The following is a 1118504-nucleotide window of genomic DNA, read 5'->3' as shown; positions in this document are numbered from 1 at the left end:
AATAGAATAGAGAAAACATGGGGTTGTTGGTTTATAAAGTTTGTTTCATTTGTCCAATTTTGACATAATGATGACGATATTTTCTTTATTTGAAGTTAAACATGGCCTTTCAGTCTTTTGATTACTGTTGGCTCTGTCTACCCCGCAAGGTATATATTGGAAGTAGAAGAATTTATTAATTTTACTGTACTAAAAAAATATGTAAGTGAATTGCCAAAAAATAAATTTAATATTACATGCTTATGATAGATTGATGCGCCTCTACCAGAATTATTGATCTTTCCTGATATAATTTTGTTCTTAATATCTGTTTCATTTCTACGTTTCTTTTCCCGTTTTACGTCATAATAAAAAGCGAAATAGCGATAGTTTATAGTAAAACGTCGTTGCGCGCGCCATGCTAGCCCCGCTGAACTGAATTTTTGCCAATTAATTTTAAACAATTAGAATGTTTTTTTTTTATTTTATTTTATAATGAATGAAATAGTATTTATTTAAGTAACCAGGACTCATAATATGTTAGTAAACTTAAAGCTATGTTAGTACTAATAGTAATTAATTAAATTTATAAAATTACAGTAATAAAATTCATAAAATTATATTAATAAAGTTCATAAATGTCATTAATATAATTCTATTGTTCAGCCCATTTCTGCACCATCCCCCCGGCAATAGTGCAGCAATGGTTGACAAATGGGCCATCCAGCCTGCTCGCCACCATGCGCAGGATGCTGTTGTCGCTCTCCCGCACCCTGCGCACCAAGGACGCACATCTCTTCCTCATAATTGCGTAAAAGCAGTCTAGACGTGCATCTGCGAACATCCCTGATGCGCTACAGAAGCGAGGCAGCCCCATCAGCATCCTGAACGCATTGTTGTATTGAACAATAATGTTGAACCATTATTTATAGACAAACAAAAACCTAAGAAACTTTCCCTGCGCCCAATTTAACGGAATATATTTCATGACTTCGTCAACAGAATCCTCAGAAAATTTGAATCTGCAAATTAAAATTATTACCGTTTGTTTATCTGCAGTCATTTTCCCGTAGTTACAATAAGATGATTCCGCGATAACCGCAAGAAAAATGAGGAAAGACACATAATCAGATTAGTGTTGTGGTCGCCCGCGCAACGCGATCTGTAGTCCGTGAAGAGACTCATATTTCATAACAATTTAGATCATTATGTAACTGTGATGCGCTTGCTAGATGAAACCTGCTCATTCAAGAAACTTAATATGTAATTCCGTAACTAGTCAGGTAACCTTTTAACAGGATTTTGCACATAAAGAAATAAATAAAAATAAATGTGAACGGGTCAAATGACACAGATTGAGTTAGTCTCGAAGTAAGTTCGAAACTTGTGTTCTTCCTCCTGGTTTAAGTCCCGATTGCATCCTCACCACTCTGGAGAGGAGCCCGGGGTGTGCCTTTGACCAACTCAAAGCCACTCCCATCTGACCTCCGTAAACTTTGCAGGAGAACTTGACCCGTATTGGATCAATCATGGTTACACATCCAGTTGCTTAAATGTGCAGATTTCCTCACGATGTTTTCCCTCACCTAATGTACATTTTCCGAAAATAGTTGGTACATGGCCGAGGGGGGATTCGAACCTGTGTCTTTCTGCGCATCATGCATTACAACCGGGCACCTTACCGATTCAGCCATCGACGCTCTTTCGAAACTTGTGTCACGAGATACTAACTCAACGATACTATATTTTATAACAAATACTTATTTAGATAAACATCCGCGACCCAGGCCAATCAGAAAATCGTTTCTCATGCCCTGGCCGGGATTCGAACCCGGGATTTACGGTGCCACAGACAAGCTCACTACCGCTGCGCCACAGAGGCCGTTATCGGACGCCAAATGTTGTACCACTGTAAATAGGGGTCAATCAGTAAAAACTAAATTTACTAATAAACACATTGTCCCGTGAGGGTCTCAAAACCTAAGCAGGCAAATACATACATACATATGGTCACGTCTTTATCCCTTGCGGGTAGACAGAGCCAATGGTCTTGAAAAGACTGAATGGCCACGTTCAGCTAAATGATAGAATTGAGATTCAAATAGGGACAGGTTGCTAGCCCATCGCCTAAAAAAGAATCCCAAGTTTGTAACCCTATCCTTTAGTCGCCTTTTACGACATCCATGGAAAAGAGATGGAGTGGTCCTATTCTTTTTTGTATTGGTGCCGGGAACCATACGGCACATGCAAAGCAGGGAAATGTTGAGGACTAAGATCCTTTTTCACAATTGGTTGCGAAGCTGAGTGCCACAGCAGCCGAAATGCTGACTGAAAATGATGACGATCTTTCTCAAACGATCACATCATCGCTTCTCTGGAGAAAAGCCCGGGTTGCACCTTTGACCATGATGCTGCCTCCGCAGCAAAGCACGAGCGACGCTTTTTTTATCGCGCGAAAATCTTTACGTTTCGTTTTTTTATTATGACGTGGAACGGTACAGCGATAGGTTATCGCGCGATAAAAACGTCATCGCGCGTGCCACTGGATCGAGTAGTCGAGTTTTTACACGAAGCTACTCCTGTCTTTATTTACAGGAGACCTATATTGAACCATGGAAAGAGTTGTACCTATATCGATGACTATCGAAAATCGATCAAATTTCGAGTAGCCTAAACAATAACCGATTAAAGATAGGCAATTAATTACTCAATCAGGCACGAGTACCATCGCGTGACCAGCATCGCCAGTTCTTGTGCTCGTCCGTTGACAGCACGCGTTGTAATGAGGCATAGACGTATTTACCTACTATAGGTACGTGTCTGTTAAACGGGCATTTAGTAAAGTTTTTATCCTGGATATTTTGTCTCTGTTGCGTCACCGGACCAGCAGATTGGGTTTTGGGCTATGCGGCTGTATGGCGGTAGATATACCAGTTAAATGGATTGAAAGGTATGAAGGTACCTTTATGTGGTCTGGGGTAGCATTAACAAAGGATTTCCAGAAATTCCTACGTGGAAGGATATCCATATAATTACGTCTATATACCTTGCGGGGTTGTCAGAGCCAGCACAGTCTTGAAAGGGCTGAATGTTCAGCTATATGGAATTGAGATTCAAATAGTGACAGGTTGCTAGCCCATCGCCTACAAACAAATTACCAAGTTCATTAGCCTTTCCTAGTCGATTTTACGACATCAATGGAGTGACTCTATTGTTCTAAAGTGCCATTAACCACACGGCAAAGGATAACGTAATTTTTTTCACGTGAACTTAGCTGCGGGCGTCTTCTACTTATATATGTCTCACGTCTCATCTGTTACATACATGTCAGTGCCACCACCACAAAAAGCTAACAGCTCGTAATGGCTGGAGTGGCAGACAATGGCCTTTCCCTTGTTGTTGTGGCGAATCAAAACAATTCATTACCTCATTAGATTTGTCAATGGGCATTGTTTCACGCGTCTGCGGATGATTTCCAATAGTTAGATGGTACGCAGGTATCACATCACATAATTACAATAATCATTGTATTATTTTATTTAAAAAAAAACAATATTATTTCTATTTTCGAAAAATTTCAAATATTCAAGAAAATAGGAGCGAATGTCACTCCCGAAGGTAATCTCTATCTATGCCAAATTCAGATTTGTTACAAACATACAAAAATACAAATCTTTCCTCTTTGTTATTAGTGTGGATGTAGATTACCATGAAAATAGGACATGAATTATTTTTTGATGTTTGAAGTACCGATGCGCGTGCGCATCCTTCACACTCAATCCGCCGCTTTCACGCCTATTCCGCGCGATTGTTTTGCATTCAATGTCAATTCAACGATTAGACTATTGTTTATACTTGTTTTTGTACATCCTGAGGCCATAGAACATTTCCTTGGTGGTAAAGATGTGTTTCATTTAAATAATATGCGTTTCTGTGTCCATCTTAGGATGCAATTCGACATCTTTTTGTCATGTTTATTTTCGGAATTCCCACAACTAGGAAAATTAGCGAGATTGCCTAAATAAAAGGAGATTATAGATACTAAGAAAAATAAAATAAGAAAACCTTTATAGCGCGTGGGTGTTCGTTAACAAATAACAGCGATTAATAATAAAGAGAAATGGTTTAACTAGAACGTGGAGGGCAATAGGGTCATCATAATATATTTTTGTATTATTTTTATATCGGTAACGCGTGTCCAGTGGAGCGTCGCCCGCCGCGCCGCCGCACGCCACGTTCCAGCGGAGGCCAGTGCGAAAATATCTGATCGTCCCCCATACGAGTATTGATTAGGCACGTCGTATTAACGACACGTCAACATATGCTATTGTAACATCATACTTTAAAAAATATATATTAAATTAACAATGATAGACAATATGACCGTTAAAAAATCGCCATAAATATAAATAAATTTCCTGATATCGTAAAAAAAATATATGTACCTAAGTAGTCTCTGCCTCCTCCGGGAAAGTGTCGTAATTTTGATGTGAATGAACGTTGAATTGAATGCGTTCCAGTCGTATCAAAAAGAAACGAACCTGAATCTGTAAAACTGTCTCACTATTAAATAACTAGGTAACTATAAACATAATTAATTAATATGAACTAAGAAATTTAAGTATTCCAACATGAGTAAATACTCCTAAAAAATATAATTTTCTTATATTTTTATTTTAATATCAATAAACTTTTATACTGTCTACAACACTTGCTTACTTTTAATTAAAAATAATTCAATAAATTAAATAGCAGCCTATTCGAGCTGATTCAATAAACTTTACTTACTGCTTATGTAACATATTATTCAAATTGAATAAACGAATTAACTCTTAAATGGTTTGCCAAATATTTTGTCTGCTGTGTTGATGTGAAAATCTTTTTTTTCTAGGTCGCTTAGATCCAGGTCGGCATATCGATTAGGTAAATCAGAATAGCAATTTTTATTGTTCTCAAATTTCATTTAGTCAGGTGAGCAGGCGATCGGGTGATGTCTGCTATCGCTGACTGGGCATCAGTTTGCGTAGTCTATTAATTTATGTATCAGTGCGTCAGCGATGAGTATTTAACCCACTTGTAGTAGGTAAGGTTATCAATTAATTAGTACTTTGTTTACCCCTTAATCCTACTAATATTATAAATGCGAAAGTTTGTGAGTATGTCAGTATGGATGTTTGTTACTCTTTCACCCAAAAACTACTTAACTAAGAATTTGGTATGTAGGTAGCTGAGGACCCAGAATAACATATAGACTTTTTATCCCGGATTTCCCGCGGGGTTGATAGGGTTTCCATGCGGACAAAGTCGTGGGCGGCCTCTAGTAGCTAAATAAATGTGCATTATTTTACTAAAATAAATGAAAGTTGTAAGTGCTTGAAGAGTACTTTATACAGACGATAATTGATGGATGTTGAGAGAAAAAATAATGAGAGAATGATTTGAAGTGGAAAAATGTACTAATTCCTCCGAGAAATATGCATATCTTATAAATATATATAGAGATGTTGATAAAGTTACAAGTTTAAACACAGAAGTACCGTCGTCTGACTTCCGCAACTTAATATTTTCCAATACATTTTAACGCATAATGTTCATGTAATATTTACATGCTGTCTCTAACCATTCGTTATAATGCAGAGACGAATATTACACTTCACGAATGAGATAAATTTGATAAAATATTTATGTCTTATACCAATCTCATTTACAATTGCAATCGCAAAATCAATTTGTCTGAAAACGCTGCACCTACAAAAGATATTTGCCTAACAAGTGGTGTCGAAATTACTTGTTTTCTGTCTGGCTTTTCGGAAGGCGAGTTAGACGACAAAATATTTGGAATGTTTAGTTATTTCAACACTAATAGACGTCGGCAGTTGCTTCGCTTGGATTTAAATGTATGAAAATATATTATTCCGATGTTAAAGCAATTACTGTAAAGTTTCATTCATATTCAAAGCCTTTCGTTTTTTTTTCGATGCTGAAAACTGAAAAAATCTTTGTGCATTACGAATAGTATCATCGAAATCAATACATCATGTCATTATTGCTGTAATAAACAAATTTTCATTACAAATAGAAACCTCCCGACCTTTACCTCTTGTCAATATACTAATTAAACATACATATATGTACGTATGATTGTTTGAAAGTGACAGGTTGCTTGCCCACAAGAGAAATCTTTGTAAGCCTTCCCTGAGTCGCCTTTTACAAAAAATATGGGGAAGATATGAACTACACAATACTATACTATATTAAAACAATATTTAAACCTACAATAATACTCTATATGTGGATGAAACGAAGGAAGTATGCAGAGATCGTGGCAAGTGGAAAGAGAGTACCTCTGCCTACCCCTCCGGGAAAGAGGCGTGATTCTATGTATGTATGTATACTCTACAATATCTAATGGCCTACCATACAAAGTTGATGGGTTGACACATCACACACGTCAAATGTCTTCAAATAAAGCGCCAGTGACGTTTATGCAAACACACTAACCGAAAACAGTGCTATTGTTAAGAAGCAATATCAAGTCATGTCATAAACTCATATTTTACTAATGTAATTGAACTGATCTTCGTTTTTCCACTATCTAGGGGTAAATTTGTTATAATAAGACAAAACAAGTCCTAGCTAACCATTATGACGTGTACATGAACAGTAGACCTTATTTCCTTAGTCACCTCTTATGACATCGACAGGAAATAGATGGTGATACAGTAAAGTTCCCACAACCACACGACACAAACTTCATCTTTCTTAGGTTTTAATACAATAAACCGAATCCACTCCTAGCATCTTATTGCGTTGCGAAGTGGCGGAAATCAAATTCAGAGCTCTAAGATCAAATCTCATTTACCGGAGTACGCCAGCGGAGCCCTGACGCAGCCCTGGCTAATTCGACACGCTGAGGGGGTGCCGTTCTCGGTACTGATCCAATATGTCTGCCAACTCTTTGGAATTAGATAAAATGCCAGACAGTGAACAACATCTAAATAGATATCTGAGTACCTACGCCCTTTGGACGCGCCCACGTATATCTCGCTACGTCTGGATGTTAAGACTGTTCCTTGAAATTTAATTATTTATTTACATCTTAGAAATAACAACCAATAAATACCAATAGAAATAATACTTAATACCAAAAGAATAGGACCACTCTTATAAACTTGGGATTCTTATTTTTCTTTCAACCTGTCAGTATTTGAATCCCAATTCTATCATCAAGCTAAAAAGCTGAACGTGGCCAACATTCTTCAAAAGACTGATAAGTCTTTTGAAGAATTTTGGCTCTGTCTACCCCACAAGGGATAAATACGTGACCATATGTATGTATCATGAAATTATGCATTTCGAAATCTTTTCATAGTTGTTAAGATCACTTACATACTTTAAATTTTCTTTAACAACTTACAAAATCATACTCTGCAGTTTATATTATAATCAGTAAATACATGGACGCCCATCTACTTCACACTTTAAAGTTAAAATGGACATTATACATTCAACTTTAACTTTCACATTCCCACTTGGGTTCGCGTCATATTTCATCCCTCGTTTCAAACTTTGAGGAAAGCCGTTCAATGTGACCCACATTCAGGAACTTTGTTGGCAATATTCGACATCTTAAAATATCGTTCAAGATGTAGCCCACTTGACTGTTGGCTCTGTCTACCCCGTACGGGATTAAGACGTTCACGGGCGTGATTTTGATACATGTAAATATTTACTGTATCGGTGGAAACCTACGCATTATGAATTTCTTAATCGATTGGTGCAGGATTGGATTTTGACGGCCTCTGTGGCGCAGCGGTAGTACGCTTGTCAGTGACACCGAAGATCCTGGGTTCGAATCCCGGCCAGGGCATGATGAGGAGAAAAGAACTTTTTCTGATTGGCTTGGGTCTTGGATGTTCATCTATATACAAGTATTTATTATAAAATATAGTATCGTTGAGGTACGAGACTATCGTATATATTTATATTTATTTATTTATATGTAGGTATGAAGAACAAATTTTGCTTTTTTACTAAGACCTCTATTAATTATTACACAACTTGCCGTATTGAGTCAAGCAGGTTTCCAACGGGGATTCCTATTAATATTGGTCCTAAAGAAGCCTTTTTCAAGCCATAATGAGAGCGTTCGACAACGTTCAACGTTCGATATGAGATATACACCGGCGAATTCGCAGGCAAATATTAGTTAAAACTAGATCATTTCATAGCGCAATTCAATTCCTATCATGTAACTTTCCTAATAGCGCAGTCAGCAATGGGACTTCCCCGCCATTAGCTGACCGGATGTGTAAGCTCAGCACAATACAATAATTTGCAACTACAAAAATTGGATGATGCAATTTGAAACAAAATTTTAAGTAGATTGTAGACTTTTTGTTCGAAGGTAAAAAATGTTGGCAAATAATTTTCATGAAACAGCGTCGGTAGTCGAATCGGTAAAGTGCCCGGTTAAAATGCGGTGAAAGGCAACAGGTTCGAATCACTCCTCGGCCATGTACCGATGACTATTTTCGAAGTTATGTCCAATTGTCCATATTTACAATATCTTCCTTTTTCGCTTTAATTCACTATTCCAATAGATGGAACCTTTGCGATGCAAAACAAGACAACGTTTTTCAAATGAAAGGCTCAGTGATTACTAATTTATCAGCCTGCGCAGATTCTAGCGGGCTCAGAGGTACTGAACTGAACCACCGTCATAGAGGGTCCACACGTTGCGGACGGGAATTAATAAATAAAAATTATAATAAATAATACAAGAGAAAACTGCGTCACACAACCTTGCAGCATGAAAATTGGTGATTTGTTAATTGGTAATTGGTGTTTTTTAAAAAAATTTTAATTAAAAAAAGTATTGGTAAGGTAATTGACTACTGTTTTATTCATACGGGAATTTAAAAAAAATGCCTCGAGTGTAGCCAGAGCGTTAAAAAGCCTTTCCTTTTTCTTATTTCAGTTTTCTAGATTTCTTATAATATCTGGTATTATATATGCCCGGTCTATAACTGTTCTTCTTCTTTCTGAAAAATAAATACGCCCAGCACTTTACTGTTTTTCACACTGATAATAGCCACCCCACTCTCGTAAGCTAGGTAGCCCACATTTACCCCCCTCTGACCTACACCTTGTACATCGACCTTACACCTTCTGTTACCATTTTTAAAATTCATTACAGGTATTGTTTTAGTTCATATTGAACTACAACACTAAGAAATATCACTGACGGTGCAATATAGGTTTATTGTTTTGTTACTTTAAGTATTATTTATTCATTCTTTTTTCTCATTTTTCTACTAACAGTACGCCTTAGCTAAGTATTATTAATACTTTTGCACTTATTTTCACGCTTATTTTAGTGGAACTTTTTGTATACATTTCGTTGTTGTTTTTTTTGTGTCTAATCTGTTTGGAGTGCTATATTACAGAAATTTGAAAAATATTTTTTCATCCCTCATCATCTTTCTAACTTATCTCAAAAGCGAGGACGCTTGAAGATCACAAAAAATTTTTATTCATTCATTCATTACTATAGGACACTTCATATCGCTTAATAACAGTCAAATCTTCTGATTTCACAACATTGGTTGACGTCAAATAAATTACTTAAACCTAAGTTTACTGCCGCTTCCAAGGCGTCAGTGCAGAAGAAGTGGTAACAAACTGCACTGCAGCTTTTTCTTCAACAACGTCAACTTTCAACTCAACATAGTCCATGAGGAGAGTATCTACTAAAGTAATGTAGATCAGAGGGCAATTAGCTCACGTCAACTTCTTGACTCTTGGACCAAAACTAACCAAATCCTACTTTACTCAGGTTTCAGGTTCAGTGCCTGAATGTACAGGTTACTTCACATATTTACCACTTTATGAAGATCAGATAACATTCAAACTGTAACTCCCAAAAGAGACTAATGTCTCTTTAATATTCGACATGCTGGCTTTTCCATGCCCCCTTGATTTAACACAAGTCCCAAATTGGGAACTAACGAAACAGTGATGTTCACTCCCGCGACGCCATTTTTTCCCGCGAATATCTATCGCCGTCCACTTTCACGTCAAAATAAAAAGCGAAACAGTGATAGTTTTTCGCGCGATAAAAACGGCGTCGCGCGTGTTATGCTACTGTGGTTGTACGTACAGAATATTTTATTGATGCTCATATCTTGAATATTGTCTGTGAACAAGGAGCCCAGGTCATCGCCTGGTCTCGTTTCCTAACAAGGGCATGACAATTTGTCACGGCTGACGCAGGGGCTCTATTCAGGACAACGCACCCTCATCGCCACCGCGACGAGCCGCCTCGTTTTATCTCAATCCATTAGTGCCAGGATTTATATTGATTAATCTCCAGTGACCTACTTATTTAGAATACCTTTAGAATACCTAAATTCTATGCATTGCGCTTGTGACAATAAAAAGCCTGTCGAACTTCGATGAAATAATATATACCTACATAATGTTAATTCGTATAAATAACTTTCGTAATAATAACGTTATTAAGATAAATTCCTTACTACATACATACATAGATATAGACTACAGTCTAGAAAGCATTCAGGTAAGATGGCTTCATATTTGTGATTAAAATATAAATATCTAATAGTGACTAACAACCTGCTACCCGATCACTTAGAATAATCCCAACAATTTCTTAAATAATGTTTTTTTTATAATTTGTATAGGTACTTATGTCTGTTTAAAAATTTCTCTGTTAAACTCCAATCCAAATAGAGAGATAGATAAGAATACCCTTTATTGCATATAAATTTATAACAATAAATTTATCCTAAACATAATGTACAAAAGGCGGTCTTATCGCATTAACCAGCTAATTTAAAATGCAATCGTTGCAAAACTTGACAATGAGCATAATAGAAAGAAGAAATATTTCCCACCACAGGTACTGAAGAGATCTTTCATGCTTACTCCGAAAGACGGAACGACAACAGGAAATATGTAGTTAGCTCTATGTCTCACAAGGAAGTCGAAATTAATGTAGGCAAATGGACGAATATCGCCCGGCTACCGGCACTTCTAAGAAGCGCTTCGTCACTGGCCTGCGGAATATTAGAGGATCTATATTGCGGTTAGTTTTATATTTGTATAGTTAGGAATGTAAAAACAGTTTAATTTCGACCACAGAACATTTTGTGAAGTAACACAGGATACCTTAGTTCAGTCACCCATCACCACAAATTTATTCATACATCAACTAATTTCGCGGCACCAATAAAAAAAAAGAATAGGACCACTCCCTCTCATTCCCATGGATGTCGTAAAAGGTGACTAAGGGATAGGTTTATAAACTTGAGATTCTTCTTTTAGGCGATAGGCCAGCAACCTGTCACTATTTGAATCTCAATTCTACCATTAAACCAAACAGCTGAACGTGGCCGATCAGCCTTTTTAAGACTGTTGGCTCTGTTTACCCCGCATGGGGTATAGACGTCAATATATGTATGTATGTAACAACTAAATTAAATATATAAAATACATTTTCTCCCGAGGTCAGTCCAAACTGCTGGGTTCAGAGATTACAAAGGCATGTAGGTTCCTTTTGTGATATAGGAGTGCATTAAGGGAGGAATTCCCGAAATTCCAACTGGAAGAAAAATTAACGATATTTTTTGTTTTAAGCGGGCGGCCGTGTATTAGAAAACTTTTCACTTTTTCATACATATGTATATTCACGTCTGTATCATACCTTATTGCTGAGTGTAGAACCTCAAACAGAAACACGTAACCCTAAAACCAATTTATTCCACAAAAAAAAATGAAATGTCAAAAGGTAAACTAAGTACGCTGAGGACAGGATTCGAACCTGCGCGGGTAGAACCCATTGGATTTCAAGTCCAACTCCTTAACCACTCGGACACCTCAGCGATGGAGGTCGAAGTGAAAGAACGGTTTGCTATCTACGGCTGTGTTGTCGCAGTGACGTATTACTTTAAAATGTTTCAACAGTCCAAACAATAAAGTGAACGTCATGCGCCCACGCAATCGTAAAGTATCGATTTTCAAAGATAAAAGTTACATTAAGGAGGATGTATTGTTCATATAAGGATGTACGTAGTAAGTATGATCATGCCTCTTTCCCAGAGGGGAAGGCAGTGACTGTCTACATCTTTTCATTTAGGTACATTTCATTGCATCCTAGTCAAATTTAGTGACAGGATAAGAAACAACGTGACAGGGGAATGTTGTGATATGACAGAAGATTTAACAGGAATAGAAAAGGGTGCAACTTAGGTTTGATCATGTAGAAAGGATGAATGAAAGTAGGTTGACTAAGCAAGTACACCTATACATATAACAGTGTGAATGGAAAGGTGGGTGGGATGTCCAAGATAATCGAACCTTAATCAAATTAAGGACGTCCTGGTAAGAGGTCAGGTCAAGAAGATTGCCTCCCAGTTATCAAAAAAAGGTCAAGAGTACCCAAAACCGAGTCTGCATCGTAGAAAGATGTAGTCTTTGCTTACCCCTCCATGATAGAGGCGTGATTTAATTAATGTATGTATGGTTTGTACGTACATACATAATGATCCTTGCATACTACTTCTTTTGCTTCGTGCACATTCATCTTCTTTTCCTACATACATGTGTGATTATAGGTGTGATTATAGGTATGTACCTATAATCACATCTATATTGATAGGCCACATTCAGCTGTTAAGCTTAATGATAGAATTAAGATTCATATAGTGACAGGTTCCTAGCCCGTCGCCTAAAAGAAGAATCCCAAATTTTTAAGCCTTTCCCTTAGTCGCCTTTTACGACATTCGTGGTAAAGAGATGGATGGAGTGGTCCTATTCTTTTTGCTATTGGTGCCGAGAACCACACGGCTTTTTTTCTAACGGGTTTTAATCTTTGTTGAATGCTGAAGTACCTACTACAGTAGGTGATAACCTACCAAGATTGAACTCTCTTACAATATTTTATTCAGTTTGGTACAGTTTTCGTTTTATAGCCAATTCCCCGCTTCAACAACAATAAAACGAACTACAATGTCAACACAGATATTATTCAACAATTAGCGACAGTAAATGAACTCAAATAGAAAATCTATTCTACTAAAGTACTACGTGTTAATTATAACTGAAGTTCTTTATTTATTAATTAGCTTTGTAACAGTTTTATGTGTGTGACCGTGTGACGTCGTCACACTTGTGTCAATAACCCGTGTGTTTGCTCGACTGTGACGTCGCAATCGTAGATAATAATTAAAAAATATCTGATAATGCTATTTTTTTGGTCACGGAGTAGCTGATGAACAAGACAATAAAACTCTCCTTTCATCCCTGGTACTGCAATGAATAATAAAATAACTTAGATACTTGACAACAAAACATTGATTCCATTTATTGACTTCAGTTTTAAACATGAAGACAAAATATTTTTAGACTTGTTTGCTTTTGTACTGAATTACAAAGTATTCACGCAAGCAAAGCCCTATGGAAAAGTTAATTTGTGATTTAAAAAAAAAATCTATTGCATGGTATCCGGCTGCCATGAATATTTCTTGAAATAAAAATATGGTACACTATATCTCCATCCAAATCTCATTAAAATCAGTCCAGGAGTTTTTAACTCTTGCGCCGTGTATCTTCCTATGGATGTAACTAAAGGCGATTAAGGGAATAAACTTGGAATTTTTCTTATAAGCGATGGGCTAGCAACCTGTCACTCTAAGTATCTCAATTCCACAATTGAGCCATACAGCTGTACTTTGCAGTCATTCAACAACTGTTGACCCCGTCTACCCCGCTAGGGATATAGGCGTAACTATATGTTATTAGTTTCTGACTTAATTTGTTAAAAAAAAATTAACATGCACTGGATATGGAGGAATACCTAATCTTGTAAACTGTACTAAATAGTAGGTCAACTTTTGCAGTAAACAACGAAAATGTAAAGTGACGCAAAGCACTCTACTTCCAAAGCTCAGCAAAATGTCGGCAAAGCAGGTCGCGAGCTTAAGCACTAACGCCTAGTTTTCTTCCGGTGGCGTAAATCGGAACTATGGAAAACACCTAGAGTTTCATACATCAGACAAAGACACTAACGCCGCCGCGAACGGCGCAGTTAAGTTTGTGGTACAGAGTGCAACACTTCAACTATGCATTTGGCGTCAGTGAGAACACGAGTGAACAAAGCCTACACTAATGCGCCGAACACTACATCATGAAAACAGTCCGCTGTGCGCTCCAAATTCAGGGGATTTTTTCAGTTTATTTGAAACTAGGTTTTTATGCCTCTATGTAGGTAAACATTTTTATAATTAAACAGATTTGATATATAAATCATGGATTACTCCTTACAGGGTAGGCAAAAACATTGTCACAACACGTAAATATAATAAGTATATAATTCAAATTTATTGATTGTAAAATACCAATAAACAAAAAGAATAGGACCACTACATCTCGTTCCCATGGGTGTCGTAAAAGGCGATTAAGGGATAGGCTTATGAACTTGGGATTCTTCTTTTAGGCGATGGGCTAGCAGCCTGTCACTATTTGAATCTCAATTCCATCATAAAGCCAAACAGCTGAGCGTGGCCTGTCATTCTTTTCAAGACTGTTGGCTCTGTCTACCCCGCAAGGGATATACTCGTAGATGTGATAATGTGTGTGTGTAAAATATGTTAATTCATTGGTAAATGATTTTTTGTTTATTGATCCGATTTGTACTAAACACCTGTGTCAATTTAATTTTCCCTCACACACAAGTCACCCACTTTTAAGTTAACTTTATATTCCTCGACTATAGCAACAGCTGAGGTGTCCGAGTGGTTAAGGAGTTGCACTTGAAATCCAATGGGTTCTACCCGCGCAGGTTCGAATCCTGTCCTCAGCGATCACATAATTTATATTTTAAATATAATTATTTACTCCACAGAAAGAGTATATCTTTTCAAAAGGGCAAAATATGTGCTTGATTTTTTTCGCGTTATTTATTATTTAAGTCCTTCAAAGAGTGCCGTGTGGCGTGTGGCTCCCAGCACCAATACAAAAAAGAATAGGACCACTCCATCTCTTTCCCATGGATGTCGTAAAAGGCGACTAAGGGATAGGCTTACAAACTTGGGATTCTTTTTTAGGCGATGGGCTAGCAACCTGTCACTAGTTGAATCTCAATTCTATCGTTAAGCCAAATAGCTGAACGTGGTCATTCAGTCTTTTCAAGATTGTTGGCTCTGTCTACCCCGCAAGGGATATCCCTTGACGTGACCATATGTATGTATGTATGTATGTATGTCCTTCAAAGAGGATATAATCACTGCGTGAATTCTAGGTCGTATTTCATGCAATTATCATTTACAGGTATTCAGTACATAAGTAAAATTCTGAAACCTATTCAAAGGAATTCCTGTGCCTCAAAAAATAATGACATTTTGATTGACGTTCTTAGACTTTGACGTTTAATGATTGACTTTTTCCATGTCACATCAAAGTGTCAAATTAAAATACATGTTTTGATTTTTTTGCGTAAATAATTTTAGTGTAAAAATATAAATGTACTACAAAAAGTAAAAGTAATGCTATCAAAACTCGTGGCAGGCAGTTTATAGACTGACAATGCGATCGTGACGCGTGGGGTTGGCGAGAAGTGCCGCGTCGAATATGCTCGATGTTATTACGGCGAGGAGCCTACAGTAAAATGCCTTGCGAAAGTTGTGCAGTTCAGTTTAGTGTGTTTAGGCGGAAGCGGGCTTGTTGTGAATGCGAACGCTACTACTGCAGCGGCTGCTTGAGGCGCGGCGGCGGCGCCATGTGCGCCCCTTGCCGGGTACTCTCCACTAGGCCCCTGTCTCGCCAAACAATAGCCCACCTGAAAGTGCGCGACCTACAATGCTTCCTACATCGCCAGAATGTTTCCACGAGGGGCTGCGTCGGTACGTTATCATTTCATTGCATTCCAATGACTGATAAGGTGTAATATCTTCTAGAACAAAGCATAAGTACCAACAACTTCCAAATTGCAAACTGATTTTGATATGATTACAATGTCATTGAAATACTTGTGTTATGAGACATCTGAACTTTTATTAAGATAAGGGTGGTACTTCTTATTTAAGCAATGAGCCCACAAATTTTATGTGTAAAATATTAAAAAGACATGTTACTTGGATGCAGTTCCTATCGCTAGCACAGTGAGGTCTCGCCTAACAGTCACTAGGCACTTGGACAGCTGAGGATACAATTGGAAATATGACTGAGAGAACTTACATAAAAATTTGTAAATCTTGTTTACAACCTTGTTAAGTAACATAAATAGATATATGCAAATCATCTCAAGTATAGGTATTCATTGCCCAACCCAACCAAGGACAAGCAAATTATATTTATGTATATTTACAACAATCTTGGCAAAGTTAAATAATAATTCTCTTCTTATGGTTTATTTCAAACTAAGATATTTCACTAAGTATTTAAAAAATATCCAAGGTACATTTTTTTTTGTTCTTGAGATTTATTAGATGTATTGATTTCATGGATTATTATTTATCTTCTGTTATGGTGAAGTAATGAATTTATTTTTAGGAATCCATTAAAAATTGTCGAAAGCATGAATGAACAATACCTACATATTTTAAGGTATATATAAATAATTGCCCTAGAACATTATCAAGTGTTACATCACCTCAATTTCTATACCTAAATGACATATCAATAGAACACTAATTGAATAACTTATAATAATCATCATCATCTATGACATACATCATCATCAACCTGCTCACATATTGTCATACATATTACATACAATGATGCCTTTCCCAGGGAGGTAGGTAGAGACTTCATCTTTCCACTTGCCATGATCCCTGCACACTCTCTTATACATCACAATAATGCCCTTCCTAGAGACCCTGGGTCTGCCCAGCAGTGAGTAAAATCAAAGTCTAGATCTGATGATAGGAACTTGAAAATATTTATGAAAGCTTTTTAGTTTTGTAGGCATTTTTAAAAACTAAAATTCAACCACAATCATGGATTAAGTGAGGCAGTCAGGCAGGTTTTGAGCTGAGCAACTCTCATCTGACCTCCGCATATTGGATAATGGTTACAAATAGAAATACCCGAATGTGCTGTTTTCCTCACAATGTTTTTCCTTGCTTGAAGCAATCAAAAGCATTTTCGTTACTAATAACAAGTCATTGGTACATCTGTCATACTATTTCATTTCATTTATTTTCACACTTCACATAATAAATAATATTATTTTCATTACTATTTTTATAATTTGTTTCTTGCACATATATTACATGAAGTCTGCTTGCCAGTCGGCAAAAGCCTCCAATCTTTTACATTCCTGTCTTTAACAAATCCCTAATGCTATTCATTTTCAATCACAGAAAAAGAAGAGTTGGTGAGCCTCTGCGTGGCGCACGTGAACAGCGCCGCGTACCGCCGCCGCGGCTCGCGCGCCGGCGCCTCCCCGTTCAGCACGCTGAAGGGGTTCACCAACAACATCAACGTGCTGATCAACAACGCCTTCGACCTGCGCACAGCCACGCCCGCCCCGCCACCTCCTTCTAGTATGTATTGTAACGCATAGTGTTCGAAGCTAGTTTAGTCATTTGTTGCTAGCCTAATTGTCGCACTATGCCAGTGCCAAACAAATTGTCAAATAATGTAACATGGAAAAATGTATTCTATCAATAAATGAAGAAAGTAGTCTTAAGTTATTTAAAAATTTCTGTCAGTAATCTTTATGAGTACACTCAAAAACTTCTTAGCGTATCGTTGATATATAGCAAAGAGTTTAACAATATCCTTAAGCAGTTGCACAGATCACTTTTATTTCTTGAATTCCAAGTAATTAAGCTAGGAAAAGTCCAGTAGCTAAAAATAAAGCATTATTTAAGGCCTCTGTGGCGCAGCGGCAGTACTCTTGTCTGCGACACCGAAGGTCCCGGGTTCAATCCTGGCCATGATGAGAAATTAACTTTCTCTGATTGGCCTGGGTCTTTGATGTTTATCTATATAAGTATTTATTATAAAATATAATATCGTTGAGGTAAGTATCTCGTAACACAAGTCTCGAACTTACATCGAGGCTAACTCAATCTGTGTAATTTGTCCCGTATATATTTATTTTATTCATTTATTTGTCATATTCCAGGCAACTGCTACAACTCGTCCCATTCGCACCCGTCGCCCGCCGCCCACAACGCGAGCAATGGCAATAATGGTGCGCCCCCCGCCAGGGAGCGGTTCACCACCAGACCCGGTAATACTCCAGACATACCAACTCCATCCTCCCACCATAAACCTTCTATGATTCTATGTACCATGATAATTTTTGGTTATACAATCTGAATCACGAGGGAAGTGCGCTGTTAAGGAGATTATAGTGTGAAAACAGCGCACCTCTCTCGCTATGCATGTACATATCTATCATAATATATATATTATGACTGTTGCAACAAATATGTACATTACTGATGCTAAAACCATAGTTAAGTTACAATTTCTCTAATGGCCCTTTCTTAGCTCCCTACAAAAACTCTAGTTCCCCATTTAGTTTTGTTTTACTCCTTATTCTAGGGTACTAATATACATTTCATCAAACCTTTCATCCTGAACACCTTCCGATAACCGTTTATTGTTTTATGAATAGAAATTCTACATATTGATATGATTTATTGCAAAGCTTCTCGAAGCAGTTCCATATTGTGAATAGAATTTCTCAATATTGACATTATTTATTGCGAAGCTTCTCGTAGCAGTTTCAAATACTTTAACCTATGACAAGTTTGAACACTGACAGGCGGCGAGGAAGACATCACAGTGCCGGTGCCGGCGATGTCGCGCAGCGCGTCCGGCGACAGCGCGCCGCCGGCGGGGCGCCGCGACACCGACGACTGCTTCGAGGTGGAGGACCTCGGCTGGGAGTTCGTGGCGCGCCCCGCCGACCCGCTGCCCGACGGTATGTGTATTTGTGGCGAAATCTATACGCCACAATTTACAAGAATAAGAAATTTAATTATGCGATGCTATCAGTCAAAAACAGCGAATAACCTAAATCGCGCAAGCAAAGATTTCGCGGATTGGAGCTATGTATACAACCTCCGACACAACATCGTCGGAGCCGCGGTTCTCCAGGCATAACATATAGCCGGGCGGAAGATCTTCCCTTTGGTGGCGGTCGAGCCGAATCATCGCTCCCGCTATAACTTTATCAACTCACTACTCGGTTAAAGGTGCTGTTATCGTTCTTACTATTGTATAGAAAAACACTGACGGCTGGATAATCTTAGTCATTTAACTTTATCTGCGTATAGCGTGTTTGAAATTATCTGACATTGCGACTTCTGGATCATGATTTAAGCTTATTCCAGGCTGCTCTTCGAAGATTGCGCAACCAGAACAAATTCTAGAAAAATTACCAATATGTATAAGATTAGACGTCTATTTTAAACAGATTACTTATAATTTGTAAGTAATCTGTTTAAAATAGACGTCTAATCACCAATAACCCATCACCGAACAGCAGTAACAAACGGGCATCTTACACCATGAATTTCATTTCAGACTCTGACGTGTTAATAGCGGAGAACGAGCTGAGCGTCTCCATGAGCGTGTCGGGCGCGCGGCGCGCCGCCAGCGAGCTGGAGCTGCGGCCCGCGGCGGACGACGCGGCCGACAGCGGCAGTCTGCAGGATGAACCTGTCATAGGGCACAGCTCTAGTAAGATGCGTCATACTTTCTATTTAGTCTTAGTTCAAGATGCATATTGCGATAGCAGGGTACCTACGTGATATATGATATACCTACCAGCGATACCTACGTGATATACCAATAAACAATATTGTTGCATGTAGAACACATGGTACATACTCAGCTTATCGCAATTTACCTTAGTATATGAGCTGATGATTTATCTTAATAAATCAATCTTCCTATAGTATTAACTGGTCTGTGGTTTAATTTACCATTACACTGTATTTTTTCTTCCTTTATGTACCATACATAAGTTTGTTAAAAAGAAAGCTAATGAATGCACTGGCCTCCAGACCCTAAAAACAGCAACGACGTTTTTTTAAATGCTCATGGCGACATCTAAAATCAACCATCAATACCTATACAGTGCTACTAATACATACCAACCAGCTCTTCTATGATAGAATTAGACGTACCTACTTCAGCTATTTGGATATAATTACTGCTGTAACAAATAAGTCCATTCCAATTCCAGGTGTCCCGAAGCAGATCACGCTGGAGAGCCTCGCGTCGGAGCAGCAGCTGGAGGAGCTGAACGTGAAGCAGCTGAAGGAGCTGCTGAGCCGGAACCGCGTGGAGTTCCGCGGCTGCCTGGAGCGCGCCGAGCTGCTGCAGCGCGCGCGCACGCTCTACCGCCACCACATGCGGCACCGGGACGGTCCGTGCCACTTCTTACAGCTCTGAGTCAGTTAATGCAATCCTCGTGGTGTTACACTTGGTTAAGAAAATGCTGCAGTGCAGTTTGTTACCGCTTCTTCTGCACTGACGCCTTGGAAGCGGCAGTAAACTTAGTTTTAAGTAATTTATTTGACGTCAACCAATGTTGTTAAACCATACGTTTTGACAATTATTAAGTGATATGAAGTATCCTATAATAATGAATAAAAATTTTGAATTTGGGTGCTCACCTCTGTGGTCAAAATAATTTTGGCATTAGACCTGGTTGGAATTGCTCATCTTTAGAGAGCTCGAGCTGTTTACAGCACACACTCACTCAGTGTAATCCACCTGACATTTGAGTTGGTTGGGTGCTCACATCTGGGGTCAAAATAATTTTGGCATTAGACCTGGTTGGAATTGCTCATCTTTAGAGAGCTCGAGCTGTTTACAGCACACACTCAGTGTAATCCACCTGGCATTAGAGTTGGTTGGGTGCTCACCTCTGGGATCAGAGTAATCCTGGTTTTAGAACTGGTTGGAACTGGTCATCTTTAAAGAGCTCAAGGTGCACCAGTCCATGACCATAATCCTAGATTTAGTTAAGGTTTCTACAAATGACTTCCGTATGACATGCGAATCCTATGAAGAAGTTCCTTGTCGATCGCAATGTGTAGGTTTCCTCAAGAGGTAGTTCTTCACTATTGGTAAGATTTGGACAGAAATATACCTGTGTTAAAGCTTGTGTTTCTTTACACTATTTGTATCACTATTTGAATCTCAATTCCATCATTAAGCCGTAGTTGAACGTGGCCTTTCAGTCGTTCCAAGACTGCTCTGTCTACATGTCTGATATAGACGTGATTATATTTATTGTATATGTATATAATCACTGCAGTAAAGTTTACCATCTGTTTAAGAGTTATTTTTTACAAGTATTTTTATCAATTTCATGTTATATAATGTAGACAATGTGCATTCGTCCACGATTTAAATTTAAGAGATCTATATTTGTAAAATGACGTCTGATAAAAATGCTGCAGTGTAGTATGTTCCGCCGCTTCTTCTACACACGCGCTTTGGTAGCGGTAGTAGTTATAATTAGATTTAATTGATGCGACGTCAATAAGTATAGATACCTTGTATCCAATTCTGAAAATAAATCTATATTCTATTCTAATAAAACAGTATATGATTCCAGACGTAGACAGCTTGCCGCTGGAGGAGTGCTGCAAGATCTGCATGGCGGCGCCGCTGGAGTGCGTGCTGCTGGAGTGCGGGCACATGGCCGCCTGCACCGCCTGCTCGCGGCAGCTGGCCGAGTGCCCCATCTGCAGGTCCGTTCATAAATATATATATCCTACTACTATTATAAAGGCGAAAGTTTGTATGGATGTTTGTTACTCTTTCACGCAAAAACTACTGAACCGATTACCATAAAATTTGGTATGTAGGTAGCTGAAGACCCAGAATAACACATAGGCTACTTTTTATCCCAGAGTTCCCGCAGGATTGATAGGGTTTCCATGCGGACGAAGTCGCGGGCGGCCTCTAGTATATATATATACGGGACTAATTGCACTGGTTGAGTTAGCCTCGAAGTGAGTTCGAGACTTGTGTTACGAGATACTAACTCAACGATACTGTATTTTGTAATAAATACGTGTATAGATAAACATCCAAGACTCAGGACAATCAGAGAAAGTTCTTTTCTCATTATGCCCTGGCCGGGGTTCGAGCACAGGACCTCCGATGTCACAGTCAAGCGTACTGCCGCTAGTTATAATAATTGATTATTAACACTATGTCTGGATAACATCTGATTTATTTAAAAAGTAACCACATGACAAGTTATTCTCTCCACACTGTCTTGATAGCGACTACGCAGCGTCGCCCTAAAAACACCCAGTGTGGAGAGGCCTAAGGATGCAGTGATGTTCCTACAATTCATTGACGTTTCAACTTCCCCCTTGCAGGCAGTATGTGGTCCGCGCCGTCAGGGTGTTCCGCTCCTGAGACACGGCTCACCGCGCGGAGCAGGGACCCTGAGGACGTCCAGGACTTCGGAATCCAAGGGCTCGTATTGTCGTACCCAGCTATAAGTGAAGCTATGCATCTGAGAAAATTATTGGCTGATTTCGATTTTTTTTATGTTTTCTACCACTTACGTTTTGAAAGTGACATGTGGATGTGTGAGCCGGAGAACAAATGCCGATATATGTTTTCAAATACTATCGTAAAAGATGTAGTTTATTTATAGCTGCGCACAGAACGCCGCCACGTACATAGTTCGTAGTTTGTTTGATGTCAAACTGCAAAACATTGTGTAAATATTCATTTTATAAAGCTATTATTTTGTATGAGCTTCAATTGTTATCGATTATTTCGTATCTTTTAGACTGTAAGTCTATAGACTGTAGATGAATCATCCTGATTTAAAAAATATTTTTTTTTTAATTCGGTAATAGACAAAATTTTAATTGATATGGGATTGTCTGACACAATGTGCTTTAATATGTGCTTGACTTGTTTAAATTGGCGCGGGTAGTTGTAATTAGTAGAGGTAAATGAAGTCTGATATTTTTCCATTGTTGAATTGTTATAAAAATTGAAAAAAATATATGATAAAACTAAAAAAAAAGAGAAAAAGTTATTATCTATGGTTTTTAAACGAAATAAATGCCTTTGGTTTGCTGCTCCGTGACGTAAAAACCGAATACGGGTAAGTAAATTTGCCCAATACTCTTGTATTCGGATTTTGTACTACATGTTGATTTTAAACCGCAAACCTTCCATAACTTCTATTTCTGTAATAGTATGTATATTTTTCATTCAAGTTTTCAATCATTACGAGTATTTCAGTTCATCGTACACAGTTGTCCTTTCCCTAACTAAATTAAAAAACGAAATTGTATATAATTTGTCCGAACAAATTTGTGTTTTATGTTTAACGTAGTAAGTGCTAGCGATCCTGCGGCTGTGCTATATACGAGTTCCCACCGACGACGTGACAGCGGCGATTCTTAACGACAACTAAAGGTAGCATTCGGTTCTTAGCGACCGGGCCACCCTCTGCTCAGTGTTAATTTATATGGAGCGTTAAAGAAATCATTATGGTGTCGCGCGACCTGTGGTAATCGCATCGGGGGCCGTGTCGCCTCTGTCGCTAAGAACCGAACTTTACTTTAACTTCGTCCATTCCCTGTTGTCGCCACTAAGGATAAATGGGAAAAATAATCCCAATTGTCAACAGGGGTGTTTGTTTTATCGCGAAATTACTGTTGCTACATTCGTTTAAATATATGTAAAGTTCTTACGTATTTGTAATTTTTTTTATGACAGCCACCTAGTCGGCTGGGCTCTTGCCAAATTTGACAGGTGAATGTGTCTTATTTTCTCTCTCTTTCGGAGCATATGTTGCGGTTGTGCGTCAAGTCGGTGGGTCTCTTACAACATATTTTCGTAGAACGTTAGGTTAGTGTACATTGTTTAGCATTAAACATACGGTGGACTGTACGGTGGGTGTCGAAGAGTTCAGGCGAGTCTTTGTCGTTATTAGTAATACAAAAGTCCCGGTGAGTGTATAAATTAGAATTAAAAATAATGAAAAAAAAAACGTTGTGTTTGCAAAAATTACATGAACTAAGTTTTATTCCTTGTCTATTCAATGCAGGGATCAGAGGAGTTAGTGTGAGTTTTACTCGGTCAAACGCGTCGAGACAGTAAACGCAGAGTTTGTATGGAGTTGCATTAGTGCCATTGCGTTACCACTTGGCGCTGATTAAATCACATACAAATTCGCGTTTGATCGAGTAAAACTCGCACTAACCTCTCTGAAGAGAATCAGATCAGGCATCAAGATTGGTTCCCAGGCAAAAAATATGTATTGTTAGAAGTTGTACATTTAAATCCACTTTTCGACTGGCCTTATCGAATCGTACCTTAAAATATTTGGTTCGCCTTCCAATATTATTTTTAAAATATAATAATATGTATATAGTTATAGTCAAATTTTGATATGCGCTTTAGTATGCATCGTTCCAGTATTGATAAAACTTACCAGTAATAGCCATTGTAAAGAAACTTTCAAATTCAATATTTTTACAATCTCTTTGAAATTTTTAAATTTAGAAATTAAAGAAATAAAACAAAATGTTGATAACAATAACAATATATTTGTCGGGGATCTTCGTATCGATACAGTAAAATCCTGAAATCGATTTAATCGTGTTGTTACTGTCTAATTGTATGGAATTAGACAGTGACAGCGCGAGTGTTACAAATGTCATAAGCAGAATATTTCAAATATAAGGGCTCGTGTAGAAAGAAAGGCTCATTACGCTTTACATGCGTAATTTCATAGGTACATGTTTGTAAAGTAATATGTTATTTTTTACATCTTAAACCCGTTTTGGTGGTACAAACAAACAAACAAAGATTTGTTATAGATGTCCTGATATATTTCCCGTAACGTAATGCTAAGATGTACCGCGTTTTTTTTTTCACTTTAATAATATTACGTATTAACATATTTACTTGCGTCTCTCTAAATGAGCCCTTACAATTTAACTTTTATACTAGAACACCAAGTGTATATAGGAGCCATATTTTTTGTAAATTACGATTAAATGTATTATCCATTGAAACATTGTATCTCGATTTTTGAATAAATCGGTAATATCACGAAAGTTGGCCTTTTTATTATTGCTGTTTTATTTCTATTTCAGAATTATAATACTACATAATTGTTTAAGATGAATGTAACTCTAATTAGGAGACTAGATAGTTATTTTTCTATTGTATTTACGTTTAACTAGCCTATTTGAGCTTGGCTTTTTATTTCGAATGATATTTTACTGACTACAACAAAGGTCGCGGTTAATAGCGGAGATCTGTCCACGGCACACTGTCGATATTACAAACAGTTTTAGAAAATTTTCATTCAATAGCCAAAATTATTAAAAATATACAAGGGGTGTGTAAATGAGAACGAAGGAGTGGATAAGCCTAGACGAACGTACCCGACCGACGAAATCTGCACGACGAGCTTGCATGAAAAGACTATGTATGAGGAAGAAGCGAACGAAGTATGCAAGGATTGTGGAGAGATGTAGTCCCTGCCTACTCCTCCGAGAAAAAGGTACGATTTCATGTATGTATAAATAAAAAAAAATATCCTAATAGTTTCCCAACTGTTCCTAATCCCGACCAAGTCCGTGGGTGTCAGCGGGGGGATCTATCCTGAGCACGCTGCCGGCCAGCGTGAAGTACCCCTCGTAGTGCGCGGACGCGGGCGTGGTGTCGTGGTGGTAGTGCCCGCCGTCGCCGTGCTCGCTCCAGCCGTGGAAGTGCTGCACGCGCAGGTCCAGATCCTGAAAGATATTGAAGGGTTTGACCAGTTTTTCATTGTGTTTGAACACACTTTTTGAACCGATTGCTTGATCTACAAATCATAACCACTAATTTCATATTTACACAGGTATGCATTGCATAGGTCTGTAAGTCAATGTCATTAGTCCGCAGAGGAGAATAAAATCACTGCACAGAGCAGACATTCAGACTTTCCCGCCAAAAACAGATGACTAACCGACGCCTGCAGATAAAGATAAGTGGCAGAAAAGTTTCATCTCATCGTCATATGTCTTGTCCAAGTAATGCAGCCAGCGGTCTAGTCTGCTTGGTGGAGAATCTTGCCTACTCCCTACGTCTTCGGTGACCAGCGCGCCCCGCTGCACCAGGGAGCCGTCATCTTAAAACAATACAACTAGTCGGTTTGATGGAGAAGATCATGCTTACTCACCAGGTCTCCGGTGACCAGCGTTCCCAGCTGCACCAGCGGAGCCTTCATCTCGAAGTAGTGTAGCCAGCCGTCCACGTCGGCGTCGCTGCACAGCGCCGTGGTGGAGAAATCCGGCATCACGTGGTACTTGACCCGGCCCTCGCGGAGAAGGAACGTGCCGCCGAGACCTGCGACACAGAAACAGAATCATTTGTTACAGATATGTCGACACATGTATGCCACAAGTGATCAGTTAATCACATCGAGTATTCTAAATCGCGCTATCAAAATTTACGAGGATTTCAGGTCACATCCGCAGTTCCCCAGGAATAACATAGGTGTAATCGCTAGGGTTAGGCCTAAGCTTTTAGGCTGGCGGAAGATCTTCCGTTTGGTGGCGGTTGAGCTCGTTTATTATAACTTCGTAGTAAGTACCTCGATATTTTTGGTCCTTCGCTCCGGACCAAAGGCCACAGCCCTGAAAGTATAAACAAGGGAACAAATAGCCAACGTACCAACAACTTTATCTCCGTAGTGATTTTTGAGTGTCTCCCGGATGGCCGTGATGAAGTTGGACTCGCCTATACGCTTCTTGGCGACCACTTTCAGGACCTGATTGAACATTTCATGAAGTAAGTTAATTAATAAGATAAAGAGTAACAACAAAGCTATAAGAATATTTTTAGAAAGTAAGCTATCTAAAATATAATTTTAATCTATTTGGTGACAAAGACCTAGACGGGTGTATTTCATTCCATTTCTAATTATAAATATCATTCATTTACATTCAGTCAGAAAAGTATCGGGAATGGATTATTTATTTATGGTTCCAAATTCAAATTTTTGTTTTTTTTGTTGTTGTTAGATTGGCACAACTGTTTTCCATTTTGGCGCGGAGTTTGAGTTGCATCTGTTGTTTACATTAAATACAGTGCTATTTTTAGTTATATCATATCTAGTGTGTATTGCTAATTTCATAATGGATAAAAACATCGAACAAAGAGTTTGTCTTAAATTTTGCATTGCCAATGGAATATCGTGTTCGGAGTCACTGAAAATGTTACAGAAAGCTTACGGTGAATCGACTTTATCAAAAACTCGTGCTTATGAGTGGTACAAAGCGTTCAAAAGCGGTCGAGATGTGATGGAAGATTTGCCTCGCTCTGGTAGGCCATCAAGGTCTGCAACTGAAGTTAACATCGCAAAAGTGAAGGAAATAGTGACTGAAAATCCTCATTCAACTTTGAGAGAGATAGCCACCGAACTTTCTGTATCTCACGAGTCGATCCGTACCATTTTAACTAATAATTTGGGTATGAAACATGTTGCCGCTCGGCTAGTCCCAAAAGACCTGAATTTTTTTCAAAAACTCAATCGCATGAGAGTCGCTGAGGACATGCTAGAACGAGTCAATTCCGACCCAACATTCATGAAACGCATTGTTACTGGTGACGAGACGTGGGTTTACGAGTTTGACATGCAAACTAGTCAACAAGCTTCGGAGTGGCGCCTTCCAACTGAACCGAAACCGAAAAAACCACGCCAAAGTCGTTCAAAAGTCAAAGTCATGTTGACTGTTTTCTTTGACTATCGCGGTGTTGTGCACTCGGAATTCTTGCCGGAAGGTCAAACGGTAAATAAGGAATATTATTTGAGTGTTATGCGGCGTTTAAGAGAGCAAATCTGACGAAAAAGGCCAGATTTGTGGAAAGAAAATTCTTGGATTTTGCACCATGATAATGCACCTTCGCACAAGGCCCTCATTGTGAACGAATTTTTAACCAAACACTCAACAAATACCATCGAGCAACCACCATATTCACTAGATATGGCTCCAGCCGACTTTTTTCTTTTTCCTAAACTCAAATTACCACTTCGTGGCACCCGTTTTCAATCGGTAGAAGACATAAAAGAGAATTCGCGGCGAGAACTGACCTAAATTCCGGAAACAGCGTTTAAAAAATGTTTTGATGATTGGATTATTCGTTGGCGTAAGTGTATCGTTTCTAAAGGAGCATATTTTGAAGGTGATAAAATAAATTTGGATGAATAACAAACAGTTTGTGTATTATTGATCTTTTCCTGCTACTTTCTTGACAGAGTAGTATGTCTGCCCGTTATGCTTTTACAGTGAAACCGCTGGTTGGTTGGTTTGGTTTGGTCGGTATGGTTTTTATGAACAGATTTTATGTTTTCAAAGTCGCGGGTAACAGCAGGTACCTAATATTTTTTATATATATATATACGGGACAAATTGCACAGATTGAGTTAGCCTCGAAGTAAGTTCGAGACTTGCGTTACGACATACTTACTCAACGATAATTTATTTTATAATAAATACTTATATAGATAAACATTCAAGACCCAGGCCAATCAGAAAAGTTCTTTTCTCATCATGCCCTGGCCGGGATTCGAACCCGGGACCACCGGTGTCACAGACAAGCGTACTACCGCTGCGCCACAGAGGCCGTCAAAATTAAAATAAATTTAATGACACCTTCCCCGGCCTGCCCTCACTGAGCAAGTAGTTCCCGAGCAGCGCCGTCCTGGTCTCCGTGGGGGGCAGCCGGCGCTGCAGGTAGCCGCTGGAGCCCTTGGCCGCGCCCACCGGCTCCACAGACACGATGCGCGTGCCCTGAGACACGCTGCCGTTGCGCACGCTTAAGTCGATGATGCCCTGGAATTCAAAATGTTAATTTCAGAAATATATATGATATGATAATAAAACGAAGGGTTTCTTGACAATTTACCTCTTTCATGTTTACAACCTGGTATCTCTTAATCTTCATTTTAATCTGCGTTTAACTGTCATTAAGCCATGCAGTTTATCGAAGACTTTGGAGTCTTGCAATAACTGGCTCTGCACTCGTAGTAATTATAATTATCCTCTTTGTGGCTCTGTTTAATCCGTAAGGGATTACGATGTGATTTATATGCGAATCGCTTTGCCCAATATGTGCAAATATTATGTACTGGCAGTAAAAATAAAATTGTAAATAATAAAGGTTATTTTAAAGATACTTTTCCTACCTCACAATTGACACCGATGTGCGGCCAGGGTCCTGCGCCGGCGCCGACCAAGTTCGCGGGATCGCGGTGCAGATGCCGCGTGAGTGCGGCCAGGTCGTACAGCTTGTCGCGCTGCACCAGCGGCACCAGGTACGGTGGACCGCCCAGCTCCACTAACTTGGGATCGCCACATAAACCTTTCATACAAATATAACTTTTTCAAATGAATGTTTCACGCAGCATCTATTTGGAATCATGTCCTATAAAATTTATCAAGACATGTTTAACATACATACATATAATCACGTCTATATCCCTTGTGGGGTAGACAGAGTCAACAGTCTTGAAAAGACTGATAGGCCACGTTCAGCTTTTTGGCTTAATGATAAAATTAAAATGAGATTCAAGTAGTGACAGGTTGGAATCCGTCGCCTTAAACAAGAATCCCACTCAATAATTAATAAGCCTGCCCCCTAGTAGTCTTTTACGACATCCATAATTATTTTCAAAATTGGATACCAAATACGGGGGATTAGGGAGATGCCGCAGATAGTTACTAATGAGGAACTCTTATCACTTATTGACGTCAATGCGTTCCTGTTTGTTTTCCCCATCATTACATATTTCAACAAGAGAAACGCGTATGGCATTGTATCTTGTTCTACTGGCGTTAATCCAGATTACTCACCTCTGGAGAGAAGCCCGGGGTGCGCCTTTGAGACCGTATGTAAGGCAAATGTGAAATACAAATGTTGCCCTATTAACGCACTGTTTAGTAAACAATGAATTCATGCTATAATTATTTACACTATGTTTTTAACTTTTCACTATCTTTGACAAAGTCAGTAAGTTGATGGTTTGCCATAAAACAAAGCAATTAAAAGATACTTTGTCATAGCGTCACAGTAAATATTAGCAGTTGGAGTAGGTAGGTAATTACCCAATTTATCTATTTACGTTGTATAATTTATGGAGATTTTTATTTTGTAATACTTATGTAATCGCAACGAGTTCAAGTGTGACAGATAAAATTTTTCCAATGGGATTCAAAAATAATGTAGGTAAACAAATTGTTTTAAATATAAATATATATGAACTGAGGGAATATCTAGGTACCTACTACGAGAAATAAAAAGTGTATGCAGCTGGGTAGGTAGTCACACGCAAAATTTTGCTTAAATCGAATAAAAAATTTTCGTAACACAATTTTAAATATCTGTGATACTTAAAGTAAATTATTAACTAAAAATATAGGCACTTCTCGAATAAGAATTTTCATATATAGTTAGCCTAACCAAAATAAAAAGACAACCTTGAATTACGGTAAAAACTGACGAGATAAGTAAACTGTAATAAAATACATAAAGAGCTAAGCAATATGATGTAAGTATTCAGTAAAGCCTTGATGTTACCTTGTGTGGTGAGGTTGAAGGGCGGCCGCGTGAGGTCGGGGCACTCCACCACGGCCACGCTCACCGCCTCGAAGGTCGCCGTGAGCCCGCGGGAGAGCACTAGTGCAGAAATAAAAATTAACGACACTCAAATTTTGTTTCGATTGTGTGCATTGTTCAATATGTATGATGAGCATAATTCAATATGAATGAATGTTGTATGATGAAATGTTTTAATTCTTGTTTTTATTTTTGTTTCATACACATCCCTTTGGGGGTAGACAGAGTCCAAAGTTTTGAATATTTCTTAGACCACATTCAGTTTGATTAATTTTTGATAAAGGCCAATGAAACAAATTCTTTTACACTATTACTTAATCATATCTTCGAGGGGGTGTACTGTACACTCACCATCAGCAACTTCGGTCAATGGCGGCTTGTGAAAAGGCTTCTCCTTGATCGGCACTTGCGAATAGTCCACGCTCGCCATGCTGAAAAATTTTAAAGAGTGCAATAACTATAATTTCCAACAATTTTATGTCAAGTATTAGGATACAAGGTTTTTTTACTCCTGTTCTCAAAATAAGTACCTTCAGCAAGTTAAAATCAACGATCAGAAACTAAATCTGCGAACTGTGAATCAAGTACCGCTAGCTTTATTGAGGTTACAAGAACTCACGTAGCTTCTCACCTTACGAGCGGGGTCGCGGCGACCACAATACAAAACCACAATAGTACTCTCATTTGAGCTGTTTGCTTTTACTTAAGGTACACTTGCGATAAAGTGGACTACGAGAACTGGTTTCTCAAACAGGTTCCTATTTATACATAAACCAAAAGAGCGAAACTATTTACAATTGTCGAGTCCATAGAATAAAATGCCAATAATACTTGGTATTATTTGATAAATTATAAAGGTCAGAGGTACGGTACACATTAAAGTTAAAAAGTGATTCTGGTCGGATACCACGAGAAGTTAAATTCTACTTTGATTTTAATTAATAATTAATAATCAAATATAAAAATATATATAAAAAAATCGTTATTTAGACAACTCCAAATATTTTTATCCTGCCACCAACTACATTAACATAAAAATTAAAGTACTTACGTGTGAATTGTTCAAGTCAGTGGCGCGGTGACTGTAGTGACCTCTAAAGCACTAGTGACCACGCGATCTTTTGACGCCTTACAACAACAATATCAATAAACGTAACTCCGCACTCTCGGCGTTATCTGCCTCTGATTGCGCGGTTATCACAAAACTGTAACAATCACTTCATATTGGACTTCCGATGGTTGACGGTAGATGGCGTCAATGCAGGTACATGGGTAGGATGTTAAACTTATTGAAAAACTGACAATAGCTATAGAAGCGGTGACAATGGACCCAATTCCGGTACCTGGAGAAGGCCAATACAAAATCTTTTGTTATCACATAACATTGTATTATTTATAATCGCTGTAACCCATTAGGTATAGAAAGAAAACTCAGGTAATTCATTTGGAAAGTACAACAACGCAGACGAACTGCAATAAATCAAACTCATAACACTCCTCTTTAAGATTGAGGGTTTATAATAAAACAACTAGTATATTTTAGTATCATTTATTGCTTTAGCGAATGTAAGTTAAAATAAATACGAAAGGAACAACTTAACGATTACGCTTAGAATAAATAAATAAATAAGCTCCTCGTTTTCAAAAGGACAGTTCAGCTTAAATAAAATAGACATTCAAATGGTACTTTGGTAAGAGACAAGCCTTTTGTTAAGGCTTTGACGGCGCGGCCACAGTCAATAATATATTGTTTGTGATCGCATTATATAGCAAATTAGTTAGACATAGTACATATCTACAAATAAATTGAAGATTTACATCAAAATAAAAACTAGAAATGTAACACAAAGCATATCACATACAGGTTCGTTATAAATCATGTAAAAGAGAAACATTATGAGTGGAAATAAATAAAATGTGACTGAGGTTATTCTATCAAACACAATAACGTACCACAACCTGTCACAAGCTGTCTTCAATGGCAGAATAATATGACAAATGAACAAATAATACAGTTTTAATGAGGTAACAAATGGATTAAATCTAAACAGAACATGATAATTTATTCGCCAATTCTTCCTTCACAGCCCTGGGCTCCGCCAACCGGCCACATATACAAAATATATATTTTACTCATATTTCACAGGTCTACCTACTACAATCAAAATATATAATCTGCGGACATCCACCAACATATGACATACACCAAAGTTTATACATTTACAACCTTTTTAATGTAATCAAAATTGAACTCTTAACAATTGTTAATAAGATTCTTTGAAAACATGAGAACAAAACTTTTTAAAGAATCAAATAAAAAATTTGTGTGTCCATTTCTCCCCACCACCATTTCCCGAGCCCCAACTCTTCACACCCAACAAACAAACCGACATACAACTACAAACTAATACTACATAATTACAGGATATCACAAGAAACCCAGGCAACGCCGGGCACACTAACATGTCACTTCACCATCGCTCGTTATGCTCAAATATACATAAACGTACATACAGACATTATTAGAGCGTTAACAAGGAGAGTCTTTTCAAACGAAATTAGTACAAAAATCTCAAAATCTATCCTGTTAATGATTACAAAATTTCTATTGAAAGTACTATTTCATAAAGACTTAAATTTAAAAAATTGAACTGTATTGAGTTACACATTTGATATACCTATTAGGTACAATTTTTTCAAAGGGCGCTGCACATAGTCTAATTGTAATTATAAATAAATACTTTAGCATTATAAGTACATAAATCACATGAAGTACTTAATAGGGAAAAACTAATGTTAAATATTGATTGTCTTTCTAATTGTCAGTCTTCTAATATATTAGGTACTCACATGAAGTCAACTACATCTACTACGCGGGAAAACCCGTCGTACATCGATATGGAAGCGTATAAATCGAGTGACTACAACAGTGATGCGTTTAAAAATTACATTATTTTAAATCGGGCACAGTATTACCAATTTTATAAGTGACACCGATGTTGTCTGCGCAGAAGTTTAATTTTGATACGGTGCGACAAAATTTGAAGTGTTCAACCTATCAGAGCGCGCCATCAGAACCCGCGAACTGAACTGTCAGCTGTTCTATTATGAAAGAGATAGCAGGTGATATTTAGTTTTTGGATTTTAAGTTTAAAGTACTTGTGTAATAAGGTCGTTATTTTATTGAGTTTTGATTCGGCGATAGATTGCGATTTTCTGCTCCGTCAAATGCCAAGGCGACTTATAAACGTGGTAGTACTGTAAGGTAAGTCAATTCATCGCTAGTCGTCTTGAGGTCGTGGTCTTAATATTAGTAAATTACAACAATAAATTTCGCCAGACAATAACTTTTGTTATTATTGCATTGCGTGTGGTAATAAATAAATAAATACTGCTTTTAGCGAAAACAGAAGTTTGAGATGCAAACAGCTAATAACTCAAACAGCATGACAGAGAGAGAGAGAGTGAGAGAGAGAGAATAATGTACAATATTTCAAATAAATTAATATTTTAGGAAATAATGGTTGGCCCATAATATAATTGTGATTTTTATGGCAAACTAATCTTCACGCGTCGACCTCAACACAACCAAATGTTTTAACACATTATTAGAAATGATTTAAGGACCGTTATTTTGATCATTTTGTTTCTTCTGTTTGAAACCAATTCCCATATTGGTTGAGTCTCGTTCGAGTTTCTTTGTCTTCGTTCGGGATATCGTTATGTTGTTGGGAATATAGATCATCCTTATATTTTTAAGATTTCAGTGTAAATTAGTCTCGAGGCCTTATTTGTTACCTGTAAACAAAATGGCAGTTGATAATGACGCTAAACGAGAGGAACTCGTCGTTTTTACGTTGGTCGCAATAAGGTGTAGAATTGAATGCGTAATTGTGATTCAATATGGGATAAGTTTTTCTGTTTCGAAGATCACGCGGGAGTGGCTTCGTATAAGGCTCCCCTCCCCCACACTGGGCGAATTCCGAGCTTCGTGGCTAGCTAGCACGTATCTACGCGGTGTGCACCTTCCTGTATGATGCACATACTGCAGTGTAGTTTGTACCGCCGTTTTTCTACACATGCGTTTTGGAAGCGGCAGTAGTTATAATTAGATATAAGTGATGTGACGTCAATAAGTGATATCTTGTATCCAATTTTGAAAATAAATCTATTCTATTCTATGCAGCAATGTTAGGTGGTGTGTCAACGCTACGTAGGCGCTCGGAAGACGCCTAAATGAGGGGGCTACAATCCTCGATTTTGTAGAGAGTAGCGAAACTGGGATAAATGTTTGGAGGACGACAATTTCGACTAGTCACTGGAGATCGGTTGCATACATTAGTTACTCGGCTGGCGGCTGTCGCTGCCTCACAGCTCGTGCGCCGCCTCCAGCAGCAGCTGGCGCGCGAGCGCGGCGCGCGTGGCCGCCCAGCCCGCCAGCGCCGCGCTGTCGCTGCCTCACAGCTCGTGCGCCGCCTCCAGCAGCAGCTGGCGCGCGAGCGCGGCGCGCGTGGCCGCCCAGCCCGCCAGCGCCGCGCTGTCGCTGCCTCACAGCTCGTGCGCCGCCTCCAGCAGCAGCTGGCGCGCGAGCGCGGCGCGCGTGGCCGCCCAGCCCGCCAGCGCCGCGCTGTCGCTGCCTCACAGCTCGTGCGCCGCCTCCAGCAGCAGCTGGCGCGCGAGCGCGGCGCGCGTGGCCGCCCAGCCCGCCAGCGCCGCGCTGTCGCTGCCTCACAGCTCGTGCGCCGCCTCCAGCAGCAGCTGGCGCGCGAGCGCGGCGCGCGTGGCCGCCCAGCCCGCCAGCGCCGCGCTGTCGCACTGCACGCGCGGCCGCCGCACGCCCTCCGCCGCGCCGCCGCGCACGGCCAGCTCCAGGTAGTGGCCCGCCTCCGTGCTCACCGCGCGGCACCACACCAGGTTGCTGCAACAGATACACAACATGGCAGTTGACATCTGCATTCACGAGACAATAGGTATCTAAACGCTATACAGGGTCGCAATTTAAAAAGTATGGAAATCCACTACAGCTTCTGCTCAGACCATTTTACATCAATAATTAGGAAACGCTCGGAGCGACGCCTCTCTCACCTGAGATGGGTCTCCATGACGACCTGCGGGCGCGCGCCGGCGGCGTGCTTGCACGTGATGATGCGCAGGTGGTCGCTGGACAGCAGCGCGCGGATGTCGTGCGGCGTGTCGCGCACGCAGCGGTAGGCGAGGAAGCGCTCCGAGTAGTCGTTGTTGTTGAGCGCGTACAGCAGCGCCGCGCCCTCGGCGGCGCGCGCGTCGTAGCGCGGCAGCAGCCCGCCCGGCCCGCACGCGCAGCGCGGCTCGCGCACGCGGGACGGGACCCACTTGTCCGATCTACGAGGTGGTATAAATTTTATTTTTATCATTTTACTTGTGCCCACAGCATCCTCATCCCGCCCTCGGGAATACGTTCGAAGTACAATTTACCGCGATTGACGATATCGAATTTTCTGCTTAATTTCATTTTATTTAGTTCACCATTACCAATTCAAGTGTGCACACGTCAATTTTGTTCCTTTATTAATAAACAAAATATTGTTTTATATCTTATCAAGATCATCAAGCTATCAAGAGGAGTCTCTGCTCCTACATGACCACTAGATCAAACAATATTGAACAATAGGAATGTGGACTGTACTCAAATAAGTATAAAATTTTACCACGAAAAGGTAGTTTCTATAGTAAAAATAATAAAAAACACAAGATTTTCCTCAAAAAACAAGGGATTATTTATTTTTTTTTATTTAATAAAATGTAATTAAATATTTCACCCTCAAGTCACGTGACAATGAACACCAATCAAAATGCGTGACGTCACGCGTTGCAATACAAGAATTTTCGCTGTCAAGTATTATGGTGTTTGTTGATATTTGGATCATATTATTACCGTGAGTTCCGTCCGATTATCTTTTTGAATAAATTTTTAAAGGCTTTCCCATAATGGAAAGTGGATATATTAAGGCAGATAGTTCAAATTTGCCAAGAATTGATTGCTTTACGGTGGCTAATTTCTTCGCAACAAATAGTAACTTCTGCTCTGTTAAATTTAGAAATGTGAAGTCATCCATGTAAGTAATATACTCAAGATACATTATTATAGCAATAGTAGGTATTTTTAACCTCGAAAAGGTAAATTATAATGATTTTTCCATATCATTGGCCAACTATAATGAAAGAACAAAACATTGTTTACATTATTTCTAACCTAAAAATTCGAGTTTTCGTCTTTGTAAACTTGAAGAGAAAAATTATTTTAATACAAGTAAATGTAACAAATATTATCAAACTTACATCAAAATGATCCTCACAGAAATACATTTTACTTTGTGTAGATACAAGTGCCGGATCCCGACGGGCTAATTGAAGCCACTTTTTTCGCATCGTTTTTGTACGTGGAACGTGAATAAACAGTTTTTCAGGTGTTTTAATAGTTGTACTTTTACACTGCGGCACCGCACAATATTTATAAAATTTTGAATTCATATTATTATCACACAACTACGAAATAACTATTCATTACATACAACTTCGACAATATTTTATAACGCGTGACGTCACAGCGGCCGTTTGACAGGTATCCGCGTTTTGGCGCGATATTTTAAATGGAATTTTAAATAAATTATTTTAAAGGAATTACTTGAAATAAAAAAATTATAATAAATAGTTTGGTTTATATTTGGTACTTATGCATGGTTTTAAACACTTTCCCAAAAATAGTCCACATCCCTATTCCTGATAATTTTTTTAGTTTAAATTTACCTCTGACAATACAAATACCGTGCAACAAAGACTCAAGGCATTACTTTAGAATTTTTTTTATATAACGCCCCTTGCTCTGCTGCACTTCCCCAAGGTATCAGCCACCTGTGTCCACACTGACCTCCTGCTGGTGTCTCTCAACGCGGAGGCGGTCTCGGTGGCCAGGTCCAGCACTCCGATGACCGGCTTGGTGACGGTGCCCACCAGCCCCTTGCCCACGCCCGCCAGGAACCCCGGCAGCCCTTCCTGAGTGGCGCCCTCGTAGCTGTGCTTCACCAGGGATGTCATGCCGCCTGCGAGGAGAACATAGGTATTTATTTGTGAAACCACACCATTATACAAAGATAAGGCAAAATACATAGATTCTTGTAGATTTCTACTGTGGCTATCAACCACGTTTACTAGAGTATGACGTCAATACATACATACATAAAATCACGCCTCTATCCCGGAGGGGTAGGCAGAGACTACCTCTTTCCACTTGCCACGATCTTAGCATACTTCCTTCGCTTCATCCACATTCATAACTCTCTTCATGCAAGCTCGGCGGTTTTGGGTACTTTTGACCAACTTTTGTATGATGTAATTTTTCAGTGATGCTGCGGCGGGTCTCCTCCCCGGGCCCCAGCGGCCCAGCAGCGCGCGCGACCTACCCAGGATGCCGAGGCCGAGCCCCCGCAGCCCCGCCGCGAGGTGCGCGCCGCGCGCCGCGCTGCGGATGCGGCGGCGGGTCTCCTCGTGCGCCTCGTCGCTCACCACGCGCTCCAGACCATCGCCGAGCGATTCTGCAAACACAACACCAATAGATAATATTCTTTATGATACCAAATAAAAATGAAAATGAACAAGGGACACTCTTTAATTCTAAGACTGTGAAGGCAGGTGCTGAAGAAAAATAGGCATAGTCAACAAAAAGTCAAAGCTAAGACAATGAAAGTAACAACGCGGGGACTTATTAAGGTACTTTCAAAAAACTTACCTGTAACTTTAGCAGCAGAATTGGAAATACCATGAGTCACGTTCTGCAGCAGAGCTCCCACATTCCCCTCAAGCAGTAGCCCAGAGACGCCCTCCGACACGTCCGCCACGAAACCCAGCGGGTTGCCCAGGAAGTCCACTGATCCCAGGATCTTGGCTGCCTGCCATTTTAGTTCCTACAAATAAAGATCATTCGTCAGTTTCCTTCCGAAATCTGAACAGGTTCCACTTAGAACAGATCTACCCGGTCTCACTTGGAACATGTCTGAATAGATTCAAAACAAGCGCTTGAAAAAAAAACTTATTGGATTTTTGACTATCTATTAACAATACAATATGGGCTTAAGAGCATCATGATAAACAAAATTCCAACTGACGGAACAGAATGTTCATTTACATTTTGATAGATAAAAGCTTTATTCACTATCACAATACATTTGTTGGACACATACATAATTAACAGTAATAAACAATGTGAATTTAAAGTTAAAATACATTAATGAAAAAAAAATATATACAGCAACTATCGCTAATGCGGCCCTTACGCATATTACACAGTCAGTACACGATAAAATAGAGAAGACAATTGGATTTAAGTGTCTAAGAAAGAATCGAAGTGGTAATCTACAACGTTTAAAAAAAGAAATAACTTACATCCTTGAAGTGTATAAGCAGCTGCCTGGCGAGGTAGCCGGCGCTGTCGAACACGTGCGCGCGCACGAACGGCTCGAGCTCCACCGCCGCGTCCTCGAACTTGATCAGCGTGAGCCCCAGCCGCCGCTTCAGCGCGCTCAGCGAGCCCTCCAGCTTGTTGGCCGTGCACATCGACAGCCGGATCTGTTCATGGGGAGGCATGATCACTGAGCGCCCGTTAAATCCACGTACGTACGTAGCTGATATTTGATAACCAGATTCGAATATGGTTTTTTTACAACCAGTTATTAAAATGGAATTTACTTGTCGTTTTTGTAACCATGTTTCATGATCAGTTACGAGAATGGTTTTTATTTACTCTGTTCATAACTGGTTGTTAATTCATAAATATTTTATCCACTTTTGTAGCTGATTTTACGAAAATAGTTTTATTAAAACATAATAATTTAAATATATACTATCCCACTGCAAGCACACATTTTTAGTGGTACAAATATAAAAAAAATATGGCAGACTTTAGCAAATCACTTATTTAAATATGTAATGCGTTTTGTCACCCCTTAATGTGGACTTTAAGTAAAACCAGTTATTAACCAGTATTATAGTTCATAGTGGTTTAAATTAAGGTTCACATTATTAGGAAGGCTTCGCCCGCCTACACCTTTTTCCAGATTAAGTAACAGGCGTGTGTGATATTAGTCTAGTATAACTGAAGTATGTATATATGACATCCTAGCTTTTCTGTAGTTGATACAATAGAGAGATGAACACAAAATAATTAGAAAAATCACAATAAATAAAAATAACACACAAAATTTCATTTATCTAAATGTCAAACTAGCGTAACACTTCGAACATCATACCCAATTTGAATAAAAACAATCTTAAATAGCTGATGTCTTTCTTAGCGGATGTAAATAAATATAGCCGCACAGACACACTACTGAGTGTTCTTTTTCTATTTAAAAAAACCGCTCGTGTTTTACAGAATAAGACTACAATGGTGTACGGGCTCAAAGGAGAATTTTAGCATAGAAAAACCTGCTACCTCCTTTCGTTTCTGTTGACAATCGGAACAAAAAGAAATTAAATGTCACATTCACACTGACTTGAAAGTTAAGACGTAAGTAATAAATAAATAAATAATACGGGGCTGGTGTTTTTATTCCGGTAATGCTTCTCCTAAAAAGATCCTGTTTTAAAACAGTCAGGATGTCGTCGCCTCGATACTGATTCTGGACATCTGTTACCAGGTATCAGATGACAGCCTTCAGTTTAATGATTATGCTGGTTTTCACATCATCATCGAGGAGCTAAAGAACTTGCTTCATGTAGATTTGGGTGCGGTCTGGGTACCTACCTGGCTGGGCACGATCTGAATCAGCGCGAAGTAGTAGCGCGTGGCGTGCAGCGCGGTCAGCTCGTCCAGCATCCGCCGCGTCTCGTAGTCCGCCTCGTCCGGTTGCTCGCGCGCACTCTCCTCTTCGGGGTCCCAGGCCCACTCCCACAGCTTCAGGATTAACCTGTACAAAAAAACCGAAATAATTCTTTAATTATACAAATGCATTTTGTCCACGGTGTGAATTTCAAAGTAGGAATCGATTGGCAAATTTCTTTGTTGATACGATTCAACTGGACTTTTCTTAGTTCTCGGCTCGTTCAAGGCGGAAGTAGAAGGCGCGGTATCTGCTGCACGCCCAGCGTCTGATAGAGCGGCTCACCTCTCCTCCAGGCGCACGGCGAGCGGCCGCAGCGCCAGCACGAGGCGGCGGAAGTAGAAGGCGCGGTATCTGCTGCACGCCCAGCGTCTGATAGAGCGGCTCACCTCTCCTCCAGGCGCACGGCGAGCGGCCGCAGCGCCAGCACGAGGCGGCGGAAGTAGAAGGCGCGGTATCTGCTGCACGCCCAGCGTCTGATAGAGCGGCTCACCTCTCCTCCAGGCGCACGGCGAGCGGCCGCAGCGCCAGCACGAGGCGGCGGAAGTAGAAGGCGCGGTATCTGCTGCACGCCCAGCGTCTGATAGAGCGGCTCACCTCTCCTCCAGGCGCACGGCGAGCGGCCGCAGCGCCAGCACGAGGCGGCGGAAGTAGAAGGCGCGGTATCTGCTGCACGCCCAGCGTCTGATAGAGCGGCTCACCTCTCCTCCAGGCGCACGGCGAGCGGCCGCAGCGCCAGCACGAGGCGGCGGAAGTAGAAGGCGCGGTATCTGCTGCACGCCCAGCGTCTGATAGAGCGGCTCACCTCTCCTCCAGGCGCACGGCGAGCGGCCGCAGCGCCAGCACGAGGCGGCGGAAGTAGAAGGCGCGGTATCTGCTGCACGCCCAGCGTCTGATAGAGCGGCTCACCTCTCCTCCAGGCGCACGGCGAGCGGCCGCAGCGCCAGCACGAGGCGGCGGAAGTAGAAGGCGCGGTATCTGCTGCACGCCCAGCGTCTGATAGAGCGGCTCACCTCTCCTCCAGGCGCACGGCGAGCGGCCGCAGCGCCAGCACGAGGCGGCGGAAGTAGAAGGCGCGGTATCTGCTGCACGCCCAGCGTCTGATAGAGCGGCTCACCTCTCCTCCAGGCGCACGGCGAGCGGCCGCAGCGCCAGCACGAGGCGGCGGAAGTAGAAGGCGCGGTATCTGCTGCACGCCCAGCGTCTGATAGAGCGGCTCACCTCTCCTCCAGGCGCACGGCGAGCGGCCGCAGCGCCAGCACGAGGCGGCGGAAGTAGAAGGCGCGGTATCTGCTGCACGCCCAGCGTCTGATAGAGCGGCTCACCTCTCCTCCAGGCGCACGGCGAGCGGCCGCAGCGCCAGCACGAGGCGGCGGAAGTAGAAGGCGCGGTATCTGCTGCACGCCCAGCGTCTGATAGAGCGGCTCACCTCTCCTCCAGGCGCACGGCGAGCGGCCGCAGCGCCAGCACGAGGCGGCGGAAGTAGAAGGCGCGGTATCTGCTGCACGCCCAGCGTCTGATAGAGCGGCTCACCTCTCCTCCAGGCGCACGGCGAGCGGCCGCAGCGCCAGCACGAGGCGGCGGAAGTAGAAGGCGCGGTATCTGCTGCACGCCCAGCGTCTGATAGAGCGGCTCACCTCTCCTCCAGGCGCACGGCGAGCGGCCGCAGCGCCAGCACGAGGCGGCGGAAGTAGAAGGCGCGGTATCTGCTGCACGCCCAGCGTCTGATAGAGCGGCTCACCTCTCCTCCAGGCGCACGGCGAGCGGCCGCAGCGCCAGCACGAGGCGGCGGAAGTAGAAGGCGCGGTATCTGCGGAGCGGCGCGCGCTGCACCTCCAACGCCGCGTGCAGCGCGGGCACGCTGTCGCTGTCGCGCGACGGCAGGCAGTACAGCAGCACCGGGCTCGGGGTGCCCAGCAACTGTCAAAAAAATAGTTCAAAAATCATACATGTTTATGTTTGGAATGAAAGCAATTTTATGTAAAGTTTTACTAAAAGCTCTGTCGGTGTAAGAGCATTCAATGATCGAATGCCCAGAATAGACATCGCAGATAGAAGATACTCCTGTGATCAAGAAATATTTCAACAACAAACGCGAGTGTGAAGCCGCTCGTAATTATTGGTGCGGCACGCCCTCGCTCTGTGTCCACGCCCACCTGGTTGTCCCACTGCATGTGCCTGACAGCCAGCGAGACGGCGAGCTGGTCGGCGAGCGCGCAGTCCACGCGCAGGCCGGCGAACACCGCGTGCACCAGCTCGCCGGCCGGCGCGCGCGCCACCAGCGACACGCCCAGCCCCGCCAGCGACACGCGGCACGCCCACTCGCGGGTGCTGCCGCACGGCGGCTGCTCAGGCTGCTCCAGGCCTTCGATCCAGTCGGACTCCTGTACGAGTGATAAATTAGACGGTTGAACTCTTTTAAAATCTGATTAGAAAATTGGAAATACACAAACGAGAAATACAAACATTTTGTCTTTGTAAATATAATCAATATCTATGTCGATAAAGTATATATCTTAATCAAGACATGAGGATTATTTTTATTTATATAAAGTTCTCACCGGCGCTTTATGGTCGTGTATACGAACAAGCCTCGTGGGGCCATCAGCACACAGCGTGACCTCTAGCCGGCCGGAGCCGGGGCGCAGAGTATGCCACGACACGGCCTGCTCTCGGGGCACGCCTGACCCACGGGTTGCTCCAGATAGACCCAGCACTACGCGACTGCCTAAAATAATAATATTTGGTTTAAAATTAATAATATCAAAAAATGAATACTAACAGAAACCGGCACATTATAACGATATCGTCGTCCAGATAATTCCAATATGTATAGGTATTATCAATCTTTCTCGACATATATTGTTTACAATATAAAATATAATAGTAATTTAAATCCGAAAGAAATCATAAGCATTCATAATTGGGTCTATTTTTGCAAATACGGAAACACAAAGACTTGATTTCGGATCAACTTGATTTGATGAAATGCACCAACCAGGTCAAGGATGGTAAATAATATTTAGGTAAAGTTAATTGTTTCACAATTCAGTATATTATACCTGGAGTGAGCCCCATGAGCCCGTCCGAGGGCTGCACGCAGAGGTTGGCGTGCACGCAGGCCATGCGGCCGTCGGCGGTCAGCCTCCAGCGCTGGGTGGACGCCCGACGCGGGTCCGCGCGGCGGAGCACCAGCGCGCTGGCTTGCTGCGGGCGAGGGGCTGGCTCCTCGATGTCTAGCACCTGAACACATCACAAAATAACCATTTGAACAAGCAGAAAATAATTTTGGACAACACAATGAAGATAGCTAAAAAACTAATTATCATGTAGGAATGGACCAGAAAACGGAGTTAATATAATAATTCTTTGTTAATGCAATGTTACCATAGCGTGTGGCGAGAGAACGGCGTCGTCGCTCAGCAACGCGTCCGTTGGCTGCGGTGGCGAACTTCCTTCGTGAATCAGCTGATCATTCGGACCACGCCGCCACAGTTGTGATCTGCAATTTTACGGTATAACTATACTACTAGCTAATGAAACAAAACATTGAGCGAATTAAATCAATAATTTGGGTCCTTGATCATTAGTATTAAATCATAAACATAAAAATAATATGTAATACAATACCTGTCTCCATACCGCTTCTTTCCCAACACTACTCTTGTTGAACCTAAGGGCACTTCAAGCACCAGTACATTCTCATCATTATTAGCTCCTGGTAACACCGCGCTGGAGAACACCACATAGATGAAGTTCTGGTAGAGCAGCTGGTGCGCGGCGCCCAGCTCGTCCAGCTGCAGGGCGGTGCGCGGGCCGCCCGGCGCCCGCAGCGAGATCGCAGCGGCGCCGTCCGGTTCGGGCAGAGCCCAGCGGATGGACGCGTGAGCACCCACTACGCTCTCTTCGGTGCAGCCCACCTGGTGAAGGGCGAGGAAGGTGTTATAAATACCAAACACAGGTTTTAACGCACGCATACCATTTTATTGTCGTGGTTTCAGCGTTATGCTGCTTTTTAGCAGCCGGTCATGACCACGGCCGTTCAAACGCGGTACACGACAACGAAATTGCAATGAAAAAGTTCTATAGTAGAAAACATACATTCAGAACCTCCAGAGCGGATCTCTTTGCGAGTTGCAGCGCACGTAAACATTGCGCATCGCATTATATAACTTATTTTAAAAGACATAAAAAAAAAAATATCTGACAAATAAAAATCTTCAATAAAACGGATTATAATTTTATTTACGTTAAAAAGATTCTGTCTAAATTAAGAAATTTTAAGTCAATACAGTGATGTAGTTCCTTGGCCGCCTACTAGATGGCGTTGTATGCAAAATACATCGCGCTATGGTTACGCTTATGTAAAACACTTATATATCGTGACGATTCAAATAAATAATCTTTCCTACCACATCCATCGAGTTTTACTTGAAGCATTCTACCGACGCGACATCTGGTGCCGAAACCCGGGAAGAAAAGGACTTTAAAAAATTGTGAGTAAAGTGAACTAATAGTGATCAGTGAATGAAAAATTACAAGTGTTGTGCCGGACTTAGAAAATTCGCAAGTGTTAGAATTTAAACATAGTCTCTGGAGTGAAATATTGACTTAGAAAAATTACGTGTCTCAGGACTTAGTCGTTTTGTGATCATTGTAGACTTAGAATAATTTGCGATTTTGGGACTTAGAAAAATCGTTGGCATCTTGGACTTGTAAAATTTTTGTGTTTTGAACATTGTTTTCGTCGCTTGTTTTTTTTCTTTTGCGCTAATGCTGGGACTTAATAATTTAAATTACCTGTTTGAAGCTTCTGCTTACAAAGTATATTAACCTTTTCCTGAGTGCTAACTACAGCTGATGAGCAAGATGGATAAGTTACTAGCCAGACAAGAGGCACGTTTTGAGAGGCTGCTTAAATCGTATTCAAACTATCGAAAATCACCAAAAGAGAGACTAACTGTGAGTTACATTGAATCAAGACTGGAGAGCCTTGAAAAGTTATGGCTGGAATATTTTGAACAACATCTGGATGTATACTCTGATGCTACTAGTGAACTTAAGTCTACACATGATTATTTTCTTAATGATAAAATGTCTGTTGTTGAAGATACTTACACCGAGTATAAATCAAAACTGAAGGAGGATTTAAATAGTCGTTCGCCAAAACAACAAGCTAACCGCTCGTCGTCACCATCCAAGCCAAGCTGTGAAGTGAAATTGCCCCGCATTCAACTACCCACATTTTCGGGAAATTATGAAGAGTGGCAATCTTACTACGACATGTTTACATCGGTTATTCATAATAATGCAAGTCTGTCAGCGGTTCAAAAACTTCACTATTTAAAGGGCAGCTTGACAGGTGAACCAGCAAATCTCTTAAAAAATTTGGCTACTACAGATGCAAACTACGCGGAAGCTTTTGCACAACTATCTCATCGGTACAACAATAAACGCTATAACTGTAATGAGATTATGAAACGCTTGTTTGGTCAAAAAATCTTAAGTTCAGAATCTGCTTTAGGAGTAAAGCAACTTCTTGACACAACTAATGGTTGCTTGAAATCCTTAAAAAATATTGGAGTTGATACTGAGAACTGGGATACTATTGTTAATTATCTAGTGATCTCGAAGCTCGATCAAGAGTCGCGTAAACTATGGGAGATGGATATCGGGAAAAGCGAATCGGATGACTTACCATCATGGCAACAATTAACCAGTTTTCTAGAGAGTCGATTTCGCACATTGGAAATGACAGAAGTCAGTAAGTCGGCTGTTGTTCACAAATCAAACCCAACAAAAGGTAACGTTACACAAGTTTCGAAACAAAAATCATTTCATGCTGCAGTACAAAATAAGAGTGCGTCTAATGAGTGTAGAATGTGTAAAGGACAGCATTTTTTATATCAATGCAAGCAATTTGCCCAACAATCTCCTGAAGAGAGATCACAATATGTTCAATCGGAGAGATTGTGCTATAATTGCTTAGCACCAACACATGGAGTAAGGAGCTGTCATCAATCGACGTGTTGTCGACGTTGTGGTAGGCGTCATCATACGTTGTTGCATATGAACAGATCTCAAGAACCTAAATCTGAGTTAGACGAACAAAAGGATGTTCTAGCAATCAACGGTTCTGAGACCAAAGTTGTAGCGCATTTTGCAAAAGAGAGTCAACAAACAGTGCTTCTGGCTACTGCTATAGTCAGAGCAAAATCAACAAATGGCTACTCCCAAAATATTCGTGTATTAGTGGATCAAGGATCTGAAGCTTCCTTCATCACTGAAGCGACAGTGCAAGCATTAGGCCTTAAACGAAGTCCGGTTAGTGGTCTGGTGTCAGGTGTAGGGGAAGGTCAAACAAGAACAAAAGGCATGGTCTTGTTAAGTTTAGAGTCACTTCATGATCCAAAATTCTCTGTGCAGGTAAAAGCTTTTATTTTAAGTACGTTAACTTCATTCCTTCCTTCTGCTAAGTTTTCAATCCCAAATTGGACAGATATAGATAACTTGCCACTAGCTGATCCAAAGTATGGATCACCAGGTAGAATTGACATGATTTTAGGAGTTGATGTACATGGTGAGATCTTGAGAGAAGGACTTCTAAGACATCCGACAGAAAATTGTTTGATTGCGCAAAATACTCAATTTGGTTGGGTTTTTTCAGGTAGATTACAAAAGCAGGAAGATCTTGTCAATAATAGATTGATTAGCTTACACATTCAATTGGATACAGATCAACTGTTGAAGCAATTTTGGGAAATTGAAAGGGAGCCTGATAGCATTAGTAAGAAACTTACAAGGGAGGAACTTAGATGCGAGCAAATCTATGAGGAGACAACCGTGAGAGACAATGATGGGCGTTATATTGTGAGATTACCGTTTAAAGGTCCAAACCCTGAATGTCTACATGGTAAAACCAAAACTATAGCTCAACGAAGATTTCAATTCTTAGAGAGAAAGTTCGTTAAACAACCTTCGTTTTATGAAGGCTACAAAAAGGCTATAGAAAATTATTTAGAACAGAACCACATGGAGCATATCACAGATAAAAGGCAGATCGATGATGAATTGGTGGTTTACCTGCCGCATCATGCGGTGGTCAGAGAAGACAAAGAGACGAGTAAGATGAGGCCAGTATTCGACGCGTCATGTAAGGGAGTCAATAATATCTCTCTAAACGACAATCTCTTAGTGGGTCCCAAGTTGCAACAAGACTTACGTCATATATTAATGAGATGGAGATGCCACCGCATATGTATTGTGGCAGATTTGTCACAGATGTATCGTCAAATCCGTGTAGATCAAAGGGATACAGATTTTCAAAGAATCCTTTGGAGATCGGATCCTAATCAACCGATACAACATTACAGGTTATTGCGGCTGACGTTTGGAACTGCCTGTGCGCCATATTTGGCGGTAAAGACCCTGCAACAGTTAGCGAAGGATGAGAGATCAAATTACCCTAGAGCGGCTGAAATTACGCTAAATGACTACTATATGGACGATATGCTTACAGGTTGTCAAAGAGAGGAAGAAGCAGTAGAGATATTCGAGGAAATGACGAAATTGATGGAAGCAGGTGGATTTTCATTGCAGAAATGGTGTAGCAACAGTACATCACTGATAAACCATATCAAGGAAGAGATACGTGATAAAAGTCATGGTTTCACTTTCAAAATTAATGAGACTGTCAAGGTTCTTGGTATACAATGGAACAAATCTACAGATAACTTTGAATACGCACTAAACTTGCCAAACACAGATGAAGAATCAGTAACTAAAAGAAGGGTTTTGTCGGACGTGGCAAGGTTATATGATCCTATGGGATGGATAGCACCCGTTGTTGTTAAAGCAAAGATATTCATACAGAGTTTATGGAAGTCGGGACTATCATGGGATGAACCATTACCATCAGATCTACTAGCAGAATGGAACGCCTTTAAAAATGATCTCTGTAATATAAAAAGTATCGTAGTTCCAAGGTGGTTAAATACTAACAAGGATGGAGATGTAGAGCTACATTCATTTGCTGACGCATCACAAGCAGCTTATGCTGCGGTGGTATACATCAAAGCTGTCGATAAGGATGGAAACATTTTCGTGAATCTAATCACAGCTAAGACAAAAGTTGCCCCAGTTGAAAAGCTCATCTCAATCCCGCGATTGGAATTATGTGCTGCGGTGTTGGCTGCCAAATTGATAACCGAAGTTGCAGAAATCATGTCAGTTCCCAAAACTCGTCGGTTTTGCTGGTCAGATTCCACAGTGGTATTGGCATGGCTTCGAGGAGAGCCAAGTAGATGGAACACATTTGTTAGTAATCGGGTTTCAGAAATCCTGACCATGTTAGAAAGGGATCAATGGGGACACGTCAGCACTGATCAAAATCCAGCGGATTGTGCATCCAGAGGTACACGAATTTTAGATCTCGCAAATAGTAAGTTGTGGTGGCATGGTCCACATTGGTTAGAAGAACAAGCACAATACACAGTTGGATTAGTCAATGATGATTTTGATACTGAAGAAGAGTTGAAACCAACTAAGTCATTTAACACAGTCATTAAACCTAATGAAGAGTTTGAGTGGAATCGGTTTTCGTCATTATCTAGAGCATTACGAGTTTTATCTTACTGTAGAAGAATTTTGAAGTTGAAGACGCCAAAAGATCAAAGGCAAAACCTACCTACTTTTATCACGGTTGCTGAAATGAATGAAGTGCTGCAAATATGTATAAAGGAGACTCAAAAGGCTTACTTTTCTGACGAAATTAAGCAACTCACGAAAAATACCCAGGGAAATGTAGCAAAGAGAAGTCCGTTGTACACTCTTTGCCCTATTTTCGATGGAAATAGGGTCTTAAGAGTAGGCGGTCGAATTCATGAAGCATCTGTTGGTTACGACAAGCGTCATCCTATAATATTGCCTAGTGAGAGTCATCTCACTAAGTTAATAGTCCGTGACGCCCATATAAGAACGCTTCATGGGGGGCCTCAGATTATGTTAAACTTTCTACGGTCAAAGTACTGGATAATTCGTGCTAGAGATTTGGCTAAACAATGCTATCGAAGTTGTACGGTGTGTTTAAGATATTCTCGTCAAAATAATAATACCTTGATGGGCCAACTTCCTCCGATTAGAGTCAAACCAGCCAGAGCTTTTGAGGTATCTGGTGTTGATTTTACAGGCTATATTAACATACGCTTTTCACCAGGACGAGGCTCAAAAACTTACAAAGGCTATATTTGTCTTTTCATTTGCATGGCATCGAAGGCGATTCATCTGGAAGCAGTATCCGATTTAACGGCACAAGGCTTTATAGCAGCATTTCGACGTTTCGTATCGAGGAGAGGCCATTGCAAAGAACTTTACAGTGACAACGGCACTAATTTCATTGGTGCCGATAAAGAATTAAGATCCATGTTTAATAAGGCAATTTCACAACTCCCAACAAATATTGCTCAACTCTTAGCAGAGGAAGGAACGAATTGGCACTTTATCCCTCCTCACGCCCCAAATTTTGGCGGCTTGTGGGAAGCCGGCGTGCGGTCCGCGAAGGCACACTTAAAAAGAATTTTAGGTAACTCCACAGCTACTTTTGAAGAGCTGTCAACTATACTCGCTCAAATTGAAGCGTGCTTAAATTCGCGCCCTCTGTCCTATTTAAGCGACAATGCCAGTGACCCCTTACCTCTTACGCCAGGACACATTTTAGTAGGTGAACCTTTAATTATGATACCAGATGAAGATTACACAAAGTCAAATATTTCGGGTTTACAAAGATGGAAACTTGGCCAAAAATTGGTCAATGATTTTTGGCGAAAGTGGTCTGATGAGTATTTAGTATCTTTAAATCAACGGTACAAGTGGGTCAATAAGAGGTCTGAACCCGAAATAAATGATGTTGTGATAATTAAGGACCATAATTTACCCCCAGCAAAGTGGTTGCTAGGAAAAATAATAGAGAAGCATCCTGGTAAGGATAATGTTACGAGAGTCGTGACATTAAAGACTGTAAATGGTTGTTGTAAGCGACCTTATAATAAGCTGTTCGTCTTACCTAAATCGGATGATCTATCCTAAATATTGCTAAATGTATTGTTCAGAGCTAGTTAGATATGTAGTTTATTTTTTTGCACCGCACACTACTTTTAAGCCAAAGGTATCACGGTGGGCGGATTTTATGTCTTATTTTTTTTTCTATGTTCCAATTCATTTGTAAACTGACTGTTTGCGTGGATTACTTATTGTTTGTGTAACTAAATAAAAGAAAATTGTAGTATTATTGAAGTACTTGTATTGTAAGTAGTAAAGCTGTTGTGTTTTAAAGGACGAGGTCCTTTGGTGGGCGGAATGTCTAAATTGTTAAGAAATTTTAAGTCAATACAGTGATGTAGTTCCTTGGCCGCCTACTAGATGGCGTTGTATGCAAAATACATCGCGCTATGGTTACGCTTATGTAAAACACTTATATATCGTGACGATTCAAATAAATAATCTTTCCTACCACATCCATCGAGTTTTACTTGAAGCATTCTACCGACGCGACAGATTCTAAAACGTTACCTGGTGGAACATGATGGAGACGGGCGAGTAGTTGTCGATGCGCAACGGTGGTGGTGCGCTGTCCGCGTCCGTCAGCACCACGAACATGGTGGCGCCCTGGCACACGATCTCTACGCGGATAAGCTGGTAGCTGCCACCGCTCTCCCTGGAAGTTAATAAAGGCACAAAGTTAGCATGTGATCTTAAAACATAAGGAATGATACTCCTGAACACCTGCCACAATCGAGTCTGTTAAGATTCCACGCGGAATAAAAGTTTTGCATTTAAGAATTTGTAAGTGATACCTAACTACATTAAATGAATTTTGTTTAATTAGATTTAGTTTAATTTATGGTTTTAATATTAGTTTTTATTGAACACAATGTAACCCAGTGACCTGCAGGCTAGATGCAGCGCCCTGGGCGCGTCGAGGCGCACGCCCGCGGACCAGGCGGTGCGCGGCTGCGCGTGCGGCGGCGCGCCCAGCACGCGCACGCTCAGCAGCCGCTCGCGGTCGGCGCGCGCCCAGTGCCACGGCAGGTAGCAGCCCGCCACCGCGCTCACGTGCGTCGCCGTCGCGCCGGGGTCCGACTGCGAACAGTGTTACACTCACTCACAACACCATACATACATAGGCAGGTATAATCTACGTCAAGAGACAAAGCCAAAAGTCTCGCAAAGACTGAAACGCCACGCTCAACTGTATAACTTAAAAGTGGAATTTAAATTAAAATAGTAAAACAAATTCACAACAAACACTATGTTTATTCAGTCCCGGCTCCCTTAATTCTGGGAGCCCCAACACGTGAGGCAACACGACGGGTGGCTGCGAAAGGCGCGGGTGTGTTCCGACTGACATTCAACACACTCCACCGTTTTTCCTTAAGCGCACGCATTATAATTAGTTCAAAAGATAAACTTTGGATTTTCCCTTAAGTCGATGATCTAACAATCTCTCACTAACTTTAACAACTAACTGCGCGCTAGTCATTTCCTTTCAATCTTCGTCACATATCATTATTCAAACAGAATACAAAGAATAATAATGACAATATTGCGGTGAACAGGGATGTGATGACATACCAGAGTGGTGGCGGTGCACTTCTGCGAGAACTGCAGGTGGTGGGAGGTGTTGTTGTGCAGCTGGTATCGCGGGGTGAAGGTCACGATGTTGGTGTGGCGGTAGCGCCCTCTGCCGGCACGAACGGACACCCCGAGGGCGAACTCCCGCTCCTCTGAGTCGCAGCGACCCACCAGGCGCTTCACAAACGTGCCCGGGCCCAGCCCGAACGGGGAACACCACTGGAATGGAAATAAAGACGGTTAAAATTTATATAGTGCCGTGTGGTTCCCGGCACCAATACAAAAAAGAATAGGATCACTCCATCTCTTTCCCATGGATGTCGTAAAAGGCGACTAAGGGATAGGCTGACAAAGTTGGGATTCTTTTTTAGGCGATGGGCTAGCAACCTGTCACTAGTTGAATCTCAATTCTATCATTAAGCCAAATAGCTGAACGTGGCCATTCAGTCTTTTCAAGACTGTTGGCTCTGTCTACCCTGCAAGGGATATAGACGTGACCATATGTATGTATGTAAAATTTATTTTAAATACATTGGAATTTATTTTAAATACATTGGGATTCTAATCTTAGGCGATGGGCTAGCATCCTGTGACTATTTGAATCTCAATTCTATCTTTGAGTCGGGCAGCTGAGCGTGGCCTTTCAGTATTTAGATGACTGTTGGAGATATAGATGTGATTTTATGTTTATGTTATGCTTAGCGTACAATTCAATTCGCTGGTTCAAATGGCGCGCTCTGATCGACTCAACCGCACAAATATTTTCACATACATATAATCTTGTCTGCTGCAGTGTAGTTTGTTCCGCCGCTTCTTCTACACATGCGCTATGTACGCGGTAGTAGTAGCAATTAGATTTAAGTGATGTGACGTCAATAAGTGATTTTGATTCCCCACAAGATAAACAGAACCCGCCGATACTTCGACGGGACTTATCAACGAGGCAGTCAGTACCTGCACGGAGTCGGCGCGGCCGCGGCCGAGGCGCGCGGCCAGCGTGGGCGCCGCGTCGGCCGAGGCGAAGGCGAACAGCAGCGGCGCCACCATGCGCGCCACCTCGTGCTCCGCGAACTGCCCCGCCGCCTCGCCGGCGCCGCCCTCCGCGCGGAACACCAGCGGCAGCCCCGTGCGGTTCACGAGCCAGTATGCGGCTGACACTGACACCTGACCAGTTTTATTTTCATTAGAAGACCAACAGCTGTCACGATTATTAACAAACTAAGGACCCGAAGGATATCTGTTGCTAATGTGATGGACGTATAAACAATTTACCTGACCGCAATAACTTAACGTAAGAATCGAATAATGTAATGACTCTTCAGACAAAATCGCATCGTTCTCTAGAATAAAAAAAAATGGCAAAGTAGGCAAACTATTTCGAAATGATTCTCAACCACTCTATAAGGCTAATATGGTTAGCGCTAGGCTAGGCAAAACGGGCGCAATGAGATAGTTGCGATATGAAATTTAAAGTTTCAAAAAAATTTGTATCTTTACTGGCACGTTCCCAGACACTCTGTAGCGGGAGCGATAATTAGGGTTTAACCGCCACCAAAGGGAACATCTTCGGCCAGGCTAGGAAGCCTGGGGTGAAGCCTGGGGAACCGCGCGACAGACGATGTTGAGTCGGAGGTTGTATTAATACTTTAATCCGTGAAATCTTTGTTTGCGCGATTTAGATTTAACGCTGCTATTGGCTGAGCGCATCAATTTCTTCGCGAGAATTGACAGTTTCACTTCCGAACAATTTCCCTCACCTTAATACCATCGGTCTTGCTGTGCTGGACCCTGGCATTAAGATACAGCCTTCTCCCCTTTGTGTCCCTCAGTTTGAGCCGCGCCGCGAACGAGCCGGCGGCGGCGCTGGCCGACACCGCCAGCGGCGACGACCAGCCGAAACCTTCCAGCTTCACGCTCAATTCTACGCCTTCCTCCACGTTCACCTGGGGAAAATACACACATCTATTATTCTAAACACGATTGTTATATATATAAAAAAATTGCGCGTGTGGCATTCGATTAGATATCGATTCGAATATATTTCCACCAAGAAAATGATTGGGAGATGGAAATTCTTTTGCTCGATCTTTCGAACCACATCGATTATGAGTAGGAAAGGGTAAATATCTCGCGTTTCGAGGTGCGTGTGTATATTGACAGAAAAATCACATACTACCTACATCTATTTTGGTCATTGGTCCTTCGAGCCGGATGGATTAGTTTGGTTTAATTGACTGATAGAATAGCATCAGTTAATTATACATAAGATTTTTGTAGCTACATACCTCGTGAAAGGGGCGCGTGTCGCCCGCAGCCAGCGCGTGCTGAGCTTGCTGCGTGCTGTCAGGCTGGCAGCAGCGGTACTGCAGCTCCAGCGGCAGCAGGTTCTCCAGCCGCAGCGCCGGCACCAGCGTCAGTGTGTGACCCGCTACCGGCGACCCTCGCTCCGGGGGGAACGGTTCGCGAACTATCGAGCAGCAGAACCTGAGCACAATGCAAATAATTTTAAACAAAGCCAGAAAATTTCTCTATTTAATTAACACAGAAACGAAGAATAAGTCGAAATAAGGTTTTATTCCCGTCTCGATTATATGGTTAAAAAATAAGAGCAAAGTTCCCATATTAAGATTTTAGTAGAAGTTACCTATATACATGGTCGGGAGGCGCGCGGCACTCGTAATGCAGCAGCTGCGCACCGCCAGCGGAGGCTGACCTCCAGTCGATAGCGGCGGGCGCGGGCGGCGTGGCTCTAGTATCTCTGGCCGCCAGCGCGGGGCCCAGGACGGGCCGCGTCCACAGCGCGCCGGGCCGAGCGGACAGTGGAGCGGGCCACGTCGCCCCCGCCGGGACTTGAGCTGAGCGCCACGTGCTGCTCACACTACTCCATTCGCCTGTTTGAGACAATTTAAAATTATCATTCATAAAGGGTATTCAACTAATGTTTACAATTAAAATAAAATTATAGAAAAGACTGGGTTAACCTCACATTAGCACCCGGGCACTTAACAGTCACATATTGACATGAATACGGTACAATTTATTGTCATTAACAAAACATGAAAAACGAAACTATTCTAATCATTAGTCTCATTATTTTATTCTCAGTTTGTCACTGCATTTGAAGCACTGTGCTACACTGCGCGTAGGAGGGATGAGTCTGTTCTATAATAGGGATAATTCTTAATTCTACGGAATTATACCATCGAAGTTTTACAAATAATGTTTTCGCCACTACAGTCAAAGGAACACAGACAATGATATAGGACGGGACGGATCAAAGGAAGGGTGTAGGAGTTACCGCAGTAGACTTGTATAGGTCGAAAGGCGCGCAGGAGGGCGGGGCGGGGCGCGGCCGCGGGCGGCAGCAGCGGCGCGGCGCACGCGCGCGCGCCCGCCAGCCGGGCGCTGCTGGCGCGCACGAGCGCCGCCGAGCACCACGCTTCTGGCCACTGACGGCCTTCTACATATGTGAACATATCTTTATTTTGTTGAGGTTTTCTGTGTGAAGACGAATGAAAAAGTAGACACCTCCAATGCAAAATATATAAAATAGGATGAGAAGATTTTAACTGCCGAACGTATTAGGTTGATATGTTGTTTCGCGATGATTATATTTGTATCAAAGATTAAGCTGTATTCACGTGTGATGTCACATCAGCTCTATTTATGTTTTCGGTAGAAAAATATTAAGAAAATGGATAATTACAAGGTAAATGCATCGGGAAATGTGAAGTCTACTGCGGTAAAATATAAATATCAGTATTTAAAAACCTTTTTTGAAACCTGTAGACCAGCAGCGCCAACGCAGCCTCCATTACCGCCATCTTGTTATTGACCTCATTACCTAGTTTACTTCTGCTTTCTTGAGAAGCATACCCCACCGCACTATCACCAGCTTGCAAGCTTCTTCCAGAAATATTTCAAAAATCAAGAAACAAGTCTAAAACAGTAAAATATGTCGTAGAGTAACCTTTGGGAGGGGCGTAGTCGACTCTCACGTCCACGGCATGTGGCAGCTTGTTGACCAGCTGCAGCGCTGATCGCACCGTCACCAGCTTCCGAGCTGACCCTTCCAAGGATACTTCGAACACTATCCGAGCTTCGTCTCCAGTTTTCTAAAAGACAAATGATGCAAATTTATTTGATTTCTTCAAAAGATTACAACAATGTGAAGGAAGATGACAAAAGATTTATTTACACGAAAATAAGACCTGATCTTCTATTTTGAAGTTTTCTCATTAAAAGTTTCAAGTTTCATCTTCGACCGTTAAGCTTCGGGACCCAGAGGACGCTTTTCGACTTGTGTCACGCCATTTTATTTGATTGTTAGATAACCTATTCATCTTCTTTTACTTGAAAGAGAGATCTTTACTTTTACGCGATTAGTGGGCCAGCTGGTGCAGCGTGGCGGGGGGCGCGCTGCTGATGATGCAGACTGGTGACACTCACCAGGTGCGTGAGGTTCCTGAAGAAGACGCCGACCCGGTCCACACAGACGGGGTCGGGCGGCGCCCAGCCGTCCAGCCGGAGCGCCAGCTGGTGCAGCGTGGCGGGGGGCGCGCTGCTGATGATGCAGACTGGTGACACTCACCAGGTGCGTGAGGTTCCTGAAGAAGACGCCGACCCGGTCCACACAGACGGGGTCGGGCGGCGCCCAGCCGTCCAGCCGGAGCGCCAGCTGGTGCAGCGTGGCGGGGGGCTCGCCGGGCCCGGGGCGCGCGGCGGGCCGGCCCCGGGCGCGCCCGCTCCGCGCCCCGAACGAGAACGGCTCGGTGTCCCCGGCGCGCACCGCCACCCACGAGTCGTCGGGGCCCGCCTCCGCCACGGCCGGACCGCCGTTCTCGAGCAAACTGCGTGACAAATACAACGTCAATATTATACTGTCAGTAATGTAGGAAGTTGGGTCACTGGGCTGAAACCCCTATCAGAAAAAAGTGAAGTTTCGAGTAAAGCAAAATAGTACTACCTAAAGTCTACCCATTGATGTATAAACTTAGAAAATACTAGGTAAGTTTATTAAAGTGACAAATCAAATGTTCTTCTGCAGTAAAAAGGAAATTAACATTCGTTGCCGATAGACCGTTTGATCGAGATGATGATTTAGTGCGAGTTTTACTAAACCCTCAGTGGGAGTTTAACTCGATCAAACGCGTCGAGCGAGTAAACGCGAATCTATGTGGAACTGCATTAGTGCCATCACGTTACCACTAGGTGGCGCTGATTAAATCACATACAAATTCACTTTTTCTTGCTCGATGTGTTTGATCGAGTAAAACTCGCACTAACCCCTTTTGGTTAAGTGTTACTTATCTATGTAAATAGTTGCTATTCTAGAACTGTTCTGTAACATCCGCTGTCCATTCTACGAGCTATTTTATACCGTATCAGCGATCTAACCCACTGTTCGTTCATCTACGACAACGAGTTGTATAGTAATTCATATAGTGAGTGTACTGACAGCGTGGCGGTGGTGAGCAGCGTGGTGAACCACAGGCGGTGCCCGGTGAGGTTGCGCAGCGCGTACGGCACGAACGGCGAGCGGCGCCGGTGCCCCGCCGGGCTGCCCTTCGGAGACGCCTCCGCTGACACCGACGACTGCAAACAAGCATTAAACATAACTCGTCCTAAAACGTTGATCAAATGCACATATCATGTTTGGCAAGCGCCCCGACGATATATAACTCATCATTACTCGGTTAAAAGTAAAGGGCTTTGAAATTAAACCAAAAAGTTCTCGTTTTCCACGCATTCTGAGTGTGCGTTTCTTCTCATTACAATAAATCACTCTCACAAATAGAAAATAGCTGATGCTTTAATACAAGAACCTCGTTAGTCCAAAAAAGTTAAAATATATTAAACTAAGACAACAAAACAAAGTACAAAATCTTGGATAAGAGATGTGGATCTTATCTTCAATTGTACTAATCTTCTCTATCACTCACTACAACGGTTCTAAGGCAAACGGTTTTGAGAGAGTGACATAAGTATTGTGATAGAATCTCAATTCCATCATTAAGCCAAACAGCTGAACGTGGCCATTCAGTATTTTCAAGCCTATTGGCTCTGCCTACCCCGCAAGGGAATCAGACGTGACTATATGTATAGAATGTGACCTGCGGCGCGTAATAGTCCGCACTCCAGTTGTCCCGGACGAGCTGGCCGAGCTCGATGAGCGATGACGTCACGTTGGTGTTGAGCATCTCCGCGGACGTCACGGACAACTCCACGCGCGGCGCTAGTGTGCTCGTCACTTTGCACTCCCACATCGTTTCGAATCTAGAACAGAATACATATTGTAATAAAAAAATCATCTATGTAGGATTCCTTATGATAAGAATAGCTTATTTAAACGTGTTCAAACTATTGGAAATTGTGTCAAAGCAAATTATGAAAGTTATTACGAGTATATTTACAGCATTTTGTGTAACTCGACATTACAGTGAAATGTAAGGGCGCGTGTGTTTGCTCCGAGCAGGCGCATTTATGTTAGCCCTTTGATTTACTCAAAAGAGCTTCATTCATGATTGAGCGTCACCCGCCACACCTGACCTTATAGGAAGTAACAGGGCCGCCATGTATTTAGACTCTTTATAATATACCTTTAACTATACTATACAGGGTGACTTTTAATTCAACTGCATAAATTTAACTGTTAAGTGTACTCATCTAAAGGATATTTAAAAACGTTAAAAGAAAAATATCGGTTCATATTTCAGAAAGTACGAAAAAAATAAAAGTATCAAAATCCACGATCTTAAATACGTCATATCGACCCCGGCCGGCGGAAAAGCGACGCGTAAGATCCAGAGGTCAACGACACAATTCATTCAGCTGAGCGATCTCGACAACTCTGTACTTTACCTAATCATGATACTAGAAAAATAATTTATTTTTCAGACATTTATTTACATGTTTAGTTTTAATTTCTTTTTGTAGTATTGGTGTTTAATAAAGCGTGTGACGTAGTTTTTGAGGGTTTTTTAAATGCGAAAAAGATGACGTTAAATTTAAATAAAAATAGGCTCAAACAGCTCAGAAGCATGGGTATAGTCTATGTTTAAAAGGATGCAGTTGTTTAAATGTCACCCTGTATTTAACCTACGACACGACAAAATTCAAAACTAACCTCCAAGGTTCAACGAAGGGTTCCCACCCTGAGAGAGGTCTATTGTAGTAGTCGGCGCTGAGCACAGCGGCCAGCCTCCCCACGCCCGCTCCCCCCGCGCCCCCCGCTGCCCCCGCGCCGGCCGACCCGCGGCGGGCGGGGGGCGGGCCCGCGGGGGTGCACACCAGGAGCGGGTCGTCTAGGCACTCCTCAACTTTGCGGAGATCCTATTGGAGAATGTGAAAATGAAGTACTTTATTTTAGGAAAATTGTTGACGTTGTGAATGATGTCCACCAGTTGTGGTGAAAATCTTTGGGGTAAGCCTGTATGTGCATCAGAAGATTTTTGTCGGCTGAACGGAGTGGATGACGACGACGATACATACATAAAATCACGCCTCTTTCCCGGAGGGGTAGGCAGAGACTACCTCTTTCCACTTGCCACGATCTCTGCAAACTTCCTTCGCTTCATCCACATCCATAACTCCCTTCATGCAAGCTCGGCGGTTTCGGGTACTTTTGACGTGTATATATGAAAAAATAAGAAAATCTATGGGACTTTTAAAAACTCGGCGTACCTACGTACACAAAATGGAGGTTGAGGGCTTATTTGTTGAACTTTAACTAAAAACCTCGAAGGAAATAAAAAGGGAACGGAGGTGGAAGACTTACCTGTTCCACTTTGAGTTCACTAAGCGACACTTCCACTAAAGGCACGTCGGAATCCAGGCAGTCGTCTATGACGCACAGTGTTATACAATCCGCGGTCACCTGCAATATTAAAGGGTTAATATATAGTAATATAAAGGGTAATATAAAGGGTAAAATTAATAATTTTTAGTAAAGAGTCTGTTAAGTTAAGGAAGAGTAAGATTGTGTTGGTTGAAAACGCACTCTTCTGTTAAAAAAAATAAATAAAGTGTATTTTATTGATTAAATTAATTATATTGTCTATATTCGTCATCCTAGCAAATGTTCCTCACCTTAACAGCCTTCAGCGGCCAAATGGCACTGGTCTGCGGCTCCGGCTCGGGCTCCGGCGGCGGCGGCGGCGCGGCGGGCAGCCAGCGCGGGCGCGGCGCCCAGCCCGCGCGGCGCGGCGCGCTGTTGGCGGGCGCGGCCGCGCGCTCCGGCGGCAGCAGCTTGCCTGCCCGCGACATAAACGGTCGCATTCATCCACGATCCATGACATGTCGTCAACAAGATGAATACCGTAACAAATAAGGTAGGAACCCCTTTGTCCGCATTGGTAACTAAAGTTACGTAACCGGTTACAAGAAAAAAATATTTTTCGCTTTGTGAAAAAGAGTTTATTTTACCAATTTTGTAACTTTTGTAACTTTTGTAGTTACTTGGTAACTAGTTGTGAAAGAAAACTTTTTTCCATTTATAGATAAACATTTATCATTCACTATTTGTATACCTCACATATATACATTTGAGAAATCAACTCTTAAAATTGATGAACTGCTAACAAGAAGTTAATTATACAAAATAAAAATCTCAAAAGTCCTTAATCATGATAAAAAAAAGCCCCTTCTTCTCAAGAGAGTTTAAGATTTTACCTAGACTCACGGCGGGAGGAACAAGAAGTAGACTGAAGGTGTGCTTACCAGCCAATGCCGCCCGGGCTTGCGCCGGCAGCGACTGCAGCATGGACGCGAACATGCGCATGTCGTGGTACGAGAGCCGCAGGTTTAGCGTCCCCATCGCCACCTGCAGAACAACACGGGTGAAGGTCTGTTCCAATCATAATCATTTATTTCTTGAATTACAATATAGGTCTTAAGTATTCAATTACAGTTTCTGTTAACACATATTCCACTTTTGAAGGCGTCGGAAATATGTACATATATTTTAAATAAGCAGCGTATAATCACAAACTTGCTCAATAATTTTAAACTTTATTGCAATTAACATAATGTACAATAGGTTAACGCAATATTGCATTCTCTACCAGTCACCAACCAACGGGAGCTGGTCACCAATCATGTCGAGGTGGCAGCCACCGTACATGCCAAAGAATACACCTGTTTACAATGGTTACGGAGAAGTTAAGACTGTTGGCTCTGTCTACCCTGCAAGGGACATAGACGTGATTATATGTATGTACACTCATATACACACGTCCGTACACTAACCCACATACATACACACACATAAATACAACCACGCACACTTGCACGTACGCACTTACTTATCCTCATCTTGTAGACCAAGCGTGTTATTATCTTGAACTTAATTTATCCAGCACCTACTTGTTTCATATAATAGTAGTCTTAGATTTATAAGCCAGTAGCGGATCATTCCCAACACGAGTAACTTAGGATTGCTCACTGGTAAGTCCAAGCATCTATTTGTAATCAAGATTACTAAGAATACTTTTATGTTTGTATGTATGTGTATGTTTGTATGTATGTATGTGTATGTATGTATGTAAGAGAAGAAGAGAGTGCCGTAGTTACATGCAGGTCGCGGGCGGGGCCGAGCGCGGCGTGCACGGCGGCGGGCTCCACGATGGACAGCGCCGTCTCCTCCTCCAGCCCCAGCACGCACGAGAACAGCTCCAGCTCCGTCAGCGAGCACGACACCGGCTTGTGCCCGTCCCACGGCCGGTACGTCAGCACGCACGTGCTCTGAAAGAGAAAACATATTGTTCTCTCATTTAGATAGGAAGTGTGTTTTTAACCTTTTAAAGCGGATCACATGTTAACGTTGTTTGTACACAATGCAACACATCGGGGCCCGACTTTTCTCCTCACATTTGACCTATTTTTGGCATCTTACATTTAAAGTCTTTTTAATCATTGGAAGCGATAAAGCCAGACATTTTGTTATCCCGTTCTGCCCGATTGAGCGAAGCAGCGATAGTTTCGCGCGTCTCGCGTGCCATAGATAAACATAAACAATCGTATTATGAACATCTCACCCGCAATATGACCGCGTTGGTGTCCCACAGCGAGGCGTCCTCCACCAGCACCAGCTGCGAGTCGGTCACGTTCAGCTTGAGCTCCAGCTGCCCGTCGCCGGGCCGGCCGCGGGGCGCTTGGCTGGCTGGACGAGCCGCCTCCCGAATTGCTGCTAGCGCCTCCTCTCTGTCCACACATACATTTGTTAGCAACACCGAGTTAGCACCGGCGACCGTTCACCATTGCGGAGTGGCGAGCTGTCGGAGGAGGCAATAGCGAATTTACTTTTGATGTGGCTTTCGTAATGACAACATGCTGTTGGAACATAGTCCAATATATAGTCCTTATGGGACAGCGAGCACGAGAGAACATTCAAAATGAGAATAAATGGGTATCTCTTGGATAGTTATGTAACATCTTCGTCATCAGTGTCACTTACCATCAGGTGAAATAGATAACAGATGCCTAATCCAATAATGAATAAAATAAAATTTAATAAAATATGGTGCTAGTGTAGCTTCCGTTATTTAATTGATAATATTACTAAACCTGCACATTCAGGCAACTGGATGTGTAACCATGATCGATCCAATGCGGGTTAGGTTCCCCTGCAAAGGTTGTGGAGGTCAGACGGGAGTCCCTTCGTGTAGAAAACTGACTCACCCAATCCAGGATCCATGGTCAAAGGCATACCCCGGACTCCTCTCTAGAGTGGTGAGAATGTTACCGGGATTAAAGCTAGGAGGAAAAAGTATACTAAACGAATGATAAATCCTTGAAAAATAAATGCTCTGATATATCCCGAGTTCTAATCCCGGCCAGGGTATGATGAGAAACGAACTTTCTTTGCTTGACCTGGGTCTTGGATGTATCTATATAAGTATATATTATAAAATATAGTGAGTTGAATTTGTGTTTCTCGTAACAAAAGTCTCGAACTTACTTCGAGGCTAACTCAAACTGTGTAATCTGTCGTGTACATAAAAAAAGTCCAAGGTCCTCCTGGCGTTAGCCCAAGTAACATACTTTCTGGAGAGGAACCCGGGGTGCGGCTTTACGACCATCCAGGTTTGGGTGGAGTCACGTTTCAACACAAAGTAACCCCTTTGACCCCGGCCATCAGCCGCATGTTGTTCTCCAGGGTCCAGTCGGCTGGTCTGCCTGTGTGTAGTGTTATAACAGCAATCTTACAGATGCAGCTGGTCGGGGTCCGCGGAGGGCGGCGGCGGCTGCATGAGGAACTGGTTGGCGGCCTCCCACCAGTCCAGCACGGCCATCAGCCGCATGTTGTTCTCCAGGGTCCAGTCGGCTGGTCTGCCTGCTAGTGTGGTGTGGTAACAGCAGTCTTACAGATGCAGCTGGTCGGGGTCCGCGGAGGGCGGCGGCGGCTGCATGAGGAACTGGTTGGCGGCCTCCCACCAGTCCAGCACGGCCATCAGCCGCATGTTGTTCTCCAGGGTCCAGTCGGCTGGTCTGCCTGCTAGTGTGGTGTGGTAACAGCAGTCTTACAGATGCAGCTGGTCGGGGTCCGCGGAGGGCGGCGGCGGCTGCATGAGGAACTGGTTGGCGGCCTCCCACCAGTCCAGCACGGCCATCAGCCGCATGTTGTTCTCCAGGGTCCAGTCGGCTGGTCTGCCTGCTAGTGTGGTGTGGTAACAGCAGTCTTACAGATGCAGCTGGTCGGGGTCCGCGGAGGGCGGCGGCGGCTGCATGAGGAACTGGTTGGCGGCCTCCCACCAGTCCAGCACGGCCATCAGCCGCATGTTGTTCACCAGGATCGTGTACGCGGAAGATTCTCGACGTTTCCTGAGTTGTAACAGTAGAATTTTGATGATAATTATTTACAGTTTCATACTAAATTAAGGAAATAGTGAAAGGTATAAGTGAAAAGTATAAGTGTGTCAAAGATCTGCTGTGATCTTCATCATTGAGTAAAAAATTCTGGGCCAAGATCAATTTAAATGATTTGGCCAATATATTATGTATATTTTTATGCCGTGTGGTTCCCGGCACTTCAGAATAAGACCACTCCATATCTTTCCAATGGATGTCGTAAAAGGCTACTAAGGAAAAGGCTAATATACTTGGGATTCCTCTTGTCTTAGATGGACTAGCAACCTGTCACAATTTGAATTTCAAATCTATTGACTGAACGTGGCCATATTTATTTCAAAGGCATACAACTGAACTTGGCCCTTTAGTCTGTTGGCTCTGTCTACCCCGCAAACGATATATACGTGATAATGATAATGACCTGGCGTGGACCTCGAGCTGCACGCTGTGCCGGTGCTCGGCCATGGGCTGCACGATGTGGCTGAACACGTTGCCGCGCCGGTTGGCCGGCTGCGACGAGAACCGCGTGTCCGACACCAGGATCTCCTGGACACGAACATCGATTAATCGGATCACGTTCTTATCGAGCCGGATGTGTGATGATGACTAACTTACATAGATCAATAGCAAAATCAAAAAAAAAAAAGTCCGAACTTTTATCGTTTTACAGTAATTGACTTTCAAAAATGGATCTTAATGTATTGTAATAAAGCTCACCATCCTTAAATGTTAAACTCAACTCGTGATTGTGTACTATATTAAAAAGACATTAAGTTCCATTCTGGAACGGACGGACGAATATATTTTGATGAGATACTTTTTCAGCCGGTTTGTGGTAATCAACATTTTCTTCGTCAGCCGAGAGCGTTGGTGGTCGAATAAGTAAGATTTAAATGCGTATGGCGCATAAAGGGCACAGGTTCGACACCTTGCCCATGTCATTGCCATGCCACCAATGACTATTTTCGAAGTTATGTACATTAGTTTGAATACTTACCGATGCTCTTACGGTGAGGGAAAACAGCGCGAGGAAACCTGCACATTCAGGCAACTAGATGTTTAACCATGTTCGATCCAATACGGGTTAGGTTCCCATGCAAAGGTTGCGGAGGTCAGACGGGAATAACTTCGTGTAAAAACCGGACTCACCCAATGGTCCCAATCCTTGGTCAAAAACTCCTCTCCAGACAAGGGAGGGTGCAACCGGGACTAAAGCCAAAACGAAGAAGTCAACATTTTCTTCGTCAACTTTTATAGCATCCACTGGATAAATACTAAGAGTCCAAAAAAATTATATATTACCTGCGAGACCAGGTCGATGTCCTGGGACAGGTCGGAGAATGTCTCGACGAGCAGCCTCGACTTGATGAAGTTGATGCAGGCCAGCGACCCCGCGCCCGGCCCCGACTCCAGCTGCACCCTCACATCCTGCAGGTCCAGCTTCAGGGATGATGTTGTCCAAACCTGCACGATGAAGGAAGTCACGCATCAAAAACAGACAGGTAACGGCTGAGATGATTGATGATCCTTTGTGATATTGGTTTGTACAAAGGGGGAGATCATGTTTATGTCATTAATTGTGCAAAATAAAACCACCTTGGCATTTGATTGTGTTAAAGTTATTTTACCATGCTAAAGTAAATCTTATTTATATATTAAGTCTATTATAAGGCAATCTTCGTCAACATACAATAAAACAAATAAAATTCTCCTAACTTTAATGCGCCACTTTACGGATATATGTATATACCACTCAAAAATGGATGAACTATAAAATAAAACGAATGAACGAATGAATTGAATGTTATGTACATTCAAATTTCAAACTGTTCTTACATTCAAACACGTATTATCATATAGTCACTGACCTGGTCGGTGCTATCGCTGGGCAAGTCCGGCGCGGGCTGCGTGGGCAGCAGGTCGTCCACGCACTCGCCCAGGTTGTGGGCCAGCACCCCGCGGATCAGCCGGTACTGCTCCGGGTCCAGCGCCACCTGGAGCGTCGTCAGCGTGCCCTGGATCGTCATGTCTGGTACTAAAAGGAAAACAAAATTGTATTACTTATAAAATGTTTAACGGACTAGGAAGTTATACTGTTTATAATTTTTACAGAATCGTTTTTAAGAAACAGCTTTAAAAATATTATTAAAAAAGAATCACTATGACTATATTCATTAAACACTTTGAAGTATAATGTGAATCTTTAAAAATTGTAATTCCCTTTCTGCGTCTCTGTTCTCTGTTACATAGTTTAGGAATCAGAAAAAGATTTATTGTATTTTCCAAGAATGTTTTTCAAGACGATTGTAAATAGGCCGTACTTGAGTATGAGTCGAATATATAATATAAATAGTCCTTTAGACCTTATCATGAGACAGATTGAGGTATTAAAAAAACATATTAATAAAAACAGTTACTAATCAATGAGTCAAAGAAAGAAGTTATTTTTCTCTTGGTGCAATAAAGAGTTAATGAAGTTCAGTCACCATAGTGCGTGTCGGCCATGTTGAGCTCGACCTGCAGCGGCAGGTGCGCGGGCGCGTGCAGCAGCGGCCGCGGCAGCGTGCGCAGGCGCAGCGCGCGCGACAGCCGGCAGCACCACAGCGACACGCCCGCCAGCTGCGCCGTGCGCACGTCCAGCAGCTCCTCCGCTGTACGCGTTCAAAATTATTTCTTATTTTATTAACTATCTTTAGACTGCGGCTCCGCCTGCATACTAAATTCCCTTACTTTTCCATACTCCATATTATATGTATACAACATTTCACGGAAATCGGTTCAGTGATTTTGACGTGAAAGGCAGACAAACAAACACACGAACATTCTTGCGCATTTATAATATTGGTATGGATGGATAGTAAGGATAATGATAACTTGATGATGACTGATTCAAGTGCTTGTGTTATTTAAATAAACTGAGCAACACACAGAGTGGTTTAACACTGAAAAACATCTTAGACAAAAAATTGTTACGTCACCACGGCTGTTCAACCAATTAACAGACAGTTATTTAGCTATTCGTGTAGCTATACTAACGATGATCGGTACTGGCCCTCGTGCTGACAGTGGCCGGATGTCCGGCGGGCAGGAACCGGTTGGTGAGCGTGAGGCGCGCGAGGTGCGCGGCGAGCCCGGCGCGGCTCCGGGCCGACACCGGCAGCACGATCACCGGCGCCGAGCACGATAGCTGTAGCTGCATACGGTTGATGTGGTTGCCTGATGTGCCCACCGATACCTTCAATTGATTAATACCATAAATAGGTATGTAACGAAACATAAAATAATAGCGTCTTTTATGGTACCACATTTGCCTTAAAAGAGAAAAGTGAAGGATGGATATAAATAACACGCCAATCGTGAGTTCGCAACATTTCAGACTGACCCTGAGCTGAACTGAAATAATTGCTTTAAAAGCACACACTGTCACAATCTTTATAGATCAACATGCTGAGCTGGTCTCCGGCAGTCAGCAGCACACCGACCTTCCTCCTGGCCTGCAGGATGACGCGGCGCAGCAAGCTGAACTCCCTGGCGAACGCCTGCAGCTCCTGCACGAACCGCTTCGTGTGCACGTACGTGGCGGGCCCGATCTCTATGCTGAGGCTCGTCTCGTGGCCGGCGGCCGCTGCTTCCGCGCTGCTAAGTCTAAACCACAAATAATATGAAAGTTAATAGAATTCGTTGGTTTGATATAATTCCTAAGTTTGGAAATTGAGCGTCAATAATATAACAATAAGCGATTACGGAGCGAGAGCAGAACAGAATTGGTATCGGTTAATTTTGGGGAGGCAGACGAAAGATTTTATCCACACGTTAAAATATAAAAATATAAATAAATAGACTTTATATTTTCAATAATGCTTGTTCTTTGAAATTTCAGCAAAGAGCATTAGCAAAGTTATTCATTGGTTTCGACCTAAAGACCTTCACACGGACCTGTTGTACTGGAAGGTGAGCGCGTGGTGCGCGTGCGTGCGGAACCTGTCGCGCCACAGCAGCGCGTGCGGCGCCAGGTCCGTGAGCCGCAGCGCGCCCAGCCGCCCCGCCACGCTGCGCGCGCGCGCCGCGTGCCGAGCGCGCGCCCGCACGCGCACGCGCGACAGCAGCGCGCGGCACGCCTCCGCGCCGCTGCGCACCACCAGCACGGACAGCGAGCGGATGGACATGTCGGTCTGCGTGCTGCCCGCGCTCGGGGCCGCTGTGCCGGCCTCGTCTGATCGAAACGATCGTTGTTAATTTGCTTTCACAGAAATATTTGGTTTGACATAGTTCCTAAGATCGGAACCTTAACTAACTAAAAGCAGAATCGATTTCCTCATTATTTCGAATTTCGAAATTATGACGATGAATACTTCCTAAATGATCCTTTATCCTGCATCAATATCATCTTAACTTAATGAACGTACTTATAAAGAAACACCTCGATGAAATTTATAACAATAAATAATTTTGACCCCGTTTAGATATCAATAAGAAACCTTTATTTTATTTATACATATACAAAACATGGAATACGATTCGAACAGACATTGAAATGAACATGACAATACCAGTGTGATCCGGGTCCGGCTCTGGCGAGCCGCCAGGCTCGTCCCCCGCTATCCCGAAGAAGTCCAGCACGGTCACCCAGCTGTCGATGCTCACCACCAGCTTCAGGCAGTTGAACTCCACTTTCGTCAGTTTTATTATCTGTAGGGAACGTGTGAAATGTCATGTTCAAAAAGAGTTTAAGACATTTTACTAAATTGCGTTTACTTTTGAGGGAGTGCCGTGCGGTGCCCGGCACCCATAAAAAAAAGAATAGGATCACTCCGTCTCGTTTCCATAGATGTCGTAAAAGGTGACTAAGGGATAGGCTTATAAACTTGGTATTCTTCTTTTAGACGATGAACTAGCAACCTGTCACTTTTTAATCTCAACACTATAAACCAAACAGCTGAACGTGGTCTTTTCGAGGCTGTTGGCTCTGTCTACCCCGCAAGGGATATAAACGTGATTATATATACGTATGTGTGTTAGAGTTTAACCAAAATTACGACTCCTAAAATAGGGTCTGTCAGGCAACAATGTCACGTCATCAAAGTTCATGATTAATTGACATGAACTCGTCACCTTATCACCGTCCTCCTCCGCCGCCTCGGGCCGCCACTGCACGGACACCCACACCAGGTTGTCGTCCGCCCGCAGCATGTCCCCCGCCTCCTCCCCGCTGTCCGCCGCCTCCCCCCCCTCGGCCGCGGGCGGCTCGGCCGGGGAGCTCGGGGAACAGGGCGGGGTGATGCCGCATTTGCTGTCACGCTTGCTGCGACGTGTTGCCCACTGTAACAATGGTCCAGTAAAGATATTTGTTTGGAAAATGAAGAGCAAGGAAGTTCTTGTTATAATGCACGTGATAATAATAATTGTCTTCGCTTGACACACTGGAGCCAATAAAAACTCAATTTTCTTGAAATTTTGTGTATTCAGATAATTTTATGTTACAAAATTTTAGATTGAGCGCGTAACGCCGGTGAAGCCGCCAAAAGTCAAAATTATATTTTATACAATGAAAAAATGACAGTGACATTTTATTTTTAATATTTTGGCAAAGGCAATGCATTTTTGTCTTTGGACATCATTGGGCCTAAACAATAATAATAAAACATTTCAGGACCAAGTGATGTCTAACTGAGACACGTGATGGCTAATTAAAACATATGTGATGTCTGATTGAACTGAATTAGCTTAAAAGACCGGCCAAAGACGCCATGATGCAATGAAAGAAGTCACAAAATCCAGTCACGACTTGGACAAAAACGCAGCCTTGGGAATGTGCTGTGTGGTTCCCGTCAGTAAGGACTAGGACCATTTTATCTTTTTCCCATGGACGTCGTAAGGACAGGCGACCAAGGGTTTAGACACATTTATCTAGTGCTGATTTTACCATGATAAAATGAAGGGATAGGGGACCCCCTGCAAAAATTGCGGTAATCAGAAGGGAGTCGCTTTATGTAATAAATAATTATCGTCAAAAGACCCTGGGCTCTTTTCCAGATAGGTGAGGGTTTAATCAGTAATTGCGCCAGAAGAAAGAAGACTCGTAACAAACCAAATGAAATACTTAAATATAAGTGCCGTGTGGTTCCCGGCAGTGCCGTGGGGTTCCCGGCACCAATACAAAAAAGAATAGGACCACTCCATCTCTTTTCCATGGATGTCGTAAACTAATGCGATGTCGCGATTAAGGGATAGGCTTACAAACTTGGGATTCTTTTTTAGGCGATGGGCTAGCAACCTGTCACTACTTGAATCTCAACTCTATCATTAAGCCAAATAGCTGAATGTGGCCATTCAGTCTTTTCAAGACTGTTGGCTCTGTCTACCCCGCAAGGGATATAGACGTGACCATTTGTATGTATGAAATACTTACTTCTCCGTCCAGTATGTTAAGCTTCCCGGGCAAAGACGCCGAGCTGCAACAAGCTTCATTGATCGTGAACTCCGGGAATGATGTCACGAAGTCCGGACACGACTTGGACACGAACACGGCCTTGGGGGGCACTTGGGGGGTGTGCGACACCATCATCATGCGGTGGCGCGAATCCGGCTCCTTGGTCAGGTCCTCCATCGTGATGGAGTGGAGGGAAACCTGGTGGAACATCATCGTTGAATCAATACTAATGTTATAAAGAAGTAAAGAATTAGCTTCCGAAGATTAGCATCAGAAACGCTGAACCCGATCATAAAAATCGTTCCACCGTTTGAACATTGCGGGTGAAGCCGTGGCGGGTCGCTTGTTTGTTCAGTTCGATGGGACATATACCAGAAGCATCACGTCGACTATGGTTATAGGAGTGGTGGTCCACTCGATTCTTCGTTCGTGCAGCATGAGCTGTCGATATAAGCAAATTGCTTCGGCAAGATGTTAAGGTATCGGGTTCCTCTTGGGGCATTCTTAAGGGGCTCTTTATGGCTGTTATACAAAGAGCTGGTCGAAATGAATAGCTCTAAAGTATCCCTAAAGAGATTATGTAGGGAGTCAAACCAAGCAAACGAGAAGACGAAATATCTTGAGAATTACTAGAGCTATGGATCGGTAGACGAATACCTCGTCACAGCGTCTCCTGGGCCGAGTCTCACCTGCAGCGTGTTCCCCACAGAGCGGTGCAGCAGCGAGAACTCCCGGAAGGCGAGCTGCACCAGGCTGCGTTCCCCGGCACCCAGGTCCGCGCGCAGTTCCACCTTCAGCGAGGCCACCTCGAAACGCACTAGAAATGTAGAAAATTATTAAGGTCTTCGTAATGAGTCTTCCAAATTCAAGTTCCTACAAAAACGTCGTAACTCTAGATGGTTAGTCTAATCTCTAGTTTAGCTGCTGGGCTCGCAGCGCTGGGTCCAGCAGCAAGGCGCTCTGCAGACAGTGAGCTGGTGCTACACTAGACATACCAGTGGTGCTGGCGGGCCGCTTGCTGGGCGCGGGCGGCGGCGGCGCCAGCAGCAGCTGCTGGGCTCGCAGCGCTGGGTCCAGCCGCAGCGTCGGCACCGCCGGCTCCGACAGCGAGGCACTCTGCAAAGCAGAAATCAATCATTCAACTCGCAATTCAAATAAGATTCATAAATAAGGATGCAGCAAAAGAAGAATGGTGCAGAAGGTGTCTGCCTATCCCTATAGAGAACAGGAACTCTTGAGAAGAGAGCTACATACCTCAGCGGCGTGGTCTCTGTCGGCCTGTCTCTCGACGGGGGCGCAGCTGATCCAGCGGATGGTCTCCAACAACTGCTCGTATTGTTCACGTCGAGCAGAGATGTGAAGTGGGCCCACTATTTTGCCGCGGATCTCGCACTGAAAAACAATATTGTGCGTTAGAACTCGCTTTCACGAAAAGATTGTGTGTTAGAACTAGCTTTCACGAAAAGATGATGTGCGAGAACTAGCATTCACGAAAAGATGATGTGCGAGAACTAGCTTTCACGAAAAGATTGTGTGTTAGAACTAGCTTTCACGAAAAGATGATGTACAAGAACTAGCTTTCACGAAAAGATTGTGTGTTAGAACTAGCTTTCACGAAAAGATTGTGTGTTAGAACTAGCTTTCACGAAAAGATGATGTGCGAGAACTAGCTTTCACGAAAAGATTGTGTGTTAGAACTAGCTTTCACGAAAAGATGATGTACGAGAACTAGCTTTCACGAAAAGATTGTGTGTTAGAACTAGCTTTCACGAAAAGATGTGCGAGAACTAGCTTTCACGAAAAGATTGTGTGTTAGAACTAGCTTTCACGAAAAGATGTGCGAGAACTAGCTTTCACGAAAAGATTGTGTGTTAGAACTAGCTTTCACGAAAAGATTGTGTGTTAGAACTAGCTTTCACGAAAAGATGTGCGAGAACTGGCTTTCACGAAAAGATTGTGTGTTAGAACTAGCTTTCACGAAAAGATTGTGTGTTAGAACTAGCTTTCACGAAAAGATGTGCGAGAACTAGCTTTCACGAAAAGATTGTGTGTTAGAACTAGCTTTCACGAAAAGATTGTGTGTTAGAACTAGCTTTCACGAAAAGATGATCTGCGAGAACTAACTTTCACGAAAAGATGATGTGCGAGAACTAGCTTTCACGAAAAGATGATGTGCGAGAACTAGCTTTCACGAAAAGATGATGTGCGAGAACTAGCTTTCACGAAAAGATGATGTGCGAGAACTAGCTTTCACGAAAAGATGATGTGCCGGAACTAGAATTTCACGAAAAGATTGTGTGTTAGAACAAACTTTCACGAAAAGATGATGTGCCTGAACTAGCTTTCACGAAAAGATGATGTGCGAGAACTAGCTAGTTACAGTCGACAGCTGAGGCAACTGGCCGAATCATCGAACGCATCTGCTACATCCAGCTGGCACACATTACCTGGTCGACTACAGCGCCATCCAGCTGTGTGTCGCCGCAGTGTATGGAGAGCTGCAGCGCGGTGTTGTGCAGCACGGGCTTGCCGCGCGACACGTCGTATATCAGCGGCATGTTCTCCGCGCTCAGCTGGTGCTTCTTCAGCTGTTCTGCTACATCCAGCTGGTACACATTACCTGGTCGACTACAGCGCCATCCAGCTGTGTGTCGCCGCAGTGTATGGAGAGCTGCAGCGCGGTGTTGTGCAGCACGGGCTTGCCGCGCGACACGTCGTATATCAGCGGCATGTTCTCCGCGCTCAGCTGGTGCTTCTTCAGCTGTTCTGCTACATCCAGCTGGTACACATTACCTGGTCGACTACAGCGCCATCCAGCTGTGTGTCGCCGCAGTGTATGGAGAGCTGCAGCGCGGTGTTGTGCAGCACGGGCTTGCCGCGCGACACGTCGTATATCTGCGGCATGTTCTCCGCGCTTAGCTGGTGCTTCTTCAGCTGTTCTGCTACGTCCAGCTGGTACACATTACCTGGTCGACTACAGCGCCATCCAGCTGTGTGTCGCCGCAGTGTATGGAGAGCTGCAGCGCGGTGTTGTGCAGCACGGGCTTGCCGCGCGACACGTCGTATATCTGCGGCATGTTCTCCGCGCTCAGCTGGTGCTTCTTCAGCTGTTCTGCTACGTCCAGCTGGAATGCATTTGAAATGTATCAGTATGGTTTGCGTTAATAAGAAAGAGCTGGACTTATTTGACAAAGTTTACATACATACATATAATCACGTCTATATCCCTTGCGGGGTAGACAGAACCGTGTGTGAGAGACAGAATGTGTCTTTAAACACATCAGTCTTTAAAAGACTGATGGGCCACGTTCAGCTGTTTGGCTTAATGATAGAATTGAAATTCAAATAGTGATAGGTTGCTAGCCTGTTGCCTAAAAGAAGAATCCCAAGTTTTTAAGCCTTACCCTTAGTCGCCTTTCACAACATCCACAGGAAAGAAATTCTTTATTCTAATGATGCCAGGGAAGCACACGGCAAAGTTTTATCGGACAATAATTTCTAACCCAATTAGTTAGACCCAGAACATTGTTGTTATGAGCTTGATAGAACGAATGATTTCTATCAGTATGCTGTGTAAACAGGTTATGAAGGAGAGTGAAGTACCGAGGCTAGCGAGATGTCGCGCACGCGCACGCGGTACTGGCAGTGCTGCGGCGGGCCGGGCGTGTTGCACAGCGCCATGCGGCCGAGGTGCGCCACGAACACCTCGCTGCTGTGCGCCGCGCGCGGCACCACCACCACGGGGGACTCCAGTTCGATGTTCACGCTGAAATATGGCACATTTAGTACATACAGGAAAAATTGATCTCGACCGATAACAAAAGACTTTCCAGCGAGCTAGTGTTGATGAGAAGAAAAATTGGTTCAGATTATTTTAAAGCACGTTTTAATGAACTTACAATACTTTATTTATTGATCTTATAAACCATCTCATGAACTACATATTTTGACTAACAAAAAATCAATATATTTTCAAACATCTGTGTCATTAAATTTTTTTCAACAAACACACAATGATGTTGCACTGAAAAGATCATCTAGTCATCTAGTTAATGACCACATAGATATAACATTATGAATCATTTAATATCAATATGTACAAAGCAACTGGGTGCATATCACAAAGAGTAAAATATAACTACATCACCAAAGAGTAAGAATATGACACGTAGTTATGTCACATCAATTACAGCCTTCTAACAGAGAAGGAGGCGTACTAAAGAGAGTGTGAGAGAGTGGAGAGTTGAATAATGAGCAGTGGAGTTACTTTTGATAATTGTCAGTGTGCGAATGTGATGACACATACCTGAGCACGATGTTGTCGGACTTGAGGTCAGGGGGGTCATCGACCGAGCAGCCCATGCTGAAGGTGCGCCTCCGCGGAGAGACCCCATCTATGGACTGCGACATCTTCGGGTTGGCGTATAGGGCTTCGCTCCTATCATAACAACAATATATTTATGTAACTCCTTTTAGCGAGATTTTAAACCGTCAGTTGTCAAGCGTGGAAGCTTTGCGACGTAGTGCGTCAAAGTTATTTAGTTACCAATGAAAATATCTGGATTGACTACTTGGTATGGCTCTGCTGCAGAGCCAGTAAGTGTGTACGATTGTGTGTTCGCACTTACGCCACGTGCACACCGTAATTCTGATAGCTATACCGTAAGGTACCGAGCTCCTGAATGGCCAATGGTGTTACAGCATCAAAGGTCACCTCAGCATGAGGCCGTGCTTGTAACAGATTGTCAGACTGACAAGCAGGATGCAGCACAGTGGACAGGTCACCTGGGATGGACCAGGCCGATGGCCATGTCGTGCGCGGCGGCGCGGATGGAGCGCGCGAGGTTGGCGAGGTACTGCTTGAACTCCGTGAGGCAGGAGCGCAGCTCCCGCAGCAGCGGCCCCGAGTGCGTGTACCACACCGACGCCACGTGCATCGACACGCTCGCGTGTACCACTGGAACAACAAAAAATTTTTAAATAAAGAAGCCATTTTGATAACAAAAGCTAGGAATGAACAATGGCTGGCAATGCTGGGCTACTAGCTGCTGGTGTCGAGCGGGCAGTCTCACCGGGCGCCTCGCTGTCCAGCCTCCTGGCGACGGAGAACAGCAGCGCGCGGTGGTGGGGGGAGTGGTGGGGGGAGTGGCTGCCGGCCGCCAGCACGCGCGTGTGCACGCCGGCGCCCTCGCACAGAGACACCACCTGCACGCCGCCCAGCGACCCGCCCACGGAGATGTGGCTCGAGTCTGGAACAGAACAGGTTTCTTTACACTTTTTCGCAAGCATTAAGACAATTTCACACAAAATAAAAAAATAGAGCATAGAAATAAAAATAAAAGTTATGGGAGAATCTTTTTGAGAGTGAGTTTATGACAGTTTTATTTCTCTTTTTATTTATCTGAAATATTCTTCAACTCTTAGCAAATGCATTCGTTCTACTGGGTTATTGCTTACTGACGTAACTCACCCAGAGTGGCCTGAATCTTGGCTTCGCTGACGGTGGCGGTCGCTATCTTCTTGGCCACCACGTTGCCCTCGTGGACCGCCGCTCTCAGCAGCAGTACTCCTAGTCGGTGGAAGTCAAACGTGATCTCCGTTCTGATCTCCTTCTGTTTGCAAAAAAAGTTATTTAACTTAAATTTTGCAGTGCAATTTTACTATGTATTTATTTTTAGATCCATAGGTATATTTAATATTGACTCTAAACGTATTGCAACATTTATGCTCTTAAATCAAATATAATTCGTTTCAGCGTGAGAACGTGTCATGTATTTGTACGCAATACGATATGGGGCATTCCAGAAGTAACCTAAGTTACTCCCGAAGGCCTATTCTATATCTATACCAAATTCCTTCAAATCAGTCCCGCGGCTGAGCTGTGAAAGCGGAACAGATAAACAAAATGTCATCTAGATAGCTCGATATCTCACGTTGAAGTCAGCTTGCGCGGCGGCGGGCGGGTGGCCGGCGTGGTCCACGTGGTCGGCGCGCGGCGCTCCGCTGGGACGCGTCACGCGCTGCACGAACCCGATCAGCTCCACTATCGTCTCCTGATTTGCTGGGAACACGTGGAATTACAGTTATCGATGATCGATTTCACAACATACTCACGATTATCGACATTCGACGAGTTATTAAACCAAAGTCCTACTAATGAGGCGAAGTCTCATAACAACTGTTTAGTGACGAATAGTTACTCTTTATCACTACATAGTATAAAACAAAGTCGCTATTTTAGTCTGTTTTTCTGTATGCTTAAATCTTTAAAATTACGCAACGGATTTTGATGCGGTTTTTTGTAACAGGTAGAGTGATTCAAGAGGAAGGTTTTTATGTATAATAACATTTATAATTTGGCACCCGTGCGAAGTCGGGGCGGGTCGCTAGTTTATTTATATAAACAAAGTACATCAAAGCAAAAATACAATTAGAAACTTCATTCTTTATTTTTCTTTTTCTGTTTTTTATTTAAAGGAAATTATTGTAGTTTTTTGGTGCTATCACTTTTAATGTCTACGAATCATACTCAGTGCCCTCTTTTCCAAAAGATCTCATACGGCAGGTTAACAATGTGCTATAAAACTCTCCCTGTAGCAAGATACGAGTGATGTCCTTTTATCGCGTGAAAAACTATCACTGTTTCGCATTTTATTATGACGTGAAACGGGATGGCGATAGTTTTTTACCGCGATAAAAACAGCGTCACGCGTGCCACGCTAAATGAGCTGGTATTTAACAACAATTTAATTAACATCATTCTTAATACATTACTGAAAATAATTCGATAGCAAATATTTACAAAAAGTTATACTTACCAATAATATCCAAATTGTTGAACAGTATATTGGCTATCCTCAAGTCTTCCGAGTCCCCCTCTCCCTTGACGAGGCACAGCTCCACAGCTATGAGAGCCTCCGAGTCCACTACTCCTGGGGGCGCCCAGCCCAGCCCCGGGTGGTGCGGCCCCGGCTGGGAGCTGCTGGGGGCGCCCCACCGGGGCTGAGGACTGCTTCGGTCAGAGTCCGGGATATCTAGGCAAAATTTACACACATATTATCACGTCTATATCACGTTCTGTATGTATGGCTGTAATGATGGAATTGGAATTACAAGAAGAATTCCAAGTTTATTAGCCATTCTACCAATGGAAAAATTTGACATACGGTATTTATATATTTTTGTGATTAATAAAAAGTTAAATCACTGAATCAAAGTTGATCAAAAGCTTAAGATATAAACTATATATTTATCACGATAACTAACATCAAGGTATACACGATTGACCTGAGATGTGAGGTAAGCTATAAACGATTGGCAGGTTTCGCTTTTTAAGTAAAATAAAAAGCGAAAAGCAATTAAGCTTTAAACTTTAAAGTGTTATTGCTTTAAAGTTTAAAGCAAGCAAGGCTGTTACCGATTTGTATTTAAAGGGCAATGTATCAAAAAGTAATCGTAAAACTTACTTTTAGTCCCCGTATACCGCAAGGAATGCAACGCATTGTGTAGCGCCTGGGGATGCGCCAGCGCAGGCGCCGTCCTGGTCTCGGGGGACACGGGCGACGTGGGCGACGTGGGGGACGTGGGCGACGTGGGCTCTGACCCGCGGATGCTGCCCGACGCCGTGTCCATGCTGGGAAACCGCATTTACATTGTAGATTAAAAACAAATTAATGATTCAGGCACAAGATAATGTTCAATTTCCAAGTTACAAATGTATTAATTTAACCGCAGTCTATACATGTTTGCTGACCGCAACCGGTACGCACCACTTCCAGTAGTCTAGGGTAGGTAGGGTAGATTAGGGTGTAGGAAAGCATTGTGAGTAAACCTGTAAATTTTGGCAATTGAATATCAACCATGACTCGACCTGTGTTACGCGCATAATTGCGGAGTTCAGACGGAAACCGCTCCGTGTAAACACAATCAAGAAATCCGTAGTCTTTAACTGACCGCCAGTTCCTCTCCAGAAGTGGGTAAGCAGCCAGGAATAACACGACTAGAGGATTAATGAATAAAATCAGTGTGTCTCACCCCACGTGCTTGTGACTGGCCACCAGCAGCTCGAAGTCTCCGCCGTACGTCTGCAGCGCGTCCACCAGAAGCAATGAGTGTACTGATAACGAGAGGGAGAGTTCCGAAGGCCTAGCGCTGACTGCGGCGGCCGCTTTGACGCCACAAACTTGTACTTCGGCGATGCTGCGACCGCGGGATTGCACCTGAAATTATCACAATTATAGTACAATAATTAAACAGAATATAAAAGAAATAGTAAAAGAAAGAAAGAAAGAAGAAATATTTATTTGGTACATAATAATAATAAATATATCAAGAACATAAAACCTTAATCTATAACAACATTTGTACCAAAATGGTCTCAGCATTTGTCGTGGTATATACCGCAACGCTGGTCTTCCGTGGGCACCAAAGTGGAAAATATTAAAATAATAAAATAAATTGTTCGTTTTACAATACGAAAAAAAATCGCATAATAATAAAAAGGCAAGTAATTTAAGCTGCTTTTGACTTTTGAGTATCCAAAATATGACATTTTAATTTAATTGTAAAAGATCTAGCTAGTAGCGCAGTAGAATAATGCGCTACCATTCGCCTTTTAAAAGCCACAGCTATGTTTATCTTTATACATAAATAAAAAAAACTAAAAAACTACGCTTTTATTGCTAATCAAACTAAAAAATAGAAAATAAAAATTAATGACAAAGGAATTCAGTAGTAGCAAGTCGAACAATCAGTTATAGTCAGTTGTAGTAGTAATTACCTCCGATTAAAATTATAACAAAATTAAATTTATAAACAAAACAATTTAAATCAGAGTAAAAAGCGTGGGGTGCCTGATGTAGTAAATATTAAAATCATTCTATTAGCATATATTTATGACAAGAGAGTTATGAAAATGAAGTAAAATGCACCCCACGCTTTTTACTCTGATTTAAATTGTTTTGTTTATAAATTTAATTTTGTTATAATTTTAATCCGAGGTAATTACTACTACAACTGACTATAACTGATTGTTCGACTTGCTACTACTGAATTCCTTTGTCATTAATTTTTATTTTCTATTTTTTAGTTTGATTAGCAATAAAAGCGTAGTTTTTTAGTTTTTTTTAAACTATTATTTATTTTCTATTTTTTAGTTCGATTTGCAATAAAACGGGTAGTTTTTTTAGTTTTTTTATACAATTATTTTTTGGAAGTTAACACTTCTGGTATAACTATCTTACTAGAAAAGACTTTCGCAACCATGCGCCCATCGCCGGAGGTTTTCAAAACTAACTTTCTTAAAGTTATATGTGGCCTGATTGGATTAAATCTCATAATATTCTCATCATCATGATTCTTTTTAAGGCGATGGGCTTGCAACCTGTCACTATTTGAATCTCAATTCTATCTTAAAGCCAAATAGCTGAACATGGCCTATCAGTCTTTACAAGACTGTTGGCTCTGTCTACCCCGCAAGGGATATAGACGTGATTATATGTATGTATGATGATTGTTAAACCCAGTTGAAAAGAATTTTATAGTGATAAATCACTGTTAATAATATTTTTGACTATCCAGCAAACGTAATAATTTTCGATTGTGGCCTTGCCAGGAATCAAACCACAAGATTAAGAGGCAGATTGATACAGGAACAAAAATATTTCAAACATACCTCCACTGCCTTTACAACCAGGAACGCAACAAAGTTTATCTGAAGACATCGTGGCACTTTTGTTGTAAAATCTGTCTTTCACAAAAACAAACACAAACTTGGGACTCCTATCTCAAATAATAAGGTACTTTTTACAGGAGTCCTATCTCAAAATATCTGCACAACACAGTAAACACAGTCAGAGTCCAATCTCAGATGATAAAATCACACGAATATCCGGAAGAACAAAGCTCGACTCAACGGAAGATTCCAAACTCCAAATAACGACAAGTTATCAGCACAAAACAAAGTGCAAATAGGTAAATACACAGGCACCGGTAAAAAACAACAGAAAGAAAGTTTACAGGTGTTCGAATCGAATTCAATCAAAACTTACTGCAAAACTTATTTGACATAAATAAACTGAACTGTCACTCATTTTCCAAACGAGTATTACAGTGTTGCTATTATAAATAGGCAAAAGATACCTAATGTTAATTCAAGAATAGGCTATTTGACTGTAATAAAAATATACATTTCTTTTATGTCATCAGTCTTAATATTATTTTTTTGGAGCGATTTGTAATGACGCGAGATAAAAATATTGCATTATTTTAACAAAATCCGTCTCAGAAAATTAGGTTTTTTTATGCAGCTGTCACGTGACTAAAAACGAACGTGATTGGCTATTTCTATTATGACGTCAATTATCCATAAACAGACTGTGGATCGTACTGTTCCTTAGTGTTCGCTATTATTTTTCAAGATTTTATAAGTGTTTGATCGCTCAGGATTACTCAGATAACATAGGTATTTAATAATGGAAACCAATCTCGCGAAAGCTGACAGTCGAAACCTACCAAAAGTGGACGCAATAATGGTTGGCGTCTTCTTAAAAAACAATCCAGATTTCTATGCTGCCGAACTGAGAAATGTGAAAACATCAATGTAAGTATATCTTGGTAACCACTGATCTTAGATCATGATCTGAAACCACTTCCTGCGAATATTCAAATCCATCGGCATAGAAAAAAACAGTTTCGTAGGAGATTTTATTGTTGTATTAATGCATTGAGGCACTGCACAACATTTATAGGAACTCATTTTAATAATTTTCACACATATGACGTGGCACAAGTTAAATAAAACAAGAGAAAATCAAAACTTTTCGAAACACCAACAAGCTTTGTATGATATTTACACGAAATTTACGTCACTGCATGCCATGGCCGCCATATTGCTAAATGTCGCGTTTTGGCGGCATATTTGAATATTGCATTTTCTTTTTCGATTTTTTAATAAAATAGCTGTAATAAAGGCAGAAAAGTATTTTTGTAGGGCTTCTTATAAACAATTAAATAGCCTAAGATAGTTTTTAGAACTTTGTCAAATAGCCTATTGCATTAATATGTTAAATACGTATTAAATATCGCAAAGTTCTGTAGGTAGTAACTTTATTCTTGTATTATTGTAAATTTAGTTATTCAATTTTCATTTATTACTTTTGTTTTATTACTTATATATTTTTTATTGTTTTAAAATATTCTACTAATTCTACTATTGTTTCTAATGGTAATTCTAAATGGAGCAATGCGATGAAATAAAGAAGCCTCAGGTTATAGTAACATTATATGGAAATATATTACATCTCTTTTTGACTCATTATACGTCAGAACTTCTTGGTTTCTTGTATGGAGATTACTGGCACTGGTGCTATCTCTGTCTCTCTTACTCTCATACGAAGGATCTAAAAATGAATTTATTAATCCTGGCAGTTTTAATAAGGATAATGAGAAACTCTTATCAAAATATTGCATTGTCATCGGTCCTTGATACGTGTGCAAAGTTCCAAGTTGATCAGACGTTTAGAAATCAGTGAAAATTAAGCTCAAAGATTCCGTTACATACATACATACATACATACATACATACAACCCAAGCTAATAAAAGCGTAGTAAAAAGGATAGAGGGTTTCACGATAATTAGATAGTAAGTACCTAATACAGAACTTAAGAGACACATTGTAAGGAGTCTAGATAGGGTGCGCTGTTATAGTCTATAATTCGGCTCGTATAGATATAACTGGAAGATTAGTCAGTCAGGGTCATGGGTAATGGTGGGTTGGGATGCCCCTCGTCTGCACACTACCACAGTCACTAACCTCCAATGACAGCTGGTCGATGGCAAACTGCAGCATGAACAGCTTGGCGTTCTGATGGCTCGACATCTCCGATCGCGAGGTCTGCGAGCTGATGCTGCTCTCGTCCGCTTCGTCATCGTCTTCACCTTCGGAGGTTGTATTGCTTGTCCTGAAACAAAACAAATGGCGTTATTTTAGGCTCCATGGTTTACAAGGAACCTCTATGAGTTTGCCATGTCCAGTTATATGTCTGTTTGTTCGCACACATTCCCAGAAAGAAATAATATATAAATATTATATACGGCTCTGATTACAATAAGAGGAACATCCTGTTCTTGTGAAAAGAATTAATTGAAAACGCTTCATCCTACCAACACACACAAGAGACAGACACTTCAAACTTATAACATCCTTCCTTTTGCGTCGGGGGTTAAAAAGACGATACCGTCGGGTACTGAGAGCTCCGAGGGCGAGGTTACCTCAGCAGCTGAGAGTCGGCCAGCACGGCGCGCACGGCGGCCAGCTTCTGCTCGCTGAGGTGCACCGCCAGGGTAGGCAGCGACCCGCACAGCGTCGGGTACTGAGAGCTCCGAGGGCGAGGTTACCTCAGCAGCTGAGAGTCGGCCAGCACGGCGCGCACGGCGGCCAGCTTCTGCTCGCTGAGGTGCACCACCAGGGTAGGCAGCGACCCGCACAGCGTCGCCGTCGGGTACTGAGAGCTCCGAGGGCGAGGTTACCTCAGCAGCTGAGAGTCGGCCAGCACGGCGCGCACGGCGGCCAGCTTCTGCTCGCTGAGGTGCACCACCAGGGTAGGCAGCGACCCGCACAGCGTCGCCGTCGGGTACTGAGAGCTCCGAGGGCGAGGTTACCTCAGCAGCTGAGAGTCGGCCAGCACGGCGCGCACGGCGGCCAGCTTCTGCTCGCTGAGGTGCACCACCAGGGTAGGCAGCGACCCGCACAGCGTCGCCGTCGGGTACTGAGAGCTCCGAGGGCGAGGTTACCTCAGCAGCTGAGAGTCGGCCAGCACGGCGCGCACGGCGGCCAGCTTCTGCTCGCTGAGGTGCACCGCCAGGGTAGGCAGCGACCCGCACAGCGTCGGGTACTGAGAGCTCCGAGGGCGAGGTTACCTCAGCAGCTGAGAGTCGGCCAGCACGGCGCGCACGGCGGCCAGCTTCTGCTCGCTGAGGTGCACCGCCAGGGTAGGCAGCGACCCGCACAGCGTCGGGTACTGAGAGCTCCGAGGGCGAGGTTACCTCAGCAGCTGAGAGTCGGCCAGCACGGCGCGCACGGCGGCCAGCTTCTGCTCGCTGAGGTGCACCACCAGGGTAGGCAGCGACCCGCACAGCGTCGCCGTCGGGTACTGAGGGTCCGAGGTCTGCACCACGCGACGTTCCGCCTGGAAAAATTACACATTTCACTTACGGATCACACACAGGTTGCTACCCTAAAAGAGGAATCCCAAGTTTATAATAAATAATTAAATAATCAGTCTCGGCCGAACCTTGGTAAAAGCCACACGCTATTTGAGTTAACTTAAAAATCAGTAGTCGTCAACATTTTTCAAGTCAAGTTCCAAAGTTATCAAAGGTAGTTTTTATAATCCATAGCCATGAATACATGCAGTAGATGCAATGAATCGTTCAACGATGGTGTGCAATGCTCTTCATGTAAAAAGTTTTATGACTTCGCTTGTGCCGGAATCACTGAAGCAGGGTACCGAAAACTTGGGCAGTGTGGCTTGTGGCAGTGGCAGGGACAGTGCGCAGCGCGTCTACGTGAATGATCATCTCACGTCGGACATGAAAAACTTGCTGACGAAGACTAAGCTCGCTCTCAAAGACAAGCTAGGATACCGATATGTGTGGGTAAAATACGGTAAAATACATGTTCGGCAAAATGATACCTCCAAAATCCACATAATTCAAACGGAAAATGATTTAAAAAGATTGTCTTAGACTGTTTCCTATTATATTTCATTGTAACCAATATTTTTTTATTATTGGAGCAATATTTCAGATACACAAAACTTTATTTACAGTGCATGTCACACATTTATTTTTATTGTATCATCTTTCTAACTCAACTGTTTAGCACCGCTGGCACACATTCCATAGCTAATGACTTCTTTTGTTCGCTCCCGAGCGTCTTTTGTATTGCTTATCGCGCTGCTATGCTTGTAGTACACACAGTCAATAATATACCCGTCTCACTTCTACTTGTTCATTTTAATTATCATCTTTATTTACCTATCCGCTCTATTCGCAGGCGAGTTTTTGCTATTAACTTGGCTAACTTATATTTATTTCCTTGCTACCGTACACTTTATATATTTTGTAACTATTCTATTTCTTATATTTATTCGTCCGTTTATTTATGGATTACAGTTCATCGTTGAATATTTATTATCAAAATGTGAGGGGATTGCGAACTAAAACAGATATATTCAAACGAAATATATGCTCGGCTAATTATGACGTTGTAATTTTGACAGAAACTTGGTTGTTAGACGGGATCGCCGACAGCGAGATATTTGATGACCGCTATGTTGTTTGGCGTCGCGATCGCGATTATTCTTTCACAAAGCAGAAAAAGGGTGGCGGGGTTCTTATTGCAACTCGTAAAGATTTACGAGTTGACACGCAACCTACCTACAGCTCATCTGCCGAAGATCTCTGGTTAACATTAATATTTGATTCTGGTAAACAGTCTTGTATTAAATTAAACGTATGTGTCCTTTATTTGTGCACACAAAACTTAGGCAACTCATTCTCTCAACAATTATATAATTACTTTGATAAGCTTAATGACATTGTTTTTCAGAACCCTCTAGACAAATATTTAATAGTTGGCGATTTCAATATGAGTAAAATTAACTGGAACTTAAATAACGATTTGAGTTACAGTCCATCTGACTACCAATCGTTAACCGAATGTCTGCTTGTTGACGAATTGAACATGCATGGCTTTTCTCAATATAATGGTGTACTAAATACCCAGGGTCGAGTTTTAGACCTAGTAATTTCGAACGACATAGTAAAAGTGGTGGAGTGTCATGACCCCCTAGTGCAGATTGACCCCCTCCATAGTGCTTTATCAATTAACGTAGATTTTATCACTATCGATTATTTAAAACCGGCTACCACTACGAAGAGTCTATTTTATAAAGGTGACTATAATTCAATTAATTCGGAAATTCAGAGGGTTGATTGGTACACTGAGTTCTCTAATAAACCTATGGAATATTCTTTACAATACTTTTATAATTATATAAATAATCTTATCCATAAATACATTCCTTCTGTTAAGTCCACCAATAAAACATACCCTATCTGGTACTCTAAAGCTTTGATCAAAGTAATAAGAGAAAAGAACAAATTCCTACGTAAATTTAACATTTACGGCAACCGTGCCGATCTCGAGACATTCTTGCTACTACGAGACAGAGTAAGGCGCATGGAGGGGGAATGTCATCAAACATATCTTAATAACGTCGAAAAATCAATTATAAAAAACCCTAAGTATTTCTGGACATATATCAAATCAAAAAGCAACTCCAAATCTAGTACCATTCCCAGCAGTCTAAATTATAATGATGTTCAAGTATCGACTGGTAATGAAATATGTAACATGTTTTCATCTTACTTTCTTTCCAACTTCACTCAGGCAACGCCACCGTCTCAAAATAGCAATACTAATCCCAGTTCGCTGTCTGATCTCCCCGTCTCGTATATCTCGACCATTAGTATTGAATTGGATGAAGTGAAGAAAATTTTATTAGAGCTCGACACAGCTAAATCAGCCGGACCTGACTACTTACCAGCGCATTTCCTCAAAGCCACTGCTGAATCGATTTCAATCCCAATCACCTTACTATTTAGAAAGTCGCTGAATGAGGGAGTTGTTCCAGGTATCTGGAAATCGGCATTTATAACTCCAGTTCATAAAAAGGGACCAAAAACTGATGTATCTAATTATAGACAGATCTCCAAGCTTTGTATAATAGCTAAGGTTTTTGAGCGTATTATATACAATCAAGTATACTCTGCACTGAAAAGTTCTTTTGCTTCCTTTCAGCATGGGTTTCTTAGAGGAAGGTCTACCGTATCCAATTTAGTGCTTTTTAACGATTATCTTACACAAGCTATGGAGGCTGGAAAACAAGTTGATGTAGTGTATACCGACTACTCTAAATGTTTCGACCGCATTGATCATAAGGTGCTTATGGAGAGGCTTGCTTCGGTGGGAATCAATGGGGATCTCCTTAGGTGGTTTTCTTCATACATAGACCATAGGTCCCAGGCTGTAGTAGTCAAAAACTATATTTCTGGTTGGGTAGACATTCCAAGCGGTGTTCCACAGGGCTCTCTACTTGGGCCCCTCCTCTTTAATATTATGGTTAACGATATTCAAAAATGCCTACACACATCTCAACTACTTTGTTTTGCCGATGATATGAAGATATTCTGTACCATATCATCTCAGGATGATGCCAATGCGCTTCAAGCTGATATCTCCCGGCTTGAACAGTATTGCTGTCGCAATGGACTTGACCTAAATCCGTCGAAGTGTTGCGTAGTAACATTCACTAGAAAACTTAACGTAATATCCACATATTACATGCTCAAACAACAACCCCTACAGCGTTCATCAACTGTACGTGATCTTGGTGTACATCACGATTCGAAATTGTTATTTGACACACACATTGACAAGATAGTTTTGAAAGCATACAAAGCGCTTGGCTTCGTTCTGAGATGTGCATCGTCATTTCAGGACCTCAAAACAATAAAAGTACTGTTTTGTACCTACGTTCGTCCTCACCTGGAGTATGCCTCTCAAGTCTGGAATCCCAGATACAATCAATACATAGATCGCATTGAGAGTATCCAGAGGAAGTTTATTCGGTATCTATGCTTCCGCCAAAAAGTTATCTTTAACTCTGACAGCTATTTAGACATGTGTAAAAGGCATCATCTGATCCCGTTAAAGGTTCGGCGAGACGTCGCTGACTTAGTCTATTTACTTAAGATAGCTTCAGGTACCGTCGACTCATCTGAACTTCTAGCAAAGGTTCAACTTTTTGCTCCCTCGAGGTTATTCAGATCCAGTCCCCTCATATTTGTTCCCGTGGTATCTACCAAATATCGCAAAAATTCGTTTATCTTGCGTGTGGGTAATAACTTTAATAGTATCTCCAGAACAGTCGACATTGACTTGTTTACTACAAGCATAGTGTCTGCAAAGCGGTTGCTTTATGAACATATGCTCCAATAAATGCACTGTTTTTTATACTCTTTATTAATTTGTATGTAAAATGCTCTTATCTAACTACCATACCTTACTTAATAATAACTATCACTTGCAACTGTATTAATTAAGTTATAAATAGCGTGTATAAAATATGTTCGTCCTTTGTAATAACTAATCAAATTCTAACAGTAAGACCTGTAAATTGGCTTTTCGTTTTGTATAACTGTTAACTTGTTATTAATATTGTAAGCTGTTGGTCTTTAATAAATAAAATAAAAAATAAAATAAACATATCCCTTAGTCGTCTTTAACGACATCCATAAGAATGATATGCAGTGGTTAAATTCGTAAGTGCCGGAAACCACATGGTTTTCACTCAAGGGAAAGAAAAGTCAAAATATGTTCATCAAATATCCGAGCCATTAATTGCGTTATAACATTGCATTGCGACCCTGCCAAGTTCCGAAGTTATGTCGATTTTCGATTTGATTCTCAATTTACAAATATCTCTCAACACTACATGTGGACTTTGAAGAGTATTATTAAATTAATGTTATATACATTGCTCCCTCACCTGCAAAGAAATGCTGAACCGGTCCAACAGATGCAGCGTTGAACTGCTCTTCGTGTGCGCGTACTTCCAGTTGTCACGAGCTCGACCAACCAGGATTTGAAGGTCACTCAGTTCTATATTGTACCTGTTAGGAACATTTTCATGATGCTTTTAATAACAGGTCACAAAAGTCACGTTAGTTGAAATAAATAAAACGCAATATAGACAATTATAGACTCAGTCCGAAGTGGAAACGTAAGCTCTGGCAAAAGTGGAGAATAATATAGAAAATGGAAGTTATACTTTTGACATTTAACTGCCAATAAACCAAGACATATAATATGTAGGATCTATCGTTACTTTATAGTAACCAAATCTCAGCGATAGATTTGCTATCTGTCACTATCTTTTTAAGTCTCAATTCCAAAGCCAATAATCTTACCGTTGGCTTTGAGTCTTGGGACGTGTGGAGCGACAGCAGGCTACCGGATCACGGCGTCATGGACATCTCTGTGAGCTGGTGACGTGATCTCATCAGACAGCACTCACCTGTCATAGAGCCTCATGTGGAGATGTGCGGCGTCCAGCTTGGGCGCGGGGGGCTCCGGCGGACACGTGGGCGACAGCAGGCTGCCGGGGGGCGTCGAGCACGGCGTCATGAACATTTCTGTATAAGAACATTAAAAAAGAGTTAATTAACTCAATGGGATTTAAAAGCAAGAACTCTAATTATTTATAGTGATATGGCAAATGTTCTTATAGAGACATTAGAAGGAGAAGACCAAACGAGCGCACCTTGATCGGGGACAGAACTAGTAAAAAGTCAGGTCATCAACAAGATTGCATGAAAAGACCGATGAATCAAGATAAAGCAAAAAAATATATGCAGTGATCATGGCAAACACAGATTCACGACGAACAGTGTATGGCGAGGGACCTGTCCACCATGCTGCAGAGAGACGTACCCTCGTCGTCAGTGGGCGTGGAGAGCACATCATCGTTGGGCGCCGCGTTGGCGAGCCGCAGTCTGCCGAAGTCCACCACCAGCACGGACGCGTCCCTATCGCACAGGTCTTCTACGAACAGGATTTGGGGAGCTGATATGTCCAATTCCACTTGCCATGATCGACGATCGCCCTGGAACATAAGTATAGTAAAATAATTGTTAAGATGACGAGGCACAATATAGTTAAACCTGAGATCGTTTCATGAAAAGTAAAGGTAATAATTATTCGCTTCCTAGCTTCTGAAAAATGTCTGTCCTAAAGTAACTTGCAAAGTAACAGTCCAAAGGTCATGTACACAGCAGTCGGACTCAGGTCGTCCGTATGGAAATGCTTATTGGCAACGGAGGTCATCAAGGTCAAAGATTCGGCGACGGCGCGAGGGGTAAGGTGTATCGTCAATCTCCCGTAGAACTATAGTAGTCAAATTCAAATGGCAGCGTGGCAGACTGACCGGGCGGGCCTGCAGCATGTGCTGCCAGTGCTGCGCGAGGCGCGCGCGCGTGTGGTCGCGCACGCTGGCGTACGCGTGCGTGGGCCGCGAGCCCCACGGCGCCGCCAGCAGCTGCCGCGCCCACCGCGCCGCCGCCCAGCAGTACACCACCTCCAGGGACGCGGACTTCACCCATAATCTGATCGGAGAAAGTTACTTTGTTTTTATGATACTTATACAGCCTTTACGTACAATATGGTGGTAGAAGTGATATCATGTTTTTCAATTTTACAAAATTCATTGCCTTCAAGCAACGTAACGACGTTGACGATAGCCTCTCCCAATTTCAAAATTTTTATTTACTTGAAATCTTATAAATGATCAAGATATTTGAGTCATTTGCAGAATTTTTTTACCGATAGTTAAATTTGGATAGCACAAACAATAAAATGATGCAGTAGTTTGCAACGAATTACACAACAAGGTAACGTCGTCTAAGTAACAAAACAATATTTAAATCGAACTCCTGACATAAGAATTTGTTTACTTATGCAACGTCCAGCTGCAGGGTCGAAACTGTTTGTAAGGTCAAAAAGTATACTCTTAAATAGAAAAGTACCTCAGCCTGACTCATAAAACACAGTTACGGCTGTCATTTTCTTTTCATTATTATTTGCCAAAATACCCTAGTCAGGTCAATGGTTCTCAAAAACGTTTGCATACGCATCACAAATCTCGATAAGTAAGGTAGACTAATTTGTATCAATTATAGTCACACAATCACAATATTTAAAGAACTAAATCTAGTAAATAAACGACCAAAAATGCGTGCACAGTAAAGACACAAAGGTCCAAAGTTACTTACTTGTAATCGCAATTAAGCCCGAACGGTTTCTTCTCATACGTGAGCTGAAAGAGCGGCTCCTGGTCGTCGGAGGCTTGCGGCGCGGCCACCTGCGCGCGGCACCACGACATGGTGGACGCCGCCGTGTTCATGGCGCTCAGGCCCTCGCGGATCATGCCCTGGTCAAACGTTCATATTAGACATTGCGACATGTAAAACTTTTTATGAAATAAACAAAACTAATTTTATCATACATACTTGAGCTTGATTCAATCTGCATCTAGTAAGATGAAGTCAGAATTAGATAGTTCAACAAAACCGCAGCGTCTGTTTCGTTCTGTTACCATTTTCTTTTCCTTGCAAAGATGTCATCGCAATCGATAAACAATGTACAACAGACGGCGCCCAGCGACACGTGGGGGGGGCTCCACAACACAGAGCGGAGGATACCTGCGGCGCACAGAGCACGGGGAACAGCGAGCCGGGCGTGACGCGCTCGCGCAGGCACACGGCGCCCAGCGACACGTGGGGGGGCTCCACAACACAGAGCGGGGGATACCTGCGGCGCACAGAGCACGGGGAACAGCGAGCCGGGCGTGACGCGCTCGCGCAGGCACACGGCGCCCAGCGACACGTGGGGGGGCTCCACAACACAGAGCGGGGGATACCTGCGGCGCACAGAGCACGGGGAACAGCGAGCCGGGCGTGACGCGCTCGCGCAGGCACACGGCGCCCAGCGACACGTGGGGGGGCTCCACAACACAGAGCGGGGGATACCTGCGGCGCACAGAGCACGGGGAACAGCGAGCCGGGCGTGACGCGCTCGCGCAGGCACACGGCGCCCAGCGACACGAGGGGGGGCTCCACAACACAGAGCGGGGGATACCTGCGGCGCACAGAGCACGGGGAACAGCGAGCCGGGCGTGACGCGCTCGCGCAGGCACACGGCGCCCAGCGACACGAGGGGGGGCTCCACAACACAGAGCGGGGGATACCTGCGGCGCACAGAGCACGGGGAACAGCGAGCCGGGCGTGACGCGCTCGCGCAGGCACACGGCGCCCAGCGACACGTGGGGGGGCTCCACAACACAGAGCGGGGGATACCTGCGGCGCACAGAGCACGGGGAACAGCGAGCCGGGCGTGACGCGCTCGCGCAGGCACACGGCGCCCAGCGACACGTGGGGGGGCTCCACAACACAGAGCGGGGGATACCTGCGGCGCACAGAGCACGGGGAACAGCGAGCCGGGCGTGACGCGCTCGCGCAGGCACACGGCGCCCAGCGACACGTGGGGGGGCTCCACAACACAGAGCGGGGGATACCTGCGGCGCACAGAGCACGGGGAACAGCGAGCCGGGCGTGACGCGCTCGCGCAGGCACACGGCGCCCAGCGACACGTGGGGGGGCTCCACAACACAGAGCGGGGGATACCTGCGGCGCACAGAGCACGGGGAACAGCGAGCCGGGCGTGACGCGCTCGCGCAGGCACACGGCGCCCAGCGACACGTGGGGGGGCTCCACAACACAGAGCGGGGGATACCTGCGGCGCACAGAGCACGGGGAACAGCGAGCCGGGCGTGACGCGCTCGCGCAGGCACACGGCGCCCAGCGACACGTGCAGCAGGTGCGACGCGGCGCGCGGCCGGGACTCCAGCCGCACGCACACGCACGAGAACTGGAGCTCCATGCCGCGGGGCTCCCCGCCCACCGTCGGCCTGATGATACATTGAATACCTTATTAACATAAAACAGTGAATAGCAGTCAGCACTAACATGGAGTGAGCAGTTGAGCAGAGCCTTGATATGAGGACTGAAATCTTTATTTAAGGATTAAAGTTTAACCATCGATAAAGATGTGTGAGGATGTGTTGCGTCACCTTGGCTGTTCAGCGTATTCATAACTGATTAATATTGACTTATTTAAAAGACTCTGAGAGTAGATTAATAATGATCGTCAAACGTCTTCTCTATGCTGACGACCAGGTTATACTGACGTTATCGGGCGAGGACTTTCAAATGTTTACACATGTCAGCGAGGTTAGATTACAACAAATAAAACACTCACGTGTTATCGCCATCCTCCGCGCTCTCCACCAAATTAAAGCTTCCTTTATTCAAAATAAACTCGAACTTCCCAAACACGGTGTCTCTCTTCAACAACGTGTTATTCTCAATAGAATCCGCGATAACATCCAATATCTCTTCTTCTAGCTCCGGCACGGGGGCGGAGTCCGGCGGCGGGGGTGTGGGGGTGTCTGCGGGCGGCGCGGGGGCGGGGGAGGAGCCGTACCACCCCCACCACTGCGGGAACCAGTGCAGCAGCATGCTGCGGCCGGAGCTGCTCGGCATGTCCGGCGTCGACACCGGCGTCGCTTTTGGCACTTTGCGCATTGCGATCTGAATGAGATGATTTCGTGTTTACTACATACAGACACGTCACATAAATCACGGGGTAGGCAGAGACTACATCGTTCCACTTGCAATGGTCCCTGCATACTTCGTTTGCTACATCCACATTTATAACTCTCTTAATGCAAGTTAGTTGGTTTCGGGTACACTTGTTTAGTAACTAAGAGCGATGTTGACTAAACAGGTGAGCTGGTTCATATAATTAGTAATATACAACGTTTTTCTGTTTTGTTCAGAATTTGTCATAACTGGCCAGACATACAAAAAGAAAAGGAAAATTTTTTGCTGCTCATTAGATGCTATTTGCAATAATATAACTAGTACTAATCAAATTGTTATAAAATTATTTTATCAATAAGTTCAGTGGTTTATTACAATATTTCAAGTTAAACCAAAGATCATCCCCGGTTTACATCTTTTATTTATGAAGGACCCCGAGATGCACCTATTAACCCTGGATCGGGTAAGTCATGTTTTAACACGAAGCGACTCCGGCCTGACCTCCGCAACCTTGGCGCTCCTTTATAAATTCTTTAGTCTCTTTTTTTTATGATCAATGTCATTGGCACTGTACCTCCCGCAGCGGCTTGAGGATGTGCAGCGGCGTGTTCCACTCGAACTCGTCCTTGAACAGCTTGCGGTCTGCCGGCAGAGACGCCGCCGGGTTGCTGAGGATGCCCAGGCAGATGTCCACGTACTGCCTCGTCCTGCGGGCCTGCTCCAGGCACGACTCCCATGTTGGTTTGGGCTCCGTCCCTGTCAAAATACATAAACATGAGATTTTAGATTCTGTTTAACATAACGTGTGTTCTTTGTCGCCATCTGGCGGGCGTTATGTAAATCATGTCAAAGGATTTTACATTATAAAATATGACGTCATCGTTTGCTATCGAAAATTTAATTGTCCTTGGAACTTATTTTAGTTATGATGTAATAAAATTGGGAGACAAGTTTTGGTACAGTTCACCCTGTCTTCTCTGGAAGGGATATAGACGTGTTTATAAATATATGTATATCTATGTATTTCTAGGTCGGAGTGGGAAGACCTAGACGAACGTATCTTGATCAAATTAAGGACGTCCTGGTAAAGGGTCAGGTCAAAAGTACCCGAAACCGCCGAGCTTGTATGAAGAGAGTTATGAATGTGGACGAAGCGAAAGAAGTATGCAGAGATCGTGGCAAGTGGAAAGAGGTAGTCTCTGCCTACCCCTCCGGGAAAGAGGCGTGATTTTATGTATGTATGTATGTATTTATCTTAAAATGCGTCAATGTGTTCTAATGAGACAATCTTTTAATTTAAGTATAAAAAGAATATAGATAGATTTATCTCTTATAACTCATTTAGATATTGGTATACTGACAAGCGTGCGCAGGCACATGCCTGCCGAGCGCGTAGATCCACCAGTCGCGAGCGCGCGCGCGCACGGGCGCGGCGGGGCGCGACGCGCGGCTCTCGCGCACGCGCGCTATTCGCTCCAGGCCCAGCGAGCACCCCACTGCTTCGTTGTATTGCCGCTACGAGTGAACAAAAATCTGTTTACGTTGAGGGCATCATGAGAGAGTAATAAATATGTATATACGGGACGAATTACACCGATTGAGGTAGCCTCGAAGTAAGTTACGAGATACTAACTCAACGATACTGTATTTCATAATAAATACTTATAAAGATAAACATAGTAATAAAACAGATCTGGGAAGAAGAAGAGATTTTTGCAATGCTAATGACTTGTTTGAATAATATAGTTTTAAATGAAATAATGAGAAAAGAATACAAAGCTCTTTTGGCGAATTTTTTTAAGTTCTTTTGGTAAGTATGTATATCTTCTCTTACCAGTGGTCGATTTGAATTTTCTTTGAAATCGTAAAATTAAAATAATAGAATAGAATATTTTTAGCTCAATTCTCTTACTTAAAACCATTATTTTAGTAAATTATATTGCTATAACTAAAACTGTGTTTTCGATATTATTTTCCTTCGTCAAAGGAAAAGGTGGCGTTTCTTTTGAAAAAAAAATAATTGCCAAAGCATTTTATTTCGTTTAATGCATTTTTAACTACCAGTATTCAAATTATCAATTAAAAAATTATACGTAAATCATTTAGAAATGGCAACTCACCGACGTGAGGTTGAGCAGCACGGAGTCGAGCGTGAGGTGCGCGGAGACGCGCGGGCGCGTGCGCGAGCGCAGCGGCGGCTCGCAGCGCTCGCGCCGCACGCGCGCCGCCGCCGACGCGGGCCGCACCAGGTACGCGTGCGGCCGCGTCCACGTCTGCGACATGCGCACCTGGCCGACACATACTTGCTCGTTCACACATCTTTTTTTATTGATCAGTAGCAGTTGACTTAATTTCAGTCTCAATTTTATTTATAAAAGTTCGTTCAAAGGTGCAAATATGACTGACACGGTGCAAAGGATGGCGAGTAGATATTGCACTAGCGATAAGTCCGCCTTTGTAACATCTCTATCTGTTTTGTGCTGTTTTGTACATATGTTTTACTCTGATGATGCAATAAAGAGTTTTCTAAGTTCCATGTCAATATATCTAAAGATTTAGCAGAAACTTTCAAGATTAGACAGGAAGTGCATCGTCCCATCTTACTTCTTCATATGAGATCAGACTTTTTTCCAAGTGAAGATACAACTAAATTCCATTATTAAGCCATACCGTTAATCATGGACTTTCAGTCTTTTCAAGACTATTGGCTCTGTCGACCCCAAAAGACCATCCTACTACTATTATAAAGGCGAAAGTTTGTATGGATATATGGATGTTTGTTACTCTTTCACGCAAAAACTACTGAACCGATTACCATGAAATTTGGTATGTAGGTAGCTGAAGACCCAGAATAACACATAGGCTACTTTTTATCCCAGAGTTCCCGCGGGATTGATAGGGTTTCCATGCGGACGAAGTCGCGGGCGGCCTCTAGTATGCATATACATATGTAGGTAAAAAATACAACCAGAATAAAATTGTAAAACAACGTTAGGGTACAGGTATGTAGATATAACATGCGGGCACTCACAGTGAGGTCGGGCAGCTCGCAGTGCTGCAGCATGCCGGAGGGCACGGGCATGGGGTCCCAGTACACGGCCAGCTGCTGCAGCTCCAGCAGCTTGAACGAGCAGCCGTCGGCGGCCGCCAGCAGCGTGAAGCCGCGCCGCCAGCCGCTGTCGCACGACTCCGCCGTCAGCGACTCCACGGTCAGCCCGCACGCGAACGCGCGCGGCGCGCACGTCAGGTCGTCCTCGTAGCGGATGTGCACGTCGTTCAGTTTCAACTGTTACAACAATCAATATTACATTGGTAAGGAAGGTGCCGTGTGGTTCCCGGCACCAATACAAAAAAGAATAGGACCGCTTCATCTCTTTCACATGGATGTCGTAATAGGCGAATAAGGGATAGGCTTACAAACTTGGATTATTTTGAGGCGTTGGGCTAGCAACCTGTCACTATTTGAATCTCAATTCTATCATTAAGCCAAATAGCTGAACGTGGCCATTCAGTCTTTTCAAGACTGTTGGCTCTGTCTACCCCGCAAGGGATATAGTCGTGACCATATGTATGTATGTTGGTAAGGACATTGTGGCAAATGATTTTTTCACGTGTGCATTAAATTTGGTGCAACTGGGAACACGCCAAGATGGGAGACTTTTGATTCCTTGTATATCATCGAAATTAGTAAACTTGGGATTCTTTTTTAAGATGATTTGCTAACAACCTGTCACTTTCCATGCTGAATTCTTTAGCCTTTCAGTCACCGCGTAACTATTGGCTCTATTTACCCCGTGAGGGATAAAGACGTGACGTAGTAATGTCCTGGTCTATGGTCTCATAAGTTAGCGCCATCTATCGATCATGAGCCACACAGTTACCTGTAGATTCTCCACGATATTGGCCAGCAAACCGGTGCCGTAACTCAGCCATGAGGAGTACGAGGTGGCGTAGTACCCGCCGTCGCTGGCCTCGTGCGACGCCCGCCATTGTGCCTCCAACGCGTCCAGTAGCGCCATCTTGCGGTCGTGAGCGATGTTCGCCTCCACTGTGCTGTCCCACTGAAACACAAATGGCACACAGATATCAATGCTAATGGCGACCCAGTCTTGGGTTAGATCCGACTAGAGATGCTGTTTTTGCCAGCGATACGCGACCATGATTCTATAGCGCAAAAAACTATCGCTGTCCCGGTTCACGTCATAATAAAATGCGAAACAGCGATAGTATTTCACGCAACAAAGCGGCCTCGCGCGGGCTATGCTAGCTTAGCATACATAATCTGATTAATAGACAGGATAAACAGGATTAATATTGTTCTGTGCTTCACCGGAATGATAAGCTGTATTTTAGTAGTTGCTTTTGTTCCCAGAAATAAAATAATTGTCTTTATTAATTTTTCTTGTAAGACTATGAACAACTGTTACTTGTGTTTATAATTCCTATAACTTTTCTGTATAAATAAATAAAAAAAATGACTCGTAGACCATGTTTTGCTGTATGGCTTAATCTGTGTTGATTCTGTCTCATACAATAAAAGTTTGTTTGTTTGTAAATTCTTTATTGCGCAAAAAAGGCATATAACAAATTACAAAACAGTCATTGGATTACACGTCTTTCAATAGTATGAAAAATTTATAGGCAAAGTTCATTTTTGTGGCATTGATATTTTCAACACTTCTCTAGCAAGGGCTAAACGTTTCTTGTATGGAAAATATTTTAGTGATGAAGTACTAAATGTTTCTATTCTTTAACTTTTTAGGTATTCATAGTACATATGCACTTAAGCATTTGTTTGTTTTTCTCATCATACAGATCATTTAGATGACATTCCCGAAAATTCTTTTGATACTGCTTTTATTAGTGAAGACCTGTAATTGCCTCTTAAATATTTAATTCGTAAGCTAAAGATTGTAACATTGTTGTCAACCAAATGTATAAAAAAAACAAACAAGAAAAAAAGCATACAGTTCAAAATACAAATTATGACACCAAGGTGTATAGGATCAATTGATTTTAGTACTAGATAATGATAAGGATGACTAACAATATGTAAACATAATCTAGCAATCTGTCAAAGTCTGCAGTTATCTTATCAGATGGGTGACAAAGTCCAAGTTAAAATATGTTTGTTTGGCCTATACTTTTCAGGTATAACAGCACTCTCGTGTCAAGTTCATGTTACAATGATAATGCTTAATTAATATTTAATCAGTCATGAATTATTTGTAAAGGTCATCACAATTTAAATTAACTGAATGTATTGTTAAGAAAAACTAATAACATTCAAAGCATGTGAAAAACAATGAGCTTCCATGCTGGATCAACCAATATTTGAATGTCAATTCCATCATTAAGACTACAGATGAATGTGGCTTTGAATCTTTGTATCTTTTTGTTACGGGCGCAGATTGACCTGCACTAGCACCTAGGTCATAACTTCGAAAATAGCCATTGGTCGCCTGGGATTCGAATCAGAGCCTTTATACCCAATCGCGTTTCAACCATGCACCTTACCGATTCGAACACCGACGCTCTGACCTCATCTCGAACAATCCTTAATCACGTTACCTCATCCAGATTGACAGGCGCGGCGACGAGGTACAGCTTCTCGATGGCGATGAGCCAGGGCGCCGAGCGGATCTGGCGCACGGGCACCTGCAGCTGCACCTTGCCGATGAAGCCAGCCCGGACCTCCACCGGCAAGCCAAGGTGACGCAATGCATCTTTTTTTAGGGGCAGGTTCTCCAATTCCACTTTGCCTGTAATAATTATATTCAATATATTTATGGAGTTTTTGAAAAAATCTCTTCTTAAATTTAAGAGCTTATATATAATTGAAGAAGGTCCATGTAACTCCACCATTAAGTGGAGCTTCCTGCATTCATCTCTTTTCTCTGTTAACTATTTTAACATGCTGGTTGTAACATTGACTTTATTTTTAAATGTTAAACATAAAATAATACTCCTACAATAAATTTTCATGTGGTTCCAGGTCCTTTAGAATAGGACCACTCCATATATTTCCCATGAATGTTGTCAAAGGCAACCAAGGGAAGGGCTAATAAAGTTAGAAATCTTCTTTAAGGTCATCACCTATCATCGGCTAGCAACTTTTCACTATTTAAATCTCAATTCAATCATGAAGCCTGTGTGTGGCCTTTCAGCCTTTTGATGACTGTTGCCTCTGTCTAACCCACTAGGGATAAAGATATTTTGGATTATATGGATGTAATAATCTTACAATTGCACAAATCCTTATTAAATTGCATAACGCCTTGTCATTTAATGCATTTTTACAGGTATCTTATCTTACAAACCAAAAAACAGAAACAATATATTTTTTAATATATCCTCATACTTTTTCAAGAGGGTTTGTGTGTGTGTGTTTATGTGTTTTAGGAATTGTGCTGGACAAACACTGTGACTGGAAGGCCCACATTGAACAGGTTTGTAAGAAATTAAATAGATTTGTGTATGTACTATATCGATTAATCAAAAACATCAACTCAAAGCACAATGTTGTCGGCTTATCATGGATATGTCAGCTCTGTTCTTAGGTATGGTTTAATACTTTGGGGTAACTCTACAGAAGTAGACAAAGCTTTCATCGTGCAGAAAAAATGCATAAGAGCTATGTGTGGGGTAGCCCCATGGCACTCTTGTAAACCCTTATATCAGAAACTTGGTCTTCTTACTCTTCCCTGCTTGTATATTCTTGAATTGAGTAGGTTTGTCAAACTAAACCCTGAATTATTTGTTAAAGCTAGGGATATATACCTAAGAAATACTAGAAATCCAGACAGACTAGTTCTACCGAAACTTCCTCAAACAGCTCTATATTTGAAAAGCTGTTATGTGATGTGCATCAAAGTATTCAATGCCCTTCCGGCGGATATCAAATGTCTCCCAATAAAGAAATTTGACATAAAAATTAAAGAATGGCTAATAGAAAGATGTTTTTATAATGTAAAAGAATTTTTGGAAAGACGCAACCTATAGACATTACTAGTATTATAAAAAAATATATATTTTATTTTTATTGTTTTTTCTTTCTTTTCTATATTATGGCTTCCACCGGACTTTCGGTGATTCTGCCAATGTCATGGTTTGAAGAGACACGAAGTTACGAAATTGGACGGTATACAATCTGAAAGGAAGGTTAACAAATGTACAAACACAAAAAGACAAACACAACAAGTAGGTATTGTTAGTAAAAGAGAAGACAAGTTAATGATTATAATGTGAAGTGAGTGTGTAAGGTGTAAAAGTTATGTAAAACAAGGCATATACCCAATAAGAGATTTCGGAAGTAGGAGAGAGAGAGAGAAAAAAAAATACTGTAATGGGAACTATAGTTTTAGGTTATTTTTAGTTATGAACTTTGCAATAATATAACAGAACCGAGTGTGGACAAGAGAAAGAAATGAATTAATGTCTAAATTTAGATGGGGAATGTTCGTCGGAATTATGTTACGAAGATGGACCACAAGTTTGGGGCAGTTGAAAATTATATGATTTAGATTACCTTCATCCAGGCCACATTCACAGACAGAAGTATCTCTAATTCGCAGTTTATGGAGGAAGACAGGGATACATACATGGCCAAGTCGCATTCGGATTATAACTGACGTTACCCACTTCTCCAAGTTTCGATGCCGGAAGAACCAAGGGACTTTGGGTAAGTTAGGTTGGATATTTCCATACCAGACACCTTTTTGCTGACGAGAATGTTGCCATTGTCTGTTCCAATTAGTCATTAACTGTGGTTTAGCTAGAAGTCTAAGGTCTCGAGAGTAATGAAATTTGTGGCAGTCAGAACCTGAAGTAGAAGCTTGTTTAGCCCACATATCTACTGTTTCATTACCCTTGATTCCTGAATGGCTTGGAATCCAAGCAATAACTACATTAATACTGGAAGATTGACAATTAAATAAGGCTTCTCTTATTTTCAGGGTAATTGGAAAGTTATCCTTTGCATGGAAGGGTCGTTTCAAAATATCTTGGAGGCAGCTCAAAGAGTCTGAGAGGATAAGTGATTTGTCCAAATTGTGAGATAAAACAAATTGAACAGCTTCAAAGAGAGCAATGGATTCTCCAGTAAATATAGAGGATTTAGAAAAATATTTAAAACTTAATAAAAGATTGAATTTAGGTATCCAAACTGCTGCACCAACATTAGAGTCCTGAGTTAATTTGGAAGCATCCGTAAAAATGAGTGTCCAATCAGACCATTTCTCAGAAATGATCCGGTTGAATATCCTATCAGCACCAGGAAGATTCTTGGAAAGTCCTATGTTTAGAAGAACATTAGGTTGGAAGATGAGAGGGAGGAAGTCAATATCAAAGATAGGATTTTTGGAGAATTGGGCAACTGGGTGGGGAAAGTTATCTATTTTATCGAAGCTTTTAACCAAAGGCGGGTGATCTTTGTTAACCCAATAAGAAGAAGTATGACAATAGTCTGATAGAGAGTTAAGTATTTCTAATAAGGGGTGAGAAAATAATTGGATTGTTTTGTAAAGAAATCTATCAGCTAAAAATTGTCTCCTTAATACAAGAGGAGGGTCCAAACATTCAACCTGAAGGGCATTTGTCGGAGAAGATTTCATAGCACCGGTTATAATTCTGAGACATTTATGTTGAATTTTGTCTAATTTCGCCAAAGCTAATTTGTTGCATGGTTCTAGTAAGAAGGCACCGTAGTCAAAATGGCTACGTACAAGGGCATTATAAATTAATTTTTGACTATAGGGATGAGAGCCCCAGCGGACTCCAGAGAGAGACCTCATGACATTAACTCCCTTTTCAGCTTTTTGGACAACATGGTTTAAGTGAGTAACACCTGTTAGTTTGGAGTCTAAGGTAATTCCTAAAAATTTACAGTTGTCTTTTTGAGGGATAGTTTCATTATTAATCGAAACAGTTAATAGGGGCAAAGATCTCTTCCGAGTAAAGACGACACAGTTTGATTTAAGCGGGGAGATAGATAGATCCATGGTCTTCTAACCAGGTGTTGAGGTAAAAAAGAGCTGAATTTAAACGACGGCTAATGTCATCAAAGGAGTCCGAAGAAGCGAAAAGAACTATATCATCAGCATATTGAAGAATATTGCAAAAGCAATTGACAGACTGATCTAGGTCAGAAGTATATAAATTATACAATATGGGACTAAGTACAGAGCCCTGTGGAAGACCCTTCCAAACAGAGCGAGGGGGAAGAAGAGAACCCTGCAAACGGACAATTATGTGACGATCCATGAGCATATTACAGATGATATTAATCAGCCTCACTGGAATACTCAGCTTATGCAATTTTTGCCTGAGAATAGGAAGTTGAACGTTATCATATGCTGAAGTTATGTCAAGAAAAGCGCCTACCACATGTTCGTTTTTAGAGAATGCCACTCTTATATGAGAGACCAGGATACTCAAGCTGTCCAGAGTTCCCATACCTCTTCTAAAGCCAAATTGAGAATTTGGAAGTATGCCCTTTGATTCAATAAACCATTCCAATCGATTTTTGATGAGATGTTCCATAATTTTATGTATTACCGATGAGAGGGCAATGGGTCTATAGCTGAGGGGGTCTAGAGGGTTCCTCCCAGGTTTAAGAATGGGAATAATAATTTGGTTCTTCCATGATTCTGGGACAGACCCAGACAGGAAGATATGATTTAAAATGGACAGGAGGTATAATTTGGAAGGAAGAGGAGCTTTGGTAATGAAAGAAAAGGGAATGCCGTCAATACCAGGGGAGGAATCCTTGAGACCATCCAAAGCGGATAATAATTCTTGGAGGGAGAAGGGTTCATCTAGGATGGTTGGGGAAGGACAGTTATATGAAGAGTATGGAAGTTCATCCAAAGCAGGAGCGGTTAGAGGGGAAAGTCTATTTATAAAATCATTGAGCCAAGGTGAAGTGTCATTAGAAGAGGAGTCTTGATGAGCTGTAGCTCTTCTAAAAGATTTAATTTTCTTCCAAACACTTGAAAGAGAGGATTTGGGGGAAATGGATTCACAAAAGGACTTCCAGCCAAGGTGTTTTTTTTGAGATAATAGACGCTTAGTCTGTGCCATTGTTTTGCGAACAAGTAAATAATTTGTCAAGGTGGGGTCACTATTAAAATCTTTCTCAGCTTTGTTTCTTTTCCTGATAGATTCGGAGCATTCAGAGTCCCACCATGGAGGGGAGGGAATTTTGTTGTGTGAAGCATTTTTAATTGGGATTGTTTCATCTGCAGCAGAAATAACAGCAGATATGAACTCTTCATACGCCTGTAAAAAGTTTTGGCTTGAGGGAGAGGGAAGGGAGGATGTAAGGACTTTGAGGCAAGTTGAGAACTTGTCCCAGTCTGCCTTTTCGGTTTTGTATTTAAGAAGAGGAGGAAGGGGCGAAACCTTGGAAATGGATTTAATTAGTGTGGTAAGGACTGGAAAATGATCACTACCGTATGAATTAGGTAAAACCCGCCAAAGCAATATAGGAGCAAGTTGGGGGGATGTTAGGGTAAGGTCTGGGATACTAACATTTTGGGACGGAGGAGACCGACGGGTGACAGAGCCATCATTTAGAATGCAAAGATTTATGTTGTCAAGAAGATCAAGAAAGACAGGTAAAATTGAATCGTCAAAGGGGCAGCCCCAGAGGGTGCTTCGTATGTTAAAGTCACCTAAGATGATAAGGGGAGTAGGGATAGAAGATAGAATAGACTGTAGTTCCAGGACAATAGAGTGGTGAGGGTGAGGGAGGTAAACAGAAACAAAGGATATTTCTAAGGCTCTCACAGCAACAACATGGAAGGAAGAGCTGTGAGGGGGAATAGGAACTTGAGTGAAGGTGATGGATTGAGAGACTAACAAAGCACAGCCTGCCCAACCATCATCTCTATCATCTCGGAAACAAGAGTAGAGTGGGATATGGAAGTGAGACATGCGTTTAAGGCACGTTTCAGCAATGGCAACTATAATGGGATTGTATCTTTTGATTAAGTACATTAAATCGGGTTTTTTTTTTGATACACTCCTAGTATTCCACTGAAGAAGAACTTGGTCCATTATGTTTGGAAAGGATAGGTACAATTATTTGTTGAAGACGAGAAATGGTATTGGGCGGTAGCATGTCAACATCTCGTGATAAAAATTGGATAAGGGCGTCTGCTAATATCTCAAATAGGTTATCATTTGGAGATAAAGCAGGGGAAGGGTCCTGGTGTTGGCATGAACACGCACAACCATTGGGAAGGGAAGATTTAGGAGTTGAGGTAATTTCTCTGAGAGCTTGTATGTCATAAGACTTTCCAAGCTCTGGTCTGGCTTTAGGGGAAAGTGAAATAGTTTTTTTGTAAGAGGAAGACAGATTGGGGGTTGAAGAGCGGGGAGGGTTTGGAGGGCGTTGTGGAGAGGAGACTGGAGATTGGGAGGAGTAGTATTGGGAGGAAGCTGGGGGAACTGCAGCAGCAACTTGAGAAAAAGAACGATTTTGAGGAATTTTGGTTGCTGCCTCAGAGTAACTAATGTTATCATTTGCCATAATAACTTTTATTTGTTTTTGCCTAATATGTTCGGGGCAAGATGGGTCAGTAGCTAGATGGGAATTCCCGCAGAATAGACATGAAATAGAAGCATCTGAGGAGCATGAATCGCCTGAGTGTTGGAATTGGCCACATCTATAGCATCGTGGTTTGGAACGGCACTGGTTGCTGATATGACCAAATTTACAGCAGTTCCTACATTGGATTGTGGGGAGGAGGTAGACTGATACGGGGAGAGAGGTATGGAAACAAAAAACTCTTTCCGGGAGGACGTGTCCACGGAAAGTAAGGACAACAGTAGTGGTTGGGAACCAGGAAACGGCAGAGTCAGGTTTCTTTGATTTGGAGTTGAGACGTCTGGCCATTACTACCTGACCACAGTTGGGCGGAACAGAAATATTATTAATTAATTCCTCCAAGGTCCAGTCTGTAGGGATATCTCTAACAACTCCCATGCGAGAGATATTGAATCTTGGTACAGATGCAATATATTTGTTAGTTGGGATTAGGGGGTTTTCTAGGAATGAATTGGCAGAATCCCTATCTGTGAATTCGATTGAAACTTTGTTCCTACCCATGAGCTTAAGTCCACCTGATTTAATACCGGAGACAGAATTATGATGTAAAAATTGTGCAAATTTAAGAAGCCTAATAGATAGGCCCGCAGAAGGATCGGGTTCCATCCTCGTAACATATACGATAAACGGGGCATCGTCTTCGTCGGTATATTTAATAATAGAGTCCGGTTCAAATCCCGGACGATGATAAACAGATTGGATGGAGTCCGATGGGGGAGAAGAAGAAGGGCGAGGCGTAGAGGGTTTCTTCCTAGAAGAAGAACTCGTACCTCCCCAGTCTGGGGGACCTTCTTCGTCACCTAACTCCATCACGGAGTGATGGAGTAGGTGCGAATTACAACTAAATTACTTACCTTATTGTGTGATGTATCCACAACCGAGTAAAGGATGAAATGGGAAGAGAACAGATAAGGAAAACACTAAATATCGCGATTTTACGAAAATACGTGTGTCAACCAACAAGATGACTGGCAGAATCCTATTATTATTGTTATTGACCTAGTATCTGGAATTTTGACATTATTGACATGATTTTATAATATTGACACTTATTCTAGCACAAATTAATAAGAAATTATAATCTGTAATATATTTAATATTTGCATGCTATATTTAAGCAGAACATGTATTAGGACTACAATTTACTGTGACATCTTTTATAACCATGTTTTAAGCAAATAAATGAATTGAATTGAATTGTTTACTTAATTTTTTAAAGTTTATATAGGTATTTGATACACTGATCTCCTTGTTTATATTGATGTTTCAGGGAATGGAGTCTGTTAAACTATCCTAATATACCTATTGTGTTTTACCAAATATAATTTACAGCATGACATATTTATATAGTCAACAGTATGGAAACAAGTTTTCTGATTTTTTTTTTCCAATTGGTAAAGCAAAAGAAATGGTTTTTCCTGACTATGAAATATTGTAGGTAACATGATAAATTGGCTGTGTGGTTCCTGCCACTTTAGAATAGGAACACTCCATCTCTTCCCATGGATGGCGTTAAAAGCGACTAAGGGACAGGCTACAAAAACGAAGGATTATTTAGGTGATGGGCTGTCAGTCACTATTTGAATCTTAATTCCATCATTATGTCATACAGCTGATTGTGACCTTTTAGTCTTTGCGTGACTGTTGACTCTGCCTACAACGTAAGGGATAAAGACGTGAATATATTTATGTATGATTAATTAGGCAACTTTCATTCTGACTTACCAGAGAGAAGTGCTACACTCAGCTGATCTGTGTTCAAATTCTCCACATACTTGCCGAGGTAGTTGTTCAGAACCCAAGCCACTAATCCTTCCAACATCGTGCATTGTGTTTACAATTTCACCTATCCTGTCGTTAATGCTGTAATAGAAAGGATCGTTGTTTGGTTAGAACGTTATGTACGCACTATTTCATCACTAAATCCAAACAGGTCAGATTCAACTTATAAAAAAGTCAAAGTCCTTTGTAAAATTACTAATTCATGGTAATATTTACATACTCATTTAAAATATTTCCTTGTTGAGTAAATAATTAGTAATTTTTTTCAAAATACAAAAAATAATTTACTTTGCAGTGTAAATCTTATTAGACTTTGACATAGACATTTATTGACATTGACAGTTAACAGTTGACAGGTGGTACTGACTTTTTTAAATATTTACTGCTATGGTTACTAGATTTTAGAAGTCGTTAACATGAAACTCATAATTTACTGTCGCGTTCAGATAACCTAGTTAAGATTTGTAAGTCTTAACTTTGGATCGCTGCTTTCACTTTTACTCCATTGCCTTCTTTACGCAAAATAGACAGCAATTTTGTTTGACGTTTGTCATATTCATTTCGTGAAATGAAATGTATTTCGAATGAGTAATGTCGCAGCTAAGTTTTTGAGTTTTGTGTTCTTTTTATATTAATTTACCAACAATCTAAAATGAAATCAGCGCGAGTGATAAGAAGAGTGTATAGTGCACCAATTATAAATATTAATATGTGTTGTCGGCCTACTGTAGTTCAGTCACAAGTGCGACAAAGCACAACTTTGGAATTTTGTAAATCAAAGGTTTTATATAAATCAGCTGGAAATGTACGCCACTTGGGACTAGGACCAACTTCGAAAGATTTTGATGAACCTACACAATTATCAGGACCTCTCACAAAAGCCCATGCTACTGAACTTGTGCTGCGTCTGAACAACGATGAACGAAAAATGTTACTTAGTGCTCTGCAAGAATACGAATCTAATAGAATAAAGGAAGAATTCGAAGGTAAAGCAAGTCTTTATGATCGATACAGTATGCTTATTCATAAGTATGCCATTACTGAAAAAGTATTTAACATTTTTGTTGGTTTTCAGACAAGTTAGCAGGACAGCGCTGGAGAAGTAAATTAGGCAGACCCAGCAAAGTGCCAACACTGGGTGACGTCGACCCGACAGGAACTTACTGCCCTGTACCAGAGGATTGGATCAAAAAGAAGTATGGTCTGTACCAGCATCATAATTGTTCTTATTTCTCTTGGCGTTAATCCTCACCACACCACCATCACTACCTTTGAACAGGAGCCCGGGTTCTGTCTTTTGATGATGATGGGGTAAGCCAGATTTTTACACAAAGTGACACCCATTTGAAACCTTTGCAGAAGAACCATTATTGGGTCATGACAAAAGCTTCTCAAGATGAGTGTGCCTATTCTCTGAGTAGCCTTTTACAATATCCATTGGGAAAGAAATGAGGTGCTCCAATTCCGAAGTGCCAAACAGAGTAGAGTAATTATTTTAAATTTTAATTAAATATTTTGAGTTTTATGACGAAACTCGCATTGCATTTCAGAAACATTTAGTTTCTCCAATGATGTGTTTGACTTACCTATATTGAAAATGAATTGAAAGTCTGTGGATCTGTAGTGACTTTCAAGTTTTTAATTTTCATAGAAATAATTTCCCTCCAAGTGTATCCTCTTTAAGTATGTATAACCAAACTTGTGATGGTTTTTATGTTGCATGTTTCCCATTTTCATATCTTTATTAACATGTGTCCTTCTTAAGAAATTTATGATTGATTTTCAGCTGCCACAGTCCCGAAACCAACGACAAAGGAGTTGTTCCATTGTGAGTAACATTCATAAAAAATACATATAGTATAGCTTTTGCTGGGTAGACAGAGCCAGCAGTCTTGAAAAAACTGTCACATTCAGCTGTATGACTTTATAATGGAATTGACATCAAATAGTTACTACCCCATCTCCTACAAGAAGAATCTCTAGTTTATAAGCCTATCCCTTAGTCGCATTTTACGACATCAATGAGAAAGATATGGGATGATTCTATTCTAGTGGTGCTGGAAACCACATGGCAATTGTGAGTGAAATTATTAAATACATTAACTTTTCTCTGCATTATACATTTTTGGCGAAAGATAACTTAATATCTTATGTAGCAGTCATTAACACTGCAAATGTATTACTAATGAGCATTTTTATCATTATCATGTGACTGTTAATGATTACAACATAACTATATTTGTTCATTATGCAGTAGTAGCAATGTTTATAACACAACTTACTCTGCCTTTTAGTTAATTACTTTGTTATTATATATTACTCTTACATTTAATTAAATTCTTTCAAGATATTATTAACATTGTTCCACATAAGGAGTACCATTCCATTAAATAACATAAAATCACGCCTCTATCCTGGAGGAGTAGACAAACTACATACTACACACATAATTAAATGACAAAATGTATCTATCTATTATTTTCAGTGTCACTGGCGAATTCTGTACCCTTCATAGGATTTGGATTTCTGGACAACTTCATAATGATTATTGCTGTAAGTTTAAATCTTTTGGGTACCCTTAGCTGTTATATTAATATTTAAAGGTAACTAAGAGTGAACACACAGTTACTACATTCAATTCATTTAACAATGATGCATTGCCTGCAAATAATTATAGTATATATATTTCCTGTTAAGGTTTACTGTTTTTTAAATAATCATAAGGAAATATATTTGTGTTGCTTCACAACTGTACTGACAAGTATAATTTGCTGTAAAATCTAAGTAAAATAAGAAAGAAAGGTTATCTAAATTTGACTAGTATGGTATAAAGCAAATAGCTTGTATAGTTAAAAATCATGAATTTTATGTAACAAATATTTTCCATCAGGAATAAACTTAAGGTGAATTGTATGTTTACTACTCTACCACAGAAATTGTCAGAGAGCCAATTACCCTGGCACGGTTAGTCTGTAGGCTACCTTGGCTATGGTCTGAAAACTGAAGACCCCGTAGATTGGAGAAAGTGAAAAGAAAATGGAAAAGTGGAGCTCAGACGCTGAAGTACAATGGTGGAACAAGGAATGCGCAAAGATGAGAGGGAGAGTAAGCAAAGTTCAATTCAATTAAGATAATGGAAACTCCTGCCTCAAGTTTCATTAAATGAAACTGGTTGTTCCAGGGCGACAGCATCGAGAGCTCGATGAGCGCGTACATAACGCTGTCGACGATGGCGGCGGCGGCGCTGGGCAACACGTTCAGCGACGTGATCGGCATCGGCTCCTCGTACTACGTGGAGCGCGGCGCCGCGCTGCTGGGGCTCGGCGCGCCCAAGCTGGCGCCCGTGCAGCTCGACATGCCCGTCAGCCGGCGCTTCGCTAACATGGTAGGCACTAGTGCTATATACATATAACAACCTGCTTACATTTAAGTTTTAATTTTAAGAACTTCCGACACAATTATGGGAAGTAGTGTTCTACTACGAAATATGAAGTCCGACATTTTGTAGCGGCGGCCATTTTGAATCGTAATCGGTTCATCTGGTCAGGAGGTTCAATGCCACAGACATACAGACAGACGTAAAACTTATACCACCGCGTTGATATTTCGTCATCGTAGCTTAAAAAGTTAGGCTGTTTTCACAAGTGCGAGACAACGCTTTCATGTTACTTTAGGTGCTTTTCTGAAGTTGTAGACAGACAAAAACTGATGTATATCATTATTTGCTTTCTACGGTCCAGAAATAATTGTTTAACGTTTCTATTGAACGCATAAAACTCCACCGGCTCACTGTGGCGTGATCATAAGATTTAGTGTTATCAACTCCCAGGGGCGAGTGCTGGGCATCACGCTGGGCTGCTTCCTCGGCATGACGCCGCTGCTGTTCAAGGACGACGAGAAGAAGGAGGAGGCGGCGCCCGGCGACCCCGCCGCCAAGGCCAAGCCCGCGTAGACCGACCGAACCTTGCCATACGATAACGAACTCTGTAATTAGTGACGACACTTCGAATTTCAATACGTGTACATGAACTTTTGTACGTAGTTTTAGGTATCAACTATGCTGTGGTACTTAGCGACTCTTATAGGAATCTAATTATTATTAAATCAATTTTAGATAAGTGAAATGCACCCTAAGACTTATATTTATAAACTGTATACGATACAGTTGTTTTTACAAACTTGTAGACTGTGGCTTTAGGCAACTATGCAATGAAAACATTTTGATATTTAAAGATATTATCAATCAGAGAATATGAGATAATTAATACGATAAGAGAATCTCTTTCTATTTTTACTCTGATCAAAGTAGAAATATACATGTTCAAATTCACTTTTATTTGCATGTTGAATGCACTATAATAATGTTATACTTACTTAAATGTCTATAGATACCAGTATTGTTATTGCAAAATCCGTTACTGCACTATAGTTTCACAGTGCCAATCTCAGTAGAATAATAGATAAATTTCTCAATATTATCACAGAAAAAATATCGTAATAATGTAGTATTGACGCACAAACGGTAACATCTAGTCATTGCAGTGATGTGTAGCCTCGCGTGTATTTGGTTTGTAAAAAATGTTGCTCCAATATTGTGTTATGAAGATTTTGTATTTTTTTTTATTATCATCAAATTATGAATAAGCAGAGTTTAAGTAGGAAAAAGACAGTGTAACAATAGTTTTTATCTACAAGCTGGAAAAGGCGTTATTCCCTTTATAAATTGTATTAATTATGTATATAAGCTATGAGAAAATAAATGGCGGATGTCTATATTATCTAAGAGTGAATAAGAATTCACTCTTAGATAATATTTACGGCCTCTTACGCGGAATAAGATCCCTGCTATTTAAGGAGTTGCGTCTGTATAAAATTACATATTTTAAAGTCCGATTAAATCAGATAAGTACAAATACTAAGATAAGTTCAATTCTTTTAACTAATCAAGAAATCTACGGCCTTTGACATGGCATATATATTTGTTTTTATAAATAATATTCTATGCTACCGTTTAAAGATACACTTTTTAGGAACGTTATTTGTACTTTATGATCTCTATTTCAATGTTACTTGAACAATGAACATATTTGATTTATCGCAGAACGTTTGTGGTAACTAAATGTAATAAGAAATCAGTTCTTCCTTCACAGTTGAGACGTGTCTTAATTCAAATGTCTATTTATAATTGTTGCGTGAATTGTTTTATTATTGACTTAGTGATTATAATATAATAAATGTTACAGAGTATTATTTATTTTGGATATATACTATTAGATAGTAAGGTATTTGTGAGGTTCAAATAAAAAACAAAATCATTATTCATCATTATAATCGTTTAATAATTTATCATTTGCATTAAAGATATGCGTATGTAAAAGCTGCCTTGTTTCAAAACGCTAATAAACGGGGGTTGTACATTCTAGGTACTAAGGGTCCTATGACTCAGTGTACCTGGCCCATACGCTCAGAGCAAAAAGCTTGACATATCGGAAAAGATGCTATTTCAAATCATTTCTTCGGTACATGAGTGATTCTGGGATTGGAAAGATACTGGAACCCAAGAATTGCAGATTCTGTGTCATTCAACGGATCCGTCCAGTCTCATAATCTGTCAAATCCACGAATCTTTCGTGTATCGAACAAAGTTTTCTAACACGGACACACGAAAGTTCGGCTATTCAGTGTAAATCATATTTTTCGTAATGTGACGTAGTTTTGAGCGTACGGGCGAGGTACAGTGGCAACGGTGGCACTCGCCGGCGACTCCCCTGGGAGACCTCCAGCAACCAGTCGTAAATAGTGCTCGAGTGGCCCACGCGTCGCTAGTGAGCCCCTTCTCACACTTACTGGCCGGATTTAAACCTCGTTTCTTAAATACAACGCACACTACAGTGTGAAAAGAGGCTAACGTTACGGTAACGGAGAAAAGACGACGATTTTTATGAAACAAGATAACAGAATGTCGATAAATTCACTTTTGACATAGTAATTTTCAAAGTAAATCGTGACTTTCACAAAGAAAGGTTTAAGTACGTTCATTAGTTTCGTCTTTTGTGCGCGCTAAATCTCTACATATATAAAAAAAGTCAAATAGGGAAATTACACAGAGTCCGTTATTGTGAACACCACAAATGGCAAGAGCTTTATCGCGAGAACAAAATACTATAATAATCAAGTATTCGCTGAGTCGTCGCGCAGCAGCGGCAGCGCTACTGACGATGGCTCCGTCTTACCCCGCCACTTATCCTATATATTGCTAATGAAAAATTGCATTTGTATAATTAGTTTTAATAAATTATATATTTTCAGAAACTTGCTCACTTTTGGTCCGCAGTTGCAATAAAAGCCCGACCAATAATATCAACCGAAACCTTGTATATTTATCACAACGAAATATTATTTACCAAAATTAAAACTAAATAATCCACTATTATGGCAAGTTCCTCCAGTTAGGATTGTTTAAGCGAGAAATTATTTTGTGATACACAAAAGGACCATCGAACGATCAAAAAAATCGGTATTGGTATAATTTGTACATATAAATATCGAAAACTCTTCACTTTTGCGAGAAGCGAGTGGAGGTAGAACCGGCGACGTCAAAAATATTCAACTTCAGATTGCAATGCACCGACTTATAAAGTTAAATGATCAGTTGTGAAACATTAGTAGCTAGATAATTTACAAAAGCGTTTAATAGCAATGAGATCCTTAAATTTTAATCACTTTGACCTTAATTTTCCATACTTCTTACGAGATTCTGTAATTGAAATACAAATGAAACTCGCGCAGTACCTTGTGTCAGTTGTTGATACATCCACATTGATTTATCATCAGGTCTCCAAATATTACTTAAAAAGGTAATCGACTTTCCAACTATCTAAATTTGTTTTCAATCACTACATCATTATTAAATTCTTAATATGAACAATTATTTTTATATTTAAACATATTATTGCTAATGTAAGTAGTTGTCAAAACCAATAAGACTGGAGCTGGCGTCATATCAGGAAACGCGATGAGATGCCCGGAACGTATGTACAGAACAATAATAATAGTAAAGTGGTCACTGTGTCCACATGTGTCCGCCATTGCATGCGATTTATAACATTTTAGAAATCAGTTATCAAGATTGTAAATTTTTATTCAAAACAACTAACGCACTCTGGAGGCAAAAAAGGGGAGACATGTGTACAACCAAATGCAGTACATATTACCTTTAAACAGGAGGTAATCTTTTACGTGACCGCTATCAGCGGGCCTTAACCTAAATACACCGACGTAAATACTAAGTTTATCACATTGTACTCCAAACAAAAATAATACGAAACGCCCAAACGCTTGTAATCATTGCTGAAACACGAATTGTATATTCCAATATCACTGAATTTGAACTCGTATACCATCAATCTTTAAGTAGGGATAATACTATTAATCTCATAAAGAATCCTCTTAAAATAATCGGACTCTTTAGATACATAATGTGTGTGCGTAAAGAGACAATGTGTCTTCAACTGCCAGACTTCAATAGCGGATGATAAAAATGAAAAGTCGTGTTACACCAGTGATACGGAAATATAACCTGTGTTCCAGCACCTGTGCTGTGAATCACTACCGCGACACTGCGGCGGCTAATATGGCGGTCGGGGCTGACTTAAGTACCCTTATAATTGTACTTTCAGTGCTTCCTGATTGAAAATCCTTTGTATTGGAATAATTAACTATAACATTTCGTAATAACGGCTAAACAAAATTAACCTTATGTTACAGTATTAAGGTTCAATGCTGTTTGAAAATACTTATGGCCTTACAAAGAACTGTATTCAAAAAAATAACAGTTCTCAAAAAGTTATACGTGATAGCAATATTGATTGCTTAAAAGAAAATATAAATGTCCAAAGGGGAGTTTGAGAATAAAGTCTGTAAAACGGTTAGCCAATGGCGTGTAAGCGTTTGCGTGGCGAGTACTCATTACAATTACAATACAATAATAATAAAATATAAAAAAATAAAATCTTCACTCGGACTAAGCTCTGGGCTCAACTCAATATATACAAATAATAATAATAATCAATAAACACCGGGCCTTGAGCACCGTTTAACATAATTCGCAAAAATTGACATAGATCAGTTTACAATCAAGCGCCTATAGATATCTCAGCTTATCTTTTTTAAGCCTTTTGCCTGATAGCAGTAACAGACCATACTAACTTTGTAACTGTAACATTAGGATTATTTCCAAGGCAATTTCTGATCAATAAGTAAATATTTTACTATTTTATGCAGCTCATCAGCTCGAAGCAGTTTAAAAGCACAAGTTGAAACATCTATAAACGTTTTCTCAATAAATTCAACAACACAAAACACCAGTGGAGTCACACGACCGTGCTTGTGTAATAGATAAACTAATACATAGTTGATAAATCTTCAAACGCTTACCTTCTCGGTGTCAAACGCGTGTCAAACGTGACATACAACATATATAATATTTTATCGTATTAACTTTCATTATGCCCTTGTCACACTCAGAAACAGCTACAGTAGTCGGCTACTGAATAATAATTATTTTCTTTTTGTGATCACCAAATATGATATACCTCGAGGTACACGTATAACACACACACACACACATATGCGTTGAGAACTAGTGCCAAGTGTACACTGTGGGTATGACACTCGCGTTGAGAACTAGTGCCAAGTGTACACTGTGGGTATGACACTCGCGTTGAGAACTAGTGCCAAGTGTACACTGGTGGGTATGACACTCGCGTTGAGAACTAGTGCCAAGTGTACACTGTGGGTATGACACTCCCTCAGTGCGCGGCGGGCGCGGAGGCGGCGCTGTGGTCGGTGCGGTCCTCCGCCTCGGAGCTGTTCCGCTCGAGGCCGGCCAGCTCCAGGCGCGCCTCGTGCTGGCTCACCCGGCGCCACGCGTGCGCGTCCTCCGCCGTGTACTGCGCCTCCTCGAAGCCCGACCGGAGCCCCAGCACGATGCTGAGCGCGGACGCGTCCTGCTCGTGGCAGCCCGAGTACCGGTACTGCGGCTTCTTGTCGAACCGACAACCGCCGGATTGAGCACCTGAGAACAAAACAAATCCTTATTCAAATCGTATTTAATTTTATTTAAGTTAGAGCCTTGTTTCAGATTGATTTGAGGTGGAACTTACCTGGCTAATTATTTACACACAATTTCCAACATATAATTATAGCATAATTACTGTAATCTGTATAATTGACTGTATACTGTAATACTGATTTAAGAGATCTATATTTGAAAATTTACGTCTGGTGAAAATGCTGCAGTGTAGTTTGTTCTGCCGCTTCTTCTACACATGCGCGTCAATAAGTGATACCTTATATCCAATTTTGAAAATAATTCTATTCTATTAATCACTTTAGAGTTTAAAATAGAATAGAACATCACTCACCTATAGGCATAATACAGTCAAGCGTGAGCGCGCACTGTATCCACGGGCGCATTATATCAGCGGTGGCGGGCTTGTTGGCGATCACGAGCCGCGTGACGTCCACCATCTGCATGAACAGGAAGTCGTCGATGTTCGCGTGGAAGTAGTGGAACATGCGCGGGTGCGTGAGCGACGTGACGGCGGGCCGCAGCGGCCACGCCAGCACGCCGAGCGCGCCGCCCGCCCGCCCCGCGCCCGCGCCCCCGCCCCCGCCCACCCCCGCGCCGCGCACGCGCGCCCACAGCGCCGACAGCTCGCCCACGCCCCTGCGCCAGCGCTGCGAGCTCTCGCAGAACACCACGCCGCCGACACGACTCAGGGCGTGCTGCAAAAACGAATTTTATTTTTATCTGTAATTAAATACCATTTTATTTATTTGATAGTGACATTCACGAGTGGCTCCGCTCGCGATATTCTTAAATTCTCTGTAGAATTTTTCTGTAGAATCTTTTTCTCAAAAAAGAAACTTATGTCCATATACATGGTTACTATATTTCTTTAGCAAGTTTCATCAAAATTATAAAGTAATTTAATTGTGCAGAGGTAAAAAAAAAATTGGTAGTGATTGACTGATTGATGTCTGACTGAGTTGCTTGTCTCAAGATGACTTACGAGTATATAGGTATTTGCATGTACAATATCTGTTTATGCGCGTTCTACGCGTGGTTTAATAAAAAACATAATGCTTTATGTAAAGGATTACGAGGGGTGATCCAAAAGTAATGATAATCAGTTATTTCTAGTGCACAAAGAAATAAAAAAAATATGTCAGCCACTTGCTCAGTTATCCACTAGTTCAGGTAAAAAAAATCATATAAATAGGTCACGATTCCCGGGAGCTACATTCATTTGAATACGAACAGTCAAGGAGTGAACATCAAAATGGACAAAAACGAAATCAGAGCCGTGATTAAATACCTCTGCTTGAAAAAAATGTCTACCAAAGACATACACAGCGACCTGGTGGAAACATTAGGGGACTCTGCTCCTCCATATTCTACAGTTGCACGCTGGGTTAAGGAGTTTAAGCTGGGAAGAACATCGACGGAAGACGAACACCGCGAAGGACGCCCATCGACCTCTCTCACTGAAGAAAATGTGAAAAAAGTTGAAGAAGTTATATTGGCAGATCGAAGAGTGACTATTAGGCATGTAGCTGAGGTCACAGGGATCTCATATGGCAGCATTCAAAGAATCCTTACGAACGAATTGCATATGAGAAAGGTCTCCGCGCGTTGGGTACCGAAAATGTTAAACGACGAGCAAAAGAAGAAACGAATCGACATGTCAAGAGCAAATCTCGAAAAGTTCCAGGCAGACAAGGAAAATTTTTTGTCACGTTTTGTGACCATGGACGAGACCTGGATCCATCACTTTGATCCTGAAACAAAACAGCAATCGATGACATGGAAACGAGCCGATGAACCGACGCCGAAGAAATTCAAAATGTCAAGCTCAGCGTGGAAGGTTATGGCGTCTGTTTTTTGGGATGCTGAAGGAATAATCATGGTGGACTACTTGGAGAAGGGGGCCACTATTACAGGCTCTTACTATGCAGAACAAATAAGAAGATTGCGGGAGGCTATTAAGGAGAAAAGGCGAGGCAAACTGCGGGCTGGAGTGCTGTTCCATCAAGACAACGCACCGGCTCACAAAGCTGCAGTTGCCATGGCTGCCATTCAAGAAGCGGGCTTTGAGCTGGTGGAACACCCACCTTATTCACCAGATCTAGCCCCCAGTGACTTCTATCTCTTTCCTCGACTCAAGGAACACCTCCGGGGCAAGAAATTTGACGATGATAGCGATGTGATGGCCGCGGTTGACGAGTTTTTTGAGAGTCAGGATAAAGAATTTTTTTCTAAAGGTATTTTAGGTTTAGAAAAAAGATGGACTAAATGTATAGACTTGCTAGGAGACTATGTTGAGAAATAAATTTATTTATATAATATATTCATTGTATTTATTATTGATTATCATTACTTTTGGATCACCCCTCGTACATGTATTTTGTTAAGCAAGTTTGTCTCAATCTATTCAAACTTCAGTCCAAATTTTTAATACTTAGGTGGCACTCCAACTGATTCATATAAAATCCGCCAATTCAGTAATGTGGATGTCTCCAAAGTTATAAGAAATAAGTTTGGAGACATCCACCAAGGAGGCCAAGCTCTCAGCAAAAGCTACCAATAAAAACAAAATTTTCTGACTATGCAAGGCATGCATGCAATGCAATTTTTTCAGATCGAGAAAGTAATATGTGAAGAAGCGTAACCCCCGCCGACAGTTACCTCAAAATAATAGTGCCACATTCTTTAATTTTACTCTGTCAGCTAATAGTGGTATGCAAATATGTATACAATAGACGATTAATAATAACAATGACACATTATAAAATTCATTCTATCATAAACTGCTAGGAATGGAACTTAGTGCCTACATCTGTAATTTAGATGTACCAAGGCCATCTTTTATCAGTATAATAAGGCGTTTAAACTGTTTTTAATTATCGATGACCAAGACACTACAGAATAATAAATAATAACTCAACGATACTTTAGTTTATAATAAATTACTTATGTATAGATAAACATCCAAGACTCGGGCAGAAAATCAGAAAAAGTTCGTTGCTTATTATGCCCTGACCGGGATTCGAACCCGGGGCCCACTGTGTCATAAACAAGTGTACAATAAAGTGCTCATTATATTGCCTATCTGTAAAAATCCCGGATGTTTATCTGGAGGAGCCCATATCGAGTTACAGTGTCTCGATTAGAACTATGAAGGAATACATACATACATATAATCACGTCTATATCCCTTGCGGGGTAGACAGAGCCAACAGTCTTGAAGAGACTGATAGGCCACATTAAGCTTTTTGGCTTAATGATAGAATTGAGATTCAAATAGTGACAGGTTGCTAGCCCGTCCCCTAAAAGAAGAATCCCAAGTTTGTAAGCCTATCCCTTAGTCGCCTTTTTCCTCCACGGGAACGAGATGGAGTGGTCCTATTCTTTTTTTGTATTGGTGCCGGGAACCACACGGCATTATGAAGGAAGGTAGTAAATTATGGCCCACCCCGTGACTTCACGCGCCATGATTAACTATTCGCGAGCCAGTCTGGCCGAGTCAGACAATAATAAAGACTCGCATAAAAACTATTTCGAATTTTCGCATACAATTCTCAAGAGCCATCAGCGGAACGCCGGTCAAGGTCGGGCTGCCAAACGTTGTAGCGTGCAATGTACACGCCATAGACACGCATAGGTATTTAGATTGGTTCGATTTGCATTCCCGGCGGTACTCGGCGGCGCAGCGTCCGAAATGCGCACTGACACGCGCAAGGCCGACTTTTTGGCACGTGCCGGGTATTTTACGCGATTACAGCTTCGTGAGCATCGCCTGGACTTTAGGCTAGCTTACCTAAATAGCCTATCTCATAATACATCACGACCGAATCATGTGTGTGAGATATCATTCGGAATTTTGTAACTAGGTGTTGCGCGGGGCTTCGCTACCGTGGAAATTTGTAGAAATAAAAATGCTGTAGGTAGGTAGTTGTTATGTGGATATAACGTTAGTTTTTCAACGCTTAATTTCATCAAAATAGTCCAGTCCCAGAGCTATAGCACACACGACGCCGTTTAAATCGCGCGAAATACTATCGCTGTTTTGCTTTTCATCATGACGTGAAAAAGGAAAGCGATAAAAACGGCGTCTCGTGCGTGTACCATACTACGTAAGCAGTTGTTTTTTATTTTATTCATTACAAATATCTTCTCTTATTCGTACGAGTATGGGCCACATCTAATTTGCAGACAATCTGATGAATAAAAACCCAACACACAGTGACCTGCAGTCATCAGCTGTGGCAATTAGTTCATCTCCGCTGGAAACAATGAGCCGCGGAGTGTGACATGACATGACTACCAGTTACGCCACGATGTCTCACTTCCGCGATTCGCGTCAATGCAATAATCTCCGTCTTATATCACGGTTTACTTATAACCTTCCAGCTGTTCGGTATCGGTACGTGTAGTGATGAAGGGTTTACGTCATTTTCAACAAAATTTATTTAGTGCATGACGTACCGTTTTATTTTGCTTAGATGAGAAATGATGCTCCACTTAACTAGAGTTAGCTCTCAAATTTAAGAAGAAAATTTAATTCCATTTAATAACGGTGTATAAGATACTTAGGTAATATTAAGTTTGTTTTTATTCGCGTGGTCATATGGGCTACGAATTGGGCTATTTACATAAAAAAAATTAATGTTTACATTCGTTTTTCTCTTATCGATTTTACTGATAAAGTGCAATATCATAAAACAATATCCACACTTATACTTATAAATAGAAAAGATTTGTATTTTTGTTTGTTAGTAAGTAACGAATAAATTCAAAAGCTCCTAGACTGATTTTCACAAAATTTGGAACAGATATAAAACAGATCTGGAGGCTACTTTTTTATGGAATTTCCCACAGAAGCGAAGCAAAAGCTATATACCTATAGCCATTCCCAGTAATGCTAGCGACGTGTACCATGAGGACTAGGACTACCTATATGTTAACTTGCGTCTATTCTCCTGCACGACCTTGGCATAGTACAAACTGATACGTGTATGTTGCCGACGAGATAACGCTATGTAAATATCGTTAACATTGCGCAGGCGAGGCTGTACATTCCGCGAGGTGAGATAGTAGGCAAATAAGTGGCAAGTGTTTAGGGACATAAGCCCATGCATAACTGCAAATGCACGAACTATTCTATTTATTGGTTCTCATATTTCAATCAAATCGAATCAAAAGTGGACAGACGATTTGGTAGCTTGTTAAGTTCTAGAGGAAACTAAATACTAGACATTGTTGCCCTACTAGCTGTCTTGACAACAATAATAAAATTTTGGAAATTTATTCATATTTAATAGCTATTTTTCCAGGTTTCCGTTAAAAAGGCTATTTCGTTCCAACAGTAATAAAAGTTACTATATACAGAATCATCACAAAATAAGTCTGTCTGTAGCTTCCCACACACCGACCGGTCACACACGTAAGGTCATATAGGCGTACAGTAATTAAGTTCCTACAATTAAGAGTGTCTGTCATCGTTTTAATCTCATTGCTATTTATTAGCGCTCATTAGCTCAATAATTTATTCCTGTTAGTTTAAGTGGAATAAATTTGACATTAACAATGTACACTCAAACCTTCTCATGGCATTCTCCCAACAATGACCACAAGTACAGATTTGATAACAGCCACATAATAATTAATAGGGGAACCTTATACAGGATGGATCGTGATTGTTGTAATGGCTGAATGAGCTTATTCCCTTGCCGTCACTTACGACATTCGTGAAAAATAATAGTCCTATTTAAAGTTATATGTGTAATGTTTATATCCAGAAAATGCTATGTCACCGCAGTAAGACAGATAATTTTAATATTTAGTTTATTAGTTACTTCTCTCACTTTTAGTTACATGATCCGAGATGAAATGATTTGTTTCCAAGTCTGTTCAGGATCAAAATTTCAGTTTGAGTTGTGACCTATCTCACTACAAGACTGATGATCACATGCATTGTGCGTGAATGAAAATTGTTAATCATATAATCCCTAATCAAATATTTGCATTCACTGTTGAAACAAAAAAGAAAATTTTGTGTATCTGTGCAATGTATACTCTTGGCAATTAAAAGTTGTGTGCTAAAATTTACACAGTATCATGTATCATTTAATCGAAGTACTTCTGGTCTTCTCTTGAAGACTATCCCCATAAGGTTACTATATTATAATGGAATATCAGGAGGTTCGGAGCCAACAGATGCTGTCTCAAACCCAGTTTTTATACATTATTATGGGACATTATGAACATCCTTGAATAATTATCGCATGTTGTGCATGGCGATAGTCTGCTTTTAGCAGCCAGTGGAGGCAGGTTCATCATACACCCAGAGGGCATTGTGGTGAAATACCTGCGATCCCATGATGCCCTCAAAATGGCAAGACGGGTTTTAGTGGGTAGGCTGGTACATAAGGTGCCAGAAGTTGCTGTTGTAGAAGAAGCCCGGGGGTTGTCCGTAAAAAGGATTTCTCAATCATTAACAAAAAAAAGGTTTATCATACACACTTGATGGCTCCACTTCCTCATACTGTATCTTAAAGTGAAGTTACAAAGAAATCATTTTAGAATAGTGTCACACTCTCACCTGTATAATAAGAGGTCTAAATGCATGAATGCTCTCATCGCTGACATGTGAGGGGAAAGCTTCTAGATCGAAGTCTATGATGGCGCACTTTGACGAGTTGCAGTAATTTGATACCTGGAAACATAAATCAACATGTCACATACATCTATTAAGAGATTAATTAACACTCACTTTAATCATTCTATCATCATGTCTTTTGCCTCTGTTGCCACAGAGGCTGTGGCAATAAATCATGTTTTCTGTATTTGAAGCCATATTTACCTTTTTATACTAATTCGTTTTTTTTTTATACCTTTTATATTTTATCTTTTTACTATTAAGAAATGGATTACTATTTTTTTTATTCACATGCATAACTATTTTAATATATTTTATGTAAAATAAATATCATTATCACAAATATCACATTTTGACAACAACATGAGGATTCTTTTTAATTTCAATAATTTATTATATTACTCACCACACTCAAGGAGTAAGGTTTTAACCCTAAATTATAAAGTAGCACAGTGAATGGCAGCTGCTGGGCAGCCCTCACGAAGCTGACGGCGAGCGCATGGTCGTCGCCCCGAGCGTAGGTGACCAATACGGGCAGGGTGGTGTTGTGCCACTGCTCCACCTGCCCGTCCAGCCCCAGCAGCTTGAAGTACCTCTTTTCTTGCACCAGGTGGTTCTCTTCCACATCTCTTAGGTTCTCCTGTGGTGATATAGACACCTGTTTGTTTGTGATACACATGTTTAATGCAAAAGGTACATAAAATAAACAAAAAAAATGTTATAATACGATCGGAATTAAAATAAAGAAATTTAAAAGAGTACCTATATATTTTCCACAATCAATAACAAAACACTTTCAAGAGTTTACTAATTTAAAAAAAAAATAACCTAAGCAGCAAAAAGAAAAACAATTATATTACCTGAAAATCCTTGATATGCTGGTGAGTCTGTATAACTATTGTCTGTATTGACTGGGGTGGCTGAGAATGGAATACTATCAGAAATATACTGATGGCAAACACAGATGTAGAAAATAGCAAGAAACTTTTAGTTTTCATATTGAGACCGCATCATAACACGCACTCGACAAAGATATTGCTTGTGCAAATATACTTTGATTTTCGGACGAGTAAACTGATGAATAACCGGCTCTGTCTACATGTTTTCGAGGGGTTCTTTCAGAAATAATGGAAATCAATATAGTTGACAGAAGTTCAAATCAAACACACCCTCTTTTTTCAGCACATTGCAGAAACAAACACATAAGATATCTCAGTCAAATCTCGATTGTAGATGTTATTGATTTAAATACTTTGTAATGTATTACGAATAGTTTTTAGAAATTTATCATCGCTCGAAGAAAAAGACTTCGATTGCGATGTTCGGTCGTTTGACAAGTGACATTTGAATTGAAATTATTGACTTGAGCTGTTGTTTGATGCTTTTTGTTTTTTTTTTCCATGACAATTACTGACCTCCTTCCAAAGACCATTGACGTGAATCTTTATGCGTACAACAAAATGAAACCAACCTTGTACCAACCCACAGGACCAAACCAACACAAGACAATATACTTTGAAACATTTCAATGTCACTGTCACAAAAAAGATACCATCTTGTCACTGTCAATATCCGGCCACCATCTCTTTTGGGAATTGGTTTGCTTATTTTCCAAATAGAAAAGTGAAGTGAACAAAACTGAGACGAAAGTGAGCGGTGCGGTGACTTTCTAATTCATAGGTACTTTTCTTTCTGCGCGTGACTATGTCCAATGTTTCAAAGAGAAGACGAGAAGGTTCCCGGTCCAAGATAAAGGTAACAACAATGAGGTCATCTTCACTACCTACTTGCCTACTAGCTATCTGTGATCATGCCAGCAAACCAGACCTGCTACGTTTTATTTCTTACTTTTCTATATTATGGCTTCCACCGGAATTTCGGTGATTGTGCCAATGTCATGGTTTGAAGAGACACGAAGTTACGAATTGGTCAATGGACGTTTATAAGATCTGAAAGGAGAAGGTTAACAAATGTACAAACAAAAAAGAGAAACACAACAAGTAGGTACTGTTAGTAAAAGAGAAGATAATAATAATAATGCGTTGTATGTACAGTATGAAAGTTTTGTAGAACAAGAGGGCAAATAAGTAGATTTTGCAGGTAGGAAAATAAAAGTCTGATAGAAAGAAGAATAGGAACTATAGTCTCAGGTTATTTAAAGTTATGTACTTTGCAATAATATAAAAAAATGTGAGCATGGACAAGTGAAAATAATGAATTTATTTAAATGGAGAAAGTTAGAATTATTTTACGAAGTTGTATCAAAAATTTGGGACATCATAAATATTAGATTTCATATTTGCATGATAATAAAAAGCCCACAGTTGAGTAGGAAGTAAAAATTAATTTTGGACACACTTAATTTGTCATGCTGCATCAAGTGCCAGTTGTCAGCAAGCACTTACAGTGTGATTTTTGTTGCAGAGCATGGGAGACCACAAAGAGTTCTTGAAGCGCATCTCTAAAACACTATACTATGGTCAACTTCCAACTTTGCCCTGTTTGAGCTTGCCTGTTACAGGTACCATAGATTATTATATTTTTTTAAAAGTGACTAAATAGTACATTCTGAGGGGCCATAGTCAGGGCAAACCTCTCTAAAAGTAAATTCTTAAAATTTTTTGCTAGTAATTTATCTATACACTAAGGAATAGGCTTATATACTTGGGATTATATTTTAAGACGATGGGCTAGCAACCTGTCACTGTTTGAATTTTAATTCTTATCATCAAGCCAAACAGTTGAATGTGGCCTTTCAGTCTTTTGAAGACTGTCGGCTCTGTCTACACTGCAAGGGATACAGACATGGTTATATATTATGTTTATCTCTATACACTACTACATTAATAAAGCTAATGTATATTATTTATGTAACAAAGTATTGTCATTAATTAATCAATCATAATTTTGTAAAGAAATTGACACTATCTTATTGTCCATAAGACTGTCTGTACACATTTTTACTTCAAGGTAATTGTACCATTTGCTGGGTTTTTTATCTAAAATAGTTCTGTCACTATGTACACAGAGGTGTCATGCGAGTTGTGGTCGCTGTCGCAGCGCGGGCGCTCGCTGCGGCGCCTGCACGTGGACGCGGCGGCCAGCATCGCGCGGCAGGCGTGCGTGTCGCCGTGCGCGCTCGTGCTCGCCATCCTCTACCTGGAGCGCCTCAACGCTTGCAACCCCGACTACCTGATGACCACCGCGCCCGCCGACCTGTTTCTTGTTTCCTTGGTGAGAGAGAGTGTACGACAAAATCAAGACAAACCTATGTTGAACTTACAATTAAAATGATAAAAAGTTAAAGATTCTGGGCCCATAGACGTGATACGAAGACTGATCATAATGACAGTTACAAAGTGCTTAGAAAGGTTGGATGAAAAATAATAAATTATTGATTTCTTACAGATGGTAGGCAATAAATTTTTGCAAGATGATGGTGAAGACGATGAAGTAATATGCTCAGAGTGGGCGGCGTCGGGCGGTCTGGAGCTCCGGCAGCTCAAAAAGTTGGAAGTTGAATTTCTGAATGCTATAGTGAGTTATTTATTACAATAATAATATTAAAAGTTCTGATTGCTTATTAAACACAATGTAAATTGTGCACATGAACAACGTAAACAAATCTTTGATTTGCTACACATACAAAAATAATTGTTTTATTTAAGAAAAATTAAATTTCAATAAGAAATATTTGTTTTCAGGATTGGAATATTTTTGTGAGTGAAAAATCATTCGAGTCTGGTTTGGCGTGGCTGGAGAAGCAGGTGGCGCTGCGGCAAGGCCGCGCGCGGGGCTTCTTCACGTACGGCGACCTGGTGTCGGGCGGCGGCGCGCTGGGCGCGGCGGCCCGCGAGCTGGCTCGCGCCTGCGCGCGACTGGCGGCCCGCTACGTGTGCCTGGCGTCGGCGCTGCTGGCCGCGCACGCGTGCCTGCCCGCGCTGCAGCCGGCGGCGCGCCCGGCGCCCGGCTCCGCGCTGTGGCACGCGCCGCAGCCGCCGCTCCCCGCGCCACTCGCAGTCGACAACGCTACGCTCGAGGCGGCCACGCTCGACGTCCTCCTCGAGATGGAATCGAGAGCCGGCCCGCTCAAATGTTGCACCAAGTGGACACAATATCATGATACTATAGTGACAAAGAAGAGTTGGCACGATACTGTGGTCATTTACGACTGGAAGGCTTCCGAACCTTGGTGGTCCACTTCGGTGCTCAATTGGTTATACCAAAGTTCACTTATCAATCCGATGCAGCGTTGGCTGGAGAAGATGACACAGTATGTGGATATAGTGAAGAGAGAACTAGTTATGGTTGAATCCTCTAATCACGAAGGGTCATGTAATGAATATGTGAAACATAATGTGCCCCAATATTGCGTCCGACAGTGGCTGAACCTCAGCAAGCTCAGTTTGCTGGTCTCGTCAGTGTCAGATCGATGAATTAATTGTTCTTACGTAACTATGACTTCCTACTAACGATTTTAACATGTGGAATGCTCATTGTCAGCAATAATATGCTAATGGAAGCGCACCCTACTTATTTATATTATGTTAAACTGCTGAAACAGCTCAAAAATTTTAATAAATAACAAAAAATGCAAGTTATAAAAATTTTTGAAGTTTCACTTATTGACTGAAAACCAAACCAATTCTCGGCGTATTCACTAAGTGTGTAATAATCTTTAATAACTTCTGCATAGGTAGCACAGTTCGGTTATGCAAACTCATGAGGGGAGCACAGGAAGAAGTATAAAAAAAACTGGATTTTTATTAAAAAGTTGTATATATTAATATATATTGCTGTAAAATTATAGCAAATCTGAGCAATCACATTATAACAACCTATTTGGCGTTTAGTAATACATTTAAATTAGATAATATTGTACGCTTACAATCTAATTTTAGTTAATCGCTAAGAAGAACCTTACTATGGTAAATTATGTACTTAAAAAAGTACATTTAGAAAAATAAATGCTTGACAGGGAAGTGACTCATGTAAAACTGAGGTCAAAATCACGTTAACCCACAATCTGCTTTAAAAACAAACAGATAAGATTAAAAATGCAGATGACGTGAGACAATTCGTTATAAATGCAAATATTACTACTTTTAGAGCACCAATAAAATATTCAGTTACGCTATTTAAGTTTACTCGAATTGACAAAAAGTTGAACACACTTGAATTTTTATAGTGAATATTTTTACCGTCATGTTAGAGATTCTTAAAATCCATTCCGTTTATGATGCAACGCATTCGTCCTTCTGGCTTTAGTCCCGGTTGCATCCTCACCACTTTTGAGAGGAGCCTGGGGAATGGCAAAGCCAAGGATCCTGGATTGGGTGGTTTTTACACGAAGCAACTTCCATCTGAACTCCGCAACCTTTGCAGGTACCTAACCCGTTTTGGATTGATCATGGTTACACATCCAGGTGCCTGAATGTGCAGGTTTGGAAACTATGTTTTCCCTCACCGTAAGAGCATCAGTTAGTATTGTAAACTAATGTAACCTACATAACTTCGAAAGTCATGGGTACAATGCCAAAGTAGGATTTGAACCTGTGCCCTTCTGAGCATTACGCATTTTAACCGGGCAACTTACCGATTCGACCATCGACGCTCTTCAACGTTAATACATCATAAACGCAATATTTATCTCAAAAAGATGCGTTGTGTCACCTTCAAAACTTACGTTAATTCGCCTTCTCATAGACCTTAGCATACAAATATAATTCACCAAACTTTATCACTATCACATTGTAAATAAAATGGCAGTCCTAGACAATTATCAACTAGAATGTTCATATTATTTTTCCAACACTTGAGCACACAGTATGCCGCTGCACATCGTGTCATTGCTGCAGCCCCGGCAGCAGGTAGAGGCGGCTGTTGAAGCCCCACTTGTCCACGGAGGAGGTCTGCAGGCGGTAGGTGGCCTCCATGCGGCGGTCCACCAGCGTCAGCAGCTCCTCCACGTGGCGCTGGTGCGCGTGCTCCGCGAACACGCGGCACAGCGTCTGGATGTACCACGACCCTTCATCAGGGATGCGGTTGGACACGAAACCTGCAATGAAATATTAGTCCGCCGTTGCAATTGATGTGTTTTTTTTTTATAAATATGTACTATATGTTATTACTGTGTAAATTTCTATGCAATAAAGATATTACAAACAAACAAAAATTTAGAAACGGTTGTAGGGATGTATTAGTATAGTAGTAGGCCAACTTCGAGCGCTGGAAATGTATGAAAGATGTTGATTTTGCAGTTAAAATGCTAAAAAAAATTTGATTACTTTCATCTTGGTTTATATATTTAGTTATTGCTGTAAATGTGTGCTTGTCTTTTAGTCTTCAAAATATTCCAAATTTTGACAAAGTCGATCCAGCACTTGTTAGTGAAAGCGTTAGAAATTTTCGCATTTATATATAAATTTTATAAAGAATAGATCGCATAGTCAACTGCATATCAACCTACCCAATTTCAGTGCAAATTCGCCTCTATTACCGCGCCCTAGAGTGCCATACAACGTAACTTGATATGCGGCAGACTGTACGCTTTAATGAACAGGTTCGTTACCCGGCACGGTGGAGTGCGCGATGAGTATGTCGGAGTAGGTCCGGCCGGGCGGGCGCGCGCGCTGCGCCGGCGGGGGCGCGCCGTCGCGCTCGCAGCGCTGCGCCCGCGCCGGCCGCGCGCCCGAGTCGCGCGCCGGCATGCGCACGTGCGGCGGCGCATGCGGCCACTCCTGCTCTTTCTTGCCTCTGGAAAATAGGAGGAGTATTTCCAAACTTATAGTACAGTAGAAACTCGATTATCCGGCGATCAGTTATACGGATTCGCGATTATCCGGACTACAGACAAACCGCATTAAATGTACCTACCTACAAATCGTATTTATGCAAACATGAACGTGTCAGAACTGGCATCACCCCGCCCGCGATCGCTGCCTCACGCGTTTCGTTATTTAGTTGGTTAGCAATTGCTACTCTGTCTTGACGTGCGTGTCACGACTAGATCGACGACGTATCTAAAAATGTTAAAGCGTAAGAGAGTGGTGTTATCGCTTAAAAAAAAATTAAATATTTTGAAATTAATTCATTAAAAATAAATATATTTAAAAAATAAATTGATTCATTAAAAAAAGGAGAAACAGGTCGTAAGTTAACTGATAAGTATGGTGTAGGTACATCCACGATAAGTAATATTAAGAAGAATACCGATTCAATTTTGTTGTACACCTGCAAATTAGATAGTTAAGACGGGAGTAAACATCGGAAAATGATGAAGAAACCGAAAAATGAACTTTTGGAAGACGCTTTGTAATGCTGGTTTTTACAATAACGATCAACTGAGCAACCGATGTCTGGTTCGTTGCTGTGTGAAAAAGCATTACAGTTAAATAAAAAAATAGGGGGCGATGAATCTTTTGTGGCAAGTAACGGATGGTTATACAGATTTAAATCTCGTCATGGAATTCGAGAATCTATACTTTTCTATACTAATATTATAAAGCTGAAGAGTTTGTTTTGTTTGTTTGTTTGTTTAAACGCGCTAATCTCAGAAACTACTGAACCGATTTGAATAATTCTTTCACTGTTAGATAGTCTATTTATCGAGGAAGGCTATAGGCTACATTTTATCCCGGATTTCCTACGGGAAACGTCAACAATGCAGGTGAAAGTTGAATGAGTCGGCCATCTGCAAGCTTTCCACGCGAACGCTGCGCAAACCTACAAAGATATAGTAAAACAATGTACTAAAGATGTGAAGTACTCATTTTTTGCCACAAAAAAGTCCGCGAGAGCATATATCTATCTCTTAAGGTTTACTTACAATAACCACTTTTATGTTCATTTTTAAGATTATTTTTTCATTATAAACATAAGTTATTTTGAAACCAATTTTCTTTAATTCAGTATTAATCCTTATCCAAATAAATATGTTTATTACTTTCGGCTTTTCATGTAGACTAAAATTGCCATTTACAGTATATAAATCAGACGAATAGGTTTTGAGATATAGTCGTTATAAGCAATTTGCAGCGAAACATTTAATACGGCGAACCAGCGTTCTTTCTAATACGCGTGACCGCCTGCAAGATCAGCCTGTTAGATCCCACTACTGGGCAAAGGCCTCTCATCTCACTATACGGTCTCCGTTCCGTCGCGGGTAATGATGTGGGCCAAGTCGTCGCCAAGTCGCATAACAATTAGCAGCTATATTTGATAAAGCCGAGGAGGATGTTTGCAAAAATAAATATGATGCCCAAAATAACTATTCCACGCGGACGAAGTCGCGGGCACAGCTAGTTGGAAATACAAGGTGAAAAAATGTCAGCTAATGTAGATGCAGCAAATTTTTTTCAAGATGATTTCAAGAAGAATTTGGACGAAAATAACTATTACGTAGATTTTGTTTAAAATGCTGATGAAACCGGATTAAACTGGAAGTCATTGCCTTCAAAATCTTAAAACTAGCAAAGAGCTAGTAACAATATTAGTTTGCGCTAACGCTACCGGGACCCATTAAATACCTTTGCTTCTCATCGGAAAATCAAAAGAACCCAGATGTATTAAAAATATCAGGGTACCCGATTTTCTTCATACTTTCGATTATCCGAATGCCTTTCAACAACAATTAGTCCGGTTAATCGAGTTTCTACTGTACTAATGCATCTAATTAAAGGATAATATAATATTATCTGTATATTGTTTAGGTAGAGTCACAAGTTACGATTTCGGCTATTTCTAGAAAGAAGTGTTTCTCGTAGTAGGTGTAAATGCACTCTCGGTAAATATAGTAAATATCATATTGAGCTAATTACGCCAGTGCCGTGGGGTTCGTCGTGTAAACATGTGCAACAGGTTACGCGTTCGAGTGTAAAGAAAAATAAAAATACGCTTTGTAACAACATTCGTGATAAAAATTCCCACAGATTGTGCTAAATCCAACTTGGAATATTTTCTTTCAATCATTCTCGTATTAAAGAGCCATAATGTATTGGGCTATTCTATATATATATATTTTTTTTTCAATAAAAACGTCGGACTACTATTTCGGTTTTTTTGTTCAATAGAGTTTGCAAACAAACTAATTATTAATATGACAAAATAACTAAAATCGAGTCGACCATTGTAAAATTAATTAAAATACACATTATTTATTTTATGATAACATTTTATTGTTCTAACTCTACATCAAAAAGCTAGTCTGTCATTTTCCTTTCTCCTTTTAGTTTTTACAAAAAAAAAAGTATTTATTTCATCACAACCATAAGCGCAGCACACACTCTAAAATCACGCGACACAAATACATACAGAATTTCCATTACCTGCAAGTCTGGAAGATGAAAACCTTGGGCACGCCCTTGAGCTGCGGCAGCGCCTTATTGCTGAAGTGCTCGATGAAGTCGTATAGGGAGATGAGGCGGCCGTCGCTGCAGCGGAAGTCGTTGTCGGAGGAGCCGTGCCGGTCGTACCCGTGCGAGGACACCACCACGAACACGCACTTGGCGCCCTCCAGCGTGCTGGGCAGGTTGCGAAGGCTGTCCATCGTTTCCTTGTTCACGAGAAAATTAGTTTGGTTGTAATTGTGATTTTGGAATAGATGAAGAAATTTGTGGAGGGTCACCAGCAATGGGACACAAAATTAGGCTAAGAAAAGTGATTATGAATCTAAAAAGAGATTTAAATAATCACTAAACATTTTGTTTAATAATCCTTGAATTTAATTTTGTAGATTAGTTGCGTGCATAACCAGTCAACATCCGTTTTATTGCTGTGTGGATCCTGGCAAAAATAGAAAAACGAATAGAACCACTCCATCTCTTTCCCATGGATGTCGTACCTAAAATGCGACTTAGGGATAGGATAATAAATTTTAGACAATGGGCTAGCAACCTTTCACTATTTTAATTTCAATTCTATCATTAAATCCCGCAAGGGATATAAACATAATTAATGTATGACTTATATATTACACATACGTTTTATGCTGTAGTTTTACGGTAGGCATGGCTGCAAAAACTGACAATGACGACACAAGAAACAGAAGTATATAGTTTACTGTCACTTTTCGATGCATGGATGTCCTGTTTATCACCGGAATCGATGACTCGATGTCTTTTTTTAAGAGAGTTAAGAATTAAGTAATTCACCTCTTTGTTGAGGTCTAAGAAGGAGACAGCCCTGAAGCCGAGCTCGTGGAACAGGTACTTGAGGTTGTCGGAGTCCCGGTCGGCGCCCCGGCGCGGCGCCTCGATGTCGTTGTCGAAGTTCATGTACGTGTAGATCAACATTATGCGCTGGCGGGGCTCCCCGCGCACGTCGTACATTTTTATGTCTGCAACATAGACAATGGATATATGTATCATTAAAATATCGGACGACGCAGCGTAGGCAGGGGTTTCACCCGTACGTCGATTCAAATTCAAAATGTTTATTCATATCTTCTGGTGGTTTCAATTCAAAATTAATATTCATATCATCATATCTTTTGGTTTCACAACATTGGTTGACGTCAAATAAATTACTTAAAACTAAGTTTACTGCCGCTTCCAAGGCGTCAGTGCAGAAGAAGCGGTAACAAACTGCACTGCAGCATTTTCATAAACAACGTCAACTTCACGATATCCCCATTTTACGATTCGCCAAATCTTTTATCATGCGAACCGCTGTGATGGAATTCTCTCCCCGCATCTCTCTTCCTATCCTCTTCTTCTGTCCAAGAAAATGCCCAAGTTGTATGTATCGGACATACAACTTGGGCATTTTCTTGGACAGAGTGAATATCACCAGTACCACCAGGCTGATTAAGGTCAAACAGACTCAACTTATCATATAAAAAAAGATCCACTTCTTCTACGTCGATTCCTCATGACTCGAGGGTCTGACCAACATAAACTTCCTTTTTTGATCTTGATCTTGCACCTGCTCCATGGCCTGGAGGTTGGAGCGAGATGGAGAGTACAATGCTGATCGTCTCCATCCATCTTATCGGTGCTCGTCCCTGGCCTCTTTGGCTTGGGACATGACCCAACAAAATAAACTTTTCTTAAACTATAGACTCACACTCCCACTGAAAAAGTGCATGCGTACATATAGTCACATCTAAATCCCTTGCGGGATAGACAGAGCCAACAGTCTTAAACTGACAGGCCACGTTCAGCTGTTTGGCTTAATGATAGAATTGAGATTCAAATAGTGACAGGTTGCTAGCATATCGCCTAAAAGAATCCCAAGTTTATAAGCCTAAACAAATTCGACCCTCCGTTTCAAAATGGACCTTGGCAATTCATTACAATCCATTTTTGAATGGTCCCTCTCTTTTTCCTGGCTCCTACTGTTAGTTCCGGTTACATCTCACCTCTCAAGCCCAGGGTACGTCATTTAACCATGATCCAGACCATGGGTATGACCTCTGAAAACTTTGATGTGTTATAAGTTAACCTGTACTGGATCATTGTTACAAGTGCACATTAAAAAAGTTGAAATTTCACCTGCCTCAGGATTATATTGATATTTATTTAAATAAATATGTTATTTTCTCACCATTGCCTTCATCTACAACGGGTTCTGTACACTTCTTGACGTCAAAGGGCGGGGCGTCGATCTGCGGCGGCAGCTCGAGCGGCGGCGGCGGCAGCGGCTTCGGCGAAGGGGCTCGCGCTTCTGAAACTTACGTTACACGTGACACTTCAGTGGTATTCACAAATGAGTTTTGACTCGTTGTCCCACGATAATGACACACAAACTAATCTCATTGATTTTTTACTTGTGGTCCCACCCATTTTGTCCCGCTGTCAATTTTGTTCCCTCTTGGACAGTTTCGCAATCCACACTAATAATAAGAAAAAACATTTATTTAATTTACAATGTATTTGACGTCAATTGTGAAACCAAAAGATATGACAATTGTTAAGTGATATGAAGTATGTACTCTATAATAATAAATACAAATTTTGAATTTGAATTTCATTTGTATGTTTGTAATGAATTAACTCAAAAACAACTGAACCTGGTGCTACTTTGAGAACTTGGCTTTGAAAACATACACATCCAGATGATTTATGTGAAGTTCAGTGTAGGTTTCCTCACATTGATTTCCCACACTGTGCGAAATGGTTGAAATTAATATGTATATGTAACTCAGAAAACCATAACTTAATGTTGCACTCTGCTTTATCAGTTTGACTCTTCAGGAAGGTAATAATATAACAAGGTAGAGAGATGATATACATACTTTTTTTTGTCTCCGCTTCACATTTTCCCTTCTCTTTTTTTTTAGTGCTAATACTTATGAAGCTGCCCTCGTCATTTCCAGATCCTATAAAACAGAAATACCACTTTACTGTCAGACACAAAAATTCAATTAATTTTTTTTAATAATTTGTGCAGATATAGGCCAAATGGTCGCTTCACTTGATGACCTGACCTTTAACTTACAACATATGTAATTATGTACAATTTGGAAAAAAAGATGACAATTTGGAAACAAATAATCAGGGATGAATGCATGTAGGTATGTACTAAGGGGATAATTTTTTGCATCATGTAGTAGATACCACTTGAAAGACATATATGTATACATACATATAATTATGTCTATATACCTTGCAGGGTACACAGAGCTAACCCGCCAGTCTTGAAAAGACTGCAAGGCCACATCCAGTTGTTGTCATTTCCATTACATTAAGCAATAGCTACAATAAGCAATAGACAGCCTTTGTTATACAAGAAATACAATGTCCAGTATCAGGCAGTCCTTAATTAACTTGAATACCCTGACTATCATTTCATTAATAAACTCACTGTCATTATTTGCCTTCAGAGGGCGACCGTGGAACTCCCCCTCAGGATCCAAATCTCTGGCCAAGTTCCACAAGCCATTCTCCCACAGCGTGTCAATCAGATGTCTGAAGGCATTCGGTCCTCTTCGCATCAGATGTAAGTAGAAGGCGCGCTTATGAACTGTATCACTAATGTTGCGATTCTAAAAACAAAAACAAAAAACAATAAAATCGGCAGAAAGTAAATAATCACTATGTTCACTGTTTACCCCTTTTTTAGTAGAAAATACTACAATTTAAGACTTGTGGGCCACAGTACTAACAGATTCTAGTAGATCTAGCTCAAGGCCACGGTTCCCCAGGCATCGCACCTAGCCTGGCGGTAGATCTTCCCTTTGGTGGCAGGCGAGCTGAATCGTCGCTTCCGCTACAGCTAATGTTACTACATTAACGACAGGAATCGTCTTGCTCATGATGAACCCACCAGCGTAATAGTACTTACATTATATGGTTCTATCATGTGCTCAGCAAACACTCCTTTTTCGTACAGTGAAGACACCATCACATGAAGGTCAGTCTGTCTTATTAAAGAATGATAGAACTTCTGGATTGCTGTTTTATGTTTAGGATCCATTTCTCTTTTATTTCGGATTACTGTAAAATTTGATGCAAATAATAGTAATGGTATTAATAACGAATATCTGGGTAAGTACAACAAAGTTGTAACAACCACAAACTTTGAATAAGAGCTCAATTAATAATCAAACAAAAGAAATCTTAAGTGCAAAACAGCAAAGAAAATTCACTTCAACTTCACGTTCTTCAAACTAAATAAAGGGGGAGGAGAGAGAAGGCAAGACACTATGATGACGGTTGTAATCAGTGTTGCCAACTCAGTTTTAGAAAAGGTCGTAGGCCAGTAGAAAATTACGTAGACATAGTAAAATTTCCATATGAGAAATACGTAGATATATGTACTTTTTTCTGCTTGAAATGAAGACGTGAATAAAACGACAATTCATAAGACCCTAAAAATTGCAAACAGTCAGAAGATAGATAAAACTGGTTAAAGATATCTCCGCTTACAAAAATAAGAGTAATAAATAAATAAATATTCCAGTAACTAGTCAAGTTTCACATTATCTACATTCTACATATGAAACCACCACTTACAGATAATTAAAAAAAAGTTTGCTACTTCATGGTCATCGACTTATTTAAATTATTCAATTTTATATTATTTTCAGATTAATTAAATTTATACATATATTTACTAAAAAGTGTACCTAATGTGTTCCTGCATAGACTCGCGATTTATTTTTAAGCCACTTTTCGTGAAAAGTAAGCCTGTTAGCGTTTCAATGGAAAGTCTGTTTCTTATGTTCGTCATTTGCGCTATTATGTCCGTTACGGAAATTTTGTTAACTTTTTTTCGCGAAAATAACGGAATTAACGCCCATCCAGTCTAACGACGAGATATGTTATTTTGCAATTGAATAATTTTGATAGAAAATACGTATATTTTCGGACTAAAGTTTGTTGGTTTGCGTGAAAGGCTTAAAATACGTAGATCTGCGTTAAAAGACGTAGAGTTGGCAACGCTGGTTGGAATATGGGTTTGCAACAGAGTTTTGCAAAAGCTAAAAAAAAACAAACAAAAGATAGGATTGTTAGTGTTGTTGCCGCTTTAAAATCCCTATTGAGAATTGATAATCAACCGACAGACTATTTATAAAACAACTTTAGTTTGAGAATATACGACAAAAAACATACCATTCATAATAGACTGTAGGAAAAATAATTAATAAATATATACAAAAACTGTGTGAGGCATCACAGCTTAGTCTCTATAACTGTAGTTACACCTTCGCCAGCATCGTAAATCCCAAGATCTCTTAAATATTAGAATGACAAAGCGTTTGTCGATCGATATAGAACAAGAGCCTGTGAACGCCAGACATACCTTATTTTGTAAAAGCTGAAAGATCGATAGGCTATTGATAATGGAGATCCGTGTATATAAAACGCCAATATAGCGGAAAAACTAACGCTGAAACCGAAATTGCCGAGTTGGCAACACATACGGATAGTATCAAAGTCAAGTCGGGGATTTCGTTATTTGTTTGTGTGTTCGTCAGTCAGCTTTCATAGTTCATAGTAAATATCAAGTATCTCTATTTTGTTTGTGATTCTGTACTGTACTCAAGTTTACTCCGACAGGCAGTGTTCTATTTCTTTTTTAATTCCTCTCTTTGGCAAGCGGAGATTAGCATTTTTATAAAATGAAGTTGCTAATTTCAGTAACATTGTTTTGTGTTTGTCTCTTATCGGCATTTTCTTATGAAAATTCGGATATCAAGTCTGCAAGAATTGAAGTAAGAAAACATAATAAACATAAAAAAAATATGATATAACTTTATTGACCCACGGGATCGAATGTATTACATTATTATAAGTACAATTAATAATTCTATAACGTACAACTTGGGATACCTATTGCTTTCAGAGTTGCAGGGGATGTTCATTAAACCGCCTCCCGGAAGTGAAAGAGTTCGTGTTAAACGACGCCCCTAAATATGAACGGGTTGAAGTGAAATTCATCACGGGCGCTCCCCCGGAGCTGGTTTTGTTGGGCGAGGCTGATAAGGAGCTGGAACGTATCCCACTGTCAGAGCTGCAGCGGTCAGAGTGCAATGAACTACTGCAAAACAGGGGTTTTGTTCAAAATCCGAAGCAGTCTGAATTATAAGTCACTTAAGTCGAAAATGTAATGGTTAATTTGTAGAATTTTGTTGATTTGATTCAAGTGGGGTGTCACAAAGAAATATAACCATAAGTTGTCATTCCAGCATGGATAGTTGACATACCATGTATTTCTGCTAACATGTAACAATTAATTGTTGAAGACCTTAAGGTCTTCCTCAGAGTAAAATCAAACTGAAGTACAAAAAAAATCAATGATTTGTAACTGTAAAAATTTATTAAGCCATGTTTTAAGTGATTCAGCTGCATTCCATGAATAAATTTAATAAAATGTAAGCATTATCAGTATAACAATAAAAGATTCAGTCATAAAACTTTTTGTCTTTAATTACAACTTTTCTAACTGGAATCCTAAAAGAGCCTGTGTTACCCCTAAAGGTGTTGTCCTTCATCTGTGTTTAAAGACATCAAAATCTGTATAGTTGTGTGATATAAATAAACAGATTTAAATTGATATTTTTTAACTTCAAAACAAAGCATATTATAGTAAAAAATTGGCAACTTATTTAGATGATACTTTTTTTTTTTCGATATAAGATTTAAATAATGATCTTATTCCATACTGTAATTTGTACGGCTTACCCTTGCTACGCTCATGAATTTACGACAAGCACCAGTACTGTACAATTATCTCGACACGAGGCTACAATGACTATCCATTTTTATCTCTGAAATAACCTACTTGTATCACATTACACTGATAAGTTGTGACAATGCAAATAAAAAGTAGGTACTAACAAATAAATTAGGGTTATAAACTATCCTTCTAAAGAGGCCGTCGTTGAAAGGTAAAGACCACTAATTCCTTGTAAATGTAATGGTACATAATGAACGTTAAAAAAATTGTATTTACAATTTTGTAGAGGTACTTATTACTTACGTAAAGTAGGTACGTTTATAATTCTTATATTGCATTTTGACATTGTGTATACAAGTTAGTGATATAGTTATAAATTATTACGTCTATATCCTTTGTGGTTTTGACAGAGCCAACGGTCTCGAAAATACTAAGTTGAGTATGAAATAGTGCCAGGTTGCTAACCGGTCGCTCCTACCCTTTAGCTTAGTCGCCTTTTAGTACAACCATGAAAATAATATGGAGTGATCCTATTCTTGAGTGAGTCGGGATCCATACAACACTAAAGAATAGAACACAATGATATAGTTACTGTCAAAAATCAGTAAGAAGAAGAATCTTGGTAGAACACATCCGCAGACTTGAAATGGCAGACATTTCAAGTGAATTCAAATTCAAAGTGTGCCAGCTACTCTTCAAGAGACAGGCTTATTAACTAGTTTATTAAACAATACAGCTAAACGTGTCCTCAGTCTAGCGACATTGGCTCAGCTCCAGTATTTTAACCTAAAAAAAGTGGAAATAAAACAAGGGTTAAGTTAAAATTGATATATTATAGATAGAGTATAACGGGTAGCTAAGTAAGCAGCGTGCAGTCGAGATCTTCATCCCTTGCGTCGCTGTGCGGGCGGCGGAGCACCCGAGACACCACGTCCGCCAGGGCCTCGCGGGCGCCTTCGTCCAGCAGAGACAGGCATTGCTGAGGACACATTAACATTTTAATATTTTAAGCGGAGAAAATTAATGTTTATAGAGCGTTAGGTAAATATTGATCAATAAACGTGACTCTTTACCGTCTTTACGAACAGACTGTAAGGTATTTGAATCAAAAAAGCAAGGCAGTTCTAAGGTGTTCAGGTTCGTTTCCCGGTCATCCCCATCCTGTCGTCCATATTTACAGAGTTAGAAATAGTTTAATCACTTAGTGATTTGGTTATGGGCCCTGGAGTTCGAAAAGAAATCGTTTTTTGAATTATAGGATTTATCCTCTCTGAATGATGGGCTCTCCGAGCAGTTAGGTATACCGAATCGCTGCGAGAATAACGCTGGAAACAAGTATGGTCGCGGCGCACCTGGTAGTGCGCGGTGTGGTCGGGCAGGCGCAGCACGCGGCGCAGCGCCAGCTCGGCGCCGGCGCGCACGCAGGAGTTGCGCTCCTTGGTGCCGTTGACGAGCGCCGGCAGCAGCGCGCGCAGCAGCTCGGCGCCGCCCGCCGGCCGCGCCGCGCGCCCCGCCAGCGCGCTCGCGCTCGCCATCAGCTGCTTCACCTCGTTGCTGCTGTGGTTCATGCTCTGGACATGCGGAAATATGGAGTCTGGTAGAAATCTTTGGTGAGGTCATTAAAGATTATGGGAGACAAGGAACTTTAAACTAATGCACGGGGTGGACAAAGCATTAATGTGTACCTTTTGTACCTTTGAAAGTTTTCAATAAATAAATAAACAAAGGGTAAATATATGTATGTTTCTTGTGATTCCCAGCACCAATAAAAAAATAATAGAAAAGATAAAGAACAACCTGTCATTATTTGACCCTGTCCAACCCCCACAAGAAAAACACATGATCATAATATGTAGGTATGTTATGTATGGTAAATATATCGGTAAGCGACCCCGAATCTCAAATACACTTCAATGGTCGCGGTAAACACACTTCACTACCTCAAGACCACAAAAATAAACTCACCCTGACAAACTGCGACAGTAGATTCGGCGGGATCGGCCTGTCGTTCTGCAGGAGATACTTCATCAGATAACCAATGCCTCGTATCCCGTTGCACGTGATCGGTATCTTATCGCTGGCGAGGTAGCCGAGCAGCGCTTTATCAATCTTCTCCTCGAACTGGTCGCGGTACACGCACTCCGGTGTCTCCTTGAGGGCGACGAACAGCGCGCACGACCTTCCATGCTGGAGGAGCCACTCGTCCGCGTGCGCGGCGTTGGCGGCGAGCGGCGCCAGGATGTGGTGCAGCAGCGCCGCGTGGCGGTGGTGGGCGGGCAGCACGTGCAGCAGCGCGCCCAGGCAGCCGCCCACGGGCGCGCGCGGCGGGTCGTCGGCGTGCCCCAGGAAGGCGGCGCTGGTGAGCGTGGACAGCACCACCAGCGCGGTCTGCTCGGTCATCTTCTCGCCGCCCACGGTGATGATGCTGCGGAGGGCCTGGTAACAAAATGGCGGGATATTTTACGGGCAGAACATATATACATATAGTCCCTTACAGGGTAGATGGAGACAAAAATCTTGAAAAGACTGAAAGGCCACATACAGCTGTATTTTCTGGAATTGAGATTGAAATAGTAACAGATTGCTCGTCCACCGCAAACAAGAAGAATCCCAAGTTTATTAGCCTATCCTTATGTCGCCTTATACGACATCACTGGGAAAGAAAATTCAGTTAGTGTACAACTGTATGATTTAGAGTCTAAATCTAACTGTGGTCTAAACATCGCCTCCGACCATCACAACGACAACTGCATCCTGGCGACCTGCCAGGATGCCTTGTCAATAGGTTTATGAAGTCAGAATAGTATTTACAAAGAAGGCATAACTTGACTTGATAGTTATCATCACACCTGCAACATGGTCTCCCTGATGGCAGCATCCTCCGTATTCTTGAAGTTGTTGTGCAGCTCCATGAAGAGCGGGTCGGCCCTGGTGTGGATGACGACCAGCTGAGACAAGGCCAGGCCGGCCTTGATGCGCACCGGCCGGTTCGGGTCGTTCAGCGCTTTCAGGAATGTCGTCTGCAGCTGAGGCAGGAACTGCTTCAGCATCACGCCCACCTGGAATCAGAAAGGTGTATCGTTCGTGAAGTTATTGACGAGACAGTGAATTACCCAAAGGAAATCTTATGAAAGTCGTTGTTAGTGATTCAAAAAATACTAGATATCAAGGTTTAATTAAGCAAAATGGGACCTTTTCAAGGTCAGATCACCGTGGAAAGACAAGGCCAAAATAATTCGTTGTTAAAACGAAGATAAATTGAGACGAAAAGAAGTCTACTATCAGCGGGACACTTAATATTTGATGATAATGTTTCCTCCCGTAAGAACAATTCTGGTGATGTGCCCCACTGAGCTGGATGTAGTCACGTTACCTTGGACAGCAGCTCCGCCAGCGTCTCCAGCACGGCAGCCTTCACGCTGGAGTTGAAGCGGTCTCCCAGGATCCTGATTAGCGGCCCGGTGATGTGCACCACTGACGGCTGGATGGCTGCCGCTGACGTCAGCTTGATGACTTCGCCCAACATGAGTGCGGCGTTCTCCTTGTCTTCGGGTAGACCGTTGAGGATCGACTCTCGGAACAGGGGTAGGATCGGTGCTATGCCCTGAAAAAAAAATTATTTCCTCATTAAAATAGTCAGTCACTGACTATCATATTTTCAAAGGCTTCTCGGTAATACTGGTCGCGTTTATTATAAAATTTAGATACAAATAGTGACAGGTTGCTCGCCCATCGACCAAAATAAGAATACCTATCCCTTAGTCGCCTCTTACGACATCCATGGTAAATGAGATGGAGTAGTCCTATTATTTTTTATATTGGTGCCGTTAACCACACGGCATTTTGAGAAAATTAATAAAAAAATCTATATTAGAGCTGTAACGTCAACCCTATAAGTGTAAAGATGTAGTCATCTGTATAAGAAGCATGCCACAGGAGAGCCCACCTTGGGCAGACAGAAGCCGGGCAGCAGCTCCTGCTGGAGGTCGGCGGCGGCGAAGCGCACGGCCTGCCGCACGTCCGACACGTGCGCTATCTGCTGCTCGGCGTCCAGGGTCTTCGTCAGCGCCGCCAAGGCCTCCCACGCCATTTGTAGCACATCTCTGAAAGGAGACATCATTAATTTATGTACACAAAATTATATACAGGAGCATTTATTACAGTAATTCACGTACAAAGGTGCTACTTATTTCAAAAGAAATCTCTTCCAGTAGACCCATGAGAGAGATGAATTTTGGAGCTGTCATCATTCTGTTAAATCAGACTGTATGTGAGGTTCATAAGTGCAGGTATGGCGAGAGATAAATGAACATACCTGTCTGTCTCAGCCAGCAGCAGCAGCAGCCCCCGCAGCAGCTGCGGCACGTGCGGCGAGAGGTCTGCGCGGGTGTGAGTCACCAACAGACAGCTCAGCCCAGGATCGCTTGGAGAACGTCAAGCAGTGACTGCATCTGAACTACATGAGGATACCTGTCTGTCTCAGCCAGCAGCAGCAGCAGCCCCCGGAGCAGCTGCGGCACGTGCGGCGAGAGGTCTGCGCGGGTGTGAGTCACCAACAGACAGCTCAGCCCAGGATCGCTTGGAGAACGTCAAGCAGTGACTGCATCTGAACTACATGAGGATACCTGTCTGTCTCAGCCAGCAGCAGCAGCAGCCCCCGGAGCAGCTGCGGCACGTGCGGCGAGAGGTCTGCGCGGGTGTGAGTCACCAACAGACAGCTCAGCCCAGGATCGCTTGGAGAACGTCAAGCAGTGACTGCATCTGAACTACATGAGGATACCTGTCTGTCTCAGCCAGCAGCAGCAGCAGCCCCCGGAGCAGCTGCGGCACGTGCGGCGAGAGGTCTGCGCGGGTGTGAGTCACCAACAGACAGCTCAGCCCAGGATCGCTTGGAGAACGTCAAGCAGTGACTGCATCTGAACTACATGAGGATACCTGTCTGTCTCAGCCAGCAGCAGCAGCAGCCCCCGGAGCAGCTGCGGCACGTGCGGCGAGAGGTCTGCGCGGGTGTGAGTCACCAACAGACAGCTCAGCCCAGGATCGCTTGGAGAACGTCAAGCAGTGACTGCATCTGAACTACATGAGGATACCTGTCTGTCTCAGCCAGCAGCAGCAGCAGCCCCCGGAGCAGCTGCGGCACGTGCGGCGAGAGGTCTGCGCGGGTGTGAGTCACCAACAGACAGCTCAGCCCAGGATCGCTTGGAGAACGTCAAGCAGTGACTGCATCTGAACTACATGAGGATACCTGTCTGTCTCAGCCAGCAGCAGCAGCAGCCCCCGGAGCAGCTGCGGCACGTGCGGCGAGAGGTCTGCGCGGGTGTGAGTCACCAACAGACAGCTCAGCCCAGGATCGCTTGGAGAACGTCAAGCAGTGACTGCATCTGAACTACATGAGGATACCTGTCTGTCTCAGCCAGCAGCAGCAGCAGCCCCCGGAGCAGCTGCGGCACGTGCGGCGAGAGGTCTGCGCGGGTGTGAGTCACCAACAGACAGCTCAGCCCAGGATCGCTTGGAGAACGTCAAGCAGTGACTGCATCTGAACTACATGAGGATACCTGTCTGTCTCAGCCAGCAGCAGCAGCAGCCCCCGGAGCAGCTGCGGCACGTGCGGCGAGAGGTCTGCGCGGGTGTGTGTCACGAACGCACAGAGCAGGGCAGCGGCCGCCCGCCGCCGGTCGTCCTCCGGGACGCGGATCGATTCCAGGAGGTTGTCGATGATCCTGTTCAAATAAAATAGCATGGGTACAAGTTGGGTTTATTGTACGACTGAATGAAATGAATGAAAATAGATATTTTAAGCGCGATCACCACCAAAGTGAAGACGTTTCGTCTTTACTACCGGATATTTAAGCCGGAAGAATTCAAATTAGATGAGAACTTTGCCGACGACATTTGGCATTTTCGCTATCGCGGCATAAAGTTAGCGAACTAAATAATAAAGGATATTGCTATAGTAATGTTTGAATTCTATCATCAAGCCAAATAGCTGAACGTGGCCAATCAGTCGTTTCAAGACTTTTGGCTCTGTCTACCCCGCAAGGGATATAGACGTGACCATATATATGTTTGTATGTATATGTTTGAAATCTTGTTATGCAGTCATGATTGCAACAGCGCAATCGTAGGGTTATGATTACTCGTGGATAGAGATAGAGGCTGGCGGTTGGTGCTACTCCAAGTCCCAGCAGTACTCACACCCTGACGCCGGCGGAGTCCTGCACGGGCAGCAGCGCGTCGCGGCACTGGTCCAGCTCGGTGGCCTCCTGCGGGCCGCCGCGCGCCGCCACCAGCGCGCCCAGCAGCGCGGGCAGCACGCGCGGCAGGTGGCGCCCCAGCGCGCCGCCCGCCGCCGCCGCCAGCGCCGACAGCGCGCGCGTGTCCGCCAGCCCGCCGCCCGTCAGCACCGGCACCAGGTACGGCAGCACGGCGCGCGACTTGATCGCCATTATCTGTGCAAAATAACTACTTGTAGGAGTCTACTTAGAAAAACCATGACTCCCAAATCCACCATCATCATCTTAAACCCACCACTTTTAGCCACGATGATATCGCCGGCTACATTTTTAATATTGCAAACACGAACAGCTAGCTTCCATTCCGATCACAAGAAGACGGAATAATGAAATACCAGGGTCAAAATGCAGTCAATTCGATGATGAAATAAGTTAGAAGACATATCGAGCCTTCTAAGCCGCTCGCGGTCGTTGAGCGAGCGCAGCATGTGCGGCAGGATGTCGTCCAGCGCCTTGTTGTGATGGTGCTCCAGCAGCAGCAGCAGCAGCAGCCCTGTACCGACCTGCTTGAGCCCGTCCAGCGCCGCGTCGGCCACGTCCCGCTCGCGGTCGTTGAGCGAGCGCAGCATGTGCGGCAGGATGTCGTCCAGCGCCTTGTTGTGATGGTGCTCCAGCAGCAGCAGCAGCAGCAGCCCTGTACCGACCTGCTTGAGCCCGTCCAGCGCCGCGTCGGCCACGTCCCGCTCGCGGTCGTTGAGCGAGCGCAGCATGTGCGGCAGGATGTCGTCCAGCGCCTTGTTGTGATGGTGCTCCAGCAGCAGCAGCAGCAGCAGCCCTGTACCGACCTGCTTGAGCCCGTCCAGCGCCGCGTCGGCCACGTCCCGCTCGCGGTCGTTGAGCGAGCGCAGCATGTGCGGCAGGATGTCGTCCAGCGCCTTGTTGCCGATGGTCGCGTGGAGGGAGTCGAAGGTGCGCGCGGCCGCCAGCCGCACTTCGGGCAGCGGGTCGCAGAGGGCGGTGCGGACTGTTGGGACCTGAATATACAGAATAAATCGTGATGATATCACGAACAAATTGGTAGAAGAACGAAACAAGCGTGCCATCATGTTGGTTTTTAGTGGAGAAGATAGTAAATACATCTTTCCACCTTGCAGTTAATTGACTAAAAGTAGTTGTAAGAAATATACCGCGTAAAACAGACGATCGATGAGGCAGTAAAATTCTAGAATGGCGGCGATGACTGGCGGCGGTACTCCCTAAACAGCGTATAAAAAAACACTCATTAGGTGTAGGGAAGAACTTCTTTCTGCGTCCACCTTATGAAAGTGATTTTACAGGGGAACTATCTTCTATCTATACAATAGATTTAATGTGGACAGATAATACATAAATAAATGTATGGTTACCAATCCGTCCGCGAAGCTGAGCACGGCGTCCCTCGAGGTGGAGGAGAGGATCTCCCCGAGCCCGATGCAGACGCCCTGGCGCTGGTCGGCCCGCTCCGACCGCAGCCCGCGCTCCAGGATGGGCACTATCTCGGGCAGCACTCGTTCACCCAGCTATACACGATTATAGGTCATTTAAACACACCAAAAGCAACCTTTTGTCTCGGTAACAAGAATCGAACAGAAATGAAATTGCAACAACATTTGAACTCCGAGTGTGACTCTCAAAGTAAAACTATTCTCAGGAGATTCTTTTTCCGTTAAATGGTGAGAATTGAAAAATAATGAAAAATACTGCACAAGATCTGATGTCTGACACCTGGTGCTTCTACAAATCATTTCAAAAACTCAAATTCAGAAACAAATAGACTTCTGTTTCGGCTTAAGCGAGTTTATAGAAAAATATTGTCCTTCTCACAAAATCATCAACAGCTTATTACCTTCCTCACGAGGTCACCCAAGGTCCTGGCTGCCACCTGTCGCTTGTCGTAGCTGGTGGAGGCGAGGCAGCCGAGCAGCAAGCTGAACAGTGTCGGCAATATCTCGCGAAGGGTCTTCGGCGTGTTGGTTACTACCACCTGGAATGAGAATAAAGTTTCTCGAATTCGTCGAATGTCTGTTGTGTTTCTTGACGATTTTATGACTAAATCTGTGATTCGCAAGGATTAAATATAAGGATTTCAAATACAAATTCAAGATCTATATTATGGGGTTAATCTTGGGTATGTAATAAGGAGAATCTTTGCAGAGCATTCTGTACCGAATTTTAGAAAAAAAATTATTGAATCAAATAAAAAACCTAAAAGAAAAAGGCTACCGTACCTTCCAAACGTGTAACGCCGCCTGCCTCACCATCAGCGCCACATCACTTCTTCCCATATACAGTCCGGCCAATACTCTATTCCTCCTCTCAGTTCCCAGCGCGTTCATGATCGCCTTGTGCGAGTGCTCCGTTCCGAAGTTATCATCATCCGACGCTGTCTCGGTGCTCATTTTGCCCGTCACACCCGATATGCGATACAGCAAATCTCCAAGCAATTGTACCGAGCTGTATCTGATACGCCAGTTATCGTCAAACAAGCCTCTTTCTAACTCCGGCAGTAGTAAAGTTATGGCCGACTCGGCGTACAGGGTGACTATTCTCTGCCCGGCTTTGAGCGCGGTCTCGCGTACGTATTCGTTCTCGTCGGCGAGTGCTTTGAGAATCGGGTTGATGATCTGCCCGATGTAGGGGGTGAACTCGTCGGTGAAGGCGCCAGGCATGTAGATGAACATCATGATGTAGCCGTCTTTCACGTGCGGGGCGATGTCTGTGCGTTCAGCCGTTGCTATGATGTCTGTTGGCGAAATGTACGAAGATCTTTGTAAGTAACACTATGACAAGAATTCTTGAAGAACTAAGAAGATATTTAAAATACCAAAACTATATTTTTTACATCGTGGTAAATGTTATTTTGGAATAAATCGGGCACAAAATCGAACAATACCAAATCTTAAAAGCAACATTTCTATGGCCTAAAACATAAATTAAACCTCTATGTAACATAATCAGAGACGCGGTTCCCCAGCTATACCACCCATCATTATCTCCCTATGAAGTCTCCAAGTTTTGGCTAATTTTGCACTACACAAGTTTCAATAAACTGTCTCAAGACGCTGTTTTCCGAGGTCAGGGTATGCAGCAGCTCCTCTCATCATCACATACTCACCAGGCATGATCTTGTGCAGCTTATGAACCCCGAGCCCGGCCACCACCTCGCTGAGACCCTGGGCGGCTCCAGAGCGGTCTACGCTGCTGCTCTCAGAAGTCAGGGTGTGCATCAGCCAAGGCAGCAGTTCCTCGAAGCTGGTCTCGCCCATGCCTTTAACCATGGCGCCTAGGGCGCGAGCTGATACTGAACGTACCTGTGGCAAAATACAGTTAGAAATTAGTTTGAATCAATCGAGACCTAATATTATCATGTTTATATCCCTGATGGGTGAATATCAAAACCAAGAGGTCATTGTTCAACTCTTGTTGGTCATGTTATTTTGAAACAGACATGATTCCTAAGTTTCCTGACTCAATGCCACCTACGTCTGATACAGAGCATTCAGACCAGACTCTGGTACAGCGTCTCTATGTCGGAATACCACTCACGTCCGGCACAGGATCCAGCAAGGAGCTCTTCAGCCCTGGTATGATGTTAGGCAGGTACGGCTGCAGGTCCTTCTGGTCGGTCAGCGAGTACATGTTGCCGATGATCTGGGCGGCCATCTTGCGGGTTTCCGTGCTCCTGTCGAGGAAAGCCCTCTGGACCACTGGCATGATGAGGGCCAGGGACGGGGCGTCGATGAAGTGCACGAACTTGGTGTCCAGCAGGGTTTGGAGACAGGCCGAGGTCTTGTTAGACGGGTCTTGGAGAGCTTGGAGCAGGACCGGTACGATTGCTGTAACATATCAGTATAATTGTAGTTTGAAACTGGCTTAGAATACAAAGTGCTACTTAGAAGTAAAAGATTAGATTTAAGCTGACTTTCTGTTGAATTTAGAACAGAACCCTTCCATATCTTTCTCATGGATGTCGTAAAAGGCGACTTAGGATTCCTCTTGTAGGCGACGGGTTAGCAGCCTGTCACTTTTTGAATCTCAAACCCATCATGAAGCCATACAGCTAAACTATGTATATACTATATTAAGACTGTTGGCTGCGTCTACTCCGCAAGGGATATAGACGCGGCTATATGTATGTATGTATGTTTCTGCTGAAAAGATAGCTGATTAGTTTATTAGGTGGTCAAGTAATATTTTCCTACTCGACCAAGGGAAACCATCTTTCAGGGAACATGACAGAATGTTAGTTCTTTCATCATTCGCCTGCTAGACCCTCGCCTCAGCAGACTGGCACAACAGACGCACCTTGTATCTCAGGGTTGCGGATGACGGAGCCGATGACCTTGAGGGCCTCCGCGCCGGCCTCCTGCACCCTCATGTGGGAGTCGCTCAGCACCTCGATCAGCTTGGGCACGATGGACGGGAGGCAGGAGGACAGCTGCTTCGGAGCGCAGTACGCCATCGCGCCTAGCAGCTCGATCGAACCTGTATCATATTTACTTTGGTTAAAAGTGGATCAGTTGAATCGCAAATAAAAATTTTGTCAAATTTTTGGGAGGAGTTATATATAGTGTCCAAGTATATTTGAAAATATTACCGATTCTTATACATAGTGACTTTAAGAAGACATCTCTCTTAGTAGTGCAGACTGGAATAATCACTCCTGACTAGTCCTTACTTGTCCTCATCCTACTTCAACAAGCACACGGGTTAATTTCCAAATGTTTTCAGTCACACATCATACTAGTAGTGCGCGCTCAGCTAGCTCACGACGAGCTCGGCGGAGCAGCCCTGCGAGCTGAGAGCCTGACACACTGACCCGCCTTAGTCCGCCAGTTGTCGTCCTGCAGCGCCTGCAGCAGCGACGGCAGCACCAGCTTGACGCCGTGCGCGCTCAGCTTGCTCATGACGAGCTCGGCGGAGCAGCCCTGCGAGCTGAGAGCCTGACACACTGACCCGCCTTAGTCCGCCAGTTGTCGTCCTGCAGCGCCTGCAGCAGCGACGGCAGCACCAGCTTGACGCCGTGCGCGCTCAGCTTGCTCATGACGAGCTCGGCGGAGCAGCCCTGCGAGCTGAGAGCCTGACACACTGACCCGCCTTAGTCCGCCAGTTGTCGTCCTGCAGCGCCTGCAGCAGCGACGGCAGCACCAGCTTGACGCCGTGCGCGCTCAGCTAGCTCATGGCGAGCTCGGCGGAGCAGCCCTGCGAGCTGAGAGCCTGACACACTGACCCGCCTTAGTCCGCCAGTTGTCGTCCTGCAGCGCCTGCAGCAGCGACGGCAGCACCAGCTTGACGCCGTGCGCGCTCAGCTTGCTCATGACGAGCTCGGCGGAGCAGCCCTGCGAGCTGAGAGCCTGACACACTGACCCGCCTTAGTCCGCCAGTTGTCGTCCTGCAGCGCCTGCAGCAGCGACGGCAGCACCAGCTTGACGCCGTGCGCGCTCAGCTTGCTCATGACGAGCTCGGCGGAGCAGCCCTGCGAGCTGAGAGCCTGACACACTGACCCGCCTTAGTCCGCCAGTTGTCGTCCTGCAGCGCCTGCAGCAGCGACGGCAGCACCAGCTTGACGCCGTGCGCGCTCAGCTTGCTCATGACGAGCTCGGCGGAGCAGCCCTGCGAGCTGAGAGCCTGACACACTGACCCGCCTTAGTCCGCCAGTTGTCGTCCTGCAGCGCCTGCAGCAGCGACGGCAGCACCAGCTTGACGCCGTGCGCGCTCAGCTTGCTCATGACGAGCTCGGCGGAGCAGCCCTGCGAGCTGAGAGCCTGACACACTGACCCGCCTTAGTCCGCCAGTTGTCGTCCTGCAGCGCCTGCAGCAGCGACGGCAGCACCAGCTTGACGCCGTGCGCGCTCAGCTTGCTCATGACGAGCTCGGCGGAGCAGCCCTGCGAGCTGAGAGCCTGACACACTGACCCGCCTTAGTCCGCCAGTTGTCGTCCTGCAGCGCCTGCAGCAGCGACGGCAGCACCAGCTTGACGCCGTGCGCGCTCAGCTAGCTCATGGCGAGCTCGGCGGAGCAGCCCTGCGAGCTGAGAGCCTGACACACTGACCCGCCTTAGTCCGCCAGTTGTCGTCCTGCAGCGCCTGCAGCAGCGACGGCAGCACCAGCTTGACGCCGTGCGCGCTCAGCTAGCTCATGGCGAGCTCGGCGGAGCAGCCCTGCGAGCTGAGAGCCTGACACACTGACCCGCCTTAGTCCGCCAGTTGTCGTCCTGCAGCGCCTGCAGCAGCGACGGCAGCACCAGCTTGACGCCGTGCGCGCTCAGCTTGCTCATGACGAGCTCGGCGGAGCAGCCCTGCGAGCTGAGAGCCTGACACACTGACCCGCCTTAGTCCGCCAGTTGTCGTCCTGCAGCGCCTGCAGCAGCGACGGCAGCACCAGCTTGACGCCGTGCGCGCTCAGCTTGCTCATGACGAGCTCGGCGGAGCAGCCCTGCGAGCTGAGAGCCTGACACACTGACCCGCCTTAGTCCGCCAGTTGTCGTCCTGCAGCGCCTGCAGCAGCGACGGCAGCACCAGCTTGACGCCGTGCGCGCTCAGCTTGCTCATGACGAGCTCGGCGGAGCAGCCCTGCGAGCTGAGAGCCTGACACACTGACCCGCCTTAGTCCGCCAGTTGTCGTCCTGCAGCGCCTGCAGCAGCGACGGCAGCACCAGCTTGACGCCGTGCGCGCTCAGCTTGCTCATGACGAGCTCGGCGGAGCAGCCCTGCGAGCTGAGAGCCTGACACACTGACCCGCCTTAGTCCGCCAGTTGTCGTCCTGCAGCGCCTGCAGCAGCGACGGCAGCACCAGCTTGACGCCGTGCGCGCTCAGCTTGCTCATGACGAGCTCGGCGGAGCAGCCCTGCGAGCTGAGAGCCTGACACACTGACCCGCCTTAGTCCGCCAGTTGTCGTCCTGCAGCGCCTGCAGCAGCGACGGCAGCACCAGCTTGACGCCGTGCGCGCTCAGCTTGCTCATGACGAGCTCGGCGGAGCAGCCCTGCGAGCTGAGAGCCTGACACACTGACCCGCCTTAGTCCGCCAGTTGTCGTCCTGCAGCGCCTGCAGCAGCGACGGCAGCACCAGCTTGACGCCGTGCGCGCTCAGCTTGCTCATGACGAGCTCGGCGGAGCAGCCCTGCGAGCTGAGAGCCTGACACACTGACCCGCCTTAGTCCGCCAGTTGTCGTCCTGCAGCGCCTGCAGCAGCGACGGCAGCACCAGCTTGACGCCGTGCGCGCTCAGCTTGCTCATGATGAGCTTGGCGGTGTCGTCGGCGGCCGCCCGGACGTACTGCGAGCTGTCCCCGAAGCACAGCAGCAGGTGAGGCAGCACGTGCACGATGTAAGGCTCGAACAGGCGGCCGAGCTTGTAGCAGAGCATCTCGAAGCCGAATAGAGCGCCTGTGGGGGTAAATGGAAATTGTCAGATTGAAGCCCATCTCCTTCTAAAGGCTATCATCCCATCAGATTTTAAAGGCTAGCTTAAAAGCCAAGTACCTTCGCGATACTTGTAGTTCTTCTTCTCCTGAATGGCCTCGGTGAGCTTGCCCATGACGTCCAGCTGCTTCAGCGACAGGATGCCCAGGCCCTTGATGATGCCCGCTATACCGTACGCTGCACCCTATTCAGATAATTCGAGATCAAGTTTTACCGTTTCCAACGTGAATTTGTATGTGAATTGATCACCGCCACCTAGTGGTAACGCGATGGCACTAATGCAATTCCATACAAATTGGTAATTACTTGCTCCACGCGTTTGATCAAGTAAAACTCGCACTAACCCCTCTGGACCAAGACTGCTATGAACAGACACTTTACGATAGCTAATCATATACCTTAAAAATTTTACCAGTTTGTGGCAAATGATATACGCCTGTCATGCGCTTAGAATAATACTCTTCAAATGTCAAAAATATTTGAAGAGTATTATTCTAAGGAAATTATTATGGAGGAGTTCGTAAACACATCTTAAATTTACTGATCATGCTTTTATTCACATATTTTAAATTAAAAGAAAAATCAGGTGTGTTTTCAGAAAGGAAAAAGTTCATCAATTATATGAGGTATAAAAACATATGTGGTATAACCTTCCGGTCGCCGTATTTCTCGGCAGTGAGCAGCTGCTTCATCAGCTTGTTCATGATGACGGGGATCTCTTCCTCCAGGGCTGGTGACGTCACCAGGTGAGGCAGACAGTTGCTCACCGCTTCTTGGACCTGTTCCAAATTGGGTTCTTGTAATATTCTGCATACTTCACAGGTACATTAATAATGTTTTAGAAAGTATGTAATTCCTTGATTTGGAAAGATCCCTGTCAAATAACTAATTATATAAATCCGAAAGTGAGTTTATTTGTTTGTTTTCTCTTCACTCGTTATCATCTGAATCAATCATCTTTAACTTTGCATATATGAGAAGGACATAGGGTATTTCTCATCTCAGGCAAAACTATATAAAATAAACTATATTTCCCGTGGAATTTAGGTTGCGGAAAGTCGCGGGGTGTAGATGGCGCTTAATTCGCGATTGTGGTTAGGGATGGCGGGTAAAAGCTAGTTGACTACAAAACAGTATATCAAATAAACAGTAAAGATCGACATAAATATATCTTTGACCAATGGCAGTCCTGCCTTTTATTAGGAACTATAAATAAACTGCTTCACACCTGGCTGTGTATCGATTCTTCAGGATAAGTTTAAACTTTAAGAAGGTCGGATGGTGCGAGGCCTGCCTGCCTCAAATAAAGTTATCAGTGGAGAAAGCGGTCTCCGATGGACACATCCACCAGCAGCACCCCGGCTACAGTACCTGCTGACTAGGTGTGGACAGGGCGGTGACGAGCCGCAGCGTGATGGGCTTGACGCGGGCGTCGCCGGGGGCCAGGTGGCGCGCCAGGGACCCCATCAGCAGCACCACACTTTGTCTGACGGCATCGAACCCCCCGGATTTCGGCGCCTTGTCCAGGAAGTTCTCGAATACGGGCAGGAGGCTGCTGATGGTTTCCTGATGACATGAGAATACAAAATCAAATTGATACATTTGACATTTCAATTAAAGATTAAGTTGGTCACATTGAGGGTAAAATCGAAAACAAAATGTGTAAATCTTACTAATTTTGAAACTTTTTCATAAAACCTGGCTACACTTTAATATATAAATCTAATATACATCTATAATATATCACATATAAAAGCATTGATGTGATTGATCCGAGTCACTGATGTGATCTTTACTACAAACCAATCATTACTCCCACTCACCTTCCCATGAAGATCGACAATCACCATCGCCGCGTCCAGCATATCCCCTCTAACCACATCATGCCTATCACCCAGAGCCTTCTCCACGAAGAACCTCATGGCGGCGGCCACTGCATCAGCCTTGAGCAGCGGCGCCAGGGCTTTGAGAGCCAGAGCGGCCCCCCGCCGGGCCCCCCACTCGTCCACCGCGCCCTCCACCACGTGACCGAACTGGTCCAGTTTGGCGGGGATCAGCTGCAATTTAAATAGGCTATTTGATAAAAATATACATTTCTTTTATGTCATCATATATATAGTCTTAATATTATTTTTTTTGGAGCGATTTGTAATATCGCGATATAAAAATATTGCATTATTTTAACAAAATCCGTCTCTGAAAATGAGGTTTTTTATGTGATTGGCTATTTCTATTATGACGTAGATTACGCATAAACAGACTGTGGATCGTACCGTTCCTTGGTGTTCGCTATTATTTTTCAAGATTTTATAAGTGTTTTATCGAGATAATTTAGAGAAAGCTGAAAGTCGAAATCTACCAAAAGTGGACGCAATAATGGTTGGCGCCTTCTTCAAAGGCAATCCAGATTTCTATGCTGCCGAACTGGGGAATGTGAAAAAAACATCAATGTAAGTATATCTTGGTAACCATTGATCTTAGATCACTACTTAAATTATTATTGGCAAATCATATAACACACAACTTGTATGTAATTCTTGCAGTTGTGTGAATAGTTTTAGGTTATGTCAGTTCAATCAGATTATATGGTTAGTTTAAAATCAGTTTACCTTTTCAGGTCGGCAAAGGAACCGTATGGCGATGATGCCATTGGCTATGAACAACTGTGCCGTGAATTGGTTTTTGTTTGGTCACAATAAAGTGCAATATTTGTTACCATCGGCACAGAAAAAAACAGTTTCGTAGAAGTTTTTATTGTTTTATTAGTGCATTGAGGCACTGCACAACATTTATAGGAACTCATTTTAATAATTTTCACACATATGACGTGGCACAAGTCAAATAAAACAAGAGAAAATCAAAACTATTCGAAACACCAACAAGCTCTGTATGATATTTATGCGAAATCTACGTCACTGCATGCCATGGCCGCCATATTGCTAAAAGTCGCGTTTTGGCGGCATATTTGAATATTGCATTTTTCGGCACGCGCGACCCACCGGCAGTTTCTCCTGATAGGTGTCCTGTATGCGGGCCAGCACGCCGTCCACGCAGGCGGGCGCGGCGCGCGCCAGCTGCGCCAGCGCGGCGGCGCAGGCGCGCTGCACGGGCTCGCTGGCGTGCCGCGTGTCGCCCAGCACCAGCTCCAGCAGCGCCGCCTCGCGCGCCCACTGCTGCGCCAGCGGCAGCCGCGCCCACAGCTGCTCTGCCAGCTGTCTGCGAGAACACGAATATCGCGTTCATATTTCATACAGATTTGAGTGTCTAGTGTATTAGACCTATAGCCAATATCATACCAAGACACCAGAGTGATTTTTACCCTAATTCAGGCTCACTTTCACTTTTAAATAACATGTTTATTCTTATATTATGGTTATCCTAGTAATATTATAAATCCTAATAATATTATAAATGCGAAAATTTGTAAGTATGTCAGTTGGATAGTTATGTATGGATGTTTGTTACTCTTTCACGCAAAAACTACTGAACCGATTACGATGAAATTTGGTATGTAGGTAGCTGAAGACCCAGAATAACATCTAGTTTATCCCTTATACGCCTTTTACGACATTTATGGAGTGGTCCTATTCTCTAGTGCGGGGTATAGCACAATAGGCGGACTTAAGCTAACATGCTTCCTAATAAATAAATAAAAAAAAATAATTAAGTGTTACTTGTTTTCTTCGGAGACATCGAAGGTCGCGATCAGCAATCGTTTGGTGAGGTTCAGAGCATGTTCGGGGTTCTCCAGCAGCGGCGGGAGGCACTCGGATATACAGAGCAGTGCACGCAGGGCGGCGTCGCGGACCACCTGAATATTAAATAACAAACATACATATATATTAAGGACGTCCTGGTAAAGGGTCAGGTCAAAAGTACCCGAAACCGCCGAGCTTGCATGAAGAGAGTTATGAATGTGGATGAAGCGAAGGATGTATGCAGAGATCGTGGCAAGTGGAAAGAGGTAGTCTCTGCCTACCCCTCCGGGAAAGAGGCGTGATTTTATGTATGTATGTATACATACATATAGCCACGTGTATATTCCTTCACCCGGTTCGGTTGTCCTCGCTCAACATTTTTTTTAACAAGAAATTATATAAAAATTATTTATATGGCAAAACAACGTTTGCCGGGACAGCTAGTATATATATATATATACTTTTTAATAAATTTTCTATAATATAGTATAGATGGTAACCTCTAACGGGCTCTGTAAGCCGGCCAGCAGACAGCCCACGTCGTCCAGCGAGACCCCGCCCTGAGCGCCGCACTGTGCGGTTTCCAACAACGCCACTGTACACATGGCCTGGACGCGACCCGACGAGCTGCCTGCAATGACAAATTTATGTTATCGCAGGAATCTCAATTCTATCTTTTAATGTGTAATCATCAATAATTACTTAATTTATCTGGCTGGGTAAACTTTACTGTTTGTCTCTATTAATTATTGTTAATTTTGATTTCTTCGACACAGGCTTGCCTAGTGAGGAAGTCATTGATGTTAAACAATGTTTTTTTTTTTCGAAATCCTGTTATACTACTTATGCTGAAAATTACCATTTTATGCGTGTGGATGTATTACAGTGACATAAATATTTTTATCTTATCTTTTATCTTTCTACGCCGCACGCTACGAAAAATTTAAACATTGTTCTTTTGAAATATTTGTCCTTTTTTTTAAAATAAATATATTTTTTTATCATTAAGCCAAACAGCTGAACGTGGCCTGTCAGTCTTTTCACGAATGTTAGCTCTGTACCCTGCAAGAGATATAGACGTGGCTTTATGTATGTATGTATGGATGTAAAGAAGGAATTTCATTTAACTTTTTGCTTTTTGTAAAAACTAAAAGAGAGAAAGGAAAATTACAGACTAGTTTTTGATGTACAGTAAGAACAATAAAATATTGTCCGAAAATAAATAACATGTTCAAATAAATAATTCAATTGGTTAGTGCGAGTTTAACTCGATTAAACGAGTCCAATTCGTATGGAATTGCTTAGGCGGTGTAAAAATTACATTTTCAATTACTAAACGTTACATGTTTTTCGGGATTCCACTAGCCACGAGAAACTTAATATACAGTATGTTTCTTGCGAAGAGTATATATAAGAATAAATTTCAGAAATTAAATATTTTTATTTGATACATACATACATATAATCACGTCTATATCCCTTGCGGGGGTAGACAGAGCCATAAGTCTCGAAAAGACCAATAGGCCATTCAGTTGTTTATCTTAATAATAAAATCGGGTTTCATATAGTGACAGGTTGCTAGCCCGTCGCCTAAAAGAAAAATCCCAAGTTTATTAGCCTATCCCTTAGTCGGCTTTTACGACACCCATGGAAAAGAGATGGCGTGGTCCTATTCTTTTATCTTTTGGTGCTTGGAACCACAAAGCTATTGCAAACAAATATCTGGGAACACATTTATGGTGCAATAAAGAGTTTTTATGACTCACTGATGAGGTCGATGAGCAGCCGGAACATGTGGTCGATGGGCAGCAGCGCCGGCTCCAGCAGCGGGCTGTCGGGCGGCGTGCTGGTGGCCAGCGACGCGTGGTGGGCGAGCACCACCAGCCCGTTCACCATGGTGGTCTCGTCAGCGCGCGTGGCCGGCGCCGTCAGCCCTGGGGCACACATACACACACATAAATCCATAAATCACGCCGCTTTTCCAGAGGTTATGCAGAGACCACATTTTTCCACTTGCCAAGATTACCCTGCAAACTTCTTTCGCTTCATCCACATTCATAGCTCTCTTGATGCAAGCTCATCGGTTTCGGGTACTCTTGACCAGACCTTTATCATACCAGATATTCATCTATTTTTGTTCAGTTTGTTTTGTTTGTTTGTTTGTTTAAACGCGCTAATCTCAGAAACTACTGAACCGATTTGAATAATTCTTTCACTGTTAGATAGTCTATTTATCGAGGAAGGCTATAGACTACATTTTATCCCGGATTTCCTACGGGAAACGTCAACAATGCAGGTGAAAGTTGAATGAGTTGGCCATCTGCGAGCTTTCCACGCGAACGCTGCGCAAACCAACAAAGATATAGTAAAACAATGTACTAAAGATATGAAGTACTCATTTTTTGCCACAAAAAAGTCCGCGAGAGCATATATCTATCTCTTAAGGTTTACTTACAATAACCACTTTTATGTTCATTTTTTAAGATTTTTTTTCATTATAAACATAAGTTATTTTGAAACCAATTTTCTTTAATTCAGTATTAATCCTTATCCAAATAAATATGTTTATTACTTTTGGCTTTTCATGTAGACTAAAATTGCCATTTACAGTATATAAATCAGACGAATAGGTTTTGAGATATAGTCGTTATAAGCAATTTGCAGCGAAACATTTAATACGGCGAGCGCCTGACCGCCTGACTAGGACTAGGAAATAGCCGAGGAGGATGTTTGCAAAAATAAATATGATGCCCAAAATAACTTTTCCACGCGGACGAAGTCGCGGGCACAGCTAGTTGTAAATATATACGGGACAAATTACACAGATTGTGTTAGCCTCGAAGTAAGTTCGAGACTTGTGTTACGAGATACTAACTCAACGATACTATATTTTATAATAAATACTTATATAGATAAACATCCAATACCCAGACCAATCAGAGGAAGTTCGTTTCTCATCATGCCTTGACCGGGATTCGAACCCGGGGTCTCCAGTGTCGCAGATGCACCGCACATGATAATAGTTACTATTTAGGTGTAGACCTCTAGTATCCAAAACTTCATCAATAGATCCGCGACCTTGTTCGAACTCACGAACTAACAACTAATGTAACATAACTTATATCTTGCATTACCCTGTTTGAGCAAGGGGAACACATAGCAGAATCCAGGTGCAGAGAAATAGTTAAGCTTCATCTCCGGGATGTCTACGTGCAAAGCGTCGATCTGTTGCGTCGACACCTTGAACTCGGCGGTGGCGGCGTACACCAGGTTGATGACCCGGACGGTGGCCTTGTCCAGGTCTTCCTCCTCCCAGGCGGGGTCCAGGTCGCATTGTGGCTTGTGCAGTCTATAGACAAACAACGTTTTGAAGTTAGCGACATGTTAGTCTTTTTTCTTTTTACTTTATTAAAATATTAGTTATTGGTCTTCAATTAATGCTATTTATTATACATACATTTAATTTAAGCCACCTTAATAAAGCTAAAAGAAATCTAAATAGTATAATGTGTTAATACGCGATAGTCATATATAAAGAGAAGAATTAGACTTCCAGTTTCTTGTAGTCATACCTACACAAAATCCTGTCAGTTTTCCAGAGGGGTAGGCAGATTATCCATCAATACAACTATCGATATATCTTTCCACTATCTTCATACAAAGGAAGAAATGGAGAACTCAACAACTAGTTATTTACTTATTAGGTACTCAAAATTTAGAAAAGTATAGAATAGATTTATTTTCAAAATTGGATACAACGTATCACTTATTGACGTCACATCACTTAAATCTAATTATAACTACTACCGCTATAGCAATATATCAACATATCATTTTTATCAATCTTCAGCTTACTAAATGTAAAAAAATTCTATCTTTATGTATCCTGATTGTAACTGTACCTGAGCGTGACCCTGGCGACGGCGTCCCCGAGCGCGGCGTGCGCGGGCAGCAGCGCGGGCCGCATGCGCAGCAGCGCGGGCGCCAGCGCGGGCGCGGCCAGCGGGCTGCGCAGCGCGCCCAGCACGGCGGGCAGCACGCGCCGCGCGCGCGCGCCCAGCGCCGCCGCCGAGCCGCGCTGCACCGCCGCCAGCAGCCGCACCGCCGCCTCCACGCGGCTGTTCAGCTGACAGGAGTTACATCTTTGTTACTAATACCAATTCAAATTCAAAATTTTTATTCATTACTACAGGATACTATATATCGCTTAATAATTGTCAAAACGTATGGTTTAACAACATTGGTTGACGTCAAATAAATTACTTAAAAACTAAGTTTACTGCCGCTTCCAAGGCGTCAGTGCAGAAGAAGCGGTAACAAACTGCACTGCAGCATTTTCTTCAACAACGTCAACTTCACAATATTAATTAAACTTAAAATAGTTTGTTCTTTCACTTATTATATTAACTTTGCCAATCTGCTTTAAGTGCATTCAGCATATAAACCTCGTCAGTTAGTGACAGTGACAAGCGTACTTCCAAACTATTGGGGTATGATACTTATATTAGATATATAAGAATTTTATAGACTAAGGGCCCGACCCCTAGTCTATAAAATTCATCCAAAAAAATAAAGGAAAACTACATTTGGTTAATTTTATCCCAAAATGTCAAATTCAATCAAAAACTATTTTAAATGTTGTACTTACAACTGTGAGCCGCTGTCTGATGGCACTTTCTTTGGCTAGTTGGGCTTTTATAGCTTCCTTCTGTTTCGCTGACAGCGGTACCTGAAAACAAAACTTATTATCATCACAGCTTTCTTTTTAATACGGTAGAGAGCCTCAGGTCATCAATGGTTATGTACTTTGATATATCTAGATGAACCTGTTGCTGTGTCAAATCCAAGGTTTCCTCTGCGATTTTTATATCAGTCACAAAATTGATTGACTTCAAATAAGGAGACGTCCCTCGATGAATATCTCTTACCTTAGCTCAACGTAAGCTGCATAGCCTGACACAAATTACCCAGCTTACCCCGTACAGTCTTATGTCAGTGTGTGATTACACTGAGCTGGAACTAAGCTAAAATCTGACCTCCTTGATCTTGCCCTCCCTGCGCCGCTTCTCCTCCAGCTCGCGCCGCAGCTGCAGCTCCTCCAGCTGGTCCTTGTAACTGTACGCCTTGCTCTCTCGCTTCAGGTTCATCTCCTTGCTGTCTTCATTGCTGTGAATAAGTAAGAGTTAAAACGACTGCCGTTTAGCACAGTGGCATCATTTATCACAATATAAAACAGTTCTTCTGTTTCTTTTCACGATAGCAAAATGTGACGTCGTGCCTCCCCTGCGTCCCTCTTTCTTGGGGACACTATGGCCTTCTTCTTTAGTCTACGGCAGCGCTCACCAAGCAGTTCGCTATCCTGAGACAACTACTTGCTGGATCTCATGTCAATAGCACCACGCACTCTTTAATATTGTAAAACTAGTACAATAAAGACTGTCGTTATTATGAATTTTTAAATTATTTTTAGTATATCATTCATACAAGAGATGATGTTAAGTGCTTACAACAATTGGGCAACTAAGGACATCCAATCACGGGAAGGAGGGCCTACTTTTCAGAATGTTTTTAATAACTATGACAGACAAAAATTGGAACCTATTATAAAAGAGAAAGTTAAGATTACGAAGGGATCCTTTGACGAAGATTTTTTTAGAGCGTACTGCTAAATGGTGGGAACAATCTTATCAAAGTTACACAAATAATTTAAAAATCTAATTTCAGTTACTTGTTCGAAAAATATAGATAGAATCACCGATGACATGCAAATATTGTTTGAACTCACCCCGGCACAGAACTCTTGTCGTACAGCTCGCCCTCCTGCGTGAGGTACGTGAAGTATTCATCGCGCGTCACCCTCAGCAGCTCGGGGTCGTGAAGAGTGGAGAGCGCGCATTGTATAGCTCCTTCGGCGACAGCGTCGGCGTTCACGTTGACCAGAGTCGCCACTACGTTTGACCACGTCTAGAAGGTACAATGTTAGGTTAGGTCTTTGTTGTGATAAAGATAACGTTGTTATATATATATATATAAATATATTTACGTCTATATATACATATACGTCTATATATATATATATATATTTACGTCTATATCCCATGCGGGGTAGACAGAGCCAATAGTCTTAAAAATACTGATTGGCCAAGTTCAACTGTTTGGCTTAATGGTAGTTGATGGTATCGTTGTTTGTGGGCTGTTTATACCCTGGGAGAATTAAAGTTACGAAATTATAGACGGAAATCGTTACCTAAATTACCCGCTTAAGGTCTTCTTCCTCCTGGCTTTAGTCCCGGTTGCATCTTCACCACTCTAGAGAGGAGTCCGGGGTATGCCTTTGACCATGGGTCCTGGATGGGTGAGTCAGGTTTTTACTCGAAGCGACTCCCGTCTGACCACTGCAACTTTTGCAGGTAAACTTGACTCGTATTGGATCAACCACGGTTACACATCCAGTTGCCTGAATGTGCAGATTTCCTCACAAATTTTCCCTCATCGTACGAGCATCGATAAGTATTCAAACTAATGTACATAACTTTGAAAATAGTCATTGGTAATGGCCGGGGTGGGATTCGAACCTGTGCCTTTTTGTGCCACACGCATTTAAATCGGACACCTTACCGATTCTATGTCTGCTAGTAGGGCGACTAGTTAATTCAACTCCAGCGTGTGATGACATGGCACTTTGATCTACTCGCCTGTCCAGCGCTGCCGCTAGATGGCGCTATTTATAATTCTTACCTCATTAGGTACATATCCATTGATGTACGTGTTCTTCAAGTTGTTGGCGTACATTGCGACCAGTTTCTTCGGGTCAAGTTTGAGATAGCTCACAAATTTGACCCACGCCTTCTTGTTCGCGGCGACCGCCAGCGGGTGGTGGCAGGCCGGCAACGCGTCTATTGCTAGGCTCTGTGCGTCTTCTACCTGGTAATCTGGATAAAGAATGGAATATATTTCAAAATCGGTTTCTTGTATACTTAAAATAAATAATCCCTGAAACTTCCATCGGGCACGTGGTCGAGCCATGAAACTTGTGTGACCAAATCTATGCAAGGCATAGGTATGTTACTTATTTGCTTTAGTGGCCACACGTTTTATCATGACATAATCATTATTATTCCCTTGCCGTGTGGTTTCCGGCACCAATAGAAAAAACTATAGAACTACTAGAGGCCGCCCGCGACTTCGTCCGCATGGAAACCCTATCAATCCCGCGGGAACTCTGAGATAAAAAGTAGCCTATGTGTTATTCTGGGTCTTCAGCTACCTACATACCAAATTTCATGGTAATCGGTTCAGTAGTTTTTGCGTGAAAGAGTAACAAACATCCATACATCCATACAAACTTTCGCCTTTATAATAGTAGTAGGACTATATCTGTTTTTTATGGATGTCGTAAAAGGCGACTATAGGATTGTTAACTTAACTTGGGATTCTACTTTTAGGCGATAGGCTAGAAACCTGTCCTCATCTCAATTCTATCATTGAACCTAACAGCTGAACGTGGCCTGTCAGTGTTTCAAGACTGCTGGCTCTATTTACCCCGCAAGAGACATAGGCGTTAATGAACTAGTCTTTATTATTATGAGAGATAAAGGCTTTAGTTTTCGAAAGTTATTGTAGTAACCAACTAACTCACCTCTATTGGAACACAGCGCTTGAACACAATCCAGTATCATCTTCCCGGTGACCTCCGTCCCCTTCTCTTCAGCAGCCGTCTTCTCCTTCCCGCTGAAGATCTTCCCTTCATCCAGCACTTCATTCAACTTCAGCACTAAATACCTCGCTAATTGAGCTCTATCTGCCTTGGCAAGTAGCGCTTTTGTCTCCTCAATGGCAAAACTTCTGACAGATTTCACCGTTGACAACAACACAAGCACTAACGCTTTGTAAATGGGAGAATTTTTATCACTGGCAACACTTTGGTAGTTTTCCAACACTGATCTGCATAGTAACACCACCTGTATCAGGACTATAAAGGGGTAAATGTTATAGTGCCACTCGCAAACTTCAGCTAACACCAAGGGATGGGGAGGGACTATTTATCAAATTGATAATGTACTCGACAAAATAAAATAAAACATTCATAAGAATTACATGTAATGTGGATTTTGTTTTTTTTTTTATATTATTTAATTTTCGTCGAGTAATCAACTTGAAAAATAGATCTTCAATCAAAGCCAAGGAAATTTAAGCTGTTACAATTATTAGTTGACAAGTTCTACATAACATATTTTATTTTGAGGTTTTATATAAAAATCTAAAGAGATAGTACAACACGTGGTATACACGGACATTTTTTTGTCATGTAAATGTAAAAAAGCAGATTATAAAGCAGGGGGCATGCTTGGTTGTATGACCTACCATGGGAAGGACATACATGATTTAGTTTTACATTAAGGTAAAAATCATCAGAAATTATGTCCATGTCTAAATATGGCATAATAAATGTCCCATTAGGTATATAACTGGTCTGTGACTGTACAGTAATGATAAAAATGAAACAAATCACCTATCCTTCCCATGTCAACGGCCATGAGTTCCGGTTAAATAAACTACAAATATTTCAAAGTCATTCTGTAAAATGTTTACTTTTAAACTTTAGTGATGGTAACAAAAATAACGTGACATATTTCATAGAAATCAGTTATATATTTTCCAAATAAAAAAATATTTATCCATGGCTCTCCCAATTTTTTTATAAACAGACAAACCAAAGATTTACTCATCCGAATAAAAAAAAAATGAATCCAAATCCTAACATCCTTCAAAATATTTGTAGCCCCGTCAACCGGAGCATGCGCACAGTAAACTAAGTTACCTTCGTCCGGCGCGGCCTGCAAGACTCTGTCGTGCAGCAAGACGTGCCGGTCGCCGAGCAGCGCGCCCCACGCGGGGCTGCCGGGCAGGCCGCGGCCGCCGTCCAGCGCCACCAGCGCCGCCATGGCCGCGATACCCTCGCTTACTACCAGGTGCTGGACAGACATTATTACGTTCAGCATGGAGTTTCGTTTAGTTTCTAACTAATGTTATAAATGCGAAAGTCTGTCTGTCTATCTGTTCCGCTTTCACAGCTTTCGAATGAAATTTGGTATGCATATTGCATAGTTACAGGATCTTCTCTAGTAGAGTCTAGTCTAGTTACAGGATCGATTAGAGTTCTAGGATCCTTTTCTTTAATCAACTTCTAAAGTACTAAAATGGGAGGTGTAAGTTTGTATGAAGCAACATAATACGCTGATGGAGTCGCGGGTACACAGCTAGTTAACAATTCTTGATATTATTGTCACAGCAATAGTTATCTCGTATCAACAAAGTTAAATTATTCAATTCTTTTCTATTTTATTGACAGCTTAAATCTATAATTTATTAGGATATCAAATGACAACATACGACTTTCAAAATAGATAAACTATCCGACGTAAAAAATAAGGAAATATATTAGCACTATCTACGACAACTATTGGTTTACATCTATTGTATTCTAGTGCCATCTGTTGGCGAGTAATTTCCTTTCGATGGCGCTAGTTGGATTATTTTGACGTTGATACGAGCAACGTAAACTCTTCTTGTTATCAATGTTGAAGAACCTGTAACGGCTGCTGGGCCGCCCTCTCCACGGCCTTGAGCAGCGGCGGGCGCAGCGCGTCGGCCTGCGGGCCCGCGGCGCGGCACGAGCGCAGCGCCAGCGACACCAGCGACGTGTACGCGATGCGGACCACTTGCGTACTACTTTTGGCTGATAGGTTTTTCTGAAAGCGGATAAAATAGGTTAAGGTAAAAAAATATGTGCCGTGTGGTTCCCGGCACCAATAAAAAAAAAGAATAGGACCACTCCATCTCGTTCCCATGGATGTCGTAAAAGGAGACTAAGGGATAGGCTTATAAACTTGGGATTCTTCTTTTAGGCGATGGGCTAGCAACCTGTCTCAATCCAATCTCAATTCCATCATAAAGCCTAACAGCTGAACGTGGCCTATCAGTCAAGACTGGTGACTCTGTCTACCCCGCTAGGGATATAGACGTGATCATATGTATGTACTAGAGCTACAAGCAGTAGGAGTCACCTGGTACAAGGCGACGAGCGCGGGCGGCAGCGCGCCCCGCAGCCGCGCCAGCCAGCGCTGCAGCGCCAGCAGCGCGCCGCACAGCGTGCGCTCGTGCGACTCGCTGTCCAGCACGCGGCCCGCCAGCTTCACCATCTCCTCGAACAGGGCCGGCCGGGACGACTCGTCCACGCCCAGCTCGCTCAGAGCGCCGATGCCCTGGTAACATTGCATATTCCGTAAAAAAAAATCTGTATTTTAAATTGTTTATATCATCTCGTTTATAATAATAAATAAATAATATGGGTCAAATTACACTGATTGTTTTAGCCTCGAAGTAAGTTCGAGACTTGTGTTCCGAGATGTTAACTCAACTGAGGATTATTGGGGTATGTCGGCTGTTGTGATTTGTCATATTATAAATATTATAGCTGGGGACTTAGCTTATATATTCAATAATTGTGTTGACCAAGGGATATTTCCAAATTTAATGAAGTATAGTAAACTAATTCCATTATTCAAGAAAGGTGAAAAATCAGATCCTGGTAATTATAGACCAATCTCAATTTTACCAATTTTGAGCAAGGTGTTCGAGAGAATCATGCTTAATCAAATGCAGCGTTACTTTAAGTCTAATAAATTATTTCATAGTCAGCAATACGGCTTTACTGAGGGGAAATGTACAACAGATGCAGGTGTGGCTCTTGTCACTCATATTCTCAATGCATGGGAAGACTCACAGGATGCCATCGGAGTGTTTTGCGATCTGACCAAAGCATTTGATTGCGTAGATCATAGAACTCTTCTGCTCAAGCTCACTCATTACGGGTTCGATACTGCTGCCGTTGAACTAATTAAATCATATCTTAGTGATAGATTACAGACGGTAGATTTAAATAACACAAAATCGAAAGGAGCGACGGTAAAAATTGGGGTACCGCAAGGTTCCATTTTGGGACCTTTTCTCTTTCTGATATATATCAACGACCTGCCTTGCATGATTGAGAAACAGACTGGCATCGTGTTGTTGGCAGATGATACGTCACTAATTTTTAAAATGAACCGCCGTAGCGAAATCTGTGATGATGTGAATAGCACTTTAGCCGCCATCTCTAACTGGTTTACAATCAACAACTTACTGTTAAATGCAAATAAGACCCAATGCATTAAGTTTACACTTCCCAATGTGCGGCAGGCAAATGTGGATATTAGTATAAGTAGTAAAAGATTAGATTTTGTTGATAGTACTACTTTCTTAGGAATAACATTAGATTCAAATTTGAAATGGCATGCTCACATTTTAAAACTTTCTAAAAGGCTTAGTTCTGCAGCATACGCTATTCGTCGTATTAGGCATTTGACGGATGTGGCAACTGCTAAGCTAGTATATTTTAGTTATTTTCATAGTTTAATGTCATATGGTCTACTGCTTTGGGGATCAGCAGCAGACATACAAACTATTTTTATTTTACAAAAAAGGGCAATTCGATATATCTACGGTCTTAAACAAAGAGATTCCCTTAGAGATTTTTTCAAAAACCTAAATATTTTAACTTTGCCCTCCCAATACATATTCGATAACATCATGCATGTTAGGAAAAACTTAGACTCTTTCAAAAAAGTAGGTGAATGTACTAGTAGATCACTGCGGAACAATTACAAGTTGTCGATCCCAGCACATCGGCTGGCTAAGGTAGGGAAATCTTTTCTGATTAATTGTATAAGATTTTATAATAAATTACCAAAAAGTGTTCTTGAAATGAATAATAGAAAATTCAAACAGTATATTAAAGTTGAGCTTTGTAGGAAAGCCTATTACAGCACGGATGATTATATTAATGATAAACATGTGTGGCCCGAGCTGGACATAATGGCCTCTTAAATGCTTGTGTATTTTTGACATGATCTTGACATAATTTGTACAGTATGTACATATTTTATTTTATATTTATTTTATTTGACGAAATATTCGTATTGACATAATCAGTTCTACATTCATACATGTTTTTTAATGTAGACAATGTGCATTCGTCCACGATTTAGATTTAAGAGATCTATATTTGTAAATTGACGTCCTATGAAAATGCTGCAGTGTAGTTTGTTCCGCCGCTTCTTCTACACATGCGCTTTGGAAGCGGTAGTAGTTATAATTAGATTTAAGTTATGTGACGTCAATAAGTGATACCTTGTATCCAATTTTGAAAATAAATCTATTCTATTCTATTCTATTCTAACGATACTATATTTTATAATTCATACTTATGTAGATAAACATCCAAGACCCAGGCCAATCAGAAAAAGTTCTTTTCTCATCATGCCCTGGCCGGGATTCGAACCTGGGACCATTGGTGTCACAGACAAGCTGCTGCGCCACACAGGCCGTGTATGTTCACAAGCATTGCATGAGAGTTAAGTATCTATTCCCAAAAGCGTTCCCTGTAAGGCGGTTTACTGACCTGCAGCACGACGATCTTGTCCTCGCTAGAAGTGAGCTTCCCACTGGCGCCGTTGTACTCGGCGAAGGCGTGCGTGAGCAGCGCCCGCGCAACGTCAAGCGCTTTGCAGCGCCGCGCTACACGCTGTAATGCGCGTAATGCTTCTTCGCGCACCCACTCGTTCTTCGAGTGTAAATTGACTGAAATGATGAAGTATTCATATGAGTTCAAATTTGCTCTAGGCTAGAGAATGTGTACACGCACATTTTATGCCGGGTTCCCTATGAAACATCAAAAAAACTTTTAGAATTTTGTTAGGAAACAACAAAACCACTGTCGAGTTCATTTATGTGATTAAATCACATCTCCAAAGCATTAATAAACTCACCTATTAAACTCTTTCCAATATCCACAGCGATGCCATCCAAGTCCACATTTAAATTCTCCACGACCTCTCCGACAGCCTCTATGATGGTCTCGGGGCTCCTGAGCATGGCCTTGTGCAGGGCCGGCAGCAGACTGCCGTCCACTTCAGACTTGTTCAGAAGTTGGAGGAAGGCCGAACAACCCTTGATGTAGTTGGCATTCGGTCGACTCTTCACGCTGATCAAGCTCTTTGTGAAGCTTTCCAGAATTTTCTCCTAATAATACAAATGATGATAAATAATATTAAATAGATTCTAAGATTCTATAAAGGATTCTAGAAATTATTCTCAGTTGATATTTTAGGACATTAGAAATCTATACTAATCTATACTAATACTAGAGGCCGCCCGCGACTTCGTCCGCATGGAAACCCTATCAATCCCGCGGGAACTCTGGGATAAAAAGTAGCCTATGTGTTATTCTGGGTCTTCAGCTACCTACATACCAAATTTCATGGTAATCGGTTCAGTAGTTTTTGCGTGAAAGAGTAACAAACATCCATACATCCATACAAACTTTCGCCTTTATAATAGTAGTAGGATTATAAAGCTGAAGAGGTTGTTTTGTTTGTTTGTTTGTTTAAACGCGCTAATCTCAGAAACTACTGAATCGATTTGAATAATTCTTTCACTGTTAGATAGTCTATTTATCGAGGAAGGTTATAGGCTACATTTTATCCCGGATTTCCTACGGGAAACGTCAACAATGCAGGTGAAAGTTGAATGAGTCGGCCATCTGCGAGCTTTCCACGCGAACGCTGCGCTAACCAACAAAGATATAGTAAAACAATGTACTAAAGATGTGAAGTACTCATTTTTTGCCACAAAAAAGTCCGCGAGAGCATATATCTATCTCTTAAGGTTTACTTACAATAACCACTTTTATATTCATTTTTTAAGATTTATTCCACGCGGAAGAAGTCGCGGGCCCAGCTAGTAATTAGATAAAAGGTGTTCAGCATTGTAAACAAATAAGGTATTTATTTGCAAAATTTCAATTAAGACTAGGATCAAATAAATACTCAGCATGTCTAGCAGGTCCATGTAACCATGCAAATACCTTGTAGGGCTCCATGGCTGGTATTTCGCCAGTGTCGGCGTGGTGCTGGCATATGGCGGACAGCGTGACGCACACGTGCGGGCCGGAGTCCGGGGGCTGCGCCATCAGCACCTCCAGATACTTGCCCAGGTTCTTCGTGCCGAGGGCGCACCACGCTGAGTGGAGCTGGGTGGGGATGATTAAGAATTATATAAATTATACCTGATGTATAATATATATTATACCCGTAGCTTCACCCATGTGAATTTAACGCCATCTCATCACAAAAGAATACTGGTTGGTTGGTCGGTCAGGCAATTGAAAATATTGAAAATGAAAAAATGAAAATATTTTATTTGGAAACAAAAACAAGTACAATTTAAGTAACATAGGATAACGATGACATCTGCAGAAGTTATGAAACTGTGTCGCAGATCTCAACGCCCACCTCCAGAAAACATTTATATAATGTGTTTCCTTAATCAGGTCAGACAGTAGTTGCTTTGTACAAGAACCTGACTTACCCAATCCAGGATCACAGTTTAAACGAAGAAATAATTAACAAATACATTCTTCATTATATGAATAAAACAATATTTTAACCTTTACAGGGTATAGGAATTATTTACTTTATACCGAATGTCCATCATCATCATTTCTAATCTTAACCTCTAAGTCACAGACAGATTAAATAAAGAACAAATAGGGATTTACAGTTTTCATGTAATTATATATACAGTGTAAACTCCATGTAACGTCACTCGATTTAACGACAAACTCTCTAAAGCGTCGAAATTAATTGGCTTGCGTTTAGCTTGTATTCCATACAATGAGACACTCTACATAGCGTTACACCCACTCTATATAACAACACAATTGAGTAATAAAAAGTACTTTTAAGTTGCTAAAATTAGTAAAAACTATGCACCTGTGTACGTTTTTTTGTCGCTTTTTGTCGACCTAGCCTAACAACTCGATTGTCCGCATCATTCATACGGAGGAGCTTTTTAAAAACTTCGTTCTTTTGTTTACAAATTGGGATTGCTTGCACATGTAGACCATGACTCTCCATCTCTTTCCCATGGATGTCGTAAAAGGCGACTAAGGGATAGGCTTATAAACTTAGGATTCCTCTTTTAGGCGATGGGCTAGCAACCTGTCACTATTTGAATCTCGGTTCTATCTTTAAGCCAAATAGCTGAACGTGGCCATTCAGTCTTTTCAAGACTGTTGGCTCTGTCTACCCCGCAAGGGATATAGACGTGATCATATGTATGTATGTATGTAGACCATGACTAATAAGTAGGAGTCATGGATTACAACGTTATCATATTCTTAGTTGCTCACAAACTTTAAAACTGTAAACATGGCTAGTAAAAGAAAATCGATTCTTTTTATGCACATAACTACTAACACTAGACTGAAATAAACTTTTTATTTTTCTAATTCAGATTTTTTTTCCTCTCCATTTAACGACCACTCTCTATAACGCCATAAAATGCTCAGTCCCTTCAGTGTCGTTATATAGAGTTTACACTGTATACATATATATATATATATATATATATATAGGGGTAGGGGTAACTCCTCGGACAAAAGTATTTTCAAATTACCATAGAGAAAGCCTTGTCATTTTGTCTTTTGTTGCCGAAAGCTACAACAACAGCTAGAAAGTTGGCCTGGGACACCACCAGGGTGTTGTGGTCGTAGAGTGTGAAGTCGGGAGACTTTGCAATGGCCTTCATTATCACCGTGGTCCAGCGCAGCGCGTACAGACCACTCTGACATGTGCTTTTTCTGCAAACAAAATGCATCTTCAAAACTTTCTGTTGTTCTCTATGGTACAATTTTTTTTACACTTCTTTTACATCTTGATACATACTTAATATGAAATTGTACACATTTGGTAAATTTTAAAATTGATTCATGTTAAAAAATAGCAAATGAAATACCTTCTTGTTGTTACCTTTTCGCACTATCACTAACTAAAAAAATTAATAACAGATGGCATTTTGATCTATATTTTATCTTAGAAAAATATTTATCAACAAGACATAATATCAAGATATATTACCCTTATTTCTGTACTAAAAAGAAATGTACTATACATATATAGATAGATTAATTAATGTATTTGTATGTACCTACTGCCATTTTTGTTTTAAAAATGTTATGTTGTGTAAATGGGATTTAATTCTCTACTTGAGCAGCTTAACGCGTTATCAAATTGTTTGCCATTTCTCTCATTTTTACTAAGTCTGTTCTGAGATTAATCATTTATTATTTTTCAATTTAATGACTTTGCCACATATAAGTTTTTTTATTAGAAGTAAAAAGCTATAATGGGTGCAATAAATGACAAAAATTATGAATATTAAGTATATTTAATAATAGGAAACCAAGAACAGCTAGATTAAAATCTATGTATCTCTATGATCTTATAAAATAAATCTAGCAATCCACCATAGCATTAGTCGAGAATAAACTCACGATGTGGCTGTATTGCGCAGCTGCTCTGACAGGTCTAGCAGTAACGGGAGCAAGTTCCTCATGGTCCACTCTCGGCGGTAGGACACCAAATAATGCAGCAGGCCATTTATGTATGATTGTGAGGTGCAGTCCCTGTATCGGTGTAGCGTAGTGGCAATAAGCCTGCACGCAAACCGCACAGCTGGCTCTGTGGCACCTGTCAAAAATATTTTTATGAAGTATTTAATCTTTTTATTTCAACTTTATGCACGTAAAATGTTCAACAAGTGGACTTAACGGCACAAGGCATTATCTGCCATATAATTGGTTTCCAAATGTTATTATTTATTTGAATTTTAATTCATCATTATGGGACATTTCAATATCAATTAATAATTGGTCATAACTCTTGTTTCATGACATTGGTTGATGTCAAATTACTTAAAACTAAGTTTACTGCAGCTTCCAAACCATAAGGGCAGATGAAGAGGTAACATACTGCACTGCAGCATTTGCTTCAAATAGTTTAAGAATAACAAAATGAACAAAAACATTTACTAAATTAATGAAAAAAAATCATATATCCCGAGAAAGTGCAACTGGGTGTTCTGGGAATTGGCTGGGCAATGGATCAATACAGCTAGGTCAACACACTCGATTGACATCAGAAACAACTATGAATTACTATCTATAGTAAAAATATTTTTTTCAAAAGTTGAATAGAGACATGCTCTTTTTCTACAAACCTGGAGCTGATACAACATCCTGAATTTCTTTTACGACTGCACGTCTTCCTTTTAAACTAGCGGTCTGGATTTTAAACGGAATATCTTTCAATTTCTTCAAAACCTGTTGGATTTAATATTGGTTACTAAAATGTGTACAAAATGCGTTAAGTTTTAGTTAGGAAGGAATTCAAATTACCTCGGAATCTGCCATATTACACACATTCAAAAGAAATTTTATCCGAAAGCACACGTCTTTACAGCAGGAATTCTGAAGAATTGCAAATGCCAGATAAAAAGATGAAACTGTCAAAGTTGTCACTACAATAAAGTTGCCAGATATTAAAATATTGATTTTATCATACAGTTGAGTATAGGCGCCTATTTGTTCGAACTTCACATTAATCATGGTCTGATCCAACTTGGTCTGCTGCTAAGTTCTGTTGTGTGCTGTTTGTCCATTCCATAGACAAATTCATCATTAAAATGTCAATAAAAAGAAAAAGTAAAATGTCAAAAAAGTAGGTGTACAATCATGTAAACGACTTGATAATTTATAAATGTTCCTTATTTTTATGCAATAAAATGGAGATAAGAGAAAAGGAATTATGCAAATTGAAAGATTTCACACAAAGTGTAGAGGCAGAAGTAACTATGTTGCTGCAAAGTCTGCAGTGGGACAGAAAATTGATTTTGGAGGTAATGATGATACACTAATAAAATTTAAATATTTATTTTTTAATAAGACCTAATATTTATTAACTGGAGTACACCCGCTGCTCTGCTAGATTCAAAAAGTCAAACCCCGTCTATTTCCGTTGCGATCGCAATTTCGAGAAACTCAGTGCAGTACACCCCTAGACAACAAATTTTGCCATGGCAAATTACAAATCTCTAGATCCAGCTGTTTGTGCTGTTGATATGTCAGTCAGTAGATTAGCATCTTGTTTTATATATGTATAAAGATATAAGATTCCTGCATTTCAGGGAAACTCTACGGCACCCTGCCAATATGATGCTAACCATAGAATGCCAAAAGATAAACTGGAAACACATGAAACGCACTGTGCTCTACGTAACCTAGGTTATGGAGAAAATGATGAATTACTGCCAGACCCACCTGACAACGAGGCCCACACTTTAGTGAAACTAAGTAATATTTCATGGAATCAAATATTGAATTTGTATTATAATTTTTAATGTTAAATTAATAAATTTCATATAATTTTTGTAGGTAATACTGAAATACAGCAAATAATCAATGAAGCTTCTAAAGGAGACCCACTTTTCAAAAAAGGTATAACACAAAAGTTTTGAATCTTTTATATCCTCAAGTTAACATTATGATGGCCTGTATGTTTAGTTAATATATTTTTGTTTTCCAGTAATGAAATGTACCATTTTTATCATGATTGGCTTGGACTAAATGTATCCTTTACAAGATTGTATAAATAAAAAATTGACCATCTGCAACATCAATAAAAACAAGTTAATGATTTGAAAAAAATTGCATAAATTGGTAACTAGTGATAACATATCAAATGTTAGTTTTAATGTGTTAATTACAATAATTTCACATTATTACAAACGAAGGGAATAGGCTTACAAACTTGAGATTCTTTTTTTAGGCGATGGGCTAGCAACCTGTCATTATTTGAATCTCAATCCTATCATTAAGCCAAATGGCTGAACATGGCCATTCAGTCTTTTCAAGACTGTTGGCTCTGTCTACCCTGCAAGGTAAATGGACGTGACCATATGTATGTATGTATGTACAAACATATTCTTTTAAACAAGCATAAAGGAAAATTCAAGTAAATGCTTTCTATTTCGAAAACTTGTATATTAACTTATTTTTTGTCACGGCAAATGTCCTTAACTAAGGAGTAGGTGGTGTGAGTCACCAGCCGCTGTCCTTGTCACGGCTGCAACTGGTGTACACAGCAGACGAGAGGCGGGCCCTGCATGATGCCGTGGTCGCCGCAGTGCCATCCTGCCATGATCTGGGTGACTTGGCTTTGGCTAGGTGCGTATATGCATGTATGTAGATATTTCATAACTTAAACAAATTCTCAATTTTTTGATATGAGCTCGCATGATTGTGGATGAAGCGAAAGAAGTATGCAGGTTGACTTAGCAAATATACAAAGGAAGTGTGAAAGGGACTGTTGGAGTGGGGTTGATGGTGGAGGGATGGTTGGATGGTGGATAAAGCAAAAGAAGTGTGCAGGGATCGTGGTAAGTGGAAAGATGTGATCTCTGCCTACCCTCCGGGAAAGAGGTGTGATTTGTGTAATATTTTTATAAGCAGACAACAGACAAATAAAGTTGTGTTCATAATCTTTGTCACAAATTAAATTATACCATACTGGTCAAGGAGTAGTATGGTTGTAGTAATTATTTATTTAATTAGGATAATAAGTTGTTCGTGACTTAATATGATTTTTGAATTTCGGAATTAGCACTTCTAAAGGCGCGGAGCCTGGTAGCGCAGTTAAGTCCCGCGTGGAGATTCTGGCCGAGCTGCGGGACATGAAGCGCAGGCGCACCAAGTACCGCGTCGCCGCGAAGACCAGAAACTACTCCGATGTTCTCCGGGACGTCATCAAAACACAGGTTTTTATTTTGATACTAGCATCTCTTAGAGTATGAAGCAAGACCTTCATGTAAATGAAAATCTCAGCCTGAAAATAAGCTAAACAATAAGAAAGAAGAAACTACATTGGTAAAAGTTAACTAATATTAAATTTTAATGACTGAATGATTGTTTTCAAACAAGAGCTTAGGTGCCCTTTGAATAAATATATCAGTATAATACTTAGAGTCACGTTTATGTAGATCTGTTTTTGATGTATTTTGCTTTATTAATTTAAAAATATGTTAATTAATCAAAGCCCTACCTTACAGATGGAATCATACACCGAAGCCATTTCAAGTACTTCTACTAAAGATATAGTAAATGCAAAGTATAGTCAAAATGTTGATTCTGACCATGAGAGAAATAATTATAGAAGTTCTTCAAAGTGTATGAAATTTGATGGTGTCAGAATAAGTGATGGCAAATCTGAGAATTCAGATGTTGACAAAAGACTTGAAGACAGAAGATACAGATATAACGGCAGAAAGGAATCATCCAGCAGATATGAAAATCGGCACGAAAGAGCAAATAGCAGTAATAGACATGAAAGTAATAGACAGATCTGTAGAGATGAACCAAGTGAAAGATATACAAGCAGAAGTAAACATGGAAACAGCTTTGAAAAAAGGAGACATGATAATGAAGGCAACGCTAGAAATGAAGAAAAACATGCTCATATATCTAACGAAAGAAATGATGATTTCGATAAATTAGACAAACCAAAGTCGCACGATTATGGCCATGATAGATATAAATATGATCATTATAAGAAGGATAAGGTAAAAGTGGAACCAAGAAAACGAAGTAGGAAATCAATGTCTAGAAGCGATTTCAAAAGGCACCGCAACAGTAGATCCAAATCTCGGGAAAGTCGAAAAAGGAAACGTGGAGACAAAGATAATAAAAGATATGGCTGTGAAAAGAGCGATGTACAACATAAGCGGTATTATGACTTTTAAAAGGCGGGTTGCTAAGATTTTAGACCCGGTGCTGAGTAGTAGTTTGGTGTTACTATGAGACAATGTTTGGATGATATTAATAAATAAATAATGTTTTGTAATTAATCATTGTTTTTTGTTATTTATTTACCACCTAAAAATATTGCAAATTTTGAACAAAATGAAATGTTTACAAAATAATAATGTTAATGAACTCTAGAATTTTTATTCAGCAACATTAAAATCTCATATAGATCATATTTTAAATTTACTTGGGCAGCCAAATTGAACGTTAAGGAATCATGCCCCGAGACGGTGCGCGCTCACCATGAAGATATACCTAACATTAAGGCGACCACGATACGTGCTTGTGGGTTTTTGATGCTCAGAATGAAAGTTTAGCTTACGTTATTGTTTATGATTTCATAAGTCTCTCTAATTTCTTCCCTCACTTTGATAACGGAATAAACTTGTAGAGTAGCCTATACTCAGAAGTAAAATAGGTATAATGTGCGACTCTCATTATCATTAGGTGTCGTATTAAAGAATTTGTCTCGTACCATACCCTGATATTGACATTCGACTCATTTCATTGGTAGGTACCATGGAATAGCGAGTACGAGAACACTAATTAAGATGTATGTGTAACGGGTAAGGGTTTGGTGCCGGCTACGATAAGACAGACTGAGAATGTCGTGATCAACTTTCCCAAGCATTCAAATCAGTGTTCAATCAGTCAAGTTTTTGTCAGTCTGTCTGTGAATGGAGTCGCTCGCATGTCTGAACACACTTGCCTACCTAACGATTGCGTTTAGCATGCATTTATAGTCAGAAAAAATAAATCGCGACTTGATAGTGGTTTTCTCGAAAGACTAACATGGGTTTTGTGGTAATGGCGGGAAAAGAATTCTTTATTATCCATGGCACAATTGGTTATAGGTAAAAATATTTATCGTTCTTGGAAAATGTTGTGCCCTTATTTCTTCATTACTATTGAAGAAAAATAGTGATCTTATACAGAATATCAAACTAAACTTAAAAATATTATTATTCATCATAAGACGTAGTTATTTTATTTTATCTCGGCATATTTCGTTTGAACAACTATAAACAGTTATAGGTAAATTGCCGAAAACCTTGACCCCCATATGGTTTTGAATTGTATGAACGGGCGGTCATATTTATTATGGTTTAGTACTATAGTTGGATTTGAACAATTTTCAACTTTCAAGGAAATATACATTTTATTAAATTTACGACATCCTAGGGAAAAAGTGAAGAAGTGGTCCTATTTCATAGCACCGGGATCACGTCAGATGTGATAATATTTTTACACGGTTAGTAAGTAATCAAAAGTTCTACTCCACCTTATCGTTTTATATTTTTACTTTTGAGTCTATTAGAAAGTTAATAACTAATTAATGTAGATACTGCTATCAAAATAAGAAGCAAACATGAGTTAGACAAATATGAATGCAATTAAAATGATGCTGAAGTAGAAATCTAGGCAGCCTCGCCTTGCAATGAGAGTGTGACGGTCCGCGCACGGCACGGTGTTGCGTCGCAGGAGAGATTATGTGCAGAGACTACGGTGTCTTGTTTAGCAAACAAGAAATAAAGCTTGGGGGTAAGCCATGAGATATGGACGATTATTCCTTGGGTCGATTTATATTGCTATGACTTATTCTTTACATGCTCCAGACGGTCTTCTATCAGAACATGTCCATAGATCATGAGTAAAGCTGTGCTGACTCTAAAACATTTTGAGTTTTCAGAGTGATCACGATCGTTCTGTCAAGATAACATGCCATAGAGGAGTTGTCGAATCTTAAGTATTGCAGTGCAACAGCCACACCAACGTTCTTTCTCCTTTGAAGCTGTGATTAGTTCAGATAAGCGTATCTATTCATTAAACTGTTGCTCGTGTTCATTTATAATTTTTATCGGAGGAATTCATCGCCTCTTGTTATCCTAACGAAGTTTCCTCTTATTGCTTACAAAACCGATGGATAAACAACAGTTAAGCTGTACATTATTTTTTTAATAATTCGTAATTTTTGAAAAAAGTATTTGTAATACCTACGTCGTAGCTGGTTAAAGTGAATTAGAAAATGCTATAGCTAGTCTATTGGATTATTTATTTTTTGATGTGCCTACGTTGGGATCTAAACAATAATTATTAATTAAAATAAAAAATAAACAATTTGAATATCAGAATTCTGGTAAGTTTCAACATAACAATAACCAAAGGTTTTACTAAACAGGTTTCCCACCAGTAGTAGTCTCCTCTGCAGACCGCATGGCTCGTGCCAGTTTCTATCTAATGATGGAGATTTGCTCATTATAAACGGTAGCAATTAGCCCGTAATTATGTGATAGCTATGTGTGCTATAGATACTTACATGAAATTATTTGGGCTCTAATAAGCTTCGGATGAGGACAGTCTTGTCTGTGGTCATGACTAACTAGGTATAGGTAACACTTATAATTTTTTTTACAATTATTTTGGAAAAAAAATACTTTGTGGTATAGTCCAACATAGGTAACACAGATTTTGTGTGTGACCCATTATAACATTTATCGAATAATGGTATAGGTGTGATCGAGGATGAAGCGAAAGAAGTAAGAGTATGAAGGGATCGTGACATGAGGACAGATGTAGTCTCCGCCTATCACTTCGGGAAAGACGTTTGATTTTATGTATGTATGTACCTACGTAGATACTCGTATGTTAATTAAGAGTATTAATTAAGTGGTGGTATACCGTGGTGGGATTTGCACTAGGTACTCCTATCGAACAGTGGATAAATATACGCTTATAATATTATCCGAAAGTAACATAGTTTGCGTAGGCACGCCAATGAATGTGAATCACCTCTCGCCCCGGTTCGCTACTCCTAATTTCATGGCCGGTGCCTTCGTGTTTTTATACAACCTGTGCACATAAAGGTAGGCAATTTGCCAATGATTCATAAAGTACAGAACGTGACGGGTAACTTTATAGCAGAGATTCGGAAATCTGTTCAATAAGATAATGAGTATTCTGCTCTGCGTGAAATTAGGGTGTCATTTTTATACCATACCATACGACAATTATTAAGCGATATAATAATATCCTATAATAATGAATAAAAAATTTTGAATTTTTGAATTTTATGCAGTCGCCAGGAATGGAGAGTTTTGCAAACCTGTTCGTATGTAGTATTTTAAATGGATTTGGTAGATAGGTTAAGCTTTTTTAAGTTACCTCTAGGTATATTGGTAAAGGATATCACTGTATTTGAATTAATTAGTCCATGCTCTCAGTGGGGTGAATTTCTGAATTTACGTTTAGCCCACTATTTTTTGTATTTGTTTATTATTTTGCTCATAAAGATTATTTATTAATCAGTGAGTTCTTGGCTCCATTCCTTCTGGCCACCATTGTGTCTATTCGCAAACCTTCCCGCGGATTCTAATGGAACTTTCTTCATCTCCCTGGCGCTAAGATAATAGAACTTTATGAGAGTTAATACTTACAATATGGCGTAAAAAGTCTCGTATCACTGAAGGGCGCAAAAAGCCGGCATCCAAGGCAGTTGGAACAAAAAGAGTGCGGACCGGCTTACGGTCACGGGTCACGCCTGCGGTCCAGGGGCCAGGAGACATGAAATATCTAGTTTGGAGTACGGATTTTTAATCTATCGGCTTTGCTCTCCATTTAAATGTCTTATAAACATTATCATTATTTTTGGCGTCTACCTGTATATCTGCTTACTAGCTGTTTTAAATTCACAAAAAAAAAAAAGAAAAATTTCGTGCGGATAAACTAGTCACCAATTATCAATGAGTTTGTTTTCAATACATAAGCTGTTGTAATTTATTTAACCTATGCCATTATAAAAGTGAATTAAAAAATGCTCCTTGTCCCTTGAACTACATGTGGAGGGCTCCCTACAAAAATATCAGCGGTCGCGGGGCCGCTGGCGGCTCCGCGGGGCTCCTCTGAAGACTCCAAAGTTTGTAGTATACTCGCGGACTCGACAGACGGCGCATGTCTGCGCCATCTTTCTCAACTTATTTCGCGATTCGCGCCAACTTATTTGACAGTTATCATTAATATAACATTTTTTTTTTAATTCTTGTACTTGGGACGTGTTGTGTTGTGTTTTAGCTAGTGAATATGTGAATATATGTGTTTCTTAATTTGAAAAAAATAACAAGCCAAAGGATTGTTTTGTCTATTTTTGTAAGTATTTAATAGCGCATTTTTACAATTATATTCGAATCTTATAAAATATATGTACCTATTTATTTTGCCATATTTTATTCGATATTCTTCTTCATAGGTGTTTTTAGTCGAATATAAATGGTATGGTACTTGTGTATCTTTTTTTTTAAACTCTGAGCTGGCATATTTTGATGAAAGTATGTTATGATAAGACAGGTTTGAGAAGTAAAATTATTTCTTAACATTATATTACATGTTATTCTTGTTCTTCCGAGGTCTTTAATCTCATATGCGCCACCTTTCGCGGCCTTTTTGGCGTAAATTCTGTGTGAATTATTACAAAAAATTGAAAGAAAAAATTGTAGAGAAATTAAATAGAAAAATAAACTATGAAATTTGTAACAACGGATAACACTGACCTAGCAAAAGTCGTTCACTGACACTAATACCCAGGTACAGTTCTATGTTGGAGTACTGAAAATTACAGTACCTAGGTATACCTGACGGGCTATACCTAATAAAGCCTGGATATGGACCATTCAAATTCTTTTATGGCAGCCCGACGAAAATGGCATATTATTTATTTCTCAACCATAGAGAACAGGAGATCATTAATTCCTTGTGAGAAAATGCCTCGTTGTGTTGTTTGTGTTGGCCGGCGTGACTTCGCAACAAGATCCGCCAGATACCGCGGACGACGGCTCGGTTCAATCCCGCGGGCTAAAATTGTTACTGGCGCTGAATGCCCGGCGAACAATGAGGGAAAAGGAAATTCTGAATCTGAAGCCTATTACGAAGGTCTGTGTGGTGAAGTGATGGATAGACCGATTTTATCACGTCATGGAAGAATTTGTATTGGTGGCTAGCAAGAATGATGGAAAAGATATTGTATAATAGGTGTCTAAGTTATAAATTGAGATTGGTAATTCAACAAAATTGGACTTAAAAATGTTTTCAGATTATTTATTGCTAAATAAACATATAAAAATAGAGCTAGCCCCGAAGTTAGAACAAAATTTATGCTGTAATGTGTTGTATTACTCAACGATACTATTTTTATTTATAAGCTTAAATAGATAAAAACAACCAAGATTCAGGTCAATCAGAAAAAGTTCGATTTCCATCATGACCTGATCTGGGATCGAAACCCGGAACTTTTTGGTTCAGAAACTAAAATCCGTCAACTGCTCCAAACAAGTAATAATTATATATATTAAGCCATCACTAGTTGCTGCGATTATGTACTTAGACCACGAAGACACTAAATTTTTCAAAATTAAAAATTTGTGGAATCTTGACCGATTTTTGCCTTTATGTACACAAGACATAAAAAATTTTTTTTTTAATTATTATAAGTTCAGCTACTCAATAATTTATTAGGGATACATTCTTCTTGTTGCTAATCTACCTAAAAATATCAGCTAAATTGATAATGGAATGGTATTCCTTCTCTTTAGTAAACCATATCAATATCTTAAAGCTACTTACATATTTATATTTTGAAGACCTTTTATAAAATGAGCGTTTATCAAGCGGAAATGTATTCAAATGGCCAGGTGAAAGTTTAAGAAATCACGTCCAGTTGTGTGGGATCTCACTGGAAAGGTGCATCGTTTCACGTTTATTATTCCCTGAGAGTGTATCATCACTAATTCCCGATTTCCTCAGCTATTGGGGACAAAGTTCCGGGTTTAATAGAGACAGCATGTAAGTATGTGAAAATATAAAGAAATGTATTATCGGTCGACTATACAAATAAATCCGCTTAAAAATTCATCATTTTACATTTTATTGAGCCTTATTAATGAAGTGCCGAGTGAGTGCCGTGTGGTTCCCGGCACCAATACAAAAAAGAATAGGATCACTCTATCTCTTTTCCATGGATGTCGTAAAAGGCGACTAAGGGATAGGTTTCCAAACTTGGGATTCTTTATTAGGCGATGGGCTAGCAACCTGTCACTATTTGAATCTCAATTCTACTTATCATTAAGCCAAATAGCTGAACGTGGCCATTCAGTCTTTTCAAGACTGTTGGCTCTGTCTACCCTGCAAGGGATATAGACGTGACCATATGTATGTATGATTAATGAATGTTCAAAGTAAAATGTTTTGGGAGAATGTGTTTTTTTATTATAGTCTTTATCGTGGCGTCAACCCCTTCATACAAATCTACGCAAATCTTTGATAGTTGACGCCTTATTCTTCGATCTAGTACTGCCATACAAATCCATTTAGGTTCGTTAATGGATTTGTATGGCTTAAAAGGGGCTGGTTACACCGTTAAGGAGAGGCACCCGGGGGTGCGCCTTTGACCATTCAAATTCATTTATTCTATTAAAATATGTGAATTCAGGGATAGTCAGTAAATATATCTTTGTATGTTATGATTACATTATGAATCGATTTTATTTGCTTTTACTAAACTAAAAGCGATGAGACAAACCGTGAAGGACACAAAAAGCATCACCGCCGGCGTCGTTGATCTTCCATCGTGAAAGCCGGCGCGCGCGCAGTTTTTCTGTTCGTCTTCCTGCTTGTCAAGAGCTCAGCTGAAAGTCGATGACGTTATGCATTCATGATTTCAATAATTGCACCGTGACAATGACTTATTGATTGATTTGTTGTGCTGTGAATAACTTTAGTAAAGTTTTAAAGACGGCTGATTGCCTTACATTAATCTGTAATTTTACCTTTACTTCATCCACAGGAACGGACGGAGTGTTCCCATATGTATAATATTTGTATAACAGTCTCGTAAAATTCTCGTTTGGAGAAATATTCTTTTAAGCATAAAAAATGAGTTTCTTACAACCGGTAATTTCGGCTGGACGTTGTCTGTCAGAAAATCACGCAATAAGTTTTAGACAAGTTAAGAATGAACCAGAGTTTATTTGATCGAAGAATAGAATCACTCTACCTCTTACCCATAGATGTCGTAAAATACGACTAAGGGATAGGCTTACAAACTTGTGATTCTTTTTTAGGCGATGGGCTAGCAATCTGTCACTATTTGAATCTCAATTCTGCCAAACAGTTGAACGTGGCCTATCAGTCATTTTTAGACTGTTGGCTCTGTCTACCCCGCAAGGGATATAGACGTGACTATATGTATGTATGTATTTGATCTTCACTGAACTGCATTGAGCAGGCTCTGAGTCTGCATCCAAACAATGCTCTTATTGCATTGCAATAATTGCAGCAGATAACTTTCCCCGATTGTTTTAGTTCGTTAAGCTCGCCGCGAATCGTAAACTTTTAATTGCGGCCATAACTTGTGTGTTTTTAAGGCTTTGGTGCGTGATAACAAGTCTAGGCTTGTTGCATAAACTATAGAGAGTACAGAATGTAATGGTTCTGGCAGAATCATCAGCGTAGCAGTCTCTACACCTGCGACATTATGCTGAGTCGGGACCTTTTTACTGTCCATTTTTTTTCGTGGTACATACATACACATTGCACATTCACCTTTGTTATTACTGTTAAATAAGTATGTATGTTATCAATAAATGTATGATTGTATTTAAATAATGCTCTTGTTTCTCTAATTTCTTTTGCAACTCGACATGAAGAACTGATGTCACAATGCTCTATTAGAAAGGTTAAACATGCTGTTGGGTCTTTCAAAGTGTTATTTATTTACAACTTTAATGCACAATGAAAATGTACAAAGGGCGGACTTAATGCAGTTCTATCATTCTCTACCAGTCTACAAGCTGACCAAACAGAAATACTTTAAGTTGGTGGTGTGATACGGAGTTAGCGAGTGACACTAGCTGATAGTGTCATTCATATCTTCACCATTGTATATCGGGAGGATTAATTTTTTGTTTGTTCTAAAAAAATTTTAACAGACCCATTGTAAAATTTTTGAAGAACTATTACGTGTTTCCAAACCCAATTTAGAGTGGAGCATAACTAGATCGGATTAAAAAAGAAAACTGTAAAAATCCATAACAATTTTTTTCGAGAAGTTACAGTCCATTTCAGTAATTTCCTCGACGGAGTGACCTTTTTTTTCGCCCACTCTATGAAATGATCGATTGTTTAATTGAAAAATTATTTCTTATTACAATTTAAGTTTGCTACTAGGAAAAATCTTTTTAGACCGGAACGAGTAGTTTAAACATCAGGTCTTAAAACTGAAGATGCCGAAGAACGAACGCGCCGAAGAAATAACTATTAGAAAGTGGACGTGTCCCGAAGCATAAGAGAGGCGAAATAAAATACAAATACTTTATTTGCTATAAATGCGGTACAATTCTAGGTGTTACAAAGCATACCTATACATTTCGCGCATTTGACCAGTCATCATGCAAGTGATCAAAAAAAAAATGTAACAAAACACTAATCTGACGATTCTTCTGTAGTTTTTTTACTTTACACATTCGTATTTATATGCGATCGTCGACAGTGCGGGCACAAAACATGACAATCGACGCATGACACTGATAATTACAGCGTTAAGTACCTCGTGAGTACTCGTAATTGTCTGTCAATTATTTTCATACATGATAGAATTTTATGAATGCCGCATGTTATATTATGCTTTGAAAGGATGGGTGTTAAACAACTTTCTAAAGAAAAGCAATGGAGAAGGTTTTATCTGTTTTGTTTTAAACCATTCTCTTTCATTCGATGTTCTTCAATGTCCATATTGGGTAGGTATCATCACATTGTTATTGACATAATCATTGGTTCGTATACTGCTTTATAATTATGTGAATAATAGTGCTAAATGATGATTATACAAAAAAAACATTATGCGAAACGATGATAAGGCCTTAAAAAATATGAGACCCAATGTGGTGGCCATTCTGGTGTGGTAGCGAATAAAAAATGTAACGTGTGCCAGTGTTGCCAGCTGTCAGTTAACGGATTGTAAACCTACCTTGTCACAGACATACAAACATACAATCACACCTTTATCACTTACGGGGTAGACAGGTCCAATAGCCTCGCCAATTATTTTCATACATTCATGTTATGTGCTAGCAACTATGTTATTAACAATTCGGTCTTGTGACTGGAGGATCTGTCTACTCCGTAAGGACTAAAGGCATCGTATATGATGAAAACTTCAAATATAAGACTAATTTGAAAGCAGCATATAGTATTTAATCATAAAACGTGTTATCTAGTTTAAAAGTAATCGTAGATTCACGTCGTGCACACAGGCGCGTTGATATCTTTTGTTTTAACGATAACCTTCTACGAATTTTGATTTAGCTATATCGAATGTTAATATTTTTTATCATATATACCATACTTTTTTTTCTCTGAAAAGAAAAGCTAATAATTATGAGCTCTTATGTTGACTTGAGCACTTAACAACTTGTATTTTTAACAAAAGATTAAATATTTGCATTCATAAAAATATTGGTCTTTGGTAAACATGTTAAGAGAATGAAGCGTAAACGCACGTTATGCAAACTGCGTGAGAGCTGCAAATATTAACGTATTTTTTTACCATGATTATTTTACTCCGTCTTTCTCCCAAACGAGGAAGACAGAGTCAATAGTCTCAATAAAAATTTAACGTTCATCTGGATGGGTCGGATTGGACACTCAGATAGTGACAAGTTGCTAGTGCATCGCGTAAAAGAAGGATCCCAAGCTTATAAGCCTTTACTTTGATTGCCTTGTACACTCTGTATGGGTCTTCAGCTGGCATAAACTACTTATAACTCTTGCGTTTTTAGATAATTGCGGACTTATCCAGATTTCAAGATTTTTTCCAGTCAACCAAATTGATAAAAGTATTCCTATCCCAAATAAAAAAGCAGCAATGAGCTAGCAATTTTTCACTTTTTGAATCTTAATTCCATCATAAAGTCATACAGCTGAACGTGGCCTTTCAGTCTTTAAGACTGTTAGCTCTGTCTATCCCGCAAGGGATATAGATGTGATTATATGTATGAAAAATATTCAAAGGAGAAGAAGACGGTTTATAAAATAAAATCAATCCTAGTTACCAAATTATAAGAAATTTTATAATCTTTACCTGTTGTATCCTTTACTTACCCCGGCCCCACTTCACTCATTCCTCTATCCGTTAATTAACTGCATCCCGCGGGTTACAATCAAATAACCTTCTCCCCCCCCCCCCTCCCGTGCTCTTCACCCCCCGCTGGGTGCACCGGTATTTGAAGCCCCTTTTTAGAAGCGTATTTACATGATAACGCTGACCTATTTTCAGTTCATTATCTGATATAAAATTGAGGTTTTTAAAACAAAAACGTTTTATGGCTGTTGGCCCAAATTTTGAAATGATTACCAGAAATATTAATATTAACTAAAACTTCGCATATTCTTACTAGAACTGTGAACTTTACTTAAATATTTTGCTCATAAATTCTATATTTTTTTAATTATAATTACTAGTTTATGTGAAATTTTATGTACGCTTGAGCGTTTATATCAGCCTAGCATCGCACGCGCGACGCCGTTTTCATCGCGCGAAAAGCTGCCGCTGTCCCGTTTCAGTCATAGTAAAACGCGAAGAAGCGATAGTTTCTCGCGCGTGCCTTATTACGGGGCAGGACAGGTTTATTCCGCTTTACTAAAGGGGCCCTTGATTTATTGTTGATGCGGCGGGGCGGGTTCCCGTAGGGTTAGGGCTCTCCTGCTGCATCTGACGCTTCCGGCCTTCCGCGCAACAGTTGTTACACGCCCTTTTTTAAATCATGACCCATTTTTTACTACCAAAGATAATTAGAAGAATATGGAATTAGTCAATAAAAAATGCCGTGTAGTTCCCGACGGTCCTAGTTCTTCAGAATACGACTACCGCTCCATATGTTTCCAATGGATGTCGTAAAAGGCGACTTAGGGAATAAACTTGTGATTCTTCTTGTAGGCGATGTACTATCAACCTGTCACTAACAACGAGCCCAAAATAATTATGTTTCTTGGATTGGCATATACTTATTGCATATATTTAGATAGAAAGACTATATATTGAAGAAAGACAATATAGGAAAATAAAACAGAATGGGTAGATATTTAAATAGAATGAGCCGATGGCCATTGAGATAGCAGGTTCGGGCTTCATTTACCGGACAATACGCAATTATTGCGTTTTAATTACATACATACATACATACAATCACGCCTTTTTCCCGGAGGGGTAGGCAGGGACTACATCTTTCCACTTGCCACGATATCTGCATACTTCCTTTTGCGTTTTAATTTCTTCGTTTAATTATTTAAATAACCGTATTTATGCCTGTTTCCCATTGGGGTAGGCAGAGACTATGGATTTTCACTTACTACGATCCTTACAGACCTCTCACGCTTCCTCCACACTCATTACTCTTTTCATGCATATTCCACGATTATACGATTTCAAATCTCTTAATTTCTCTAAAGTCGCAAATGCAAATTCACAATTTTTATTGATTATTATAGGATAATTCATATCGCTTAATAATTGTACAATCTTTTGGTTTCACAACATTGGTTGACGTCAAATAAATTACTTAAAACTAATTTTACTGCCCTTTCAAGGCGTCAGTGCAGAAGTGGACTGAGTGAACTGCACTGCAGCATTGTCTTCCCTTCCCATTGTAGGCCATGTCTCAGAATTTTAATAATACTCGTATTAGATTTTTAGAAAACATTTCTAAAGTACATTATTTGGTTGTCTTCTCTTGCTTATTAATATTATATTATTATGTAAATAAAAAACCCCATTAACATACTATAAAGTTGCATAAATATGGCTTGATGAACATTCTGCGCCCGCATAATTAAACTCTTTCATTTTAAAGCATATATGGTACAATATGCATTAATGCGCAGTAAAATGAAATTTTCAAATGGCAGCCATTAAGGTTGAGATCAAGATACGTTTACTTTCGACAGACATACATACATACATATAGCCACGTCTATCTATATCCCTTGCCGGGTAGACATAGCAGACAGTCTTGGATAGACTGAAAGGCTACTTTCAACTAAATGAACGTATGGCTTTATGATAAAATTGAGATTTAAATAATGACAGGTTGCTATCCCATCGCCGAAAAAAAAATTGCAGGTTTTGAAGCCTATTCCTTTGTCCTATTTTAAGCGTTGGGCTAGCCTTTCAAGACTGCTGGTTCTGTCTATATCCCTTGCGGGGTAGACCCCGCAAGGGATATAGACGTAACTATATGTATGTATGTTTACTAAATAGTTTCAAAGCCGAATTGATAATTTTTAGTGTCCCTTGAACTGTAGCATTGAAGATAAAGTGATATCTTTGGACGGTCATAGGTTGGACAGATGTCACGGAAGCTCGCATAAAGCGTAAACATCGATCATGGGACAATACGGCCGTAGTACGGGTCGCGGACAATAGAACTGGCGGGGTTTACTCTCATTATGACCTTCGATACAACAGACAGACATACAATACATTCGTTAGATAAAATATGCGTTTAAATCTTTAAACTGTAATTATTTTAATTTTAACATTTAAGTAGTTAATATTTTATTTAACTCTGGAGTTTCTGAGCAGATAACGTATTGTCAAACCTACTGTTTCTAAAAAAGCTGAAATTTCGAATGTAATTAATATTATTCCTCTCTTAGGTATTTTATTATTAATTAAGAATACTTAGAAATGGAAAAAAACAGGGTTTTTGAGAAAAAAATAAATTGACACCAATTTTCTTCAAGCAAGAGTTTCGTATAGAAGAAGATGAGAATTTAGTTTGATACATATATACATATACTCACGTCATTATCCCGTACGGGGTAGGCATAGCCAACAGTCTCGATAAGACTACTCACGGTCAACTGTATGCGGCTTAACGATAACATAATGGCACATAGGTTACTTTTTGTTTAAAAATTCTTAAAAAAGGTCTCAAAGCGAGCAAACCGACACGATGGCGTCTGGCAAACAATCGCCGTAGGACAATGGCGCTCGCGCATGCTGTTGTCGTAATATCCGATTACGCTTGACTGTTTTGGTCAATTTCTAAACCCTAGTCTTTGTCCATCGTTGAATAAAGGGGTGTAGTTAATAGCATTTAAATGATCGCATTAGCAATAAGGTTGTGTAATAAAAATTAAAAAGCCACACTGCGCAAGCGACTTTTTCATAGGAATATTTTTACAACAGCGTAGATGACGATCGGGACAACTAAGTAGCTTAATTAGACTATATTGTGTTTCTAAAGAAGATTAAGCATATATTCAATATTTTGACAAAATAAGACAAGCTTGCATGAGGAGAATGTGGAAGAGGCGAAAGAAGTATGCAGGGATCGTGACTAGTGGAAGATAACTTATACTCAAAGAAATAAATTAAATAAATAAAATTAAATAAAGAAAAATTTAATGAGAGCTTCCAGCCAACCCTTGGGTCAAATAAACAACACTTCAACATGTAAACGCCTGTTTAATAATGAAACATTTCAACGTACGTACAGACACGCAGCCATTAAATTTATGATATATCGTATTAACGACACTCGACTATAAGTTCGTCAATAAAAGCTGCTCTTGTGCGAGCCGACAATGCCATCAAATTGACGTTTACAGCTCGATATAAATAAACTGTAACAAACTATTGTTGCCGATGAAATAATTGCCTCGTAACGTTCTTTTTGGTGTGGCCCAAGTTATAACATTATAGCGGTTTCACTTTTCCCTGAAATTTGAACCATACATACATACATAAAATCACGCCTCTTTCCAAGAGGGGTAAGCGGATACTACGTTCTTCATCTCTTAGGTTTCGGTTACTCTTGACCTGACCCTTTGTCAGGACATCCTTAATTTGATCAAGATACGGTCGTCTAGGCCTTTGCACTCCGACCTTTTGAACCATATTCGACAAAAAAACCACTCTCGTTTATTTATGAAAATAGGTATTAGGTATATTTATATAAAATTCACTATTCGTGGTCTTATCCCAGTGCTTAAGAGCGGTCTTATGGGTTTAAGCATACGGTTTAATTTGGTGGAGATAATATTTTTTGATTGGATACAATATTTCCTCGCTTACATATTAAAAACTCATAATCCCATACTTCGAATGTCTCGTATATAAATAAAGTGTAGAAACACAGATGTAATTGGATAAACTTTATATCAGACAGCTCATAATTTGGGCCACCGGTGATGTCACTTCATTGACAAGGAGCTACCGTTACACTCTCCCCATTTCTATACTGTCACAAGAGCGTAGGGATATCTTCCGTTGTGAATGTACCTATAGTAAGCTTTTCCATGCTTAATTTGCTATGAAGCGTCATATGACGGTAGGAACCATAAAAAAAAATTTTGAGCACCGCAAAGTTTTGATTGACGAATCAATCGTAAATTTCTTTTTGTTTGGTTGTAATATTTCAATTGTTATCGAACTTCCGAATTAATAAAAAAAGGAACTACTAAGTACTTTTATCTTCGTAATTATCAAAAAAGTATTCTGTTTAATTATTTCGGCCTGAGAATCAAATAAAAATTAACCTTTTAGGGCGAATTTTTTTCATACATTATCAATTCATGGGCAAGAAAAACGCCACTTGAGAAGTCGGAATATTTTAATTATATTAAAGAGAAGATTACTGCGAAATTTACAAAAATTCTTTCCAAACAGGCCAATTTCATTCCCTGCCCTCCCCTCGCACGTCACTCAAGGCGACAAAAACTTTTCACACACTCCTTTGCGCATTAGATTATTACAATTATTTACCAACATTTTTAGAACCGGTTTTAAACACAATAGCCGTTGTTTTCGACTACCGGTCTTGACAATGACTAAAAACTCCCATTTATCTAGCTCCTGCCAACAGAGGGGATTGAACTCTTTGGAAAGGGTCACGATTCGATAAAAAGAAGATTCTAATTTATACCTTTGCTAAAACGTAACCCGATATCTTGATGCCAGTAATTTGTTTGCAACAAATCTTTCTGTGTACAACTCTCGCATTGGTGTGAAGTTTTAAACGGTAATTCTATTATTCGTGTGGGTATTATGAGGCTTATGCAAAATATTTTAATCTTACACACTTTTTTTATAGTTACCATTGCAAAGATTGAATTTAATTTTATAAATCATTTACACATGTATTGTTAAATACGTCATGACTATATAAAATTTGATCGTCAAAAAAAATGTTAAGTCATGCTTCAATTAATAAACCTAGTCTTAAGAACCAGCCTTAAATCATTAATTGATTCTGGGAGAATTATTATTCTTCATAAATTTGTCTATTGACTTGTGTGTTTACCTATATGTACATTCATATATAAAACATTACACAATATATAGTACTTACTGTATATGTCCCGTTTAGCGGATATATGTTTAGCCCTATGAATTGGAACATGGTGTCATCTGTACCGTGAGCCAGGTGCCTCTCTTCTTTTGTTATTCTAATTCCAACCACATGCAATTGTATGACAAATTGTTCTACATGTCCATTTGTCAAAGATAACCAACAAGAGACTTAGCTGATTGCAGTATTATTGTGGATATAGATGGCTTAAATTCTAAATGAAGCAGTAGAGATTTTTTTCCTATTTATTTAAATCCCAAATTGGCAATCTTTACTATTTGAGTTATTCATTTCAGGGTGATCACAGAAATTTAAATAACTAAGATCGTAGCTACGGATTTGTCAGTGACAAATCACGACAGACAAAAGTCAGTTTAATCTAAGACCGAGGTTGTTTACCAAAAGCTGTGATATGGGCTACTTTTTCCTGGCATTTTTCTCTGAAGAATCCATGAGACAGTCATTGTAACGTAACATATTACCTCTTATCACGACACGGCCGGGTAGCGATGGGTTTTTGTTCCATCTCGCACAAAGAATAAGTTTCTCCGACAAAAGAAAGCCTTCAACGGAAGAGAATTAATTGGATCTCTTAATCTGATGTAGTCACACGACAGCTTATTATAAAGATAAGGAAATAAGCAAAGAAATCTGTAACAAAAACAGTCTACTGTCGGAACTAAGGTGTATTGAATGGAAAGGTTTGATGTTCGTAGGGTATCATTAGATACAAATTTCGTTCCGATTAAAACAATGTATAGCCAGGAAGGAGAATGTTCATACAATAACTGTTACGTTCTATAAATTTGGTCTTTATCTCGCGGTGGTTGCCTCTGAGTTACACGGTCGATGTTTTTGATAACCGGTCAGGTTAACAAAAAACTAACTCTCCTTAATGACCTTGAATAGTATTTCTTACATATTATAAAATAACCCGTAATAGAAGTTAAACAAAAGCCCAGCGGATATTAACCAATTATCATCCGATTATAAATAATACGTACATACATACGTATAGTCACTTCGATATCCCTTGCGGGGTAGACAGAATAATGGAATTGAGATTCAAATAGTGACAGGTTGCTAGACCATCGCTTAAATGAAGAGTCCCAAGTTTATAAGCCTTAGTCGCCTATTACGACATTTACGGGACTGTTCTTGAATATTTTGTACAGAATAAGTTCCCTCCTGTCAATAACTTTTTATTACCAAGTACAGTCCGCTTAAAAAAGAAACCGACAAGAAGTGAATGCGCCAATAAAGATTACAAATCAATCATTCATTTGTCAAAGCGATAATGTTTTTCTCATCATTAAGACATCTCGATCTTGCTCGGTACCTACATATTCTCACGACATTTTTATTTATACTTATAATGAACATTGACTTTGTTGTAATAATGTATAAATATTGATTTTACTATAGGTACTACTATAGTAAAATCAATATTTATGTTAAAGTTTCTTCTATGTTTGTTTGTTTGTTTGTTTGTTAGTACCTTTAGCCTAACAAAATAACCATCCACTGATTTCTAACACAACAATCTGGTTGTCCAACCTGCTCCGCGCTCTATAATAGCTCATAGCTGCACATCGTGGGAGCCGACCGAAGAATGGGTTTTTCTTTATCGGGTCGTCAACCTCGCGGTGCCCTTACCCGGAGTCCTCACGCCCTATGCCCTGCGCCCGCGCACCTGTCCGTCACGGTCCCCGACTCCGGCGCACCTGAATGATAACACGTGCGTGGCACAACGTTGCATTGGAAAGAATAAGTGCAATAAATAAATCCGTTAAACTTATTTAGGAGGTTGGGTGGGGCAATGAAATTTAGACGTTGTAATCTCTTATTAAATGAAATATGACTTTGATGGCAACAGATTCGTAAGTAAACAAATTCTCAACTAACAAAGTCTCAGGAGGAAGGCTACAATATTTAAAAAAATCGAAATTGAAATCAATACGTTAAATCAATATTTTCACATTCCTGAAATGTGTATGTGTGTTTTGTTACTTGATCTCAAAATATAAAGTTTGGGGTAACTCTGAAGGAAACAACAACCTGATGACTTATTTACTGATTTATTTATTATTTATTTGTACAAACACAAACATATTTGTACAATAGATTATCACTAGCTTCAAAAAAAAATAAAACATTATTTGAACCATCGTAATCACGAGTAATCGTATATTCTTAAACAAATCTTTCTTAGAAGATTTTTCTGATATGTTTCACTACACTTTACAATGTCGTGTAATCGAATAACCTGTTATTTCCACCTCGACAGTACCCTGCCCTCGCCGACCCATCATTACGGTGTCTTCTATAAAATCACTTAACGTATCAGATAGTGACAATCTTCGGGAAGGTTCTAATCGCCGTTGTAAATTCATCTCAGAGCTACAATGTATTCTAACTGCCGAAGGTATGGTCAATTATGTTATTAACCTCTAATAAAAGTGGCATGTCGTTTTATAAATACCCTGTATTTTAACTTAAGTATACATTTAGTAATACATAACAATAATTATGAAAAATGGTATACGTACTAAAGGTAAATTCAATAGGGACAAATAATTCAAATTAGAATTACTCTGAATGTTGACTAACTTCAAATGAATTCAATTCATTTTACTATAAGTTAGTAAGGCAATCAGCTATAAAAGTATAAATATCTTTCGTTCTGCCTTAAATTAAGAGGAGACTAGTTTTAATCTAAGTACCGAGGTAAATTATTAGTTAGTTTGACATCAACTTTTTTTTCTTTTCTTTTTATGAGTAGTTTTAGTTTTAATTTGAGTTCATTTTAATTATTATTTTTAGCTTTCGAATAAAACAAAAGTAGACTTTTATATAAGTATAAAGTAGTAGTAGTAATAATAAAGAAAATAAGAATTCAAAAAATATTACAACTAAACATTCCGACAACATAACACCCCAGAAGAGACTGATGAATGAGGTGAAGCGAAAGAAGTACGCAGATATCGTGGCAAGTGGAAAAATGTAGTTTCTGCCTACCTGGGGAAAAGGCATGATTTCATGTACATATGTATTTTGCTTAATTTTTTTCTACATAATCGCGTAGCCAATAGCCGAAGTCAATAAAAGACCAACGATATGAAACTGTTATCATTTATATCTATCTGTAAATGCGATTGCAATATAGGGATATAAATAATGCATAACCAAACACCCGTGGTGATTGCCCACCTGTGGGCGCCCAGTCCGTCTAACGGCCCGCAAAAGGGAAAATTATATTGGAACTGCTCAGACTGCGATTATTTTGTCATAAAATCTAACTGAATTTACAAATCTAACTGAATATACATTCAGCTGCTTTTAAGCCAATTTCTATTAATTGATTGATTGGTCCCAATTCTTCTTTTTTTTATTTCCTAACTTTTGTTTTTTTTGGTTACAACTAGATAACTTCAACCTTCTGTGGCCTGAAATGACTTTATTTGCCCTAAGGGACGCGGTATATTCAACAATGTTATATAGAGTATTTAGGTATTATTTTATAAAATAAATACTTAAAGCACTTGATAACGTACTTATTCATTATGTATTCTCATAAAACTTTATTTAATCAAACTGCTACAATATGTTAAATTTCTGTAATGTTATCCAGCTAATTATTGAAATCGTGTTGATAGTAGGTAACAACGAAAGTTAGTAAGTGACTACTAAAGCAAAAACCCAATTTCAACAATGAAATGGAAGTAATTATAGAAATGTGGTAGAAATTTAAGTCTCAATGAATAATGCAAGCTATGCAAGGCCAGCAGTTCCAAGTAGGCTCGCTTCATTGACTACTGTATATGAGATTTGTTGGCGAATACCGAAAACCAAGTATCGCGTGTCAGGATGTGAAGACTTCCTTCCAATTACTACGAAACGTAATTAGAAATACGACTTATTCTATCTGCGATGTCGCGTGGGTGTTGCCGTAAAAAAATATACATATATATTAATTTATGTAACTATGTATGTAAACAGAACAGAACAGTTATGAATTGTTTCAGTAAAAGTTTTCATAAATTCAAATTTATTAGGCTAGTTCTTTTCCATTATGGAAGTAGTTGTGAAAATTGTATAATTAAATAAAATAAAATTTGTTATTATTATGAAAAATGATAAAACTTGTGAACAGTCGAATTGGTAATTTTAAAAATAAAAGCAAACATTATATAAAAATAGTTCACAACAGAAGTGTGAGCCAAATGTTTAAGTAATGCATGTTAATTGCTACTTCATGAACCAATAAACTGAACCTTGTTTTTGAAATAGATAAGAACCACAATGAGGTTGTTGAACCCTATGTGTAACGAAGGAATGGGAAATAGAAGCGAGCTGACATACATATATACTTATAGAAAACACAAGCCAAGCTTGCATGAAGAGAGTTATGAATGTGGATTAAGCGAAGGAAGTATGCAGAGATCGTGGCAAGTGGAAAGATGTAGTCTCTGCCTACCCGTCCGGGAAAGAGGCGTGAATTTATGTATGTATATAGAAAACACAAGTAGTGAGGAATAATCCTGTAATTTTCGAAGCAAAGCGTCGTGGGTTTAATGGTTTTAGAGTCGGCGGCGGTACGAATTCATTAAAATTAATCTTTATTAGAAATAGTAAAAAGCTCTGGTGTAACGTATGTTCACGCATAGCAAGAATTAAGATACTGTATAATAAGGGATAGTTGGGATTATATCAATAATTAAAATATATAAAGACAGGATAGCATTTAAATATCCTAAGTAGTAAGGGCAGTACAGGGAAGTAGTCCAAACTTATACAACGTATATCACTTACGCAATGTAATTCGAGGCAATATCGATATCTTGTAATTAAATTGAAAACTTAAAGATCGTATTCCAATTTGAGAAATATTCTTTTTCCACGATTCTGATAGCCTAAAATGTTATCTATCTAATAGCCTAAAATCTTTCGATACCAGTAAAATAAACAAATACATGGTGTGAAAGTTTATAAATTAAAACACTTTTCCGCATTTAACGAGTACGTGGTACGCATCGTGAACTCCAAAAAGCTACCCGTATCAACTGAATGTTACTAAACCAAACTATAATAAATAAAATACTTACTTCATTTGTCTTAAATTATCGTATCGCGTTAATTAGTTTCATTTCCAAGTTGTTGCATAATTCATGGCGTTTATTGCGATTGCCATTTGAACTATTTTGAACTATCTTTGTAATGCAAATAAGCTGATAACGCGGGCTGAACAAAGGTGGTACTGTGGAATGATTTAGATTGTGTCTTCCCACGGCTGAAGATACCCTGGTACGTTGCTTGGTCTGAGTCAGGGTTATTGATTCTGTTCTAGAATAGTACGATTTCATTAATTAAAGTTTCCCTCAATCATCAATCAATTTCCCTGGCATATAATGATGATTGAAATAAAAAACTACGTATTTGTAAATACATAGAAAATCTATAAGTATAACTTAACCTTAAAATATAAAAATATAATAACACAGTCTGATTTGCTATTGTCGGCGAGTCGCTGTACGATCTTCAGTGACTTTTGGGATATATTGCATCTGATCTCAATGACATAAGTACGCATCAGATAATAAAGTATTTCATGGACATTTCTCCGGTAACGATGTCCCTAACCTTGCGGGAAAAAGCTAGTATAGAATATATAAATGTGTATAAGGTCCCGCGGCGGATTTGTCTGTGAAGTGGAATGAGTAAAAAGTATTTTATATAATCTGTTGTAAGAAGTGTGGCGTTTTGAGACGCCGGCGAGAGCCTGGACCGGTTCTGATGCGGGTTTGAATAATATTCCTTAATGCCACGCTCCGAATTGTAGCAAGAGAGAGTCTTGTATCCAGTTCAAGTTTCGTAAGTCGGGTTCATCGTCTTTTCAGTTTTAAGAGCTTATAGAGATTATTTAGGCGCGGCATGAATTTGAGTATTTTTTTTTATTCAATATTGGATTAGGCTTTTGCCTTCCATCTCGCCTGGTTGGCTAGAGACGAAGAAGACGAAGTGTTACCCGTTTATTCTACTTTTGAATGTTCGCAGACAATGCTTGTCGGGGAATATAGTATGAAATGATTTTACCGCAGGTATCTTCTGTATCACTACAGAATTCTATAAATATTCTACAAAACCCTATTAGACTCAACATCTTCGTATACCTTCTAATCTCTATTTATCTACCTTTTTGGGATATTTCTAATAAATCGTTCATTATATATATTGCTTATTAAAAAATATAAGTACGTATATCTTCTTGCTCTTGGCTGCTTCCTGGAAGATGCGCCTTTGAACAATATACTGGAGTAAATGAGAAGAATCAGGTTTTTATACAAGGCGATAGTCGTCTTAAACTTCGCAATATTTGCAGGGGAACCTTACCCTCTTAACATTAGAAATGTTATAAAAACACTACATTATTTCAATGAGTTATCAGCATAGGAGATTTTCCATACTTTCTATAAAATAAAGCCAATGTTTCGACAAGACTTATACGGTATATTGCATCTAAACTAACAGCGTCCGTGCCAACTTAAATAAAGCCCTCACCTTATAAGGCGTTAGGTTCTTGCAGAACACAATCTGGGGGAAAACGCTTTATGTTGACTGTCGGGACTATATCTTAATGCCGCTGTATCTGCCTACGACTACATTTCTAAGCAATGTATTTTCACATGTTAGGTTTTGTGCATTGATTGTGGTACTCCTTTATTTAGTAACTTTCAGTTTAACTACACGGCCTATCTTGTAAGTTAATATTTATGACAAGATTATGGAAAAGACAACATACATAAATAAAATCACGCCTTACTTCCGAAGGGGAAGGCAGAGGCTATATCTTTATTTTGCCATGATCTCTGCATACTTCTTTCGCCTCATCCACATTCATAACTCTCTTCATGCAAGGTTTCGGGACATTCTTAATTTGACCAAGATACATTCGTCTAGGTCTTCCCACTCCGAGCTTTCCCTCCACACTCTCCTTGTATATTTTTATACAAACCTTGACGATCCTTAAGAATTTCGTTAAGTGCTTGCGATTTGGTGTCCATCTGTAAAGAATTGTTACACATTACTATGTTTTTGGCAAACGTCTTATACACTGGAAGTACAAAGACGCCGTAATCCTAGAACAAGAATTAACAAAACTTGATATCCCTTAAAATATCTTTCTGTATCGACAATAATAATATTACGAAATGATTAATAGCATCCAGTACGGTAGCAATGGTCACGTAATATTACTGTTGCACAAATAGCCATTACCGTAATGTATAACTATATAATATAAAGTTGCGAGAGCGTCTGCCGGCTGTCCGTCGCTCATCAATCTTGCGGCAACCGAGCGGTGACGCTTAGGGAATGTTATGTGATATCTCAGGGCCACCACATGAAAATTTAAAAAAAGTATCCTTTCACTACATATTATAAAGTCTATATTGTAACCCCTATTTTCTCTGTCTGTATGTATGCGCTAATCTCGGAAAGTTGTGGATATTGTTTCTGTTTCAAATGTTGGTATGCAGAGATCGTGGCAAGTGGAAAGATGATAGTCTATGTCTACCCCTCCGCGAAAGAGGCGTGATTTTATGTATGTATGTAGTTATTTATAAAACGAGGTATTTAAAGTAAAATATAGTTACATGCTATGGGGGAAAAGAGCCCTTACCTAAAAGGTAGGTAGTAAAAAAAATAACAAATTAAGAAAATACTTAGTTTTAATTTTGTCGTCAAAATAGCTTGTTAGCGGGTCAGTTACATCATAGTCTTTTTTATATCAAAGCTCATAAGGTTTTTATTGAGTCATATTTTTATGTTACATCAGTGGGATTAGAATTGAAAATAATGAAAAAGTATTTGTGTAGTGTAGTGATAGCAGAAAGTTCGTTTCCGCATAAAAAAATTTTGTATAATAAATTTTATTTGCCAGAGGTCAACTCTGGCAAATAAAATTTATTATACAATAATTCATCAAATTTGGTAAGCCTTGAAAGCGTTACCGCAATCAATAGACTTTTTAATTTATAATAGAAATAAGAATAGACCACTCCATCTCTTTCCCATGGATGTCGTAAAAGGCGACTAAGGGATACGCTTATAAACTTGGAATTCTTCTTTTAGGCGATGGGCTAGCAACCTATCACTATTTGAGTCTCAATTCTATCTTAAAGCCAAATAGCTGAACGTGGCCTATCAGTCTTTTCAAGACTGTTGGCTCTGTCTACTCCGCAAGGGATAAAGACGTGATTATGTGTATGTGTATGTATAATTTATAATATTAAACTGTAACCTTTATCTTTACAATTTGCATTAAAAAAAATTTAATCCTATTTTTGAGCAACTGATAAACTAATAAATTACAATATACATATTCGTATTGATTTATTAATTGTAGTTATTAATAATAATTGATTTTTAACTTGTGTAGACGATCAAGTGACAGCCCTGATGATGGTGAGCTTGCGATTTCGTTTTATCGGGAATCAGTGAAGGATGAAAGGTCAACGTCACGTCGTTAACTGATAAACTTCTATCAAAGCTTTTGCTGATCATTTTTAGAGAAAGTCCACTGTTGTTATTTGCTATGTTTTTCTAAAAATCTCTTTTCAAGTTACATGGGTGTTACAGTTCTCAACCAAAAGGATAATTATTGAGTTTATAACACTACACACTAGTTTTCGTCCGCGTGAAAAGTACCCTTCTCCGTAGTCTACATTATATGTATGCAAGTTTTCACGGATATCGGTTCAGTAAAGACGTGAAAAACGGACAAGTACACTTTCAGATTTATATATTAGTATGGATATAATAATACATCGGCGACAACAGGTTGAGGATAAAGTAGCCCTTTGCTTGCCGTTAGCCTCACAGGTTAGAAAATTGAAACCATTAGATCTTGACTCTCTTCTTTCTCCCTTAGTCCACCACTCTGGAAAGGAACCCTGGGTATGCCTTTGATCATCGATCTTGGATATGTCGAGTTTTCAAACGAAGCGCTCACATCTAAACCCCGCAACCTTTGCAGGAAATCCTAACAAGTATCGGACAGATCATAATTACACGTCGGTGTACAAGGGAGGATACTGAATCCTTTTTCCCATCCCTGAATCGCCTTTTACGATATCTATGAGATTGAAACGTCCTATTCAAAAGTACTAAGAACCAAACAGTACCATTAGATGTTCACTATATGCAATAATGATAGTGCTAAGAAACGTTAGTTCAACATAACAGTAGGAAAGCACAGATCTTGTCCGCTGCCGGCTACGGACAGACAGACCTGTTGTTACAGTAAACACACAGCTGGTACTAAAGCCATTTAGAACGTACTCCTGTTGTTCTAATACCTGGCATTTGTGACCACCACTCGAGCTAAACTTAAAGACTTCTGCGCTTACAATTATGTTTACGGTTTTATTTATTTAAACTTAATGTAATGGTGCCGTGTGGTTCCCGGCACCATTACAAAAAAGTATAGGACCACTCCATCTTTTTCCCACGGATGTCGTAAAGGGCGACTAAGGGATATGCTTATAAACTTGTGATTCTTTTTTTAGGCGATGGGCTAGCAATTTTTTTTATTATGCCAAACAGCTGAACGTCGCCTATCAGTCTTTTCGAGACTGTTGGCTCTATCTACCCCGCAAAGGATATATGTATTATAAATGTTCGTGATTATATCTATGTATATATTTCATATGTTGCAACCATGCTGAAGTTGGTGTAAAAAGAGATATAAAGTAACCCAACTAACATAGCACCCGCATATGTACGATCGCGTTCATATCTGCAGTCATAGTTTTAAAATTCTTACGGGTTAAAATAGCGTGCACTGTGGTTCCACTAGATACACACACACATGCATATTTAAAAAGAATAAATATTCCTTCAAATGAATACGGTCTTTAATACCAATGATTACTAAGTAAAACAGTTTATTATTCTATGACATATAACATAACAAAACAGAAAGAGAGGGTAATCAACGATGTCCGAACTGGACCCGATAATTGTCGATCGAGATATCGTCGTCTCTCATTATTTGCATAAGATTTGCCTATAGAGGGAAGCCTGCGACTGCCAGACTTATGTCATTTCAATAAAGTTGAAAGTTTGTCTGCACACGACCCTAACATAGGTAGTGGTTCCTTTGAAAGTTATTGGGTAGCAATTTTATTACTTCGTTTGTGCAAGTGAGATCTAAGATATATATTAGATAATCTCGCTTGCTCACACTCGCTTGTTCTAGTTACTAGCGGATTCCGAAGTTATTCAAGGAATTTCTGTCTATTAAAAAAAAATATATTGTTACTGTCAATTTTTAATGTTTCAAGGTGCCATTTGAACTAAGTAACTGACTGACTAACTAACTAACTGATATCTAAGAATTACGATACCCGTGTCTTCAAACACGGAAATAAGCAAGAAATATTAAACAAGAGGGAGCAAAATAAAACACTCAATAATTAAAATTAGTAAATTTTATTGAAACAGTTTACCTATAGTTTTGTTTACATATTGATGATTATATAAAGGTATACATACAGCATATTACACTAATTTACCTATCTCCTGTTATTAAGGTTACAGCTTAATTATTCGTTTTCATAAAGAAAAGATATTGAAGCTGTCCTTAAAATACTATCTAAGTAGTAGTTTTAATATAAACTGGCAGAACCTTTCACGCACTATATGGACTCGATACACAGGGTAGTTGTCTTGCACAAATGATATTGCATATCATCAATCGGATAAATACACCGCACAGTTGGTAACATGGTTTCTTGCAGCACTTGCACATAATGAGCAGCAGGACGCGGTACACGCGTCCTGCTATCTACACCTGTTCCCCAGGTCCAGCAGCACTCATCCAGCCCCACATATTTACAGATATGCGTCCAGACTCCATATTTGGCACAATATTTTTTCTTCATACCGAGTTGCATTTCTTCGCCATAAATGAAGCCTACCGTGTTGCGATGACGTAAACGAACTTTTTGTCCGTAAATATCGCCGTGTTCCAGTCAAAATCCAAATACTGCCGAGCAAATTCTAAATGTTTTTGCTTATTTATTTCGGATAAATACGGCTTTCTTGCTGGCTGTCTGTGGAATAGTCCCTCACGGTGCAAACTCGACGAACAGTAACCACTGATGTGTCGAACTGTTCCGCAAATGTTCTGGTCGGTATGAAGCCATTATTTTCGTACTGTTGCACCATGGATCTCCGCTGTGTGGCGTGTCGCTGTGTTGATTAGCGGACGACGGTCGCTGAGCGGTCGACTTTTTACACTACCCTCTTCTTGATGGCGCGTTACCCAACGCTTAACCGCTTGTTGTTTATTGTGTTATTTGTGTGAATGTGTGAGTGACAGTGGTGACTGCAAGCTATAAAGTTTTGCGAACTATGACTGCAATTATGAACGCGACCGTACCTATAGTAATCCTCGTTAGTCGTTCGGCGGCGCGCGCGCACGTGTCGATCTTGATGCGATCAGCCAGCATCAACGATACTGTCAATCAAATGTTTATCTCTGGTATCTGTGGGTTTACCAATCATTATAATATTAAATCATTATTATAATATATAATATTAAATCATTATTATAATATATAATATTAAATCATTATATTAATTATACCTTTAGGTTGTTTTTGTTATGTTATATTATTCTAAAGCTTTTAGATAGGTTTTTAAAATAAGGTACTTACATTGATCACTAAACAAGGTCCTGAAAGAAACGAGATTTTTATTGCTTAATTTGTACATTCATCTTAACTAATTCGCCGGTACAGTGAATGGGCCCACATTAGAAAATTATGCCCATTCGATACATCTACTTCTTTTCTATGTGACCTACTGTACTTTAAAAAAAATACAATACGTTTTGCAATTGTTTTTGTGGAATGAAAGAATCCCTTCTTTGATTTAGTTTGCCATTCTGCATTCGTGTTTTTAGTAATAATTAAATATTAAATATTATAATTATAATATAATAATAAAGAGGAAAGATTTGTATTTTTGTATGTTTGTGTGGAATAAACTCAAAAACTACTGGTCCGATTTTGATAAAATTTGGCACAGATATAGAATAGACCTTCAAAAGTGACATAGGCATAAATTTGTTTTGAATTAAATTTATTTCAAAACATAAAACACAAAAATATGTCCACCCGTGCGAAGCCGGGGCGGGCCGCTAGTAATTAAATACTTTGACATGTGTTTGCACATTGAAGTATTTACAAAAAGAAAACGAAATAAATACAGGGAATTAATATGCTATTTGTGTTAACACTGCCAAACATGTTTATTTTCGTTCTTGAACGACAAGAAGCTGTACGTATGCGTGTAACGTTTGATCTCCTGACATGACAAATTGCAGACCCGCGCGATCCCTCAACAAAGCGATATGTTTTAAACATTTTCTGCTTATGGTGTAATGTAATCTATTCTGCAAGCGTATCTAGTTAGAAGCGGTAAGCTTGCTCTGGTTTTCGTTGCCATAATGTTAAGGCTCGCTGCTAGGGTTGGAAGTTTGGAACTCTCATCCAATATGATGTCCTCAGATGTTTTATAAATAATACATAATGGTATGATGTGAAATTAAACAATTTGTGTCCGTAAAATTACTTTATTGTTCTTTTACAAGCGTTTGTCTGCAAATGCGAACACATGAATAATCTGTTGTGTATTTTGTGTGTGAACGAAATATTTACTTCATTTACATATCTGATGCAAATACTAAATTAAAAATGAAAAAAAGTAATAATAGGTGAAACAATTATATCTCTAATTACAATGAATTTGATCCTGCCGAGGACATTTGATCCTTTTGTTTTAGGCTTATCTATAATCTGTGCACTTCTATTTCTAAATGAAGCATTTCGATATAAATCAATCAATTTTTTATAAGAGAACATCTTGTAAACTAGCGGCCCTACACTGAACTTGCAGCAGCTACAGTTTTTATGTACATGTTCAACTCGTTTGAATGCATCATGAGTAGTGCAAATTGTTCAATCACTTCAAATCAATAACAAGTTTCAAACATTTTTTCGCGTAAATACTATGTTAAAGATTTACACGAAAAATTGGTCACGGAAAAGCTGAATGGTCCTCAATAAAAAGAGGGACTTTAAAAAATTGGAATACAAAGTTGCCCAATGGGACTTTTTGGCGGGAACCGAAACATCACGTTTATGTAATATTTTTTTCAAAATGTGTGTGAGATGGACTGTTAATTACTTTTACTAAATTATTCAACAACTCAAAACTCAATTGATAGGCTGATTGAAATTTGATCAAAGTGATATACAAAAATCCTTCAAATTTTAGAACATGGAACTCATGACATTGATAAAATGTTTCTATCTCATTCATTGGCAAAGGATGTCTTTGTCTGCAGGTCACATGAGGTCTCGCAGCCAGGATGTCCGCGGTGATGAGCACGCTGTCCATGATCAGCGGCGGCCGGCGCGCGCACCGCAAGCTGGCCTCAAGGTACATACATACATACATATGTTCACGTCTATATCCCTTGCGGGGTAGACAGAGCCAACAGTCTTGAAAGGACTGAATGGCCACGTTCAGCTATTTGACTTAATGATAGAATTGAGATTCAAATAGTGACAAGTTGCTAGCCCATCGCCTAAAAAAAGGATCGCAAGTTTATAAGCCTATCTTTTAGTCGCCTTTTACGACATCCATGGGAAAGAGATGGAGTGGTCCTGTTCTTTTTGTATTTTGTGCCGGGAACCACACGGCACTAGAAATAGTCGTGCAGAAAAATCAGCCATCGAACATACGGCTGGATTGTCTTGGTAAAATGTTATTTATAGCCCTGACAGACCTCTTAAACTAGCGCGTAAAATCTAAAACATCCCTTACATCATCAATCATCAGCCAACGTCCAGGCCAACCAGTAAAAGTACATTTTTCGTCATGACCTGACCTCGGTCGAAGGCGGAGCTTCTTGTTACGTCTCAAAGGAAAGCATCACTTATCCTGATGCCAAAAATATATCATTGTAGTAGTATCAAATAGCAGGTACCCATCACCGCTAATCTTCCGACACTTAAATATAGAAAACTTATCATGTAACATTTTGCCTACAAAACACATAAGCATCAAAAAATATATACATATATATCATTGCCTGTGTAGCAAAAAGAGGCTCGTTTGTTCGCGCCGCCCACGCATCCGACGCGACCCGCGGAATGTGGCTGTACCGATCTCGTGGGCGGATTTGACTGCTATTGTGTCTGTTTGTGGGTCATTGCCTACTATTTATTTGCCTAGTGTAAAATGACTATAACAGTCGTGATCGTTTGTTTCTGTTGTCCTTTTTTCTGCTTAAGAATATAGGTCTTAAGAAGTTTAAGTATTTTTAAGAAAGTAAATTAAAAACTGTATTTTCTCCAATTACGAGTATTTTGTAATTCGTTTCTTACAAACCCCCATCTAACTCTCAGTTTGTGAAATTTTAAATTTTGTAATATGATTAGGGATTGTTATGCAAGACAGATAACGTATGATTAATGTTAATTTAATGATAAATTGAATGAGTTTCGTCATCTTCACGGTAAATTTATCAATGTCACATCATCATCACATGGTTAGCCATACGGAAAATACTCATCATACAATCCGGTCGCGTAAAAGCTCATAATTGGCGCCGTCAGATTATCGCTTGTTGCTGATAACCGACGATTTTCCGACTGGTTTTTCATTAGCGCGTCATCTCATTAACTACGCCAGTTTCTGGATCTGTCTTTACATATTAATCCAAGTTCATTGGACTTGAAGCTAAGAACTTACGTAATAATATACCAGATTTCTGCAAATAAGACTATTGCGATTAATGCCGTATGATTTTTACAATTCAGTTCACTACGTTTTATTTAAAATTATAATTCTAATCTCTTAAAATTCACAATCGTTAACAAAGCTCTTGTCTTAATCAGAATCTTATTAATTCAAACTTAATCATAATCATAGATTTTCGAGTCAGGATTCAGATCGCGGAAACAAAATCAAACCAGAACTTATGTCCAACCTCGACCATTGATGAAGTTCTACTTGCAATCTGTAAATTATTTTACTTCACACAGCAGTTCCTTTTATATAACTTTGTACATATCTTACTTTGTAACACAGATTGAATTTTATTGACCACCAACTTATCGTTTGTTGGCAGCCGCAAATCGGGCCAGTTCTCCGACGCGGGCGAGGACACCCAGCGCCGACACGACCTCAGCAAGCAGCAGCGCTCCGCCTCGCTGGTGAGTTACCATACCCTCTTTTATTAGGGGGGTTCATATTAACAGTATAATTAACATTCATGTCCATTTCTTAAGGTACTAAAATTGAAGTAAACAATTTTGATACATCTTCTTGTTGAAAAATACATTTTTATATTATTTTATGCCCATGAGAAGACAAAACCGAATGAAATATCAGATTTCATAATGAATTACTTTTGCTAGTAAACAAAGTCTATTTAAAAAAAAAATCTATTTTTTTTATTGAAAGACATTTTTAAATTGTTAAACGTGATTATATGTATGTATGAGTTTGAATAGTAACCAATGATCTTAAGGCGAGTTTAATATAGAACAATAGTAAATTAATAGCTAATACACGGACCGTATGTCAGTGAACCTGTAGGCGTTGAATGCTATCGATAATGCAATTACCGGCAATTTGTCAAACAATGAAACTTACATTAATGGTCATAATGTTCTGGTCTCCCGGTGAGAGACGTGCGCAGGAGTCGTTCGCTGGTGGTGTGTGTGACCGCGTCTTTATGTATGAAGGCATAGACAAAGATAATTGTGTAAAAAAAATAATTAAGCTTTTTATATTAACTTCTCTATCTTAAGCCAGTCAGCCAATTCTCAAATCTTTCTCGAAGGTTCGCTTTTAAAATATTTTGATGAAATAAATGGATAAAAACGCTCATCGTAGAGGCAAATATTTTTGTTCACTTTCTTTATTATTCACCTACTTTGAAAAGCAAACTTTCTAAGACACAAAACAAAAGAACGGTATTAATTTAATAAATCATTCTTTTGACGGCCATTACGGAGCACGCCAAACATCAGGCAATTATAAAGTTTTCGTACGAAGCGGTCATCGCAATTAACATCTTTTAATAATGTTCACACTGGGCGAGTTCATCTCGACGAAGGCATGAGAACTTAACTCAATTCTTAAAAATTAAATTTATATGAAATCAAGCCTCTTTCGCGGAGCGTAAGGAATAGGCAAAGACTATATATTTCCATTTACCACGATGCATGCATAGGCAATCTTGACCTGTTCCTTCATCAGGACGTCCCCGATTTGATCATAGATACGTTCGTCTTGGCTTTCCCCTTCGAACCTTCCCATACATAAATAAAATCACAATTCTTTCCACTTGCCACAATCTCTGCATACATTTTCGCATCATTCACATTCAAAACTCTCTTCATGCAAACTCGGCGGTTTCGGGTATTCCTAACCTTTTGCCAGGACTTTCTTAAGTTGATCAAGGTGCGTTCGTCTAGGCCTTTCCACTCCTACTTCACTTACACTTCCTTCCTTCCTATACAAAATAATCTTCTATCAAAATACCTTTCAACACCGAATTACAAAAGCCTTTTCCTCAACCCTGGTTCACTCATTTTTGGGACAAAAGCTTTACATTTGGCGCGATCTTTTGCTGTTCGCATCCAAGTCTTTTTAAAAAAAATTCTGTCCATATGTAAAGCTTATCTCCACTTTAACTTGACCACTAGAGCGTTGTCTATAAAATCTCTACCAGTGTGAACTAATAAAGATTCAACACATGACCTGGGGCCATCAAATGGTTATTACGAGGAAAGTAGCACGGGTCCCCTGGTGGTTAGGTAAATAATGGTTGCTAAATGGCTTGATTAATTGTTATGCTGAATGCGTTAGAAGGACGGTGCTAAGAGGCAGTTAACACGATAATAATATGTGATAAGTATGTAAACTTTTCTGAAATGTTTTTTTAAATCATTAAGTGTGTACAAAGCTCAATTTTAAAATTGGTCAGTGATGCTGCTGAAATTTTCTTTTAATATTTCAGCATTTTATATACATACTTAAAAATATATAAGTCACTATTTAAATCTCAATTCCATCATTCGAATATTCGACAGTTGAATGTGGACTTTCGGCCTATTTAAGACTGTTGGCTGTGTCTTTCCCGCAAGGGATATAGACGTGACTATATGTATGTATGTAAATAAATTTGTGAAGTGATCTTCAAAGCTAGGACTTATTTTAACAGTTAACCTAGGTGGCTCACGTGCAGGTTGAATCACAACAGCGAAGAGTTTAAATCGCGCAAGCAAAGATTTCACGGATTGAAGCATATATACAACCTCCGACACACACTGACACCTAGCCTGTCGGTAGATCTTCCGTTTGTTGGTAGTTGACACCGAATCATCGCTTCCGCTACACTAACGGTAACTCATACTAACAAAAATATCGGCAACTTGTCATATCTTCTTTATATGAAAAAAAAAAACTATTTCTGGTTTTCGCTTCCTTACTGGATATCATAATTCACTTAAGTTCTTACACAATACAACCTAGCGATTGCCTAGTTTCCTATGTTCGCGTGATTAATGGATCATCATTAATATCATTATTCCATCAGTCGCGGATGGAAATGACATTAGAGGAACGGGAAATATCATCATATCACTGTACTTATTACATGCGTAATTACTTACCACTTTAAATAAAACATGATAAATCGATTTGGATTTGAATACTACATAGTAAGTCATACAAAGAAGTTCCTGTTAATTGATTATCGATATCAAGTCACTATTTCAATCTCAGTTCCATCATTAAGCCATACAGCTAAACGTGGCCTCTTAGTCTTTGCGAGACTCTTGGCTCTGTCTCCCCCGTAAGGGATAAAGACGTGATGTACGTATATCAATTGCCTGACTGATAGCATTAGTTGTTATTATCGTCAATATTATCAGAGCAAACAACAATAAAAATAGTGTCAAGTTGTTACGTCTCACCGCTATAACGCGCCTAGAATTCGAGGCGCGTGCGCATCCCGTTGTCAACAAAACAAAACAGTTACCAACTGCACACGACCGCCACTTGTTTACCGGTGACTGTCAAGATGTCTACATCTCATCATTGAGAGAGCGATGACTCAGCTATGCAATTGTACTGTGTCATTCATCTCAACTCAATACTCTCACTTTTATCGCGTAGTTCATCATTCATTACAACGTTACGATCGCTTTCATTGATTTTCTACTATTTTAAATATATATACATACAAACATATAATCACGTCTAATTTTTAATATACATATGTACATCAAAATACTAAAAGGACACGTTCAGCTGTTTGGCTTAGTGATAGAATTGAGATTCAACATACATACATATAATCACGTCTATATCACTTGCGGGGTAGACAGAGCCAACAGTCTTGAAAAGACTAATAGGCCACGTTCATATGTTTGGCTTAATGATAGAATTGAGATTCAAATAGTGACAGGTTGCTAGCCCATCGCCAAATGAAGAATCCAAAGTTTATAAGCTTATCCTTTCGTCACCTTTAACCATATCTTTTAACGAGGTGGAGTGGTCCTATTCTTTACACGGCACTTTTATTTAAAAATGATTTTACAAATATAATAACAACCGAGATACCGTTAAAAAGTGTTTTCGATAATGGCATCACGTAAAAATTAAGCAGAAGATGTAAAATAGTATGTCATAAATCTACAATGAATACAGAGAAATATGAGTGCTTTACTCACATTTTATATAGAAAAAAAAAATATTGTTAATTATTCACATTGAACACTGTTTTTTTTAATCTGTTAAAGCTAAAAGCAGGTTTTCGTTTTTTTTCTTGCTTATTTGATAGGCACGTGACAACATTATATCTTATACCAGAACTACAGCTTTTGGTCACGAGGAAATTAAAAAATCTCCGCTGCCATTATAAATATAAAATGTAGTAAGCAACGGGACATAATGATTATTTTATTCATGTGAGCTTGCGATGATTAAAATGTCAGCATTTAAGTTTTATAACGGCGTGTTTTCTAAAGTATATCATTATTAGTTTCGTTTGTAAATTTCGGGTTAACAATATTTTTCTTAAGCTCAATTCCTAGCACCATACAATGATTTCACAGATGCCTCTCATGGGTTCTCAATAGGTATAAATAATGCATATAAATAAAAGTATGATGAGTGAATTTCTATAATGAGTGAAGGATTACAATAAAATTACACTAAGATGCTTAATTATTACTTAAATCCTACGCATATTATAAATATAAATGCGAAAGTTTGTGAGTATGTCAGTATGGATGTTTGTTACTCTTTCACGCAAAAACTACTGAACCGATTACGATGAAATTTGGTATGCAGGTAATAACATAGAATTAATTATATGTTATTTTGGGTTGAAGACCTACTACTACTTTACTACTACTACTTTAGCTAGCTAATTCGACGATAAAACTTATTGAATAAAACGATGAAAGTAAACACGTCTTTATGTACCTATTTGAAACTCAATTCTATTATTAAACAGATCGGTCTTTTCAAAACTGTTAGCTCTGTCTATCTGGCAAGGGATATGGACGTGATTATATGTTTGTATGTATATTTCTCTTTTACGTGCAATAAAGAGTTTACAAACAAACTGACTACAAGTTATGTTAAGAAGTACTTATAGTCTCCTTTCAAGTCGGGGGTGGTATTTACCAATTAAGGGCGTAACATCAAGATCCTCATCCGTGGGCGATGTGATGACGGACAGACAGACAGACAAGCCCCCACAAGTTGACGCGGTCTTGGAGCGCCGCCATTATAATACTTGAATAGCCTTCGGACCGTTTGAAGCTGCAATAATCTATACTAATATTATAAAGCTGAAGAGTTTGTTTGTTTGTTTGAACGCGCTAATCTCAGGAACTACTGGTTCGAATTGAAAAATTATTTTTGCGTTGAATAGACCATTTATTGAGGAAGGCTTTAGGCTATATATACATCACGCTGCAACTATAAGGAGCGAAGAAATAATGGAAAATGTGAAAAAACGGGAAATATTATTCACCCTTGAGGGCTTCAATGATGCCCAAAATAACTATTCCACGCGGACGGAGTCGCGGGCGGGCACAGCTTTATATAAACAGTGGATGCGCTTCATAGATCCTTATTCTTAAATATGGAAGCTTAGTATGTCTGTTTGTATTTATTTATATTTTTTTGGGAGCTTGCCATCGGTACAAGCTTAAAAAATTACAGGACGATGAACTAATGAGACACGCAAGCTGTCTACCTGATCGTAAAAGGTAGATGTAAATTTGTAATATTGAAATTTTCCAATTGTAATTTCCTAAATTCGAACGGGAACGAATCCTCAGTCAAGAGTACTATATAAAGGTTGCATTATCGTAAATCACACGTCACTCGCCATGTACAGACAGACAAACACTTTCCATTTCCAATCGCGAAGTTGATCTCTCGAGCAATCAAGATGCAATCAATCAATCAATCATACACCTGCAAGGCAACGGTCATTGATTTTCTAATGTATTTGTTAAGTTACTTCCGTAGGTACATACATACATACATGTCTTAAATTAGGCATTCGAAATATGTTTTGCATTAAAAGGAATTTAATTTCAAAAGAAGGATTAGTTCACAATAATTTAACACCGTTTTACACTTCGTCGAAATAACTAACCAATCTAACTAAACTAAAAAACTAAATAAAGAATCCCAAGTTTGTAAACCTATCCCTTAGTCGCCTTTTACGACATCCATGGGAAAAAGATGGTGTGGCCCTATTCTTTTTTTGGATTGGTGCCGGAAACTACACGGCGTTTCGATTTTATAATTTTTTTTGCTATTTAACTATCCGGTTAAGAGATTAATATTTTTAAATGTAGTCGTATGATCTTTGACAGAGCAGTCATATTACGATGCTTCGAGGTGCACTGCACTGTGTCTCATAACTTTTCATCGATAGAGGTTTGACATGCATTTTTATTATTGGTTTGTTTGTTTGTAAACTCTTTATTGCACATAAAAAAATATATAACAAATTACAAATCAATTATTGGATTTAGAAGAATATGTACAATGGCGGACTTATCCCCAATGGGATTTCTCTTTAAATTGGTCTTTAAATTCGTACATGAGTTTGCATTAACGATAAATTAATTGGCGACTGTTTATCGTGAGATGGCAATCATATCGTGGAAAGGCAGAAAACCGGTAGACGTGGACGAGTCTGATTAAAATCGCAGGAGAAACGGCTGCTTAGTGGGCAATTAGTGTCGAAAACTTCTGCGCGGGACTTTTTGAATTCCCATTTTTTTCGTTCCCGTTGAAATTTGCAGAAAAATTCTAAACCTATGTTATTTTTGAAGGTCTATTCTATCGCTCTGCTTAATTTCGTCAAAATCTGTTCTGTTGTTTTTGAGTTTTTTTGTTACGCGCGCGAAAAACTATCGCTGTTTCGCTTTTTACTAACGGATGAAACGGGACAGCGATATACTATTTATAAATACTACAGGCATTAAACGCACACATAATGTACTTTATGTATAGTTTAGCGCGATAAAAACAAAGTCGCGCGTGTCATACTATGGACAAGCAAGCGTACCAATGTATACTTTATCTTTAGAAAAGTCAAAAACAAATTCCTTTCTAAGAATTCAAATGATAGCTTAATAATTTAATAACCGCCAGCGACACGGTGAGTGGCTTCGCGACCGCGTTAACTCAGGTTCGGTTCCGGATATGCGCACGCACACCATACACTGTATTAAAGTTACAATTATTATATTTTACAGATACATAAAATCATAGTTTTGAGCGAGTTGATTTTAAAAAAAGAGAAAAATCTTTTAATTAAGACGGATTTCGGATCTAGGTCTTTTGATTGAACTCTTTTCGAATATTTCATTTATAAGCGTAACCACCATCGACATTTATATATATGATATATTTATAACCACCTTTTACCTACGGGCAAAAGGTGGTTATAAATATAGCTTTTATTCGTTCATAACACAACGAATGAAATGAATTAATAATTTGCATTGTTTTCAGCAAACTTTGGAGACAGGAGGAACAGGCGGCGTCGTCAACCTCGAGACTTTGGAAGCTAAGGTTAGTATATTTATATTAGGTATAGGTACTAGCCTATACCCGCAAGCGACTAATTTAACGCCACCTACAAAAAAGCGTCTGCATTAGCAGCACCTACAAAAAGCAACATAACTAAACGCTACCTACAAAAAGCGACGAATTTAGCCCCACCTTCAAAAGAATACAAGTTTTTATGCAGTATAAAAGACTGTAGTTTTTACCGGGATATAAGGTTCCTTATGTCTTTATTAAGGTTCTTTATTATATAAATGTGATAATCCGTGAAGAGATAACAAACACGCAAAAAACAGAGATCGTGGCAAGTGGAAAGATGTAGTCTCTGCCTACCCCTCCGGGAAAGAGGCGTGACTTTATGTATGTATCTATTTAAGTGGTATGTAGTAATATGTCCTATAAAAATAAAACAAAGACGTATATGTACTACTCAAAACACAGATTTTTACAGTAAAAAGGCGGCCTTGTCGCTAGTGCAATCTCAACAGTAATAGATGCATAATTTCAACAAACTGTAAATTCATGAGCTGCCACTACAAGAGTTAGCGGTCGTAGGTCGCTCATAAATTGCACAAGCTTTGCCCCGCGGCTTTCGTCGGAAGTTGAGTAATTACAAGCCGTGGGTCGGAGGTCGGCCATTGTTGGGCCCGAGGCTGTGCGTCCGCGAACATAACTAATTGTTGTCTAATCCATTCGCTAAGTATTACCTTACCGCTGAGATCTTTGTTTCAACTTAAATAAGTGACTAGAATAGCATACTGTGCCGTGTGGTTCCCGGCACCATTACAAAAAAGAATAGGACCACTCCATCTCTTTCCCACGAATGTCGTAAAAGGCGATTAAAGGATAGGCTTATAAACTTGGGATTCCTCTTTTAGGCGATGGGCTAGCAACCTGTCACTATTTGAATCTCAATTCTATCACTAAGCCAAACAGCTGAGCGTGGCCTATCAGTCTTTTCAAGACTGGTAGCTCTGTCTACCCCGCTAGGGATATAGACGTGATCATATGTATGTATGTATATCATCAGTGTGCGCCTTTAGAATGTGATCCCGGATTAGGTAAGTCAGGGTTTTACACGAACTGACAACGATACCTCATAATATTTTAACTTTTTTTTTAATCCGCAAGCTTTTCAGAACACCGTAACCCGTATTTGATCGATCATGATTACATATCCAATTGCCTGAATGTGCATAGGTTTCCTCACGATGTTTTCCTTCACCTTAAGAGTCGGTTAGTATTCAAACTAATGTAAATAATTTTCGAAAATAATCATTATTCGTTATATTACAGTAGGTACTAGTACCTCGGTCAAATTAACTGTAATCTAACCTGTATCATTTAAATTTATTTATCGTGACATATTAATTACATTTCCATGCTCGAAAGACATTGAAATGTAATACGAATATGAACTTTGTTTTTCAGTCTTATCTCGGCCACTTTATTTTAATTAAGACCAAACGTTATCCACTTTCAATTTTATAAACGACACAACTCAAAGATATTTTCATTTGCTGCATGCTGTTTTGAATGAGCCAAGTAACACATCGTTACCTTACAGTAAAATATTTTTCACGAGAAAATGGAACATTGGTGTAATTTTGTCCATACATTTATATACATTATCCACATCCACATCCACACTAATAATAAAGAGGAAAGATTTGTATTTTTGTATGTTTGTGTGGAATAAACTCAAAAACTACTGGTTCGATTTTGATAAAATTTGGCACAGATATAGAATAGACCTTCAAAAGTGACATAGGCATAAATTTGTTTTGAAATAAATTAGTTTTCAGGTAGATTATTCAACATTCATAAAGTAATCCGGGAAAAAAAGCGCTACCGAAAATCTTTCCGTGCGTGCGCTAGATCTACTGTTGATTATACAGACATACAATGTATTACAAAAATAAAGGGTTTTTGCAGATCTATAAAAAAGTCTGCGACACAATATATCTAACTTCTATAATTTAGTAACTACAAGGTATTTTGTGCGTAAAAAAATAATGTAAATTCAAAGGTGCGTTTTGAGAATTATTATTAGACAAGCATATTAATCCTTATGATTGAAAATTGTTTTATCATCAAGATAATTTTACAGAGATAAACTTTGTCCTTTACAGCTCAGTGATTGGATAAATAGATTCTGAAATATCGTGAAATTAAAAACACGCACTCCAAATTATTTTAAGTGCCTACGTCACGCGAACGCGCTTGCCGCATAGGTACTTACGCGGTGTCTCGATCGCCTGAGAGAAATGTTTACTCTTTGTTTATTTCAAAATATAAAACACAAAAATATGTCCACCCGTGCAAAGCCGGGGCGGGCCGCTAATATTATATAAATTTGCAATTGTATACAGTAAACCTCCTTTTTTTCTTTAAGACCGAATCGTGAGACTTTTACTACTTGCATTTCTATTTGGCGGATTGCTATGTAAATGACGGTCATATATTAAAAGCTAGGCAGCCTGCAATTATTCAATTCACAGCTGCAAAGAGAATACATTGTATGTTATTAAAAGAACTCGTCCAAATTCACTGACCTATAATGTTATGTACCTACCTACACTTCATATTGATATGTAAAAGTGACTGCCTACTGATTTTCGCCATTTTGGCGACGTTATGCTGAAATTGGTGTGAGTGTTAATGGAACAAATCGTGGAAAGTTTTTTCGCCTTCATTTTTAGTAATCAATAACCAATTGTCGGGGTTAAGAACTATCTGTTTTATATAAAAAAGAAATCCTGTGACTATATCCACACTCTACACTTTATGTGTGCAAAATTTTATTTGTGAAGATTATTCAATTGTGAAGAGGGAATAAACAAACATAAAATAATATGTACTTTAATTTAATATTTTTTATATTAATGGTATTTGGATTCGGTCCAGCGTACTAGTGTTATAAAGGTCAGTGTTCACATTACACTAATATTACACAGCTGGCAATTTGCCAGCGCTGACAGATTTACAGTCACGGAGTCGGGAGCAGTTTCGGAGACACAACCCTTAGGCACAACATATATGGTGAAGAAGAAAAATGCCTTGTTGGCATAACCCGTTGTTTTAATAAATTTTTCATCTTACCATTTTGCCATATGTGTTCTCATATTACACAGACATTAATACTCGTAAGAAATGAACGATTTGGTGTCTTATGTGTTTGTTGTGAATGTTTTTTGCGAATTATATTTCGTTTGAGGCGTCAGTAGTGGTTAACCAAGATAATAAAACTATATTAGTATGGGAAAAACAACAAAGGGGCAACTTCGCAATTATATATATATATAATATACTAAATATTTTTTTACAATGAACTTCGTTGCAACCACACAATTATATCTCATAATAATCGAACATCACACCAAAAGGAACCGCTACAGATAGTTACCGACGAGTACATATCGTGTGAGTAGAAAGGGCGCAAATAAGTCATTACGGTAAACTGCACAATCGCTGGGAACGCGCGATTAGAGCGTGATGCGCGCACGCACGGCGAAACGCGACTTTTGTAACGATTAGGAGACGCCTTATCTAGATCTTGGCGAGCATTTTCACCAGATAGGTAGGCGTGAGGAAACAAAAGTTTCCGGCTGTTAAGAATATTATATCTTTTCGTGGATGTCGTATGAATTGACAAAAGCATTAAAAGCAGATATAACAAGTTGGTATCAGACTGGAAATGGATCAGAATTTTTTTTCATAGTAATTATGTTTCACTAACTACTTATGTGTGTCAGAATGGCGGGTGTACCTCACGGATTTTAATATCTGTTTTGGATTAAAAACGTACTTGATATGTACCTCAGTGTACCTCTCCTAAAAATCTGTATACCTCCTTCTATGTAAAGATTTTAAATAAAATAGGTACACCCGCCATCCTGACGTCAGGACCGCGGGTGTACTTCTAGTTAGCATATGTAGGTAAGTAAACTGTATATGTAGATTTGGTACCTCTTGTGTACCTGCAGAAACAAATATTAAATAAATAAAAAATATTAAGGGTGCTGAGAAAATGAAAAAAAAAAAAGGTTTTTTTCTTTGACGTCGTTTTTATTTTACAAAAATAACTACAGTATACATACATACATACATATAATCACGTCTATATCCCTTGCAGGGTAGACAGAGCCAACAGTCTTGTAAAGACTAATAGGCCACGTTCAGCTGTTTGGCTTTAAGATGGAATTGAGATTCAAATAGTGACAGGTTGCTAGCCCATCGCCTAAAAGAAGAATGCCAAGTTTATAAGCCCCCCTACCCCTTAGTCGCCTTTTACGACATCCATTGGATAGAGATGGAGCCATTCTGACACACATGACCACATGTGTGTCAGAATGGCGGGTGTACCTCACGGACAGACATACAGACAGTGAAGGCTTAGTAATAGGGTCCCGTTTTACCGTTACCGTTTTTTGGGTACGTAACCCTAAAAAAGACGTCATAGAAAAAAAAATTTTTTTTCATTTTCTCAGCACCCTTAATATTTTTTATTTATTTAATATTTGTTTCTGCAGGTACACAAGAGGTACCAAATCTACATATACAGATTACTTACCTACATATGCTAACTAGAAGTACACCCGCGGTCCTGACGTCAGGATGGCGGGTGTACCTATTTTATTTAAAATCTTTACATAGAAGGAGGTACACAGATTTTTAGGAGAGGTACACTGAGGTACACATCAAGTACGTTTTTAATCCAAAACAGATATTAAAATCCGTGAGGTACACCCGCCATTCTGACACACATTACTACTTTCGCTTGTTTGGATAATTAATTAGAAAGATATTACACTTGTTGTCAATGCATTTTCTTTTGTAGCCTTCTACGACATCTAACAAGAATAGAAATGTTCAAATCAAATTCTTGTTCTATGTCGTAGAAGCTTCATTTGAAAAATATACATAAAATATAAAAGATATATAAATCTTAAAGCTCAGCGACAACTTCCTGGCGTCGCGATGTGGAACGAGGCGTGCGCAGGAAAGCTCTCGACTTCCGAAGCTGCTAATTAAGCTCTAAGTATGGTAAGTAAGGCGCTGTACCGGCTATATGTCTTAATTAATTTGAATGACGGCGATCCGGTTGACGACGCCGTTGGGAACACTAGTTGTCGCACGTTGCTCCGGCCGCTGAATCACAGCGCATAAAGAATTATGAAAATCTACTTTATACCTATAAATTCTACTTTATACCACGTATAAAACCTCCCAGAAAAGCCGACAGATGGCAGTGACAGCCGGGATAATCGCAGTTATTTTAACGGTACGCACAACCAATCACACACACACCGCTAGTGCATTACAAACTGACATATCCATTAACATTTTTCATCGTATTTTTATAGCAATGGCGGATAATTAAGTTAGTTAAGTGTCATCTCGGTTTATTTAGAAACAGGTATTTTCCATCATTCCTGTGCCATGGGAAAGTCTGCATGCAGTGTTTATTTTCCATTTTGTTTTAGAGTATTACTTTGATTGCAATAAACATATCCATTAAATATATAACTGCTTTGAACTTATTTGAGCTGAGACAAATAAACGATTTAAAAAATGACGCCTATCATATTTAAGTCTGAAGCTTTCAGGAAAGACGGAGTTCATAAGTTGTTTGTAGAAATTTATGTATGTTTGATACTATTTCTTGCATCTCGTATCCATTTCTATTCCATCATCAAGTTATACAGCTGGACGTGGCCTTTCAGTCTTTTCGAGTCCTTAGCTCTGTTAACTCTCAAGGTATATAGACTTGATTATATATGTATTTCATTTAACTCAATCTGTGTAACTTGTCCCGTATATATTTATATTTATTTCTTGTATATTATCATATCATTCATTTCATAATCGTCATATTCATTAAGTTTTTGAAAAACCAGTGAACGAATTTGGCTGTAACTCACAACACAATACAATTTACAAGTGAGCAAGGGAAAGCGTAAACGCAAAAAAGTCACTTTCAAGCCACTGGCCTTAAAATATAACACCCCTTTTTTGAGCAGTCATGTTAAAATTGGCATGCCAACATAACTCTAAATGGCATAAGTATAGGTTTATAAACAGCATAGCGTGTGCTGGGGCATTTCTCCGAATGGTAAGATAATGAACTGGAGTTTGCGGCGCGGGCGCATCATTATGGTCAATTCTATGTTTGCGCCAACGAGGCGGATACCAATGGAGCTTGCATTTTTAAATCTTAAGTATACAAGGCAGTGACGCATTGACACTGTGATTGTAACCGGCTCGGGGGCCTTTATTGCTGCGCCTTGCATACAATCTTGCTACGAACATTATCACTGGGCCTTTTTTGCTGTGTTTAATACAATAAACAAAATGTCACCTCCAGCAAATGCCTGCGCGGGCTGTCGGAGCACCATATTGACATCAGGAAAATATATGAAATGTTACGCTTGTGGTTCGATGTTCGATCTTGAGTGTGCAAACGTCCCCCTCAAAAGATATAACCTAATGTCTCATGATAGTAAGCAGTCCTGGCTATGCCCCGAATGTCGCAGTGCGGAACCTAAAAAAGATAATAAAAATACCCCTGTTCGTGGAGCGGTGCAGGTACAACTGGAAGCCGAAAATGTTACGGTGCGTCGCTGTGCGGGAAGGGTTATGCGTCGTAAATCTTCTGATGATTTACCTAACCTGGACTCCAGGTCTTGGGATGACATTCGCGTAATCATTCAAGAGGAGATGTGCAAGGCATTAAAATCTACGCTCAATGAAACCATAAGAGATGTTGTTTCCAGTGAACTCAGAAGTCTAAATGACAAAGTTAGCTCGATTGAAAATTCTCTCTCCTTCTTCAACACCCAGTATGAGCAACTTAAGGCTAGTTTTGATGATAAGGTTGAAACTATTGACCAGCTACAGAAGAGCAATGAGTACCTTCAGTCAACTGTCAGGGATCTTACGAGTAGATTAGGTGAAATGGAACAACAGATGAGGTCAAACAATGTCGAAATTAATGGTATTCCCGAGTATTCAAAGGAGAATCTCTCTACTGTGTTGGTACAGTTAGCTAAATCTGTCGACTATCCATTGGATTCGTGCGAAGTGCTTACCACCACGCGTGTCGCAAAACTAAACAAAGATAATAATGCTCGTCCCCGTGCTGTTGTTGCCAAATTTCGTAGTCGTACAACTAGGGACGGGCTACTTGCGGCCATCTCCAAATTCAATAAAGCCAATCCCAAAGATAAGCTTTCCTCTCATCATTTGGGCTGTGGAGGAGGCAAAGTTTCCGTGTATGTGTCCGAGCATTTGAGCCCAGCCAACAAACAATTGCATGCTTGCACTAGGATAAAAGCCAAACAACTTAATTACAAATTTGTATGGGTTCGGGATGGACGTATATATATTCGGAAGAATGAAACATCTCAGGCTATTCACATTCGTAGCCACGAGAGCTTGAAGCAAATTGTCTAGCAAGTGAAAAGGAATGATTAGTGGCTAATACATCAGGATTCAATGCATATTACCAGAACCTAAGAGGAATGCGGACTAAAACTGACAAAATAAGGTTGGAAATCCTCAATAACAGCTATGATATGATAATATTCACTGAAACTTGGCTAATACCTGAGATTCAAGACAGCGAGTTCATTGATCAACGTTACAACGTATATAGAAGAGATAGATATCCCGTTGACGGAGGAGGGGGTGTTCTCATAGCAATAAACAAGAGTTTCTGTTCGTCACGAGCTCGGTTTTGGGAGACAGCCTATGAGGACATATGGGTGGTAATAAACTTTAAGAAAGACAATGGTGAGACTAAAAGACTGGGAGTATGCGGTTTTTATCTTCCCTATCCTAAACAACATATTTTGGAGGGTTTTTGTGATAATGCGGCTTCTGTCATGCAAACTTTGGACGACGTCCTTGTTGTTGGTGATTTTAATCTTAAATTTATTTCTTGGACGCAAGTGGAAAATTCTAATGTTGCTATGCCTGACAAATATAGTAATTCACTGGGCTATACTCTTGTTGATTTCCTAAACTTAAATAACTTGATTCAGTTAAATTACATAAGGAATGCACTTGACAGAACTTTAGACCTTGTTATTACTAGTTTTAATAATTCGAGACTTGAGAGGTCAATAGATAACTTAAGCAAAATAGACTCACATCATCCGCCGTTACTCATAACTCTTGATTTTGAGGTCTCCATATTGCCTAGACTGACGCAGCCTCGATTGAATTTTTTCCGCGCTGATTATTCCAAAATAAAAGATGAGTTAAAGAAGATCGATTGGCCTCAAAAGTTCTCCACGGAAGCAAGTGTTGATGGAATGACTGAAACCTTTTACAGAGAACTAAATAATATACTCGATAAACACGTCCCCAAATCCCGGCCAAAGCAATCTAAGTACCCTCCTTGGTTTAATGTCCAGCTTATTAAACTCCTCGCCGAAAAAAACAAAATAAGGCTTCGTTTTCGCAAATATAAAAATCCACGCGACGAAATTGAGTATAAAATCCTACGCGAACGTTGCGATCGTTTTGCTAAAACCTGCTATTCCAAATATATGCACGATATGGAGGATACGATAAGCAGTAATCCCAAAAGGTTTTGGAAGTTTATGAGTGACAGGCGTAAAAATACAAACTCCTTACCATCTAATATGAAGTCTGACAATAATACTCACTCAACGGGTAAGGACATAGCAGATTCATTTGCGTCACATTTCTCATCAACTTTTACTGACAATGGCCTCGTAAGTACCCAATGCTTTAACGCACGTCCGGATGGTGATATTTCTTCTGTTACATTACTGGAATCAATCTACTGCTCAGAAAGAATGATTAGTACGGCAATAAAAAAGCTAGACCCGTCTAAAGGAGCTGGTCCAGATGGTTTACCTCCTATATTTGTTAATAGATGTGCAGTTGAACTTACCTATCCACTGTATCTCATATTTAATCGATCAATGGCAACAGGTACTTTTCCTTCTAAGTGGAAAGAAGCGCGAATCATCCCAGTGCATAAAAAAGGCGACAAAGATATTATTAAAAACTATAGGCCTATTTCCATACTAAGTGTATTTTCGAAACTTTTTGAATCATTAGTCTGCAAAACTTTTACCCATCATATCGCACCCCTTTTGGACAAAGCACAACATGGCTTCTGTCGTGGCAAATCTGTAACTACAAACTTGGTGGCATATTTTACGGATCTTGTCGAGAAGGTTGACAACAGAAAGCAAGTAGATGCTGTTTATACAGATTTTAGTAGCGCATTCGACAAAGTAAGTCACAGCCTTTTGATGGGAAAATTGTTGAATTTCGGTGTGTGTGGTCCATTACACCGCTGGTTTGACACATATTTGCAATCAAGGCCGCTCACAGTAGTAACCAATGGATTCTCGTCAAAACCGTATGTGGCAACCTCCGGTGTACCCCAGGGATCGCACCTGGGTCCGATTCTGTTCCTTATATTCATCAACGATATTGGTAGATGTATCAAGTACAGCAAATATTCTTTATTCGCTGATGATATGAAAGTGTATAAAACAATATCTTCACCCAGCGATATAAAAATGCTCCAAGATGACTTGGATCGTGTGAGTAACTGGTGCGACAGAAATTTGATGACAATCAACCCAAGTAAATGTTACTACATAAAATTTACTCGTAAGAGAAATGTAGTAAAGTCAACTTATAATATTAATGGAACTGAACTTGAAGAAGTTGAGCGGATTCGTGACCTGGGTGTGACTCTGGATAAAAAATTAAGTTTCGTCCCTCATTACGACGCCATTGTAGCGAAATCTTTCCAAATGCTTGGTTTCGTTAGACGTAATACTGCAAACTTCAGGAACACTACGACCCTAATAACGCTGTATAATGCATTGGTAAGAAGTCACCTTGAATTTGCAAGCGTTGTATGGAGTCCCAGTTACGAGTGCCACTCAGATAGTATCGAGCGTGTCCAACGGGCATTTACACGTCATTTGGCATATAGAACTGCCGGTTTTAGTCACCGAAATGAATACAGTGAACGATTAAAGAAGTTTGGAATGTTGTCTCTCGGTGACCGTCGCAAGCTGATGGACGTAGCGTTTCTCCACAAGCTCGTCCATGGCGCCGTTGATTGTCACAACGCTATAGAAAATATCAGACTGACGGTGCCTCGACCTAAAGCGCGTAGGAGACTCACTAACACGTTTGCGATCCCTCAATCTAAAACAAACCTCGGCAGGTACGCACCATTCCCAAGAATGCTCTCCACATACAACAAAATGAATGCAAAATTTAACCTGGACATCTATCATGACTCCCTTCCTAAGCTAAAGTATTTAATTCAGTCATCCCATGAATATTGATATTTTACTCACTTGTTGTAATTAATGCCTAATACTGAATATTAATTATTTGCCATTGTATATATTTTATTAATGTTTAATTGAAAATGAAGTATAAAATTATGTTTCTTTAAATTTAAATCCTTGCATAGATATTGTTTTTAATTTGTTAATAATATAATTGCATGATATTTGTACCTACAAATTAGGACTTTAAGCTTAATTTTGGAAATGCTGTGTCACCTATAATTGGGTTGCATGCTAGCACACTAAATGTAATGTTTATTGTAAACGTTTGTCATGTAACCTGTTGGTGTACCTAAATAAATAAATAAAATAAAAATAAAATAAAAAAGGCGAATGTAGCAGATGCGATGGGCCAGCAATTTAACCAATCTTTGCCATTAAGTTTTCAGTAGCTCAGGAGTAAGATATTATTGTATTGTAGTTAATGTATTTCCTTTTCTCTTGAACCAAAATTTAAATGTTGATATCTTATATATGCCAAAATATAAAAAAGACTAAATCTAGATACTAAAGTAACAATCTCTAGAACACTTCTTTAGCAACCCTTTAAAAGATCTCCCCTTCGAGCTCTAAGTAGTTCCGTTTTCAAAAAGTAGTCCAATTTAACAAAAAAAAAACGATAAATCAATTGGCGATGATATACAGAAATTCTATATTCTCCATTTGAATACGAACTCCTTGTTTGTGGCATTTCTCCGTGTAGCAGCGCACACTAATTGCAGGCTCGCCGTCGGCCGCGCGAGGAAAGCCGCGGTGCAAGCTGTGTAGTGGCCGCGAACAATCCTACAACAATACCACGGAAATGGTCAGATCTTATACCTAGTGGTTATGTTCGACTATTATGTTCGGACTTGTACGGCCGGCGGCTTTGACTGGATTGCTTTTTAATTTTAAGAGAATGTTTTTTTTTCTAAAATCAAATTAAGAACCTTTTTATAGATAGTAAAAAAAATATCTACTTAAATACTGTTTTGGTATGGTTGTCAAATTTACCCATGATTACATACTTACGTTCTATTTTATAAATTTTGACTGTTCACTTTTCTAGTCATTATCCTCAAATTTAAAATATTTAATCTTTATGTGATACCTTTTAACGGCAAGAGAAACATTACCATTCGCAACATAAACATTATCATTATTTTATGTAAATTCAAGACTTTCTCGTTAACTAGTACGACCCGCCCCTGCCTCGCACGAATAGTAGTTATAACTTATCTATAGCCGGATGATTCTGTTGATGGTGGTTCGTGATCTATAAAACTCATAGATAATTTCCTATTCCTATTAAAGTCTTACTTATACTTTGATTAATAAGTACTAAAATGATCTAGCTTAAGTAAAAATAAAATATGAATAGATAAGCTAGAAATAAACATATTAGCTAAATAAAAGTAAGCTTTTATAACAATACAAATTAGGAAAACCTCTTATATCTCTCATCTCTGCGAGTTCCTGGTTGCACCCTCCATGGAAGTGTTTCGGAACCCGGGATCCGCCTTCCGACCTAAAACCCTATAACGGTAAAAGGTAATAGGGTACCCGTTTTTAAGACGCCAGGGAACCTTCATATCCATTCTATAGGAAAAATAATTTAAACTGTAAAAAATAATCATTTTACACATTCAAAATTAATATCCACCATTTCGCTTAATACGAAAGCTGCATTCAATTTCACACGGACGGAACATAATGTTGGTAAAGTATAATTTATTGTAATCACTCTCCTCGTAAACGATCCTGATCAAACGACCGTGCTGGTAAGTTATGGAGTTAATCCGGCGCAAGAAGCCCGCGAACTGTAAAACGATTGCATTAAATCTCCAAGGATGGCGGTCATCATTACACGCCAACGGACGCCTAGTAGGAAAATAAATAAAGCGCAGAAATGGCACTGTTTAGCACCTTCTCTTCTGAGAAAATCTCCAGAATTGCCGAGCTTAATGTATTTTATTTCGTAACACAATAGCAGAGATACGTTTACTCAGAACAGCGGCCACGTATGTAAGAGAAATGCGTCAATGACAACATTAACAAGAATAAAATGACATAAGGTCTTATTTTTTTAACCTTTTGGTGTTAATTCACGATGAGGCATGTAGATAACAAAGTTAATTTTACATGAAGAAGGAAGACTGACTACCTATCTACATTCTAAACATTTTATGGCTAAAATGCTGATAATAGACACTGGACGGTAAACATCTTCAAGTACTAAACTTCTGATAGAAAAAGTAAATAAAAATCGCTAACGAGGCTGTCAATGAGCCTGAGGCAGTAATACACGGCGTCCTGGCAGACTATCATTGTAAATTGTTGATGTGCGTTCTAAGCGGCAAGATTTATGTTCAATAGTAGGGTTACTTAAATACGAGTATATTAGATGATAGTCGTATGAAGTACTGAGCGTCTGTGGTCGAATTGGTAAGGTGCCCGGATAAAATGCGTGCTGCGTAGTAAGTCACAGGTTCGAATACCACCCCGGTCATATCAATAACTATTTTCAAAGTTATTACATTAGTTTGAATACTAACTGATGCTTTTACGGTGAGGAAACCTGCACATTCAGGCAACTAGATGTGTAACCATGATCGGTCTACGGGTTTGGGTCCCCCTGCAAAGGTTACGGCAGTAAACGGGAGTCGCTTCGTGTAAACACCCGACCAGGATAAATGGTAAAAGGTATAACCCCGGGCTCCTCTCCAGAGTGGTGAGGATGCAACCGAGACTAAAGCCAGGAGGAAAAATACTTATATGAAGTACTCTGTCTACCCCTCCGTACTATGCATGTATAATAGGGACCTATTTGTCATCTTAAAACTGAGGATGCCGAACAGCAATAAAAAATAACAGCTTTCCTATTTATACATCTTAGGTCAAAGACTTGAAATGTTTCAACGCGTAATTTTACAAATACATACATAAACTCACGCCTCTTTCCCGGAGGGGTAGGCAGAGACTACCTCTTTCCACTTGCCACGATCCCTGCATACTTCCTTTGCTTCATCCACATTCATAACTCTCTTCATGCAAGCTCGGCGGTTTCGGGCACTTTTGACCTGACCCTTCACCAGGACGTCCTTAATTTGATCAAGATATGTTCGTCTAGGTCTTCCCACCCCGACCTTTCCCTCCACACTCTATTTATTTTACAAATATTTTGATTAAATCCATAATTCTCATTCTCAAGATTACACAGACAATCATTACAGTAACTCTAGTACCAATGAGTCCCACGATCATGACTCACACTTATTACTTCGCCAATTATGAATTAGCTATAGCACTAGGCGCAAGAGATTGCATTTACATAAATCTTCATGGGCGTTATTTTTACTCCAATGTTTACAATACACATTATGGTGATATACGTATTTTTTTCTTACACAGACAGAGATCAGGTTTTCAAAGGCAGGGACGAACGTAATGACTATTTGGCGTTCTTTAATTAATTTCTTCAAGTATAGCGACAAAAGTAACTTACTAATAATAACATAGAATTATAAAAATTTTAATGTCTATTTACAAAAAGAATCTTCTAAAATATTTTGCGGTGTTTAATTTAATTAAATTCACTTACAAGTCTTCGTCTTGAATAGGCGGTCAAAGCATTACCTAGATACACGAGTAAATGAAAGGTTTTAGAAATAAGGAAAGACCCAAACGAGAGCAGAAAAGGACTGATTATTGTGATGGAAATTATCATACTTACTTTATGTGGAAAAATGGGAAACGAATAATATGTGGCGACATCTCTACGCCACAAGTAACAAAAACAAAATCACGCGACGCTATCAATCAAAAACAGCGAAAGGTCTAAACCGCGCAAGCAAATATTTCACAGATTGGAGCATATATACAACCTCCGACACAACATCGTCTGTCGCGCGGTTCCCCAGGCATCAAACCTAGGCTGGCGGAAGATCTCCCCTTTGGTGGCGGTCGAGCCGTAATACCGCTCCGGCTACAAAGACAAGCATTTCACCTGGACAAGATGCATAAGAAACTTACGTATAATTTATTGTTCAGATGGCGAGCATCGAGGTATCGTTGGCAGGGTCCCGGCGTCGGGGAGCCACACGGGACCTGGGGCGAGAACTGGATGCTCTACGCACAGCGCTCAGTGATAAAGATAACCTCATCCAAAGGTAAATCTGCAAAACCTGCCATTTCTAGTCTCATTTAAATTAATAAAATCTGACAATCACTTTGATTGAAAATTGGTAATATGCTGAACATACATACATACATATGCCACGTCTATATCCCTTGCGGGGTAGACAGAGCCAACAGTCTTGAAACGACTGAATGGCCACGTTCAGCTATTTGGCTTAAAGATTGAGATTCAAATAGTGACAGGTTGCTAACTCCTCGCCTAAAAAAGAATCCCAAGTCTGTAAGCCTATCCCTTCGTCGCCTTTTACGAAAGGGGGAAAGAGATGGAATGGTCCTATTCTTTATTGTATTGGTGCCGGGAACCACACGCTGAACCTGCACACTTGCACATATTATGTTACATGAGCTTATAACTATGATCCTGGAGAGGTCAGACGAGCAACAGTAATCTAATTATGTAATTTACCCATTATTGCGTCTTTCCTCAAGAGTTACGCAAACGGCACGAATGCCAGGACAATGACGTTGGAGACGTATTTTTCATTCTGTTTCAAACTTATTTATGCTCACAGAAAACATTTATTTGCAGCTTGAAGAAACAGCTGAGTGCTTCATTGAGCGCGGCGCGGCTGGCCTCCCAAGCGGCTAGTCCAGCAGCGACCCGCGCTGGGTCTCGTCAGGAATCCACAGCCTTATCAGCTGACGACAGGAGGGCCCTGGAGGAACGAGCCGTGGCCGTCAAGGCCGACCTGGACGCGAGGCGGGAGAACATACAGGAGCTAAGGAAAAGACTGGAGAAGACGCATGTTACTGAGTGAGTTCTGTTAGAACTTCATTAATCTTCTGTCGGACGAACTGCAAATGTTACTAGATGACATGAACTAGTGGTGAAAAAAAGAGTACAAGCTGTGACAACTGCTTGGCTGAGAACTGCAGTAATTGTATCATGGTTTAATTTTTAACAGTAACTTTATTGCTACAATTAATAAAGTACCAATGAACTACACTACTACTAGCCGTTTTTTTTCCGGCACCAATAAAAAATAATAATAGGACCACTTCGTCTCATCCCATGAATATCGTAAAAGGCGACTAAGGAATAGGCTTTTAAACTTGGATTCTTCTTTAAGGCGATGGGCTTGCAAGCTGTCACTTTATTTTCAATAGATACAACTAAAACATTGGTCGAATAATGTCATCAATAAACAATAAACTACCCGAAATATACGAATAAAACACATTATTTAGACGAGTCCAAAACGCCCCGTACAAAACGCTACTCAAGTGTGACGTCACACCTGAGTTTCTTGTTCGCGTCATGAAATTATTTATAGCAGCTACCTTAATTCTTGCGTTTGTGGATATGATATCTTAATTACAGTACCGAATTTTTGTTTTTTTTACTCTTATTATAATTTTGAATATTTTTAATGGACTTTCCAAATGTAAAAATTTAAACAAAAAAATTCACGTAGCGTATTTAATTACGTCTATTCTATCATGTTATTAACTAATTAATATTGTTTTAAGACCTTGTCATCATCCCAATTGCTCATATATTTCATCAGTATTCTACTTAGAAAATTTGAATCTATAAACTATACCACAAGGAGAATTTCTTTAAAAAGGTGTATGTTTTGTTGTAGCAACATCGACACCCGCATCCAGCAGGCTGAGCTACAATACAAGCTGGGCCGCGAGGAGCTGGAGCTGCTGACCCTGGGCGAGCAGGCGCGTGCGCTGGCGCACCTCATCGAGCAGTGCGATGCTAACCAACACCGCGCCACGCTCTACAGGTACTAACAGCCTAATTGTTTAAGATTATAATCATTTAAGCAGTATTCTTCCTTAGTTTAATTTGAAGTCACACCAATCAAGAAAAGTAAGAAAACATGACTCAGGGAAGAAGTTTACAGTTTCTTTTCAAATTTGCCACATATCCTGGGTTTCTACCGTTTTTTGGTTAGGTAAGATTCTTATAATTGCACGACAACAATTATAAGTTAACATAGTCACCTCTATCTACCCTGCGGCGTACACAGAGCCACTTGTCATGGAAATTGAGAGGCCACGTGTAGTTGTACTGAATAATATAAGTAAATCATGTCGTTATGTAATCTCATAACGTAACCCACAGTAAATATGATATCTTACAATGTCTCTGTCACCGCAAGGACGGCATGTAAGACGCTCGCGGTAAGTAGGCCAGTGTCTTGAAGTTACCGCGGCGGGAGACCACAAACAAACTGACACGGCCACCGCAGCGTGGGAAGTTTAGCTTAGGGTTTGTATTTTATTAATAGATAGTTAGTATAGGAAATATGCTTAAAATAATAAAATATTTGCGCTGGTAAAGAAAAGATGATGCACGCTCAAAACAGACTGTCATTTATTTTTCTTTTTTTAAATTACAAAATGTTTGTCCTTTAAAAAGGAGTTCGGAACACTCTAAGGAGTTCGTAACAGTTAGGTAGTTACTAATGTAGGTCTCTAGTATATTTTAAAACTAAAGAACAGATGAACATTTTAAGTTATCTTATTATCTATTAATCTCAATTCTATCAATAAGCCAAACAGCTGAACGTGGCCTTTCAGTCTTTTCAAGACTGTTGGCTCTGTCTACCCCGCAAGGGTTATAGACGTGATGATATGTATGTATGTATTTCCAGTTATGTCTCTTCTAGAGTATCTACGCCCGCAGCTCCACCCACGTAAAACAATCTCGTTAATTTCCGTTCACGCGAGAATTTCCGGAAAATTTGGCAAGTACTGCCAAATTTCAAAGCTTTAGATCCAGCGGTTTTGGGTGTCCATCAGTCAGTCTGTCTGTGTCCTAAAATTTTAACTTGTGAATCAATAACTAATATAAAATAAACTGCACATCAATTACAAATTTTATCGTTAATGATCTTTGTTAACAGTATAATGCCGCACCGTGAGATCACACTCGTAAATCATGATTGCGCGTGATTCTACCGCCTCGAGATCCACCCGCGGTGTTACATTTAGCACTCCCGCGATTATTCTCTAATGGCAGCTTACGAATCTCCAAATTGGCATGTTCCTCGCTTTCTAGTTCGGCAGGAGAGTGAGATTTTTTCCCAAAGATTGCGAGAAAGTATGCCGGGCGCCTCCGCCCCCCAAAACAATGGCGATGTCGTAACAATTGTAACAATTACCGGCGATTTGTGCGCCGCTATCTGAGATCTTCACAGTTTTCTGTTTAAATAAGCTGCTAAATCGCGGCACGATTTACACGCCCCTGACTGTATGTAAACACTCGTTGAAAAGTTGAAGTGGTAATGATCTTGTGCCGTGTGGTCCCGGCACCAATAGAAAAAATAATAGGACCACTCCATCTCTATTTGGCTTAATGATAGAATTGAAATTCAAATAGTGACAGGTTGCTAATCCATCGCATAAAAAAGAATCCCAAGTTTGTAAGCCTATCCCTTAATCACCTTTTACGACATCCATGGGAAAGAGATGGAGTGGTCCTATTCTTTTTTGTATTGGTGCCGGGAACCACACGGCACAAATCTCTTTTACTTACTCTTTTAAATATGACTTAGATATTTAATGAACATTCGCAGTAGGTACTTGCTACCGTGAACTCCTCAATTATAAATTCTAATTTAATTCCCATGAAAAGTAAAATTGTATACCTTAAACTAAATCGAGATAAGAGAAACATTCTGATTGTACAATTAGCGGAACGGTGATTTGTCATCCGCAGACAGTTTCCCAGCATACAGAGACGCAGACAGACATACAGTCACATCGTCACAATAAACTGTTCTAACGAAATCTCGTTAACTTTATGTTTTCTACATTGTCTGTCGAATTCTCGAAAGAATTGTTGCGTTATCGTTTTAAATGTGATTTGTGTGATTAAAATAAAAAAATGAGTTTGTAATTAAATTTGTCAGTACACTTAAATATTTTCTTTTGTTTAATTTTCAACGTTATAATTGTCAACGTGGCTCCAGTTTAAATATATATCTTTTTTATACGAAGTCAATGATTTATCTAAAAAAAAAAGTATTTAACAAACTTCTACCTCTTTTTTTCAAATACATAAAATAGTTTTGATGAAAAATATAGATATAGGCACTAGCCGACTTATTGTCAATACATATTTAATTACAATAGAAGTAAGAAAGAATGTTAATTAAATTAAGTTCGTACAATAACTAATAATTAAAGTAAATCTGTCAGAACATATGTGGTAATCCTTTCGCACACAATAGCAGACTTGCGAAGTTCACAAAATTTAGTTAGTTACCAAGGTTTTTATTGCATTCAATTTATCTCACACATTAGTTGAGCTGTTGACAGGTCCGCCGTAACGCAATTGCCAAGCAATTTATTTTAAAAACTAATTAATTGAATAACTTATTAATGATACACAGGTTGAGAACAATAAGTGTTGGCATTATTTTCATCATCTGTGGAAAATAATTTGTACATAAACATCTTTTTTTATGTACAAATTATTTTACGTACATTAACAATAAACTTTAACTTAAGTCCGATAAAACATAACTTAAGTAATATAAGTTATAGTAACTTAGGTTATATCTAATATTATTTAATAATTAAAAAAACTATAGATTTACAGATTTCTTGAGAAATCTAAACATGTTATAAGTTTTGTCAGTTAATCAAATAAAATTAAAAATAATACCGCGTTGTTTTCTGTTGCAGTTCTGCCTACACATAACAAAGTAAATAAATAAATAAATAAATATATAATAAATATATACGGGACAAATTACACTGATTGAGTTAGCCTCGAAGTAAGTTCGAAACTTGTGTTACGAGATACTAACTCAACGATACTATATTTTATAATAAATACTTATATAGATAAACATCCAAGACCCAGGACAATCAGAAAAAGTTCTTTTCTCATCATGCCTTGACCGGGATTCGAACCCGGGACCTCCGGTGTCACAGACAAGCGTACTACCGCTGAGCCACAGAGTAAAAAGGGCTACTTAACATGTAGTGCATCATCACTAACGTAAGTTTGTGGCTGTCGATTGGCACAAAAAGTCAAAGACTACACTTTTACCAATCTATTATTATATTCTGAATAATTTTATTATTACAAATAAAAAACTTGGAACAAAAAGTTTCTCTAAGGTTCAATTCTTATAGATAAATTCTTAAAGATCATAATCATTTTATTAGTATAAATTTACATAAAAATATCAAAACTATGATCATTTCAGCGAACCATAAAAACCACTAAGACGAGTCGGGCTTATCTAAACTAGGAACCAGATTCTTTATAAATCAAATAAAAAAGATAACTATCTTATGTTGAAAAGATAGATAACCGATAGTTATTTCTTAACATAGATCACAACTGCCGACAAAAAGGGCTCATAAATAGGCGTGAATTTTCTCAGAAGTCGCCTGCGATTATCTGTATTAATGTGTTGTACACGGAGATATGTCTGTGGGACATTATTCTTTTATGGTCACTCAGTCGACACAGTGCGTCTGTGAAGCAATAACCCACCCTACTTATGACGTTGATTGTTCTTACATGTATTTCAATAATATTATAGAACTCTGTCGTTACTGTCCACCTGTCCTTATAATGATGTCCATGTATATAAAATATATTAGGTTTCACACGGATCTACGATATCGTCACTTGTCAGGTCATCGTGTATTTTTCAACCTTGACATTGGCTAAATCATCGTTTTGTTGAACGATGGAGCCTTAATATTAAAAAGTGAAGTGAAGGTTGATAAGGTATTGATAACTACTAAGGTTATATATATTAGCTGTCTGCGTATTATTATTAGGTAGTAGGTTAATTTAAATTTCAATAATAATAATTTCTCCTAAAATTTACCCGAAACAAAGTCCAAAATTATTTTCGTATAATTTCATTGCAGTCTTTTCTATCTATACTATAAAATATTTCACTTTAATTATTTTTTAAAGGGCTTTTCAACAAGTCATATAAGCCTAATTCACAGCCTGTAGTAACATATTATTGAGAAAATATAAAATTCGTCTCTACATCATGCTGTCGCCGCACCTCGCTACATAAGGCTAGTTTTCATAAATAAAAGGCGCATTTTCATAAATTTTCGCGCCGCAGCAACACCTTACAAGTCGTGTGATTGATTGTCAATGACGTCTACGCTCTCGGGACACGTTAAAGGTATCATTAAATTGTTTTATACTTTAAGAGCAGTTATGAAGTTTTTTTAAGTAACAAGGTTCATATTTATTTAAAAAAATATATTTTAAGTTTGATTGTATTTTTTCATCTTAAAAGAAGACCGTGGAAATATCATTTACTAGCTGTGCCCGCAACTTCGTCCGCGTGGAATTGTTATTTTGGGCATCATTGAAGCCCTCGAGGATTAATAATTTTCCCCGTTCTTTTCACATTTTCCTCATTATTTCTTGGCTCCTAATAGTTGCAGCATGATGTTAAGCCTTCTTCGATAAATGGTCTATTCAACGCAAAAAGAATTTTTCAATTCGAACCAGTAGTTCCTGAGATTAGGGCGTTCAAACAAACAACCAAACTCTTCAAGCAATAAGTACTTATTTTTATTTAACGTAACTACAATAAATTTCACCTATTATATGCGAGCGGCGAGATAAGATCTCATACCGCAAGCGAGATCCAACTGATATACACGGAACCCTATTTACGACAAGTTAGCTTAAGCTTTATCCAATGTTTCATGGTAGTTTAGTAGCCGAGCTTCGAAAGCTCTCAGACAAGAGCAAAAAGAAGTGAATCGACTGGACACATCGCAAGTATCAATTACCTAGTTGCAGTGCAGACTGTGAACACGCAAAAAACATGAGCTTTAGACTCGTAGGCTTTTAAAACTGATCAATTTATTTAGTGGTGCCGTGTGGTTCCCGGCACCAGTACAAAAAAGAATACAACCACTCCATTTCTTTCCCATGGATGTCGTAAAAGGCGACTAAGGCTTACAAACTTGGGATTCTTTTTTTAGGCGATGGACTAAGCAACCTGTCACTATTTGAATCTCAATTTGAATATAATTAAGCCAAATAGCTGAGCTTGGCTTATCAGTCTTTTCATGACTGTTGGCTCTGTCTACCCCACAAGAGATATAGACGTGGTCATATGTATGTATTTATATTTTACGTATGTATGTATTTATTTACTGTTTAATTATTTTCAAGTTTTTTTTTACGAATTACGAGTATGTATGTATGTTTGTAACGCGATAACTTTCGAACCGTTGGTCTGATTTAGAAAGAGAGAAATCAAAAAAGGTTTAGTTTTTAAAATTTTCACAATTTTGTTAAAATTTAGAGTCCGCAAAGTATCTCCCGTCTGATTTTCGCAATCTTTGCATGGAAATCTGAGCTATATTGGATCATGGTAACACATTCAGTTGTCTGCGTGTGAAGAATTAACTCACGATGTTATTCCTCACAGTAATATTAAAAGATATTATTATATTATCCCGAAAATCAATTTGTTAATTTTATATTAGAATTAATTTGTAAATTGACGTCCGGTGAAAATGCTGCAGTATGGTTTGCTCCGCCCCTTCTTCTACATATGAGCTTTGGAAGTGGGAGCAGTTATAATTAGATTTAAGTGATGTGACGTCAATAAGTGCTACCTGGTATCCAATTTTTAAAATAAATCTAGGTATTCTATACAAAATCAAGTTAAGTTATATGATAATGTTCTTTTATATTTTTAAGGTTCGGGACCAAAAAAAGAGTTATAATAGACGGAAAGCAAGGCCTGCGGAATTCCCGACACGCACAATGTATGCCCTCGGGAGAATTCCTCCTTCCCGTATATATAAACTTTTTTTATAAATATCTTGGTTTTCTTTCATCAAAATCGGATATTGCATTAAATTTATGCGGCATTCATTACTTAATCTTATCTTTTTGATAGATGGATAAACTTATTAACAAGAAAACTTAAGAAATATATTATTTATTTTACTTGAACCGGGGTAACTCTATAAAAAGACATAAACGAGCCTCACTAAGCAATATCTATAATTTCGTTATTTTGAGTTTAAAAAGACTGGCAGAGAATTCAATATGGCACCTGTTGTACATTATAAATCATAAAATTTAAATAAATAAATATTTTTATTTACGTTGTGTACATCCATATTTTGGAAAGGCGATCGCGTGGCACTGAACCGTCATTACGGCATTAGCAGCGTTATTACAGAACCTATCATACTCGCATTAACATTAGCGTGAAAACAAGGCGTCATCGTAATCTTGGTAATATCATATATTTGTTTATAATTTTACATAAACGCTGTATGTTAGGTGGTTATAACAATCGTTGTTTTTCTGTCTATAATGGAACATTTCTTTATTGGGTGAATGACTAATTTCTCGATCTTGCAAATCTAAGTATTCTCATGGAATACTTAGGTCTAAACTGACATTGACATGAGATGAGCTGAAGCATATTAAATATACTAAAGAAACTTTTTTTTTGTCATCTCCAATAACAAAAAAAAGTAGAGACTTCCACAAGCTGATATCTAATTATTTCAAAATTGGAAATGACGTTGTTTTTGTTTGGTCCAATAGGATTTTATCACTACAGTTGAGCGTCCACGGCTCCGCCCGCGTAAAACTTATCTCCGGTACCCCCGGGAACTTCCATAACTCCTTTTTTAGCTGATGCCTAAATCATAGCAACTATCGGCATGCCATTCATCGGTCCAGTAATTTAGGCTATGTGTTGATAGTTCAGTCAGTCAATCAGTCATATTAGCTTTTTTATAAAAAGATTGTGTTTTAAGAGCTTGACGTACTCATATATGCAAACAAAATTTTTAATTTGAATTGGATAAAGATTTTGCTAAACTATTGAGCTTTTTAGTGGAGTTAATTATTCGTTGTTAAAATGATAAGGCTTTAAATAATTACCGGTAAAATAGCCTTTTAACCTTTAACGCTTTAACTGGAAATTAAGTTTATCGACAATCGATGTGTTATTTCAAGCAAATTATATCGGGAGATTCTCATCCACCCATCCATAATGTGGATCACGATAACGTCGGTGAAGATCAGGTTACTGTCGGATAAACACCCTGACTTATTTTTATTTCAAACTTAATGAAGTTTACCTCTATATGCGTAATTGAAACCCTACGAAGAGATTAAACCTTCATCATTTGTCTTAATTAAGAAATAATGTTTAATTAAGCATAAAACTTTGCAGGTGCCGTGTGGTTCCCGGCACTATTACAAAAAAGAATAGGACCACTCCATCTCTTTCCCATGGATGTCGTAAAAGGCGACTAAGGGATAGGCTTATAAACTTAGGATTCCTCTTTTAGGCGATGGGCTAGCAACCTGTCACTATTTGAATCTCGGTTCTATCATTAAGCCAAATAGCTGAACGTAGCCATTCAGTCTTTTCAAGACTGTTGGCTCTGTCTACCCCGCAAGGGATATAGACGTGACCATATGTATGTATGTAAAACTTTGCATATAAGTATTAAAAAAAGCAAACATTATTAATCTATCTTTTACGTGAATTGCCGTCTACCCAGCCAGTTTATTTTGAAAAAAAAAATAAATCGAATATTTCAAATATCTACTAGGTGTACTTTTGAAAACAAAATATTGAAATACTTCATGCTTTTTGTCTTTATTTATTCAAAACAACTTTTTTGATTTTGGTCGATTTTCGAATGATCCAACCTTTAACCGTAACTCATAAGGACAACAGAGTATCATCATGCAAAACTTTAAAAAAAAATAGATCTGAAACAAATTCAAACTTTTAAATGGATAAATATTGAAGCAACGCGTAGCGTAGCATTTTAGATTCTCTTTTTAAACAGTTAGGACAAGACAAGAGGTATAACTTCGTCTGAGCCGCATCACAACTACACAACACAATGTTGTTAGTAGCAAAGCCTCACCTCACTCGATATCACAAATCTTTACCGCCGTAAATAAAGCCTAATACGCTGAGACAGGAAAGGCGTGCTTACGTTACAGAATGCATTTCACACAAACTGACCGCAGTTGCGTTTCCCACGGCGGCCGGCAGGGCAAGGGAATTATACCGAAGGGCTTTTGAAAACAACTAAAATTGGCTTCGTTGTTTTATTTAGTAGGTAGCGAACAAAACTCAGGAGTGGGGTTGGGAATTTTTTTAATTTAGATGCGATTCTGAAAAAAGTTCAGGTCAAGAATACTCGAAATCGGCGAGCTTTGGTGAAGAGAATTGAGAATGTGGATGAAGCGAAAGAAGTATTCAGGGACCGTAACAAGTGGAAGAATGTAGTATCTCCCTCTAGGAAAGTAGCGAGATTTTATGTATTCATCTGGCGAGATTGGAACAATTCGCGTTTGCGACCGACACTGACGTTTTATCATAAATTGACTCGTATTTTTTCTCTTAAAAACTTGACATACCTACTGATAAAGTTGGTCGCAAAATATTTTAACGCCCTTACAATTTTTAAAAACAATATAATTATCGTCATTCTAAGTAGGAATTCCATCATATTTTTTGAACTTTTAACATTTATCCTCATAATACTTCTTGACACCTAAGTCACTTAAGTTTTCATGTCACCTTTTCAGCACGGTTCGCGATTACGGCGGCAGCGTCGCCCTGGTGTCGGCGGAGGTGCGCGAGGGCTCGTGGGGCGCAGCACCCCGCGGCGCCGGCGTCGTCATCGACTGGGCCGGAGACAACGCGGCCATCAGACCGGGAGACAGGTACTCACAACATGAATGATTTAACTAAATACATACATACATATGATCACGTCTTTATCCGTTACGGGGTAGACAGAGCCAACAGTCTTGAAACACTGATAGGCCACGTTCAGATGTTTGGCTTAATGATACCTAGGTATAATTGAGATTCAAATAGTGACGGGTTGCTAGCCCATCGCCTAAAAGAAGAATCCCAAGTTTATAAGCCTATCCCTTAGTCGCCTTTTACGACATCCATGGGAACGAGATGGAGTGGTCCTATTCTTTTTTCTATTGGTGCCGCGGGTATCACACGGCACTTCATGACATACAAACTTTCGTATTTATAATATTAGTAGGATGGTGTTTTACGAATAAATAGCCGTTGACTATATTATATTTGTAACCAAGGAACTCACAGTTTTAAAATACACGGATTATTTGCCTGTTATATATTTATTTATGGTTATCATCAGTTTACTATTCCATAACCAAGATATAATAAATACTGAGATCTTGATCTCAGTTGCGCTCGTAACCGTAATGCACAAATCATGCTACAATGTAGGAGGCCGGCGAAGAAGCCTCACGGAGCAGAGGAAACGAGAATACAGACCAAGCTATGTAGGGAACTTCAAAATTAAGGTAGGTTTAGCGCCGTGCCGTGTTGACTCAAAAAATATTCGAAATTCAAAATTTTTATTGATTACTATAGGATACTTCATATCGCTTAATAACTGTCAAAACGTATGGTTTAACAACATTGGTTGACGTCAAAAAAATTACTTAAAACTAAGTTCACTGCCGCTTCCAATGCGTCAGTGCAGACTCAAATCAAAATAGCTTACGTACAGTCAACCGTTTCTCAAAAACTGCGTGGAACTCTATGGCACGGTAATGGAGATTAATTTGGGTAGGTTGATGTTCTGTTGTCTGTACGTTACTTCTATTATTCATTCTGTGATATTCTTGAGATTGGTGCCATCCCAGAAGGAAAGGAGTCAAATCTTTGGAAAATCAAGCATGGCTTATAAACCTACAATAGTCATCATCATCAGATTGATCTATGTCACCGTCATTGGTATACAATTGGTAGTGTTTAATTTGTATTATGGTCTTATGGTCACTGGCATAAATTAACAAATCGAAATCTTCGTTACATACACACATACATATAATCACGTCTTTATCCCTTGCGGGGTAGACAGAGCCAAAAGTCTTGATAACACTGATAGACCACGTTCAGCTGTTTGACTTAATGATGGAATTGAGATTCAAATATTTGTTTATATTCAAATAGAAATCTACGTTATTTAGCGAAAATACCAACCAAGGTTCAAGTAAGTCAAAGAGTAAACAGCACATCTATTGTGAAGTAAATAAACGAAATACGCTTCCTTATGTACAAAAAAGCCTTTCATTCTTTCTCTGTGGTGAGATAACACCACCCAGGGCAGTCTCTATAGCAAAAGGCACGTATCTCCTCTAGGACTTGAGGTCAGAGGCCCACAATCGGCCGTGGAATCGCGGCATCTGATCGCACTCGCCCATACCGAGGCTATTTCAGGAAACCACATCTCTTTTTTCTTATATCTACATATATGCTGAATAAATTAGTTATTTCAATTGGAAATTTAATTGTTTTGTACTTATCTTGTTGGCTTATAAATAACAGGCGACCCGCCCCGAGTGCATACGGTTTTATGGTAGTACTTACGTACGTTCTGCGTCAAGAAAGGTATTTATTTACAAAAGACTCAATGCAAAGTCCGCCATTTGACACGGAAAAAGCAAGTTCTTTTCTGTATTTCATTCTAAACAAGCACAAAATAAATAAATTTGATTCTAACCAAGTTGATATATGATAGAGTATACTAACCAGTACTTAGTGGTATTTTTGTCGTTATATCATACGTGAGAAAATACGAGATAATCTTGCGAATAGCCGCGAGCTCTTCTTGCGGTCGTCCTAGACGCAAACAAATTGCCCTCCGTATCACGACCACTTAATTTTATCACTTTTTTATGGCATTAACTAGCTGGGAGATATAAATCAATACCTTAGGTACTTACATAAATAAAGGCGCGTTGTCATACTACTTGTATACACGGCAGCCATTATCATTCTGTAGTTAACATGTATACTAATATTTTTGTGATGAAGTTATTATGATTGTTTGTTTGTAAAGACTTCGGAAATCTTAAAAAAATAAAATAATGAATCTATGTAAAAAAAATTCACCGTTAAAAAAGTACAATGATAAATCTGCGGGTGTATTTTGGCAATTGTTAGTACCATAGTACCTATGAAGTATTTACGGGCGAAGCCGTGGCGCGCAGCCAGTAAGAAATACGGAAATAAGGTGACTGATCTATCTATTTAAGCACATCTTTATCCAGAAACCAGTGAGCTGAATAATCTAACAGGTCTTTAATATCATTTACATACATGATAATACTTTTCATTTTATCTGATTTAAAGCGTTCTGTCTGAGCATGAGAATACTTAACTTCTAATTGCTTGTATAAAGATAATTATGTCAGAGGAAGACATAAAATAGCGCAGTAACAAGTAAGGACGTGTTTAACGCATCTCTACGCCAAAGAGGAAAGGGTAAGAATTCTTTAGAAACTTTGTCAGAGAAATGTGATTTTTCTTAAAGTCCCTACTACGAAAACGCAATGACTTACGTTCATAGTACTTGTCTATGGAAACAAAAAAATACCTAACCATACATTGTATATATATTTAATGAATACCGAAACAGATAAAAAAGCAGATACATTGCGACAGCATTAAGAATTTGCATTGTTTATTGTTAACTCTTAGATATATGTCCTAAGTGATGAAATTATCCCTAGACTTTTTTATTTTTTCAACATAGCAAATGTATGCGCCAAATATTTTTCTTTTACTTTATTCCTTGCCTGTGCCGTTTCATAAGAAGACATGGATAACGTGCCCAGTTACGAAAGTCGATTGTAACTTTATAGTAGATCTTCGATTCTATAGTCGTACAATTTATGAAGCGGGGGCCAAATGTCACGCTTCCTCGCTCGACTGCATATAGCGATAATTGCTTTGCGAACAAGTTAATATCAACTAAATAGTTTAAAATTTTGTACGTTGAGTTGTTACCTCTCTCAAGAATGCTTTAAGTATAATACTACCTATCTAATTTCGACACTACAAAACAATTTTTTTACCCGACTTTAAAGGAGAGGTTCTCAATTCAATCATATTTTTTTTCAATGCGCCAATCTCTGTTTATCTTTTGTGACAATCTCACATGCAAATTCCTACCAGAAAGCTGTGAATTCGCAGGCAACTCGCAGTTCATATAAGGATTGAAATATATATGTATATTTATCGGCGCAGGATAGCATAAAATGATGGAATTTAAATCCAGATAGCCAGACGTTATAAACCTAACTGTCTTTTTACTTATTATTCGTATAAATCCAGAAATAACCATGCTCATATACCTACTTTTCCGACTTTATAGAATGATAAACCTAAAAATTGTCTTTTAATTTATTATTCGTATAAATCCAGAAATAACCATGCTCATATACCTACATTTCGACATAACAGATTGATAAACCTAAAAATTGTCTTTTAATTTATTATTCGTATAAATCCAGAAATAACCATGCTCATATACCTACTTTTCCGACCTTATAGATTGATAAACCTAAAAATTGACTTTTTACTTATTCGTATAAATCCAGAAATAACCATGCTCATATACCTACTTTTCCGACCTTATAGATTGATAAACCTAAAAATTGACTTTTTACTTATTCGTATAAATCCAGAAATAACCATGCTCATATACCTGCTTTCCCGACCTTATAGATTGATAAACCTAAAAATTGTCTTTTTACTTATTCGTATAAATCCAGAAATAACCATGCTCATTAACCTACTTTTCCGACCATACAGAGTAATAGAGGTGAACGGAACAAGCGTGGTATCGTGTCGCAGCGTTGAGGAGCTACAACAGGCGAGCGGGGCGGGGTCGGCGCGGCTAGTGCTGCTTCGGGCCGTCAACGGTCACCATCAGACCAACGGAACTAATGGACAGCATCCCAGCGGGCTGCATCAGCTCCAGCAGAATACATTTACACAGGTCGGTATAACTACGCTTTCAAAATTTGGTTCAGACAGGTTTTAGTAAGATGTCAATTTTGTGCCGTGTGGTTCCCGGCACCAATACAAAAAAGAATAGGACCACTCCATCTCTTTCCCATAGATGTCGTAAAAGGCGAGTAAGGGATAGGCTTACAAACTTGGGATTCTTTTTTAGGCGATGGGCTAGCAACCTCACTATTTGAACCTAAATTCTATCATTAACCCAAATAGCTGAACGTGGCCTAACAGTCTTTTCAAGACTGTTGGCTCTGTCTACCCCGCAAGGGATATAGACGTGATTATAGAATAGGGGTAGGCAGAGCCAGCAGTCTTGAAAGACTGATAGGCCACGTTCAGCTGTTAGGCTTAATGATAGAATTAAGATTAAAATAGTTACAGGTTGCTAGCCCATCACCTAAAACAAGAATCCCAATTTATATAAGCTGGCTAAGCCTATCCCTTAGTCGCCTTTTAATTCCGGACTTAATATCGTTAATTTACTTTTAGGATAAAAAAGGAATATCCTCCATCTCTTTCCCATGGATGTCGTAAAAGGCGACTAAGGGATAGGCTCACAAACTTGGGATTCTTACATACATACATACATATAATCACGTCTATATCCCTTGCGGGGTAGACAGAGCCAACACAAAGCTAGCAACCTGTCACAATTTGAATCTCAATTATATCATTAAGCCGATTAATAGCTGAACGTGGTCATTCAGTCTTTTCAAGACTGTTGGCTCTGTCTACCCCACAAGGGATATAGACGTGACCATATGTATTTTAGGATTTCAAACTAACAATCACGGATTAGAACCTCGCAAATTAACGACAGTTCCACTTGATTTTCCACCAGAACGAGGCAACATCACTGCGTGCCGAGCTGAACGCGCTGCGGACCGCCTCCGAGGAGACGGAGAAGGCGAAGGAGGGCCTGCGGTCGGACAACACGCGGCTCACGCACCGCATCTCCTACCTCGAGGAGCAGGTCGCTGAACTGCTGGCCAGGCATACCCAGGTATTGCTAGCATCAAAACAACTTATTTACATACATATAATCACGCCCACATCCCTTGCGGGGTAGACAGAGCCGTCAGTCTCGAAAAGACTGAACATCAGAACTATCCTTTTATATAAAAATAAAAGGAGATGGGGATGGAGTAACTACTTTAAAAACATATTCATGTCATTTATTTAAAACTTTATCGCAGAAAAAATATATACCTACAACAGGCAGACTTAATGACGTTTGGCATTCTCTACCAGTCTACCAGCTGACCAAACAGAAAAACTTTAAGTTGGTGGGCAATTGCACATGCGAACTATTAAATACATACATTACAAACAAAATACTTACATACAAGATCCAATATACATATATACCTAACAATAAAAGAAATACATCATAAAATAACAAATTAGCATGACTTATTGTAGATTTGCCGAAGGAAGAACCCATTCACAGCATGTACGACATATTTGTCATTTTACCAGAAGAGATTGTATTTGAAAATCTCAATAAATATGAAATACGAATACTTAATTTCAGGTGCAACCATCCAGCAGTAACGACAGCTGTATAACTGTGAACAAAACTAAGAAGAACGTCACCAACATCAACATCACCTCGGAGCCGCAGTGCAGGAGTCCCAAATCCGAGGTCCAAGTGTTCCAGAAGGGGCCCGACATCACGGCCATTGTGGCGAAACTGCCGGGCCTGGACGGCGCCGAGGGCAACCTGCCGTTGATGAGGCCGCGCTCCAACGCCTCGGGCGCGTCCTCCCGGGCCGCCGCGTCCCCGCCGCCCCCCGGCCGCGCCCCCAGCTGCCACAGCCTCGAGCACAGGGCGGGCAGGATGAGACACTCGCTCAGCCACCACTGCATACACGGCATCGACTACAGTGCGGAGACCGACGCCGCCATCCGCATGATTGAAAGAAACCAAAGACACATCGAAAAACAACGCATGAAGTCTGAAATGCTCAACAGATCCAAAGGGGAAGAGTATTTCAGATCGGACAGCGATTTAGATTTCAAGGATTCAGAAAGGCATTCCAGTATAGGCGCTTGTGATCCGAAGCATTACGAAATACAGAAAGCGGCCGGTCGGATAGAAGAAAGTATCAAGAAAACTAACTGGGCCGAGAGGAAAACTCTGTCCATCATCGAGCAGCTAAAGCGATCGCAGCGCCTCCGGAAGATGAAGAAGAATGACAGCGCCGAGGACGTTCAGCTGGAGTCGGAAAAACATTACATGTACCGCAGGATAGACGGTAAAGTGCTGGAGAACGCGCACAAGTCGAGCAGGAGAACGTCCAAACTGCACTCGAGAAGCGCCAAGTCCTCGGAGTTCGAGTCGGAGTGTTCCGACTACCCGAACGGCGACGTGTACGGCAGCTCGCCCAGGATAGATTACGGGTCGGAAAGTTGTTCCACCCGGCTGAGTCACTACAGGAAGAACGATGACAGATCCGGGGAAAAGACGCGGCCGACACCGCCGCGGAAGCCGCTGAGGCTGTCGCTGCACAAGGCTCGCAGCGCGCACTCCTTGATAAACGGGAGCGAGTCGGAGACGCCGTCGCGGCCGCCGTCGGGGTTGCAGAACGGGGATTTGTCTGAGACGAAGCGGCCAGTGAAGCGTACGCACGGAGCGGATAAGAACTGTCGAGAGAGGCCGCGAGAGTGCGCACGCGCAACGCCGCGGCCGCCGCGCAAGCTGGGCGAGCTGGGCGCGCCGCCCGCCGACCGCCTGTACCCCGAGCTGCAGCCCGCGCCCGGCCGGGCCTCCACTGGCAAGTGGTGCTAACACCCGGATGTGTATTGTACCTGGATATGTCTTGTGGTATAGCGTTTCTATAGGATGCAGACGATAAACAGCCGGAATAAGAACCCGAAAGTCTCCGCTTTCAGTTTAATTCTAGATAAAGAGGAAATGAGTAAAAAACAATTGTATGCGAATTAGTGACAACAGAGGTCATTTAACTGCAGGCATACTGCTAAAAGTGATGCCCTTTGAACCGGAAAGTTCAAAAATGTGTATAAAACAAACGTATATAGTATTGTATATTGTGCACCGCCGAATGCCGTACCTAGCGTGTAAATAGTTATGATAAGCACCCACCGCGTAAATACTCACCTTTTATACATATCTTTAAGGCAACTTTTGTAACATCAAGAGATAATACATATGTAATTTCAAAGATAAAATGACTTCTTATTCACTTATCCTTCTTCCTCCTGGCGTTATCCGATTACATCCTCGCCTCTCTAGACAGGAGCCTGGGTTTTTTATTACATAAAAGGCGCTTTTAAAAAGACATCTTTATCATTGTCCAAATAAAACAGCTATTGTTTATTGAATTATATTGTAATCACATCAAATAAAAGAGTGATACAATTTTAAACTATTGAATCTAAAAAATAGTTAACTAAAGGTTTTCTTATAAATAAGTCAAGCAACGTTCGTAATGAACAATGAAACAGTAGTTCAAAATAAATCATATAATTAAGAGAAACAAAACAAATTAATATTTACATCAAAATATGAATAGAATCATTACTTCTAACGGTTCTACATGTACCGACGAATATTATACATTTGTTTGCCTAAACTAATTAATATAAACAATGACTTGTGTTATAGTGAATCACAAAAGTCTGAACAGTCTTACAAATACGCCGCTATATCGGATCGGCTTTATCTATCAATAATTATGATTATAGGTAACACCATGCGCAGGCGCTTGTTGGGAGACACCGGGGGAGGGGAGATTACGCTATTGGCGTTCATTCTAAGGAAATCATTCGACGTCTCCCCCTCTTGCGATGCATAGTAAAAAAAAGGTAAGATTTTTATAGACACGAAGGGTAAGTATAATAGATTTATCTGTAATTAATGCTCAATAAACAAGAATGCTCATTTGACTAGGATCTGGGCCGCTGAATATGGCAAATTAATTGGATCATCTTAACTCAAAGGTGAGCTTCTAACACAAAGAAAAGTCTATGCGACATGCGACCTTATTTTAGTGTCTAGAAGGTGTGTCTTAAAAGTAGGATATGATATTGAAGAAAACCGAACTCCTATAATTAATTTTGATTAGATAGTCGCCAAATAGTGTAGCTTTTATTATTATAGGTCTTTTGGAAGACTTAGCTAACATTGTGATGCATTGGATCTGGGTAGCGGCACCCCCTCAAATCTCTCTTCACATATAGCATGTTGATGTCAGATTCGAGTCTCAGCGTTATCATCGTGTACCGGGCTATCGCTGTTCGGTTTCATATCATAATAAAAATCGAAACAGCGATATCTTTTCGCGCGATAAAAACCGCGTCGCGCGTGCTGCTTGAGTATCGAAATGTGAGTCGTTTCTCTTAAAAAACTACGATATAACATTAGATTCAATGTCGCAGCGGAGTGTTAATCACCTAAGGCTTCGTTCGCACGAGCGCTTGTAGGACGTCGCGCAGGCATCGTATGGTATTGCTTTCTCTTTTCTTTGTGTGCGTAAGGTATTTGTTATCTTTGTCCTTCGTCAGTGAGGTCAGAAAGACCTCGCTCTCGCTCGCTCGACGTAGGATCATCTCTCATCATCTCACTCATCAAATCTTATTAGGACGTTATTAAATCTAGTGACAGGTTGCTAGCCCATCGCACACAAGAGGACTGCCAAGTTAAAAAGCCCATGCCTTAGTCGACTTTTGCGACATTCATGGGAAAGATATGGAGTGGTTCTATTCTAAAGTGCCGGAAACCACACGGCACATTGATTGCAAAATAGATAGGATGCACATTTTAAGAACATTTATGGCTTTGTAAAGCATTCCAAAGCTGTAGTTGAAAATTCTGCGTATAAAGAAGAATATCGCAACGTTAGAAAATCACTTAAAACTTCACAGCAATGATCAATCTTACAAATGTAACACCTCCCAAAAAAAGTTAACTTTTTAAATTCATAATCATAATTCGAAGCATTATTCTGGATATTAACGACGAGATTCAAGACAAGATTTCAAGCTAATATGATTACTCTTTCTGTAATAACGTGTCTTGGCAGTCATGAAAAAAATTATAAATCTACGGTTCTCCAAAAAAACAGTTCAATTTAAAATTTCAGAAATTTGATACGGCAATATTATTCATAGGAGCCGTCTTCATGACTAAATACAAGCTACCTACACGCGAAAAACATGACCCTAACTGGCAGTCGATAAAAAAAAACGCCCGTGCGAACATCAACCTTCAAATTACAAATGTAACACGCTCAAATAAAAAAAAAAGGTTAAATTTAAAATTCGAAGTACCTCCTTAAATTTAAAACTCGAAGCACCGCTGCAGGTTGACGTACTTCTTGAGCGCGTACGGCAGCGGCAGCTCCTTGACGCCGCGCTTCATGAGGATGGAGAGGCGCACGCGCCGCGCGTCCCCGCCGTCCGGCGCGCGGCGCTTGCTGCGCCGGCCCGCCGCTGGGGGGACAATACACGTTTCACAAAGAACTTCACTACCCAGGATTGACATGTTCATATGATTGGCGAACTTATAATATTTAACTTGTTAAACTTATATTATTTTATATATTTACTAATTTATGTACACAGAAAACATCGAGACTGATAAACACAAGAAACAAAATTACAAAGGTTCTGCTTATTTCAAAAGAAATCTCTTCCAGCAGACCCGAGATAGGAAACATAATGGAAAGGGTGACAGGCGTGTACTCCACTCACACAACTAATAATAAACATACATAAACAAATAAGTACATATATAAAATATAATAAAATACATATATAAATACAAAATAAAATAATAAACTTACATAAAATATGTACAATATATACCAAATTAGCAAGGCTTGGAAATGTAATAATTTTTAATTAATTTTTTAAATTGGGACAGTGATTTAGAGTCACGTATCTCGGGAGGCAATGAGTTCCACAATCTAACAGCTTTATCTGCTTAACCCAACGGTAGACTGTTGTAGATGATGCTATTAGCATTAAGTCCGCCTGTTGTACTTTACAAATGGTTATTGTTACAGCAAAGAATAAATAAATAAATTTACTAAAGAAGTGGATCACACTCCATATCTCTTCCACGGATGTCGTTAAAGACGAGTTAGAGAAAGGCTTATAAATTGGGCTAGCAACCTGTCACTATTTGAATCTCAATTCTATCATTAGCCATGCAGCTGAACAGCTTCCAGTCTTATCAAAACTGTTGGCTCTGTCTCACACATCATCAACAAGTTTCTCACATATAATAGTGAAAAATACTTACGACCACCCCTGACATCCAAGTCCACATCGTCCGACAGACTATCCGACGGCTGTGCCTCGGATGGAGACGTGTCTGACGGCGTCGAGTCGGTCGGCGTCGCGTCTGACGGCGTCGCGTCGGTCTTGTCGGTGTCGGGCGAGTCGCCGACGCCGCTGTCGACTTTCAACTCCTCGTCGCCGCTAGAGGGCGTCACCAGGCCGTTTTCCTCCCACTCCATACTCCATTTCGATGTGCCAGGAGTGGCCTCGCAGGTTTTACCCAGGTATATCTGTAATAGAGGACAAGTGATGAAAATTACAAGGTCTAAGGGATAGGCTATAAACTTGAGAAACCCTATCCTTTAGACGCCTTTTACGACATCCATGGGAAAGATACGGAGAGGTCTTATTCTTTTTATTAGACAGAGGTAGACAGAGCCAACAGTCTCACAAAGTTTTGAATCTATTAAAGTGTCAAAAGATTCATAAAACCGAACATACCTCCACTTCAGAGGGCATGTCCGGATTCTCTTGGTCACTCGTACCAGCTCGGCTGCATTCCCCGGACCTCCTCTTCACATTCTGATCACCAGAACCCTTTCTCTTCGACTTATCACTCTTCCGTCCACCATCAGACGTGGAAGGACTACTTCGGGCGTCACCACTCCCCATTCCAGACCCACCAGGTTTAAATTGAGCACTGTCACTTTTAATCACTTTTTCATCAATCACCTCCTCATCACTGGAGTCGGTGTCTGGCCAATCGCCGCGCACTATCACACTGTCCGGTTCTACGGGCAACAGTGGCACTCCTAGCTCGGAATTTTGTCCGTCGAAGTCCAAAGTGATGAGACCCACGCGGCGGGCGCGGTCGTCGAGGAAGCCCGGTGATGACTCGTCGTCGCTTTGGCTGTCCGGGGCTTCGGGGCCGTGGAACGGGAACGGGCTGCCTGTTAAGACATGATATAATATGTATGTTAAGTGTTCTTTCAGGAGATGGGCTAGCCAACCTACCACTGTTTGAATCTCAATTCTATCATCAAGCCAAAAAGCTGAACGTGGCCTATCAGTCTTTTGAAAACTGTTATTTGCTGTAAATGCGGTACAAATTATAGGTACCGCATTTAGCAAATAACAGTTTTGTGAAAACATGTGTGACATGTGGAGAGGATGAATGACAGCAGGTTAACTAAACAGATATACAAGGAGAGTGTGGTGTGAAAGGTCGGAGTGGGAAGACCTAGACGAACGTATCTTGATCAAATTAAGGACGTCCTGGTAAAGGGTCAGGGTCAAGAGTACCCGAAACCGCCAAGCTTGCATGAAGAGAGTTATGAATGTGGATAAAGCGAAGGAAGTATGCAGATATCGCGGCAAGTGGAAAGAGGTAGTCTCTGCCTACTCCTCCGGGAAAGAGGCGTGATTTTATGTAAGTAAATATCTTCATACATATGGTCACGTCTATATCCCTTGCGGGGTAGACAGAGCCACCAGTCTTGAAAAGATTGAATAACCACATTCAGCTAATTGGCTTAATAATAGAATTGAGATTCAAATAGTGACAGGTTGCTAGCCCATCGCCTAAAAAAGAATCCCAAGTTTGTAAGCCTATCCTTTAGTCGCCTTTTACCACATCCATGGGAAAGAGACAGAGTGGTTTCATTCTTTTTTGTATTGGTGCCGCGAACCACACGGCACCAATGTATGTATGTATTTTATGTATGTATATACATCGGCCTAACCTGTAACAATAAGAAACATACAAACAAACAAACAAATAGATACCGTGTGGTTCCCGACACCAATACAAAAAAGAATAGGACCACTCCATCTCTTTCTCATGGATGTCGTAAAAGTCGACTAAGGGATAGGCTTACAAACTTGGGTTTCTTTTTTAGACGATGGGCGAGCAACTTATCACTATTTAAATCTCAATTCTATCATTAAGCCAAACAGCTGAACGTGGCCATTCAGTCTTTTCAAGCCTGTTGACTCTGTCTACCCCGCAAGGGATATAGACGTGATCATATGTATGTATGTAAACATACCCGCTCCATCGTTCCCGTCATCGCCGTCATCGCCGCGGCGGCCGGCGGCGGGCGGGGCGTCGTCGTCGTCGTCGTCGTCGTCGCTGGCGTTGGTGTCGTAGCGCAGCGCGCCGGCGACGCGGTTGTGGCCCATGCTGAGCATGAAGCTGAGCAGCGCGTTCATTTCCGAGGCGCCGGTGTCGCGGTACAGGTCGTGCAAGACGCCCAGGCCCTCTGCGAGAGATTGGAGATAAGGTTAATTTAACAAAGCATTTTAGAATAGAATAGATTTATTTTCAAAATTGGATACAAGGTATCACTTATTGACGTCACATAACTTAAATATAATTATAACTACTACCGCTTCCAAAGCGCATGTGTAGAAGAAGCGGCGGAACAAACTACACTGCAGCATTTTCATCGGACGTCAATTTACAAATATATACATATATCTCTTAAATCTAAATCGTGGACGAATGCACATTGTCTACATTAAAAAACATGAATGAATGTAGAACTGATTATGTCAATACGAATATTTCGTCATTGATTAGCTGATATCTGTCTTTGTTAGAAGTAAGTATAAAAAACCTTTTGGCTCTTGTTAGAATTCATAAGAATATTGGCCTCTTAAATGCATGTTTTTTTGACATTGCATTGACTTAATTTGTACAGTATGTACGTATTTATTTATCTATATCTATTTGACATAATATTCGCATTGAAATCATTAGTTTTACGAGTATACTCATTTACATGTTTTAATGTAGACAATGTCTACGATTTAGATTTAAGAGATCTATATTTGTAAATTGACGTCTTTATTTTTAAAAAGCATTTCTTAGCAGACGTCTTCTTACTACAATCTACCTTCCTGGCAAATTTCATCTTTATCGCTCCAAATATGACCGAAACAAAATATTTATCTGTCCGCTCTAAAATTGATCTCAATCTGATATGGAAAAAGATTCCATCTACTAAGTTATATATCTATGGTTCATAATAGTCCATCTGATATAGAATTAGGCTCCATGAATTTAAGTCCTTAATCTATGGGTCATAATAGTCCATCTGATATAGAATAAGGCTCCATGTATTTTAGTTTAATCTATGGTTCATAATAGTCCAACTGATATAGAATCAGGCTGCATCTGTTATGTCTCAAATCTATCGTTCAGTCCACCTGATATAGAACTAGGCTCCATCTAGTCAGTTAGTCTGTTTGTAAACTAAGTCGATTGCACACAAGAAGAAACATAATAAATTACAAAACAGTCATATTATAATGTACAATGGCGGATGTTCAGTCTACAATGCTGCCGTGGTATAACTAAAATGCCGTTATCTGACATCAGGATTTACACAATTTTTTACCAGTAATATAAGAAAAAACAAATCTCTTTCGATCTGTATATACGACTTTTTGGTACCTTTAAGTCATAAATAGGCGTTCTCATTGATGAATGGCATCAGTTTAAATTTTTACCGCAGTTTTTGACGTTTTACTTAAATCAAGGATTTGGCAGATAACGGCATTTTAGTTATACCAGGGCAGAATGTATGGCCGTCACTGACCGATGTCGCTGTCGTCGTCGACGGGGATGCAGATGCGGCGCGGGCAGGAGCGCTTGGCGGGCGGCGCGCGCGGCGGCGGCGGCCGCAGCTCGGGGTGGCGCCGGCGCAGCCCGCCGCGCATGGCCGAGCGGATCGCGGCGCGCGCCATTACCTGCAGCCGCACGGGCGTCTGCTCGTCTGGATAACATACAATACATATAGTCACGTCTATATCCCTTGCGGGCTAGACAGAGCCAACAGCCTTGAAAAGACTGTCAGGCCACGTTCAGCTTTTTGGCTAGATGATAGAATTGAGATTCAAATAGTGACAGGTTGCTAGCCCATCGTCTAAAAGAAGAATCCCAGTTTTATAAGCCTATCCCTTAGTCGCCTTTTACGACATCCATGGGAACGAGATGGAGTGGTCCTATTCTTATAACCACACGGCACTAGAATAATATTATTTAATTATATCGCGGGCACAGCTAGTCTCATCTCTCTAACCTGCGACTGTTTTACTAAAACGTCAAACTTTAAAAGCTCGATATCATACCTAGTCTAAGTAGATTGGCCGACTCCTCCTTGGAGGGGATAGTGAGAGTCGCGAATGACACGTTGAGCACGGTGCGGGAGCTCCACTCGCTCTCGCTGAGACGCTTCACCTGCACCAGGTTGTCGTCCAGCGGCATCACCAGTATACCGCCCACCTGAAAGAGTTTCAAGTTATATAGGTACCTACATTTCTCAGAAAAAATTAACACACACATATTTGTTTCAAAAACCATTTCAAATTTTGTTTTCGTAAGCGTCGAATTGTGATTGGTCAATTCAATAATCCCCCTTAAGTTTTAAACAAGGACCACTCGCCGTCATTGTCATATTTCTGTTTTTAAAAAAGATCAAAGACCTCATCTCATTATCTAATTTGGCAACCCTGCTGGACTTTCTGTAGACTGAAACGTGTAACCCCAATCTTATATATAAAATTCTCGTGTCACAATGTTCGTTCCCGTATTCCTCCGAAACGGCTTGACTTATTCTCATTACATGAGCATATTGAGCAGGTCTGAGAATCGGCCAACATCTATTTTTCATACCCCTTAGTGATAAGTATTGTCCATCCTTAACATACATACATACATACATATGTTCACGTCTATATCCCTTGCGGGGTAGACAGAGCCAACAGTCTTGAAAGGACTGAATGGCCACGTTCAGCTATTTGGCTTAATGATAGAATTGAGATTCAAATAGTGACAGGTTGCTAGCCCATCGCCTAAAAAAGAATCCCAAGTTTGTAAGCCTATCCCTTAGTCGCCTTTTACGACATCCGTGGGAAAGAGATGGAGTGGTCCTATTCTTTTTTTGTATTGGTGCCGGGAACCACACGGCACATTTTAACATCCATCCTTAACATTTTTTTTAACTAGAAATTACTTAAAAAATATTTATATGGCAAAACAACGTTTGCCGGGACAGCTAGTTTTATACTATATTATGTTGTGAAAACAGGAGGAAAATAGAACCTTAATGAGTTGTTTGAAGTAGTTCTCGTACTCGCTGGGACACCCCGCTCCGCAGTACACGCGGTCGTAGGCCGTCGCCAGCGGCGCCAGGCACAGCGCGTTACCTGACGATAACAAACAATATATTTATATCAATTGCATGCGAATGAGAACTTAAGTACACATAGATAACTGTACAGCTTCATTATGGAATTGAGATTCAAATAGTAACAGGTTGCTAACCCATCGCCTATAAGAAGAATCCCAAGTTTATTAGCCTATAGTCATAGTCACCTTTTACAAAATCCATGGGAAAGAAATGGTGTCGTCTTATGCTTTTGTACCGAAAACCATACGGCACTCCAGTGAAAATCAAAAAAAATTACATCGCTCCAAATATAACCGACACTCACCATGATAAAATTTGGGTTCACAAAAGTCGAACTCGTCCAACGTGGGTGAATTCTCCAAAAACTGACGGAGCCTCTTGTTGGCGTACTCGAACACGGACTGGCGCACCTCGATGCCGTGACTGATGCCCTGGGACCCCAACATGAGCCCCACCAACGTGCTCAGGTACCCTGTACCCGAACCCACGTTCAGGAACGACAGGCCGGGCTTCAGCTCCAAGTTTTCCATAACTTCACTGTAGAACACAAAATTATGGCCTGAAATCTAAATCAATTGACTTTTTTATACTAGTGATGTAGTGTATGTGATGTTGATAAACTGACTCTCTTGCTGTTGGCCAGTAACACAGCTTCTTCCTCCTGGCTTTAGGCTTCTAAATCCTGATCACTCTGGAGAGGAGCCTGGGGTATGCCTTTGACCATGGATGCTGAATTGGTTATTGGGTGAGTCAGGTTTTTACATGAAGCGACTCCCTAATCTGTATTGGATCAATCATGGTTACACATCCAGTTGCCTGAATGTGCAGGTTTTTTCAAGATGTATTCCCTCATGGTAAGTGCATTGGTTGCGCCACTACTGTTCCAAGTCTTGCTTATAACCAAAAATATTATTAACCGAATTAAAACTGCTACTACACATATATATTTTATAATCTGAAAATAATAAAAATAGATACATTTTATGTCATGAATAATAAATCAGTAAAATGTAGCTGCCCACCTCGGCATCTGGTTACCATAAGCAACAGTCCCACCACATCAATGAGGCTCATAGGCTAATCCATGTCACCTGCTTTACTGAGGTCACAGTCTCTGATGAAGCAACATATCCCCATTATCAGACAATGCTGTGAATTTCAAGTTAATTCTTTAATGAAAGTAATTCTTTATCCATATTGATAGTAAAGAGAAAAGATTCGTATTTTTGTATGTTTGTAATGAATACACTCAAAACTATTGGACCTATTTTAAAAATATTGAGTCATATATATACCTAATATACATATATGTAGTATAAATATAATTTAGATGAAGTTAAAGAATTATGCACAGATCATGGCAACTAGAAAAATGTAGTTTGTTCTTTTTATTCTCAAATGTTGACATAGCATATCTTCCCTTCTCTCTCTTTTTAATACTTGAATACTAGAAAAAGAGAGAAAAAAGACATATTTATGTCTTACATTATTCTTAAATAAGCTTGATTTTTCAGCTTTAGAGCCCTTTATACCAGTAGACAGTGTGCAGTTTATAATGCATGTTGTTTAATATTATGTTAACTAATTTTTAGTTAAATTAAATATATGTAATTTTAAAAATAAAGCAAATACAAATAGAAAAGTGGGAGAAGAGAAATTATTTTTATTTATTTAATAGAATACTTTCAAAATTACATTTTGAAATTATAAAATACATAAATATAATTTTACATGTATAGGGTTGTGATTGGGATATTTTGTGTAAAATAACTGTTTGCAACAACAAGAAAAGCTTTAAATACATCTGAACTAAAAATAATTGGTATCACTGCACTAAAGTTTATCACCAAGAACTTACTCCTGATAACTTTAGCAAAACATGATTAAATTGCTTGTTTTGCCCAGATATAGGTTCATAAACACAATTTCTTCAAATTTATGATAATAACACACAACAAAGTAGCAAGGTCAAATATTCAAAAGCATAAAATGTAATCATTTAAGATGCATGCTTTATTGATTGGCAATATAATTTTTTTGATAAAAAAAAATATTTCTGTTAATCTGTTTGGCTACAACTTGTATTGTGTACTCAAATAAAAATAAATAAATAAATTGATTAATGTTTGTTTCCCTTTTATGCATAAACACAAACAGCTAAAACATTAGAAAGAGAGATTTAAGTGTTAAATAAGGAGACTGTAATAACCCCATACATACATAAACTCTTGTCTAAATCCTTTGCATTGGGGTATACAGAGTTAACAATCATGAAGACTGACAGGCCACTTTTAGCTGTATGGCTTAATGATGGAACTGAGATTCAAATAGTGACATTGTTGTTTATTTTATTATTATTACCTATTAATAATTATTTTACAAAACTCTTTTTTGTCTAAACATACTCAGGGTTAGTTGTAGGGCTCCATAATGGCTGCAATAATGATAAGTATGCAAATAAGACTAACTAAAGCAAATGTAACTTGATGGTGCATCAAAAAAATCAATACCTACTAAAAGATACAGGGTTGATAGTTGCCAATAAGATGGCATTGTTTTGAAGGGTAGAATTTCCGGAAAGTACGTAAATATTCCTATGCATTATTTATGAATCAAAAGAATGTCTGGTACCTATAAATACACGGAGCGGACATGTGAAGAGAGCCGCTCCGCCAGGCGACGTCTTTGTAGGCCTGATCCCGTGCATCCCGCGTCATGTACTCGGCACGGTCCAGGGCGCGGAATACATCCTCCACAGCCCGGGTTCGGATGTAGTTGCTCCCCATCAGATTGTCGATCAACTCATCGTTGTCGCGACCAGAACTCACCGCACCACCCATTTTCTTTTATTTATTTTGCTTAATATTATCTTAAAACCTTCTAATATCGACTCAGCTGATTGATTGAGTGACGTCACAATTGTTTTTCAACATTCTTTCAGAGAATTACGCAGTCCAATAGCCACCAAAAATGTAATTTTCAGTAACTTCAATTTATTAAATGCTGACTAAATTTGACAAAATGCGACTTCATGAACTACTAATCTGCACAATTTAGAAATACGCAAGCATTCCCACCAACCAATTCACACATCACAAAAAAGAATTTGTTTGATTGATTGGGAATTTCGGATTGTTTTCTTTGTCCGATTTCTCAGCTCAGATTAAATAGAATAGCATAGACACACGATTTTGATTGATTATTTTGAAAGTACGTATCTCCGCGTTCTTGATTATTAAAATGAGTCAAACAAAATATCGCTCATAATAATAGTTGCCCCGTATAAATTTATATTTATTATTCATACTGCATTCTGTGGCATTTCTTTGGTTTAATATTGTGGTATCATGGTCTACTCGATCTCTACATAAACAATCTTCTCCATTTTTTATTGTAGCCACTCGATCGTTAATATAACTAGTAAAGAAAAAAAAAGAGTAAATGAAATAATGAGAAAAGTATATAAATCTCTTCCGTCGAGTCAGAAGAAATTCTTCAGCTGGTACATCTACTCTTACCAGGTGGTCTATTAGTGTAGACGAAGTATTACACCCTTTTGAGGAGGGATTGTTCATTTGGAACAACATTTCGATTTGTTTATTAAAGGGATTCGATTCTGTGTCCCGTTTGTTGAAGTTGCAGTTGAAGATGAAGAGCGTTGTTCTGTGCTTTGGAGGGGACGCTAGCCCAAAGGAGTTAAGTGCTTAGGTAGTTTGTAGCTTTTTGACAAAAAGTAATATATTTTACTATTGATCAAAAAGCAACAAAAGCCTTAAATTACTTATTTTAATTTAGTTTAATCAGTTTTAAAATGACCTGAAAATGTGCAGGCGAAATTTTTTCTAAATAAAATATTAATTTCAACATTGGTCATTAGACCTAAAAAATAAAAATCCTAAAATAAACAGACTTCGATTGTGATTACGTTTTACTCTTTAGTCTATGAACAAATTGACACTTATTTTGACAGCTAAAGACAGATCATCAAAATCAAACCACGGGATTTGGGATGTGATTTATTTATTTTTTGGAATTTCCGTGAATATCAGCAAGTTACCATTTAATTTCACCGTTGTCAGGTGATTGTTTTTATTGATGTTTAAAATATAACAAAGCATGGTGTTGATGTTCCTAATTACTCTTTATGAATAGTGTCGTGTCACTAGACGTCACCTTGTATTATGCGATAAGGTTTAGTTTTGTGATTATCGACGTAACGTAAATAGTGAGAATGTGTTTTGTATGGCAGAGCGATGGCTGAGACGAGCGAGGCTCAGGCGAGCGCATCAGCGTCAGCCCCGGGAGGCGACGCGGGCGGTGACGAGGACAAACATGATGAGCGAATGTTGGAATGTAACATTTGCCTTGACACAGCCCGCGATGCCGTGGTCAGCATGTGCGGCCATCTCTTTTGGTAAGTCTCCATTCAACACAAATACACTGTTGCAATGCGGCAGTTATAACATGTCATACATCTCCCCATGATGTTTGTTTTTTAACTTTTGTGCTAATACAGTTTGCAATTAGACATCAACATTGTGCAAGCTAAAGGCAACATAATATATATTTTGTGTTACCTATTTACTGTATTTTTGTGTTCTTTTGTATGTACAAGATTTTACAACAAACAAACATAATTTGACAGAGTGAAGACATCATGAGTTCAACTTGTTTGGTTTGAATTGCTTAGTTTTAGAGACATGTACTACTAACACACCAAGTCTCTCACAAACTTTATACTTTGTTATACTTGTTATTGTATAAAACTGTACAAGAAAGTTTGTAGATAATAAATTTTGTGTTTTTTTTATATATGTATGTTTTACCTAATAACATTAATTGAGTGAGGGTGGCAGGTATCACTATTTCCTTGTCATAGGTATTAAATAGATAAAGGCATTTACTCAGGTATAAAATGTATTAATAGTTTTAATTTTGTATATTTATAAAATTAATAACCAGAAGAGAATCCAAATGAAGGAGAATACATATAATAATCATACTTAAAATCATTTCATGTCATTACAGACAGAGCCAACAGTCTTGAAAATGCTATGATTACATGCAGTTGTCTGGCTTAATGATAGAACTGAGATTTGAATATTGACAGGTTGCTAAACCATTGCTTATGAAGAAGAACACAATTTTTATTTGCCTTTCCCTTGATTGCCTTGATAATCTACATGGGAAGATAAGCTGCTGGACCACACTTTGTTTGTTTGTAATATCTTTATTGCATAGAAATTTACACAGTAACAAGAAAATAGTACATAGTTATAAAAGAAACAAATCACTTGTAACGGGGGACTCATCCCATGAAGGGATCTCTTCCAGTCAAACAGCAAACAATAAAGGATGTATGTATGTTTTTTCATTGCTACCAAACTAGCTAAATTGAAAATGTTGAGAAACAAAGCAACTAAACTGTCTCTGCAGCTGGCCGTGCCTGCACCAGTGGCTGGAGACGCGTCCCAGTAGACAAGTGTGCCCCGTGTGCAAGGCGGCCATCAGCCGGGACAAGGTCATCCCGCTGTACGGCCGGGGAAACACTAAGCAAGAGGACCCGAGGAATAAGGTACATCTAAAAAAAGTCTTTCAATTGCTTAATGTGAAACTACAACTAATAAATGTGAAAGTTTGTTAGTATGGTGTGGTTTCCAGTACTTTAGAAAAAAAACCACTCTATATCTCTCCCATGGATGTCGAAAAAGGCGATTAAGAGATAGATATTATAAACTTAGGATTCCTCTAGTAAGCTCTGTCTTCCTCGCAAGGGATATAGACGTGACCATATGTATTTATGCCGTAATTACGTACATATAAATCTTTTCATTATTTAGCTGAAAGTCATAAAAATAACTATGTGAAGCACTTGTATAGAGTAAAATTGGAAATAATATATCTACCTTAATCCAATCAGATAAAGCTGAAAATTATTTTTATATTTTGAAATAAACAAAGAGTAAACATTTCTCTCAGGCGATAATATTTACCGAGACACCGCGTAAGTACCTATGCGGCAAGCGCGTTCGCGTGACGTAGGTACTTAAAATAATTTGGAGTGCGTGTTTTTAATTTCACGATATTTCAGAATCTATTTATCCAATCACTGAGCTGTGAAGGACAAAATATATCTCCGTAAAATTATCTTGATGATAAAACATCTTTCAATCATAAGGATTAATATGCTTGTGTAATAATAATTCTCAAAACGCACCTTTGAATTTACATTATTTTTTTACGCACAAAATACCTTGTAGTTACTAAATTATAGAAGTTAGATATATCGTGTCGCGGATTTTTTTATAGATCTGCAAAAAACCTTTATTTTTGTAATACATTGTATGTCTGTATAATCATCAGTGGATCCAGCGCACGCACGGAAAGATTTTCGGTAGCGCTTTTTTTCCCGGATTACTTTATGAATGTTGAATAATCTACCTGAAAACTGATTTATTTCAAAACAAATTTATGCCTATGTCACTTTTGAAGGTCTATTCTATATCTGTGCCAAATTTTATCAAAATCGGACTAGTAGTTTTTGAGTTTATTCCACACAAACATACAAAAATACAAATCATTCCTCTTTATTATTAGTGTGGATATGTACAATTTTCAACATTTTATGAATGAAAATATAAGGTTTACATTAAATTAATGACTCTTATGTTTATTGTCCACTTGACCTCTGATACCTTATGTCCAGGTGCCGCCCCGGCCCGCTGGCCAACGCACGGAGCCGGAGAACAACATCGGGTTCCCAGGGTTCGGCTTCGGAGAAGGGTTCCACATGTCCTTCGGTATTGGAGCATTCCCCTTTGGAGTGTTCACGTCGACATTCAATTTTGGAGACCCGAGGCCTAGTGCAGGTGAATTTTTATAGATACTTATTTAAGATAGACTGAAATCAAATATAATAATAATACTTTTTAAATGAGTTATTTAACAGCAGTGTGATCCAAATGGATCCAATCGTCATTATTATTATTCTCGGCTGATCTGACCCACTCTGAAATATTTTATATTCCGTTCTGATTCTCCGTCGCCACTGAACGGGTGAACAGAATGTATTACATTATAGAAAATAATTAAAATAAAAACTAGGAAAAAAAAAGAATTAATAGGATTCTTAATTTAACTCCAAATTATCAACAAACGTTTTTGAATCCATAGATAACTGGACTGCTTTTTTAACTCGTCTACAAATCTTGCGGTAATTAAGTTTGTACCAAACTCAAAAATAGCATTCAAATATTTTGACCAACATTGTTCTAGCACCACGCGGCACCGCGCAGTTCGAAGAGGAGCAGTTCCTATCAAAAATATTCCTTTGGGTGGCGATACTGTTCGTGTTGTGGCTGATATTCGCATGACCGGATGAGGTGCCCGCGCCACTGGGTCCGGCTGTCCGGGTTAAGATCGCGTAGACTCAACGCTGGCGACACGGCGATGGAATGTCAAAGGAAAATGGCCGTAACTGGTATCTCTAATGTGTTTCAAGTTTTATCCCTTACTTATATTTATAAATTCGAAAGTCTGTCTGTCTGTTCTGCTGTCACAGCTTAACCGCTTGACCGATTTGAATGAAATTTAGCACAGATATAGAATAGACCTTTGGCAGTAACATAGGCAGCAAATTTGTCAGATAAATTTATATTAATATTATGAAGAGGTTTTTTTTATCTTTGATCATGGAAATTCTTTCACCATTGAAAGGCATATTATTATCTGCGGGTGTCAAAGTCTGTGTACCACATATTGCACCACAGGCAACTGAGAAATTTCTTTGTATCCGATAGAAATATGTACTTTTATTTCCTGACAAGTTTAATGAGTTAGAATTATTTATATGGTTAAAAAGTTCTTTCAATATATCTGAAAAGATTCTAACAATAGTTGTGACACTCTTAGACTTAGCTGTGATACTAAAGTTCATTGTCTCAAGGTCAATCTCCTTCGCTCGCAACTAGTGTGGCTTGCTTCATACATATCCTTGAAGTAATAACCGTGGTCCGTGTCGCTCAATGCGTTCGTACTTTAAACCCGCCCTCGGACTAGTTGCACAACTTGTGGCTAAACGCGTCGCTTGTCGACTAAACTCGTCGCACCTTTTAGATGTATGGGCTATAGAAAAAATAATATATGTATAAATTTATAGTTATGTGAAAGGGCTGCTGATAACGGAGCAGGGCTGGATTAGCACGTTGTAAATTGTAAGTTTATAGAACAAGAGTTATGGAATTAATTGTCATTGGAGAAAGAAATGATTGAATTGAATTTTCACTTACAATTGACTTATTGGCTGGGTCCTAAGGCATTTTTTTTTCTAAACTGTCTATTGCTTAATCCGGCTCTGTTATGGCGTAGTTCTTTTACAAAGTTAAGGGGACTTGTAATCTTTCATTTTGTGTTTTGTAAATAGAGATGGGCAAATGAACAATTGGATAATATGTAACCAAACAGAGTTTGCCTAAAGTTTTGCCAAAATTATCCGGTTTTGTCTTCTTTTCATCATCTATTTACTTACGTTACCATAGGTGCATTAAGAATGGAAGACATTTAGATGGAGAATGTGCATGCATTACAAATGCCTGATAATTCCTACTGAAACGATATGGCAAAAAAGAACAATATGACGTAAGATAATTTAAACAAAATATCATTTGGATACGATTGAACTTGGACCCGATAGTTATCTAATAGATCAATCTCGATAATTCCTTAATCAATCAACTTTTAAATGAATTTATATTGTCAATATTCAGATCTTTTTTATATCTGTGAACATAACGAATTTCAAAATCAATTCGTAATTTTACAAAGAAAGTTTTAAAATTTCATTTTATTATTATAAGTCTAATAAAAAGATCCTTACAACAAAATTAAATATTGCGTCACAATTTCAGTTTCAATTCAGTGTAATCTGATTACTATTAGCGTGACCCAGTGAAGCCAATCGTGTGCTCATTAGTGTTTCTCTACGCGGCTAAGAACGTGCTCTTGTAAAATCTGCGATATCTTTACAAAGATATTTCATCTTTGACATTCGGGTCTTTTGATCATTTCTTTCAAATCATATGAATCTGGGCATATATACATAAAATCACGCCTATTTCCCTGAGGTGTAGGCAGAAACTACATCTTTCCATTTGCCACGTTATCTGGTCATAATGGAAAATAAATTTTATTGATTGGCCTGGGGTTCTATTTTATAAAAAAAAATATAGTATCGTTGGGTCAGATTCCCATAAAAGGCAGGGCTATGTCGATCTGTGTGAATTTGTCCTAAATATATATTAAAATAATCAAGTCTTTGCGACTCCACAAAGAAATCCTTGGGTGTAATTAAATAATTTCGCAGTATGTACCAGCGAATCAATTCTCTAGAGTTGTTAAAGCATTAGCCTAATCTTCCCTTTCTATAATTCCGATTAACTCGTAGAGATACGAGACGAGTTTTTCACGGGCGTAGTCAGGTTTTGGTATCGGGGGGGGTTCAAGAAAATAAAAAGACCAAAAGTACATAAAATAATCCTTATATTCATAAGAAAATGGAGAATTTGGGAAGTTCTTTTTTGAGCAGTGGTACAGTATCGACTATATAAAAAAATGCCTTTCTCTTATAAACGCATTACAGAATTAATCTTCTGTTTTTCTTTTTAAATATATCCACTACTTCATTCGCGTCAATTTCTATCATATAGTGAATGTTCATGAGAGCCAAGCCATTCAATCTGTTTTCACTTGTTGTGTTTCTCAAGTAGTTTTTAAGTCTTCTTAGGCTTGAAAAAGTCCTTTCTGGGGTAGCAGTGGAAACAGGTATGGTCGCCAATATTTGCAACAATGTGTAAATATTTGGATATAGTTTTTGGTCGCAGTTATCTAAGCATTCCAGAGCTGATTTTGGAATAGGGGATGTGAGAGTCATGGCTGCTTTCCACACTTCAAGTTCTGCTTTGACAACAGATGAACATTTTTCGGGCAGCACTGTCGAATACATACAAAATGCCTCTTCAATTTCACAACTGGTCGCAAAATTTGACGGTAACACACAAGATAGTGCCGATACTACTTTACGGTGTTTTATAAACCTCTCAATCAATTGTTGTATTGTATGGTCGAGAAAAGGGATGAATAAATTTAATTTATAATACGTGGATATATCCGACGCAGGAATATTTGAGCGATTCAGCTGCCTTCCGACAATACGTGGCATAAGCAGTATACCACCATTTTCTTCGAGCAACACCTTTGCTTCTTCATATAGATGGAGATACTCTTCGTCAACTTTGTCTCTTAAAAGTTGCAAAGCATTAATAACATTATCAACGTGGCTGAATGCTGTTATGAGGTCTGCGTTAACTGTCTGCAGTTGCTTTGACAGCGACAATGTATAGCTCATAACTTTTTGAAGAATTACTAGGCACATAACAAAATTCGAAGATCGAAGTGTGTTAAGCATTTGGACGGCTTGTTGCGATGTTTCTTTATTGTGGCTAGATTGGAGTTCTTCGAGAGCATGCACAATCGCTGAATAAATTTCTTTAAATCTTATAACGGCTTCATGCTTATGAACCCACCGTGTTTCACACATTGCAAGCAAGCTTTTTTGATGATCAGCCGGTAACAAATCCCTAATTTTTTCTTTCAGAACAGCAGTGCGTTGAGCCGAATGTCTAAAGTAGGAACCAACAGATTGTACGATTCCAACGCAGTTTCGTACTTCTGCTTGAGAACATGAGTCGGCAATAGCGAGATTGAGAGAGTGTGCACTACAATGTACATAAAGAGCAAGAGGACAGTCTTGACGAATAAATGCTTGGGCACCGTGCAAATACCCACTCATAGCTGCAGCTCCATCGTAACCTTGACCAACCACATGAGAACAATCAAGTCCATGCTTTTTCAGAGCTGTAATTATAAGATTTGCAAGACCGGATCCTGTCACGTCAACAGTTGGAATATACTCTAAAAACATCTCCTTAACTTTATGTTGTTTCGCATCTTTTGAATCAACATATCGCAAGCACAATGAGACTTGCTCCATACGCGCAATGTCAGTTGTCTCGTCAGCGAGAATCGAAAAAAAAATAGCTTCCTTTACTTCGTTAATGATCTTGTGTTGAATAATTTCACCACAAATGTCAATTATTTCATTTTGGATTTGTGGGCTCGTGTAAAGGGCATTCTTCTGAGAAGTGATCAAATGCTCCGAAAGATCTTTATCCCCAGATTCGGCTGCGTACCGCAATAGAGCTCGAAAATTACCCTCATTCTGAAGTGGTTGTTCAGACTCCGGTGTAACGTGAATCCGTCCCGAATCAGTTTTACCTCTTAAAGGTATACCTTGTTTGCCGCAAAAAATTATTCCTTTTACGATGGGGATTAGTTTTTTTCGATTTTCTTGTTGCTGTCTTTTTCTTTCAGAAGACAACTGCTCATCAACTGAAACAACCTGAGAAGACATTACTTTTAGGAAGTTATCTGCGAGTTCCAAATTTCGTTTGTGATATCCTGATTTTGCATGAGTTTCAAATATTTCTAATGCATTCTTCCACTTGCAAAAAGGATCGGTTACAAGCTGGCCGACCCGCTGATGGCCCCCTTTACCTTCATCAAGCGAACGTCTCATTACGACGCAAATTCTACAATATGCTCCACTTTTATACTCAGAATATGCCAACCAGGGGAATCTTTCCATCCATTTCATTTGAAAGCGCAAATTTCGTTTTGTAGAAATGGGAAACTTGTAATCTTGAGGTGGAGTCCAAGGCTCTTTTAAAATTTGGGCCTTTAGATATTCATTCTCGATATTGTCTTCAGTCGCATAAAAACCAACATCCAATTTAGAAGAATGTGAAGATGACGTAACAGATGAGCTGGTGCTGCTGCTGGTCGGTTCTAGGCTAAGTGAAGGGTCGGTAGTGGTAGGTATAAAACAGGGCGCTGGCGACACCACCGACTCGGTCTCGACATTGGATACCGTAAATGAAGTCGAAGGCTCGCTTGTGATCACAATTTTATTGTCAGCATGCAAACTAGTTGTTGGTCCCAAATTCTCTTGTTTACGGGTAGCCGGTGAACCACACCACTTTTTCCAATACTCCATACCTTTAAGTTTATCGCCTTTTCTTTTCTTTTTCTCCATTTTCTCGTAATCTAAAATAATAAAAAAATACTATCTATTTATTTATCTAACCAGCAATAAGTACACCCATCCATGAGAATTAATAATTAATTAATTCTCATTTTATTAGTATTGCTATTTTAAACGTAATAAGTAGTGGAAATTATAAATCTACTTACGTATCACAAAAATGACAAAATAACCTCTAATAATAGTCACTGTAAATTATTGTCCTCTGCTTTACTACTCTCACTCGATGATCGTTGGTAAATGAACACGACACGACAAGTGCGTGCGCGTGGGATACGAAACGGCACGAAAATATACGAAGGTTACCGAATGCGATCGGTTAAACGATTGTGTGTGACGAAGCGCGGGCCGGGTGATAGAATCCAACCAAACCACATACCTATCTTAGCGTAAGAATGGGAATGGATGAGATGTTAATCTTAACTTTTCGGGGGGGGTTTAAACCCCCAGAACCCTCCCCCTGGCTACGCCCGTGGAGTTTTTACATTATGCCTTGTTAATATTCGGGAAGAGGCAATAGATCTGTCAAGTATGCCAGTAATGTCGCCATTATTCATTTTTTAAACTGTATATTATGTGTTGCCATAGTTCATTTTGGTATTTGGATGTCGCTGATATATATTTTACTTGAAACGATTTACGATTTTTTTTCCTTCAAAAAGTAGGTTTGCGACTACAACTATTAAATTTAAATAAGGTGGAGCGATAATGCTTATCTACATGTTACATGGAATGTGAGTTTATTTAGGCAGAATAAGTTTTAAGAGATCGCAAAAATCTACTTATGAAGTCGTTTTATGTATGTATTTTTTTTATTTACTCATTGGATTATAAAAAGAAATGATATATCTGGTCATAGCGTTATGGGTGATAGGTATTTAGATTCTGTCAATAATAAGTTTTGAAATAAAGGTTTTTAATTCTCTTTTTTGGATGTGAAAAATAGCACTGCACGATATGAATTTTAATAAATTATACTATACATGTGGTCCGAAAACAATTTAAGTTTGCAATAAATATTTTATAGTATTTATTCACTGAAAATGACTGACCTCTGCAATCTATAGAATAGTATATTTTGGTAACAATAAAATGATTGGTCTATCTGTCAGATATCATGAGACTGTAACCACTATAGTATCATTTCTGTTAAGATATGTGTGTTATATAAATATGTGTACTTCAATGAATCGGACCACATTAGAGATGATACGATGTGGTATAAATAAATCATAATAATAAAATAATTTATTGAGTCTGTGTGTGCGTGACCCTGCAATATGTGTTGGTGCTTATGATGATAGTTTTTTGAGTAAGTTGCATGCAATTTGTACAGATATATTCATTCTTGAGGTATTTAAAAAAAATTGATAAAAATAATCATATTAATATTAAGGTCGGTGCAGACATTGAGCGAGTGCTAAATCTTTAACATTTTTGATTATTGGATATTCCCAATTGCGTACTTCTCTTTAGGCCTATTTTGAAACTTTTAATTACTGGTTTTATTTGTGATGTGTTTCGTTAGCTTTACACTGTTCAGTGACTTGTTCAATGTGTTCAGCGACCATATAAATTAATAATAATATTTTTAACTACCTGTCGCTGTCTGTACGAGAGGTTGCATCCATATATATAACAAAATTGTGACTGACCAATGTCTGTATTTGTGTTGTTGCGATTAGAATGCGGTTTCCTCAGATGGGTTAGGCTTGGTCCGACTTAAAAACTTGTATACAAAATGTTCCCCCTTCACCCCGCTAAGGGGGTAATACAGGGGGACAACGAGTTGTAAATAAAAATAATTTTACAGCCTTGTCTAAATTATGCTGAAAATATTCAGAAATATCTACTATACTACAGCAGAATATTGCTATACGTTAGCTATTACATAATTTCATATCAGAGACTAGAAAAGTTATAACCGTATTGAAAAGAAGGTCAACGAAAATCACGTGGCTCCGTGTCATTTTGTTCAAAATTGTTATTCTATGGCACGACTGCATGTCTGAATGATCAGTCACATTGTCTTGGTAATTTAAAAAAATACTTAAATAGGTGCCTGTCGCAGGTAACTAGGTCGATACAATTTTATCTTAAAACTGCGATGACACGCGGGACGCCGTTTTTATCGCGCCAAAAACTATCTAGTGATCTACCAACTGTGACGTGAAACGTACTTTTTCTAATACGGCGCGGGAGTTATTAGATAAATTTTATCGACCTAATATAATATGAAGGCAGGAAAAATTCAATAGATTCCTTTATGAGTTCTTAGATTGGGTATGTGTATGTAATGTTGAAAAGACCACATAAGAACATATTGGTAGTTAGGTTTTATGTTAATATTCCTGTAAGCTAAGTGTATATATTATGCCGTTTTCATCAGAAATACGTTGTGAATGGAGGGAGGTTATTGGTTAATGTAAAATATAAAAATTATTAAAAATACATTGTTTAAATGCTGCCAAGTCTTTCATTTTAATATTTATTAAAAACTTTGCTGCACAAATAAATGTACATAAGGCTGACTTAATGCCATTTGACATGCTCTACCAGTCTACCAGCTGGCCAAACAGAAAAACTTTAATTGGGTGGTGCGATAAAATGTACATGCATACTGCAAAATACATACAAGATACATAAAATACATACAAAATATATTTAATCCTTATAAAAAAACACTCAGGCCATCACTAGTTAAGTATAAGCTTTTTCATTGAAATATTTTAATATTTTAAACTAAACTTTGTAATTAAAAATTAAACACAGAAATAATTTTTACTTTATTTATTGAATGCAATTGAGTTGGCTTACATAATAAAAATTAAAAATCTGCTTTGATTACTATCACTTCTTTACAAATTTTGTTGACTTAGTAATATTTAACTTAAATTATTAACATAACCTAAAAACTTACAGTCAACTTATTATAATGGCCAATAAACTGTAATGCTCGTTTTATCTTGGGTACATTCAAATGAAAATGTATTTAGAACGGACTTGTCCCTAGTATCGGCGGATCGTAGTTATCTTACCTTAGATAATAATCAATTATGTTCACCTAGGCGGTATTTAACCTACGGCCGGTGAATAGTGGTATAAAATCGCTTTTGTACCACACTGCTGGGCAAAAATCATTTCAAACAAATACCACCTTAAAATGTATAAACTTGCCTCGTTTCATGAATATTTTTTAGATAAAGCAGTTGCTATCCCACCGCTGTCACCAAATGTCATCAATAACACTATGTCTGGAAAACAACTGCTTTATATCATTAGAAAAGCAAGATAGTCAATTGAAATAAAGGGTTCTGCTAATTCCCGAGAGATGCACAGCACCCAAAATACAAAGTAGCGGACGCGCTTTATATTGTTTTAGAACTTGGCATTTAATAAAAACAATACGTCATTAAATCAAAAATAGTCATATGTCCGATTTCCTATCCTACCTAAAGAACCAGATAAAGCTGTTATTAAACCATCCAATTTTTAAGGGAACGATCGAACAAGTTAAGTTTTTATTAAAATTATGGATTATGGAAATCTGTTTGAACAAAATGAATAGCCGACCCAGGTTTTCATTTCATCGCACAACTAGAAGAAATTTATCATATTAGGGGAAATTGGCTCAATGTTTATCATTCAGCTTTGATCTTATATCAGATGTTACAAATTGGATAGTCCAATAACTAAATAAAACAAGTTAAATAGATTAACCTAATCTAACTACTCTATGCCATAGAGCTTGAGTGTCCGGTCCATGCTCGTTGAAGCTATGTATTGAGCGTTCTTCCCAAACCGGACTCCTGTGGCAGCTGCCGTATGGTCATTGAACAATTTGAGCTCCTGCCATTGCCTGCACAAGTACACTCTGACATCCGTACCAGCTATAGCCAAGTATGTTCCACTCTGATCAAAGCACAGCTCCTTAATCGCATACCCTTCTTCTAACTGAATTGTTTTGAAGTTCTTCAGCTTCCTCAAATCCCATAACTTCACACAAGCATCTTCAGCAGCCGTTGCTAAATAGTAACCGTTCTCAGAGAACGATATGGATGTGACCGGTCCAACGTGACCCGGGAAGTTGGCCACGTTGCTCTGCTCCTTCAAGTCCCAAATCTTGACTTGCGAGTTCTCCGTTCCGGTTCCGAAGATGAGACCGTCAGGATGGAACTGCGCTGTGGTCAGGCTGACTCCGGAGGCGTCGCTCACCTTGGTCAGGAGAGAACCTGTAGAAATTAAAAAATACATTTTAACATCGTATTTTAAAGGGTCACTATTGCGTGTTAATAATGGATATAAAATAGCATTTCCACTACCATTCAGCAGTGTCAGAATGGAACAGGTAAGAATTAAAATATAAGAAATATTTGGACTGGAAGACTAGACAAAAACATTCATTTATTTACCAATTCATATACACAGAAAACATCAGGAATGACAAAAAAAAACATAAGAAATCCTTACATCTAAAGAAATTTCTTCCAGCAAACCAGAGATGGGACATTATAATGTGTTAGCCATTTTCCATGTATTTTAGAATTAGTTTCTAATTTAATAATACCTGTGCGTATATCAGAGAAGGCCCAGTGTTGATCAGTGGACGTGGACAGCACGTAGTCCCCAGTGGGGTGCAGCGAGAGCCCCGTCACGGGGCCGTCGTGGGAACGCAGGATCACTGTAGTCTGAGACCTACAAACAACATATTTAACTGTGAAAACATTTTATTTTAAGCATCCGGCTCGAAGGACCATGAGTATATGCTCTTTATTCTGCTGGCATAAACGCATTTTCTAACATAAAAATGATAAGGGTTTTATTATGTATTTAAAAAGCAAAAGCAGATCCATATATGTAAATGTAGCGGGAGCGATGATTCGGCTCGACCGCCACCAAAGGGAAGATCTTCCGCCAGGCTAGGTGATATGCCTGGGGAACCGCGGCTCCAACGATGTTGTGTCGGAGGTTGTATACATAGCTCCAATCCGTGAAATCTCTGAAATCGCGATTTGGGTTCTTGGCTGCTATTGGCTGAGCACGTCAATTTCTTCGAGATGATTGACAGTTGTGTGATTTGATGTTTGTGACGAGTGGCGTAGAGATGTCGCCACATAAATTTTTTGTGTTGGTTTATCTGTTTATCTCTGCTTCACGCTTTTTCTACTGCAATAATGTTTATGATATTTGCACAAACATTATTTTTTCGTATTTTGGTATGTGGCCCACTGTATGAAGTCACAGGCAAAATGAAAAAAATCTAGAAGCTATCAACCGCATTTTCCTACCTATCTTTTATAACATGACGTCACTTACGTAGGCACATTCCACACGCGTATAGTGTGGTCCGGCGAGGCGGTGATGACAGTGTCCTCGTCCGGGTGGTATATGACCCTGGTGACCTTCTTGGTGTGGCCCTTGAGTATGGCCACCACTTGCTCCGTGTCCTTGTTGAACACTGTAGCGTTGCGGTCGTTCCCCCCGGTCAGGAGTTTGCTGTGGTCCGAAGGGTTGATATCCAGGGATAGGATGCCCGGCACACTGGCTGAGTGGAGACCCTGGAATGATAGGTGGACTTTACAATCAAGTCTCTCTAATGCCTCCTGGGTCACATTATTTATTTATTTATTCTTTATTGTAACAATTACAATTTGTATAGTACAATAGGCGGACTTAATGCTAACAGCATTATCTAACAGTCTACCATTGGGTTAAGCGGGAACCTTTATGTGGGTGATAATAATAATGTACAATAAACATACTTACCTACTATATGATATATACTAAAAACCTATACATAATATATACCTATATACTACAGTAAACATACATATACATAAATACATTACCAGATGATGGATTCAGAAGCTTGGCTTACGTCAACATGAAGTTATTGTTGTATTCAGCTATTAATTCATTAATGCGCTGTACGGTTTCCGGCACCAATAACAAAAGAGTAGGACCAATCCATCTCTTTACTATGGATGTCCTAAGAGACGACTAAGGGATAGGCTTACAAGTTGAGATTCTTCTTTTAGGCGATAGGCTAGTTAACCACCTTTCACTATTTTAATTTCGATTCTATCATTAAGCGCAATAGTTGGACATTGCCTATCAGTATTTTCAAAACCTACCACGCAAGAGTTATAGACGTGATTGTATGTACATATGTATTCATAAATACATACAATCACGTCAAAACAAAAACGGTTTTTTTTCACTCTAACTTTACATACTGTGTGTTACACCATCAGTCACAGTTCGTCATCACATCGTCAGTTGTTTAGAGCCTACGATTATGCTCCAATAATCCAATGAATTTAAATATAATAATCAACAAAGTTTGAGATCACACATCGTACTCACAGGATGAGAAGCCAGCGTGAGGAACGCGCGGATCTGGTCGGGCGCGAGCAGCCCCTCGGGCACGGTGCGCCCGCGCCGCTTGCGCTCCTGCGTGAGCGCCGTGGCGCGCTCCTGCAGGCGGGACACCACCTCCGCTGACATGCCGATCGGGGCCGCGCCACCGCCCGCCGCTGCCTCCACCTGGGAATAATTATAGTTTTAAACTTATTCCGCCTTTTATGAGAATTTGTATTATGTATGAGGTTATGGTTCAAATACTTCAAATCTATTGCGTATGCGTTAATATCAAAACGAATAAACCAAAATAGATGGATAGAATACCCTTTATTGCACATTAATTATAACAAAAGTAACTTATCCTAAAATTATGCGAAGTACAAAAGGCAGCCTTATTGCATTATGAAATTTCTTACGGGCAAGAACATTTCACAAAGAGAATTTAATCCGAAGTAAAAAAAGCATCAGTTAGAGAGATAAGTCGTTCTTTTTATGTCTGTTAAAACGCGATATTAAAACTATACGAAACACATTTAATGTCAGAAAATGGTCCCACAAAAAAAGATGCAAGTGATGAAATCGCTGATTGGTTAAGTTAAGGGCATTCAATAGAAGACAATATACGAGGATCGATTGAATAAAAGTGGAAATCCCAAAGAAAAATAAAGAAATATATACAGGACAAATTACACTCATTGAGTTAGCCTCGAAGTAAGTTCGAGACTTGTGTTACAAAATACCAAATCAACAATACTTTATTTTACAATAAATACTTATATAGATAAACATCCAAGACCCAGGCCAATCAGAAACAGTAATATTCTCATCATGCCCCGGCCGGGATTCGAACCCGGGACCTCTGGTGTCACAGACAGTACGCTTACTACCGCTGCGCCACCGAGGCCACAACAATAAAATAAAAGTGGCAATCGCAAAAAAGTTAGCCAAGTTAAATAGGTTTGTAAAGTGAAACTTACGGGATGTGTCGGCTGCGGGGCCACAATGCCCACTTGGGGCTTCAGCGTGGCCAGGGCCTCCCTGGCGGCCGTCACCTCCTTCGTGAGGCGGGCGATCACGCGGCACGCGGCGTCGTGCTGGTACAGCGCGTGACTCAATTCCTGTTATGAGAGATGAGAGAAATGTGTAACTAGTTTTGCGCGGGACGACTATTCTTTATCTGTGCCAAATTTCGTGAAAATCAGTCCAGTAGTTTTTGTGTTAATTTCTTACATATAAACAAATTTTTACTCTTTATTATGACATATACATATAATCACGATTTTATCCTTTAAGAGGTAGACAGAGCCAAAGAAAGACCATGTTCAGCTGTACAGTTTAAGTAGTGATGAAACTGAGATTCAAATAGTGACAGCAAGTTAGCCTATCCTCTAAAAGAAACCTCAATTTATTAGAATTTATTTCCTATATTCGCATGTGTAAAAATGATGTTCTTGTCTTGACGGAGAGGCAAGTACATTTCATTGATCCTTTATGGGATTTTATTAAAAGCATACACAGCTTTTTAATCCATTCTTATTTCCTAGTGTTACTTATATCATGAGCAAAGGTCTAAAGTAACTTGCCTGCCTTGCAGTCTGCAATTGCTGGCGCTGAGTAAACGCATGGAGCATCAGCGCATCCCACTCATCTTGCATGCTTTTGAGGGTAGCGGGGATTGAAGTGGCACTCGGAGGCTTCGGCTTCACTATCGGAGGAGCTATAAGGAATATTAGAAGAAAAATGATATGATCACACTACTCAATTTTGGATGTGAATTAACTGAATGAGTGTACTTACTTTTGATCTCAATGAGATCCTCCACTCTAAGTTCTTTGCCGTTGATGGGATCCACGCCATTCTCTATAATATACTTTTCAATAATACGCTTTTCGAAGACAGCCCCCGACGTTGGCGAAACCACAGCCACTTCTGGCACTTCATTTGATACTGCAATACAAAAAGTAAGGTTACTTTTAAAACTTGACTAATAAGTCAAAGGATTTCTGCAGATAATTTATATGAAATAAACACAGTTTATGGGAAACTGAATGCACCATTCATAATTATTAAAAACTTAACATGGAAATAGGAAAATAGTATCTTATCCGAATGTTTGGTCTACAATCACCGGTAGCGCGGGGCAATCCCAATCAATGAGCCAAGGTTTTAATTTAAGGTAAAATATTATTTAATACTTACTTGCACAATAAAGAGCCATTTTATATCTACTATAAACTTTATTTTATGGAGAAAATTAACAAGAACGCACGACGAAAAACAAATTCACGATCATGAAACAAAAGCTTTATATACCACAGACAAAAAGTTCTTTTTTGACAGTAACATCTGATATTTTTTTTATAAACCTGTAGCTCAAAAAAGTTGAATACTAGAGCCAATGTTGAACGTTTGTCAAGTACATAGAAACTTAAGACATTCGCAGAAGAGTTGGCACCGTGTTCAGCGTGCCAAAGTTAAGATTCGCGAGTCTCAACTTATGGCGTCATAATTGATACAGAATTCTACAAAGACAAAGAGAATGTAATCACTGTATGTAAATTGATTCTTTAGTAAATAGGGATTGAAAATTAAACAGGCCTTTTAGGCATCGTTAAGGAGTAACATAGGGGCTACTTTCAAAGAGTATATAACCACTGTTTTTAGCTACCAGTTTTCTGGAAATTCTACAGGAGAGAACGGGGTTTCGCTAAAAAATTTTTTTTTTTTTGTAAATTAACCGTTTGGTTTGTTTTTTTTCCAGAGAAATTGCTTTTTTAAACATCTTTTTTTGATATTCACCAACCCAACTTCAAAATGTTTTTACGAACTTTGTTCATTGAACCCAGTGTTTACACTCTTTGACAGAACTTAGGAACTGGAAATTAGGATTACTTGAAAGAAAAAAGAATGATTTTTTTGTGTATGGAAATAAAATACTAAAAATTGATTTATTTTCCAATTTTATTATTACGGAACAACAGTTTAGAATAGTATACGCCGTTAAAATGGCATCTCCTTATTAATTAACCAGCTTTGTGTAAAAACTTACAATACCAATATCTCACTTTGTACATGGCCACTTGAAAACTTATTAGCCTGCATTCAGTACATTTATTTACAGAATAATGCAAATATTTCATATAGATTATAATCAGGAACCCAAATATTAACAATGCTAAAGAAGCCAAGATTCATAGCGAATGAATGACTATATAATAAAATAGAAAAATATATCAACATTTGGTATTAATAAAAACTAGAGAAAATTATTATTTGTATTGCAAATCGAATGCAATAATATTTTAATATTTAATGATGATGATAAAAATGATTGAATAAAGCATTGATTTGCCATATTGCCAAACAAACTTGCTATAATTCTAATTCCATTGTCACAAGAAATTTTATTAAGAAAAGGTATATTAGTGGCATCTCCTTATGTACTGCAAACAAATAGTGCAACTTAAAAATGAGAAACTTAAAATAATGAGCTTGACATGTATAATAAATACTAAATTGCACTAACATTCTTACAATATTATTTACAACTTAAGATATACTAAAATCGAACAATACTTAGACAACAATAAACTTTGGCATCCAATGCCTATTTACAAGTGGAGTACACAATTTATAAACATTTAATTTATCTTTCCATCTACAGATATGATTTCATAGAACCAATTACATGAAAATACAAATTTTGTAAAAAAAAAATATTACTGACACAAAATAGAATCGCTTAGTCACAACCACAGCATTTAAAGCATGATTTACACATAATTCATTTTGTGCTAATTTTGATATTGCTCAACTCAATTAAAAAATTTAGATTCACTTATTCATGACGTCAATCAATTTGTATTGTCAAGTGAAAATTGACTCTGCACTCCACAAAATAAGCCTAACTATGTACACAGAGAGATTGACTAAACTCATAACTAGATAAAAAAATAATGCTTCTCAAAATGTGGATATAATTCACAAACATTATATTTAATGACTTGTAATGTGAGCAAAATGTACACTCTTACACAGCACCACGTTTTGGGGGTAGTAAGTACAAAACTCTCTGATCACTGTCAAAAGTTAGAAATCTCATTGTCTATGCCTAAAAGAAAATATAGTCCTGGTGAAGATACCAATACCAAAAAGAGAGGTATTCACTGACAGATAATGTCCGCACATTGATATAACATTTCATAGATCTGCAATGGCACTACAGACACTTAACACAGTTATTCACTATTAACACACAATACGCAGAGATCGTCCGAATTTAACTATGAAAAACTTGAACACTTTAGAGTAGAATGGCCGCGACGGCGTCGGCCGATGATCACGTGGCAGTCTCCCTTAGCTGCCGTACTGCTGAGTATATCTGCAAGCAATATTGTCATTTGAACATCTTGTTTTTCATAATTTTTATTTACCATAAACATTGGATTCTGCTGGTAGGCACTGGGCTAGCAACCTGTCACTGTTTGAATGTCAATTCCATTATGAAGTCAAACAGCTGTATTTGGACTCATAGATGAAAGGCGTGTTTGAAACTGCTGGCTCTGTCTACTCGGCAAGGAAATGGACATGTAAATATATATGTATTGTTGTTATCTCAGTTGAATCCACCCTAAAGAAGAGCCCGAAGTGCGCCTGTGACGAGTTTATGGATTAAGCAAGTCAGGTTTTAACACAATTCCTGTCTGCTTTTTTTGATGATGAAAGTGGGCACCTCGTATTATGATCAGTGACCCCTTAACACAATGAATTTTATACATTCATGTGTGGAATTATACTATCAAAAACAACCTCTTAAAAATTAAGTCTCAAAGCTTAGATTTTCTGCGTAAAATGTTGTGAGATCAATTTATTACATGGATAAAGTCTGTTAATTTGTTTTGTCCCTATTTAAAGTACCCTCTGTGTTTGGTTATCATTATATCATTACATAAAATCTTACAAGTTTTAAACAAATAGATCGACTTGAAAAAGATAATGTATAGAGTTGGGTGTACCTTGACGGCCGGCCCCAGCCGCAGCCGCAGCCCCGTCACCAGCTCCTCGCAGGACGCCATGAGCAGCTCGGCGCCCGCCAGCCGCGCCGCCCGCGCCCCGCGCCCCGCCGCGGCGCCCGCTATCCGCCCCACTAGCGCCACTACGTCATTCTGGAATGTTTACATATTATTATGATTATGTGCCGTGTGGTTCCCGGCACTTATAAAAATAGAATAGGACCACTCCATCTCGCTCCAATGGGTGGCGACGATCGACCGAGGTCACAGGATGACTAATGTACCGGTTTCATGTTTATAGGTAATATTTGCATACCAATGTGTGATCATCATATCATCATCACGAACCTTAACCGACCGTTTTTCAAAGTATCATATCACATTTTTTTTTTATTTTAGGGAATAAGAGAATAATTATTTTGGGCATCATTGAAGCCTTCAAGGATGAATAATTTTTCCGGTTTTTGTTTTCACATTTTCCATTATTTCTTTGCTCCTTACCTATAGTTACAGCGTGATATTATACAGTCTAAAGCCTTCCTCGATAAATGGTCTAATCAACACAAAAATCATTTTTCAATTCGAACCAGTAGTTCCTGAGATTAGCGCGTCCAAACAAACAAACAACTCTCCAGCTTTATAATACACTAGCGACTCGCCCCGGCTTCGCACGGGTGCAAAATTATAAATGTTATTATACATAAAAACCTTCCTCTTGAATCACTCTATCTGTACCAAAAAACCGCATCAAAATCCGTTGCGTAATTTTAAAGATTTAAGCATACAGACAAACGGACTAAAATAGCGACTTTGTTTTATACTATGTAGTGAAGTATAGCTGAATCAATCACCTCCGACCACAAGGTGGGGTCGGCGGCCAGCGCCAGCTCGCTGACGAGCCGCGCGACGTGCGCGCCGCGCGGCGGGGAGCCCTCCTCGCGGCGGGAGGCTGCGCGCGCGCCGCCCGGCCGGGGCGAAGCGCGGTGACGCTTCCAACCGCCGCTTGATAAGGATTCGTCGTCTGACGTCTGTAAATTAATGTTGTTGTGTCAATAATCTGTCAAGCTTTTTTATTTGTCCCGTGTGCTTCCCGGTACAAATAAAAAAAAAATTCTCTAATAAACAATTCACTAATTCCAATTTATATTTTGTTAATGTACCAAATAAACGATTTTTCTTTCTTTCTTTCTTTAAAAAAGAATAGGACCACTCCATCTCGTTCCCATGGATGTCGTAAAAGGATTGGCTTATAAACTCGGGATTCTTCTTTTAGGCGATGCGTTAGCAACCTGTCACTATTTGAATCTCAATTCCATCGTAAAGCCAAGCAGCTGAACGTGGCCTATCAGTCTTTTCAAGACTGTTAGCTCTGTCTACCCCGAAAGGGATATAGACTTGATTATATATTATGTATGTATCTATTAAGCTGTATATAGCCATTGTCAAAGCATATGTCGCGGGGCCATTATAAGACATAACATAATATACATATAATCACGTCTATATACCTTTGCTGAGTAGACAGCCAACAGTCATCAAAAGACTGAAAGGCCACGATGTTGGCCTTTATGGAAAATGAACTAGTGGCATTAAGTTCACTTCACAACTTTTAAGTGCATAAATTTTAAATAAATACATATTCGTGCTAACAAAACGAACAAATCGAACGAATCTAATATATGTATTCAATGAAAAAAAACAAAAACGTCTTTGTACTTACTGGATCATTCTTTGTAACTTTCTCTACCCTCTTGTGTTTCGGAGGTCTCCCTCGTTGTGGTCTGAAAAGATAATTAATTACATATATTTAACGTGATTAGACAAGATTTTGTATGATATTGATTAATTAGTTTCAATAATTCACAAATCTTTTGTTTTCAAAACAATAATATTTGCACAATAATAATTGAAGAAGGTATCATTTATATTCAATTTTAAAAATAAATATATTTTAATCTATTCACACTACTACTACGTTTACTGGGCATAACGATTCCATAACATGTGAAGAAGTAGCGGCGGAACAAACTACACTGCAGCATTTTCACTGGACGTCAATTTACAAATATACATACATATAGTCACGTCATATCATATATGTAGATCTCTAAAATCTAAGTCGTGGACGAATGCACATTGTCTACAAGTCGTTTGAAAAAACAAGCACTCTAGCAACGCACTCTGAACATGATTTGGATAGTATAACAGGTGGAAGTGTACACAAATTATGAATAAAGTACATTTTACTTACTTTTCTTTGGCTGAATCACTGGTGGGTGTGCTTGTGTGTATGGAGTGTGATTTCATCGGCTTTGGTATGGCCCTGGAAATAAATAAACGTTAATATATCTTTGTTACTCTGTAGCGGGAGCGATGTTTTGGCTCGACCGCCACCACCAGGCTAGGTGTGAGGCCTGGGGAACCGCGGCTCCGACGATGTTGTGTCGGAGGTGGTATATATAGCCCCAATCTGTGAAATCTTTGCTTGCGCGATTTAGGTTTTCCTCCTATATGTATATGAGTTGAAACTACTTAATATTTTTCATATTAAATTTTTTTCGTGTACTGAATACTAATATGTTTAAGTGTTAATATATATTAATTTAAAACTGCTATTAATATTTTTCATATTGAAATTTCGTTGAGCGTTAAATGTGAAATCGTTCGGACGGATAATGTGCACTATTAAATATTTTTTAACAGAACTAATATATTAGTATTATAGTCTAAGATCCGGCTGCAAAATCACCACGTTCATCGCGTAGTTAATCAAACTCACATTTTAACATACATTTATGAATAGGATAATACATAGATAATAGGGTGCCAGTCAATAAGTGGCCGCAAGTAATTTTAATTAAATTAATGTTAATTAATTTTCCAAAAAAAATTTCGTTCACTTGTTTTTTAAATAAAATATCATCCACATCATAGAAATGTATGTAAAGAATTCGAAAATCAATGGGTGCCGTTACACACTCGGCCGCAACTACTACGCAGCCAGGTGTAAACAGGTAATATTTTGGTCTATTTATACGTTCATGTCGTACACGCATGTTTTTTATATCAAATTAAAGCTAATTTTTTTTTAAATATGATGATATATCGCTGCCTGTGAATAAATGGCCGCAAATTAAGGTTGCTAGCTGTTAAAAACTCGAGGTATCCGAGATAAAGTGAAAGAGAGTTAGCGCGTAACGCCACTTCTTAGACAAGGATGGCGAGTACCAGCTGTGCGAGTATTTGAAGCCATTGCGCACGCGTCAATAGATTGGGTTCTCAGCCAGCGATGCAAACAGTAATACGAACGACTTTACATTTACTCCAAAATTATAATTAAGTAATTAAAATTCTGCAAAAAAAAATGAAAATAAGAAAATATTTATTTCATAATAAAACATTGTTTATTGATCAAGTAAAAATGAAAAAAGCGTACTTATAAAGAATAGAATTTTTATTGCACTGTTGAGAACCCTATCTATACGCGTGCGCAATGGCTTCAAATACTCGCACAGCTGGTACTCGCCATCCTTGTCTAACAAGTGGCGTTACGCGCTAACTCTCTTTCACTTTATCTCGGATACCTCGAGTTTTTAACAGCTAGCAACCCTAATTTGCGGCCATTTATTCACAGGCAGCGATATATCATCATATTAAAAAAAATTAGCTTTAATTTGATATAAAAAACATGCGTGTACGACATGAACGTATAAATAGACCAAAATATTACCTGTTTACACCTGGCTGCGTAGTAGTTGCGGCCGAGTGTGTAACGGCACCCATTGATTTTCGAATTCTTTACATACATTTCTATGATGTGGATGATATTTTATTTAAAAAACAAGGGAACGAATTTTTTTTTGGAAAATTAATTAACATTAATTTAATTAAAATTACTTGCGGCCACTTATTGACTGGCACCCTATTATCTATGTATTATCCTATTCATAAATGTATGTTAAAATGTGAGTTTGATTAACTACGCGATGAACGTAGTGATTTTGCAGCCGGATCTCGTACTATTAGCTATTAATAAAATTTATTCGAATATATTAGTAAAAAAATATATTAGTAATATTTATTCTGCTAACTAATATAACGAAGACGTCTACTCTGTGTGTGTGTGTGTGTGTGTGTGTGTTACCTGCGGAGCGCGTCGGCGGGCTGCAGGCGGTCGGGCGGCGGCGCGCGGCGCGTGTAGTAGGGGCACGAGGACGCGGCCGCGTGCTGCTTGTGGGCGCCGCCGCGCGCCGACCCCAGGCCGCGGCACCCGCCCACGCCGCACGGCCCGCAGATCTGCAGCTCCTCCTCCGCTGGTGGTGGTGGAAACAGAGGAATTAGTATGACAGAAAGAGGGCCCGAGATCTGCACCTCTTTGACAAAGGAATTTACATGTGTATGAAGAAATAGTTGACACCAGTAAAGTCCAATTCTTAGTGCCATGTGATTCCTGAAACTTAATAGGGACACTCCATTACATTCCCATGGCTGTCGTAGAAGGCGACTAAGGGATAAGCATATTGCATATTGACATCGCCCGGCGGCCTCGGCGCACGAGGCGTTGTCGGAGGAGGAGAAGGAGGAGAAGAAGGAGGATTCTGCTGTGAGGTCGTTTCTTCCGAACTTTTTCAAAGACAAGTGGCAAACAAATATTGGGGTACCACTCTGCATTAACTGTTTTTTGATCCTCTAAAACAATTGTCGCGTAATGGCCTCTCCTTCCGAAGAACGAAGCCACCATTTTTTTTCCCACACTTCGACCTCTCTTCACTTTTGTGGGCAACTCCTCGAACGGAAACACCCACTGGGCCGACTGCCTTTTAGTTTTTGGATCGTAACAATAAATTCAGCTTTCGTCACCCGTAAGTATGTCGAATACGGCATTAGAGTCACCTCTGTTAAATTTTTCAATCATATCACGGCACCAATTAACACGACGGAGTTTTTGGGCCTCAGTCAAATTATGGGGTATCCACCGGGCACAAAGCTTCCTGACCTCTAAATGTTCATGGAGGATTTTGTAGATTTGGCTCATACCAATGCCTAGACTTGTCCGAATCTGCTGATAGGTAACTCTTTTGTCAGCCTCTATCATACGCCGCACAACACTGATGTTTCCTTCAGTCGTCGCCGTAGAAGGCCGTCCCTCACGCAGATCATCGGTGAGATTAAACCGACAACGCTTAAATTCATTGAACCAGTTGTAAATAGTGGCACGAGATGGGGCTTCATTATGGAAGGCCAATCGAAGTCTATTGTAACTTTCTTGTTGAATGTAATAATGACAATTGAATGAAATTTTTACTCATTATTATTGCTAAAGAGTTCCATTTTTGAAATCCAAATTCATTTTTTTATTATATAAATAACAAATGGCCAGTTCTAAAAACTTTCAGTGTCGCCCTCGTACACTCAATTGACAACCTACATTTCAGCCGCAATAGTTAATTAACTTACTTAGTGAAGTTTCTACGGAAGAGATGCAAGTCTTAGTTGTTCTTTAGAGGTCATCAGACCAGCCTCAAGATACACTTTACTTAACAACCATTTACATATAGCCGCAATATAATTAACTTACTCAGTGGCGGTTCTAAAGGATGTCCAGTCTTCAGACACCAGCCCACGGGATGCAGGTCAGGAGAGTCATCGTCCATCCAGGTGGAGAGGTCGTCGGGCCACCCGTCGAAGGTCACGCGCAATTGATGACCCTTGATTTCGCTGATGGTAGCCACGCGGATCAGGAATGGCACCTTTAACAATGAGGAAGATTGTTAAAATTTGTTTAAGAGTTACAGATTCGATCTCACATTTGCCATCTCTTAACAGCACAGCCTTTATTGGACTCCCAACAAGATCACTATTAGTGTCCTCCTGGCTTTTGGCTTTTTGGTCCCGGTTGCATCCTTAACCTCAACTTCTCTCTCCTTTAAGTGAGTCAGGTTATTAGTGCCGTGTGGTTCCCGGCACCAATACAAAAAAGAATAGGACCACTCCATTTCTTACCCGTGGATGTTGTAAAAGGCGACTAAGGGATATGCTTATAAAATTGGGATTCTTTTTTATTTCGGCGATGGGCTAGCAACCTGTCACTATTTGAATCTCAACTCTATCATTATGCCAAACAGCTGAATGTGGCCTGTCAGTCTTTTCAAGACTGTTGGCTCTGTCTATATACATATATATATGTACGTATGTATGTGTAAATATAGTAAACAGTACAATGCAACGCAGAAGTTTAAAATCACGACGAAATACTAGTTTTTAGCACCCGTGGGAATTAGTCTCTCTTACTAAACTTGTGCTGAAACAAAAATACTTTTCTCTTTAAAATATTTGTGGATGAAGCGAAGGAAGTATGCAGAGATCGTGGCAAGTGGAAAAAGGTAGTCTCTGCCTACCCCTCCGGGAAAGAGACGTGATTTTATGTACTGACCCTCGGGTCGACGACCTCCAGCTTCATGCCGGCCTTGAACCCGTTGGGCGCGCGCGGCTTGAAGGCGCGCGGCGGCGCCGGCGCCGACCCCGTCTCCGACAGGTAGCTCTCCCACGAGAACTGCTCTGGATCCTTGTAGACTGGAACAAAGTGTTACAATTCAAATTCAAAAATTTTATTCATTATTATGGGATACTTCATCTATAATATATAATATATTTAAACAAGCAATTCTTGTATAAATATAATCAGGATCTCGGAAACGGCTCCAACGATTTTCATGAATGTTACAGATTAGGGGCTTTTCGGCTCAAGGAATCGATTTATCAAGGTCCTAGGTTCGAGAAAAGCTCGGTTCCCAAGATATATAAACATTTTAAAAACCGCGTTTTAATAAACTATATCAGCGCCATCTCTGGTCAACCGGGTACTATCACTTAACTTTTGGTTTCACAACATTGGTTCAAAATTACTTAAAACTAAGTTTACTGCCGCTTCCAAAGCGTCAGTGCAGAACAAGCTGCACTGCAGCATTTTCTTCAACAACGTCAACTTCAATTACATGTTACAATTTATATTTCGAAAGGAGCCTCTTATGGAGTGTTCGCTTCAGTGTGAGTCTTTTTTGAGAAGAACAAAATAGAATGTTAGCAAAAGCAGAAGTAGACTAAAAAAATTAAAAAGTAACACACTGGAATCTCCCTAGTGATAACATTATAAAAAAATAGTATTTTATTGTCATGTGTTGGCAATACTGATTTGGCTTTTGACGTTGGGTTAGCCGCGTTTTTTAGTGTCAATAAAAACAAGGGAATTCGAGCTACAAGTTGTATTATGTTTTATTGTAATTTAAAGAAAGGACTGAGAAAGGAATTTTCATTGTATAATTTAGTACGTTAACAGTTGTCTTCGCAGACTGGCTGGAAGAACACTTTACGGAAGATTAGGGAATCTTTGGGACACCGATACAAATATTAAACTTGAACAAGTTACACGCTATAAAAATTCTCGTCACATTAGCTTATATTCTTGTAGATAAAGGAGCCTTCTCTCATTCTCGGTTGAAACATAAATACACGAAATTATTCAAGTATAGATCCAATAAAACTAACTGCTAATAGATATATAACAAAACATTAAAATATCAATGAAATAAATAAACGTGAGCAGCAGACGATTGGACCAAACAGATATAAAAGAGAAGTTTGTATTTATACATGTTATTTATTCACAGCAGAATAAAAACTAACCTGTTAAATTCATATATATCTTCAATTTCACCTGTGCAAGCGCGCATCAATCTCACAACATTAGATACGTATTCTCCGTTACAAAATTGAACAAAATGTGAATGCTCGATTAAATTACAGATAATGACGAGGGCAGAGATACCGGCCGACGCATAAACAATAAAATGTGTGTATATGCAGTTAGCTATGTTTCTTTGTTTGTAATACCTTTATTGGACAGAAATTTACATAGTTACAAGTAATAGTACATAGTTATACATAAATATAATCACGTCTATATCCCTTGCGGGTTGGAAAGAGCCAACAGTCTTAAAAATACTGATTGGCCACGTTCAGTTGTTTGGCTTAATGATAGAATTGAGATTCAAATAGTGACAGGTTGCAAGCCCATCGCCTAAAAGAAGAATCCCAAGTTCATAAGCTATCCCTTAGTCGCCTTTTACGACATCCGTGGGAACGAGTTGGAGAGGTCCTATTCTTTTCTTAAATTGGTGCCGGGAACCACACGGCACACATAGTTATAAAATAAATAAATCACTTTCAATGGCGGATTTAGCTTAATGAAGGGATCTCTTCCATTCAACGGGCAAAATATAAAGGAACTAGATAATAAAGTACATACATAAAATAACCAAATGGCACGTCGCTGTATTATCTAAACTAATATTTTGAAGCTGAAGAGTCTGTTTGTTTGTTTGAACGCGCTAATTTCAGGAACTACTGGTTGGAATTGAAAAAATCATTTTGCGTTGAATAAACCATTTATCGAAGAAGGCTTTAGGCTATATAACATCACGCTGCAACTATAAAGAGCAAAAGAAATAATGGGAAATGTTAAAAAAAGGGGAAAATTATTCATCCTTGAGGGCTTCAATGATGCCCAAAATAATTATTCCACGCGGACGAAGTCGCGGGCACAGCTAGTAAGTTATGCTTCTAATAAACATAAAACGCAGACCTAGGTCTATTACACTTTCCTGACTGTATTCTATGAGTTTAATACATAAATAGCATATTAAATGTGTGAAGAAATTAACCTACATTCGCTACACTTCACTTATCCAATTACATATTTTGATTACGGTAATCAGTAAATGAAAGTAACTCTCAAACGGTACCGCTACGTTAATCACGAGGTTTAATTTTTTCGTAGGTACATAAATTAAGAGTGCATAACAATATAATACGATTACTATATCATGTGAACAAAATAATAATAAAAAAAAACAATTGGGGATGTACAGTCGGCTTAGAAGATACCTGTGCCTCCTCCCCTTGAGTGGTTTTGCGGGAGATGGTCCAGGTATCGCTTACACCCACGGTATATGAATTTTATAAATAGCCAGTTCTATCGTGTATTTCGGGAAAGTACTTCGTCGGACTTTCCAAGTTATATTTCAGTTTCTCTCACTCAATAGTTTAGGATTTATATTGTCTGTCAGTCACTCACTCATCACTTTATTGGGAAATTTTATATTGATCAACTGAATTCGGTAAAAAATAATGTCAGCGAGTCAACATCACAATATACCTATGTATATGCTCATTTTAAATTAAAGATGTTCCCTATTTATTTAAATATGGAACATCTATAATTTAAAATTTAAAATTGATTGAATCACACGCACGTTGCAATGACATTCTGAACGACTGTTTGTAACAGCGAGATAAATTGGTGTCCTCATTTTGTTGTAGAGAACCTAAGAACGTCCGATAATGATTTATTAACTTATACTAGTTTCGATAGGCGAGGTTGGTTGGTCATTAGACGTAAATTGATTTGTTTGCAGTTTCAACTTTAAAAACTTATTTTTCTGTTAAAAGAATAGAAAAATTTATGACGTATATGAGATTCCAGCAGAGTATATTATATCCTCCAGATGCAAAAAAATATGTAGGCAATAGCTGAAAATATGCTATGACAGTAAATTAAATAATTAAATAAATAAATATATACGGGACAAATTACACAGATTGAGTTAGCCTCAAAGTAAATTCGAGACTTGTGAAACAAGATACTAACTCAACGATACTATATTTTATAATAAATACTTATTATAGATACTTACAGTTTGGAGGCGTCAAAGAGTAGCCGTTCTCCTCGGCCCAGCCCACGGGGTGTATGTAGGGCGAGGTGGGGTCAGCCCAGAAGTCGTACATCTCGTCCCAGCTGTCGAAGTTGATCAGCAGGCGGCCCTCCATCACGTCGGTGACCGTGGCCACGCACACCAGATCGTTCTTTCGGTCTTCGGCCTCCAGCTTCATGCCGACGCGGAAGCAGTTCGGCTTGAATACCTGTGTGGGTAGAGATTTCGTTTAAGTCAGTATAATAATATTTGGTTGTGTTATTTAATAATAAAAAAATTATATATCTAATTTATTTTTGTTGATAATGATCTTATTGGCAAATTTAATAGCAATTGATTATTATTGTTCTATGAAAGTAAACCAATTTGTATAAAATTATTTTGTAACAGTCTAAAAAGTAACGAATTAAAAAAATATAATTACCGTATTAGTGATATGTGAAAACAGGGCCTTCGGCGCGGCGATAGCTCTTATCTGCTTCAGGTACATCGGCCAGGAGAATGAAGATGCAGTGTAGTTAGCCGGGGGCTTCAAAGACCTCCCGTTCTTCTCGCACCACCCCGGAGGGAATATGTCAATTGAGTCTGCATTCACCCAGTAGTCATACAGATCAGGGTACCCGTCGAAGTGGAGCCGCATGCGGTAGCCCTGGACCTCGGCGACGGAAACCACGCAAAAGATCGACGGGTGCTGGGGATCGATTGCCTCTAGACGCATCCCCACTTTAAAACCGTTCCGGTTCGGATTCGGAAACGGATCTTTAAATACTTTACACGGAACAGCCTTCGCCTTACAAATGTCAAGGTACCGCATCCAAGAGAACCCATTTTTACCGCACATCCACGGATATTTCTCATTTACAATCAGATCTTCCATCTTCACTTCATCGGTTTGAGTGTCGGCGGGCGTAGAGTCGTAATGCCTTAACATGAGTTTGTCTTCCTTACTGTCCCAAAACATGTCAGATTCAGAAAGGTGTTTTTTCATAAATATCTTCTTCAGCCTATTTTTCTTTTTAGTCATCTCAGCTTTTTCTATAACCTTCCTTTTCTGTATAGCTTTTTGCACATCACTTTGGCATGCAGAACTGCAGAAATTAGGGGTTATGAATTCGGCCGCCATGCCGTGGCATCCGCAGCCGTCGCAGCGATACATATCTTCTGGAGATGTTCGCTTTTTATTGGTATTATTCCTTTCCGCGCGCTGCTTTAATGGTGTTTGATATTTGGCAGAAGGATTTACCAAAAGTTCCTCTTGATCACTATTCTCAATTAAATCAATGATTCCAAACTCATTAGTTTGGAATTGCAAGTTACTGCCTTGCAATACAGCTACACCATTGCTCCAGAGCAGTCCTGGAGGATCTTCCTCAGAAATCCCATCTGACATTTCTTTCAGATAACTGTTTTCTTTCTTCAAATCTCCCTTCTGGTAGTATGCATCGTGATCATTGTTATCCATAGTCTCACTTTTTACATCTTTATAATCTTCTGTATCTGAATCATCCATATTATCTTTAGTTTCCAAGTCTTTGTCTAGCTTTTCATCACAAAACAGTGAAGGGACACGATGGTCATCATTATTATCAGATTCTTCATGTTTTTCTGCCTTCCTAGATGGCATTGTCAGTTTCACAGTCTTACTATTCAAGTTTTCATTACAGAGAGAAATACGTCGTTTAATGTTAGCATTTGCGGTTTTCTTCTCGCTGTTGTCAGAATTTGATCGCCGTAAGATGGCCGGCGCTGGGATCGTACCGGGCGCTACATCTCTATCGTGCAAACTTCTGTTTAGTAAACTTTTACCCTTTTCTGGTATAGAAAGAGTGAAAGACTGTTCGCGGGTTTGTCCACAATCATCATCAGCTATTGACACTGTATAAACATCTTCATTCATAGCAGAGTTGGTCTCTGGAATTGACAGTGTGTATTCGCCTATCGCACCAGTAGGTTCAGCTCTGGAGCCTGATATCGAGAAAGTAAATGCTTTGTCATTTTTAGGGCTCTGAGGTACAGAGCTGTCTTTACCATTTGCATTGATTTTAGGTAAAGGCTGCAGCGGTGGCATATCTGAACCCTCCATTGATGCAGAATCCCTCATTACTGTGATGCTTCCCTGCGGATCATTTTGAATCTGCCCGTTAGCAATTTGGAGATTGATAAACGGGCCTTTTGAGGCTGGTAATGTTACAGGCAAGATAAACTTGGTGTTTTGTATCTTTGGCATGTTCATAGGAGTCAGAAATAGCTTCTGATTATTTGAAGAAACATTGGTTTGATTGTTTGATATAAGTATTGACTGATTCTCTGTGTTTTTGTTCGCAGGCTTTTTGACTGAACCTAAGTATGCTATGGCCTGTTTTCCTTGGTTTCCAGGAGCGATACTGACTGGTACCATCATTTTATCATTGGATTTGGGCTTTTGTATGACAATAGGTTGGGTAGGGTTGACTGGGGCTAAAATTGACGATTTGTTCGTCTGCACTTTTGGAGCAATATTGGGTTTAGATATTACAATGTTGGAGCTGTTGTTTACCTGAAAGAGGAAATCAACAATGTATTCACTAATTAAATGCTAAATGTGTCTTCTCTAAATAAAATATTTGTTTAAAACAGAAATTAAAATCATTATGTTGTATTGCCAAAGTTGGCTAGTAGCATTCTGATGAAACCTATGGAAATTTCATTCAAATTATACCAAATTAGTTTTTTGCTGGCTAACTTTAAAAAGTTCTTCGGATTCAGTTAAAGAAGATAGTCATATTCTTTTGCTATTCACATGTTACGGAAGATAAAAACTACTTTCAGCAACAAAATGTCTTTTTTGTGAAATACTATTTATTATATGGTTGAATTTTTAAATTTGATGGTATCCATTATGTAACATTAAGTACAAATAAATGTTTATGCCATTTATTTGAAACAATGGATACCATTTGACTTTCTAGAATATTATTTTCTCATACTTATATTAAAATGCCCTTTTGTTTCACTTGGATTGTCTTACAGAATTAGGATAACAAGTAGGTATATTTTCTAATTTAGAAATATTTCTGCACATATCAGGATGGGAATATTTGGGATGCTTGCTCAGTGACCTTTGGAGTCTTAGATGTTTCAAACTTATTAAGTTACAATGATCGCTGCCATTGTACATTATATGAAACAACAGAGATAAAATAAAGTTATGTTGCGCAATTTAGTACCTATATAATGCAATTTAAAATTTAAATGTTTAAAATCAGTTAATATTTAAGGAAAATATTAATACTTACAGGTCTCCTTACAATAATTTGTGGTGGGTTTCCACTGGTGCTGGCCTGGCTGATGACTTCTGTGCTAGTCACAGGTTTCAAGCCAGTGGGTGTCTGGATGTAAACCATGTGAGGCACTGTCCTCGTAGCTCCACGCAACTGAACTGCACCAGAGCTAACTGTGTTCGGCAGAGCCAATTGAATAGAGTTGTTATTTGAATTTGGAATCTGTACAACAGCTGGACTCGGCCCTACTTGCACTTGAGACACTGTTGTTTGGTTATTCAACTTAACCTGCACAGAGGAATCGGGCATCTGCAGCTGTGTTGAACTAGACACAGTCATATCAGATGTCCCATCCATGTTAGTTGGACGAGGATTGGTACCCATGTGTACATGAATTATGGAGCTGTGTAGTGGCTGACTGGTGTTTTGCAAAATAGGCATAGAGGGCAGTGATGGTGCTGCTAGTTGGATGTTCTGGCTTCCAGGGAGTTGGAGAGGCACATTAATGGTTTCTCCTGCTGGTAACTGGACAGGCACATTAGTCGTTCCTGACACCTGCAGGGGGAGACTAACCGGTGCTATCTGTAATGGTACACTGCTTGTCGGTCCAGATAATTGAACAGGAACATTTATATTGGAATTTGAACCTGGGATTTGCACAGGAACATGTACAGTTGACAAAAGAGGATAACCTGCATTGTTAGCATGAATTTTCATAGGAGCTATGGAGTGGGTGACTAAATTGTGAGTTATGGGCATGGAGCTTTGAGGGGCCTGCACCGAGGACACGATCATGCTGCTTGATATCGGCGCCTGAAAAATATTTTTAATGTCAAAAATATTTAATACACTGCATATAAATGTGTAAAATTTCAGTTATTAAAACTCACGCGTAAAGTATTCAGTAAGACATTGTGCTGGGAACTATACTGCGAAAGATTAGTGGTGACCGAGCCACTAGCAGATTTCAATAATCTTTTCTTCAAAATTTCGGTTTTTGGATCATCAAAGTTTTGAAGTGAATTACATTGTTGTCTCTCCATTTCTCGATGTCAAGAGTGTTATTAAATTCATTACAAATACTGTTTTAACTTTTATAATTCATCACAGATGACCTGTAATGCAATATACAAAAATAAAATATTGCGAAGTGAATAATCATTGCAAGACTTTTGTCGAAAAATATCTCACTTGAGTTATGACTTGAAGTTCCACACTTCTTAGTTATAAAATGAATTCAGAGATAAAAATTTATATGTCTGAATAATAATTATATAAATTATGTTCGCTGTTATTTTTCTTTCGCGAGATCGTTCATATCATTTTGCAGCTACTTTTACAGAAACACCACAACCTTCTACCAAAAAGTTCATGAAACACACAAATCAAAATTTCATACCTGCATTTTAAGGTATCAAACGGGAGATGAAATCTTCAGGCTTCGATTTTAATACTATCACATTATGAACATATTGAAAATCTCTAAAGAAAAATAAATAAGTTCACTAAAGCGACGATATTTACTTGCCTAGAACAACTGGTAATAATTTTGACAACATTGCCAAAACGCTATTGGAGTTTATTATGTTGGTACTCTCTAAGATTTTAACCAATCAACAACCGCAGTTTAGGTTATGATTTTTTTCCCGCCCGATTATTATACTGAAAGTAGCTGACTGAAGGAAGCAAGTTTGTTTTATGTATTTCAGAACTTTATAATAAGTGAATTTTCTTTGGGGGTCTTATAACCAAATTGTTATTTATTTAATTTATTCTTAATATTTATTTTACAGATTTATTGAAAATCTGAGTGAACAGGAAGTGACGCTTGGATTTTACTGCTAACATATATAGTTTAGTTTACTAATATAATTTTTATTTATATATTCAAAAATATATAAATAAATAATAATATAAGTACAAAAATATTTTTATTATATGTATATGCATAATAACAGCGCCATCTATCATAAGCTTGCTTACTATGATTTTAATAACTAGAGACGTTTTATTTGTGGATGATGATTTTAGAAGGCGATTAAATAGACACGACAAAGCACATCGTCCGTACGAACGATACCGTAACTGATGCTCGATGAAAATTTCACATGATAAAAATTAATACTAGTTTTAAATAATATGTATATTAACCTTAACATAACAGTAATCAGTAGCACACAACGTCTATAACGTAACGAACAATTTTGTAACACTTGACGAAACTTTAATATGAAACATAGCAGTTTGAAGTAATATCTTGTCACAAAATAAATATTAGGTTAAAAAATAATAGCATATATTTCGCCATGCGTTATTCACATAACGCGTGGCAAAATATACCCATTATGAACACGCGTATTTCTCATGCGAGTAAGAGGATCTTTGTCAATTCTTTTTTTTCAGATTGCTGTGAAAGTTTGATGAATATTAAGATTTTCTTAATATCAATCATATTATTTGGGTCTTTATCTAAAAGAAACAAAGAACAAGCCATAATATAATATAGCATACCGTAGCTATGGTATAATTTATAAGCATAACTTTCTTTCGCATTGTTTTACTAATAACTATTTAAAGCAAAATATATACAAGCATTATCATGTTTAGGCGTACAATATAAAGGATAAATATATTTAAACAAAACAATATCAAACCTCACCTATTCTTGTTTGCATTGGCAGTCTGAAGCTCCGCTCATCCTATTTTGTATGGTCACAAGAAATAGATAACCCTAACCTAGATAGATTTGTAAATCCTATATTTTTTGGTGTGGGAAGCTACCGCCGTAAAACATTTTTTTAAAACCTCTGACATACCTTGTAGAAGTTGTAGCTTCAATACACCAAAAATCATTTATACCTTAGCCTTATTCAGAAAAAAATCCTAATTAGTCTCTTAAGAACGTTGATTAAAACTTCAGCTGTTATTCATAAAATCAGATAAACATCTCTTATTTTTTAACCCTGGCACTGGCAACATCGTGGTAGTTTTTAACTTTAGTGGTAGTTATCTGGCTGTAGAAGTAGGTAATCAAAGTATTGTTATTGGGATCGCGCCTTGCCTAATAAACTTTTACTCGAGAACGCGTAAATTCCTAAATATATAAGAGATCTATATTAATTGTACATTGACGTCCGATGAAAATGCTGTAGTTTGTTCCGCCGCTTCATCTACACATGCGCATTAGAGGTAGTAGTTATAATTAGATTTAAGTGATGTGTCGTCAATAAGTGATACATTGTATTCAATTTTGAAAATAAATCTATTCTATTCCATTCAGTAGAAACACGAAACGAAAGACAAGTTACGAAAAATGTAAACAAAACGCGCCTTATTCATTGAGACGCCAGATGTGAGAGAAATGGCGTAGCGCAGCGGTAGTGACTAGTGAGCTTCTTTGTGATACCGAAGGTCCCGGGTTCAAATCCCGGCCAGGGCATGATGAGAAACGAACTTTGTCTGATTTTCTAAAGTCTTGGATGCTTATCTTTATATCCCTTCTTTGCACGATGATGGAAATTTCAATCATAACATTTAGTGAAGAAAAAAAGGTACTCAAAAACTGTACTTTAAATTTGTTGTTGCTGGCAACTTTATAAATGACTAATGCGTACAACAATACCCTAATACCAGTCTATTAGAAGAAGAATTACAATAAAAAAAAGAAAGGTCACTTCAGTGTAAATTTCCCAAATGTAAAGGCTATTCCACAATTTCGTGTAATCAATGTGGAGTTAATTTGTGCTTGAATAAAAATAATAATTGTTTTTTAAATTATCATTTAGAATAAAGGATAATAAGTAAACAATATCTTTTGACTTATTTAGTACTGAGCTATATATGTAACAATGCATAATGATGTAAATTTTCATCACTGTTTTTTAAATATTTTTCCTATAATCTAGAGCATTAATTACATCAAACTGATTTTTTTTTAAATAGGAAAAATCATGCAATGAAGAGATATGTATTTCTGCCATGAATATATGTACCAAGTGAGCTACCGATAGAATAGTTAATAAATCTATCGAGGGCAAGGTCTGTATTGAAACGATAGGCTAAAACTGTCGATAATATCGATAGTTTTGAACCTCGGCCATGTACATCTTCTCTCTCATGTCTCTTTCGTTGGATTATTTTGTATAATCTAAGATGAAGTACCCAGTTCAGACATAACATACAAGCAAGCAACAGACTCCAAAATTAAGACAAAATGTGACTATTATATTAATAAACTAAAGAATTAAAATAAAGTAAAATTCCTAAACTACAAACTAAAAAATATATTATATAACTTTGGATACTGATACTGGGTATCGAGACAATGGTATTTATAAGTCTTATAGTATTTCCGGGTATCCACCGCTGCTCCAGCTTCCCTACTGGTCGCTGGTAGATAAGACACCGCCAACGTATCTGCATATCCCGTCAGGGTGCTTGCCGTCGTCCCGTACGATCTGAGGCTCTTAAGCCACGGGATTGACGGCCGGCACCCGAAACGCAAGAGAGTCCGTGGTGGCAAAGGCGATCTGCGGATGATAGAGTGATTTACGCAGACTTCAGCCCCGATGCGGAGACCCAAAGCAACGCGAGGGTGGTGAATCAAGAAAAGTACTTAAGGCAGCATCAGTATAAAAAAGTAGTTTTTAGCTGTAACGTACCTATCTGTATCAATCTGTATGAATGTTAACTGTCACGTCACTGTCAATTACGTGTGACAATGTCAATTATTACACTGATGCGCGCTGCTGCGATTTGCTTGCTTTGGCAATTTGTTGTTATTCTGTGGGATTTTATCTGAACCTTGCTTGATTGTTTTTGTTCACGATTCACGAATTTGTGATGTCTGTTTGTTGGTAACTTCTTGGTCTATTTATGTGAAGGATTTTTTGTTGAAATTAATAAACGAAAGCGACGATTTATAAGTCTTTGAAAAAATCGCAAGCTATATCCAACCATTTCTTTTCGTACCAGGTACGGTGTCTAGAAATTACTACGTATAAACAAATAATTCGAGTTTTAACCGTAGTTACTGGTATTATTTAGGTATTTTTAAATCTCTTCGTTCTGCATGTTTGTTAAAATACCTTAAAATTTGTTAATATCCTTTAATTTGCCGATTCTATTTGAAATTGCAATTTTGCAATATGCATATACCTACTTACACAAAGGCCAACCTTTACCTTTCGCTATGTAGGTAGATACTTTTCTGTATACTACGGTATATTAATGGTTTGTCTGTTTATAAGTGGTTTTTAACTTTAAAAATACTGTTCAGATCATGAAAATTCCGTAATCTTTGGAGGATATTTATATCTAGGCCAATTTTTCTTTAGGTTCTTGTAAACTGTCTATGTTCCACTTAATTTTAACACTCAAATGCTGTCACAACATAATGTGTGTATTATTTTTGTTCAGATCCAGTAGGAGCATTTGATGTCTGTAGAAGATGAGCAGCCAGCACCAGTACATGACTGTGAACAACACACCGAGCACTCGTGTTGGAGATATTGAGCATATTAGTAAGTCATTGATGAATATACTAGCGACCCTCACTAACTTTACACGGGTAGCATATATGGAATAAACCTTCCTCAGAAAACCCTATTTTACAGCAACAAATTGGTCCACAACTTTTTGTGATTACACATAGCCAGAGAAAATAGAGGAACTTTGTTATGAAAATATGTAGTGCTGATATATTTAAACTTGAGAACCTCAAGTTTAAATATATCATAATATTACATTCTTTGAGGTAATAGGTTACCATTTACTATTTGAATCTCAGTTCTATCATTATGCCATACTGTTGGCTTGTCCTTCATTTGGAGCCTGTTGGCTCTGTATGTTAGACAGGTGATGGAGACGTGATTATATATACATATAATACATATGATATATCACCACCATGCCAGACACAAAAATAAAAATTGTGATAATCTACTTTCATGTTTTGATTGGAATTTTTTAATTGGAATTTTATATGTATATTTATACCACACATTTTAAAATAATTGTTCCAAATTAAATTTGTTTTTCACCAGATCACTTATCAGAAAAAATAGGGTCCCTGTGCCTTTCGTCGGAGTACTCAGATGTGACCCTGATAGTGGAGGGGCAGCGGATCCCCGCCCACAAAGTGATCCTGGCGGCCAGTAGCGACTATTTCAGAGCCTTGCTGTATGGGGGCATGAGGGAGGCCAATCAGGCGAGTATATTTAGCTTTTGGCTCCAAATTTTAATGTAGTGAAAATGGTGCAGTGTAGTTTGTTCCGCTGCTTCTTCTACATATGTGCTTTGGAAGTGGTAGTAAATATAATTAAAGTAATTGAAGTTGATCTCAATAAGCAATCCCATGTTGAAAATAGATCTACATATATCTTTTTCTTAATGTGTAGTTAAATCTTTATTGTACCTTGTTTAAATTATTTAAAAAAAATAACATATGTTTTTGCAATTGCACTACAATCTTTGACCCAATGTTCAAAATTTGAAACTAAAGTTAAATGTTAAGGTGTTGTAACCACTAATCAAGAGTTCTTAACTTGCACGAACTAGACATTTCATCTAAACAGTTCCTGTCAAAAACAGATGGTATTACATATCGAAACAAATGGTTAGTTTCAATTTTTTGTGGTATATTAGAAAACCTAGGAAAAAAATTGTAAAAAGAGAACCGCCTTGAATCAATGTCCTGCTTTTTGATGTACAGTAAATGTCTGAAACCTTCTCCTAAGTTTAGCAAACACTTTCCTGAAAACCGCATCAAAATCGGTTTAGGGAAACACGAGATAATCTTGGACAAACACACCTACATACATACGAATGAACAAACATACAGGTCAAGAATGTCGGTTAAAAAGTGGAGAGAGGTGACTTTTTGATCTACATGCTATGTGGAGAATAAATATTAAGCTCATAATTTTATGGACTCATACAACTACTAATTTGTCTTTCTTTGTTTCAGGCTGAAGTGGAACTTCAAGCTCCTCTGCAAGCTTTCAAAGCTCTCTTGCGTTATGTTTACTCAGGTACATATGAGGATCATGAAATTATAAACATTCTCACAAAATACTTTAAAGGGTGGAACAAGCTAATAGTTTCAAGAAAATTAACAGATAATACGTTGTCTTTGTGATAGAATTGAGGTTAAGAGGTAGTAATAGGTTGCTAGCTTAACACCTGGTTTAAGAAATCCCTGTTTATAAGCCTCTCTCTTTTATAATCTAGAAGCAATGGTGCACCACAATGTTATCACTTTAATACCAGGCCAGCATTGATGCATAATTAATTTATATATATATAATATAATAAATAAATTTATTATAAATTGCTTATACATAAAATAATGCTTCTTTATTTATTTATTTATTTATTTATTTATTTATGTACACAAAATTATATACAGGAGCATTTATTACAATAATTCTAGTACAAAGGTGCTACTTATTTCACAAGAAATCTCTTCCAGTAGACCCATGAGAGGAAAGATGAATTTTAGAGCGGTATGGCGTGTGCATAAATAACGTTTAACATATTTAACTAAACATACATGCTAGTACTTAAATAAATGACAGTAATAAACTACATAAACATACCAATATAAATATAATATATATATTTATATTCTTTCTTGGACAGAGACTAATATTCTATTTGCCATGATTTCTACTTACTAATTTAACATATTTCCAATTGTGCCAAACCCTGCATATTTCTTTTGCTTCATCCACATTCGAAAACTAATCATTTAAGCTCTTAATTTTCTTCAGCAATTAACATACAAAAAATTACATCTCTATCTCGGATTTAACAAACGCGTTAAATATTCCCGAGCAGGTCACATGGGCCTATCGCTGCTCCGCGAGGAGTGCGTCCTGGACATGCTGGGCCTGGCGCACCAGTTCAACTTCCAGCAGCTGGAGGCCGCCATCTCCGACTACCTGCGGCAGGTGCTGGCGCTGAGGAACGTGTGCGCTGTGCTGGACGCTGCCAGGTACCAGTTCCACTTTCAGCAGATCGAGAACTGAGATTGTCACGTGATTTGATAAGACGTTGTAGTGAGAGCGATGTTAAGGGCTTGTAAAGGCAAGATTTTGAGCAAGGCTGGGTGTTATGGAGAACCACAGCTCTGTATTTAAGCCCATTCTCTAGAAATTTTTTTAATTTTTATTTAGGAGAACAAGATTATAGTGGACCCGGATTTCTCTACAGATAACGCTAAGGACATGTGAAGGCTGTTTGTGGAACGCAAATAATTTGTAAATAAAATAAGATGCTTTCTTGAATCTCTATCAGTTTCCAGCAGTGAGATACTAAATCAGCAAAGAAAAAAAGAAATTCTCTTTTGTAATTGATCCTCGTTTTATTTCTTTATCTCGTTTTCTCCTAGTGGCACCATCGACCGCTAAGCCTCTGTTAGTAATCAACGATCAGCTACATACTAGATCAGAGGCTTGTATTAGAGGAATATATAAAGTTTTATTTTCAAAGAGACGGACGATAGTTTGTTTTCAGCGGGCTAGACAATTATATCTATGACGGATCTTTATTTATTTACTCATTTATGTACACAGAAAACATCGAGAATGATAGCCACAAGAAACAAAATTACATAGGTGCTGCTTATTTCAAAGAAATATCTGCCAGCAGGCCCGAGATAGGAGTCATGATAGATAGGGTGACAGACGTGTACTCCACTCACACAACTATTTATCGACATACATAAATAAAACATTATAAAATACATATGTAAATACCAAATATTAAATTTAAATTAAATATATACAATAGATACTTAGCAAGGCTGAGAGAGTTAATAATTTTTATTTGCAGACTGTACGGGCTTGACGCGTTGATGGATTACTGCTACAATTTCTTGGATAGAAATGCGACTGAAGTTCTCAAGCATGACACACTCTTGCAATTGTCTGTGGTATGTTGACTATAAATCGCTATATTCGTCACTATCCAGATTTTTTACTTTCACGAACTCGTTTGTTTTTTGTGAAACATACATAATATAATCACGTCTATATCCCTTGCGGGGTAGATAAATAATAATATAATAATTCATTTATTCAGACAACCAAGATCCAAGAATGTTAGTAACAATTTTACTTATAATTATGTTAGAGATTTAATTAAGTAAACAAATATTTAAAATTATTTGACAGCACCTCTTAGTAATTTGCTCCAAAATGACAACATAGTGCTATCCATTTTGGAGCTCAAAACCCTAACAAACATAAAGCAAACAGTCTTGAAAAGACTGATAGGCCATGTTCCAGTGAATATTCATGAAGCTTTAAAATGAAAATAAATAAATAAATTAAATGTAAAGTAAGTTTGTCAATTTACCACCCACACAAAGGTTCTCTGCTTAACCCAATGGTATACTTTAAGATAATTAAATGTTGCAATAAAGAATAAATAAATTAATAATTAAACCTGTTAATATAGGAAGCCCTGCAAGGCCTCCTGGAGAGAGACTCGTTCTTCGCCCCGGAAGTGGACATCTTCAAGGCGGTGTGCAACTGGTTCACCGCCAACCAGATGTGGGTCAAATCCGAGGGCGGACAGGCTCAAGTGGTGAGAATTATTACCGTACTAGCTTTTTAGCGCCACCTATAAAAAGCGACGAATTTAGCGCCACCTACCAAAAGCGACGAATTTAGCGCCACCTACAAAAAGCGACGAAATTAGCCACCTACTAAGTGATCCTAAATCTCAATTTGTGCTAACACGTCGTAATTTGTATATGTATCTGGTGTAAAATTTAAAAAAATTGGTTTATGATTTTTTTAAGAATAGACTTCTTTATTATTACGAATCTAATATCCGTATCCGTTCATTATTGTTATTTTATTTATTTTTTTATTCCCCAGGAGAAAATCCTCAAGTGCGTGCGTCTAACGCTGATGAGCCTCGAGGAACTGCTGACGGTGGTGCGGCCGTTCTCCCTGGTGACTCCCGACATGCTGCTCGACGCCATACAGGAGAAGACCAGGACTAAGAGCACAGAGCTGAGGCACAGGGGGCTGCTGTGTGAGTTGTGAAAATAATGATACATAATATTCACGTGTGGAGGAAAAGGTCGGAGTGGGAAGACCTAGACGAACGTATCTTGATCAAATTAAGGACGTCCTGGTAAAGGGTCAGGTCGAAAGTATCCGAAACCGCTGAGCTTGAATGAAGAGAGTTATGAATGTGGATGAAGCGAAGGAAGTATGCAGAGAGAGTGGAAAGAGGTAGTCTCTGCTTACCCCTCCGGGAAAGAGGCGTGATTTTATGTATGTATTCACGTGTAGGTATATCCCATGCGGGGTAGACAAAGCCAACAGTCTTAAAAAGACTGATATAGGCCACGTTCAGCTGTTTGGTTTAATGGTAGAATTGAAATTCAAATAGTGACTGGTCGCTAGCCCGTTGCCTAAGAGAAGAATCACAAGTTTATAGTCTTAGTCCCTAAGTCGCCTTTTACGACATCTATGGGAACGAGAGGGAGTGGTCCTATTCTTTTTTTTTTAATTAGTGCCGTAACGACGCGGCACGTAATAATAATTTGTATGTCCTATTCTTTTATATGTTGGTGCCGGGAACCAAACGGCGCTATTTAGTACCACAACCTATTTACAAACATAAAATCACGCCCTTTTTTCTCGAAGAGGGTAGATTACGCTCTTGCAATTTGATTGAAAATTGACGCCGGTAACATTGTGCGCACTGTAATCATCACTTGACGCCGGTAACCACACGGCACTCTGTAACCGTCCCCAGTGCCCGAGGAGAACGTGGCGAGCGCGAAGCGCGGCGCGCGCGTGCTGAGCGGCGACATGCGCGCGGCGCTGCTGGACGGCGACACGGACGGCTACGACATGGAGCGCGGCTACACGCGCCACACCATCGGCGACGACGGCGCCGGCATCCTGGTGCGGCTGGACGCGCGAACCATCATCAATCATATACGGCTGCTGCTTTGGGATAGGGACAACAGGTATATTATGTGCTATTTTCTGAACTGTACATACATATGGTCACGTCTATATCCCTTGCGGGGTAGACAGAGCCAACAGTCTTGAAAAGACTGGTAGGCCACGTTCAGCTATTTGGCTTAATGATAGAACTGAGATTCAAATTCTGTGTACTAATAATAAATATAAATAAAAATAAAATAAATTGCATTTGCCATGCCTTTTATTAATTAATTTATACAATATAAATTAATATTAATTAGTTGATAATAAAAAAAAAACTATTGTGAATTTACATAATTTATTTGTACATGTCAATCAGTACACAAGCTGTGCTCGCGACTTTGTACGCGTGGATTTGTTATTTTGGGCATTATTGAAGCCCTCAAGGATTAATAATTTTCCCCGTTTTTTTTTATGTTTTTCTATTATTTCTTTGCTCCTTATAGTTGTAGCGTGATGTTATACATATAGCCTAAAGCCATCCTCGATAAATGGTCTATTCAACGCAAAAAGAATTTTTCAATTCGAACCAGTTGTTCCTGAGATTACTGCGTTCAAACCAACAAACTCTTATAATATTTATAATTTTTTGTATAAATACAGTAAAAAAATTATAAGTAAATTTTCAAAAAATAGTTTATACGATGAAAATATAGTAACTGAGCATGAATTTGAAAAAAAAAGTCACTCTGTTTGTATGTTCACGCTAATCTCAGGAGTTAATGAATGGATTTGAATGAAACTTTTTGAATCAAAGTCCCATGGTCCGCTTTTCTCTATCCATTGTGTCCGGTCTTCGGCATACTCAGTGTTGAAGACACATAGATTCAACGTATGAAGCCAATAACTAGTCGTAATAAAACAAAGAATTAATTACCATTCAAATAACTTAATAACACGTATTTGCACAGATCGTACGCGTATTACATAGAAGTATCTGTGGACCAGAAGGACTGGGTGCGCGTGATCGACCACAGCGAGTACTTCTGCCGCAGCTGGCAGAACCTGTACTTCGAGCCCCGAGTGGTGCAGTACATCAAGCTGGTCGGCACCAGCAACACCGTCAACAAGGTATACTATTGTGATCGACCACAGCGAGTACTTCTGCCGCAGCTGGCAGAACCTGTACTTTGAGCCCCGAGCGGTGCATTACATCAAGCTGGTCGGCACCAGCAACACCGTCAACAAGGTATACTATTGTGATCGACCACAGCGAGTACTTCTGCCGCAGCTGGCAGAACCTGTACTTCGAGCCCCGAGTGGTGCAGTACATCAAGCTGGTCGGCACCAGCAACACCGTCAACAAGGTATACTATTGTGATCGACCACAGCGAGTACTTCTGCCGCAGCTGGCAGAACCTGTACTTCGAGCCCCGAGTGGTGCAGTACATCAAGCTGGTCGGCACCAGCAACACCGTCAACAAGGTATACTATTGTGATCGACCACAGCGAGTACTTCTGCCGCAGCTGGCAGAACCTGTACTTCGAGCCCCGAGTGGTGCAGTACATCAAGCTGGTCGGCACCAGCAACACCGTCAACAAGGTATACTATTGTGATCGACCACAGCGAGTACTTCTGCCGCAGCTGGCAGAACCTGTACTTCGAGCCCCGAGTGGTGCAGTACATCAAGCTGGTCGGCACCAGCAACACCGTCAACAAGGTATACTATTGTGATCGACCACAGCGAGTACTTCTGCCGCAGCTGGCAGAACCTGTACTTCGAGCCCCGAGTGGTGCAGTACATCAAGCTGGTCGGCACCAGCAACACCGTCAACAAGGTATACTATTGTGATCGACCACAGCGAGTACTTCTGCCGCAGCTGGCAGAACCTGTACTTCGAGCCCCGAGTGGTGCAGTACATCAAGCTGGTCGGCACCAGCAACACCGTCAACAAGGTATACTATTGTGATCGACCACAGCGAGTACTTCTGCCGCAGCTGGCAGAACCTGTACTTCGAGCCCCGAGTGGTGCAGTACATCAAGCTGGTCGGCACCAGCAACACCGTCAACAAGGTATACTATTGTGATCGACCACAGCGAGTACTTCTGCCGCAGCTGGCAGAACCTGTACTTCGAGCCCCGAGTGGTGCAGTACATCAAGCTGGTCGGCACCAGCAACACCGTCAACAAGGTATGCATCATCTCCTAGCCTTGTATTTTTTTTCCTTCTTAGGGAAGCATTATTTCGGCTGACTCCACTGGGTCAGGGGAGAAACGGACTCTTTGCATCTTTTTCTTCCACCTGGTTTTAGTCCTCACCACTCTGGAGAGGAGCCGGGTGATTGCCTTTGACCATGAATCCTGGATTGGGTGAGTCAGGTTTTTACACGAAGCGACTCCCGTCTAACCTCCGCTACCTTTGCAGGGGAACCTCACAATGATTACAATAATAGAGATAGCAACCTGTCACGATTTGAATCTCCATTCTATCATTAAGCCAAATAGCTGAACGTGGCCATTGAGTCTTCAAGACTGTTGCTTCTGTCTACCCCGCATGGGATATAGACGTGACCATATGTATGTGTATGTATAAAATATATATACATATACAATAATATACCAAATTAGCAAGGCTCGGAGAGGTAATAATAATTTTTAATTTCTTTTTAAATTGTGACAGTGTTTTAAGAGTCGAGTATCTCCGGAGGCAATAAGTACCACAATCTGCAATTGTTTGCAGGTGTTCCACGCCGTGGCGCTGGAGGCGATGCATACGGCCCGCGTGCCGCCGCTGCAGGACGGCCTGATCAAGCCCATACATAACGTTGCCACCTTGGATTTGTCAGCCGTTGTCATTGAAGGCATCAGGTGGGTTTGAAGGCGACTAAGTGATAGGCTTATAACTTGGGATTCTTCTTATAGGCGAGTATAAGCCAAACAGCTGAACGTGGCCTACCAGTCTTTTCAAGACTGTTCGCTCTGTCTACCTCGCAAGGGATATAGATGTGACCATATGTAAGTATGTATGTAGGTGGGTTTGTATGGACCTTTAGTTGTTCCGGACCAGAAGGTTTGCAAAGCTAATGCATACAGACTATTCTTTATTTATGCAATTCCATCATGCATAAATATATAGTCACGTCCATATATCTTGCGGGGTAGATAGAGCCAACAGTCTTGAAAAGACGTTCAGCTATTTGGCTTAATGATAGAATTGAGACTCAAATAGTGACAGGTTGCTAGCCCCATCGCCTATAAGAAGTATCCCAAGTTCATAAGCCTATCCCTTAATTGCCTTTTACGACATCCATGGAAAAGAGAAGGCGTGGTCCTGTAACTATATAAAATGCCGTAAACGTGCGGTTTATAGATTTATTTATTTATATTAATTTATTTTTAGTTTATAAATATTAGACGTGTAATATTGTCCCCCCCCCCCACCCCCCTGCCCCCCAGCCGCACCCGCAACGCGCTGCTGAACGGCGACACGGAGCACTACGACTGGGAGCACGGCTACACGTGCCACCAGCTGGGCTCCGGCGCGATTGTGGTGCAGCTGGCGCAGCCCTACCTGCTGTCGTCCGTGCGCATGCTGCTGTGGGACTGCGACTACAGGCACTACTCGTACTACGTGGAGACGTCGCTCAACTACTGGGACTGGGAGACGGTGTGCGACAGGACGAGGGACGCTTGCAGGTCAGCTATGTCGATAGTGGTGCAGCTGGCGCAGCTATGTCACGTCTATATCCCTTGCGGGGTAGACAGAGCCAACGGTCTCGAATAGACTGAATGGCCACGTTCAGCTGTTTCGGCTTGATGATAGAATTGAGATTCAAATAGTGGCAGGTTGCTAGCCTGTCGACTAAAAAAGAATCCCAAGTTTATAAGTCTATCCCTTAGTCGCCTTTTACGACATCCATGGGAAACAGATGGAGTGGTCCTATTCTTTTTTGTATTGGTGCCGGGAACCACACGGCAATGAGAACATAGTTTGCCTTCTTCCTCTTGGCTTTAGTCCCGGGGAATGCCTTTGACCATGGACCCTGGATTGGGTGAGTCAGGTTTTTACACGTTTGACGGCCTCTGTGGCGCAGCGGTATTATGCTTGTCTGTGACACCGGAGGTCCCGGGTTCAAATTCCGGGCAGGGTATGATGAGAAAAGAACTGTTTCTGATTGGCCTGGGTCTTGGATGTTTATCTATATAAGTATTTATTATTATTATAAAATATAGTATCGTTGAGTTAGTATCTCGTAACACAAGTCTCGAACTTACTTTGAGGCTAACTCAATCAGTGTAATTTGTCCGGTATATATTTATTTATTTATATATCTATTTATTACACGAAGCAACCCATATTGAATCGATCATGGTTACACATCCAGTTGCCCGACTGTCCAGGTTTCCCCACGATGTTTTCCCTTACCGTAAGAGCATCGGTTAGTATACAAACTAATGTACTTTGAAAATAGTCATTGATGGGATTCGAACTTGTGCTTTTTGCGCATCACATTTACTTTTACAGCGGGACAGTTTAAGGCGATTGCCTGACGCTCGGTTCACAGCCTTTTCGGCAATAGCGCGCAAGGGGCTCCCACGTGGGACGAACCTCAACCTTGGACTTTACCTTTAAGTAATGCCAACTGACGAGCGGACGCAACGCTCTTAACCTTAGGGGTTCTATCATGACTAACCTATATTGCCTCAAGGGCCTATCGTGTCGACCTAACATGAAGATATGTAGATCGTTCAATAATAAAGTAAGTTATTTTGCGTTAATAAATTTCATAGATTCAAATATTCATTATTATAGGATACTTCATATCGCTTAATAATTGTCAAAACTTTTAGTTTCACAACATTGGTTCACGTCAAACAAATTACTTAAAAACTAAGTTTACTGCCGCTTCCAAGGCGTTGGTGCAGAAGAAGCGGTAACAAACTGCACTGCAGTATTTTCTTTAACAACGTCAACTTCACAAATATAGAATAAAAAAATGTCTCACCGCAGGTCGTGGCAAGTGATATACTTCTCTCCGCGGCCGGTGTCCATCATTCGCATCGTCGGGACAAACAACTCTGTTAACGAGGTAACCTATCTATCTATCAATATACTAGTTGTCACACGAGATTTTGTCCGCAGTATAAATGAAATATTTGTGAATTAATTATTTGCAATATCAGTAATTTACTTAGCGCCATCTATTGGCGTTAAATAACTACTACCCATACTTACTGTCGGTAAAACAGGACACATGCCCAACCAATACATTTTATATATTTTTTTTTAAAAGCTAGTACTCTTGGCATTGTGGGTGATACATATATGCAGCCTATGTTTATATTTAACCTTCATCATTGAACTACCTCCATAGCAAATTTTATAAAAATCAAGCGATTTGGCAATTTTGTAAAATTAAATATTTCCCATTTATGATATTAGTAAATGTATATTGTTTTCTTTAGGTGTTCCACCTGGTCCACCTGGAGTGTCCCGCTCAAGTGCCGGAAGACCAGAAGGATGACAACTCAACCAAGAAACCGAGACCTATAGACAAGCAGCCGTCTATTGCCGGTGAGATTATAACAATTAATTTGAGAAACAGCTTAGTAAGAAAGCTTATATGTGGGTTCGTATGGGCGCAAATTAACGACCAACTTATTCTATAATAGAAACCAGTTATCTAGTGAAGAAAACGTACACACCTCAATATTATCTATGAACTGTAGTGTTTCCATACAAATGTGATAAAATTATGTTGAAGTCTTAGCTGTTTGAACATAACATACAGACTATATTTTTCCTTTTTATTTTATTAGACTTTATTTTTAATATATAACTTAGGACGTTAAAACGAGCACTAGTACAAGATTATCGTATTTACCACGGAAATGTAATTTTTTACTATAATTTACAAGTTTTACTGCAGTGCCGTTCTCGGCACCAATAAAAAAAAAATAGAACCACTCCATCCCGTCTCCACGGATAAAAGGCGACTTAGGGATAGGCTTATAAACTTGGGATTCTTATTTTATGCGATGGGCTAGCAACCTGTCACTATTTGAATCCCAATTCTTTCAGTTAGTCAACGGCTGAACGTGGCCTATCAGTCTTTTCAAGACTGTTGGCTCTGTCTACCCCGCAAGGGATATAGACGTGATTAAATGTATGTATGTAGTTTACAAATGATTCATATCCTCAGGTTCAGTGGGCAATAGCAGCACGGAAGGTCAAGCGCAACAGCGCTCTCTGTCGCCAAACTCAGACGCTTCAAGCGCTTCAGGCATCTCAGAAGGCGCATCGAATCGAGCGCTGCCGCCCGCTGAAACTGCTACAGAGGCAGAGGAACGATACGAGGAGTGAGCTGTTTAGTGCACGCGTACTAAGAAATTAAGAGCGCGTTATACTCATACTTCTTAAAAAAGTTCCTTTAAAAGGACAGGCTTAAATTGAAATATCTGATTGCCAATTCGAGCGTATGTTAAAATTTCACTTTGATCGAACGATAGAAAATAGTTTCTATTGACACCATCAATTATTCAATCGATATATACTCTATGGGCACATAGACTAGTTGCGATTATTTGATTTGTGATTTACCTATGAATTTGCACGAAAAATTGTTAACTAGTAAAATGGACCTAATATTAGTTTAAGCCTGCTTAGTAAAGTGACCACTGTCTTGTAATAGAATGCACATATTTCCAATTAACGACGTAATTCACTTTAAAAAAAATACGTAACTGAGTCTTTATTTCTTTTTCTGTTTGGCAAAAATATATTATTATGTATTGAGTTCGAAGATTGCTTGCTCTTAAACTAAAATGAGCTTGAAACCTATAGCTATTAGTTAAAATTAATAGTGATGTGCCTAATGCATGTAAAACAGCCTTCAACTCTGAGCATATCCATATACTTGTGTAGTTTTTACTTATGTGTTATGCAGCTCATTGCGCTAACATGATATTAGCAATCTCGCTCTGTCGAGAAAAAATCTAGTTATTTAGTCTGTAAGCTGTACTCTAGTCTCTTTGGAAGTGTCCATCTCCTTGTTAAAGTTTGCTAGCGAACGATGCTTTTTAAATTCATTAATAATCCTCAAAGATCAATTTCAGAATCATATTAACTTGAAAAAAAAACAAACAAACTGCGGGTTCTATTTTCAAACTTACCGCGCATGTCTTATCTTTCTGTTTCTAAATTTTTGCTGAGGAGGAAGATATGACCACCACATAGGTCTTGTCAACGTTTGTAAATATCCCGCTCCTTCGCGCGATAATTGTATGTATTTCTGAACAAATTCGAACAGTAAATTGTCCCCATACGATTATATCAGCACTATTCCGCTAACCAAACCTCTGAAAAAATTTGTTGAACAATTTAAGAGCGAGATTTTGTGATTTTATTATTGTTAAGTTGAAAATTGATGTTTTAGTAAGTAGATATATTATAACTCTTATGTCTCAGTTGCAATACGTGACTATAGCATACAAATATACAAGTACAGACAACATTATGTTATGTGCAATTTTTTTATCTGAAGGAAGGACTAGTTAGCTACACCTATTGGTTCATTGGAAAAAGAAAATGAAGAACTAGGAATTCCTTGTTAACTTTAGAATCCAAAACAAACCTTCAAGTTTGTTGATGGTTGGATGGATTCCAAATGTGGACTGTGAAAAATATCAAATTATTGGACTGAAACGAGAAATGTGTATATTTTATATGTTAGCAATCTCAGAATGTATTTAGATGTAAGCTATTGTAGAAATGATTCTGTGATAAATGTTTGAAATTAATCTGTTATGTTCTGTGGGGCGACAACGACTTCGTGCATTTTGTCTCCAAAAAGACCTGTTGCGACAGCGCAAAGTAAGAAAACCTTTTCTTAAGCTGAATTATTTTGAAAATGTTTCCTATTTATAAACGATTAAACGGTTGTTAGTATCCTTTTTTAAAACATCTGGATTTTATAAATGCAAAAAGTCGAAGCCATTGTAATAATAAATTTAATCTTGTAGTATGTAAACATAAGACAGTATAAATGTAAGTTGTTTATTGAAATTAGTATGTAAATTTCTGATTAAATAAACTATTTACTCAATAACAGTTTTTTAATTGTCTAGGGGACTTTGATCTATTGATTTGTATTGAATTATGAGAGAAAAGAGAAAATATCACTTGTTATTGGTTGGTGCTATGACACTGGATCCATCTGCCTTGTAAGAGATAAAGAATGTGTCTGTATGGGATAATTAAAATGCCTATTTTAATTTAATCTTTATTTATGTGACTTTTGGTCCTCTTTCCCTAATCATAGCTTTATTTTTTTTATACAGCAAGTCCGAGTCCACAATGTCTGGGTCATTCTCTTCCGCATACTGATCTAATCTCTTCCGCAGAATCAATTTCAACTCCTGTATACTATGTGTATTCTGCAAAGCTGATATTCCAATAATATCTTGGAATGTTACTAACTTTTCCGGCCTAAGCTCCTCTGGTATGTTATGTAACACTTCTTTCATATTTTCCAGAGAATTTCTGACATCTGTAAAGATATCTTTAGCTCCAGGCAGATCCATTTTATTAACAGCTAGTATTGCAGGCTTCTCAAGCAACTCTGGGTCGTAAAGTTCCAATTCCTTGTTAAGAAGTATTACAGTCTCTAAACATGACCGCTTGGGATATTTTGGACTCAATTGGAAGCCTTGAACATCTGCTATGAAAAGTAATAATTTAGTTCTTTCAACATGCTTCAGAAATGTATGTCCTAATCCTATATTAACATGGGCTCCTTCAATAAGTCCAGGCAAATCTGCTATTGATATTTGTCTATGGTCTTCATAGTGCATAACACCCTTATTTGGCTTGATTGTAGTGAAAGGATAATTGGCTATTCTAGGTTTAGCTTTAGAAATCGCTTTTAGCAGTGAACTTTTTCCAGCATTAGGGAATCCCACTAATCCGATATCAGCAATTAATTTAAGATCTAGACGTACATGGTGAATTTGCCCAAAGTGTCCAAGAAAGTTATTTTCTTTTGTGCCACCGGGGCCACCTCTAGCTAGTATGACTGTTTCCTCTTCACTGTCTATAGATCCTAGGACTTTCCCGTCTTCTCGGTACACTGTAACTCCTAGAGGGACCTCAAGTTTAACATCTGTTCCAGGGTTACCGACAATCTTCGTTTTTCGACTGTCTTCTCCATGGCCGGCCACCAGTGTCTTTCCGCGATACATGCTCATGATATTTCTAAGATTTGCATCTTCTTTACCGATGCAATACACGCAGCCCCCCTGGCCACCCAGCCCTCCATACTTAGGAAGACCAGTGCCTCCGGTTCCGCCTTTAACGTGGAGTCTCACAGAATCAATAAACTTGTTGCGTAAATAACTACGCGGTTTCTTAAATTCTTTAGAAAACAATGTCCTTAAAATCAAAACCATGCTGCAATTTGTTTAAAATAAATTAACAACACATCTTTGGTTAGAAAATTTAATGTTTACAATTTCTTCTTCTTTTTTTAGGTTTCTATATCAGTTAGGCAAAGGCGAAGATTAAGCTTTGGAAGTAGTGTGAATGTCACTGTCAAAGTGTCATGGCAGTAATGTCAAAAACAACAATTTTGTTCGCTTCGCGTCTTGTTTAGTTGTTCGCACCAATTTGAAAATATTTTTACGATAAATTGGTTTACCTGCGCCAATTTCTTTTTCATGGAATGGATCTCTCAGAGTTTCTTCTTATATTTGTATGTATCCAAAATTTTGGTTTGATTGATGCAAGCGACGGAGACCGCTCGCCGTTTTATCAAAAGTGTTTGAAAAGCTGTACTAGTGCGAATTGTACGAAAGGTACCTATAGAATTTAAAATAAACCCCCAAAGACTATGTAATTCACAAGGTGTTTTCTCGCTTTCTTGTTATATGCTGTACTGTCTTTACCATAATCGGCACGAGGCAGATCCCGAGCCTGGAGGCTCAAGAGCCTTTAGGAAAGTTGCCGAAAGACTGAAAATTTCCCATTATTGTGTGCCCTGATTTCCAACAAATTAATTAAATGTTGCTCTAAAAGTAGGTCTGGTTGGCTAAACTTTCTAAATAATGGAAAAGAGGTGGCAGTTATTTTTTGTTTATTCATTTTCAGATGGCTTGTCTTTATCAGAAAAAGCACTTAAACACCAAGATGTAGGAAGCCGGCTGTTAAGATGGGGCTGTAAAGATGAGTGTCAGTATCACTGTATGTGGCGAACTGTGCTCGGCTTCCAAGAACGAGGATATGAGATACCTAAGTTTCATGGCAAGGTAATTTTATGATTCTGCAGATAAGATTTTGTAGTATACAATAAATGATTTTTTAAACTGTTTAGATTTGTATTCCACTACTGTCTGACCCTTTCTCCTTCCAAATAGCTCTATCGAAAGTATAATTAACCTAATTGAAAAAAAAAAGGTCTTTGATAAAATATCTAAAAGGCTTATAAACTTGGGATTCTTTTTTTAGTCAACAGGCTAGCAACCTGCCACTATTTGAATCTCAATTCTATCATTAAGCCAAACAGCTTAACATGGCCTATCACTCTTTTTAAGACTGTTGGCTCTGTCTACCCTGTAAGGGATATAAACGTGATTATATGTATGTATATTGCTGGCAACCACACAAAATAATATAATATTAATAAAATAATTCTTGATTTCAGTGGCCATTCGTACGATTGTTTGGCGTTCAAGAGCCAGCCTCGGCGTTTGCGTCGCTCCTGAACCTGGCGGTGCACGTGCACATGTACCGGGAGATCACATCGCAGTTCTCGGTGAAGACCACGCCGCTGGTGTTGTTCTGGCATGGCTTTGTTGTGGTGAGAGTGATAAATATTTTTTTTTTATCCACACAAAAAAATCACGCCTCCTTCCCGGAGAGGTAGGCAGAGACTACCTCTTTCCACTTGCCTTGGAAAGTTCATACTCGTAGATACATATAGTTACTACTACTATATAGTTTGTTTATCGCAAAGTAGTAACTTAACTTCACTTTCTAATTCTTTTTTTATCCACATCCACACTATTAATAAAGACACTCACACAAAATATTTTTCTCCATTTATAATGAATAAACTCAATGACTGATGGGCTGATTTTCAAGAAATTTGGCACAGATATAGAATGGAACGTCTTTAAAAAGGGAGATGTTAGGAGTACCTACCCGTAATCGTCGAATATGCATGAAAATAATAATGAATGTAGAGGAAGCGGGAGAGGTCTATAAGGATCATAGCAAGTGGAATTCCATAGTCTCTGCCTACCCCAATGGGAAACAGGCGTGATCGTATGTATGTATGTATAGAATAGACCACTGGGAGTGAGCGACTTCTTTTTCTGGATTTTCCCACACGAACGAACCATGGGGCAAAAAGTAGTTTAATATAAAGTACACAAGGTTGAAACTGTACCAAGATTGTATATCACACCAATTTAGGTACTTATTAATCACAATAGTGAACAGAATACAAAATTTACACATTCATATCAGTATGCAGCTTCTAATCATGTGATAAATAAGCCTAAGGCCGTACATTACCAAACAGACAATGTTTATTTTTTTTATACTAACACGTCTATATCCCTTTGCGGGGTAGACAGAGCCAGCAGTGTTGTTGGACAGGACAGGATATAGGAAAAGCAAATGGGGCTGACCTCTGACGAAAATGAACCACCATATTTATGTGTCCCAACTGATAGGCTTGGTTCAGCTTTTTGGCTTGATGATAGAATTGAGATTCAAATAGTGATAGGTTGCTAGTCCATCGCCTAAAAGAAGAATCCCAATTTTATAATCCCCTAGTCGCCTTTTACGACATCCGTGGGAAAAAGAAGGAGTGGCCCTGTTCTTTTTTTTTATTAGGTGCCGGGAACCACACGGCACAAAATGTGACAATGGGCGGAAATATAACATAATAAGGGTAATTATCATAACGTTTCGCACATAGGAAGAATTTGCTACTAAAGCTTATAAAGAAACCTCTTTTTTACTCAGGTCTGCGTACACGCATGGACGTGGTCTACGATATTCCACACGAGGGACACCCCGTTCACTGAGTTCATGGACTACGCATGCGCATTGTCCATGGTGATGGCGCTGTTTGTCGCTGCTGTAGTGAGGTACAGGTCTACCACTTTTATAAGTTACATCGGCATTGTTCGACGGCGCAGAATAGTACAACCGACCGCCGAATCTGGCCGAATGAAAACATTAGTGAAGTAACGAACTTATTGCTACTACATAGGATTTTAAATCCCAAAACAACAGGAGTCGTGTATCTCGCTCATTACCGAATACCGCGACACCGCGACGGCGTGGCGCTCCTGCGAACTCCAGCAATTAGCCAATAGCGAACGGGTTTGATCCCGCGTTCAAATGGCGCACTATGATTGGCGCAGATATTTTCGCGCCATAACAAAAATTGATTTCTGCGCAGGTACGTCGGTGTAACTTATTAAAGTGGTAGTACTGTATTCCTTATTTAAAATTTATTAATAGACTTGTCGCGGGAGCAGTGATTCGGCTCGACCGCCACCAAAGGGAAGTTCTTCCGCCAGGCTAGGTGTGATGCCTGGGGAACCGCGGATCCGACGATATTGTGTCGGAGGTATTATATGGTCCGATCCGTGAAATCTTTGCTTGCGCGATTTATACATTTCGTTGTTTTTAACTTATAGCGTCGCGTGTTACGAGATACTAACTCAACGATACTATATTTTATAATAAATACTTATACTATAGATAAACTTATAAGACCCAGGTCAATCGTAGAAAGTTCGTTTCCCATCATGACCTGGCCGGGATTCGAACTCGGGACCTCCGGTGTCACAGACAAGCGCACTACCGCTGCGCCACAGAGGCAGTCAAAAATTATATGCACTCTGGTTTTAGTAAAAAAATTACTCCAAGATAACTGATTATAAATCCGTGGTCGCTCGGTGATCATTACCATAGATCATTGAAACGTAATTTGAAACTTCCGAGATAAAGGAACGTTACGTGCCTGCGTTTATACCTACCTGTATTATTTAAAAAATACTTTACTCCCAAGAGATGTTTCGTACGAATTTAAAAATGAAATTGTACGCTGTAATTTATTATCTTATCATTATATTTCCATTTCAGAGTATTTCACAGAAGGAAGAAGTTGACATTGGGCATATTATTGTTGCCGCTTCTGTATTATATAGAGCACGTGCGATATCTGTACTCCGGGAGAATAGACTATGAGTACAACATGCAAGTCAATGTGTTCTTCGGTAAGTTAACTGAACTTGGTAACCTCCATTATGAACGGTGTCCGCGGAAGACCAGCGTCGTGGTTAGCGCCATGACATTATGCTGAGCGGAGGTCAATTTGGTAGCAAAATAACTTTTTTTGAATAGAGAACCGCCTCTAATCGATATCCTCCTTTTTTAAGTCGCTCAAAATTCTTGAAACCCTAAGTGTAGCAAAGACTTCTGAAAACCGTATCAAAATCGGTTTAGCGAAATGCGAGATAATCGTGGACAAACATATACCATACATTCATCTCAAATTGAGAACCAACATTTATTCTTTATTAAAAGCGGTTATTAAAATTTGGTGAAAAAGATACGTTAAATAAATAATACAATTAAACTGTTGCAGTTATTTTTATCGAATCAGTGATAGGTCCATCACCTGATCCATCACTTTTTCGTGGGAACTACTAAAATTGAGCTTGTGTTCATCACTGGTACACCGTCGTATAGATTCAAAGACTGTGGGTGACATAGGTTCCATGGCGTCCAGGCGAGCCTAGGGTCTCGGGAAATAACTGACATGTTTCAACAGGCGTGGCGGGGTCACTGATCTGGCTGGTGTGGTCCATAATCCAGTACCTGGGCGGCAGATGGTACGCGTGGCGGATGGTGGCGTTCACGCTGCTGTCGGGCGCGGCGCTGGCGCTCGAACTGTTCGACTTCCCGCCGAAGTACCACGCGTGGGATGCGCACGCGCTGTGGCATCTCAGTACTGCGCCGCTGCCAGTGTTGTTTTACAGGTAACAGCGATTTTAGTTATGAGTTTGTGAGATAAGTGCCGTGTGATTTCACTTTTTAATAGACCAATTCATATATTTCCCATGGAGGTCGTAAAAGGCGACTAAGGTATAGGTTTATAAACTTATTGAAGCAATTGAAGATTTGAATTTGAATTATTTAGCCATACAGATGAACGTGGCCTTTTAGCCTTTTCAAGACTGTTGGCTCTGTCTACCCCGCAAGTAATTTAGAAGTGAGCATATAGTTTAAAATTTGATTGTCCGTTTTGCAACAATTTGATTATTTAAGTGTGTATCTAAATTATTTTCCCTAATGTATATAAGTTAGTTAATATTTTTTCCCCACTTGATCAAACACACTTTTCATTATCTGATTGTAGGCTTAATACCACCCCAGTAATAGATACCTAAACTGCTTTTGATTTGTTCAACAAGTTCATGACCAGAAAGTCTGCTAAGAAATAAACGTCAATTCTTTTATGAAATGACCATTGATTGGAATAGAATAGAATAGATTTATTTTCAAAATTGGATACAAGCTATCACTTATTGACGTCACACCACTTAAATCTAATTATAACTACTGCCGCTTCCAAAGCGCATGTGTAGAAGCGGCGGAACAAACTACACTGCACTGATTTTGCAAAAAGTCATATTATTGTTATACCATTCATGTTTTCAGGTTTGTTATCGAGGACCTGCGATTCTTACAATCGTCGCAATTCGTTGAAAAGGATAATTTGAAGCTCACGTGAATCTAGTCATTGTATATTGTGCAATAAGTGTGATATTTGTTTAAGAAAAATAAAAACTACAATAAATAAAAGAAAATTATGTGTATTATTAGAAACGTGAAATGAAATTACAATTTTTATTAAGATAACAGAGAATTTAGTTCATAAATATTAAAAATAACGTCGGAAATTTGTGTTAAAATTAATTCATTGCATTCTAATGCCGGTTTTTTAAATGTAACTATGTAACATTACAATAACGTTCACCATATTTATTTAATGACTATAATAGTTTCGAGTTTTTGACCGTAATATTCCGTGTAGAGAATTCAGACTATTATTGCTTCTTGCATTTCTTATTGGAATCCGATTAAATTGACCGTGATATAAGAATGCAGCGTAAAATATTTCCGCGTTAGTCTTGTTATCATAATCTAAAAGAATTTATATCTATATTGGATTGATTCTCTTTATTGGTATTTCTGATGATTGGAACTCCTTCCATGTCAAGGTGCAAAACATTCTCATCTCAATTTATGACGAACATTACAGTTAACAACATAGATATATGCTCCGGTAAATTAAAATATCAGAGTTTGGAAAAAAATAAATTGTAATTTTCAGTTATATTTTCTTCACAAATCATTCGGCCAGTCCAGCGTCATAATTGTCATCGGTGCTGCAGTCATCGTTATAACACGAATTCGGTAAATAAAGACGTGGTCCAACGCTAAATACAACACAAATTGGCCAGTTCCAAAGTCCAATATCCATAACTTACTGGGCATTTAATACCATAGAGAATTTTAATTATCAACAATTAAACTTCGAACAATATTTTCGCCGCAGCGCATGCGCTTCTTGAACCACGACAGCCCTCTGGGCGGGCTCGCTCTCACGCGCATCTCCGGCTGCCTGCTCATCCTCTGCTGCGGCATGGTCGTCAGTATGTCTTGGAACATAGTATTTTGCACTGGTATACTTTGTTCCACCATAACTGGCCTGGCTACGTAGCTGTTCTGGAACCTAAGGAGATTCATTGTTAGGGCATAATTTTATTGTATGTGTGACCCACGCGTAAGATAAGGAATAATAATAATAATGGATAAGGAACAGCGTGATAAGGGAATGTTGTGATGTGAAAGAAGATGTAGTTACAGGAATAGAAAAGGGTATGTTAAGATGGTTCGGTCATGTGGAGAGGATGAATGAAAGCAGGTTGACTAAGCAGATATACAAGGTGAGTGTTAAGGGAAAGGTCAGAGTGGGAAGACCTAGACAAACGTATCTTGATCAAATTAAGGACGTCCTGGTAAAAGGTCAGGTCAAGAGTACCCGAAACCGCCGAGCTTGCATGAGAGTTATGAATGTGGATGAAGCGAAGGAAGTATGCAGTGATCGTGGCAAGTGGAAAGAGGTAGTCTCTGCCTACCCCTCCGGGAAAGAGGCGTGATTTTATGTATGTACGTATGTGACCCACGCATCCACCTGCTTCGTCTCGGTAATCGCATATCCAACCAGCCAGTAGTTCCTGAGATTAGCGCGTTCAAACAAACAAACTCTTCAGCTTTATAATATCTGTCATACAGGTCTCTCACATAGATCATTATTTTGTAACTGCATGGTTCATCTTACTTTTTATTTTTTTACTGTGTAATTCCATGTGAGAGAGGAAAAAATAAAGATTTATTATTATTAGTATAGATAAGACAAGAAAGACGAATCAAACCGAGTACCTGATTACCTCTGTGTGCCTCTATAGCTGTGCTCCGACTGGTCAGTGGAGTACCGTGGCCGCTGCTGGTACATGAGCTGCTCATTCCATTGTCTTCGATACTCCTGCTCCATGGTCGCCCGGCGCAGCTTCTCTTGGTTACGACCTCGAAGCTGCCTCGAATATGATACCTGAGGATATATATTTTTAATTTTCACATTTAAGTCAGATAAAAAGCGGTGTTTTTTACATTAAACCAAATAAATAAATACATATATACGGGACAAGTTACAGAGATTGAGTTAGCCTCGAAGTAAGTTCGAGACTTGTGTTACGAGATATTAACACCACGGTTCCATTTTTTTAATAAATACTAATATAGATAAACATCCAAGACCCAGGCCAATCAGAAAATAATCTTTTCTAATCATGTCCTGCCCAGGATTCGAACCCTACAAATCTTCTTTTATCTTAAATTTACTTCAATGAAAAGCTCTTGAGTGACCTACGAGTAGTATCTCTAAATGGTTATGAGCTGAGGTAAGTATGATATTTTTCTCATTTCTATTTTTCCCAATGTTATCAAGACGTTTACCTTCGAATGTGGAACTTTACGGGCCGGCTGTTGCATTTGCTTTGGGAGCCTTCGTGCCTGTTCTACTTGCTGACTGTATATAGTCTGATAGTCGTCGGAGTCGCTCGGCTCTTCCTCCGAACTCAGTTTCGACTTCTGTGACTTCCTCTTTCTGTTCTTAAATAGTTTCACCGACTTGAACATCTTCGAGAATAAATTGGTGCGCTGTCTTTTCTGTGTATGAGAATTTTTGATATGTAGAAGGTTTTTACCATGTTTGTAACTTAAATATTAACATTATTAAGTGTAAAGAAAAATGTTTAAATTACCTCACTCTTTGCATCAGTCATCTGATATTGACTATTCTCAGTTCCATCGCTACAGTCGTCACTAGATAATTCCGCAGAAACTTCTGTGTTCGCAGTAGCTGGTCGGTGCTCTATTTGGACGCTTCTCATCGTAGCACTCTCTTCAGAAGGCATCTCCTCGGTGGTGTCCAGATACCGACCAATTCTATTGCTTCGTATCCTGCGGTCGTCAGTAGTCATGGCGTGGGACTGCACACTCACTGTGTTGGACGTCATCTTAGTGCTAAAAGTATTTGAACTGAACGGCGTCAATGGAACGGAATTCATGGCATCTTTTCTGCTATTTGTTAACGTGTTTGAACTATACTGCGTTATTGGCGTCGAATAATCTCGTCTGTACACTGGTTGTGGCATAATGCCCTGTCTCGTGCTCACACTTTTATCAGTTCTATAATTGGTCTTTGTAGAACTGCGAGTGGATCGCTTCCAGGAGCTACTGCAGTTGCTAACTGAAGTTTCTTTCTTCGGGATGTCGATATTAAGAGCTATAGATTTATAGATTTCTTTTATCAGTTTCTCAGTTTCGCTGTTACGTCCTTCGGTGTTGGTACCGGCGCTAGCAGCTTTTCGAGCAGATTTATGTGTTGATGGTTTGGACATCTGCGAGGTGTTTCTATAACAACTGGCATAAGGAACGCGGCCTGGTGTTTGGATGAAGACTGGGAAATTGTGCAAACACTTTGGAGAATATGGCATGGCTGGCCAGTGATGGCCGGAATTTATTGGATACGAACACGCTGCTCCATGAGGTCCTGCGTTGTAAGTGCCATAAGAGAAACTGTTTAAAAGACGCGAGCTTCCTGGCATATTACCGAGCGATGTACCCTTTTGAACAACAGCATCTTTCTTTGATTTTTCTTCTTGTAGACTCGGTTTTAAGTTAGATGTTTTTACCTCAGTCAGCACTGATTGCAATATAGTTTTTATTTGGTTTAAGGTTTCTTCAGTTTTGCCCTCTGATGGAGGAATTGAATCAACTTCAGCGTTTTGCGTTGTAGTCGTAGTTTGACATTCGGTATTATTTAAAGTTGCTGTCTCAGCGTCGTTGAAAGTAACTGTGTTAACTTTCATTTCTATCTTCTTTGGGGGTTCGGGTTTTTTGTGAATAATTGGTGGTTTTTTGTACACGTTACTGCATTCAACGCGACAGCTGTTTGAGGTGTCTTCTTGTATACCTTCATCTGCTACATTGCAAACATCTATTCGTCGATTGGCAGTCTTACGATTACACCTTTTGCGAGTGGATATTTTCTTTGGTAAATTTTGGCCCATCCAAGGTTGGGGTTGAATTAAAGTGTGATAATTAACATACATAGGATGAGTAAAAGATCTATCGGCATAAGAATAATCCATGTAATTCGAGAAATCAAACTCGTCTTTATGTTGCTTTTTTGTTTTAGGTTTATCCATTGTCTTCTTCGTTTTAACTGGGTTTTCTTTAACGGGCTCTAAATCATAAAGACTTGAGTCGTAATACATATTTTGACTATTCATTTGTTCGTGAAACTTAGGTGAATAATTGAAATTTTGACTATCTTTATTTTTGTCAATATTCAGGAAGTCCATGTGACAACACGAGCAGATATCAGACCCAGCGGTACGAGTGGCTGCGGGTAAGTTTTCTATGTCTCTGCAGACCGGGGAAGAGAAGTCACTTTCTCTGTATATTAATGGTTTATATTGTTTGCTAATAACGTCATCCAAGAATAAATTATGTGGATCATTGCTCTCCCTTTTCATTTTCAATTTTGGCTCTGTTTTCTTCTCATAGAAATGACTTTTAAAAGGTGAATTGTCTGTTTGTGCATAATACACAAAGTGACTCTTTTGCCTGTTAGGTTTGTTCTTCGGCAACTTCTTCTTCGATTTACGGAAAAAGTTTCTATTGGCATTTTTACTCTCATCGCTGAAAACCGTCGTGTAACTGGTGCACGTAGAGGGACGTATCAAATTTTGTTCGGCATTCTGGTCCACCGCAGTCAGTTCAGGCATCGGACTATTATGATAAGATAGGGTTCTCTGTTCAATTACACGGCTAGTATCTTCCTGTATAATGTCCTCTATTATAGGAGTAGCATTGACACCAGTGGTTCCAGTTTCGACGAGAGCCGTGTGAACGATTGCAGATGGCTTCTGATATCTTGCGATAATTCTCTCCAAATCATATATTTTTTGTTGTAAATCTGTGACGTCTATTGGTATGCAAGAGATAATTTTAACTTCAGTTTGTGATGGCGAGTTTCCTGAAATAAGTTGATGAACCGTCTGAGTTATTACGTACGAATTATTTAATCAATTTCCAAAATACGTATTGGCTATCCTACGACCAGATACTGGTGAAGCAGCGAGGTTAACATGCTTTAGGTCCTATTAAAGTCTTATTCATGCTGCAGATCTGGCATAAAAAGACAAGGAATACTATCTGAATATCCGCGCATCCCATTGTATAAAGTACGATGATTTATGGATTGCAAGGATGAATGAAAGAAAGGATGGTTGACTAAGAAAATGTACAAAGGGAGTATGTATGGGACTGGTGGGGCGGGAGGCATGGGGTATAGACGTGATTATTTGTATGTATGTACATAGGTATGTATGTATGTTGACAATGAAAATTTTTTTAGGTCCAAATTAAGGAACTAATGTCTCACCTAAATTGAACGCAATTCTACGAAGAAAGTTTTCCACCCCTTTGAAGCGTTGCTTAATGTTACACGGGATCTCGTCACACATATCGACAGCTGTTTACGCTGTAACTAGTTAATTATTAAAACTTACAAACATTCTGTAATTCGCAAATTTTTCTGAAAATCATATCTATCATATGCAAATTGAAGTGAAACTACGTTGTATGAAAATTCTGCCTTGTATGCGACTGCCATAAATGTCCTGTTGAAATTAGAAAAAGAATTAGGTAACAAGGAATGTTCTGACTCGATGAAATGGAAAATATGACAATGATCAAACCTGTGGTTTCCGACAATGCCGTCTATTTTCGGCAGGCACCAATAAAAAAGAATAGGACCACTCTATCTCTTTTCCATGGATGTCCTAAAAGGCGACTAAGGGATAGGCCTATAAGCTTGGGATTCTTTAAGGGGATGGGGGTAGAAACCTGTCACTATTTGAATCTCAGTTCTAATAATTAAGCTAAACAGCTTAACGTTGCCAATCAGTTTTCATGCCTATTGGCTCTGTCTACTATATTGACGTGATTATATACGAGTACATACATAAAATCACGCCTCTTTCCCAGAGGGGTAGGCAGAGACTACCTCTTTCCACTTGCCATGATCTCTGCATACTTCCTTAGCTTCATCCACATTCTTAACTCTCTTCATGCAAGCTATGATTATATGTATGCGTCATACCTGGTGGAACTGCAAGAAGCTGCTTGTTTCGCATTACCTCAGGACTACCACTTAGGGGCACCTTCCTCGTTCGTATCTATTTGCAATTGCAATGCAATCAAATCATAATAAGCATAATTTAATTAAATGAACTTTTTATATTTCACATGAGTTATTTACTTTTAAATTGAATTTGAATCCAGTTTCCAAAAAATGTATTCTAGTTTAGCTATATAGATACTGCGTTTGCATTCACGTAAAATTTTCTAACTTCTGTCATTTTTTACAGCAAACAAAGGTCAAATTTTGAGTTTGCGGCCAGCATTGGATTGGATTATTCTGGATTATTCTTAAAAGAAGGATTTAATATTGTCACGTGCCCCATGTGACGAACAGTTGATGCGAAATGCAAGGAAATCTTGTTTTTGGAATGAGAAAGTTATGGTCGGAAGAAAGAATAGAAGTAGAATATCAGAACCATATGACTTAAACTGACATACTGCGACTAAAGATTAGATTACCGTATCCATATTCTTTCTTTCATTTTTCAAAGGGTCTTGAAGATGGAATGTTTCAAACTCTACTTCTCGCTTTTCTTTCTTTTATTAGGAAGATGTTGTCTTCCAATAGTGGGAATATTTACAATGCTGATAATATTCTTATGACTGCGTATACATACATATAATAACGTCTATATCTATCACGACTAGTCGTCTTTTACTACATCCATGGGAAAGAGATGGAGTGGTCCTATTCTTTCACCACACGGCACGTATAAATTATACCAATAGGAAATTAATAAATAGAACAGAATTCTTTTCAAACAATTTCTTAACAAACAACAACGTACATTCAAAACGTCACAAACCGAACATTTTTTTGTCACTCTATATCACATCACAATTTTAAAAAGCCCAGACACCTTTACAGGAACATTCTAGGCCGGTACATCACGGGCGGTTCTCCAAAACTAGATGGGTCCCTACCCATCAAAGTCTTCACAATCAGATTATTTGGAGAGAAGGGATTTTTTTTATGAAATAATTTTTTCAACATTGCGTTCTTCAGCTTTTTATCTCCTGAGGCTAGTTCCTTCTGTTTTTTAAACGAGAACATACGTGGGTCAGACTCTGTCATTGGTTTAGGTGTATTAAGTTTCTGCCAGAAACCTGGTTTGTTTTGAGCAGTCTGTGTTGAACAATTCCTCGGCGGCGGCATCGAATTACGCTGCATCAGCATCTGAATGTCAGGTGGCTTCTTCTTGCCAAATTTTCCGAAAAAGGGTAGCTTTCTATCACTTTGGGTTCCGGCACTCCTCACTTCTATTTCTTTGAGGCATAACGGAACTTCAGGCGGCTTATAGGGTGGACTATATTCTGGATGGGGACTTGCACAGGGGCACGGCGGAGCGGTAGGTTGAATTAACGGGGCGGGATATCTTGAATATGGACTGAAGTGATGATGAAGCAAGTTTTGTTGGTGTGCGAGATATTCAGGATGAAGGTGGGGCGGTATTGGAGGAAGATGGAAAAATTCCTGGCCATGCACAGCGTAATTGAATACTTCTTGGGGAAACACTGGCTTTTTTCTTTTCTTTTTAATTTCTACTTCAGTAGAACTTTCGCTTTCGCTCTCGTCTTCATCTTCTTCTTCAATCACGTCTTTCTTTTTCTTTTTAAGAAGTCCGAAAGAACGGAGTACTTTGGAAAGTCGATTACCTTCACCACTTTGGTCCTGTAAATAAAATTAAAAGTCGCGATATTATTAAAAATATTCAAACTATATTATAATCGAACTAGCTTTCATCGGATTGCATTTGGCGAATTTAGCGCCTTATTTTCGTACGGGAAATAATGTCTTAACCGAGATAAAAGGTACCCTATGTCTTTCTGCAGACTCTTAATAATATATACGGGTAATTTCATGAAGATTAGTTGAGTAGTACAAACAAACTTGCTTTGCATTTAAAATATTAATTGGGATTATAATTTGACGGCGACAGCAAGTCTGACTAGTTATTTTTTACACAGTGATTAATAACAAATGAATAACGGTTGTATCATTAACCTTCTTTTCTGTAGAACGATCAGTGCTGACTTCTGTTTCTGTTGAAGTTGTATCTGCAGCTGTTGCATCTAGACTAAATTTGTCCAGAACTGTGTCTGAATAGCTCGCAGTAGTTCGGGCAGTATGTTCCTCTTCTAATGGAGAGCCAATCGCCTCGCAGCTTTTGGAGTAATATTTCAATTTTGGCGTCCCAACATTAGCATCGTGTCTTGTGATTCTAATACTGTCACCAACGCTTCTTGTTACAACTGCCTTCTTGTCCGATACTGCTTTATGTGAAGCGATACTTTTATCGTCTCTCTTGCGCGTGGTTGGAGGCGACTGAGTGACTAGATTATAAATTTCTTTAATTAATTTATCTGTTTCCGTGTTATTGGTTGTTTTAGTTTTAGCCTTGGCGACATTTTCCTTATTTACATTTAACGACTCTTCTACCTTATTATTGCAGGTGGCACACGTGAAACTAGGACTCGGTACTACATAGCTATTCTGCATGCAATTTACTGGATACGTAGGAAATATTGGAAAGCAACAAGGATTTATATACGGTGGTGGTAAATAAGGTGATGGCGGTATTGAAAATGGACCCATGCTGCAGTTATTAAGATCACTGTGACTTGGTTCTTCAGTGCTCGATTTTATTTTGACATTATTTTGTTTCATCTGAGTGGATTGGTTCTCTTGACCATTACCTCTATTTTCCTTTACCATTTGAGAAATACTATCTTTTTTAATTTCTAGTAAGAAATTCTGCAGAATATCCTTAATTTCGCACAGTGCTTTATCGGTTTTATCAGTGTTACTTTCTATGTCTTGTGACTTATTAATTGACGTGTTAGCGGCTTGGGTTTGGTTAACATTTCCTGCTTCGTTATTAAATATTGGTGAGGGCAAAGAGTCACGGCAACTTGTTATACCCATTATTTGCTGAACAGTGTCTTGTTTGTTTCCTTTAAAATTACATACACTTTTATGAACCATTGAATTTGAAGATTTATTGCTGTAAGAATCCATGTTATTTTGATGTCTTGGAGAATACTTTCTACTTCTGTAATCGTAGTCTTCTTCAAAGTCCATGTTATTATATTGTTGTGCTCTCAAATTTAAACGAGGTCGGAGGGTCCTGGGTGACGGAGGTACCTCTTTATAATATGATGGAGATATCATATCATCTATAAACTTTTTTCTTGATTTAGGACTCGATCTTTCCCTAACGGGAATTACATCATACATGGAGGAATCATTGTAAATGTTAGTATGGCGCCTATGAGTCTTTTGTCGATTGTTTCTGTTTGAGCTGTAAAGTCTCGTATCGCATATACTTCTCATATCACTAACATTATTGTATGGCACAAATCGAGGTTTTCGATCAGCGTAACAACAAGAACATAAATCTGACCCTTCCATTATATTTTCACGGACCTTATATTCCTGGTCACGGCAAATAGGAGCAGAAAATTGGCTTAGATCTGATTCTCTTCTGCCAAATATTTTAACTGGTCTGTATTGTCGTTTTATGATGTTATTAATAAAATCTGGATCTAATTCACAGGTTTCCTTTGAAGATTTCTCTTTTCGCCGCCTCGTATATTTGTCTTCATTACGGACAGGTCTTTTTGCAGAGATCTCTTTGCGTTCAGTATGCGGTAATTCTCTTTGGCATTCCACTCTTTCGCGAGGACGATGCCTGGAGTGTCCCGTATGTCCTGAGTGGCGGCGATCCTCATAATCTTCATGTAAAGTGCGTTTACATCTTGGGTCAATCATTGAATGGTAGCTGTTAGTTGAGTAAGCTGATGAGAAACGTTCATAGGTCGATTTTGATTTGTGTTTTCCTAAATATGGGTAAGGTTCATCCATATTGAATTCCGGGCGTTTACTCTTTTTCATGTCACGGATATTCTTTTGATTGTGTTTAGATTTTTTAGATGGAACATGTTTCAAGTCATTACGATCAGATTCTGATTTCTCTATTATTTCACTTTCGTCAGATTTTCTGTCATTGGTTGTTTTATACAAAAATTTAGTTTTACTTTCTCGTGAATTTGATGTTTCTGGCTTTAGTACTATTGTATCAGTTTTTACAGAATTATTAGTAGATGAGGAATCATTTGTCATTGAAGTACATTCTGTGCAAATCAAATGTTTGCTGACTTCATTTAGTTGTTTTTCAATGCCCACTATTTGGTGTTTCAAATCGGTTACGTTCACAGCAATACTAGAATTAATTTGGATATCGGCTTGCGAACTGTTTCCTGTAAACATTATTTTTTATTAATAAAATAGCTGACTGAATAGAACACAATAGAATAAATTTATTTTTAAAATTGGATACAACGTATCACTTATTGAAGTCACATCACTTAAATCTAATCATAACTACTACCGCTTCCAAAGTTCATGTGTAGTAGAAGCGGCGGAATAAACTACACTGCATAATGAATGAAGAATGAAAAGGACACGTTAAATATTTAAGTCAAATAGTGTAATCAAGAGCTCTGTCAAGGTCGAAAAATATATATCGAGACAATCTTAAACCAAGTTGAGACGCTTGAATTAATGAAAGAATAATTTATTGCTTCACTGCAAATATCCAAAAATGCGTTTAGTATCTTAATTTCGTACCTATCGCCCGTCGAAAGAAGTCTTTGATGGCTCGGTACCGACGCTTGGTTCGAGGAGAAATACGACGTCTTGGTGTGCGCAGCGTCATCACAGGCGCTTGCGCAACTACACTCTGAAAACGAGAAATTAGCATATACATACATAAAAATCACGCCTCTTTCCCGGAGGGGTAGGCAGAGACTACCGCTTGCCACTTGCCACGATCTCTGAATTTATATATATACTAGCTGTGCCCGCGACTTCGTCCGCGTGGAATAGTTATTTTGGGCATCATATTTATTTTTGCAAACATCCTCCTCGGCTGTATCAATTTTAGCTGCTAATTGTTATGCGACTTGGCGACGACTTGGCCCACATCATTACCCGCGACGGAACGGAGACCGTATAGTGAGATGAGAGGCCTTTGCTCAATAGTGGGATCTTACAGGCTGATACTTTACTTTACTTTAAAATAGTAATATCTTCTAAGATGTTCATTGAAATTAAGTGATATCAAAGACAGTTGTGTTTACAATTAAATACTCATAATCAACAACAATCTTAAAAGATAGACATAATCAGTTTAAAAGTAGGTAAGAGGTAAAAATAGACAAACATACAAAGGAAGTATTATAAGTAGAATGATACCTATCTATATGTAGGTAGTAGGATAGGGCAGGGCGATCGAAAGATGCGAGGTGGTCAGGCCGTCACGCGTATTAGAAAGAACGCTGGTTCGCCGTATTAAATGTTTCGCTGCAAATTACTTATAACGACTATATCTCAAAACCTATTCGTCTGATTTATATACTGTAAATGGCAATTTTAGTCTACATGAAAAGCCGAAAGTAATAAACATATTTATTTGGATAAGGATTAATACTGAATTAAAGAAAATTGGTTTCAAAATAACTTATGTTTATAATGGAAAAATAATCTTAAAAAATGAACATAAAAGTGGTTATTGTAAGTAAACCTTAAAAGATAGATACATGCTCTCGCGGACTTTTTTGTGGCAAAAAATGAGTACTTCACATCTTTAGTACATTGTTTTACTATATCTTTGTTGGTTTGCGCAGCGTTCGCGTGGAAAGCTCGCAGATGGCCGACTCATTCAACTTTCACCTGCATTGTTGACGTTTCCCGTAGGAAATCCGGGATAAAATGAAGCCTATAGCCTTCCTCGATAAATAGACTATCTAACAGTGAAAGAATTATTCAAATCGGTTCAGTAGTTTCTGAGATTAGCGCGTTTAAACAAACAAACAAACAAACAAACAAAACAAACTCTTCAGCTTTATAATATTAGTATATAGATATCCCTTACGGGGTAAATAGTAATTTATTTAATATCTACATTAAAATAGCATTAATAATCTAGGTCACATTCATAACTTTTGAAAGTAAATACTTACACAATAAAAAAAAATAAGGCCACTTCTTCTTTTCTCGTGGATGTAGTAACAGACGACGAAGGGACAGGCTTTAAAACAATTCTTCTGCTTTTAGGCTATGGGCTAGTAACCTGTCACTATTTGAATATTTATTCTATCATCAAGCCAAATAACTGAACGTGGCCTCTCAGTCTTTCAAGACTGCTGGCTCTGTCTACACCGCAAGGGATATAGACGTGACTATATGTATGTATACTTACACCTTTCCGACGTATTAATTCAAGATTTTACATCTAAACTGGTAACTCTCCATTCTACAAGCGAAATTTCCATTTTTTTCAAATAAGTGTTATATTTTACCTAAAGTAGTGTGCTTACAGTTAATGTTTATGTAATTTAAAATCTAATGTAAAATTAAATAAAAAATGCTGATTGACTTTTAAATTTCTGATGACAAGTTATCATTTTTAGATATTTTTTGCAAAGAGAATATAGACTCCTCAAAGGTACTCAAATGCTTTTTATGCATTGTTTAAATAAGTTTGGTCTAAAAACAAGTTTTACCATTAAGTTTAAGTCAGAAGAGGTTTTGATCTAGTAGACTTGTGCCAGTCATGGACCTAATAAGTGCAAGTAATTCCATTAAAGGGAGTTGACACTTATACCATAGGTCGTCCTGAGCCTATGCCCAGAGCGTACAGCCAATACATATAGTCACGTCTATATCCCTTGCAGGGTAGACAGAGTCAACAGTCTCGAAAAGACTGAAAGGCCACGTTCAACTATATGGCTTCATATGATGGAATTGAGATTTAAATAGTGACAGGTTGCTCGCCCATCGCCTTCAATGCCAAGAGCCTATTTGCAGTAAAAATCCTGAAGCTTTTGTGAAGTATTAATGTATCGATCCTACCATCTATACTAATATTATAAAGCTGAAGAGTTTGCGTGTTTGTTTGTTTGAACGCGCTAATCTCAGGAATTACTGGTTTGAATTGAGAAATTCATTTTGCGTCGAATAGACCATTTATTGAGGAAGGCTTTAAGCTATATAACATCACGCTGCAACTATAAGGAACAAAGAAATAATGGAAAATGTAAAAAATATACAAGGAAAATTATTCATCCTTGAGGGCTTCAATGATGCCTAAAATAACTATCCCACGCGGACGAAGTCGCGGGCACAGCTAGTTTTCATATAATAGAAAGACATATTCTGTGTAAAAATGAAATATTCGAAAGAAGAATGAAATATTTGTCAAACAGACATGACGTTTAATTTGTTTAAATTTTAAAGTTTTTCCTAAACCTATTTCAAAATTTTATGCGTGAAATTTAGACCAAAATTCAAGGGCCAGGTCTTAGAATTTTTTAATTTTGAGATCTGTATCGGCCAAGTGATTTATTTTTAACAAAAGCAATGTCTGATTTGTGATCATAGAAAAAACAACCCGTATTGCTCCTAAAGTTTGTGAGAAAAGTGCTGATATAAATGCAGTAATGTTGTCAAAATTCCTGCGTGTAACTGGTCGGTGCGAGGCGTGTCTCTTCAGTGCGAAGTCCCTAGTAAATCCTCAGAGGTTCCCGGCTCCATCGAAGCCTCTAGTGATCCCGACCAAAGTGATCTCCCATTTGCTGCAGCCCCATGTACCGGTCCCTGCAAAGCCTCTAGTGACGCAGACCCGCGTGATGTCCCACCTGATTCCCCCCAGCCAGTACGACATGCCGTGGTCCAAGAAACTGCAGATGCTGTACGTGATGAGAGTGTACTGGGAGACCATACCGCTGTTCTTAACAACTTTCTTCGCTCTTGGCGTATTGTTCTGTGCTATCGCTTGGGCTATCAACAATAAGGTAACTATGCTCGACATTGTTATAAAATGGACTATGTTTGTAATATCTTTATTGCATAGAAATTTACACAGTTACAAGAAAATAGTACAAAGTACATAGTTATAAAAGAATCAAATCACTTGCAACGGCGGACTTATCCCAAGACGGGATCTCTTCTCTTTATCTCTTCTCTTTTTCTCTTCTCTTTTTTTCATCGTTATTATACACTAGCTTTTACTCGCAGTTTCGCCCACGTGAATTTAAATTTAACGCCGTCTAACAAAAAAACTATGAAATTAGCATCGCCTACAAAAAGCAACCAATTAAATACCACATTTTTCTTGATTGATGATGAAAGGTCCTTCCCCAGATACTTAATTATATATACGTGATATTCCAAAAAGATAAATTCCGTAGATGAACCGCGAAGAGGTAACAAACAATCAAATAAACTCGCTTTCGCATTTATAGTATTAGTTGGTATTGTGATTATGGAGAACGTCAATGATAAACTGGTTAAGGTCCCAGAATAAAAAACCCTTGTACATCACAAGGGTCATATTTAAAGTTCGCGTCATAGATGCGTCATAGATAATATCACAAATTTAAGTTTTCTCTCACACACGCATGCGTACAACGCTGCCATTACGATGCTTCACTTTTTTCAAGCCTCAGTCAGTCCGCCTTTTTTTCTACGTCTATGCTATGCAAATATTTTCTCGCAGGTGGATGCAGTTTTCCACACGCACAGCCGCGGAAACATCTCCCGCACCATGGACCTCCGCAATCCGGAGTACCACAAGATAATGATCATCAACCAACGGTATGTATGGATGCTGTGACGACAGCTTGGGTTGACAACTTACTACTCTGTCAAGAAAGTAGCAGGAAAAGATCAATAATACACAAACTGTTTGTTATTCATCCAAATTTATTTTATCACCTTCAAAATATGCTCCTTTAGAAACGATACACTTACGCCAACGAATAATCCAATCATCAAAACATTTTTTAAACGCTGTTTCCGGAACTGAGGTCAGTTCTCGCCGCGAATTCTCTTTTATGTCTTCTACCGATTGAAAACGGGTGCCACGAAGTGGTAATTTGAGTTTAGGAAAAAGAAAAAAGTCGGCTGGAGCCATATCTGGTGAATATGGTGGTTGCTCGATGGTATTTGTTGAGTGTTTGGTTAAAAATTCGTTCACAATGATGGCCTTGTGCGAAGGTGCATTATCATGGTGCAAAATCCAAGAATTTTCTTTCCACAAATCTGGCCTTTTTCGTCGGATTTGCTCTCTTAAACGCCGCATAACACTCAAATAATATTCCTTATTTACCGTTTGACCTTCCGGCAAGAATTCCGAGTGCACAACACTGCGATAGTCAAAGAAAACAGTCAACATGACTTTGACTTTTGAACGACTTTGGCGTGGTTTTTTCGGTTTCGGTTCAGTTGGAAGGCGCCACTCCGAAGCTTGTTGACTAGTTTGCATGTCAAACTCGTAAACCTACGTCTCGTCACCAGTAACAATGCGTTTCATGAATGTTGGGTCGGAATTGACTCGTTCTAGCATGTCCTCAGCGACTCTCATGCGATTGAGTTTTTGAAAAAAATTCAGGTCTTTTGGGACTAGCCGAGCGGCAACATGTTTCATACCCAAATTATTAGTTAAAATGGTACGGATCGACTCGTGAGATACAGAAAGTTCGGTGGCTATCTCTCTCAAAGTTGAATGAGGATTTTCAGTCACGATTTCCTTCACTTTTGCGATGTTAACTTCAGTTGCAGACGTTGATGGCCTACCAGAGCGAGGCAAATCTTCCATCACATCTCGATCGCTTTTGAACGCTTTGTTCCACTCATAAGCACGAGTTTTTGATAAAGTCGATTCACCGTAAGCCTTCTGTAACATTTTCAGTGACTCCGAACACGATATTCCATTGGCAATGCAAAATTTAAGACAAACTCTTTGTTCGATGTTTTTATCCATTATGAAATTAGCAATACACACTAGATATGATATAACTAAAAATAGCACTGTATTTAATGTAAACAACAGATGCAACTCAAACTCCGCGCCAAAATGGAAAACAGTTGCGCCAATCTAACAACAACAAAAAAAACAAAAATTTGAATTTGGAACCATAAATAAATAATCCATTCCCGATACTTTTCTGACTGAATGTATTTCACGCCTTTGCCGAAGGGTTTCACAGTTTTTTTTTCAAACGACGGGCTAGAAACTTCAAATTCTATTTATATTCAAAATAATGTGGTTCCCGGCACCAACAGAAAAAATAATAGGACCACTCCATCTCTCTCCCATGGATGTCGTAAAAGGCGACTAAGGGGTAGGCTTATAAACTTGGGATTCTTCTTTTAGGCGATGGGCTAGCAACCTGACACTATTTGAACCTGAATTCTATCATTAACCCAAATAGCTGAACGTGGCCTATCAGTCTTTTTAAGACTGTTGGCACTGTCTACCCCGCAAGGGATATAGACGTGATTATATGTGTGATGTGATATGTGTAATCATTAAATATTATGGGACTTTTATAAACATGTATGTGTGTTTGTATGTCGTCGATACCGGCCCGCATCAGCTTTTTACTGCAAAGAAAATGCGACTGCATTCACACGACTTTTCTCATTTTTCACATGCTTCCCTATAGGTACGCGCCCTGGCCAGAAATGCAAGACGTGCTGGACAAGATGAATGAGGCTGAGAAGAGGGCGTTGACCCGCGCGCAGTCCTGCTCCACGCCTTAGTGTGTCTGTCTGTTTCTGTGGCTGTTCAATGATGTGGAGTAAATCGGTCATTGCAATGCGGTTTTTGTTTTTTTGCATACATACATACATATGGTCACGTCTATATCCCTTGCGGGGAAGACAGAGCCAACAGTCTTGAAAAGACTGAATGGCCACGTTCAGCTATTTGGCTTCATGATAGAATTGAGATTCAAATAGTGACAGGTTGCTAGCCCATCGCCTAAAAAAGTTGTTTTTTTTTTGCCAACGCATATAATGTGTAACTTCCATCACAATGAAGACGGCCTCTGTGGCTCAGCGGTAGTGCGCTTGTCTGTGGCACAGTAGGTCCCGGGTTCGAATCCCGGCCAGGGCATGATAAGACACGAACTTTTTCTGATTGTCCTGGATTTACATCTATATATTTTCAGTGAGAGGTTCGGTTATATTTGGAGAAATGAGGTGTTGGTAGTCGGAACAGTTCTCGTAAGCCGCTGGTTAAAATGCGTGATACACATATAAAGGCACATTTTCAAAGCCCACCTCGGCCATGTACCAATCACTATTTCCGAATACTATTTAACGACGTTACCGTCTTACTTTCGGCACTTTAGAATAGAAACACTCTTTTCCATGGATGTCGTAAAAGGCGACTAAGGAAAATAGGCTTCTAAACTTGGGATTTTCCTTGTAGGCGATGGACCGGCAACATTTTTGAAACTGTTGACTCTGTCTAACCTGCAAGAGATATAGACATGAGTATATGTATGTATGTCTATGTAATCTCATCCAGCAGACCCGAGACATAAATTAAAATAAAAATCTTTTTCTAAAATACACGTTAATTAGTGTCGTAGAAGTGCTACGCCGGTGCTACGCCTACAGTCAAAAAAAAAAATCAAAAAATCAAAAAATCTTTATTTTTCACTACAATCTATAAATACATTAACAAAGTAAACAATATGTTGCAAATTACATTAAAGATTGTGAGAGACTAGTGCCTAAACTAAGCAGAGCTTGTATCTCTAGCCTCTCCCCACTTGGTGTACATAGTGTCATATTGTTATTAAAAAGTAAAAGTATAAAGAAAAACAATAAAACTTCGAGAAGCAATCTTTGAATCAATATATATAACAAAAGAAGAAAAGTTTTTTTAAATGATTTATGTAATTTCTCAAATTAAGCAATAGACTGTAACAAATTTTCTGTACAATTATAATCAAGACCTAATAAGTATTCTTTGATAGTCTTTTTACATAAGAATTTACTTTGAAGATGAATTTCCAATGTGCGATTAATCCCATTATACAGGAACGGACCTAGGTAACAATAAAAACGATGAGAAAAGACCGTATTAAAAGCAGAAGTCTGAATTTTAGGGGGACGCCGAGATTGACAGTTGTTTGTAGACTTATATTTATTTTCCTGATGTTGCTTGATGATTGTATTCAAGATAAAAAGTTGGCGAACAGTTAGCACTTGCGACTCTTGATAAAGGACTGTTGTCGGAAATAGGATCGGTTTGAAAAAGCATACTTTCAGGAGTGCTCTCTGAGCGCGTTCAAGTCTAATCAGAGTGGTCTTGCAAGCACCACCCCAAGTAACGATTCCATACGTAAGTATCGATTGACAGAGTGCAGTATATACCATTTTGACGATGCATGGTTCAGCAACATGCCGTAATTTCTTAAATATATACATTAGCTTACGGACTCTGCCAGTCATCACACTGATATGGGCCTGAAAAGACAATCTATTGTCAAGGGTTACACCAAGATATTTGACAATTTTTGAGCAGTACAGGGAAGGACAGGAGCAGGATTCAGAAGATGAGCAAGAAAGAGAGTGGGCTGTAATCGTAAGAGGAATTGAGTTTTTAGGAGGAGAGTATATAGAAAATGTAAGGTAACATGTTTTATTGACATTCAGGGTTAGCAGATTGGATCGCAGCCAACACGACACACTATCAAAGCCGGATTGTGCGAAGCTGAAGGCTTGTTTCCAGGTATCAGCGGAGAATAGGAGTGCAGTGTCGTCTGCATAAGAAACAATTTTGCAATTAGGAATTTCGAGAGAGCAAAGGTCGTTTATATAAACCAAGAAAAGGGTAGGGCCGAGTATGCTACCCTGCGGAACTCCATAACTGATTGGCAAATATGAGCTAGAGTGACCATTGATGACCACTTTTTGGCTACGATCACTGAGGTAACTTTTAAACAATAAAAGCTGATTACCCCGGATGCCTAATGTTTCCAATCTGTCCAGAAGTATTGGAGCCGAAACCGTGTCAAATGCTTTCGCGAGATCTAGGAAAATTCCTAGGCACTTCCTGCGATTATCCAAACTCCCAACAATATGGTCAGTTAGTTCATTCACAGCATCAGACGCTGACTTCTGTGCTCTGAAGCCAAATTGATTACATGAAAGTAACTTCTTGTCCTCTAGAAATCGCATGAGACGCTTGTTGATTAAACGCTCTAGGATCTTGGACAGCGCAGGGAGAATAGAAATAGGTCGATAGTCGCTGACACGGCTGCGGTCTCCGCTTTTGAAGATGGGATAAACAATCGCCCTTTTAAACGCAGAGGGGAAAACACCCACTGAGATACTAAGATTGCATATGTGGGTTATTGAGGGGGCTAATACTTTGTTATTACGTATTAACAGAGCAGAGGAAATGTTGTCCCAACCAGCACTACAGTTTTCTTTTAGTGATAGTATGGTGTTTTCCACTTCCTCGATCGTACTTTCAAGTAAAACAAATGATTGTAGGGGGGGTAAATTGTTACCACTAGGGGAGTTTGGCCTGTGATAACTTTTAGACAAAATGTCTTCAGCAAGTGACTTGCCGACGCCCGAGAAAAAGGTGTTAACATGATCTACAGATTTTTTTGGTGTAGACATAGATTGGAGAAGGTCAGAAGGTCTGTGTGAGTCTTTGTTTAAATTTGTGACGTCTTTTATGGCATTCCACAACTTTTTTGTATTAACTCCTGCGTCTTGCAATAAAGATTTTTCATAATTCTTTTTAATTTTCTTTAGAAGAAAATTACAGAAATTACGGTATCTGTAATAAGTTGTGCGTAAAATTGTATTTTTAGGATGAATTTTAAGTTTTTTGTGCATTCTATCTCGATTGTGGATGCATTTGAGGAGACCAGGTGTCATCCATGGCTTTAGAGTTTTCCGACGATGGGTAGATGTCACTCCGACTGTATGATTAGAAATAGCTGTTTGAAGAATTTCAATAAGGTTGTTTGTTGCCTGTTCAGGATCAGAAGAGCTAAGAACGGTTGAAAAGTCAGCAATAGCAAGGGATTTAGAGATAGCATCATAATCTACTCTTTTAAATTTTTTTGGCTGAGAAATACATTTTTTTATGTCGAGCGATAGCAATACGGCGCTGTGATCCGTTAAGGATGATTGAATTACAAGAACTTGAGCACTGCTTGAAGTTTTAAGTATGGCATGATCAATACAAGTAGCAGTAGGAAATCGAGTAGGGAATGTATGTGTCGGAAGTAGACCATGGTGAGAGGTCATATTCAGATAATCCTCCGCATCAAAATCAAGTTCATCGGGAATAATATTTATGTTAATATCACCCATCACCAGAATATTTTTAAATTTTTGCAGGGATTCAAGTAATGTGTTTAAGGAATTTATGAAATTAGTTTTATATCTATAGGCAGGTGGTCTATAAATACCTATAATTACAGTTTCAGGATTTAATTTAATCAAAAGAGCACTAGCCTCAGATATCTTAGGTTCTTCTATGGATATTCCTGATATGTTATTTTTATAGTAGACCAGTACCCCGTCGTTTTTATTGATAGGATTTGTTGAGGAAATAGAAGAAAATCCATGAAGTGGCGGAAAAATCGGATTTGATTCTAAAAAGCACTCGGTAAGAATTATTATATCAGGAGTATCAAATTCATTTAGTAAAATTTCTAGATTATTAAAATTGGCTGACAAACTCCGTATGTTTTGAGTCAAAATATTTAAAGTTTTATTTTGTTTCGATAAATAACCTTGAACATCCTGGGGGTCACATACGAAAGAGGATGCAACCGAGACACTGTCTATACTGTTTAGTAATTGATTACTATTTGGATCGAATTTTAAGTCTAATATACAGATATAACTGGAATGTATGCACTGTGTAAGTAGAGATTATAGAAACAAATACAATTTTAACAGAGTAAGCGCATACGCATAAAGATTGGTTTTTGGTATTATTAACTTTACGCACAATAAAATAAAATATTGGAATTTCAATCGCACAGTGTAATATCATATATGGTGAATAAGTCATATTTTGTTTATGTATAGAATATTTTATAAAAATGTAAATTTTGTTTAAAAAAACGTAAAATATTGAGTCAATTGTACTGTCCATAAACATGCCTAATGTAAGAAATTTTTCAAAATAATAACTAGAGAACAAAAATTTGTTACTTAAGAATATTTCTCTAAATAACTGTTGATTTTTTTTTAGCTTAATTATAGGTAAACCGAACAGCGGCACAGTCGCGCCAGCTAACCCTAGTTTTTTGACTGGGGTCCAGAAAGCTGGCCCTCAGAGGTAACCATGACCAGTTTTGTATTGTCTGCTTTCCTCAGCATCACCCGGCCACCTGAAGTCCAGCAATACTTGTAATTTTCCGCTTTTGCGTACTCGCGAGCCAAGTAGAACAGTCGACGAGACTGTGGTGTCAGATGCTCGCCTATGTACACTGGATGCTGCGAGCCGCCCACTATTGTTGAGTAAAGCTTGTTATTTATATTGCGCCTGTTATAATCCTTAAATGCTTGTAGTATTTTAACTTTCAGGAGAACTGAATTTAGTCTGCAGACAATTGTGACGCCATCCGATCTTGATGGTAGCTTGTAAATGTCGTAGATGTCTGATTTATTTACGTCTACGGAGATCGCTTTAAAGATGCATGTAACAGCGGTTAGCAAGTCTTCCACACAAGGAGTTTTATTTGGGAGCCTGATATTACGAAATTCGAGAGTACTTGATCGGGAACGACGATCAATATCTTCAGTAGCCGCTTCCACTTTAGCTACACGTTCGAGTAATGCTTGGGTCCGCATTTGTTGCGATCCGATCTGCTGCAAAAGATCATCATACCTTAATGACAAAAATTCAATAGATTTTTCTGTTTCACTTTGCGATGACAGTATTTCCGTATTCTGCCTCAATAGATCTTCCACCGAGGTCTTTATATCAGATAATTTGGAGTCGGTTTCCTGCCTCCACATAGTGATTGTATTAATAAATTTATCAATTTTTGACTCCTCTGAATCCTGTCCTCCGCATTCACACCTCTTCCTTTTTAATCGCTGTGTTATGTTACAATCGGAAGATACATTATCTCTTTCTACGTTAAGGTTTGGGGCAGATCCGTAATGGGATTCCAATTTATTAGGACTGCGAATCATTTTTATTTTATTTTATTTATTTTTTAAACTATAGCAATAATAAGTCTTGCGAGAATGAGTATAATAGTTTAAAAACGTAAACAAGTATTGTTTGCGTACGAGTTATGCAAGCGATGACGTTTCCTTTGAGCGCTTATGCGTTGCAGTCACGCAGTCTGAGAGAGCGCGTGACAGTAGTATATTTATCTCACTCACTTCGATAAGGCCTTCCTTGTTTTACACACCGCATTCGCCGCCGGCCGGCCATCCGTTAACTTGTATCCTTTAAGCTTATGGGCGCCTGGTACTCGCAGCACTTTAACTTGTGCACTTTATTTTAAGATTATTTAAAATAAAATTAAAACGGATGATACTATAAACACGTCTGATTCACTAAACATCCGAGAGGGGAGAGGAGTCTTTTCGACACTGTTGGCTCTGTCTGCCCCGCAAGGTGTATAGACGTGACTATATGTACCTATGTATGTAAGTATTCAGTTTTGATTTGTATAAACAGGGTGTAATGTTTCCCTGCAGGCGACTGTACACGCAACCTTACTTACTATTATATACGCGTAAGTACACCACTATCTTTTGCCTGACATGAAAAAAAAGATTCCAAAGCACCACTTGAGACATCTTCAAACTACGTGTTCAGTCTTTTTTGAAGGGTCGCTCGAGAAATTAGAGAGAATTTAATGGTAATGTTGGTTTAAACGTCAGTTAAGTCACCGACGGCGTAATGTTTACGACGTTTAACTTAACTGCACAAAAATGGAGAGATGTGTTTTCAAGGTTGATTTAATTGTTTATTTATATTTATTTATTTATTTGTATTTTATTGTACAAATATATAATACATGACGAAAAACTGTCAATTTACTAAATACGCATTTTGTTATAAGTAAATACGTTTTGATAGACGTATTAAAAGTTAAGTACATTAGTTTGAATACTAACCAATGCTCTTACAGTGAGGGAAAACATCGTGAGTTTCCTCACATTCAGGAAATTGTGTAACTATGATCGATCCAATACGGGGTTAGGTTTACCTGCAAGGGTTGCGGAGGTCAGATGGGAGTCGCGTCATGTAAAAACCTGACTTACCCCATTCAGGGTCCATCCCAATTCTTGCATATATACTTGCATTGCTACATGCACATTCATAAATTTTTTCATGCAGTTTCGTCAGTTAAGAGTACTCTTGACCTGACCTTTGTCTAGAATGTCCCAGGGGAAGACGAAATGTGTGTGTATCAGATAAAAATCAATATATATGAAATGAAGTAAAAGGCTAATAAGGGATATGCTTATTAAATTGCTATTCCTCTTGAAGGTGATGGGCTAGCAACCTGTCACTATTTCGATTTCCATCCATCACAAAGCCAAACAGGTGAACGTGGCCTTTCAGACTTTTTGAGACAGTTGGCTCTATCTACCCCGCAAAGGATATGGACGTGACTATATGTATGTTAAGTATATATAACACTCTTCCGTTACTGAATGAGTGACATATAATGCTCATACCGTCAAGTCTGGAAATTTAAAATTGGTATGTAGGTTTCTGATGTGGTCTACGGATGCACTAAAAGGGGATTTCCCGCGGGAATGGGAATTAACGGATTTTTTCGGCCTATGAAGATTTTATTAATTCCACGTAGCAAAGACACTACGGCTGGTTACCGGCCATTCAGATGTCAGAATGAACCGTCACCCAAAATTATTTTATTTCTTCTTATTTACGATGGAAGCAATTGTTTCTTAATGAGAAGCAAAGAGAAGCAATAAGGAAGCAATGTTTAGACATACGTTCAATGTGATATACGCTTAGTGACCGTTCATTCTGATGGACACAATTTTTCGTTGCTCAAGCAAAGAATGAAACACGCAAAAATCATTTCCAATATTTTTATTTTTAAATTAGTGGCAGTGAAGTTGTATTGGGTACGTCGCTTAGTGATGAACTGAATCCGGGACTGCCTCGGTCGCACAGTGGTGTCCGAATACAAAAATAACTCTCCGATTACCGTAATCGTCGTAATCGGTTTCCTTGACATAGGGCTCTAAGTGAACTTAAGTCTAAAGCCGGTTGTCCATCGATCGCTATTTAAATTTGTTTTATTCATTCTGTCACAAAGCAGTCATAGCTTAAGATGTATTTTCAGCGTTACCTTAATTGTGATTAATAATAGTAAGCTTAGCTTTTTTTCCTTGTACGGTGATTTTCTATAGTTTGTGGTGATGTGTTATGGTATAAGTAGAATTTCATGTTAGATAAAAAAGCAAAAGGATTCAAAAATTTAAATAGGATTAGAATATTAACGTTAAGGAAAACAAAACAATTGTAAGTAAGTACTGCAAGTAACATTACAATAAAGCAAGTTACATTGCAATAATTCCAGATTTAAATGTATTTTGTAAATTCATGGTAAAACTGTAGGTACTCAATTTTAATGTTACCTTATTGTTATAAAGTTCATTAGGATAATAATTTATAATAATAAATAATAATTTGTGTTAATTATCTATCATAATATTATAAAAATGAATAAATATTTTTTGATCGATTGAAGTAATCAACAATGGTCGATAAACTATAGCGTGGTTTCGTATCTATCGAGATAGCTATAGGTGGACAACCGGCCTGTTGTGAAGTCTCTGAAGTTTACTCGACAGTGAATCTTGTGCATCATGATCACTATCTACATAAAATTCGCTAATTACATTTTATTTTCATTTATTTTTATAACAAGACGAGTTTATTTTTATTTCAATTTGTTTTTCTAAATTCGATTTTTATTATAATGATTAATTTTATGCGATTAATATATTTGCCTTTTTTTGATATAAATATTTTGAAATATAATAATTATTTGAATCCAAAGTCGAGTTATAGAAATAAACGATCGTGAGTTAAATTGCTCGGCCCCGCCATTTTCAATACCAAAACAGTTTTGATTGAAAAAATCTTATAAAATTAATGTCCTTTTAAATTATTATATGTTATCATTTGTTTTTCATATTTTGTGGCAAGATAGATTTTCTGACTATCCTGCTGAGGGAGGATCTTATGAAATCTAAAGTACAGTTTATTCTCCGGGAATCTTGTTTTGATTTAAGATTTTTTAGCCCTTAACGTTTGGCCGACAACGATTTATTTTTTATTTTCATTCCCTGGAATTTTACTGAGACCAAATTTTTTTAAATTTAAATTTTTAAATAAATAATTAATATCCAAGGCCGAGCTAGTTGTCCAAAACAGAGACTTCAAAATGAGGGAATGACTGATGATTGAACATATTGATGTAATATTAAATTATATATTAACAAGATTGATTTAAAGTAAGTATATTTCATTATGTATTCCATATAATATTGGGTTGTAAATTCAAAAAGGTTTTTTATTTATTTTCATTTGAGACACGCTATATTATTATTTTTACCATTTTAGTAGGTTCCACTTATTTTTTCTTAGCTATTCAAATATTTTATGAAATACACAAAACGGTTTACAAATACATAGAAAACGAATTATCAATAATAATACTAATATTTCTCCAGGACAGATCTGCCCACATTAATACAGTAATTTGGCACATTATTTCAAATTAAAACTGATTCTTATATTCTTAGTGTAGTGGTTACATTTTATCTAACATCAATTTTACGTATCTGTGTTGTTCGCGTGACGATTATAACGGAACGGTTATAAAAACGATATTCCAAAACACAGGATACTATTAAAAAAACGTCGTTATATCTAACGTTATGTTTGTATATTCGATAGTACCCGTGGTACGGCGCCGGCAAGTGCGGCTGTGTCAGGGCTCCGCGCAGGCAAAGCAACATCAATGTGATGTCTTGAATTGAGCGATTATTTGTTGTTGAGCTGTAAACAGTCTACCAGAAGATGGTCTGTTTTGTAAATACGTACGAAATTTTAATAGACCATTTCTGAAGTATATCAGAGATCCTATTTGTATAGTGACAAGTTACTTTTTTTGAGATTTATGTACCATAACGATCGTTCTAAGTATATTTGTTGTATTTTCTTTAGAATTTTCTGCTTATCAGATTTTTGTTTCTTTAATTTTCCACTTCCTGGCGTAAATCCCGATTACATGACCACCACCTTAGGAGGCGTTTTGGGACCATATTCCTAGATTCGGTAAGTCAGGTTTTTACATTCAAATTTCTGCAATATTTAAGGTTAATCGACTTATGTTATTTACTTGTTTACGCTCGTAACATACATTTGATGTTGCGTTGTATATGGGCACCCTAAAGTGGGCGGCGCGCGGCGGTTCGGCTTCTTAATATTAGTTCAGTCGTGAACTCGTGCGCACACGAGGCAACGTATTCTAGCGGCGGGTGGCAATGCCGCCAATCACGGGGCTACTATTTTTGAATTTCGAGACTATATTTTCCACCATTTAGTTTGACTGTGACCAACAGTACTAAGTCCACAGTAATATATAAACAGTTATAGAGTAATGTGTAACTGGTTAAAAGTCGCTTTACGGTTTTGCTATTATATACTTGAGGTTGATAGTGAAATAGGATATAAGTTGTGAAATATGTATTTATTTTTAGATAAATGTATGTAATAATTTTTCTTTTTTTTAAGAAATCGATTTGTGAATGTATCAGATTCATTCGATATCAAAATATTAATTCATATTGTCTATTTTGAGCTAAAAATTCAACCATAGCACCCGTAATGGCAGCAATGTCCGCCCACGTACATGCGTCCGGGGGATCCCCTTCGCTAAAACATTCAAACCAGTTGATGCGCATACGCACAAAAAATATTTCTGTGCACACCATTATACGTAACTGTTTTTACAAATAATGACAATTGTTATTAATTTAATTGCATCAAATCCATCAAAGAAAAAGGAATAATGAATTTTTAAAAATTTTGTGTAAAGTCTTAATTACTTTTATCTAAAAGCTCAACGATTTTGTTAATTTGTTCATAAAATCAAAATGGATATTTTATAATATTTTTTATTTCATCAATGTAGGTAACCCCGGACGCCCAAACCGCACGGCCACAGTCAGATAATACAATATACCTCACATTACTCCTATACACATAAAAATATTAAAACGGAACATTTTTAACTAGATATAATATAATGTGCGTAACGGACCATAACACCATAGACTCACCATTCTGTACAAACGAATCGAACAACATTAAATTGGCCAAGTAAAGTTTTTTTTTAACCTACGCATTTTCCTTTTTTTCTTGGAAAGCATTGTATGTTTATACTTTATAACTTTCGCGTTGCGTCATTGTTAATGTATACAAACGGTTATTAACGCGAACATGTCGTTTGTATTGACGTTTCGACCGACCTGTCATCCTGTGAACACGGTCAAAACGTCAGAAAAAATGGTATTTTCGCGTTAATTCCCGTTTGCATTATAAGTATTAAAATCGTATGCATTAGAACACGATCTTTAGTAATTAATGGAGATTTTCAATCATAAAAAAATTGTTTAGTTTTCACCGTGTGACGTCTTATTTGCAGGTCTTTATGTTTTTTATCACCGTTTACTAGGTAAGATAGATAGTAAGATTATAGATTAATTAAGATGTTCTATTTTTCATGTTTCCTTCTTACTTCTAGAATTAATTAGAAGTTGTGTGGTAGAAAAACGCAGATACGAATCACAATTAGTTGCCAAAAAAATAATAAAAAAAAGTCTTTTTCACAACTAGTTGCGAAACTGAGTTTCCATGGTGGCTGAAATGGAAAATCTGCTCAAAATATGACGTCACGCAAACAGCGCCATTAATTATTTATATATGAATGAAAATCTGCCAAAATCACTATGATAAATTTATATGATCGGTTTAATAAGAGCTTTCTCTTTCAAAGAAAAAAGTGATAGGTTAAAAAAAGGTTTACTTAGCCAACCGATGAAGTGGAAGGAAATGCCACGCTCGGGTTCCAATCTCATGCATACACTATTCTCTTTATATTTGACCGATATAAAAAATGTTTTTACGTTGGCTTAACCCACTTTGATGGAAAAGTTAGGTGTTGTTCAAGCTTTGATATTCTTTAAAAGCTTATTCCACAGATTTATCGCATTTATGGCTCCATTTTTCCTTTACTTTTCCTTGGCCAGATTTTTGGTTTTAACAAGTCCACCTTATTTTGAAATACTACTATTTAAGTTGACTTAAACGTTTAACTGACCTGAGCTGGTAACGGCTTCATATCAATAACAGATTCAATTGTAGCAATGTTTTTGACACTGATTTTCAGCAATATATTTAATCGAGTCAGACGGTTTTTTGTTGGGTAAAACTCGTGTAATATATGCGCAACCTTAATTTCAAACTTCAATATCTTTTTGGTAGACAATTATTTTTTTCCAACATTATCTAGTGTTGAATTAAATATGTAATTTCAACTTCTCCAATCAAAGTGGATCACTTTATATTTTTTTTCGGCGCAATAATAATTTCAGAAACAGACTTAAAAAGTACCCGAAATGTCAAAGTCGCTGATACGTTAAGGAATACGACGAGGTGCTATAAATTTGGAAAATTCTTTACTTACTCACGCGATTGTCACAACTTCTCTCCTTTTTTAGATCGAGCAACATCGGCCACATTGATTCAAGTTAACGAAAGTTACAGCTAACCTTAATAGCGAGAATAATTTCAAAAACCCAATTAACTTTACGACAAGTCACAATATCAAACCTTAGAACCAAATGACCTATAAATACAAATGTAGGAAAAACATTCAAATACAGTGTGAAAATAGACTCGTAAAATATACGAAATACTTAAAGTATTTGAAACGTTAGCACAAGGCTGGGAGTGACATTGCTATTTGTTCTTTCCACAAGTAATTTTCATTTGAGCACGTTATTTCTCTATAATATACTATAATCCTTCGTTTGTCAAAGCTGCCTGTTCTAATTCGCTAGATTGTGCTGACAAGTCTTAACATTTACAAAATTACATTGCCTACAATGCTCACATGAAAATTACGACTACACCAGTCGAGCCAAACTGTTTTTGAACAAGAATAAACTATGAGGTAGTATAGTTGAGACTAGTTACCATGAACCATCACGAATGAACGGGAAAGAAATAGCGATAAGCAAGCAAACACTGATGAACAAGAACACCGAAAGATATCCGGCCGCTCGAAGGACCAACGGCCAAAACGCGCCAACAACGGCCTAACCGCGTGTAGGTTCTATATCCACGTATTCAATAATAATAATAGTTAATATTACATCTTAAATAACTTTACAATTTATGAAACCCCCGCGGGGATGTAAAACTTATTAGATTTCATTATATCATACAATAGTGCGTGAGACTCTCACGTATCGGTACTATACAAAAATTAAAAACATTATACAATAATACTACGTACCATATAGCTAATAAATACAAGAATCAAGTTACAGCTACCAGTACCACATTGTGCGTGACAATGCGGCGACGGTATATTCGTATTTTAGTTACAACCTCATTTATAACATTCAATTTATTATTTAATATAATTTAATATATCTATTATATAAATGTTATGTGCTCTCTCTGTGTGATCGTCTGACGTCCGGCTCGTTCCTAAAATCGCTTACATCGGTACAGCCTCACTTTATTACTGTCAATCCCTCCCTCATATCACTCCTCGCGAATACTCATTACAATATATAACTGAATATATGAGCAAAATTATTTGCCGCCAAATACTTAGGTATGCACTCATGCCGAATACCATGTGTATAACAGACGGCCTACGTTTGTATATTATTGTTTTATGGAGTCTTACTCACGATTATGGTGTTATTTTAATTTAGACCTCTATAGCATCGTCCGCAGGGCCGACGCCGCAGAGTTGTCCAAGACATTCCCAAATTAGGCCGAGTAGTGAGCTGGTGGAGACACGGTGACGAGAGCCGTCTCTGCGAGCGCCGGCACTGTCCACCCCGTACGGAATTGTATCGTAATCGTCTAAAACGTGTATAATTTATTAATACCTAAGAACATTGACGATCTCGATGATAAACATTTGTGCTGCTGTAGTCCGGCGAACGAAGTCGCGGACGCCGGCGAGAGCTCGGCGCCTGCCGGGTCGTACACTTAATAAATCACCTTAGAAATCGATAGGAAGTCAGTTTTACTTACAATAATTCCGCTATTAAACTAGGGTCGGCGGCGGCGCGCCTCGCAACGCGAATTGACTTGCGGTCGGCGGCGCGAGGCGGGACCGCTACAATTTCATAATAAGTCTCTAATCGTTCACTGGGTGCCTTCCGACTGAGCTCCACGATGGCTGCCTTTTGTCCGACCTCGTGTTGACGTCATGCATCGATGTTAGGTCGCGGGGTGCTAGAGGAATTGCTGATATTATGGCCGCTCTATATATCAATGCATGAACACAACACGGCCCTTGTGTTCTGAGTTCACGTTCACTACTTCCCTGCTTCCACGTTCTTTCTAACGAATTGGCGTATCTACCATTTATAGCCCTGGTTCCTTAAGTTTCTCATGCAGTGATGAGGGTTCGACAGACGCAATGTCCAGGGCTGTGTGAGTGGTGCGGGCGGGTGCGGCGTGCGGCGTCCGGTCAGCGCGCGGCGATGCGGCACAGCGCGTGGCGCACGGCGGCGGCGGCGGCGGGCACGGCGGCGCCGCACAGGCCCGATCAGAGCCTGTCCTCCTCCTCCTCCTCCTCGCCCTCGTCACCCGCCTCCTCGTTCTCTTCCCGATAGCCCGGGTGTTCGCTGATCGCGTAGTAGTTCCCGTTGTAAATCACCCCCAATTCTCTCAACGCGTCTCCCCGTATCGTCGCCTTGATCGTCCAGTTGTAGCAGTCGTCCGATTCGGACTCGCGGTCGAGCCTTTCGACGTCTAGGATTTTCGAACTGAGCCTTTCGAGAATAATGCCTATGTCTTTTATAGTGAGATGTCTTTTCTGATCCACGCTAAGTTGATCTATGAGGAGCAAAAACTTCTCGGAGGTGACGGCTTCATCTTCTACGAGCGTGTTCTCAGTTTCGCTCTCGGAGGAGTCTCGGTCGCCGCGGCGCGCGGACTCCGCGTCTAGAAACCGAACGTGTCCCTTGGGCCGTCCCTGGGGTGACGCTCTCGGCTGGGCGTCTTGAATGGGCGATGTGGCGACGCTTTTGTGAACAGCGATCCGCCTTCCTTCTTCGTGCAGCGCGCAGCAGTGGAAGTCGCACTCGTCGGGCGGCGGGCGGGAGACGGGCGCGGGCGACGCGGAGCCGGCGCGGCACTCGGCGGTGTGCACGTGCACGGCGCCCGGCGGGTGCTCCAGCGAGCCCGCGGCGCGCGAGAGGCGGCCGCGGGGCGCGGGGCCCGGCTCGTCGTGGTTGACGACGGTGATGTGCGGCGGCGGCGGCTGCGGCCGGTCCAGCGAGGTCTGGATCACGAGCGAGGGCCGGCGGTCGGGCTTGGCCTGCCGCGAGGGCGAGCGCGCGGCCGGCGACGCCTGCGGCCGCTGGTCCCAGTGCAGCACCACTGTGACACGCCCCTTGTTGTCCATGATCTTCCATGAAGGAGTTTCATCGTGCAACTCGAGCGCGTGGATCGTCTCGCATACTATTTTCGGGATCGCTGATATTGCTGGAAACCGAAGGGGTAGGATTAATATTGATTGGAAAACAATTTTATTGGCATTCGTGACAAGAGTTCGTCATCATACTGACCAGCTTTGATGACGTCCACCCCTGTAGGATACCATCGCTCGCCCGGCCGCAGCAGCAGCAGCACGGTGTTGGGCGGGAGCGTGCGCCAGTACTCCCCGTCCTCGACCTGGGTGCCGTCGCTCTCGAGCACCAAGCGCACGGGCTCGCCAGCCGCTACTGACAACTTTTCCTTTCCTGGAACAAATGTACTAGTTTAGTTTGGATGTAAGTATCTCTTTTAACATACTTATTGCTTTCGTTAGGGACTTTCGTTGCCTGTAATATCTGAATTCAGCATTCTACGATCATCTAAAACTACGTTCAGAAGGCAATCAGTCTGTGAGGCCTAATATTTTTTAAAAGTCTTGTTATCTCACTTTATTTTTCGAGGCGGAATTAGCTCATTAAAATCTCCTAGGTTGCTTCTTTATACATACATAAAAAACAAATTGTAAAAATATTCCCTGCGATGCTAACTCCTTATTGTATGATTAATTCCCAAAATACACAGGGCCTAACAACTTGTCTTAATGTACATACTTATTATCAATTGATCTGAATACCTCGGCGAGATAAAAGCAGGTCAGGCGCGAGTTGCAAACCTTATTGACCCGGATCTAACAGGTAAGCTGTCCGGTTACCCGGCACTCGATCACTTCACGCGAACTTCAAGCTAATTCCTGAGGCTAATTCACATTGGTTTATGCAACGTCTGAGTCGATTATGCAAGTTGATATGAAGTTTGACAATTTAATGCACGTATTAGCAAGTTTCAATTATAATCTACAAGGTAGATAGAGTCTCAAATTGGTAAATTTAATTATCTATCGCAAGATTCATGGGAATATACTTGTGATATAAAAATTGAAACTTAATTTGAAAATAATATCTTCCCTTGCCATGCCACAAGTGATTCATATTTTCCTACATTTATCTGCCAATGTTTTTTTTATAATAACTTTATTATCATAAAAAGCTTAAAACCTACTGACCCGGATCAAACCGGTTAACCGGTTTACCGTCCGGCGCACGGTAACTCGATCACTTCACGCGAACTTCGAGTTAATTCTGAGGCTAATTCACATTGGCTTATGCAGTGCCTGTCAAATTTATGATTAACCCAGTTTATGCGTGAATTGTGGCGGTTAAACAAGTTTGTGCACAGCTTGGTAGCATAATGCATAGCATGCCAAGTCTTGATAATTTTTAAGAATATAATAGGTACTTCAGACAAACAGTGAATAAGGCGACTATAGTTTAAAAAAAAAACATTTTTTGCACCGACCGCGATGGTATGCAATCACCCTAATTTTACAAAGCGTTGTAGCTAATGAAAACAGACAGAATCAATTTCAACACAAATTGAATTTTAATTTGCTCAAACTGAAAATAAAATTTGCCGTGTGGTTCCCGGCACGAATAGAAAAAAGAATAGGATCACTCCATCTCTTTCCTATGGATGTCGTAAAAGGCGACTAAGGGGTAGGCTTATAAACTTGGGATTCTTCTTTTAGGCGATGGGCTAGCAACCTGACACTATTTGAATCTCAATTCCAAACAGCTGAACGTGGCATATTAGTCTTTACAAGACTGTTGGCTCTGTCTACCCCGCAAGGGATATAGACGTGATTATATGTATATGTATGTATGTATGTATATGAAAATAAAGTTGCCTTCACGGCACGACCTAAAATCTTTATCGAGCTAAGTGCAGCTTACGTGGCTACAAATAAAATATAATTAGTTGGACCTAAATACGTCACGTGTCACGTTAGAAGCTTTATACATACATACATACATATCATCACGTCTATATCCTTTACGGGGTAGACAGAGCCAACAGTCTACACTGTAGCATTTTCACCGGACGTCAATTTACAAATATAGATCTCTCAAATCTAAATCGTGGATGAATGCACATTTTCTGCTGGAAAAGTCAGTGACACCTTACAACCTGTGTCTTAGTAACATGACCGCCCTTTCAATCGATAGCCGAAGAACGTCTAGAGGGCGCCAAGGTCGGAATTAAAAAATAAAATGGCCGACTGAAATTTTTGACCGCATTGGGGTCATTAACTGTTATACTAAAAAATGGAAAAGTCTGTCTGTCTGTAATGATGTCACGGCTGAACCGATGGTCCGATTTTAATAAAAAAAATTGTGTAGAGGTATTACCTCAAGTCAAATATAGGTCAATTTATTCGGTTATTCTTTATTGTAACAATTACAATTTGTAAAGTTTACTTTTTTCCTGAAAATTCTAAAAAGAAAAAAAAATACAGCAAGTCTAGTTTTTCATATGGTTTTTGAAGTTTTCTGTAATTTTTGCTTAAAATTTTAATGTTGACTATTTATTAATGCATCTTAACCACTCCACGGACTTCGTAACAATTCAGCAATTCCGTCAATAGCATTTTTTATTTTAACTTGTTATACATACATATACTATATCTAGATACTGTACCTAGATAATTAAGACCTATTGTAACCATATTTAAAGAATAAATAATTATGATTATAGCCACGTCTATATCCCTTGCGGGGAAGACAGAGCCAACAATAAATAGCCTAAAGCCTTCCTCGATAAATGGTCTATTCAACACAAAAAGATTTTTCAAATCGAATTAGTTCCTGAGATTAGCGCTTCCAAACAAAAAAAACAAACTCTTCAGCTTTATAATATAAGTATAGATTGGATCTATTTTTATCAGCAGTTAATGCACCCGCGATCAAGTTCAAGGTGATTGGGGCCGGCTGAAAGTTACAAGATTTTTAGGATAATGATATTCATGTTGAAACATGTTGACGAGTGGCACCAATAGAAAAAGAATAAGACTACTCCATCTCTTATCGTAAAAGGCAACTAAGGGATAGGTTTCTAAACTTGGGATTCTTCTCTAAGGCGATGAGATAGCAATGTTTACCTTAGTCGCCTTTTACGACATCCATGGGAAAGAGATGGAGTGGTTCTATTCTAAAGTGCTGGAAATCACACGCACGCAAAATCTAAAAGATAGATTTCGATGGCAAATTCCATCGAAATACATATATATATATATGGTCATGTCTATATATCCCTTGCGGGGTAGACAGAATCACCAGTCTTAATACTGAATGGTCACGTTCAGCTGTTTGGCTTAATGATAGAATTAAGATTCAAATAGTGACAGGTTGCTAACCCGTCGCCTAATAAAGAATCCCAAGTTTGTAAGCCTATCCCTTAGTCGCCTTTTACGACATCCATGGGAAAGAGATGTAGTGGTCCTTTTCTTTTTTGTATTGGTGCTAAGAACCGCACGGCAAATTCCATCGTAATATATTTGATATATATCCGTATACGGATAACATACTACCTGGAATAATTTCTGGAAGAAATTCCTACGGATAGGAAGCCCCCGGGCGCAGATAGTATATAAATACGGCCATGATGTTATAGTGCTACGAAAGTGCTACGAGTCCGTAGCTCCATCGTAGACCCGCTACGAAGTAGCGCTGCGGCCATTAACAAGACTTTATTCAGCTTCACCTGTCTCACGTCAGTAATTAAATTTGCAAGTTAAATTTGACCCGCTTCCCGTTGTTCTGTTGGGATGACATTAGTTTGTTTGTTTGTTTGTCTGTTTGTAATATCTTTATTGCATAGAAATTTACACAGTAACAAGAAAATAGTACATAGTTATAAAAGAAACAAATCATTTGCGATGGCGGACTTATCCCTTGAAGGGATCTCATACAGTCAACCGGCAAACAATAAAGTTTAATAAGACATTTTGTTGAGAATTGTAGGTTAAATGACAATGCAACGTAATAATTTGAAAGGTGCTCTTGCATTATGGAGTCACGAATTTATGGTCTATCTACTAGCCGCTTTGAGTTATCTCCCAGTACTATATTTGTCAAAGTTTCAGTCATTCATATAGTCACGTCTATATCCCTTGCGGGGTAGACAGAGCCGGCAGTCTTGAAGAGACCGATAGGCCACGTTCAGCTGTTTGACTTTATGATAGAATTGAGATTCAAATAGTGACAGGTTGCTAGCCCGTCGCCTGAAATAAGAATCTCAATTTTTTTAAGCCTATCCCTTAGTCGCCTCTTACAACATCCATGAGAAATGAGATGGGAGTGGTCCTATTCTTTTTTAATGTCGGCTAGTAACCTGTCACTATTTGAATCTCAACTTCACCATTGAGCCATATAGCTGAAGTTCGCCATTCAATATTAAAAATCACGTCTATACCCTTTACGGGGTATATAGAGCCAATGGTCTTGTAAAGACTGATAGGTCACGTTCAGCTGCAAGAATCTCAAATTTATAAGCTTCCTTAGTCGCCTTTTACGACATCCATGGGAATGAGACGGAGTAGTCCTATAATTTTTTTTTATTCGTGCCTTATTCATTCTTGTGGTGGTTCCCACACGGCACGTTGTAACTTTTATGAGAAATAATGTTTCTTAACACATGAAAGTTTATTTTTAAGGAAAGAAAAGTGCCGTGTGGTTCCCGTCACCAAAACAAAAAAGAATACGACCACACGACCACTCCATCTCTTTCTCATGGATGTCGTAAAAGGCGACTAAAGGGGGATAGGCTTACAAACTTGGGATTCTTTTTCAGGCGATGGGCTAGCAACCTGTCACTATTTGAATCTCAATTCTATCATTAAGCCAAATAGCCGAACGTGGCCATTCAGTCTTTTCAAGACTGTTGACTCTGTCCACCCCGCAAGGGATATAGACGTGACCATATGTATGTACGTAAAAGAAAGAAAGAAAAAGGTTGATTATTCCTCACCTCTGTGTAGCAACTCTTCGAAGCTAGTCACCACCAGCCCCTTCCTCACGTTCCGCGAGCTGTCCCATATTTTAAAAGGCCTCTTTCCTCTAACCTCCTGGAAAAAAAAGTAAATATTACATACTTGTTTCCCCTATATATATTAATATTATTTCTGAAAGTCTATTCTATTCTATATGCCGTGTGGTACCCGGCACTAATACAAAAAAAAAAAATAGGACCAATCCATCTCTTTCCCATGGTAGTCGTTAAAGGCGACTAAGGGATAGGCTTATAAACTTGGGATTCTTCTTTTAGGCGGTGGGCTAGCAACCTGTCACTATAACGTGGCCATTTAGTCTTCAAGACTGTTGGCTCTGTCTACCCCGCATGGGATATGGACGTGACCATATGTATGTATGTATGTATTACATACTAGTTTCCATATATTTTCAAATTATTTCTAAAAGTCTATTCTATCTGTGTACCAAATTTCATTCAAATCGGTTCAGTAGTTTTTGAGTTTATCCGTCACGAACACACACAAATCTTTCACAACCCTCTTTTTACGTCGGGTAAGTAGTAAGTTAAAACGTTAAATCACCGATCTTATATTCAAAATTATTATATTATAATCGATTATTTTTTCTTATCGGCGACTGCTCTATACAGTTTTAAACACTCTTAATTTTATTTATTTACTAGTTGTCCCGGTAAACGTTGTTTTGCCATATAAATAACTAAGGGCCGCCCGCGACTTCGTCCGCGTGGAAACCCTATCATAAGTTAACAATCAATCCCGCAGAAACTCCGGAATAAAAAGCCTATATGTTATTCTTGGTCTTCAGCTACCTACACACCAAATTTCATCGTAATCGGTTCAGTAGTTTTTGCGTGAAAGAGTAACAAACATCCATACTGACATACTCACAAACTTTCGTATTTATAATATTAGTAGGATATCAAATGACGATTGATCAGTTATCGACCAGTGATGAAAAATGATTAAATTACTAAACTCGCTATTGAAAAATAGGGGTTGGTGATAAAAGCGAAAAAAAAAAAAATTTGTATCTATTTTTTAATGCGACATAATAAAAAAAATTAAGAGTTTAGCAAAATGACCAAAAAATTAAAGAAAAAATGTTAAGTGTGGTCAACCCTTATCACTAAGGGGTATGAAAAATATGTAGATGTTTGCCGATTCTCAGACCTACTCAATACGCTCACAAAATTTCATGAGGATCGGTCAAGCCGTTTCGGTGGAGTACGGGAACGAACATTGTGACACGAGAATTTAATATATCAGGTAAGATTTATTTATTTATGCAATTATAGTACAAAGGTGCTACTTATTTTTAATAGAAATCTCTTCCAGCAGATTTGTGAGAGTATGATCCATATCTATTATTATCGCCCTGACTGTGCATAACTATGTAATGCATTACAAACAAATAATTAATACATACATATATACACATTATCAAGTCTATATCCCTTGCGGGGTAGACGGAGTCAACAGTCTTGAAAAGTCTGATAGGCCACGTTCAGCTGTTTGGCTTAACGATAGAATTGAGATGCAAATAGTGACAGATAGCTAGCCCAAAAGAAGAATCCCAAGTTTAAAAGCCTAACCCTTAGTCCCCTTTTACGACATCCATGGGAACGAGATGGAGTGGTCCGGGAACCACACGGCACGTAATAATAATTAGTATGCCTGTTATTTAAGATATTTATTTATATTGTTAACAACATAATAACTTGATAGAGACGTGTCGAGTTATTACCCTAATAATATTATAAATGTCAAAGTAACTCTGTCTGTCTGTTACGCTTTCACGCTCAAACCACTTAACCGATTTTGATGAAATTTGGTAAAGAGATATTCACCCTGGCGAAAAAATACGCTGGCTAAAGCAACTGAACTCTTTCCCATGGATTGATGACTGTTGGCTCTGTCTACCCCGCAGGTAATATAGACATGATTATATGTTATGTTAAGAAGATAGAAAATAATTGGAGCGTGAGTTCGTCATCTCCACGTTTATTTCAGAATCATCAAATTATTCGTAAATACATTTACTCATAATTATCAAAGTGAATAGTTACGGACCAATCAGGATGAATATAGTCTGTTGATTTCTAAAGGGTGAACACGGGGTGCATAAAGCCCATATAAATGTAGGTTGCAAACTAACTTTACTTTTGAACAAATACATAAAATGGACGAGACCATATGATATTTATTTCGTTTTTTAAAGAAAATTATGATACTTCTGTATCAATTTTTATTCAACCTGTTTACGTGTGTATGTATGTTTAATTCAAAGTGTCATTGAAATTGAATGAAAGTATAATATATAATAGTACAGTCAGCAGCAGTCGGGTCAATTTGATAAAAACTGTATTTATTTGTGTCAAGCCAAAATCGCCCTTACCGGCTCTAACCACGTGTGTAAAAGTAATTAATTTGCCATCACAGAGTATATGAGTTATAGACAGTGCAATCCGCGACCACGGCGTAGCGGCTACGAGTGCTACGGCGTAGCGGGTCGGGCGCCCGTGGGGCCTGCACTGGCTGCAACGGTGCAACGCCCGTGCGACCCCCCCGCCCTGGTCCCCCGCCCTCACCCCCGCACTCGCCCGCCCCGCTCCGGCACGCACTATGCGTTGACCCACTGACATCGCCCTACACGATCTTTAATCTACACTAGGACAGATCAAAAACATCTCAACGAATCGAAAACATATTTAACAGCCCATAAAAAAACAACCAAAACTCGATCAACACAAGCCATTTGCGCCATGTTTCACATCGCGATATTAAGATAGCATTTACTGCGTCCGGTGCACGGTTATATCGCGTCGTAAAAGAAGCCATTATTACATTGTATCGATGACGTACCTCCTGAATTTCGACTATCATCTTCTCGTGGGACTTAACTAATTAATAAACGTATATAAAAGTTCAGTTATAGGGGTCGAGTATCGCAGCGGCGCGGTGCGCGCCGGCGAGAGGCCGGGCCGCACTGTTCGTCGTGACCGGGTCGCGCCCCCCCCGGGTCGGCCCCGCTACGCCCGCTACCCCCGCCCGGCCCCGCCGCACCCCCGCCCCGGGCCCCGCACTGCAGCTCGCCGTAATCTCTTGATGCCGTAAGATGTTAAAATTAGCGTCTTCAATGATGCACTTTCGGGCGTTAATTTTGAAACAATAGATGGAAGTTGGACGCTTTTGTATTGGTCGGATCGTGTTTTAATATTTATTAAGAAAATATATAATGAGTTTAATACACAAAATAGTAATCAAAATTGTTTTACAAGTTATTCCAGTACGAACGCAATGTAAAAAAGTAAAAACTGAAATTGGGTCATTCTTGAAAATGTTTTCAGTGTTTTTATAATGTTTTTCATTTTTTTCCGTTAAACTTTCGCCTTCACTCCAACCTGCATATCTGGTTTCCAAAATATTGTAAAATTGGTCCAGATTTGCTATAGTGAAAGTACAATTTGCTGATTCAAGGTTATGAAAAAAAAATACAATGTATAAAAAAGTTACAAATTCAAAGAAGGAATACAAGCAGACAGGTATTGTGGCAAGTGGAAAAATATAGCCTCTGTCTATTCCTCCAAGTAAGGAGATGATTTTTGTCTATAGTAGAAGGTACACATTTTAAATTACGGTGAAGCTACGTAATTTTTTTATCTGTTATCTTTTAACGGAATAATCTTCTACGACGTTGCTACGACCTCGTAGCGTTTCGTAGCACGCCATCGTAGAGTTTCGTAGCATGACTAGATCATTGTGACTCGAGTGCGTAAGAAGTTGTTATCTAACCGAATCAGTATTAAAAATGACCTGTTTTTTTCCAAGGGGTCATTCACTATTGGAATAATTTCAAGGTCACTTTTCCTACGGCTGAATTTTGTAAAAGTTATTCTCACTTAGAAACTGTCCGTGGATGACACGTATAATAAAAAACATATAATTATATAGTTGTGTGAGTGGAGTACGCGCCTGTCACCCTTTCCATCATGTCTCCTATCTTGGGTCTGTTAGAAGAGATTTCTTTTGAAATAAAATTCTTTGAAATAAATAAATTTCTTTTGTCTTTTTCGTCTTGGCTTTAGTCCCGGTTGCATCCTCACCTCTCTGGGGAGGAGCCCGAGCTATACCCTTGACCATGGATCCTGACTCACCCAGAGTCAGGTTTTTACACGAAGCGACTCCCATCTAAACTCCGCAACCTTTGCAGGTAAACGTAACCCGTATTGGACCGATCATGGTTACACATCCAGTTGCCTGAATGCGTAGGTTTCCTCACGATGTTTTCCATTGCCTCTTAGTATTAAAACTAATGTACGTAAGTACATAATTTCGATTAAGCATATTGTACTTTCACTTTAATAACTTTTAAGCAATTTTATAGTATTTTATAGGAAACTAAATATGCTGGTTGGAGCGAAGGCGAAAGTTTTAAGGATAAAAAATTAAAAACATTATTAAAACACGGATTTTTTTTTCAAGAATGACCGAATTTCATTATTTACTCGAAGGAATTGAAAAAAATACTGGGCGTTTCATTCATACGTGCCGTGTGGTTCCCAGTACCAATAGAAAAGAATAGGACCACTCCATTTCTTTCCATGGATGTCGTAAAAGGCAACTAAGGTATAGGGTTCTATACTTGGGATTCTTCTTTTAGGCGATGGGCCAGCTGCCTCTCACTAGTTTAATCTCAGTTTTATCATTAAGCCCAATAAGCTAAACTTGGCCGTTCAGTCTTTTGAAGACTGTTAGCTTTGTCTACCCCACAAGGAAAAAAGGCGTGTTTATATGTTATGTTATATTATCACATATATACTCGTAAGAGATTAATCAATACACTTGTCTTCATAATAATGAATGAACATATTACAATAGTAATGTGTTCATTGTTTATTTTTACTCATATTTATTTACTCGGTAATATTCCAATGATCAATCAATCAATGGCATTTAACATGAAAGATTGGTGTTTGAAAGTGGTTGTGTGTTATTTTGGCTAACAAAACTGTCAAGAGTATTCGAATTTCAATAGATGGGCTGAAGTTATTTATGCTTAACTTAAAAAAATACATAGTTACGTCTATATCTCTAGAGGGGTAGACAGAGCCAACAGTCTTAAAAAGACTGAAAGGCCACGTTCTTCACTAATTTTTTTACGGAATTGAGAATCAAATAGTGACTAGTTGTACGCCGATCGCCTACAAGAAGAATCCCAAGTTTATTAGCCTTTCCCTTAAACGCCTTATACGAAATCCATAGGAAAGAGATGAAGCGGTCCTATCCTAAATATATTACATCAATATTTGATCTTTTTTTATTACTAAAGGCATTCCCTATTAACACAGTGTCCTAAGTCATAAATTCTTCAGTCAGTCATTTTTATTGTATGCACGCTCCGATTCTCTTTTAAAGTCAGACAAAGTATTGATTGAGTCGAATTAAAGGGGGATTTAATTCCTTTTTCGGCCGTTAAGCCGTGCCATAAAGTCGTCAGAGAATTTGCGATCTCAGCTTTCTTAAATTACAGTTGTGACAGGGCGGGATCGAGGATTTTAAGGCCGATATTCGTATAAATATACTAAGGCGACTAAGGGATAGGTTAGCAAACCTGGAATCCTTTTTTTAGGCGATGGGTTAGCAACTTGTCACTATTTGTATCTCAATTCTATCATTAAGCCAAATAGCTGAACGTGGCCATTCAGTCTTTTCAAGACTGTTGGCTCTGTCTACCCCGCAAGGGATATAGACGTGACTATATGAATGAATGAATTTATAAACGCATCCCTTAAGACATCCATGGGAAAGACATGGAGTGGTTCTATTCTTAGGTGCAGGAAACCACATGACACTATCAATATTATATACATGTTGCAAATATTACGGAAATACTAGTTGTCCCGGCAACTTTGCATTGCCATATAAATAATGGTTAGGTTGACAGCCCATCGCCTAAAATAAGAATCCGAAGTTTGTAAGCCTACCTATCCTTACATCTATGGGAAATAAGATGAAGTGGTACTATTCTTTTTTATACTGGTTCCGGGAACTACACACGTTTCTAATTTTGTGATATTAAACATAATAAAGAGATAAGGAATGGGTTGGCAACAATTTATGAGTAATCTCAATTTCATCATTAAATTATAGAGCTGAATGTGCCCTTACATTTTTTTTCAAGACTATTTCATCTGTCTAGACCGCAAGGGATATAGACGTGACCATATGTATGTTTGGTTAAAGTCACAATAATAATTGAATAATTAAATGCGGTAGACAGAATTCTATCTTTACAAGTATTCAAATCACTAATTTAAAATTATGAAAAAGTAAAAAAAGATGGCCTTTTTTACCATCTGGGTAAAAAGGGCCATCTCCTTGAACGAAGTTAAGTATAAAATAAATTAATCTTTACTAATATTATAAAGCTGAAGAGTTTGTTTGTTTGTTTGAACGCGCTAATCTCAGGAACTACTGGTTCGAATTGAAAAATTATTTTTGCGTTGAATAGACCATTTTTCGAGGAAGGCTATATAACATCACGCTGCAACTATAAGGAGCAAAGAAATAATAGAATATGTGATAAAAACGGGTCTTCTACGATGCCCAAAATAACTATTCCAAGCGGACGAAGTCGCGGGCACAGCTAGTTACGCTAGAAATCTCTCGTAAAATCATAACACCATCCATCGTTACTTAACGTCATTTTCATAATCTAATAGCAATCACTTTTGACGCTGTAATAACTTAAAGACCTTTAGCGGAGGCGTCAAGATCACAACTGCCATCCATCAGGGTATGATGCCCACCCACTGATTACCCACGTACATACATACATGTAGTCACGTCTTTATCCCTCGCGGGGTAGACAAAACCAACATTCTTAAAAATACTGATAAGAACGTTCGGCTGTTTGGCTTAATGACAGAATTGAGATTGACTCCCGTCTGACCACCATAAACTTTCTATGGGATACACCAATGATTATTTTCTGATATTATCTTAGTTTATTATCTTCATTATCTTATTGAGGGAAAACATTGTCAGATAACTTGCACATTCAGGCAACTGGATATGTAACAATGATCACACAAGGCTTGCAAATATTGCGGAGGTCAGTCGAGAGTCACTAACCCATTCCATGGTCATGGTCAAAAACGCACACTGTGGATTTTCTCCACAAAGTTAAAGATTTGAAGACTTTTTTACTAGGAAGAAGAAGATATTTCTTACAGCCCTGATGTGTAGGATAGACCTTTACAAGGCGTATCTGTATGGGCGTATATAGAATTTTATAACTGATAATTGAAAACAATTTAGCCTGGCATTAAGAAATTATTAATGGAATAAACTGTGGGCGTGTGTGTGTGTAGGATAATGTTTATGTATTATTAATGAATTATAAAGCGTGGGATGCACCATAGATAATGAAACCGTCACCGTTATGTTGTGACCAACATTCGGCCTTTACAGCTGAGCGTGGCCTTTCAGTCTCTTCGACTCGTACTGATGGCTCTGTCTACAACGTGAGGTATAGGTACGTGGTTATGTCTGTGTATGTCACCGTTATTGTGCCCGCTATGACACCAAATGTAACGACATTTATGGGGCAGTTCACACCATCACTAAACTAGTTTTTAAAAAAATATAGGATTTATAGCGCGAATTTAGCGCCACTTGTACGCATTAACGCATGGATTTAGCGGCATCTACAAAAGTATACAGTTTTATGAGTACAACTAGTCCTGGTTTATAATTTTTGACGAAATAAAACACTGGACACGATAAAAAGATGTGTATTCGGTCAGCGTTCGAAAAAAGGCGGGAAGATTTTTCTTTTTTTTTATCACTTTGGAAATTGCGCACAGATAACTTATTGGCGCTAACACACTGGCACTAAAGTTTTTACCTGAATGAAAAGTATCCTATTTCCTTCTCTTGATTCCTAATTATATATATGTACCTACGCAATATTTCAAGAAGATTACTTATAAAGATAACGCGTGAAGTGAATTTACTTTCGCATTTGGGATTCTTCCTGCTGGACTTTTTACGCGCGTTGACATGGTACATTACATATATTATCGCTATCCTCTTGTTAACCTAGTTTTACTACTAGTCGTAAACAGGTTCGAGTCCCGATCAGGGCAAATGAAAAACGAACTTTCTCTGATTGGCCTGGGTCTTGGATGTTTATATTTACATACATACATACATCACGCCTCTTTCCCGGAGGGGTAGGCAGAGACTATGTTTATATTAAAAAGTATTTATATATATATTTTAGTTTGTAATCATGTTTTTATATAAGTAGTTTTATTTTTAATTTTGCTTATTCCAAATTGTTATATTCATTGGTAAATAAATTTAATAATTTATAAAAAAATATATAATCGTTGCGTTAATATCTCTTTTCCATTCCAATTTTCCCGTATATATTTATTATACTATTTATAATTTTGGTTAAATTAATTTCTTATATGTTTTTATTTGTAATTATGTACAATATTAATATTAAATGCATGAACATAAAATGTTACAGATTGTATTGTTGCTTTCTTACGCACCTCTTTTGCATCAAATGCGAGTTTTCATTGCATTATCTGCTGATTAGCTCTTGGATTGATCTGATAAAGGCAGTATGTACCTACTTAAATGACAATTTTCATGCCATTCAAAATTCAAAGTAAGGCAATGTTTTGACGATTTTCTTGAAAACACTTAAACTAACTTAAAAAACTTTTTTTTTCAATCACTATTTACAAATATTGTATATTAACTGTGAACTAATTAGAAGCGAACGTGGCTTTTCAGTCTTATTGAGACCGTTGGTTCTGTCTACCCCGCAAGGTATATAGTCGTGACTATATGTATATATGTAAATTATACCTAGAAAAGGTAAATGACATGACATGCATGCAATATAAGACGAAAACCTCTAAGTCGTTACAGCGAACGCCTACATAATTTACATGCCAATCATGTAAATTATGTAGGCGTTCGCTGTAACGACTGAAAAATGTTGACAAGTTTGTTGGTGGGTATTATGTTTGTGAACCGAATTCGTGGTCACAGGTCGACCCTGGGGTCATCTCGAAGAGTTCAGAAGTAAGAACGAACCCGGGACTAACGCCATAACTATATACCGATTGTAAAATGAGGTTCTCAATTTTTACCGACCTTATTTTTTTTAACGATATTATTAAACGATAAGCAAAACAAAAAAATGTAGTATGATGGATAACTTATAATAATTTACAATGAACAGTCTCATTCTGTTAAATTTGTTATTTTTGTATATAGTACCTAGATAACCTCTAATTTACCCAACAAAATTTAATACTGATGTTCTGTCTACCCGACAAGGGATATACACGTGATTATATAAATGAATGAATGAATAAAATTTAATACAGATCAATTTCATTCAAGAATAACTGTGTGTAGTAAAATTGTTTTATATTTTCTATTTATTCAAAGCTACTTCTAACAATACTATCATCTTAAACCAAGCATTACTGTCTCTCTCTTTCTTTCTCTCTGTATGCATTTCTAATAGATTCAGTATTCTATTTTATTTCAATGACCTACTCTAATACGATATTATATTCTATGGGAGTTCCAACTACTAGCGGGTACAAGCCTACGGCAGCTACGCGGTGCTACGATCGTGCTACGCATGTGCTACGGACCGCTACGAGCCATGCTACGAACTCTGATAGTTTTACATACATAATCTGTAACTGACCATCATAGACTTATGATTCTATAGATGTCACTTTGCCATAAAACACGACGTATAAAGCTTCATATTTCAAATATAAATCTACACGTTCCTGACAAATTTGAAATGTGATTCACCATTTGAAACGAACTGATCGATAGTTTCCAGTTCCAAAAATACCCTACAAAGACTAGGTTGGCACAGATTCGGTACACAATGCAGGTTGCATGTGCAGCGGCCGTCTACGGCAGAGCGAGCGAGACAGACGCGCCCGCCGCTCTGCGCGAGCGAGACGGCGGCTGCGGCACTCCGAAGCCCAGCTCATGCTATCTAAAACACAACCACTGGTGGGGAACCACTGATATGCACTGGTTACTAAACTAGAGTAGCGGTTACCGCGCGCACAGTAAGCGGTTTCTAAGTGCGCTAGGGCGTGATAATAACCATATCTGCGGGCGTGTCTTCGTTACGTAAGGTGTGGAAGGCGTCTCCGGCGCCTGAGGCGGTCGGTTACCTCTCTCGCCATCGCGGCATGCTCGCCGGAGGCCGCGGGCGGCGAGCTCACGCCGCCATCGTCGAAGGGCCAGGCCCGGGGACTCGCGTCGCGACTCGCGGGCTGCTCGAGCAACTGACCGCGTGGGCGGCGATCGATGCCTCCTCCGCGCCGGCGCCGCCGAAGCCGCCCGATGGTGAACGAACGCTGGGTGCATCCGAATACGCCCTGACCTAGTTCGGGCGCACACTGACCTCTTTCCACGCTTGTAGCTAGCTCGGATGCGGTACATATAGTTGGGGAATGACGAGAGTGCAGAATGTGTTCGTGTTACTCTTATAAGCGTTGGTTGATGTTGATTATGATAACGAATTGGTTCTAGATAGAAAATTCATTTGATGAAGATAAGATTGAAGGTCATAAAAATTATAAGAACAACTTACTTTATTTAGCTGTTTACTGTTTAGCTAGAGAATTAAAATGATGATGAACTTGACGGTCATAAAAAATATGTAAAACATGAATTCTGCATTATTTCAGTGCAAAAAAAATGCATAGGTACAATTTAGGTATAATCCAGAACTTTAAAAACACTATGGATGAAAATAATATATTTGTATAATTATATTAAAAAATTGTCAGCAGAACAAAATGGTCATGGGCTCAGCATAAAACCTCAATCACATTTAATTCCTGCGTAATCTAATGAAGCTGTTTCCTGACACGAAAAAAAAACATATTCACGCGCCTATCCCTCTACACCGTCTATATTGCGCGACAGCGATTGCACTATTTAGATAACAGCGATATGTACACGTTATATGATTTGCAGAGCCAGTGGATAACGAACTGTGAAATAAAAGCAAACGCCGCTGTGTGCCCTGCAATTAGGTGGCTCCAAGTGCCAGCAATTCCAGCATCACCAATTATTTTATTGCTGTATATTTTTCTACCTATTGCAAAAAGTTCTACAGTCATATTTCTATACTTTATACCTAATGCGTAAATTCTCATTTATAGGTACATATCGTAAATTGTTATGCTGAAGAAGGTATATTTTATCCAGCTGTCTGGTAATATGTATATCTGTTTTGCTCTGATTTTGATGCAACCGATTTGAGTGTTTTTCACAGCAACCGATTTTACCTTTTTTTTATTTTTTTAACCGATTCAGGGATATGAATGTCATTACCGAATGCTGAGGCTATCTTCCCATTTACCTTTTCGGTTAATCGACCGAGTTATTCACGAACATATTGTTTGTGTTTTATTTTCTCTCTCATTCTATCCCTGAGAATAACCCTTACAATCACGGGAGAGGGAAGTTATAACATGCCTTGTAAACGTTAGTGAATAGACCTTTGAAATGAGACTCACAGGGGCCGGGAGGTCAGTTCTGTTCCGAAAATAAGTATTGTTAAAAAAGAGATTAATAAACAAATATACTAAACAAGAATGTGTACAGTTTTATACAAAGATGAAAACCCAATTTTTTTAATTATATTAACATAAAACAGCTTTGGCTGAATATATAACCTTATCCCTTGCTAATAAGGTCAGAACTTCAAACACTTACGTCAAGTGACTTCAAACTTCAAAATCACTTCTTGGAGTTTGACAAGACAAGAAGGAAAAAAACACAAACATGTCAATGTCAAATGTCAGCTGCGCACGGTAAGCAAGCAAATCGAATCGCGAGCACCAGATATCAGCCGTGCGGATTTTTTAAAGAAAAATAAATTCTTTCACGCTAAGATTTGCGTGAAAGTCGGTTTATATTGTGTGTTATTGTATACAGTTCTTCAGCTATGTGATACGTACGAGTTTCACATGAAAAGTGCTCATTTTGTGCGTTTGGAACGGCGTCGGTACGGATGGAATGTCTCAGTATTCAAAGTAAGTATATGTTCTTTAATGTATGAAATCTTGGAATTCACCTGTTACTTTAGGATTCTGATAAATAGACAGTAGGATAGGTATTGTACTGTGGCGTGGCGTCGCCTCGCTGGCTTGTTTTCCTCGCCCACGCACATTCCGAAGGGCCTGCTTGGAGACCAAAACTCGAGCTATAATTAACCTAATTTGATGTGACGGTTTTAGTTATCATACGTTTAGGGATTTTGAATCAGGTCGGTGTTATTCTTGTGTGTTTTCTGGAAATGGTTAAATTGATAACTTGATTGACTCTATTTATCATTCCTGAAATTCTAATGACAATATTCCAAATTTTAGTTACTTAGATTCTTGTATAGATAGACAAAACAATAAGGTACTTAGTGTTTCTACATAAATATTATTGTAGATAGTTATTGTATTAAAAAAAATCATTTATTAAAGTTTAACCATGTATTGTTTTCATTCTTTTCAAATCACTTAAACTATAAATTTTGACTTATTCTATTTGGTCAAGTTTTAGTTCAAGTAATCCCAATTAATTACTTTCATTATTAATTGAATTTATATCTTTATAGTGGAACACACACATATTGTTAAATATTTCATTGAAAAATAAATTATAGAACAGAATGTTACCTAATATGTAAGGTATTATAAATTATAATGTAAACAAACTTTTAGTTTGTTTACATTATAAATAAATTATAAAACTCAAAGTTTGTTTACATTATAATTTATAATACCAAAGTTATTTCGACTGTTGAATTACTATGCTGAATTATTCCTGTCACTTTATAATAGAACCACTCCATATCTTTCCCATGGCTGTCATAAAAGGCGACGAAGGGATAGGATAATAAACTTGGGATTCTTCTTTTAGGTGATGGGCTAGCAACATGTCACTATTTCAATCTCAATTCTTTCAATTGTTGGTTCTGTCTGCCCCACAGGGATAAAACATAATTATATGTATGTATGAATCGGACTACTAGATCAAGTTCCTGATTATTGCCATGCAGGTGTTAGACATGATGGTGGGGCGTGTCAACCTGCGCATGACGCTGGGCGCGCTATGCGTGCTGGTGCTACTCCTCATGCTGTTCTGGAGCCGCTGCGGGGAGCTGTCACACCGGCCCAGTGAGTAGATAAATTGTTGTTAATAGATTTTATTATCTTACGGGGATGGAAGACATTGTGAGGGAACCTGCACATTCAGGTAACTGGATGTGTAACCATGATCGATCCAATACAGGTTAGGTTAACATGCAAAGGTTGCGGAAGTTAGATGGGAGTCTGAAATTATCTGACAGATATATCAATATTCACTGCAAAATTGTGTTGAACACCATTTATTATTATTTTATGTACTACTAGCGACCCGCCCCGGCTTCGCAGGGGTGCAAAATTATAAATGTTATTATACATAAAAACCTTTCTCTTGAATCACTCTACCTGTTACAAAAAACCGCATCAAAATCCGTTGCGTCATTTTAAAGATTTAAGCATACAGACAAACAGACTAAAATAGCGACTTTGTTTTATACTATGTAGTGATGTATTAAGGTGAAGCCCTAAGTGTATAACAGTTGAGCTAACTCAAACTCCGTGATTGGACTAATTAGGTATTACAGTGGTCAAGGTTAATTTCAAACAGAATTTAGATTTTAAGAAACTGATGGAACAGGTCACTTCTTCAGAATATCATGGAGAAAGAAAGAGGTCAATTGCTTGGTTTATTGTATTCACCTGATCATGGCGGTTCTTCTCCATGTAGATCGGAATTAAGAAAATTTTAGTAAGATTAACAAACAGTGATTGTGTTTTCTAAATTTCAAAGTAACTAATTCATTATTTACATTATTTTGGATTTTACTAAATCAGGTTGCATGCTGGTGTCCAATACAACAAGTTGGTTTGTGTAAAAACCTGACTTACTCTCACTCTTTGACGGCCTTAGGCTGCCCCTGCGGTATCTCTTAAGAGAAGTAAGACTTACCCGGGACTCACATGTTGTTTTATATTGCCAGTTGGTTCGGCGCTGTCAAACGCGCAGCGCAACATGGCCGCCGACACAATCGAGTGCTCCATCAACGGGGAATACTCGGTCGCATGTCGCCGCGACCAGGACGAAGTGTATCTACCCTTCTCTTTCATACACAAGTATTTTGAGGTGAGTGCGATCAAGCATATAGGTACACTAACTGTGCCTGCGACTTTGTCCGCGTGGAATAGTTATTTTGGGCATTATTGAAGCCCTCAAGGATTATTTTACCCCGTTTTTTCACATTGTCCATTAATTTTTCGCTCCTTATAGTTGCAGCGTGATGTTATATAGCCTAAAGCCTTCCTCGATAAATGGTTTATCCAACACAAAAAGGATTTTTCAATTGCGCGTTCAAACAAACAAACTTTTCTCAGTTCTTAAAATAGGAAATTTTTTTAAGCTAAATACCTATATATAAATAAAAATAAACATATACGAGACAAATTACACAGATTGAGTTAGTCTCTAAGTGAGTTCAAAACTTGAGTTACGAGATACTAACCCAACGACACTATGTTTTACAATAAATACTTATACATATAGAGAAACATCCAAGACCCAGGCAAATTACCGAGCAGAATTCGCTCCTCTCTTAAAAAGTCCACTATTTTTATTACTACGCTTTTATTAGCTTGGGTTGTATGTATGTATGTATGTAACGGAATCTTTGAGCTTAATTTTCACTGATTTCTAAACGTCTGATCAACTTGGAACTTTGCACACGTATCAAGGACCGATGACAATGCAATATTTTGATAAGAGTTTCTCATTATCCTTATTAAAACTGCCAGGATTAATAAATTCATTTTTAGATCCTTCGTATGAGAGTAAGAGAGACAGAGATAGCACCAGTGCCAGTAAACTCCATACAAGAAACCAAGAAGTTCTGACGTATAATGAGTCAAAAAGAGATGTAATATATTTCCATATAATGTTACTATTAACCTGAGGCTTCTTTATTTCATCGCATTGCTCCATTTAGAATTACCATTAGAAACCATAGTAGAATTAGTAGAATATTTTAAAACAATAAAAAATATATAAGTAATAAAACAAAAGTAATAAATGAAAATTGAACAACTAAATTTACAAAAATACAAGAATAAAGTTACTACCTACAGAACTTTGCGATATTTAATACGTATTTAACATATTAATGCAATTCTTGAATTAACATTAGGTATCTTTTGCCTATTTATAATAGCAACACTGTAATACTCGTTTGGAAAATGAGTGACAGTTTTTTATGTCAAATAAGTTTTGCAGTAAGTTTTGATTGAATTCGATTCGAACACCTGTAAACTTTCTTTCTGTTGTTTTTTACCGGTGCCTGTGTATTTACCTATTTGCACTTTGTTTTGTGCTGATAACTTGTCGTTATTTGGAGTTTGGAATCTTCCGTTGAGGCGAGCTTTGTTCTTCCGGATATTCGTGTGATTTTATCATCTGTGATTGGACTCTGACTGTGTTTACTGTGTTGTGCAGATATTTTGAGATAGGACTCCTGTAAAAAGTACCTTATTATTTGAGATAGGAGTCCCAAGTTTGTGTTTGTTTTTGTGAAAGACAGATTTTACAACAAAAGTGCCACGATGTCTTCAGATAAACTTTGTTGCGTTCCTGGTTGTAAAGGCAGTGGAGGTATGTTTGAAATATTTTTGTTCCTGTATCAATCTGCCTCTTAATCTTGTGGTTTGATTCCTGGCAAGGCCACAATCGAAAATTATTACGTTTGCTGGATAGTCAAAAATATTATTAACAGTGATTTATCACTATAAAATTCTTTTCAACTGGGTTTAACAATCATCATACATCATACATACATATAATCACGTCTATATCCCTTGCGGGGTAGACAGAGCCAACAGTCTTGTAAAGACTGATAGGCCACGTTCAGCTATTTGGCTTTAAGATAGAATTGAGATTCAAATAGTGACAGGTTGCAAGCCCATCGCCTTAAAAAGAATCATGATGATGAGAATATTATGAGATTTAATCCAATCAGGCCACATATAACTTTAAGAAAGTTAGTTGTGAAAACCTCCGGCGATGGGCGCATGGTTGCGAAAGTCTTTTCTAGTAAGATAGTTATACCAGAAGTGTTAACTTCCAAAAAATAATTGTATAAAAAATCTAAAAAACTACCTGTTTTATTGCAAATCGAACTAAAAAATAGAAAATAAATAATAGTTTAAAAAAAACTAAAAAACTACACTTTTATTGCTAATCAAACTAAAAAATAGAAAATAAAAATTAATGACAAAGGAATTCAGTAGTAGCAAGTCGAACAATCAGTTATAGTCAGTCGTAGTAGTAATTACCTCGGATTAAAATTATAACAAAATTAAATTTATAAAAAAAAACAATTTAAATCAGAGTAAAAAGCGTGGGGTGCATTTTACTTCATTTTCATAACTCTCTTGTCATAAATATATGCTAGTAGAATGATTTTAATATTTACTACATCAGGCACCCCACGCTTTTTACTCTGATTTAAATTGTTTTGTTTATAAATTTAATTTTGTTATAATTTTAATCCGAGGTAATTACTACTACGACTGACTATAACTGATTGTTCGACTTGCTACTACTGAATTCCTTTGTCATTAATTTTTATTTTCTATTTTTTAGTTTGATTAGCAATAAAAGTGTAGTTTTTTAGTTTTTTTTAAACTATTATTTTTCGATACATTTCTTATCAATTAGTAACAGTGCATCTAAATATACTGCACTTTACGTTCCCTGTTTTCCGACCTGTATGCTAACAGATGATAATGCGGCCGGCTGATTACTGTATTGCGCTGTAGATTAACCTAAATTACATCATTCTGTCTTTAATGTACTGATGTTACTCTATAAATAACATTTATTACTAGCGACCCGCCCCGGCTTCGCACGGGTGCAAAATTATAAATGTTATTATACATAAAAACCTTCCTCTTGAATCACTCTACCTGTTACAAAAAACCGCATCAAAATCCGTTGCGTAATTTAAAGATTTAAGCATACAGACAAACAGACTAAAATAGCGACTTTGTTTTATACTATGTAGTGATTACTCGCACAGATGTTATAATAGATTCAATGACACTGTGTTGTGCACATCCCTCACTAATAATTATATGTATATGCGAAAGTCTGTCTGTTTGTCTGTTTCGCTTTAACCTAGCTTAACAGCTGGACCGATTCGAATTAAATTGCATATAGTTTAAAAGCCGCGTTGTAAAATGAATATTTAAAAAAAAAACCAACCTCTGATATACCGTGGCACCAATAAAAAGAAGTATAGGACCACTCCATCTCGTTCATATGAATGTCGTAAAAGGCGAGTAAGGGATAGACTTATTAACTTAAGATTCTTTTTTTAAGTTCCTGTCACTATTTGAATCTCATTGGTGCCGGGAACCACACGGCACATGCAAAACATAACATTAGTTATATTTACTCAGTACAGTTCACCTTGTGTCGTGTTTGTGCATATTGTATGAGTATATTGATATATAACTAACACGCGCGCGGTTACCGCGTCATGTTTAGTATACATTTAAACACGACATTAGAAATATTTCAAAATAGGATATGATACGTATCGCTTAATGATATCAGCATGACTAGAGTATAATTATATTTACTACCGCTTCCAAAGTTCAAGTGTAAAAAAAGCGGCGGAACAAACAACACCGCAGCATTGTCACCCCGTACGTAAATTTGCAAATAATTTATATATATTACAAATTATTATAGGTATAAAGAATATATTATTCCCTAGCATCAAGGTTGCTCAGTCAACTCGCTAGTAAAAGATGGTCGTCTTATTTGAACGTGCCGGCAACTTTACCTACTCCATATCTTTCCAATGGATGACGTAAAAGTCAACTAAGGAAAAGGCTAATAAACTTGGGATTCTTCGTCACTACTTGAATCTCAATTTCATCGTTAAGCCATACAGCTGAACGTGGCCCTTCAAAGAGACTGTTGGCACTGTCTACCCCGTAAGGGATAAAAACGAGATTATATGAGTATCTTACTGGTAAAAAATTCAAACAATGTATCCTCTCGTCCACATTCTATTCTAAGTTTGGATAATTGTGAAGTTGACGTTGTTGAAGAAAATGCTGCAGTGCAGTTTGTTACCGCTTCTTCTGCACTGACGCCTTGGAAGCGGCAGTAAACTTAGTTTTAAGTAATTTATTTGACGTCAACCAATGTTGTGAAACCAAACGTTTTGACAATTATTAAGCGATATGGGGTATACTATAATAATGAATAAAAATTTTGTTTTTTTTTTTTAATTCAACAGGTATACGGGAAAATAACAGCAACCGACGGCGTGGAGAAATTCGAATGGTCACACAGTTACAGCAAAGTGTACCATCCGAAGAAGAAGTACGATCCGCGGGGCACGTTCACCACTTTCGAGAACTACAACGTGGAGGTCCGGGACCGGGTGAAGTGCATCAGCGGCATCGAGGGGGTACCGGTGTCTGTGCAGTGGGAGCCCAGGGGGTTCTTCTACGCGACGCAGATCGCTCAGTTCGGGTTGGCGCATTACAGGTCAGTTTAACTCGCTGGCTTCGTCATGATTGTCCCTTTAGAGTTTGTACCAGCTGCTTACCTCTGGAGGAAGCCAAGATTCATTCTGACCACGGTCCTAGAGAGGGCAAGCCATGTAAGCAATTCCTTTCTTACGTTCGCGTTTTGAAGTTTGGTCTGGAACAGAAGGTACATTCAGGCGATACGCTAAGAAGTCTGTCACCTTAACAAAGAAGACTTAACCATATTTAAGAACTACAACGTGGAGGTTCTAGACCAGGTGAAGTGCATCAGCGGCATCGAGGGGGTCCCGGTGTCTGTGCAGTGGGAGCCCAGGGGGTTCTTCTACGCGACGCAGATCGCTCAGTTCGGGTTGGCGCATTACAGGTCAGTTTTCCGATAGCTTCGTCATGATTGTCCCTTTAGAGTTTGTACCAGCTGCTTACCTCTGGAGGAAGCCAAGATTCTTTCTGACCACGGTCCTAGAGAGGGCAAGCCATGCAAGCAATTCCTCTTACGTCCGCGTGAACTGTTTTGAAGTTTGGTCTGAAATAGAAGGTACATTCAGGCGATATGCTAAGAAGTCTGTCACCTTAAGAAAGAAGACTTAACCATATTTAAGAACTACAACGTGGAGGCCCGAGACCAGGTGAAGTGCATCAGCGGCATCGAGGGGGTCCCGGTGTCTGTGCAGTGGGAGCCCAGGGGGTTCTTCTACGCGACGCAGATCGCTCAGTTCGGGTTGGCGCATTACAGGTCAGTTTTCCGATAGCTTCGTCATGATTGTCCCTTTAGAGTTTGTACCAGCTGCTTACCTCTGGAGGAAGCCAAGATTCTTTCTGACCACGGTCCTATAGAGGGCAAGCCATGTAAGCAATTCCTTTCTTACGTCCGCGTGAACTCTTTTGAAGTTTGGTCTGGAACAGAAGGTACATTCAGGCGATACGCTCAGAAGTCTGTCACCTTTAGGGAGGTTGAATCGACTCACAAAGAAGACTTAACCATATTTAAGAACTACAACGTGGAGGTCCGGGACCGGGTGAAGTGCATCAGCGGCATCGAGGGGGTCCCGGTGTCTGTGCAGTGGGAGCCCAGGGGGTTCTTCTACGCGACGCAGATCGCTCAGTTCGGGTTGGCGCATTACAGGTTAATTTCTCTCTCTTTGCAAACTTTTTTTTCATCCTCCTGGAATATGTGCCGGCTGCATCTTCTCTGGGCAAAAGACGAGGGCAGTTCGCGCTTATGATGGTGATCCTGGAGTGGGTAAGTCAGGTATTGACATAAAACGATTCCCGTCAGACCACCGCTGTTACGAGGAAATGGAAGAGAGGATTGATTGAATCGACACCTCAAGAAGACTTATCACGTTCGAGAACTACAACGTGGAAGTCCGGGACCAGGTGATGCATCAGCGGGATCGAGGTGTCTACCGGTGTCAGTGTAATGGGAGCCCATTGGGTTCTATGTGACGTAGATTGCTCAGTTCGGATTAGCGCACAACAGGCAATAGACTACTTCTAACTTTTGTCATTCTATAGTGCTAGTGCAGGTTGCATCCTCTTTGGAAAAGAACATGGATCTGCCTATGACCACGACCATGGAATGTGTGTCAGGTTACAAGAAGCGACTTCGGTCTGACTTCCACGTGAATCGCCTTGAAGTTTGATCTGAACTAGAGCGGACATTCATTACAACTAGCATGTCATCTAACTTTATTTTTGAAAAACAATCTCACTTAACACATTTTGAACTTCAACAGCAAAAACATAACGGAGCCAGAGCCAAGGAGAAGGATACTGGAGGACGGCGAGAAATACACGGAGAACTGGATTGTGAGCAAGGACGCGTACATGGCGCGCGACTACGACGCCGGCCTGCAGACCAGCGTCATGAGGTTCTCCACCTCCGACCACCCCGCCAGCCAGGTCTGGCTCAAGGTATGTATTATATATGTGGCGACATCTCTACGCCACTCATCACAACATCCAATCAAACAACAACTGTCAATCGTCGCGAAGAAATTGACGCGCTCAACCAATAGCAGCGAAGAAACTAAATCGCGATTTCAAAAGATTTCACGGATTGGAGCTATATATACAACCTCCGACACAACATCGTCTGTCGCGCGGTTCCCCAGCCATAACACCTTGCCTGGCGGAAGATCTTCCCTTTGGTGGCGGTCGAGCCGAATCATTGCTCCCGCGACATATAGGATACCTTAGCAACCTAGCCGCCAAAATACAAGAATGCTTATGCTGGTACAGTCATGTTTTATTTAAGACTCCAAGATATCAGGAAAATATAAATGGCTCTGCGTCCTTGTGATGTTCCAGCTGTACTGTATTATATTTGTGATGCCAAAATTCTAAATTACATACATACATATAATCCCGTATATATCCCTTGCGGGGTAGACAGAGCCTTAGTCTCGAAAAGACCAAAAGGCTACGTTCAGGTGTTTTGTGTTTATTTTCGGCACCAGTAGAAAGAAGAATTGGACCACACCATCTTTTTCCCGTGGATGTCGTAAAAACCGACTAAGTAATAGGCTTACAAACTTGGGATTCTTCTTTAAGGCGATGGGCTAGCAACCTGTCAATATTTGAATATTGCAATCATCAAGCCCAACATCAGCTAAATTATATCGTGTATGTTATGAATAAAAAAATGATTTTGAAAACACACAATTTCCAATTGAAGGTAAACGTGTCCCAAGACTTCGTGCTGAGCTTAGACCTGGTGATGAAGGCAAACTCCTCGTTGGTAGTGGTGCTGCAGAACAAGGAACGTAAGGAGACGGTCTACTTACATTATGTCACCAGTCTCCAACTGATCCACGCTTCGGTGAGTGTCAAAAACCACTATAAAATTAGCACATTCGAAGGTATCTTGACCTGGTGAAGGAAGGTAAGTCCTAGCTGTCAGCTTTCCATTGGATTTCACGTATATTTTAAAGAACTAGCTGTGCCCGCGACTTCGTCCGCGTGTATTAGTTATTTTGGGCATCCTTGAGGTTCCTCAAGGATGAATAATTTTCCCCGTTCTTTTCATATTTTACATGATTTCTACGCTTCTTATAGTTGGAGCGTGATGTTATATAGCATAAAGCTTTCCTCGATAAATGGTCTATATAACACAAAAATAAGTTTTTAATTCGGACCAGTAGTTCCTGAGATTTGCGCGTTCAAACAAACAAACTCTTCAGCTTCATAATATTAGTATAGATGTAATGTTTTCACATACATATAAATACATACATACATTTGGTCACGTCTATATCCTTTGCGGGGTAGACAGAGCCGACAGTCTTGAAAAGACTGAATGGCCACGTTCAGCTATTTGACTTTATGATAGAATTAAGATTCAAATAGTGACAGGTTGCTATCCACCCATCGCCTAAAAGAGGAATCCCAAGTTTATAAGCCTATCCCTTAGTCGCCTTTTACGACATACATGGGAAAGAGATGGAGTGGTCCTATTCTTCTTGTAATGGTGCCGGGAACCACACGGCGCATATAAATATGTGACTAATTAACCAGGGAGAGCACATATACTACGGCATCGGCATGGAGGCGCAATGGCGGCGGATCACTCGGGACCTGATCGTGGACATGCAGAAAGGCTGGGCTTTGCTGGATAAACCCAAGAGGAAGTCGCCCAGGAACAAATTCAAGGTAGAATTGTTATTTTAGTCACACACTTTTATTTTGTCTTATGTCGAATTACAAAAATGTAAACCTTTTGAAGACAATCTTTTTTTATAACAAACATATATATCCATACATACATACATGCATAAAATCACGCCTCTTTCCCGGAGGTGTTGGCAGAGACTACCTCTTTCCACTTGCCACGATCTCTGCATACTTCCTTCGCTTCATCCATATTCATAACTCTCTTATATAATAACATATAATCACGTCTATATTCCTTGAATGGTGGACAGAGCCAACAGTCTTCAAAAGACTGACAGGTCACGTTCAGCTGTTTGGCTTAATGATAGAATTGAGATTCAAATAGTGACAGGTTACTAGCCCGTCGCCTAAAATGCGTGCAATATGCATAAAATGTCTGCAATATGCATTTATTATTATGATAAACTAGTTTTTATCCGCAGCTTCACCCGCGTGTATTTAGCGCCATCTACAAAAAGCAACGAAATTACCACCACTTAAAAAATGATATGTATGTATATGGTATGTATTGCATACATAGGTAGACATCAATTTCCATTGTCTTAGGCAGCATAGTTAACTGTTTACATAACCTCCTTTAAAAACATAAGTAATGTGACAGATTTCGAGTTCGAGTATAATCCTAATCGGCGTGTGCGCACAAGACAACATCACAGTATCGTCCGGTTTTTTTTTATCCGTCTTAGCTATAGCAGACATCAGATCTATAATTCAATATGATGCCCCTTCGAGTGATCCCTTTGGTGCAAAATCTAGTACATACATATGGTCACGTCTATATCCCTTGCGGGGTGGACAGAGCCAACAGTCTTCAAAAGACTGAATGGCCACGTACAGCTATTTGGCTTAACGATAGAATTGAGATTCAACTAGTGACAGGTTGCTAGCCCATCGCCTAAAAAAGAATCCCAAGTTTGTAAGCCTATCCCTTAGTCGCCTTTTACGACATCCATGGGAAAGAGATGGAGTGGTCCTATTCTTTTTTGTATTGGTGCCGGGAGCAACACGGCACTATACAAATCTAGTATCGTAAAGAATTGCCAACCGACCTTCTTCCTCCTGACTTTAGTCCCGGCTGCATCTTCACCACGGAGTAGAGATCGGGGTCTGACTTCGACCATGGACCCTGGATTGGGTGAGTCAGGTTTTCATACGAAGCGAAGTTATTGCCAACCGACCGACGACGCTAAATAATATACAGGGTGACATTTAAAACAACTGCATCCTTTTAAACATAGACTTTACCCATGCTTCTAAGCTGTTTGAGCCTATTTTTATTTTATTTAAACGTCATCATTTTCACATTAAAAAAACTCTCAAAAACTACGTCACACGCTTTATTAAAGACCAATACTACAAAAAGAAATTAAAACTAAACATGTAAATAAATGTCTGAAAAATAAATTATTTTTTCTAGTATCAAGATCAAGTAAAATACAGAGTTGTCGAGATCGCTCAGCTGAATGAATTGTGTCGTTGACCCCTGAATCTTACGCGTCGCTTTTCCGCCGGCCGGGGTGATATGACGTATTTAGGATCGTGGATTTTGATACTTTTATTTTTTTTCGTACTTTCTGAAATATGAACCGATATTTTTCTTTTAACGTTTTTAAATATCCTTTAGATGAGTACACTTAACAGTTAAATTTATGCAGTTGAATTAAAAGACACCCTGTATAAATGGAACAGATGTCGAGCATCATCCTGAGCGGCGCGGGCGCCCTGGACAACGTGACGGTGTCGTCCAGCGAGCACAGCCGGCACTTCTTCGCGGCGGCGCGCTGGCTCACGCGCCACCAGAGCGCGCGCTCGGGCGGCTGGCCCATCCCCGTGCGCCGGCGCATCGCCGCGCGCGAGCTGCGCCCGGGCTGGTCAGTGCTCTTGGTATTGCTTGTTGGTGACACAGGGTGTGCTGAATCATCTTGCTGAAAGTGGACTTAGGGACTTGTTACTATTGGCTCTATGTACTCCATAAGGCGTGATATACATATGTATATATTAGGATCAAGCTAAATATATATCTGCGGGTGGCCTATTACCGTGCGCAGGCGCATCGCCGGTAAAGATCGAATATTAGACACCATTCACCGATTCGACCGATATATTAGAAAGAATAATAAATATATTTTAAATTGGATGGTACGTATAATTTACTCATTTATTCATATGATCAAGTGTATATCCCTTGCAGGGTAGACAAAGCCAGCAGTCTTAAAAGACCGATAGGCAACGTTCAGCTGATTCGGCCACGTTCAGCTTAATGATAGAATTGAGATTCTAATAGTGACAAGTTGCCAGCCCATCGCCTGAAAGAAGAATCCCAAGTTTATAAGCCTATAGCTAGCCTAGCCTTAGTCGCCTTTTACGATATCCGTGTGAAAGAGATGGAGTGGTCCTATTCTTTTTTTATAATGGTGTCGGGCACCACACGGCTACGTGGCACGATTCATAAATATAACTGTATGTTATGTTAATCAGTCAGTTAATAACATTAACCGTTATAGTCGACGCTAATAGTCTTGTCCGAGATATGTTTAATTGAATGTCAGCCATTGTGTCTCAATTGCTGGTAACAATTTGTTGCATTCCTAATTGATTTCAATGGACATTTAATTTGATTGATGTGATCCTTAAAGCGTAGTTATTTTGATTACAATTGAATTTTAGTATGCAAATGTCCATTAATTAGGTCTCTGAATGTAATGTAATGAACCCATACATTAATATATACTAATATTATAAAGCTGAAGAGTTTGTTTGTTTGTTTGAACGCGCTAATCTCAGGAACTACTCGGTTCGAATTGAAGAATTATTTTTGTTTTGAATAGACCATTTATCGAGGAACGCTTTAGGATATATAACATCACAATGAAACTATTAGGAGCGAAGAAATAATGGAAAATATGAAAATAAACGGGGGTAATCATTCATCCTCGAGGGCTTTAATAATGCCCAAAATAACTATTCCACGCGGATGAAGTCGCGGGCACAGCTAGTATATTACATAAGAGTTATCCTAAACGGGATAGAAAGTTCCAAAGTCTAGTCACCGAGATCAGACTTTACCGCCCATAGAATTAAGAAGAATGCCAAAATTATAAGCTTTTACAAGGTGACTTTTTAGTCGGATGACTTAATAATGGAATAAAAATTCCAAGATAGTGAATGGTTGACAGCCGATCGCTAATAATTTTTTTTTTTTTTTTTTTATAAAATAACCCAACGTACACAAGCTTCTCAAATACAACATAAAATAATTAAAAAATATATAACTTAACTCTATGCAGGTGTACGCCGCAGCAATTCAAAAAGTTCTAAATATTACGATAGAGTTATGTTTTTTTGTGCATCAAATCAATTCATTAAATAATCGATCTTATATCTATTTGGACAACGTGCCGTCGTGGTTTTCCCTATTTCAGCGCTCACTAAGTTAATTAGCTCGCTATTCTCAAGCGGCTATTTTCTGGATCAGTAACTATAGCTAATCCCCACGCTCTCGTAAAAATTTTAAAACTCGTGCAATAAATATTGTCGTTTTCCTATGAATCTTTACATTGTGTCTCGACACCCTTACCTGTGACGTTTTATTAAAAGTCTCACAAAAGTCAAGTATTTACGTATTCATTATATAATAAAGTATCGTTATTTAGCTAAAGTTTAGAACATACTTCGAGGCTAACTAAATCTGTGTAATTTGTCCCATCCATATATATTTATCAATTAAATTTTTTTTGTACAAAACGATAACATGGTTACATGAAAACATCTTTATTTATTCCCATTCAGGTACTCGGCCATGAGCCAAGGGCACGCCATCTCCGTATTATCGCGTGCCTACTACCGCAGCGGGTCCGTGGAGTACCTGCGCGCCGCCAAGAGGGCGCTGCAGCTGCTGGACATCCCCAGCCACGCGGGCGGCGTCAAGGCGATGTGGATGAACGAGTACGTTTGGTGAGTGCCGCACTAGCGCCCCCTAGCGTTGCCGTAAAGAGAGTTACAAAAACACAAACTTTATAACCTGTTTATTCCATTAATCGATAAGGTAAGATGATTTTTAAAAATTACTTATTTTGTTGCTTTATACATATAATTACGTCTATATCCATTGCGGGGTAGACGGAGCCAACAGTCTCGAAAAGACTGAAAGTTGACATTCGACTGCTAATGGTTCGATTCGTATGGTTTAATAATGAAATTGTGACAATTTGCTTCTTTTAATATAATTATTCAATATATTTATTTATTATTGCAGGTATGAAGAATATCCTACTTCGCCATCACTATTCGTGCTCAACGGCTTCATCTACACTCTCCTAGGTTTGTACGACCTTCACGTCCTAGAGGGCAAGACAACAAGGTCCCAGGCAAAAAAGATGTTCGACGACGGCATGACTTCACTCAAAACTTTACTACCACTGTTTGATACTGGCAGCGGGAGTTTTTACGACCTTAGACATGTGACACTCGGTGTTAGCCCTAATATAGCCAGGTGGGACTACCACGCGACACATGTGAACCAATTATACCTTCTAGCCGGCTTGGACGACGACCCCATATTGATAGATACGGCGAAAAGATGGGAAGGCTATATGCAGGGGAAACGCGCGGCGCATAATTGAACCAGATGACGTCACTGAAGTGTTCTGACGTTTACATTATGCGCGGGTATTTCGAATTTTGAATTTCATTCGAGTTTGGAATTGACGCTTTGTTCAATACCGATATTCGAGTCGAAATTTCGACTCGAATTTTTGAATTCGATTCACGTGTTCGAAAATGATGCTGGCTGATCTATAAGGTGGCTAGCTGAGGTGGGCTCAATTTTTTTTTTATCATTGATGAGATGGTTTTTTCGCGCGTAAATAAGAACGTATTTTCAATTTCAAAGTTTTCACTTTTCAATGGAAATGCCATCTAATTATGAAAATATACTTTAATCATTAGTAACAATGGAGTAGCAGGAATGATATAAAATTTAATAACTGCTTATTCCCGGAGTGCGATTAGTGAAAGAAAGTTATGCACGTACTTAATAGAATTAAAAAATGTATAAAATTAGTACAATTTATGCCTTGTTTTGAAGATTAAAAGCAAGATTCTAGTCGCGTTTAAAAAATACATTCATTGAGGCTAAATTTGGCATTCTACCTTGAAGTTAGTGTTATATAATAGGTCAAATTATTAGGCGAAATGAGGGTAGATGGATGTGACTTGAATAAATGCACTGAATACTTAGCAAGACACGTTAAAGACTGTTTTATGATTGATTGAAATAACGTTTATCTGTGTATGCTGTTGCATTATGTACTTAATGACATTAATATTACGGATATTTTTAGTTTAACGTACGTATATAGAAATGTCATATCATTGTAAATAATAATTGTTTGCGTACGACGTTTTAATTAATCTACATTTTTATTTATGTTTTAATTTCTTGCCAATATTATTTTACTTTTTGTTGTTTGTCAAACACCTGTTATTTTTATCTCACTTGACATTTAATATTATGTAGTTTGACGTTCGCCTATAACCTAGGCCTAATATCTGAATTTCTGATAAATAGTATTATTTTAGTTTTTAACACAAAACAGATATTTAGAAGAATAAGATTTATAGTTTATTGTGGCAGTTACAGTTAAAATATATACATAAATAAAGGTCTTCGAAATGTTTATGCCACTTCTGATAAATATCTATTCTGTGATTTTTTTAAACATGTTTAGAAGCGTATCATTTCCTATTCAATTTAGTTGACGCTATTTTTCGGTCTCTTGTAATTATATTACGAATAATTTAATATCAAAATAGTATTATAAATGACCTAAAACTATCTTATATTAATGACAAATAACTAATTATAGTAACAAACTTATTAGCAAATTTTCAATGTGTTTATATGTAATACACAAAATTGTATATAAATGTTTTTACTATAAGTAAAATTTCAACAATCTAATATGCTTACATGTATGTACGTACATTGAGCCACATAGGAAAGTATACACTTTATGAAAGTGGATAAGATACCATTCTATGTAGCCCACTGTAAAGGGATTAATACAATTTGGGGCTAGCTCAATCATTGTTGATTGCCCTTAAATATTCATTTAATATTAATTGATATTATTCAAAGGTTTGACCATGATTCAAACTGGGTAAGGTACCAAGGGTCATTAAGACAGACTGTATTCTTGTTATTTTACCCGAAAGAAGTTTACAGTCTCTGCCTTTCCCAGAGGGGTCTCTGGGAAAGAGGTGTGATTTTATGTATGTTTATCTTAAGTGAAGGTCACATGCGGACCCTGGGCTCTTCTCAAGACGATGATCATTTCAATGGCAAATCAGCACATATGGCCCCAATATTTGTGTATTTTGAGTGATATATACAGGGTGATATTTAAAACAACTGCATCCTTTTAAACATAGACTATACCTATGCTTCTGAGCTGTTTGAGCCTATTTTTATTTAAATTAAACGTCATCATTTTCACATTTAAAAAAACCTCAAAAACTACGTCCAAGCTTTATTAAATGCCAATACTACAAAAAGAAATTAAAACTAAACATATAAATAAATGTCTGAAAAATAAATTATTTTTCTAGTATCAAGATCAAGTAAAGTACAGAGTTGTCGAGATCGCTCAGCTGAATGAATTGTGTCGTTGACTTCTGAATCTTACGCGTCGCTTTTCCGCCGGCCGGGGTGATATGACGTATTTAGGATCGTGGATTTTAATACTTTTAATTTTTTTCGTACTTTCTGAAATATGAACCGATATTTTTATTTTAACGTTTTTATATATCCTTTAGATGAGTACACTTAACAGTTAAATTTATGCAGTTGAGTTAAAAGTCAACCTGTATATATACCTTGCCTATTTCATTTATCTTTTGTCGATAGGCTGTGAGCCAGAGCACAAGTTTTATACGCAATTTTCACGTCAATTTCATATTGCACAATGTTTGAAAATTTTTTCCAATAGTCTTATTGACGGTAGTGTAGTGAGTCTTCAAGTTTTGTATTTTGCCTTCATCATCTTAAATGCGGTAGACATTTTGATGTCAAATCTGTGTAGAAATTATATTTATACTTTGATGTAAACGCATGGAACTATATAGCAGAATTTGCAACTCGACATTATCGTATAATCGTTGGAGAAAATCTAGCGTGTTACCGTGCAAAACCGGGGCAGAGGTTTTAGTAATTGATCAGTATAAAATTCATTATCAATACACGAAACTAGAAACGTTTTATATTTCTAGTCTTAAATTTATGCCATTTAAATTTACGGGATCCAATGTGGAGGTGGACCTTTATGGTAGGTTTCTAAAAAAATGAACTAAGCCCCGCAAAGTCCATGTATTTAGGCACCGTAATAAAGGTAAAAAATAATTAATACGTTTTTTCGTGAAAACATAAAAATTTATTTAATTTATGACCATGAGAAGCTACAATATGAAATAATATGTTTCAAAATGAATTAATTTTGGTATTTACCATAATCACAAATGTATTTTTTAATAAAAAGGCGTATCTGCCCCTGTAGTATCGCGATGACGATTTTACCGCGCGAAAAGCTATCGCTGTCCCGTTTTACTTCATAATAAAAAGCGATAGTTTATCGCGCTACCGGGGCAGGATGTTAACCTTTATTTTAGTGTCTAAAGAAATGGACTGTACCTACCATTATAGCTTTCTAATTTATGAATAATTATTTAGAAAATTGAAATATCGTAGTCCCGGATTTACACTTTTAAAATAATGTTCTATATTCTACGAATGCTTGGTTGAATGGCAATTTCAAGTACAAAAATGTAATCTTATCTAATTAACGAGACTGTAGTGTGTACATCTAAGAGAGTGTCAGTGAGACGTTTTCTGCATATCAAAATACCCTACAATTTTATTATGTTCAAGTATCTATTTGCTTTCCGTGCGCACAGGAAAATGGTCTTTATTGTATTTAATTGTAATTTGATTTCATTCTAACTATTATTTCTATTTAAAGAATTCTATTTTATTTATTAAACTTCATTATCTTGGGCTTTATCTATATGCAAAAAGGTTTATGTTTGAAGAATGAGATTCTACAATTTTAATACTTTTTTTTTATATTATGGAAATCTTTTTCGACAAAGTATAAAATATCTACTTATTTAGGCTGATAAATTTCTTGCCAAGAAGGTTTAAAGAACCTTATACTATTTCAATAGATACCATTTTTCTTGTCTATGTGTGTACGAAAGCAAATAATCCTTGAAAGCCTTTCGTAAAGGTCTTTAGAAACTATTAGTAAACATTCCAATATAAATGAGCTTATTAATAAGTAGTTATTGTAAATAATTCGTTATTTGCCTATTTATTGTTTTAATTGTTGATTTTTCTGACGTGTGAGAGTTTATTGTAAAATATGGACTTGAACATGTAATGATTGTGTTTGAACGACATTTCATTTTAGGTTGTTTTACACCAATCATACAACTTAACGCTCTCATTTCCACCGCCTTTATTCTACTTTCGTGCTTCTTGTGCCACACTTAACTTTCACTCCCATACAAAAGGGTTGTCTCCCATACAACGCCAGGCGAGTCTTTTTGGACAATTTTTGACTGTTCATAATAGCATGCAACGCTCCATTCACCATGTTCCCGGTATTCACTCTTCTTTCAACGTCACTATCACACTTTACATCTGCTGATATTATTCACACTTGATAAAATTGAAATCATTGCATTTTTAAGTCCATACAATCCATATCTGTATGTGTGTGGATATCGTACTGATAGCTGTGTACAAGAAAACCCTGTATCTATAACATGAGTAGGTGTAGTGTTAGCGAATGCACTTGTGAATGACAATAAACGTCTCCAAATAAATATCTTTTTATATTAAAAAGTACCTTGTACCTTCCAAACCCACCATCTCAAAATAGATGTCTAAACAGTAACAATGAGAGAAAATATTTTAAGGAAACTGCAAATGTAATGATTTCCTTTTTTTAAGGGATTATCTAAATCTTTTTCATATATTATTTTCAACAAATTCAACATGGAAAGGTGTACTCTCTGCCTACCCCTCCAGGAATAAGGCGTGATTTTATGAATGTATGTAAATTTTAACTTTTTGCCTGACATACCTAGTAAAAATAAATAATATGTCAATGTCACATTTGACATTTTAAACAGCATCTGCCAATGTCACATCTGACGATTTATGTGAAACACGGAATCACGGAAATATAAATTTTGTGCTTGAATTTCATGGTTTTTGTTGCTGTTTTGTGTTATTTTTATTTAATCTCACAAATAAATCGTGCCAGATGAACGGGAATATCAAAAAACTGATTAAAGGATCCTATATCATATAGTTTTAAGTAAAATGGCTAGTGATCTACAATTAAATAATATTCCATTGTCGTCGCTTGGTTTTGAGTGTTGGACTATATTATCCTGTTTAGATTCTAAAAAAATATTATCAAGTGATGGGCCGGACCGGTTGCCAAGGTGTGTTGTCTTTAATTTCTTGAACTATAAATTTTAATCATGAAAAACAAACTGATTCTGTAAGTAAACAAAACGTTATATTTTATTCGTATGTCCAATTAATATTATCTGTTTTTTTCAGAGACTGGAGAGGTTTGACCTCCCTTTTAAACATATCAGTAGAAATAGTAGGTACAATATGTGAATACCCTGATAAGACTAGGAAAGTTCTAGACATCTGGTTGCAAAGAAATGATGGCACAGCCACTCTTGGGAAACTACTGGAGTACTTAGAAAGATTGGACCGATTTGATGTGTATGATGATTTGCTAGATCTCGTTAAGAAGAAAAACTTCTCAGGTAATCAATTTTTTTCATAAAACATTGAATCGTCGTGTTTATTTGTGCCCTACTTGTTTTATGTCTCACTGCTTGGCAAAGAGTCTCACCTTATTTTTATCTTTTCTTTTTAAATAAAGACATTTTTTATTATTATTGCTTATATATAAATCATATTACAAATTTTGGCAAAGAGATAGGTTCTACTTTTAGAAATAACATGAGCTACTTTCATTTCTGGGAATTGCTGTGTTAGCAAAACCCTTGGCTCAAAGTAGTGTTAAATAGATTTTAACTAAATATTTATGCATATTTTTCCAGTATCAAATGCAAACCAGGTAGCACTTATAAGTAATAAGCATTCTGTAGAAACACCAAATGAATTGATTACATATGAAGATATCGAAGCAGGGTACCCACAGTTCTACAATGCATATGTTCTTTACGTTGCGGAGGATTTGCCGTTTGTCAATGAGCTGTTGAATCGGATGACTGCGAAAGGGTTCAAGGTTAATAATTCAATTGTAAAAATTTATTGGTCTTTGGGACTTGAATGCTTTTGTATATATTTATTTGTTTTAAAATAATTAAACCTGAATGTTGCCTTCTAGTATTTTGGAGATTGTTGACTCTGCCTCCCCTTAAAGGGATAAAGATGTGATTATATGTATTTATGTTTAAAATAAATAAGTTAAATTAGTCCCAAATAAATAGATAATATATTAGTTAAAGTAGTTAAGTAAATTATAGTAACATAACCGAAGACCTGAATTTACTATAGGGTTAGCCCAGTTCGTCTCAAAAAAGAAAAGTCCTAAATCAAAGAATCTCTTAAGTATCCACATAAAGTTCTCTGTCAGACCCAATGGTTGACTGGCAGATAATGCTTCTAGCATTAAGTCTGCCAATTGTGCTGTACATTTGTATTTTGTGCAATGAAGTTTAAATAAATAAATAAATTTAGCCACATCTCTAAAGAGAATCTCGTAATAGGTACCTTGTGTATGTAAGCACTAAGCATGGTGACCAATTAACAATTAGCTGGAATTTATGTTGATTGCTGTGTAAGATTTCCAAAAACATTTTCAAAATACATATATATATATAATACGCCTATATCCCTTGCGGGGTGGACAGAGCCAACAGTCTTGATAAGACTGAAATGCACATGCACAATGCACAGGTTCAGCTGTAAAATAAGTGCTGTTCTTTAAAATATGTAAGTAAAATTATTCTTGTTGACTTTATAGCTATGTACCATAAACAATGTGGTCCCCGGGCACCAAACCTTGTACGGGCCGGTCGCGCAGCTCATAAAGACCCGCTGTCACCGCATCATCCTCGTCGTTTCCCCGGAATTCCTGGAGAGCCCCGATATAAAGTTTTTTTCGGACTATGCACAGGCTGTGGGCATTGGTAAGTTTTGTTGTTACTTAGTAAACATAGTATGTAACCTTACATACATACATAAAATCACGCCTCTTTCCCGGAGGGGTAGGCAGAGACTACCTCTTTCCACTTGCTACGATCTCTGCATACTTCCTTCACTTCATCCACAACCTAATAACAAAATTGTAGTAACATTACATATAAAAGTAAATGACGCGTCTTTAATAATTGTTTATTTTTAAATAAATATTTAATAATTGTTACTATGTGCATAATCAAAAAAGTAACCTTACCTAAATAACAAAATTGTAACAATATTACATTATGTGAATGACGCCTCATTCATAATAGTTTATCTTTTATAAAAAATATTCAATAATTGTTAGTATGCATTGTAAAAAAGTTACCTTACCTAAATAACAAAATTGTAGTAACATTACATACATAAATGACACCTATTTCAAATTTGATTGTATGCCGTGTGGTTCCCGGCACCCAGTGCATGCAGGGATGTCATATAACGCGACTAAGGGATAGCCTAATAAACTTGAGATTCTTCTTGTAGGTGATGGTCTAGCAACCTGTCACTATTTAAATATAATTTTAATCATTAAGCTGAATGCGGCCTTTCAGTCTTTTCAAAACGATTTCAATCTTTTCATAACTGTTGGCTCTGTCTAAACCGCAAGGGATATAGACGAGACAATATATTATATGTATATAAGTTTATTATTCATTTAGGAAACAAATTTTATACACTTAGTTAATTGTTTTTATATCTGAGTAGACTAAAGCTAAATGTGCTTTACAGAATCGCAGACGTGCAAAATAATTCCAATCATATATCGGGACTGTAAGCTGCCGTACAACCTCTCATATTACCACAAGCTGAAGTACCAGCCTCAGGAAACCTGGTACGACTTTTGGGACAAGCTCAGCAGGTCCTTGGAAGTGCCAAGGTAATAAATATAAATAAAATGAATTAATTTATACGGGAAAAATTACACGGATTGAGTTAGTCGAAGTAAGTTCGAAACTTGTGTTATGAGATACTAACCCAACGATACTATATTTAATAATAAATACATTCAATCTTAATTTTATCATCAAGCAAAAATATATATATATATATATATATATATATATATATATATATAGATAAAAATCCAAGACCCAGGTCATTAGAAAAAGTTCATTTCTTATCATGCCCCTGCAGCAAACAGCTGAACGCGGCCTCTCTTTTCTCGACTTGGCTCTCTCTACCTCACAAGGGATATAGACGTGACCATATGTATGTACAGAAAGGACACTGTAGGTTGAATACTAACCGATGCTCGAGTGAGGAAGAACATCGTGAGGAAACTTGCACATTCAAGCAACTGGATGTGTAACCAATTCAATACGGGTTAGGTTCCCCAGTAAAGGTTGCGGAGGTCAGATGGGAGTCGCTTCGTGTAAAACCTGACTTATCCAATCCAGGATCCATGGTCAAAGGTCGTTCCCCGGGCTCCTCTCCAGAGAGGTGAGGATGCATCTGGGGCTAAGGCCAGAAGGAAGGAGAAGAAGCAGAAAAAAGGACTCTGTAGCTTAGTAATCAAACTAAGCTGTCACAATTAAGGTGGTACGCGCTTCTTGATAAGACTGATATGCCACATTCAGCTATTTGGCTTAATGATAGAATTTCCTTTATTTTTCTACATACATACATACATGTAGTCACGTCTATATCCCTTACGGGGTAGACAGAGCCAATAGTTCCGAAAAGACTGAATGGCCACGTTCAGCTGCTCGACTTAATGATGGAATTGAGATCCAAATAGCGACAGGTTGCTAGCCCATCGCCTAAAAAAAGGATCGCAATTTTATAAGCCTATCCCTTAGTCGCCTTTTACGACATCGATGGGAAAGAGATGGAGTGGTCCTATTCTTTTTTGTATTGGTGCCGGGAACCACACGGCACTTTTTTTTCTCTCCTTTCTGTAATTGAATTAATCCTTATTCAACAGGACAATACGGTCTTCGCAGTCGGCCGTGAACATCACCGAGCTGATCACAGACGGAGCGCCCATCAACAACGGCTACTTGATGAACAGCTCCCACAATCACCTGACTGTCAGCAGTGTCAGTCGGAGTACAATCAGTGATATTACCGCGGATAAGGTAAGCTAGAATGGGACCACTCCATCTCTTTCCCACGGATGTCGTAAAAGGCGACTAAGGGATGGGCTTATAAACTTGGGATTCCTCTTTTAGGCGATGGGCTAGCAACCTGTTACTATTTGAATCTCAATTCTATCACTAAGCCAAATAGCTGAGCGTATTTTCAAGACTGGTGGCTCTTTCTATCCCACTAGAGATATAGACGTGATCATATGTATGTATGTATGTAGGGTAAGCTAGCTTTAGTCTAGAGCTTCGATCCCGTGTATAGAATTTCCAAAAAAACAAAAAAAATCGGTAGCCTGTTTGAGTCTTCGTGATTTTTCTAAAAAAAATAATTATACTGTTTCTCTTTTTGAAATGAAATTATTCAAATATCTATTGTTATGATCCAAAAAAAGTCTTGAAAATTCCGTTGGCTCTGTTTCCCCGTTAGGGATAAAGACGTGACTATATGTATGTATCTCTGAATGTGGATCTTCTATCAGATATAAATGGGAACTTGATTGATATGAGTATGATAACCGTGCATTTTCTCTTAGATACAAATGGGAATATTATTCATTTATATAATCACATCTATATCAGATCAGAACAGAGCCAACGATCTTAATAGACTGACGGGCCAAATTCAGCTCTATATACATATACTACAGGTTCCTTTTGAAACCTATCTCAGACACCGTTCACTCACAAATTCCCATACATTCCTTAAGGATAACTGTACAAATTGTGTGTGATAAATACATACATACATACATAAAATCACGCCTCTTTCCCGGAGGGGTAGGCAGAGACTACATCTTTCCACTTGCCACGATCTCTGCATACTTCCTTCGCTTCATCCACATTCATAATTTGATCAAGATACGTTCGTCAAGGTCTTCCCACTCCGACCTTTCCCTCCACACTCTTGTATATCTGCTTAGTCAACCTGCTTTCCTTCATCCCCATGTGATAAATAAACGTTTATACAGGGTGACTTTTAATTCAACTGCATAAATTTAACTGTTAAGTGTACTCATCTAAAGGATATTTAATAACGTTAAAAGAAAAATATCGGATCATATTTCATAAAGTACGAAAAAAAATAAAAGTATCAAAATCCACGATCCTAAATACGTAATATCACCCCGGCCGGCGGAAAAGCGACGCGTAAGATTCAGAGGTCAACGACACAATTCATTCAGCTGAGCGATCTCGACAACTCTGTACTTTACTTTTTTAAATGTGAAAATGATGACGTTTAATTTAAATAAAAATAGGCTCAAACGGCTCAGAAGCATGGGTATAGTCTATGTTTGAAAGGATGCAGTTGTTTTAAATGTCACCCTGTATATGTTGTATGTTGTTACCGCAGGTGAGCATCGCGGACAGCCGCTCCCTGGACAACATCAGCCAGTCAGGCCGGCTGAAGTCCAAGCGCTCCGGCTCCGTGTCCAAACTCCTGCGCTTCTTCAAGGGCGGCAAGCAGAAGGCCAAGGAGAAGTGCTCTGTCGACGCGTGATACGATTGTATCTTAAACACTATCACTAGATTTACATATTTGAAAAACATACATACATATAGTCACGTCTATATCCCTCACAGGGTAGACAGAGCCAATAGTCCCGAAAATACTGAATGGACACGTTCAGCTGCTCGGCTTAATGACGGAATTGAGATCCAAATAGCGACAGGTTGCTAGCCTAACGCCTTAAAAAAAGGATCGCAATTTTATAAGCTTATCCCTTAGTCGCCTTTCACGACATCCATGGGAAAGAGATGTGGCTAGAGTGGTGCTATTCTTTTTTGTATTGGTGCCGGGAACCACACGGCACAAGATTTGAAAAAAATTCTGACAAAGTCGTTTTATTTTTCAAACGTCATTTATAACTTCTTCCTCCTGGCTTCAGTCCCGGTTGCATCCTCACCATTCTGAAGAGGAGCCCAGGGTATGTTTTCAATATATTATATAGATAGTGTGCACAAAACAACAAATCTTCATTTTCAACAAAATTCTGGGAAGTCCTGCTACATTTACCAAGGATATACATTAATAAGATACATGTCTATTATACATAGGACATTTTTCGCTTATTATTTGATCCAAACTCACACATTTAAACAAATGAATATTATAACTGCCTTGACAACCTCGAATGTCAAATTCTTGTTTTCTCTCAACTCCTGCGCATTTTCAAGGGCTGTAAGCTGTAATGGAGCTCCATTAGCCCATATAATTACTAGTTGATGTTAACGGGTCTTAAATGTTAATTCAGATGTGCTGAGCTTGCTTTCTTGTCTTCAACTGCACGCATTTACATGACTTCTTTCATGTTCCCTATTTATTTATTAATTTACTAGCTGTGCCAGCGTTTTCGTCCGCGTGAAATAGTTATTTTGGGCATAATTGAAGTCCTTTTCCATTATTTCTTAGCTCTTAGCGTGATATTATATAGCCTAAAGTCTTCCTGGATAAATGATCTATTCAACGCAAAAACAATTTTTCAATTCGAACCAGTTCTTGAGATTAGCGCGTTCAAACAAACAAACAAACTCTTCAGCTTTATAATATTAATATAGATGTACACAGATTACATTGAGAATGATGAACACAAGAAATAAAATTACAAAGGTTTGGCTTATTTCAAAAGAAATCTCCTCCAGCAGACCTGAGATAGGAGACATGATGGAAAAAGTGACAGGTGACAGTGTCGTTAGTTCTGTATTTTTCCCGCGGTTTCATCATGTATAATGTTAAATCTCTTTCCCGTGGGAATTTTTAGAAATATATATGTTATGAAAAAATTAAAGATTTCAATATATTTCTACTGTTTATCGATAGTAATTTGGTGCGCTATTGTTGTATATTTTTTTTTAACGATGTTGATTTTTTGTTGTACAGATAAGAATATTATGCATTTTTTAAAGCTTTACCTACATAGTTATTTTTTATGTGATTAATATATGATTTTTTGAGGATATATACATAACGTTTTTTTTAAATATATTTCTTTAACAAGTTGTACTTTTTAAAAATTTAAAATATAGTTAATATTTTTTGGGAACGCAATTTACTCGATATAAAATATGTATTGAAATTGTATTGGTTGTTTTATTATATAGCTATTAAAAAATTAATGCTTAATTTCATCAAAATCTAACCAGTGGTTATGAATTGTGCTGGTAAGAACACTCATGCTTGGTAGATTTTTTTAATGAAGCAAATGTATATGAGGATAGAGTTTATTTATTTTCTTACATCTACCATTACAGACTAAATCCAATGTTATAGTGTGTGATCAATCATAACATATTATCCTTAATGCTGTCGTTGTGAATAAACTCAAACTTCTATTGAACAAATATTTCTCATTCGAATTATGCTTTATAAAAATATTACGTTATAGAAATTCGCAGAAATACAACAAAAAAAAAAAATTGTAAATGTCTTTTTGTAAATTGTAATATGTATATTTGAATGGCTTCCATTTTGGGAAAATATACTGTATAATATTCATGTTGTTATTTTGAAATGTTTTTTGAGATATTTACAATAAAATAACGTGCCTTCGAAATATATGTATACGTTATCGGTAATCAATCTGTAAATAAACGATTAGATCGGTTTTATGTGTATCATTTCATATTATCTTGACGTTCATTAGTTATTAATTACGGCGGCTTAATTTATGACGAGATAACTGGATAGCATACGTTGTCAAGTGAATTAATGAAGCAATAAATTAAGAACGACTCGATTGTATTTAGTCTATATGCACACAAGTAATGGTTTAATGGCAACACATACATATAGTCCTGGCTATATCCCTTGCGGGATAGACAGAGCCTACAGTCTTGAAAAGACTGAAAGTCCACGTTCAGCTGCTTGGCCCGATGAAAGAATTGAGGTTCAAATAGAGAAAGGTTGCTAGCCGATCGCCTAAAAAAAGAATCCCTTTGCTCATCTTCGCTGATATTCGGTTTATTTGGCTTCATGGTCGGCCGCCAGGAACGAGTAAATAGGCTTGAACTTGTCCAGTACATGTTCGTAAATAGTGATTGGTACATGGCCTAGGTTGGATTCGAACCTGTGCCTTTCTGCGCTTAACGCATTTTAACTGGGCACCTTACCAATTTGATAACCTGGTACAAATGTACCAGGTAGTTATTGAAAAAAAAGACATCAACAAATATACATACATACATACATACATATGGTCACGTCTATATCCCTTGTGGGCTAGACAGAGCCAACAGTCTTGAAAAGACTGAATGGCCACGTTCAGCTATTTGGATTAATGATAGAATTGAGATTCAAATAGTGATAGGTTGCTAGCCCATCGCCTAAAAAAGAATTCCAAGTTTGTAAGCCTATCCCTTAGTCGCCTTTTACGACATCCATGGGAACGAGATGGAGTGGTCCTATTCTTTTTTTTATTGGCGCCGGGAACCACACGGCATCGAAATGTACCAAGTAGTAGTAGTATTGAAAAAAAAAAGACATCAACAAACATACATAATACATATTTATTTCATAATATACAACTATCAAGATATAGTAACAGCGTGAATCCGAACAAAGTGGTCTGCGCCTGCGCTCGCCAACATCAAGGGTTCTGTAATTTCACTCGGTCTGAACATTAACCGTTTGACGGTGAGGTGATGAGATGCACTGTAACAAACACACATTATTAGTTAGAATATAATAGAATAGATTTATTTTCAAAATTGAATACAAGGTATCACTTATTGACGTCACATAACTTAAATCTAATTATAACTACTAGTTAGTGAATTAACTCGTAATCTGCGAGTACCGAATTCAAGTCCCTGGACTAAGACTAACTTTCAAAAGTACTACAAGGTTTGAATAGGTAATTTTGACCTCCGTGGCTAAAGTGGTCAGGGGCACTGAATGAGACCTTTCAGTTTCGAATAAATGTTGCGTTGGGGTCCCTCACGATGTTTATACACTCCGTAAGAACATCGGTTAGAATTCATTGCGTATGCATACATATAATCACGTCTATATCACTTACGGGGTAGACAGAGCCAACAGTCTTGTAAATACTGATAGGCCACGTTCAGATTTTTGGCTCAGTGATAGAATTGAGATGCAAATAGTGACAGGTTGCTAGCCTATCGCTTGAAAGAAGAATCCCAAATTAATAAGCCTATCCCTTAATCGCCTTTTACGACATCCATGGGAACGAGACGGAGTGGTCCTATTTTTGGGCATCGCAATTTAAAATAATATGGAATGGCTGGCAGGTTTATATTAGTTATTATGAGGAATTCTACTTTTATATTATATAATAGCTGTGCCCGCGACTTTGTCCGCGTGGAATAGTTATTTTGGGCATCATTGAAGCCCTCAACAATGAATAATTTTCCCCGTTTTGTTTTCACAATTTCCATTATTTCTATGCTCTTTATAGTTGAAGCGTAATGTTCTATAGCCTAAAGCCTTCCTCGAAAATGGTCTATTCAACGCAAAAAAATTTTTCATTTCGAACCAGTAGTTCCTGAGATTAGCGCGTTCAAACAAACAAACTCTTCAGCTTTATAATATTAGTATAGATAATAATTACCTATTATCCATCTCATGTAGCAAGTTCCAATCTTCACCGTCAAACTTGTAAAACCTTATATTGCCCGAGTCTAGCCCGACCGCCACGACTTTAGCGCCATCTCTTGTCAGCGGCGCGAACGCAAGTGCTGTCACAGAAATGTTGGTGTCCAAAGGTTTGCCGAGTAATGCGTATGCGCCGAGCGACGATTGACTAGTTGTGGACGATTTTGACCACACGCATACCTGAAAATAAAATGATAATTATATGTTTAATATATTACCTATATGTATCTGATAATTTACTTACGTACGTAGAGTTACGATTTTTATTTAAATGAAATATACACTAGTGCCGTGTGGTTTTCTGCACCAATATAAAAAAATAATAGGACCACTCTCATCTCTTTCCCATGGATGTCGTAAAAGGCGACTAAGAGAAATGCATATAAACATAGAATTCTTGTTTAAGCAACCTGTCGCTATCAATTCTATCATTAAGCCAAACAGCTGAACGAGGCCTATCAGACTTTTCAAGACTGTTGGCTCTGTCTACCTAGCACGGGATATAGACGTGATTATATGTATTTAGATTTTTAAACGTTAATTTTTCTTCATAAAATTGTGATCACACAATTATATTAAGAAAATAGCCTCCTTGAATGGCAACATTTAAAAAAATTAAATGTTGCCATTCAAGGAAGCCAATAACAGTTTCACCAACCTTCCCCTCCCTAGATCCAGTCGCGAACATACTACTATCATGCGCCCACGCACAACACCAAATTATCCTCGTGTGCACACCGTTGCTCTTGTCCGTAAACGCCACGGTCTCGAACGACTTCGAACCTTGCACCCTACGGTGTAATGTCCACTTTCTGTCACGCGACACCGACAACAGGTGTTCACCGTCCGGCGAGAAAGCTAGTTGTGTCACGGTGAGCTGATGCGATATTAACTTCTGTATTTGTTGCCAGTTCGAGGTGTCCCTGTAAAAATATATAATATACTAGCGGCCTGCCCCGGCTTCGCACGGGTGGACATATTTTTGTGTTTTATATTTTGAAATAAACAAAGTGTAAAAACAAATTTATGCCTATGTCACTTTTGAAGGTCTATTCTATATCTGTGCCAAATTTTATCAAAATCGGACCAGTAGTTTTTGAGTTTATTCCACACAAACATACAAAAATACAAATCTTTCCTCTTTATTATTAGTGTGGATAATAAATAACATACATACATATAATCACGTCTATTACCCTCGCGGGGTAGACAGAGCCTTCTTGAAAAGACTGATAGGCCACGTACAACTGTTTGGCTCAATGATAGAATTGAGATTCAAATTGTGACAGCTTGCTAGCCTGTCGCCTAAAAGAAGATTCCCAAGTTTATAAGCCTATCCTTTAGTCGCCTTTTACGACATCCATGGATGAGAGTGATGAAGAGATGGAGCGGTCCTATACTTTTTTGTATTGGTGCCACCCGGCACTTTTATAATTAATACTTATATAGATAAACATCGAAGACCCAGGCCAATCAGAAAAAGTTTTTTTCTCATCATGCCCTGGTCGAGATTCGATACATATAACGTCTTTGACAGAGCCAACAGTCTCGAATCTACGTGATAGCGTTATAAACAAGGGACTCTTCTTATAGCCGATGAGCTATCAACCTGCCACTATTTGAGTCTCAATTCCGTCATAAAGCCATACAGCTGAATGTGGCCCTGCAGTCTTTTCAGAATGCCGGCTCTGTCTACCCCACAAGGGATATAGACGTGACTATATCACAATGTATTTTATATCACAATAAACATGTACATTCGTCCACGATTTAGATTTAAGAGATCTATATTTGTAAATTGACGTCCGATGAAAATGCTGCAGTGTAGATTGTTCCGGCGTTTCTTCTACACATGCGCTTTGGAAGCGGTAGCAGTTACAATTAGATTTAAGTGATGTGATGTCAATAAGTGATACCTTGCATCCAATTTTGAAAATAAATATTTTCTATTCTATACACACGTGTCGGCGAGTGTGGAGGGAAAGGTCGGAGTGGGAAGACCTAGACGAACGTATCTTGATCAAATTAAGGGCGTCCTGGTAAAGGGTCAGGTCAAGAATACCCGAAGCCGCCGACCTTGCATGAAGAGAGTTATGAATGTGGATGAAGCGAATGAAGTGTGCAGAGATCGTGGCAAGTGGAAAGATGTCGTCTCTGCCTCCGGGAAAGAGGCGTGATTTTATGTATGTATGGATGTGTGTGTGTATGTATGTATGTATGCATGTATGTATGTACGTATATACGTACGTATGTATGTACGGTCGCGTTCATAATATTTATTCTTTTTAAATATGCATGTGTGTGTGTTAAATTCTTACGGGTTAAAATAGCGTGCACTGTGGCTCCACTAGATGTAGTGGAACCACAGTGCACGCTATTTTAACCCGTAAGAATTTAAAAACTATGTCTGCAGATATGAACGCGATCGTACGTATGTACGTACGTACGTACGTATGTATGTATGTACTTGAAGAAAACTGATATATCAATGTGGTTATTAGCTGATAATCTAGGGAGATAAAATAAAATGCGGAGCAATGAACAATGACCAAGCAAGTATATTTTAGAAAAAAACACAGAGTAAAAAGGATATCAAACAGTGGCGACATCTATGGTAGGTATTCATATGTCGCGTTCACAACATTGTCTGCGTTCATAATTTCAACAGTACTTATGTATGTATGTATGTACGTATGTATTTATGTGTGTGTTTATGTGTTACAAAAAAGAATAGGACCACTCCATCTCTTTCCCATGGATGTCGTAAAAGGCGACTAAGGGATAGGCTTACAAACTTGAGATTTCTTTTTTTAGGCGATAGGCTAGCAACTTGTCACTATTCGAATCTCAATTCTATCTTAAAGCCAAATAGCTGAACGTGGCCTATCAGTCCGCTCAGGACTGTTGGCTCTGTCTACCCCGCAAGGGATATAGACGTGATTATATGTATGTATGTATGTGTGTTTATGTGTTACCAGAGCGCAGGCGCGGCGTGCGGCGGCAGCGCGGCGCGCGCGGCGGACGCGAGCGCGGCGCCGTCGCGGGCCGCGTCCAGCGCGAACACCTCGCTGCCGTGCGCGTATAGTTTGTGGGACTCCGGCCATAGGCTGTGCTGCATCAGAGTCTCCTCGGTCGGCGGCTCTGGATTGTATGTAATGGATAACATACATACATACATATAGTCACGTCTATATCAATTTATTTATTTATTAGAACAACACAACAGACACTAACTAATAAGATACAAGGTTTCTTAATAACTAAAATTGTTCCAACTTAGCATCCTAAACGCGTATTCACAGTTCCTTAAGCTTAATAACTAATATAAAACTTGTTACGAGCAATATCCCATGCGGGGTAGACAGAGCCAAAAGTGTTGAAAAGACTGATGGGCCAAGTTCAGCTGTTTGGCTTTATGATGGAATTGAGATTCAAATAGTGACGGGTTGCTAGCCCATCGCCTAAAAAATAATCCCAAGTTTGTAAGCCTATCCCTTAGTCGCCTTTTACGACATCCATGGGAAAGAGATGGAGTGGTCCTATTCTTTTTTGTATTGGTGCCGGGAACCACAAGGCACTAACACGGCATAATTAAAAAAAGAAAAAATCTTTATAAAGGACATTTCACACATCAATATTGTCATATCTTTTGCGACTCTGGAGTGTATGTAAAGGATAATCAAATTTAAACATTTTTATTCATTATTAAGGGACATTTTATATATGGCTTTATAATTGTCATATCTTTTGGCTTCAAAACATTGGTCGACGATCACAACAATAATTCACAATTAGCCAAACTTTGAATAGAAATAGGCGTCACACAAGTCCTTTCATTTTCTTACGTTCTAAAATACCTGTAATATGCTTACAGTGTTAGCACCTTTATATGATACCCAGATATATCGTGCGCAGAAGTCTAACTAATTATTTGAAGCCACAAACTACACGGTCGACCTTAGCGAGCGAGATAGCAGTAGACACATTGTTTTTGAATTCTAAACTTTACGTCCTTGTGATAAGGTCGTTTCACTGAGAATTCATTCGGTTCCCGTCATCGCTAATTGGCGAATGAGACTTATAAACGTTATAAAGCATTGTACCTTTCAAATCCACCGGTACGAAGTGGCCGTCATTCTCGTCGTCCAGCTCGGAGTCTGCAAACACGGCTTTGTTGGACAAACCCAGAGACGGCACTGACGCTCCTTCGGGACCTAAGTAATCAATGAATCAATAATACTTAAGATTACATACATACATATGTACGATCGCGTTCATAATTGCAGTCATAGTTCGCAAAACTTTATAGCTTGCACCGCTGCTATCACTCACACATTCACACAAATAACACAATAAACAACAAGCGGTGAAACGTTGGGTAACGCGCCATCAAGAAGAGGGTAGTGTAAAAAGTCGACCGCGCAGCGACCGTCGTCCGCTAATAATTAACACAGCGACACGCCACACAGCGGAGATCCATGGTGGAACAGTACGAAAATAATGGCTTCATACCGACCAGAATATTTGCGGAACAGTTCGACACATTAGTGGTTACTGTTCGTCGAGTTTGCATCGTGAGGGACTACACCACAGACAGCCAGCAAGAAAGCCGTATTTATCCGAAATAAATAAGCAAAGACGTTTAGAATTTGTTTGGCAGTATTTGGATTTTGATCACAACACGGTAGGCTTCATTTATGGCGAAGAAATGCAACTCGGTATGAAGAAAAAAATATCGTGCCAAATATGGAGTCTGGACACATATCTGTAAATATGTGGGGCTGGATGAGTGCTGCTGGACCTGGGGAACAGGTGTGGATAGCAGGACGCGCTACAGCTGCTCATTATGTGCAAGTGCTGGAAGAAACCATGTTACCAACTGTGCGGTGTATTCATCCGATTGATGATATGCCAACAATATCATTTGTGACCTGTGCATCGAGTCCATATAAGTAGTGCGTGAAAGGTTCTGCCAGTTTATATTAAAACTACTAATTACTTAGATAGTATTTAAGGACAGCTTCAATATCTTTTCTTTATGAAAACGAATAATTAAGCTGTAACCTTAATAACAGGAGATAAGTAGATGATACAATTAGTGTAATATGCTGTATGTATAACTTTATATAATCATCAATATGTAAACAAAACTATAGGTTATAGGTAAACTGTTTCAATAAAATTTACTTATTTTTATTATTGAATGTTTTATTTTCTCCCTCTTGTTTAATATTTCTTGCTGATTTCCATGTTTGAAGACAACGTTCCGTGTTTGTAATTCTTAGATATCAGTTAGTTAGTCAGTCAGTTACTTAGTTCAAATGGCACCTTGAAACATTAAAAAACACTATTTTTTTTTAATAGGCCAAAAATATCCTTGAATAACTTCGGAATCCAAGTAACGCTAGTAACTAGAACAAGCGAGTGTGAACAAGCGAGATTATCTAATATATCTTAGATCTCACTTGCTCACACAAGTAATAAAATTGCTACCCAATAACTTTCAAAGGAACCACTACCTATGTTAGGGTCGTGTGCAGATAAACTTTCAACCTTATTGAAATGTCATAAGTCTGGCAGTCGCAGGCTTCCCTCTATAGGCAAATCTTATGCAAATAATGAGAGACGACGATATCTCGATCGACAATTATCGGGCCCAGTTCGGCCATCGTTGATTACCGTCTCTTTCTGTTTTGTTATGTTATATATCATAGAATAATAAACTGTTTTACTTAGTAATCATTGGTATTAAAGACCGTATTCATTTGAAGGAGTATTTATTCTTTTTAAATATGCATGTGTGTGTGTGTCTAGTGGAACCACAGTGCACGCTATTTTAACCCGTAAGAATTTTAAAACTATGACTGCAGATATGAACGCGATCGTACATACATATGGTCGCGTCTATATCCCTTGCGGGGTAGACAGAGCCAACTGTCTTGAAAAGACTGAATGGCCACGTTCACGTCTTAATGATAGAATTGAGATTCAAATAGTGACAGGTTGCTAGTCCATCGCTTAAAGAAGAATCCCAAGTTTGTAAGCCTATCCCTTAGTCGTCTTTTACAACATCCATGGGAAAGAGATGGAGTGGTCCTATTTTTATTTTCATTGGTGCCGGGAACCACACGGCATACTTAAGATTAAAAATCTGAAAGTGTGTAAACAAATAATTAGGGACGTAGGTCACTTTTTCATTAATTACTATGGGCGAAAACTTATTTAAATGCTTTTTGACGGCCTCTGTGGCGCAGCGGTCTGTGACACCGGCGGTCCGAGTTCGAATCCCGGCTAGGGCATGATGATAAATGAACTTTTTCTGATTGGCCTGCGTCTTGGATGTTTATTTAGATAAGTGTTTACTATAAAATATTTGTATATTTGTGTATCTCGTAACACAAGTCTCGAACTTACTTCGAGGCTAACTAAATCCCGTTAGTATCTATATTGTTAAAAAGATACTAACACTCACACCTTTTCTCGCGACAAGTCTTATGTGAAATTAAATTATAATAAAATGCTAAAAAATTATGGGACTGGACTAGATCAAAATTTATTCTCTCAATTTTTGTGGCCCCACGTTGGGCGCCACTCTGACGTGTTGGTAAAACGTCGCACGTGAGTGTCGAGAGATAATTTAAAAATAAATAGAAAAACCACATTCTTTATAAAGACTAGTTTTACAATTTTCAAGGGGTTGTTGGTTTAACTATAGACACGAGATCTAGCAAGAAGCCGCCTGAGGATAGCGAGCTACTCAACTTGGTGAGCGCAGAAGTAGACCAAAGGCGAAGGATATAGTTGTAGGGGAGAATACACAAATTGAAGCTTACATACATACATACCATCACGCCTGTTTCCCATTGGGGTAGGCAGAGACAATGGATTTCCACTTGCTACGATCCTTACAGACCTCTCCCGCTTCCTCCACACTCAAAACACTCTTTTCATTCATATTTGACGATTACGGGTACTCCTAACAAATTGAAGCTTGTTTTTAAATATGTTAATTTCTAGCGCAGAAGTAGACCAAAGGCGAATGCCATTGTTGCATTGGATACCACGGCGGAATGACGTCACAAATAGAAGTTTATTTTTTAAACATATATATTTTTTTCATTTAAATACATACCTTTATCATCAGTTTCCTCCAACTCAATGCCGGTTATATTCTTAAAGTTGTTGATGAAGTTATGTGGCGCTTTAAAAACGCGAACGACTTTCTCCTCGGCCGACGAAGCGAAGCTGTTGTTGGGTAATACAGCCAGCGAAGACATGTCATAGCCGTGCACTTGAGGACGGGCTATCTCGTGCCATTCTTGGCCTAACCCTAGGTAATATACATTTGAAACTTATTGGTCAACAACATTATGGGTCTTGAAAAGACTGAATGCACACGTTCAGCTTATATTAGTACATATACACTAATATAAGCTGAACGTGGCCATTCAGTCATTATAACGGAAATACATTATTTTTTGAAAATTCATGAGATACATCCTGGTGACAGACAGACAGACAGTGGAAGCTTAGTAATAGGGTCCCGTTTTTACCTTTTAGATACGGAACCTGTAAAAAAATGTTTTTTGGATTGTGAGATTTTAGTCTATACATACATATATACATATGGTCACGTCTATATACCTTGCGGGGTAGATAGAGCCAACAGTCTTGAAAAGACTGAATGGCCACCTTCAGCTATTTGGCTTAATGATAGAATTGAGATTCAAATAGTGACAGGTTGCTAGCCCATCGCCTAAAAGAGGAATCACAAGTTTACAAGCCTATCCCTTAGTCGCCTTTTACGACATCCCTGGGAAAGAGATGGAGTGGTCCTATTCTTTTTTGTAATGGTGTCGGGAACCACACGGCACATTCTCTGTTATTCCACTCGAGTCAGTGTCCTGTCATACATAGATAGATAGACTCTTTACTGCACCATATGACGGCTCTGTGGCGCAGCGGTAGTACGCTTGTCTGTGACACCAGAGGTCCTGGGTTCGAATCCCGGCCAGGGCAAGATGAGAAAAGAACTTTTTCTGATTGGCCTGGGTCTTGGATGTTTATCTATATAAGTATTTATTATAAAAATATAGTATCGTTGAGTTAGTATCTCGTAACACAAGTCTCGAACTTACTTCGAGGCTAACTCAATCTGTGTAATTTCCCGTATATATTTATTTATATGAAAAAGAAAAACAGAAAAAAATACATGTAGGTACATTGTACTCACCATCAGGTCTCTTCCACGGCGCATGCAGCCTCGTGGTCTGGTCGGCGGAGACGCTCACGAGGTAACGTCCCCGCGGCTCCCACCGAGCGTCCTCGACAGAACCAAAATGGCCGCCGCACACTACTGACGGCTCCCATTGGCCCGTCTCCTGATGTTAAAAGAACAATATTCAATTTTCACATTTAAATAACCCTCAAAAACTACGTCACACGCTTTATTAAAGACCAATACTACAAAAAGAAATTATTACTAAACATGTAAGTAAATAAATGTCTGAAAAATAAATTATTTTTCTAGTATCAAGATCAAGTAAAGTACAGAGTTGTCGAGATCGCTCAGCTGAATGAATTGTGTCGTTGACCTCTGAATCTTACGCGTCGCTTTTCCGCCGGCGGGGGTGATATTACGTATTTACGATCGTGGATTTTGATACTTTTATTTTTTTTCGTACTTTCTGAAATATGAACCGATATTTTTCTTTTAACGATTTTAAATTTCCTTTAGATGAGTACACTTAACAGTTAAATTTATGCAGTTGAATTAAAAGTCACCCTGTATATAAATATAATCACGTCTATATCCCTTGCGGGGTAGGTAGAGCCAAATAATCTCTAAAAGACTACTATGCCACGTTCAGCTGTTTGGCTCAATGATAGAATTGATAGTGACAGGTTGCTAGCCCATAGCCTTTAAGAAGAATCCCAGGTTTATAAGCCCTTAGTCGCCATTTACGACATCTATGGGAAAGAGTCAGATTGGTCCTATTATTTTTCTAATTGTGCCGGGAACCACACAACAAAGACAACGATATATTTATGGTATCAAAACACTTAAAAAAAATTTGGCAAAATTGTTAGATCCTAATTATATTTTTACATGCTTGAAAAAAAATTAAATACAGTCCTCGAACATACCTTTAACCAACTTAAAGTTTTTCTGATTGGCCTGGGTCTTGGATGTTTATCTTTATAATTTATTATATAGTAAGCATTGTTAAGTTAGTATCTCGTAACACAAGTTTCGAACTTACTTCGAGGCTAATTCAATCTGTGAAATTTGTCCCATATATATTTATTTATTTCTTAATAGAAATTCTTATTTATTTATTTCTTTTAAGAAATAAATAAATATATAAGAAGACCTAATGGTCTTCTGGTGGAATGGTAGAAAATGCCAAACGGCATTGAGTCCGCTCTTTGTACCTACATTTATTATATTTTTGTGCAATAAAGTTTTAAATAAATAAATACCTTCATCAACTTCCAAATATGAAACGAGCCGTTATACCCGTGTCCCACGAAGCTATCCCCTTTGGGCCCGAACCGGCTCCCGTAGAACCCAAGTCCGTTCCCTCCCACTTCACCAACGCGGACACGCTCGTTCCACGCCCCCTCCCCTTCCCCTTTGTGTGGGGAGGACTCTGGCTCCCAAACTATGAGCGTTTTGTCCAGCGAGGAGGAAAGTAAGCGGTATACTGGCTTGTCTAAAAAAAAACATATTTAAAAAAAAATACTCGTAACAATTAATCAAATTTAGTTTTGGTATAATTTTTTAAAAGGCTTAAGCAATCATCCAGAACACATACACAGAAGTTTGAGTTTTGTTATTATGATTAAATCAATAAAATATTTAAATACATACATACAATCACGTGTATATCCCTTGCGGGGTAGACAGAGCCAACAGCCTGTAAAATACTGATAAGCCACGTTCAGCAGCTTGGTTTAATGATAGAATTGAGATTCAAATAGTGAGAGGTTGCTAGCCCATCGCCTAAAATAAGAATCCCAAGTTTAAAAGCATAGGCTTTTAGGACAGCCCTTGGTCGCTACATGCGCTCGCTTTTACGACATCCATGGGAATGAGATGGAGTGGTCCTATTCTTTTTTGGTGCCGTTGGAACCACATGGATCTTGTAACTTTTCTTGTGCGAATTAGGAATTTTTGCTGAAATCAGCCCAAAGATGTCGCTATGAAGCGTTAAAAAATGATGTTAACCTTTATCGACACGTGGGTGCCACTGAACTCCGTACACCCAGCCCTCGTGACCAGCCAATACGGCGTCAAGCTTCACGGACCAATCGCAGCCGTGCGCGCTAAACAGTTTCTCCTCCACTCGGATCTCTGAGGATTCTTCTTGTGGCACGTGTTTTTGTATGCGCCAGAGACGAATGTATGTATCTTGTGAAGCTGATGCTAATAGTATGGTGTCGTTGTCTGAAATTAAGGAGAAAAAATGTTGTAAAGTGATGATGCAGACATTATAATGGTAAAAATCAAGGACAAAATCGTGAAACGAAGTGTTTGTGTAAATCTCAATTCTATTATTAAGCCTAACAGTCCTGTGTCCTAGGTCTTTCAAGACTGCTGGCTCTGTCTTACCCGCGAGGGATATAGACGTGACTATATAAATGAAAGAATGAACGTGTTTATGACTATTTAGACACAGCGGAAAATAAAACTTACCACTTCAAATTCAAAATTTTTATGGTACATTACAAACGTCACTTTAATTATCATATCTTTTGGTTTCACAACATTGGTTGACATCAAATGAATAACTTAAAACTAAGTTTACAGCCGCTTCAAAACTTTCACAGAGATCGACACTAGTTACAATCCTTTAACTTTTTTTCACTTTTTTTACACTTATGACTTTAAATTCAAAATTTTTATTCATTATTATAGGAAACTATATATCGCTTAATAATTGTCGTATGGTTTAACAACATTGGTTGACGTCAAATAAATTACTTAAAAACTAAGTTAACTACCGCTTTCAAAGCGTCAGTGCAGAAGAAGCGGTAACAAACTGCACTGCAGCATTTTCATCAACAACGTCAACTTCACAATATTAAATTATACTTAGAATAGAATAGCATAGATATAAATACATTCATACATAAGTTTTTAAAATAAATTCTCGACCATTACCGACCCCCCTCTACCGTGCTAACATCTCACTCATGGTCATGGTAAATAAGTAGTTATTATTTTAATCCACTATTTTGGGTAGGAATAAAAAAATGTCGGTGGTCAAATCGGTAAGGTGCCCGCTTAAAATACATGATGCGCAGAAAGGCACAGGTTCGAATCCCATCTCGGTCATGTACCAATGACTATTTTAGAAAATGATGTACATTAGTTTAACGAAAGCCCTTAAGGTGGGGGGAAAACATTGTGAGAAAACCTGCACATTCAGGAAACCAGATGCGTGTTAGGTTTACTGCAAAGGTTGCGGAGGTCAGATGGGAGTTGCTTCATGTAAAAACCTGACTCACCCAGTCCAGGGGTATGGTCAAAGGCATATCCCAGGCTCCTATCCAGAGGGGTGAAAATGCAACCTTCACTAACAGCCAGGGGAAAGAAGACCATTCAGGCTACGAAGAAAACAGTAGATAAATCCAATGGTCTGATTTCCAACATACCCACATCAAGAACATCTAGCCCCCTCACCCAGTCCTCATGGCCGGCCAGGGTGTGAACTCTATGGTACTCGTCTCCAGCAAACATGTGTATCTTGTTGTCATCCATAGCACAGAACAATGCAGGCTGCTTGCTAGGCAGTAGATGAGCATGGAGAGTTAAGCATAGGCCTGAGTTAAGGCTTATAGTTTGCTTGAGGGTTGTGACTTCTGAAATTAGGATAGTAAAGTAAGTTTATTAGATAGGCCTCTGTGACACAGAAGTATTTTAAGGATTTTAATTTAAAAAATTGGTGAGTAGGAATTGTGCTTGTTACTCTTTTAACATCTGCCATTAAAGATAATGCCATTGGGTTGCCAGCATTTTAGAACAGAGCCACTATATTACCCATGGATGTTGTAAAAGGGGACTAAGGGATAGGATTATTAATTTGGGAATCCTCTTATAGGTGATGGACTAACAACCTGTTACTATTTGAATCTCAATTCCATCATTAAGACATACATCTGACCGTGGTCTTTCAGTCTTTTTTAGACTGTTGGCTCTGTCTACCCCAGTAGCAATATAGATGTGACTATATGTACGTAATAGATAGAGACATACCATCACATCTTTCCCAGATTTTAATCATGGAATCAATTGCAGCTGTATACACAACGAGATCATCATTCTTCGTGTAAATGCCGAAAACACATGTCACTCCTTCAGTATGTCCTTTCAAGGTGGCTGTCACCTTCCATGCACCATCCTTTAGGGACCAGATGGCTGCAGTTTTATCGGCAGAACAAGACACCAACTCTGTACATGTGCCGTCTGGTTCATGGACCCATTTCACAGAGTTTACGGAAGACCGGTGATGGCTGAGCACTGTGAGTGGATCTTTGCCTTTGATGTTCTGTAACAGAAATGTGTTATTTGAAAGAAATTAAATAAGTGAAAAAAAAAGTAAGAGTATAAGTTTTAGTTTTTGCATTTAAATATATAAATTCTTCGGTAAAATCGCTTTTCAACATCCAAGACCCTTTCATCACCTAAGGCTGCAGTAACCATTAAGTACCATTACTAAAATACATAAAATCAAGCCTCTTTACTACGTCTTTCCAGTTGCTACGATCCATGCAATTACCATCAGATGGCTTAAAAATCTAATACTGATTGAATTAGTATGTTTGTTACCGTATTGTAAATAACAACAGCATATGAAGCACCAAAACAAATGATTCCTTCATTATTCCAGTCTACAATTTCCGGTGTGCGATTGCAGGCGACCGATGTATACACTTGAGATACAGACACTTTCATTTTTATCACATTGAGAATATATTTGAAGGTAAAAATTTAAATGAGATTAGTACGTGTGTTTCGATCCGCAACAGACTTTTCTCGCTCGACGCTGTAACAAAAACAAACTTTGAGGTTATAATATCTGTCACTGTCAATTGTCAATATAGCATATTTTTTTTCTACAATTTTAAAGAAAAGGAAAAAGTACATTGTGCTTTTTGAGCAGCCATCTCGTTACAAATTATATTTTTTCTTAATTGTTATTATTGTTGTAATTAAAGTTTTACAACACTGATAACGTGTATCAAAAATTTGCGCCTTTATAAAATAATTGTGATTTCGATAACTGATATCCAATGTCAAAACAAAAAACTAGACCATAGTTGGTTTTTTGGCGGCAATCGACTGTCACTTTTCTCTAAAATGAGTGGTGTGAGGTGTGTGTAGTGTTGTTTTGATTTTTGCACTAGTATAAATCGGGTTGTATCGGGTGAAGTGTAGTTTTTATTTTTAAAAAGATTACATTCATTTTGTAAGATGCCCGAGGTAATGATATCAGGTATACCTGTAACTTTCCCTTTCGATCCTTATGATGTACAAAAAGCTTACATGGAAAAAGTGATAGAAAGTCTTCAGAACAATACGAACGCTTTACTGGAGTCTCCTACAGGCACGGGGAAGACATTAAGCTTACTTTGCTCTTCACTAGCATGGTTGTTAGTCAAGAAAGCCCAATTACAAATGAATGCGCAGGTAGGAAACTTTTCGGAACATGGTAACTTCAGTGGAACTTTGCGCGACACTTTAAAGTCTGGCGCTGGTAAAGCTAAAGAAAATGCTTCGTGGGGAATGCCCAAAATCATTTACTCATCTCGAACCCACTCGCAGTTGACTCAAGCCATGCAAGAATTAAAGAGATCAAGTTACAGGCATGTCAAAGCCACTGTGTTGGGGTCAAGAGATCAAATGTGCATTCATCCTGAAGTGTCTAAAGAGACCAACAATTCAAATAAAGTACACATGTGCCAACTAAGAGTAAAATCACGAACATGCCATTTTTTTAATAATGTTGAATCTAAGAAAGAGGATAGATCGGTAAAAGGTGATGAGATTTTAGATATAGAAGACTTAGTTTCTGTTGGTAAGAAATTAAAATGTTGTCCTTATTATTTATCAAAAGAACTGAAGCAAGATGCTGACATTATATTTATGCCATACAATTATATTTTGGATCCTAAGTCGAGGAAAGCAAATGGAGTTGACTTAATGAATAACATAATTATTTTAGATGAAGCGCATAATGTGGAGAAAATGTGTGAAGAATCTGCATCATTGCAAATCAGGACTACTGATGTTGCCCTTTGCATTGATGAGATCACCCATGTAATGAAATCATTCAGTGAGAATTCGGAGGAACATATGGATATGTCACTAGATAACAACCAACCTAAGGATTTCACTTGTGAAGATTTGTGTGTCTTGAAAGAAATAATGCTGGCATTTGAGAAAGCTATAGATGAAATAAATGTTGGTACTGAAGGTAGTACATATCCGGGAGGCTTCATATTCGAACTCTTAGCTAAAGCCGAGATCAAGGATCATAATCAAATGGCTGTTATTACTTTGATTGGAAATTTAATACAGTATTTGTCAACAGCTAGTGCATCACCTTTTCAACGTAAAGGAGTTGGATTACAAAAAATGGTTGACTTGCTCACTGTTGTTTTTAGTGGTACTACACATGCTTATAAGGAAAGGGTTAAAATGTGTTACAAAGTGCATGTTGAAGTTGAAGATAAGAAGAATAATAAGAAAAGTGATGGATGGGGAGCTTTAAAAATTGCTAGTACTAAAACTTCTGAGCGTGTACTCAGCTATTGGTGTTTCAGTCCAGGGTTTGGCATGAAGCAACTGATTGAACAGAATGTCAGAAGTATTATTCTAACCAGTGGAACATTAGCTCCTTTGAAACCCTTGATATCAGAGTTAGGTATTCCAATTGGAGTCCAGTTAGAAAATCCACATATTGTTAAAGCAAATCAAATCTGTGTGAAAATTATAGGCCAAGGCCCAGATTCTACACCACTTAATTCAAATTACCAGAATAGAAACAATCCTAAGTATATTTCATCACTGGGCCGTACTATATTGAGTTTTTGTAGAGTAATACCAGATGGTTTATTAATATTCTTTCCTTCATACCCTATTATGACAAAGTGCCAAGAAATGTGGCAAGCAGAAGGTATATGGTCAAGTATCCATAACATAAAACCAATTTTTGTGGAGCCTCAGAGAAAAGACACTTTTAATGCTATCATAAATGAATATTATTCCAAAATAAGTGACCCAAGTACCAAAGGTGCCTGTTTTATGGCTGTATGTAGAGGAAAAGTTTCAGAAGGTTTAGACTTTGCTGATATGAATGGAAGAGCAGTAATAATAACTGGATTACCATTTCCACCTTTAAAAGATCCAAGAATCGTTCTCAAGAAAAAGTATTTAGAAGAACTTAGAATAAAAGAAAAAGATTTTTTATCAGGAGATGAATGGTATTCATTAGAAGCTACAAGAGCAGTGAATCAAGCTATTGGAAGAGTTATAAGACATCAAAATGATTATGGAGCCATCCTTCTTTGCGATACTAGATTCAACAGTCCAAAATTGAAAGGCCAATTGTCAGCCTGGTTAAGAGATCACATTCATGTTTCCAATAAATTTGGAGAGACTGTTAGTGAAATATGCAGATTTTTCAAAAATGCCGAATCTACGTTACCTCCACCAAAATTAAAACCTTTACTAGCACATGAGTCTAATAATGCATCTAAAGAATATACTTCAGTCAACATAGCAGGTGTATCATTTCCATCATCTAAAACTAGAGTAGTCCAAAAAAGTACAAATAAATCAGTAAATCAATATCCAAACTCAAATGAGGTGTATGCTAATTTTTCAATGGATTTTTATAAAAAAGCTCAGACATCTGCTTATGTTAATGAGTTTAAACCTAAGCAAGCAAAGGATCTTTTTAGTGCTTTAGATTGTAGTAACTCTTCAGCTGAAACATCACATTCATTAGTTAAGATTCACAAAAGAAGTATAGAAGAGACAAGTAGTATCACAGCTGTGGCCAAGAAAAAGAAATTGAAGATAAAGCCCTTTGGTTTTGAAGAGAATCTTACAAGTGGTGAAACTACGAATCCTATACCTGTAGAGAAGGTGGCACCTACTTCTTTGATTGACTTTGTGAAAGAAATAAAAATTTTGTTACAGCCTGAACAATACAAAGAATTTCAACATTCAATATCTTCATACAAGAAAGAAGGAAACTATTTAATATTCTTACAAACATTGAAAAACTTACTGGAAAACAGAAAAACATTTTACTTATTTAGAGGCATGAAAAGATTTTTGAAGGAGGATCATAAAAAAGTTTTTCAAGAATACTGTGATAGTGTAAATTTTGATAATTAACCTTTAAAAGCATAATGAAAAATAAAATGATAATTAGATTACAAACTAGTTTTATTATCTACATAGTAAAATACAATTAAAACTCATTTTTGGGAACATCATTGATTTTGTTAGCAATCTCTACAGAGTTTATCCTCAGCATTGTTTGTTGGGCTCTTTGGAAGTTAATTCTCATGAATTGCTTCCTTCTCTTCTTCTTGAAATGGGTTCGAGTATGTGAAAGACCTTTTGAGATAATAGTAGCGGTAATTGTCACAAGTCCAGGTTGAACTAAAGGTCTGCCGATCAGAGAAAAATCTTTTGTAGCAGCCAACAAAACTTTGTCAAGAGTAATCTTGTCGCCTATATTTGGCGGCCAATAACCTTCAACTACGAGTAGGTCTCCATCAGTCACACGCCATTGTTTGCCCAAAAGATGAATTATAGCAAAGTTACGGGACTTGTTCTCCTCAATAATTTTGTTACATGTAGCAATGACATCTTTCTTTGTATCTACAGTTTTATTTTCTAGTGTTGCTAAGTTGGAACTGAACCTTGATAAAATGCCACCTGAAAAAAATTAAAAACACTTAAGTTACCTGTTTCTAAAAACTTATTGGTTCAAGTATTATGTTATCCACAAAGAGAAAGCCTTTTAATGTTGGAAGGGAAGACCCGAAAAAGGTTCCTTGATCAAATAGGAATATTGTGGTGAAAGTTCAAGTCAAAGACACACAACTGAGATTGGAACCAATGTAAGGATGGTAGCAAATAGAATGTATGACTTGTGTATGGATAATATTGCGCCGCATTATTCTTTATGATAATTAATGACTTTAAAATGCCGCCGCTCTTATGGTGAAATATTTTATGAGATAATTTGCTATAGGTACTTAATATACAAAGTTGGGAAATGAAGTTGTTTTGCATAATATTGGTAAATTGTTAAATATTTTGAGTTACCTGCACCACTACTGAAAACATTCGATATTTTTTGTAGTCCAGCTCTAATAAGAGACATTTTGAACAATACGTTGGTACTTAAATATCTATTTTTAGAAATAACAAGTTTACATTATTTATTTAAATTTCTTCTTTCTCTGAAACAATTTGACGAAAATAACCTCAAAATATTTCTTCTGCCTTTGCCTTGCACAGTACAATTGACAATGACAAGTGTCATCAAATCGACAGCGGACAGGTGTTTTTTTTTTAAATTTGCAATCTATTTACTTAAAAAGGCATACTTACATCACGCATTTTATGAACAGTCACAATTTGTTGACGAATTTATATTTTTTTGTTACTTGAGTGATGTTTTAATAATAATGTCGGCAAGCTTCAATTTCTTGTTTATCTTTTAGTAATTCTTGCATTGGTAGTTCGCCTGTTTAGTAATAGATGGCGCGTTTACCGATTTCCTTACATAATTTAAATGGGTTTAGTGCTACGACGTAGACAATGCGTAAACGTCTACGAAGCTATGCTATTTAACAACGCTGTAGACACTATTTTTACAACGCTATAGATAATTGTAACGCTACTACGTACGACCATTCCTAGGAAAGGAGTTATGGAGAATGAAGTAAAAGTTTCCGTGGTAATTCTCTCTTAGTGGTAAAAAAATACGGTAGCACTTAAAACTCTAGTAGGAAATAGAATAGGAATAGGCTCATAAAATTGGGATTCTTCTTAATAGGCGATGGGCTAGCAACCTGTCACTATTTGAATCTCATTTATATCATTAGGCCATACAGCTGAACGTGGCCTGTCAGTCTTTAAACATTTGTAGCGGGAGCGACGATTCGGCTCGACCGTCACCAAAGGGAAGATCTTCCGCCAGGCTAGGTGTTATGCCTGGGGAACCGCGGCTCCGACGATGTTGTGTCGGAGGTTGTATATATAGCTCCAATCCGTGAAATCTCTGAAATCGCGTCTTAGATTCTTTGCTGCTATTGGTTGAGCACGTCAATTTCTTCGCGATGACTGTTAATTGTTGTGTGATTTGATGTCGTGACGAGTGGCGTAGAGATGTCGCCACACACTGCTGGCTCTGTCTGCCCCGCAAGGGATACAGACGTTGGATGGATGGGTAATAGAACCATAAATATAAATTTTGAATCGTGTATCCGTTAGACGATAATAAATGAAAATTGACCGTAAAACATTGCTATAAAATCAATCTTAAATTCCTCGTATTCTTAACGAAATCTGTCTTTAAAATAACACTAAATATTTTAATATGTGGGATACTGGAGATTGCAGAACCACCCATGATTCAATAATCACCTATTTTTATTTCAAAATGGCAGTACATATTGTTTTTTATTAATATAAGTGACATATGGTTCCCACCACTTTAGAATAGGAGCACTCTTTTTCCAATGGATGTAGTAAAAGGGGTCTAAGGACGGAAATACTTATGCCATTATCCAATGGGTAAAGGTTTCCTGTAAAGATTGCGGAGGTAAGATGGGAGTCGCTTTATGTACAAACCTGACTCACCCAATCTGGAATCCATGGCCAGATGCCATGGTTCTTCTCTGGATAGGTAAGGATGTAACAGGAAGAAGTTGACAATGCATCTATTGTGAGTGGGAGAAAGAGAGATATAATGTTCTTGAATAACATAAAGTCTCATAAGAGATACAGACGTGACAATATATGTGTTAAGATACCTACACATATATTGTCACGTCTATATCTCTTATGGGTAGACAGCGACCGCTCTTGAAAACACTGAAAGGCCACGTTCAGCTGTATGGTAAGATAAAGATCTTAAAAAAATATGTTACTCTCCCATACAAATTGGTTAGTCAGCTGATCGGTCTGTGAAAATAAGTTGCTGGCACCAATAGAAAAAAGAAAAGGACCACTCCAACTCTTTCCCATGGATGTCGTAAAAGGCGACTAAGGGATATGCTTATAAACTTGAGATTCTACTTTTAGGCGACGGGCTAACAACCTGTCACTTTGTATGAATATCAATTCTATCAGTAAGCCAAACAGCTGAACGTGACTTGTCAGTATTTTCAAGACTGTTGGCTCTATCTACCCCGCAAGGGATATAGACGTGATTATATGTATTATGTATGTTTGAATAAAAATTCACCCATTTGTATATAAAATTTCGTTATATTTATTAAAAGTTAGCACTAAAGTGGAAATAAACCTGAAATCTGCCGGATATCCGGATTTACCACGGCGCGCGTCGATTAAGACAAACGGGGCAGATAACTCGTGTAAAATATTCAAAAACGGTAAATAGCTCTATATAAAATATGCAAAAACAGCTCTCGCCTTGATTGAAGCTTGTATACGCTTGTGCAGAATAAAGAACGTGTCGAAATGCCACCTCAGAAATTCACGTCGATTAGTTTTTTGCGGATTAAGATTTGAAATTGAGTGACAGTGGTCGAACAGTCATGGTGCTCAAATTTAAAAAGTCTGATGTACGGGTTTAAGTAAGTTGTGGCGACATCTCTACGCCACTCGTCACAACATCCAATCAAACAACTACTGTCAATCATCTCGAAGAAATTGACGCGCTCAACCAATAGCAGCGAAGTATCTAGAACGCGATTTCAGAGATTTCACGGATTGGAGCTATATATACAACCTCCGACACAACATCGTCGGAGCCGCGGTTCCCCAGGCATAACACCTAGCCTGGCGGAAGATCTTCCCTTTGGTGGCGGTCGAGCCGAATCATCGCTCCCGCTACATTGGTGACCCCGACGTGATTGGAAGCAACCTTCTCCATCATCATCAACTCCAATCCTCAGCATCATCACTCCTCACTCTGCAAGCAGTCTCACAGCAAGCCAGCAACTAACTGGGTATCGCAGCAGGTCCATCGCAGCCGACTCACCGAGCTTCCTGGTCCTGTCTCCACCCGCACTCACTCTCATCGACTTCAGCGACCGACGCATCTACCGCAGCCCACGCCTGGATCTCTTCGACGGCCGCTCTTCTCTCCAGCGTGGCAGCTCTGCACGATATCTACCGGCGCCGACAAGTCGACTTCGCTCTCTACTGTCTCGACTCACCGCAGACTACGAGCAAACGCTACGGCTCACTCCTGACTCACTAGGACTTCGAGCAACTTCCGACTCACTGGAAGACAACTGGCACTTGCAAGCTACCGAAGCACAGATTGCACAGCAAGATCAAGACTTCAGACCTCCGGTCTTGGGGGGGAGTACTGTGGCGACATCTCTACGCCACTCGTCACAACATCCAATCAAACAACTACTGTCAATCATCTCGAAGAAATTGACGCGCTCAACCAATAGCAGCGAAGTATCTAGAACGCGATTTCAGAGATTTCACGGATTGGAGCTATATATACAACCTCCGACACAACATCGTCGGAGCCGCGGTTCCCCAGGCATAACACCTAGCCTCGCGGAAGATCTTCCCTTTGGTGGCGGTCGAGCCGAATCATCGCTCCCGCTACATAAGTCACTGAATTATGTTTGTACATTAGTTTAATTGCTAACCTATGTTCTTCTTTTCTTCACATATTTCTTTATTTTATTGTGACTACATACTGAGACTGTGGAGTACCTACTCGCTGGTATTTCCACGACCGGTCCTTAGCGACACTCCATGAGTTCGCTGTATAAATGTACCTAGGGTATTATAACATTCTTCAGCATCTTTCATTCAGTTCCTGTAGCTGTAAATAATGCAGATTTTTGTGCAACCTTTTTTCTATTTCATCATTGCGACACAAGGCCCGTTCATAAACTACACGACAATACGTTTTTTGAGCTAACCATTCTTGTGGTTCCCGGCACCAATAAAAACAAAGCATAGGACCCACCCCATCTCGTTCCATGGACGTCGTAAAAGGCGACTAAGGGATAGGCTTATAAACTTGAGATTCTTCTTTTAGGCGATGGGCTAGCAACCAGTCTATTTGAATATCAATTCTATCATCAAACCAAAAGGCTGAACGTGGCCATTCAGTTTTTCAAGATTGTTGGCTCTGTCTACCTCGCAAGGGATATAGATGTGACCATATCTATGTATGTATGTACACAACAAACAGAATGCTACAACAGGTGAACTTTAGGAAAATATAAGCCGGAGCCGGTAAATGAACCACTACAGTAAGTAACATCTGTTCATTTTTTATTTTTTGACGGTAAGTAACAACCGATTTTACGGCCTCCCGGATCGCGCCCGAAGCCCGCTCTCAATCTGTCGGTACTTTGGCGGGGACAGTTTTTGCTGTAATTATTTTTAAAAAGCGTCTTTCGCATTTTCATAATCCTTGTTTAAAAGGCCTTTAGAAAATATATATGTTTCATGTATTTATGTGTGTGTGTGTGTATGATTGGTACAATTGTTTAATTGTTTGGTTTCCGTCATTTTAGAAAACAACCACACCATCGCTTTCCAATTGGTGTCGTAAAAGGCGTCTAAGGGATAGGCTAATTACCTTGGGATTCTGTTTGAATCTCGATTCTATCATTAGTCAATTAGTTGAACAAGGCCTTAGAGTTTTCGCGAAACTGCTGGTTTTGTCCACCGCGTATAGCATAAAGACGTGATTATGTGTGAGTTCGTATGTATGGTTCAATTATTCAACCTTAGAATTTGAATTTGTGCCGTGTGGTCCCCGGCACCAGTACAAAAAGAATAGGACCACTCCATTTCTTTCCCATGGATGCCGTAAAAGGCGACTAAGGAATAGGCTTATAAACTTGAGATTCTTCTTTAGGCGATGGGCTAGCAACCCGTCACTATTTGAATCTCAATTCTATCATTAAGCCAAATAGCTGAACGTGGCCATTCAGTCTTTTCAAGACTGTTGGCTCTGTATCTCTGTATGCTGCTGCTCTCTGTATGTATGTAGAATTTGATCTATAACAATCTAAATATATAAAGAAGAAAGCCTAAGAAAGGATTTCCCGTAATTCCCGCGGGAAATGAAATTAAGCGTACTTTTTGTTACAGATTCGCGGGCAGAGCCGCGGCATATTCTCATGAAACTAATTTCCCATTTTTACGTTTGATACATATCTAATTCATCACCTCTCTTTCGCGGAGGGATAGGCAGAGACTACATTTTTCCACTTGCCATGATTAGAAATAAAGTGATATTTATGAAAATGTAGTGAAAATGATTTAAAAGAATAAAATTATATTATTTCTTTTTCGCCTAAAATGAATTTTTAAGCCGAAAATAAATACAAAAACTGACTTATCATATAAAGTATTATCCGTACTTATAAGCAATGTAATTATTAAAAAAATGTATTTAAACTAGGTAATAAACAAAATTATACAAATCAATATAAAGGAAGCAGTCATCAATTGACTGAACTGAAAACTTGGTCAAAATAAAAAGCTTTTTCTCAACCAGCAGCTTTTATTTGTTAGATACAGTCCACCAATAAGACATTTCGTGTATTACAGACCTGAAAAACTTGGTCAGTTAATATTTAGCAGCATAAAAAGCTTTTTCTGAACCAGAGAGAGACTAATTTAAATTCTATCTGTTAGATTCAGTCCACTAACAAGAAACGTGTATTTCAGACATGACGTTGTACACTATAGAACATTAAGTACTCGTATGTTCCCGTTTAATTTCCTCCACTCGAATCTCCCACCATTTTCCGAAACCAGGTCCCATGCGTCACTACATTTCAGCTGTACATTCGCGATTCCCCGCCGCCCTTCGGTAGGCTTCGGCGGCGTCTGGGGCGCGTCGCCATGGCAACCGGCTTACACGCGGCGCCCTCGCCACCGTCAGCCAAAAAATAAACAGCAAAATAACCTTTTTTAGAGAACGGCGAAAAATAGATTCACGAGTTAGCAACTAATTGTAGTGTTTTGTTACAGGATTTTCTTTTGAGTTTTCCGAGCAGACCAAACGCCGTGGTGGCGCGTTTTCCACTGGCGTGCTTGGGGCGCGAGACCGCTCGCCGGCCCCGGGGCGCGGGTGTGCTCGGCGGGGGAGGGCCGGGGGGAGAAGCCTTGGCGATGCGCGCGCATGGTTCTCGCGTCAGTCGCTAGGCGGCGCGCGGCCGACGCACGGTCGATAGCACCTCGCGAAAGCACGACCATGCGGGCACGACCACGCGCTGGTCGCCTCGACGCGCAACTGTGTGAGTGAAGTGCTGTGTGGACGCCAACCTTCACCTGCGGACCGCCTGAGCTTCGGTCAGTAAACCCCATCACTAGCAACCGATTCAATTCACGAATTACGTGACGAATCCAACCTGCATTCATAACCTGACTAAGCAATCCACAGTGCTGTAAAATTGATGTATGTACGCGGCATGCGAGGCCAATAAACTTTGACAATAGGGTGTCGGATAGCGGGTGAGGTTACCTGTTTTACGATCCCAATAAGCCCGGACGGGAGCCGTGTTCGGACCGCAATCGTCCCGGTCTTGTCAATCGCACAGATTAAATTTAGGAGTGAATGACAGCCAGTCAGGTTACGATCCGAGTTTTAAACTGATTGGTTGTCGATGATTGTGTTCGATTGATACGTGGATTTCGATATTAGCTCAAACTTTTGCACTTGAAACCATCGATATGATATTATTCGCCTTACAGGTTATTCAAACGGTAAATTTTTTGATAATGGAAGGTTTTCTGAGATAGCTGGGAATCAACGTAAACTTATCTATATTTAAAGGTAAATCAGACAGCTGTGTTTTCCTTCAGTGATTAACACAACTGAAAGCGCGCTGTTTTGCATGTTATGTTAGGTAAGATATTAAGCTTAAAAGCTCTCTAACCCACCTTCTCATCAGTAAGGATTTCAGCCCGAGGCTAGTTTGGAGTTAGGGTATTAAAGCTTCGTTAAGTTAAGGTATCGTCGTGTGAAAGATCAGGTCAAGAGTACCACAAACAAAATAGCAAAGCCAACGGTATTGTATGTATAAATGATTACACATATATCCAAAATCACTGCATTGTAAGTATAAATAAACAGACAGATATAATAAGTCGATAGATCATTCATAAAAATCTTCTTTTAGGGGATGGGCTGGCAACAAGCATTATTTGAACCTCAGTTCCATCAGTAACTAAACGTGTTTTTTCAGTCTTTGCGAGACTGTTGGCTCTACCTACCCCACATACGGGGTAGATAGAGCCGACCCTTAGATTAAAGACGCGATTGTATATATATATGTAGATATAATAAGGCTGCAAAGGACGGATTCTCCCACGCGTGTGAAGCCTGGACAATAGCTAGTGAACACAGAAACAATTTATGCCCATTATTTTGTCATAAAATGAATAAACAAACATACATACATCCATAAGTATATTGATTCACTGAGAAACATTACCAAATGCACAGAATAGCAGATTATGTACACTTGGATACGAAACACTGACCTTATTGCATTAAAATAGAGTACATTTTCCTTTGATTGTGGCTGTTTTCACAAACATAAAAACACGTATATTAAAATAAGACATCATCTTTCTACTTCACGATACCTACATACGTATAATCACGTCTTTAATTGATGGTATTAAAATTCTTCTTCTTCTAACTACAAACATACATACATATAATCACGTCCACACCCCTTGCGGAATAGACAGAGCCAACAGCCTTAAAAATAGTGATAAACGTTCAGCTTTATTGAAATTCATATAGTGACAGGTTGCTAGCCCGTCGCCTGAAAGGAAAATCCCAAGTTTATAAGCCTATCCCTTAGTCGCCTTTTACGACATCCATAGAAAAGAGATGGAGTGGTCCCATTGTTATAACCACATGTTTCTAACTACCCCTGAGAGAAATAAACGTGATAGTATATACTATATATATAGTATATAATATATAGATAGTATAATACATATAGTATATAGTAGGCATGTCCCACTTTTTCCGGGCGGTCGGATAAACGCACACACATTCGTAAAGTCATAGAGATTAAAAATGCTACGGCGCTACGACGGTGCTACGAGTGTACTACGGCGTAGACGTGCTACGATATATTTACGTACACGAATGTGTTTAACATTATGGTAAAAAATATTTTTAATGTGTAGAAATTTGATGAGTTTGATAATATATAAATGAATTCCTTTACGGACATACTGTAATTATGCTTATTTCACTTGTGAAAGTTTTCTTTTTTATTTGTAATAACGTACACGTACTTCAATAATTTTGACTAAGTAATTTGCACGTGAAATTTAACATTATATTGTCATTATGTACTTTTAAAATTTACATACATACATACATATGGTCACGTCTATATCCCTTGCGGGGTAGACGGAGCCAACAGTCTTGAAAAGACTGATAGGCCACGCTCAGCTATTTGGCTTAATGATAGAATTAAGATTCAAATAGTGACAGCTTGCTAGCCCATCGCCTAAAGAAACAATCCCAAGTTTGTAAATCTAACCCTTAGTCACCTTTTACGCCATCCAAAGGAAATAGATAGAGTGGTCCTAATCTTTCCTGTATTGGTGCCGGGAACCACACGGCACATTTAAAAATTAAGTATAAATATAATAATAATCTCAATTCTATCATTAAGCCATACCTACAGCTGAATGTGACCTTTTAGTCTTTTCGAAGCTATCAGATTTGACTTACCAGCAAGGGATATAGTGACAGGTTGCTGAAAGATATACCCCTTGTTTATAAGCCTATCACTTAGTCACCTCTTACGACATCCATGGGAAAGAGATAGAGTGGTCCTATTCTTTTTTTTATACCAATAAAAAAAAAGAATAGGACCACTCTATCTCTTATTATTTATTCTATCCGGGAACCACACCACCACACATCTTTTCGGGACTATTGGCTCTGTCTACCCCGTAAGGGATATAGACGTGACTATATGTATGTATGGGAACCACGCGGCACACTGATCATAATTCAATTTCGCTTTTCACTTTAAACATGGGCCTCTGTAATTGTTGAATTGGCGGAATATGAAATGATATTTATGCAAAAAGCTCCAATATTTCGTAATGCTTTTTAAGCTGCGGCCGGCAAAGCTGATTATAAGCTCAAAATTTGATTATTATCGTACATAATGTAGTATATTTATATATATATTAATATTAATATTGAATATCGTTACTGTGTCGTGTGGTTCCCGACACTAAAGAATAGGATATTTGGATGTCGTAAAAGATGTATCTTGTATCCAATTTTGTAAATAAATGTATTCTATTCTATTCTATGCTGCACTCCGTGAAATCTTCGCTTGCGCGATTTAGACTATTCGCTGTTATTGACTGATAGCGTCGCGTGATTGGTGGTTGCGACTTGTGTCGTAGAGATGACGTCACAGGTTCTACTAGGAATACGTTTAGATTAAAAATAGAGAAATGAGTGGGAGAGAAAGAGATACATTGTAACAGTTTTACGAGAATTTCGTCTACGATGTAGCATACATACATACATATGGTCACGTCTATATCCCTTGTGGGATAGACAGAGCCAACAGTCTTGAAAAGACTGATAGGCCACGTCCAGCTTTTTGGCTTAATGATAGAATTGAGATTCATATAAAGTGACAGGTGCTAGACCGTCGCCTAAAAGTGTAATCTCAAGTTTATTAGCCTATCCCTATACCCTAATAGATTTATTTTGAAAATAAATCTATTCTATTCTATCCCTTAGTCGCCTTTTACGACATCTATGGGAAAGAGCTGGAATGGTCCTATTATTTTTTCTATTAGTGCCGGGAACCACACGGCACGTATGCACGTATGTAACGTAAAAATGAATAACATTTTACATACGACGCCGCAAGGCAATACGTATTTTATTTTATCATTTGAAAACGTGATTTTTATTTATCGGAGAGTCGTGCGTTTGGGCTGTGGTCAGAATATTGAGGGTAACAGATGAATTTACGAGCGCGTGTCAGTGAATACTTGCGTTAATATTGGTCGAGTATGTTGGTTTTGTTTTCATTTATTTATTAATTTTTTGTGCCGTGTGGTTCCCGGCACTATATACAAAAAAGAATAGAACCACTCCATCTCTTTCCCATGGATGTCGACTAAGGGATAGGCTTACAAACTTGGGATTCTTTTTTAAACGATTGGCTAGCAACCTATCACTATTTGAATCTCAATTATATCATTAAGCCAAATAGCTGAACGTGGCCATTCAGTCTTTTCAAGACTGTTGGCTCTGTCTACCCCGCAAGGGATATAGACGTGACCATATGTATAAATTTTTCTCAGGTAACTTTTATTATTAAACAAGGTCTTTCAATTATCATCGAATTATATTAAATTTTTATATTACTGCCTAAGATAAAAATTAAATTCTTAAGTTATAATTAAAACAGACAAAGTTTTGCGACTAAATTTGGCATGCATATAAGTCACAAATATATAATATTCACACAAGAATAGAAGAATGATACGTTTTTGATTATACATTAGTAATTAAAAAAATCTAAATCTACACACATACGTGCATAAAGTCACGTCTATATCCCTTGCGGGGAAGACAGAGTCAACAGTCTTGAAAATACTGATAGGCCACGTTCAGCTCTTTTGCTTAATGATAGAATTGAGTTTCAAATAGTGACAGGTTGCTAGCCCATCGCCTAAGAGAAGAATCCTTAGTTTATAAGCTTATCCCTCTATCTATTCTTTAAAACGTTATCCTTATCCTTAAGGTTGACCTGCCTTTCTGTAGAGAAGCTGAGTTTCGTTTGTTACCAAAAATAACGATCAATAGAATGAAGATTGATTTAGTTATTACAGAAGATTTAAAGTCATCTGCACCTGTAGCATGTCACGCGCGACGCCGTTTTCATCGCGCGAAAAACTATTGTTGTTTCACTTTTTAATATGACGTGAAACGGGACAGCGATAGTTTTGCGCGCGGTTAAAACGATGTCGAGCGTACCATCATCTACTGAGACTGAATTGACAGTCGTTTATCTATGACCTAATACAAGTTAGGTTCCTTAACAAAAGTAGTAGAATATAGTCCGTACTTGGTAATACAAAAGCAACTGAGTATCGAACAGTGAACCTTTAAATCAAAACTGAACGCTTTACCGAATACGCCGCGCACCCCAATGTACTGCGTAAACCAAAATTGCAAGTGACCCGTAAAAAAATATACGGATCCCAAAGACAGCGTACGAAGGAGCTCGTTCAATATCTGATGAGACTCGATTGAAATATGAAATACAAATTCGTCCTGTTATTTGTCATTTATAACAACATTTTCCTGTATGAAAATATGGGGATCAATCGGGAATACGGCGGGCTGGGTCGGCAAATCCGAGGCGGGTAGTGATGCGCCTCGATAACACTTCGATTTTTATCGATAGTTTACCAATGGTGATAGAATAGATTTCATTTCAAAATTGGACACAAGGTATCACTTATTGAAATCACATCACTTAAATCTAATTATAACTACTACCGCTTCCAAAGCGCATGTGTAGAAGAAGCGGCGGAACAAACTACACTGCAGCATTTTCATCAGACTCTTAAATCTAAATCGTGGACGAATGCACATTGTCTACATTAAAAAACATGAATGAATGTAGAACTAATAGTTAATATTTGTAATATGAAAATATTGATGTTATACTCAATAGCTCCTAAATTATATGTAAAATTAACAGTGGACAGAAACTACTATTTGTCCATTTATCACAGTCCCTGTGCAATTAACTTAATATTATCTAAAAAATGCCGTGTGGTTCCCGGCACCAATATAAAAAAGAATAGCACCACTCCATCTCTTTCCCATGCATGTTGCAAAAGGCGAGTAAGGTATAGGATTATAAACAAGGGATTCTTCTTTAAGGCTTCTGTCACTATTTGAATCTCAATTCTATCATAAAGCCTGAACGTGGCCAATCAGTCTTTCAAGACTACTGGCTCTGTTTTCCCTGCAAGGGACGTAGACGCGATTATATGAACGAATGAATGAAATGAATTAGTTTTTAAATGTTGTATTAATCGTTCTTAAATATAAGCTTATATTTTACTGTTTATTTTATAATTAAGGTAAGTTTTAACTAACACATTAAAACACAGAACTGTCTCTATCCCGTTTCACGTCATATTAAAAAGCGAAACAGCGATAGGTTTTTCGCGCGATAAAAACGGCGGCGTTGCGAGTAACATGCTACGGAGGCAGGGTTATAGGTTAGACTCAAACGCTTCGGTAGACGCAACGTGGACTTTATTTTTTACCATAATATACATACATATATACATATAATCACGTCTATACCCCTTGCGGGGTAGACAGAGCCAACAGTCTTCAAAAGACTGATAGGCCACGTTCAGCTGTTTGGCTTAATGATAGAATTAAGATTCAAATAGTGACAGGTTTTACCATAATGTATCCTTTATTGATGTTTCGGCGAAGATTTGCAAAGAATTGATCATCACACGACTAGAAGTGAAGAGACATCAGCGATAGGGTACATCTCCTTGAAAGTATCGCTTTCGGTGTGTACCGTTATTATTTTATACACATTGTCCAATCGAGATTTAGTCAAATCTAACAATAATAAAGTTAGTCTTGCCTTAGCTTAAGAAAGTTAGCCTCGAAGTAAGTTCGAGACTTGTGTTACGAGATACTTACTCAACGATACTATATTTTATAACAAAGCAATTGGTGAAAGTTTTAAGTAAATCGGTTCAGTACTTTCGGAGATAATCGTGATCATACATATAGACATACAGACAGATAAGAAATTTAAAAAAAAATTTGCTTTCTATTATTCATTATAAGTGTCCCCCTATCCATTTCAGTTATAAATACTAAATGTACAGACAAAATATTTTTACTGTTTTATTATATGTATAGATAAATACTTATAAAGATAAACAATGTTACAATGATAGCAGATAAATTAAGAAAATACGGCGATTCTTATATACGGCAAGTGTGAATGAGATGGTTGGTAGAGGTAGGTAAAGATGAACGTACTATGATCAAATCAGGCACATTCTGGTCAAAGGTCAGGTCAACAGCAGGCAGTGCTCTCGTCTGTGACACCGGAGGTCCCGGGTTCGAATCCCGGCCAGGCCATGATGAGAAAAGAACTTTTTCTGATTATTTCTGGGTCTTGGATGTTTATCTATATAAGTATTTATTATAAAATATAGTATCGTTGAGTTAGGATCTCGTAAAACAAGTCTCGAACTTACTTCGAGGCTAATTCTATCTGTGTAATTTGTGCCGTATATATTTATTTATTATTTATTTATTTATTGTGGCAAGCGGCAAGATATGATATGATTTTTGCATATCTCCGTGGGAACGACGTGTGCGTACATCATGTAACGAGTTTAGAATCGAATGCGTAGATGCCAATGATGTTATCGATATCGTTGCAAATGTAACGTTCACTATCGATAGTTCTCCTCACTATTATAGACGTTTATATACTCGTTTGGTATACATCTGTTCAACGTCACTCGTCGTATCGAAAGGTCGAACACACGCTCGAATGATTTGAAAACTTATTATAGACGCAGAGTTTTTGGCTGAAGAGTAAGAAAAATGTCCGAATGAAATTGCTTCAAAGTAAATATTTTACGAGTCAAAGCAGATTTGAGGGTAAATTATATGTCATATCGGATCGCAATTGCATTTTCCGACGCCTAAATGTGCAGGTTCAATACTTAGTTTTTCAAGTATGTATATATCCCTTGCGGGGTAGACAGAGATAAAAGCTTTGAAATTTTTTTTTTATTATCATTTATAAAAAATAAAAACGATAAAATTGGATTCTCTCTCGTAAAAAATTGGACCAGTGACTATTGTAGTAGTTAGAACTGAAATGTACAAAATGATAGGTATGCAATAAATGAATTGAATTGAATTAAGGAGACTGAATGAAAGCTAACGTGTCATACACTTTTCATCATACACCATTCAACCACCGACGCGCGTACCAGTTCAAACCTATTTACCTTTTGAAACAAATACATACATATGGTCACGTCTATATCACTTGCGGGGTAGACAGAGCCAACAGTCTTGAAAAGACTGAATGGCCACAGCTATTTGGCTTAATGATAGAATTGAGATTCAAATAGTGACAGGTTGCTAGCCCGTCGCCTAAAAAAGAATCCCAAGTTTGTAAGCCTACCCATTAGTCACCTTTTAAGACATCCATGGTAAAGGGATGGAGTGGTCCTTTTCTTTTTTGTATTGGTGCCGGGAACCGTACGGCAAATTTATGAAACAAATTTTTGCACAAAATGGCCACCGAGGCGTATCGCAACAAAATCGCCATCGGTCATAAAATGTATCCCTTACCTCGCGTTGTTATAAAGTTACTTGTAAAACGTCACGGGCCCGAGTCCCGCGGGACCGGTACTAAGCGGTTATAATAAAAATAAAGTGCGCCTGAATAAATAAAAAAGTAAAGGCTGAGTTGCTACTTGTTTACAAGATTTTGCTAAACTATTCTTGTCTTTATGTTGGCTGTTAAATATGTCATGGTGCCGTCTGGTTCCCGGCACCATTAAAAAAAAGAATAGGACCAATCCATCTCGTTTTCATGGATGTCGTAAAAGGCAACGAACGAATAGGCTAATAAACTTGGGAGTATTCTTTTAGGCGATGGGCTAGCAACCTGTGACATGTGTGAGCATAGGTTAGTATTCAAACTAATGTAAATAACTTCGGAAATAGTCACTGGTACATTGTCAGGCTGAGATTTGAACCTGTGACTATTATGCGCATTTTAACCGGGCATCTTACCGACCATCGACGCTCAATTTTCTTACATAGAAGTTAGTTTATCTTATTATTATTAGTATGGTTAACACGTCTTTATCGGTTACGGAAGTACAGAGCTAATCACAAAAATCAAAGGACACTTTTAGCTTGATAATTTTATACTGGAATTGAGATTTATACATAAGGGATATTTTGTCTACCCATAACTTTATATAAAATATCAAAATTTTAAGCATCTAACCGCCTGATGGCAGCACAGGAACTTGATCAAGCTGAAAGTTAACATGCGTCTTTACTTTTTCTCGTTTTAAGAGCACGGGCCACTACGCCGTGTAGAGCGGGCATCTTTTATGATTCGTTAATTCCTTTATTACGCGAAGCACAATAAAACTATTTACGAGAATTCAACAGAGCAGGCGTGTTTCTCTTGAGATTGTTCGAGATATTTCTCCTGGCCATGTCGCAAAATAAGGACAATGTACAAAACAAGTGGGAGAAATGAAATAAGAAAAAAAAAGGAAGCGGCGTGTAACAATAGAACTAAGCTTATTAAACTTGTACAATGTGGAAGACAGTTTCAGAATTGGGTTCACCTTCTTTGAGAACAATGTTATAGACGTACAGACATTATAATATTTTTTTTTTATAACAATAAATAAATATATAAGGGACAAATTACACTGAATAAGTTAGCCTCGAAGTAAGTTCGAGACTTGTGTTACGAGATACTAACTTAACGGTACTATATTTTATATAAAATACTTATATAGGTAAACATCCATGAGCGAGGCCAATCAGTTAAAGTTCTTTTATCATCATGCCCGGGCCAAGATTCGAACCCGGGACCTACGGGGTCACAGACAAGCGTACTACCGCTGCGCCACAGAGGCCGTCAGATAAACAGTAAATGATCCGTTTTATTATTTTTTCACCGGTTGAATTTATAGATATTAACCTTCCTCAGAAAATTTTATAATGGACATTGTTCTAGGTAGAGCTTTGCGTTAGATTTTCCTGTGAAGGTTGAGTTGTTTCGTGTAAAAACCTTACTTGCCCAATCACGAATCCTGGGCTTTTAGGCTCCTCCCGTGGGAAGGAAGAGAATGAACAAGTAACTTGATTAACATACATACATATGGTCACGTCTATATCCCTTGCGGCGTAGACAGAGCCAACAGTCTGAATGACCACGTTCAGCTATTTGGCTCAAATTGAGATTCAAATAGTGACAGGTTGCTAGCCCATCGCCTCAAAAAAGAATCCCAAGTTTGTAAGCCTATCCCTTAGTCGCCTTTTACGACACCCAAGGGAAAGAGACAATAAACATGCGAATTATCGAATTTTATTATATATAATTATTAAGAAGTCTCTTAACCAATTCGCTGGTTGCTGATCACTTGTAATAAATTGCGTACGAGCAAGTTGGATGTCAAGGAAATCCATTAAACTTTGTTATTGAGTATTGAGCGGCGGGTCAGTGACCTACTGGGGAAGTGCAGTGAGCAGGTATTAAGTAACAAAAGTGTAGGTCTACATTTTTGTGAGGAAATGTACGTTTGAGATATCTAGAAATGATTACAAGTGATAATCAACCTATCTATATCTATACATATAATTAATCTGTAGAAGGGTCAATTCGGTACATTGAAAATATTGAAAAAATAAATAGCAGGGGGTGTTACTGGATCGATACTAAACCCAAATATGTGATAAATTTTTTTTTGTCTGACTGTCTGTCTGTATGTTCAGGCATCACGTGAAAACTAACGGTTTGATTTCGATGAAACTTGGTATAATTATACCTTATTATCCTGGGCATAAAATGGGATACTTTTTATTCTGGAAAAATACGTAGAAAAATTAAATCTTAATTTTTCAGTTTTATCCATAATAGACGTTGTTCTGTAGAACCGCGAACACACGTTGCGTTACTCGTATTTGGGTCCAATAGATATTTATAAGATGTCATTGTCAGAGTTACTCAAAATGGAGAAATAAACCATCCACGCGGAGACCGACATCCGCGCGGATGGAGTCGCGGGCGGAAGCTAGTCAATGAATATAAAATAATAAAAAATGTGCCGGGAAACCACAAGGCAAATTCTTGTACAGTGTCACCAATAAAAACAAAAAAATAGAACCACTCCATCCCATGGGTGTCTCAAAAGGCGACTAAGGGATAAGCTTATAAACTTTAGATTCTTCTTTTAGTCCTATACTTTTTTGTATCAGTTCTGGAAATCACACGGCACACATTACAAATTACAATATTGTTCCCAAGTCATATACGAGTAGTTCGGGCATCATTACATCAGACTATGTTATCAGATGTGGGTGCGGTCGTATGAAATTTACAACCTCGTCATAACCGCGCCTTCCTTCCGGACCCTTCTGTTGCTAAACGCCGTGATAAAGACACCCTTTCTGGAGGATCCGGGGGGGAAAAAAACCTGAATCTATTATAATAGACTCTAATTTATCATGTCCTGTTTTTCTTTTGTACATTAATCGCGTCTATTCTCGCTCAAAAGCAGCCAAATGTGCCGTGTGGTTCATCTGGTTCACCAGTAGAATAAATAATAGGACCGCTACATTGCTTTTCCATGATTGTCGTAAAAGGCAACTATGGGATCACGTTTGAGATATCTGGAAATCATTACAAGTAATAATCAATATGTATAAAATAGTTAAAAATGACGCGTGTCGTTCCCGGCACCAATAAAAATAAGAATAGGACCACTCCATCTCGTTCACCTGGATGTCGTAAAAGGGATAGGCTAATAAACTTGGGATTCTTTTTTTTAGGCGACGGGCTAGCGACCTGTCACTATATGAATCTAATTTCTATCTTTATGCAGAACAGCTGAACGTGGCCTATCAGCCTTTTCAACACTGTTGTTTTTGTCTACCACGCAAGGAATATAGACGTGACTATGTATGTATGTCTGAATGTAGGAAAGATGTAGGCTCTGCCTAACCCTCCGGGAAAAAGGTGTGATTTTATGTATGTATTTATCCCTTAGTCGCGTTTTACGACATCCATGAGAAATAATTGGATTGGTTCTTTTCTAAAGTGCCGAGAACCACACGGCAATCGTTATTCGTTCAAATTGAAATAGTGTCAGCCGTAGAAATCTGAATACATACATACATATGATCACGTCTATATCCCTAGCGGGGTAGACAGAGCCACCAGTCTTGAAAAGACTGATTGGCCACTCTCAGATGTTTGGCTTAGTGATAGAATTGAGATTCAAATAGTGACGTAGGTTGCTAGCCCATCGCCTAAAAGAGGTATCTCAACTTTATAAGCCTATCCCTTAGTCGCCTTTTACGACATCCGTGGGAAAGAGATGGAGTGGTCCTATTCTTTTGTGTAATGGTGCCGGGAACCACACGGCACCGAAATCTGAATAATTATTCGGATTGCTGCGTTGTCAGCCCTATCCGCTATGACGTACGTTCACCCAAGGTCACTCAATGCAGGAGGGCGTGTCGTGGTCGAGACACACATACATACATACATACAGCACACATAGATGCATACACAGATGCGCACAGTTGTAATGCATGTTTTAGCTTTTGCATATAAGAGTCTATTATGGGATGGAACTAGGATTTCGCAGAGAAAAAGAGACTCATACATACATACATACAGCACACATATATGCGCACAGTTGTAATGCATGTGTTTTAGCTTTTGCATTTAAGAGTCTATTATAGGGTGCAACTAGGAATTCGCAGAGAAAAAGAGACCCAAACATACATACAGCACACACAGATGCGCACAGTTGTAATGCATGTGTTTTAGCTTTTGCATTTAAGAGTCTATTATGGGGTGGAACTAGGATTTCGCAGAGAAAAAGAGACTCATACATACATACATACATACAGCACACATATATGCGCACAGTTGTAATGCAGAATGTGTTTTAGATTTTGCATATAAGAGTCTATTCTAGGATTTCGCAGAGAAAAAGAGGCTCATACATACATACATACATAAATCACGCCTCTGTCCCGGAGGGCAAGCAGAGACCACATCATTCTACATACATACATACGTATAATCACGTCTTTATCCCTTGTAGGGTAGACAGAGCCAACAGTCTTGAAAAGACTGATAGGCCACGTTCGGGCTATAGACGTGATTCTATGTATGTATGACACAGGAATGTCTGTTTATAAAACGAATATTTCGCCTTTTTCTTTTTTATTATATAGATCGACATAAATTTAGAAACTAGAATTTCTGTTCAAATTAAAAAAATATACATACCTACAGCACATAGCTGTAGATCTTTATGGTTACGTCACTGACATTCACAGAGGCATGACAGTTTAACTAACAACACTCCTCTTTTTGGTTGAAGGTTAAACAGAAATGTTAAGACCACATTTTGCAATACAGTCACAGTTTACTGCCGCGGTATCTAAATTACAAAAGCACGCTTAGACTCCACACACAGAATTTTCTATGATAGGTACAGTGTTACAGCGCTTTGGGATTTGGTCAGATAACCCTTTGACTATAAGCACACCAGTTCGGAAATGTTAATTTTACAATGAGCGACAGTTAACATTATAGATAAATACATATAATCACGTCTTTATTCCGTACGGGGTAGACAAAGCCAGCGGCTTGTAAAGACTGAAAGGTCACGTTCAGCTGTATGGATGTATGAAAGAATAAAGATTCAAATAGTGACAGGTTGCTAGCCCATTGCCTAAAAGAAGAATCTCAAGTTTATCAGCATATCCCTTAGTCCTCTTTAACGATATCCATGGCGAAAAGCTTGATATCTATAAAATCCGAATAACATTTCATCAATCTGAACATATAAAATAGTACCTACGTTGATTATTTCTAACATATCGTAGCAAAACCAAACAGTTGACTCTTTAGACTAAAGGTTGCCATGTGGTTCGCGGCGCTTTAGAATAGAACCACTCCTTATCATTCTCATAGCTGTCGTAAAAGGCGACTAAGGGAAAGGTGGAACGTGGCCTGTCTACCCGGCAAGGGTTATAGACATGATTATGTGGTTGTATGTTCTTTATGTGGTCCGGAGGAGACCTAAAGGAGAATTTCCCATAATTCCCGCGGGAACAGAACGCTGGTATACCGTAGTGTAGATAAAATATAAATTGAAAGTAATCTAAGTAAGTTATGAATGTGGATGAAGCGAAGGAAGTATGCAGAGATCGTGGCAAGTAGAAAGAGGTAGTCTCTGCCAACCCCTCCGGGAAAGAGGCGTGATTTTATGTATGTATGTATGAAAGTAATCTCTCAATGTTAAACACGAGTGGTCTTATAGGTCCCGGTTATCGGCCGATGGCCCATCAAAATTTACATTAAACGCGCTATCCCACGGGACACATTAAAAGTGAGGCGTACGCCATGAATATCAAGTGAAAACGTTGACCAATTATTTTACTAGATAGAGGTATAATAACATACGTATAGACACGTCTTTATCCCTTGCGGGGTAGACAGAGGGGTTCAGTTGTTAGGCTTAAAGATTAGAGAATTATAGTGACAGGTTGCCGGCCGATCGCCTAAAAGAAGAATCCGCGTGATTTTATGTATGTATGTATGTATTACAGAGAAGCTGGTACCTTTGGCTTCTACATCGCATGATCTAAATCTTCCATCAAATAAAAAAATACTTACAAATGTGATATCAATACATAAAAGATATATATTGATATCACATTTGTATTTTTTTGCGTTTTATCCATAATATGTTTACCAGTCTTTTTGACATTTTAACACACTCATAAAATTAATGAGCACTAAGAAGAATTTATAGAACGGTTCTTCCCGGAAAATGTATTGTTCCCGTTGGTTAAACGACTAAATGTAGGTATATGTATATATATATAGGAGCGGCGTAAAATGGAAATAATAAATTCCCAATTCAAAAGAGTGCTGAATATTTTTAAAAAACACAGAAGTTTTTACAATTTCCATGCACCGCGTCCGTTGGCATGACGCACAGATTAAAAAAAAAATACGCAGTTCTAAATTGCACAGACCACGGATACTAAAATTTTATAACTAGGATGGATATTTTTGTACAAAGATTTTTTGAAAAATAAAATAAAAATGATATAGCGAAAATATGTGGCGGTCGAAGCTGCGGGCAGTGGGATTTTTTTAAACTTTTCTATTTTCTATTTATTCTTTTTTTTTCTAAACCTTTACATAAATGGCGGACTATTTAGTATTCTCGTTGCACTAATTGATGTCAGCTTTTAAGTAAAAGAAGTAATAAAATGTGTATGTGTTGCTAAAATTTTAAGTCAGTTCAAATTCAATTTCGAAAATTTTATTCATTATTATGGGACACTTCACATCGCTTAATAGAAGAATCCCAAGTTTATAAGCCTATCCCTTATTCACCTTATACGAAATCCATGGGAATGAGACGGAGTGGTCCGATTCTTTTTTTATTGACCGTGTGGTTCCCGGCACCCTTACATATACAAATACTTTATATCCTCGTCTGGCCTTCAGAAATGTTCGTTCACGGATCACCTTAACGATTAGCTGGGCTATCCAAAACTGCGGATCTAAGAGCATTCGCTCGTTATGCCACGCCCAGTCTTTACCTGGCTATAATTGTTTATGAGGCCGTGTTCAGAGACGTACGGAACGCGTACAGCGGAATAAATGGACAGTGTTCAAACTATTCATGACTGAAACTGGCCACTTACAAAAAATGAAAAACCAAAATAGAATGTTAAGTCAGATGCTGTTTAAAAAAGTATGTTATTGTGAAATATCAGTCCATTGTAGTTCATACCCTTAATTGTGAAACTACCATAATCAGTTATTACAGTTCAGTGTTATATTTAAGCAAGTGCAGTTTTACTTTTACCATCATAAATTCCCACCGACAATTTCTCAAAATCAAACCAATATTATCTTTAACAGACAGTGATTCAGTAACTACTCATATTAGATATAATTGTATTACAGTTGACTTTGTTGAGGAAAATGCTGCAGTGCAGTTTGTTAACGCTTTGGAAGCGGCAGTAAACTTAGTTTTAAGTAATTTATTTAACGTTAATGTTTTGAAGTCAAAATATATAACAATTATTAAGTAATGGATGATGCAGTTTACCGTAATAATGAATAAAAGTATTGAAGCTTTCCTACATCCATCTCTTTTTGGTTCACTAGCAGAGAATGCCTTGTGGCATTAATTCTACAAGTTGTACATTTTACGTGCATCAAGTTTAAATAAATAACTTTCACTAAGATCACAGCCTAATGCCCAATACAAGTTTTAGCCGCGGCGTCGCCTGCCTTACAACCGTCCGAACCGTAATATTCATCCCATAAACAGCAAAACGATTATGGACGCCCATCCTCACCTCATGTTTGGTATATTTACGGCGTCTTACTAATTTCAGATGGATTTGATGAGCGTGTGGTTCCCGGCACCAATACAAAAAAGAATAGGACCACTCCATCTCTTTCCCATGGATGTCGTAAAAGGCGACTAAGTGATAGGCGTACAAACTTGGGATTCTTTTCTAGGCGATGGGCTCGCAACCTGTCACTTTTGAACCTCAATTCTATCATTAAGCCAAATAGCTGAACGTGGTCATTCAGTCTCTTCAAGACTGTTGGCTCTGTCTACCCGCAAGGGATATAGACGTGACCATATGTATGTATGTATGTTGATGAGCGTCGGTGGTCGAATGGGTAAGGAAAAGGGCACAGGTTCAAATCCTATCTCGGCCATGAACCAATGAATATTTTTGAAGTTATGTACATTAGTTTGTTAACTAACCGATGTGCTTACGGTGAGGGAAAACATCGTGAGGAATCCTGCACATTCAGGCAACTGGATGTGTAACAATGTTAGGTCCAATTAGGTTCTCCAGCAAAGCTTGCGGAGGTCACCCGGGAATCGGTTTGTGTAAAAACCTGACTCACCTAATCCAGGATCCATGGTCAAAGGCTTACCCCGGGCTCCTCTCCAGAGTGGTGAGGATGCAACCGGGACTAAAGCCAGGAGAAGAGAACTAATTTCAGATGGGCTTGTTCATTTAGCAATTCGTTACCTTATAATTGTTAAGAAAATAATATTACGAGTATTTTCAACTATCTACTTAAACTAACCGGCCTTTGTAAGAAAATTCTTTTCGACATTTCAAGCTAAAACAAAATAAGTGCACAAGTTTTCGAGATAAACCCATACATACAGACAGAGAAAATATTTTTACTTTAATATACGTAGTACTTATGTAAATTGGTATGTGATGCTAATTAAATATAGATTTTATTATTATATCGCATTAGGTTCTCTATAATGGGACTGCATATATACATATATATTTCAAGATGTCACCTGTTGCTAAATGCTTCCTAACCTCATAACTTATTAACCTGTGATTAGATTTAAGTGAGCGACCTGTCGCTTACTCTGAATCACAATTCTATCATTAAACCATTCAAATAAAGAAAGCCCATGAGTCTTGTAACTATGTATGTCTGTGTGTACCTTTAAATTTTTAGTAATCTATTCTCCCTGATTTGGAAGAGACCATGTCACTGACAGACACACCCATAAACAGATATAAACGCCAAACTTATAGCACCCATTCGTTTTTCATCGGGGGTTAAAAATAGAATTTAAAAAGTTGAGCTTGCTTGCGTCACGGGGGTGTGGGCGTGACGTCACGACTCGGAAATAGAACGCTCGCCATCCCAGCTATGCCGTTCTCGTGTAAATTATAGAAAGTACAGAAGCGTTTCTCCATTGTTATTAATGAGAGTTTTTCATATCGTGATTACGCGTGTTTATGTAATTTTAAATAACTTTACAAGTGTAAGTGGGTTTCAAGATTTTTGTTGAATTAAAATTCTCAAATGTCACTGATGATGTATAAAAGTATATTTGTTAAATTTTGCCAAGCGCCTAATTAATAGAAATGGTGCCCTCTTTTGAATAATTCATAAAAAGGGTAATAATAATATTGTCGGCTGAGCGATACGATCGGATGAAGCGAAATAATATATTTTCTACGAATAGACATCAATTTATTTACTAATTTATGTACGCAGAAAACGTCGAGATTGATAATCACAAGAAACAAAATAACAAAGGTTCTGCTTATTTCAAAAGAAATCACTTTCAGCAGATCCGAGATAGGAGACATTCATGTACGTTAATAAAAAAAAATATGATTAAAAATATTTTACTAGGTCACGACAATCGAAGTGCAACATCTGTAGTCTGATTACTTTGCACAGCTATGCCGTCTGAGCTAGATGTTTGCGGCAGTCGGCGGTTAGCAAATCGAAAACGTAACGTGTTTGTTAACAGCTTACATAACTGTTATTACGTTCTAAATTTGAATTTGTTATGCAAAAATTGTACGCAGTTGGAAATTGGATTGACGGATTATATATTTTTGAATTCGGATTCTGAGAGTTTCAGTTATTTAAATATGGTTAAAGTAGACATTTCTTTTAGGCGATGGTCTAGCAATTTGTCACTATTTGAATCACAATTTTAACATTTAGCTAAACATCTGAACGTGATACCGGTATCTTTGAGACGACCACGCGCGGGATATACGAGTAGATAGATATGACTATATGTATGTAAAGTCAAAATATTTTTTTTCCCTCTGCCCAAAAGAAAAAAAAAACACTCAACATATTTCGATACAATCTTCACTTCCATTGAGTTATTTTCTTTCACTGACAACACTGCAACTGATTTGATGATGTTTTTTTTAATATCAAAAAAAATCATTAAACCGTTGCAGTGAAGTACAATTAAATCCAATCAAATTAGCGTTATAATTAGCCAAACCTAATTGCGCGAGATTACCTGTTGAATGATATTATTGAGCCAATTAGGAACTTCAATTTATCCCGCGGGAGCCCCGTCCGCACCTGCCATGTTACATCTGCCATCGATTACACGCTATAGTGAGATGACTAATTTAGTTATGGAGTTAGTACAAAGTTTTATCTTGCATAGAAATTCACAAGGGATATGTCAAAGGGAACTTAGCTTTCTAAAACATACATACATATAATAATAGAACACGCAGTGGAAAGATGTAGTCTCCGCCAAGCTTTAAGGGAAAAAGGCGTGATTTTATGTATGTATGTATATAATCAGGTCAAAAGTACCCGAAACCGCCGAGCTTGCATGGAGTGAGTTATGAATGTGGATGAGGCGAAGGAAGTATGCAGAGATCGTGGCAAGTGGAAAGGGGTAGTCTCTGCCTACCCCTCCGGGAAAGAAGCGTGATTTTATGTATGTATGTATATAATCACGTCTGTATCCTTTGCGGGGTAGACAGAGCCAGTAGTCTTAAGAAGACTGAATGTTTGAGCTGAGATTCAAATAGTGACAGGCTTGTTAGTCTGTTGCCGAGAAGAAGAATCCCAAGTTTTTTAGCCTTTCTCTTAGTCGCCTTTTACGACGTCCATGTGAACGATATGGAGTGGTCCTATTCTGAAGTGACACGGAAAATAGACGGACAAATGGACCAATGCACAGACGATTCAAGTGCGCCCGAATTCGACATACAGTACCTCCTTTTATATCTCTTACAGATTTTTCACGAGAATTCTAGACTAGAATTAATAATTTTTTTCGGTCTTATGATTAAATTTTACATACATACATAAATCACGCCTCTTTCCCGGAGGGGTAGGTAGAGACCACATCTTTCCACTTGTCACGATCCCTGCACATTTCGTTCGTTCATCCACATTCATAACTTTTCATGCAAGCTCGTACAATCAGACCAATCAGAATAAGTTCTTTTCACATCACGCCCTGGCCGGGATTCGAACCCGGGACCTCCGGTGTTACAGACAAGCGTACTACCGCTGCGCCACAGAGGCCGCTAACTCAAAGATGATTCGTATGTTCGACATTGACATTCAGAGATAGTTATTCAAAGTCGGTTGCTAGTTGCAAAAGTATATTTCCGTTAAATCCGTGTTGATTTTCCGATCTAAATTTCACTAGAAAGGTTTATATTTAGCCGACATTGGAGGTTCATCTTGGTTATTCCGCGATTCGCGACACAGAAATAGCGAGCCTGTTGCTTGGGACTGAATGGTTGAAGGTTGAAATATATTAATAGAACCTATCTTTTATTGTCGTTAAGGTCTTCATTATTATTGTTTTATTTAGTTTAAGCCGTGCCGTGTGGGTCTCGGCATCAAAAAAATTAAAGAATAGGTAAACTGAATCTCTTTCCCATGGTTGTCGTAAAAGGCGACTAAGGGATAGATTAACAAACTTGCGATTCTTTTATCTAGGCTATGAGCTAGCAACCTGTCACTATTTAAATCTCAATTGTAACATTAAGCCAAACAGCTGAACACGGTCTATCAGTATTTTCAAGACTGTTGGCTCTGTCCACCCCGCAAGGGATATAGACTTGATTATAACGTCTGAAGAATTAACAAACAAACAAATTCACTTTCTTAACTCACTTTATAATATCAGTATGTATCACTGACATATCATTCGAATTACTGTCTTGAAGTAACATAACTTTTTCTAAGTGAAAATCAAGTTGAAAACAAAAGAAACAATTGTTTTAAAGAACAAAAGGGTCGCCCTAAAAACATCGTGCCAAACTCGATTCACACAATAGTGAGTGAATGATATCCGATAGTAATTGATGTATGAGTGAGTGATCACAGTTCATTGCGCACATCAATCAATCACTCGGCGAATTATCGCCGATCACAATACCCGGCCGTAGATAAAAATATTATACTGTATAGTTTTTACTTGCGTTCGTTACGAATATTATTTATCTAGATTCGAATCTGAAACTGAATTTTATAACACAATCTGTGTTATCTGTTTCGTATATTTAAAAAAAAATAGGTTTTTCTCGTCAGTTATTATGAATAGAATCACTCCATCTCATTTCCCGTGGATGTCGTAAGAGGCGACTAAGGGATAGGCTTAAGTACTTGGGAATCTTATTTTAGGCGATGTGCTAGCAACCTGTCTCTATTTGAATCTCAATTCTATCATAAAGTTAAACAGCTGACCGTGGCCTTTCAGTATTTTCAAGACTATTGCTTCTGTCTACCTCGCAAGGCATAGAGACGTGATTATATTTATATATTAATTTAAAACTGTCACCATATCTATGACTCTGTCTAAACAGATAAACGTGGCGTTCCAATTCTCGTGACTATCGCCCCTGTCTACCCCGTAAGGGATAAAGACGTCGTATACGTATGTGTGTATCCGTGTTATAAATCCGCAGATCGATCGGCATTGAACTCCCGGGACTGTTTCGCCGGAGCTGCATCGGGGCTGCATTCAGCTATTTTTAGACTGATATTGTCGTTTTCCACGGAAATACAGCTTATATTCGTATTTTGTTTGCCGTGTTGAATTTTGTTACATATCGTTTATGATGGGTGTTTAAATACATACTATCTATACTAATATTATAAAGCTGAAGAGTTTGTTTGTTTGTTTGTTTGTTTGTTTGGACGCGCTAATCTCAGGAACTACTGGTTCGAATTGAAAAATTCTCTTTGTGTTGCATACTATGCAACGCTGCAACTATTAGGAGCGAAGAAATAATGGAAAATATGAAAAAAAAAACCTGGAAAATTATTCATCCTTGAGGGTTTCAATAATTTCCAAAATAACTTTTCCACGCGGATGAAGTCGCGGGCACAGCTAGCATAATATAAAATTATAAAATTCCCGTACTCATCCGAAACGGCTTGACCGATTCTCATTACATTTTGTGAGCATATTGAGTAGGTCTGAGAATCGGCCAACATTTATTTTTACTACGCTTTTATTAGCTTGGGTTGTATCTATGTATGTAACGGAATCTTTGAGCTTAATTTTCACTGGTTTCTAAACATCTGATTAACTTGGAACTTTGCACACGTATCAAAAACCGATGACAATGCAATATTTTGATAAGAGTTTCTCATTATCCTTATTAAAACTGCCAGGATTAATAAATTTATTTTTAGATAGCTCTGTCTCTCTTACTCTCCCACGAAGGCGTAGGAGAGTAAGAGAGACAGAGCTAGCACGCTAGCGATTTCTGGAGTTTACGACTTACTCTTTCGAACTTGCGTGAATACTAATAAGCCTCATACACGTAGATTTACTCTATTTGACATTTATATAAGATGTTTGATGACAACCTCGATTTATTAACGCTTTTCATAGATTATAATTACAATAAATTAATCAGAACATAAACTTTGAAATTATTTTACGAACAAAACTTTCGGAAGAGGGAATTTATCGTGATCAAAATAATTTTAATCATCAATTATCGAGTAGATTATAATCTACATAAATGAAATTAACAAAAATGAATTGAAAAAACCAAACTGGAACTTTGCATCTCGTTTTGATTGTGTTAATATATCCCTCGGTTTCTTTTCTCTCTGCCCGTTATATCTATTCTGATTGATTTTGTGTCAAGGTCAGTCCTGGCCTAGCTTTGGACTTACAGTCGATAAAGAAAGAATAGAATTAAATATAATACAAATATATCGAACCATAAATCACTGACTAAAACGAAAATAATTTTCATTCAGAAAAACAAGGCTCGACCTTCATACAATGATCTATATTGGAAAAAGTCTGTTGCATGTTAATTATGTCAGTATATTATGTTGTTATCTCTTTGTCTTAGATGGTTGCGAAGGTCTTTTCTAGTAAGATAGTTATACTAGAAGTGTTAACTTCCAAAAAATAATCGTATAAAAAAACTAAAAAACTACTCTTTTATTGCTAATCGAACTAAAAAATAGAAAATAAATAATAGTTTAAAAAAAACTAAAAAACTACGCTTTGATTGCTAATCGAACTAAAAAATAGAAAATAAAAATTAATGATAAAGGAATTATCAAACAGTAGTAGCAAGTCGAACAATCAGTTATAGTCAATTACCTCCGATTAAAATTATAACAAAATTAAATTTATAAACAAAACAATTTAAATCGGAGTAAAAAGCGTGGGGTGCTTAATGTAGTAAATATTAAAATCATTCTATTAGCATATATTTATGACAAGAGAGTTATGAAAATGAAGTAAAATGAAAAAATTATTTATATGGCAAAACAACGTTTGCTGGGAGAGTTACATATATATATGTAAATTCAAATCAAAACTTTTGTTCATTATTATGGGACACTACAATTTATCACTTAATAATTGTCATATCTTTTGTTTTCACAACATTGGTTGACGTCAAATGAATTCGTTAAAACTAAGTTTACTGCCGCTTCCAAAGCGTCAGTGCAGAAGAAGCGGTAACAAACGATTATATTAATTCCAATTAATGTTTTAAATGCGAAAGTAAGTTTATTTGTTTATTACCATTTAACAGGTGACCTACTGTATTTATCTTCTTGAAATATCACGTACATATACATATATACTAGAGGCCGCCCGCGACTTCATCCGCATGGAAACCCTATCATCCAGCGGGAACTCTGGGATAAAAAGTAGCCTATGTGTTATTATTCTGGGTCTCCAGATACCCACATACCAAAATTCATCGTAATCGGTTCAATAGTTTTTGCGTGAAAGAGTAACAAACATCCATACTGACATGCTGACATACTCACAAACTTTCGCATTTATAATATTAGTAGGATTAAGAGTCTGAAGAAGGATGAAGGGTACCTTTTATTCCGGTGAAAACCATAGATCCCGTGGGATTTACAAAAAACGTGAATTCCTTTGTAGGTGGCGTTTAATGCGTTACTTCTAGTAGGTAGTGCAAATTTTGAAGTTTTTTTTTGTAGATGGCGTTAAAGTTGTCTCTTTGTGGAGAAACTAGTTATTTACATACATACATATTATAACGTCTATATTCTTGTGGGGTAGACAGAGCCAACAGTCTTGGAAAGACTGAAAGGCCACGTTTAGATGTTTGGCTTAATGATAGAATTGAGATTAAAACAGTGACAGGATGAGCTGAACCTGTCACTATTTACAATACTTGAATTCCCAAGTTTATAAGCCTATTCTTTAGTAGCCATTTACTACATCCATGAGAAAGAGATGACGGCGTAAAATACCCGATAAACATGAGCTAAAGACAATAACAAAATAATACAAAACATAAACTCACTTGAACGAGCACTGTACGATTATTATCTTAGAAAATACAATGCACTAGAGAAACATCACGTAGCAGTGCTACGGCGTAGATGGTGCTACGGCGTAGCCGATGCTCCGACACGTAGAACACGTAGCATGCTACGAGTTTGCATGACGTCTACATATTCGCTTCGCAATGTTGGGATGTTGAAGAGTTCATGAGTTTTGTGTATGGTGAAGTATTTACAGTTGTGAAGAAGTCAAGGAATCTTTTCCAATGTATTATTATTAAATTGTTAAATTTATTTACTTTCAAAATATCATTTGACGGCCTCTGTGGCGCAGCGGTAATACGCTTATCTGTGACATCGGAGGTCCCGGGTTTGAATCTCGGCCAGGGCATGATGAGAAAAGAACTTTTCTGATTGGCCTGGGTCTTGGATGTTTATCTATATTAAGTATTTATTATAAAATATAGTATCGTTGAGTTAGTATCTCGTAACACAAGTTTCAAAGAACTTACTTCGAGGCTAACTCAATCAGTGTAATTTGTCCCGTATATATTTATTTATTTATTTTTATTTATTTATCATTACAAGTTTTGACTAAATGCGATAGCAAAGCCTATACATTATTATCGACAATTTTTTTCTGTTTCATGCGGCAGCGGCAATAAATATATTTATTTTAATAAAGTCATGATTGAAATGTCTCATAAGAATGAATAAAAATTTTATATTTCATATTGAATATATATGTAAAGTATGTGCAAGTGGAAAGAAGTAGTCTCTGCCTACCCCTCCGTGAAAAATGCGTGATTTTATGTATGTATGTATATATGTGTGTGTATGTATGTGCAAGTTACGCCTCAATTTAACGCTTACGTGTCCACGATCTCACGGTTCAGATGACTGCCTCCGATCAATTAAGATAATTAAACCGAATCTTTATTATGATGAAATATTGCTGGTAGATGATTAAGGTGGTTTGTGATAAGGGAACAAAAGAATAGCACCACTCCCTCTCTTTCCCATGGATGTCGTAAAAGGCGACTAAGGGATAGGCTTACAAACTTGGGATTCTTTTTTAGGCAATGGGCTAGCAACCTGTCACAATTTGAATCTCAATTCTGTCATTAAGCCACATAGCTGAACGTGGCCATTCGGTCTTTTCAAGACTGTTGGCTCTGTATACCCCGCAAGGGATATAGACTTGACCATATGTATGTATGTATATGAGATTAAGGAGCGTCGGTGGTCTATCGCTAAATTGGCCGAGTCTTCTGTCTTCCCCGGTTCATATTATTTGGGTATTTTCAAGGTCGTATGATATTCGAATAAAAATTTGCAAGCACTGGTTCAAAAACTAGCTCGGGCAATGACTCCTTTCTGAAAGGCAAGTGGAAAGATGTAGTCTCTGCCTACCCCTCTGGGAACGAGGCATTTAACTTATGTATGTGTGTATATGTTAGTACGTAGTAGCACTTATGATGAGGGAATACATATAATCACGTTTATATCCCTTGCGGGGCAGCTCTGTCTACCCCGGAAGGGATAGGGTTACCAACAGTTTTGAAAATACTCAAAAGGCACGTTCTGCTGTTCGGCTTAAGATGGATTTGAAATTCAAATATAGACTTGCTAGCCCATCACCTACAAGAACCATTTCAAGTATCCCTTATTCTATTTTTACGACTACCATGGGAAAGATCCTTTTCTAAAATAGCGGGAATCACGCGGCCATTTTGTTTTTAAAGAATTCCGTTTACTCCTTTCAGAATTCTAAAAATATATTCTCTGTAGTAGTATCTCTGTAGCTGAGATAAGGGATGTGAAGTTTTAATCTAAAAGAATTTTCGGGGACACTCTACGCGACCTGAGGGAGCGTTCTGGTAACTTTTTATACTTTCTATCCCCCCAGGCTGCGGTCGTTTTAATAAATTTCCTCCACGATTATGGCCAATGAGTATTACGGCTATAACAGACTTGTTTGTTAAGATACAGAGTCTGGGATGTGTTTAATTATGTATTTTCAGGGATCCGTGGTCAACAACAAATCTATGTGTATGTATTTTTTTTATTACAAAACACATAGCGATTAAATAAGAGGACACCTATCACCTTACGCCTCTGTGGCGCAGCGGTAGTGCGCTTGTCTGCGAAACCGGGGGTCCCGGGTTCGAATCCCGGCCAGGGCATGATGAGAAAAGAACTTTCTCAGATCGTCCTGGGTCTTGGATGTTTATCTATATGAGTATTTGTTATAAAATATAGTATCGTTAAGTTAGTATCTCGTATCACAAGTTTCGAACTTACTACGAGACTAACTTAATCTGTGTGATTTGTCCCATATATATTTGTCCCATATATATTTAAAGAATAATCCCATGTTCATAATAGTTTATAGTCAAGTTTATAACACTAAAACATCATTCTGTTTCGCCCTTATGAGTAGCGCGGATGCTTTGTTAAGAGTTCGCGGAGTGCATTATGCATTCAGGAACCAGTTATCGAGTTAGGAGGCCGATGGAAAGCCTTATTGTTTTTACCAACTACCTGCTGTGAATAGTTTGTGCAATGAACTTCTTTCCACGGGCTATTCAGCGCTTATGAAATAATTTTAATCTCGCTCCGACCGTCCGCGCTCGCTGTATTTAGTTAGTTGTTGGGCGTTTTTTGTTTTGAATTGATTCTTGTACAAAATAGAATAGGACCACTCCATCTCTTTCCCATGGATGTCGTAAAAGGCGACTAAGGGATGGGTTTACAAAATTGGGATTCTTTTTTAGGCGATAGGCTAGCAACCTGTCACTATTTGAATCTCAATTCTGCCATAAAGCTAATCAGCTGAACGTGGCATGTCAGTCTTTTCAGGACTGTTGGCCCTGTCTATCCCTCAAGGGATATAGTCGTAACTGTATGTATGTATGTATGTATTCTGTGTTAAATTGTAGAAATGCCGTGTGGTAAGCTAGCCTGGCGGTAATCGTGTGAAACTGTCGGCTCAGTACAAACCTGATTCCCCCCTAAATTGCCAAATTACCGGTACCAATTGCAAACAGCCTTGATTTATTCGATTCCGAAGTCCTACTAGGTCGTGATTGTTTATTAATTAGTATTTTATTGAGGCCGTAATACGGTTTATATTGTGATTAATTACCGCTCGCGAGGGGGGATGCCTTTGGGACTGCGAATTATGTTGTTACATATATACATACATAATCACATCTATGTATATCTTACGGGTTGGACAGAGCCCATAGTCTTGAAAAGACTGAAAGGAAAAAACGTTCAGCTCATTGGCTTGATGATTGAATTGAGTGAATAATCCCAAGTTTATAAGCCGATTCCTTAGTCGCCTTTTACGACATCCTTGGGAAAGAGATGGAGTGGCCCTATTCTTTTTTATTGTTGCCGGGAACCACATGGTTGCATACTTCTTCTACTTTCTTTTCTTAGGTGTTTATCCCTAACGGGGTAAACAGAGCCAACTGTCTCAAAAAGACTGACAAGCCACGTTCAGTTTTTAGACTCAAATAGTGACAGGTTGTTAGCCCATCGCCTAAAAGCATCTCGAGTTTATTAGCCTACATTAATTGACCGAGCGAAATTGTCTCCTCATTCCAAAGACAAGATATTTTTGTGCCTCATCCGATATCACGTATCAATAGACAATAGAGTTTCCGATGGCCGCCCAATCAAAGGCGCTCTCGTCAATTTATAGTCCTTGTCTCCTTTGGTATAGCTCCGCATTCAGGGCAAAGGGCATTGATTCCGCTGGGGTCGTTATAAGAAAGATGTAATGTTGTTGAATTACATTATACACTGCGTATCTTAATAATTTATATCTAAAGTTTATTTTTGTCTTGATTGGCTGTGAGTTTTTTAAAGTCTTCTAGCTGAACGAGGTGTTTCAGTTTTTTCAAGGCTCTGCCTGCCCCGTAAAGATATAAGAGGTGATATATGTTTGTACGTAAGTTTTTAAGTTTTAAATTAAGAAAATATGGGAAATAAGTCGGTTTATTTAATACTAGAGGCCGCCCGCGACTTCGTCCGCATGGAAACCCTATCAATCCCGCGGGAACTCTGGGATAAAAAGTAGCCTATGTGTTATTCTGGGTCTTCAGCTACCTACATACCAAATTTCATGGTAATCGGTTCAGTAGTTTTTGCGTGAAAGAGTAACAAACATCCATACATCCATACAAACTTTCGCCTTTATAATAGTAGTAGGATTTTTATGATAATACGTTCATCACAGTCGTTACTTTTGTCCATTTTCATAAAAAAAGCGATGATTAAATTTTTTTTATTTATTTATTGAAATTTCATTGCACAAAATACAAATGTATAGCACAATTGGCGGACTTTATGCTAGAAGCATTATCTACGACCATTGGGTCTGACAGAGAACTTTATGTGGGGTCAAACTAAATAAATATATTTATACCTACCTACCTACCTATATAAAATAAAACTACTCTCGCTTCAAAATTGTACAAGTTTATATCTGTTTATTTAATCTTAATAAATGATTGGGGATCGAATCTTGGACCTTATATCTTAAGATAAGTATATATCACAATAACTGCCCCTGATATTTCAAACATGTCGTTAGAAATATCTTTAAATGCAGAAATAAAACATAAAATAAAGAGAATCAGTTTCTCTTGATTTTATGTTTTATTCTTATTTTCCTTGATGAACATAAATAAATATAAATAAATAAATAAAATCAAATATTCAAAAGGTCATACCCGTGGTCTGAATCAAGCTTAATATATAAAAATTGCTTTAGGTCACTATTTTATAACTTCTTCAAGTTCGTAGTGGTCGAGTATCAATTTCGTATGATTGTCACAGTAAAGGACGCGACTTTGGTCCCAGTTTTATCTCAATAATAAATAAATAAATATAAATATATACGGGACAAATTACACAGATTGAGTTAGCCTCGAAGTAAGTTCGAGACTTGTGTTACGAGATACTATATTTTATAATAAAAACTCGTATAGATAAACATCCTAGACTATATCCATAAAAATACTTACTCGTATAAAGTACGTAACTCGTATATTGCAAGTATGTTTGCGACTGTCTTTATGCAGACACTAATTTTACGGGTGGCATGTTTGATGTCCGTACCTGACCAATTTTATTACCATACTGTCATGCAGTTTTCGTTTTATCCACTGAATTTTAAAAAAGGAACATATGATTACGTCTGTATTCCTTGCGGGATAGACAGAGCTAACAGTCATCAAATAACTGAAAGGCCACGTGCAGTTTGGTGTAATGATAGAATTTAGATTCAAATAGTGACAGGTTGCTAGCCCATCGCCTAAAAGAGGAATCCCAAGTAGGTATATAATATATCATATCCCTTAGTCGCTTTTTACGACATCCATGGGAAACAGATGGAGTGGTCTAGATTCCGTAAAAAAGGAAACTTGCATACATATAGTCACGTCTATATGCCTTGCGGGGCAGACAGAGCCATGTTTCGCATATTTACAGTGTGGAATACGGAGAACGATACAGCGCATCTTTCACGCGTGCAATGCCGCCGGCGAAAGCTAGTGACTCACGGCAATTCATTTATTAATTCATAGTGCTAAACTAAACTATGTTTACTTAATATGCTCTACATCTTAATTGGCTGGTTTGCGGTTACCGAGTAACACAATACATACATACGTACACACACACACATCTCGTGTGTTGTGACAACTGAGGCAATTATTAAACTGTTTGTGTGTCATGTAGCTAAACAGGCCAACACGTATTTGATTGTTAGTTATTAATAACCTCAATCATTTCGATACATATACATATAATCACGTCTATATCGCTTGCGAGGTAGACAGAGCCAACAGTCTCGAAAAGACCAAGAGGCCAGGCTTAGCTCTTTGGCTTCATGAAAGAATTGAGATTAAAATAGTGACAGGTTGCTGGCTCATCGCCTAAAAGAAGAATCTTAAGTTTTTAAGCATATTCCTTAGTCGCCTATCCACATCTATGGGAAAGAGATGGAGTCGTCCTTATCTTTTTTCTATTGGTGCCAGGAACCACACGAATCCATAACACTCCTGTGGAAAATTTTCATCATATAATATCATCATCTTTGGGATTCTTTTTTAGGCGATGGGCTAGCAACCTGTCACTATTTGAATCTCAATTCTATCATTGAGCAAAATAGCTGAACGTGGCCATGCAGTCTCTTCAAGACTGTTGGCTCCGTCAACCCCGCAAGGGATATAGACGTGACCATAAGTATGTTTGTACATACGCGAATATGAAAAGGCATGTTTTTAATACGAAATATTTCGTTTCATACCCCGAACTCAGGTATTTGGCATTCAGAAACCCATGGTTCCGAAATGAACACGTTGCAACACGTTGGATTACATCACTGATTCGTCGTAAATACGTTGCGGAGTTGTATGTAAGATTTTTTTTTATTATTACCGTCCATTTTAAAATGGGAACGTTAGAGTTTCAGTGTACGTGGTATTTTTAGCTAATATTTTTTTTTTATTATACCTAGTGAAAGACAAAATAAAACAAATATTCAGTTACAGAATGTTACAATTTTCACGGTCGAATACATAAAATATCAATCATCATCTTTGTGGGAAATTTACACATAAAATAAAAATGTAACTGACCGTGTTGTTCCCGGCACACATCAATGGGAAAAAGGATAGGACGACTCCATCTCTTTCCCATAGATGTCGATAAACGGCGACTAAGGAATATGCTTATAAACTTAAGATTCTTCTAATAGGCGATGGGCTGGCAACCTGTCACTATTTGAATCTCAATATCTTAAAGCCAAATAGCTGAACGTGGCCTATCAGTCTTTTCAAGACTGTTGGCTATGTCTACCCCGCAAGGGATTAAGACGTGACAATATGTATGTATGTACGTATATATGTATATGAAATGAAGGAGTTACTCCATAACACTATGGAGTAACCCCTTCATTTCACACTCTTTCGATAGTTCAGAATCTACAAATTTAACTTTCCTGTTACTCAGTTCACGTCTTATAACCAGTGTCTCTGCCTCAATATTTGTATACTAACACATTTAAGTGAGGGCTCGGTAACAATCTGTTCCATTATTAATAAGCTCCCACAGGACAGTGGTCAGATCATAGTGTGGACGCTTTAATTGCTGCTATATATTCTCACACACACAGTGCCGTGTGGTTCCCGGCACGAATACAAAAAAGAATAGGACCACTCCATCTCTTTCCCATGGATGTCGTAAAAGGCGACTAAGGGATAGGCTTACAAAATTAGGATTCTTCTTTAGGCGATGGGCTAGCAACCTGTCACTATTTGAATCTCAATTCTATCATTAAGCCAAATAGCTGAACGTGGCCATTCAGTCTTTTCAAGATTGTTGGCTCTGTCTACCCCGCAAGGGATATAGACGTGACCATATGGATGTATGTATGTATGTATGTATGTATGTATGTATATATATATATATATATATATATTATGTATGTATGTATATATATAGATATTCTGACCAGCGCTCCAGCGAGCTATTTTCAGCTCAATAACTTTCGTTTTAAAGTCTAGAGTTTCGAGTTTTAGAGTCGTTTTGTTCTAAAGTACCTGAAACCGCCGAGCTTGCATGAAGAGAGTTATGAATGTGGATGAAGCGAAGGAAGTATGCAGAGATCGTGGCAAGTGGAAAGAGGTAGTCTCTACCTACCCCTCCGGGAAAGAGGCGCGATTTTATGTATGTAGGTATGTTAAACTCTAGAATTCGCGAAAGTTTAAAGCAAATTCGGTATTAGAAAATTTTAGCGTGATAACGCGATCGCAAGTGTGATAATAACAAAATAAATATGGCCTATTATTTTTGATAAAATTCGTTAACATGGATTTAAATATTATGTTATTAAGGTTCTTAAACATACTTTTATTTTTTTCAAAGTGAATCTCTGTTCTATCACTAAGCCAAACAGCTGAACGTGGCCTTTAAGTCTCTTCAAAACCGTTGGCTCTGTCTATCCCGCACGGGATATAGACGTAATTATATGTATGTATATATGTTGAAATTGATTTAACAAAAATATAAAGTTCTAAATAAGTACAAAAAACGTGGAGTTTCAGTTGTATTGGTTTTTATAATTTTCCCGTAATATCTTATTAAAGTTATTTATTTTATGTACACACAATGAACATTTGTTTTTGCCAATACAGTAATGAAACTAACTTCTGACACAAGAACAATGTTACAGACCCCGAAGTACCTAATACATAATGTAGGCACAACTTCAGAGTAGAACTAAGTAGAGGTCAAGCTTTATATATCTATTTGGCGACATCTACTCGCCACAAGTCACAAAAATAAAATAACGCGACGCTAACAGTCAAAAACAGCGAAAAACCTAAATCGCGCAAGCAAAGATTTCACGGATTGGATATATACAACCTCCGACACAACATCGTCAAGTTCCTTTAATTCAGGTCAACTCATCGCTCCCGCTACATCTACAATACTTTCCAATTTTATCAGGGCAATAGAGGAGGACATGTAATATATTTTGTATGGATATATTCGTAAAATGGTTGTAGTTCTAAGGAAGTTAAAATATTCCAATCGACTTTGTCCCTGCACGTTAATCTACTCCGCAACACGACACACTAAGCATTGGCTACATTAATAATACATACTTGCTTTTAGTTTTACTAATGCAAAGATCAAACCGCCTGGAAAAATGTTCCCCTCAACCTTCCCCGTCAAAGAGTTTTAGTTATTTCGCGAGGAATCCAGGAAAAAACAGCGGGTCCCGCGGGAGCTTACCAGAAATATGTACAACCTATCCGTGTTCGTCACGCGAAGTGTTAAGGTGGGATTTTAGGCAAATTGCACACGTGCGGATTTTGTAATGGTATAACGCGTTTTTTGAGTTACATTTATATTTTAATAAATATTGAACAGGGACCCAACAGGGAATAGGGTTATCTCGTGAATAGTGCCGTGTGGCTTTCTTTTCCATTCTACTCCATTCTATTTCATTCTATTCCATTCTACTCCATTCTACTCCATTCTGCTCCATTCTGCTCCATTCTACTCCATTCTACTCCAATCTACTCCATTCGGCACTTTAGAATGGAACCACGCCATGCTGTGAATTTAGTAAAAGGGCTTATGAACTTGGCCTTCCTCTTGTAGGCGATGGGCTAGCAACTTGTCACTTTTTGAATCTCAATTCCATCATAAAACCGATCACCGATATTTTTACCTCATTCTACTTCTGCAATCTATTTAATTTGTGACATCGTAGAATTTAGTTGGCACTGACACAAATTGACGTGTCTAGAAATAGGGTGCATGTTGGTTAACTTTGATGAAACTGTCGTTCTCAGTAACATTAAGTAAAATTGCTTGGTTTCCAGGTAAAATTATTATATTACTCAGAATATGTAGTGAAAATGACTTCTGTAATAAATCAAATAATTCTTGTAATTCTCAGTTAGCTTTTCGATATGCTTCAAGGAATTAAAGTACACTTTAAAATTCTCGTGTCACAGTGTTCGTTCCCGTACGCCTCCGAAACGGCTTGACCGATTCTCATGAAATTTTGTGAACATATTGAGTAGGTCTGAGAAACGGCCAATATCTATTTTTCGTACCTCTTAGTGATAAGTGTCCACCCTTAACATTTTTTTTTAAAGTTAAAATTACTTAAAAATTATTTATATGGCAAAACAACGTTTGCCGGGACAGCTAGTGTTATATAAGACAAACAATTTGAAAACTAGAAAACTCACAACTAGTACCACAACAAAGTCAGTGTCTATTTAAATAAATCATTTACTTTTAGACCCTTCGTACCGAATAATGATTCCAATCTGATCGGTAGGAAGTCGCTGCGATTTGTCGCACGGCTGCCGCCGGCTTTACATGCAAAATGTCGCTCGCCACCCTTTCTCAGACGATACAATTTTGCGCGAAAAATTGATTCAATTTGCGTACATGTAGAACGATTTTAGTTTGGATCGTGGTTATCGTTTCGACTTTTCGTTACGTGAGTTTCTTCGAATGTGTCTCTGTTCATTCATTCATGTTTTTTTAATTTAGACAATGTGCATTCGTCCACGATTTAGATTTAAGAGATCTATATTTGTAAATTGACGTCCGGTGAAAACGCTGCGGTGTAGTTTGTTCCGCCGCTTCTTCTACAAGTGCGTTTTGGAAGCGGTAGTAGTTATAATTAGATTTATGTGATGTGACGTCAATAAGTGATACCTTGTATCCAATTTGGAAAATAAATCTATTCTATTCTATTCTTTTGCTTCACTGGCTTTGGCATTCTCTACCAGTCTACCAATCTGACTGAAATAGAAAAACTTTAAGATGGTGGTGCGATAAAGTGTACATGCAAAATACATATATTACAAAAAAATGCATAAATACATACAAGATACATAAAACACATACAAAATACATTATAAATACATATACATACATAAATGGGTCGTCCTATGACCCATTATTGATTTGCCAAAGGAAGAACCCATTTACAGCATGTTTGAACGCAGAGCGACCGGCTCTCCTAATCATTACTTTTAGGCTTAGTAACCTGTCACTTTTTGAATCTCAAATCCTGATGGATGCTTAATTGGCTATGCCTTCCCCGTAAGATATAAAGACGTGATTAATTGTATGTGTGTATGTAAAAATAAATACATACATACGGGACAAATTACACAGATTGAGTAAGCCTCGAAGTAAGTTCGAGACTTGTGTTACGAAATACTAACTCAACGATACTATATTTTATAATAAATACTTATATACCTAGCTAGATAAAAAACCAAGACCCAGGCCAATCAGAAAAAGTTGTTTTCTCATTCCCTGGCTAGGATTCGAACCCCGGACCTCCGGTGTCACAGACAAGCGTACCTACTACCGCTGCGCCACAGAGGCCGTATAAAATGTATGCTAGGAAGAAATATGTCATAATGAAGGATATAGTTTATGTTAAGGATATAAGTAGCTTATGAATTGTTTGCCGTTCTCCCGGCTATTTTGATACGATTATCTTTAACCTTGTTTATTCAGAATGACCTCCAGAAATCTATTTAAGGTCCGTCTTTATGTTTACTTGTATTTTTTCTTATAGGTATTTATCTTAGAATTTTGAATATACATATATATCTCAAATTTATGTTATTTTTTAAACCATCCTAATTATAAAAAGTTTGGTCTAAACTTTAGACTCTAAAGATGAGACTGGCAAAGAATGCCTTATGGCATAAAGTCTTTTTTTATTTTTTTATTTGTGCCATGAACCACAAGGCATGGCATGTCAGGTTGGCTGGAAGAGATCCCACTTAGGGATAAGCCCGCCTTTGTACTGTACTGTTTTTATTTGTAATGTACTCCTTTAGTGAACAATAAAGCATTTACTTACTTACTTACATGGCTTAAACTAAATAAAACAATAACATTGAAAACCTTAACGATAATGATAGATAGGAACTAGTTTTAATGGTAACACCTTAAGAGTGACCATTTATGAGTCAACCAAAAAATGCATTGGCCAACCGTAATCCGCGCAAGCTATACAGGCTCACACGAGCTTTTTCTCGCGAAGCTTTTCCCCGTATCCAACGGCAGAAAGCTCTCTTTGTCTTTGAGCCGCTAATTGGCGACCAGCCGTGCTTTTTGTGCCGAATCGCCGATGTCCTTGTTTTGGTATTTGGAAGTTCCGACGAAATGTCTTGGAACATAACACCGTTTCACTTTTTGTGATTTGCATACCTCGCGTTTTATAGACGACTAGCTGTATCCGCGACTCCGTCCGCGTGGAATAGTTATTTGGCCCTCAAGAATGAGTAATTTTCCTCGTTTTTTTTTAATATTTTTCATTATTTCTTCCCTCCTAATAGTGACAGGACGCTAGCTCATCGCCTTAAAGAAGAATCCCAAAAATATAAGCCTATCCCTTAGTCGCCTTTTACGACATCCATGGGAAAGAGTTGGAGTGGTCCTATTCCTTTTTCTATTGGTGCCGGAAACCACACGGCATTATCTGAATTTCAATTTCAACATTAAGTCATATAGTTGAACGTGGCATTTCAGTCTTTTCAAGACTTTTGGCTTGTGACTTCGTGCCGCTGCGTTTAACCCTGCGCCCTTCTTGACAGCCCATGAGCCCTATATAAAAATGCGCACGCGCCTCGTGTCTTAAAATTGGTAAAAATAGTCCCTATTAGATTGATGTAGTTATTCTTTAGATCTTTAAATATCTCTATAATACGCGCGTTTAACCTTAACCTCACTCTGCTCTGTCTACTCCGCAAGGAATAAAGACATAACATATTTAAAAAGTTCATCGCTCCCATAATTTTACGCGGTAATAAAACATCGTTGTCGGGACCGACATGCACTCTACAATGACACCGAATTGCAGTGTTACTTTATTGTTTTACACGAAACAATAATTTTACGATGGCCCTTGTTCCCCGTGCGTTGTGTTGTGAGCGGAAATTTTAACTTTTCAACAGCATATAACAAACATATGTACATATGGTCACGTCTATTCCCTTGCGGGGTATACAGAGCCATAGTCTTGAAGAGACTGAATGGCCACGTTCAGCTATTTGGCTTAATGATACAACTGAGATTCAAATAATGACAGGTTGCCAGCCCATAGCCTTAAAAGTTTGTAAGCCGATCCTTAATTGAATAAACCTGGTGAGATATCAAATTTCAATTGAATATGTAAACATGTTCAAACTATTCATGACTGAAACTGGCCACTTAGATAAAAACAAAAACCAAAATAGAATGTTAAATCAGATGTAGCTAGCCCATCACCTAAAGAAGAATCCCAAGTTTATAGCCCTATCCCTTAGTCGCCTTGTGATTCCCGGCATCAATACAAAAAAGAATAGGACTACTCCATCTCTTTCCCATGGATGTCGTAAAAGGCAACTGAAGTTTATATAAGTACTTGGATTAATTTTTAAGGGCCGACGCTGATGATATATTCCTTCTTAAGCCGAACAGCTGGCCTTTCAGTATTTTAAGCACTGTTGGCTCTGTCTACCCGCAAGGGACATGAAGATAAATCTGTCACCAGTGTTGACAAAAAAACAATGTCAGCTCAGCTAAAGTTTACGACGTGCTTCACAGTACAAGTGGGTAATGGCACAAGGCATTTCATTGCCGTTTCGCTTCGCGTAAAAATTTAGTTTTACGACCGCTCACTTGACGCTAGCTGTCCAATTTTCAGTTTTATTGACATTTTCATTGGGACTTAATGACTGTTTTGTGTTATCAATTAGCAGAACGTTTGTTAACAATGTGAATTAGCAATTAAAATGTTACAATTTTATTGTAGTTTTAAGTATATGTATATATTGTTACTTGTGAATTTTTTAATTGATTTTGTTAGATTCGGTTAAGTAATTATTTCTATTCCGATGCAAAAAATGTAATTTAAAACAAACTTGTAATTTGTGTTACAAGTTACTAATTCAATGATACTATATTTTATAATAGATACTAAGATAATAGTTAGATAGATAAACATCCAAGATCCAGACTAATCAGAGAAAGTTCGTTTCTCATCATGCCCTGACCGGGATTCGAACCCTGGACCTCCGGTGCCACGGACAAGCGTATTACCGCTGCGCCACAGAGGCCGTCTCCGTTTCGTTAGTATTACCTTAGAAGGTGATAGTGAGGCGGGCGTGCCATTAGTTACTCTAGCAAATGGAACGGGTAATTTATCTACCTATTGGTACAAATTCATTCTCTATGTTTTGTCCAGTGATCTTCGGAGATCTTAAAGTATTAATGCGTTATTAAATAATCCCAACTATTTTGTTTATTATCTCTTTACGCGTTATTTATCTTAATCTTCTGCGAGTTCCTTGTATATGTGTCGTAAAAGGCTACTAAGGGATAGACTTATAAACTTGTTTTGATGGTGGGCTTGCGACTTGTCACTGTTTAAATTTCGATTTTATCGTTGAGCCTAACAGCTGAACGCTTATCAGTCTTTTTAAGACTGTTGGCTCTATCTTCTCCGCAAGGAATATAGACGTTATTAGGTACATATATATTTATGTCTAATTAAAAAGTCTGACTAAGGTGTCAAAAGCTTCCCTTTTTTTCCAATAAAAACTATAGGTCCCGTGGGATTTGCGAAAACCTGTATTCTTTTGAAGGTAGCTCTTAATTCGCGCAGGCGAATCTGCGGCTAAAAGCAGGCACATTATAATATGCCCGCGGTTGGTTAAACATACATACATACATATAGTCACATCTATATCCCTTACGGGGTAGACAGAGCCAATGGTCCAGAAAAGACTGAATGGCCACGTTCAGCTGCTCGGTTTTATGATGGAATTGAGATCCAAATAGTGACAGGTTGCTAGCCCAACGCCTAAAAAAAGGATCGCAATTTCATAAGCCTATCCCTTAGTCGCCTTTCACGACATCCATGTGAAAGAGATGGAGTGGTATTATTCTTTTTTGTTTTGTATTTGTGCCGGGAACCACACGGCGCGGTTCGTTAAACAATATAAAATATCGTCAATTCCCATTCCCACAGGAATTTTAAGTTGTTCTCTTCCCACCTTGACCAGTCCCGGGTTGGGTAGGACCATTATCTCGACTCGATATTTCCTTTCAAGGCGTTAGTGCGGCCGACGTGTCATTACTTACTCGAACACGCGACTGGGACTATATATTATACTTACACTATAAGTACTGCGTGGCAGACACACTTGGGTCGCTATGAATAGTGTTGCCGAACTATCGATAATTTTATTATCGAGAGTTGATCAATGAAATCATCTAAAATACGTTAAGGCCTATCGATAATACTAATTATAATTGTGATGACCGTTAAACTATTGATGCTGTGGGCAGTATTGCTTTGAAGTAACTATTACATAACGACGGTAGAAATACATACATATAATCACGTCTATATCCCTTGAGGGTTAGACAGAGCCAACAGTCTCGAAAAGACCACGTTCAGCTGTTTGGCTTAATGATAGAATTGAGATTCAAATAAAATTCAAAGGTTGTTAGCCTATCAGCTAAAAGAAGAATCTTATCCAATCCATGCACCAGTTCTCCACCACAGACGAGACACTGAAATCGATATTTAAGCTTAAACTGCGTATTTTTTTAATATAATCATGGTCATATTAGCTACAATGCTATCGATCTTATCGTTCTCAAACTATCGAGTGTTTTTATCGATATTTGAATGGCAACACTAGTTGTAAATCATCGGCTATTGACTTTGTGTTTAAGAAAACTATTAATCATGATAAGGATTTTGGTGGGGTAATAGGTATCGCGCTTGTCGCCTATGAAGGTAGTGGATTCGATTCCTAGTACGGATATTTACATATATACATACATATGTATGGTCACGTCTATATCCCTTGCGGGGTAGACAGAGCCAACAGTGTTGAAAATACTGAATGGCCACGCTCAGCTATTTGGCTTAATGATAGAAATGAGATTCAAATAGTGACAGGTTCCTAGCCCATCGCCTAAAAAAAGAATCCCAAGTTTGTAAGTCTATCCTTTAGTCGCCTTTTACGACATCCATAGGAAAGAGATGGAGCGGTCCTATTCTTTTTCGTACTGGTGCCGGGAACCACACGGCACGGCTTTATTATTAAACTATATTTTCTTTTTGTTACAGGATTTTTTTTTTACAATAATGCGGCAGTCTTATGGGGTCTAGCTTGAGCCTTACTAACGCGGGTAAGTTTCAGATTAAATATATAAATATTTCCCATGCCTTTGCTGACTTAACACTTTGAGACGCGGAAGCTGGACCTAACAATTTCAAGTTGAGTAGATCTCAGATTGCCAGTAAATCTTGGACTATACGAGGATTCCATAGTCAAGGCTCGGTTATCACCGTAGCTCCGTTTATACCATCTTTTTTAGAGACGGCATATGCCGTACTGTCAATTTTCGAATTTCAGTTCCGCGCCGCAAAGTGTTAAATGACGACGGCCTCTGTGGCGCAGCGGTAGTGCGCTTGTCTGTGACACCGGGGGTCCCGGGTTCGAATCCCGGCCAGGGAATGATGAGAAACGAACTTGCTCCGATTGGCCTGGGTCTTGGATGTTTATCTATATATGTAAGTATTTATTGTAAAATATAGTATCGTTGAGTTAGTATCTCGTAACACAAGTCTCGAACTTACTTCGAGGCTAACTCAATCTGTGTAATTTGTCCAGTATATATTTATTATTATTTTTAATTAATTGGAGAGAACCTACCGCAAGATCTACTCTGACCTGTAGAGGAAGGGACTGGATATGTACCTCAAAGAAAATCCTACTAATATTATAAATGCGAAAGTTTGTGAGTATGTCAGGATGTCAGTATAGATGTTTGTTACTCTTTCACGCAAAAACTACTGAACCGCCATGGCACTGCCGGGAACCACACGGTAACATATACCTAATTGTGTGTTTTACTGTTAAGGTTAAGCAAAAACTACACCTTGCACTTAGTATATGCCATCTTGGCGTACGTATTACGCGTTATGCACACATATAATCACGTTTTTATCCCTTACGGGGCAGACAGATTCAACAGCTTCGCAAAGATTAAGAGGCCACGTTCAGTGGTATGGCTTAATGATGGAATCGAGATTCGAATAGTGACAGATTGCTAGCCCATCGTTTGAGAGTCTCAAGTTTATTGGCATATCCCTTACTCGCCTTTTACGACATCCATGGGACTAAAAGGGAGTGGTTCTTTTAACGTCTTTATGCAAGCTCGCCGTTAGGTAATGATTAATCAAGAGTTCCCTAACCGAGAGGGGTTAGGGAAACTCTTAATTAATCATTTCACCAAAATGTCAACGATTGATCAAGGTAGGTACCTACGTTTGCTTAGGCCTCCACCTTCAAACGTTCCTATTTACACTCGCCTACGTTCTTTGCACCGATTATCGACTAATTTTTAATTAATGCGTCGCCGCGTTAATCTGAAAATCTCAGAGGAAAACCCTTGCCGTTTCTTATGCGACAAGATCTTCCGTCTGATGTTAAAATTACAAATGAAATTCAAATAATAAATTCACAAATTAAAGTGCTTTTTTCAATTAATATACGTAGAAATTGTGAAATTTATTTGAAATTGCATCTTTGTAACTTGAATCTTCACTTTTCTAGAATTTTATATCTATCAAGTGTGGTTCCCGGCACCAATACAAAAAGAATAGGACCACTCCATATATCTCCCACGAATATCGTAAAAGGCGGTTAAGTGACAAGCTTACAAACTTGGGATTCTTTTTTAGGCGATGGGCTAGCAACCTGTCACTATTTGAATATCAATTCTATCATTAAGCCAAATAGCTGAACGTGGCCATTCAGTCTTTTCAAGACTGCTGGCTCTGTCTACCCCGCAGGGGATATAGACGTGACCATATATATGTATGTATGAATGTATTAAGATTATTTTCGCGATAAATGTACGTATAAAATCTTCATCCGCATCAAATCCTATGTGAGGCTTTAATGTTGTAAGACAATAATTACATGTCATACAATACTGCCTCACTGTGTATTAGAATGTACACGAGAAATCAATGAATATTAATAAGACTCATGTCAGCAATATAATACTGCAGAATTCCATATGTCACAATTAACATGACAGCGAGTACACCTGTTGTACTGTTTAAATGATGACATATCCTACTAATATTACTTATAAATGCGAAAGTTTGTGAGTATGTCAGGATGTCAGTATGGATGTTTGTTACTCTTTCACGCAAAAACTACTGAACCGATTACGTATGGTATATTGGTAAGTAGGTAGCTGAAGACCCAGAATAACATATAGGCTACTTTTTATCCCGGAGTTCCCGCGGGATTGATTCCACGCGGACGAAGTCGCGGGCGGCATCTAGTAAATTATAAATACCAGTTTTAAACTGATAATAATGTAAATAATTTATTACATAAGTATGCAAGTTTTTTTAAATAAAATTTTAATAGTTTAATTTACCTGAAAGAGTTATGAATGCGGATGAAGTGAAGGAAGTATACAGAGATCGTGGCAAGTGGAAAGATGTAGTCTATGCCTATACCTCCGGGAAAAAGGCGTGATTCTCTCAGTCTTTTAAGACTGCATGCCCTGTCTTCCCCGCAAGAGATATAGAGACGTGATTATATGAATGATGTAACATAAAAGGGCAAACTCAAACTCAAAACATTTGTTTGTTTGTAATATCTTTATTGCATAAAAATTTACACAGTAACATGAAAATAGTACATAGTTATAAAAGAAACGAATCACTATCATCAATCAAATATTTATGCATGAAACTCGTGTTATAAAAGTTTTAAAACTCAACCTCTCACAAACGGGGTCACAAATAAAAGCTTTTAAAAACATCTTACCTAATGGGTGTAGTAGCATAGACTTTTTTTTATCATTAGGTCAACTTTGAAAGAAAAATTATCTCATTTTCGCCTGGGTTTTCGAGCTCGGGACGCACTGAGAGACGAATTTCCACGAAGTAACAAAGGTTTCGGCTCTTGTAAACATGTTTTGCCGGCAAGTTGGGCGTGGTGAGCGCTTAAATTGTGAACTTGGGCTGTTACCCGACTGCAAATAATAGCGAGTGTTGTGGTTTAATAATTCATGTTTCTTGATATCATACCGAAACTATTAAAAATAATTAAGACCTATATTGTTAACATATTCAAGGAATAAATGATAATGATTATGATTACTGATGAGGTAGTCACGTAGAAAAAAGAGTTTTATGTTTATAAGAGTGAATTTTTGTACAAAAATGTATGTTGGGATTTACTTTTATTGATTAAAAATGTCTTTGTTTCTCTCTTTGAAAAGAAAGAAAATATTTTTGAAACGTGATCGGGTTACAATAAACATTTTATTATAGCTTAAACTAAAAGGAATTGCCAAATGCAATTCCAACGTTCATAATATATAGTTTAAAATTGTTTTGCCGTTTCTATTTATGTTATATGACCTAAGTCACACACGAATAAACTGATTGTCTTTTGTTATTTACATCCCTAAAACTAGTCTGTGATGTCACTTTTCAGCCAACAGTCTTCAAAAGTCTGATACCTTAGAAGATAGAATCGAGATCCAAATAGCGACAGGTTGCTAGCACGTCGCCTAAAAGAAGAATAAGCCAAGCATATCCCTTAGTCGCCTTTTACAACATCCATGGGCACGAGATGGAGTAGTTTTTTTTTATTAGTACCGGAAACCACACGGCGTAAACAAAATGCACTAAAAATGACCTACGACACAGACTTTTATTAACCGATTTTACGAGATACTTTGAGTGCCTCATATTGAGTACCTCTCGATTGCAAAGTGAGTCAGATATCAGATAGCCTGAGTTTAGCGCGCCATTTTGGCATAGAGCCCACATTTCCTTTTTTTTATGACGCAGTAATTTGCGAATGTAGTTGTCAACGGTGTTTTACATTTTAATATCTCTCTTATTCTCTTTCTCCTGGCTTTTCGTCCTGGTTGCATTCTCACCACTCTGGAGAGATGCCCGGGGTGCCCTTTGACCATAGACCTTGGTGAATCAGGTTTTTACACGAACCTACTCCTTCTCCATCCCAGTCAGTCACTTTTGCGTTTTATTAAAATAGATGAAACTGATTGACTGATTTACCAAAGCGCAGTCCAAATATCTGAGTTAAGAAATTTTTAATTTATACGGATAGTAGCTGTGCCTGCGACTTTGTCCGCGTGGAATAGTTGTTTTGGGCATCATTGAAGCCATCAAGGATGAATAATTTCCCCCGTTTTTTTCACATTTTCCATTATATCTTCGCTCCTTATAGTTGCAGCAAGTTATATAGCCTAAAGCCTTACTCTATAAATGGTCTATTCAACGCAAAAATATTTTTCAATTCGAACCAGTAGTTCCTGAGTAAAGCGCGTTCAAACAAACAAACAAACTCTTCAGCTGTATAATATAAGTTTAGATAAACGATTGAAGTTAAAATTTCAAATCTCTATATATACAGTTGTTTAGGAGATGCGTTTAAAAAGTTTATATATGGAAGAAGAGTGATTTTTTTTTGTTCAAATCCCTACTTTTCGTAGTCATTTCGGTAGCAGGAAGGCGGATCTTGTGGGGAGAACATTAATCACCGCGAGACAAAGGGTTACCAGCTATATTGTTACGGATCTGAAGGTATACATACACACACATTATTATATAGACCGTAAGAAATGTCTTGGAAAAAATGATAATGGCTTGTAAGAAAATTATTTTAAGCAAATTAATAATGATCAGCCAGATTAGTCTTTTCAAGACTGTTGGCTCTGTCTACCCCGCAAGGGATATAGACGTGACCATATATATGTATGTATGTTCCTTAACCACAGTCATTATCATGGCTCATTATTCAGTCTCATTTGACTAACATATACGAAAAATACGAGAAAAGTTGCAAATAACGCGGCCATTAGCTTTATTTATATTGTAATGAGTTTGTATGATAAATATTTATGTGGATGTCAAGCTTGTGGTCAGCTGAAGATTTTTATATGGTTCCGTACCTCAAGAACGTCTCAACTATTTATTAATGTAAATGCAAAAGTTATTTTGTTTGTTTGTTTATTCACGCGTCATCTTTTGAACTTCTTCTTCTTCGTCGTTACCTTTTCCCACTTTCTACGCGGGGTCGGCACAGTATGTTAGTTTTTTCCAATTACTTCTGTCAATTGCCATCTCACTGGTTACTCCCTTTCTTCTCATACTATCCCTTACGCCATCCATCCATCTCTTTTTCGGTCTTCCTCTATTTCTTAAACCTTTCACTTCTATATTTACGGCTCTTTTAGTAACATGACCTTCCTCTCTTCTCATGATGTGTCCATACCAACCCAGGCTTAATACCATTCATCTTTTCATTTATTGGCGCGTCATCTTTTGAACAACTTTTGAAAAAAGAAAAAGATTTTAAATTTGAACTAATCTTCTTTGAATTTCACATACAATTTAGAGTTTGGAGGAGGATATAGGACCTTGCATCACGTTACAAACTATAGCCCCTTGAAAGATTTGCGAAAAACGTTTTTTGTGGGTAGCGCTAAATTCGTCCGTTTTAATAGGTGGCGTTTAATTCATTGCTTTTTGAAGGTGGTGTGCTTATTTCAGCGCATTTTCGTAGGTGGCAAATTTTAATTCAAATTCAAAAACTCAAATTCAAAAATTTATTCATTGTAATGGGATACTTCATATCACTCAATAATTGTAATATCTTTTGGTTTCACAACATTGGTTGACGTCGAATAAATTAATTTATCTTTTTTTTATTTTGGTGTTAAATTGTCGCTTTTTGTTAATTCACGCGGGCGAAACTCGTAATTTATAAATCTATTAGAATAGAATAGATTTATTTTCAAAAATGGAAACAAGGTATCATTTATTAACGTCACATCACTTAAATCTAATTATAACTACTCTATAATATTATAACTATTGTTTCTGGAAGCGATAGCAAAATAAGCAAAAATCACAAAACACTGCAGCGCCAACGACCGCGGTGGTACTTCTATTTTTGGCACGGTTCAACCTCGCAAGTAATCCAGGTTTCCTGTTTATTCCCCCTGGCTCTTTTGTCATTCTAATGTAGACGTAATTTTTTGGCGAACGAGGTTAATCTGGACTATTTACGACTGAATCGAAAAAAGGGAAGTACTCATTTGATAGTATTTTTTTGTGACTCATCTTCAAGTTATGAAAAGATTTTGATAGTTCTTGTATGTTTGTAAGGTGCAAGGTGCACTCTAGGAATAGAACATAGACAAGCTTAGAAACTGGCATTATCTTGATAGAAAACTCTGTCTGATCCGTTTAAGATAGAAACGTGATATGTGTGAGGGCTAACAAACTGATTATTATACAAGAAGTATTCCAAGCTTTTTAGACTATCCCTTAGTTTCCTTTTACGACACCTATCGGAAAGAGATGGAGTGGTCCCATTCTTTAGTGCCGGGCACCACACGGCATAAAAGTTATTGATTTTATAGCAAACACACGTACATATAAACAGACAGACGTGCCAAAAATGTTTTATGCAATGTTAAGATTAATATTCGCGTTGAGATCAAGTGATTGTATATAAATATTGTCTTCTCTGATTCTCAGATGATCCTCATTTGATTGATAGGGTACGGGCTGAAGTTGGCAGAGTGAAAATGTTGTATTGTGTTGTTGCCGTGTGGTTCCCGGCACCAATACAAATAATAATGGGATCGCTCCATCTCTTTCCCATGTATGTCTTAAAAGGCGAGTTAGGGATAGCCTTACAAACTAGGGATTCTTTTTTTAGGCGATGGGCTAGCAACCTGTCACTATTTCGATCTCAATTCTAACCCAAATAGCTAAACGTTGCCTATCAGTATTTTCAAGACTGTCGGCTCCGTCTACCCCGCAAGGGATACAGACGTGACTATATGTATGTATAAGCTAAAGAAATGCCAGCTTGTAACGTCAATACATAAGTATCGACATAACAAGATCAAACGGCAAACTAAATCCAAAATTCCAACTTTCAGAACGCCTAACCTTAATTGCGAAGGTGTTAAATATCCCGAATCGACCACAAATATCCGGTGTTCTCAAAGGTGGTGAAGTTAAGCGATTTAAATTTCAAACAAACGGTTCAGAATCGTCGCGGGTTTGTATGTTAACTTGTTTCAACCGGTATACACCGGAATGAGGTGCTAAACACCGCCGCGGGCCGCCCGCCGCCGGATAGAACCAGATTAAACCGGTTCACGCGAACTGTCCGTGGTTGGGTAAAACGAATAAATGATAGTATAAGTATTTGAAGGTGCTTAAATTTTGTTTAGATTTAAATTAATTACTCACTTTGTGAACTTGGTGTTTTGGCCTCTACACCTAAAGGGATAAGCGGAAGTCCACATAATATTTTCGTTATTAATAACCGTTATTTTAATTTCTTTCACGTTATTTCAAAGAAAGTGAAATAACGGTATTTTCTTATTTGAGCTTGCGTGCACCATCTTCGGCCTCATCTTGCTTAAATGTTGCAATAGCATCCTGAACACCTTGGCGGACAGGTACACGTCCCCGCTGTGGAAGTCTCTGGTGAGGAGGGTGATCAAGGAAACTCACACATTATTGTGTGATTGCCTAACTCGTTAGAAATAATCAAGTAAAATAAAAGTTTACTAACATAGTGTAAGTACCTACTACTAACTTTTATATGGATCTTGTTGTCTGAAAATAAAAGATTTTTATTTATTTTTTTTATTTATTTATTTTAAAACAGAAATTCAGACAAACATACATATCACGCCCATATACCTTGCGGGGCAGACAGATCTAACAATCTTGAAAAGACTGACAGGCCACATTCAGCTGCAGCGCCTAATAAGAATTGAGATTCAAATAGTGACAAGTGAAATTCGAAAGAAAAAAAATAAAGCAGTCTCCGAAGCAGTATCCTTAAACTTAGATTACCATGAATCCACTCCATCTAAACTAGTATGATCAATCGAGACTCGCGGAGGTGGATCATAAAAGCACAGGGTTGCCAACGGCCATTTTGAATTAGAACAGACAAATCACTCATTCTCTGTTCAGTTATAGTTAACATACATACATACATATGGTCACGTCTATATCCATTGCGGGGTAGACAGAGCCAACAGTCTTGAAAAGACTGAATGGCCACGTTCAGCTATTTGGCTTAATTTTAGAATTGAGAGTCAAATAGTGACAGGTTGCTTGCCCATCGCCTAAAAGAAGAATCCCAATACGCGCTGTACTTTTCTCTATTTTATTTTTTCTTTAACCCCTCAACAGTCCAACTGAGTAAACTTTGCTCATTTAGGTTGCTGGCCACTTATTGTAACAATAACAATTTGTAAAGTATAAAAGGCGGACCTAATGTTAATAGTACGAGTATAATCCAACAGTCTACCATTAAGTTTAGCAGAGAACCTTTGTGTGGGTGATACTTAATAATGTATAATAAATATACTTACAACACTATATATACTATAGACCCATACCAAATATATACATGTGTATATTTGGTTATACTATACTAGATATTATATTCTATATTAAATATAAAGCTCTAAATTAATGTGCCGTGTGCTTCCCGGCACCATTAGAAAAAAATAATAGGACCACTCCATCTCTTTCCCATGAATGTCGTAAAAGGCGCGAAGCGTCAACCCCGCAAGGATATAGACGTGATTATATGTAAATTTATCTGACTATAAAATATTTATTAAGATTGGTAAGTCAGCCTTACTATCAAAGATGCGGGAAAGAAGATGCAGAGATGTGAGGCGTCAATGCATAAAATTTGGAAAATGTCACTTTTTTGTCGTACGGCCATAACCGCTCTACCACTGACGCTTCAAATTATTCCTATCGAATATGAATTAGTCAGCCCTACTTCCAGAACCGCGGGGGAGAGCAAGAAGAGGGGGTAGGGGGGGGGACAAGGCATAAAACTTGGAAAATCGGCCGGCATCCGATCCGTGCACTGTCAATAATTGATAATGGATGACGTCATCATGTCAGCTGTGATTGATTGGCTGTTCCGATGGAGCGCTCCTAAGGTGCGGTTTACATACTACAATGAGGATGGATTTCTCATTAATTTATTGTTTTTATATCTCTGATACTATAAAAAGTATGTGCTACAAACAAAAGTAAGGGCGAGGTAAGACATCGCGAGGAAACCACCACAATGAGAGAACTGGATGTGCTACCATGATCATATGTTTTTCTGTGAAGGATGCCGAGGTCAGATTGAAGACGCTTCGTGTTAAAAGTTGAATCACCCAACCACCAAAAAAGGATCCATGATCAAAGGCGTGTGGGACTAATGTCAGGAGGAAGATGAAGACTAATAATCAAATTACAAATTTTCAATATATGATTGAATTAGACCACTTCATCTCCTATACTATGACTCGCGCGACGCCGACGCTTTCAGCGATAATATTTCGCGCGAAAATTTTACGTTGCGCGTGGTCTGCCACAGTGTAATGACAGTTTATCATATCTTTCTTTTCAAATAACAACTGCAAAATGGTAAAAAGAATATTTTCAATCGATAAAGGCGAGGGGATCACAACGGATCAAAATGTGTTTAGAACGATTACAGCACCCTCGTCTTATCGACGGGGTACATCGCTCCCGACCGACATGATAATCAATCACTTAATCATTGAAGCATTTAACTTAACTTTAACTTTTCAAACGTCTCTTCAAGAGAGATGAGGCTTTGGGGAAATTTTTATTAAATCATTTTGAATGTTAGGAAAATATGGGTATATCCGATGACTAATTGATGGTTTTCAGCACAGAATTAAAAGATACCTTTTTGGTTTTATCTTTTGAGGATAGACTCTGAAAAAAAAAACTGTTTTTGCACTCGGTTACAGGAGTGAAAAGTTAATTTAGTTGCTTATTATCTTTTTCACTCTTAAATAATTTTCCTGTATAAGATGTTTGTTAGGCTACAATAATTATGGAGATGTCATTTGAAACACTTGACGAAAAACAACAAGCTTAGTTCGGTTTGTCATCGAATGAAATGACCATCTTAATGATTTATCATTAAGTGGATACCCTTAACAATTTGTAGATTTTAAGATCGGCCATTTTGTTTCGAAATAATGGCCTAGACTCCGGTCAACCAGGTACTATAATATTTTAACACACTCACGCAAGTAGATGCTATGCAGGGACTGCACATTTTGTTAATTTAATTTGTAATCATCTTATTTTTTCTTTTTTATAACTAGTTCTATTTTTAATTTTAACTTTGTTCATTTCAAAAAAAAAGTAATGTCAAATGTCATGTCATTAAAGTCGGAACCGTAAACGCAAATGTCATTGTCAAATTTAAACAGAAATAAGACCGCCAAACAAACATTTCAAGGAAACACAACACATCTATAGCTACGTTCGCTACATAAGAAGGTTCGATCCATCACGCTGCTCATTCTTCTCGCCCTGATTTACCGAGCGCTGCCCGTGTAAACCTGCCAGATTGTGAGAGATGAAACACGTGGGAATGACCTATGAATTGAAGGGAATATAGAATTTGTGCGGTTTATGCGACTGTTTTGGAAGAAATAATTATATATAGGGGACAAATCACAGATTACGCTAGCTCCATAGTGGGTTATGTTTTCGTTATAATATTAAGTTAATACGAGTATTATACGAGTATTATGTTTCTAGAAACTTCCCACAATTTCGTAAGTTTTTTTTGTATATTGTTATATTACCGTGTCGTGTGGTTCCCGGCACCAATAGAAAAAAGAATAGGACCACTGAAGCTCTTTACCATGGATGTCGTAAAAGGCGACTAAGGAATAGGCTTATAAATTTGGAATTTTGCTTTTAGGCGACAAGCTAGCAATCTATCTCTATTTAAATCTCGATTCTATCATTGAGCCATACATCTGCACATGGCCTTTCCATCCTTTCCAGACCATCGGCTCTATCTGCCCTGTAAGTGATAAAAATGTGATATAGTTAAAACACGACGTGTTATGATAGCATGATTTTGAAAATATTAATTCTGTCTGGCCCAAAAGTGATCAAGACGTGATATTGTGTGCTGATACTAAAAAAGAGTTTATAATCTATATTACAGTTACAATATAAAAAACTGGTTCTTTGTCATTGAATGTTTTGTCATCATATATCCTTGAAAAAAAAAGATGTAGGTAAGTACACTGCACTGCATGTTTATAATATTAAATAATAGGGAAGAAGTTATTACAAACAACAAACTTCACGTGGTTGATATTGGTGCCGTGTGGTTCCCGGCACCAATGAAAAAAGAATGGGACCACTCCATCTCTTTCCCATCGATGTCGTGAAAGGCGACTGAGGGATAGGCTTATAAACTAGGGATTCTCTTATTAGGCGATGGGCTAGCAACCTGTCACTATTTGAATCTCAATTCTATCATGAAGCCAAATAGCTGAACGTGGCCATTCAGTCTTTTCAAGACTATTGGCTCTGTCTACCCCGCAAGGAATATAGACGTGACCATATGTATGTAACTTCATGCGACAAAATGTGTGTATAGACATCCCGATTCTCAAAGAAACGGCTCACAACGGTGTCACGTGAACGAAACCGCGGGTGTGAGCTAGTAGCTATCTCCCCACCCGGCTTAATGGCAGCCACTCCATTCAGTTTTATCTCCGGCTGCATGTCCAGCCTAATCCGAGCATTGTCTTCGGCAGGATGGTATAAATTACACCGCCCCACCACTCCGCTTCACCCCTTCTTTTACCCACTATTGTGAATGAATGAAAATTTATTTTAAAGTAATGGTGACTCAATTTGTTAGTGTCCAGTAAGTAAGTAAATATCTAGTTTATTGTTCACTAGAGAAAGCGCGCGGCTTCGCCCGCGTAAAACAAAATCTCCCGTTCTCTCCCGTTCACGCGGGAATTTCCGAAAATGACGTATCCTATGTTAGAACGCGGGTTTTTTAACTACATGCTTACGAAATTTCATTCGAATCGGGCCAGCAGTTTAGGTGCGAAACCAGAACATACAGACAGACTTTTGCATTTTTTATATATAGTAAAAGAGCACATCAAAAACATGAAACAATAAGGTTTAATGTAGTTAATTATAAGTAGTCTAAACTAATATCATGAGTCAACAGCTCCGTTGCATTGAACAAAAATAATTTCATTTCAAGTTTATAAGCCTATCCTGAAGTCGCCTTTTACGACATCCATGGAAAAGTTATGGTATGGTTCTATTTTAAAGTAGCGGAAGCACATGGCACATATATATTCTTCCTCCTCAACACAAATACGCACATAACTTCGAAAAAAGATATTGGAACATGGCCGTGGTGGGATTTGAACCTGTGCCTTTTCACGCATCATGCATTTTAATCGGGCACCTTAACAATTCGACCATTTACGCTACATGGCACATACATATATTTAAGTGACCCTAAATATACCGAAATGAGTGTAAACATACATACATACATATGGTCACGTCTAAATCCCTTGTGGGGTAGACAGAGCCAACAGTCTTGAAAAGACTGAATGGCCACGTTCAGCTTTTTGGCTTAATGATAGAATTGAAATTCAAAAAGTGACAGGTTGCTAGCCCATCGCCATTAGAATAATCCCAAGTTTATTAGCCTATCCCTTAGTCGCTATAACGATATCCATGGGAACGAGATGGAGTGGTCCTATTCTTTTTTTATTGGTGCATTGTGAAAGTCAATCAAGGGAAAGGCTATGCTTGAGATTTTTTTAGGAACCACATGGCACATAAAAAGTAATGAGTCTAAAATACGTGTTTATTCCCAATTCTCGACAATGATAACGTCTGCCGACGCCAAGTGGGCCAACTAGTCGTAATGGAGGCGTTGCGCCGTTCCAACATGAATAAATAACACGACAAAGATGGAAATTTTCTAGATATTACACGAAAATAGTGGTAACGTATGGCGTTTTGTGATGTACATACATATTTTGGTTAATTAAACAGGCACTAAAATTTGTGAAGTTATTATATTGTACAATAAAACTTAAAACATTGAAATAGACATGAAATAAAACGCGAATTGGAACTTGTCTTAACTTTGCGTAGGTAATGTGAAAAAAAAAAACATTTGAATTTCATTTCTTAAAAATATTTTTTTTATAAGCTGCCAGTGCGCTAACAAACCAAATATATTATATGTGTCTTTGCCAGGAAGACAGAGTTAAATGTCTCGAAAAGACTGAAACGTCATGAAATTATTAATCTCAATTCCATCATTAAGCTATACACAGCTGATGGCTTTATGATGGAATTGAGATTATATAAATAAATAAATGAAATTAAAAATAAAGTACCGTTCCCGCGGGAATTTGGGAAAATCCTCTCTTAATGCACCGTAAAACGGATAAACAACATCTGGCTACCTAGCTATCCACCTTGTGGTGTGGTTTAGTTTTACATACATACATACATATGGTCACGTCTATGTTCCTTGCAGGGTAGACAGAACCAACAGTCTTGAAAAGGCTGAATGACCACGTTCAGCTATTTGGCTTAATGATAGAATTGAGATTGAAATAGTGACAGGTTGCTAGCCCTAATCGCCTAAAAAAGAATCCCAAGTTTGTAAGCCTATCCCTTAGTCGCCTTATACGACATCCATGGGAAAGAAATGGAGCGGTCCTATTCTTTTTTGTATTGGTGCCGGGAACCACACGGCACATTATAAAAAAAAAAAACTAAATTTTCATAGCGGAATCGAATCGTGTATTCCTAGATTCGGTAACGGCTACTCGTACGAGTATTACGTCCGTCTACAAAGCCATTAATAAATGAAGCGGTGTCGGGTGAGCTCATATTGTTTGCATTGTGAGTGCATGTCCGAGGAGCGGCCGGCTGCCTACCCCGGGGGGAACGTGTTCGGTCAACTGCTGAATGTTGAATGAGCTGCACAAGATGTGGCCATTTTTCTCTGGCAACCCCTTTGTGGCTGTTGTATTGAATGCTAAGGAGAATTTATTAATATTTTTATCAGTAATAGCTGAACGTGGCCATTCAGTCTCTTCAAGACCGTTGGCTCTGTCTACCCCGCAAGGGATATAGACGTGAGCATATGTATGTATGTAAAAGAGCCAATTGATATCATATTAAATGTATGTAAATATGCCGTGTGGTTCCCGGCACCAATAGGAAAAAGAGTAGGACCACTCCATGTCTCTCCCATGGATGTCGTAAAAGGCGACTAAGGGGTGGCGTAAAATAGTATTTTGTCATATCACTAATAATTTTTTAGTAAGAAGATGTATTAAATAGGAATATTCACCATCTTCCGTGATTTCGTGGTATACCTAGGGATTTCGTGAAATCTCTGAAATCCTCATTTCTCTGCGACATATATAAAATTCTCGTGCCACAATGTTCGTTCCCGTACTCCTCCGAAACGGCTTGACCGATTGTCATGAAATTTTGTAAGCATATTGAGTATTAATAAAATTTTTGCAGCAAAGTTCATTTATTTATCTTGCTCTGCGCCAACGCCAATCTCCTGTTTGGTTGCCTTCCACCCAAAGGTTGACTGGAAGAGATTGCATTAGCGATAAGTCCGCCTTTGTACCATTTCTTTCTGTTTTTTGCTGTTTTGTATGTTTTACTCTTATGGTGCAATAAAGAGTTTTTCCATCTATCTATCTATCTATCTTACGAGTATCAGCTTAATTATAGAAAGGTCTATAGTTGTGCCCTGTGGTTCCCGGCACTAATACAAAAAAGAATAGGACCACTCCATCTCTTTCCCATGGATGTCGTAAAAGGCGACTAAGGGATAGGCTTACAAACTTGGAATTCTTTTTTAGGCTAGCAACCTGTCACTATTTGAATCTCAATTCTATTATTAAGCCAAATAGCTGAACGTGGCCATTTAGTCTTTTCAAGACTGTTGGCTCTGTCTACCCCGTAAGGGATATAGACGTGACCATATGTATGTATGTATGTCTATAGATATCATCCCTGTTCAGATAACGCATACCATGTCGCATGCGCAATCCTCTCTCTGACGAATGCTCATGAGCCTTAATACATTCTAAAATAAATCATCATCCTGATTGTGATATTTATGTGGATGGATGGAATACGATTGTAAGAAATTTTTTGTTATTTTGTGAGAAAGGTGAATGTTCCTCAACTTGTTTGTTTCTGTAACTTCTTTGTTTCTTACCCATATTATATTTGTTATTTGTCCTTTTTATTTGAAACGAAGACTGTCAAGATTTTATTTTGTTATATAAGAATTCCTTGCTAAATACTTTATGAAGTGTACTACTACCGTTATATATTTGGCCGTTATAATTCAAAATTTTTATTCATTATTATAGGATACTACATAACTACTATTACATATCTACTTAATAATTGTCAAAACGTTTGGTTCAGTAATTTATTTGACGTTGACAAGTTAAAACTAAGTTTACTGCCGCTTCCAAGGCGTCAGTGCAGAAGAAGCGGTAACAAACTGCACTGCAGCATTTTCGTCAACAACGTCAACTTCACAATAATCCAAACTTAGAATAGAAATACAAATAAATAAATCTTGAATTTTAACAATAACAGATGTATACATATAAAAACACGCAACTTAACAACATTAATAGTTGCATTTTTCAGCCATTATCAAGCGGTCTTTGAATAAAACCGAATGGGTCCCACGAGCGAGCGCGAAAAATAAAAATGTGTTTATGGTACGGGGTGTTGCCAGCTAGTTTAATAATGCAGCTGCCTGTATCATAGCAAAATAAGATGCTCTGCTGCACCCATAGGATATATTTTTTCAATGTAAACTGGACTCCTGTGATACAAGCTTTGCTTTTTTTATCTATGCTTTGCTCTATGGACCCCGCACTAAGCAGGATCTATAGTACTCTATGGATAATGTTTTAGGTTATAATTTTGTTGTCATTATACATTATTAGTTGTTATTATACAACTAATTAGCGCCGTGTGGTTCCCGGCACCAATACAAAAAAGAATAGGACCACTCCATCTCTTTCCCATGGATGTCTCATGGATAGGCTTACAAACTTGGGATTCTTTTTAAGCAACCTGTCACTATTTGAATCTCAATTCTATCATTAAGCTAAATAGCTGAACTGGCCATTCAGTCTTTTCAAGACTGTTGTCTCTGTCTACCCCGCAAGGGATATAGACGTGACCATATGTATTGTGGATTAAATAAGAATATTTGAAATTTTGAATTTTGAACAGCAACAGCTGAACGTGGCCTGTCTTTTGGAGACTGTTGGCTCTGACTACCCCGCGAGGGATACAGACGTGACTATACGTACATAAATGTGTACAAAACAACATTTTCCAGTTAAAATAAACAGCAATTTACTAAATTCGTATAACTAAGTATCACGCTCACACGTGTCTTTGCCTCCCGGACGCGAATTCAGCGAATCTCATTACCGCGTTTGAACTACAAACAAACAGACGAACTCACCTTCCCTCATTTTAACATGCAGCCTTATTATAAGGGCTCATTCACTTTGGCTCATATTTCTTTTCTTTTTTAGCTTTGTGTGTAGTTCTAATAACTAGAGTTTGCATGGTTGTAATGAGATTGAATTACCGAGTCTTGTGCTCGATATACATCCTACTATATAATAATAATATTATAATTTCGAAAGTTTGTATGTCAGGATGTCAGTTTGGATGTTTGTTACTCTTTCACGCAAAAACTACTGAACCGATTACGATGAAATTTGGTATGTAGGTAGCTGAAGACCCAGAATAACATATACGCTTTATTCCGGATATTTATTCCGGAGTTCCTGCGGGATTGATTTCACGCGGACGAAGTCGCGGGCGGCCTCTATGCATTATCACGTCTTTATCTCATGCAGCGTAGACAGAGCCAAGTCTCATTAAGAATGGAAGGCCTGTTTAGCTGTATGGTTGGCTATTGAAATTCAAATAGTGACAGGTTATTAGCCCATCGCCTAAAGCACCAAGTTTATTAACCTTTCCCTTAGTCGCCTTTTACGGCCTCCATGAGGAAGTGATAGAGTGGTACTATTCTAAAGTGCCGGGAACCATACGGCACATATAATATCACGTCTTTATCACTTACGGCGTAGACAGAACCAACAGCCTTTAAAAGATTGTAAGGCCAGATGTTTAAAATTAAGATTCTAATAGTGACATGTTGCTAGCCTCTAGCTTTTATTAACTTTTATGTAACTTTCTTCTTTTAAGAAGTAGAAGCCTAAGTTTATTCTTGACCTTTAAAATATACGAGGAAAGAAAAGCAACTGGCATAGACAATTCTTCTTTTTTGGTACTTATTCCTTTATTTTGCCTTTACGACATCCATGAGAAAGAGAAGCGCTCACATCCTTGACACGGCTTCAATCTTAAATCTGATTTTAGTGTGCACTAAGTTGAACGTGGCTTTTCAGTCTTTTCAAGACTATTGGCTCTGTCTACTCCGTCTGGGATGAAGACGTGATAATATGACTATGTGCACTTAGCCTTACTGGCGAATAAAGCGTGCAAGATTGTAGTCCGCAAGTTTGCAAGTTCGCGACGCTTTTCAACAAAAACTTTTCGGAGTGTGTCGTCTGCGCACTGATTTACCGGACGTGTGGTTTTTTTAACCCGTTTTTCAAAAAGGAAGTTCACGATGCATTTGATAACAATTAACACTGACTTCGTAATTGTAATGAGCGATATTTGTGTGAAACATTGTCGCATATCTCATTAACTACTAGATGAATTTTTCAACTATAGAAATAAATATGTGTACTTTATAGATTATTAGTAAATTTGAAAGATGGAAGATAAAATATTTAAAAAGAAGTTAAGGTTTTTTTATAAATATAAGTTTATAGTTGAAGTAATTTATAGAAATTTTATTGTTCGAAGTCGTAGGTTTCAACTTTGAGGCTTTGAATTTTGGTAGGAGCTGATGTTTATTTTATCGAAATTTAGCTATTTAAAGCTGAACGTGGCCTTTCAGTCTTTCGAGACAGCTGGCTCTGTCTACCCCGCAAGGGATATAGACGTGATTATATGAATGAATAAATGAAATTAAAACCTTGCACTCATTATCCTCAAATAATGATTATATTCGGACAGACAGACGGACATAATAAGAAAAAAGAAGAATGAGAGGAGACATGGGAACAGCTTCGTTTCAGAACTAAGCGTAGAGGAGACGTGGAAATAACAAGATCTCGTTGGTCGTTGGTTTCCGCTAAGATGGCCTATGGATACGTTTCAGTTTTCATAATATTTAACTTTTTTTTTTGCGAATCTATTTATGGAAGAAATTGCATAACTTAATTAAGAGTTCGGCAACTTGATAAACTGCATAACTTGAAGCTCTGTTCCGCTCCCACACTTGAAGAATCGACAGATAAACAAGTGTAATCGATCATAACTTATTTAAGTTTTTTTTTTAGTAAATAGTTTTTATTTATAAACACTTCAAACTACTAAAAATATATTACAATTAAATCAATTTAAACTACTTATAAAAAGAAAGAAAAAAGATGACTACAAACTAAAATTTAATTTACAAATTGTACAGTCACTGCATAGCATCCACATGCGGGAGTGTACCCAGAAGGCTGGCAGCATTGCCAATTTGAATGGCAATGCTGATTCTCTGAGCCAGATAAATTCCGGCCCTTTTTGCGAAAGATTTACCAACCTTGAATACTTAGCTAACAAGTGTCAACGCTGGGTCGGTGCACAATTTTATAACAAGCCTCTTTGATATCCACTATTTGTCAAAGTTATACCATTAAAATAAGTTTTTAACAAGTATTTATTATATGGAGAATATTTTCTTGATTATTATCAACGGACAAACGGACACTCTTTCAGTACTGATGTAATGACTGACTATCTACACTAATATTATAAAGCTGAAGAGTTTGTTTGTTTGTTTGAACGCGCTAATCTCATGAACTAGTGGTTCGAATTGAAAAATTCTTTTTGTGTTCAATAGAACATTTATCGAGGAAGGCTTTAGGTTATATAATATTACGCTGCAACTATAAGGAGCAAAGTAATAATGGAAAATTTGTAAAAAACGTGGAAAATTAATCATCCTTGAGGGCTTCAATGATGCCCTAAATAACTATTACACGCGGACGAAGTCGCTGGCACAGCTAGTTTGACATAAGAGTACAGCTAAAACATTAGGCTGATAATGCGAATTTCTTTTCATATAAAAATTTGTAAGAATTATACTTTTGATTAGATTGAATTAACTCAATTGTTAAAATCAAAACATTAATATATTAAATTAATTTGATAAGTTTCAACGATGCCGTTTAATGGTCAAAATAAATAAGTGATCAATAAAACTATTCCCATTAAAATATTGAACAAAACAAAAGTTTTATAATAGTTTCTCAAAGCCCGAAAACTGAAACTGCCATTATAATTAAACTGGACAACGAACTTAGCGATCGAACATTATTTTATTTCTACCTCGTTCTAATGGGAATAAAAAAAATTTAAAAAACCTAGTGTACTTTTTTCTCGATTAATTAACTACTTACTTTAATTGTTTTATTTCATTTTTAATTTAACTTGTTACTTTAATTCATATAAAATTCCATAAAATCGTGCATTGGAGGTCGAATCGGTAAGGTAAAAAAGGCACAGGTTCGAATCCCACCTGGGCCACGTACCAATGACTATTTTCGAAGTTAAGCACATTAGTTTGAATATTAACCAAATGCTCTTACGGTTAGGGAAAACGTCGTGAGGAAACCTGCACATTCAGGAAACTGGATGTTTGTGCAATATTTTTTATATAAATCGCCGTGTGGTTCCCGGCACCAATAACAAAAAAGAATAGCACCACTCCATTTCGTTTCTATGGATGTCGTAAAAGGCGACTAAGGGATAGACTTATAAACTTGAGATTCTCCTTTTAGGCGATGTGCTAGCAACCTGTCACTATTTCAATCTCAATTCCATCATAAAACCAAACAGCTGAACGTGGCCTATCAGTCTTTTCAAGACTGTTGGCTCTGTCTACCCCGCAAGGGATATAGACGTGATTATATGTATGTATGTGAATCGCCGTTATAAATACAGGTTGATTTCAAAACGCCCTAGTATCCGACAGAATGAACACGCCTCGTGCGCTGTCATTATACAAACGGGAATTAATTCTGAGGCCAATAAGCTTTATGAACACAGATTCTTCAAAGGCGATCAAAGGAATGCGATCTCGCATGATATGCTTATTTTTAAAAGCGTCATCATGGAGATTGTAAGAATCAATCAGGTTTGTAAACGAAGGATTCTTTTAGGCGATGGTCTAGTTAACTGTTACTCTCTGAAACTACATACATACACAATAAAATAATAATAAATAATAAATAAAATCACGCCTCTTTCCCGGAGGGGTAGACAGAGACTACTTCTTTCCACTTGCCACGATCTCTGCATACTTCCTTCGTTTCATCCACATTCATAACTCTCTTCATGCAAGCTTGGCGGTTTCGGGTACTTAATCTTATTATCATATATATTATATTTATTTATTTAAAGCTGTATTGGTCAAAAAAAATGTACAAAGGGTGGACTTAATGCCGTTTGGCATTCTCTACCAGCTGATTATATATATTTGAGAGTGGTTTAAAAAAAAATGTGAATTTAAGTTAAAAGTTCTATCATTAAGCCAAATAGCTGAACGTGGCCATTAAGTCTTTTCAAAACTGTTGGCTCTGTCTACCCCGCAAGGGATATAGACGTGACCATATGTATGTATGTATATAAGTTAAAATACAGGGCAATCTACCAGATAATAAGGCCGTGGCTGCACTCGTGCAGCGTATCTATATTTTAGAGTGTATTTTCAGCGCTGTGTATGCATTGCTAGACGGCGCACGTAGCGTCGTAAACTATTTTTTTATTTTCCTCTGCGCCTCCTCTCTTGCGCTGTTTTATTCAGAACATTCTGTTGTGCAATGTTAATCATCGTTATTTTTAAACATTAGTTATAGGATTCGTGCACAGAGGCTTTTAATACATACTTACATGTAATCACGTCCATATCCCTTGTGGGGCAGACAGAGTTAACAGTCTTGAAAATACTGATAGGCCACGTGGCTGTTTGGCTTACTGATAGAATTGAGATTCGTATAAAGTGACAGGTTGCTAACCCGTCGCCTAAAAGGAGAATGCCAAGGTTACTCGTATAAGCCTCTCCCTAAGTCGCCTTATTGATTTTATAGATATTATTTATATTTCAAAACTAGCGACCCGCCCCGGCTTCGCACGGGTGCAAAATTTATACATAAAAACCTTCCTCTTGAATCACTCTACCTGTTACAAAAAACCGCATCAAAATCCGTTGCGTAATTTTAAAGATTTAAGCATACAGACAAACAGACTAAAATAGCGACTTTGTTTTATACTATCTGCTCGGACGCGCGTACGAGTATGTTGTGTGTCAAAATGTTTGCGTGTAAAACAGTGAAATGCGCGAGCTGCAATATTGTTATATGTGAATTGTTATCATACATACAATATAAACATGAAGAAATGGACAATATAAGTTTGATTAAGATGTGTGAATCTACATATTCTGAAAAAGAAATCGAAGATGCGAAGACGTTGCTATTTGAATCAGTAAAAGTTGATCGTAACAAAATAAAACGAAGAAAGGATGGAAAAAACAAGAAAAATCTGGAGGATATTTTATGCTTTATGAAAGAAGTTGATCCAGAATTACTGCCAATATTTGTTGCTCAGGATTTGAGAAAACTTCCACCTGTTTCCATTGACCATATCGACGCCATTACATTGCTTAAAGACGTTATAAAACTACGTAATGAAGTTGAGACAATTAAAGAACAATACGTGAGCTTGGAACAATTTCATGAGATAAAAAAGGATTTAGAAAACATGAAGGAGGGTAAGTCATCATCTTATTTTCATCATGCAAAAAGCGTTAACACAGGGAAGAGAGGTGCATTTCTTTTGGATGGTGGACAGATTGGGTTGTCGCATCATATGTTAAACAATGACGGTATTTTAAACCCAATAGTACCCAAAGACAACATCGGTAATCTGAATAGGAAAGGACAATCAAATCTCCCGTCCTCGTCGCTTATACTAAATGCGCATGAGAAGCCGGAGGAGACTGTCCCGCTCGCACCCGAGCCAATGCGAGGTGAGACAGCAATAAACACGAACGAGTGTGGGGACGAAGTGGGAGCAGCGGAGGTTATACCGCAGTCATGCGCAATGACAGTTGACACAAATCAAGTCCGTCAAGAATGCAATATGTCAATGTCAAAGTTGACAAACACAAACGAGAAAGAAATTAAAAAAACTATGGCAGATGTTGCGCGCGAGGGCGAGTGGAAAGAAAAGCGAGATAATGAAGCCTGGATGATAAAAGTTCACAAAAGAAGACTGCGCAATCGCTTCCTTGGGAAGACGGGCAAAGCCACGCCCGTCATGGAATCTCAATTTAGAGCTGCTGATATCCAAATACCGATATTTGTGTCAAACGTAAACAAAGAAGTGTCTACACAAAATATTTGCGATTATATTTATGCTAAAACTCAGGAAATGGTTTCTGTAGAAAAGTTAACAATGAAGACCGTAAAAATGTATAATGCTTTTAAGATTTTTGTACCAATGAAGAAAATAGATACATTTCTATGTGATAGCCTTTGGCCTGACGGAGTCCAATTTCGAAGATTCGTCCAATTTAAAAAACGTTATAGTCCAGTTCGGAGAGATGGCGAGACGGCGAGTGACATAAGACCTATTTAATGGATAATAACAATATTAGTAAAATTATAACATATAATTGTAAGAACATAAAGCGGAGTATTGACTGTGTACGGTCTCTATGTCGTGAAGCTTCAATTGTTGCGCTACAGGAGCACTGGTTGCTGCCACAGGACTTACAATTTCTTAGTGAAATAGATGAGGAGTTCGCCTATACTGCAAAATCGCAAATGGATCCAGGGGCTGGCATCATACGGGGTCGGCTATATGGTGGCGTTGCATTGTTGTGGAGAAAGTCGGCTTTCCAAAAAGTTTCTGTGATTGCAAGTAATAGTGATCGTATTGTGGCTATTAAGGCAACAACTAGTGATAATCGAGACATAGTGTTTGTGTGTGTCTACATGCCAATAAATAAGCGTGCGAACCTGCCTGTTTTCACGGAGTGTCTATCTAATGTAATAGCTATAATAGAAGAATGTAACACGGAGTGTGTATATATATTAGGGGATTACAATGCACATACATCTACTCTTTTTGATAGAGAGCTTATGACATTTTGTTCAGATAGGCAATGGGTGTGTGCTGATAAAGAAATGCTCAGGAATGACCCTGACACTCACACATTTGTTTGTGGTGCTACTGGTAGCAGAAGGTGGTTAGATCACTGTCTCACTAGCCGCTCTGTGTGGCCTTCAGTTACAAGTGTTAAAATATTGTATGATGTATACTGGTCTGACCACTATCCATTATTAATTGAATGTAACTTGAGTTTAATAAAGTCTAAGCATGTGTTATTGTATGACCAAGTAAATACCATAAGGTGGGGGTCTAGGTCCTCTGAGGAAATAAATAAATATTTAGTATATTGTAATGACAATTTAAAGAACATAGATTTTCCTACTGAGTTTCATGAATGTGCAGACAAGTCATGTAATGTTGTCAGGCACAAAGATATTATAAATAATTTTTATTTGAACATTATTTCAGTGCTAAAGAAAGCATCAGAGCATAGTTGGTCCTGTACTACAAGAAATTGTAAAAAATATAAATGTGTTGTAGGCTGGAACAAACATGTTGCAGAATCACATAGACATGCTCGGTTAGATTTTCAAATGTATGTCCTCCATGGAAAACCTGACAAGGGGCCTGTTTATGAGAAAATGAATTTAAGCCGTAGAATATTTAAATCTAGACTCAAGTATTGTCAACAAAATCAAGAAAAAATTAAAATGGACATTCTTGCTTCACAACATTCTTCAAAAAAATTTGATAAATTCTGGAAAAGCACAAAAAAGTTGGGGGGCAGGGTTGAGTTACCATTGAATGTTGAGGGCTCAAATGATCCTAAGGTAATTGCAAATGTTTTTAGGGAGCATTTCAGGGTGGAGTCCACCTTGCCGGTGTCTGGGGTGTCCCATGCTGAGTCTTGTCACGTGGAGCAGCCAATTAAAATTACGGCTAAAGATGTAGAACTGGCTATTAAAAACATGAAAAGAGGGAAATCTCCGGGGCATGACGGACTCAGTATCGAACATCTCAGACATGCTGGGACACATATGAACAGAGTTCTGTCATTGTTATTTAATTTTTGTATAAGACATACATACTTACCACCGGACCTTATGAAGACTGTAGTTATTCCTCTTGTTAAAAATCGAGCAGGTGACACAAGTAATAAATCTAATTATAGGCCAATTTCGCTAGCAACTGTGACTGCTAAAGTCTTGGATAGGTTATTAGATATTCATTTAAGTAAACAGATACAGTTGCATGACTTGCAGTATGGTTTTAGAGAAGGTTTATCGACTGAAAGTGCTGTTCTTTCACTTAAATATACAGTTAATTATTATACTAAGAGGAATACGTCAGTCAGTTCATCAGTTCCATTCATATCGCACTAGCGAATAGACGCTTGCTTGTAAAAGTTCAGTGGTTCTCAACCTGGTTAATTCAGTTTAATTCAGTTTAATTTTATATTATTTTTTGACACGATGTTTTGCTGTGCAAGTTGTGGTGGAAAGCATACCGAAGGTGTAATTTGTAGTGCCTGTAAACAGCACTTCGACTTCCAGTGCTCCGGTATTACGGAAGCGGGCTACAGGAAGCTCGGAGATAGAAAAAATACGTGGCGCTGCCCTAAGTGCAAATCGGGTGCGGTTTCGCCTCAACCCAATCAGATGGATAGGATGCAAGATCAGCTTGAAAAAATCATGTCTCAGCTCACTCCCTTGGCTTCACTTGTTGAGGATGTGAAAACTATAAAAAATGAAATTGGTGGTCTTAAGGACTCCTTGGAAATGGCACACGATCAAATAAAGAGCTTTGTTGATAAAGTTAATTCTCTTGAAATTAAGATCGATGAAGTGCAAAAGGTAGCAGATGAGGTCCCAGTTTTAAAGGCTGAAATCCAAAGATTAAATCAAGAGCTAGGAGAAAGGGATCAATGGGCCAGATCAAATAATGTAGAAATCCGAGGGATACCACTAAAGAATAGCGAAAATCTTTATGAGATCGTACAAAAAGTTGCCACGTTATGTAATTATCCTATAAAGAACGACGATATCAATTACATTGCACGAATACCTACCAGGAATTCTGCATCCGAAAAGCCGATTGTGATGGCACTCAATAATCGCTATAAGAAGGAGGCATTTGTGGCTTCGGCTAGGAAATGCAATGAGCTTAATTTGATAAATTTAGGATATTCTACAGCTGGCAATTTCTACGTCAATGACCATTTGACATTATCAAACAAGGAACTCTTGAGAAAGGCGAGATCAACCGCCAAAGAAAAAAATTTTCAATATGTTTGGGTCAAACACTGCAAAATCATGGTCAGAAAATCAGATACTTCGCCAATCATATTCATAAAAAACGACAAAGATTTACTGAAAATAAAATAATGTTAAAGTTTTTATTTTGGTATCTTAGAATATTGTTTAAGTGTAAAAACAGTTTGAGAACCTCGGTCAATACTGCATTCTTTTGTTTACTTGAGTTGGTTAGAATAAAAGGTGGCATCGGCCAGCGTGATAATGGCGTAAGTATTTACGCTTGCATAGGAGTGTACGCGCTACTGTTATGTGTTATTTGTATTGTTCGGGTCATTATTGCTTGTACTCGTACACGGATTGGTGAGCAGTTGTTATCGCATATGCAAATTGTATTTTTATTACTCATCTACCTTAGTAACTACGTTCTGATTCTTATCTATTTATCTATTGGCATGGACATGAAAAAGTATTATGGGTATAGTTTATTGATTGTTAATGTTATTTTTGTTTGTATACCATTCACGATCTTCTTGGATCTATACATAAAATATAACAAAATAGAAATATTGCTAATATGTTTTAGATTAGATGTAAAAAAACAAAGTTCGTCAAGTTATTTCCATGACTGGTCATTATTTTTTATTTGTTTACTTAGTATCGCTTTAGTTATTGTACTTCGTTTACATCTGTGGATAAGTTAAGTGTTTACTATCAAAATACCCAAGGACTACGAACCAAGACACATGATTTTAAGCGTAATTTATTGATGAACCATTATGATATTATTTCGTTGACTGAGTCATGGTTGCCAGACAGTATAAGTGATAATGAACTCTTTGATGATAGATATATAGTATGGCGTAGGGATAGGGATTACTCGCGTACTGGAGAAAAGATGGGAGGCGGGGTTATTTTGGCCGTGCGTCGCGATATTACATCAGTGGGTCGCCCCGAATGGAGTTCGTCAGCTGAGGACGTTTGGGTCACTGTAACCCAAAGATTTAGTGATCGACAACAAAAAAGGATCCATTTTTGTACTATTTATTTATGCAGCGAAAATCAGGGTTATTCATTCAACTCTCAACTTCAGAATTTTACTGATAAATTATCTTATGTAGTGAATGCTTATCCAGATGATTACTTTGTAATATTAGGTGACTTTAATCTTAGTAACGTAGACTGGTACCTGAATGATGGACAGCTGCAACCTTCTGGTGTATCCGGCGAAAATCAGATCTATTTTTTCGATACCATCGCGGCGTGTAATTTATCGCAGTTTAATAGTATACGTAATATTAGTAAAAATCGTATTCTTGATTTAATATTCTGTAATTCCGAATTATCGGTGACTGGTTGTGATGACCCGTTAGTTCCGGAAAATGTTCATCACAAATCTCTGAACATTACTCTAAACTTTGCCGTTACTCAGTCTCTGGAAGTCAATTCAAGGCTCAAATATTTTTTTGAGTCTGGCGATTATGACAAAATTATTTCATTTTTAAATCAGATTGACTGGGTAACTACCTTAAATGATACTAGTTTAGAGGAGGCTGTTACCTATTTTTATCAATGTTTGTACGATGCCAGGGATAAGTTTATACCTCATAAAATCATTAACCCTACTTCTTTTCCTCCATGGTATAATGCTTCTTTAAAAAAGGTACTTAAAGAAAAATATAAATTTTTAAAAAAATTTCGCAAATACCACAATTTAGAGGACTATGTGACATTTGCACTGCTTCGCCAAAGAGCTAAATCACTCGAAAAACAGTGTTACACTGAATATATTAAAAATATGGAAGCTGATATATGTGACAACCCCAAACGTTTCTGGTCGTTCGTCAAGTCTAATAAAAAGGGAACTAATTTTTTACCTGCTACTTTAACTTACAACGGTCTCTCTGCCCAATCTGGTGAAGACGTTTGTAATCTATTTGCTGCATATTTCCAGTCAACTTTCTCTTCTAGTAATGATTCGGTTACCATTGGTAACATGCCAGATGATAATTATACTCAATCTATGGGAGACATTGAGATTAATCCTGAACAAGTTTATGAGCTGTTAAAATCTACTGATTTAAATAAAGGTGCTGGACCGGATGATATTGCACCATTGTTTATTGTTAAATGTGCCTCAGCTTTATGCGAGCCTCTAAGTATATTATTTAAGCGATCCGTTCAAGAAGGTATTGTTCCTAAAATATGGAAGTCCGCGTTTATAACCCCCGTTCATAAAAAAGGCAGTAAAGCTGAGGTCATCAATTATAGACCAGTCTCCAAATTATGTATTTTTGCAAAAATTTTAGAACGAATTGTCAGCACTCAAGTTTATAGTGCCCTTTCTAATGACTTTATTGAACAACAACATGGTTTTATAAAGAACCGTTCTACTGTCTCTAACTTAATCTCTTTTATTGATTTTGCTACTGAAAATATGGAATCCGGAGGGCAAGTTGATGCTGTCTTTACTGACTACAGCAAAGCATTCGACCGCATTGATCACTCTATTCTTTTAGCAAAGTTAGTTTCGTCGGGTATTCATGGAAACTTATTTAGATGGTTCTCGTCCTACATAGAAAATAGGTCTCAGGCTGTAGCAGTGAATGGATATTCCTCAAGGTCTGCCTTGGTCCCCTCAGGTGTGCCTCAGGGATCCATACTAGGGCCATTACTATTTAATATCTTTATTAATGACATTCACTCATGTTTTGTTCATTCACAAATTTTATTATATGCCGATGATATGAAGATATTTAAAAAGATTTCCAATATTGAAGATTGTTATCTACTTCAACAAGATTTAAATAGAGTGGCTGAATATTGCAAAAGCAATAGACTAGATCTTAACATATCTAAGTGTAATGTTATTACTTTTACTCGGAAAAATGAGCCTGTGAAATTTAAATATGAGTTGGATGGCCATGAGATAAGTCGTGTTGACAATGTTAAGGACTTGGGCGTAATACACGACTCTAAACTTACTTATGAGATGCACATTGATCACATTATTAATAGAGCTAATAAATTGCTTGGTTTTATTATTCGTTCTAGCTCACAATTCTCTAACATAAAACTTGTTAAAATTTTGTATTGCTCGTATGTACGTAGTGTTTTGGAGTACTGCTCAAATGTTTGGAATCCACAATATGATGTATATGTCAATAGATTGGAGTCTATACAACGCAGATTACTCAGACATTTGCAATTTAAGTGTAAAACCTATGTATCAGGATATGATAAGAGATGCAAAAAGTTCCATTTTCTACCTTTGAACGTACGACGGGAAGTTGCAGACATAACCCAACTTGTGAAAATTGCTCAGTCTAAAGTTGATTCTCCCCATCTTCTTTCGAAAATTAATATTAGAGTCCCTAATAGAAATTTGCGCCAACCTATTATTCTTTCCACTCCACGCTGTGCCACTAAATATAGAAAAAACTCTTTTTTTCTCCGAGCTTCTCTTGCTTTCAATAAAATTAAAATTAATTTTGATTTGGATTTAGATTTGTTCTTTTCCAATACTAATAAATTCAAAAATTCATTATGTAAAAGCTGGTTTGACCGAGTTTCCGAACATAGTTAGTTTTATAAATTATAGTATAAAAACATCACAGTATTGTACTGGTAGGTATAAACATAAGACATATTTTCAAGCAAGCATTTAAGAGTAATATGCGAAAACTGTATAACTGTGTTTAAGTTAATTTAATATTTTAGTAATTTACATTAATTTTACTGTAAGTTTTCCTGTTAAAATAAAAAAAAAAAAAAAAAAAAAAAAAAATACTCCAATTTATGCTTGTTTCTTAGATCTATCGCAAGCTTTTGATCTGGTATCATATGATGTGCTATGGTCTAAATTGAGGGAGTCGGGTGTTGCTCCAGATGTAATTAATATCTTTTCACATTGGTATAGTCATCAAAAGAATGTAGTCAGATGGGCCAACGCTTGTTCTGATGAATATGTGCTCAGTTGTGGTGTAAGGCAGGGAGGATTATCCTCACCTAGACTGTTTAATGTATATGTAAACAAACTGATTGAGGGACTGAGCAGCATGCGTGTCGGGTGCAGCATTGACAACATTACTGTTAATAACATTAGCTATGCAGACGATATGGTGCTGCTCAGCCCTGCAATCAGTGGATTAAGGAAACTTTTATGTTATTGTGAGGCATATGCAGTGAAACATGGTTTGAAGTACAATGAGAAAAAGAGCGAGTTTTTATTATTCAGAGGTAATCTGAAAAAGCCTCAATACATACCTCTAGTACTTCTGAACGGAGTACCTTTGAACTATGTTTCACATTTTAAGTATCTTGGTCATATTGTGACAGAAGACCTGAAGGATGACCAAGACATTGAAAGGGAACGCAGGGCTCTGTCGATTAGAGGCAATATGTTGGCCCACAGATTCACATGGTGTACAACAGGAGTTAAACTTACGTTATTTAGAGCCTTCTGCCAAAACTTTTACACCTGTGCTCTGTGGACCAGCTTTTCGCAGAGGTCGTACGATGCTCTGCGCGTCCAATATAATAACACCTTTAGGGCCCTGTTTCGGCTCCCCCGCTACTGCAGTGCATCAGGCATGTTCGCAGATGCAGCGATAGATGACTTCTACGCAATCATGCGCAAGAAGTGGCTATCGCTCATACGCAGGGTCAGGGGGAGCGGGAACAGAGTCCTGAGGATGATAGCAGACAGGATGGACGCAGCGGTCTTCAGGAGGTTCACTGAGTTACATGTGACGAGGTGAACCTTCTGAGAACCATGTAAGTAAACTTAAACTTAAACTAAAAATTAAAATTATTATTATTATTATTTTGTAATGGAATTTATTATTATTTAATTTATTATTATTATTCAATGAATGTATTAAAATGTAATTTTGTGTCAACGATATGGGTCTAGAAACCTGGAATAAATGATTTTTATTTTATTTTATTTATTTATGTAGTGACATACTTCAGTTTTTTTTGTACATTTATTTTGTTTTTATTTTACTATTTTTGATAGTTTCTTTTGGTGTTTTTTTTTTATTTACCGACATTAAATTTGACGAAAATGTAATTCACACTATGATGCTTATTATAGCAGTCTACTCTCCCATGTCACAAGGAAACTTCCCATGGGTGTCAGAAAAACAATTATTTTTATAAGAAATGCATATTTAATAAATAATTTCTGATTTCTGTTTTTTCACCGATTAAATTTAACATACATACGTAGAATCACGTCTATATCCCTTGCGGGGTAGACCGAGTCAACAGTCTTGAAAAGATTGAAAGGCTACGTTCAGGCTTAATGATGGTATTGAGATTCAAATAGTGACAGATTGCTAGCCTATAGCCTAAAAGGAGACTGTCAATTTTATTAACCTATCACTTAGTCGTATTTTACGGCATCCATGGAAAAGAGATGAAGTGGTCCTGTTCTTTTTTATATTGGTGCCGGGAACCACACGGCAACAAAGTTTAAATAGATAAAATAAAATAATGTTTCCCGCTGTATCAAGATTGAATCTTTCAGACCAGCTGCAAGACCGTATCTGTAATTGCTTCAAGTTCTTTGCCCGACTGTACTTTTGTCTTCTGCAAATTGTACGAAGTTTCTGAGAGAAGAGCGCTTGTTGTATTCTGTCGTTATCGCGTAGAAGCTGAAGAAATTCTGTAGTAAGTGAGTTGTTTGTATTTTATCTTCTGTCACTACTATTGTGATAGTGTAAAATTAATTCAGTTGTTCTGTTCGCCCCTAATTTAGTTGTTTGTAATAACGTATGTTTAAAGAAACGAGATAAATATAGATTTGTCTCGCTTTGCGTAACTGATAGATATAACTGATATATATTTGTCTCTGTTTGGTATAAGCGGAGTGATGATCAAAAACTAGTGTTTAGTTTTTGATCATAGCTCCGCTTGCTTGAAAAGTATCATATAATTTTTGCGGGAATTTTAAGATTTACGCGGACAGTGCTCTCTTGTAACGCTTTGGATTACTGGATTTTTAACCCACCTCCTTCTTCCTCCTGGCTTTTGTCCCGGTTGCATCCCCACCACTCTGTAGAGAAGCCCGGGGTATGCCTTCGACCATGGACCCTGGATTGGGTGAGTCTGGTTTTTATACGAAGCGACACCCATCTGACCTCCGCAACCTTTGCAGGGAAACCTTACCCGTATTGGTTCGATCATGGTTACACATCCAGTTTTCAGAATGTTCAGGTTTCCTCACGATGTTTTCGCTCACCGTAAAAGCATAGGTTAGTATTGAAACTAGTAAACTTTCCTAGATTTCAGACCCACTGAACGTACTTAAAACTGCAAAGATCATTGCATTAAAAAAAGACAAGATTTTCTAAGATTAAACTCAATACTGTAAAGCTATGATTAACATCCGATAGAAGATTAAGGTTCTATCCTGCGATTTATAATTGAAAGTCGTGACTTTATTACGTACAGAAATATTTCTTGTAAGAAAAATATCCTTAGCATATTGAATTTCTGAAAAAACGCGTTTATAAATTTTATCGCGTTTTGTGAGGTGAGTAAAAGTGAAAAAAAAGAACTATTATAATATTTGACTGTCTGAAATTTAAGGCTTACATTCATATAGTCACGTCTATATCCCTTGCCGGGTAGACCGAGCCAACAGTCTTGAAAAGACTAATAAGCCACATATAGCTATTTGGCTAAATGATAGAATTGAGACTCAAATAGTGACATGTTGCTAGCACATCGCCTAAAAAAAGAATCACAAGTTTGTAAACCTATCCCTTAGACGCCTCTTACGACATCCACTGGAAATGAGATGGAGTTCTATTGTAATCTGCCGAAAACCACACGGATAAAGTCAATTCTCCTCTAAATATACTTTGTTCAGTAAAGCCGTATTTACGTGTAAGTTTATACAAAGTGTTGCAAACCGTTCCTTTGACACTCTGTTATGTTGTTATTTGTGCATCTACACTGCTATTCTCAAGTTACCCGACTCGTTGCCAAATATGATGTTTTGATCCACTCGAATTTCCAAACTTAACAAGTGTCAATAAATAAAATGCAGCACCGTCGTTTTGAATAAGCGTTTGTGTGAAATACACTTGAACTTTGTGCGAAGAAGCGTTAGTTGTAATGTAGTTACGGTGTTAGACACAGTATACAGAAGTGGAATCTCTGTATTTTGTTGTGTTATAGGTACCTATATAACTTAAATTTATTTTGTTGAAATGTAAAATGAACTGAAAAAGAACATGCGAAGACCTATTTTCTAAATAAATAACATACATACATATATACATAAAATCACGCCTCTTTCCCGGAGGGGTAGGCAGAGACTACATCTTTCCACTTGCCACGATCTCTGCATACTTCCTTCGCTTTCACATTCATAAATCTTTTCATGCAAGCTCGGCGGTTTCGGGTACTCTTGACCTGACCAGGACGTCCTTAATTTGATCAAGATACGTTCTTCCAGGCCTTACCACTCTGACCTTTTCATCGTTTCTCCTGTAAAGATTCCGTAGCAATCTATCTATTGAAGTGACACGTAATAAGAACAAAACTGTCACCTTCCAACTTCTAAATAGAAAAACTTACGCCGTTAGTGAAACCACAGCAATATACTTCTCTCACTCTAGCCGATCGTCTCTGTTGAGACAAAAGATTATTCACGTGAATATATTTCAACCTATAGATTTTGCTTCAGGTTTGACGTATAAAGATAGAACTTATTTTTTGTATCACCTTTTTTGAGATAGGTCTTCTACGAAAATTTAACGCAGTCTACCAAAGAACGCAAAAAAATGTTAAAGTTGGACAACCCTTATCACCAAGGGGTATAAAAAATCGATTCTCAGACCTACTCAATATAATCACAAAATGCAATAAGAATCGGTCAAGCCGTTTCAGAGGAGTACCTACGGGAACGAACATAATGAAACCCTATTATAAATGCGAAAGATTTTGTTAGTATGTCAGGATGTCAGTATGGATGTTTGTAACTCTTTCACGCAAAACAAACAGCTGAAGACCCAGAATAACATACAGGCTACTTTTTATCCCGGAGTTCCCGCGGGTTTGGTAGGATTTCCATGCGGACGAAGCCGCGGGCGGCCTCTAGTCTATAAATATATGCGCCAAGCGATTTAACTTTTATACCACATTTGTGACTGGGCGACGCTGGTGTAAATTGTTTGGTGTGTTTGTGACATTTCGTTATACACTTTTGTGCCACCTAAACCGCTTTATTGTTTAGTGAAATTACATTACTTGCTTATTGAGCTTCAGGTTAGCTGTAATGAGTATGAATTTAAGAAAATTAACGATTTTTTATGAACTGGTATTTATAAATATATGAACATTTGCCGTGTGGTTCCCGGAACCAAAAGAAAAAGAATAGGACCACTCCATCTCTTTCCCATGGATGTCGTAAAAGTCGACTAAGGGGTAGGCTTATAAACTTGGGATTCTTCTTTTAGGCAATGACAACCTGTCACTATTTGAATCTCAATTCCATCTTAAAGCCAAACAGCTGAACGTGGCCTATTATCAGTCTTTGCAAGACTGTTGGCTCTGTCTACCCCGCAAGGGATATAGACGTGATTATATGTATATTTATGTATGTATATATGATATGAACACGTGTTACGTGGTAGCCATCTTGAAATGACTGCAAGGTCGCGTTCAGCTGTTTGGCTTAATGATAAAATTGAGATTCGAATAGTGACAGGTTGGTAGCCCATCGCCTAAATGAATCTCAAACAGCCTTTACCTTGATTGACTTTTACAATGTACCGTGTGGTTCCCGGCACCAATAAGAAAAAGAAAAGGAGTTAAATCTAGACTCACATCAAAATTATCGTTCATCAGGTAGTATTTTTTGTAGTATACCTACGATAGTATATATCACATGTGACTTTATCGGAGTGTACAATGGACATAGTTTATCATATCACTATCATATCGCATCATCGCATCTAATCAGTATGTCATTTTACTATATCTGTTACAAGTAAGCGATGATTTGACAGGTTTTTTGTAGATATAATATATTTTTATTAAGTACTGTGTGGTTCCCGGAACAAATATAATAAAGAATAGGATCACTCCATCTCTTTCCCGTGGATGTCATAAAAGCGACTAAAGTAAAGGCTTATAAACTTGGGATTCTTAATTTAGGCGATAGCTTAGCAACCTGTCACAATTTAAATCTCAATTCTATCACTAAGCCTAACAGCTGAAAGGGGCCTTTCAGTTTTTCAAGACTGTTGGCTCTTTCTACCGCAAAAGGGATATAATCACGTCTATGTCCCTTGCGGGGTAGACAGAGCAAGTTCGAGACTTGTTTTACGAGATACTAACTCAACAATACTATATTTATAATAAAAATTATATAGATAAACATCCAAGACCCAGGACAATCAGAGAAAGTTCTTTTCTCATCATACGCTGACCGGGATTCGAACCCGGGACCTCCGGTGTCGCAGACAAGCGCACTACCGCTGCGCCACAGAGGCCGTTAATTAAAGCTTATTTATCAAAACGAAGTTATTTTTACTCCAGCTAATGGTGCTTTGTAATTCTTATTCTTTTCAAGATAGATTTCCCGAATTTCCTACGCAAATCTAATTAAATATTGACGCTCCTTAGGACGCCCGCGGGTGTACTCGCGTAAAACGAAACCCACCATAATTCCTATTCCCACGGGAATTTTGGGAAATCCTCTGTTAGTGCACCCCTAGACCACATAAAGCAGGTTCTCATTACGCATATTGTAAAAATTATTGAAGGGAACATAGGATTTCTCATTAAGACTATGGGCTATCTGTCTACTATCAAATAAAATATAAATATATACGGGACAAACTACAAGTTAGCCTCGAAGTAAGTTCGAGACTTGTTACGAGATTCTAACTCAACGATACTATCAAATAAACAATTCTATCATTAAGCTATGCAAATACGTGATCTTGTAGTCTTCTAACTATTGACTCTGTGTACCCCGTAAAGAACAACGACGTGATATATGTGTGACTTTAACAGAAAACCACTGTTATAATTCAGGACTATACTTTTAGAAAATGTTACCTCTGTCTACCCCGCAAGGAATAAAGACTATAATGTATGCATTTACATACATAAATAGATTTAGTCACGACTATATCCCTTGCGGGGTAGACAGAGTCAAGCAAAGTCAAGTCCTATGTTTTATTTATTTTTTCTAAACTAGTTAATAGGAGAGAATGTGAGTCCTAGTTACCTTCTATATCCCTTGCGGGGTAGACAGAGCCAAGCAAAGTCAAGTCCTATGTTTTATTATTTTTTTCTAAATAAGTTAATAGGAGAGAATGTGAGTCCTAGTTACTCGACAAAATTCATTCATTCATATGTATGTAAGTACAATATTCAAATTTCTATATCATAAATACTTTTTGTTCCCACGTCACTTTTTACATTCGTCCCCGCCCTCTCGTGTACGTCAGTGCAACACGATACGCTTGTCTGTGGTTTAGGGGTTCGAATCCGACCCGCCCCCGGGGACCATATCTGTTACAGTTTATGTAAATATTCCGGCGTTACGCCGAACGTGTGATCGTATGAATAACTAGAGGTGGCATGCGGCTACACCCGCGTTAAACAAAAAAAAATCCATTAATTCTTAATCCTGCGAGATATTCGTCTTTTACGGTATCCATGGTGAAGATATGGAGTGGTCCTATTCTAAGGTGCCGGGAACCACACGACAAAGATTATACTTACATACATACATATGGTCACGTCTATATCCCTTGCAGGGTAGACAGAGCAAATAGTCTTGAAAAGACTGAATGGCCACGTTCAGCTTTTAGGCTTAATGATAGAATTGAGATTCAAATAGTGACAGGTTGCTAGCCCATCGCTTAAAGAAGAATCCCAAGTTTGTAAGCCTATCCCTTAGTCGCCTTTTACGACATCCATGGGAAAGAGATGGAGTGGTGTTATTCTTATTGTCAATGGTGCCGGGAACCACACGGCTTGATTATACTTAAACATATAATACGCACAAATTATCCCGAAATACGTGGAACAGATACATTATAATAAAATTATGGATCGTACTTCAAAACTTAATATAATTCTCACGATAAAACAGTTGTTTCACTAAACACGTCTAGACTAGAAAATTATTCAATCGTTCTTAATAATAATTCAAAATAACAAACATTTGTTTCACTCACTAATTCAAATTAAAAATTGCTCCGAGTAACACCGTTTATTTTAATAACGTCATTAAACTCTTTACATTCGGACGCAGTCGCCCATGATAAACACATCTCGCTAAATAATGTCTCACTAAGTCTTGTATTATACAGTCGTCACCTCTACAAATGGGTCACAGTTCCACTCAATGACCGAGTAATTACTCCAAACGAAATTGCCCTTTACTGACAGGGGCGCTTCCAATGCTAAATACAAAATTGCCTTGGCGCCCTCCTCGAAAACCTTAGACGTCTTTCTGTTCTCACGACTAGATAAACTGCCAGGGTTCACACAATTTATAACAACGTCTTTATTAGCCCATTCTCTGTGTTGGAGGAATGTGACAGCGTTCAAAGCGACTTTGCTAACGGCGTGCGCATTTTTGCCCCACCCCATGGTCCTTTCAACACCTTTCCTAACAGCTTCTTCATATTCTTGAAACAATGCAACTAACTCGTCCTCGTTAAGAGTAGTATCACTTATCTTGTTTCTGATCTCATCATTTTCTATAGTAGCCAAAAGACCAGCCGGTCCAGACACGTTGACAACTCTTGCTTTATCATTCAGCAGTGGATACACTAGTTTCCCGAAATTTATGTAACCATAAAAATTTACGCTCATAGTCTGTCTGACTTTTTCCGCGTGAGATAGGTTCTTCTTCGTCTGTACGTAATCTGAGTGGTTTATCAGCAGATCTATTCTTTCATCTTGGTCTTGAATGTGATGTCTTAACTTAATTATGCTGTATGTATAAGTTATGTCCATAGGAATGTAATTAATGTCAAGGCCGTCTCTTTGAAATGCTTTGAGTATACTGCAACCAATTTCTTCGTCTTCCGTTGTGAAGTAGATTTTTCCTTGGTATGTTTCGGTGAGTTTTTTAAGGACTTGGTAGCCAAGATTGCTGGCTGCTCCAACCACCAGCGCGACTCTGGCCATGGTCGAAGCGAGACTGGTAACTGTTATCTATGTTATCGGAAAACTGTGTTACGCAAACGAGATTAAATTGATGGCGATAAAATTCGCACTGTTCTAGACGAGATCTGATAATGGATGCTGAGATGTTATTCGAGTTTATCTCCAGACTTTAGATAAATCGTACGTTGACTGAGACATTGTATTGGTTTATTTAGGCATATTGTTTTCTCTAATTTTTTATTTTTGGTAATTATTTCAAACTTCTGAAAATATAAATTGATCATTCGTAGTGCCATTTAACTTGTAAATGTAAATAAAGTCAGAACTGAAATGATATACTATAAACAAAATATTTTGGTAGCCTTAATCTATAGATGAGGAGTTTTTAATCGATTATCTAATCGATCATCGGCGATGTGTTTGCGTATTTCGGATGTAAATACCTTATCGGATTTATATTATACAACATTCTATCCGAGGCGTCACTCCTATGGAAACGTCCAGCCTTTACTTGCGGATATAATAATCACTTTCAATGTTTTCATTTTGCGTTCATTGTTGTTATCTTTTTATATATTTAAAATTTTACAAATTTTTTTTTTCAAAACACAAAAACAAAACGAAATTCGCTTAATTACGTCATTTTTTTAATTTGTTAGTTAGAAATAAAAGTGGCTCATTAACATGGGATTATTCCTTTAGCTGATAGTTTAGCAAGCTGTAACCAGGTATCTCTGAAGTTCATTATTATGTCATTCAGCTAATCGTGACTCTTTTTATGATGATTTGGCTCTGTCTTCTTTAAAAAGGATAAAAATATTGTTATATAATCTATATAAGATTGAGCAGGTGGGTTCTCTAAAAGATTTGGCTGAGCATCTTTTAGAAACATCTAGTTAATTTTAGGAGATAAGTTCTGTAGGTAAATTAGGATGTTGCCTTATCCTGGCAAATAACTCCATTGTTTTCGAGGAGCAAGTTTTGTTTTTTAAACGTACCTAAATAAAAATATATTTCTGAAATCATGTCGCATTTATCAAATGTATTTGTTTACATTTATATCTTAAATGTGTGTCACAATCTTATCGTGAAGATTAAAATAACTGGCATGTGTGATCATGTCGGACCGTTTCCAGATAAAACGTTAGCAGGGTTTGATTTCATTTATGTTAGTAAAATAACATCATTTAGCTACAAGAGCATACTTGCATATGAAAATAAATGTTTATTTTGTGTCATTAAACATGCACCTATTTAGTAAAAAAAAAGTAATTAATTAAAACAGAAATTCCGCCTTATACTTGTAACCTCAAAGCTTAATTTCATTTATAAGAGAGAGATGGAGCGGTCCTATTTTTTTTTATGATGCCGGGTGTCGGGAACCACACGACACCTATGTTAACAAAAATTATATAAGTTATTTCATAATTATTATTTTTTTTGTAAATTTCTAAACTCTTTGTGATTGCCCTTTAATTTGACACCCATATCAAGACAAGGCTTCCTAAACTATAAATATCCGCCATACTGCATGTAAAAGTAAGATACAAGTTAATAAATTACATACTAGTAGTTGTCAGTTACAGTTAACTCTTCTTGCAGTTGGACAAAAACGTATTTTCGATTCCAGAATTAAAACGGACATTTCACAAAAATAGCCGTAGGTCACGTGCCGCTGTCAGCAGTTATGACGTCAGGCGTCAGTCGTCAGACGTCATAAACCGGCTGTAACGTCCGGACGTCAGGCGCACTTCAGCGGTGATCGTTCTTTTATGGTTTTGATGCTGGTCTTTTGGAATAAAGTTTAAAGTCATATAATGGACTGCGCTGTAAACTGGATTAAACAGGTGTGTTGAACTGAACAATTTAAAAGTAATCATTATTGATGTGTGCCGTGTGGTTCCCGGCACCAATACAAAAAAGAATAGGACCACTCCATCTCTTTCCCATGGATGTCGTAAAAGGCGACTAAGGGCTTAAAAACTTGGGAATCCTTTTTAGGCGACGGGCTAGCAACCTGTCACTATTTGAATCTCAATTCTATTATTAAGCCAAATAGCTAAACGTGACATATCAGTCTTTTGAAGACGGGTGGGACATGTCTAACCCGCAAGGGATATAGACGTGATTATACGAGTATGTATGTATGTCTCAGCGCAAGGGATAAAGACGTGATATGTATATATATATAACCTTAAAATATACCAAAACATATATATAAAATGACACAGAGCATTTTATTCGGGAATTTGGGCAAGTCGAAATATTCCGACCGCTGTTTGAGCGATGGGCTCCGGGGTTGAGTAGCGACATGCTCCGAGATTAACTGTTATTGCCCATTTCTCTATAGCTATATATGTATAAATGACAAAGGTTACTGATGTATGAGTAGAAATTTACTATAAGTGAGCTGTTATTGTGCTATCTGAATCGCGATTCCATAATTAAATCTTCCGTTTCAGTCATTCATCATCATCAAATCATCATTAAAAATTTCAGTCGGTGTTTCCCATTTCAGGGCCGTGTGGTTCCCGGCACCAATAGTAAAAAGAATAGTTCTACTCCATCTCTTTCCCATGGATGTCGTAAAAGGCGACTAAGGGATTGGCTTATAAACTTGAGATTCTTGTTTTAGGCGATGAGCTAGCAACCTGTCACTGTTTGAATCTCAATTCTATCTTAAAACCAAATAGCTCGACCTGGCCTTTCAGTCTTTTCAAGACTGTTGGCTCTGTCTACCTCGCAGGGGATATAGACATGATTATATTTAATTATTTAAACTTCATTGCACAAAATACAAATGTATAGCACAAAGTCCTATTCTTTTTTGTATTGGTGCAGGGAACCACACGGCAATTTCAAGTTTCAGATTCACTTACAAATATTTCAACGGGAACGATATACACCGAATGTGATTGATTTTTAATCTTCCATGGCGCCTTGTTTTGCTAACGGCTTTGCTCAAAAACATGGCACGTAGGATTCTGCATATTTAATTAATCCGAATCCAGTAAAAATCAATAACATTAATAATTTTTAATGCGTATTGTCTATATTGAATAAAAATGGTTGTATAGTATAGGTTTATAGTATATATGGTAACATTCATACATACATAAAATCACGCCTCTTTCCCGGAGGGGTAGGCAGAGACTACCTCTTTCCACTTGCCACGATCTCTGCATACTTCCTTCGCTTCATCCACATTCATAACTCTTTTCATGCAAGCTCAGCGGTTTCGGGTACTTTATAGTAATTATGTTTATTATACACTAGCTGTGCCCGCAGCTTCGTCCGCGTGGAATAGTTATTTTGGGCATCATTGAAACCCTCAAGGATGAATTTTTTTTATATTTTTCGTTATTTCTTTGCTCCTTATAGTTGCAGCGTGACGTTATATAGCCTAAAGCCTTCCTCGATAAATGTTCTATTCAACGCAAAAAGTATTTTTCAATTCGAACCAGTAGTTCCTGAGATTAGCGCGTTCAAACAAACAAACTCTTCAGCTTTATAATTTTAGTATAAAATATTATTATCACCCACACAAAGGTTCTCCGCTTAACCCAATGGTAGACTGTTAGATAATGCTATTAGCAATAAGTCCGCCTATTGTTATAAAGAATAAATAAATAAAAATCTACGATCTTTCAACACATACAAACATACTGTTGTCACCGTCTGGTTCCCGGCACCAATACAAAAAAGAATAGGACCACTCCATTTCTTTCCCATGGATGTCGTAAAAAGCGACTAAGGGATAGGCTTACAAACTTGGGATTCTTTTTCAGGCAATGGGCTAGCAAGCTGTCACTATTTGAATCTCAATTTTATCATTAAGCCCAATAGCTGAACGTGGCGACTCAGTCTTTTAAAGACTGTTGGCTCTGTCTACCCCGCAAGGTATATAGACGTGACCATATGTATGTATGTAAAAACTATAATTGCATTTTACTAACTATGATTGCATTTTTTAATTCCTGATGCCGTTTTATTTGTCGCATGATATTGGATATTGTTCAACGAAATTAAATTCTTAAGCCGCGTTCAGCTATTTGACTTAATGATACAATTGAGATTCAAATAGTGACAGGTCACCAGCCCATCGCCTAAAAGAAGAATCCCAAGTTTATAAGCCTACCCCTTAGTCGCCTTTTAAGACATCCATGGGAGAGTGATGGAGTGCACCTATTCCTTTTTCTATTGGTGCCGGGAACCACACGGCAACATCTTTAAATTGCGATTTAAATTACACAGAGCTAGCTACTTTCGTTTGACCTCCGTGACCTTACTTGTGAATTCCATCGCAGCGGTGCTAAACAATGCAGATGCTACATAAACTACAAACTCAGCTGAAGTTGGTACGGGCCCCTTAAATTAATGTTTCTTCGAAGATAAGCCATTCGTTAAGTAACAAACAGGGGGTCGATTTCCGCATTCACCGATAACAATTTTCGTCGCTTGATACTCGTACGCTTTTTAAGCGACTGTTCTTGAGTGGGTTTAGTTTATCGGAGTCTGAAAAGCAACATTTTTGTACAAATTGTTCTTCTTTTTCGGTTGTCTTACGCTAACACAATCATAATGACGATTTCCACTTTCTATACAGACATACGTATCACGTCTATTTTCCTTGCGGGGTAGACAGAGCACACAGTCTTGAAAAGATTGATATACCACGTTCTGTTGATAGAATTTAGATTCAAATATTGACAGTTTGCTAGCCCATCGCTTAAAAGAAGAATCCCAAGTTTATAAGCCTAACCCTGAGTCGCCTTTTACGAAATTCTTGGAAAAGAGATGGAGTGGTCCTTTTTTTGGTTTTATTATGGTGCCGGGAACCACACGGCACCGTTCCCTGGATTATTATTCATAAAATTAAACAATGCTTTCTGTGAAATTTTGCTGAACTAGACAAATCAGAAAAACCTGGAAATTACCTAAGGAGATCGTGGTCTACCTATGACCACGAGCCATGAGTGAGTATGCCTATTTCAGAATTACTCTGAGTTCTTTTTTATTGTTTCAATGTAGCAATCAGTCTCTGTGAGCGGCGCACACCACATCTGCTGACTGATCTCATGATTGAAACTTCAAAATCTGAGCAGATGTGATATATTGCCGTGTGGTTCCCGGCACGAATACAAAAAAGAATAGGACCACTCCATCTCTTTCTCATGGATGTCGTAAAAGGCGACTAAGTGATAGGCTTAAAAACTTGGGTTTCTTCTTTTAGGCGATGAGCAACCTGTCACTATTTAAATCTCAATTCTATCATTAAGCCAAATAGCTGAACGTGGCCATTCAGTCTTTTCAAGACTGTTGGCTTTGTCTACCTCGGAAGGGATATAGACGTGTCCATATGTATGTATGTATGAAAATCTGAGCAGATGTGATATATTCTTCACTAGGGATATCTTTTTGATATTGAAGCTTATTCTACGTTCTGTTAGCAGGGGAATCTAACTCATCAGCCTTAATAATTAACTCAAACCAATACCAGGAGAATGATTAAATTTAAATTCTTAATATTGGTATGTGCTTCTGTACGTTAAGTTACTCATAAATCGACGTCCGGTGAAAATGCTGCAGTGTAGTTTGTTCCGCCGCTTCTTCTTCACATGCGCTTTGGAAGCGGTAGTAGTTATAATTAGATTTAAGTGATGTGACGTCAATAAGTAATAACTTGTATCCAATTTTGATAATAAATCTATTCTATTCTAGTACATTGTACTGTTAAATCTTAGCGCTTTTGACGTGTTTCAGTACGGACAGGGTGGAGAGATTTCGCACATAACGGCTACGTTGGCGTATACGACTTCGCGATTATCGGATACGTTCAATAATCGAGCCCCACCGCTGATAACATCCCTACCTGAATGAATTATGCATCTGCCTCTAACAACTTCAGCTTTGATAAATCTATACCTATCTGTCTGTCTGTATAAACAGTTGTTTTGTTTATACTTCCAGGTGTACAATGAAAAAGTTTTCACTGACACTCAAAGAATAGGGATGCGAATTAAATATTTAAAGACGTTTTCGTTTGTCGATAATTTTATTTTTTTGATTAATATTTTTTTAATAGTGATCTAGGTTCTTTCTGTTCACTGAATGACTTGAGAATAATTATTATAAAAGTGTAAAACATATGTCGTAAAAGGTGACTAAGGGATAGGCTTATAAACTTGGGATTCTTCTTTTGCAGCGATGGGCTAGCAACATGTCGCTGTGTGAATCTCAATTCTATCATCAAGCCAAACAGCTGAACGCTTTTCCAGACTGTTGGCACTGTCTACCCCGCAAGGGATATAGACGCGATTAAATGTATGTATGTATGTATGTAAAATTACCTACCAAGCCACAACAACGTTTTCCGAAACATTGGTTATTCTATTTCGTATTACATACATACATACATAAAATCACGCCTCTTTCCCGGAGGGGTAGGCAGAGACTACCTCTTTCCACTTGCCACGATCTCTGCATACTTCTTTCGCTTCGTCCACATTCATAACTCTCTTCATACAAGCTCGGCGGTTTCGGGTACTTTTGACCTGACCCTTTACCAGGACGTCCTTAATTATTAGATCGTCCTTTATTTCGTATTATTAGATCTTAAACTATTTCTTAATTAAGTTGATTAGGTATATTTGAATTCATATCTAAAAAAACTGTTATCATCAAAAATTTAATCCCGCAGAGAATAAAACTTATACTTTCTCAGTCTTTATCCAGAAATCAGTCATAAATAACTAACTGGATATCCCCAGACAATCACTACAATATAACAGACAGATCATTCATTTCAATATATCATCAGTAATACTGTTAATTTATCAATCAGGAGCCCGAAACAACGACACAATATCCATTTCAAGACGACCAATTTAAAAAGATCCGTCGCCCTAATAAAAATGTAAAAGAAAATCCGCGGTCGCGGCTCCGGTTATACTGGTTGTTCTGTTTATAAACTAGTATATTCCGGTTCAAACTGGATTCCCTTTGTGCGGTGGTAATTACCTATAGTCTGGATGTCAAGTCAGCCTCTTACTCTTTGATTACTCGTACTTGTGTTAAGTTCTTAATGAGTTGTGTGAGGGACTTATACTTGATTCAAACGAACATCATGTTATTTGTTACTTGTAGGTACTTATGATGGCTTTTACAGTCAAAAGAGAGACTCGCTCCGGCTTTATATGGATTCTTGTTGTTTCGTGAATTTAAAGCGGCTTGATTCTGTTTAGTACGAGAATAATTTAAGGTACATATAATTGTAACGTATATAAAAAAAAATGGCGTTACATACATATGGTCACGTCTATATCTCTTACGGGGTAGACAGAGCCAACAGTCTTGAAAAGACTGAAAACTAACTACAAAAGAATAAATAAATAAATAAATACAGGACAAATAACACTGATTGAGTTAACCTCGAAGTAAGTTCGAAAGATGTGATGAGATACTAACTCAACGATACTATATAATAATATTATAAAGCTAAAGAGTTTGTTTGTTTGTTTGAACGCGCTAATCTCAGGAACTACTTGTTTGAATTGAAAAGTTATTTTTGCGTTGAATGGACCATTTATTGTGGAAGGCTTTAGGCTATATAACATAACGCTGCAACTATAAGAAGCGAAGAAATAATGGAAAGAAAAAAACGGGGAAATTATTCATCCTTGAGGGCTTCAATGATGTCCAAAATAACTTTTCCGTGCGGACGAAGTCGCGGGCACAGATAGTTCTGAATAATCACAGACTTGTTAGCTGGTCAATGATAAGTAATTTTCTAAATTAAATTATACGGTTTAATAAGTTCAAACCATTCTGTAGTATTAAACTAAATAAACTTTAAATAGATGCCAAATTAAGTTAGATTACTTAGTTAATTTAGAAAACTTTGCACGTCAAACTAACCTTCGTTATTTTTCAAGGTACAAAAGCTTATTTACTTGAGTGTCGTACGCAGATAATCTATTTTAACAGCTTAATGAAAACGTCTTAGTTTTTATTAAAGTTTAGTTTGGGAAATTTAATTCTAAAAACAGATAGTATTATTTAATTTTGTATAATTCATTCATGCATATAATCACGTCTTTATTCTTTGCGGGGTAGACAGAGCAGTCTTGAAAGACTGTCAGGCTTAATGATGGAATTGAGATTCAAATAGTGACAGGTTTCTAGCCCATCGCCTTAGAAGAAGAATCCCAAGTTTATTTAGCCCTCCCTTATTCGCCTTTTACGACATCCATGGGAAACATACAGAGAAGCATTCTAAAGTTCCAGAAACCACACGGCACTCATTTTTAAATTATTTCAAATTTCTATATAGTCTTTTTATACGGAGACACCAGCGACAAGATCAACATGCAGTCCCATCAAACATCCTAGTTTGCTGGTGATAGGGTCGGATTCCTATGTCGCTCACTGTACAATGGAGGCTGTCCGCTACAAATGACGTCTCCTATAACGGTCTGCCGTGCAATATACTGACCTATTTTCTTTACTATAAGGTTCAGGCTTATTTTACTGTATGTTATATAGACCTAGACGAACGTATCTTGATCAAATTAAGGACGTCCTGGTAAAGGGTCAGGTCAAAAGTACCCGAAACCGTTGAGCTTGCATGAAGAGAGTTATGAATGAGGATGAAGCGAAGGAAGTATGGAGAGATCGTGGCAAGTAAAAAGAGGTAGTCTCTGCCTACCCCTCCGGGGCGTGATTTTATGTATGTATGTTATATAGCTTTAACCAACTACAAAAAAGGAGGATATCTATCTATTTATTTATTTATTTGCTAGCTGTTGCCCGCAACTCCGTTTGCGTGTTAGTGGAAAAACGAAGGTTAAGGTTATTGAATTTATAAAATTCTATAATGTCTATTAGTCTGTAATGGTTATGGATTAGGTGTTCCAAATATTCGATTTTTATACGCCAACAGAAAATGCTCCTCAGGTTAAACAACTGTTTAGACGTTTTTTATATATATTTCTTATAGTTGATCTGCCGTGTGGTTCCCGGCACCAATACAAAAAAGAATAGGACCACTCCATCTCTTTCCCATGGATGTCGTAAAAGCCGACTAAGGGGTAGGCTTATAAACTTGGGATTCTTCTTTTAGGCGATGGGCTAGCAACCTGTCACTATTTGAATCTCAATCCTATCTTAAGCCAAATAGCTGAACGTGGCCTATCAGTCTTTACAAGACTGTAGGCTCTGTCTACCCCGCAAGGGATATAGACGTGATTATATGTATGTATGTATGTAGTTAATTTGAGTTCTTATGGTTCGACAAAGCTCGGTAAGTATTTCTTCATCGTAACAAATTATATATTTTTTAAATAAACACAATGTACCTACTGATCATCCGATATTGAATAAAAAAAAAAACGCTAATAAACGATACATTTTTTACGATTCCACGACAGCACAGTTTTACCGCCCCCCTCAGGACGCGTCCTGGCAGCTTTATGTATCGTCGATTTGCTTATGAACCCACAGGAGTCCCTGAAAGCCTTGCGGCCGAACCCTTGTAAACCGGTTGTAAAATAATCCAGTTTACGATTCCGATACCAGGAACTGTACAGAACACGTACTAGTAATAATATACTAAACATAAGTGGTGTATTTAACCGGCCTTAAAAAAGGTGTTTCTCAATAAGATGAGGTTTTTTTTTCTTATATTGCATGGTTATGTGTGGTTCCCGGCACAAATACAAGAAATAATAGGACCACTCCACCTCTTTTCCATGGATGTCGTGAAAGGCGACTAAGGGATAGGCTAACAAACTTGGGATTCTTTGTTGGGCGATGGGCTGGCAACCTGTCATTGTTTGAATATCAATTCTATCATTGAGCCAAATAGCTGAACGTGGCCATTCGGTCTTTTTAAGACTGTTGGTTGCATGATTATTAACATCTCACCGTTTAACTTTAAATTAATTTAGAATAATAACTATATTGTTTCAAAGTATAGTTCCGTAGTTGGTTCCATGTAAAATGAATTTAATTCTCTTTAAAAAAAAATATGGCTCCTTATACCGTTTCATTTTAGGAGTCGCTGTGCCAATTCTCGTACGTATGGCAAAATCTAAACATACATTCACTCTTCTTACCCTATGGGGTAGGTAGAGTATCTTTCCATTTGCGGAGGCATTTGTATAGGAGTGGAGACTCCTATACATCTTTTGATTCATCTATAATTTTCAAGCAAGTTCGTCGGTTTAGGTTACCTTTTGATCTGACCTTTAGTGTTGAACTTTTCACATCTCCAATTTACACTTCCCTCATCGACATGAATTTCCTCATTAATAAAACAAGTAGATATTATATTATTAAAATTAACTAAAATGTAACATCGCCCAAACAAGAGTTTTCGTAAAACACCCAAGCCACCACGAAAATACAACGTGTAATTTTAACGTATTCTCTCGGAGTCAAACCTGGGCTTATTAAAATTAAGCTGATATTTCTAAACTTGAAATGGGTTGCCTAAACGACAGTTCGGATACGTAACTTTATAAAACCCATTAAAGGACCAAGGAATGTGTGGCTCGAAGGCCCAATTTGCAAAATAAAATGGGAGAAATAAGCCGGTGGGACAGTGGTGTTCAAAGTGTACTCATTTAAGATTTAAAAAAAAAACTTGTAATTTTATTTATATTTATTTTAATACAGAAGTTATTTTATTTTAACTAGTATATGTCATTGCATTTCTTGTTGAAAAATCTTGTAAAAAAATGTGAAGAGAAAGGTTACAGACTTATTGTATTGTTACGGATTATTCTTTTTAGGGATGGGCAAAGAACTTGTGATAATCTCAATTCTTATTGTTAAGTCATTACTCTGCAATAATGCACGTGTAATATGGCAAATAATGTCACATAAACTTATGAAAAAGTATGGTAATTTAATAATAAAATTTGACACTAGGAGAGCTTTCGACAATTCATATGATTATTAAACTTATCAACAGTCTATTGGGAAAACTAACAGAAAACGTATATTGTAGTAGTTAGAACTGATATGCAATAAATGAATTGAAATTGTCTGAATGTGCAGGTTTCCTTACAATGTTTGCCTCACAAACAACAAGTTATGTACTAACACAGAAAATATATATTACAAGGCGTTCTGTGTGGTTCTGTTGTTGAATTATCGCTTCTGAACCGATAAGTCGGGTTCAATTCCCGGTCAGGTTATGACGGATAAATCATTTTGAATATTTATTATAAAAACTGACATTTGAGTTTGTATTTCATAACACTAGGACTTTTTGGCAAGTTCAATCTGTGTAATTTATAACTTATATATTTAGTATAATTGTAGTGGAACTCGAACTCATAACCTATTTTTTTTCAATAGTATTAAAAATAAATTGCAAGGAAATATCTACCAGTATTTCCTTTATAAAACTCATTCGGAAAATTGCGTTTCAAAAGGAGTCACGAAAGTTTGAGAACCGCTGCTGAAGAGTGAAGTTTTAATCCATTATGTATGTGATAGATTTTCTTCGTAATTCATGTAGCCATTTCGGATAATCTCCGAAAATGTTTTAAGTATTCAGAGATGCAAGAATATGAATCTCTCACATTACGATATAATGTATGTTATGTTGTCGTGTTTTTTTTTATAAATATGTTTCTTCGCGTTATATTTGTACTTATTTCGTATGGTTTTTGGAATTGAAATACTTTTTTAGTAGGTTTAGAACCGGTTATGTTTTACGGATGGCAAGCCCGGACCATCAACAGCTTTAGGTTTGCTTTAAAATTTGGCAGAGCCTTATTAATAAATCTCTCTCTCTGTTTCTCTCTCTCTCTCTTGTCTTTACGCGACACTATCCTGTATTTAACTTGGAAAATGTGTTTTTTGTTTGTACCCACTTAATGCTAGAAGCTTTTGACATCTTCATAAATTAAGAACACAGATTTTAAAGGAATGTGCTATTCCCGTTGGTAGATACGTGTGGTTCCTGGCACCAGTAAAAAAAAAGAATAAGACCACTCTGTCTTTTTCCCATGGATGTCGTAAAAGGCGACTAAGTGATAGGCTTTTAAACTTGGTATTCTTCTTTTAGGCGATGGGCTAGTAACCTGTCACTATTTGAATCTCAATTTTATCTTCAAGCCAAATTTTACCTTCAGCTGAGCGTGGCTTATCCGTCTTTTCAAGACTGTTGGCTTTGTCTTCACCGCAAGGGATATAGACGTGATTATATGTATATATGCTATTCCCGTTTAAAATTACGCGGGCGGAGCTACAGGCAACAGCTAGTATGAAATAACTATGACGTCGTAATCGGGCACGTACAAAAGCACAAGAGTAACACGTTGGAACTTGTTCTCACATTCTGAGTCTCCTGATACCACAGACCGCGCAACATTTAGAAGCGGCGCTGTACAGCACAGGTGGCTGCCGCGGCATGCATTTAAATCGAACATTACTCTGTATCCGGTCATAACCGGTGCCAGCCGGTTCTACGTGTAGCTAATAACGATGCAAGGAAATAGTTTCAAGGTGTTACTGCTGAATTGAATTAGTGCGATCTTCAATATTGTAACATTAAGAGGAACAGTTAATCACTACATAGTATAAAACAAAGTCGCTATTTTAGTCTGTTAGTCTGTATGCTTAAATCTTTAAAATTACGCAACGGATTTTGTTGCGGTTTTTTGTAACAGGTAGAGTGATTCAAGGGGAAGGTTTTTATGTATAAAAACATTTATAATTTTGCACCCGTACGAAGCCGGGGCGGGTCGCTAGTTATTAATAATAGCTGGTTGTTCTTGCCGGCTCTGGTATAATTATTTGTCGTACATGGAATTGTGATTTTTAGGTCGAGATGGTAATATAAAAGGTTAATTAATTAACATTTACACGCGTCTAATCGATGAAAAGTTGTATTGCATTATTTTTTTTTTACTTTGTTCAGCGTTACAGTCAAATTTGACTTAAACATAACAATGACTGCCTCTGTGGCGCAGCGGTAGTACGCTTGTATATGACACCGGAGGTCCCGGGTTCGAATCCCGGTCAGGGCATGATGAGAAACGGGCTTTCTCTGTTTGGTCTGGGTCTTGGATGTTTATCTATCTAAGTATTTATTATAAAATATAGTATCGTTGAGTTAGTATCTCGTAACAAAAGTCTCGAACTTACTTCGAGGCTAACTCAATCTGTGTAATTTGTCCCGTATATATTTATTTATTTAATGGTACTGTTCACAATAAATACAATTTGTCTATCATGACTGCGTATAACACTACTTTACATGCTATATCTCATCAACATATTGTAATTATAACACACACACACACACACAAAATAAGCCTCGTCTTCCCGCCGTCAGGTGACAGCTTCCGTTCTGCGATGACGCCTCATTGACGTCACTTCCGGCGCAATTTAGATTTTGATAAAGTCCCCGTGTTAGGGAGGCTGTCTACAAGATAAGTATTAAACCATGATTGATGTCAAAACTTTTTATTTGTTCGTAAAGTGATTTCCCATTTCGCGCCGTCGACGGTGTAATGAGAAAAATTATATTCTATTAATATAATATAATTTTTAGATTTAACTGTGAATCTATGATACGTTTTAAGACAATACTTGAAAAATAATAACTTGAGGTGGACAAGAAATTTTATATTAAACAATTGTTGTCATGTCTTATTTTAATTAGCGTTTTCTTTTGTTTTAAAAGCAATTGTAATAATGAGTTTTTGATTTTAACGAATTGGTTATATTATCGACAAAAAAATGGTATATTTAATATTATTTAAATTTCGTATAATAACCAACTTAACTATATCATATTTAGTTATACGGATTTTATAATAAATATTGAAAAATATGAACATCCAATACTCAGTACAATGAGAAAAAGTAATTTATCCTTCATAACCTTTTATTATAGGATAAACATACATACATATAGTCACGTCTATATCGCTCGTGGGGTAAATAGTGCCAGAACAATCTTGAAAATATACGTTTAGTCGTTTGGCTTAATGATAGAATTGAGATTCAAATAGTCACAGCCCATCGCCTAAAAGAATAACCCCAAGTTTATGAGCCCGTCCCTTCATCACCTTTTACGATATCCGTGCGAAACAGATGGAGTGGTTCTATTATTTTTTTTATATTGGCACCGGGAACTACACGGCACTAAACAAACGCGGCAATAAAAAAATATAAGGACTACTTACAAAGGTCGGCAGCAGTTATTAAAATATACGAACAAAGTGAGTATGTACGAGTGTACGAGTATACGAGTGTGTCACGACCCTTCCCACTCGTAACTCACCCACATTAGAGGTATACGTTAAAGTTGCTCTTTGAACGACTATGGCGGCAAGCGATCTGGAAAATTAAAATGGCGACCGCGAACTAACCAGATTTTTTTTTCATATTAATGTATTTTTTTTTTCGATACGAGCAAGTATTATGTATGTATGTATGATGAAAAGTGAGCTTATTATCTTCAGAAAAAAAGAGGTGTGTTATTAGTTCTATCTGGAGTAAAAGTTGTTTTTCGTTGTTGGTTGACTGGTAGATAATGCTATTAGCATTAATTCAACCTATTGTACCTTTGAGGCTCAATAAAGTTTTAAATACATACATATGATCACGGCTGTATCCCTTGCGGTGTAGACATCTTTATCCTACTAATATTACGTACTTATAAATGCGAAAGTTTGTGAGTATGTCAAGATGTCAGTATGGATGTTTGTTACTCTTTCACGCAAAAACTACTGAACCGATTACGATGAAATTTGGTATGTAGGTAGCTGAAGACATAGAATAACATATAGGCTACTTTTTATCCCGGAGATCCCGTGGGATTGATAGGGTTTTCATGCGGACGAAGTCGCGGGCAGCCTCTAGTAATTTACATAATTTAATGTAAGACGATTTAAGATGTCTTGTCCATCCCGTCTCGTGACCTCCGTCGACCTTTGGAGTTTAGTTTTCAAACAAGATTCGTAGAAGTTGTTTTGACAATACAAATTCAATCTTCACTGATACTTTTGAGTTTGGGAAATTCTTGTTGTTATTATTTTATCCCACTACAGGATTAAAATTTCCTTCTATTCCTTATTTAAATAGGTTTACTTAAATAAGGAAGTGAACTTCATTCTCGAGAAAATTTCTCACAATAATAGTTATAAATACACACATACATATAATCACGTATATAACCCTTTACGTATATAAACGTTGTTATGCATGTTCAGATAAAAATTGTCAAGTTCAATAGATTAAATCGGTTGGATTGTATATTGAACGTTGAATTATTAAGTGCTGGTCCAAGTTCTGCCACATTCGATAAATTTTTTCTCAAAGTTTTTCTGTCTGTATGTGGGTCAAGTGAAGTCTAGTCTAGCTGGATGTCAGCCTGCCTGCAGCACAGTCTAGCCATGTAATTTTTAAGCTGTTTCATTTAACTTTGAGCTAAGTTTATGTGGAGTTCACGTTTGTTAGTTGGACGAGAGTTGTAAAGTTGAAGGAATTGTTAAGTTAATATTAAATTGTTATTCATGAAAGACTTGGAAATTAATTAATTGAAATAAGAATTAAAATTGTTGATTTAAACATAATATCATCTTTTTTTTAAATATTGTTAAAAGTTACTTAACTGTAATGGCTTTGGGTTGTTGACAGTTTTCAAATATAAAATTTAAAAAAAATATTGTCTTTTAAAAAATATATATGATGTTAACTCATTGGTTTCTGGCACCAATTGAAAATAGGATTACTCCATTTCTTTCCCATGGATGTAGGAAAAGGGGACCAAGGGATAGGCATATAAACCTGGGATTCTTTTAGGCGATGGGATAGCAACTTGCCGCTATTTGAATTTCAATTCTATTATTAAGCCAAACAGCTGAACGTGGCCTTTCAGTCTTTTCAACACTTTTGGCTCTGTTCACCCCGCAAGATATATTAATGTGATTATATGTATGTATGTAAACTCATTAAGGAGTTATGACATAATTCATATGTGTTTCTAAAACTTGAAGATTTTTCATCAAATTTCGTGACTAGTTTTTGCGCGGCGCTTAGCTTCCGTGGAAATTTCTTGATAAAAAGTAGCCTATGTTTGTTTTACACTACTATTATATCTGTGTACCGAATATCATTAAAATCTGTTCAAAAGATTTTGAGTTTATTCGTTACAAACATAAATAATGGTTGACTGGAAGAGTTCCCTAAATGGGATAAGTCCGCCTTTGTATATTTTGTCTTACAAATTAACTGTTTTTTTGTTGTTCTTTCGTATGTACAATAAATATATTATTAGAAACATATAAACAAACAAAAAAAAAATCCTAACATAAATCCCGCACGTGCGTCTATTATCGGCCTCACACACACACACACACACTTAAACAAAGTGTATGTGTGTGTGTATTGTATTGTGTGTGTTGTTTGTGTGAACCTATTATTGTATAGACCTACGTCTATATCTGCGTTCTCGCGGATTCTCGCCCGTGTAGCCTAGGCACAGATATGGATAACTAACTAGATTCAGCTATATATGTTATACATACATATCATCACGTCTATATCCCTTACGGGGTTGACAGAGCCGACTGTCTTGAAAAGACTGAAAGGCCACGTTCAGCTGTTTGGATTTTTGATAGAATTGAGATTCAAATAGTGACAGGTTGCTAGCCCATCGCCTAAAGGAAGAATCCCAAGTTTATAAACCAAATACTTAGACGCCTTTTACGACATCCGTGGGGAAGAGATGGAGTAGTCCTATTCTTTTTTCTATTGGTGCTGGGAACCACACATATACATGTTATTAAGTAAGTAATATATATATGTGCCGTGTAGTTTCCAGTACTTTAGAATAGAACCACTCCAGTTTTTCCCCATGTTTGTCGTAAATGGCGACTAAGGTATAGGCTCATACAATTGTGATTGCTCTTGTAGGCGATGCGCTAGAAAACTGTCGCTATTTGAATCGGGATCTCGCTGTTGAACTGCTGATGCATTCATCAAGATAAGTAGCTCGTTATCACTTGATGGATCACGTGTCTATAGTTAAACCCACGAACTCTTTTAACTTGTGAAACTAGTCCAAATAAAATTTGTCTTTATACTATATAACTTTTAATATCTCAATCTATCTGTCTTAATTTTTTCGTCGTCCGATGAAAATGCTGCAGTGTAGTTTGTTCCGCCGCTTCTTCAACACATGCGCTTTGGATACGGTAGTAGTTATAATTAGATTTAAGTGATGTGACGTCAATAAGTGATACCTTGTATCCAATTTTGAAAAGAAACATATTCTCTACGTTTCAATAAAACGCCACACGGTGTATCTAGCGCGATCTATGTCTGTGAGCGTGAGTATGTGTGGTCCCAGTTGTGTGTTATATGTGTGTGTGTGTGTGTGTGTGTGTGTTACCGCGGATTGTGGAGTGCCGTTTGAGGTATCCACCGGCTGATGGATTGTTTTCCTACCTACTTCGTATGCGATGCGGAGTCGACTGCGATTCGCTTTTTATCATTAACTAGTTGTTGCCCATGACTTCGCTCTCTAAAATGAACTCCCTGAAATGAAATGTATCTCAATATAAACCACTTGGGGATTTTCAAGGCTAGAGTGAATAGGCATTATATTTGAGCTTGCGTTCACTCATCTTTCTTACCACCAAGCCGATTAAAGTCAAACGCACTCAAAACTTTTATATAAAAAATAAAATGCCGTTGATTACCGTTCCTGTGGGCATTTCGGGAAATCCTCTTTTAATGCACCCCTTAGTTACAGTCAAAGACACTACATGCCAAATTTAAAATTTGTAGACTGTATCTCAGAATCATTTATAATAATAGCCCTATATCTTACCCAAGTCTAATAGCTATACAACAAAAGAGTGTCATTCGAATCCGTTCATGAGTTTCGGAGACTTGCGTATGCATACAAACAGACAATTTAAAAAAAAAATTCAATCACTGTTATTTCTTCACCGTTATAAATACATACATAAAATCACGCCTCTTTCCCGGAGGGGTAGGCAGAGACTACCTCTTTCCACTTGCCACGATCTCTGCATACTTCCTTCGCTTCATCTACATTCATAACTCTCTTCATGCAAGCTCGGCGGTTTCGGGTACTTTTGACCTGAATTATAAATATATCTTTTTAAATATATCCAATGTACAGACACATTTTCTGTTACTGTTATATATGTATATTGATTTAACGATCCGATGTTGTTCTGTGTGTTTCACGATTTTTAATGGTTTCAGAGAATTTGATATCAAAGGAAAACTGGTGGATTTCTAACGATGTTTTAAGAGATGATTTGCAGAGCTGGTAGGCTTTTTGTAAAGATATTTTTTTTACTGAGTAACATTTGTTTTGTTTTATAAAAAAGAAGTCGGTGGATGAGCGAGTAAAAGTATTCGAATGAAAAGCGTGATGCCAAGGCTCAAATCCCACCATTACTATAAATATTTATAACATCACATATAATCACGTCTTTATGTCTTGCGGGGTAGACAGAGCCTACAGCCGTCAAAGATTGAAAGGCTCAGCTGTTTGGCTTTATGATAGAATTGAGATTCAAATAGTGACAGGTTGCTGGCCCATCGCTTAAAGAGGAATCACACGGCACTTATGGCATTAATGATATGTAACAAATGCTTCTTAAGTTGAAATGTAATGAACATGCAAGCAACTGAAGAATTAACCCATACCAAAATTTACTAACAAACCTATCTGAATGTGGAATATTTATGACATTCGAATGTTAACGTGATTCACTGCAAATTTATGTATGAGTGTGTATTGAATGCGAAAATTAAGCGTGCTGTATTGTTTTCGATGTCATTTTTGGTTACCGTTGTGGAAATCATAACTCGGGATAGCCAATTAAAATGTCGGCTGTAAAGAGATGTTACCTTTTGCACGAGTGAACTAAAAAGGGGGATAATTGGCATGAATAAGCAAAATGTTAATTTGATCACTATTTTAATTGAACCGTACGTACATATGCACAGTCACGTTTGTACTATTGCGGGTTAGACAAAGCCGTTAATGTCAAAAAAGACTGGAAAGCCACGTTAAATTGTTTGATGAGATTGAGATTCAAATAGTGACAGGTTGCTAGCCCATCGCCTAAAAAAGAATCCCAAGTTGGTAAGCCTATCCCTTAGTCGCCTTTTACAACATCCATGGGAAAGAAATGGAGTGGTCCTATTCTTTTTTTGTATTGGTGCCGGGAACCACACGGCACACGAGAATTTTATATATATATAATATATATATATTTTTTTGTTTCAGATTCATGTCATGCTCTGATTTCATACGCTATGCTACTAGAAACACGTAAGTATTAAATAATATCACTAGCTTTTACCCGAACCTTCGCTCGCGTGTATAAAGCGCCATTTACAAAAGAATACAGGTTTTTCAGAAATTCCACGGGATCTATAGTCTTTACCGGGATGAAAGTACCCCCATGCCCTTCTTAAGACTCAGTTATATACATGCAAAATTTCAAGAAGATAGGTTTAGTGCTATATACTATATTTTGTAATAAATATTTATATAGATAAACATCCCAGACCCAGGCCAATCTGAAAAAGTTCTTTTCTCATCATGCGCTGGCCGGAATTCGAACCCGGGACCTCCGGTGCCACAGATAAGCGTACTGCGGCGCCACAGAGACCGTCGATAGTTACAATTGCTAATTGTAGAAGTCAGTTATGAAAAAAAGACAATAAATTTGAGTTTCTTCTTAAGGCGATAAGTAGTAAGTTGTAGTAGTAGTAGTTATATGTCGCTAGTAACATGTCATTATGTGAACATCAAGCCGAGCTAAGCGAACCCTTTTAGTCTTTTCGAGACTTTTCGGTTCTGTCTACCCCGCAAGAGATATAGACGTGATAATATGTATGTATGAAAGTTTCAACCGCCGAGCTTGCATGAAGAGAGTTATGAATGTAGATGAAGCAAAGGAAATATGCAGAGATCGTGGCAAGTGGAAAGAGGTAGTCTCTGCCTACCCCTCCGGGAAAGAGGCGTGATTTTATGTATGTATGTATGAAAGTTTAAATTAACAAATTTATACATAAAGTTTTATAAACAATCAATTTGAAATGACTTACATTGCACAATTTATAGTCAACAAATCGCAGTTAAGAAGAATCTGTCACCGTAAGACAATTACTCATAACTTTGCTATCGATTAACCGACTTATAATTTATACATCGACGCCCGTCATCCCTGGCCAATCAATTTGTCCCCGGGGCCGAATGTACAGTCAACCGCATATCAAGTTCACCATGGAGCTCTATAGCGCGGGTAATAGAGGTGGACTCTGCAATGAATTTGGGTAGGTAGATGTGCTGCATGTACTTAGACTTGCCGAAAGCGATTAAGGGAACTAGTAAGCCGCAGATTAAGGTACCAGTTTGATAGACTACCGGGAGTAGGTCAAGAGGGAGTTATTATATTCACACTGCCTTTTATCCGTAGCTTCGCTCGCGTGAATTTAGTGCCAATTACAAAAAGTGACGTATTTAGCGCTAGCTACAAAGGAATGTACACGTTTTTCGCAAATTTATCTATGATGAAAAGTACCCAGTGACTCTGTCCATCCCGTAAGGGATATAGACGTGATTATATTTATGTATTTATGATATTAGTTATTATTTATGATTTTTTGGATTGTAACCTTTGTACTTCAGAAATTTCCTAAACATAAAATGATACCGCTCATTCTGTTGCGAGAATCATTATTTTAATTCTTCATTGTGAACCTCTCAATCCACTGGAGGGGTCTACGAACGTCAACAACATTCAAAATTCATCTAAAAATAGCAGATCTCTTTTTAGTATCGATATAAATAAGACATGAATTGTCAGGCACAGATGTAGATCGAGCTAGATACTGCCTCTACAACGATATGTAGGTATGACAACTAAATGTGCGATCTTTAGCTCAATCTTTAGCTTTTCAGCTCAAAACGACAATAATCAAGGTATTAATAGCTTGTTATTTACAGTTAATAAATCTTTTAAATCGACGCACAAATATAGACAAATCTTTTTTTTATTTACAAAAATAGCCCCGAAGAATAGTTTGAAACGGTATAACTCTTTCAACCAAATTATTTAATTACATTCTACTCAACATAGCATCAAAATGATCGAAACATAATAAAGATATATTTAAATCGAGATTCGACGGCCACTCTTTATAAATGCCGAATTTAACTGTTTTGGAAAGAGGTGTACAAAGTTATTCTTTTAACATGTTTAGACACCCGCGGTGTCTAACTCAAGCTATGTCTATGGTGGCTGTCAGCTTCGTATGCAAAGGATCCCATGAACATTTATCTTACAGCGTGTCGTAAAAAAAGTTTACGTGCTTTATATATTGAGACCAGTCTTATGGGAAAGCCATTACAATTATCGTCGGCTTAGGCTCCCGTTTCAACCGAGTTTAAAGATGAAGGGTCTCATTCGTTGCTACCTTTCTTTTAAATAGTTTTTTTTTTACTTTACAATAGTACCACTCTATATGTTTCCTATGGATGTCGTAAAAGGCGACTAAGAAAAAGGCTTATAAACTTCACACAGTCAGTCTGTGCACAGTCTACAGTCATTGCAGAAGAAGCGGTAACAAACTGCACTGCAGCATTATCTTCAACAACGTCAATTTCACACATATCCAAATTTAGAATAGAAAATTGTCATTTCCATTATAAAGCCATGTATAGCTTGCTAGCTAAACATGGCCTTCAGTCTTTTCAAGACTGGTGGCTCTGTCTTCCCCGTAAGTAGATTCTACATCATCCATACGCTATCCTTAACTTTCTATGCTAACATAATAAACGAAATGGTGTGTTTGTCTATCAGATCTTTCTTACCAAACTTCATAAAATTACACACATATTTTTAAAAGTAAGTAAGTAAGTAAATGCTATATTTGTTCAATAAAGGAGTACATTACAAAAGTAATTACCGGAAACGACATATGATATCTATAATCGTGGAAAAATTTACAGTTTCCGTTAAAAGAAAAAAGTTTGCCGTGTGGTTCCCGGCACCAATACAAAAAAGATTAGGATCACTCCATCTTTTTCCCATGGATGTCGTAAAGGCGACTAAGGGATAGGCTTACAAACTTGGTATTCTTTTTTAGGCGATGGGCTAGCAACCTGTCACTATTTGAATCTCAATTCTATCGTTAAGGCAAATAGCTGAACGTGGCTATTCAGTCTTTTCAAAACTGTTGGCTCTGTCTACCCTTCAAGGGATATAGACGTGACCATATGTATGCATGTATGTTCCGTGAAAATACAATGTAAGCAAGAAAAGCCGCGAGAAAAAGCAAGCTACGATATATTTCCGGTGTATTGTATTCACCACTTGATTTGAGTGGAGTGCATGCATCCTTCAAGAAATGGCTTTTGTGGGTTTAAAAGACATTTATATGGATAAGAAAAGGTGAATTTCTAAAGTGATCGTATACTGTCAGAAGCGTGTAGAAAACTGACACTCAGTATCAATACATACATACACATACATATCATCACGTCTATATCCCTTACGGGGTAGACAGAGCCAACAGTCTTGGAAAGACTGAAAGGCCACGTTCAGCTATTTGGCTTAATGATAGAATTGAGATTCAAATAGTGACAGGTTGCTAGCCTGTCGCCTAAAAAAGAATCCCAAGTTTGTAAGCCTATCCCTTAGTCGCCTTTTACGACATCCATGGGAGAGAGATGGAGTGGTCCTATTCTTTTTATTTTTTTATTTTTATTGGTGCCGGGAACCACACGGCACTATATGTAGTCAACACGCCACGATGAATTTGACAAAGTAGAATGGACCATAGATATAGAATTAAATATATACGGGACAAATTACACAGATTGAGTTATCATCGAAGTAAGTTCGAGACTTGTGTTACGAGATACTAACTCAACGATACTATATTTTATAATTAATTCAAGTTCAAATTTCTAAATTTTTATTCATTATTATAGGATACTTCATATCGCTTAATAATTGTCAAAAAGTCGTATATAGATAAACATCCAAGACCCGGGCCAATCAGAAATAGTTTTTTTCTCATCATACCCTAATTATAATTATGATAACTATTAATATTAGAATTGTGAATGTGTGTTTGTTTGTCTGCCTTTCACGTTAAAACTTCGGAATCGGTTTCAATAAAATTTAAAATTTACATGTTTACACGCATATAGTTAGTACGAGTATGAAGATATAGTTTTGTGCAAAACTCGCAAATAAGTTTATTTGTTTGTTTGTACCTTCTTCACGGGTTATCTACTAAATTTACCTTTTTGAAATATCACGTGTTAGTAATTAAGAGTCTAGAAAAGGAGATAGGGTATCTTTTGTCCCAGTAAAAACTAAAGTTCCCGTGGAATTTGCCAAAAACCTGTATCCATTTATAGGAGACTAGAGGCCGCCTGCGACTTCTTCCGCGTGGAATCAATCCCGTAGGAACTACGGGATAAAAAGCCTATATGTTATTCTGGGTCTTCAGCTACCTACATAGCAAATTTCATTGTAATCGGTTTAGTAGTTTTTGCGTGAAAGAGTAACAAACATCCAAACTAACATCCTCACAAACTTCTGCATTTATAATATTAGTAAGATGAAAATTTTGTCGCTTTTTTGTATATGGCGCTTAATTCACGCGGCCGAAGCTGCGGGTAAAAGTTAATACAATATAAATACAAAAACTTGACTATACAATCGAAAAATTTAATATTCAAATGTTTATCTTTGCAATTTCAAGGGAGCCTCTCCACAATATATCAAGTGAGCTTTATTCCAACGCAATAGAGTCTTCAATTGAACTGGAACCAAGCTTTGCCGCCATGCGTGATGATTGATTGCCACTTCTTACTCATCAAAGGCATAATAAACAAATTTCGCGGCGAAATATTTAAAGAAAACCCGAGGACGCGTTACTTGAAGCCGACGAAAATCCCGCGAATAAAATATAGTGTGTACAGAAGTAGATACTTGTATGTAGTCAAAACGCCACGATGAATTTGACAAAGTAGAATGGACCATAGATATAGAATTAAATATATACGGCACAAATTACACAGATTGAGTTAGCCTCGAAGTAAGTTCTTGTGTTACGAGATACTAACTCAACGATACTATAATTTTATAATAAATACTGATATAGATAAATATCCAAGAAGCAGGCCAATGAGAAAAAGTTCTTTTCTCATCATGCCCTGGCCGGGATTCGAACCCGGGACCTCCGGTGTCACAGACAAGTGTACTACCGCTGCGCCGCAGAGGCCATCTTGGGAATTGGACCGACCGTTTCGTGGAAATGATTATGATTAAGGGAGAACAATTCTTCTTCAATGCCATTTTGATATTTAATTCTCGATTCCGTCATGGAGCCATATTATAGCTGATTGTGGCCTTTCAGTATTTTCCGAGACTGTTGGCTCTGTCTACCTCGCAAGGGATATAGACGTGTCTATATACATATGTATGTACGAATGAATTATTTAAGAAACTCCTTACCAATCGTTTTAAAGAATGTACCTTGTTTAATAGGTAATTATTTTTTACTATTTTATAAGATTAATTCTTCTTTTAGGCGATGGGCCAGCAGCTGAACGTGACCTGTCAGTCTTTTCAAGACTTTTGGCTTTGTCTACCCCGCAAGAGATATAGATTATATATAAATATGTATGTATAAGATTAACAATTGCCACAACTTACTAAATGTATACTAAAGGTTGTAGTATATTTATTTATTTATTCAGTTCACCAACAGTCGAAACAACAGTAAATACAGAGATTATACTCGTACATACAATAAGGTTCGTTCTAATTGCTCGACTAGTTACAGGCAAACCCAGCATGCTATGGGGAACAATCCGTGTTTAATTTTAATTCTTTCTGATAATGTTAAGTGAGTATCTATCTACCTTATTGTTAGTATAAAGTTTATTGTGATGCAAATAGAAACAATTTCAATGTTTTGAATGGCAAAAGACTAAAATAATAAGGTAACAATATTAACCTATAAGTACATAAAATAAGAGTACAATACATAAAAATTAGTCATTCAAGCAACTTAAAAGGTTGTAGTTCTATAGTTTCGCTATTTTCCAACTCGATACGGTGCAATCAAGAGTTTGGTGTTTCGTCGAAGGAGCCGGAGCGGCGCCGGCGCGCTCACCTGTGCACGCGCAAACATTTCGACGTTCATTAGGTGTTTGCTTTGCTTGTAAAAATTTCCATTTGTTTGCGTTTGTTTTTTAAAAATAGAAAATATTTATGTAATCTCTTTCGAAAAGTCCCCGACTAATATTTTCTATGCGAATGTATGTTTGTTTGTTGTCTATTTTTTTAGGCGTTATCTACTGAACTGATATTCTTGAAATTTTGCGTATGTATATAAATAATCAGGAGTCTGTAGAAGGTTAAAGAGATGTAAATAGTGACAGGTTACTAGTCCATCTCCTAAAACAAGAATCCCAAGTTTATCAGAAAGCAAAAATGCCGGAACCACACGGCACTCTTACGTACCTAACTAGAATATTTATAAATTTTTTGACCAGACATTATTATGAAAATATGCAGGGATCGTGGCAAGAGGAAAGATGTAGTCTCTGCCTACCTCCACGGGTAAGAGGCGTGATTGTAGGTACATATTGTAGTTACATACATACATACGTCACGTCTATATCCCTCGTGGGGTAAACAGAGCCAACAGTCTTGAAAAGACTAATAGGCAACGTTCAGCTGTTTGGCCTAATGATAGAATTGAGATTCAAATAGTGACAGGTTGTTAGCCCATCACCTAAAGAAAGAATCTTCAGTTTATAAGCCTATCTCTAAGTCGCCTTTTACGACATCCACGGGAACGAGATGGAAGGTTCCTATTCTTTTTTTTATTAGTCCGGAAACCATACGGCACTTGTTATAGGCATATTGTAGTTTGATGACGTAATTGCGATTCAGATTTAGAAGAATCTCAAATTTAGCAGCCATTCCTCGATCGACTTTTACGATAAAGAAGAAAGAAGGGAAGCAAATGGTATTTGGAATTTTGCTTAGACACTTGGTATTTTCTTTGGTAGCATACTGATATATATAAAGAATATTTTTTTTGATAATATACTGCACTATTGTATCTGTGCTTTTGTAAACACATAACATATTTTTTCGTCTTGAAGTAATTAAAATGTTATTAATTCAGCAACATTTAAACATGGCTGACTATTTTCAGTCTTACTAAAGATAATTTCTTAAAATACTCTGTTGAAATTTGTGCGAATAATTTGAGATTCTAATTGAAGCCACTTGCCTGGAATAATATTAAAGTCTTTGTGTAGTTCAAAAGATTTGTTAAGTTTAATTTTATTAAAAAATAGACATTGTGCTTCTGAAATTAACCTTATACATTAACTAGCTATTGAACGCAGTTTCGTCTGCGAGAATAAAACGCCATTTACAAAAAATATACATACATATGGTCACGTCTATATCCCTTGCGGGGTAGACAGAGTCAACAGTTTTTAAAAGACTGAAAGGCCACGTTCAGCTGTTTGGCTTCTTGATAGAATTGCGATTCAAATAGTGGCAGGTGGCTAGCCCATCGCCTAAAGGAAGAATCCCAAGTTTATAAACCAATCCCTTAGTCGCCTTTCACGACATCCGTGGGAAAGAGATGAAGTAGTCCTATTCTTTTTTTCTATTGGTGCCGGGAACCACACGGCACTTCACTTAATAACATGAAAATAATCTTGTTAGAAAGTCATAATTACTTGTCCGCAAAATTTACAGGACCCATTCCGTACATCCAACCGCATATCAAGTTGTACCTGCATGGAACTCTGTGCTGTGGTAATAGAGGCGAATTTTCAATGAATTTGAACAGGTTTATATGTCGTTGTCTGTACACGGCTTGTGGATCTCGCGAAATTATACCCTTTCAGCTTTTTAATAGATTTGTGCGGTTTTACGCTCGCTCGCTCCTCTCAATTATGTTTTAATTTTATTTGTGGACTGTGTATTCGTGTCAAGGTTTCCAGATTAAATTTGATCCGTGTGGTTCCTGGCAGTTCTAGTTCCTTCAGAATAGGACCAATCCGTTTTGTTACCATTGATGTTGTAAATGACTAAGGAAATAAGCACATTCTTCTTAATCTGTTTAATTTGTCCAAAATAAAATTGCTATACATACATACATACATGTAATCACGTCTATATCCCTGACGGTGAAAACAGAGACAAAAGTCTTGAAAAGAATGTAGGCCACGTTCAGCTGTTTGGTTTAATGATTGAATTGAGATTCAAATTGAATAGTGACAGGGCCCATCGCCTAAAAGAAGAATTCCCGGTTTGTAAGCCTTCCCCTGAGTCGCCTTTTACGACATCCATTGGAACGGGATGGAGTGGTCCAATTCTTTTTTTATAGTGCCGGGAACCACACGGCGCCTGTTTTAAATATCCATTTGATAAACTCATTATACGGGGAAAGGGGTGCCGGGGATAATATATGTGTTTACGTTTTGTTAAAATGTTCTGTTTTGTTTATCTAACTTGTAATAAACGTGAATAATAACTTGTGAGCATGCTAACTCATGATTTATATAATTTATATTATTATGAACAGTGAAGTAGCAAGATAGGTTTGAAGGAACAACTTTATTTCTTTCTGTTTAAAAAAAAAACTTGTAACATTTTTGTAATGAAAAAAAAAAAAAAAACAATGATTAAACTATACGATTTTGAATTTGTCGTGTAGTTCCCGGCACCAATACAAAAAAGAATAGGACCACTCCATCTCTTTCGCATGGATGTCGTAAAAGGCGACTAAGGGATAGGCTTACAAACTTGGGATTCTTTTTTAGGCGATGCGTTAGCCACTTGTCACTATTTGAATCTAAATTCTATCATTAAGCCAAATAGCTGAACGTGGCCATTAAGTATTTTCAAGACTGTTGGCTCTGTCTACCCCGCAAGGGATATAGATGTGATCATATGTATGTGGGAGAAGTTTTTTTTTGTTTTTATTTAAATCCTTTCTGTTAGCTGACCTCTTACTTATTTTTACGTCGGTAACTGTGATACGATGCAAGACGTTATAAGATGTGTTTTTAATGTCAATAAAATAAAAAGATTTACGATATAATACCGCATTGTTTTACTTTCATTCCCATATGTATGTATGTATGTATGTTGATCAAATTAAAAAGCCGAACCACGCTCTCTCCTATTACACCTAGATAAGTATTAGACTGTAAATTTGGCACAAATTACCTTACTTAATAGGTGAATTTTCCGACCGAGTGTGTGCCTACAACAAAACGTGTACGCAGCTAAGCTGACTACGATGCTTCCAGCCGACTGGGCACTGTCGCCGCGTCACTGGACACTCCGATCATGCATGCTCTGTGCAAATATTGTTAAGAGCGGAGGTCAATGATCATGTATCTTGTTGAGTTGGGTTTGATGCTTGCCGTATACATAATATGTATACTTTAACATCCCATAACATCGTCATATTTGAAGATTTTTACAAGATGAGCTTATACTGCGGGAACTATGTGTACTACAAATGTAACGTTATCGCACCAAGTTAAGGGAAGCATTAGGAGAATTATTATATATGTAACTCATTTTTGCAATTTTTGCATAAGTGACAGTGTCGCACCGGAGGTGCGATATACATATAGAAGGTAATATACATACATACATACATATAATCACGTCTATATCCCCTGCGGGGTAGACAGGGCCAACAGTCTTGAAAAGACTGATAGGCCACGCTCAGCTATTTGGTTTAATGATAGAATTGAGATTTGAATAGTGACAGGTTGCTAGCCAATCGCCTAAAAAAAAGAATCCCAAGTTTGTAAGCTTATCCCTTAGTCGCCTTTTACGACATCAATAGGAAAGAAATGGAGTGGTCCTATTCTTTTTTGGACTGGTGCCGGGAACCACACGGCACTATTAATCCATAGAAGATAATATTGTAGAAATATGTATTATATTGTATATATTATACATTATACATACATATATACAATCACGCGTCTTTCTCGGAGGGGTAGGCAGAGACTTCATCTTTCCACTTGCCACGATCTCTGCACACTTCCTTCGCTTCATCCACATTCATAACTCTCTTCATGCAAGCTCGGTGGTTTCGGGTACTCTTGACCTGACCCTTTACCAGGACGTCCTTAATTTGATCAAGATACGTTCGTCTAGGCCTACCCATTCCGAGCTTTCCCTCCACACACTCCTTGTTTATCAGCTTAGTCAACCTTCTTTCATTCATCCTATATAGATTATATTTACCTATAATATAATCAGTGAGAGAGATGCAACGAAAAATCTGATAAACTTGAATGGTGATTAAGATTTTTTTATTTTTAAACAAGATAATTCGGCGGTCTTGAACAGAACACACAACTAAAGACTACTAATAAGATTTTATAGGGTGTCAAGAAAGGGTGCGCTATTAGTATATTACATGTACTATTAGTATAGTTATTGCTTACCTATTATTCATTTATACACTAGAGGCCGCCCGCGATTTTGTTCGCGTGGAATCAATCCCGCGGGAACTCCGGGATAAAAAGTAGCCTATATGTTATTCTAGGTTTTCAGCTACCTACATACCAAATTTCATTTTTGCATGAAAGAGTAACGTCACAACAGCCAATCACACAACGACTGTCAAACATCGCGAAGAAATTGACCAATAGCAGCGAAGAATCTAAATCTAACAAAATAATAATATTAAATTAAAATTATCTAACATGCCCCGTTGCCGTGTGGCACCAATATAAAGACACATCGACACGACATCCATGCGAAAGAGAAAGAGTAGGACCACTCGATCTCTTTCGCATGGATGTCGTAAAAGGCGACTATAAGGCGGCTTATAAACTTGGGATTCACCTTTTAGGCGATGGGCTAGCAACCTGTCGCTATTTGAATCGCAATTAAGCCTGACAGCTGAGCGTGGCCTATCAGTCTTTCGTGATTGCTGACTCTGTCTGCCCCGTAAGGGATGTAGACGTGATTATATGAATGAATTAATAAACATAAATACATACATATGATCACGTCTTTAGCCCTTACGGGGTAGACAGAGCCAACAGTCTTGAAAAGACTGATAGGCCACGTTCAGCTGTTTGGCTTAATGATAGAATTGAGATTCAAATAGTGACGGGTTGCTAGCCCATCGCCTAAAAGAAGAATCCCAAATTTATAAGCCTATCCCTTAGTCGCCTTTTACGACATCCATGGGAACGAGATGGAGTGGTCCTATTCTTTTTTTTATTGGTGCCGGGAACCACACGGCACTATGAATTAATAAATCTTATTCGTATACCTGAACAAAAACACCTTCCCGATTAGCCGCAGTGACGGAAAGGTAAACGATTTAATTCCGAAATTTGCATATCTATTAATAAGTTGGGGTCGTTTTACGGGTCATGTGGGGTCACGGGGCCCGCTCCCGACGAATCTTCCCGGTTATCCCACTTCTGAGTTGAATTGTGATACTCAGAGTTTGAGACTTGACTAATTCGAGTGTTTGCGAGCCCAGCATTGAATTTATTAAAGTATTTGTGACGGCTAACAATTTCATGAGACGGTTTTAATCAAATTTGACATGATTTAAGGGTTATATAATATACCTACCCTTATTTGTGAAAGGGAAATATTTGTTTGTTTGCTAATAAACAATAGCTTGCATGAAGAGAGTTATGAATGTGGATGAAGCGAAGGAAGTATGCAGAGATCGTGGTAAGTGGAAAGAGTTAGTCTCTGCCTACCCCTCCGGGAAAGAGGCGTGATTTTTATGTAAGTATGTATGTATATGTATGTAAACAATTCTATATTTGGATGTCGTGTGCGGCGGATCAAAATTAAATTTTTTATGGCCAATTTCATGCTTAGTTGTCAGCCGTTTTCATGAAATGGACATGTTATGAAAAGATTTTACGGGTTCACTGATATTATATCGCCTTAAGAATTAAGAAACTTGTTCATATTTTAATGCACTTGAAGATTTATTTGCCATTTTATTTAATGTGTCATTTATGTGACATATAGTGTCGTGTGGTTCCCGGCAACAATAAAAAAGAATAGGATCACTTTCTCATGGATGTCGTAATAGGCGAATGAGGGTATAGCTAATAAACAAGAGATTCTTATTGTTGGCGATGGGCTATCAACCTTTCACTATTTGAATTCCAATTTTATCATTAATCCATACAAATGAACGTGGCCTATCAGTCTTTTCAAAACTGTTGGCCCTGTCTACCCCGCATGTGATATAGACGTGGCGTCACTTGCGCTATAGGCAAGTTATTTTAATGTTGCTTTAAACTTATATTTTTGATTGCAAATTAATACACACTCCTATTTGTATTTTTAAAAGCCACCTTCTTTCTTGAGATGATAAGACTGTTGGCTATGTCTACGCTGGGATACAGACGTGACTATACGTATGTATCTAATTTTTTAATACAATTTTTGTCAAAAATTTAGAATAGAATAGAATAGAATATTTATTTGCTTTTGACTAGGGTTTACAAAAGGTGTAAAAACAAAACATATTTCCTCCTGGTCAGCCATTAATTATATATAGCATGCAAATTATTATAAAATTATACATAAGTCACTTAAGTCAATTAATTCTTAATAAAATGATAAAAATATTATGTCAATTTGTTACAATAAATAAAAGAAAAAATTACTTCATACTTGTCAATATTTGATTTCAAGAAAATAAAATAATTATTAATAAATTTAATTTTTATCTAAAATTGAGGAACTCATGGACTTTATTCGCCCGATACTCTATTTCGTTAAAGCCTATTTGAAGTTTGTAATTGAAGGCACTGCTCTGGCATAGACAGCCGCGTCCACAGAACGAGGTAGCACCGCTCTGAGGGGGGGGGGGCTCAGTCGGAAATCGAACCTGCTGCCTGCTGCCAGATTGCGCTAGCGGAACTGTGACGGGACTTGTGCGAACCTTGTGTCGGTAGCTTGTGTTGTATAGACATTTATAACACGTTGTTTTCATTACGAGATACATAGATGGATAGATATAACTCTCCCTGTATGTATTTTTTGTATTGGTGCCGGGAACCACACGGCACATGTATCTATTCCCATCTGAAAATTCTCAAAATAATAAAAAGTGTTTCTCAAAATAATAATTAATATACTTACTATATATATACTATAATACTATAAATCTATACTTAATATATACATACCTATGTATGTATCTATTGTCATCTGAAAATTGACAAAATTCCCACTTGGAAATGTAACGAGCGAGTGAACGTGATCGTTATTATTACCTCAATATAGACTCACTTGTAATTGAAACAGTTGTAGGTCGTGTAGGAGGTTAAAAAGTAAGCCGGCGGGCAATAAACCCGGGGCCCAAGTTCACGAGCCAATAAAACATGTGGCCCAGGGCAGGCCAGGCCTGTAAGACAATTGACATTTTGCGAATCTCTAGAATGGAAGCGTATATTTCTACTTTTAGTATATATAGTACCTGGTTGACCGAGCTTTGCGCGGTTTTTTGTTTTTATTAGAACACTAGCTGTGCCTGCGACTTCGTCCGCGTGGAATAGTTATTTTGGGCATCATTGAAGCTCTCAAGGATGCTCCTTCCCCGATATTTTTCACATCTTCCATTATTTCTTCGCTCCTAATAGTTGCAGATAGACGTTATATAGCCTAAAGCATTCCTCGATAAATGGTCTATTCAACACAAAAATAATCTTTTAAATCGAACCAGTAGTTCTTGAGATTAGCACATTCAAACAAACAAACTCTTCAGTTTTATAATATTAGTATAGATTAATATAAGATCGTGGCAAGTGGAAAGAGGTAATCTCTGCCTACCCCTCCGGGAAAGAGGCGTGATTTTATGTATGTATGTACAAATCTAAGTGCCTATTTAAACTAAAGAAAATATTCTAATATAATTATAATCAGAAATATGTACCTACAACTTACAAATTAAAAAGAAATGAAAATAAAGTTAAAACGCCTGTGCAATACTGTCTTGCCGTCGTCGGGTCTTCCCATACTCCCTTAGGGGAGTCAGAGTAGATTGGTCAGGGTTTTTGGCCCTCTTCAATGGCATCATCGCTGCCTACGACTGTAGGCAGGTCGATGGGGTGGCCGTGACGGCCTGGGTCTTCACGTCTTCATACACTGGGAGTTCCCATCGGCGGCGGCGTCGTCACTGGTCGACGACGTCTGCCGCAAGGCAGCGAGGGGAGGGTTTCACCCGACGGCCCGGAGGGCGGGCGTGGAGCGGCGCGATGCCGCGCAGGTGGCTGTGTGATGACGCGTCCGCCCTCTCGAATATCTAGGTTCTCCCACTTCAGGTCCCTGAGGATCGTCGAGTTCCTTACGTAGCACGGGGCTCTGACGACTGCTCTGAGACTTTGGTTCTCTTGGGCTCTGAGTCTTCTCCTGTTGGTCTCAGAGCAGAATGCGTACCACGCCGGGGCCGCGTACGTGAGGCGGGATCTGACGTACGTTTGGTAGATCCCGAGCTTCGTCCTCAGGGGGGCTGGAGGAGAGAACTGCGTGAAGTCTCCCCCTGGCTGCCTTGGTCATGAAGCTTACGCTCGCCTCCTGCCCCTTTTATACCCTGCCGCCGCTAGCCGCGTCGAGCGCGGCAACCGTTACGCAAAAATAATCCTTATAGCATGATTCAGTATTAACGCGCGATGGCTTGTTAGGATATTTTATTTCATGTATAAGTTTGGTGTTTCTATACCGATTTCGATGATTCTTTTTTTATTGAATAGGTACTTATATTAATTTTAAGAATTACGAATGAGTGTGAGTGTTATTGGTATTATAAACATCAGAGTAAAGAAATATAATCAGAAATCTCCGAACTGCTAAGCTATTAGGAATTAAACGTGTTATTGTGAGTCAACTATAAAAGATAGACTTATGCTGTCTTGGGATATTTTATTAATAATTTTATGTAGAATATTTCCGTTATACATGGTTTCGCTGTATCTTTAACCATTAAGGCTGCACACGCGACGGAAGCTTAAAAAATCAAGTAACTTCTCCCGTTTTCCCAACATTTCCTTTCACTGCTCTGCTCCTAGTGATTGTAGCGTAATGAAAAGTATACTATAACCTGCTCAGAAGTATGAAGAATAACTATACCAAGTTTCATTAAAATCCGTCCAGTAGTTTTTGTTTCTATAAAGAACATACAGACAGACAGACAGACAGACAGACAGACAGACAGACAGACAAAAAATTTACTGATTGCATTTTTGGCATCAGTATCGATCACTAATCACCCCCTGATAGTTATTTTGAAAATATATTCCATGTACAGAATTGACCTCTCTACAGATTTATTATAAGTATAGATGTTTAGTATATAGTATATTGTTTGGCAACAGTTCGATAGATGTATGGCTAATTGATGGAATTGAGATTCAAATAGTTGCAAGCCCATTGTCTATAAGAATAATCTCAAGTGAATTAGTCTTTCCCTTAGTCGCCTTTTACTTAATTTTTGTCTACTTTTTGTTCAACATACAGACATACATATGGTCACGTCTATATCCCTTCTGGGGTAAACAGAGCCAACAGTCTTGAAAAGACTGATAGGCCACGCTCAGCTATTTGGCTTAATGATAAAATTGAGATTCAAATAGTGACAGGTTGCTAGCCCATCGCCTAAAAAATGAAATCCCGAGTTTGTAAGCCTATCCCTTAGTCGCCTTTTTCGACATCCATGGGAAAGAGACGGAGTGTTACCTATTCTTTTTTGTACCGGTGCCTGGAACCAAAAGGCACCAGTATTTGTTCAAAGTAAAAAAAAATTAAGCTCTCATCGTTCATGCCAACAATATGGCGTTGTTTTTAATAATTTTTGATATAATTAATTTTTGACGGCCTCTGTGGCGCAGCGGTAGTACGCTTGTCTGTGACATCGGAGGTCCCGGGTTCGAATCCCGGCCAGGGCATGACGAGCAAAAGAACTTTTTCTGATTGGCCCGGGTCTTGGATGTTTATCTACATATATAAGTGTTTATAATAAAATATGGTATCGTTGAGTTAGCATCTCGTAACAAAAGTCTCGAACTTACTTCGAGGCTAACACAATCAGTATAAATTGTCCTGTCTATATGTATTTATATTTATTATGGCGTTGTTTTTAATAACTTGGTCTGCAAATGTTGACTCAGGTGACACCGTTTCGCATTTGCGCTCACTACATTGATGGATCGGCGGGAATGCCATGATCGCTGGAACAGACCCGAGTCCATTTTTCGTCTATGGTCGTGTCTCGGTGACATTGACTTGACGCACTTAAAGCTGGACTAAACTTTATGCAGATATATCATTTGTGTCGTGTGGTTCCCGGCACCAGCACAAAAAAGAATAGGACCACTCTATCTCTTTCCTATGGATGTCGTAAAAGGCGACTAAGGGATAGGCTTATTAACTCGGAATTCTTTTTTTAGGCGATGGGCTAGCAACCTGTCACTGTTTAAATTTTAATTCTATCATTAAGCCTAATAGATGAGCGTGGCTTGTCAGTTTTTTCAAGACTGTTGGCTCTACCCCGCAAGGGATATAGACGTGATCATATGTATGTTTGTATGTATATATCATTTGTTTTATACAAATTATATATCTGTGGCTGCAGTTTACTGTCGCGAATCCATTATTTTTAAATATTTTTTTTGGTACGACATGTATAATTTTAGAATAACATTTTTAAGTTGTCGTGTTTGTTTTGCTTGTAAGATTATGATTATATGCTTTCTATAAATCAATGATTTATAATTACTGGGACAATATACGTTAATGTATTTTATTTTTAAGAAAATGGTCTGGGAATATTTGTGGTGAGAATGAATTGACTAAACATTAGTGTAAGAATTAAAAAAAAGTATAATACACTTATTAAAAAATGTACTGTGTTTTGTTATACTCTGTCCAGAATTGTTGTTTAAAAGTCAATGAGCGTCGAAACATATTTTAGTTGAGTTAATAATGTTTGGCACCATAATGGAAATTGTATAAAAAAATATCATAAGATATCAAAAAAAAACATTTAATTAGGTATCTCAAGATAAAAAAATTTATTCGTTCGTCAAAAACCAAACCAACAGTTTTTTTAAACCAATCACAGTTAAAAACTTTTAAACGTAACTACAAAAAAAAATTAAAACAAAAGCTTTTAATTTACAAAGGCTTTCGACTGTTTCAATGCTCGTAATAATTCTTACAATCGGCGATTAAACTCTTTAATTTTTTGGCGTATTGTGAACGTAAAAGTTGTAGTAGGGAGAAAGTTTAGAACGGCGAGAGCGAACCTTACCCGGCCAGGGCGGGGCCGTGTCGCGCATGCGCACTCAGCAACAAATTTACCCCGACGAGGCGAGATTTACCCCCTATCGCGGGAGATTTATTCACTGCGAGATATTGAAATGGTCCACCGAATGAAATAAATTGACCTGTCCAATTTTGTTTACAGTACAGTTTAGGATTTTTTTTTGTTTCAATTTATTTCGTTGTTTACACGAGTGTGGTTGTGATTGACCTGACTTTTATATGTCTGGGGTGATTAGTTAATACAAGCTAGTGCCTGTCAGAATATCACGGTTTTTAGGTCCCATGAGACTAACCGTTGAAGTTATTTTTATTGATTTTAATTAATTACTTGTTGCGAAAAAATGATAAAGTCATTGATTAACGTTTATATTATTTATTATTATCAGATTAAAGTTAATGTAAAATATAATTTACGTATTTTTAACGACCTTATATTGTAAGTTCTTCTAATCCAGTATTTGAGACTTATTTTAATTATTAGTTAAGAATCTTTATAATTAACTACAAATTAAATATAGCATTAAATAATGAAATAAAAAGTAACAGAAACAAAAAATAAGTTAAAAAATATTAGAGTATAAGAGAATTTCTTAAAAAAACCTTCTCCTTACAATGAAATCGAATACAGTTCTATAATTTATAGTCAAAAAAAAAAACAACATATCTTCAACGTATCAAACCGACGCCGCTAACAGTACCTCGCTCGCCAAAATTTACGTAATAACCCCTCCGGGACATCGTACGACGACGCGGCAACACTCGGCAGTCGGCGGGCGACAGCGGCGCGCGCCGGCCGCTCGCGACGTTCCCACGCGCCAGTGTCGCGCCGGTACTGCCGATGTGAAAAGTGTTCCCGCACTGTCGCGGTGTGTAATGTTGCGACCGTGGTGTTTGAGTGAGCATCGGTGAGTCTTTTTTTTTTCTGTTCTTTTTTTAAATTGTGAATTTTTTTTTATTTTTATTGTGGCCTGTTGGGAAATATTGTTGGTATTTAAGAAATGAAGTTAGGAAAATAGTTTATGATGGAAACTAAGAATTTTATTAACTTTGAAGTTGCGGATTTGTAATATTTTTTTATGATTATCTGGTGTACAGAATAGATTTTGTGGTCTTTACATTATAAAAATATTAGTTTTTCTTTCCAAATCATAATAACAAAAAACTAAATTTTTGGTTTTTAGGATCTTTTAGTAATTTCATATTTATCTGTAGTTTTAAAGTTTCTAATAAACTATATTAAAATTCAAATTTAACAAACTTTATAGCACCGACAAAAAGTTAAGAAATAAATCAGGTAATTTTTTTTTCAATTTCAACAAATAAATTACGCTATATTTAAAGAATAAGCTTAAATTATTATAAACATAAGCTGAATATGCCTGTCATTCTTTTCGATAAAAAATTGACTATATCTACCCTGCGAGTGATAAAGCCGTGACTTTACATATATATATGTGTGTATATATTTAGAAAACAAATTACTAAAATTAGAAATGACACGTCACAGCTTTTAGTCCCACTAGAAATGGCACAGAGCATTACCGCCGGCCGCTCAGCACAGAGCGAGCAATTAACCCGCTCTCTTTAGCGGAACCGTAGCGGCCTCTACGAGTTGCGTAGCAATTAGTGCTACGCCGTAGCCCCGCTACGTTACATAATTATAGGGGCCGTTTAGATGAGGTACGTGGTGATTTGGACCAACGAGTATGACCATTCTTATAATACTAGATTTTTTCCGTGGTTTTGCCTTAGAGAGTCCACATTTTTAAGTGTGGATAATTGTGTAGTTAACGTTATTGAGGAAAATGCTGCAGTGCAGTTTGTTACCGCTACTTGTGCACTGACGCTTTGGAAGTGGTAGTAAACTCGGTTTTGAGAAATTTATTTGACATCAACCAATGTTGTGAAACCAAAAGTTATGACAATTATTAAGTTGAGGTTAAGGTCCTATAATAAAGAATATATATTTTTAAATTTTATTTGTGTTTTGATTTGACTTTATTTTTACTGACTTTAAGCCAAACAGTTGAAAGTGAAATTAGGACAAAAGCTAGACGGATAAATAAATTCGAAAATAATTTAGATTTCGGGAATTTGTAAAGTTTAAAAAAAATTTAATATAATGTGATTGGTTTAAAATAATTAAATTGTGATTTCATATTCAAATCTTTTATTTCATTTGAAATTAAATTAAATTTAAACAAAAATGTATGTAAGTTTTTTTTATACATTTTTGTAAAACATAAGATAATTCACATGCCGATCAATTTGGCAATAAACTGTATTTCGTGCGAATAAAATATTAAATTAAAAAAAAAAATTTAGTCATCAAATTTTGGAATCTTTAAAACCTTTTAGTACAAACAAATTTAAAACCGAATCACATTCTCTATATAGCCTTTATAAAACGCAAATTAAAAGCAAACTATGTTATCGTAGCGCCTCTACGAATCTCGTAGCTCCTCTACGGATCTCGTAGCGAGCTCGTAGCATCCTGAGTGATTTAAATGCATTCCTTTGAGTTAGCCAAACAGGTTTAAATTATGTATTGTAAATTTGCTTTTCGTGATAAGGCGAAGCGATTTGTGTTTCAAAGTGATTTTCACTTTGATTTTATTAATTATAGAAGAATTATTTCTACATTCATTCATGTTTTTTAATGTAGTGCATTCGTCCACGATTTAGTTTTAACAGATCTATATTTGTAAATTGACGTTCGATAAAAGTGCTGCAGTGTAGTTTGTTCCGCCGCTTCTTCTACACATGCGCTCTGGAAGCAGTAGTAGTTATAATTAGATTTAAGTGATGTGACGTCAATAAGTGATACCTTGTATCCAATTTTGAAAATAAATCTATTCTATTCTATTTATTTGAGTATATGTGGTTTTTGTTGTACGTACGAGTACATACATATAATCACGTCTGTTTGCCTTGCGGTGTAGACAGACTCAAAAGTCTTGATAAGACTGAAAGTCCACGTTCAGCTGTAGGACTGATTGATGATGATTTTCGATTGTGTTTTGTTGTATCTTTACATAATAGTGTACCTACTGTGTGTTTTGATTTTGGTAAGTTGTAGTAAATTAATATAATTTTCAATAATTGCACCAAAAAAATGTAATAGAGTATAAGAAAATATTAATTCAATCATTAAGCCAAACAGCTAAACGTGGTCTTTCAGTTTTTTAAGTCTGTTGGCGCTGTCTACCCCGGAAGGGATATGGATATGATTATATGTATTTATATAAGAAAATGAAGCTAGTGGCAACTCTGCCTATCCCTCCGTACAAGTTTATTTCAAATAAATATAAGTTATTCATATACCTTTCAAATTTGGCTTAGAAACAGGGGATTCTTCTTTTAGGCGATGAACTATCAACCTGTCATTATTTGAATCTCAATCGTATCAAATTCAAATGTTTTATTAATTATTATAGGTCATTTTAATATATGTAATAATAGGCCGCTTCCATAGCGTCAGTGCAGAATAAGTAGTAACGAACTGCACTGCAGCATTTTCTTCAACAACGTCAACTTCACAATTATCCAAACAATATTAGAAAAGAAATGTGGACGAGAGTGAATACATTGTTGTGATTAATTGATTTATACGAAATTTAAATGACATACATACATATAATCACGTCTATATCCCTTGCGGGGTAGACAGAGCCTACAGTCTTGTAAAGACTGATAGGCCACGTTCAGCTATTTGGCTTTAAGATAGGATTGAGATTCAAATAGTGACAGGTTGCTAGCCCATCGCCTAAAAGAAGAATCCCAAGTTGATAAGCCTACCCCTTAGTCGGCTTTTACGACATCCATGGGAAAGAGATGGAGTGGTCCTATTCTTTTTTGTATTGGTGCCGGGAACCACACGGCACATTAAAATTTTTTTTTACGGCACATTAAAAAACGGAAATTTAAATGATTATAAAAATATATATTTTTCTGGATAAGCAATTTTAAATAGATTACGCCAAATAGCTGAACGTGGCATATCAGTCTTTCAAAGACTGTCGGCTCTGTATTCTCCGCAAAGGACATAGACGTGATTGTATGTACGTACACACCTTTATGTATAAATTAGCTTTGCTCGCGTGGAATAGTTATTTGGGGCATCATTGAAGCCCTCAAGGATGAATAATTTTCCCCGTTTTTTTTCACATTTTCCATTACTTCTTCGCTCCTTAAAGTTGCACCATGATGTTATATAGCTTAAAGCCTTTCTCGATAAATGGTCTATTTAACACAAAAGTAATTTTTCAATTCGAACTAGTAGTTTCTGAGATTAGCGCGTTCAAACAAACAAACTCTTCAGCTTTATAACATTAGTATACATATTCCTTAAACCTTATAACCATATATTATAGGCGTCATAATTTACAATTTCTAAAGTGTATTTTCCAAGTGAATATCAAATTAGGTTCCTGGTAGCCCTCAAATGAGTAATCACTGGGTCTAATGCCCGGGACACGATTGAGGATTAGCCCATTTGTCTCCCGCCCCGGGGCAGGCGCCTCGAGATCTATAAGTTAATTTGATTTAATACTAGCGACCCGCCCCGACTTCGCACAGGTGCTATGCTGATACTAAATATACCTACTATAGAAAAAAAGATCTATATTAAATCAACAATGTATTAAAGCTATTTAATTGGATAAGGATTAATGCTTTACGGCACTAATACAGTGCCGTGTGGTTCCCGGCACCAATACAAAAACGAATAGGATCACTCCATCTCTTTAACATGGATGACGTAAAAGGCGACTAAGGGATAGGCTTATAAAATTGCGATCCTTTTTTTAGGCGATGGGCTAGCAACCTGTCACTATTTGGATCTCAATTCCATCATTAAGCCGAGCAGCTGAACGTGGCTATTCAGTCTTTTCGGGATTATTGGCTCTGTCTACCCCGTAAGGGAGATAGACGAGACTATATGTTAATGTTTGTTTATTAATGCTGTATTGGTTAAAATCGCTTCAAAATTTGCCATTTGCAAAGTAAATGACAAAAAACTGTTATTGTGGGATATCCATGATATATAGATAGATAGATAAAAGCTTTATTCACCATCACAATACATTAGTTGGACACATACATAATTAACAGTAATAAACAATGTGAATGTGCAATGTGCATGAATGTACAACAAACAATGATGGACAGTGAAAAGGTCCTGACTCAGCATAATGTCGCAGGTGTAGGCACCGCGACGCTGATGATTCTGCCAGAAACATAGATGAGCTCAGCGAAGATAGACATATACCATCGCGGAGTTTGCTGTAGACCTTTTCAATGTGTACAAATAATTGGTACATTATTTGATAAATCTCGTAGGGTTCAGCCTGCGTTTGCAATGTAAGCGGAAAAAATATGATAATTAACGACATCATATAAGTAACCTCAAAAATAACAGTATTACTCCACTATTTAATGAATGTTATTATACATATAAACCTTCCTCTTGAATCACTCTATCTATTGAAAAGAACCGCATCAAAATCCGGTGCGTAGTTTTAAAGATTTAAGCATACATAGGGACAGAGAAAGCCACTTTGTTTTATACTATGTAGTGAAATTGTTCTGCTGACGCTGTTGGTCGTGTGGTTTGGCTTATACATGCATACATACATATAGTCACGTCTATATCCCTTGCGGGGTAGACAGAGCCAACAGTCTTGAAAAGACTGAATGGCCACGTTCAGCTACATGGCTTTATGATATAATTGAGATTCAAATAGTGACAGGTTGCTAGCCCATCGCCTAATAAGAATGCCATGTTTAAACGCCTATCTCTTAGTCGTCTTTCACGACATCCATGGTAAAAAGTATCAAATGATATGCTCAAAATGCACAAAGCACAGAGCGTCTCACCGCACATCTCCAGTGCTCTGTGTAAACCGCATGGCTCTTACACTTTATAGCGTGTAAATTTATAAGGCAAATGGTCTCAGGCAATATGCAGTTGCATATTAGTGCACTTCAGTGTGAACGTGATCCATTTGCGAGCGCTCGCGGCGCGCGAATTTTATATTGACACTAATTTCAGTGGCGCCATCTGTTTTGGACGATCGAATGTGTAGCTGTTGTAATTTTCGGGTAGATGTTAATTTACATACATACATACATATAATCACATCTATATCCCTTGCGGGGTAGACAGAGCCTACAGTCTTTTAAAGACTGATAGGCCACGTTCAGCTATTTGGCTTTAAAATAGGATTCAAATAGTGACAGGTTGCTAGCCCATCGCCTAAAAGAAGAATCCCAAGATTACAAGCCTACCCCTTAGTCGCCTTTTACGACATCCATGGGAAAGAGATGGAGTGGTCCTATTCTTTTTTGTATTGGTGCCGGGAACCACACGGCATGTTAATTTATTTTGAAGTTATTGGCGTAAGTGATGAATTAGTATTTAAAAGTCTGTGTTTCGGTTAAGGAGTACACGCCTGTCGTCCTTTCCATTATGTCTCCAAGCAGAACCTTTGTAAGTAATTTTTTTTTCTCGTGTTTATAATTCTCGATGTTTTTTTTCTGTGTACAATTAGTAAATATATAAATAAACTTAAAAAAGCGTCAATTGCATATAATGCCATGTGGTTCCTAGCACCAATAGAAAAACGAATAAGACCACTCCATGTCTTTCCCATGGATGTCGTAAAAGGCTACTAAGAGATATGCTTTTATACTTGGGATTATTTTTAGGCGATGGGCTAGCAACTTGTCTCAATTTGAATCTCAATTCTATCATTAAGCCGAATAGCTGAACGTGGCCTTTCAGCCTTTTCGGGACTATTGGCTCTGTCTACCCCGCAAGGGATATAGACGTGATAATACGTACACGGTAGGATTTGAACCTCTGCAATCTCTGTTTTTTTAATCCTCAACCGTTCTACACACCGTAAAATCGACAAGCATATCCCATACCCATATATCACTCGGACACGATAATGATTTTTGGAATGTCCGTCGTAATAAAAAGGGCGCGCTCCGGCCGTAAATTACCTGAGAGAGGACGAACCCCCTGTCATTACCTGGCCGTGTATGTATGTGTTAGGCTGTGTTCACACGTGTATCGGCTTCTGGACTTGCTAAATTTCGAACGGCCTCAAATAAAGGTTTTCGTTTTTTAATTGATGGTGTGAAGCGATTTAAAAAAGAAAAAAAAAACGTTTTTTGGTCGAATGTGTCAGGAATTTTTTTTTGTATAATCACTTAATTTTTTTATCACTTAAGATTTCGTATAAAATTTCCAGTTTAGGATAAAATTGTGAAAAAAGTTATTTTTTTACATGTTGTGAAAAATATTCATGACCTTCTAAGCCTAAGCACTAAGTGATTCGTCTGTTCATGACTGTGTCTGACTTACGAAATTCATGCATAAATAATTCGGCTTCTTTCGTCAAACTGATTATATAAAGACAAGTCAAGTCAAAATATCACAAGTTAATAGAGAATTTATTTGTCGAAATATTCGCATTGAAATCGTTAGTTTTACATTCATGTTTTTAAATGTAGACAATGTGCATTCGTCCAAGATTTAAATTTAGAGAGATCTATATTTGAAAATTGACGTCCGGTGAAAATGCTGCAGTGTAGTTTGCTCCGTCGCTTCTTCTGTACATGCGCTTTGGGAGCGGTAGTAGTTATAATTAGATTTAAGTGATGTGACGTCATTAAGTGATACCTTGTATCCAATTTTGAAAATAAATCTATTCTAGTCTATTATATTCATCAGGAAATTAATATCATCCTAATTTGCCAGCACGCGGTACGAATCTGATATGTCAATTGTTAACGGGGTTTGAACACATGAACTGATTGTTATGTTCCTGTTAGTTGTGCTATTGTCATTATATTGGGCAGGAATTAGACATATTCATAAAATCCAGCCTCTTTCCCGGAGGGGTAGGCAGAGACTACATATTAATACATACATACATACACATACATAAAATCACGCCTCTTTCCCGGAGGGGTAGGCAGAGGCTACCTCTTTCCACTTGCCACGATCCCTGCATACTTCCTTTGCTTCATCCACATTCATAACTCTCTTCACGCAAGCTCGGCGGTTTCGGGTACTTTTGACCTGACCCTTTACCAGGACGTCCTTAGAGTCTGCATATTAAGAATATACAATTAAACATATTATTCACCTCAACTAAACGCTCTCAGCAAAATACCTCGTATTTTTGAAAATCCGAGCGAGTAATGTAAATATGAAAATATTACACACTTAACTCGCACTGTGCCGTGTGGTTCCCGGCACCAATACAAAAAAGAATAGGACCAATCCATCTCTTTCCCATGGATATCGTAAAAGGCGACTAAGGGATAGGCTTACAAACTTGGGATTCTTTTTGAGGCGTTGGGCTAGCAACTGTCTGTAGCTGTCACTATTTGAATCCCAATTCTTTCATTAAGCCAAATAGCTGAACGTGGCCTGTTTAGTCTTTCAAGACTGCCGGCTCTGTCTACCCCGCAAGTGTTATATGAATGAACGAATATAAATTATTGCAGTCCCTTATATCCAACCTATATTAATCTGGTGGCAGTATACGGCCGACAATAAAAACCCGTTCCACCCCCGATTGTGCTTCGTCGTTTTCCTGACAATATTAGGGTAGCAATAAAATTTCACTGTCGCTAATATGAAACGTTTTTGACTTATACTCGTTACTATCAACCGCAATGTGTGTTGAATTATACATACATATGGTCCCGTCTATATCCCTTGCGGGGTAAACAGAGCCAACAGTCTTGAAAAGACTGAATGGCCACGTTCAGCTAATTGGCTTAATGATGGAATTGAGATTCAAATAGTGACAAGTTGCTAGCCCATCGCCTAAAAAAGAATCCCAAGTTTATAAGCTTAGTTCTTAGTCGCCTTTTACGAGATCCATGGGAAAGAGATTAATTTAATTTGAGTAAATTCCTTGCATTCATAATTTTGAATTATTGCCTTTCGTTAATTTGATTCTGAATGAGCTTATAGTTAGTATTGAAAGTTTGCAAGAGTTGCCACTTAACGAAATTTCCAATTGGGACTGTAAGCTTTTCGATACCTAATTAATCAATTAATTGTATAAACGTCAAACGAGCGTGGTAATGTGGAACTTTATGTATTTGAGCTGTGTATAAACCTAATCTTAACTAGAGACATTTTCTTTCAATAACTTATTAAAAAAAAAACATTGTTTAAAACTTACAGTAATTTTTTTTTGGGCTATGAGCTAGCAACCATTACTATTAGAATCTCAATTCTATCATTAAGCCAAACAGCTAAACGTGACCTTTCAGTCTTTTTAAGACTGTTGCCCCTGTCTTCCCCGTAAGCGATGTAGACTTGATTATATGTATGTATGTATGAATTCATACATAAATAACATGCCTACGGGTCGGTTGCAATTGGAATTATTTCGGCTTAAGGGAGAGATTTCCTTAGTCGCCTTTTACCACAGCCATTGAAATGCTATGGGAATGAGTTAATAATTTACTAAATATGCTTTCAAACATTCTTTTTATTATCTTATTGAGTGGGAAACGACCGTACGTCGTTCTAAAAGCGCTCTCGATACATTTAATTCGATACACTGACGAAGATGAAAGCAAGTGTCAGTATAATTTAATATCGCCCGCTTTTATGCAAGATGCCTCCATTTTTATTGGAGTATCTGAAGGTATAAATATATACCTTTTTGCCATTTGGTGATGTTCAAAAGTTAAGAATGAGTTGCATACATACATACATACATGTGGTCACGTCTATATCCCTTGCGGGGTAGACAGAGTCAACAGTCTTGAAAAGACTGAATGGCCACGTTCAGCTATTTGGCTTAATGATAGAATTGAGATTCGAATAGTGACAGGTTGCTAGCCCATCGCCTAAAAAAGAATCCCAAGTTTGTAAGCCTATCCCTTAGTCGCCTTTTACGACATCCATGGGAAAGAGATGGAGTGGTCCTTATAATAAAAAATAAAAAATCGTTTATTTTCTCAATTAACAAAGACTTAACATGGTTTCTTAATGCTAGTACTCAGCTAAGTTGGCATGTTACATCAATCTTTGAGGAGAGGCTAGTTCCTGAAATAGGGTCTTGCGAACCTGTGCTACGGGTAGCTAGGCCTCCTCCTCGGATATAAGTAAATGCTAGGAGTAAAGTCTTAAATATAGGGAGAATTAACTAAATAGGTACCTACGTACAAAGGAATGGTGTAAAATAATAGGATGAGTTTATGAGGGATCGAGATAAGAAATGGAAGGGGAATTAGAGGAAATGTTCATGTGTATGTATGTTTGTGTGTATGAGTGTTTGGTGAGTGACTGGAGTGTTTAAGGCACGCTGATGAGATAGTGATAAAAAAACAAAAAAAAAAGAGATAGGGCGAGGTGGGTGTATTCCAGGTAAAGTTTGAGTATGTGGTAGGATGGTTGGATAGTAAAATTGTAGATGAAAGCAATAATTTAGTGAAGGAGGAGGTCAGTTTATCGGTATTAGAAGGTTTTCGGTGCTGGGATAGTCAAGAGATTTGAGGTATTGAGTAACAGTTTTTTTACAAGAGAATTTATGGAGAGGGTAAATATTGAGCAATGCATTAAGTTTGTTGTATAAATATGGACCGAGGAAACAGAAAAAATTGTGAGAAGTTGCCGTGTTAAATCGGTACCGTGTGCAGACTGGTCCCCTTCTACGCTGAAATCTTCGTAAGTTGGGATCGTATTGGACTTGGGAGTGCTGTTTAAGTATCGTGTACAACACAAAGGACTGTCTAACTGTGAGCACGTCCCAGGTTCTGTACAAATCAGTCGTTGGATGGAGGTAAGATAGGCCCGCCGCAACCTTGAGAATGGCACGTTGGGCTCTCTCCACCACCAGGAGGTGAGTTTTGGCTGTTCCGCCCCAGGATGTGATGCAGTAATTCACTAACGACTGGCATAAGGCATTATATACAATCTTGATTATTTTGCGGTTTGAAATGTGCCGTAGAGTTTTAAAAATATATATAAGTTTGCGGAGCCTGGCCGTTAGTGATTCGATATGTGAAGCAAACGACAAGGTATGGTCAATTATGACACCCAAGTATTTGGTTTGATCTGTTTTATGGAGGGCAGGACAGTGGCAGTTTTGAGCTTGGTTACAGTCGGAGATATGGGATTTTATACTGAGGGTGGCAGGAGGCAGATAACTAGTTTTGAGAGCAAAAGGGATGTAAGCGGTTTTGTTTATATTCAGTGTTAGAGAGTTGAAGTTTAGCCAATCTTTCACAGTGTCGAAGCCAACCTGGGCTTTGGAGAAGGTGTCCTCCCAGGAGTCGCCAGAGAAGAACAGAGCTGTGTCATCAGCAAACGCAAGGATTTTTGCTTATAAACCTTATAAACTTGAGATTCTTGTTTTAGGCGATGGTCTAGCAACCTGTTACTATTTGCAACGTCTTTCGCATGGATGTTGTAAAAGGCGACTAAGGGATAGACTTACAAACTTGGGATTCTTTTTTAGGCGATGGGCTAGCAACCAGTCACTATTTGAATCTCAATTCTTTCATTAAGCCAAATAGCTGAACGTGGCGTATCAGAGTCCTTTCAAGACTGTTAGCTCTGTCAACTATTTTATATATAGGTATGTTTTTATGGACATTTCATCGCTTTTTTATGGAAACGGGAATAAAATAAAAATAAAGTTTATCTCTTTAATATTGAAACTTCCACCTATTATGGTTTCTGAGTCTACGCCTAAAATGTATTTAATTTTGATTTAAGGGCGCAAGCTATGAAATGTTTAGTATCAATTCATATAGGTAGTTAATTATTTAACTAAAGATATTATTCCTAGCTGTAAAGTAAATGTACTTCTCCTTTATGTATTAAAACAATAAAATAATTTTTTTTTGTGACACAACCTTACTTTTCAAAACCTGATTCGCGCTTGGCATATTTTTCAAACTCCAGGTAACTTTGTTTGGTGCGAACGATGTAATAAATAAAACTTATTTGTCGCTCGGGACCTGTTAATAACACAATTATCACTCTTTGCGGGGTTGACAGTGTAAAAGGTTAGAAAAAGCGGTACCTACGTAAACTTTGGCTATTAATTAATTTCGTTAATTTAATTGCAGCGCTCACGACGAGCTGTAAAGCTTTAGAAGTGTTGTCAAATTGTTAACTTGTATTTACACCGGGAATTTGAAAATAATTTGAAATTAAATCTTTACTTTGACGGCCTCTGGGGCGCAGCGGTAGTGCGCTTGTCTGTGTGACCGGAGGTCCCGGGTTCGAATCCTGGCCAGGGCATGATGGGAAACGAACTTTCTATGATTGTCCTGGGTCTTGGATGTTTATCTATATAAGTATTTATTATAAAATATAGTATCGTTGAGTTAGTATCTTGTTACACAAGTTTCGAACTTACTTCGAGGCTAACTCAATCTGTGTAATTTGTCCCGTATATATTTATATACTTTCAATATATATACTTTTGTGGCGACATCTTTACGCTACAAGTCGCAACAGCCAATGACTTGACGCTATCAGTCAAAAACAGCGAACATTCTTAATCGCGCAAGCAAAGATTTCACGGATTGGAGCATATATGAACCTCCGACACAACATCGTCTGTCGCGCGGTTCCCCAGGCATCACACCTAGCCTGGCGGAAGATCCTCCCTTTGGTGGCGGTCGAGCCGAATCATCGTTCCCGCTACACTTTTATTCAGACCAATCACTTTGCTACATCACCAAAACTGTTATGTTACAGCACTAGCACAGTTTCAGACACTTTGGATTCTGTCCAACTGTTCTGCCAGCCGGCCAAAATACTAAGACCCCTCGCGTTTCATTACCACGTAACGAAAGAACGGAGTATTGAGTGATTAAAGGGAATTCTAGGTCAAGTGTGACTGGATAACTGAGCACTTAAGACAATGTCAAGTGTGTGTCGGATAGTGTGACATATTGTGCGTTTCCGCCATCGTAAATATGGGGTAAAATGTCTGTTAGGAAATACTTTTTCGTTACTGGCAACATTTAGGACTCTAAGATGTAAGATAGTATATTTTAGCCAGTGATATAAGATAATATGTCTTGCTTGATAAGCGTCGATGTTTTTGTTTTTAACGCAGATGCTAAAGATAAGGATTGAGTTATGAACATTAGTTCGTGTGAAGGTCTCAATGATTCACTTCGTGTAAAAACCTGACTTACCATAAACATTTAAAATATTAGCAATAATAAAGACACAAAACAGTTTTGATTTAAATAGTTTTTAGTAAATTATATTTCTTTTCTAGTATGAAATCTTAGATAAACCAGTATTTTTACAGACAAACTGTTTAAATCAGAATAAATTCCTATTGTCAGTTTCAACAATGTCGTTCCAACATAAATTGAAACTCATACAATATAAACAGAATTGTATTGCTCGGATGTATAAGGCAAAATATATTTTATTATACAATTGTATAAAGCTTTGAATCTTAAACGGGTAGAAGTTGACAGTAATATCATCAGCCCCTTAGCGCAGCGGCTATTTTTTAAACACTTTTTGACCTATTTCACGCAGAGTTACTGCTGTAAAATTTTATTTTGATAGATTAGTTGCCAGAAAAGGCTTGGAGATAGTATTTACAAATTCTATTTATAAATTTAATTACAATTATAATTATTTCGTTTACTTTTGTTGTCATACTGAATCTTGATTGCTGTATTGTCTTTAGGAGCTGCCTAATTCACTCTTTTTATGTAGGATAAATAATTTAATCTACTCCATATATAAATAAAACCTTAAAATGATTGTGAAGAATGTTTATTTGCAGATTATAGCGAAGTACCCAAAAGATTTTGATGCTACCCTAATTTTTGGCGTTTCCACCTCGCACGGTTCGCCAAAGGGGCGACTGGCGTTCGAAACTGGGTTTTATAATATTCCGAGATGAAAGACGAATGCATTTCAGCGATACACAAACTCCATTATTTCTTGGACAAAGCTCTCTTTGATAGAAGGAAAAACTTGTTTACATTAGCGACTGCTAGTGATGGGGCTAGGGCGGGCACAATCAGGGCGCGGGCGAGAGGGGGTTAGACGGTGGAGTGATTTTTATTTTTTTTTTGTACATTTTGCGGCATCATAGAGTACAGGGTTCAATTAGTTAAGGGAGATGGGACCTTTTATCGGTCAAAGGTTCGATAGTTTGCATTAAAAATTTGAAACTAGATAATGAATAAACAAGTTTTATTTAAATATAATATCGATTCGTTTAAGATACAAGTACAAAATAAATAAATAAATATATACGCGACAAATTACACAGATTGCCAAATAGCTCAATGTAGCCTTTAATTCTTTTCAAGAATAGGACCACTTCATTTCTTTTCCATGGACGTCGTAAAAGGCGACTAAGGGATAGGATTACAAACTTGGGATTCTTTTTAAGGCGATGGGCTAGCAATCTGTCACTATTTGAATCTCAATTCATCTTCAAGCCAAATAGCTGAACGTGGCCTATCAGTCTTTTCAAGAATGTTGGCTCTGTCTACCCCGCAAGGGTTATAGACTTGATTATATGTATGTATATATGCAACAGAGAATGACTTGCCACTTTTAAAAGTAAAAATGCTGAGATTTCGGAGATTGAAATACTAACACAGTAACTCGAGTCGAAAATGGTGTAAAGTAAGTCCACAACTAGGTTTTTTTTTCCCTTCCAGAAAAGTCTTGCAAAAACTGAAAAACTTTTCACGTTCACGTTTCAAACGTTCAGCAGTGTGGCTTAATGAATTAATTTAGAATTAAATAGTGATAATTTGCTAGCCCATCGCCTTAAACAAGAATCCCAAGTTTATCAGCCCGTCTCTTGATTGGCTTTTCACACATAATCACGTCTTTATCTCTTGCGGGGTTGACAGAGCCAATAGTTTTGATAGGCCACGTTCAGCTGTATGGCTCAATGATCGAATTGCGATTTAATATAATTGCGATCGGTTGCTTGACATTCGCTTTGAAAAAAGAATCCCAAGTTTATAAGCCTATTACTTAATCGCCTTTTGAAACATCGGCTTTCTACAACGCACTCATTTTAAATCTCTTCATGTCTACACTTGGACCACATTATCTCTGTTTCTAGCTGATTGCGTTGTGCTCGAATTTTAAGAATGCAGACTCCAGTTTGCAGTTTGCATTGCAGTCGCATCGCATTCATTAGTACCAAATACGGTGGAAAAATATATTTGAAACGCTCGTAAAATGGCTTGTGTTGCATTAGGACTTTTGCGTATAAATACGTGTATATATATTTATATAAATGTATATGTATGTATATATTTATGACGTGTGGTTCCCGGAACCAATACAAAAAAGAATAGGACCACTCCATCTCTTTCCCACGGATGTCGTTATAAGGCGACTAAGGGATAGGCTTACAAACTTGAGATTCTTTTTTTTAAGGCGATGGGCTAGCAATCTGTCACTATTTGAATCTCAATTCTATCATTGAGCAAAACAGCTGAACGTCGCCTTTCAGTCTTTTATTGACTGTTGGCTCTGCCTACCCCGCAAGGGTATATACCCACACAGACGTGATTATATATATGTTATATATACATATGTTCAAGGCACACAAGTTTATGAGACATAGTGTCTTACACAACTCTGGCTCTAGAGCGACTGCCAGGGGACTGTTCCAACCGGTGAGAAAATTGCCTGATCGCTGTAACACCGCCAAAACTGCAATCATATCACGCATTTCAAGACAAGGATTCTTAAAAATTGTATACAGGAAGGAATAATTTTAATCAAACACAGTATACGGAAGACAAAATCTATATAAGTTTGTTTGTTTGTTTGTAAACTCTTCATTGCACATAAAAATAAATTTAACAAAAATAAAACAGTCCCCAAAATGATCAAGGTGTCTCAATAATATTGATACGAATGATTCTCTGAATGATTCTGACGTCTCAATAATATTGATGTCTCAATAGTATCAATGGAGGAGGCCTGCCTCAGTCTGGATGTATTACCATGATCGATCCAATACGGGTTAGGTTTACCTACAAAGGTTGCGGAGGTCAGATGGGAGACGTTCGTGTAAAAACCTGACTCACCCAATCTAGGATCCATGGTCAAAGGCATACTTCGGGCTATTCTCCTCAGAGGTGGTAATGAGAGAGAATAAGAGGAGGCCTGCACCAAAATTGGTTAAATAAGGCCTTATGGATATGTTCAGAATTTTTAACTAATTCTGCTTCTGAGTGCGGTTATTTAAGACATTCTATTTTTAAAACATAAAAAAATGTAAGGCATTTTCATATTTTCTACAACTGACCGCATTACCGTGCCGTCAACTTGACGTTATTTTCGTTTGTGCAAATAAAATAATAATCGTCGGTGGTACATAATAATCCAGCGTCTCATCCCAGCACGTGACTCAACATAATCACGAGGCCTGTCTTGAGTGCGCGCCGCTCTCAGCAGGAGATTGAGTCATAAGCGCAAGCGGAATTAGGTTCCAAACAAGTTATCACAACTGCAACTGACCTGTAGGAATATTTTTATGTATTAATTTGATGATCTTTGTCTGTATTTTCAAGACTGTTGGTTCTGTCTTCCCCGCAAGGGATATAGACGTGACCATATGTATGTATGTAATTTGATGATTGGCTTATAAACTTGGGATTCTTCTTATAGGCGATAGGCTAGCAACCTGTCACAATTTGGATCTATATTCTATCATGAAGCCAAAAAGCTGAACGTGGCCTCAGTCTTTTCTAGACTGTTGGCTCTGTTTACCCTACAAGGGATAAAGACGTGACTATATAACAAAGTATTCACATATCATATTGGTCCGGGCAGTGCCGTGTGGTACCTGGAACTTTAGAATCAGATCACTCAATCTTCCTCATGGATGTCGTAAAAGGCGACTCAGCGATAGGGAAATAAACTTGGGATTCTTCTTGCAGGCGATGGGCTAGAAACCTGCCACAATTTGAATCTCAATTTCATCATTAAACCTAACAGCTGAACGTGGCCTTTGATTCTTTTAAAGACTGTTGTCTCTGTCAACCCCGTAAGGGATAAAGACGGTGATTACATACATGTACGTAGTTTACAAAATAGTGTGGTGTGTTTCTGTCTTATGCGAAATATTGGAAAGCAGTTAGTAAGATTTATTTAAATATGAAGTTAAAGGGTCAGGTCAAGAGTAGCCGAAACCGCCGAAATTGCATAAAGAGAGTTATGAATGTGGATGAAGCGAAGGAAGTATGCAGAGATCGTGGCATTTGGAATAAAGTAGTCTCTGTCTATTACTCCGGGAAAAAGGTGTGATTTTATGTATGTATGTTGAAGTTAAGGTCTTCATATCGGTAAAATAGATAGCTTGCTTCTGATAACATATCGCCATCTAGCGGCTGTTGTCAGAAAAATGTCACATTTTAATACTATCTATCACCCTTTGAAAGGCACAACACTGATACTATAAATAAATAAATATACGGAACAAATTACACGTATTGAGTTAGCCTCGAAGTAAGTTCGAGATTTGTGTTACGAGATACTAACTCAACGATACTATATTTAAAAAAAAAAAACTTATATAGATAAACATCCCAAACCCAACCCAATCAGAAAAAGTCATTTTCTCATCATGCCCCGACCGGGATTCGAACCCGGGACCTCCGGTGCCACAGACAAGCGTACTACCGCTGCGCCACAGAGGCCGCCAAAACACTGAAGCACAGATAACTCAACAACAAAGTACAGTTTGACACTGACATTCACATTTATATTGTGTTTACATTTGACCAATGTCAACGGGCCAGAAATCCAATCTCTCATGGCTTAGGTCACATTTTCAGCCGCGGGCGTCAGGCCCAGCCATCTCAATCCGTGTTTGTGGGACGTAGCCCCTCCCCCCCGCCCTCCCCACCGCCCCGAGCGTCTCGGCGATTCAGACAGTAATCAGTACTTGCCTCAGAAACCAGATTCACCCTCCGATAGTTAAATTCGACCTTAAGATACTTCTGTAAGTCGGCATTGTGCGGGAACGGATATTTGTGGACTTGTTGAAATGTAATGCTTGCTATTTGTGGGGAATAGATGAAACAGATAAATAAAATGAGCAACTTTTGTATGTTAGTGGACTTCTTGGTGAAAGGTCAGGTCAAGTGCACATTAAACTGACGCGTTTGTTTGATGAGAATGATGAATTCTATACTATTTGACGAGCAATGATTGGCGTTCTCGAAAGCGGCTTTAACGATTTCGTTGAAATTTGAAATAAAAGTGCACACAATGGTTAAAAAACGATCTAGCTGGGTCGCACATTAAGGAAAATTCATTTTTACCATATATTATCACCCAGAAACATTTTCACATATAAAATGGTCGCTAGAGATAAACAATTTTATCAACTCGATCAGCGTACGCGATGAATCAGTTGGTGAGCAATGAGCATGACTAGGTTCGATTCATGGCAACCGATAGTTTTATTTTTTTGTTTTTAATATTAATTATGGATTTTCTTCCGTCCACCGAGCACCACTCGGTCACCCAGGTAGTGCGAATAAAAGAAGTATCCAGGGGTAATGGCAAATGGAAATATGTATTATCTGCGTACCTTTCCGAATAGAGGTGTGATCACACTTACATAATGGGTTTTGTCCAATATTTTTTTTCTAAGACCACCTCTTCGGTTTTTCGAAAATTTTGAAAGATGTTTACAACCTTCCCTCAAACAACACATTGAAGCGTTGAATATTCTTAATGAACCTGTGTTGTGAAACCTCCCTGGTCTTCTTTGCTCTGTGCGGCCCATACATATTGAGAGGAAGCGTAAATCACGCGCTAAAAGGTACGAGTAATTAACTAAAGAGCATGTTTTATTTATATCCTTAAGCAAGGAATGAGGATATTGAGCAGAGTTCACAATTAACCTTATTTTTCTTACCTTACTTGCTACCATCGCTGTACTCGTATTGATGAAAGCAAATAAACTAAATTAAATAATTTTTATGTAGGTACTTAATGTGTGTGTAAAAATAACTTTATCGATATAAAAATAATTGCTGTACAATTCAAAATTTTATTCGCATATGGCAACTTATTGCTTTACAGGATATGGTAATGTTTCGATTTTTATGATAAATATTGTGTAAAATTAGTATTACCTACGTAAAATAAAAATTAATATTTTTTAATAGGTACATAATGTAACATGAAAGTAAATAATATATAAATAATATTATGTGTCTTATATATCACTATATCTTATATATAAAATTCTCGTGCCACAATGTTCGTTCCCGTACTCCTCCGAAACGGATTGACCAATTCTCATGAAATTTTGTGGGCATACTGATAGGTCTGAGAATCGGCCAATATCTATTTTGCATATCCCTTAGTAATAAGAGTTGTCCACCCTTAACAATTTTTTTTAAACTAGACATTACTTTAATATTATTTATATGGTAAAACAACGTTTGCCGGGACAGCTAGTGTCTAATCATAATCTAATCATACATCTTTGTCTCTTACGGCGTAGACAGTAAGTATTTAGCTAGCTCCAAATATGTAATATGAAAATTTACAAGCGCAAAATAAACTCAGCCGAATTTAAATTCCAAATTATCAAAACGAACATAGAAGCAATAGAAATTTGCACAAGTTTCCCGCTTTCAGAAATAGGTTCCAGACATTTTAATGAGTATGTTGATAATGATATCACGCGAGTTACTAACTGGGTTGGAAAAGTTAAAACAAAGACGGCTGGGGTAATTGTTTTGAGTGGTAATAAATAGATTTCAATGTGGAATAGGTATGCGAAGTTTAAACACAAAATTAGGTATGTGGTTTTCATGAAATTCTGATCGGAATGGGAAAAGAAAATTCGTTGAAAACAATAGTGTCACGCAAACAAATGTATCTCATGTCATCAGTCTCACGGGTCTACTGGAAGACATTTCTATTGATTGCAATTACTGTAATAATAAGTATAATATGTAATAAAATAGATAAACAAAATAAAAAAAAATAATGAAAGGCACGTGTTTAGTTCATATTTCATATACATTTACACATTATATCACGCCTCTTTCCCGGAGGGATAGGTAGTAAATAAATCTACTTACTTGTCTTGTCGCTTTCGCTTCATCCAAATTCATAATTTTTTCATACAATCAAGGTACGTTCGTCTTGCATGAGTAACAACTTCTGAAAGTATATTTTATTACTGTGCAAGAATTCTCTTCTCCATGGATGTCGTAAAATACGACTTAAAGATAGGCTTACAAACTTAGGATTCTCCTTTTAGGTGTTGGGCTTGGAACCTTTCACTATACAAACATACTTCCTTCGCTTCATCCACATTCATAACTCTCTTCATGCAAGCTCGGCGGTTTCGGGTCCTTTCACTATTGAAATCTCAATTCTATCATTAAGCCAAACAGCTGAACTTGGCCGTCTTTAGTCTTTGTGCGACTGTTGGCTCTGTCTACTCCGCAAAGGATAAAGACGTGATTATATGTATGTATTATCTTAGTATGTTAAATGAGAAGAAGGAATAAAAGTATCGACTTAAAGTAGGTAATGGCATAAGATCGGAAATGTAACATGCCTCTCTATTTCATGACATACGGATAATAAATTGCATCTAACAGATCAATACGCTATCGGAAGCATGCCTAGAAAGTTCGTCTGTCTGTTGGTCCGTCACGTCACAACTTTTCAGGGTGCGGAAACTGTGTTAGCGATAATTGGAGACGGGTCCCGTAGAAACAGAGAAAAGGATAAAACTGAATATACATCAATTGCTTTATCAATCAATCTTCACTTATTATAAATATAAATAAATTTATACGGGACAAATTACACTGATTGAGTTAGCCTCGAAGTAAGTTCGAGACTTGTGTTACGAGATACTTACTCAACGATACTACATTTTATAATAAATACTTATATAGATAAAAATCCAAGATCCAGGCCAATCAGAAAAAGTTCTTTTCCCATCATGCCCTGGCCGGGATTCAACCCCGGGACCTCAGATGTCACAGACAAGCGTACTACCGCTGCGCCATAGAGGCCGTCAAAGTGTACAAAGTCTACTTTTACTACTATTGTGATGATGGGATGATGATGCTTTTACACTTGAACTTGATAGTGATTCTTATTATTGATATGTAAAACACATAAGTAGCAAATAATTTTGATTGTTATTACCCTGTGGTAATAACAATCAAAATTATTTGCTAACAATATATTTGATAACAATCAAAATTATTTAAAAATATTTACATTGAATAACATACATGCCATGTGGTTCCCTGCACCAATGAAAAAAGAATAGGACCACTCCATCTCTTTCCCATGGATGTCGTAAAAGACGACTAAGGGATAGGCTTACAAACTTGAGATTCTTTTTAGGCGATGGGCTAGCAACCTGTCACTATTTGAATCTCAATTCTATGCGATTTATTTAATAACAAGAGGCCGCCCGCGACTTCGTCCGCATGGAAACCCTATCAATCCCGCGGGAACTCCGGGATAAAAAGTAGCCTATATGTTATTCTGGGTCTCCAGCTGCCTACATACCAAATTTCATCGTAATCGGTTCGGTAGTTTTTGCGTGAAAGAGTAACAAACATTCATACTGACATCCTGACGTACTCACAAACTTTCGCATTTATAATATTAGTAGGATGTGACTTTAATCACAACACATGCTGCCATCTGTTTTTCTAACTTCACTCAGAATATCCTCCACCAACATTTTTCCTACACCCCCAAAATAACCACACAAAAAAGATTGTTGAGAAAACATCACTATGAATTAATGCGAACATTTTTTACTTTTTTTTTCTACTTTCAGTATTAACCCCTTCCCATTTAGCGCTAGAGTTATAGGAAAGCAAACTTTAAAACTGTTCACGGAAAGGTGATAATTGCATACGCATGAAACTTCACATTTAGATATGTAGCGAAATCCTTTGGGATGGCTTCATCCTCACCCTTGTCAGTAGGAAAAAGCAGGCAAGGTCGTGTGTCATACATATAATCACGTCTTTATCCCTCGCGGGGTAGACAGAGCCAACGATCTTGAAAAGACTGATTGGCCACGTTCAGCTGTTTGGCTTAATGATAGAATTGAAATTCAAATAGTGACAGGTTGCTAGGCTATCGCCTAAAAGAAGAATCCCAAGTTTATAAGGCTATCCCTCAGTTGCCTTTTACGACATCCATGGGAAAGAGAAGGGGGTGGTCCTGTTCTTTTTTTTTATTGGTGCCGGGAACTACACGGCACTTTTTATTGGTGCCGGGAACCACACGGCACTTTTTATTGGTGCCGGGAACCACACGGCACTTTTATTTGGTGCCGGGAACCACACGGCACTTTTATTTGGTGCCGGGAACCACACGGCACTTTTAATTGGCGCCGGGAACCACACGGCACTTTTAATTGGTGCCGGGAACCACACGGCACTTTTAATTGGTGCCGGGAAGCACACGGCACTTTTAATTGGTGCCGGGAACCACACGGCACTTTTAATTGGTGCCGGGAACCACACGGCACTTTTAATTGGTGCCTGGAACCACACGGCCTGATCAATCCAATTAAAATTGTTTTCCATCCTTCGACTTGATAGATTAAAAACGACCAAAACACTACAGATATGGATGAAGTGATCGTCGTCTGCTACCCTGATCATGAGAAACACTTGCTGACTTAATTGTCCAGTTCTGATTGATTTTGAGATTAATTGAATTTCTCTGTCGTCGGCCGACTTGATTACGAAGTAGTAATTGAAGGATAGGCTCTGAATAGCTTAGCCTCATGTTTTCGGATTTGATACACTGGATGTTATTGCTTCTGTTGTGTAAAGGGGGTAGACAGAGCCCTGAAAAGGTTGATAGGTCACGTTCAGCTTTTCGGCTTAATGATTAGAGTTGAGATTCAAATAGTGACAGGTTTCAAGGTCCGGGTGGGAAGGCCTTTTTACTATTATTACAGTCAACACACAAAAAAAATTCGAACATTAAGCTTTAGGTGAAAAAATTCGAGCGAAAAATTCGGTTTGCTGCCAATTTGAAATTCCAGCCTTTTGCCGTTCACACCCACCCGAAAGGTTTTATGTTAGGGTGCGATCACATAGGAAAGATTTTTGAAAAGAATTGATGGACCTTGCAGATAGCTATATGGACTGTGAGTTAACAGTGTAAAATATATCAACTTTATCAGTAAAGATGTTTCATATAACTGAGACAAGAGCTTAGGAAATCAATTCTTAGCGAATGCATTAGTATCAAAACTTGTTACGAAATATCTGTGAAGAATAATATAAAATAAATTACGTAAGAAAGGTACTTTTTATTTCGTTTTCTTTTTACTAAAACTTACATGACAAATTTAGCACTAAGTTTCATCTGATAAATAGTAAGAAATTGTATATAACTGATAAATATTAACTCAAGAAATTACAACAACAAAGACTTTTATGTAGAGAAAGATATGTTTATTATTTATTAAAGAATTAAGCACCAAGTTTCACCTGTTGCAGTCTTAAATAAATAGTGAGAAAAGTTACAACACTCGAAAGTCTCAACGAAAGGTTCGACAGGCTTTCGAAAAATCGACCCCTGTACGCTTGTAAGATAAGATAACATAAAACACTATCTAAATGTTACACCTCATGTCACAATATATCCCCTCAATCTCCACTTTGCCAAACCAAAAACGTCAATCACCAAAATCGCATGTAGTTAGAACCTTAGTTCTGACCGAAACGTATCGATTGGGGGAGGAATTCCTGGGGCTTAGCCACGGGATTAAACCCGCCTGTTAGATCCAACTATTTGACGTAAACAAAGCTGATCGCATGCCCATGGAATATTTTACCTGGCACGGTGCACTTTGGGAACTACACCGTTTGATAAAACTATGGAGGATAGTAAGTGGGTCGAATTTATGCGCATGTTGATCGGGCGTTTAGAAAGGTGTATTTTTATTGTTTTGGCACGAAATGGTGGAATAAGAAATCTAGATAAAAAAACGTAGTTGTTTCTCATTCATGGGATTATTAATTTGATGGATTTATATCTCAATCTTGTGTTATAGCTCATTTTGGGACACTATCAACAAAGCATTTAACATACATATAATCACTTCTCCAGTCACAGAGTTAGGCGTTAGTTATGCGCTATTGAACTATAATTATATGCATTGCTTACTTAATAACTGTTTTTAAGTTATACGTTGCATTTAACTGTTGCTAGTACTTTTGTTAAGATATATAGTGGTATTACACTCGTCTCTGGTGTTAACAAAATCGATGGCAAAGTCTGACGAATCTAATTACATTCTTGTTCGTATACTGAATCTCATCACTAAACATGTTTTTAATGATAATCTTACAAAATTGAATAATATTTTCATTACTTTCAAATTTGAAGTGTAACGCTTAGAATGCCCAGTGCCAATTAATTAAAATTTCATCAAGAGCGCTGAAATTCAATTAACAAAGAAAATAAACAGCTTTATGACCTTCTCATATTTGAAGAGGCTTGATTTTAAAATTACATTACGCTTTATGAATCACTAATTATTTAGATGTTTTTTGGAAAATGGGATTATATTTCATTTAGTATCACAGTGGTAATGAGTTGTATAGTTCACTTACTGAGTTTCATTGTATCTGTGACGGTTTTGAATGAATGTATTAAAATTTTGGCGTGCACATTTGTGCCACAGATATTTGCTAAGTGGATTTGGTATTTCTTAAAGGAGCAGAGCTCCAGACAAATGTCGGTGTTAATATCGTTAAAGGCCCCATGATAGCTCCCTGGGGTACGCCACATCGTAAACCATATTGTAAACATAGATAAATGCTATATTTGAACAAATTAAGATACAAGACAATGCCACGTTTATCAACTAGACACTTAATTAAAGATGTAATTTCACACCCAGAACAACGATGTCATAAGTTAACGGTATACAGTATCAAAGGCATGAGAGAAATAGAAGCAAAATTGTAGAACACTTTGATGTTGCGGTGTCATAATGAAGAGAGTGCAAAATTAACCACTGTCGTTGTGCAAGATGTTCGGAATTCTCCAGTGTATTGACGTGGTCGATACAGTGAGAGCAAAATTGACTAGTTCTACCGATACGGAGATAAAATTGGGTGTTCTTATATATCTTTGAATTATTGAAAATTGTGCAGTCATTTTGAATCTTACCACGTGTATGCTAAGTTTTGGTGGAATCAGATCTTATTACTTTCTTCCTCTTGGCGTAAATTCCGGTTACATCTCTAGGGATGAGCCTCAGGTGCGTCTGTTGAATCTTGATTGATTAAGTTAGGGTTTTACATGAAGCAACTGCCGTCACTTTTTTATCTCACACATGGGTACTGTTATTATTAAATTTATTTTCCAACCGACTAGAAAAAGGCAGGTTTTCAAATATATTTTTTTCACCATGAAATATATTACAATCACAATTTGTTTTCAATATTTTATATTACACTCAATCACACGTGCTACCCCGAAGGATAGGTGGACACTTTTTAGATGTATAGTGATTCACTCGCCATTCGACTCGCACAATGTCTTTACTAGACCAATGTGAACCAGTATAGAGTTCGGAATAGGAATTTGAACTGCGGCCTCTGAATAATGTGTATTGTCGCGTCATTGTGTGCGTGTCAACACGTACATTCAAATGCTAAGAATTTATCGTTGTGACAGTGTGAGTCGTGAGCGCGGTTCATAATATTTGTATGGTTAGTTAAAGCGATGCGCTATGTTACATGATGTTTGTGTGATGATAGAAACATTGTATTTAGATTTAGTTAGTAAACATCTTCAACTTAACAAAATAGCATTGATTTTTTGCGGGGGGACAAAACAAGGTGCTTATCAACGAAGAGTTCGGGCTTAATCTACCAGCACTGAGCAGAACATATAAAAATAATCATTCCCGATAAAAAAAATTTATAGTACAGTAAGTATGTTTATTATAAAGTCAAATTAAAATTCAAAATTTTTATTCATTATTAAAGGATACTTTATATCGCTTAATAATTGTTAAATCTTTTGGTTTCACAACATTGGTTGACGTCAAATATATATATTATTTATTATCACCCACACAAAGGTTCGCTGCTTAACTCAATGCTAGACTGTTAGATAATGCTTTCCTAATATTGTGATTTACAAATTGTAAATGTGATATAAAAAAGAATAAATAAATCATCAATAAAACAAATTTTTTTCATTAACATATGAAAATTATTGCAAAACTATTTAGAATCAAAAATTGGCTAACAGTGCATCACACAACTAATTCTCATAACTTACATCATCACTAACGAGTTAAACAAAAGACGAACATTTTAGTTCGTAATATTTTTGGTCACAAATAACGTTTTCAGTGCAATAACTATCATTTATCGCTCCAATATTTGGAACCAGTCCAGGGGTGTATAATTTAGATTAATTGCAGTTAACCTAAGGTTTAAATTTTATTAAGAAAAATTGATAGTTTCGTAAAATAAACTGTATAGTTTTATAAATATATGATTTTAGACGTATGCGAGTTTTTAATCTTACTCTAAATTTGTTAGTTACATATATTTTATGACTAAAAAATAAGCGTTACGTATATCCCAATTTAAATATAACTCTGACAGAAGGTAATCTAATCATTCTTTCATTACTTTTCGCGTTGTCTGAAAATATCTTAAAATAACCTGCTTGTAGATGAGAAGTAATTTAGACTGATATAATTATAAATGTCTTCCGAAGTCAAAAGCTGATGAAAATATAAGTAAGATAAAATAATATAATAAAAAGTTAGATAAAAAAAAAGAAAGGAAAGAGGCGTGATTTTATGTATGTATGTATGTATGTATAAAAAAAAAACAGGAAATACCTACTTGTAGGAAAACAGATTTCTGTTACAAAGTAAACATACATACATCATACTCATACAAATTATGATCATGACTCATCAATTAGTGATGTAGACTATAATCTTTTCACTTGCCACCACATTTGTGTACTTACTGTCCATTTTATTAAAGTTTTTTCCAAAAATAAACAAAAGCGACTAAGGGATAGGCTTATACATTTGGGATAATTCTTTTGGGCAACGGGCTAGCAACATGTTACTATGAATATGAACCTCAGTTCCTTCAGTAAGCCAGACAGCTGAACGTGGCCAATCAGTCTTTTCAAGACTGTTGGCTCTCTTTACCCCGAAAATGATATAGACGTGATTATAAGTATGTATGTTTATATATTCCAAAAATTATTCAGTATCATATCGTCTAAAAATAAATATATCTTCTAAAAAGAAATGTGTATTTATTATTTGTGTCCCGTGAAAGTCACACTAACAGAGAAAGTGTAATTTGAAACATTATATTATTGCGAACTCGTACCAATTGCTTTCTTGTTCAGAATCAAGCAGACGTTGAGCTAATTAACTGAACTTTCACATAATTGAATTACTGCTAAATTTATTTAATCTAGGTATGGCATTAGTAGATTGAGTCTAATATTTTTTTTATCAGAATACTAACAAATAAGAATTTTTTACAAAACATGTTGACAATACAGATGAAGACGATTTGGCCAAGCCTAGTGTGAATAATCTGTTGTAAATAAATAGCACATAAACAACTGATAGAAATAACCTTTATAATTTTGAAGAAGAGAAGTATAACTTACAGAAACACAGTGAAAAAGAAACTCATTCTTCTGATGACCGAGAAATCTATACTAATATTATAAAGCTGAAGAGTTTGTTTGTTTTAACGCTCTAATCTCAGGAACTACTGGTTTGAATTGTAAAAATATTGCGTTGAATAGACCATTTATTGAGGAAGGCTTTAGGCTATATAACATCACGCTGCAACTACATATAAGGAGCAAAGAAATAATGGAATATGTGAAAAAAAAAAGGAGATAATTATTCATCCTTGAGGGCTTCAATGATGCCCCAAATAACTATTCCACGCGGACACAGCTAGTTTTATATAAAACTGACATAATAACGCAAAAGAAATAAGATAAAGCATGTATTGAGGAGTTTATTAATCCTCTCACGGCTTGTGGTTAAAGCAAGCCAAAATTCATTAATAACTATAATAATTAACAAGCTCAGGTGCCCGTGGAACTTCTAAATAAATATGGCTGCCATCAATTTTACCGTGCGCGTCTGGTTTGTAGAACTTTCGACGGGCGTTAGGATATAATAGATTTTGAAGAGCAATTAAGTAGTTTCGCTTTAATTATATTTTACATAGCGCTGGTATTGTTTTGCATTACAGAAAAAATGTGTGTATAATACAATTATAGCGTACGATGTTTTTATTGTCAATATTGAGTGCCGTACAGTTCCCGGCACGAATACAAAAAAGAATAGGACCACTACATTTCTTTCCTATCGATGACGTAAATAGCGACTAAGGGATAGGCTTAAAAACTTGGAATTCTTTTTCAGGCGATGGGTAAGCAACCCTGACACTATTTGAATCTCAATTCTATCATTGAGCTAAATAGCTGAATGTGGCCATTCAGTCTTTACAAGACTGTTGCCTCTGTCTACCCCGCAAGGTATAATAGTGTATAAATATATACGGGACAAATTACACATATTGAATTAGCCTCGAAGTAAGTTTGAGACATGTGTTACGAGATACTAACCCAACGATACTATATTATATTATTACTAGAGGCCGCCCGCGACTTCGTCCGCATGGAAACCCTATCAATCCCGCGGGAACTCTGGGATAAAAAGTAGCCTATGTGTTATTCTGGGTCTTCAGCTACCTACATACCAAATTTCATGGTAATCGGTTCAGTAGTTTTTGCGTGAAAGAGTAACAAACATCCATACAAACTTTCGCCTTTATAATAGTAGTAGGATAGTAGGATAAATATTTATATAGATAAACATCTAAGACAGGCCAATCAGAAAAAAGTTCTTCTTTTCGATTTGAACCCAGGACCTCACATACACGCATACTACCGCTGCGCCACAGAGACCGACATTAGTTATTTATATGTATGTAAATTCTCAACAAACATAATACTTACTCGTAGTAACTCATCACGATGACAATCATAATTTTCTATTTCCATGAGGGAGGACTCTCAAGCGGCCTTAATATAATACCGTTACGAAGAATGTGTGCTATTGTAGTAATAATGGTATCCATTGTCACACCACCTCTACGGGATCGGGTTTTCGTTTGTTTGCACGCGAACACCCTATATCAGCCGTGTGGTTCCCGGCACCAATACAAAAAAGAATAGGACCACTCCATTTCTTTACCATGGACGTCGTAAAAGGCGACTGAAGGGATAGGCTTACAAACTTGGGATTCTTTTTAAGGCGATGTGCTAGCAACATGTTACTATTTGAATCTCAATTTTATCTTAAAGCCAAATAGCTGAACGTGGCCTATCTGTCTTTGCAAGACTGTTGGCTCTGTCTACCCCGCAAGGGATATAGACGTGATTATATGTATGTATGTATGAACACCCTATATTTATCATGACACTTAGTTCCGCCCGCGGCTTCGGACGCGTGTAAATTTTTAAGATATTCTGTTTGTTTAAGTTGGTTTTAATAGATTTTTGTGAAATGTTGTAAATACATACATACATAAATTCACGTCCATATCCCTTGCGGGGTAGACAGAGTCTTAAAAACAATCTTAAGAAGACTAATAATAGGCCACGTTTAGCTGTTTGGCTTAATGATAGAATTGAGATTAAAATAGTGACAGGTTGCTAGTCTGTCGCTTAAAAGAAGAATCCCAAGTTTATAAGCCTATCCCTTAGTCGCCTTTTACGACACCCATAGGAAAGAGATCAAGTGGTCCTATTCTTGTTTTATTGGTTCCGGGAACCACTCGGAAAAATATGTGAAAGTTAAATAAAACTTTTATAATCTTTGGGTTCGTTTTGGGTAACATACACATCGTGTGAAAACCTTGTACTGTATTGATATTTACAAGATTTTTCATTAAACGCTTTTACAATTGTAAAAATATAAATTTTTAAATAGATTTAGCGCTTAATGGCGCGAAAACCTTTGAATTCTCATCCAATGGCACTCTATTTATCTTAATAAGCCGATTTAAAATTCCTTTTCATTGCGAAATTACTTTGGAGCCACCAAATATGCCATTCTGCGATGAGTGGGTGTCAGAACATACATACATACATATGTTGGTTTTGCCTACCTTGCAAGGGATATAGACGTGATTATATTATAATCACGTCTATATCCCTTGCAAGGTAGGCAAAACCAACATTCTTGAGAAGACTGATGGACCACGTTCAGCTGTTTGGCTTAATGATAGAATGGAGATTCAAATTGTGACAGGTTGCTAGCCCATCGCCTAAAAAAGTAATCTCACGTTTGCAAGCATATTCTTTAGTCGCCTCTTACGACATCCATGGGAAAGAGATGGAGTGGTCCTATTCTTTTTTGTATTGGTGCCGGGAACCACATGGCCACTATATATTATATAGTATTAGTATAGATGATTATACTAATTGCAATCCGCTTACGCCGACTGAGTGGCCGCACAGCGTTCCTCAGAAAGCTTATTAAAGACTTCTCTCCTACAAAGATTGCTTTAATTCCACAAATGACAAGCTTTGTACGTCTGTGCGTACTTGGCGGGTAAATTACCGGGATTAAACTACTGGTTCCAACTTTGAGAATCACTGTTTAAACGGTTTAATTTAAATGTGATATAGCTATGAATTTGTAGTAGTAGTTAGATTATAGAGATATTGTTAGATTGTTGGGTTTTTTATGAAATAGTAACGTGCTATAAAGATGAATTATAAATAGGAGTATGAGTTGAAAATGACTTAGATTGAATTAGAAATATAAAAAAATAAATATATACGGGACAGATTACACAGATTGAGTTAGCCTGGAAGTAAGTTCGAGACTTGTGTTAAGAGTAACTAACTCAACGATATTATATTTTATAGTACCTAAATACTTATATAAATAAACATCCAAGACCCAGGCCAATCAAAGATAGTTCCGTTTCTCTTTGAATCTTAACCCGTTTTTAATCGTGTAGCCGTTAAAAAGTTGTTATCAACCTTGGCATTATTTTTAAAATTATATCTGGCAAATAAACTAACTGAAACCGATTCTCCATATTCACCAGTAATTTTATGTTAAAATGGCTTCATCTTATAGTTAATACCAACAAAATAACTTCAGGCGTTGCAGTAATATTGTGTCTGGGAGCGTTCACGAAATGGCGATAAAACAAAATGGCGTCGTAGAGACAAAATGGCGCCACGGTTAGCGTGATATCAGTGGAATAATTATGTATTTTGCCATTCGAGTTTGTGAATTCTTAATTTTTATCACATTTGACACTGCTTTTTTAATTAGCATTATTATTTTATTCATTTAATTGTTACTTTTACAAAATGGTCAACATCAATATTCTTTATTCCAAATTAGTTTCTAGTATCTTCATTATTTATCTATTTGTTCTACTAGTAGACTAACAATTGCCGTTTCGAACTCAAATTTCTAATAATAATATTAAATTTACCGATGTCATACATATTTTTTTATCTGGCATAAGATGTTTTGACCCGAAAATAAATAACCTACAGGATGGTATTATTATTTTCTGTTCGTAATACAAAGTATCATTCCTCTCAGTGTATCAGCATCCTTATCCACACATATCTCATACAATTCGTCATCGTCCTGTAAATTTGTGTAATTCAATGTAAAACTTGGCTGTCTTGATGTCTGAGTCCTCCGACGGGAACTTGCGACAAACACGGTTACAAGTTTGCGACAAACTTTACGAGATTTACGAAATACGAGTGTGTACGAATCCAATTTGGCTAATGTGACGCCTGATATGCTATCTGTAGGGCGAGATAGGCTAAATAATTTGGCAGCACGCTAAAGAGGCTGAAACTGTTCTTAGATGTTGATGTTCTTTTTGGCATACGAAAGTACGACGAGATAATTTTTCTTTAGCATTAATTGCGCAATTTTCATCATTTCCATCATCATCAGAATTCCATCGACGAAATATCAATCTTCATCACATCAACTATTGATCATCTGAATTTGATATCTTATGTATTTATAATATGTCTGTTTATGTATCTTATATGTAATTATGTATTTTGTTTGTCATACATTGAGTTATGAATGTGGATGAAGCGAAGGAAGTATGCAGAGATCGTGGCAAATGGAAAGAGGTAGTCTCTGCCTACCCCTCCGGGAAAGAGGCGTGATTTTATGTATGTATGCTTGTAATGTATGTATTTTGTTGCATGCGCACTTTATCGGACCACCAACTCAAAGTTTTTCTGTTTGGTCAGCTGGTAGACTGGTAGAGAATGCCAAATTGCATTACGCCCTTTGAACAATAAAGTTTTAAATAAATAAATAAATATTCGGAGATGATTCCTGTCGGCTGAACGGCCGAGGGTAAAAAATTATGTTATCAATCCGTTTGCAGGCCAGTCGTAATAACTTTAGTAGTTGATTGCAGACCTAAAGGTGCCTCTATAGAGTAAAATTTACGTTATCTAGACGATTTAACGAAATAACTGATTTTATCAAAAACGAATTCCGTCTAACTTTCCATCACTGAAGCAAGCACATCGTATAATTTACTGAGCCCGTAATCATGATGTTCGAAAGGAGAAAAGAAGCCATGAGTCTCAACAAGTCTCACTAAACCTCATACATACATACATATGTTCACGTCTATATCCCTTGCGGGGTAGACAGAGCCAACAATCTTGAAAGGACTGAATGGCCACGTTCAGCTATTTGGCTTAACGATAGAATTGACATTCAAATAGTGACAGCTTGCCAGCCCATCGCGTAAAATAAAATCTCAAGTTTGTAATTCTATCCCTTAGTCGCCTTTTACGACATCCATGGGAAAGAGATGGAGTGGTTCTATTCTTTTTTGTATTGGTGCCGGGAATCACACGACACTGCCGGGCACCACACGGCACTCACTAAACCTCATCTAATCCAAAATTCAATTACCAATGCGCTCAAGTCGTCCGCATTATCAGTTTACAACTTTCGGGACGTAATCGTGGCACTTTCAAATTTTATCGCAATGTGGGATATATTCAGAAGTTTTTGCTCCAGTCCCTAGTTCTAGCCACACTAACCTCAACTCAAGTTACGATAACCGAATATAAATTAGGATTAAGGATAGTAATCTTGATGTTTTTAACGTTTCAATGAAAACGGATGGCCGCTAGGGGGTATCTTTTCTGCCGAGAAATTTATGGAGATAAACTTAAAAATAAAACAAATGTTGTTCAATTTGACCAATTTTCTCTCTCATACGTAAGGGGTAGACAGATCCAATTGTCTTGCAAAGATGATGCCATAGTCCGCTGAATGGAAAATAGAATTGCGATGCAGATAGGAGCGGACTGATGTTATGCCATGTTAAAATCTTTCACGATGTAATTACGTTAACAAAATCTTATTATTTTGATTCTTTTAATATTCCGCAATGCTAATTAAGTAAATCATACATACATATAGTCACGTCTATTTCCCTTGTGGGGTAGACTGAGCCAACAGTCTTGAAAAGACTGATCGGCCACGTTCAGCTATTTGGCTTAATGATAGAATTGAGATCCAAATAGAGACAGGTTGCTAGCCCATCGCCTAAAAAATAATCCCAAGTTTGTTAGCCTATCCCTTAGTCGCCTTTTACAACATTCATGGGAAAGAGACGGAGTGATCCTATTCCATTTTGTATTGGTGCCGGGAACCACACGGCACGGCATTAAGTAAAAATAAACTGTAAAATTGCGCAAACACCGCCACGTAACCAGTAATACAAACACAAGTCGATGTCTGTTGGTTTTGCGGGTAACTCCGCAACTTCGCAGCCTAATGAAATTGCAAATGCATCTCCTACTGTTTAATTAGAGTGGGGATTTCAGGATTTTTTAAATCACATTAATGCTAGTGGACGAATGAGAGTACTTCAATATGGACTTTATTTCAAACTAGCTGTGCCCGCAAATTCGTCCGCGTGGAATTATTGAAGCCCTCAAGGATGATGATAATTTCCCTCGTTTCTTTCACATTTTCCATTATTTCTTTGTTTCTTATAGTTGCAGCGTGATGTTATATAGCCTAAAGCCTTCTTAATCTCAAAAAATCTCAAAAATAATTTTTCAATTAGAACCAGTAGTTCCTGAGATTAACGCGTTCAAACAAACAAACTCTTCTTACTCTTATAAGTACAGAATTTCCAAAATGTCGTATTATGATTTACTGGTACATCACGAAAATATTTTTTCCCATTAATTTAAATTGGATCCAATGATCAGAATTGGAGGGCGGACAAAAATAGGTTGCGAGTGGATAATCTTCGTAAATCTTGACAACAATACAGGGAAAATCACGAGTGTAGGTCGGGGCCATTTTGTAAATCTTTTGTTCATTTTATCTAAAGGTGATTTCCGCGAACCGTCCCTTCGCGTTTGTGGTACAAGAGTGAGATGGTAGCGATTTTGGTTACGAATATAACGTTAATACTGGAATTATTATATACTAGCTGTGCCCGCGACTTCGTCCGCGTGGAATAGTTATTTTGAACATCATTGAAGCCTTCAAAGATGAATAATTTCCCCGTTTTTATTCAAATTTTCCATTATTTCTTTGCTCCTAAAAGTTGCAGCGTGATGTTATTTAGCCTTCCTCGATAAATGGTCTATTCAAAGCGAAACGATTTTTTTTTTCAATTCGAACTAGTAGTTTCAAAGATAAGCGCATTCAAATAAACAAAAAAAACTCTTCAGCTTTATACTATTAGTATTGGTTTATAATTTTTTTTTAACACGGGCACTGACGGGTGACCAGCGTAATGCTGAACATTGGTAACATTTCAGACACACCATTAGCGTTTTATGAACCTTGATAAATAGTGAAGACAGAACGTTGCGTTTTTCGTGTAATTTTCTACCAAAAAAAAAAACAAATTTTCAGTCCATAAATCCGCCAATGCTCCTCCCTTGCGTCAAAAATAAAAAAATCGTGACACTGTCCACTTGGGCCCTATATCGCGACGATTCAATTACAAACAACGCGCGCGCACGCCGAATTCCCTTCCGATCATATTGAACTTTCCCGTTCGCCATTCATTCTTACACAATAGGTATGTCTTTGTGCGTATGACATTATATGGAACACGCTGACCCGAAATAACGATACATGTGCCGAGTGTTGCCGCAATATATTCGAGTTCAATTATTTTTTTATATAGTATAAAAAAAATAATTGAACTCGACATTCAACTGTTAGAAGTTGTTTTGTGAATGTATCAAATACGTACGTACATATGTAGGTAGGAACAAGTCATTGATTGATTTTTTTACCTATAGTTTATTTTTGTACCGTGTGATTCCCGGCACCTTACGAAAAAGAACTACTCTATCTCTTTGTCGTAAAATGCGACTGGGGGTAAGCTTTTAAACTTGGTCCTCTAATTTGAAGTGATGGGCTAGCAATCTGTCATAATTTGAATTTTAATTAAGCCACACAGCTGAACGTGGCCTTTCAATCTTTTTAAGACTGTTGGCTCTGTCTACCCCGCAAGGGATATAGACATGATGATATATATAGGTATGAATGCCTCTTAATGTTGTCATATACTTTAAAATCATCGGTTAGCAACCAGACTAATTAATAAATAAATAAATAAATATAAATAAATATATATGGGACAAATTACACTGATTGAGTTAGCCTCGAAGTAAGTTCGAAACTTGTGTTACGAGATACTAACTCAACGATACTATATTTTATAATAAATACTTATATAGATAAACATCCAAGACCCAGGACAATCAGAAAAAGTTCTTTTCTCATCATGCCTTGACCGGGATTCGAACCCGGGACCTCCGGTGTCACAGACAAGCGTACTACCGCTGAGCCACAGAGGCCGTCAATAATAAAAAATAAAAGTTACATGGTCGCGGTAGGATTTGAACCTGTGCCTCCCAATACAACAAGATCTTTCATTCGGGCATCTCAACGTATACGTGTGATTACTAATTAATCCTATTTGGTCCAGGTGAGGGCGAGCGCGGGGCCGAGCGGCGACGCGGCGCGGGCGCAGCGGTGTCGCGCGGCATGCGGCGCCGCCCGCTGCTGCCGCTGCTGCTGCTAGCGTTGCTGCGCTTGCAACATTCTCTCGCCGCGTCCGGAGGTATAGTGTTCATATTTTCTCAGTTTCATCAGACAAAGTTTCGCCTTACTCAGTTTGAACGGTAGGTTGTTGTTTTTCGCCGCGTGCGCAGGCATTTTATCTATGTAATTATTGGGGGACAAATTGTGCAAATGTTTCTATTCCTTATTGGTGGTAGAAATTCACGAAAATAATTTTTTTGTTACATACAGACATACTTACATAAAATCACGCCTCTTTCCCGGAGGGGTAGTCAGAGACTACCTCTTTCCACTTGCCACGATCTCTGCATACTTCCTTCGCTTCATCCACATTCATAACTCTATTCACGCAAGCTCGGCGATTTCAGGATAATAATATCTTCCTTCATCCATACTTTTGTTCCTTGTTCGAAATTAACCATGTAGTCGAAAATACAGCCTGAACTCTGAAACTGTCGAAGGTGTCTGGTCTTTTCTGCTAGCGACTAGCGTAGCAATGTTGCGGAACATACAATGGTCAACATTGTTAAAAAAAGCTAACGTTCTTTTTCTAAACAATTATTTAAATGTATCATTTAAAAAAGGAACATCCATGACTTGACAAAACTGAACAACGAATCGCCAACGCGCCTTACCATGACGTGAACATTGTATTGGTCAAGACATTTTCTCCACAAAAATTCAAATTCATCATTTAAAAAAAGAATATCCATGACTTGACACCGCTGAACAACGAAATGAAACTGAAGCTGAAACAAAAGAAAGGTACAAGCCAATAATTTGCCATCGCGCCTTACCGTGACGCGAACATTTCATTGGTCAAGACATATTCTCAACAATAATTCGTATTCTCTAAATTAAAAAAGGAACATCCATGACTTGAAAAAAAAACTGAACAACGAATCGCCACCGGGCCTTACCGTGACGCGAAGATTTCATTGGTCAAGACATATTCTCAAAAATGATTCAAATTCTCTAAATTAAAAAAAGGAACATCCATGACTTAACAGAGCTGAACAACGAAATGGCTGAAACAAAAAAAAAAAAGAAAAAAAAAACCGAACCAATCGCCACCGCGCCTTCCCGTGACGCGAACATTAAGCTAATTTGTAGCATGACTCGGCTCACCAGTGATGTATTGCCAATGTCGTTATAGCTAGCATGTTGGATAGTAGCGAGATCACAACGATATGGCGGTTGCATTGTGTAGTTTACAGAATATTCATGCACACTTATGTATGTGGGCGAACTGCCTTTACATGTTGATATTACCTTGATGTAATTAAAATTACAATAATGTATTTACTAATCATTTATATTTTAACATACATACATATAGTCACGGCTATATCCCTTGCGGGGTAGATAGAGCTAAAAGTCTTGAAAGGACTTAAAGGTCGCGCTCAGCATCATCATCCATGGGAAATCTATTGGTGCTAAGAAACGCACGACACCATATATATTGTACAATAGTATCTAAGCGTAACTACAGCATTGAACTAACTAGCTATTACAAATGCCAATACATTTACATTGCAAATCTGACGATAAACCTACCGCAGACAATAAAACCGTAGTTAATTGAAAATCTTCGAGACATTAAATACGCAATAAAAAAGGACGCTAGGTGCCACGGTAGCGTTAGATCTTAATCGTAAAATGAATGGCCTGTAAGTTCAAAGTGAATGAATAAATGAACGAATGATTTATTATATAACTAGCTGTGCCCGTGACTTCGTCCGCGTGGATTAGTTATTTTGGGCACCATTGAAGCCCTCAAAGATGAATAATTTTCCTCGTTTTTTTCACATTTTCTATTATTTCTTTGCTCCTTATAGTTGCAGCGTGATGTTATATTATCTAAAGCCTTCCTCGATAAATGGTCAATTCAACGTAAAAAGCATTTTTCATTACAATAAATTATTATTTTAATCAGACAATTTCACGATATATTAATTTCAGTCAGTGATTATTATAATTTACAACAGTCAATAAGTATTATAATTTTCTTATGTCAATTAACTCGTTAAAGAGTAAGAGTAGTAAGAGTGAGTTGTTAATCTAGTGATGTCTATACAATCACGTTGTTAATGGGGTTGACAGAGCCTTTACACGAAGCAACTCCCGTCTGACCTCCGCAACCTTTGCAGGGGAACCTAACCCGCATTGGATTGATCATGGTTACACATCCAGTTGCATGAATGTGCAAGTTTTCAGTCTATGTTTTCCCTCACCGTAAGAGCATCGGTTTGTATTGTAACTAATGTAATGTTTTATTTATAAATAGTACAACGCGACGCGAAAGTTTAAAATCTTAGTTTAGATTACCAGTTTTTATATATCATTATTTTACCTAGTTCGCTTTGACATGTGGTTGCCGGCACCAATACAAAAAAGAATAGGTTCACTCCATCTCTTTCCCATGGATGTCGTTAAAGGCGATTAAGAGATAGGCTCACGAACTTGGGATTCTTTTATTAGGCGATGGGCTAGCAACCTGTCACTATTTGGATCTCAATTCTATCATTAAGCCAAATAGCTGAACGTGGCCGAATCAGTCTTTTCAAGACTGTTGGCTCTGTCTACCCCGCAAGGGATATAGACGTGACCATATGTATGTATGCTCGCTTTGACCCGACCTGACAAGCTGCAAAGTAACAGCTGATTTTGAGCTGTCAGTGCTCCAGCTTACGCCGAGCCGAGCTATCAACAAAACAGCTTAACCAAAGCTCAGCTATTTGTCCACGCCAACACGACTATAAGTTGACACTATTTGTTCGAAACTGATTCAGTGATACCTATTGAATTATAATAACCATAAGATATCTTAGTCGGAAATTATATTGACAAAATTTGACTATTATATTTCTAAACTTAACTAATAATATATCTACGTACCTACATACATACATAATGGTCACGTCTATATCAACCTTGCGGGGTAGACAGGGCTAGCAGCCTTGAAAAGACTAAAACCGTTCAGATATTTGGCTGAATAAAATAATTGAGATTCAAACGGGGCATACATTATTTATTACTTATTCATTTATACCTGACAGAAATCATAATAACTCATTAAACTTAGCAACTTATTGTTAACAAACAAACCTCTTTAAATAAAGAGATCTCTAGCAAAATTATACAAAAGGGTTGCCATTTAATAATAACAACAATACAACCGAAATTTCGATTAAGCATTAGCAAATAAATTTACCCTAACAATAGAATGGCATCGAAACTATCTACGGTGATGCCAGGTAGAAAAGATGTGTTTTCCTTGTAACCACCATTTTAATAACTCCTTTATCGTCTCTATGTATGCTATGATTTGATTGGATGCTTTTGACTTAACGTACTCAAAAATCATTAATTGCTTTTATTTTTTTTATTTACCGCTGTAAGTAATGGTATACTTCGATCCATGACATAATTTTATTATATTTCTATTATATTTTTTTTTATTTAAGTTGTGACACAGTATTTTGTATATCCCATAATATTAAGTACCAGTTAAATTAATCAGTTAAATCAGATGAAGTATAAAAATAAAAAAAATGGATACAATAAAACCAAAAACCTGAGACAAAGTGAGAACAAACCTTAATGACTTACAATTCCCCGGCGACCATATTTTATATTTCCCGAAATCTCATTACGCTACAAACGTGCTAAATTGATATTTACCTCGCCTTGTATCAATAAACATAATTTAATACCGAAATTTCGCCTTGGAACAAGAAAAAAGGCCTTTAATGAAGCTTTGTGCCCACACTTCTTTTTGTGATAAAGGCAGCAGGCAGAGGAAGAGTACATGGGGAAAACATTTTTTTAAATTGTGTATTAAGTACTCTATTAAAATATGTGAGGATTAAAAAAAACTTTATGTTTTTTTTTTTAGATTTGGAATAAATTGAAAATTATAATGGTCGGTCTCACAGCTGTCTAATACCTAAGTGTGTGGTTTGGTTTTCAAGCAAAATAATGTTTCATCTTTAATTACCTATTTTTTTTTTAAGAAAAGGCGACAAAGGATCTGTAGCTTTGATAGGATAACAAATTTGATTACATTTATATATTTGTAAAGAAAGTTGTAACTCTTGAAGCGGATTTTTTGCTAAAATTCTATAAGAAATAGGTAAGTAATTTACAAAATAATTTACTAAAATTTAGTTGTACATGAACGCAGTCGAAGCACGGTGTTAAATAAAAATATAATTTTCCCCAAAAGTAAGCAACTTTAATGTTACTGGCAACACTTATGACACAGCAGCCTCGTCAGTATTCATTAAGATCCCTGCCAGAGGGAAGCGAACGACATATAATGAATATAAAACTATATATGCTATATCTTACATGATGCCTTTTTTATATGTGATACAAAGCCTTGTTTGGAGTTGGTTGGCGTTCTGCCAGATCTTTTGTTAAAAAATGCTCTCTACAAGAGGACAAAGAAAACTTACTTTCAGGGCCAATGCTGACGTAGTCAAAAACACGATTGTTAGATTTTTCTCGGAGCTGTATTATATTTACATAGCTATTCATAATATTCCGCTGTAAGTGATAAGTGGAAAGTTATAGAAGCCTTGAGAAAAAAAAACAGCTAACTAAATGATTTGAGCCGCGTGGTTCAAGGTTTGAGACTTTCCATCTCTTTACCGTAGATATCGTCGAAGGCGACTAAAGTAATACGCACTCTTATAGTGCAGAAACAGCATTTTCAAGGGGGGTTGACGTGTGGATCCAGTGTTTAAAAATTAAGCCAAGCCAAGCCAAACATGGACAGAATGCCTCAGAGATTTAAACGATACTCAATTCCATCATCAAAATTTTTAAAATATTATTTTTGTTGTTTTTAATTTATGTGTATTCAAATTTAATTTCATTATTCAAATTTTTTATATGATTTAATATGGTTAACTTAATATGATATACCTGTGTTTCAAATTGTAAAGTGTGATAATTGTAATAGGTGTAAACCGTTTTTGTCACAATAAATAAATAAATAAATAAAATAAATAAATAAATAAATCATTACTATGTAGCTAAATAATGTGACTCTATCGGCCCCGTTAGAAAGAAAAATTAATTCATGTTTAGAATGAATACCTAAAACTAAGCTTCAACACGACTATGAAACATATATGGTCATATACCCCATAATGTATGAATGTTGTAATACCTTGATCTCTTATTGCATGAAGAGAGTTATGAATGTGGATGAAGCGAAGAAAGTATGCAGAGATCGTGGCAAGTGGAAAGACGTAGTCTCTGCCTACCCCTCCGGGAAAGAGGCGTGATTTGATGTATGTATGTTATAATACCTTAATTTTAGAAAACCAAAAAATTCTATAATATTTTAATTTACTGACAAAGATTTGCTAGTACAAACTTCCTCTTAATCCCGGCAAGTCATAAAGATACTTACCTTCCGCTGTTCAAGCCACCTAATTAAAAGATAATGAATATTTCAAGATAAAAGTATGCAAATGAGATGACCCAGCACTCGATCGGAGAGAATAAGATGATTTCTTGTCAGATAGTCTTTATAGTAGCTCATTTTTATGCTATGCGAATAAATAGGTATAAAAAGTATTTCTTTTTAAAACGCAATCTAGAGTTATGTATTAACTAGAGGCCGCAACTTCGTCCGCATGGAAACCCTTTCAATCCCGTGGGAATTCCAGAATAAAAAGTGTTATACTATATGTTGTTTTCAGCTACCTACATACCAAATTTCATGGTAATCGGTTCAGTAGTAAAAAAAAACGGGGAAAATTATCATCATCCTTGAGGGCTTTAATGATGCCCACAAGGCAGCAAGTAACAGCTATTGTGTAGTTATTTTCGATAGGCTTGTAGGCGTTCCCGCCTATTCTTCAATCATACAATTCACAAACGGCAAAGGAAAACAAAAGTTATTCCCGATATGAGTCGAAACAGACGCGTAATTTTGTTTTTTTTTGTTTGTTTGTTTGTTTGATCTCAACAAAGCGTTTACATCGCTTTAATTTTGTGCTTGTCAAATTCAGAAATCGGGGAATGTCATGTTAATTTGTATCTCAGAGAAATTTCAATATTGAAATTAATGGTGCTCTTTGGTTTTGTATTTGATTTTAATCAATAAATCATACATACTTATTATCACGTCTATATCCCGTGCGGGGTAGACAGAGCCAACAGTGTTAAAAAGACTGATAGGCCACGTTCAGCTGTTTGGCTTAATGATATTATAGTTTGGCTTATGGCTAACGTTAACATCGCATCATAACGATACAATAATTTTTACATCGCTCTTCTTTAAAATATCAGTTGCCAACGTATTGCGGTTCCTTAGTTACGAATTTGTTTTTTTTTTTCGGCACATTAGAAAAGCACCACACCATGTCTTTACCATGGATGTCTTACAAGGCGACTAAGGGACTTATAAACTACTTATGGCTCTGTCTACCCCGCAAGGGATATAGACGTGACCATACGTATGTATGTAAAAAAGAATAAAAACAATTGTATAAATCGTTGCAAACGCTCGCTTCTACTATAGAATTCATTGCCTTTTACGTTAGAAGCAAGTCGATATCATCCACCGATACCATCCGTCATTTCGTGTTAAGCCGTGATAAATGTGGGTGCACCCGGCTTTGGCGCACCTGCAGACAATAAAGTAATGGACTGGCTACATTGCGCGCTACATCCCATCACTTGATTAATGAATTGGGTCTGGGAGAGAGATCGATAGCGAATTTAGAGGTATATCCTTTTGTACTGAAGTCAGGTTTACTTATTTATTTATTTTTAACTTCATTGCACAAAATACAAATGTATAGTACAATTTGCGGATTTAATGCTAGAAGAATTATCTACCAGTCAAACTTTGGGTCTGACAGAGAACTATATGTGGGGTCAAACTAAATAAATACCTATATATTTTTACCTATACAAAATATAAAATAAAATCATTATAATATACATATATAAAAAATACAATAAATAAACAATAATAAATAAATAGGTGCCGCGATTACCGAAATGAGTGAAAAGGCGTATAGGTAATAAATACCCTCGCGACTCAAGAAAAATTGGAAAGAGATGGAGTGGTCCTATTCTTTTTTGTACTGGTGCCGGGAACCACACGGCACTATTCCTAGTTCTTCTTCTTGTTCTCAATTTCAAGGAACTTCAATGCAACAGTCGATTTGTCTAAACTAAACGCTCCAAAACATAAAAGTTTAGAACGGAGTAGGTACAATCCAAAAGAAAAATGTTTTAAAAGACTTGAAAACATTCACTTGTAAAGTTGAGAATCGTCGAAGTTTCGAGCGAAAATGTTTCGTGCTACGTTTTATGTGTATTGTCTTAACGATTGTATTGATTTCGTGTGAATAAAAGGTTTGGAAAGATAACAATTTGATGGATAAGTTTCTCGCCTATCTATTGATAATGGTTCATTTGCAATTGATAATGGTTTACAAAAGGTGTAGCACTAAACATATTATCTCCTGATCAGCCATTAATTATAGCATGCAAATACATATTATAACATAACATAACAACAGACAGTAAGATAAAAATAGTAGATAGAGCCACCAGTCATCAAAAGACTGAAAGGCCACGTTCAGCTATTTAGTTTAATGATAGAATTGAGATTCAAATAGTGACAGGTAGCTAGCCCATCGCCTAAAAGAGGATTCCCAAGTTTATAAGATTATCCCTTAGTTAAAATAATTGATGTATTAAATATTACTTTACCATTTAACAGTAATTTAGTACATGCATACATATGATCACTTTATACCCCTTGCGGGGTAGACAGAGCCAACAGTATGAAAAGACTGATAGGCCACGTTAAGCTATTTGGCTTTAAGATAGAATTGAGATTCAAATAGTGACAGGTAGCTAGCCCATCGCCTGAAAGAGGATTCCCAAGTATATAAGATTTTCCCTTAGTCGCCTTTTACGACATCCATGGGCAAGAGATGCAGTGGGCCTATTATTTTTTCTATTGGTGCCGGGAACCACACGAAACTACGGCACATTGTGAAAAATGTTTACAATTTAAAAATGTGGGATTCATATTTTTGTAAGAGACACTATTTTATGATACCAGAATAAAGTACTAGTGATCTGGCCCGGCTTAGCATTTATACATAATATGAACCATTCTTTTAAATCACACTACCTATTTAAAAAAACTGCATCGAAATCCGTTGTGTAGTTTTAAAGATCTAAGCATACATACATACAGACATATGGACATGGGTAGCGACTTTATGCTTTATATTCCACCTTCCCACGGGTGTAGGCAGAAGTCACGGATGGCTACTATCCGCCAAAATTTACAGTTTTTATTAAATAAAGAAATGACTAAGACATAGGTACTGTTAGATACTTCAGTTTCTAATATCGGAATATTTCCACGGTTCCCTGAGGATCCACATTTATCATCCCGTCAGACCGACGCAATGGCACACAATAATGAAGAAATAAAAATAAAGCGAAATTTCGCGACAAAAATAAGAGACAAAATATTGTAGGTACAACGAATATTGTTTATAGTGTGTCAAGATTTATTGTAATTTTACTATATATATAAACTGTCTTATTATTGAGAAGTATTACATACATATCTGTATACAAAATATATATAAACAAGAACGGAAGGATGAGATACATATAATCGCGTCTATATCCCTTGCGGGGTAGGCAGAGCCAATAGTCTTGAAACGACTGATAGGCCACGTTCAGCTGTCTGGCTATAAATGACGAACTTAAGATTCAAATAGTGACAGGTTGCTAGACCGTCGCCTTAAAGACAATTCTCAAGCCTATCCCGTAATCGCCTTTAACGAGATCAACGGGGCAGAAAAGGAGTGGTCCTATTCTTCTTTTTATTTGTGCCGGGAACCACACTGCACAAATCACATTTTAAAACACCTTAACTATGAACAAAATACAAAAGAGTCATGGTTGAAACAAAAACCAGAGACATCCATAACTAACAGAAACGTAGCAGTTGAAAACGCGAATAAAATGAATCAAAAGAATCTCACAAACACACATAAATACTGTTCAAAAATTACAACCGTTTCGCAATTGGAGGAAAGTTACAATGTTTTCGACGGTACCGCTGCTGCTGCGATGCAAAAATCCGAATACTTTATATATTTCAAAGCTTTACACACGGTTTTTATCTACTTAAACATGACTGGAATTCCATTTTTGGGTCGCACTCCGCGCTTGGCAACTAGCCATGCTTCTTGGCAGTTTGGGGTGTGGCCCAAGTGACAGCCGATAGGCGTTATTGGATTATAATGGGGTGAGTTAACGTCGTCAGCCATGAATTATGCATGAGATTTTGTGAGAAGTTCGTGTTGCAACGAATTGTGTATAATGGATGGGTGAGATATTGTGTTATTTTTGTCGCTGATATTGTTCTAAGTTACAGCTTTTGGATTAAGTCGCTGATACATTTCTTGGAGTAGAGATGATTCTTTTTTTTTTGATTCTTTAAGTAAAAGTATTTTTATGGTATTAAGTTTGGTGCAAAAATATGGTCATAATAATTTGCTTTCTTAAAATTCTTTAGATTTTTTTTTACTAACACGAATTACGAATTTGATTCTATTTATACCATTATAATTATTATAACATACATACATACATATGGTCACGTCTATATCCCTTGCGGGGCAGACAGAGCTAACAGTCTTGAAAAGACTGAATGGCCACGTTCAGCTATTTGGCTGATATATATGTAATAATAAATATAAATTTGAATTAATAACGTTTTTTTAACATTAAACACAATCATAATCCAGGATTCATGGTCACCATGTATCTACTAATCCAGGATCCATGGTCAAAGGTATACTCCGGTCGCTTCTCCAGAGTGGTGAGGATGCAACCGGGACTAAAGCCAAGACGATGATGAAGGTATTTTTGAAAAATCTCAAGTTTATTTCGAGAATACCAAATGTTTTGAAAACTTTTGATTTGCACCAAACAAGGATATATGGCTGACGCGACCCGAGGTGGTACAGCACGAGTGACCTGAACTCTAAATATCTTTGCTCATTTGCTATATAATATTTAGACTTAACTTTTAGTATTACATTCAATGCCGTGTGGTTCCAGATACAATAGAAAAAATAATAGGAAACACTCCATCTCTTTTCCACGGATGTCGTAAATGGCGACTAAAGGAAAGGCTTACAAACTTGGGATTATTTTTTTGGACGATGGGATACCAACCTGTCATTATTTGAATCTCAATTCTATCATTAAGCCGGACGAGGCCTATATCAGTATTTTCAACACTGTTGGCTCTGACTACCCCGCAAGGGATATAGACGTGATTAAACGTATGTATGTATGTTTGTGACGAAAACTCAATAACAATAGGACCTTCACAACATGGCGCCCAACGATTGGATAGAATTATAGTTACATATTTTACGCAAAAAAAAGAGAAAGAGGCGTGATTTTATGTATGTATGTATTTTAAGTACATAAACATAACATGATTCGTTGCGTTAATGTACAGAATGTACACAAACAAACACGTAAAACATGTTAAAAGCTACACGAAGCCAGCCCCTCAATTCCCCATTATGTAAGAGGCACATATAAATTTCTAACATATATACATACATATAAAGTGCTGTTACAAAACAAACTCACTTCCAAACGGCTTTATACGCATTCGTACTAAGCTAATTTTGTTGCCAGTTCCCTACGTTTTCATGTAAGTATTTCAATGTTAAACTCACCTCCAACAATTCCTTGGCAATTTACATAATTTTTCCTACCAAATTCGCAGTTATATAGCGTTTAGCTGGCAACGTGTAAGCGTTATGTCCGGACCATATTAAACCACCGAATTACGAAGGTATCTAAGTATGATTGTTATACTATGCTTTGCTAGACCGTCAGTGAGTCAAAGAGGTACATACATACATATAGTCAAGTTTATACCTCTTGCGGGGTAGACAGAGTCAAAAGTCTCGCAAAGACAGTAAGGTAACGTTCACGCCACAGGAATCAGGTGGTGCTAAATTCGTCTCTTTTTGTACACACATACATACACATAGTCACGTCTATATTTCCTTGCGGGGTAGACAGAGTCAACAGTCTTGAAAATACTGAGAGGCCACGTTCAGTTTTTTCGCTCTTTTCAAAACTGTAAAATCTGTCTTCACCCCAAGGGACATAGACGTGATTTTATGTACGTATGTATGTATGTGAATGCTTTCTATATTGTTATATCCCATCCCGATCCAATTGACCACCGATGTTCGTCATGTGAACTAACCCTTATTACTTACGGCAGTGTGTACACAGGGTAAGGGCGTACGTGTAAAATGTGTTAGGCATTAAAGCCGGGAAGAGAAGGTCATCCCGGTAACCGAAAAGGTTCGATTCTAACGAGTTTCGAATTAACCACAATGTTTGTTTTGGGTTTTTGAACGTCGACAGAAATACGTTGAGAACAGGATAACTAGGTCATACGCATGCAAATAACACGTTTTTGACCCTTGCGAGATAGATAAAACACGGCCTCTGTGGCGCAGCGGTAGTGCGCTTGTCTGTGTCACCGGAGGTCCCGGGTTCGAATCCCAGCCAGGGCATGATGAGAAACGAACTTTCTCTGATTGGCCTGGGTCTTGGATGTTTATCTATATACGTATTTATTATAAAATATAGTATCGTTGAGTTAGTATCTCGTAACACAAGTTTCGAACTTACTTCGAGGCTAACTCAATCTGTGTAATTTGTCCCGTATATATTTATAAACTCAATTAGTCTATGAAACAGGGCGTAATTAATGTGAAATTGTTATTTTTTTGTAATTTCTTATCAACAAAATGTTAATGGTGGAAAGCCCTTATCACTAAGGGGTGTGAAAAATAGATGTTGGCCAATTCTCAGACCTACTCAATATGCTTACAAAAACAGTCAAGCCGTTTCGGAGGAGTACGGGAACGAACATTGTGACACGAGAATTTTATATATAAGAAGATATTTCAAGAAAACTGCTTTGGTATAAAACTCATAAAGAGGTAAACAAATAAACAAGCTTTCTTATTTATAAGTTGTGATTACCAATTATAACTGAGTGAATTTCAGATAGTCAGATAGTCATAAGTATAATTATAGATACGACTATCCGACTATCTAAAATTCACGGGCCTTTTGTAATTGCAATTCGATTCACTGTCATATAATGGTCTAGTAAACTCTATCAGCGGACCATGAAAGTAGTTGGCTGGTAAATTGAAAAGTTGCTAACTCAGTAACCTTGTTAGAACATCACCCTTAGTGTGATGGCTCGTAGCGAGAAATTATCCGATTATTTACTCGATTTGTCTTGGGTGCTACATACATACATATGGTCACGTCTATATCCTTTGCGGGATAGACAGAGCCAACAGTCTCGAACAGACTGAATTCCACATTCAGCTATTAGGCTTAATGATAGAATTGAGATTCAAACAGTGACACGTTGCTAGCCCGTCCCGCCTTAAAAAGAATCCCAAGTTTATAAGCCTATCCCTTAGTCGCCTTTTACTACATCCATGGAAAAGAGATGGAGTGGTCCTATTCTTTTTTGTATTAGTGCCGGGAACCACACGGCATATGTTACTAGATTTTTTAGAAATCGGCTTTGACGTAGTTAAACCTGTTTATATAAATCTTTAATCTGTAGACGGCCTCTGTGGCGCAGCGGTAGTACGCTTGTCTGTGACACCGGAGGTCCCGGGATCGAATCCCGGCCAGGGCATGATGAGGAACGCACTTTCTCCGATTGGTCTGGGTCTTGGATGTTTATCTGTATAAGTATTTATTATAAAATATAGTATCGTTGGGTAAGTCTATAAGGAGCAAAGAAATAATGGAATATGGGAAAATTATTCATCCTTAAGGGCTTCAATGATGCCCAAAATAACAATTCCACGCGGACGAAGTCGCGGGCACAGCTATTATTGGATATTTTTCTTCAACCTACACCATCACTATACACGCTCACATGAAACGTGCGAACATAACACTTATTTTTTTAAGTGGTAGCGTAAAAACGAGCGAAGGCTACAAGTTTATTTATCCCGCGATTAAAAGCCCCAATATTTCACTTCGCGCGGGTAATGTGAGACACAAAATGCTCCACTAAAGAGGTTCTACTTCTCTATAAATGGCCGCCGTTACAAAAATAAATTGTGATGTGGGTGTAACATAAGTAAAAAAAAATCAAGCCTTTTCCCCCGTAGAGATAGGCAAAAACTAAATCTTTTCACTTGCCACCGTCCCTGCATATTTATTTCGCTTAAAACACATTCATTAAACTCTATATATGCAAACTCGTCAACATACATACATGTAGCGACGTTTATATCCCTTGCGGGGTAGACAGAGTCAACCGTCTCGCAAATACTTCAAGGCCACGTTCAGCTGTTTGGCTTAATGATAGAATTGAGATTCAAATAGTGACAGGTTGCTAGCCCATCGCCTAAAAGAGGAATCCCAAAAAACAAACGACACCGCAGTAACGTTAATACCCCTCTTCGTTACGATGTCCGAGTGGGTTTTTGTTATATTTTTTGTTGATGAAGTTCCTCATAATATCTTCAGGTGTGTTATATATGTATGAACTTGGCGACAGTTGGTAATAATTCTCTTTTCCTTTTTGTTAGATATATTTCATAAGGTTGTCATTAATTTTTTATAACGCTTTCGAGTTGTGTCGGGTGAATAGTTATTTTGACTGTTTGGAGGTTCTATTCGAGGGAATAAAATGTTGGCACTTACATACCGCACGTCTATATCCCTTGCGGGGTAGACAGAGCCAAAAGTCTTGAAAAGATAAACGGTCAGCTGTTTGGCTTAATGATAGAATTGAGATTCCAATAGTGTCAGATTGCTAGCTTAAGGAGAATCCCAAGGTTATAAGCCTATATCCCTTAGTCGCCTTCTGCGACATCCAGAGGAAAAAGATGGAGTGTTCCAATTCTTTTTTCTATTGGTGCCGGGAACCACACGGCACAAAAAATAAATATGTTCTAATTTCGCAGAAATTTGATTCATCAAAATCTGCATAACAACGTTCAACATCTCCACCCCGGCTTTGCATGCAAACATATTAGAGGCCACTCGAAATGTGTTTATAACTTCATAAAACCCACGCTTATATTTATTCAGACAACGGAGAGATGTGTGTTCAAATATTAGTAGACGTTCAGATATGAAAATTATGTTTTATCTGAAGACGCAGAACTGATCCCCTTTTATTTATTCATGTACGCGAGTAGCGAGGGATACGTCGTTTCGCAAATGGGATGCTCTCTGTATTATATAGGTACTTGTGTGATGGAAATTTGTAAAGGTTTTATTCGTAAATATTTTCGCTATAGTGACCCGTACCGTGTGGTACCTACCCGGCACCAATAGAGTAAAGAATAGGACCACTCCATTTGGATTCCCATGGATGTCGTAAAAGGCGACTGGGGGGTAGGCTTATAAACCTGGGATTCACCTTTTAGGCGATGGGCTAGCAACCTGTCACTATTTTTGAATCTCAATTCTATCTTAAAGCCAAATAGCTGAACGTGGCCTATCAGTCTTTTCAAGGCTGTTAGCTCTGTCTACCCCGTAAGGGATATAGAAGTGACTATATGTATGTATGTGTGTACAAAAAGTGACGAATTTAGCACCACGTAATTCCTGTGGCGTGAACGTGGCATTTCAGTATTTTCAAGACTGTTGACGCTGTCTATATAGACGTGATTTTATGAATAAATGTAAATCTTTTTGGTCCAAAGTATACATTAAATATAGGAATATTTTTATAACTCCATATTTACCATGTAAAAGAAATTCTAAACAACAAAGAAATTATACATGTTTCGTATCAAATATCCTATTAGAAAGTCATCATTATATATCACTGCATCGAGTATCGAATACAAAAGAAATAAAATCCCACTTCAGGCCAAATTAAATAAAGTAGATACTCCAACGCTTTTATCTTTACGAGAGACAACAGAATTCTTAAGACAGAATTTATTTCCTAAGGTATAGTTATAGAGTTACGAAAAAAACGTAATAGCCAAACATTAACTCGACATACATACATTATATAAACATGTAATATGTTTGTCAAAAGGAGTTATAAAAATGTAAGAGGGTTTAATGTATACTTTGAACCAAAATTATTTACATACATACATATAATCACGTCTTTAGCACTTGCGGGGTAGACAGAGTAAACAGTCTTAATAAAATGTTCAGCTGTTTGGCTTAATGATAGAATTAAGATTCATGTAGACGGATTGCTAGTCCATCGCCTAAATGAAGAATGCCAAGTTTAAAGGCCCTTAGTCGCTTTTGACGTCATCCATGGAAATGAGATGGAGTGATCCTATTCTTCTTAATGGTGCCGGGAACCACACGGCACACACACCTTGGCATTGTAAATTTTTAACGCGCGCGTATTATTGAACGTATCGGTTTCGGATCGAAAAAAAAACAAAATATCCGTCGCGTTTCCTGCAAAATATTTAACGATTGACCCAGTAAGGGCTCGGTAAACAAAACAGCTATTTTTTTCGTCGTAAGTACTTCATCCCTACTCTATTTGCATTCCTTGATGAAGGGCCCTCAGAACTTGGGCCCTTGTAAAGATATTCTTGTTCGCAACGATTGTTTTCTTTGGAGACGGAATTAAAGCCTTTAAATTGAAATTTAATTTCAGAATTAATTGAAGTTTTGCTTAAATAGCAACGGAGTGAATATTCCATTAAGTTACATTGTTCTTGGTCGAGTTAATAGGAAGTGCCGTGTGGTTCCCTGAACCAATAGAAAAAAGAATAGCACCACTCCATCCCTTTTCCATGAATGTCGTAAAGGCGACTTAGGGATAGGCTTATAAACCTGTCACTATTTGAATCTCAATTCTATCATTAAGTCAAACAGCCGAACGTGGCGTATCGGTCTTTTCGCGACTGTTGACTCTGTCTACCCCGCAAGGGATATAGACATGATTATTTGTATGTATGTATTTTATTTATATAATTTATGTACATCAAGGAAAAAAAACATAAGAATAAAACATAAAATAAAAAAAAAATACAGAACAAGGCTTCTACTTATTTCTAGAGAAATTTCTTCCAGCAAGCCCATGACAAGGCAAGTGGAAAGTCTCTGCCTACCCCTCCGGGAAAGAGGCGTGATTTTATGTATGTATGTATGTAAGCCCAGGACTAGGAAGTTCACTGAGATTCACAAATCTGTGTAGAGTTCACTAAACACTCGGGTCGATCAGCGCAACACAGATTTCGGAAGCAATTCTGTTTCGTAATAATCCCTGGAAGCCTCCTATTCTTACGGCCGGGCTCTTAATTAAAACATAAACGACTTTTCGATGGGAAAATGTTTTCCGCTTGGGGATCGGGTATGTACGTGAGTTGCATTTTTTTCCCCCATTTTTTTCCCACCCGCCATTTTTAAAGGATAGACAGACATTTTATTGGATTTCTGTAATTGCTCACCCTCGTTTGGTACGAAATTCTTAGTAATGTAGTCATGAATAACATAGCGTTTGTCTTCGACGTGAGATATATGTAATTTAATGAAGGGCTATTCTATTCTAAGTTTAATTAATATTGTAAAGTTGACGTTGTTGAAGAAAATGCTGCAGTGCAGTTTGTTACCGCTTCTTCTGCACTGACGCCTTGGAAGCGGCAGTAAACTTAGTTTTTAAGTAATTTATTTGACGTCAACCAATGTTGATAAACCATACGTTTTGACAATTATTAAGCGATATATAGTATCCTATAATAATGAATAAAAATTTTAAATTTGAATTTGAATTTTGTTTCTCATAGTTGACGGTTTGACAGCCTCTATGACACTGGAGGTCCTGGATTCAAATCCTGAAGAGGGCATGATGAGAAACGAATGATGTAATAATAAATTTTTGTTTATTATTATTGAGCACTTTAACATTACATAATTGCTTGTTATATCTTTGAGTTTCACAACATTGGTTGACGTCAAATAAATTACTTTAAACTGATTTTACTGCCGCTTCCAAAGCGTCAGTGCAGATGAAGCGGTAACAAACTGCACTGCAGCATTTTCTTCAATAACGTCAACTTTACAATTATCCTTTAACTGTCTTATTATATGTTTTGATGATGATATTACAGTGGTAAATTTTAGGTTCCATTAACCTATTATTCGCTGTGACATTTCAAGTGATCATTCCATCGTTCCTGGTCAAAGGGTCAGGTCAAGAATACCCGAAACCGCCGAGCTTGCATGAAGAGAGTTATGAATGTGGATGAAGCGAAGGAAGTATGCAGAGATCGTGTCAAGTGGTTAGATGTAGTCTCTGCCTACACCTCCGGGAAAAGGCGTGATTTTATGTATGTATGTATGTATGTACTTCATCGTTCACCAGTTGCAAAGATAGTTCTTATCGCGTGTTATAGAAGTCTGCAGGTGAGCGGAAAAAACGGGAGTTCTCTTGAAATTCCCGGGGAATTCTCGCCGGGACCAGATTTATTTCAAGCTCAGTAATTCGAGTTACTCTGATTCAATCTGTTCTGTTTTATCGGAGTGCAGTCTGTTTAGTTGAGAAATCTTGGATTTATACTGGATTTAGTAGTGCTTTCTGGACAAAAAATGGGGTTTTTCAACAAATTGTCTTTTATAGTACCTACCTACATATTTTTGGGTAAGATGTAACGTTAAAGTTATGGTTTAAAAGGATACATAAACTTTCGCGTTGTGTTATTCTAATTATAAACAACATAAATACATATAATCACGTCTATATCCCTTGCGGGGTAGACAGAGCCAACAGTCTTGAAAAGACTGATAGGCCACGTTCAGCTGTTTGGCTTTAGGATAGAATTGAGATTCAAAGAGTGACAGGTTGCTAGCCCATCGCCTTAAAGAAGAATCCCAAGTTTATAAGCCTATTCCTTAGTCGCCTTTTACGACATCCATGGGAACGAAATGGAGTGATCCTATTCTTTTTTTATTGGTGCCGGGAACCACACGGCACGTATATAATAATAATAATTATAAACAATAAAGATATTAAACGCGTACGCAACGTAACATTATTTTATATTTTTCTTATTATTAAAATACCTGTATAATTAATGAATAAGGAATCATTTAGGCCTCATAAAAAACATGATTATTTGTAAAAAGTTGACGATTCCGATATACATATATAGTTGGACATACATTTTTGATTGATTTAATATTAAGCTTGATGGGGATGTTATCTCTCAATAAATTTTGATCAAACATATTGTTGACGATATGGCATTAATTATTGATAAAGATATTTTAACGAACTCCATTGCGAATTAATCATTAGAGTTTTATTGATTTATCATTAGTTTTTAATTCAAATTTTAACACAATCTTTTCACTTTGTATCATATGTTGATGTAACTCATTACATGTCACGGATAGCTAGGTACCGACTAGACTTTGACATTGGAAACAGACGCAACAGCTCATAATGTGTGTCTGAAAGAAACAAAAGCACAAATTCAGAATACTTTCATTTCGTTTTCAGCTCCGTATTTCAACAAATAAACGAGGCAGGCATTATGTGTGATGTATTCAGCTGTATTAGTCTTGCAGACTCGCATTTCACCGCTCATCCTGCGCTGAAAACCTCCATCCTGCCCAGGATTTGCACTAAGATCTACCTCTGAATTCGTTTCACGTACGTGGCCAGAGAGAAGGGTTGAATTTAGGGTTTATTTAAGTAAAAATTCTTATTTTAGTTTTGTATTGTGGCTTTTAATAGTTAATGTTGAGTTGGATTAGGCATTTTGGAATAGGACCGCTAAATTGTCTTTTCGTGTTGTAAGAGGTGACTAAAGGAATGAGCACTTTCACACAATGCAACCACGATGACAAGTTTATGGAAAGAAAGAATATAAATAATTTTCATAGAAAGGCAAATGTTTGAGTAAAACTTGAAAATCTATTTTTCGACTCAGTACTATTTCCAAATCTGGATTATTTCATTACAAAGCAATCCACTTGGATGTCGCCTGTGAATCTTATGACTATCGGCACTGTCTACCCTGCAAGTGATCAAGACGTGAAATGCGTGTGTTGACGGCCTATTATCTAAAACATGTAACATTTTCTAAGATGAATTATGCCGTATGGTTCCCGGCACCAATAAAAAAAAAGAATAGGACCGCTTCATCTCGTTCCCATGGATGTTGTAAAAGGCGACTAAGGGATAGGCTTATAAACTTGGGATTCTTCTTTTAGGCGACGGGCTAGCAACCTGTCACTATTTGAATCTCAATTCTATCATTAAACCAAATAGCTCAGCCTATCAGTCTTTTCAAGACTGTTGGCTCTGTCTACCCCGCAAGGGATGTAGACGTGATTATACGTGTGTATTTTCTAAGACAATAAAGCCCCTTGTGGCATCACCAATTATTCCACCGGGTTTGTAATTTTTTCAAACAATAACCACGCTTGCCGGCCTCTTGTAGCAAGATAAACCGGCTTTTGAGATAGCACATAAAATGTAGCGGGCGGCGTAAAAAAGTAGGAGCCACTTACATTGGCTGTAGTACCCTTAATGAAAAGGGGTTATCTTCGACGGAGAAAGCTCTCGAACTCCGCATTGGCTGAAGGATCGCCTTTTGTGCGATGGAACACGGTATTAATTTTGAATATTTCATTAGCTTCATTCTTAAGTCTTCTGCGTCTTTGTAGACTATGGTTTTAAGATTGTTCATTATCAAACCGTACTGATTAGACCTCTTCACTACTCGTATCCTCTATACTTGATGGGGTAAGTCAGATTTTTACATGGAGCGACTCACCGTCTGAACTTCGCAACATGATTTGTGGCGAAGATCAGATGGGATTGCTTCATACATACACACATATGGTCACGTCTATATCCCTTGCGGGGTAGACAGAGCCAACAGTTTTGAAAAGACTGAATGGCCACGTTCAGCTATTTGGCTTAATGATAGAATTGAGATTTAAATAGTGACAGGTTGCTAGCCCATCGCCTAAAAAAAGAATCCCAAGTTTGTAAGCCTATCCCTTAGTCGCCTTTGCGACATCCATGGGAGAGATATGGAGTGGTCCTATTTTTATTTGAACTGGTGCCGGGAACCACACGGCACTATATATAAATAAATATATAGGAGACAAATGACACAGATTTGTGTTACGAGATACTAACTCAACGATACTATATTTTATAATAAATACTTATATAGATAAACATCCAAGACCCGGGCCAATCAGAGAAAAATCATTTCTCATCATGCCCTGGCCGGGATTCGAACCCGGGACCTCCGGTGTCACAGACAAGCGTACTACCGCTGCGCCACAGAGGCCGTCTATTAGAAAAGTTTGTTTGTTTGTAATATCTTTATTGCATAGAAATTTAATAGTAGTGAATTGACTGATAAATGATTTTCATATGATGTTACTCAAAAGTGTAATTAAGTAACAAGATATATCTATTAAGAGTGAACTAAGTCTGATGTTGATTTGGGTGATTCCACTTAATGACAGCGAGTAGTGTAAACGCTAGAGAATAGCCGCCATTACAAAAGAACAGTGTCCGCCATCTTGGTAATGGTGCTTAGCGAAATATTGTAGTTTGTTTATTTCGGTTCTCTCTTTATTTATATACTAGCTGTGCCCGCGACTTCGTCCGCGTGGAATAGTTATTTTGGGCATCATTGAAGCCCTCAATGATGAATAATTTTCCCCGTTTTTTTTACATATTCCATGTCCTGTCACTATTTGAATCTCAATTCTATCATTAAGCCAAACAGCTGAACGTGGCCATTTCAGTCTTTTCAAGACTGTTGCCTCCGTCTACCCCGCAAGGGATATAGACGTGACCATATGTATGTAGGTATGTATGTAAGTAAATGCGTTTTTGTGTTTTGCCAAGCGAGAAGACTCAAAATCGAAGACAGTCGGTTTAATTTGCACAAACGGCTTTCTAATCATATTAAATGGAGCGTTCCTGATCCAATTTTATAGAGTAACGACTTTGACAGCTCATACTGAAAGGATTAATCCGAGTTATTTGTGTGCTTCGAATTCTATCTGTGTTGCTTCGGATAGAGTTATTATCTTATTCATTTGAATGCCTATGTATATAATTATAAATTTCATAATTATACTACAGTAAAGAATTGGCATGAATATTTGGATAAGGTAAAATGTACATAGATACATACATACATATGGCCACGTCTATAACCCTTGCGGGGTAGACAGACCCAACAGTCTTAGAAAGACTGAATGGTAAAATGTACATGTACAGAGTAAAATAAAGTATTTTTCATGGATTTAGACACAAATGTGTATTAAACATTTTGTTACTGTTTTAAATTTTATTTTAGGAAATTGCAATATTAAAAGATGTTATATTATATGTGTAAGTACTCTGTATAGACTTCGATATTTAGTTGAATCCTTTACAGGGTAGACAGAGTCAACAGTCTTGAAAAGACTGAAACACCACGTTCAACTGTAAGCTTTTCCGTTTTCATGTTCTTTTCAAAAGTCTTAGAATCTAGAAAATTTCGTGTGAAATATAGTTTTCTTAGAAATGTTATTTTACTGTAGTAAATAAATGCAATTTATATTTTATACACGAACTATGCACATAAACTGGTATTATATAATTGTACATTATTCATAGTTTCATAAAGTTTAGCATAGAAATGGAAACGAGAGAAGCTGAACATAGTATTTATTTTGACATATTACAATGTAACTATAACTTGTACCAAGTAATATTATAAACGCGAAATTAAGTTGGTTTGTTTGTTACATTTTTACTGGTTATCAACTAAACTAATCTTCTTGATAGATAGATATAGATATTTATTTTATAATTGATAAAGAGTCTATCTATCTATTTATCTATATATCTATGAAATTTTACGTATTTAGTACTTTTTATTCCTTTTCAATTATATAATCACGTCCATATCCATTGCGGGGAAGACAGAGCCGATCCTGAAGGACCGGACTTGAAAACATAGTATCGTTGAGTTAGTATCTCGTAACACAAGTTTCGAACTTGATAAGAGGCTAACTCAATCTGTGTAATCTGTCCCGTATATAACTATTTATTTTTATTATTATTTACATAACGATAATATACGAGGAAAAAGACGTACAAAAGATATTATTTTTTTCTAAATCATATCACGTAGCGAGAGCTTGCATTGTATAGAGATAAGCCCACTTGTGTCAACGTCCCGCATTCAATTCTAAATGCACTTCGTTCGATATTATTGCGGAAAATTTTATAGCGTAACAATATTTTTATTCTAAGATTTTTTATTTGCCGTGTCTTTCCCGGCACCAATAGAAAAAAGAATAGGACCACTCCATCTGTTTCCCGTGGATGTCGTAAAAGCCGACTAAGGGGTAGGCTTGTAAACTTGGGATTCTTCTTTTAGGCGATGGGCTAGCAACCTGTCACTATTTGAATCTCAATCCTATCTTAAAGCCAAATAGCTGAACGTGACCTATCAGTCTTTACAAGACTGTAGGCTCAGTCTACCTCGCAAGGGATATAGACGTGATTATATGTATGTATGTACGTATGTAGCATTGGGTTAAGCAGCGAACCTTTGTGTGGGTGATAATAAATAATATATATATTTGACGTCAACCAATGTTGTGAAACCAAAAGATTTAACAATTATTAAGCGATATCAAGTATCCTTTAATAATGAATAAAAATTTTAATTTTGAATTTGACTTTATAATAAACATACTTACTGATCTATAAAGTTTTTTTACCGGGATTGATTATTTTTATTTTACCGGGATTGATTATTAAACGGTTTTATTTAGCTCACCCCGTTTGTTTTATTCTTGGGTCAAATTTAGTAATTCAAATTTCACCCTCTTCCTGTCAACCGATTAATCTGAAATTTTGTATACACTTTGGATTTTGGTGACAATATAATTATGTTTATTCATTATCATTATAAATTCAAGATGGCCGCCGTTACAAAATGGCGGATAATTTAGGTTTCATTAATCCCATCAATATGGGTATCAAATGAAAGGGCTCAACAAGCAGAATACAATATACTATAAAAAATTGAAATCCAAGATGGCGGCCTCTACAAAATGGCGGATAACTTAGGTTTTATCAATCCCATCAACATGGGTATCAAATGAAAGGGCTCAACAAGCAGAATACAATATACTATAAAAAATTGAAATCCAAGATGGCGGCCTCTACAAAATGGCGGATAACTTAGGTTTTATCAATCCCATCAATATGGGTATCAAATGAAAGGGCTCAACAAGCAGAATACAATATACTATAAAAAATTGAAATCCAAGATGGCGGCCTCTACAAAATGGCGGATAACTTAGGTTTTATCAATCCCATCAACATGGGTATCAAATGAAAGGTCACTATCATGGGCTTCTACAATACATGAAATGCAGGGCAGCACTGTGGATCACGCAGTCGTATACTTAGGTGCGAAACTGTTTGAAGAAGGTCAAGCCTACGTGGCTCTTAGTAGAGTAAGATCTTTGCAGGGACTACGTATAGAGGAGTTGGACTGCAATAAACTAACGGGCAAGAAACCTTGCAATAATGAAGCACTAAATGAATTAAACAGAATGCGAAATAAAAACTAAAAACTAGAAAATAAAAATAGGTAAAAAAACTTTTTAATTTAAACGGTTTTATGTTAAACATACATTGCAATGTTTAATATAAATGTACTAAAAACCAAAAAATAATAAAATAGATACAGTCATGGGAATTATAAACATATGCATAGAGTAGACTAAAATAAAACCGTGGGGCACGTCAATTGTCTACAAATTATAGACTTAATGTGCGATAGAAGAATCGTTTAATTCGTCGTTAGGCAGTTGGCCCGCAGACCGTGCGCAAATTACTTACTATTTTGCTGGCTAGCGAGGAATCGTTTCACTGCTCGTAGTTTGTCTTTAATCGACAAAACTTATGATAAAAGTACTACTCGCTCAACATTATGAAACCCTAAAACTCGCTTAATCGAGCTTGCTAACTTGTTTATATTTTCTGCTCAGTACTGGTACAGATTAAGCCTTAAGTCTTATGCCTTCATTTGTGAATGATAAGCAACTTGTTTTGTCCCCCCGCAAAAAATCAATGCTATTTTGTTAAGTTGAAGATGTTTACTAACTTAATCTAAATACAGTTTTTCTATCATCACAAAAACATCATATAACATAGCGCATCGCTTTTACCGACCATACAAATATTGTGAACGGCGCTCACGACTCACACTGTCACAAGGCGGCTAAGGGATGGGCTTATAAACTTGGGATTCTTCTTTTAGGCGACGGGCTAGCAACCTGTCACTATTTGAATCTCAGTTTTATCATTAAGGCAAACAGCTGAATGTGGCCTATCAGTTTTATCAAGACTGTTGGCTCTGTGTACCTCTTGAAAGGTATATGGACGTGATTATATCTATAAAATATATATTTGTTTGTTTGAACGCGCTAATCTCAGGAACTACTGGTTCGAATTGAAAAATTCTTTTTGCGTTAAATAGACCATTTATCGAGGAAGGTTTAAGGCTATATATAAGCAAGAACGCGGGAAAGCGGGAACGCGGAAGAGAAGAAATAATGGAAAAGGTGGAAAATTATTAATCTTCGATTCAATGATGCCCAAAACAACTATTACAAGCGGACGAAGTTGCGGGCACGGCTAGTGAATGTATTCATACACGTAAGAAACATTTACTTGTAATTTTTTTTTATTTTCTCAATTCCTTTGATAGATTTTTGATTGAAACATTCTGTTTGGCGAAAAGAGATATTCATTCATTGTTACCAATGAGATTTTCTGTGTGAATGGAGCCGTTTTAGTTAGAGGCACGTTCGCAGAATCCGACCCTGCGCTAACTGGCTTTTAATTGGAGGCCCGAACAAATTAATTGGTACCAAAGGCTGATATTGGCGATGTTGTGGAGTCTAATATTTCTGTTTAATGCAGATAAATTGATTGTATGAAGCTGAATATTGAGAATTTAACGCCTAGACGAACGTGTCTTTTTTCATGACATCAATTTTTTCAAGAGTGAGTTGGCTTTGTGTACCTCACGAAGGTATATAGACGTGATTATGCAGTGTAGTTTGTTCCGCCGCTTCTTCTACACATGCGCTTTGGAAGCGGTAGTAGTTATAATTAGATTTAAGTTATGTGACGTCAATAAGTGATACCTTGTATCCAATTTTGAAATTATATCTATACTAATATTATAAAGCTGAAGAGTTTGTTTGTTTGAACGCGGTAATCTCAGGAACTACTAGTTCGAATTGAAAAATTCATTTTGCGTTATATAGGAAATTTATTGTGGAAGGCTTTAGGCTATACATATAACATCACGCTGCAACTATAAGGAGCAAAGAAATAATGCAAAATGTGAAAAAAAAAACAAATGAAGCAAAGAAAGCAACATGAGAATTTAAGGGCTGGACGAACGTACTCTGATCAAATCAGAGATGTTCTGTCCTGTCTGTCTAGAGTACCTACTCGAAACTGACAAGCTTGCATGAGGAGAGTTATGAATGTGGATGAAGCGAAAGAAGTATGCAGGGATCGTGGCATGTGGAAAGATGTAGTCTTTGCCTTCCCCTCCGAGAAATAGGCGTCATATTATCTATTACTAGAGGCCGCCCGCGACTTCGTCCGCATGGAAACCCTATCAATCCCGCGGGAACTCTGGGATAAAAAGTAGCCTATGTGTTATTCTGGGTCTTCAGCTACCTACATACCAAATTTCATGGTAATCGGTTCAGTAGTTTTTGCGTGAAAGAGTAACAAACATCTATACAAACTTTCGCCTTTATAATAGTAGTAGGATGTTTTGTAAAAAGTTGTGAACTTGTGTTGTTATTGAAGAAAATGCTGCAGTGCAGTTTGTTATCGCTTCGAATACGCGCCTATTGTATACAGTGATACGGCATAAATTTGATCGTCCAGAACATTGTCTTTTTCCATATGTCTCTTTTAATAAATGAAAAAAAAATATTGTCAAATTTATATTATTATAGTATACGAGAAAAAAACGTGATTTTATGTATGTATGTAAGTATTATGACAACCCAGAAACGTATTTGACAAAGAGTGCCGACCTCAAATGAAACGGGATAAGACTGGGTAGACAGGGGATCTCCGTTAAACGCGTTGCGAAGCCCTAGGGCGCCGGTATACACTTCGCACCTTCCAATCTGAAGCCTCATTTTACGTATCATATTTCAAATATATTAATTTAATAGTAACACTTAAAGAGTAAATCTGTTGTGTTTTCAACCGATACCATAAAAATGTTTATTCTTTCATTCATATAATCACGTATTTTATGTATGTATGTATATAATCACGTCTATATCCCTTGCCGGGTAGACAAAATTCAGCTGTTTGTCTTAATGATAAAATTGACATTCAAATAGTGACAGGTTGCTAGCCCATCGCCTTGAAGGATAATGTTTTTGTTTCCATGAAATTTAAATAAAAGAGTAAAATAAATTTAATTTCTTGTTTTTACAACAATATGTTTCTTTTTTCAGGTAAGTCATCATTATAGCGGAGAATGCGTAAGTAAATCTTAAACCTACTAATGTATGGTTTAAAATAATAAAAAAAAATTAAATTAAAATGTTGATTTGTCTTGTAAAACCTCAAAAAAATTATATTTTAAAATAAAAAACGGTTAATCTATTCATTATAAAAAATCTAACTGAATACCAAAAAAAATTGTATGTAATTACTAAAAAATTTCAATACCGTTCCAAATTTAAAAACGCTGCCATCGCCCGCACAATCCCTAAACTGAACGCATCCAATAAAATATCTCGCAAATGGTTCTTATATATCTAGGTTCGATGCAAGATAAATCGTCCATCTTAGATGAAAGCCCCTATATTTCGGAGTGGCAGCATTTTGCCAATAAATTCCAAATCAATCTAAATGGTAGCGGTCGAAGCAGTCCTTCGAGATGTGACTACGTTTATAAATCTTTCTCTCTGAGTCCTTTATTTTCCCGACTGACGTCCCGCTTCGATTTGGATTTCGAACGGTTTACTTTTTAAATTGTCGTATTCGAAATACTGGCGTTGACAAAATGTTTATGTGATGACAAATACTGGCCACATAGACTTCAATATACTAAATCCATACCTACTATTTTTTTAATTTCGAAAGTCTGTGTGTATGTTACAGCACAGTTTAACTGTTAGATCTATTTTGAAGAAATTTTGTATGGATATAGTTAAATACAAGGGACAGGCAATTTTCCGTGGAATATCCCACCGAAGCGAAGCCTCATGCACAAACTAGCTTCAAATATAATTACTTTTTTTCTTTTTTGTCTTCAAGTTGAAGAACAGGCATAGCAACACCTTTATAAATAAGTTATTTTAATTACAAATTTCTTTATCTAAAACTTCACCCAAACTTCGCACGAATAAAAACAATTTCTTCATCAATGCTCTTAATTGAAATTATCATTGTTTATCAAAGTCGACTTACGCGCGGTTGCTTTTGAATGGGAATTAATTGTTTTCAGCAAAACAATTCGACTTTAAGATGCCAATTGTACGGCTGATAGTTCCATCTGGTAGCTGGCTCGGTGCCAGATTGGTTAAAACAATTTAGATAGCCCACCACTCCCTTCGAAGTGGTTTTTTTCACTAAATTATTTTGAAAACACGCTTTTTTAAAACCAGTGTAGTATGAATGGTGCCGTGTGGTTCCCGGCACAAATACAGTTTCGTCTATATACCTCGCGGGGTAGATAGAGCCAACAGTTTTGAAAAGACTGACAGGCCACGTTCAGTTGTTTGGTTTAATGATCGAATTGAGATTTGTATAGTGACAGGTTGCTAGCCCGTATATAATTTATTAAACATTATTTTTAGGAACAAATAAAGGACCTATAACTGAACTTTTAGAACTTTAGCCAATTAAAAAAAAATTAGAATAAAAAAAAGCACCTCAACCTTTTTAATAACATAACGTTTTTTAACGTCTCAACTCGTTATTGCAACTGATCTGCCTCAACACATTATTTGTTACAGCACTTTAAAACTAACTGCCGCGTTGCAGAATAATAATTTCTCGCTAAGAAACTCAAGCGACTAGTTAGATATACTCGTAGTTGCACTCAAAATCTGATGCAGAGCCGCACTTGTTTAGTATTTTGTGCGGTAAAGTTCGGTCCATAACGCCTGGAAACTTGGCTTTTACTTGCCCGTTTGTATAGTGAAGCTTAATACGAAGCTCTATTTTAGAACATGTACATACATATAATCACGTCTATATATCTTGCGGGGTGGACTGAGCCAACAGTCTCGAGAAGACTGATAGTCCACGTTGAGGTGTTTGATTAAATGATACAATGGGAATACGAGCCTACAAAAGTAATTCCAAGTTTGTAAGCCTATTCCTTCGTCGCCTTTTACGATATCCATGGGAAAGAGAAGTCCTATTCTATTCCTATTGGTGCTGAGAATAACACGACATAGCACAGGAAAGTTTTAAATGAATATTTGTTAGTGCATAACATAGTTTTTCAACAACTATTCCATTTTGGAGAATTTGCCCACTTTTTGAGCTTATGATAGAACCTTCTCCGTTCCTCTTTCCTACTAAGAGACGCGGACAAATGTCCTTTTTTCATTGAAATACCTAGTACATACGTACACATACATATAAACTCGGAGGGGTAGGCAGAGACCACATCTTTCCACTTACCACGAGCCATGCATACTTCTTCGAATAGTCCAACTAAACGCTTTGATAGTTCCGTTTTGGTTCGAGTAGCTTAGGTGTGGAATGAACTATGTATATATGTATATGTTTACCCGTTAGACGGCCTCTGTGGCGCAGCGGTAGTGCGCGTGTCTGTGTCACCGGAAGTCCCGGGTTCGAATCCCGGCCAGGGCATGATGAGAAACGAACTTTCTATGATTGGCCTGGGTCTTGGATGTTTATCTATATAAGTATTTATTATAAAATATAGTCTCGTTGAGTTAGTATCTCGTAACACAAGTCTCGAACTTACTTCGAGGCTAACTCGATCAGTGTAATTTGTCCCGTATATATTTACTTAAAAAAGAAAAAAAAAACATTTAAAAGTAGAATAAAAATCTAACCTTTTCATAACTTATATATTATTTACATTAACTTTCATAGCCATAAAACGTTTTAATTAACTTTCAATAAATTAATCTGTCAATTTTATCTTTAAAAAAGTAACGATTTGATTTTGACTCTCCAAAAGTCTGCAAATTTAATTACTTTCGAACTCAAAAGATCACTAGGTGAAATTAATTTTGAGAAATCATTAGAAGTTTATCTACCTATAAGTATTTTATCTAAAATTGGCTGTTCTCATCGACATGACACGCCCAATAAAATTAGTCTGTGATCGAAAATTCCAATTTAATATTTTTTTTTTTTTATATAATAAAAGCTTGTGAAAATTCAATTACTGATCCAATAAAGTTGTCAAACATCAACATGGGCCAGGAATGGAGTCAGGAGCGTGGGGGGATGACGTGATAGACGCCGTGGGGGCATTTTTAAAAAAGGAAACACATTTTTGGTTGAAGTTTTAGGGGAAAAGTTGGTAGGAACTTTTCTTATTTGGAACATGCGTACAGATTATGTCAAGACCCCTTGAGCTGCCAATCACCGAGCCGTTCCAATTTTCTCTATTATATAACTGTTAACGCTTGCGAGTTGGTAGTTCTCCGGTATGAATTATATATTTCGATGTCCAAGGAAGGAAAGCGAGACTTCTGTTTGTTTGTTTGTTAGTTTGTAATATTATCTTTATTGCATAGAAATTAACACAGTAACAAGAAAATAGTACAGCAATAGGGTATATTTCAAGTGATCAGATCTCATTGATACTTCTATTCATAATCTTTTTTTTGTTATCATTATTATTAACTGATAACGAAATTTGTACACACGGCATTGTTGTTCATGTTATTTCAAAGAAATTATAACCTTTTCCATACCTCGACTGTTTGAATAAATTTAATTATAACATTATTATAGTAATCTTATCCTTATGTTAGTGAATCTTAATGTAAAATTTCTGATACCACTTTGTTCAGCTCGAGCATAAAAATAACGAACGTAATCCAAACAGAGCAGAAAATTCTGTAACGGTAAACAATCCGGCAGCAATATGGCCGATAAGCCTTCCACTTTTTCATTAGAGGCGAAGAAAAACAAAAATAACTTGGGAGCTAATAAAATATTCAAAGCCGAAAAATCCTTTCAACATCAAAAGCGAATTAATATTTTATAATTTCACTTGCCTTGTCTTGAGTTTGTTTAATTGGAGAACAGACGAGCTCCATAAAAGTCACCGGATGTCCGCCCTGAGTGCGCCCCTGGTGGGCGATTTTATTAAGCGGTATTCACACCGGGCCAACACCCATTAGAGCTTTGGTCTAATTGTTAAGGTGCCCGAATACAAAGACAAGAAGACACAGGTTCAAATCCCACCCTGAACCAATGAATCTTTTCTGAGTTATTTTAATAAGTTTTAGTGTTAATCGATGCTCTTATGGTGTGATATAAAACATCTTTAGGACTGCACATTTAAGGAGGTGGTTGTTATCATGATCCCATTATGGGTTAGGTGCCTCTGAAAAAGTTACGAAGGTCGGACTGTAGTCTTAATCTCCAGACAAAGTGACCTGGTCTGTGAAGTGGTATGTTAGTCACTCAGAGTCCGAATTTATATATTTAGATTTGAGTACGTTTAGCAATGTTTAAGGGGTCTACATAAGGCACAAAATCTCAAAATATTTCTTTTCATTCTTGCCTTGTTAATCCCCAAGGAATAAGGATATGACAAATTTTGTAAACCCCAAAATAGAACCGGCATTTATTGAATCAGACAAAATTCACGAGAGGGAAATTCGCCCTCGAATATATGTATTATTGTAGAGTGATCTTTATTTTATTGATATACTAGCTGTGCCCGCGACTTCGTCCGCGTGGAATCAATCTCGAAGGAACTCCGGGATAAAAATGTTCTCAGGGCCTCTAGTGTTACAATAAAGAATAAATAAATGAATAAACGTCCACCTACACCGTGCCATCAATATTAAGAAGTCTTCTTAGGAAAACATGACCCGATATTTTCTTTTACCTTTCAACTCCCGAGGTCAATATTAATTCCAAACTTCCTTTTTGCCCTCACTTTCAAAGTTTTTATAAACATAAATATTTTATAACGTCGATAAATATTATGATAAACTTACATAAACGCTACCAAAAAACTTCGTCTGTCTGTCCTTAACATTTATTGACTACGTTTTTGTTTGTCCCCGGGCTACGAGTAATAAGGATTTATGTGCGCTGAAAATTCAGCAGTTCTCATAATCGGGGACACTTCTAAATTACAAAATAGAAATATCACAGAATCAAAACTTTATAAAAAGTGCCCGAAAAATCGGTAGCATTTAAATAAATAAATAACGTTATACACATACATACATATAATCACGTCTATATTATTTGCGGGGTAGAGAGAACCAACGTCTAGAAAATACTGACAGACCACGTTCAGCTGTTTGGCTTAGTAATGGAATTGAGATTTAAATAGTGACAGGTTGATAGCCCATCGCCTAAAAGAAGTATCCCAAGTTTAATTAGCCTTAGTCGTCTATTACGATTTGTTTACACTAATAACTTGAGTCATTTCGCCGAACGCGGCACTCTTAGTCTTTCGGTGATCGTTGGCTCTGTCTGCCTCTTTAGGAATAAAACGTGACATATCTATGTAATATGAGTTACAATACAATAGAAATTATCTATATTGCCAAAAAGTTTGTATGTCAGTATGAATGTTTGTCACTCTTTCACGCAAAAACTACTGAACTGATTACGATGAAGTTTGGTATGTGGGTAGCTGAAGGCCTAGAATAACATATAGGCTACTTTTTATCCCGGAGTTTCCGCGGGATTGATAGGGTTTCCATGCAGCAATCTCTTCCAACTTTTAATTTCTTTAGCGTTTAACTTCTCTCCTGTCAATGTTTTGTGTTCAAGTCTTAGAGGATCAAACGTTCTATCTCTTTCTAACTTGCTGAATATGCATGCGCTACTCTGATTAGCATTAATAACATCAGATTTCTAGACTGAAGCGTTGAGGTCTGACTTAAAGGATCTGGTCTTCTGTCTCGTTTTAACTAGTTGAATATGCATTATGCTATTCCATTCTCATTAGCAAAGAGATATGATAAAGAGACTGTTTAACTTACGGCGATTTGTCGAAATGATTTTAATTATTGCAGTGAGAGAATTAATACTGTATTAATTAGCCGTGTGGTTCCCGGCACCAATACAAAAAACAATAGGACCACTCCATCTCTTTCCCATGGATGTCGTAAAAGGCGACTAAGGGATAGGCTTACAAACTTGGAATTCTTTTTTACGCGATGGGCTAGCAACCTGTCACTATTTGAGTCTCAATTCTATCATTAAGCCAAATAGCTGCACGTGGCCATTCACTCTTTTCAAGACTGTCATCTCTGTCTACCCCGCAAGGGGTGATTATATGTATGTATGTTAATCTATCTAAAAAAAATGAGGCGCTCTATATCTATAACGCCGGCTTAGTTACCGCCCTTGTAACAGCGTCAGCTAGGCTTAGCGCGAAAATTATGTTCTGTCAGCTAATTACGCTGTGAAAGGTGAGAAGGGGATTGGAGGGAATTGGAGGGATGAGCGAAATTGTTCACAGTTAACCTGAGTTTGTGGTGGGGGGTAATCCTGTGACCGATAAATTGACACGAAGGGAGAATTTGTAAGGTAAGTGATAATAGTGTGGGATTAACTCGACGAAAACCACTGGGTATACGGAAGATACTAGTTCGAATAAGTTCATACATTATAGCGATTAAGAGTAACCGAAATTATTAGTGGTATTCGTGTTGTTTTGTGCCGTGTGGTTCCCGGCACCATTAGAATAAAGAATAGGACCACTCCATCTCTTTCCCATGGATGTCGTAAAATGCGATTAAGGGATAGGCTTATATACTTTGGATTCTACTTCTTTCCTGGACTGTATATCTCTTCTCATCTTAAGCTGACATATAAACATCAACAAACATTAATTTTGAAATTACTCACCAAACGCTACAATTTCTCTTTCGTAGCACACAAATAAAAGGCGTCTCAAACTTTCCGAGGCATAAAGGAGTCAACACCAAGACAGTTCTGACTAATAAAGCAATTACAGAACTTGCCGGTTTCAATAGCTTCGTAATGAAAGATCTTCGCGCACAGACATAGATCTTAGAAGATACCGCTAACTCTATCTGTATGAAAACTAGACGTGTCAAAAGTTCTTCTTACGGTTAAAAGGTCTACGAATAATTTGATCATAATTTGTGCGATTTTTAATTTTCATTCCAAAAAAAATAAACCTGTATAAGAGGATATGACTGTTTGACCGCCCAAATCGCTGGGTCTGTACATGCAAAATAAATAAGCTGATGTAGTTTGGAATAATGAGGAAACTGCATAACGCCGCTAAAGAAGTTGTCATTTCAGAAAATATCTCACATACTTTTACACTCGGGCACAAGCGCACCATAATAAACTAGTATCACTAAAATAGCTAGTGCAATTTTAAAGCGATTACTTTGACTAACATTATTATAGTGTAAGCCATATCATCAAACACTAAGCTGCGGATACCGATAATAATACGAAAATCAATATGGCCAGCTCACGTATCGCGGTTATTATTTTACTAATTGAGTTGCGAAGCGCGCCCGTTGGCGGCCGGCCAAGCGGAGGGCTTTTCACTTTGGCCGGATTATACGGTGCCATGTATTGTCCATTGATTTTCAATTTCGAACGCCAAATAATTTTACTTTTTTTTGTCAACAATAGGTAATCTAGCAAGACTCGTACACCATTTAAATGAACGCATCGCATTGTCTATTTAATTTTAAATCTCGAATGATTTAAAACTGACAGTCATTAAGTATTTTAACTTTTCAAATTCTTTTTAAATTAAACTGATATTTTTTGGCCAGAATTTTTAATATTGTATGATGAAATGATTTTGACCAATTTAAAAATACTGAAAATACTTTGACATGTTTTTTTGCAAGATACGATAATTTTATACGGCACAGAAAATGCGTTCATAATCTCATTTATTAAAAACGAAAAATAAAATAAAAAATAAAGTTTAAAACATTTCTATAAAGCACAGCCGGATTAAAAAAAAAAAAAAAAAAGTTCGGCGGAAAACATTTTACGTGCACTAAGATTTAAAAAAAATCCAAACATAACGAATGCATTCGAATTCGATGAAAACACGATTCGTTCCAAAATGGAATAATTTAAAAATATAAATCCGCAGATAAGAAATACAATAAGAAAGATGGAAGTGAAATTAATTCATCTTGCTGGCCGAGTGATGAAGCTTAGCCGAGATGGCGCCCGTGAAAATTTATTATAAACGCTGGCTTTACATAATGCCCAGTTAATATCTGAGCACTTGAAATGCTTTTTTCTTGCTTAATAAATACGCTTTATTGGATTGACTAAACTACTTAGAAAAATAACGAGCTATTATTTTTTCTTTTTTTATGAATCAGGCTGATATTCACATTTGGATCCCGAGCTCCTCTAAAGATGAGTGGAAAAAGTGACGTAACTTTTTATATTTGAACCGCTTTGATTGGTTTAATGTCTTTTTTTCACATATTTTTTCTCTATAATTTGACTTCAAATATTAAGGAAATTTTTCTGAAAATTTCCTTAATATTTTATAGTATTTTTTTTATTGTTGAATTTTAATGACCATCTACTTTTGCGAGTAGTGTTATTATCCCATGGGGTAAGGTAGTTCTTTGTCGTATTTATTAAAGACGCTCCTCTTTTTGGAAGCCTACCCAGCGTACAGATAATTATCAGTTATTACTATTCTGTGCCGTGTGGTTCCCTGCACTAATACAAAAAAGAATAGGACCACTCCATCTTTTTCCCACAGATGTCGTAAAACGCGACTAAGGGATAGGCTTATAAAATTGCAATCCTTTTTTTAGGCGATGGGCTAATAACCTGTCACTATTTGGATCTCAATTCCATCATTAAGCCGAGCAGCTGGACGTGGCCATTCAGTCTTTTCGGGACTATTGGCTCTGTCTATCCCGTAAGGGATATAGACGTGACTATATGTATGTACTAAACTGGCCACCGAAACATTTTGTATCCACGCATTCGTTTAAACCGTTTCGGATTCGCTAAGCCACGAAATATGAATTTATTGCCCGCCGAAGTTAAAACAAATTACCCCATATTTCATTTAGGTAGATCGCCCTGTCATCGGGTTTTGCATCCTGTTCGAAGTTTATATTTCTTTGCGCTGAAAACTTTTTTTTATGTAGGTATTTCAAACGGCAAACTTGAAAAACATACATACATACACGTTCATATCCCTTTAGGTGTAAACAGAGCCTGTAGTCTTGAAAAGACTGGAAAGCATTATGATGGAATTGAGATCCAAATTAGGGACAGGTTGCTAGCTCATCGCCTACAACAGGAATTATAAGTTTATGAGCCTATCCCTTAGTCGCCTTTTACGATATGCAAGGGAAAAATCTGGAGTGGTTCTATTATAAAGTGTCGAATACCGCACAGCTACAATTAGTCAAACCAAAATCACGTGGTGACGAACACAAACACAAAAACTGACGTAATCCCTTAGTCGCCTTTTACGATTTGCAAGGGAAAAATATGAAGTGGTACTATTATAATGTGGGAAAAATATGGAGTGGTTCTATTATAAAGTGTCGATTTCCACACGGCTTCAATTAGTCAAACCAAAATCACGACGTGTCGAACAAAAACTAATGTACGTTTTCAGACCCAAACCTTGATTGACACCAGTGAGGGATTAGTATAGGTAACATTGTTCTTGTGTAAGTTAAGATGTCGGCACGAAAAAGTACCATACAACCTACTTTGATTTATTTCCAAAAAAAAAAAAACAGACCTTTTCCCAAGAATTCTCAGTGTGGAAATTTTCGAAAATAAACCCTTTTGTCACTCTTTTTTTTTTGTAATATACATAAATACATATGGTCACGACTATATCCCTTGCGAGGTAGACAGAGCCAACAGTCCCGAAAAAACTGACAGGCCACGTTCAGCTATTTGGCTTAGTGATAGAATTGAGATTCAATTAGTGACAGGTTGCTAGCCCATCGCCTAAAAATGAATCCCAAGTTTGTAAGCCTATCCCTTAGACACTTTTTACGACATCCATGAGAAAGAGATGGAGTGGTCCTTTTCTTTTTTGTATCGGTGCCAGGAACCACACGGCAAAAAACATTTGTTTTTTGTAAAATTTTATAAAAAGCAGTTAGTATAGGTAGTACTTTTTAAACATATCCGTTATGAAAATATTCTATCAAACGATTATACAAAGAAGTATGAACAGATATCTTAATTTTTTTTTTCAATAAAAATATTTACTATGAATTAAGTTTTTTTTTAAATGCCGTCCCACCGAAATTAAGCCATCGCAACGTCAATAAATTAACTAACACAACGGGAAAACGAGAAAGTATGGCAACATTTACTAAAACTAATTCCCATTATGGCGGATAGACGTTCGTCTTCATTACCCCACTTAGGTAGTAACGTCTATTACCGGCTATTATAGACCGTTCAATGTATAATGATCTCTTAAACGAACAGTTGCCATATGGAATTAGTTATTTGTGGCTGTATGTATTATTTGGTGTTAATGTTACATACATACATACATAAAGTCACGCCTCTTTCCCGGTGGGGTAGGCAGAGACTACATCTTTCCACTTGGCACGATCTCTGCATACTTAATGTTAATGTAAATTGTGTCATTAAATAAATTAAATAAACAAATACAGTTAATGCCGTGTGATTTCTCTCACCAAAAAAAAGAAAGTAATAGAACCACTCCATCTCGTTCCCATGGATGTCGTAAAAGGCGACTAAGGGATAGGCTTACAAACTTGGCATTCTTCTTTTAGGCGATAGGCTAGCAACCTGTCACTATTTAAATATCAATTCTATCATTACGCCAAACAGCTTAGCGTGGCCCGTCAGTCTTTTCAAGACTGTTGGCTTTGTCTACCCTGCAAGGGATATAGACAAGATTATATGAATGAATAAATGTACACACATTTACATACGGCGTCGAAATTGGCGGGAAATTGGAAGCGAAACGCTGGATTTGTGATATTATGCCTCCGCCCCGGATATACCCGGCTATGTGTTAGCGATTTTCAATTTACATATGATTTGCACTAATAAATGTGTTTTGTCCTTTAATCAAGGGATATATGTATATAGGTATATGATTTTAAGGCCTTTTCGTCCAAACGACAAACGGATAAATTATAATGTATGTTTCGTGAATATTTTGTAAAAACTGAAATTCGAATAAAGGCTATTGTTATTTTTATAATTAATAATCTATACTAATATTATAAAACTGAAGAGTTTGTTTGTTTGTTTGAACGCGCTAATCTCAGGAACTACTTGTTCAAATTGAAAAATTCTTTATGTGTGGAATAGACCATTTATCAAGTTAGGCTTTAGGCTATATAACATCACGCTGCAACTATTAGCAGCGAAGAAATAATGGAAAATGTGAAAACAAAACGGGGAAATTATTAATCCTTGAGAGTTTTTATGATGCCAAAAACAACTATTCCACGCGGATGAAGTCGCGGATACAGATAGTCTTATAAAATTAATCCCGACTAATATATAAATGTGAAATTAAGTATAAATAATAAACCTACGGGACAAATTACACAGACTAAGTTAGCCTCGAAGTAAGTTCGAAACTTGTGTTACGAGATACTAATTCAACAATACTATATTTTATAATAAATACATATATAGATAAACATTACACAACACAACTGACTTATCAACGCAAATCCCAAACAGTATGATTCAGATTTTACAATATGCGTCAGATTCCCTTATAATTTACCTCGGCTTACATTTATGAGAACTCATCTTTAATCATAGTACATGTAGTGGTTTCCTCACGATGTTTTCCCGCACCGTAAGAGCGCGATTTATATACTGTTCTCATGTAAAGCCGCGTTCACACCTGCGGCGGAAACGGACGTCGTCGCGACCGTGCACTGTGCAATTCCGGTGCTTTATCTGTGTGCCGGCTCTGACTCGTGATATACTCTGTATTTTACTGTGAGGTCTCACCTTTTTTTATATATACCGTTTTTAATAGAAGGGGTTATTCTGCTTCATTGCTGGTATGGTAGGTACCAAAAAGTGATTTTCTTTTTGTACATACATACATATAATCACATTTATATCCTTTACGGGGTACACAGAGCCAACAGTCTTAAAAAGATTGATAGGCCACATTCAGCTGTCTGGCCTAATGATAGAATTGAGATTCAAATAGTGACAGGTTGCTAGTCTGACGACTAAAAGAAGAATCCCATGTTTATAAGCCTATCCCTCAATCGCCTCTGTTGGCTCTGTCTAACCCGCAAGGGATATATGTATAGACGTGACTATATGTATGTATGTATGTAAAGACTTGAGTTGTTAGCGTTAACAAATAAAAGTTTAAATCAAAGTAAAAAAAAAAAAGTTAAAAACCATTAATCAAAGTAGTTACAGCTAGGTTTGATTCAATAATGAAAGAACAATAGTGTGCTAAATATGTAGTTTGGCCAGCCGATTTAATTAGTGCCCTATCTGAATCTCCCAACGCTAAATTCCATTGTCGTGCAGCTAACAAGCGCTATTCAAGAACTCAAGTTTATTGTTCACAATATACATACATACATATAAACACGTCTATATCCCTTGCTTGTAGACAGAGCTAACAGCCTTTAAAAGACTGATTGGCCACATTCAATTAGTGACAGGTTGCTAGTCCATCGCTTGAAGAAGAATTTCAAATTTATAAGCCTATCCCTTAGTCGCCTTTTACGACATCCGTTGGCATGAGACCGAGTGGTCGTTTTCTTTTTTTATTGGTGCCGGGAACCACACGGCATACACAATACGCTCAGAACTGGTGGGTTTATCCTTTTGGGGTAGACAGAGCGAACATTCCTGAAAAGATTGATAGATCACATTTAATCCCAAGTTATATCCCTTTCTATCGGTGCCGGGAACCACACGGCACTGCTGGGAACCGCACGGCACGAAAGATCAGAAATATCACATCTATACTATCTATACTAATATTATAAAGACTGAAGAGTTTGTTTGAACGCGCTAATCTCAGGAACTACTGGTTCGAATTGAAAAATTCTTTCTGCGTTGAATAAACCTTTTATCGAACAAATAATGGAAAATGTGAAAAAAAGGGGAAAACTATTCATCCTTGAGGACTTCAATGATGCCCAAAATAACTATTCCACGCGGACGAAGTCGCGGGCATAGCTAGTAGGGAATAAAAATAGCCGATCCTTGGACGCTGATTCTAAGAAGCAATTCGTTCGCACAAATAGAAGCAATTTCTGGCCAAAATAAGAGACGAATATTGTTATTAAGAATGGATTCGATAATTTTATTTCCCCGATTGAATTCGCGATGTTTATTATGACTGGCGCTAACAAGCCATTCAAGAGTGCCTACTGTCGTCACGGTACTCGCTAATTGTCGACTCTGGCCCGAAGCCAAACCTGCATTTTACCTGCGATGTCGATTGGATCTTTATTTTAGCATAATAGAAATATCATGTGCCTTGTGGTTCCCGGCACCAATACAAAAAAGAATAGAATCACTCCATCTATTTCCCATGGATGTCGTAAAAGGCGACTAATGGATAGGCTTAAAAACTTGGGATTCTTTTTTTTTAGGCGTTGGGCTAGCAACCTGTCACTGTTTAAATCTCAATTCTATCATTAAGCCAAATAGCTGAACGTTGCCATTCAGTTTTTTCAAGACTGTCGGCTCTGTCTGCCCCGCAAGGGATATAGCCGTGACCATATGTATGTATGTATGTATGTAGGAATATCATATTTTGTTGTTACACAAAATATTTGTCTGTTTTTAAATGATAAAATCATATTGGGTGCAAATTCTTCTCTTGTCTTTTCTGTTTTGTTTCCTTCCACCCAAAGGTTGACTGGAAGAGATTGCATTAGGGATAAGTCCGCCTTAGTACCATCTCTATCTGTTTTATTTTGTTTTACTCTTATGGTACAATAAAGAGTTTTATCTATCTATCTTTCTTGTGAAAACTCTGAAAGTTCACATACTTGGTGTCCCAAGATCGTAAAACATTTACTTAGGCTATGCGCTAAGCTGCCGCGAGCTGTAAATCATAATTCCATCATTAAGTCATCTAAGTGGCCCTAAACTGTGACTATTGGGTCTGTCAACCCCGTAAGTTATTTAAATATTTGTGTAGGTAAGAATATTTCTGATAAGTAATCGTATATTGGAATAGGCTGATAAACTTGTGATTCTACTTTCAGGCGAAGGGCTAGCGACTATTCAGAATTTCAATTCTATCATAAAGCCACACAGCTGAACGTGACTTTTATATATTTGCGAGACTGTTCGACTCTGTCTACCCCGTGAGGCATAAAGACGATATAATATGTTATTATCACAAATATTTTGCAGATAAATAACTCTAATTAGCTTTCAACCAACAGATTTTATCTGGCGCAGCCAAATGAAATCAGCAAATCATCTTTTCCTATGCAATTCAAAACTTAATTGCTGCGTCAACAGCACATTTAGGGGGGTAGTCAGCCCGAAATGGATCCAGCCTTTTCATTTCAAATAAAACAATCAAGTCGGGCAGTCTACTGAAAATCTGGCAAGGCATGCTGGATTTGCCAGAACCGGTTGGAGCCGGTTGGAGCCGGCTAAATCCAGTTTAATCCGGCTGCTACCGACTCGTTGCAGCTAAGCCGCGGATAGTTTAATATTTTTAATAACACTGTCAGCGGGTTCTGAATAGTTTGAACATAGCTCATAGTTGTTAAACGTTTGTTTTGTTATTAACTAGCTTTAGAGTAGGATTTCGCTCTGAGAATTGTCATTTTATTTTACCTTTCACGTTCATGTTTTGACTGCATTGGTTTGTAGCGGGAGTGATGATTCGGACTCGACTGAATTACAAAGGAAAGATCATCCGCCAAGCAAGGTGTTGTGCCTGGGGAACCGCGGCTCCAACGATTTTGAGTAGGATATTTTATTTATGCTCCAATCTGTGAAATCTTTGCTTGCGAGATTTAGCATACGCCCTCTAAAGGCTTGATTGTGAGATGGCGCTACAGACATTTCGCTGCTTATGGTTTAACGCGTCGTATTGTGAACTAGCTGTGCCCGCGACTTCGTCCGCCTGGAATAGTTATTTTGGGCATCATTGAAGTTTTTCCTCCGTTTTTTCACATTTTCCATTATTTCTTCGCTCCTAATAGTTGCAGCGTGATGTTATACAGCCTTCCTCTATAATCAATTCGGACCACTAGTTCCTGAGATTTGCGCGTTCAAACAAACAAACAAACTCTATAGATGTGATTGATTTAATGGCCATTGACGTTTTGTGAAGTCTCCACAGGTTCATTTCCGTTGATGAATATGGATCCACCACCACCCATCCACCATCTCTTTCCCATGGATGTCGTAAAAGGCGACTAAGGGCTATAAACTTGGGATTCTTTCTTAAGGCGACAGGCTAGCAACCTGTCACTATTTGAATCTCAATTCTATCATTAAGCCAAGCAGCTGAACGTGGCCTTTAAGTCTTTCTAAGACTTGTCAGCTCTGGCTACCCCGCAAGAGATAAAGACGTGATTATACTCGTATACATACATACATACATATGATCACGTCTTTATCCCTTACGGGGTAGACAGAGCCAACAGTCAGCCACAGATAGAATTGAGATTCAAATAGTGACGGGTTGCTAGCCAATCGCCTAAAAGAAGAATCCCAAGTTTATAAGCCTATCCCTTAGTCGCCTTATACGACATCCATGGGAACGAGACGGAGTGGTCCTATTCTTTTTTGTATTGGTGCCGGGAACCACACGGCACTCTATCATACTCATATCATACTCTATACTCGTATGTATGTAGCAAATAACGCAACATACTATAGTCAATAAGAGACAATGCTGTTACCATTGCAATAGTTATCTCACAAAACAGTATTAAAACGATGCTGTCATTAAAAGGCTTCCAGAAATGATTATCCCACTTAAGGGGGCGTTAAGGCTAACTGCCAAATAAAAACGTCCTCAGTTAAGGCGTGGTCATCCACGTTATGTGACCATAACCTTTATGCTGGCTATCAAAACTGAGTCGTCGTCGTCGTAAAGGTGAGTACTTACTGAAAGATATACTATACGTAGACACGTCTGAAGTAAGGTGTAGATAGAATATACAAAAGTTCAGATCGAGGTTATGAATTTTATTAAAATTTCACTTTTATTTGTTTTTATTTTTGTTTTATATTAATCAAAATTGAGACACTATCTTCACTTACCTCATCATTTATGAATGAAATCTTTTACTAGCTGCTTTACCCGCTTGAATTTAGCACGATACATGTAATTATGTACAGAGCCAACACTCCCGATAAGACTGATATGCCAGCAGTTTCAGCTGTTTAGCTTAATGACGGACTTAAGATTCAAATAGTGATAGGTTGCTAGCCCATAGCCTAAAGGATAGGCTTCTAAATTTGGGTTTCTTATCCCAAAGCGAGGCGATAGGGATAAGTTTATTATTTATAAGCCTATCCCTATCGCCTTTTACGACATCCATGGGAAAGAGATGAAGTGGTCGTAATCTTTTTTATATTGGTGCCCGAAACCGCACGGTACGATATACAAATTAATTTAGTTTTTTTTTGCAAATCTTATGGGAAATATGTCAGAAGGTACTACTATATGTCTTTATTCGTACTCCACACTATATGTATGCAATTTCTTGCATATTGGTCAACGGTTTAACCGTGAATAGGTAACAAACAAACATTCGCATTTATAATAATATGACTTTGAAAAAATACAACAAAAAAAAAAAGATCAACCCACCTAATTGGATGTAAATTGAATGAATAAAATAAAGAAGTTACAAAGTTTGCCCTCCAAAGTAACCTTAGCTTTTTAATAAGACGAATAACAACAAAGAAAATAAGATATATAGACCTAATCAAAGTTAACAAAGTTTCTGTATAGGGTTACGAAATTTCGGCGTCTTTTTATGTCTCGACCAAGTTTGGTGATAAGATGTGATATAATGATGTCTTTATTGCGTACAAGACATTGACCGGGTTTTGCTTACGAAGTTATTTAAAAAAAAAATTCTAGAAAACTATATTTAAGTTACCATGTGGTTCCCGGCGCTTAAGAACAGGAACACTCCATATATTTTCCATGGATGTCGTAAAAGGCGACTGAGGGAAGGATGATAAGGATGATGAGTTATAAGAGCGTATAAGTTTGTAATAAAACACACAGAGATATGAATATGCCGTGTGGTTCCCGGCACCAATAAAAAAAAGAATACCACTCCATCTCGTTCCCATGGGTGTCGTAAAAGGTGACTAAGAGATTGGCTTAAAAACTTGGGATTCTTCTTTTAGGCGATGGGCTAGCAACCTATTTAAACCTCAATTCTATCATTAAGCCAAACAGCTGAACGTGGCCTATCAGTATTTACAAGACTGTAGGCTTACTCTACCCCGCTAGGGATATAGACGTGATTATATATGTTTTTTATGTTCATGTTTACATATGAATATATATATAAACTTGCAATGCTATGCAGAAAATTCTAGAGTCGTTTCAAACAAAACATATTATACACATACATTATGTACATATGTAGTCAAATAAAACTAATGTAAGCGCAAATAAATGAGAATGCCATAAGCCAGTTGTCAACGCTCCCAGAAGTTGATACATGCTTTCAAATATCCAAAGTTGGGCCTTTCATTTCCTCTCTGACCCCCCCCCCCCCCTACCTCCAACCCCCCACCTTCCATCCCCTCCATTGGGGGCGCGTTTATACCTCATTATAATTGTGCATGCGTTGGACATTTTCTGACGCGTCCAGTCGTGACGCCGGATATAGTGTTTTTTCATTTCATTTCATTTTCAAATAGGAAAAAGGAAGTCGGGATTATTATAATTTTTATTACCTACATACATTCATATAGTCACGTCTATATCCCTTGCGGGGTAGACAGAGCTGTAAGGGTTCACAAACTTGCGATTCTTTTTTAGGCTATGGGTTAGCAACCTGTCACTATTTGAATCTCAATTCTATCACTAAGCTTAACAGCTGAACGTGGCCTATCAGTCTTTCAAGACTGCATGCTCTGTCTACCACGTAAGGGATATAGACATGATTATATGAATGAATGAACGTGTCTTTTAAAAGAGATTTCTATTGAAATAAGAAGCAGCTATGTACTACAATTATTTATGCTTCTGGATGTGTTTTTTTTTGTTAATACATACATATGTAAATAAAATTTAATAACCCATTACATTTTGAATTAATTATTATTATTTCATTTTAATGTCAGAGATTCTGTTAAATTATATATAGAGTTTGTTTGTTTGTTTGTTTGAACGCGCTAATCTCAGGAATTACTGGTTCGAATTGAAAAATTCTTTTTGCGTTGAATAGACTATTTATCGAGGAAGGCTTTAGGCTATATAGCATCACGCTCCAACTATAAGGAGCGAAGAATTAATGGAGAATGTGAAAATAAAACGGAGAAAATTATTCCATCCTTGAGGGTTTCAATGATGCCCAAAATAACTATTCCAGATGAAGTCGGGGGCACAGCTAGTACAACATAGAACTCGATTCATAATTAGCCGAGTTTACAGCGTAACAAACGTAGAATCAAATTGAAAACCTCATCCTTTTCGAATTTGGCGAAATATAATATTAGAAAAGTAAGTTAATGGCACACAAATTAATTCGGGAGTTAATTCAATTTACCTACCAAAAGTATAAATTGTGTGTCCCTTTTGTGTAAACGAACGAACAATAACCAGCGCCGGTTTCAAACGAAATAATGGATTTTCACAGATCCGGTGTCAAATTTAAATCTGCCATTTGTTGGGAAGTTGCACTGAGTTGGTGGAGTTCAACTTTAATTTGTCGGCCGTCGGCTCAAGAGTTGGTTTCTGAGGTTAGTCGCGGGTTTGTATGTTGTGATGTTTTGTTGTGCCGTGTGGTTACCGGCACGAATAAAAAAAAAGAATAAGATAGATAGATAAAACTCTTTATTGCACCATAAGTGTAAAACATACAAAATAACAGATATAGATGGTACAAAGGCGGACTTATCGCTAAAGCAATCTCTTCCAGTCAACTTTTGGGTGGAAGGAAACCAAACAGGAGATTGGCGTTGGCGCAGAGCAAGATAAATAAATGAGCGTGAACCACTCCGTCTCTTTCCAATGAATGTCGTGAACGGCGATTAAGGAATAGGCTTATTTTGCGATTCTTCTTTTAGGCGATGTGCTAGCAACCTGTCACTATTTAAATTTCAATTTTATCATTAAGACGAACAGTTGAACGTGGCCTGTCAGTCTTTTCAAAGCTGTTGGCTCTGTCTGCCCCGCAAGGGATATAGACGTGACTGTATGTATTTATGAATAAATGGCATTTATTACATCCTGCTATAAACAAAGGCTAGTAGGTACTGACCGACGATTATGCTTTACTTAATCTGATTTGTAATACTCGATACTCGAGTTAAGTACTGTAGTGATTAGCTGGGACCTAATCGGATTAGGTTGTGTCGGTTTGTTTGTACATACATACATACCTACATACATACATACATAAAATATTAACGTAACATGCAGTAGTTGCCGTGTTGTTCCCGGCACTTATAAAAAAAGAAAAGGACCACTCCAACTCGTTCCCATGGATGCCGTAAAAGGCGACTAAGGGATGGGCTTATAAATTTGGGATTCATCTTTTAGGCGATGGACTAGCAACCTGTCATTATTTGAATCTCAATTCTATCAATAAGCTAAACAGCTGAATGTAGCCTTTCAGTATTTTCAAGACTATTTGCTCTGTCTACCCCGCAAGGGATGAAGACGTGATTATATGTGTGTATGTTTGTATGCAGTGGTTGAGACTTAGAGCATCTATGTTACGGAGAGAAATTCCTACATCCGCAGCATCGCACGCGCGACGCTATTGTTATCGCGCGAAAAACTATCGCTGTTTCACTTTTTATTATGACGTGAAATGAGAAACGAACTGTCTCTGATTGTCCTGATTCTGAGACAGTAATCTTACAAAGATTACTGTATTTGTAATTAAATTAGTATCTCGTAACACATTTATCGAACTTAATTGAGGCTAACTCAATCTGCGTGATTTATCCCGTACCATCCATATTACCACGTCTATATCCCTTACGAGGTAGACAGAGCCAGTTTAATGTATGGCTTTATAATTTAATTGGTGTCGATAAATTTATTTACAATTTTAATACGAGACACAAGTATAACCAGGAAAAATGCTATAATGATGGATTTCTGTGTTCGAAAATTACTGTTACCTTCATCTAGTCAAAGTGTATGAGGCTTTGAGGAGAGACTCAAAGGAGATGGGAACTAACATTCTAGATTGTTCGCCCCGGGCTCCGCTTGACACGGGATACACGCCTTGATAGACAGACATACCTGACATAAATCGTGGATATATGTTTATCTTAGAGAAAGGTCGGAGTGGGAAGACCTAGACGAACGTATCTTGATCAAATTAAGGACGTCCTGGTAAAGGGTCAGGTCAAAAGTGCCCGAAACTGCCGAACTTGCATTAAGAGAGTTATGAATGTGGATGAAGCGAATGAAGTGTGCAGAGATCGTGGCAAGTGGAAAGAGGTAGTCTCTGCCTACCCCTCCGGGAAAGAGGCGTGGTTTTATGTATGTATGTTTATCTTAGATCATGAAATTACTCTAAACTTACCGACGATGACTAAATAACTCCCGTGCCGTGTGATTCCCGGCACCAATATAAAAAAAGAATAGGACCACTCCATCTCTCTTCCATGGATGTCGTAAAAGGCGACTAAGGGATAGGCTTATGAATTTGGGATTCTCTTTTTGGATGATGGACTAGCAACCTGTCACTACTCGTATTTAAATCTCAATTCTATCTTAATTCCAAAGATTCATGGTTACACATCCAGTTGCCTGAATGTGCAGGTTTCCTCACGATGTCTTCCGTCACCGTAAGAGATATGTTAGTAATATCTGTCATGCAGCAAATCATAATAGGACGGGTGCCCCGGGAAATCATGTAAATCGACTTTGGATCTACGAAGCGTCTCCCTGGCGTCGTACTCAAATAAAAATATAACGGAGCGTGTTTTTTTAAATAACTTTTTTTTGATCCAGTTAAAAATAAAAGAAGGTTTACGATAAACAAAATATAAATGAGTAAGAAAATTAGGCGTTTTGTTAAGCAACGATGTAGTTATATTTGTTTTTTTTTTGCATACATACATAAAATCATGTCTCTTTTCCGGAGGGGTAGGCAGAGACTACCTCTTTCCACTTGCCATGATCTCTGCATACTTAATGTTAATGGTGTCATTAAATAAATTAAATAAACAAACACAGTTAATGCCGTGTGGTTCCTGGCACACTTCCTTCGCTTCATCCACATTCATAACTCTCTTCATGCAAGCTCGGCGGTTTCGGGTACACTTGACCTGACCCTTTGCCAGGACGTCCTTAATTTGATCAAGATACGTTCGTCTAGGTCTTCCCACTCCGACCTATCCCACCACAGTCTCCTTGTATATCTGCTTAGTCAATTTCTTTTTATTTCATAAAAATCTCTCTGAAACAAAAGTAAGTCACGGGATTAAAGTTACTTCTCAGTTTTCTCAAATATGTGTGGAACGTACACATATATATAGTCACGCCTTTATCAGACAGAGCCAAGAGTCTTGAAAAGATTGAAAGGCCACGTTCAGCTGTATGGCTTTATGATGGAATTGAGATTTAAATCGTGGCAAAAGTTGCCAGCCCATCGCCCACGAGAGGAATCCTAAGTTTATAAGCCTATCCCTTAGTTGCCTTTTAAGTAACTGGATGTGTAACTATCATGGATACAATACGGGTTAGGTTTAGCTGCAAAGGTAGCTGAGGTTAGATGGGAGTCGTTTTGTGTAAAAACCTGACTCACCTTATTCAGGGTCCATGATCAAAGGCATAAGAGCTTCTCTCCAGAGTGATAACGATGCAACCGGTACTAAAGCCAGGACAAAGAACAATACTCAGTTAAATTTTCGGACAAGTCATTTCACAATTCTCACTAAAGCTGTCGACTGCTAGTTAAATAATGTTACTGCTAAAAGTTTAGGAGTTAGTAATAAACAAGTGGATTTCGTGCAGACTTATTTATTCGCCAATAAAGCTAACAAAGTGCGGTCACCTGGACCAGCAGGTGATTTCCCTGGAGTGGGGATCTTCGTTTGGAACGCGCTCGCTTTTTATCAAATTGGATCCAGCGAGTAACGGATATACTAAATGAAAGTATTCTATTTTAAGAGACTGGTTCTTTAGATACATGTTTTTTATTAAAATTTCATACATAAATACACATATAAATAAATAAATATATACGGGACAAATCACACAGATTATTATTATATTATGTTTCTCCTCTTGGATTTCACGGGTCTAAACACCCCGGATTTTTGAGAGGCTTGCGTGGGGATTTAAATACAACACATAGAGGCCCTTTGGAGAAGTTGATGTTTTGTTGTTCTCCTGCCAAAACCCGTTTCCGTTATTATATTTATTATTATACATGCATACATTGCATACATACATAAAATCACACCTTTTTCCTGGTGGGGTAGGCAGAGACGACATCTTTCTACTTGCCACAATCTCTGCACACTTCCTTCGCTTCATCCACATTCATAACTCTCTTCGTGCAAGCTCGGCGGTTTTGACTACTCAAATTTCATATAGGTAATTCAATTAATTACAATAATGTATTCTCTCGTCCACATTTCTATTCTAAGTGCGGATAGTTGTAAAGTTGACGTTGTTGAAGAAAATAATGCAGTTCAGTTTGTTACCGCTTCTTCTGCACTGACGCCTTGGAAGCGGCAGTAAGCTTGGTTTTCAAATAATTTTTTTTTCGTCAACCAATGTTGTGAAACCAAAAGATTTTAAAATTATTAAGTTGTCCATAATAATGAATAAAAGTATTGAATTTGAATTTGACATGATTCAAAGAACGTTAGGTTTTTTTTGTACGTCGCCGTACGTTTTCCTTCAAAAGATTGAAGATCCACCGCTACAGAGGATAAGAGTATTTAATTAATTATGTACAACAGTGTAACTGTTACAATAATCAATTAGATATATCAGTAATAATGTTATATACTTGTATTAGCCTTGTATTGCCTTACGAGAGCATGATTTCTGTATATGTACAGTGGAATCTATTGTACTATGGACTCATTGTATAAGACGCGACGAAATCTTAAAATCACTCGGAAATTTAGAAAACTTGGTCTTTGCAGATATTTCGTGAAGAAACCCTTTGCCCATTTATATACATTTCTTGCATTCATACTTATAACAATCAAGGCGTATAGAAAATGAAAGATGTTGGCCGATTCTCAGATCTGCCTCAATATGCTCACAAAATTTCATGAGAATCGGTCAAGCCGTTTCGGAGGAGTGTGGGAGCGAACATTGTGACACGATTATTTTATGTATAAGATTTTTATACACGCTATTATTAGTTCTCTTTTTTCTTTCAACTCCATTTTAATTCCAAAATTACCCACAGGCAGGATTTAAAATCATCAATTCTACTGAACTTGACAAATGTATCGCTTACCCTAAAAGGCAATTGTAAAACTTAATCGCACTAATTCCGTTTCTTAAACAATCCACGTGGCAGGTGTAATTAAGTAGTTTACCAACAATTACACGGCACAAACAAAGGGAATTAGTCTTAATTGTGTGCTGGATAAAGTTTAATTTGGTCCGCGGGCGGCTGGCCGGTGTATTGGTTAGGCTTGGTATCGGGTGGGGTCACAGTGTAAGCGTGCCGCCTAGAGAACAAGACGTGTATTATCTAATTTAGCAATAATAATAATAATTTCGAAATTTAAAATAAGAGTTGTTACTGATTGAAAGATTATTTTTATTTAAAAATTAAAAAGCTTATTTGTAAAGTAGACAAAAATAACAAAAACTTAAGCGGCAGTTAGGCATCTAAGTTAACAAGAACTGAACTAAATCATAAAGGAATTTGCTAAAATTTTCTGCGAAAATCTGCAGACTCCTTCCCATTCTATTCCCCATAGTTGCCTTAGCATGCCGCATGGGCTTAGGTATAAAGTAGGAGATCCCGGCTGGACGTCATAAAACATGATTATGCAAAGCTGAAAACTCAGAACGCCGAAAACCGGACCAAGTGGAGTGAGAAAATTCCGCAGGCGGACGACCCCGGGTCCCGAAACACTTCTGTGGAGGATGCAACCGGGAACACGCAAAGATGAGAGAAAGATTTTTAAGAAATTATCATGATTCTGATTCTGAAACAATAATCCAGCATAATTATTATGTTTTGGGATAAACTTATAAACTTGGGATTCTTCTTTTAGGCGATAGGCTAGCAACCTCAACCTCAACAGTTGAACGTGGCCCGTCAGTCTTGTCAAAACTGCTAACTCTATCTACCCCGCAAGGGATATAGATGTGATTCTATGAATGAACCAATTGAAGATCCAGTCTCGCCTTGAAAACTCAAGTTGTCAATCTCAATTCTATCGTTAAGTCAAACAGCTGAACGCTGTTCACTGCTTGAAAGCAGTTTTTTCAAGACTGTTGGCCCTGTCTTACCCGCAAGGGATATAGACGTGATTATATGTATGTATGTTATTATGTTTCTCGCTTACATTGGCACCACACCCACCTCAATATATATTCACCAGCTCAGTTCAGTACAAAACGACCGCATTACGACAATCACGAGAACTAAGTCGAATTGAATTTGTGTAAGACATTCTTGATTCTTGTATTAATTTGATTAAAAGTAGTTTTTTGTATTAAATCGTGTAAAATCATGTTAATCATGGTGCGTATTCAAAGAAGCGCATTATTTGCTGATGCAAATCTGCAGACATTGTGCTTCTGAGTCTGGGTCTATTTTGTTATGAAATTACTCTTTCTTACTATAGAACAAGGAAAGAGTAAAATTATTCTATTGTATAAGAACAAAGTTCGAGTATGTGCCTTGGTTTTTCAAATAAATGACTTTGATCGAACTAAGCTCTTGTCTTGTTAGGCTGTTAAACAGAACTAATATACTATTTAAGTACTATTTAAGTGTGATGTCGTAAGAGGCGACTAAGGGATAGGCTTTAACTTGGGATTCTTATTATAGGCGATGGGCTAGCAACCTGTCACTATTTGAATCTCAATTCTATCGTAAAGCCGAACAGCTGAACGTGGCCTGTCAGTCTCTTCAGGACTGTTGGCCATGTCTACCCCGCAAGGGATATAGACGGGACTATATGTTAAGTGTTTGCTATTTACTAAAGGTTGACTGCTAACGAATACTTTAAGCATTAAATTCACAATTCAAAAATAGTCCGTGGTTCAATAAAATTTATAAATAAATAAATTAAGACGAAATATTTAAAACTATTGCATAGTCCTCGCTTGCATAGCGACCCCACCCGACTTCATACATTCCGTATGACGTCACAAAACGACCACATTCGGACCATCGTTCGGGGATTGAATCTCGTCAGGCGTCCATTTACGATTTGACACAGCCATTGAAACAGATATAGCGAATAGATTTAGATTGCCGATCAGTTGTGCCGTGTGGTTCCCGGCACCAGTACAAAAAGAATAGGACCATTCCGTCTCTTTCCCATGGATGTCGGAAAAAGGCGACTAAGGGATAGGCTTACAAACTTGGGTTTTTTTTAGGCGCTGGGCCAGCAACCTGTCGCTATTTGAATCTCAATTCTGACATTAAGCCAAATAGCTGAGCGTGGACTATCAGTCTTTTCAAGACCGTTGGCTCTGTCTACTCCGCAAGGGATGTACACGTGACCATATGTATGTATGATTCAGATTTAGTAGATATAGATTAGGTAGTCCTGTAATGTTGCCTGCATCAATCACATATCCTACTAATCCTACTACTATTATAAAGGCGAAAGTTTGTATGGATGTTTGTTACTCTTTCACGCAAAAACTACTGAACCGATTACCATGAAATTTGGTATGTAGGTAGCTGAAGACCCAGAATAACACATAGGCTACTTTTTATCCCAGAGTTCCCGCGGGATTGATAGGGTTTCCATGCGGACGAAGTCGCGGGCGGCCTCTAGTATTATAAATGCGAAAGTTTGTGAGTATGTCAGTATGGATGTTTGTTACTCTTTCACCCAAAAACTACTAAACCGATTATGATAAAATTTAGTATGTAGGTAGCTGAAGACCCAGAATAACATATAGGCTACTTTTTATCCCAGAGTCCCGATGGGATTGATAGGGTTTCCATGCGGACGAAGTCGCGGGCGGCCTCTAGTACAATATAATAACGTCTCTATCGGGGGTGGACAGAGCCAACAGTCTTCAAAAGACTGAAAGGCCACTTTGACAACTGAATGGCTTCATAGTGGCATTTAGATTCATACATATAGTGACAAGTTGCTAGCTCATCGTCTATAAGGAAAAACCCAAGTTTGTAAATTCTTTATTGTACATAACAAACTATAAGTAATTACATAAAAATACATTAAAAATAACGATGCACAAGGGCGGACTTATCTCTGTGAGGGATTTCTTCCAGTCAACCAAGTATTTCAAAGAAACATAATTATGTAAAGGGATATTAGCTGCAGCTAGATTAGATTATTGTTTTAGAATCAGAATCATGACAATTTCAGGAAAATCCATCTTTCATCCCTCCCTTTTTAATCTCAACGGAATTACCTACACGGAACAGAATTTGGCGGGATTCAACGTTTTCTGAACAAAACCACGGGTAAACTCTAGTATATTCATTACATACATACATACATATGGTCACGTCTATATCCCTTGCGGGGTAGACAGAGCCAACAGCCTTGAAAAGACTGAATGGCCACGTTCAGCTATTTGGCTTAATGATAGAATTGAGATTCAAATAGTGACAGGTTGCTAGCCCATCGCCTAAAAAAGAATCCCAAGTTTGCAAGCCTATCCCTTAGTCGCCTTTTACGACATCCATGGGAAAGAGATGGAGTGGTCCTGTTCTTTTTTTTTGTATTGGTGCCGGGAACCACACGGCACTTCATAACATAGATATACTATATGTAGTGACGGAGAGGCCGCCGGAGACAGGGCGGCACGGTCGGCCGGACTCACGATTTAATCTCCCTCAAATTGCGTCCGCTGCAAGGAAGCGATGACAATATTTTACGAAATGCATTTTACGAGATACCTACCGTAAAAACGGTATTCTCACCGTGCTGTGCTCGTTGAAATTTGTGTGGAAGCGTTCTCTGTGAGTTATATTGTCGAATTTGTCTTTTTAATTAACTGGGCATTCGAATAGATGTAAAAATCGAATTAAGAATAGGATACAATACGAAAAAGAATAAGACCACTCCATCTCTTTCCCATGGATGTAGTAAAAGGCGACTAAGGGATAGGCTTACAAACTTGGGATTCTTTATTATGCGATGGGCTAGCAAACTGTCATTTTTTGAATCTCAATTCTACCATTAAGCCAAATATCTGAACGTGGCCACTCAGTCTTTTCAAGACTGGTGGCTTTGTCTTACTCGCAAGGGATATAGACATGACCATATGTATGTATGTATGTAATCGAATTAAGACTCATTTTAGTCGACAGATTTACATGATGTGAATCATAATTTAAATTCCAAAAGTAGACCTCTTCTATAATATTCCATGGTGTTCTATTTTTTTAAAATGAAAAAAAAAAAAAAAACAAAAACAGAATAGTCTTTACTTAAGCGGGAACCCGCCGTGGAATCAACTCCCTAACCTCGAACATTATCTTAATGAAACTCGCGGTTACCTGAAATAGATCCGCATTTTTCAACGTCCCGCCGAAACCGATAACCTCTGCTATATTACGTAACAGGTTAAAGTGATTTTAATGGACTATGGCGATAAAGATAAATGTATATTTTATAGAATAAAGATTTAAATTTTGCACTGAATTACTTCATAATAGCGCAATTTAAAATGACCGTACATGAGTTTATATTTCATATAAAAAGACAAAGTCTTTGCGAAAGAACGGATCAAGAATAACTGAAGCCAGAGTTGTGAATGTGAATGAAGCGAAAGAGGTATGCAAGTATCTTTGCAAGTGGAAACATGCCTCCGCCACACCTCTGAAAAAGGGGCGATTTTTTTTTATGTAATTTCAAAAATACACCAATACAAAAAAAAATTAGGATCACTCCATCTCTTGATCAGCAGCTGAACGTGGCCATTCAGTCTTTTCGGGACTATTGGCTCTGTCTACCCCGTAAGAGATATAGACATGACTATATGTATGTAAGTATGTATTATATAAAAAAAAAGAGAACATTCTCAATTACTACATGCTGTTTTTCCTAGTTTAACATTAGTGATTACCAATTTTCACTATGAAAATCACTAGCTAAAGTATAGGTAATTACAATCTTAAGACCCGAATCGCTATAGAAATATTTACCAGATTCGAACCCTTCGACTTACATAACGACACCTTACTCACCTACGCCCTCGGGTATATTAGCAAGCGGTCACGTGCAAAGCAGAATAAACCTCTTGAGTGTTATGAAGTAAGATAATAAGGCCGAATTGGGCCTTATTATACGAGTAGTAAGCGAGGTGGGTTCGCACGTGATTGCAATACGATGGAGCTTTCGTATCAAACACATATAAATATACTTTTTTTAACCATTGGCTGAGGACTTTGTGGGTTAATACGCTCGTTTTGGAATAAGGCCATAAAAAATAAAGAGATATACAAATAGAATGTTTTAAGTTTATTAATATCAGTAAGTTTACATACATACATTAAATCACGCCTCTTTCCCGGAGGGGTAGGCAGAGACTACCTCTTTCCACTTGCCACGATCTCTGCATACTTCCAGCGCTTCATCCACATTTATAACTCTCTTCATGCAAGCTCGGTGTGCATGAAGTTCATGCAAGTTAAGTGCTCGTTTTGGAATAAGGTCATAAAAAATGAAATAGTTTTACAAATATGTTTAAGGTGTATTAATATCAGTAAGTTTATATGTTACTAGCTGTGCTCGCGACTCCGTCCGCGTGGAATAGTTATTTTGGGCATCATTGAAGCCCTCGAGGGTGAATAATTTTCCCCGTTTTTTTTTCATATTTTCCATTATTTCTTTGCTTCTTATAGTTGCAGCGTGATATTATATAGGCTAAAGCCTTCCTCGATAAATAGTCTATTCAACACAAAAAGATTTTGGACTTAAGACTATTGGCTCTGTCTACCCTGCAAGGGATATGGACGTGACCATATGTATGTATGTACATATAATTATTTTACAAAATGCATGAACAAAAATTAAACACTAAAATGTACACCACCTCGGGCACATAACAGCACACGCAACAAGTGACTAATGCGTACTAAATAAATACATATATATATATATATAATAACCGGCAAAAACACAAACATTTTCGTGAGCTTTCAACACGACAAACATTTACACAAGTAATGGCTGCCTTTGGAGAAAATGAAACACAAATAAAACGTTTTGGAATATAAACGATCGCTATTCGATACAACGCGGACGTGACGTCTACCGGACAGAGGATTCAACATATGTACATACCCTTAGTCGCCTTTTGCGACATCCATGGGAACGATATGTAGTTGTGCCTATTCTTTTTTTTTGTTAGTGCCACACGGCATTATTCTTTTAAGGTAATTTCTTTAAAATTAAAAACAAAATCAAAAGTTAAAATGAGGTTTAAAAATATATCACTCCTCCATTGAAATCAAATGAAAAACGTTCTATCACACAATGGGGGCCCAAATCTTCGTGAACTCCCATAAATTATGGGTACGGACGGACCACCTACGAATATTTGACTACTTCCACCACACATTTGGAAGTGACAATACTCGGGCCCAGCTCGAAATTACCCAGAAAATTGGGAAAACCACGGGGTTTAAAAAACTTTACTGCCCTCACAAAAAGATTGTATGTCGAAATTTTCTTCAGACTAAAATACTCCTTCATTTTAGGCAGATAAAGTGCGATTTCGACTGGCCACGTCAAAGCTTTCAGATGCATTGTTCAGGCCCAAGGGTGATTCTCAGTCGTATCACGTTGTGACGGGCAAAGCACGTCTTGCCCAGACACTTTGTATATTATTCAATACCTAAATGTAATAGACATGTAGGGACATTTTGATGGCTTTGGCACTTTATAGCAAGCAAATTTTGACCTTTTGTAATAAGCTTAGTGTTTGAATGTGTCTGGGGTATTTGTGTACACGTGCCTTATTGCCTGAATGTTGTTGAAGGGTTATGCCAGCACTAGCTGTGCCCGCAACTTAGTCCGCGTGGAATAATTATTTTGGGCATCATTGAAGCCCTCAAGGATGAATAATTTTCCCCGTCTTTTTTTTTCACATTTTCCATGATTTCTTTGCTCCTAATAGTTGCAACGTAATGTTATATACATATGTAGCTTAAAGTCGATAAATAGTCTATTAGACGCAAAAAGAATTTTTCAATTCGAACCAGTAGTTCCTGAGATTAGCGCGTTCAAACAAACAAACTCTTCAGCTTTATAATATTAGTATACATTTAAGACAGTATTAACTTGAATGAATGAAAGATTTATTTGAACAACTCAACGGACACAAGCTTCTTAAATATATAAGTAACATTAAATTATAATAAAGAGATATCTTTAGAAATACGCAGCAGCTATGTAATTTTGTTTCTTGTGTAATAAACACAAGAAACAAAATTACATAGCTGCTGCTATTCTTGATGATTTCTGTGTACATAAATTAGTAAATAAATAAATAAAATAAAACTTAAAATTAAGCAGGTATGCGCTGGAATTCAAAAAGGTCATAAGCTCAACGGATTTCTTATGTTCCTTTATTGAAATGTCATAAGTATGATAAACTGATGACTTAATGTGAAAATATTGATGAATGTGTATGAAGAAAACGAAGTATGCAGGGATCTTGGCAAGTACAGATATTTTGTCGCTGTCTTCTACTTTTCATCCCTGTAAAAACTATAGTTCCCTCGGGATTCGCGAAAAGCCTGTACTATTTTGAAGGTGGCGCTAAATTCGCGCATGCAGGTCGCGTTAGATCCGCACAAGCGAAGCTGTGGGTGAAAGCTAGTTGACATAAATAAAACATCCTTCCTTAATTATATAGACAAAGGGAATCCTTTCAAACTGAACAATGGTCCGTTCTGAGAACATGTCAAAGGCAAGACTTGTTAATAATTATCACATTCGCGACTGCTATTGACAGATATATAGGGGGATTCGTTAGTTCGCTTCATCAATACGAGGCTGTGGTTCTCAAAGTGGAGGATTATATAAATTACTGACATGATTTGGTTATGGACTTTTATATATAGGATTTTACACGAAGCGACTCCTTTTTGACCACAGTAAGTGATCCTCCATTTTTATCTTTGAATTTATTATACATTTTATTACGCACTAAATCAAAAGCAGACACGCGAGGATAAAATGTGACATTAATATATTTAAATGGCAAATAAAAAATTATGTCTGTGATACATACATAAAATCACACCTCTTTCCCGGAGGGGTAGGTAGAGACTACCTCTTTCTACTTGCGCCAATCTCTGCATACTTCCTTCGCTACATCCACATTCATAACTCTCTTCGTGCAAGCTCGGCGGTTTCGGGTACTCTTGATAATGTCTGTGAAACGGCGAATATTATTATTAATTTAAAAAATTACATGAACATCAACTTTTCTTACTAATTATCCCTTATTTCATCATCAAGGTGGACGTTCGGTCTTTTTAACACACATACATACATTTTTTCCTGGAAGGGTAGACAGATGCTACATCTTTCCACTTGCCACGATCCCTGCATACTTATACTCTTAGTGCAACTTAACGGCAGTGCCGTGTGGTTCCCGCCACTAGTACAAAAATGAATACGCCCACTCCATCTCTTTCCATTGGATGTCGTAAAAGACGACTAAGGGGTAGGCTTACAAACTTGGGATTCTTTTTTTAGGCGATGGGCTAGCAACCTGTCACTATTTAAATCTCATTTCTATCACTAAGCCAAATAGCTGAGCGTGGCCCATCAGTCTTTTCAAGACTGTTGGCTTTGTCTACCCAACAAGGGAAATAGACGTGACCATATGTATATACCTAAGTATGCAACTTAACACAATAAATAATTAATATAATATTATTATAATATATTATAAAGCCATGTTAGCCTTTGGGAAACACTGACGTGCCGACATCGCAAATCCTGCCTTAATATGATAGGAAGTGGGGATCGCAACCTCTCATCCGACAAGAGCGAACCCTCTACTGATTATAAGCAATAATTACAAATGAGTTCTTATTGATTTTATGTATTACTAGCTGTGCCCGCGAATTCGTCCGCGTGGAATAGTTATTTTGGGCATCATTGAAGCCCTCAAGGAGGAATAATTATCCCCGTTTTTTTTTCACATTTGCCATGATTACTTTGCTCCAAAAAGTGGCAGCGTAATGTTTTATACATATGTAGCTTAAAAAAATAAATGGTCTATTCGACGTAAAAATAATTTTTAATTCGTACCAGTAGATTCTGAGATTAGCGCGTTCAAACAAACAAACTCTTCAGATTTATAATATAGTATAGATAAGTAATAATTACAAATGAGTTCTTATTGGCCGTGTGGTTCCCGACACTAAAATAAAAAAAAATTTACACACTCCATTTCTTTTCCATGGATGTAGTAAAAGGCGATTAAGGGATAGGCTCAAAAACGGTAATGAGATCCTATTAATATTCTAAATGCGAAAGTTTGTGAGTATGTCAGGATGTCAGTATGAATATTTGTTACTCTTTCACGCAAAAACTACTGAACCGATTACGATGATATTTGGTATGTAGATAGCTGGAGACCCAGAATAACAGATAGGCTAACTTTTTATTCCGGAGTTCCCGCAGGATTGAAAGGGTTTCCATGCGGACGAAGTCGCGGGTGGCCTCTAGTACACATATATATATAATCACGTTTATATCCCGTGCGGGGTAGACAAAGCCAACAGTCTTGATAATACTGATAGGCCACGTTCAGCTGTTTGGCTTACTGATAGAATTGAGTTTCATATATAAAGTTGCTAGCCTGTCGCCTAAAAGAAGAATCCCAAGTTTTCCTAGCCTATCCCTTAGTCGCCTTTTACGACATCCAAGGGAAAGAAATGGAGTGATTCTATTATTTTTTGTATTGGTGCCGAGAACCACACGGCTTAAATTTAACTCTAGTTTCAGCATTCATTACGTAACGTAACTCCTCAAATCTTCGAATGTCAGTATCCGCTATTTGCTCTGTCTCATTGGTTACTGACTAAAACGAGTGGAATTTTTATCCGTATTTCTTATGAACTGAGCTAGGATTTATCTCTGCCGTGTTGAGAGTCTGATTGGATTTTAACTTAATGGATGTTAAGGATTTGTGTCGGAATGAGTATGTTTTTTCATTTTCATGAATAGTTCGCTGATTGAGTAATTTTTTTACTTGAGATCACAAGATTTGAAACTAGGACTTGCGATTTAAATATTTAGACTTTGTATTTATCAATATCATTGACATGTAAAAAATATCTATTTTGATACGCGCTTCTAAATCTTAAGTACCTATACAAGAAGTGACAAAAGTAAAATTACTGACAAATTAGTTTAACTTTAACTTTAACTTGAGATGGATCTTTAAAATCTGAAACAAATCAATTTTAATTGTAGCAACCTGTGACTATTTGATACTCCACTCTATCATTGAGCCAAACAGCTGAACGTGGATCCGTTTTCCCCGCAAGGGTATTATACGTATGTACGTATTATTATTTTTCTAAAACACCGACCTACAAAGGTAATTAACAAATTAAAATAATTAAGAAAAACATTCACATTACACAATAAAAGAAAGGAATTATTAAACAGATAACAATCCTTTTTAATCATAGGAACTAAAAAGTTAATCGAATCAAAAACCTTAAACAATCATTACAGTACAAAATTTATCGGCGCCATCTTTACGATGACCGTAAAACAGGGACGCCATTTGAAAGGGCCCGTACAGATCCCAATCTCTCAAATAAAGTCCTGTATAAAATTATAATTTCATTTATTACACAAAAGTAGAGTTAATTGGTACTACCGCTGTAAACGTTTATTCGCAGTTCTTATGATTATATCATTTTGTTGTCGGTGTTATCTGTCGAGGTATGGTTATAAAGTGCCGTGTGGTTCCAGGCACTAATACAAAAATGAATAGGACTACTCCGTCTCGTTCCAATTTATGTCGCAAAATGTTGAGGGATAGGCTTATAAACTTGGGATTCTTCTTTTAGGCGATAGGCTAGCAACCTGTCACTATTTGAATCTCAATTCTATCATTAAACCAAACAGTTGATCGTGGCCTATCAGTCTCTTCAAGACTGTTGGCTCTGTCTACCCCGCAACAGATATGGACGTGACCATATATATTTGTATGTTTCACTGACAGAGACAGACAGAGCCAATAGTATTGAAAAGGCTTGAGGTCACGTTCAGCTGTATGGCCTATAGATGGAACCGAGGTTCAAGTGACAGGTTGCTAGCACATTGCCTATAAGAAGAATCCCAAGGTTGTAAGCCTATCCCTCAGTCGCCTTTTACGACATCCATGGGAAAGAGATGGAGCGGTCCTATTCTTTTTTTTGTATTGGGTGCCGGGAACCACACGGCATTTAGTGAAAATAGATATTAATTTTCTAAAATAGATGACTATCCTGCGTCTTCACCCAGACGCCGTCGGTTCTCAAACGTCCCTTTGTGAGCACATTCCGGGAACCTCAATAAAGGTCCCCGCTCCGACACAGCATTATTGAGTACCCGCCCGCACCGTGTAGGATAAACTGGCTTTTGTTCTTATTGTACTACGATAGATTTATTAGAAACTATGTGTAGCTTTTATTAGAAATTTTATAGCAATGAATATTTTTTTATAAAGCTTTGTTTTAATTGATTCAGCGGTCTACCCGTGAAAGTATAATGTACATACATTTTGGTTGAATTTTTAATATTTGTATCAAAGAATGAATATCGATAAGAAACATTTCCCAAAAAAAAAATCTTACTTTTGACCAACACGTACAGTCAAAAGTTTTTAAAAATCTTGTCTATAGTGGTTTTGACTGATAATTGACTGATGTCAGATTACATACATGCACGCTTACATATAGTCACGTCTTAATTCCTTTGCGGGGAAGACAGAGCCAATTGTTTTGAAAAGACTGATAGGCTACGTTCAGCTGTTTGGCTTAATGATAGAATTGGGATACAAATCGTGACAAGTTGCTAGCCCATCGCCTTAAATTGGAGAATCCCAAGTTTATAAGCGTTTCTCTTAGTCCCCTTTTACGATATCCTTGGAAAATAGATGGATTTATATTATTCTTTTTTATATTTGTGCCGGGAACCACACGGCATATGTCCGATTTTACTAGTAAGTCAATTTTTCTTATGACTGGTTAAGAGCTTTGACTGCGACATTTACAAATTTGTCCTTTTGTTTTAGGTAAGATGATTTTCGCCGTGTACCTTCTACTCGTCACTTCTAAATTAACGGGTGAGTTTTAATTTTGATATTATATATATATATTTTTTTTTCATTCGCCATGAAAAAATGTAGTATTGTTGTCTTCACAAATCTTTTGTAACTGCATCTCTTTAATATAAACAGCACTGGAATAACACAAAATGAAAAGAAGATAGACAAACAATTAGAAGAAAGTTTTAATAACGTCGTCAAGAAGATGAAAACAGCGAGCGAGGAGAGCTAAAGCGGTTCTTTTTTGTTTTAGAATTCCTACGCTTTACCGTTGCCAAGTAGTTGGGCAAAGCGTTTGGATTCTAAAACGAAATAACTGGCTGAATACAACGTTGGAATTACTGGACAAGTATTTTGGAGTTAATTTGAAGGAAGATAACTGGCCATAACTGCGTGGAGCCGTTTGAAAATGGAATGGAATTTGAATTTTGGAATTATGGTTTGTTGCATACGGTTTTGTAGATGTTGATTGGTGTTTCTTTTTTTTTTGTAATGGCGGACTCTTGTTTCAAATGTAATAGTTTAATGTTATATATAGTGGTAAGATAGATTGTAGCTATGCTTGTCATCTTACAATTAACGTCACACCTCATAAGCAGTTTAATATAACCATTTACCCATACATATCGCAAATCGAATAAAATCAGAAGCGGTTATGTTTATTATTTTTTTTATAAACACGGCACTCATTAACGACTATATGTACGAGTATATAGGGTGTTAATATCGGTATCAATTTAATCCAATCAACATTTGTATTTTTGAATGCCAAATGCCGTGTGGTTCCCAGCGCGCTCCGTCTACCCTGCAAGGGATATAAACGTGATGAATATTATGTTGAATGCTAAATAATTAAATTATACGAATAGGTAAATGTACTTACTTAGGGTACAATTTGCAAGTAAATAAAAATACAATCTTAAATACATGTTATTCTATTGGTACATACATACATATCATCACGTCTATATCCGTCTATATCCTTTGCGGGGTAGACAGAGCCAACAGTCTTGAAAAGACTGATAGGCCACGTTTAGCTATTTGGCGTTAAGTTTTTGCTTTTCAAATAGTGGAAGGAATTTATTTATTTATTTACTAGTCTAAGCCTTTTTTTAATATAAGCGCACACTTTGTATTTTCTTTGATATCATACAAACAAAGAACATAATAACATATAATGTATGAGTACTGTTTCTTTTTTTTTAGATAATCAGCTCTTCGTGGTCATATTTCACAATACTGAAAACAGTGTACAAGCCACCTGAAAATACTTCAACATAGAAGAATATGGAGGAAGCTACCTTTGTTATTTTTCTTATAGGAGATAGTTATCTCATCACTTAGTCACACAAGTTTGCAAATTTAAAAAGATCCAATAAACTTAATCCTGATGGCAGTAAATTCCAGTATTGTACACCAAATATAAAAAATAAATAAACAGTGCAAATGTTTCTTTCTTATTCCTCTTCTGGTGTCGCGAGCAGTCAGATCACATTTCAGTTTTAGTATTTTGAGCTATCTGCAGTTCATAGCTCATATAAAACAAAAAAGAAAGAAAGTCAAATCAATCGTGGCCAATCACTCTTTTCTTTTCAAGACTGTTGCTCTGTCTACCCTGCAAGGGATATAGATTTGAATATATGTATGTATGCATGTAAAAAAGAAAACTGATAATAAATCAAGATTTTATTTCGGAATCCATTTCGATTAGTAGGGGTATCGTCGGCGGGTGCTCAGGCGGTATCTTCCTTGTCTGAAATGAAAGAATTAAGTGTAAGTACTAAGACATTGTTATCTAATTAATCAACATGTTAACAATATCTCAATTGTTAAGAATCAGTGATTATTCATTGATTGATTCACGCATTGATTGCACATGAAATAATAAAGTAATCGTATATGAAATAATGTTATGTAATTACTAGGTACTTGGGTATTTGGTTTTATAATCACCAAGCAAAATTTTGAAATATTGACACGACATAATAAACAATTAGCCACTTAAAAATAGCAGATTTAATTTTTTAAGTGTATAATAAATTACAATTTAGGAGATTCAAACCATATAATGATGACAAAGAGAATTATAAGACTAAGTTTTATTTATAACACGCTTCATATTAAACCAGTAGGTATGTAAAATAATCTATTTATTCTTGGCGAACATCGGTGGTCGAATTCGTGATGCGCAGAAAGGCGCAGAAATCCCACCTCGACCACGTACCAATGACTATTTTCAAAGTTATGTACATTAGTTTGAATACTAACCGATGCTCTTACGGTGAGGGAAAACATCGTGAGAAAACCACGTGTAAATATGTCTATAGAGGTATAGACATATTTACACGTGGTTTTCACCGGAGGCGGTGTCATATTATTGCTCAACGTGGGGCTGATTACAATGCTATATCTTTATCAAACATCGGCATGAAATCCATTAATGATTTTCATTATTTTAAAAAGTTAGATTATTATTCATGATATAATTGTAAGATTACAAAATGATAAAATTGTGCTGTCATAAATCGCAACTTTGTTGATATTATAACTAACTAAATAACTCTTCATAATTTTTAATAGAGGAAATGAATGAAAATCTTAATTGAACTGACGTAAAATACGAAACCGATTTGACCAAGTAAGTAAAACTAACTATTTTTATTAAATTAATATTACTTGTTGATTTAAGTTTCATTCTAAATGATATGTGGATGTGAAAGACTTAGAGATAATCGAGTATTACCTTAATTAATTAAAAACTTGAAAAACCAAACCTCTGGGTTTCTAGTTAAGTAAGCTCTTAAGAAAACAAAAAAGTCGTGATAAAGATAGAAAATAGCTGAAACTTACCCAAATTTGGTCAAATCATCATTGCCCATGCGGAATTCTCCTCCACGGCACGTGTTGAGGGTAATCTGGAGAGAGCTTGAGCATTCTCTGCCGACCAAATGGTCGTAAGAGACAGTCGCGGCAAAGAACTCCCAGGCACGGTTGTGGTCACAGATGTAAGTGAGACAGCCAGGTTGTGAGTTTCCACCGTTGGGGAAGAAGTCAGCATGACCCACGGCAGTTCCGATGCCAAGACCGGTTATGGCGCCGTTAGTGTGGATAGCTTCGACGTATCTGGCGTCACCAGAGTTGATGCGGTTGGAGTTCAAGTTCCATAGAGGACCAGCGGGGTCAAGACCTTAAATGGAAAGGCTGTTTTAATGTTCAATGAACATTGTTCATGATCAAGATAAAAATTTTGATGTACACTTAAATTTAAAAAATAAGTGGGCCTCCTGTATTCTTCTTTTATATATATTTATTTAGAAACTAGCTTCCCCCCGCGACTCCGTCCGCGCGGATGTCGGTCATCGCGTGGATGGTTTATTTCTCAATTTTGAGTACCTAACTCTGACAATGACATCTTATAAATATCTATTGGACCCAACTACGGCTATTATAATTAAGGAGATCCCTCTATTGAGCTACTGCTGTTGAGTTCGCGTTCTGTAGTAAGTAGTCCGGTCAATTTAGACCAAAAAATAAGAATGAAGCCACATTAATTCCCATCAAGCTGAAAATGAGTATAATTGTTTGAAACACAATCAAAAGCGGTTTAAGGATTCCGGTTTAAGGGAAAAAAATACCCAAGGTCAAAGGTAAAAAATGGGTTTTTCACGATTTTCTTCAAAACGGTAAGTTTTATCGGAAAATTACCTCAGACATAGATCATAAAGTTATCTATAAAAAGGAATCAATATTTTTTTTCAATAAAGCTACCGTTTCTGAAATATAACGATGCAAAAAGTTGCAAGCGTCATAATATGCATAAGCACGTCTCGTATATACTCTGTGTAGTAGTAATATTACTTATATTGTTCTGTCGGTAATTTTAACTTGAATTCAAAATATAAAATATACATAAGTATAATGAAACCCAGTCTCTTCATTTATACTGTAGTGAAACCTTGAGACAACATCTGTCTCTCTGTTTAATTGTGTACGTGGCTAGGGTCGTATACCTGCTTTATCTCAGAATGCTCAACACATGAAATACCGTTAGTCTTTAATAATAGTAGTCCTTGCGGGGATACCGTTGACGGCTATGGACACTACGGCCTCTCATGCCCTAGGAGTGCCGGCCGTTTAGGGCGCCATGCCGCCCTAAATAATATAATCCTCCGTGTTCTTGCCACCATCCATGTTCCAGCCGTTCTAGAACCAAACGGTCTGGCTCGGGATGATACCAAGAGACCGGATGGTATGACTTTGGTAGCCTGGAGATTGGGGCGGCCTTTGGTGTGGGAAGCTACTTGTGTCGACACACTTGCGCCGTCTCATCTTCAGGTTACTAAATCTAAGGCCGTTACTTAATCAAATGAGGCAAAAAACCTCAAAAGGCGCAAATATGTGGGTATCGGTAATACCTATACTTTTGAACGTTTTGGGGTAGAAACTCTGGGACCGGGGGGCCTATCTGCCCATCAACTTTTCTGACAATTGTCGAAAAAGCTGATTGAGGTATCTCTTGACCGGACGGCTGGAAAATCTGGCTCAGAGAATCAGCATTGCCATTCAAATTGGCAATGCTGCCAGCCTTCTGGGCACACTCCCGCATGTTGATAGTATGCAGGGACTGTACAATTTATAAATTAAATTTTAGTTTGTAGTCATCTTTTTTCTTTCTTTTTATAAGTAGTTTTAGTTTTAATTTGATTTGATTGTCCTAAGATGATTTTCTTCACTTAGGGTTATTCTAATTTTTTAACATAATAAATGCGAAAGTTAGTCTTTAGTGCCACTGCGTAGTGAAAACACATTTTTATTCTAACCTATTTCAGATTTTTTCAAGTTTAATAATAAAAATGTTAAAAAAACGCGCTAATAGTACACTACCTCAGAGGTGGCGTGGAAACGTGTGCATATTATGACGCTTGCAACTTTTTGCATCGTTATATCTCAGAAATGGTAGCTTTATTGAAAAAAAATATTGATACCTTTTTTATAGATAACTTTATGATCTACAATTTATGTCTGAGGTAATTTTCCGATTTGAAAAACTTACCGTTTTGAAGAAAATCGCGAAACACCCATTTTTTACCCTTGACCCTGGGTATTTTTTTTTCCTTAAACCGGAATCATGGGGAATTTTGAAATAATGCTTTTGATTGTGTTTTAAACAATTATACTTATTTTCAGCTTGATGGGAATTAATGTAGCTTCGAATGTCAGATTGACCGGACTTAAGTATTTTTTTCATAGTAATTAGTAGCGGCCCGCGTGTGCCGCAAACGGTTCAAGCTAATTCCGACTTTCGGCGCTATAAGTTACGGCGCTGAATCCACTGCGGGTAACGGAACGTGTGTTCGCGGTTCTACAGAACAACGTCTATGGATAAACTGAAAAATTAAGATTTTTTTTCTTCGTATTTTTCCAGAAAAAGTATCCTATTTTATGCCCAGGATAATAAGGTATAATTATACCAAGTTTCATCAAAATCGAACCGTTAGTTTTCACGTGATGCCTGAACATACAGACAGACAGACAAAAATTTTTTTAATCACATATTTGTGTTTGGTATCGATCCAGTAACACCCCCTGCTATTTATTATTTCAATATTTTCAATGTACAGAATTGACCTTTCTACAGATTTATTATATGTATAGATTAGGTACACAAAACAGTTTTACAACAAAACTTAATATAAATATAAACAATAGAAACATGGCCAGTTGTAAAACCAAAAACAAGTGTACTCAGCATGATTAACATTATAGTACGTACTTAGTGAAATGTGAGGACAGAATTATGGAGCATATTTAAAAGAAATACTCAATTTTAGACAAATGATTGATACACAATAAGCTAAGCGGAAGCAAGCCAATGTAAAAAAGAAAAAATCATGTAAAAGTATATAAAATAAAACAACTATAATGAATGAATGAAGGAATTGCTAGCCCATCGCCTAAAAGAAGAATCCCAAGTTTATAAGCCTATTCCTTAGTCGCCTTTTAAGATATCTATTGGTAGTCACTATAAACTATATGAAATGGAAAAAGTTCGTACTAAAGCAACCGTTAGTCGATTATTCTCATATCTCGATTCCCGTACATAAAGCAGTGTGAATAGCTTCCAGAATGATCGGAGACCAAATGCATTTAAATGTTGATATCTGTAATACAAAATATTGAAAGTACAGAATTATTTCCGTCGTAAAATATAACGGGTTCAACGTTACTTTTAAGAAAATTTTATAAACCATCAGATTTAAATTGTTAACTGAACATAAATGAAATGGTGTCTTTTTTTAACTAATTGGAAAGATATGATAGGTGGAATTTTTCAAATTATCTAAGTATTAACTCAAAGTTTTATATAAAAATATTTTTTTTTTCTCCACATTTACCTTAGACCATTATTACGAATTTAAAAAATGGTCTTTTTTAATAACGGTACCAAATTCTAACCTAAAGAATATTATATTAAAGAATTTACAACACGATCGACGACTAGATTTACATCTATTTTTACACGCGCCTACGTCTCTACTGAGCAAATGTCACCGATCTATAAGTTTTTTAAAAAAAGATACCTCTTTTTTCATTATTTCTGTACTGTAAGTATTTTGTGTCGTCGTTTTCAATATAAACCCGGTCTTGTTGTAAGACTGCCGGCAATTTCGGGACGGTAATGGCGATAGAAGCGGCGAATGGGACGGAGTCGCAGCCAATAATCACCGTCCAATTGTAATTGACTGCACAATGGTAGGTACTTTATTATGAAAAATTTGTACATACATACATATAATCACGTCTATATCGCTAGACAGAGTCAACAGTCTTGAAAAGACTGATAGGCCACGTTCAACTGTTTGGCTTAATGATAGAATTGATTGTAACTACTGCATTATTGCAATTATTTAGCACTAAAAGTATTGATGTACATTCTGAAATATGTCTTATTTTTATCTAGAGTCTACATTATTTCACTTGCCACGATCTCTCCATACTTCCTTCTCTTCATCCACATTACTACTATCTTATTCATCAGAAAAAAAAAATATAATCATCAAAGTACCATGAGTAGGTTTTATACATTATTTGACTTTGCTCCAGGTTTAGCTCTTGTGAATTTCTAGAAATAAAAGTAATTATTATCACTTTAGAAATTCATGTCTGAATTACATCAGAATTGTATTAATTCGTTTCAAAATTTTCTTAAAATCGTAATTTATTTAATAAGAAATATTTATTAACAACTCATGTTGTTAATAAACACTATGACGGTTGTACAAGTAACTTTTAAGATTAGCTCATTTATTTATTATTGTAAAAAAGCATACAACAGCAATATAAAATATAAAATTTCTTGAAGTCATATCTAGCTAATTTCCTCAAAATTTTATTTTTTTGTTGTATCGAAACATCTGTGCTATAAATATTTGTGTTGCGGTTTTCAATATAACTAAAGTAAGACCGCCGGCAATTCAGGGCGATAATGACGATAGAAGCAGCGAATGGGACGGAGTCACTGTCGATAATCGCCGCCCAATTGTAATTGACTGCATTATGGCAGTTTAGTAGGTATTGCCTATTTTATTTGTCTTAATGTTGTTTCAAATGGTTTCTTAGTACAGCGGGTTTGTAATGAAATTGTAATCGGATTGTTTGTTGTTTTGTTTTTATAATGTATTGTTAACGGCCTCCGTGGCGCAGCGGTAGTGCGCTTGGCTGTGTGACAGTTGGGCCTGGGTTCGAATTACCGCCAAGGCATGATGAGAAACAAAGTTTCCCTGATTGGTCTGGGTCTCGGATGTTTATTTATATAAGTATTTATAGTAACATTTAGTATCGTTGAGTTTGTATCTCGTAACACAAGTCTCCAACTTAGTTCGAGGCTAACTCAATCTATGTAATTTGTCCCGTATATATATATAATTATTTATTTTTTTTGAGTTAAAATTCTTTGTATCAACTGGAACTTGGTCGAATATGGATGAAAAGAATAATTAGTGTGCAGGAAGCGAGACAGGCCTGATCTAAGGATCGTAGAAAGTGGAAATATTTATAATCTGTGTATACCCCAATGAGATAATATAGACGTGATGGCATGTATGTATGTATGTATGTACGAGTATATTAACTAAGATAAATCTCTTGCGTTACGTAATGATTTCATGGCTTTTGTATTTAGACACAAACATGTATGATTTTTTTTTTATTATAAATAATTTTACGTTACCCAAATAATTGAACTTATTTTCATGTGTTTAAAATCATGTGAAGCACAGTATTAAGAATTTGAAAGTTTTAAAACTGTAATTAAAGTAAAGATTTTGATTAAATATATATTGAATGTTAATTTAGCATTGTGCATTGAGCATTGTTTGCCAGGAAAAACATCCTCTATTATTCTTCCCGAAATTCTTACGGGAAAGGAAAAAAACAGATTTTTACTAAACACATGTTGCGGCCATGACCTAGTTAAATATAAATTGCGCGACATTTCTGAATGGAAACCATTTATTGCTTCAACAGGAACTCGAGTGGATACAAGGGATGGTACCTACTGCTCTAATTGTGGGGGCTATATTTGGCCCTCTAAGCCATAAAAACCAGTAAACAACTTATATTTTTTCCTTTGCAATAAAAAGAGTGAGTCCCGAATGCGAAGCTGGTCTTGGCACATAAATTAATGATAGGATAGATGTAGTAAATTAAAAAAATATATGTATTTTTGGCTTAAATTTATGGAATATATATGCATATTCATACGTATAGTCCATATCTATTTCGAGGTAGACATAGCCAACAGTCTTGAAAAGACTGAAAAGTCACGTTCAGTTGTATGGCTTTATGATGGAATTGAGAATCAAATAGTGGCAGGTTACTATCCCAACCAACGGGGAATCCCATGTTTATATCCCTATCACTTAGTTGCTTTTTACAACATTCATGGGAAAGATGTGGAGTTCTATTCTTAAATGCCCGTAAAACACACGGCATAAGAAGAAAAACAAATTTGTCCGACAAAGAAATAGAAATTGTAACTAATAACGCTTTTTTCCCACAATAATGTGACACAATGCCATACCAAAGGCCGTTTACGTTTTACTATACCAGATGTCAGCTGATGTTAAAAAATTTTAGGTTAGGTAATCTGTCGCTCTATTTATTTGAGCAAAACTAACAGGATAATATTCAAGCAGCAGTCTTCAATAGGTATCAAAGAAAATTTTGGCATTTATATTTATGATATTTTTTTTAAGAATTGATTTGATCAGTTGAATAGACAGGAGAAAATAAGCGAGATATGTAAATTATGACACACAAACCTTAGCTATTTCTCTGTTCCTTCACTGTTTTGTGTCTGAACGGCAAACATTATTTCCACACAATTATAATTGAAATGAAGTCCATTTGCTCGTTGAAAACGTCTTTGCAGTTAAATAAATTCCATTTTTCCCTTACAAATCTTTATATATTACTTTTTGCAGAGGTTTTCCATTGTTGAAATCCCGTCTTTATTGTACTTGTGGAATATTGTTGTATTAATAAGAAAAATATATTTTCAAACAATAGTACATACATAAAGTCACTATATCCCTTGCGGGGCAGTCAGAGCCTACAGTTTTTAAAAGACTGAAAGGCTACGTTCAGCGGTATGGCTTTATGGAATTGAGATTCAAATAGTGATAGTTTGCTAGCCTGTCGCCTACTAGACCTGTAAAAGCGTGCGCACGCGCCCCTGGTTTTCAACTTTGGACTATCAGCGATCACCAAATTGAGAAGCTTGATATCCCTTAGTGGCTACTTACTGGATCTCGTGTCTACAGCTGAATCCATGACCTCTTTTAACTTGTCTTCATTCTTTATTTTTATTTTATTTTATTTGGAAAACATACAGTCATATATCTTGTACAAAATCTTACTTAGTTACTCTAGACCATTTACATGTTTTCGCATAAGTCTATGTCGTCTTTCGCATATTCTATTAATAAATAAAATAAATATATAAGTACGGGAAATTACACAAATTGAGTTAGCCTCGAAGTAAGTTCGAAACTTGTGTTACGAGATATTAACTATATTTTATACTATATTATATAATAAATACTTAGATAGATGAACATCCAAGACCCAGACCAATCAGAGAAAGTTCGTTTCTCATCATGCCCTGACCGGGATTCGGATCCCGGGACCTCCGGTGTCACAGACATGCGTATTACCGCTGCGCCACAGAAGCCGTCATATTAATTCTTTAATTATCGCTCATTTCTCTTACCTGCGATGAATTACAAAAATGCTACATCTATTTTAAGTTAGATACCTTAACCGCTCGCCCACCGGCGTTCTAAAGCTCAGTCCTCTAATAAATCCGAGACCACAATCCTAAAAATATCCGAGAACGGTACTCCGAATACAAATACACCCATTGCAATAGTAAGCCATTGTTTTGCTGTGGGTAATCCCCTCTGATTGAGGGATCAAGGTTTGAGTCCCGGAAAACAGCTGATGTTGAAGCACCTATATTGTTTTAAAATATAGATTTTCGTTATTTGCTCCGTAATTATTGTTTCTTTGTTGTTTAGTCGAAGCTCTATTTTATTAAGTAGTAGTGTGATAAGTACTTCTTTTTAAACAATTTTTTTTTTTTAATTTATATGTTCGATAAATAAAATAAATATATACGGGAAATTACACAGATTGAGTTAGCCTCGAAGTAAGTTCGAAATGCCGTGTGGTTCCCGGCACCATTACAAAAGAATAGGACCACTCCATCTCTTTCCCACGGATGTCGTAAGAGCCGACTAAGGGATAGACTTGGGATTCCACTTTAATGTAAATCCCTGCCAATCTAAGGTCTGCCGCGCCGATGGATGCATGGCTAGGGGCGAGCCTAGTCTCGAGCGTGCCACTTCCGCCATGGGGTTGGGCGACCCCCAGGTAATGGCTAGCCTTACCCTGGCATGCGGGGCTCTGCTGGGGCGGACAAAATTTTTCCCTAGCGTCTCGTGGGAATCGCATTATGAACCTTAAAAAGCATATAAATGGCGGCGATGGTGTCCGCACCCCATCACGTCTCGTTCCCGGCGGGAGCGGTATGCGGTCTGCTGAAAGCCGCTTTGCGACGATGAATGTAAGAGGAGGAATGAAGGATAAGATTGAGGAAGTATGCCAGATGATGGATGAAAGACGTTTGGATGTGTTGTGCGTGAATGAAACGAAGCGGAAAGGATGCGACGCGACGCAGCACGGCCCTTACACGGCGTATTGGTCTGGAATTTCCAGTACCAGCCGAGGCTGTCAAGGGGTCGGTCTAATTCTTTCTGCACGAATGGCTGAGTGCGTGAATGAGTATGAGTGTGTCAGCCCTCGTCTTCTATGGATTAGGCTGAAAGTTGGAATCACTCGGATCTTCGTTCTAGGTGTTTATGCACCTTGGGATGTGGGTTCGAGGGGTACAACATCAGCAAAAAGCGAAAACGAGGAGTTCTGGAATAGTGTAAGAGAAGTATTGAAAGTTACCAAGCCAAATGAGAAGATTATTATGTTAGGTGATTTTAATGGATGGGTGGGTGTAAAGCGTGATGGATATGAAAAGGTGCTTGGTGCGTTTGGTGACGAAAAGGTGAATGATAATGGAAGAAGTGTATTAGAAATTTGTCTAGAGTGGGATCTTTTTGTGTCGAACTCAATGTTTCAACATAAAGAGATCCACACCTACACAAGAGTGGAAGGTATTTTAAAAAGTATGATAGACTTTGTGATTGTAGATGAAAGATTGAAGAACAAAGTGCTGGATACCCGTGCATATCGCGGTGCTGGCATTGACTCGGACCATTTACTGGTGATATCCCGGATAAGGGGTATCTTCAATCGCTGGCGGCACAGGGTAAGGGAGCAAACCAGCGCTTTGGAAAGAGTAAAAGTAGAAAATTTGCAAGATATGGATGTAGGTAAGAAGTATATTAATAGACTGAAGGATGAATTTGAAGATTTAGATGAAATGAGCGATATTGAAGATGGATGGAAGGAATTTAAAGAAAGAATTGTGAAAGTAGCTGTTGAAGTGTGTGGTGTAAGTAGAAGAAGGAAAGGAAAAAATCACAAAAATGCGTGGATGAGTAAAGATGTGCAAGAACTTGTGCGATTAAAGAAGAAAGCATGGCTGGATTTGTTAGCAGCAAAAGCTAACTTAAGAATGCAAGAGGTTATAGATGAAGATGTGAATGAAGCACGTAAGGAATATAAGAAAATGAAAGATTTGGTTAAGAAAGCTGTGATTAGAAAGAAAGAAGAGTATAAAGAGGATTTTGATAAAAGGCTATCAGAAGACTTTCAGTTAAATCTGAAAGTATTCTGGAAATCCGTAAGGTCAGCCCGAGGAAATACTATAACCAGAGAGCTGACTAGGATCAGATGCCAGGATGGTAGCGTTATGAAAGGAGAAGAATGTGTACTAAAGATATGGAAGGACTATTTTGAAAGTTTATTTGAAAAAAAGGAAGGAAATAAGAAAGATTTCTGCTATAGCGAAGAAAAAGAGAATGAGATGGAAGGCGAAATTGAAATGTTCGAAATTGTGGAAGCACTTAAGAGTATGAAAGCGGGAAAGGCTGCTGGGTGTGATAGAGTGTCGGTCGAGATGCTTAAAGCAGGAAAAGGCGTAGTAGCTAGTCAGTTGTACTGCCTTTTCAATTTGTGTTGGAGAAGCGGCCGAGTACCAAAAGATTGGTGTAAGGCTGTTATCGTGCCACTTTACAAAGGAAAAGGGTCACAGCTGGACTGCAAAAATTATCGTGGTATAAGCCTGCTTAGCGTCGTCGGCAAATTGTATGCTAAGGTATTGATTAATAGAGTCAGGAATGAAACTGATGACAAAATATGGGATGCTCAAGCGGGATTTCGAAAGGGAATGGGATGTACTGATCAGGTCTTTTCCTTGCGGTGCATAGCCGAAAAGTTTTTGGCCAAGAGTCAAAAAGTCTATTGCACATTCGTAGATCTGGAAAAGGCCTATGACAGAGTTGAGAGGAATGAATTGTGGTCAGCACTTTCTATGCATGGGGTGAGCAGTCTCTTAATACGAGCACTGAAATCCTTATATGAGGATTCGAGTGCTTGTGTCAGGATAAACGGAGCGCACACTGAGTGGTTTAAGATTGAGAAAGGCGTTAGGCAAGGATGTGTTGCGTCACCGTGGCTGTTCAACCTATTTATGGATAGCTGTTTGACAGATTTGAAAGAGTCTAAAAGTGGATTAAGGATGAATGAGTTACTCGTCAAATGTCTGCTCTATGCCGACGATCAGGTTATACTGGCGTCATCAGCGGAGGAGTTACAGGAGATGGTAAACTGTATGCATGAAGCTTTAAAAGAGAAAGGAATGAAAGTGAACGTAAGTAAAACTAAAACACTGGTTTTTGAAATGGAGAAAGAAATGACAGCATGTAATATTTTGATTGGAGGAGAAAAAGTGGAGCAAGTGAAAGAGTTTGTATATCTAGGATCAAAGTTTACATCAGATGGCAAGTATGATAGTGATATTGAAAGGAGAGTGAACGCGGGGAACATGGTGAATGGAGCTTTGCATGCCTTTATGAGCAGTCAGAAACTATCCAAAAAGGCTCGACTGGCTGTGCACAGGGGCGTGTTGGTCCCGACATTAATGTATGGGAGTGAAAGTTGGGTATGGCAAAAGAAGCATGAAAGCAGAATAAATGCAGTGGAAATGAGAGCGTTAAGGAGTATGATGGGTGTGAAATTGAGTGACAGGATAAGGAACAGCGTGATAAGGGAATGTTGTGATGTGAAAGAAGATGTAGTTACAGGAATAGAAAAGGGTATGTTAAGATGGTTCGGTCATGTGGAGAGGATGAATGAAAGCAGGTTGACTAAGCAGATATACAAGGAGAGTGTGGAGGGAAAGGTCGGAGTGGGAAGACCTAGACGAACGTATCTTGATCAAATTAAGGACGTCCTGGTAAAGGGTCAGGTCAAAAGTACCCGAAACCGCCGAGCTTGTATGAAGAGAGTTATGAATGTGGACGAAGCGAAAGAAGTATGCAGAGATCGTGGCAAGTGGAAAGAGGTAGTCTCTGCCTACCCCTCCGGGAAAGAGGCGTGATTTTATGTATGTATGTATGTTCGAAAAATTTACTAGTATTGTTCCGCCTGGTTGCCGGTACTTAAGGATACATATCTTTCCTATGGATGTTAACAACTGCTCACTATTTGAATCTCAATTCCATCATTAAGCCATACAGCTGAACGTCTTTTCAAGACTGTAGGCTCTGTCTACCCTCGCAAGGGCTATCGACGTGATTATATGTATGTATGTTTGCTAGTAAAACTGACCACGTAAAGTTATCTCAATAAAACTAGAACAGAACCAGCAAAAACACTTACTTTCTCTCAATTATATGTTACAAAAAATACCGTTTTGAGAGAGAAAACGTCCATAAACTTTACTACTTCTTGATGTCCCTTTCGCATTTTATTGGAACAGACAGGGACAAAACATAGATCATCAACCACCTTCGTTTAATGGGTGATAAATTTTCGTGCTCAGAAAAACGAAAAAAAATAACATGACAACATTTGATTGTCTTTTTGGAGGGAGCTTGATGTCCGTCTGTGGTTTTAATGCCACTTGCCACGATCATTGCATACTTCTATTGCTTCATCGACATTCATCAATCTTTTCTGAAGGTAGTTTAGCGTACTTTTGACTCTTTATGTCTGGCAAATGAGCATGATCTCAGAATATAAGCAATAAGTTTATTCCCTCGCGATTCTAAAGAGCGTTTTCGGCAAATACTGATTAATTATATCAATACTAGAGGCCGCCCGCAACTTCATCCGCGTGGAATCAATCCCGCGGGAACTCCGGGATAAAAAGTAGCCTATATGTTATTCTGAGTCTTTAGCTACCTGCATACCAAATTTCGTCGGTTCAGTAGTTTTTGCGTGAAAGTGTAACAAACATCCATACATACTCACAAATTTTCGCATTAATAATATTAGTAGGATTAACGTTGATAGGTATATTGGTGGCACTCAGAAGTGGAGGGTTATAAGGGCTTGTTCATGACGTAATCGTTGTCACTGTATTTAACTTTTTGGTTTTAATTTTTTTTTTATTATTAAAAATGTATTATTTTTTTTTATCTGGCTTTTGTTTATTGGTAATTGGCATAAGGCGATGGACCGTAACATATCACTATTTGAATCTCAATTCCACCAATAAGCCATACATGTAAACATGCCCATCAGTCTTTTTCAGACTGCTCTGTAAGGGATAAAGACGTGATCATATGTATGTACCTATGTCATAATATATTTTTTTTTTAAATTAACACGGGCTCTTGTTATGATTGAAAATTGTCAAAGGCATCAATATATTCACGTTATTTTATTGATTAACCTAGTTCTGATGACACTGACATAAAACATCGTACATCAAAAAAAAAATGCCGAATATAAATCAGTCAGTACACGGGTCGTAATTCTGTTGGGATACGATTTTTCTCTTATTTATCCCCTTGTTATAATTTATAGCCTGGCCCGGAATGTTACTTTGTTTTGGCCTGATAAATAATGGGGCACATCATAATTAAACAACATGAGAGGTAATTAATGGTAAAATAATTATATTTATGATGATTTCTATGTTTTTTTTTTCATATTCGAAAAGAAGAATACAAAAAAGAATAGGACCACTTCATCTCGTTTCCATGGATGTCGTAAAAGGCGAATAAAGGATAGATTTATAAACTTGGGATTCTTCTTTGAGGCGATGGGCTAGCAACCTGTTACTATTTACATACATACATATAATCACGTCTTGCGGGGTAGACAGAGCTAACAGTCTTGTAAAGACTGATAGGTCACGTTCAGCTATTTGGCTTCAAGATAGAATTGAGATTCAAATAGTGACAGGTTGCTAGCCCATCGCCTAAAAGAGAAATCCCAAGATTATAAGCCTATCCCTTAGTCGCCTTTTACGACATCCATGGGAAAGAGATGGAGTGGTCCTATTCTTTTTTGTAATGGTGCTGGGAACCACACGGCACCTGTTACTGTTTGAATATCATTAAGCCAAACAGCTGAACGTGGCATATCCAGTCTTTTCGAGACTGTTGGCTTTGTTTACCCGCCAAGGGATATAGAAGTGATTATATGTATGTACATATGTATACTTTTTTTTGTTATTTTACTTTTATTTGAAAAATAAATAACTATGAACGTATATGGCACAGAAATAATAACCAATCGCTAGTCGCGATGACAAACATAAAAGTAATCCATCAATGTTTGCTATATCGAAAAAAATCATCAAATGGATTCCGTTTCATTCGATATTTCAATCGGACAACGATGATATTTACATATAAATTTTTACACGGTCAGGTTTTTACACGAAGCGACTTCCGTCCGACTCCCACAACTTTTACAGGAGAACTCAATGTGCAAGTTTCCTCACGATGTTTTTCCTCACTAAAACTCATTAATTTCAATGTGCAGGTTTCCTCACGATGTTTTTCCTCACTAAAACTCATTAATTTCAAATTGCAGGTTTCCTCACGACGTTTTTCCTCACTAAAACTCATTAATTTCAAATTGCAGGTTTCCTCACGACGTTTTTCCTCACTAAAACTCATTAATTTCAATGTGCAGGTTTCCTCACGATGTTTTTCCTCAATAAAACTAATTAGTTTTAGTGAGGAAACAAGACTGTTGGCTCTGTCTATATGTATGTATGTTTATGACGCAATAGAAGAATGAAAGAATATTGGTAGTGTGACACTAACGAGATAGTGAATAAAGCTTTTTTTCTATCAATTTATCTTATCTCTACTCTGCCTACTCCTCCGAGAGAGAAGAGAAGAGGCAATCATAAAATACATATGTCTTACGAAATAAGGTCGATTTAGGTCTCTTTTGATACCAAAGAGTTCACTGGAGCAAACCGGTCCTAGATTAGATTAGCAAGTCTAGCCTTAGCCTAAACATGTCGAGTGTCTCTTTGATCTAGCCGGGTTTCATTATGGTATGACTGAAGGCAGTCATGATGGTTGGTTAAACTATTTATTCCACAAAAACTGTGCGCACATATTCTTCTGAATCCAATAATCGTTTTGTACTTTTTTATATTGATTTTTTATTTGCAAACCAACAAGTTTAGTTTACAATAAAAAGAGTTTAAAAACAAAGAAATTACATGTCTTGACTATATACTCATTCATACATATAATCACGTTTATTTCCTTGCGGTGTAGACAGAGTCAGCAGTTTTGAAAAGACTGGAAGGCCACGTTCAGCTGAATTTAAGGGAAGGGCAGGGCTGCTAGCCCATCCGCTAATAAAAGAATCCTTTATCTTAGTCGCCTTTCACGACATCCATGGGAACGAGATGGAATGGTCTTAGGTATTGTTATTTTTAATTGTTCTATAAACCACACAATAACAAATTGGTTAAGTATATTTTGTCTCGAAATTCCCACGGGAGCTAGTAATAACATACATGTCTGTCTTTATGTACAGCCAAATGCCCTAAACTTATTCAGTCATTATCTAAACGATTAACTAAAGAAAAACAAGCAGAAACTACACGGACATTATCTGACCACGTCTAATGAGAGCCATTAGGAGTTACCCGCTAATCCTAAACTAATCTACAACACACAGGAAATTCTACTCTAAATACCTTATATCATGGACTAAAATGCAACAGCAAAGGTCGTGAATGTAAATTTTAATTTTCAAGTGTTAGTATGAAATATTTTTAAATTTAAGATGGTTTCGGTTTAGCATAATTAAGAAGATTATCTGTTAATTTATGGTTGCAATGTTTTAAGGATTAATTTTAGCGATCGCACATACATACATATATATATATATATATATATATATAATAACGTCTCATCCCTTGCGGAATAGACAGAGACAACAGTGTTAAAAATACTGATAGGCTGCGATCAGCTTAATGCTGGAATTGGTATTTATATAAAGTGAATCCCAAGTGTATAAGCCTATCCCTTAGTCGCCTTTTACTTTTGTTTTCAGGTTCATAATTTTTTTCCGCGTAAACTTCTTTGCAGTCTACGGCCTTGAGTTCATTCAAATGACGATAACTTTTTTTTAGTGAACCGATTTTGATGAAATTCGTGAAGTTTTAAGTAAATCGGTTCAGTACTTTCGGAGATAAGCGTGAATTCAAAAACATAATTTTTCTTTCTATTATTCTTTCTAAGTAAGTACTATATGTAGGTACAGACAAAATATTTTACTGTTTTATTATATGTATAGATTGCGATGCTCAACAGGGTTCATATTGTACCTATATGTATTAAAATAAGTAGTAACTGTACTTCAACTGATGTACTTTATGATATGCAATGAAGATTCATAATTTGTAAGTCCAATCTCAATGACAACGTCTCACAAGCATCATTTCGTTGATCTGAAAAGGCAGTAGTTACAAACTGATACGAATATTGAAACAAGCAAAAGGGATTCTGGCTTTATGCCAGCACCGTTTTTTGCTTGGAGTGAGCTTTTGTCGGTCGCGATGTGCTTACAAGGAAGTTCTGAAAGCACTACGGAGCTTGGAAAGAGCTGGCGGGTGACCATGAGTGAATTGTTTGGCGCGTGTTTTCATTTTATTGATGTTTTCTATTAGTATACAATAATCTCATTTAACTGCGTGTTTGAACAGTCTTTTGGTTATAAGTTAATCACGCTGTTAGGCTCATTAGTACAATAAATATATTATATATATACGAAGAAGAAGAAGAAAATGCTGCAGTGCAGTTTGTTACCGCTTCTTCTGCACTGACGCCTTGGAAGCGGCAGTAAACTTAGTTTTTAAGTAATTTATTTGACGTCAACCAATGTTGTTAAACCATACTTTTTGACAATTATTAAGCGATATATAGTATCCTATAGTAACGAATAAAAATTTTGAATTTTTTTTTTAATTTTTGAATTATTATATTATATTAATGCTAAAGATATTATATTTATTGTACTATTGTACATAACAGGGTGAGTAACGTATAACCAAAAGACTGATCAAACACGCAGTTATAATGAGACACAATCGCATTGGTTAAAAGTAGTCCATACATACATATCGTCTATATCCCGTGCGGGGTAGACAGAGCCAACAGTCTTGAAAAGACCGACAGGCCACGTTCAGCTTATTGGCATGAGGATAGAATTGATATCCATATAAAGTGACAAGTTGCCAGCCCGTCGTCTAAAAGAAGAATTCCAAGTTTATTAGTCGTCTTTACGACATCCGTGGGGAAGAGATGGTAGAAAACCTTTATCCTACTACTATTATAAAGGCGAAAGTTTGTATGGATGTATGGATGTTTGTAACTCTTTCACGCAAAAACTACTGAACCGATTACCATGAAATTTGGTATGTAGGTAGCTGAAGACCCAGAATAACACATAGGCTACTTTTTATCCCAGAGTTCTCGCGGGATTGATAGGGTTTCCATGCGGACGAAGTCGCGGGCGGCCTCTAGTTATTTATAAACCAGAATTTCTCAGCCTTAAAGGTTGTCGTTAACTCTGCATTTTCGCTGCGAAGGCAGTGCTGGAAATCCCGAATTTAAACCAGGAGTGCTTGCTTGGCTCTACGCCAGGACGCTTCACACGTTTTTTGTCAACATGCAACGAATTTCTGAAATCCTTGACAAAATCAATGATACTTACTTCCGTATTGAATGGAAATTAAGTGTTATATACTTGACGTGCCGTGTGGTTCCCGGCGCAAATCTCTCTCCAGTGGATATCGTCAAAAGCGACTAATGCGATGGCGATGGGCTAGCAAACTGTCAATATTTGAATCTCAATTCTATCATTAAATCAAGTATTCATTCATTAGTTCATATAATCACGGGGTAAACAGAGCCAGAGTCATGAGTTGAAATGAAGACTGTCAAGATTTTATTTTGTTATACTTATAAGAATTCCTTGCCAAATACTGTAAGAGGTGTAACTACACCGTTGTATTTTTGGCGTTAATAAATAAAAAGAATTAAAGACTGACAGGCCACGTTTAATAATTACATACATATAGTCACATCTTTATCCCTTGCGGGATAGACAGAGCCAACAGTCTTGAAAATATGGATAGGCCACATTCAGCTATCTGGCTTTAAGATAGAATTGAGATTCATAGTGGCAGTAGCAGGATGCTAGCTCATCGCCTAAAAGAAGAATCCCAAGTTTGTAAGCTATTCCTTAGTCGCCTTTTACGATATCCATGGGAAAGAGATGGAGTGGTCCTATTATTTTTTGTATTGGTGCCGGGAACTATGTACGAGTACATATAATAATATCTACACATATAATAAAACAGTAAAAATATTTTGGCTCTGTCTCTGTTCTGTCTACCAATCAGGCTCTATCTACCCCGCAAGGGATATAGACGTGACCGTAAGTATGTATGTATATATATCTAATATCAAGTAAAAAAAAAATTGTCAAAAAAGAAAAACGTAAAAGCAGCGTAGGAATCACATTGTCTTTTACAACCAAACAAGTTTCTCCCGAGCTTCCGAAGCTCGTAATTTACGAATTCGACAATTGCAACGATACAACGGAACGGGAGTTTAGCTCCTTGCCGATTCCATTTGAGAAAGCTCCATTTAGAAAGTTTCCATTGTGAACGTTGTATGTACGTTTATAATCTTTGGGAACTCAAAACTAGTATGTAGGTACTTTGTTAACTCGTATTTTATTCCTTTTGTAGTACTAATACATATACCTACGTACATACAAACATATAAACATAAAACATACATACATACATAAAATCACGCCTCTTTCCCGGAGGGGTAGGCAGAGACTACCTCTTTCCACTTGCCACGATCTCTGCATACTTCCTTCGCTTCATCCACATTCATAACTCTCTTCAACAAACATACATACGTATCTTATTCTCAATTCTATCATTAAATCAAGTATTCATTCATTAATTCATATAATCACGTCTATATCCCTTGCGGGGTAGACAGAACCAACAGTCTCTGAAAAGACTGCCATGCCACGTTCAGTTGGATTCAAATAGTGACAGGTTGCTAGCCCATCGCCTAAAAGGAGAATCCCAACTGTTTTTAACAACAAAATTGTTAGTAATGACACGGAGTAAGTGAGAGATTCATTTAAACGGAGTTCTTACCAAGCGATCGTCATGAATATTCATCAGAAATCTGGTCGCTTGCCAACTCGTATACAAAATCAACCTGAGAGTATAAAACAATATTTTTACTGCGTATTTTATGTCAAAACACAACGGTCGCCTTCCCGCTATCGACTAAAAAGTATTTGTCTTTTGATACGTACAAAAATACTGCTGAAAACAATGGCAAGTTATTTTTTTCGCTTCGAATATTTTATTGATTCACTGTTCCGTTGGAGTGTTATACTTTTATTTTTCGTAAACATGATTTTTTTCTTTATTTAATGACAAGAAAGAGTACTTGTAACGAAATAGTGAAAGTGTTCAACACATAATTAAGAGGTGCCGAGTTCAAATACAATTACATACATTTTGATATTGCCTTAAATTAAAGGTAGTAGTGATAAATATTTGAATTAGTAAAAAGGCTGATTAAAATAATATAAAAAATTGCCATTACAATTTCTTGTTTTACAACTTATTAAAGCGACAAATACTCAGTAGTACACGGAATCGATATCACAACAACCAATCGCGTCAAAGTAAATAAATAAAAAAAATCTATCACCGAATTTCATTCGCGACGGATGCAAAACGAATTGTGTACAGATGAGATAGCCTGCCAAATAACCAATAATGTTACGTTCACAGACATAGATTCGGCTAGACCATTACCATTATTAGACCAGCTAGAATGTATATACTTGATGCACTAACTACTATTAATTATTCTATCATTAAGCCAAATAGCTGAGCGTGGCCTATCAGTCTTTTCAAGACTGTTGGGTCTGGCTACCCCGCAAGGGATATAGACGTGACCATATGTATGTATGTATGTGCACTAACCCGCGTGTTCCATTGATAATTTTTATAAACTGCTAATACTTAGCTTTCAATATAAATGTAATGTTTGACGTCAATAAATGAACTTGTCGTTTTATTGTTATCTGATTTTTTTTTCTATCATTTACCTATTTTATTGAACTTTCGAATCGAGATCAGGGATCGTATCACTTATTTCGCCCTATTCACTTTGTAATAAACAGAAAATGCTTCAAATTATTTAGTTTTTATTTTCATAAAGAAAATGTGTTTATTGACAAAGAGAAATTTATCTTAATTACTTTTAGTCAAATTGTTTTTGTCGTCGGTTTGTCCGCATTTTAGTCAAATTTCAACACAAGCTTTGTTGAAATTTGACTAAAATTGTTCATTACAAAAACAGGAATATTTTTCTTTTAAATATTTCTCTTCCATTTGAATAAATGACATGGCGGTGTCTAGTCATATCTATGTCAGTGGTCTCGCCCAAACTCAATACCTGATATGTATTAACGGGACGTCGATTTTCTGTTCCCAACCTCGGTTATTGAAGGGTTGACGACGATCGTGTCAAAGGAATTTATACAGGTGACGTGGTAAAGGCACGAAATTATTTATGTCTGTCATTGTATACATAGATGTAAAAGTGTACTCATATGTAGTTGCATACATAATTTAAAACCCTACACACACACACACATGGTCACGTCTATATCCCTTGCGGGGTAGACAGAGTCATCCAACAGCCTTAAAAAGACTGAATGGCCACGTTCAGCTATTTGGCTTAATGATAGAAATGAGATTCAAATAGTGACAGGTTGCTAGCCCATCGCCTAAAAAAGAATCCCAAGTCTGTAAGCCTATCCCTTAATCCCCTTTTACGACATCCATGGGAAAGAGATGGAATGGACCTATTCTTTTTTGTATTGGTGCCGGGAACCACACATTATTTAAAACACTATATGGGATAAAATTACTGACTTTCTACTAACATACATACATAAATCACGCCTCTTTCCCGGAGGGGTAGGCAGAGACAACATCTTTCCACTTGCCACGATCCCTGCACATTTCTTTCGCTTCATCCACATTCATAACTCTCTTCATGCAAGCTCGTCGGTTTCGGGTACTCTTGACCTGACCTTTTGCTAAAACGTCTCCGATTTGATATGACTTTGTAAGTTACATAAATAATTTAATAATAAATTAATTAATTAATTTAACCGCTTTCTCTGTGTATGATATAAATGATATAAACATACATTATATAAAATCATGCTGTCTCTTTAACGGAACGGTAGGCTGGAATTACAACTTTACACTTGTCACGATTCTTGCATCTTCTTCTTTCGCTTCATCCACATTCATAACTTTCATCATGCAAGTTCGTAGATTTTGGATACATAATAGCGTAAATAAATTTTATTTAAGTTTGGTACAATTAAAGATTTACAAAGTTGCGATTTTAGTTTTAGGCGACAGGCTAGGCATTAGCTGTTTTTGAATTTCAACTTCATAACTAAAGACCATCGACGGATTGTCGATAATTTTATAATTTTAAAAAAATCTATTTTTATTAGTGCTGGAAAAATTAAGTTTCCATAATTGAAACACGCAAAAAAATATAAAACAATTCATACATTTTTCGAGATTTTCGAGTGTCAAAGATGAGACACATAATATTGTTATATTTCTTAAAAAAATAATTATTTATATTTAGACGGTCTTTATAAACAATATTAATATCTTCAAGCCCACTCCAGTCTAAAAATAGCCACCGCAAGGAGGATTTATTCCAGAAGAATCATACCTCAAATTATTTCTCCCGGCATTTTCCCAACAGAAAAAATGATAGGCGGGCCAGCTGCCTCTAGTATCATATATATAACATATATTATCTTTTATTGTGTCCGTTGTATTGTGAAAGGAGAAAGTTTCAGTGTAATTTTTGACCGCCTTGTAAAAAGAGCGGTTCTAAGTTCGACCTGTATGGTATATCCGCGATTATCTCGCGTTTCGCTTAACTGATTTGGATGCGGTTTTCAGGAAAGTCTTAGTAACACATAAAATTTTACGCCTTCAAAAAAGGAAGATGTCCATTGGAGGCGGTTCTCTTCCTACAAAGTTAAAGCAGCAGCAGATCATATTATGTTGGTGCGATATTTTTGCTGTTATTAACTTTGCAAGACAAGATGAATAATTGATATCACATACAGTCAATAATCCAAACGGATTCAGAACAAGACCACCCCACCAGTATAAATGAAATGGAGTTTAAAAAAATTCAGAGATATAATTTCAATGATTTTTTTTAAGACCCTTTTAATTTGCAACAATTCGTCAACGATACACATCTATACTAATATTATAAAGCTGAAGAGTTTGTTTGTTTGTTTGAACGCGCCAATCTCAGGAACAACTGGTTCAAATTGAAATTTTGTTCTTGTGTTGAATAGTCCATTTATCGAGGAAGGCTTTAGGCTATATAACATCACGCTGGAACTATTAGGAGCGAAGAAATAATGGAAGAATGTGAAAAAAGCGGGGAAAATTATTCCTCCTTGAGGGTTTCAATGATGCCCAAAATAACAATTCCACGCGGACGAAGTCGCGAGCACAGCTAGGTTAATATATAAATGAAACCATCACGAGAATAATAGCAAGTGAGGGTTAGTGAAAACATAATAAAACACATGCAACCCACATATTTCCGATCCATTACGCCAATGGAATCATAAACTATACAATAACTAAGTCAGCCCATCGGTTTTTTCTACATATTTATGAGAAATGGAATAATCTATATGAGTATTATATGGAGGGGGTAACAGTCGCCTATGGGACAGTAATTTTTTATGATATTATCCGAGTGACATGAGCGATATAGATAAAAATTGAGTGATAGTATGATAGGACTCCTTAAGGAAGAACATACTTGTATTAAACGAATATATTCTTGAGTCTTTTCTTTTTAAATTATTTGGGCTGGCAACATTTCACTTAGGTATTGAAGTTCAATTCCATAATTAAACCTTAGAGCTGAAAGTGGCATTCAATCTTTGTGGCATTGTTGGCTCTGTCAACCCTTCAAGGGCAAAAGATGTTATTATTTAAATTCAAAATTTATTTTTATTATTATTGGACATTTCAACATCACTTAACAATTGTCATATCTTTTGGTTTCACACTTTGGTTGATGTCAAATAAACTACTTAAAAGAAGCGATAACAAACTGCACTGCAGCATTTCCTACAATGATGTCAACTTCACAATTACTATGCAATTAGGTATTACGTATGTATGTGATAAAAACTGCAAATAACCGCTTTTAGTCCTTCAGGATATGAAAATATTAAATCCAAATAAAGAATAACTGGCTGGAAACTTTTAAAAATGTATAGAAAAAGTTTAACAAAACCTAGCCTAATCGCCAATAACACCGTGGACTTCTTTGAATAAAAAAAAAAAGAAAAAGCTAAAGAGTTTTAATTCACAATAATGTTTTATTCACAAACTTTTAAACTTTTCAGCCAGTAGCGAGGCATTCTTTATTCAAATTCAGCGAAAAGAATAAATCACATAACTTGATAAAGTTAACTTACCTGGGCCTGGGTGTGAACGGACCAACTTTTGCCCACACAGTCGGCTGGCAGTGCAGACTGCCCACAATTTAGGAAGTCACAACTTCGAACTCGTTTGTAATTAAAGCAGTCGGAAAGTTTAGGCTTTGTTCTTTTTTTAAAATGGATTCTTTTTTCAAGTCGAAGGCAAAGGAAAGATTGGTATTTACGGATGGAGTTTTCTAAGAACAAGCATGAGTATTTATTTTTACAAGGGACATAAACTTTACAAAAATTTACTTGCCTCTGGGTAACAAGTTTATTATTTCTAAAAATGAATCTATTTTTTCACTCATGACAATATTAAAACATGCCTTTTTCCCGGAGGAGTAGGTAGAGACTATACCTAACATAAGTTAAAAAAAATAAAAACCAATTTCATTAAGTAATCAAATTGAATGCATTTAATTGGGTATCCCATCTTAGTAAGTTTTATTTTCTCAATTACTTCTTTCATGATTTTGAAACCACTGAATCAAAATCTCACTTACTGAACAGATATCTCCAAATTATAACACACCCTTTTATCAATTGCACGTGAAAAACAAAATCAATTTCTCAATTATACTAATGACCACATCGTATCTGTTAATTAAATTGCTTCCAAATTACGCTACTTAATGACTGTAGGTACATCGAATCTGATAATTAAATTGCTCAGCTTCATAAGTTAAATGCGGCGAAGCGATTCGAAGAAGGAAAACTTCGTAAAGGAATACTTCGTAAAAAGTAATGGAGATTGGTGGTATCCGAAGATATGGTGGTAATCAAATAGAAGGTCACGCGATAGCGTGCGCATTGTCTATAGAGCGGGCGCTGTCACGCGATTTGCTAAGGTTTTGGTTACAGCTTTGATGTTAGCGGAACGGATTTTGTTCCAATGCTTAGTTGAATTAGATCGCTTTTAGTGATTTGTGCAAACAAAGCACTTTCTGGCAAATACTGTCCGTGAACATTCAATAAATAATAAATGAGTGTCTTTAATAGACATGTAACATCTTCGTCTTTATCGTCACTTACCATCAGGTGAGATGGAAGACATCCATGGGAAAGAGATAGAGCGGTCCTATTCTTTTTTTCTATTTGTGCTGGGTACCACACGGCAGCTCAGAATAGAGCTCGTATGTGTAATATGGCCACTATAGACAGGATTTGAACCAGTGATGTCCTAATGATGTCCATTAATTATCGATAATAACTGACGATAATTTACGTTTTGACGATAAAGTATTTCGCTTCACTAAACAAACAGGCGATACTAATAACTGGATGAAGCCGTAGGTATTACAACTACGGAGTCTAATAACTCAGGATAACTACTTTAGAACTTGCTATAAAGGGTTTCCATATCGCTTATCAAGCTTAATAAATGTCTTAAAATAGATTTTAGGTAAAGGATAACTCGTTTAGTTTCAGCTTTTATCATCAAAGGAAAGACTCTTTATTTGAAATTCTTTTTATGAATGAATTAATGAAAGATATTTTTGAACTTGAAATAGCTGAACGTGGCCATTCAGTTTTGAAAAGACTGTTGGCTCTGTCTACCCCGCAAGGGATATAGACGTGACTATATGTTTGTATGTATTTTTGACGTTCAAATGCTTCTTAAAAATAACTTTTTTAATTGTTGCACCGCTTACCTCAAAAGTATTAGTCATGAGTTTTATTTCATAATACGTTTAGGAAGTTTGTGTATGTTGAGTTTTTCAAATAAATCTTTCATTCATTCACTAAAAGAAGACGTCGTGAAAGGCGACTTAGGATACTATTATTTGAAGCGATGGGCTATCACTATTTGAATCTGAATTCCATCATTAAGCCATACAGCAGAATCTGACATTTCAGTCTTTTCAAGACTGTCACCTTTGTCTACCCCACAAGGGATATAAACGTGACTTTGTGTATGTTTGTGTCTTTCACGAAAGATTCATCGAGCAGATTAAGCGTTAAGGGAAAGCAAACAAACATACACACTTTCGTTTTCACAATAATATGTAAGTTGTAAAGTTTGACATTAACTTAGAGTTTTATATCTATGCTATGTAAGCCACGTCAAGCTTACATAACATAGATATAAAACTCTAGATGGCCCGAATCTAAAAGCTTGCGTGTTACTTACAAATTTTAATGTCTCTTTAGCAAATAAACAATCCCACCTAACAAAACCGTTCGAGAATAAAAAATAAAAACATGGCGAATGAACGATTGTATAAATGTGTTCCATGCAACAGTTTTCCAGAGCATGTTTTATGGCCTGATTCGCCTTTATGTGCTGTCATTGTTCGTGTTACTCGTGTAAAAAGACAGTTTAATACAAGACTTCAGTCGAATGAGGTTTTCATCGCATATTTTTCATGTAATTTTTTGTCGCGATGATCGAGGGGATTCGTGTTTAAGAATTGTTGGAATTGTGTTTGGGCACGCTTCAAAATAATATCTAAGATGTTCAAACAAATTTATGTGAATTATGTAGTGTGGCACTAGCATTCGCTCGCGACTTCATATGCGTCAAATACCGATTGTCTCTTGCTCTTTATTATTTATACAATTCCAAATATAAATTTAAAATAATTACAATGAAAGTTTTACTGAATTTAATTGATGAGTTATAGGTACAACTAAAGAAATTGTAAGAATTGTAAGAAGTATTTTTATGATAGTTCTTAAATCAACAATAGGTACAAAGATACGCAAAATTTAAATTTTAAAAAAAGTAGGTTGCAATTAATATTCTATAGCTAAGTCAACTCATTCCACATTCAAATAAAGGAAGGATTCTTTAAAAAAAAAAAAAAACAGTACGCCCTCATGAAAAATAATAATTCAAATAAAAATGTTAAATTTTCAAATGTGGAACATGAAAGTTGCAACCGGCCTGCAAATCTTGGACTTCCGAACAGTAACGGTCGACCTCAGCCGCTCATTACAGAGTGCGGTCCATCCGGCAATTTCGCGCGTTTTTCGACCGACCGCCCGGCCCCGGCCCCGGATTACCGTCGTAACCGGTCCCGAACAAACTTTATCCACTTTCAGGGATCTGTGATAAAAAATATGACTGAATGTGATATTAGTCAAACGCTTTTTATACTTTGTACTCAATAGTCATGAGAGTGTCGGTGGTTGAATAGGTAAGGTGCCCGTTTTAAATGCGTGATGAAAGGCACAGGTTCAAATCCCACCTCGGCCATGTACCAATGAAAATTCAAAATTATGTACATTAGTTTGAGCACTAACCGATGCTCTTACGGTGAGGGATAACATCGTGAAGAAACCTGCACATTCAGGTGACTGGATGTGTAGCCATGGATCCGATACGGGTTAAGTTTTGCAAAGGTTGCGGTGGTCAGATGGGAGTCGTTTCGTGTAAAAACCTGACTCACCCAATCCAGGATCCATGGTCAAAGGCATACCCCGGTCTCCTCTCCAGAGAGGTGAGGATGCAACCGGGACTAAAGCCAGGAGGAAGAAGTGACATTAGTATAATATCAATCAAAGGGAAAAATAAACGGGCATATACATATATTTAAATAAATATTTGTACGGAACCATATTTCTAAGCGACTTACGCTTGATAGCTTTTTTAAACTTCGCCCTGTCACTTTGAGCGCTTAATCCGACGGATGCTGACGTAATTTGTCATGTAAATGGGTTTATTTAATTTTTTATGATGTCACAAGTAATTACTGGCGATGAGTGTACTTAACCCTCACCGCGCTGGTTGAACGGGTTTCAAACTCAAATTTTAATTTAGTTTTTTTTTTTAATTTATTATTAGATCAAATTTAACTCCTTTGGGGACTATCTATTTGTTATTGATGTTTATTTATTTTCACTTTGTACATACATATGATCACATCTTTATCACCGTCGTGGGATAGACAGAGCCTTATAAAGACTGATAGGACACGTTCAGCTGTTTAGCATAATGATAGAATTGAGATTAATATAGTGACAAGGTTGCTAGCTAGTCGCCTCAAAGAAGAATCCCAAGATTATAAGCCTATCTCTTAGTTGCCTTTTACGACATCTATAGGACAGAGATGGAGTGGTCCTAGAAAAAAGATTCTATTGTTGCCGAGGTTTCACTTCGTCTGTTCCTAGATTTTTATTACCTAGGTCTTTCGTTACTTTGACTATGATGATTCTCTCATTATCACATTGTATTGCTTTCAGAAGGACCATTCTCTATTAATATAAATAACTTTATGTCATCTTATTGCATCAGATCCAAATTATACAATACAATTATACACTTCTTTAGTCACTTACACGTCTTTTTTCTCTGTCTGTTTAAAAAAAAAGGTTAAACTGCCAACAAATTTTGATTATTATTCTTTTAGGCGATCGGCTAGCAACCAATCACTATTTGAAACTCAATTCTATCAGCTGAACGTGGCCTATCAGTCTTTTCAAGATTATTGGCTCTGTCTAACCTGTGAGGGCTAAAGACGTGACGATATGTATTTATGAATGTAATGTTGATGAAATAATGCATGAGCATTGTTAATTTTCCTACGGTGAAACATACCAAAATTTCCAATAAAAAAGACAAAAACTAGTTCCCAATAATCTTATTTGGTTGGTTAACAGTCCCAGCACCTTCCTCATTAGTCCAAAAACTCAGCATAATGGAGGTGTAATTAAAAAATAATGACACTATCCGGGCGGCGTGTCCTCGCTCCGGTAATTAACGTAATTAGTTCAATCACAAGTCGACTAGGGACAACGTTTTTGTCCATTACATCCTTGATCGCTTGCCCTGTGATTCAATTAGTGATTGGTCCGACGCGGGGGAAAGCATGTATATAGGTTTTGTTGATAGAAATCTGAATAATATTAAAAAAATGTGGTAAATAGTTAGTAAATATGTTGACGCCAGCTGTAACTACCAGTATCCGTCACGATATGTCATTTTTTATTTTTCTCATTTAGTTTATAAGTAAATCTTATTTATTCCTAACAATTAAATTTCTTCGAAATCGAGATAATCACTATTATTTTCATTCAAAACTTATTTTTGAAAAATAATACATACATTATGTTATACTTTTTTCCGGCATCCGCCACACAACTATCCATTAATAAGTTGAACAGCCAGGATGATGCAATACCTCCTTGTCTAACACCTTATTAGATGTCAAACCGCTCAGTAATTAAAATTCCTATGTTACAGAGTAACATTAAAAAACGCTATCTTTCACTTAAGTCAAACCTATTCATCCCAATTCCTAGTTATTACCCGTTGGAGGTAAAACAACAAAATTATTAGACTACAAAATATCATTTCATATACGTCAATAGAACTTTGTTGAACAGCGAAGGTGACGCAACGTTCCTTGTCTAACACCTGACACTTAATGTGAAATCGCTCAACACACAGCACATACATCACACAGTAACAATAAACCACACTATCTCCTACTAAAGTCAAACCCATCCATCCCAATCCCTAGTTATTACCTCCAACAAAAACGACGTTAGGAAAACAGTCCGCGGATTTATTATTGGACGACAAAAAATCCAGCATCCAATATTGACACGTTTGCACATAAAGAAAACCGGTTTGAGTCTTGCACGAAGATTCTCGTGTTACATGATACGTCTTTTGTCATTTCATATCCGTCAATAGGGCTGGCAACAAGAGGAATATTGTATATCACGTGTATTATGATAAGCGCATTTTTACGAAAAGGGTTGCCCGTGAATAGAAACGTTGGGATGTTTTGAAATTAGAACTGTTGTTAAGGTTTTGCTCGTGAATGGATGTGCTTACATATTTTGAAATAAGAATTTGAATTTTAGCAGTATTGTGTATGTTTCATGAGTTTAAAATGTACTTTAAGAAGACATGTGATAGGATGTGCTAGCTTTTCCTTATCCTTTATAACATATCATACAATATACATATTGCATTTGCTAAGTTATTAAGCATTTTTATCTTACTTTAGATTAAATATTTTTCTACTAAAGTATACTTATATGTTAGTCTTTAAAGAAAGTTTATTTCGCATTCAACACATACACTTTAGAACCAAACAGGTTCCTTGCATTTTTCAAGAATCATCATAAAAATAAAGCTTGTAACATAAATGTTTTATAAGGTCTCCCGTCCCATGGATGTCCTAAAAGGCGACTAAAGGATAGGCTTATAATCTTGGAATACTCCTTTTACGCAATAGGATAGCAACTCAGTCACTATTTAAATCTCAATTCTATCATGAAGCCTTTCAGTCTTACCAAGACTGTTAGCTCTGTCTACCCCGCAAGGGATATAGCCGTGATTATATATGTATGTGAAATAATAAATGTTCGTTCCATTTTTCAACAAAGCCAATTTTTTAACATATCACTTACATCTTTTAAAGAATATCTTAACTTTATTATCAGCGTGTTTCATGTGACATATTTTTTTTTATCTTAAAGGAAAAATTGCACAACCCTAACCCCTCTTCTCCCCCCCCACACCACAGTCCTCCGCCTCCCTAAGCCCGGCCTGGTGACATAATTACGAATTTCAGACGAAAAATTGCGCTTCTATCGGAAACGTTTGGAAATTGATCGTAATTTCCACTCATCTTGGCCGTAACGACATTCTATTTTTGAACATTAAAGGTCTTCTTAGAAATTAAAATTTGGAACGAGAATTTACTGGTAGGAAAAAAAAAGCTTAACTTCGAATCGAGTCGAAATTAAACAATAGGATCTTGAACGAAGAAGATTCTATGAAGAAAGGTTTAAAGGTAAATAAATAATTGATTAAAAAATACAGTAAATAAGTAATTTTAGGTCATCAAAGAATGCGTCTGTATACATATATCTTCTTTAGTTAACCTCATTTAGATACATACCTAATATGAGAAACATTTATTACATCTTGTCCCTCACGGGGTACTCAGAGCCAATATGGAGAAGACTGAATGGTCTCATCCAGATGGATGGTTTAAGAGATTCAAATAATGACATGTTGCTAGCCTATCGCTTTTAAGAACTTATTATTTAACATACACACATACATATAATCACGTCTATATCCCTTGCGGGGTAGACATGGCCAATAGTCTTGAAAAGACTGATAGGCCACATTGAGCTATTTGGCTTAATGATTAAATTATTTTTAAAACATAACGAATTTATTAAGTAAATACATAGTTAAATTCAATGTTTATGTTACAAAATTAATTCTTCAATAGTGTTAACTGTAAATTGTATGTCTGTATGTAACATCACCAACGCATGCCGCAACAATTTAATTATTAATTTAAAACTAATTCACCGCCGCGGGAGAGTTAACGGCGTCGTGACGGCGCACTAACGCCGCATACAAATTACCTTCTAAACTGTACAAATTTTACAAATTTCACTATAATTACTGTAGTTTAAGCAAAGGCAAAAACTATAGCGGTTAGTGTTAGTGAAAGGTCGGGAAGTTTTACATTGTTACATACATACATATGGTCACGTACTATATCCCTTGCGGGGTAGACAGAGCCAACAGTCTTGAAAAGACTGACAGGCCACGTTAAGCTTCTTGGCTCAATGATAGAACTGAGATTCAAACAGTGACAGGTTGCCAGCCCATCGCCTAAAAAAAAAAAGAATCCCAAGCTTGTAAGCCTATCCCTTAGTCGCCTTTTACGACATCCATGGGAAAGATATTGAGTGGTCCTATTCTTTTTTTTACTACGCTTTTATTAGCTTGGGTTGTATGTATGTATGTATGTATGTAATGTAACGGAATCTTTGAGCTTAATTTTCACTGATTTCTAAACGTCTGATCAACTTGAAACTTTGCACACGTATCAAGGACCGATGACAATGCAATATTTTGATAAGAGTTTCTCATTATCCTTATTAAAACTGCCAGGATTAAATAATTCATTTTTAGATCCTTCGTATGAGAGTAAGAGAGACAGAGATAGCACCAGTGCCAGTAATCTCCATACAAGAAACCACGAAGTTCTGACGTATAAGGAGTCCAAAAAGAGATGTAATATATTTCCATATAATGTTACTATTAACCTGAGGCTTTTTTATTTCATCGCATCGCTCCATTTAGAATTACCATTAGAAACAATAGTAGAATTAGTAGAATATTTTAAAACAATAAAAAATATATAAGTAATAAAACAAAAGTAATAAATGAAAATTGAACAACTAAATTTACAACAATACAAGAATAAAGTTACTACCTACAGAACTTTGCGATATTTAATACGTATTTAACATATTAATGCAATTCTTGAATTAACATTAGGTATCTTTTGCCTATTTATAATAGCAACACTGTAATACTCGTTTAAGAAATGAGTGACAGTTTATTTATGTCAAATAAGTTTTGCAGTAAGTTTTGAATTCGATTAGAAAACCTGTAAACTTTCTTTCTGTTTTTTATACCGGTGCCTGTGTATTTACCTATTTGCACTTTGTTTTGTGCTGATAACTTGTCGTTATTTGTAGTTTGGAATCTTCCGTTGAGTCGAGCTTTGTTCTTCCGGATATTCGTGTGATTTTATCATCTGAGATTGGACTCTGACTGTGTTCACTGTGTTGTGCAGATATTTATTAAATAGGACTCCTGTAAAAAGTACCTGATTATTTGAGATAGGAGTCCCAAGTTTGTGTTTGTTTTTGTGAAAGACAGTTTTACAACGAAAGTGCCACGATGTCTTCAGATAAACATTGTTGCGTTCCTGGTTGTAAAGGCAGTGGAGGTATGTTTGAAATATTTTTGTTCCTGTATCAATCTGCCTCTTAATCTTGTGGTTTGATTCCTGGCAAGGCCACAATCGAAAATTATTATGTTTGCTGGATAGTCAAAAATATTATTAACAGTGATTTATCACTATAAAATTCTTTTCAACTGGGTTTAACAATCATCATACATACATATAATCACGTCTTATCCCTTGCGGGGTAGACAGAGCCAACAGTCTTGTAAAGACTGATGGTCCACGTTCTGCTATTTGGCTTTAAGATAGAATTGAGATTCAAATAGTGACAGGTTGCAAGCCCATCGCCTAAAAAAGAATCATCATTATGAGAATATTATGAGATTTAATCCAATCAGGCCACATATAACTTTAAGAAAGTTAGTTGTGAAAACCTCCGGCGATGGGCGCCTGGTTGCAAAAGTCTTTTCTAGTATGATAGTTATACTAGAAGTGTTAACTTCCAAAAAATAATTGTATAAAAAAAACTAAAAAACTACGCGTTTTATTGCTAATCGAACTAAAAAATAGAAAATAAATAATAGTTTAAAAAAAAACTAAAAAACTACGCTTTTATTGCTAATCAAACTAAAAATAGAAAATAAAAATTAATGACAAAGGAATTATAAAACAGTAGTAGCAAGTCGAACAATCAGTTATAGTCAATTACCTCCGATTAAAATGATAACAAAATTAAATTTATAAACAAAACAATTTAAATCGGAGTAAAAAGCGTGGGGTGCATTTTACTTCATTTTCATAACTCTCTTGTCATAAATATATGCTAATAGAATGATTTTAATATTTACTACATCAAGCACCCCACGCTTTTTACTCAGATTTAAATTGTTTTGTTTATAAATTTAATTTTGTTATAATTTTAATCGGAGGTAATTGACTATAACTGATTGTTCGACTTGCTACTACTGTTTTATAATTCCTTTGTCATTAATTTTTATTTTCTATTTTTTAGTTTGATTAGCAATAAAAGCGTAGTTTTTTAGTTTTTTTTAACTATTATTTATTGTATTGGTGCCGGGAACCACACGTGTTAAAGAAAGGATTATTTTTAATGCCATTTCTAACATTTGTGTCAATGGGTCTTATTATCTGGTCGTAATATAGATAGGTACTATGCAACACATTCTTAAGATCGTCTTTCATATAATTTTGTGAGTAAAAAAAAACAGCTTGTTGTTCTCTTGTAACGTATTTCATATATATTTCCAACAAAAGTCACGTATCAGTATTTAATTATTAATTTTAACATGGTTCCCGTGCACGCGCCTGGCAAATTGTAATTTGATTTCGGGACATGATGGAGATTTAAAAGATATTTGGCTTTTGCGAAGTTCTTTTTGTTTAAAAATGTCATACGTTTTTTTTTATCTTAATTTTTTTTTGTTTATTTTTCTCCGGACTTTGATTATGTGAGATTTTTAAAAACAAAGGTACCGTAGTTTGTTTTTAATATTTTTATTGCAAAGAAATTGACATAGTTACAGGAAATAGTACATAGTTATAAAAGAAATCAAACACTTGCAATGCCGGACTTATCCCATGAAGCGATTTCTTCCGATTATTCTCTTCAACGGGCAAACAATAAAGGTTCTAGATAATTAAATAAGATAATTAGTATTTTATGATACTCAAGTGACGGAGATAGAAAATGGGAACAAATAAAGGTGAGAGAAGGAATGCTACTTATAAACTAGACATCCCAACTATTTTTATTCCAATTTCATCTAAATCTGTCCAATAAAACTGAATTCAGATGTTTTGAACTCGTGAAAAACATTTTTTTTTTTCAATATCAAATATGCCAGAGCTTAATGCCAAAACAAACACATTTAAAAAAAATATAATAAAAAAAAATAACAACACCTCAAATTAAAAACATTCCGTTTCACGTAAACCCATTTATACGTAATTTAAAAAAAAGAACGTGACTTCGGATCATACTTATTTCACTAAAAAGGAAATACTTAGTCTTAATTAAAATGAAAAATTCCAGCGCACTTCGCCAGGACGGCTCGTAATTCCGATCCCAGTGGTGTCTTCATTTTAAAAATGTAAAAGTCAGATTTTTTATGCATTTCAGGTTCGTGAGATTATTAAAATTTATAATCTTTCTTGGTAATTTATTTTGGGAAAGATTTCAAGTTTGGAACACTTACTATATCGATATTTGTTTGTTTCTATGCAATTAAAAAACCGGCCAATTGCGAGTCCAACTCGCGCGCGAAGGAGTTTCATTCCTATCTCATCGATTTAAGATAATCTTAACCTTAAATTCATTTTTATTTCACAAAAATTGTTTAATACAAGTTCTAAAAATCTATATTAGGTACTCTTAATTTTTACACAGATGATAAGAAAAAAGAAATGATAAAAAGCATCGAGTGAAGACCCTTCCTGTGACGAAACTGATGTTATTTCTCTCAACAATCATATCGATATTGGGCATCGCTAACTCGATTTCAGAATTATATCTTACAAATGTCTGGGGCTCCACGTATTTCATTTTTGTCCCTAAATGAATATACTCGTATATTTATTTGTATTTTATACTTGTTTTCTTGTATTTCTTAACATATGTATTAGAAGTCCGCCCGTGGTACATACTTATGTATTTATTTAGGAAACATACAATTGTTATAACTCTTTAACAATATACGCATATAACAATTGTTTGGAAAATTTGCCGTGTGGTTCCCGGCACCAGTACAAAAAAGAATAGGACCACCCCATCTCTTTCCTATGGATGTTGTAAAAGGCGACTAAGGGATAGTCTTACAAACTTGGGATTTTTTTTTTAGGCGATAGGATAGCAACCTGTCCCTTTTTGAATCTCAATTCTATCATTAAGCCAAATAGCTGAACGTGGCTTATTGGTCTTTTAGAGACGAGACGAGACATATATACATATTACTCACGTCTACATCCCTTGTGGGGAAGATAGAGCAAATAGTCCAGAACAGACTGATAGGCCACGTTTAGCTTTTTGACTTGATGATAGAATTAAGGTTAAACATTATAAAGATCTACTTATCACAGATTGCATAATAATTTAAACATCATAATATATATGAATAAATTTATATCATACTAACATTATGCGTCGTAAAACTGCATAACAAGAGTTACTCACACGGAATTCTGATGTGTCGCAATTATTAAAAGTAAGGGTATGTTCACATTGCTTATTTCAGCTGAAGAAAATGCTGCAGTGCAGTTTGTGAGCATTTTTTGCATACATATAATTACATCTTTATGCCTTACGGAGTTGACAGAGCCAATAAGCACAAAAAGACAAAAAAGCCACGTTTAGTTGGTCGAGATTCAAATACTGACAGCTAGCTAGTCCATCGCCTATACGATTTTATTTTTTTGTGAAAAATGCGAATGATCGTTTTTCTAAATCACGCAAAAACTACTTCGCAGATGTCAGGTATATTCGTGAATGCTCGCTTTAATGCATCCAGTGTGAACGAGCCCTAACGTACGATGGGGATATGCAAAATACGTGCGCAAATAAATTAGTTTGTTCTCATAATTAAACGGGACGCCATGATGCATGATTAGCCTGTAATTAGGATTTTGCTGTGACCCTGTAACGGATTAGGCGATTAGGTCGTAAATATATACCATATAAAATGAAATTATTAAATATATAGTAGTATATATATATAGTAAATATTCTTTTCTTTTCCATGAATGTCGTATAAGGCGACTTAGGGAAAGGCATATAAACATAGGATTCTTCTTTTAGGATGAAAAGACTGAATGGCCACGTTCAGCTGTATGGCTTTAGGACGGAATTATATCCGTTAGTTATCTTTTACGTCATCAATAGGATAGATATGGAGTGGTACTCTTCTGAAGTGCCGGAAACATTTTGCTGACTGACTAAATGACTGATGTATTAAAGGGCAGGCAATATTTCTAGAGATTAGAATTTAGCATTTTTATGTGGTCTAGGATTTTAGAATTAAGATCACATCGCGCAAATAAATTTATTAAAATTTCAATAACATGCATTTATATGTAACTAGCTGTGCCCGCGAGTTCGTTCGCGTGGAATTGTTATTTTGGACATCATTGAAGCCCTCAAGGATGAATAAATTTTCCCGTTTTTTTTCACATTTTACATTATTCCTTCGCTTCTTATAGTTGAAGTGTAATGTTATGTAGCCAAGTCTTCCTCGATAAATAGCCTATTCTATTAATAATTTTTCATTTTAACGCCTATCCCTCCGGGAAAGAGGCGTGATTTTATGTATCAATGTAATTTTTCATTTTAAACCTAGTTCCTGAGATTAGTGCGTTCAAACAAACAAACTTTTAGCTTTATAATATTAGTATAGATGTTAAAGTAAAATAATAATACATTGTCACGGAGTCAAAACAATGGAATATTTCTTATAACTTGACCCGAGAGTACTCAGAAATACAGCTGTCCCTTCAATAAAGTGTATTAAACATATTTTGACAGAATTCCGGTATAATAAAACATTTGAAATGAGACCAAAACAGACAGCTGTCTCAAAAACGTCATATTTTGTAACTTTACATACAATTTTGTGGCGTTAAATTTATCCGGGTAGAAACAAAAGTCTGGTGACATTGCATACTTATAGGAGAGGTTGTGTTATGCGTTGTCGTAAAGTCCACAAGTCAGAACGCGCGGTGTAAAATAACGAAAACGTAGAATTATAACGCAAATGCAGAATTTGAAATAATGTTAAAAAAAAGGTTAATATTAAAAATATTTATATTAGTTTTATATTTGATATTCCACCAAAAATTTTTAACAATTTATTCAATCTAAATTCTATCTTAAAGCCAAATAGCTGAACGTGGCTTCAGTCTTTTCAAGACTGTCGGCTCTGTTTACCCCGCAAGGGGTATTGACGTGATTATATGTATGTATGTATTTTTAAGAATTTTCTTTCATCAACTTTTGTTCTATCTATTGTCCTTCATATCACATGCATCGCGATTTGAACATCTTGAAATCGGTTTACAATTCGAGTCGAATCGAGAACCATCTCCTTTTTGCAAGTCGTTTTTTTTTAGTTTTATTTATTTATTAAATTACAAAGGTTCTGCTTATTTCAAAAGAAATCTCTTCCAGCAGACCCGAGATATAAGTACTTTATGTAGTTCAAATATTTTTTCGTTACTTTTGTACAAAATAGGATGTAGGGTGTACTTAATACTTTTTTTACTGTTTTTAGATTGGTAAAGACATTTTCAAATTTGAAACATCACAGTATATGAAATGATTTATGTGACATATTATACATATATAATCACGTACCCTTGCTGGGTAGAGAGAGCCAACAGTCTTGAAAAGACTAATAGGCCACGTTCAGCTATTTGGCTTAATGATAGAACTGAGATTCAAATAACGACAGGTTGCTAGCCCATCGACTAAAAGAAGAACCACACAGCACATTATGTGACTTATCTTCTGTGTACTTCTTATTGTGTATTCTTGAAGAAGAACTGGCTCATGAATATGTGAGTTGTCTTTGCGATTTAAAACAGTACTTTGCAGCAAGCGAATTTGCTGTCACATGTTTTGTGAATTGTGTTAATTCGATACAAGAAAGATCTCTCTCGTCTCGAAACGGCCTCTGTGGCGCAGCGGTAGTATGATTGTCTGTAACATCGGAGGTCCCGGGTTCGAATCCCGGCCAGGGCATGATGAGAAAATAACTTTTTCTGATTGGCCTGGGTCTTGGGTGTTTATCTATATAAATATTTATTATACAAATATAGTATCGTTGAGTTAGTATCTCGTAACACAAGTCTCGAACTTACTTCGAGGCTAACTCAATCAGTGATATTAACAAAAAAAAAAATTTAATTCTTCTAATAAATTTCCCAAAAATCTCTCTGTTTTATCTTTGCGTGGTCCCAATTGCACCCTCTGCTGTAATGTTTCCGCCTTTTGACTTTTCTCACTCCACGTTATCCGGTTTTCAGAGTACACAGATTTAGAAAAATGGAACAATTATTATTCAAAATTAAAATAATATCTAATCTTTTTTGTCTTTAATTTTGAATAGATTTTTTTATTATTTTTAAATAAAATTAGATGTAATTTTAATTAAGTTATGTTTTTTTTAATGTAAATAATAACACTCATGCAACTTATTCGGTGAAATAAGTAGGTAGGTTGTCGTTTTTCAGACCATTAATATATAAAAAAAATCAAGATTAAGGGTTCAGTAGATAAAAGATGAGAGAACAAACAAACAAATAAATTTGCTTTCGCATTTAAAATATTATAGTATTATTGAATCCATACATAACCAAAAAGGAATTAAAAATGTAAGTCAATTTTCATAAAATGTACAAGAAGTTATTAAAGCCACATTTTCGTGAGGAGTTAATAAATATGATACCTTCATAAATAAATTCACCTTATTACCCTTACCTCCAAAGATAAATTCCTAACAAAAGCCCAGTTTTTCCTTTAAAAATATTTTCGGGTCTCAAAAAAAGTGTTACCTACAGAACAAAATGTCTGTCATTTCAGAGGACATCCCTACCGAGCCGCTTTTGTAAAATTGTTTTTTTTTTCTTCTAATTTTTTTGGCCTTCCCAACCGTTTCTAATTAAAATTAATTGCGCTACGTTTAGAAGTTAATTGTAGCAAGGAAACGAGTGCTTGAACATAAACTGTCGCATAAATTAAGATGCAGTAGAAAGTAAGTTTCCTTACAAACCTCCAAGGGTTGAACTTGAGAAGAAAAGGAAAAAGGTTTTAATGTCGTGAACTATAAGTGCTACTTTTGTATAGTATAATCTTAAAATATAAAATGGAGATCTATAAATTATATTCAATAAACTTTCGTCCGCATGAAAATTTCCCTGTCGTTCTATTTACTCCATACATACACAGTCACACCTTATTCAGTTAATACATACATACATATAATAACATCTATATCCCTTGCGGGTAAGGCAAAGAGAGAGAGTAAATGATGGAATTGAGATTCGAATAGTGACTCACAACCAGACCCATCGCCTACATGAAGCACCTCAAGTATATTAGCCTCTTCCTTAGTCGCATAGTAATATTTATTATAAAATATAGTATCGTTAGGTTAGTATCTCGTAACACAAGTCTCGAACTTACTTCGAGGCTAACTCAATCAGTGCAATTTGTCAAAAAAAAAAGAAAAAATAAAAATATAAACAATAATACATACATACATATAGTCACGTCTATATCCCTTGCAGGGTAGACAGAGCCAATAGTCCCGAAAAGACTGAATGGCCACATTCAGCTGCTCTGCTTAATGATGGAATTGAGATCCAAATAGTGACAGGTCGCAAGCCCATCGCCTAAAAAAAAGGATCGCAATTTTATAAGCCTATCCCTTAGTCGCCTTTTACGACATCCATGGGAAAGAGATGGAGTGGTCCTATTCTTTTTCGAATTGGTGCCGGGAACCACACGGCACAAACAATAATAATGTTATAAAAAGGTTTTTATGTGTTTGTCACTCTTTCACGCAAAAACTACTGAACGGATTTTGATATAACTTCACACATTTAACAGAATAACATATTATCTTCATTTAATACGAGAGTGAAACTATGGACAAATGATAAACATGAACCCCTTAAATATTTGTAAATTCAAACAGGAAAGACCTCGGGGCAACTAACATAGTGAAAATAGAGTTGTTTAATAGTTTATGGTTTTGGGTACGTTACTTGTCTATTATTATGTGGGTATCATCTTAGCCGGTCAGCTTAATCACTTCCGGTGTCCAGCGGTAATGGCCGCCGCACTTCCGGCCGCAAATTATCTGTACCGTCGATTAATTCGAGATGAAACAGTATATATTAAATTTATATTATGAAGACCTAGATGAACGTATCTTGATCAAATTAAGAACGTCCTGGTAAAGGGTCAGGTCAAAAGTAGCCGAGCTTGCATGAAGAGAGTTATGAATGTGGATGAAGCGAAGGAAGTATGCAGAGATCGTGGCAAGTGGAAAGAGGTAGTCTCTGTCTACCCCTCCGGGAGAGAGGCGTGATTTTATGTATGTATGTATATTATGAATTGCTGTGTGAATTGGAGCGTCGTTGGTCGAATCGGTAAGGTGCCCGGTTAAAATGCGTGATGCGCAGAAAGGCACAGGTTTGAATCCCACCTCGGCCAATGACTATTTTCGAAGTTATGTACATTAGTTTGAATACCAACCGATGCTCTTACGTTGAAAGAAAACATCGTGAGGAAACCTGCATAAACATTTACATTACTATCATTAAGCAATAAATTATAACTACACTACATATTGACTTTAATGCTGACTCAATCTGACTGACTAAGGGATAGGCTTATAAACTTGGGATTCTTCTTTAAGGCGATGGGCTAACAACCTGTCACTATTTGGATCTCAATTCTATCATCAAGCCAATAACAGGTGAACATAGCCTATCAGTTTTTTCAAGACTTTTGGCTCCGTCTGCCCCGCAAGAGCTATAGACGTGATATATGTATGATCTTATATAACTCTTTTTCTCCCTCACAATGTCAGTATAAACGTTAAATTTTCACCTTTGTCCCTCTAACGAGGTAATTACAATAACAATGAAAATTAAAAACGCCATCCCAGGAACAGCCATTGTGAAATTTGAGAACTCGCGTAATTATTTCTTGTCCGCAAGTTTTTGTGGCCATTATTATTAACTTGCTTGACTCAGACCGAGACTTCGTTCGTGTTTTGTACAACAAATGTCAGCGCTGTTCCTCTTTTTTAAGGAATTAATTTTATTTTATTCATAATTAATAATTTACGTACCTTGATCAAATAGGTGACGTTCTAGCAAAAGGTCAGGTCAAGAGTACCCGAAACCGACGAGCTTGCATGGAGAGAGTTATGAATGTGTATGAAGCGAAAGAAGTATGCAGGCACCAATAAAAAAAGAAAAGGACCAGTTCATCTCTTTCCCATGGATTTTATAAATGGCGATTAAGGGATTGGCTTGTAAACTTGGCATTCTTCGTCAAGGCGATAGGCTAGAAACCTATCACTACTTGAATCTCAATTCTAGCACAAAACAAAACAGTTAAACGTGGCCCATTAGTCTCTTCAAGACTGTAGGCTCAGTCTATATGTATTAAATTAGGATAACACGAGAATTTCTTCTTTGCTTGGGGCCTTGTTGCAAAGAAAACATTTGTATACTGAACGAATTATCTTGTTCCTCCTGGCTTAAGTCTCGGTGGCAAACTCATCACTCTGGTGAAGAGCCTGGGTTATGCCTTTGACCATGGATCCTGGATTGGGTGAGTCAGGTTTCTACACGAAGCGACTCCCACCTGACCTCCTCAACCTTGGCAGGTAAACCTAACCCGTATTAGATCCTGATCCTTTCTTCCTCACGATGTTGTCCCCCACCGTAAGAGCATCGGTCAGTATTAAAACTAATGTAGGTACCTTTGAAAATACATTTCGTTCATCTATTTAGGGTTAATACCTCCTATACATACATACATATATATGGTCACGTCTATATCCCTTGCGGGGTGGACAGAGTCAACAAACAGTCTTGAAGACTGTACGGCCACGTTCAGCTATTTGGTTTAATGATAGAATTGAGATTCAAGTAGTGACAGGTTGCTAGCCCATCGCCTAAAAGAAGAATCCCAAGTTTGTAAGCCTATCCCTTATACGACATCTATCATCTAAAGTGATGGCGTGGTCCTATTCTTTTTTGTATTGGTGCCGAGAACAACACGGCAATACTTCTTATACTCACGGAAATTACAAAACACTTTGTGAACACAAACATGTCTGTTTGTTGCAGAAGCTGATTACACACTGGACGATTCATTTTGGAATGAAGAGAGCCCAGTTGGTAAGTGGTAGTTGAATTCTCGCTTTAAGAGATACATATGTTATATACTATATACGTATAATATCGGAGTGGGAAGATCTAGACGAACGTATCTTGATCAAATTAACGACGTCCTGGTAAAGGGTTAAAAGTACCCGAAACCGCCAAGCTTGCATGAAGAGAGTTATGAATGTGGATGAAGCAAAGGAAGTATGCAGAGATCGTGGCAAGTGGAAAGAGGTAGTCTCTGCCTACCCCTCCGGGAAAGAGGCGTAATAAGAAAGAAATAATATCTTTGGAAACACTACGTACATAAAAATAAAAAGCTTATGACATCTTATTGTTATTCCTAGAGGGGTAAGGTTTTCTAGCATTTCCATGTATATACACCTACATATAAACACGTCTTTAATATCCCTTGCGGGTTGGACAACAAAGATTTCACTCCGACACAACATCGTTTGTCGCGCGGTCCCCAGGCATAACACCTACCCTGGCGGAAGATCTTCCCTTATGGAGGTCGAGACCGAATCATCGCTCTCGCTACAAGTATAATCCTACTTCCTACTATACTATTATAAAGGCGAAAGTTTGTATGGATGTATGGATGTTTGTTACTCTTTCACGCAAAAACTACTGAACCGATTACCATGAAATTTGGTATGTAGGTAGCTGAAGACCCAGAATAACACATAGGCTACTTTTTATCCCAGAGTTCCCGCGGGATTGATAGGGTTTCCATGCGGACGAAGTCGCGGGCGGCCTCTAGTACATTATATTGACACTAAAGTATTTAAGCACACATCGAATGTTTACAAACATCTGTCTATAAACATCTATAGGAATCCTTACATCACAGGGCTGGTTCATGTCACGTGTCAACCCCCCACACCTCTCCCCTCCCCTTCTGCACAGTATCACGTTTTCGGGGAAAACTTGGGGAAATTACCCGTTCATTTCTTACGACTAGCTTGAAATATTGTTTCCGAATAGAATATTTTACTGTGATATTCTTATTGGTAACATTTTTTTACCCATATCTGGTATGTAAAAATGTTGGGTTTAATACTTGGTAGGTACGTAATGTGTAAATCGCAATGTAGACATTCTTTAAATGGCTTTGTCTTCCTAATTACTTATGTTACGAAACGTAATGTGTAAATCGCAATGTAGACATTCTTTAAATGGCTTTGTCTTCCTAATTACTTATGTTACGAAGTAAGTTTTTAATGTCAAGTAAAAGCAGGTTAAATCATAAAAAAATATTTATGATTTCATCCAATATACCTATTTGGGTAATCTACAGTTTTGATCATGTAGGAGAGAGTGAAGATTTTACAAATTTCATCTTTCCACTTGCTGCGATACCTGCATATTTTTTTTGCTGCATTGACATACGTTTCAAACAGTCTTCTTGGTTTTGGGTATTGTAGTCGGTTAAGAAGAACACAAACTCCAAAAAAAAGTAAGATGTATTGTCTACCCACTCTTTCGAGTAACAGGCGTGCTTATATATGTATATGTTACATACACACAATGTATACCAATAATTCTATGATCATTATTTACACCAAAAAAACAGTTGAGATAAACATTCTTGCCATTTCGAACATAATTCAAAAGCATTTCGTAAAATTCAAACTTGGAACGAAACATTCGCGAGTCGACCTGAAAAACAGATACCAACCGCTGCAAACCGCTCCAAACTGGTTGAAAACTAGTTTCGCGCGCCTTTGATGTGGGGGACGTGAGCTCGCCAAGTTTGGAAATTTCTGTTTCTAATAAATTGGAAAATTATATCAGTTGGCATGCACGGCGCGGCTACCCTTTAAAGGGGATGTTGTTACGAGTTATATTCTTTTTTTCACTTTTACAAAAAAAAATTAAATATATTTAAATGTATTTAAATGTCCGTGATTGAAAAGCTCCGTACAAAATTGAACGTTGAACACAAATTTTATGAGTTGTAAATGATACATTCATACATACATAAAATCACGCCTCTTTCCCGGAGGTGTAGGCAGAGACTACCTCTTTCCACTTGCCACGATCTCTGCATACTTCCTTCGCTTCATCCACATGTAAATGATATAAGTGTTAAAACTAACCTTAAAAGGAGACTTGATCAAATCTAGTCGAAGGTATCAGGCTTAAGAACACTAGATGTTGGCTACATTTACCTCAAAATTCGTGATATTAATAATGTATGTAAACAAAAAATATAACTCTATAAGAGTAAAACATACAAAACAGACAGAGATGGTATAAATGCGAAATTATCGCTAATGCAATCTCTTTCAGTCAACCTTTGGGTATATATATAATATTACTTGAAATTGCAAGATTCCACTCCGTACTAGCATCAGTTAGCTTCCAAACTAATGTACATTACACCATCGGTACATTGTTACGAACAACAATACACAGGAAGCCCATTGAAATTCCATTCTTGTCTTAATTCCTTTGACAGCGACCTCTAACTTGCGAGCTGGAGTTAACAAAATGGCACAATATTCAATCGCGCCGTGTAATAAGTCGTCTGCTTCTTGAATATAAATAGGAACGCTTAACGTAAGGCTGACGCTCCAGTACAGTGAGTTACGAGGCCAAGCGATAATGTAGTTTTGCCAAGGAATTTTTTTTTTGTTGTGTCAATTGATGCTTCAGTATTAAATTTAGAATGAATTTTAATGTAATTTTGTGAATGACATTTTTGTTAATTTTAATGAAAAAGAAAATATCTCACATATTCCTAGAGCATAAGTTATCACTCATATAAATCGCTTTAACACAAGTGCAAACGGAATAGTCTTATATGATTTAGATTTCTGATTTTACACTTTCAAATTTGCATATATACACCTGTGAAACATTATAAGTAAGTATATGATTCACAAAATCTTAAAATCAATTTTCACTAAAGTTGTCACTTTGAATCACAATTAGTTGAAAGTGCCTTTAGACTAAACAAACCTGTTGGCTCTGCATATCCCGTAACGAATAAAAACGAGATTGTGCGTATTCATTGTTTGTTATCAGCCTTGCTGACTTCGTGTAATCGTTTCACAATATGTCACTCAAATTATCGCTTCAATATTATATCTTGTGATGGATATCACGCCTTAACGTAGATGTTACGGGCAAACGTGACGTAATACGTTACGTGAACGACACGCTTTGCATTCGACGTGTTTATCGCGTGTTTTACGTCCAATCCTTCTGATCCCGACTTTCAAAGTGCCGTGTTATTGCTAGGCTATGATCGAGTGCTTATTAGGCTAAAATATAGCTTTCCTTTTCTAGCCTATACTGTCAAAAGAGCAATATTTGTAAATATATATATGTACTGCCGTGTGGTCCTCGGCACCAATAAAAAAAAGTATAGAATCCATCTCGTTCCCATGGATGTCGTAAAAGGTGACTAAAGGATAGGCTTATTAACTTGGGATTCTTCTTTTAGGCGATGGGCTAGCAACCTGTCACTATTTGAATTTCAATTCTATCATAAAGCCAAACAGCTGAACGTGGCCTACCAGTCTTTTCAAGATTGTTGGCTCTGTCTACCCCGTAAGGGATATAGACCTGAATATTTGTACTCGTGTCTTTGTTTTTTTTCAATTTAATACGGTTAACCCGTAATTCAATATAATTTAGTTTGCCGTGTGGCACTAAAGAATACGACCACTTTATCTCTCTTTCATGGATGTCGTAAAAAGCGATTAAGGGCCTATCCCTACTTGAGATTGTTCTTGCAAGTGATGGGCTATCAAGCTGTCACTATTCGAATCTCACTTCCATTATAAAGCCACACAGCTGTACGTGGCCTTTCAGTCGACTGTTGGCTCTGTTTACCCCGCAAGGCATATAGACGTGATAATATATATGTATGTTAGTTGCCCTGTAAGGTTGCAGAGGTCAGACGGGAGTCGTTATGTGAAAACCACTAAAACTTTCAGCTGTATGGTTTAATGATGGAATTTAGATTAAGATAGCGACAGATTTATGACAAGAAGTACATATATTTATTACGAGCTATGCCCGCGACTTCGTCCGCGTGGAATCGATAAATGGTCGATAAATTGTCTATTCAACACAAAAATATTTTTTTTAATTCGAACCAGTAGTTCCTGAGATTAGCGCTTTCAAACAAACAGACAAACAAACAAACTCTTCAGCTTTATAATATTAATATAGATAATATAAAGCGGTGTTTAAATGAAAATGTTTATTTGTAATGCACAAAGCGTTTTCCTCTTAATAGTCCACTTTTTTGCCTGACTGTACATAAACTCTGGAGTCCGCCAACTTTCTTAATCACTAAGTCCCCTTATCTACAAAAGTACGCGTCTCGAATACAAATTCTAATCTAAACTTTATTACGTAAGCCATAAGGTCATGACTTTCCAATTACCATCTCAATACGTGAGCTTTCAAATCAATAAAGTTCACGGTGATTTAGTTGCTACGCCGTAGCTGGGCGCTACGCCGTAGCATGGTCTACGAGCTACGATCGCAACGTCTCCATTTTAAAGATAAATGTTCGGAATTGACTCATATTGGAGCCGGTAAAGGATTATATGTTTGGAGTAATAAATCTGCTTATATATGACTTTGGGAATACGTTAGGCTTAAAGGAAGCTCGGGTGCGCTTTACGACTTCGTAATCCGGCAATATAAGGGATAATGCTCTCAGAAAAATATTTTAGATTTTCAACATAATATATGTGATATAATATATAACTTAGTGCCGTGTGGTTCCCGGTAACAATACAAAAAAAGAATAGGACCACTCCATCTCTTTCCCATGGATGTCGTAAAAGGCGACTAAGGGATAGGTCTACAAACTTGGGATTCTTTTTTTCACGCGATGGCCTAGCGACCTGTCACTATTTGAATCTCAATTCTATCATTAAGCCAAACAGCTGAACGTGGCCTTTCAGTCATTTCAAGAGTGTTGGCTCTGTCTACCCCGCAAGGCATATAGACGTAATCGTATGTATGTAATTCAACATTTATGCCATACAAATAAACATGACAAACAATTGTTACGAGACTAATGGCTATGTCTACCCCGTAAGTGATATAAACATGATTATATGTATGTACGGTTATACTCTACCCTTCAGCGAGCCACAAGGCCAACTCTGAAGTTTATTTACTTGAAAACTCCGCCATTTTATATGACTTCCCGCAGGTAACCAAGTTCAAGTTACAGATTGCGGTGAAAAGTTAAAATGATGGCCGCCATCGCTCTGACCCGCTGTAATTAATTTGTATTTTGTACTTTCGGCCACGTAGCGATTTTAATGTTGCGTTTCGGAATTCCAAATTTCGGGAACTCGGATTTGTAGGGATCGTTCCCGTTTTTTAATTCGACCGACCTTTTTTTTTGGGAAAAGAGTGTTTGTTTTTGGAAGAATCCCGAGCTTTTAAGCCTATCCCTTAGTCGCCTTTTACGATGTTCATGGTGAAGAGATGGATCGGTCGTATTATTTTTTCTTTTGTTGCCGGAAATCACACGGCGATGGGCTAGCAACCTGTCACTATTTGAATCTCATTTCCATTAATGTATGTGTCTGTTCCATTAATGCCATGTAAAATTAATTACTATCTCACTCTGCGGTAAAAAACCGCACGACAGTAAAATTAAAATTACCCCGTAATAAAAGCATTGTCTTAAACAATACTTAGATTTTAATACTCCTGTGTGTAAAGTTGAAAGTTCGGAGGATGTTGCCTCTAAGAGCTTTCCTAAATATGTCGTAATATTTTATATACAAAATCTGCAAACTTTGAGCGCAGTAAAATGGTGAGGTGCTCGTAAAAGCGAAACGCTAAGATTGGACCGAACCTTGTGGACGTTAGGTGCAGAACGTATGAATTATGCGGGCGGGGTCTCACTTATAGCGATGTGAAACAAATTTAGTTGATTTTCATTATATTTATTATAAACTAGCTGACCCTGCAAACGCTGTTTTGCCAATTATTTTTATATATTATTACGGAACCCTATTTTTTTCCAAAATAAAATATAGTCGTATGTTACTCGTGGATAATGTAGCTTTCGAATGGTGAAAGAATTTTTAAAATCGGTCCAGTAGTTTTTGAGCCTATTCATTACAACCAAACAAACAAACTTTTCCTCTTTATAATATTAGTGTAGATATAGTAAGTTATTATTCAATTACAAATTATACATATTTGTTTTAGTAGAATAAAAATGTACCTACCTTTCTTTTAAAAAAGCATATAATAGCATCAACATGCGGGAGTGTGCCGACAAAGCTGGCAGCATTGCCAATTTGAATGCCAATGCTGATTATCTGAGCCAGACAATTTCCAGCCTTCCGGTCACGAGATACCACAATCAGCTTTTTCGACAATTGTCGGAAAGGTGACGGGCAAATGGGCCCCTTTCTTTTTAAAACTTCATCTTTTAATCTCCACAAAACGCGGTAATAATATAAAGGTCAGGTCAAAAGTACCCGAAACCGCCGAGCTTGCATGAAGAGAGTTATGAATGTGGATGAAGCGAAGGAAGTACGCAGAGATCGTGGCAAGTGGAAAGAGGTAGTCTCTGCCTACCCCTCCGAGGAAGAGGCGTGATTTTATGTATGTATTTTATGTAAAACTACATGAGGCGCTCCACACCGCTAAGGACCGGGCAAGGTGGAGAGACGTAGTGCGCTCTAAACTGACTTGTCTCCGGGGAGTTCACGACCCTCAGTAATGAGGAATACGACGCAAGAAGAAGTATGTAAAACGCGGTAACTGGCACCACACCCCACTATCGCCCGGAGCGTCGCACAGATGACGCGTGCATAATGCATAGCGCTGCATTTAGTGATAGCATACCTACATGCATGCAGGCGCCATTGTCATTCATATGCGGTTGGAGACCTTCGCTCATTCCACTGACTTAGCTGATATCACTGGCAGAACATACTTTGAGCACATCCAACTAAATACATAGGTACATATGGTCATGTCTAAATCCCTTGTGGGGTAACAGGCTTGAAATGACATAAAATATGTAGGTATATATCCATCCAACTAAATTTACATAATTAATAACTTTAGAATAGAATAGATTTATTTTCAAAATTGGATACAAGGTAACATTTATTGACGGCACATCAGTTAAATCTAATTATAACTACTACCGCTTTCAAAGCGCATGTGTAGAAGAAGCGCGCGGAATAAACTACACTGCTTTATGTTCACATACATATAATTACGTCTTGAGGGGTAGACAGAGCCAACAGTGCCGAAAAGACTGATAGGCCACGTACAGTCATCAAAAGACTGAAAGGCTGTATATGTTAGGTTCAAATTTACATACAGGTAAAATGTGGCTTCAAAGCTTTATAACTAAATTAAATACAAAACAGAAGCTTGTTAAAACTCCTATTTAAACTAAAGATTGAGGCTTCCGTGACACGCCCTCACTTTTACGTGTTCGACGTGGTGGCTTTAAGTTGAATTACAGGCGCTGGGCTAACTTTATCTATACTAATATTATAAAACTGAAGAGTTTGTTTGAACGTGCTAATCTCAGGAACTACTGGTTCGAATTGAAAAGTTATTTTTTGTGTTTGGTAGATCGTTTATCGAGAAAGGCTTTAGGCTGTTTATCATCACGCTGCAACTATTGGGAGCGAAGAAATAATGGAATATGTGGAAAAAAAAACGGGGAATATTATTCATCCTTGAGGATTTAATGATGCCCAAAATAAGTATTCCACGCGGACGAAGTCGCAGGCACAGCTAGTGATATATAACTTAACTTGTTAATACACGAGTAATAATACTGTTTGAATTAGACGAACGACATAATGGTTAATATTCTGTTACACGTTGCGAAACTGTTGACGAGTTTGATAATATGTTGAGTTAAAATTGAGTTAATATGGAAAATTTAACAGAGAATAGACATGAATGGAGGACACTCCACTTAACTCCGACAAGAGTTAGCTCTTTAATTTAAGAAGAAGGAGTTTGGAGTTTAATGCAAGAACGTCGATATTTCGAACTGCATTCACATAATCACGTCTATATCTCTTGCGGGGTGGAGAGAGCCAGCAGTCTTGAAAGACTGACAGGTCACGTTTAGCTGTTGGCTTGATGATAGAATTGAGATTCAAATAGTGACAGTCCCCTAGCCCATGGCCTAAAGAGGAATGCTAAATTTATTAGTCGCCTTTTACGACATCCATTTAAAATCGAGGGAGAGATTCTATTCTAAAGTCTCGGGCATCACTACGGGGAACATTCAATTAGCTATATGATTCTATATATAATATAATAACTCCTTCGCGAGCAAGAGAGACGGTAACAGAGAGAAACAAAGACAACAATACATCAATACTAAGTGAACGGCAGACCGTGCACACGTGATTTATCACCGCGAATTATTATTAATTATCGCAGAAAAATGGCCTACTTTGTTTCAGAAATTGTTTGATGGTGAAACGCGAATTTCATAATGGAATTTTTCGTTAATACAAACACAATGGCCATTGTGTTACGGTGAATAGGCGTTTTGTCGTCATATTTCGTTAATATGTAGTTGTCGAGTTTAAGTTTGGCGCGTTAACGAGTGTTTTCGGCTTATATGTTTAGTTAGAGACATCGAAAATTTGTTAAACAGTATTATTGCATCCTTTTGCGTTGTGATAAATGGATTGGATATACGTATATACAATTATTAGGTTTTGTTAAGTTACTCTTGTAAAAAGATGTTGTTATTGGCACCAATAAAAAAGGAATAGGGTCACTCCATCTCTTTCCCATGGATGTCGTATAAGGCGACTAAGGGATAGGCTTATAAACTTGGGATGGTCAAATGGGCTAGAAACCTGTCAACTGTTTTTGAATCTCAATTCTATCATTAAACCAAACAGTAAAACGTGGTCAATTGTTCTTTTCGATACTGTTTGTTGGCCCTGTCTACCCCGCAAGGGATACACACGTGATTATATGTGTATGTACATGTAAAATAAACGTTCATAATTTAATATTATTCAATCTGTATAAATATTCATAAATGCTAACGTTACGAGTACCCACTGCACTGAAATACTAAAATCCAGGTGGTGAGCAGTGCTTGTAAAACTATGGCGATAAGTAACAAGTTTGAGAACAGCTGCCTAATTTATACGAGCTTGCCGTTACAACCCGGATTCGGTCGGACGTCGGTTGGTTTAATTTACATAAATCTGTTGTCACATACATACATATAATCACGGTTATATACCTTGCTGGGTAGACAGAGCCGACAAACAGTCTCGAAAAGAACAATAGACCACGTTCAGCTGTTTGGTGTAATGATAGAATTGAGATTCAAAAAGGGACAGGGACATCGCCTAAAATAATCCTATGTTTATAAGCCTATCCCTTTGTCGCCTTTTACGACATCCATGGGAAAGACATGGAATGGTCCTATTCTTTTTCTATTGGTACCGGGAACCACACGGCACATTAATTATGGTGCTAGAGTTATTTTTTTCCGAGTCGGAGAAAACCCATGATTTTCATAATCAAGAATTATTAGATTTTGCCAGCAACTTCATTGGCGTACAGTGAATACTTTTGTAAAAAAATCATGTAATTTACATACACAAACATGTCACGTCTTAATCCCTTACTGGGTAGACAAAACCAACAGTCTCGAGCCACGTTAAGCTGGATCACTAAATGATAAAATTAAAAAAAATCCCAAGTTTATTAATCTTTAGTCTTGATTGTTTTATGACTATTCAGCTCTGTCTACTCTGAATAAGATAAAGACGTGATGTGTGTGATTCGAAAAATCATACCTCTAACGATTTATGAAGAAGCAATTGAATAAAATTAATATAAATATATACGAGACAAAAAGCACTGACTGAGTTAGCCACGAAGTAAGTTCGAGACATGTGTTACGAGATACCAACTCAATGATTCTATATTTTATAATAAATACTTATATAAATAAACATCCATGACCGAGGCCAATCTGAGAAAGTTCGTCTTTCACTATTCCCCGGCCGGGATTCGAACCCGGGACCTCTAATGTCACAGACAAGCACACTACCGCTACGCCACAGAGGCCGTCTAACTACTTCTTGGCGGTAGCGATCCACAAACCTCACCTAAATGTAATCACTACACCATTAATTACGTGCGAGATAGTGTATTATTTGTACCCTCTTCCCGAGCTTTAATTAAGCGATTCATCACAGGTTGCGTCATGACAAAACCCATTGTAAGTTTCAGGCACCAGCCACCAGTTAAGTATGACCCACCCCGCCCCGCGGAATCTCTTTAAAGACACGCGTGAGCGGGACGCGTGGCGGTTTTGAGAGGGGTCTGAGGAACTGGTTGTGGTTAAAGACAGCGTTTTCTGAGTTTTGCTGATATAAGTACGATTTTTTTTGGTGTTATGTTCTTTAAGGGTTCGTTGTAATTGATATGGTGTTATAAGAAGAAATGATATCATTCATTTTCACCTTTCGATTCAGGTGTTTAGTATCTATATAGATATATCGCGTTTTAATCACTTACAGGGTAGACAGAGTCATAAGACTTGAAAAGACTGAAAAGCCATATTCAGCTGTATGGCTTAATGATAAAACTGACATTCAAATGGTGACAGGTTGCTATTGCTAGCCCATTACCTAAAAGAAGAATTTTAACTTTATAAGCATATCCATAGTCGCTTTTTTCTTTAAAAAGCAGTCCTATCCTTTTTTCCATTCGTGTCGGGAACCACACGACACTATTCGCAATCAAACTAAATAAACATTTATTTAATCAAAACCCTAAGAACCGATTAAGACCAATTTCACCATACTTATTTGATTAAGTGCTATTTATATCCCCATAATTGGTTAGCGTGATGTTTTCAAAGCATCCAGCGGCGCAATCTTGTTATAAATGTCAAGATTTAAAGGGATAAGTTAATTTAGATGGGATTACGTCGCCAGTTATAACTGGGTAGACAAATATGTGACATTGATAACTTAGTTAGTAGACTTATTAAATAATTACATGTTTTTTTTTTATTTGTAATACGATAAAAATATATTTACTTACATACTCTCATCCATAGCATACATACATATGGTCACGTCTATATCCCTTGCGGGGTAGGCAGAGCCAACAGTCTTGATGTCTTGAAGAATCATTCCTCTTCCTCGGAGTGATAGACGTTAACGTCTCAATAAATAAATATATACGGGACAAATTACACAGATTGAGTTAGCCTCGAAGTAAGTTCGAGAATTGTGTTACGAGATACTAACTCAACGATACTGTATTTCATAATAAATACTTATATAGATAAACATCCAAGACCCAGGCCAATCAGAAAAAGTTTCTTTTCTCATCATGCCCTGGCCGGGATTCGAACCCAGGACCTCCGGTATCACAGACAAGCGTACTACCGCTGCGGTACAGAGGCCGTAAATAGATTTACTCGTATCTATTGACTAAGTCATCTGTTATTAGGTTTCTGTTCATACACGCACATATTTACAAATGGTGTCAGTGTAACTGAGCCCTAAGTAATCCGGCGTGCCCCCTCCATTGGATTACAAACTAATCCTGAACTTTATATTTAACCCACTTCACAAAGTTAGGTTCAGTTTACCAACTTGAGGAAACTCGCCCCACGGATCTGTGTCAAAAGGTGATTGATAGAAAATAAATAAAATAAAACTTTCGGATCAGTTTTGGGTATCTTAGAAAAACTATTTATCCGTTGTCATTTGCCGTGTGGTTCCCGCAACTTTAGTTCTTTCTTCACTCCATATCTATTTGACGGCCTCTGTGGCGCAGTGGTGGTACGCTTGTCTGTGACACCGGAGGTCCCGAGTTTGAATCCCGGTCAGGGCATGATGAGAAAAGAACTTTTTCTGATTGACCTGAATCTTGGATGTTTATCTTTATAAGTATTTATTATAAAATATAGTATCGTTGAGGTAGTATCTCGTAACACAAGTCTCGAACTTACTTCGAGACTAACTCAATCTGTCAAATTATAATATATTAAGAATATATGTTATATGTATATACATAAACTCACGTCTATACCTATCCCTTACGGGGTAGACTGAGCCTACCGTCTTGGAAAGACTGACAGGTCACAAATAGCTGTTTGGCATTATGACCGAATTGAGATTTAAATAGTGACAGGTTACTAGATCATCTTCTAAAAAAAGAAAAGAACTCCATGTTTATAAGCCTATCCCTAAGACGATTTTTACGACATCCACGGGCAAAAATGGAGTGGTCCTATGCTTTTTTGCATTGGTGCCGGGAACCACACGGCAATTTCTATATGGTATTGATCAATAAAAGAGTTGGGACACGTAAGTTTCACTGGTTGTAAGATTTTTTTCGCATCGACGAATGCTTAGAATTGGAAAATATTTATCATTCACAGTTCAGTGGGCATCACACCTTTCTGTCAGTTCCATCTGTTAGATACTGAAAATTCTATTATGCTCGGATGGATGGATGATCGGGACATCGTATTTGTAAAAAAAAAAAAAAACTAGAAATAAGAAATTCCCGATTGGGATAAGTCCGCCATTGTTACATATGTTTTGTTACAATTATTTTTATGTGCAACAAAGAGTTTTCAAACAAACAAGAAATGAGAAATCTTCAATAATAGTACCTATATGGCATTTAATATAATGTTATTATAACTTATGCTGGCTCTGTCTACCCCACAAGGGATGTATACGTGATAATGTGGATGAAAAATTTATTGATTATCCAAGTTATGTCTTTCATTCAAAATCATATGATGTGTTACATAATTTCTATGAAAATCTAATGGCAAAGCAGGAGGCAACAACAAGTTTACGAATTGTTATCAAATTAATTTGAAAAATCATCAGAGCTCAAAGGAAGTAAATATTAAAAATCAAATTAATTCTGCCAAATATTAATTACAGTCCAATTAGGAGGGAACAAGTAATTAAATTCGCTTTATTAAACGGAAGAAGAAAATAATAACAAGAAATATACTGATGTATTTTTTTTATTAACAAAAGCGTCTCCAGTGCGTCCCTGGTCTATTCGGTAAGGTGCCCGGTTAAAATGCGTGATGCGCTTAAAGGCATCGGTTCAAATCCCAGAATATCTTGGCTAAGTACCAATAACAATTTTCAAAGTAAATCATTTTGAATACTAGCTGACGCTCTTACGGTGATGAAAAAGTGATGTGACGTCAATAAGTGACACCTTGTATCCTGAAAATAAATCTATTCTATTCTAAATCTATTCTATTCTAATATTATAAACGTGAATGTGTATTTATATTTTTGTTTGTCAATATTGGGTGAGTAAGGTACACGAATCGACTTCCATACGATCTCCGCAACCTTTGCAGGGGAATCTAATCCAAATTGGTTACACATCCAGTTGCCTGAATGTGCAGGTTTCCTCTCAATGTTTTCCATTACCGTAACCTTAATTTAACTATACGCTCGATTTTGCAAGTCCTGAGCACATTAATACCGAAAGATATAAGCAAAGACCAACCAAAAAAAAAATCTAATCCCGCAATTCGACATTTAAAATTCGAATCCAGGGCAAGAGCACTTTAATCAAATCGGTGTTCAACTTGACGTAAAACGCAGCGTGGCAGCCCTGCCTACTACGCTCCAATTCGGAGTCACAATACCAGCGTTTGGCTCTGTCGCACAATGCTCTCTGTCTCACTCTGCGTGTCCCAAATTGCGGCCCGGGTTTGCTTACGCTCCGAATGTTACGGTTTTGATGACCTGTTATTGTGCACTGTTATTTGATGAGCGATGTTTACCGGTTTTTTTTTTTTTGTTTTTTTTTTTTCGAATACATTTAAATGATTGCGTTGTTATGTGATAGTTGATATGTGGATGAAGCAAAGGAAATATGCAGAGATCGTGGCAAGTGGAAAGAGGTAGTCTCTGCCTACCCCTCCGGGAAAGAGGCGTGATTTTATGTATGTATGTATGTGATAGTTGAATTGTGATAAAATTCTTTTAAATGTACTACTTCTTTGCCGTGTGATTCCCAGCACCAATACGAAAAAGAATAGGACCACTCCATCTCTTTCCCATGGATGTCGTAAGCGACTAAGGGATAGGGTTACAAACTTGGGATTCTTTTTAAGGCGATGGGCTAGCCACCTGTCACTATTTGAATCTCAATTCCATCATAAACCCAAAAAGCTGAACGTGGCCATTCGGTCTTTTCAAAACTGTTGACTCTGACTACCCCGCAAGGGATATAGACGTGACCATATATATGTATTTTCATAAAATCCCAGAGGCACTAACATGACTACGAACGTGTGACGTGAAACGACCACATAATGCAAGCTCCTTATCTTACGAGGTAATAAATTTTATGTCACCGAGCTTTGTGGTCAGGACAACGACAGGATAAAGGGATATTTCAAATCGAATCGATAGATTTTTATACTCAGATTTACTGGCTTTAAATAGTGTGTGATAAATATGAACATTTTTCTTTGTAAACTGGTGAATGGCGTATAGGATCTGGTTGTACATACATACATATGGTCACATCTATAACCCTTGCGGGGTCGACAGAGCCAGCAGTCTTGAAATACCGACAGGCGAAGTTCAGCTAATTTAGGCTTAATGATAAAATTGAAATTCAAATAGTGACAGGTTGGTAGCCCATCGCCTAAAAGAAGAATCCCATGTTTTTAAGCCTTTCCCTTGGTCGCCTTTTACGACATCCATGGGAAAGAGATGGAGTGGTCCGATTATTTTTTATATTGGTGCCGGGAACCACATTATTGTCAGAGAAAATGCTAGACTTTCTAATAATCGTCCTCTTAATTTCATTTTAAAAGAAGCAAATCGTGCCTTGTTCTCGGAGCAATAAACAGAGATTACATTTTTCCAGTTGCTACGTTACATGCTTGTATACATGCCACATTAATTACACTATTTAGGAAAGCTTTTATTCAGATCCTTGTTTTAGGTTACTCATAACATTTATTTTTTAAAATAAAGATACCAATTATAACTTACAAATATGATCAGTGCATTTTATTGACTACACATAAAAGCGTTTTTATTATATTAAAAAAAAATACAAAAAAAAAGTTAATAAAAAAAAATTCAGCAGAATCGGGCTTCAAAAAAGGGTGACTGCGGTTAAGATTAACCCAATAATGTTGCTTTCCAAATTCAAAGTTAATTGTTGACTTCATCAGCCAACGGACGCCCTTTCAATTCAACTCGATTGAAACAATCTAGAATTGATTTGCATTCCAAATTCAAATCGACTATCGGTAACGAGATACATTAAAACCGGTTCCAGACGTATCGTTAAAAAAAATGAGCACTACGCCGCACATTACCGATTCCGAGTCCATCCGAATAGAGTGTCCGATTAAATTGGTATTCGGTGCCAAGTCGATTCGTTAAACAAATCGAAAGAATGTATCGAATGGACGTTTTAAATTATAGTCGTAGTATAAATTGTTATTTATATTCAGTTATTTGCTAAGTGTACGACATTGGTCTTTAAATTACATACATACATTACATATAATCACTATTATTATTGAGATTAAAATAGTGACAGGTTGCTAGACCATCGCCTAAAAAAGAATTCCAAGATTGTAAGCCTATCCCTTAGTCGCCTTTTATGACTTCCATGGTAAAGAGTTGGAGTGGTCCTATTCTTTTTTTTTCTTGTATTGGTGCCGGGAACCAGACGGCACATAAATTCACCAAAATTTCTCGAGTACCCGTAGAAAATCACAAAAAATAAAAAAAACATTACCCAACAAAGAAGGGTTAAAATTGCAACTGCAGGTTATAAGAGATCGCCGTAAACTCTTTTACGAGGTCCGTAAACGAACAATAGGCTAGATTGAAACTCATTTAGGTCATAAGTACCCCTCCGAGTAACGGTCGGATTAACATTTATATAGAAAACATTGAACGGAGTCTGACTATCGGAAAAGTATTTGCGGTTTCTAGGAATTCAGTTCGATGTTTCAGCAATGATTTCCCCGTGACTTTGCTTGGGTTTCACGGAGATAGTGAGGTGTGGTATGCTTTTAAAAAAAGTGAACATTTTGAATGTAATTCTTTTTGTAATTTAATGTTGGTATAGGTCTATCTTTTATTTTTAAGTTCATTTAGTTCTTCTACTTTATCCTACTCGTAAATTTACAAAAATACATAAAATCACGCGTCTTTCTCGATGGGGTAGGCAGAGACTTCATCTTTTTTCCCTTTTCATGATTTTTTGGGAACAAATAATAACTGAATTTATCTGCACAGGTTTGAACGATAACCGTAACAATACTTAATGTATATCTTATTTTAAATAAAATAAAATAAAAAAGCATTACGAGACTGTTTAATTTTGGATAAAAATGCAGGGATCGGTGGCAAGAAGCTGTAATCTCTGTCTACCCTAAAGAGGTGCGATTTTAATTATCTGCTTCCCCCTGGCTTTAGCCCCGATTGCATCCTCACCTCTCTGGAGAGGAGCCCGTGGTATGCCTCTGACCATAGATCTTAGATTGGGTGAGTCAGGTTTTTACACGAAGAGAACCTCCCATCTGAACCTGCAAAGATTGCGGAGTTCAGATGAGTGGATGAGTTATTAGGGTAGTTATTAAGGTAAACCTTACTCGTATTGAACCCATGGTTTGGATATGGTTTTAATTAACTATGTTGTCAAAGGAACAATGCAGTTCTGTTTTGTATAATGCACCGTTATTTTCATTTTAAAGTTTAAAGCTGATCCGTATAACAATTTTACGACTACGAGTATAGATCGTCTACGTTCAAACTATCGATAAAAACTGAGTCTTTGTACTCGTAAACCTTCTTGTCGTCATTTTATGACTACCTTCTCGCAAAGGTTATGAGAAGCAGGAATAAAGGTTACTGCTTTGACTATGATTAAAATATTTTCTTAATTTTTTTTCAGCTGTTTTGAATAACGTCATCAGATTTTATGATAAATTATAATATTGTGAGGTATTGTGTTCAATATTAAAATAATAGAATAATCCATAATATGATCCTGTTAAAGCTCCCCTAGTAGAAAAGTCACGGGGTCAAATAATAGTGCCTAGCTCTGTGTAAAGTTTCTATGGATTGAAGTTTAATTGAACCTTGGACTACAATCATAGTATCTGGGATTTCCCAAGCATATACTAAGGTAATATAAGGTCATGTTTGTGATGTTATAAATGCAGAAGTTAGTTGATTAATTTGTTTCATTTTTTGTTTATTTACAACCTCTTCAAGGGTTATCTTCTGAATTAATCTTCTTGAAAAGGATATAGGGTTTCGTTCATTCCTGTAAAGCTAGTATAGTTTGATGGCCTCTGTGACGCAGCGGTAGTGCGCTTTTTGTAACACCGGGAGGTGCCGGGTTCGAATCCCGGCCAAGGCATGATGAGAAACGTACTTTCTCTGATTGGCCTGGGTCTTGGATGTTTATCTATATAAGTATTTATCGTAAAATATAGTATCGTTGAGTTAGTATCTCGTAACACAAGTTACGAACTCACTTCGAGGCTAACTCAATCTGTGTAATTTGTCCCGTATATATTTATTTTATAATTCCCGTGGTAAACGGAAGGGTCTGGAAGGTCGTGTCTGAATAAAACCACTTCTTTTTTTGGCTGTTTTTCATCAATAGGTCAGTCAGTTTTGTTCATCTAAAATGTCAAGTCAGAGTGTCTGTCTGTCCATGAAAGCCGGACGGCCGCTACACGTGGAATTTGCAAACCAATAATCTATGAAGATACCTACTTAAAATTTTCCCTCATTCACAGGTGAAGTCGAGCGGTTGCTTCGGGAGTACAGGCAGAATCAGGAGCTGGTGCGCAACATCGGCGCCCACTATTACCAGATCATATACCCGGTGCAGCTGCGGCACCACGAGAAGATGGGCATCTCCACCAGGGAGGTCAACACGCCGAAGGTACGATGACATGCCAATTGAATTCGCATCCTAGCTTTAGGTGACTGAAAGTTTAAAATCTAGTACACCTGCTCCTGTAGATGAATTTACATCCTAGCTTTAGGTGACTGAAAGTTTAAAATCCAGTTTAGCGTGTAACGCGCGACGCCGTTTTTGTCGCGCGGAAAAACTATCGCTGTCCCGTTTCACGACGTGATAAAAAGCGAAACAGTATTAGTTTGTAGGCTTCGAGATTTTCTTACGGATTATACACTCGTTTAAAGTGAAATTTTTGTCTTAAAATACATGGTACCTATTTAATATACGTACATATAGTCACGTCTATATCCCTTGCGGAGTAGACAGAGACAACAGTCTTGAAAAGACTGATAGGCCACGTTCAGCTGTTTGGCTTGATGATGGAATTGAGATTCAAATAGTGACAGGTTGATAGCCCATATCGCCTAAAAGAGGAATCCCAAGTATAAGCCTATCCCTTAGTCGCCTTTTACGACATCCATGGGAAAGAGATGCAGTGGTCCTATTCTTTTTTCTATTTGTGCCGGGAACCACACGGCACGTTTATTTAATATAACCTTAAAAATCCCATATGGTTAACAAGCAACATACATACATACATTCATATTTGCAAGCATAAAATACTGTGACTAATTAAGCACAAAATTAAATAAAAATCAACGAAGCCGATTCTAAACATTTTTATTTTTATTTTACGCAGCCCTCATTAACTCGCTCATTAGGGCTCTTAATTTGCGGCCATAGATTTTTTTTAATTCTATTCTTAAAATACGCACAGGAATTAGAGGGAATGAGATGTAACAAGGAAATGAGTATAAATTGTTTTGAAAAAAAATACTCACATTGAGCGTGATCAACATCACTTAATAAAAAGTAATTTGATTTTAGCTTTAAAAAAAAAATGAATTCATTTAGGTATTTCTGTAATTCTCATGATATTGGTATGTCTGCTTTTTCTCATTAATAAGGGTTTTTAGTTACGTCCAACTTTCTTATACATAATATATTATATTATTAGAATGTGCCGTGTAGTTCCCGGCACCAATACAAAAAAAGAATAGGACCACTCCATCTCTTTCCCATGGATGTTGTAAAAGGCGACTAAGGAATAGTTTTACAAACTTGGGATTCTTTTTTAGGCGATGGATGTATATCATATGTATGTATGTATATTATCAGAACCCTGCGTCCGCTTTCTGTACAGTTAATATTTACCGTAATTTTTTCAATTGCCTTTTAGTTCCCCACCCGAAACACTTACGGCCGTATCAACTTGTATTAATAATATAAAAAAAAAAAATAATTTAAAAATTCATAACCGACAATAACCAGTTTCTTAAAATAATTTAATAAGCCACAGACAAGCAAATTCAAAGAAATATTTTGCTTTTAGGTACCCAGGTAATGACTATAAGTTTTCTTTAAGAAATTCACAGAATTCATTTTGTTTATGTACGTCATATCTATTTATAAAGTGTTTTGTAGCAGACAGGCCACCATATATAGGTACATATAGTCACGTCTATACCCCTTGCGGGGCAGACAGAGCCAACGGTTTTTAAAATACTAAATGGCCACGTTCAACTGTATAGCTTTACAAGCAAAGCTTTACTGCAAGCTCGTCGGTTTCGGGTCCTTTTGACCTGACCCTTTACTTACACGACGTTTATTTATATAAGTATTTATTACAAAAAATAGTACCGTCGAGTTAGTATCATGTAACACAAGTTTCGAACATACTTCATGTATATAGGGTACTTATAAGTCGCCGTACGCCGTGTGGTTCCCGGCACTAATAGGAAAAAGATCATCCCATGGATGTCGTTAAAGGCGACTGAGGGATAGGCTTATAAACTTGAGAATCTTCATTTAGGCGACAGGCTAGCAAAATGTCGCTATTTCAATCTCAATTTTAGCATTACGCCAAACAGCTGAACGTGGCCATTCAGTCTTTTCAAGACTGTTGGCTCTGTCTACCCCGCAAGGGCTATAGACGTGATTATATGTATCTATGTATTTGTTAGTCCGGTAGCTCAGGCAGTAGCTATATATATAAGTCAATGAAAATAAATAACTCTCCTTTTCGCCGCGTGAAAACTTCCAAGATCAATAGCTAGGCATAAGACAATCTGAAACGGTTAATCCAGTTTATACAAGTTTAAATTGCTTCTACTGAGTTGACGTTGTAACTTATAAACAAGCAACATAAGTAATTATTGACGGGTATTGTCAAAGTTTATAATGTATCCGATCGCTTTTGATATTTCGTTACGTTAATAATTTTTTTAACATCACAGCACAGCACATATAATCACGTCTATATCCCGTGCGGGGTAGACAGAGCCAACTGTCTTGAAAAGACTGATAGGCCACGTTCGTTTTTCGCGCGAAGTTGTGTGTAATGTATTATTATATATAATTTTTAATACGTTGATATCATTAAAGATTTATTAAAAAATCAAAGAACGAAATGGAATGAAATGAAAAAAAAAGGAAAATATTTTGTATCATTGTATGTTATAAAATCCCTGTTATGTTCTCTGTTTGTATGTTTGCGCTAATCTCGAAAAGTTGCAGTCGAATTTTGTTCCTGTTAAAAAGAGGATTTTCTGAGGAAGGCTTTTACATTGATAAATGCTGCGCGTGAGCAGCCGGGGCAGGTCGCTAGTTTGATAAATGAACATGTGTACAGTACACACATACACATAATCCCGTTTATATCCTTTGCTGGGTAGACAGAGCCTTAGTGATAGAATTGAGATTCAAATAGTGACAGTTTGCTAGCCCATTGCCTAAAAGAAAAATCCCAAGTTTATGAAGGCCTCTGTGGTGCAGCGGTAGTATGCTTATCTGCGACACCGGAGGTCCGGGGTTCGAATCCCGGCCAGGGCATGATGAGAAAAGAACCTTTTCTGGCCTGGGTCTTAGATATTTATCTATATAAGTATTTATTATAAAAATATAGTATCGTTGAGTTAGTATCTCGTAACACAAGTCTCGAACCTACTTTGAGGCTAACTCGATCGGTGTAATTTGTCCCGTATATATTTATAAGCCTATCTTTTAGTCGCCTGTTACGACATCCACGGGGGAAGCGACGGAGAGTTTTCGAATTTGTGCGCAATGAATAAACACAACTTTAAATACCACATCCCCGGACGAGTTGGAATATAATCAATTTATCGGAGCACTTTGAACCCTCTCTCTCAGCCCACATACCTCCTCACGCCCCGCCAAACTAAATATGTCTGAAACAATTTAACTTAAACCAAAAACTCGTTTTGGAGTTCGCCCTTAAGTCGGTAGTGAGTCGTGTTCGTAACGGTCGAGATTTGTTTGTTTAATACTAGCGATGTGCCGTGTGCCTGGTAACCGGCACCGATTAAAAAAAAGAATACAACCACTCCATCTCGTTACTATGGATGTCGTAATGGCGACTAAGAGATAGGCTAGCAACCTGTCAGTATTTGAATCTCAATTCTATCATAAACCCAAATAGCTCAATGTGGCCTATCAGTCTTTTCAAGACTGTTGGCTCTGTCTACCCCGCAAGGGATATAGACGTGATTATATGTATGTTTACTAGCGACCGACCCCGGTTTCTCACGGGTAGTATCTAAAAATAATAAACCTTCCTCTTCTATCACTATACATATCTATTAAAAAATCTGCATCAAAATCCGTTGCGCAGTTTTAAAGATCTAAACATACAGAAATATGGACAGACGCAGGAAACGACTTTGCTTTATACTAATTTTCAAAATAGAAGTAGAAAAATCAACTTGACTAGAAAGTAATTTTTAATTCAAAGGTCAGAATTGGTTTCAGGCGTATTTTTGTGCTTAGTATTAAAAAAAAATGAGTGATAAGTTCTTGACAATATAATTTTGCCATTAAATTTTATGGAACAATATACTGAACTTCCAAACGTTGGTCCAATCTTTGGCATAATATTTATATCTCTTGGAAAGCTACACGACACGACACGAATCTTGTAGGTACATACTTAGTTACTCAATTAGTCAAAGATTATGGAATAATCTTCAAGAAGTAAACTTCTCACCTCGTAAAACTCATACATAACCAGACTTTTTTTTAATAAACTCACTCCCTTTCTCACGTACGCCTTTAGCGACAGTAAAAACAATAAATCCTCTATATTTCATTCCTTGTGAGCCAGGAAAAAACCTATCACAATACTTCAAAAGCTCCACACGCGTTTGTGCTTTGACAAATCGCCCACTTGCAACGTAGTACATCTATGTATACTAATATTATAAAGCTGAATAGTTTGTTTGTTTGTTTGAACGCGCTAATCTCAGGAACAACTGGTTCGAATTGAAAAATTCTTTTTGCGTTGAATAGAACATTTATCAAGGAAGGCCTTAGGCTATATAACATCACGCTGCAACTATAAGGAGCGAAGAAATAATGGAATATGTGAAAAAAAAACTCATCCTTGAGGGTTTCAATGATGCCCAAAATAACTGTTCCACGCGGACGAATTCGCGTACACAGCTAGATCATAATAAAATATACTAGCTGTGCCCGAGACATTCGCGATAAATGTTCTATTCAACACAATAATATTTGTTTAATTCGAACTGGTAGTTCCTGAGATTAGCGCGTTCAAACAAACAAACTCTTCAGCTTTATAATACTAGTATAGATGGTAGAGAGTAACGTTAGTTTGATGTGGCGGAGCTCCGTAAGGGCGGAGGCTGCCCGCAAACTATTTGATACAACAATTTGGGTACGCATAGTTCAGTGGCGCTTTCTAAATTTGTTGGTTTGTGACTACGATTTTAAATTATGTATGTGACCGGACTTTGGCTGAAATACCATCTAAGAGGGAATTTGTTTTTTGATTATTGTATTGTTTATAAGTAGTATAATACATACCTACATATAATCACGTCTATATCCCTTGCGGGGTAGACAGAGCCAACAGTCTTGAAAAAACTGATAGGCCACGTTCAGCTGTTTGGCATAATGATGGAATTGAGATTCAAATAGTGACAGGTAGCCCATCGCCTAAAAGAAGAATCCCAAGTTTATAAGCCTTTCCCTTAGTCGCCTTTTGCGACATTATGGGAATCAGACGGTGTGATCCTATTCTTTTTTTATTGGTGGTTTTAGTACAATGCAACGCAAATTTTTGAAATCACTTATTCATACAGCATTGTCACATGTTATTCTATTTATTTTATAGCTTACCGAAACTCGAAATATATGATAAATGTCCGAAAATCACCAGCTTGAAATGCATTTGGAAAAATCCTGAGAAAAGAGGGGAAAATTTACACAAACAAATTCGAATCTGGCAATAGTCTCGTGAGACGCAATTTATTTCGCTCTGAAGTTCAAGTGTGGTCTGTGTAATGAACTGGCGGAGTAATATTTAATTAATTTTTATCGTGTACATATACATACATATTACCACGTCCATATCCCTTGCGGGGTAGACAGAGCCACGTTCAGCTGTTTGGCTTAATGATAGAATTGAGATTGATATAGTGACACGTTGCCAGCCCATCGCCTTAAAGAAGAATCCCAAGTTTATAAGCCTATCCCTTAGTCGCCTTTTACGACATCAATGGGAACGAGATGGAGAGGTCCTATTCTTTTTTTTTATTGGTGCCGGGAACCACACGGAACATTTTATCGTGTATATTTATTTAATCCCAACTAATTTTATAAATGCGAAAGTGACTTTATTTGTTTGTTTGTTATCTCTTAACGCATCATGTATTGAACCAATCTTCGTGAAATTTTGCGGATATTTAAAAGTGCGAAGCAGGAAACAGGGTGATTTTCAGCCCTGTAAAAATTTTAGTTTCCGTGGGATTAGCGAAAAACTTGTATTCTTTACAAGTTTAAATTTGGCGGTGGCGCTTAATTCGTACTGGTAATGCTGCGATCAAAAGCTAGTTGGTAAATTAATAAAATTTAATTACAAAAAAAATAATAATAGGGAAATCGCGTCCGCTTGTCACTTACGGCTACCTAAAAAAAACTCGTATTAGTAAAGCGGCGCTAAAGCAAACAGAATTAGTCGACGGTAAACGAAGCTTGCCGTTTGTTTGTTCGTCCGTCCGTAATCACAGCGCCTACTGAGTCCAATAGACACACAGGACGTCTACATTTCATATATGTATATAAATCTGTGCCGTGTGGTTCCCGGCACCAATACAAAAAAAAAATAGGACCACTCCATCTCTTTCCCATGGATGTCGTAAAAGGTGACTAAGGGATAGGCTTACAAACTTGGGATTCTTTTTTAGGCGATGGGCTAGCAACCTGTCACTATTTGAATCTCAATTCTATCATTAAGCCAAATAGCTGAACGTGGCCATTCAGTCCTTTCAAGACTGTTGGCTCTGTCTACCCCGCAAGGGATATAGACGTGAACGGTATGTATGTATGTATATAAATCTGGTACTCTGGTACTTTAATACTCTAGTAGTAGTATATATACTAAAGTACGCTTGCAGCTTTGCCTGCGTGAGAAGACATATCTCGTTTTTATCCTTTCCCGTGGGAATTTCGGGAATACAGTTGTAAAAACGGAACCGCAGATTTTGGATAAATTCATATATACATATATATTACAAATATTGCTCATTTAATAGTTTTAAAATAAACCTTTACTGTGTTAATACAAAATTAATTATGTAAGTACAAAGTGTATAAAGCTTGCAGGCAGTTAAGAACTGCTCCATGAAAGTTGCAAAGTTTGTAAATAATGTTGCGAGGTTAAGCCATGGCGGATGCCCGATATATACACACTAGCTGTGCCCGCGACTTCGTCTGCGTGGAATAGTTATTTTGGGCATCATTGAAGCAATCAATGTAGAATAATTTTCCCCGTTTTTTTTCAAGCTTTCCATTATTTCTTCGCTCCTAAAAGTTTCAACGTGTTATAATATAGCCTAAAGCCTTCCTCAATAGATGGTCTATTCAAAGCAAAAAAAAATTTTTGTACTTGCTCTTAAGTGTAACGAACGCTTTCTAGGAAACCGCATTAAAATCGATTAAGCGGAACGCTACATAATCGTATCCAATTTTGAAAATAAATCCATTCTATTATATTCTAATACTAGCTTCCCCCCGCGACTCCGTCCGCGCGGATGTCGGTCTTCGCGTAAATGGTTTATTTCTCCATTTTATTTTCAGTCCGGTCAATTTAGACCTGCATGAAGCAAGCTGAAAATGAGTATAATTGTTTAAAACACAATCAAAAGCATTATTTCAAAATTCCCCATGATTCCGGTTTAAGGAAAAAAATTACCCAAGGTCAAAGGTAAGAAAATGGGATTTTCACGATTTTCTTCAAAACGGTAAGTTTTATAGGAAAATTACCTCAGACATACATAGATTGTAGATCATAAAGATATCTATAAAAAGGAATCAATATTTTTTTTCAATAAAGCTACCGTTTCTGAGATATAACGATGCAAAAAGTTGCAAGCGTCATAATATGCATAATCACGTCTCGTATATACTCTATGTAGCAGTAATATAAGTAAAAATATTGTTCTGTCGGTAATTTTAACTTGAATTCAAAATATAAAATATACATAAGTATAATGAAACCCAGTCCCTTCATTTATACTGTAGTGAAACCTTGAGACAACATCTGTCTCTCTGTTTAATTGTGTACGTGGCTAGGGTCGTATAGCTGCTTTATCTCAGAATGCTCAACACATGAAATACCGTTAGTCTTTAATAATAGTTATCCTTGCGGGGATACCGTTGTCGGCTATGGACACCACGGCCTCTCATGCCCTAGGAGTGCCGGCCGTTTAGGGCGCCATGCCGCCCTAAATGATATAATCCTCCGTGCTCTTGCCACCATCAATGTTCCAGCCGTTCTAGAACCAAACGGTCTGGCTCGGGATGATGCCAAGAGACCGGATGGTATGACTTTGGTACCCTGGAGATTGGGGCGGCCTTTGGTGTGGGATGCTACTTGTGTCGACACACTTGCGCCGTCTCATCTTCAGTTTACTAAATCTAAGGCCGTTCTGCTTCAAATGAGGCAAAAAACCTCAAAAGGCGCAAATATGTAGTTATCGGGATCAAAGTTTACATCAGATGGCAAGTGTGATAGTGATATTGAAAGGAGAGTGAACGCGGGGAACATGGTGAATGGAGCTTTGCATGCCTTTATGAGCAGTCAGAAACTATCCAAAAAGGCTCGACTGGCTGTGCACAGGGGCGTGTTGGTCCCGACATTAATGTATGGGAGTGAAAGTTGGGTATGGCAAAAGAAGCACAAAAGCAGAATAAATGCAGTGGAAATGAGAGCGTTAAGGAGTATGTTGGGTGTGAAATTGAGTGACCGGATAAGGAACAGTGTGATAAGGGAATGTTGTGATGTGAAAGAAGATGTAGTTACAGGAATAGAAAAGGGTATGTTGAGATGGTTCGGTCTTGTGGAGAGGATGAATGAAAACAGGTTGACTAAGCAGATATACATGGAGAGTGTGGAGGGAAAGGTCGGGGTGGGAAGACCTAGACGAACATATCTTGATCAAATTAAGGACGTCCTGGTAAAGGGTCAAGTCAAAAGTACCCGAAACCGCCGAGCTTGCATGAAGAGAGTTATGAATGTAGATGAAGCAAAGGAAGTATGCAGGGATCGTGGCAAGTGGAAAGAGGTAGTCTCTGCCTACCCCTCCGGGAAAGAGGCGTGATTTTATGTATGTATGTATGTATTTAGTTATCGGTAATATCTATACTTTTGAACCTTTTGGGGTAGAAACTCTGGGACCGGGGGGCCTATCTGCCCATCAGCTTTTCCGACAATTGTCGAAAAAGCTAATTGAGGTATCTCTTGACCGGAGGGCTGGAAATTATCTGGCTCAGAGAATCAGCTTTGCCATTCGAATTGGCAATGCTGCCAGCCTTCTGGGCACATTCCCGCATGTTGATGCTATGCAAGGACTGTACAATTTATAAATTAAATTTTAGTTTGTAGTCATCTTTTTTCTTTCTTTTTATAGGTAGTTTTAGTTTTAATTTGATTATTGCATTGAATTTGATAATTGTAATCTCTATTATTGTCCTAAGATGATTTTCTTCACTTAGGGTTATTCTATTTTTTTTTTAAATAATAAATGCGAAAGTTAGTCTTGAGTACCACTGCGTAGTGAAAACACGTGTTTATTCTAACCTATTTCAGACTTTTTCAAGTTTAATAATAAAAATGTTAAAAAAAAACGCGCTAATAGTACACTACCTCAGAGGTGGCAAGGAAACGGATGCATATTATGACGCTTGCAACTTTTTGCATCGTTATATCACAGAAACGGTAGCTTTGTTGAAAAAAAATATTGATACCTTTTTTAAAGAAAACTTTATGATCTACAATGTATGTCTGAGGTAATTTTCCGATTTGAAAAACTTACCGTTTTAAAGAAAATTGCGATACACCCATTTTTTTACCTTTGACCGTGAGTAAATTTTTTTCCTTAAACCGGAATCATGGGGAATTTTGAAATAATGCTTTTGATTGTGTTTTAAATAATTATACTCATTTTCAGCTTGATGGGAATTAATGTAGCTATGTAGTATTTTTTCATAGTAATTAGTAGCGGCCCGCTTATGCAGCAAACGGTTCAAGCCAAAGCCGACTTTAGACGCTACAGGTTACGGCGCTAAATCCACTGCGGGTAACGCAACGTGTGTTCGCGGTTCTACAGAACAACGTCTATGGATAAACTGAAAAATTAAGATTTTTTTTTCTTCGTATTTTTTCGGGATAAAAAGTATCCTATTTTACGCCCAGGATAATAAGGTATAATTATACCAAGTTTCATCAAAATCGAACCGTTAGTTTTCACGTGATGCCTGAACATACAGACAGACAGACAAAAATTTTTTTAATCACATTTTTGTGTTTGGTATCGATCCAGTAACACCCCCTGCTATTTATTTTTTCAATATTTTCAATGTACAGAATTGACCTTTCTACAGATTTATTATATGTATAGATGTCTTATGAAGAATCTCTTGATTCTTTTTTTTTTCATTTTAAAGGTACTCAAGTTTAAAAAAAAGACATAGAAGATATTAGGAAAGTCTTGTCAACTTTCAACGAAAGCAACTATGTTGTATGTACATATATTTTGTCAAAGCAACTAATATATCTTCCTATTTAAAACTGGTTTAGCATGAAACTTATGCAGTTTGACAAAATAACCGGAAATGCAAATAACGTAACCAAGACTGTTAACTTTAACTGCTCCATAACCAACTTGTTGATCGGCCATTTAACTAAGCAGTTATGTTTTCACTGCATCCGTTAAATTAGCGTACGAAAGCTTTTTGGTATATTTTTTTTTTATTGTTGGATATGTTTTTTTAGAGTAGGTTTAGTGTAGGTTATTTGTTTCATATGATGAAACCGTCATAAAAATAATGGCAATATTATCTTAATCTATACTAATACTAGCGACCCGCCCCGGCTTCGCACGGGTGCAAAATTCGGAAAAAATTATACATAAAAACCTTCCTCTTGAATCACTCTACCTGTTACAAAAAACCGCATCAAAAATCCGTTGCGTAATTTTAAAGATTTAAGCATACAGACAAACAGACTAAAATAGCGACTTTGTTTTATACTATGTAGTGATTATAAAGCTGAAGAGCTTGTTTGTTTGTTTGTTTGAACACGCTTATCTCAGGAACTACTGGTTCGAATTGAACAATTCTTTTTGCGTTGGATAAACCATTTATCTGATATATTTATATGAAAAAAAAACAGGGAATTTAGATATCATGATCCAATGTTGACTAAGGGAAAGTCTAATCATTGAGATTCTACTTTTATTCGATGGGCTAGCAACCTGTCACTATTTGAATCTCAATACTATCATTAAGCCATAGACGTGATTGTATGTATGTATGTATGATTTGCAAATCTAATGTAATTATTTTCTTTTTCACAGGGACGGGGATACGGTTCAGATTACCAGCAGGGCACAAGGTCGCGTGCAAGGGTAAGTCATAGATTTTCTTTAAAACAGTTAATATAAAAAAAAATAGACTAAATTTTGTTAACTATTATTGTCGTAAAAGTTTAAGATGCAAAAGGGGCCAAAAGTACAGTTTTTGAAGGGTATTACGAAAAAATAAAACATGTATCTATTCTTTGATTATTTTTTATTTTGATCTACAACAAGACGCGGGCGAATAATTATATTGCTGTCCCGTTTCACGTCATAATAGAAAGCGAGACAGCGATAGCTTTTCGTGCGATAAAAATCGCGTCGCGCGTGCCTTCCTACGGGGAAAGATCATAGTATATAAATATGAAGTAACATAACATATAATTACGTCTACATCCCCTGCGGGGCAGACAGAGCCAACAGTCTTCAAAAGACTGAGGCCATGCTTAGCTATTTGGCTTAATAATTAATAGAATTAAGATTCAAATAGTGACAGGTTGCTAGCCCATCGCCCAAAAAAAAGAATCCCAAGTTCATAAGACTATCCTTTAGTCGCCTTTTACGACATCCATGTGAAAGAGATGGAGTGAACCTATTCTTTTTTCAATTGGTGCTGGGAACCACACGGGCGGGACACGAAGGAAGAAGATGTACTATTCCTATAGCATTTATATAATCTACCTTTACCCCTTATAGTTCCCATGCATGCAAAGTCCCGGGCAAAAGACTAGTATACAAAAATGCCGATCGTTTCAGATTTATTATTTAATCAGACATACAACTTAAATTATCCGTATAATTGAAAATAACACGGAAATTACTGCGCTATCGGTGAAATAATTATGTTATCAGATAACGCGTACGCATTTTCATAATGAAAGGTAAATTATAGACCGCGTAATTATTATATGGACTATAATGATTTCATGGTAATCAGTGATTCTTTGAAATATAACGACATTTGTGTTGGTAAAAATGGTATTCAGTTTATCCTTTATAGAGTATACATAAAATAAAGCCTATTTCCCGGAGGGGTAGGCAGAGACTACATCTTTGCATACCTGTTCTCCTTCTTACGAAATTTGGTTGAGCCATATGGTTCCTGGCACCAAAATAAAAAAGAATATGGCCAATCCGTCGCTTTGCCATGGATGTCGTAAAAGGCGACTGAGGGATAGGATTATATACTTGTTATTCAGTGGGGTATCATTTTCTTCAAGACTGTTGCCTCTATCTTTCCCGTAAGGGATAAAGACATGATTATAAGTATGCATAATTGTATATTTATATGCAAATATTCTTACATGACACAAAAAAATATCAATCTTGTCACACCGCGCATGTTTGACGAAATTTTGCAATATACGGTAGGTAGGTTACTTCACAAAATTAATAATATCGTTGTATTAGCTGTAAGAGATTGCGCTACGATATTAGATAAGGTAATGGTATGCTTACATCTGCCGCCTTTTAAGTGCATGGATGCAACAATTTTGACGGCCTCTGTGGCGCAGCGGTAATACGCTTGTCTGTGACACCGGAGGTCTAGGGTTCGAATCCCGGTCAGGGCATGATGAGAAACGAACTTTCTCTGATTGGTCTGGGTCTGTGTTGTTTATTTATCTAAGTATTTATAATAAAATATAGTATTGTAGAGTTAGTATCTCGTAACACACGTTTCGAACTTACTTCGAGACAAACTCAATCTGTGTTTGTACCGGATATATAAAAAAAACAATTTGCTTTCTGTCATATATTTATTTCAACTTCATTAGACAAAATACAAATGTATAGCACAATTGGCGGACTTAATGCTAGAAGTTTCATTATCTACCAGTCAACCATTGGGTCTGACAGAGAACTTTATGTGGGGTCAAACAAAATAAAAATATTTTTATACCTACACAAAATATAATTATAATATACCTACATACTCGTACATAAAAACTACAAATAAACAATATAGATAAATAAATAGGTGCAGCGATTACCGAAATGAGTGAAAAGGCTACTCACTTAAGGATACTTACCCTTGGGTCACACACTCCATGATAAAGTCATACTTACGAATAACGATACTTTCGAAAAAAAATATGTAACATTCAGAATGATTAATATCATCACCACATCATGGTTAGAAAATATAAGTACATACTATAGTCTCCCATTGGGGTAGGCAGAGACTATGGATTTCCACTTGCTACGATCATTAGAGACCTCTCCCGCTTCCTCCACGCTCATTATATTTCTCATGCATATTCGACGATTACGGGTACTCCGAACATATCCTTTTTTTAAGTCATTCGAAATTTGGTCCTTGAAAGTAAGTTCGACAATGATAGATAATGGTTGGGTAATGATTGAAAGGAATGTTGTGATGTGAAAGAAGATGTAGTGACAGGAATAGGAAAGGGTATGTTTTGGTCATGTGGAGAGGATGAGTGAAAGCAGGTTGGCTAAGCAGATATACAAGGAGAGTGTGGAGGGAAAGGTCGGAGTGGGAAGGCTTAGGCGAACGTATCTTGATCAAATTAAGGACGTTCTGGTAAAGGGTCAGCGCAAGAGTACCCGAAACCGCCGAGCTTGCATGAAGAGTTATGAATATGGATGAAGCGAAAGAAGTATGCAGAGATCATGGCAAGTGGAAAGATGTAGTCTCTACCCAGGAAAAAGGCATGATTTTAAATATATAAATAAATATACGTGACAAATTACACTGATTGAATTAGCCTCGAAGTACTCGTAAGTTCGTGACTTGTGTTACGAGATACTAACTCAACGATACTATATTTTATAATAAATACTTATATAGATAAACATCCAAGACCCAGGCCAATCAGAAAAAGTTCTTTTCTCATCATGCCCTGGCTGGGATTCGAACACGGGACCTCCGATGTCACAGACAAGCGTACTACCGCTACGCCACAGAGGCCATCAATTTACGATTATAATAAACGATTTTATATATGTCTGTAGTGATTAAGATAGCTCACGCTGCAACAGATAGGTATATTGAATTCTGATCCATTTCCCCTAAATCCGACAGTGTTTATATTCCACCTATGGCTCGGCTGGATCCCCAGGTGAAATTGCACCCCCCGAGCGGCCACTATGCTGAATACTAAGCAATTCCGTATATTGGCAACGTAGATTGCGCACATGAGTAAAGAGTAGTTCAAATACGAATTCAGAATTCTAATTCAGAAAATTTTATTCTTAAATAAAACCATGTGGCGATGGGTTAGCAACCTGTCACTATTTGAATCTCAATTCTATCAAACAGCTGAACGTGACCTTTCAGTTTTTCAGGCATAGGTTTATAAACGGTGATAAGTTTTTCAAGCCTGTTGGCTCTGTCTACCCCGAAAGGGATATACATATAGTTGACTATATGTATGTATGTCAAAGCTCCTAGGTTTAAGTGTAGCTTTGAACGACACCCGTCGATATGACATTAATATCTTTACTCATGCGATTGCATTGAACATTTGCGTTGGAATCACAGGCTGATTCAACCGAACTAAAATTTTATGCGTACTATGATGTAACATATATATATATAAATATAATATTATAGGCATATCCCTTGTTAACCGACTTCAAAATAAAAGTGGTTCTTCATTTGACACTGCGGTGGGCTTTTGTTTGTGCAGCACTTACATATGTATATCACGTTTTATTGCTTACGGGGTAGGCTGAGCTCCATATAACTTTAATAAAATATATGTGATAGTTACAGGGAATTTGAAATTACATAATTTAAGTAGATATATATTTCTGTAGCATGAAGAAATCATAAGGTTCATGTATACGCTTAGCTAGGAATCGAATCTTGTGGCTAAGTGGCTGAAATATAACCACTGTGCCATCAAAGGTAAAATAAAAATATAGGTAAAGGTCTGAGTAAAAATATAGGTTAACTACATTTATTCGTATTAAAATATTTGAGCTTGCAATTTTTCAAATCAGTGTAGTGGAACTCAGGTTGGCGACTGGACTGACTAACTAACTAACTAACCTAATTTTATAAATGGATTAGCAAAGCGACGCCGCTTGCATTTTTACAATATTACTTGAGGTAATTAGTTGGTAAGCCCAGATTTGTGTCCGATGAGATTTTTAATTTTATTTAGGAAAATAAACCACGAACGTATCTTGATCAAATTAAGGACGTCCTGGCAAAGGGTCAGGTTAAGAGTACCCGAAACCGCCGAGCTTGCATGAAGAGAGTTATGAATATGGATGAAGCGAAGGAAGTATGCAGAGAGAGATTTTATGTATGTATCGATCCAATACGGATTAGGTTCCCTTGCAAAGCGGTGGTCAGACGGGAATCGCTTCGTGTAAAAACCTTACTCACCCAATCCAGGATCCATGGTCAAAGGCATACCCCGGGCTTTTCTCCAGAATGGTGAGGATGCAACTGATAAAGCCAGGAGGAAGAAGAAGATGCAATAAATGGCAAAAAATGTTCACCACAACGAAACATATATACATATAATCACGTCTTTATCCCTTACGGAGTAAACAAAGCCAACAGTCTAATAAAGCCTGAAAGGCCACGTTCAGCTATTAAGCTTAATGACAGAATTGACATTCAAATAGTGACAGGTTGCTAGCCCATCGCCTAAAGGAATAATCTCAAGTTTATTAGCCTATCCTTAAGTCGCCTTTTACGACATCCATGGGATAGAGCTGGAGTGGTCCTATTCTCTTTTATTTTGGTGCCGGGAACCACACGGCACAACGAGACATGGCTACATAACTTGACACATATTATGGGAAATCCTTCAAGGCTGAAAATAAAAGCTCCCCCGTTAAGCTTTTCCGAAATTATTCGCCGCGTAAGCACATAATTACATTTCACAAGGGCAACAGCTTAAAAATCATGCAAATTAAATCTCTCTCTTGCAGATGGTTCGCGTTTCTTGTGAAAGGACAAGGGCAGAGGGTTAGAATTAAAACCCGCTTGTTCTTGTCTTTAATCGCGGGAAAAACCCCCTGTTTTTGTAATTACAGGCATTTAGCATAGGTTATTTCGGATAATTTAATTTTTTTTTTTTTTACGAAAAATGATCTCTTTCATTTTTTACAAAGGAAATGTTAAAATTGTGTCGGGTAATCTGAATATTTTATCGAAAGAGGATTTTGTTGAGTTTACTTTGACGTTCGTGTCTTTGTATAGGTGGTAGCCAAAAATAAAAATCAATATTTTTCTTCTTCTTCGTCGTTACCTTTTCCCACTTTCTACGTGGGGTCAGCAGAGTATGTTAGTTTTTTCCAATTACTTCTGTCAATTGCCATCTCACTGGTCACTCCTTTTAAATCAATATTCAATTCTGTAAAATAGGTCTTTCGCAGGCACTTTTTCATTTCATTGTATATTTCAATAAATTTTGTTATAACCAATATAATGTTAGAGTTCTGATAATATTAGTTTTTGAATTTGCAATTGTTGTCAAAAGAGGCGTGATTTTATGTATGTATGTATTAATTAAATAAAGCAAAAAGGCTACATTAAACGATGCGAACTGAAGCCCTGTTAACTTGATCAGAATTGAAGACTCCTATTAAAATTGTATAAAAAAAGCAATGTCACAGGCAGACATTGCAATCACGGGGGTCGGGATCGATTTTCTTCATTACTGCGATGGAATGAACCCGTTACCTCTCCAGTGACAGGTATTCTGAGAGTCGACTAGACAGACGGGTGATACATACATATAGATTTGACGGCCTTTGTGGCGCAGCGGTAGCGCTGTTTTCCGTGACACCGGAGGTCGCGGGTTCGAATCCCGGCCAGGGCATGATGAGAAAAGAACTTTCTCTGATTGGTCTGGGTCTTGGATGTTTTATCTATCTAAGTATTTATTATAATATAATATAGTATCGTTGAGTTAGTATCTCGTTACACAAGTTTCGAATTTACCTACTACGAGGCTAACTCAATCTGTGTACTTTGACCGTATATACATATTTATTTATTACTTCTACAGTTAGCTATGAAATGTCAGTGACCTTTTCATCAATCCAAGATTTTTATATTCAAAGATGAATCTTTATTCGTGTCAATATCAGATTGAATAACATTGCATTAAGTTGGCATACTATGTTTGCAGTCTGATGCATAAATTTGAAGGCGAGTGTATTTTGCACAGTTGCAAAAGTCAAATATGAAAATTTTAAAGTTCAAAGTTTTTCGTGTATTATTTGCATTTGAATATTATTAGACCTGATGTGAATATCTAATGTTCCGTATGGTTCCAGGCGACTTAGGAATAGGCTTATATAATTGGGATTCTTTTTTAGGCGACAGGCTAGCAACCTGTCACTATTTGAATCTCAATTCTATCATTAAGCCAAATAACTGAACGTGGCCTTTCAGTCTTTTCAAGACTGTTGGCTCTGTCTACCCCGTAAGGGATATAGACGTGATGATATGTATGTATGTATGTATGTAATATGTATGTATGTATGTACTAACAAACAGCTATACAATAGACCTATACGTCTAACATAACACCTTCTTTTAACAGCGTCAATGAAAAATATATCACCTCGCTTCTTAAAGTAAAATAATGTTCAGTAAGTCCAGATTTATATCCTTATCTGAATAGAGCTGTAGTAAATTCCGACTTAGGCATTCCACTCGGCTTCTCTCAGCTTATTTAAAAAGAGGATACGCTTTTGAATTCCACTTTATCATGAAATTCTTTGGATGCTCTTTCATATAATAAGAATATTAAAATATGCACAATCTGATAATAAGCCGTGGAGACTTTTTCGTTGGTTTTTGTATGAGTTAATTTATACTATTTTAAGATTAAGAATAACTATTTTCTTACTGTAATTGACGGCCTCTGTGGCTCAGCGGTAGTGCGCCTGTCTGTGACACAGTAGGTCCCGGGTTCAAATTTCAGCCAGAGAATGATGATAAGCGATTTTTTCTGATTAGCCTGGGTCTGAGATATTTTTAAATAGATATTTATTCTAAAATATAGTAAAAATATAGTATCTTTAAGTTAGTATCTAGTAACACAAGTTTCGAACTTACCTTGACGATAACCCAATTTGTGTATTATATCCCGTATAAATAAGGCTGAGGACGCTACCTGTTCCACCCGCTTACATACATACATATAGTCACGTTTATATCCCTTGCGAAGTATACAGAACCAACAGTCTTGAACAGGCTGAAAGGCAGCTGTATAGCTAAGTGATGGAATTGAGATTCAAAAAATGACAGGTTGCTCGCCCATCGCTTACAAGAGGAATCCTAAGTTTATAAGAATTCCCTAAGTTGCCTCTTACGACATCCGTGGGAAAGATATGGAGTGGTTCCTTTCTGAAGTAACCACACGGCACATACATAATAACCGGGGAGTTTGATATATAATTTATATAGATAACCGATATTTTTTTCGTCCAACGTAGGTGGAGTCGCAAATAGTGATTACGTAACAAATTCTTTTACAAGTGAAATTCACAATCAAAGATATTCCGACGAATCACGATAAAAATATAACGTGATTCCCGAAATACATTATCCTGATTAAGATTATTCACATCATAGTGAATTGTTGATTGAATTCTTATACTTTCGTAAAGGGAAAACATCGTAGAAGGGGAAATAATTACTGGGCAGGGCCGTCGCCGATCACGTAGGAGTGGGGGTGTAATTAAGGTGGGGGGGATTTGAAATGCAGGATCATTTTCCCCAAGGTTCGCTTTGTTCGTTCATCTTCTAAAGCCCACCTTTCATTCTGTTGTCTAAAAAATACTCGATTTCAAAAAAAAAAAAAAAACAAAGTCCTGGGATTTATTTGTACAAGTTTTTTTTTTTTTAATTTTATTTTTATGTTTTTCCATTCGCTTTGTTCTTTGTTTTTTTTTTCAGAGTTTCCGTTTGTTTCTGATTACGATTTGCGGTCTGTACTGTCGGATTGATTAAATCTTTATTGAAAACAAGAGAACTCTCGCGGCTTTAATAGCGTTGAAAAAGTATTAAGTTAATTTCATCAGTTCCAGCGGTAATACTAGAAGGACCTGTCTTAGTGCAACCTTAGGACCTGGATACTACCTACCTGCGCCTAGACTCTAGTGGTAGTTAATGAGTAAGTCCATCAGTCAGTGTACTACTTTATGATAAAGATAGCAACTTCGAACTTCGAAATTCGAAAGAAGTCTAACCAAATACAAGGCCAGTGTAATTAAGACAGCATGGACAGAAAGGTTAAGAGTAATTAAAAATTAATTGATAACTAAAATAGTTAAAAGAAATAAAGGTATGGGTATCGAAACCTAACTACATGCAAAAGACTTTCGTTTTCAAAACAATGACATTGAAAATCAGTCTTGTCGTGTCACGGAGAGACACGGAACTGATGAACTGAACACACGGATCACGGAGTCCTGTCGTGATATCAAAAGCCACAAATCACAAAAATAAAAAATGAAATCACGCCACGCTATCACTCATAAACAGGGAAAAGTCTAAATCGCGCAAGCGAAGATTTCACGGATTGGGGCATTTATACAACCTCCGACACAACATCGTCGGAGCCGCAGGCATAACACCTAGCCTGATGGAAGATCTTCCCTTTGTGGCGGTCGAACCCAAACTATCGCTCCCGCTACAGTCTAAAAAGAATTATTACTAGCCTACGAAATCCTAACCCGGTTGTGAGTTAGGTTAGGAATAAGATTTTTTTTTGTTTTATACCTAACTCTATTCCTAACCTGACCCGACGTATCGGCCATCTTTCCTGTCCACAGATTATCGACCCACTTTTTATTTTATTTGAATAAATTTTGTATGCGAAGTACATAAATTGCTGTGCTAAAAATACAGAAACTGCTTACAAACACATTCTGAACACATTATACAGAATCCTGCATACGTTTCCAAATTGTATATTCGAACTCCTTACTATGCTGTTTCCCAAAAACTCAGCACTATATTTATGTAGACATCGTCACGTCCCCGGGCTCAGAGCGTAAAATAACATAGCTACAGAAGTTACACTTCTCACCGCTCTTCTGACGGTGTATTTACTAGCTTCAGAAGGCATAATTTGCCTTCTGAAGCTAGTAAATACGTAATAATTAATTGGCGTAATGCCGTGTGGTCATGGATGTCGTAAAAGCCGACTAAGGGTTAGGCTTGTAAACTTGGGAATCCCCTTGTAGGTAATGGGCTAGCAACCTGTTACTATTTAAATCTCAATTCCATCGTAAAGCCATACAGCAGCACGTGGCCTTTCAGTCTTTTCAAGACTGTTAGCTCCGATCCCGCAAGAGATATAGACGTTACTGTATGTAGGTATGTATCAAGTCAATTTAATGTGTAGCAGTGCAGGCAAATGTGCAGGTTTTCATACTATAATACATTTCTTCACCATAAGATCACATAGAACTCAAAATGACTTGCAAAGGTGTAATCAGTACATCGCCGGAGTAGAATTTGACAGGTGTAGGACTCTTGTACATCTCCCTCTTCTTCGTGCATAGTATCGATTCCTACCGACTTCCCAAAGTACAGTGGGCTCTGGAGATAGCTGTGCCACTTTGCTTTGATTAATGTATAGGTGGTCCAGTGAGCCGTGTGTATTCTGACGTACCTACATTGGTATGTACCTATTAAGCGTCTACTTCTGTATCCACTTTATTTTATACCTTAGCTCAAAGCGTCGATTCAGCGTCGACACTTCCAATTAGTGTCAGCTTTTGTCGCTGCAACCCGCTTGACATTGAGGATCCGATCTTGCGGGTTCTGTGCTCGACTCTTACGTCTTTATGTCGACTGAGTGGCAGCTCTGTGTTTTCAGTTCAATGAATACGGTGTTACGTGTGAATAGCGGTTGATTTGGTTTGAGAATTGATTGTATGGATTTGGTCAAATGTTTGACGGTAGACATAAAGACGTCATTATTTGTATTTCAATACAAGCTGTGCCCGCGACTTCGTCCGCGTAGAACAGTTATTTTGGGCATCATTGAAGCCCTCAAGGATGAATAATTTTTCCCGTTTTTTTCACATATTCCATTATTACTTTGCTCCTTATAGTTGCAGCGTGATGTTATATAGCCTAAAGCCTTCCTCGATAAATGGTCTATTCAACGCAAAAATATTTTTTCTATTCGAACCAATAGTTTCTGAGATTAGCGCATTCAAACACAGAAACAAACAAACTCTTCAGCTTTATAATATTAGTATAGGTATATTGGATTAGGCATTTGTCTTCCATTTCATCTGATGGTATCAGACGATGAAGACTCAGATGTTACATGCCTATCTAAGAGATACCAATGTGTGTGTGTGTGTAACACATCACGTTCTTTCACAGGGTGGACGGAACTAATTAGTGTGAGACTTAAATGTCATATCATAATAAACAAAATTGGCTTTCGTACGGATAAAAATTAAACTCAGTACAGTATTAAGTCATTATCGTGGCGTTTTTCGCAGTAACATAATCACCTCCCTGGAGGCCTGTCACTATTTGAATCTCAATTACATCATAAAGCCATACAGCTGAACGAGGCCTCTCAGTCTTTTCAAGACTGTTGGCTCCGTCTACCCCTCAAAGGATGTAGATATGACTACATACATACATATGGTCATGGCCACGTTCAGCTATTTGGCTTTATGATAGAAATGAGATTCAAATTCAAAGAATATAGATATCACTATATGTATACAGTATCAATTAATAGATAGCAATCATTAATAATGGAACAGTATTATGAATCACTAGAAGCCTCCGCGGTTATTTACGATCTGGGTTGAGGAATGAGACCCTGATTGACCTGGCCTTGTCGTGATGAATTATCTGTTGTAGCGTCAGCATAAAAACGGACTTCGCAAAATTCGAGAAAGTATATTTAAAGCGAATGGGTATATTTGTACTTAATAACCATATTATTAATATTTAATCCAGTCCAACATCTAATATTTATTATTTACAAATTAGAACTGAAGCACGGCTAGGGATGACAGGGTTTTGGCTCAAATTAATGTTGTCAACAATATGTATTTTGTTTTTAATTGACTTACAAAAACATCGAATACTTAGTGCCTGGGCGACCGAGCGGAGCTCAGAGTTTTGTTTCAAATGTCATCAGAAAGACCACAAATCTATAATTTTAATGAACAAGCAAAAAGATTGGAAAGTCATTTTTCTGACCGTATCAGACATAGTACAAACGTACTCCGACTTCTATTACCATTCGTCTTAACAAATATTATTGTTTATCTGTCTTATATAACCAAGGGTGGGGGTGGGATGGTGGTGGGGGTAATGTTGAACTACCCCGAAGGGTTATTGACTTTAACCTTTAAAGTTGTGATTAGAAATCTGTTGACTGAAGCCATTTTGAAATTAATGGGTTTTTGAGTGTTCCGTGTACAGTGAGCTGTAAATAGATGTATCTTTCTGTAGAAGAACGTAACTAGATGGTACATTTTATATGTAGGCCACTGTACATTAAATCTGACCGGAATTCAGTCAGATAACTCAGTACTGGGTTGTTTGAAATTTATATATTTTCTTGGAAAAGTTTGTAAAAAACATTAACAAGATTTGTTAAGTTTTCTTCATCCGATCATTAGTTATACTAAACTTGACAGTTTTTATCATTTTAAATTTATATTCCTATACAATATAATACAATATATAAATAACCTAATGATTACAAACTAAAACTACTTATTAAAAAGATGATTACAAACTAATATTAAATTTACAAATTGTACATTACATGCAATAGCATCAACCAGCTAGAGATTATAAGATTTATTTTAAGTACGTTCAGATTTCCTAAATTGGACATAAATATCATAAAACCGAGGAATCGCAATAACAAAAAAAAAATAAAAATGTGAGATATCAGCAAAATCGAGAGCACGCAACTCACAAATATAATAAACCGCTCAATAATCTGGACAGCAATAAATTACAGCCGATTTTCTTTATTATTATAACCCTCTGATATACTTATCGTTATGCCGGGAGGAATACTAATCGATAGCCGGCGATCAGTAAGGCCGGTTTCATAGTGACGTGAACGACGTGACGTTTTATCAGCGCCGGCAAAAAGCGCGCTCTTACAATTACAAAAAAGTCAAGAACCAAAATCAATATTTTATTTAATCAATATTTTAGAAATAGGACCACCCCTTCTCTTTCCCATGGATGTAGTAAAAGGCGACTAAGGGATAGGGTTACAAACTTGAAATTCTTTTTTTACGCGATGGGCTAGCAAACTGTCACTATTTGAATCTCAATTCTATTATTACGTCAAATAGCTGAACGTGGCCTATCAGTCTTTTCAAGACTGTTAGCTCTGTTTACCCGGCAAGGGATATAGACGTGACTATATGTATGTATGTACTTATAACTATTACTCGTTTCATAGTGCTCTGACGGTCAAGCGCGCGGTTGGGACGCGCTGATCAACCGCGCGTCTAGTGGGCGTCATTCTGAACTCAGCCTTAGGGTTGGCGGAGAGAAAATATTATTTTGTTCTTTATATGGATTTGGCTTTCGTGCTGCGCGGTTATTCTTGAATATTGACAACGTATATTGTCTCATCTTCTCTCTCTTTCTACTGAGGTTAACTCAAGAGATAAGTGGAAGAGATGACAAATAATAACCTGGTCAATCTCGTTGGCCGGTCCACGTAAAATATGCACTCTTATCGCACAGTTTATTTTAAAAGTAACTAAAAATAGGCTTATTGTAAAAATGGGACTCATTTTTAAATGATGGGCTTTCAACCTGTCACTATTTGTGATTTTAATACTTTTATCAAACCATCAACTAAATATGGCTGCCGAGTCTTGTGTCTTTGTCCAATGTGTGTGTGGTTTTAAGAATATTATTTATTACTAGCTTCCGCCCGCGACTCCGTCCGCGCGGATGTCGGTCTTCGCGTGGATGTTTTTTTTTCTCCATTTTGAGTAACAGCAATGACAACTTATAAATATCTATTGGACTCAAACACGGCTAGGCCTATAATAATTAAGGAGATCCCTCTATTCTGCCGTGTGGTTCCCGGCACCAATACAAAAAAACAATAGGACCACTCCATCTCGTCGCGTCGCATCGAGTAATGTGTTTTAACCTTTATAGCTTTCAATCTAAGAAGCGTTGAGCCGTTATAGTTGTATCGGCTACATTACCGATGTGATTTAGGGTGAAATTGGAAGAAAAATTGTATGAGCGGGACACAAATCATACCCGTGGCGATCGAAGGAAATTTACTGCTTGCTGATACCAGATTGGGATAAATGTACGGGTTTTTGGTATATTACATACATAAATATGGTCACGTCTATATCCCTTGTGGGGTAGACAGAGCCAACAGTCTTGAAAAGAATGATAGGGCACGTTCAGCTATTTGGCTCAATGATAGAATTGAGATTCAAATACTGACGGTTGCTAACCCTTCGCTTAAAAAATCCTTTTTCGCCTTTTACGACATACATGGGAAATAGATGGAGTGGTCCTATTCTTTTTTGTACTGGTGCCGGGAACCACACTGCACAGCCGACTACACAATATATACATGATAATTATTCATTTATTATGTGTATGGCCAACTATAGGTACGACATTTCATTAAGATGGATCAAAAAAAGCTATTGAAACCTGAATCATTAGTTGCGCACGCTACTTTTACAGCTCAATTTGAAATTCGAACGCAGTCGGCGCGTCGCGTCGTGCCGCTTCGCGCCGCATTCTGTCGCGAATGCGTTCAAAATGAATTTCAAGGAACCTATATTTCTACCCGCCAAAATTATTGAAATTGTTCGCGATCGTTCCGAAGTTTCGCTGAAATATTGTGACGTTCTGTTTGCGCTTCAAAACATTTAGTGATTTATAACTGAAGTTTTGTTTTTGGGATGAATTTAATCTGTTTTTAAGCTGGAATTTGTGATGTCGAGTTGATATTTCTGTTTGTTTGCAACCGTTTTATGGAACGTGAAATATTTTATTTCTATGTGCACAAACATTGGATATATTAATACTACTCAATAAATTTATTTTTAATACATTTTGTGACTTTCAACGCCGATATAAAAAAGAATAGGACGTCTACACCATCTCTTACCCATGGAAGTCGTAAAAGGCGACTAAGGGATAGGCTTTCAACTATTCTTTTATGCGATGGGCTAGCAACTTGTTACTATTTGAATATCAATTATATCATCAAGCCTAACAGCTAAACGTGGCCTATCAGTCTTTCAAGACTGATGGCTCTGTCTACCCCACCCTGGGATGTGGATGTGATTTTATGGATGAACGGATGAGTATTTGAAAACGATCAGTTTAACTAAATAAAAACAACAAAATATTTTCTTTTATAAACGTTTAAAAAATATTAGTACAGTAGCTTTATTTGTGAAAACGAAACGAAGGCGTGTCCATTCAACCCGAAGTAACAGGTATACAAATACCTAAGTATAAATACTAGGTACGGGATCTAGTATTTACTAGTTACGAGCGGAACTTTACGCTCGGCCGGTTCCAGTCTAGTATAAACATTTTCTTTTAAGGTTGCGGTAAAAATAGACTAAAAATAGGAACTTGTATATCCAATGCAACTATTTTTATTTCATTTTATCAATCACGTCTTTATTCCTTACGGGATAGACACAGTCTCAAAAAAGATTGAAAATCCACATTCAGCTTTATGATGGAATTAAAATTGAAATAGTGTCATTTTGGTACTTTTAAACTGAAAAAAAACAATAATACTTACATTATAAAAAAGGTTTTGTTTTAAAAAATATAAGCTTTCATGTACAATAAATATATTACATATTGACAAAATCTCGAAAATTCGATGTCATAAATACAGGGCGTCCTTTCAACAAGTATGAGCAGTGATATTTGAAGGTCCTCTACAAACAGTTTTGGCGTTTGTCCATGGTAAACACACCTTTATGCTGTATTTAAAATATCTACCGATGAACTCCGATGTTTGTCTTTAGTAGGTAGGTACGTGACAAATAAAACAGAATGATTGCCTGCCCTTAAACGGTTGTATGCTTTATTTATTTTTAAAGATTTTTATTTATATATTCCCGTCGGTTTTTAAAGATTGTTTTTGATGATGACCTGAGCGTGGATGGAATCAGTGACCTGATTATATACATAATCTCGTTTTTTCATTACGGGGTAGACAGAGCCAACAATCTTGTAAAGACTGAGAGTCCACGTTCAGCTGTATAGCTTATTGATGGAATTGTGATTCAATTTCTCACAATTGCTATAGCTAGCAGCAACCGTAGTATGACAAACTATCTCTGTCCCGTTTCACTCTATAATAAAAAGTGAAACAGGGATATGTTTTCGCGCGATAAAAACGGCGTCGCTCGTTTCATGATTCGGGAGCGGGTTGCGCGGGTTCGATGACTATTCTGAGTTACGCACATTAGTTTGATCGCACACCGATGCACTAACATGCACATAATACTTACTTACTGCAACTGTGTATAATTAACTAAGGCGACTAAGGGATAGGCTTACAAACTTGGGATTCTTTTTTAGGGGCGATAGGCTAGCAATCTGTCACTAGTTGAATCTCAATTCTATCGTTAAGCCAAATAACTGAACGTGGCCATTCAGTCTTTTCAAGACTGTTGGCTCTGTCTACCCCACAAGGGACAAAGACCTGACCATATGTATGTACGAGTATGTATGTGTATAATTATGACCGAAGCTGAGTTAGATTCTCCAAGCAAGCTTCCAAGCTCCCAACGCTCCAAGCTGTGTTACGCCAGGAGTAGCTGCTTTTAAAAACCTGACTTACTCCAAGATCATAGTAATGACCAGACCCTGGGCTCTTCAGAATGATGAGGACGCAAACGGGACTAACGCAGCACGAGCAGAAACAAAACAAAACTGCCCAGGAGAACGACAAAACTAGGCCGAAATAATAAGTTAAATAACCTCGGGTTTAAAAACTTTTTCAATTTGACAGAACTGTGGCAGCCGTTTTGTGTAGGTACTGTAACGGTTTACTTTTACGGCCGTTCCCCAGGGAACACGTTCTGTTCCATTTTGATCATGTCCTTGTCGAGTTTTTCCTCTGGATTCGCTTGTGTGTGAATTTTTCTCAGACGCACGCAAAAAAAAATATATTAATGAATGAAATAATAGTGCCGTGTGGGTCCCAGCAGTAAAGAATAGGACCACTCCATCTCGTTCCCATGGATGCCGTAAAAAGTGACTAAGGGATAGTATCATAAAATTGAGATTCTACTTTAAGGCGATAATCAACCAGTCACCATTTGAATATCAATGACATTGTTAAGACACACAGCTGAACGTGGCCTATCAGTCTCAGCGAGCTTGTTCGCTCTGTCTACCCCGTAATAATAAAAACGTGACTATATATACATACTTATGTACACACAAAAATACACTTCGTATTTATCTATTAAGGTAGGGACAAAACCCTGGATCCTCTTCTTTATAATGACGATACTCGATCAAATAAATCAGGTTTTTACACAAAGCGAATCCCGTCAAACCTCGTCCAATCCAGTTGCCTGAATGTGCAGGTATCCTCAAGATATTTTCCCTGATACCTATACCTGATACCTATTATAAGGCGCATAGAGCATATAATCCCTAGGAATAATAGGATGTTACGGGAACTTCACTAATTAGCAGAATTGGGATTAAGTTGAGCCCCTGTCAGGTGGAATACGAGGCTAATGAGTTAATAACTTGAATAGATGATGGCTTTAAATGTTTTTAATTTTATATTACACACAAATTATTTGCACTTGAGAATTTGTGTTTTATTATTTCGACTAGCTGTGCCCGCGACTTCGTCAGCGTGGATTAGTAGTAAATAAGGTACATTAATCACCACCTATACATTTATAGAAATTAATTAACTGTGATCATTAATTAATTTTCAAAAACGAAACGAAATAATTGCGCATTGAAAATAAAGCGATTTAACAATCGAATCCGTCAAAATTTAGCACAAGTTAATTTGCATATACTGAATTGAATTTTGTGGTACACTCGCATACCGCCGGTTTATATTTGGGATAAACCTGTGCCGACCGCCGCCACGAGCAATGATTTTAAAACAAAATCCCTCATTAAATTGCGGTCGCATTGCTAAAACACAATATGAACTGAAATAATTGATGGTTCGAAAAAACAAAATTGTATATATATTTTTATTATATAGAAATAAATATAAATAAATAAATATACTCGTATAAGGGACTTTCACAGATTGAGTTACCCTCGAAGTAAGTTAGAGACTTGTGTTACGAGATACTAACTCAACGATACTATATTTTATAATAGTTAAATACTTATAAAGATAAGCATCCAAGAGCCAAGCCAATCAGAAAAAGTTCTTTTCTTATCATGCCCTGGCCGGGATTCGAACCCGGGAATTCCGGTGTCACAGACAAGCGTACTACCGCTGCGTCACAGAGGCTGTCAAAAATGTTCGATAATCGCATTAATTCAATAAAATTCCATCAGTAAAATTTTAAATGTTAAAATACATTTTTATAATATACTAGCTGTTGCCCGCGACTTCGTCCGCGTAACCCACACTAAAAATGACGAAGTTTCATACAAACTTGCAACCCCTATTTCACCCCCTTAGGAATAGAATTTCCAAAAATCCTTTCTTAGTGGATCCCTCCTAATTAAAATCTACCTTCCTGCCAATTTTCATCTTTATTGGCTCAGTAGATTTCGAGATTTCGTGATTCCTAAGTGAGTGTTTTTCGCTTTTATATATATAGATATTTTCAAGTTGCGAAAATATGTTTCAGTTCAGTTAACACTAAAATTAAAATACATTTCAGAAGTATAAATACTGTTGGGAAAATCACACATTTTTGCCTACACTTGTTTACATTCGTCGTACGAACTCAAACGACCGGACAGACCGTAAACATTTATATGTATTAATTCTCTTAATAATATTTATTTCTGACATTGTTATTGCTTACAATAACTCGATTTGAATCGGTTTCTAAAAGATTTTCCTCTGATTAAGCTTGTGGTGTGTGGTTCCCGGCACTAATAAAATTCCCATCCCATGAATGTCGTAAAAGGCGACTAAGGGATAGGCTTATATACTTGAAATTCTCTTAGGCGATAGGCTAGCAACTTGTCACTATTTGAATGTTAATTCTATCATTAAGCCAAACAGCTTAACGTGGCTTATTAGTCGTTTCAAGACTGTTAGTTCTGTTTACCCCGCAAGGGATATAGACGTGATTATACGTATGTATGTATGAACAGACATGACTACCGTTAACCAAAATATTCTATGGCATTACCAGATAAGACAAAGTAGTACATATCGTAAATTTTGCAGTATGCATGTGCACTTTATCGCACCACCATACATACATAAAATCACGCCTTTTTCCCGGAGGGGTAGGCAGAAACTACATCTTTCCAGTCGTCACGATCTCTGCATACTGCCTTCGCTTCATCCACATTCATAACCCTCTTCATGCAAGCTTGGCGGTTTCGGGTACTCTTGACCTGACCCTTTGCTAGGACGTCCTTAATTTGATCAAGATACGTTCGTCTAGGCCTTCCCACTCCGACCTTTCTCCGTGTATATATGCTTAGACAACCTGCTTTTATTCATCCTCTCCACATGACCACACCGCACCACCAACTTAAAGTTTTTCTGTTTGGTCAGCTGGTAGACTGGTAGAGAATGCCAAACGGCATTAAGTCCGCTTTTTGTACAACCTTTTTTTGTGCAATAAAGTTTAAATTATATAAATGAATATTACTAGAATCTACATCAGTTATAGAGAGATATCAGATACACACATACACATACATAAAATCACGTCTATATCCCTTGCGGAGTAGAAAGAGCCAACAGTCTTGAAAAGACTGAATGGCCACGTTCAGCTATTTGGCTTAATGATAGTATTGAGATTCAAATAGTGACAGGTTGCTAGCCCGTCGCCTAAAAAAGAATCCCAAGTTTGTAAGCCTATCCCTTAGTCGCCTTTTACGACATCCATGGGAAAGAGATGGAGTGGTCCTATTCTTTTTTGTATTGGTGCCGGGAACCACACGGCATAATCAGATACATACATCTATATATATAAAAGCGAAAAACACTCACTTAGGAATCACGAAATCTCGAAATCTACTGAGCCAAAAAAAGATGAAATTTGGCAGGGAGGTAGATTTTAATTAGGAGGGATCCACTAAGAAAGGATTTTTGGAAATTCTATATACATTTGCGCGGACGAAGCCGCGGGCAAAAGGTAGTACATATATAAAATCGATACGCAACGCGCCTCTATTTCTCAATATTTTTTCCAATAAGGACGCGATCATTCGAGCGCTCACAACGAGTAGAATGCTCCGATGCTCGCTCGCCGTGTTTCAACACACCTGCTTCGTATGTCTTGCTCTTTTTCACCCCGAAACACTGACAAAGGATTTGAAACTTTATCAATTGGTGACAAGTGACAATTTCAAATGAGTATTTCAGTTAAAAATGTAAAAGAAATTTCACGGTAAGAGGTGTCGAAATGTTTTAGTCTGAAATTAGGGTTTTTTTATGGAACAAATCGCTTGGAGCTTTTGCGATCATTAACTTTTTTCGCTGGAAGCTATACTTCGGTCCAAAATTGGCTTTGGCGCAATTATGTTAGGACTAAAATCAGTATGTCGATAATGGTTAAACGGAACATTCAACTGTTTTATCATGCTTTCTTGTCTTTTACATTTATACATACATTAATCACGTCTATATCCATTATGGGATAGACAGAGCCAATAGTATAAAGACTGCAAGGCCACGTTCAGCTATGTGATTTATTGATGAAATCGAGTTTCAAATAGTGACAGGTTGCTAGTCCATCAAAAAAGAATCTCAAATTTGTAAGCCTTTCCCTTTGTCACCTTTTATGAGATCCATGAGAATGATATGGAGTGGAGAAATGTAAAACCTGTTTGGTATCTCTCTATTATTTATATGCCTCTCCTTAGAAAGATACACTAGTTTTTTTTTTTACTAATAAACTCAAAGCATTCCTGATAAAATTTAAAAAAAAATTAGTCCATCAGTGTGGTTGACTTATTTTTTTTTTTTTGACAATGTCTGTTTTATCTCTGAATATTCCAATGGGAACCCCCAAATAAAAGTATTTCGTAAACAAAGAAGAAAAATACATGTTCAGCTTTATCAAGAACATGGGATCCATGAAGTTTATCAGAAATATTAGAAGTAGTAACTTGAGCTAGGCAGCACGAACTCGTACAGAGTTCACAACTCTCAACAACTCCACTGGGCCATGAGATTATCAAAACGCGTTTGTTATCCTATCTATCGACAACTTGTCTGTATTTTTACTACCCAGGATTCGTTCTCGTGGGAAATTCTAGACTATACATACATACATAAAATCACGCCTCTTTCCCGGAGGGGTAGGCAGAGACTACCTCTTTCCACTTGCCACGAAAGGGCAGGTCAAAAGTACCCGAAACCCCCGAGCTTGTATGAAGAGAGTTATGAATGTGGATGAAGCGAAGGAAGTATGCAGAGATCGTGGCAAGTTCTAGACTATGTTTGATAAAATTGAGATTCTTGTTTAAGGCGATGGGCTAGCAATTTGTCACTATTTGAATCTCAATTCTATCATTGAGCCAAGCAGCTGAACGTGGCCTATCAGTCCTTTCAAGACTGTTGGCTCTGTCTACCCCGCAAGGGATATAGACGCGGTTAGTTGTATGTATGGTTGAGTGTGTTTAACTTTTTATCCCTTACAGGTTAGATAGAGCTGGTTAATTATCTCGAAGACTCAAACATCACATTCTGATTTAATGAATAATGTTGGAATTGTGATTCTAACATTCTTATCGACTCAAAAAGAAGGCATGAAAAGAGTAATAAATGTGGATGAAGCGAAAGAAGTATGCAAAGATCGTGGCAAATGGAAAGATGTAGTCTCTGCCTAACTCTCCGGGAGAATTACTGATATGTTTGTATGTACATATATACAAGATAGTGATGAAAAAATCGTGGCAAGTAAAAGAATGTAGTCTCCACATAACTAAGGCGTAATTTTATGTGTGCATGCATGTATGTTCAAAAGACCATTTCGGCCAGTATTTTCTTTCAAATCATAAAAATGTCGCGCCAACAACAGGCCAGAGAAGTTGAGCGAAAAATATCACAAGTCCAATAGTCGAACTTCCAACGTCGATCATAATCGCCTAGTTAAACTTGGGAAAGATAAAGGAAACTGATAAAAAGAATCGAGCGTCACCCGTAGCGCTATTCAGAAGCCCTATCGCGAGCCCTATTTTTCAGATTGCTTCGAGATAGGGATGGCAACTTGAGGTTTTTAAATTTGTTTGAAAACAGCTTGAGTTTTATTTTATTATTATTATTTTTTTGATGGATTACCAGTAGTTGGCAGCGAAGTTAGATCTCGCGAACATTTTAAAATTGTGAGTATCTGAAAAACTACTTGACCGATTTTGATGGCTGATTTTGGAGCTAATCCATTTTGAATAATTGTTTCACATCGAGTAGCCTGAATGTGTAGATTTCCGCTCCGTTAAAGTAGAATAGAATAGATTTATTTTCAAAATTGGATACGAGGTATCACTTATTGACGTCACGTGAATTTAAATCTAATTATATCTTCTACCGCTTCCAAAGTGCACGTGTAGAAGGAGCGGCGGAACAAACTACACTGTTTGAACATCGAGATACTAGGAAAAATCTGCTTCATCCTGGCTTTAATCCCGGTTGCATCCTCATCACTCTGGAGAGGAACCCGGCCTTTGACCATAGATCCTAGATTGGTTAAGTCAGATTTTTACACGAAGTGGCTCCCATCTGACCTCCGCAACCTTTGCAGGCAAACCTAACCAGTATTGGATAGTCTGCTTCGAGCGGTCGTGGAGTGCAGACGTGCTCCGACGCGCTCCGCAAAAATCAGTGCAAAAATAGTGTAAATTAATAGTGAAAAATTTTAAAAAATTAAAAAAAAAAAAAAAAAAAAAAAAAAAAGAAATAAGTGTTAAAGCGTGTCACATTCGGGACACATTCTAGACACTGGGACTTCAAGATTCTCCTGAATCAAGATCGTGATTGTCCAGATTTTGCAGAATTCCTCCAAGAACCAGAGGAAACTTAATCAAAAATTTACAAGAAGTTTTCCAGAGGACCGGAACACAGGGTACGTGATAGGATAAGGTCGGCTGCTCCAAAATACCGGTTGATCAACCCGATAACCACGAGCCAGACCACGTGCCCTACTGTGAAGTGTTTTATGTTTTATAGTGACGTCCAAATCTGACCCCAGTTTCTAGTCAATTAGTGTTAAGGTTTAAAAGCTTCTTGACTGGCAATTTTGCCTCTCTTTTTAAGTAGTTACCTTTTCTTTTATTTTCAATTACATTTTATCGTATTTTATCTTATATTTACAACTTATACAATCTTACTTTTAAACCATGACGCACAACCCAACACCAAAGTCTGTGTCTTTTAAAAAACCACTGACCTGCCAAGAGGCTTTCCAAGTATCGCCTTTACAACTAAGCAGCCGAAATAGCTCACCGTCAGACTCCCCCGTCGGACCATCCTCGGAGGAAGAATGGGCAACCCCCAGAACGCGGAGCAGGTATATACACCATTACCCGAAGACGCCGCTCCTGAAAGAAGAACATAGGCGTAAGATTCTGACGGACGAGGATAAAAACACGTTGTGCGGCACCATCAGGGACATCCTCGAAGAAGTGATGGCGGACGTTGAGACGGCACTGCGGTTGAAGAGGGCTACGAAGGACTCTGTCCTAAAAAAGATAAGAGAGGCCGACAACCTGGTGTGCGACCTGGCTGCTTGCCAGGAGCCTAAAAACATGACGCCAGGGCAGCGTCCTAGCATAAGGACGCAAACATCCCCCATCCCACAGGAGGAGACAAGAATAGACCTGGAAAAATTCCTGAGGCCGATCGTCGATCGATTGGATGAAAATTCCAGGTGCACACAGGCAATAAAGGAGATGGTTGACCGCCAGGAGGACACGAGGACAAACAACACCACAAAATCTCCAACATACTCGCAGGTAGCAGCTACTTCATACGGAAACCAAACTACCCTACATTCCGTTATTGTTGATGACAAGGAGGGAATGGATACGGGTGAGGTGGTCCTAGAAAAAATAAGAGAAGTGGCTGGCGAAGGAGGTGACTGGATAAAGATCGAGCGCATAAGGAAAACAAGGGACCGGAAGGTGATTATTAGTTGTAAGACGAGAGAAGGTAGGGATAAGCTTAAGGGAAGGATTGGCAAGGTACACAACTTGCAAGTAAAAGAAATGGAAAATAAGAATCCACTCGTTATTCTTAAAAATGTCCTTAAAAGAAACACAAACGAGCAAATAATCGGGAAAATGATTGAACAAAATAATGACGTTTTTAAAAATATTAAGTATGATGAAAATATCATGAACATAAAATTCCGGAAGCGATCGAGAAACCCACTATTGGAGCATGTGGTGATGTGCGTCCCCCCCAAGGTGTGGAAAGCAGTGACCGTGGCCGGCTCAGTGCGCATCGATATGCAGAGGGTCCAAGCGGAGGATTACTCCCCATTGGTCCAGTGCTCGATGTGCCTGGGCTACGGCCACGGTAGGAGACACTGCAAAGAAAAGGCTGAAAGGTGCAGCCACTGCGGTGGTGAGCACCACAGGGAGGCGTGCCAGGGCTGGATGGCGGGAGCCGTCCCATCGTGCCTGAACTGCCGCGCGGACGGAAACGGGGTGAGTAGTCACAACGCTTTTAGTTCCGCGTGTCAGGTCAGGCAAAGGTGGGAGGCTCTCGCCCGATCCAGGATATCGTATTCATAAGTGCTAGGTGTTTGGTTTTCTCGGCGTGTAGCGGCTAACCGATATTGTCAAGTTGATGAAATTAATGTCATTAAAAAAAGGCAATAATTCACGGCATGTCGTGGCACGTCGTGGAGGTCAAATACAAAATTACGACAACAATATAAATATGTAAACAAAGGCTCCGCATCAACGGATAATTACCATCCGTTGGAGCGAAGACGTGGGTATTTAATTGTTTATGTTGTAGCGGGAGCGATGATTCGGCTCGACCGCCACCAAAGGGAAGATCTTCCGCCAGGCTAGGTGTTATGCCTGGGGAACCGCGGCTCCAACGATGTTGTGTCGGAGGTTGTATATATAGCTCCAATCCGTGAAATCTTTGAAATCGCGTTCTAGATACTTCGCTGCTATTGGTTGAGCGCGTCAATTTCTTCGAGATGATTGACAGTAGTTGTTTGATTGGATGTTGTGACGAGTGGCGTGGAGATGGCGCCACAGTACTCCCCCCCAAGACCGGAGGTCTGAAGTCTTGATCTTGCTGTGCAATCTGTGCTTCAGTTGTAGCTTGCAAGTGCCAGTTGTCTTCCAGTGAGTCGGAAGTTGCTCGAAGTCCTAGTGAGTCAGGAGTGAGCCGTTGCGTTGCTCGTAGTCTGCGGTGAGTTGAGACAGTAGAGAGCGAAGTCGACTTGTTGGCGCCGGGAGATATCGTGCAGAGCTGCCACGCTGGAGAGAAGAGCGGCCGTCGAAGAGATCCAGGCGTGGGCTGCGGTAGATGCGTCGGTCGCTGAAGTCGATGAGAGTGAGTGTGGGTGGAGACAGGACCAGGAAGCTCGTTGCGTTGGCTGCGATGGACCTGCTGCGATACCCAAGTTGCTGGCTTGCTGTGAGACTGCTTGCGGAGTGAGGAGTGATGCTGAGGATTGGAGTTGATGATGATGGAGAAGGTTGCTTCCAATCACGTCGGGGTCTCCTATGTAGCGGGAGCAATGATTCGGCTCGACCGCCACCAAAGGGAAGATCTTCCGCCAGGCTAGGTGTTATGCCTGGGGAACCGCGGCTCCGACGATGTTGTGTCGGAGGTTGTATATATAGCTCCAATCCGTGAAATCTTTGAAATCGCGTTCTAGATACTTCGCTGCTATTGGTTGAGCGCGTCAATTTCTTCGAGATGATTGACAGTAGTTGTTTGATTGGATGTTGTGACGAGTGGCGTGGAGATGGCGCCACAATGTCAAATTTTATAAATCTACCCTGGAAAATAATTAATTGTATGGTGATACTTGTGATTTTAAAATAACATAAGACTAAGGTAATAGGTTTAAGAATTAGTAATAAGTAAACAATAATTAAATGCTTTTTATATTAACCTGACGTAAACTAGAGTAATATAATTAGATATTACAAGTAAGACTACAGTATAGAAAATGGAAATTATGACAATGTAAATCTAACTAAATGATTTAGATAACTAATAAAACTTAAGTAAATAGCGAAATCGCGCTACAGAACGAAAAACTGATACTAATGTATCAAAGTTGATTATAATGTTATAGCCGATATTATTATAAAACGTGACGAATTGTAAAGAAAGAAATAGATAGACAAACAAATAATAACAGTATTTTAAGACAACTGTATTAAGTAATAGAATTAAGACTAAGGAAATGTATAATAGATATTAGAACTTAGAAAACTACACTTATGACAAAAAAGATTCTGATAAACAACATTAAATCGTATAATAAGAAGCAGACTATGTGTAGAAATTAAGTTAAGTCAATTGTCACACACTATGTAAATAATACTGTCTGAAAATGTCTCTGTCCCACCCATGACAGAAAATATTGGCAATAAACTCCCTCTGGGTGTAGTGTAACACCCAGAGGAAAATTGAAAAAAAAAAAAAAAAAAAAAAAAACCTGTATTGGATCCATGGTTACACATCCAGTTGCCTGCATGCGCAGGTTTCCTCACGATGTTTACTCTCACCATCATCGGCATCGGTTAGTATTCAAACTAATGAACATAACTTTGAAAATAATCTCTGATACATAGCCGAGGTGGTATTCCAACCTGTGCCTTTCTGCGCATCACGCATTTTAACCAGGCATCTTACCGAATCAACCAGCGACGCTCTAAGACTCGGAAAAATCATAGTTATCTCAAACTTAGCAGCCCTATTGATACCGGGTCACGCTGATTGAACGGCGCAAAGATTGCAATTCAATGAAAATAGGTTGTGATTCCAGGTTCGAAGGATGTAAACTTTCAAAGAACTTGGATTAAGATAAGTACCTAAAGCAAACTTGCCATCCAATTTGAAATGTAGACGATAGTACGCTTATCGCAAGGATTTTGGTGAAAATGATTTTATTTTCATCCGTTAAAAGAACATGGATGTCGTAAAAGGGGTAGGCTTATGAACTTGGGATTCTTCTTATAGGCGATGGGCTAGCAACCTGTCACTATTTGAATCTCAATTCTATCACAAAGCCAAAAAGCTGAGCGTGGCCTATCAGTCTTTTCAAGACTGTTGGCTCTGTCTACCCCGCAAGGGATATAGACGTGACCATATGTACATATGTATGTATGACTACAATAGATGTTCCACAATTCCACAATTCAAATTCATTAGTTCTACATTCATTCATGTTTTTTAAATGTAGACAATGTGCATTCGTCCACGATTTAGATTTATGAGATCTATATTTGTATATTGACGTCCGATGAAAATGCGGCAGTGTAGTTTGTTCCGCCGCTTCTTCTACACATACGCTTTGGAAGCGGTAGTAGTTATAATAAGATTTTAGTGATGTGATGTCAATAAGTGATACCTTGTATCCAATTTTGAAAATTAATCAATTCTCATTTATTCTGTTCTATTTTATTCTACCTATTCCACTCACTAATTTGTCCCTGTCCTGTCTTGCAGTAGAAATTTCACATTGCAACCAAATTGCAAATTCTCTACAAACTATTAATCATAGCACTTGCTAGATATACATACGTAGGAGCGGTAAATGAAAACGCATTCATCATCATGTTTTTGTCTCTTACGGTGTATACAGAGCCGACAGCCTCGTTAAGGCTGATTGGCCACGTTCAGCTGTATGGCTTGGAGATGGTATTGAGATTCAAATAGTGACAGTTCGCTAACCAATCCCCTACAAGTTTATTAGCCTTAGTTGCCCTTACGATACCCATGGGAAACACCTGGAGTGGTCAAGCCCAGTTAATAATAAGAAAAAATGATAAGAGCACACCAAAAAGTGTTAAACTATTAAGATTTATCAACAAAAATAACTGGCGGATTAGCGCCGCTGTCAACCAAAAAGATGAATTTTTAATATCAATCGTCGTGTAAAACCGACAATTCACACATTTTTAAATGCAGAGGTTGAATCACGATAAAACTGTTATGTTGCAGTCATTTACCATTTGTATTCACGAATTTTACGAGTATTTTAAGAGTGAAAATAAAAGTTTAACTCCCTAGTTTCAAAGTAATTGATATGCATTTTTATGCGCTGCTGTTAAATGCTTTTACTTTGTATTGTTTGACTCTTCTTTACTTGAAAAGCAACATACATACATATAGTCACGTCTATATCCCTTGCGGGGTAGACAGAGCCAACAGTCTGGAAAATACTGATAGGCCACGTTCAGCTGTTTGGCTTACTGATAGAATTGAGATTCATATAAAGTGACAGGTTGCTAGACCGTCACCTTAAAGAACAATCACAAGTTTATAAGCCTATCCCTTAGTCGCCTTTTACGTCATCCATGGCAAAGAGATGGAGTGATCCTATACTTTTTTTCTATTGGGTCACAATATAAAACTAATGATTTCAATACGAATATTACGTCAAATTTTTATAGAATAATATGTTGCTATGAACTCTTTCGCTCCCTTCCGGTATCATACTGAATATAATATCAAAGCAAAGTTTCGCCTACAATTTATTAAAGTTGCCGGGGACATCGACAAGTTGTTGCCGTTTTGCGACTACGTACAACTTCGTCACTAGTTTCGGTTTGACAATCAAATAAGCGAGTATATTTGTAAGGATTTCGCTACCGTATCTGAAAACTGACGTTGAAGAGTTTAATTAGGTTTGAGATTCGTTTTACCAATGTTAGAATTTACCAATTTCCAATTGTTAGCATTATTCACCTAGTTAGTATTCAAATTAAGGACGTCCTGGTAAAGGGTCAGGTCAAAAGTACTTGAAACCGCCTAGCTTGCATGAAGAATGAATGATGGATGGTGGATGAAGCGAAGGAAGTATGCAGAGATTGTGGCAAGTGGAAAGAGGTAGTCTCTGCCTACCCCTCCGGGAAAGAGGCGTGATTTTTATGTATGTATGTATTAGTATTCAAGCGGCAAGCTCATATGTCATACTAGAGGCCGCCCGCGACTTCATCCGCGTGCAAACCCTATCATAACGTAACAATCAATCCCGCGGGAACTCCGGGATAAAAAGTAGCCTTTATGTTATTCTGGGTTTAAGCTACCCACATACTAAATTTAAGCGTAATCGTTTAAGTAGTCTTTGCGTGAAAGAGTAACAAACATCCATACTGACATCCTGACATACTCACAAACTTTCGCATTTACAATATTAGTAGGATTAAATTTTAATAAAATGTTTAAAAAATGATAGGATTGGAATACACCAATTTTTATTTTCAATTTTATGTTTTAAAATAAAAAGATTTTCATAGAAAAATATTATATTTTTTAAGTTTTACTCTCAATATTTGTGTAATCGAACTTAAAATTCTACCGAAATTGGTGTTAAAAACCTATTTTTTTTTACATATAGTTTTTTTATATATATATATATATAGAATTTGTCTTAAAAAATAATTTACAACTATATATACTCGTATATATGTATATAATGAATAGAAATGGTTGTTAAATTTGTCTAGGGCCCCAGAATACAATCTCCACTGTCAAGCTTAAGAGCCCGGGATCCGGTCTTCGATGACATACAAATAATCACGTCTATATCCCTTGCGGGGTAGACAGAGCCAACAGTCTTGTAAAGACCGATAGGCCACGTTCAGCTATTTGGCTTTAAGATAGAATTGAGATTCAAATAGTGACGGGTTGCTAGCCCATCGCCTAAAAAAGAATCCCAAGTATGTAAGCCTATCCCTTAGTCGCCTTTTACGACATCCATGGGACCACACGGCAACATCGGTCTTCGATGACTTTTGTTTTAGATCCATAGTTCCATAATCCATAACATTTTTTTATCTCACTATTAATCAATTACCAACTACATTTATTAATTAGGTATACTAAAAAAAACAATCAAATACCAAATGTTAAACTGCTTTTTCGGGTAAAAACATCAAACGAACCTTTGTCCCTAATAAAACCTTATATTTTCCCGAATAATAGCCCAGGGTTGGTGCAGCTCTTTGGCTAATTAAAAAAGGCCAGAACCAAGTTTCTATTATCAAAATGAAATGAATAGATATCATTCATGTTGTCTTAGGTTTAATTGGGATTGGGTAGGAGGAGTAATATCTTTTGATCAAAAACTAATTATCTACATATTACCTACTAGCTGTGCCTGCGATTTCGTCCGCGTGGAATAGAACTATATTGGGGATCATGGAATCATGGATCATGGATGAATAATGTTTCCCATTTTTTTTTCATATTTTCATTTATTTCTTCGCTCCTAATAGTTGCAGCGTGATGTTATATAGCCTAAGTAGCCTAGTTCCTGAGATTATTGAAACAAACAAACAAACTCTTCAGCTTTATAATATTACTACAGATTGAAACAATTGATAACATTTAATTGTAAACTTAAATTTTTGCGGAGTAAATAAATAACACATTTCATTTATCTAAACACATTCAACGCAGCCCCGGCCCGACATTTCATAGTTCGGAATTATGAAATATGTTTGCCAATAACTACGCGATGGGACCCTTGCAAATTTGGCCCGAGTGAGGCCCTGTCAATTCGCATTTTAAGGGTCATCCCAACAAGGGTCCCTAATTTAATAAACAATAGCCCATTGGGTGAATTAGCGCGAGATTCGATGAAAAGTGGGGGGTGTGATCACGTTCAAAATATCCTACTTCCTACTACTATTATAAAGGCGAAAGTTTGTATGGATGTATGGATGTTTGTTACTCTTTCACGCAAAAACTACTGAACCGATTACCATGAAATTTGGTATGTAGGTAGCTGAAGACCCAGAATAACACATAGGCTACTTTTTATCCCAGAGTTCCCGCGGGATTGATAGGGTTTCCATGCGGACGAAGTCGCGGGCGGCCTCTAGTGGGGAATATTTAAAGAAATGAGGTGATGGTATCAAAATTTTGATAAAGGAAATTCACTTGGAAACAATTTGCCGATTAATAAAAATAAAGAAGTTACATTGAAGTTTAAGTTAATAATCCAAAGATATTTATGTTTTTTAATATAGATAATGTGCATTCGCCCACGATTTAGATTTAAGAGATCTATATTTGTAAATTGACGTCCGATGAAAATGCTGCAGTATAGTTTGTCCCGCCGCTTCTTCTACACATGCAAGCGTTAGTACCTAGTTATAATTAGATTTAAGTGATGTGACGTCAATAAGTGATACCTTGTATCCAATTTTGAAAATAAATCTATTCTATTCTATTCAATACTGAACATGAAAAAATATTCTCAGTCTAAAATGTATATTTTACCAAAATATGTACATTACTTATGCCAATACCAAAATCCATTCAATAATGTCAAAAATGTAATAAGATTTAAGCTGCCAATCTCATAACTCGATTACAGGGGAACAGCGTCACTGTAACAAAATCAAAAATTCCTGTCTGATATGCAGGAAACACTATCGGAGGGTTGAAGGGGGGGGGGGGGGGAAAGAGGGGGGAGGCAGGGGGGGGAGGATATCGGATTATTGGGGCCATCGGCCATTGCCGGAATTGAATAAGTCGCCGCCGCTTCGGGCATTCGCTACCCCGTGTTGTTGCATGTTGGCAACAGGACCCCGAAATGCGATCACGCTTGACCGAAATTCGACTGTTCTGTTTGAGGTTTAATCTCAACTACCCTGATTACACGACTGGACAGTAAACTCGATAGGAATCGATTGATTTGATCTGTGTTTGTATCGGCACCAATAAAAAAAAGTATATGACTCCTTTCCTTTCCCATGAATGTCGTAAAAAGCTACTAGGGGTTAGGCTTATAATAAGGATTCTTCTATTAGGCGGTTTGCTAGCAACCTTCGATCATCAAGCCAAAAAGCTGAACGTGGCCTAACGGTCTTTCCAAGAGTGAAGGCTCTGTCTTCATATACACGTATATATGTATGTATGATTGACATATCATTACTTCTACAAAGATCATACAGAAATAGAGATTGAATATCAGTTATATATGTTCTTATGTCTTTCCGCCAACTTCAAAACAAAACAGAAAGAAGTGCACTAAGTAAGGGTTTTTCGAATTTCCTACTTCCTAATCGCTACTAATTTAAAAAAAATGTTCTGTAATGAAAAATAATTTATCGAACCATCAACAAACAAACAAATCCGGCATAATCTACTTGTATAGAAAACAGCTGAACGTGGCCAGTATTTCGAGACTGCTGGCTCTGTCCACCCCGCAACGTGATCATATGAATGAATGAATTTAAACCATCAGTTGCATCGAATCGATTTTCAATTTCGTATACAATACGGGTTTTTGATAGTGCATTTTGGTGGGAGGAACCGTTGAAAATATGGTAATGACGCACAGAAGTGATATTATTAACATAATTTGAGCGAAATATTATGCAGAGGTTGAGTTGAACAATCTTTTCGAAACGGTAAACGTATGTGCTTTACAGAGCGCTCATAATATGATGTTTGTAAATAAAAGAAAAGTCAAGTTTTTGTATACCTAAGTAATTTATCACTATTTATAACTCAAATCTATCTTAAAACCAAATTTTATTCAATTATATCTTAAAGCCTAATAGCTGAACGTGGCCTTTCAGCCTTTTCAAGACTGTTGGTTCTGTCTACTCCGCAGGGGATATAGATATGTATGTATGTATATACTCTTTCTCCTGGCTTTAGTGCCAGTTACATCCTCTCCTCTCTGGAGTGGAGCCCGAGGTATGCCTTTGACCATGGATCCTGGATTGGGTGAGTCAGGTTTTTACACGAAGCGACTCCCGTCTGATCTCCGCAACCTTTGCAGGGCTAACCCAACATGTAAAGATTTCCTAACGATGTTTCCTCTCACCGTAAGAATATCGGTTAGCACTCAAACTAATGTACATAACTCAGATAAGAGTCAATGGTACGTGGCTGAGGTAGGATATAAACCTGTGGCGTCACGCGCATTACTTCCTCATGTAAGTCGGACATCTTAACTGTTCCACCACCGACCCGACGTCTTCCCTTATCACATGAAGTAAAATTAAGTACAGTGGAAAATGTACAGAATGAAATTTGACGAGGATTTAGTGAAAGGTTAATATTTAAAAGCGAATACGCGAGCAATGGTATAAGTAAGTCTGCAATAAAGATTAAATTTAAAAATAGACGCACAAATATGTTTTCCTTTAAAAAGCAGCCGAATAATACAATATGAAATAGGCCAAGAGCGAGTCGGACTCGCGGACAAAGGTTCCGTATCATCATCACGTTTGTTACTTAAATACCTATATATATTTTTATATTCACGTTTCTACTTGTTTATTAAATCGACCAAAAAATTGCTTTAAAATTACGTTTGATGTATGAGAGCCCTTTTAATAATCACTTTATTTTTAGTTAATTATTTACTTTTAAAGGTAATAAACAAGTAAATATTCGGTGAAAATTTTAAGCGTCTACCTGTTACCGTTATTTATATTAAGCAAAAAAAATAACATGTATGCATACATACATAAAATCACGCCTCTTTTCCGGAGGGGTAGGCAGAGACTACCTCTTTCCACTTGCCACGAAAAGTTATATATTTAAATTTTCAGTATTTCTAGTTATAGCGCCAACGGCTACACATAATTTGTAAAAAGCCTACGCTTAAGCTCAGCTTACTAGCGTTTCTAGCTTTCTATCACGTTTTATGAGATACAGCATGGTGACAGACAGACGGACAGACAGCGGAGGCTTAGTAATAGAGTCCAATTTTAACCTTTTAGTTACGGAACCCTAAATACAAGGTCCTTTTTTTTTACTGAAACGAACGCAGTATAATCTTCTTACTTCCTACCTTTACTACGGCTATAATAACTCCACAAAGTATACGAAACTTCAAAGATAACAGCCCATAAGGTTTCCGGGGGGCGCCACTCGGAATAATTTCTGCGTCGTTACAGAAAACGCAAAATTTAAATGCCGTGTCGCAAATAAAGTTGAAACAGAAGGTTATACATGAATGCTCGTAAAGGGAGCGGTTCTTATTGCATCTTAAACAGGATAAGTTTAGTCGTACGACAAATATTAAAGATACTTTTTGTGAAGAAAATGCTGCAGTGTAGTTTGTTACCGCTTCTTCTGCACTAACGCTTCGGAAGCGGCAGTAAACTTAGATTTTAGTAATTCATTTGACTTCAACCAATGTTGAGAAACCAAAAGATATGACAATTATTAAGTGATCTTGAAATGTCCCGTAATAATGAATAAAAATTTAGAATTTTGAATAGTGATAAAATGCGTAATAAATGCGAGAGTAAGCTTATTTGTTTGTTTGTTGCCTCTTCACGCGTTATCTATTACTTAACCAATGTTTTTGAAATTTTGCGTATTATTTTATAAATAATAACTATAGTTCTTGTTGGATTTGTGAAAAACCTGTATTCTTTTGTAAGTGGCTCGAAATTCACGCGGACAAAGCTGCGGCTAAAAACTAGTTTATAATAAAGCTAGCAGTATATTTTTTAAAACAAAATAAGAATTTTTAAAAATTCCGCTTACCAATTTTTACAAATCGTCTTTGTTATCGTTATTTTTACAAGCACACACACACACGCGTGCATAGTCTCGTTTGTATACCTTGCGGGGTAGACAGAGCCAGCAGTCTTGGATTGAAAGTCTAATAGGTCACGGTCAGCTCTTAATAATTAAAGGCATGAAATTTTAGAATATTTATTTGTGTGAATTTTAATGTGCCGTGTGGTTCCCGGCATCAGTACAAAAAAGAATAGGACCACTCCATCTCTTTCCTATGGATGTCGTAAAAGGCGACTAAGGGATAGGCTTATAAACTTGGGATACTTTTTTTAGGCGATGGGTTAGCAACCTGTCACTATTTCAATCTCAATTCTATCATTAAGCCTCAATTCTATTATTATAGCTGAACGTGGCCATTCAGTCTTTTCAAGACTGTTGGCTCCGTCTACCCCGCAAGGGATATAGACGTGACCATATGTATGTATGTATTATTTTTCTAATATATGTCTCTTTTGTTATTGTTACAGACGGGCAAACACTTTCACCGAACATCACTCCTCATCAAAGCTTTCAACCACAAGTTTAGATTGGACCTCGAGCTTAACACGTGAGTACTTAGCTTTTAAGATTAGATTGTTTTTAAAGATAGTTAAATCCTACTACTATTATAAAGGCGAAAGTTTGTATGGATGTTTGTTACTCTTTCACGCAAAAACTACTGAACCGATTACCATGAAATTTGGTATGTAGGTAGCTGAAGACCCAGAATAACACATAGGTTACTTTTTATCCCAGAGTTCCCGCGGGATTGATAGGGTTTCCATGCGGACGAAGTCGCGGGCGGCCTCTAGTATAAATATAAATTATAACATCAATATGCAGTGCTGGTATATATAATCCATAATGTATATCAACTAATTCAATAATGTCTAATTTAACAAAAGTAAATATTATTCGGATTCGAATTTACGATATAAAAATACATAAATTCACTTTGGCCCGAATTTATTATATCTTTGATTGCGACACTAACATTATTTTATTTATTTATTTATGTACACAATATATATATAAATACAGTACTACTCCTGTATATAAATACGGCAGCATTTATTACAGTAATTCTAGTACAAAGGTGCTACTTATTTCAAAAGAAATCTCTTTCAGTAGACCCATGAGAAGAGAGACGAATTTTGGAGCGATAAGGCGTGGTGTGCATAAATAACATGTAACTAAAGATACATGCAATACTTTCACAATTAAACATGGAACAATGAAATAAATGACAGTAATAAACTACATAAACCTTAAAGTCTTCAATCGTTTGACTCCATATTGAATATCAATATTTTTAATTTGAGGGGTTATGCGAGTTTTAATTGATCAAACATTAGTGCTTCTTGAAAATTCTTATATATTCTATATTCACCTGTTTGCCTTGATAATAGAATTGATATTAAAATAGGTACAGGTAACTAGCCCATAACAAGAATCTCTAAGGTTATAAGCCTATTTTCCCTTAGTCGACTTTTATGGGAAAGATATGGAGTGGTGGTTTCTTTAGTGTCGAGAACTACACGGCATTTATATATTTTTAACACGCATTATTGCCATCGCGTTACCACTAGGTCTTCTTCTTCCTCCTGGTTTTAATACCGGTTGCATCTTAACCACTCCAGAGAGGAACCTGGGGTATGCCTTTGACCATGGATCCTGGATTGGGTGAGTCGGGTTTTTACACGAAGCGACGCGCGAAGATTTACCACATTCACAATTTCCGGAATGAACAGGTTTCCTCACGATGTTATCCCTCACCGTAAGAGCATCGGTTAGTATTCAAACTATTAGGACATAACATCTAAAAGTAGTTATTCGTACACGGTCCAGGTGAGATTCGAACCTGTGCCTTTTTGCGCGCGCATTTTAACAAGGTACCTCACCGATTCGACCACGGACGCTGATTGATTCACTTCCAAATTCGAGTTTACTTTCTCGTTTCGTCGACTGAAACTCTCAGCTACCCTCTGTATGTACAAAAGCAACGCAATAAAGTTCGAGTAGGTTTCGGTAAGATTTCAACCTTTGCCATAAGCCGGTAATATGAGACGCCTCCCTTTCATGTTTCCTATTTTTTTATTTGTATTCCGCGACAGGTAAGCCGCCCGAATAATGTTATGGGAATCTCAAGTAGGTATTGACAAAAACTGGTTAAGTTTTTATTTTATTTTCTTTGCTTTCAATTTGACTAAAACGTTTAACATTATAAACGTCAGCTGGAAACTAACATAACTAGTTGCTGCCCGCGATTTCGTTCCGTAGTTTGTACGTGAAAATGTTACCAAACACACACACACATAATAACAATTCTACATAATTATCCTTACAAAGTTGCGTATTTATAATATTAGAAGGAATAGGGCGTGAATATTGTCAAATTTGTTTTTTTTTTTATAATATCTTTGCCTCTGATGTTGATGAGATGACGTCACCAATATGGCGGGTGTGTTTTGGCGTGAAATCGATGAAGCGAGAACGAGGTTCACGCGATTATCGTTTAAGCGCTCTTACTTAAAAAAAGCAAGGCTCTTATTTTGCAAGTAAATGTAGATCTTGGGTAGGTATTATCCATGAATAGTAGAAAAAGTAATGACGATTCGGGAAATGAAATTGCCAGTCTACGTATAAACATATGTACATACATACGAACATATAGTCAGAATAGGGAACATTATTCATCCTTGAGGGGCTGCAATGATACCCAAAATAACTCTTCCTCGCGGGCGAAGTCGCGGGCACAGCTAGTATATTATATAAAAAAAAGTTGCGAACCCACCTTGCTTCCTCACATCCATCACTCTCAACATACACACATTTAACTGTAAACCATTTATTCGGAATGATCGAAAGCCTATTTTTATGCGATGACGCACATTGAACGTCATGTGTAAAATGAATAATTGCAACGGAATTATCGTCGAATATCGCATGAAATTCGAAAACATTGAAAATGACGAATAACTCCCTGAGTGCTTCATTTTTGTTAATTGATAGTTAATTCATCATGTTGTGTGAACATGATTTTATAGTAATCCATTAATTGTGAAATTACTCGTGAATGTTTATTAAATCAATTTGAGATACTTTATTAACTGTTGAATATATATAATCCTTTGTAACAATTATTAAAATCAGTCGACATATATTGACGATAGTTACATACATCCATTTAATCATGTCTACATCCCATTAGGGTTAGACAGAGCCAAAAGTGTTGAAAAACTGTAAGTTAACATTCATCTGTACAGCTTAATAATGGATTGAGATTAAAATTTCTCGCCCGTCGCCTGAAAGATAAATCCTGAATTTGTTAGCCTATCCTTTAGCCAACTTTTACGACGTCCACAGGAAAAAGATGGGAGTAGTCCTATTTCAAAATGCCGGGAACCACACGGCATTATAGAACAATACAACTTATTAAATTAACATTAACAATCAAACTATAGGTATTTTATAAAGACATGAAAAATCTCTATATAGAAAAGTCTAGACTTTAGGTAGGTTAATTGATCTATTTAATGCCGTGTGGTTTCCGGCACCATTAAAAAAGAAAGAATAGGAACACTCCATCTCTTTCCCGTGGATGTCGTAAAAGGCGACAAAGCGATAGGCTTATAAACTTGGCATTCTTCTTTTAGGCGACAGACTAGCAACCTGTGACTATTGGAATCTCAATTCTATCATTATGCCAAACAGCTGAACGTGGCATATCAGTCTTTATAAAACTGTTGACTCTGTCTACCCCGCAAGGGATATGGACGTGATTATATCCAAACAGCTCAACGCCTATCAGTCTTTTAAGACTGTTGGCTCTGTCTACCCCGCAAGCGTGATTTGAACGTGATTATTTGTATGTATGTAATCTCCACCTCTCGGGAACACTGTTCCAGTTCGAAATAGGCACGCCTCCATGTGTCTCATGTCTGCACAACGGGCCCTTCGTTTTGCCTGAACGAACTAGGCTACGCTTGCATCCACCATTTTGCTTTTGGTCCAAGTCACAGAATCGAAGCGTAAAATTTAAATATACAACTGTAGTGTTTTATTTTTAGATAGATAAACAAAATGGATAAAACAGTTTAATGTATCATCATTGTGGTCTTGTAATGTCGTGTTTGCACGTTTATTTTCCTAGTCACTAGTTTCTTAATAATTGGCAACTTTTGATTTGAAAAAGTCACACGTGTCTGTGGAATAGCCCAGTTAATTTCTTAAAACTTTATTGCACAAAAAAATGTTCGCGTATCCGGCACTTTGTACGTTTTTGGAATATATCAGAAACAAAAATGTTTATTAACTCTACTGTTGCGGGTTATAGGTGGAATCTGCACATCTGCACATCTTTCTTCCAGGAATAAACTGCTGATGGATAACTAAAAATCTGACAATATGAGTGCCTGCCGCCTTGGAGAAACCTGTATTAGAACTTCTTATTTGTAATTAGTGCCGTGTGATTCTTGGCACCAATAGAAAAAAGAATAGGACCACTCCATCTCTTTCCCATGGATGTCGTCAAGGCGACTAAGGGATAGGCTTATAAACTTGGGATACTTCTTTTAGGCGACCGGCTGGCAACATGTCACTATATGAATCTCAATTCTATCATTAAGCCAAACACCTGAACGTGGCCTACCAGTCTCTTCAAGACTGTTGGCTCTGTCTGCCCCGCAAGGGATAAAGACGTGCCTGTATATATGTTAGTAGTAATTAATTTATTACAAACTAATATACTTACTAGATACAGCTCCTTAGCATCTTACGCGCCAAAAACTCACCAATTGACACAGCTCAGCTGACTGAATTTCGAAACCGCTTCTCGCTCACAACATACACCGTACGCTCAGCCGTTCGCCAGCACGCCCGGTTTGGCGACAACTTCATTAAACGCGGCACAAACAAACGACGGGGTCCCACCCAGTAAACATACGGAGTCTTTGTACACCAATCAAATTTTTGTCGCGCCGACGCACCGCCGCCGCCGCGCGATTTTTAAACTCCGGCGTTTGTTTGATAAATGCACTCTCGCCGCTTTTGTTCAATGTTATTGTTCAGTTGTCGCGCTTTTGCGTTATTTGTGTGTTGTGGTGTGTGTGTATTATGAAACTTTTGTGACTTTTAATTAAAGTTTAGCACCTCTGTTTTGATTGCTTGAAGGTATCGGATAAATGGCGTGAAGCAACTAAATTTCTATTTTAGAATAGAATATATTTATTTTCAAAATTGGATCACTTATGTATGGACGTCACATCACTTAAATCGAAATGTATTTATTACCGCTTCCAAAGCGTTGTTAAAGTGCATTTATTGTAACATTTCATTGTTAAAATTCAATTTTTTTATGTATTTATACGTAGGATTATACTTTAACTGCCTTTCATTTTAAAATCTGATGTGAACAAAAATTCGGGAACTGTCTTGCGACCTTACCTATCTCAGTATTTTCAGTATTTTTGTCATATAATTAGTTTGGCTAATTTCATATTGCTATTTTACTTACATAGACATTACTTTTAATTTGTCACTTATTGGATAATTACTTTTAATTATAAAGATACATACAAACATACATATTGTCACGTCTATATCCCTTGCGGGGTAGACAGAGCCAAAAGTCTTGAAAAGACTGAATGGCCACGTTCAGCTATTTGGCTTAATGATAGAATTGAGATTCAGATAGTGACGGGTTGCTAGCCCATAGCCCAAAAAAGAAACCCAAGTTTGTAAGCCTATCCCTTAGTCGCCTTTTACGCCATCCATGGGAAAGAGATGGAGTGGTCCTATTCTTTTTTGTATTGGTGCCGGGAACCACACGGCACGGCAATAGAAAGATCCTGATTAAATGCACTTAAATCAAACGTTTTCCTAACTAATATCATAAAAATAATTCGTTCCACAAACACATACATACATATCTTACTATATTTATCAAGTAACAGCTTGCAAAGAGAAAATATTCTCCCAAATGATTATAACAAGCGATCATCATGAACAAGACATCCTCTCATTCAATAAAGATTATTACATTTCCACATATATACGGGGAATATATGTAAAAATTCTCAATGTTTCCCCCTAGATAAGGAACACAAAATAACGAGAACACACATTGTTCCCTGATGTACAATTTTTCATATATAATCACGTCTATATCCCCTGCGGGGAAGACAGAGCCTACAATATTTTAAAGACTGATAGGCCACGTTCAGCTGTTTAGTTTAACGAAAGAATTGAGATTCAAATAGTGACAGGTTGCTAGCTCATCGCCTGAAAGAAGAACCCCAAGTTAAGAAGCCTATCTCTACCATTAGGAGTAAGGGATAGTCTTAGAAACTCTGGATTCTTCTTTAAGGCGACGGGCTGGCAAACTGTCACTATATGAATCTCAATTCTATCATTTAGCCTAACAGCTGAACGTGGCCTTTCAGTCTTTACAATACTGTTAGCTCTGTCTTTCCCGCAGGGGATATAGACGTGTGTATATGTATGTATGTACGTTTTACCTTAACGTCACCCGGTTATTGTAGCCGAATCATGGGCGAAGTTCGCTGTTAGAATGTTTGCTCTCTCTAACCCTCTCTTGAATCCCTGCAAAATCTCTCTTTTATTAACATTAATGTTTTTCTTTCCGATTCTGAGTATGTGGAGTTTATTATCGAGTATATACTAATAGTGTCGTGCGGTTCCCGGCACCAGTACAAAAAGGAATAGTACCACTCCAGCTCTTTCCTATGGATGTCGTAAAAGGCGACTAAGGGATATGCTATATAGGTGTGACCATAAGTATGTATGTACATATATACTAATATGACCATATAAAATAACAGTAAGTACAACGGAGGCATACATACGTACATACATAAAATCACGCCATCACGAGACTATATCTTTCCACTTGCCACGATCTCTGCATACTTCCTTCGCTTCATCCACATTCATTACTCTCTTCATGCAAGCTCGGCGGGTTCGGGTACTCTTAAAGGAGTACGTTCACAAAGATTTCTGTTCTTTTTATTTTGTCTCGTGACTACGCGACTAGGACAATATAACAATATCTATTATGAGCGCACATTGAGACACGAAAAAAGAAATGAATAGCTTCACTTATATGAAAAAAAAAACAAGCGACGTCGATGGCAAAGTGGTTAAACGAACGCATTAAATCAATGAGTAAATTTGGGATTAGATTATTTCTTGCGATGATGAAGCGATGGACGCTTACAAGAAGAAATAATCTTATACCGGTGTGGTTCTAGACGGACTAGGCCGCGATCTTATTCTTGTGATATACTAAAACCCTTTGATTGTAATCTGCTACTCGTGAAGTTTCCAACACGAGTTCAAAGTTGTTCTTGATTTGCTTCTCAGAAATACATACATAAAGTCACGTTTATATCACATAGATGGGTAGACAGAGCCAACAGTCTCTAAAAGACTAAAAGGCCACGTTCAGCTCGTCGAAATTGAGATGCAAATAAGCGACAGGTTGCTCGCCCATCGCCTAAAAGAAGAATCCCAAGTTTATTAGACTATCCCTTAGTCGCATTTTATAACATCCATGGGAAACAGGTGGAGTGTCTTATTCTATTGGTGCCGGGAACCACACGGCACTATCCATCACCGCCATACATTACGGAAACTACTTTAATATATAAATCTTTTGGAGTTGCGCACGCGAATTTCGGGCTTAATAAAGAAAATACACGCTCTTTTCTAAACACGCTGTTAAGAGGATACTTTTATATAGTATGTTAGTAAGCAACAGTACTTAGCAAGGTTTTATTTTGTATTGTACTATTTGTTCATTTTCTTTGCAATACAGCCGCATGTGGACTTTTAGTCTTTGCGAGATTATTTCCTCGATCTACCCCGTAAGGGATATAGACGTGATTATATGTATATATGTATTTTATCCATTCTTGTCACTCCACACATCCATCTTAACATTCACATGTCACTTGCATGCAGTTTCCTTTCATACGTCCTATCCGTAGACCAAGCGTGCTTAAATGAAAAAAAAAAAAAAAACACATCATATAACAAAAGAAATTCCCGTTTTCATAACGCCATATCACTCGCACATTTATCCGGGACGCAATCAAACACCTATAAAAAAGGGACGAAGGAAAGCCAAGGGATATATCTTAGCGAATAGTGAACGCTCGGGCATGCAAAATGTCCCCAAATCGACGCCGCCATTAAGGAAGAGACCGGGAAACTTGCGAACAAATCGAAGGCCTTTTGGGATAGTTCATAAACAGTTTTTAGTCGTAAAATATACAAATGCTAGCTGTCGCCCGCGACTTCATTAATTGATTCGTTCATATAATCACATCTATGTCCCTTCCGGGGTAGACAGAGCCAGCATTCTTGTTAGACTGTTAGGCCACGTTCAGCTGTTTGGCTTTATGATGGAATTGAGATTCAAATAGAGACAGGTTGCTAGCCCAACGCCTAAAATAATCACACGTTTTAAGCCTATCCCTTATAAGCCCTTTACGACTACAATGGCAAAGAAATGGAGTGGTCCTATTCTTTTTTATATTGGCGCCGGGAACCACACCGCAACTTCTATGCCGTGAAAATCTGTAAATCTCAATTCGTAAACGGTGACCCGCTTTATGGCCCTCTTAGAGGGGTGGGTGAGAAATTTGTATATTAACCAGTTTTTAAGTTAGAAAAGACAAAAACATCTGTGTAATCCACAATCAAATCGAAGTTATAGTTAACGCGCGATGAGCATACTACATACATACATTTTTTTTGTCATTTTGACGTGAAGACTTTTAATATCTACAATTTTTTTTTTTTCACAAAATAGCCTCTTAAGTTTTTAAGGTCAATTTTTAAAAGGATGCCTGTAGGTACGGCTCAAAATGTCTCCGGGAACCGCATTATTTACCGGTAACCCTTACGACGTCGTAATTTACCGCTTCCCCGGGGCAACGACCGAAATTTCCAGAAATATTACTAGCACTTAAGGCCATGCATGTTTAGGAAATAATAAATAAGACGGCGGTTATCACTGGGTCTAGGTTCAAATAAATGTGCTCGAATGGCGCGCGGAACTCTTGTGAGCATTTTTGTTGGAAATTTGTTGTGTTTAGTGGGTAAATGCCGTGTGTTTCCCGGCACTAATAAAAAATATCAATTACTGTATTGTTTTATTTAGGTTTAAAAATAATAATTAAAATGAACTCAAATTGAATATTATATTATTGTTATTATGTAATTGTGATTTAAACATTATTTTCGATATTCGATTTACACTCTTGGCTGTTATTGGCTGATAGCGTCGCGTTGTGATTGGCTGTTGTTATTTGTAGCGTAGAAATGTTGCCATAAATGCATAAGAAAATTCTCTGAAAGGATTTAATAAAAAAGCATAGTGTAGTTTTTCCTTGTTATTTGATTGTTGTTGGTACATTGTACAGTACAGCCTCGTTTAAACAAAGTTTAAACAAACAAAAGTTAAATAAATCGTAAAATATTTTCGCTTTTCAAATCGTAGGCTTACAAATTTTACGGATTACTGAACCAGTGATGGCTTATTAAAAGTTCATTCTGGTACACAATAATTGACCCACAAAACACTGGGGGCTCATATTGTGATCTCGTGTCTTTGTCTAACTTGTATAAAAGCATATATGCCTCTCGCTCGTGCAGGGACTCCAGCCGGGCTCGCGTAAAGTTATTCCCAACTTTTAATTACCAGCCGGAATGGGAGTCAAACGGTTTTATTAATATATAGGTACTGGCTTAAGCTCCGGGTTTTACTTCAGTCGGAATATTTTTAAAAATTACTTTTACTGTAAGGCTTGTGACATCTCTTCGCCACAAGTCACAAAAGTCAATCACACGATGCTGTCAGCCAATAACAGCGAAGAGTCTAAATCGCGCAAGCAAATTTTTCACGGATTGGAGCATACGAGTAGATACCACACCAAAGAGTAAAACATACAAAACAGCACAATACAGATATAGATGGTACAAAGGCGGACTTATCGCTAATACAATCTCTTCCAGTCAACCTTTGGGTGGAAATAAACCATACAAGGAAACCAATTTATAAGCCTACCCCTTAATCGCCTTCTACGACATCCATAGGAAAGAGAACAAGTGGTCCTATTCTTTTTTCTATTTGTACCGGGAACCGTACGGTAATCGAAAAATGTAGTCTCTGCCTTACCCACTGGTAATTATGCGTGATATTAGTATGTTGTCTCAAAATTCACTCAAATTTTCGATTAAAACACGCAACCCCTCTTATTACCATGCATTGTAGTCAGGGGTCTTCCAATCACAACTAATATAGGGTAAATTTCCATTTTGACTTCGTTAGGATCTAATGAACTATTGAAAAACGGTTAAAGCATAATGGGGTTACCCTGTAAGCCAATTTCACATTACCCAATCTTTGGGGAAATCTAAATTGGTATTATGTAGATGGATTTATCAATTACTCCGCTTGAGTTGGACCAAAAAATTAACTAACTGACAGAAAAGGTACGGCTGAAACTTCTAGGTATAGGAAGATATTTGGCAAGGCATATACTTTAATTATGAAAGGAGAAATAGGTATTTTGTGATTCCTGAACTTCGCAAGCATTCTATTGTAGGTTTTTAAAGATACAATGAAACACTATTGCTAAATTATTAGAGTAAAGATTCATTTTGAATTGCATAATGCAGTTTGGTTTACTTTACATATTACTAATTCTAACAAAACCTAAACTTAAAGTTATCAATTATAATAAAAAATAAACTCGTTTTTGAAAAGATAATAAAATATAATCATACAAAAATGAAAAAAAATAATTTCATAACTATACTATTGTTTACGTCTAAAAATTCTTTTTCATGTAAAATGTACAAGATTTTATTTATTTTCAGAGAGATTTGATAAAGTTGATGGCAATATTTTGTAGATTTTTTTTTTTTTAGAAATCTTATATAAGTAGGTGTTTTATCAGGGGCTTCAGAGTGCTACTATCATGTGATAAAGAAATTGTAGATACAAAAATACTATCAAGTAAAACACATTCGCGATAAGCCGATTGAATTTCTTCAGCATTTTTCCATTTCCCGAAAATCCTTGAAATCCCTCTGAAATGCATTTGAGCGATTCAAAGCGATATCATTCAGCGTTTCTTAAGGGAATCCTGTTAAGATTTATTTATTCCTTCTTAAGTAAAAGCAGACGGAACTTAAGTTTATTTAAAGCATAGAATTGAATATTGCCTCATTATCAAAGAAACAGCATTGGTGAACTATACATACATATGGTCACGTCTATATCCCTTGTGGGGTAGACAGAGCCAAAAGTCTTGAAAAGACTGATTGGCCACGCTCAGCTATTTGGTTTCATGATAGAATTGAGATTCAAATAGTGACAGGTTGCTAGCCCATCGCCTAAAAAAGAATGCCAAGCTTGTAAGCCTATCGCTTAGTTGCCTTCTACGACATCCATAGGAAAGAGATGGAATGGCCCTATTCTTTTTTCTACTGGTGCCGGGAACCACACGGCAATTGGAGAACTATTGTGCTTGGAAATAATAACCTCTACACAACAATAGAGTACCCAGTACCGAGAGCATATAACAAAGTAGGAGATGAATATAAAAAAGTATGGAGGAATCGTGGCAAGTGGACTGATGTATAGTCGTTGCTTACTACTGTGAGAAGAAGCGTGATAAAAAAATAATTACAAGAAGTTTAGAAACAGTAGTAGAATTTTGGTTATTTTAAGAAAATTTTGGCGTAACATTATACATGTGCAAAAGGTGGACTTGGGCAAAAATAATCGATATAATTTGATGGGTGATAAGTGAGTGAACCCAGACACAAACGGGCTTAATCAAATTCACACCCTCAAGCCAGTCAGTTAGTCAAGAAATATAATTCAAATACCACTTGCAACTTTCCATAAACAAATAGGTAAGTACTTATGTGTATAAATAATGTCACATACACACTTGTGACTAAAATAATTATTAGACTTGTCAACCGGTTGGTTACAAGTTAATTTATGTTAAGACCAAGTAAACGTTTGAACAAGGAGCTCAAGACAGAATGGAGTGAACGACGTCAACAATATTTTAAATAGTAATAAATTATCCGCTAGTTGACATACATACATACATAAAATCACGCCTCTTCCCCGGAGGGGTAGGCAGAGAGTACCTCTTTCCACTTGCCACGATCTCTGCATACTTCCTTCGCTTCGTCCACATTCATAACTCTCTTCATGCAAGCTCAGCGGTTCCGCTAGTTTTGCCATTATAATTACTATTTTGAAAAATGTATCATTATGAGCGTTATAAAAATGAATTATACCAAACAGCTCAACATGGCCTATCAGTCATTTCAAGACTGTTGCCTCTATCTACCCCGCAAGGGATAAAGACGTGACTTTATGTATATATGCATGTATAAATATGATATAAAGCGAAAGAAGTATGTAAGACTTGTGGCAAGTGAATACATACAGTCTCTGCCTACCTCTCCGGGAAAGAGGCGTGATTCCAAAGCATGTCATAAAGTGCCGTGTGGTTCCCGGCACCAATACAAAAAAGAATAAGACCACTCCATCTCTTTCCCATGGATGTCGTAAAAGGCGACTACGGGATAGGCTTATAAACTTGGGATTCTTCTTTTAGGCGATGGGCTAGCAACCTGTCACTATTTGAATCTCAATTCTATCATTAAGCCAAATAGCTGGACGTGGCCATTTAGTCTTCAAGACTGTTGGCTCTGTCTACCCCGCATGGGATATGGACGTGACCATATGTATGTATGTAAAAAAGGGTCCTCCATTCCATTATCAGCTCGTGACAAGTTAATTTCTACGCGCAAACTAACGCTTGTTGTGTTCTTGTCAACACACCGATTTGTTATGGAAGGCGCGTGGTTGAAGCCACGTTACTAACCACGTGTGGTTGAGACCGGTTCCGTGTTAGTTATACATACATACTTGCGGGGTAGACAGAGCCAGCAGTCTTGAAAAGACCGATCGGCCACGTTCAGCTATTTGCCTTAATGATAGAATTGAGATTCAAATAGTGACAGGTTGCTAGGCCATCGCGTGAAAAAAGAATCCCAAGTTTGTAAGCCTATCCCTTAGTCGCCTTTTACGACACCCATGGGAAAGATATGGAGTGGTCCTAATATTTTTTGTATTTATGCCGGTAACCACACGGCACACGGGAACGGCACGGTATTAGTTTTTATACATACATTAAATCACGCCTCTTTCCCAGAGGGGTAGGCAGAGACTACATACATCTTTCCACTTGCCATGATCCCTGCATAGTATCACAAGTCTCGAACTTACTTCGAGGCTAACTCAGTCTGTGTTATTCGTTCCGTATATATTTATATTAGTTATTTCACTTCATAACTCTCTTCCTGTACCGTGTGGTTCCCGGCACCAGTACAAAAAAGAATAGGACCACTCCATCTCTTTCCTATGGATCTCGTAACTAACGGATAGGCTTATAAACAAGGGATTCTTTTTTTTAGGCGATGGGCTAGCAACCTGTCACTATTTGAATCTCAATTCTATCATTAAACCAAACAGCTGAGCGTGGCCTATCAGTCTTTTCAAGACTGTTGGCTCTGTCTACCCCACAAGGGATATAAACGTGACCATATGTATGTATGTATGTATGTAACTCTCTTCATGCAAGCTCGTCGGTTTAGGGTAATCTTGACCTGACCTTCTGCCACGACCTCTCCGATTTGACCAAGGTCCACTCGTCTAGGCCTTCATACCCCATTATTCTCATTTACACATTTCAGAATTAATAACTTACATATGTCCATCAAATCAAAAACCCTTTTGAGAGAGATTCTTTTTAGTTTGGTTGGAAAATGAGTTCTCAAAAAGTAACGTTGAAGAAGCGCCTCTTATCTCTCAGAATGGTTCTTAGTAAAGATTTATGTGTCCCTAAGCGATATTTAGCTTAAAAGGTTATCTTTCTACAAAATAATATTTATATTTCGTGACTTTTTGTATTATGGTGATCGTAAATATCATTTTAGTTTCATGGGGAATAATTTATCTTTTTTAGGCCATAGACAAAAGAATAGGACCACTCCATCTAGTTCGCTAAAGGCGACTAAGGGTCTTAAAAACTTAGGATTCTTCTTTTAGGTGATGGGCTAGCAACTTGTCAATATTTTAATCTCAATTTAATCAATAATCCAAGCAGCTGAAGAATCCCAATTTTATAAGGCTATCCCTGAGTCGCCATTTACAACATCCATGAGAATGAGACGGGATGTATATAAAAGGGACTATAATGCACATTATGTACATAGTATATAAAAGAAATTCGTGGGGAAACCTAAAAATTTCTATATACAAAATTACTAAAACATGTCTGTTTTTTCCGCTCTCTGTGATTTCTTATCGGTAAACAGGATATCACGTTAATTGTGCAAGAGACAAAGGCAGGAAGGCGAAATTAACTTATATTTATTTATAGCACTTTGTTTCCAAACAGGAAGAACGTAATTTTGCGAATTCGGAGAAAGATAATTAGAGGTTTAATACACAAGGCTCTATATACTTATTTTTTTTGCTCTGATAAATTGATACGGGACAAATGGCATAGATTGAGTTAGCCTCGATGTAAGTTCGAGACTTTTATTACGAAGATACTTACTCAACAAAAATATTTGTTATTATAAATACTTATATATATAAACATCCAAGAGCCACGCCAATCAGAGGAAGTTCGTTTCTCATTATTTTTATTCCCCGGTCGGGTTTCGAACCCGGGACCTACTATAAAACAGACACAAGCTACGAGTAACTGCCGCTGCGCCACAGAGGTTTTTTAATTAAAGGGACTATATGCACATAAATGTTTCATAAGTCTCTTATATTATCAAATATATTTAAAAAAAAACTGCGAACATAGTTATAATGTGGTATTAATTCCAGACTTTACTTTGATATACTTTTACGGTCTAGTTATTTCATTTATTATAAAATGCATAACACGACATCGTTACCAATAATTTACTACATTGAATCTTCATAACATAACAGGTAATAAAATAACCGTTATTTATTGTTACGGCCGCAACCGTGCTGTAACGAGTAACAGTTATTGGCTGATTATGATCGCACACGTCTTTTACTGCCTCGAGTGAAGCGCTGTGATACATTTAACAGTTATAGCGTGTTAAATTTAACAAGGTTATAATTTTCGTTAGATTTTTATAAAATAATGTGCTCTTTGTGAAATTGTAATTGCATTATTAACGGTTAATAATGTTTAAAGTTTAGAGCGTTTTTATTGTTGATGTTTTCCTAAATATATATCAATGCTTAATTCAATGCTGGCATGGTTGCAAAAAAAAAGAACAAAGATTCCCTTACATATTAAAAACTTTAATCAAGAGAATTATATGAACTTGTTTTTTTTTTTCAATTAGACATCAAATTCCTTTCAATTCATCATCCAAATTAATGTCATAATTTACTAGCTAATCGTGTTTTTTGAGCCTTAGGTAGTCTTATCTGTCTACCTGGTAAGGACTAAATGTGTATTGACTTTTATTTCAATTTATATCATACATATATTCACGTCTATAACCCTTGCGGGATAGACAGAGCCAATAGTCTTGAAAAAAAATTATTGACCACGTTCAGCTGTTTGGCTTAATAGTAGAATTGAAATTCAAATAGTGACAGATTGCTAGCCCATCGCCTAAAAGAATAGGCATAGTTACATAAATTTCCATTTCAAGTATTAAATATTGTTGAAAGTGTTTCAAATGACGTCATTCCACTTTGTCATTCTACCCTCAAAATGTGGAATCGTTAATCACGAACGGAGCGCGTTCAGCGCAGACACACGCTAGTTAATTAATGCACGGTATCTTCACAATGGAAGATTCTAGACACATGGTGCATGCTACTTACTACAGTTATTTTACAAGGAAAACCACATTTATCTATGTATGATTGTAATATGCCTGATGAATGCCTGATTTTACGGCGTCGATTCAATGGTTATTCTTTTTTGCTTGGTTGACTTTTACAATAAGCATATGCAGAAAAGCAGCAGGCATATACATTTGAACGTGGCCTATCAGTCTTTACAAGACTGTTAGCTCTGTCTACCCCGCAAGGGATATTGACGTGATTATGTAATATGTATGTATGTATACACATTTTATTATACTTGTGGTATATTTAGTAGATGTATTAAGGTTTTTCTTTTGTTTTACTTACAAGCTTATTCTGATATTATTATACAAACAAGACCATAGATATTCACAAAATCGAACGAGGAAAAATCAAACAGGAAACTTCATAACCTATACCTTAACACAAACACACAAGATAAACATCATACAAAATAAAGCCAATAACTTTAATTTAACGCTAACCGAGCCCTAACAATTTCCAATATACATACGTACATCCAATTAGATTACATTAAGTATGTAATCAACAGCGTTCGATCCAATAATGCGCATGTACGCAATCAAATTTGGAACTAAATTGCGCACTCGCTGCAATAACGTGAAAATAAACGTTTTAATAAAATAGATGCGAATAAATAATAACGGTTATTTTATCGATAAACGTTTCTAGCGTTTTTTTTTCTTTAGTAAATAGTTTATAATTTTACCCATGCATACACGGTGCATGGGTTTTGGGGATTTTGGTTGAAAATTGGGGGGAACCTAAACGTTTTTAGTGGTGTTATATTTTTTTATAAAATATGTCTTTGATAGACTTAATTAAAGATTTTTCAAGCAATTAATTATTATTAAGTAGCTTGTGAAGATGACGCTATTGAAGAAAATACTGCAGTGCAGTTTGTTACCGCTTCTTCTGTACTGACGCTTTGGAAGCGATAGTAGACGTAGTTTTAAATAATTAATTTTAAAATAATAGATTACATTGGGATATGTCCGCTATTGCAAGTGATTTATTTCTTTTATAAGTGTGTACTAGTTCTTGTAACTGTGTAAGTTTATGTGTAAAGTTATTACAAACAAACAAACAAAGTTATGGGAAAAAGGCGAAGTAAACCAACCAGAGATATAAGTATTTATTATAAAATATAGTATCGTTGAGTTAGTATCTCGTAACACAAGTTTCGAACTTACTTCGAGGCTAACTCAATGAGTGTAATTTGTTAATAAAAATATAAAATGATAGAATTGAAATTGACATAGTGACAGGTTGCCAGCCCATCGCCTAAAAAAGAATATCAAGTTTGTTAGCCTATCCCTTAGTCGCCTTTTACGATATCCATGGAAGCGAGATGGAGTGGTCCTATTCTTTTTTGTATTGGTACTAGTTCTTGTAACTGTGTAAGTTTATGTGTAAAGTTATTACAAACAAACAAACAAAGTTATGAGAAAAGGGCGAAGTAAACCAACCAGAGGTTATTCTTTTGATATCATATTTACAAACAATTTACCTATTACATGAGCAAAATTGAATAATTAAAATTGAATGCCGCGTGATTTCCGGCAATTAAGAATAGATAGAACCACTCAATATCTATCCCGTGGATTTCATAAAAGGCGACTAAGGAATAGCCTTATAAATTTGATATAATTATCTTGTCCGCGATAAGCTAGCAACCTGTCACTGTTTGAATCTCAACTCCATCATAAAGCTATACATATGAACGTGGTCTTTCAGTCTATCAAGACTGTTGGTTCCGTCAACCCCGCAAGGCATATATAGACGTGTCTATATGTGTATGTATGTATGTAATTGTAACATTAAAACGGAACGCACTGTGCCAGTTTTGCTGTGTGGAACGTTTCATTTTCATCAAAGCTTGTTTATTATTATGAGTTGTATGCTAGCTTTATGCTCGTATGAAGTGTACTTTTTTCATAATGAACACGAGTATAATTCCATCATGAAGCTGTGCAGTCGAAAGTGGCCTTTCAGTATTTTCGGGACTGTTGGCTCTGTCTACTCCGCAAAGGATATAGACTTGACTATGTATGTATATGTGTATGTAAAAATATATTTAAAATATGTCTCTTTTAGGATTTCAATGGAAATTACTAAATATTATGGAAATTAGAAAAAAATAAATAGTGTGCCGTGTGATTTCCGGCACCAATAAAAAAAGGATTAGGATCACTCCATCTCATTTCCATGGATGTCGTAAAAGGCGACTGAGGGATAGACTAATAAACTTGGGAATTTCTTTTTTAGACGATAGGCTAGCAACCTGTCACTATTTGAATCAATTCATATGTATACATGCTCATTGGAGTCGCCATTAACCAACCAAGCAACTCGGTAACTTTACGTAGATAACTTTAACACCACACCTTTAAGGATATACATACATACATACATATGATCACGTCTATATCCCTTGCGGGGTAGACAGAGCCAACAGTCTTGAAAAGACTGAATGGCCACGTTCAGCTATTCGGCTTAACGATAGAATTGACATTCAAATAGTGACAGCTTGCCAGCCCATCGCGTAAAAAAGAATCTCAAGTTTGTAATTCTATCCCTTAGTCGCCTTTTACGACATCCATGGGAGCGACATGGAGGGGTCCTATTCTTTTTTTGTATCGGTGCCGGAAACCACACGGCACACAAAACTGTATCAACATAGTTATTTGTGAGTCTGAATGCACCATTTCAAACGTTTTCTCCGAAACACTATCTTAATCTTACCACATTGCTCCGCTTCCTCTGACCGCTCGAGGCGGTTCACGCTTGGCAAGTTTCGAAAGGCCGTTGCCATGGCGACCGGGGACTTTGATATCAAACCAGCTGGAGAGAAGTGCACTATTAAATTAGAGTAAAACACAGAGCAAAGGTCGCCGTGTCCGTCGCTGCAGTGTTCTGTGTTAGGTCATTCCGTGAGTAAGATTTTTTAAGTGAAGCTTCGTTAGCCTGTTGTATATTTGACTTATATTGTTCAAATTCTAATTCAATATCTTTATTGCATATCATTAAGTACATACATACATAAAATCACGCCTCTTTCCCGGAGGGGTAGGCAGAGATTACCTCTTTCCACTTGCCACGATCTCTGCATACTTCATACGTATGGTCACGTCTATATCCCTTGCGGGGTAGACAGAGCCAACAGTCTTGATAAGACTGAATGGCCACGTTCAGCTATTTGGCTTAATGATAGAATTGTGATTCAAATAGTGACAGGTTGCTAGCCCATCGCCTAAAAAAGAATCCCAAGTTTGTAAGCCTATCCCTTAGTCTCATTTTACGGCATCCATGGGCAAGACACGTTTAGCTGTTTGGCCCAATGATATAATTGAGATTCAAATAGGTAGTGATAGCTTGCTAACCCATCGCCTAAAAGATTTTACTAGTTCTATTCTTCTTTAGTACGAGTAGGTTTAACTTCTAAGATAGGGTTTTTAATAAGCGTGAGAGGTCATCCAGGCAAAAGGTCAGGTACTAGTACAGTGTACCAAACCAACGAAACCAAGTGGACGGATATAGTCTCCGCCTACCCCACCCGGAAAAAGGCGTGATTTTATGTATGTACATATGTATGTGAGAGAAATTTTACTCCAAAACTAAAAAGGGACCAATATTTTCCTTATTCAGTTAACTGCTCAGGGCGTTTCCCACTTGGGAACAACCTGGTATAATTAAGGGATCCGTCCGAATGTAGCGGGAATCTCGCCGGTTCCCGGGGGAAATCTGTTGGGAATGAACCAGGCTAATGTGGGATGGAAGGACGGTAAACATGATTGCCGGTAGACTAATGGGACGGTAATGAAATATGGGGTAAGATTTGTAGAATAGGTACTAACTTTTGCCTATCTTTTTTGCGTATCTAGATGATTTTTTCATTTCAGTTTCAATGCCGTGTGGTTCACGGCAGCAATAGATTAAAGAATAGTACCACTCCATGTCTTGCATATGGATGTCGTTAAAGGCGACTAAGGAATAGGCTTATAAACTTGAGATTCTTCTTTTAGGCGATGGGTTAGCAACCTGTTACTTTTTGAGTCCCAATTTTATCATTAAGTCAAACAGCCGAACGTGAGCCGCCGCCATTTAACGAACGAAAATGCTGCAGTGCAGTTTGTTACCGCTCTCTGCACTGGCGCTTTGGATGCGGCAGTAAACACAGTTTTAAATAATTTATTTGACGTCAACCAATGTTGTGAAACCAAAAGGTATGACAATTATTAAGTGATATAGAAGTGTCCAATAATAATGAATTAAAGTTTTGAATTTGGATTTGCATTCGTAGAGCTACGTCGTAGGCGTCTCGTAGCACTCTACGAGGGCGTCTCGTAGCCCTCTACGAAATTGCCGCAGTAAAGCGCTGTTTGCGCGACTTTCAGCGTATGCTTAGTAGGGTTACATTTTCACTTTATAGGCATGGAACCCAAAGACGCAGATACAATTATTCTGGTTACATACTTACATATAATGACGTCTATATCCCATGCGGGGTAGACAGAGCCTATAGTCTTGAAAAGACTGATAGGCCACGCTCAGTTGTTTGGCTCAATGATGGAATTGAGATTCAAATAGTGAGAGGTCGCTAGCCCATCGCCTGAAAGAGGAATCCTAAATTCATAAGCATATCCCTTAGTCGCCGTTAACGACATCCATGTGAAAGGCATAGAGTGGTTCTATTCTTTTTACCAAATTGCCTAATTCAGCCATCATTATATAAAAAGAAAAGAAAACAAAACGTGCATTAGAACAGCCGGAAAACTAATTGGAAAGCAAAACTCATTGCCTCATTAAAGAAATACCTACTCCCAAAAATCTGGCAGCCAATCAAGGGAAAAAAATCTTTTTTTTCTTTTTCCTTTTTCTCCCAAGCAAAAGCAGCGCTTTCAAAGAGACGCCGCCAGTCTAAAAACTTTGTCTGCATGTGAAAGCGGAAATTCCGGTTTGAACATGCAAACATTTTGTATTTAACTTTTGATTTTACGCAGTTGGGTAATTTTTTTCTGTACTATGGTAATAATTACAATGCATTTTTTACTAAGGATTTAGACTAAGGTTGGAAACATTTTTATGCCTTGGAATCCAATTCAATATGTTTATCAATTATTATAGGACCCGTGCCGTGTGGTTCCCGGCACCAATAGAAAACAGAATAGGACCACTCCATCTCTTTCCCATAGATGTAGTAAAAGGCGACTAAGGGATTAGCTCATAAACATGGAATTCTTCTTTTAGGCGATGAGCTAGCAACCCTAGACCACATAAGGAACTTCTTATGGCAAATTGTGATATTCAAATAATTGAATTGAATGAACGTAGCAATTCAGTCTTTTCAAGATTGTTGGCTCTGTCTACCCAATAAGGGATATAGACGTGACCATGTGTATGTATGTATGTATGTTGAATTGAATTTCAGTGAAGTTGTATTTCAATTAAAATTGATTCATAATTACAATGTATTCTCTCGTCCACATTGTAGGTATCGTCTTTTACTAATTGTTAGTTCGGATTATTGTGAAGTTGACTTTATTGAAGCAAAATGCTGCAGTGCAATTTGTTACCGAAGCGTTGCAAGCGAAACTGCACTTAGTTTTAAGTAATTGATTCGACGTCAACCAATGTTGTTAAACTGAAAGATATGAATAAAAATTTAGATTCAGAATTTTTAATAGTTAAGGTAAAATTATAAATTTTACTAAAGATTTATATTTGTTTTTAGCCAAAAACATTTGCGCATATGTCTTTAACATAGAGACTTTAAAAATAACCTGACATCCGAAGGTTTCTTTGGGTGAAAGACAGCTCACACATACATATTATCACGTCTATATCCCTTGCGGGGTAGACAGAGCCAACAGTATTGAAAAGACTGATAGGCCACGTTCAGCTATTTGGCTTTAAAATAGAATTGAAAGAAATTCAAATAGTGACAGGTCGCTAGCCCATCGCCTAAAAGAAGAATCCGAAGTTTATAAGCCTTAAAAATTATTCATACTTGAGGGCTTTAATCATGCCCAAAATAACGATTCCACGCGGACGAAGTCGCGGGCATAGCTAGTACAGTAATAAACATGGTACAATGAACAAAATCAATTTTGAATTAAATTATATCAAACATATATACATACATATGGTCACGTCTATATCCCTTGCGGGGTAGACAGAGCCAACAGTCTGGAAAAGACTGAATGGCCACGTTCAGCTATTTGGCTTAATGATAGAATTGAGATTCGAATAGAGACAGGTTGCTAGCCTATCGCCTAAAAAAGAATCCCAAGTTTGTGAGCCTATCCCTTAGTCGCCTTTTACGACATCCATGGAAAAGAAAATGAGTGGTTCTATTCTTTTTTGTATTGGTGCCGGGAACCACACGGCAATTATATCAAAACCTCAAAATATCAAAAATTTCCGTGTGTGTGTGTAAGCTAACCTTCCCTTTCTCGTTGGCAGCGCCGCATTTGAACTGGTAATGACTTGATTATCATATTAAGTGACCTCGGAATTATACGAGAGTCATGACTCGTAAGGGCTTGGGGTGAATCAACATATGCCTTCTCAGTAGTCGTGTTTATTTGGGGCTAAGTTTAAGGTATTAACGTAAGATACGCTTGTGCCGTGCGGTTCCTGGCACCAATAGAAAAAATAATAGGTCCACTCCATCTCTTTCCCCTGGATGTCGTAAAAGGTGACTAAGGGATAAGCTTATAAACTTGGGATTCTTCTTTTAGGCGACAGGCTAATAACCTTCACTATTTGAATCTCAATTCTATCATTAAGCCAAACAGCTCAATGTGGCCATTTCAGTCTTTTCAAGACTGCTGGTTCTGTATACCCCGCACGGGATATAGACGTGATTATATGTATGTACGTTAGATACAGATATATATATAATCGTAATATTTTTATCCCTTACGTAACAGACAGATTATTCATTCATTCATATATCCATAGCCTTGCGGGGTCGACAAAGCCAGCAGTCTTGATAGACTGATAGGCAACGTTCAACTGATAGGCTTAATGATATTAATGAAAAAGTGTGGACAGATTTTTTTCCTGTTTCAAATGTTGGAAATAAAGTTTTCTGAGGAAATTATATATTTATAAATGCTATGCTATAATGCCGGGGCGGGCCACTTGTATTATATAAACAGTATTTTAAAACTATTTCTTATCGACTTTAAAAAAGTTCTGACACCGACTTTCAGTCTAACAACATACATATACGTACGTGTGACTTATTAATTATTTGTATATAACATTAATTTTCTTTATACCACTCCCGCGGCCATAAATTGAAACTTACAAACAATAGCTCTCAAACTCTAAGTACACAAAGCACGCAAGCGAAAAGGCGCGTTTTAAAATACACCCCGGGCGGTTCACATCCAGTGTAAGTCAAGATTTTGTTGCTATACACCCCGCTTTCCTCTCTAGTGCCCCCGGGTGAAAGGGGGCGAATGGGGAGCATGTCAAATATGTCAAACAAATATATCAGGATCATGGCACAAGCGACAGCGGGCAAAAGTTACAATGGAGTCACAAAATGTTGTTTGTGGAAAATCATATTTTCTGGTAAAACAGTGTAGGTTTCTGGTTGGCTAGAATGTGAATGAACTTGTATGGTGAGACCCAGCACCGATTTACGGAAGAAGCTGAACACCACAAAAATGGGTTGATGACATCCGAAGACACGGAATGGATGAGACCACCAAAGTCCAGTTCGAATGAAAGGAGAGGAGAAGATATAGAAGTGGCTAATTATTATGATGATGATAAAAATAAAAACACCTCACTGACAAATAACTGAACCATACATTATTTTATGAGTAAATCGCTATAAGTGTCACGATTGTTTTACATGTTTTTTATTGTTACAATCATACTTTTATTACGTTTTAATCACGTCTTGAAAATCACTGATTTTAATTTAATTGTTTTGACATTTCTTATGTATCCAAATACAACAGATACAACATAAAATTTAAATATCTCGTGAACGATAATCGCGCATAAAGCGAAGAAAGTATTTTGATTAATAGTAAGCCTCTCCCCATCCGTCCGGGAAGTAAACGTGATAAATATTTATATTTTCCTTTAAAATTTTACACGAAACGGTGGACTTATCCCACGAAGAGATCTCTTCCAGACAACTGGCTTATCCAGTCAACCGCATTTTCATTTCTTTCCGCTACAAGCTTATAAATTGCGATGACGTACGTATCAGAAAATTTTGTAGCACAAGAAAGATTGCTGCTTCGAAAATTGTACCGTCTGGTCCGTGGAAGTTTTCAGATGTTTAGCATAATAATGTTAGTGTCGAACAAATATTTACTACACTATTTGTAATATCTGTCTGTGTATTATAATCAGTTTTATTGTTTTCTAGTGATTCAGTTGTGTTATACATACATACATAGATATACATAGATATATGGTCACATCTATATCCCTTGCGGGGTAGACAGAGCCAACAGTCTTGAAAAGACTGATCGGCCACGTTCAGCTATTTGGCTTTAAGATAGAATTGAGATTCAAATAGTGACAGGTTGCTAGCCCATCGCCTAAAAGAAGAATCCCAAGTTTATAAGCCTACCCCTCAGTCGCCTTTTACGACATCCATGGGAGAGAAATGGAGTGGTCTTACTTTTTTATATTAGTGCCGGGAAATACACGGCACAGCTTTCTTATAGTTGGATTAATAGATCACATGAGATATCTATTCTCGTGAGAATTGTAAAACCTAGGTCACTTATCCTAAGCCTTAGGTATTTACCTATATATAAATGCCAAAGTAAGTTTGTTTATAATCTCTTCAAGCGTTATGTACAGAATCAATCTTTTTGAAATTTCGCATAAATATAAATAATAGAAAGTCTGGAGAAGGACATAGGATACCTTTCGTCCTGGTAAATATTATGTAGATTAAAATAGTAATTATTAAGCGCTTATTAGGTTTCAACTTCCAAAAAGCAATCATCGACAAGTAAAATAAATTTAAGCGTCTCATAATAAAATTGAACACAATCAAAGGAATATTCTCCATGGGTATTCAAAACGATAATTCATTAATTAAAAGCAAATGAAACAAGAATCCCTTTCAGAGACTCAGTAAAATCATCAAAGATAATTTAATGACATACCTACCCCTTTGTCGCCGCTATCTCTTGCCAATTAGTCCACAAAAGCTATGCACATTGTCCATTATACGATACAGCAGAGTAGGTTAAGAACAGAGCCCAAGCAATTTTTCTGCTCCTCTTTAAGTTGTTCATACTGATTCAGTGGTGGTCTTGTGCGAGAAATAATTAAATAAATAAACAACATTTATATTTAAAGAATTTATAACAACTAGATCGCGCCATATTTCCATAAATATTTAAAGTAAATATATAGTCACGTCTACATCCCTTTCGGGGTAGCCAATAGTCTTGAAAAGACTGAAAAGCCTTGTTCAGCTGTATGATTTCATGATGGAATTGAGATTTAAATAGTGTCAAAGAGAAGAGGAATCCCAGGTTTATAAGCATATCCCTTAGTCATTTTTTTACGATATTCATGGGAAAGATATGGAGTGGTTCTATTCTAAAGCGGATATCACAAGGCACAAATAATTGAAATAAACTAAATGAACGTTTCCATAATGAAGAAGTCACGGTCCTCACATACTTTTTCATAACTCTCTGCATGAAAGCTCGTCGATTCCGGTTGCTCTTAACCTGACATTTCTCCAGGACGTCCACGTGTAGGTACTTTTAAAAGTCTTGGTCTCCGTACATCAATCTAATCTCGACCCAATACATAACGACTCAAAGCGACTGTGTACGGAATAAATACCGATAGAGTTTGCGCTCAATCGTGAACGTTTCGATACACGTATGTACACTTCACGCCCCCTGGTATTTCTGTCGCATAATCCGATACTGTTTACTCAGCAAGCAGCTATAGTTATGGAGGTATCATACAATAGCTGGTATCCAATTATGCAATAGCTGGTATACAATTGGTTTCAATAGCTGGTATCCAATTATGCAATAGCTGGTATACAATTGGTTTCAATAGCTGGTATCCAATTATGCAATAGCTGGTATACAATTGGTTTCAATAGCTGGTATCCAATTATACAATAGCTGGTATACAATTGGTTTCAATAGCTGGTATCCAATAGCTGGTATCCAATAGCTGGTATCCAATTATCTAATAGCTGGTATCCAATTTACCAATAGCTGGTACCCAATTGGATCCAATTGAGGTGAGGTGATCGTAGATTTTAGAACTATTCTTTTTTTTAACAAATTACCCAAGTCGAAGTAAGTTCGAGACTTGTGTTGCGAGATACTAACTCAACGATACTATATTTTATAATAAATACTTAAATAGGTAAACTTCCAAGACCCAGGCCAATCAGAAAACTACGTTTCTCATCATTCCCTGGCCGGGATTCGAACCCGGGACCTACTATGTCACAGTCACAGATAAGCGCACTACCGCTGCGCCACAGAGACAGTCTTTCCTGCAGAAGTAGGCAGAGTCTACATTTTTTCACTTACCACGATTCCACGATCACATTCTATGTAAGCTTAGACAATGTATGGTGCATAATAGTTCATTATACGTGCGCCATCGCGTGATGAAAGCAGTACTAATGAGCTTCGAACCTCGGAAACATGATTACTGACAACGTTGTTACACATTGTCCGACATCGAGGGTTTTTGATAGAAAACCGATCATTATAGTCCTATACTAGATAAATGTATATAATAATACATATTTTGGAATTAAAAGTACTTATCATGTTTTGTTTAGATTATTAAAAGGTTAAAAAGGCGTCGTCGTAAAAAGCGACTAAGGGATAGGTTTATAAACTTGGGATGTTTCTTTTAGGTGATGAATGAGCTTGCTTGACGGGTTGTTTATTTGAATCTCAATTCTATCATTAAGCCAAACAGCTGAACGTCTATCAGTCTTTTCAAGACTTTTCACTCTGTCTACCCCGCAAGGGATATAGACCTGATTATATATACGTATGCCTCTATTTTCTGCTTTTCAATTTATTTATAACAACATAAAATACAAATCTTTTCTCTTTATAAAATTAGTATGGATTCCGAATTATTCGCTTATTAAATTTTGTATTCTGTTTGTTCTCAGGCAACTGCTAGCACCCAACCTCAAACAAACACAGTATCTCGCAAACGGTGCTGAAAGTGACATCAGAACGGTGAGTTTATTCATTTTTTTACTTAGAGTTTTACGTTTATTAACCTATCCCCTAGTCGCTGATTACGATATTCACGGGAAAGAGAGGAACCGGTCCCATCGCAAAGTGCTGAGAACCGCACGCCATAGAAACTAAGAAAAATAAATGAAAATAACAATTAAGTCTTCTTACAAACTATTACCAGTATGCCGCGTATATAACGCCCTCTAGTGGATTTATTATGAAACTTTTAATAGCTGTACTGCTGAAGATTAAGCTACGGAATGAATTGTGTCCGGTAAACTAGTAAGGAAAGTGCACTCACAGTGTAAAATAAAAATAGTACAGAGGTAATCACTTGTAAGAAAAAAAAAATTTTTGAGCTTCTGTTATAAGTACTTCATCTGCCCCCTTTTAGTTGTCTCTGGTTTAAACCTACTCTTTTCTGAATTGATAGACTCAATTTGCACTGAACTCTGAAAAAAAATTAATTCACTAAACCTTGCGGCTCTTTTAACAAGCGCTACTAACAACTGTATTGTTATGTTTTTGTAGTCCAGGCCTTGTCTAAAGACAGGAGGAAGAATCGTGGTGTTTTGAAATAAAAAACACTTGATTATCCATGAGAATGTAAGTCTGTCTGTCGATTTTACGCCTTCACGAAATGGCTATCGTGATTAATTTTGATAAGATTTCATAGAAACACACCTAAATAATTTTCCAAGATCAAATATAGACTTCTCTTAATTTTTTTTATGGAACCGTAAATTGGGTTTTATATATTTTTATAAGTTCAATGCGGGTTTAAGAACTACGGTTTAAATGTTGGTAGGTAAATCTTATATATAAAATTCTCGTGTCACAATGTTCGTTCCCGCATTCCTCTGAAAGGGCTTGACCGATTGTCATGAAATTTTGTGAGCATATTGAGTATGTCTGAGAATCGGCCAAACCTTTTTTATTCATACCCCTTGATAAGGGTTGTCCACACTGAACATTTTTTTTTTACTATAAATAACTTAAATATTATTTATATGGTAAAACAACGTTTGCCGGGACAGCTAGCAGGTATCCTATAAAAATAAACTTCTGCACTATCCTTATTCTGTTTCACATTAATTGCACACTGCTACATTTACTTGTGAGTTTTCTTAAGTTTTTTTTTCTCTGTCTTTGATAAGAGTTAGGTTGAAATCCACTATTCATACTTCACGGAGAAACTTTATTCAACTCGGTATAAACTCGCTCTGTAAGTTTTCGAATGAAAAAGTCTTGGCTTATTACTTACAAAGTTCTTTCTCCCTTTAAATAATTACTATGCTGTGTTAAAATGCTGGCTTCGATTTATTTGACAAATGTATACATATAGTCACGTCTACTTCCATTGCGGGAAAGACAGAGCCCACAGTCTTGAAAAAACTGATAGGCTACATTCAGCTGTTTGGCTTTATGATAAAATTCATATTCAAATAGTGACAGGTTGCTAGCCTCGCCTAAAATAGGAATCCCAAGTTTATGAGCCTATCCCTTAGTCGCCTCCTAACTAAGATTCTATATTTTCTAATAAGTATTTTGCCAAAAAAAATAAAATAAAAATAATGGCTATTATATTTTAATACATAATTATGATACAAGTTACATGTAGTGGCAACTTAAACTACATATCTTCCGAGGATAACGTTTCACATCCTCGCTAAACGCTACATACATGCATAAAATCACACCTCTTTCCCGGAGGGGTAGGCAGAGACTACCTCTTTACACTTGCCACGATCTCTGCATACTTCCTTCGCTTCATCCACATTCATAACTCTCTTCATGCAAGCTCGGCGGTTTCGCTAAATGTTAAATACACTGAAAATCAGCACCGAACAATTGAAACTTGGCACGAATCCTAAACAGACGCTACTCCAGGACTTGACCTGACCGGAAAATAATAAAGTCTAGAAATTATTACGAGTTCAAGCCAAAATATTCTTTCAGCCTAGGCTAGCCATAGCATAGTATAGATTTATTTTCAAAATTGGATGCAAGGTATCACTTATTGACGTCACATCACTTAAATCTTATTATAACTACTACTGCTTCCGAAGCGCATGTGTAGAAGAAGCGGCGGAACAAACTACACTGCAGCATTTTAGATCTAGATCGATAGATATTAGATAGATAAGAGATACATAGATAGATCTCTTAAATCTAAAACGTGGACGAATGACACATTGTCTACATTAAAAAACATGAATGAAAGTAAAAACGAATTATTTCAATACGAATATTTGGTCAAATAGCTAGCTAATAAGCTGAAGACCAGTTGGATTAAACATATATACATAGCATTAATCCGCTTCCCTCCAAAATTCTCTTCGTGCAATTTGGATGGTTTCATTTTTTTGACTGACCTTTTGCCAGAACGTCTCCCATTGGATCAAGTTACGTTAGAATAAAAACGAAAATTTACCGCCACATAAATTTTCAAGTAATAAATAGTTTCATCATTCATTGTGTTCTTTATTTAGTTATTAAATTAAAGTTATTAATTAATATATTAGGGAAAGGCTTATAAACTTGCGATTCTTTTTTAAGGCGATGGGCTAGCAACCTGTCACTATTTGAATCTCAATTCTATCATTAAGCCAAACAGCCGAACTTTACGAGGCTGTTGGCTCTGTTTACCCCGCATGGGATTTAGACGTGACTATATGTATATGTATATTATTAATAATAAAAAATAAATATTATTCAAAATAAATATAAATAGATAAAAATTTTACCTATAAATAAAAATTAAATTTTAATTTTAATCACGATGTTATGGATACCATAAAGTTGGACTATTCATCAGTTAGACAATTAAAGTGTTGAGACGATTTTAATTGAGTTTTCGGAATCCCGCCCAACTCTCAATGGGGAGATTAAGATTGAATCGAGTTCATGGATTGTTTTCCAACAAAACGGTTAACAAGTTAACGGAAAATATAGTAAAAAATAAATAAATAATGCTTTATTGCAACTACGCCCTTAGAATTTTACATACATATATGGGCACGTTTATATGAAGTATAATATTTGCCGCTTTTTACTGAATTATCTATTTCCTTTATTGTTTGCCGGTTGACTGGAAGAGATCCATTCATGGGATAAGTCCGCCATTGCAAGTGATTTGTCTCTTTTATAACAATGTAGGTACTTACTATTTTCTTGTTACTGTGTAAATTTCTATGCAATAAAGATATTACAAACAAACAAACCAACAAGTATCCTATAATACATACATACATACATACATATGGTCACGTCTATATCCCTTGCGGGGTAGACAGAGCCAACAGTCTTGAAAATACTGAATGGCCACGTTCAGCTATTTGTCTTAATGATAGAATTGAGATTCAAATAATGACAGGTTGCTAGCCCATCGCCTAAAAAAGAAACCCAAGTTTGTAAGAGATGAGAGGAGTGGTGGGAGATGGAGTGGTCCTATTCTTTTTTGTATTGGTGCCGGGAACCACACAGAAATCCTATAATGATGAACAAAAATTTTTAATTTTGAAAAAAAACATTTTGAATTAGTACGGAAAGTAGTCTATTCTTAAATTTGGTAAAAAAATGTAATTTCACCGAGCGAATACGTGGCCGTTCGGGCGAGTAATCGCATGTCATCGATTTTTGTTAAACGTTAGTATCAAAGAGGCGTATGTAATCCAATTTGATGATACATCCTTCACAAGCTTGTGTTGTTATCAGAATAACACGATTACGTAGTTCACCGTTACAAATTGTATGATAAATTTCTTTTTAGTAAATTTTAAGTCTGTTTGTTCGCGTTAAACTCGAAAATTAATGAATGAAATTTCGTACGGTTTTAAACAATAGATACGAGTAAAGTGCGTCTGAGGTAGTTTGTTTGTTTGTTTGTAAATAATTTATTGTAGGTACATAACAAATTTTTAATAGTACATAAAAATACATTAAAAATAACAATGCACAACGGCGGCCTTATCCCTGCGAGGGATTTCTTCCAGTATTTAATAAGTAAAGTTTTTGTGCAGACTGACGATAACTGCATGGCGGAAATAATTTAAGCAGATCGGGAGTTTTACTCGAAAACGCTGTTATACCTTTTTAGTCATAACAAAACAATGTATAATAGGGGCCTCTCCATGCTGGCTTCGGCCCCATGAACGCTTTTCAAAATGACTCCATGGGCATGAGAACTATCATATGTACCAACATAATGAAAGAGGTAATAAGAGGCATATTATGTATATAATATTATATATATATTATTATAATAATATATATGTGCCGTATGGTTCCCGGCACCAAATGGAAAAAAGAATAGGACCACTCCATCACTCTCCCATGGATGTCGTAATAGGCGACTAAGGAGTAGGCTTATAAACTTGAAATTCTTCTTTTAGGCGAATGGCTAGCAACTCGTCACTATTACAATCTCAATTCTATCTTAAAGCCAAATAGCTGAATGTGGCCTATCAGTCTTTACAAGACTGTTAGCTCTGTCTACCCCGCAAGGGATATAGACGTGATCATATGTATATTATATATATAAAACCCGTCTAATGTGAGCGAGCGAAGGCGCTAGAAAAAGCTAGTGTCTTACATCTACATATTATTGTGATCCTTCATGAACCCTATTAAGAAATTGAATCTGAACCAAATACGGCGAGAATCGAGACCTTTTCTTGCGTATATCTGAACGTTACACCAATGGCTTGTAACCCATAGAACATTGTCACAAGTATCACTGGCCATAAAACATATACGAGCTTGTTGGAAACATTACCTTCTATGACACGGAAGTAACAGCTCCGATACTCTTTTTACATGGAAATTTATTTCGTGTCAGTAATTTTTTAGTACTGTATGTAGCTGAATGTAATTCAATTTATCTATAGAGTTAACTAAACAAGGTTTACATGAAAATTGAAATTAAATATATATATTACTATCTGTGCCCGCGACTTCGTCCGCGTGGAATAGTTATTTTGGGTATTATTAAAGCCCTCAAGAATGAATAATTCTCCGCGTTTTTTTCACATATTCCATTATTTTTGTGCTCCTTATAGTTGCAGCGTAATGTTATATAACCTAAAGCCTTTCTCGATAAATGGTCTATTTAACGCAAAAAGAATTTTTCAATTCGAACTGATTTCGATTCGATAGTTCCTGAGATTAGCGCGTTCAAACAAACAAACTCTTCAGCTTTATAATATTAGCTATAATCACGTTACCTTTGTCGTGTCAGATTTCATAGTGTTTCTTAGTGTCTATAAGTTTTTTCCGAGACGTTCCAGCAAAAGGTCAAGAGTACCCGAAACCGACGAGCTTGCACGAAGAGAGTTATACATACATATACATACATACATATGGTCACGTCTATATCCCTTGCGGGGTAGACAGGGCCAATAGTCTTAAAAAGACTGAATGACCACGTTCAGCTATTTGGCTCAATGATAGTATTGAGATTCAAATAGTGACAGGTTAGCAACCTGTCCCTGCCCATCGCCTAAACAAGAATCCCCAGTTTGTAAGCCTATCCCTTAGTCGCCTTTTACGACATCCATGGGAAAGAGATGGAGTGGTCCTATTTTTTTTGTATTGGTGCCGGGAACCACACGGCACAAGAGAGTTATTAATGTGGATGAAGCGAATGAAGTATGCAGGGATAGCAGGATAGCAGCAAGTGGAAAGATGTGGGCTCTGCCCACTCCTCCGGGAAAGATTACTGATATGTTTGTATTATAGTTAGTTATTAGTTTGTATTATAGTTAGTTATAGTTATAGTGTATTATAGTTTGTAGTATGTTGTTTGTAATCTTGGCAAGTAAAAGATGTGTTCTGCATATAACCTGTTTGAGAATTAGACGTGATTCGTATGTAGGTATTTACATTCGAAATAGAATGCTTAAATGGTTAGGTCATGTTGAGAGGGACTAATGAAAGTAGGTTAAACCAACGAATGTACAAGACGAGTGTAAATGGAAACTATGGAAAGGGAAGGCCTGTACGTGCCCCGGACAAATCGGAGCGAAGAGCTTGCATAAATAACATACATACATACATATAGTCGTGACGGCCTCTGTGGCGCAGCGGCAGTGCGCTTGTCTGTGTCACCGGAGGTCCCGGGTTCGAATCCCGGCCAAGGCGTGATGAGAAACGAACTTTCTCTGATTGGCCTGGGTCTTGGATGTTTATCTATATACGTATTTATTATAAAATATAGTATCGTTGAGTTAGTATCTCGTAACACAAGTCTCGAACTTACTTCGAGGCTAACTCAATCTGTGTAATTTGTCCCGTATATATTTTTTTATATTTATATATTTACTATATTCCAACCGGTAGATAGCGCCGAGAGTCTTTAAAATACTGATAACCCACGTTCAGCTGTTTGCCTTAATGATAGAATTGAGATTCAAATAGTGACAGGTTGCTAGCCCATCGCCTTAAAAAAAGAATTCCAAGTTTATGTAAACCTATTTCTTAGTCGCTTTTTACGACTTCTATGGAAAAGAGATGGAGTGGTTCTATTCTTTTTTTGTATTGGTGCCGGGAACCACACGGCACATTGCATAAATAATATTGATGAAAGTTGGTAATAATTAAAAAATATAATAATTAACAAAATTTGATGATTATCATTACCTTGTTCTTTATCGGATCATACATACATGTTATCACATCTATATCCCTAGCGAGGTAGACAGAGTCAACAGTCAACAGTCTTGAAAACACTGATGGAATTGAGATTCAAATAGTGACAGTCCATCTAGTATCTAGATCTAGTCCATCGCCTATGGAGAATTCTAAGTTTATTAGCCTCAGATCAGTTCAATAAATCACATCCTTTTAACAATAAAGGCACTAATCACCTTTTATCTAGTCCGGGAGCTTACATCAAAGTTTATCCAACTAGCAAGACCCAAACCGACCGAAAAAGATAATATGCCATTTCAATCGATTTACGGTTAGTCAATCGATTCCAAAACCCTTTAACAAGAGCAACCACAACCCAACAAAGACACTGTCGTTAAATTTTCAACGAATGCATTATTCACCGATGTTTACCGCTACACGGATTGACATGCACTAGATAGATACGTATAAATTGAAGCATGGATTGAACGCTCAGACGGAGGGGGTGGGGACGAGTGGAGAGGGGGGGGGGGGCTGTAAGGTGAGGAAAATTCAAATTGGATTGAAGGAACTTAGATTGGATTGAATTTTCCTGCCACCTTGTTTAATTTAGTATGGGCGTTCGATCGCTTCATGAAAAAATAGGCTCCAATTCTTGGATTAAGGGTGTTGTGCTGCGCGTTGAATTTTGAGAAGGTTTGTTGTGTATTCCCTTTGTTTTTATGAGTTGGGATACGATAACGTGAATGCTGTAATCGTTTTATTCAATAACAGATACTGGAACAGTAATCCGAGTACGGATATCAAATGCATTGAACGAATCAGTGAATGAATGTTAAAAATAGAAAAATCATGATAAAATAATTTCTGAATCCAGAGTTGTATCATGTTTTTTTTTTAATTTAGATAATGTGCATTCGTCCACGATTCAGATTTAAGGGATTTATATTTGTAAATTGACGTCCGGTAAAAATGCTTTTGTGGAAATGCATAAGCAATGTGTTTTCTCTAAAAAAATATATTCTTTTGTGTACATTTATATTTGTTCCCTGAAAATTTTGTAAGTTGAAAAATAAAATATTGAAGAATTAAAACACTAAGACATCGCTTACGGCGGCTGCTCGTCTTTCAATTATTTCGCGTAACGACAAAAACACGAGAGCCGGGAGGCGGCTCATGAAAACATTGAACCGAAAAAATGGGGCTACGTGTGTAAAATAACCAGTGTAGAGGAATATCTTAATAATTCAAATTCAAAATTCAAATTCTTATTTTTTTATTCTTTGTTATAGGATACTTCATGTCACTCAATAATTGTCATATCTTTTGGTTTCACGACATTGGTTGACGTCAAATAAATTACTTAAAACTAATTTTAAAAAAAGACTAAGGGAAATGTGTTTATTTATTTTGGGATAAATTTGGGATTCGATTCGAGGCGATGGGCTCGCAAACATTAAATCCTATAGCTAAACGTGGCCATTCGTTCTTTTAAAGACTTTTGTCGTCTCCACAAGCGATGTAAACGTGATAAAAAGTACGTACGTATGTGCAAGAAATATTTTAAATTGAACACATGATTTCGAAGTTTTCTTTTCCTTTTGCTAAAACAAAACTCGGCCTATGCTCTTTATCTTTTTCTGTTACATTTGATTTGGTCCAAAGATACTCTTAAAAACCCAGCGCTCATTAATGCTATAGAATTAATCGACTTCTGAGCAATGAACTCACGTTGGAAAAATTCGCATCGTAATAAATTGTCGAGACATTTTTAATCGCGAGCTCTTCGACTATTTGTCATCGACTTGACAGGCGGTAGCGTGGTCGCAGCCGTTTTTTAATGGGAAATTACGAGGAAATTTCCAAAGTTTCTCGAGTCCTGAGTAGAGAATCTTTACTTGCTTGCATTTATAGGTTACTATGTTGTTTTGTTCGAGATAAGAAACGAACTTTATCTGATGTTATTTATTTATTATAAAATATAAAATTATGTCGATATATTGTGCCGTGTGGTTCCCGGCTGTTAAGAATAGAACCACTCCATCTGATTCCCGCGGATGTCGTAAAAAGTGACTAAAGGATAGGCTTTTAAACTTGGGTTCTTGTTGTAAGCGATGGACTATCAACTTGTCACTATTTGAATCTCAATTTCATTATATATCCATACAGCTGAACGTGACCATCCAGTATTTTAAAGACCTTTATTTTCAGTATTTTAAAGATTTTTATTTAAAGGCTCTGTCTACTCCGGAAGGGGTATAGACGTGGTAATATGTAAAGATGTTTGTATGTATGGATAAAAACTCAACAATGCAACACATAACCCACGTACTTTATTTATTTGTATGGACAAACAGGTTGGCATTCGAAACAGACAAAAAAAAAGGTAACAAGATGAAATGTCTGTTCAAGAATTTGTGACAGACGTATTCATGGAACATGATGAATTCGAAACGCCCCGCTGCTGAGCCGGGAGATGCCGGGAAATGGCGAAAAATGATGGAGAATGGCGAAAAATGGCGGAATTCAATAAAATATAGCGGGCGCAATTTCGTGCTCAGCGAACGTTCCTAATTTGTTATTCAACAGTATCGTTCTTTTGCTAAACGCACGGCCACAAAATATGGCGGAATACGTCTTCAAGAAACCAGCCGTCTGACCTCTGTAACATTATATCATGGGGCCTTGGATAATAATTATTTTGCGCAAATATAACATACGATAAAGGGCGTAGCTAAAATTATGTAAAGAGGGGGCAGTCTAAGTACAAAATTCGCTGGCCCTTCCTTGTACTGCGCTACGCCCGCACTTATATTGATTACATTCAGACGTGTGGTGATTAAACATTGGGTTTATTGATGTAGGCGACACTAGCCTGATTGGTAACAAACACGACTGATGAAAAACGTGACGTAGATGTAGATTTACCAAGACATAAATCCATACATATAATAAAACTAGCTGTGCCCGCGACTTCGTCCGCGTGGAATAGTTATTTTGGGCATCATTGAAGCCCTCAAAATTTTCCCCGATTTTTTTCACATTCTCCATTATTTCTTCGCTCTTTTTAGTAGCAGCGTGATGTTATAAAGCTTTTCTCGATAAATGGTCTTTTCAACACAAAAATAATTTTTCAATCCGAACCAGTAGTTCCTGATATTAACGCGTTCAAACAAACAAACTCTTCAGCTTTATAATATTAGTATAGATTGTTACTGACCGATGTTTGTACTTGCAAGACATCCCAATAAATTGATATGGAGTCCATTTAAAGTGCAAAAAAAGCTTAAAAATGTACATACATATGGTAACGTCTATATCCCTTGCGGGGTAAACAGAGCCGACGATCTTGGAAAGACTGATATGCCACATGCATGTATGGCTATAATGATGGAATTGAGATTCAAATAGTGATAGGTTGCTAGCCCAACGCCTATAGGAAGAATCTTAAGTTTATTAGACTTTTTCGACATCCAAGGGTCACATTGCATTTTGGAAAATGGGATTTTCAGAATTTATGTCTGTCTGTATGTTTGTACTCGCATCACTGGAAAACTATTACTGTGCTTTGATTGCGATTTTCTCAAATTTGTCGGGTTTGGTCCAAATTAAAAACTGGTATACAAGAAAATTCTCCACTCACCCCTCATAGGGTAAAATACAGAGGGTCTTTTGTATTAAATTGTCAGAAGACTTTTACAGCGGAGGAAGTAACGGGCAACAGCTGGTATTCGATAGAAGTAAATACAAAAGACTTAGAAACTTTAATTCTTCTTTAGGCTAGGATAGGTTACTATCTCTCAATTCAAAATTTCAATATTCTTTTATCAATTGGACAGGCTTTATTATATAGGTAAACTTGATCGTCCATCAATCAATTATTATTAAAATTGATTGATATTTTAGCTCGGTATTTCAGTTTTTGAATTTACAATGCCAATCAATCATGAAGAGATGAGAGTCCTTCTTAACTCTTTGACAGTTTAAATTAAAAATTTAAGAAGAGTATCTACTACGAGTACGAGTACTGTAAAAATATTTTGTCTGTGCATTTAGTATTTTATACTGAAATGGATAGACGGACACTAAGAATGAATAATAGAAAGCGAACATTTGTTTTTAATTTTTTGTCTGTCTGTCTATGTGTCTGTATGCATGATCACATTTATCTCCGAAAGTACTGAACCGATTTACTTGAAACTTTCACCAATTGCTTTATTTTTACGCAGATAAACATTTAAAGTTGTAAATTTGTTTCATCAAAATCGGTTCACTAAAAAAAAAGTTATCGTCATTTGAATAAACTCAAGGCATGAGTTTGCCTGCAAATAAGTTTACACGGAAAATTCGAAAAAAAAAAGAGTGGGTTAGTCAGGTTTTTGCACGAAACGACTCACGCCTGACCTCATGACCACAGACGCCTCCCGATCGCTGACGCTTAATCACGATCGTCAACATCAACGTATTAATTCATAAGTTCTTACAAGATAAATACGTCCTGGTAAAGGGTCAGGTCAAAAGTACCCGAAACCGCCGAGCTTGCATGAAGAGAGTTATGAATGTGGATGAAGCGAAGGAAGTATGCAGAGATCGTGGCAAGTGGAAAGAGGTAGTCTCTGCCTACCCCTCCGGGAAAGAGGCGTGATTTTATGTATGTATGTATGTATGTTCTTACAAGACTTTGTTTTTTACAGGAAATCGAACACTGCTACTACCACGGCACTGTCAAAGACTACCCCGGCGCGTCGGCAGCCTTCCACACATGCAACGGCGTCTCCGGGGTCATTCACATAGGCAACGAGACATTCGTCATACATCCCTTCTACGGCGGTGACTTATCGGTCAGTGACCCTTTTTATAGTACTCATAAATACTAGAGAAACAAATTTTATTTATTCAGTCACTAGCGACCCGCCCCAGCTTCGCACGGGTGCAAAATTCGGAAAAAATTATACATAAAAACCTTCCTCTTGAATCACTCTACCTGTTACAAAAAACCGCATCAAAATCCGTTGCGTAATTTTAAAGATTTAAGCATACAGACAAACAGACTAAAATAGCGACTTTGTTTTATACTGTGTAGTGATGTGTGGCCTTAGACACATTTCACACTCCTTTCTAGATGTCTAGCTTGCCATGACAAGTGATTTTCGCTTCGTTTCGAAAAGCGTACAACGGTCGTCGAAAACTTTTTTATTTTTTCTTTCACTGCTTAGTGTATTCACTAAATTATATATAACTAGTTCATTATCTGATTTTGTGACAGCGATAATTTTCAGAGCGGTTTTTAAGTACAGACTTTTTGGCGGGAAATCTCATCGGTTTTTGTCAACATCATAATTAATGATTAAACGAACTTACCTAGTGAAGTTCTATCATAATTATGCGAAGTGTTTCGTCCGAAGAGATTAGCAAGATTATGGTTTGTTTACACATGTAGTTACACATGACATGTGCCGCCACAGCAGTGAATATTTGAGGTAGTCAAAAAAAAAAAAATATATTGAACAAAATGTGGGTAGGACGCGCTATTCGCTTGGCTGCCAACTTCTTATTTCATACTCATTTAGTTCAGGTATGGAGCATGGATGTTTCACGATTCTTTGGGGATATGGGTTGGGTGGGTTGCTAATCTCTTCGGACGAAACACTTCGCATAATTATGATAGAACTTCACTAGGTAAGTTCGTTTAATCATTAATTATGCTCGTGTTTCGTCCTCAAGATTAGCAAGATTATGGTTTGTTTACACATGTAGACGTTGAGAGAAGAAGCGTGAACATCCACATATCACAGATATATCTATGATACATGTAATGAATGTTTATAAAATAAACTGAACTGCAAAATGAAGGCATTTATTATTATTTTTTAGAGAAAACAGTAAGTGTAACAATTAAATAAAGAGTAACATTTAATGTAAGTACAACAATCAATGTGGGTACTCTTTCATAAATTTAACTATTATTTAAAGAATTTCTTACAATGCTCTTAGCAAATTGATCATTACTCATATTATCTCTGATAGAACGATTATAAAATTTTATAAACGTATTTGAGGTTCCACTCCAACCTGCGGTCTTTCTTATTAAATCTAAATTTATTCCGAGTTTCGAGGCCTTAGAAGTAGCAGCATGCCTAGTGCTGTGTGCCGTGAACAAAGATACGTCAATGCCACTACTTTTAAGTGCGTCTTTTATCCACCTGCATAACGTTTGCGAGGTAACAGGTTTGTATGGTCTTTTCAGACTTATAAATAAATTTTGAATATTCCCACGTAAGTCCTTTGTTATTTCTATATAAGAACAAAGTGTTTTAGCTGGGCAAATTTCTAGTCTATCTAAAAAATATGGTATGACTAATACTGGTTGTAGTACGCCAGGGCGAGAAGTTTTAATAAAATCGGGTATTTTTACCAAAATTTCACTATTACGCATATCGATATTGTGAATATAAATTTTCGACAAAGTTTGTGCCCTATGAGCCGTGATTAGGGCAAGTATAGTTATTAATTTTTTAGAAATTTTCTCTAATGACAAAGACTCATTCGGGTACCAAGTGGATAAATGGTCTAAAACTTGTGAAGTATCCCAAGTAAGATTGTACTTGGGTTGAGGAGGACGCAATTTAAATATTCCTCTAAAGAAACGACGGATGCTATCATCGCCGCAGATATTTTCTCCAAAAATTAATTTTAGCGCTGATCTGCAGCTATTGAGCGTGCTATATTGTGCACCTAATTCATATAAATCAGTAAGGAATTTAAGGATATTCGAGATATCAGCATGGTAAATATCTAAGTTATTTTTCATGCAATATAAATACCATTTTTTAATATAGGTATTATATTGTTTAATTGAATTTGACGAAAGTGAAGCTATCATTATTTTGATGGTAGGAGCAGGAATATTTCTTCCTAGAAGCGCTGACCGGATAATAGCCCTGCAACCAGGGTAATCTGGTGATGCATGTTGCGAGGGCTGGAATGAGATAAAATTAAATTATCACCACATCTGAATATTATTGGTTCAGTTTGAAGAAGGCTCCTAAATAATGGAAACCACGGTTGTGTGGGCCAATGAGGAACAATTAAGATTCCTTTGGCCTTATCACATATAATTTTACGAAGAGTTTTAAGAATCATGGCAAATGGAGGAAATCCATAAAAAAATATATTTGACCAAGATATTGTAAAAGCGTTGACAAATACTGCGTCTGGGTCTCTATGCCAAGAAATATCCCCAACAAAATAGTCCCCAACTATCAACTATTTGAAGAAAAGCCCAATCTGCGAGTTCCCATTCTATATCAGGATGCGGTTTTCTAGATTCCGCATCAGCAATGTTATTAGCCGAGGAATTGATGTATGATGCATAAACATGGATTTGTCGCATTTCACACCATTGCCATAATTCCTTTGTGATTTGCGTAAGATGAGGGAATTGAATTCCACCCATTCGATTTATATACGAAATAGCGGTTGTATTATCAATCCTTAAAAGAATTTGAACATCATAACAATATTTTGCAAAGGTCTTAAGGCCAAGGCATGCGGCTAAGATCTCTAAATAGTTAATGTGTCTATTTTGTTCATCTGCGCTCCAAGGGCCGCTGGCAGTATTTTTACCACATGCGGCACCCCACCCTGTAGTTGAGGCATCCGTAAAAATCTCTAATTCGAAGACCTCGTCCTTGATTTTACATTTTGGGTGCCTAATAGCTCTAAGCCACCAAGTAAAATCCTTATTTAATGATTTTGGTAAGGTCATATATTTATCGTAATTTGTATCAGGTTGTAAATTTAAGAATTTGCATCTTTCAAACTCTTTTGTGTAAAGCCAGCTATACTCGACAGCAGGACAGGCAGATACCAGCAAACCTAGTAAGCTAGCGAAGTCTCTTATCTTACAACGATTTAATTTAATGAATTTTTCTAGTTCTTTTTTAATTCTATTTATTTTTTCTGAAGGTATACTAATTTCCAATTGCTTAGAGTCTAATATAAATCCCAAAAATCTACTTGATGTGCTTGGTTTAAGAACACTTTTCTCTTCGTTTATTACCCAACCTAGTGAGGTTAAAAGTTTTATAGTTTTTGACACATTTTCTAAACAAGATTCATAGGTATCTCCAATTAAAAAATTATCATCTAAATAAATAATTGAAATGTACCCGCATTGTCTAAGGAGTTTAACAATGGGTTTCATAATTTTTGTAAAAACAAATGGAGCAGTGTTAAGGCCAAAAGGCAAAACGTTGAACTCGTACAGTTGATTGTTTAAGGAAAATAGAAGGTACTTTCTCGAATTTTGATGGATTTTTATAAAAAAATAGGCATCTTTTATGTCAACTGTACTCATAAAACAATCTTTCGAGATAAGTTTTACAGCTGTCCTTAAATCTTCTAATTTGAAGTGACAAGTATTAATATATTTATTAAGTTGTTTAAGGTTTAGTATAAATCTCATTTTTCCATTTGGTTTTGGTATTAAAAATACCTTTGAAATAAATTGACCTTCGCAGGGTTCACATGTAGATATTGCTCCAATAGATAAAAGGTTATGAACGGCTTTTGCGAAATATTTTTTCTCAGTACTAAAAGGCAATGTCGTTCGTTGATACAACACTGTCTGAACTGGTGGTTCAATGAAAGGTATTTCATAACCTTTTATCCATGATAAGACGGTAGGATCGTTGGTCAAACATTTCCATTGGCAGTAGAAATGAGAAAGTCTACCGGCATATTTTACCGAATTTAGCGGTGGTTGTGTCTCGACGCTCGCTGCGATGTCCTCGACGAGCTGGCGCGCTGAAGCTTCGTCCGCCGCTCCGGCGCAGTCTCCTGGGGTCTTTGTGATGTTGATGTAGTCCCCCGACGAGTCGGGGGTGCTTTCACGTTTTTTGAAGAGAAATTAGCTGCTTTTCTTGTAGGTTGCTTGACAGGAACTGGCTTAAGTTCAGCACTAGATTTATTTATAGCCTTAGCGGCTTTTAAAGTTTCGGCCAAGTCATTACCGAATAAAAACTTATCTATTTTAGTATTTTCTATTTGTTCTTTCATATCTTTCTTAAGAGTGCTCAGAATAAATCCCTTCCTTGTAACAGAATCATTGTGTTGACAGTCACACAGTAACCGACAAACATCCATTAAATTTTTTAGTATTTCCGAGTTAGAATCTTTCTTGTTAATTAATTGAGTTATGATTATACTGAGACCCGCAATAGCACCAGCTAATTGTTTTTGTTTGTATTCCATAGCTTTAGTTCTTTTTGCAACTACTATAGGTATAGCGCCCTTTATTTCAGGATTAATGGCTGGTGCATCAATAAGAGTACAATTACTCGGTATGAGGAATTTTTCGAGCAACTCCTTGCGGGTTTCCCTTGATAACCCTTGTGTTGCGATATGCTCAAGTCGAACGGCCAGGTCTTTTTGAATATCTTTACCATATGTGGTAGCTGCCGTGGGATCTTCTCCAAGAATTTCCAAAATAGAACTATCTAGTTCTATAAGATTCTCATCGAGAATCTCCGTATTAGCAGTAGGAGGACAGGTCAACGGTAACATCTCTTTTTCGGCGACGAGATTACCCCTACATGGGCTGGGTGAACGGCTGTGAAGCCGTGGAATGTCATGGACATCAACGGGAACTTGCTGGATTCCGCCTGAAAAATTAATTTTATGCCGTTAAATGCTACTGCCGTTAATTACACGTTGCATTATTGCAAGTGGGTACTTGGGTAACAACAATGTTGTAAACCCGAAATGAACGGTAAAAAAAAAAAACCGCATGTGCAATAGAAGGCATTACTATATAGTGGGTAGATATAACTCTGTTATTTGTTATACCGAAAAACCCAGTAATGCGATATCCTACAGATGAAGGATTCCCGACGCAGGTCCTTGAATAGCAGCGTGGAATTAAGAAACATTACTGTCTTGTGGGTAGATATAACTCAGATAAGTTGTTATATCGCAAACCCAGTAATGCATAGCTTCTAACAGCAGGTCAAGCAATTACTGTTGGTGTGTAGGTATAACTCTGATTTAGTTGTTATACCGCAAACACAGGGGAAGCTATTTTAAGCACAATAAAGTTGAAGCCTAGGTACCTTCTAGGTTTTCCGGTGACTGCGCACGGCTCCGCGCTGGTGAAGAAACCGCCAATTCTGATGACGATGAACATGATGAAGAACTTTCTTCAATTATCCGACGACGTTTACGATCATTGACTTTCTTTTCTAAAATTTTCACTTTTTTAAGTAATTTTTTCAATTCGACAGAATCACTATTGAAACGTTTTCGAGAAGACATAATTAAGAAATTAAGAAATAATTTATAAATAGCGCGACGTGCTGTGGCGGAGCACTGAATGTGAATGAGTATGAAATAAGAAGTTGGCAGCCAAGCGAATAGCGCGTCCTACCCACATTTTGTTCAATATATTTTTTTTTTTTTTGACTACCTCAAATATTCACTGCTGTGGCGGCACATGTCATGTGTAACTACATGTGTAAACAAACCATAATCTTGCTAATCTTGAGGACGAAACACGAGCATAATCAGCTGATCGACCTCCGTCATTTTTAGTAGCACCTCTAAAGTCCGAGGGATAAATTTTTCTTTCTAAGTCCAAGCTTACGACAAGACCATACAAAGTTCTTTGTAAGTAAAAGTAAGTAAAAATAAAAATGTAAGGATATTTCCATTGACGTTCCCGTTATGAAAATTCCTTAGAGTTCATTTATACATGATTTTTGTGAAATGTTAATTTGAAACGTTCTATAACATTGACAGAACGTGGTAAATTAGTTAAAATAACGATATGCTCTTTAACTGCACGACATAATTCATTCATTTTATGAGCCGTGTTAGCTCACATATGCACGTTTTCACAACGAATTTAATGCAACTTTATAATGTCATGCCTTTATTTCGACCAGCGTGCTTGAATTTAATTAAAAACCTGACGAAATGCTTTTTGTCCAATGAAATCATATTATAAGGCCTGCGTCATTATGAATATAATTATGGAGATGACTCATATAGGCTATTCGGTTACATCCTACTAATATTATAAATGCATGCAACGTATGGATGTTTGTTACTCTTTTACGCAAAAATTACTGAATTGATTACGATAAAATTTGGTATGTGGGTAGCTGAAGACCCTGAATAATATATGGGCTACATTTATCCCAGAGTTTCCGCGGTTTTGGTAGAGATTGATAGGGTTTCCATGCGGACGAAGTCGCGGGCGGCCTCTTGTACACAAAAATACACTTTCCTTGAGGGGTAGGTAGAGACTACATCTATCAGTTGGCACGATAACTACATACTTCGTATGTGCGCCGTGTGGTTTCCTGCACTTTAAAATAGAACCACACTATTTCCCATGGGTGTCGTAAAAGGCGGCTAAGGTATAGGCTTATACTTAGGATTTTTCTTGTAGGCTAGCCCATCTAGTAGCAATTTGAATCCCAATTCCATCATAAAGCCATACATCTGAACGTGGCCTTTCAGACTTTTCAAGACTGTTAGCTCTGTCTACCTCGCAAGGGATAAAGTCGTGACAATTTGAATGTGTATACATCTGTGTTGTGTGTCAGCTACCATATACGAAAAAATTAATAAACTCACGAATATAACTTCTATTACAGTTTTGGTTAACAAAACTGTCTCTAAAATTAATTTTTCTTTTTTAACCATTCAAAGAAATGAAATCTTTTAAATTTTTCAAGTGGCCAGTATTTTCTCCCATTAAGGGGCTCATCCGACCTTCTTTTTCAATAAACATTAAAAATAAATCAGCCCTCATTTTTGTCAAGTATTTATTTAAGGAGTCGCGCAATCATTTCAGTCCTTTGTAATTCTGTAATTCACCGTTCCCTTATTATGGGAATCATTAATCTTTTCAACTTTCCTGAGAAATTTGATTTGAAATTAACATTGAGAAGCTTAGATGTTTTTCAAAGTACGATAAGAAGCATTTTTTTTTATCTCATTTATTTTTATTACGTTTTGTTAAATAGATAGGCTAATAAATTTGGGATTCTATGTATATATATATATATATATATTGCGGGGTAGACAGAGCCAAGTCTTGAACAAACTAATAGCCCACGCTCAGCTGCCCGGCTCAATGATAGAATTGAGACCCAAAATGTTGCCAGCCCATCGCCCAAAAGAAGAATCCCAAGTTCCTAAGCCTATCCCGTAGTCGCCTTCTACCAAATCCAAAATGGGAATGAAACGGAATGCTCCTATTCTTTTTTTCTAATTGATGTCAGAAACCACACGGCACTACATTCATAATGATACGTTAATATATAAATACTAACGTATCATTATGAATGTAGGTAATAATACGTTAATTATTATTTGTATCAGCTCTATTGCTTTCAAAATCTACGTGCATGACTTAAAATTTATGCGGTCGACGCTATAAAGGCGGATTATCTGCCGCCGTACAAATGTCTGGCAGTATGACAGCTAAGGGTTACCGGGGAGGGGGTGAGAGGGGGGGGGGGGGGGGTAACAAGGGTACAGGGTACGTCTTTGTTAGTGCAAATACTTACGGGATTATCTTGCCGAAGAAATTATTTAGGGCAGTGGACAACTATTTGGATAGTGCGAATGGATTGCAGGTACATACATATAGGTACGTCTATATCCCTTGCGGGGTAGACAGAGCCAACAGTCTAGAAACACCGAAAGACCACATTCAGCTGTACGGTTTAATGATGGAATTGAGATTGAAATAGTGACAGGTTGCTTTTTACAGTCGCCTTAATCCCGATTTTAAAGTTTGTTTTTTATTGAAAACTAACCTTTAAAATTACCTAAAATTTTGCGGTACCTACACACTCGTGTTAAGCGCAATAAATCAATTAAAATACATTTTAAAAGTCAGTCCATTTTTAAACATTCCTGAAATGAAGCCTTCTGTGCCTTTTTGTGTTTAAATTCCCGATGTGAAGACCACAAAAGGTTGTTGAACAAAAGAGTTGGTTCGACCCCACAAAGATAACTCTCGAACTAATTATATAATTATTAATTAAATATTTATTGATTAATTATTAATTATTCAATAACAATACCTAAGCCTTTGCACTCATTTCGGTAATCGCTGCACCTATTTATTTGTATTTATTGTAGTTTTTATGTATGTAAATTATATTTATTTTATTTTATGTTTTGTGTAGGTATAAAAATATTTATTTAGTTTAACCCCACATATAGTTCTCTGTCAGACCCAATGGTTGACTGATAGATAATGCTTCTAGCATTAAGTCCGCCAATTGTGCTGTACATTTCTATTTTGTGCAATGAAGTTGAAATAAATAAATAAATATATATATATATAACGTACCGTCGACATAAAATAAATACCAATGTCTAAAATTAACAATTATTATTTCGTATCCGCACTTTTGTTCCGAACCTTTTGTAACTTATAAAGTTACCTACAGATATACGAGCCGATGGACTGAAAGCCGATGACGCCGAAAACCAGATCAAGTGGAGAGAGAAATGTCGGAAGGCGGACCCCGGGGCCCGAAACTCTTCTGGGGAGGGTGCAACCGGGAACATGCAGAGATAAGAGAGAGAGAAAGAGTTATCTACAATATGGATTGATGGTGAACCTGCAAAGGTTGTCGGTGTCGGATAGAAGTCGCTTCGTGTAAAAACCTGACTTACTCAATCCACTCAGCCGTATTTTTTTTGTGAAATGTTGTACCAATTATTGAGTAACTACGAGCATCTTACAGAAGCAGTTTTAAATATATGGCTAGCTCATACATACATATAATTATATCCCTTATGGGGTAGTCAGAGCTAACAGTCTTAAAAGACTGATAGGCGACATTCAGGTGTTTGGCTTAATGACAGAATTGAGATTCAAATAGTGACAGGTTGCTAGCCCATCGCCTAAAAGAAGAATTCCCAGTTTATAAGCATATCCCTTACTTACCTTTTACGACATCCATGGAAAAGAAATGTAGTGGTCCTATTCTTCTCTCTATTAGTGCAGGGAACCACACGGCACTCTAGTACTTCTAGCATGGCTAGCTCAGTCGTAATATTTATCCGTAAATTTTCATTCAATTTTACCAAAAAAAAATAATAATTAATATCTGATGGTTGTCTTTCTGAAGTAAGATGCCCTTACGTTTCCTGGAGAAGCGCCCCCCATTTGAATTAAGGGTAATGACAGTAATTCAGTTAATTAGAATCCGCTGTAGGTACATACTGACGTCACTTTTGCAATGTAGGAAAAAATCGTTGGAATACCAAAAATCTCCTTTTTAGAGTCTTGGTTCCGTATATTATGGTTTTTTTTGTTGCGTAAAGAAAACTGATTTAATGACTGAATATTGCATAAACAACTAAATCTTTCTAAAGTTAAAGGTACTCCCGAGATAAGACTTCCTAAAATTCCCGCGGGATTTTTGGCTAAAAGACGGACGGAGCGATTGATTTCTTTACCAGTTACAAAAGCACCGATAGGGAGACATTTACATACAAACAAACATATAATCACGTCTTTATACCTCGCGGGGTAGACAGAGCCCACATTGAAAAGACTGATTGGCCACGTTGCTAGCCCATCGTCTCAAAGAGGAATCCCAAGTTCATAAGCCTATCCCTTAGTCGCCTCTTACGAAATCTATCCATTTACGGATAAAAAATATCTTCAATAACTCTACACTCAATAGTAAATAGTCATAAAAATACACAGAGAGATGGACCCGTTAAACTTTTGCTTGTACATTGTTGTCGAAAATTAAAAAAAGAAACACTAAAAGAAAAAGTAGCAACAATAAACGTAAACATTATTTTCAATCATAATAAAAACTGTTATTCCAACGGCACGCTTTGATCTCTGGTCGTTGTATAAACTTGGTAGTTAGGTAAGGGTAGTTCACACTGACAGGAATGGCGACAAGACATTATTCTTTCGAGTTATTAATGCCTCAATATAACTAGTTCGTGCCATGTGATTCCCGGAATATTAGAATAAAACACACAAATATTGTAAAAGGCAACTAAGGGATAGGCTAATTAACTTGATTATTGGATTGGCGATGGGCTAGCAACCTGTCACTATTTGAATCGCAATTCCATCTTTAAGCCGTACAGCTGAACGTAGCGTTCCAGTGTTTAGGTAGTTTAAGACTACGCGAAGAATCACTTATATCTTCAGAAAGGGCTGAATAAAAAGATTATAAAGGAATAAGAATTCCTTGTCAAAGTACCTGAATAAAAGCCTAAATAGCAGCCTACTCATAGACTTCCAGACTGCCTATTCATTTGTTTCCGTACGTAAGTCGTTTCGAAATTTGGATAAATTCGACTCTAAATTTGAACAAATTCGACTCGAAATTTAACATAATCGGTGCAGCAAAACATGTATTTATTACGACGAAGTAAAACAAATTTTGAGTCTTTTTTTTTTGAGAGTGTGTGATGCGTCGCGTCTCTTACCAGTGTGAACTGAGCCTAAGAAAAGTTTTTATACTCACTCGTGGACCCCTATTTTGTCAGGGTCTCTATCGAGAGCTCTCTGGAGGCTGGTGTAGACGAGATTTTCACACCAGAAATGGTTACTTTTGCATTTGGAAAGAGAAAAAGTTTCTTTCAAAAATTCTATTTTAAGGGTTTAAGGGTAAGGTCTGTGGGACTTATAAATATACGTCATATTAACCAAGCGTACTATAAAGTTAAAATTTGAAAGATAATTCTGAACTGCTACATAATTGTGCAGTATGATTTAGAAAACTTAGTCTACTAAGAGTAGCAGGTAATACTAAGGTTCCGTACATAAATCTTTAGTATCGTTAGATAGGTCTTTAGTTAATATATTTGTGTCAATATAATAAATATCTTTTAACGTTAAATATATGAATATTGCCAAACGTGGCATGAGACCTTAGTAACTATTTCTTTCTAAGGAATAAAGACTTATCCTACTAATATTATAAATGCGAAAGTTTGTAAGTATGTCAGGATGTCAGTATGGATGTTTGTTGATTAAGTTGCTTATTATTTATTTATTATGTGGTCTAGTGTACCTACTTAGTCCCGATATTCCCGCGGGAATGCAAATTAATGCGATTTTATTTCACACGGGTACAGTCGCCGCCGTATTCGTTAATAAATGTAATAAATTCGTATTAATATAAAAATAAATTTTATTAAAACAACGTTTGCTTTCAATTCAATCGCGGACGTTAGGAAAAAGTATAATTTAGTGTTGACATACTTAAAAAATACTAATGCTTAAGGATGCTTAATAAAGTAGATTGCATACAGACAAATATTATAGAGTCTTAACAAGACTATTGGATTTGTCTACCACGTAAGGGAATTAGACGTGATGTATAACATAGAGGTACAGTACAGTATATTATAGAGGGCGATGTTGTCGTATTTTGAGTACACAATAACAAATGTAAACACGCCTTTACAGCAGCCATTACTCGGCGAGACGAATTATAATTTAGTTATTTAGGGGGCGTGCACACTCCAACAAGATTTCCGGGTAAGACACCGGTGTGACAAAGGTCACAGCTAATTTATATAACATTGTTATGTTGTTACCTGGTTCGAGAGGGCTCCGCTTCGCATACAGTATCTATGGCTCTATTTCAAGTTGTGAATTATTTAGATGTTAAATCTGTACTTCTTAAATTGATATTGTGAACGGGTAGTCTTTTGATGGAAATTTATTTCCGACTAGCTCATGCTCGTGACTTGGTCCGCGTGGAATAGTTATTTTGGGCATCATTGAACCCTTTAAGGATGAATAATTTACCCCGTTTTTTTCACATTTTCCATTATTTTTTCGCTCCTATTAATTGCAGCGTGATGTTATATAGCCTTAAACCTTCCTCGATAAATGGTCTATTCAACCAAAGCAAACTCTTCAGCTTTATAATATTAGTATAGAAAAACTTAAAAGAAACATTCCAATAATATCACGTCCTTATTCGTGAAATGCACAATCCACAATACTTAAATGACTAAGTGAAGGCATTGCGATTCAATCTTAGGTGACATATTGCTTGTCTAAAATAATGTTTACTAGTATTGTACATGTACATACATATAGTAAGGTTTACATCTAAGGGAAAAGAGGAAGACGTGACTTTATGTATATATGTACGGAGTAGACAGAGCCAACAATCTCGAAAAGACTGAAAGGGCTACGTTCAGCTGTTTGGCTTAATGAGATGAATGAGATTCAAATAGTGACAGGTTGCTAGCCCAATGGCCTAAAAGAAGAATACCAAGTTTAAAAGCCTATCCCTTAGTCGCCTTTTACGAAATTCACGGGCACGAGATGGAGTGGTCCTATTCTTTTTATTTATTGGTACCGGGAACCACACGGCACTCTTAATATATTGAGCTTTCTAGTTTACAATGGACAGCGAAATAAACCGTTCAAAATTCAGTCCAACATTCCGACGGTATGCAATTTTATAATAATTATACTAAAATATGCAGAGAATTATGCAAGCCGTTGCATCGTTTATTGCAATGCCCCTCTGACACTAGAAACGCCACTAAATAAATCGCGAATTATAAACAAATTTATGTTAATTTATGTGCGTGTTGTATAACGGTATGTTGTTTTTGTGTTTTGGTTAGATAAAGAGATTAGTAGCATGTTTTGCGGTTTGTTTTTGAATTATATGCATAGAATCACGTCTATATCCAATGCGGGGTAGACGGAGCCAACTGCCTTGAAAAGACTGATAGGCCACGTGCAGCTGTTCGGCTTAATGATAGAATTAAAATTCATTTACTCGTAGTGACAGGTTGCTAGCCCATTGCGTAAAAGAAGAATCCCAAGTTTATAAGCCTATCCCTTAGTCGCCTTTTACAAAATCCATGGGAATGAGATGGAGTGGTCCTATTCTTTGTTTTATTGGTGCCGGTAACCACACGGCACTAATACATTATTACTTTTATTTATTTATTTATTTATTTGAACTTTATGCACGTAAAATGTACAACAGGTGGACTTAATGCCATAAGGCATTCTCTGCCAGTCGAACCTACGGCACTACGGCACTATTCCATAATAATCATGTTAAATAAAGTATAACAAGTATACTTAAGAGTGCAAAATTTTCAGCAAACGTGACAACTTCACATCCGGGCCCACAATGATTCACGTAATTCATGGATACAAGTCTGAGTTACATTAATCACGGGGCAAGTCGGGCGGCGTGACTAGGTGTTTTAACAACTTTTAGATGAGACGAGCCTGTTTTCGTGTTGTAAGTAGGATGAACTTACAGAGTCTAAGCGAGAAGGAAATTGTATTGATTTTTTTTTTATAATTTTTTTATGGAAGTCACGAAAGTGAAGGGTTCTATTTTAAACTCTTGATTCCAACGTTAGCCAAATATTTCTTTTATATTTTATTTTCTTTTGTTTCTTTCTATTGTAATTTTACGATTGACATACTTATCTTGAGTTAAATGCTGTGAGTGGTATTTAAAATTTTAATTTTTCAAGAGATTTTGAAAGAACTATACTTTATTTTGATATACCTCGCAGCATACTCCTATAAGCGTTTTGGTGAATTTTTCTTAAGAAATATTTATATACTTTATCGTACAAAAAACAATCTGTATAGTACAATTTGCAAACCTAATTCGTATAACATTATCCGACAGTCTGCCATTGGGCTGATATTAAGTTAATAAATATTAGTTTAATGCATTCCCGATCAATCATTAATTAAGCTTATTGCTTGCAAAATACATCAAGTTAAATGATGCCATAATACATACATATGTATGTTCACGTCTATATCCCTTGCGGGGACAGAGCCAACAGTCTTGAAAAGCCTGAATGACCACGTTCAGCTATTTACACATACATAGATATAATTACGTCTATATCCCTTGAGGGGTAGACAGAGCCTACAGTCTTGTAAAGACTGATAGGCCACGTTCAGCTTGGCTTTAAGATAGGATTGAGGTTCAAATAGTGACAGGTTGCTAGCCCATCGCCTAAAAGAAGAATCCCAAGTTTCTAAGGCTACCCCTTAATCGGCTTTTACGACATCCATGGGAAAGAGATGGAGTGGTCCTTTTCTTTTTTTGTGTTGGTGCCGGGAACCACACGGCACTTAGCAATAATGTATTATATTTAGTCATAATAAATTATTATTAAAAGCTTTGGCTCTGCACTTGTTTACTCTGCAACTTTCGCCCCACTTTGGTGTTTCAGTCACATCATGGGCTCGTGAGGGTTCCATTTATCAAGGCTGTTTCTTGTTTTGTGAAAAGCTTGCGTAAAAGCTTCTCAGAGGAAATGTACAGGAAGGTATTTATAAACCTGAACTTTCTCGCTTCTAACCCGCTTCTATCGAGATAATGAAAAGAGAGCGAATAAAAAAAATACGTGTTGAAAAAACCTCTTAATGCAATAAATGAAATCTTGTATTAGTCTTTTCGAGCTTCAGAAAGTCAGTTTATAAATAGGAGGGTAAAGAAGGGTAAAAGACAATGAAAGGTAAATATAAACTTGGCATTAGGGCTTTAGCGATCAGAAGCTATGTCTGAATATCAACTCCATTATTTTCCAACTTAACTTTAATGCCTTGTGGTTCCCTGCACTTAAGAATAGGACCACACCATCTCTTTCCCAGGTTTGTCGTATAAGGCGACTAAAGGATAGACAAAACTTAAATTTTTTTAAGGCAATCGGCTAGCAACCGGTCACTATTTGAATCTCAATTTCATCATTTTTGCCATACAATTGCACGTGGTCTATCAGCGTTTTCAAAACTGTATGCTTTGTTACCCCGTATGAGACATAGACGTAATAATGTAACTTAACGTGGCTCCGCTTATTCACTCATTCTACTTCATAACTGTGTCAATTATTTTTATTTGATCAATAAATAAAATATACTAAACTCAATTTTAATAGTCTAATGTAATATTGTAATGAATATTATTAATTACACAAAAACTTGTGCTCGAAAATGGTTTCAATGCAGGGGTGCATAAGCAATATTTTAGCTTGCGTGCACTACTTTAGGCCTCATCTTGCCTACCACCAGGCAGATTGAGGTGAAACACACTCAAATCTATTACATACATACTTATGGTCACGTCTATATCCCTTGCGGGGTAGACAGAGCCAACAGTCTTGAAAATACTAAATGGCCACGTTCAGCTATTTGGCTTAACGATAGAATTGAGATTCAACTAGTGACAGGTTGCTAGCCCATCGCCTAAAATAGAATCCCAAGTTTTTAAGCCTATCCCTTAGTCGCCTTTTACGACATCCATGAGAAAGAGATGGAGTCGTCCTATTCTTTTTTGTATTGGTGCCGGGAACCAAATGGCAAAAATTTATAATTTTAAAATAAATTACGAAAGTAGCTGATACCAAAATATGGGATGCCCGAGCGGGATTTCGAAATGGAATGGGATGTGAGGATCAGATCTTTTCATTGCGATGCATTATCTGAAACTGTTTTTGGCCAATGCCCAGAAAGTTCATTGCTCATTCGTGGATCTTTGAAAGCTTATGACAGAGTGGAGGGAAATGACTTATGACCATCACTGTGTGTTTAGAATAAACAGTGTCTTGATACTGGCATTGAAATTCTTGTATGAAATGCATGTCTTACAATTACGCCGTGTGGCGCCAATAGGAAAAAGAATAGGACCACTCCATCTCATTACCATGGATGTCGTAAAAAACGACTAAGGGATAGGCTTATAAACTTGGGATTCTTCTTTTAGGCGACAGGCTAGCAACCTGTCACTATTTGAAACTCAATTCTATCATTAAGCGAAACAGCTGATCGTGGCGTATCAGTCTTTTAATGACTGTTGGCTCCGTCTACCCCGCAAGGGATATAGACGTGATTACATGTTTGTATGTACAATTACGCATTGAAGCAACATTCTCAATTTTAGAACACAACACAATATAGTTTGGTAGAAATTTCTCGAATAATTTCTGGAGAGGATAGCCGTATATCCTCTTACTGGTAATCTCTGGTATTGTGGACAAAGCGTTCGCACGGGTATCACAAGGCATTACCATCACGTCATAGATGCAAATCTGAATAGACAACAAAACAACAGTATAGGTGCATATAGTGACGTCTTTATCCCTTACGGGGTAAACAGAGCCAACAGTCTCGAAAAGACTAAAAGTTCAGGTATATGGCTTCATGATGGCGTTGAGATTCAAATATCGACAGGTTGGTAGCCCATTGCCTACGATATCCCTGGGAAATATAATATAGCACTTAAGAATAGTTGTTCTATTCGAAAGTGACGGAAAACACACGACATACCACTACAGTCTGAGAAAATTTGAAATAATTGGAAAAAAAAGTCATGTTCGATTCGGGGTGGACTTATGTAAAAAAATACATACATACATAAAATCACGCCTTTTCCCCCGTATGGTAGGCAGATACTACCTCTTTCCACTTGCCACGATCTCTGCATACTTCCTTCGCTTCATCCACATTCATAACTCTCTTCATGCAAGCTCGGCGGTTTCGGGTACTGTTGACCTGACCCTTTACCAGGACGTCCTTAATTTGAAGAATAAATCTTGTACAAAATCTCATATAATTACTTTAGACCATTTACATGCTCAATTGGCATTAATTATAGAGATTATCCAGCACTTGTCTTATCTATTACTTATACAATCTCTGCTTAACACACAACATTACTCCTACAGTCATTATCACAGGATTTGCGCCAGACGTGTGATGTATACCGAGACGTTACTATTTGTCCGCCATTATTTCCCTCCTTAGCTGAAAAAGCTGTTGTATAATAAGATGTTTGTTTTCATTATTGTATTTGAGTATTTATGGATCCTTGTTAAATATAAAAATAAATATAATCGAGACAGATAAACACAGATTGAGTTAGCCTCGAAGTAATCGAAGTAAGTTTAGACTTGTGTTACGAGATACTAACTCAACGATTCTATATTTCATAATAAATACTTATATAAATAAACATCTAAGACACTGGCCAATCAAAGAAAGTTCCGTTTGTCATCATGCCCTGGCCGGGATTCGAACCCGGGAACTCCGGTATCACAGACCGACAAGTTGTTAGTCCAGTGCTTGTCTTTCTTACTGCCTCACGCGAAATTCCCAATAGATTTTGTTGTTATTTAGATACCGGGTGTGTTCTGAACTTCTGCCGGGCACTCGCGCAAAATCTATCGCTGTTTCGCTTCTTATTATGACTTGAAACAGGATAGCGATAGTTTTTACATTCATACATATAGTCACATCTATATCCCTTGCAGGGTAGATAGAGCCAACAGTCTTGAAAAACTGAAAGGCCACGTTCATGTTTTGCTTAATGACTGAATGAATTGAGATTCAAACAGTGACAGGTTGCTAGCCTCAGTTCTATTAATAAGCCAAACAGCTGAACGTGGCCCACCAGTCCCTTCAAGACTGTCGGCTTTGTGTACGCCGCAAGGGATATAGACGTCACTATATTAATGAATGAATTCATGATACAATACGCGAAGGAAAATAGTTACGGGTATTAAAACCTCTTAAAAACAGTTTCACTCGTCGAAATGAGATTCCGAATACAAAAAAAAAGCGTTTCTCATTCGGCAGGGAGAGGAACGTGCAGCATCGACAAATCGACATAAAAATGCTGATAAAAATCTCGTTTCCTTACGAAGGGGCACGGTGCATGTGTGACTCGCGGCCTTGAGATTTTGACGGGAAGAAATGTTGGGCGGTTCAAAATATTATTCTTAAAGTAGTTTCTGAATTGAAGTGTACATTATGTTGGCTACTATAAAGCTTCTGTAAAGCTTGACGTGGCCTATTTGTATTTTAATCAGTCTTTTCATCAGTATTTTCATCAGTCTTTTCGAAGTCTTTTCGTCAGTCTTTTCATCAGTCTTTTCATCAATATTTTCATCTGTCATTTCATCAGTCCTTTCAAAATTGTTGGCTCTGTCTACCCCGCAAAGGATATAGACGTGATTATAAGTATGTATGTATAAACTATAAAGTTCAATCTAAATTAAATCCGTTATTAAGCATTCCGGCTTAAAGTGGCTTTCCAGTCTTAGCTATCGACCACTTAAGCGGTTAAAACTGCATAAGTGCAAGTATAATGAAGTTTTGTATGTGAAAACGCTGCAGTGCAGTTTGTTACCGCTTCTTCTGCACTGACGCTTTGGAAGCGGCAGTAAACTTAGTTTTAAATAATTTATCTGTGAAACTAAAAGGTAGGTATGATAATTATTATGTGATATTGATGTATCTCATAATAAAGAATAAAAGTTTTGAATTTGAATATAAACGTAAAATAGTAACAACCAATATTAAAATTCGTATTCTCAAATAGTTGTTCTTTTTTTAAATTAAATTAATGATGCAAAAATAATAAGCTACCTTAATATTATATTGAAAATACTTTCCAAATCGCTGTAGCTTATAACACGTCAGCAGTCTAATGCGAAAATGTTGGATAGATTATTGCCGTGACAAATGTGGTCCAAGGCGTGACAAAAACACGTGTTTAGCAATACGTCACGCAGCGCCGTACGTGAGCGTTCCCTTTTTGTTTTGATCGTTGTTTGAAATAGTGGGGTCTGAAAACAGTGGCCTCATAACTTAGACGGTGTTTTTCACCTTAGCATACATACATATAGTCACTTTTATATCCCTTGCAGGGTAGACAGAGCCAACAGTCTTGCAAATACTGATAGGCCACGTTCAGCATTTTGGCTTGATGATAGAATTCAGATTCAAATAGTGACAGGTTGCTAGCCCATCGCGTAAAAAAGAAGCCCAAGTTTATAAGCCTACCCCTTAGACGCCTTTTACGACATCCATGATAAAGAGAAGAAGTGGTCCTATTTTTTTTCACCTAAATTTTTCCTTTATTGTGTGGCGACGCTGTTTTATGTGTTTCAAAATTGATTGTGCGTTCATGTTTTGCACTGTGATTGTTTTGTAGGCAAACTATTTGACTTTCTTTTTTCCGGTTACATCCTAATCTCTCTTAAGCAGAACCTAGGATGCGATTATTGATTTTTTATACTTACATGCCGTGTAGTTCCCGGCACCAAAAGAATAGGACCACTTCATCCCTTTCCCATAGATGTCGTAAAAGGGATAGCCCTATATATTTGGAATTCCTCTTTTAGGCGACGGCACTAAAGACAGGAGGACTTTTTGAAATATTTCTACTTCCTCAGGTTTTTATGCTCAGCGAGAACCATTCCAATTCGAACTGAAACTTCTTAATCAACGTCCCGACCAGTGTTTGCTTGCCAAATTGTGTTAGTCCAGACTTGAGTGCATTATAAGCCGTCAGATAACGTTCGTGTCACGGGTACCCCCATTAATTATAGAGACGCAGCGTGACAGCGTGTTACTGTGTCACTCCGGTGTAAAACAAGGATTAATACTAGTAATTATAATTTGTACATCCCAACTAATATAATTGAATGCGATAGTAAGTGTATTTGTTAGTTTGTTTGTTTGTTAACCCTTTACGGGTTATCTACTGAACTAATCCTCTTGAAATATTACGTATATTGAAGAAATGTCAAGGGATTTCTTGGATTTATAGGTTACGAAGAGAGAATATGAATAGAGTTTGTTTTGTGGTCTCCGTGTTTATTTCAGAATCTTCTTTTACACCTCATCGGAATCGAAAATGCATAGAATATAAAAACAGTTCTCATAAGTATATACGGGACAACTTACACAGATTGAGTTAGCCACGAAGTAAGTTCGAGACTTGTGTTACGAGATACTAACTTAACGATACTATATTGTATAATAAATACTTATATAGATAAACATCCAAGACCCAGGCCAATCAGAAAAAGTTATTTTCTTTTTACCACAGAGCTAAATTCGTAATAATGCCATCTAGTGCATATTACGAATTTACCGATAAGCATTGTTTTTATGCTCTATGCATTTCGCATTCGCAATTTAGATGGGATACATCGTTGATTATCAATTCCTAGTAAGTTTTAAGAAAATTAATATAATGGAGCTGTCAATAGACATCAATTAAGTGTCTGGACGCATTTGGGTCGCAAATCTCACAGGAACTATAGTTTTTACCGGATTTAAAGGTACCCTATATCCTTCACAATGGGTACCTTTTATCCAGACAAAAACTTTAGTTCCCGTGGGATTTTCGAAAAACCTGTATTATTTTGTAGGTGTCGCTAAATTCATCTCTTGTTGTAGGTATTTAGGTGGCGTATAATTCATTGTTTTTTGTAACTGGTGCTAATATTGTCGCTTTTTTGGTAGATGGCGTTAAGTTATTCGCTATTGGTAAATGGCGCTAAATCCACGCGGACAAACCTGTGGTTTTTTACATAATAATTGATTCATGTATATGTTTAATGGTATATTAATATCCCGGAATAGAATAGTTGAAATAATCATAGTATTAGGTATACAGTTCCCAACGGAACTGTATAATACTATGATTATTTCAACTAATCTGTTCCGTGCCGTGTGGTTCCCGGCACCAATACAAAAAAGAATAGGACCACTCCATCTCTTTCCCGTGGATGTCGTAAAAGGCGACTAAGGGATAGGCTTACAAACTTGGGATTTTTTTAGGCGATGGGCTAGCAACCTGTCACCATTTGAATCTCAATTCTATCATTAAGCCAAATAGCTGAATGTGGCCATTCAGTCTTTTCAAGACTATTGGCTCTGTCTACCCCGCAAGGGATGTATACGTGACCATATGTATGTATGAAGTTCCCAACGGATTTGAACCCACGACCGTTAACGTTTATAAGTGAATCGAATGACTCTATTACGAACCCATTTTGACTACTTACTGATCTTTATCTATCAATTATCAGATTCAATGCTACCTCCCGTCCAATATAACTTGAAATACCTCCTACTCTCAGTAAGGGTGAGTCCACATTAAATCAAGACTTTAAGTGGCCAGTATAAAATATTAATAAAATGTACTCAACTACAATTTGCTTTATAAGCCTATCTATACTACGTGATTATATGTATTAACATACAAACATATAGACACGTTTATATCCCTTGCAGGGTAGACAGAGCCAACAGTCTTGCAAATACTGATAGGCCACGTACGGTTTTTTAGCTTGATGATAAAATTCAGATTCAAATAGTGACAGATTGCTAGCCGATCGCGTAAAAAAAGAATCCCAAGTTTATAAGCCTATCCCTTAGACGGCTTTTACGACATCCATGTGAAAGATAATAAGTGGTTATTTTCTAAAATGACCGCAATTTGGATTCCTCTTGTAAGCGATGGTCTATCAACCTGTCACTACTTGAAATCTCAATTCCATCATAAAGCCATACAGCTGAACCTATTAGTATTTTCAAGACTGTTGGCTCTGTCGACCCCGCAAGGGATATAGACGTGATCATATGTATGTATGAGATTCAGACAGTCGCCATATAGCCCATCGTAAAAATCCGATTCGCGCTTAACCAATTTATTTTACCTTATTTTTAGCAAGTACCTACTCGGACGGTCTAAACGGACAGCTCTAGATAAACCGGTTTGCTATCTAGAGTAATGAGAAGAATCTTCTTTGTAATAAAGCATTGTCCGTGGTCATTGTCTTTCGAGTTGATTCGTGCCGTTTGATATCGCCTGCCTGTTTCCAATTGTCTGCTGAGAAATGTTTGTTTTTAACTCTGTGTTATTGTGCCGTGTGGTTGCCGGCGCTTTAGAATAGTACCACTCCATTTCTCTCCCACGGATCTCATGTCACATGAAGGCAGAGACTAAATTTTTTCACTTGATTACTTTATACTTTTTTGGTTCGTCCATTTTCGAATTTTTCCAGGTTCGAATCCCGGCCAGGGCATGATGAGAAAAGAACTTTTTCTGATTGGCCTGGGTCTTGAATGTTTATCTATATAAGTATCACTACATAGTATAAAACAAAGTCGCTATTTTAGTTTGTTTGTCTGTATGCTTAAATCTTTAAAATTGCGCAACGGATTTTGATGCGGTTTTTTGTAACAGGTAGAGTGATTCAAGAGGAACCCGTGCGAAGCCGCTAGTTTATTATAAGAAAAAGATAGTATCGTTGAGTTAGTATTCACTTCGAGGCTAACTCAATCTGTGTAATCTGTCCCGTACTTATTTATATTTTCAACTTTTTATCCAAGTTTTGGGACCCATGTGGACCAAGTGGTCCCTGATATGATCAAAATACGTTGGCTTGGGTTTCACCTTACAAGGTTCACTTTTACCATTCGTCTTCGTTATATTATACTAACTTTTGCCTGCGACTATCTTTCTTCGTCAGGGTTAACACTATACCAACATACATACATACACAAAATCATGCCTTTTTCCCAGAGGGGCAGATACTACACCTTTCCACTTGCCACGATCTCTGCATACTTCCTTCGCTTCATCCACATTCATAACTCTCTTCATACAAGCTCGGCGGTTTCGAGTACTCTTGACCTGACCCTTTGCCAGGGCGTCCTTAATTTGATCGAGTTACGTTCGACGCCTTTACACTATATACCAAATTTCATCAAAATCAGTTCAGTGGCAAAGGCATGAAAGTGTAACAGACAAACGGACGGAGTTACTATCGCATTTGTAATATTAGTAGTATTACGGCTGCAAATATGTTTAGATTTTTGTTTTATGATACTTCAACATAGTGAAAATGTATAATTTAACATAAAACATAACTTACCGAGCCAGCAATATAATACCTACATATCTAATGAAATTGAATCTTTTACCCAGACAACAAAAAGAAAATCACTGTAATTTCTCCCCAACGTAATAATTACATCATCTTAATAAGTAAATAAGTGAACTTAATAAATCAAGTAATCTTGAGCGCATTAATTCTTATTAATTACATCCGAACTCGAGTACAACTCGCAGGATCCTTGGGACGCAAATTAAAATACACGATTCCAATCGATTCGCAATACTCGATGGCTGATCAGCACACATTAATCGCGACCTCTCGGTGTTGCCAGTAATTTATTGAGGAAACGAGATCGGGCCTCGTGTTGCGTTACCAATATTACCGATAAACAGGAAAATGTTTACATAAACAACTCTTAATATTCCCTTAAAAACCGGAGATTCGTTTCCCCAGTTTATGATTCGATTTTGATTGTTGTGAAATGTAATATTTGGCGCGCTTTTTTTTCCCTCAATATTTGGGAATGTGAAGGGAATCATTTATAATACTTACTTTCTTTTCTTTTTCGTACCGTGTGGTCCCCGGCACCAATAAAAAATAGAATAGGACCACTCTATCTTGTTCCCATAGATGTCGTAGAAGGTGACTTAGGGATAGGTTATAAATTTGGGATTCTTCTTTAAGGCTAGCAACCTATCTCAATTCTATCATTAAGCCAAATAGCTGATCGTGGCCTATCAGTCTTTTAAAGACTGTTGGTTCTGTCTACCCCGCAAGGGATATAGACGTGATTATATATATATGTATATTATTTTCTTATTTATTGCGTGTTAATTGTTCTTAAATTGAGTTATTTAATTTTAAGAGATAATTGACAGTAAATATCGTATTGGTTTTTAAGTCTACTTCTTGACAATTATTTTCGACCAGTCCACTAAATTAAAAATGTATTACACTACTTTCTTAAAAAAAAAAAGAAATTCAGCAGATTATAGTACAATTAATAATACTGGCGACTAATTCGTAAGACTAGATAGGAAAGGTAAAATGCCATGTGATGCGGTTTAAGAAGAAGAAGAAGAAAGAACATTATCGGTAATTCGCTACACATGTATAGGAGCTATCATCATAAAAAAACAGATCAATAAAAATTATTACCAACATAATGTTAAACAAACGAATAAAAATAAATTACAAAATTTATCACCGGCTTATAAAAGCGTTATCTCTCAAGCTACAGGGTGTTGACGTTTCATATTGCGATTTATGAATATTATTTTATGTAGCAGGTGCTTTCCATTTTCCCTGTTGTCATTTAGCATCATAACAATCCCACCGCTGACCCCAAAATATTTATGGCAACTTAAGTTTATTTACACGCCAAATTTATGAGCCACTCGAAAATTGTAGCGATGGAGCGTGGAAGATAAAATTTTACGGTGTAAGTTTAGCTTTTAAAAGCTGAGATTGTTGGAAGTTTTAACTGTTAGTCTTAACGATGCTGACTTGAAGATATTAGTGTGATCGCGAATCAATTTCGTTATTGGAAAGTTAGGAAGACTTGTTTTTTGTGCTAGGAAAAATCGAGGTCGACATTTTTCTTAATCATGTTTTTTTACTGCCGAGTGGGAGGTTTACGAGAAGGTCAAAGAGGTTGAGAAAGAGTCAGTTTGTGTAATGGTCTGACTTTTTTCATCTTGGATTGTGGTCAGGCTTCGAGTACAGCCGGGTAAAAAACCAAACAGTAAGAAATAAATAAAAAAGAAATTTATTTTATAGTTTTATGAAATTACAAAAAAAAAAGAAATAAACAAGATAGAAGTTGTGACACAGTAATGTGGTGATGGCTTAATGATAGAATTGAGATTCGAATAGTGACAGGTTGCTAGCCCATCACCTTATAGAATAAATCGAACTTTATTAGCCTCTCCCGAAGTCACCTTTTACGACATCCATGAGGAAAACGATAGAGTTGTTCTATTCTTTTTTTCTATTGTTGCCGGGAACCACACGGCACAATGGAAATAAATTTCTGCAAATGTTATATCTGCCTGAGAATTCTTCAAAGGTTTAAATTTCAAAAACACACCATTCCTTTGTCTCCTTCAAATTAAAATGATGTCTAAAAGACTTAAAACCGACCATAATAAAATAACCCGCATTTTCGCTAAGTCACCACAAATCTTCAAGAGATAGGTACTCTTGTATTCGGAATCGTAAACAGAGGATAGGTAACATCACTTGGCAATTACACGATACGGAGACGGGTCTAAAATGGCCAAAAATGATCCCAAATGGCCCCGATGGGACACACAGATGGCCTATCGTGGCCCAGAGATCTCCCTGAACGTGGCCTTATGTCAATCTGTATCAGTTGGCAACCCTTATAAAAAGGAACAATGCGTTTTTTAAGTTATTTATATGTATTTTTTTTTTATCTTTATTGCATTGAAATTTACACAGTAATAAGAAAATAGTAAGTACATAGTTATAAAAGAAACAAATTATTTTATTATATATTTTTATTTTTTTATTTTTCACCGACCTTAAAAGCGAGATTTTGTTTTCGACCCGTAAAAAAAAGATTTTTTTTTTTGAGATTTCAATCTTAAATCGAATTATCTTAAGATTATAGAATGTTGTTCGTTTGTTTGTTACCTCTTTACGTGTTATCTAGAGCTCTTTTTATTAACACACACATTAGAAATACGATAGTTTAACACATAGGTACTCAACGCCTCTTTCTCTGATGGTAGGCAGAGACTACAGATTCCACTTTATATCATTATTTCATCGCACCCCAGTTAAGGACTTGAGTTTTCCCAAAACGTCTCTAATTTTATATTCATGAATAAAAAATACCGTGCCGTGTGGTTCCCGGCCCCAACAGAAAAAAGAATACGACCACTCCATCTCTCTCCTATGGATGTCGTAAAAGGCGACTAAGGGGTAGGCTTATAAACTTGGGATTCTTCTTTTGGCGATGGGCTAGCAACCTGTCACTATTTGAATCTCAGTTCTATCTTAAAGCCAAACATCTGAACGTGGCCTATTTATATTTACAAGACTGTTGGCTCTGTCTACCCCGCAAGGGATAAAGACGTGATAGACGTGATTTTATGTATAAAAAATAAAATATAAAAAAAAGTCGAATAAGCATGAAAAGAGTAATGAGTGTGGAGGAAGCGGAAAAGGTCTGCAATTCAAAGTCTCTGCCTACCCCCAATAGGAAACAGGCGTGGTAGTATATATGTATGTCTCCAATTTTTAAGATATGTTCTCCTCAGCCTTCCCTTTCAAACGTTTCAATTAACACTCACCTTGTATATATGCTTAGTTAACCAGCTCTAATATAACCGTAATACGAGTACATATAATGCTAACAAATAAGAGAGGTCTTACCTAATTATGTCACGTGTCACATAGAAATTTAACACCGTTCGTCAAGTAATTCAAATCAAACGCCGGTTGCTTGTGACCAATTCAATTTCCCTGCAATGGCGGTAATACCGCCGCCGTCTCTGAATTGAATTAAGTCTATGGTAAACAAACCATGCCCTTTGAGTACTATGGGATAAACGTTTTTGGGGTTCCCAATTTTAAAAGAACCTTAATTGAGTCACTTTGTTTTAGTGCTTGTCTATTTATTATTGCTTCTATAAAATTGAGATAACAAAAATATTGGTTTGGTTCTAATTGTTCAGAATTGCGTGGATACAGTTGGTTTAAATTGTAATAATTTTCTTTGTTAAAATGATTATTTAAGTGCAAAAGTGACTGAATCCGCTGTAATAAAGTTAGTTGACAACTCAGGAAGTTTTTTTTTATATTTCTGAGCAAACGCATGTTAAAAACAGATCATCAAAGCTACGTAAAAATTTGTCGATCAAATACTATTATCTACACCCGTGTACTAATAAAATTTTCAAATGTATGAATCTGATCGTAAAATGTTCTCTAAAAGGCTTACAAAGTACCGTGAAAATTAAAGTTACGTCCTAATTTTTTTTAACTGTGATCACCGATCTCAATTTCAGTATTAAAATATCACTCTAATTCTTTTTTTTATACATTATTTAATATGGAACATGTTATTCCGCGTTTGATATTCTTCTTTTTAGGGCGACAAGCTAGCAACCTGTCACTTTATATGAATTTCAATTATATCAGTAAGCTAAACAGCTGGATGTGGCCTATCATTATTTTCAAAACTGTTGGCTCTGTCTACCCCACAAGGGATATAGGCGTGATTATATGTATGTATGTTATTCCGCAAAACAGTTTGGCTCGACAGTCACAGAATTTACTGTCATACATACATACATACATAAAATCACGCCTCTTTCCCGGAGGGGTAGACAGAGACTATCTCGTTCCACTCGCCACGATCTCTGCACACTTCCTTCGCTTTATCCACATTCATAACTCTCTTCATGCAAGCTCGGCGGTTTCGGGTACTCTTGACCTGACCCTTTACCAATACGTGCTTAATTTGATCAAGATACGTTCGCCTAGGCCTTCCCACTCCGACCTTTCCCACCACACTCTCCTTGTATATCTGCTTAGTCAACCTGCTTGTCAATTTACTAATATTGGACAACATTTTACACCATCAAAATTAGCAGGTCCGCGGAATCCGTACGCATTTCCAGTAAATAATAAATATAAATAAATAAATAAATATATACGGGACAAATTACACAGATTGAGTTAGCCTCGAAGTAAGTTTGACACTTGTCTTACGAGATACTAACTCAACGATACTATATTTTATAATAAATACTTATACAGATAAACATCCAAGACCCAGGCCAATCAGAAAAAGTTCTTTTCTCATCATGCCCTGGCCGGGATTCGAACCCGGGACCCCCGGTGTCACAGGCAAGCGTACTACCGCTGCGCCACAGAGGCCGTCGTAACAATCGCGCATCTATTCCGGCTGATTCCACTTGGTAACTCCGGCTTCATTATTGGTTACAGCCCCCTATTTTTTCAACGTTTCGCTTTTTGCACAACCGCTTTTAAGGAGTGTTAGATGTTTCTGACCCATGAAGCTTTCATGTTATGTGCATACATACATGTAATCACGTCTATATCCCTTGCGGGGTAGACAGAGCCAGCAGTCTTGAAAAGATTGATAGACCACTTGACAAAGTTTCACATTACGCCTCTCTCTCTTAGGTAGGCAGAAACTACATATTTCCAATTGCCACGATTTCCAATATTTGAATCCCAGAAATTAACAAGAGATCTTAAACTCTATATTTCCTTATTCTTGTATCCTCATAATGTCTCTAAATGGATGGGTTTTGCTTATAAACTTGGAATTCTTCTTTAAGGCGATGGGCTGGCAACCTGTCACTATTTGAACCTGTCAAAATTCAATTATTAAGCCAAACAGCTGAACGTGGCCTATCAGTCTTTTCAAGACAGTTGGCTCTGTCTACTACGCGATGGATATAGACGTGATAATATGTATGTATGTCTCTAAATTAAATTTATCACAAAATTTTTGACCATAAATCAACACACCCACGAACAAAATTTTCCAAAGCGTAACCGGAGACGGAAACGGGTATATTTTATATAAGATAAGACACAAGTTGGAGGCGCCAAACAGCAATAAATTGTTGGCAAGTGGAGAGAACTAGCTAACTTATAATTGCTTCCGCCAGGTGGCGTAATTGTCGATACCTGCCTCAGCGGAATATTATCGTGTTTGGATGGAGAGGTGTTATATTACTTTGTACATACATATGTATATACATAAGAGGTAGTCTTTGCCTACCCCTCCGGGAAATAGGCGTCATTTTATGTATGTATGTATGTGTATATACATACATTGAATCACGCCTCTTTCCCGGAGGGGTGGGCAGAGACTACATCTTCTCATTTGGCATGTTTCTTTCGCTTCATCGTTCTACTCTGTTCTGTCAAGCTCGTCGGTTTAGTACACTCTTGACCTGACCTTTTGCCAAAACGTATTTGATTAAGTTGCACATAGATATGTTATGATTTTATTTCCTACGAGATCTTAACTTTGAGCGTTGGTCGAATCGTACATACATACATATGGTCACGTCTATATCCCTTGCGGGGTAGACAGAGCCAACAGTGTTGATAAAGACTGAATGGCCACGTTCAGCTATTTGGCTTAATGATAGAATTGAGATTCAAACAGTGACAGGTTGCTAATCCATCGCCTAAGAAAGAATCCCAAGTTTCTAAGCCTTTCCCTTAGTCGCCTTTTACGATGTCCATTAGAAAGAGATGGAGTGGTCCTATTCTTTTTTGTATCGGTGCCGGGAACCACACGGCACACGGCACGCGGCACTAAGTCAATTGAAATTAAAATATATTATAAGGTCGCGTCCCTATTCCCTAAGCGGTGTGCACGTCAAAGCGAATTTGTTTTAGCATACGCATAAAATAAAAGGAGGAAAATAAAATATAGGTGTTTTTTTAACCTGCGCGGCAGGAATGGAAAGTCAACTGAGTAATTTAGCAAAAATTGCTATGGGACCTAGGGACGGGGCGGGTGGGGCAGACCCCGTGCGCATGTTATACGGACGCCCAGCAAATTGACATACGACACCAAAGTATTTAGGTATATGGACGGATTCTTTCGGGCGATGGGCTAGCAACCTGTCACTATTTGAATCTCAATTCTATCATCGAGCCGAATTGCTGAACGTGGCGTATCAGTCTTTCGTGACTGTTGGCTCTGTCTACCCCGCGAGGGATATAGACGTGATTATATGTATGTATGTATGTATCTATGAAGTGGTTGGACTATTGATGAAACTAAAAAAAAATAACAGAATCTCTCTCAACTTGGCGTGGTTCCGTGGTTGCAGCTTCTACAATTCGGAGCCTGTCGTCTGCTAAACAGTACCATACATACATACATACATACATACATACATATGGTCACGTCTATATCCCTTGCGGGGTAGACAGAGACAACAGTCTTGAAAAGACTGAATGGCCACGTTCAGCTATTTGGCTTAACGATAGAATCCCAACTTTGTAAGCATATCCCTTAGTCGCCTTTTACGACATCCATGGGAAAGAAATGGAGTGGTCCTATTCTTTTTTGTATTGGTGCCGGGAACCACACGGCACTATTTTTTTTATAATAAATACTTATATAGATTAACATCTAAGACCCAGGCCAATCAGAAGTTCGTTTCTCATCGTGTCCTGGCCGGAATTTGAACCCGGACCTCCGGCGTCACAGACAACCGCACTACCGCTGCGCCACATAGGCAGTCGAATCCGCCATGAATCGAAGATTTATTTCTTTCAATAAAATCACAACTCCGATGTCTCAATTGTATCTCTTTCGACATAATTTACGACAGACCGTCCCGTTGTTCATTAAAGATAAATGATGCATCAAAATTCAAAATTTTAACCCTTTTTTAACTCGTTAAAATCTTAGCGAGTCCCTTTCCGACGTTGAGCACTCAAATTGGATCCTTCAGACATTGTCCAGTTACTTTGATTATTTACTTGTTAAGGACGAAAAAAGTTGAACAACAATCGATAAATTCGACTTTTAATAGATATTAAGGTGCCTTTGAGACTCAATGAAGTGGCGTTTCCATGAAGATATCTCAATAATTGTCCCCAGAATTAATTTTAAGTTATATTATTGATTTGTCCCAGTTCGGATAAGAAAATCTTTTTGATGAAAATTACAATAAATCCGCGTCTTTGTTGTTTATCTATCTGAGTATTCATTATAAAATATAGTATCGTTGAGTTAGTATCTCGCAACACAAGTCTCGAACTTACTTCGAGGCTAACTCAATCTGTGTAATTTGTCCCGTATTGTATATTTATTTTATTATTAAGTCTGTTAATACTTGAACAATTCATTTGGTTTACATCAGGATGACAGGGATTATTCCAGGGCTTCTAAACATTTGGTTCAGAATCCGTGTTCACAGTCGGTCCATCGGAATCCAATCTATAGGCAATGCATCTCCAATCTCCTGGCTCTGTGCGCTAAGTTTCTATAAGCGTGTGGTACAAGTTAAAGGAAACGACGGGTAATATAACATTTTTTATTGCCATAGAAATTCACAAATAAAAAAGTGCCGTGTAATTTACCTGGATCAATATAAAATTGAATAGGACCACTTCATATCTTTAACATGGGTGTCGTAAAAAGCGACTAAGGGATAGGCTTATAAACTTGGGATTCTTATTTGAGGCGTAGGGCTATCGACCTGTCACTATTTGAATCTCAATTCTATCATTAAGCTTAACAGCTGAACGTGTCTTCAGAGCTTTTTCTGAGACAGCTGCCTTTGTCTATCCGGTAAGGGATAAAAGTCGTGATGTGTGTGTCAAATATTCTTTAAAATAACATAAGACTGGTTACTATATGATTTATTATCATTAATCTTTACTAATATTATAAAGCTGAAGAGTTTGTTTGTTTGTTTGAACGCGCTAATCTCAGGAACTAGTGGTTCGAATTGATAAATTCTTTTTGCGTTGAAAAGACCATTTATCGAGGAAGGCTATAGGCTATATAACATCACGCTGCAACTATAAGGAGCAAAGAAATAATGGAAAATGTGAAAAAACGGGGAAAATTATTCATCGTTGAGGGCTTCAATGATGGCCAAAATAACTATTCCACGCGGACGAAGTCGCGGGCAGAGCTAGCTAGTCTTGTATATTTATTTGACGAAATATTCATATTGAATTCGTTAGTTTTATATTCATTTATATTTTTCAATGTAGACAATGTGCATTCGTCCACGTTTGTGATTTAAGTGATCAATATTTGTAAATTGACGTCCGGTGAAAATGCTGCAGTGTATTTTGTTACGCCGTTTTTTCTACGCATGCATTTAAGAATCGGTAGTAGGTATATCTAATAAGATTTAAGTGATGTGACGTCAATAAGTGATAGGTACCTTGTATCCAATTTTGAAAATAAATTTATTATTTTATATTCTATTGTAATTATCTCGAGAGCACTTCGCGTTTTGAAGTCTAGAATGCACAATAATGTGGCAGAAACACAACAACCGCTCTATCTCATCAGTTGAACTCCAGCCTTACCTCACTGCTCGACGATCTAAGACCACCGTCGCTATCACGTGACAGACTGAAATATAGTCATTGTCACGACGTATCACGCTGGCATGCCCGGCGGGTTTGCCCGCAAATGCACGACAGAATGACTGTTTTTGAATTAAGACGATTCAATGATAAAAACATTAGTAACTTTGCTGCTCCGTGACGTGTTTGACGATTAACATAAACATAGTCACGTTTATCCCTTGCGGGGTAGACAGAGCCGGCAATCTTAACTGATAGACCACGTTTAGTTGTTAGACTTAATGATACAATTGAGACTCAAATAGTGGCAGGTTGCTAGCCCATTGGCCTAAATGAATAATCCTAATATTTTTAAGCCTATCTCTTAGTCGCCTTTTACGACGTCCACGGGAAATCAATAAGTGATACCTTGTTTCCAATTTTGAAAGTAATTTATTCTATTCTATTTTATAAAAGAAATGGGGTGATCACATTCTTTTTTTTATATTTGTGCCGGGAACCACACGGCACTAAAAATATAAGATAAACTGAAATAAGGTTTACATACAAGTTACAGAGTGATATACGAGGTGGGTTTATAAAAAGCGAAGCAAAAACAGATTGCCAGTGAATAAATAACTTTCACGACGTTCTTTCTTAAAGGCAGCTACTAACCATACGTCTTTATTGTAATACAGTCAGAGTGAATCATTTTGTTGGTGAATTTTTGGGAATACATACTTACATACATATGGTCACGTCTATATCACGTGCGGGGTAGACAGAGCCAACAGTCTTAAAAAGACTGAATGGCCACGTTCAGCTATTTGGCCTAATGATAGAATTGAGATTCAAATAGTGACAGGTTGCTAACCCATAACCTAAAAAAGAATCCCAAGTTTGTAAGCCTATCCCTTAGTCGCCTTTTACGACATCAATGGGAAAGAGATGGAGTGATCTTATTCTTTTTTGTGTTAGTTCCGGGAGCCACACGGCACTGTCGGGAACCACACGGCACATTTTTGGGAATTGTTTCCCTCATATTGAGCTAGGAAGAAGCTGTTCATGACAGAGCACGTCGCAGAATTCTGTAAAACAAAAGCAGGCTCAGAAACTACTTGAAAAATGTGCGCCGGAGCGACACCACCACTGTTTATCGACGCATACATCAAGTAAACGGCCTCTTTCTGAATGTTTATTGTTTATTTTGTTTATAATACGAGCACGAGATATCTTTGAGCAGTGGAAAACGACAACTAAGGGTTGCTTGTAAGATAAAAAAAAATAGGTTTATTGTTCCCAGGCAAATAAAATATTTTCTCCAATATTAAGACCTATACCTACATAAGACTGATGTGACTACATCTATATACCTTGCGGGGTGGACAGAGCCGACAGTCTTGAAAATACTGAAAGGTTTCGTTCAGCTGTAACAGATTATGATGAAATTGATATTAAAATAGTGACATGTTGCTAGCCTATCGCCTACAAAAAAATCCAAGGTTTATAAGCCTATCCCTTAGTCGCCTTTTACAACATTCATGTGAAAGAGATGGAGTGGTCCTATTCATTTTTGCTATTGGTGCCGGGAACCACACGGCACTGGTAATAAGGACTATTAGCCATTTAGGTTTTTTTTTTCGTCCTGGTAAAGGGTCAGGTCAAAAGTACCCGAAACGGCCGAGCTTGCATGAAGAGAGTTATGAATGTGGATGAAGCAAAGGAAGTATTCAGGGATCGTGGCAAGTGGAAAGAGGTAGTCTCTGCCTACCCCTCCGGGAAAGAGGCGTGATTTTATATATGTATGTATGTATTTTTTTTTCATTTCTTAAAGTTTTTATGTATGTTATTAGCCATTTACATAATTTCACAGTTAAAAATTGGTTTTGTAACACCATGTATAATTTACATGCTGCCAAACTCAGTCACTATCTTACCTGTAATAAATCAACTAAGTATCACACGACATGTAAACAAATCGACTGAAGATTTACTTAATATGCAAAACAGCAATACTCTAAATTAGTTTGAGAATTTCTGGCGGTTGTATCTCAAATTCTGAAATGTCGCTACATTACGTAGTCCTGTATTTCCGATGCTTGGGGACTGATATCAGCATTGTTGCCTCAAGAGTGTGGCCTAAGATATAAGAGTTTGCAATTTACAATCTGAAATCATCGTCATTTTTTTGATTTATCGTCCGCCATCAAATTTTAGCCTATGTGTCGTGTCGTGTGGTTTCCGGGACTTAAGAATAAAACCACTCCATATTTTCCCATGGATGTCGTAAAAGGGGACTAAGGGAAAGGATAATAAACTTGGGGTTCTTCTTTTAAGCGATGAGTTAGCGACCTGTCACTTTTTTAATCTCAATTCCATTGATAAGCCATATAGTACGTGGCCTGTCAGTCTTTTGACTGTTGGCTCTGTATACCCCGCAAGGGATACAGACGTGACTATATATATATATATATATATATGTATATATAAAGTGCAAGAAATGTATTACATACGGTAAAAATAAATTTGAGTGAAGAATAAAAAATATATGTATTTTTCACTCATTATGTAAAATCCAATTTATTGGCCAGTTTAATTTTAAAGCTTTCATTTTTCACGCTGATAACTTATGAAACAAAAATAGATATATTTTCAAAGTAAACAAGGTTTCGCTTGATGAACGACTTAATCAATTTTAATTAAAACACAGATTTTATAATTTACAAATACACCGTTTTATTTCATACCCCGCCCAGACATATTTGCATAATTTGGGTTGCTCATTCAATATTTTCTTTTGCGTAATTTTGAACTTATTCAACTGAATTTTCCTCGATGATATTTTTTCCTTTTTTTTATTATTTGGTTAATAGAGTATAAAAGTAATATTAGTTGTTTTAGACGAAAGTGAGCTGAAATTTAACACAGTGAATTCTTAATATGAATGATACGAGTAATTCAAAGTCAAAGAAAGTAATGTCAAAGATTGAGCTATTCCCAAAGAGGCTCTAATAATGAAATAGTAACGCCTTTGTGCGCTACACTTATCTGTGACACCGGAATTCCCGGGTTGGAATCCTGGCCAGGATATAATGAAAAATGAACTTTTTCTGATAAATATTTATTATAAAATATAGAATCGTTGAATTAGTATCTCGTTAGCCAAATTTCGAACTTACTTCGAGGCTTATCAAATCTGTGTTATTTGTCACTTACATATTTATTATTATTTATTAGTAACTTAATAAGAATTTTTAATAAATACATAAAAAATAACTAACACAGGTCAAAAGAAAAAATTTATTGCCGTTTTAATCTTGGACAATCAGAATAAAGGCTAATTATAAATTCGATAATCTTCTTTTAGGCAATGAGCCAGTAACCTGTCACTATTTCAATCTCAATTGCATTACTAAGCCATATAACTGCACATCTAGTCTTCTCTGTAAGAGATAAAGACGAGATTATATATTGATCTCACCACGGATCATAGCCATGATAAATTTCGATAACGTTGACATGAGTCATTGACCAGTCAGACGCTAATAACTTGTACCACACGCCATAATATTAGAATGCTTATCTTGTGCTCAGCCGTGAGCGAGCGAACGTCGTATGGTAGACAATTAAATTGCGTGACTGTAGACTAATTCGTCCGTATTAATCGACGGCATTCGTAGACTAGTTTCAGCCGACGGTTTCGTCTGTAAACCTCGCAATTAAGATTTAAAACTAAGACGCATTTTATGCAATACCCAAATTTTGATCAGATATTTTCTTCAATAATGCGAATTTTCTATTCATTAATTTTTTCTTACGTAGACAATGTGCATTCGTCCACGATTAAGATTTAAGAGATTTATATGTGTAAATTGACGTCTGGTGAAAATGCTGCAGTGCAGTTTGTTCCGCCGCTTCTTCTACACATGCGCTTTGGAAGCGGTAGTAGATATTAAAAGATTTAAATGATAAGACGACAATAAGTGATACCTTGTATCCAATTTTGAAAATTAATCTATTCTATTGTTACAAACTCCACGCAAAACTGCTGGTGCACATGAAAAGTTAACAAAATAGCGAAATGTACGAAATAAAATATGGCGTAACACTAAAATTTCATTTTAAAAATAACTCCCGGTACTAAAGTGGGATTCTCTCAAAATGTATTTTGATATAGTACCTAAGCTACGCTCAGCGAAACTGTAGGGCTTTGCAAACAATGTTATTTTAAATCCCGACTCTGTTTCTTACATTGAGAGGTCGCTACTGTTCTGTCAAAACACGTTACAACTTGAGTTTTCAAGGCGAGACTGGATCTTCAATTCATTCATTCATTTATATGAATTCATTCATTCATTTATTCGTGATTATTCACGTCTATATCCCTTGCGGGGTAGATAGAGTTAGCAGTTTTGAAAGATAGGCCACGTTCAGCTGTTAAGGCTTAATGATAGAATTGAGATTCAAATAGTGACAGGTTGCTAGCCCATCGCCTAAAAGAAGAATCCCAAGTTTATAAGCCTATCCCTTAGTCGCCTTTAAAGACATCCATGGTAAAGAGATGGAGTGGTCCTATTCTATTTACAAGTAATATTATAAATGCGAAAGTAAGTTTATTTCTCTGTTTCTTGTCTTTTTTACACGTTATCCACCTGTAACAATCTTCTTCAGATATTTCGTCACATATATCTTTTTACCGGGATAAATAAATAAGTATACTATTCTATGCGGACGAAGATGCGGGCACAGCTAGTATGCAATAAATCTTTGTTTCGAAACTGAATAAGAGCATCTAAATGCTAACAGCTAAGTGACATCAACAGTATTAACCCTTCGAATGTTGCCAGGAATTTAGTCAATTTATTCACACTGTATTAAGGGTTAACAATAGCATTCAGTTCAGCTCACAATGCATTTATGGACAAGGGTAAATCCGTACAAAGCGGTGTTAAGGTGTATTCATATCATACGGCTATATTGATGATAAATCATGTATTTAAGGCTTTACAATTTGCATTAAATAAAAGAAAAAAAATATAGACATGGTTCAATACTAAAGTCATTCATCGTATGCCGTGTGGTTCCCGGCATCAATACAAAAAAGAATAGGACCACTCCGTATCTTTTCCATGGATATCGTAAAAGACGACTAAGAAATAGGCTAATAATCTTGGGATTCTTCTTGTAAGCAATAGGCTAGCAGCCTGTCACTATTTGAATCTCAATTCCATCATTGGGCCATACATCTGAACTTGCAGTCTTTTCAAAACTGTTTGCTCCCCGCAAGGAATATAGACGCGATTAATGTACGTATTTAAATGTTGTTTAAACATTAAATTCTGGTCATAAAATCATCAGCAATCCCTGTCCATCCATCCGACCCATCATGCCCCGAGCAGTGGTCGCTAATTAAGCTGCCAAATAAATTATGCGATCCGGGACAGTTGAGCTGTTGAGAATGCTTTAACGCGATTAGCGTTAAAATGTATGATTTGCGACACGACACGACCATAACTAATGCATAAATGGTAAAGAAATACATGCATACATATAATCACGTCTATATCCCTTGCCTGGTAGACAGGGCTTACAGTCTTGAAAAGATTACTTCAGCTGTTTGGCTTAGTAATAGAATCGAGTAAAGGAATGTAAGAAGGAACATTTTAGACCAGATGTTAATATTACTCCATTTTAATCAACATACATACATACATACGGTCAGGTCTATATCCCTTGCGGGGTAGACAGAGCCAACAGTCCTGAAAAGACCGAATGGCCACGTTCAGCTATTTGGCTTAATGATAGAATTGAGATTCAAAAAGTGACAGGTTGCTAGCCCATCGCCTAAAGGAGAATCCCAAGTTTGTAAGCCTATCCCTTAGTCGCCTTTCAACTGCCGGGAACCAAACGACACAAGATGAGAGATGATCGAATGATGTCTTTTTGAAATTAATTTCTTCTTTTTTGAAATGCGTTTTACCTCCAATATATCCGATAGCGTAATCCAGGTTTCGATTCACCGATGTCCCTCTTCCGTCATTGTCACTATGACGAATTAGACTCGTTTGCAGGGGACAGCCCGAAAACGCCTAGATTTTAAAGTGATTTACAGAGGTGCCGTAGGATTCTACTGAGGCTAATCCAATCTGATATGATTCATTGATTTAATGGAGCTTTAGTGATTTAGGATGATGTAAATATTATATATACAGCTGTTGCCCGCGACTTCGTCCGCGTTAATTTCGATTTTTTCCGCGTAAACTTATTTGCAGGCAAACTTGTGTCTTAGTTCATTGAAAATACGATAACTTTTTTTTTTGGGAACCGGTTTTGATAAAACAAAGCTTTAAATGTTTTTCTGAGTTAAAAACAAACCAATTTGTGATTTTTTAAGTAAATCGGTTCAGAACTTTCAAAAATAAGCGTGATCATACATACAGACAGACAAAAAATTAAAAAAAAAAGTTTTTGCTTTCTATTATTCAATCTAAGTGCCCTCTATCCATTTCAGTCAAAATTACTAAATGTACAGACAAAATATATTTACTCTTTTATTATTTGTATAGATAAATAAAATTCTCACATCGGGAACAAGATATTAAATTTAATGTTAAGATATTTAAAAAAATATTCTAACCCAAATCTCAATAAAACTGAGATCTGCTGAAACAGCATCTGTCATCCCCATCAATTAGCTAAGTGTTTAACCAACTTTGCAGTGTCAGCATTATGTTGTTTGTTTGTCTGTCTGTTTTGCAAGGTTGTTAGTATCAGCCATTTTGTTCCGCCGCCTCTTCTGCGCTTCGAAACCTTTAAAATTAACGTTGGAATTAAATTAAATTCTAAAGATATTAGTGATAAATAACACAAATTGAAAAAGAAACACGTAATTTGAAATATCCATACCATTATGAGTAAACCTTTTTTAAATAATAAATCCTACTAATATTATAAATGCGAAAGTTTGTGAGTATATCAGGATGGAAGTATGGAAGTTAGTTACTCTTTCACGCAATAACTACTGAACCGATTACGATGTAATTAGGTATTTAGGAAGCTGATGACCCAGAATAACATATAGGCTACTTTTTATCCCAGAGTTCCCGCGGGATTGATAGGGTTTCAATGCGGACTAAGTCGCGGGCGGCCTCTAGTAATAAATATATACGGGACAAATTACACAGATTGAGTTAGCCTCGAAGTAAGTTCGAAACTTGTGTTACGAGATACTAACTCAACGATACTATATTTTATAATAAATACTTAGATAAACATCCAAGACCCAGGCCAATCAGAGAAAGTTCGTTTCGTATCATGCCCTGACCGGGATTCAAACCCGGGACCTCCGGTGTCACAGACAAGCGTATAACCGCTGCGCCACAGAGGCCGTTTTTCTTCAACAACACTAATTTTGAACTGAAAATTTTAAAGACAAGAACTAGTGAGTAATATATCATAGGCAATACGATTAAGTTCCAACCTCTAGTTTAGGCCGTATATCATACCCAACATATTCACACTTCGGTTAGCTCTGCAGTCTTAGCTAATAAATCTGAGGTGTTCAGTATCTGCTTGAGTTATTATGCTTCAGTAATTGGTTTATTGGCGGTGAGGTTAGTGCCTAGAGCCTGTCTATTCTGATAGTATATCTTGAAATAAGTTTGTGTTTTCTTTTCGCCTTAAAGCTATAATTGATGTTAAATTTTGGCATGATTGTAGCAACGAACTTTTTATATCCCTTGCGGGGTAGACAGCGCCAACAGTCTTAAAAAGACTGATAGGCCATTTTCAGCTTTTTGACTTGATGATAGAATTGAGATTCAAATAGTGACAGGTTGCTCGCCCATCGCCTACAAAAAGAATCCCAAGTTCATTCGCCATTCAGTCCTACAAAATCATACATGAACACGTCTATATTCCTTGTAGTGTAAACAGGCTTGAAAAGACTTTACGTGCCAAATTTCAACGTAATCAGTTCAGTAGTTTTTGCGTGAAAGAGTAACAAACATCCATACTGACATCCTGACATACTCACAAACTTTCGCATTTATAATATTAGTAGGATTTATTTATGTAAACTTCATTGCACAAAATACAAATGTATATCACAATTGGCGGACATAATGCTAGAAGCGAAGCATTATCTACCAGTCAACCATTGGGTCTGACAGAGAACTTTATGTAAGTTATTATTTATATGACTAAAAATTCATTAGCTTAATGAGTTTTCTTCAAAACGCTTAAACCTCGCTTATGTTTAAAGCTGACTTTATCTATTTGATGTAGATAGCGCTTCGCATAAATATCTGAAGAATTACGACGCCCTCTGGCCCGCTGATAAAAATTGTGTAAATTAACCGCGATTCGGGGTAGGACAGGCAATGCCAACATTACTCAGTGGAAAAATAAATTGCCCCACTTATAATTGAGTGGTTTGATTTTTACATGAGCTTGGGGAAAGAAGAATTTGATGACTATGATGATTCTGTTAAAAAAAAATTATGTTTAATCTTTTTCAACTGTCTGCACTTATAATTATTGTGCATACATACATACATATGGTCACGCCTTGCGGGGTAGACAGAGCCAACAGTCTTGGAAAGACTGAATGGCCACGTTCAGCTATTTGGCTTAATGATATAATTGAGATTTAAATAGTGACAGGTTGCTAGCCCATCGCCTAAAAAAGAATCCCAAGTTTATAAGCCTATCCCCAAGTCGCCTTTTACGACATACAGACATATGTATAATCACTTATTCATATGTATGTATGACTAATTCACATTTTAATGGTGAGTTGTATATATATGTATATTGTTAACATTTACAGTTCTTGTTATTGGACCCCAATAGGATTCAAGACCTTCCTGCCTTTGCTCTTCAAATTTGCATCAAGTATTGTTTTCGAATTCTCTCTGTACGACAACCTAAATGCTGATATGCATAATTTGGATCCAAATTTAATTAAATAAGAGAGTCATGATGATGCAAAAACCCAAATTCTTCCAGTGAAAGTAAGAGAATTTACTAGCTCATAAACTAATGCCTAAAAACGTGTAAACACGGTAATTGCATGAGCTCTCCTCAGTTTGAACAAAAACAATGGTCAGAACTCCGCTGACCGTGCAAATAGTTCCAGCATGCATCGTAGATTAGCCAAGTCGCACTGTCACAGAGTAAACAAAAGCGGTGTGCAACTTAGCACTAATTGGAATGATTTTTTTTCTTTTTGCTAAGTAAGAATTTATTTTTTTAAAGTATAAAGTGGTTTAAATGTTTATTATAGTATGGGTAAGTAAGAGATTCCTATTATAATTTTAAGTAAGAAAATATCATAAAGAGTCTGAAGCCAGCATTTTTAAAATAATGAGTACTAAAACCTTTCCTAGCTCTAACAACGAAATCAATTTACTGAACTGAAAAAGATACGACATATATTTTAATAACATATATTTTTTTAGATTTACACAGAGAACATATCTCTTAAATTTATTATGGTAAATTAATTTCAAGGTAAAGATAATTTAAAAAGTTAACGGAAGTCTTAAAGAAAAAGAATCTGTTGAATCTATTCTTTATTTAAAATATAAAAAATATACAGTTACAGTTGAATAATCAGACCTTATCCAAATACAATTATGCAAATATCTTCCTAATTCAAGAGTACAAAAGTTAACTAAAGCTTACCACGTTCCGAATTAACAGACTGCAGTTTGTAGTCTGTGGCTGGCTCGATTCAGTGTTAGTTGCAGTAGTCCAACTAAACTAATTTGCACTAAGTGTAGACACTTGCCGAAACCGTTCTACTACTAGCTTTATTGGAGAATTCAATAGTTCAGATTAAAGTTACCGTTGATTTTTGGACTGTAAGAATTCAGCTCGGCTTGTAGGTTAAGCTGTCGCTTATTTTTTTATTTATTTAAGCATACTATCAACAGTTTGTTTATCTATGGGGTTCAAAGCTCAGGCACGGATAAGTTTTTTTTTGTTTAAAAGTAGATTTGAGTTCGTTTGACTCCAATCTGTCTGAAGGTAAACAAGATGAAGCCATAGGCAAGCAAGCTCAAATAGTGCTTATTCACTCTTGCCTTGAAAATCCCCAAGTTTTATGTAACGGGGGAGACAGTTTCACAGAAAAGGTAAAATAATTGCTACCTATTTATAGTTACCGCCTACCTTTTATTATGAAATTCTGAATAAACGAATACGCATGTACTCCGTATCAACAAATTTTTGTAGGCAGCGCTAATTTCGTTGCTTTTTGTAGGTTACGCCAAATTTCTCGCATTTTATATGTAGCGCCAAATTCGCGCTAAAATATCTATAAGTCAGCATATCATTTGTAAAGCAGGGTTCTTTCCTCACGCATATGAATTCATATCAGGGAAAGAACCCTCGCCGTGTAAGGGTGTGCTAATTACTGAGTCCCACGGGACGCTCCAGGTAATTAGGAAGCCGGACAAATACCAGACATTTTTGATTTAGGGCAAGGTCGTAGACTAATATTATGGTCGTGATGCTATGACCGAAATGTCCGCAATATTGGAGTCATTATAAGTAGGTAACATTAAAGTTATGATCTTAAAAAAGGAACTAGTTTTTTTTAGGCGACATTCTTTATTTAAACTGCTTTAACGGTTAAAATCCTATCACATTTAAACTCGGGTAGATAAATTCTCTTATTTTTTTTTAAATCTGTTTGTAAGGCTATGTAATCGAGATAAAACAATCATATATGACCTGAAAGTTCGTTTTACTTAAATTCAAAAGTGAAAACCAAATTATCCTCACTATAATTTCCTTTACCATAACAGCATCGGTTATGTTTCAAACTAACGAACGGAACTTTGTAAATTATTGGTGATAACGAAATATTTTAAAACATCAGACAGTTAGTGTGGTTCCCGGCACCAATACAAATAAGGAATGGACCACTCCATCTCTTTCACATTAATGTCGTTAAAGGTGACTAAGGGATAGGCCTATACTCGGGATTCTTCTTTTAAGGGACGCACTATCCTGTCACAAATCTCATTTTCTTTCATTAATCCATACAGCTAAGCGTAGCCTATCAGTCTTTTCAAAACTGCCGCCTCTGTCTATCGCGCAATGGATATAGACGTGATTATATGTATGTGTGTAGACGGTTAATTTATTCTTCCATCTGTCCTGAACAACGGCGCAATAAAATGGGAAGTATTCCATTTATTTCCCAATAGTTCGTCCCGGAGTGCGCGACAAATGGACTCCTTAAAGAACCGATCTATCCGGGACAAGACAATGGCGCATTCTATAGCTGCATTGGATTCATTTTGATAAAAGATGCAGTTACAAGTTAAATCGAAACAATTTATATATTGAATACTAGCTGTGCCCGCGACTTCGTCCGCGTGGAATATTTATTTTTGGCATCATTGAAGCTCTCAAGGATGCTGCCTGATTGCTGATTATGCCTGAATTATTAAGCCATGCACATACACAGTGGCCAGTTTCAGTCATCTCTGGAGGGTTCGCTCTGTCTACTCCGCAATTGATAAAGACGTGTTTCATCTTTTTGCCGTATGGTTTCAGGGTATATATATCCCCCGCATATATCCGTTTAAGAACGCGGAGAGAACAGTGGGCATCCGGAATTAAAATTAACCTTTAAGTTATTTTTCTAGGTAATAAAAAGATTACATTTCCTAGATTGACAAACAAAAGAAGGAAGCTGATTAAATAAAAAAGAGCATAAACTTAAACTACAATAAAAAAAATAGCTAAACGAAATTTTATACGTCCTCAATCAACCCAACAGCAATAATAAGGCTCAAAATAAATCTGAACAGCCTGCGCGGTGCGAGAACGCTCACAAATTCAAACGTCGCGTAAAACAAGATGGCCGCCGCGCCAAAAACGACCATACCGCCTTTATAATAAGCCCAACGATTTTCCACACGATGCACTGCTTCATATGAAACACAATATTAGAGCGAATAATATTTCTTCATAAATCGTCGTGCGGGGCAAACTCGTTTAGCGGATGGCTGCACGTTTTGGAGAAATCTCACGAATATACTCTATGAGCTTGGATTTTTACGGGGAAATGGAGTTGAAGTGATATTGTAATTTAACGAGATGCAAAATGCGCCAAAAGTAATAGCTACCATTATAGAATTATTTTCTTGAGCATGGCAACATTGTAGGGTTATGGCATCGTTACGCCAGATTAAGTATTTGGTACGGGGAGTAATGTAAACATCGTGAATATATATCAAAAGTTTGTATGCAAATTGTATTAATTGTTAATTAAAGATTTTAAAAAATATTCTTCTTAAAGAGAAAAGTAGTGGAGTGATCCTATACTAAAGTACCAAAAACTAAAAGGTACCTATCTAAATGTACAATAATTACATTATCTAATATGCACTTATTTTTAACAGCACGAGTAATTGTGTTCGAAAATCGAAAATAAAAAAAAAGGTGCGTGTTATTAAATCAGCAAATAACATTGCAAATTTGAACACACCGAGTTGCCAGGCGTAAATATAAATAACCCTAATTTAATATCCAATCACGTGCGCACGGAAACTCGAAAAGGTTTCGCAGTTACATACACAGGATGAAAGCCAGCGATTCTTTGAGCAATTCTGAGTGAGGACGTGCGATTAAGAATTCATGCTTCAGTATTAATCTGACGTTGATATTGATGGATTTACATTATTAACATAAGTATTGGAAAATGTGATTCGGAAATACAAGCAACTTCTTAGATTTAGGTATAAATAAAAATCGACATTTTATCCATTGCGATCTGACACGTCTAATTTCGTTAGCAGTTCTCTTTAGTGTTCTCTACCAAAAATAATATTCGAGCCTACTAAATTTTTACGGAACTTAATCAATAATATATATAGTTATATACTTCTTCATCTTTTGTTATTACACATGTTTTTTTACAAATTTAATAATATATCGTTGACAAAGCTTGGAATCAATTTAAATTAATAATTTATATTATCATTATCACCAACCCTTTGATTTTCCGCTTTTTCTAAACATATTTTTTATTGACAAACCGTTGTGGTGGCGCCACTGCGCAACATGGCGGTCAGAATGAAAAATGGCGTCAATTTACCGGGCAAACGCAGCTAAATTGGATATTTCTCACAGTCTGAGCCCCGTACCCGGTATTTCGTCCGTTTTTTTGTTGGTCGAGTTTACTTTTCACTATTTTTTGTCACCGACACAGATGCTGGATGTTTTACAGGTCGTTTTGGTGGGCGGCTTGTTTGTAGGCATTCAGGCGTCGTTCGGTCAAATTTCAACTATTTTTTGAGATAAAAACTAGCGCCATTACAGAATTAACATTGCTATGAAACTTAAAAACATACCTCTCTTTCCAACCTTCCTTTCTTTACAAAGTCAATTTGCTTCTTTGCAATCACTTCATTTCTTTATTTTTTCCTCCTAGATCAAATTAAAAATTCATATAGCAAATTTTCTTAAGATATCATTTTGTCAATGTAGGACACAGAAAGTTGTAAATCTTCAGTTTAAATTCACAAAAAAATAACTAAAAACTGCGACACTAAAACACGCGTGATCTTACTTACGAACACACTCCGCCAAAAACCAAATAAAGTCCGATGACAATATACATACTTTTTGGGGCAATTAATTTCATTTGTTTCATTTTCATCCAACGACCACCCACAAAAAGCACATTACAGTGTAAAAACGACAGACACAAACAGACTCATTAATCATGTTACTTTGCGGCATGAGAATGCAATGGGCAGAATGGTGGGGGGCAGAATGGTGGGGGTAAAAAAGTCCGATGGTATATGACGGTGAAGTTTTCTCATTAACAACTTCACAGCGTTAATTGCTGCATCACAGCTCTAAGCGAAGCCAATCAAATATATTACCTTTAATTCATATTATTGTTATAACTGAATAGTTTTAGCCCTTAATTATGCAAATTGTAATTTTTAATGTATTATACATATATTACATTACTGTAATTTGGAAGTGTAATTCTTACCTATACTTTTAACATACATACATACATATAATTCTTACCTATACTTTTAATATACATACATACATATAATCACGTCTATATTCCTTGCGGGGTAGACAGGGCCGACAGTATTGATAATACTGATAGGCCTCGTTCAGCCGTTTAGCTTAATGATAGAATTGATATTCAAATAGTGACAGGTCGCTAGCCCATTGCCTAAAAGGAGAATCATAAGCTAATAAGCCTATTCCTTAGTCGTCTTTTACGACATCCGTGGGAAAGACATAGAGTGGTCCTATTCGTTTTTCTATTGGTGCCGGGAACCACACGGCACGGCACGAACGAGTGAAGAGTGTGTATTGTTTTTTTCCCGATTCACTTCCAGCAACCACATGGTCCATGGCCCTCTCGTCGCACGTCCGATTCAGTAGTATTTTATTAGATCATTAAGCGTCGTACGTGTCTTTCGTTCTGTCAATACGGAATTCGGGCCAATGCAAGGAGTATTGTGTTAAACTATACTATGTTCTTACTTTATAATAATAAACTAGAGTACGTATGACCGTATATACATATAGTCACGTCTATATCCCTTGCGGGGTTGACAGAGCCAACGTTCTTGAAAAGACTTGTAGGCCACGTTCAGCTGTTCGGTGAAATGATAGAATACATACATACATACATATGATCACGTCTATATCCCTTGCGGGGTAGACAGAGCCAACAGTCTTGAAAAGACTGAATGGCCACGTTCAGCTATTTGGCTAAATGATAGAATTGAGATTGAAATAGTGACAGGTTGCTAGCCAATCGCCTAAAAAGAATCCCAAGTATATGTATAAGCCTATTCCTTAGTCGCCTTTTACGAGATCCGTAGGAAAGAAATGGAATGGTCCTATTCTTTTCTATATTGGTGCCGGGAACCTCACGGCACTTAGACTACTAGCTAATTGTCAAATCTCTAGACCCACCAGTCACGTATGTAATGTTTTTTTTTTTAAACTTAACCAACGAGCCGTCTCTTTACAGAAGGCACTGGAAACAAATATCAAAATACAATATTTCACGCTCATCATACAAAAGAATGCTGTTATTAAAAATGTGTGGAACGTTCAGTACATTTTTCATGTGAGCGTTAAATTGTTTCTCTCGAGAGGTGTTTTCTAACTTATCGTTTCAACGGTTCATTTCTGAATGGTTCACGATACGCGTTTTGTACTGAAACAGTGCAATAATATTAATAATCCAGAGTGTATAGACCCGTGAAGTACAAGAGGAGAAACATAATAATAAGAGATACAGTTTAAAGAGTTAACTAATGGAAAAATAAAAACCATAGAGAACGTAACTTACCTTTACACTACCGTATGGTATGTTACCTTATAAAGAGCCTTTATGGGATCAAAATTTAATTTAATTAAACATCATTATCATACATTTAGTCGCATCTATATCCCTTGCGGGGAAGACAGAGACAACAGTCTCGAAAAGACCGCAAGACCACGTTCAGCTGTATAGCTTCACGATGAAAATGAGATTGAAATAGTGACAGGTTGCTAGCCGTAACAATTAACATATAATTAAACGCATTTTCTATCATACTGGTCTGGCAGCAAAGAAATACATAGTATGTGTCAACTGCTCCCTTTCCCGCTCAGTTTGTAAGAGTCAATCAAAGGAAAAGCTTATTAACCTGTCACTATTCTGCATCTCAATTTTATCCATAAGCCAACCAGCTAAACCTGGCCTTATGATGTGATTATAAGCTCTGTTCACACCGTAAGTAGTGACATTACTACACCGTCACACGTTACAACAGTTTATTTCCTTTTTTTTATTTTTTATATCTATCTTTTATATCTTAACATTTCTGAAAAGACCTCTTGTAAGAAATTTTATTAAAACCTTTAAAAGGACAGACGATATTGCCAAGAAGTTTCATTTCGCGAAACCAATTTCGTTAAAATTCTAATTTCTAAACGAAATCATTTCTGACGACAATACTTTTTTGTTCGGTTACAATAGAAATTGGAAGTACTAATAACACCGTTCCTTTTTCGAGAATCTCGAGAAATTTATTTCATAAACAATTTTGTTTAATTTTTTTTTTCATGTACTGGCTGATAACATTTTCTTTTTAATGTTACTACTTACTTTAAATTTTATCTGTAATTCTGTTCCGTAGCCGTTTTTTATCACGTTAACATGATTTATAATAGAATGCGAGCCGTGTGGTTTCCAGCACTTAAGACTAGGACCAATCCATATCTTTCCCATGGGTGTCGCAAAAGTGACTAAGGGAAAGGCTAATAAACTTGGAGCTAGCAACCTGTCACTATATATGAATCTCAATGCCATCATTTAGCCATATAAATGAACTGACTGATTCAAGAAAGTTGGCTCTGTCTACCCCGTCAGGGCTATAGACATGACTATTTGTGTGTATGTATATTTAGTGCCGTGTGGTTCCCGGTACCAATACAAAAAAGAATAGGACCACTCCATATCTTTCCCATGGATGTCGTTAAACGCGACTAAACGATAGGCTTATAAAATTGCGATCCTTTTTTTTAGGCGATGCTAGCAACCTGTCACTATTTGGATCTCAATTCCATCATTAAGCCGAGCAGCTGAACGGGACGGGACTATTGGCTCTGTTTACCCCGCCAGGGCTATAGACGCGACTATATGTATGTATGTATGTACGTATATTTAGTCGAACAAAAATTAACACATAATTTCGATTTGTTCCAGCAGAAACACCCTCATGTCATCTTCGAGGCGCGAACAAAGGCCAACAAGGGGTGCGCCAACAAGTTGGAGTTCCGGCCGAAGAGCAGGAGGACGAAACACGTGACCTTCGTGGAGTCACCGCTCTCCGATGACCCTGGGACCATGTGAGTGATCGTACTGACTAATATCGTGGGGAATGATTTCAAACTTAAGGCTTTAGAGAATAATCTATACTAATATTATAAAGCTGAAGAGTTTGTTTATTTGTTTGTTTGTTAGAACGCGCTAATCTCAGGAACTACTGGTGCGAATTGAAAAATTCTTTTTGCGTCGAATAGACCATTTATCGAGGAAGGCTTTAGGCTATATAACATCACGCTGCAACTATAAGGAGCAAAGAAATAATGAAAAATGTGGAAAAAACGGGGAAAATTATTCTTCCTTGAAGGCTTCAATGAAGCCCAAATTAACTATTCCACGCGGACGAAGTCGCGGGCACAGCTAGTAAATAAAGATATACGGGACAAATTACACTGATTGAGTTAGCCTCGGAGTTAGTTCGAGACTTGTGTTAAGAGATACTAACTCAACGATACCATATTTTGTAATAAATACTTATATAGATAAACATGCAAGAACCAGGCCAATCAGAAAAAGTTCTTTTCTCATCATGCCCTTGGCGGGATTCGAACCCCTCCGATGTCACAGACAAACGTACTACCGCTGCGCCACAGAGGCCGTCAAAGAGAGAAGGATTTTTATTTTTCATACTGAATTCATTATACGCGATTGTGTATTTCTTTCTATTCGTCTTGGTTTTTCGGTACTTGCTTATGAATACAGAAGACATAAAAATCTAGCGCCTGTGGGACGCGCGACGCCGTTTTTATCGCGCGTGACATAAATCGGGGGAAGGGGCACTGTTTAAAAAAAACAACACTTTAGCTACATTAATTCTTGCCAAACTGTACATACGTCATGTCTATCGCCCATTTTTTCTTTCATATATTCTACATGCTTCTCTCATCTTTTAGTTATTTCTGGTAGATAATAAAACTTTGTACTGTGAGGTTTTCTTTTTTCAAATTAAAATAATTTTATACATTATCTATGGATGTACCAATTTCGAATACCCAAGTTTGTTCCAAATAATGTCAAATAATTCACAATCATAACATAGGTTATTAAGCCACGATAATCGCTTCTGCAAAACATTTTATGAACATTTATTGTTTTGGGATAATTTCATTTTATCCGTATTATGACCGTTTTATCAGTAAATTAAATGATATATGTAGGTACGCGACTTAATAATATATTTAAAGAATGTTTTTAGTTCAAATCTGTATTAGTTTTTAATTTTGACATATTGAATCTTCTTCCACATGATTCTAATTCCGAATATGAATGCGGAAAACTATCGCTATCCCGTTTCGCGTCACAATAAAAAGCGAAACAGCGATATTTTCGCGCATTATAAACGACGTCGCGCATGCCATACTATAGGAGCAGGTTTTTTGTAATATCCCATTTGGGGGAGACTATTAATTTCCACTTGCTACGATCCTTACAGACCTCTCCCGCTTCCTCCACACTCATTACTCTTTTCATTCATATTCGATGATATTTAGAAGATAAATAACAATGTATTATGTACAAAATTCTCAATTGTATCTTAAAGCCAAATAGCTGAACGTGGCCTATCAGTCTTTACAAGACTGTGGGGTCTGTCTACCCCGCAAGGGATATAGACGTGATTATATGTATTATGTACAAAAAAAACACACAGTTAGGCCTGAAAGTCTAAAGACCAAGGTTCTTGACCAGTGCGTTCTTGACCAGTGATGACCTACGGTGCCGAAACGAGGTCATTAACTGTGGGCCTCTTAAATAGACTCAGGGCTTAGCGAGCCATGGAGAGAGCTATGCTAGATGTTTCTCTGTGAGATCCAATCAGGAATGAGGAGATAATAATAATATAATAATAATAATAAATGTTTATTTCTCTCCACCAAACAAGTAATCTTAATACTATTTACATTAAATTAAAGTACCAAATTAACTACTTGAATTTGTGGGAGCTGTCGCCTGTACTAGAAATGCACCTGTATTGCAAAAAGAGAAAAGATCTACAGATGAACAAAAAAACCGACATAGCAGCTCGAGTCAGGAAATTGAAGTGGCGATTAGCAGGCCACATATCTCGAAGGGCTAATGAGCGATGAAGCCAAAAAGTCATCGAGTGGTGACCGCGTACCGCAAAGCGCAGAGTAGGATGAGCTCGCGAGATTGACCAATGATATGGTGAAGTCTAGTTGGGCAAAGTTGGATGCAGGTCGCCTCTAACGAAGTGAGAAGTCATTAGGAGAGGCCTATGTTCTTCAGCGGTGGACGTCCTACCGCTGAGATAATGACATTTTTTTTCCTACGAGTAGATTTTTTTTTTATTTTCGACGAGCGAAACCCAACCTGAAGCTTGGCTGCCATCTAAATGTTATTTAAAAATATGTAAATACAGATAATAACACCGCACGTTTTTGTACGTTTTCTGTAGGTACAAAATAAAATGCCTGTTCCCGGAATATCCCAGATTGTGGCCCACGATTATTATTCCACGAAAATTGAATAATTCCGCTGCGTGTTTCCATTTGAAGTGCTCGATTTTATGAAATCTTTCGAGTGTTATTTGACGACATTATGCCTATATGTATGTATGTGCCTATGAAAAATTATTCGTTCGGAATTGGATTCTCTTGAAAAATTTCTTATGAATGAGTGTTCAAGCGTTGCGTTTGGAAATTGAAATCTAATGAGTTATTTTATGTATACAACAGGGTGCTTCGTTTAGTATGAGTATGATTTATAAATATATATTTTTAAGTCAAATTGCTGATTCTGTAAGAAAACCTGTACAGTATCTTCAGTACACATAAAATTTATTTAAATTGGAAGGTAATGATAAAAGAATTTATGAAGTTAGTAAGAAGGTTACTTAAAGAAAGCTTATCTTACGCAAACTGAACACAGTTATTTTTGACAATTGTCTCTCCTGCAACGTCAACAAAAAGAAACATGTAACCTTTAACATTTCACATAAAGCCACGCGGCCAAAGTATTAAATTAAACAATAGAACGATTTTGTGCCGTGTGGTTCCCGGCACTATTGGAAACAAGAATAGGACCACTTCATCTCTTTCCCGCGGATGTCGTAAAAGTCTTGAAAAGACTGATAGGCCACGCTCAGCTGTTTGGCTTAGTGATAGAATTGAGATTTAAATAGTGATAGGTTGCTAGCCCATCGCCTAAAAGATGAATCCCAAGTTTATTAGCCTATCTCTTATACGACTTTTACGGTATCCATGGGAATTAGATGGAGTGGTCCTATTCTAAAGTAACGAGAACTACACGGCACAAAATTAATACCTTTCTATCTTTACATTAATCAGTGATAAAATTTCAACTGGAACAGTTTTAAACAAAAAACAATTGTCGGTAACTCGACTGCCTTTAGAGCGTAAATAAATAAAAACATATTTCAGTCACGTCAAATTTAATTACGTGCCTGTTCCTTTTATCAATGTTTGCAACTTTTGAACTGAAAATATCAGAGACACGGACGAACAAAGAGTTGAATAATGTCATAAATTATGAGAAAACTACAGTTATATTATTGGCCAGTGAACTGGAAAGTGAGTATTCTGGAAACAATATCACTTCACATCGTGAAATTCAGTAAATCTAATACAATGGTTTTTAGGACTTGAAATCATGAATATGTAAGGAATAGTTTAGTCAATCAGTATTTTTCAAGACTGTTGTCTTGTTCGTATCGGATAATGGCGTGTTTATGTATATTTTTTACTAGAGGCCGCCCGCGACTTCGTCCGCATGGAAACCCTTTCAATCCCGCAGAAACTCCGGGATAAAAAGTAGCCTATATGTTATTCTGGGTCTTCAGCTACCTACATACCAAATTTCATCGTAATCGGTTCAGTAGTTTTTGCGTGAAAGAGTAACAATATCCATACTGACATCCTGACATACAAACTTTCGCATTTATAATGTTAGTAGGATGTTATGATCTTTTTATTCACAAACTTTATGGCATTACGAGACAGTTAAAGTTCATGGTGAGCTCCCATAGAACTGACATAGAATTATACAAAATATTTTTTTATAATCTTAAGATAGGACAGTATTGGAGCCAAGTGTTTACTGCCAGAGTTAAATAATATTTTTTATAGAAAAGATAAAAACTAACAGATCCTGTATCAAGTTACCAAATACGATTTAGTGTCAAGCGAGCAGGCGACCATATGTTTCCATTTTTGTCACGCCAAGCATCTTTCACACATCGAGCTTACGACTACTACCTAAAATAAAACTTTTTATACACTATGAAAAAAAAGAAAAGCACTTATAATAAAACCTGGCTCGCTCCTTAGTTCACCGACCGATTCCAAGTGAAGTGACTTCCAGAATACGACCGCGTAGTGAGTAATGCATTTCACAGTTCACTTTTTATACCACCCTTCCAGTTCCCAGCAAGATGTCAAGTTTCATTGTGTATTCCATTTGAATTTATGTGAGTACGTCTCTCGTGAAGTCCCGACAATGCCGTGGTAATTAGGAACGGCGAGTTTTAAAATACCCGCCGACCTTCTTCGGTAATGATGAATGGTCGTAGGTATTAGTAATTTAGTGAATTTGAAAAGGAGTAAGGAGTTTTATTTTTAAATGTGCGCTGTATGTGGAACGAATAGTTAGACACACCAGTTTGTTTATTTTGTAAATACTTTATTGTACATAAAAATACATTAAAAATAACGATGTACAAGGGCGGACTTATCCTTGTGAGGGATTTCTTCCAGTCAACCAGATAATTCAAAGAACTATACTCGTATTAAGTTAAGGGATAGTAGCTACAGCTAGGTACAATGGCAAAATACTATAAAAAAAATCATACATAAGTACAGCAAAATAAACATACTTAAATAATAAAACAATATACATACTTATACATAAATAATATACATATAACAACTCAATGCGTTACACGATCGAAAAACTATTTTTTGAGTTGATATTACATATGTATATGGCTGTTGGCTCTGTCTACCCCGCAAGGGATATAGACGTGACCATATGTATGTATGTATGATATTACATGTCACGCATCGCGCATTATAAATGCGAAGTAAGTAAAATTTGTGTGTTTTTGTTGTCTCTTTACGCATAATCTAATGAACCAATCTTTTTGAAATTGTGTTTACATACATACATACATATAATCACGGCTATATCCCTTGCGGGATAGACAGAGCCAGCAGTCTTGAAAAGACTGAAAAGGCCACGTTCAGCTATTTGGCTTAATGATAGTGGGAAGACCTAGACGAACGTATCTTGATCAAATTAAGGACGTCCTGGTAAAGGGTCAGGTCAAAAGTACCCGAAACCGCCGAGCTTGTATGAAGAGAGTTATGAATGTGGACGAAGCGAAAGAAGTATGCAGAGATCGTGGCAAGTGGAAAGAGGTAGTCTCTGCCTACCCCTCCGGGAGAGAGGCGTGATTTTATGTATGTATGTATGTATGTATAGAATTGAGATTCGAATAGTCGCTTAGAACGACATCCATGGGAAAGAGATGGAGTGGTCCTATTCTTTTTTTTTTTGTTGGTTCCAGGAACCACACGGCATTGTGTATATATGAGTATATTTAAGAGTCCGGAACCGAATAGCATCGGTTAGTATTCAAACTAATGTAAGTACATCAACTTCGAAAATAGTCATTGGTATATTGCCGAGGTGGGATTCGAAACTGTGCCTTTTTGCGCCAAACGCATTTTAACCGGGCACATTACCGATTCGACCACCGGCGCTCTTTACAACATACATACATACATATAATCGCGTCTATATCCCATGCGGGGTAGACAGAGCCAACAGTCTTGAAGACTAAATGGCCACGTTCAGCTATTTGGCATAATGATAGAATTGAGATTCAAATAGTGACAGGTTGCTAGCCCATCGCCCAAAAGAAGAATCTCAAGTTTATAAGCCTATCCCTTAGTCGCCTTTTACGACATCCATGGTATAGAGATGGAGTGGTCCTATTCTTTTTTTTATTGGTGCCGGGAACCACACGGCGTTCTTCCCAACCCGATCATAAAGTCAAAATGCAATGAAAACCGTAGATTACCGTGATCATTGGGCGTACATTTGTGGCGATCATGTTTGTCCATCCGATATTCGATCCAAGCGATTTGTTATCAATGTGATTCCATTGTTTGCTGCATTGATAGAATCGATTTCCCTTTGTATCGTTAACTCTGTAGGATTTGTAAACTAAAATGGAATATATCGATTTGTTTGTGTGTACTGTTTTGTTTATTAGAGATTTGAGTGCGTTTGACCTCAATTTGCCTGGTAGTAACCAAGATGAGGCCTGAGGTGTACGCAAGCTCAAATAGTGTCAATGACTAGGGTAAAAATATTAATGTGAATGTGCTGAATGCCAGAATTAAACTAAATGTCAATAAATTGTTAGTCAAAAGTACCCGAAACCGCCGAGCTTGCATGAAGAGAGTTATGAATATGGATGAAGCGAAGGAAGTATGCAGAGATCGTGGCAAGTGGAAAGAGGTAGTCTCTGCCTACCCCTCCGGGAAAGAGGCGTGATTTGATGTATGTATGTATGTATGTAAATTGTTAGTTTCAATCGTTTGGTTTCCTTGTGATTGAAACTTCCAATTGAAGACATCAATAGAAAATATAATAAGGCCACTCCATACCTCTCCCATGGATAGCGTTTAAGGCAACTAAGGATAAGCTTATAAACTTTTATAAGCTTATCCCTTTTAGGTGATGGGCTTAACAACCCGTCACTATTTGAATCTCAATTCTTTCGTTAAGCCAAGCAGCTGAACGTGACCTATATTGATAGGTCTCTTCAAGATTGTGACTCTGTCTACCTCGCAAGAAATATAGACGTGATTAAATGTATACGTATGTTTCAATCATAAATATAAAATTAAATCTTGTGTTCTACGGGTCTATTCTGTAATTTGTAAAGTTATTATTATCAGGCAGGCATCCAATCCACAAGATATTTCCCAATAACTACATTCTCTTACATGTTGTTTTCAATGATCCAATTTTAAAGCCCAGAGTTTTTGAGACAATCGGAAATAAGATGAGCATAATTTAAAAACTTAAAATGACTTTATTACTCTATAGATATATATAGAGTAGTAATATATATTTCCTTAAGCAAGCCAATTTGCAACAAATAACACTAAGATCTCGGCAGCTTCCTAGCCTACCCTCACAATCAGGCTGCAAATCCTACAACCTCAACAATACCCAGCGTTCACATAACACATTAACATAATCACAATATCGACAAACCACACAGATATCTCCCGATATTTTCAATACACGAACAGAACAGGGTCATTACACAAAGGAGCCGAGCCAACATTGTGCTGTGAATTCGGCACTTATACGTCATAAATCATTCAGCCGAACCCAATTTGTTGACGTCGACTGATGAAAGGCACCCTTAATATTCGACGAAAGATCCCAGAGATCTGTACGGGATTTTATTTCGTCGACAACTGGATTCAACGTAGCAAATGTTAGAAATCAGAATGTTATCTTTATTTATGTGTTAGTAAGGTTTTGATTAGTTTTGGTATGTTCAAAGAAGCGGTGATGTCAATATTTTCGTTTATAATATAAACAATTGTAAAACAGTTATTTAAAATAGTGTGATTTAAATTTTGAACTAGCTACAAAACAGATATTTTAAAAATAGAATCCTATCAAAATGAATTTAAATATACGCAAAACGTAAACGAATACGTACGTACTTGATCAATGTAAAAAACAAAAATATTATGAAGTAGGTATGCTAAAGATTAATTACTATTAATTAAATAAAAAACTTTATATAACTATTATTTTTTTTATGGGTTTATCATATATGTATTAATGAAAGATCGCTAAATATTTATAAATTCAATATTTAGTAAAAATTAGTAAAGATTACATTCTGATCATAAAAATATACTACATTTATGTATGCTTCTGGAGTAGGCGTAAGCTGCATTATGTATGAAATATTTTTAGGTTATTTTCTGTTTTGTTCGATAAGCTGCAATAATAGTATTTCCTAGTGAGACCCATTTTTAGCTCTTTTAAAATATTTCAATATAAAATATTGATTGTTCCAATAAATTTTCATGAAAAGCAATTAAATTCCGTATACTACTCTGTCAAGAAAGTAGCAGGAAAAGATCAATAATACACAAATTGTTTGTTATTCATCCAAATTTATTTTATCACCTTCAAAATATGCTCCTTTAGAAACGATACACTTACGCCAACGAATAATCCAATCATCAAAACATTTTTTAAACGCTGTTTCCGGAATTGAGGTCAGTTCTCGCCGCGAATTCTCTTTTATGTCTTCTACCGATTGAAAACGGGTGCCACGAAGTGGTAATTTGAGTTTAGGAAAAAGAAAAAAGTCGGCTGGAGCCATATCTGGTGAATATGGTGGTTGCTCGATGGTATTTGTTGAGTGTTTGGTTAAAAATTCGTTCACAATGATGGCCTTGTGCGAAGGTGCATTATCATGGTGCAAAATCCAAGAATTTTCTTTCCACAAATCTGGCCTTTTTCGTCGGATTTGCTCTCTTAAACGCCGCATAACACTCAAATAATATTCCTTATTTACCGTTTGACCTTCCGGCAAGAATTCCGAGTGCACAACACCGCGATAGTCAAAGAAAACAGTCAACATGACTTTGACTTTTGAACGACTTTGGCGTGGTTTTTTCGGTTTCGGTTCAGTTGGAAGGCGCCACTCCGAAGCTTGTTGACTAGTTTGCATGTCAAACTCGTAAACCCACGTCTCGTCACCAGTAACAATGCGTTTCATGAATGTTGGGTCGGAATTGACTCGTTCTAGCATGTCCTCAGCGACTCTCATGCGATTGAGTTTTTGAAAAAAATTCAGGTCTTTTGGGACAAATTATTAGTTAAAATGGTACGGATCGACTCGTGAGATACAGAAAGTTCGGTGGCTATCTCTCTCAAAGTTGAATGAGGATTTTCAGTCACTATTTCCTTCACTTTTGAGATGTTAACTTCAGTTGCAGACGTTGATGGCCTACCAGAGCGAGGCAAATCTTCCATCACATCTTGACCGCTTTTGAACGCTTTGTACCACTCATAAGCACGAGTTTTTGATAAAGTCGATTCACCGTAAGCCTTCTGTAACATTTTCAGTGACTCCGAACACGATATTCCATTGGCAATGCAAAATTTAACAAACTCTTTGTTCGATGTTTTTATCCATTATGAAATTAGCAATACACACTAGATATGATATAACTAAAAATAGCACTGTATTTAATGTAAACAACAGATGCAACTCAAACTCCGCGCCAAAATGGAAAACAGTTGTGCCAATCTAACAACAACAAAAAAAACAAAAATTTGAATTTGGAACCATAAATAAATAATCCATTCCCGATACTTTTCTGACTGAATGTATAAGCTCTCCACCTGAGCGTCTTCGCCTCCAAATATTTTTTACACTCACGATTCTGTCAACCCCGCGTGAGATTAAGATGACATTGATATAAGGAGTTATGTATACAAATATTTTTCCTTGCAAACAAGGCCCTAGGTCTCAAAAAATCAAACAGTCGAATTGAGAACCTCTCTCCCTCGTCGGTTGAAAAACGAGTTGAAGTTAAAAAAACCAAGACAATTATCACCAGTCATCGGGCCGTGCCGTTTAATTGATAACAATTAAGAAAATGGAGACACAGCTATTGATCTGTTTTTCGCAGCCATGCGCACGATAAGGACGTAAACAAGTATTTACATACATATAATCACGTTTACACTCCTTATGAGGAAGACAGAGCCAAGCTATTGAATAACGTAACGAGTCAAGTATAGTAAATAAATATAAGTGCCGTGTGGTTCCGGGCACTGAAGAATAAGACCGCTCCATCTTGATTCCATGGATGTCGTAAAAGGCGAATAAGGGAGAGGAAATTTGGGATTCCTCTTGTAAGCGATGGACTAGCAACCTGTCACTATTTGAATCTCAATTCTATCGTTAAGCCTAACAGCTGAACGACTAAACGTGGACTATCTGTCTTTCAATATTGCTGGCTCTGTCTACCCCGCAATGGATATAGACATGATTAAGTATATGAATGAATGCAAAATGTTTTACTTCGTGGTTATACGAAACGCGTTCAAATAAACTCGGTTTGAAAATTATACTTTCTTAAAATAAACCTAGTACGAGTACTAAATTCCAGTCTCAGACCCTTGATCATTTGAAATTTAAGGATTACATTGTGATTTATATAAATAAATAAATACATATATACCGGGACAAATAACACAGATTGAGTTAGCCTCGAAGTAAGTTCGAGACTTGTGTTACGAGATACTAGCTCAACGATACTATATTTTATAATAAATACTTAGATACCTATATAGATAAACACCCAAAACGCTGGCCAATCAGGAAAAAATCTTTTTTCATCATGCCCTGGCCGGGATTCGAACCCGGGACCTCCGGTGTCACAGACAAGCGTACCTACTACCGCTGCGCCACAGAGGCCGTCAAATAAAGATCTCTCTCTTTCTGAAAGCGCAATAAATTCAGCCATTCGCCATTGCCGGTATATTTTAATGATTCCTTTGACATTGCCAACTCTCAAGAGAAATTCCCCATGTTTATTCGCTCGATTAGCTCGTTTTGACGTAAGTATCTGCAGTCATTGGTTAAGTGATTAAGATTGCCTCAGGAGTTGGTTCAAATCCAGCGAAACGTGTTTGTTTTGTTGGCGGTTTGAACAGTTTTAGGCTGAAATACTTATTTTTTCTCATACAGTCACGTCTATATCCCTTGCGGGGTAGACAGAGCCAAAAGTCCTGAAGAGACTGGTATCATCGGTTAGCATTCAAACTTGTATATAATATGGAAAATAGTCATTGTTACATGACCGAGGTGGGATTCGAACCTGTCTGCCTTTCTGCGCATCACGCATTTTAACCTTACCGATTCGACCAGCGACGCTCTCTCGCATAATAGAGGCACCTATCCATGACCTAAATTGGATGTGACGTCACGCTGAGGTCAGGCAAACAACGGGAATAAACAAAGACACTGAGTTAATGTATTCAGCGACCCATTGGGCTGCTAAAATATCACGACTTCGGACTCTGGTCAGGTAAGGGCCGTCATCCATCGCTTTATAGAACTGGCGTTGAGAAAACGAAGCGGTGCTATTAGCCCTTCGGCCACTTACGAAATCAAATTTCGAAACCAGTTACTGAAATTAGTCGGACGTGTCTGTCTATGGTATAGTCCATGGGCGGAGGAATCGATTTAGATTTTGTTTTTTTAATTTTTTTCGAAATTTATCGAGAATTATTAGCTTTGTTTGATAGAAATCGGATTAAATTTCGAATTAAAATTCAATTGTATCAATAAGCCAACTATCTGAACAGTGACAACAGTATGTTTATATACATATCGATAAAAAAAAATTTTGAACACGGAGATAATTTCCCTTTTAAGCCTATGTAAGTACATAAAGAAATGTAAGACTTTGCTTAATTCTATGGATGACGGGCCTTATTCAACGCGTTGGGCCTAACAAGACGCGACACCGCCGTGACAAATCTTCTGGCCCGCCGGACCGCCCCCAATTTGGGCCCCGAAAATAATCCCCAAAGGGGATTAATTTTCTCGTTAAATTATCCACGGGTTTTTCAGAAATTGTACAAACGAAACATAATGCTTCGTTTTGGCACGTACCTATTTGTACACCTGTATTTTTTATGTTTTCATCGACCATTGAATCGGATGTTCTTTTGCAAGACAATTCTCTAGTTATATATTTTTGGCAATTCTATAATTTGGGGCTTTTTATTTTTGTGTAGCTGTGCCCGACATTTTACAATGTGATACTCCAATCTCTTTTCCGTGGATGGTGTAAGAAGCAAGTAAGGGAATAAGAAGTGTCATTAAAATAACCATGCATCCTGACTGACCTTCTCCTGGTTACTAGCACACTCGCTTGAAAGAAGAATCCTAAGTTTATAAACCTTTCCGTTACTAGAAGACAACCTATAGTCTGAGCGGCAAGAGTTAATTAAAATTAGTTTATTTGGAATCCCACATTTTAACTACAGTACAAAATGTAACAACCCATATAACCTGTTTTCACAAATAGAATATACTAATTGATTGATTGATTGAAGAGAAGGAACCAGCGCTAAATGCTTACTCATTTATTGCTCGATTTCTCGGTATTTTAGAATCAAATTCTCGAGAATTATCTAACCGGTAATAAGGCCCACGATAGACGATAAGGCGATAAACTTGATTACAGACCAACCAAATTAAGGGAGATAATGATAAAAAGACTAGCATTGATTTAATCGTTTTGAAGCCGTTTTTTCTCGTCTCAAATACTCTTTTATTTGACAAAGTCGTTGGCAATTGAATTCTCATAAGTTATTTAATAATGAAAAATTGCAAAGTCGCAAAGTCAAGACGTTAGTCCGAGTTACATTTTAGTAACTATGATAATTGATTGATCAATGATGATGATACCTTAAAACTAATATTGTCACATACAGTTCATGAGTTTACAGGATTTTGCATCGTAACAGAGGATGTTACAATGCAAAATCCTAGGATTCCTCTTTTAGGCGATGGGCTAGCAACCTGTCACTGTTTGAATCTCAATTCTATCACTAAGCCAAACAGCTGAGCGTGGTCTATCAGTCTTTTCAAGACTGGTGGCTCTGTCAACCCCGCTAGGGATATAGACGTGATCATATGTATGTATGTAAATCTTCTACCGCTACCAAAGGGCAACTTTAGAAAGAGCGGCGGAACAAACTACACTGCAGTGTTTACACCAGATCCCAATTTACGACGTTAATGTATTTGTGCCGTGTGTTTTCCGGCACCAATTGAAAACAGAATAGGACCACTCCATCTTTTTCCCGTGGATGTCGCAAATGGCGACTTAGAGATACTTGGGATTCCTGATTTAAACGATGGGCTAGCAACCTGTCACTATTTGAATCTCAACTCTATCAATAAGCCAAGCAGCCGAACGTGGCCTTTCAGTCTTTTGATGACTGTTGTCTCTGTTTACCCCGCAATTGATATGTACATGATTATATGTTACGTTATTGTTATCATGATTTTAAGTTGACACATACCTTTCCTCAGGGGCAACGGCCACTCCAAAGACGCGAACGACTGGCGCTGGTGGCAGAAAACGGACTTGGCGCTGAACAGGAGGACGCGTGACGTCAGGGAGACCACTAAGTACATAGAGACAGCCCTGGTGATAGACAAGGCTATGTTCGACAGGAGAAACGGTAGCACCAGGGCCGAAGTTGTCCACGACGCGATACAAGTGGCCAACATTGCTGATCTGGTAAGTGGATATTGTTTGCTTTTTTTGTCCAGTTTTTTTTTTTTTTTTTTCAATTTTTATCATTACTGTTATATAAATAAATAAATGATAATTATGATGGTAAATGTGATGTCACCTTAAAATTAACAAAATACTTAAATAAGTGACGTTTGTTTCCCGGAAACCAATACAAAAAAGAATAGGACCACTCCATTACTTTCCAACGGATGTCGTAAAATGGAGACTAAGGGATAGGCTTACAAACTTGGGATTCTTTTTTTTTTGGGCGATGGGCTAGCAACCTGTCACTATTTGAATCTCAATTCTATCATTTCTTTTCCTATATTTTATCCTTGTCGGTTGTAGTTTTTAGTAAATTTTGATTGACTCTAGTGTGAATTGCACCATATAGCCTGTTATCATTACAGTCAATGTTCAACTATAGATAGATAGATAGATAAAACTCTTTATTGCACCATAAGAGTAAAACATACAAAACAGCACAAAACAGACAGAGATGGTACAAAGCCGGACTTTTCGCTAATGCAATCTCTTCCAGTCAACCTTTGGGTGGAAGGAAACCAAACAGGAGATTGGCGTTGGCGCAGAGCAGGATAAATAAATGTTTAAACATAATAAAATGCACACAGAATATATGTATATCAATATATAATACATTTAAACTATCATTATCACTTGAATTCTCAAGAAGAATACAAAGCGAAGTGTCTGTCAAATGCACGGTCGTAGTTCATAACAAGATCACACGCCCTTACATTACCGTAATTGCTCAAAGCACCTGAACTCCCAAATAACCCCAAACGCTATCAAAACCTTAAGAAACTCCACGAAACTCACCGAGATAACACGCTACCGACGAACATACATACGTACCTACGTACGTATCTTTAGAATGATAATGCAGAAACTTGAACATAAGTGATCGGCGAAACTTTAACCCGCATTCTATGCATATGTATTAGGTATTCATCCAGTGGGGGGCGGCATACATATGGATATGAATTGATGAATTAATGGAATTTAGCGGAGCTACGTTTTGATTGCTTAGCTTTATTGTAGTTGCAGGGTTATTCTCGGTCGGTGACTTTCTGTTAGGGTTAAGGGTATTCTCGACCTTGATTTGATCTTTCACCACGATATCCCCGATTTTATCAAGGTACGGAGTAGACAGAGCCACTCGTCACGGCCACGTTTTGCTCTATGGTTTAGAAAATAGAGACTAGTTCCTATCCCATAGCATAGAAAAATAATTCGAAGCGTGTTATTCTTTCCCTTGATTGTCTCTTACAGTCTGCAAGGGAAAAGAAGCGGCACTCAACATCGAATCAAGATTCATCCAAAATTCCTATTTATATTCACCTGGAAAATATTATTAGAAATATTATTTTTAGTGAGGCAAAATACAAAAGTTTTTTTATCGTACCATGTGGTTCCCGGCACCAACACAAAAAAAGAATAGGACTACTCCATCTCTTTCCCATAGATGTCGTAAAAGGCGACTAAAGGATAGGCTTACAACGTGGCCATTCAGTCTTTTCAAGCCTGTTGGCTCTGTCTACCCCGCAAGGGATAAAGACGTGACCATATGTATGTATGTTTATTTGTATCAAATAAAGTATACTAGTACATTAATTTGTTATTACGACTTACACAAAAAAAACATGTTTTCGTGTTTCAATTTCTAGATATTTTTTTCATTTTTCTCATACTCAGTCAAGACAGTGGTGATTCCAATAGGTACATGAAATTTAAGTAGGGTTGCCACAAAAACATGTTACATGAAAATATTTGCGAACACAAAAGAGAAGCCTTGAGAAAAGCCACATAATAGGCAAACAAATAAACAGTAATAACTTTTTATTACTTACTGTATCGTCATGCTGAATCAAGTGTTTATTTGAATGTGTGTCACAGTAACATAAAGACTTAAGTAACTCATTCTGCGTGCCTTCCTGGTCGTAGCAATCCTTATAATTATATAGAGTACCAATACCTTTTATTCACAATAACATTTACAATGGATTTTAAACCCTTTGAGGTGTAAACATTTGAGTATGTAACTAAGGGATAGGCTTAGGCTAATAAACTTGGGATTTTTAGGCGATAGGCTAGCAACCTGTCACTATTTGAGTCTCAATTCTATCATTGAGCCAAACAAATGAAGAAGAAAAGAAGTCTTTTCAAGAATGTTGGCTCTGTCTACGTTGTTGTGTAATATTAGGTTATAGACGTGATGATAATGTATGTATGTAATGTTAAAATGCCAATGAATTATGATAAATTATTATAATTCTTCCGGTTCAACGCAAAACACTGCATTTCAGAAATGTCACTTTTGCTTATCCCCGGCCTCGAAGTGTCAACCCTAACATTATTACAGCTGCGCCGTGTAATCCCCGCTTTTTATAGTCTTGGAGCGGTCAACCCTATTCTTATGCCTCTATATACAACTATAGACTTTATAATGAAGGTTGTAAGAGCTAGATCGTTTTGCGCCCAGTCTTCGCGGTCTGCTAAGCTCTGGCCGTAATAGACGAGTAGAGTAAATGGTTATTGCAGAATGGCCCAGACTGGTGGTTTTAGGCCCGGGGCCGTTTTATCGCTCGCTTTGTCCGCATCTAACGCGAATTTTCTGTATTCCGTTTTTTCGTACTTTTTTTGCCGACCGTACGTACGGCTGAATGTAAGTGAATACTTTAGCGGGAGTTTGTAAATTTGTTATGTGGGGTTTTTTTTAAGAGGCAGATATTTTTTTGGTGTGATATTATTAAAGTTTAGAAAATATTTGCAAAGGTTAGTAACTTGTCTTATCTTATACTTACAAACATACATATAATCACGTCTATATCCCTTGCGGTGCAGACAGAGCCAACAGTCCCGAAAAGACTGATAGGCCACGTTCAGCTCTTTGGCTTAATGATACTCGTAGAATTGCGATTTAAATAGTGACAGGGTGCTAGCCCATCGCCTCAAAAAAAAAATCCCAAGTTAATAAGCCTATATCTTAGCCGCCTTTAACGACATCTATAGGAAAGAGATGTAGTGGTCCTATTATATTGGTTTATTATATTGGTGCCGGGAACCACACGGCACCATTGTACCATACATATTATATTTTATCCAATAAAGTATGAATAAATAAATACTCAACATATGTGACTAAGTACAAAATGGTTATACCCTTAGTGGCCTCTAACGACTTCCACGCGAAACAGGAACAAAAAAATGCACCTATCAATGTATAATAAAAAAAATGTTTATTCTCACCAGTACCTTAGAGAATATATATTATATATGTTTGTTTGTATTTTTTTTATTGTACATAACAAATTATAAGTAAAACATAAAAATACATTTAAAATAACGATGTACAAGGGCGGACTTATCTCTGTGAGGGATTTCTTCCAGTCAACCAGGTATTTCAAAGAAACATATTATGTAAAGGGATAGTAGCTGCAGCTAGGTACAATGGCAAAAAAAAGGTAAAAAAATAAATAAAATATAAACATACTTAAATAATAAAACAATATACATACTTATACATACATAATATACACATACAAATAACAACTCAATGCGTTACACGATCGAAAAATATTTTATTGACTTGGAGTTTAAAGGAGTCAAGAGAAGTAGCCGTTCTTACGACCGCAGGCAGTTTATATATATTATACTTGATCTCACTTCACACCCACCTCCATTTGTCCACAGTACTTCCGCACCCTGAACACGAGGGTGTCCCTGGTCTACATCGAGTCCTGGCAGAGCGCGGACCAGGCCGACATCGACAAGAAGCAGGACATCACCAGAGCCATCCTCAAGTTCAGCGACTACACGGCAAGGAAGCTGTTCAAAGTTGACAAGGACACTACCCAGTTGCTCACGTGAGTTGTTCAGACAATTTTCAGGGCATATTTTCTTGTTTAGTATGGTGGGTATGGTGAATACCTGATTGTATCATTCATAAGACTGCATGTAAGTTTCAATTTACAAGCTTTGAATATTGGCTGCCTAAAATGTGCCTTGGGAGCGCTAAAAAGATTTTTGCCGTTCACAGATAATTTAATACAATGTTGGTGAGAATTTGTAAGAAAACTTTTTGATGCGATTTAAACTTTTTTTTTACAAACTTGAGGCAAATTTTGCTGTTGATGAAGTCAAAGCGGATTTGTCAACTTTCCTTATTGGCAACGTATAGGTGTTTAAAAGAATATTTTTAAGAAAATAAGTAAAAATAAAAGATTTTTTTATCAAAAACAATGACTCATAGATAAATAAATATTAATATTATAACACAGATCGCGTTAGCCTCTAAATAAATTTGAAACTTGTGTTACGAGATACTAACTCAACGATACTATATTTTTTTAATAAATACTCAGTCTTCGTGACACTGTTGGCTCGGCCTACCCCTTAAGGCATAAAGACTTCAATATATGGACATACATACATAAAATCACGCCTCTTTCCCGGTGGGGTAGGCAGAGACTACCTCTTTCCACTTGCCACGATCTCTGCATACTTCCTTCGCTTCATCCACATTCATAACTCTCTTCATACAAGCTCGGCGGTTTCGGATTATATGTATGTATCTATATAGGTATTTTAGTTTAAAGAAATAAATTCAGTGCAGTAAAGGCAGTTGCAAAATAATCCAGATTGCAGACGCAGCTATAATCAGAAACAGCTTACGCCATTCGCTTTGAACCTCAAATAGACAGCTAAACAGCTGGAAAATTCATCTCTAAAGCGAAACGAGTCTCGTATTAATTTGAGCGATAAACGCTACGGAACTTGACAAACGAAATTCTAACTAAAATTCATTAGAAACAAGGTCGAATTTTCAAATCCCACCGGGGATTTATCGTGAAGCGTAGTAATTTTAACAAATTAGGAGATATGGATGTGAGTTGGCGATATCGCATCCGGCTGACGAGGGAATCCCGTCATAATTCAGATTGTCGGCGGCATCAGATCGACATGTCGATAACGATTACGAGCCGACAAGTTGTACCACCGGATTTCACTTGTAGGTCAATTGGAGCGTGTATTTTTGAATTCGGAAAAGGAACGTATTAATCCCGAGCGGTGAATTTTATCGAGTTGAGGTATCGGTAATCGTTAACATTTGTTTTTTTCTCTCGTTTTTGAGTCTGAAAGGCCACGTTCAACTGTTTAGCTTTGTGATAGAATTGAGATTCAAAAAGTGATAGGTTGCTAGCCCGTCGCCTAAAACAAGAATACCAAGTTTATAAGCATAAACCTTAGTCTTCTTTTACGACATCTATGGCGAAGAGATGGAGTGGTCCTATTCTTTTTTTTATTAGTGCTAGGAACCACACGGCAAAGGCTACAAAGCTAAGTGCAATTAATAAATTCGAAATATTAAACATATACATTTTAATAATATTGTACTCAGAATACACATTAATTCTAATGAGACACTTCTATTACCGTTGCGAGAATGACATGCTAAATTTGCTCTGTGAAAACTTGAACGTCATTATACCAGTTATTGTGAAGTGGAAAATGTAAAATGTACCGAATTTACAAAGTTTTCCTGCAACCGTTAATGCAAGCTGAGTTAACTTGGCAGTTAAGCTAACTGTACGCTTATTGTTCTAATTGGTTGAAGCAACTATGCAAAATATAAGTTATAAGTATAAGTTTCTTGTTAATTAGGTTGATATGAATTGCGAAAGAAGATGTAGTTACAGGAATAGAAAAGGGTATGTTAAGATGGTTCGGTCATGTGGAGAGGATGAATGAAAGCAGGTTGACTAAGCAGATATACAAGGAGAGTGTGGAGGGAAAGGTCGGAGTGGGAAGACCTACACGAACGTATCTTGATCAAATTAAGGACGTCCTGGTAAAGGGTCAGGTCAAAAGTACCCGAAACCGCCGAGCTTGCATGAAGAGATTTATTAATGTGGATGAAGCGAAGATCGTGGCAAGTGGAAAGAGGTAGTCTCTGCCTACCCCTCCGGGTAAAGAGGCGTGATTTTATGTATGTATGTATGTATATGAGTTGCGAAAACATTGTGATGATATGATCCCTTCATGGGATAAGTCCGCCATTGCAAGTGATTTGTTTCTTTTATAACTATGTAAGGTACTTACTATTTTTTTGTTACTGTGTAAATTTCTTTGCAATAAAGATATTACAAACTAACAAACATTGTTGGAGCTTAGATATGTGTGATGTGCAGAAAGGCAGTTTGAATCCCGCCTCGGCCATGTACTTACCAATGATTATTATCTAAAGTTATATACATTAGTTTGAATACTAACCGATGTTCTTACGGTGAGGGAAAACGTCGTGAGGAAACCTGCACATTCAGGCAAATGTGTAACAATGATCGATCCAATACGGGTTTACCTGCAAATGTCGCGGAGGTCAGACAGGAGTCGTTTCGTGTAACAACCTGACTCACCCAATCCAGGGTCCATGGTCAAAGGGATACCCCTGTCTCCTCTCCACTATGGTGACCGGGACAAATGTGCCTCATTTGGTTAGAATGTACTTACACGAGGATTAAAAAATGTGATGTAAATGCATATGTATAAGAGTGAGAGAGAAGGAAGTATTATGTCGTCTCTAGCACGCATTGAGCCACGACAGAAATTGGTCGGCAGTTCATAATTTAAATTAGAGTGTGCATGTGTGTGAACGTGTAGATGAAAGAAAATAAATAATATGTAACCAAACATAATGCGATATTTTTTTATTATTGTTATATTCAACATAATAGCCGACAAACCTGCCCGCCGTTCCATATAATTTTAAAATTGCGATGCCCAACAGGGTTCATATTGTACCTTATAAATAAGCAGTAACTGCTATTAAACTAATGTACTTTAAGATATACAATAAAGATTTTGAATTTGAATTAGAACCAAAACAAAGGAACACAATACCCTTGTACATTTTACAAAAAGTTTAGGCCTGGTGAGGTCAGAAACATAATTTATACAAAAAAAAAAAAAAAACGTAATACTTCTTTGTCAATATAAAACAGAAGCCATCTCGATAAATTGGTCTTATTAATTTTCACTGCACAAAAGAATTCCGTTACCTTTTTAATTTACAGGGTTGCCGCTATTAAAAATCACGCCGCCATATTTAATTTGCTAAGGGGCACGCATGCGTTTAATCTGTTTTACGGTGATATAATGACCGTATAGACTCGTTTCATAATTTTCGGGGTTTAAAATTAGGCAATTAACTAACAAGGGTTTAAGTAATAACGTTCATATGGTGAATATTGTAAATATGAACAGAGAAACTCTCCCAGTCATTATATAATTATTTTAATTTCCCAATGTGCACATGAAGAAAAAGCTAGGTTTTGTTTTTAAATAAATTTTATAATCTGTGCATAATTTCAGTTGAATACGCCATAGCAACGGTTGCCATGGTTTTGTTAGTTAGAAAATAATGTCAGAGAATATATGTATTAAAAAATATTATTTTCATTTTAATACTTTAAATTGGATTATTTCTCTCCTCTTTTCTCCTTCTATCTTCTGTAGGAATAACTAAATTTGCAACTATACTTTTTACAGATTAGATAATGATTTTTTTTCTTGCATGTAATAGAGATTTTATCTATGTCAGGGTCATTTATTGTACGCTAAGTTTGAACAGTTGTTGCTAAAATCCAACAATTGTATTCTACAGTTTATATAAACTTTACTACAATCAGATGTTAGCAAAGGTACGAGGGTTGACCAAAGAAAAAGAAATTATAATATTATTCCGATTTCAATGGGGTCTTCAATTGTTGTTTGTTTGTTTGTAAACTCTTTGTTGCACATAAAAAGAAATACATATAACAAATAACAAAACGTTCATTGGATTTAGAAAAATATGTCCAATGTCGTACTGATCCCAATTGGGATTTCTTCCAGTCAACCAAAGTTAAATAATTAATACTTACTTCACTTTTCAAATCTGTTTATTTTTGACGTCATTTAGCGATAACTGCATCCTATTCTGAAAATATATCAATTTTTTTACAACATCCAACATTGTATGTTCTCAATTTAACCATGTACTAAACCATTTAATTCTAAACATTCATACATATGATCACGTCTATATCCCTAGCGGGGTAGACAGAGCCACCAGTCTTCAAAAGACTGATAGGCCACGCTCAGCTGTTCGGCTTAGTGATAGAATTGAGATTAAAATAGTGACAGGTTGCTAGCCCATCGTCTAAAAGAGGAATCCCAAGTTTATAAGCCTATCCCTTAGTCGCCTTTTACGACATCCGTGGGAAAGAGATGGAGTGGTCCTATTCTTTTTTGTAATATATCTATATTTTTTTTATTTCCAGTGGCATCACATTCCCTGGCGGCGAATCCGGCATATCAGTTCCTGACACGCTGTGCACCCCCAAATCTGTGGGGATATCTGTGGACACCAACACTTACGAACCCCACCTGTTAGCTGGCACTATGGCACATATGATTGGACATAATATAGGTGAGAAATCCCTTGCGGGGCAGACAGAGCCAACAGTCTTGAAAAGACTGAATGGCCACGTTCAGCTATTTGGCTTAACGATAGGATTGAGATTCAACTAGTGACAGGTTGCTAGCCCATCGCCTAAGAAGAATCCCAAGTTTGTAAGCCTAAGCTTAATAATATTCTAGAAACAATCTGCAAATTTAGGCATTTGTCCAATAATATATAATGATTGAAATATTTTAGGGTATTTTGAAATTCTTTTTAACCTATTTGTATATTAGAATTCCATCATTAAGCCGTCGTGACCCTCGAGTCTTATGGAGACTATTGACTTTGTCTATATCTTTAAAGATAAAAACGTAATGTGTACTTGAAATGGGATGACTCGCATGACATAAATATGTTCGAGTTGAATAGTCCAATAGTGGTGCAATAAAGCGTTATTGTAGAATTGTATTGTAAATTACTACAGGAATGGGCCACGATGATAGCGTAATTGTATTGTAAATTACCACAGAAATGGGTCACGATGATAGCGTTATTGTATTGTATTGTAAATTACCACAGGAACGGGCCACGATGAAAACGTTATTGTATTGTAAATTCCCACAGGAATGGGCCACGATGAAAACGTTATTGTATTGTAAATTACCACAGGAATAGGCCACGATGATAGAGTTATTGTATTGCATTGTAAATTCCCACAGGAATGGGCCACGATGACGGTAGAGAGCAGTGCTTCTGTCGCGACTGGCACGGCTGCATCATGGCGCAGTCTATCGTGGGTTCGGACAACGTGCAGCCATACAAGTTCTCTGACTGCTCAAAGAATGACTACATCAATGAGCTGAGGATCGGACAGGGGCTGTGTTTGCTCAATAAACCTAATGAGGTAAGATTAATAAGTGTTTTACTAGACTTTTAGTATCTAGGGTCTTCGCTGGGAATTTCTGAGTACTGAGTGTAGCGGGAGCGATGGTTCGGCTCGACCGCCACCAAAGGGAAGATCTTCCGCCAGGCTAGGTTATTATGCCTGAGGAACCGCGGCTCCGACGATGTTGTGTCGGAGGTTGTATAATATATGGCTCCAATCCGTGAAATCTTTGAAATCACGATTAAGATTCTTCGCTGCTATTAGTTGAGCGCGTCAATTTCTTTGCGATGATTGACAGTAATTGTTTTGATTGGATGTTGTGACGAGTGGCGTAGAGATGTCGCCACACTGAGTATGTGTATGAAAATATAGATAAAATACTATTAATTTAATAACAAAAAAGGACGAAAATAGTATGCAATGCTCAAGCGCAGCCCTACAGAAGATGTATTGTAGGCTGAGTTTCAGATTTCAAACTTCTTTATACATAAAAAAATAAATTATACAAGAAAGAGATTTATAATAATTTTGCTTGCTTGTGACAATTTCAATGATATTTCTTTTAAGTATAGTTCTGTTCATTATTGAATTGTTGAACTATATAATTTTCCTTAGTAGTAAACATCTGAACATTAATTTCATACGGTTCTCTCTCAATGGACATAATCAAATGTTTATATATCTATCAATTCCATACCATAGACGCCAGTCAAAAAACCACGCCAACAAAGTCACGGACAACTCATCAACAAATTGCGTTGGCTCTAAAAATAAATGAACAATTCTTTGTCCACAAACTTATGACCATTCCTTTATTTGAACACAGTTTCTCCATTTCTCATTTACAAAGTTCTGTCCACTTACAAAATTACAAAACTACATCATAATAAACTTGATTTGACCACTCTGACGCTAAAGGTTGAAAACTTTGAGACGAAAATAAGGAAAATTAAGATAAAAATAGTAACAACAATGTCGTGGGAGAGGTTGTTTATTTTTAAAGTAAAGACATGTAACTATTTTTCTGTGCGATTATTTTTCATAAGTCTTCTAAACGATTCGTATTTTATTCATACAATATAATTGAGTTGAGAATAGGAAGCAACAGTTAATACAAAATCACCCGGTGAAAACAATTAGGGACTAACATCTTATCAAACATTATTAGGGCTCTCCACATGTTGCCAACATACACGGCTTGAAAAAGACTCAGCTAAATTTCTTATTTGAGCTTTTACCACCGCGCAGGCTGCATAAATGTTAATAAGTTATCGTTCCGATCGAACCTAGTTCCCAAGTTCCGATCCCAAGTCCCGTTTTTATGTCCACGTCACTCTCAGCTCCCGATTGATTTGAATCGAGAGATTCAAATAGCGACAGGTTGCTAGCCTTACCCCTAAAAGAGGAATTTTTATCCCACAATGACATCTTGTCACGTTACTAATTATAATAAAACAGTCTAAGACGTAGAAAAAAAGGCGGACGGAATTTTACCATATGGCAAAATGAAGTAATATTTTACCAGTATACGTAATGGTATATATACACGCCTCACGCACACACTCTAACAATATGACAGCCGGACGCCTCACGCACACACTCTCACTAACAATGTGACAACCGGCGGTCATAGATTATACACACAAAAAGGCAAATTTCCAGTCAATCACACATGCATACAAAGCCACCATTACGTTGCTTCACTTTTTTCTCAAGCCACATTTTTTTCTGCGTCCATGAAAATATAAAATCACCGAGTTTTCTCTACTCTAAGACCGAGGCCCACTCCTTTAATGAAAGTTATGGTAATGCTGCCTGCCCGCGCAGGGAATTATCTCTTCGTTTGCGAATATATAATAACAGGAGCGCGGGTTTATTGGAATAAATTTACATAGTACAGAATGATAATGCTCCCCACCACTCCCGCTTCGATTGGGCGTTTACATATTTATCGGGACGATTGTGGTAACTTTGAGTGGTTTGTTTTCTTCGAATTGTGACGTCGAATAGCATTTTTTTGGTGCTCAGACACGCGTCGTGAAAGCTAGAAGAAGGTAGAAGGTTTTCTGATTAACAAATATCTGGCTATTCAGCCTCCTTAAAATACTATTTAAAAAAAAAAAGGAAATATCTTTTTTACAATCATAAACTTAGTTGATATGATGGAAAATAACATCTTTTGGTTTCACAATATTGGTTAACGTCAAATAAATTACTTAAAACTAAGTTTACTGCCGCTTCCAAAGCGTCAGTGCAGAAGAAGCGGTAACAAACTGCACTGCAGCATTTTCGTCTTATATTTGTAATTATATAAATCAATATAGGACACCTATACATAACCTGTTTCAATATTCAGAATAATACGATCGCTTTGTGTGATAAATTATTCATAGTAATTAATTATGATTGACATATATTCAATAACGCCATATCAATTATTATACATATATCAATTGTATAGATGCTAACATTTATACGATTAATGTGAAAGTCTTTATGTTGCGCTTTCACGGCTTAACCGATGCACCGATTATAATCCCAAGTTTGTAAGCCTATCCCTTAGTAGCCTTTTACGATCCATGGGAATGAGACGGAGTGGTCCTATTCTTTTTTTATTGGTGCCGGGAACCACACGGCGCCATACATAAAATCACGCCTTTTTCTCGGAGTGGTAGGCAGAGACTACATTTTTTCACACATACATACTTCTTTCGCTTCATCCGATCCATTTCGAGTACTCTTGACTTGACCCTTTGCCAGGACGCGTTCTTAATTTGATCGAGATACGTTCATCTAGGCCTTCCCACTCTGACCTTTCCCTGCACACTTTAAAACAATCTGATCAAGATACGTTCCTCTGCCCACCCGCTCCGACCTTTCCCTCCATACTGTAAAATAATCTGTATTAAACACCTTTTACCTTGTCTCCAGCTGGTGATACACCATCAATGCGGCAACGGCCGGCTGGACGAGGGTGAAGAGTGCGACTGCGGCACCATCGCCGACTGCCAGAGCCTGAACCCGTGCTGTGATCCGTTCACGTGCCGGCTGACCAAGGAGGCGCAGTGCGCGTCGGGCGAGTGCTGCGAGCGGTGTCAGGTGAGGCAACTAGTGTCATTAGCCTTCTTTTATATATAGTATTTTACATACATACGGTCACGTCTATATCTATTGCGGGGTAGACAGAGCCTACAGTCTTGAAAAGACTGATAGGCTTCAGCTATTTGGCTTTAAGATAGAATTGAGATTCAAATAGTGACAGGTTGCTTTCCCATCGCCTAAAAGAAGAAAGTTTATAAGCTTATAGTCGTCTTTTACGACATCCATGGGAGAGAGATAGAGTGGTCCTATTCTTTTTTATATTGGTGCCAGGAGCCACACGGCGCTTCCTTCCGTTGAATTGATTAAAAAAACGTTTTTGCGACTCTTTGTCTCGTAGTGGGTGATTCCCAAAACAGTTTTATCTTTACAAGTGGGTCGTAATCGGTCTAAGTAGATAATCAGTTTTTTTTTAAAATATCGCATAGTGGTAACGTTTTTATTCGGACACCAAAGTATTTAAAAGCGTTTAATAATTAACTTCAAAACTATGCTAAGTAAAATTAAAAACTACTTAAAAATTATAAATGTAAATCATTTCCCTTTATTGTATAGAGGTACCTACGTACAATAAAATACTTAAAAATTAAAAATGTTAATCATTTCTCTTTATGGCTGTGCACAGGGGCGTGTTGGTCCCGACATTAATGTATGGGAGTGTAGATGTCCTGGTAAAGGGTCAGGTCAAAAGTACCCGAAACAGCCGACCTTGTATGAAGAGAGTTATGAATGTGGATGAAGCGAAGGAAGTATGCAAAAATCGTGGCAAGTGGAAAGAGGTAGTCTCTGCCTACCCCTCCGGGAAAGAGGCGTGATTTTATGTATGTATGTATTTCTCTTTATTGTGTAGAGATACAACATTTTTATTCCGACTCCATTATGCCATATTTAAAAGCGTTTAATTAACTTCAAAATTATAAAGTACAAGTAAAATTAAAAAAAACTACGCCAACTATTATAGTGTAGTACAAATCTCGAAGCTTGATTAAAATTTCATTTCAACAGCGGTTTTAGCATTTCAAGTTAAAAAGGTTATTGCAAAGTAAAACGTTTCCACGTTAAATTGCAGACTCCATTCATTCCAGGCTTGAATAATAACTGTTTCTTGCAAAATCACACACGAATAAAACAAAAGCCCGTTTCAATTCAGTTGCGATAAAAAGATAACATTATCTTGATTCGCTAAGTAAAGTTTATTTTAAGATATTTAGTATTTTAACTTGAAGAGAATCTACATCTTATTTATTCTTTTAAAAAAACCATCACCTCTACATTTTCTATACTTTTTCTACAGGCGTAAATCATTACGTTTTAGAAACATAACTACACAATCACGTTTTTGTCAGTTACGGGGCAGACAGAGTCAACAGTCACGTTTAAATGTATGGCTTTATTAAATTGAGATTCAAATTGCCCCTTGCCGAAAAAAAGAAGTTTGTGGAATCAATCAATTTTTTCCTTACAAATAGAAATATTTATGATGTAGGTGCAATTTGATCGCAAATCGCATAAATAATAATTGAAACGACACGAAAAAATAGTAGAATAATTAGTGTTTAACGTTTTTATAGTGAATCAAGAAACAAAGATCTCCATAAAACGATATTACCTAAACTACAAAATTGACATTTTATATTTGGAAAAGAAAAAAAAAATTGTTCAATCACACCACAAAGATGAAAAAGATTGAAATACAAAATTGAAATAACACCCACGTAGATACTGAACTTAGCGAATACTTTAAAATAAGAGTACCTATGTAGTTGAAAAAGATAGTTACATTTTTGCCTTTCAAAATTTCATGAGCTATCAAACCGTGTGAGTTTAAGAGATACGGTCAAAAACCAAAAGTTGGTGGAATACGAATGATTTCTACTTTGTATGTTTTAAAAACCTAAATATTATTTAAGTTTAATTTAACTTGTTTTTGATATTTTTTTTGTATTGGTTCCGTGTGGTTACCGGCACCAATACAAAAAAGAATAGGACCACTCCATCTCTTTCCCATGGATGTTGTAAAAGGCGACTAAGGGATAGGCTTACAAACTTGGGATTCTTTTTTAGGCGATGGGCTAGCAACCTGTCACTATTTGAATCTCAATTCTATCATTGAGCCAAATAGCTGAACATTCAGGCTTTTCAAGGCTGCTGGCTCTGTCTGCCCCGCAAGGGATATAGACGTGACCATATGTATATGTATGTATGCAAAATTTCATGAGCTAGCAAACCGTGTGAGTTTAAGAGATACCGTCATAAACCAAAAGTTTCTACTTTGTATGTTTTTAAAACCTTTATATTATTTAAGTTAAATTCAACTTGTTTGGTTAAGTTTTTGATACGTTCAACTTTAGAGAATTGTAAATTATTATGCTACTCATATCGAAATTGCACGAATGAAAAATGAATAGGTCTCACTCCTTCTATTTCCTATGGATGTCGTGAAAGGCGACTAAAGGATAGGCTTATAAACTTGGTATTCTTCATTTAGGCGATGGCAACCTAAACGAAGAATATCCTATTTGAATCTCATTATTATATCATCAAGCCAAAAAAAACTCGTATTAATTTTTTAAATGAGTTCAATTTTTTACAAACTTTTTTATAACTAAATACTTCCTACATGCATTTACCGACAATGTTCTTTTTTTTTCACTAAGTAAAATGTAAGTATACAGCCTTATCTAAAGGTTTTATAAAACATCGATTAATCACATTAAAACCGCCATCCAACTTCTCAAGTAAGGTTAATTTTGATAAAATTTCATTGCAATAATTCATCATCATAATGACATCAGCTATCTCTTAATTGGCAGTAAATGACTAATTCTTTACCATAATTCCTAATACTTTTTCTTCCAGCTAAAACCTCGAGGCGTGACCTGCCGGGACGCCACCAACGAGTGTGACCTGGAAGAGACCTGCACAGGTCTCTCGGGAACCTGCCCACCTGATGCCCACAGGAAGAACGGGGAGACCTGTGATGAGGGCAAAGGCTACTGCTTCTCGGGTCAATGCCCCACGCTGAACCTCCAGTGCGAGAGGATCTGGGGTCCAGGGTCCGATGGCGCTGATAAGGAATGCTTTGAGCAGTTCAACTCGAAGGGTGCCGTGACCGGGCATTGTGGGAAGGATAATGGCGGACATTATATAAAATGCGAGATTGAGTAAGTTTTTTTTTTTCATTTGATGTATCGAAAATCTGTATCTGTACTAATATTATGAAGCTGAAGAGTTTGTTTGTTTATTTGAACGCGCCAATCTCAGGAACTACTGGTTCGAATTGAAAAATTCTCTTTTGCGTTGAATAGACCATTTATCGAGGAAGGCTTAAGGCTTTATAACATCACGCTGCAACTATAAAGAGCAAGGAAATAATGGAAAATGATAAAAAAATGGGGAAAATTATTCATCATGGAAGGCTTCAATGATGCCTAAAATAACTTTTCCACGCGGACGAAGTCGCGGGCACAGCTAGTATAGAAATAGAATTCTTCCTACTTTCGAAGAGAGAGCAAAATAATTTAAAAAAATTCGAAGAAAGAAGGTTCTTCTTAAGGTTAGATACGAGTAAGTTAGATAAGATAAAAAGATGGCATGCGAGCCAATGGACTGAAAACCGGACCATCTGGAGAGAGAAAAGGAAGGCGGACCCCGGGCACCGAAAACCTTCTGTGGAGGGTGCAACCGGGAACACGCAGAGATGAGAGAGAGAGATAGGTACCTACCTACCCTTTTGTTAGGAACATAAAAAAATAAAATAGACTTCAGAAATATATATATAAATATATTTTCTTTAGGACAAATTACACTGATCGAGTTAGCCTCGAAGAAAGTTCGAGACTTGTGTTACGAGATGCTAACTCAACGATACTATATTTTACAATAAATACTTATATTAGATTAACATCCAAGACCCAGGCCAATCAGAAAAGTTCTTTTCTCATCTAGCCCTAGGCGGGATTCGAATCCGGAACCTACGACGTCACAGACAAGCGTACTACCGCTGCGCCAAAAAGGCCGTCATATTGCACAGATTACTTCTGCACAGATTAAACTTCATATTTTTTTTTTCCAGGAATGTAAGGTGCGGCTCGCTTCAGTGCCAACAAGGTAACCGGTACCCGGTTGTCCAGGGAATGGACGAGTATTACACGAGGACCGTCATCGTGGTCAAAGGGAACGAGTACGAGTGCAAGTGAGTTCTAATCTGTTCACTTTTGGAGTTTTTTTTTTTAATTTCAAATGATTTGACAACTTCTGCCTATTACAAAAAAAAAGCAAATATCTTTGTTGAAAATTCTTAAGTTCCCGGCAATTTAGAATAGGACCCTCATCATTTTACCATGGATGTTACAAAAGGCGACTAAGGAATGAGCTTATAAACTTGTGGTTCTCTTTTTAGGCGATGGGCTAGGAACCTGTCTCTATTTGAATCTCAATTCCATCTTCAAGCCATACAGCTGAAATTGGTCTTTCAGCTACGGAGGTCAGACGGGAATCGCTTCGTATTAAAACCTAACTCGCCCAATCCAGGATCCATGGTCAAAGGCATACCCCGGGCTCCTCTCAATAGTGGTAAGTATGCAACCAGGACTAAAGCCAGGAGGTAGAAGCTACTAACAAACAAATGCATTTCAGAGCTACCACCGGTCTTCCGAAGCACTCCGAGATCGGGCCATTGGGTCTGGTGCGGGACGGGACGCCGTGCGGAGACAACCTGGTCTGCGTCAACCAGACCTGCACCTCCATCTTCCCTTACATCGACCACACCAAGTGTCCAACGGATCATAATAACAACGAGTGCTCTGCTAAAGGGGTGAGTACTTAACAAACATACATACATACATGCCTGTTGCCCATTTGGACATTATGAATAGAATAGAATAGATTTATTTTCAAAATTGGATACAAGGTATCACTTATTGACGTCACAACACTTAAATCTAATTATAACTACTACCGCTTCCAAAGCGCATGTGCAGAAGAAGCGGCGGAACAAACGACGCTGTAGCATTTTCATCGGACGTCAATTTACGTCGTTATGTATACAAGTATATAGTTCGGAATAAACAAGTCATTCTCCGTTTTTTTCAACATTCCGAAAATTCTTCATTTTTCATAGTCGCGAAATTGTTGCCAGTCAATATTTCAATATAAGCGCTAATCTCAGGAAATACTGGTGCAAATTGAAAATTATTTTTGTGTTGAATAGACCATTTATCGAGGAAAGGCTTTAGGCTATACAACATCACGCTGCAACTTTAAGGAGTGAAGAAATAATGGAAAATGTAAAAAAAAACGGGGTATATTATTCATCCTCGAGGGCTTCAATGATGCCTAAAAACTATTCCACGTGGACGAAGTCGCGGGCACGGCTAGTTGAAAAAAATAAATTCATCAAATGTCAATTTAATATACATACTTAATACAGTCAATGAAAACTACTTAAAAAACTTTAAGTTCTCTCCAACCACGATAACTGTAACATAATTCTGTCACTTTTTAATAGTTTGAGTGCTCGCGTCCGCTTTCACCGTTCAAATTTTTAACAACATCAACCTGTAACGGAGTTAGACGGGGATCCAATTTGTTATTGTAAAATTCCAACGATATTTCAATTTTATTTTAGTGCCGTGTGGTTGCCGGCATCAATTAAAAGAAAAAAAAAAGAATAGGACCACTCCATCTCGTTCCAATCGATGTCGTAAAAGGCAACTAAGGGATAAGCTTATAAACATGGGATTCTCCTTTTAGGCGATGGGCTAGCAACCTGTCACTATTTGAATCTCAATTCTATCATCAAGCCAAACAGCTGAACATGGCTTATCAGTGTTTTCAAGACTGTTGGCTCTGTCTAACCCGCAAGGGATTTAGACGTGATTATATGCATGTATGTATATATATGTATGTTTGTAGAATTGTTTTTGTTTTATTTCCACGTAAGCGAAGTTTTTAACAGCAGTTATTTATTCTATAGTTGTTGTGTTCATCTGATATCCATTCTCCTTTGTCATCGGATAACAAGTGCTTTAAATTCCGTTTAATTCGCGAGCGCATTTGCATAAAGGTAATTTCACACAAATTCACAAATTGGAAATGTCAGTGGACTGAAAGGTAGGTACCTAAATAAAATGTATTGGCGTATTTTATTGGACACAGAAAAGTAGAATGAGTATGGTTGTTCACAATCGTGGACATAAAATATTTAAGTACATACATATCCTTGCGGGGCAGACAGAGCCAACAGTCTTGAAAGAGTGAATGGCCACGTTCAGCTATTTGGCTTAATGATAGAATTGAGATTCAAGTATAGACAGGTTGCTAGCCCATCGCCTAAAAAAAATTCTAGTTTGTAAGCATATCCCTTAGTCGCCTTTTACGACATCCATAGGAAAGAGATAGAATGGTCCTATTCTTTTTTTTTTATTGGTGCCGGGAACCACAAGGCACTTATTTAAGTATTTTGTTAATTTTAATATCTACCATCATAATGATATGATCAGATGTACGTATGATTTATGGTAGAGTTGTTATTCAAATAATGATAGGTTGCTAGCCGATCGCTTAAAAGAACAATCTCAAGTTTATTAGTCCCTTAGTCGCCTTTTACGGCATCCATGGGAAAGAGATGCTAGTGGTCCTAGCCGGGAGCTTATTAGCCTTTTTAAGACCTCTTTGGATTAATGTGCTTATTCCTTTAATCTCTTATCAAAAGTGCTGAATAACCACACGCCATACAACATGTTTCAAGTTGAGGACGAAATTACATACATACATACATAAAATCACGCCTCTTTCCCGGAGAGGTAGGCAGAGACTACATCTTTCCACTTGCCACGGTCACTGCATACTTCCTTCGCTTCATCCACATTCATTACTCTCTTCATGCAAGCTCGCCGGTTTCGGGTACTCTTGATTTGACTTGACTCTTGACCCTTTGCGAGGACGTCCTTAATTCGTTCAAGACACGTTCGTCTAGGCCTTCCCACTCCGACCTTTCCCTCCACAGGACGAAATTGGTGGTGAATTTCGCTCATCTCCAAATTATACATTCATCGAAGTTGGCCAACTATTAGGTGGCTGCAATTCGTAGTCGCTACGTCGCTAATGCGATCCATTCTAGGCTTAATTAATTCTAGTAATACCTCTTAAGTCTAGATTCAATAAGCACTTGGCGATTAAGGCTTAAACCATTTTGATATTAGTTTAGACAGCTAAACGTGGCCTTTTAGCCTGTTTAAGACTGTTGGATCTGTCTACCCCGCAAGGGATATAGACGTGATTATAAGTATGTATGTAAACCTCAAAAAATTTACGATTCGTTATCCTACTAATATTATAGATGCGAAAGTTTGTAAGTATGTCAGTATGGATGTTTGTTACCCTTCCACGCAAAAACTACTGAACCGATTACGATGAAATTTGGTGTGTAGGTAGCTGAAGACCCAGAACAACATATAGGCTATTTATCTTTTTATAGCTTTTTTTTCCCGAAGTTCCTGCGGGAATGATGGTATTTCCATGCGGGCGAAGTCGCGGCCGCCCTTTGGTAGTTTATAAATACACACTATTTATCATCAAAATAAATTTCCTAATTAATCTACATTACAATACTGACGTAACGTTGTGCAAATGAATTCTCAAGTTAAAGTCTGTAATTACACTGAGTTTAAACACGTGTCGCATTGTCCAAGTTTAGGAGTTAGCTAGCAGTTACTGCACTGTGGTTGCTAGTTACAGTGAAACATACATACATACATACATATTTAACTCTATAATTCTTCTTACTCCTGGCTTTTTGGTTCCAGTTCAAAATTCAAATTCAAAAATTCAAAATTTTTATTCATTATTATAGGATACTACATATCGCTTAATAATTGTTAAAACGTTTGGTTTCACAACATTGGTTGACGTCAAATTAATTACTTAAAACATCATAATACATAAAATAGGTTGCATCCTCACCACCCTGGAGAAGAACCTTTGTATGAATTTGACCATGGACCCAGGATTGGGTGAATCAGGTTTTTACACGAAGCGACTCCCGTCTGTCCTCCGAAACATTTGCCGGTACACCGAACCCGTATTAATAGAATACAATAGAATAGATTGATTTTCAAAATTGCATACAAGGTATCACTTATTGACGTCACATCACTTAAATCTAATTATAACTACTACCGCTTCCAAAGCGTATGTGTAGAAAAAGCAGTGGAACAAACTAAACTGCAGTATTGTCATCGGACGTCAATATACAAATATAGATCTCTTAAATCTAAATCATGGACGAATGCACATTGTCTACATTAAAACATGAATGAATATAGAACTAGTTATTTCAATACGAATATTTCGTCAAATATTGGATCGATCATGGTCACACATACAGTTTCCTGCATATGCAGGTTCCCTCACGATGTTTTTCCTCAACGTAAGAGCATCGGTTAGTATTCAAACTTATGTACACAACTTTCGAAAATAGCCATTGGAACATGGCCGAATTGGGATTCGAATCTGTGCCTTTCAGCGCGTCACGCATTTTAAGCATTATTCTTACCTTACCGAGTCGACCACCGACCCCTATACTAAATACTTTATAAATATTTCTATATTATATGTATCTTAATAAATATATACGGGACAAATCACACAGATTGAGTTAGCTTCGAAGTAAGTTACTAAGTTAACTCACCGATACTATATTTTTCAATAAATACATTATATAGATAAACATCCCAGACCCAGGCCAATCAGAAAAGTTCATTTCTCATCATTCCCTGGCCGGGAATCGAACCCGGGACCTACTATGTCACAGTCACAGATAAGCGCACTACCGCTGCGTCACAGAGACAGTCTTTCCTGCAGAAGTAGGCAGAGTCTAAATTTTTTTACTTGCCACGATCCCTTCTTTCGCTTCATCGACAACTCACTTTCGCATTCATAATATTAGTTAGCATTATTATATTACAGTTCCATTTCTAAATCCTAACAATCCGATAACTAATTATTCTATAAATTTAATACAAACTATCTCAAAATTATTCAAGTATCAATTCAACAGATCCAACAGCCGAATCTGCCAAGTTGGAAACATTATCCAAAATGTTTGTCCGAATAGTGAGAAGTTCTGAGTAGTTTCTAGTGTTCCTAGTACGAGTACGAGTACTTTGAATGGAACAGGTATAGCGTACTCGTACGTGTACTAGGTCGGAACACGTAGCTAATCACGAGTCGCGGATTTGGGTGAGAACTTGGTGAAACTAGTACGTTGTTACTTGTCTTGTTACATGAATTTCAACGTCTATTTCGAATTGGCATTTGAAATTCGTAGAATTATAACTGTTCTGAATCAGATTAGATTGTGACTGCTTTCGTGATTCTTATAACTGTTCTGAATTAGATTATATCTTTCTTGATTTCGATTTTAATCTGTATTTTGACTTCAATTTATCAAAATTCTACAATTTATATATAGGCACGTCTATATCTCTTGCGGACTAGACAGTTCCATCATTAAGCCATACAGCTGAACGTGGCAAAGACCGAATCTTTGCGAGACTGTTAATAAAGACGTGATTATATATAATCCGGGCACAAGATCGCTAAGAGCGTAAGACCTCAAAAGGTCGCCATGATGATGATGATATGCGTATAAAATGATAGTTTAAGAATGATACTGCACCAAAAAAAAATCTAGTCCCAGACCACCCAATTGTGGGAAGCCACTAAACATCAGAGGCATGGGTAAGTGAGTACATATTTAATGCTCTTGTCTCGGATGTGCCGTAACTCGACGGATCACAAATGCACGAAGCACGGATTTACACGAGCGACGAACTAGGCGGAACTAACTCGGTTATCTCGTCGCGATACGAGTACCTATGCTCAATTTAGAAGTTTCACATAGCCGGCGCAATTTTAAAAATGGAACAGAATGTACATAATTCAATTTTTTTTTTTTTTTTTGTTTTTTTTTTTTTTGTTGACTCGTTTTTACATTTTTTTGACATATCCTTGTAAGGACGTATTGTACATCCATTAGGACAGCTCACAGCGATGATGACAAATATGTAACAGCCTTTATTAACCTGTGTTGCAAAATAAATATATTTGATTTGATTTGAACTAGAGAATCAGTTTATTTCATTCAATCACAGGAACTTTTAATTTTAACGAGATCATGAAAAATACTAAGTAGGTATAACGTTATAACATTGAGTTATATACTATGTCAACATATTTTACAACAGAATCACAGTACTTAAAATCAAAGACGTATTTCGGCCTCTGTGGCGTAGCGGTAATACGCTTGTCTATGACATCGGAGGTCCCGGGTTCGAATCCTGGTCAGGGCATGATGAGAAACGAACTTTCTCAGTTTGGTCTTGGATGCTTATCTATCTGAGTATTTATTATAAAATATAGTATCGTTGAGTTAGTAACTCGTAACACAAGTTTCGAACTTACTTCGAGGCTTACTCAATCTGTGTAATTTGTCCCGTATATATTTATTTATTACGAGACTTATCACTGAAAAATGTGTCATATTTTTATATCAAATCTCAGGGGGAAACACTTCTTTACCGGGAAGCAACGTAAAAATAGAATATTCCAGTAGGATTTGGCAAATACTTGAAATTCACGGGAATTCGCAAAAGAAAACAAGGTAAACGTACCTAATTGGACAGGCAACGACGAATCAAGCCTCGTGTAACTACATCGGACGCGCGCAATCTGATTTGTTCGCCAGTTTTGGGCAGCTCTGTTACAAAATACTCTATGTTATATGGCGTCACACATATTGTGATACTTCTTACTGGCGCTCAGTGAAATATTGTATTGATTGACGTAAACAAGATATTAGATTTAAGTAAATTTCTATCGAATACTAGGTAGGTAAAAAACTGCAAGTAAAGTGACAGTCCAAAAAAAATAAATGAAAAGCGTACAAACATACATACATTTAGTTACGTTTATATCCCCTACGGCGTAGACAGGGCTACCAGTCTTGGAAGAACTGAAAAGCCACGTTTAGTTGTATGGCTTCATGATGGAATTGTAATTCAAATTGTGATAAGTTGCCAGTCCATCGCCTACATAAGAATCCCAAGTTTATAAGCCTAACTTAGTCGCCTTTAACGACATCCACGACAAAGCTATGGAGTGATTGACGGCCTTTGTGGCGCAGCGGTAGTACGCTTGTCTGTGACACCGGAGGTCCCGGGTTCGAATCCCGGCCAGGGCAATATGAGAAAGAACTTTTTCTGATTGGCCTGGGTCTTGGATGTTTATCTATAACTATAAGTATTTTTATAGAATATAGTATCGTTGAGTTAGTATCTCGTAACACAAGTCTCGAACTTACTTCGAGGCTTACTCAAGCAGTGTAATTTATCCCGTATATATTTATTTATTTATATTCTAAATTTCCAGAAACCACACGGCTAATAAAAATCATTTTTGGTCTTTTCACTATTTTAATTAACATACATTCTTTAAAATGGTGACATTAATTAAAAAATATTATAAAACAAGTCTCTTCACCTTTTTTGGAGTCTGTCAAGAGCAAGGTAACGTTATTGGACAGGCAACTGTGGTTAAGTCTCGTGTGACTACATTGGGCGCGTGCAATCCGATTTATCTGCTGGTTTTTGGCACCTCTGTTACAAAATACTCTATGTTATATTATGTCACAGATATGACGTTTAATACTAGTGTTCGTTTTATATCTAAACTAGCTTTACATCGCAACTTTGCCCGCCTGAATTTTGCGCCATCAAAAAAAAATACAGATTGTAAATTACACCAACATTATTTAAATTCTCCTTAAGTTTATGATGTCGTGTAGGTAGATAACCATTCAAACATACAATTTTAAAGTGTAGCTTGTGGTTTACGGTACCAATATAAATAAGAATGGGACCACTCCATCCCTTTCCCATGGATGTCGTAAAAGGCGACTAAGGGATAGGCTTATATCTATAGGCTAGCAAACTGTCACTATTTTATTCTGTCTTTAAGCCTAACAGCTGAACGTGGCTTTTAAGAATACTGGCTTTATCTTCCCCGCAAGGGATAAAGACGTGATTATATGAATGAATAAATGATCAGTTTTAAAAAATAAAGGGTTATCTTGAAAATTAACAGTCATATTTTACACGCTTACAATACTGAAGCCACATACAGCGCCGCATAGTACAGTGTGCTCCTTTAGAAACATATTAAAGTTTGCAATCCGTTTGATTTGAGATCCGTCAATCCCGCGGGAACTGTATGAGATCAGAAACAGCTGAGCTCTCAGACTGTTTGCGAAATTGAACCGCTTCGTGGAATACAGATTTACAGCGCAATAATAATAAACACTAGGAGTAATGTGAGGTTTCGGAACTACACGACACATATTTATTCTTTTACCGGCAGCAATAGAAAAAGAATAGGACTATTCCATCTCTTACCCATGGACGTCGTTAAAGGCGACTTAGGGATAGGCTTATCAACTTGTGATTCATCTTTTGGACGATAGGCTGACCTGTAACTATTTGAATCTCATTCTATCATTAAGCTGAATGTGGCCTATCTGTCTTTTCAAGACTGTTGGCTCTGTCTACCCTACAAGGGATAAAGACGTGATTAAATGTATGTATGTATGTACAAAATTTACAATATAAATTAACATTTTTGAATAATGATACTGTTAATATTACACCTTGTAATTATGACACATCTGCCACTTAATTAATGCGGCGTTGATTACCGTGCGGATTACTATTGTAATTCACATTTGATTACCGACAGATTACATGCCGTCGTGTTACCTGTTAGTGGGAATAAACCTTAACCTGTTTTAAATGGCGGTCGTTATGTTATTTCGGTGTTTCGTTCGTTATCGTTATTTCTTCTTTTTCGACCCACCCTATTTATAAATAATAAATAAATAAATATATACGGGACAAATTACACAGATTGAGTTAGCCTCGAAGTAAGTTCGACACTTGTGTTACGAGATACTAAACTCAACGATAATATATTTTATAATAAATACTTATATAGATAAACATCCAAGACCCAGGCCAATCAGAAAAAGTTCTTTTCTCATCATGCCCTGGCCGGGTTCGAACCACCCCCGGTGTCACAGGCAAGCGTACTACCGCTGCGCCACAGAGGCCGTCAAAATTATGATTCGAAATGATATTAAATTATGTTTCGAAAGATATTTGACTAATTGACTGACTTTATTAACAGACAGTCCAAACCGTTGAGTAGATATTTGAATATATGTACCTACCTACATATAGGTCTTTTATATGGTACAAGGGTGCATTATGAAAGGAATTCCACAGGAGGGGAAGTTAATCGGAATAAATTCAAACTAGGCGAGCATACTCACCGACACATGACACCGGAGGTCCCGGGTTCGAATACCGGCCAGGGCATGACGAGAAAAGAACTTTTTCTGATTGGCCTGGATCTTGGATGTTTATCTATAAAATATAGTATCGTAGAGTTAGTATCTCGTACCTAACACAAGTCTCGAACTTACTTCGAGGCTAACTCAATCTGTGTAATTTGTCCCGTATATACATATTTATTATTATACTCGGCAAGAGTGACAAAAATCCATAGTTTCTGCTTATGTCCATGATGAAAAAAAGTGTGATAACATGAATTTAGCAACAAATTACAGCCCAAACTAGATTTTGGTATATCTTATGAGACATTTTGTCATCTACCAGCTCCTGACGCCTCTCAGTTCTTGTTTGTGCAGTCAATGTCAATCTGTCATGCAAAATGTCAATGTGTTACATACATACATACATATAGTCACGTCTATATCCATTGCGGGTTAGACAGAGCCGACAATCTTAAAAAGACTGACAGGCCACGTTCAGCTATTTGGCTTGATGATAGAATTGAGATTCAAATATTAACAAGTTGCTAGCCCATCGCCTATATGAAGAATCCCAAGTTTATCAGCCTATAATTGTCGCCTTTAACGTCGTCCTTTAAAATTAATAATTGTCCATTAAATTTATTAATTCAAATATGTATATATTCTCATTATTTCCAGCTTTGCTCAAACCTCAACAAATGCGTGTGCAACCGGGGCTGGACAGGGCCGGACTGCTCCCAGCCGGACGCCCTGCCCCCCTCCCCCACCCCCTACGTCCCGGACAACTCAACAAAAGCCGCCTACAACATGACCAAGAAGGAAACACCGTATGGTGAGTCAACCCCAGTGTAGGATATACATATATAGTAGATATACATTACAAGTTACAATAATATAGTATACATTACAAGTTACAATAATATAGTATACATTACAAGTTACAATAATATAGTATACATTACAAGTTACAATAATATAGTATACATTACAAATTACAATAATATAGTATACATTACAAATACAATACACTACAATTACACGAATTGGCGATAGTCATAAGTAAAGGCCTCGTTATACTGTACTCTGTGGGTTTGATGCACATTTTAACACGGCCTTAGCCAATTAAAAACATTAAATCCTATCACATGAAAACTTATGCAAAATGTACGCGATTTTTGGTACAAAAGTTGTTAATGTTTCTGTTTGATAGCTATACTAATATTATAAAGCTGAAGAGTTTGTTTGTTTGTGTGAACGCGCTAATCTCAGCTGGTTCGAATTGAAAAATTCTTTTTGCGTTGAATAGGCAATTTATCGAGGAAGGCTTTAGGCTATATAACATCACGCTGCAACTATAAGGAACAAAGAAATAATGGAAAATGTGAAAAAACGGGAAAAATTATTCATCCTTGAGGGCTCAATGATGCCCGAAATAACTATTCCACGCGGACGAAGTCGCGGGCACACAGCTAGTATAATAAACATTTTTTATATATATAGTATACATAAATATTTTTTCTTTCTTTCTTATTTAGGTATTCGGTCTTGAAAAGTTTAATCTTACTTTCTCATAAACTAACTCTTTTTAATATAAGAATTGAAGGGACTTCTAAATATACATATAAAGAACATGAAGGTACACGAACATAAGTTTGCATCAAAAGTAATTAAAGAGCTACTACACGCTTTTCACAGGAACACAAAATATTCATTCTGATTGCGTAACATTTGCAGATTCATAATTGTATCAATTGTTAATTTCAATAGCATTTTGCAGCCAGATTTAGATAACTTGAAATGCGTTTGTAATAGTTTCCAAGAGCTATTACCAATTCCAAACACCATACATGTTCAAAAAGTTACAAACTTAGTACTAATAAGAGATTCACAATATGCCATTTTATAAATGCGAAAGATGGCTCACATACATTGAAATCCTGGTTTCACATCTTCCCTCGTATCTCCTACTCTGTATTCTTCTCTGTCTACTGATAACACTACACATGATAATACTCTATGTACCTTCTTTATGATTTCAGGTGTCTGTCGTTTCCATTTATTTTCCCCCTTACTGTCTTTTTATGAAATACTGGCCAAAAAAATCCGAGCACTGCTTCCTTATTTAAGTTTTTTATTTTAAACTGAACCATAAATTCAAATTTCGAATGGTTTGAAAAAAGAAGGAACAGTTCGGCCGTTTCGCTGGCGTGGCACAGAGTAAGCATTGCTCGGATAGGGCGTGGCTATCGGCGCGGGCGACGCCGGCGCTAACGCGCGGGACCCATCTCTTACAGGTGAACACGAGGGGAATAAGATGAGCACAATGAACATGGTGATATTGTTGCTCGCTGTCGTGCTGTCTGTGTTCGTGGGGTTCGCCTGGATGGCGTACTGCTTCAGGTAACGACCGGTAACTCGGTGTTGCACTGTGTCTGTCGTGCCTGTCGTGTCGTGTCGTATCGTGTCGTGTCGTGTCCCCGCCGCCCGCCGGCGCCGGCCGCGCCCGTGACGTCACGTCACAGCTTCGGCTGATACCTTTCTGGTGGTTTGCGGGCGAGTTCCGCGCGAAATGATCAGTTTATTAGATAAATGCTTGTAAGCGAATATGTCAATACAATATATATATTTATCGCGAGAATATAACTACAGCGACAATTCGTTTGTCGGGTAAATGAACCAGTCAAGTTTGACCATTTTAATTTACTTTACAAGAAATGGTATCAAATCCTGTCCACTTGACAGTTTTTAAAGATTTGTTCAAAGCGCATCTGAATCTGATGAAGCACTCTTTCAGTCGACTTAAGATTTGTTCAAAGCGCATCTGAATCTGATGAAGCACTCTTTCAGCCGACTTAATGCAATATACCTCGTCCTCCATCACTGATCGTTTCGGGCAAACTCGCGCGCACACCACCAGTGGCGTACCGCCCCTTGGCCGCCACTCACACCCTTCTCTTTGGGCGCAGAGAACTACCACGGCTCGAACACGGTATTCCTCGTGGCGGTGCTCATGTCTGTGGTAGGGGGGGTATTCATAGTATTTGCCCTGAGCGCTCTCTGCTACAGGTCAGTCGTAGTACACAAAAACTTCTCCCTGTGCCTAAGGTTAGTGAGCAGAAAACAGACCAAAGGTAGTCTTTAAGAAGAAATTTAAATCGTCACCTTCGTATACTTGTATGTTTATTTTAGACGTTAGTTATTCTGTTGGTTTTTTACGTCGGTTGTTTTCTTTTTCTTTTTATTTGTTTAATTTTTTGGAGATTTTTGTCGTTTACGTTGTGATCGTAGAGCTAGTTGGCGGGTGGCGCGTCGGCGAGTGCAGGCGCGCCACAACTGCATTTGATCTGTGGTTCTGTGTCCGCGCCGGCGGCCGGATGTCGGCCCGCGCCCGCCGCCGCCGCACCCGCCGCAGCCGCCGCCGTCCGGCCGCCGCGCTGCATGCCGATGCCGACAGGGCTTTCCTCGTTGTACTCGAGTAACTCGACGCAAACCCTTAAGATTCTGGGCTCTTGGATGTATGCATTGGCTTATGTGAACTGTGACTCGTTTTCGTTTCCTTTCTTGGTCGGCGCGTCGCCGGGCGCCCACGACCGCGACCCGGCGACGCCTTCGCGTCTATATCTTCCGATTTATTATTGATTGCTAACTTTTAAACGCAAATTACAGAGTTAACTGCCGTGTCCTGCTTGCGCTGGTTTGTGGCTAATCTAAGTTAGCGACGGCCAAGGTATGTACACGGAATAATTTTGCCAAAAAGGAGAAGATATAGATCGCTCGACACAAATGTCACCAATCACTATCACTACCACTAAATTCTTACTAACTATTGCACGAGAAGCGAATGTGCGATGCACGGATTCTTCTTTCAAGCAGCTCTATCTAGTTAGAATCGCCTAATGTTACTTATAAGAAAACATAGGATCTTTCCGGTAAGATATGATAGGATTCTATGAATAAAAAACAGTCTTAAAACAATGAAAAATCTGAAGCTTTAGATAACACTTGTACTACACTCCTACGACCAATACTATATTACTGGAAGGATTCTTACACATCACTTAATTAAGGTCAGACTCTTGATATTTTTCCACATGACATCAATTCCCATGAGGAATGAAACGAAAAGCTAAATTCAGTCCAATCCAAAAGAAAATGTATCAATACTGAAATTGATCTATCCATATCCAAAAGCACCAGTTTTTGCTGTCAAAATTCATGAGGAACGGAAGAAAAGATGACGAACTCGACGTACATAATTTATAATTGGCTGTGTTTGATTCGATTCGATTGGAATTGAAGGTCTTCAACTTTTGCTCCTTCCGTAATTCAAATTGATCTCATTGCAAAGTAATCGGGAACGACTACACCGGCGAGCCCCGTCGCAAAGTTTTCTATCAAGGTGTTTTCGATTCCGATCGCGATCTCCCGATTCCTTTGGATTTTGTAAACGTAATCGATTGATCTGAGTGTGCGTTCCCACGCCACGCCTGCCTCAGGAAAAAGAGTACATTGCCGAAGTACGACCCTCCATACGTGAAGAAACCCATCGCGAAGAGCTTCGCGGCGGGATCAACGACCTCCAACAACTCTCAAGAGGACATCTCGCTGGATGGCGGGAAAATGCACTCCTTCAATAACACAGTCAGGTAAAGACATGTCAACATCAACAATACCACTCTTTGTTTTGATCCTCCTTCGTTACTGTCCAGTCACATGATAATTATTAACCCCAATTATTTCATAATTAGTTTCCTCCCAGTCTGGTTTCTTTTTCTGCTATATTTCTACTGTTATCAATTACCCTGCTGTTATTTTAAAAGTCTATAACACAGGCACTCTCTAAAACATAAATGGAATCATTCGATTCCCTAAATGCGACTGGACTACAACCAAGTTTATCCAAATTAAAATTATCTTTCCTCTTTTTATGGATCTGGTGTTCTGAACAGAAACCTTTTAAGGTACGTCGAAGCTTCGCGGGCACCAGGCTCCTCACCGCTATTATTATACTATTCTTCTTTTTTCTCGCTCACTGTCCCGCTTTCTCACGGCTTCCTAACGCTTTAAGGACAAGGTTTTTTTTTGTGGAGTTAGCTAATTTGGTGTGTTTCTAGTATGACCGAGCACAACACCGTCTTCAAGTTAACCGACACGCTTTCCTGTATTTTTGATCACAATAGATTTAATGAATTATGTAGATTCTAATGTTTTTCAGAGCGGGTGCACATTATGTCAGTTCATATCATAATCTTCTTTCAATTTCATATTATTACCAAACATTGCATAAACATGAACCACTGTAGGTAGGACAGCTGCTTTCAAATCTACTTCAGCATTATACATTTTTATATTGCCATCAACAACATGATTAAAATTTATTTACCTCCTTGTCAACATTTCATTATCTTATATTACTTCAAAATTTATTACTCCAATGTGCGCCCGTGCTAAAGTTGAATTAAAAATAGGAGTTCTGATAACACCTAGAATTATGATGAGTGGCTTATCACTACAATTACTAGTAGGTATTCGCTTTCTAGACTTCATCTGTAATTTGATCGCAACCTTAAACCTCATTACTCCTGCAGCCGTGGAGACTCCAGGGTCTTCTTCAGGCATGGTAACCACATGTCGGGGGCTGGCAACACTAGTAGATATCCGTAAGTCATCATTTATACTCCTTTTAATACATGATTTATTTAATACTTCATTTTTATCATCGTCATTTTCAACTATAGCAATTTTTATTAGTAATTTTGCAGATTCACAAATGCAATATCAAGTTATAATACAAATGCAAATATATTCACAATTGGTAACCAAAATTCTTAACAAAGGAGGATGTTAAAACAAATAATGTATGTATGTTTGATTTCTATACCGTCCTAATTGTATTCTATGTAATTAATTACAGAGATCACAAACAGATGAAGAGAGTACATTCTGGAAGTGAGGATGAACCAACGCATTCAGGTAAATGTTTTTGTCTTTTGTTTCTATCAATCAATACACATACTGATATCACTAAATAAATTTCATTGGGATTTGCTCAAGAGTTAGGTAGTCCCACTGGAATGAATGATTAACATTTTTAAAACATCTTTATGTTTGTTGTTGTACCGTGTGGTTCCCGGCACCAATAGAAAAAAGAATAGGACCACTCCGTATCGTAAAAGGCGGTTAAGGGACACGCTTATAAACAATAAAAAAATCTCAGTTCTATCATTAAGCCAAACAGCTGAACGTGGCCTATCAGTCTCTTCAAGACTGTTGGCTCTGTCTACCCGCAAGGGATAAAGACGTGATTATATGTATATAAGTATGTATGTAGTATTTCAAAACAAATTGTAAAACTTAATGAAATTAAATTACTTTAAAAAATTGTACAGCTTCATCAAGAAATTGTTATTTGCTTGTCACTACTAAAGTCATTATTACTACATTCTGTAACACTTCACCTAACACAATTCCAGGTGAAGAAGGATTTTAAAAAATAAATGAAATTAACTTACTTTAAAAAAATTGTACAGCTTAATCAAGTAATCGTTGTGAACGAAATGCAGTGACTTTAGTAGTGATGCAAATACATCATTGCTAAAGTCATTACTACATTTCTGTAACACTTCACCTAAAACAATTCCAGGTGAAGAGGACATAGCGTTCATCGACGTCGCACCGAACTCTATGGCCAAACTGCCCGAGAAGGGTATCCTCAAGAAGCACGGCTACGGCGCTGTGGACGGCAAGGACAAGTGGGCGGACGATTCTCAGTCTGAACAGCTCGAGGCTGGCTCGCAGTCTGATGGACAGGAGCCAGCAGGCGCTGTGGCTGATATGGAATATAAGTTTAAGGTAGAACAAGAAATAAAGTAGTTTTGTCATGAAATACGAGTACCTCCTTTTTTTTAACAGAATTGTGGTCTTTTATTGCTCAATTTGCAATCGGATCTGTTAAAGGCACATTGCAATAATGATGCTTTTAGAGACTATTTTGTTTGTTTGTAAACTCTTTATTGCACATAAAAATAAATATAACAAAAATAAAACAGTTATTGGATATAGAAGAATATGTACAATGGCGGACTTATCCCGATCGGGATTTCTTCCAGTCAACCAAAATAAAAAGGAAAATCCATTTTATTTGGCAATGTCGCCTAAATTATATATATCGTACCTTGTAAAATGAATAGGTAGTATAGTGCCGTGTGGGCACAAATACAAAAAAGAATAGGACAACTCCCATCTCTTTCACATGGATGTCGTTAAAGGTGACTAAGGGATAGGCTTACAAACTTGGGTTTTTTTTTAGGCGATGGGCTAGCAACATGTCACTATTTGAATCTCAATTCTATTATTAAGTCAAATAGCTAAAAGTGGCCTATCAGTCCCTTCAAGACTGTTGGCTCTGTCTACCCCACAAGGGATATAGACGTGACTTATGTAGGTAATATAGCTTATAAATGATTTCTTTAATGACTATAATGATTATATTATTCGGAATAATGAACGCATTGCTCACTAGCTCTTATATAACACAATATCAATTTTCAGGATCTGAACGGCTACCACGAGAACATAATCGTGGCGTTGAAGTCTGCGGCTGCGCAACGCGCCGCCGGCGGCGCTCCGAGAGGTTCCGGCGACCTCAGAGCCCTGCAGGACTACGAGTACAAGAGGGAGAGGGTGCCGAGTGCGGAGAAAATACACGATGATATGCGACGGCAGCGAGGTGATGATGAAGATGATGAACCGCCGCCGTGCGGGTCGATACGAATCAGGTAAGTTCTGTTGTATTTTATACTATCCGTACTGTCTTTCTCCGTACACCACATGAATGCATGGAAAATTAATTTTTGTACATATTTTTGTTTCCTTTTTTGTATTTTTGTTATGGTGTTTGTTCTTTGAATAAGTTTCTTTTTACTTTACTTTACTTTAAAATTTCTTAGAAATCGGTTCAATGTTTTTGACGTGCAAGACAGACAACAAACACACTTTCACTTGTATGGATTTGTATGGATTGAAGAATGAGGGTATATATATAATGTCCTGAGAACCATAAGAAAAGTGGGACATGACAACCGCACAGGTACTGTATGTGAGAATGGTCTGTTAGATTGATTTTTTATAATAATTTAATTTAGGCAAAGGTTTCCGAGGATTTTTTGGATTGTTGACTCAAGTAGATATATCGAACTGAACCAGGACTTTACTGGCACAAAAGCCATGAAATCGAAAAGAACTTAACGTATAACGGCACGTGCCGTGTGGTTCCCGGCACCAATACAAAAAAGAATAGGATCACTCCTTCCCTTTCCCATGGATGTCGTAAAAGGCGATTAAGGAATAGGCTTACATACTCGGGATTCTTTTTTAGGCGATGGGCTAGCAACCTGTCACTATTTGAATCTCAATTCTATCATTAAGCTAAATAGCTGAAAGTGGCCATTTAGTCTTTTCAAGACTGTTGGCTCTGTCTACCCCGCAAGGGATAAAGACGTGACCATATGTATGTATGTATAACGGCACCACACCAAATAACCACACTTTGGCTACCGAGTATTAATAAATGTATTTTATAATATTTTCAGGAACCTGGAGGACCTGATTCGACAGCTGGAGCACCATTCCAGCAGGCACATGAGTCCGTCGGGCTCGGAAGACATCCGTATGTCGGAAACCGAAGCCGATAGACATTATAGAATCGAGCCGGGAGAAGTGCCTCCGTGAGTTATTCCTTTATAGCCTTCGTTTGCAGTAGATTTTCGTGATGGTTTTAGTAAATAACGAGTACATTTGGGTGAAGTTTGTCTAAATCTGAAAGTTTGTGTAAAACTTACTCGTATTTAAATAAACCAATATTGAGACATATGTCTGGGAAAGAGGCATGAATTTATGTAGGCATAATGTATACAGGTTGACATTTAAAACAACTGCATCCTTTTAAACATATACTATACCCATGCTTCTGAGCCGTTTGAGCCTATTTTTATTTAAATTGAACGTCATCATTTTCACATTTAAAAAACCCTCAAAAACTACGTCACACGCTTTAATACAGACCAATACTACAAAAAGAAATTAAAACTAAACATGTAAATAAATGTCTAAAAAATAAATTATTTTTCTAGTATCAAGATCAAGTAAAGTACAGAGTTGTCGAGATCGCTCAGCTGAATGAATTGTGTCGTTGACCTCTGAATCTTACGCGTCGCTTTTGGTATTTGTCGCGGGGTGATATGACGTATTTAGGATCGTGGATTTTGATATTTAATTTTTTTCGTACTTTCTGAAATATGAACCGATAATTTTCTTTTAACGTTTTTAAATATCCTTTAGATGAGTACACTTAACAGTTTGGCTTTAAGATAGAATTGAGATTCGAATAGTGACAAGTTGCTAGCCCATCGCCTAAAAAAAGAATCCCAAGTTTGTAAGCCTATCCCTTAGTCGCGTTTTACTACATCCATGGGAAAGAGATGGAGTGGTCCTATTCTTTTTTGTAACGGTACCGGGAACCACACGGCACCATAAATGAACTAGTCAACGTGAAAGCTACATTCCACACTCAACGGTGCAGTAGGTGCCGCGGGCGGATCGGCGAGGAGGAGTCCCGCTTCGGCTACCCCCGCTTCCGGGGCAGCGGGCGGCACCACGCGCCGCTGTTCGGCGCCGGCGCGCCCGCCGTGCCCGCGCCGGCCGCGCTGCCGCACGCTGCGCACGCGCCGCACCCCGCGCACGCGCGCGCCGCGCCCGACGACGACGCGCTGTACGAGACGGCGGACGCTGAGCGTTTGAGAGACGCGCCCGACAGCGAGAGGTGAGGATCGATGATGCTTTTTTTTTTTTTTATTGGTGTCGTCTTGGTAGTTTTTTTTTTTTTTTTTTTTTATTTAAATAAGGCACTTTTGTCTTTAAGACATGTCAGTCCCATTGTAACAGATCTTAAATTTAACACAAGGTGCGAATAGAATCGTGTCTTAGTAGTTGAATTCTATGATTTATATGTATATATACTAGAGGCTAGAGGAAATCCTATTAATTCCTCGGGAGTTCCGGGATAAAAAGTAGCCTATGTGTTATTCTGGGTCTTTAGCTACCTACATACCAAGTTTCATCGTAATCGGTTCAGTAGTTAATAGAGAACATCCATACTGACATACTCACAAACTTTCGCATTTATAGTATTAGTAGGATATTGGCGATTATTATTCAAATTTGGTTGTAAAGAAATAATGATCGTATTTAGTTAATATGAATAGTGTAGGACTGATCAATGTTAATTGAATGTCGTAAGCTTTGGTTAATTCGAAAATTTACTTTTGAGTTATTGTAATGATGACTTCATTAGTGATAAAGACGATTTTTTTGTTTATCAAGTCACCAAAAACAGAGACAATTGATATATGTACAACATTTAATCACATTATATGAAAATCGTCATTTTGTTTATTACGTCTCTAACTCAGATAATTTTTACGTCAATTGCAATTTTGTTGTTATATTATTTGCGTTGCCGCCGTTACTTCAAAGGAAGGAGGGTTGCCAGGTTTCAAAAACTAATACAAACATTTGCACAATTTTATTCATATAACTTATTTGACCATAACGATTTAGTATCCCGTTATTATCAGTCCAAATTCATGACAAACATCAAAGTAACTCAATTAAAAGTACAAAAAAAAAATCGATAAACAAACCAAACTAATTTCATAAAGCCCGAAATTCCCCCACACCGGCAACCCAACTGCCCTGAAAGCGTGCGGCGCGCGCCGACTCTCCGTTCCCCTTCTCTATCATTTTCTAGTGATGAATTTATTCAAGCTCAACAACAGTTAGCCCGATGGGCGAGTGAAGACGCGGTGCCGGCGGCGGCCCGGCGCGAGTACTTCCCGTCGCCGCCCGGCACGGCCCCGCCCGGCCCGGCGCCCGCCGCCTTCCCAGAATACAAGCACTGACCGCCGCCGTTGCCGCCGCACGGCACGGAAATGCGTTATGCGTAGATTGAGCCGTGTGCGTCTCGAAATGTTACGGTTAAATTTGAAAATGGAAATTGTTCGCTCTGTTTGATTGGGTCGTTTTGATTAATTGTAATTCGTAATCGTGTTAATTTATTGATAATGTAGATAATTTAAAAATGGAATTGATACTGAAAGCTGTATTCATATTTGAAAAATGTCGTGTAACAAATTGTCTTAATTATTTCACGGTAGTTAATTATTGAAAAAGAAATTAAGAAAGAAAGTATTTTTTTTATCTTTAGTTAATGTAAAAGAAACTGACTCTGTGAAAGTTACCAAACATTTCGAGATGCGTTTCTTACACAACCGGTCCGGCATAAATGCCATTTGACGCATCTCCCACGCAGTAGTAAAAAAGATTTCACACAAAGTGCGCTGATAACTTGCGTAGCTCAATTCCGCAAACAAGATGGCGTCTGATATTTCAATCAACTACAGACATCCCCGAAAAATACAGGTGTTAACTGCAGTGCCTCGAAGTAACCCGACGATTCAGCGGCGAAAAGCGAATGGACATAATGCGCATGCGCGGTTAGTGTTAAAAGTGACGTATTATATCTCTGTACTCCGGGCATTTCGTGACCCTTAGCCTCTAGATTCGATGTAACGAGCTCTGTTTGCACTGTTAGGTTAATCACTTAACGACTAGTTTAACCGTTAGTAAAACACAATAAATCTTCTCACGCGTAGCTAAATTAAATAGTGAATTGGATGGAGGCGAGGCCGAAGCGCCGACGCTTTGTACAATACATAGTTATTGTTAGAAGTGACTTGTAAATATTGAACTAAAGTAATATGCACTAAAAAAATATGACTGAACTTATAGTATTTGAAACGTTTAGAGTTAACTGTTGAATGTAAGGTGGAGTGTGCCCGCGCGCCGCCAGGGGCGCCATTACGTTGATACGTAAATATTATATTTGTTCCATTAAAACGATGCGCTTTATAACTCTTATCTCTGTTCGGGATCCTTTGGAGGCGCGCCGGAGTGTATGTCTAAAGTAAATTTAAGTCTTAACGTTTTATGGATGTAGTTAAGGATGTACGGTGCCGAGGTCTTGTGGACGTCGAGTTCCATTTCGTTCGACCTCCCGACAGAAGCTCAAGTAGCTTGCAAATTAGATAGGCAATTAACAAATTGAGCTGTTGTAATCGTAAGCGAAGCTTTAATGTAACACGTCTTAGTTTTGAATGTGGTATCACCGCAGTTGAGCTCGACGTCGATTCGATCCGAATGTTTTGTTATACAAATGATTTTAGTGGTGGATTCAATTCCGTTGCTTGGCTCCCATGTGTTCACGCCGCACGGCCCGACTTGGCCGTAAGAGGAGAAATACTCAAGATCAACACAATACTATTAAGAAGAGTAACAGATTTGAAACTCGGCACGCTCATTTTGTAGACAAAATGGGCGGGGAAAATTCTTTAGCTCCGATCATAAGGTTTCACACTATAAATAATTTCAACAAACAGTTAAATAAATGTTGCCGTTTCCAAATTGCAGATTGTTCTGTTTGATCATTTGAATAGTAATATTTATGTTGAGCTCGAGTATCGCTCCGTCTCGAAGTAGGGCGACAACGCAACCGTCCCCGGAGAGAACCAATCGCTTTCATTCCGCATCACCTCTCCGAAAAAGCGCCCAACTTCAATGTTACCTACACTTCTCGCGTCTAGGGTAATGGAACACCAATAACAAACAAATGTATTCGTAATTCTATTACTAGGTTTTGTATTGAAACAGTTGTGTTAACCGTTGTTGCATCCGACTTCAGAGATCTCGAATCACCGTGCACAATAATTTCGTATATAATAATAGCCTACATACCTAACGTACACATATTCTAAAACTTTAATGTGAATAAAAGTTATTTCGACTTATCAGAATATCTATTATTATTATTATATTGACTTAAACGAATTTACGCTGATAAAATGATGTGGAAAGATGTATGTTATAAAATGTAATATGTTATAGTTTCTCGTTCATTTTATTGTGACAATTTAGAACGTTATCGTTTCATTCGCGTTTACGCTAGGTTAGGTGGCGCGGCCACGGATGTAACTCGTAGGTACACGTAACTTACAGTTAAAGTATTGAATAAATAATAATAAGCCTCGTATCGGCTGCTATCACTCTGGTACGATGTTCACTGGCGCTGTGAGGCCCCGCGCCCTGATTCAAATAATTACTCTCATAGATATACGTTGTAACTTAAGTAAGTCTAAATAGATACTATGAACACGTACAGGGTAGATGTGATTGCAATACTCTGTGGCTGGGCGACGTTCGATTCTTGCGATAAGGGGTCCAAGGTTCAGGGCTCGGAAAATCCCAACTCATGGTCACCCTATCTCGTGTCGAGCTCACGGATAATCAGCCGACGCGCAATCAAGATGTCGGACATAGCTTCACGAACTTAGAATGGATTTATTAGAGACGATAATATATTGATAAATAATTCTATTGTGAAGATATGTCCTGTTGCCACCTTCGATGTCAGCAACGCGTTGATTGTACATAGCGCTGTGTTTGAGAGTATCCTATGCACACTGTGTAGACAAGACCATATATTTATATATAAATGTGTAAATGTGTTTTTAAGGTACTGTATGGGTAAGGTGGTTTACACATGATGTCTAATGAAATTAATATTACAAATATTATTGTTAATAAAATAGCAATCGAAGTCGAATTAAAAATATACATTCCTCAGTAAAATGCTGAGTTTAATCATTGATATATTTGAATGTATCCAAATGTAATAGGACTCCGACATTGGTGGCTCTAACGATCTGTAAATAATGTATTGTGAAATAATGAATCTGGTTGTTTTCGTTGTAATTACTTGTCTAAATAAATAAATGATTGGATTGACTGATTGTCATGTGTGGACTGCTGTAAGATTGCGCGTTCGGGCGAACGTCGCCTGCCAGCGACGTCGCGTGCGCAACATAATGTCTAATCGATATAACTAACCCGCATTTTGAACACGATCTATTGATATAAAACATGTTTACATACAAAAAATAATCACGCTGTTCACAAAACAAATCTCCAATCTTACATCGCGGAGTTTTAAAATGAATCAGAAGTCTTGACACTGTGACACTGATCTTATGCACTCATAAAATTTCTAAGCGCATTGCATAGGAGTCTTCTATGTATACAGTGAGATCAACATTACGTTACATAAATTCGTAGCGCATGCAACATTTGTTTAATGCCACGACGATTGTCTTCATACAAAACATACGCTACGATTGCTACGAATATCCGTAGCAGTTGCGTAGCGCATACAACGGTCGCTTATCTAAAATATGTTGCAAGCTCTACAAGCGTTGCAAGTTATCGTAGCCAATACATAAAAAGTACGTAGCCACTAAATTGTCGTGTTCAAAGTGCGCATAACTTGTGCGAGCGAGATAAATAACACGCCTCGCCGTTTGAGCGTGTAAGTGCGAACGTGACAGCGCACGCGGCGTTCAGATAGTGTACGCGTAGGCCTAACACGTCAATTGCGGAGGGCGCCGGACACCGCCATTGCTCACGGCAGTGTTCCTCTTTATGTGAATGTTCGTAAATTAACCGATAATTGACAAATGTTGATATTTACCTATATTAACTAACACTAATCTACACACCATTTGCGTCATCACATCACAAAAACATTGGCAACCTGGCTTGAAGATGCATCAAATAGCACACAAACCAGGAAGCTAAAGAAAAATGCATTTTACTCAAAGGAAAAAAACAAACCTAAAGTGAAACAAATAAAACAAATAAAAAAAAAAACTAATCTACACTGACTATCTCTTGGCGGCAGGCATAAATTCCAGATATCGTGTTTGTATTTTGGAGATTGTCATGTGCATTTAATTTTTAGAGTTTATTTGATATAAAAAGAAACTCTGTTTTCTTTTCCTAAAATAAGCCATCAGCACTAAAGCTGACATTTAGTTGTACATACTATTACAAACATGTTTTATTTTTCTTGCAAAACAGATTTAATTAAAATTATACTAAACAGACTTCATAAAAGGAGTAGGCTCTTAATAGAATATTCAACGAAAGTGAAAGAGGAAATAATTATTGCTCAAATTTTAATATTTTTACGAACATTCGTATAATCAAAAAGCACTGCCTAACTACTGATTTAGATATGTTAAGTGATATTATGTAATATAAAAATACGAATTTTAAACGAAAAAAACGTTGACACGTTGTAATTTTTCCGTTTGATTTGTCCTTGTAAATATATTTGCTATATGATTTACTAAATGAATGTAACATATTATTAATGAAAAAAAATAGATGAAAGAAATTTTATTGATTGTTTTATTATCCCAAGGTGAAATCATTACAGTTACAGTTAATTATAAACTTAAACTTTAACTTTTTTGCCGTGTGGTTCCCGGTAACAATAAAAAAAAAGATAAGGACCACTCCATCTCGTTCTCATGGATGTCGTTAAAGGCGACTAAGTGATAGGTTTATAATCTTGGTATTCTTCTTTTAGGCGATGGGCTAGCAACCTGTCACTATTTGAATCTCAATTCTATCATGCTTAACGTGGCCCATCAGTCTTTTGGCTCTGTCTACCCCGCAAGGAATATAGAAGTGACTATAGGTATGTATATACATATGTATGTTATACTTTAAAACTACACTAGACTGATACGTGCAAACATATAAAATCTGACATTGGCACATACTTTGCATAGATACAGACATAACAGTTCCCACGAGAGTGAAGCAAAGCAAAAGCTAATAAATCAGATCCAAAAAGGTTGTTATGCTATTAACGAGTCAGTTAGTCAGACGGGAGTCGTATTTGCTCCTGAATTATGGTTGCAGGCGGACCCTGAGCTCCACCTTACGCTATAAGAAAAATGCCAGGAGACCAGGACTTTGATGGATCAATAGATTTGCATATTATAGGTACAAAAGTTGCATGTTATGACTGACAGAACTATAAAATGGAATCTACCTACATAGCATGATAACTGAAAAAAATTGATTGCTAAAAAAATATATAAATTCTAGACCTACGCAAGAAATAAAAAACCAACATCAATGACATATCAATTATACTAACATTTCAAAAACAATTAACATAATTATTCACGCAGAAAAATCAGAACTTTCACTCCTACGTCTAATCAAAAACCTAGCAAAATCATCAGTTTGTGGATCAAATGACCCAGTTTTTTCACCCTGAGCTGCGGCTGCGGCCTGCTGAATCTGGTCTCCAAATGCCTTCACATCATCTCTTTTCAATTCAACCATATATTTCCGAGACTCCATAATTACAATCGCATCATCCCTAGCCATCGACCAAACGCTAGGTTTAATCCTAGAAAGCATGTTCTGACCAATAAACACGCCGTGAAACAGCCCTTGGAACTGCGGCTTATGAGGATAATGCTCCAAAGCTGACGGCGATAGAAAATGGACCTTACCGTAATCAACATTAATGTAAGTATTGCGATCCTCACGCAACAGCAAAGGGGCTTCGGGACCTGTCTCAGAAATCTTTGCGTCGAAATCGCTGAGAACAACCATGCCCAAGTTTTGTTTGGAATCTATATTCATGACGTCAGCATCAAATCGTTCACGGTTTTCTAATTCGTAAAGAAGCCTCATGACATTACGCTCTGACACGTCCGTAGCTCGCTTGTAATTTACTCCATGCGATGACTTCAGCAGGTCTTTGTCTTCAGAATCTAATCCATAAGCTACGTAAGGAGATGTGACCATATCCCCTAGATATCCTCTGTGGAGATATCGATCACCGCATTTGTAGACTCCAGCAGCTAGACTCACGTTCGGACGACACACTTCAGTTTCGAGCCAAGTGAAAGCTACTCCATGCTCTCTAAAATGTTTATATTCTTGGAAGCAAATCTGGCTGGCATTTTCACGCAATCTCATATGGAAATCCCAATCGTACACTCCCACTCTGTTGTCATATCTCACACCGAGACTGAGCCTGATCCGATGCTCCCACAGTTCGCAGGCATTGAACTGGTTCGTGTTACCTGTTGTCCAAAAATTGAGAAGGTTTTCCATGTAATCTCGCTCTCGATATTTCATCTGTTCAATAGAAATGCAAGGTAGGAGACAATTCATATAATCAGGGTTAGTTATCATGCCAACTAGTTGTCTCGCCTTAGCGATTAAATACCTTGAGGTCGGAGGACGTAGAAGGAGATTTCCGTATATCTCTAAGAAGCGTCTTGTTTTCTCCAGTAAGCCACATCGCGTAGTCTTTTCTAAGCTCAAAGATAGGAGAAGAAGCTGTCTCGCAACCAGTTCGGGACATCCATCGATGACGAAAAGGTTCATATATCGTCTGGTGTGCCGATAGGCTTCGGCCAGGGTCTTGATGAGGTGTCTCGCATCGGAACCACCTATCACGAGGAAGTTCAGTTCATAAGCGCTATCGTCCCCATACCTGAGGTACTCCTGCTGCAAGTCCAAGGCCGGGCTGATACCCCAGAACATATTCCGTGTTTACACTCCAAGCGACAGTTGAGAAATGATATAAATCAATGTCATGGAAACGCTTGTTTGCATAGAGACGTGGCTTTGAGGTTTTATTTAGCAACTAGGGAGTTGTCATGGCAACCAGCTGTTTTCGCAGACAAACTTATATCTTATCTACTGGCAATAACGTCTATCATGGACGATTATCAGTTTATCTCACTGTACACTGCACCTGCGCTTAATTAATCACGTGTTACTTATTAAACTCGGATGAGCAGAATCGATATTTCTGTATGAATAAAAGCAAAACACTTTTAGCTCAAGTACATAATACTTTAATCTTTTATACATATGCACCATGGTCTAATACATTTTAAAAAAATATGAAATTATTTTGTTAACACTAGATATCCTTAGGATTAGAGGTTCAAATGGTTACTGAGCCAGAAATAATTGGACTCAGCAAGGGTTGCCTTCCTATATATAAATAGCTTTCGTTATATATTACAAACCTTGCTTCTATTGTGTAAAATGTCTATTAATTTTTCTATCTGATATCTCTTACAATTAATTCGTTCTACAATTGTTTACTTACAAAATAGTTTAATTAAGGAACTTATAAAAAGGAACACAAAGAAATCCTTGACAGTGATGAACGAATATTTCATATGCTTAAGACAGCAATATCTACTTATTATTCATAGTACTCATCCGGTTTCTCAGCATGTCTCGTGAATTCTGAGTTAGGCAAAGAAATTCCTCTCTGCAATAAAGATTTAATCTCATCCGATTCCCTTAACTTAACAGCCCCAAACGGCTGTAATTCTACTGAAGGACCTGCTCGACTACCTGACGTGCTTTCAGTAGACATCGACAAAGGCATACTGCGGCCCTTTTCTGACCTCAACTTTCTAACCCAAAGATCTCTCGTTCGCTTATTAGCAACTATGAAGAAAATAAACAAAACGAAGCCTTGTAAAGACGCACTTATTGTAAATATATATGCAGCTATAATATTGTAGGCAATAAGACCAAATATCCATGGAAGACCAAACAAAAAGACGAGGAGACAACTGACGACTGCTGATCTTAAAGTATCCTTCGAATTTCCGTGACGGCGGATCTGTTTAGAAGCAAACATCGAACGCAGAATTGCTATAAATAAAGACCAATTTATAATTACAATTAGTGATAACGGTAGGTAAACAGATAACCATAAACTTAAACCGGACGGATAACAAAAACTTGAGTTGCGTGAAGTATCTTCGAATTTATGCATGTAAGTCTGAGAATTAATAGCAAGAAGAATACCTACAATTAGAGCTGGACTTCCCCAAGCAAATAGAGATGATTTCAATAGTTTACGAGTTATATCTCTTTTAAAAACTAAAACTAAATTACCGTAAGATATAATTGCTGCTATCAACATCCAAAAGAAAGACACAAGTAAGGAATAATGCATCACAACGCCTACTATCATACACCAAATATCTTTATCAAATTCAATAAAAGCTTTTAATAAAAAGCAAACATTCAAAATAAATATCCCCGAGCAGAGTTGCAACCAAATTTTGTTACTAAAATCGTTTCGCCAAGATCGGAATACAATAGCAGTAACAGCAACTAACAAAATGCCTACTATAGATAGACAACATCCAGCTATAGATAATATTTCTAAAATAACTTCATTCTGTTCAGAGAATCTATGTACAGCTATTAATACTTCAGCGAAGTGGGTGAGATGATTGCACTGACAGATGTCGAGTTGGCCAGTTGGTGACTTCGCAAATGTACAGCCGTCTTGAGACCAGTATCCCGTGCCATCGTCCAGGAACAGCCAATATGCACAAGTTCGTCGGTAATGCCGTCCAACGTTAGTTTTAGTCGGTCGTAAGTACAGACTTATTATCTGAAATAAAATGAAAAAATATTTTTGATGCTATGGCATTTTGTTTCCATTCAATTATAGGTCTTGTTATTAGTAAAGAGTGTTCATTAAATTTTGGATAGTCCAATTTCAATGTTTAATTATTACTCTTAGGACCGTTTTTATGCCGAATTTTATTTAAGTTTTATTGGCTAACTACAATATACATAAATAAACAACATGCGATTCATCTTTCATCCTTCTAGCCTTAGTTTCTGTTACATTGTCATCTCGGATTCGAACCACACGCATCAAGATTAGGCATCTTATCGCGATGCCATCTACAGTCAACAAGAGACTGTGACAAGTGCTATATAAAAAAAAAAAAATGTAGAAAACTAACCCCTCCTTCTTCAAATCTGGTCACATTTTCAACGTTAACACTGAGAATTCTGCTGTTAACAATAGAATCATTCATCCCTTTCCTTGGCTGGAAGGCACGGTCATCGCGAAACACGACGAAGCTCATGCGTTTATTGGAGTTAGTTATGTAAGAAGGTAGAGATACCACAGCGTCGCTTTCGTTGCTTGAGAGATACTGGGAGTAATCTTCTCCTGAGGACCAAATGAAACATTTATGGAAGATATATATATAGATCAACCTGTCACTAACTCTCATTTCCATAATTTAACCATGCAGCTAAATGTGACCTATAAGATTTGTTATTCTTAGCTGTTTAAGGGATAAAGACGTTATACATGTGTGCGTGCTTATTTGTATCTCCCATCGTTCTGATTCAACCTATACCTATTATAGTATTTCTATTTCGATAAAATCGTTATTCACTAGCCACATTTGATTTGATGAAATTTTATACCATTTTATTTTTTAGTGTTAAGAGCAAGGTAGTCTTTTTGGAGTTATAAATTCACCTACCTGCTGACCACCATCTCTTTGGCAACTTTCATCAAATTTACAGAGTTTATGTGGAACTACATTGTATTAAAAGTCTTGCAAGGTAATTATAATCAGATCCTCACCAGATATAAAATCAAAACAGTCCTCATTGAAAGTGTCATGTCTATTAGTAGTTATCCTGAGTCCTCGGACGGGATGTAGAGGATCGGTCTCAGCTACAATTACCGCCAAGTTCTCTCGTACCATCACAGCCGAATGGGACCCCTCAAGGTCGACCCTGGGGCCGAGCTGATCCAACTTCTGGAGAATTTCTCCAGTCAGGTTCAAACTTTCGTCTTCAAAAAGCAAATTCACCTAGAAATATCCAAATTAAGCTTCATTTACATTAAAATCTCAATGAAAAATATTAATTGAGAGTAAAGTTAACATGACAAATTTCATGCAAACATGAAAAGCTGAAATAAAATTATTACATTGTCTAAAGCACCTTCCACGCTTGTGATCGGTATAGAAGATTCGTCCTGCAACAACGTCTCCAGGTCTTCCAGAACTTGTTCCTGATCTATCTGTCAATTTAAAAAGAACAAGTCAACAAACAAAATTTTGCTATAATTCAAATTAACATCTAGTAAAAAAATATGAATGATATTTACCATAATTGAAGCATCCATAGTTGTATTGAAATATTCCAACGGCGTGGTGACTTCGTTGTTCTGAAAAGCGAGAGTACATAAATGCTAAAAGACAATACTGAGCACACAAAAGGCATTGATTCAAAATTACAGTGGTCTGATAGTGATCCAAAAAAAAACATGGAACAGTTTGTTAAACTCAAGAGTAACAACAATTACTATAACAGTAGCCTTTATTCGAATTATAGTTCATCCATTCATTCATATAATTATGTCTATATTTCTTGCGGGGTAGACAGAGCCAGCAGTCTCGAAATACTGGCCACGTTCAGCTGTTTGGCTTAATGATAGATTGTTTTGGCTTATACACTTGGGATTCTTCTTTTAGGCGATGGGCTAGCAACCTGTCACTATTTGAATCTCAATTCTATCATGCTGAACTTAGTCTATCAGCCTTTTCGAGTCTGTTGGCTCTGTCTACCCCGCAAGGGATATAGACGTGAGTATAGGTATGTATGTATATAATTATTAATTACCGGTAGGCTTTGTGTAGTTTTATCTTCTTCAGTTGAAGTGGTTTCAGTCCATACTGTAGTTGGCGGCTCTGTCTTTATAAATACGAATGGACTAGCCGGTTTCGGTTCCTCAACATCTTTGTATTGTTTGCTATCCTTAAAGTGATGAGAAAATCAGATGATGATCAAATCATATTACATCTTGAAATATTACAAGCACATTAAATGTGAATAAATAAATATTGGACGTGAAACATAAATATACAGGAATTTATTTATTTCAACTTTATTGGAGTTTATATTATACCATAATGCATTCAATTCCAGTCGAACCTTGGTCAATAAAAAGATTTAGTCCCTTTCTACGTCTACGGTAATGCATCGTCATAATAGAAGTTTGCAAAAGCCCACTAATACTTTGATTACCTAACACCCAAAAATTTACCGCCTAGATTGAAAACTTGTTTGAGTATCAAGGTGTAAAATCATTGGTATTTTTTATATAATAATGTAATTATATTATTTAACTAGCTGTACCCGCGAATTCGTCCGCGTGGAATAGTTATTTTGGGCATCATTGAAGCATTCAAGGGTGAATAATTTTCCCCGTTTTTTTTTTACATTTTCCATTATTTCTTCGCTACTAATAGTTGCAGCGTGATGTTATATAGCCTTAAGCCTTTCTCGATAAATGGTCTATTCAACGCAAAAAGCATTTTTCAATTCGAACCAGTAGTTCCTGAGATGAGCACGTTCCAACAAACAAACTCTTCAGCTTTATAATATTTTTTTCTTTCTTTTCAGGACTTCCATCTTATTCATTGACAGAACAAATAACAGCAGTACTGTATACAAAACAAAAAATATGATTTTCCATTCATACGATTTTAAATCTTACCTCATACTCATCATATTCCTCCTCATATTCTTCAGTAACACTAGTAGTATATTCCGTTGTCGCTTCAATTGACAAAATATCAGTGAAGTTATCAAAATTATTGCCCGCATGATACTGAAGGGAAAAATCAATTACAGTACAATCAATGACATAAATAAGATTTAAGAGCCAAAGATTCAACAAAAGTTTAATCTGAAACTAATTATGATTTCATATTACGTGTCCCCAGCGCCCTCTACACAGCCAGGGAGCACTGTATAAAAGTGCGCACGCGCATCTGGCCTTCGCCTTTGGACTACTTCAACGTTTACCAAGTTAAGTAGCTCGCTGTCCTCAGGCGGCTTCTTGCTGGATCTCGTGTTTATAGCTAAACCCACGCCCTCTTAAATATTCTTAAACTAGTCCGCTAATAAAGGTTGTAGTCATTCTACAGCCTCTGCGGCGCAGCGGAAGTACGCTTGTCCGTAACACCGGAGGTCCCGAATTCGAATCCCGGCCAGGGCATGATGAGAAAGAGAAAGAAAATGAAGAAGAGAACTTTTTCTGATTGGCCTGGGTCTTGGATGTTTATCTATATAAGTACTTATTATAAAATATAGTATCGTTGAGTTAGTATCTCGTAACACAAGTCTAGAACTTACTTCGAGGCTAACACAATCTGTGTAATTTGTCCCACGTGGTATAATTTATTTATTTATTCTACGAATCTTGTAATTATCTCTTATCTCTCTTACCTGCGACGTTTTACCTAAACGTCACAGTGTAACAATGAAATTAAAATCAACTATGGCAATGAACACAGTGTGTGAATGAAACTCAAATCAACTATGTCAATGAATTATTCAATTCTATTATACTCTAAATATACCTGATAAGATTTCAATAAATGGGACCCACATGTCTACAAGACAAAAGTTCCTAATTAATAAAGATAAAATAAAAAGATTCCAACAAATTTAGAGGAGGACCACTCTACATTTTCTCGCGGATGTCGTAAAAGGCGGCTAAGGGCCAAGGCCAATAAACTCAAAGTTTCTCTTGTAGGCGATGAGCTAGCAACCTGTCACTATTTGAATCTCAATACCATCCTACACCGAACAGCTGAACGTGGCCTTCCTGTCTCTTCGGGACTGTTGGCTCTGTCTACCCCGCAAGGATTATAGACGTGATTATATGTATGTATTTAATAAATTATAAAGATACAAATAGAAATAACAGTTTTTGGAAATTCCCACAGAATTAAAGTCATAGACAATGCTAATTAGAAATAAAATGTTACATACCTCTGAATATGTATAATTTCCCAATTTTTCATGTTTATTCACCCATATATCCAGCATATCTATATTTTCCATCTAAAATTATTAAAAGTTATATAATAATTATTATCATGATTTAATTAAGATTGTAGAAGTCAATAAAGTAAATGGATTTCTTCTTGTCGGCGATGGGCAGTCTACATAAAACTGTTAGCTCTGTCTACCCCGCAAGGGATATGACGTGATTATATGTTTATATGTATTTACCCTTTATATATTTTTTACTTACTATAGGTTGTATTCCAAACTTTTCATCCCAATATTCGATGTATTCATTAAGGACCTGAAAATAATTATTAATGTAAGATACTTTATAAATAACAATGAAATAAAACGTTATTTTGCAAACCTTCTACAAAATCAAAATAATTTAGAGTCTTTAAAATTTCAAATAGGGATGCATAGGTATGTACTGTAGCAAAAAATAGATTTATTTTCAAAATTGGATACTAGTTATCACTTATTGATGTCAGATAACTTAATTCGAGTTATATCTACTACCGCTTTCAAAGCGCATGTGTAAAAGAAGCGGCGGAACAAACTACACTCCAGCATGTAATAATTTATAGGGTCAAATACTCTTTCTTTGCCATGCGCTGGAACAAGTAGAAATACGTCGTTATTAAGACGTAGGTACTATAAATTATTATTATTTCTTGTGATTACCTGATTTTCCCTCATTTCCACCATACAGCAAAAACACTGAAAAATAAATTCAACAATATAGAAATAATAATTTAAATGAGCTCAAATTAAAGAAAAAATGATGATTACAAACTAAAATTTAATTTACAAATTGTACAGTCCCCGCATAGCATCAACATGCGGGAGTGTGCCCAGAAGGCTGGCGGCATTGCCAATTTGAATGAAAATTAATTTAATAAGAAATCAATTGAATCTGCTTTTTTTATTAAAGAAAATTAAAATATAAAAATAAACAGAATTAATGACACAGATTCGAAGTCAGCCTCGAAGTAAAGTCGAGTCTTGTGTTACGAGATACTAACTCAACGATACTGTATTTTTCTTTAATACTTAAATAGATAGACATCCACGACCCAGGTCAATCCGAAAAAAGTTCGTTTCGCATCATGACCCGACAAGGATTCGAACCCGGGGCCTCGACCTTGTAATACGATATGTATGAATAGATTGTAAAATGGGGTCAATTGTCGAAAAAGCTGATTGAGGTATCTCTTAACCGGAGGGCTGTAAATAATCTGGCTCAAAGAATCAGCATTTCCATTCAAAATGGCAATGCTGCCAGCCTACTTGGCACACTCCCGTATGTCGATGCTATGCAGGGACTGTACAATTTGTAAATTAAATTTTAATTTGTAATCATCTCTTTTCTTTCTTTTTTATAAGTCGTTTTAGCTGTAGTTTTAATTTAATTTTATTGTAATCTCTATTATTGTTACCAACCTTAATAAATTTTAACATTATAAAATATAGTATCGTTGAGCTAGTATCTCGTAACACAAGTCTCGAACTTATATACTTCGAGGTTAACTCAATATGTGTAATTTGTTCCGTATATATTAATTTATTATTTATAGTTTAAAAATTGGTTACCACAAAATGTCCAGGGTATTCTGGCCTGCAAGTTCTAAAGGCCGGCCAGGTCAGATTCCTATAGTATCCTCGCTGAAGCTGCGCATTCGCATGCTTTACGTAGTTCTTAATTTTATAATCCAACACATCAGCCTTGCACTGCCACTCTATAAATATGATATAAATCCATCCTCATAAAAGACAAACAACAGTAGTAGTAGTTATAATTAGATTTAAGTGATGTGACGTCAATAAGTGATACCTTGTATCCAATTTTGAAAATAATTAAAAAAAAAAGCATGTGTCCCAAATTTCATATTGGTGAAGAAATTTTTGAGTACATACGTTATTAACAAAAATAATGACGGGCTAGCAACCTGTAACTATTTGAATCTCAATTCTATCATTAAGCCAAATAGCTGAACGTGGCCATTCAGTCTTTTCAAGGCTCTGTCTACCCCGCAAGGGATATAGACGTGACCATATGTATGTATTATATTGGGACCATGGATTACCTGAGGCTAATGGGTGGGTTGTCCACAAAGAGTCCGGATTATAAAATAAAATCAATTGAGCTGTGTTCACTGCCGCAAAGGCGTTCATAGAGCAACGCCCGCCGAAGAGGTTTTCTATTAAGCGTCGAATGCTAAAGTGTTTTCTTTCCTGAAAATGTATCATCTACATATTATTAAGTCCCCCAATTTTCTGTCTGTATGTATGTAAGCGGTAATCTCGGAAACTTGTGGACAGATTTTGTTCCTGTTTGAAATGTGTGTGATTTATTTGAGTGGTATTTATATATATAAAAAAATATATTTATTATTATTAGGTACATACTGAAAGTAACTGTTGTTTATCGAGGGACCGAGGCTTTCTGGAGTGGCAGCATTCACACTGAAACCATAATATAATAACTATTAATAATATAGAAATAGACAAATGTGTACAAAAACAACTAAAGAGCTGCAAAAAAAAAGTATTAACATATTATTTACCTTAAAATTCTCATATTTTGTTTCATCGCAACATGGACACTGAAAAATGTAAACTATTAATTTAAAGTACATAAAAATAAAAAATACTGAAATATACAAATATAGAGGTAGAAAAAAAGGCGGACTGTGTGACTTAAAAAAAAGTGAAGCATCGTTATGGCGGCGTTGTACGAGTATGTATGTATGAGTGACAGAAAACATGCCATTTCGTGAAATAATACCTACATACATACATACATATGGTCACGTCTATATCCCCTGAAGGGCAGACAGAGCCACGCCACGCCACGTTCAGCTATTTGGCTTAATGATAGAATTGAGATTCAAATAGTGACAGGTTGCTAGCCCATCGCCTAAAAAAGAGTCCCAAGTTTGTAAGCTTATCCCTTAGTCGCCTTTTACGACATCCATGGGAGGTGATGGAGTGGTCCTATTATTTTTTGTATTGGTGCCGGGAACCACACGGCACATGAAATAATCTATGACGCATCTATGACGTAATGGCGGCCGACTGTCACACTTTTGGTATGAGCGGGCGCGTGAGGCGTGTATGTATAAGTATTTATACTACTAGAGGCTGCCCGCGACTTCGTCCGCATGGAAACCCTATCAATCCCGCGGGAACTCCGGGATAAGTCTTTATGTTATTCTGGGTCATCAGCTACCTACATACGAAATTTCATTGTAATCGCTTCAGTAGTTTTTGCGTGAAAGAGTAACAAACATCTATACTGACATCCTGACATACTCACAAACTTTCGCATTTATAATACCTATTAGTAAGATTGCTTCATTTTGCCATATAGTAAAACCCAATCTGCCTTTTTTGTACCTCTATGAATACAAATGTCTTAGAGAACAGTGGCCCACATAGATAAATGTACTACCACCTTCGTGTCATAGAAGTATACTGTACCTACAGCAAACATGAAGCGAAAAGATATTCACATCCTTACTTTAATGATTAAATTAGATATTTAAGACATTAATCTGGCTGTCCGTGACATTTTGACTAAATTACTGCAGTTGATTTCATGTAAATAATGGGATACGCCCATTTTGACAAAATCCGACTTTAAAAAAGGAGTTTAAGTAATGGAGGCATTCTCTTCTTAAAAAAAATAAACCCTATTTTTATTGCAACATTCTGTATATCTGTAATCTTTTCAGCATGAGTAAGCGTGCCAATGTTCCAAGTTTTGAAACGGAGTATATCAGAGGTTACATTTTTGACTTGTCGATAACCATTACCCACTTGCCATTGCCACAGAACTCAGCGCAGCACGGAGATGCGCATGCGCACCGTTACCTTATAAGCACCCGAAATAATGTGTAGGTACATGTACATAAATGTGACATATAAAAACAACACAACATCGGCACACAACCAACCCCATCGTAGATATTTCACGTCATAATTAAAAGCGAAACAGCCATAGTTTGTCGCGACATAAAAGGAGTCGCGCGCATGCGCATGCCAGCCCCGCTGAGGAACTTATTTGACCACAACTTGTTGTAGTTAGGTACTTCTTAACACTTACATTTATTGATATATTTTCTAGATATTTCTTTCTCCTTATAATAGTAATATCAGATAAAGGATACAAATTATATTTACCTTCACTTATCAAACATCCGAGATGAAGTATTTTTCCATAAGTAAGGTGTACGGTGAATACAAAAAGAATTGGACTACCATTTCTTTCCCATGGATGTCGTAAAAGGCGGCTAAGCAATAGGCTATTAAACTTGGGATTCTTCTTTTAGGCGATGGGCTTGCAACCTGTCACTATTTGAATCTCAATTCTATCATGAAGTATCTCGTAGACACAAGTTTAGGACCTACATCGAGGCTAACTTAATCTGTGTAATTTGTCTCGAATATATATATTTCCAGAGATGTGAGGACGCAACGGGAAACACTGTCAATGACAAACAAGAAAATGCTGCAGTGCAGTTTGTTACCGCTTCTTCTGCACTGTCGCCTTGGAAGCGGCAGTAAACTTAGTTTTAAGTAATTTATTTGACGTCAACCAATGTTGTTAAACCATAAGTTTTAACAATTATTAAGCGATATGAAGTAACCTATAATAATGAATAAAAATTTTGAATTTGGAATTATTGATTTTTTTTGAAATTTGAATTTGTCTATCACACTTATCCCATTGTTTTGTCCCGTGGTGAGACGAGTGCGGATGATGGTACCTTTACTATCCCTTACGTAGGTCTGTCATTTTCCACGTTTTTTCTTCTACTTCTTCCTCTTTACTTCTGGTCCTGGTTGCATCCCCACCACTCTGGAGAGTATCCTGGGGTATGCCTTTGACCATAGACCTTATTTTCTCTACTCTAACCAAGTTTGACTTGGTAATTTCCTATAAAGCACCTATGAATACAATATATTTTGTAAAGTTTTTTAACATTCTTCATATTATAAAGCAGGTAATAATTTAACTTCGGGACATGAAATCTAATAAGACAATCAATAAAAAAAACACGAAATTAACTCATTTTATACATTTTATTAAATAGAAGTGGTTTACAATAATTTACTTACATTAAATGCCTCTGTTAAACTACTTTTTTTGTTCTAAAGTTTTACTTTCATTAACATTATATACTTAAAACTATATAATATTATTTACAATAGTTTTAATACTGATTAAATTATGAATAATCATAGCTGCATTTCTTTGTTTATCCGCTTAGATATTGGGTATTATTTAATTTTTATACATACATACATACATAATGTTTTAATGCCAAATATCTATTTATAAGTTTTTACTTACTTCGCTCAAAAATTATAAAAGAAATATATTTATAAACATAATTTCTTTTTGGTCAATTTTCTAAATTAACTATACGTCATTTGAAAAGCTAAACATCTTTTGTAACTTCTTTGTAAAATCTGAACAGTATAAAGAAATACTAAAAAAAGCAATGAGAACCTAACATGTATTGTAAGAAGTTAAAACATACAGACTCTGATGTTGCTGTAGCTTTTATAAGATATCTATCATTTTTTACATATATCTCCATCACTTTCCATGGATGTTGTAAAAGGCGTCTTAGGGATAGGCTAATAAACGTGAATTTTTTTTAACGATGGGCTAGCAACGTGTCACTATTTGAATCTCAATTCTAACATTAAGCCAAACAGCTGAACGTGGCCTATCAGTCTTTCAAGACTGCTGGTTCTGTCTACCACGCAGGGATATAGACGTGATTATATGAATGAATAAATAATTTTTAAACAATTTATTATACACATTATATTCTAAATATTTACCGAATTTTCTTAAATCTTAGAATTAAATATAGCATTGCAACTATATAATAAAATAATAAATAGACTTATTCTAATCAATAAAACGAAATATTTCATCAAATATTCAATGGGTTTTATCTTTGGAATAAGGCTTAAAAATACAGGCCGTTATAAATTTTAAATACATTATTTAAGCTCCTTAAAAGCATTCATTAACTTAGTTTCATGACCTTATAAAAACTGTTTTTGAGTAGTGCACATCACTTATCAATAAACATTATATTTTGCAACAGCCTGCATATTCTTTATATGTTTCTATACTATATTTCAAAAACAGTGTGAACACAATGATTTTAATGAAAAAATATTAATAAATATCATTAGAAATTATAGAAAGACTAGATAGATCAATTAAAATCAGACTAAAATAGCCAACATTTTGATAACAAAATAGTCGAACATGACTCATAGAAACGCCTATTGAATAAACCTTGATAATATTTTTAATAATATTAATTATGTATTCATACTTTTCCAGAATAATTCTATATAAACACCTGACGAGCTAAAATCATGTTAAAACACCATTTCTTAATACCAGAAGTATTAGATTCAGTATAGGTACTTTAAGTGGAGCGTTGAAATTAATTACTAAAGGTTTATCAATATTGTTATAACGTTTAATTCCTGCTCTCATTTTTATCATAATTTGAATAGATATGATCAATTCTTTTCTTACGCAGAGTGGTATGTTAACAAAAATGTCATCTATTCAATAATATTTCACTAATACTGTACAATGAACGCTTTATAGTAAATAAGTCATTGGACTCGTGACACTGAACTTAGTGACAGACCAGCTTAAATCGGCACAGAAAATTATAGCAACTATTTCAATTGTCACGAAAACCTGGAATCATCTTGGGAAAGGGACTTGGGCTTTGACGTTTTCGCTTCAATAGAGGTCGTACTCCTCTCGGGAGCCCTCCAGCCTCCCCCCACACTCCTGTTCGTGTATGTGGAGGTCGTGACAGGTATTTTGCGGATGCGTTTAATCTTCAACTTGTCCAGCCAGAGATCCCTCGTCTTTTTGTTTCCCAACACGATGAAAATAAAGAGAACGAACCCTTGGAAGGTGGCGGTGCAGGTGAAAAAGTAAGCGGCCACAATGTTGTAAGCGAAAAGGCCAAATATCCAAGGCAAGCCGAACAGGAAGACAAGTAAGCAACTGACGCAAGCACATCTCAAAGCCTCATTGGCGTCGCCGTGCCTTTGAATCCTTCTGGAAGCAAACACGGAGCGGACTATCAAGATAAATAGTGTCCAGTTTGCGAGTAACATGAATGCTATTGGGGCGTAAACCGCCAACCAGAGGCCCAAGCCCGAAGGATAGCAGAAACTGCCACTCAGAGTCATCTCTTCGAATCGTCCCGCGTAGGCGTGGGGATCGACCGACAGAAGAACTCCGACCACAGCAAATGGCGCCCCCCAAGAAAACGCTGAAGCTCTAAGCAGCTTATGGGATATGTCTCTAGTAAAAACAAGTACCAGTCGCCTGTAAGATATGACAGCCGCCACCAACATCCAGCAGAAGGAAGCTAAGACCGAGTAATGTAAGCCGACTCCAACTAGCATGCAGCCGACGTTGTAGCTGTCGAATTTGGCGAATGCTATTATCAAGAAAGACAGGACGAGTAAGAAAATTGCGACGCAAAGTTGTAGCCATATTTTGTTGCTGAATTCTCTTCTCCACTGTCTGAATATGAGCGCAGTGAGAATTATAAACGCTATGCCGAATAATGATAAACAGCAGCCTACCATTGACAAAATTTCTAGAGCATATTCATTTTTATCTGAGAACGAAGTACGTGGGACTAAGATTTCGGCGAAGTGCGTGAGGTGATCACAGCGACAGGCGTCCAGGACTCCCGGGACTGTAGACTTGATGAAGACGCATCCTTCTTGGGACCAGTACCCGTTGTCGTCGTCTACGAAATGCCAGAACGCGCAGGCTCGACTCACGTTGTTGTCAGGGTCTTCGATAGTTGGAGACAGGTAAATGTCGATGACCTAGAGATATAAAGTCACTGATTAAAAAGATCTTTAAAAACTCTATTTCCAAAAACAAAATTAATAGAGTCTGTGAGTTTAGTAAAAAGAAAAAGTGTGAGTGCACCTACTTCTGTTTGTTATTCTTCAGCTCGGTTGGTTAAACATATTAACAGAAATGTTTGTCGTTTCTATGTATGTATATCCATAACTAGCCATACAGTGTTTAGGTCAACAGCCATTTTCTTCATTATCAATAAAAACTATTTGAAAGTATCGCGTATTTTTAACTGCTTTAATTTCACAAATTAAAATGTAACGCGCATTATAAATGCAAAATTAATCTTAATTTTCGAATAAATCGTATTTTATTTTGTAGCAAGTTCTTGTAATTTTTTTTATGTAGGGATACTCCTTAACCCGATAGTAGACTGTTAGATAATGCTTTAAGCATTAAGTCCGCCTTTTATACTTTACAAATTGTAATTGTTACAATGAAGAATAAATTAATAACTAAAATTATGATTATCAAACATCGGACGACGTCAAACGATGCCACATCGCGTTTGAGTTAGATTGTAACGTTATTACTATTATTCTGTCCACCACCGTGCCTGATATATGAAAGTACACACAAACATATAACCGAAATGCAATGACATATAGGACAAACAAGGATCAAAGCATATATTTGAGCAAAAAGCATAATCGTCTTTAAAAAATCTGCCGTGTGGTTCCCGACAACAACAGAAAAAAAGAATTTATTTTCTTAATACGACATTAATACTTATGTGCAGCCCAATTAAACGATTATACCTATATTACTCCATCTCTTTCCAATGGATGTTGTAAAAGGCGACTAAGATATAATATACAGGGTGACTTTTAATTCAACTGCATAAATTTAACTGTTAAGTGTACTCATCTAAAGGATATTTAAAAACGTTAAAAGAAAAATATCTCAACGAGGCCTATCAGTACCCCGCAAGGGATATAGACGTGATTATATGCATGTATGTGCGAAAATCTTAGTATTTGAATGTGACAAAATTAACTCGCATAGGGAGGACTAATATTATTAACATTTGTGTTACTTTTATTTTCCTCTCTCTTTGATACCTACATAAAACACACCTGAACACATTAAAAAATTAAGCCACATTTAATTCCATTATGCTTTTTCCTAATAAATATATAGATCTTACCTTTAATCAATTCTAAATATAAGTGCGAAGAAAAAAGAATTAGAGACCTTACGAAGAGAATAATTTAAAGTTAAAAATTAATTTAATGAACGAAGCTTCTTAACTCATTAGGATAACTTATCTAAGCATAATACGGGTAAGTCTATTCAAAACAAGGAATGAACATTGAGAATTTTTTTCCAAACTTTATCATAATTTATTATCATTAATAATAAGCTATCTTTTCTGACAAAGGAAATTCATAAAAAATAATTCAAAGAAATCGATTATTAGCTGTTTAATTTCCACCACATTCTTGTTATTAAGAAACTTCGTTCCGTCCTTATACCACATATCTCTGATCTCCAACTAAACTCACCTCATACATACATACATACATACAATCACGTCTATATCCCTTGCGGGGTAGACAGAGCTAACAGTCTTGTAAAGACTGATAAATAATACTAATAAACTCACCTCCCCGGCCTCAAACTCCGTAACGTTCTCCACATTGACGCTGACCACCCGGCTGTTGACGGAGACGCTCTGGTTAGCTTGGAAGGCCCTCTCGTTGCGGAATATCACGAAGCTGATGCGTCTGGGGGTACTGGTGACAGATTGGGGAAGGTAGACCACGGCTTCACTGTTGTTGCTCTCGATTTGGGTGGAGTTGATTTCGTCTGGAATTGTGTGGTTTGGATGATGATATGACAAATACAGGGTGACATTTAAAACAACTGCATCCTTTTAAACATAGACTATACCCATGCTTCGGAGCCGTTTGAGCTTATTTTTATTTAAATTAAACGTCATCATTTCACATTTAAAAAACCCTCAAAAACTACGTCACGCGCTTTATTAAAGACCAATACTACAAAAAGAAATTAAAACTAAACATGTAAATAAATGTCTGAAAAATAAATTATTTTTCTAGTATCAAGATCAAGTAAAGTACAGAGTTGTCGAGATCGCTCAGCTGAATGAATTGTGTCGTTAACCTCTGAATCTTACCCATCGCTTTTCCACCGGCCGGGGTGATATTACGTATATAGGATCGTGGATTTTTTTATTTTTTTCGAACTTTCTGAAATATGAACCGATATTTTTCTTTTAACGTTTTTAAATATCCTTACGATGAATATACTTAACAGTTAAATACCCTGTATATGGAAAAATCGTCGCAGATTGAGATAGTACGAGTAACAAAGCATGTTTTGTTATGTTTTGCGATATTAACGAAAGTACATGTAAATGAACGTGGCAGATCAGAGGTAATATTGTCAAGACGATAAATTCTAGTCTTTTGACGAGAAAGGAATCCTATTAATATTATAAATGCGAAAGTTTGTCGGTATGGATGTTTGTTACTCTTTCACGCAAAAACTACTCAACCGATTACGATGAAATTTGGTATGTAGGTAGCTGAGCTCCCGGAAAAATATATAGGCTACTATTAATCCCCGGAGTTCCCTCGGAATTTATAGGGTTTCTATGCAGACAAAGTCGCGAGCGGCCTCTAGTTTTATATAAAGGTAAGTTGATAGAAAGTAAGAATTAAACATAAAGTTTGGATCAGACCTAAAAAAGCATTGGATTTTAAAGCTAGAGCATAATATTACTAGTACCTTAAAGCTTAAGAGAGTTTTTTAAAGCATTACAGACATCCGCGAACGCATACTCTTAACTACATTAATCTTAGATAAACAAATGACCCTTGGTCGTGCTATTCATAAATAATTTCTAGCTATGAGAGAACTAGTCTATAATAAATATCAGTAATTTTACATCTTAGTTATTATGTACACAAGCCAATGCCTTTCTTTACACTTTCCTGTCGTGGGCCTGCTGGAAGAAATTTCTCTAGAAATAAGTAGTGCCTTTGTACTAAATTTCTCTTTATTTATAGTTTTATTCATATTTTCCTTGATGTACATAAATATATAAATAAGCGTATATAAATAACAAAGCTGTTTATCGAGCATGTTATAATTTCAGTATCAACCAAACTAGTTAATTATCTTTCTAACCTTACAATAACAAAATTTGTACACTCACTTTCAATAAACTCAAAGGTGTCATTAGTGAATGTGTCACCGCTGGTATCCGAGACACCTATCCTAACTCCCCTCACAGGATTATCAGGGGCAGTGTCAGCCATCAACAAAGCTATGTTGCCCCGAATGGCTTTCCCCGTGTGGGACCCATTTAGGTAGACTCTGGAACCCAACTCGTCCAACATATGTAGGAGTGAACCAGGAATTGGTAGATCGTCATCCAATTCGAAGAGTTCGTTAACCTGAAAATAGTCCAGGGATAAGACTTTCTGTAATCACGTATTTGGACAAAATTGGTGGTGGTTTTGTATTAGCTGTTACCAAGATCTTGGAATCTATAATAATGTTAACTTTTAGCCTGCCTTATGTATGTATTATTATTTAAATCATCATTAGCGTCATCCTGACTGTATTGTCCTCCTGACACATAGAATCTAGGAGTTCTCCTATGTCTTCATAGACATTGGACCATTCCAGGAGTGTAGAATTCCTGTAACCAGCTCCACGGAGCATCCCAACGCATGGATATTATTAAATTTACCATAATAATTATAAATGATACAATATATTAAACTCGCACTTAATGTACCTTTATTTTATCTCTGATGCAATGCGTAAGTTCAAAATATGGTCAAAATCCTGTAATTACCTGATCGAAGGTCCCGTCCACCATGTCTACGGTAACAGGTCCGGTGTCATTTTGCAACAGCTGTTCCAGGTCTTGCATCACCTGGACCAGCTGTTCCTCGGGCTGGAAATTCAAGATGAAAACATCAATAAAGTGAATAAGGAAATATGCACAAATGGAGCTTAACTTTAAGTTGTTCTCTATTTTTATTACATACATACATACTATGGTCACGTCTATATCCCTTGCGGGGTGGACAGAGCCAACCAAATAGTGACAGGTTGCTAGTCCATCGCCTAAATAAGAATACCAAGTTTGTAAGCCTATCCCTTAGTCGCCTTTTACGACATCCATGGGATAGAGATGGAGTGGTCCTATTCTTTTTTGTATTGGTGCCGGGAACTACACGGCACTCAAAGATACTCGTATATAGATATTTATCTTTAGTAGATCTAGCGAGGTTATAATTTACACTGCCCTTATTTTAAATGTGACATGTATTTTATACTCATTACATAATTTTCTTAATATGCAATTACAGCTGGATATAATGTACGATGTAGGAACGTATCCAGTTGAAGTTCCGTTGTTACGATAATGCGATAATTCGATTACCTCATTTCAACAACAAGACTGTTATCGAACAATTGCAATTTCCCATCTGATTTGGCGTCTGCATTATTTAAAAATATATGATTGGGGATATCAAAGATTAAAATTTTACGAGTTGGAAATAACGTTGTTGCTAAAGAAACGGAAGAAAAACAGAAACTCAATTGATAGTTATTTCTTTAAAAATCACCAGGTAGTTGGCAAAATTTTCTGTTTGATTTGACTATAATTTAACTTTTATCTACAAATGGTATGTTTAGATTATATATATTTCATATAAAACTATAGATGATTGATTAGTATCATGCTATGTTAATATTTCATGCTTATTAGTCACAAATTCAATCTACGCATCTGCTTCAATGCACGTTGATTAAGGTAAATCAAATTTTAAAAAAATTGGATACCTACATGGTCCTACCTCTTTATCATTTATGATTACTATAAAATTAGATTTCATTATATCTTCTATTCTTATATAACTCGTGTCTACTATGTAAGGATTTATACTCACAGGTAGCGGTGGCCTAGTAGTTTCTGGAAGTGGTGTGGTATGATTAACAGTTATTGGTGGATCCCAAGTGGTTGAACTGTCCGTTGTCTGTGGAGTATCAACAATCGTTACTGACTCAGTCGTGGTAGTTGGCCGGTGAGGATATCGTCTAGTTGTCGTAACCGTTATAACGTCATCTGGTACGAAAGTTGTGGGCTCTTCAGTCATAACGTTTTTTTCATAACTCTCCGTATTCGTCTCGTTGTTGACCTCATCGGCGTCCGTTAGTTCAGTAGAATCCTCTCGGTCTTCTTGCGCATTCTCTTCGATTATATCGATATATTCATGCTTTTTAGTCTACAATGGTTAATATTAATGATTACAATAATGACGTTAGTGCATAGACGGTAAATAAATATGTGCAAATGATTATGGGTAATTTAGTTGACCCGAAAACTGATTTATCAATCTAACGTTTAATTAAGCTAAGGGAAGATTGTGTTATAAATATTAATCGACCTGTTTATCAATAAAATAGTTAACCAGTTTCAAGGCAAACTATGCTTATATGAAAATGATTTAACATAAATATCATGCAATTTCAAATATCATGTTATCTCACCGTTACAGGGAATGGAACAGTTGCCAATGTAGGAGTTCTCATAGTTACTTCATTACGGATACTGACTGAAATAGGAACTGATGATGACGGAGTACAGTCATTGGTTTCAGATTCTAACCATTGAACACCTTCGTTGAAGTCGCCAATGCAAGAATAAGTCCTACAACCACGCGTTAAGGTTGATTCTCCTGTAAAGTATTACCAACATTTATAGAAAGATACATAGATAAAACTCTTTATTGCACCATAAGAGTAAAACATAAAAAAACAGCACGAAACAGACAGAGATGGTACAAAGGCGGACTTATCGCTAATGCAATCTCTTCCAGTCAACCTTATATATTGTACAGATATGTATGTATATACAAACAAAATTTTCGGCCCCTGAGGTCTACAAAATATCCTTAATTCTTAACTTTAGTGCGCTTTTTATTACTATTTAGATACCTATCCGACGATTGCCCTTATATTAACCGAAAACACGCAAAGATGTGAAAAACTAAAGTCAGCGAGCCTACAGTTTCATTCACAATTAGTAAATAAAATTCGCGCTATATCTACCAATTAAAACACTCAATCAAGCTATGATTTTTGCAATTGTCACAAGAAATCGCAACTCCATACAAGACGCATTGTTTGTATCTGAAATTGGAGTAATAATAGCCGCTATTAAATAAGATACCATTCAATTATAAATCAATTGTATTTATGCGGAAGTACATTTACAATACAGTTGCTGTTGCCCCCGGCTTTTCACTTCACCGTTAAAATACTGAAAATTCCTTTTCAAATCAACCCCTTTACAAGGAACCTAAATCAAAATTTTCATTTATTTTTTTTTTGGACCACCCCATCACTTTCCCATAGATGTCGTAAAAGGTGACTAAGGGATAGGCTTATAAACTTGTGATTATTTGTCGTTGTTGTTGACTTGTCACTATTTGGATCTCAATTTTATCATTAAGCCAATCATCTGTACGTGGCCTATCAATCTTTTCAAGGCTTCTGGCTCTGTCTACCCCGCTAGGGATAAAGACGTAATTATAGGTATATGTATATATATATATTTATAAGTATGAGAATTAATAGCTCAGTCTATACATAACAGTTACTTAAAGGTTTGAGTGACTAATCAGGCGCGGGGCGCGCACTTGGTCACCTCTTAACCTCTCCACCTCGACACTTGGCAACGCTCGAGATAATTACATGATTGTGCAAGTCGTTCTCTGAATCCGTTTAGCTACAAATAGTCACCTACACTTACACGTATATTAAAGTATCAGTTATTGATTTACTTTTGTCCAAATATAACTTAAATGTCTTTAACAGTATTGTATCTAACAGTGCCCTATAGTTCCCGGCACCAATAGAAAAAAGAATAGGACTACTCGATCTCTTTCCTACGGATGTCATAAAAGGCGACTGAGGAATTGGTTTATGTGTAAGGGTAGCACATAACTATATACTAACATAACGATGCAATTTTTGAAAACAGTGTATGTTATATCTCTTGTCATTCCAAGGACATTTGTGTAAATTAAATTATTACTTACCAAGCGACAATCTCGGCACCGAATCAAATCCTTTGCAGTAATATGCTGGTTTCATGAAAACCACCTCTAGATTAGTCCAAAACCCGGGTGTAACTGGTATCATCTCTGGATTCAACTCTACATGAAGTAGAACAGTATGTTTGTTCATGTATAATCTCTTTATAACTGAATTGTAAATAGCCTCTCCGTCCCTCCAACTCAATTCAGCTCTGGACGCTTTGAAATTAAAAAGTATTTTCTCCGCTACCATTGGATCTAGTATTTTGTCAACGTCAAACATTTGTACATATCTGGTCCTATAAAATACGTACTCATCTAATTTGTCAATCCATTCTTCTTTCATTTCATAAGCATTTTCAAATGTATAGTTGCCGCTGAGTAAATTAATCTTTACACTGTATAAGTTTATAAGTGAATCTCTTTCTCTTACAAATAGTACTTTGTTTGATTGTACAATTTGTAAATTATACTTATCTATATGTTCACACCAATAGTAGCCATCTGTTGCTGGTGATAGTACATAATTGTTAGCGGCATCATCATGATGTATCTTCACTTTGCTCGGCCGATATGACTCAGAGTCAGTTGTACAATGAATGTCGTCTTTATCTACAGATTCATTTACATCCAATATTATCTTGTTTTCTCTGAAAATGAGTTGTTTATTTATTTTAACTCTAATATTTTTTATTGTTTTGTTTTTAATTTCACAATGATTATGATGATGCTTTAAGAATAGCATGGTTACGTCACGTCGCTTTATTGTTTCATCCATTTTAGGAAATATATGTTTGGGTTTGTTCTAAGAATGGTTTGTTTTTTATAGATGTATAATAAATAAACCTATCTTCAAATCTTTATACGGTGACATAATAAGATGAAATAATCGTTAAAAATTTAATACTCGTGTTTTATATTTATACTTCATTGAACCCCGTCTAAAATCTGCTCTTTGACAAAAAAATGAAAATCAAAATTCATTCGAAATACTTTCCGTGTGGTTCCCGGCACCAATACATAAAATAATCGGACCACTCCATCTCTTTCCCATATACATATGTCATTAAAGGCGACTAAGGCTTATAAACTTGGGATTCCTTTTTTAGGCGATGGGCTTAAATAGGAACCTGTCACTATTTGAATCTCAATTTTATCATTAAGCCAAACAGCTGAACGTGGCCTATCAGTCTTCTCGGGACTTTTGACTCCGTCTACCCCGCAAGAGATATAGACGTGACTATATGTACTTTCTAGTTCTTTCCTTCTTCTAAGCTAGCTTTAAACTTTAAGTAGAGATACTTGATACTTACGGATTAATACTTAATGTTAATGTAAGATTTCTTGCGCGCACTGAATGCTCACAGATAACGTCAAAAAATAAATACGTGCTGTTTACAGGCATCCATGACTCGTCCTTAATCGCAATGTACATAGTTTCTTCAGTATTGTTTAGTGACGAACTCATCTCGTATGGTTTCTTAAAAAATAGTAATGAGATTTAGTAATATTTGTGAGCAATACGATAACTTTCTACCTCTTCTTGTTGTTACTGATGTTGCAGAAAACAAAGTGGATTAAAATATCCCAAAGAAAATTTGATGTCAGATAGGAAGCAGACAGTGAAAAATTTTGCCAAAATTCACAAATGAAATATACTCGTATATAGTAAGTATATTATAGTACACAGTATTACAATACGCCGTTGGCTCAGTTATGATTAAAATTACAGTAGTTGTTGACTTTGAAATGAAATATATATAAAAATTTGTTATATATATTTCATTTCAAAGTAACTAATATTATATAGCTGAACAGTTTGTTTGATTGCATTTATCTCAGGAACTATTGGTCCGAATTGAAAAATTCTTTTTTGCGTCATGTAGACCATTTATCGAGGAAGGCTTTGGGCTATATAACATCACGCTGCAACTGTAAGGAGCAAAGAAATAATGGAAAATGTGAAAAAAACGAGGAGAATTATTCATCCTTGAGGGCTTCAATGATGCCCATAATAACTATTCCACGCGGACGAAGTCGCGGGCACAATTAGTAAACATATAAAACGAAAGATTGAAATGTGTTACACATTAAAAGCTTTCATTTTAATTTCTATATTAACATACCAACAACGCAATGTCATAAATTTCTAATCAGCAATGAGAGTAACAATCTAAGTATGTACTTAGTACAATGTATGTACATAGATACATAAAATCACCCCTCTTTCCCGGAGGGGTAGGCAGAGACTACATCTTTCCACTTGCCACGATCTCTGCATACTTCCTACGCTTCGTCCACATTCATAACCCGCTTCATGCAATTTACAATAGTGTAAATAAATGCATATCTGTATAGTTATATGCACTAGTTTTGAAGTGTGGCCATAAAACGTGCATAAGTTTATGTTCATAGAATCGTATATGATGTCATGCTGAGTAAAAACAACACCATAGAAAGCTGACCCCGACATTTAATAGCCAATACTGATATGAATTGATGTCGGCGACTATTTGACTATTTGATCATTATCTTTTAGAGCAGTCAGCAAATTTCTGATGCAAACATAATTTTATATGATACTACGGCCTGTGCCTTTTTCTTGGGCCTAGTGGAGTCGGCATGGCTATACATTTGTTCCCCAGATAGCCTGCAAACTTCCGCAAAATATTAACAGTGTATTCTCTCGTCCACATTCTATTCTAAGTTTGGATATTTGTGAAGTTGACGTTGTTGAAGAAAATGATGCAGTGCAGTTTGTTACCGCTTCATCTGCACTGACGCCTTGGAAGCGGCAGTAAACTTAGTTTTAAGTATTTTATTTGACTTCACCCAATGTTGTGAAATCAAAAGATTTGACAATTATTAAGGGACCAGCTGTGCCCGCGACTTTGTCCGCGTGGAACAGTTATTTTGGGCATCATTGAAGCCCTCACGGATGAATAGTTTTCCCCGTTTTTTTTCACATATTCCATTATTGTGGTGTTATATAGCCTAAAGCCTTCCTCGATAAATGGTTTATTCAACGCAAAAATAATTTTTCATATCGAACCAGTAGTTCTTGAGATTAGCGTGTTCAAACGAACAAACAAACTCTTCAGCTTTATAATATTAGTATAAATGAGAAAAGCATTAACGTGCAGTATGCTCACAGTTTCTTCAAAGGTATAAAAATAATAATGAATTTTAATTTCCAAAATCGATTCCTTACCTCAACAACGCCATCTTCAGACACGTACCGAAGAACTTTCCTCTCTGGATCCCACATCATTCCCAAAGGATAAACCGGCGTAGGTGATACATCAGACATATGGAACAGGGGCATATTTGCATACTGCCATCCTCTACTCAACAATGCACCCCCATGTCTCGCGCACAACGCCTGAGACTGATTCCAGGTGGCTCTAACCGTGCCCCCTCCAACCCCGGTCACACCCAACAAGCAAATGTCTTTAGAATTATCAAACCTCCACGATCCTTTGAAACCCTCGCAGCCTCTCTTACTCAAATCCTCCCTGTCTCCGTAAGGCTTCACAAGACAATATCTATAAAACTTGTCATCACACTGCACTGCAACATATTCACCAGTCCTGTTTACCACTAAACACAAATCTTGATCTGTATCATCTTTTAAATTATCTGGTAGGTAATTGTTTATGTCTTTAACTACTACCCAATCGTTTTCATTGCGAGACCAGCTTACGAAGGGCCCGCCGGGATAAAAGGATTTGTATTCTGACCATAATGTGTTGGAATATTCCAATTTTGATATATTCAAGCTACGGTATAATTCTGACGAGTATAAATTTCCATCGCAGTCATCTAGAGATGCCGCGAAAGATTCCAGTTCTTTCCGTTTGTAGCAAATGAAATCTCCCTTCAATCTGTTGTAGGCTAGCTTGAAACCTATAGGACATATTTGTTTCTTTGACTTCTTGGCCTCTAAACCGTGTGCCCATGACAGAATGACGAGAAGGCTTATGACATGGATAGTTCGGTGAGGAGTACGCATCTGGAAAATGATTTAAAGCATCAAAGGTTTGAGGTTTTCAATTGAGAAATGTCTACACCTTGTTAGGTGTAACAGTAAGTAAGTGTACAAACTACCTACGTCTTGGTCATACATACATACATATAATCACGTCTATATCCCTTGAGGGGTAGACAGAGCAAACAGTCTTGAAAAAACTGTTAAGCCACGTTCAGCTATTTGGCTTAATGATAGAATTGAGATTCAAATAGTGACAGGTTGCTAGCCCATCGCCTAGAAGAAGAATCTTAAGTTTATAAGCCTATCCCTTAGTCGCCTTTTACGACATCCATTAAAAAAGATGTAGTGGTCCTATTCTTTTTTCTATTGGTGCCGGGAACCACACGTCTTGGTCATGTTTGAACTTACCCATGTTAACAAGAATTGGTAGGTTTTTTTTATCATCTTTAATACACAATAAAAAACCTTGACTTTCAATATATAATAGGCTAATAAACTTTGATTTTTTCTTGTAGGTGATGGGCTAGCAATCTGTCACTATTCGACACTCAATTCCATTAATACACCATACAGCTAAACGTGGACTTTCAGACTTTTCAAGACTGTTTGCGCTCTATCTACCCCGCAAGGGATAAAGACGTGATGATATGTATGTACTTTTTTTTCAAGTGAGAAGAAATTAAACATAACTTCAGTCAGATCATGAAGTGGCGATTATAAGGGATCAATTAAATTTATTTCCCTTTCATCTTTGCGTATATTTGCAAGCTACATATAGTCGGAACGCTGGATTTCCTAAATATATGACTCTTTCTCAAATGTACGAAGAAATTCCTGATGAACTTCGTCATTCGACGAAGCATGTGGGTGCTAAAAGTTGTCAGTTTTGCTAAGCCGCCGAGCTTTTATGAAGAGAGCAATGAATGTTGACATAGCGAAAATTTTTTTTTTTATTAGCGGTCGTAAGAAATGTAAAGATGTAAATTCTGCCTACCCCTCCGGGAAAGAGTAAATTAATGTATGTATGTGTATGGATGATTTAAATGTTATGTTTCTTAATATCTACAATTATATAAAACAAACATTACGACGTTATGTTGTGTGATCTATCCGCTGGAATCTTATCAAACAAAGCTCAATACAAATAAGTTAATCTGCCACTTAGAGCTTTTACCGATATTATGTCGATATCGCTTTTGATCACTGCCTTTTGTAGGCAAATGAAGTGTCATTAACATGTGACAGGCAATTGGAATGATAAGCGTTAATTGCATTATTTGACGTGGCCGTGATTTGGATGGGTCGTAATTTTGGGACTTACTATAAGATACTAACAAATTCAACATTCAAAATTACAATTTCAAAATTTTTATTCATTTTTATAGGGTACTTCATATCGCTTAATAACTATCAAATCTTTTGGTTTCACAACATTGGTTGACGTCAAATAAATTACAAAAAACTAAGTTCACTGCCACTTCCAAGGCGTCAGTGCAGAAGAAGCGGTAACAAACTGCACTGTAACATTTTCTTCAACAACGTCAACTTCACAAATATCCAAACTTAGAATAGAATGTGGACGAGAGAATACATTGTTAACATTTTGCGGAAGTCTGCAGGCTATCTGAGGTAATAAATGTCTAGCCATGCTGACTCCGACAGGCCCAAAAAAGGGGGAGGCCAAAAAAATCTTAGTGCCGCGGGAAATAATATGCGAGCTGATCGACTTAAGACTGAGTAAACAAAAGTTCTTTCTTTTGTCTACTCAAAATTAAGTCCTAGGCGGACCCGGGGCTCTGAAGCACTTGTGTGGTTGAAAAGTGTAAAAACATTTCCATTTACCCTCACCATATAAAGATTATACAAATGGACAATCTAAATTACAACATACATACATATAATCACGTCTAGGTATATCCCTTGCGGGGTAAACAGAGCCAACAATCTTGAAAAGACTGATAATACCACGTTCAGCTATTTGGCTTATTGATAGAATCGAGATTCAAATCGATTCGATAATTGCTAGCCTTAAAGAAGAATCTTAAGTTTATAAGCCTTAGTCGATTTTTACGACATCCATGAGAACGAGATGGAGTGTTCCTATTTTTTTTTCTTTAATTGGTGCCGGGAACCACACGGCATCTAAATTACAATTCCATCATTAAGCCAACCAGCTGAACATGACCTTCGACATTTTTAAGACTGTTGACATAGGCTCTGTCACGTTTGTAAGGGATACAAACGCGACACATTCATTCACATTACAGATGGACACGTCTATATCCCTTGCGGGGTAGACAGACCCAACAGTCTTGAAAAGACTGAATGGCCTCGTTCAGCTATTTGACTTAATGATAGAATTGAGATTCAAATAGTGACAGGTTGCTAGCCCATCGCCCTAAAAAGAATCCCAAGTTTGTAAGCCTATACCCTAAGTCGCCTTTTACGACTTCCATGGCATAGAGATGGAGTGGTCCTATTCATTTTTGTATTGGTGCCGGGAACCACACGGCTGACACATTACAGATACTGACCATGATATATGTAATACCAACCTTCATACGAGTTTGAGTACTTGTATCCTTGCGCCAAGCATTTTACGAAGGTCTTCTAATAATCTTGTCTCTTTAGACAATCAAGTTCCAGAAGTTAGGAAGCACTAACTTTGTCTAAGTCTTATGGACCTGTAACAAATTAAACATCATTTATTACCATTATTTCTGGAAAGTCTCCAGGCAGCGAAACCCTGGACAAAATTATTACTATTTACATTAATAAGTATAGTAATTTGTCCCGTATATATTATATATTTATTTATTTGGGTGGGTGTAAAGCGTGATGGATATGAAAAGGTGCTTGGTGCGTTTGGTGACGAAAAGGTGAATGATAATGGAAGAAGTGTATTAGAAATTTGTCTAGAGTGGGATCTTTTTGTGTCGAACTCAATGTTTCAACATAAAGAGATCCACACCTACACAAGAGTGGAAGGTATTTTAAAAAGTATGATAGACTTTGTGATTGTAGATGAAAGATTGAAGAACAAAGTGCTGGATACCCGTGCATATCGCGGTGCTGGCATTGACTCGGACCATTTACTGGTGATATCCCGGATAAGGGGTATCTTCAATCGCTGGCGGCACAGGGTAAGGGAGCAAACCAGCGCTTTGGAAAGAGTAAAAGTAGAAAATTTGCAAGATATGGATGTAGGTAAGAAGTATATTAATAGACTGAAGGATGAATTTGAAGATTTAGAGGAAATGAGCGATATTGAAGATGGATGGAAGGAATTTAAAGAAAGAATTGTGAAAGTAGCTGTTGAAGTGTGTGGTGTAAGTAGAAGAAGGAAAGGAAAAAATCACAAAAATGCGTGGATGAGTAAAGATGTACAAGAACTTGTGCGATTAAAGAAGAAAGCATGGCTGGATTTGTTAGCAGCAAAAGCTAACTTAAGAATGCAAGAGGTTATAGATGAAGATGTGAATGAAGCACGTAAGGAATATAAGAAAATGAAAGATTTGGTTAAGAAAGCTGTGATTAGAAAGAAAGAAGAGTATAAAGAGGATTTTGATAAAAGGCTATCAGAAGACTTTCAGTCAAATCTGAAAGTATTCTGGAAATCCGTAAGGTCAGCCCGAGGAAATACTATAACCAGAGAGCTGACTAGGATCAGATGCCAGGATGGTAGCGTTGTGAAAGGAGAAGAATGTGTACTAAAGATATGGAAGGACTATTTTGAAAGTTTATTTGAAAAAAAGGAAGGAAATAAGAAAGATTTCTGCTATAGCGAAGAAAAAGAGAATGAGATGGAAGGCGAAATTGAAATGTTCGAAATTGTGGAAGCACTTAAGAGTATGAAAGCGGGAAAGGCTGCTGGGTGTGATAGAGTGTCGGTCGAGATGCTTAAAGCAGGAAAAGGCGTAGTAGCTAGTCAGTTGTACTGCCTTTTCAATTTGTGTTGGAGAAGCGGCCGAGTACCAAAAGATTGGTGTAAGGCTGTTATCGTGCCACTTTACAAAGGAAAAGGGTCACAGCTGGACTGCAAAAATTATCGTGGTATAAGCCTGCTTAGCGTCGTCGGCAAATTGTATGCTAAGGTATTGATTAATAGAGTCAGGAATGAAACTGATGACAAAATATGGGATGCTCAAGCGGGATTTCGAAAGGGAATGGGATGTACTGATCAGGTCTTTTCCTTGCGGTGCATAGCCGAAAAGTTTTTGGCCAAGAGTCAAAAAGTCTATTGCACATTCGTAGATCTGGAAAAGGCCTATGACAGAGTTGAGAGGAATGAATTGTGGTCAGCACTTTCTATGCATGGGGTGAGCAGTCTCTTAATACGAGCACTGAAATCCTTATATGAGGATTCGAGTGCTTGTGTCAGGATAAACGGAGCGCACACTGAGTGGTTTAAGATTGAGAAAGGCGTTAGGCAAGGATGTGTTGCGTCACCGTGGCTGTTCAACCTATTTATGGATAGCTGTTTGACAGATTTGAAAGAGTCTAAAAGTGGATTAAGGATGAATGAGTTACTCGTCAAATGTCTGCTCTATGCCGACGATCAGGTTATACTGGCGTCATCAGCGGAGGAGTTACAGGAGATGGTAAACTGTATGCATGAAGCTTTAAAAGAGAAAGGAATGAAAGTGAACGTAAGTAAAACTAAAACACTGGTTTTTGAAATGGAGAAAGAAATGACAGCATGTAATATTTTGATTGGAGGAGAAAAAGTGGAGCAAGTGAAAGAGTTTGTATATCTAGGATCAAAGTTTACATCAGATGGCAAGTATGATAGTGATATTGAAAGGAGAGTGAACGCGGGGAACATGGTGAATGGAGCTTTGCATGCCTTTATGAGCAGTCAGAAACTATCCAAAAAGGCTCGACTGGCTGTGCACAGGGGCGTGTTGGTCCCGACATTAATGTATGGGAGTGAAAGTTGGGTATGGCAAAAGAAGCATGAAAGCAGAATAAATGCAGTGGAAATGAGAGCGTTAAGGAGTATGATGGGTGTGAAATTGAGTGACAGGATAAGGAACAGCGTGATAAGGGAATGTTGTGATGTGAAAGAAGATGTAGTTACAGGAATAGAAAAGGGTATGTTAAGATGGTTCGGTCATGTGGAGAGGATGAATGAAAGCAGGTTGACTAAGCAGATATACAAGGAGAGTGTGGAGGGAAAGGTCGGAGTGGGAAGACCTAGACGAACGTATCTTGATCAAATTAAGGACGTCCTGGTAAAGGGTCAGGTCAAAAGTACCCGAAACCGCCGAGCTTGTATGAAGAGAGTTATGAATGTGGACGAAGCGAAAGAAGTATGCAGAGATCGTGGCAAGTGGAAAGAGGTAGTCTCTGCCTACCCCTCCGGGAAAGAGGCGTGATTTTATGTATGTATGTATGTATGTTTATTTATTTTTTAGCGTAGGAGGCGGTGCTGTCTACCTCCCTCTTAATACCTTAATCGCGTCTTACGACGCCCACGGGAAGATATCGGGAGGTGCTATTCTACTCTACCGGCACCACACGGCCCAAGAGCTGGACTCAACCAGTACTTATGCCGGGAATAATGACGAAATTCACGTGATAAAATATATACATAAATATATACGGGACAAATTACACAGATTGAGTTAGCCTCGAAGTAAGTTTGAGACTTTTGTTACGAGATACTAACTCAACGACACTATATTTTATAATAGATACTTATAGGTATAGATAAACATCCAAGACGCAGGCCAATCAGAAAAAGTTCTTTTCTAATCATGCCCTGGCCGGGATTCGAACCCAGGACCTCCGGTGTCACAGACAAGCGTACTACCGCTGCGCCACAGAGGCCGTCAGTGAAGGTGAAAGTAAAATTAACAATGACGTCACAACTCGAGTACCTACTACACGAACACAATACCCGTTTTACAAACAAAACGGTTTCTAGAGAACAGGATAAACTGACAAACTAACAATGCACCTGCGTAGGCGCAGTCTAAATAATTGGATAATGAATTTTGCGTGTCGATAAGCTAGCACCTTGCTAGCTGACGCCAGCGGCATCGCTTGCGCACGTTGTTTTTAATCGCAAGTTTTAAGAATAAAAGTAATTTAGTTACCAAATAGCCGTGTGGTTCCCGCCACCAGTACAAAAAAGAACAGGACCACTCCATCTCTTTCCGATGGATGTAGTAAAAGGCCACTAAAGGATAGGCTTACAAACTTGGGATTCTTTTTTTAGGCGATGAGCTGGCAACCTGTCACTATTTGAATCTCAATTCTATCATTAAGCCAAATAGCTGAACGTGGCCATTCAGTCTTTTCAAGACCGTTGGCTCTGTCTACCCCGCAAGGGATACAGACGTGAGATATGTATGTATGTATGTAGTTACCAAAATGGACGAAGGATTTTTGTGTGAAATCTCTATTCAATTTTTTTAAGAGCTTTACAAAAATACTAATATAAAGGGCTCTTCATTACACAACTATTTTAATTTTATGTTAAAGCAGATCATTTGCTTTTTATTGTCTTTACAATATTACATACATTTGTATAATCACGTCTTTATCTCTTACGGGGTAGACAGAGCCAACATTGTTTAAAAGACTGAACGGGGTTCAACTATATGGCTTTATAATAGAATTTAGATGCAAATAGTGACAGGTCGCTAGCCCATCGCCTACAAGAAGAATCCCAATTTTAAATATTAGCATTTCCCCTTAATCGCCTTTTACTACATCCATGGAAAAGATATGTAGAGAACCAATTCTCAAGTGCCAGGAACTACACGGCATAATACTATTATAGAACTTATCGCTAAATTCGTTATTCATTTAGTAGGTTCTATTCAATGACACTTTATACTGCTCCTAACCTAAAAAACATGGAACAAAAACGGACTGCAATCATAAAAAAGGCTCAACAAGAACTATTTCACACCATGATGACTTTGCGGCGTTATCAGCTGACTACAAGGCGTGTCTGTTATTGATAACGGTTTTTGGACACCAAACAGGATTATGGAGTTACATACATACATACATATAATCACGTCTATATCCCTTGCGGGGTAGACAGAGCCAACAGTCTTGAAAAGACTGATAGGTCACGTTCAGCTATTTGGTATTAAGATAGAATTGAGATTCAAATAGTGACTGGTTGCTAGCCCATCGCCTAAAAGAAGAATTCCAATTTATAAGCCTACCCCTTAGTCGCCTTTTTCCTAGTGGTCCTATTATTTTTCTATTGGTACCGGGAACCACACGGCACACTTATTATGGAGTTACAACGGGAGTCATTTTCATTCCCTTACGGTATAGACTTTAAGGGAAGATAGAGCTTTTGTGCCGTGCCGTGTGGTTCCAGGCACCAATAAAAAAAATAATAGGATTACTTCATCTCGTCTCCATGGGTGTCGTAAAAGGCGACTTAGGGATAAGTTATAAGTTTAATTAACGATAAGTTCTGTCAAGCATGTCGTCAAAATTCAGCCTTTTAAGAACTATCTCGACTGTGCTGTGTCATTGTTCTCGCGGGCGAAGTCGCGGGTAGAAGCTAGTGCTACTATAAGCACAGATTTTTTTTTTTAAATAAACGATATATAAGTATCTTACAAAAGAAGTCGCCAGGACATGTCAATATAAAGTACCGTTGAAAAAATTCTTAAGCAATTCTGATTATAGTTATCAAATCTGATAGTATTTTGATAACCCAATTTTGTCACAAAACGGTAATCTAGAAATTTATTTAATTCAAATGATTGTAGTATTATTGACTAAATTATTGTATTGTTTCTTAATTTAAAAGTCGAATTTTTAAAATGGACATGACTAAGGCGACTAAGGAATAGGTTTGTAAAATTGGGATTCTTCTTTTAGGCGATGGGCTAGCAACCTGTCACTATTCGAATCGCAATTCTATCATTAAGCCCAACAGCTGAACGTGGCCTATCAGTCTTTCAAGACTGCTGACTCTGTCTACCCCGCATGGGATATAGAACGTGATTATGACAATGAATGAATTCTTAAAAAGCTTTCATTTATTTTAAGGCAGAAATTTCTTTATATAATTCTTCTTTATTTATTTATTAAGTTATTGATGTCACCGCATAATTAGTTTTGCAAAGGTTACACTAATCTAAAATAGGGTTTTCTGGCTAGCTAAAGGTTTTGTCCTTTATTTGCCTCCTACAAAATCACGGCATCACGGCTCTATCTTACAAAACGGCAAGCCGTTAAAGTTAATAGATTCACGCAAAAAAAAATTAAATATACATGAGTACAAGTATTTAAAGTCAATATCAAAAAAAATTTCTTATCAACTGATAGTGATATTTGTCCGATTAAGAAAACGAAACTTACACATACTATGAATCACTTTCCCTAGCGGAAATGTCAACCTTTCCTGTCAAATGAGTAACAACTCAACAAAATAACTTTACATTAAAAAAAAATCACGAAGCTTTTCTCGAAGAGCTGATTGCTTCTGGGACCAAAAAGCTCACGAGTGGAGACCATGTATCGGAAAGCAGCATACGGCCCCCGAGAGATGGACCGATGATCTGATGAAGACCGCGGAGAAACGTTGGAAGCAGACAGCCTCCAACTGTGTGAGAGAGATGGGAGATTCTAAGGGAGGGATATGTATGCGACTAAATATATGTAGTATTTGGAAAGAAAAGAAGTGCCGTGTGGTTCCCGGCACCAAAACAAAAAAGAATAGGAACACTCCATCTCTTTCCCATGGATGTCGTAAAAGGCGACTAAGGGATAGGCTTACAAACTTGGGATTCTTTTTTAGGCGATGGGCTAGCAACCTGTCACTATTTGAATCTCAATTCTATCATTAAGCCAAATAGCTGATCGTGGCCATTCAGTCTTTTCAAGACTGTTGGCTCTGTCTACCCCGCAAGGGACATAGACGTGACCATGTATGTGTGTGTGTGGAAAGAAATACACCTCAACGCCGTGTGGCATATTGAAATAGGACTATTGCATCATTCTCCCGCTACTGTCATAAAAAGTGTATAAGGAAATAAGCACATTCATCACATTGTCGTTATGAGATGTGAAAGTGCTTATCTTATAGTCGCCTTTTATCATATCAACGAGAAAAAGATACGACCATAACCGGAATCCTGAACTTTTACCGCAGTCATCAATAAAGGAAGACCAAAACATTTTCAAACTTGGAACTAAACATTTTAAATTAAATTTAAAAAAAAAAACATTTTTTTCTGGCGACCTGTTTATTTTTGGTCCCACACAGATTCAAAAATCATGTCAAGGCGCTCAATTCCCTTAGAAATAGCCTACTTTTCAATCAAAACAGCTTTAATTGATCTATCGCGTCCCAAAATAGGTGTGCCGCATCGTAATTGAACGGCGAAACGGAATGCCAAAGTAAATAAGAAAAAAACATCTTACATTTACGACATCCCATATCGTCTATTGATGTGAACACGCCCTAATACGGGTGTGGTTAAATGATAATTTCGCTAGTATAATGAGCCATACTTCATTCTATTCAGAAAATTAATTTGCGTTACATTGTTTGTGTGAATCGCGTTTTGTATGACTTTTGTTTGGAAAATAATATTTTCCAAACAAAAGTCATACAAAACGCGATTCCATATTATGGCTAAATTACCTCGTTTTTAACCTACTAGTTAGTACAAAAAGACTGTCAGTTCTTTGCCCTATCGTAAAATTATGAATTCATGGTTATGGGTTATGCTAACTTATTTATAAAAGAAATTATTTGTCTTTCACGCTAGTGCGGTATATTGACGACCTCTGTGACGCAGCGGTAGTGCGCTTGTCTGTAACACCTGAGGTGCCAAGTTCGAATCTCGGCAAAGCATGATGAGAAACGAACTTTCTCTGTTTGGCCTGGGTCTTGGATGATTATCTAAGTCAGTATTTATTATGAAATATAGTATCGTTAAATTAGTATCTCGTAACACAAATTTCGAACTTACTTCGAGGCTAACTCAATCTGGGTAATATGTATATATTTATTTATTCAACGCTTCATGGATAGCTGTACCTTAAACCAGAAATAATCATTCATTTCATTCTTCCACCCATACAAAGTAAACAGTGCAATACCCTTTTTGATATAATCTTTATGATGACAATGGCAAGCGTGCAATGAGGTGCCGTGTATGGAAGTAATTAAACATATAATTATGGCGAATTCCCACGAACTTGCGAGTTCCTAAGTCGCTTCCTTGTGAAATGCTGTTGTTGCATGAGTAAAGATACTTGCAGACGTCACGGAATTGTAAATACATCCGTTACGAATATTAATAAATACGCAAGTCTGTCTTTCTGCCTGTCTCGCTTTTACAGCTAAACCGCTGAATCGATTTGAATGAAATATGAACACAGATATAGAAAAGAACTTCGGGAGTGACAAAGGCTTTTTTCTGGTATTTCTCACGTGAGCGAAGCCCCGCGCAAAAGCTAATGTAGAAAACATCCGTCAATTAATATTAGACATGAAATTCAGAAGTCGGGTAAAATTAATAATTAAGTCCGCCATTGCAAGTGATTTGTTCCTTTTATAACTATGTACTTACTATTTTCTTGTTACTGTGTAAATGTCTTTGCAATAAAGATATTACAAACAAACAAACAAACATTATTATGCAAATAGAATGTCGCGTCGGTGTCTTGAAGCTTTTAACGGCAGAGGGTGCAACTGGGAACACGCCAAGATGAGAAAGAGATCCAATGAAATAGAATTTGTGCACAGGTAAAGGTTCAAACCCCACCTCGGCTACATAGCCGAAAAATAGTCACTGGTACATACCTGACAGTACAGTGACTATTTTTCGGAGTTATGTACATTAGTTTGAGTGCTAACCTTTGTTCGTACGGTGAAGGCAAACCTGCATTAAGGTGTAACCATGATAAGGGGTAAGTTCCCCTGCCAAGATTGCGTTAGTCGTTTCGTGTAAGAAGCCAGGATCATGGTCAAAAAGGCGTACCCAGGGCTCGACTCCAGAAGGGTGAGGATAATATAAAGAATTTTACATACATACATAAATATAAACAAGTCTATATCCCTTGCGGGGTAGACAGAGCCGACAGTCTTAAAAAGACTAATAGGCCACGTTCAGCTGCTTGGCTTAATGATAGAAATGAGATTCAAATAGTGACAGGTTGCTCACCTGCCGCCTAAAAGAAGAATCCCAAGTTTATAAGCCTATCCCTTAGTCGCCTTTTACGACATCCATGGGAAAGACATGGAGTGGTCCAATTCTTTTTCATATTGGTGCCGGGAATCACACGGCACATAAATAAAGAATTTTATGTTACTCTATAAGACAGTACTCACTCATTGCACCTATGACCGTGGAAATCTACGGTCGAGTCGACCAACCGTATAGATTACGCGGAAATGATTGGTCACACATTTTCTTCTGGGAAAATCGTCGGGCGTGGTACCAATACTATTTAGGGGTACATAATGTCTGGCAGCCATTTTTTTCTGAGCCAGCCATCTTTATTATTAGACTGTTCTTATTTACTGTTAGCAATTTGCCTTTCTCACAATGTTATATAATGATTTAATACCTCGATCGCGGATAACAAAAGGAAACTGAATCAATTATACTACACAAGCTTTTCTTACAGATCCGTCCGTCTTATACATACATATAGTCGCATCTATATCCCTTGCGGGGTAGACAGAGCTTACAGTCATGAAAAGACTGAAAGGCCACGTTCAGCTGTCTGTCTTATACTAGTTAAAATACCAATTTTCACGTTCCAAATAGGCCACAAATAATTACTGATAAATTACCGCTTATTAAATATTAACTTGGGATATCTCAGGATGACAAACTGTCTCTATTTAAATCTCAATTCTATCTTTAAGCCTTACAGCTGAACGTGGTCTTTCGAGATGGCTGGCCCTGTCTACCACGCAAGGGACAAAGACATGACTATATGAATATCAATAGATTTCACAATTAAGGTTAATTGAAATGAAATATATAACTAAAAATGTCACCTAAGATAAGGGCATCGGCCAATTCACAAGTAAATGTGTGTTCTTAGATGTTCAGTATAATCTTTATAAGAATGAACAACGTTAAACAATAGCGCTATTTAATTTGCGATAAAAATTTTAAATCGGATAAATCGTTAATAAACAATAAAACGTTGTCGACCACAGTTTATGGCGGATTCTATACAAAACAGATGGAATGACGCCCTGTACTGAATGTGTATACGTACTTTGGTAAAGAGGTGCACAGACTAAATAAAAAAAAAACTACACTCGTATTTTTTTCAATGGTACATACATACATATATAGTATCGTTGAGTTAGTATCTCGTAACACAAGTTTCGAACTTACTTCGAGGCTAACTCAATCTGTGTAATTTGTCCCGTATATGTATATTTATTTATTTATTTATACATACTTACAGTCACGTCTATACCCCATGCGGGGTAGACTGAGCCAGCAGTCTTGAAAGACCAAAGGGCAACGTTCAGCTATTAGGCTTAATGATAGAATTGAGATTTTAATAAAAAATTGTGACGAAACGATTTTTTTTTAATAGTTTTTCTAACACATGTATGTTACCAATCTGAGCGCATCCTAACGACGTTCCGATGTACACCGCATTTAATGACCGCGATTATTGAAGTCTACGTGTGAAATAGTTTATTTACTGCTTCCGAACGGACCAACTCAAAGACTGTTTTTTATTCAATGTTGATAAGATTTGCGTCACAAAATTCTTTTATCCCACCGCGTTAAAGGAGAATTAGATTTGTAAGCGTAAAAATGTATAATTGGTAAAAATTCCGTGTGGTTCCCGGCACCAATAGAAGAATAGGACCACTCCATCTCTTTCCCATGGATGTCGTAAAAGGCGACTAAGGGATTAAAAAAGCTAATAAACTTGGGATTCTTCTTTTAGGCGACAGGCTAGCAACTTGTCATTATATGAATCTCAATTTATCTTAAAGCCAAATAGTTGGACGTGACCTATCAGTCTTTTCAAGACTGTTGGCTCTGTCTACCCCGTAAGGGCTGTAGACTGTATGTATATATGTATCGTAAGTATCATATCTATTCAAGCGTTACACAGAATATATAATTAATAGAGAAATTAAAAGAAAATATTCGCTGTACAATCGATTTTATCATTTCTTATTAGCAAAACACCACATTTTTGAGGGAATATTTTTCTCTGACTTAATTGTTTTTTTTATAATAAAACAATTTAGCGGGCTCCCTTAATCTTAAATTAATAGTTATATCCTTTACATTGACCATAGACATTCCTGCTCTATTTCAGCGTCCATCACTGAACTAATTTTATTTATTTAATTATGTACACAAAACTATACACAGGAGCAATTAATACAGTAATTCTAGTAACAAAGGTGCTACATATTTCAATAGAAATCTCTTCCAGTAGACCCGTGAGAGGAGAGATGAATTTCTGGAGCGGTATGGCGTAATTTTCTTTCATGCCCAGGAAATACCTCTCTACGGCACTCTACGGCAGATTGCGAATTTTTTTTCTCTGTCACCAGTCATGCGTGTGCGCTGTCTACTCACGATCTTAGAATAACTTAGTGGTACTTTCTTCACGAACGACTTTCGTTTTTTTTTTTTATTTCATACGACATTGTTGTCAACGCCGTGTGCTGATATGAAACGAATGTGTTGAAAACCTGCACATTCAGTGAACTGAATATGTAAATTTTATCCAATACGGGTTAGGTAACCCTCCAAAGGTTCAAATTTTTCAGATGGGGGTCGCTTCGCTAAATAATCAAGGATCTTTTCTTTAGTCCCGGTTAAGTCACCTCTCCAGAAAGAAAGTTAGGAGGAAAAAGTGTGAAATAATAGGTAATGTTCATTATTGTACGCTCTCATTCATTCGTTCATATGGTCACGGCTATATCCCATGAGGGGTCGACTGAGCCGACAATCTTAAAAATGTATATATATAAGTTTGTATATATGTATGTAAATACAATCACGTCTATATATTATATTATTATTATGTTATATGTGTATGTATATGTATACTGTATACGTATATATATGTATGTATGTGTGTATAAGAGGGCCGTACGCATGTTTACCGGTTTGGCATAAAATTCAAATTTCTCCATCGTAAAGTTCATTATGAAGGCAAACGTCGTATACACCTTGAACTTTATTTTTAAATACACAATAGAAGGAATGTTGTAATCTGTCTTGTTTGTTATCCCAGACGCAAAAACGATGGGTGTTATAAGTTACGCGAATCCGTATAACTAAACTTAAAGTTATGACTACTATAACATAACATATAATTATGTCTTGATCCCTTGCGGGGAGGACAGAGCCAGAGTCATCAAAAGATTGAAAGGCCACGTTCAGCTGTTCGGCTTAATGATAAAATTGAGATTCAAATAGTGACAGGTTGCTAGCCCATCGCCTAAAAGTGTAATCCCAAGTAAATTAACCTAGCCCTTAGTCGCCTTTTACGACATCCATTGGAAAGAGATAGAGTGGTCCCATTCTTTTTTCTTTTGGTGCCGGGATCCACACGACACCAATATTATGACTACTACTCTTATACTATACGTTGCTAGGTATATGACGATTTTCTTTGGCTCGATAGTTTAACAAACATATATGTATAACATATATATAATCACGTTTTTACACCTTACGGGGTAGATACAGCCAACAGTCTTGCAAAGATCGAAAGGCCTCGCTCAGCTGCATAAGGCGTAGTGGTCCTATTCTCTTTTCTATTAATGCCTGGAACCACACGGCACTGGAACCTCGATAGTTTTGTTTGTCAAAATAGTTTTACGAGGTTTTGTTTGATTTAAATTGATTCAGTGGTTATCAAGCTATTTAAAGTTTAATTAATGTCGGTAGTTACTAGAAATTCTTTGACACAACGCACGGGAAATTAACGGGATTTTTTTATTTTACGCGGACGAAGTTGCATGTATTCATTACATAAACATTGTTCCTAAAACTATACTATTTATAACTAAGATATGCAGATAATAATGTTTACTATACGAACGAAGCATGGGATTTCCTGATGGTTAGATCCGTTTATCAAATTTTTAGCATAGACCCACTAGAAAATGTGCCGTAATCACAAATTAGTGTGCAGCGAATGTCAGGGTTGCCACTTGTAAAAAAAGAAAATAAAAAATTAAGACATAGATATTTATAATATTGTGTTGGTCTCAACCATAAAAAAATAATATTATAGATAGATAGATAAATAAAACTCTTTATTGCACCATAATAATAAAACATACAAAACAGATAGAGATGGTACAGAGGTGGACTTATCGCTAATGCAATCTCTTCCAGTCAACCTTTGGGTGGAAGGAAACCAAACAGGAGATAGATATATATGACAATGTTATATTGTATTTCATACTTTACTATATAAGTTGTGTCGTTATCTGGCAACCCACGTAAATGACATTATGTATTGCCAGAAATATGTCTGATGTTCCTAAATGAGCCTGAAGAATCTTTGTGCTAAAACAAATATTAGTTTTTGAGTTTATGCGACACAAACAGATATACAAGGCTTTCTCTTTTAAAGCAGATTGTTGAAATTAATCAAGTGAAAATCTTTCAAACTTGGGGTTTTTCTTTTAGGCGATGGGCTAGCAACCTGTCACTATTTGAATGTGAATTTCATCATTAACAGCTGAACATGGCGTCTCAGTTTTTTGGAGATTGTCTCCGTCTATCCCGTAAGGGATAAAACGATGATTGTATGTATGCAAGTAAAATGCAATTTTTTTTTCTTTGTATCTATTAAATAAATTGAGTGCAAATATCTGCCCGCACTGGACATCGAACTCGGGACCTTGTGAGTGTACCGGCCATTACGCCACTAAGGTCGAGCATACTCGCAAGAAATTCTCGCTTTACGCCTTTTGAGCTCGTTTTAAACATAATTTGACCAGGTTCAGGGTTATCGTTAATGATGCCTGATATAACGATAATTACGGCTAAATGTCGCGGTTTGGGAATGTCAATGTCTGGACGGCACATTGTGTTTATTTATTTATTTTTTATATTTTAACCTATCTCAATATTGTTTGAAATTTAATGTCACCAGCTTCTTTCCTCTTTCTTTCTTTCCCATGGATGTTATAAAAGGCGGCTAAGGGATAGACTAATAAACTTGGGATTCTTCTTTTAGACGATGGGTTAGCAACCTGTCACTATTTGAATCTCAATTCTATCATTGCGCCAAACAGCTGAACGTGGCATTATCAGTCTTTTCAAGATTATTGGCTCTGTCTACCCCGCAAGGAATAAAGACGTGACTATATATGTATGTATGTATGTAAAAAATGCATAAGCGACCCTAAATACAGCCAAATTAAAAATAGTCGTAAAACAGACGATAGTTGACCTGGCTGCCCCAGGTCTCACGGTAACAATACTGAAATTAAGATTGTTTGTCGCGATAGTAGTAACGCTACTTTGTTTTATTATAAAACACCGACAAATTAATGATATTGTAATGACTGGGAGCGCCCGGGGACGTATTTAGATTGTGATTTAAACCGGCCCTTTTTTTAAACACTCATCACGCCTCTTTTCCTTACGGGACAGACAGTGCGCCGTGTGGTTCCCGGCACCAATAGAAAAAAGAATAGAACCACTCCATCTCTATCCCATGGATGTCGTAAAAGGCGTTTCTTTAGGCGATGGGCTAGCAACCTGTCACTATTTGAATCTCAATTCTATCTTAAAGCCACATATCTGAATGTGGCCTATCAGTCTCTTCAAGACTGTTCCACCAATCCCTCAGTCGCCTTTACGACATCCATGGGAAAAACATAAATACGTTCCCGTAAAACGTAGTCGCTAATAAAACGTCGTCTCTCTATGTGAACTAAGCCTAAGAAACATACAGTATCAGTCAGCTGACATACCACAGAGCATGGACCCGACTTCTTTGCTCTGTTATTTACGACGTCAAACAATACTGATTGACTTGTTGTGCAGTTTGCAATCGCGGATTCATTGTTGAAACACGTTTATTTTGATAACAGTTACTAACTTGACAAAAAATAATTAATACCTACGAGTTTGGTCAAGAATTTAGATCTTATGTGAGGTCAAGATGAAAATAATCTCTTTTTTTAGGGTTATTAAAACAGTCTGGTAAATTGCCTATACGTTAGTAGGGTACGTAGGTAATTATGATATAAACACGTCTATATCCCATGCGGGGCAGACAGAGCCAACTGTCTTGAAAATACTGATAGGCCACGTTCAGCTGTTTGCCTTAATGATGGAATTGAGATTCAAATAGTGGCAGGTTGCTAGCCCATCGCCTAAAAGGAGAATTCCAAGTTTATAAACATATCCCTTAGTCGTCTTTACGACATCCATGCGAAAGAGATGCAGTGGTTCTTTTTCTATTGGTGCCTGGAACCACACGGCATTACAACGACATACGAATATTACCTATTATATATACACATAATCACATCTATATCCCTTGCGGAGTATACAGAGCCAACAATCTTGAAAATACTGGTCGGCCGCGTTCAGCTGTTTGTCTTACTGATAGAATTGAGATTCAAATAAAGTGACAGGTTGCTAGCCCACCCATCGCCTAAAATGAGACTCCCAAGTTTATAAACTGGTCTCTTAGTCGCCTTCACGACATGCAATGGGAAAGAAATGGAGTGGTCCTTTTTTACTATTGGTGCCGGGAACCACACGGCACTACAATAATAGGTAATATTCTTAAGATATGTACTTGTTGTGGACATAACTAACACACAACACAAGTCTCATTCAATATGTGTGTCTTGTTCGCATATAACTTTTTATTATTCATGTATTTATCTATGATATTAATTAAACTAAACAAACAGACGTAACGACAGAAACCCGGCAAGCCGTGTTGATAAGAGTTTGATAAAGTTTATTGCTCTAAGAAGCCTTGGTACAAATTATGACGGTACGGACTGAATGGTTAACCTAACTGCTTAACCTGTAAGCTGACATCGAAATGCGCTTAACATACATATGGTCACGTCTATATCCCTTGCGGGGTAGACAGAGCCAACAGCCTTGAACAGACTGAATGGCCACGGTCAGCTATTTGGCTTAATGATAGAATTGAGATTCGAATAGTGACAGGTTGCTAGCCCGTCTAGCGCTTAACTATGAATGAAAAATGCTGATGTGATGCCCAAGAACTTAGTCTTATAAACTTTGTACATATTTTAATACACACATACATACATATTATATTATATTAAGCTAGAAAACTTAGTTCATTCATTTTCATTCATATAATCACGTCTATATCCCTTGCGGGGTAGACAGAGTCAGCAGTTTTGAAAAGCTGATAGGCCTCGTTCAGCTGTTAGGCTCAATGACAGAATTGAGATTCTTATAGTGACAGGTTGCTAGCCCATCGCTTAAAAGAAAGAATCTCAAGTTGATAAGCCTATCCCTTTATCGCCTTTTATGACCATGATCCATAAGAAAGAGATGGAGTGGCCCTATTTTTTTATTAAAATACAGGAAAAGGCTTAAAAACATAGTATCTTAAACGGAATAATCATAATGACTAACAATTTGTGACGTAGAAATGTCATGTAAAAAATAATGTTTCTCCGAAACGATTGTCGATTGTCAAGCAAATAATTGCCATAGGTTTTATTCATTCATATAAACACGTCTATATCCCTTGCGGGGTAGACAGAGCCAACAGTCTTGAGAGACTGATATAGTATAGGCCACGTTCAACTGTTAAGCTTAATGGTAGAATTGAGATTAGAATAGTGACAGGTTGGTAGCCCATCGCCTAAAAGAAGAATCCCAAGGTTATAACCTTATGCCTTAGCCGCCTTTAACGACATCCTTAGGAAAGAGATGGAGTAGTCCCATTATTTTTTTATATTAGTGCCGGGAACCACACGGCACATGGGTTTTATGAGTGAATTTAAGTGTGACAAGAGACATTTTGAACAAAAACTATATCTTTATGTCTTCGATATATATCTTTCTAGTGGTAAGATAAAGTTTGGTATCGAGACATCATAAGTTATCAACTTACATTTTTCTGACATCTTTTTTGCTTTTCACAGAACATCTTGAATGATATTCAAATATTTTTTTCTTAGTTTTTCTTTGTCTCTGGTTATCCGGCTTTAGAATTCAGATTGGTCACGTTAAAAATTAATCCAAAATTATGTGAAACTGATTTAGCACCGACATAATACCTAGGTACACCTACTTACCAAAGTTTAATTTAAGTGCATTTATTTAACAAAAACTTTAGCAGACACCTAATTACGTATCCCAATGTGGTTACAGAAGATTAAAGTCTTCACTTTAAATCAGCTAAATTATTATAATAAATTCCAGAAAAGACAAGAAACTGACGATACAAAAGTCTCTTATTACACCAATCATTTTGCTTCGCCGGTTACAAAATATTTATTAATTTAAAGTATCCTCACCTCAAAACGTATTCCTTAATCACATGATAAAAACACACACAAATGAAATGCACTTGAAAACTGCACTTAAATCACAAAAAAAATATTCAAAATTCACTTCCCGCGCTCTTTTTCGCGCGTCCACACCGACACGCTTGCGATAACGAACACAGACTATCAAGAAATCCACTACTTCGCCAATCCGACCAAGGAAATTGTACGGCAAAAGCAAACGGTTTCGTGTGATGTGCATTCCAACCGAACATGGTTGTATAACAATGCGTAAGATTTGCTCTAGGTTCTTATTAGTGCGGATACGTCATATCATAACAATGGCTTTATTTGATGCAGGTATAATTTTATTAGCAAGTTTAAGGCGACGGCCCTAGAGTCGGGTTCAGAGGTCGTAATTCCTAAAAGAGACTTTTAAATAAGTTTAAGTAATGGGATACGACAACATTGACAACGACTTTTCAAACGTTCAATAAAATTAGATTTCTTTTTTCATTTCAGCTCTAATGCATGTTCTGCAGAAAATAATTAAAATAAATAGAAAATTATTTTACAAATTTTGCTACAGATTTACAACCAAGAATAAATAATACAGTTATCTAATATTAAAAAAAAAAAAACATTTGACCTACCCAGCGAATGAGCTTGAAGTTTGTCGTTCAAAAGAATATTTTCACTGTGCCACAGAGGCTGCCCAGAGCAGCTAAGTAATTATAGGGGGCGTCAAAATAATTGTGCGCCCGAAACTAACACTCTAAGGCCGGCACTCTGATGTAATCAACAGGTAAATTGGACACTTTCAACATGTCTCATGTTTTGTATTCTGATAACTCATTATCTTATCGCTAAGGACTGGAAGTATCAAATGGAGTTGAAATACGAAATGTAGGTGTTTGAGGAATGTTGGAAGAAATAACAATAAAAATAATCTTAGCAAAAATAATAAGACACACAATAACAATATCCACATACATATGTATGTATATCACGGATTTTACAGAGCCGCAGTTGTTATAAATAAATAAATGTATACGGGACAAATAACACAGATTGAGTTAGCCTCGAAGTAAGTTCGAGACTTGTGTTACGAGATACTACCTAACTCATCGATACTTTATTCTATAATAAATATTTAGATAGATAAACATCCAAGACCTAGACCAATCAGAGAAAGTTTGTTCCTCATCATGCCCTGACAGGGATTCGAACCTGGGACCTCCGGTGTCACAGACAAGCGTATTATCGCTGCGCCACAGAGGCCACAGAGAAGAGAGTTGTATTGAGATTTAAAAAATGACATGTTGCCACTTTTTTGTTAAATTGACGCCCTCTGTGACGTAGCGGTAGTTTTCGCTTCTTCGTGACACCGGAGGTTCCGGGTTCGAATCCCGGCATACACTATGTTTTTTTCAATACTTTTATTATCAGTTCTTTGGAAGTAAAGATAAAATATATCTCTCCTAATATTTCCGTGATCTCACTTTCGCATACATATAAATTTCCATACGTATATCCCTTGGTGGGTAGATAGAACCAATACTCTTGAAAGACTGTTAAGCCACGTTCAGCTGTTTGGCTTGATGATAGAATTGAGACTCAAATAGTGACAGGTTACTAGTCCATCGCCTAAAAGAAGTTAATAAGCTTAGTCGCCTTTTAGAACATCCATGGGAAAGAGATGGAGTGGCCCTATTCTTCTTTCTATTAGTGCCGGGAACCACACGTTCAACACAACTGTTATTCCGTGGGGCCCATTCAATCCATTCTTCTGAATACGAATTCAGTCTGCATATCTTATCTTTTACGACATCCATGGGAAAGAGTGGTTTAAGAATAGAATTCAAATAGTAAGTTGCTAGCCCATCACACAAAAGGGCAATTATTCTTGTGTCAGCTCCAGCAAGGTAATTATCAACTTTACCTTTCCCGTGGTCTGCAGTGAAGTGACGTAGATAGCGTGTTGGGCATGCACTTTATAAGTGACAATGGGTTTCCGTCTACTAAACGCAAAATGACTGATTTCCTCATTAAAGTGACATTTAAGGACTCATTATGTATTTTTAGGTTATGTACTCAAATGCCAAAGCGCCCTTATGTTAGTTTCTACATGTCGGTATGTACAGTAAATGGTCCATGCTCTTACGGTGAGGATAATTGAGATTATTAGGCAAGAAATAGATTAATACTAAGTAAATGACACTCATTTTAAGTTAAGTATTTTTTTAATGTAGGTACCTACTCGCTAAAAATTTCACTTTATTAAGACTAGAATACATAATATATAAACGTCGTATCAACTAATTTAAGATCATGTAAATTAAAGTCGCTGTGATTCATGATGCGTTAATAATCTAAGTTTAAAAAGTCGTTACAAAAGATTTAGTAATCAATTTTGATATAACTTACTACATAGAACTAATCTTGCAATATGTACATATAAATGAGTTATGAATGTGGATGAAGCGAAAGAAGTATGCAGAGATCGTGGCAAGTGTAAAGATATAGTCTCTGCTTACCTCTCCGTGAAACAGGCGTGATTTTATGTACGTATGTATGTATGCAATATATGTTTATTATCATTTAGTTTTTATAAGCTTATTTGTACCTTACATACATATACATATGGTCACGTCTATATCCCTTGCGGGGTAGACAGAGCCAACAGTCTTGAAAAGACCGAATGACCACGTTCAGCTATTTGGCTTAATGATAGAATTGAGATTCAAATAGTGACAGGTTGCTAGCCCATCGCCTAAAAGAGGAATCCCAAGTTTGTAAGCCTATCCCTTAGTCGCCTTTTACGACATCCGTGGGAAAGAGATGGAGTGGTCCTATTCTTTTTTGTATTGGTGCCGGGAACCACACGGCACACACTTATTTGTACCATAAGAATTTATTTACAAAACAGATTTTACAGTTCGAATTTGGACAATTTGTCCGTATCGGCATAAACTCAGCAATCCGGTGATTTTGGTATGCTTTGGACGATAACGCTTTAACCACTGACTCAAGAAGTTTCCAGCTTCCTGTTCATGGAATAAATTCCAAATACTACAAATTAGTATAACATTGTAACAGATCTTCCAGAGAAAGTGTTATTCATTACCTTCTTGGGTCTCAATTTCCTCCACCACAAATTCCTGGTTTCAAAATTACCCAATACAATAAAGACAAACAGAACGAAGCCCTGAAAACTCGCTGTGCAAGTAAAGAGATATGCAGCGACAATGTTTTGGGCTAGAAGACCGAATATCCAGGGCAATCCGAAGAAAAACACTAGCACTGTACTGACCCGGGCACAATGCAAAGCCTCCCGTTTGTCTCCAGCCCTTTGGTACCGTAAATTCTTAGGGACAACTCCTATTTTGCGAACTATTAACACAAATAACACACAATTAGCAAACAACATCACACAAACCGGTGCAAACACTGACAGCCATAACGCAAGACCTGAAGGATAGCAAAAATTTCCATTAGGATTTTTCTCCGCAAATCTGTTCAAGTAAGATCTTGGAGCAGATGCTATTAGTATCACAATAACAATGAAAGGAAATCCCCACGAAAATGATGAAGCTAATAAAAATTTCCGAGGCACTTGTTTAGAAAAAACTATAACCAGATCTCTGTAGGACTTTGTAGCTACAACTAACATCCAACAGAACGACGCTAAAAGAGAATAATGCAACATGATTCCGGTTGCAACACATGAGATAGTGTTATAATCAAAATCTGCAAACACGACGATGATGAAACATATGTTCATAATTAAAAGAGAGATACACAATTGCAACCATACTTGATTTCGAAAGTTTTTCCTCCAAGATATGAATATTACACTGGTTAAGATAATAGCTGACAATCCTAGTATGGACAACGAACAGCCGGTGATAGATATTGCTTCCAGAATGTTCTCGTTTCGCTGTGAAAACACTGAACGTGGAACGAGAATTTCGGCGAAATTTGTGAGGTGGTCACACCGACAGATATCCAAGGTCCCTGGGGCTCTTGACCTGATGAAAGTACAGCCGTCTTGTGACCAGTATCCTGTGCCGTCCCCAAGGAATTCCCAATAACCGCATCCACGGCTCATATTTCGTTCTAGATCTTCCGTCATTGGATTTGTGTGAATATTGACCACCTGCAAATATAAATCATTGCTCTTAATATAGTTGTAGGAAAACTGGGTATTCATTGTTTTGGATACAAATGGCTGGTAACTAGTCTTGAGAACGTCGAGAATCGGTAGTAAAATTAAATAATAGTTTTTTTAATATTTACATGTTGTGCCTGTGTTATGAGAACCTGAAGCTTGATCTGTCCCTTATTACCAATATGTGTGTAAATCTATACTAATATTATAAAGCTGAAGAGTTTGTTTGTTTCTTTGAACGCGCTAATCTCAGGAACTACTGAATTGAATTGAAAAATTATTTTTGTGTTGAATAGACCATTTATCGAGGAGAGCTTTACGCTATATAACGCTTCAACTATTAGGAGCGAAGAAATAATGGAAAATGTGAAAAAAAAAGACGGGGAAAATTATTCACCCTTGAGGTCTTCAATAATCCCCAAAATTACTATTCCACGCGGACGGAGTCGTGGGCACAGCTAGTGAATGATATTTGAAATTGAAAATAGGTTACAGAACAGTTCAAATATAGTTTAAACGGAGTATTACTCACTTCGCCAGGTTCAAAACCAATGAAATTGGTGACATTGATACTAATGACTCGGCTGTTGACAGAGAAGACATCCTGGGAGCCGCTGAAGGCTCTGTCATCGCGGTAGACGATAAAACTAATCCTGCAATCCGAAGTGACGACTGATGACGGAAGAAACACTCCAGCTTCTGTCGTATCTGCTGAGAGTTGATCTGCAAATTCTGTAATAAAAACAGGAGTACTTAATTTACTTATTACTTACTTATTCAAACAAAAACTTGAGGTTCTTCTTTTAGGCGATGGGCTAGCAACCTGCCACTATTTGAATCTCATGTCTATCATTATCCCAAACAGCTGCTGGTTTGTCTTGACGTGATTATACGTATGTATGTTTGTTAAAATTAATCACATCAACGATATCTTCACTCTCTCTCATCTTTCTCCATCAGTTTATACGTATTAGATTTCAAGTTGTTACATGATTTCTTTTCTGTTTGCTATTTCCAGAGATTGACTGATAGTAAGTAACTACCTATTACAACAAATGTTCAGTTAACCTTACGTTAAATAATCCTATTTATCTTGTATCTTTATTAATTATATTTAATTTTATAATCTGAGTGTGTCGATCATCGATCATAGGTAAATTGTCTAGAAAATATTTTTATTGTTCTATATAATTCAGGTCACTCACATGAGATAATAAGGAATGAATGCCAAAAAAATTACTTTCATTTCAATTTATCACCTAGCCGATCAATGGCTCAAAATTCAAATATTTACTTAGCCTATTTTTTCCAAATTCTTGATCAATCTATTTCATACAAATTCCTAACTTAAAAAAGTGGGTGCCATCTGTTTTAAAATTATTATTGTATTAATATCGTTGATTGTTTCTTTATATAGTGTAAGTAAGCCTTAAAAATATTTTTGTTCGTTACGCGTAGGTATATCAAGTAAGCCTGATGGGGGATCAGGCTTACTTATGACTTTATAGTTTGTAGCGGGAAGCGATAATTCGGTCTCGACCGGCACAAAGGGAAGATCTTTCATCAGACTAGGTGTGATGCCTGGGGATGCCTGTTTTTAATTTCTAACATAAATTAATATGTTAAGTACTCGTAGCCGGAGCGATGATTCGGCTAAACCGCCACCAAAGGGATGATTTCATTGACAGATGGTGTGTGACATTAATGAAGTCACAACAAGTTTATTTATTTATTTATTTAAACTTTATGCACGTAAAATGTACAACAGGTGGACTTAATGCCACAAGGCATTCTCTGCCAGTCGAACCTTCGGACCAAACTGAGATGGATGTACGGGTGGTGCAATGACTATAAAAAAAAGTAAAAATAAATATATGAATAATAGATTACTTTATACACTTACATATAATACATTCAGTCAGAAAAGTATCGGGAATGGATTATTTATTTATGGTTCCAAATTCAAATTTTTGTTTTTTTTGTTGTTGTTAGATTGGCACAACTGTTTTCCATTTTGGCGCGGAGTTTGAGTTGCATCTGTTGTTTACATTAAATACAGTGCTATTTTTAGTTATATCATATCTAGTGTGTATTGCTAATTTCATAATGGATAAAAACATCGAACAAAGAGTTTGTCTTAAATTTTGCATTGCCAATGGAATATCGTGTTCGGAGTCACTGAAAATGTTACAGAAGGCTTACGGTGAATCGACTTTATCAAAAACTCGTGCTTATGAGTGGTACAAAGCGTTCAAAAGCGGTCGAGATGTGATGGAAGATTTGCCTCGCTCTGGTAGGCCATCAACGTCTGCAACTGAAGTTAACATCGCAAAAGTGAAGGAAATAGTGACTGAAAATCCTCATTCAACTTTGAGAGAGATAGCCACCGAACTTTCTGTATCTCACGAGTCGATCCGTACCATTTTAACTAATAATTTGGGTATGAAACATGTTGCCGCTCGGCTAGTCCCAAAAGACCTGAAGTTTTTTCAAAAACTCAATCGCATGAGAGTCGCTGAGGACATGCTAGAACGAGTCAATTCCGACCCAACATTCATGAAACGCATTGTTACTGGTGACGAGACGTGGGTTTACGAGTTTGACATGCAAACTAGTCAACAAGCTTCGGAGTGGCGCCTTCCAACTGAACCGAAACCGAAAAAACCACGCCAAAGTCGTTCAAAAGTCAAAGTCATGTTGACTGTTTTCTTTGACTATCGCGGTGTTGTGCACTCGGAATTCTTGCCGGAAGGTCAAACGGTAAATAAGGAATATTATTTGAGTGTTATGCGGCGTTTAAGAGAGCAAATCCGACGAAAAAGGCCAGATTTGTGGAAAGAAAATTCTTGGATTTTGCACCATGATAATGCACCTTCGCACAAGGCCATCATTGTGAACGAATTTTTAACCAAACACTCAACAAATACCATCGAGCAACCACCATATTCACCAGATATGGCTCCAGCCGACTTTTTTCTTTTTCCTAAACTCAAATTACCACTTCGTGGCACCCGTTTTCAATCGGTAGAAGACATAAAAGAGAATTCGCGGCGAGAACTGACCTCAATTCCGGAAACAGCGTTCAAAAAATGTTTTGATGATTGGATTATTCGTTGGCGTAAGTGTATCGTTTCTAAAGGAGCATATTTTGAAGGTGATAAAATAAATTTGGATGAATAACAAACAGTTTGTGTATTATTGATCTTTTCCTGCTACTTTCTTGACAGAGTAGTATAGTTTACATACATAAGTATGACTATAGATATATTATATACTATATATAAAATAAACATACATATACTACATAGGATGGATGATTGTGTAGAGTTTAAAAAAAAATCTACTGGTCAAAAAGATGTTTATGGACTTGCTCCCTGAATGCAAATCGGTTAGGCGCCTTCCGAATAGATTCAGGAAGGGAATTCCACAGTCGTATGGCTTGCACTTGGAATGAATTCGACATGAATCCAAGGCGGTGGGCAGGAGTGGCCAGAAGAAGATTATCAGTAGAGCGAAGTGATCGAGCGTGGGTAACGCTTAGAAGTGGGAACTTCGATTTAAGATAATCTGGAGCGAAAGGGTCATTGAGAATAGTATACAGCATGGATAGGATTCTAGCTTTGCGACGAAGAGGAATAGACAGCCAACCAAGCTGAGAACGAAAAGAGGAGATGTGGTCATATTTTCGTAAATTAAATATGAAACGGATGCAATTATTGGCTAGTCTATCCAGCTTTAAGACAAGTGACTGATTCAAATCACAGTAACACACATCTTCATCTGCAACATCTGTTTATAAAGGTAGGGTATAATTTTCTCTGCCTCTAACTGATACGAATAATACATACATACATAAAATCAAGCCTTTTTCCCGGAGGGTAAGGCAGAGACTACATCTTTCCACTTGCCACGATCTCTTCTCTCTCTCTCTCTTGTTTCGCTTCATCTACATTCACAACTCTCTTTATGCAAGCTCGGCGGTTTCGGGTACTCTTGACCTGACCTTTTGCCAGGACGTCCTTAATTAGATCAAGATACGTTCGTCTCGGTATTCCCACTCCTGTCTTTCTATCCACACACTCACCGTATATTACATACATACATACATACATAAACTCACGCCTCTTTCCCGGAGGGGTAGGCAGAGACTACCTCTTTCCACTTGCCACGATCCCTGCATACTTCCTTTGCTTCATCCACATTCATAACTCTCTTCATGCAAGTATATATACCGTATATTACACCTTTGTCAATCTAATAAATGATACGAATAAATTAACGAAAAAGAAAATAATTACCTGTATAAAAATTAAAACCTTCTTCGGTGAACTCATCAGTTTCTCTTGCAGCCACGCTGATTCCTAACACAGGGTTCTCGGGACCAGCATCTGCCATCAGCATTGCTATGTTGTCTTCCACCACCATCCCTGTAAGGGATCCATTCAGATGTACCCGCGAAGCCATGAGATCCAGCATTTGTAGAAGTTCACCAGGAATTACCACGTCTTGATCATGGTTTAAAATATTATTTACCTTAAAAAATTAAATCACTTTAAAACAATATGATAACAATAATGGACGCATGAACAATTGTAATAAATATATTTAAACTAAGTTGCCGTGTGGTTCCCGGCACGAATAGAAAAAATAATAGGATAACTCTATCTATTTCCCATGGATGTCGTAAAAGGCGACTAAGGGGTAGGCTTATAAACTTGGAATTCTTTTTTTAGGCGATGGGCTAGCAACCTGTCACTATTTGAATCTCAATTCCATCTTAAAGCCAAACAGCTGAACGTGGCCTATTAGTCTTTACAAGACTGTTGGCTCTGTCTACCCCGCAAGGGATATAGACGTGAATATATGTATGTATATTTAAACTACGCTCAAAATAGGTCTACATAAATACATAAAAAACCGGTCAAGTAAGAGTCGGACTCGCGCACGAAGGGTTCCATACCATAATCTATAAAAACATTGCGTTTGTTTTTTTTCTTTGAGCCCTCCAATAATTTATCTTCTTCTTTTTATTTTTATTTAATTATTTATTTTCAAAGGTAACACACAACTAAATATTCTTTTATTTAAGAAAATTTTATTCCTCTATTACATGTTACCATTATTAACCTATTGAGCAAAAAATACACATTTATTTTGTGGATACTTTTAATATTGTCATTTTTAGTACTTGTTGTTATATAGGCAAAGGAAATACATAATTTGTGAAAATTTTCAGTTTTCTAGCTGCCTGGGTTTATAAGATACAGCTTGGGACAAACGGACGGACAGACAGACAGCAGAGGCGTAGTAATAGGGTTCCATTTTTACCATTTAGGTACGGAACCCTTAAAAAGCTTTCTTATAGTTTTCTCAATGAACCATTATACTAATTTAACTGTGTGGTTTCTGGCACCATTACAAGAAAGAATAGGACCACTCCATCTCTTTCCCACGGATGTCGTAAAAGGCGACTAAGGGATAGGCTTATAAACTTGGGATTCCTCTTTTAGGCGATGGGCTAGCAACCTGTCACTATTTGAATCTCAATTCTATCACTAAGCCAAACAGCTGAGCGTGGCCTATCAGTCTTTTCAAGACTGGTGGCTCTGTCTACCCCGCTAGGGATATAGACATAATCATATGTATGTATGTACTAATTTAACTTAGTATTACTTTAGCTGCGACGGGCTAAATAAAACATACCTGTCCGAAAGTGTCAATTATGTCATCAATAAAAAATGTTGACGTTTCATCGTGCAATAACTGTTCTAAATCATCCAAAATCTGTTCTATCAAATTTTCTGGCTGTAACATAAAGTTATATACCTATATAATTTTTTTATAATTATTCCGTGTGATTACCGGCACCAACACAAAAAATAATAGGACCATTACATCTCTTTCCCATGGATGTCGTAAAAGGCGACTAAGGTATAGGTTTACAAACTTGGATTCTTTTAGGCGATGGGCTAGCAACCTGTCACTATTTGAATCTCAATTCTATCATTAAGCCAAATAGCTGAACGTTCAGTCTTTTCAAGATTGATGGCTCTGTCTACCCCGCAAGGGATATGGACGTGGCCATATGTATGTATGCATGTATGTTATTATTCTAGTTAATTTACAAACGTAATTAATTACTTCAACTGGGCTCTGAACACCGCTAATTTCTTTTCCCGCGGATTAAAATTTCAAGAAATCGTCTCTTAAGTCATAGCGATGTGGCCCAGGGGGGCATGGGCCATATCAGTAACCCTTACGGCGAAACTAAACTTAAGATCTAGAAGTTTGGGCTGTACATTAATATGTTAGTCAATCAGTCAGTTAGTGTTCTTAATATATATTTTGATCGTAAAGATTTTCCGTGAGATGTCGTGTGGTTCCCGGCACCAAAAAAAATAGAATAGGACCACTCCATCTCGTTCCCATGGATGTCGTAAAAGGCGACTAAGTGATGGGTTTGTGAACTTGGGATTCTTCTTTTAGGCGTCCTACCTGTACCACTATTTAAATCTAAATTTCCATCATAAAGCCAAACAGCTGAACGTGGCCCATCAGTCTTTTCAAGACTGTTGGCTCTGTCTACCCCGCAAGGGATATAGATTTGATTATAGTATGTATCTATGTAAGATTTTAATATTACTTTCTCGACTAATCTTTTATGGTAGATCCCATCTTAGAATATATGGTAACATTATTAGGACTGCATATGCTGTCAATAATAATAATTATAACTGTGGAAACATAATTACCGTTGGTGTAGTTGTTGTATATTGAGTTGTTTCTGTTGAAGTCTCTGTTGTAATTACAGTTGTAGTTTCTGTAGAAGTTGATTCTGTAGTGAACTCTGTTGAAACTGTTGTTATTGTTTCAGTCGTAGTTGACTCTGATGAAGCTATTGTTGTTACTTCAGCTGTAGTTAAATCTGTAGTTGACTCTGATGTAGTTGTTTCTGTAGTACAAGATTCCGTTGTCGACTCTGTTGCACTCGATGTCGATATGTCCGTAGTTGTCAGTGTTTCAGCCGTAGTTATTATTGTAGTGGTAACATCTGTAGTTGTGTAATTTAAAGTTGTTTCTGCTGATGTAGTTTGTTCTGTAGTAGTTTCATTACATGCAATTGGCGGTGGTGTAAACGTCGATTCAGTTATGTTTATATCTGTTGTACCCGCTGTGGAAGAATCTTCTGTGTTTGACAAAGATAGTTCACAATCGAAACATTTTTCCATAATGATATCATTATCGGACTTCAGTTCTGCCTTCTGAAAGATTAGTTTTATTATTTTACTTAATGCATCAGTGTAAGTACATTGTAGCGTTTTATTCTGATACATTAAATTAATCTAAATTACCTTTTTTTTGTTAAAGAGTAATAATTTAATTTCTTTAATTAGTCTCACTTGTCGATACCTATCACGCTCTTAGTAATAATCGTCTTTATTGCGAAAGATAAAATTACTTACCACATTATGAATAAATTCTTCATCGTTTTCTATCTCTTTACATGAACTTATATTTTTCCATTCCATTCCAACGTTAAAATCTCCCACACATTCATATGGATAATCCAGTTTACCTGAAACATTTTAATTATATTTTGCTTTAGTTTAAGTTATTTCTGTTGTTGCTTATAGAAGTCATTTACGTTTCACATAATTATACCTGTGCAATAATAAACAGGTCGCATGTATAGAATTTCCATATCCTCCCACACTCCAGCAGCCAGCGGAGGTATTTCAAAATTCAAATCCACATGCAACAAAACTGTCCTTTTATCCACATAAACTCTCTTCACTTTAAACTCTCTAATAACTTGTCCTTTCTTCGTTTCTGCAGATAATTCTTTTACAGATTCATTATATCCATCGCAATTTTCATAAGTACCGTTATTGTAATTTTTCTCACATCTGGTTTTGATAAAAATTTCTTCCAGTTTTTCTTTCCATTCTATTTTTCTTATATCTAGACTTTCTACGTTGTACTCGTCTACATTTATCATAACTGCATACGAATGCCACAAATTGTGCCCTTCTTTAATAAATAAAACTCTACTTGTAGATGTTTCTTGTGATGTTTTTGGATCAACGTGAACACACCAGTAATACCCACTATCCATTGGGGTTAATAGAAATATTTGATCATTAAGGCAACGATGGACCTTAACTTTGGAAGGATAATATGTCATTGAATCTGTATGACAAAATATGTCTTTTTCATCTAGATCGTCATTCGCAGTTAGAATTATTTGATTTTTACTGAAACATAAATACATCATTTAGATTTTAAATAACATCAATATATTTAATTATAACTGTAACCCAAAAATTATTTAAAATAGCTGTATATTTTAAAACTTACATGTCTATCACTAAATCCAATTTGATATATTTATTGATTGTATACTTTTCACATATTATTTCAGAAAATTTGTAGTTTTCGTCAACATTTTGCCAAGATCCATTTTGTATGACCCACGCAAATGAATTATTTGTCTCAAAATCCCCTTTTGGATAATCACAGGTTCTCTGAAAATTACGATTATATCGTTTTAATTATATCAAGGCTCTATCTAAAAATTAATTAAAACATACTCTTAATTTAATTTAACAGTTCATAAGAAAAACCAATTCTGAGCTTTCACTAATCCTCTTTATTAATCAAACAGAACATTCCAACATTAATTGAGAAAAAAATCATTATCATCGCTGTTCCCAGAATCGCTAATGTGTCAATGTTACGAAGTGATAACGAACTTTGTACTTACTACGAACTATCGATTATCATTAACATTATCTGATTAAACCTACCTCTATAGTATCGTCTCTAATAGCATTAACCAATTCAGAATTGTCAATTTTACCCACGGGATATTTAGATGATCTGTTAAATATATCCGCATTTGTATGAATCCATCCATTCGATAGTAATGTAGTTGTTTCACTTTCACAAAGTTTCTTAGCTTGTTTCCAATTAAGTCCTGTCTCAGTCTTTATCTTTAATAGACAGGCTTTTTCAGGGCTATAGAATTTAAACGACGGTTCATTATCATCACATTCCTCTATACCAGCAATTTCGGAGTACGGTTTTATAAAACAGTATCTGTTATACATATCTTTACAATCTACTGCAAAATATTCGTTATCATCACTTATTAGACATAGTTCTTTTAAAGTTTCATTTTCAAATTCATAAGTTACATTAAAAATGATATCATTTACATAATTTCCGTGTTTCCATTCAGCAAATGGTCCACCAGGATATAAAGAAATGAAGTCAGTCCAGATTTTAGTTCTAGTGTTGGTGACATTAAGTCTTCGATGCAAGTCTAAATTATATAAATTTCCATTGCAATTTCTGTATTTATCCCGGAAAGATTCGAGACCTTTCAGTTTGTAGCATATGTGATTATCCTGTGTGTTATCATAAGTAAGATTATATCCATATGGACATAGAGGAGAATATTCTTCAGCAGTAGTAGATAGCGTCAAAATTGAAAATAACACTAACGTGAAATCATAATCTTGATGAAAAATCTTCATCTGAAACACAGTTGACAATAAAGTAAGTCATCGTTATCCAATAATGATGACTTACTTTTATAAAGAGATGTTTTTTTTTTATATTCAGTACCGAGAATGACTATATTAAAGTTACAAAGGCTTTACTGAGGAAATGTCAGTTATTCGAAGCCTAAGTCAAAAGACTACTAGTTTGTCAAGTGATGTTAGACACTTTATCAATAATTATATTAAACCCCTAAGACAGATCCAAACTTACTTTATATGCTTAATTCCCAGAAGTATCTCTTTCTTTAGAAATGGCGTGGGGTTCCCGGCACCAATACAAAAAGGAATAGGACCACTCCATCTCTTTCCCATGTATGTCTTACAAACTTGGGATTCTTTTTTAGGCGATGGACTAGTGCAGCAACCTGTCACTATTTGAATCTCAATTATATCATTAAGCCAAATAGCTGAACGTGGCCGTTCAGTCCTTACAAGACTGTTGGCTCTGTCAACCCCGCAAGGGATATAGACGTGACATATGTATGTATATATCTCTTTCTCATCCTGGCTTGTTCAGTTGCACCCTCCGCCATTAAATCTTGGGGCCTGTGGTCCGCTTTTCTACTTCTCCCTCCAGAATACAGAAGTACATATATAGGTACAAACGTTTGAATCAGCAATTGTCATAGTATAACAATTTTATTTTCTCTATAATCAAAGGAGTCGGTCTACAACTACCTTTATCTTTCGAAAATAAAACATGTAGATGCTAATATTTACTTTAAAAAATCATTTTGTTATTAAATAGGTATTATTTTACCTATCCGAAACAAATCCATATAAAATGTATAAATGTTTACGTACCTTACTTAGATTTCCTATAATTTATAATTATTACATGTCGTTAATATAGGTTATTTTTTAAAAATAATTATTATTTTTAAATAATTTAAAATAAAAACACCTACGTATTTAGTTTAACACACTAATGAGCGTGATTTTAGACTGATGTTTTTATGATTTTACATTCACCATTAGTAAATATTTTAAAAAAAGTATTTATTTTGATTAAATTTAAAAAAAACTTATTTTGGCGGTACTCCAGTAGTGTTTGAGTAGGTCTTTTGAAACTTCCAAATTCACTTAATTATTTTTTTTTTTTCATTTGATTTATTTAAAAAGAGAATAAGCTTTAGTGTATATGACCGGCGTTGCACAGATACTACATCGGTTCATTTGTATAATCGTATCTAGTTTATCTTTTTATACATTACATGGGGATTAAACAACGTCGATACAACATCATGCATTATTAGTACCGATTTTCATAATGTTTATTTAAGGCATATCTGAATATTTTCGTTTATCGCCAGTCTAATCTCAATTAATCTTGGAAAGTAAACATTTAGCCTAGACATAAGTAGTATTATTATCTAAAGTTTCTCTGACTTACCTAATTAAATCAAATCGAGGTTTTTCGGATCCAGACGAAGATCAGGCCAAGAATACCCTAAACGAAAAAGTACGCAGGAATCATGGAATAGGCATAATTTTTTGTCTCTGAATAATGATTCTATGATTCTTCTACTTAGTTTAAGATAGGGTGCAAATAAAAAAAATGACAACATGTACAATAATGTACATACAGCCATACAAATATCGTTTTAATACTAACAGACAACAGCCCGCTTAATCTTAAAGTCCGCAAAAGACCATCTTAAAAACTGGTAACCATGCTCGATCCAATACGGGTTAGGTTCCCCTGCATAGGACGCTTCCGTGTGAAAACCGGACTCACCCAATTCAGGATCAATGGTCAAAGGCATACCCCGGTCTCCTCTCTAAAGTGGTGATGATGCAACCGGGACTAAAGTCAGGAAGAAGAAGTGTGAAGAAGCAACAGCAACTCAATTATAAAGGTTCATTCATACTCTACAGATCACTTTCATTTTAAGCATAAAAATATCACGTAATTGTATTATCTGATACTTACTTTTGTTAATTCGTTATCGATAATCCAAAATTTAATTAAAGTAATAATACTCGTATGCGTGATGCGGGGAAGTCCCACAGATCATTATGCAATCGATGCTGATCCTTTAGAAGGTGATTAATAGTAAGTCTTTGGAAGCCCCGGGGTCCTCTCCAGAGAGGTGAGGATGTAACCAGATACCTATATATATGTGTATACCTATATACAACCAATGTTGTGAAACCAAAAGATTTGACAATTATTAAGCGATATGAAGTATCCTATAATAATGAATAAAAATTTTAAATTTTGAAATTTGACATTTTGACTAGCGAGTTAAGTAATCTTGATAATAAAGGCATTTTTCCCAATTTCACTTTAAAAAAATACTTTTTGTCCTTGAACTGAAAAAAAAATTGGTCGGCTTTGTTCATACCTGTAAACTAATTCCATGGTGAAAATAGTTCTAAGGTGTGTACAGTAAGTACACTACGACAATATGAAGAAACAAAAAAATTTTTTTTCACTCAACCTTTTTCGTACACCTACCTAGACTACCTGAATAGCGTTGTTAGTAAAGGTAAACTCAAAACCGGAATTCCTGAATTCAAATATATTTATTTACTAATTTATGTACACAGAAAACATCGAGACTGATAAACACAAGAAACAAAATTACAAAGATTCTGCTTATTTCTAAAGAAATTTCTTCCAGCAGACCCGAAATAGGAGACAATATATTATGTTTTTTAAGCTGCATTCTTCCAAATTCAAATCGTAAATTAGGTACCTACCTGCAATGCTAAAACTATGAAAATAATAATAAAACAATTTAATTCCTTTTTCAAATCGATAATGAATAATTACTCAATGAACAGAAAAAAAGCACGTAGAGATGAGGGCTTTAAAAAAAAGTATTATGTATGTATCTACTAGGTAGGTACCTTAATATTTCCCGAATTAAATTGAAATCCCTTTTGAATTTCCCGCTTAATCTGAATATCCTAATTTCCGAATTCCGGTTTCAGGTTGGCCAACATTAGGATTAGAATGAAAATACATGGAGCCAACTAAAGCAAAAAGCATAATGTGTTTGTTTGGGTTCCATTTTAACTTGATTTTGGATTATTTATTTTCAGAGCATCAATGTTTGAACATTGACCAAAATTATGTCTTATAATCTTTCTCTTTTAATTAGGATAACCAAATAGATAGAAAAAGAGGAAATATAAAATAGTTTTTTTTTGCCTTTACAATACTCAACGCTTCACAAGCTACGTGAATAGATTCTTTAGATAAAAATAAAACGTCAAATGTCTCCTGTACTCTATGATTATGACATGACATCACGATTGCTTTTGCTTTTGCTTGCTGTCTGCATTCTGTCATTTTGTGTTTCGTACAGTACAATTTGGTCGTCATTGAATTTTTAGACGAATATTCATCCTCTTGTGATGAACTAGAACATTCGTAATTAATAGATTTTTCAAAAAAAATACATTTCAATGGCTAGTGGCTTATAGAATTTGTTGTGGCCCTTCAAAAGGATATTTAAATTTGGCCGTGAATCTCATGGACCTATTTCAACATCCACAATTAAATCAAAAACATTAGGCTGGTGCTGTGATGGAATCATACTTCAACAAGACAACAAGACGGAAAAGATCAACAGTGGAAGGGTACAAATGAAGGATATTGCTTGTTAGTTGTGTCGTGGCTATTTTGATAGTGAGAGGGAATTAGTTGATCATTGATCGACGAGATTTATGTGCGCGTGACGGTGACATGAGCACAAACAACAAACGGCGTGGAGCTAGCGGTTCCAGTTGTTCTGTGTCTGGAGTGCCCGCACTCGTGAACGTGCCCACAGCCATGTCTGCAGACCTCGCTTCGTTATTCGAGTGTCCCGTGTGCTTCGACTATGTTCTGCCGCCGATTTTACAGTGCCAAAGCGGGCACCTGGTGTGTTCCAGCTGCAGACCGAAACTGTCGTGCTGCCCGACTTGCCGCGGCCCTCTCGGCAACATCCGCAACCTCGCCATGGAAAAAGTCGCCAGTAATGTTATGTTCCCTTGTAAACATTCCAACACTGGCTGCACAGTCACCTTAGTGCACACTGAGAAGGCAGAACATGAAGAGGCGTGTGAATTTAGGCCTTACTCATGTCCCTGTCCTGGAGCATCATGTAAGTGGCAAGGGGGATTAGATCAAGTTATGCCTCATTTGATGATGTCTCACAAAAGCATCACTACCCTTCAAGGAGAAGACATAGTGTTCCTGGCAACGGATATTAACTTGCCTGGAGCTGTAGACTGGGTGATGATGCAGTCCTGCTTCAATCATCACTTTATGTTAGTACTTGAAAAGCAAGAGAAGTTTGATGGACATCAACAATTTTTTGCCATTGTACAACTGATAGGTTCTCGTAAGGAAGCAGAGAACTTTGCGTATAGACTAGAACTGAATGGGCACCGCAGACGGCTCACATGGGAAGCGATGCCACGCTCAATCCACGAGGGAGTCTCGTCAGCGATCATGAACTCGGACTGCCTGGTGTTTGACACGTCGCTCGCACAACTGTTTGCTGACAACGGGAACCTTGGAATCAATGTCACAATTTCTATTGCCTAATCTTCATTGCCATCCTGTTGTTTGTTCAGTAATCAGAGACTTTCATTAAGTGATACAATAATATGATTATATTTTCATGTCAATGAAAGCATGTAACAACTTTTGATATAAAGAAGACTTATTAAACTACAGATATTGAAGTTGATAATTCATATTTTTGTTACAGTTATAGTATTTGCGAATAGTTGAATCTCTCTTTGACATTTTTCTATTTCATTAATCAACATCAAAGTAAGCCAAAAATATTTTTTTTTTTTCATTGTTTGTATGTACATGTGTGTTCACCCTTAGAGTTAAGTAGAGAAAGTTTAAATTTTTGAGTGACTATGATCACTTCAGAATGCCTTGTAAACATAGATTATAAAGAAACAAATTATGACCTCTCATGAGAGAAAGTGATTATTTAATTCCAACATTGAACAAATATAATTATTGTAACATTAATCATTTGTATATAGATGCATGAAATTACTTAAATATTAAGGACTTTAAGCAACAAAAAACATTGCTTTGTGAGGATACGTAGTGTGCTGGCATCTACTGAATTGTATAAGGTCACAAGTGGACTTCTACCACAGGCTTAGCGTCGGCCAACAACGGGCAACTATCACAAAACAGTAATAGTACAGATGTATACCATGCCAAGTGAATTCAAGCTATTCACAAACTCGGTTCCCAAATAATACAAAAAGTGAACAGGAAGATAGATACTTAAAATTTTGATTACAAGCAACATGATAAGTAAAATGTCAAAATATCTTTACTGACTGTTATCTGAATAGCAGTTATATACAGTGTCTTGATACACAAATCCGTAGCTAATTTCATTACAGTGTAGCAAGGAAAACTCACAAAACAGACTTTGTTTTGGCATAAGTTTAAAGCTTTCTGTACTATTAACGTTTTGTATCATCGCTGTGTGCTTTACCTACCTCGATCTCAATGGAATGGTGACAGGTTATTCTGCACGCATCGCAAAAGGCTTGAGTGATCCTGTCATAAGAGTTCTTGTTTGAATTTCAAGTAATCTTTTAAGATGTAACATTCATTTGAACAACGGCTCCATTGGTTAATTTTATTGTTTTCAGTCTTTCAACAATCGATGTTGTACGATTATTTTTACCCGGCTACATCCACCGGGACTTGCGTGGTCTTCCGTGGGGGGGCCTTCAAGTGCAAAAAAAGATGTTAATAAAGCATTCCCTTTTGTTTATTACAACCGAATGACAGTTCAGTTTTAATTCCACTACGGCTACACGTATCAATGGTTCTTATGGATTCACATATAGTAGTTTAAATGCTAACAAGTTATAATTCAAACAACTGTAAGTAATACTGCAATAGAAATATGTTTGAGAGTTTTGTTACCATGATTCAATGGTTTAAAATCAGGTCAGTCAAAAGTTAGTTGTAGTTACCTGAACATCTCAATTCTCAAATCATGGTTGCAGTTCTTGGAACCGGGACAAATGATGTGTGGCCCAGGGATTTATTTGTTCATGAGCGTATTTATATATATTTTTTATTATAGGTTAAGCGCTGGCATACAATACCCCCTTTCATTCCTCACTCACGATTCTTATGTCTCATAAAATTAACATACTTTTTTACACTTGATTGTACAGTGAAGACACGAAATTATGCCGTGTGGTTCCCGGCACCAATATAAAGAAGATGAGCACCACTCCATCTCTTATGGATAGCGTAAAAGACGACTAAGGGATAGACTTATAACTTGAGATTCTTCTTTTATGGGCTAGCAACCTAGCTAGCCAAACAACTGAACGTGGCCTTTCAAGACTGCATGCTCTGTCTACCCCGCAAGGGCTATAATCGTCATTATATGGATGAATGAATAACCGCGAAAGGTGGTATATTTTTCTATGTGCATAAAAATTTAAACAAATAGCCGGGTCTGGACATCGACGAATCAAATATTAGTTAGCTCCTTTTAATTTATACAAAAACATGTTACTTAATTATAGTTTTAATTTTACTGTAATGCTGTTTGTCCCGAGTAATTGTTTACGAGGGACGGTGTTACCTTCGCATCTGACATTATCCAAACATTTATTTAAGATGCAACTGGTAAATTTTATGAAAGATTCTAGTTGAAATAAATTTTTGTAACGTATTTATTTGTTTTATTATCAATATGTTATATTGTATGACGTGGCTTTCAGTTTATTTTACTGTCGGCTCTGTCTGCCTCGTAATCGATAAATGTGTATGGTGGTAATGTGGAAATTCCATTCCATCATTAAGCCATATAGTTATACGTGGCCTTACCTACACTTGTGTTAATATCGGCTCAAATTCCACCTCGAATTCACATTAAATTGTGACAGGTCGCCTTTTAAGACTTACATGGAAAAGATATGGATATAAATTGCCGGAAACCACACGGCTTTAACTTAAGAAATAAATTTACAGGTAATGTCCTTTCTAACAGAGGTTCCTCTCCTAAGCCTGACTGCGGGAAACCATCGCAGACGCCATAAACAGCTGTTACTATGAGCCCTAATCTTTATCTCTATCAAGCAACTAATCCCAAGTAAGACAGATGGGCTGAGTTATCTCAAAGATAAATTATATTCCCCACACGGGAATAAGACATGAATATTATTTATGGTTACAAAACTGTATTAGCTGTTGCCTACGGATGCGCATGAGTGTATTCATTTCCCAGGGGAAAATAAAATTTCGGGATGAAGTTTGAAGTATATAACATTATAAGTTTTATTGACTTCTTAAATATTCTCAATGAAGTAGCTAAAAGTAGTATAGTAGTAGTAATTAAGAACATCCTGGCAAAGAGTCAGGTCAAGAGTGCCCGAAACCGCCGAGCTTACATGAAGAGAGTTTTGAATGTGGATGAAGCGAAGGAAGTAAACAGAGATCGTGGCAAGTGGAAGGATATAGTCTCTGCCTACCCCTCCGGTAAAAAGACGTGATATTATGTATGTATGAAGTAGCTGGCAAGCAATGTTTTTTTTTTCACTAACAGCAGCATGGCAGCAGTCAGGTGTCCAAAGTGGAATAAACTCAATTAATAAGTAAAATCTAAACAAAACTTTGGAGTCGAAAAACTTTATAGCTGGTATATCAAATTTTCCAGTCTATACCACCATTCCCATAGTCCTGATAAGACAAGATTTTGCTCCAATATAGGACTAGTGACACGACATCCAGGTGCCGTTGGGTAACTGAAATTAACTTTTAAATTGTGTTTGTACTTGCGCCGTGTGGTTCCCGGCACCAATACAAAAAAGAATAGGACCAATCCATCTCTTTCCCAAGGATGTCGTAAAAAGCGAGTCTCATGTTGGACTAGTGAGACACACGGCATATTGAAATACCAAAAAAGTTCCATTACCATTACGGGACCAATGGGATACACCGAAATTTTCTTTATTAGATTAAGATATCAGCAATCAACATACATACATACATATTGTTACGTCTCTGTCTACCCCGCAAGGGATATACCCTTGCGGGGTAGACAGAGCCAACAGCTTAATGATAGAATTGAGATTCAAATAGTGACAGGCTAACCCATCACCTAAAAAAGAATCACAAGTTTGTAAGCCTATCCCTTAGTCGCCTTTTACGACATCCATTGGAAATGGATGGAGTGGTGCTATTCTTTTTTGTATTGGTGCCGGGAACCACACGGCACAATGATGCATCACCACACGGCATTTTATGGTAAATACATAAATTACAAAATAATATTCTACTAATGTAAGTAGACAGCAGGAAAAGTAAAAACAGGAAAACATTGTTCACATTTAATTCCACCAAAAACATAGAGGTGATTAAAATTATTATTTTTTCACTTGACTCCTAGCACATTTTTTTTTGTCGTATGATGTGACCACATCTATTGCTTAATTATTTTACAAGATTATACTCACAAGAACAATTATTACAATTCGGTATAACCCCCAACTATATCAACAGATAATAAATAAGACCTGGGTGACCGAGCGGTACTCGGTGGACGTGAGAAAAATGAAATAATAAATATAACAATTACGGCGGTTTTTACAAATCAATTATTTTCCACTATTCTGAGGCTGTAAAGGCGACGGCAAAAGACAAGCAGCGGTTGGTGAATTGCTATCATCTAATATGAAAGATGTCGATTCCTTATGGTCAGGACTGAAAGGATCCCTTACTGGGGCTTGTGGCGCTTTGGCGGGCACAACTGGACTGAAAGGGTCAGGAGTTCGATGCACAACCTCGAACGGATCAGAAGTCGTGCTAGACTTGGCATCAACTAAGCTGAACTCGTCAAATTTCTCCAATATTGCGTTGAAAGTTTGAGGCCTTGGCGCGAAAGGGTCGAACGGTTTTTTCAGATCGTCCGGGCTGAAAGGATCTTTCGGTTCCTTGGGGAGGTCATCAGCTATGCTGTTATCGCCGCTGAGGTCAGACAAATCGATGTCGTAATTGATATTACTGAGTCCAGGCGCTAAATGGTCTGTTCCGAACTCATCTGGAGTCAATATTTCATCGATAGATCTAGAATCGAACGGAGTGTAACCCAGCGGCGATGGAGTAAGTAGTTCTAATGAGTTAGTCTGCTTCATGTCCCATGAGAGTTCGTGATGTGGTGTTTTCGGCGGAGAAGGTTTCTCGACGACTTCGAATCCTAATATATTCAATTTAGGTTCTATTTCGTCTGTGGTCTCCGCCTGTTCTGTCTTCTCTATAATGTTCTGTGGTTCCAAATTTGCGGCGGTTTGTACTGGTTGTATTTTTTGAATTTCGAATTCGTCGGTGGACTCTGATTGGTTATCTCGCGACTCATCGCGGGTCTCGACCAATGGCGACCCCAGGTCGATGAGCGGCATTGATGACAACTCTTTCAGTTTTCCGATGCGTGGCAGTTCCGTGCGGGGTTTTATCTTCAAAGGAGTTTTTTCGAGGACATGTTTTACTTTCTTCGCAATTTCCTCCTGTCAAAAGGAAATAAATATACATATATATTAATTAAACGATGCTTTGCATGCCTTTATGAGCAGTCAAAAAACTATCCAAAAAGGCTCGACTGGCTGTGCATAGGGGCGTGTTGGTCCCGACATTAATGTATGGGAAGAGATACATGAAGAGAGTTATGAATGTGGATGACGCGAAGGAAGTGTGCAGAGATCGTGACAAGTGGAAAGAGGTAGTCTCTACCTTCCCCTCCGGGAAAGAGGCGTGATTTCATGTATGTATGTATATATTAATTAAACGAAAATTTTGAGATATCACATTAAAAGAAGCCCAGGATAAGGCAAATTGTCTCATCTTTCTTCTTCTTCTCTATATCTCTCTCCCTTCATCCTATCTTCCCCTTAAAATGACAGAAAAGATTTAAGTCCCACATAACTAGCTGTCGTACTTCGTATTGTTAATATATAAGGTGGGCGGGGCGTGTTGTATGTATGTATGTCTTATGTTAGCGTTATTTATAAATCGATCTGTCTTATCTATCTCTGCCTGAAGCTTTATCTGGGTTTTTTTGGAGATACAAGTAACTCCTACTGCTCCTGAAGGTCTTATCTTTGTATATCTATTCTTGATTTTATCAAAATAGTACAATTGTTTGAGTTTAATTATTAGAAAACAAATAGTATTTATAAGTTTGTATGACATTATGGTAAGTATGTATGGAAATGCAGTACGTTCGTCTAGGCCTTTCCACTCCAACGGTCCCATTTACAAAAATGTTTTAATATAATGTATTGATTCAATTAGTCTTTAACTGTTGTCTCTGTCTACCCCGTAAGGGAAAAATATGTGATTATATGTATGTAAGTGTGTCTTCGTCAGAGGAAAACTTAAAAGAAAATCCACATGGCACCAATATATACTAGTATTATGAAGCTGAAGAGTTTGTTTGTTCAGGAACTAATGGTTCGAATTGATTATTTTTTTTTGCGTTGAATAGACCACTTATCGAGGAAGACTTTAGGCTATACCTATAACATCAAAATTATTCATCCTTGAGGGCTTCAATGATGCCAAAAATAACTATTCCACGCGTACGAAGTTGCGGGCACAGCTAGTAAATACATCTCAATCTCACCTCAAAGTATTTGGCGTCGCTCGCGAACCTCTCGCAGTTGGTTTGCACTTGTCTCGCTTTCTCCAAAAGCATCTCGGCGAATGCGCGCTGTTCCTCAGCCTCACGACTGGCACCGTACAGTGATAGGGCGGCCGCCTGAAATTCATCAAGACATAAGTTTACATACATACATACATACGGTCACGTCTATATCCCTTGCGGGGTAGACAGAGCCAACAGTCTTGAAAAGACTGAATGGCCACGTTCAGCTGTTTGGCTTAATGATAGAATTGAGATTCAAATAGTGACAGGTTGCTAGCCCATCGCCTTTAGGCCTTTTCTGTTTTTAGAAAAAAGAATCCCAAGTTTGTAAGCCTATCCCTTAGTCGCCTTTTACGACATCCATGGGAAAGAGATGGAGTGATCCTATTCTTTTTTGTATTGGTGCCGGGAACCACACAGTACATAAGTTTATATATGTATATATAAAAGGGACGTCGAATCTCCCTCTTCCGGCTTTGTCTACCCCGCAAGGGATGTAGACGTGACTATGCACGTCTACATCCCTCGCGGGGTAGACAGAGCGAACGGTCTTGAGGAGACTAATCGGCCACGTTCAGCTGTTTAGCTTTATGATAGAATTAAGATTGAAATAGTGACAGGTTGCCAGCCCATCGCCTACAAGAGGAATCACAAGTTTATAAGCATATTACTTATTTGTTGGCCTGACCTGTCAGTCTTTTCTAGACAGTTGGCTCTGTCTAATCCGCACGGGATATAGACGTGATTGTATGTATTACCCAAGAACTGCCGCCGATTGAGGCCGGCATCGCCATGTAACAGTCGAACTCTTTCTTGTCCATGTTGAGAGACTCGGCCGTCATGTTCTCTATGAACGACACCGCGCAGCACTGGAACAAGTGACGTAAATACTTATATATTAGGCAGTTGACAAATCTATATTAATATTATAAAGCTGAAGAGTTTCTTTGTTTGTTTGAACGCGCTAATCTCAGGAACTAGTGGTTCGAATTGAAAAAATCGTTTTGTATTGAATAGGCCATTTATCGAGGAAGGCTTTAGGCTGTATAGCATCACGCTGCAACTATTAGGAGTCAAGAAATAATGGAAAATGTGAAAAACAAAACGGGGGAATATTATTAATCCTTTAGGGTTTCCATGATGCCCAAAATAACTATTCCACGCGGACGAAGTCGCGGGCACAGCTAGTATTTAATGTTTTTCAATTTCCAATCTTTGGGTTCTTCCACCCAAAGGTTGACTCGAAGAGATTGCATTAGCGTTAAGTCCGCCTTTGTACCATCTCTGTCTGTTTTGTGCTGTTTTTATGTTTTACTCTTATGGTGCAATAAAGAGTTTTATCTATCTATCTATCTTCTTTTTTAGGCGAACATTAAGCCAAGTCATACATCGTGAACGTTGCACACGGACATCACGCCTTTATCCCTTGCGGGGTATACAGAGTCAACAGTCTCGAAGAACTGAAAGGCCACGTTCAGCTGTATGGCTTAATGAAAGAATTAAAATTCAAATAGTGATTAGCCCATCGCCTAAATAGACAATCCCAAGTTTATAAGTCTATCCCTTAGGCATCTTTTACGACATGCATGTGAAAGAGATGGAGTGATCCCATTCTTTTTTATACTTGTGCCGGGAACCACACGACACGTGAACATTGCATTTCAGTCATTTCACCTCGAAAGGTATAATGAAGTGATTACATGTAATACATATTATGTACTAAATCCGATACTGGCAAAAATAAGTATATGAAATATATAAATATATACGGGACAAATTACACAGATTGAGTTAGCCTCGAAGTAAGTTCGAGACTTGTGTTACGAGATACTAACTCAAAGATACTATATTTAGTAATGAAAACTTATATAAATAAACATCCAAGACCCAGGCCAATCAGAGAAAGTTCGTTTCTCATCATGCCCTGGCCGGAATTCCAACCCGGGACCTCCGGTGACACAGACAAGCGCACTACCGCTGCGCCACAGAGGCCGACGTTGTAAAATGTAACTAATACTTACCAGGTTTGTGAAGTAGTAACCCCCCTCGCCAGTCATCAGCCTCTGCGCGTTACAAAACCTGGTCACGAAGTTTATGTTGCTCACGAGCCGCGGTGGATTCGCTTTCAGCACCTTGATAAATCAATCAGTCATACATACATATGGTCACGTCTATATCCCTTGCGGGGTAGACAGAGCCAACAGTCTTGAAAAGACTGAATGGCCACGTTCAGCTATTTGGCTTATCTCAATGATAGAATTGAAATTCAGATAGTGGCAGGTTGCTAGCCCATATCGCCTAAAAAAGAATCCCAAGTTTGTAAGCCTATCCCTTACTCGCCTTTTACGACATCCATGGGGAAGAGATGGAGTGGTCCTATTATTTTTGTATTGGTGCCGGGAACCACACGGCATCAATCAGTCAATCAATCATATTAAGCGTTATGACTATTGATAACCCAGTTACCGTAAAATTTTCTTACTGCTGTCTTTAGTCCCGGTTGCATCCTCACCTCCCTGGAGAGGAGCCCGGGGTATGCCTTTGACCATGTATCAAGTCAGGTTTTTAGACGAAGCGACTCCCATCTGACATCCGCAACCCTTGCAGGTGAACCCAACCCGTATCGGATCCATGGTTACACATCCAGTTGCCTAAATGTGCAGGTTTCCTCAAGATGTTTTCCCTTACCGCAAGAGCATCGGTTAGTATTCAAACTAATGTACATAACTTTGAAATAGTCATTGGTACATGTCCGAGGTGGAATTTGAACCTGTGCCTTTCTGCGCCTCACGCATTTTAACCGTAACCTTACCGATTCGACCAATAACGCTCTTATTGTTTAGTTACCGTAAATATTATTGTATTGCAACAACAATATCGATAATATTGTAGTATAGTACAGTATATATAGATATTATTGTACCAAGCTATCGATATGCCTATAAGAGTTATAGATAGTATAGATTTTTTCCTTAGTCAAATAAAATTCTTTTTTTTTAATTCAATACTATGGGACATTTCAAACATCACTTAATAATTGTCATATCTTTTGGTTTCACAACATTGGTTGAAGTCAAATAAATTGCTTAAAACTGAGATTACTGCCGCTACCACAGCTTCAGCGCAGAAGAAGCGGTAACAAACTGCACTGCAGCATTTTCTTCAATAACATAACTTTTGATAGTGTCCTTAAACTACCAATAAAGTATAACTACTTTTATAGGTCACACCAACGTATCTGCGCAGAAGTTAAATTTTTGTATTGCGCGAAAATATTTAAGCGCTTGAGCCAATCAGAGCGCGCCATTTAAACCCACGAAATGAACTGTCCGCAATTGTACTACTATTGTGAGCGAGATAGCAGGAGACGTTTTATTCTTGAATTTAAATGTACTTGTAATAAGGTCGGTTTTTTAATGAGTTGTCGTCAGTTCTTGGTCGTTCTTTTATATGAGAGTAGGTTGAGCCATTCTGAGCGACGTGATACTGAAGGTACATTATTAAAATCATATTTTTAAGATACTGATCATAGGAAAATTTGCCATGTTGTTCATTTTAATAAGTACCACTCTATCTTAAATCTAGTCCCCATTCAAAACAGGTTAGGTTCTTCTGCAAAGGTTTTGAAGGCCAGACGGGAGTCGTTTTGTGTAAAACACTGACTTAGCCTGTCCAGGATCATGATGAAAGGTTGAAGGAAATGAGATTTGACCATCAAAGAACCGAACAAAACCTTGAAAAGAGACTCACTGTACATATAACATACATAACCTATAACACCTGTGATGGACCTTTTTTACGAATAAGTATTTCCGAAGATTACCCCTTACAAACAAACAAAATTACAAATGTAACCTCTTTTTAAAGTAATTACAGTACAGATATAAAAATTATCTTTAATTTTATAATTCTTTATTATTTCATTAATCATTTAAAATACAATTTTGGATCTGAGCGATAAATACGGTGTACTAGAAATTAATCCAGTTTGCAAATTTGTTAAGTGCAGTACTTTATAGTCGCCAAAAAGAACTATTCAAAATCCCTTGCGTCTCCAACCGTATTCTTGACAACACCGTATATTCCTTCCGCGATATTTAAAACTCCGCCAGCTATTTTGCCTAAAGGGCTTACTCCATCACCCTTTTCGGTCCAGCCTATTCTCCCTCCGTCCTTATTTTCGTCCCTGAGCCAGCCGGGAGACCCGGGTTGCCCTGGTCGCCCTCCACTGCCGCCGCCGCCACCACCACCACCTCCTCCACTACCAGGTTTACCAGGTCGGCCACCACCCCCGCCACCGTATCCAGGCCTGCCGGGCCTGCCAGGCTGACCTGGTTTTCCCCAGCCGCTATCAGGTCTACCGGGTTTACCGGGTCTACCGGGGCGGCCCCAATATTCTTCATCCGAATCCCAATACCACCAGTCGCTGCTATCCCAATAATAACCGGGGCGGCCGGGTTGACCTGGAGAGCCACCAGACCCGCCAGGGGCACCCGGTCTACCTGGATAGCCACCAGATCCGCCAGGGGCACCCGGTCTACCTGGATAGCCTCCTGGAGCACCCGGGGCTCCGGGCGAATAGACAACATACTTGTAATGGGAATATGCATTCCGCATTTCAGGTTTTGAATCGAGTCCCGAAGAGCGCCTGACTGAATTTATTAATTGAGATTCTTTAAAATTGGCTTCTATTATACACGGTCCCGTATGGAGAAAATTCAAGTTTGGTTGTAACAGTTGAGCCAGTTCTAATTCGCGATAATTATTGTAAGTCCTAACATCACTTCCGCATATTGGTCCATCTATAAGTGGATTGGAGTCAGCTTGAGCAGTGCTAGAATTAGAACACCGCTCTGAATGTACTTCGTGTAAATCTGGTTGTTTCAACCGTGCAATCGCGAAGGTTTCCAAATTTTCATATGTGTTGGCATCGCTCCCGCATATTATAGTGTTCTTTGATGTTCGAGTATCCGAATATGCACCACAACGTCCCGAATAAGGTGATTTGTCCATATCTTGAAATATGTAGTTTCCATATCTACATAGTTCGATGTTTCTTGAATTCGGTGGGTCGATGGTACCAATAACTTGAACCGCCAAAAGTATATGAATACCTGAATACATATATGGAATTAAAATTTGTACATAAAAGTACTCATGAAACGAACCGATATTAACGCAGGAGGAAGAAGTCTGTTAATGTTAATTAGTTGTAGACGACTGAAGACAAAGCATAAGTAATGGCCAAAAGCTGTCGTGTAGCAGCGTTTTTCTAGGAAAGGGTAAGGAGAGCTATTTAAGTTATATTTATATCATATGTATGTCTACCAATCAGAGATAAAGACGTAACAATATGTATGTGTTATCGTTGCGAAAAACCAGGTCAAAAGTACCCCAAAACCGACGAGCTTTTATGAAGAGAGTTATGAATGCGGGTGAAGTAATGATCGAAAGATGAAGACTCTGGTTACCAATCCAAGAAAGTGATTTTACGTATGTACGGTGTATGCTGATATGTTATAAATAACAATACAGGGTGACTTTTTATTCAACTGCATAAATTTAACTGTTAAGTGTACTCATCTAAAGGATATTTAAAAACGTTAAAAAAAAAATATCGGTTCATATTTCAGAAAGTACGAAAAAAATAAAAGTATCAAAATCCACGATCCTAAATACGTAATATCACCCCGGCCGGCGGAAAAGCGACGCGCAAGATTCAGAGGTCAACGACACAATTCATTCAGCTGAGCGATCTCGACAACCCTGTACTTTACTTGATCTTGATACTAGAAAAATAATTTATTTTTTAGACATTTCTTTACATGTTTAGTTTTAATTTCTTTTTGTAGTATTGGTCTTTAATAAAGCGTGTGACGTAGTTTTTGAGGGTTTTTTAAATGTGAAAATGATGACGTTTAATTTAAATAAAAATAGGCTCAAACGGCTCAGAAGCATGGATATAGTCTATGTTTAAAAGGATGCAGTTGTTTTAAATGTCACCCTGTATATACATACATATAAATATAATCACTTCTATATTCCTTGCGGGCCAAACAGAGCCAACAATCTTGAAAGAACGATAAGCCACGTTCAGCAGTTTGGCTTGATGATAAAATTGAGATTCAAATAGTGACAGGTTGCTAGCCCATCGTCTAATAAAAGAATCCCAAGTTAATAAGCCTAAGTGACAATATATTTTCAAATTTATGCAGTCCCTGTTCAGAGTGCTTGATGCGGGTTGAATAATGAGTGTGGTAAGTACAGTACAACCCAGAGGGGTGGACGTGCTTCCGAAAATCGGACGCCGTTAAATAACAATATTTAATTTAATTTTTTTAAATATCTTTATGTAATTTGATATAACTTTGATCTCACCTCTCCACATTGATCTGCTTTTCAGTTAATGGTTAAACGCAAAACTGACATTTCAAGATATCATATTCAATCTTAATTAAAAATTTTACTGTCAAGATAACTTGGTATGAAATCGAATCTTAATTGAGAAATAAAAAAAAACGTTGATTTTATGTTTAGCTAATGATAGAATTGAGATTCAAAAAGTGACAGATTGCTAGCCCATCGCCTAAAAGAAGAATACCAAGTTTATAAGTTCATCCCTTAGTCGCCTTTTACGACATAAATGTGGAATGAGAAGGAGCAATCCTATTCTTTTTATTATTGGTGCCGGACACCACATCGAAAAATTGCTTAACCTATAAAAATCCACCCTGTATTTAAATATAAACTATCTGCGCCCCGGGACTTCGCTCCTGTAGGAATTTCGGAAAAAGGGCATGTTTATGGCATAGCATGATATTACAGCTTTTTACCCAGGTCAAATTTTTTTTCACACCGACGTACCTGCGCAGAAGTAAAATTTTTGTATCGCGCGAAAATATTTTAGCGCTTGAGCCCATTATTGCTATTATACTACTATTATGAGCGAGATAGCAGGAGACGTTTTGTTCTTGAATTTAAACGTACTAATAATAAGGTCGGTTTTTTAATGAGTTGTCGTCAGTTGTTGGTCTTTGTTTTATGAGAGTAGGTTGAGCTATTCTGAGCGACGTGACGATGTGAGAGTGAGACGACCTATAAACGTGGTAATACTGAAGGTAATGTACATTAAAATCATATTTTTAGGATACTGATCATAGGGAAATTTGCCAAGTTTTTCATTTTAATAGAACCACTCCATCTTAAATGAAGTCCTCATTTAAAACAAGGAAGGTTCTTCTGCAAAGGTTTTGAAGGCCAGACGGGAGTCGTTTTGTGTAAAACACTGACTTAGCCTGTTCAGGATCATGATGAAAGGTTGAAGGAAATGAGATTTGACCATCAAAGAACCGAACAAAACCTTGAAAAGAGACTCACTGTACATATAACATACATAACCTATAACACCTGTGATGTACCTTTTTTACGAATAAGTATTTCCGAAGATTACCCCTTACAAACAAACAAAATTACAAACGTAACCTCTTTTTAAAGTAATTACAGTACAGATATAAAAATTTTCTTTAATTTTATAATTCTTTATTTCATTAATCATTTAAAATACAATTTTGGATCTGAGCGATAAATACGGTGTACTAGAAATTAATCCAGTTTGCAAATTTGTTAAGTACAGTACTTTATAGTCGCCAAAAAGAACTATTCAAAATCCCTTGCATCTCCAACCGTATTCTTAACAACACCGTATATTCCTTCCGCGATATTTAAAACTCCGCCAGCTATTTTGCCTAAAGGGCTTATTCCATCACCCTTTTCAGTCCAGCCTATTCTCCCTCCGTCCTTATTTTCGTCCCTGAGCCAGCCGGGAGACCCGGGTTGCCCTGGTCGGCCTCCACTGCCGCCGCCGCCACCACCACCACCACCTCCACTGCCAGGTTTACCAGGTCGGCCACCACCCCCACCACCGTATCCAGGCCTACCGGGCCTGCCAGGCTGACCTGGTTTTCCCCAGCCGCTATCAGGTCTACCGGGTTTACCGGGTCTACCGGGGCGGCCCCAATATTCTTCATCCGAATCCCAATACCACCAGTCGCTGCTATCCCAATAATAACCGGGGCGGCCGGGTTGACCTGGAGAGCCACCAGACCCGCCAGGGGCACCCGGTCTACCTGGATAGCCACCAGATCCGCCAGGGGCACCCGGTCTACCTGGATAGCCTCCTGGAGCACCCGGGGCTCCAGGCGAATAGACAACATGCCTGTAATGGGAATGTACATTCCGCATTTCAGGTTTTGAATCGAGTCCCGAAGAGCGCCTGACTGAATTTATTAATTGAGATTCTTTAAAATTGGGTTCAATTATACACGGTCCCGTATGGAGAACATTCAAGTTTGGTTGTAACAGTTGAGCCAGTTCTAATTCGCGATAATTATTGTAAGTCCTAACATCACTTCCGCATATTGGTCCATCTATAAGTGGATTGGAGTCAGCTTGAGCAGTGCTAGAATTAGAACACCGCTCTGAATGTACTACGTGTAAATCTGGTTGTTTCAACCGTGCAATCGCGAAGGTTTCCAAATTTTCATATGTGTTGGCATCGCTCCCGCATATCAAAGTGTTCTTTGATGTTGCAGTATCCGAATATGCACCACAACGTCCCGAATAAGGTGATTTTTCCATATCTTGATATATGTAGTTTCCATATCTACATAGTTCGATGTTTCTTGAATTCGGTGGGTCGATGGTACCAATAACTTGAACCGCCAAAAGTATATGAATACCTGAATACATTTATGGAATTAAAATTTGTACATAAAAGTACTCATGAAATTTCGAACCGATATTAACGCAGGAGGAAGAAGTCTGTTAATGTTAATTAGTTGTAGACGACTGAAGACAAAGCATAAGTAATGGCCAAAAGCTGTCATGTAGCAGCGTTTTTCTGGGAAAGGGTAAGGAGAACTATTTAAGTTATATTTATATAATATGTATGTCTACCAATCATAGATAAAGACGTATCAATATGTATGCGTTATCGTTGCGAAAAACCAGGTCAAAAGTACCCGAAATCGACGAGCTTGCATGAAAAGAGTTATGAATGCGGGTGAAGTAATGATCGAAAGATGTAGACTCTGGTTACCAATCCAGGAAAGTGATTTTACGTATGTACGGTGTATGCTGATATGTTAAAAATAACAATATATACATACATATAAATATAATCACTTCTATATTCCTTGCGGGCCAAACAGAGCCAACAATCTTGAAAGAACGATAAGAAACGTTCAGCAGTTTGGCTTGATGATAAAATTGAGATTCAAATAGTGACAGGTTGCTAGCCCATCGTCTAATAAAAGAATCCCAAGTTAATAAGCCTAAGTGACAATATATTTTTAAATTTATGCAGTCCCTGTACAGAGTGCTTAATGCGGGTTGAATAATGAGTGTGGTAAGTACAGTACAACCCAGAGGGGTGGACGTGCTTCCGAAAATCGGACGCCGTAAGATAACAATATTTAATTTTATTTTTTTTAAATATGTTATTTGATATAACTTTGATCTCACCTCTCCACATTGATCCGCTTTTCAGTTAATGGTTAAACGCAAAACTGACATTTCAAGATATCATATTCAATATTAATTAAAAATTTTACTGTCAAGATAACTTGGTATGAAATCGAATCTTAATTGAGAAATAAAAAAAACATTGATTTTATGTTTAGCTAATGATAGAATTGAGATTCAAAAAGTGACAGATTGCTAGCCCATCGCCTAAAAGAAGAATCCCAAGTTTATAAGTTCATCCCTTAGTCGCCTTTTACGACATAAATGTGGAATGAGAAGGAGCAATCCTATTCTTTTTATTATTGGTGCCGGACACCACATCGAAAAATTGCTTAACCTATAAAAATCCACCCTGTATTTAAATATAAACTATCTGCGCCCCGGGACTTCGCTCCTGTAGGAATTTCGGAAAAAGGGCATGTTTATGGCATAGCATGATATTACAGCTTTTTACCCAGGTCAAATATTTTTTCACACCGACGTACCAGCGCAGAAGTAAAATTTTTGTACCGCGCGAAAATATTTTAGCGCTTGAGCCCATTATTGCTATTATACTACTATTATGAGCGAGATAGCAGGAGACGTTTTGTTCTTGAATTTAAACGTACTAATAATAAGGTCGGTTTTTTAATTAATTGTCGTCAGTTGTTAGTCTTTGTTTTATGAGAGTAGGTTGAGCTATTCTGAGCGACGTGACGATGTGAGAGTGAGACGACCTATAAACGTGGTAATACTGAAGGTACATTATTAAAATCATATTTTTAGGATACTGATCATAGGGAAATTTGCCAAGTTTTTCATTTTAATAGAACCACTCCATCTTAAATGAAGTCCTCATTTAAAACAAGGAAGGTTCTTCTGCAAAGGTTTTGAAGGCCAGACGGGAGTCGTTTTGTGTAAAACACTGACTTACCCTGTCCAGGATTATGATGAAAGGTTGAAGGAAATGAGATTTGACCATCAAAGAACCGAACAAAACCTTGATAAGAGACTCACTGTAAGTACATATAACATACATAACCTATAACACCTGTGATGTACCTTTTTTACGAATAAGTATTTCCGAAGATTACCCCTTACAAACAAACAAAATTACAAACGTAACCTCTTTTTAAAGTAATTACAGTACAGATATAAAAATTATCTTTAATTTTATAATTCTTTATTTCATTAATCATTTAAAATAAAACTTTGGATCTGAGCGATAAATACGGTGTACTAGAAATTAATCCAGTTTGCAAATTTGTTAAGTACAGTACTTTATAGTCGCCAAAAAGAACTATTAAAAATCCCTTGCGTCTCCAACCGTATTCTTGACAACACCGTATATTCCTTCCGCGATATTTAAAACTCCGCCAGCTATTTTGCCTAAAGGGCTTACTCCATCACCCTTTTCGGTCCAGCCTATTCTCCCTCCGTCCTTATTTTCGTCCCTGAGCCAGCCGGGAGACCCGGGTTGCCCTGGTCGGCCTCCACTGCCGCCGCCGCCACCACCACCACCACCTCCACTGCCAGGTTTACCAGGTCGGCCACCACCCCCACCACCGTATCCAGGCCTACCGGGCCTGCCAGGCTGACCTGGTTTTCCCCAGCCGCTATCAGGTCTACCGGGTTCACCGGGTCTACCGGGGCGGCCCCAATATTCTTCATCCGAATCCCAATGCCACGAGTAGCTGCTATCCCAATAATAACCGGGGCGGCCGGGTTCACCTGGAGAGCCACCAGACCCGCCAGGGGCACCCGGTCTACCGGGGCGGCCCCAATATTCTTCATCCGAATCCCAATGCCACGAGTAGCTGCTATCCCAATTATAACCGGGGCGGCCGGGTTCACCTGGAGAGCCACCAGATCCGCCAGGGGCACCCGGTCTACCTGGATAGCCACCAGATCCGCCAGGGGCACCCGGTCTACCTGGATAGCCTCCTGGAGCACCCGGGGCTCCGGGCGAATAGACAACATACTTGTAATGGGAATATGCATTCCGCATTTCAGGTTTTGAATCGAGTCCCGAAGAGCGCCTGACTGAATTTTTTAATTGAGATTCTTTAAAATTTGCTTCTATTATACACGGTCCCGTATGGAGAACATTCAAGTTTGGTTGTAACAGTTGAGCCAGTTCTAATTCGCGATAATTATTGTAAGTCCTAACATCACTTCCGCATATTGGTACATCTATAAGTGGATTGGAGTCAGCTTGAGCAGTGCTAGAATTAGAACACCGCTCTGAATGTACTACGTGTAAATCTGGTTGTTTCAACCGTGCAATCGCGAAGGTTTCCAAATTTTCATATGTGTTGGCATCGCTCCCGCATATCAAAGTGTTCTTTGATGTTGCAGTATCCGAATATGCACCACAACGACCCGAATAAGGTGATTTTTCCATATCTTGATATATGTAGTTTCCATATCTACATAGTTCGATGTTTCTTGAATTCGGTGGGTCGATGGTACCAATAACTTGAACCGCCAACAGTATATGAATACCTGAATACATTAAAAATTTGTACATAAAAGTACTCATGAAATTTCGAACCGATATTAACGCAGGAGGAAGAAGTCTGTTAATGTTAATTAGTTGTAGACGACTGAAGACAAAGCATAAGTAATGGCCAAAAGCTGTCGTGTAGCAGCGTTTTTCTAGGAAAGGGTAAGGAGAGCTATTTAAGTTATATTTATATTATATGTATGTCTACCAATCAGAGATAAAGACGTAACAATATGTATGTGTTATCGTTGCGAAAAACCAGGTCAAAAGTACCCCAAAACCGACGAGCTTTTATGAAGAGAGTTATGAATGCGGGTGAAGTAATGATCGAAAGATGAAGACTCTGGTTACCAATCCAAGAAAGTGATTTTACGTATGTACGGTGTATGCTGATATGTTATAAATAACAATACAGGGTGACTTTTTATTCAACTGCATAAATTTAACTGTTAAGTGTACTCATCTAAAGGATATTTAAAAACGTTAAAAAAAAAATATTGGTTCATATTTCAGAAAGTACGAAAAAAATAAAAGTATCAAAATCCACGATCCTAAATACGTAATATCACCCCGGCCGGCGGAAAAGCGACGCGCAAGATTCAGAGGTCAACGACACAATTCATTCAGCTGAGCGATCTCGACAACCCTGTACTTTACTTGATCTTGATACTAGAAAAATAATTTATTTTTTAGACATTTCTTTACATGTTTAGTTTTAATTTCTTTTTGTAGTATTGGTCTTTAATAAAGCGTGTGACGTAGTTTTTGAGGGTTTTTTAAATGTGAAAATGATGACGTTTAATTTAAATAAAAATAGGCTCAAACGGCTCAGAAGCATGGATATAGTCTATGTTTAAAAGGATGCAGTTGTTTTAAATGTCACCCTGTATATACATACATATAAATATAATCACTTCTATATTCCTTGCGGGCCAAACAGAGCCAACAATCTTGAAAGAACGATAAGCCACGTTCAGCAGTTTGGCTTGATGATAAAATTGAGATTCAAATAGTGACAGGTTGCTAGCCCATCGTCTAATAAAAGAATCCCAAGTTAATAAGCCTAAGTGACAATATATTTTCAAATTTATGCAGTCCCTGTTCAGAGTGCCTGATGCGGGTTGAATAATGAGTGTGGTAAGTACAGTACAACCCAGCGGTTGGACGTGCTTCCGAAAATCGGACGCCGTTAAATAACAATATTTAATTTAATTTTTTTAAAGGGAACTATATTTTCTATCACCAAAATTTAAATTTGTCATCAAGTTGTATCACCTAATAAATAGATCTATCGCCACGAAATATTTTCGTTCTCAGATAAACAAAAATTGTTCCCAGGTATGAATTATCAAATTAATGTTAATATATGTGTAAAATAAGAGATCGATAACCAATAAAATTATATTGAATTACATGAATATAAACTTCGTTCTTATAATAATAGTTTTGTTACTTAAATAATAGCTCTGTGCTCAGAATGGTAGATCTGTCACCAAATAAATCGATTATCGATCCCTGACTGCGACTCCTTTTTATTTGATATTTTGTCACCAATACAGTAGTTACATTTTATTTCGTTCAGATATTAAATTAATAGTATTCGTTACCAATTTAATACATCAATTTATAATTTTAATGAAAAAATGATCAAAGGGGCGGAGACAAATTGGCGCGCTTTAAAAATTGACCAATCCGGCCTCAACGATGGGTAGTAGTTAACTATTGATTATTTTAACTTTAATTAAGTGTTTTATCTACTATTCTGCTAGCCATAAGCCAGCTATTTTAAACCAGCGCTGATTGTTCAGTGGTTATTATTTTTAAGAATAAATATTGATTATTTTAACTTTAATTAAGTGTTTTATCTACTATTCTGCTAGCCATAAGCCAGCTATTTTAAACCAGCGCTGATTGTTCAGTGGTAATTATTTTCAACAATAAATATTGATTATTTTAACTTTAATTGTTTTATTTACTACTCTGCTAAAAAATTTATTTAAATATAATTTATACTACCAGTGGAAATTTAGAACCTTGGGAGTCTAGTTAAGTAGCAGAATCTTTTGGTTGAAACGATGATGACAACCCTAATTTTTTATTTGAACTTAATGCAATTTTCTAGTAACATAATATGATTTATTGGTGATCTCTTTAAATTAGTTTGCTTAAATACTTATTAGGACACACCTATTATAATACATACAAAAACATTTATTTGGTACTAGACCTTATATCTCAGGATTTTAGGTGATTTATTGTGGAACTGATTTTGCATTGTTTGGTGACTACATTTTGGTGACAGATCTACTATGTTGAGGACAAACCCTATTATTTAAGAAACACAAAACTAATTAAATTGGTGATAGCTTAAATGATACCCTTTTTTAAATATCTTTATGTAATTTGATATAACTTTGATCTCACCTCTCCACATTGATCTGCTTTTCAGTTAATGGTTAAACGCAAAACTGACATTTCAAGATATCATATTCAATCTTAATTAAAAATTTTACTGTCAAGATAACTTGGTATGAAATCGAATCTTAATTGAGAAATAAAAAAAAACGTTGATTTTATGTTTAGCTAATGATAGAATTGAGATTCAAAAAGTGACAGATTGCTAGCCCATCGCCTAAAAGAAGAATCCCAAGTTTATAAGTTCATCCCTTAGTCGCCTTTTACGACATAAATGTGGAATGAGAAGGAGCAATCCTATTCTTTTTATTATTGGTGCCAGACACCACATCGAAAAATTGCTTAACCTATAAAAATCCACCCTGTATTTAAATATAAACTATCTGCGCCCCGGGACTTCGCTCCTGTAGGAATTTCGGAAAAAGGGCATGTTTATGGCATAGCATGATATTACAGCTTTTTACCCAGGTCAAATATTTTTTCACACCGACGTACCAGCGCAGAAGTAAAATTTTTGTACCGCGCGAAAATATTTTAGCGTTTGAGCCAATTATTGCTATTGTACTACTATTATGAGCGAGATAGCAGGAGACGTTTTGTTCTTGAATTTAAATGTACTAATAAATAAGGTCGGTTTTTTAATGAGTTGTCGTCAGTTGTTGGTCTTTGTTTTATGAGAGCAGATTGAGCCATTCTGAGCGACGTGAGACGTGACGATGTGAGAGTGAGACGACTTATAAACGTGGTAATACTGAAGGTACATTATTAAAATCATATTTTTAGGATACTGATCATAGGAAAATTTGCCAAGTTGGTCATTTTAATAAGAACCACTCCATCTTAAATGTAGTCCCTATTCAAAACGAGTAAGGTTCTTCTGCAAAGGTTTTGAAGGCCAGACGGGAGTCGTTTTGTGTAAAACCCTGACTTATCCAGTCCAGGATTAAGATCAAAGGTTGAAGGAAATTATATTTGACCATCAAAGAACCGAACAAAACTTTAAAAAGAGGTTCACTGTACATATAACATACATAACCTATAACACCCGCAGGTGATGTACCTTTTTACGGATAATTATTTCCGAAGATTACCCAAACTTACAAACATAACCTCTTTTTAAAGTAAGTAAAGATATAGAAATTATCTTTGGTTTGATAAGTCTTTATTAATCATTTAAAATAAAATTTTGGATCTGAGCAATAAATACGGTGTAACTACTAAATTAACGCGCGCGAGCATCGAGCCTTCGGCTTTTGTCTACTTCAGCGCTAACTAAATTAAGTTGCTCGCTATCCTCAGGCGGCTAACCTAATGGCTCTCAAATAACTAAATCAACCCACGCCGGGTTTATCTACATACCTATAGACACGAGATCCATCATCTTAAAAAAATTGTAACACCAGCCATAAAAAATATTGCTGCGACAGTTTACCTTAACATTACAAGATGCTAAAGCAATGCTTAATCTTCAAAAAACAACTAGGAACACTTAATATGAGATTTATATTGCCGAATTCCGTGTGGTTCCCGGCACCAATACAAAAAAGAATAGGACCACTCCATCTCTTTCCCATGGATGTCGTAAAAGGCGACTGTCACTATTTGAATCTCAATTCTATCATTAAGCCAAATAGCTGAGCGTGGCCATTCAGTCTTTTCAAGACTGTTGGCTATGTCTACCCCGCAAGGGATATAGACGTGACCATATGTATGTATGTATGTATGAATTCCATTAGAGAGCGCCGGTGATCGAACTCGATTCAAGAAACTGGATGATTGTGAATATGGGGTTAGGTTCCCTTGCAAAATAGGATAGACGGAAGTCACTTTACCGAATGTTAAGTCATGTTTTTATACGACTCTGGACTGCCGGTTACAGGCGCAACGCTAGACGGAAGATGACTGTATAATAGTTCAAAGTTTCGACTGTCAGAGAATGTCTAATGGCATTTAGTCCACCTGTTGCACATTTTACGTGCATAAAGTTTCTTCTTCTGTATCGTTAGATGCAGTTTTTTTCTTAATAGACAGAGTGATGCAAGCGGAAGGTGTTTATGTGTATAAATGCTTCCCGTGCGAATTCGGGGCAGGTCGCTAGTAATAAACAAGTCCGTGGCGAAACAATTCTCGGGAAGACTATGAGGACAAAATGAAAAAACAATAAAAATACTAGTAGGGAAGCGCTTATGATTTTCTGCTTCTTTGAGCCAAGAGATTGACCATATATCCCTGGATTGCCCGGAGCTTCAATTTGAAACATGGCCCTGGATTGGATGAGTCGGGTTTTTGCACGAAGCGACAGTTGCCTGACTGAACAGGTTTCCTCGCCGTGTATAGGCAGTCAAGTCAGCTCACTCAAACTAATGAACATAACGCAGAATACTGTCATTGGTACTTGACCGATGTAGGATTTGAACCTGTCGCATCGCGCATTTTGATTGACTAATGACGCTCTTATACATGATAGGTACTCGGCAGCAATAATGAATAACATAATAAATTTAAGGATCTGATCAATAAAAAACATGCTATAAATTCGTATGTAATAGGAATAAATTCAGTTTAAATAAATATAGTTGTCAGTAACAATTTGTCACCAATTGTATTGTAGTTTTATGAATTATCATTAACCGCATATTTCACAATAGTATAAATACCATCTGCAACATTTAAAACACCGCCAGCAATTTTATCTAGATCACTTTCACCGCCACCCTTTTCACCCCAGACCGTTTTGCCTCCCCTCCCACTCCAGCTCCAGCCCCAGCCTCCAGGAGCGCCCGGTTGGCCCCCGCCGCCACCACCGCCGCCACCGCCGCCAGGCCGACCAGGTTGACCAGGTTGGCCCCATCCGCCGCCCCATCCGCCACCATTACCGCCCCATCCGCCACCACCACCGCCCCATCCGTCACCACCACCGCCCCATCCGTCACCACCACCGCCCCATCCGCCCCATCCGCCCCCAGGAGCCCCGGGCTGACCCGGTATGTTTACATCATAATCCGTATAAATATAAAAACTGCTATTATAAGGGTAACCAGGAGCGCCTGGTGCTCCCGGGCTGCCAGGGTTACCACCTGGCGCGCCAGGAGCACCCGGACTACCCGGGTAAGCACCCGGTCTGCGCGGGTAGCCCCCTGGAGTATCCGGTTTTCCGGGCCAAGAAATGATATACCTATAATGGGAATATGCATTCCGCAAGTCAGGTTTTGACTTAGCTCCTGAAGAACGCCTGACTGCATTCATCAATTGGGTCTCCTTCAAATCAGCTTTAAGAATGCATGACCCCGAATGCAGATACTTCAAGTTTGGTCGTAATAGTTGCAACAATTCTAATTCGCGATAATTACTGTAAGTCTTTACATCATTTCCGCATATTGGTTCATCATTAAGTTCTTTAGAATTAAAACAAGGTCCAGAATGTTCTATATGTAAATCTGATTGTTTCAGTCTTGCGATAGCGAAGGCATCATAATTCTCATACGTTTTGGCATCGCTTGCGCATATTAACATTCTCTTTGATGTTCCAGTATCCAAATGTCCCAAATGAAACGCTTTATCTTTATATTGATACAATTTTTCTTTAAATCTGGCATTTCTAAAATTCGGTGGGTCAATTGTACCAATAATTTGAACCGACAAGAGCAAATGAATACCTGAGGATGGTTTAAATGTTATTAATTAAAATTTAAAAAGTACGGTCTGATGCAGATAAAACTGACCATATAAACCAACGCCATAAGGTGGTCACATTTCTCTGTAACCATACTCGTGTACATGTTAAAACTCGATTTACTAAGATTATATTAAATAAAACTTTATCTCTTTCTACGTAAATTGTGGAAGCAGACTAAAAAGTCATCTAAAAACATCTCATATGACAAAGCACCAGCTGAGTTGAAAATACCTACATACAAATCACATTTATAAACCTGAATGCTTATTATTATTTTTAGTAGTTAACTTTAACCTCACCTCTCCACATTGGGCTGTTTTAACGACTTGATTTTACGGCATGACTACTTGTCATTTTAAATTATAATTGTAAATCGGAACTGACGAGATATCTTAACAAGTATGAAATTGAAACCTTAATTGAGAAAAAATAGGAAATGACAATAAAGTAGGTATTTTAGTGGAAAATTTTTCTTGTTAGTTCCACAAAAACCACTATACGGTAAAGCTTCGGATCAAAGAAGTTTCTAAATCGGTCGGCAGCTGTCGTTAATAATGTGTTCAGCGGACTATGATTCATTTATTGTTACCATATTCAAAGAATAAATGATTATGATTAATACCCTTGCTTTCTAAGCAAACACTGTAAATGTATGAAGTCTTAAAACAACGGCTGGTCTTTAGGAGATGAAATGAGAGGCAACCGATAAGTTTATTTATCTCCCACCGCTTTATTGAATCCCCACTCCTTACAGTAACAACCCTGGATACGCCAAGAATCCAATGTATGAAACCCAACCAAAGACGTAAATGTTATAAAAAAAACGATATTTGTTACAATAATATAATTTTAAGTCCTTGTTTCGATCCTCAATCAAAACCATTTAACCGAAAATTTACAGTAAAAAATTAAGAAAAATGTACGTAATTTGCAACATCATGCGCTTAATCGTATACCCCTTCAGGTACATCTAAAACTCATTAATTATGTAATCCAAATTTGATGTTTCACGATTATCAAAATTTCGTGTTAAATTTTAAGAACCAGAACTACCCGCCAATCAGCCATAAATGAGTATTATTAGTGAGAAGTGGGTAATAAGATCGTGTTCTAAATAAATACGATTTGGTGTCTTTGAGAACTATACAATTTATTTTATTTGGAAAACATACAGTCATATATCTTGTACAAAATCTCATGTAGTTAATTCGGACCATTAACAAGTTTTCGCATTAGTGTAGCGAAAAAAATTAAGGATTACCGTCTTCTGACTTCGTTCTTGTAGCGCTATCATCGGCAGAATGCCTTGTTTCACTCGCACTCGTACTCGTAGAGTTAGGTCTTTAAAAATTATAGCTACAGTGTCTCTTTAAGAACGTATCAATGAAGACTTGCTATCTAAAAATGGCGTGACTTTTACTGGATCATCACTAGTCAAAATTTGCTTGAGAGTAAAAGAGAACTAACGAGTTGTTTGAGAGTAAGAAAGTACAAGAGTTGTTCAAAATATTTGCTATAGAGTGTTTATTACAACATCATCAGTAGATCCAAGAAACCAATTAAATCTAGCGTTTGATCCAAAAACTCATGGTCCTAAATGAAGATCACCTAAATTTGGTTTAAAAACCCGAGCCATTTCTAATTCATTAGTATTATGAGTTTCAATACCAGTTCCGAAAATTTTACGATCAATAATCCTGCTGTTTTGAGGTAATCTTTTTCTATATACTGTGGGCATTCGTCTTTCATTCTCATGTTTCTCATTACACACTTCAGGGTAAGCAATACGCAGACCAGATATCCATAGTCTGGCCATTGTGAATTCTTCATAAGTTTGGTATTTTAAATTTAATTTATTATCAGTTGCACACACATAAGTCAAATCGCGACATTCGGGCAGAGTTTTGTTATTAACCATAAAAAATAACTCAAGTTCTGGAATAATCTGGAAACCTAAATTTGAACAATAGCTGTTTACGGTCGTTTTTTTATGATTGTGATGGCTCCGTGACTTCGGCGCACCATTTGTATTGTTTATTTGAATTGACAATAGTACACCTGTGGATGTAAAGTTTATTATGTTAACAATAATTATAAAATGCTATTATTTTGTAATAAATATAGAATTACTAGCTTTTACACGCGAGAATACAGCGTCACCTACACGTGAGAATTTAATACCACCTACAAAAGAATACAGGTTTTTCGCAAATCCCACGGGAACTATAGTTTTTACCATGATAAAAGTTCCCAATGTCCTTTTTAAAAAAAAAGTTCATTACGGTAATTAAAAATTTGGAATATTTACCTAACTTACCCACAACATTGGTTATCAAAAAATCCATCTTAATATATAAATTTTAAAAGTAATTCTGAAAAAATAAATATTCAATGCTGATCAAATTGTAGAGTGATTGCATTTTGAAAACGCCAGACCTGTTTAAAAATCCAACTTAATTCATTAACTAACCGTTAAATTAATTTGTGACGTGATCTTCAGTTATCAAGAGATTATCTAAGAAACTTTATGAAATGCTTTTTATTGAAATGTATATAGTAAACATATTCTGAATGTACATATGCTTACTTTATTTTAACAATTAAAAAATGTAATGGTAGTATGTATTATGTAAATTTCTTATTTAAAATTGGTAATTTGTTACAATGGTCTTAGACCTGAGGAAGAAGTGGAAAAAAGAGAAATAGGAAAGCGGACCCCAGGCCCGGAAATTTAATGGCAGAGGGTGCAACAAATATCCGCTGTCTCATCCTGGCGTGTTCCCACTCCAGGATGAGACACAGCGGATATTCGTTTTAATCTTAATCCAGAAATGGGACTGTACACGAATAGTTACGAAAATGACAATTTAACTATTAACACTAATGAACCGTGGCGTTTGCATATATGGCCTTGACGACCCGTTTCTCGTAGCTAGTTATCAAGCAAGAAATAAGATCTTATTCCTTAACTGGTTATCAAGCAAGAAATAAGATCCATTTACGTATCTGGTTACCAAAGATCAGCTACAAACGTGGATATCGTAGCGTAGTTATCGGATTTTCCCCTCTGAACCGGGGTTCATTTCATTTACATATAATAAAATTATTAATATTTATTACACAATATAGTATCGTTGAGTTAGTATCTCATAACACAAGTCTCGAACTTACTTTAGGGCTAGCTCAATGTGTGTAATTTGTCGCGTACATATTTATTATTTAGTTATACATTTTTGCGACAAAAAGTGCAATACAATGGGTTAATTTCCATAAACTCGGAAAACAGACAGTGACCGCAGTGAGATTCGAATCTGGGTACCACTTCGTAACGAGGTTTGATACACATAAAAATATACATTATAGGTACCTAAAATTAATGTAAGGGAAAATAAAAAAAATGTAGTTATGACATACTCAAAGGATGTTTATTAAAAAAAAAACAGGTCATCGGAGCTTACGGAGACCGTATTGCAAAAAAAACAACAAGACTGTTTTCTTCCCGCCTATCACTTCCTCTATCCTTGTATCGAATGCTAATAAGTGGCGCTTGCGCAGCTTTTGATAAACTTCGACTTTTCCTAACTTGAGACAACGTGAAAAATCTTAGAAAACAAGATTTGGGATGAAAAGATTCCAAGTCCGTTTCTACCAAACGAAATGCCTCCATTTTGTAAGTGCTAAAATTTTCTCCGCTCACCGGCTCATATTCCGAATTTCTGAGCAGTGAGAAGTCGATGAAACCTCTTTTATGAGCCGCGTCCATTCTCCTTTTGTAAGCCTCGGGACAAGGGCCTTTATAAACCATACTCAGATCCGGCATTTTCACTCGGGCCAATAGGAACTCTCTATAATTCTTGTATGTTTTCGCGTCGCTACCACATATAAGCGTTCTTTTTTCCATTCTAGAAATTAAATGTCGGCCGTAGAACGAATAGGGCGATTTCATTATTGATAATCTCTTTGATATTTTCAATTTGATGTTTTTGTACATAGGATTGTTGAAAGCGCCATCTGTCCGTGAGCGCAGGCAACTAATTTTGGTTATTGCTGGTATTGAAAGTAGGATTACGATAACTGTGGACGTCAAAACGTTTGTTAGGAATCAAACGGCCATCGTGAGATTAGGTACTTATATATCAAACCGAGTCACTGACTAACAAACAGTGCACAGCTGAAATTAAGAATGGACTAAAGAAGATCAATCGATGAAAAATTTTATGCGTACTTGTGATTCAATGACTAGCTTACGATCAGAACTCTTGATCAGTCTACCCCATACTAAGGAAGTCTGCACCAAGTGACATACATACATAGTATGTATGTATGTATGTCACTATATGTATAGTCACGTCTTACGGGGTAGACCGAGCCAACAGTCTTGAAAAGACTGATAGGCCACGTTCTGAATTTAGGCTTGATGATGGAATTGAGATTATAATTTATAGTTTTTTTTATTGGTGCCGGGAACTACACGGCACAAGTGACACACACAATAAATCCCACCACGTGAGTGAATAACGGATCTTTGTCTCTTCAAACAAAGACCCGTGCCGATAAGAAACAAAAGCACTATATAAGCCGGATATTTCACCAAAATTCTCTTAAGAATGGAAATCATTAGACATTTGGCAGTGGACGGTCGGTTGTCAAAACTGCTCAGCTCCAAGACTAACTTAGACTCACCTATCCAAGACATTCTAATGTCAATCATATCGGACTGATACTATCAAAATTCGTTATTGAAATAAAATTCAATATGAATGAAAGACATTTGTTACATCATGATCAGAGTGCCAGTATAATTGCTTTTTTGAAATCTCGTTCGTGTAATGTGAAGACTGAATGGTATTGCGCCGAACTAATCAATTAAAACCATCGTTACTTATCTTAGAATTTGTGTGATAATAACATTTTAATTGATTGCTTAAAAAATTTGAAATTTTGAATGAATTGAGAATAGGAACAACCAAGGTGGAACAATTTATTTGTGACTTGTAAAATTCCGCACAATATAATATTGGTTACAAGGTAGCATGATTTATAGATATGTATAACAAGTTATACAACGTGTGATATTAAAAACAAAATAATATTGAAGTATTTGAATTTTTAAATTATTATTTTATATTTTTAAAATTGTATTTTCTTTTAAGAGCGGTCATTAGTTACATTTTCAAACCTGAACACATCGTACTAAAATTATAAAAAAAAAAAAAGTTCGAATTTCAAATTCTCCACCATATATACTCAAAGTCATAAAAAAAATGTACTCACAGTAAATATAAGTGCAGGCAGCAAATCATCGGCCGAAGCCGGGGCTCCGCAAAGCGCCAACACGTGGCGACAGCAGCGCCGCACTTGTCTCAACTTGCCGCCGGGTGACATCGCACTGTCCATGCCCAAGAGTTCTGGAACAGATACAAATATTTTAAATATTATTTTTTTACCTTTACTATTGAACGAACGAGCGAAGCGAATGAGGTTTACCAATTAATTTGGAATGAAAATACATTTATTGTATGTATGTTTGTAACGCGATAACCTTCGCACCTTCTGTTCTAATTGTGATGAAATGTAAAATGTATGTAGGTTCTGTTAATAGGATTTTAAAGCTCGTGGGCCATTAATATCGGTTAAGTAGTTTTTGAGATATTCACAAATCCGTAAGAAATGAATGTCGCGAGGTCTAAGTTCACGAAGAACAACTAGTTCAAACAAAATACTGCGGTGCCTGGGGTATCATAAGAAGCACCACTTACTGAGACGTATTGTCAGATTATATTGACTGTCTAATAATAATAATGCCGTGTGGTTCCCGGCACCAATAAAAACTACCGGAAAAAAAGAATAGGACCACTCCGTCTCATTCCCATGGATGTCGTCAAAGGCGACTAAGGGATAGGCTTACAAACTTCGGATTCTTTTTAGGCGATGGGCTAGCAACCTGTCACTATTTGAATCTCAATTCTATCATTAAGCCAAATAGCTGAACGTGGCCATTCAGTCCTTTCAAGACTGTTGTCTCTGTCTACCTCGCAAGGAATATAGACGTGAACATATGTATGTATGTATGTATCAAAACTCGCTTGCTCACCACTAATAGCTTTATACAAGAGCTGTCTGCAAGTGGCACTGTTCCTATCCAGCTTGCACTCGAGATGCGCTTCCCCCACCCAGCTCAACTGCTGGATACGCTCGGACATGGCTCTGTCTAGCCGCTCGTCGTCAGTGCCGGTCGGTGAGAAAACCACTGATGGTAGTCTGATAGCAAAAGAAAAAGGTACGGTCATCAAATTGAAAAAAATAAATAAGTGTGGTTTAGTGAGAACTGGAAATAATAATGGGAGTGTGGAAGACTTAGTCTATTAAAGTTCTACTGCAGAGGCTTCATCCACATTCATAACTCTTTTCATGCAAGCTCGGCGGTTTCGGGTAGTCTTGGGTCCGAAGGGCAGGCCCTTTGCCAGGACGTCCTTAATTTGATCAAGATACGTATAACGAGTCTAAGGCATAATAACATACATTCATATAATCACGTCTATATCCCTTGCGGGGTAGACAGAGCTTACAGTCTTGTAAAGACTGATAGGCCACGTTCAGCTATTTGGCATAATTGATTATTAGAATACGAGTACATGTGGCATAATTAACATTAAGGCTAGGTTAGGTTAGGTCAGTTACGCTTTAAATAATTATGTTTAAGAATAATTCTGCCATAATACGATATGCCATTTCATTATTATGACGGCCTCTGTGGCGCAGCGGTAGTTCGCTTGTCTGTGACACCGGAGGTCCCGGGTTCGAATCCCGGCCTGGCATCAGGGCATGATGAGAAAAGAACTTTTTCTGATTGGCCTGGGTCTTGGATGTTTATCTATGTAAGTATACACGAGTATTATAAAATATAGTATCGTTGAGTTAAAATCTCGTAACACAAGTCTCGAACTTCGAGGCTAACTCAATCTATGTAATTTGTCCCGTATATATTTATTTATTATATGGCTTATTTTTTTTTAATGCTGATAGATAAAGACCCACACCAGTTTCCTTATAAAAGGATTAATGACAGCAAAGAACAAAGTATAACGACTTCAATACCGTCCTTTCGCGTCATTGACGATAACGTATCAGAGTTAGTAACGCGAATGTCGAATTAGTCCAATCAACGGATAACAATGTTTGAAACAATTGCCCTTTCACTAGGACATTTCGTGTTTTCACACAAGACGGAATGTGTTTTATTGATCACAATTAAGTATGTTTTAAAACAAGGAGAAAATGTGTGGCGCAATTTGCGATTTTAACAAATGTAGAATGGTAATGTATTAGGGATGCCTCGAGCTAAAATAGAAAAACAATTTTAATTTTAAGCTTCCGTTGAAGCTTAATTTAGCGCCATCTACACGCGCGTATCAAGTTGTTTTATTAGCGCTACCTACACAATTTAATAATAACTGAAGCACTTTCGAATTATGTAGCATTCAATGTTGACAAAACTTTCGAAAAATGTAGCAAGTCTCAATGGTGAAAGATTTTTTTAAATCGGCTCATTAATTTGAGTTTATTTATACCAAACATACAAATATTTTTTCCAGATGAAATCCAGTTGCCTGAATGTGCAGGTTTCCTCACAATATTGTCTCTCACTGTAAAAGCATCTGTTTGTAACATTCAAGTAAATGAAAATATTTCTTTGAATATAATAAGCAACTCACTCGTGCAGGTAAGACATGGCATGCTTCTCCACAAAGTCCATTATGTTTTCCTTTACGTCTGCATCTACGTTGTTGAAATGTACTGCGGTGTCCATGTGCTTAAGGAAACGCTATAACAAAAAAAGCATTTTATTTAATTGTTTTGTAGTTGACTAGGAGACTGATGTAGAAGAATGATGCAGGAGACTGATGCAGGAGACTGTTGTAGGGGAATGATGCAGGAGACTGATGTAAGAGACTGATGTAGGAGACTAATGTAGGAGACTGATGTAGGAGACTGATGTAGGAGACTGATGTAGGAGACTGATGTAGGAGACTGATGAAGGAGACTGATGTAGGAGACGGATGTAGGAGACTGATGTAGGAGACTGATGTAAGAGATTGATGTAGGGGACTGAAGTTATAAGTGACTAAACCAACTGACCTGATAATGCCTTTGTACTCTTTCAGAGAGCTCATCAGCCGTCATCACATTGGCATACTTGATGACGTCCAATATAAGGGTGTGCACACACATGCGGCAGTCGCGGTCTATCTGCTGCGACAGGCGGGGGAAGCGGGTGCGGAAGTCGCGCTTCATGCCTTCGAGGACGGCGGGGGGAACCTGGAATTCGGCCGGCCGTTTCTCGGATGGCTCGTGGTCATCTGTAATGTAATGTGTGATCGTCAATGACGTCACTTGTTGTCATTTTGTTTGTAAATACTTTATTGTACACTAGCTGTGCCCGCGACTTCGTCCGCGTGGAATAGTTATTTTGGGCATCATTGAAACCCTCAAGGAGGAATAATTTTTCACAATTTCCATTATTTTTTCGCTCCTAATAGTTGCAGCGTGATGTTATTGTGATATACGTAGTAAAACAACGGCGGTTGGAACGAGACTATTTATTATTAAGTTACCCTCACCTTAATACATTACATATTTCCCCTCCTTTGAAATTACATAATTTATATATAAAAAATAAACTTAGTGTTTCGTTAGGTGCTAACTTAATAATTACCATAAGAAAGAAAAAAAAATAACTTTATCCATTCATACTTAAATATATGAACACAGAAAAAAAAATGATTTTCACTAATAGTCTCCTATCTACTATAAGATTGCAAACATGTATACACAAAATATTCCTTCTTGTCCTAGCGAAATTCTACAATCTATTATGATATAATAAAATTAATTTTAACTACATACAAAGAAAAACATAAAAGATATCTTGTCCTAGCGAAATTAATACAACTATAATATAGTAAACAATTTAGTTTAAATACAAACATACTCTTCCTATTCTTTACTTTTTACTTTTATTTCCCCGTGGCTCCTTGTTTACCCAAGAGTCAGCGTGAATTTCAGATTCTGTTGAGACCTGCTCTGGTGGAGCCCTAATGTTATCGTCATTGTCAATGGGTATGTTCGAAGCCCATTCCGAATGATCCTCGTTGAGGGGAGAAGATTGGTGGGAATCTGAACTGTTATGAGGTCTTTCAGTCTCGAGTTCGGGAGTTGGAAATATAATCGATTTTCTCCCGGTCATTACTTGATCAATATGCTTACGCTGCTCACCTTTATCGGTCTGTACTTTATAGGTAACGGCCCCCGTACGTTCAGTCACCAGACCCTCCTTCCATTTCGGGCCATTCTTAGAGAAATTTTGTATATAAACTTGGTCACCTGGTTGTACATCACGCAAAGAACAACGCTTTGAATGTCTGACCTGGGTGTCTTGGGCAGCTTCCACCACATCCCGAGTGTTGGCACGAAGCAGATCTAATCGCACCCGTAAACGCCGTCCCAACATGGCTACCGCCGGCTCCTTCTGGGTACTCGCATGTGCGCTATTCCTATATAGTAATAAGAAATTATTTAATGATCTTTCCATACTCTCCCCTGTCAACTGTGCCTTTTTAAGTGTTTTCTTCACCGTTTTTACGGCATTTTCCGCTGCGCCGTTGCTCGAGGGATGATAAGGTGCGATCAAAATATGTCTTACCCCATTGCACTTTAGAAATTTCTCAAACTCTAAAGACCTAAATGGCGGACCTGCATCACTTACTAGTTGCTTAGGCAAGCCAAAACGACTGAAAGTTTCTCGTAATTTATTAATAACCAAATGGGCTGAAGTGCCACTCGACATTTGAAAAACTTCCAGCCACTTCGAGTGGGCGTCAATAATTAAAAAGAAATATTTGCCACCAAGCTGCAAGAAATCTATGTGTAACCTTACCCAAGGTTCGGTCGGCCACGAATATGGTACAGGCGCGGAGTGCGGCGGCGAGTCGCGCTGCTCGCGGCACGCGGCACAGCTGCGCGCGCGCTCCTCTATGTCGGCGTCCAGGCGCGGCCACCACACGTAATTGCGAGCTACCTGTTTCATGCGCACCACTCCCATGTGACCTGTATGAATTTCCTCCAGCACTTGAGACCGAAGCGAGGACGGTATGACCACCCTGTAACCCCATAATACACAGCCATGTTCTATATATAAATTCTCGCGACGATAAAAATATGGTTTTTCTTGCTCCTCCGTAATCTCCATAGGCCACCCACTCATTATGTAGCCATAAATTTTACAAAGAATTTTGTCTCGCCTTAGTTCATGAGCTACATCTTTATAGCATAGTGGGAAACTGTCTTCTACAAAATGTAGAAACGAAGCTTCTCCAATATTCGGTTCCGCCTTACCTTTTAATAGCGGTAGTCTTGATAACCCGTCTGCGTTGCCGTTTTTGTGCGTAGAAACATATTCGATATCAAAATCGTACGCCGCCAGCCGCACTGCATAACGCTGTAAACGACTAGCCGCCGTTTGCGGAATACCCTTTTTAGGACCGAATATGTAACTAAGGGCTTTATGATCACTTCGTAAAGTGAATTTGCGACCGAATAAGTACTGGTGATGACGTGTGACGCCGTACACGATCGCGAGCGCCTCCTTGTCGATCTGGCTGTAGCCGCGCTCGCCCTGGCTGAGCGTGCGCGAGGCGCAGCACACCAGCCGCTCGCCGTCCGGGTGCCGCTGCGACAGGACCGCGCCCAGCCCGTACGCGCTGCTGTCCACCGCCAGCACTAATGGTAGCGCACTGTCATAATGAGCTAGCACGGGATCACTCATTAATTTCATTTTAATTTTATTGAATGCATCACTACAGGCGTCTGACCACACCCATTTTGTGCCCGTTTTTAAAAGTGTATATAATGGCTGTAAAATACTACTTATGTTTGGTATAAACCGAGCATAATAGTTAATGAAACCCAAAGCAGCTCTCAACTGTGCAACATTTTCAGGTGCAGGCATGTCCCTAATAGCGTCCACTTTACTGCTATCAGTATGTAACCCATGTTTGTTAATTCTATATCCTAAATAACATACTTCTTTTTGAAAAAAATCACATTTCTCAAATTTTACAGTTAACCCTGCTTCTTTCAATCGTGACAAGACTGCCCTTAGGTTTTGTAAATGCTCACTTTTATTTTTACCAGTAACGCAAATATCATCAATAAAACAGCAACAATTAAGACCAACTAGCGTCTCTTCAATTAATTTTTGAAAGATTTCAGGTAAGCATTTCAAACCGAAGGGCGCCCTTCGATAAACAAACGTTCCAACATGTGTTGTTATTGCAGTAAGTGATTGTGAATCGTCAGATAATAAAAGTTGTAAATATGCAGTTTTTAAATCTAATTTACTATATACTTCTCCCCCGCTTAACGCTGCAAACAATTGTTCAATACGTGGTAAGGGGTAATGAACATCTTTTAATAATTTATTGACTGTTATTTTATAGTCGCCGCACAGCCGTATTGACCCATCTGGTTTAATCACGGGTACAATCGGCGTACCATAGTCCGAGCGATCCACCTTGTAAATAACTTGCTCACTTTGTAAACGTTCTAACTCACGCTCGACCGGAGTTCGCAGCGCTAAGGGAAGTGGTCGGGCTTTATAAAATATAGGCGTTTTATCTTTTACGTGCAATTTAATTTTATGTTTAAATGTGCCTAATTTCTCCGAAAATACCTCGGGAAATTCGTTTCTTAATTGCAACACTACCGGATCTATGTCATCATTGATGTGAAATAAATTAATTGATTGCAATTTAAGTTCTCGTAACCAACGACGGCCTAGTAATGGCGGCCCGCCTCGTTCTATCACAAATAACGGTAACAAGGCGTCAGCTGACGGCCGGCCGGTGTTGTCATCGCCGACACAGCGCACGCACACATCGATGCGTCCCAGCGGCACTATTGCATCTCCCGTGTATGATTGCAATTTCATTTTATCAATAATAATAGGTATGCTAGAAAAGAAGCGATCGTAAAATGACTTGGATATCGCCGATATTCTACTCCCTGTGTCTATTTCAAATAGTACTTTCTTATTGTTTACCAACAGTTCACAAAAATAGGGCCCATCATTCAAGTTCTTAACTGAGATACCATTGACATTATATAACCCCTCGAACCCCTCACGTTCCGAGTCCGAGTCACTTTCAATAAAATAATTTTGGTACCTGGATTGTCCTGCTTCCTTCGGGTTTCTGGTACACGCGACACTCAAATGCCCTTTCACTTTACACTTATCACACACATAAACTTTATATCTACACTTGTTGGGCGTGTGTCCCTCCTTGGAGCACCGCCAGCAGGCGACCCTCGTCCTCGGGCGCTCGCCGCGCGCAGCCGCGTGGCGGAACAGCCCGGAGTCCGCAGTGGCGTCGCCCGCGCCGAGTCTCGCCGAGCCGGCCGCCGGCCACAGCGCGGCGCGCGAGCCGCCCGCGGCCTCCGCCGCGTGCCGCTCGGCCGCCTCCAGCGCCAGCGCCAGCTCCACCGCCTTCTTGTAGTCGAGCGAGGCTTCCGCGAATAATCTGGATCGCATCTCCTCACTCCGTAACCCTGATACGAACTGATCGCGTATGTTTTCTTCGAGGCTCGCACCGAAATTGCAGTGGGTTGCTAGATGCTTTAGACTTTGCAAAAACACACCGATCGATTCGCCCTCACCTTGCCTCCTCTGCCTAAAAGTATGACGCTCAGCAATTTCGGAGCGCTTAGGCTCCAGGTGGTTTTTCACTAAAGTCACGATTTCGTCGAACTTTTTGCTTTCCGGATGATCGGGAGCACACAAGTCGCACATGAGCGCATAGGTTGCCGCCCCGACATGAGTAAGCAACGTGGCCACACGTAATTCATTATCGATATCGTTGAGTTTAATGAATTGTTCCACGAGACGAACGTACGCTGGCCAATTCCCAGGCCCGTCCAAATTAAATTCGTGCACTTTCCCGATCGGCATGGTGATTTAATCTTTGAAAAACCTCGTCGCCATGTGATATACGTAGTAAAACAACGGCGGTTGGAACGAGACTATTTATTATTAAGTTACCCTCACCTTAATACATTACAGTTATATAGCAGCCTTCCTCGATAAATGGTCTAGTCAACGCAAAAAGAATTTTTAATTCGAACAAGTAGTTTCTAAGATTAGCGCGTTCAATCAAACAAATTCAGCTTAAATAATATTAGTATAGATAACAAATTTTTAGTAGTACATAAAAAGACATTAAAAATAACAATGCACAAGATTTTAATTTTCTTGTTTATTTAAACTATGGTTTTACCTATCTAATTTTGTTAATCTGATTATTGATCGAGATTGCTAGGACCTAGTGGTCTGTTGCATAAGCTATCGCCTAATTTAGACACCGGACTTTTACAATGACTTTTACATACATACATGAAATCACACCTATTTCCGAAGGGGTAGGCACAGACGACATCTTTTTCTTTCAGTTCAGCTGTTTGGCTTTAAGTTGAGATCCAAATAGTGACAGGTTGCTAACCCATCGTCTAAAATAATCTCAAGGATTTAAACTATCAATAAATTACTTACTTAGTCTTTTCAAGACTGTTGGCTCTATCTACCCCACAAGGGATATAGACGTGCCCATATGTATGTATGTATAAATTAATTACTGTTTAAACCTGTGTATTTTACCTGTGCTGGTTTTCTTAAAGACTTGTAGCGACTTCAACAGGTTGGCTTTCTTCAACGTCTCGCTCTGCCTCAGCCGTTTCTCCTCGAACTTGGAGAATGATGAACGAGCTGTCACCTTCAGGTTCCTCTCCCCTTCCCGCCCCTCCTTCTTCTGTTCGGGCTTCGGCAGTGTGGCCGATGATGCTTTCTCTAAAACCATGGACAGGTGCTATGAAAAACCATTTAAATGCAAAGTGTGTTTGTAAAAAAAAAAAAAGAATTCTTTCAAATTGAGAACATTCCCTTTTTTTGAACATTTCTACTGCCAAACCTTATCCTACTAATACGAGTATTATAAATGCGAAAGTTTATGAGTATGTCAGTATGGATGTTTGTTACTCTTCCATGCCAAAACTACTGAATCGATTACGATGAAATTTGGTATGTAGGTAGCTGAAGAACCAGAATAACATGTAGGCTACTTTTTATCCAGGAGTTCCCGCGGGATTGATAGGGTTTCCATGCGGACGAAGTCGCGGGCGGCCTCTAGTTATATATAAATTTTTGAATGAAATAGGCACGAAATGCATTTGAGTGTGACCTGCAAAGCCAAGAATTTCTTCACTATGGCGAAAATTAAAAGAAACTGAGTTATATATACTATGAAAATCAGTTTAGTTTTCCTATCATAGTTTTAATATCAATGGCAAATAGTTTATATCACTGTCATTTAATCCGAACTTGACCTTAACTATATCAATGATATATTTCGACTTAACACTTGATTTTGATCAGGATGGTACAAACAAGGTTAACTAGTTATGTGTTGAAGTTAAATGATAAAGATTATTATCTTGATTTAGATTAAGGAATATCCACTAGAATAGGATCCTTTAACTAAAGGGTACTCCAAGACTTTGCATGAAAAGATTTGAAGCAAAAGCTGATCAAAGCATCAAGTGGAATAAATGAAAATAAATTATACATATATATAATCACGTCTATATCCCTTGCGGGGTAGACAGAGCCAACAGTTTTGGAAAGACTTATTGGTCACTTTCAGCAATACTCATATTTACTACTTATATATCTATAACTCATATTATTCAAATAAAAAATTTAATTTGATGTACTGTCTGCCTACCTCTTCAGGAAAAAGACGTGTTAATATTTAATGTCCTAGTCCGAAAAGATGAAAGAAAAAAATAAAATCAGATTTATTTCTTCCATCATTCTTACTTCCATACCAAGATTATAGGACAGGTCATAATGGAAAATAGTCTTTTCCTTATTTATACATATGTATTTTATGTGTTTCTTTATATTTATAATTTATGATATAATGGACTTGAACTTTTTGTTTATTTATTGTGTAAACATTAAAACTTTACATTTTGTGTTTGTTACCAAAACTGTAAGTCTGCTTTTGATAAAACTTAAATGATTTTGTACATATTTATTTATTTATGTATAGCTATATTTGATGCAAAAATACATTATGAAGTTTAAAACAGTATAATATTAAAAAATCTTTTATATTAACCCTTAACATAGCATCCCAAAGAAATGTTATTATACCAAGGTCCTTTAACAAGAACAATTGTCAATTAGTCATTTCTAAATTTGCATGAACTCCATAAATAAGACAAATAGATAAAACACAATAATCTGGCTTTATCATTTAATGATCAATATGTCCGAAATGTCCGATTTAAAACATTGTTAAATTACTGATAAAGGGTTGTAGATTCGTAAAAACTGATACCGCAAATGCAGACAAACATTTGAAAAGACGTTGGTTATTTTCCTATTGATTTCATTCTAACACTGTGTATTTCCAATTAAATTTTATATTTGTATGCCGAATTTGATCTATGAACGAAGTATGCAGGTAATATTCTGGCCTCTGGGTTTGTTCTTTAGTCAGGTCAAAATGGAAAATGACACATACTCATATTATACATCAAGTCTTTGTCCAGGGGTTCAAAGTGTCAATAGTCTCCAGACTCTGTAAGGCCATGTGTTACTATGTGTAACTAGTTGGCTTAAATGATTGAGGTAAGATTGCTCAATGGAAAATTTTGACACCACTTTAGACTAAGTGAAAGATATAAAATTAATGAATAGGGTTAATGTATGTTACCTCAAGTACCATGTCACATACCTGCCCTGCGCTGCCTGGACATTTGCTCCCGATGACACTTGGAGCAGTACCCCTGCCACTGGGGGTTCCCGAAGTAGTCGCAACCATTCTTGCACTTCAAGTCACTCTGCTCGAACCTCAACAGCGGCATTTTCGACGCAAAATTCATGTACTTATAAGATCTCTGCAAATTAGGCCCGTACCACATCGTTACAGTTTCAAACTAACTCACAATAACCACTAATTTCAAAAATTAGACAAATTTTAACGCTCTGCACTCGTAAACCCTCCCAAAAACTAACTCGTTACCCTCAGCCCATCTTCGCAAGAAATTGCCGGAATTCAAACGGACTTTAGCAAAAAAAGTGGCATTCATCGCAGAATATAACAATAACGGTGGTCGTTCAACGATTCCCATCGTTATATAGGCTGCGCTTATCGCGAAAGCATTCAAGTGGCCAAGATAACCAGCTCTGTGGACCTTGCTGCCGTGTATAACTCATTACTGTAATAATTGGTAGTGGGAATTCACTTACCGTAAATGTGCTGTGCTGTTGTTGTGTAAACTTATAATATGTACTTATAAAGAATCTTCTTGTCTCTTGTTAAATAAAAATATTTTTATTATTTTGATAGATTTATTGATATTCACATTTGACATTTCTTTTCTTTTTGAATAGACAAACAATGACAGTTCAAAGCAAACAAAACAATACATTCGTGTGACATTATTTTTTTTTATGCAGAGACGGGTAACGACGCCATGAAAACAATGTGTGCAGCATTTTTATTTAAGTTTTATTGGAACTATTTGGGCCTTATCTTCCGAAAAGTTAAATTTATTCTTGGACCATGGACGCTCTTCCGCAACGGTAAAGAGTGGTACCATATTTCGTTAGTCGGTGGGTTCATCAATAATATACTGCCATGCTCCAAAAGTATTTTTACTGTAACAAATACAATAAGCGTTTAAATACAATAAGCATACAAGGAATTAAGGAATTTTTATCAATGTTGAACCATTTGTTGTACAGAAATCTAAATTTGTGAGAAAGCCATCAAAAGTCAGAACTTGTAACTATGACAACGAAACGTAAACATTTCTCTGAATCCTCATTACAGAAGTACCAATTTAATTTCAATTTTATGAAAATAATAAGTATTACCGCACTATAAAGACATGGATTATTTACAAATAAAAGACGGACAATACACAAAAACCATTTACACCATGGTAAGAGTTTCGAAGACAAAGTACCTACTTTAAAACTGCCTAAATTTTGTGCAAAACCTCAGAAGTCTGAATGATTTGACAGATTTTTTAGGTTCCAACATTTTTTGTTACGTTTGTATCTAGGTAACTTCTTTTACTTAAGACCACTAAACTTAAGACCTCCACCGGGGAAAACAAATCGCAGAATGGTTGAGAAGCACAGATACAGAAATAAGAAGTGAATTTATGAAAATCTTTATATTACCTATGGGCTAGCATTTATTTATTTATTACATAACGTTTGTCACATATTAAGTCATACAGTTGCAGTCTCGTTCAAAATTTAACGACACAATTTGTGTATAGTACGATAATAACACAACTGCATAATCATCATTAGCTTATCAATAAAACCCAAGTACCACTCCCTTTTACATAATATGAGTTCAAGTTGATGGACATGAAACACGTTCATCTATAGACTTTTCATTATGCAATAATTGATAACAATGAGGTTTGTTTATCACAAGGAAATTGCGAATTTTCGCGATCATCCGATTAATTTTCAGCCGCGCCTATACGGAAGCACAGAGTTGAGTAACGAGCGTGGTATCGGCATTGTTATCAATAGTTTAATAAACTGTCGGTTTGTTTGCTTTGTTAAATTTACCTCATATATATAATTGGATATGTAGGATTATAGAGGGTACTGACTAATATTTATAACTATAATAACAAAACAAAAATCAAAACACTAATTAGATATTTCTTAAAAAATTTAGTTATACGTTTACCATAATTATTTATTTGATTATTAATAATTAAGTGGATACACTAAGTACAAAGTTTATAGCCTAGTTCTTACTTTTAGTAATACTAATAAGATAAGCTTTCCTTGCAAAATTAGGAAACGATAAACAAGAAGTGTTTTTCTTACCGTGAATTATGGTTTATTTGAAAAAAAAAGTAAGAAATTGATAACTTTCTTCTTTTTTAAAGTCGGTTAATGAAGTCAGCCTCTTATTTTAGAGGTTTTAGAATTTCATTAACCGTTTATACCACAAAAAAACTAAACTCTTATCGTAACTTTTTCCGGTATACCTAAAAACGGTATAACTTAAAATCGGGAAGGTTTTCGTACATATGAAATCATTTCTAAAATGTCTTACATGCGGTTCCTATTTAGATAAGTAAGTTAGTTTGTATTTTAAAACTCTTCATGAATAAAGTGTATCTACAGTTAAACATAGGATAAATAAAATTATCCAAAGATCAGAATGGTGACATTAGAAAACAAATCCTCGTATGAAGGGACAAAGATGGGGGAACGCCGAAGTTACGTCTTTACAATGATCGTAAATAGTACATACATACATATGGTCACGTCTATATCCCTTGCGGGGTATACAGAGCCAATAGTCTTGCAAAGACTGAATGGCCACGTTCAGCTATTTGGCTTAATGATAGAATTAAGATTCAAATAGTGACAGGTTGCTAGCCCATCGCCTAAAAAAGAATCCCAAGTTTGTAAGCCTATCCCTTGGTCCTATTCTTTTTTGTATTGGTGCCGGGAACCACACGGCAACGGCATCGTAAATAGTACTAGCCTTATAAAGACAAAATAAATTGTTCTGTACTTTCCATAGTCACATATTTTAAGGATGTCACTAACAAGCTTTATTTAAACGCTAAACGATGAACATCGGCATCCATACTCCGACGAATGATAAGAAATGCCATCTAGTAACGAAGACATGATAAGATTAACGATTTTGTGTAGGTTTCTTGTACTTAGTAGATATTTACTTTAAAAGGTAGAATATATTGAAACTACAACGAGACCGTAAAAAAACATGTCATGCCGAACTAACGCGCGACACTTGTGACCTTTTTAGTCCCTTTGTAGACCATGAACAAAACAATAATCTCATAGATAATTATTAATTGAATCATGTTATGTTGAATACTTTTATCTATACCTTTTGTAATAAGAACTTATCATAGACATGCGTTGTCGATACTCAAGAACAATAACAAATTACTTAACAATTTCCTATTGTTTCCTAGATAAAAGAAGCCAGATACGACGATGCCATCAAAGCTCTTAACGACGCCATGAATTTCAACCCAAACCGGGCAGGACTCTCTCTGCTTGGGTATTGCTACTTCAGAACCCAATCTTTCGTAGAGGCTGCTAACTGCTATGAACAACTGATCGCCATGCACCCAGATATACCAGAATACAAATTATATTTTTCACAAGCCCTTTATGAAGCATCTATGTTTGATGAAGCCTACAAAGTAACTGTACAAATAACAGCGCCCGAATTGGAAAGGAAAGTCATCAAGTTACAGTCTGCAATAAAATATGGCGAAGAAGACACTATATCGGCTAAAAGTTTGGTCGATTCTTATCCAATGGAAGATCCAGATAAGGACATAAATCTGGGATGTTTAATGTTTAAGGATAATCAATACGAAGAAGCTTTGCAGAAGTTCTCTAGAAGTCTCAATGTTCTAGGATTTAACGCGCATCTTCATTACAACATAGCGCTTTGCTATTTTCGCCTTAAAGAATACCCACAAGCCTTAAAACACATCACCCTTGTAATTGAAAGGGGCATCCGTGATCATCCGGAGTTAGCTGTAGGTATGCAAGCCGAAACATCTGAAGTTAAATCAGTTGGAAATACTCTTACTCTACATGAAACGGCACTCACTGAAGTATTTAATCTTAAAGCCGCAATTGAGTACCAATTGAAGAACATAGAAGCCGCAAGGGAAGCGCTAAGTGATATGCCACCGAGGCATGAACATGAATTAGATGCGGTTACATTACATAATTTAGCTCTAACTTCTATTGATATAAAACCAACAGATGGTTTCGAAAAACTGCATTTCTTATTGCAACAGGATCCATTTCCACCAGAAACTTTCGCTAATTTATTACTTTTGTACTGTAAGTTTGAGTATTACGATTTGGCAGCAGATGTTTTGGCTGAAAATGCTCAATTTACATATAAATATTTGACGCCTTATTTATATGACTTCTTGGATGCTATAATAACAAGCCAAACTTCTCCGGAGGAAGCATTTCAGAAATATGAAGATATCGCATCAAAGCATGCTGAACAACTAAGGAAACTCACTAAAGTAGTTCAAGAAAGTCGCTCACAAGGAGATAACGATCAGGTTAAGAAAGCTGTAGTGGAATATGAAGAAGCTTTAGAACGATATATTCCAGTTGTCATGGCCCAAGCAAAAATCTACTGGGACATGGAAAATTATAGTCAAGTCGAAAAGATATTTCGAAAATCAGTTGAATTCTGCAATGAATCGGACGTTTGGCGTCTAAACGTAGCTCACGTTCTATTTATGCAGGAAAACAAATACAAGGAAGCTGCTAGTTTTTATGAACCGATAGTAAAAAAGCAGTACGATAACATATTAGACGTAAGTGCTGTCGTTCTAGCAAACTTATGCGTATCTTATATAATGACATCGCAAAATGAAGAAGCTGAAGATATCATGCGTAAAATAGAAAAGGAAGAGGAACAGCAAATATTCGAAGACCCCTTAAAGAAATGTTATCACTTGTGTATCGTCAACCTTGTTATAGGTACACTGTATTGCGCTAAGGGCAACTACGAATTTGGCATATCCCGAGTCATTAAATCACTGGAACCTTTCAATAAACGTCTGGGAACAGATACATGGTTCTATGCAAAGCGATGTTTCCTATCGTTTCTCGAAAACCTAGCGAAGCACTTGATTGTCGTCAAAGATAACACAATCAAGGATTGTCTTCAATTCCTTGAGGGTTGCGAAACATACGGCAGACGCGTGAGCACAGTTATCGAGAGTCCTTTCCAGGAGGAGGACGCTAACACCAAAGCCAAACAAACGGTCACATATGAAGCACGTCTGCTGAGGTACATGTTTTACAAGCTCCGCAACATTGACGATTCTGTAACTATAAACAAATATGAGGATTTAAAGTAACGCTAACCGGGTGGTATGAATACTTTCTGCTGTCCCGGCCTCCTTGAATCCTTATGTTTTAAGACAAAATCTCTTTCTTGGCCGAGTGATATGGAGGCAATAGGATAATCGGGATCCAATTCTGGCTCGTTATCTCGATGTTCCCCCATATGATCGCGCCCGTTTTTATATCTGTAAGATAAAAATCTATAAATACAATAAAATTCTCCAAAAAACATTTGATTATTGATATGTGACATCACATTACCTATTAACCAGGACGAAATTATATTTTAACCCCTTGAGATCTACAAGAAATTCTCGTAACGCCAAAACAGGTTCGGGCCAAGGCAATGCGGGGACAGTTATACCCGAATACGTGTAAGTTACACCAGGATCTCCGTATGCGACATGCTTTCGCGGGATGTTGTAGGCTTTGCCGAAAACCCTGCAAAAATATAAAAAGACTCTTTGGAAGGATGGCATCCAAAATTACATTTTAGGTCAAACTTCTTGTACAGTTTTTAATAGCTCCTAATGTAACAAACGTTTTAACTATACCCTACCCCTTCTTTCTACATTCATATATCACGGCTTTATCCTTTACGGGGTAGGCAGAGCGAACCTGTGGAGCGAATAGTCTTAAAAAGACTAAACCTCCTTCTTATGCAAACTTTTATTGGTATTGTACTCTCAAGTCCTCATTCTTATTTTTCTTTTATAATATAAAACTCATCTTCCATTTTTTTCTTCCAATCACAGAAAATTTAAATTAGAGCAGAAACGAAATCCCTACATTCCATTTCATAATGAATTCTCTCATTACCGCAGATATAGAACACACAAGTTTTCGAAATATTCCTAACCAACTTCATAGACAGAACATTGAAGAGTATAGAAGCGACAAAGAAGAGGTCTGCGTTTTATCGGGGAGTTACGCGTTAATTTTAGCGAGGCTTTCTTGATAAAATATCTCAAGTGGTTACTCAAAAGGACACGGGTTATTTATGACCGTCCGTTACTAGAATATACAGCTTGTAACTGGAGCACGTACTTAAACATGGGTAGATACCTACCTAAAAGGTAACTTTAAAATAAATTAAGTACTTAGGTGCTTACCTATTCTAAAGTTATGGTAAATATTGAATTTCTAACTATGGTCAAAATTGGTTGATTGTAGTGTAAAAAATCGGCTTAGTCCACAGATACGCAACTAAGATACATAGTTACCACGAATCTTTACTAGTTTCCCACTTTAAAACCCTAATTCCATACTTATCAAAGTAAATATTATTCCTAAATGCGAAAGTCTGTTCGTCTGATGTGCTTACTGAGCAAAACTGTTGGTTGACTTTATATAAAATGGATTTGGAATGGAGGTAGTGCAAGATATAAAATACGTAATGGCTAAAAATCATTTTTGTGAATGTGCAGTCGCGTGAAGAGGCCAGCTTATACCTATAAAATATTTTATGAACTAGGGTAAAAGTACTAATTCTTGACACCATCCCAATTTATTGACACCTCAGTCTTTTTTATAAAAAAATAAGAAATTTCAGCATTTTGGTGTTGCTTTGTAACAAAAAAAAGAGGTGGTAGTTTATTTTTTATCGAAATGGCAACACAGAATTGTCAACAAAAACAATATGGCGATATAACAACTGTGGTGATACGAGCGTGGCGGTAAAAAAAGAAAAAAAGGTCACTCTTCTAAAGTTTTGCTAAGGTAAGTGGTTTTTTTTAAGTTACTTTTTTTGTTGTTTCAAATTTGTATTGTTTTTGATTTTGTATCTATCATCGTATAGCTTACTATAGAGCATATTTTTACAGTTATTTTGCAGAATTAAACATTTTAAATAATAATTTTAGTGATGTCAATAATTGGTATGTACAATTTAATAAATTCCAATTTATTGTCATATGTGTCAATAATTGGCTTTCCTTAATTATCTTAAAATGTGTCACTTTTAACTTAATTTAGAATCACGTAAAGTTTAAAATGTCATTGGATACTAAAGAAACCTTCCGTACAATGTGCTACCAAATTTTGTCACGGGTGTCAAAAACATATTTACTAATTATGAACATGGTGGCAATAAATGGTGTCCATTGTGTCAATTAATATTTATTATCTTTTTTTAGCGTAAAAATGAAACCAAAGTGCAACAGATCTAATAAGACTGAAAAACTTAAAGAAAAAAGAAAGAGATATGACCCAGAATCACTAAAAAAAGCCTTGCAGGCAATAGCAAATGGTATGAGCCAAAAACTTGCGGCTAAGACTTATCAGGTTCCAAGGACTACTCTAATTTACAAAATTAAGAATCCTGACCACAATGTACGCCCAGGTCCTTCTACTGTGTTGACAGAAGAAGAGGAAAATCATTTAGAAAACTGGATTGAAGTTTGCAGCAGAAAGGGGTTCCCTAAAAGAAAAGAGGACTTAATTAGTAGTGTATCTCATTTTGTGAAGAAAAAGAACCGAGCCAGCACGTTTAAAAATGGCGAAAAATGGTTTAAATTATTCATGCGTCGCCATCCAAATATTTGTTTTCGGACACCAGAAGCAGTATCCTCTGCCAGTGCGGCAATTTCAGAAAATGACGTGAGAGGCTGGTTTAGCCAAATTGAGGAGTACCTTCACAAAAACAATTTATTTCACATCCTTTCCGATCCGACACGTGTTTATAACGGAGACGAAACAAATTTCCTACTTTGTCCCAAAACAGGGGTGGTGTTGGCTCCAAAAGGAACCAAAAATGTATATGAAGTAGACAACGCACCGGCTAAGACATCTCTGACAGTCATGTTCACGTTTAGTGCCAACGGAAAAGTCACGCCACCAATGGTCATTTTCCCGAATAAAAGACTTTCGGCAAATATAACATCGACTATACCTCCAGACTGGGGCATTGGTCTAAGTGATAACGGATGGATGAAGTCAGAAATTTTTCATGATTATATACAGACTGTACTTTATCCTAGCCTGGTGAAAACTGGAGTAAAATTCCCAGTGATCCTATTCGTAGATGGGCACAAATCACATCTTACGTATCAGGTGAGTGAGTTATGTGACCAATTAAACATTATACTCATTGCCCTTTACCCAAACTGTACAAGGCTATTGCAACCTGCAGATGTTGCAGCTTTTAAGCCCCTTAAGTATGGCTGGCAAAAAACAGTCCTGGAATGGCGTCGTACCCATACTTCTGAGGCGTTGACTAAAGTCTCCTTTGTGCCACTCCTGGAAAAAACCATTAAACAATGGATTTCGCCTTCAACAATCATAAACGGCTTTAGAGCCACTGGATTGTTTCCATGGAACGTTAATTCCATAGATTTTACAAAATGTCTTGGAAAATGTACCGCCCAAAAAGAAATACAGAATTATCAACGTAAAGACAGACCATCCATGCTATCCATTGAACAATTCCAAAAAATTGTAGGCGATAAAAAAATTGCAGAAATTAAGCAGGACCCACTCGGATCAGAAAATATGTACCTTAAAAAAATTTGGGACTTTTTTCAAGGAAAGCAAACTATCTTGACGAAAGAGTTACATGGCGAAGATATGTCGACGGGAATTGAATCGGACTCTACGGAAATCATAAATATGAAAGTAACTGTTGCTGATGATGATCAGGAATGCCTTTCTGAGATTATACCTGTAACTGAAAATCTAACAGAGCACTCTTTGGATATCGCTCATATGAGAGTTATCATTGCCAATGACGACATTCAATATCAAGAAATACTTTCTGATTTTAAACCTATAGCAAATGAGGAAGTGGTAGAAAACACTGCTGTGTGTAATGACGAAGGCAGTATGCAAAAAGAGGTACTAAAAACAGACATGAATGAGAGTTTTTCACAGGATATTGAAGGCATGACTGTCTCTCATCAAGCAGAAGTATATGAGATATCTGACAAACAAAAGACATGCAAAGATATGAAGGCTAGTCTACAGCCTATTACGATAAAAAATGCTACTCAACAAGACTATGACAAAATAGATATTCTTGAAGATGCAACAAACCCTAATATCCATATTTCTTCACATATTATCTCACAACTCACGCCCATTAAACTTCAAGATGTTCTTGTATTACCTAGAACTCCGCAAAGAAAAGGTCAGAAAAACACAAAAAGGGCTCCATTTGTTTTAACGTCAGCTGAATGGAAGGCGCAACAAAACGAAAAGTTAAGGCTTAAAGAAGAAAAAGCAGAAGGTATTAAAAAGAGAAAAGAGGAAAAAGAGAAGAGGCTGCTAGAAAAGACAAAATTTACAAAGAAAAAAGCCACAGTTAGGAAGTCTAAAATAAACGAAACTAAGAAAGATCAAGATGACATAAAAAAGATTTTGTTTTCTGATAAATTTTATAAAATTGTTGAAAGCCTCTCTACTGCTAACCTAAACTCACCGGAAAAACAAGATATAGAAAAAGAAAATGAAAAAGAAATAAAAAGACGTTACACAAAAATTAAGGAAAAGACATATACCGCGGAAGAAATAGAACGTTTTTTAACTGAATTTGAAGACTGAATTTGAAGCTGATTTTAAATAGATTCTTAAGTTCTTATGTTCCTTTTATGTTTCTAAGTAGTAACTTTTTTATATATTTCAAAAGAAATAAATAAAAATATGATAGACCCCCGATTTTGTTTCTTTTTTTCAAGTCTTCCTAAGGTGTCAATAAATAGGGACTTTGTTGTGACGATAATAGGAAAAAGTATGTCAATAACTGGGTAAACCATGCCATTTTCATTTCAGGTCGAAAATTCAAATATAACGATGTAAACATGTCATTTATGGTATGCTGCTAAGATTCACAGTCTATGGATCTTACCTACCAATTACAAATTTTTTGTGCTGGCCACATACCACAGTGTCAATTTTTATTAGACAACAGTAGTAACCCTTAGAGTGTCAATAAATGGGTTGCCTACCCTACTTACTTTATTATATTCAGATCTCCTGTAAAGTATTCCAACGTATCCTCTAATTCTTGAAACAATTCGGAAGCTATTTGCCTTGGTATGACCACAGCATAATCTAAATCAAGCCCGTTTTTCTTTATTTTTTTCCATGTAATAGCTTTGCAATTTATTTTTTGTACTTTATCCATTGTTTTGAAACTAACAAGTTAGTAGCTTAAGATATATATACGCGATGGCAACACTGAAGAGCTAACGCTTTTCTCACAGTGGATCAATACACCTACCGGTTTGTAATAAAATAGTATATCTCACAATCAAAACAAAATCATTGTTTTCGAGCGAAAAACTAACTAATATTTACTAACTGCTATATTTGCATTTCGTTAAAATTTCTGCTTCGAAATGATAAAATCGATAAAAGTTCATAAAAATATATTGATTAAATATGTACAGGTACCTGCGATTTATGACAGATGCTAAGCTCGAGAAAATAAATGTCACTTATGTGTCAAACTATCAAGTTATCCAATGTTGCCGTTTTAAAAATAAAGCTACCATTTAAGCATCAGTTAGCAAACAAACGACTACACAGGTACACGACTGCGACTGGATATGAACCTTTATTCCATCTAGGTAGCCCTACCAGTACCGAATCACATAAGGTTGAGTCACCTTGAGTCTCCAGGACTCCAACAAGTTTTTGTAATTGTTTTCTCTTTTTTACTATTATTGTGCTATCTATTGTGTAACTTGTGGAGTTAACTAAAATATTTTTGTTTTTTTTTTTTTGAACCTACAATTAATTAGATAAACCTAGGTACAACAGATCCAGACAAATCGAAGGAAGAATCAGAAAGACACATAAGTAATAAATATTTATATTTTCCACAAACAACATCCAAATTGAAAAATCACTGCAAAACCATCAAGTTAACTGCGGTGCGCCCAGCAATGACATCGAGGGTGAATGGGCGACGACATTCTTGTTATCCTGAAGGAACCTCTGAAATGCTCTTGAGCCCGTCAAGAACTTGGCTCGGCCCAGAGGATAATCTAAATTAGCTTTCGTAAGTGAACATTGTATTCTGGGCTCAGCATTTGGTTCTGTTATAATTGTTGTGGATCTAAAAAAAAAAAAAATTGTAGTGTTCGATAGTCTACGGGGAAGTGGTTCCTTCCTTTTTCCGTCTTTCTCTTTCTTGGTAAAAAAAGATTGCTTAGGCAAAGCAGATTAAATGAATATTTGGTAAAGCATTAACTTAGGTATAGATTTTGCCGTCGCCTACGATATTTACGACAAATGAAGCATAGATATATTTAAAAACACTTCGACATAGTAAACCATTAACTTACTTCGTACTATCTAGGAGGCATTCCTCATCACAATACACTGAATATTTCCTAATTCTCCTGATAATATCGCCATTGTCCAAATCAGTTTCATAGTCATACTCGTAAAGTTTCTCTATTATGCCGTCCTTATCCTTGACGGTCCAAACAATCTCCCCTGGAAGACCTTTCAGCCTCGGAGCGTCAGACACTAACGGCACCAAGCCATCATCTTCATTCAAAATCTCCGATATACGGACTCCACATTCCATATTTGATTTGTTTGTATCTTCATAAGCGTTTGTAGCATCAAATTGTTGTGATCCCAAAAATTTACTAATTTCTGCACTCACATCAGAATTTAACAAATTAGCTTTCGTATGAACTATAAACCGACTGCAATACGATTTTAATTCTTTATTTTTCGATCTATATATTTCGTTTATTAAACTTAACAAATTCTTCTCGGCTTCGTCTTTCTCTTTTTGAAGTTTTCTAACTCGCGCTTTGAGGAAGATATTTTCTTGGTGGGTCACAAGATATAGATGTTGGAAACTAACGTATCGTGAGCGGTTTTCTTTTATCTGTTTATGTGTGTCGTCGATGTGCCGTAACAATCGACTTTTCGCTAAAGATTCTAGCTGATATTGCATCCTTATATTTTTGTTCTCGTGAATAGCAGCTATCAGCAGCTGACCTAGGTTCTTCCTTTCTTCACCCACCTCTTTTAATTTATTAAGTAAAATCATGTTTATCTTTTGTTGACTTTCATTCCTTTTGTTAATCAGTAAACCGAGGAAATATTTAACTTTTCTGTGCGTTATTTTTATGTAATCATATAAAATACATGAATAATTTAATATCTGAAAGGAAATTGTGATCAATGCCTCTGCGACGTTACGTTTGCTCCATGTAATTAGTTTTTTTAAATCGATTTGAGCAACTTTATGTTTGGCATAAACAACAATTTCTTTTTTCTTATTGAATAGAGATACAGCCAAAGCGCCTGCTAGAAACATGTAGCAGTGTATCATGGTTGTACTGGTTTCTTCGTAAATATTTATATCCTTATACTTCGTTATGCGGGGTTCGTAATTTGATTTTTCTCTGAGAGTTGAATTTTTAAATGGTATTGCATCTGAAATAAAATCACAAATCTTCTACATATACATTTGTAAACATAATTCATGCACACGTCCTAAGATACGATGTTTAACAGTACATACCTTTAGTATCTTTACTTTTAACGAACATATCAATAAAACACATGGCTATCCACATCACCATGGCCAAGCCGGCGAGCCATTTGAACGCAATATACATTTTTAGTCTAACGCTTTTATGTTTCCTATCCCTGTGCCTTTACAACGCCACATTGAGGGAATATTTCACTGATACCATAAATTTTATGTTGTAATATTATCGAAACCATATTTTGCGAGCAACAAAATGTGTGACAAAATATGTCAAAATTCGACATTGCTCTTTGTTTTTAAATTTCAACCAGTAAATAATATTACAATTCGCCCAAACAGGTTTTAATGTGGTTTCATAAAAAACACAACTTTAAACGAATTATAGATACCCATTTGGTTTTCTCCCTCCCTCTTCATGAAAGAAAATAAATATGGCGGTGAACAAGCACGTGGCCAGCATTTTACTGTACAAATGGTTCCCGTAGACTATGAACTGCCTCCATATTTCAACGTGTTAGCGATTTTCTAATACTCAAACACCCTTTATACATTCTCATATTTCGATTTTCTATAGGTGCATATATCTAGTGAGATATCAGTAAGAATCTCTAGCACCATGGTACCTATGAAGAATCATTCTTTGAGAGAAATTATAACATTAAAGCATTGTTTCTAGATGTATTGTTTAATTGCTAGTCAATTATATTCTACAAAACAGATTCCTTATGAATAATTAACAAATGTAACTATATATTACTAACTACTTCGAGCTAACAAATCACAAAACAAATAATTTAGTTCAATATCAAAAATATGTCATCTTAAGCGACCCTTGTACTTTGAAGATACCAGCAGAGAATCAAACTGCAATTTTTAAACTAATTCATATTATTTAGAATTGATAAAATTGGAAAGAATAATTAAGTACAATAAAAATGTTAAGGAAGAAAGTGAGTTGATGTAAGTGGACAAGGTCACAATAGCGGCCAACATTTTTTAAACTGAATATATTAGTAGGGTTAGGCCAAATATGTAGTAGATTTACTGTAAATAAGTGAGTATGTGACAAAATCCACTGAAATGTTCATTACAGGAGTTAGCATTGAGATAAGATGGAATAAATTTTAAAAGAATGACTATCTTTCTTTATCTATTACATAAAAAAACTTCTCAATGTAATCATGTTGCATCTCATCTTAAAGTGAATTGACTCTCAATGACTATGTACCAAGTACTATAGAGAGTAACCAGACCCCTAAAAATAGTTGAATAAATATGAAGACGATTATTAGCTATCTTTAATTCTAAACAATCTCTTCAGCTTCACATGCAGAGAGAGGCCTAATAACTTCACATTTTTCTTGTACCATTCCTTGTTGTATGCAATATGTGTCTTCCAGTTTTTGTCAAGGAAAGATTTGTAGAACACACTCATTTCATCTGCAGTCAGGTTTTGCTTGCCCTCTGGAAGATTCTTTTTTAAGTATTCCTCCCTTTCCTGAAACCATGACGATTATTATTTTAAATTATCATAACATTCCTCTTACGTGGATCAAATTAGGTAAGTATAAACTACGAATTGAAGTTTACCTGAAAAAATCGGGAATTGTGTCGAGTCCAAAACTCTTGATTCCAATCCTGTACCTCACTCCTCATTTCTCTATACCGTTTCTCTAACGCTGTTTCATCTTGTGGTTGCTTAAATATAACCTTTCTTAAGTTGGACACAGGGTCTGGTGGACCAACCATGTCAGATGATATCTTCTTTGGGTTTGGAGGCTGTACACTTTGAACCGACTTGGAATCTGAGAGAAACCGCATATGCCTTAATATATGACATAAACATGTTTGATGCTTTTGTGCAAGATATAATCTTTGCTGCAACATAATTTACAACAGTTTTATGTTATAAAATAAAATTTTACGATAAAAATTAACTCACGATGTTGGTGAATTTATTTGTTGCTTTATTAATGACAGATCAGCTGATTGACCGGTTTATCACTGTCACATCTACGTAATTGTCAAGTATACTAACACAAGACGTTTTTCTTTCGTCCAAACACGGAATAAAAACCCATAGAAGATTTTGAGAACTTCTTGCTACTCAAGACAAAAACCTTCATGATTTTACTCTGTCCAACTCTTTTTTGCTAGACCGGTAAAAAAGACCGTCTAAGCTTTCTTTTTTCCACGTTAATATATATTCACGGTGAAATTGAAATGGGCAACACTGAAGAAGTATTGTCAAAATGACGGCATGAAAAAGGTGTATTGTCACTGTCACTTATCTGTCAAAGTGGGTTGTCATATTTGGGAGAATTTTTTTTACTGCCTTGCCGACCGAATTATGTAAAAGTGTTTTCAAGATTGTGATATTCAATAAAGGTCGTTTTATCGCAAGATTTAGTCTACCCTTAGTTTACACCGAGCGCCAGCGTTATTTACATTTATAACAAAATGGGAAAGAAACAAGAACCCGTAGATGAGTTTGGTCTTAAATTGGACATGTGTCTAACCGATGGAATTATCAAATCTGGTAAGTATTCGGCAATAGACACTTGCTCTAAACAGGGCTAGGTAGTAGTAGTGTTTATTTTGTAATTCTTCCTATAAGAATGCCTTGTGGCAAAGTTTCCCTCCTAACAAAACTTCTCCATGAAGATTATAAGCATACTAGATCTCAATACTGTAAAATAAATATAAATAAAAATAATTTATTTCAGATTTGCATCCAAATAAAGGAAGTTTGTTTATAAATACCTGTATATAAATAGTAAAATTTACTCATTAATTTTTAAATCTTCACACACTTATAGCTTTTTTATGCAAAAGGTTGAATAATTTTTTATCTCTTTCCAGGTGGTGGTATATTGCTAGGTGCCTTATCATCAGTGTTGTTCCTAGGTAGACGGAGATGGCCTGTCATAGCTGGCATGGGAATGGGCCTCGGGATTGCATATGCCAATTGTGAGCTAAGCTTAAAAGATTTTAATGATAAAAAGAAGCCTAATGCAAGTTAAATCCCTGAGCCGACAGGTTGTTAAATTTTATTTTATCAGGTAAACATAGGTTTTTTAAGGTTTTTTTTTATTATCTAGGCTACAATTACTATGTCCATAACAGACCCTAGGTCTGAAGCATAGGAGAGGATGTTTCTCAGCAAGGGTAACAGGAACTCTTCTTTGTCGTCATAAAATAACATCGAATTTGCCCCTTCATACACTTAGAAGAGTGCAACTGTGTTCTATGCTAGTGTTCCTGAAGTGGAATAATTTAACATTATATGAACATACCTACTATCTGCCTATTCCTTGAGGCGAAAGAAGCGTGATTTTATGTATGTATAGGAACAAGTATATAGTTTTTTTGGCGAAAAGCAAATTATTTTGCTTTGTTATTTTTAATTTTAGCAGCTTCTACCGCACATGTTGCTGCCACATCCTGCATGCAAACAGCCAACAAACTAACTAGGATTAAATTTTTGTTACAGATAAGAAAATGGCTTTCACATAAGACAATGGATTCATGAGAACAGAAATCATGTGAAGATAAAATCGCATTTGTGCTCGTAGACACTTATTTAGAAAATATTGTAATTTTGTTTGTGTACAAATGATTATTTATCATAAATAATGTTGTTTATTTGATATTCTCTGTTTTCTATTTTTACCTGTGTTCCCATGAGAATGCTTGTCAGTCATTGGTCAGAGTACCACTCAAGACCTCTATGGTGAACATGGTCTTATTCCCTTAGAACACTTTTACGACAAGTTTTTTTTTACATACAGCCTTTCAGTTTTTTCAACACTGTTGGCTCTGTCTACCCAGCGAGGGGCATGACTATCTTAAGTTAAATATAGATTAAAAATGGAAAGAGATGGTCCTCTCCTAAATATCTGGTAACCACACGCCACAACATTTTATTGGACGTGACAAAAGATAAAACTTAAATGCTATCTGTATCTAATTTTTTTAAGACAACTTATGTTCGGTAAAAAATTAATAAAAGATAGATTAATATTTAGTCATTCATTTATTATAAAAATTTATACTGGAATTAAGACATAAAGGATAGATTCAATTCTTATAACAATTATGTAAAATAATTTAAACTATTTTTAGTATATAATAAAAGCATTTCTAACAACCCATATACAGACCAACACAGGAATAACAAAAATAATAGGTTAAAAATTACATACATACATATTACCTCGTCTACATCCCTTACGGGGTAGACAGGGTCAACAGTTTTGAAAAGACTGAAAGTGTGAAAAAATTACATTGATATTAAATTGTACTCTTATATAAAAGGAGTTTTCGAAAGGAATTATTTTTTTTTGCTTTAAACTTTTGTACGTTATGTCACGCTGAAGCAAGACAGACAAAAGGAATCTGGTAAGCGGGAAGTACGGTCAACTGGATATCAAGTTACCCTACATATATCTATGACGCGGTAAAGAGGCGAATTTGCAGTGAACTTGGGTAAGTCGATATACTGTTGACTGTACTTGTTTAGAATTGGCTCTTTCAATATTTCTTTCGTATTACATACATCATTCAATTTCCATGTTCTATTATATTGTGCTTTTCCGTTAAATTCGGAGATATTTATTAAGATAAGCCACATCGAATGACTCTGCATACATGTAGTCTTAAATGTCGCGAAATTAACCAAAAAATATTAGCAACTCCTTTGTATCAATCAAAAAGTACGAGTTAAATGTTAGGTTAGACAAAACATATCCTAGAAAATTTGTCTTTTAATAAATTTTGTTTAAAGAAATGCACAGATTTGACACATTGATGAAAAATAACAATGATATACCTTTGCTGTAAAATTTATTTAAAGATACAAATACACAAGTGGATAAACTACTCAAAATATTAGAAGCAATTCTAGAAGCATTCTCGTACTAATACAGCTGTCTTTTCTTTCTGTGGTCAGTTTTTTTTACAATGTTCTATCAACCACCTCTTCAATTTCAACTGTAGATCTAAACAATTCAATGCCAAATTTGTTTTAGGAAACAATAATCTTACGAGACAGTAGAGTATTTTCTAGCACGTATGTATAAATTGGCGTTGAAAACTTGTTAAAGTGCTTTAGATATCGCTGTGTGAAAATCTACTTTATAACAATCGACCAACCGAGTAATTTTTTAACATTTGACATTCAATACACCCAAAAACCTAATAAAAATAAAGAAATTTTATCAACCTTTGCTTGGCCATTAAAAATAAAATTTACACCTTTACATACCGTAAAAAATCTATTTCTCGTCGATTATAATAAATTAAAAGACAACACCGAAAGGCCCATGATAAGCTCATAACTTGGGTCGTGGATACGCCACAAACTATTTAACATACATCTGATAAAACAAAACACAATTTTGGCCTGTGCTGGAAATTAAAACTACCAAAGTGGCGTGATAACCTCAGCCAACCACTAAGCTCCACGTATTTCTTTAAAATTGTGAAAAAGCGCGATATAGGTCAAGGGGTCCACATTCGCGTACGTTGACAAGACATGTCGTCTCTCTCTTCCTTTTGGTTAACTTCGGAGTTGGAGAAAGAGATGACTATAAGATAATACGCCTTGCCAAATATTGTGAACCACACCGCGGGCCTACAGCATTTTCCAAAATTAAATTAGAACAACGTATCTTGATATTCGAACACAGTGAAGCTGGCGGTAAATATTCGTATGGTGCATTTTAAAAAGCGAAGCGAAGTAATTTGGTCTTTAATGACTTCGAGCCGCGTAGCTATGCTTGTGTAGGAACTCAGCGATACGGACTCGTCTGTACGCTTAAGCCAAACAACGTGCGACCGTACGTTTAGTACGAACGGAAGATTTTGTTTTTTTGCTGATCATGCAATCTGTCAATCATAAGCAGATTTGTTGTAGGTAAAATTGAGTTTATTGTCGTTACCAACAACAGTAAGTAACGCCAAAACTTCATTGTCAAACACATTATGAAAACTTAAGCGTACAGGGGAGTCTTAAACGCGATCGTGCAATTTAGATACAGGGTGAATTCAATCTATTAAATAAAAAAACACCACGACAAAACAATACAAATGTCATGGTAGAAAAATCCTAACACTAAAGGTTAATTGATGGCTTGTACCACACACCATATCAATCTACCTACCGGAAACCACTATAATATAGATATTATTTATATTTGGTAATATAATTTTATAATGACTAGCACAATAATACCCAACTTAATTACACGAAATAGGAACACTTAAACAATTTGTTCAACAGGTTAAAACATATCTAGATATATGTATAATAAATACACAAACAAGTTTAATACTAATTAATAAGATAAAAATATTAGACACAAAATACCACATAGTAGTAACATTATTTTAATTTTTCATGGATTTGACAGTTGGTGATTTTATATCAAATCCAAGGGAAAATTTATGGAAATAACATACCATTTTGGCGCACAAAATGGCTGCCGTTTATATGTCAAAATTGTGCCCCATCCATTTGAGTGTTGCTAGCTTTTAAGCCAAAATTTATTCACGATAATAATATTTCCCTTGAATCCAATGTAATATGGCACTCTCCTGATTGGAGGAAATCATATCACAATAACGATATTCATTACGAAACCTTAATAAAACCTGTGAAGCCTTGACTACTTACTTACAATGTAAGATTTAGAAAATTCCTTATTTATTTTATTATAATCTATGTAAAATTGAAATATAGAAAAAGAGTTTGCGACAAAATCAAAAGTGACGGCGATGCGGCAAGCAACTTTACATTATAAGCCGTTCGCACTTCCAAAGCTTATGAATCAAGATTAAAGAAAATCTAACCAAATTGCAATGACGATAAAGTTCATATTCCACAAATTTTACTGTCAACATTTTGTTGATGTATTAGTTCTTAAACCGTTGCAATAAAGACTATTTTCGTTTACACCTGATTGTTGGAGTTGATTTAATCTCTGCCTTAGTCTCCGGGTAAGAGGCGTGATTTTATTTTATATATGTTTATTTTTTACAATCTAAAAAGTGCAAAGACATAATACTGTCCCTAATAACTCGAATTACTTCTATTATTGTGTCTCAATGTTACGCTAATTTATACCTAAGCGTTATAAAACGTGTGAATTATTTTATATAAACGAACTCGTACACTTTGAATTGCGAGAATGTAACCAACCTTAAAATAACACGCACTTAAACAAACTTCAAGTGGGAAAAATCACCTTGAGACACTTTATCTAAGTAGTGTAATAAAGGAAAGAACGAAAAATTTGTCTCTCTTTCTTTCCAACTACATTAATTTGAAAGAGGTGGCAAGAAAAAAAAATGTAATTTTTATTTTCAATCAAATATTTTTAGTTTCGTGCCGGTTATTTATGTTGGTTATATTCTCACACCTATATTCTAAGATAAGTTATGCCACTCCCTACTCAGGCACTAATATTTAACTCAAATAAGGATAAAAGAGTTTTTAAGAGTTGAGATTATCAAGTTTCAAACAAATATCGAACTATTTTTTCCATAACGAGCGATTTCGCTTATCGATTAATAAATTAATCTTTAAACATAACAAGTGGAATCGAAAATTATTTTCGACATTGTTGCTTCAATTTATTTCTTCACAAACATGATTGCATATCGTACAATTCAAATATATTTTTCGTTTAACAACTAAATTACTTCCCTTTATAAAAATAACACTTCATAATATAACAGAAGACAACATACCTAAGTCCATATTGGTACACTGAACTGCATAACGATCTACTCAAATGTATTTAGTATTTTAGCAACAGTCCCCGAAAGATACATTTTACGTGACGGCGTTTGTACCCAACAAAAAAAATAACAAATGTAAATTTTTCTAGCCAAATCCGGAAGCCAAGTTTTAAATTACTTAATATTTTTTAAAATATAACTCGAAAACACCGTTTTAACTCTTAATACAATGGGCAGTATCATTTAAAACTATAAATATTTACATAAACAAATAGTTTTTAACACACCAGGCTTCAGCACTAAGGCATCAGGACCTATGCAAAGTCAGTTGTCATATTTTTGTTTTTTTTTTTCATTTGACGTAACCTTGAAGAAAAAACATTAATAACATTACTTCCATTGAATCTATAGAAAAGTATTTATAATAAGTAATAGGTATGCATAACATATTATATTAAAAAATACCACGCGATAGAAGTTACGGGTATCACGATGGTTACAAATACTATACATACATTTAGTCACGTGCATATCCCTCAAGGAGCGAATAGACTTGAAAGACTGAAAAGCCACGTTCAGCTGCTTGGCTAAATGATGGAATTACATTTACACCGAGTACATCCCAATAAATAATCTTTCAAAACAGTAATTCCAAATTGAGACAAACTAGAAATATAGTTTAAAAAAAATCGCCGAAATCGTGTTACTTCTCATATTAAAAAGAACCAGCACAAAAAACTACTCCCAACCAACAAAATTATTATCAAAATATCACTAGAAATTTCTAGATAACAAAAGTTCTCGTTACTTTACCGAATCCAAATCGAAATCCGAAAAAAAAAGCCTCCCAACCACATTACATTCCAAAACGTAACAATCTAGAAGTTTCTAGAAATGAAAAAAAGTTCTCTCACAATAAAGTCGAGTGGCCGTTCACTTGGTCGTCATGTCGGGCCAATAGTTGATGTAGTACCGGTGAGTGCTGCCTTCGAACAAACGGTCCAGCCAGTTCTCCAGGCCGTCTAGAAGGTTCTCTGAAAAATAGGAAAGAAAATGATTCGAAATGAATGAAAATTAGTTTAAAAGTTTGTAAAATATCTTTATTGTTAAGAAATTTACACAGTAACAAGAAATAAGTAGTAAATAATTATAAAAGAAACAAAACACTTGTGTCACAGTTCACAGTTGTTCTTTTTAAAATTACGAATTTTTATTCATTTCCAAAATCCTTTCTTAGCAGACGTTTTTCTAGTTAAAATCTACCTTTCTGTCGAATTTCATCTTATCGGCTCGGTAAGTTTTTTCATATTTCGCTTTTATATTATACTCGCTTCTACCCACAGTTTTGCCGGCGTGAATTTACCGCAACCTTGTTACAAAAAGCGACAAATTTAGCGCCACCTACAATGGAATACATGATTTTCGCAAATACCTCGGGAAACATAATTTTAACTGCAATGAATGTCCTTCTCTTGACTCTTAATTAATACGTGATATTTCAAGAAGCTTAATTCAGAGCATAACCCGTTAACACGAAACTAACAAACAAAAAACAATCACTTTGGCATTTGTAATATCAGTCGTGATGTTGGCAATACCTTGCAACAAGACGGGGGGCTCTGGCGCGTCGTCGCCGGAGGAGGAGGAGAGGTCGGTGTGGAACCCGATGAAGGCGCCCGCCTCGGGGTCCAGCGCGTGGCCCAGCGACCGGGTCATGCGGGACATGCGCTGGAAGAAAACTTTTTTTTAAAAAACTTACTACACTTCTTAAAATATAACTTGATACATATAATGTACGAGCGACAAAGGTAAGGAACATAATATAAACTCGTTTGGCGCAGGTGTTCGATTCTCGAATTTAAACCAAAAATTTCTTCGGGAGTTCCACAAGGATATAACTTTGACCCATCACTTTTTATTTCCTTATTCTTACGTTTTGAAGCTTAACCCACAAAGAATGATTAGCGTGGTCGATGCAAAAATACTTACAATGTGGATTTACAGCTAGCAAAGTGCACAGCTGCAGGCGTTAACTCTAAGCTCGACATCGCAACCATTCATATTGCGTTCAGAACGAATAAAAGACTCAATTCAATGTAGTATTTTACAACACTCGAGAAGTTTGGTAAAATACTACATTAAATTGTCTTAGGGCGTTCCACAAGGCCCTAACTTTGAGCCGTTACTATTAATATTCCGAAAATGAACACGAGAATGTAAGAACTCTTCTGGAGTTCCACAAGGGCATTACTTTGGCCCATTACAGTTTCTTTCCTTATTCTTACCTTGTGAGGTTTAGCACACTCGGGGTGCTTGGCGTGGTAGATGCAGAAGTACTTGCGATGTGGATTCAGAGCCAGCACAGTGCCCACACAGTTGCGAGCGTTGACCCTGAGCTCCGCGCCGCCCAGCGACAGCTGCAGCACGCGACGGAACCATTCTATATTCCGTTCTACCATCAGGTACGCGAATAGGAGAGTCTTGTTCCTGGATCGTGAAAACATTATTGAAAATTCGACATGAAATTGACTTACAATGTATTCTTTCGTCCACATTTCTATTCTAAGTTCGGATAATTGTGAAGATGACGTTATTGAAGAAAATGATGCAGTGCAGTTCGTTATCACTTCTTCTGCACTGTCGCTTTGACGCGGCAGTAAACTTAGTCTTAAGTCTTTTATTTGACGACAACCAATGTTGTGAAACCAAAAGATATTATATGACTTTATTATGTCATGTTTAAATGTCCCGTAAAAACGAATAAAAATTTATGAACATAAATTTTTATTTTACTTAAATTAATTTAAATTTTACTAACAATTCGTTCAGAAATACAATTTTTATAAGTCCTGATAAAGTATAAATTTAACCAAACCACAGTCATCAATTCGGTAACGTTCGAGTACTAACTGCGGATTTTTTTCGTCGGCTTTCTTCTAGGTGTAATTCTTTATTTAAATTTAAAACTAAGATTCAGTCCTCCTATCAAACATATATTTTATGTTTTTCGTTTTTTTTTTCTTGTTCTTTTTTTCCACATTTATGTAGTCGTAACCGGCTGTAATTGGGTTTCATGCTTGAATTAAATTTTGTGAGTGTATTTTTTAGAATGTTATCACGTAACCTGTTGTGGTGTCCCTAAATAAATAAATAAATAGGTAATGTCGTTTCTTTTCTCATCATATAATAGTTCGTTATTTAATTGCGTACTCACTTGCGATAAGGCCACACAATCTTGTGGAATTTGGACAAGAGCTGCACCCGGCTTTGCATGTCCACTAGGAGCACTATTGTCCGGCACCCTGGCTTAAGTAATCTGAAAAAAAAACCTTGAATTCTATGAACCATATAAATAAAATTGTAAATGAAGTTTGTACATATATTAAGTTTTGCAATACAAGATATATTGAAAGAAAAAAATTAAGAAACGAAATATTTCTAGAATTTTTTTCTGCCTGTTCACAGATAACGCGGTTTCAAGTTTTATTGCAAATACTTTGTAAAAAAATAATATAAATCGTTATATATGATTTTAAAATAGTGATATTAACAAAACAACAATTCCACGCCTGATTAATTCATAGGAAAATGTCAGTTGTTTTTAATAATTACACATTCACACATTAGTTTAACGTGACCTTTCAGTCTTGATACTATCTGATCTGTACACCAGTACAAGTATGAAGTAATTTTTTCTTTTATTTATTGTAACAATTTGACATAATATTTTATCATTTTATTAAGAATGAATTAATTGACTTAAGTGACTTATGTATAATTTTATAATAATTTGCATGCTATAATTAATAGCTGACCAGGAGGAAATATGTTTTGTTTTTACATCTTTTGTAAACCCTAGTCAGAAGCAAATAAATATTCTATGCTATTCTATTCTATTCACCTCGCTATAAATTTAGACGTGATACTTATGTGCAGAGAACATTACCTGACCAGCCCGTTATATTTTTCCGCCCTGAGTTCGTGTAATCTCATCTCGGGCGGCGGCTCGTTGTTATTCTTCTTATTATTGCTCTGTTTGCGACGCTCTTCTTTCTGACGCTGAATAGATTCTTCTTCTACGCGTCTGCGATAATAATATAAAATAAATGATGACAATGGATGATTAGATAATAAATATAAGAATTCAAGGAGCCGTGTGGCTCCCGGCACCAATACACAAAAGAATAGGACCACTTAATCTCTTTCCAATGGATGTCGTAAAAGTCGACAAAGGGATAGGCTTACAAACTTGGGATTCTTTTTTAGGCGATGGGTTAGCAACCTGTCACTATTTGAATCTCAATTCTATCATTGAGCCAAACAGCTGAACGTGGCCATCCAGTCTTTTTAAGACTATTGGCTCTGCCCACCCCGCAAGGGATATAGACGTGACCATATGTATGTAAGAATTGAATTGGTAGTGGGGCGATGTTATAAGCTGATAGGTTCAAATATTTTCACATTTAACAAAAATTAGACTTTTCCACAGTAACACGATGACCGCTTGCCATCAGCTCCACAGTGTCTCCTCGCCCTGAAGACGCAGGTACTGTATGGTATGTATACTCACACGAGGTACTGTATGAGGTACCCGGCGCACAGCACCAGCGCCACGGTGGCCAGCACGGACGCCAGCGAGACCGCGTGGTGCGTCTTCAGGGCGAGGAGACACTGTGGAGCTGATGGCAAGCGGTCACCGTGTATACTCACACGAGGTACTGTATGAGGTACCCGGCGCACAGCACCAGCGCCACGGTGGCCAGCACGGACGCCAGCGAGACCGCGTGGTGCGTCTTCAGGGCGAGGAGACACTGTGGAGCTGATGGCAAGCGGTCACCGTGTATACTCACACGAGGTACTGTATGAGGTACCCGGCGCACAGCACCAGCGCCACGGTGGCCAGCACGGACGCCAGCGAGACCGCGTGGTGCGTCTTCAGGGCGAGGAGACACTGTGGAGCTGATGGCAAGCGGTCACCGTGTATACTCACACGAGGTACTGTATGAGGTACCCGGCGCACAGCACCAGCGCCACGGTGGCCAGCACGGACGCCAGCGAGACCGCGTGGTGCGTCTTCAGGGCGAGGAGACACTGTGGAGCTGATGGCAAGCGGTCACCGTGTATACTCACACGAGGTACTGTATGAGGTACCCGGCGCACAGCACCAGCGCCACGGTGGCCAGCACGGACGCCAGCGAGACCGCGTGGTGCGTCTTCAGGGCGAGGAGACACTGTGGAGCTGATGGCAAGCGGTCACCGTGTATACTCACACGAGGTACTGTATGAGGTACCCGGCGCACAGCACCAGCGCCACGGTGGCCAGCACGGACGCCAGCGAGACCGCGTGGTGCGTCTTCAGGGCGAGGAGACACTGTGGAGCTGATGGCAAGCGGTCACCGTGTATACTCACACGAGGTACTGTATGAGGTACCCGGCGCACAGCACCAGCGCCACGGTGGCCAGCACGGACGCCAGCGAGACCGCGTGGTGCGTCTTCAGGGCGAGGAGACACTGTGGAGCTGATGGCAAGCGGTCACCGTGTATACTCACACGAGGTACTGTATGAGGTACCCGGCGCACAGCACCAGCGCCACGGTGGCCAGCACGGACGCCAGCGAGACCGCGTGGTGCGTCTTCAGGGCGAGGAGACACTGTGGAGCTGATGGCAAGCGGTCACCGTGTATACTCACACGAGGTACTGTATGAGGTACCCGGCGCACAGCACCAGCGCCACGGTGGCCAGCACGGACGCCAGCGAGACCGCGTGGTGCGTCTTCAGGGCGAGGAGACACTGTGGAGCTGATGGCAAGCGGTCACCGTGTATACTCACACGAGGTACTGTATGAGGTACCCGGCGCACAGCACCAGCGCCACGGTGGCCAGCACGGACGCCAGCGAGACCGCGTGGTGCGTCTTCAGGGCGAGGAGACACTGTGGAGCTGATGGCAAGCGGTCACCGTGTATACTCACACGAGGTACTGTATGAGGTACCCGGCGCACAGCACCAGCGCCACGGTGGCCAGCACGGACGCCAGCGAGACCGCGTGGTGCGTCTTCAGGGCGAGGAGACACTGTGGAGCTGATGGCAAGCGGTCACCGTGTATACTCACACGAGGTACTGTATGAGGTACCCGGCGCACAGCACCAGCGCCACGGTGGCCAGCACGGACGCCAGCGAGACCGCGTGGTGCGTCTTCAGGGCGAGGAGACACTGTGGAGCTGATGGCAAGCGGTCACCGTGTATACTCACACGAGGTACTGTATGAGGTACCCGGCGCACAGCACCAGCGCCACGGTGGCCAGCACGGACGCCAGCGAGACCGCGTGGTGCGTCTTCAGGGCGAGGAGACACTGTGGAGCTGATGGCAAGCGGTCACCGTGTATACTCACACGAGGTACTGTATGAGGTACCCGGCGCACAGCACCAGCGCCACGGTGGCCAGCACGGACGCCAGCGAGACCGCGTGGTGCGTCTTCAGGGCGAGCAGGGCTCGTTCCCACCACTCGCACAGCTTCACCACAGCCCGCCAGAGGGGGCCGTGTGCTGCCTCGTCGAGGAGCTCCTGTAATAGAAATAAATAACCAGTCACGGTAAAAACTTATATACAATTGAGATTCTTATTTATAGACAGACTTCATAATCAATGATTTGAAGATTCACTGTTTTATCGACTACAGTTAGCGCCATCTTTTAAATTCTTATTTCTTTTTTCAGGAAGGGTAGCTTTATCTTCCAAGCTAAAGCTTCCCTCCTTCCTTCCTTTCCTCCCTTTCATGGGTACTGTGAACAAAATCACTAGGCAGAGGTAGTAAAACGGAAAAACTAACCTGCACGTGAGTCTCGTACGCCATAACCTCAGTCGGCTTCAACAGCCTCTTGATGAGCTGTTCCAAAGCCCTCTTGGTCTCGTTCAGCTTGTGCTGGTACGCCAACAAGTCTGGCTGCGTGGACGCCGCGTCGGCCCAGCAGTGTGCGTGTGCGCAGGACGGCCACGTCTCGTTGAGCCACTCGTACTGGATCCTGGTCGCCTCCCGACGCCATATTATGACGATGCGGTGGTCCATTTTTGATGAGTCGCTGCCTGCAAATTGAACAATATATTTGTACATACATATAGTCACGTCTGTATCCCTTGCGGCACACACAGAACCGAAAGTCTTGAAAAGATTGAAAGGCCACGGTTCAGCTGTATGGCTTTCTGATGGAATTGAGTTTCAAATAGTGACTAGGTTGCTGACCTATCCTTTAGTCGCCATTAACAACACCCGTGAGAAAGAAATGGAGTGGTGCTTAAGGTCAAGTCTCAAAGTACTATATTTGTCACAGGCGACATCTTAAATGATTCTTAATGTTAATATATCATACCAGATCCATTAGCAAGTTCTTGTACAAAGTAAGTGTACACATAAGCATATTGCAGTTTACCCGGGGCGGTCCGGGCCATTGTTCAGAGTTCTTCTCCATACATGTCTTAAGGGTCTCTTTAAGTGCCATATTCGTCTCAAGCGACATCTTAACTGATTCTTATTATTAAATAGCTCGCGACTTCGTCCGCGTAGAATAATTATTTTCGGCATCATTGAAGCCCTCAAGGATGAATAATTTTCCCCGTTTTTTTCACATTTTTCATTATATCTTTGCTTCTTACAGTTGCAGCGTGATGGTATATAAGCCTAAAGCCTTCCTCGATAATAGTCTATTCAACGCAAAAATATTTTTTCAATTCCAACCAGTAGTTCCTGAGATTAGCGCGTTCAAACAAACAAACAAACTGTTCAGTTTTATAATATTAGTATAGATTTTACTAACCAGATCCATTAGCCAATGCTTGTACGAAGTAAGGCTGCTTGTGATTGTACACAAAGCGTATTGCAGTCTTTTCAGGGTGGTCCAGGCCGATCTTCAGAGTTCTTCTCAGTACATGTCTTAAGGGTCTCTTAAATTGACATATTCGTCTCAAACGATATCTTATTATTAATGTTGCTTACCAAGCTATACAAGGAGAGTGTGGAGGTAAAGGTCGGAGTGGGAAGACCTAGACGAACGTATCTTGATCAAATTAAGGACGTCCTGGTAAAGGGTCGGGTCAAAAGTACCCGAAACCGCCGAGCTTGCATGAAGAGAGTTATGAATGTGGATGAAGCGAAGGAAGTATGCAGAGATCGTGGCAAGTGGAAAGAGTCTCTGCCTACCCCTCCGGGAAAGAGGCGTGATTTTATGTATGTATGTTGCTTACCAGATCCATTAGCCAGTGCTTGTACGAAGTAAGGCTGCTTGTGAGTGTACACATAGGCGTACTGCAGCCTATCGGGCGCGGCGCGGGCCATCCTCCGCAGCTCGTCGCGCGCTGCGCCGGCGCCGGCGCCGCAGAGCAGCACGCAGCACAGCCTGCGGCGGTTGGCGCGCCACTCCACGGGGCACACTGTGTCGAACACACTCTGTGAAACATTATTAATTATAAATACACATACATACATACAAACATATCATCACGTCCATATCCCTTGCGAGGTAGACAGGGCCAACAGTCTTGAAAGACTAAATGGCCACGTTCAGCTATTTGGCTTAATGATAGAATTGAGATTCAAATAGTGACAAGTTGCTGGCACATCGCCTAAAAAATAATCCCAAGTTTGTAAGCCTATCCCTTAGTCGCCTTTTACGACATCCATGGGAAACAGATGGAGTGGTCCTATTCTTTTTTGTATTGGTGCCGGGAAACACACGGCATTAAGTATTATTATTATACATCTAATATATTTAAATGAGCAATTCTTGTATATATATAATCAGGATCTCGGAAACGGCTCCAACGATTTTCATGAAAGTTACAGATTAGGGGCTTTTCGGCTCAAGGAATCGATTTATCAAGGTCCTAGGTTCGAGAAAAGCTCGGTTCCCAAGATATATAAACATTTTAAAAACCGCGTTTAAAAAACAATATCAGCGCCATCTCTGGTAGACCGAGCAAAGCTCGGTCAACCGGGTACTATACTTTAAACACACTAGCAGCCTATTAAGCTGATAGGTGTGAATTTTGATGCTTGTAGATTTTTAAAGTTTGTCTAGCCGATTATTTATAAATAATATATAATATTCTATCATTAAGCCAAACAGCTGTACGTGACCTATCAGTCTTTTCAAGACTGCGGGCTGTGTCTACCCTGCAAGGGATTTTGAGGTGTTTATATGTATTTATAAATAATACAGGTAATAACGCGCAAGTAAAGTACTTTGTCGGACGTTATTTATAAATAGTAAAATGCGACCCTTAAGTTTAAAATCATTAATTAATTTAGATTTCAGTTTTACTTTAATTAGTTGACACGTCAATCACTTCCTTTAAATTACACGCTGATGATATAATACAACTTTGAGCGTAGCACTTTTTTATCAAAGAAATGCCCCACCTAGTTTGTAGTGTCACAGATATGACTTAAACAGCTTACAAACGTAATCAACCAATGTTGTGAAACCAAACGATATGACAATTATTATTAAGTGACATAAAGTGTTCCATAATCTTGTATATAAAATTCTCGTGTCACAATGTTTGTCTCCGTACACCTCCGAAACTTTACCGATTTTAACCAAATTTTGCATGCATATTCAGTAGGTCTGAGAATCGGCCAACATCTATTTTTCATACCCCTTAGTGTTAGGGGTTACCCACCCTTAACTAGAAATTACTTAAAACAATATTTATATGGCAAAACAACGTTTGCCGGGACAGCTAGTAATTAATAAAAATGTTTGACGGCCTCTGTGGCGCAGCGGTAATAGTATAGTAATCCTGGCCAGGGCATGATGAGAACAGAACTTTTTCTGATTGGCCTGGGTCTTGGATGTTTATCTATCTAAGTATTTATTATAAAAATAGTATCGTTGAGTTAGTATCTCGTAAAAAATGTCTCGAACTTACTTTGAGGCTAACTCAATCTGTGTAATTTGTCCCGTAAAAAAAAAAAAGACGTCCACACAGCACAATACCTGCTCAGACAGCCTGGGCAGCGTCAGCATCTGATTGGCCGATATGAGCTGGCGCAGCGTCTGATCAATCTCCACACTGCACAATACCTGCTCAGACATCCTCGGCAGCGTCAGCATCTGATTGGCCGATATGAGCTGGCGCAGCGTCTGATCAATCTCCACACAGCACAATACCTGCTCAGACAGCCTCGGCAGCGTCAGCATCTGACTGGCCGATATGAGCTGGCGCAGCGTCTGATCAATCTCCACACTGCACAATACCTGCTCAGACAGCCTCGGCAGCGTCAGCATCTGATTGGCCGATATGAGCTGGCGCAGCGTCTGATCAATCTCCACACTGCACAATACCTGCTCAGACAGCCTCGGCAGCGTCAGCATCTGATTGGCCGATATGAGCTGGCGCAGCGTCTGATCAATCTCCACACTGCACAATACCTGCTCAGACATCCTCGGCAGCGTCAGCATCTGATTGGCCGATATGAGCTGGCGCAGCGTCTGCTCAATCTCCACACAGCACAATACCTGCTCAGACAGCCTGGGCAGCGTCAGCATCTGATTGGCCGATATGAGCTGGCGCAGCGTCTGATCAATCTCCACACAGCACAATACCTGCTCAGACAGCCTGGGCAGCGTCAGCATCTGATTGGCCGATATGAGCTGGCGCAGCGTCTGATCAATCTCCACACAGCACAATACCTGCTCAGACAGCCTGGGCAGCGTCAGCATCTGATTGGCCGATATGAGCTGGCGCAGCGTCTGATCAATCACCACACTGCACAATACCTGCTCAGACAGCCTGGGCAGCGTCAGCATCTGATTGGCCGATATGAGCTGGCGCAGCGTCTGCTCAATCTCCACACAGCACAATACCTGCTCAGACAGCCTGGGCAGCGTCAGCATCTGATTGGCCGATATGAGCTGGCGCAGCGTCTGCTCAATCTCCACACAGCACAATACCTGCTCAGACAGCCTCGGCAGCGTCAGCATCTGATTGGCCGATATGAGCTGGCGCAGCGTCTGATCAATCTCCACACAGCACAATACCTGCTCAGACAGCCTGGGCAGCGTCAGCATCTGATTGGCCGATATGAGCTGGCGCAGCGTCTGATCAATCTCCACACAGCACAATACCTGCTCAGACAGCCTGGGCAGCGTCAGCATCTGATTGGCCGATATGAGCTGGCGCAGCGTCTGCTCAATCTCCACACAGCACAATACCTGCTCAGACAGCCTGGGCAGCGTCAGCATCTGATTGGCCGATATGAGCTGGCGCAGCGTCTGCTCAATCTCCACACAGCACAATACCTGCTCAGACAGCCTGGGCAGCGTCAGCATCTGATTGGCCGATATGAGCTGGCGCAGCGTCTGCGTGGGGATCTCGCCGGTGCTGACCGTGGCGCAGGGCTCCGCGCTGTCCTCCTTCAGCAGCACCATGGTGTCGGTGTGGCGCTGCACGCCGAAGCGGCCGCGCGCGTGCTGCGTGCCGCGCGCGGTCATGTCGACAAAACTGTTGGGGAGATATTAATAAATGTCAATTGTACAAGGGAAACATACATACATACATATTGTCACCCGCTGCGTGTCGCGCGCCGTCATGTCGGCGAAATTGTTGGGGAGATATTATAAATTATGTCAATTGTACAAGGGAAACATCTACACTAATATTATAAACCTGAAGAGTTTGTTTGTTTGAACGCGTTAATCTCAGGAACTTCTGGTTCGAATTGAAAAATTCTTTTTGCGTCGAATAGACCTTTTATCGAGGAAGGCTTTGGGCTATATAAAATCACGCTGCAACTATAAGGAGCGAAGAAATAATCGACCCTTGAGGGCTTCAATGATGCCAAAAATAACTATTCCACGCGGACGGAGTCGCGGGCATAGCTAGTGTGTAACATAATTGTTTTTTTTTTTATTTTAGACCGACTTCGTTAAAAAAGTTGAGTTATAATTTATGTTCGCCAATTTAGTTTGGTAAGCTTTGTAGTGGCAAGTGGAAAGAGGTAGTCTCTGCCTACCCCTCCGGGAAAGAGGCGTGATTTTATGTATGTAGGTACGTATGTAAGCGTTTTAGTCAAAACTGATAATTTTCTTCGAAGTTATAAAATATTCATTGTGAATTAACATACAAAATTGACACGAAACGAAAGATAAGTTCCAAAAAATGTAAACAAAACGCAACATGAGAGAGAAATGGTCATCGGCGTCAAATGGCATCAGCTGTGGCTAATCCGCCATGTTGTTGCTTAAGCCCCTAACAAGCGTCCGATGCTTTTTAATTTGACAGCAATTTAAGAGACTGTTTAAGAAGAATTTTTAACTCTATAAAAATTCTTTTATGTTTACGAATACGATTTTTCTTAAGTAAGACTTAAAAGAGTGTCTTAAAATTTAAGTCATGTTTACAAATAAGGCTGTAATTGATTTACAAATAAAGTAATTTCTTGAGTAAGTTCCATTCAGAGTGTGATTTTATACACTATTTTTATACAGTAAAATTTTAGGTTAAACCACAGAAAAGGATCTTATGCCAGGCCACATAGTAATCTAAATATATACCACATAAAATCACACATAAAAATCTGTGTGTTCTGTAAAGATCTTGACATTGCCGTTTAGCCTTTTGTTTTCGCAAAGAAAGTCACGTCCTACATACATCCGTCTACATACCTTAGAAACACAATACTCACCCAAATGCCACTCTATTCCTATAATGGAACGCTGTGATCAGGTATCTCAGCCGTATGTTCGGTCGCTCTTCAAAGATCAGCGCTTTCACCTTGTTGTCTTCGAAATCAGAGACGAAAGACTCTACATTTCCATCGTTTATGGGCCGCACCATCTTGTATGGGAACTTCCAGCGGATGAATTCTGTAAGGAATAGAGTTGCTTTGATGACTGGTCAATGTAATTACAGACGTTCCGAAGCTCACGCCAAAATGAGAGAAAAACGTGGTTACAGAGAACAGATAGCAGTTCCTCTACTAATCTTGACCTTAAGAGAAGCTTGTATACAAAATATTCCAGTAGGATAATAGGTAAAGGTCTCAACTTAAGGTCTCAACACACAAGTTGCAAAAGACCTTTTGTAATTCCTATAGATGCATATTCCTTTAGACATGGCTTGCAAGGCCCGCCTCGTGTCTCTCATGTAAGTACGATCGCCATGGTAACGCCAAGCGGCTGCAAGAATTCTACAAAGTTACTGAGTTTTGCTCAAATTGTCAAAGCCACACAGTTATCGACGAGGGCAAAAATCTACTCCGAATAAGTGGACGTGAACGACTTATCTATATATATAAAAGCGAAAAACACTCACTTAGGAATCACGAAATTTCGAAATCTACTGTGCCAATAAAGATGAAATTTTGCAGGAAGGTAGCTTTTAATTAGGAGGGATCCGCTAAGAAAGGATTTTTGGAAATTCTATTCCTAAGGGGGTGAAATAGGGGTTGCAACTTTGTATGAAACTTCGTCATTTTTAGGGTTGGACACATTAGATTTAAATTCACGGTTTATTGGATTTTGAAAATTGCACTCCTATAGGGGTGAAATAGGGGTGGTAAGTTTGTATGAAACTTTGTCATTTTTAATGTTGGACACATGAAATGATATTTTGTTTAGTAAAAAATTCGAATACAGTATCTAATAAGATTTTAAAAATTGCATTCCTATCGCGGTGAAATAGGGGTTGTAAATTTGTATGAAATTTCGTCAATTTTAACGTTGGGCACATGACATTTTAGAGTTTAATTTTGGTTACTATGAAATAATCATTAAAACATTGGATTTTGAAAACTGCATCTCATGGGCGAAAAATAAGGGTTAGAAGTTTGTATGAAACTTCGTTTTTTGATGGGTGTCGAAGTGCGAGAAGTCTTAAATATTGGTTAGTAAAAAATACGTATCAGTTGCAGAAAGCAGGATGGCACTAAATAGGATGGGACAGGATAGGACTGGACGGGGCAGGACGGGACACAACAGGTTGGGACAGGACGGAACAGAACGAAAAGAGACGGGACAAGACGGGAGAAGCCATATGAATTAAAAAAAAAGATATAAACTGAAAACAGTCCCGCACGATAAGGGATTAAAAAGTGGGTGAAATTTTATGGCGTATCCTTATAATCTAAAATACATTTGCGCGGGCGAAGCCGCGGGCAAAAGCTAGTCTACTATAAGACTCACCCAAAATCTTCGGCAAAAATTTAACTTTCTCCGTGACAGTACAACCAAAAGTATATCTATACGACAACTTACCCAAAATCTTTGGCATAGACGACAGCCCCTCCTTATACACGTACACATGTTTGTCCAGCACCAGCGTCAAACACGGCACGCCGTGTACGCCGACGCGGCGCGCGAGCCCCGCCTCGTGCCCCGCGTGCACGGTCGCCATGGTGACGCCGAGCGGCTGCAGGGCGTCCACGAGGCGCCGCCACGCGGCCGCCGAGCGAACGCAGTCGAAACACCAGTCCGTGTAGAAGAGGACCACGGCGGGCGTGTGGACGCTCTTCTCGATTATATTGTTTTCGAAATGCCTGCGGATTTATTGCAAAAGTCAATGAAGAGCATAGACATTTCATATATTTGTTATAAAGACCTAAAATTGAAGCATACATTAGAATTATTATGACACTGTTTTTGTAAATGTAGTATGTAACTGCTGTTGGTTTAACTAAATAAATAACTACCCTATTAGACTTTTGTATAATGACTGAAAGAATGGAAAGAAATTAAAAGAAGCAACATGCTTATTGGCCACAAACCAGAGAGAAACGACTTTAAATTTATTTTTTATAAAAAAAATATACAGCCCTCAATTTTGTTGCTAAAAAATGCATGCATGCCAGCTAGCAAAGTTCAAACCTTTTAATTGGTCTAAACTTGAAAAAGAAAATTAAAAATAATAATTACATACATACATACATATGGTCACGTCTATATCCCTTGCGAGGTAGACAGAGCCAACAGTATAGAAAAGACTGAACTGAATTCAAATAGTGACAAGTTGCTTACCCAACGCCTAAAAAAGAATCCCAAGTTTGTAAGCCTATCCCTTAGTCGCCTTTTACGACATCCATGGGAAAGAGATGGAGTGGTCCTATTCTTTTTTTGTATTGATGCCGGGAACCACACGGCACATAATAATTATTTAATGTTACCAAGGTTAAATAAGGTTACCAAGGAGCAGAGTCCAGGTTTTATTTCCACATATGAAAATCAACTTATATAAAACAAAAAAAATATATTTACCTGGCAGTGACAGACAGCTTATGGAAAAGCGTGATGTCCTGATCTTGAGTCCGGAAGTGAGTTCCAAAGAATTCCTCAAATGGATCATTGCTGAAACATTTGTAATATTATGGTACACTGCCAAAAGTGTGATTCATTTGTACACAATGAATAACATTTCTAGAAACAGTTAAAGCAAATTCACTATCTATGTGACAGTTCTGTGTTAGTCTTTATGCATAGAAAGGTCTTGGAAAGGTCATAAGAAAAATGTCTTGATCATAAAAAATGATAAATTGAAATAATAAAAAAGATCATAATACTCCACAGAGAACAACAAAACAATACACAGTCCTTGAATTGCAAATTGTTCTTTTAAAATGTACCAATTTGGATCTATCCATCCATCCATCCATCTATGCACTTATTTATCCATGGTCAATTCCTGACTCAGGAACTAACTTCATAGACTAGTTCCTCAGTCAAGGATTGGGACACGCAATTGGTTAACAATCTTAACAAATTTATTCAAATCTTAAAAATAAAAACTGGTAGAAAAATTGGGTGGTGCAATAACTAAACCAGGTTAATTAAGAACAACTAGCTATCATCCCTAGCTCTGTCAGTGTTGAACTAAAAGTAAATGTTCTTATGAAAAAAAAATCTTACATTTTCATACAAACAGAAAGCATTTTTTTTATTTGTATGCTACTTTTGATATAGAATATATAATGAATGGATATAGATTTAGAAGTCAAGACCACATTTGCAAATGTGAGCTGTACTTCTAGTTATTGGCTTAGGAAGCCATACGATCATTCCTGCAAAGTTTGCTATGCTTATTGAAATATTTAAAATTCAATTTGAATTGAAAATTTGCATTAATGCACTCTTGAAAAAACTGTTTTGACAAAATTCCAATGGGAAATTATAAAAAAATATACATGTATTCCATGGCTTTAGAACTTGTGTGCACAAAAACTGTACCTATTGTAACTATATTCAAGAAATAAATGATTATAAAAACATACATAAAATCATGCCTCTTTTCCGGAGGGGTAGGCATGGACTATGTCTTTCCACTTGCCACGATCTCTGCATACTTCCTTCGCTTCATCCACATTCATAACTCTCTTCATGCAAGCTCGGCGGTTTCGGGTACTTTTGACCTTTTTTTAAATGATTATAATTAATTTTAAAAAATTACACCCACCTGAATCTAGCATACTGGCTGTAATCATGCCTCTGCTTGTACATGTGTTCATCCTCATTGGTGATGCCGTACAGATCATACGCCTGTCTCCGTTCCGTATCTGACAGCAATTCATATGCCTGTTTGATCTCTACGAAGCGGGACTCAGCATTTGGAACCTTCTTTTTATCTGGATGCCTGTGGGATTAATTAGTTTTTTTTATTAAAAAAAAAATATAAAAGAAACTGAGCAATTCATGTAATAATAATAATAGTTGTTTACTGGAATTCATTGATTGGTTGAAACAATTTTTATTTTTACTCAATAATTATATGAAAATTTTGTATTCCATTAAGAAGAAAACTGAGCCCAATTAAAACTACAGATATGAAATGAGTATATGTATAATCATAGGACTGCAAAAAGTTATTTTGTCATATTAACTCATAAAATGCAGTGGAAATAACTATATTTAAGATCAATTATGTACATTATACAGAAGATAATACATAATTCTAAAAATGTAATTATCAAGGCAAACCCTTATAACCAAACACGTACCATTCCTTAGCTAGCTGCTTGTAAGCTTTCCTTATTTCAGGAAGTGAAGCTTTACGATGAACACCAAGTATTTGGTAAGGATCGCCAATCTTTTGGGCTGCTACCAAATTGCAGAATACCACCAGGAACACCACCGACAGCAACCTCCCCTTCCAGCCATTGAATTTCCATTGCATATTATTCAAATTGCTTGAAGATTTCGTATGTAAGATATCCGCACTATTCATAGAAGGGCTTCCCTGCCGAAGCCTTGAATTGGACCGGTCGATAAAACATATGTAATACTAAAAATCAACAAAACATACAAGACTTTAACTTTACCAGTCATCCGTTTAAAATAGATGGCCGGATTAGATAGGTATTGGAAATTTTGAAGAAATAATACTCCCCGTATGAAAATAAAAACGTCAACGGCAGCCGCAGAGCGACGAGCTATTATATTGCCAACTCTTAAATAGATGTCGACAAGGTTCTATATCAATAAAATTGATAGAATACATTAACATATGTACGTGAATTTTTAGTTTTAATTTTGACGACATACCTATGTTTTATATTCATTGAAAATATGAAGAGAAATTAAAAAAATATATATGATACAACTTTTTAAAATGATACCATATCGGTAATTACATATAAAAGGTAGTAGCTAGTCAAATGAGATTCATGATGCGAAAGAAATAATAATTCTTAGTTGTGTCGTCACAATTAAGTATCTTTTTAACAGGCGTTTTGAAATGTAGTTGATGAACTACGTATGTATGTTTGTTATGACTTATTGCAGATTGGTGCGATTGTTTTACTAATGTTATTGTTGTCGTGATTTATAAACACCAAAACAAAAAATTGTTATCATGCCCATTATCAAATACATTTACTAATTTACCCCCTGAAAATAACGTTAAACGAAGTAATTATAAGACAATCGTTAATTGCAATACCCTTTTTATGGACAAAGCCACAACGTTGGAAACCCTGGCTGGGCTGGATCCGACCCGTCTCCCGTCCGAAGACAAATTTATTATTTTTTTCTTTTCAATGTACTTGCGATGCAAAGAGCCTTAGCTCCCATAGAGCCGCTTTTAGGTCAAACATCCTACCATCAATTGTTGTTGGCATGTGGCATGTCAGTCACAAAGACATATGTCAAATGTCAATTTCATCAGCGCAGGAGGCACAAATTATCACATTTTCATTCGCCGTGTCATTTTTATTTCTCAGTTTTGCGGTCTTGTTACTTGTTGGTGTCAGTTTCCTGTTCCTAATTAATAACACGAACCAAATAATAAGCAGCCGATGCGGTGTAAAAATATTACTCCTTAAACAGTCGTTCTGCTGCATTATTTTGATATTTGGTAAGTTAGGCTAATTCGAATCACAGTAGGGTGACAATTTTTCACGAAAATATTGGATATAATATTTACGTACTCGCTTTTGTTATATATTTTTCTATAGTAATACAGGTATCAAAGTAATACGTATGTAAATGTATATTTCTCTATACGCTTAATTATAATAGGTAATTCGCTAAAGTTATTGATTGACATTCAATGTCAGTTAATCTTAAATTAATCAACCTTTAATATTGAATTAATCCGTAATAACCACGAATTTTTTTATAAGGATTGACTATAAATTTATAACCTTACCTTACAGATTATATCAAAATGATATGCTGAAATATTGTGAATGATTAAAATTGGATTAAACTAGCGATATATTTTTATTTTTATTATCTGTTCTTCACCATTAATTGGTTATTAAAATGCCTAAAAGGGGAATTTCTGCAAAATCGTTTTGTGGTTTCAGCCTTCCTTTTAATAATATCTCAGTAATTTTTAAGATCTAAATATAATCTCAACTTATATTTAAATACAAAAGTAAGTTCGAGCACTGTTTCAACTTTCTACTAATAAGCGGCAGAGTGGTCACTCTTTAAAGTTATGCCGCACGAAAGCTAAAAAGAATCCACTACAAAATTTTCTCCCGAATCGTGTTGTAACAGACTGGAACAAGCTTCCTACGAGTGTCATAACTGCTCCTTCAGTCAATGGTTTTAAGAATCGGCTAGACAAACTTTTAAAATCTCCAAGCATCAAAATTCACACGCATCAGCTTAATGAGCTGCTAGTGTGTTTTAAGTATATGTATAATAATAATAATAAAATTTAACGGTTTGTTATTGTTTCTGAAGGCGTTATTTACTGAACGAATCTTCTTGATTTCTTGCGTGTATATAATTAAGAGTGGAGATGTACGTACATGTACTTTTAATCCCGGTAAAAGCTATAGTTTTCGTGAGATTTGCGAAATCCCTGTATTCTTTTGTAGGTGGCGCCTAATTCGCGCGGGCCTAGCTGCAAATAAAAGCTAGTTATTTAATATATATAAATGCAGATAATACTTACATTAATAAAATTTTCCTGTTGTGTATGTAGGTTCCTATTATCTTTCTGTGTCACGAATAAATTTTTCGCGTTGTCATCAATCATGCATGGCTTACATTTTTTGTTTATTCTTGCGTAACTCTTGAATAGTTTCGCCATAAAATGAAATTAAGTTCAGATTAAAAACCATATTTTCTTGGTTCTATCACGGCGACATTTTTTGGTTGGCACGGTAAAGTGAAAGTTAGTTAAGGTCATGGTAGGTTATGTTTTTTTTTTATTTCCACAAGTATTTTTCCGCATTTTCTCATCCGAGTACTCACAAAATCCATGAGCGTCTTATAGTTCAAAGCATAATGCGGAACCCATTGTCAAAAAAACCTCTATGAGATAATGGTTACAGCTGAGTTACGACGCACAAGCTGTTGTTACAGAATTGACTACATTAAAACTCATGACGTCAGTAGTTTCAGTGGGTGTGTTGCGTACGTTATAACCAATTCAAAACCCATTTGCTCTAATAAAAACAGTCGCTGATCAGTTCTGATTGTAAACGATACTCCGTCAGAGGTCCAGTCTATTTGCGAGTAGAGGACCCGGCGCACCTACTAGCGACTGCGGTATTCTTTCACATTATTACCAACTTTTAAACAAAATTGAATTATCTTATTCAATGGTCTATAATTTTGTCATTAAATTTGGTTATATATATATTTATTTGTAAAATTTTATGTAACGAATTACTACTAAAATCATAACTAGTGTTTTTAAATATTTGGTTACTTGCTTTGTAGTATTCTTTTCTACAGGGAATAAAACAACAATGGAGCGGTTAATGCGTAACAACACACTTGTCTCATTTGAATATTCTTAAACGAGGATAATAAAACTCTACGAGTAATGAAATACAGACCTCTTTTTGGATCCTTTTCCTAGATTTATTATATTTTTTATTATTATTTCCAGTTAATTTTCCGTAGTAAAGTCAAAATGGAGGCACTTTCAAATGTACTGCAGCCTTACAAGGACCTGGTGGGGGCTGTAGCGGCAGTCGTGACCATCGGTCAGATGTTCTCCGGCTCCTTCCTCTGTTGGGATGTTTACAAACAGGGGCACACACGCGGTGTATCAGCTACACCCTTCCTCGGTGGTCTTGTCATGTACGTATCCGTAATAATACTTTATTTTTAAGTATTGTAATTGGCAGTCTGATTATTGTAATGTCTATTGAAAAATATGTATTTGAAAATATTTTACATGAAAATAATTTATGCTGGTGACTTGTTGAAATATTAAGTGTATAGCCTAAAGTGTTATGGAAGTTTATAATAATTATTCTTCCTCTAGTAGAACTCATGTCTGCGTTTAGGATAAGATATAAAGGAACGGTTTTAGATATTAAATGTTTTAAACGATAACTTATGTAATGTCAATTAAATTAATGTTTCGTAATAATCAGGAATCTGATAACTCTGTTTTTATATTCCAGGGGTATAATCAATTTAAAATACGGTTTGATTCTTCGTGACGACACTATGATCCAAGTCAACTTATTTGGTCTAGCTTTGAATATTGTTTACGTGATGATATACTTTAACTATAGTCAAGAGAAAGTCAAAGTTTGGGGGCAAATCGGGTTAGCGGGAGCATTATCCGCAGTACTAATAGGATATGCCCAATATGAGGATCCTAAATTGGTAGAAAATAGATTGGGGCTTATCATTACGGCATTTATGTTCGTTTTGATCGCTTCTCCGCTTTTCGGATTGGTAAGTCTTCCGCTTATGCTGTAATATTAACCATGATCGATCTAATACAGGTAATGTGTACCTCAGTTGTCAGATGGGAGGCGGTTCTTGTAAAAACCTGACCACCCAATCTAGGATTCATGGTCATAGGTATACCCCGGGCTCCTGTCTAGAGTGATAAGGATGCAACTGGGACTAAAGACAGGAGAAAATAAAAAATTGACACGAGAAATTATAAAAATATTTTTTTACTTCTGCTAAAAGTTGTTATGAAGTGTTGAAAACTCCATAAAAACTAATAGGTTATCAACCCTTTATCTTAATACTACTTATTTTATTTTAATTCAAACTTCTCTTTAAGTACCTATTCATTAAATGACAGTATTCCTATTTATTTAAAATTATTATTATTTGTTAAACCTTATTTAATTAAATAAAATTTCTTAATTATTTCATTTATTTTAAGTAATAAGTTGTAACGACGTTATTTCATATTTCAGAAAGATATAATAAAAAATCAAAGCACGGAGGGCATGCCTTTCCCTATCATACTGTCTGGTTCACTGGTGACCTTCATGTGGCTATTGTATGGAATCATAATCAAGAACCAGTTTGTTGTCGTAAGTATTAACAAAATGATTAACTTGATTAATTTAGTAAACATTGCAGAAAGTATTTATACATATGTACATAATAATGTTTTTTTAGACCGACTCAAACTAGGCGATGATGAAATTTATATATATAATAATATCAAAATATAATTTAATTGTTGAATCCTCAATTTTTATTTTTACAGATACAAAATGTGGTTGGATTAATTTTGTGCGGGATACAATTATCATTGTTTGTAATCTACCCCTCGAAACCGAAAGATAAGCAGGCGAAATCTAAAGCAAAAAAGGCCGATTAGAATAAATAATATTAAACAGTACTGTACCGTTATTCGAAGCTTATTATATGAGAGAGGGGCAGCTATTTCCGGTCCTAGTACTAGTCTTGACTTCCGGTTTAGGTCCACGCATCCCTCCTTCCGTCTCCTACCACGCCTCCCCCCACCAAGCGACACTAGCGCCACCACAGGCAGTTGGATTTTGAAGTCCAATATTTTCCTCATTGGCGTTTTTATTTCCGTCCGAGACGGTTCTACAATACGCATTACGCATATTTGTGACCGCATAATCGGTACTAGTCAAATATTCTAGGAGAAATTGTAAAAGGAAAAATATTTGAGAAATTGTAAAAGGTATTTCATATCGAAAAAACTGTGAGTACTTTTAAATTATTAATTTCTCCTTAAAACTTCCGTATCTGTTCGAAACAACAGATATTCTAACTGTGATACAGTTCATAGATAGTGTTTTGGTTTACCTATCTAATAAAATATAAAACTACCTTCAATATTTTTGTCAGTTCATTTGGTTATTTTTCCAAACGCTTTGTTCGTAAATTGTTTTTAACTTATTTCCTTTGTCATATCTAACGTCCACGGACGGGTTCAAAGCCCGTAATTCGTTAAGGTTTCTTTCAGAGTTTCTTTCAGTATGAATGAAGAAACCACAACAGAGCGCACTGTTGGTGAAATTGGAAACGATCGCCCGAAAGCGAAAAATAAAAGGAAGCACTCTGAATCATCGAGTTCAGACTCCAGTTCATCCTCATCTAGCTCATCAAATGATCATGGACGCAAAAAGAGGAAAAGACAGAGGCTTAACGTGAGTAACCGCATGTTTAAAAAGCTGATCAGGGAGGTAAATGAACTTAAGAGCCACGTAGCCTCTACAACTAACATACACAATACTCCATCCTGTAATGATAGCATTGACCCTTATGTCAGTGGGGAATTATATGAGTCAGACAATCAATCACATCATGGTTCTTGTCCAGATTTTAACCAAGCAAAGCTCAATTTTACCTTGAGCACTAAAATCAAAGAACCTTCTATACCTAACACCCCTGATCATATGCTTCAACAATTAATGAAACTACAGCGGTTTAACAGCTCTGACTGGAACAGTGTGCGTTATGCTGACGTACAGAAAACCTGCTTGCACTCTCCGGGTTTTACCAGCTTAGAAGCGAATGATGAGGTAAAGCAATACGACAATTCCAGATCATATGTCAACATGGAGAAGGCATTTGCAGGCATCACATTTGCTTTGTTACAACAAGGTGAGGCCTTACAAATAGAGATGCAAAATCTCCTTTTACTAGCAAGTCAAAATGGTTCACTATCATACACCGAAATTCACGAAAAATTAAACAGCATGTTTTTAGAAAGTGGTTACAGTAAAGCAGCAAACGAGACCATGCAATTAGCTTGTGGGCATAGAGCGGAGATTATTCAGCAACGCAGAGAAAATATCCTCTCTTTGGTGAAGGATCCGCTTCATAAAAGCTGTCTACGGAAAATACCTCCATCAAGTTCGAACTTATTTGAAACTGAAAGATTTAGCTCCGCTTTGGAAAAAGCTGGCGGCATCAGGAAAGTCTTCTGGCAGAAAACCAGGGATCGCAACTCTGCTCCGCAGAACGGTCCCGGGACATCAGCGCATGGCACAACCCAGAAAAAGCCTCAATTCAGCCAGCAAAAAGGTACACAGTCAAAGAAGACAAAAGAGTATTCCTTTCAGGAAAAAAATAAGAGTCAAAGAGGAAACCCAGGACAAGGACCCAAGGACAAACCCAGGAGTAACAGATCCTTCTCTCCCTCATCCCGCCGGGATAGGAGAGACTCAAATAAAAGATACTGACTCTTCTCAGGCCTTCCGTGCCGGTCAGCTCAGTCTGTTTCCTCGTCACTGGCAGGATCGAGGGGCGCCGCCTCACATCCTCAACATGTTAAAAGGCTATCGAATACCACTTCGATCAAGGCCTACACCGAGAATGCCAAGTTTCCGACGTCAAACTCGAAACATAGGCGAAGCTGCTGCCATTATAAAAAAGCTTTTAGAGCAAAACAAAGTATTGGAAACGGTAAAGTCTACACCCAGCTTTGTGTCGACAATATTTCCATGCCCCAAAGGCGACGGCACGTCAAGGCCCATATTCAACCTAAAAAACCCGAACAAATTTGTTTGTCCGGGAAAGTTCAGACTTATAAACATTCAAAAGGTACCAAATTTCATTCAATCAGGCAACTGGATGATGAATATCGATTTTCATCACGCCTACTTCCACTTACCTATCGCCAGGAGTCACAGACGGTTCCTATGGCTAATTTTTTGCAATCAGCTCCTACAAATGGTCTGCTTGCCCTTCGGGATCAGTTCTGCTCCAAAAGTGTTTGCAACAATGGCGAATTGGATCGCACAACAACTGAAAAACGAAGGAACTCTAGTACTAGTGTATCTAAACGACTTCCTTTTAGTAAATCAGGATCGAGCATTATTACGCAACCAGACAACATTCGCTCTGGACTTGCTCAAAGGTACATGGTTACCGAACCAGCAGCATCTCCACTACAATTCGAAGGAAATGCTCGCTATTATCAATGCATTAAAAGATCACGGTCGGCACCTGAACTCTACGACCTTGGCCATGAAATGAAACACCGAAACAGTTTCCTACCTCCGCAAGGAAGGGGGAACGAAATCCACAGCCCTGATAAAACTTACTTGCTTAACAGCAATTCAACTACTCAACTATATTCACCTGAATATTTACCACATCTCAGGAAGTTTCAACTGCAAAGCAGACTGTCTGTCACGGGGTGCACCCTCCCCAGTATGGCTTCACCTTCAATCTGCTATGACTCTGAAGGTGTTCAAAAAGTGGGGCTATCTGGTAATCGATCTACTCACATCACGTCGGGCTCACGTAGTTCCCTACACATTGCTCGACAGAGCGCAAGTTCACGATGCATTCAACAAAACATGGACTTACCACCTAGCATGGGTGTTTCCTCCATCACATCTGAACAACGCATCAGCGAATTATCTGACTGCCCCCTTCATCGTAATAAATCTACGCTAAGTTCTGATAGACTTATTGACAGGACTACCTCTATCCAAAGCATTAGAAATGACTTAGGAGATATGGAAATGTGGGGGTGGAGTCAACACTTAACCAATTGGTCAACAGAACAACGTGAATTGCTGTCATCAAGTTGGCGTAGGTCCACGCTTAACACTTATCGGCCCGCATTGAAGAGATGGATAAAGTGGGCAAAGGAACAAGGTATTGATATGTATAATCCATCGGGATCTGATTTCGCGCGTTTCCTAGCCGACTTACACCAAAAAGAAAAGCTCTCACTTAGCACTATTCTTGTCCATAAATCTGCTATTTCTACATTTGTCAACCCAGAAGGCCAAGAGAAGTTAAGCTCTAATAGCCTGGTAAAGCAAGTGCTAAAAGCCGTTGCTTTAGCGACCCCTAGACTTAGTAAACCACCCATTTGGGATACGGATATCCTCATTCGCTTTTTGAGCATAAAGGCGACCGGTCAATCTGAGATATTAGAGGCAGCAAAAAGAACAGCAACCATTCTTCTACTCTGTTCAGGAAGACGAGTGCATGACCTCACATTACTAAGAATTTCACCTGAATACTACTCAGTGTCAGAAGATGCAATAATTTTCACACCTGCCTTCGGCTCTAAAACCGATACCGATAAAAGACGACAATCCAATTGGAAATGGATGCCGAATGAGGAGAATAACCTACTCTGTCCAGTATACTGGCCCTAAAACATCTAATTGCCCTTACGCAAGAACGAAGATCCCGGGCTAAAAGTGATTGTCTTTTTGTAACCATAACAGGAACCCCTAAACCCGCTTCGCGTACAATTATCGGAGGCTGGGTGAAGAAACTACTTAATGACGCGGGAATAGAAGCCACTCCAGGAAGTCTGAGATCAGCTGTTGCATCTAAGAGTTGGATAGAAAATTTCCAACTGGAAGACATACTTTCCAGGGGAAACTGGAAATCTGCTAATACGTTCTTTAGATTTTATCGGAGAGAGTTAACACCCTCCTCAGCACATGCTCACTCTATTTCCGCTTTGTTTACTCCTACAGATGATTGATTAATACACTAAATTAGAAAATCATATGCTCAGATTTCATATTTTCTTTTTATAATTTTGTTTGTTATAATTTATATATTTGTCTACATATAGTAACAATGTGTTGATTTACAATAAAACATTAATAATCACCTATGCCTCGTCACTGCTGGCACCTATACCATCTACCTATATTTTAATAAAAATATAGATTCGATGACTTTAAAGTCTTTTTGATCACATTGACGTTCCCTAGCGACCACCAGGCGATAATAGACAAATCTCTCATATAATAAGCTTCGAATAACGGTACAGTACTGTTTAATAGCGACATTTTACCTGAAAATAAAATGTTTATTAAACATACTTACCTTATTCGAAGCTTAGTTTATACATCTACCTGGTGTTATAAAAACTACTCAATGAGGAAAATATTGGACTTCAAAATCCAACTGCCTGTGGTGGCGCTAGTGTCGCTTGGTGGGGGGAGGCGTGGTAGGAGACGGAAGGAGGGATGCGTGGACCTAAACCGGAAGTCAAGACTAGTACTAGGACCGGAAATAGCTGCCCCTCTCTCATATAATAAGCTTCGAATAAGGTAAGTATGTTTAATAAACATTTTATTTTCAGGTAAAATGTCGCTATTAAGGTACTTAGTATTAATCACCGTAAGTTTTTCATGAAGTGATCAAAAAGCTAAGAGAAATCAATTGGCTAAGCCATATAGATTTTAATTATTGTTATTGGGATAAGATCATCTAATGATGTATTTAAAGCAATACGTTGTTAGTCAGTTTCATGGATTTAATATTTGTATTTTTTAACTGGCTGTGAGCAACCATGTTAATTATGTAATTAAAATTTTGCCACTGCTTAGTAAAAATTTTATGTGACTATAAATGATAAGCGTTCACTATTTACATACCTTAAAATCAATTTCTACCATAAACAACTCTTAACATTCCAATTCTAAACTATTTATAGTTTATTATGGCATTTCCTGTTTCGTATATTATAAAAACGATGTTATATGTTATCTCAGATATATGTATTCGTATTGAAATAAGTGTGAAATGTGTTATCTACCTAAGTCTACGTAATAACCCTGACCTTGCGATTACTTCGTAATGACACAATCATTGAATTACACTAGTAACAATTTATTTTTTGTTAGCTTCGTATGCATCATAAACAAAACTTAGTTATATATTAGTGTTCATTGGATTAGGGACACATAAAAAATAATGTGTTAAATACTGATAATTTTAAAAATTTGACATGGATATAGAAAAAAACCGAAACTCATCTACATATTTTTTTATGTAGACAATATTTCCTCATATCTCTAAACAGGTGGACACCTTAGTAAAGGAATTTTTATATATTTAGTAAAGGTTTTTTAATGGTTAAGAAGAGTGAGTGAATTATTATATTAAAATCAATTTGATTGCTTGTTTTTTATCTGTAAATAACGTGACCATTTTGATAAAGATCACGTTACAACTGATTGTGATAGTAATATTATATGTACTGATTAATAAAGCTATTTTTATCCTTTCAAATTGTTTTATGTACTAGGTATAGTTATTGTAAGAGATGATTCCTATCCTCGACGGAAAAATAAGTTTTAAGTTTGACGTGTATTTGTGGCTGTCTGTTTGTCTTTGGCATCATCGGATGAAACACGTCACAAACGGATAAAGCGATTTAAATTCAGAGAGAAAGTCTTTTTAAGTCAGTCTTTTAAATTGCAAGTTAAGCATACATGCATACATACATATAATCACGTCTATATCCCTTGTGGGGTAGACAGAGCCAACAGTCTTGTAAAGACTGAAGCGCCTCGTACAGCTGTTTGGCTTGATGATAGAATTCAGATTCAAATAGTGACAGGTTGCTAGCTAATCGCCTAAAAAGGATCCCAAGTTTATAAGCCCTTCTCTTAGTCGCCTTTTACGACATCCATGAGAAAGAGATGTAGTGGTCCCATTCTTTTTTATATTAGTGCCGGGAACCACACGGCACGTTACGCATTTATAGATATACCTAAACCTTTCTCAGTATAAGTACGCTGTTTCCAACAAAATCCGTCTATAAATTTCTGAGATTAGCGCATACACAGAGAAAATGGAACTTTGAACTTATTTTAAAAGAAAAATACATAATATATGTATATAAAACGACCTCCTTTAAAAATGTGTTTTTTTTCTTCTGTCATTATATTACTTCTGGAAATGTCAATATAACAAAAATATTTTTATCAAAGATTTACAAATTTTTTTTGTAACCTTATTTATTTTTTTATAGTAACTGTAAGAAAAATTATTAATTTATATATAAAAAAACAAACCTATTAGTATTAGAAATTGATCAAAAGTTAAAGAATCGATTTGGCTGAACATGCACAATGTCTGTATTTCGACCTATAACTTTGATGAAGATATCTCAGAGAACTGTCCAACAATGGAATCCAGCCGTAAGTTAATCCTACTACTATTATAAAGGCGAAAGTTTGTATGGATGTATGGATGTTTGTTACTCTTTCACGCAAAAACTACTGAACCGATTACCATGAAATTTGGTATGTAGGTAGCTGAAGACCCAGAATAACACATAGGCTACTTTTTATCCCAGAGTTCCCGCGGGATTGATAGGGTTTCCATGCGGACGAAGTCGCGGGCGGCCTCTAGTTAATTATAATTCACAATTACACTCTTTAATTTCTTGCAATGCCGTGTGGTTCACGGTACTTTAGAATAGGACCACCCCATATCTTTTCCATGGATGTCGTTAAAGGCGACTGCGGAAAAGGCTAATGAGCTTGAGATTCTTCTTTTTGGCAATGGGCTAGCAACCTGACTCTATTTGAATCGCAATTCAATTACAAATCCAAATAACTTGGTCTTTTCAAGACTGTTGGCTCTGTCTACCCCGCAAGCGATAAAGACGTGTTTAGATGTGTGTATGTAGAGTCGTTTTTTAAGTCGATTCTGCTTCCTCTTGGCGGTAAACCTGGCTACATCGTCACCTCTCTGGAGATGAACCTGGGCTGCACCCCTTTTGACTCTGTTCATGTACTTATAAGTAAACCAAAAAAAGAGGAATAACAAGTTTCTCTTCAGACAATAGAAACCTTCGTTCGCGCTTAGAATTTGTAGCGGGAGCGATAGTCAAGGTTTGATCGCCACAGCTTGTTACGTGTGGCCTAGAGATGTCGTCACAAATTGTTCACCCTTGCGCTGAGGTGTTTTTTTTTACATACATACATACATATAATCACGTCTATATCCCTTGCGGGGTAGACAGAGCCAACAGTCTTGTAAAGACTCGTTCAGGCCACGTTCAGCTATTTGGCTTTAAGATAGAATTGAGATTCAAAAAGTGACAGGTTGCTAGCTCATCGCCTAAAAGAAGAATCCCAAATTAATAAGCTTACCCTTAGTCGCCTTTTACGACATCCATGGGAGAGAGATGGAGTGATCCTATTCTTTTTCTATTGGTGCCGGGAACCACACGGCATTTTTTTTCTATTTAGATAAAAACTCTTCAATCATTTTGCCTGTTTGATATTATGCGACGTATCAAGAGCGAATGGATATTCTAAATCCTAAGTAATCTAATCTACGTAGGTACATACCTAATCGGTGACCGGTAGTAGGTTATATCACATGGACAATCTGTGGAACACTCTTAACTAAACAGTTATCATAACGTCAGCCATAAACAAAGATATTATGAAGAATTCGAATAACCATGATAGCTATGGAAGACTCTGATATATAATACTATAGATAATATTATCTATGATATATACTTAGTATTGATACCAACAAAAATAGTCAAAAGCGATAAGATCATATATTACACAATATTGTTTAATTTGTCCGTGACTGCGCAATTTGATGTGTTAATCTAAACATACATAACATTACATAACATATAATCGCGTCTATATCCCGTACGGGGCAGACATAGTCAACAGTCATCAAAAGATGTAATTGAGATTCAAATAGTGACAGGTTGCTAGCTCATCGCCTGAAAGAGGAATCCTAAGTAAATAAGCCTATCCCTTAGTCGCTTTTTACTACATCCATCCATTCTTTTTTATATTTGTGCCGAGAACCACACGGCACGGTTAATCTAAGCAAAATATAAATAAACTAGTGGCCCGCCTGCATGCATACATGCATAGCCTTAACACCCGCACATGATGTACCTTTTTAACGATGAAAGCATTTTCATTATCGGTTCAGTATTTCCGAAGATTAGCCCTTGCAAACAAAGAAACAGGAGTACTTAGTAGTATTGTAGCAGGAGCGATGAATCGGCTCGACCGCCATCAAAGGGAAAATCTTCCACCAAGCTCAGTGTCTAAGACTGGGGAGGATAGACGATGTTGACTCGGAGGTTGCATTATGCTCCAATCCGTGTGATATTTATTTGCGCGATTTAGACTCTTCGCTGCTATTGGCCGAGCGCGTCATTTTCTTCGATATGATTTACAATTGACACCAATTGTAAATCATACCGTGACATAAGTAATCGTGACCTGACCTGGGTATGATCCATGACCAAATTGAAAATCTTACCTTAAAAATGTAAAAAATTTAATGTAATCTGTTAACGAAAATTCAAAGACATTTTGTAATATATTTTGGTATCAGCTTTGCACCCGTGCGAAGCCGGGGGGTCGCTAGTAGGTATATGTATATATACTCCAAATAAAATAAACATACATAGATAATATGTATTTAAAAGAACCAGCTTATCAAAATACGGTTTTCTGATGCATCTAGCAATTTAGTTCACTTATATTTATGTTAGGTTATATATATTTTGTTTATGTATGTTTAGCATTAATTAATTTGTAATTAATTGATAATTGTAACGCACCCTCAACGCTTTTAATGTGCGCTGCTCCTTTGGTTCTTGATTTTACATTTTATTTAGATCGACTGGAAGAAATCCCGATAGGGATGAGTCATTGCACATATCCTTCTAAATCCAATGACAATTTTATATTTTGTTAAAAGTAATTCTTTATGTGAAGCGAGCAATAAAGAGTTTACAAACAAGCAAACATTTTTCAGAGCGTCCTGACGCTTCAGTCGCAGCTGTCGTCGCGGGCCGAGTCCTTCTTGACCGGAGACAGCGCCAACTTTCTGGAAGCCCAGTACCTGGACTGGGCTAAGTCTAAGGGCGCAATTGATTCTGTTAGTATTTATAGCTGAACGCGGCCATTCAGTCTTTTCAAGACTGTTGGCACTGTCTACCCCGCAAGAGATATAGGCGTGACCATATGTATGTATGTAGGATTTATAACTAAGAGCATTGTTTTAAGTGAGAGTTAGCGAGTTTAAATCTTACTTTCGATTCCAGATTCCCATATTTACCTATGTCTCTTTTAACGCTAAAAGCGTTCTGATAAACCTGCTTGTGCAAATTCAGAAAACTTAATGTTGGTAATCATGATCCCAGCCATCTGGGTAAGATTATATCTAATTAAGTACGTATATGACCATTCTTAAGAGCGCTCACGCCTATGTTGTGGCCATAACACTCAGTTGTAGACGCAGAAAAAGATTACAACTTGTCATCAGTAGATACCTACATATGTTAAAATGTATGAAACATAGAGTGTCAATGGTCAAATCAATAAGGAGCACACGCTTAAAATGCGTGATGCGCAGAAAGGCACAGGTTCGAATCCCACCTCGGACTTGTACCAATGACTATTTTCGGAGTTATGTACGTACATTAGTTTGATAACTAACCGATGCTCTTACGGTGAGAGGAAACGTCGTGAGGAAACCTGCACATTCAGACAACTGGACGTGTAACCATATGATACCTACAGGTTCGATTTACCTGAAAAGGTTACGGAGGTCAGACGGGAATCGTTATGTGTAAAAACCAATCCTGGATCCATGGTTAAAAGCATATCCCGGGCTCCTCACCAGAATGGTGAGGATGTAACCGGGACTAAAGCCAGGAGGAAGAAGTATGTAACATAATATTTTCTATAAAAATACAAAGAAGATTATTTTCTAGTCGTGGGACGGGTTTTACGACAGCGTGGCCGGTCCGGCATTGAAGATAGAAGACCTTCAGGATGATTTCAGCCCTTCTACTGTCAGTGAGTACAAAATCACTATACCTTTTAGTTCTAAGGTACATAGAACTTTAAATAAAAGACTTTTAAATTTGACAATGAATTGATGAGAAAGTTTGATGTCCAATCGTTTGACGAAAAAGACAGGGCTGTGTAAGTAGATCATACACTGATTTAACTAAGCATTATCTGTTCCAATTCTATCATTACAAACAAACAGCTGAACGTGGCCTATCAGTCTTTTAAAGACTGTTGGCTCTGTCTACCCCGCAAGGGATATAGACGTGATTATATGTGTGTAGGTATCTGTTCCCCTGGGGCTAACATATTTTAATTTATAAAAGAGTTTAAAAATAATTCATGCCTAGAGGTAAAAGAAAAGATCAGTAGTTGAGATGTGTTATGTTATGAACAAATCATCTTTTTTAGAATCAAAACCAAAGGAGAAAGGAAAATCTGAAGACAAAGAGAAAATTAAGCTTCAAATGGCGGTGCAGAACTTAGTCAGAAGTTACCAGGTAACACTCATCGTCTGAGCTGTAAGTCCACTGTTAAAAGATTGAGATGGTTTGCACCCAAAGCCTTTGTGGTTTTACTATGCTGGCCTTGAATATACCTAACAATATTTTTTTATAGCAGACATGATCAATTAACGTCATATAGGTACTTAGTGCAAAGTAAACTGCATAAATACGTAGATTCAACTTAATTGCACTTGCAAAACCGCAAGGCAGCTTTCAAATGCATTAAATAATGAATATAATACAGATAGTCGAACACCAAACGTATCATACATTGCATCCCTACATGATGATCTCCTATTTGTACCGGAGGGGAAATCCTATCACGGACGATCCCCCTGGTCTTCACCCGGGAGAGTCTGCGACTCCTGGCACTGAGTGTGCCAGATTACCGCACTTAAACCCCTACCCCCTACCTACTATGCTTTCTTTTGCCATTTTGCAGACGGGTGTCGTCAAAATGCTAGTATTGTCAAGACATTTGAATATTTTCTTAACATTGGATTCCAGGCTCGAGGCCACCTCCTGGCCAAAACGGACCCACTCTCCATCAGCATGGCCGCCCGCTTCCTGGTCAAGTCGAAGGCGAAGCCGGACACCAAGGGGCTGGAGTGCCAGATCGTAGCGCGTGAATTGGGAACTATTCTTTGTATGTTTTGGCTAGATTTTGTTACCGTCAACCAATGTGCTCCCCAGCTAACAGGCCTTCTAACAGTTAACAGCTAACAAGCCTAGGAAGTAAGATAGTGGCTTCATGCTGTTGACCTGACCATTTTCATTTCCATAACTGGACCGTGGTCATAGATCCTAAGTTCTCAGGTAGAGTTCAACCTGGGTAAAATGCCATTTAGATGATGATAATCCAGTTTTTTTTAGGCGATGGGCTAGCAATCTGTCACTATTTGAATCTCAATTCTATCATTAAGCCAAATAGCTGAACGTGGCCATTCAGTCTATTCAACACTGTTGGCTCTGTCTACCCCGCAAGGGATATTAGACGTGACCATATGTATGTATGTATAATCCAGTCAATATTGAGTTAAATTTGATAAGTTAAATATTGAGGAATAGTAGCTACATATAAGTACCTACCTACATGCATGCTAAAAACTTTCGGTTCTCATTATAGTTTTTAAATTTCAGGTGAGAAACACATGGACATGACCTTCGAGCTACCAGACAGGACGTGTATTGGCGGCAATGAGACCTCGCTGACGCTCAGGTACCGTTAGGTTTCAATCATAAAGTAAAGCACGAGACTACGACGTCGTCAAAATAGCCACTTCTCGCAATGTCTTGTCTTAAACGGTCTGATTAGCACCAATAGTTCTGCTTCACTACACTAGTGCATTAAATAACTATGTTCAAATCTGATTTGGGTTGTCAGATGAACAGTATGAGACTGAGATTGGCTTACCCATGTAAATTGTGGTCATAGGAGAACAAGATGAATTAAGGAGGATACAAACGAAACAAATGCCGTAGGATGGAGAGCTGGGCTAAGTTACTGGGAAAATAGAATCAGACTAGGCTTACATTTTGGTTTTATGACTACTCCAGAGATAACGTTACCCAGACAAACGTCACGATGATGGGTAATAAACTTTTGTGGACAGCTGGGCTACGTTTTTGGGTAAACAAAATCGGACGAGGCTTACTACTGTGATCATAGGTCTACCCTAGAGCTTACTAATAACCAGAGATCGGAATAGGTAGATTGATTTTATGTTCTTGCATCATGAATTACCATAGAAAGCATAACATGGATAAGCCTCTTTTCCGGGATTCCATTTCAGTAGGTACATACTCTTAAACAGTAAACTATATTGTCCGCGGGTAACATAGGACTACAATTTACGTGAACGAAGTCGAGGGAAAACAGCTACCACTAATATATACTTCATCCCAATTTTAAAATTCCGGAAAAAATCTTAATAATTTACAAATCCCGCAATCCCGGACGGAGGCATGTCCATATATATATATACGTTTCAGTACATTAACCCCAATTCAATCTACCTATTCCGATCTTTACTAATAACATATATATATAGTTAGTATATGATTATATTATTGCTAAAAACACAGTGACTTACCGCTTTTTACTGAATCATCTAGTTCCTTTATTGTTTGCCGGTTGACTGGAAGAGATCACTTCATGGGATAAGTCCGCCATTGCAAGTGATTTGTTTCTTTTATAACTATCTATGTACTTACTATTTTCTTGTTACTGTGTAAATTTCTATGCAATAAATATATAAGTGCCGTGTGGTTCCCGGCACCAATATAAAAAAGGTAGAACCACTCCATCTCATTTCTCATAGATGTCATAAGAGGCGACTAAGGGACAGGCTTATAATCTTGGAATTCTTATTTTAGGCGATGGGCTTGCACATTGTCGCTATTTAAATCTCAAATCTATCATCAAGCCAAACAGCAGAACGTGGCCAATCAGTCTCTTCAAGATTGTTGGCTCTGTCTACCCCAAAGGGGTAAAGACGTGACTATATGTATGTATGTAAAGATATTAGATAGATAGATAGATAGATTAAAAAGTTTATTCAGTTGCTACAGACACAAAATACAGAGTTAAAAAAAACATTATAAAAAACACAGTTGAGATTCATTTGCGTGCTGCAGCAAGTAGAAAAGGTCATAACTCAGCGGAATTTTTGCACTAACTGAAGTGCAAAACGCTGATTTTCAGTTATCACCATTTAAAGTGGGTGCGGGCGCTAAAGTGAAAGAAAGAAAATATAAAATAATAAATTTATGTGCAAAAGATTATGGGAATGTCTATGTACCTATAGATAGATAAACAGGAAAATACGAAAAATGTTAGTTAATTTTTATTAGTTGTAGATAATAATATAAAAAGTATACAGTATAAATATATGTATAGGTATATACAAGTAAAAATAAAAAAAAAAAAAAGAAAAAAAAAAAAATATTACAAACAAACAAAAATTTTCAGGGAAATCGTCGCCCGTCTAGAGCGGACTTACTGCGGCTCGATCGGAGTCGAGTACATGCACTGTTACGACCTGGATTCGTTGCAGTTCATCAGGGAGAAGATGGAACACCCCACCGCCTTCGACAAGACAGCGGAGGAGAAGAGGCTCATCATGAGGCGGCTCACGAAGGCTGTTTTGTAAGTAAAAATTATTTGGGTGGCCGTGTGGTTCCCGACACCTGTTATAATAAAAAAAGAATAGGACCACTCCTGCTCTTTCCCATGGATGTCGTTAAAGGCGATTAAGAGATAGGCTTATAGGTTAACTAGGGATTCTTTTTTAGGCGACAACCCAACAGCTGAACGTGTGCAATCAGTATTTTTAAAATTGTTGACTCGATCTAACCATCAAGGGATATAGACGTGATTATATGTATGTATGTATGTTAGAAATAAAAAGCGAAACAGCTATCCCAGAGTCCCGCGATCAAAACCGCATCGCGAGTGTCATGCTGCATTATTTATATAGCGATATTCATCAGCTTATTTTAAAGTGACTTGTGAGAAATTAGAGTTGAACCTAGTTGTTATAAAGGAATCAGTGTTGCGAATAAAAGGAAACTCTTTGTTTATGACTAATTGAAAACCATACATACATATGGTCACGTCTATAACCCTCGCGGGGTAGACAGAGCCAACAGTCTTGAAAAGACTGAATGGCCACGTTCAGCCATTAGGTACTGCTACGAAAACCATGGACAAAGTATTTATTTTTTTTCTAGCCTAGAGAAATACTTCGCAACCAAATGGCCCGCTGAGAAGAGATTCGGCCTGGAGGGCGGTGAAAGTATGATCGTGATGCTGGAGGAGATCGTGGACACGAGCACTAGACTCGGGGTGCAGTCCATCGTCATGGCCATGCAGCATCGAGGTAGGAATTGTTATGGAAAGAATAGAATAGAATAGATTTATTTTCAAAATTGGATACAATAAGGTATCACTTATTGACGTCACAAGACTAGAATAGAATAGATTTTATATATGTATATTAGATTTATAGATTAGACTACTTAGCTGTTCCCGCGACTTTGTCCGCGTGGAATAGTTATTTTGGGCATCATTGAAGCCCTCATATTATATTTTCACATTCTCCATTATTTATTCGCTCCTAATAGTTGCAGCGTGATGTTATATAGCCTAAAGCCGATTTATGGTCTATCATACATCCTAGATAAATGGTCTATTCAACTTAAAAAGATTTTTTATTTCGAACCTTAAGTTTAGAAGTTCCTGAAATTAGCGCGTTCAAACAAACAAACAAACTCTTCAGCTTTATAATATAAGTATAGATAAATAGATTAATTGAGAAGTGCCCTTTATCGGCGTCATCATCCACACTGTATGCACTTATGCAAAATTTAACGTACATCAGTTCAGGGTTTTGACGTGAAAGACGGAAAAACAAACACACTCATTATCAAAAGAATGAGTGTGAGGGTAACAAGAAAGTTTGATAAACTTGAAGCAAGTGAAATCCACAGTTTTTGTTCTGCCTAACCTTGTGAGAAACAGGGGTAAAATCTAAAAATTGACAACAGTTCTGGTTATACAGGGGTGAAATCTAAAAATTGACAAAAGTTATGGTTATACTTAGGTACAGGGGTGAAATTGAAAAATTGACAACAGTTCTGAACAATGTATTCTCTCGTCCACATTCTATTCTAAGTTTAGATATTTGTGAAGTTGACGTTGTTGAAGAAAATGCTGCAGTGCAGTTTGTTACCGCTTCTTCTGCAATAACGCCTTGGAAGCGGCAGTAAACTAAGTTTTTAAGTAATTTATTTGACGTCAACCTATGTTGTGAAACTAAAAGTTTTGACAATTATTAAGCGGTATAAAATATCCTATAATAATGAATAAAAATTTTGAATTTGAATATAATGATGCATTATCCTTACATCAGGTCGTCTCAACATGTTGGTGAACGTGTGTAGGAAACAATTGACTGATATTTTCGCTCAGTTCAAACCAATGGAACCGAAAGAACCTGTGAGTATTTAAAACATACATATAATCATGTCTATATCCCTTGCGGGGTAGACAGAGCCAACAGTCGTGAAGAGACTGATAGGCCACGTTCAGCTATATGGCTTTAAGATAGAATTGTGATTCAAATAGTGACAGATTGCTAGCCCATCGCCTACATGAGGAATCCCAATTATATAAGCCTATCCTCTAATCGCCTATTTTTCTTTTATTAGTGCTAGGAACCACACGGCATATTTTTTTTTATAAAAGACACGATTCATGCTGTCGCTACTGGACTATTTCTCATGTCTGTGATTGGCTGTGGCATTTAACGATTCGATTTTACAAATTTAAAAAAAAAGACTATTAGCTTCTCTCTTGTCTGCATTTAGGGTTCCGGTGACATCAAGTACCACTTGGGTACTTACATCCACCGCTTCATCCGTAGAACTAACAAGTACATAAAGGTGTCGATGAGCTGCAATCCGTCTCATTTGGAGGTGGTGTCTCCGGTCGTGGTGGGGAAAACCAGGGCCGAACAGTTCTGGAAGGGGGATAGTAATGGCGATAAGGTCAATTTCTTTTATTGATTCTCTGACATTACGTTTTCCTGGTTGAGTTTTTGAGCTGTCAGTTGTGGTATCTATAAGTGATATGACTTTAGGTAATTTGATAGTTGACCATTTTCGGAGGATACTCAAACATTCATAGGAAAGGAGGGAGACTTGAAATTCAGAGAGGGTGAATATACCTATCTACTACTGAAAATCATTTATGGATTACTAGAGGTCGCCCGCGACTTCGTCCGCATGGAAACCCTATCAATCCCGCGGAAACTCCGGGATAAAAAGTAGCCTATATGATGTTCTGGGTCTTCAGCTACCTACATACCAAATTTCATCGTAATCGGTTCAGTAGTTTTTGCGTGAAAGAGTAACAAACATCCATACTGACATCCTGACAGACTCACAAATTTACGCATTTATAATTTTTCAATTTTAGTATATGTATGTTTCGTATACGAAAAGCCGTTAAAGAAAATATACCTAATTAGAAAATTTGACGTAATCGGCCTAACTTGATCTTTAACAGCAAATTGTATATTTCCTATGGCAAACATAAATACTCGTAGGTGTCCCTTCTATCGGTTCAAGTAATGACATTTCTCAATATGCACCTGTCAGATCATGTCTATCATCATGCACGGCGACGCGGCCTTCAGCGGCCAAGGTGTGGTGTACGAGACCTTCACGATGAGCAACCTGCCCAGCTTCACCACCCACGGCAGCATCCACATTGTGTGTAACAACCAGATAGGATACACCACCGACCCTCGCTTCGCCAGGAGCTCTCCTTACTGCTCAGGTTCATATTTAGCGTCTTACATACATACATACATAAACTCACGCCTCTTTCCCGGAGGGGTAGGCACAGACTACCTCTTTCCACTTGCCACGATCCCTGCATACTTCCTTTGCTTCATCCACATTCATAACTCTCTTCATGCAAGCTCGGCGGTTTCGGGCACTTTTGACCTGACCCTTCACCAGGACGTCCTTAATTTAGCGTCTTATTTGTCTGATTCTTTCACAATTGTATTGAGTGACGTCCACATGTTGTACAGTTATCTTATAGATCACACCACACCTCCTTCGCTTCGCAAGGAGCTCCCTTACTGTTCAAAAGAAGAGTTAGTCAAACTCAAAAGTATCATTAATTTATATGGGACATTTCAAACTTAACTGTAGAATTGTCATATCTTTTGGTTTCACAACATTGGTTGACGTCAAATAAATAACTCGATAACAAAGTTAACTTCCAAAGCGTCAGTGCAGAAGAAGTGCATTGTAGTATTTTCTTCTAAAACGTCAACTTTACAATTACACAAATAACCTCGAATTGGCAAGAAGTCACGAGATGGCTTCTTTAGTGGCCTTTTGTAGAAGAAAGCAGGGAACAGGTCATTCCATAGACGTCAATAAAGTGAGTCAATCTGTGATGACACGACATTATTCTCTTGACATTTGTCCTTGTCCATCCTGGATACTGTGGTCACATTACCTGTTAATCTTTATGTTTCAAAACAGATATAGCGAAATGCGTGGACGCGCCCATTCTCCACGTGAACAGCGATGATGCAGAAGCGGTGGCGCACGTAGCTCGAGTGGCCATCAGTTACCGCTGCGAGTTCAAGAAGGACGTGGTGATAGACTTCGTGTGCTACCGCCGGTTCGGCCACAGCGAGGAGGACGAGCCGATGTTCACCCAGCCCTTCATGTATAAGAAGATCAAGACTATGACCACTGGTATGTTTATGTTCTCACTTGTTCGAGTTAGGATGCCGGAGACTGGATAAAGTGGAGAGAGAAATGTTTGGAAACAAATCAGGAGCACTCTAGGGTGAGAAAGATCTTTCTGCCTGCTCTGCTGATCTCAGTAGAAGGGACCTCTTGGAGCAATAGCAATCCAAGTGGTCATGCAATGGGTTAACAAAAATTTGGTTTGGATCATCAATATGAGAGAGAATAAATAATATATGCCGTGTGGTTCTCTGCACTTTGGAATAGAACCACTCCATATCTTCCCATGGATGTCGTAAAAGGCGACTTAGGAAAGCCATGCAGCTGAACTTGGCCGTAAGCCGCAAGGGGATATAGACGTGACTGTATGTATGTACAAATAATGTGGCACAGACTTCTACCCTTAATCACGAAAAGAAACCGCTTTTATAATAAATTTAAGTACCTACGCTTGACCTCAATCTGCCTGGTGGTAAGAAAGATGAGGCCTAAGGTGGTGAGGCACAAGCTTATATAGTGCCTATTCACTTTTCCCTTAAATCTTAAAATCCCAAAGTTATATGTATCGGGGCAGAGAGATGGTGGGAGGAAATTCCGAATCACAAGTGTTCTTAAATACAGTGGACAAGATATACGAAGCAAAGCTGAAGGCGGAGGGTGTGATAACCGACGCGGACATCAAGCAGTGGGAGAAGGAGTACATGGACACGCTGAACAAGCACTTCGAGCTGGCGAAGAAGGTCACCAAGCTCAGCATCATGGACTGGATCGACACGCCCTGGACTGGCTTCTTTGAGGCCAAAGACCCTAAGAAGGTAAGATCACGTTATATCTAATAGTAACTTGTGACGTTTAGCTAGCCTTACCCTGGCATGCGAGGCTCTGCTGGGGTGGACATTATTTTTCCATCGCGTCTCGTGGGAATCGCATGGCTGCAAATTTTAAAAAGCACCTAATTGGCGGCCATGATGTCCGCACCCCATCACGTCTCGTTCCCGGAGGTAGTGGTATGCGGTCTGCGGAAGATGACTGATAGTTTAAAAATTCATAGAATAGAGATAATCTTTATTCGACGAGTGTTACAATTTTTTAAAGGGCGTGGGCTTAGCTATACTTTCGAAATTAAGCAACTTCTCGGCTGAGCTGCTTAACTTGGTAAGCGCCTGAATCGACCAAATGCGAAAGCTTTGGCGTCCTTTGGATAATGGTTGTTGTACTAAGTAGGTCGAAGTGGTAATTATCGTGGTTACCTCTTACGACATCCAAGCGAAAAAGCAGCCTCGAATGTACCAGAGACCAAACCTTGTGCCCTGATATATTTAATAACTAGCCGAATCTAGAAAGAAAATTAATCTCGCTTGCATTAAGTATAAAAACACACTGTGCTTAACTGCCTTCTTCTTCCACTCTGGAGAGGAGCTCGGGTAAGCCCCTGACCCAGAGGCCCGGATTGGGTGAATCAGATTTTTACAAGGAAGCGACTCCCGTCTGACCTCCGCAACTGTGCTTCAACTAGAATCTATTTGTGTGATATAACCATAAACATCCCCAGATCGAGGAGACTGGCATATGCGAAGCGACAATATCCACGATCTCGCAGCACTTCTGCAAGCCGCCGGAACTTTGGGCGTTCGAGCTACACAAAGGACTCGGCAGGATCCTGCAGAACAGAGAAAAGATGGTAAGAAACATGTTGTAACAGGCAACACTGTGACAAGCACGGTGATTGGTCGGGCGCATCACGCCACCACCAGGAAGAGACTTCCCGCGCGCTACCGCGACGATTTGTGAGTTATGTTTTTGGTTATTTCGTTTTAAGTTTTATTATTTAATTTGTTTTTTGTAGTGTACGTTAATCCATGACTATAAACTAAGTTAATCTGTGTTACCATATGTATGTATGTATGTGTATGGTGTAGCGGAAGCGATGATTCGTGCTCTTCTTCGAAATCTTCCACCAGGCTAGATGTTTGTTTATTTAAACTTTATTAAACAAACAATGTTGATAATGTTAAATCCGTTATTTAAATGTTGTCTGAATGTGCAGGTTTCCTCGCGATTTTTCCCTAACCGTAAAAGCATCGGTTAGTAATCAAACTAATGTGCATAATTTTGAAAATAGTGACGTGCGGTGTACCTACCAACCAGAAGCAAACCCTGACTTCTTCTTCGGGGAAAATGCAACCGGGGTAATGTCTGAAGTCTGTTGCATGTTTTCCTGAAGATGAAACTGACTGTTTCCTTTAGGTAAAAGAGGGTGTAGCGGACTGGGCCATGGGTGAAGCCCTGGCATACGGTTCTCTGCTACGAGACGGCGTCCACATCAGGTTCACTGGTGAGGACGTTGAGAGAGGCACCATGGCTCATAGGTAAGTTGTATCCGTTTTGGATTGGTTACCTACTTGTGTCATATGATTAACTAGCGACCCGCCCCGGCTTCGCACGGGTGCAAATTTTTAAAATATATCTATTCTATTCAATAGTATAGATTTAAATTTATATAAATGTCAAATAATCAAAAGAATGACCTTTAGTAGAATAAACATTTGACGGAAATGTGCAGGCACCACGTATACCATCACCAGGGGGTAGATGGCGCCACCTACCGCGTCTTCGACCAGTTGTACCCGGACCAGGCCATTTACAGTCTGCACAACAGCGCCCTCAGCGAGTTTGGTAAGTGGACCATACTTCTTACGACTAAAGATAACGTCAATGCGTGTGAGCATTTATTACTTAAGCTATTATAGAACACTAGCTTGTATGCGCAGCCTGCTACGCGCGAATTTAGCGCCATCTATAATAATACACATTTTTACCAAATCCCGCGGGAGTATACCTTTGACCATGGACACTGGATTGAGTGAGTCAGATTTTACACGAAGCGATTCCCGTCTGACCTCCGTAACCTTTGCAGGGGAACTAACCCGTATTGAATCGATCATTGTTACACATCCAGTGCATGAATGTGCAGGTTTCCTCACGATGTTTTTCCTCACCCTAAGGACATCGGTTGGTATTCAAACTATTGTAAATAACTTCGAAAATAATCATTGGCTTATGGCTGAGCTGGTATTCAAATCTGTGTCTCTTTGCGCTACACGTATTTTATCTGGGCACCTTATGCATAAATTAATTAGTGTCATTTAAAATTTAAAATCTCCTCAACCGTATAAATTGTATTACTTATTAGCCATAAATTATTTGAACTAGAGGCCGCCCGCGACTTCTTCCGCATGGAAACCCTATCAATTCCGCGGGGACTCCGGGGTAAAAAGTAGCCTATATGTTATTCTGGATCTTCAGCTACCTACATGCTAAATTTTATCGTAATCGGTTTAGTAGTTTTTGCGTGAAAGACTAACAAACATTCATACTGACAAACTCACAAACTTTCGCATTTATAAAATTAGTAGGATTTATTTTCTAGTTACAAAATGTATCCAAGTATGTGATTATAAATATTTACGCACATTATTGTAGATATAAACTCTAATACTAGTTCATCAGGGTACCGTATTCGTTCACGGATCATTCACAAGCAATTCATAAAGCACTAGAACAGAATAGATTTATTTTCAAAATTGGATACAAGGTATCACTTATTGACGTCACATCACTTAAATCTAATTATAACTGTACTACCGCTTCCAAAGCGCATGTGTAGAAGAAGCGGCGGAACAAACTACACTGCAGCATTTTCATCGGATTCATCATTCCTCATAAAGGCATCCTCGGTTTCGAAGTGGGCTACTCTTACTCGAGTCCGAACCTGCTTACGATATGGGAGGCGCAGTACGGTGACTTTGCGGACACGGCGCAGCCCGTGTTCGACACGTTCATCGCGAACGGCGAGAGCAAGTGGGTCGCGCAGTCCGGTCTCGTGGTGCAACTGCCCCACGGGATAGATGGCGCTGTTAGTATTTCTATGTTATACATACATACATACATATAGTCACTTCTATATCCCTTGCGGGGTAGACAAAGCCAACAGTCTCGATCGAATGGTAGATCGAATGGCCACGTTCAGCTATTTGGCTTAATGATAGAATTGAGATTCAAATAGTGACAGGTTGCTAGCTCGTCGCCTAAAAAGAATCCCAAGTTAGTAAGCCTTTCCCTTAGTCGCCTTTTACGTCATCCATGGGAAAGAGATGGAGTGGTCCTATTCTTTTTTGTATTGGTGCCGGGAACCACACGGCACATTTCTTTGTTATAAGTTACGCCTAACCGTATAGACCCGGTGGCGTCCTCATCAGAAGGCCAGGGTCCGGCTGGTCCAAGTGATAACCTTAATTATGGGGTATATAGTCAAGTTTTCACAGAAAGCGTCTGACTTTCACGTGACCTCCACAAATTTGCAGGGTGAATTCAAGCACATTGGATCATGGTGAAACATACCTATAGTCGCCGAAAATTTCATAGTATAGTAACATCCTAGAAACCAACACCTTATGTTAGAGAGATCATAAAATTTAATTCCATAATTTCTAACATCGGCGTCGCACAGGGCCCAGAGCATTCGTCTGGGCGAGTGGAGCGTTACCTCCAACAAGCTGACGATGACGAGGACATCATACCGGATCTGGACGACCCCGAATTTGTGGGTGAGTCAGCCTTATTGACGAGATGAAATACTAATATGACTACTAGTTAATAACTCAATGACACACAGACTTAAATTTAAATATTTGCGAAAATTTTATTGTTCTAATTTCTATGCGAGTGAAATCCCTAGATCAGGTGAGATAAAAGACTAATTCCTAACCTAATCTCTTCACTACATAGTATAAAACAAAGTCGCTATTTTAGTCTGTTTGCTTAAATCTTTAAAATTACGCAACGGATTTTGATGCGGTTTTTTGTAACAGGTAGAGTGATTCAAGAGGAAGGTTTTTATGTATAATTTTTTCCGAATTTTGCACCCGTGCGAAGCCGGGGCGGGTCGCTAGTTCTTTTGTAAATCATTCTAAGCTTTTGCTTCTTTTGCATCCTTTGAAAACTAACAAACATAGCCTTTGTAAATACTCAGTGAAACAGCTCCGAGCTTGCAACTGGATCGTCATGAACCTGACGACGCCAGCGAACTACTTCCACATGATCCGGCGGCAGCTCGCCATGCCCTTCAGGAAGCCGGTCATTCTGATGACGCCCAAGGTCGGCTTGAAACATCCCTACTACAGGTCCAATTTCAAAGATTTCAAGCTGGGAACCTGCTTTCAGAGGTACGCTTTTGAACTAATTTGTTATAATTTTCTTAGCCAGTTGCCCAAATAGTCAGCGATGAACATTTACCTACTGACTTGACAATGAACTGTAGGCATAGAATAATAAAAACACAGTTACCTTCATTCATTGTGTCTTTGTCATTCATTTTTCTAAATTTCGAAACTTGTGTTACGAGATACTAACTCAACGATACTATTTAGAATAAATACTTACTTACATAGATAAACATCCAAGACCCAGGCCAATCAGAGAAAGTTCAAACATTATAACTCATGTCTTCTACACAGGGCGATTCCAGAAAGCGGGCCGGCGTCGCAGAAGCCTGAATGCGTGCAAAAACTACTATTCTGTTCGGGAAAAGTGGCCATCACCATCGACGAACTGCGCAAAGAGAAGAAGCTGGAGGACAAAATAGCAATGTGTCGTATTGAGCAACTGTACCCGTTCCCCTACGACCTGGTGCTGCGCGAATATTGCAAATACGAGAAGGCCAAGGTCTTCTTCTGTCAGGAGGAGCATAAAAATCAGGGCCCGTGGCCGTTTTGCGGCGTTCGAATTTCGAATTTGCTCGGGAGGAAAATTGGGTACTTAATTTTTTTTTGTGTGCAGTTCTACTAATATATTATCAAAACTGTTGGGTTTGGAGTACAGGGACTTAACTATACATATTAGGTACTAGAGGCCGCCCGCGACTTCGTCCGCATGGAAACCCTATCAATCCCGCGGGAACTCTGGGATAAAAAGTAGCCTATGTGTTATTCTGGGTCTTCAGCTACCTACATACCAAATTTCATGGTAATCGGTTCAGTAGTTTTTGCGTGAAAGAGTAACAAACATCCATACATCCATACAAACTTTCGCCTTTATAATAGTAGTAGGATATAGAGGCCGCCCGCGACTTCGTCCGCATGGAAACCCTATCAATCCCGCGGGAACTCTGGGATAAAAAGTAGCCTATGTGTTATTCTGGGTCTTCAGCTACCTACATACCAAATTTCATGGTAATCGGTTCAGTAGTTTTTGCGTGAAAGAGTAACAAACATCCATACATCATATCCTTTATTTGAAAAAATGTTAAATTTTCAATACTTACCTAACCTAACATAAAGCCTTTCAAATTCAAATGTAATTTTTTTGTTGTTTTGATCTCAGGTGCATTTCACGTCCGTCGAGCTCAGCATCCGCGACTGGCATCAAATGGATCCACGCGAAGGAACTGAAAGAACTTAAAGATAAGATCATTGCGTTGTGAAAGTTACTGTGATATTACGAAACCTATTGGCTGTGAAATAAATTGTTAGTGTGAACTCGCAAGGTTTTATTCCACCTTAATACTCCTATTATTCACTCATTTATTCATATAAGTGCGTATATATCCGTTGCGGAATAGTCAGAGCCAACAGTCTTGCAAGACTGACAGACGACGTTCAACAGTTTGGCTAAATGTTAGAATTGAGATTCAAATACTGACAGGTTGTTAGCCCATCGCCTTAAATGGAAATCCCATTTTGTAAGCTTATCCCTTAGTCGCCTTTTATGACATTCGTGAATGGAAAGTGGAAAGATGGAGTGGTCCTATTTGTTGTCCCAGGATTTTGTCCCATTGTCGGAACCACTCGGGAGAACTGTTTCCCGAAGTCCCATTACTTAATTTAAATTAGTTTTCTGCTTTTATTTTGCTTAGCTTTAAAGGTACCTAGTAGACACGTACAAAACACGTAGGTATGTAAATTTTCCAATTATTCATAATCCAATATCTTCGATCTTTTCCAAATGAAAAAAATACCGCTTGGTTTTGATAATATGTCACTGTCAATCTACTCATAAGTCAAAACAAAACAATTTGTTGAAGTCAATGAACCGTAACAATTTTGTCGTGATTTCTAATTCTAATTTGTTTGTTGTATAAATTGAATTTTATAATCATGTCTTCCTATTTAGATTACTATTGCAAAAATATTGAAGCGAGCAATGACACCGGAAACTTTATAAAGGGCATCTGTTACACCATGTGTCCTCAAGACGAAGTGAAACTGTATGTTTTATTTATATTCAAATTGGAAATATTAAAATGGAAATTTTATTTATCAATACAATGTCTTCAGGCGAGAACAAAACCATATGGTGCATATATTGGAGGTGTCAGGCCCAGTGAAAAAAATGGTCAAAAGTTACAGTAGATCCGCGGCAGACTCCAATTTGTCCAAACCTCATCTGTTGCGGCCATACAACGTACTGAAAGAGACTGTTGATTATTTGTTGCTAGAGTAAGTAAAATTTAGTAATTCTATATCAAGGATATCACGCATCAAGTTACAAAGTAAAATCAGAAAGCTTTAGATATTTTAAAATAACTATTATATATTATTTATAATTTATATTATTCCTATACTTAGGTATAAACCTACTTATTTATTTATTTTGTTATCATTTTATAATATTTAAATAAAATTTAGGGTATACTTACATTATTTTTCTTAACAATACATAACTGTCACATTTTGGCCACTATACTATAACATTTTGAGTCTAGAAAAAGCTCCTTATGTAATAGCATTTTCTTTGCAGAGTAACCAAACGTTGTGATGTGTCCATGTGCTTAATTTATGACTTTATAAATGACCGACTGAGAGCTGTGAGACAAGACATCACCATTCAAAGATTGCCTCCAGAACAATGTGTCAACTTGCTAGAGCCTATGATTCGATTCTATGTTTATTATGGTTATAGGTAAGTTTATTAAGACTGCAAATGGGGCTTCACCAATGTAATAGGACCTATTAAAAGTAATGTACTTTGTATGTACATACATATGTATGATTTATGATCATACATACACATGTATGAATTATACATATAATCACGGGGGGAAGACAGACCCAATAGCCTTAAAAAGACTGAGAGGCCACATTCAGCTGTTTGGCTTAATGATAGAATTGAGATTCAAATAGTGACAGGTTTTTAGCCTGTCGCCTAAAAGAAGAATCCCAAGTTTATAAGCTTATCTCTTAGTCACCCCCTACAACATCCATGGGAAAGAGATGGAGTGGTCCTATTCTTTTTCTTATTGTTGCCGGCAACCACACGGCAAACCCTTTAAAAGTACTGGACAAATTTTAGTTAAATTGAGCACAAAGATGCACTGGACCTAAGAGTAACAGGCTATTTGGCTACTTTTATCATTAGAAATCCGTTTAGAAGTGAAGCTATATATTCACTGTTATTACCATAATATTTAGAATTTATTTATTTTTTAGGTTATGTGAATACCCGGCTTGTGATTTTGATCCGGTTCTCAATAAGAAATACCTTTTGGAATGTTTAAAATGGTTCCTGAGTTGCTGTGACCACCTGCAAGTTTCCGAAAGCAGCGCGCAGATTAACGAGCTTAGTGGGTTTCTGTCCAAAATGGAACTGAAAGCCAGAAATGGGAAAAACCTGACGTGTGACAGAGCGCTGATGGAAGCTCTGTACATATTGTGTAATTTGGATGATGTTCATCCGTTGTATAGATATTTAAAACTGCCTGCAGATATTAAAAGGTAATAAGACATTGTTACAAAATGCTTCAGTCCTTTGAGTGATATTTACTTCTTTTTCTTCCTATGATTGCCATGAAACAAAATCTATTAATTAATTACTTATAATAAATAACATGAAAAACCAATCACTGTTTAAAGTGTAAGTCTAACATAAATTTTAACTAAATTTGTCTGGGGCTTGACACTTGTGGTTATTTTGGGATAAAAAGTATGCTGTAATTTATTGTTTTCTTTTACCCCTGTTGCTTTTTCATTAAAATCGGCACAGTAGATTCGCATAAAATAGTAACAAACACACAAGCATCCTTACAAACTTGAACATTTGTAATATTAGTAGAAAGATTTCATGGAAATACCTCTCCGTTTTCAGCAACTCAACAATGCAGCTGTCATACAAAATAGCTATGGCACATTTGAAGGGCAATTTCGTGAGAGTTAGCAAGCAAATGAAGAAACTGTGCCCCCTGACATATTGTGCCTTATTCATTCACTTACCAGCTATTCAAAGGTAATTTATTGTTTACCGTGTGGTTCCTGGCAACAATAGAAAAAAAATAGGACCACTCCATCTCTTTCCCATGGATGTGGTAAAAGGACGACAAGGGGTCTTCCCATACTCCTAAGGAGGCGTCGGAGTAAATGGTCAGGGCTTTTGGCTCTCTTCATTGGCTTCTTCGCTGCCTACAGCTGTAGGAAGGTCAAAGGGGTGGCCGTGGCGGCCTGGATCTTCATCTTAATTCTTCTGGGAGTTCCCATCGGCGGCGGCGTCGTCACTGGCCGACGACGTCTGCCGCAAGGCAGCGAGGGGAGGGCTTCACCCGACGGTCCGGAGGGCGGGCGTGGAGCGGCGCGATGCCGCGCAGGTGGCTATGTGATGATGCGTCCGCCCTCTCGAACAAGGCGACTAAGGAATAAGCTTATAAACTTCTTTTAGGCGAGGCGCTAGCAACCTGTCACTATTTGAATCTCAAATCTATCATTAAGCCAAACATGGCCTGTCAGTCTTTTCGGGACTGTCGACTCTGTCTACCCCTAAGGGATAAAAACAACATAATATGTACTTATGCATTTGTGTTATTTTCAAAATATTAATATTATTCAAATATTATAAAAAATTAACTGCTAATATATATTTTTCAGACATGCCCTCCAAGTACTGACAGTCGCCTATAGCAGCAAGCAGTTATCTGTGCCCATAGACATCTTGCGTCGTTGGCTATGGTTTGACAGCTCGGGCGCTGCATCCGATGTTTGCACACACTATGGTTTGAGGGCCAGTGGGGGAGCGGTCCAGTTGTTCAAGGGAGACTTTAAGACTGATATAGTTATTGTGAGTGTACCTATTTGTTATTTTTCCGTCCTGCCTGAGACAACAAGTCCCTTGACAGTGACACACTGTTGTCTCTGACCATAGGCACATTTAAAAATCTAATTTAAATTTATTGTTCTTGTTCCAGCATCAACCGAAGAAGCATCTTCTGCACGATGAGAAATTAAATATGAATGTAGAACATATTTTTACATACTCTAGTTTGTAGTAGTTAACAGATATTTTTTTCATAATCTATCATTAATAAAATTTTAAAATAAGAATATGCCACTGTGATAAATATGTTTAGATAAACATTTAGTTTTTATTATTTTGTTAGGTCTATACAAATAAAGTGACAATATTTTAAGGGCAGATTGGGTTAGAGTGCTACTGAAATATTAAAAAAAATTACAGAGACTAAAACAGATTCAGTCTGATGCTAATGTCTTGTATAAATTTTAATGAAAAATGGTTCAGTAGGAATTACCAAACCTGCCTTAAAATAACTAGGTACACATAATTACCTAATTTACATGCTCAAATAAAATATATTTAGCTAATTAATATGAAACTTTTCCATCTATTTTTGAATAAAACAACATATAATATAAAGAAATCCTTTATTTTTATTTACATAAGAAAATTCTCCTAGTTATGCAATACCTAATTACAACGGACAACAAAATCTATCTAATATCAAATGGTTGCATGGCTCCCGACTCGAAAGTCTAATTCATTGCTGGTCGTAAAATATTCCATCACTCTTGTGACCTTAATATAAAATTTCCACCTTCGTTTTATACAATATACATAACATTATGTAAGATGCTAATTCGTAGCGCAATTTCATGTAATAGATGAGCTTCAATAAATATATAAATAGTGAAATGTGAACTATGAATGAAACAACAAACTAATTCTACAATAACACAAACAAAAGCCTTTGCAAATAAAACTGGGACACGCAACCAGTACAAAATAATCTCTTAGAAAATCCAATTATTGTACAATCAACAACTAAATCGATATTCATTTAAAGTCATTCATAATTAACGCGATCTGATTTTGACGCCGTCTCAGAAATAAATCATAGTCCTTTTAAATTGCTATTGATGCAATAAAAAAGTTTTAAATGAAAGCCTTACGAAAAGTTGTTGACTACACAAAGCATAACAAAGTAATACAAGTTATATCACATGATGGCTGCCTATCTTATCTATATGAGTTTTACAATGTGTGAAACTAAAATGCGATTATCTAATTTTGATACTTACAAGTTGGCAAAACTTGATAATATTAGTAATTAAAAGAAAAATCGTTTTTTTTTGTATAAAATACACGTACTATCCAGGGTCCCTTCAAAAAATCGAAAGCGCAATATTTTAAAATGTGTGAACTGCTCCTTAATATGCGGTATTTTGATCCTTATATCGTTATACGATAAAGTGTCGCGTACACACGGAGTTGCGCTTTCGCTCCGAGGCACCATTAGGGCTGTCACGAAATCGTTCTAGGATTTAAAAAATACATTGGCACAAAAAGCCTAAATCAATTTTCAACTGCGGCTTTAAAGGTTACAAGCAAGTGGAGGTGAAATAAATATTTATCACAGTTTAGTGGTACAAAACGCGTGTATAGGCATAAAGTAGATTCGTAATTTACAAATGGTAACTAAGAGAGGAACTCGCGCTTTTTACACAATTAATTCAAACATTGGTGAAGTCTGGTTTTATTAAAAAAAAAAGGGCGTGTAGATTTGCAAGAAAAGAGTAAACTTTACAATAACAATTTCAATATTAGACATATATTATCACGCCTATTCCCCATCGAGGAAGGTATTAACAGATTAACACATAATTCATATATATTATTGAATTGTTTCTCAATATTTGTACGTTCCTTCATAAATATCACGAGGAATCATGAGAACCCAAAGCTTTGTATACATCAGGCAATAATTTTCACAAGAAATTAAGATTCTGCGTCATTTTGCAATTTCTTATTTATGGATAGTAGCATAAGTTTACCGCCGATACAATACGATAAGTATGTGTGGCGCCCCTGTGGTGTTCATAGGAGCTTTGATTAAAACTGACGGTTCAAATGAACAGTTAAAATTTCATTTGATATTAAATACGTTACGTTTGTTACCCAGATAATACAAAGATCTTTGATTAAAACTGATGGTTCAAATGAACAGTTAAATTTTCATTTGATATTAAAATATGTACTTACGTTACTTTTGTAGCGGGAGCGATAGTTCGACTCGACCGCCACCAAAGACCCAGATAATACAAAGATCTTTGATTAAAACTTGTGGTTCAGATGGACAGTTAAATTTTCATTTGTTATTAAAAAATGCACAACAGATCAATTCCAAGTGATAAAGTCAAACTATATAACAAAGCCACGCACGATTTCATCTAACATGGGTATATAAGCTGATAAATAACTTTACATTATAACAACAACAAAGTTGAATGTACACAGGATTGACGCAAAACGGCCAACACGCAAAACGTTCAGTCGAAAAAAATTAACGCTTACGCATTTTGTCAATAAATGAAATATTTACAAGGCGATTCGCAAATGCGAGTGAGCCTTTCTCAAATAGGAGATCTGATTAAAAAATGTAGTGTGTAACAACATTCACATTTTAGCAATTTTTTGCAATTGCTTACTCGTCATGAGTAAAATTTTGGCGTAAGATGTCTTCGCCTTGTCGAAGCGTGTTACAATAACCAAAAAGTAATCCAAAAAGCATTAATTTGTCTCGTGTGAAAATTTTGTGCAGTGTCCGTTTTGCGTCTATTCCATTAACAGAGGTATATATAAGTATTATCCTTTATACAGTTTGATGCTTGTATGTACAGTGTGCCGCATAGAAAGTTATACCACAAACGTATATTTTATTTCATTAATCTTATGTGCAATAAAGAGTTCACAAACATACCTCTTTCATTTGTTATATACGTTTGGGTTTGCTATACTATTCTATATAGCCCACTGTACAATTTGCCTTCCTACAGGGCGATTGTCATGGCGGTACAGCAGTCGATTGAAACGTGCAAACACCGATATTACCCTTAAACAATATAGGTATGACGTCACGCGCCGCGATACAGCATATCAACAAATTTAGAACTCCATGCTATAGTAAAAATATTCAAATTAATAAATTCGATTACTTGATTCAATCGGGTATAAAAATAAAATAGTAGATTTATTTTTCTTAAGTTTTTGTTATTCCGTCGTAATAATTACTTTGGTACAGTCTAGAGGCTCCTTTAGCTAAACAAGTGAAAGAAAAAAAAAGGGTTTACGAGCACAATAAGATATTTAATTGAATTGAAACAATTTGAAAATCGAAACTCTCCGTCTTAGGTACATACACGAATCATCTGCTCTTATGTATAATATTGAGACCCGGGTTGCCGCAACTAAATTGTCCGTCCATCGCTGGGCGTGACGTGTGACGGTTAAAATTGAGTAAAAAAAACTCGCCTCTGTGCTGTTTCAACCCACTGCTAGCGCGGCGCTAGTTCTACCTCACCGCTGTAACAAAACAAACAATTAGTAGGTATTTAATACATATATAATTCACTGTTTACAATATTCCTCCTAGCATTTGTCCGTATACATCATCATCTCTCTGAAAAGCCGAGTTCATACCGATTCATACCATTGTGGTGAATTCTATAGTACTAAATTGCTTGAGTTCACCACAATATGAGCATAACGTATAATTATACCATTTAAATTAGTTATAACTGATTTAAATGGTATAATTATACGTTGCGTGCGCGTTTATACCTGTATTATTTATAAATACCTTAGTACTAATAAAGCCATAATTAACATAGGTGAACGTGGCCTTTCAGTTTTAAGACTATTGGCTCTGTCTACTCCGCAAGGTATATAGACGTGACTAGGTGTATGTATGTAAACAATTTAGTTCCTGTAATCATTATCTAACCTGCTTACGTTTCCCTGTCAGAAGTTTAATGGGCAGTTATTTTTTTTTAATCATTTACCATATCCGGTCATACACACGCTCCGGATCTTGCCCCGAGGCAAACGTCACGATCTATCACATATCTAAGAAGTCAAAGTGGATCGTGGAAGTAAATTCATAATTTTTGGCACAGTTGTAGCTTTCGTCCAGTATTAAGACATCTGCGTTCACTTCTAAACTCTATGATCTAAATCGCTCGGTGACCATGGATCATCGTAACATAATTCATAACGTCCGAGATAAAATAAACGCGTTTAATACGCGCATTATTTATATAAATAGAAAACATACATACATATAGTCCCTTGTGGGGGAAAATACTGAAGGCCACGCTTAGCTATTTAGCTTAATGATAGAATTGAGATTCAAACAGCGACAGGTTGCTAGCGCATCGCCCAAAAAAAAGAATCCCAAGTTTGTAAGCCCATCCCTTAGTCGCCATTTACGACATCCATGGGAGTAGTCCTACTCTTTTTTGTATTGGTGCCGTGAACCACACTGGAATTGAACTTACTGGAAGTAAATTCAGAGTTTTTGGTTTCACAGTTGTAGGTTTCGTCCAGTATTAAGACATCTGCGTTCACTCTATGGCCTAAATCGCTTGGTGACCACAGATTGTAACATGATTAATAACAACCCGAGATAAAATAAAGGTACGTTGCGTGCGCGTTTAATATATAAATATATATATACGGGACAAATTACACTGATTGAGTTAGCCTCGAAAGAAGTTCGAAACTTGTGTTACGAGATACTAACTCAACGATACTATATTTATATTTAAATTAAATAGCAAAAAAAAAACAAATACTTACCACCGCACAACACCTAGTTGAGCTTCAGGAAGGCGTCATCAAACAGCTCCAACTCGTGGGACAAATAATTGGCCTTGTTCCGCAGCTTCTTGGCCGAGGTGGAGGCTTCGTCCAGCATTTTGATGGCCTCCTTCACTTCGCACAACTCCTCGTCCATCTCGGTCGTAGCCTCGTCCACGAGGCGGCACAGGCGGGCGAACATTGTCGATAGTTCTCTGGAAAAAAGAAAACAAAATTGACGAATGTTCAATGGGGTTCCCGGGTTCGAATCCCGGCCAGGGCATGATGAGAAATGAACTTTTTCTGATTGGCCTGGGTCTTTGATGTTTATCTATACTTACAAGTATTGGTTATAAAATATAGTATCGTTGAGTTGATATCTCGTAACACAAGTCACGAACTTACTTCGAGGCTAATTCAATCTGTGTAATTTTATATTTATTTATTATTTATAGTATAATAAAAATAGCCGTGTCGATCCCGGCACCAATAAAAAAAAAGGAATAGAACCACTCCATTTCGTTTCCATGGAAGTCGTAAAAGGCGACTAAGGGATAAGGTTTATAAACTTGAGATTCTTCTTTTAAGCGATGGGCTAGCAACCTGTCACTATTAGAATCTCAATTCTATCATCAAGCCTAACCGCTGAACGTGGCCTATTAATCTTCTCAAGATTGTTGCCTCTGTCTACCCCGTAAGACGTGATTACATGTATGTATGTATTTTTCAAGATTGTTGATTGTTTTTTTTTATAACATCTATGTATGTATAGAGATAGTATATGTTTCATGTCACAACAAACACATCGCGACCACTCACTGCTGCACTTGGTGGCTGCAGTTGGCGGACGTGAGGTCCACGATGAGCCGCAGCTTCTTGCCGGCGTGCGCCACGTACTGCTTGTGTGTATAGAGATAGTATATGTTTCATGTCACAACAAACACATCGCGACCACTCACTGCTGCACTTGGTGGCTGCAGTTGGCGGACGTGAGGTCCACGATGAGCCGCAGCTTCTTGCCGGCGTGCGCCACGTACTGCTTGTGTGTATAGAGATAGTATATGTTTCATGTCACAACAAACACATCGCGACCACTCACTGCTGCACTTGGTGGCTGCAGTTGGCGGACGTGAGGTCCACGATGAGCCGCAGCTTCTTGCCGGCGTGCGCCACGTACTGCTTGTGTGTATAGAGATAGTATATGTTTCATGTCACAACAAACACATCGCGACCACTCACTGCTGCACTTGGTGGCTGCAGTTGGCGGACGTGAGGTCCACGATGAGCCGCAGCTTCTTGCCGGCGTGCGCCACGTACTGCTTGTGTGTATAGAGATAGTATATGTTTCATGTCACAACAAACACATCGCGACCACTCACTGCTGCACTTGGTGGCTGCAGTTGGCGGACGTGAGGTCCACGATGAGCCGCAGCTTCTTGCCGGCGTGCGCCACGTACTGCTTGTGTGTATAGAGATAGTATATGTTTCATGTCACAACAAACACATCGCGACCACTCACTGCTGCACTTGGTGGCTGCAGTTGGCGGACGTGAGGTCCACGATGAGCCGCAGCTTCTTGCCGGCGTGCGCCACGTACTGCTTGTGTGTATAGAGATAGTATATGTTTCATGTCACAACAAACACATCGCGACCACTCACTGCTGCACTTGGTGGCTGCAGTTGGCGGACGTGAGGTCCACGATGAGCCGCAGCTTCTTGCCGGCGTGCGCCACGTACTGCTTGTGTGTATAGAGATAGTATATGTTTCATGTCACAACAAACACATCGCGACCACTCACTGCTGCACTTGGTGGCTGCAGTTGGCGGACGTGAGGTCCACGATGAGCCGCAGCTTCTTGCCGGCGTGCGCCACGTACTGCTTGTGTGTATAGAGATAGTATATGTTTCATGTCACAACAAACACATCGCGACCACTCACTGCTGCACTTGGTGGCTGCAGTTGGCGGACGTGAGGTCCACGATGAGCCGCAGCTTCTTGCCGGCGTGCGCCACGTACTGCTTGTGTGTATAGAGATAGTATATGTTTCATGTCACAACAAACACATCGCGACCACTCACTGCTGCACTTGGTGGCTGCAGTTGGCGGACGTGAGGTCCACGATGAGCCGCAGCTTCTTGCCGGCGTGCGCCACGTACTGCTTGTGTGTATAGAGATAGTATATGTTTCATGTCACAACAAACACATCGCGACCACTCACTGCTGCACTTGGTGGCTGCAGTTGGCGGACGTGAGGTCCACGATGAGCCGCAGCTTCTTGCCGGCGTGCGCCACGTACTGCTTGTGTGTATAGAGATAGTATATGTTTCATGTCACAACAAACACATCGCGACCACTCACTGCTGCACTTGGTGGCTGCAGTTGGCGGACGTGAGGTCCACGATGAGCCGCAGCTTCTTGCCGGCGTGCGCCACGTACTGCTTGTGTGTATAGAGATAGTATATGTTTCATGTCACAACAAACACATCGCGACCACTCACTGCTGCACTTGGTGGCTGCAGTTGGCGGACGTGAGGTCCACGATGAGCCGCAGCTTCTTGCCGGCGTGCGCCACGTACTGCCGCTTGAAGAGCCGCTCCTGCGCGCGCGCGGTCCACGTGAGCCGCTCGTACGCGTACAGCGCGCCGTACAGCACGCCCGTCACCGCCACTATGCGCCACCCGACCGTTTTTAACAACTGGAACGAAGTTATATATATATATAACATAACATTTTATTGGAACGAGGTTAAATAACTAGCAAACTACATACATACATATAGTCACGTCTATATCCCCTACGGGGTAGACAGAGCCAATAGTCCCGAAAAGACTAAATGGCCACGTTCAGCTGCTCGGCTTAATGATGGAATTGAGATCCAAATAGTGACAGGTTGCTAGCCCATCGCCTGAGATAAAGAATCACAATTTTATAAGCCTACCCCTTAGTCGCCTTTTACGGCATCCATGGGAAAGAGATTGAGTGGTCCTATTCATTTTTGTATTGGTGCCGGGAACCACACGGCAACTAACGAAAGGAATTTATAAGGCAGAGCTGACTGTAAAAGTGGGACAGGGCCGGCCTCGTTGAACTTGATGTCTAGAAAAAAGGAGATGTTAGGAGTGACCGTAATCGTCGAATGTGCATGAAAAGAGTAATGAGTGTGAAAGAAGCGGGAGAGGTCTGTAAGGATCGTTGCGAGACACAATACATAATCTCTGCCTACCTTAAAATGACTAGCAAGACGGTAAAAAGGTATCATACCAGTCCAGACAGCAGTAGCCCGCCCATGGTGCCCTGCGAGGTCAATGCCCCGAGCGCGAACTTGGACACCATGCTCCACTCCTCGGCGCTGAACGGCCCGATACTGGCGCCGTTACTGCGCACCACCTCCATGTTGTTAGCGGGGAGGTTGCTCACTGTTGGGGGAATCTGAACAAAAAAAATATTTGAAATCCCACCGCTGCCACCAAAAATTGTTAGAAAACCTTATAACAATTTCTAAGAAAAATTTTCATAGTCGTTCCAACATTTATCCCGATTGTACACTACTTGAAGAGGAACGAGGTATTTCTATGACTTAAATCTTAAAGAAACTCAAACAATTAAACTTAGCAACAGATAACAGAAGACCTCTTTAGATCATACATTTTACACTAGATAAGTGATTTTTCCTTTAAATTTCTATTTTTCTAATTTTTCCTTTATTCCCATACTAAGATACCAAGAACAACACTCTCTCAGTTGTACACTTTTAAACTTAATAGCCAATTAATACAATTTACCTGTGTATATGTAGGAGGATTCTTCAACGCGATTTTATTTGAATTCTTCCCGTGGAAACGCTGTATGAGCGCCGTGATCCCGTAAGAAAACCTAAAGGAAAGGTCTTCCTGGAAATCAGCACACAAGTTGTCGCAATTGAGCCGGTATAGAACCTCGAAAGGTTGCTGGTGTGGGATGATGCAACTTGCTGCGGCTGCTCGCTTGTGTTGGGGCAGGATGTTGTACATGCGATCTGTAGAGTAGATTGGAGAAATGTTATCTTTATCATTATATTATTTTCGTAAAATTCCCTTTGTTAAAGGAAACTGGAATCCGGATTCTGTAAAATATATTTTGGCTTTTTCTAGATTGGTCCCATAGTAAAATTTGCTCAGTTTTATGTTCGGATTAAATGTCACGTATAAAATTCAGGTAATTCGCAAATCCCACAGTAACTATAGTTTTTATTGGAAGAAAATGTCCTTCACCAGACTATTAATTATATACACGTTCTATTTCAAGAATACTTACTCGTATTAAGTAACCTGTAAAGAGGTAACAAACAAACAAAACTCACTTTCGAATTTATTATATTATTTGTAATTTACCCCTGTTAAAAGTTAAGTACAAAATAAGGCAAGTGTTCAAACTATTTATGACTGAAACTGGCCACTAAGAAAAAAAGAAAAACCAAAATAGAATGTTAAGTCAGAAATTGTTTAAAGAGCCCATTATTATGAAATATTAGTTCATTGTATTTCATACCCTAATTATTGAGCGTAATTTTATTGTCAAACTATCTAAATCAGTTATAGTTATAGTTCAGTGTTATGTTCAAGCAATTGCAGCATTTGTTTATACCATCATAAATTCCCACCGTCAATTTCTCAAAATCAAACCAAGATCAGTTTCATAGAACTTCAGTTTTATTTTCAACTAGAGGCCGCCCGCGACTTCGTCCACATGGAAACCCTATCAATCCCGCGGGAACTCCTGGATAAAAATTAGCCTATATGTTATTCTGGATCTTCAGCTACCCACATACCAAATTACATCTTAACCGTTTCATTAGTTTTAACGTGAAAGAGTAACAAACATCTATACTGTCATCCTGACGTACACAAACTTTCGCATTTATAACATAAGTAGGATAATCAAATCAGTTATGTATACATACATACATACATCAAAATCACGCCTCTTTCCCGGAGGGGTAGGCAAAGACTACCTCTTTCCATTTGCCACGATCTCTGCACACTTCCTTCGCTTCATCCACATTCATAACATCAGTCCCGGGTTCAAATCTCGGCCAGGGCATGATGAGAAAAGAACTTTTTCTGATTGTCGTGGGTCTTGGATGTTTATCTATACCTTTAAGTATTTATTATAAAATATAGTATCGTTGAGTTAGTATCTCGTAACACAAGTTTCGAACTTACTTCGAGGCTAACTCAATCAGTGTAATTTGTCCCGTATATATTTATATTTATTAGTATGATAATCAAATCAATCATGTATCAAACAACGTAGTGTCCCTTCACAAAACCGACCTGCCATCTCCTGCTGCGCCTGGTCCATCTCGTGGCCGATGTCGGCGGAGAGCCGCTGCTTGAGCCGCGAGCCCAGCCCCGCCTCCACGTGGCGGTGCAGCGCGCGCTTGTACTGCTCCAGCGCCGGCCGCTCCGCGCGGAACGGCGCCTCGTGCTCGTCCACCAGCGCCGACAGCCGGCGGATCTCCTGGCTCAGCGTCAGGGACACCTGGCCGAGCACACAGACTGAAGCGCGCATTCCGGTTTTACCACCGATGTTTGTACAACCCTATTTTTGTTTGTAAGGTTGGCAATCCTATTTTTATTCGGAATGTTGGTAACCCTATCACTATGCGTATCGTAATGCGCCGACAGCAGGCGGATCTCCTGGCTCAGCGTCAGGGACACCTGGCCGAACAAACATACTGAAGCGCGCATCCCGGTTTTACCACCGATATTTGTCCAACCCTATTTTATTTGGAAGGTTGGTGACCCTATCACTATGCGTATCGTAATGCGCCGACAGCCGGCGGATCTCCTGGCTCAGCGTCAGGGACACCTGGCCGAGCACACATACTGAAGCGCGCATTCCGGTTTTACCACCGATGTTTGTACAACCCTATTTTTATTCGGAATGTTGGTAACCCTATCACTATGCGTGTCGTAATGCCCCGACAGGCGGCGGATCTCCTGGCTCAGCGTCAGGGACACCTGGCCGAACAAACATACTGAAGCGCGCGTCCCAGGTTTACCACCGATATTTGTCCAACCCTATTTTATTTGGAAGGTTGGTAACCCTATCACTATGCGTATCGTACTGCGCTGACAGCCGGCGGATCTCCTGGCTCAGCGTCAGGGACACCTGGCCGATCAAACATACTGAAGCGCGCGTCCCAGGTTTACCACCGATATTTGTCCAACCCTATTTTATTTGGAAGGTTGGTAACCCTATCACTATGCGTATCGTACTGCGCTGACAGCCGGCGGATCTCCTGGCTCAGCGTCAGGGACACCTGGCCGATCAAACATACTGAAGCGCGCGTCCCGGTTATACCACCGATGTTTGTACAACCCTATTTTTGTTTATTTGGAAGGTTGGTAACCCTATCTGTATGTATCTATCCGTAATGCGCCGACAGGCGGCGGATCACCTGGCTCAGCGTCAGGGACACCTGGCCGAGCACACATACTGAAGCGCGCATTCCGGTTTTACCACCGATGTTTGTACAACCCTATTTTTTTTTGGAAGGTTGGTGACCCTATCACTATGCGTATCGTAATGCGCCGACAGCCGGCGGATCTCCTGGCTCAGCGTCAGGGACACCTGGCCGATCAAACATACTGAAGCGCGCATCCCGGTTTTACCACCGATATTTGTCCAACCCTATTTTTGTTCGTAAGGTTGGTGACCCTATCATTTTTATTAAAATTAAAAAAAAAATAGTATTTTATTATCATGTGTTGGCAATACCGAGTTTGCTTTTTGACCTTTGAGTGAGCCGCGTTTTTTGGTGATTGAAAAAAAAGGGAATTCGAGCTACAAGATGTATTAAGATGTATTATTGTAATTTTAAAGAAAGGACTGAGAAAGGAATTTTGATTGTATAATTTACTAAGTTAACACTATGCTTATGGTAATGCGCACTGCGAATTTTCCTTTAACAGTTGTTGTTCCGTCTCGAACGACCAATGAGAGAGCTTCCCGCGTGCCGCTACTACGTTGTAAGTAATTCATTTGACGTCAACCAATGTTGTGAAACCAAAAGATATGACAATTATTAAGTGATATAAGTTGTCCCATATTAATGAATAATTTTTTTTTAACTAATTTATCTAAACGTCACGAAACGTTAAGAGTCCGTCTGTCCCTTGGAGGACAGGTCAGTCAGTCGGGACAGGTCCTTAAACGTGTTACTGAAACAGTAGCTGTGCCCGCGACTTCGTCCGCGTGGAAAAGTTATTATGGGCATCATCGAAGCCCTCAAGGATGAATAATTTTCCCCGTTTTTTTTTCACATTTTCCATTATTTCTTTGCTCCTTACAGTTGCAGCGTGCTGTTATATAGCCTAAAGCCTTCCTCGATAAATTGTCTATTCGACGCAAAAATATTTTTTTCAATTCGAACCAGTAGTTCCTGAGATAAACGCGTTCAAACAAACAAACAAACTCTTCAGCTTTATAATATTAATATCGACGGCCTCTGTGGCGCAGCGGTAGTACGCTTGTCTGTGACACCGGGGGTCCCGGGTTCGAATCCCGGCCAGGGCATGATGAGAAAAGAACTTTTTCTGATTGGCCTGGGTCTTGGATGTTTATCTATATAAGTATTTATTATAAAAAATAGTATCGCTGAGTTAGTATCTCGTAACACAAGTCTCGAACTTACTTCGAGGCTAACTCAATCAGTGTAATTTATCTCATATATATTATTTATTTATATTATATTTATTAGTATAGATGTTACCTTATGCTCCACGCTCTCCACCATTCTGTTAATCTTCTCCTTCATCTGCCTCGTGATGGTGGTGAGTTGTTCTTCGATGGCGGTCAGCTGTTCGTGTAGGATGCGCTGTTTCTCAACCTTCGCTGTTTTCAGATCGGTCGCCGTGTTGTAAACCTGTGGATTTTGATTTAATTAAAGTGCCGTGTGGTTCCCGGCACCAATAAAAAAAACGTATAGGACCACTCCATCTCTTTCCCATGGATATCTCAAAGTCGACTAAGGGATAGTCTTATAAACTTGACGATTCTTCTTTTAGGCGGTGTACTAGCTACCTGTCACTATTTGAATCTCAATTCTACCATTAAACCAAATAGCTGAACGTGGCCATTCAGTCTTTTGAAGACTGTTAGCTCTGTCCACTCCGCATGTGATATAGACGTGAACATAAGCGGCTAAGCCGAGCAGCTGAACGTGGCCATTCAGTCTTTTGAAGACTATTGTCTCTGTCCACCCCGCATGTTATATAGACGTGAACATAAGCGGCTAAGCCGAGCAGCTGAACGTGGCCAATCAGTCTTTTCGGGACTGTTAGCTCTGTCCACTCCGCATGTGACATAGACGTGAACATAAGCGGCTAAGCCGAGCAGCTGAACGTGGCCATTCAGTCTTTTCGGGACTGTTAGCTCTGTCCACCCCGCATGTGATATAGACGTGATGCATTATTACCCGGTCGAGGGCCGCCATGACGTCGCCGGCGATGTTCTTGCCGCGGCGCGAGTGCTGCGCGAACTTGGTGCAAAATTCTTCTTTTAGGCGATGTGCTAGCTACCTGTCACTATTTGAATCTCAATTCTAACCATTAAGCCAAATAGCTGAACGTGGCCATTCAGTCTTTTCGGGACTATTGGCTCTGTCCACCCCGCATGTGATATAGACGTGATTATATGTATTACTAGCTGTGTACCCGCGACTTCCTCAGCGTACTAGCGGAGTTTGTTACTCTCTCACGCAAAAACTACTGGACAGATTTTGATGAAATTTAGTACATGGGTAGAATATAGCCTAGAATAACACATAGAGTCGTTTTTAACCCGAAATTCTCACGGGAGCGAAGCCCCGGGGCGCAGCTAGTTACTTGCTATAGAGATCATATTCACCCCCCCATTTGAGTATTTTGGTAGTCGATTTTTGAAAAAAAAAACGTAGCCTATGTTTGAACGCGGGTTTTAAACTATATACATACCAAATTTCATCAAAATCGGTTCAGTGGTTCGGCCGTGAAAGAGGAACAGACAGACAGACAGACTTTCGCATTTATAATATTAGTGTAGATTACCCGGTCGAGGGCCGCCATGACGTCGCCGGCGATGTTCTTGCCGCGGCGCGAGTGCTGCGCGAACTTGGTGCGCACGGCCGACTGGCTGATGCACTCCTCGAACTTGCGCTCGAAGTCCACGAACTCGAAGTAGCGCACCTGGTGCCCGTCCGCCAGGATCGGTGCTGGCATGATAGATACAACGTCATAAATAATGATAAACATGTGCGGCCCGAGCTTGACATAATGGCCTCTTAAATGCTTATGTATTTTTGACATGATAATTTGTACAGTAGGTATGTAGGTACATATTTATTTTATTTGACGAAATATTCGTATTGACATAATTAGTTGTACATTCATTCATGTTTTTTAATGTAGACAATGTGCATTCGTCCACGATTTAGATTTAAGAGATCTATATTTGTAAATTGACGTCCGATGAAAATGCTGCAGTGTAGTTTATTCCGCCGCTTCTTCTACACATGCGCTTTGGAAGCGGTAGTAGTTATAATTAGATTTAAGTTATCAATAACTTGTATCCAATTTTGAAAATAAATCTATTCTATTCTAAACATAAGTAAGCTATGACAAAAAAAAAAACGCTACGCTGACAAGATGGAACCTGTCTACCCGTCTGAGAAAGAGGTGTGATGATGTGTTTTACGCTGACAAGATGGATGAAATCTATCCCTTAGTCGCCTTTTACGACATCCATGGGAAAGATGTGGGAGTGGTCTTATTCTTTTTTTCTATTGGTTCCAGGAACCACACGGCACCAATAGAAAAAATGTTATATCAATGTATTATAAGATTATATATATATATATATATATGTATATTATTATTATTAGTGGAAAGAGGTAGTCTCTGCCTACCCCTCCGGGAAAGAGGCGTGATTTTATGTATGTATTATATTATTATGTATCATGCTTTGGGCACTCACAGGACACGGGTTTCTCCCTCTCCCGCATGCGCGTGAGCAGCGCCTCCTTGGCGGAGATGAAGAAGATGCGCTCCTCGGCCTCCTTGGGCGAGCACACGCGCAGCTCCCGCGACAGGAAGTCCACGCAGCGGTTGGCGTGCTGGCTGCGGACCTGATGGAGCGACACACACTTTAAACTTACCTATACAGGGTGACTTTTAATTCAACTGCATAAATTTAACTGTTAAGTGTACTCATCTAAAGGATATTAAAAAACGTTAAAAGAAAAATATCGGTTCATATTTCAGAAAGTACGAAAACAAAATAAAAGTTTAAAAATCCACGATCCTAAATAGGTCATGGGTCATTCTACTTTTTAGTGCAGGTTTTCGGCGCTGATAAAAGTAGGTTTCAAAAATTTTATGATTAAAGATAAATGAAGTAATTTTACTGCATTTATGCGTAATTATACATACACAATTACAATTAACTGCCAGCAGCGAATTTTACACATATTTTATTCAGATAATAAGGGTTTTGTCGGCCAAGGTAAGAAAATCATACCACTTTGTTACCAATCAAAATATTTTTATTGAGTACTTTTAGTCACTCATTACAAAGAAACAATTAACAAAACGTATTTTAGAAACCTATATCTTTCTCTTTCATAACTAAAATTAGATATTATTTTTTATTCAGTCTGATAAATCACATTTAAAAGACAACTGTGTTACTATTGTGCACTTTTGTCTACAATAATTTGACATAAAATGTATATTATGTCTGCAAATATCTTAGTAACGTATTTAACATTTATAATATATATATATATCTTAGTTTTCATATACCATTAATGTAATTTATAAGCTAATTGTACAACTCAAGTTGAAAAACCTTTACTTAGAATTAGGGACACAATGGTAACACAGTTGTTCAAGTTACTTGTTTTCGTCAATTCTTCGCAGAGGCAGAAGCTGATGTAGATGACGTCACCGTTGACGTTGATCGTTCCAGAGCCATACATGATTGCAATAGTGATTGTCTAGGCATCTGTTCTTGAGCGTTTTCTTGAGCATTCTGGCGTGAAGGCAATGGAGATAGACATAGAGGTGTACACAACCTACGAGAATCTGGTATCGGATAATTTTCAGGAATATTGGGTGCATTTTGTCCTGTGGGTGATGTGTTCTCACGAGGTACAACGGGTTGAGGTGTCAATTCAGGAGTATATCTTATAATAGATTCCAGGGCGCGAATACGGTCCCTTCTTTTACTGTTGGCGACCCGCCATTTTTTTTTATTTGGCGATGTTCACGTGACGATAAGTCTTTGACGAGGCGTTTCGTTTTGTGGTACCTTTCCAAAGCTTTTTTTCTTGCTTCCTCTTCTTTAACAGGGTCTAATTTTAGTTTGTTTCGGTACCGACGTTGTTTTTCGGCTGGTGTTAGCGGCATGATGTTCTGTTAAAGATAAAAAGATCACATAATTTTACCTTTAGTAATAATAGTAAGTCAGTAAATAAATGTAAAATTGGTAATTTACAAACGTAGGGGTCCGGTACGAACAAATAAAGTTAAATCAAATTGGAAAGTATCATTAGCAGAGTATATTTACAACTGTTACCTTCTTTACTACTGGGTTACCACAATGGAGTAACAAAGTGGACCAGTAACACAGTTGTAAAATTACATGATCTTATCTAATATTTACGAAACAATGAAGTAATTTCCAAATCACACAATAAAATACAACTAAGTGACATAAATACTATGTCTCAATGTTTAAAACATAACGTAAAAGTTCAGAAACTTACCTTTTTGCCGGGTAACAAAGTGCACACCGAATAAACACACGCGTCGTGATTCTCAACATGGCAGTGACTAAAATGGCGTCGCGCGGCCTTTCCCCCTTTCCCCCCCACCCTGTTCTTCTCATGCACATCCTACCGATCGAGCACGCGACCAGCAGTGCTCTGCGACTACAACGGTATTTTAAAAAGCGGTAACATAGTTGTACTGTATTTATCTTGTTCTATAGGGACAAAATCCAATTATTTATTTAAAAAAAAACTAAACCTATTAAAAGTATATGATAAAAACGAAATAAATGCCCACAAATTAAGTAACCTTACCAATTTTTTGAAGCAGGACTCCACTCTAAGAAACATACTTTTTTTGGTTAGGTAGTCCGCGTACATTAGACCGGGGACACTTTGCAACACTATGGAAAACAACTACGTTACCGTAACACTCCACTTTGTTACCATAAATAACCTAAAATAGGTAAAATATTCAAATGTAAATGTTTATTGAAATTAAGGTAATAATGCGGCAGTTTTGCGTGTCTCGCAAATTCCTTTTATTTTTTTAGTAAAATGGCAGATCCAGATATTTTTGGCCGGGGGGACACAAAAACCTGCATTAAAAAGTAGAATGACCCTCATATCACCCCGGCCGGCGGAAAAGCGACGCGTAAGATTCAGAGGTCAACGACACAATTCATTCAGCTGAGCGATCTCGACAACTCTGTACTTTACTTGATCTTGATACTAGAAAAATTATTTATTTTTCAGACATTTATTTACATGTTTAGTTTTAGTTTCTTTTTGTAGTATTGGTCTTTAATAAAGCGTGTGACGTAGTTTTTGAGGATTTTTAAATGTGAAAATGATGACGTTTAATTTAAATAAAAATAGGCTCAAAAGGCTCAGAAGCATGGGTATAGTCTATGTTTAAAAGGATGCAGTTGTTTTAAATGTCACTCTGTATAAATATTTCTTATTACATATCAAACTTCCATATGCCAACCAATATCTTTATTTACGTTCTTTAAATACTCATACCACATTGATACTTACTTTACAAGTACTTATTAATTGATTAACTACCTATATGAATATTTACCTGATCCAAATACTCAGGTTCTGACGCCGAAGCGTCCCATCGATTGTTCAGTATGAATATATTCGGTTGCGATATCTTCGTCGATACTTTGTGAAAGAAATTTTTCTCCTGAAAAAAAAATATACACGTTTTCAAGGAGCTTTTCTTTTTATTTAAGTCAACATTTACATGTTTTTGTAATAAACAAATCGGTAAGGTGCGCACCTTACCGATTCGATCGAGTTAAAATGCGTGTGGCGTAAAAAGGCACAGGTTCGAATCCCACTCGAGTCATGTACCAATGGCAATTTTCGAAGTTACGTACATTAGCTTGAATACTAACCGATGCAATAACGGTGAGGTGAAACATCGTGAGAAAACTTGCACATTCAGGCAACTGGATGTGTAATCAAGACCGATCCTATACGGGTCCGGTTCCCCAGGCCCCCTGCAAAGGTTGCGGAGGTCAAATGGTAGTCGTTTCGTGTAAAAACCTGACCCATCCAATCCAGGATCCATGATTACAAAGGTTTACCCCCGGCTCCTATTCAGAGGGATGAAGATGCGACCGCCCCAATCCAGGATCTATGATCAAAGACATACACAATGCGCTCTTGTCCAAGCTGCCGTGGTATAACTAAAATGCCATTACTGACATCAGGATTTTCACCTTTTTTACCAGTAGAATAAACAAAAAAAACAATCTCTTTCGATCTGTATATACGACATTTAGGTACCTTTAAGTCACAAATAGGCGTTCTCATTGATGAATGGGGCATCAGTTTAAATTTTTACCGCATTTTTGACGTTTTACTTAAAACAGGGGTTTGGACAGATAACGGCATTTTAGTTATACCAGGGCAGCAAGGTGAGGATGCGAGCGAGACCGCACTGACCGTGACCATGAGCGTGGACTCGGCGTTGGCCACCAGCACGAACACGTCCGCGTCGAGGCAGTGCTGGTCGATCCACGTGTCCAGGTTGGGCGTGACGTCCACGCCGGGGCTGTCCACCAGCACCACGTCGTCGCGCAGCAGCGCGCACAGCTCGCGCGGCCAGTACACGTGCACCAGCGAGCACTCCTGCAGCCGCGACGCGCACAGCGCGTGCCCCAGCTGGCTCACCGACTGCGGGGGGGACATTCCTTTAGCCCTTCATTGCATGATTTTTCCAATTATTTTTTTTTAATAAATCAGCTTGATGCAATTAATGCTCTAGATTAAAGGAAAAATATTAAAAAAAAAATCCTAGTATAAATAAGAATTTGAATTGTTTAAAAAACAGTGATGAAAATTTACATCATTATGCATTGTTACATATTATTATATAGCTCAGTACTAAATAAGTCAAAAGATATTGTTTACTTATTCTCCTTAACTCCACATTGATTACACGAAATTGTGGAATAGCCTTTACATTTGGGAAATTAACACCGAAGTGACCTTTCTTTTTTTTTATTATAATTCTTCTTCTAATAGACTGGTACTAGGGTTTTGTTGTACGCAATAGTCATTTATAAAGTTGCCAGCAACAACAGATTTAAAGTTAACAGTTTTTGAATACCTTTTTTTCTTCACTAAATGTTATGATTAAAATTTCCATCATCATGCAAAGAAAGGTTAGACCCGAAACACTGGCAGGCCACATTCAGCCGTTTGGCTTGATGACACCATTGAAATTCAAACAGTGACAATTTTTTTTTCAAATACCTACTAAACTTTATTGTAAAACATGTGTGGTTCCCGGCACCAATACAAAAAAGAATAGGACCACTCCATCTCTTTCTCATGGATGTCGTAAAAGGCGACTTAAGGGATAGGCTTACAAACTTGAGATTCTTTTTTAGGCGTTGGATTAGCAACCTGTCACTATTTGAATCTCAATTCTATCATTAAGCCATTTGGCTTTTGAATGTGGCCATTCAGTCTTTTCAAGACTGTTGACTCTGTCTACCCCGCAAGGGATATAGACGTGACCATATGTATGTATTGTAAAACATAGGTAAGTAGTACAGATCTATTAGTCTTTATAGTATCACTGTGTTTTATCCTGGAGAGGATGTAAATGACAGGTTGCTAGCCCACCGCCTTAATGTAGAATCCCAAGTTTATAAGCCATATATATAAGCTATGTATTTCCAATAAGCCAAAAATTTATTACCTCTCCAAGCCTTGCTAATTTGGTATATATTGTATTTACTTTATGTAAGTTTATTTTTTTTTGTATTTATATATTTATTTTATTATATTTTATTTATGTATTTGTTTATGTATGTCTATTATTAGTTGTGTGAGTGGAGTACACGCCTGTCACCCTTTCCATCACATCTCCTGTCTCGGGTCTACTGGAAGAGATTTCTTTTGAAATAAGCAGAACCTTTGTAATTTTGTTTCTTGTGTTTATCAGTATCGATGTTTTCTGTGTACATAAATTAGTAAATAAATAATAAATAAATAAGCCATCTTGACGGCCTGTGGCGCAGCAGTAATACGCTTGTCTGTGACACCGGAGGTCCCGGGATCAAATCCCGGCCAGGGCATGATGAGAAAAGAACTTTTTCTGATTGGCCTGGGTCTTGTATGTTTATCTATATATGTAGTATCATTGAGTTAGTATCTTGCAACACAAGTCTCGAACTTACTTCGAGGCTAACTCAATACCTATGTGTAATTTATCTTACATATATTTATCTTTCTAAAGAAAAAGAACACAAACTATCTCAATACAATACCTGCACATTGAGCTTCTCCTCCGACCCTTCGGTACGCAGGAACGCCTCGTCCGTGTCCGAACCTTCCACCTGCAGGAAGCAGTTGGTGGTGTGCCCGATGCCGCTCGGGAGAATCTTGTCGTGTAACATCGCATTTATAACTGTGCTTTTACCGTTGCTCGTCCTGAAATGTCATTATTTTTATTCTATTATCAATATAATTTCAAAGTCAAATAGAAGTGGAAAGATGTAGTCTCTTTCTACCCGAAAAGACATGATTTTCATATGTATGTATTTATGTATATGTTAAGTAAAATTGTGATTTTTGTTTAGTTTCTACGTCATGGCTAACAGCAATTTTTATAGACAGTGAGAGAGAGTATGTAGTATAGTAAAATTGGTAAGTTTTTACAACACTTAAACATTTTTTTATTAATTTGGCATATGCAGGTAGCTAAAAACCAATAATTCGAAAAAATATTAATTGAACACCTTTTTAATAGATACTGTACTGTACATACACCCAACTATCATTATTTCTCATTTTACCCCTTGAACTAAGAACACCTTTAAAAGTTTTCCGGAACCTTTCTTGTCAAGGCAGCATCACCAAAGTTTTATTATTTTTCATATTACTTTCAATAAAAGAATCATAATTTTTCCAATAAGATCATAAACTCAGGAGATTTTTCGTCGCATACATAAAGAGAAATAAATACAGTCAAATTGAGAACCTCCTCCTTTCTTTAAGTCGCTTAAAAAGAGTACAAAATATATTTCCCAACCCTTCAAACATTTACACAACAAGTTTTTTAGTTTTTCTTTCAGCTCAAACAACTTCTTAAATTTTTTGTAATAAATTTACAATGACTGACCTGCCAAAGAACGCTACTTTCATGTGATCCCTCTTGAGAACCTCCCGTATCGCTTGCACTTTGTTAACATAGGCCTCCACGGTGGCGACATCTTGCGGCGACGCGATACCTTTCTCGCCGGAGACCGCTGAAAACATGAACATGTATGTGCGGTCATTACTTAACAAAAAGTATTTTAATCTAACTTCATTAAATGCCGTGTGGTTCTGGCCACCATTATGAATAAGAATAGCAAAACTCCATCTCGTTCCTATGGATGTCGTAAAAGGTGACTTAGGGATAGGCTTATAAATTTGAGATTTTTTTTAGGCGATGGGCTAGCAATTTATTTAGCAAGCTTTTTGATTCTTTTTGAATGTCTATTCTATCATTAAGCCGAACAGCTGACCATGGCATTAAGTCTTTTACGACTGCTGGCTATCCATATCCATAATAATATATCCATAATTTTTCAAAATCAAAGGAAAGTTTAAACCAAAATTGTGGTTCCTATTGTGATAATTTCAAACATACTAATGTAGACAATAAGCCACTATTTAACAAGTATGTATTATACATTCCAGTTTGTGATTAGGCAACAGTGAGACAAGGTCAATAAAATATAATTAGGGGCACTTCAACTGACAGAGTTATAACAGTGTGGTGTTTTGTTACCCCTAAATGTAAATGTTTCATATAATATATGTAAATGATTATATTTTTGTTTGTTTGTTTGTAAAAAAGTAACTCAAAACAACTGTACCGATTTTGATGCTATTTGGCACAGAAAAAGAGAAACATGGGCTCCATATGTTCAGGAAATAACAAATAACAAATTAAAACAAAGTTGATAAATAAATTCTGACATTGAACTAGTAAAATTGATACTGAATTTGTTACAGTGTTACAGTATAAGATCAATCATTACCTACAGCAACTTTGTATCTATTTATCTTATCTGATATTATTAGTAAGTGAGAAAACTGGGATATATGTATGACAACAACATATATATTCAACCTATCATTGATAATGTTCAAATTAAAATTATCAAATAGGACAAATGGTTTATTGTTTTTTCTTATTTTTAATTGAGTCTAAGGATATTAGCCTCAGTTGATATAAAAAGAATAGACTCACCATGCATGTAGGTGACTGCATCTTTGACATAGTCATCAATTTCCACAAATATATCATTGATCTTCTTCTTGGCTCTCACAAATATCTGCAGCGGGGAGTCCACGTTTGACATGTTCATGCGGATGGATCCGTTGTTGAGCGTCGCAACATTGTGGGGCCCGTCGCCAGCCATCATGGATATAGTGCGATTAACATATGCAGCCATACGGGAAGGAAAGATGCACGGTTGTCGTTAGCAGAACCTTATGCCGGACAATGCCAACAATATAGTCAAAGTATCACTTTTACAGTTAAAACACAACATGCAGGGTACTGCAAAAAAAACATAACAGGCATAAACAAGTGCAGCCATTTAACGCCATATAGTGCAGCAATGTGAAAGCTATATCTGCATAATTATGATAATTCAACTTCAGTTCATTACACATGGGTAACTTTCAAGTAAAAACTGCCGTAAGTTGGTCCAGCTTTGTCGGCGGACACCATTCTCTCACGCCTTGAACTGTCAACATTGGACCATTCAGGGAGACATCATTTTGGCAAAAAATATTATTTATAATATATAAATCGAGAGGTTATGTCTATAACCAGAGTTGTGAGGAAAATAAAAGTTTACATCAACGGATTAAAAGAAAAAGAAGGCGGAAAAGCTAAAATATACATAAAAAGCAAACTACATTAACAAAAAAATGCACCTTATCATCTCGTTGCATCATCGTATTCAATGCGCATCACTGCAGCCCGAGCCGCGTGTAAATTTGTAAACAGTTTAGTGGTATTTAAGGTTTATAAAGAGAGAAAATTGTAAGGTAAAATGCATGAGACGTAAAACAACTGACAGCCGCTAAATATAAAGTCAGAATTGATTTGCTCACTAAGTTCGTAATAAATAATCACGGGTGAACGATAAGATTTTCCACATGAAGCTTGCCTTACCTGAGCTTTATAGAATCATTTTGCACATTTTAGCTATTTGTTTAAAATTTAAACGGCAGGAATTATGTACCAATAATTTTTTTCATAATTTTTTGCTTCTGCCCTGTCTGTTTTTTTTTTCTTTTTAGTTTTTCTCACAGCCTGACTTATTATTTTATTTTGTTCTCGATGTCAGTGACATGAATAAGTGATTGGTTTTTAAGGGATGTCACTAGTTAGGACCAATCATAGTTAAGTACAGTTTCTTTCTAGATGCTAATTGGACATAGAATAGGCAAATTCGATTTGGAACACTGACCTTAAATTTACAAATATGCTGGACAACTGACGGACAAGATATTATTTTAGTTTGTTGGTTTACTTGTTGTGTGGCTTGTTACTATTTTGCGTTGTGTATATGTTTTGCATTGTTTACATAGTGTGGAATAAAGAAAAGCGCGAGCGAAGAAGTGGATGAACGAAATATTCAACGTTTGTGAATATGTAGGTACTTCAAACTTCAGCGTCATTAAATTAGTAGACACATGTAATACCAAACCCACTCACGTAGTAATAGTAAGTAGGTGTCCTAAAGTCTAACTATAGACTAAAGTGCAATGCCTAGCCCAGGGCCAAACGAATTACACTAAAGGTCAGTGATTTCGGTATTGTGCAAAAAAAATAAAGAATAAAAGTTTTAACTTTTTGAATTTATTTAAATTTATGATTAAGGAGAAAATACAAGGCCTTACAAATCTATTTCTGGAAATTATTTAAGCTGTGCATAACGTTATAGGTTACATTATTACTTTTTTAACTGTTTGTGATTCCAAAAGCATCGATTATAAATTGAATGATTTCTTTCGGTGTCATCTGCTCTAGAGCTGTCATGGCGGGCGTATTTTTCTAGCGTTCAGTTCAGTCAAGTCAAGGTTCATCATCGGCATCGTACATGATTTCTATCTACTTTGTAAAGTGAAAACAGCGCGCCGCGCATGTTTTGTGCAGTGTGTTGCTTTCATCTGCAGAAACTGAAATCGTTGAGGATTTGAGTAACTTTTAAGAAAAAGTATACAGGCCGAGTGCCAGCCAGAGAAGGATTCATATTTGGGAAAGTCATTACAGACGAATCTTATTCAAAATGTCTCGTTCTGTACGGGCAGAAACGAGAAATCGTGTTAAAGATGATATTAAGAGAGTCATGCAAGCTGTGGAAAAAGTTCGCCATTGGTAAGTTTTTTTCGTTAAATCTTTAGAAATACTCAAGTACATAGTAATATACATTATACAGGATACAATATGGTAAAATTCTATAAAATATTTTCAAATTTACAGGGAGAAAAAGTGGGTGACTATTGGCGAAACTACTATGAAGATATATAAGTGGGTCCCAATATCCACTAATGAGCAGAAAAAGAAGCATGCCTTAAAAAGAGAGAATAAAGAGAACACTTTAACCCCTAAAAAGATGCATGATTCATCCAATTCAAATTTTGGCATGGCTGAAGATTCTAATACATGTAAGTTTTATTACTAAACTAGCTGCGCCCTGTGGTTTCACTCCTGGGGAATAGTAGGATGAAAAGTACTTTTTATGTTATTCCAGGTTAATCTACCTGTGTACTAAATTACATCAAAATCTGTCTAGTACACTTTGCATGAAAGATTAACCAATACACATACACATCCTTACAATCTTTTACATATGAGTAGGCAGTAGGAAACATACATACTTACAATCCCTTCTATATCCCTTGCAGGGTAGACAGAGCCAACAGTCTTGAAAAGACTGATAGGCCACGCTCAGCAGTTCTATAAGTACAATAGAACCTAAAAGTTTTATGTGTTTCCAGATATCAGACCACCTATGCTTATAAGAAAAGACGGTAATTCTAAATAGCTATTTACTATTTTCAGGCTTTTCAACAGTGAGTGACTCGCAGGGCCCCACCGAATTCTCATCAACACACATGAACTTCTCCGAGGACTCCAACTCGCAGAGCAGCGGCACCACAACCCCGGCGAAACGGTTAAAAACCGACTGAGTAAGGCTCCGCAAGAGAGACATCTAAGCTACGGTGTCGATCAGTGCGGACTCAAACTATCCGATCAAAGACCTCAATGAACTGAGTGTTGTGTTGTGAACATCTATGTAACATTTGTAAGCATTTATGTTTGATGCATTCAATGTGATTTTGTTATTAACATAAACTCTGTCTATGAAGCTGCTATGACTGAAATGCCACTTATAAATAATTTTAGTTGCTTTCTTTCTCAGCACTGGTATCACTTGTTAAAGAGAAACATTACTTATTATTCAGATACAACTACTGTCAAAGCACAAGTGTAGAAGTAACGAGGGATGAACTACACTGGAGCATTTTCTTTTGATCTTAAATCTATGAAGACTGTAGCCAGTGTTGTAGCAGTCCCTTCTACACTAACCCCATCTATTTTAAAACTTAATAAGGCTCTTTACTATTAATAAATATTAAAGAATAATTACTGGAGACTGATAAATGCTCCAAGTGTACCAACAGTAGTAAACAATTTTTAAAATCGAATGGATAAACATTACAAAACACAAGTGCAGTGATATACAAGCATCAGCATTAAGCTGCTAGTGTAATAATAAAAAGATTGACAGATAGACTCTTTATTGCACCATAAGAAAAAGAAAAACAGAAAAAAAACACAGGTACAAAGGCAGACTTCACTACATAGTATAAAACGAAGTAGCTATTTTAGTCTGTTTGTCTGTATGCTTAAATCTTTAAAATTACGCAACGGATTTTGATGCGGTTTTTTGTAACAGGTAGAGTGATTCAAGAGGAAGGTTTTTATGTATATTTTTTTCCGAATTTTGCACCCTTGCGAAGCCGGGGCGGGTCGCTAGTATATCATAAATTTGGATACATGTGTAGGTATATGAGAAAGCAGAATACAATGCAAGATGTGAAAATGTGCAAGTTTTTTGGGAAATGGATGTGTTCCAAAACTGGTAAACAGATATATCACCCTCTTCCTAAAAACTATGGTATGGGTATACCATTTTTCCAGTTGAACTCGGCCGCAAGTCTTCCGGGCCCACGCCAATGCTACTTATAATCTACTAAAATTCTATTTTGCTAATTCAGTGACAGAGTTTATGGAAGATTTAATTTTATTCATTCATTCATTAACAAGGAATTGTCTTTAAATTGTGAATGTATAAAATTTATTTTTTTAATAGTTATGTATGTACAAACAAGGGGATTGAGTTTTAGCTAGTTGAAGTGAGATAGTAAGTGATAGTGCAAAGTAGGCTGACCCCCAATAAAAAGTGAGATAAGGTAGCAATAGAGATTTAAATATGAGTTGGTAGACTTAGCACAAATTAAAATAATAATTTTATTATTTAAAAAGGTTGACGATACCAGCATTTATAATGATTAAATTAAGTTCAATTGTATATATGATACATTAATTAAGCATTGTGACTTACCATACAAATAGTTTTAATGCTTATAGATGTTTTAATGATGAATAGATTGTGATGTTGCTTTCATGATATAATTAAAATATTTTAAATGGCATTGTAGAAGCCTGACTTACCTAGGAACAAGGTCATAAGCATACCCCGGGCTCCTCTCCAGAGAGGTGAGGATGCAACCGGCTTACGCCACAAGGATGATTGGTCCAGTTGGATTACACTCAGAGATTCTGGATTCACCAGGGTCAATTCACGAACATTGGTAATATCATAATGAGTTAGTAACGTAGGATATGCCTTGTCAATACATAAATACATAAAATCACGCCTCTTTCCCGGAGGGGTAGGCAATATGCCTGGTCAACTTTCGTGAATATGGAGGCAGGAGACCTATTGACAAAGTTAGTCTCTATAGAACCAATCAGGAGCCTATTTTTGGGGCCTAAAATATAATTGCTTATTAACAAGGCGATTTGCTAAACTGCATGAAAATAGACTGCCCGCAGTGCTTATTACGGTGGTATAATATTTGGTACATATTGCCAATTCTTGATTGCCATCAGTATTGCGACGTGTTTTTGTAATATTTTACGAGCGACATAGTAAAGTGTAAAATAACATAGATGAGTGTTTTATAAAATTATATAGATGTTATTTTGACGGGCTCTGTGACGCACCGGTAGTGTGCTTGTCTGTTAAACCGGAGGTCACGGAATCGAAGCCCGGTCAGGTCATGATGAGAAACGGATCTTTCTGATTACCTGGGTCTTGGATGTTTATCTATAAGTATTTATTATAAAATATAGTATCGTTGAGTTAGTAACTTGTAAGTCCTGAACCTACTTCGACGCTAACCATATACATTTATTTATATATAGAGTATAGTTATTGCTCAGTAGAATTTAATTATTGTAGGACAGACAGACATACATCCATTTTTGCAGTTTGATTATTGTATATGTATTTGTTAACAATAGAGTTTGTAACGATTTTAATTAGCAGTCGTATGTTAAACAAAATATGCTTTTTATTTTTTTTAACTCAAATTACTTCTTTTTATTTGTCTATGTTTGCTTTAATAAATCCTAGAATTATTAATTTTACTTAAAAAATAATTAACTACATCTTGTTAAAAAATTAATTGTGCTCATAATATATTTAACTGAATATTTAAAATGATTATGATAGTATTATTTGGAGAGTTTAATTGGGTCCTTACAAAAATTTCTAGAACTTTCGTTTGTAGTTGCTTGACACTACCACGCCAACACTAAATCAGAAGTGGTAAAATACATACATACATACATACATAAAATCACGCCTCTTTCCCGGAGGGGTAGGCAGAGACTACCTCTTTCCACTTGCCACGATCTCTGCATACTTCTTTCGCTTCGTCCACATTCATAACTCTCTTCATACAAGCTCGGCGGTTTCGGGTACTTTTGACCTGACCCTTTACCAGGACGTCCTTAATTTGATCAAGATACGTTCGTCTAGGTCTTCCCACTCCGACCTTTCCCTCCACACTCTCCTTGTATATCTGCTTAGTCAACCTGCTTTCATTCATCCTCTCCACATGACCGAACCATCTTAACATACCCTTTTCTATTCCTGTAACTACATCTTCTTTCACATCACAACATTCCCTTATCACGCTGTTCCTTATCCTGTCACTCAATTTCACACCCATCATACTCCTTAACGCTCTCATTTCCACTGCATTTATTCTGCTTTCATGCTTCTTTTGCCATACCCAACTTTCACTCCCATACATTAATGTCGGGACCAACACGCCCCTGTGCACAGCCAGTCGAGCCTTTTTGGATAGTTTCTGACTGCTCATAAAGGCATGCAAAGCTCCATTCACCATGTTCCCCGCGTTCACTCTCCTTTCAATATCACTATCATACTTGCCATCTGATGTAAACTTTGATCCTAGATATACAAACTCTTTCACTTGCTCCACTTTTTCTCCTCCAATCAAAATATTACATGCTGTCATTTCTTTCTCCATTTCAAAAACCAGTGTTTTAGTTTTACTTACGTTCACTTTCATTCCTTTCTCTTTTAAAGCTTCATGCATACAGTTTACCATCTCCTGTAACTCCTCCGCTGATGACGCCAGTATAACCTGATCGTCGGCATAGAGCAGACATTTGACGAGTAACTCATTCATCCTTAATCCACTTTTAGACTCTTTCAAATCTGTCAAACAGCTATCCATAAATAGGTTGAACAGCCACGGTGACGCAACACATCCTTGCCTAACGCCTTTCTCAATCTTAAACCACTCAGTGTGCGCTCCGTTTATCCTGACACAAGCACTCGAATCCTCATATAAGGATTTCAGTGCTCGTATTAAGAGACTGCTCACCCCATGCATAGAAAGTGCTGACCACAATTCATTCCTCTCAACTCTGTCATAGGCCTTTTCCAGATCTACGAATGTGCAATAGACTTTTTGACTCTTGGCCAAAAACTTTTCGGCTATGCACCGCAAGGAAAAGACCTGATCAGTACATCCCATTCCCTTTCGAAATCCCGCTTGAGCATCCCATATTTTGTCATCAGTTTCATTCCTGACTCTATTAATCAATACCTTAGCATACAATTTGCCGACGACGCTAAGCAGGCTTATACCACGATAATTTTTGCAGTCCAGCTGTGACCCTTTTCCTTTGTAAAGTGGCACGATAACAGCCTTACACCAATCTTTTGGTACTCGGCCGCTTCTCCAACACAAATTGAAAAGGCAGTACAACTGACTAGCTACTACGCCTTTTCCTGCTTTAAGCATCTCGACCGACACTCTATCACACCCAGCAGCCTTTCCCGCTTTCATACTCTTAAGTGCTTCCACAATTTCGAACATTTCAATTTCGCCTTCCATCTCATTCTCTTTTTCTTCGCTATAGCAGAAATCTTTCTTATTTCCTTCCTTTTTTTCAAATAAACTTTCAAAATAGTCCTTCCATATCTTTAGTACACATTCTTCTCCTTTCACAACGCTACCATCCTGGCATCTGATCCTAGTCAGCTCTCTGGTTATAGTATTTCCTCGGGCTGACCTTACGGATTTCCAGAATACTTTCAGATTTGACTGAAAGTCTTCTGATAGCCTTTTATCAAAATCCTCTTTATACTCTTCTTTCTTTCTAATCACAGCTTTCTTAACCAAATCTTTCATTTTCTTATATTCCTTACGTGCTTCATTCACATCTTCATCTATAACCTCTTGCATTCTTAAGTTAGCTTTTGCTGCTAACAAATCCAGCCATGCTTTCTTCTTTAATCGCACAAGTTCTTGCACATCTTTACTCATCCACGCATTTTTGTGATTTTTTCCTTTCCTTCTTCTACTTACACCACACACTTCAACAGCTACTTTCACAATTCTTTCTTTAAATTCCTTCCATCCATCTTCAATATCGCTCATTTCCTCTAAATCTTCAAATTCATCCTTCAGTCTATTAATATACTTCTTACCTACATCCATATCTTGCAAATTTTCTACTTTTACTCTTTCCAAAGCGCTGGTTTGCTCCCTTACCCTGTGCCGCCAGCGATTGAAGATACCCCTTATCCGGGATATCACCAGTAAATGGTCCGAGTCAATGCCAGCACCGCGATATGCACGGGTATCCAGCACTTTGTTCTTCAATCTTTCATCTACAATCACAAAGTCTATCATACTTTTTAAAATACCTTCCACTCTTGTGTAGGTGTGGATCTCTTTATGTTGAAACATTGAGTTCGACACAAAAAGATCCCACTCTAGACAAATTTCTAATACACTTCTTCCATTATCATTCACCTTTTCGTCACCAAACGCACCAAGCACCTTTTCATATCCATCACGCTTTACACCCACCCATCCATTAAAATCACCTAACATAATAATCTTCTCATTTGGCTTGGTAACTTTCAATACTTCTCTTACACTATTCCAGAACTCCTCGTTTTCGCTTTTTGCTGATGTTGTACCCCTCGAACCCACATCCCAAGGTGCATAAACACCTAGAACGAAGATCCGAGTGATTCCAACTTTCAGCCTAATCCATAGAAGACGAGGGCTGACACACTCATACTCATTCACGCACTCAGCCATTCGTGCAGAAAGAATTAGACCGACCCCTTGACAGCCTCGGCTGGTACTGGAAATTCCAGACCAATACGCCGTGTAAGGGCCGTGCTGCGTCGCGTCGCATCCTTTCCGCTTCGTTTCATTCACGCACAACACATCCAAACGTCTTTCATCCATCATCTGGCATACTTCCTCAATCTTATCCTTCATTCCTCCTCTTACATTCATCGTCGCAAAGCGGCTTTCAGCAGACCGCATACCGCTCCCGCCGGGAACGAGACGTGATGGGGTGCGGACACCATCGCCGCCATCTAGGTGCTCTTTCAAAAGATTTGCATCCATGCGATTCCCACGAGACGCTAGGGAAAAATTTTGTCCGCCCCAGCAGAGCCCCGCATGCCAGGGTAAGGCTAGCCATTACCTGGGGGTCGCCCAACCCCATGGCGGAAGTGGCACGCTCGAGACTAGGCTCGCCCCTAGCCATGCATCCATCGGCGCGGCAGACCTTAGATTGGCAGGGATTTACATTAAAGAGGAATCCCAAGTCTATCCCTTAGTCGGCTCTTACGACATCCGTGGGAAAGAGATGGAGTGGTCCTATTCTTTTGTAATGGTGCCGGGAACCACACGGCACAGTGGTAAAATATTTTACGTGAATCGTGATAAAAAGTTCATTAAAGTTAAAATCTACACATTTGTAGCTACAAACGAAATCTGGGAACTGCTAAGTAAAGACCCGTTATTACCCGACAACGGCGAAACAAAAAGGAAGCTTATGATTTTTGTAACTTTGAATACACTAGAAAATGTCTTCTGTTTATAGTAACTGGCGAATCAAATCCCAATGAAATATGAATTGTAATTTGTAAATTATTTTAATTAAGATATAAAACGTAATAAATGATAGACCAATTCATTAGATCCTTTCTTCTGATGTAGAGGAACCCGTGTGGGAGTAGCTGACTCCGGACTCCATGCAGGAGGACAGCTGGTCTGACAGCTCGTCGACGTCCTGCAGGCCCATTATGTGGGTCAGCAGGTAGCTGAATGTGATTTCCTGCAATATTGGAACAAGTTTAACAACTTTTCAAAAGTGATCAAGCGAACGTCGTTGAGGGAAATCGTAGTGACAAAAGCACATTCAGGTAACATTGATCCCAAATTGTCAGCTTTCCCTATAGAAACCGCAGTACTATGATAAGGACTTATTAGGAATGCCACGTTGTACTATAAACTCTTATGAAAGTTGTATGGGAATTATGTGTCATCTTCTTGCGTGGCACGGAATAACGAATTGTCTGTGCAACTGTCAAATAAAATGAAAGATAAAAACGTTGCGGTGTCACAATTACAAATCAGACGTTCACCAGTACTTACTATTAGTAGTATTATTCCTAATTCTAAGTTTCTCTGAGGTCAGGTTAAAGAGGTCTCACCACATCTATTGTGTGGATTATTTGGTCATAGGTAGACCTAAAGTCCTCCCCAGAGAGTGCAGCTAGAAAAGCCAGGATGACGACCTAGCAAAATATCCCCACGCATCTAAACAAAAATAGTAAAAGCGCAACTGCGTATGCAATGCACGAAGTTTTCATATTCACAGTAAGAGCTTAACTGCGTACGCATAAATTCTTTGTGTTTGGACCCAACCTTAGGTAGAAATGAGAAATCCTCTTCGCTCATGGCCGCTCGGTCGTCGAAATTCTGCCCGCTCAGTATCGACAGCAGATACCACGACAGTTCCTGAGAAAACTTCTCACCTGTTAACATCAAAATTCAGATTATTGGTAAGCTTTTAACATTAGTAGCTTGACTATACGAGAATTTTCTAATTAAATGACGTAAAGGTTATCCTTTATTGCATGCTTTTGTTTATATGCTGTTGCGGGTAGAACATAATTTCCTTAGTGACAAATATTTTCTAAAAAAACTGATGCTACATACCTAATTAAAATAATGCGATAAGTTATTAGTGTTTCTTGTGAGTGATTCGTTCTATACTCTACTGAGCGAGAAACGCATTGCTATATCTTTTGAGCATATCTACGTAGACGATTTTTTCCTTGTGGTAGGTGGCGATGTACGAAACGGGGCCAATGCCAACAGCGCCTGGCTGATGTCGATTGCTGATAGTTCAGATAAAGTTTGACAAACCATAATAGCGCCTTTATTTTTTAACGGGATAAACAGATTACCTTAACAGCCCATAAGTCTGCTGTACTAAGACCTCCCTAGAAATGGGGGGTTTTTACCCATAATCACCTGACTGGGCAGGCAGGTTTGTGACCGCAGTATCAATTGATTCTGGACTATGTTGTTCTATCCGCGTGGGAGGCCTAGCTGCCCTCCTCCCGCTTAATCCCTAAATCGCCTCTTACGATACCCACGGAAAGGTATAGGGTGGTGCTATTCTAATTCTGCCGGCACCACAGCATAAACAGATTAGAGCTCACAACATACATAAATACGGATTTTTGTATTATCTGTTAGAGCCACTAGTCACGTTTGGCATTGTAATTCAGATACAGGTAGGTAACAGGTTGCACGAAAGGAAATAACCAAGTACCTAACCATTATTTTTGAGCATCTTCAAGAAGTCGTCCCGGCGCATGACGTAGTTCTCCTTGCGGTAAGTGGCGAAGTGACGGAACGCGGCCATCACTTTGTTATAGCTGATCTCGAAGGCCGGCCGGTGGTTCAGGTACAGTTTGACGAACTCCTCAAAATCCAACTCGGTGCATGCTTGTTTCAAATATGTCTTGAATTTCGCTTCGACTAAGAGATTTTCCACCTGATGGAATGCTCAGAACGATGAGAGTTCTGTGTTATTTTATGTGGTTAACTGTTAATAGTTTTTAATCATAATTTGTGCGTGGTGAATAATTGAGTTGAAGTTTATGAGATGGGTACAGGCGGACAGACAGTATAAGGTTAGCAATAAATAAAACTACTCCTACAAATTTATCTTCCGCCAGGCTTTATGTGTACCTAGTCTCTGTCGGAGTCAAGTCGGATCTTGTATTTAAGCGCCAATTCGTAGAAAGATATCCTTCGTCGTTTTAATTATTGTTTATCACCTCATACTCCGAGGGGAAGAAGCCCAACGCCCTCATCAGGTCAGGCAGTGAGTCAATCGGGATATAGTCCTTCACCCGTCTCATTGCCGGGGAAAACGTCCCCTGGCAGACTATCTGGATGTAGTAGAAGAGGTCCCGAATCTCCTGGAACAGCCACCCTGGCCGACCGTTCTCGACCAAGCAGTAATATGGGTCTAGGTCACCGCCGCCAAGCTTTGTGGTTGATTCTACGGATCTGGGGAAATAAAATACTGTCTTCAGAAAGTGAGAGTTTGACGGAAGAAAATATGATTTAGACAGAATTGGCTTTATGTCCATAAAGCCTCACCTTTGCTATCTGTGATAAAAGACACCATATTATATCTTTTTAAAACTACCGTTTGACGGACTTAAATTAAGAAAGAAAAATCTTTATTTGGCGCTTTATGCTTTTTACTTTATGGATGCCGATAATTTTGAGTTTGAGTTTTGCATTGATTTTTAGGTTACACTAGGTATTTCCTGCAACTTTGTCCGCTAAAATGTTGTCTGTTAACTAATCCACATTCATACACAACACCGTAAAAGAACATTCATTGGTACCTGTAATTAGCTGACCATTGACACATTGTGCTGTCTCTACTTCCTATGGTGAATAAGGTACCACTGTCTTCTCGAAAACACATTTCAATTACCTAGAAAAGTTTTTAAGGTAAGCTTTTATCAGAATCCTTTGGTCGTCTTATAACTAGATGTCAATATACCACTAAGAGCCTATGTCTACCAGTCTATCTACAAAGCCTTAGCTTAAAGATTTAATGACGTTTATAGTAAACCGTAGCCATAAGGCGAAAGTTGCGAATGCGCGCCACTGGGGATATCAAGACTAGCAACCAATAGAAAGCTCACTACACTGTCTCTTATATGGCGCCCAACGTGGAACCCCAAAAAAAACTTACCTTTACTGGATGTCCGAGCAGTCCCACATGCTTCCAAGGGTTGCCATCTAGCGGCATCTTCTGCAGACCAATGACGTTCTTAGTAGCAAAGATCAAGTACTGCAGATTGGTTTCTGCTTGTGTATTCTCGTCTTTCTCCACCCTCGATATGAGCTGTAACCGTCTCACAGGACTGTCGTAGCGTGGTCCTAAGACAGTGGCCATCGTCATCGTCGTATTCGCGTTCAGGACCTTGTACTTGTACTGGAATTTGAGGTCACGATTAATTATTTTCTAATTTTGTGAATCACTCAATAGTTTCTTGGATTGTATGAGTTCGATTATTAGAGTCGTAGGCAAGAGATGCCGAATTCGAATCAATAACTTGGAAATTATTTATATCCATAGGTTTAATTCTCATCGATGCTTTCATGACAAGAAGCATTCTGAGAAGAGAGGAATCATGAACAACCAGGCATCCGGTAATCATTATCCAATATGATCACTTTGTAAAATGCAAAAGGGGACGCAACCAGGGCAAAAGTCAGACGAATGAGAGTCTTCTCTTTCCTGATCCTACATTAAAATTCGTTTCTGCTTAGAATTAGTTATCACTTTGTTGATCCTACTTATATTAAAAACTTACCTCATCATTGGCAACAAGCATCAGTTGCAAATCCGTGCGACAAATCTCTGGGTCCAAATCCGGCGGGTTCGGCCACGGGATCGCCCCCAGAGGCACAGCGGTCTGATCCATTCTGTCCAAACTGTATATCTCCAAATACTCGTCACTACTTTTAGCAATATCATATTCCACCATAATTCTATCAGCGCCCAAAGATATGAGCTTATACTCATCGCCCTCGTTCTTGAACGGCAAGAAGTTTATGGTGTTCACGTTTTTGTAATGAGCTCGATGTTTCCCAACGAAATACCAGCGGTAACTGTCGCAATCGTATTTGTAAACGCAAACAGTTTTACCTTCGTCCTGAAAAACAAACACTGTTAATGGTGTCTAACTTATGCATTTGCAATTCTTGGCTCATCTATTTGCAGTTCGTAATCTTCTTCATGTGGCATGCATGAAATGAGATCAAGCACAAAAGGTATAAGATAACCTTCCGAGTGGATTTGTGAATAACAGAAGGCTTGCTCTTTGAAAAGGATAGCTAATTATTGTTTGACTTCAAAAAGTGACAACATGGTGTATCCAACATTGAGAGAAAAAATTAAAACTTTACAAGGATTCTACGAGTATTTAGAGCTACTTTTATCACAAAACTATTTTCTTACAGCTAGGGCCATAGTCAACGAGTCGCAGCTGTAAGTGATCTGCTGAATGGCATACTTTGTGTCCCGGAAAGGAGTTTTAGTGAGGATGTTTAAAGTTGTGGGGTCCAGGAAGATCAGCTCACCAGTGTTCAAGCCGCAAGCAAGGTGGAGGCCTGAAAAATATGGATTGAAATATACTCGTTGACAGATATCGTATCCTTCTCTTGTTAGTGACAGTCGAATCTGTCTGTCAACTCTGTCAGCATCATTCATGAATTTCCACGTGGTCAGAATGCACCATTCCAAAGGGGTTGCAGCGGGGGCACACTCCAGAAGAAGAAAAGATACATATGATTTGTAGACACTTTCTTGTAAAGTTATATTTGCCGTTTGGATATTTGATACAGGCAGTGCCGTGTGGTTCCCGGCGTTCCCATTTTTAGGCGATGGGCTAGCAACCTGTCGCTTTTTGAATCTCAATTCTATCATTAAGCCAAATGAACTGAACGTGGCCATTCAGTCTTTTCAAGACTGTTGGCTCTGTCTACCCCGCAAGGGATATAGACGTGACCATATGTATGTATGTTTATTTGATACAACACCTGTAGGCGAGAACTTGAGACAAGTGACACTAATCTCCGGCACGGTGATCTCGTAGTTCCCATTGATGGAGTCATCTTTCGGAGGGATCACAATCTTGTAGAACTCCCGCAGGTTCAGCCGCGCGAATACCGCGTGTTGTACGAAGTTCAACAGCTCCACGTTGCCGTCGTGGTATCCTAGCGAGACGAATGGCCTTGGGATTAAGATAAACTTCATTAGTATATAGTGTAGTGTAGTGGTGGCCAAAGAAATTGAGGAAGATCTACTTTTATTCTATCCATCAATCACGTCGGAGTCACCAATGAAGAAATTGCTTGGCATTTCTTCAATCAAGTTGCATCATATAAAATGGAGTATAGTTTTCTCTGGAAAAAGAGGTCAGGTCAAGAGTAACCGAAACCGCCGATCTTGCATGAAGAGAGCTATGAATGTGGATGAAGCGAAAGAAGTGAAAATGACGTGATTTTATGTATGTATGTTTCTCTCTCTTTTATCTTTCATTGCTGTTATGCTTCTATTCTGGGCCTGTCTTTCCAACATCCCTCTCTCAACTTTATCTGGTTTTCGGCATTCGCATTTATAGCTACATACATACATAAAATCACGCCTCTTTCCCGTAGGGGTAGGCAGAGACTACCTCTTTCCACTTGCCACGATCTCTGCATACTTCTTTCGCTTCATCCACATTCATAACTCTCTTTATGCAAGCTCGGCGGTTTCGGGTACTTTATAGGGTTCGCTTATATCTTCACCGCCGACGTCAAGTCGTAGTATTCTTCACTATCTGTTCCAGGTGAATATATTTTATATCTTACTTTTCAGGGTGGACCGAGAGAGCCAAAGCGTATGCCGGTTTGTTATCTAATACAGTATGCAATTTCTCTACAAGAAAATCCGCAAATGCGACTCCTTCATTCTTTGTACCTAGAAGGAAATTTCGTATGATTAAGTTCAGATCTAATCAGAAATCAAAAACAATATTTTCTTCTTCCTGACATAATGTTACATCCTCACCTCTCTAAAAGTCTCCGGTGCCCTTTTTGACCATGATGCTGGATTGGTTATGGCAGGTTTTTGGACAAAGGTTTCAGGCGCGCCCTTCCCTAGCGGATAGAAGTGAAGGCTAACGGGTCACCCCGCTGGCCGCTCCGTGGACAGTGGCCGAGCCGAAGCCGCCGTGGAAGCGGCCGCCGCGCCGGTAATGTGAGTAGGGCATAGCACCGGGTAATTTAGTTAGTCGTAGTATTAAAAAGGTTTTTGAACAAAGCAACTCCATTCTGAACTCGCCACTTTTGTTGAGGAACCTTACCATATTGGATCATGGTAACGCTGCACAAGCTTTTTCCATTAGTCGTATTTTACAACATCCATGAGAAAGAGATGTAGTGGTCCTATTCTATAAAATTGTCGAGAACTACACGGCACAATATTCAAAATATATACTAACAGACTATGAAGTCTCTGATGACGACAGGTTTCCCTCCAGTAGTGGCGTCTGCAGGCAACTTCTGTTTGAGCAGCTTCTGTTTCACCAACCCTGTCTCCAGGTCCTTCTCCATCACCACTTTATCCCAGCATGGACATAGTTTGCCACCTGCAAGTTTGTGTCTTGAGAAACTTTGACATCATCATTGGGTCATTTAGTCTGCTTGTATTATTTATAGGTACAGGAATGTAAGCTGAATCTAAATTATATATTTTCGTGTGTCGTAGGTACGTATCATGCAAGATGACGTTAACATAATTATATAGAATCTTTAATTTTCAAGAAACTGTCTGTTCCCAATTTTCAAATTTTTTTTACTTCTTACTTTTAAACAAAAGTATAATGTTCACATAATAGTTAATTCTTTGCACCAATAGGAACCCTCGAAAGAGTCAGTCTTGTATCGAAAGTTTCTTAACAAATTGCTACTAACACTTAGGATCAAAGATCCTGTAGCTCCTCGGCGAGATGTTGAAGCTGAGGTTTTTGACGCAATCAGGCTGAAAGCCGTGCACCCAGTACAGCAGCTTCAGCTGCTGGTCGTAGAAGTGGATCTCCCCGCCATTGTTACCAGTCGCTATAAGTCTGAAATTGTACTGGAATTTCCAAGGTCCAACGATTTCACTTTTTTGTCGCTGAGTTTTAGTGTGAATTAATGACTGGGTTGGATTATGAATTGGGTTATCACCACATGTTTCTCATTGTGGACTAGAAGTTAATGTAGGTAGAGAGCTAGTAGAAGTTCTTATCAATTAGAATTTGATACATATTATTTTATGGATCTTTTCGAATATTTACTAAGTATGTGTTTGTTATTCTCGAGTAAATTCATTGTAGGCATATGGATGTAGGCATAAGATGTTTGCCTGAAAATGTCGCTGAAACATATCCTCTAAAAGTAGATTAGATTTGTCTAAAAATACTACTGAAACAATAATTTAAAAAACTTACCCATCGATGCTTTTGATAACGTTAATCCTCTAAAAGTAGATTAGATTTGTCTAAAAATACTACTGAAACAATAATTTAAAAAACTTACCCATCGATGCTTTTGATAACGTTAATCCTGCACTTCTCCAATTTGAACAACTTCACGAATTTCAAATTATCATGGCTGGACGGCTGCGACTGCTCTTGAAACTCTATGCTGTACCCATAGATGAGGACGTACCCCCTGCTGGTCGCTACCAATATTTGCGAAGTATCCTTCACGAAGGTGAAGCAGGTGAGCTTCCCGGCCTCCGAGCTGGGAGGTCGGTCTACTTTCCGTATTTTCAATTGGTAATAATCAGTCTCTTTGAGAACACCTCTTTCGATAACAAACACTTTCTGTAACGAAGATACGAGTATAATTATATGAAAGAAATTCACGTTACTACAGCTGTTATCGTTCGGAGTTTTTACCGGAATCCCAAGATAAGACCCATGTCGCCATTCCATACCAAAATTAATTAAATATCGACTAGTGGATGTTCGATAAATTGGATATGAGGCGATGTCAGTTTGCGAGGGACATCAACGATACCATAGGAATGTATGTATACAGATGAGACTTACGCCGGAAACCCCAATCCATATATCATTTTTAGTCAATAACAGAAATTGTTCACTTAGTTGCGGGTTAAAATCCATGGTGATCACCGCTTCTCGAGGCAAATCTATTTCTGCTTTCGCTGAAAAATAAAAAAATACATAAAAAAGGAAAAAATTCCTATCCATTTACATCGGGCTTTTTTTGTAGTTGCGTGCATTTCCCAAGGGAAACGCGAAGACCGAGATTCATTGGCTTCGCTACCGATAAAAAGCCCGATATTAAAAAAAACTGCTCTAAAAACAAACACAAACTCTTTTCGCCTCAGTATTAATGTACCTAGTTACCGTCTTTTCTTACAATACTGAAAAAATCTAGAAGTAAAGAGATGGCAGAACAGACCATGAGGTTCATCGAGTCCAAACGACCAGATCCACCAGTACAAACACGCCTTGTCCTTATATCCTAAGGTCAGCAAATACTTGGCATCGGCGCTCAAAGCCACTTTGCTCAGCTTGGTGTTTCCATGTGGGCTGAACAGGGTTTTCTGCGGGAAGTAGTCGGTGCTGTCCCAGATGATGATGATGTTGCCAGGGCCGCTGTCAGCCGTCACCAGCCATCGGCCCGGGCCGTCAACTGCGATGCACGTTACCATGTGTCTCTGGAATGTTTAGGTTATTGCTTCGATTCAATGTCATAATTTCATTAAGGCTGGTGGCAGGGTTAATGATTGCCAACTTCTATAAGCAGATTACACCAAAAAAATAATATCATCATACCCCTGGCGTTTACTAAGTTACCAGAGCTTCTATCCTGGAGAGCAGCTCGGGGTCCAGCTATGACCCTGTGAGCCATGACCTGTCTAGTATACATCATTATGAGTACAAAACTTAGAGGTCTTCACGATCGTCACTCAAATACAAAACGTAGTGGAGCTAGTAAACCGTCAGCCTTATGAGAGCCTTATTAGACTTAGGAAATCAATACATTTTATGGTTCTTAAAAACGCCAATTCCCTTGAAAATAAATGAATAACTACATGTCCCTGCAGTATCCGCATCTGGTTGGTGGTCCAGTTGTACAAAACCCCGCAATTGTTGGCAGCGTAGAACAGGATCGTGCTGCCTTTGTTGTTCAGATTGATCACGTCCACCTTAGAGTTGTACCCGTGGATCCAGCGAATGTTCTGGAATATATTGTAGAAGTAGCAGCTGCTGTTGATGACAGACAAACTTATTTTGCCAACAGTACCTATTTGTGGACGTTTGTACGTATATTGTAAGCAGATTTGTTTCTTTTATAACTATGTACTATTTTCTTGTAACTGTGTAAATTTCTATGCAATAGATATTACAAACAAACAAACAGATTGCAGCGCGATCAAAAACCCTTTTTAATTGTTTTTTATAAACACTATATATGTGTGACAATAGATAGAATGCCGAATGAGAACTACCCGAATGAATCCGGGACGAAAAAAAAAATATTAATAGTACGAGTTGAGATTAGGACAAAATGCTATAGATATACCATATATAATATATACTTACAAAGGGAGAAGGTTTGTGATGGTACACAGTGTTTTCTGCATTTTTCCTGATCTGCGACAGAGACAGACTGAGCAGCCGATGTATATCGAGTGGGCTGGTCGCGCTGCCCGTGCGCATGTTGGGCAGCGAGTGGAACTCCGACGTCGGCTTGCGTTGCATTTTACACAAAATACTACTTCAAGGTGTAAAAAGAAAGTGATTGTAATAATTTCGACAATCGATGTCTTTTTGAAGTTGAAAACAAAAAAGTATATACCTACTTCATAAGAGGTTTACCTTAGTTTTTAATAAGATACATAAGGTACCTACACCTACGCGGTACACCGACAACTCTTCCCGTTCTCCGCCTGACTACTTATAAATAACGTGAGTATCATAAAAATATGTCTCAGCCCAGAAAACTGCTGAGAAATGTAAGAACCATCTCAGCAACAGATATTTAAATGGTTAATTTATGCTCTTACTACGTACCACTCATTTTTAAGAAGAGGGTTAACTACAGCTTCTACCGGGAATTCAATGACTCAGATTTGCATAAAAGGGCATCAACACATGTACCTACTACAAAAAGCGCACTACACTTCTTATCAAAAGCCAAAGGTCATATGTGTACTCATATACAGACGCTGATATCTTTAGTTCTCGTATTCATTTCTTTGTTTGTTCGTCCGGTGCCATGTGCTGTGGTAAATATTTGTGGTGCCTGGTGTTTCTGGCCGTAAGTTATGTGAAGTGCAGGACTATTTATTTGGAGCATGATTCGCCAACGCGAGAAGAGGTCAGTAAGTCGTCATGTCCGATTTTTTCCTATTATAAGTAATGTGGAGCATTTATAGTGGGGAAATATAAGGTTAAAAGAAAAATATCCTTTAAAGATTTAAGTACATCCAAAAATTTCAAAATTCATGAAAGATGCAATGGTACTTCAAACTTTTAAGCGACTTGTGGACAGTTTATAGAACCAATTTTTTTTCGGAACTTTGCTTTAATTGGTCATCAATCAAAGAAAAAGTGTATAAACTTAGAACGAGGGTGATCCGTTTCTACACAGTAAGGCAGTCACTCGAGGAGCTGTTCAAATTCCTTGACGACAAATGTGACTATAGAACTCACCTGACATCGTACATGTTCAACGTATATATATATAGGAAAAAAAAAACTTAGAACGAAGCGCTAGCAGCTATATTATAGGAAGGTAGGTAGATCGTGTCAGTTACCTCCTCAATTATTTCCACTACGCGATGGCGACGCCTGTACCTAATAATACTCACAAACATCTCCCTGACTTTTCAGATAGCCTTCCTAAAGAAATATGGGTACATGGATGACCAGCTCGATGTGGATTACTCCGGAGACGCCACGTACACAGCGGACTCTATCTCGGAAGCTCTGCGGAAGATGCAGGCCTTCGCTGGTCTGCCGCAGACCGGCTCCTTGGATTCCCAAACTAGGAAGGTTATAATTTTTGCAAGCAGGAAAAGGATTTAAGCCTAATAGCTTAAGTTACCAAAACTTAAGCTATTAGGCTTAAATCCTTTTGATGTTAAAGTGATTCTTCTTCGACAAAGCTTCCCTTTATTGTGTCTATCTGTTGAACATAAAAACAATTTACAAATAGCGATGCGTCGTCGGAGACTTACTATACTGATGCATGGCTGATTCTTCTCTATTGAATTTTTTCTAAAGGCTAGCCATCTTTGTTTAGATTTTTATCACCTTCCCAATATCGTTTAACACCTACCAGTTGCGTCATAATACCAAACTTACCTCAATAATTACGTTACCTACAGCTTTTCAAGAGAAAGCGTTGCGGAGTTAAAGACATTGATAATAAGTCAAGCAGAAATAAGAGATACGTGATCTACGAGGGATGGCCGAAGAGGAACATCACATGGAAGTAAGATGTCCTGATTTTTTTTAGTTGTTAGTGTCATTCTTCTGAGGGACTGATAAGCGGACGTGGCGGAACAATAAGATTTTGTTTATATGCTACGACTAGCTGACCCGGCAAACGCTGTTTTGCCAATTATTTTTATATATTATTACGGAACCCTATTTTTTTCCAAAATAAAATATAGTCTATGTTACTCGTGGATAATGTAGCTTTCGGATGGTGAAAGAATTTTTAAAATCGGTCCAGAAGTTTTTGAGCCTATTCATTACAACCAAACACACAAAGTTTTCCTCTTTATAATATTATTATATAGTGTAGATGTAGAACACTAAACTAAAAGAACTCATCATTTGTCAAGTTTAGAAACTTTTTATTGTTCTTAAACCTGCAAGGTTGATATGAAGTGATGAGTTCTTTTTGAGACCTGTGTTAATACCCCACAAATAAGACTATAGCTGCAATAAATACCTATGACTTTCAAACATAAATAAATTACGCTTATTTGCTGAAGGTGTAGTCAGAGAGTACTTCCCCTTTTTTTTGCTTTCTTTCCCTGCTGTATTCTTTTAAGGCAAGAAAACCCTTAGGCATTTTCTTTCACCAAAACTATACCTTACAACAATATTCCAGTGTTATTAACGGAGCCTCAACCCTTCCCAAGTCCCGGGTGGAGAAGCAGATGGAAGCGAGCCTGGCCATCTGGGCGCCGCATGGGGGTCTCTCCTTCACCAGGGTCGACCGCAGCAGCCAGGCCGACATCAAGGTCTCTTTTGGCAGGGAGGAGCATGGAGACGGGTAAATAACTTCTATTGATTCTTAACAAAAGTACCTTAACAGCTTTTTCTCATAACTTAGTACGCTTGTAATCCAAAAAATTCTGGATATTCTTTATGCTGAAGTTCCGGGTGGAAAGTGAATGGACGCGAGCTATTTCATCTACTTAAATGACGCATGGTTTTTTTTATTATTACCGAAATCTTTTTGCAAATTTGAATAGGTAGTTACCTAAAGGCAAAACTCAGACCTTCGACCATTACTCGACCTACCAACTCGAAACTACAGTGATCTCTTTCTAACGTAGGTTTCCTTTTGACGGGCTAGGTCACGTGGTGGCCCACGCGTTCCCCCCACCTTCCGGGAGCCTGCACTTCGACGATGACGAGCTCTGGGGCGACGACCCCGACAAGGAGGAGCTGGCCAACAACGACATCACCGACTTCTTCGCCGTGGCGGTGCACGAAGTGGGCCACGCGTTGGGAATGTGCCACTCGGACGTTGAAGAGTCTGTAATGTATCCGTATTATAAGACCCCAGTGGAGAAATTGCATTGGGACGATATTATGGGCATGCGCGAGCTGTATAGTAAGTTATTTTTTTACATGCATACATACATATAGTCACGTCTATATCCCTTGCGGGGTAGACAGAGCCAACAGTCTTGAAAAGACTGATAGGCCACGTTCAGTTTTTGTCTTGATGATAGAATTGAGACTCAAATAGTGACAGGTTGCTAGCACATCGTCTAAAAGTCCCAAGTTTATAAGCCTATCCCTTAATCGCCTTTTATGAAATCCGTGGGAAAGAGAAGGAGTGGTCCATTTTTTTTATTGGTGCCGAGCTATAACCACGCGGCAAGTAATTTTTTACATATAAAGAATTATTGTGCATCAGACCAATTGCGCGGACGAGCGTCTCACTTATACTCCCTAAGCATGACGGACGTCCCGTATATATTTATTTATTAGGTATTTTATTTATTTTGATTTCAGTGAAAGATGTGGAGCCAATGCCTGAAGTGATTGAAGCCCACACAGCCCCGCCATTTGCGCCTAAGTTCACGCTAGCAGACCGAGAGGCAGAAAGAGACAGCGTTATGGACGAAGAGGAGAGTGAGAACGAGATACCAGACCTCTGCTTCACTAACTACCAGACTATCCAGGTCATACAGGGGAAGATCTGGGTGTTTGAAGAAGAGGTGAGGAATTTTATTTGCCCTTACCAATGACAATAATGCTTTTCCTTGGGAGTCCTATTCAATGCCATGGGCTAGTAACATCTATCAAATTCTACCATTAGGCTATCCAGCTTAATAAGTCTTCTCATAGATGTGTTAGACAATCAAAGTCGAAAAAAAAAAATATATTTTTAATTAATCCCAGAACATTTGTGCACAGAACTAATATATTTATACTTTTTTTCTTATATTGAATCGAGCATAGGTTAGTAACACAAGTAATTAAAGGGAGGTTTACATACATACATACATAACATCACGCCTCTTTCCCGGAAATAGGCAGAGACTACATCTTTCCACTTGCCACGATCTCTGCATACTAGGGAGGTTTACATTTTTGTAATTTTTAATCAACACTACATTTATTCAATTGATATGATAACATTTTCTTATATTAAAATTTCAGTGGGTGTGGGTGCTTCATGACAGGAAAGAAATTGAGGTCGGGTACCCTAAAAGGTTCCACGAGATATTCAGGGGTCTGCCGGCGCATGTCAACTCCATCAGGACGATCTACGAGAAACGGAACGGAAATATCGCCATTTTCTCAGGTAAGTAGGTACCACATTGAATAAATATGTGTGAAAAGAAAAAATGTTTAATTGAAAAACTGTACCTAAAACCGATTATTCCTCGGCTAAAATTGAGCAGGTACACAATTTTAGATGCACTGTTCTAAGAATTTTGTAGGTAGAATAATACTCGCCTTTATTCTTAAAAATTCACAAGACGAGCTAGTAAATTTAGTCGCTCTGTTCCAGTTTTTCAAATATAGGTACCTATGTCAAGTTTTCAAATACACAGGAGTTCATTTTGGGTACGATAAAGTTTAATCGCACATGTAAATATACATACATACATACATAAATCACGCCTCTTTCCCGGAGGGGTAGGCAGAGACTACCTCTTTCCACTTGCCACAATCTCTGCATACCTCCTTCGCTTCATCCACATTCATAACTCTTTTCATGCAAGCTCGGCGGTTTCGGGTACTCTTGACCTGACCCTTTACCAGGACGTCCTTAATTTGATCAAAATACGTTCGTCTAGGTCTTCCCACTCCGACCTTTCCCTCAACACTCTCCTTGTATATCTGCTTAGTTATGTAAATAACGTTAGGCATAACCTTTTTCCATGAAAATGTATGCTATTTTCCTTGCGCAGTAATCATGCGAGTCGATGATCCATGAACAATTACCGGACCCAATACAGGGTGTTTTGGGCCCCACCCCCTCCTCTCCTCTGAGGGTGCACCCCAGGGAAAAACGCAAGAATGTTGATGAGTCACAAAAATATATTTTTTTAATGTTCTCCAGGAAGACGTTACTGGGAGTTCGATGACAGATTTCGTTTCGTGAGACGCGGCCGCCTCTCCGACTACGGGATGCCGTCGCGTGTGCACGAACTGAGCACCGTGTTCATGTCTAATTACAACAACAAGACGTATCTCATACAGTACGAGAGGTTCTGGCGGTATGTGTTCACATTGTCACGTCTTTATGCCTTACTACCCGCCCCGGCTTCGCACGGGTGCAAAATTATAAATGTTATTATATGTAAAAACCTTCCTCTTGAATCACTCTACCTGTTACAAAAAACCGCATCAAAATCCGTTGCGTAATTTTAAAGATTTAAGCATACAGACAAACAGACTAAAATAGCGACTTTGTTTTATACTATGTAGTGAAGTGGTTGACCAACTTAATGGATGCAAAAATAATTCAGAGATAGTGACTTAGGTTGTTAACCGATTTCCTAAAAGATTTTTAAATACATATATGCCTTTTCCATGATTGAAAATAGGCTTGTAAGATCCGCCAAAAATCTAATTATTCCACTACACGGTCACCACAATCACAATATGATCACCTGGGTTGATATGATCACCGATATTATAATGACGTAGTACACCATATAATGTCTTACTTTATTTACATACATACATATGGTCACGTCTATATCCCTTGCGGGGTAGACAGAGCCAACAGTCTTGAAAAGTCTAAATGGCCACGTTCAGCTATTTGGCTTAATGATAGAATTGAGATTCAAATAGTGACAGGTTGCTAACCCATTGCCTGAAAAAGATTCCCAAGTTTCCTTAGCCTATCCCTTAGTCGCCTTTTACGACATCCATGGGAAAGAGATGGAGTGGTCCTATTCTTTTTTTGTATTGGTGCCGGGAACTTTCGTCTTTTAGATGATGATCGGTGACCAGACTAGCTCAACTTAGGTAAATTGGTTGATTATATGTAATATTTATGTGTTAATAGAAAGTTCTTTTCTTGCTGCCTGTCTTAACAGATATGACGAAGACCTCGGTAAAATGGACAAGGGATACCCGAAAGACATGTCAGCGTGGCGACAGCTGCCGTACCCAGTGGACGCGGCCATGGTCTGGAGGGGAGGTGAGATGGTCTTTAAGAGAAACTGGAGAAAGAAACGTATTTCTTTGCTCGTTACGACTTTTATCTTAGTTATAGTTTACTAACGACCCGGCTGGGGGCGGCATTTATACATATAAATCTTCCTCTTCTATTTAAAATAAAATAAGGCATCAAAATCCGTCGAGTAATTTTAAAGATATAACAGACAGACGCAAGAAGCGACTTTGTTTTAAAAATTTAAACTATGTAGTGATATAAAACTCTTTCCATGCTATGCCACAAATTATTCATCTTGCTGTGTGTAGGGGAGTCACGCAGCACTTAAATACAGGGTGACTTTTAATTCAACTGCATAAATTTAACTGTTAAGTGCATCTAAAGGATATTTAAAAACGTTAAAAGAAAAATATCGGTTCATATTTCAGAAAGTACGAAAAAAAATAAAAGTATCAAAATCCACGATCCTAAATACGTAATATCACCCCGGCCGGCGGAAAAGCGACGCGTAAGATTCAGAGGTCAACGACACAATTCATTCAGCTGAGCGATCTCGACAACTCTGTACTTTACTTGATCTTGATACTAGAAAAATAATTTATTTTTCAGACATTTATTTACATGTTTAATTTTAATTTCTTTTTGTAGTATATTGGTCTTTAATAAAGCGTGTGACGTAGTTTATAAGGGTTTTTTTAAATGAAAATGATGACGTTTAATTTAAATAAAAATAGGCTCAAACAGCTCAGAAGCATGGGTATAGTCTATGTTTAAAAGGATGCAGTTGTTTTAAATGTCACCCTGTATGTGCATTGCCCGAATTCCCACGGTAATAATTAAAAAAAAAATTTTGCAATGTCATTTAATTTAGGCGGGTCAAACCATAGCTCTTAGGAACCGTTAATTTCAGACACGTACTTCTTCCGCGGGCCTCGTTTCTGGCGGTTCGACAACTTGCTGGTGGCTGCGCACGAGTACTACCCGCTGCCGACTGCACAGGTTTGGTTCCCGTGCGAGCACACGCCAGACATGGACCGATACATCGAAAACGAGGAGCCATAGACACTAGAGCCATGAAAAAGTCTACTTTTCATATTCCATAAATATAGTTCGATCTTTGTGACGGCAGGATGGAACGATAAGTATGACGTGGGTGCGAGAGAGAAAGACCATATATGCATTTGACATCTGTCAGAGAGAACAAGCTTTATTTTATAGACTTTAAAATTTTTAGAACTGTTCATTTAATCCATGTATTTTTTTCTGCACAAACTTGTAAATAATATCATGTAGCTATAGAATTCGATCAACTTTATACTAAATTGACAGAGACCAAAATAAAAATAAACTATATTTTATACTAAACTTTGCCATAATTATGACCATTTACAATGAGCAGTTTATATTGAAGGATCGTGTGCTTTATTGCAAATCCATTAAGATTCGTTTTCGAACGGATGGACGATTTGTTTTAGACACAACGGGATCGCAAGTCTATGTTGTAGAGAAAATATGATCACTAAAAGTAAGGCGTTTAAGAAAAGATCTTAAAAGTTATGAAAATAAAAGGATGATTTCGTTAAAAATATATCACTTTATTAAGTTGAAAATCACATAAAAATAAGGTGACCAAAAACTGTTTTTGTTCAGTGCGTTCGGAATGTACACCTACGAACCTAAACTTTCCTTTAAAAGAAATAAAAACACTGGTATCATAATACTACGGCCAAAAAAACCGCGAACATAAATCTATATCTATGACTCGTACATCAGTGTTGCCCACTGTAAAGATAAACTAAAAGTGCGTTGTTCTTTATGGATTTTTTATGAAATAAAATAAAAAAGAAAATATAATTACTTGTTGATTAGATTCGATGCAAAACCTTAACTTAACTGCAAATAAATACTTAAAGTTCAACATTATAAAATATGCAGGATGGCAATATACGGACATGACAGAGACAGATATAGGTTTATGATGTGGCAGTTGGTTTACTAATAAATAACGTAATCTACCTAATATCGTTCAGGAATTCAACAACATATACAATTTGATCGCTTATAATTTTTGAGACAACAATTTTAATACATTTCTTTTGAATAGTTCTTTAATTAAAAACAAAATGTGGACTGTCTAGCACCAAATCATTTAACGTTTCTATATATTTCTACAGCCTCGATTTTTAGAACAAACTGAAAAAAAGGAACACTGAAAGTAAATGCTAACTCACTACAATTTCACTGAATAAGTAGCGATTCTCTTTATATTCAAATTATTTTTTTATTCATTATTATGGGACATTTCGAACGTCACTAAATAATATTAAAATTAAAGAACTTGTTGGTACTCATTGTCATGTGAACATAATATATGAGTACTCAACAACCGTGAGTCGGTTTCTACAACCAAGATGCGTTCTACAATTAGGAATAGACGATATTGGAAGTACGTAATATTTTTAGCGCCAACAAAATTAACTTAATTTAGAAATCACAGACCAATCACGTATCACATTCATGTTACAAAATATTTAACAATAAATTTCAAAAAAACTCATCACAAAAAGTTAATTTTGCTGACGCCCCTTATTCAATGAAATTGCGCTTTAAGTAAAGAATTTACAAAGTGAAAGACAAGTTAAATAAAAAAAACTTCATACGATCACTTCATATTGCTGTCCCTCATGCATCGTATCGGCAAGACAAGGACGGCATTACAAAATGTCAATATGACATTAACTTTTGGAAAAATTAAAGTGCGGTTTATGTTAACAGTGTGATCTACGCCTAAACACGAATAACATATATCAACAATAATACATTTGGTTATAGTCCTTTTGAAGTTGTGCAACGTAATTAGATGCATACATACATATAATCACGTCTTATATCTCTTGCGGGATAGACAGTAAGAAGTCTTGAAAGGACTGATAGGCCACATTCAGCTGTTCAGCTTAATATGGAATTGAGATTCAAATAGTGACAGGTTGAATTGTGATTATTCTTTTAGGCGATGAGCTAGCAACCTGTTACTATTTAAAATTGAATTCTATCATTAAGCCAAACTGCTAAACGTGGCCTCTCAGTCTTTTCAAGACTGTTAGCTCTGTCTACCCCGCATGAGATTTAGACGTGATTGTATACAACACAATAGTGAAAGGTTGCTAGCCGATCGCCTACAAGAAGAATCTAGAAGTTTATTAGCCTTTCTCATAAAAAGACATTTGACATGCATTTGTTCCCGGTTTTGGTTTAGACAAAATACTACGGTGTACACGTCCCGTGCAACGAACACAAACAGACAATAAATAGAATAATAGAAAACAATAATATAATAGTTTCGACGACACACTTGAGTAACATTAACGCTTTAAAAATGCAAGTTTACATTGAACACGATCATACATATATTGCTTATTATTATGCGAACGTGTTCAGAATAAAAAGTTGGACGTTGAAAACTGGTCAATTACATTTGGAAATCAACATTGTTGCAACATACATATATACATACGAGGTATTAAAAACATAAGCGTGAAGTTACTCGAACACTGTCAGATGGTTAGCCCTCCCCTACACATTATAAGGTCCGCAATAATTAAGAACAGGTTTGAGGGTAGATTCAAATAATTTTAAAAATAAACATTCGCTTGCTTTTTTGCGTGTGCCTAACTTTTGACAGGTCTCGAAAGAAGTATCGATACAATCAAAACTATCGATAGTACGTGTTACATTTAAGCAATTCAATCGATAAGCTAATAGTCATCACGGGTAAGATCACTATGGCTTTTTTCGATTAAAACTATCAATATTCAAATTATCGATAATTCGGCAATACTAAAATCGTAGGATTTTTTCTTACCGAGTGGGTGACATAAAATAAGTAATTTAATTGCACTACTTTATAACCATTTATCTGAAAAATTTGAATGGCGAAATAACCTCCAAATGTCATTTAATATTCAGATTTCTTTCGTAAACCACATTTCCATGAAAGTGAGTGATTTTACCATTGTTTTTTTTTAATTTATTTATATTTGTATGTACATCAAGAAAAAAAAATAAGAATAGAACTGAAACTAAAGACAAATATTCAGTAAATACAATGTTGTTGCTCATTTTCATTCCACGCTTAATTACGGACCTATACCTACAACCTCCCCCGGCTTCGCTCGCCATCTTTGCACGGAACGCCGTGTGGTTTTTACCGCTCTAGCTGCAGCACGAGGCCGGGTTGGGGTCCTTGCCGGACCTCTTGGTGATGTTGAGGCGGGTGAACTCTTCCGCGACCGTGGGATGGATGCCCACAGTGTTCATCAGCTGTTCCATTGTGATGCCGCATCTGGATATTGTGATAAGTATTTTTGAGTTTTAGCTTACGACTTTATTTATTATTACTAGCTGTTGCAAGCGGCTTCGTTCACGGTGAAAGTTCACAATCTTTCATCCCCTCTTTTAACCCCTTTTTTTGCAATACAAAGTAGTTCCTATGTTCTTCCTCAGAGTCAACTCTATAGGTAATAACTATAACTACAATTTCATCAAAATCGATTCAGTGATTTAGGCGTGAAAACGTAACAGACAGGCAGACAAAGTTACTTTTGCATTTATAAATAAGTTACAAAGTTGGGATTTGTACCATATTACAGAACTCAAAGTCCGCCAAAGACTGCATTTGCAAGGAGTGAATGTACAGATCTCATATAAAATCAACATGTATGTTATTTCCGTAACAACTCAACAAGAGACCTTTGGCCTGACGCTTCTAAACATAGAAAACACTCACTTCATAGCAGCAGCGAAGCCCTGTATGACTTCACCAGCGACGGGGCCCACGAAATGGAGCCCTAGGATCCTTTGTGGGGCCTCACGGAGCGCCACGGCCTTCAGGTAACAGTTGCGGATGTTCCGCTGCGGTATGAAGAACTCTGTCGGTTTGTAGTACGCGTGGTACACCTCAATGTTATCCGCGCCGTGTCTGCAAACAACAAATTTTTTTTGTCCTATTTTAGTTTGGCATAACGAGTTCCGCATACTATTTTTTGTCATAATAGTTTTTTGGCATAATTGGTTTTGGCATACTATTTCATACATACATACATACATAAAATCACGCCTCTTTCCCGGAGGGGTAGGCAGAGACTACCTCTTTCCACTTGCCACGATCTCTGCATACTTCTTTCGCTTCGTCCACATTCATAACTCTCTTCATACAAGCTCGGCGGTTTCGGGTACTTTTGACCTGACCCTTTACCAGGACGTCCTTAATTTGATCAAGATACGTTCGTCTAGGTCTTCCCACTCCGACCTTTCCCTCCACACTCTCCTTGTATATCTGCTTAGTCAACCTGCTTTCATTCATCCTCTCCACATTCCGCATACTATTTTTTGTCATAATAGTTTTTTGGCATAATTGGTTTTGGCATACTATTTCAATAGGCATAAATATAGTTTAGACTAATTTATTTTATGCGCGGAGCAGATGTAGTGTAATGCGCTATAAGGCGAGTACTTCTTAGGTTAGGTTATGTTATGCTAATAGTAGGTATGCTTAAAGAAATATGCCTAAAAAGTTATGCCAAATAATATTATGCGTAACAATTGTTAGGCTAAACAAAGGTATGCCATGTAAAATTATGACACAAAATTTTATGCTAATAGATAGAGAACCCTGCAAACACCATTAATTAGTATTTTAGTGGCGCAGCGGCAGTACGCTTGTCTGTGACACCGGAGGTGCCGGGTTCGAATCCCGGCCAGGGCATGATGAGAAAATAACTTTCTCTGATTGGCCTGGGTCTTGGATGTCTATCTATATAAGTATTTATCATTAAGTATAGTATTGTTGGGTTAGTATTCCGTAACACAAGTCTCGAACTCACTTCGTGGCTTACTCAATCTGTGTAATCTGTCCCGTATATATTCATTTTATTTATTTATTTTTAATAAACGACTGAGGAAGTAGGAAAGAATAGACTTTATTGCACATAAAAATAATAACTTATCCTATACTCATGCTAAAGTAATTTATAATTTTTTTACTTATACAACATTTTCTTTTAAATGTAACCAATGTGCATTCATCCACGTTTTATATTTAAGACTTATATTTGTAAAATGACGTTCAGTGAAAATGGTGCAATGTAGTTCGTTCCGCCGCTTCTTCTACACCTGTACAAAGCTATCTAACATTTTAAACAGGAACAAAATCCACCGCTTTCCTTGATCAATGCTTATTTACTGGTACATACTTTATAATATGTAGTGATAACGATATCCTTTATCAAACATTGTAAAACAAAAATAGTCTGGCATAAACGGATGCACGATAGCACGCCAGAATAGGTAATTAATTGTGCTATCTCACCATACATTCTTACCGCGATAAGATTATCTACACTCTTAGATAGAGTATCGAGTATCGAGTGCCATTCGCATACGTGACACTTGTGACTTCTATTGATTTAAGATTTAGATATCAATGGAATATATCTGTGACTAGCTGTGCGCGCGAGTTCGTCCGCGTGGAACACTTATTTTGGGCATTGAAGCTCTCAAGGATGAATAATTTTCCCCTTTTTTTTCCACATTTTCCATTATTTCTTCGCTCCTAAAAGTTGCAGCGTGATGTTATATAGCCTAAAGCCTTCCTCGATAAATGGTCTATTCAACACGAAATTAATTTTTCAATTCGAATCAGTAGTTCCTGAGATTAGCGCGTTCAAACAAAGTCTTCAGCTTTATAATATTAGTATAGATTGAACAAGACGTCTATTATCGAAATTTGATATCGAATAATCTAGAACACGACAGTGCAAAGGCAATTTAACATCTGAAGGTTGTTCCGGTTCCGTTTGGCTGTGTTTGAAACTTTTCTCCGAAACAAGTTACTTTTGTTGTTTGCTACTTACAAAAGTTAACGCAGGTAGAAAATAGAACTGATTTCTTTTTTTGAGTTCGGACACTGACAAATTTTGAGACGGGTTTTTAGCGAATGATACTTCTTTGATTTATGGCAGACACCACGATCAGCTGATCGACGGTCGCCATGTTTTATACAATAAGTATATTTGAAATATTCAATGACTAAGGTTATTCCCGAGGTCCGAGTGAGTAGTAGTCCCACACATCCATACTCCAGCGGCGTGAAGACGGTCGTGGCGACGTTGTCATAGTCCATCTGCTGCGCGGCGCCCGCGAACATCCTGCGCGCGAGCAGGCGGCCCGCGTGGATCGCGACCGGCGTGAGCTCCGGCCGGCCCTCCAGCATTAGTACCGGGAACCACACGTCATTTGCTACATGTAAAGAGCGAGAACTCACCTCTGTACAGCGGTCTCCTCGCTAACCCCCACGCATCCATACTCCAGCGGCGTGAAGATGGTCGTGGCGACGTTGTCATAGTCCATCTGCTGCGCGGCGCCGGCGAACATCCTGCGCGCGAGCAGGCGGCCCGCGTGGATCGCGACCGGCGTGAGCTCCGGCCGGCCCTCCAGCATTAGTACCGGATACCACACGTCATTTGTCATTCGTCAGTGAAAACTCACCTCTGTACAGCGGTCTCCTCGCTAACCCCCACACATCCATACTCCAACGGGGTAAATATGGTCGTAGCGACGTTGTCATAGTCCATCTGCTGCGCGGCGCCCGAGAACATCCTGCGCGCGAGCAGGCGGCCCGCGTGGATCGCGACCGGCGTGAGCTCCGGCCGGCCCTCCAGCACGTCTCCCACGGCGTATATGTGCGGCACGTTCGTCTGCTCGGCGTCGGCGATTATCTTGCCGTTGGGCGATACGCACTGGAAATTGTTAATTAGAGGTAACATCTAGAGTTCATCATTAAGCAATGGGCTTTAGTTATTGGAAAATGCTGCAGTGCAGTTTGTTGCCGCTTCTTCTGCACGGACGTTTTGGAAGCGGCAGTAAACTGTTTTTTATCTTGGCGTTGCGTTGGGCGATACGCACTGAAAATTGTTAATTAAACGTAACATCTAGAGTTCATCATTAAGCAATGGGCTATTTGACGTCAACCAATGTTGTGAAATCGAAAGAGATGACAATTATCAAGTGATATGAAGTATCCCATAATAATGAATAAAACTTTTGAATTTGAAGACTATTCACGACCTTTAAGACGTGATATACATATAAATGTATATCACCAATTGAGTCAATACCTATCTCAAGAAAGCTCGAGACCAAGAGATGATATAGCAAATGGTACCTAGCTTAGACCATGGTTCTGCACTGTGAAAAGATATTGCCTTAATAGCTACGAGAAAGTGACGTTAGTGGTTTTGACCTATTCTAAAATTCCTGGAAGCAAACGGCAATAATCATCTACCACATCAATTTATCACTCGCAAAAAGGGACCATAAGTATCTTAAGGTTGACATAGTCTACAATAATAACCTTCGACTTCTTACGACGGTAATTAAATACTTACATTGACGCCAGCGGCCGGCAAATTGATCTGTTTAGTGAGCGCATAGCGACCGGTCGCGATTAGAACCGTGTCGAACAAGTCTTCGTGTCTGAAACGGAATGAATTCATCAATGCATTTACTGGACAATTGAAAATGTATGTCAGAGTATAAATTCTTTTAAGCATGAGGATGCTTAAAGACATTTTATTTTACAAAGTGCCTTTTAAATGCTACAGTAAAGTAAGCATAGTGTGATGTCACCCATAAAAATTCCATTATTGCATAGAACAATATGTACATATGTTTTTAGACATACAAACCAAAAAATATTTTTTTTCTTCGTTGAGAGATTTGTCATATACGCTTTACGTATGTATCTTTATTACTGTCCTATATTTATGTCTATTATGTACACAAATTATATAAGTAATAAAAAAATCTCTACTCACTGCTCCTGGGTCTCAGTATTGAGCCAGCGCGCTTTAAGCTGCCCCGACTCCAACTTTTCCACAGAAAGTGGTATGCACTTGTGTTCCAGCTTTATTCCCTTCTCCTCCATCTCGGCGGTGACGACGCGCGCCATCTGCTGGTCGAAGCCCCGCAGCGGGACAGAGCGGATCAGCACCGTAGCGGGAAACCCTAGCGAGTTGAGGAATCCGGCGCATTCCAAGCCGATATCTGGTAGACGCTTGTTCAGGTCATCAATATTAATATAATAGGGAACCGGACAACTTTTCAGATTGTGTTTAAAAATAATTTTTATTTATTTATATATCCATAAAAAATAATATTTTAATTAAATAAATCTTTTGGAGTATTTAAAAACGTCAAAAACGTAATTAATTTAAATTTGCCGCGAAAACAGCACTTTACGTCAATTCGGATCGCGTGACGTCATATGTTTGGAAAACAAACTACAAGCCCTATTACAAGTGATCAGTGCTTGGATAATTTAAGTATTTTCTCGCAGATCTAGAAACATGCAAAACCCATAAATATCTAACCTTGAAAATCATAGAAAAAACATATGTGAAAATAACTTGGTAAACAATGAAACTAGTTTTAGGTTATGTTTTCTTTTGTTATTTCTTCAATCATTTCTGTTGTTAAGATAAACAAAAAGAGATTGAAATACTTACACAAATGTTTTCACATTTCTAAATTCAGCAGAACAAAAGTCGGAATGAGTGGCAAAGAAACTGCCGACCATGAAAATATCAACTTTTGGGAGATTTCTATTGTCGGCTTGTAACCTTGTTCCAAGATAGAAGCTTGATAGGCGGTTTCAAGTACTAGCGACAACTTCTGTTATGACTATAGTCCTTCAATTCGTAACTAATTACAATTAAATGTTTTTAGAAAAATGCAAATAAATCGTAGAATAACTCGAAATAACATACAAAGCAGTGTTGTTTACTTATCACTCATTACGTATGACGTCACCCACTGTGATTGGTGTTTGGGTTCTTACGCTGCACAGATAAAAAATATTGGATTTATGCAACTTTATTTATTGATTTAAAATTATAAATCATTGTTATTTCTTAAAAATCTTTATTAAGTGATGTTCTTGTATAACAAACTTTATTTTAAAACACACCTTAGATTTTTTTTCGATTACTGTCCGGTACCCTATTGTAAGAAGTATAATTTTTCTTTTAACAATTTTACTTTATACCAAAAAGTATTTATTATTCTCCATACAAAATTTGTATTTTATCAAAAATTCTTTATATTTCTTAATTCTAAAAGACAAGTCCTAATCACTAGATAGTGATTAGATAGAAGTCCTAATGACTGATTAGAACTTCTATACCGATTCGACTGGTTAGTCAACTAACCAAAATTATGACAGAATTATTAGTCAAATAAACTATGAAACAAATTTTATTTCACCGCGTTTTCAACGGAAGCGACGGTGATTCCTGATGTTGAATACGCAGACAATTATACAAGCGGCAGACAATTTATACATATGTTACCCACCCTGAATGGAATAAAAAAATACAAAAAGGATACATCCAGCTCCTACCACAAGAGTCTTCCCTGGCGGATGACTCAAGCTGAAGATATCATCACTAGTGATACAATACTCCAACGCGCCCGGGATATCCGGGTAATGGGGCCTGCCCCCCACCGCTATCACCACATTCCTAGCCGTCAATTCCTTCTTAGATCCATTCTTCATAGTAGCAATCAACGTGTGGGGATCTTTGAATTCACCCAGTCCATTGATGTAATCGATTTTCTTGTCTCTCAAGTCGACTCTGGTCACCCAGTTGACGGATTTGATGTGGTTTTGCACGGCCTGCGTAAGCGCAGACCAGTCGATTTTGATCGACTCCACTGACGGCACTTGCCAACCGTATGCAACTGCTTCCTGCAAATTTTGGTGGTTAGAAAATTGTAGTAGTTATGTTTATTCTTAAAAAAATTAAAGGTACATGTTTGGCATGCTTATAAATAAAACAAATTATAATTTTAAATAACAATTGGCTTAGTTAACTTTATTTGACCTTAATTTTTTTGATAGAACAGAACCTCACGATATTCATTCATTAACAGTCAGCCTGAGTCTTAATGTAGTAAGAGTTAAATTGAGTTATAAGTAAATTCCAAAATATTTCATCATTCATTAAATTAAATCGTAATATTCGAAGCTTAGCGCCTTAATCCTAGCATTATTCCTTTATTTACGTCAACATATATGAGAAAACCGGTAATAAAATACTTTAACAGCGTTGTTAAAAATGCCGTAGCCTCATACATTTATAAATTTTGCTAATTATGATTTATCACATACGAGTCGCTCAATGGATTATCCTCGATGACATTTAGATTCTGTTAGTTGCGGCTGTGTTTTTGAAAATACTCAATTTTTTAACGTTAATTCTCAAAAAATACCAAGATGAACGACACATATCACGCTCTGCTAAAAGTGATTTAGGTCAAGAGAAGCCATGAAAATATTGATGAATTTGGATGAAACAAAACAAGTATGCAGGGATCGTGGCAAGAGGAAAGAATAACGTCTCTTCCCACCGGAAAAAAAAACTTGATTGTGATGAATGTATGTTACCCTTTTCAGAGTACCCCTCATTACATATAGGTTATTAATTTCTTTTCTCAAAATTTACATATCACTTTCTTAACTTATACTTTTTATCATAATACCGTGCAAGTTACCGTGACTCATACAAAAACGTAACTTGCTCTACATAAGACACGGCCATGACAATGAATGCTAATCGTGTGAACACACACAGTCTCTATAATTGTATATATATGTAGGTATATATATGGCAGGTCCGCCTACGGTACCAGCTTCACCACGATAGTTCAGTGCCGTTGAGTAACTAATGATAATTAACTTAGCCGTGCGTAGGTTTATGATATTCGTCAATTTTTCGCCTGAACATAGACCAACAGAGGTGTGTTGTGTTTAAAAATATCTCACCAATTTGATGATAATGCTTCGTTGTCACTTTTTCCTTGGATATCGGAAAAACTCGAATGGGTATGAACAGACCCTAAGTCGAGATAAACATCTCGACTTAGGGTCTGTTCATACCCAGACGCAACGCACATTTCAGTAGAGCGACTCAAATTTAAGTAACATTATCTACTACTACATGAATATTTTGTAGAAACAGAACCCCTCCTATCGATGTCCACCTTTTAAGTCGGTTAAATTTGTTTCTTTCTCAGGAAAGTGTCTGTTACACTTTACAAAAGGATTTCCTTTTGTTAAGTGTAACAGACACTTTCCTAGACTGGTGGACCATCTGGCGGATGGTCCCCAAGGTTTAAGGCATGAACTTGTTAGTCCGCTGAGAATTCCCAAGCCAAACAGCCGCATTCACCATACAAAGAAAAACAATTGAACTCAACAGTTATCTCCTCTAATTAATAAAATATGGCATGATCGCGATAGCGTGGCCTCTAAATAATTAATAAAATATAGTAATGGTGGCATTGCGATGCATGTTATATTATTACTCATTTATCATAGTGACTTGAAGGCCGACCGCGATGACGTCACCATGACGTGACAATCAATGGCATAAATACCATGCTATGATACTACAAATCAATTTTCCTTGTTTTCGAACTTCGGTTCTATGAACCTTATACGATCTGAGACTGCCCACTCTATATTCGATAGTAGCTATTATACAATATAGCAATACATACATATAGTCACACCTATGTATATCCCTTGCGGGGTAGAACCCATGTATATCCCTTGCGGGGTAGAAAGAGATAACAATCTTTAAAAACTGAAATGCCTTGTTCAGCTGTTTGGTTTAATGATATAATTGAGATTCAAATTGTGACAGGTTGCTAGCCCATCGCCTGAATGAAGAATCCCGAGTTTATAAGCCTATCTCATAGTCGTCTCTACGACATCTATGGGAAAGAGATGCAAGTGATCCTATTCTCTTTTATATTTGTGCCTGTTTTTATACTGTTCCATGGTACCTACTAATGTCAACGAACCATGCGATTCAATTTAATCGACTCTACTATAGCAGAAGGAACGAATGCCAAATAAATATGTAGTTCCAATTGTCACCACTTTTTATTCCCACTCGTACCCAGTGGGGACGACCAGGACACACAACTAACGGCTGCAGAATTTGTAAATTCTTTGAAAACAGCTACCAAACCTGATTGATTCAAAACTTGTAAATACTTAACCAATTAACTGTGTATAATATTTTTTCCTATATTCCCTAATTATTATTTATTATTCTAACTTTTCTTGACAATTTTTATAAGGTTCACTCCAACTCAGAGAGAGTTAAGGTGAAGCCAACAAAACCGCTAAAAACAAAAACGAAACAAGCACAAAGGCGGGCTTAACGCTTAAATAATAAACAGATTGGTTCCATAACCATCTCGTTATTTACAATTGTTCACAAACTACATGCATTTTATAAGAACTGCTCCGTTAACGCTTGCTGTTCGACGTTCTGAGCCGATCGTTAGCTAATGTCGTGCGAAATGGGTTTCACTGCGTTTGGCAGTTTGCCTTTACTCAGACTCATCTGAAGCCGAAGGCCACTAGACGTCTGCGGTTCGGACGGACGACACTAATTTAAATTAAAATGGAGATTGGCTCGGGTTGCGCATTTTGACCATAATACTTAACATAATTGGGTAAGTCAGAGTCTTACCTCCTTTGCAGGGGAGCTTAACACATCATGGATTGTGTATAAGTTGCACAAGATGGATGAGCCAGTTTCCATAGTCGCCTTTAACGACAAAAATGGGATAGAGATGGAATAGTGCTATTATACAGTGCCGGGAAACTGCACGGCACAAAATATGTGCTTACACCAACTTTTCCCGTGACGTTCCCAGCACATTGTTAGATTGGCACCCCTTCATATATTTCCTATGTATGTTATTAAAAGTGAAGTGAATAAGCACGCGTATTTACCTAATGCAACCACCGGCCATGACCACAGATACAGGAACAATATAAGGCAAAACAATAGAAATGTCATATTGTACTTGAAGCAGAAACAGTTTACAGTGGTCGACCTGATTTGCAGACAGTTATCATCACAACATGAAAAAGTTATGGTGCCACAAATTATATGTAGAAATAGATTTATTTTCAAAATATAATAGTAATCGTTAGAATACCTGGTCATAAGTTGCGACGTCACAATGACCAGTGTCTTATATTATTCGGAATTCTATAGCCAAAACCTAAGTCGGGTTAGGTTCCTCTGTTATCAAGGTTAGTGAGAACAGACGGGTGACGCTTCGCGTGATAAATACTTTATCTGAATTATATATGTACCTTGATTGATCATGATGTGATGTACACCGAAAAAGAGAAGGTAAGTACTTAGGCTCAAATACAAAGTCAGTACTACTAGTATAAAAATTATACCAACACCCGTAATGAGCCACTTTAATAAAAAAAAAAAACAAAATGTTCAGGTTCAGAATACCCGTAATAGAAGATCCCAGATGTAGGTACTTTCTTATCAAAAAAGTTGTTAGCGTAACTGCGTAACCTTATATTCGTAATAGGTATATAAAAAATATGTTATCAACATTACGCTGCAAAATTACAGACCGATTTTAGATAAATGTATAAAAAATTTAAGATTCATTTTTGTTTATTTAGGCATATAAATGGATAAGATGTCTGTGTTATAATTATATATTGTAGGTCAAAATTAAAACTACTGAAAGGGAGAACAATTTGGTATACAGATAGTTATAATAAATAATAACTAAATAAATAAATAATGCTGACGTAGGCATCGTTAAATCCGCTAAATCATGATCGACAATTACTTGAGTATATTGGCCTACATTTTACAGTCAACAATCTTGACATTGAAATGTAGTATTAACTTTTATAAAATAACTACTCAACTAACTACTATGTCTGGAAATTCTTCACCTTTGATATTAATCTAACAAACTTAAATTAGTCAGTACAGCTTACTATATCTTCAAAATAAATTTGTATTCTTCTATAGGACAGTAATACCTACTTACTTTTACTTTCAAATTTATAGTGAATTAATTTGAAATCTTGCAAATCCAATTCACTAGTGTCTAATTGGGCAGTTCCCACTGATTTTCTTCTTGCCTCAATGTGAACTGACACAAAGTATTGTAATAATGGCTTTACGACTACACACTACATAATCAAATGAACAAAAAAAAAAAAGACTTGACCAAGAATAATCCAGGGCGCTTCAGAGCTGATAGGAAGGATAAGGTTTCTGGAGGTTGAGTGGATTCACTTACCGATTTCTATAAAAAAAAAGGAACACATTCAGAATGTATGAAGCTAAGGCTTTTTAAGGATATTTTCATTTCATGTTTACTCTATCTAAATGATAGAATCAGAATTGTTATATTGTTAGCGAGTTACCTACATTACATGTTATTTCACAAAATTGGAATTTACATAAAGATCCTACCTTAACAGATTGACCTTACATTGACTTTGTCACCAATTTTAATTTGTAATAATTATTATTGAACCATTTTCATTAAATAAATTTCAGGTTTATATAAATTGCTGGTATAATTGAAATAACTTAAAACTTTGAGATTTATTATAAAATTCAAAGATAATACTTACATGAATACTTTCACCAAGTATAGCCGCCTGGTGCATTAACTTCTTGGGTATACAGCCCACATTCACACATGTCCCTCCGAGACCCCATTTTGTGCCCTGTGGTGAGGGAGTCACATAATCTAATACTGCTACTTTAGCGCCCTGATTTACAGCTTCTTTTGCACATGCAAGTCCTCCAGAGCCCCCTCCGATAACAGCCAGGTCATAATCGAATGATCCATCTAAAAGATTAGGTCCAATCCAGATATAAAAAAACATAAAGAACAAAATCAGTTGTCATCTAAAATGAGTGCGCTCTGTCCTTCACATCTAACCACATTGACCAAAGACAACACTTTCATCCATGTGTATGTAAAACCTGTGCTGTCCCCAAGCCCATTTGAAAGAAAACAAATAACTAACACCTTAAACCATAGAGAGTGTGTGAATGAGAGAAATATTCATTCATACATTCTTCTGATTTCAAAACTCATTTCCACAAATTCTCATTTAACTTAAACAGTAACACATACAATGCTCTCATGATGGCAGTGAAATGTGTAAATTTTGTATTGTGTGTTGTTTATATTTGATTGTAGGTGTAAGAGAAATCATACTGATCCAAAATATTTTTATTTTAATAATATTGACCAGAGCTATTTTAAATAGTATTCAATTCTGTACAAGAACCAAAATACATATATCTTGTGCAATAAAGCAATGCAACCCATATAGACAAGTGAAGACCACCACAATAGCCTGTGAGTAACAAGGTAGGATGTGTCTGTTACCTGTTTCCATACACTCAATGGGTGCCACAGACTTTCTCTTACGGCTACAACAGATCAGACCGCCTGCCTCACCATCACAATCATGAAAATCATACATTTTACATCAGTGAACATA

The 1118504-nt window shown here is 37.9% G+C and overlaps 54 protein-coding genes, 2 long non-coding RNA genes and 3 other non-coding genes across 75 annotated transcripts in view; 26 read left to right on the top strand and 33 right to left on the bottom strand.

Annotated features, from left to right (window-relative positions):
• Positions 1-11803: 11803 nt before the first annotated feature.
• On the bottom strand, positions 11804-11885 carry Trnas-uga (transfer RNA serine (anticodon UGA)). Its single transcript has one exon. It is a non-coding gene; the product is annotated as a tRNA-Ser (tRNA).
• Positions 11886-14781: 2896 nt separating this feature from the next.
• On the top strand, positions 14782-14863 carry Trnas-uga (transfer RNA serine (anticodon UGA)). Its single transcript has one exon. It is a non-coding gene; the product is annotated as a tRNA-Ser (tRNA).
• Positions 14864-15454: 591 nt separating this feature from the next.
• On the top strand, positions 15455-25090 carry LOC106142375 (E3 ubiquitin-protein ligase RNF34). The gene is made up of 8 exons (XM_060954927.1): positions 15455-15902; positions 17364-17546; positions 18134-18241; positions 18782-18940; positions 19546-19701; positions 20210-20392; positions 21593-21728; positions 22368-25090. The coding sequence occupies exons 1-8, from the start codon at positions 15638-15640 to the stop codon at positions 22405-22407; spliced, it is 1230 nt and encodes a 409-aa protein (XP_060810910.1). The 5' UTR covers positions 15455-15637; the 3' UTR covers positions 22408-25090.
• On the bottom strand, positions 24845-31836 carry LOC106142376 (ester hydrolase C11orf54 homolog). Its single transcript, XM_013344114.2, has 8 exons — positions 31682-31836; positions 30982-31061; positions 30592-30690; positions 29201-29376; positions 28668-28847; positions 26686-26782; positions 26192-26358; positions 24845-25763 (listed from the first exon to the last, which is right to left on the bottom strand). The coding sequence occupies exons 2-8, from the start codon at positions 31058-31060 to the stop codon at positions 25590-25592; spliced, it is 972 nt and encodes a 323-aa protein (XP_013199568.2). The 5' UTR covers position 31061; positions 31682-31836; the 3' UTR covers positions 24845-25589.
• A 327-nt stretch (positions 31837-32163) lies between these two features.
• On the bottom strand, positions 32164-106379 carry LOC106142374 (intermembrane lipid transfer protein Vps13D). The gene is given in 74 exon segments (XM_060954928.1): positions 32164-34428; positions 34968-35548; positions 35716-35991; positions 37538-37709; positions 38070-38201; positions 38396-38570; positions 39049-39231; positions 40409-40571; positions 42226-42404; positions 42641-42868; positions 43046-43212; positions 43547-43727; positions 43872-43986; positions 44115-44404; positions 51051-51195; positions 51427-51620; positions 52113-52331; positions 53067-53276; positions 53870-54055; positions 54398-54596; positions 54757-55003; positions 56083-56227; positions 56704-56926; positions 56928-56962; positions 57579-57707; positions 58226-58388; positions 59239-59444; positions 59890-59988; positions 60201-60364; positions 60831-60933; positions 61683-61853; positions 62147-62284; positions 62820-62832; positions 63795-63932; positions 64381-64505; positions 65262-65423; positions 65828-65994; positions 66446-66610; positions 66996-67194; positions 67442-67604; positions 67896-68172; positions 68510-68648; positions 69072-69278; positions 70369-70587; positions 71079-71206; positions 71385-71505; positions 71644-71781; positions 73356-73514; positions 73993-74155; positions 74696-74827; positions 75175-75346; positions 75462-75638; positions 75860-76001; positions 76323-76450; positions 77208-77423; positions 77856-78022; positions 78424-78608; positions 82203-82344; positions 83411-83577; positions 88006-88129; positions 88534-88651; positions 88950-89121; positions 89443-89620; positions 90287-90444; positions 91806-91980; positions 92331-92662; positions 93249-93430; positions 94036-94189; positions 94795-94962; positions 95706-95960; positions 96556-96735; positions 98246-98436; positions 106011-106148; positions 106284-106379. Coding segments are annotated over 72 exon segments (12222 nt in total). The 5' UTR covers positions 106108-106148; positions 106284-106379; the 3' UTR covers positions 32164-34428; positions 34968-35358.
• Positions 99736-101052, top strand: LOC132901794 (uncharacterized). Its single transcript, XR_009656902.1, has 3 exons — positions 99736-99874; positions 100123-100355; positions 100630-101052. It is a non-coding gene; the product is annotated as an uncharacterized LOC132901794 (long non-coding RNA).
• A 261-nt stretch (positions 106380-106640) lies between the features above and the next one.
• On the top strand, positions 106641-111307 carry LOC106139138 (transmembrane protein 65). Its single transcript, XM_013340522.2, has 6 exons — positions 106641-107053; positions 107143-107268; positions 107854-107895; positions 108553-108620; positions 109249-109452; positions 109897-111307. Exons 1-6 carry the CDS (start codon positions 106720-106722, stop codon positions 110017-110019), a joined length of 897 nt encoding a protein of 298 aa, XP_013195976.2. The 5' UTR covers positions 106641-106719; the 3' UTR covers positions 110020-111307.
• Positions 111308-114249: 2942 nt separating this feature from the next.
• Positions 114250-123221, bottom strand: LOC106139140 (uncharacterized). 2 transcript variants are annotated; one of them, XM_060954924.1, is made up of 5 exons: positions 122653-123221; positions 122199-122432; positions 121736-121849; positions 115493-115856; positions 114250-115143 (listed from the first exon to the last, which is right to left on the bottom strand). In XM_060954924.1, exons 1-5 carry the CDS (start codon positions 122788-122790, stop codon positions 114878-114880), a joined length of 1116 nt encoding a protein of 371 aa, XP_060810907.1. In that variant the 5' UTR covers positions 122791-123221; the 3' UTR covers positions 114250-114877. The 2 variants fall into 2 exon arrangements, with proteins under 2 accessions (XP_060810907.1, XP_060810906.1); XM_060954923.1 differs by having other exon boundaries at positions 122199-122450; positions 122653-123216.
• Positions 123222-123330: 109 nt separating this feature from the next.
• LOC106139131 (protein CNPPD1) lies at positions 123331-126415 on the top strand. The gene is made up of 5 exons (XM_060954922.1): positions 123331-123547; positions 124217-124313; positions 124821-125026; positions 125201-125329; positions 125497-126415. Exons 1-5 carry the CDS (start codon positions 123497-123499, stop codon positions 126226-126228), a joined length of 1215 nt encoding a protein of 404 aa, XP_060810905.1. The 5' UTR covers positions 123331-123496; the 3' UTR covers positions 126229-126415.
• Positions 126416-126552: 137 nt separating this feature from the next.
• On the bottom strand, positions 126553-137965 carry LOC106139130 (caspase Dronc). 2 transcript variants are annotated; one of them, XM_060954921.1, is made up of 9 exons: positions 137920-137965; positions 135077-135228; positions 134597-134777; positions 134028-134111; positions 133337-133462; positions 131944-132128; positions 131119-131345; positions 128364-128548; positions 126553-127850 (listed from the first exon to the last, which is right to left on the bottom strand). In XM_060954921.1, the coding sequence occupies exons 2-9, from the start codon at positions 135206-135208 to the stop codon at positions 127639-127641; spliced, it is 1332 nt and encodes a 443-aa protein (XP_060810904.1). In that variant the 5' UTR covers positions 135209-135228; positions 137920-137965; the 3' UTR covers positions 126553-127638. The 2 variants fall into 2 exon arrangements, with proteins under 2 accessions (XP_060810904.1, XP_060810903.1); XM_060954920.1 differs by lacking the exon at positions 137920-137965 and having other exon boundaries at positions 135077-135563.
• LOC106139139 (selenoprotein M) lies at positions 136682-137651 on the top strand. The gene is made up of 2 exons (XM_013340523.2): positions 136682-136949; positions 137081-137651. The coding sequence occupies exons 1-2, from the start codon at positions 136857-136859 to the stop codon at positions 137321-137323; spliced, it is 336 nt and encodes a 111-aa protein (XP_013195977.2). The 5' UTR covers positions 136682-136856; the 3' UTR covers positions 137324-137651.
• A 762-nt stretch (positions 137966-138727) lies between the features above and the next one.
• Positions 138728-172702, bottom strand: LOC106139129 (stalled ribosome sensor GCN1). The gene is made up of 41 exons (XM_060954926.1): positions 172644-172702; positions 172466-172568; positions 171741-171936; positions 170864-171047; positions 169272-169436; positions 168175-168427; positions 167808-167986; positions 165373-165570; positions 164896-165057; positions 164127-164280; positions 162945-163277; positions 162044-162237; positions 161091-161269; positions 160342-160471; positions 159954-160034; positions 159208-159431; positions 158440-158654; positions 157072-157239; positions 155806-155936; positions 155282-155418; positions 154607-154823; positions 153431-153664; positions 152979-153173; positions 152258-152386; positions 151668-151791; positions 151335-151571; positions 148492-148671; positions 147733-148022; positions 147302-147497; positions 146415-146929; positions 146033-146170; positions 145554-145706; positions 144993-145181; positions 144110-144363; positions 143470-143634; positions 141861-142017; positions 141288-141518; positions 140764-140973; positions 139880-140350; positions 139267-139485; positions 138728-138893 (listed from the first exon to the last, which is right to left on the bottom strand). The coding sequence occupies exons 1-41, from the start codon at positions 172656-172658 to the stop codon at positions 138771-138773; spliced, it is 8028 nt and encodes a 2675-aa protein (XP_060810909.1). The 5' UTR covers positions 172659-172702; the 3' UTR covers positions 138728-138770.
• Positions 172703-172937: 235 nt separating this feature from the next.
• LOC106139134 (U11/U12 small nuclear ribonucleoprotein 48 kDa protein) lies at positions 172938-176116 on the top strand. 2 transcript variants are annotated; one of them, XM_013340513.2, is made up of 6 exons: positions 172938-173143; positions 173432-173597; positions 173679-173741; positions 174329-174470; positions 174907-175060; positions 175352-176116. In XM_013340513.2, exons 1-6 carry the CDS (start codon positions 173030-173032, stop codon positions 176039-176041), a joined length of 1329 nt encoding a protein of 442 aa, XP_013195967.2. In that variant the 5' UTR covers positions 172938-173029; the 3' UTR covers positions 176042-176116. The 2 variants fall into 2 exon arrangements, with proteins under 2 accessions (XP_013195967.2, XP_060800372.1); XM_060944389.1 differs by lacking the exon at positions 173432-173597 and having other exon boundaries at positions 172939-173143.
• A 28825-nt stretch (positions 176117-204941) lies between these two features.
• Positions 204942-245859, top strand: LOC106139128 (uncharacterized). The gene is made up of 11 exons (XM_060954969.1): positions 204942-205012; positions 205556-205558; positions 206709-206793; positions 213644-213703; positions 228085-228203; positions 228761-228985; positions 229818-229967; positions 238784-238921; positions 242847-243033; positions 243895-244056; positions 244588-245859. Exons 1-11 carry the CDS (start codon positions 204942-204944, stop codon positions 245842-245844), a joined length of 2457 nt encoding a protein of 818 aa, XP_060810952.1. The 3' UTR covers positions 245845-245859.
• A 665-nt stretch (positions 245860-246524) lies between these two features.
• Positions 246525-257672, bottom strand: LOC106139137 (uncharacterized). Of its 2 annotated transcripts, none has more exons than XM_013340521.2 (9): positions 257126-257672; positions 254799-255031; positions 254407-254510; positions 253434-253587; positions 252902-253078; positions 251348-251560; positions 250032-250249; positions 249322-249589; positions 246525-248507 (listed from the first exon to the last, which is right to left on the bottom strand). In XM_013340521.2, the coding sequence occupies exons 1-9, from the start codon at positions 257332-257334 to the stop codon at positions 248356-248358; spliced, it is 1728 nt and encodes a 575-aa protein (XP_013195975.2). In that variant the 5' UTR covers positions 257335-257672; the 3' UTR covers positions 246525-248355. The 2 variants fall into 2 exon arrangements, with proteins under 2 accessions (XP_013195975.2, XP_013195974.2); XM_013340520.2 differs by having other exon boundaries at positions 249801-250249; positions 257126-257671.
• Positions 257673-258444: 772 nt separating this feature from the next.
• On the top strand, positions 258445-263181 carry LOC106139136 (E3 ubiquitin-protein ligase RNF185). The gene is made up of 5 exons (XM_013340519.2): positions 258445-258573; positions 258744-258908; positions 259931-260069; positions 261201-261363; positions 261770-263181. Exons 2-5 carry the CDS (start codon positions 258748-258750, stop codon positions 261865-261867), a joined length of 561 nt encoding a protein of 186 aa, XP_013195973.1. The 5' UTR covers positions 258445-258573; positions 258744-258747; the 3' UTR covers positions 261868-263181.
• A 6245-nt stretch (positions 263182-269426) lies between these two features.
• On the bottom strand, positions 269427-275352 carry LOC106139135 (pre-mRNA-processing factor 19). The gene is made up of 8 exons (XM_013340518.2): positions 275214-275352; positions 274812-274961; positions 274598-274731; positions 273992-274132; positions 273018-273197; positions 271968-272209; positions 271219-271346; positions 269427-270883 (listed from the first exon to the last, which is right to left on the bottom strand). The coding sequence occupies exons 1-8, from the start codon at positions 275230-275232 to the stop codon at positions 270381-270383; spliced, it is 1497 nt and encodes a 498-aa protein (XP_013195972.1). The 5' UTR covers positions 275233-275352; the 3' UTR covers positions 269427-270380.
• Trnah-gug (transfer RNA histidin (anticodon GUG)) lies at positions 273844-273918 on the bottom strand. Its single transcript has one exon. It is a non-coding gene; the product is annotated as a tRNA-His (tRNA).
• Positions 275353-275975: 623 nt separating the features above from the next.
• On the bottom strand, positions 275976-292595 carry LOC106139127 (lethal(3)malignant brain tumor-like protein 3). 2 transcript variants are annotated; one of them, XM_060954959.1, is made up of 13 exons: positions 292456-292589; positions 291947-292171; positions 291072-291869; positions 288221-290332; positions 287779-288004; positions 284460-284599; positions 283605-283776; positions 282171-282339; positions 280278-280349; positions 279747-279807; positions 278878-279054; positions 278030-278179; positions 275976-277395 (listed from the first exon to the last, which is right to left on the bottom strand). In XM_060954959.1, the coding sequence occupies exons 2-13, from the start codon at positions 292097-292099 to the stop codon at positions 277354-277356; spliced, it is 4272 nt and encodes a 1423-aa protein (XP_060810942.1). In that variant the 5' UTR covers positions 292100-292171; positions 292456-292589; the 3' UTR covers positions 275976-277353. The 2 variants fall into 2 exon arrangements, with proteins under 2 accessions (XP_060810942.1, XP_060810943.1); XM_060954960.1 differs by lacking the exon at positions 291947-292171 and having other exon boundaries at positions 292456-292595.
• A 3203-nt stretch (positions 292596-295798) lies between these two features.
• On the top strand, positions 295799-309184 carry LOC106141787 (BTB/POZ domain-containing protein 9). Its single transcript, XM_060954812.1, has 15 exons — positions 295799-296030; positions 296475-296578; positions 297101-297264; positions 298024-298087; positions 298896-299052; positions 299892-299991; positions 300519-300647; positions 300944-301103; positions 301836-302052; positions 302944-303103; positions 304715-304842; positions 305431-305670; positions 306986-307064; positions 307441-307549; positions 308178-309184. Exons 2-15 carry the CDS (start codon positions 296506-296508, stop codon positions 308336-308338), a joined length of 1941 nt encoding a protein of 646 aa, XP_060810795.1. The 5' UTR covers positions 295799-296030; positions 296475-296505; the 3' UTR covers positions 308339-309184.
• A 966-nt stretch (positions 309185-310150) lies between these two features.
• LOC106130125 (GTP-binding protein 10 homolog) lies at positions 310151-311509 on the bottom strand. The gene has a single exon (XM_013328894.2). It carries the CDS (start codon positions 311419-311421, stop codon positions 310261-310263), a length of 1161 nt encoding a protein of 386 aa, XP_013184348.2. The 5' UTR covers positions 311422-311509; the 3' UTR covers positions 310151-310260.
• An 86-nt stretch (positions 311510-311595) lies between these two features.
• Positions 311596-316843, top strand: LOC106130126 (post-GPI attachment to proteins factor 3). The gene is made up of 7 exons (XM_013328895.2): positions 311596-311826; positions 312119-312276; positions 312672-312827; positions 314003-314127; positions 315134-315267; positions 315825-316032; positions 316715-316843. The coding sequence occupies exons 1-7, from the start codon at positions 311694-311696 to the stop codon at positions 316785-316787; spliced, it is 987 nt and encodes a 328-aa protein (XP_013184349.2). The 5' UTR covers positions 311596-311693; the 3' UTR covers positions 316788-316843.
• Positions 316844-317572: 729 nt separating this feature from the next.
• On the bottom strand, positions 317573-322180 carry LOC106130115 (uncharacterized). Its single transcript, XM_060954857.1, has 5 exons — positions 322074-322180; positions 319384-321665; positions 319076-319288; positions 318511-318671; positions 317573-317792 (listed from the first exon to the last, which is right to left on the bottom strand). The coding sequence occupies exons 1-5, from the start codon at positions 322153-322155 to the stop codon at positions 317573-317575; spliced, it is 2958 nt and encodes a 985-aa protein (XP_060810840.1). The 5' UTR covers positions 322156-322180.
• Positions 322181-323696: 1516 nt separating this feature from the next.
• On the bottom strand, positions 323697-327552 carry LOC106130116 (uncharacterized). Its single transcript, XM_013328883.2, has 3 exons — positions 327465-327552; positions 324840-327094; positions 323697-324506 (listed from the first exon to the last, which is right to left on the bottom strand). The coding sequence occupies exons 1-3, from the start codon at positions 327550-327552 to the stop codon at positions 323697-323699; spliced, it is 3153 nt and encodes a 1050-aa protein (XP_013184337.2).
• A 2785-nt stretch (positions 327553-330337) lies between these two features.
• LOC106130117 (uncharacterized) lies at positions 330338-333443 on the top strand. The gene is made up of 3 exons (XM_013328884.2): positions 330338-330691; positions 331396-331493; positions 333347-333443. Exons 1-3 carry the CDS (start codon positions 330338-330340, stop codon positions 333441-333443), a joined length of 549 nt encoding a protein of 182 aa, XP_013184338.2.
• Positions 333444-337970: 4527 nt separating this feature from the next.
• Positions 337971-338693, bottom strand: LOC106141991 (uncharacterized). Its single transcript, XM_060954854.1, has one exon. It carries the CDS (start codon positions 338691-338693, stop codon positions 337971-337973), a length of 723 nt encoding a protein of 240 aa, XP_060810837.1.
• Positions 338694-347143: 8450 nt separating this feature from the next.
• On the bottom strand, positions 347144-356245 carry LOC106130123 (uncharacterized). The gene is made up of 4 exons (XM_013328892.2): positions 356225-356245; positions 353341-353437; positions 348570-348743; positions 347144-348486 (listed from the first exon to the last, which is right to left on the bottom strand). The coding sequence occupies exons 1-4, from the start codon at positions 356243-356245 to the stop codon at positions 347546-347548; spliced, it is 1233 nt and encodes a 410-aa protein (XP_013184346.2). The 3' UTR covers positions 347144-347545.
• A 9006-nt stretch (positions 356246-365251) lies between these two features.
• Positions 365252-384624, top strand: LOC106130127 (D-glucuronyl C5-epimerase B). Its single transcript, XM_013328898.2, has 10 exons — positions 365252-365475; positions 366495-366612; positions 367503-367645; positions 371820-372073; positions 373812-373989; positions 374753-374896; positions 375592-375726; positions 377437-377618; positions 379537-379701; positions 380003-384624. Exons 1-10 carry the CDS (start codon positions 365410-365412, stop codon positions 380367-380369), a joined length of 1752 nt encoding a protein of 583 aa, XP_013184352.1. The 5' UTR covers positions 365252-365409; the 3' UTR covers positions 380370-384624.
• A 485-nt stretch (positions 384625-385109) lies between these two features.
• On the top strand, positions 385110-392727 carry LOC106130120 (myeloid differentiation primary response protein MyD88). The gene is made up of 7 exons (XM_060954856.1): positions 385110-385257; positions 385379-385596; positions 385897-386084; positions 386826-386991; positions 387776-387923; positions 388971-389124; positions 390485-392727. The coding sequence occupies exons 1-7, from the start codon at positions 385133-385135 to the stop codon at positions 390629-390631; spliced, it is 1146 nt and encodes a 381-aa protein (XP_060810839.1). The 5' UTR covers positions 385110-385132; the 3' UTR covers positions 390632-392727.
• A 904-nt stretch (positions 392728-393631) lies between these two features.
• Positions 393632-407806, bottom strand: LOC106130119 (elongator complex protein 2). Its single transcript, XM_060954855.1, has 12 exons — positions 407580-407806; positions 407007-407298; positions 406406-406612; positions 404976-405194; positions 404228-404460; positions 402978-403125; positions 401877-402074; positions 398848-398958; positions 397720-397885; positions 395403-395667; positions 394701-394924; positions 393632-393781 (listed from the first exon to the last, which is right to left on the bottom strand). The coding sequence occupies exons 1-12, from the start codon at positions 407703-407705 to the stop codon at positions 393658-393660; spliced, it is 2313 nt and encodes a 770-aa protein (XP_060810838.1). The 5' UTR covers positions 407706-407806; the 3' UTR covers positions 393632-393657.
• A 245-nt stretch (positions 407807-408051) lies between these two features.
• LOC106130118 (regulator of telomere elongation helicase 1 homolog) lies at positions 408052-411197 on the top strand. Its single transcript, XM_013328885.2, has one exon. The coding sequence runs from the start codon at positions 408225-408227 to the stop codon at positions 411156-411158; it is 2934 nt and encodes a 977-aa protein (XP_013184339.1). The 5' UTR covers positions 408052-408224; the 3' UTR covers positions 411159-411197.
• Positions 411192-412299, bottom strand: LOC106130122 (large ribosomal subunit protein bL21m). The gene is made up of 2 exons (XM_013328891.2): positions 412101-412299; positions 411192-411707 (listed from the first exon to the last, which is right to left on the bottom strand). Exons 1-2 carry the CDS (start codon positions 412156-412158, stop codon positions 411235-411237), a joined length of 531 nt encoding a protein of 176 aa, XP_013184345.1. The 5' UTR covers positions 412159-412299; the 3' UTR covers positions 411192-411234.
• A 45359-nt stretch (positions 412300-457658) lies between these two features.
• On the top strand, positions 457659-878775 carry LOC106142273 (disintegrin and metalloproteinase domain-containing protein 22). Of its 3 annotated transcripts, XM_060954903.1 has the most exons (29): positions 457659-457711; positions 514509-514553; positions 567760-567894; positions 629816-629866; positions 674032-674082; positions 691883-692031; positions 703005-703055; positions 737341-737420; positions 763975-764044; positions 775372-775518; positions 824217-824356; positions 837481-837691; positions 841403-841575; positions 846031-846179; positions 846872-847056; positions 849970-850137; positions 852997-853301; positions 854213-854332; positions 854776-854953; positions 864206-864359; positions 865822-865927; positions 868024-868173; positions 869116-869187; positions 869442-869500; positions 870171-870379; positions 871079-871305; positions 872119-872253; positions 873108-873347; positions 874335-878775. In XM_060954903.1, exons 1-29 carry the CDS (start codon positions 457681-457683, stop codon positions 874483-874485), a joined length of 3942 nt encoding a protein of 1313 aa, XP_060810886.1. In that variant the 5' UTR covers positions 457659-457680; the 3' UTR covers positions 874486-878775. The 3 variants fall into 3 exon arrangements, with proteins under 3 accessions (XP_060810886.1, XP_060810887.1, XP_060810888.1); XM_060954904.1 differs by lacking the exons at positions 629816-629866; positions 865822-865927 and adding an exon at positions 866494-866632; XM_060954905.1 differs by lacking the exons at positions 457659-457711; positions 514509-514553; positions 865822-865927 and adding exons at positions 532514-532532; positions 866494-866632.
• Positions 482266-487998, top strand: LOC132904449 (uncharacterized). Its single transcript, XM_060954915.1, has one exon. It carries the CDS (start codon positions 482276-482278, stop codon positions 483185-483187), a length of 912 nt encoding a protein of 303 aa, XP_060810898.1. The 5' UTR covers positions 482266-482275; the 3' UTR covers positions 483188-487998.
• On the bottom strand, positions 494147-495237 carry LOC106130121 (uncharacterized). The gene has a single exon (XM_013328890.2). It carries the CDS (start codon positions 495227-495229, stop codon positions 494396-494398), a length of 834 nt encoding a protein of 277 aa, XP_013184344.1. The 5' UTR covers positions 495230-495237; the 3' UTR covers positions 494147-494395.
• Positions 631517-633038, bottom strand: LOC106130124 (uncharacterized). The gene is made up of 2 exons (XR_009657592.1): positions 632699-633038; positions 631517-631601 (listed from the first exon to the last, which is right to left on the bottom strand). It is a non-coding gene; the product is annotated as an uncharacterized LOC106130124 (long non-coding RNA).
• LOC132904432 (uncharacterized) lies at positions 779432-780429 on the bottom strand. The gene has a single exon (XM_060954820.1). The coding sequence runs from the start codon at positions 780242-780244 to the stop codon at positions 779432-779434; it is 813 nt and encodes a 270-aa protein (XP_060810803.1). The 5' UTR covers positions 780245-780429.
• A 94-nt stretch (positions 878776-878869) lies between the features above and the next one.
• LOC106142286 (dynein axonemal assembly factor 3 homolog) lies at positions 878870-881057 on the bottom strand. Its single transcript, XM_013343998.2, has one exon. It carries the CDS (start codon positions 881054-881056, stop codon positions 879674-879676), a length of 1383 nt encoding a protein of 460 aa, XP_013199452.1. The 5' UTR covers position 881057; the 3' UTR covers positions 878870-879673.
• A 663-nt stretch (positions 881058-881720) lies between these two features.
• On the bottom strand, positions 881721-925918 carry LOC106142285 (uncharacterized). 2 transcript variants are annotated; one of them, XM_060954902.1, is made up of 24 exons: positions 925687-925918; positions 908750-908878; positions 905415-906215; positions 903517-903683; positions 902207-902853; positions 900654-900841; positions 900053-900139; positions 898948-899049; positions 898300-898540; positions 896722-896924; positions 889738-889776; positions 889580-889636; positions 889258-889405; positions 888764-888909; positions 887855-887890; positions 887418-887471; positions 887153-887224; positions 885870-885983; positions 884993-885127; positions 884478-884537; positions 884298-884390; positions 883947-884178; positions 883309-883520; positions 881721-882947 (listed from the first exon to the last, which is right to left on the bottom strand). In XM_060954902.1, exons 2-24 carry the CDS (start codon positions 908753-908755, stop codon positions 881733-881735), a joined length of 5055 nt encoding a protein of 1684 aa, XP_060810885.1. In that variant the 5' UTR covers positions 908756-908878; positions 925687-925918; the 3' UTR covers positions 881721-881732. The 2 variants fall into 2 exon arrangements, with proteins under 2 accessions (XP_060810885.1, XP_060810884.1); XM_060954901.1 differs by having other exon boundaries at positions 900053-900388; positions 925687-925915.
• Positions 925919-927891: 1973 nt separating this feature from the next.
• Positions 927892-940587, bottom strand: LOC106142289 (adhesion G protein-coupled receptor L3). The gene is made up of 10 exons (XM_013344004.2): positions 940198-940587; positions 938635-939366; positions 938186-938352; positions 937490-938082; positions 937291-937403; positions 936580-937089; positions 935531-935632; positions 934126-934360; positions 930360-930559; positions 927892-929815 (listed from the first exon to the last, which is right to left on the bottom strand). The coding sequence occupies exons 2-10, from the start codon at positions 939364-939366 to the stop codon at positions 928736-928738; spliced, it is 3732 nt and encodes a 1243-aa protein (XP_013199458.1). The 5' UTR covers positions 940198-940587; the 3' UTR covers positions 927892-928735.
• A 2081-nt stretch (positions 940588-942668) lies between these two features.
• Positions 942669-946070, top strand: LOC106142290 (E3 ubiquitin-protein ligase SIAH1A-like). The gene has a single exon (XM_013344006.2). It carries the CDS (start codon positions 943091-943093, stop codon positions 943934-943936), a length of 846 nt encoding a protein of 281 aa, XP_013199460.1. The 5' UTR covers positions 942669-943090; the 3' UTR covers positions 943937-946070.
• A 1643-nt stretch (positions 946071-947713) lies between these two features.
• LOC106142279 (rab5 GDP/GTP exchange factor) lies at positions 947714-984641 on the bottom strand. 2 transcript variants are annotated; one of them, XM_013343990.2, is made up of 11 exons: positions 984501-984641; positions 983986-984148; positions 981843-982031; positions 976274-976494; positions 975850-975959; positions 974229-974395; positions 973409-973542; positions 952058-952168; positions 950795-950905; positions 950016-950150; positions 947714-948900 (listed from the first exon to the last, which is right to left on the bottom strand). In XM_013343990.2, exons 2-11 carry the CDS (start codon positions 984131-984133, stop codon positions 947995-947997), a joined length of 2232 nt encoding a protein of 743 aa, XP_013199444.1. In that variant the 5' UTR covers positions 984134-984148; positions 984501-984641; the 3' UTR covers positions 947714-947994. The 2 variants fall into 2 exon arrangements, with proteins under 2 accessions (XP_013199444.1, XP_013199443.1); XM_013343989.2 differs by lacking the exon at positions 984501-984641 and having other exon boundaries at positions 983986-984377.
• Positions 957682-958784, bottom strand: LOC132901792 (protein SPT2 homolog). Its single transcript, XM_060944379.1, has one exon. The coding sequence runs from the start codon at positions 958782-958784 to the stop codon at positions 957693-957695; it is 1092 nt and encodes a 363-aa protein (XP_060800362.1). The 3' UTR covers positions 957682-957692.
• On the bottom strand, positions 977603-981253 carry LOC106137877 (uncharacterized protein K02A2.6-like). The gene is made up of 2 exons (XM_060944374.1): positions 978072-981253; positions 977603-977688 (listed from the first exon to the last, which is right to left on the bottom strand). Exons 1-2 carry the CDS (start codon positions 981138-981140, stop codon positions 977683-977685), a joined length of 3075 nt encoding a protein of 1024 aa, XP_060800357.1. The 5' UTR covers positions 981141-981253; the 3' UTR covers positions 977603-977682.
• Positions 982367-989193, top strand: LOC106142280 (intraflagellar transport protein 70A). 3 transcript variants are annotated; one of them, XM_060944378.1, is made up of 3 exons: positions 982367-983712; positions 983801-983879; positions 987245-989193. In XM_060944378.1, exons 2-3 carry the CDS (start codon positions 983871-983873, stop codon positions 989177-989179), a joined length of 1944 nt encoding a protein of 647 aa, XP_060800361.1. In that variant the 5' UTR covers positions 982367-983712; positions 983801-983870; the 3' UTR covers positions 989180-989193. The 3 variants fall into 3 exon arrangements, with proteins under 3 accessions (XP_060800361.1, XP_060800360.1, XP_013199445.1); XM_060944377.1 differs by having other exon boundaries at positions 982367-983879; XM_013343991.2 differs by lacking the exons at positions 982367-983712; positions 983801-983879 and adding an exon at positions 985065-985198.
• On the bottom strand, positions 984772-994535 carry LOC106142281 (DNA oxidative demethylase ALKBH2). 2 transcript variants are annotated; one of them, XM_013343992.2, is made up of 4 exons: positions 994115-994535; positions 989427-989606; positions 989187-989350; positions 984772-984911 (listed from the first exon to the last, which is right to left on the bottom strand). In XM_013343992.2, exons 1-4 carry the CDS (start codon positions 994282-994284, stop codon positions 984772-984774), a joined length of 654 nt encoding a protein of 217 aa, XP_013199446.1. In that variant the 5' UTR covers positions 994285-994535. The 2 variants fall into 2 exon arrangements, 1 of the variants encoding a protein (XP_013199446.1); XR_009656901.1 differs by lacking the exons at positions 989187-989350; positions 989427-989606; positions 994115-994535 and adding an exon at positions 985443-985848 and having other exon boundaries at positions 984780-984911.
• On the top strand, positions 990634-993974 carry LOC106135444 (uncharacterized). Its single transcript, XM_060944375.1, has 2 exons — positions 990634-990884; positions 991301-993974. Exon 2 carries the CDS (start codon positions 991308-991310, stop codon positions 993699-993701), a length of 2394 nt encoding a protein of 797 aa, XP_060800358.1. The 5' UTR covers positions 990634-990884; positions 991301-991307; the 3' UTR covers positions 993702-993974.
• Positions 994536-995013: 478 nt separating the features above from the next.
• On the bottom strand, positions 995014-996754 carry LOC106142274 (uncharacterized). The gene is made up of 3 exons (XM_013343984.2): positions 996652-996754; positions 995450-996563; positions 995014-995220 (listed from the first exon to the last, which is right to left on the bottom strand). Exons 1-3 carry the CDS (start codon positions 996746-996748, stop codon positions 995022-995024), a joined length of 1410 nt encoding a protein of 469 aa, XP_013199438.2. The 5' UTR covers positions 996749-996754; the 3' UTR covers positions 995014-995021.
• A 532-nt stretch (positions 996755-997286) lies between these two features.
• On the bottom strand, positions 997287-998620 carry LOC106142282 (COA8 family protein CG14806, mitochondrial). Its single transcript, XM_013343993.2, has 2 exons — positions 998212-998620; positions 997287-998119 (listed from the first exon to the last, which is right to left on the bottom strand). Exons 1-2 carry the CDS (start codon positions 998506-998508, stop codon positions 997910-997912), a joined length of 507 nt encoding a protein of 168 aa, XP_013199447.1. The 5' UTR covers positions 998509-998620; the 3' UTR covers positions 997287-997909.
• Positions 998621-998919: 299 nt separating this feature from the next.
• Positions 998920-999688, top strand: LOC132901791 (MICOS complex subunit MIC10-like). Its single transcript, XM_060944370.1, has 2 exons — positions 998920-999160; positions 999484-999688. The coding sequence occupies exons 1-2, from the start codon at positions 999082-999084 to the stop codon at positions 999642-999644; spliced, it is 240 nt and encodes a 79-aa protein (XP_060800353.1). The 5' UTR covers positions 998920-999081; the 3' UTR covers positions 999645-999688.
• A 918-nt stretch (positions 999689-1000606) lies between these two features.
• Positions 1000607-1021851, bottom strand: LOC106142283 (dnaJ homolog subfamily C member 16). The gene is made up of 15 exons (XM_060944373.1): positions 1021345-1021851; positions 1020804-1020980; positions 1019612-1019701; positions 1018616-1018896; positions 1017046-1017226; positions 1015661-1015862; positions 1012602-1012803; positions 1011193-1011446; positions 1010755-1010927; positions 1008311-1008448; positions 1007579-1007680; positions 1006650-1006851; positions 1005963-1006092; positions 1005279-1005398; positions 1000607-1004730 (listed from the first exon to the last, which is right to left on the bottom strand). Exons 1-14 carry the CDS (start codon positions 1021569-1021571, stop codon positions 1005298-1005300), a joined length of 2460 nt encoding a protein of 819 aa, XP_060800356.1. The 5' UTR covers positions 1021572-1021851; the 3' UTR covers positions 1000607-1004730; positions 1005279-1005297.
• Positions 1021852-1022510: 659 nt separating this feature from the next.
• LOC106142284 (sugar transporter SWEET1) lies at positions 1022511-1032049 on the top strand. 2 transcript variants are annotated; one of them, XM_060944368.1, is made up of 6 exons: positions 1022511-1022699; positions 1024698-1024891; positions 1025221-1025500; positions 1025980-1026099; positions 1026279-1026407; positions 1031136-1032049. In XM_060944368.1, the coding sequence occupies exons 2-5, from the start codon at positions 1024722-1024724 to the stop codon at positions 1026390-1026392; spliced, it is 684 nt and encodes a 227-aa protein (XP_060800351.1). In that variant the 5' UTR covers positions 1022511-1022699; positions 1024698-1024721; the 3' UTR covers positions 1026393-1026407; positions 1031136-1032049. The 2 variants fall into 2 exon arrangements, with proteins under 2 accessions (XP_060800351.1, XP_060800352.1); XM_060944369.1 differs by lacking the exon at positions 1022511-1022699 and adding an exon at positions 1024328-1024351.
• Positions 1032050-1032875: 826 nt separating this feature from the next.
• LOC106142276 (2-oxoglutarate dehydrogenase, mitochondrial) lies at positions 1032876-1050929 on the top strand. Its single transcript, XM_060944372.1, has 21 exons — positions 1032876-1032963; positions 1035578-1035700; positions 1036539-1036623; positions 1037029-1037117; positions 1037631-1037769; positions 1038264-1038342; positions 1040095-1040271; positions 1040856-1041004; positions 1042037-1042122; positions 1042494-1042673; positions 1043286-1043466; positions 1044189-1044407; positions 1045023-1045216; positions 1045954-1046082; positions 1046649-1046770; positions 1046965-1047077; positions 1048130-1048317; positions 1048912-1049008; positions 1049434-1049626; positions 1049918-1050214; positions 1050783-1050929. Exons 1-21 carry the CDS (start codon positions 1032895-1032897, stop codon positions 1050880-1050882), a joined length of 3009 nt encoding a protein of 1002 aa, XP_060800355.1. The 5' UTR covers positions 1032876-1032894; the 3' UTR covers positions 1050883-1050929.
• Positions 1050930-1051477: 548 nt separating this feature from the next.
• LOC106142287 (germinal-center associated nuclear protein) lies at positions 1051478-1055100 on the top strand. The gene is made up of 7 exons (XM_013343999.2): positions 1051478-1051665; positions 1051736-1051897; positions 1052199-1052360; positions 1052888-1053172; positions 1053543-1053680; positions 1054313-1054502; positions 1054630-1055100. Exons 1-7 carry the CDS (start codon positions 1051556-1051558, stop codon positions 1054708-1054710), a joined length of 1128 nt encoding a protein of 375 aa, XP_013199453.1. The 5' UTR covers positions 1051478-1051555; the 3' UTR covers positions 1054711-1055100.
• LOC106142288 (transmembrane GTPase Marf) lies at positions 1055088-1078002 on the bottom strand. Of its 2 annotated transcripts, none has more exons than XM_060954776.1 (15): positions 1077813-1078002; positions 1076877-1077188; positions 1075758-1075884; positions 1074904-1075066; positions 1073069-1073299; positions 1072194-1072301; positions 1069312-1069462; positions 1068387-1068550; positions 1067072-1067224; positions 1064628-1064835; positions 1063098-1063330; positions 1062577-1062744; positions 1061814-1062010; positions 1059315-1059529; positions 1055088-1058039 (listed from the first exon to the last, which is right to left on the bottom strand). In XM_060954776.1, the coding sequence occupies exons 2-14, from the start codon at positions 1077079-1077081 to the stop codon at positions 1059328-1059330; spliced, it is 2310 nt and encodes a 769-aa protein (XP_060810759.1). In that variant the 5' UTR covers positions 1077082-1077188; positions 1077813-1078002; the 3' UTR covers positions 1055088-1058039; positions 1059315-1059327. The 2 variants fall into 2 exon arrangements, with proteins under 2 accessions (XP_060810759.1, XP_060810760.1); XM_060954777.1 differs by lacking the exon at positions 1077813-1078002 and adding an exon at positions 1077572-1077799.
• Positions 1078003-1078693: 691 nt separating this feature from the next.
• On the top strand, positions 1078694-1081362 carry LOC106141684 (B-cell CLL/lymphoma 7 protein family member A). The gene is made up of 3 exons (XM_013343325.2): positions 1078694-1079021; positions 1079127-1079311; positions 1079709-1081362. Exons 1-3 carry the CDS (start codon positions 1078933-1078935, stop codon positions 1079834-1079836), a joined length of 402 nt encoding a protein of 133 aa, XP_013198779.1. The 5' UTR covers positions 1078694-1078932; the 3' UTR covers positions 1079837-1081362.
• Positions 1081363-1086009: 4647 nt separating this feature from the next.
• LOC106141900 (cilia- and flagella-associated protein 251) lies at positions 1086010-1095904 on the bottom strand. Its single transcript, XM_060954796.1, has 17 exons — positions 1095784-1095904; positions 1095273-1095419; positions 1094636-1094894; positions 1094260-1094375; positions 1093742-1094031; positions 1093136-1093287; positions 1092664-1092810; positions 1092032-1092140; positions 1091216-1091409; positions 1090635-1090786; positions 1089988-1090329; positions 1089363-1089605; positions 1089007-1089098; positions 1088425-1088659; positions 1087919-1088138; positions 1086998-1087107; positions 1086010-1086404 (listed from the first exon to the last, which is right to left on the bottom strand). Exons 1-17 carry the CDS (start codon positions 1095898-1095900, stop codon positions 1086264-1086266), a joined length of 3066 nt encoding a protein of 1021 aa, XP_060810779.1. The 5' UTR covers positions 1095901-1095904; the 3' UTR covers positions 1086010-1086263.
• A 455-nt stretch (positions 1095905-1096359) lies between these two features.
• On the top strand, positions 1096360-1105386 carry LOC106140516 (matrix metalloproteinase-2-like). The gene is made up of 10 exons (XM_060954792.1): positions 1096360-1096561; positions 1097077-1097238; positions 1097574-1097680; positions 1098308-1098472; positions 1098759-1099039; positions 1099447-1099652; positions 1100098-1100242; positions 1101008-1101164; positions 1101993-1102096; positions 1102983-1105386. The coding sequence occupies exons 1-10, from the start codon at positions 1096460-1096462 to the stop codon at positions 1103132-1103134; spliced, it is 1581 nt and encodes a 526-aa protein (XP_060810775.1). The 5' UTR covers positions 1096360-1096459; the 3' UTR covers positions 1103135-1105386.
• The window catches only part of LOC106140517 (thioredoxin reductase 1, mitochondrial), a 15735-nt gene continuing 877 nt past the window's right edge, over positions 1103647-1118504 (bottom strand). For 2 of the 3 annotated variants that reach the window (XM_060954795.1, XM_060954793.1), the window contains exons 2-8: positions 1117620-1117840; positions 1112516-1112876; positions 1110946-1111174; positions 1110517-1110604; positions 1109618-1109868; positions 1106859-1107050; positions 1103647-1106414 (exon numbers count right to left, since the gene is read on the bottom strand). In XM_060954795.1, coding sequence (XP_060810778.1) covers positions 1106285-1106414; positions 1106859-1107050; positions 1109618-1109868; positions 1110517-1110604; positions 1110946-1111174; positions 1112516-1112876; positions 1117620-1117840 — 1472 coding nt within the window. In that variant the 3' untranslated portion in view covers positions 1103647-1106284. Of the gene's footprint in view, positions 1106415-1106858; positions 1107051-1109617; positions 1109869-1110516; positions 1110605-1110945; positions 1111175-1112515; positions 1112877-1117619; positions 1117841-1118389; positions 1118453-1118504 lie in introns of all 3 variants that reach the window. The other variant, XM_060954794.1, reaches the window with a different exon arrangement.

The sequence above is a fragment of the Amyelois transitella genome, chromosome 5 (assembly GCF_032362555.1).
Source record: "Amyelois transitella isolate CPQ chromosome 5, ilAmyTran1.1, whole genome shotgun sequence".
NCBI classification, from domain to species: domain Eukaryota; kingdom Metazoa; phylum Arthropoda; class Insecta; order Lepidoptera; family Pyralidae; genus Amyelois; species Amyelois transitella.
The sequence above is the reverse complement of the archived record's forward strand: the minus strand, read 5'-3'. Positions and strand labels throughout refer to the sequence as shown.

Excerpts from the sequence above, each read along its gene's own strand:
- LOC106142375 (XM_060954927.1), top strand. The coding sequence starts at position 15,638 with ATGTTATTACGGCGAGGAGCCTACAGTAAAATGCCTTGCGAAAGTTGT. Across the intron at positions 17,547-18,133 it reads CGCCCCGCCACCTCCTTCTA|GCAACTGCTACAACTCGTCC; the intron begins GTATGTATTGTA and ends GTCATATTCCAG. Across the intron at positions 21,729-22,367 it reads GCCGAGTGCCCCATCTGCAG|GCAGTATGTGGTCCGCGCCG; the intron begins GTCCGTTCATAA and ends TCCCCCTTGCAG.
- LOC106142376 (XM_013344114.2), bottom strand. The coding sequence starts at position 31,060 with ATGGCGAGCGTGGACTATTCGCAAGTGCCGATCAAGGAGAAGCCTTTT. Across the intron at positions 29,377-30,591 it reads CTTCAACCTCACCACACAAG|GTTTATGTGGCGATCCCAAG; the intron begins GTAACATCAAGG and ends TTTGTATGAAAG. Across the intron at positions 28,848-29,200 it reads ACATCGGTGTCAATTGTGAG|GGCATCATCGACTTAAGCGT; the intron begins GTAGGAAAAGTA and ends TTTGAATTCCAG.
- LOC106139138 (XM_013340522.2), top strand. The coding sequence starts at position 106,720 with ATGAAATCAGCGCGAGTGATAAGAAGAGTGTATAGTGCACCAATTATA. Across the intron at positions 107,896-108,552 it reads GACAAAGGAGTTGTTCCATT|TGTCACTGGCGAATTCTGTA; the intron begins GTGAGTAACATT and ends TATTATTTTCAG. Across the intron at positions 108,621-109,248 it reads ACTTCATAATGATTATTGCT|GGCGACAGCATCGAGAGCTC; the intron begins GTAAGTTTAAAT and ends TGGTTGTTCCAG.
- LOC106139140 (XM_060954923.1), bottom strand. The coding sequence starts at position 122,790 with ATGAAAACTAAAAGTTTCTTGCTATTTTCTACATCTGTGTTTGCCATC. Across the intron at positions 115,857-121,735 it reads TTAGACCTCTTATTATACAG|CACGCCCTGAGTCGTGTCGG; the intron begins GTGAGAGTGTGA and ends TCGTTTTTGCAG. Across the intron at positions 115,144-115,492 it reads TGACTGTATTATGCCTATAG|GTGCTCAATCCGGCGGTTGT; the intron begins GTGAGTGATGTT and ends TTTTGTTCTCAG.
- LOC106139131 (XM_060954922.1), top strand. The coding sequence starts at position 123,497 with ATGTCCAATGTTTCAAAGAGAAGACGAGAAGGTTCCCGGTCCAAGATA. Across the intron at positions 123,548-124,216 it reads GTTCCCGGTCCAAGATAAAG|AGCATGGGAGACCACAAAGA; the intron begins GTAACAACAATG and ends TTTTTGTTGCAG. Across the intron at positions 125,330-125,496 it reads TTGAATTTCTGAATGCTATA|GATTGGAATATTTTTGTGAG; the intron begins GTGAGTTATTTA and ends ATTTGTTTTCAG.
- LOC106139130 (XM_060954921.1), bottom strand. The coding sequence starts at position 135,208 with ATGGATCCTAAACATAAAACAGCAATCCAGAAGTTCTATCATTCTTTA. Across the intron at positions 134,778-135,076 it reads ACATGATAGAACCATATAAT|AATCGCAACATTAGTGATAC; the intron begins GTAAGTACTATT and ends TTTTGTTTTTAG. Across the intron at positions 132,129-133,336 it reads CGTTGTAGATGAAGGCAATG|ACATAAAAATGTACGACGTG; the intron begins GTGAGAAAATAA and ends TCTATGTTGCAG.
- LOC106139139 (XM_013340523.2), top strand. The coding sequence starts at position 136,857 with ATGAAGTTGCTAATTTCAGTAACATTGTTTTGTGTTTGTCTCTTATCG. Across the intron at positions 136,950-137,080 it reads TCAAGTCTGCAAGAATTGAA|AGTTGCAGGGGATGTTCATT; the intron begins GTAAGAAAACAT and ends TATTGCTTTCAG.
- LOC106139129 (XM_060954926.1), bottom strand. Across the intron at positions 157,240-158,439 it reads GTTCCCCTTGCTCAAACAGG|GGCTGACGGCGCCGGCCACG; the intron begins GTAATGCAAGAT and ends TGTGTGCCCCAG. Across the intron at positions 151,572-151,667 it reads GAACTACAAGTATCGCGAAG|GCGCTCTATTCGGCTTCGAG; the intron begins GTACTTGGCTTT and ends TTACCCCCACAG.
- LOC106139134 (XM_013340513.2), top strand. The coding sequence starts at position 173,030 with ATGGAGATAAGAGAAAAGGAATTATGCAAATTGAAAGATTTCACACAA. Across the intron at positions 174,471-174,906 it reads GGTGACTTGGCTTTGGCTAG|CACTTCTAAAGGCGCGGAGC; the intron begins GTGCGTATATGC and ends TTTCGGAATTAG. Across the intron at positions 175,061-175,351 it reads GGGACGTCATCAAAACACAG|ATGGAATCATACACCGAAGC; the intron begins GTTTTTATTTTG and ends CCTACCTTACAG.
- LOC106139128 (XM_060954969.1), top strand. The coding sequence starts at position 204,942 with ATGTCCGCGGTGATGAGCACGCTGTCCATGATCAGCGGCGGCCGGCGC. Across the intron at positions 206,794-213,643 it reads AGCAGCGCTCCGCCTCGCTG|CAAACTTTGGAGACAGGAGG; the intron begins GTGAGTTACCAT and ends CATTGTTTTCAG. Across the intron at positions 213,704-228,084 it reads TCGAGACTTTGGAAGCTAAG|ATGGCGAGCATCGAGGTATC; the intron begins GTTAGTATATTT and ends TTTATTGTTCAG.
- LOC106139137 (XM_013340520.2), bottom strand. The coding sequence starts at position 257,334 with ATGGGTGGTGCGGTGAGTTCTGGTCGCGACAACGATGAGTTGATCGAC. Across the intron at positions 253,079-253,433 it reads GGCCAATCTACTTAGACTAG|ACGAGCAGACGCCCGTGCGG; the intron begins GTATGATATCGA and ends TATGTTATCCAG. Across the intron at positions 250,250-251,347 it reads TGACGGGAACGATGGAGCGG|GCAGCCCGTTCCCGTTCCAC; the intron begins GTATGTTTACAT and ends ATGTCTTAACAG.
- LOC106139136 (XM_013340519.2), top strand. The coding sequence starts at position 258,748 with ATGGCTGAGACGAGCGAGGCTCAGGCGAGCGCATCAGCGTCAGCCCCG. Across the intron at positions 258,909-259,930 it reads ATGTGCGGCCATCTCTTTTG|CTGGCCGTGCCTGCACCAGT; the intron begins GTAAGTCTCCAT and ends CTGTCTCTGCAG. Across the intron at positions 260,070-261,200 it reads AAGAGGACCCGAGGAATAAG|GTGCCGCCCCGGCCCGCTGG; the intron begins GTACATCTAAAA and ends CCTTATGTCCAG.
- LOC106139135 (XM_013340518.2), bottom strand. Across the intron at positions 274,732-274,811 it reads GGATCTCATTGAGATCAAAA|CTCCTCCGATAGTGAAGCCG; the intron begins GTAAGTACACTC and ends TATTCCTTATAG. Across the intron at positions 272,210-273,017 it reads TCACGCTGGCTTCTCATCCT|GGTCTCCACTCAGCCAGTGT; the intron begins GTGAGTACGATG and ends CTATCATTCCAG.
- LOC106139127 (XM_060954959.1), bottom strand. The coding sequence starts at position 292,099 with ATGGAGAGACAACAATGTAATTCACTTCAAAACTTTGATGATCCAAAA. Across the intron at positions 291,870-291,946 it reads TCTTACTGAATACTTTACGC|GCGCCGATATCAAGCAGCAT; the intron begins GTGAGTTTTAAT and ends AATATTTTTCAG. Across the intron at positions 288,005-288,220 it reads TTTCACATATCACTAATACG|GTATTCAAGCCGAACTGCTT; the intron begins GTAATTATATTT and ends CTACCCACACAG.
- LOC106141787 (XM_060954812.1), top strand. The coding sequence starts at position 296,506 with ATGAGCAGCCAGCACCAGTACATGACTGTGAACAACACACCGAGCACT. Across the intron at positions 298,088-298,895 it reads CTTGCGTTATGTTTACTCAG|GTCACATGGGCCTATCGCTG; the intron begins GTACATATGAGG and ends ATTCCCGAGCAG. Across the intron at positions 304,843-305,430 it reads GTTGTCATTGAAGGCATCAG|CCGCACCCGCAACGCGCTGC; the intron begins GTGGGTTTGAAG and ends CCTGCCCCCCAG.
- LOC106130125 (XM_013328894.2), bottom strand. The coding sequence starts at position 311,421 with ATGGTTTTGATTTTAAGGACATTGTTTTCTAAAGAATTTAAGAAACCG.
- LOC106130126 (XM_013328895.2), top strand. The coding sequence starts at position 311,694 with ATGGATCTCTCAGAGTTTCTTCTTATATTTGTATGTATCCAAAATTTT. Across the intron at positions 311,827-312,118 it reads TAGTGCGAATTGTACGAAAG|ATGGCTTGTCTTTATCAGAA; the intron begins GTACCTATAGAA and ends ATTCATTTTCAG. Across the intron at positions 312,828-314,002 it reads TCTGGCATGGCTTTGTTGTG|GTCTGCGTACACGCATGGAC; the intron begins GTGAGAGTGATA and ends TTTTTTACTCAG.
- LOC106130115 (XM_060954857.1), bottom strand. The coding sequence starts at position 322,155 with ATGTGTGACGAGATCCCGTGTAACATTAAGCAACGCTTCAAAGGGGTG. Across the intron at positions 319,289-319,383 it reads TGACTGATGCAAAGAGTGAG|AAAAGACAGCGCACCAATTT; the intron begins GTAATTTAAACA and ends TCTCATACACAG. Across the intron at positions 317,793-318,510 it reads AGCTATAGAGGCACACAGAG|GTTCCAGAACAGCTACGTAG; the intron begins GTAATCAGGTAC and ends GAATCTCCTTAG.
- LOC106130116 (XM_013328883.2), bottom strand. The coding sequence starts at position 327,552 with ATGACGCTGCGCACACCAAGACGTCGTATTTCTCCTCGAACCAAGCGT. Across the intron at positions 327,095-327,464 it reads CTTCTTTCGACGGGCGATAG|GAAACAGTTCGCAAGCCGAT; the intron begins GTACGAAATTAA and ends TAATGTTTACAG. Across the intron at positions 324,507-324,839 it reads ATCGTTCTACAGAAAAGAAG|GACCAAAGTGGTGAAGGTAA; the intron begins GTTAATGATACA and ends TTTTATTTACAG.
- LOC106130117 (XM_013328884.2), top strand. The coding sequence starts at position 330,338 with ATGTTGTCAAAATTCCTGCGTGTAACTGGTCGGTGCGAGGCGTGTCTC. Across the intron at positions 330,692-331,395 it reads CTTGGGCTATCAACAATAAG|GTGGATGCAGTTTTCCACAC; the intron begins GTAACTATGCTC and ends ATTTTCTCGCAG. Across the intron at positions 331,494-333,346 it reads ATAATGATCATCAACCAACG|GTACGCGCCCTGGCCAGAAA; the intron begins GTATGTATGGAT and ends GCTTCCCTATAG.
- LOC106141991 (XM_060954854.1), bottom strand. The coding sequence starts at position 338,693 with ATGTGGAGGCAGGAAACCGACTCCAAATTATCTGATATAAAGACCTCG.
- LOC106130123 (XM_013328892.2), bottom strand. The coding sequence starts at position 356,245 with ATGATAGTCGAAATTCAGGAG. Across the intron at positions 353,438-356,224 it reads TGATAGTCGAAATTCAGGAG|GAGGTTAGAGGAAAGAGGCC; the intron begins GTACGTCATCGA and ends TTTTTTTTCCAG. Across the intron at positions 348,487-348,569 it reads GGTGGACGTCATCAAAGCTG|CAATATCAGCGATCCCGAAA; the intron begins GTCAGTATGATG and ends TTCGGTTTCCAG.
- LOC106130127 (XM_013328898.2), top strand. The coding sequence starts at position 365,410 with ATGAAAAGTGCTCATTTTGTGCGTTTGGAACGGCGTCGGTACGGATGG. Across the intron at positions 367,646-371,819 it reads TCATACACAAGTATTTTGAG|GTATACGGGAAAATAACAGC; the intron begins GTGAGTGCGATC and ends TTAATTCAACAG. Across the intron at positions 372,074-373,811 it reads TTCGGGTTGGCGCATTACAG|CAAAAACATAACGGAGCCAG; the intron begins GTCAGTTTAACT and ends GAACTTCAACAG.
- LOC106130120 (XM_060954856.1), top strand. The coding sequence starts at position 385,133 with ATGGCTAGTGATCTACAATTAAATAATATTCCATTGTCGTCGCTTGGT. Across the intron at positions 386,085-386,825 it reads TGACTGCGAAAGGGTTCAAG|CTATGTACCATAAACAATGT; the intron begins GTTAATAATTCA and ends TTGACTTTATAG. Across the intron at positions 387,924-388,970 it reads AGGTCCTTGGAAGTGCCAAG|GACAATACGGTCTTCGCAGT; the intron begins GTAATAAATATA and ends CTTATTCAACAG.
- LOC106130119 (XM_060954855.1), bottom strand. The coding sequence starts at position 407,705 with ATGAAAGTGTCTGTATCTCAAGTGTATACATCGGTCGCCTGCAATCGC. Across the intron at positions 407,299-407,579 it reads CTGTTGTTATTTACAATACG|AACATCAAAGGCAAAGATCC; the intron begins GTAACAAACATA and ends TTTCTGTTACAG. Across the intron at positions 403,126-404,227 it reads ATATTTGGAAGTTGATGAAG|GAGACGGGCCAATGGGAGCC; the intron begins GTATTTATTTAT and ends TTTTAACATCAG.
- LOC106130118 (XM_013328885.2), top strand. The coding sequence starts at position 408,225 with ATGCCCGAGGTAATGATATCAGGTATACCTGTAACTTTCCCTTTCGAT.
- LOC106130122 (XM_013328891.2), bottom strand. The coding sequence starts at position 412,158 with ATGTCTCTTATTAGAGCTGGACTACAAAAAATATCGAATGTTTTCAGT. Across the intron at positions 411,708-412,100 it reads TGTTTTCAGTAGTGGTGCAG|GTGGCATTTTATCAAGGTTC; the intron begins GTAACTCAAAAT and ends AATTTTTTTCAG.
- LOC106142273 (XM_060954903.1), top strand. The coding sequence starts at position 457,681 with ATGGGGTCTAGCTTGAGCCTTACTAACGCGG. Across the intron at positions 567,895-629,815 it reads TTCTCTCGCCGCGTCCGGAG|GTAAGATGATTTTCGCCGTG; the intron begins GTATAGTGTTCA and ends CTTTTGTTTTAG. Across the intron at positions 865,928-868,023 it reads TGGATGGCGTACTGCTTCAG|GAAAAAGAGTACATTGCCGA; the intron begins GTAACGACCGGT and ends CGCCTGCCTCAG.
- LOC132904449 (XM_060954915.1), top strand. The coding sequence starts at position 482,276 with ATGTTTTGCTGTGCAAGTTGTGGTGGAAAGCATACCGAAGGTGTAATT.
- LOC106130121 (XM_013328890.2), bottom strand. The coding sequence starts at position 495,229 with ATGGCCAGAGTCGCGCTGGTGGTTGGAGCAGCCAGCAATCTTGGCTAC.
- LOC132904432 (XM_060954820.1), bottom strand. The coding sequence starts at position 780,244 with ATGTTACCGTTGACCTGTCCTCCTACTGCTAATACGGAGATTCTCGAT.
- LOC106142286 (XM_013343998.2), bottom strand. The coding sequence starts at position 881,056 with ATGTTCTGGGGTATCAGCCCGGCCTTGGACTTGCAGCAGGAGTACCTC.
- LOC106142285 (XM_060954901.1), bottom strand. Across the intron at positions 900,842-902,206 it reads GGTGCCGAGATTGTCGCTTG|GAGAATCAACCTTAACGCGT; the intron begins GTAAGTAATAAT and ends AATACTTTACAG. Across the intron at positions 899,050-900,052 it reads CTACTAGGCCACCGCTACCT|CCCGAGGAACAGCTGGTCCA; the intron begins GTGAGTATAAAT and ends TTGAATTTCCAG.
- LOC106142289 (XM_013344004.2), bottom strand. The coding sequence starts at position 939,366 with ATGAAGATTTTTCATCAAGATTATGATTTCACGTTAGTGTTATTTTCA. Across the intron at positions 938,353-938,634 it reads TTAGAGACGATACTATAGAG|AGAACCTGTGATTATCCAAA; the intron begins GTAGGTTTAATC and ends CGTAATTTTCAG. Across the intron at positions 937,404-937,489 it reads ACCTGTTTATTATTGCACAG|GTAAACTGGATTATCCATAT; the intron begins GTATAATTATGT and ends AAAATGTTTCAG.
- LOC106142290 (XM_013344006.2), top strand. The coding sequence starts at position 943,091 with ATGAGCACAAACAACAAACGGCGTGGAGCTAGCGGTTCCAGTTGTTCT.
- LOC132901792 (XM_060944379.1), bottom strand. The coding sequence starts at position 958,784 with ATGTATTCAGGTATTCATATACTTTTGGCGGTTCAAGTTATTGGTACC.
- LOC106137877 (XM_060944374.1), bottom strand. The coding sequence starts at position 981,140 with ATGCCGATCGGGAAAGTGCACGAATTTAATTTGGACGGGCCTGGGAAT.
- LOC106142279 (XM_013343989.2), bottom strand. The coding sequence starts at position 984,172 with ATGTGGTACGGGCCTAATTTGCAGAGATCTTATAAGTACATGAATTTT. Across the intron at positions 974,396-975,849 it reads GCCATGTCTTACCTGCACGA|ACTACCATCAGTGGTTTTCT; the intron begins GTGAGTTGCTTA and ends TTTTGCTATCAG. Across the intron at positions 950,906-952,057 it reads GTTACTACTTCACAAACCTG|TGCTGCGCGGTGTCGTTCAT; the intron begins GTAAGTATTAGT and ends CACTTGTTCCAG.
- LOC106142280 (XM_013343991.2), top strand. The coding sequence starts at position 985,145 with ATGGATTATTTACAAATAAAAGACGGACAATACACAAAAACCATTTAC. Across the intron at positions 985,199-987,244 it reads CAAAAACCATTTACACCATG|ATAAAAGAAGCCAGATACGA; the intron begins GTAAGAGTTTCG and ends ATTGTTTCCTAG.
- LOC106135444 (XM_060944375.1), top strand. The coding sequence starts at position 991,308 with ATGAAACCAAAGTGCAACAGATCTAATAAGACTGAAAAACTTAAAGAA.
- LOC106142281 (XM_013343992.2), bottom strand. The coding sequence starts at position 994,284 with ATGGATAAAGTACAAAAAATAAATTGCAAAGCTATTACATGGAAAAAA. Across the intron at positions 989,607-994,114 it reads GGAGATCTGAATATAATAAA|GGTTTTCGGCAAAGCCTACA; the intron begins GTAAGTAGGGTA and ends ATATTTTTGCAG. Across the intron at positions 989,351-989,426 it reads AATTTCGTCCTGGTTAATAG|ATATAAAAACGGGCGCGATC; the intron begins GTAATGTGATGT and ends TTTATCTTACAG.
- LOC106142274 (XM_013343984.2), bottom strand. The coding sequence starts at position 996,748 with ATGTATATTGCGTTCAAATGGCTCGCCGGCTTGGCCATGGTGATGTGG. Across the intron at positions 996,564-996,651 it reads TAAAAGTAAAGATACTAAAG|ATGCAATACCATTTAAAAAT; the intron begins GTATGTACTGTT and ends ATTTTATTTCAG. Across the intron at positions 995,221-995,449 it reads TGCCTCCTAGATAGTACGAA|ATCCACAACAATTATAACAG; the intron begins GTAAGTTAATGG and ends TTTTTTTTTTAG.
- LOC106142282 (XM_013343993.2), bottom strand. The coding sequence starts at position 998,508 with ATGTTGCAGCAAAGATTATATCTTGCACAAAAGCATCAAACATGTTTA. Across the intron at positions 998,120-998,211 it reads ACAATTCCCGATTTTTTCAG|GAAAGGGAGGAATACTTAAA; the intron begins GTAAACTTCAAT and ends TCATGGTTTCAG.
- LOC132901791 (XM_060944370.1), top strand. The coding sequence starts at position 999,082 with ATGGGAAAGAAACAAGAACCCGTAGATGAGTTTGGTCTTAAATTGGAC. Across the intron at positions 999,161-999,483 it reads CGATGGAATTATCAAATCTG|GTGGTGGTATATTGCTAGGT; the intron begins GTAAGTATTCGG and ends ATCTCTTTCCAG.
- LOC106142283 (XM_060944373.1), bottom strand. The coding sequence starts at position 1,021,571 with ATGAATAGTGCGGATATCTTACATACGAAATCTTCAAGCAATTTGAAT. Across the intron at positions 1,011,447-1,012,601 it reads AGCACTGGCTAATGGATCTG|GCAGCGACTCATCAAAAATG; the intron begins GTAAGCAACATA and ends TTCAATTTGCAG. Across the intron at positions 1,007,681-1,008,310 it reads AAATATAACGGGCTGGTCAG|ATTACTTAAGCCAGGGTGCC; the intron begins GTAATGTTCTCT and ends TTTTTTTTTCAG.
- LOC106142284 (XM_060944368.1), top strand. The coding sequence starts at position 1,024,722 with ATGGAGGCACTTTCAAATGTACTGCAGCCTTACAAGGACCTGGTGGGG. Across the intron at positions 1,025,501-1,025,979 it reads CTTCTCCGCTTTTCGGATTG|AAAGATATAATAAAAAATCA; the intron begins GTAAGTCTTCCG and ends TTCATATTTCAG. Across the intron at positions 1,026,100-1,026,278 it reads TCAAGAACCAGTTTGTTGTC|ATACAAAATGTGGTTGGATT; the intron begins GTAAGTATTAAC and ends TTATTTTTACAG.
- LOC106142276 (XM_060944372.1), top strand. The coding sequence starts at position 1,032,895 with ATGTCTGTATTTCGACCTATAACTTTGATGAAGATATCTCAGAGAACT. Across the intron at positions 1,042,123-1,042,493 it reads CAATGGAACCGAAAGAACCT|GGTTCCGGTGACATCAAGTA; the intron begins GTGAGTATTTAA and ends GTCTGCATTTAG. Across the intron at positions 1,043,467-1,044,188 it reads GAGCTCTCCTTACTGCTCAG|ATATAGCGAAATGCGTGGAC; the intron begins GTTCATATTTAG and ends GTTTCAAAACAG.
- LOC106142287 (XM_013343999.2), top strand. The coding sequence starts at position 1,051,556 with ATGTCTTCCTATTTAGATTACTATTGCAAAAATATTGAAGCGAGCAAT. Across the intron at positions 1,051,666-1,051,735 it reads CCTCAAGACGAAGTGAAACT|GCGAGAACAAAACCATATGG; the intron begins GTATGTTTTATT and ends CAATGTCTTCAG. Across the intron at positions 1,052,361-1,052,887 it reads TATGTTTATTATGGTTATAG|GTTATGTGAATACCCGGCTT; the intron begins GTAAGTTTATTA and ends TTTATTTTTTAG.
- LOC106142288 (XM_060954776.1), bottom strand. The coding sequence starts at position 1,077,081 with ATGGCTGCATATGTTAATCGCACTATATCCATGATGGCTGGCGACGGG. Across the intron at positions 1,075,885-1,076,876 it reads TGCAGTCACCTACATGCATG|CGGTCTCCGGCGAGAAAGGT; the intron begins GTGAGTCTATTC and ends TCATGTTTTCAG. Across the intron at positions 1,062,745-1,063,097 it reads ATCCTCCTACATATACACAG|ATTCCCCCAACAGTGAGCAA; the intron begins GTAAATTGTATT and ends TTTTTTGTTCAG.
- LOC106141684 (XM_013343325.2), top strand. The coding sequence starts at position 1,078,933 with ATGTCTCGTTCTGTACGGGCAGAAACGAGAAATCGTGTTAAAGATGAT. Across the intron at positions 1,079,022-1,079,126 it reads GTGGAAAAAGTTCGCCATTG|GGAGAAAAAGTGGGTGACTA; the intron begins GTAAGTTTTTTT and ends TCAAATTTACAG. Across the intron at positions 1,079,312-1,079,708 it reads GGCTGAAGATTCTAATACAT|GCTTTTCAACAGTGAGTGAC; the intron begins GTAAGTTTTATT and ends TACTATTTTCAG.
- LOC106141900 (XM_060954796.1), bottom strand. The coding sequence starts at position 1,095,900 with ATGCGCACGGGCAGCGCGACCAGCCCACTCGATATACATCGGCTGCTC. Across the intron at positions 1,094,032-1,094,259 it reads TATGGATTGGGGTTTCCGGC|AAAGTGTTTGTTATCGAAAG; the intron begins GTAAGTCTCATC and ends TCTTCGTTACAG. Across the intron at positions 1,089,606-1,089,987 it reads TGCTTGTTGCCAATGATGAG|TACAAGTACAAGGTCCTGAA; the intron begins GTAAGTTTTTAA and ends CTCAAATTCCAG.
- LOC106140516 (XM_060954792.1), top strand. The coding sequence starts at position 1,096,460 with ATGTGCTGTGGTAAATATTTGTGGTGCCTGGTGTTTCTGGCCGTAAGT. Across the intron at positions 1,100,243-1,101,007 it reads AAATATCGCCATTTTCTCAG|GAAGACGTTACTGGGAGTTC; the intron begins GTAAGTAGGTAC and ends AATGTTCTCCAG. Across the intron at positions 1,101,165-1,101,992 it reads CAGTACGAGAGGTTCTGGCG|ATATGACGAAGACCTCGGTA; the intron begins GTATGTGTTCAC and ends CTGTCTTAACAG.